This window comes from Macaca fascicularis, chromosome 1 (genome assembly GCF_037993035.2).
Source record: "Macaca fascicularis isolate 582-1 chromosome 1, T2T-MFA8v1.1".
NCBI lineage: Eukaryota > Metazoa > Chordata > Mammalia > Primates > Cercopithecidae > Macaca > Macaca fascicularis.
The window spans coordinates 8,529,462-9,682,894 of record NC_088375.1 but is presented as its reverse complement, the minus strand read 5'-3'; the positions used below and the strand labels follow the sequence as shown (position 1 = coordinate 9,682,894).

The 1,153,433-nt window shown below is 39.6% G+C and overlaps 3 protein-coding genes, 3 long non-coding RNA genes and 4 pseudogenes across 24 annotated transcripts in view; 6 read left to right on the top strand and 4 right to left on the bottom strand.

Annotated features, from left to right (window-relative positions):
• Positions 1 to 426,723, top strand: part of CHRM3 (cholinergic receptor muscarinic 3) — a 516,344-nt gene extending 89,621 nt beyond the window's left edge. The window contains exons 1-7 of one of the 15 annotated variants that reach the window (XM_074025971.1): positions 70,429 to 70,646; positions 71,937 to 72,044; positions 152,824 to 152,886; positions 192,101 to 192,203; positions 343,385 to 343,511; positions 353,731 to 353,936; positions 424,760 to 426,723. In XM_074025971.1, the coding sequence (XP_073882072.1) occupies positions 424,779 to 426,551 (1,773 nt within the window). In that variant the 5' untranslated portion in view covers positions 70,429 to 70,646; positions 71,937 to 72,044; positions 152,824 to 152,886; ... (2 more) ...; positions 353,731 to 353,936; positions 424,760 to 424,778 and the 3' untranslated portion in view covers positions 426,552 to 426,723. Of the gene's footprint in view, positions 1 to 70,428; positions 70,647 to 71,936; positions 72,049 to 93,198; positions 93,323 to 152,823; positions 152,887 to 192,100; positions 192,204 to 343,384; positions 343,512 to 353,730; positions 353,937 to 424,759 lie in introns of those variants that run through there. The other 14 variants (XM_045391291.3, XM_074025980.1, XM_005539690.5 and 11 more) reach the window with 14 other exon arrangements.
• Positions 222,915 to 246,119, bottom strand: LOC107127532 (uncharacterized). The gene is made up of 3 exons (XR_006697680.3): positions 246,054 to 246,119; positions 229,616 to 229,703; positions 222,915 to 223,263 (listed from the first exon to the last, which is right to left on the bottom strand). It is a non-coding gene; the product is annotated as an uncharacterized lncRNA (long non-coding RNA).
• A 48,034-nt stretch (positions 426,724 to 474,757) lies between the features above and the next one.
• On the top strand, positions 474,758 to 494,628 carry LOC102126430 (hydroxymethylglutaryl-CoA synthase, cytoplasmic pseudogene; annotated as a pseudogene).
• A 15,801-nt stretch (positions 494,629 to 510,429) lies between these two features.
• Positions 510,430 to 511,177, bottom strand: LOC135968481 (uncharacterized). Its single transcript, XR_010583337.2, has 2 exons — positions 511,054 to 511,177; positions 510,430 to 510,673 (listed from the first exon to the last, which is right to left on the bottom strand). It is a non-coding gene; the product is annotated as an uncharacterized lncRNA (long non-coding RNA).
• Positions 511,178 to 528,304: 17,127 nt separating this feature from the next.
• On the top strand, positions 528,305 to 532,204 carry LOC102126030 (small ribosomal subunit protein eS7-like; annotated as a pseudogene).
• Positions 532,205 to 616,714: 84,510 nt separating this feature from the next.
• On the top strand, positions 616,715 to 1,015,253 carry FMN2 (formin 2). 3 transcript variants are annotated; one of them, XM_005539682.4, is made up of 18 exons: positions 616,715 to 618,579; positions 649,814 to 649,980; positions 705,030 to 705,177; positions 715,087 to 715,142; positions 734,235 to 736,069; positions 738,049 to 738,193; positions 785,009 to 785,096; positions 823,876 to 823,937; positions 858,387 to 858,478; positions 858,649 to 858,778; positions 859,920 to 860,066; positions 863,362 to 863,421; positions 863,584 to 863,704; positions 894,160 to 894,252; positions 929,977 to 930,028; positions 976,010 to 976,159; positions 1,012,396 to 1,012,477; positions 1,014,181 to 1,015,253. In XM_005539682.4, exons 1-18 carry the CDS (start codon positions 616,947 to 616,949, stop codon positions 1,014,205 to 1,014,207), a joined length of 5,088 nt encoding a protein of 1,695 aa, XP_005539739.3. In that variant the 5' UTR covers positions 616,715 to 616,946; the 3' UTR covers positions 1,014,208 to 1,015,253. The 3 variants fall into 3 exon arrangements, 2 of the variants coding, with proteins under 2 accessions (XP_005539739.3, XP_065398802.1); XM_065542730.2 differs by lacking the exons at positions 976,010 to 976,159; positions 1,012,396 to 1,012,477; positions 1,014,181 to 1,015,253 and adding an exon at positions 937,381 to 943,588; XR_012433817.1 differs by lacking the exons at positions 823,876 to 823,937; positions 858,387 to 858,478; positions 858,649 to 858,778; ... (6 more) ...; positions 1,012,396 to 1,012,477; positions 1,014,181 to 1,015,253 and adding an exon at positions 761,131 to 761,330.
• LOC141410110 (26S proteasome non-ATPase regulatory subunit 2 pseudogene) lies at positions 669,288 to 681,509 on the bottom strand (annotated as a pseudogene).
• LOC135970260 (uncharacterized) lies at positions 681,725 to 685,560 on the top strand. Its single transcript, XR_010585885.1, has 2 exons — positions 681,725 to 683,675; positions 684,764 to 685,560. It is a non-coding gene; the product is annotated as an uncharacterized lncRNA (long non-coding RNA).
• On the top strand, positions 697,078 to 698,525 carry LOC102124484 (alcohol dehydrogenase class-3 pseudogene; annotated as a pseudogene).
• Positions 1,015,254 to 1,029,802: 14,549 nt separating the features above from the next.
• GREM2 (gremlin 2, DAN family BMP antagonist) lies at positions 1,029,803 to 1,152,933 on the bottom strand. 3 transcript variants are annotated; one of them, XM_005539680.4, is made up of 2 exons: positions 1,152,662 to 1,152,933; positions 1,029,803 to 1,032,809 (listed from the first exon to the last, which is right to left on the bottom strand). In XM_005539680.4, exon 2 carries the CDS (start codon positions 1,032,806 to 1,032,808, stop codon positions 1,032,302 to 1,032,304), a length of 507 nt encoding a protein of 168 aa, XP_005539737.1. In that variant the 5' UTR covers position 1,032,809; positions 1,152,662 to 1,152,933; the 3' UTR covers positions 1,029,803 to 1,032,301. The 3 variants fall into 3 exon arrangements, with proteins under 3 accessions (XP_005539737.1, XP_045247167.1, XP_045247161.1); XM_045391232.3 differs by lacking the exon at positions 1,152,662 to 1,152,933 and adding an exon at positions 1,152,516 to 1,152,618; XM_045391226.3 differs by lacking the exon at positions 1,152,662 to 1,152,933 and adding an exon at positions 1,035,302 to 1,035,365.
• Positions 1,152,934 to 1,153,433: the final 500 nt, after the last annotated feature.

The following is a 1,153,433-nucleotide window of genomic DNA, read 5'->3' as shown; positions in this document are numbered from 1 at the left end:
TAGGAATGAAGGCTCTGGGCCTAGGAATGCATCCATGTTGAGAGCACGGCCCTGCAGGGAGGTCTGAGGCCTTGACTGCAGTTCCCATCAGAGACGGTGAGATATGGGCTGTGCACCAAGCCTGTAGCCAGGAGGTAGCTTCCCTGTGAGGCCTGCCCAGCAAAGGCTGTGTAATTGACTGCGGGGAGGCCTCAGAAATCACACACAGGTTATTATCCAGGTGCTGGACTCGCCAATTTTTTGTTGTTGTTGTTATTTTGTTTTGTTGCTTGCCTGTATCAAGGAGACTCCAATACATTGAGAGTAACCAAATATTCAGCAAAAAGCTTCCTGGCATTTCGTGCATTTATTATGTGGTGTCCAGTATTACTTCATAGGCAGATAGGACATAAGTGATTGCAAGCTTATTAGCTCCAAAGACAGGGGAAGATCGCTTATTACATGTCTCTGTTATTCTTCTAATTGCTTCATTTCTGGCCCATCCCATCTCGTAGATAGACCTGATTGTCCCTTTCTTGTCCTCAAATATAGGTACTGAGAAGTTTTCTATCATGTATCTTAATTTAGTTCTATAATGATTTCATTTTTCTTATACATTTGGTGTTTGCAGTGACCTAATATTGTCTATTCTGTGATTCCTCCTTCCTTCCTGTAGCCACACTCTAGGGGAAGCCCTCATTGCTGGAAGCTCCTGAGAATAATTAATAGAGTGATATGCCATGTTCATTGATAGCAAAATGCAATGTCATCAAAAGAGCAATTCTGTTCAGATGTGGCAAACTGAACTACCAAGACTAGGCAACATTTTTTAAAGAGCAGGTAACAACTTGCTTTGACAGATAACAACTTTGCAGGGACATGGATGGAGCTGGAAGCCATTGTCCTCAGCAAACTAATGCAGGAACAGAAAACCAAACACCACATTTTCTCACTTATAAGTGGGAGCTGAACAATGAGAACACATAGACCCAGGGAGGGGGACAACACACATTGGGGCCTGTTGGGGGTGGGATGGAGGAGGGAGAGCATTAAGAAAAATAGCTAATGCATGCTGGACTTAGTACCTAGGGGTACCTAGGGCTGATAGGTTCAGGAAACAACCATGGCACATGTCTACCTTTTTAACAAACCTGCACATCCTGCACATGTACCGCAGAACTTAAAATAAAAATTAAAATTAAAAATAAGAAAACTATAGTAATTAAGGCATGATGGTATTGGTACTGAGTTACATACAGTAAATCAATGAAATAACAAAGATCAAAAATAGTCTCAGATAAAAAAGAAATCTTGATGTGTGACAAATTGGCATTTAAAAAGAACAGTTTTTAAAAATAGTGCTGGAAAAAAACTGGCTATATATAAACACAAAGAATGAAATTAGTCCATTACCTTAAATCAACTTAACCATGAATCCCAATGCTATTAAATACTAACTTTTAAAATATAAAAATAATGTAGGATAAAGTCTTTATGAACTCAGGGAAGGGAAGAATATACCATAAGAAGAAAATACTGATACATTTAACTTAACAAACGTAAGCGTATTTGGAAGAAAAAAAAAAAAAAGGACTTACAAAAGTGAAAAGTCAGTCAGAGACTGGGGAAATTTATCTGTAACACACATAACCAAACTAGACTGGCATTTAGAATAGATTGAAAATTCCCAGAAAAAGACATCCCAATAGAAAATTGGAGAGAAAAGAATAGGCATTTCACATAAGTGATAGTTCATTCAAATGGCTGCAAGAATGTAATGCAGCCAGAGCCCTCAGGAAATGTTGGTAAGTAATTTTGTATAACTAATTTGGAGGGTAATTTAGCAATGTATAGTAAAGCAGTTTTACTCCTTGATATTGATATTTTAGTGGCAACATTGTTTATAATAATGAAAGCCAGAAACAACTCAAATGACACTGGAAAAGAAAACAGATAAATTGCGGTGCCTTAATACTGTGGAATACTGTTCGCTGTGACACCAGCTTGGATAAATGTATCTCCCAAAAGCATTTAGCAAAAATAAGTAAATAAAGAGGAATTTTCAGACACAATACATTATTATACAAGTTCTGTACTGTTAAGCCATATGTAAGTAATGTGTGTTATTTCTGTGTACGCATAGTTGTAGTAAATTTCAAAAAATGCCTGAGAAAGGTAAATATAAAATTCAGGATAGTGTTTATTCTGAGGAGAGCAACAGAGAAAGAAATGGTATTAGAGAAGGCTTCAATGGAAACTGTATGGTTTTATTTGAAAAAAATAACTGAAACAAGAGAAAAATGCTAATATTTGAAGGGCTGAGTGTTGAGCATGGATTTTTAAATATTATATACATAGTATTATATATAATGACATTTCACAGTATAAAAGAAAAAATAAAATTAAAATCATCCATATAAAGGTGTTCAGTCTTATTTAAAAAGATAGTAACTAAAGCACTGAGATGTTACTTTTACTTATAAAATTAGAAAAGCCTTTAAAAAAATAACTAGCAAACTTACATTGAAATATATTTCTCATAAACTTCATTGTAACTGCAAATTGGTAAAAATATTCTGGAAATTAATGTGGTAGTTTTTAGGCCTCATACCTTGTGACTTAGTGTTGTTTTTACTTCCATAACTCTGTTACAAGTAAATTATTAGAAACACACTTTAATAATGTATCAGCATTTACTATACATACTATACAAGTGTATCAGCATTTATTATAACAACACATACATCATGTATATCTATATATATATTTTGATTATTGGTATAGATGTGGGTATGTGTGTGTATATGTATGTGTGTTTGCTAATTTGTTTGTCTCACTATTGTCACCATGCCACCAGCATGTAAAATAGTGATTGATGTGTAGTGCTCAATAAATAATAATTGTAAAATGATGTATTATGGAAATATAATGAGACAAATAATCAAAAAATTAAGACAACTTTGAGAAGTAATGTAGTTATTGACAAAGGAAATAAATAACTTGATGCAAACTAATTTAGTGTAGTGAAATGAAACAATGTCAACTATCAGTTTAGAAGTGGATTTTGTTGCGGAGGGTGGGCTACTGCATACAAAGAACCTAATTCAAACAAACAAACTACCCTTCCAAAAATTATCTAAAATGATTTTTACTGAAGAGTAAATATTCGCTTTTATAAAAATCATGAACATGTTGTTAATAGTAGACTGTGTTTGCATCAAACAAAAATAAACGAGAGAGCTAAATAAGTTTTCAGTCCTTAGTACTATTCTAAATTTTGGCCACAAGCAGAACTAGTTTGATACTGCCTACTCGCAAGAATAAGATTAAACCATGTTTTTATGTCTGCATTTGTTTTGGGGCACCAAAGTACCAGACATATTTATACAATTAAGAGGAGGGTCTGTGAAGAACAAAAAACAATTAAGAAAATGGGATAATTTAATTCCTAACTAAAATTAAGTTGACAAAATTGTGGATGGTCTGGTTAAGGGATAATTAAGAACAAACCATCCATGTTGTATGTGTGAAGGATAGATTCAAGTAAGGATGTGACCTGAAGAAAATAAGAGCTATATTAGTAAAACAATAATGTTCAAAATTAATATTTATATTGACATCAACAGAGTTACATTATGTTCAGAATGTACCCTGATATGGTGTAATGAAGAGGACATTTTTACCTATAGGGTTGTCATCCTCAAAAACCATAACCCCAGTTTAATAATCAGAAAAACTTCAGACAAATTTCAATCATGAGTAGTGAGAGAGGAGTCTTACAAATTACTTGACTAATACTGCTCAAAATTTTGAGGTCATCAAAAATAACCAAGAAGACCTAAGGATACATGACAATTAAATCTAATGTAGTATCCTGGATGGGATCTTAGAATAGAAAAATACATGAATTAAAAACTAAAGAAATCTGAATAAACATTGGGCTTTAGTTAATAACAATGTACCAACATTAACGCATTGATGATAACAAACACTAATGTAACATGCTAATAATAGGGAAAACTGGTAGAGGAATATGGAAACCTGAATTAGCTTCTCAATTTTTTGTAAATCTAAAACTTCTAAAAAATAGTATTAAAAATATGATATTAGTAACAAGTTCTGAGTGTTTGGATTGTCCATATGTTTTTCAACATATAGTGGAAGTTTTTAGCTTCGATATTGAAAATAATGCCATGCAGTGGATGGTGGGATTTGAAACTCTGTGGTTGAGAATTGTGAGAAAATCATCCATTTGGTCTTCCCTAATCATGATTTGTAGTCTTCTTTAAAAATGACCTTTTTAGTATAAGGTATTATACTAAAAGTAAAGAGAGAAAAATGAACATAATTTCTTTGGATTCTTAAAGCACAGTTACTTCTTACTAGTTTTATATGTGTATATATATCCTATTACTATATATATATATCCTCTATATATATATCCTGTTACTAGTTTATATATATATATAATATATATATATATATCTCCTAATAAACAGTGGAAATTATTTGACTCTAATTAATGGTTATACTGCCACATGGGCCTGCATCATGAGTGGACAAAATTGCTGGTCTGGCCGGGCATGGTGGCTCACGCCTGTAATCCCAGCACTTTGGGAGGCCGGGGTGGGTGGATCACCTGAGGTTGGGAGTCCGAAACTAGCCTTGCCAACATGGCGAAACCCCATCTCTACTAAAAATACAAAAATTAGCCAGGCACAGTGGTGGGCACCTGTAATCCTAGCTACTTGGGGGACTGAGGCAGGAGAATTGCTTGAACCAGGAGGTGGAGGTTGCAGTGAGCCAAGATCACACCATTGTACTCCAACCTGGGAGACAGAGCAAGACTCCGTCTCAAAAATAAATAAATAAACAAATAAACAAATGCTGGTCTCTCACATTATAAAACCTTCTTAGTAACAAACTGAATGGCTTGATTATTTTCACATCAGTTGCCACATTGCAGAAATCTATGCAAAAATCCCCCGAGAGAGAGCTCTCCCTTTTGAAATATGTCAGCGATGATTTAGATATAGATGTGGATATAATTGTTAATGAAAATTGCTACATATAGGTTATCTACAATGTTGAGGAAAAGGATGACATATCATTTCACCCCAATTAAAATAGTCTTTACTTAAAAGTTACTTTTCAAAAGCATGTTGATTACATTTTCAAATAATGAGCTCTATGTTTTCTTCAACCTCCACATGTATTTTCCAGAGACGTACCTTTAAACTGAAATAAATTATCCCATTGTTAGGTGACAAAATAATAAAAATATACTTCAGAGTAATCCAAAAGTCAGGAAACACAAGGAAAATAAAATAGTTTTCAAGGGATTGGAGGGCACACAAGGTCACTACAAGGACAGGATGAGTGATTTATGTATTGGAAGTCAAATGGAAGTTAGACCCACAGAATGTCCAGGGAAGGGTATTCTGGGTTTTTGGATCAGCATATGCAAAATTGCTGAGCTAAAGTAGCATAGGGAATTCATGAAAATCTACCAAATTCTGTATTACTTAAAATATGATTAAAACAAACAGAATAATAGTGAATTAAATTAGTGCTCCTTAGGTTAAATATCTGACTCAATCACTTTTTAGCTATATGAATTGTGCAAGATAATCTTTATCTGCCTGAGTTTTCAACTCTAAAATTGAGGCAAGGCTAGCAATAATTCTGTAGCATGGTGAGGACTGGAAAGTTAATATAAAGAGAGCATGTAGAGAAATGCCTGGGGAACTTCCAATTTAGGTTAAGATTTGGAAAATTATAGAAGAAGGTTTTTCTAACAATGAGAAAAGTCTTCTTGGTTTTTAAATCCATTCAAGACCTTGCAAAGCAAAGACACTTACATGAACTGAAATCTAGAAATGTATTAAGAGTCCCTGGGCCATGTTTGATCTCAGAGAAGCGACAAGAGAAAGGAATCTGGCATTGAAGGAGTAAGAAGAAATGAGCCAAATGTTAATCAACTTTAAATATCTACATGACAGCTCAGGTAGAGGCTTAGAATCCTGAAGATCCCCAGCTTCACAATCAGTCTGCATCCACCCATTGACTTTTTCCAGTGGGCCTTCACTGATGGTACAGAACCTTTTCTATACGAGGCTGAGGGCATGGGTGAAAATCTGAGACATATCTGAGAAAGCTGAGCAAAATTCCTTTAGAAAACTTTAGGTCTTCACTGAGTGCAAACTTGAAGAGTCCAAAGGCTGCAGAGGAGCAGAAGAGCTGAGTGCAACCCCTTGGAAGTACTCGGAAGTTATCAAATACAAGTAGTAACTGCTTAAGGTTTTAAAAGGAGCTGAGAGACATTCCCCTGAGGTCTCCTGCACAGCGAGGCTGGTTGAAGCTGGAGTAGTACTGAGAAGGTGCACCTAGGGTGCGATAATCCAGGAGTAGGACCAGAGAGAACTTGAATTCCCCAGTGACTTAAAGAGCTCTCATAGCAAGTTTGTAAAGAAGTTAAAGATCTACCACATGGAACCCAGTTGGGTGGGCTTCAACCAAAAGAAATATCTAGAGTCTTGCTGGCACTAAAGCTCCCAAGTTCTGATGAAAGGAAAGTCCTGATTTTGCCCTCAGTGGTTAACTGAATCAGGGATGTAAAAAGCCCAAATAGAGCTCAACTTTAGGTAAGATGAACTCATCCCCACACTAGCAGCTTGACAAAAGAAGCAGTGTACAATTTCTGGGAGAATATGTTTTTACCTTTACTCCCAACTCTTCTTTGAACACCATGTTCAGCATAAAATAGACACTAACAAAATGTTGAAGCAGCAATGACTTTGATCATCTAAAAAGGAAACAGTCAATAGACACAAACCTAGAAATGGTACAGATGCCAGTACTATTAGATAAAAAAAAATTAAATAACTATAATAAATATTGCAAGAAATGTAGCAGAAAAGGTAGACAATGTGAATCAACACGTAGCATTTCAGCAGAGCAGGAGAAGCTATAAAAAGAATCCAGTGTAAATATTGGACTCAAAAATGTGATGTAAGATATGGAAAATCCAGTCCATAAATTTAATAGGGGAATGGATGGATGAATGCGAAGAATGAATGAATGAATTTTAAGATAGGTGAATGGAAATTACTTAAGCTAAAATGCAAGTAGGAAATAGAGTATAAACATGGAATTGAATGCCTGAGAACCGGGTAACAGGATCAAACAGCCTCAATTAGTGTAATTAGACTTTCCTTAGGACAGACAGAATGAGAGAGAAGAAATATTTGAATAACTAATGGCCTATGGTTTTTCACAAATTAAAAAGAGACAACAGGCCAGGCATGCTGGCTCATGCATGTAATCCCAACACTTTGGGAGGCCAAGGCGGGTAGATCACTTGAGCCTAGGAGTTTGAGTTTAGCCTGGCCAACATGGGGAAACCCCTCTCTATAAAAAAATACAAAAAGTAACCAAGCATGTTGGCAGGCACCTGTTATCTCAGCTACTTGGGAGACTTTTGCAGGAGAATCGCTTGAACCCAGGAGATGGAAGTTGTAGTGAGCCAAGATTGTACCACTGCTTTGCAGCCTGGGTGACAGAGTGAACACCATCTCAATAACAAAACAAAACAAAACAAAACAAACAAACAAACAACAAACTGAGAGAGAGAGGCAGCAATCTACAGATCTAATAACTTCAGGAAACCCTAAGCAGTCTAAATACAGAGAAAAACCACACTACATGCATTATAGTCAAAATGCTGTAACCAAAGATGAGAAGAAAATCTTAAAAGCAGCCAGAAAATGAAAGGCACACATCATCCATAGGCGAAAAAAGATAAGAAGGACGGCTAACTTTACATCAGACCCAATGGAAGCCAAAGACAATGGAACCACATTTTCAAAGTGCTGAGAAATAATACAGGGGATAAGTATTTTTCTCCACAGTGGGGATACATTCTGAGAAATGTGTTCTTAGGCGATATCATTATTAGGTGAACATCACAGAGTGCACTTACACAAGCCAAGATGGTGTAGCCTACTATAAACCTAGGCTATTGTGCCTAGGCCACAAACCTGTGCAGCCTGTTACTGTGCTGAATACTGTAGGCAATTGTAACACAATGGTAAGTATCTGTGTATCTCAACATAGAAATGTCACAATAAAAAAATATAGTAGAAAATATAAAAAATAGTACATTTCTAAAGTACACTAACAGTAAATCGAGCTTGCAGGACTGGAAGTTGCTCTGGGTGAGTCAGTGAGTGGGTGGTGAATGAATGTGAAGGCTTAGGGTATTACTGTACACTACTGTAGACATTCTAAACATTGTATACTTTGGCTACACTAAATTTATTTTAAAAATAAAGTGATTGTGCTATGATGTTACAAAGGTTATGGTGTCACTAGGCAATAAGACCCTTTCAGCTCCATTATAATCTTATGGGACCATCATCATATATGCAATCTGTAGTTGACTGAACCATGATTATGCATTCCAAGACTGTATGTTAACCTAGAATTCTACATCTAGAAAAAAAATGAGTATTAAATAAGACATATTCAGGCAGACAAAAGCTAAAATAATTTGTCAACAGCCGACTTGCACTAAGATGAAATACTGAAGAAAGTGATTTATGCTGAAAGAAAATTATACCAGATGAAAAGCTACTATATAGAGAAAAAAAAATGAAGACCAACAATAAAGGTAATTATGTAGCTAAAAACAAAGGACTCCTTTTTGTGAAATACACATATGTATTTATTTATTTATCTTTTAAGTCCTGTTCAAAGATTGTATATAACGGTGTGCTGTGAGATTCCTAGCACATGAGCAGTATCTTATGTAATATTTAACGAATTCCTAGAAAAATAAGAGAGACCATTTTCGGAGCGCCTCCTGTGTGTCAGGTAATGCGAAATGTAACTTTGTCCATTTTGACTCACGTAATCCTACAATAGCCCACATTTTATAAGAAACCAAGGCTCAGATGAGTGAAGTAACTTGGCAATATTCTACAGCCATTAACTTGCAGAGTGAGGATTTTAGCTCTTGCTCCCTTGTATACTAACATGCAGGAATAAGATTTTAAGGTTATTTACATGAACAGAAGACAGAAAATAACTTGATTTTATATATAGGAAACTTGAACAAATTACAGTGTTTCCATTTAATGGAATTTGGCAGCTGTTAATAGAATGGGGTACATGTAAGTGTGATGACCTGGAACAATATTCATGACATATAATCTTGAATGGAAAAAAAATCAGGTTGAGTATAGTAACCTGTATGCTTCCACATGCATATGTGCATATATGTATGCTTTTATGCACAGACATAAACAGGTATAAACACATAAAGAATATCTCTTAACAATATGTATAGACTGCTAATAGATTTTTGAATTTCGGAAGAAGTATTTTAGAACTTGCAAGTTAGGGATATTTTGCTGCACTTCATGTATTTCTTTTTTTACTTCACCTTCCATTAGCACTGTTTGCACTTTTCCACATACTAGGGCTTTTTTCAGTGTCAAATTATCCTAGTTTTAAAATAAGTAATACCTTTGCTCATTTTACTGCACTAAATTTGAGGATTTACAATATGAGCTTATTGGGATAGAGGTCATATTTTACATTTTTCGTTTCTTTGAACCTGTACAATTCCCTGATAGGTAGGCACTCATATTTGTTAAACTTTCAATTAAAAGGACATTGGTGATGTTGAAGAGCGAAATTTTATTGCAATATTGGTAAAAGAGGCAAACACAGAAATAAGTGGCATGGTTTAGAAAACATGTAATGTGGGAGGTGATATTTGAACAGCTAATTACTGGATGGGTGCTATTCTGGGAGCTGGGATACAAGGTATATCACTATAGGCAGCAGGAATGATACCCACAGAGATGGAGAGGCAGAGAAGTGTAGCTACATGTTGGTGTAATAGAATCTTTTGGGGGAAATAATGAACTGGTAAAGTAAGTGGTGCTGTACTGTGGAGTGGAGGGAAGTGATTGATAAGTTTTGAACAAGGTGAACTTTAAACATAACATAGCTTCATAGCTTTCGGACAATTAATCCAGCAAGAAGTTCTTCTTTTTTATTTTTATTTTTTTGGAAGCATGTTTTGAAGACAATTCTTTTTTCTATTACAAAAACTTTTTTTTTCATTTTCTCTTCTTTTATATTCTCCCAGACACCTCACCTATGTTCTTGCTCAAGTTCTCAGTTTTTTCCTTTCTCTCCTCTCCTGGCACTTCTGACCCTGCCTTGGGTGTGACAGTAACAGCCCAAGGTCACTTCTGACCCTGGGTATGACAGTAACAGCCCAGAGACACCCACATGCTTTTATGGGCCACTCTGCTTACTCATAGAACAAGCATTTTCTCACACTACTGTTGAATATATCGTGTCTCTTTTCTGCATGACTGTGTTTTGAAACTTCTGTCCACATGGACATGCAACTGTGATGGGCAACACAGTGGCTCTTTAGGGGATAAAAGCACCCACAAGACTGGAAGCCAAAAGAGTTTTCAAGCTTCTGCTTTGCAAAGTCACAGGACTGTGTTTGGAAAGCCAAATATTCTGGTTGAGCTACAGTTTCTTTCATCAGCAAAAACAAGATAACCTTAATGCCTAGAATATCTTTCACATCCCTACTCTTCTCCTCACTGTCAGTTCACCTGCCTCACTGTCAGTTCACCTGCCTAACCCCCAGCCACTCTTACTATCTCAGATTATTACTATACCACTTCCTCTGGGGATCCTTCTCTGACTTCCCATACCTAGGTTACTTCTACCTAGCTCTGAACTGTACACTTCTCTTATTACGCTGAATGGCGATGGCTGGTTTGTCTATGTTCCTTCTTAGACTATAAATTTCATATGGTTTTGTATCATATCTTTCATATTTATCCATTATGGCTGGTACCTAGCTCAGCTGGATATTAGTAGACTGTCAGTAAATATTTGTCAAATGATTGAATGAATAATATGATAAGAATTTACAGTATTTCATCTTTGTCTTCATGAAACTAAATTCCTCGGAAATGTTGGTAAGCCTTTAACATTTTACTGTATTCTTATACTTCTAAAGCATTTTGCTCTCCCTCCTCCTGCACTGGAAAGCCACTGTGCTATTCTCTTCTGATCTCACAATTGAGTTTGTAAAAAACACTATTTGAATCAAATGGATCTCTTTAGAGTTGCTTTTTGGTTTGGGTTCATCGCCATCTGAAATAAATATGAAGGAGAAAAGGGATAATTCGAGGACACTAGTTTAAAATAGCCTAATTAACAGACTTGATAAAGTGTTTGAAAAAATTACTTCACATTCTTTCTACATTTTCTACATTCTACTTATTCTAACCTTCATTGTACAGGAAGATATTAGAGATTTACTAAGATGAGGTTCAGAAATGTTGTCCCAGTAGAAGACTGTTAAGAAGCTCTCGCTGTCATAAGCTCTCATTGGAATTCCAAACAGCTCTTCTGTAGCTTATATAAAATTAGCTCATCGCACTGTTCTTGGATTCCCAGTTTGGTTCTCCACTTCCTGTGTACGGTCCTGGAAGAGGCTGTTCACTATTGGACTTCCCTGGAAGATTGAGCTCGAGGAGCCTAAGATGGTTGTCCCTCCAAAGAGCGGGTTTGCAGGAGCAACTAGAAGTAGTTTGCCCTTTTTCTGCAAGGCTTTTTCAACTGTGAAATCATTTTGACAAGATGCTTTGTCATATGCTTGACATCTTTTTTTCTTTTTTAATGAGGAAGTGACTGAGAGATAATTTAATCTGAAATGCTGCCACCTACGTAGCTAGAGATTAATTGGATACTGTCTGAAAAATTATTTGAGCACCTCAGAGATGGAGTCTAAGTAAACAGAAAGTGGTGTTAATAAAGTAGAGACAAATTATCACTCTTCCCCGTCTACTTAACCAGATTGTTGGCAAACCGCTCCTCTTTCTGGGTATCCTTAAATAAGCTGAAATGATAATTTGGTATCGCAGCAAGTGAAGTGTGGATTATACACAACTAGGATATTGTTGTCTCCTTCTAGCACAGTTACGAATTTGGCTACCTTTCCCTTGGGAGTTTATTTTGTACAGGAAGGAAAACAGTAATTTAACCACAATGGACTTTGTTGAAAAACATAATGCTATTAACGAAGTAAGTGTGTAGTCTTTTCAGCTTTGAAATTTTTCCTCAAGATCTCCAAAACATCTTTATTTTAAAATGTTTCTGGATGTATTCATTCTTTCTTGGGTTGCCATAAAGGAATACCCGAGACTCAGTAATTTATAAAGAAACGAGGTTTAATCGTTCACAGTTCTGCAGGCTGTACAAGCATGGCACTACCGTCTGCTCAGCTTCTGGCGAGGGCCTGAGAAAGCTCACAGTCATGGTGGAAGGTGAAGAGGGAGCAGGCACATCACTTGGTGAGAGCAGGAGCAAGAGAGAGAGAGGAGGTGCCATACTCCTTTAAACAACCAGGTATCCCATGAACTAACTGAATGAGAATTCACTCATCACCAAGGAGATGGTGATAAGCCATTCATGAGGGATCTGCCCCCATGTTACAGTACCTCCCACCAGGCCACACCTCCAACATTGGAAATTACATTGGATCATGAGATTTGGAGGGACAAAATACCCAAACCACATCACCAGAATATAACTCCAACAGTGTAGAACACTGTTATTGGAATGGAAGAAAGAGCTAGGTGTGGTAGTGTGGGACTGTTGTCCCAGCTACCCAGGAGGTTAAGCTGGGAGGATCACTTGAGCCCTGGAGTTTGAGGCTGCAGTGAGGTATGTTGGCACCACTGCACTCCAGTCTGGGCAACAGAGCAAATCCTGTCTCTAAAAAATATTTTTGAAAAATAAAGTGAAACATGGGAACAGGACAGCAGTGGACATTGTGTAGGAGCGCTCACATCCCACATTGACATATGTCAGAGCCAGTGGCACAGAGTACACACCATGTGCATCTTCTATCCTTGGGCGGCTGTGCTCTGAGGAAGCAAGGGGAAAGTTGAAAGGGATCTTATAACAAAGGCTTCTATAACATAAAACCTTCTCGTATAACAGGAAATATTATAAGTAAACTCCAGTTCATACATTTTTATAAGCCTATACTTTCACCAGTCTAAATTTGTTGGATGGAGGAAGACAGGACATCCCTATATTTATGGAAATCTTGAAGTTAAGTTGATTTTTGCTGAACATTTCTCTTATTTATTATGACCTTGATGTGGGAATAGAAACTACTTCTCTGCTAAGGAAAAATATAAATTCCAGCTCAATGATAAATTGCAAATGACACTTGGCTTTAGGGTTGCGAAGGCATCAGGGGACGGTGGGGGCTGTGGCACACTGGGAATCCAGCCATCCCAGATGGGAGACCCTAGGTTGTCACCATCACACATGAACAGGGTACAATCTTGGCCCAATCTCCCCATTATTATTATTATGACAGGGTCTTTCTCTGTTGCCCAGGTTGGAGTACAGTGGTGCAATCATGACTCCCTGCAGTCTCAACTTTCTGGGCTCAAGCAATCCTCCCAAGTAGCTGGGGTCACAGGCACATAACACCACACCTGGCTAATTGTTTAAATGTTTGTAGAGATGAGGGTCTCACCATGTTGCCCAGGCTAGTCTTGAACTCTGGGCCTTAAGCGATCCTCCTTGGCCTTTCAAAGTGGTGGGATTATAGGCGTGAGCCACCACACCTGGCTCCCTGTTAGTTTAAGAGAAAGGAGGCAAAAGGTTTTCACTTGAAATCTCCTGATCTTAAAGATTGCCTCCCCAAAACATGTTATGTCACCTGTGAGATTTCCTTCGATTTTTACCTTGAACCCTCTCTAGCTCTGTATTGCCACCGCATGATGTATATTTTCAGTGAGCCATTTTGCTCTCTCCTAGAACTTGACCTCAAAAATGCTAAACTGAGTACCCTGTCAACACTAGAAGACTGTTTTTCCACCTAATGTTTTCTGTCAGTCGGTGATCTACCGTACTCCTTGTAATGTTATTTTCAAATTATTTAGTATTTGTAGGTACAGTCTGTATTGTTTCTTTATAATTGTCTCAAAATTAGTTTTCCCTTTCTGTCTCCACCAAGCGCTTACCTAGGGGTAGTCTCATTAACTTACTCCTGAACTAATGCAATAGCTCCGTTATTTTTATTCATTGCAGGAGAGAAATTTGGTGTGCTCACTGTAGGCTGGTCACCTGACAAAGTGCTTGAGAAACAAAACTGTAAGCCATGTCCTCACACATGGGTTCCCATCCTGCTTTTTCTCTTTCCAAATGCTTGAGCATCAGGTTTGTCATTCTCAGTTTCTATATTGATCATGCCCTCTAGCAATATCTATAAATCTCTCTTGCTGTCAGATGCAACCTAAACTATTGAGTCCAGTGTTCAAGGATTTACTCTGGCTATGGTCTGTCCTTTGCTTCAGTCTTCATTTATCATAGTGCCTTCTGGGGACAAGGGGATCATACTTTCTTAGCTCTCAACTTGCACCGCCACAAACCCCATCCTCTGTCAGTCCCTTTTCCTTTCAGCCGTCATCCCCTGATCCCTGCCCATACACACAAGAACAGTCGAAAATGTTGAGTTTTCTGTCTCTGGGAATTTGATCGTGACATGATTTAGAACCAGATTTGAGAAACTTTATTTGAAGAACCAAATAGTAAATATGTTAGGTTTTGCAGGCCATATGACCTCTGTCGCAACTACTCACCTCTGTGGTTGTAATGTGAGAGTAGGCAAACAAGGTCAGTGAATGAGTGTGATTGTGTTCCAATAAAACTTTACTTACAAAACAGGTGGCTCATAAGCTGTAGTTTACTAGCCTCTGATTTAGAATATCTTCCCCTACCTCTGTGTTTCTGAACTGTCTGCTCTCTGATGCTTCCTCATCACCGTCACTAGAAAATTTGTTTCTGATTACCCATGGCACTGCTGTCTACTGCTGTGGATGGTAATGGAAAGGCTACCCTCTGAAAGGTGACAACTTCCTGGATGATGGGACCAAATGTTACTCATCTTTATATCCCTGTATTCAGTAATATTGACTGAATGAAAATATGAAGAACCATTTGCTCTTTGTCACTGAATTTCCTAGATCTTGACATTTATTGCAATCCCAATTTCTAGATAGAACTTAATTGAGCGAAGCAATAAAAGCTGAAGCAGAACAGAGTAAATTCTTGTTATATTTATGCTATTCTTTCTTCTACTTGCATACGAAAGTTGATCAAAGTATCACCAAAATAGGTAGAATTTTGTGAAGTCAGTAGATTCAAATAGATGGAGGAAAAGTCCCTTGTTTAAGACATTAAAGTAAGACAAGACAACGCTATTTTATGATTTTCGTGCATGCTAGGTACATTGAAACCCCTAATAAAAATATTACTAGTTTTTCAAATTGAGTATAATATTATCATTATTTTCAGATGATAAAATCTTCAGTAAACCTGAAAACCCCTTGAAAATAAATGAAAAGCAGAGTAGAATTTAGTGCATGGTCTACTTAAAAAATTGTTGTTCAGAATTTAGTAGTTTGAAGGTACACAGGAAATCAGCACTTAGATTTTGGAAGAAAAGCCTCCATGTACAATAGCAACAAAAAGTATAGAATATCTAGGAATAAGGTCAGCCAGAAACATGTTAGGGCCAACAACAACAACAAAACACTTCAGACTTCACTATGAGATTAAAAAAATAGTTGAATCTTTGGCAATACAATGGCAAGTTTTTAGACAGGGAGATTTGGTATTGTGAAAATGTCAGTTCTTTCTGACTACATCACATTTTCAATCAAGATAGCACAAAAATTTAGAAGTGCATACAAGGATAATAAGAAAACGAACCCAAGATAGTATCATCTTTTTCAGTCCTATCAAATGTATAAATCTTCATCTATACAGGAAAAATTGTATTGCTTTTTATAAAAGATAGCTGTGCTACTAAAAATAGAAAGTCAAGTGACAAAAATATGCTTGGATAATATTGCAAAAAAAAAAAAAAAAGACAAAAAAAAAAAGGAAAAATATCCTTAAAAGGGAGATAAATACAAACCACCCAATAGAAAATTAGGCAATAAACAGTTCACATTTAAAGGACTAGTAAGTAGTCATGTAAATCTCAACCACATGACTCAGTAAAGACATGAATATTAAAATAAGACACACTGATTGGCAAAGATCAACAAGTTTGTTAATTCCCGATATACTAAGGGTGTTGGTAATTGGGTCCTCTCATAGTCTCTTTGTGAGAGTATTCATGGGTGCACACTCATGGGTAAGCATTTGACTAATTGCCTACCAACAAACTACCATGCAAAATGCCACATATACAATCTACCAACATACATACATACTTAAAAGTATGTATGAAATGTGCATACCCTTTGACTCCTCCTAAAAGTCAAATTCCCCTCCCGGAAAGATTTCCTACTTATGTATTAGCAGAGGTACAGAAGGTACTATTGCAGTGGACACAACCAGAATGTTCATTAATAGTGGACCACTAGAATTACAGTAAATCTCTGTTGTGGAATTAAAGCAATTAAAAAGGAATCAGATGGTTTTGTAGATGTTGATACAGGTATAAGAAAATCTTCACAATGTGGCCGGGCGCGGTGGCTCAAGCCTGTAATCCTAGCACTTTGGGAGGCCGAGACGGGCGGATCACGAGTTCAGGAGATCGAGACCATCCTGGCTAACACGGTGAAACCCCGTCTCTACTAAAATACAAAAAAAATTAGCCGGGCGAGGTGGCGGGCGCCTGTACTCCCAGCTACTCGGGAGGCTGAGGCAGGAGAATGGCGTGAACCCGGGAGGCGGGGCTTGCAGTGAGCTGAGATCCGGCCATTGCACTCCAGCCTGGGCAACACAGCTAGACTCCGTCTCAAAAAAAAAAAAAAAAAAAAAAAAAAAAAAAAAAAAAAAAAAAGAAAAGAAAATCTTCACAATGTAAAGGGAAGAAAGTACAGCATATACTGTACTTAAGTTCTGATTTCCCCTATATAACTTGTTTGGCATTTTATATGCATAAAATTCCGTAAGAATTGGTAAGAAACTAGTGTCAGTAGTTCCTTCTAGAAAATAAGTTAGGAGAACATTTGGGAAGGTTTAAAATTTATACCTGTCTATATGTTTTCAGTTATATTTATATGCTACTTTTGTAATAAAAATCTGGTTACAAATAAGGATTCTCAAACTTCTCCTAGATCTGCAAGTACAAAAAGGCAGGATAAAAACTATGAGTCTTTCTTTTTGAGTAAGAAAAAATTTGGGGGGGCGGGCGCGATGGCTCATGCCTGTAATCCCAGCACTTTGGGAGGCCAAGGCAGGCGGATCATGAGGTCAGGAGTTCGATCAACATGGTGAAACCCCATCTCTACTAAAAATACAAAAATTAGCCGGGCGTGGGGACACACGCCTGTAATCCCAGCTACTCAGGAGGCTGAGGCAGGAGAATTGCTTGAACCTGGGAGGTAGAGGTTGCAGTGAGCTGAGATCATGCCATCGCACTTCAGCCTGGGTGACAGGGCGAGACTCTGTCTCAAAGAAAAAAAAAAGAAAAAGACAAAATTGGGGGTTATTTAGGAACAACTTCATTTCTCGTTCTTGGTATCACTTACATAACTGTGGTGAATGTCATCTAACCCTTTACACATTTTCCACAAGGTTTCAGTACCTATCATGTGGAAGGCATGAGTCAGGTAGGGGAACAGAATAGTTCTTGCCTTCAGTGAGCTGTTCATCTGTTTATATCAGTCATAGATGATTCATTAATGATACTCTATGATTTTTGCTATGTTTTGTGGCTTTAAGTATATCTTGGGGACATATATGGCCATTATTACCCAAAATAACTTGAAATTATTTGGCCATTTACTTTATTATTTAGCTTTCTTAAATTTGAGGAACTAGTGTACCATATATTCATGTTCTGACGCATGTGCCCAGAACTTATGAAAATGTTTTGTTGATAAGTGGTGGTGGATTGTTCTGGCTTTGTTTCTGGATAGGTATATGGACGGTTCTCATGGGAAGAAGGAGGAAAATATAATCTGTTCTGACCTCGTCCTATGCAATAGAGGGTAGTGCTAAAGACAGCAGATGTTAACAATAGACTGGATTCAGGTGCTGGCTCTTCCCGTACTCACTGTGGGAACTTCAGCAAGTTATCTAGCCTCTCTGCAAATATGAAAGTAATTGTATCGTAGGGTAGTTTGGGGGCTTAAGGACATAAACAAATGTTGCATATACTATTTAGTATGAGTACATAGTAAGTGCTCCATAATGTTAGCTAAAAGTGGTATTTCTTTTGCTGCTTCATCAATTCCTGATTGGTTGTGACTTCAAAGTTGGCAGTTCTGGTTTTCATTTGTATGACTTCAGGAGTAAACGAATGTCTTATGTACACGCGGCAGTTGTGTACATGTTAAGCACTGCTGAAGAGTGCTCTTCGGCTGAAAGATCTAGTCGTGTTACAATGTTTCTAAATTTATTTATGAAATAAGTGAAAGGAGCAAACAAAGGTCAAGCCTCAGTGCAAGAGACCTTGGAATCCTCCTCCTCTGTAATGGTCTGTTCACTGGTCTGTCTCCACTAGAAGTAGAGGCTGCTCAGAAATAAGGACTGTTACACTTGCAGTATCAAGCACAAGACCTAATGATTAGTAAATATCTCTTGAATTGAATCCATTCTGTTTCTTTTATTAGTATTAGTATTATTACTACTTATTTTTTGAGGTGGGGTCTTACTCTGCCTTCCAGTCAGTAGCGCAATCATAGCTCATTGCAGTCTGGAACTACTGGCCTCGAGCAATCCTTTTGCTTCAGCCACCTGGGTAGCTGGGACCCCAGGCATGTACCACCAAGCTCAGCTAATTTTGTATTTATTATTTATTTATTTTATGTTTATTTGAGACAGGGTCTCACTCTGTCACCCAGGCTGGAGTGCAGTGGTGCTCTCACAGCTTGCTGCAGCCTCATTCTCCTGGGGCTGACTTCCACTTCAGCCTCCCAAGTAGCTGGGACTACAGATGTGCACCACCATTGTGGGCTAATTGTTGTATTTGTTTGTTGACACGGGGTTTTGACATGTTGCCCAGGCGGGTCTCAAACTCCTGGGCTCAAGTGATTTCTCCCCTTGGCCTCCCAATGTGCTGGGATGTCAGGCGTGAGCTGTGGCGCCTGACCCATTATTATTGTTTTAAATTCACACATCATAATTATACATATTAATGGGATACAGCGTGATATTTCCATGCATTTATACAATGTGTAATGCCCACATCCATCCGTCCATGTTAACATTTCCATCGCATCAGACATTATCATGTCTTTGTGTTGGGAACATTCTAGATCTGCTCTTCTAGCTACTTAAAAATATACAATAAATTGTTTTATTATAGTCACCCTACAGTGCTGTAGAACACTAGAACTTATTCTTCCTACCTAGTTGCACTTTTATAGCTGTTAACCAAGCTCTGGCTATCTTCCCACCTTCTACCCCTCCCAGCCTTCAGTAATCACTGTCCTATTCTGTAGTTCTAGGAGATTAACTTTATTAGCTCCCACATATGAATGAGAGCATGTGGTGTTTATGTCTCTGTGCTTGGCTTATTTTACTTAAAATAATCTTCTCCAGGCTCCATGATGCCATGAATGACAGAATTTTATTCCTTTTCATGGCTAGATAGTATTCCATTGTGTGTGTGTGTGTGTGTATTTGTGTGTGTATATATATTTGTGTGTATATATTTGTGTGTGTATATATATATTTGTGTGTGTGTGTGTGTGTGTGTATATATCACATTTTCTGTAGCCGTTCACACACTGTTAGACAATTATGTTGATTCTGTGTCTTGGCTATTGTGAATAGTGCTGCAATAAACTTACAAGTGCGGATGTCTCTTGGACATACTGACTTCATTTCCTCTGGATATGTAGCCCATAGTGGAATTGCTGGATCACATGGTAGTTCTAGTTTTAGTTTTTTTTGAGAAAACTCCATACTGTTTTTCGCGATGGCTATAATAATTTACATTCCAATCAACAGTGCTGTTTCTATTGCTTTTTAAACTCAATATTACTCTTTGCCTTCTAAACCCTTCTGGGTTGTTCTGAAAGCCACGTGCAGGGGAGCTCAAAGTAGTTATTGTGAAGCAAGTACAACATCACATATTAGTTAACACTCACACACTCCTATGTGCCAGACACTAATCCCAGTGTATGATGTGTATTGATTTATGTAATTCACAAGTTGGCCGTATGAGGTAAAATGTATAATGATCCATTTTGGCCATGGGGAAACTGACTCTCAAAGATATTAAGATGTCAAATAACTTGTGGAAGCACACACACACAGCTAGTAAGTACAGAACAAAAACTTGAGCCCTGGCTATATATATGTTTCTAGCCACCCAGCAATATTGCTTTTTACTTCCAAAAAGTCGGCAGATACCTCCCTCCCTACCTACCCGGAGAGCTCTGTCTTTCCTCATGAACTTCCTGCTCTTCTCCTTCGAAAACTTTCCCCACTTTCTCTGTTATGACCCCTTTCTTCCCATAGTGGGTAGACGTTGTAAGATATTAAACTCAACTTCTGGTCCCTTTAAAGTATCCTTATCATACCTAATGCTTCATTGCTCACAGAGAGCCTTCATGGGAAAGGAAACATTTTAACTTCCATGCAAAAGTGTGCTTTATATAAATAGGATTTACCCACCGATCTAAACACTGGTCCTCCTTCCTCCTAGTGGATATGGCAGGAATCAGAGGAAAATGTTTTCTCCCTATTCCTGATTTCCTGAGAGACATTTTTGCTCAAACACTCCTGGCCTTGCTGTACTCTCTCACTCTTCCCACACGCTCAGCTGAGGACTAACTCAGCTGCTAAGAAATGTGAGCAGAATAACCTTGCATGCTCTGCTTAGGGACCATCTCTTTTCTCTGTCTGCAGAAATAAGGACTTGGCTGCTTTGGGCCAGGTTCTGAACTTAGGTGTAAACCATTGCCCTGGCAGAGGGAACCTGCCCTGTCCATTGCTGCCTGCAACAAAGTAAGTGAAATCGATCTCCATCTACCCATTCTCCAGGCCAGTTTTCATCAGAACTCAGAGTGATCAAGGCTTTCATATGCTGATTCTTTTGTCTTGGTCTTCAATTGTCCAAAATTCATCTGAGAAGACTAAAACTTCAATCTTATACTGTTTAAGAAATAGAATAATCCTGACAGCTTAGCACTGCAAGTTCCTCTGTTTACAGGTGAAGAAACTGAGGTTCAAAAACATCAATAAACTTACACAGCTTAACACTGTAGCTGAACTGAAACTAGGCCACAGATTTAGTATTTTTCCAGTAAGGGAAAGATTTTGCAAGGAAAAGACTAATATTAAAAGCAAAACACTCTTAGGAATTGTTTCTTGTAGTACGATTAAATACTAGAAATATACAACTGGTGAAGTTATTCATTGCTGATATATTACTACCTTTCATGCAGATCCACACAGGTTGACCAATAACTGTTCTCAGGCAGGTCTCCAGGATCCATCTGGAAGATCCTAGGTTCTTATTTGAAGAACTGTGGGTTTGGTTTCTAAACTAGACACAATCAACCAGGCTTCACTTGGCAGCTTGCCACTTTTTATCAGAACCCTATCAGATGAATTTTTCTAAAAAATTATACATCCTTTACTAAAAATATATTTGCTAAATTAATCTGTGGGAAGATGTTCTTATCGCATATTTATAAGATGAACATTTATTTATATCGTTTCTTGAAAACTTTTTAAAAATAATAGTATTAAAACATATTGCATAGACTGCCAAGCACACAATAGGGATCTCAAAAGCAGTAAGGCTGTTAAAAGCAAGAGTTTTGTACTTAATTAATAGGCTCTGACTGAGCAGAAAATTAAAATCCCCTACTTGGAACTACATATAAGGAAGAATGAGAATTCAGACCCTAGGCATTATTGATGCTCAGTTGAAGGCAGCTTGTCAAAGCACTGACTTTTAATAATGACCAATAGTTCTTAAATACAAACTGTATGCAAATGATAAAATCATATTTCTGCCCAGTTGAACCGGATGCAGGAAAGGCAGGTCCCAAAATTGGGGCTTAGACCAGGAGGATTATTGGCTGTACACAGGAAAGAATTCACCGGAAAGAATTCAAGGGTGAGCCAGTAATGTGAGACAGCAATCTTTTATTGAACATTACTACTCCTTGCAGACCAGGGCTAACTCACAGGCAATGTGCCCAGATTTGGTAATGTATGGGCTCTTGGCAACTGTATTTATACTTACTTATATTCACTTTTAATTACGTGTAAATTAGGGGGCAGGTTAATTCCAGTTGAGAGATGCATTATTTAGAACTTTCTAGGAAAGAAGCGGCAACTTCCGGGTCATGGCTGTGGAATGGGGTGATAACTTCCTGGTTGTCGCTATGGCGTTTGTAAACTGCCATGATGCTGGTGGGAATGTCTTACACTAAAGAGCAATGAGAGCGGCTAGGGACGGCTTTCATTGCCATCTGCTGGTTCCTGCCCATTTGATTTCTTCACTTCATTTCCTAGGGACCAAATCCTGTTTTGGTCAGCAGGATTGTGACTGAAAAACAAGTCCTACCGATCTCCTACCTCAAATCCACACTATGTGCCCTTCAGTAGACAACTTAATATTGGATATATGTGTGAAGATACATACATAAAAAACACCTAAACAACTTACCAAAATGTGTATATAGTTCAGACTTTTTTTTTTAAACACATGGCTTGCTTTTATTTTTTATTTATTTTTTATGTTCCAGAATACACGTGCAGGATGTGCAGGTCTATCGCATAGTTGAATGTATGCCCTGGTGGTTTGCTGCACCTATCAACCCATCATCTAGGTATTAAGTCCAGCATGCCTTAGCGCTTTTCCCTAATGCTCTCCCCAACCCAACCTTACCCCGATAGGCCCCAGTGTATGATGTTCCCTTCCCTGTGTCCGTGTGTTCTCATTGTTCAGCTCCCACTTACAACTGAGAACATGCAGTGTTTGGTTTTCTGTTCCTGCATTAGTTTGCTGAGGATGATGGCTTCCAGCTTCATCCATGTCCCTGAAAAGGACATGACCTCATTCCTTTTCATGGCTGTATAGTATTCCATGGTGTATGTACTTCATCTCATTCTCCCTCTAGAGAATCATTCCTTCATAAGAAAAAAAATGATATATTTGTCCTGGTTCCTTTGGGTCTTCCTTTCCAGTCATCCTTGTATTGAAGAATTCTTTAACATTTTTCAGTGCTCCATTATTATACATTTCTGACTGTACTAACACAGTCCCTTCCTCATATCGCAGCTTTTATTCCAATGGAAAATGAAATTCTTGAACTCTATGCTTATAATTTTTCAAAATTCACATATTAGCTACAGGGTTCAAGTGTTTGGTTGCTTCAAATATTGTCATTGTTTCCATCAGTTGTGAAACCCACGAGAAGGAGGGTCACACCAACATCCTTAGAATTGAGGTCACTGAAATCCGTGTGGGTGTGGGGTCTTCCCCACATTAAAGCATCAACTCTTAGGCAAAAGACCAATGCCGGAAGAGCAGGCCAGCCTGTGGACTTCTTGCTTTATCTATCTTCCCTCTAATTAGCTTTCCTTTTAGCCTACAGTCCTTCCCTCCAGTCCTTCAAGTGCAAATTCAGCTACCTCTTCTTTGAGCCACTCTCTCAGTTCAAGCCCTAAAATGTTTCTGTTTCCTTCTCCTGACCTGTACTGCAGTGGGATTTATGCTCTCTGAGGTTACAGTGGAATGGAGATCGGGTGTGGCTTAAGCACAGGTAGTTCACATTTGAGAGACAACCTGCCTCTCTTTGAACAGGGTCCTGCTCCTCACCAGCTGTGAGATCTCACCCTAGTTACTTAAACAGTCAGCTTTGCTTTCCTCTTCTAGAATGGGGATGATAATAACAATTGCTATTGTGAGGAAGAAATAATCAAATCCCTATAAACTTCCCAGCGTTTAGTAAGCACTCAGTAGATGTTAGTTATTATTACTGTTGTTGTTCATTGCTGCATACCCCATCTTGATTTTCTTTCTTCTATTCAAAGACAAGCATACTCTCTTCTAGAATTCATTTCGTATTTCCTTCTCCCTACTTTTAGCAGCCTATAAAGTAACTAGAATTACAAGGGCAAAGGGGCAGAAAGCACACCTACTATCATTGGGAGGCCAGAGGGACCAGGAATTTTGTAGCAATTCCTGTTCCTGGTATCTAAAGCTTAAGTCTGTGCTGTGTTGAAACCTGAGGACAGTCAGTCTCTTTCGTAATACTTTCACCACTCGTTATTAGCTGATGTCTCTCTATTTGTTTCTTTTTTTCTTGGACATATAGATGCAGAAATGATTGAGGGGGCAAACCAGATGAAAATGGTATAATGGTATCATCTGAGTATAGTCTGGCAGGAACTGGCCACTGGATGGATATTATGAACCCCATTTTACATGCAAAAAAATCAAGATTTGGAGAGGCTAAATCAATCACCTCTGTAAAATTCCATTCCTATGCTTGCCAGTTTTATGAGTTTATTTACTCTCTCTAATCCTCTCATCTAAGTTTCCTCATTTGTTAAATGTATATAATACCTATCTTGCAGATTATTTTAAAGACTGAAGAAGATAATTGTACAATAACTGATATAGTAAGATAGCTGTCATCTACCTATTTATACAGTAAATATCTAGTGTATGCCAGTAATTCTACTGTGTGTGTGTATAATCATATGGTTGTATCTCCAATGACAACCTTTGTCTCATTTATCTTCAGATTACACCAGGAACTAATCTTAGGCAATTTCTTGTACTGATACCTTGTACTTCTTCAACATGGATGATACATTTTGAACATAACTTTATACAAGTTTAATGTATATACCATATGTATACAGTCTGAAGGTTCTTAAAAAGAATTTTGTTGTTTTTAACTTTCTGCAGTCAGGGTCCTGTTTGGCTGCATCTATGATGTTCTCTGCTGAGGAGAGCTGCCACCAAATGCATTTCCCTACCTCAACAATTGCCTTTGGAAATCTCACTTTCTCAGCCAGTCCTCTTATGTGTATATGCATACACAGACACTAAACTAGACCTCTTATGCTTATAGTAAGAAGTACTTTAGGTTAGATGTCTGCTAAATTAACTAGATAGACCCAGAAAATACAGTTGCATGGATATTCCCAAGTAGGATCTATTGAAAATAGTAACCAGAACCATGTTTCTGGAGAGTAAATTTAGAGACACGTGTTATTCTAAGGAATGCCAAAGAGGGACAGCATTTTTGGAAGATCGTTGTTGATGATGGTAAGGCTTAGCATGGCCTTTCTTTTTATCATTTGGGTTAGGCACCCCACATCCTGATGTTGCAATTACTCTTCATTTTATTCAGTGCTCTTCAGAGACTGTAAAAAGATTGATTAGTATACATTCAAGCTTAATTGGCTTTGGAAAGAAAAAGTAAATCAATAAGTACATTAGTAAGGAATTTTTCATGAAGAGTAATAATAGCAGAGGGTGACAGGGCAGCACAGCACCAGAGGTTGGGGGTCACTGAACCCCATACCACACTGAGGATGTTGATTTCATGTCTCTCTTTGTGCCTCTTTCATGTTCTCACTCCTTTGCTGGCTCATGAGCAATCTATTTCCCCAGCACATTACTTGGATGAAGTAGAAGCAGATTATACTATCTGTTCCAAGGTCTTCCTTTCCTTATCTGCAAGTTACTCTCTTGAAAGAATAATGAAAAGTTGAGAGATCTATACCCACTTTTTATACTTTCTTTTCTTTCCTGCCTCCTCTCTATTTCACAGAGGTGATAAAAGAGAGGTAAAATGAAGTATAAAGCCCGGGCAGACTAACAGTGGTGAAACCTGGTAAGGAATGCAGCCATTGCCAATACTTTGAGAAGATCAGAAAGAGAAACTGAGTACGGGTGATGTGTAAATTATTTAAAACAATTAAGATAGTACAGACAGCAACAAATCAGAGTGGACATGGCTAGGGAGTTGGAGCAGGGATCTGCCATGTCACTCATTAGATCTCCAAGGGGAAAGTTATACAGTGTTTCAGGATATGAATCAGGGCACCTGGGTGGCAAGAGAGCAATTATGAAACCTGAGCAAATCGTTAGCTATTTACCAACCCATATAAACCCTTAAAATAATAATAACAATAACTTCCTAACAATAATTTACCAGTTGGTATGGCTAGACCCGTGTATGACAGCTCAATATCAGCCCTAGAGCTGCAAATGGAGCCACACTGAGGCTCTAGTAGTGCAACTGATAGTCGAAGACAGATAATGAGCGTTATCAATTTGGGGAATCATATATTTGCTTTATTCAACTTTTTGCTTATCATATGTAAGTACATATCAAGGCATTTTCCTGGTAGAACTAAAACAAAATCTTGCAAATTTTTACTGTGAATAATAATTCAATTTGTAAAGATGTCTATGATTGAGAGGTTTTAAAATACCTACCATATTAAATATGAGTGTTACTCGCATGCATTCTTGGGTTTTAGGATCACTGTATTTATTTTTAAAGTAACCTAGTCATTGCAAAAATAGCTTGCAAAAAAATAGTTTATTTCATTAAAAGTAAATTTGATTTAAATAAAATTAAATTTGTGGATAATGAATCCTACATCTTTTTGTGTGTGTGTGTAATCTAAGTGTTCTAAAGGGTAGTTGAATCTACAGAAGACCACAACTTTGCTTTATTAATAAGCAAAATAGGGAAACATAAACCATAAGTTTAGACTTTCTGAGAGCTTAGCAGAAAACTGTCTCTCTTACTGATTGATAAATTGTTCCTCAAAGCTGTAATGGACATTACCTTAACACCACGAACTGGAATGTAGGTGTCTGGCAAAGCCTGATACACTTTTGCGTGTAAATAAATTTTTAAGACTTTTGTTTAAAATGTATCGTTTCTCTCTTATTCTTTTATGGAACAGAGAGCTAATAAAACTTTAATAAATGAGTACTAGATTCTGGGCATTTGCAAGTTACTATGCAGCTACACATCTGACATCCTTTGTTTGATCTTCACCTCCTTTGTTGTATGCTGTAACTGTTTTATTTAGCATGCTTCTTTATATGTAGGTCCTCCTTTCCTAGTAAATGTAAAGATACTTGCTGTCAGGAACCTTAATTTTTATAATCTTGTTAGTGTTGAGCAATGTGGAAGATGCTTGAGAACTGTTTGAACTGAATTTCATTCAAGGCTGCGATCTTTCAGCTGGGAAAGGCAGAAGTGCATATTGGTAAGTTACTAGAAATAAAGGGTGAGTTTCCTCAGCTTGATATGTTACTTCTCGTGATTCCATGATTTAGAAAGGATTTGGCTCCTGGATTTAGGAGATCATTCAGTTCTATTTCATGCCTTTAAGGAGGTGCAGAAAAGGAGTGTTATTCAGCCTGGGAGAATATTTCTAACAGGAGGGTCGGAACTGGTCTTTCACAGGAGATCGTATTTGAAAGTAGGTTTAAAAAGATATTTCAGGCAGAGAGAGGAGTTCTTTATGACCTAATTAATTCAGTAAGCACATATTGAACACTTACCATATGTTAGCAAAGAAAAGACTGTTGAGATAAGCAAGGATACAAGAAGTAGTTTTAAATGGCTGGGAGGTTGGAGTTAAATTTGGAAAGGTAGACTGGCACTGGGTTGTTCGAGGCTCAGTAAAAGATTGTATTTTCTAAAGAGAGATTCAACAGCGTTTCACATCCCATGTGCTCTTCTTGAACTTGGTGCCACCACCATGACCATCAGGAGGTAGAAAGCCACAAAACAATCTTCACCTAGGCACATTGTCATCAGGTTATTCAAAGCTAAGATGAAGGAAAGAATCTTAAGAGCTCTGAGACAGAAGCACCAGGTAACCTATAAAGGAAAACCTGTCAGATTAACAGTGGATTTCTCAGCAGAAACCCTACAAGCTAGAAGGGATTGGGGTCCTATCTTCATCCTCCTCAAACAAAACAATTATCAGCCAAGAATTTTGAATCCAGCAAAACTAATCATCATATATGAAGGAGAGATACAGTCTTTTTCAGACAAACCAATGCTGAGAGAATTCGCAACTGTCAAGCCACCACTACAAGAACTGCTAAAAGGAGCTCTAAATCTTGAAACAAATCCTGGAAACACATCAAAACAGAACCTCTTTAAAGCATCTATCACACAGGACCTATGAAACAAAAATACATGTTAAAAAAAAAACACACAAACAACAACAACAACAACAAAAAAAAACAAAGTACACAGACAACAAAAAGCATGACGAATGCAACAGTACCTCACATTTCAATACTAACCTTGAATGTAAATGGCCTAAATGCTCCACTTAAAAGATAGAGAAACATAGAATGAACAAGAACTCACCAACCATCTGCTGCCCTTAGGAGAATCACCTAACACATAAGGACTAGCAGAAACTTAAAGAAAAGGGTGGAAAAGGCATTTCATGCAAATGGACACCAAAGCGAGCTGGGGTAGCTATTCTTATTTCAGACAAAACAAATGTGAAATCAACAGCAGTTAAAAGAGACAAAGAGGTTCATTATATAATGGTAAAAGACCTCATGCAAGAGGCAAATGTCACCATCCTAAACATATGTGCACCTAACACTGGAGCTCCCAAATTCATAAAACAATTACTAATAGACCTAAGAAATGAAATACACAGCAACGCAATAATAGTAGGGGACTTTAATACTGCACTGATAGCTCTAGACACGTCATTAAGACAGAAAGTCAACAACAAAAAAAAATGGATTTAAACTATAGCTTGGAACAAATGGACTTAGCAGATATATACAGAACATTTTATCCAACAACTGCAGAATACACGTTCTATTCAACAGCTCATGGAACTTTCCTCAAGATAAACCGTATGCTAGGCCATAAAACTAGCCTCAATAGATCTAAGAAAACTGAAATTATGTCAAGCACTTTCTCAGACCACAGTGGAATAAAACTGGAAATCAACTCCAAAAGGAACTTCCAGAACAATGCAAATTAACCTGCTCCTGAATGAGCATTGAGTCAAAACGAAAATCAAGATGGAAATTTAAAAATTCTTTGAACTGGGCCAGGTGCAGTGGCTCACGCCTGTAATCCCAGCACTTTGGGAGGCCGAGGTGGGCAGAACATGAGGTCAGGCGATCAAGACCATTCTGGCTAACACGGTGAAACCCCGTCTCTACTAAAAAAAAAACAAAAAAAAAATTAGCCGGGCGTGGTGGCGAGTGCCTGTAGTCCCAGCTACTCAGGAGGCTGAGGCGGGAGAAAGGCGTGAACCAAGGAGGTGGAGCTTGCGGTGAGCTGAGATCATGCCACTGCACTCCAACCTGGGCAACAGAGTGAGACTGTGTCTCAAAATAAATAAATAAATAAAATTCTTTGAACTGAATGACAGTAATGACACAACCTGTCAAAACCTCTGGGATACAGCAAAGGTGGTGCCAAGAGGAAAGTTCACAGCCCTAAATACCTACTTCAAAAAGACTGACAGAGCATGAACTGACATTCTAAGGACACACCTCAGGTAACTACAGAAACAAGAACAAACCAAACACAAACCCAGCAGAAGGAAGGAAATAACCAAGATCAGAGCAGAACTAAATGAAATTGAAATAAGCAAACAAGAAAAATACAAAAGATACATGAAACAAAATGCTGATTCTTTGGAAAGGTAAATAAAATTCATAGGCCATTATCAAGATTAACCAAGAAAAGAAGAGAGAAAATCAAAATAACCTCGTTAAGAAATGAAATGGGAAACATTACAACTGACACCACAGAAATACAAAAGATCAATCAAGGCTACTATGAACACCTTTACGCACATAAACTAGAAAACCTAGATGAGATGGATAAATTCCTGGAAAAATACAACCCTCCTAGCTTAAATCAGGAAGAATTAGATATTCTGAACAGATCAATAACAAACAGTGAGATTGAAATGGTAATTTTAAAAATTACCAACAAAAAAAAGTCCAGGACCAGATGGATTCACTGCAGAATTCTACCACACATTCAAAGAAGAATTGGCACCAATCCTTTTGACACTATTCCACAAGACAGAGAAAGAAGGAACCCTCTCTAATTCATTCTATGAAGCCAGTATCACCCTAATACCAAAACCAAGAAAGGACATAACCAAAAAAGAAAACTACAGACTGATACCCTTGATGAATATACATGCTAAAATCCTTAACAAAATACTAGCTAACCAAATCCAATAGCATATCTAAAAGATAATCCACCATAATCAAGTGGGTTTAACATACACAAGTCAATAAATGTGATACACAACATAAACAGAATTAAATACAAAAATCACATGATCATCTCAATAGTTGCAGAAAAAGCATTTGACAAAATCCCTCATCCCTTTATGATTAAGACTCTCAGCAAAATCAACATATAAGGGATATACCTCAATGTAATGAAAGCCATCTGTGACAAACCCACAGCCAACATGATACTGAATGGGGAAAAGTTGAAAGCATTCCCTCTGAGATCTGGAACAAGACAAGGATGCCCACTCTCACCACTCCTCTTCGACATAGTACTGGAAGTCCTAGCCGGAGCAATCAGACAAGAGGAAGAAATAAAGGGTATCCAAAATGGTAAAGAGGAAGTCAAACTGTCACTGTTTGTTGATGATATGATCGTTTACCTCGAAAACCCTAAAGACTCCTCCAGAAAGATCCTAGAACTGATAAAAGAACTTGGCAAAGTTTCCAAATACAGGATTAATGTACACAAATCAGTAGCTCTTCTATACACCAACAGCAACCAAGCAGAGTCAAATCAAGAACTCAACCCGTTTTGCAATAGTTGCAAAAAGATAATATAAAATACTTAGGAATATACCTAACCAAGGAGGTGAAAGACCTCTACAAGGAAAACTACAAAACACTACTGAAAGAAATCATAGATGACACAAATGGAAACACATCCCATGCTCATGGATGGCTGGAATCAATATTTGTGAAAATGACCATACTGCCAAAAGCAGTCTACAAGTTCAAAGCAATCCCCATTGAAATACCACTATCATTCTTCACAGAATTAGAAAAAAAAAATTCTAAAAATAATATGAAACAAAACAAAACAAGAGACCTGCATAGCCAAAGCAATACTAAGCAAAAAGAACAAATCTGGAGACATCACACTACTTGATTTCAAATTATACTATAAAGCCATAGTCACCAAAACAGCATCTTACTGGTATAAAAACAGGCACTTAGACCAGAGGAACAGAAGAGATAACCCAGAAATGAACCCAAATACTTACAGCCAACTGATCTTTGACAAAGCGAACAAAAACATAAATTGGGGAAAGAACACTCTTTTCAACAAATGGTGCTGGAATAATTGGCTAGCCACATGTAGGAGAATGAAACTGGATCCTCATCTCTCACCTTATAAAAAATCAACTCAAAATGGATTAAATACTTAAATCTAATACCTGAAACTATAAAAGTTCTAGAAGATAACACTGGAAAAACCCTTCTAGACATTGGCTTAGGTAAGGATTTTATGACCAAGAACCCAAAAGCAAATACAATAAAAACAAAAAACAGTTGGGACTTAATTAAACTAAAGATCTTTTGTACAGCAAAAGCTTTGTCAGCAGAGTAAACAGACAATCCACAGTGTGGGAGAAAATCTTTGCAATCTATACATCTGACAAAGGACTAATATCCAGAATCTACAACAAACTCAAAGAAATCAGTAAGAAAAAACAAAACAAAACAAACAAACAATCCCATCGAAAAGTGAGCTGAGGTCATGCATAGGCAATTCACAAAACAAGATATACAGATGGCCACAAACGTGAAAAAATACTCAACATCACTAATGATCAGGGGAATGCAAATCAAAACCACAATGTGATACCACCTTACTCCTGCAAGAATGGCCATAATAAAAAAATCAAAACACAGTAGATGTTGGCATGGATGTGGTGAACAGGGAACACTTCTACACTGCTGGTGGGAATGTAAACTAGTACAACCACTACGGAAAATAGTGTGGAGATTCCTTAAAGAGCTAAAAGTAGAACTATCATTTGATCCAGCAATCCCACTAGTGGGTAACTATCCAGAGAAAAAGAAGTCATAATATGAAAGAGATACTTGCACACGCATGTTTATAGTAGCATAATTTGCAACTGCAAAATTGTGGGACCAACCCAAATGCCCATCAGTCAACAAGTGTATAAAGAAACTATGGTGTATTTATATGATGCAATACTACTCAGCCATAAAAAGGAATGAATTAACAGCATTTGCAGCGACCTGGATGAGATTGGAGACTATTATTCTAAGTGAAGTAACTCAGGAATGGAAAACCAAACATCAAATGTTCTCACTCATATGTGGGAGCTAAGCTATGAGGAGGCAAAGGCATAAGAATGATACAATGGACTTTGGGGACTTGGGGGGAAGGGTGGGAAGGCAGCAAGGGATAAAAGACTACAAATATGGTATAGTATGTACTGCTCGGGTGATGGGTGTACCAAAATCTCATAAACCACCACTAAAGAAGTTACTCATGTAACCAAATACCACCTGTACCCCAATAACATGGAAAAAAAATAACAGTTTAATAAGAACTGAAAACCTCACTCTTTATCAGTTATGTATTTTGAGAAAATTACTGATTTGTTTGCCATTGTTTCTTCAGCTTTAAAATTAGGGTTCATATTAGTACTTGCCTCTTAGAGTTGTGAGAACTGAGTGGAATTAAGGTATAGAGGAATGCTTGAGACACATTGTTCAGTAACTGTTTGCTGGGATGATGATGATGATGATGATGATGATGATGATTGATATGGTTTGGCCTTGTCCTCACCCAAATCTCATCTTGAATTCCCACATGTTGTGAGGGGGACCTGGCGGGAGGTCATTGAATCACGGGGCAGGTCTTTCCCATGCTGTTCTTGTGATAGTGAATAAGTCTCATCAGATCTGATGGTTACATAAATACAGAAGTTTCCCTGCACAAGCTCTCTTCTCTTGTCTGCTGCCATGTGAGACATGCCTTTCACCTCTGCCTTGATTGTGATCCCCTCCCCACCAACATGGAACTGTAAGTCCAATAAACCACTTTCTTTTGTAAATGGCCCAGTCTCGGATGTGTCTTTATCAACTGCATGAAACCAGACTAATACAGTAAATTGGTACCAGTAGAGTGGGGCACTGCTATAGATACTCAAAAATATGGAAGTTACTTTGGAACTCGGTAACAGGCAGAAGTTGTAAGAGTTTGGAGGGCTCAGAAGAAGACAGGAAAATGTAGGAAAGTTTGGAACTTCCTAGAGACTTGTTGAATGGCTTTGCCCAAAATGCTGATATCAGTATAGACAATAAGGTCCAGGCTGAGGTGGTCTCAGATGGAGATGAGGAACTTCTTGGGAATTGGAGCAAAGGTGACTCTTGTTAAGTTTTGGCAAAGAGATTGGCAGCATTTTTCCCCATCCTAGAGATCTTTGGAACTTTGAACTTGAGAGGTATGTAAAGTGTCTGGTGGAAGACATTTCTAAGCAGCAAAGAATTCAAGATGTGACTTGGGTGCTGTTAAAGGTATTCAGTTTTATAAAAGAAACAGAACATAAAAGTTTGGAAAGTTTGCAGCCTGACAATGAGATAGAAAAGAAAATCCCATTTTCTGAGGAGAAATTCAAGCCAGCTCCACAAATTAGAATAAGTAATGAAGAGTGGAATGTTAATCCTCAAGACAATGGGGAAAATGTCTCCAGGACATATCAGAGGTCTTCACAGCAGGTCCTCCCATTACAAGCCCAGAGGCCTAGGAGGAAAAGATGGTTTCATGGGCTGGGCCTAGGGCCCCCTGCCCTGTGCAGCCTAGGGACTTAGTAACCTGTGTTCTAGCCACTCCAGCCATGGCTAAAAGAGCCAAGGTACAGCTCAGGCTGTTGTTTTAGAGGGTAGAAGCCCTAAGTCTTGACTGCTTCCACATGGTGTTGAGCCTGTGTGTGCATGGAAGTCAATAATGGAGGTTTGGGAACTTCTGCCTAGGGTTCAGAGAATGTATGGAAATGCCTGGATGCTCAGGCAGAAGTTTACTGCAGGAGTGGTGCCCTCATGGAGAACTTCTGCTAGGGCAGTGCAGAAGGGAAATATGGGGTCAGAGCGCCCACACAGAGTCCCTACTGGGGCACTCCGTAGTGGAGCTATGAGAAGGGGGCCATTGTCCTCCAGAACCCAGAGTGTTAGAACTACAGACAACTTGCCCCAAGCATCTACAAAAGCTGCAGACACTCAATGCCAGCCCATGAAAGCAGTCAGGAGGGGGCTGTACCTTGCAAAGTCACAGGGGCAGAGCTGCCCAAGACCATGGGAACCCACCTCTTGCATCAGCATGACCCGGATGTGAGACATGGAGTCAAAGGAGGTCATTTTGGAGCTTTAAGATTAGACTGCCCTGTTGGATTTTGGACTTTCTTGGGGCCTATACCCCCTTTGTTTTGGCCAATTTCTCCCATTCAGAATGGCTGTATTTACCCAATGCCTGTGTCCCCATTGTATTTAGGAAGTAACTAACTTCCTTTTGATTTTACAGTCTCATAAGCAGAAGGGACTTGCCTTGTCTTTGATGGTACGTTGGACTGTGGACTTTTGAGTTAATAATGAAATGAGTTAAGACTTTGGGGGACTGCTGATGAAGGCATGATTGGTTTTGAAATATGAGGACATAGATTTGTGACGGTCCAGGTGAGGAATGATATGGTTAGGCGATGCCCCTACCCAAATCTCATCTTGAATTCCCACGTGTTGTGGGAGGGAGGGACACAGTGTGAGGTTATTGAATCACTGGGGGCAGGTCTTTTCCATGTTATTCTCGTGATAGTGAATAAGTCTCACGAGATCTAATGGTTATATAAAAACAGGGTTTCCCTGCATAAGCTCTCTTCTCTTGTCTGCCACCATGTGAGATATGCCTCCACCTTCTGCCATGATTGTGAGTCTTCCATCCCCACCCACGTGGAACTGTTAAGTTCAATAACCTCTTTCTTTTGTAAATTGCCTCATCTCAGTTATGTTCTTAGCAGCAGCATGAAAATGGACTAATACAATGATGATGATTATGTTCTTGATAATAACAGTGAAGGTGATGAAAACTAAGGATGTCACCTTTATATGGGTTATATGACTACTGTATTATATTTTTAATGATATGTTTATGGCCCTGTTTATGTGAATATACTAAAACTCATGGAATTTAGGAAACTGGTCTCATTTATTTTTGTGTATCAAGCAGAACTGTGCTCGCTGAACTTTAAAAGAATAAGCTGTTGAGTTAAAAAGTTAAAATATATTTTGGACTTGGGGGACTTAGGATGTAAAAGGGTATCCCCATAATTTATAAAGAAATTTCTGAAAATGTGAGCTTTGTGCTTTTGAGAAAATCAGAGATTTAAATGATAATTGAAGTCACGATTGGAGAAAATCTCTGTGGTATAGGACTGATTAGAATACAAGGCAGAATGCAGTAATTATTTCAAGCACAGAGCTATGGAGCCTGAGGCAGAAAATATTAATTCTGACTGGGAAGACGGAGGAAGAGTTCACAGGGAAGGTGACACCAGACAAGGTTCTCCTTTAAATTTTGGAGTCTTTGGAAATGACTAGTAATTATATTCAAATTAATTTCCCAAAGAAAACAATTAAATTGACTCTCCAAAGTTATTCTTCAGAGAAAAAAGAGGTGAAGCTACGCATTTTCCATTTAAGAATAGTTGCTAGCTGAATATAAGAGGACAATTATGAAGCTAGGTTGTTCTGTACAGTGAAATATGAGACCTCGAGCTCTATATTTCGGTATTTTCCAGAATTTGGGTAAATCATCATGAACGTCAGAAGTTCTCATTAAAATGTAAATAATATGTTTAAGCATCAAATTTGACCATAAAGGAATTCTTTGTGTTTTTCATTGAACTACATCACTAGCTCTATTCTGGTCATGCTTTAATTATTTTTGGTTTTGTTATTTGCAATTTAATACTTGTAACATTCTTTTCTGTGGTTTCAATTAAAAAAGTGACTATATGTCTTTGGTCTTTAATCTCTTCCTCAACTCATGGAGGTCTAGCTTCTACACTTATTATTCTACTTCAAGCATAATCACCAATAAGCTCCTATTTATAATTCCAGTGAGTATGTTCTTACGAAATCAGCCCTAGAGCTTATTAGCAAAGTGCTTTTGACATGGTGGGTGTTCAACATATAATTATTGATTACGTGAGTCATGAATCAAATATCAAATTAGCTCTGTTCTAATCCCAGATCTATCTCTGACTAGTTATGTTGTTAAATGGGATACGTTGCTCAATCTTTCAATTTCAGTTTTTCATCTCTTTATGTATTCTTTAGGCTTATGGTTCAGCTGTGTATTGTGAGATGATAACTTGGAATAAAAAACAACTTTGCGCAGATTGTAAGCAGTAGGGAAGACTAGAAGAAGCAGGAAATTATTTAGAAACAATTGTTCCAAATAAATATATTGGATTCACAGTGAAAAAACTAGGTCTGGGCCTCATACTATGTAAAATGTCTTCATCCTAACAGACATTTGTTGACTATCTTAGCCAGGTATTACAGTGATAAGGAATTTGTCACTTTATCTCCAACCACAAGGTCTTCAGAATCAAGAGCTAGTATTTTACTTTCTTGATTTAGCTAAACTATCTAGTGAAAATGTGCAGGGGAAGAGTGAATGTATTTAGTTAATTTTATTTATTGAGAAGTATTTCTTCTCATTACCCTCCCTTATGGGATATGTTACAGCAATATCAGGGTTGTTGTTTTTTTTTTTTTAACTAATGAGTAATTACTGATCTTCTTATAGTCTTACAATTATTTTAATAAATACTATCAATGAGAATATCCAGTAATATGGTATTTCTGTTTATATAAAGAGGAAATTAACCTAGAATTTCTATCCAACAGCATCCATGCCTGTGACTCCAGGAAAATCTGTATATAAAATACTTGCAAATGTTTCCCTCAAGGTACAGCTGGAGTTGATTTCTGGGTGATAACCCCAGCCAAGAAACTCGCAAACTTCTGGAATCATGTGAAACCGTGTATTAACATAGAAATGTTGTTACTATACCTATGTAGCAGATAGGAACAGCTTTTAAGAAGGCAAGGTCTTCTGAACATTATTTATGCTATTATAATGCCTATAGAATAATATTAAATGTTTTTCAATGTTTGGGATTAAATTCAGGACATAAAATAATAGGTGTCTTTTTAAGCATTAATTTTGCTTAGATATTGTATATTCTGGGTTTTATCTTCTCAGTCAACAATTAACAAGTTTTAAGGACTAGGTGTGGTGGCTTACTGCTGTAATCCCAGCACTTTGGGAGGCCAAAGTGGGCATATCACCTGAGGTCAGGAGTTCAAGACCAGCCTGGCCAACATGGCGAAACCCTGTCTCTACTAAAAACTACAAAAATTAGTCAGGTGTGGTGGCACATGCCTGTAATGCCAGCTACTTGGGAGGCTGAGGCAGGAGAATCGCCTGAACCCAAGGTATGGAGGTTGCAGTGGGCCGAAATCGCGCCACTCTTCTCCAGCCTGGGCGGCGTAAGACTGTGTCTCAAAAAACAAACAACAACAACAAAAAAAACAAAACAAACAAGTTTTGAGAAGTAAAAGCTATTTACCCTACCTTCGTGTAATAATTCCTGAGATATAAAAGACGCTGTAGTTGACATTTAAGATTGATTCTCCGGTACCTATCCTACTTCCAAATTATTAGTTTAAGCCAAACATCATACCTCATTTTCTCTACCAAATGTTGGTTTAGAAAAGAGAATGTGTGGTGGTCCAGTCCTATGAGACATAAGCCGGAATCAACTGGTGACTTCTACAGTGTTTTCTTGTTTAGTAGAAGGAGAACTAGGAAGATGCTATCTCCTCTTTTTCCTCTTGGGGTGGGAACATGAAAATGCTGTATCCGTCTTGTGACCATCACAGAGAAGCTAATGGTACAACTAACAGATGGAGAGAACCTCTATCTTTAGTGGCATTATTGGATTGGAATGTCCCTGGAGCTGATACTAACCCCTCAGATTCTTTTTTTTTTTCCTTTTGTTGAGACAGAGTTTTGATCTTGTTGCCCAAGTTGGAGTGCAATGGTGCCATCTCGGCTCACTGCAACCTCCGCCTCCTGGGTTCAAATGATTCTCCTGCCTCAGCCTGCCGAGTAGCTGGGATTACAGACATGAGCCACCATGCCAAGCTAATTTTGTATTTTTAGTAAGATGGGGATTCCTCATGTTGGTAAGGCCAGTCTTGAACTCCCGACCTCAGCTGATCTGCCCGCCTCAGCCTCCCACAGTGCTGGGATTACAGGCATCAACCACCGCGGTCAGCCCAGATTCTTATAATGCGAAATAATTTCAGCTAGTCTGAATATGGTTTTTTCCTACCTGCAATTGAAAAACCTCCTAATAAATGCAGAATAGATAATGAAACATTAAGAGCAAGATAGAATAGACCAAAAGAACAAAATGAGACTACAGCAACAACAGAAATAGAATATTGAAGAGGGAAACACCTCCATGGGGAAAGTAGAAGGAGCTATCCAAGGGATAAAGAAAAGTACCCCATGCAAAGAATAGAAAAACCTTCACTGCTGAGCAGCCCGATGTGTTATGTGGTTCTGGTTCATGTACATTAAGTCAAGGAACTGGGGAGAAGTATTAATCAAATGGATTGCATGCCATTTTATTAACAACTATGAAGACCAGCTAGAACCATGGAAATTACTTTCTACCACTATCAATAATTTGAAAATTAATTACATATAGAGTAAATAAATCATCTATAGCTATGCAATATTGGTTTCCAGTTTTCTTGCAGTTGTCATCTTGTAGTCCTATTTAAAAGTAAAGCATTATAAAGCTGAGATTTATAATTCATTGTTGTGGCTTTGTTACTATGTGACTGAAAGTAAATGTTCATTTTCCCTCTGGTGAGATTAAGTTTTTAAAGGATTGAAAAACAAAAGTATCAAATGTGATTTCTAGGGTGATTTTTCTCCTTAAAAAGTAATTTTTGAGAAGATTAGATATGTCTCTTCCATTTTTGTCTTTACTTTGTGAAATGATCTCAACTATGAAGATTTTTAAAAATAAATTAGGCTCACTTGTTTGGGAATGGGACGAAATTATATAAATATAAAGGTTTGGGGATGTTTTGCCAGACATATAACGAATTAAACATTTATTTTAATTAAGTTTAATTCTATGCAGTACAGATTAATACTTACTTTCAGATTTACTTCTCGACAGAAATGAGACGTGTTTCATGGGAAATTGAGGGAAGTACAGAAGATAAAATCCTACCATTGTCAAATGAATAGATCTGGAAAGCAAAATAAGTTTTTTGTAAGGTGATAGAAGTTTTAATGAATGAGCACTTTGAATTTTATTCCAAGTACATTTAAAATTCACTTGTTTAAAAAGAGGAATCCTGTAGGAACATTAATTGCTTATGAGTGTGGATTGGAGGGATGACACTGAATGGGGAGGATGAGGGTTCTCGTTCTAGATGAGGGTTTAAGCTGTTGTCATGGCAACCAGATGGAAGGCAACAGCTGACAGGTGAAGGATTGCCTGGGTGGACAGGCACGAGGATGGGTTAAGAGAGAAACACGAATCCAGCAAATAGGTAGTCCAGCAGGGGCATGTTTTTGGTGTAAACCACAGTTCACTCTTGGCTGTAATGTAATGTAAAAATTGGAGTGTCAAGTCCAGGTTTTCAAGCTGCAGGTCGAATTCAGGGCTAGAAGTCAGAGAAGACTGGTCAGAGAGATGGGGGAACCATCTGAGCTCTGAGGATAGCTCAAGCATTTAAATTCAGTTAAACAAATTTTACCCAATGAACGCCTAGTTTATTTAAGGGATCTCCTAGGAAGGTGGCTACAAGTAGAGCCTGTGAAGCAGCCAAGACCTGGGTCTCCAGATTCTTTCTCTGACCCCCATCTCCTTCTCCTTTGATGACTCCACCACTGTTTGCCAAGAACTTCAGAGTGTTGTTAGGAGCACTTGGAACATTTATTCTTGTTGGAAATTTATAGTCAGTTTGCTTTTTCACTTCATTCCTTGCTTCCTTGCACCCATTCTTCTTCCTCCCACCCTTCTTTTTCTTCCTCCTCCCTCTCCTGCTTTCTCTTACTCTTTATTTCATCTATCTTTCTATTCCTTTACTGTGGACATTCTTTTTCCACTGCTTTGTTTTCTTGAAGGTATAACCCTCTAAGAAAACTAGCTTTTTGTAGAGGCTTTAATTCCAAATCCATATTTTGTAGTTTTAAGGGTTACCCTCTTTCTTGGGGGGGGAAATAAAACTATTAGAATCAAGACTGTTGAATGAGCAGAGTGGCCGATGGCCCAGGTTATCTGTGGGTTTTGGGCCTGCTTGGTCATCAGCTCTCCCATCATTCTTGGGTCTGGTGGTTTGTCTCCCTTTGTGCTAAAGCAAGCCAGGCATGCATTTGACAGATGTATGTTCTCATGCGCTATTCCCTGTCTCCTCAGCATTGATCGATGTTTTATGGTAAGAGAGATTTTACATTGTGGATCATATTCTGACAACAAAAATTACAGATTTTCTAAGTCGGTATTGGTATCAGACCAATACCAACATATTTTCGAACAATACATATTTTCGATGTTTTTATGGGTAGTGTGAAACGTAGTAGCAGACAGCAATAAGGGCACACTATTAAACATTTTGTCTTAACCTGATCTTGTTTGGGGGGGCCTTGATTAAATTAGTGTAAATCTGCCTTTGAAAATTTTGTCTTTGTTTTTCAAAATAATGTCTTTTGTCAGTACTTTGAATTTTGGCCATTCTAGTAGGTGTTTATCTCATTGTTGTTTTAATTTGGAATTTCTCGATGACATATGATGTTTATGTTTACAGGCTTACTTGCCATCTGTGTATCTTCTTGGTGAGCAATCAGTCAAGGATTTGGCCCATGTTTTAATTGGGTTATTTATTTTTCTTATAGTTGAATTTTAAGTGTTATTTGTATATTTTGGATGAATATACCTTTATCCGATACATGTTTTGCAAATATTTTCTCTCAGTCTGTGGCTTGTATTCTCTTTCTCTTGACAGTATCTTGAACAAAGCAGGAGCTTTTAATTTTAATGAAGTTCAACTTATCAATTATTTCTTTTATGGATCACATCTTTGATGTTTTATCTAAAAAGTAATTGCCATACCCAAGGTCATCTAGAGTTTCTCCATTGTTATCTTTTAGGAGTTACCTAGTTTTACATTTTATAGTTAGATCTATGATCCATTTTTGATAAAATTTTATAAATGTTTTAAGATCTATGTCTAGATATTTTTTTTTCTTTTTTGCATGTGGATGTCCGGTTGTTCCAGCACGATTTGTTGAAATGATATCTTTGTTCCTGGCATTGCATTTGTTCCTTTGTCAAAGATCAGTGGCTGTACTTATTCAGTGCTTCTTCTTGAGCTCTTTTTTCCTGTTCTTTTGATCAATTTATCTAGTCTTTCACCAATACCGCTCTGTCTTGATTAGAGTAGTTTTACAGTAAGCTTTGAAGTTGGGTAATGCCAGTCCTCCAGGTTTGTTCTTCTTCAACATCCAGTTGGCTATTCTGGGTCTTTTGCCTCTCTGTATAAATTATAGAATCAAATTTGCCAGTATTATAAAATGTCTTGCTGGGATTCTGACTGGCATTGCATTGAATCAATAGACCAAGTTGAGAGGAATTGACATCTCGACAATATTGAGTCTTCCTATCTAGGAGCATGGAATATCTCTCCATTTATAGTTCTTCGATTTCTTTCATTGGCATTTTGAAGTTATCCTTGTGTAGATCTTTTACTTTTTTTTTAAGTTTTATTTCTAAGTCTGTCATTTTGTAGAGTGCTAATATAAATGGTATTGTGTTTTAAATTTCAATTTTTCCCTGTTCATTGCTGGTTTATAGGTAAGCAACTGACTTTTATGTATTATTCTTATATCCTGAAACCTTGCTAAAATTCCGGGAGTTTTGTGTTAATTCTTCTGGATTTTCTACATAGAGATTCATGCCGTCTACACACAAATTAAGTTTTATTTCTCCCTTATCAATCTGTATACCTTTTGTTTTATTTTTTGTCTACCTGCATTAATGAGGGTTTCCAGTACTATGTTGGAAAAGAGTAGCGAGAGGGTAAATCCTTGTCTTGTTTCTGAACTTAGTGGTGAAGAAATTTGTCATCAAGCTTCTTTTTTAAGTTTACTGGGTTTGTGGAGTTTCTAGGTAGAGAATTTAAGTGTGTTTTGCATGCCTCCCTTATCTCAGTCCTCTCGTTCTGACTCCTGGCTGCTGAACTTGATCTAGGAGAAAACTTACAGATGAGAGATACTTTATTTGGAATGATACCATGGCAGAAATAAAATTTTGAAATCTGAAGGACTCTCTCAATCCATCATATAATCTTCTCTGTACCCAAATGTCACTTCCATAAATGAAGATTAAATTAGCCCATTGAATATTTGATAACTCACACATGTTTGTCAGCACATGTCATTTTTTTTGTAGAAATAACAGAAATGTCAGTAGAGTGCTAAATTGCACATCAAAATATTCTGATTTTTTTCCCTCAGTATGTTTTCTCACAGGTCATATTTTTAATATTTAACATGTGGCCTATTTGGTTAGTATATATATTTCTCTAAAAATAAACTGAATATTCAAATCTAAACTTTTAAAAAATGCCTAATAAAATAAAATGTTTGTCTAAAAATGCATGAGGACTGCAGGTGGCTTATGAATGTTGTATTGACTTTATAAAAAAGCATTACATAAGTTTTTCAAAGTATATTAATCAACCAGAAAATATCTCATATCTGTGTAACCTTAATAGGGCATCTAGGGTAATTTGCAATTGTTCATGTGTTTGTTTGTTTGTTTGTTTGTTTTTAATTCTGGGGTAAGGATACTGTTAGGGTAATATATATTATCTTACCTTAAAAAAATTTCACAATATTTATAATTGAAGAAGAGCTACGTCTGTTGCAGTCATTTTTCTACCATAAACAAAGAGGGAATTATTTCTGAGGACTTTAACTTATTTATTTTTCCAAAAGCTTGCCACATGGCTTCAAATGCATTCCACACAAACAATTATTGTGAGAAATGAGAAGTGACAATGCATTTAACCCCTTGCATCCTATTTTTTGACAGGCAGAAATTTGCATCTTAAATGAATAACATGTGATGGAATATGCCAAACTGTCATCATTTGGCCAAAATGATACAAAATGATTGTGATTTATTTACCTCACAATAGATAAAAATAAAGTACTCTTAATAAAAAGTTAGATGCCTAAAATGTACTATATTTTATGTTTATTAAGACAAAAGCTCAGTAAAAAGTCTCTGAACTTCTTTGGAGCATGAGCTATGAAATTGAGACTCTGCTGACTTTTGGCTTGGTAGCTGAATGAGATTGTAGGATATTATAACCCTGGTCATCTACCTTTTACTATCAAGAACTTAGATAACTGATGATTGCTCTCTCTCTCTCTCTCTCTCTCTCTCTCTCTCTTTCTCTCTCTCTCTCTCTCGTCGAGATTGCCAGAAAGTTGAGCTTTTTGTGTGTGCTTACTTGCAGCAATCATTTGCAGGCTAGTCCTGCTAATGTAACTCTTTTTTTCTTCATTAGCTAAGATTTGAAAGAATTTATAGTATGAACAGAGGGGTAACTATTCCCAGGAGGGGAGAACATCGTAAGCAATTATGCAAACACATTAAATAAAGGAAAATAGCTGTATGTTAAGAAATTTGCAAAGAGTTTCCGAAACCTTGAAAATATCATTTTAAACTCTGACCTTCAGCTTATCTGTAAAATGGGCATCGTGATACTCGCAAAAAGCTGCTATGAGAATTAGAGTGGACAGTGCATGCGAAGGTGCTTAGCACATGAGATAGACTTAGTAAATATTAATGACATTTCATCTCCTTTGGGTATTTTTTGAGCTCCTATTCACATATCAAATAGTTTAATACTGTTATATCAAAGAGTATGGTTAAACCCAGATTGTTTCCCACTAGCTGTATGAGATAGCAGGTGTCCACAACCTCATGAAGCTTCAGTTCCTTTACTCTGAAATGGGGAAAAGCGGTGCATGAATCTTGCAGGACTTCTGGGCGGATTAAAGCAGGGCCCCCTAACCCTGGGCCACAGATAGGTACTGGTCTGCTGTGGCCTGTTAGGAACCAGGCTGCACAGCAGGAGGTGAGTGGCGGTCCAGCGAGCGAAACTTCTGTATTTACAGCCACTCCCTGTTGCTCGCTTTACTGCCTGAGCTCTGCCTCCTGTCCGATCAACGGTGGCATTAGATTCTCATAGAAGCACAAACCCTATTGTGAACTGTACATCCAAAGGATCTAGGCTGCACGCGCCTTATGAGAATCTAATGACTGGTGATCTGTCACTGTCTCTCCCATCACACCAAGATGTGACCATCTAGTTGCAGGAAAACACTGTCAGGACTCCCACTGATTCTACATAATGATGAGTTGTATAATTTTTTTTTTCTTGTATGTTACAATGTAATAATACTAGAACTAAAGTACACAATAAATGTAATGTGCTTGAATCATCCTGAAACCACCGTCCTCCTCCCCCTTCCATAGAAAAATTGTCTACCATGAAATCGATCCCTGGTGCCCGAAAGTTTGGAGGCCACTGAATTAAAGGAGACAATGTAAGTAAATCTTGGCTTATAGTAAGTTCTTGGAAAGTGCTAATTGTGTCTTATCACTGATTACAGTATCTCAATAAAACCTTGACACTTGGGTTAGGATTATTTATTTCCCTCAATTTATAAATGTGAAAGCTGAGGTGCAGAGAGGTTAAGTAACTTGCCCAAATTCACACAGCAGATATGTGACTAAACAAGAGTTCAAACTTCCCGACCTCCCAAACCTCACTTTCCTATTTATTTTACATCACTTGCCATTCTTATGTTTTTCATTTAGACCATAAACAAATTAGCAACATGAATTTATCATCAACATAATATGGCTTATACAGTTGATCCAGAATTTAGTGAAGCATATATAATACATGAGGTTTTCAATTACCAGTCATTATTGATGGTAGCCAGGTCAAAAGTATCTTTCAGACATTCTAGAAGAGTCATGGAGTTACAAATTTTTAACATCTGAAATCTGAATCCTTTGCCCACACCCAGGCACTACTTTTATCTTTAGAAATGAACGTTTTTTGAAAGACTCATTTTGGAAAGCAAGGTTTTGATGGTCTTTGTCTTGTATATTCTACTTTAAAATTCAATATGGTGAACCAGGAATAAAGAATCAGTGCACGTGATGAGATAAAGACAGTTTCTTCCCAGCACTTTGAGAGGCTGAGGTGGGCGGATCATGAGGTCAGGAGTTCGAGACCAGTCTGGCAAATATGGTGAAACCCCTTGTCTACTAAAAATACAAAAATTAGCTGGACATGGTGGCACGTGCCTGTAGTCCCAGCTACTCAAGAGGCTGAGGCAGAAGGATCGTTTGAACCTGGGAGGCGGGGGTTGCAGTGAGCCAAGATCATGCCACTTCACTCTAGCCTGGGCAACTCCATCTCAAAAACAACAACAACAAAAAAAAACCATTTCCATGCGTTTTAATTTAATTGCTTTTTAAAGAGCATGAGGAAAGACTAAGTTACTCAAATACATTTTGTTGACTATCTGTAATAAGCAAAAGTAATCAGTTCATTAAATATATGAAGGAAAATAGTAAATATAATGGAAGCCATTCAAATGAATGTGGGTTTGAACTGAAATCCAGCCTTCACTTAACCCTGCTGCCACCTCACCTCAAATCATTCTCAACTTCACTGTTAAACTGTATGCATATTATAAGTGGGAGGCTCATTTATTGGTTGTAGTGTCTCCCAAACTAAGGTCCATCAAGGACATATCCCATGAGATGCTCTTGGTGGAGTATGGAGAAAACAAATATGACCAAAGGTAGACAATTTGTCAACCCGGGTTAAGACCCCTTCGATTTTTCTACAGGCTTGAAAATTTTCAGACCCCGAAGTTTGGGAGAAAAAAGCCAGAGGCTATTGCCAATATCCTGATAGAAATTAACCTATTACTACAGTTAAGAGCATTTCAGGTCACGATAGGAAAATCTGTACATCAGTATTTATTAAGGAAAAGTTTCTGGGCAATAGTTGCAGGTGAAATCTCCTTGTCTGAAAGACAGAGGCATGGTGGCTGGGCTACCAAGGGATCAGCAGTCTGCCCTATCCCATCCCTTCTCCTCCTGAATTTAGCCCAGTCTATATTTGACACAAAGACTTAGTCCACAGACTAGTGAACTAATATATTTGCATTGCACAAATTTACCTTTGAAAAGTTTTATGCATATATTTTTGTGTCAGTTGGCATTTTTATTTAAATTTTGCCAATCATTTGTTGACAGGATCACTTCCTCTTTCACTTCCTCTTTCCAGATACCTATTTACAAAGTAAAAGTCTCTATTTTTTTCATCTTTACCTTTCTGACTTTTTGGATTACTGCTATCTAATAATTTATAGTAAGATTGGTATATTTTTATCCCTCTGTGCTCAGAATTAGCTACTGAAATTGACATCTGTTTACATAAATTTAGTTTAAGGGTATAATTTGGAGATAATTTGAATGTAATTCCTTCAATGTAAATAATATAAAAATGTAGCATGTTATGTACAATTTTCTAGATAAATAAAAATTTATACAGATGCTCCTCTAAGAAACTAAACTAAAATTCTAAATTTAAACTAAAATTCTAAGATTACATATTGTAGTTGAAATCAAGCATCCTTTATGAGATGCACCAAATATAGCCTCTTCTGTATGTTTGAAGACATACCAAGATTAACTTGCAAAATTTGTTGTAATTTCTTATTTGATAATAGAAATCTGGTTTTCTATGATTGACACATCAATTGTTAGTGATTCATAAGTTAATCAGCTCATTAGTTGGGTTAAGGCAAGCATACGTATTCTCTTTTTAATCATCAAAAGAAGATCTACCTTGAAATGAATTGTTAGTAGACATATTTTTAACACAGAGAATATTCAATATTAATCAAATTTATTTTGACTTCTCAAATATTTTATCCATAAGAGAATTATTATCTCTGTTTCCTTGCCATTACAACTTACCTTGCCATTTTCATGTGGTTAAAAACTAGTTTTTACTCTTTCACTTTTCTCTCTCCTAAGGCTCAAAATGTATTGTCTCATATACCAAATACCAAATGTTTAACTCGAAATGTACACAGTTATTGCTGAGGAAAAATTATTTTGTTTAACCCTCATAATATATTAGTATTCTTGTATCCAAGAAATACATACAAACATTTAAGTTGAAATCAGGAATATGTGGGGATGAGAATGGTTGATGTCATAAGTACTCCAGTATTTAACAGTGATATGGTTTGTATGTGTCCTCACCTAAATCTCATGTTGAATTGCAATCCTCAATGTTGGAGGTGGGGCCTGGTGGGAGATGACTGGGTCATGGGGGTGGATTTCTCATGAATTGTTTAGCACCATCCCCTTGGTGCTGTCCTGGTGATAATGAGTTCTCATGAGATCTGGCTGTTGGACAGTGTGGCACCTTGCTTGCTCTCTCTTGCTGCCAATCCCGCCATGTGAGACACCTGCTCTCTCGCTTCACCCTCCACCATGATTGAGTGCTTCCTGAGGCCCCAGACATTTGTGTTATGCTTCTTGTACAGCCTGCAAAACCATAAGCCAATTAAACCTCTTTTCTTTGTAAATTTCCAGTCTCAGGTATTTCTTTATAGCAATGCAGGAACATCCCAATACAAACAGGTATAGCAGGTGTGTCACAATTTAAGTCAGACCAATAACTAAAATAGCATCCTAACCAGATCTTTCCAGCTCTTAGAGCACTAAGCTCCCTTAGGAAGATTTGATATTGACCCTGTTTTAGGGAAGCTTTGATGTATTTGCTGAGGCATTTGTTGATTTTCAAAAGGCAACTTCAACTTAAGGCATTTTGTACCTACATAACATACTGTTAGTACAAACTTATGAAGGGTTTCCAATATATCCTGATAAAAATCCTCTCTCTTTGGAGTTATATAATTACAGAGCACAGAAATAAAATGGAATTTGACCCAATATGAACTTGAAGGAATCAGGATTGGCAGTGAGTGTAAAAATAGACATACAAAGGAAATCTTTTAGAATATAGTTTATTATTCAGGTTTGTATTAAGATGAATTAGATGGTGGTCCTCCCACAATTCTGTGGCAGCATCCAGAATTCTATTATATTTACTTCCAATTACTGCAGCAAACCTAGACTTCAACTATTAGCCAAAGGCTAAAGATACTCCTTTGCTGTTGCCAACATGTAGACCAGTTTCAGGCTTTCCAGTGGTGGACAGATGGTCATTCCCAGGCTAATATTGCCTTATTTCCACTTGCCTTCTTCCATGCAAGAGGAGCTATTTTAGACCTTTAGAGTTACGGCTCCAGTGAAGTCAGAGGCTTTGGGAAGACAGTGAATCTCTGAGGATGTAAGAAAACAGTAGGCCTTCTTCTTCCTCCTGCAAGGCAGCTTCCTTCCAGAATTATTCACTGAAAATCTGTGCTTCACAAAATCCTCTGGAATTCTCAAGTGGTGACATGATAATATTGGTTTTCTATCATTACAATGAATATAAATATGCATTTTTTTATTTTTCACTAAATATTTGAAGTGATTTCTGATGCTGAAATACAATGCCATGTGAATTATGCTAAATTGTCCAACGACTTCTTCATGAACTGGTTTTGTAGACAGGCATGAAATGTTATTGCACAATTGGATGTGGGTTGTGCGCATAGCAGAGGGATGTACAGCCAGCCTTCCACCCCCGCAGATCCAACCAATCTCAGATTTAATACACTAAACAACAACAACAACGAAATAACAGTACAACAATAAAAAATAGCACAAATTCAAAAACCAGTGCAGTCTGACAACTATTTACATGGCCCTTACATTGTACTAGGTATTACAAGTAATCTAGGGATGATTTAAGGTACATGGGAGAATATATGTAGGGTATATGCAAATTCTATGCCATTTCATATGAGACATGAGCATCCAAGGGTGTTGGCATTCAAGGGGCTCCTGGAACCAGTGCCCCAAGGATACCGAGTGATGACTGGATATTTTGTTTTTTGCCATAGTGTTCTTCTTACAGTGTGATGAAGAAACACCCCTATCAAAAGACAGGTGTATGTTCTCACCCATTGAATGTAGGCAGACTGTTGTAACTTCCTCATCCCGTAAACAGTGGTGTGTAATTTCCAAGTCATGTCACAAAAGCCTTTGTGGCATCCTTCTTGCTTTCTTGAATTGCTTGTAAGTAGGGAGTTGTAGGTACCATGTCACAACGATCTTGAAGAAACCCTGGAGAGTGAGAGGGTCACATGGAGACACGCTGAGGCCGTTGGCCACCAGCCAGCACCAACCTGCCAGCCATGTGAGCGAGCCTCCTGGAAGCTGGGGCCAGGGTCCCACCCAATCCCTTAGTAGATCCTCCGGGTCTCGCCAACATGTGACTACAACTGCATGAAAGACCTTAAACAAGACCTACTCAGCCAAACTCTTCCAAAGTCCTGTCCAAACAAAACCAAGAAGGGTAAGAAATGATTATTATTGTTTCAAGCTACCACATTTGGTGTGATTATTGTATGCAATAATAGGTAGCAGACACTGACTTTGGTTGGACATGTATGTTCTCTGCATATTCTGCTTTTATGCATGTGGAGAAATGGGCTTTCTGGGCTGCTGACAATCAGGAGGTAGAGACATTGTTTGGGCTGATGCAGTTAGGCTTCGAGTCTACTTTCTCCTTCCATGTACTATGTGGCCTTACAACTGCTGAGGTTGGTTTGAGAAAACGGAACTCTTAATGGGTGTGAACATTCCTGTACAAGAGTTCATCCATCATGTGTGTCTTTCTAGAAAGGTCATACATAGAAAAGTTAGTGGTGTAGCAAAATTCTGAGCTTTTCAGACCTGGCAAAATGCTTTGTTGAGTGTATAGTGTTACTACTCGTGTCCATTATGAACCATGAGCCCAGGAAGGCTCTGCCGAGACAGGCTGCATTTCCTCCAGCCTCACCCTCCTAAGATCAGGCATCCTTACTAAGGGAAGCATAGAATTTAGCCCGCTGTGTGTGGGGTGGTGTGGATTCTTCCCGCCTGTCTAATCCACCCAAGAAACAGTAGTGAAAAAAAGAAGAAAATGACAAAAATCGAGCTGATTGCATATGTAGATAATATATGCTATATGTACATGTACATAGAATGTATACGTATTATATTTATATATGTATGGTCATTTTTGACCACTCACAGTGTATCAGACATGATAATTTTCGACGTGTCAAGTTAGAAATTACCATTCTACCTCACTAAATTATCTCAAAAATCTTGATACCTACTATTTACATATTTTATAAATTAAGTAACCTAAGTCTAAACAAGACGACTGGTCCACAGACCAGTATCCTACATGCAAGCTACAATAGGAAAATAATTTCTCAGCAGTGATGTTTTGCAAGTGAAAATAACATTTAAAAATTACAGAAAAGCTGATGAATGGAAATAATCAGTGACAGATGTGGTTTAAGATAAAAATAAAATCTGAATCCATTTTCCCCAGTGTGTAAAAATGTTTTATGTTGTTTCTTGAAAATTCTCATTCGATGACCCTCTCTAGTTGTCATATTAATTCTGAAATTCTGATTTTAGTCGATTTTCATTTTCAAAACAGAACCAGGAACAAAAAGCATACCCTAGGGGCATCCAATCAACAATAAGCAACTATTGTATGTTTGTTGGAACATATGTTTCAGGAGGGCTGAAAGCATAGCTGAAGTGATAAGATATACAAACAAAATCAATGGGATAAAACAGTGTGATGGCATCAAGTAAAATGTTTTTGTTTAGATTTTTGTGTAGTATAGAGGTGACAACCAGAAAAGGAGTTGTCAGCTCACAAAATTGAATAAATGAAATAATAAATTAATGAACAGAATATTTCTGATGGGAAATCACACACAGCACTTTATTAGAAAATAGGAGCTACAGGATGAAACTGACCAGCAGGGGATGCTGAATTATGGTCGTCTTGCAAAATTTAATGCCACATTTCTCAACTTTAAAGTATTGAACCCACCAAAAACACTAAACCTGCATCCCACCTTTGTAACACTTTTGAAAACCCCATAACCTCACCTGCTGTTAATTCTAGATCTTTACAGATTCCAAGAATATGTGTGTGTGTGTGTGTGTGTGTGTGTGTATTTGCATACATGTGAGTTTCTCATATTATTTGCCTTTTTAATTTTTTGAGAAATAGGCCTTGTGTGATTTTCCAAATAAGTACAAATTGTACTGACAGCATATATTTTTATCTCCTCAAGAAGACAGTTCCTTGTCATTGTTCTTTCCAGCAACCTGACATTTTATTTAAGTAACCTGTTCTCCACTTTGTAATATGTTAGCTATCATCCCAGCAAAATTGTTCTGCATCTCTACAGAGTGGTAGTTTAGTTTTTTTTTTTTTTTTTTTTTTGTGGAAATACTGACAGAGAATTCCATTATTTGTTGCCAAGACCCCTCTCAGGGTTGGTTAACTACATGTGCAACTAAAATTGGATAAATGTAATGAAGAAAATTGGTATTGTAGAGGTTTCACTGTTACATAGAATAAGTGAATTCTACCAACTGAATTTATAACCTGAGCGTGAAAACCAGATCCTTTTTCATATTTAAATATTAACCAGGGTAAGCCATGTACTACCTTAACAATAAAAATAAATAAAATTAAACAAACACACACAAAAAGTTTGAAGAAAGAGAATGATAAAAGCTCAGTGGATTCTTTGAGCTGCAGCTTTTTTACTGTGTTGCCCAGTAGCCGGGCTTAGGTCAGAAGACTTGGTCAAGAAAGGTTCCTTCCAGCCATGGCTCTTTGAATTTTTCTTAAATCTTTTGTGTTTGAAGATGTCTAATTATTTTCTATTTTAATACTTGGATAAATTAAGAATTGTTAGAAATTCTTAATTTTTGTTAAGTATTAATAAAGTAAAATTTTTTTTGTAAAGTAAAAGAGAATAAATTCAAGCATTCCAATCTGGTAAAATATCCTTTACAATGTACTAACCGGACTATGTTATTGAGTGTTTTGCCTCATTTTTGTTATACAAATTTTCATGTATTAAGATGATCCACAGCAGGGCACAGTGGTTCACACCTGTAATCTCAGCTCTTTGAGAAGCCAAGGAGGGAGGATTGCTTTAGCCCAGGAGTTAGAGACCAGCCTGGGCAACAGAGGGAAACCCTGTCTCTACAAATATTTTTAAAATTTGCTCCCAGATACTCGAAAGGCTGATGTAGGAGAACTGCTAGAGTCTAGGAGACTGAGGCCACAGTGGGCCAGTGATCTCACCACTGCGCTCCAGCCTGGGCAACAGAGCGAGATGCTGTCCCCAAAAAAGAAAAAAAATTCACATGATTTTTACTTCCCTAGCACATGACATCATGTTGCTGTATCCTGATTTGACTATCAGTTACTGTATTTTTAAATATTTTGGTTTTCTTTTTCTTTCTATTTTTTTTAAACTTTATTTTACCTGTAAATCATATATACAGATTATATACAGATTAAGCTATTCACTTAAGATCTGGTCCCAAAGTTCAACAGAAGTTGAACAACACAAATCATAACATTTTCCCAGATTGTTCTTTAGAGAAAATAAATGAATGAACTGACAATATATGCATACATACCACATTACCTTCTCCCACCCACCCACCATTTTATATAACAGCTTAATTTTTTTTTATTTTAATGCCTTAAAATAGATTTAATTTGCAACTCTCCAACTGCTTTCGGAGTGATGCATTTTTCCACAGGACAGTTTTCTTTTTATTGTTGTTTGGAACAAGGGCATGTAGGCAAAAGATGTAAACACTGTCCACAGCCTGTTGCTTCCCCAGTGGTTCTCAACCTCAGCTGCATGTTGCTATCAATTCAAGAACTTTGAGAAACCCCGATGCCCAGGACACCCCAATTCCAGTTAAATCAGAGTCTTGGGAGTGGTACTCAGGCATCAGTACATTTTAAAGCTTCTCAAATGCTTCTATCAGGCATCCAGGTTTGGGAACGACTCATCTCAAATGATCATGGAGTCTCAGCTGGGTGTGATGGGGGACTGGAAGGAAAACAGTAGGCTTAGCTTTATTATATAGGACAATCAGAATTAAACTGTGTTGTCAGCCTTCCTCACATCTAGTGCCCTCAAACAAACCCTTCCCTGACCCTGATTCTTCTCTCTTTGCCTGCGTCCTTGCATGTCACAGTCTTTCTGGATTGAAACAGTCCATGAGAGAGGTCTCCTGATCTAAACTACCCTGTAATTAGCCTGATAAGTACCTCATCTCCTACTTGTATGCTTTTTCTGATCTATTTCCCTGTAGAGTGAAATCTTATTTTCTGAACATCCAAATCTTGATATGGTTGTACTGTCAATGAACAACTGATATTTTTACATGAATTAGGAGACACAACAATTCTACTTCATCCCAGTGTTTTTTACCAGCTACTTGGCACACCTGCCTACTGGATTTGACCTCTGTGAATACCAATGCTGGCCTGGGTGTCAGTATTTGCTGGCACCCCGTGTGTGGGTTTGTCTTCCCTTAGCTTTACCCAGGAAGACATCTGGCTTAGCAAGCACACTACTGCTCTGATTCCTTTGCTTCTATTAAGTGCAAGTGAATGCACTTTATGTTGATGGTGTATTGCATTAGACTAATTTCTGGATCAGCGAAAAAGAGCCCTTTTTCATTTATCAGACATTTTCTTTCTTACATCTTATTTTCCGCCAGCTTCAAACCATGTCTGCCTCACCCATGGTGATAACTATATTAATAATGATGAGAATAATTAACCTGCATTGCAACCTTTTTCCATCCTTATAACATAAGTCATGGCTGGGTGCAGTTGCTCACCCCTGTAATCCCAGCATTTTGGGAGGACTAGGTAGGAGGATCTCTTGAGCCCAGAAGTTTAAGGCCAGCCTGAGCAATACAGGGAGACCCTGTCTCTACCAAAAATATTTAAAAAATTAGCCAGGCATAGTAGTGCATGCCTGTGGTCCCAGCTGTACAAGAGACTGAGGTGGGAAGATTGCTTGAGCCTGCGAGGAGGTCAAAGCTGTAGAGAGCCGTGATCACGCCGCTGGATTCCAGCCTGTGCAACAGCCCTGTCTCCAAAAACAAAACAACAAGCAAAAACAACAAAAACGAAAACAAAAAAGCCGTAAGTCTTTTACAAATGCTGTCTCCTTTAATTTTAAAAACCTACAAAACAGTTACTGTATTTATCCCCATTTTCCAGATGAAGAAACAGTAGATTGAATAATGTTTATTGACCAAGGTTCAAGAAATGACAGAGCTGGAGGATTCAAACCTAACATTGCTGAATTCCCAGAGCCTGAGCTGTTGACCGTGTGTTATGAAAACCGGATTTCTTAAAAAAAAAAAAAAAAAAAAAAAATTGAGGCCCTTAAAAAGTTTAGTCCTGAGCTCCATTTACATCCCCTTTGTTCCCACTCCCTGCCATTGTTACCTACATTTCCTCAAGCACTACTGACCCACTGATTGTTCCTGGATCTGTGACAACTGCACGTCTTGCCATGTGCTGTTTCTCAGGTCTGAGATTTTTGCTCTCTCCTTCAAGGTGAACTCCCACTCGTAATTTTCAACTTAGTTCAAATGTCAAACAGTTCTATGTGAAGCTCTAACTGAGCCCCCACATCAGTCATTTGTGCTTTTCTCTGTTCTTACGGTACTTGGTAAATATCTCGATCACAGTGTTCATCACTTACCAGCTAATAGCTTTCGATGGTTTAACCTCTGTAAGCCTCAGTTTCCTCATCTACAAAAATAAAGACAATCAAATAACTTATCTCAGAGGCTTATAAGAATTAAAGGAGATCATGAATGTAAGATATTTAGCTGTATGTTATATAATAAGCATTTAAAATCTATTAACTGTATTTCATTACCATCCCCTTGTACTACAACTTTCGAAATCTTTCTTTTCACAACTGCTTTCTATGAAAGTGGACGTGATGACATGCATTTTATATTTCCATGTTTTGCAAAGTTCTCAGCACAGAATGGAAATATGTGGGCTTACTTAACTCAATTTCTAAAATGATGACCCTCAAAGGGCTGATAGGAGGATTAAAAGAAAATGTAAAACTGATTAGAATAGAAAGACTTTAGTAAGTGTCAGCAACTATCATTATTTAGTAAGTTTGAATAAATGAATGGATGCATTTAAAGGGAGTAAAACACTTGCATATCACTATTTTCTTATGCAGAGATGATGGCAAGTCACAGTGGTTCATGTCTGCTAGCTCATAGATAGACCTCTTTGTGTGATGAGATGTGACAAGTCTTTAGATTTTTTTCCTATTAGTACCCGGCGGCGCCGATTCCTGCTGTTGTTCAAGGAGTATCTGAAGTGTTGATCAGCGAGAGACTTGGCAAATCTTGCTGACATGTCTCTTCTGACAAGAGGATAAATGCTTTCCACAGATCCTTTCTGTCCTGCACTGGTCTTTTGGCTGACCATCTGTTTGAAAGTGCAGGGCATGATGGTGACCGAAGAAATAAGGTGCCCTTCTGTAAATTTTGGTAATCCAACTACAGTACATTCCAAAGCATGACTGAACAGCGTACCTGGTAATCTTTGTTACAAATATAACCTGCAGATAATGCAGCAGCAGAGGTTAGAGATGGAAATAAAAGGACATTAATTTACTTTGGGCAGGCTGGGCGCAGTGGTTCCTGCCTGTAATCCCAGCACTTTGGGATGCCAAGGCAGATGGATCACCTGAGTTTAGGAGTTCGATACCAGCCCCACCAACATGATGAAACCCCGTCTCTACTAAAAATACACAAATTAGCTGGGCATGGTGACACACGCCTGTAAATCCCAGCTACTTGGGAGGCTGAGGCATGAGAATTGCTTGAACCTGGGAGGCAGAGGTTGCGGTAAGCTGAGATCACGCCACTGTACTCCAGCCTGGGCAACAGAGGGAGAGTTGGTCTAAACACAAGAACAAAAAAAGAATTTGGGATAGAGACAGTCTAAATAAAATATTTTTTTCCAGAATAACCCCCAACAATAATATGAATATTCTTCTTCTCGTTCAGGCTTAAAGGAGCCCTCTATACCTGCTAGATCCTCTGTTTCCTCGCATTTACTTCATAATCCATGATGTTTTTATCTAGTTCTTGATGGAATGGTTCAGAAATGGTTTCCTTTCAAGAAAAAAAATTAGATTTAAAAAATCTTTACCAAAGAAATGCATATGAGTCTTGCTTTGTTTTCGGAGGTGATACATCACACCATAGCACGTCTTAAGTTTATAGAGTACCAGATGCTTTGGAGTGATAATCTGAAAGGGAATATGTGAAGTTCCAATTTCAAATGTCTTTGATTTTGAAAGCTAAATAACTGATATGTTATAAGATGCCTTTTGGGTGTGGTGGCTCATGCCTGTAATCCCAGCCCTTTGGGTGGCCGAGGCAAGGCAGACTACTTGAGGTCAGGAGTTTGAGACCAGCCTGGCCAACATGGTGAATGCCTGTCTCTACCAAAAATACAAAAATTAGCTGGATATGATGGCATGTGCTTGTAATTCCAGCCACTTGGGAGGCTGAGGGAAGAGAATCACTTAAACCCAGGAGGCGGAGGTTGCAGTGAGCCAAGATTGTGCTGCTGGGTGACAGAGTGAGACTCCATCTCAAAAAAAAAAAAAAAAAAAAAAAAGATGCCTTGTTAATTATCTGTTACTATTACTTTACTTGGCTAATTGTATATTTTTCTGTATCTGTCCGTTTGTCATTAATCTTTACATTAACCTAATAGCCATTATGTTCAGATGTTACTCTGTGCAGGTTCCGTGCCTGCTTGAGGTTCTCCTCTCAACCCTTTTCATCTATTAGAAACAAGTTTACTGGACTAACTTTTTCTTTGACGAGACTCTTCAAATTATTTTTTTGTTACGTTTGTTGGTACTCTTCTTCAAATATAGATCAAATTAATTAATTGGACCACTGAGTCAGCTACATATTTCTCAACTCCTCAAATTCAACTTTCTATCCCAACAAACTGAAACTAATATATTTTTAGCTATATTGCTTGATCCATTAAAATTTATGCTGACATTTAAAAGGCAAGCCACTCCAAGCAATGTGTCTGTAAAAATTAAATTAATAATGAAAAATACTAAGAAAATGGAGACTTCCAGAGTGTGACTCACACTAATGAAAAAGAAGCATTCAATAGAAACTCCCAGTGCAGGGTTCCAGGTATTAAACTAGGTATACAAAGTTCAATGGATTTCAGTGGAGCTATAGTAAGTATGGCCTAAGAACTAAAGGATACTATAATTGAAGAATAAAGTGTGTGCTTGATCCTTCACCAAATGGAGAATATCCATAAAGAGGCAGAAATTATGTAAAATAACAAAATGAAAACTTAGAGAGGAGCACAAAAGCAGACTTGAGACGGCAGAAGAAAGACCCAGAGACCTTGAAGATTGATGAATAGCAATTATCCCTGGAAAAAAAAAAAAAAAAGAAAAATGAATAGCCCCTCAGGGACTGTGGTCTATACAACATCAAGCATACCAATGTATGAGAGTTCCGAAAGAAGAAGGCAGAAAAGGCAGAAAACAAATATTTGCAGAAATAGTGGCCAAAGCGTCCCAAGTTTTGTGAAACATATCAATTTACATATTCAAGAAGCTCAATGAACTACAAGTCAGAAAAACATAAAGAGATCTATGTCCAAACACATCATGACCAAACTACTGAAAGATGAAGACAGAGAAAACAAGATAGAAAAACTAAAAACATATTAGACACTGTTATTAGGATTTTTTTTTGCAGAAATTGACAAGCTGATCCAAAACTTAATATGGGAATTCATAGGACCCATGAATTCATAGGACCCATATAATATGAATAATAATAATTCATATAATAATAATAACAGTAATAATAATAAAATTACTGCGCCAGGCCTAGAATGGATTTTTAAGATGGAGTATATTTCTTATATGTAGGAGTTGGCCAGGTGCGGTGGCTGATGCCTGTAATCCCAGCACTTTGGAAGTCCGGGGCAGGTGGATCACAAGGTCAGGAGATTGAGACCATCCTGGCCAACATGGTGAAACACCGTCTCTACTAAAAGTACAAAAATTAGCTGGGCGTGGTGGCACACACCTGTAATCCCAGCTCTTCAGGAGGCTGAGGCAGGGGAATCACTTGAACCTGGCAGGCAGAGGTTGCAGTGAGTCGAGGTCACGCCACTGCACTCCAGCCTGGGCAATGGAGCAAGACTCCATCTCAAAAAAAAAAAAAAAAGGATATGTAGGAGTTCCACTCTACTTGATAAAGTTTAACATTAAGATCCTGAAAACTAGAAAAATGTAATGAAAACTAGAAGATTAAATATGAAAGTAATTAAGAATATTGAAAAAATAGATGATTAAGAAAAAGACCCTCTGGTGAAGTTTAATACAATCTCTTCTATAAATCTATGCATAATCACCTCTAAGGAAATGAGAACACCAAAGATTAAAGCAGATTCAGCTAAAATATTATTTATGTCTTTAAGTGCTTTTCACTAATTCATTAGTTGCAATAAAAAGTTTTTTTGTTTTTTGCAAAATGACCCCATAATGAAAACCTTAAATTAAATAATTTTGAAACATCCTTTAATTCTCTATATTGCTCTTCTGGAAATAATATATTTTGAAGCACTTTCACTTCCCTTTAGATGAGAAAAGGTCAAATAACCTCAAGTTTTCTTCTTTTTTTCAGAACAGAAAAACATTCTGTCCCTTCTTTTCATAAATTTGCGTGTGGATATGATTTTTTAAAAATACAGAACAAGGCCCCCATTACTAAGCTAAACTTTCCATGATTGTAAAACACTATGCCAGCAATGGAGCTAAACTGGCTGCCACCTTGTGTTAGTCCATCCTTACACTGCTATGAAGAAATGCCCGAGACTGGATAATTTATAAAGAAAAGAGGTTTAATTGACTCTCAGTTCCACGTGGCTGGGAAGGCCTCATGGTGGAAGGTGAAGGGGAAGAAAGGCATCTTCTTCACAGGGCGGCAGGAAGGAGAAATGTGGAACAAAGTGGGGAAAGCCCCCTTAGAGACTGGGTGCAGTGGCTAACACCTATTATCCAAGCACTTTGGGAGGCTGAGATGGGTGGATCATCTAAGGTCAGGAGTTCGAGACTAGCGTGGAGATTGAAATCCCATCTCTACTAAAAATACAAAAAAAAAAAAAAAAAAAAATTACCTGGGTGGGGTGGCAGGTGTCTGTAATCCCACCTACTCAGGAGGCTGAAGCAGGAGAATTGCTTGAACCCAGGAGATGGCGGCTTCAGTGACCCGAGATTGCACAACTGCACTCCAGCCTGGGCAACAAGAGTCAAACTCTGTCTCAAAAAAAAAAAAAAAAGAAAAAAAGAAAGCCCCTTAAAAACCATCAGATCTTGTAAGAACTCACTGACTGTCACAAGAATAGCATGAGAGTAACCACCCCCATGATTCATTACCTCCCACTGTGTCCCTCCCATGACACGTGGGGATTATGGGAGCTACAATTCAAGATGAGATTTTGGTGGGTACACAGCCAAACCCTACCACATCTCTCCTATCCCGTTGATTCTGAGGCTGACTTAGCAGCTCTTGCTAGTTATGGGAAGGTCTCTGCTTTTTTTCCTCACCATAAGTGTTGAAATAAAGATGCTCATTTTAGGGCTGGATGTAGTGGCTTATGCCTATAATCCCAGCACTTTGGGAGGCCAAGGCAGGCAGATCGCTTGAGGTCAGGAGTTCGAGACAAGCCTGGCCAACATGTTAAAACACCATCTCTACTAAAAACACAAAAATTAGCCAGGCATGGTGGCAGGTGCCTGTAATCCCAGCTACTTGGGAAACAGGCACAAGAATTGCTTGAACCCGGGAGGCAGAAGTTGCAGTGAGATCGTGCCACTGCACTTCAGCCTGGGTGACAGAGCGAGACTCTGTCTCAAAAAAGAAAATTTTAGAAGAACGTGCATACTGATTTGTACATATACATATTGAATGTTCAAAGCATATTCACAGAATATTACCTTTATTTGCTGAGCTGGTGGTACTAATTCCATCTGATGGACTGGGATATGGATCGCTGGCTAAGTTAATGTCATATAACTATGTACCGATGCCAAAGTTAGCCACATCTTACTTCCAGACATTTACCTTATTTCTGGTTTCAAAAATTATTAAATCTTGGCCGGGCGCGGTGGCTCAAGCCTGTAATCCCAGCACTTTGGGAGGCCGAGACGGGCGGATCACGAGGTCAGGAGATCAAGACCATCCTGGCGAACACGGTGAAACCCCGTCTCTACTAAAAAATACAAAAAAACTAGCCGGACGTGGTGGCGGCGCCTGTAGTCCCAGCTACTCGGGAGGCGGAGGCAGGAGAATGGCGTGAACCCGGGAGGCGGAGCTTGCAGTGAGCTGAGATCCGGCCATTGCACTCCAGCCTGGGCGACAGAGCCAGACTCCATCTCAAAAAAAAAAAAAAAAAAAAAAAAAAATTATTAAATCTGAAAATTACTTCTAGTTTTAAAGGGATTCTCTGAAACGGAAAACAGATAAAGACAAGTTGTTGTATGGTGCAAAGTGACGGAAATTAGGCCAAATCCAACCTAAGTTTGTATCAATTTCCTTATATGTAAAATGAAGCTAGTATACGTTTTTGAGGTTATTATGTAGATTAAATGATAAGGTTTATACATAGAACATTTAGTATTTTACCTAGTTCACATAAGACCATCAAGAAATAGTCATAAATTATAAAAATAATGATTTAACTTTGATTTTCGTAAAGTTATCATTAAATGAAAGGTTCAGTACCACTGCTGGTAGCTGCTAAGCTTCAGTAAAGACTTATTTTGAAGATGCCATATTTTTTATAAGACTGCTAATCCGTTCAAAAATAGTCTACTACATGCCAGGCACGGTGCTAGGTGCTGGACATAGAGTAGTGAGAAAGAGTCCCTGCCCTCAGGCAGCTTACATTTTAGATGGCTCTATTAGTATAGAGCAGCTTATTATATACAGGAGCAGCTTGGGCTGTTCCTACAGCTTTCTTGCACCAAATAAGTGTACTTTGATCAAAACCTCAGAAGTGGAATTAATTCAGCACACAGTGTTTGCTGAAGGAAGGGGGATGCGCAAAGAAGAACTTGGGGATTCACCAGGGTACCAATCAACCAATGCCAGTGTCCCACACTGGCCCAGAATCCACATACTATGAACTTAAACTCACTTGGAGAAGTCCTCTAATAAAAGGATAATATTGGTATTATGTACATCTCATACTTAGAGCAAAAACCTCTCCATGTATGTTGTCTTCTCTCTCCAAAGGGAGAATTCATTATATCCCTGCCATATTGCCAAGTTTAGCTAGAATTTTGAGTGGAGCCCCAATCACCAAGTCTTACTTAAGATGCCTTTAGTTCCTATCTAGTATATTTTCAGTCCTTCCTATTTCCCTTTGTTCCTTTGAGCCCTGTGTTTTTAGCACCCCAGACCCACACTGAGTGTGGGTTCTGTCCTATGAAAATGCTCTTACACTCTTGTTAGTAAATTATTCGGGCTTCTGTGTTGCTCTTGAGTTTTGGTTAGGCCTAAGACATTTATTCCATGGGGAAGATTTTGTTTTTCCCTTATCCCTACATTTATTTCTATTTGGGGATGTCTTTTTGCGCATTTCTGACCTGAAGCTGCTCTTGAAACTTCTGAAACTTGTTTCCTAAGATCAAGGAGACAACATCATGGAGGTCAGTGGCTATTAATGGGCACAGCCACAGGTTAGTCCGGAGCAAAGATAAGGGCTGCTAAAGAGGCCATTGACCTGGGATGTTGGATACAGGGTGTTGCAGTTTGATCCTGCACCATACCTTGAAGGCAGCCTGGCCTGGAATGGCTAATGAGGCTGAGGCAGGTTAGATATCATAAGCGTAATTAGATGAACAATGTGCATGTCTTTTTAACTGCAAGCTAGCTGAGGGTGTGAAAGGGTACTATTTAGACCCCATCATTATATTGCTAGCTCCTAGTCTAGGGAGGTATCTTAAATATGTTGACCCAAATTCCATCTGAATTCAGAGTCAAGGAAGCAGTGACAATGTTGAATTTATGTGGCTTATCTTCACGGTTTCAGGTTTGCTTAGGTTTGATTGATTACCTTCAGTTCTAACCTCAGCTTTGGTTTTTCAGTTCCCCCAAATGGACAGTGTCTTGAGGAGCATGTGACTTGAAGATCTTCCATTCTATAATTTACTTAGAAATCCTAGCTGGAGGACATGGTTACAAGTATTCTTCTGGCTACAGTCATCCTCCTCCTGTTGCAAACAATCTCTATGGAGATGAGAACATAATCGTAGTCATCCTTGATTGCTTACTGCAGTTATCTTTAACTCTGTCTTGACATTAAAGGAAGTGTTATCAATTCCAAAGACTAAGGACAAGTTTTAAAATGTGTAAATATTGTAATTCCAAAACATACCATAGACACAGACACGTGCATATCCAAGATATTAGTAAACCATTATCCACTCAAGGTAATTATGTGAGTTCTGAGTCACAAATCATTTCCCTTTAATACAAAACTAGGAAAATATCCAAAGACTAGTGAAGATAGCCATCTAAGTACCCGGGCTGGTAAACGTAAAACAAGGAAACCCTGGTTGTAATGTTTTTTATGTACTTTTGGCTGCCTGCCTTCTTACTGTATTTCCAGGAAAACCAAGGTCTTTTCAGATTTGAGAATCAGTTATGCACTGGCTTTTTGAGTACTTGAGAGTTATTATGCATCCGAGTGGATGGTTTAGAAGAGGTTGTAAGGGAACCATTTTCATTTCAATCTAAATGCATATTTTGCAACCGTTGATGTATTCTGATAGAAAGCTTCACATCCCAGAATGGATTCTATTAGGTTTTAAAATGATAATTAAATTTCATTTTCTTTTCTTTCTTTGGCTTCAGAGTTGACTGTTAAGTGTCACTTTTTTGGGCTTTATCTTTGGGTCTTCAGCATATTTTACATGCCTGAGGTATTCTTAGACTGATTGCCAACCTCTTTGCAGTTTCTTAAAAAAAAAAATACCCTTTTAACTGCTCCTCCAGTCTAGATGTCTCCTGGACTAGTGTCAATTGTTCTTTCTCTTTTCTCATGTGACTTAAATGGTACATCATCCTGTGTTAGGCTGTTCTTGCATTGCTATAAAGAAATACCCGAGACTGGGTAATTTATTAAGAAAAGAGGTTTAATTGGCTCCCGGTTCTGCAGGCTGTACAGGAAGCATAGCACTGGCATCTGCTTGACTTCTGGGGAAGCCTCAGGGAGATTTTTCTTATGGTAAAAGGCTAAGCAGGAGCAGGACCTTTACAAGGTGGGATCAAAGGGAGGTGCCACATACTTTAAACAGCCAGATTACTATTGGGGACCCCACCAAGCCATGAGGGATCCACCCCCATGACCCAAACCCCTCCTGCCAGGCCCCACCTGCAATGCTGGGGATTACATCTTAACGTGAAATTTGGAGGGGACCTCCAAACTCTATATCAGTCACTAATGAAGACCCCCTTCTACCAGTAAGGTTCAGAATTGAATTCCATTTGTTCCCTAAATACTTACTTGATTGCTTTTATTTTAAAAATGTTTGGTCGAATAGCTCTCCAATACAGAATTTTGCTCATATGGCCACTTAACTCCGTTCCCAAAGTTCGTCCATCCGCATCCTAATTTCTTATGTGCAAAGGGCTTGTGATTACACTGAGTTCTGCAATTTACAGTTTCACTCCTGAAAATCATTCTTTTATTAATTAAAGAATCAGATTAAGATTTGATTTCCATCTTTTCCCACTCACTGGCTAATTTGGCTTTGAAATTCAGTCTATATGAGCCTTAACGTCTATGAAATATGGATATTATTAACAATGATGGAAGAGTGTTAAAAGAAAATATGCATGTAAATCAGTCATAAGTGCTTGACTTGTGGGTAGACACATGAGCAGTGTTAATTATGATATTGCTCCAGCTGAAAAGGTTGAAAGGGCAGAAGAGAAAAAAAGAAGAAGGGAAGAGGGGAAGTAGCAGAAGAAAGGAAAAGAAGAAAGAGAAATGCAAGAGCATGTAATGGCTAAAATAATGAGATGGTAGCTTAGCCTTTTAGGAAGGTTTGCCAAGTATCACTTCCTTTAATTTACATAGTTCTCATCTTCCATGCAATTACAAAGTGTGATGAGAGTCTCTCTGAAATTTATTGTTTTCCTTTCCTTTCTTTTTCCCTCAGGAAGATGCCAATAGAAACTGCTTTTCAGTTTCTCCCTGCTGGCCCTTTGCCCTAACTTTTGACCTCCTCTCTGCATTAGCTAAACTCCACCTCACCCCTCTATCAAACAGCTTGACCACTTCTTCGCTATTGTGACAGCTCTGATTCATGAGAGGACTCTATCCCCTGCCGCCAAAGGGCTGTTTCAACCCGATTAGATAATGTTGGAGCTAGACTTAATTTAAATAGGTTTTGAAGCTGCTGTCTCTATTTTGTAAACTATATATTTTAAAAATCTACTGATTTTTGTCTAGTTAATTCAGCTGTCCTTACATAAACTTCATTTAAAAAGTCGTTGGAACATCAGCATAGCACATGTGGAATAAATATAGGAGTTAATTTTCAGTACAACTGGTCTTTAAAGTTTAATAGTCAATAAATATAAACACGAAATGACAGTTGCCTCATTACAAATGTAAACACATATATAAACCTACCCAGTAGCAATTTGAAACAAGCTTAGGAATCCACCTCCTACTTTTGTTATGCCTGAGCCTTTCTTCATCAAGGCTATCTTTCCCTTTGATTTATTAGTTCCTTCCTTACCACTGTGGCTATCAAATAAGGGCCCTAAAATAGTTATTTCTAATGAAAAATAACTTTAGGATTTTAGCAAAGAGAGAAAAAAGACTCTTCATATAACCCTTTCAATTAAAGAAAACTGAGCTACAATGTGCATTTTTATCCAGAATATCACCATTTGCCCCAGGCCCACCCAACCCTTGGTGTGCTTAAGACATGGCTCTGTCAGATGTAAAACTCTGGACATAACTGCTGTGGGGAAGAAAAGCCACCCACTCATGCCCAAGAAGCTGCTTCAGATTCCCTGATGATCAGGTTCAAGGTCATTTTTCTGTACCTTCTTTGTTAAAAGATGCTTTGATTACACAGAATTCTTTCAATTTTTTTGGCCTTTGTTCTCTTATAATTCAGTGAGAATAAGAGAATGTCAGTTGCTTCAGCAGTTAGTGACACTGGTTAGAACTCCCTTCAGATGAAAGTCTGAGGCCCAGATGAGCTCTGAGCTGGATGTTCCCCAGTGGGGTTAGCCTTCCACAGCTCTCGGAGCACAAAGACGATTTTGAGTCTCAGCTGTCACTCTTATCAAATATTCTTACCCTTTTGCAGCAATTACTTTTGTCACTATTGCTATTACGGTTCTGCTAAAATCTCTCTTTCTCATATTTCTGTAAAGTCATGCACTGCATAATGATGTTTTGGTCAACGATGGACCACTTATACAAGAGTAGTCCTATAAGATTATAATACTGGGTTTTTTTTGTTTTTTTTTTTTAGACAGGGTCTCACTCTGTTGTCCAGGCTGGAGTGCAGGGGCCATCTTGGCTCACTGCAGCCTCAACCTCCCAAGGCTCAGGTGATCCTCTTACCTCAGCCCCTGATTAAGTGGGACCATGCCCGGCTAATTTTGGCATCTTTTTTTAGTGGAGATGGGGTTTTGCTATGTTGCCCAAGCTGGTCTTAAATTCCTGGACTCAAGCAATCCACCTGCCTCAGTCTCCCAAAGTGCTGGGATTACAGTGTGAGCCACCGCACTGGCCTAATACCATATTTTTACTCTACCTTTTCTACGTTTTGATGTTTACATACACAGGTGTTTCCCATTGTATTCAGTACAGTGACATGCTATACAGATAGCCTTAGAAGCAATAGGGAGTATGATAGAGCCTATGTGTGTACAAGGTTATACCATCTTGGATTGTGTGAGTGCACTCTATGATGTTTAGATGACGAAGAAGTCACCTAATGATGCATTTCTCAGAATGTGTCTTCATTGTTAAGTGAGGCATGACTGTATAAGAAATAAATTTATTTTCAGCACGTGTTGACTACTTTATCTTAACAAAATGTTAACATAGTCTAGCCTTTACTACAGAAGTCGGCATCATAATATGTAGATTGCTTATGCTAATGGGGAAACGTTAAGGTAAACTATGTCTATTTTAAGTGAAGTAAGTGGTTTAAATGACTCCATTTCAAAGAAAACTTCACTTCAGTAATTCTTTTAAAAAATCTGCCTCTAAGTGTTTCCATTCCCAATAGTAAAATAAATAGACAAACAAACAGCTCTTACTAAAACAACAGTAATTTGCTATCTTGCACCAGAAGAAATGAGATTTCAAATGTGGAGAAGGTCTGGGATAGTAACACCACTTTTAGAAATTACACATTATGTTTGTTTTAACATAAATTTGAATTCAAGGAAATTTTCGTGCTCTCAAAGAAACTGAGGAACTTCAAATAAGTTACCTACAAACACACAGTCTCATTATTTTCAGCATACTAACTTCTAATTTTTATTAATTTACCATACACAATATTGCCTGTAATTTTAATTAACTAATACATGCCATTTTATATTCTGCATTTTACATACATTTACTTATATCAGTATAAATTCCACATTTCTTATAATAATAAAGTATTATATAAGTTTAGCAGTTTAACATTCCATAATGTTAAACTGTTCCCCTGTTGTTGTGTGATGGTGTTAATAACAGTAGTAACAACAGCTACCATTCATTAACTGTTCACACAATAAATACTATGTTAAAAGCATCGTTTATCAAAGTAACGAAGAATCTTGATTTGTCATGTGGAAAGGCATAGATTTTAGAACTCGGTATATAACAAGTCCTTGAATAACTTTGTTTAATTCAACTTTATTTTCTTATAATTATAATATTGGCGGAAAAAAATGTTAGTTGGGGCCAATGTCTGTGTGGAGTTTGCACAAACTTCCCATGTCTGTGTGGGTTTTCTCCAGGTACTAAGGTGAGCAAGAACCTATCAACAATGTTATGTGAGGACTTACCATACTATTATCTGTGTGACTTTAGTCAAGAAAAAAAATTCCCTATTTTTTTCTTCATCTTCAATATCTTCTTGTGAACACATACAAATAATAGCTGACTTAGAGGTTGTACCTCCCACTGAGCCTCACATGTAGTAGGTGTTCAAGAAATGAGGGAATATTGTTACTGGGAGCTGCCTAAAGTTGACTTACATCCATAAAATGAGATTTATTTCATTTTGTGTGTATTTCCAGATGGATCTCCAGGATAACTAAATTGTCAATGCCACCTTCAATATGCTATGTTCATTTTTTATTTTTATTTTTATTTTTTTTCTAGACAGAGTCTCACTCTGTCACCCAGGCTGGAGTGCAGTGGTGTGATTACCTCTCACGGCAACCTCCACCTCCCAGGCTCAGGTGATCCTTCCATCTCAGCCTCTCAAGTAGCTGGGACTACAGGTGTGCACCACCGTGCCAGGCTAATTTTTGTATCTTTTTGTAGAGATGGGGTTTCACCATGTTGCCCAGGGTGGTCTTGAACTCCTGGACTCAAGCAATCTGCCTGCCTTGGCCTCCTGAAGTGTTGGGATTTTAGGCATGAGCCACCATGCCAAGCCAATTTTTTATATACCAAATCCTCACCAAGGCTGCCTTTCTGTCATTCTTTCTTTACTTGTTCATTCTTCACTTCTTTCTCTCAACAAATATCAGAACGTGTTGCACACCTAGCTGTCTGGAAATCACTGCAATACTCCAGATTGTAACTGCTGTGAAGGAAATTCCTCTATTCAACAGGAATCAGAAGACCCTTGTGCAGTATAGGCAGTAGATAGGCAGAGAGGGCTGGTAGATAGGCAGAAGTATGTATGTGTGAGCATTTTTTAAAAAACTATGTCTGTCTTCCCCCGGAAATTATAATTAATCATCTTGATATTATACTATATCAGACAGAATGACCAAGATTTAACCTCCTGGGAAAGACAGATATACAAACAGATGATAATACAATATAATATTATTATATTATATACATTATGTACAAAATGTTATGGCAGTATATTTGTGCCTGAGGGACTAGGGGTTGGTAAGAATTAGCTTTTGAATTATTATTTTTTGAAATGAGTAGCAGTTTACCAGACAAATAGAAAGGCACCCCAAATAAGAAGATGTTGCCTACTCACAGAAAACAGAAGGAGCAAAGTAAAGTATGGAGCGTAGGAGAGAACTGAGTATCTGGCAGCCACTTCCTATAGCTGTAATAATTTTGGTTGGAGATTAGTATTAGAAGAGGAGGGAGAGAAAGCAAGCTAGGCAGTTAGGAAATCTCACGTACCTCCCATGAGACAGGCAGTATTCTAGACATCTTGTGCATATTTTGTCTTACGACTCTCAGAACAACTGTATTTTAGAGGTGGTGCCAGTGAGACTTCGAATATGAGGCCGGCTGTCCAAGGTCCTGTAGCAAGAATATATCAGAATTGGTGTTTAGAGCCAAGTCTTCCAGCTCAAAACCCACCTTCTCTTCACCTCTAAGATGCAATGGGGAAACCATTTAGGGATCTTCTCATTTATTTGGGCTTAACTAACTTCTCTGCTGGAAGATAAATCTTTGGGATTTTGTTCTCTGTTGTCTCAAAAACAGACATTCTACAAAATGTATTTTACTTTCCTTTGATGTTTTTCAAAAAGAAATGCCACCTCTCCGTGGAAGGATTATGTATGTAGCGGATTCTTCTCTATAACCTTCATGCTTTCTTCATTTTACATTTTTACCATTTATGCATCTTTGCTGTGCTCCACTCTTTGCCCTTACATGGGGGCAAATGGAGGATCTTTTAACTTTTTTAGAGTTCTTCTGTTTGCTGTTATCATGACCTTTCTTAGGCCTTCAGCAAGAAGACTGGTTGTCTCAGTTATCTGTCATTCTGAAGATTGGCACCTTTAGGGAGGGAGTCAGAGCTCTGGAGATTTCCTTGAAGAGAATGCCATTCTGGCACGTTGCAGAATGACACTATCCCGGTGGCCAGCTTTCTCCATCCATCCTCATTGCCCCAGCTTGTGCACCTGACATGAAGTGTGGCTGAGTCTGACCTCATTTCTTGTGCTTCCTACAGGGAAAATCCTGCTGTCCCCAAAGAAATACCCTGCCCTACTCAAGGCGGTTATTTAATTGCCCCTGAGGCTCGTGATCTTCTGTAGGGCCAGGGGTTCGCAGCGTCTGCGTCCAATCTGCCCTAAAGCACCCCTCTTCCTGTCATATAATCTCCTCCAAATCAAGCATGAACAATTCTCTAGACCAGAAATCAGCAACCGATTTTTCTTCTTCTTCTTTTTTTTTTTTTTTTTTTTTTTTTTTTTGAGACAGAGTCTTGCTGGGTCGCCCAGGCTGGAGTGCAGCGGTGCAATCTCGGCTCACTGCAAGCTCCGCCTCCCGGGTTCACACCATTCTCCTGCATCAGCCTTCCGAGTAGCTGGGACTACAGGCGCCCGCCACCACGCCCGGCTAATTTTTTTGTATTTTTGGTAGAGACGGGATTTCACCATGTTAGCCAGGATGGTCTCGATCTCCTGACCTCGTGATCCGCCCGCCTCGGCCTCCCAAAGTGCCGGGATTACAGGCGTGAGCTACCGCGCCCGGCCCAGCAACCGATTTTTATAAGGGGTCAGATAGTACATATTTTAGGCTTTGTGGGTCATACTGTTTCTGTTACAACTACTCAACTCTGCCATGGTAACGTGAAAGCAGCCAGAGACAATATGTAAATGAATGGCTGTGGCTGTGTTCCAATAAAACTTTATTTATAGACTCTGATATTTGAATTTCAAATAATTCGCACAATTCTTTTAGTTTGTTCCAAACATTTAAAAATGTCAAAACCATTCTTAGCTCACAGGCTACACAAAAACTGGCAGCAGGGTTGCAGTTTGCCCACTCTTGCTCTGGGGAGATTGCTGTGGTGCTGCTTTTTCTGCAGAGTAAATTGGGATCTGACCACTAGAGTCTCCAAGCTGGCTGTTTTTCTGTAGCATCTCCAATCCAGAGCAGCTTTTCCTAGCTCCTAGTAATCATGCAGTTTCTGCCTATAGACTTCGACTTCAGTTTTCTCCTATATTCGTGCTGTCCTTCCCTCTGTGATCGAGGAAGGTGCGTAGGTGTAAGTCCTGTTAGGAAGCCGATACCTAATCTACAGGTAAAACATGGATTTTTTTTCTTTCTGGAAAATGTCTTTATTATTTAACCTTTTTCTATTTTTGAGAAATAGAATTCGATCTCTAAATGAATTAAATTAAACTGCTAACTAGTGTGTGATTTTTGGAATGAATATATTTGAACTTCATTCAAATGATATTTCAGATTATTCTTTTTCTTCTTGAGATTGTATTGCAAACAGAAAGATAACTTTGGCAAGTAAATTAAAGGATTGACAAAACAAAAGTGTGAATTAAGGCAAAAAATAGATGCCAATGCCTACTTTTGTTGTTGCTGTTCATTCATTCATTTACTCAGCACATATTTGTATGTGCCAGGCACTATATTTCAAAGTGAGATCTCACTTTATATCTATCTTGACATACAAAGATGAGTAGAATACTATGCTTGCATTTTAGAGAACTACATGAGAGACAGAGAACCAGTGAGATGTATCTTTATATATCAACTCAATAGCTGTTGGTCACATTGTAGGACGCATAGGGCACAACCAATCATTGAAAGAAGGGTTGCTCTGCATGGTCCACGTGATATGGTAAAGCAGCATGTTCTATAGAGGGCAGAGTCCTGGGCCAGTTGCCTTACTCCCCTGAGTCTTTAAATCTGTAAAACGAGACGACTACATTGCAGATTTGTGGTGAAGACTAAATGGAAGTTCATATGCATGCATAGGGTAATGCTCAACACATAGGCCTTAAAAAATTCACATCACGGGATAAGTTTGGTTTTCTTATTGATAAGCATATGGCTTTCTAGAAATGTTACATTGAGTTACTAGTAAATTTACTTCTGAATCAGAGATATTTACTGACTATGTGGTATGTTCGCATGGCTATACTTCACATTGTGTGCAAAACGGAGGTATTACCTGTTCTCACTTATAAGTAGGAGCCAGCCTATGGGTATACAAAGGCATCCGAGTGATAATAACGGACATTAGAGATTCAGAGGGTGGGAGGAGGGTAAGGGATTAAAAACTACCTATTGGGTACAATGTACACTACTTAGGTGATGGATGCACTAAAATCCTAGACTTCACCACTGTGCAATTCACCTGTGTAACCAAAAACCATTTGTATTCTTAAAGCTAATGAAATAAAAACAACAACAACAGAGGTATGTAGGATAAGGTCTTTCTGTTGGGTTGCTTATCAAACATCTTTTTATTTTTATTATTATTATTATACTACAGATTAGAAAGATAATCTTATGCAAACCATATGAGATCATACTTATTGACCGATTTTGTCATCTTTTTGTGTCTGTTTAGATATGAACAGTAATGGCACATATTTTGGTTGTGAGTCACTCAGTGGACTGTGGATTGAATGAACTGTATCCATCCCCATCATGATGTACAACACCAGTCTCTTCACTAGTAGGTATTTTTAAACTAATATCATGTACACAGTTATATGTTGAGATTTTCAACAGAGTACCTATTTTTATAATGAAAAATGTGCAAAACACATGTATTTGTGTTGCTGGTATGAAATATGGCTAGATCTAGTCTATTTCTGTATCAACCAATTGTAAAATGAAGGAGCATGCTGAGCTGTATCTATTAGGTGTAAGTATACAAATATGATAATTATATATACCTGTATAGGCAGAATTTAGAACTGTAGAATCTTCCCTCTTTTTTAATTGAATTAAAAAACATCACTGGACAGTTTCAATATCTTCTGGTTAATATTATATAGATCTGGTGCCAATGTAAGCTTAAACTTTTTACCTAGTTTATACTTTGAAGCAGTTTAATTTTATTATACAGGGTATTTGATGTGCTTCCACTTACCGATGCACCATACTAACAGTTGGTGTATGATATTTATGCTGTTATGGAAAGAAAGTTAAACTCAGTCAGAAGATGTTAATTTTATTTCGTCTCCAGCATTTCTCCTCATACTAGTCCCCTAAACTCTCGGCCTCAGTTTCATTTGAAAAATGATAGGAATCGCTTCTGCTTTACCTACTTCATAAGATTTCCTTTGAAGGTCCAAAGAGGTAACGGATGTGAAATTATTAGCTAACGCTCAAACTCTGTAAAAATAAATGGTGTTATCTGTGGTCAACTAACATCACAAGTAGGAAGCTGGAAAAAATTGTGACCATAATTGTCTCTTCAAATTGATTAACGCAGTCTACTATTTTATATGTTACTTACCTAAGAGATAAATGATAAAATCCGAATTAATTCTAATTTATGACCCAAATTCATTTTGTATATTTGAGAAAATTATGTTTAAATGATATATGAGGAAACATGTTTCTCACACACCCATGCACACAGCAATCCCCACCAACCATAAGGAATTTCTGCTGCTGCTTCCCTCCAGCGTGTTTACTCTTATTCGATTTTATCTATGAGGTCTTTACACATGAAGGAGAAAGATATATTAGATATTTCTTACGTGTACTTTAGTTTCAAGATACTAAGGAAACAATGGAGGAATTTGGTGAGATTGTAAATATTATTTAAATATAATATTTAAAACATTTGTTAACTGAAATCTTTTTAACATCTTCTATGGCCATTCTCTTTAGCTAGGAGAATACAGCTAGCCTGTTTAAAATGAACAACTGAAAATGTAATCTTAACAAATATATTCAGTAATATTGAGAAAGACTTTTCCACTAAATTTAAACAAGTTATATAACCAGGCTTATGCAATGAAACTGGTTTGCAAATTCTAATTCCTGAAATTAGATATGATTTTCACTAGAAGGGCAGTGGTCTGTTACATGAATAAAAGTTTTGCATATAATGAAACAAAAATCTTAACAGGTGACATATTCACTAGCTAATATTGTAGCGTAGTGCTGAAGTATGCAGGATCTATAGTCAGACTGCCTGAGGTTGCAACCCAGTTCCACCATTTTGTAGCTTTGCAAAGTTGGACAAGTCATTTAATTTCTCTGCGCTTTAGTTTGCACATTTATAGAATGAGACTGATAAAAAGAGATCTATCTGATTGCATAGGCTTGTTGTATGGATTACATGAGTTAATATGGGCAAGTGTTTGGGAGCAGTGTGAGACTTACTAAGTTATCAGTCAGTTCCCTGGGGAGTGTGGGATTATCCTGATGAGCACAGATTTTAGAATCAGAAAGCCCTGGGTCAAAAGTCATTTATTAATTGTGAAGTTTTCAAAAGCCTCAATTTCTGAGAAATAAAATGGTAATGATTATGATATACTCCATACTGCCTTTGTTCAGATGGCTTAACACAGTATCCACACAAGGAATGGTAGCTATCACCTTTGTCAGACATTGTAAAGATATCATCACAAATCATTATATAGTATGATTTTAAAATAATGTAAATCAGAGAACTTCTGAATTTGAAAATGTCCTTGCCATGTGTTATATTTAAAGGACTTTTGTAAATGTGCTCAATTATAGGATTTATTTTGTTAGATTCAGAATTTCTAAAAAGATTAACAAATATTTAAATCAAACAACAAAATGCAAACATAGCTTGAATATGGAATACTGAAATGACCAAAAAAAAAAATGGCTTTATTAGGCCGATCAAGGAATATCAAATGAATGTTCAATTTATTTTGAATTTTGGACTGTCACCATGTTTAAAATGACTTTTTTTTTTTGCAGGAGAGAAAGAGGGCAAAAAAGAAAGGAGGTATAAATGTAGAAAATGTTTCACAAAGCAATGGGGAGTAAGGGCTTGAACTTTCACTTTCATAATCATGAGTTCTATATCAGACGTACACTTGTTTTTATTATGAATCAACTTAAGATATTGTCCTTTGAGCTTACATTGGACAAAATTCAGTGGTTTTAGTGGGTGACATTTTCCAAATGAGTCATAGTTTGTTCCCAAGGTGGAAAGTACTGATAACTTGAGGCAGTATTTAGAGTCAAGAGCATGAGCCCATGTTTTGTGTCCATCTCTCTAGTTGAGCCAGTTGCTGGGCTGACGTGTATCACTCAGACCAGAAAGCCAAGTGTTGTTCCCTCGCGTCCTCCTTATAAACCATCTAAAACAATGACAGCGTTTGGTTTGTCCAACTCTGTCCATCTCTGTACCCAGAAAATCTTTCACATGTAAATTTCATCTGACTTACCTGACTTGCTTATAATTCAGATTAAAATGTTATCTGGGATTGCTTTGCACACACCCATTTATTCTTCTTATTTATTTTTGCAGTAACTTCTTCAGCCTTTATAGAGTTTTCCTCTGATGAGGACAGTAGTGGTTTGGAGGAAGCTTTGGGGCATAAAGGCTTTGGGGGTGCATTTCTTGGTAAGAACCTACATACTATGGACATGGGTACAGGCCTGGTTGCTGTGTTGCTGTCCCTCCATGAGGGCCTGGGTGAGAGATGCTCATGGCGCTGATGTGATGCTGGCCTGCTCTCCCAAGGCCTGAAGCATGCCATACTTCTAGCCCTTCAGTGTGGCCAACATGCACATTAAGAAGTCTCATATTAGGATTTAGAATGTAATAAAATGAAAAAAGCAAGGTTATGCAGTTGGAATGCTGGCACTGCTGTATTATTAGTCCATTTTCTGTTAGTCCATTTGCTGCTGATAAAGACATACCTGAGACCGGGCAATTTGCAAAATAAAGAGGTTTAATGAACTTACAGTTCTATGTGGCTGGGGAGGCCTCACAATCATGGTGGAAAGCAAGGAGGAGCAAGTCACATCTTACATGGATGGCAGCAGGCACAGAGAGAGCTTGTGCAGGGGAACTCCCCCTTATAGATCCATTAGATCTCTTGAGACTTATTCACTACCATGAGAACAGCATGGGAAAGACCTGCCCCAACGATTCAGTTACTTCCCAACAGGTCCCTCACACAACATGTGGGAATTCAAGGTGAGATTTGGGTGGGGACACAGTCAAACCATATCACCTACTAAACAGACATATTTTTGTGGATTTCTACTTATCTTTGTGGTTTTATGGTCATTATATATATTTGTGATGTTTACCTTAACATCACAAGTTAAATTATGTATGTCTTTAGAAGTCTTCTTCTGGCTGGGTGCAGTCACCTGTAATCCCAGCACTTTGGGAGGCTGAGATGGGCAGATCGTTTAAAGTCAGAAGTTTGAGACCTGCCTGACCAACATGGTGAAAACCCATCTCTACTAAAAAAAAAAAAAAAAAATTCACCAGGTGTGGTGGCACACACCTGTAATTCCAGCTGCCCAGGAGGCTGAGGCATGAGAATCGCTGGAGCCTAGGGGGTGGAGGTTGCAGCGAGTTGAGATCACACCACTGCGCTCCAGCCTAGGCAACAGAGAGAGACTCCACCTCTAAAAAAAAAAAAAAAAAAAAAAAAAAAAAAAAAAAAAAAAAAAAGAATCCAGTATCTGTCTGATACTACTTAAATGCAGACTATGGAGTAGACATGGGATGTTCAGACCTGAAGTATAATTTGGAGATACGAAATAGATGAAACCTTTACTACAGTGGGATTCTGAGAATAGCCCCTAACTTTACACATGGCATAATCATGGTGAAGGGAAGCGTATAAGCCTAGGAATGGAGGTTTTTCCAGCAGGCTGTATTGTGGGTCAAGCAGAAGGTGAGTCCTTTAAGAAGAGAGCCTGCTCAATGGTGACTGGAAGTGGAATCAATGAGCTGTGAATTTCCCAGAGAGGTTTAGTGACTCTCTCGGATGTGTTGGCTACCAATGTCCTCTCCTTCCTTGCTGACCAAGCCCCACCTAGTAGCACCAAGCCTTACCTGCATGCCATGATCCCATGAGCCTCCTTGTGCTTAGACGTACAGTCCATTAAGCAAACTCATGTTCTTCCTTTCAGACTCAGTTTACAGGCACTGTCATCTGTGAAAACTTCCTTGATCTTCCCCTTAAAATTCACTGTTTCTTTTTCTGCTCTTCTGTACTGTGTGCATGCCTGTGTTATAAATCACGCTCGCTTCTTTTGCAATGATTTGTTGATATAAAAACTATCTCACTATGGTGTTAGCTAGTTGAGGGCAGTTCCTGTCTTGTTCATTCTTGTTTTTCCTGGGTCCAGAACTCAACCAATAGTTACCGATAAAATTAGTGATTCAAATGGTTGATGATACATTTTGTCCTTAGATTGCACAAGAAATAATTGCATTTGGCATGTTACAAAGATTTCCATGAAATGTCTTTCAATATGGATGTTATCTTAAAATGTTATTAATATAAATCTGTAAAAAGTATGACCAGAAAAAAATGAAAAGTGGCAAATTTTATCTTACCATGATGTTTACATCATTGTAAATATTTTTATCAAAAGATATTAGGAATTTTGAAAATGTATATCTGACTCTACTACCTACCTTCTTAATTTATCATTAAGCTTTATTGATTGATTGATTGATTGTGTCCCTGGGTGGGCTGGAAAATTTGATTTTTAGAGCAGCATTTCAACAATGATGAGAAATATTCTGACCTCATGTTAACTGAAGGTGGAGTGACTGCCCTAATATGAGTTAGTGAGAAAAATATTTTTAAAATAGTTAAGGTTTTCTTTTATTATAATAACTGTCATATTTCTTTTGATTGCTTTTGTTCAACACTCCAGGCTTGAATATATCACTGTTTTTAAATTATACATATTAAAGCATATTTACATAAATATAAAGCACAGACATGCTATATAATTTATATATATAATTCATATGTCCAAGGAAGTCCCCGACCATTAATCATTTGGGAAAGGTGGAAAATGTATATGTGTTATCATTCTTTTTTTTTTTTTGAGAGGGAGTTTCAGTTTTGCTCTTGTTGCCCAGGCTGGAGTGCAATGGTGTGATCTTGGCTCACTGCAACTTCCGCTTCCCAGGTTCAAGCGATTCTCCTGCCTCAGCCTCCTGAGTAGCTGGGATTACAGCCATGCACCACCATGCCTGGCTAATTTTGTATTTTTATTAGAGGTAGGGTTTCTCCATGTTGGTCAGGCTAGTCTCGAACTCCCGACCTCGGGTAATCCACCCGCCTCAGCCTCTCAAAGTGCTGGGATTACAGGTGTGAGCCACTGCACCTGACCTGTGTTATTATTCTTGTAGATTTAAGCTATTTGTTTAAAAATAGAGTGAAAAATAACTGAACCAAAAGAAAGTCCTCTGTCAATAAATGAGTAGGTATACATCACTCAGAGAAGGACTTAAAATTGTTTAATTCAACTGTTTCTTCTTGAATTGTACGATTTTAACTGAAATTCTATCATACAATTTTAACGTGAAAGATCATTAAGTCCACTAAAACAGTGTTTTAACACATGACACCCATCTTTGTTGCTTGCTGTAGACCAATCATATACAGTGAAGTCAACATGAGCTAATGAGATAGAGTAGCACAAATTATGTCAAGCCACTCGGATTTCACAGATGGCTGTAGATAGGTAACTGTAAAGTACTGGGCTAATAAAGATAATTTTTAAGAGAAGAAAATAGGTGATAGGTTACTCCAGTTGCCAGCACATAAACTATTGTAGATTAACATGCATCAAGCAAAAAGGGGTAATGTTTGAATGAACCATATATACCATATCAAGAGTATTCATCCAGTTGTGTAACCAGAAATATAATGGAATAATGTAGGTATTATCACATTATTAAAGCTTTGATATGCTCAAGTAACTGGCAATACTGCAATAATAATTACTGTTGAATGAAAATGGTTATTTCTTTCTATGTATGTATTTAATATGTGATATATATTTATTATATTATGATATATATCATCTGTTTCTCCTGTGTGTAGATATGTGTCATATATTATATGTGTAGATTATATGTGTCATATATGTATAGATGATATGTATCATATTTTATATGATATATATTATTTATATATTTTTATATATCATTTGAATATGTCATATATAAAAACATATATAAAAAGATATATAAATTTATATATCTATTTATACATATATATATATAAACGATAGGCTCACTGCAGCCTCAACCTTTTGGGCACAAGTAATCTTTTCACCCCAGTCTCCCAAGTAGCTGGGACTACAGGCTCATGCTCTACACCTGACCAATATTATTATTATTATTATTATTATTATTATTATTATTATTGTAGAGACAGGGTTTCACTTAATTGCCCAGGCTGGTCTCCATCTCTTGGGCTCAAGTGATCCTTCCTTCCTGGCATCCCAAGGTTTTGGGATTGCAGGTGTGAGCCACCACACCCAGCCTGGAAGAAATATTTTTTATTGTTTCAAAAGCTAACACCTGACAAAATACCTGCTTGTTTCCTGATACCTTTATAAGTCTCTATTTTATGCATTTGAGGATGAACATTTCTTACTATTTTCTAACTTTCTTTTTAACGAAAAGACTTACAATTTTATGTTGAAATTGATCATAACAATAATGACTACCATACACTCAGCTGGTAACTTTCAGGGAGTTCCTAGCCACGTTGTCTCTTAATCTTCACAAGTCTTCAAGGACTCCATTATCATCTTCCGCGTACAAATGAGGAGGCATGTACTGTGCTGTGTACGCTACTGATTGGCATATGTATATAACCTAAATTTGTAAGACTGATTTCCAAAGACTTTGTAAGGAAGTCAGCCTCTCCACTATAGGACAGACACGTAAATACGGAGGCATATAATATTTTCATATGGGGAAATAGGGAACTAATTTTATTTTTGAAAATAAAATTAATTTAGAAAATATGCTTCAGGTTAACCCTTGCTAATTTAATATTCTGGAGAGTAAATAGCTTCTAAACTCATAATTAAAGATTTCCCCTACTATGCTTCCATGGGAACCAATGTGCATACAAATGAGAATCTATATCTATTTGGAGACACATTCTCAGTTAGGATACAAGCAGGAGGCTTTCAGGAGAATGCATTACCCATTTTTAAGATTGAAAATTTTATTCATAAAAATCAAATAATATCATTTAACCTGTTTTCTTATGTCTTGTTTCTTTCACTTGAATGATGGATGTAAATACCGTGAAATCAATGGACATGTCCTATAATTGATTGATTTCCTACAGTGGGGACTAGGATTCTTGGTCTCAACAAGTGTCTCTTCTATCCCATCCCACTCCCATCAAAATGCTTTCACATGAACTGTCTCTTTTCAGTTCAATTAGTTGAAAATAATTTTGCTGATTTATCTCATATTTTGCTTCTTTCTATGATAGAGATATAATTACCGGTGTTCCTTTAGATATCCCCTCAGCTGTGTTATTTATCCCAAAAAGGAAAATTTAAATGTAGGAGCAAACAAGCCTAGGAAACAGAACTACTTTTGAAGTAGTGGTTTTAACATCTGTTTTGTGAAGCAGAGTCTCGCTCTGTCACCCAGGCTATAGTGCAGTGGCACGGTCTTGGCTCACTACAACCTCAGCCTTTCAGGTTTGAGTGAACTCTCATTCCTCAGCCCCTTGAAGAGCTGAGATTACAGGCATGTGCCACTACACCTGGCTAATTTTTTTTTTTTCTTTTTTTTTTTTTTTTTTGAGACGGAGTCTCGCTCTGTCGCCCAGGCTGGAGTGCAGTGGCACAATCTCGGCCCACTGCAAGCTCCGCCTCCCGGGTTCACGCCATTCTCCTGCCTCAGCCTCCCGAGTAGCTGGGACTACAGGCGCCGCCACCACGCCCGGCTAATTTTTTCGATTTTTAGTAGAGACGGGGTTTCACAATGGTCTCGATCTCCTGACCTTGTGATCCGCCCGCCTCGGCCTCCCAAAGTGCTGGGATTACAGGCGTGAGCCACTGTGCCCGGCCAAACTATAATTTTTTTATTTGTAGTAGAGACAGATTTTACCATGTTGGCCAGTCTGGTCTCGAACTCCTGGCCTCAAGTGATCCTCCCACCTTTGCCTCCCAAAATACTGGGATAACATCGGTTTTTTTAATAAAGAAGATAATTATGATATTGTGAAGTCATTTGAAATTTGAAGGGATTAAATTATTTGAAAAGAAAGTCATGTTGTAAATGACTTTAAATATTTGAAGCCAGAGAATTCAGGTATTCTATTTATTCATTCAGCAAATATTTAGTGACCTCCTATAGTATAGCATACCCTGGGACTACAAACTATAGACAAAATGCCTGTCCTTACGGAATTTACATTTCTAGGTAGCTGTTAGAGATGGGTAGGGACAGGATGTGTGGAAAGGAACAGAATGTGTGTGTGTGAGTGTGTGTGTGTGAATGTGTGTGTGTGTGGGCGCGCGCACGTGCGCTCAGGCATGAAGAAAAAGTGATCGTTAAATATATGTATACACAAAAAGTAATAAATTTATTTTAAATGAAAGCAACTCCTTTTTATAGCAAAATTGCATTCAACTTTTCTAAAGCATAGTTTGAGTTTACAAAATTTGACGTTTTTACTCACAAAAATGTCATATTTTGATCATTACTAAAAACAAAATTTTTGATAAAATATCTGTTGTGCTTTTAAAATGGTTCATATATTTCTTTCTTTTTCTTTTCTTTTTTTTTTTTTTTTTTTTTTTTTGAGATGGAGTCTCACTCTGTTGCCCAGGCTGGAGTGCAGTGGTGTAATATTGATTTACTGCAACCTCTGCCTCCCAGGTTCAAGCAATTCTCCTGCCTCAGTCTCCCAAGTAGCTGGAATTACAGGTGCACACCACCTCACCCAGCTAATTTTTGTATTTTTATTAGAGACGGGGTTTCACCATATTGGCCAAGCTGGTCTCGAACTCCTGACCTCATGATCCACCCACCGTGGCCTCCCAAAGTGCTGGTATTACAGGCATGAGCCACCGTGCCCAGCCCTGGTTCATGTATTTCTAATCATTTTTTAACTCTTTCTAAAATACTTGTAGATGTGAGTAGAATTTAAAGGAAAATTTCTCAAGACTATTTTCATCAGATTGTACTGAAGAGTGGTTATGAGGGATGATGGGGGGCAGAAAATGTGAGCACTCTGAGACCTAAAGGGGAAAAAATTGTTACCCTTTCACCAAAGGAAGAAAAGCAACTCCCAGTTTTTTGGTTCTTCGATTAAAGTTTATGTCTTCTCTGTGCTGAAACATGGAGTCACTTGGAAGTGTTGAGCTTTTATTATTTAATCGCAAGGAAGTTTGGTTGTGGAACTAGAGTAATTGATTCATAAACATTACTGTATTACAGATAATATGGAATGTGCACTTGAGAGCTTGTGACAAAGTGAGGTGGAAGGTGGGACTCTGCTTCAGAGGCAGGGCTCGGACACCAGAACAATGAGGACTTGCTAAAACAGGAATGGGGCAGAAGCCGCTTTCCATTAAGGCATGCCTACCAGTGTGCTGTGTCAGTTTACTGTTGCCACGGCAACAGTTACCGCCTCTTTCCACGGCAATAGTTACCGCCTCTTTCCACAGCCATGACTGGCAACCCAGAGGTTACTGTCCATTTCCTAGGAATTTGTGCACAAACTGCCCCTTAATCTGCATGCAATTAAAAGTAGGTATAAATATGATTGAAGAACAGACCTGAACTGCTACTCTATGTCTATGGGGTAGTCCTACTCTGCAGTCACAAAGCTGTAATGCTGCCTCGTCAATAAAGCTCTTTTCCTCTACCCTACCACCAGCTTGCCCTTGAATTCTTTCCTGGGTGAAGCCAAAAACCCTCATGTGCTAAGCCCCAATTTGGAACTCACCTGTCCTGCATCAAAAGGAACAATTCAAACATTGGAAAAACTGTCAGTCATGCACTGTGCTGAGACAGTTTTCCAACTAGAAAGTAAATCAATTGTTTTTAGTGATTTTTGGAGGCAATATAGTGATCTCTTCATTAAGCTCAGCCAGTAAATAGGTATCAAATTCTGTTTACTACATTGCAGTGATAGACAAAATAGTCAATTCCTGCTGGAGGAAATGAGAAACATTAACTATGCATGTACCTTTAAAAATATTTCCTTTTCTTTCCATGAAATGCAGATTCATGTTTGAAAACTTTTTACTGTTAGGTTCTCTGAATACATGATTTTGGTGGCTCTCCCAAATCAAGATTATTCAATTTTCATGCCCTTGATGTAAAAATCAATGCTTAATATACATATGAGGCACAAAAGATTTTTTGAGTCATTCCTGACAATTTATTTCTCATTTTAGTTTTTTTTTTAAATATAGATTCCAAAAATAATATAGTCAAATGATAATGTCTCATGGTTTTTTGACAATGGGACAATGCAGTGTTGAGGTAGAGAAACACACATAGTGTCTCAAGGTTAATTTGCCCCTTTTTCCCACTACTTCACATGGAAAGCAAAAATAAAAAGATGTTTGCCAAAGTGAAAATTGTTGACAAGAATTGTTGGGTTTCTACCCTAAGTACTAACAACCTACAAAATGTAGCACACTAAAAATAGAGTAATTAAAGCTCCAGTTCAATTCTGATTCTCCTAATACTAAGCCTGTTGAAATACATTAAACAGATGATTGTAATGACAGGGGCCTCCTCAAGTTAGGAATACATCCACAGCTTCCACATAGAGGAGGCACATAAAATAAGTTGCAAGACAGAAATGGTAAAAATGTATGACAAGAAGAAACCACTATTTATAAAGCGTTCCAATTGTGAGTTCATTTCAGCTTTATTATTATCTCTCCCTAGGAGAATCACACAAAGCAGCATACATAGAAGAAAGCAAATGTATGTTAGTTGAATGGGATAGAATTGAATTGAATGATGCTTCCACGTATTTATTTTGGGGGACATTAGTTACAAGCTTAGAGTAAATAAAAGATTTTTTTATTTTTTATTTTAAGCAGTAACTGGATCTTGGACTTTCATCTCATTCTTCCATTCATGCATGGGGCTAAGAGACCCTCCCGGGCTCTGCTGAGAAGTGTAAAAGCTACTTAAGTAGGCCAGAGAGTTACCTTCTTTGGCTCTGATTCTGTTTGCATGTGAATTTGATCAAGGCAACGCGAATGCATTGCTCCTGACACCTCTACTTCTGTGCTCAGCTGGATGCTGAGTAAAACTAATCTTCACATCTGAGTTCTCTGTCCGTGTTGTTGAAACCTCCTTTAAAATATCTTCTTTGCCTTGCCATGACTACTACGTGGCTCTGAGGTTTTCTACTTCAACTATGGCAATAAATATTTTAATGGTCTCTCTGATCATCGTTACTCCCTTCTGGTAATCATTCCCCTTGACACTGGGGACTACTCGAACACACCTCTGAGTATATTTTATTCTCTGTGTAAATGTCTCTCCCTTTGCCTCAAGATTAAAATACAGACACTTATTTTATTTTATTTATTTTAAAGTTTTAGAGTACATGTGCAGGATGTGCAGGTTTGTGTTACGTAGGTAAATGTGTGCCATGGTGCTTCGCTGCACCTGTCAACCAATCACCTAGGTATTAAGCCTGGCATGCATTAGTACTTTTCTCTATTGTTCTCCCCCACCACTTCACCCTTCCCCAACAGGACCCAATGCCTGGTGTTCCCCTCCCTGTGTCCACATGTTCTCATTGTTCAGCTCCCACTTATAAGTGAGAACACGTAGTGTTGGTTTTCTGCTCCTGAATTAGTTTGCTGAGGATAATGGCTTCCAGCTTCATCATGTCCATGTAAAGGACAGGATTTTGTTCCTTGTTAGGGCTGCATAGTATTCCATGGTGTATATGTACCACATTTTCTTTATCCAGTCTATAATTGATGAGTATTTGGGCTGATTCCATGTCTTTGCTGTTGTGAATAGTGCTGCAAATAACATACATGTGCATGTATCTTTATAATAGAATGATTTATATTCCTTTGGGTTATATACCCAGTAATGGGATTGCTGAATCAAATGGTATTTCCGGTTCTTAATCTTTGAGGAATCACCAGATGTCTTCCACAATGGTTTAACTATTTACATTCCCACCAACAGTGTAAAAGCATTCCTATTTCTCTGCAACCTCACAAGTGTCTCTTGTTTCTTGACTTTTTAATAATTGTCATTCTGACTGGCATAGAATGGTATCTCATTGTGGTTTTGATTTGCATTTCTCTAATGATCAGTGATGTTGAGTTTTTTTCATATGTTTGTTGGCTGCATGTATGTCTTCTTTTGAGAAGTATCTGTTCATGTCCTTTGTCCACTTTTTAATGGGATTGTTTTTTGTAAGTTTGCTTATGTTCCTTGTAGATTCTGGATATTAGACTTTTGTCAGATGGATAGATTGCAAAAAGTCCACACACATTCTGAATGGGAATAAAAAGCCTTACAATGTCTGATTTCAAGAAATTCTCCAAACTCATATCCAGCGACACTCTTGTATGCAGCTAACGTACACCTTGTGTTTAAAATTCTCGCCTTTCAGCTTAACCTTGACCATATAAAACACATTTTCCCTAGTTGCTTCATTTCAGTCAAGAATATTTAATTGAATGCCAACAACTGACAGCTGGAACCTGGGCAGCATCCTCCACAGGCAAACGTTCTAAGCTCTTTTGTGTTACTGGACTGGCCCATGTTCTCTTTTCCTAGAATGCCTTTCCCTCTGTGCCTGGAAACTGTCTACTCATCCTTTAATATACAGGTCAAAAGTTTTTACCTTATGTAAGAATTATGAGTCACCTGAGTCAGCTTCTTGCTTTATTTACTAAATATTCAGCAAATAAAACTGAAATTATTCACTGTATGTTTATTCTCCTGCCCCTAACTGGTCTTCGAGCTCCTCTTGCATATGTATTGCTGATTTTCCTTTGTTACCCTAGAAAGAATCGTTCACAGGGAAGGGCACCTGGAGGATACTCCATAAATATGGACTGAGTGAATTCTTGTGCCCAGAAACATCTAGGGTATCTGCCAATCCTTTTCCACCAATATGCCCTTCCTTAACCACTGACATAAGCTTTTGCTAGACTTGTAATAAGTATAACGCAAATGTTTTGCACAACAGCCATCTCTTATCACTTTCCCTTTCACTTCCTTTCTGCAAGTCTATGAGTCTTACAAACTGTGAAAAGGTCATACTAGCAAAGCAGGCTGTACCTATTATTCACAGTTTATAGGAGCCATTGGTAACCAGTTGATGCTGTGAGCCTGAGTCAGAATCATATTTCTTGGGTTCATCAGTTAATTTGTCTAATCTGAGTATCTTTACAGTGTATTTCCTAAAAGCGTGTTCTGATATGCCCTTGAATACTTACTTAAATCCTTGTGTTTAAAATTGAATCTCGCATTTCAGCTTAACCTTGACCATATAAAACACGTTTTCCGTAATTGCTTCATTTCAGTCAAGAATATTTAATTGAATGCCAACAACTGACAGTTCAACCATCATATCAAACTTAAAACTCAAATTCGGTGGGGCTAATTTTTAAAATATCAAACGTGCCTCCTAAGATTTCAGGGAAAGGTAGGCCAAATTTCGAGAGAGAGCCTGATGATTGCTTTAACCTCAAAACTAAGACATTATTGTTAGTTGCAAGAAGCTGGCCAACATTTCTTGTACCTGAATTGATTAAATTGTTACATTTTATTTGATGATGATGAGAACCTACAACTTGTTAAGGATACATCATGCATTAATTGCATAACTCCACATCTACATAACATTATACCACTGGAGTTATGGAATTAATGCCCTGTCCAGGATCTTACCCTTCTTGTTATTATAAGACCCAATTCTTGCACAATTGATCATTTCCAAGGTGTTATCAAAATTAACCTTTCAGGTGAAACAATACATTATATGGCTATTGTCCATTTATTTTGGGATTGATGGCAGTGGATGTCACATTGCAATTTTTCAAATCAAATTCAGAGTGATAGATGGACTAACTAGATACCACTTATTCATAATAAAATATAAAAATGATGAAGTATGGCATTTTGTGTGCAAAATTCTCTGGGGCAAAAAGTGTATGTGTGTAAAACACAGGAAAAAATATTTAGAAATTTTTGTTTGATAAATATTTTTAAATATCACTATTTAAGCAAATTCATTAGAAAATATATCAATACTTACATATTCTCAGTAACTTTACAATAATGTTAGGACATTAAGTGAAATATTGTTAAAGTATATTTGCTAAATCTTTCTTTAGTGTCTTCAGCTGTTTTATTGTAACTCATAGGCTGATGTTCTTTAATTATATTTGTTTTTATGGTCATTAATTTTTCCATATTTTCTGATCTTGAAAATACAAAAAATGCAAAACCAGTACAAAACACCTATGATCTCACCATTGAAAACTCCAAAGTAATTCTTACAAATATTTGTATACTTTAGATTTTGGTAATTTATATATTTGCACAAATGTGGGATCACATTCCTCGTACCTCTTCATAGTATAACAATACATTCCCATTTATACATTTCTCTAAGTATTATTCAAAAATATACTTCCAAAGATATGTAGCATTGTATTATATGAATGTACCAAGAGTTAGTTTCTTTTTATTCATTCTGTATTGCAACTTTAAATATATATGTGTGTATATATATGTGTGTGTATATATATGTCTGTGTGTGTGTGTGTCTGTGTGTGTGTGTGTGTGTGTGTGTGTGTGTGTGTGTATATCCTTGCTTGTAAATCTTTGACTGTGTCTGGGTCCATTCTCCCCATATGTCAGCTCCATCCTTGACCCCTGAAATTCAGATTCCACACAACAAGGATGACATCTTTACTTGAATGCCTAGCAAGTAGCTCTAAATTAACATGTCGAAAACAGAACTCTAGGTTTTCCCACACCTCCTCCAAACTTGTTTCTCCCCCATCTGTTTCATCTCCCTTTCCCAGGCTTCACTCCTTTCCCAGATCTAGGCAAAAGCATAGGTGTTATTTTCCTCTTTTCTTCATTCCCCACATTCAGTTCCTCAGTCAGTTTTATTGAATCCGTCTCAGAACACATCCCACATCTGCCCCCTTCCTTGTGACTCTCTGGGCACCATCTGGTTCATCTCAACTTGCCTGGACCAGTGTAGGTAGTAACCTTTCACCTGTTTTCTGCAGGACCACTCTTGTGCTGTCCTTAATCGGTTATCTGCAGAGTCATGATGTAAGTGTTCGAGACAAGAAGTCCGGTTAACATAACATGACATTAATGTAACATAACACTCCTTTGCTTAAAATCCTATGGAGCTTTCAAAATACCTTAATAAAATCTATACTCTCATGTGGCTTGCAAGGCCCCGTTTAGCCATTGCCCAGAACTTCCCCTTCATCTCCTCTCACCTTCCTCTTTCACTACATATGTAACCTACCAGACTGGCTTCTCCTGGTCCTCGTGGGCTGAGATGCTATTCTCTCAGATTGTGGCTGCCTCTTGGTTTTTATTCAAGATTCACTGGAAGTTCCATCTCCTCTTAGCAGCTTCCTGCCTATTGAGTGTGAAATGAGCACCCTCATCATTCTTAAACAGAGATTTACACTTTCTTCTCTTCATAATGAATATTATATATTAAGAATAGATAATAGTAATAGTATCTATTAGTAGATACTATAAATATCTATAACAGATAATCAAAAGATTATTAATATTAATACCATCTATTAATAGATCATATTACTGATAATAATTCATATTATCATATATTGCCTCATTACCATGTAAACGCTATGAAAAGTAGAGAAGATGCCTGGACTCTTGTTCAGTTTCTTCTCAGAACCTAGAAATGTCCTTATCATATAGTAGACACTAAATATTTACTAAATGAACCAATATATCCTTGAAGATTTACGAGTGTAAATGGTGTAAACAGAATTTCTTAGTCAAAAAAAAGTTTTAGTTTTTTGTCTTATAATTTACAATCTCCATCCTTCCGAGATACCAATTTTCTTTCCCGTCCTCCGTTGTACGGGAGGGCCAAGGTTGCTGCACCTGCTGCCCAACCTTGCATACATAAATTTTGTTTTGCCGGTTCAGGATACAATGTTTGACCATTGTTTTAATTGTCGTGTTGGCATCTACTAATGAGGCTAAAACATTTTGAAATTTAGGACATCTTTCTCGACGGCAGCCACAGTCATTTCTGATCAGTCCGTGCAGGCCATGTGTACCTGATGACTTCTGAAAGCAAAGGGGAAGGGAAAGGGAGGCATGTGTTAGAGACCATACCCAGTTATCTGTGTTTACACGTAAGTATTTGCACATTTTCAAGTCTTGTGATCCCTCATAACAACTTTACAAAATGGATAAGAGACATTATCCCCATTTTTTCAGACGAAGAGCTGGCTTCTGAAAGGTTATGCATCATGGAGCTAATGTTATAGAACTGAAATCTACACTCATGTCTGGAGGATGCCAAAGCCCAAACTGTTAATACTTCACCATAAAAATAAAGGGATTGTCTCTATCATTTCTATCATTCAAACTTCCTGAGACTTAGTGATAAAGTTTTCATGTATTTGCTGGATAGTGGTGTTCTATTTAGATGACGATGATAATGATGATGATGATGATGATGATGATGATGATGATGATCATTATTTAAAGTGTTAGGCCAGGCGTGGTGGCTCATGCCTGTAATCCCCGCACTTTGGGAGACCGAGGCAGGTGGATCATGAGGTCAGGCGTTTGAGACCAGCCTTGTCAACATAGTAAAACCCTGTCTCTACTAAAAATACAAAAATTAGCTGGGCATACTGGCAGATGCCTATAATCCCAGCTACTTGGGAGGCTGAGGCAGGAAAATCGCCTGAAACTGGAAGGTGGAGGTTGCAGTGAGCCGAGATTGCGCCATTGCACTCCAGCCTGGGGGAAGGAGCGAAACTCTGTCTCAAAAAAAAAAGTGTTATTCATTTTAAAAAGGACTTATGTTTTTACCATGTAAAGAAAAATGTCACAGGTAGTAAAATGGAATAAACTGAAATTCATCACGTATGTAGGCAAAGAAACAGTACACTGCTGTTGGAAGTTTCAACAAACCTTTTATTTATGCCATTAATATAATCATGATTATAATTCACACAGATGGGATTTATATTGTCCTCTAGAAACGTTTACAGCTTCAGAGGTTTCACTGACTTCTCAAGAAGAACAATGTTTTCTTTATTCTGAAGTTGATGTAGGGCAACAAGGAAACAGACCACCAAGAGATACATCCAGGTGTACATTTTTTTTCTCTTAGTTTATATAATGAAAATTTATTTGTTTCTAAGAATAAGGAGATCATCACTGAAATGGTTTACCCCAAGTCAGGAAGACAAGGTCAGCTCAGAGTGGGAATAAAATTGCTTAAAGCATCTCAAGTCTTTGCTATTGTGAATAGTGCTGCAGTAAACATACGTATGCATGTGTCTTTATAGCAGCATAATTTATAATCCTTTGGGTATATACCCAGTAATGGGATGGCTGGGTCATATGGTACATCTAGTTCTAGATCCTTGAGGAATCGCCATACTGTTTTCCATAATGGTTGAACTAGTTTACAATCCCACCAACAGTGTAAAAGTGTTCCTATTTCTCCACATCCTCTCCAGCACCTGTTGTTTCCTGACTTTTTAATGATCGCCATTCTAACTGGTGTGAGATGGTATCTCATTGTGGTTTTGATTTGCATTTCTCTGATGGCCAGTGATGATGAGCATTTTTTCATGTGTCTGTTGGCTGTATGAATGTCTTCTTTTGAGAAATGTCTATCAGTGACAGATTGGATTAAGAAAATGTGGCACATATACACCATGGAATACTATGCAGCCATAAAAAAGGATGAGTTTGTGTCCTTTGTAGGGACATGGATGCAGCTGGAAGCCATCATTCTTAGCAAACTATCACAAGAACAGAAAACCAAACACCGCATGTTCTCACTCATAGGTGGGAACTGAACAATGAGATCACTTGGACTCAGGAAGGGGAACATCACACACCGGGGCCTATCATGGGGAGGGGGGAGGGGGGAGGGATTGCATTGGGAGTTATACCTGATGTAAATGACGAGTTGATGGGTGCAGCACACCAACATGGCACAAGTATACATATGTAACAAACCTGCACGTTATGCACATGTACCCTACAACTTAAAGTATAATAATAATAAATAAATTAAAAAAAAAAAAAGCATCTCAGATAGCTAACTTAATAATGATTTATCAGAATGTCCCTAAAATGACCCATGTTTGGGAACACAAAAAAATGTAAGAATGGCTAAAGCCAAAAAAAAAAAAAAAAAAAAAATGTCGAAGAAGCTTGAGTTACGTTTCTACCAGTTCTCCAAATATATGATATTTTCATTGTTGCTATTTTTAAATCTAAAAGATATTTCAATATTCATGAAGAATTCCAAATGGGTTCACAGAATCTAGATTTTTTCCTTTGTACTGCAGCAGCGATTTGTTTGAAGAGAAGGAGACAAAATTTCAATGGAAAAGTTGTGCTTTGTGAATTTAATTAAAGAGATGTGGGTGTGAGGAACCAAGGGGTCTCTTTATTCATGGTTACTCTGCAGAGGTAAGTACTCATCTGACAGGAGGCTATTTATAGGAAGCTAATTTAGAGTAGAAACAAATCGTTGTGAAAAATGAGGAAATCCTGCTGGGAAAATAAAAGTGTGGCAGGATCACACGAAATAGGAGTTTTGGAGTAATTTACTATTCTAGGAAATCCAGCAGCTGGTTTATCCAAAGAGTTCCTCTTTTTCATGAACACTGGAATAAGGACAGGAAATGGTTCAAAAGCATGCTTACTTTCCTGTAACAGATTTCTGTAAAAATTTAATAACAAAAAATAATTTTTAGAAGCTCAAGTTTTTTGATATTTCTGAGATTCTTTAATGAGACAACGTATATATTTCTAACTTCAATTACTTAAAAGTTTTGGTAGAATGAAGAATTTTGAATAAAGATAAGAGGAAACAAATTTCCATTTATGTCATTTAGAAAACATGTACTGTATTGAATTCAAAACTTAGTTTTACAGAGTAATGAAGATTTTTAGCTAAGCATTGAGAAAATAATAAACCTAATGTAAAGTAGAACATATATTACATTTTGTAAAACTGCATTTAATTTTTCCAAATAAGGAAATAGAAGAACTGATGCAAATAAGAGATAGGATATCCAAAAGATAAGAGAACTGGAATGGAAAAAGTAAGCATACTTAAATCACTCAATTTAAAATTATATCTAGAGGGAGCCTGGAAGAATATTTTAATGGAGCTAATTACCTATGTGAGGATTATCTTTTGTATTTTAATTATCCCAACATATTTAAATGTAATCTGTTTGTTAAGTATCACAAAGAAAAAACATTTATATTTTCCTTAGTGGTACAGAGAAATTAATTATTCCATTCAAAATATTACCTAAGGGTTTAAAACTATTTTCCTGTCTCATGTTTATCTTAACCACTGCAACTAACTATAGTTCTTAGGTAACAAATTGTATTTTTCATTGGAATTTTTGCCTTTCTCTTGCTCCAGAGTCATTAAGGAGACACAGCTAGGAAAAAGTATGTGAAAACACTTTTAAAGGGTATACCACTATTCAAATAAGATTCTCCTTGATCCTAAATTACATTTGAAGTTTGGAGGGAAGAAATAATAAAATGACATGTATTTATTTCCTATTGCTACTGCACAAAAAACCACAAACTTGGTGGCTTAGAATGGCAGAAATTTATTCTAACAGATCTGGAGGGCAGAGGCCAAAATCAAACTTTTAACAGGGCTGTGCTCCCTCGGGGACCCCAGGGGAGAATCCGTTCCTTGCCTCTTCTCGCTTCTGGTGGTTGCGGTGTTCCTTGGCTCCTGACTGTTTCCCTCCAGTCTCTGCCTCCGTATTCGATATTGCCTTCTCCTCTATGGGGCGGGGTCAGATCTCCCTCTTATGAGAATAGATGTGATGACCATCAGGGACCCCTTGGATAATTCGAGATCATCTCCCCACCTCAAGATCCTTAGTTAATTACATCTGCAAAGGCCCTTTTTCCAAATAAGGTTAACACTTATAGATTCTAGGGATTAGGATCCTGGATGGGCCCTCATAATTAGGATGATTATTCATCCTACTACGTGCTGCAACATACAGTGTCTGATTCTCAAGTAGCTTTAAATCTACTGCAGTATGAGGACTATATTGGAATGTAGGTGCTAACTAGAGTTAAATATAATAAAACTTACTGTGACTGTAATAGTGCAGGAAGGAAAGTATTTTGGGTGAAAATAATGGCTTTTTACCCCAGATGTTCATCTGGTCTCAATTATTGAAGTCATACTATGAAACTCTGTTGTTCTCTGCTAATTAAATGTAGGAATTAATTTTTAAATGTTTTGTCAAAAATAGATTTCTTGTATTAGGAATTTGTTTTGTAAGACTTCTTGACACATTTTACTTAAATTGTCCTTGTGATGTATATGGGAAGCAGTTTAGAAGAGTTGCGTTTAGTCTTTCTAAAAGTTTCACAATTAGATGAGTAATTCTCTTTGTTTTGTTTCTGGTTGTAATTTTCTTCACCTTCAGGCAATTTGTTAATGTGGTAAAGTAATTAAGAAAATAAAATAACAGCTCTGATCTGGTCTTGTTTTATATCACTTCCAATAAAGCAAATGATATATGTTAAAACACCACATGAGCAAGACAATTTTCATTCAAAGCATTTTTTTTTTTTTTTTTTTTTTGAGACAGGTCTCCCCCTCAGTTGCCCAATCTGGAGTGCAGTGGTGTGATCATGGCTCACTGCAGCCTTGAGCTCCTGGGCTCCAAGTGATCCTCCTACCTCAGCCTCCAGAGTCGCTGGGACTACTGGTATGTGCCACGATGCCTGGCATTTTTTTTTTTTTTTTAAGCATAGACAGGGCTTGCTATACTGCCCAGGCTGGTCTCGAACTCCCAGGCTTAAGCAATTCTCCCGCCTTGTCTCCTAGCGTGCTGGGATTATAGGCGTGAGCCATCATGCCCAGCCTCCAAGCATCCTTAATTTTGATTCAGCAGCATGTCTGCAAGAGCAGACCAAGCTATAGATATTAATGTGAATCCGGAGATTATGTCATTGTATCTGTTATTATGTTAACCAGCTTAAGTGAATTACCAATGTCCAGCAAGACATTACTCACTTTGGAATGCATTCCACTGGCAATTTATCATGGTAATAGGAGGTAGAAAAGTCATATTAGTTCCTTAAGTGGCAGCAATTGTACCTGCTAATGGAAAGGGAAAATGTTGTTATTAAAACACATTATAGCTTTTGTATCAGAGTTATTCAGCTTTCCTTAGATGTCTAGGTTTAGTTCTTTTTGATTCAAGCTCTTCTGTGTTTGTTTATTTCCTTTCAAGAATCATTGAGACCCAGGTTAATTATTTAGTTTTTATCTTATATTGCTGTCAAATACTTTGGGTCATTAACTCTCTAAGAAATGTGAAGAATTCTATACATATAAGTTTGGAGGGAATTTTGAGGCATATTCTTTGACTCAACTTTCATGGGGAAATGTTTCTAGTTCAGTATTGAGGTTTAGGCCCAGAGCTGATGCTGACCAAGTGTGGCTTTCTCCTGGTTACAAATACAATTCCTCTCACTGATCACAAATACATATTAATATGATGTATCTGGGCGCCAGTGTATTCAAAATGATAAATTCATAAATTCTTTGCAGAAATTTACCAAATTAGTTTAGAGTTAAATTACTTGGATCTGGATCTTTATTTCATAATGACCAGAAGTGCTTATTCTAAGAAAACCATCACTGTGTTTGAAGGATTGAATGGAGCAATCATAGATTTTATAAGTATCTCAAGAACTTAAATTAATACAATTTTATGATTGCTCTTTCCAAACCATAAACAAAATTGCAATTATCCTATGGCAAATGTTTAAGAATTACTGTGATGGGCTGTTTAACCTATCTGTTAACCTATCTAGAACGTCATTAAAACTCGTAAGCCGGTGCAGTGGCATGCACCTGAGGTCCCAGCTATGGAGGCTGAGGCAGGAGGATCACTTGAGCCCAGGGGTTCAAGTCCAGTCTGGGCAACAGAGTAAGACCTCCTCTGAAAAAAAAAAAAAGCACGAATTCAAACACTGGTAAGCTCTCCTTGGGCACCTGATTTCTAACTTCAGAAAACAACTTGATGAAATCCTGTGTGATGCAGTTAAAATTTTCTTTCTCAATATGCTGGATACATTATTTCTCAGAATGATAGATGCATTTTTTTCTCAATACAACAATATGGGAGACATGCAGGTTAAAAAATACATTTATTTTGACTGTAACCTACTGGTTTTAGGTAACAACTTATAGAATTTATCTTGAAGCAATAATTAAAACAGTGCCTCAGGTACTCCTCATTCTCTGGGGAAAGGATTGGTCTGAAACCATCTTCTACCCCCACGGGTCAAAATTATATCTGTGTGTGAAGGTGAGTGTGTGGCTTCCATTGTATCCTGAAGCATGGAGAGCAGATTATTGGGCAAGAGGGCCTTCTGGCTGTTTCCTTTGGGCTCCTGGATGCTGCCTTTCCCCACTTCCCTGCACTTGCCTGGTTTGTGTTTAAGACTGGGAGCTGGCTTTGTGGTAACATAGAGACTGCTCTGTCTGGGCATGGTTGGAGCCTGGCTGGTCACTTTCCCTGGCTGCCTCCACCTCTCTTTGGTTCCTGCTGGTGGATTCTTTCTAGGCCCCAGTGAGGTCTACACTTTGTCCCATTTGGCTCCTACTGGAGTCTTCTCTGAAGGCCTCCTCTGGCTAGTCTCTTGGCAGCCTGTCAGCCACTTCAGAGCCTGTTTCCACCTCACAGCAACTGAGGGAGGCCCAGGAAGTGCCAGCTGCAGAGCGACCCCCACTCAGCCTTCTGGACAGCCAGGTTCAGTTTCATATGGTGGCTGTTCCCCAGGCTGGTTTGGGTAGCCTCTCTCTAGAGTCCTGAGTGGAGAAGGAGGACAAAGGCCCAGTGATATGGTTTGGCTGTGTCTCCATTCAAATCTCATCTTGAATTGTAACTCTTATAATTCCCACTTGTTACAGGAGGTACCTGATGGGAAATAATTGAATCATTGGAGTGGTTTCCCCCATACTATTCTTGTCTTAGTGAATACGTTTCTCAACATCTAATAGCTTTATAAGGGGAAACCCTTTTCGCTTGCCTCTTGTTCTCTCTTGTCTGCCACCATGGAAGACATGCCTTTCACCTTCTACCATGACTGTGAGGCCTCCTCAGCCATGTGGAACTAGGAGCCTATTAAACCTCTTTTTCTCTATAAATAACCCAGTCTCAGGTGTGCCTTTATCAGCAGCGTGAAAACGGACTAATACACCCAGCTTTGCTTTAGTGATATTCCCCCTGCTTCACCCTACCTTCCCATCCCACAGACGATGTGAATAGAAGAAAAAATTAGACATATATCCTCTCACCCTCAGCCTCCTTTTCTCTTTTTCCTCAGCTTCCTCTCTTCTTCTACCATCCATTCTCCAGGACCCACAAAAAGGCAGCTTTTCCTAGATCCTGTGCTGCCTCTGGATGCAAGCCTAATAAATAATCCCCAAGGAAGAACAGGGGCAAGGTCTCTACTCGCTGAGATAACTCTGGGCTGTGACCCACCTGCTTAATTAACTCTTGAAAAAGTAAATGACAACAACTGGAATTCAGCAAGTCCTTTATATATAATGCCTACCTCTCAATATCTCTTTCTAAAGATAATCAAGTTTTTTAGTTTGTTGGGATTTTTTTCCCATTTTCTGCCCCTAGAAGAAAGAGAAAGGCAGTATTGGGGCAGAATTAAAGAAGGCAAAGTGGAATACATTGGTTTAATACTTTTACAATCACACTATCCCAATATTTAAATATTTATGTGATAAGTGTATACATGCACATGTAAATATGATATTCCTGCCCAACGTTAGCTATATGACAATAAGAAAGTTGTTTAATTCTGTTTGCTCTCGCTAAGATATGGATGTAAAAGTACATACCTCAAACGTTGTTTTTTAAAATGGTAAATGGTGTTTAGTATGTTCAATGACAGATAAAGCTCTCAAGATTTCTAAAGATACAGGTCTTCTAATGATCTTTTTTGACATTGATGACTTACTTCACAAATCAGGCCCCATCAACTCATCATATAATGACTCAGATGGCTGCTAAGAAGAACAATCATAAAAGCTTTTATAATTCTTGCAAACTAAGAAAAATTTAAATACTGTGATAATGAAAATTAGTAGGAAATACATTTATGTATTTTCAATAGGTTAGTTGTGTCAGTCAATTTGCAGAATTCCTTGGAAAGTGATCATATCTGTTGGAGTTTAAGATATCTATTCTTCCTTCCACTGTAAGCTCTGAGTGTAATATGAAATAAGAAAAAGTAATTGAAAAATAACAAAGCAAAACATCACCCTTATTATAAATAAAGCTGAAGTAAGAAAATGTTGGTTTATGTCAATAGTGAAGTAAGTTTCCTGATACCGAACCTCTGAATTGTGTGGCAAAGCTGAACTGGGTCAGGTGTCTCCTTCAGTGGGGGAGTCTGGGTTATAAATGTCTGGAATGAAGGTGCACAGAAGGCATACCAGATTTTAGGCACAAAAGATTTGAATTTTAAGATGATGTCTGTAGATATATATGATTTATCCCACTGTGTGGTATTTCACTGGTTTAACTGAATTCTGAAGATGATTCTCAGATTCCCTTCTGAGGAAATCAAAAGGGATATTTATGTTTTTTTAACAACAACAACAACAACAAAAGAAAGTTCAGGGTGATTGATATGGTTTGGCTCTGTGTCCCCACCCAAATCTCATCTCAAATTGTAATGCCCATAATCCCTGTATGTCGAGGGAGGGTCCTGGTAGGAGGTGATTGTATCATGGGGGCAGTCTCCCCCATGCTGTACTTGTGAGAGTGAGTGAATTATCACGAGATCTGATGGTTTTATAAATGGCAGTTTCCCCTGGGCTTTTCTGTCTTTCCTGCCACCTAGTGAAGAAGGACATGTTTGCTTCCCCGTCATCTTCTACTGTGATTGTAAGTTTCCTGAGGCCTCCCTAGCCATATGGAGCTATGAGTCAATTAAAACTCATTCCTTTATAAATTACCCAGTCTCAGGTATTTCTTTATAGCAGCATGATAACCAACTAATACAGTGATGATTCTAAAATGACAAGGTCAGGAACCCTTGCTCTCCCTAGTGGAAGTAGTAGAGCTGTGATAGATATGGAAAATCTCTTTCTGTTATTTTCTCATATTTGTTACTAACATCAACTGCCCTAGTGGTTCATGAATGGCCAGTTTGTTGATGTACTCAAATCTATACTAATGCTTCCAGATTGGTTTTATTTGCTTGCAGCTGAGCATTGATTATGGCCATTGTTTCAAATAATTGACAGCCGAGAGTGCATTACAAATAAAAATGGTGAAATGCTACAGGATGGTCCCTTAAATTATATAGTCTGCTCAAAAATGCAAGGAAGTTTACTGTTAAACTCCCAAAAGAAGTAAGTGACTGAGAGGTCACCCTAGTTCATGGGGCACCTTTATTAGATGATCTGAATGATTAGCTTTGAGATGGAGTGAAAATACTTCCATTCCCCTCCCATCTAGAAAATCACTGGCAAACAAAAAGAGCAAGAAGTAAACTCAAGCTCCATCTTCACTGATACTAGAAGATACCAATAATTCTGGAGAAATGGGAAGGGGAACAGGTGCTGGATTAAACACAGGCTTACATGCAAGTCTGCAGAGTGAACTTTGAGACCCCTATGCCCAGCTTCCTTCCCTGCCCAGCGCCAGATAACAAAAGCTGGCTGCAATAGTGAGACAGGGCGATCTTTATGGGGATAACCCAAATCTACCCAGAGAAATGACATAATAATAATGGAGATTAAGTGGCTGCCAGTAAAAAGGTGACCAGGCCCAAGATCTCCTTGTAGTGCAAAAGTGAACAAGCACTACCTTCTCACTACACCTTCCAATCAGCTTGTTAGGGCCTGGCCTGTAAACAAGAACAACTAAGTTAGTGCAGAGAAAGTTGCAGGGAAATATTTTAGCAAGGAAACAGTGCAAAAAAAAATTTCCCAGAACTAGAAGATAGGAGTTTCCAGATTGAAAAGACATGCTGACTGTCCAGCACTTCAAATGAATTCAAATCCACACTGAGGTGCACAACTGTGAAATTTCAGAGCTCTTTGGAGCCCAGATTGTTTAGTGTAGAGCAGTCTTGGCGATGCATATATCCTCCCTTATACCTCTAGGACCCACTAGGGACACTGACCTGTTTTGAGATGGCTGAATCAGGACAGAGTCACCACCAGCTGTCCTCTTTTCCGGGAGTAACATTTCCTGTGGCCCTTACAGCACTGTGCATTGTCAAACACTGCATTGGTCCATCTTTTATTCTCACAGTGATCTCTGTCCCCTGCATGTCATTACATTCTCTTGCCCTGTCAGCACAGTCCCAGCACATCAGAGAAGTCTCCACTTTGTCCAACTCCAAATGAAAGGGGCCAGAGCTCCATCTTCTTTTCTCTTACAAGTAATTTTTGTGCTAATTCAGAAATGTAAATAGATGTGTGGCCATTTTCTTTTCTTTTTTCCTCCTAGAGTTCAACCTCTTGATACTGGTCAGTGCTTTTGCAGTATGACTGACTTCTTTGACTTCTTTTCCCAAGCCCTGGCTTAGCCAGAATGTCATATCAACTACCATTTAATTATAAAACTACCATATGCCAGACACTATGCTAAATAATTCACAGATAATGTCTAAATAAGCTTTACAAGCATCTTATTGGAAAGTTACGGTACTCCCCATTTTAGCTTGGGTTTAATCTAAAGCTGTATTTTTTAGCCATTTTATCACCAAAAGCTCATGCAAGTTATAATCTAGGACTTGCATATATGCAGGGGAATCCAGATGCAGGCACGAGAAGGAAATATTCCTCTACCCATGATGACACTGAGGCCCAGGACAGCCCCAGTGACTGCTGAAGAAGCCCCGGACTCCATTGATGAAATGGAGACGAGATTCCAATTTAAAAGATTTCACAATTTCAGTCCTCTTCTTCCAGACACTGAAGTGGATAACAGTTATTACTAATTTTCTGTCTGAAACTGAGAAGCTTGAGTCATCATTTGTAGACTGTAAGTTAGTAAATTTTTGTTTGAAATGTGATATTAATGAAGGTCATGTTGAGATTTCCTAGTTCTGTATAAATTTGCATCATGATAATAAACATCTTTTCCAGCTAATGTCCATCACAACTAATAATCATTAGCAATCAGCAAACTCATAAATGCTTGTCATTGCTCTTTGAAACTAGTTCATTTAAATGATGATTTCTTTTTTCATTAGGTATTTGGCATATTGCAACCTTGTTCCCAAGGATAACTGGGTCTTATAGCTATTTGAACATAATAACACTCTTCTAGTCAAAATAGTTAAGTGAATAGTGACACTAAATGTCAGCTCTTAAAAGATGTGATATGGGATGCATATGAAACATATTTCATTTAAAGCGATTACTTTTATTTCAGAGAAAAACACAATCATGTTATTAAGGATTCCACAAAGCACTTCAAAGCAAAGAGAGAACTTTTATACTTTACACGTAGCCTTCCCTTGTCTGTGATTGTTTTTATCCCACTTAGAATTTAGTTTTCACTTCCAATATTCTATTTCTTCTCTAAATGTTCTCACCTCTTCTTCACTTAGTTGAATATCCTTCTATTTATCCCTAAGCTTCCAGGGGTTCTCTGGCATTCTGAGGGTTTGGCCTGACCCTAGTACTTAGGGGTGCATGTAGTACAGACACCTTTCATCCCTCCTCTTCCATGCCACACTCCCTTCCGTCACCACGAGGCTGCCTAGTGTCTGGCATTCTTTTTTTTCCCTACCATTTAGTGCCAACTTTTCTGCAACTTTGGCTGTCACTTTCCCTTTTTCACCTCTAATCCTTGCTTCTACCTTTTCAGTGCTATACCAGTTTGATATCCCGGCAGTTTTACTGAGTTCCTTCTGTGTGAAGAAAATCAAAGAGATGAGGATGCTGAGTAATATCACCTTAAAATGGAGTCAAGAAAAGTCTCTCTGTGGAAAGTTACTTTAATTAGTTTAACATTGATACGTCCCAGGGCCAAAGCCTTGACCCTGGAATGTCATGGGAAATTCTCTTCCCTAAACCATATTCTTTCCAAACCAGTTACTAAAGTCTTTTAATTTTACTACATGAGAGTTATGGGGATAAGAAAAAAGTTTTATTAAGTGTTCATAGCCTATATTAAAACAAATGATCCTTAATATAGGTGGTCTCATAGAACTATGCAATGTATGCAATGTAGATTTCCACAGATCATCCTCTTATCCCTCTAGTTCTGCCTGCTGGTGGGTACTGCAGCCAAGATCTTTAGCTTGTTCCAGGTCCCAGGGCAAATCTCTTCACTGTATGGTTCTCTTTTAAACAATTTCACAAAAAGCAAGCATTTTGTGTGTACATATGGCATAATTATACATATATTAATCATGTTCTTTTAAATTTCACATTCCTGAACCAGTAGTTTTCATATAACTCTTTTTCCTTAGCTCTGTCATCTGGACCTTGTCTTCCACACTAGGTCCCCCATCATACCTTAGAAAGTTATTCCTTGATCTATTTAGTAATTTCTCTATTTAGTTAGTTGTAGTAGTAGAGACTGGACCTGGTCTCTTGTCTCCTGATCCAGTGCTCTTTGCCCTGTACAAGGATGACCCTGAGATCATCTCATCTAAAAGCAACGCTAGCTGACTTACCCTGGCAATTGAGGGTTAGTCTTTTCTTTGTACACAGCTGGTTTTTGGTCAAGGTATTTGTCTATATTTCTTACCCCATTTGAGTTTATTCTCAGGTGAGCTGCCAAAACGATCCTTGTAAAAGCTCAGCCAGAGAGTAATACCCCTATACCCAGATCCCTGCATTGTTCCCCATTTCACTCAGAGAAAAAGCCAGAGTATTTACAGGTTCAGAGGCCCAGCCTGGTTTGGATGTTCATTTCCCAGCCGCCTTCCTCTCCTTCTTTCTGTCTCTCACTTCTCTCCAACTGCACTATTATTCTTGTTGGTCCTGATTCAGGCCACACCAGATTCCACCCTGGGGCCCTTGCTCCAGCTCTGGGCCTGGAGTATGCTTTTCTCAGTTATGCACTGGCCGGCTCCCTCCCTTCCTTCACATCTTCGGTGGGAATCTCACCCCCTTTGCTAGGCCTACCTAGACTACCCTACCTAACAGAGCAACCTGTCCTCCTCCCTCCCTCCCGCATCCAGGAACTCTTATTCTTTTTTGCCTTATCATTTATCACTTTGAGGTATTCTTTATAAGTTACTTTTTATTGGATTTATTTTCTATTATTTTATTCCCTCCACCACATATTATGTTCAATGAGGAAAATAATTTTCTTCTTCTTTCTTTCCCCTTGTGCTCCTCCTCCTCCTCTTTCTCCTTCTTTTTCGTCTTTTTTCTTCCTCTTCTTTGTTCCTCCTCCTCCTCTTGTTTTCTTCTTCTTCTAACCTAGAATACCATGTGGCATATATTAGGCATTCAAAATTATTTGTTGAATGGAGGTAACAATCTTAATCAATGATTTGGCTCTAATGTTATCAACAGAATAGGAGGCACCATTTCAATAATTACTGATGCTGATTTTATAGTGGCAGAACCTATGACCCGATTCTGATGTAAAGATAAATTTGTCAATAGTGAAACTTTAAATCTTGTATGTCCTAAGACAAGGATTAGAGGATTTAAATTAAGTAGACTCAAGTTTTGTTTTGTTTTCTCCAACTGGTATATTATTTTTGTAGATAAGTTTCTCATTTTGTAAAAATGCCATTTAAATAAAAACCTCTATGTATTAGCACCTTCACATTTAAAAAAAAAAAAAGTGAAAATCTCTGAGTAAAATAGTACAGGAAGTGGGAGTGATTCCTCTTTCAATTGGGCTGCCTGAAGGGTTGTTGAGGGTATTTCTTATACTTCTGGCTGACTAAAGCCATTAGCCTGTTGTGAATGAAGAGAGAGAAACTACAAGTCCTAATAAATCCCAGTGACAACCCAAATAATTCATATTATTTTATCATTAATGTCTTACAAGATTTCCAATGCAAGAACCACAGTATTTGGCTTACTATGTCTCTGAATTAATAGGGGTTCATGTTTTCTCCTAGGCTAAGCCAGTCTTTTTGGGTTCTGTGCTAAAGTAAGACTCCATTCTAGAAGCTGGAAAAACTATGGAATATTTGAGCCACAGTAGACCTTGAAAGGCCCAGGAAGGTGTCCAGGCCAGCACAGGCAGCTCTAGTCATTGACGGTCATGGGAAGTAATCAGTCAGGCCTGAACACGGGCTGGAGAACATGTTTGCACTCCCACACGTGTGTGTGTGTGTGTGTGTGCGTACATACAAGTATTATATATAATGGTTAAAAACAAACCCACATAGAACAAAATTTACTATTTTAATCGCTTTTAAGTACACAGCTAGCTTGGTAGTGTTATATACATTTCACATTGCATGCAAACAATATCCAAAGCTTTTCATCTTACAGAAATGAAACTCTGTACCCATTAAACAATAACTCTCCATTTCCCCACCTCCCCGGCCCCTGGCGACTGCCCACTCTTCTACTTGCTGTTTCTATACATTTGACTACTAAGTCATGTATTTGACTACTCCAGGTAATGGAATCCTGTAGTATTTGGCCTTTTGCGGCTTGCTTATTTCACATCGCATAATGTCTTCAAGGTTCATCATGTTGTATCATACGTCAGAATCCTTCTCCTTTTTAAGGTTGAATAATCTCCATTGTATGTGGATACCACATTTTGTTCATTCAGTCATCCTGTGAGGCTAGAACCAATAAAAGCTGTAAGACTTCCCGACCCCTCTACCCACCCCTACCCCCAGGGATCATAAGTTAATGGCACTTACACATGAAATTATAGTGGTTATAGAATGTACTTGAGATTATTCAAAAAGTGACAAGAGAGCATTAGCATGATTCTTATTTAAAATTGGGAATGAGAGTATTAACTATTGAACAGTTTGGCTCATGAATGAATATGAAATTTCAACATTTCTGGCCAGGCACAGTGGCTCATGCCTATAATCTCAGTGTTTTGCGAGGCCAAGGCAGGAGTATTGCTTGAGGCTGGGAGTTCAAGACCCATCAGGGAAACAGCAAAACATCATCTCTACACACACACAAAACAAACAAACAAATCAGCCGGGCATGGTGGCATGTGCCTGTAGTCCTCGCTACTTGGGAAGCTGAGGCAGGAGCATCATTTGAGACCAGGAGTTCGGGGCTGCAGTGAGCTACAATTGTGCCACTGCACTGCAGCCTGAACAACAGAGCAAGACCCTATCTAAAAGAAAAAAAAATCAGCATTTCTGCACAGCTACCGTGGACTATAGGTGTTTCATCAGAGTACAAAAACCAACAGCTCTCTGAAAAGCATTGTGCTACCTGCAAGCACGACCCTTCCCAGTAAAGGTTAAATGCACAGCAATTTCAGCTTTAAAGCTAGCCTACTTACTTCTCCATATAAAAATATTTTCAAAAAGAAAAAATAAATTGTCATAAATATTTCAGAATTTTCTAGACCATTTGAAGTCTTTAGGTTGAAAGTGAAGTATTATAAACTTTATCTGTTTCTGATTGCTTCCCCAGAATTTGTAAAGGACTAGAATCCAGAGGCTTCTAATAGATTTCTGACTAGATTTATTCTCTACTTGTGTTGTCTACTATTTTCTTTCTCTTCCCCATTCTCCCAGCCTCCCACCTTTCTCCTTCCTTATTTCCTTTTTTTCCTTTTTTTTTTGGTGTTTATTCACTGATAAGGATATGCTATGACACATATCCTTTTAATTTTTTAAAATAAAAAGTATTTCTGTAATTGTTCAAATTCACTTTGAAAAACAATAAGGGAAAATAAGATATTCAGAGAAAATACATCATTGAAGTTCTCATATCTGAGACAAGAATGAAGTAAATGTGTAAGGTGTGGTTGGGATTGACACACAGTCTTCTTGTGTGTGGAGGCCAAATAACAAATGCTTCACTACTGTGCACTGTCCCCTCTTCTGCCTCGCAGAAGCAGAATGATTGGTTATATCAATTCTTACCACTGTTAACAGACATTTGGGTTTCAGAATAATGGTGGCTGCAGAGTACAAATTGCTTAATCGTTTTGCATTGGTACCTGTTCCGTTAAAGAATCCTGCATAAAATTAGTCACATTTGAATATAACATCCTAAACATTTTTCCAAATTGTATTTCCTATCAGATTTATGTATTGGTTGCCATTTCAAATATGTTCAGACCATGCATTATCTTGAAGGAGGCAGGTCCTGTTTGTAACATCTTCACTTTCCTTGTCACTGGCATCCCCTAAAGTGCCCATGACAGGCGTGTGGATCCCCCAAGAGAATCATTATACTTCCAGCAAAACCCTATTTATGAAGGAAATGACAGACTCATTAATGTGAAGGCATTAATATTTGAGAAGGCTTATTATGTCATTCTTCCCAAGAATGTGTGCGTTTTTGTAATGGTCAATGCTATAAGCGTCAGGAATGGAAAACTAATGGTCTGATTTTCAATGCCTATAGTGGACCAAGGAAACAGGACTTTAATAAGGTGTAGGTTTATGAGAGCCCCAGAGTCATACCACGCAGACGATTGTCTCCACAGAAGGCCAGTTAGGTCAGTCAGTCAGTTTTGGTAGTTTATAGCTCCATCTGTGTGTGCAGTTATATTAAATATATTCACAAATCTGTGTCTTGTGGCTCTGCTGTTCATCGTTCAAGAAACCTTTGGCGCATTTTTGTCTTTTGTACGTTTCATATTTTTACATTCACCAGCGCTATTTACTGAGTTTTACAGAGATATACTACGTATATTTCAGTGACACTACTTTGTTCAGAAAAAATTGTCTTCTTATTTATCTTAGTTAGCTCTGAATAACTGAACTTTTCCCAAAAATCTACAGGTCAAAATTTACTATTATGGTCAAGATCTGAAAGCTCACCCTGGGGAATCTGAAATAAATTCCCAAAGAGGTACTTTATCATGTTTTGATCAAATGATAGTCTTCGGCATTTTAGTGTATATAACCTCTTATGTGACTATTTTGAAGATGACCTGACTTGCCCAAATGTATAGATCATGATGTGTCTGATTTTAAAAAATTAATCTTCTTATCTCAAAGTATGTCCTCCGTTAGTTATTATCTTTTTCAGCATTTCCCATGCTTGAACGAATATCGAAATCACCTGAAGAGCATTTTACACTAAAAGATCACTAGGACTCCACCCGGTCCCCAACCCAGAATCTCCAGGTTTCCCACTCAGGATGCACACATGTAGTTAGTTTCCTCAAGTGCTTTTTAAGCAGCCAGCTTAGCACCTATTGCTGGACCATTAAGAAGCATTAACCTACATCGTTGCCCAAGTTCAGAAACTTGTAGCAACCCCGGACTTCCTCATTCACTTTCTATTAACTAGATCCTATTAACTTTACAATATAAGCATCTCACTGTTCCATTACTAGAATTAATTATTAGCATGAACATTTCACCACTTATCTCAAATAAAGTAATTAGACTCTATTCTGGCATAGTTTTAAGACTTACTAAATATTCGTTGAGTGAATGATGAAGTGAGTGAATGAAAGATGTCATAATAGACCTTGTTAAATGCCTTATTTGCCCCTGGTTTTTTTATATTCCACATTTCCTTTGGTTACCAATCTACCAGCTCTACCAAAGGAAATAATAAAGTTAGTTTGACACATGCTGATTTCATTAAACACACACTGGTTCTTAGGGATTCCCCAGTCTTTCTTCATGAAGTCCATCACTGTGCTTATCTATTACAGAATAATTTCTGGAATATTAAACATATTAATGTCAACATTTGGAAATGGCATTGCTTTTAGAAAATTGAAACAGCATGTGTCATTTTTCAGAATTATAAAAACTCTTGTATATTTTATTCCGAAGGTCACCAGCCTTAGCTAAGGACTATCACTAGTGGATTCTTTGAGTACCTATAAAGGCAATAGACCTGAGGTCAGGATACTGGAATTCACTTAGAGTAGCCCTTGAATAATCCCTGCATTCACATTTTGAGGGCTTAGGGTTCACCTTAGCCATTTTCACATGTGGGGTTTCTTACTCTTAAAACAAATTTTCTTGCCTTCAATAATTGTTGTGCACTTCAACATATTTTGGACTTTTTAAAATGTTACCAATCCTTAATAACAGTTGACACTTACATAGTATTCACTGTATGGCAGGCATTGCTTTAGGTAATATATACATCCATATTAACTGATTATTCATTAATCTTTACCTACACACTATGAGGCAGGTACTTCGCAAAGACACCATGAGGTAAGTATAATAGTCACCATTTTACAGGGGAAGAAACCGAGGTACAGTAAAGTTAAGCGATTTTCCCAGGGTCCTGCACTTACAGATGTGTGAGTGGAGATACGAACTCAGGTTCCCTGGCTCCAGTGTTCTTAACCACTATGCCAGACTGCCTCTTCTTTAGCTGCCCCCATTTACGTGCTATTTGTCTACAACTTTTGTCCAGATCTTAGAACTCTATGAATTCACTGATGAGTACCTTGTGCATCCATATTAATTCTATTACTTACCTACCCCTTCTATCACTGAGAGAATTTGTGACTACAAATATGACATTCCTTTCCCCCTTGCCCCCATATTTTCCCAAGTCTTTTGTAGCCAGTCTGTACTACGTGGAAAATATACACTATCACACACACATCCACGTCAAAAATTGACCATATTCAACTATTATCGTCCGTTTCCACATTGTCTTCTCTTTTAATCAAATTGTGAGTATGCTATTATCTAACAAAGAAGGAAACTAAAATTCTTCTCTGCTCTTCACACTTTTCAACTATTTATATAATCTTCTATTTTGGCAAAGAGTTTAGCAACTGTTTATGCCTTGCTGGAAAGTCACTGTTATCCTCACTCAACAGAAGAAGGAGCTGTCAAGTGATTGATTTGTGGTCCTCTAGGATTTACCAAAACTAATAGTACAATCTGAGCTCCAGACCTATCGTCAGAATCTCAGAATGTTCACCAGTGCTTGCTCGCATTTGTATGTGATTTTAGATGTGCCATTCAGGCTACTTCGCCCAAGTGTATATATGTATACACACACACACAATTTGTGTGTGTATACATATACACACCCACATACAAATGCATATATATATATAGTGTGTGTGTTTGTGCCTATATATGTGTGTGTGTGTATATATATAATACGTTATATATAGGTTAAGAAATTATGAAGCCTTGTGTAATCTTTACATGCAGAAATTTTCAGCAAAAGTGCTCCTTAGGATTGGTTTTTCACATCCACACATCTCTCCACCTTTGGCAGGGCGTTCTTTACCTCTTATGTATCTGACTACCCAAATGAATGCAGTTTGGGTCCCACTCACAACATTTGGCAGTGACCCAGGGAGACGGCTCTTTACATAAACTTCAGGATACTGCAGAGTTGCATTTTGTCACTTTCGAAAAAAATCCTCTCACCACAGCCCTTGATGTTCATTTTAATTTAGGATTTCTTGGTAGGAAGGGAGAGCATGCAGCATACGGTACCATCGTGGACCCTGTACTGTCATGCACATGGCTTTGTTTCTTGAATAGAAATAGTAATAATACAAAAGAGAAGGAAAAGGCATATGTTGAGGACTTATTATAGAAAAGTTGTTTTCTTTAAACTTTAAAGCATCCCTGTGTTTTAAAGGGAATATATATTGCTCTCCTTTTTCAGATAGGGAAATTAAAACTTAGATCTTGTTTACAGTCTCACAGCTATTAGGTGACAAAGTTAGGATTCAAATATGGGCCTGTTTAACGTCATTGCTTTTTCATTCTCAGATTGCTGCTGAGTTGCGTGTGTGTGTGTGTGTGTGTGTGTGTGTCGGGGGGAGGGGTGTATGTATAAAATGCTTACGAATTTTGCATTGGCAAACATCTATTATGAAGGACCCACAAAGCCTTGTGCTGGTCACCTTTTGGGTACTGACATGATTAAGTCTGGATTATTAATTGAGTATCATTTACCTTGGTTAACTCTGTTTAGAATGGTTTATTGGCAGCTAACACTATGCTAATATCTTAATAACATTTTCTTATTTAATGCTCACAATCATCCTAAAAGTAGGTAGAATCCCTATTTTATAAATGATGAATATGAGTCTTAGAAGATTAAGTTCCAGTGTTACTTAGCAAATAAGTGGAAAACACAAGAGTTGAACCTAACTTGCCTGAGTCTAAAGCCTGTGTGTCTTACCACTTTGCTTTTCTGAATAGAAGTTAAGAGTCTAAAAACTTTACTTTCAACTGTAATATGGAGCCGAGAAAATTTTACCAATTATTTATGATATCATTATTTGTAACTTTTTTCATCTCTGCCATAATGTTGTGACAATAACATAAAATGATACATGTAAATATCCAACATTTGTAGGATTTTTTAACCTAAGTACTCTGCAAGCACATACCACTTAAAATAACTACAACTTTTAATTTCTTGTGAAAGAGCACAATGAAGCTAAATTATCTGCTATGTGAAGCTATGCTTTATGTACTATGAACTTGGGATCCTATTGGGTAATACAAATTATGGCCACCTACTAGGCTTTATGAAGTTTTCACTTGCACTCGTGTTAACACGAGAACTTTAAAGAGAATCTGGACAGCTCTGCAGGCTTAGAAAAGTAGTAGGCTTACTTTGTCTGCTAAAAGTATTTATTTTTAACCTATGTTATCGTCTCATGTAAAAAAGAATCATTTTTTTGTATAAAATCGTATACTTGTGGTACTTTCCTTTTGAGTGTTATTTTATCACCAACTCAATTTTCTTCCTATAGAAAAACTGTTTAGTCAGGGGTTAAACTTCACAAGACCCAATTTCCCTGAGAGGCCATGCACAGCGTGGCTTCAATTGGCAGCCCCTATGCTTATGGGTCTTCCATGATTTCCCTGATTAGCACAGCCCTCCTCTGCTCCATACAGGACATCCAACATCTCATTGCACTTCATCTTTTGTGTGTTGCAGGCATCTCCAACACAACACGTCCCAAACTGAACACGGTGTTTCCTCCCATCCTCTTAAGCTGATCTCTCCAATACCAGCCTCATCCATGACATCATCTTCTCTCTCCTGGGTTACTAAAATAGCATCATAGCTGGCCACTTAACTATGTCATTCCCCTACAGAAGGCATTCTTCACATAGTGACTAGTGTGAAATTTCCAAAATCACATGGGATCGAGCCGTGAGTTTACTCAGAACTCTCCAGTGTCTTTCATTAGGATAAAGTCCACGGGCTTTAATTTGATTTATGAAACACTCTCTGATCTGGTCCTCAGTGAGCTCTCCAGAGTCATAGAAGCTATTCTCCCTCTTCTCTGTTGCTCTCCAGCCAGTCTGTGCTCCTCTCAATTACTTGGATGTGAGTGCTCACTCATATCCATGCCTTCAACGCCAGCCACCATCTTCCTTGTCACCCAATCAGTGGCGCTTTCCTCACCATGGACCATGTGAAGTTCCCTCACCATGCTTTAGAGCAGTTGACAGTTTAGTATCTGTTTTCCTTGAAAGAGTGAAATTCTGTGTGGGCAGGTCACATGTATGAATGAACCATATGGGAAGGCAGTATGTTAATACTATTTGTGTATTTTGTATTAAACATGCATATGTATTTGTAGACAACTTAATTACAAATGATTCATTGAGTATATGAAATGTAGAAATGGTCATATACATAACCAATCTCAAAAATATTTGTTACAAGCTTATTAAATACTAGACACAAGAAATAATGCATTCATTCAAGAAATAGTAAATGTCTCTGCTATGCCTGGCACTGTGCTAGATGTGAGAGCTATAAGGCAAAATTCCTGTCTTCAAAGTTTTAGACAATCTAGTTGGGAAGACAGGACATTGACACAGAGAGCTATGGTCATGTAGGTCAATTTAGTATAGAGATACTTAGTCTAAGAATTTATTCTTGCTGGTTAGTTACTTAGATAAGAACTGCTTTGAATGTAAATGTACTAGTTCTCATTTGCTTTTCTCTCCCTTTTCTCCTTCCCCACACCCACTTTTCTGAACAGCAATATAAGATTTATTTAATTTAGTTCATTTGGCTTCATGACAGCAGAAAGTCATCAGTGTAATTGCCATAAAAGGACTTTGTTTTATTTTTTATCACCCAGCACATTTTTATTGTCAGAATAGTTACTAATCATTCATTTTTATTTACTCTAGCTTGGGAAGTTTTGCAAAACTCTTCTGACTATTTAGAAAAAAAAATTGCATTAAATTATGAGTTTTATCCTACTCTGCTGGCCAGTGAACACACCACAAACTTAAACCTCATGATTCTGTTAGATTAGGCGTTGAGAAATAGAAAAGACCTGCTTGGCCCCTTGTCAACTGGGGGACCCCAGGAGTCCTTCACCTCCTCCCAGACTTTGTTCTGCACCACAGCATCAGAGCATGGTTGTATTTTTCTCGTGTTGGATTCAAATTAATCATTCTTCTCCTTCTTATTCTTCTTTTTTTTTTTTTTTTTTTTCAGGCTGGAGTGCAGTGGTGCAATCTCGGCTCACTGCAACCTCCACCTCCCAGGTTCAAGTGATTGTCCTGCCTCAGCCTCCCGAGTAGCTGGGATTACAGGTGTGCCACCATGCCTGGCTAATTTTTGTAGTTTTGGTAGAGACAGGGTTTCGCCATGTTGGCCAGGCTGGTCCCGAACACCTGACCTCAAGTCATCTACCCGCCTCAGCCTCCCAAAGTGCTGGAATTACAGGCGTGAGCCACTGCCACTACGCCTTGTCTAGAATAATTATTTTGAGCAGCTGAGATGGAAAACAAAGATAGAGCTGATTCGCATCCATAAACTGTTGGGCTCTTTTAAAATAAGGATTATTTTATGGCTTTGTTAAACTAAATTCAAATATTTTAAGTAGTATATTGAAGAACATATGTAAGAAAAGAGGAGAGGTAGGATGAAAATAAACATTAAATAGACTAAAGAATGCTGTGACATAACAGATGAATTCTTTGGGAGCTAATGAAAGTACATAAAATGCTAGGTTGAGGATTCGAGTCTTGGGTGTCTTGGGATTCAAGGGATTTTCAATGGAGTCCAGATTTAGCCCCTACAAAGTGCCAAGAGTGGTGACCATCTTCCCTACTTAACTCAGAATGTGTCTCTTCTAATCTCATTCCAAAGCCAGTTTGAAAAGCGTCTGTTGGTTATATGGACATTGTGTTGGCGAGCACATGTAAACTGTAGTTCTTGCTGCTTACAAAGCTCATTAAGAACTCAAATTCATGTTCACTGAGATATCAGTATCATAATATTAAGGTTTAATTAATTTTGTAGGCTTCTAAACTAGGTTCTGGTTAGAGTGATTCAAATAATTTCATGATTTGCAACTAGAAGAGGCAACCATTCTTCAGGTGAGCAACAATTATACACACACACATATATACACATATGTATACATATACATATATATATGTTTTTAGGCACATATTGACATGCAAATACAGTTGAGGAGCTTTTGATGCTAAAAGGATAATAATCTGGAAATTCCATTAGAATAGTGGGTGGTTGTCCTTCCTTTCTCTTGTGATTATAAGTTTTCTCATGAGTTAGGTGTTCAGTGCCTTTATGAGAGTCACCCAGCTGGTTAGGAGAGAAGTGTGTCCCCTGTAGGTGTGAGTTGAGAGATGTTTAAGCTGAAGTCAGTAGGCAAAGATTTTGAGCAGTTGTATCTAAGATTAAAGGGAATTACTAAGATTACTTAAGGAAGCGAAGATGTGATGCATGAATGGAGCAGAACATTCTGTACCCTTTCATGGATTAGAGATGTGTGGAAGAAACACCTCCCCTTTAATCATGTCATAAAGGGAAATCGTCAGCCTTTCTCTCCATAGCAGTACCTGAGAGTCAATACCCAGCTGAATGGTCCAGTGTAGCTGCACCTAACCATCACAGTTTGAGGTGGGCATAAATGCTTGGCAGATATACTACTACTCTCTTTCTCAGACTGAATATTATAAAAGTCAATGGACATTTGTATTTCAATACATCATGTACTTTAAGCAGAGAGATAAAATATGAGTTTTAAGTATTATAAATCCTGAGCTACACCCAGTTCTAGGATTGATACTAAAAGTTTGGATTGCCAATTTTTTGCCTCTTCTTTCCAGATTCTGTCTGGTAGAGACCAAGAGAAAAAAGGGAAAGTTGAAGCTTTAACTGTATTACTGATGAATATTGGCATCTCCCAAAATACAGGTCCTTTGGATAAAGCTGGATTTCAAAACGTGGCTGGTTGAGAAATCTGGGTTCTTACTAACTCCTCAAGCCTGTACCGTCCCATGCTTGTAGAGAAGCTGGGGCCACGTCCTCTTCCCTGAGCTGGGAAAGAGTTGGCCTCAGCACTACCTTAAATGGCCACAGCAGGGTTAATTTGGCACGTAAAATATAGTCAGCATCTTATATCAAATTTTGCAGAGCATGCAATGAGAAAGAAAAACAAATAGATGAATATGCACTAGTTATTTCTCAAGCATTTTGCTTCAATTAAAAAAGATTCCCCTGCAGTGTCGGTTTTATTATTTATCATTCCCATTTTAGAGATGAGAATACTTCACTCCAGTTGCGTAACATAATTTTGCCTAGGGGAACTCAACTAATAAATCATAATGCAGATCTTGGTTCCAGGTATTGGAAGTCCGTCCACTTTCTACTCTTCCATGCTGTGTCTCTGAAAGAGTAATTTCTGTCCACTCCCTGCTCTCCCTTGGGAGGCAGACAGGCCCAGTAACCTCTGACGTCTGTGAATTAATGTGCTAAAGATGTTTAGATTTTTTTTATAAAACAATATCTGAGGCCAAGCTGAGTCAGAACTGACTGAAAGTTATATAGGTGTTTTTTTGCTGCTGTCTTTTCATGGATTTTAGCTCTGGAATTACACCAAAGCCTATTAATACATAACTGTGGCCTGTGTAAGCTGTAAAGGTCTTTATGTGAAAATTTTGGAGGTGAGCTTGGACTGCAGCCTATTTTTTGCAGCATGGAAGTTTCTCAAAGCAAATGTCAGGGCTTTGAATACTCATGAATCAAAACACAGACAAAAATAAAATTTTAGATAACTCTTGGAACCCAAACTAAAGGCCAGAAAATAATCCCCTTCCCATTCTTCAACATTTCAAGGATTGTATGCTCATATCTACCATTAATTTATTTTTAAAGTATTCAGCTGTTCTTTTAGAAATATTTCAGTTCTTGTAGTTGTATATTTTCGGATATTATAAAGCAGATATGTTGCATGCTTCCTCCTTGTTTCTGTGGGGAAATTATAATTTTGACACTCAGGGAAAAAAAAGTGCTATAAGACTCTAAATTTCTTTCAGTGAGTTATAATTATTTCCTGCACTTTATGTGATGTTTCCTGAGCTACACCCAGTTCTAGGATTGATACTAAAAGTTTGGATTGCCAATTTTTTGCCTCTTCTTTCTAGATTCTGTCTGGTAGAGACCAAGAGAAAAAAAGGGAAAGTTGAAGCTTTAACTGTATTACTGATGAATATTGGCATCTCCCAAAATACAGGTCCGTTGGATAAAGCTGGATTTCAAAACGTGGCTGGTTGAGAAATCTGGGCTCCTACTAACTCCTCAAGCCTGTACCTTCCCATGCTCGTAGAGAAGCTGGGGCCACGTCCTCTTCCCTGAGCTGGGAAAGAGTTGACTTCAGCGCTACCTCACACATTCTCTCACAGGATGATCAGAAATCAGAGTGTAGTGACCCTCCTGGCCACCCTCTGGCAAGCGGGCCCCTGGCCTCACCTCCATGTGCTGTACAGAGCAGTGAGGCAGGTTCTGGTGGCTTCCTGCCGATCCACGTACTTACCACAGAGAGAGAGTGGCATGCGGCTCACTTCCCATTGAAGGGAGCAACTCAGCCCTCCTTCCTGTAATAATAACAAAGCCCCATACAGGCCAGCCTCTTATCAGTCATTTACTGCAACTTCTTTCCTTTTGATGAAAAATATGGTGGCAAGAGAGATGTAAGCTAGATAGAGAGTCCTCCCCTTTCCCTTTGCCTTCCCCTGCCAAACACACCAGAAAGAACTTTTCTTCTCATCAAGAATTGTATGCATTTATAAGCTGAGGCAAGAACATGAGGAAGCAGACGGTTGCCCACGCAGTATGGGGGGATTTTAAGCCGACTGTACAATGAAATATAGCGCAGCTGGGAAAACTGATCACATTACCTGTAGACACTTAATAGTCTTTATTTAATGTTTCCGAGTATCTACCTATCTCTGTCCCATACTTCCTCCTTTCTCAAGTTTTCTTAACTCCTAAGCAACAAAGTCATTTTTTCCAGGGCTGAATTCAGGAATTATAGACACCATTACACAAGTGTAGTCTGGCCAAGAGAAACATTTCCTCAGACTTGAATCTAAAGAAACTTTCTCATTTGCTAAGCAACAAAAGGAGCTTCATATTTACTTAAATTTTACAGATCTTATTTAACCAATCTGGTTTTCTCACACATGCTAATTATACTTTTATTAGACCAGTAAACAAACTTATGCATTCTGATTTTATTTTCTTTTACAGTTATTTAAGTACAGAGCTCTCTAAAATCTGATTTTTAAACATTCGATCAGACCAATAGATGAGTTACACATCGCTCTCCTCTCCTAATTCAAAGCATGTAGCATCTTTTAAATTCCATGCAAATACTGCATGAAAACTTTTGAATACATTATGCCATTTTCTAATTTTAAACAAACTTGATTTAAGCATGTATGCAGATTGTTTCATTTGCTAGCTAGAATCCCAACCCCTGCAACTCCCAGTGAGTAGACGAGTCAGGGACAGTATTTATGAAACTATCGCTTAGAATATTGATCAGCTTCAACATGGTTCTGTTGACTGTGTTCTGTTAGAGATGAGGTAATGTATCTGAAAGTGCCTCTCTGTATGCGGGTATATTTATTTTGTTAACAAAGAATTCACGGAGCCCCAGGACTTAGCACAGTGTATGGCATGCAGGAGGCCCTCAACAAAAAACTATGGACCCGCTGAATGCTCATTAATTCAATGTATGGCCATAATCAAGCTCTTCGTAGAAAAGTTCAGTTCTTTCCATTTTACATTTTCAGATGTTCTATTGCAATTATTCAGTACACAATCATCTTCCTCCTGTGAACAAAAGATGATTTTGAGTGTTAAAAGAAAATGAAAGATCGGTGAGGCACTTAGAAACATATTTTTAACTGTCTTATGCCCCAGTGTCCTGCTGCTCTGTAACAAAAGAACCAAAATGCCACTAGACCAGGTGCACAAGGTCTAGAAAATACTGCTAATAGCAGTTACAGCTTTTGTTTCTGTGGAGCATTACCATCTACAAAAAAACTGCACAGACTTTCAATATGTAGAGCAGTGGAATGAATAGAAATACATGTATATATTTCTCAAATGCCCAGACTACTTTATAGAAAAGAAAATCACTTGTTAAATTTACCTTGGACCTGCAGGTGTTACAAAAAAGCCAAACAGTTCATCTTGGTGAGTTATTGAAGCATTTTTTTTTTTTTTTTTTTTTTTAGACAGAGTCTTGCTCTGTCCCCCAAGCTGGAATGTCATGCCATGGTGCAATCCTGGCTCACTGCAACCTCCGCTTCCCAGGTACAAGTGATTCTCCTGCCTCAGCCTCCCAAGTAGCTGGGATTACAGGCATGTGCCACCATGCCCAGCTAATTTTTGTATTTTTAGTAGAGACAGAGTTTCTCCATGTTGGTCAGGCTGGTCTCCAACTCCTGACCTCAAGTGATCCGCCCTCCTCACAGCCTCCCAAATTGCTGGGATTATAGGCGTGAGCCACCGTGCCCAGCCTGAAGCATCACTTTAAATGAGAACTGGAAAAGTATTAATTCTCATTAATAGTTAATGTACTGATTACAATGAGGAACCAAATTTCATATCTACTAAATCACTCAACTGAGTGAAAATAGCTTCCTACCTGAGTAGACATCTTTCTGCCAAAGATAATTTAAGGTGCTAATTGCAAGCACTGTTCATGAAAAACAATCACATATTAGGGCATGGAAATTACATAAAACTATGTGTATATATAGTTTCATATATATGTATAGTTTTATGTAATTTTCATGCATATATATAAAAAACTATATACATAGTTTTATGTAATTGCCATGCACTAATATGTGAATTTCTTTTTCATGAACAGTGCTTGCAATTAGCACCTTAAATTATCTTTGGCAGAAAGATGTCGACACAGGTAGGAGGCTGTTCATAGTTTTATATATATATAGTTATACATCTAGTTTTATATATATATGTATGTCTGACTATGCATCTGAAGAACTTGTAATTCCCCAATACATGCATGATTTTAGAAACAAGATTATGTGTATTTAAATGCCATAAAATGCCTTAGTGATCAATGTACGTGCTTTTATTTTTTATTTACAAATCCACATTTTTAGCATCATTAATTTTAAAAATCTTCCTTTATTTCTATTTCTCTCTGAAGTGTATTATAATGTTTGAATGTCGATGGTCTTGGACCTAAAATCGTGGATGTGATGGATCCACAAGGCTCAAAGTCACCTTCATAGATCATCTAGTCTGTCTGTCTCCTTCTTTCTCATCTTCCCTCAGGAGGCCAGGATGGTGGATTTGCCCTGGGAATCCCTAGCTACTCCTGGTGTGGAGTCAGTGCTGAATGTTTGTTGATGAAATGATTGAATTTATTTCCCTCATACTTGCCTTTCAATTTATTCAGTGATTTAAAACAACCATTAAAAATATGTTAAATGGCCATTATATCTCTGGGTATATAAAGACCAATAAGATATGATTCTTGTCCTGAAAGACTTCATAGTCTAACAAAAGGAGAGGACAAATACACCAAGGAGGATAATACATCTTACAGGTATAAAACAAGTACATTTGGGAACCAAAGGAAAGAGAGTCAGTTCTCCTGAATGCGGGTATATCCCTAAGAAGATTGTTGTAACCATTTTTGATAAGATGAACTTTTATAATTTTTTAAAAGTCTTTATAATTAAAAAAGTTAGAGATTAAAAATGTCCCCTATCCCTCTTCTAGCTTCTCTTACCCTTTCTTCAGGAAATTCTTTATATTTTATCCCAATTCTTCATGATGCATTTTAAACTTGAAGTTCCTTAGTTTCTCCAGGGAAGATAGAAAACATCTGATTGGTATCCCTTATTTAGCAATCTGAATTTTTGGCAGGCAGAATTGCTGGATCAAAACCAAAAAGATTAAATATAACAGGAATAAACATAAAACCCTATATTTAAATTTAAAATGTTATCATACAGATAAAAGACAAGAGAAGCACTCATTTTCATGGGGTAAAAAAAAAAGAAGAAGAAGGTCTGAGGATTTTAGGTGGCTACAAACTCAAATATAATTCCATTGTAGGATATGGCTGTTAAAAACCTAACACAGTCTCTAGATCTCAGCTGGCATTCATGGAAACAGTCTTCCCATCACAGTAAGTGTTAATGCTGCTTATGCTGGGCGCTGGTGAGAACACATGGGAAACATAATAGGTTCCGTGTGTTACACTGAAAGTTATGGAAAGCTGCTTATGAAGAAGACGTTCAAGTATGTATCTCTAGGCTAGCCCTGGCCTTCTCCTGATCCTCAGTTTTGACCAACGGCTGTGCACCTTTCTCATTGTGGTTGGTGACAACTCTGCCTCTGTAAAATTGCATTGGTCTCCCTTCCTTCCTCGGGGCAAGCTTCTCTCCTGTAACACATGCTTCCATTACTAGTGTTGGTACTCTAGCCTCCGCCCACATGGAAAACTCTAGTTTTCTTTACCTCTCCTGCACCTTTGCCTCTGCTTTTCTGACATTTCCTGGCACAGAGACAGGACGTACATACTTCATTGTCTTGCCTATAGCTGGAATCACCTGCACTTTTGTCTCTCACATTCAGTTCACAGCTAAGGTGACAGAATTTGGTCACACCATCTTAATGTGCTAAAGCAATGACTTCAATTGACTGCTTAGGAAGTGTTATTTCTATTTACTTTAAAATCAAGACTATAGCAAAATTCACCATACATGCAGTCTTTTCTTGGAGATGAAGAAAAAAAAAAAAAAAGAAACAAGATTACTCTGAACTAAGATTCGGAACTGGCATTTTAATAACCTCTGAAGTAAATGGATGGGTTGTCAGCTGAAAGTTCAGAATAACTGAGTCCCAAACAAGCATGTCATTGGGCCTTGCGTCTGAGAATGCAGTACCGTAACACAGTTTTGGAGTTTTATCTAAGTAGCTGAAGCCTGCTACAAATTTTATGTCCTGCAAAGTTATAGCACTGTGTTTATTTTTATAAGGAAGAAGGGTGTCGTTTCTATGTCCTCAAAAGAGAAAGTAGTAAGTGACATGGGAGACATTTGCTTGGCTTAGGCCCAGGAAGTAAAAGTTCAGAGGCCTTGATTGGCAGGGCCTTTTATTGTTGGTCCTTCTTAAGCCCTAGATCCCTGAACTAGAACTCTGAGCTGGCAGAACAAATGGTTCCGTGTTTCCAGAGTTCCAGTCTTTTATTTTCTCTCTGGCGAGGTAGATTGCTTTCTGTGAGAGGAGCTTATTCATTTGAATTAGGCCTTCTCACCATGTCTTCATTAAAAATAGATAGAGAGTCCCTGTTACATGACATCCATCCATAGTCTAGTGTCCTAGGCATTATAATGGCATAACTATATTTAAAATTGAATTTTACTCTCAGAAATCTTCATTGCAGCAAAGAGGTTTTTGCTGTGTCCCTCAAAAATATATCTATTCTGAAAACTTGTGACCTTATAATAATTTTTTCCATTTAAAATATACAATTTAATGGTGTTTAATATAACAAAGTTTTGCAACTGTCAGAATTAATTTTGGTACATCTCCATTACCCTAAAAAAAAAAAAAAAAAAAAAAAACCTCATGTCTATTAATAGCCACATCATTTTCCCCATCTCCCCAGCCTTAAGTCACCACTAGTTTATGTTTTGACTCTACATATATTCCTATTTTTTGAAATGTCATAATAAGTGGAATTACGCTATATTCCAAAAGACCATTTCATTTCATGGCCTTTTGTGAGTGGCTTCTTTCACTTAGTATAATATTTTCAAGGTTCATTTACATTGTAGCATATATTAGTACTTCATTTTTTATAGCACCAAATAATATTCCATTGCATGGATATGCCACATTTCATTTATCCGTTTATCAGTTGGTGGCCATTTAGGTTGTTTCCACTGTGGGACAATTATGAATAACGTCGCTATGAGCATTCAGGTACAAGATTTTGTGTAGGTCCATGTTGTCATTTCTGTTGGATCCACTGCATCGTTTTCTGTCATTGCTCTCTGTGGTTTCATACTTGTTCCTTTTTGTTGGACTCATGATCTCCCACTCCACCCCAGATCTGCTCGTCTTCCGATGCACTGCAGGCTCCATCACCTACCCTGCTGCACAAGCCAGAAACTCAGATATTATCCTTTGCACCTCCCTCCATTCCTCATCCTCCACCCTGCTGCAGCCCATGTCTAACCCAGTTGCAACTCAAATAGAAGTATTCCCCAGAGAAGCTTTGCTGATAAAATCAATTAGGTCATTCATTCTTTATATACTTTACTCCTCTGTTTATGTTTATGGGATTATTTGATTAGTTTCTGTTTGCTCACTATTTGACCTTATACTTTTTTGAGCATGATGTAATATACCATGATTGACCTTAAAACCAAAATTGTATTCTTTACCTAGAGTAGCCCTGCCATATTTTTTCCCCTCATCAGACACTGTCAGCTTTTATGATAGTGTTCCATTTTGTTTTGGTTTTGGTTTTGGTTCTTAATTGATCTTCAGTCTGATGCCTGAGTCCTGATTTCTTCTTTAGTTTCCACGATCGTTTTGAGCATTGGACCAAAGTAATAATTGGATTCACTTGATTTATTTCTTAAGTTAGACCATTCCTTTAAAAAAAAAAACTCAAATATTTTATTTCATTTGGTTGAAATAAATTCTGTGATCTGTTTACTAGGCTGTTGTCATTCAATATTTAGTTCACACCACTAGAGAACCAAAGATGAATTACGACGATGCACATTAGAACTAAGAGTAGTTCAGTATGGTAGCAATTCTCAACTTGAGGATACGGTATTGGGCTCTATGTGAACTACCAGGTTAAACAAAATATCCACTGATAGAGATCTTCATTCTGGCTCAGGGAGAGCAGAAGTCATTAGCGTACCTGACACATTAGCACAGCTGATTACAAGCTTGTTCAAGAGCAATTATTAGCACCTATAACCCTTACTCAAAATCAATTGCCATTACGTTGTGAATAAATCTTTAGAATAGTAATTAAACCCTGACGTTCAAATCCACTGATAAGCAAGTTCATCATTTGCTGTGCTGTATGACCTCTTTAATTGTGCTCTTAGGTACTTCCCATATCATTAACATCTTTTTACTTTCTTTTAAGTTATATTAATAATCATCATTGGACATGTAATACATCCGAAAGTCTTGTAAAAAGTATAAGCAGGTATCCTTTCTTCTCCCTTTTAATGTCTAAATTATTTTGTTAGGTATAAATTATTTCTGTTTCTGTATTATCACACAATTTAATGTTATTAGTTTTAACATTTGGAAATCAAAAGTGAAGTACTTTGTATTGACTTGTTTGATGTACCAGTAAGAGAACAAAGCTGCATTTAAAAGCCAGACAAATTTGGTAAGCACGGTTGTACTACTTGGGAGTTTGTTGACTTTTGTTAGGAAGCTAAAAGTGGCAGCAACAAAGCTTTTCCCCAAATGGGCTGAGTTTTCTATATGTGGTATGTATCATAAGATGCACTGGCCAAGAATACATTTTGCAAGATGTTTGTGTTACAAGAAGCATTGTTTGTATCTATACAACAATATCATTATTGCGAATGTAGCTGTGGTATTGTTGCAATAGTGTATAGGTTCTATTCTAAAACCTGTGAATTTATTGTTACGGAATCAATTTCTCATCGGTGAAAAGGCTCATTTAGTTCAAAGTCTGCTGTAAGACAGTCTTCACCATCTCAAACTTTTGAGGTGTTTTGAGAAGGTACAACTTCACATACATTTGGGGCCACGTCACAGTTTGATCTCCCACTATTTCATTTTTAATCGCTAAAATGCAAGTGGCATGCAGACAACTTCTGGAATATATGGTGAAAAGAAGGTCTTTTAAGAAAGGTAATATAATAGGCCCTTCATACCCCTGGGTTCTGCATTCATGGATGTCAAAAATCTTCGGGAAAAAAATTGTATCTGGCCTAGGCTCAGTGGCTCACGCCTATAATCCCAGCACTTTGGGAGGCTGAGGCAGGAGGATCACCTGAGATCAGGAGTTTGAGACCAGCCTGACCCACATGGAGAAACCTCATCTCTACTAAAAATACAAAATTAGTCGGGCGTGGTGGTGCATGCCTGTAATCCTGATACTCAGGAGGCTGAGGCAGGGGAATCGCTTGAACCCAGGAGGTGGGGGTTATGGTGAGCTGAGATCGTGCCATTGCATTCCAGCCTGGACAACAGGAATGAAACTCTGTCTCACAAAGAAAACAAACAAACAAGCAAACAAACCAAAAAAATGTGTCTGTACTGAACAGTTACGGACTTTTTCTGTCATTATTCCCTAAACATACAGCAAAACAACTATGTAAGTAGCGTTTACACTGCATTAGGTATTGTTGTTAATCTGGAGATTATTTAAAGTAAACAGGAAGATGTGTATAGGTTATATGAAAATATTATACCATTTTATTTCACTGACTTGAGCATCCCCAGGTTTCAGTATCCGCAGGCGGTCCTGGAACCCATCTCCTGCAGATACCAAGGGATGACTGTAGTATTATCTTGTGTAACTGAAAGAAGAGTGTGTCTGCAAAATATTTTCCATGACTTAAGATATTGACATATTCAACTAGATCTCTACTTTTTAAGTTATTTATCTATGCTTTATTTTTATAAAGCACAAAATCCTTGGATTTATTTAAGTATTTGGAAACGATATATTTCCAAGATGTTTGCTTACTTTCTTTGTGTTATAACAGCATTTTCTAACTTCTCTTTCAATTACCCAATTTGCCAAGCCTGTGAGATTTGTAAGTAATCTTGGGACAATATTCAGTATTTATTCATTTGGGTGGAAGAGATTAGAATCTTCTTTAGACAAACAAGTCTGACTTACTTAAACCATTTCACTCTAAAATGGTACATTTGCTCCAGTGTTGTTGAAATTTGGATTGTGTACTGGGGAATATATCCTGATGTAAACATCAATGCCAAAATATAGCTCCATTTTTCTATTTTAGTATTTCTTTCTTTAATTTTACAGATAGTCCCGTAATTCTGAATACTGTTATACCAATCCTTTTTACTATATGCTGTTATTTTTAGAAGATAGAGCCTTGCCTAAAACATATAATGTCTTTAGAGCAAGAAGCAGTGTAATTTCATGCTTCTCATTTTTAATCAAAGCAAAACAAAATCCACTTTTCAGTGTATTTTACCTGTATTTATTAAGAGATGAGGTTTCTCCATGTGGGTCAGGCTGGTCTCGAACTCTTGACCTCAGTGTATTTTACCTCAAAATTTAAACTTTGAGCAATTTTATACCTAATGTTTGTTCTGTATCTCTTTTATTAAAACATTCAAGGTCTCATAGAAATAAACCAATGTTGAGATAACCTCTCTAAGGCTGCCTGCTTTTTCATTCTTTAAAACTAGTAATTTTCCATCTCTGACTCTTTACATGAAAGGCATTTACAGCTCCCGGGACATTTCAGCTGTTGACACTTTAGAAACCTCCAACTCTGTGTAGGTGTTTTGAAGTAAATTTGAAACATGGAGGTGGAAGAAAAGCCATATGTCCCTAAGAGTTTTATTTAATTTTTTTTAAGTGGAAGGAGAGCCGCAAGTACTAAAGGGGAGACCATCAGCAGCTTGTATGAGGAGCAGAGTCCTAAGAGGAGAACAGAAGTGGTGCCTCTGTTATTTAAAAAATCATCAGCAAAAAGAACAAATCATTGTTTTACTATTTGAAGAATAGGATAGGTTTTTAAAATAGCAACAGAACTGTGCCATTTCTTTTCCATGGATCAAAATGTGTTTCAAAGATAAGTGTATACCTGATGAATTTTAACTTTAATTAATAAATTAATTGATTAGTTTTACATCAAAGAATGGACTCTAGTTTCGATCATTATGCTTTGACGAGGATGCTTTCCTGTAGCAATGTGTATTTCAGTGTCTGGAATGTGAAACACATTCTGAAGAAACAGATGTCACCCCTGAGGCCCAGGTGATTTTAAAATAGGTTAGTATTTAATGGCTAAGGGGGCAGCAGATTGGCTTTTTCTTTAAATATCTGCACATATATGCAGCTACTATATAATCTTTTAAATGCTGTACAAGTGACCAAAAATTTTTAGGAAGATTCAGGACACACAAAGCAAAGATGTTGCATTTTTCTGTGTGTGTCTGTGGAAGCAGAAGAGAGGAAAGCAGAAGTCTGAAAATGAGAACCTTTTCACTAAGAAAATCACTCTTTTTGTGATTTTCTAAGTAGCTCTTAGTTTAAGCAGAACAGTCGAAATAAAAACTAAAATAAAATAAACACAATTATGTCAATAAACCAAAAGCCTATATGGGTGAAAACTCTGTTATAATTCAGTTCAACTGAGGTTTTTGGGAATATTCCTTTTTTTATAATATTCTACAAATTTATTATCATCATCAACATTCATTTTTAGACATGTCCTATGAACTGAGCACTGGAGAAAAAGAAGGTATAGGATACATTCTCTTCTCTCTAGGGATTCAAACCTTTTCATTTTTTGTGTTATAAAAAATGCACCTTTATTATTGTTTTCATGGCCCTATACACAGGGAAATTTATTTCTGAAGGCTAAAATGATATACATGACAGCATAACCATCAGTAGTTAACCTGTAGCAGATGCTGAAAGATCTTGTCCAAGTTATTAAGCCATATCACAGTAAAAATTCATTTCTGATCTTGTAGATTTTTTTTATATGTGATGCTTGCAGTTAGCTTTCTCCTCATGAGTTGTTTCTAATTTTATCTTTTTATTTGTTCTTTTATCTCTTCTTAAAATCTGGCCATATCATTACAATACTAACTTGTGTTTACTCTTCCAGCTTTTCCTTTTACCCCACTTTAATTATAAAAATCTAAATACTAAAAGATTTAAAATACAAAAATGCTATAAATATTTAAAATACTAATATGCTTTAGTATTTCTTAACTCTATTTTGTTTTTTAAAAAGTTGTTTTTTTGTTTTTTTTGTCCCCCCCCCGGCCCCCCCCCCCCGCCCCCGCCGCAATCAACAGCATTTCTCATCTTCTGTAAAAGCTTAAATGTGTTGATGAGATTTTGTTACCGGGTATTCCTGAGGTAAAAAAAAAAAAAAAAAAAAAAAAAAAAAAAACCGTCAGAGTTGTTTTCTTTAGGGGAAGTGAGAGTTTTGACAAATCTTTCTTTCTCTCTGAGAACAGGGGTCTCGTGCAGTTCAGTGGCATTGTCTGGGGACAAGACAAGAGTTCAGAGGAAGTTCCAGCGAGACTTAAACATTCAATTCTGCATCATAAAATTAATTCCTGGGCCTTAAACATGGCACATAGAAAACACAGTCCAGAGCCAGGGGCCCCGAAGGCCAGGGGCACATACCAGGATGCACAGTTCACACACGACTACCAGGGCAGGTGAGGCCCTCTTTCCTCCTTTAGTGCTTTGTAAGACCCCAGGATCTTGGAAAGGCCTCAGTTATTATTGAGGTTGTTATTGTTCTTTTATTATTATTATTGTTTAGATGTCCCTGCCAGTCCAGCAGAGGGGCTTAAATCTGGATCTATGTTGATTCAGAGCAAACAAGAAGCGTGTTATTCCTTGGCCCCCTTGCATCTAGAATGTTCCCTGAGATGAAATCGTACTCATTACATTTATAGTCTTATAAAATTGGTATAATGAAAAGGCTGCTGGACTTGGGCTCAGGAGACCTTGATTCTAAGCCTGAGCTTGCAATTTGGTCTTAATATAAATGCCTTTATAATTGTATTTTGATTGAAGTGATGTTAAACTGAACTTGCTTTATCCAAGCCTGAAATTTTAGAGGTTGCTTGATTAAAAGTTCCCAACTAAGAATAAGACACAAATATGGTTTGAAAACGAGTCCCAGTTAGCTCAGAGCAGGGACAGTACCCCCTGACTTGTTTGGAGAAGCAGCAACAAAGGTTTCAGGTTTCTTTAAACTTTCATTTGGCTCTTAAATTTTGAATGTGTCCAAACTGCTCTGAAATACCAAAGTACTCTTGCTCTTTACCCTTTTCTTATTCTTTCTTTTTCAAAATGGAGAATGCTTTTTCCAAATTTGGGGATATGGGCTGTGAGGTCAAAATACGCGAGAGCGTGGACTGTGTTCTCTCCCACCCCCACCCCAAACCCATGCTGCCATCAAACTTGCACAGAGGCCACCATGCATGGACACTTCCCACTCAGCCCCCTAAACATTTATGTACCACTCACTCATGTTTTGGCCCTTCTCTAATCTCTTCCTGGCTGCTCCTTCCTATAATATCTTTCCTGGGATCTTATCTCTCCCCTGCATTAAAGAGATCCCCCCTTAATCCCATCTTCCATTGTAGACACTGCTCCATTCCATTCCTTTCCATCACTAGGAAACATAAGGGGATAAAAGACCTTTGCCTTCTCGACTTCTTTGTCTCCTATTTTCTGCTCTGCCAACTGCAACAGAGATTCTCCCTTTATCACCCAATAACACAATGACTGTTTCATCATGAAATCCACAAGGCACTTCTCCATCCTCTTGTTGAATTGTCTCCCACAGTGACAACCTCTTCCACAGTGACAATGCTCTCCCTCATAGTTTCTATGACTTCTCATTCATTGTCAGTCTTTTTTGCAAGCTCCTGGTGGCTTTTCTTCCATTCTTGGATCCTTAAATATTAATGTTCTGCAGGGTTACTACTAAATCCTCTGTTTACTGCTTTTTCTCTGACAGTGTATTTAAGGGTTTCCCATTTTTCCCTTGGCTTTAACTTCTATCCATTTACTGATTATACCCAAACTTCATCTCCCACCCATGCTTCCCACTGAAGGACTGCAAGACTTGTATTTCATAACTTAGGGTACAGATGCTACCCAGCTTTCCACGGGTTTATGTCCTGAAAAACTCATTGTACATTGAAAATATTGTAAGTCAAAAATGCATTTAATACACCTAGCCTACCAAATATCATAGCTTAGCCTAGCCTACCTTACACATGCTCAGAACACTTACATTAGCCTACAGTTGGGCAAAGTCATCTAACATAAAGGCTATTTTATAATAGTGTTGAATATCTCATGTAATTTATTGAATACCATACTGAAAGTGAAAAACAGAATGGTTGTATGGGTACTCAAAGTATGTTTTCTACTGAATATGTATCACTTTCAAACTATCCTAGTCAAAAAATTGTGTCGGATCATCCTAAGTCAGGGACCGTCTATGTAGATCCACTTGACTGTGCCACCAGCTTTCACACATAAAATGCACATGTAAGAACTGATTCATCCTGAAACCTGCATTTTGCTGCATATTCCTTCTGATTAAAAGCATTGCCACCCATCACCAAAACCAAAAATCTCAGTCAAGTGTGAATGCTCCCATCTTCTTCACATCCAGTTCACATCTGATTTGTGTTTAACTCTCAAAAACTTTCCAGTGTCTGCCCCTTCCCCACCACCACTCCCTTTGTTCAGACCCACATCATCTCTACTGTGACCATGTCATTAGTCATGTTGGTGGTTAGTCTTGGTGGGCCATCCGAATTTATTATCTGCCCTCTTTCATCCTGTCTGGTGCCCTGGGAGGCTGACCCCTATGTGGGCTCTTCTGCTTGAGTGAAACTTGGACCATATTCTGTTTCACCTGCTTGTGCACCTCTCCCATTGCATGTGAATTGATAGGCTTTTTTCCAGATTGTGTCAGCTAGGCTAATATCCTGGAGGAGGAATGGAAACAAGAAAGATGACTTTTGCTCCCAATGAATGACTTTTCTTCTCAGAATATATTAAGTTGAAAATAAGTCATGTTTTAACTTTCAAAAAGAAAAGAAGGGTAAAATGATGGGCTACTTTATTGAAGCATGAGAAATAGGAATTGACTCACATGTGCAACAACCTTTAAATATATCAAAGGAGTATTTCTCTCCCTCTTTCCCTCTCTCCCTTCCTTCCTTTCTTCTCCCTTCCCTTCCCCCTTCCTTCCTCCTGCCCTCCTTCCCTCCTTCTTCCTTCCTCCCTTCCTTCCTTCTCCTTCCTTTTCCTTCCTTCCTTCCTTCTTTTTCTCCTTTTTCGTCCTTCCTTCTTTTTCTTTCCTTCCTTTTCCTTCCGTCTTTCTTTTTCCTTCCTTCCTTCCTTCCCTCCTTCCTTCCTTCTTTTTCCTTCCTTCCTTCCTTCTTTTTCCTTCCTTCCTTCCTTCCTTCCTTTCTTCCTCTTTGCTTTCACATTGTATGCATTCTTTCTTGCATTCATTCCTTATTTTTCTCTATTCACTGTCTGTCATTTAACATCCGTCTCTGAGCATAGCTTAAATGATAATGTGTTTTCTCCATTCTAATGCAACAAAGTCCATTTGAGATTGTTAAACCCATTGATTAAAAGTATGTGAGGCAGGGGGAGTAATTTTAAAGCTTAACGACAGAAGTCAGGAATCATCTCTCTCATTTGAAATATTATTTGTAGGAATCCAATGGAGAGGATTATATAACTTCTTAAGTGGATCTTTATATTTCAAGAAATGTATTAATTATCCTAAGGGAGTAAATCCCTGCTAGAACCTTCATTTTAGCCAGTTCCACTCTCAAATCTTGTGTCTTCTCCAGTTAATTTGCTGAGGTCTGTGCTGTTTGGTGATTGATGGGAGGTTTGAAAGAGGCACAGAATGTGAGTGATGGTGATGTGTGTAATGGCAATGTGGTGTTGTTTCCTGATCCATAAAACAAGGAAATAATTTTTTTTGACCTAACTCATCCCCTGTGATGGAAGTGGTTTTTAAGCTGTATTTTCTTAAAGGAAATGTCAATATGCATGAAAATCTGGCAGAGCCTATTGAGTCATAAAATGGGAAATAAATGGGAATGAGGTTAGAGTCAGATAAAGGAAATGCGTTTTAGAGAAAATGTGGGCCTATTAGAGTTTTATAGTCTTAAGACTCATTAGGAAAAAAAAAAAAAAAGCTCATGGGTACCGACAGTGTAGCAATGAACAAATTAATTAAGCACTCTGAAACTTTAGTCTTCATATTTTTTAAAATGGTAGGAAATACTCTGACAAACTTATTGTGATGATTAAATAAAAGAGATAAATAAAATATCTAATATAATAAGTGCTCAACAAACGGATAAATGGTAGCTCTTGCTCTGCTTCTGTGGCTGCTCTTATAGTTGTTATTTAGATGCTTTTGTCCTTTTCAGTGTTTTCTGTTTCTGTGCTTTATATATATATTTGAACACTATCCCTTTGTTCCTAGTGGTGCAATAACTGTTTCCCACCAAATAGTCTTCAGTTTAAAGCTTCCATACTGCCTCCTTCTTTCATCTCACAAGACCTTGACTTTATAAGTGCCCATAATGTCAATAAATTGATTCTGTGTTTTTAATTGTATCTTTACTAAGAGGAGCCACTTCTGACTTTAAAATTATCTCTCTATACACACACACACACACACACACACACATATACATATATATACACACATACATATATATATATACATATATATATATATAGTTTGTTTGTTTTGAGACGGAGGCTCGCTCTGTCGCCCAGGCTGGAGTGCAGAGGCACAATCTTAGCTCACTGCAAGCTCTTCTTCTTGGGTTCACGCCATTCTTCTGCCTCAGCCTCCCGAGTAATAAAAATTCATTCTAACAAGAAACCCGGACAATTTTAGGTATTGTTATAGATGAAGTATTCATTTAAGATTATGAATTTTGGTAAGAAAAGGAAATAACTGGGAGAGTGAAATGTTGAATTGACATGGGATTTTCATTAACTTCAATGTGCAAGTAATTATTTACGAAGCCTGTTGGAAGTAGTTCCTATGTAGTGCTAGAAACACCTTACTAAGCATCTACGCAAAAGTTCTTTGTGTAGCATTATTTGCAGTAATAGTGTAAGGAATGTTCATCTGGCATGGAATTATCAGAAATGTTGCATATGTATTTATAAACTTTTCTTTTTCAAATTTATATTTATAGTATAGAGAATTCTTTAAAAAATTTTTAATTATGGTAAAAAAAGATAACATTTTCCATCTTAACAGTTTCTAAGTGTACAAGTGTACAGTTCAGTAGTGTTATTAAGTACATTGTTGTTGTGCAGCAGTAATGTTATTAAGTGCACTGTTGTTCAGTAATGTTATAAAGTACACTGTTGTTCAGTAATGTTATTAAGTACACTGTTGTTCAGTAATGTTACTAAGTACACTGTTGTTGTGCAGCCAGTCTCCAGACCTTTTTCATATGGCAAAACTGGCATTCTATACCCATTAAACTCATTTCCCCAATTCCTCCTTCCCCCAGTCTCTGGCAACCACCTTTCCACCTTCTGTTTCTAAGAGTTCAACTGCTCTAGATACCTCATAAAAATGGAATCATACAATATTTGTATTTTAGTGACCAGCTTATTTTCATTTAGCAGATTGTGTAAATCATTTTTCTTTGAATTAAACATCTTATTCTTTGTTGTTCTTTGAGATGCAGATGCTTGATTAAACATACTCAGGCCTGTGTTTTTTCTGTTGCTTAAGTTGAAGGTGGTGATTATTTACACTTTAAGAAGTAACGTTTATTAAGTTGGAAATGTAGTAAAAGTTTAAATGGATTAGAAAATTCTTAGCACATCTGGGAAACTCTGGGTTTCTTTTTTCTGACAGTCTGAAAAAAATAAAATTCTCTAAATACGACTTAAGAGTATTGCCCTAATATTCAATCATTTCATTAATTTTATCTCCCTCACTTAATACTTCCTGGGCTAGATAAATTCTTGAGCACATTCTCACCTCTTTTAGTTTATAACTGAAATTATTGAGAACTGGAAAGATTGTCTATAGTATTCCACTATATGTCGAGCAATATACTTACTTCTCTGAGATTTATGTCCAGAGCCAAGTGAATCTCTGCTGGCTCTCTTTGCCCTGTTTACGCAGTGTGTTGGGTGGCAACTGCCCTCCATAATGAAGGGACAGACCCTGGATCTCCAGAGGCTGGCATCATTTTGTGTGGCTTACAAATAATCCAAGAGAAATAGATCTCAACAAAGATGATATCTGATGCATTCTAACCTGAGAGCTTTTAGATATTTTCATTGTTCCCTTAATCTAGGGATTTGCAGCCATTGCAGATAGTTTTCTTCTGAAGTGGTGCAATGGGGGAAAAAAGCATGCTAACTGATATTTTAGAACTTCTATACTTTTTGAAGATTGTTCACTCTATTTCTTGGTTGTTTAATTTCAGAGTAATTTTTCTCAATTTTACTTTCTTAATCAATGCTTATTGGGGTTCATTTGTCTTATTTTTATTTATTATTATTTTTTGCCATGCAAACCAACAACTTTCATGGGTTAATTTCATTGAAGATCAAACTGCCCCATTTAGTAACTGCAATTTTAATAGAGAAATTTGAATCAATATTATTTGTATGCAGTAAAGATGAATTATATATTTCACGAAGTCATGTAAGGATTGAGTTACACTGACTGTTTGCCAGGAAGAGCCACACGAACTATCCAAGCTTCAGAGAGCTAACATTTTAAATACAGTCATGTGCCACGTACTGATATTTCCATCAGTGACGGACAGTGCATGTAATAGTGGTCCCATAAGGTTATAACATGGTATTTTTACTGTTGTAACACAATAGTAAGTATTAGTGCATCTAAACATATCAAAGATACAGTATAAATACACTAATACTTACTATTGTGTTACAACAGCTTACAGTATTCAGTAGAGTAACATACTGTACAGGTTTGTTACAACCACTTACAGCATTCAATACAGTAACATACTGTACAGGTTGTTGCCCAGGAGCAACAGGCTATACCATATCACCAAGGTGTATAGTAGGCTAAACCATCTAGGTTTGCATAAATATATTCTACAACGTTCCCATAAAGAGGACATCACCTAATAACACAGTTCTTAGATTCTATCCTCATCAATAAGCAAAGCATGACTGTACAGAAATGTTTAAAATAATCCTGATTATAATATAGTGTTTTTGTTTTAAGGAGAATGTGTTTATGTTTGAAAATTACAGATGTAATTTTAAAAGAGTTTTTCCTATTAGAATTACAGTCTGATAATTCCAGTTTACAATGTATAATCATATCATTCATTTAAAGTTGGAATTTTGAGCAAAAATCTGTGTCCTCCATCAAGATATTTAAGATAACTTAAGGTTTATTCCTTTTATAAGGTCAGTTTATTAGCTATATGAGAACTACTTGAGTGGTAATGAAGGTTTTTCATTCAGGCATTTATAACACTTAGAAAGGTATATGCATATTGATGGTAATAAATATCCTTCAAAGTCACTTTAGGTTGAGTTTCCAAGAGAGTTCTCCAGGTCTTTTCAGGGTTTACCATGGTCAGAACTATTTTCATAATACTGCTAAGAGTCAGTTTGCCTTGTTTGCTCTCACTCTCTCAGTGTACAGTGTACTTGACCAGAGGAGTCATTAGGGATAGTATTGTAGTAGACACAGTGCAGAAGCAGAGAAGAGAGTCCAGATGTTTGTTCATTAAGCCAAATACGGAAGAGATTTGCAAAAAATGTAAATCATGTCACTTTTTACTACTTTTTTATCTTTAGAATATGTAGTTATTTTCATAAAAAGATATTTTGTTTAATTATGCTAATTTTAATGGAATTATTATCTAACTTAACTGAATTAAGTACATGTGTTTCATAAATTTCTAGTTTTTTGTGTTTTTTGTGTTTTTTTTTGGGGGGGGGCGGGGATGGGACAAAGTCTTGCTCTATTGCCCAGGCTGGAGTGTGGTGGTGTGATCTCGGCTCACTGCAACCTCCACCTCCTGGGTTGAAGCGATTCTTGTGCCTCAGCCTCCCAAGTAGTTGGGACTTCAGGCACCCACTGCCATGCCCGGCTTATTTTTGTATTTTTAGTAGAGACGAGGTTTCACTCTGTTGGCCAGGCTGGTCTCCTGACCTTGTGATCCACCCGCCTTGGCCTCCCAAAGTGCTGGGATTAGAGGCATGAGCCACCGCGCCTGACCATACATTTCTGGTTTTAATGACTAATATGGTAGGTTTAATTTACATAAAGAACAGCTCTGTGTTGCCTCAATAATTTTTAAGACTGTGAAGACATCGTGAAACCTAAAACCTTGAGTCCTGGTACTCTAAGTTGATTGTCAAAATTACCAGATGTATAACTTGGTGTAGGCTAAATAAAAAGTCTAAGGGAGCTGTGGTTTTGGTTTGTAACTTCAATGAGTGGAAAATTAACTTTAAATTCTAATGTAAACTTCTAAATGGTCTCTTCTGTGCTCCCAAAATTCTCCTAAGGCCATCCAAAAACATTATCACCACAAACCAACCAGGCAGCACCCAAGACTTAAGCCCTGAAAGGGGGCTTAAGTCCCCTTTCTCCTTTAAGGGTGTGTTCTGCCTTCTTATTCTCACTTCTGTGGCCTTCATACCCTCTTACTGCTGAGGTTTTATTTAAGTGAAATTTATTTAAGTGAAAGTCATTTAATTTCATTTAAGTGAAAACGTGTGATTTTCTTGTTTGTTGTTTGTTTTTCTAAAGCAACAAAAAAATTTCCACCTCAAAAGGGAATTTATACAAGTTCATCTGTTGTGTGTATTCCCACAGGCTAACCCTTAATGACTCAGTATCTTATCTCATCTACATAAGGAGAATAGTAGTAGTAGCTGCATAAGATTGTTGTGAGAAATGAGTTAATACATTTAAGGTGCTTAGAATAAAGCCTAGCATATGGTAACTGCACAGAAAAAGTTATTCTTTTTTAATGTTAAAAAAAAAAAAAAAGAGCGCCTGTAGTTCCAGCTACTCGGAAGGCTGAGGCAGGAGAATGGCGTGAACCCAGGAGGTGGAGCTTGCAGTGAGCCGAGATGGCGCCACTGCACTCCAGCCTGGGCGACAGAGTGAGACTCTGTCTCAAAAAAAACCAAAATTTAAAATTAAAAAAAAAAAAAAACAGTTGTCAAATTCTCTTTAACAAATGCATGGGCATCCTGTTGAAACAACTGTTTCTTAGTTTGGAGGTTGCTTGGATTCCTTGTTTTTATGTACCTAGGGAATAAAAACGTGCTTATGAGACTGAAATTAATTACAAGGTCAGTTTCTTAAATAATTTCGAATGTTTACAAATTTAAAAAAATAAACCCTTACTAAGCCTTTTCTTTCTCATGGGAGTTTTTTTTAACATGTTAATTATGTATCTCACAAAAATACTATTAATATGAAAAGTTCAAACTAAAAAAAAAAGGCTTAGTAAAATCAACCATTCTATTTTATGTGTATGTGTGTATATCACACATTAATTTTGGAATTTTTTATTTCACCTGAAAAATATCCCAAACCTAACATGCCTTAGATTTATTTGAAGTTTTTTTTTTAATGCAAGCAGCCTATAATACTTTAAAACTGCAATGCTTGTTTCTTTGCTTCTATTCACTTAATATTGAAAAATGTTTTACATTACATTTTGTGTTCTGCGTTGTTTTATGATTGTGACATAGGCATGCGTTATTTGTTTGCATTTAGAACTAGAGAAAGCTTTCATTGGGCAACTACTCATTGCCTCAGGAGTTTATGTGTTTTAACAGGAAGACGTCTTTTCACTTGAAGCCATGCCCAAGTATTTATTCATAGCGAAGTTGTTTTCGTGCTTCGTGAAGTACTACTTTTATTTTGATAGGCTCCACTGTATATCATAATAAATGTAATAAATTGCACTCATATCCAATGTTAAATATAATTTTTGTTATAGTTACATTTTAAAGTTTATGTCTAATTGTATTTTGAAATCATTTCGGTATAGACAAATCAAATTCCTTTCTCATTGGCTGAGATTTCCAAGCATGCACCATGGTAGGTGTAGGATGTAGCTCACGTATTCTGCCATCTGAATCCTTGTGTGTTTATCACATATGCCTCCCCTGTTGTTCAAAGGTTGCTTTGCTTTTGAGAATGTTCCCCACATACTTATTGTTACTTTTTTTTGTGGGTTTTAATAAATTAGAATTTCTAAAAAGAGCTGTTCTGAGAAAATTCTTGTTTGCAAGGATATTTCCTCCTAGATATTTTCATCTTTTTTTTTTTTTTTTTGTATGTCCTAAAATAAGCAACATGAGTACTTTTACATGCAAGGAAGTGCCATAGCTACAATTGCCAAATCTGCGAAACAATAAGCCTCGATAATTCTGTGTTTTAGAACATTTCGTATCTTTGAGCACCACCTTGCAAGCGCCATAGAACGACAGTGGTGCTGCCGAGCCAGCAGCGCAGGAACGTGAATGAAGGTCAACATTTATGAGTTCCATTACTTAATTCTGGAAAAAAAATGGCAAGTTTCAGCAAGACAACAGTTTTAAATGTAAAACGATTAGACAGAATGTTTGCTCCAGGAAGAACGTTAACTTCACAAATAGATTAAACATGTTATATGTAACAATTCAATCTCAAATCATTTTTGGTACAGATCCCCATATTTTTAAATTTTCTGTTTGCATACATTGCAGGTTTTTGAAAAGTACTATAAATCAAAACACAGAGTTTATTTATGGCTTTTTTTTAAGCTTTACTGAGACGTAATTGATATGCTATACACTGTACATATTAAAGTGTACAATTTGAAGTTTTGACATATGTATACACATGTGAAAATCACCAACAAAAGCAAGATGATGAGCATGTTCCACACTTTGTAATAAATTGTCATGTTTTTGCAATGCTTTGTAATCCCTCCCTTTGACCTCCCACCCTCATTTCCCATCACCAGGCAACCATAGATATGCTTTCCGTCAGTATAGATTAGTTGGCATTTTCAGGAATTTTAAATGAATAGAATGATAAAAACTGTACTCTCTTTTGATCTGGCTTCTTTCAGTCAGCAAAATTATTTTGAGATTTATGTATACTTTTGTTTCTGCCAATAGTTTATTTCTTTTTCTTGCTTAGTACTACTCCATTATGCCTATATGCCACTACTGGTTTATCCAATCACCTCCAGAGACAGTTGGCTTTTTTCCAATGTTGGGTTGTTGAAGTAAATCTGCTGTGAATATCTGCGTCCCTATCTATGTGTGGAAAAATGCTGTCATTTCTTAGGTAAATACCAAGGAGCAGAATGTCTGGTTGTATGGTAGGGGTATGTTTAAATTTTGGGGAAACTGCCAAACTCTTTTTTTCAAAACGATTATAGCATTTTACGTTTTCAGCGGCAGATGACAATTCCAGTTGCCCCCACATCTTTGCTAATACTTGTTGTGGTCAGTATTTTCAGTTGTGGTCATTTTAGTGGATGTCTAGTGGTACTTGTTTTACTTAGCTTTTCCCTAATGACTAATGATCTTGAGCATCTTTTCATATACTTAGTTAGCATATGTATATGTTTTTTATTGAAGTGACTGTTGAAATCTTTTGTCCATATTTCTACTGGGTTGTTTGTCTTGTAGAGTGTAATCATTCTTCATATCTATTTAGGCACAGATCATGTAAATGTATGTTAAAAGTACTATAGGCCAGGCGCTATGGCTCACACCTGTAATCCCAGCACTTTGGGAGGCCGAGACAGGCAGATCATGAGGTCAGGAGATCGAGACCATCTTGGCTAACACGGTGAAACGCCATCTCTACTAAAAATACAAAAAAAAAAAAAAATTAGCCAGGCGTAGTGGTGGATGTCTGTAGTCCCAGCTACTCGGGAGGCTGAAGCATGAGAATGGCATGAACCTGGGAAGTGGAGCTTGCAGTGAGCCAAGATCTCGCCACTGCACTCCAGCCTGAACAACAGAGTGAGACTCCGTCTCAAAAAAAAAAAAAAAAAAAAAAGTCACCTTTTTAATCCCTAAATTCATCCAATTGAACTTCATTATCCTTTTTTTTTTTTTTTTTTTTTTTTGAGACGTAGTCTGGCTCTGTCGTCCAGGCTGGAGTGCAGTGGCCAGATCTCAGCTCACTGCAAGCTCCGCCTCCCAGGTTTACGCCATTCTCCTGCCTCAGCCTCCCGAGTAGCTGGGACTACAGGCGCCCGGCACCTCGCCCGGCTAGTTTTTTGTATTTTTTAGTAGAGACGGGGTTTCACCGTGTTAGCCAGGATGGTCTCGATCTCCTGACCTCGTGATTCGCCCGTCTCGGCCTCCCAAAGTGCTGGGATTACAGGCTTGAGCCACCGCGCCCGGCCGAACTTCATTATCCTTTAAGATTAATCTTAAAAGAATAATCAAAAATATGAACCAGTTCTAGTATTACTATTCAAGAGATTTGATACTAGAATTTATGCATCTTATTTTTAATACCTCTCTCACATATGATTAAAATTTCTTTTTAAACAATGCATTACAGTCCCATTTCTCATGTCATGGTTATTGAGTTCTCTCTAATGCTGCTCCTAATCTGAAATATACATGCAACACGTTGTAGCTTCATGTGGATACAATAATAGCTAAAAGTGAATAGCACTTTTACATTAAACCGTTTGGTCCTCACATCAGCTTGTGTGTATTGTGATCCCTTTTTAAAATGACAAAACTGAGGCACAGCAAGGAAAGACACTTTCCCAAGGTCATGAGTATGTGACAGAGTAGAGTTCACATCAAGTCTGCTTGACTTTAGTTTCCACCCTCTGTGCTTTTATAAAACACTGAAATGTTTTCTTTTAAGAAGTGCCCTAGGCCAGGCGCTGTGGCTCATGCCTGTAAGCCCAGCACTTTGGGAGGCTGAGGCAGGCAGATCACTAAGTCAAGAGATCGAGGCCATCCTGGCCAACATGGTGAAACCCAGCCTCTACTAAAAATACAAAAATTACATGGGCGTGGTGGTGCGCACCTGTCGTCCCAGCTACTCAGGAGACTGAGGCAGGAGAATTGCTTGAACCCGGGAGGCGGAGGTTGCAGTGAGCCGAGATCGCGCCACTGCACTCCAGCTTGGTGACAGAGTGAGACTCAGTCTCAAAAAAAATAAAAAAAAAGAAATGCCTTGAACAGTAATGAATTTTTTAGCAACAAATTATAAATCGTGCCGTAATTTTCCTCCTCCAGTGAACCTTTGTACAAATAAATAAATAAATCTGAGTTGTAACTTTATTTCCCTTTCTGAGCAATAAAATTGCCAAAATGAATATAATGGGATGAAATACAATAAAGTTAATCTTACTGGAAAAGTCTAAAAATTGCAAACTGAGTCCTTCTCAGTTATAGTCATTAAATGTGATATGCTCATTTTTCTAGCTTGACTTTCAAAAGTATAATATTTTGTCAAGAGACAATCCATTAAACACTGACCAAATCCAAGGTTTGCAAGCGACATGTTTTATTGCATCTAATAGAAAATCTAATTTGAGTCATTTTTCTCTGAACAATGGAATCATTGCATGACGATACAAAGTTCTATAACATGACAATTCAGACACCAAAAGCGTATTACCAATGTTACAATTAAGATGTTTCTGATGCTGACAAAAAATGAAGTGAATAAGACAATTTTAACAGATTTTAATAATTCTAACTACAGTATATATGATTCTAATGTATGTAAATGAGTTGATGTACATAGACTCATTCATAAAATAACTGCTGGATCACAGGGCTGGGGAGCCCAGGTTGTTCTGCCTTTAATCTAGCTCTCTGCTTTCTCATCTCCTCATGAACCTGGCAATCTCTTTTCTTCCTCTGCTTAGGGATATTCAGGGATGGAAGCGCCACACCTTTTTTTGTTAGATCTCACCATTTCATCATTTCAAAGGGGCAATCACAATTTCTGTTGCTCCAAGCTTCTTAAAAGGAAGAGTCTTAGATGACATGTGCCATACTTTTAATTTTTACTTTAATTAATATATCACAAGACACAATATCATGTATAATTAACCAGTTATTGCTTAATTTTTCTTAGGTAGTTTTATTAATTGCTATATAGCTGAAATGTACATTTTTGTTTACTGAACTGTCACCTCTTATGGATTTCAGGATATTCTGAGTTTTGCAAAGTGTTCTTTACAATTTAAGCTTTTCCTTAAATCAGAAAATATTTCTCCCTGTTCTGTGAATTGCATGCCCTCCTCTTCAGACAGATAAGAAAAAAAGCAATCAAATCCACAGATAAACAGACACCGGCCTGTTCTCACTGCTTGCCAGCCTCACTTTTCACTAAGCACTGAGAAATGTCAACTTGGACAGGGTAGCATTCCTGCACTCCAAGAAGCAGTGAATTTCTAGTTTTCTTCTCCAGGCTTTCTTTTCCACTCCCTGCAAACATGCACCTAAAAGGATGCTGAGCATCATATCACAGTTCTTACAGGAGCTTCCTCTCAACTCTTGTGTCCTTGTGAAGTGAGGTGCGATGGACTCACCAAACAGCTGTGTAGAACGGTGTATTGATCAGGAGCTCCAGCTCCCTGGTTCACACTTTACCACTGCTGGTTTGCTAATGGGGCCATCTTGAGGAAGCTCCTTAAATTTTTCAGACCTCAATTTCCCCTTCTCAATTACAGGGATGATAAGAATACCCCTCTAACTATGGAGTTATTGTAAGAATTTTATGAAGTAATTATGGAAAACTGCCTGGCATTAAGTAAACCCTGTCTGTGTATGCTATTTTTCTTTGTTGGCCCTAAGATTAGGAGAATGCTGCTGAAAACTGTATGGCAAATGGGGCAGATGTGATTTGGGATGCCCCTCATCGTTTTCCATATGGCTCTCCCAGCACTTTTAGGAGGACCTAAGCAGCTAAGTGAAGAGATGATGTGATGTTTCACAAAGCCCAAGATTTTGCTAAACCATGAACAGATTGCATGTAGGGTGTGCACAAGAAAGGCCAAACATCTGATCATCCTTAAGGCTGTTTCTGCCTTGTTAGAGCTTATCTTCAACAAATGACTAGTGACTTGGAGCAGAACAAGTAACTTCAGAGCAGCAAACTGCAATATGTGATTTTTTTTTTAAAGAAAAGAATCAAGACAATGTTGCATCTATATGTATATTTAAATATAGGGTTTGTAGTTATAGAAAAATGATGCTCACACAACATGTGTCTTGGAAACCCCTCCCAATCTCAAGTACCATGTAATGAAGCAGAATTCAGAGCTGGCATCCCAGACACACAGACAAAAAGCAGAAGCCTCAATGTCAGATGATGAAAGGTCTGCAGGTAGAAGGGGAGTGGCAGCAAAGGCTCCATAGGGTAAGTGCTTTGGGAGAAGAAAAACAAGTATCAGTCATTGTGTATCTGTATGTGTACCTGTCTTTGTCTCTCCCCCGGCAGTCTTTCCCTCTACATGTGTGTGTTTCTTATTCTATTTCTCTGTCTCATTCTGACTCACTCCGTTTCTCTTTCACCTTCTGTCTGTGTCTCTGTCTCCTTCTCTCACACACACTCACCCCACAGTAATGACTCCAGTCATTAATCAGGATGTAAAGTGCTGACAGCAGTGATCAAGAAGGATGGACTGTGCACAGTGGCTTACACTTGTAATCCCAGCACTTTGGGAGGCCAAGGCAGGAGGATTGCTTAAGACCAAGAGTTTGAGACCAGCCTCAACAACGTAGTGAAATACCCCTCTCTACAAAAATAAATAAATAAGCAAATAAAACAATTAGATGAATGTGGTGGTGTGCACCTGTAGTCTCAGCTACTTGGGAGGCTGAGACTGGAGGATCTCTTGAGCATGGGAGTTTGAAGCTACAGTGAGCTATGTTTGCACCCCTGCACTCAAGCCTGGGTGATAGAATGAGACCCTGTCTCCAATAATAATAACAATAACAACAAATTTTAAAAGGATGCAAGATCGCATTTAAGAGAAAAACAAAAGAGCAGGGTAATTCAGATATTCCTGTATCCTGCCTGTGCTTTCCTAGAGACCAAGTTTTGTGAGTTAAAGTGATTAGTTACATTTCTCAAAAATTAATCAGATTCTGACTTCTGAAAAATACAGAAGGTAGAAAAGAGACTGCTTATTTTTAAAATATTTACAATCAAATCAATCCCTTAAAAACTGAACAAATAAAAACATCAGTTACATCATATTACTGAGAGAGCAACCCAAAGATCCAAATGGGCAATGGCACCCATAGTATGGAATTTTAAACTAGAATCCTAGTTTAAGGATTCATTACTAATATGTGTATGATGTGGATAATGGCTGTCAGGTCTTACTTGGAGGACATGGAAATAATGGTAGAATTTTCATGCTTATTTACAAAATAAGTTTATGCTGGGCCCAGGAAAAATGGACTTAAGTTCCTAACTCTATTCTTTCCTTGGAACTCAGATTTCCAATGATGCGTGCTGCTTTTAGCTAATTAAATAAGCTAGCTTTTACCTTATCTGACAAAACACATTTTCTCAGGATAGCTGATATTATATATGGCTTAAGGAAAACAGTGTGCTTTAATTTACACAAACGGTAGGAATGATTTTATGGATTGCAGATATCTATATATCTATATATAGATATATATCTATATATCTATATAGATATATATATCTCTCTCTCTCTATATATATATATATAGAGAGAGAGAGAGAGAGTATTTTTCAATCCCAAGATGAGTGTCTAATTGCCAAAAATTCAGGAAATGTGTTTCAAAGTAATGCTTATTTTATACACAGTAGGATTGTTGGAATTTAAAAAAGGAAAATGGAATACAAAGGTATTATACTCAAATAAAAAGCATATAGCCTTTCAAATAAGCCAGATACGGAGCTTACAGGTGGGGCAGATACCCTGAAGAAAAAGGATGCGGGAGGTCAGGCTTTGAAAAAGCATATTAGTGTTAGCCACCCTTTGGGCACAGTCCCGTTATATAAAAATAGTAGCTTCAGGTTCCTGGACACTTTCTATGTCCCAGACATTTGCTACACTCTATATGCTACTTTATTTCATGCTTTCAAAAACTTATGTAAGGTGAGCATCTCTGTTTTATAGGAAATGTGAGTCGCTTAAATCTAAGATCCAAGAGGGTTTTTCTTAGAGAAGACGCAGGTACCTCCATGTTACCAGCTAAGAATCGGGTGGGAAAAGCTCCTTCCATTGTACAGGCCTGGTGCTCCTACCAAGTGGGAGAAGTGATACTTCCTTTGGTCATCTGGCATGGGGGCTGAAGGATGGTAGGAATCTTCTAGAGTGCTTCTGTTTTAGAAAGACCAGGCAGTAGCCTTGGTTATTAGAATGCATTGATTGGGCAACCATAAACACAAGCAATAAACAACTTATACAACTTTGATAGATATTTGTAGGAAGTTCATCTGTATACTCACAAATTAAATAGAGGGAAAGTATCTTAACTGACAAAGAAAAATGTTACTACATCAATAATCCAATTATCTCCATTATCATAGTGCCTCATCCTGGGTGTAATTGATGTCACCCAAATATTTCCATTACCATAGTGCCTCATCCTGGATGTAATTGATGTCACCCTTCTGTTCCATGACTTGGACCCAAAAGGAGGGCAGTTTTTAACACTGAATGTGACGAGTGTTTCTTCCTAAACCTTGGTTCAGCCAGGACGGTTTCTTACATGCTACTCTTCTAGTGAGATGTTCCACTCTCTATACAACCTTTGAACATGACTTTGAAATCAGAGCTCAGAGCCTTCCTTCTACTTCTTCCTCTCCAATAAGCAACCTAATCTCTCAACATACTTTTGCCTCTATCTTTGTTTAAAAAAAAAAAAATAGTGTTTTCTAAAACCAATGATGGCTAGTTAGGAACACTTTGGAAAATAAAGGAAAGAACCTTAAATAAACAAATAACTATTATTATCAATCCTCAAGTTGTAAGCACTATTAACATTGTGATCTGCAAGTTGAACTATACGAAATTGCTGCTGATAGACTTGTTGTCCTCCTCACTCAGCAAATTCATGTGCTTAAACCTAAATTTAATGTATGTCTTTTTAAGATTATTTTGTGCATAGATTTATATTTATAAAACTGTGGATATGTCCACACAACTTATATCTAGGTTGTTTGTGTTTTGCCGAACATAATATAGAGTACGTTTTACCATGCAACGGTTCTTTGCAAACGTATTTTTAATTGGGAGTTTCACTTAATATACGCCTTCCTTTGTGCCTTTGCTCTGTAGAGCCAGGGTGTCGTTGGCTCCAGGCAGGCATTTATTCAGCAGTAAGTTTTAACTATTTACTAATCAAAGATATTGCTTAAGCCAGCAGAAAAAAGCTGTATTTAGTTAGGACATTTGAGCATTTTCTGGAAGACTTTTTTACAAGAAAAACTTGAGGGAATCCAATTAAATACGTTGTTTGCAGTACCAGCAGTATTATATTTCCTGAGAACAGCTGTACAATAGGAATTGCCAAAATTATAATTCATCACATCAAAACTGACCTTTCCAAATATTTAAGAGGTTGAAATTTTAGCTAAATACAGTTTCAGGAGCTCATTAGATTTTCAAGACTATATCTAAGAATATCATGGCTACATTTCAAAATGTGGTATTTGAAGATACGTGTTTCTAAATGATGTTATCAGATTTTAAAAAATATTCCAAATCCATTAGTCATTGTTGTGCAATGCAGAGTGCAGCATTCCCTTCTTAGAAAGATACATTTACTTTTGTGATATTATAGAGTCTATGAAATCTGGGCAAATACTTATCTAGACTCAAGAGCACATTCAATTTTCGGCTAAGCTAGACTCTAAAGAATAATTTTGTTTCTTTCTGTACTGATGTAGAGAAGAATCCTGAGCTGTCTGTGCAGGGCATCATTTAGCATAGCTCCCCCACATGGTCAAACAAAATTGAGAAAAGCAAGCATCAGAATATAGCTGCCTTTAGAAAAATCACAGCCCACATCTCAGTTTTGACATTTCTGAGTAATCCCATTGTAACAGTAATGGTAACATAGTATTTAACCCAGAATTTTCCAAATTTATTTGAGCACCGTATCTCTTTTTCGAATATGTGGAGCCCTGGGACATCCAGTAGAATCTAGGAAATGTTGTAACCATCTAGGTAGTGTCTTTTGATTACTTGGATTTGCCTACTCTAAACACTATCATCTTAGTCAGTTATCAGTTAGAATCCAGACAGTCCTGGTGACTCTCTACAATACTAGCAAGGGTGAATTTTTGGCCAGGCATTGGAGCTCACACCTACAATCCCAACACTTTGAGAGGCGGAGGCAGGAGAATTGTTCCAGCCCAGGAGTTTGAGACTAGCTTGGGCAAGATGGTGAGACCTCGTCTCTACAAAAAAATTAAAAATGTAAAAAATTAGCCAGATATAGTGCTGCATGCCTGTAGTCCCAGCTACCCAGGAGACTGAGGGAGGAGGATTGCTTCAATCCAGGAGTTCTAGGCTGCAATGAGCCGTGATGGCACCGCTGCACTCCAACCTGGTTGACAGCGAAAGACTATATATATATATGTGTGTATATGTATGTGTGTGTGTGTGTGTGTGTATATATATATAGATATATATAGATATATATAGATATATAGATATATATATAGATATAGATAGATATATAGATATATATGGAGAGAGAGTGAGTGGATTTTGTAAAGATGATAAAACATTGGAAAAAAATTAAACCTACAATATGATATTAAAGTATCTGTAGTTTTTATCATCATACAACACACTGTACGTGGTGTAGAGTTCCAATATTCATTTCTATCGCCTTCTTCACACACACATGCTCACAACAGATGGCAGTCTGTACGTAAGATGACCACTGTAGTGTGCCCCTGGAGGTTCCTTTTGTGCATTAAATAGCATTTGGCAAGGCCTTTTTATTGTTTCATGGCAGTATTCCTAAGTATCCTGCTCATCCTATATCTTAGCAGCATTTATCAATCTTCTCTGCCTGCCATTGTTAAGTTTCCTTTTTTCTTTTTATCAACTGTGTTTCTAAGGAGTTTTGCTTGGCTGCAGAACACCCAGGGAAGGGCATACAGTTAAAAACTCCCCAGGTGTGACTTATTACATATTTCCCCTGGTCTTAATGTGTGTCTGGGCAGTGATGTGGACTTAAGGGCACATTTGGGGCTTGCAGTCTTTACCCACCATCCTGTGAAAGAGATAGACATGTGAATAGAGAGTAGGAGATTTTTGTTTGTTTGTTTGTTTGTTTTTTATGACAAGCAGAATGGTAAGTCACAGAGGAAACTAGAAGCCCAAATGGTAAATGCAAGCTTAGAGGGGCTGATGCAGCTTCAGTCATGGGGACCCCTGTCTAGCCTGGAGAGAAGCTCAGGCCTCATCTGCTAGGAGGTTTGTTTTCAAGTCACCTTTTAATTGGAATGTAGTATATGCCCATTTAAAACAAAAGCAGAACTTGGAAAACAGAAATCTTTGAGGAAAAATGATATACATTCCTATCACTTAAAAGGTAGTCAAGATGACATTTAGATGTCATATTTCCGCTCTCTTTTTTATTATTTATTTATTTATTTATTTTTGAGATGGAATCTCACTCTGTCACCCAGGCTGGAGTGCAATGGCGCAATCTTGGTTCACTGCAACTCTGTCTCCCAGACTCAAGGAATTCTCCTGCCTCAGCCTCCCGAGTAGCTGGGATTACAGGCGCCCACCACCATGCCCAGCTAATTTTTGTGTTTTTAGTAGAGATGGGGTCTTGCCATGTTGGCCACATTAGCTTTGAACTCCTGACCTCAGGTGATCCACCTGCCTCAGCCTCCCAAAGTGCTGGGATTACAGGTGTGAGCCACTGCACCTGACCCCCTTTCTCTTTTTTATAACATATAGTTATTCTATCACTCCTCTAAGGTAAATTACTGGTTTTTAACTTCAGGCTGTGGATGAGAAAAACCAAGGGCCTGAGTCTGGACTGCCTGAAGTCCACACTCGACCGCTGCTGAAGACCCTGGATGGAGACTTCCTGCCATTGCAGTGAAGAGCAAAAATGAAACAGATTCTCCACACAAGCAGGTCCTACATATAGAACAAAATATAGCTACTTTCTAGTATTTAAGAATATATCTGCCTGCAGGCTTTAAAACTGAGCCAATATTGTTACTGATTCTTCATTTTCTAATCAGTTCCAAAGTATAATTGATGAGAATGACGGCCCAACTATGGAGAGATATTGGACTGTAAATTGCACTAGTGGTCCTTTAAGCTGTGTTTCTGGTTCGTGGCGGAAGCATCCAAAAGAGTGTCTTTTATAAGAATCAAAACTATAGGTACACTTTTCCCCTTTAAAGTTGGTTTCTTGAACCCCCGTAAACACTATTATTTAGTCAAACTCTGTAACACTGGTTTGGCCCAAAATAAGAACTACTTATCCCTGGCTTTCACATTCATGTTATGACTTAAGAGAGAGAGTGAAAGAGGGGTGGAAGTCAGGGTGGGGGTGGAGGGAGAGGCTCAGGTTCATAGACTATAATTATAAGTCACCTGAGCTGGGGTTGCTGAAAGGTTACTTGAAGAAAAGGGTGATTAATATTTTCAAGTATCTAAATGGAGCCATCTCTGGCTAAAGAATAGCATTTTAAAGATATAATATTATTTTAAAAATTTTAAGGAGCTTCAAGACTGGACCTTTTCTTTTGTTATAGATTTTTTTTTGGAACTTTAAAAATTATAGGAAACCATTTGGTGAGTTAGACATTTTTAAAATTATAGTTTCATGGGAAAAATAACAGCATTGACTTTTAGATCTGGATGTGTTTTTCTGTGTTAAAGCTACTTACTAAATGGAGCATGTCGTAGTTTTTACTCAACAGGACAGAGTCTTTTAAAATTCTCTTTGTGAATAATTGTTATGTTGTTTTCTCAAAATACATTTTTCAAGGATTATCTCCCTCTTAATGCCACAATATCAGAACCTTGCCTAAAGATTGTTTTCAGTCTGCCTTTGCTGCAAGACTGTGTTTGAGGCCCCAGAGATAATAAATAGATTTATCTGTGAACACTACTTTTCTTGCCAAAAATCAGATACATAGGTAGACGCATATATAGATAGAAATAGAGATAGGTAATTATAGGTAGGTAGGTGGATAAGAGATTGAGAGAGAGAGAAAGAGTGAGAGAGAGAGAGAGAGAAAGAGTGAGAGAGAGAGAGTGAGAGAGAGAGAGAGAGAATATCCAGTTATGGTGAGGAAATGGGAAACAAAATTGCTACAACTGTTTTGATAAGTAATCTAGCAGTATGTACCAAAATTTAAGATGTGAATACTCTACAACATATAAATCATAATTTTAGGAATATAGAACTAAAAAATGAATAATAATCCGTGTGTGTGTGTGTGTGTGTGTGTATAAAATATCTCTTTTTTGGATATTGGCGCATGCCTGTAGTCCCAGCTACCCAGGAGCCTGAGGGAGGAGGATTGCTTCTCCTCAGGAGGATTATATATATGTATATACACACACACACACACACACGGATTATTATTGCTACATTGTTTATAATAAGAAAAAGGATGCAACCATAATTCTGTAAATAGTAAAAGAATAAATTAGGGCACATCCATGCTGAGGTGGATTGACTCTGTCTTGCAAAGCGGGAGTTAGATCAACAGGCATTGATGAGAAATAAAAAGTACTGATTCATGAGAAGGGCATATGCATAGTCGTCTGAGTGGTAGGATAATAGTAAAAGAAGCGGGTGGAGACTTACTTTATTCTATTGTACTTCAGTTCGCTGTGCTTCGCAGATATTGTGATTTTTACAGATCGAATGTTTGTAGCTACCCTGCTTCAGCAAATCCATTGGCACCATTTTTCCAACCCCAAGTGCTCACTTTGTGTCTCTGTCACATTTTGGTAATTTTGTTTTTGTTTTTGTTTTTGTTTTGAGACGGAGTCTCGCGGAGTCTCGCTCTGTCGCCCAGGCTGGAGTGCAGTGGCGCCATCTTGGCTCACTGCAAGCTCCGCCTCCCGGGTTCCCGCCTTTCTCCTGCCTCAGCCTCCAGAGTAGCTGGGACTACAGGCGCCGCTACCACGGCCGGCTAGTTTTTTGTACTTTTAGTAAAGACGGGTTTCACTGTGTTAGCCAGGATGGTCTCGATCTCCTGACCTCGTGATCTGCCCGCCTCGGCCTCCCAAAGTGCTGGGATTACTGGCGTGGGCCACTGCGCCCAGCCTTGGTAATTGGTGTAGTATTTCAAACTTTTAAATTATTATTATATCTGACATGGTGATCTGGGATCAGTGATCTTTGAGGTTATTGTTATAATTGTATTGAGATGCCGTAAACCACTCCCATATAAAATGGCAAGCTTAATTGATAAATGTTATTAATGAATGTGTTCTGACTTCTCCACCAACCACGCATTTCTTTATCTCTTTTCCTCTCCTTGCGCTCCACCCCATTTCCTGAGTCACAACAATATTGAAATCAGGCCAATTAATAACCTTACAGCAGCCTCTAAGTGTTCAAGTGAAAGGAAGAGTTACATGTCTCAATCCAAAACTAGAAATAACCAAGCTGAGTGAGGGTGCCATGTGGAAATCTGAGACAGGCTGAAAGCGGTGCCTCTCACACCAAACAGCCAAGTTGTGAATGCAAAGGAGAAGTTCATGAAGGGAATGAAAAGTGCTCCTCCAGTGAAAACACAAATGATAAGAAGGCAAAACAGCCTTATTGCTGATACAGAGAAAGTTTGAGTGGCCTGGCTGGAAGATCCAGCCAGCCACAAGATTCCCTTAAGCCATAGCCTCATCCAGAGCAAGGCTTTAACTCTTTTCAATTCTGTGAAAGCGGAGAGAGCAAAGGAAGCTGCAGAAGAAAAATGTGAAGCTAGCAGAGGTTGATTCATGAGGTTTAAGGACAAAAGCTGTCTATATAATATAAAATTACAAGGTGAAGTAGCAAGTGCAGATCATTGATGAAGGTAGCAACACTAAACAGCAGATTTTCAGGGTAGACCGAGCAGCCTTCTGTGGGAAGAAGATGCCATCTAGGACTTTCATAGCTATAAAGAAGTCAAGGTCTGGCTTTCAAGCTTCAAAGGACAGGCTGACTTGCTTATTAGGAGCTAATGAAGCTGCTAGTTAAGTTGAAGGTAGTATTCATTTATTATTTCAAAAATCCTAGGACCCTGAAGACTTAATGTTAAGTCTACTTTGCCTGTGCTCTATAAATGGAATAACAAAGCCTGGATGACAATGCATCTGTTTACAGCCTGGTGTACTGAATATGTTAAGCCTACTGTTGAGAACTACTGCTCAGAAAAAGATTCATTTAAAAATATTACTATTCATTGACAATACATCTAGTAATCCAATAGCTCTCATGTAGGCATACAAGGAAGATATTAATGTTGTTTGCACGCCTGTTAATATAACATTCATTCTGCAGCCCATGAATCAAGGAGCAATTTTGGCTTTTAAGTCTTATTATTTTAATAAATACATTTCATAAAGCTATAGCTGCCATAGATTCTTTTGATGGATCTGGGCAATGTCAGTTGAAAACCTTCTAGAAAGGATTCACCATTCTAGATGCTGTTAAATACATTCATGATTCTTGGAAGGAGGTAAAAATATCAACACTAGCAGGAGTTTGAAGAAGTAGATTTCAACCCTCATGGATGATTTTGAGGAGTTCAATACTTCAATGAAGAAAGAATAAATACCATTGTGGCAGAAACAGCAAGAGAACTAGAATTTAAAGTGGAGCCTGAAGATGGGCCTGAATTGCTGCTATCTCGTGATAAAACCTGGAGGAGGAGTTGCTTCTTACGGATTAGCAAAGAAAGTCATTTTCTTGAGATGGAATTAACTCTTGGTGAAGATACTGTGAATATTGTTAAAATGACCACAATGGATTTAGAATATTACAATAACTTAGTTAAAGAAGCTGCAGCAGCCTTTGAGAGGATTGGTTCCAATTTTAAAAGAAGTTCTACTGTGGACAAAATGCTGTCAAACAGTATCACATGCTACTTGAGAATGAGATGTATAGCATCACATGCTACAGAGAAATCTGTTACAAAAGAAAGAGTCAATCACTGCAGCAAACTTCCTTGTTTCTTATTTGAAGAAACTGCCACAGCCTCCCCAGCTTTTGGCAACCACCACCCTAATCAGTCAGCACCCATCAACATTGAGGTAAACCCTCCACCAAAAAAAAAAAAAAATTTATATATATAACTCTATAAAGGCTCAGATGATTGTTAGTATTTTTTAGCAATAAAGTATTTTTAATTAAGGGATGTACATTGCTTTCTTGGACGTAATGTTATTGCACATCTAATTGATGACAATATAGTGTAAACATAACTTTTATATGCACTGGGAAACCAAAAAATGTGTGTGACTTACTTTATTGTGGTGGTATGAAACCAAAACCACAGTATTTCCAAGGCATGCCAGTACTACTTTAAAGAGGTTAGCAAAATATCTTACCTTTTTTATGGACATCATAAATCAGAGTAACTTTTTCTGACCTGTTGAAAGAAGCCTGTCATCTGGCCTTCCATAATTATTCTGTCTCTAGTTTTGTTTTCTTCTTTATTTGGCTAACTATATAATTAGGACAGCATTCTCTGGAATTGCCAATCTTATTTTGATTATGTGACCTTTGAGCCATGTTTACTGGGTTTTGGAGAAGACTGTCATCTGTACTTAGATATTTGAACCTCATCTCTAAATGAATGTTACATGCAATTAATTTTCAATAGAATGAATCTGCAGCTAGGATGAAAGCCAATTCCTTTGCTTGTTTTCAGAATGAATGTCTTTCTGAATCTGATACTAGAGAAATTTAATCAGAGAAACTTCAAGATGTTCAATCTCATTTATTGTCTCCCCATTCTTTTAGTGAACAAGATATTGATACTAGTAGACACTTCAATAATTGAGTTGTGTTTATGTCTGTTTTAACATTAATGGTGCTACTTAATTTTGTATAATATATTTACTTATTTAAAATGATCTGAATTTCAACATGTAGGCCATGTTGGGACTCCTAATTGTAAATTAGTCAAATGTGTTTGTAATAATGGGCATTTATCACTTTTAATGAAAAAATCCCCTGTAAATATTTTCTGAGCACCTACTATGTACAAGACAATGGGTTTCTGTGAGATGACTGATACATGGTTAAATGGAATTAACTGAATACTTGCCCTTTGACTCATTAGATGTTACAGGGATATTAGCAGTGAAAGATGAATTGTATGCTCATCAGCATGCCCTAAATAGTAGAAAATGTCTATTTGTTAGATAGAGATGAGGGAGAGAAATGACTCCATCCTCTCACTGAAGTGTTGTTTGATGACTTACCCTCATTTCCTGTAGTAGGAATGAAAGTGTTGATATGATTGAGTTTACTCTTGAAATTCTGGGTACACAGATATTATTTCCTGAGAATGTGCTGCTATGTAAGAGAGGCAAGGCAGCTAGTGGAAAGAGTCAGGCAGAGCTGATTTCAAGTTGTGACCCATGGTAACTTACCCCCTCGACCTCAGTTTTCCACCCCAGGGTATAAAGTGCATGCATTTCATGGAATGATAGCTCCAGCCCTTCCTTCCATAAGACACACTTCTCAGATAGGGAGGGCCAGGGGAGGGCAGCAGGGAGGAAGGGGATCTTGGGAGAGGAGGAGTCTGAGAGGCCTTGCTTGAGTCAGATGCCCTCCATTGCTGAAAGTGGGAGAGGATCTGGTGATTGACAGTTCCAACATGGCAAGCAATAGCAGAAGGAGAGGGAGGCACTAAAGAGAGGAAGAAGGGATATGAGGGCAGCAGAGGACCAATGCTCGCGAGCATAAATGTGTTTCTCAAACTGATGAAGGAGCAATTACTCTTTTCCCCCAAATCCTTTGCATATTAATACTTTTAGAAACATGTAAAATACAAATCTATTTTTAAATTCTCAATTACATATCCAATTGCTGTAATACTCTCTCGAAGTTTGCTCTCCATCTCTGTGCTGATCTTGTCACAGATGACACTCACAGAGGTTTCACTAGGCTCCTCTCTGACTTGCTGAGAAAATCCCTCCACATGCACCTCTAGGATCCTTTTACTTCTTCCCTCATGGTCTCTTCTCGGTCCTCTTTCCATTTGGTGTCACCGTCACCGTGCTGTGCAAACTTCAAGGTCCTCCTTTAAAAAATTCAACTACACCTTATCAGGGGATCTTATCCTCAAGTTCTTCCATAGCATTTCCCATCCCTTCATGACCCTCTGAATTCAGCCACATCCTTCACAGTGACACAGTTCCCCGGTTCTTCTGCAAAGCCTGGCACTTCTTTTTCTTTCTCTAGGTTAACCTTCTAATGGAGGTGCTTTCCCAAGATTCTGGCCTCGCTATCAGGCTCAGTACACTTAGTGTCTGAAGTGGAGTTGGGAGATTTTCATGAAGGTTGCATTTTCTTCCTGTATGAGATTGAGTTAACTGTAAGATCACTGTATGCATATATTTTGAGTAGTGTCTTGGAGAAGATAGAAACTGGAATACTTGTTGAACACAGACCGTACTAGCCAATTTGCTAAGAGAAGAAGGCAGTCATCACTTACGTGTAAAATGAAGAGATGAGCAACTTCTTTGTTTTTATTCTCACTCTATCTCCCTTCCTTGCAACTGGAGCTTAGGCAGGTAGGACGTGAGGAGCTGTAGAATGAGGAAGTCAATAGATACATTTCTTTTCCAGTGACAGGTACTTTAACTTCTCTGACCCTCTCCATCCTCTTCAGGTACATGAGGTTAGGCACCATGATCCAGGAAGTCACTTCCAACTCAAAAATTCTGTAATTTTTTTTTGATTGCCTCTACTCGTGTTGTGTAACCTATTGATGTTCTCTTTCTCAGGGTCCTGGTTATTTGTTAATACCATCTTTTTTTGCTGTTTTTCTTTTCTAGCACTTGTATTGTGATTAGCGGCCAAAAAAATGACAGTCAGAACTTCAGCTAAGGTACAATAAGGTAAGATCCTTTTTCTAGTTGAGCTATTTCCTTGGAAAGGGGAATTGATGGCCCAATCTGTGAGAACAGATTAATAAGGAATAAGAATTTATAAGTTGGTGTTTTCAACATGATGTACAGTTGTTACCATTAGTCATGCTCAATTTTTTGTGTCTTAATAAAGCTAAGTGTGTTCATTTTCTCATCAGTTTAAAAATGGAAATAAAGGCATGTTGATTGAGATTTGAAATAAGTTAACTTTATTTCAAAAGCACATTTGTGTTTAACTGTAGCAATGTGGAATTTTTTGAAATACTGCAAAATGTTTGAATTATTAGTACATATATAGGATTGTGTAGCTTGTCTAATTCTTAGAAGCTTAAGAAGTATCCTTTGATTTAGATTGCCTTTCTTCAGAATGCTGTACAAATACGATTGTGAACATAAACAGCAACACTGTGGAAAAGCTCAATCTTTCTTAGATGTTATCCTTAATAATGTTTTATCTATCCAGCAAACACTGCTAACATCCTACCTTAAATCCAATCTCCCTATATTAGTCTGTTCTCATACAGCTATAAAGACACTACTTGAAACTGGGTAATTTATAAACAAAAGGGTAATTTATTAATTGTGTTCTACATGGCTGGGGAGGCCTCAGGAAACTTATAATCATGACAGAAGGCTAAGGGGAAGCAAGGCATGTCTTACATAGTGACAGCAGAGAGGGAGAGAGAGTGCAGGGGAAACTGCCACTTTTAAAACCATCGGCTCTCATGAGAACTCCTTTGCTATCATAATAACAGCATGGGGGAAACCGCCCTCATGATCCAGTCACTTCCCACCGGGCCCCTCCCTCAACACGTGGAGATTACAATTCGAGATGAGATTTGGGTGGGGACACAGAGCCAAATCCTATCACTACCCTCTTCCTTCCTAATAAAATCTTGATGTTGTAAGGACAGCAAAGTGCCCAGCTAAAAAATATTCTCATCTTCCCAGATTCTCTTTCTGTGGCCATGTGACTCAGCTCCAGCCAATGAGCTCTCAGTCTTGGTCCCTGGGGAGAGTCTTTCAAGAGGAGATTCCTCTTCAAATGTTTTTTCCTTTGTTCCTATCCCATCGTTCTATCAGGAAATCACGCCCCCACCCCCCACCCCTTCTTGCAATCACAGCAACAAAAGCTGAACTGGAGATACTGGAGTGGGAAGATAAAATGAGCTTGAGCTCTTGCAAGCCCACCATCAGATGTCTTGTTTCATGAGACACATACAGTCCCTAATTTAGACGAGGTTATTAGGTTTGCTGACACTCAGAGCCAAATGGAGCCTTAGCTGATTCAGTAACATTTATATCTGGATATCATGCTAGACACGTTACCCTATCTTACTTAAACACCACAGTAGTACTATTAAGTCGAGTATTTTTATTCCCATTTGATGTACGAGGAAACAGGCTCTCAGATGTGAAGAACTTTGTCCTGTGAAACTTGTCCTATGGTAGTAACTGGCACAGGTGAGATTTGAACTTGGACCTGTCAGAGGCTGATCCCTGTACACAGCTGCCTCAATGCTGGCCCTGATAGCCTGGTTCCAGGAGCTTATTTTGCTGATTACATTTTACAGTTAGGCAGTGGGCATTGTCAGCTCAGTAACTCTTTGACTACAATACTCTTCAATAGCACAGACTTTCTATTATATTTTCCATTTGTAAAACTAAGTGAACTGAGTCTGTTCCTGTATAACAGAAATGAGAGAGAAAGACAGAGAGAGAGAGAGAGAGAGAGAGAGAAAGGAATAAAGATAGAGAGAGAGAGAGACAAAGAAAGAAAGAAAGAGAGAGAGAAAGGAATAAAGATAGAGAGAGAGAGAGAGACAAAGAAAGAAAGAAAGAAAGAAAAAGAAAAGAAAGAAAGAAAGAAAGAAAGAAAGAAAGAAAGAAAGAAAGAAAGAAAGAAAGAAAAAAAAGAGGAAAAAAGAAAATAAAAGGAAAAGAGGAAAACAAGATCTGATTTGGGAGAATCAGTTTATATTGGAATTGCCTATGAAAGTTGGTAAAGGAAATATTAATTCTGAGCATCTTATTTTCTTTTTTTTTTTTTTTTTGAAATAAAAGTCTAGAACTAATGGTCAAAATATGGTCACCAAAACTCAGCTTTTACCCAACAATCATAGAATTAAGTATTCTCTGCCTAACTGTCTTCATTAATTCACTCTTATTGACTTGGTTCAGAAAAAATATACATATATAGCTTAAAAACTAAGTCACATAATGAAATTTCTTTCTGAAGAAAGTTATACAAGGCATTGCATAAGGCACTGAGCTGACTTGGGAGATGGGGGAGCTGGATAATGGAAAAATCTTTTGGCTGGAAAATAAGGGACTGGAAATGCAGGGGACAGCCCAGCAATTTTTGGCATTACAAAAAGCCATTTCACCTCTCTGGACCTTTGCTGCTTATTTGTAAATTGATGGTATAAGGTATTCTGATATGCTGTTAGTACAAAATACTAGCTTACCTTCTTGGTTCTCCATTGCTAATGCAGGGAAATACTCTGGTATCTATTCAAAGCAACAGTTTTTATTTCTGTCCATTGAACCTGAGAGTGACCAGTTATTTTCGTTTTCCTTTTATTTCTTCCAAATACATCCTGAATCCCTTGTCTCTTTTGTTATGACTCTACTCCAAGCCATCATCTTGTCTTGCCTGGACGATGGCATTAGCTTCATGTTAGTCAACATGGTTTTCATTCTTACCACACAAAATTATATTCTGTCACAGCCAGCGTCTGCTTTGGGAAGCCTCTGTCAGATCGTGTTATTCTCCTATTTGAGACCTGCTCAAAATCCTTCAATTCCTTCCCCTACATTTAGAATCAAATCCAAATGCATTAACATGACTTATAAATCTGATATGATCTGGTTTCTACTTGTACTTTTCTCTCTTTCTTCCTATACTCCAAGTCTCCCTGTCTTTATTTATTGAATATTTCTCTTTGTTCTTTGCCCTCGGGGGCCTGGCACTGAGCCCCTGGCTCTTCTTACTACTTGACCCTTCCAGTCAAATCTCAACTGCCAAGACCTCTCCTAACCACTCTCTCTAAATAACCACCATCTTGGACCCCCAGGTTTAATTCCCTTCAGAAACTGGAAGTTTTATTTCTTAAGGCATATGAAAATAACCCCTTATGGACAAAATACTTACATATGTCATTTAAGAGATTTAGGTAAGACGTGATGAATCTGTCGCACCTGTTTATAATTTGTTATTTATCTCCATTGTAATATGATCTAAGCTCCATGAGGGCAGGGCCTTGTCTGTTTTCTTCACTGCCAAAACCACTATACTTATAACGATGCCTGCCCCCTGCAAGAAGCTTAGTAAATGTTTGTTGAGTAAATGAATATAGAGTCAGAAAATACCCTATGTTAAATATCCTAAAAGAAATTAAGCAGTTCTTATAGAGTCCCCAGTGTGTCTTTTGCTTAGATGGGAAGAAAAGAAAAAAAAAAAAAAAAAAAAAGGGCGCGGTGGCTCACGCCTGTAATCCCAGCACTTTGGGAGGCCGAGGCGGGCGGATCACGAGGTCAGGAGATCAAGACCATCCTGGCTAACACAGTGAAACCCTGTCTCTACTAAAAAATACAAAAAATCAGCCAGGCATGGTGGCTGGCGCCTGTAGTCCCAGCTACTTGGGAGGCTGAGGCAGGAGAATGGCGTGAACCCAGGAGGCGAAGCTTGCAGTGAGCCGAGATGGAGCCACTGCACTCCAACCTGGGCGACAGAGCTAGACTCCGTCTCAAAAAAAAAAAAAAAAGAAAAACAGAGAAAGAAAAAGATGAAGAAACAATATAGGAAGAACAGAGGACAGACAGAGATATAAATAGAAAATAGCAGTAAATCCTTGGGTGGGACTGTTTCAGGGATCTTTACTCAGTGACATTTCTGATCTATGATGTTGGGTGACAGGGCTCCATTCTTTGGATCTTACATAGATTTATTGGCTAAACCTGGCACATGCACAATGAGAAATGTTTGTTGAATGAAGGCCCGAAGGAATGAAATAATAAATTATTGAACTGCTAAGAGCAAAATTTTCCCTGTTTTTATGGGCATGACAATATTCCGTTGATGCCAGTGTTTAATCCATGTTAGTAACAAACATTCCAGATAACAATGACTGTGAAAAATACCCTGTGAAACAAAAGTCCGTCCCTATGCCAGGCATTTCCCTTAGCGCATTTCAGAGTTTATTCTGTCTTCAAGGGAATTGTCACAGTGACTATCCAGAATGGCACATGGTGTTAATGTATTAAAAATACTGACAGGAAGAGGAAAACTAGAAAAATGTCTTATCTGTCAGTTAAATGATATCGCCTCGTGGATAGATTACAGCAATTCCGGGGTTTTTTGTTTTCTGCCGATTGAGATTTGACAGCTGTTTGTAAAATATTTACATTCTGATTTCTGTCACATTGACAGCACTTTTGGGTCTTTGGAAGATGATAATCATATGTTAGGAAAATGTTAAAAAAATTGAAGCTGATCTGTTGAGGAGAAAAATCTGTTTTTAAAATTGTGCAAAGGAAGGGCACCCACTTTATTAAAGAATGTGCATCTAATAAAAGTCAGAAGTAGTAGATTCTTGTGATCCAAAAACACACTACATATAAGGTGCAGTATAGTATCCCTCCCAACCCTGCCTGCCTTGCGTACCTCAGCTTTTCTTCATCAGCTGTGTGTGGCTGGCCACATACTTCTTACCCTTTTCCACTTTATTCTGTACATAAAATGGTAATATTTGGATGGCACATTACATAGGATTTTGGAGTATCTGTATGAAATTTTGTGAAAGAAATTTAGTTTATATCCTTGGTATTAAAAGAAGAGAAAATAAAAAGCATTGGGAGGAATACAAAGTATTGAATTTATATAGAACTTCCAAATAAAATCTTTTCAAAGATTGTAATGAGAAGCAGAAATTTGTATAAATTTATATTATCAGGTATATAGAAATGATGACCTGTAATTCTTGATCAATGGTCTTATCAAAGTCTTTTATTTGGTTTTGTAAATTTATTTTCTGCTCTAACATTTTGCTACATCACTAAACATTCTTTTTAAATACCATTATATTTATATTCACAGAAAATATGCATAATATTCTATAACATACATAAATATTCCTGATCATTTCCAGTATTCCGTGTTAAAAATTAATATTGATGAAAATCATTGTTAATAACTTTCTACACATATCCCTGAATATCTTCCTTAGAATATAGTCCCAGAAATGAAATTCCTTGATCAAATGGTACACACATTTTTAAGGCTTTTGATATTTACTATATGGTTTTCCTTTCATCAAAGTCTTGATAGTCACTGTCTGTGTGATGCTTTGTAAGAACAAGTAGATGACAGAAAATGTAAAAACCTATTTTATAGCCATTCAGAAGTTTCCTGTAATTGAAATTATGTTTAAAGATTCTAACAGCTATTACTTTCTTTCATTGACAAGTGTAATGTTGAAACCTCTTGGGATAAGGCAAATGATTTTGAAACCCATCCTAACCTTTTAGTATCAAGTATTTGAAAAATTCTTAGAAGGCATAAATGTTTTTATAGCCCTCACCCTGTACATAGCTTGAAATCACTAAAAGAACATATCAGCTGCAAATGGACAGAAGCGGACTCAATCCTTGATGCTTTGTAAGAACAAGTAGATAATAGACTAAGTGACTAGGAACAAAAGTGCAATTGAAGGTCCTAGGTCTACACCCAATTCCCACCCACCCCTCTTCCCATCCCTGGCTCAGTCCTGTTCCCCCAGGGTCCTCAGCCTCAGAGCCTGCATGTGGACTCTCAGCCTGAAAGCCCAAACAGCTTCTCGCCATGTCCTCATGCCTCTCCCTTGATCACAAATGTATTTGGGTTCCAGGTTCACAATGGGAATGCATCAGTGAAAGATTATTCTATGCCTTAAATGGGGATGGACTGTGAGCTTTAGGGCAAAGAATTTGAAGGACCTGGTTGTGTGAAACTTGGTCTAGAAGGAACCAAAATTCTCATCGGCCTGTCCCTTGGAGAGGGTTGTGATGAGAGAGATGAGAAGAAGGCCAGAGTAGACCCTTTGACACGGTGCTTTTCAAACACTCATGTGCATACAGTCACCATTAAAATACAGATTCTGATTCAGAAGGGCTGATGAGCCTTTGTATTTCTGACAAGCTTTCAGATGAAGCTGATGCCCTTTAATGAAGCTGACTGCACTGTGAGTAACCAAACTGTGATACACAGGGCCAAGGCACGGTCCCATGGCCTGGGAACTGGACCCAAGTATTGGCTTGATGTGAAGACAGAGAGGTCGTCCCTGCTTGGGACAGCTGTCTTCAGCAGGAATTCCCAGCCTGGCCTTCCCACCCCTCCTCTTCTCCGTTGAACACCATGCTCCCTGGTGTTCAACCTGTACCGCTACCTCCTCCATCAGCTCATGGCTCCTTGTCTGTGATAGGCACTGACCTTGATATCTGAATGGCAGAACCCCCTCAGCTGTGCTCAGAGTATCACGGAAGAGCAGCAGGAGCCAAGTGTCTCCACTGTATTTGCAGCTGGACTAGACCTTAAGCACAGCACCAGATGCACTCAACTATGCCTTCCTCTGAGGACTAGGGCCCCTGCCCAAGTCCTGCCAGCCGCTGGAGTCTGAGGGTACTGGCTTCTCTCTTGAACACCAGGATACTGTGGGACAACATGTGGGAAGCCTTATAGTTAGATTCAAAATGGCACATTCAGTGGAGATAGTAAACACAGTAGTCCTCCAGTGATATTGTAGTACATTATATGATGACAGATTAAAAACCAAAATTCAGCTTTTCAGATGGCCCCGATGAAAACAATGCATTTTAAAGAAGCAATCCTTAAATTGCCAAAGGAACATGTGAACCGAAAGGAAAAGAAAATCCAAACCAGGAACAAAAAAATAAAACAAAATAATAGATGGTACGTTTAAATTAAAGAAACTTTTGGGAAACAAATACCTATGTGATGTCATACACCAAACAAACACAATGCAGAAAAGCTAGGAAAGGTTAAGGTATCAAAATGTATTATAGAATAGTGTTTATGTCAAAAACAAAATAGTATCAAAATATGGACATCAAAAATAAAGTAACTATAATGGAATGGCTACAAAAAAATGTAACTAAAGAACAGCCATAGAGAACCGGCAGTAGTCACGTGAAATAATAGAGGTGGTTACTTTCATAAAAATACAGCTTCAAAGTTTGTGGGTGGTACTTTTTAACTAAAAGAGAGTTTTTAACATAGTTCCGTAACATGGAGAAATTAAGTTACATTCCAAGAGAAATGAGAGAGTTCTTGGGCTTACAGTGAAAAAGTTTTGGAAACGGACTTGAAAATTAAAGCATAACATTTGTACTAAACAACATGCACAATCCATGCAAATGTAAGGAGAAATAAGTTCAAAGCACATAGAAGAATGCTTTGAAAAAAAAGAACTTATAATTTGACCAAAGGAAAAGGCAATGCATGTGCAATATTCACAATCTAGAGTATCACAGAAAAAAAATAAAATTCAATTTACACAATTTCTTAGTATTCTGAGACTGCAAACCCTATCCAATTTTGACATGTCCTTTCAGCAGAATACTTATTCAATTCCTGTTATATGTTCTCCAAATGGACCATGTAGCTGATCTGTTCTAACGCTTTAATACACAGCCTATGTGTATGAAAGAAGAGCTTGCAGTCCAGTATTAATGACAAGCTATATACATATTTTTAAAAAATGCTATGGCTGTTAAGTATGATGCTGGATAGAAGTCACGTGACCAAGTTGTCATGGTCTATATCATTAGCACGTTTGGATGTTTTTCACAGTGATAGGCACATATAAGCACTGTTGGAAAATGTTCATGGAAATGACATGTTAATTGACATGCTAAGGTAGAATAAAAAGTAATATGTGCCTTCAGGGACATAGAGATAGCCGTCTATAAGAAGGTAATATAATATGAGACTTGAGAAAGGGCAGGATTTATATAGGCACAAAGAGGGTACTGCAAGGGATCATGGGTAGGAATTTGAATGCAAGTGATAGCTTCAGAGTTGTGATGTGTGTGGATGTGGGTGTGTGAGTTATAAGGATGAGGAAAGGCAGGCAAGGCCAGAGTGAGAATGACTTTGTGTATCTTAAGGAACTTGGATTTTACACTAAAAGTAACAGAATAACACTGAAAGAGCTTGAGTAGAGGAATAACATTAAGGAAAATTAACTGGGCAACAATATGTGGAAACTGACTGAGAGTGGGGAAATGCATAGATATGTCACTCTTCTGTGGTAAGAAGAGATGAAGGACTCAACAAGGAAAACTAGCACGGGAGTGAGGAAAGGATAGACTCAGAAGACACCACGAAGAAATCTGGATCTTATCCCTTTGTACATCAGTTTTATATTTGCCCTCTCCTGTGTCTTCACACTTTTTAATTCTTTTGATTATTTGTCTTTCATATTTAAATGTTTGATTTATAAAGAAAACACAAACACCTCCTTTTAGGCTCTCCATTGATTTCAGTCTCACCTGCCTTCTCTTCCTGTCACCATCCATGACCCCACTTATCCAATTCAATTTCATCATCTTCCCTTCACCTCCTCCACCCACTGCAGTTTCACCACATCGCTCCAACTGTGGTTGCCAGAATGAGTAAAGACCTTCTCGTTGATAAACCCTCAAGAATCTTTGGTCCTTAACTTTCTTGACTCCTCTGTAAATTTTGTTACTATTGACTTTTTTGAAATTCTCTCTTTTCTTGGATTCGAAGGAACCTCTCTCTTCTTGAATCTCCTCTTTCATCTCATCAGCCTCTTTCTCTTTTATTTTCCTCTCCTTCTTTTCTTCTTTCTCTTTTTTTCCCTTTTCTTCTTTTATCTATTGCTAAACTGATGATTTCCTTCCCTTCCCACACCCCAAAATTTGGTTCAGATTTTTTCCTTTTTACTTTACTTAACTCGCCCATCAGTCCAGTGACACAAAGCTGTGCCTCAGCTTAGACATTTTCCCCTAGTCCACATCTGTATCTCCGGCTGGACAACTCCACATGGCTTTTCACCCTATACTCCCAAAACCAGAATAGCAAAACTGAGGTCTTCTGCTTCTCCCTACTTCTCCATATCTCTACCCTAGGTACAATTCAAAAATGAGAAACATCCCTTTATCATTCTGAAATGAAAATGTAATCGGCTGGGCACAGTGGCTCACGCCTGTAATCCCAGCACTTTGGGAGGCCGAGGCGGGCAGATCACAAGGTCAGGAGATCGATACCATCCCGGCTAACACAGTGAAACCCATCTCTACTAAAAATACAAAAAAATTAGCCAGGCGTGGTGGCGGGTGCCTGTAGTCCCAGCTACTCAGGAGGCTGAGGCAGGAGAATGGCATGAACCCAGGAGGTGGAGCTTGCAGTGAGCCGAGATGGTGCCACTGCACTCCAGCCTGGGTGACAGCGAGATTCTTTCTCCAAAAAAAAAAAAAGTAATCATAATTCAAATTAAGCCACTTCCTAGCTGGCTCAAAATTGCTTAGCTTCTATGTCTCTCAGTTTTCTTATCTACAAAATGGAAAAAAAATTGCACCTACCTCACAGGAGTATTGTGGAAATAGTAACAGGCACAATATAAGCCCACCGTAAATATTAACTATTTCACAGTTTGAAATAATCAGAGTCCCCACTGACTTAAAAAGAAAAAACGAAACTAGTTTCCTCAGCATGTTATTTAATTTTTGCTTAATTCTCAAGTTGCGTTTCTCATCATTTCCTAACTTCTACTCTACCCTCTACCCTGAAAGAAAGATTCTCTAGGAGGCTGCTCTGCCCTATCCACCCCCAAGCTCATGAGTGTCTCTTCCTGTTATTAATCATGACTTATCTTTAATAGTTTTCACCGATGCTTCAAAGTATATGTGGGATGTCTCTTCTTGCTCCCTTTTCCCCAAGTCTGAGTTTGTTTTTCTCTCTTTGCTCCTGGAGAGCCACTGACTTAGAGGTTTTTCACCCTTCATTGCCATTGTGCGCACATCTTTATCTGACTCTCAGATAAAGGCAGCTCCTTCGTGGTAGAGAATGCACTGCTGATATGTAAGTGGTTTTGAGAGGAAGTATAACAGGAGAGTGTGGACAACACAAGAGAATAAGCAGTTGGATGCACGAATAGTTCATCTAGAAATAGCCGACAGTGGAGGTGAGCCAGCCCCACCCCTCCACGTGGATCTGGGTAGTGGAAGAGGGGGAATTCTGGAGAGGAGAGAGCTAAAGGGAATATGGTGATTTCAAGGATAAGCTAAGTTTTGTCTCAAACAATGATGTGAGGAAGGAATGGAAGTCAATTGATAGATTGTTTACAGTGGATGAGCATGGAAGGAACTGGGGCAGTGGAAGGGACCGGCACAGCGTCACCAGTAAGTCAGAAGAGCTCATGCTGACTTGATGATAAATTTGTATCTGTATAAAATCTTCTGGAAGCAGATTCAAACAGATTGAGATGTTCGGTCTCAAGAATGAAGAATGGACATGACTGATACATGAGTCAGTGATGTGTAGGAATTATAGATAGTAACATTAATAACATTGACATATATCCATAGTCTTATTGAGTCACAGTATTTTTGGGTTATGGTATACATACACACCTATCTATATGTGTGTATATGCAGTGTCATATATGATAGTGTATTATATATACGCATTGTATATATTTTGATTGTAAGAGTAATGCAATGTTTATTATAGAAATGTTTGCAGCCATCAGTGCTATGGTCTGAATGTTTCTGTTCCCCTAAATTCATATGTTAAAATCCTAATCCCCAAGGTGGTAGTATGAGAAAACAGGGCCTTTGGGAGGTTAAAAGGGATTAGTGCCCCCATAAAAGAGGCCCAAGGGGGCTTCTTTGCCCCTTTCATCATGTGAGTACTCAGTGAAAGGCACCGTCTATGAACCAGAAAGCAAGTCCTCACCAGACACCAAATGTGCTTGTGCCTTGATCATGGACTTCCCAGTCACCAGAATTGTAAGTGATACATTTCTGTTGTTTATAAGCTATTTAGTTTGTGGTATTTTAACTGCCCAGGTGGACCTAAGGCAATAGAAGAGATGTAAGTCTGATTTGAAATGAGTTAAAAAGCAAAATTGGAATTTAGGAATTCGAGGCAGTTGATACAAATGACCTCATAAGTAAGCTCAATTTTAAAAGGGAGCAGAAACATTGTATGATAGGGGCTGCAGAATAATGGAAGAGGCAGGACCTGGGACCCTGTGAGGGCTTTTTTAAGCTAGGAGATATTAAAGCCTATTTGTGAAATGGTGGAAGTAACCCAGGAAGGAAGGATAAACTGAGGATGGATGAGAAAGAGGACTATTGCAGGAGTAGAGATCTTGAGTGCGGGAGAAGGACATTGGGTGGGTTTTCCCTGGGTGATGCAGGGACAGAGGCAGAGTTCATGGCACAGATGCTGGTGGGTGAAGAGATAAAGATAATCGGATTATTATTACTTTCCTTTTCCTAACTACAAGGTGCTAGGCAGCAGGGCGCTGTGTTCCATCCAATTAAAATAAGGTAAATATTTAAAGCCATCCTTTGGATTTAGAAGGATGGTTCTGAAGAAAGAAGCCATGTGCACAGTTACTGAGCTCAGGGTCTTTGATCTCAGACAGCCCTCGGTGTCCTGACCCTGCTACCTTCTGTCCAGCTGTGGGACTCTCATCAGGTAGACGGGGAGGTGTCCTGTGCAACAGCCCAGGCTCTGGACTTGGCTCTCAGCTCTGTCAGTAACTGATGTGTAAGTTTGGGTTAAGCACTAAGCCCTTCCTCCTCCACATTTCTTCTGTAACATGGAGACAATTAAATGATTCTTCTTATAGGCAGGGTGAGCAATGGATGATGATACGGTAAATTTCGTAGTGTAATGCCTGCTACATATATGTCATGGCCTGCCCATGTTAGCAGTTAGTATTTCACTGCTCTAAGCCTTAGTTTCTATCTGCAGAATGGAGACAATGATGCACTTTGTCAGACATGATTATTGTGAGAATAAAAATAAATCGCATGTCAAGCTCCTAGCACACAGTAAACAGAGTAAAAGGGAAAAAAGAAGTGTGAGTGAGCATGAGGAATGGCTTCACTCTGCCGCCACAGAAATTGGTAACTTTCTAAGGAAGATTTGGAGAGAGAAAGTGATTTGTGATTTGGAGGCAGAGTTTTAAACTTAATTTGTAAGACGAAGAAGCCAGTTAAAGCCTGACAATGTGGCCCGGGACAAGCATTTCATTTGAAATGATAAATTTAATAAAAATGGATTCATTTTCACTTCACCGAAAGTGAGAGGAGATTCTGTGTGTGCATGGAAACATACAAGAGCAAATGTCTGCAGAGGCTAACTAAATGTAATGAGATTTTATACTGAGAAGCAACATTAATTACCAGAGTATAACACAGCATCTGAATCAGTGCACAAAAGTTAAAACTAAGTAAATTTATTCAATTACATAAAATTCTGTGTTTTGTAGTATCACACATTAATATATGTAAATATGTGTAAATACATATGCATAAAATATGTGTGCGTTAATATATGTAAATATGTAAGTGTACATATATGCATAACATCATGTGTTTTGATTTCTAAATGGAATCATAAGGCTCATGACAGCAAACCTAGCTCAGTGCCTGGCACATAGCAGATGTTGAAAAATAATGGATGAATAAATGAATTAATCAAACCCATATTTGCAGCTTGTGTAACTTATGTTGGAGATCCCCATCTTAGAAAAAAGTAGTTAACATATTCTATTTGTTTCTTTATAAACAAATTTAATACAAATTGATGCTTAATGATGGAAAGCTAGATACAATTAAAGAATATCTTATATGAGCTGATGTGTCAAATGAAAGAACTAAGGAAAGGCATTGTGAAAGGCAAGTAATGTAGGTGGAGATAGGATTGTGTCTTAGACAGAAGAAAGGAGGGTGCGGTACAAAAGACGTCATGAAGTATTACCCAAAACAATGTTGTTTCTGCTTCAAAATGTTTGCGCTTCTTATTCAAGAACAAGGAAGGCATGACTTAAAGCTGGAGGCAATAAAGCCTTGCACAGAGAATGGTGTTGGGGTGTTCAGAAAAGATGGAATACTAGACTTGGCTAAGACAGCTTGTGGGTTCCTCTCTCCTCACTTCTCCCCTTCCCCAGGCCAGCCCCTAGAGTTGAACTCCAGTGAGTTGCCTGACTGACTCCACACTTTCTGAGGGGAGTGTAGAGAAGTTGGTACTAAAGTGTGGTCTAAGGATCAGCAGCAGCAGCATCACCTAGAAGCTTGTTGGAAATGCAGAGTCTGAGACCCTACCCTTGTAGTAAGGGTTAAAAAGAAAAAGAGACAAATTTTCCTCTGCACAGCAGCTCACTTCAAGGACTGTTATAAGATAATGCTGTCCGAAAAGCCAAGGCCAAAGGAATGAGCTCCAGACAGCACCCCCCACCTCACCCCTCCAGAGCAAGGTTGAGAGGGAAAAAAAGAGAGAAAGACAAATTCCTTTACTGTTACTACTTTCCCTGGCCTCTGAAGCATGACTGTTTTACAAATGTCTGTGTTTAGCCAGTTCTTGTTTTTCTTTCGCTGCAGCTACAAGGCCACCAGCTATGCAAGGCCCCAAGTTATGCACTGTATGATTAACGGCCTTTGTTTTGCTTTTATAAGCCTGCTTATAAAAAGCCCCACTCCGTCTTCGTTCGAGGCTCAGCTTTTTGGATGTGAATCCACTGAGCCAGTGCATACCTCAAAATAAATATCCTCCTGTATTCACCCGTAGTACTGGTCTCTCTCGTCCTCTGCGTCCTGCAACCCCCTAGCCCTACTGAGTCCGAATTGGCAACTAATAAGTTCTTTGGGTGACTCGTGGGCACATGAAAATTTGAGAAGCACTGGCAATGAAGTTAGAAATGTGGGCCTTAAAGCACATAGATCTTGGTTCAAATCCCCATTCCACCTTGAGCAAGCTAATTTTCTAATCTTGTTTCCTCACCTGTGTGGTATAATAATAGGCACCTCATGAATACTACTATGAGGGATAAATAAGGTAGTTACATATAAAGTGTTTATGTAGTGCCTACCTCTTAGTAACTGTTCAATAATGTTACCATTTTTTACTATTTTTTTCTCTGCTGAACAACAGCAAAAGAAAGTAGTGAGGAAGAAGCATTCTCCATGTGATCTTCTTTTTTTTTTTATTTTCTCAACTATATGCTCACTATGACAAGAAAAAAAAAAAAAGATTTACCTCCAGGCATAGACTTGCAAATAGGTCTAATAATCTTTCTCAGTTTCCTTCACTGCTAAATGTTACTTCTACTTATATTACTATGGATCAGTCCCTTAACCTCTTTGAGCCTTCTTTTCATCCTTCATGGTATGGGCTTTTAACATCAGCCTATCTCATAAAGTTGTGAAAACCAAACAAAGTGGTCCATAAGACAGTATTATATTCATTGTTAAGAGCTATTTTGTGGAAGTTAAGATGGCAGATCTCACAAGTAGAATCATCTCAATATAAGAGACTGATAATATGAAGTGTTGATATATATCATTTATAATATATGGTGTGAATGACTGATAGGGCCATCCCCCCTGCCCTTGGACAGTGTTAATGAAAAACCAGAGCCAGACCGTAGTTAATGTGGAAAAATCAGGTTTGATTGAGGAACTATTACAATAGGGGAAAGAGACCTCAGCATAGAACTGGGATCACTTGCGAACACAACATGGACAAGTGGGGGTGTGTAGCCAAGGAGCCGCCTGGAGTCAGCGGATGGAAAATTCCTGAGAGGAAGCCTCGCGAGTAAGGGGGATTCCTAGGAAACAGACCTTTGGGGACTCTAGCTGCAGACAGTGCGGAGTGAGCAGATGCCATCTGGGGGATGATGAGGAGTGAGGAGTTTGATCAGACACAGAACGGGATCAGATATTGAGGGTGGGGAATTCTGGATAAACCGACTTAGCAGGAATCTTGCTACAACTGAGTGATGCCGAGACAGAAACAGAAGTGCCAAGGTAGGGGCCTGCTTGGGAAGGAGCTTCAGAAGGGCCTGACTGAAGTTTGGTCAAGGACGGAGTCTTTGTCGAAGAGCCAAGCTGGTTGCAGATGGGAAGGAGGGGAAGGTGGCTGCCTCTTCAGATACAGAGGCCTCTGCATATAGATACCAGAAAGTCTGTTTTTCAAAAATGGTCTGAACTTACAAGGGCTCTTTTAGCATTCTGCCCTTTCCCTTAGCCAGTAGCGGAAAATAAGGCACATCCACTTAAAGAGCAAGATAAAATCAAACAAGTAGGCATAGAGGAGAGTTCTATGGAGGATCAGAGGAAGGAGTGATTGCCTCTGGTCGTGTGTCTGCAGGGCTTCAGAGTCAAGACTGTTCTGGTTGACCTGGGGGATAAACAGAATCTTGAGAGAGAATTGCAATCTTTTTGGAGGAAATAGCAAGAGAGGAGAAAAACAAAGCAAACAAACAAACAAAAAAACAGAGGCAGCAAAGCTTGAAGCACACGAAGAAAGGGTAAAGAAGCTTCTTTTTAATTTTTTTTTAATTTTTGTGATACAGGGTCTTGCTCTGTTGCCTAGGCTGGAGTGTGGTGGCACCATCATAGCTCTCTGCAGCCTCAACTTCCCAGCCTCGGACAGTCCTCCCATGTCAGCCTCTTGAGCAGCTGCGACCACAGATGTGAGCCACCATGCCTGGCTAATTTTTGAAAAAATACTTTTTGGAGAGATAGGGGTCTCACTATGTTATTCAGGCTGGTCTCAAACTCCTGGGCTTAAGCAATCCTCCTGCCTAGGCCTCCTAAATCCTGGGATTACAGGTGTAAGCCACTGTACCCAGCCAAGAAACTTCTTTGGAAACTCAATCACACAGGATTGGAGAGAAGAATAGGTTATAAAACTAAGGAGGGATTCGATTTTGAGGAACCTTGAGTGTTCAATTCCTACTTTTCCTATGATGAATAGTCACATACTGTTTTGTTTTGTTTTTGAGACGGAGTCTCACTGTGTCACCCAGGTTAGAGTGCAGTGGTGCGATCTCGGCTCACTGCAAACTTCGCCTCCTGGGTTCAAGTGATTCTTCTGCCTCAGCCTCCCAAGTAGCCAGGACTACAGGCACACACCACCTCTCCTGGCTAATTTTTGTAATTTTAGTGGAGACGGGGTTTCACCATGTTGGCCCGGAAGGTCTCGAACTCCTGACTTCAGGTAATCCGCCCTCCTTGACCTCCCAAAGTGCTGGGATTACAGGCGTGAGCCACCACATTCAGCCTACATACTGTTTCTGAACTGGGAATGAACATAATCAGGGCTGTGATATTGGAACATTCATCTGGCATCCATGAATGAGTTGGAGCAAAGCGAGAATAAGTGGAGAGACTAAATCAGAGGAGATATTTCAGTGGCCTAGGAAAAATAATAAGGCCCCGAGCTGGATTTGCAATACTGGAAATGTAAGGAAAGGACAACAATTGGGACACATCCCTTTCTCATAGGTTCACATTTACTTTTTCATGTCAACAATAAGCCACAATATTATAAGAAAATAGAAATAATTAATCTGCTACTGGACGTTGTTCTTACTGAGTTCCATCTTTAGATATGTTTTTTATTAAAGTTGTGAGAAGTACAAATATACTAGTTACTTGTTCTATTTTTATGTTCTTGTGCAGGGAAAGAGGAAAAGGAAGAGTTCTATTCATGTGTCATACTCTGAGACTTGTGGTAGTTTGCTAATTATAAGTTCTATTGTCTGGGTCTCAAAAGGAATTCAAATTCTGAACCAAGTATAGTAAGGTCTCCCAGACCCCAGTGATTACACAGCTGCAAAATTTGTAGCCGAAATGTCATCCTGTCTTAGTATTTTTGCAGGCCAAAAGGCCAAGCAAAGTCAAGTCAAACTGTTTCTCATTTCTTACAGAAATGTACAAGACCTAACAATAGAGCTCAAGGCTTCATCAAAAACTTTAGTCTCTTCTTTGACCTCCTGGACTGTTGGCTGAGTCAGATTTTTTGTGTCTGTTGAATGGGAGATAATCTTACTTTTCATCTATCCCTGCCTTTCTAACACAATCTATTTGAGGTCCCTAGTTTCAAGATATTTTCATAGAGCCCCAGATTAAATGTATTTTGGATAACCTTATGCACATGGCTCTGGGCCAGCTCTTTCTCTTAGTATAATTTTTTAAGCAAAGGATTGGGTGCTTTCATCTCACTTTCTCTAAGACCTTACTGTCCATCTGGCTTTTCATCTCTAAAGTTAGTTCATTGTCCTGGACAATCAGTATAATATCAGTGTAATTTTGAAACACGTCCCCTGTATGGACAATCTTTCTAAAGGCTTCCAAAGTAATGTAAAATAAGCAATTGATTTCACATGAATTGTCCTTTTTGTAAAAATAAATATTAAAAAAATACAAAGAAAAAGAAGAGACATGAAAATGTTGGTCTTGGCAATAGCAAAGATGTGGAACTAATCCAGGTTTCCATCAATGATTGATTAGATAAAGAAAACATGATAATTGTGTAGACTGTGGAATACTATGCAGCCACAAAAAAGAACAAAATCATGTCCTTTGTGGCAATGTAGATGTTGCAATTATCCTAAGTGAATTAATGCAGGAATAGATACCCAATTACTGTATGTTCTCACTTATAGGTGGGAGGTAACACTGGGTACAAACGGGCACAAAGAAGGAAAGGATAAATCCCAGAGATCCCCAAATGGGAGAGGTAGGGAAGAGGGGAAAAGAGTTTAAAAATTACTTCTGGGTTACTATGTTCATTATTTGGTAGATGGGATCATTAGACGCCTAAACCTCAGCATCACGGAAGATACTTGTGTCACAAACTTGTACAGGTACTCCCCACCGAATCTAAAATTTTTCAATAAAATATTAAAAAAAACAAACAAAAAAAAGGCTAGGTGTGGTAGGTCATGCTTGCAATCCCATCACTTTGGGAGGCAGAAGCAGAAAATCACTTGAGCTCAGGAGTTCGAGACCAGTCTGGGCAACATGGAAAGATCTCATCTCTGCTAAAAAATACAAAACAAAACAAATTGGCTGGTGTGGTGATATGCACGTATAATCCTAGCTACTTGGAAGGCTGAGGTGGGAGGATCACATGAGCCCAGAAAGTTGACACTGCAGTAAGTCATGATCACACTACAGCACTCCAACCTGGGCACCAGGGCGAGACCCTATCTTAAAAAATAAATAAAATAAAATAAAATAAAAAATTTTAGTGTTGAGGTTATAGGTGATTTAAATTATTTTTTAATTTTTTTTAACATTTTTGGTAATTAAAATATTACACATATGAGTTAACAAATATATTATTATAAAACATGTTTTTCCAACCAGCACAATCATACTTTATTTTTATAATTTATTTGTTTTATTTCCAAAAGATACATTCCTTGAAATATGTTGGTGATTGTGCATATAAAAGAGTTCTTTACTTCTATACCAACGGTTCTCAAAAATTTGGACTTCAAAATAGTTTAGAAAACTGACATAGAAGTATGAACCTTTGGCTTTGAAAATAAGGGTCATAAAAAAAGCAACTAATCTTTGCTGTCAACATTTTTAAGAAAAATAAAGGATGTTAGGATGCCATACTGGTACAAAAGACCTAGTCTTAGAATTTAAATAGGGTCCTTCACAAGAAAAGCCGACAGGTACATTTACACACACATGGATGTTTGTATATGTGCATACCATTTCAAATCCAGTAAAACTGGATATACTAACATTACATTGTACAAGTTATTTTGGAGTCTCCCAGTTTGCAGTGGAATGTGAAGAGGAGCTGAAATACCCGAAATGTCCTAATGCTCTCTCTACATTACTGCCCTTGTAAAATTGTCCAGTTTTACATAAGCATGTTGAGGAAAATGAAAACAATAGTCTTAATACTATTTCACTCAGTTTGGAATGTTCCAGGTAATTTACCTGAAAGTGAGAGAGACCAAAGAACAACTAAGTACTCTGCCAAAATTTTCCCCCTGCAGAGCCTGGCGTTATGAAGTTGAGCTAACAAAGAAGGCTCAGCAGTTAGGGCTTTGATGAGTCAACACAGAAAAGTCAGCAACAACTAATATGAACTCTTCCACAAGGCTGCTACAAGAACAGGCATTTGCAAAGCTTTCTTAATTGCCTTTTTATATTCTGACATTTTTCCCTCCATCAGAAATACCTTAGACATTAAATCTCCATGACAAAACCACTTGAATACCCATTTTGATCCTGTGATTTGAAGTATGGAGAGGAAAATCGTTGAACCTGAGAAAAATGTTCACATTTATAGGTGCCCTTTAAAATTTAGCAGAATTACATTAATAACATCATCTGTTTCCAGTGCCCTCACTTACTTTGTGGGCTTCATTTATCTCTTATATAATTAGTACAACTACATCATTCTTCACAATTGTTTGGAGAGACATTGCAATTGGAGGTTTTAATCTTTTTTACTCTGACAGCTACATTGTTGTAGGATTTCTGGAAAAAAAAAAAGTGAGAACAATGGAATGCACTTTTTGGGGACTATTTTTAAGTGGTCCAGTCTGTGCCTTTCTTGTTAATTTTGATTTGAAATTTCATAATTTGCTCTTTTGATAGTTCTGTCTCTCAAAGAAAGAAAAGTTCCTGAGACTGAGAGTTAGGTATCTAATAAATATGAAACTAGCTATTGAGATCTTGTCTTTTAATCTGAGTGATGGATTGACTCTTTGGGCCTCAAACAATAAAGCGAGTTTACTATCATAAAATAAATCTGTTAGCTTTAAAATGGGCTTCCTCTGTTTGACTGACAATACAATTCTGATGTTGTACCAAATTTAAAAATAGTTTGTATTTCTCATAATAACTAGTAGGTTGAATAGTGGGTGTTGTGATGGAAAATACCCTGAGGCTTCTTTGGACTCAACTAGAAGGAATGTCAAGATTGATTTGTGATACCTGCAAGAGCAGAAGAGCCAAGAGTTGCAACATGAGGCCAGGGAGTTGCCATGACTAATGCGGGATCTCATGGTGCTTTCTGGAAGTGCCGACTTTACATCTTGAATATATGGTTGCCCAAAACATCTGGTATATTGGGACCTAATAAATAATAACTTACTGATTGATTAAGGACTATGCACATTATCAAAGATTTTTAGCAACTAAAAGCTGAAGAGTCATGAAAAGCAACTGTATACCTTCAAGAACATCATCTCATAGTTTCTTCAAGATAATTTTATTGATTTGATGATTTTTTTTTTTTTTGAGACAAAGTCTTGCTTTGTTAACCAAGCTAGAGTGCAGTGGTGCGATCTTGGCCCACTGCAACCTCCACCTCCTGGGTTCAAGCGATTCTCCCACCTCAGCCTCCTGAGTAGCTGGAACTACAGGTGTGTGCCACCACACCTGGCTGTTTTTGTATTTTTAGTAGAGACAGGGGTCACCATGTTAGCCAGGCTGGTCTCAAACTCTTGACTTCAAGTGATCCACCCACCTTGGCCTCCCAAAGTGCTGGGATTACAGGTGTGAGCCACCTATGCCTGGCCCTGGTTTGATTTTTAATAAATCCATTCCATATTCACATTGTGAAAACACTTTACCTTCTTTATTCTCAGTGGTTGTTTTTCCTTTTGCTCAAGGTTAACAGGTATGAGTTCTAACATCTTCTGCTTTATATTCTCTTTCTGTACATGTTCTCTGCTCCCTGTGTCTCTGGGGAGAAAGAAATTTTTTCTCTTCATCTCTAAGTTAGCCACTTCTCTGCTGTTATCTTCTTTTGGTTGGGATCTTGCCGTCTGAGTTGTTCCCAAGATTTCCAATAACGGTAATGTCTCCCTCTTGTGTGGAGGAAGGACTGGCAGATCCCTATGGATTTATATGGGCAAATTCCACTTTCCTTCACTCTGTGTCTCTCCTCCAGCCACTGTCCCATTCCTCCCCTTCACGGGTGCATCTCTAATCTCTGGGCCCCCTTCTCAAGGGAACTTTCCATGATGAAGGAAATATTCTCTCTGTACTATCCAGTGCAGTAGCCACCAAGCACTTGTGGTTATTGAGTACTTGAAATGCAACTAGTGGCACTTGAAGAAGGGAAATTTTAATTCTTTTTTTAAAATTTCAATTGGAAATGTCACACTTGGCAAGTGTCTACCATAATGGACAATAGATAAACATCTGCTTCAGATTTCTTCAACTGAACCACAGAAAATTATTTAAGTGTATCTCCCCAACTCTCCAAAGGATAGTGCATAACTAGTACCATTCCAACATGTATAGAGGAGAAGTTAGCTCATTACCTACAGTGGATACCTGAGGACATTAGGACTTTGTTCTCTTTATTTCAGTAACTGAGGTTGTCCTCTCATACTCATTGAAAGAGGAAGTTCAAATGTCTGTCATTTGCAAAGACCATCAGTGATCTTTGTAAGTTTCTCATTCTTAATTTCTAACTGTCTTGTTTTTCTTTACTTATTAGAGACCGGGTGTCACTCTGTTGCCCAGGCTGGCGTGCAGTGGTTTCATTATAGCTCACTGCAGCGTCCAACTCTTGGGCTCAGATGATCCTCCTGCATCAGCCTCCCAGGTAGCTGGTGCTACAGGCGCATGGCGTCATGCTCACCCTCGCAAGTGGTTTTTGTTTTGTTTTGTGTTGTTTTTTGTAGAGATGGGGTTCTGACTGATTTGATCAGTCTGGTCTCAAACTCCTGGCCTCAAGTGATCCAGCCTCCCAAGTACTGGGATTACAGGCATTAGCCATTACACCTGGTCCTAACTCTCCTCTTTCATCAAATTGATTACTGTCCTCCAAATGTTACTTTTACTTTTCTACTTTTCAGCCTCGTATTATACTATCTCTTCAGCATCTTACAACCTTCTCCTTTCCTACACTTACCAAATCACATACATTTCTTCAAGGCTCATAGTCTAGCTCTTCTGACAAGCTTCCACAGAGCAATAAGCCTAAGATAAGTGTAGTCCTTAGTCTAGATATATTTAAAAAACTTGTTGAACTCTTACTATATTCCAGACAAGTATGCAAGATGGATAGAGTGGTTAGTAATGATAATAATAAATTAATATGGCTGGGCACAGTGGCTCATGCGTGTAATCCCTGTACTTTGGGAGGCTGAGACAGGGGGATCACTTAAGGTCAGGAGTTAGAGACCAGCCTGGCCAGTATGGCAAAACCCAGGCTCTACTAAAAATACAAAACAATTAGCCCAGTATGATGGTGCATGCTTGTAATTCCAGCTACTATGGAGGCTGGGGTGCAATTGCTTGAATCTGGGAGGTAGAGGTTGCAATGAGTCAAGATCGTGCCATTGCACTCTAGCCTGTCTCAAAAATAATAATAACGATAGTAATAGATTAGTATTTGTTGAAGACTTCTTACATGTCACATACTCTTCCAAGCTCTATGTGTGCCTGATTTCATTTACTTCTTATGATTACCCAGTGAGATAGATATTACTATTATATCACTTTCACAAATGAGGAAATGGAGGCAAATGGAAATAATAACATGCCCAGGTCTCCCGATCAGTAAGTGACAGAAAGGTCCTGCTTGTACAGTTAAATCCCAGCACCTGCCAATTCTTCTTAATGCTCAACAGAACATAAGAACTCCTATTCTTAAATGTCTTCTACTTTCATTTTGATGTTAACATTTGTATTGTGATTACGCTTTTGTTACTAAATGTTACATACATAGGCTGCTCCTCTCAATAACATTATAAACTTCTAAGGTAGAGACCAAAGTGTCTGCTCCTTTGCAGTCTTAGCAAGCACTTAACAACATATTTTAGGCAGTATGTTTCAAATTATGGATATGGCTGATTAATGAGTTTTAGGTTCTAAACTCAGTTTACTGTGTTCACATCCAATTTTTTAATGAAATAGAATGAAATCATAAACAGTGGAACACCTATGCAATGGAATATTTAGCAATAAAAAGAATGAGCTGTCATGTCGTGTAAAGACATGGAGGACCCCTAAATGGATTTTGCTAAGTAAAAGCAGCCAGGCTTCAAAGGTTATATACTGGATGATTCTGACAATATGATATTCTGGAAAAGGCAAAACTGTGGAGACAGTAAAATGATGACTGGTTAAGAGTTAGCGTAGAGGGAGGGATGGATAGGTTGGAGCATGGGGTATTTTTAAGGCAGTGAAACTATTTTGTATAATACTGTAATGGTGGATACATCATTATAGATTTGTCAAAATCCATAGAATGTACAACACAGAGAGTGAACCCTAATTTAAACTATAGACTTTAGCTGATAGTAATATATCAATATTGGTTCATTTGTTGTAACAAATATGCTACATTAATGCGAAGCATTAATAACAAAGGAAACTGTGTGAGAAGGGAGAAAAGAGAGATAGTATATAGGAACTCTCTGTAGTTTCTGTTCTACTTTTCTGCAAACCTAAAACTACCATAAATAATAAATAAATAATAAAGCCTATTAATAAAAAAAGCAGAATAGAATAGAATGTACCTAAGCATATCATGCATTGTGAGGATAAAAACTGTTTAAGGAAATACCTGTTTCAGTTTTAGATGTGTGTGTGTGTGTGTGTGTGTGTGTGTGTATCTTAACTGTGGATAAGAGGTTAAAAAAGTTTGAAAGCCGTCATTTGAGAGATTATTGCAAACACGCTTCTTATTTGTCAGCCGACTGAAACACTGCGCAGAGTTCTAGTAATGACTGTAAACCTGCCTCCCAGAAGCAGGAAGAGTCCTAGTACATATGAAGTGTGATGGACGTGTCTGTTTTTTGAAATGACAGTACATGATTGTTGTAGGAGACTTTATGAAAACCTTTAACCTTGGGAAATAAAATTAACCCAAATGATGTGGATGGCAGCATGTATTTTGTCAAAGCATTCATTTATCAGTATTTCTGAATTGGTATGGTAACACCCTAGTCCATTTTTGATAAAATATTGGGAGTAACTTAATTTTTCTTTTGAGTACAGCACAATTGAATTATAGCCTCAAAACAATAGCAAGCGTAATATGTATGAAATTCTTAAAATAACCTGCTCCACCATTGTCCCCTAGCCTTACTCAGGACAGGTATCCAGAAAGTACAATTTTCTAGTAACTTGACAGACTCAAGTTAATAGTTTTCTGCAATGGATATTAATGAATGTAGGAGTGTTTATTTGGTGATGTTGTTTTTGTTTGTTTTTCCCTCCTCCTCCTCCTCCTCCTCTCCTTCTCCTTCTTCTTCTTCCTTCTTCTCCTTTCTCCTCTTCCTTCTCCTTTCTTCCTTCCTCCTCCTCCTTTTTTCTCTTCCTCTTCTTTTCTTCTTCTTCTTCTTCTGTTTTTTAAATCTCTCACGTATTTGGGAAGCAGAAGGTCTCAGTCAGTCGGGGCTGTCCCGGTGCCGGGCAGCCCTGACGTTAGGGCTAAGGAGGTGCCTCTGTTCTGCCCCTTCTGCTGCCTGCTGCCCTTCACTCTCACCTGCTTTGCGTGTCTCTGCCTGCCCCCCACCCTTTTCTAGCAGATCACTAGCAGAGCTTTGGCTTTTACCTGAGCTAACTTTAGAGCTTTTGTCTTCTCAGGTAACTCAAAATAATTTGCACCCTGGATTTTGTGAACAGTTTGCTGAACTCCCAAGTTTCTACAATCCCCATTAAACACATCCGTATGTCTTTTTCTTGTGGCACATCCCCTGGAGAGGGAAAGCTGAATGTTCCCTGTGACAACCGACTGAAGGAGATCTTGTCTCATGCGGGTGCCGTCAGAGTCGATGGAATAGATTCCTAAGAGAAAGGAAGAATACACACTAGTAAATTAATTTGTAGTGTACTGCCCCCTTATTTTTAGACCTGTTTGTATTTTTAAGGCAGAATAACTAAAACTGAAGCTGCATTTATTAGGTTTCCAAATGAAACCAGTTAGGCTTAAATCTGAGACTGGAGTTGAACAGTGCCAATGTACTCGTAAATTTTGTACAACGCAAATCTAAATACATACATTTTGCACTTTGCTAATTGTAGGATGCACTTACCACTTTCACTATTCCTTTAGACACTTAAAAAATACATATTCCTGGGCCTTACCTCAGGCCTCCTGAATTAGAATCACTGCAGTGGTACCCAGAAAGCTGTCCCTTTAAAGAAATCTCAGGAAATGTCTGATGATTTCACATGGCTAGGGAAACAGTAGGATGAAATGTTGGTTGGTAAGTGATCCATTTAAATATCAAAACAATTTTCTGAAATATGTGTAACACTTAAAGAAAAAAATTAACATTTTTTTTTCTTCATCAGGAAACCAAATTTCCCAAATGGGATACTCAAATTTATCCCCTGGGTCTTCCTTCTGGTTTCCATGAAGAATTAAAAGCTACCAAAATTCCGTTTTAGTCTTCGCTTTAAAAATATTTTTAAGACATCAGAAAGCAGTAGATGACTATTCATTCATCCAAGAACCCTCTTTGCCTACAAATATTTACATAGTCCTTCTGAGCATAAAGCATTACCTTCGTGTAAGTCATCCTGTTAAATCCAGCTCTATGAGTGCATGTGCATAGCTTGGGAAGGAAAAGGCTTTCACTCCATTTTTGATTTATCACTGATTCAATGATCCAACAGTGTCAAAGGCATTGTTAAAAGTCCTGCTTTTGTGTGGCATGGTTCTTTGTGCTCTTGAATGAAAGTGACAGGCACCAGTGTCTTGCTTCCTTAGCACTAACGGGGCTTCCTACATACCTCTAAAATACTTTCCAAAACTTTTCTTTTTGTTTTCATTCTGCAAGATGGAGAAAACAGTTGCCATTGCACTTTTGGAAAATGACCTGTATAGTTTGGAAAGTTTATTGTTTTTTCTCTTACCCCTGATCTTGAGAATCTCTCCTGGTGAGCTCTAGGCCCTTTTCTTTCCTCTTAGTCTCATAAGAAGATGGTGAGTCCCCTGTGGCCACACCTGGGAGTTGTCCAATCTCCCTCCCTGGGTAGCACCCTCTCTGGGACTCTAACCCCTGTCACTCCTGTCCTCCCCTGTGATCTCCTGTTACCCTCTTTGAAGCCCTTCTCTTCTCATGTTTCAGTGTTGCACATCTGTAGTAGAGAAATCCAATGCCTTGTAGACAAGGCCCATTCTCAGTGTGGGTCTTCCTGGCTTCTCAGCGTACTCCTTGTCTACCTTTCACCACAGTTAGGTCTACTCTTGATAGCAGCTTTGCTAAAAGTTCCTTCTCCCTTCCTGTCCCTTCAAACCAATGTTCTCCTAGAGAACCCATCACCTGCTGTTCAGCGGAACCTAGAATCCACGTATCTGCAGCCCAGACCCCTGCAGCAGATCTGTGTGCTCATTCTCCCATCAAGCCGCTGGTCTCTGGAAAAGAATGGTCCCTGCCATGACTGTGTTCACTTTTCCCCATCCTCTCTCTCTTGTCCTTTTAGCCTGATTTCTTACGCTGGCATTTCCAACATGAAAAGTTAATTTTTTTCTGAAAAAAAAAAAAGACTTTTTCTAGACCTTACCTCCCTGTCTTCTTCAACTCATTCAAAAAGACGTTGAGTGCCTACTGTATGCCCAGTGCTCTCTCCTGTAATCAGTGGCCATTTTTCTGCTTTCCCTGAGCTGCTAGGCTTCTCAGCATTGTCTGTCCTTCTGCCTTGGTCCCTCTCATCTTGAATTTATTGCCACTTTTTACGTACCCTTTAATTACCTTGAACCATTCGCCTTAAAGGTTATCAGTGAACCCTTCTCCTTTTTAATAGAAGCTATTTTTTCCTGGTTTTTCTGCCTGAAAACATAGAATTTGAGGCAATTGTTACTTTTCAGTTTTTTTTTTATTATTATATTTTAAGTTCTGGGATTCATGTGCAGAACATGCAGGTTTGTTACATAGGTATACACGTGCCATGGTGGTTTGCTGCACCCATCAACCTGTCATCTACATTAGATATTTCTCCTAATGCTATCTCTCCCCTAGCCCCTAGCCCTTCGCCCCCAACAGGCCCCCATGTGTGATGTTCCCCTCCTTGTGTCCACGTGTTCTCATTGTTGAACTCCTAATTGTGAGTGAGAACTTGCAGTGTTTGGTTTTCTGTTCCTGTGTTAGTTTGCTGAGAATGATGGTTTCCAGCTTCATCCATGTCCCTGCAAAGGACATGAACTCATCCTTTTTTATGGCTGCATAGTATTCATGGTATATATGTGCCACATTTTCTTTATTGAATCTATCATTGATGGGCATTTGGGTTGGTTCCAAGTCTTTGCTATTGTGAATAGTGCTGCAATAAACATACGTGTGCATATGTCCTTATAGTAGAATGATTTATAATCTCTTGGGTATATACCCAGTAGTGGGATTGCTGGGTCAAATGGTATGTCTGGTTCTAGATCCTTGAGGAATCACCACACTGTCTTCCATAATGGTTGAACTAATTTACACTCCCACCAAGAGTGTAAAAGTCTTCCTATTTCTCCACGTCCTCCCCAGCATCTGTGGTTTCCAGATTTTTTTTTTTGTGGGGGGAGTGGGATATGGAGTCTCACTGTCACCCAGGCTGGAGTGCAGTGGCTTGATCTTGGCTCACTGCAACCTCCACCTCCCTGGTTCAAGCAATTCTCCTGACTCAGCCTCCTGAGTAGCTGGGACTACAGGTACCTGCCACCATACCCCCATACCCAGCTAATTTTTTTTTTTTTTTTTTTTTTTTTTTGTATTTTCAGTAGAGCTGGGGTTTCACCATGTTGGCTAGGCTGGTCTCGAACTTCTGACGTCAGGTGATCCGCCCACCTCGACCTCCCAAAGTGCTGGGATTACAGGCGTGAGTCACCGAGCCCAGGCTGTTGTTATTTCTTGACAATGCCACCAATAATATCTCACAATTATGTGTTCTTCCACTTTCTCCTGTTATTTCCTGGTTTTGTGGCTGGATTTTTCTTTTCCACCACCTGCCTCCTGAAGTAGTTAACGTTTCCTGAGACTGAGCTCTCTGCCCCTCCCATTAGACAGTCTCATTCTCTTTCACAATATCAGCTTTTGTTTTAGTCCAGGGTGTACATGTGAGGTTTGTTACCTGGTTATTCTGCGAGATGCTGAGGTTGGGGGTATGACGGATCCCATTACCCAGGAAGTGAGCATAGTGTCCAACAACTCGTTTCTCAACATTTCGCCCTCTCCTCCCCGCTCTGGTAGGCCCAGTGTTTACTGTTGTCATCTTTATGTCCATGAGTACACAATGTTTAGCTCCCACTTACAGGGAGAACATGCAGTATTTGGGTTTCTGTTCTTGTGTTAATTCACTTAGGATAATGGCCTCCAGCTGCATCCATGTTGCGGCGAACTACACGATTTGTTCTTTTTTATGGTTGCGTGACACTCTTTTCTTCTTAATCTGCATCGCCTCTCAAATCAGTCTGTTAACTGTTGTGCAGGTAGGTCATCTTTGTATTTCCATTTTTTAATGATTTCTCCATGGCTTAATTTCTTTGTGTCACGAATTGCTTATATTGCCAGCTGAGCAAGGCACCTTCACAGCTTATAGAGCATCTCTACAACACAGATTTATTTACCACCGTCTCCTAAAGTCCATATGCACATACACCCAGCACAGGTACATTCCTTTTTCTTTTAATCTCCAAAGCATTACCGTTCCCCTGATTATAAAAATAGGTGGAGGATCTCCTCTTCTCTGTCCAGTCAGGTGAGACGTCTGGTCCAATGTCCCTCATATCCCACACAGACCTCAGCATCCAAGTCCACTGCCATGTGCGGAGACTTGTGCAGACGTCTCATATGCATTATTACAAGGCCTTTTCTCTCCTGCATCCTATCAGGACGGTTTTTCCTGATCACCCGGCCTCAACACTCTCAGCTATGGACTGATGTTGCTCCACTTTTGGACAGCTCTTCACTGTGAGTCCAGATAGGAAAGTTTAGACTCCACAAAGAAACTGAAGCTCCAGGGGGAGAATTAAGCTCTCAAAGAAGCACCTCCTCACCCTTTCCCTTTCACGTGCTGCCTCCTGTAAGTGCACATGCGCTGGTCGAGCTGTCTAAATATGCTCTGTGCTGCAGGCCTCCGGATGTTTTTCTGTATGCATGAATCCCCTTATCTTGAAAGTCTGCCTGTCAAAACTCTACCCAGCTCTTCAGAATCCAACACAAATCACCTTTCTCCGTCATGTCCTTTATTGTCTTCCCATGCCTGATAGGAACGGAATCATCCATGTGCGCTCTTGTACCTTTGTAACTCTATTACGTTTTTCTCCTACGACCTAAAAGCAATATGCAATAAGTGTTTTGTTTTACATTGCTTTTTGGAAATTGGTGCAGACTCCATGCAACCTAATTTTATTAAGAATTAAGTACTGCTTAGAAGTGTCCTCTTTTTTTTATCACTTAAGGTCAAATACACTTTTTTTTTTTTTTTTTTTTTTTTTGAGACAGAGTCTTGCTCTGTTGCCCAGGCTGGAGTGCAGTGGCATGATCTTGGCTGACTGCAACCTCTGCCCCCCAGGCCCAAGCAATTCTCATGCCTCAGCCTCCTGAGTAGCTGGGATTACAGGCTTGAACTACCGCCTGTAGTATTTTTAGTAGAGATGGGGCTTTGCCATGTTAGCCAGCCTGGTCTCGAACTCCTGAAGTGATCTGCCCACCTCAGCCTCCCAAAGTTCTGGGATTACAGGTGTGAGCCACCGTGTCTGGCCCAAATACACTGTTAAAATTTGATGTGTCCCCCACTTCTTGAACCCCTTTTCCTATAATGTTTAGTCTGAGCATTGCTTCCAGACACCTTTTACATAAAGACCATCTCTATCACTTCAGTCTTCCACTCAAAGCATTTTAATAACTCTGCATTGCTCTTCGGATAAAGTACAAGAAGATACAGTTAAAATGTAAAGGAACTGTGTCTAAAGGAAAATTAGAATTCTACAGTAATAGAATTGTGTATTGCCTCTGTACAGCTTGGGCTCAAACATTCTGATGCTTTGCCGTTCTAGGTTAACATTAAAAAGAACTCTCAACTCATCTATAGTGTGTTGACTTCTGGAGAGCAGAATTCTAATTTGTCACATCACAGTGTGATTGCAGAAGCTTATGTTCTTTGTTGGTGATTAGGATGTGTTTTCTTGTCCAGTCTTGCTCGTTAGAGAGAAAGTTAGGGGTCTTATTCAGAGAACGAACCCGTAGTTCTAGAGATAATAGGATTGGGAGAAATGCCATATTCCACTTTACACCACACTAAGAAGCTGAAAGGGACATTAAGTTCTTTAAAGGGCATCCCTGCCTACATAGTTGAACACTATCTTCCTTCTACATCCTTAATCAATGTCTTTTCTGAGTGACTTCATCCGGAGCTTCCATCTCACCGAAAATTCCCTGAGGCGCTGTCAGCATGGAGCCTGTTGATCCTTGGTGCCTGAACTGGACTAGGCTGCACACTCCTGGACACAAACCCTACTCATATGACTCTTAGCTTGGAGCCAGCGCTCCCCGAAGTTAGGCAAGAGTTTTAATGCCTTAAAAGGGAAAGATAGGGTGAAAATAATTAAGTCCAATATTCTTTCCCTTTTAAACTTTTTATACACTCCTTTCTTTGTCTTTGTTATGTGAATTTGACTTCTTTGTTCTGTTTCAGACAACTTGTAAGGACAAATGGTTATTCATCCAGTTAACAAAGTGGCATTTCTCCACACGTTGTTGTTTCATTTTTTCCTTTAAAAAGACTTATTTCTGCAGGCCTGGCATTACTATTTTGTTTTCTTAATACTTTGCTGGATGAAATAGTTAAGAGCACTAAGCATCATTACTATTTAATATAAAGAACCAGACTCAGGTTTAACTAATTTTCCTCAAATGTTTCAGGTCTTCACCTACATATGTCACCCAAGTTGATTTTAATATGAAAGGGACCGTTGACTAAAAGATAAAAGGGGAAAAAAATTCTAGAATGACATAGAAAAGTTAGAAAGACCCAGAAAGACTTTGTACATGACCAGGGGATAACAAGGTGGAAGGGGTTACATTAGACACCTCATTCTAATATACTAATTATAATATTGTCATTTAAAATGCAATCCACTATATTAAAAAAAATTTTTGAATAGAAAGTTACAAGCATATTCAAAAGTAGAGAGAATACTATCATCAACCCACTATACCCATCTTGCAGCTTCAATAATTAGCAATATATGGCCATGGCCAACTTGTTTCTTTTACACGGCACTCCTTTCCCACAAACATTGGATTATTTTTAAAACAAACACAAGACAAAAATATCTCTGCATGTACTAAATTAATATTCAATATTAAAGATGACTCTTGAAATATGAGATTTTAGGAGATCAGTCTGATATTATAAAAGAATAAGAAGCCAGTTAAGGTTTTGTTTTAATCAACTATATTAAGGCATAATACATGTGCAATAACAAGCGTTCATCTTAAGTGTATATTTGGATGAGATTAGAGAAATTTATCTACTATGTTACTACCACTAAATCAAGCGCTAACATATTTCCACCATCACGCCAAGTTCTCTTATACCTCTTCCTAGTTGCTGTAAACACATACCACCCCCAACCCAAGCCCAGAAAAAATGTTTTTCTGCTTTCTGGCCCATAGGTTCTATTTCTTTTTTCTGGAGCTTTATAAAAATAAAATCCTATGTGAAGTGTTTTTGGGTCTGACTTCTTTTGCACAGTATATTTTTGAAATTTACATATATTGTGAACATCGGTAGTTCATCACTTTGTATTGCATCTTTAAAAATCCGTTGCATGACTGTATCACATTTTGCTTCTCCAGCCCATCTGATGGATAATTACTTTTTGTTTTTATGGAGGTAGAGTCTCACTCTGTCACCCAAGCTGGAGTACAGTGGCATAATCTCGGCTCACTGCAGCCTCTGCCTCCCAGATTCAAGAGCCTCCCAGATTCAAGAAATTCTCATGCCTCAGCATCCCAAGTACCTGGGATTACAGGCGTGCTCCACAACACCCAGCCAATTTTTGTATTTTCAGTAGAGATGGGGTTTCACCATGTTGACCAGGCTGGTCTTGAACTCCCAACCACAGGTGATTTACCCCCCAACCTCAGCATCCCAAAGTTTTTAATTGAGTTTTTTCTCTCCCAGTTTGGGGTGACTGTGGATAGTTTCTGTGAACATTCATATGCAAGTTTGTAAGTAGACTTGTATTTTTCACTTCTCTTTGATGAATAAGTAGGAGTATAATTGCTCAGCAGTATACATAAAGTATGTCTTTAGCTATATAATAAACTTTCCATTGTGTGTTTTCTAAAGTGGTTGTACCACATTACATTCCCATCAGCAGTGTATGAGAGTTATAGTTGCTTCCCATCTCTGCCAACATAGATATACTATGTTGGTCTAATTTAGCCATTCTTGCAGTATGGGATCTTATTGTGGTTTTCATTTGCGTTTTCCTAATCACTAATTTTGTTTAGCATCTTTTTCATAGGATTACCAGATGCCTCAAATTCTAATCACCATTTCTCCAACTCAGTGAGGCAACCAAACTCACTGTGGATTATCTTGTCTCTACCCATTTTTGAGAAATTTCTCCAAAATAAAAAGCCCAGGCTGGGTGCAGTGGCTCACCCTGTAATCCCAACACCTTGGGAGACCATAGAAGGAGGATTACTTGAGCCCAAGGGTTTGAGACCAGCCTGGTCAATAGAGGAAGACCCTATCTCTACATTTTCTTTTGAATTATATGGATATGGTGATGCACTCTATAGTCCCAGCTACTTGGGAGGCTAAGGTTGGAGGACCCCTTCAGCCTAGGAGGTGAAGCCTGCAGCGAGCCAGGATCACTCCAGTGCACTCCAGCCTGGGTGACAGAGCGAGATCCTGTCAAAAAGAAAAAATAAAGGCCCAGATGCAGCTTTTCCTTCTCACATTTATCACAGTTATGCACTGCCTGCTGTCCCATTATTGAAAACAGTTATTTTATTTTACTTTTTTTTTGAGGAGGTGAAGTGGGGATGTAGGTTACACTTCATCCTGTTACTCTGCCTCGGATATAATTGGAAATCCAGATTAGTTTTGGAGAAATAATTTCTAAATTTTTTTTTTTAGTTTATCAAGGGCCAAGCCTGGAAAACTCAAGTCAGATTGTATGGAAGAGAATTCTTCAACTGATTACATCTAGCCTCAGTCTCTGATGTTGGGAGAATATGTCACCAAGAAAGGAAAGGAAAATCATGCTTCCTTGCTGAATTTGGTGAATTCTGCAAAATAAGAATGACAGTGAAAGGGAAGAGACAAAGCAGTCTGAATCATGCCTCCCAGCTTTTCCACCTGGAATTTTATCCCAGAGAATGAAAGGCATGTTGGTAAAGATGAGTTAGCACAAGACAGGGATCCATTTCATATGTAGCCCTCTACCGATATTTTAGTGAAGTTGGAAGCTCAGCCTGTCAGTCAGAGGAAAGCCTTACAACTTACTTTCCAGTGTGGCGTAGATGGGACCCCAAGATAGCTAGAGGACTTGGCAATGAGGATGGCATGCCATCATACGGATGAAGGCAACTCTCCTGGGGGCTGCAGCACTCTAGGGTTCTGTGGGCATCACAGTCAGACCTCAGAAAAGGCCTCCTTGTCAGCAGGAGAGAAGATGAGACCAAGAACAGAGATGTCTACCCAAGCTTACTAGGTCAAGAAAATGCAAATGGCATGCATGCAAGTGAAAAACCTCACTGTCAATGTCAGCAGGGCTAGGAGCACCCAGATGGGTAAGGAACCCCATGCCGTAGATCAGAGAAGACAATCAAATTCTGGAGACACAGACTCTTTCTTCTATTCCTGAGTTCATTTAAACCATGCCTCTTTCTTCCCACTACACACACACACACACACACACACACACACACTCACACTCACACACACAGAGAGAGAGAGAGAGAGAGAGAGAGAGAAAGGGGTGGGGGAGAAAGAATGAGAAAGGAAGGTTAAGAGGCTAACTTATCCAAAGGAGATCAAATGGTGCCTGAATTACACTTAACTTTGTGTTTCTTTTTTATACACGCAAGTATAAGCATAATACAGGGGGAGGGGCAAGGGTTTGTGAATTTCAAACTATTTGTAAGATTTATAAACTTAGGGAGCTCCTTTGTTTTCTAAGAACTATTAACCCAGGAGGTGGATAGTGCAGGTTCCTCACCTTCCTATCATGTCTAAAAGACAGGAGTTTTTTTGAAGCACCAGATGTTAGAAGATACTGCCTGAAACTATCAAAGAGACCAAGACTAGAGAGATGTGAGTAGGGCACCATGTGAGACACATGATGAACATCTTCTGGTTTACTATTCTTCCTACATGAGACAGAAGCAGCACCCCCAAATTAGCTTCAGTTTCTTCAAATGCACTTTCTTCCTGCCCAGCAGAAGACAGAATGGCTTCCCCGAGCTGGAGAACATGCTTGGGCCGTGGCCTGATGCCTTCAAGCAGAGAATGAAGGAGTGGGAGAATTCTGTAGCTCAGCTCTTTTCTTTAGCTCCTTCCTTGTCCAGAGAATGGGGTAGGAATGGGATGGAGGGAAGGTGAGAAGGTGAAATTCACAGTGCAGAGTGGAAGATTGTGATCATGCATTTAAAGTCATATGCAATAGCAGTTCTGTCAACAAATCTTCCTATTACTGTAATCTTATTTCCCACTAACTCTTGTTATTATAAGAAATTAATTTTCATCATACTCTCTAAGTGTATCTCCTTCACCCCTCCTCTAATATCAAATAGTTAATAATGTAACATAATAATATCGTATGTGCTTCAAACTATTTAACCATGCAAACACATATCCCACATATATCAGCTATGTTTTCTTTTTATTTCTGTGTTTATATTTTCACTCAATGTATATTTTAATGGGTATAATATAATAGTATGTTGTAAGAATGAGATTATGATTTTAATATATTTATAATTACTCTGCTCTAGCACAACCAATTTCTTTTTTTCTGAGCATCCTTTTAGTTTTTATTAACATATATAAAGTATCTATTTATCATCAGAGCATATAATTTTATATTCTGCTTTCGTTATCATTTTTCTTATTGCTACCTATTTATCACTTATGGCTACTTAATGCACCATGCAATTTCTATACCCACATTTTCTTAAATGCTTTCCTGTTGGATATACAAATAGTTTCTATTATTCACTATTATAAATACAGATCAAGCAGCCCGAATCGGAAATCTAAAATGCTCCCAAATCCAAACCTTTTTGAGCACCCACATGGCACTCAAAGGAAATGCTCCCTGGAGCATTTCGCATTTTTGGGTTTTTGGGTTAGGAATGCCCAACAAGTGCAAATATTCCAAAATCTGAAAAAATCAGAAACCTGAAACCCTTCCGATGCCAAGCATTTCAGATGAAGAATACTCAGTCTGTAATGTTACGGTGATCAGTTTCCTAGGAATGCCGTTTTTCTGACTTTAAATTATTTCCATGGACTAATTGGTGAGTGGGATTACTAGGTCCATAGATAGGAATATATTTAAGGACTCTTACTATAGATACGGGTCAGATTGGTTATTTGATGGGCTGTGCATATTTATAGGACCAGTAGAAAATATAAATTTATTAGTTCTTTTTGCAAGTCTCATCTTCACTTTTTGTTCATTATAATTGCAGTGAATGTACATTGTACTTACTATTTGAGAATTAGTGTGGCTTCATTAGAAAAATCACTTACATATCAGACAAGCAGATTCAAATCCCAACTCAGGCCACTTCCTGTTGTATGTTAAGTGGACGAGCCTCTCACAAAAATAGTTTCTTTCAATGGCAAATTGGTAACAATGGTGTCTCCCTTACAAGATTGTTGAAACGATTTGGTGAATTAATCAATGTCTGGTGTGTTCATGGCCATACAGAAAATTATTACTCCTCCTCGCTATCTCTGCTTCTCTAATTTTATCTACCTCCCCTTCCACTCCTGACTTCTTCTTGCATCGATTATCCATTCGAGTTCTTTCGATACAAAGTTTTCTAGACTCCACTTTCTCATGCCAGAATTTATGTTAATAGGGGTCAATTATCAGTGTTCTCTAGAAACCTGATCTCTCGATAGCAAGTGCTGAATTAGGTTGCAAATCACTGAGGTCACTTCTGTTCACCCCGTGACTTTTCTTGTGTTCACCCAACCAAATGGGAAATACATTCAGAATTAATACATTTTCGTAAATTGCTCATTTTTGAATGGTTTGTATAGTCCAATTTCTCATTTAAACATCTTATCCAAGTTTCTGCCCATTAGGTTTCTCAGAGACTTTTTGACTTGTGTTTCTGCTTCTTTGTCTTGGTTTCAGATAATACTTCAGTTTAATCTTCTATTTGTTGCATCCTACCCAAGGACAACGAGCTTAATTCTTGTGATAGCAAATGTAGTTTGTCAAGAAGTGCAAGCCAAGATCATTGTCAGAAGTTACATCTCAGAATGGTACTGCCGTTTGGATCTTGTCTGTCTCATACCCAGTGTCTGTTTTCTAGGCATTATTACTCATTGTTGTCTGGAAATTGGTTTTTATCTTGAGGGAATTTGTAGTAGAAACTGCCTTTTAAAGCAATCACTCTTCTTTAAAGTCAAAAGTAATTTCTAATACGTTATAAGGTGTCAGAAAGACTGTACCAAGCATACAGTTTTTCAATTGGAAATGCATTAAAAATATCAAATTCTGTCCTCTTTCATGAGGGTGAGGCAATTTGGGGACTGCCAAAAGATTTTCTAGTCTCTTACCTTCATGATAAGATATTGAGCTGTGTAGGAAATATTCTAAGCAGTTCCACTTTAGGAGTTTAAAAGAAAAAATGGGAGGGAGGGAAGAGGAAGGGGAAAAATTCCTCTGCAATCTTCCCAGCTTCAGCAACTGTATTTGACAGCTCTGGAGAATCCCAGAGGCTCCTTTAGATATTATTTCATATGAGCCTTCTCTCATTAAGTGTCATAGAGAAGATTTCTTCATTTTTGCATTATTAAGCCTGCTTTCCCCTCATATCGATGCCCACTATCCCTGTTTTCGCCTATTACAAATGAGTGCTAGCCTCTTTTTCTACCTAAATAAACAAGGCAGCTCTAACTTCTCATTGGCATCAAAGACCCTTGCCCCAGAAGCTACACCAGCAAAGTTACTAAAGTACGAAGGATCTCAGAGGCGGAAATCACAAGGTTTGAGAGAAGCTCATATATAACAAGTATGCAGTGGAAATTTGAGGATCATACCCAGCTGGATTCAGACAGAATGACCAGGTTTTCTGTAGTTACTGGACAGTACAAAGTAGCCTGACATGTCTGCCATGTGTATTACAGAGAAGTCTATTATTGAAACTCACAAGGTGAAAAATGTGGACCTGATCACAGTTGAGTGTGTCTGCCCCATGCTTGCATTTATGGCATTGGAAACAGGAAGGGTGAGATTGGAAACAGTCCAGTTCTGCCCAGAGCCCACTCTGCAGCATGTAACAGCAAAGCACTCACTGTCAAGAAATCGTGTCTATCGTGGTCATACCACATTCATCATTGTGCCACACTTAACTTCTTCAAGAACGCTGGCATCATAGCTCTCCTTGTGTTGTAAGGGGGACTGGCCCCCAGTTTTAGCCTCTACTCCAAGTCTGCACAAATCACCCTGTGGTATTGGGCAAGCTCCTTAACCTCAGTTTCCCCTAGCACATGGTAGAGGCGAACTTACATTGCCCAACCTGCAGAGAGATTGTGAAACCAGAATGAGATAATGTGTGCAAAGGATTTTGGAATGAGTTTCAAATTCTGAAACTTCTTGGGGTGTATGCTTTCATTTGTGCTGTTAGTCTGATTTGCAATCATTTCCATCTATAAAAGGATGTTCTGCCACAACATGAGTGTAAGTTTGATTTTCCTCATCTCGTTATGAGCCCCCATTGGGGCAGCTTTCAGAACATGCCATTCCCCCTCACAGCCTCCTGCAGGGGAGCATGACAGCTAGATCTGTTTCTCCTCCCTCCCCATCCCATTTCCCTTTGTCTGTCCATCACTCTCCTACAGTGCATGTAAGACTCAGGTTAAAGACCCTCTGCTCTGTGACATCGCCTTCTTATCTCTCTGCACCTTGGACTGGCAGTGATTTAGCTTTCCACATCCTAGATGGGAGTGATCTACATCTAACTTGGCCTCTTTCCCTCATTAGACTTGGCTTTTCGAGAAGAAGACCAAGCCTCTACTTAGTATTTTAACCCAATACCTGCTTTATATTACTTGCTTTGTAAATATTGATCAAAATGATGAGTGAATGTCAAATACTTGTTGCTATGAAATAAGTTGAATCGGTAAAGTGAGTGATTCTTAAATTACTTGCTATAAAACATTAGGGGGAACTCATACTATTTGTGTCTCTTTTTGTGCTGCTCTAACAAAATACCACAGACTGGGTAATTCACAATCAACAGACATGTATTGCCTTGTAATTCTGGGGGCTGAGAGGTCTAAGATCAAGGCACCCGTATCTGGCCTTCTTGCTGAGTCACCACAAAGCAGAAAAATGCGTGTCTTCACATGGCAGAAGGCAGAAAAGCAAAAGAGGAAAAGAGGGAGAAGGGAGATACTCAATGTTTTGTAACAGCATTCTCCCACCCATGAGGTCACAGCCCTCATAGCTTAATCACCGCTTAACGGTCCCACCTCTTACTACTGTGACACTGGCAATTACATTTCAGTATGAGTTTTGAAAAGGACAGTCGTTCTATACAAAACCATAGCAGCTTTGTATGAACCTAATAATATAAATGTATGTATGTTATGTGTACATATTTGTGGGGGAAGCTTATAAAATACTGCCAATTATTGGAAGTTTCATACTGAGGGCAGGTGACCATATGGCAGAAACCATAAGCTGAGGCATCTGTGTTGAAAAGGAGGTTACAGTGTCTCATTGCCTCCCCAGTAACTGCTGTGGATCACTCCCTCAGTGGGACACCAACAGGTGTCATAGAATAAAAGAATTCCTTGATGAAGTATATTAGGAAATGCTGGGATAAATCTCCATTTTTGAAATCCATCATGTAATTAATATTCCATCTCACAATTCAGTGATCTGAGTGTACTACTTGTTCTTTTATCTTATTTTAAACTTATCCCTTCCCTGTTTCATTTTTAGCTTTTGCTGTGGCGTGGCACCTGGTCTCTTTCTAGAAGGAAAGTTCAACAAACAGCACAGTTCTGGACACATTGTATTGGTTTGATGATCCTACCTGGAACAGGTATGTAAAACCTCCAATACATGGTTACTGACACTTTTGAATCATAACTACGGATGTATATTCATTCCAGTGGATTACTGAGAATGGAATATGGTCTGAACAATTAAATTCGTGTGTCAGAGATGACTTTTGTCTTTTCTACTTAGAAGCATATGTTTATATTTTGGCATCTACAACTCCTGAAGACTACTTCATTTTCTTGGTTATATGATATGGTTATATGATAAGTTCAAATTAAGATTATAGTCATTCAAAGAGAGAGGGGAAAGTCTACAGTTATATGGTTCTGAAAATAAGATTTATCTAAAAATCTATGGAAATCAAATGAATGAAATATGACTGGTACTCTGGTATAAGTCTAGTATTTGTAGTCCAAAGTTATTACAGAAAAATATCAACTTCTTTCCCTTCCCCAAATTAGTCCAGGCTTAGAGAGAATTGTGTAATAACTCACAGGATAAAAATGACTACATATGTGGATTAATTAACAGAATTAAATCAATTAATTGACTGCTCGAACACTAAGATTTTGTGACAGTTACTCCCTTGGTGTATGCCAACATAAATATTACATAAAAACAAAACAGTATGGTGTTTGATAATATTAATGTTTAATGAATTCTCTTGAAGGGGATATTCTGAAAGTAGATTCTCACTATATATAAATATGTCAGCCTGTAGCTTCTGTCTAATTCAGACTTACTTGGATGAGCACTGTTTGTGAGTATGTAACGTAGATAGGTAGATGGATAGATAGATGAATAGAGACATAGGTACCTCACGACACCTATTACATAATATATGTATGTGTGTGTGTTTGTATATATAGTATGCAATGACTCAGGGATACTTTATTACAAGATTGAGTCATTGAAACATTAAATTGCTTGCTTGTATGCAACTTTTAAAAATACTATTAGAAATATAGCAGGCTTGTTGAAATACTTGTACATATTTGGAAAAGTTTCCCATAAGTTATATTTTCAACAGGAAAACTATATAACAACTCACCTGCCTCTGCCTCCTCCCTCACCTCCATAAAAAGCATGTTGAAAATGAAGTTTGGGAAATTGGGAAGTAGCACAGAGGAGAATTAATCGGGTGTGAGCTCAAGACCTAGCTCTACTGCTTAACCATGGCCTTGGGAAGGTTTCTGTACTTCCTTGGGAAGCCTGTTGTTATTTAAATCTGAACAGGAGGGAGGGAGAGTGAGAGAGAGTAGAAAAATTCACCTCAAATTGCAATGTCCCAAATGTACCAGGTCACGTTTATTCTTAGAGATGTATGAAGTAATTAACGGATGTGTTTCTAAGGTTTTCCAAAAAGGTTTACTTTTACATCTGTGAGAGTCTGAAATCCGTGAGTAGAGATCAATGGCCCTGATTTTAAGGCAGAAATTGCAACTGGTCATCTACTTGTCAGATCCACCTTAGTTCATTTATTTTATTATTTGTTTTGGGCCTACACAAATTTGTATGCATGATAACTAAGAAATTGCCAAACCAAAAAATCAGGACAGTTCACATAAAAATCTGGATTCCCAGTCTTCTCTTTCTCTGTAAATGATCAGAAATTCTTCATTTTAATTTCTACGTCTAACCCATCCAGTCCTTCGCAGTTCACTCTGAGCCCGTAGGTCTCAACCCTCACTGTGAAGAGATACTGGTGCTCAGGCTTCACTGCAGAAAATTAAATCAACGCCTTTCAGGGTGGACCGCGGGCTTCAGAATTTTTAAAAGTTCCTCAAATTATTCCATGGTGCAGCCACTGCCCTAATACCTTCCCTTGTCTTCGTGTAAAAATATCCCCCAAGTCCAAGTCACATTCCTCACTTCCTCATCTCACCACTCTTCTCTGATAGTCCATGAATTATCTTATTTCTGTTCTTGTCCTATTCAATCCATGCTTCATCCAATAGCCAGAGTAATTGTCTTTATAGAAAATACCTGGTTGACTGCTGCTTCACCATCTTCAATAATAATAATAATAATTTAGGGTGATCATTTATACTTAGGTTGAATGAAGAATCTGACTTCAGTCTTTGTTGAAGGATTGAGTCATTGAAACATTAAATTTTGGAAGCAGATGGAAGAAGACTACAAAAGCTGTAGCAGTACCTTCTGCTTGGTCTTCTCCTCCCAGAAGTGACCCATAGTGATCCTTAGGCCAAAAGTCATTCACAAGTATAGAAATGGCATACATTGCTTACCTGTCCCAGATTGCCAACCAATCAGGGTCCTGATTGCACCTTACAGAGGATCAAAGGGATGTTGTAATTTGGTAGTGACACTACGATAAGATTAACTTGATGTCACAGCTACCAAAGTGTATTAAATGTCTCTCCTTCCTAAGTTGCATGATTCACCCAACAAAATTTGATATGGGTGAATTTTTAGGCAGAATAACAGAATTTGTTGTGCGTGTGTGTGGTTGGAGTGCTTATAGCTGAGGTCTTTTCTCCTGCTGCTCAGACATGTAGATGACCTTCTTTCCCACTAATAAATAACATTTTATTTGAACTGTGGAGAAGACCTTTTTTTTCTCCTAAGTGACCTTATAAACCATTTGTATTTGTTTGTTTTCATGCTGCTGATTAAGACATACCCAAGAGTGGGAAGAAAAAGGGGTTTAATTGGACTTACAGTTCCACATGGCTGGGGAGGCCTCAAATCATGGCGGGAGGTGAAAGGCACTTCTTACATGGCAGCAGCCAGAGAAAAATGAGGAAGAAGCAATAGCAGAAACGCTTGATAAACACATCAGATCTTCTGAGACTTATTCACTGTCACAAGAATAGCACGGGAATGACCGGCCCCCATGATTCCATTCCCTCCCCCTGGGTCCCTCCCACAACACGTGGAAATTCTGGGAGATATGATTCAAATTGAGATTTGAGTGGGGACACAGCCAAACCACATCACTATTGTTTTAGCCACTGAAATCTTTCCTGTAGACCCTTATGCGCGTGGTTACATTTCCCATCGGAAGGGAAGAAGATGGGGTGTCATAAGAAAGTTTTCTTCAGAAAAGATACCTTTGGAGGTATTTTAATTGGGATTTATAAAGAAATTGATAAATTCAAACCACATTGAAGCTAAGTGGAAATTTGGTTCTGTGCCAACATTCCTGGTGCATGGCCCAATCAATTACTATTTTATCCTGGTGACAACTTTTGTCTTTAATATGAAACCATCAGTGTTTCACGATTTACACTATAAAAAAGATCAAGCCCCTGTGTTTAAAAATGTAACTAAAAACATGTATATGACATTCAAATAACTGAGACCAATAAAGATGTTATAAATTAGGCTGGGTGCAGTGCTCATGCCTGTAATCCCAGCACTTTGGGAGGCCACGGTGAAAGATTCAGTTGAGATCAGAAATCAAAACCAGCCTGAGCTGAACATAGTGACATCCTGTGTCTACACAAAAGAAATTTAAAAATTGGCCTGGTGTGGTGGCGCACACCTGTAGTGCTAAATACTTGGGAGGCTTAGGTGGGAGGATGGCTGGAGCCCAGGAGTTTAAGATTACAGTGAGCTATGATCATGCCACTGCACTCCAGCCTGTGAGCAAGAACTGGTCTCAAACAAACAAACAAAAAAAGATGTTATAAGGTGTTGAATCAACATGTGAGGCATGGTTACCTTCTTTATTTAAATTATTTTCATCAGCAAAGCTAAAGTGTGTTTGCGGATCTAATTTACTCAAACGATATGCCTGTGCAGAGCTATTCTGTGATCAAAAAAACAGTCGATCTTTTAAGCTTCCATATTTATTTTGGGATAAAAATGGGGACCAAAATACAGAGACACACAAACACATACACACTGAGCATCTTTAGAGGCACATTACGGAACAGTGCTTATTAACGAGATGTCTTTGTGTGTCCTTCTGGGATCAAGATGGACTGGCCTTGTGTACAATTCTTCTCCTTCGTGAATAGAGCTGTAATGAGGTCACAGATTCCTTTCATGTCATTTTAGGAATTTCTTTGAAAGGATTCAGCAGCAATGTCCCTTATATGTTAGAGTTGTACATTAGTACAGGCAAAGCTTTTCAACTAATGTAAAGCACCATTTTTTTCTTCTAAATTCCTTCTATTCTCAAATGTCTGGGTTCAGAATAAAGGAAAATTAAAATCTCTGAAAAAGCCATCATTTTGCCACTACATGGAAGAGTTATTGGGAGATAAATTAATAGTATCTGAAATTAACCTTGGATTAAGCTTACTTCCTCTTGAATGCTCTACTGCTTGTTTTATTTGCTATTAACTCCCTTTAATCAGAGAGTTTCTCTAAAACTGACATGCTATTGGTTAGGAATCATTAAAAAAACTAATGTAAAATATAAATATGCCCTCTGTTTATTATATGGCAGATACAACATGGACACTTGGTAATTTTGAGTTGATTAAGATTTGTATTATTTTATGTTAATACAACAAATGCTTCAAAAAATATGTTTGTTAATGTCTACTTACTGTTACAGCAAAATTTTTTTAATCTGTTATTTCTCTGGCACCTTTTATTGACTTTTTGATTTTCATTGACACATAATAATTGCACATATTGATGTTTGGATACATGTGTACATTGTACAAAAATGTAATTAGGCTAGTTAACATATCGCGTCACCTCATTTATTTGTTGTAAGAACATCCAACATCCTGTCTTCTAGCTACTTTGAAATAGACAATACAGTATTGTTAACCACAGTCACCCTACTGCATTATAGAACATCAAGACTTATTCCCCCTTTTTAAGTGTTACTTTGTACCCATTGACCAATGTATTGACTTTTGGGTGTGATTATTTTGGAACAAAAGATGTATTCTCCCAACATCCTCAATGCTTAAGCCATATTAGACTTTAGTAAATATTTGTGGAATGAGTAAATGAATAATTCACATCCAATGCATTTTTATTTTAAACACAAGCAGATGAAATTATACCAAAGCTAGGAAGTGACTTAACCAATGAACTAGATGTATGAAGTAATGAGCAATAGAAATGGCAATTCATCAGATCAGAAGACTCTCTCTGGTGCGCTCTGCTGAAGCAGAGAGAGACATAGCTTATAAAGGATTTGGACAAAGTCAAAGGGCCAAAAAAGCTAATAGTTTTATTAGCAGCTCATCTAGATTTTATTTGGGCATAGCTGCCCACACTTTCTTTTCACCATTATTTTCATCTTTAAAGTCTTTTTTACTTTTTTCTGCCGTATTAAGGAGATGTGCTAGGTCTAAGGATTCCTAGTTGAGGCCTCTTATCTTTAACAACTTTGCTAGAGTCATGTGGACAAACGTTAAGAGATAAAATTTGACAGCATCTCTGCAAACTCTAGTCTGGTATAGAAACAGCTCTACTTGCGAACAACTGAAAAGCTTCTAAGTTATCCAGTCAGGTAATATATTACCTCAGTAAAGTTTCTAAGAAGCATTTGGATCATTCTTTTGCCTCTGTCTATTTTTCTATGAAATTTCTGACTTTCCTTGGCAAAGCTTAAACCCAGTTAAAGATGATATGCTACATATTGCCTCACGTTTGCATTTTAGAAAAAAAAAAAAAAAAGATGGTCCAAAGCAATAGGATGATCTTAGCAAAAATATAAGCTTTTCACATGTCAAATTATTTTTCTCAGCAATTGTGAAATTTCACTTTGATGTTGAATTACATTCTCCATTGTAACAACACACTGTGTCTCAGGGAATAAGTAACTCATGTATTTAGGATTCCTAAACCATATTCCCATATGGGGGAAGGTTTTTTAAACAAACCAATTTTTTTAAACTACTAAAAAATACAAAAAAATTAGCTGGGCATGTTGGCGCTAGAACCTGGGAAGCAGAGGCTGCAGTCAACTGAGATCATGCCACTGCACTACAGCCTGGGCAACAGAGGGATATTCCATCTCAAAAAAAAAAAAAAGAAATGAAGGAAAGCAGGAAGGAAGGAAGGAAGGAAGGAAGGAAGGAAGGAAGGAAGGAAGGAAGGAAGGAAGGAAGGAAGGAAGGGGAGAGAGGAAGGGAGGAAGGAAAGAAGGAAGGAAGGAAGGAAAGAAAGAAAGAAGAAGGGAGGAAGGGAAAAGAAAGAGAACAAGAAAAGAAAGAAAGAAAGGAAGGAAGGAAGGAAGGAAGGAAGGAAGGAAGGAAGGAAGGAAGGAAAAAGAGAGAAAAGAAAGAAAAGAAAGAAAGAAAGAGAGAGGAAGGAAGGAAGGAGGGAAAAAAGAGAGAGAAAGAAAGAAAGAAAAAGGAAGGAAGGAAGGAAGGAAGGAAGGAAGGAAGGAAGGAAGGAAGGAAGGAAGGAAAGGAAGGAAGGAAGGAAGGAAGGAAGGAAGGAAGGAAAGAAAGAAGGAAAGGCATATGGAGACAGGATGATAATTTTTTTCTGGGACAGTGGAGAGATCGAGATTGGAGACCAGAGGGGAAAAGATAAGAAAAGGGGATGTTTGCAGGTGAACCAAAAGGACCTGTGTGAGGACATGTATTGAAAAGTAAACAAAACAGAAACAAAACTAAAATCAGCAGAAAAACCCCTCCCTTACATTTTCTTCTGTATCCTCTCTTGCTCTAGCCCCACTCACCATGTCACTGGAATTCCCTGTTCTTTAACCTCTGCCTACCTTCTCTGATTTCACAGGGCATTTTGGCTCTAATGAATATCACTATTCATGACACATGTAATGGCTTTGTCTTACTCTGCAACCACGTTTCTGTTCTCCCAGCCACAGAACTCCAGCTGGGACCTGGATGGCTCTATAATTTGAGGAAAGGTATTTAAATTCTCTGAGCTTCAGTTTCTTCATCTGTGAAAGTAAAAATAGTCATATTTTCTTCCTGGGAGTTTTGTGAGGAATAAAGGAGTATCTAACAAAAAGCAAGTACTTCTTAAATATCGTATTATCTCCCCAATTCACTATTAGTGGCAATTCATTGGTTTTCTTATAAGAAGGCATTGTAACCCATAGTCCTTTGTATTCTGCCATGCACTTCTCCAAATATTATATTATAGTACAAAAAAAAGCAATAATGAAAAGTTCCTTCTCCTCTCATGCACTGGGTTGTGGTACCTCTCAAAACTGTGTTCTGGACTGGGCTCAGTGGCTCATATCTGTAATCCCAGCAATTTGAGAGGCCGAGGTGAGCAAATCACCTGAGGTCAGGAATTCGAGACCAGCCTGGCCAACATACTGAAACCCTGTCTGTACTAAAAATACAAAATTAGCTGGGCATGGTGATGTGCGCCCATAGTCCCAGCTACATGGGAGGCCGAGGCAGGAGAATTGCTTAAACCCAGGAGGCAGAGGTTGCAGTGAGCTGAGATCGTGCCATTGCACTCCAACCTGGGCAACAGAGCAAGACTCCATCTCAAAACAAACAAACAAACAAAAACCAAAAAACCGTGTCTGTCGTTGACTCCCGTCACTGCCTTCCTGCCACTGTTGCCTTCTCATCTCAACTGAATGACTCTAATATGCTCTTTAAGAGTCTCCTTCATGATCTTTCTACCATCAGTTTTGTCTCACTTGAATTTATCCTCTGTACTGATTCCAAAGTAATCTATAATTTTAAAAACTGGACTTCCTGTTACTCACTTCCTGTTACTCTTGATTCATGGTGCCTATAGGTGCTTTGTTCTATAAACTTATCATAAAACAGCAGAGTTTCTATGGGAGCTCATCTGAAGCTGTTCCCTTCTGTGAATCCTATGTTCCACTGCTCCAGTATTTTATGATTTCCTGGGACTTATCCAAAGAGTATGCTTGCACATGCTGCTCATCCTGCCTGGACTACACGGAACCCTCTTTCCTGGGAAATTGGTGTTCACCTTCAAGGCTCAGATCCAGTGTCACCTGTTCAGTGATGCCTATCCCTCCTCTGCTCACCCTTCCTCGGGCAGAGTTAAAAGTTCTCCATGTTTTTCCCCAGAGCCCTTCCTTCATATTTATGCAGAATTCACTACTTTTATCAATTTCATTTATTTCTACTCCTCGGATTGCGAGTTCCTTGAGGACTGGAATCCCCACTATATTCATCATAGTACTGTGTCCCTAATGACAGTGCAAAGTGGTCACTGAATAAATGCTTTCTTGTCGAATTTTAACTGATCCATGAATTTCTTGATGTATCATCATTTTGCAGCTTGGGAAATTATACAATCAACTAATTTGCTCCACATGCTGGAGCATTCGGAAAGACCTGCAGAGAGTTTCATTCACTTGAACTGCTACTGCCCCATTCACCTGTTAGAAGAAAGTTCAAATAGAGAAAAATGTAATATACCTGCTTCCTAAAATGTTAGTAGCTTTAATAGCAGGGAATGGCATTCAATTTATTTCATATTATTAACACAAGTGCTTAGAAATGTATGATGCTCTCTTAAGAAAAATAGCTACTACTTAATGTCAAATGTTATCCATTCATTCAATATGTACTGATTATCTTAATATATGCAAGATTATCTATTACATTATTATTTTACAGATACTATATTTTAACAATAATAAAATAATATGCTTGGAAAAATAATAAAATGGTAGATATGTCCTTTGATATCCAAGAATAATTAATTGATCCATTTTTACTAAGAATATTTGTACAAATTTTATATTTGATTTATCACTTTAGTTTATTTGTTAATAACTCATTTTAATGGCAGCCCATGCCACTTTTGTAACTCTGGTGCTGGTTCAGAAATTATTCATTAGTATGATTTATAAGTGATGGTATTCCAGGACAATAACATGTAGTATTCCTAATCCATCGTTATTTATCAGAGCATCATGATCTTTCTGAGTAAATTAGATCATGTTGATAGTACTTAGAAATACTAAAATTAATCAATAACTTACTACATAGTTAATTCCGTTCTTTGTAAGTTTCAAGCTCTTTAACATTGAACAAATTTAGCAAATTTGCCATCTGTACATTATGAGATCATAAAAACGTGCCTTTATTAATATAAATGTGACATATTTTAACTAGGGACAGTTAAGAAAATATTCATTAGAGTTTACAAACATAGCCACATGCTGCACAATGATACTTCAGTCAAAGGCAGACCACAGTACAACAGTGCTCCCATAACGTAATCACTCCATATATTTACCCTACTGTTTCTATGTTCAGATATGTTTAGATAGCACAAATACCATTGTGTTACAATTGCCTACAATACTCAGTAGAGTAATATATTGTATAGGTTTGTAGCCTAGGAACGATGGACTATACCATATAACCTAGGTATGTAGTAAACTATGCCACCTAGGTTTGTGTGAGTACCCTCTATGATGTACACACAATAATGAAATACCTAATGACACACTTCTTAGAACATGTTAGTGTCGCTAAGTGATTCATGGATGTATGTTCCTACCACCATCAAATACGACTGCTGTTAATGTGTCATGAATACTGATGTTTCACATTAGTACACAAAACTGCTCTTAAGGTAGTTACCAGGCTGAAAAAAATAGGGAGTTTTGATACTTTCTGTTACTTTTTCTTTTAATATATTGCAAGGTTTTTCATTGATCTATTTGCAGAAGGAAAAAAATACATGTATAAATACACACATATACATACACATGTATTATATATAACATACATGCACATATATATGTATTATATACTCTATTATTATATAATATATTATACATATATACATATATATGTATATGTGGGTATTTTATACATGTGTATGTATAGAAATTTGTGTGTGTTCATGTGTGTGTGTGTGTATATATATTCCCATTAATTTATAAGCATTGTTTTGGGTTCTATGTATATAAATATATAATATGTATATAAATATATTATAGAAATGTATTTATACATCATATTCATAAATATATGATTCAATATAATATAACATATATTATATGTTTAATACAATATATATTTACATATATTTCCATTTATTTATATAATAAATATAATATATAATATGTTACTCAATATAATATATAATTATATATAATACATAATACAATATATAATATAAAATAATATATACTATATAATTATATATAGTATATAATATATAACATATAATTATATATAATACATGATATATAATTATATAATTTATAATATATTATATATTATAATTTATAATATATTATGTATTTTATATTATGTTTTTATATGTATTTCATACATATATAAAATATAATATATTTTATATTATCTATGTATATTATGTATTATATGAATTATATATTATTTAATATTCTATATTACATATCATATATTTATACATAGTATTTATATATTTTATTTTTGTACATTATATATAATATATATTTATGTATATATATATAATATACATTTCTAACTTATTTTAAATCATTTTGTGTTCCTAGGATAGTAAACTTGCCCTGCAATCTTATTTATTTCCTTGCTTTTCATATACAATGAAAGTGTATATGACTTTGGCTGCAGTATTATGATAAATTCACCATTGATTAAGTCATAATTAAAGATTGCTATTCAAAGATTCAAAAATTAAAGATAATAATTAAAATATACTACCTTCTTTCTAATATAATACTACTACTTTATTTTAAAATCCTCTAACCCTTTCTATGGGAGTTTTAAGTAACAGAGTAAAAATGTGATTTGCTTTCATGTTCATAATCACTAATCTTTTTTGTTGAAAAATATAGAATGAGATTTTTCTCAGTTTACTTTTTTTTCACAGAAGGATTCTATATTGAAATGTCAAAAATGTAAGATGCAGGAGGATATGACACCAATTGTTTCCTTAGCTTTGAGTACTCCCCTTGTGCACACAGAAAGACTTACATTCGAATTTAGGCTATCTAAATGTTGGTTGCATAAAGGAATGAAAAAAATGAATAAAAATGTAAATTTCTCTAAAGTATTTTTAAATAAGACTTAAAATGATTACAAAATAACAGGGTTTATGAAATAGTTTTTTTTTTTTTTTTTTTTTTTTTTTTGAGACGGAGTCTGGCTCTGTCACGCCTCCCGGGTTCCCGCCATTCTCCTGCCTCAGCCTCCCGAGTAGCTGGGACTACAGGCGCCCGCCACTTCGCCCGGCTAGTTTTTTGTATTTTTTAGTAGAGACGGGGTTTCACCGTGTTAGCCAGGATGGTCTCGATCTCCTGACCTAGTGATCTGCCCGTCTCGGCCTCCCAAAGTGCTGGGATTACAGGCTTGAGCCACCGCGCCCGGCCATGAAATAGATTTTTAATATTGCTGCACATTAGAAGACATACAGTTATGCCTCAAATGTATTCAACTTATGTTGGAGGAGGGATTTCCTTTACTTCCACAACTTTGCACTATGTCTTCAAAGAGTTTGCTTTCTCTTTCTCAGAGATCCTAACAGTGGGATATCTATTGACTGCATATTCTGTGCCAAACATTCTTTTAGGCATTGAGGCTAACACAGCAAATAAAATGGAAGAGTCCGTGCCTTTGTGGAGGTTATATTCTGGTAGAGGAAGGTGGAAAGTACTAGGATGCACATGTAGATATTCAGTGTCCAGTGTAGGGATTTCGGTCAGGAGCTGTCCAATTAGGGGAGATTCGGGAATAGTCCACATTATTTTAGGCCAATTCAAAGCTTGGGAAGAGCTAAGATTGCCCAGGGAGAGCACATGGAGTGAGGAGGCGAGAAGAGACAAGAGCCCTAGGACTGCCCGTGCTTCCGAGCCCATAGCATCCCAGAACACGCTTAAAGGGTCACTTGACACTAAGAGAGAGAGAGAGAGAGAGAGAGAGGAGAGAGAGAGAGAGAGATGTTGGGTGGAGTTCTCCTTTTCTTCAGAAGTTCTCCTTTTCTTCAAAGGCAATGCATTCACCTCTGCCATACTATCCAGAATTTCACGGATTCACATTTCAATGTATTTCTCCAAAGTGGTATGAGAGCAAGTTTTTGGAGATATAATACTTGAAACTTGAAATTTCTTTTTTTAAGTCTTGCTCTGTTGCCAGGCTGGAGTGCAGCGAGGTGATCTCGGCTCACTGCAACCTCCACCTCCTGGGTTCAAGCAATTCTCCCAACTCAGTCTCCTGAGTAGCTGGGACTACAGGCGTGCACCACCACGCCCAGCTAATTATTTTATTTTATTTTACATTTTATGTTATTTTATTTTATTTTTAGTAGAGACGGAGTTTCACCGTGTTGGCCAGGATGGTCTCTATCTCCCGACCTCGTGACCCGCCCGCCTCAGTCTCCCAAAGTGCTGGGATTACAGGTGTGAGCCATTGCACCCGGCCCTGAAATTTCTAAAATAATCCCAGCTAGGCAAAATAATCACCAAGAAAAGGGGCTGCATTAACATAAATTGAGCATATTTAACCCAAAGTACTTTCTCAACTTAAGAAAAAAAAAAAATACTGGCTGGACGCAGTGGCTCATGCCTGTAATCCCAGCACTTTGGGAGGCCGAGGCGGGCGGATCACGAGGTCAGGAGATCGAGACCATCCTGGCTAACATGGTGAAACCACGTCTCTTCTAAAAATACAGAAAAATTAGTAGGGCGTGGTGGCGGGCGCCTGTAGCCCCAGCTACTCGGGAGGCTGAGGCAGGAGAATGGTGTGAACCCGGGAGGTGGAGCTTGCAGTGAGCCGAGATCGCGCCACTGCACTCCAGCCTGGGTGACAGAGCAAGACTCCATCTCAAAAGAAAAAAAAAAATTACTTAAAAACAGGACTATATTTCTCAGAATTTACCCCTTATATGGAAATTCACAATAAATGATTTTCTTCTCTGCTTGGGAAAAGATCATCATTTAAAAGAGCTGAATATGGTTGTTTTTGTTAGTATTCCAAGAAATTCAGGATGTTTATGTGATATGTAGTGGCTGAAAAATTTTAAATATATATTTATTTCTAATTCATCTGCTTGTAACAAAGTACCTAAATGTATATATAGTGATCTGAGGAGACAGGAATCCAGTGGGTTAATGAGAAATGGCAAAGGATTTGAGGTTGATGATGATGTTTGGACCCTAGCTGAGGGTAGCAGAATAGCAGACAGCTTTGGTTAGCTGTGACCATTAGATACTGGTCTATAGGCTGGACCAAGGGAAGCAAAGACCTTATATCACTCAGGAAATTTTGCTGGGCTCTAATTGGAGGTATCATGAGCTGAGCCCTTCCTGCTGCTGGGGGAATCCAGGAGCAGTCCCATTCAGGTCACCAGACCTCCATGGTCACAGGTCACCAGACCTCCATGATCACAGAGTGACAGCTGGGCAGTGATGGGCTTCAAGGGCAAATTTAAGATTTTCGGGAAGCAGTTGGCTTTTATTTGAAACTTGCAGGATCCCCTCAGACATATAAAAAGAGATATTGGTAAGTGCAATGAAGAACTTGCCATGGTTGGGTTGTGGGAGTAATTTTTAAAAATATTATGGTTCTGCCTTTGTGTTTGCTCAAAGAATTTTACCTCACTCAACATGTTGTTAGAACATTTTCCTGATTCCTACAAAAAAAAAAAAAGAAAGAAAGAAAATATTTTAAAGGTCAGAAGCTACAAGCTTTTCATCATTTAGCCAAGACACATCGATAATATAGTCTATGTATTCAGTTTAAACAAAATGTCAACTTGAGAGAGTAACTATCAAGCTGTTACCTGAAGACAGATTAGAATGATATTAAGCTGTGGCCTTCATGCCTATCTGGAGATCTTAGCATATAGTTATTCATCGACTTTTAAATTTTATATATTGTTCCTACAGAGAAAACAGTCACTCATAATTTTAAATGAACTCTAAGTGTTTTATGTGTTATTAACCTTTTTTTCTCAGTCATGCTAATGTCTCCTAATTTAGATATATACATAAATAGTGAATGAAATGTCTCTCTCCATATTTTGATGTGAAATAGGGTGTCTGCTTTAGACTCAAGGCTTACAAGCCCCAAAGGACACACCATTTGAGAATCCCCCCTAAAGACTAAGTGTCTAGAAAGATCAGTTGTGAAGTCATGAAATCAAAGAGTACTTATTTTAGTGTTTTGACAAGGATCCTGAGGCAAGAGACCTCAGGGGATGCAATGATCTCAAAAAGAATTAGCGATTTTAAATGTCACCAGTGTCTTACATCAATTTCTTGGAGACTCCTTTCCAGAAATCTACTCCGGTTTCCTTCTTCCGTATCTAAGAAGTGGTCTTGCTCTTGAGCAAAACGGTAATATCTTCCAGATAAATAATAAGAGTCGGATAGCAGTCAGTCTGGGAGATACATTTAGGTATGTGTTTTTTGAAGGACCTGGCCTTGTTCATGATTATATACCTCATCTTCCTGTGAACTTTGTATATGGGTGGACCAAGCTTTTCGATGGGGCAGAGTATCTATGAAGTTTACATGAATTAAGGTCCAAGAATCAAGACATTGGCGTTTAAATCTGCTCAGAGAAGATTTCTGTATCAAAAATAATTTAAAATCTGTGGTTAGTTATTTTTTTAAAATGAACTCTCCTTGAGTAAGAAATAGCAGCTGAGGTTAAAGAAGGAACTGTGTGTCTCACTGTTTTGAAATATTGTCAGCTATTTTCAAAAATAACACGAAAGGACCACAAGGTAATCCTGCTGTTATACTCAAACCTGATGAGACTCTAATGAGTAAATTGGTTCCATTACTCGAGAGGAACATGGACAATTTGAAGAGGGTTTGCAGGATAATCACAAAAATTAATAACCTAACAAAAGGCAGGAAAAGTTATGAAAACTGAAGTGCTTGCCAATAGGAAATTCAATGATCTTTGAACTCAGGAAGAGCTACTTGAGAGAAGATGCTAGTTCCATTTGCTCTTCCTGTAAGGAACAAAACAGACAGCAAACACCAATGTAAAGGCTTTACACTGGAGGAAGGAAACAGTTTCTCCATGGTGAAACTTGGGAAATTGCAGGAGTGGGACCTAAAGAAGATCATAGCATTTAATTTTTCAAAGGACCTGGCTACAAAGAGGATAGATTTTTCATCTGTTTGTTTTGGCTTCGGTACATTCTGACCTACATTGATTCTTTAATTTTTCCAACAGTTTCTATGAATTTTGTTCATGCACTTTGTAAATGTACATCTTAAGTGCATTTAGGAGTAAGAAACCGGATCACATGCAGTGTTTGTATCCCTGCTCTGTGTTCATGCACGCCTGTGCTTCCTCCATATTTTCTTCACACCACTTTGAAGGAAAAGTATGGTGATTGTTACCTTTGGCTCTCTACAAAATCATGGCTACACAGTTCAAAGTAGACTCTCTCCATCCCGTTTTTGTTCATGAGGTTCTAGCAATTCTTAGACTCTTCAGAGTATCATGCTCTGAATTTTGAAACTTCCCAAATTTCTATATTAAAGCCCTAACCCCCAATGCCACTGTATTTGGAGATAATGGATTTTAGGAGGTAATAAAGTGTAAATGAGGCCATAAGCGTAGGATCTCTGTTTCTCTTTTCTCATGCAAAGACCTTGTGAGAAGGTGGCATTCTGCAAGCCAAGGAAGAGAGCCCTAACCAGAAACCAAATTGGCTGAAATGTTGGTCTTGACATTCCCAGTCTCTAGAACTCTGAAAAATAAATGTCTGTTGCTTAAGGCATCCAGTGGCATTTTGTTATGGCAGCCTAAGCAGACTAATATATAGAGACAAGTTTGCTTCTTTACTGCCATAATTCTATGATTTTTGAGTTGGTTTAATTAGAAGAAACCTTAGAAACTGGAGATCCTTTCCTTGTAATAGTCTCTATAGAGGTGAGAGGTGGGAAAACTGAAGAAAGTGGGAGCAAGGTGAGGGTGGTAGGAAAGGCTGAGGTCAGCCTATAGTTTGACCATGTCTCGTTAGAGTGAAGGGACACTTGGGGTATGCCATACAAGGGAAATGCAGGAATATCCTTTCATTTGGATTCATTTAATGCTTTGGTGATATTAGATTAGGAGATAAATATCTAGGGTTTCCTTCAATTTCATACCCGATGGGGCTTATTTTTCCAATATGAATAAAAGATGTGTTAGCCTCTGGCTAATATGTGAATGACAGAAAACCATATTTCAGAAAGATGATTTCCAATCCCTTTTCACACAGCAATTAATTCATCTATTAGGTACTGTGTGTTGGGATGCCATGAGCATTATGCTGTTTGTATGATATGCAGGCTTCAGACCTTTAGATATCTGTGGAGCATAAGAGAATTAAAGACAAAAAATAAGCACTCCAAAATGTATAACCTAGTTAAAGGATATTTACATATGTCAAAAATAATTGAGCTCTTCCACCTGTCAAACTTCTTTTATTCATAAAGAATTAGATGATCAATACAAACCTAAAAACTTATGATTGTAATGAAGACAATTTCACAGTATCTTGAGACATGAAGTCAACAATGAGTGCAAGATCCTTCTCTGCCTCATTGTGAAACAAAGCACAAATCATTAGTCACAGGTTCTAGGGAGCTCATCCATTTCAGGCATGTGATTATGCCTCTGCTTCCACACAGTGGCCTTGGGCAAATGAGCCCTCTAAGTTCTGAATCTTTAAAACAAGGCTTGAGGTTCCAAAAAATAAAGAAAGATCTTAGATATTGTTTGGCAGGAAGTGCTTATGAAATGGGAATTCACTCTTGCATCATGGTGAATTAATATTTTTTGGCTGTTTGGTGTTATAACAGTAGAGATGATTTCCCTTCTTCTAATTTAAAAATATTATATTTCATTTTTACCTTAAGGATCAGAGCTTAAAAATCAAAGGGATTAAAATGTTCCATTCTCTTGCCCATTCGTGAACATATGAAAATGGAATTGAATAAAAATTGAGTGATCCTTTGTATTTTAAGATAAACTTAACATCCTAAAATTATCACACTAGTCTTAATCTGCATTTTCAATATAAACAAAAATCAGTATCTTTTATTTTAAAATACCAATAATATGTACAGGTTGTTTTAATACAAACTACACTTTCATTTTTATCAGTCTTTTTTTTTAACCTTTTAGAGTCATATATTTATTTTTCATTGGTGTCTACGCTGCAGACCAAAAACGGAACCATAGAAATGATGCAAGGAAAGATGGAACTGATTATTAAAATGTTTTACTTATTTATTTATTTATTTATTTATTTTGAGATGGAGTCTCGCTCTGTCACCCAGGCTGGAGTGCAGTGGCATGATCTTGGCTCACTGCAAGCTCCGCCTCCCGGGTTCAAGCAATTCTCCTGCCTCAGCCTCCCAAGTACCTGGGACTACAGGTGCGTGCCACCATGCCTGACTAATTTTTTCTATTTTTAGCAGAGATGGGGTTTCACCATATTAGCCAGGATGATGTCTATCTCCTTGACCTCATGATCCACTGCCTCGGCCTCCCAAAGTGCTGGGATTACAGGCGTGACCCACCGTGCCCAGCCATATAATTTTTATACAGAAAATACCATCTTAGTTCTTAACATTTTGTATAGTTTCTTACTATACACAGTACTATACACAGAACAAATTAAAATTGTATTTTGTAGATTGTTATTTAGGAAAATTCAGCTTACTACTTAGACATGTTGGCACATTGATATTACTTGCATATTTATTTTGCTTCACTTTCACAAGAAATCTGGGAGATCTGGAGGGGCCAGTGATTTAAACCATCCTCCTTATTTCTCCGTGTTCAGCTATAGTCATTCCCTGGAAAACAATAAAGGCTCACATCCAGTTTATGAGCTTCAGTGATAAAAATGCAAAGTTATGCTATAAGAATTTTTAAACCTATTATTATATTTATATGAACTGATTTTTCCCTTAGAGCACTCATAATGAGAGGAAAGGAAAAGGAAAGGAAACTCATTTAAACAATTGTTTTCAAGAGCCAGAAAAAAAAAATTTCATTAGTTTTGAAATATTGCCGGTTTGCTATTCTGTAATGAGATTTTGAACCAGACTTACACAGTTATTTAACTTTACTTGTTTGGGGAATACACTTGAAAATGTGCACAATTCATGTGCACTAAGTACTTCAAAAGTATGTATCTTGATTTTTTCCCTTTGTTTTAGTGAATGGATTACCTGTATACACATCGTTATATATAGTAGCATTACCGCTGTGTTAAACATCACCTTTTCTTGTATGTATTAACATATTCTCTCCTATGACTGTTATTTACAATACAGAGAACATGTAAGCCAGGGCTTGAAGTTGTAAGACATGATTTCTAGTCTTAACTTTGTTGTTTGCTAAATGCCTGGCCTTGGGTGGGACATTTAACCCCCCTAAACTCCAGTTTCTGCATCATTAAAATTGAAATAATGATAGCTGTCCTATGGCTTGTCAGGATATCTTATATCAAAAATCTTATACCCGCCCTGTGACTTGCCAAGAAACCTTATATCAAGGTAAAAAGTGCTATCTTTTGTAAACTGTCATGTACTATAAAAAGTGCTGCCTTTCGTAAACTGTAAAGTACTATGAAAATTCACGCTGTCATCTGAGTGACAGTGTAGGTGTCTTGGCTGAAGCGTGGACACTGGTGCATTTCTCCTAGGGTTCAACACTCACCTGTCATTTTTACATGCCTAGTGACTTAGGGTAAGATCCTTAAACTGTGTGAGTTTCAATTTCCTCATCTTCAAAATGAGACTTAGGAAAACACCCACTTCCCAGGGCCAAAGTACACTTTGAACAATAAAATACATGGAAAACACCTACAGATGAGCCGGACAGGTAGCCAGCATTAAATAAATAATTAATATGATCTCCTTTAAAGTACACAGATTCAGTAGCACACTGGCACATTTATGTAGCTGGCATTTGTATAGACTCAGAGTAATATGAATTATGTGTCAAAAATATCTTCTATTTTCATCTTTATGATATTTAGTTTTTCTATTAACCGAATAATACACGTTTGCTATAAAGGATCAGAATACACAGAGAAGCCTCAGGACAAAAACAAAAACCAGCCGTATCTAAATAAAATCCTTGCAATTTCCTCTAATTATGACCACTCTATGGGAAAAAAACAGTTCATTAGTAGTAGTTTAAAATTTTTTTGTAGCCCAAGGTTTTTTTTGTTGTTGTTGTTAATCACCAAAGCTTATAACACAAGCTTGAGCCTTTATGATTTTTCAGGGAATAACTATAGCAAGTACAGGGAACTAAGGATGATGATTTTAGTCACTGGCCCCTCAAAATCTCCCAGATTTCTTGTGAACATGAAGTGAAATAAATATGCAAGTAATATCAATATGGCAATATGTCTGATATGGTTTGACTGTGTCCCCACCCAAATCTCATCTTGAATTCCCACGTTGTGGGAGGGACCTGGTGGGAGGTAATTGAATCATGGGGGCAGGTCTTTCCCATGCTGTTCTCATGATAGTGAATGAGTCTCACGAGATCTGATGGTTTTATTAGGGCGAGTTTCCCTGCACAAGCTCTCTCTTTGCCTGCTGCCATCCATGCCACATAACTGGCTCCTCCTTGCCTTCCGCTGTGATTGTGAGGCTTCCCCAACCACGTGGAAGTCCAATTAAACCTCTTTCTTTTGTAAATTGCCCAGTCATTGACGAATACAATGCAAAGCAGTAAATTACCCAAATAAAAATCACCATTTAGCATCTTTCAGAAGGAAAAGCATTTGAGCAAAAAATGGTATCAGGGAAAATCAAGGTTCATAGGTGACAAGGATAGAAAGGGGATGGGTTTCAGTGCCAAGAAACCAGTCCCTAAGTACAGACACCCAGCAAAGGAAGAAGAATTCAAGACATGTAAGAGAGAGGGAGGCAACAGATGTTTAAAACTACAGTAGTTTTAAAAAGAACTGAGAATTACTGCACTAGTCCAAAGGCTGAAGAGCTAAAACCTGTGGCCTTGCTTAGGGTAGAGTTACAGTGGTTTCCCCATTGCCTCCCATAGTATTTGGCCACTTTGCTGGCAGGATTGTTTCCAAAGTGGTTTGTAGAGAGGTCTAGAGGTACACATAGAAACCACCTTCCAGTTCTTTCTTCAAAAAATAGAAGTAAAATAGGAAAGATAACAATTCCCTGAATCATTTTCTTCATACTTGTGGCATCGAAAACCACTGTCCTGGTAGATGATGAGAGAGAGCTGGCAGCATAGAAAAGTAAGGGAGGAAAGGTGACTACATTTCAGGTATATGGCTTTATGCAGACAGAATGGAGAATTATTCATACACAGAAGCAATTTTTAAAAAGAGATTCTGAGAAAGAACTGACAAGCCAAGTTTGTTAAATTCGTTTTCTAAAAACAGGCATTAAAAGGTAATTATTATTTTGTAAAACTGTGTGCCATGGCAGGTATTATGAATGCTGTGATGTCTATACTTGACATTACTACATAATTAAGACTAGATTATTTCAAATCTTGAGAAATCACTCTCCTATTTCCTTCTCAAAGGTCATTATTTCCAAGTCATTAGTCTAAAAAGAAATATTAGAGTACTTGAATAGCATATAGGAAAGAAGCTTACATGTTTAAAGCAGATTTATTCTTTAGATGCTGCAGGAATTTAATTTACAATTGTGGACCTCTCAAAAGGCAGGAACATGCATATCTGATACCTCGGCATTCTAGAATTCTACTCCAACACTTCATCTACAAAGAGTGAAAGTGAATCAATTACTTTTCTCGTTTTCTGGAAGTAAAATACTTAACACTATAAGACTATTAAATTGATCAGCGGTGCATAGCATTTCAGATATAATAAATGTATTAATAACATGCTTCCAGTCAAGCATATACACTTTTGGCAAAAGTCAATTCTTCCAAATATCAAAGGCTGATTTTCCCATGGTCGCCCATTGTGTACAGCTGCCTGTCTTACTGCAGAAACACTGAGTTTAATAAACGCTTACTGAGGGACAACCATGTGTCTTCTCAGCTCTGACCAAGGTATACAGGTGCCGTCTCTCCACATGAGCAGGATCTGGGTTGTCTGTGTCCTTCTTGCCTCACAGATCCACTTACACTTCAAAAGTAATAAAATAGTCTCTGAGTTCGTTCTTTTTGATGAGTTGACATGCAAGTATGTTCTCACAAACTTACTTCTTTTAGCACAATTCTAAAACTGTATATACATTTTTACTAAAACCTGGAAAGTAAAGAGTTTTAAAAAGAAGAAAAAAATGAGGCCTTCATAGTTTGTCGTACTGAGTCAACCACAGTTAACCTATTGGCATTTTTCTTTGAAGACTTTTTTTTCCTAAGTTTTTCTCTTTTTTTAAATTTTTATTTATTTTTTATTATTATTATACTTTAAGTTCTAGGGTACATGTGCGTAACGTGCAGGTTTGTTACATATGTATACTTGTGCCATGTTGCTGTGCTGCACCCATCAACTCGTCAGCACCCATCAACTCGTCATTTACATCAGGTATAACTCCCAATGCAATCCCTCCCCCCTTCCCCCTCCCCATGATAGGCCCCGGTGTGTGATGTTCCCCTTCCCGAGTCCAAGTGATCTCATTGTTCAGTTCCCACCTATGAGTGAGAACATGCGGTGTTTGGTTTTCTGTTCTTGTGATAGTTTGCTAAGAATGATGGTTTCCAGCTGCATCCATGTCCCTACAAAGGACACAAACTCATCCTTTTTGATGGCTGCATAGTATTCCATGGTGTATATGTGCCACATTTTCTTAATCCAGTCTGTCACTGATGGACATTTGGGTTGATTCCAAGTCTTTGCTATTGTGAATAGTGCCGCAATAAACATATGTGTGCATGTGTCTTTATAGCAGCATGATTTATAATCCCTTGGGTATATACCCAGTAATGGGATGGCTGGGTCACATGGTACATCTAATAATATTGCATGTGTTGTTTCTGTATTCTTATTTCATGTATTAAAAGTATGTTCTGTTTTACTACATAGTTTTGCAAAACTCATTTTTGAGTAGTATTATGGACTGAATTGTATTCCTCCAAAACACATATGTTGAAGCCTAACTCCCAGTGTGACGGTATTTGGGGAGGGGACTTTTGGGAGGTGATTACCCTTAGATGAGGTCCAATAGGATTAGTGCCTTGGTCCAATGCCTTCTTATAAGGGATTAGAGGCCTTATAAAAAGAGATAGCTATCTCTCTTTGTCTTTTCCTTCACACTTGCACAAAGAAGAGGTCATGTGAAAATGTGTTCAGAAGGTGGCTGTATTTGCCAAGTGACAAGAACCTTCACCAGGAATTGAATGGGCTAGCATCTTGATCTTGGACTTCCCAGACTCCAGAGTTATGAGAGATAAATTTCTCTTGCTTGAGTCATCCGATCTATGGTATTTTGTTACAGCAGCTTGAGCAGACTAAGACAAGTGGCTGTATCATGTGTTGTTTAATTATTTCTGATTGTTCATAACAATAAAATTAGGATATATGTCTTCGTGCATAAAGTATTTTTGTGTATTCCACATTACTTCCTTTGTGTAAATTCTCAGAAGTGGAATTATTTGATAAAACCTAGGAATACTGACTAAATGTTTACAGATTAGTTATAACAGATTGCATACCCAAAAGAATAAGGAAAACATATCTCTGAAACCTAACAGCATTGAACCTGAAAATGTGACCAAAACTCTCTAAATTATTAGTTAGAATATCAGAACTATATTTGATAACAGCCTCAGGAAAATAGGGAAGAAAATTAGTTTATTTTCTGTTGTCTTTACTTTTTCTCTAGTCTTAATTTTCATTATATTCAGCAGAATTCATTTTCTTTCACTCTGGAAGGAAAAATAAACCTGAATTTCTATGCCTTCAGATATTTAATTCATTATTTTTTTCTCATGGAAGAAAGGTGATACCTGATAAAGAGATCCTCATAAAAGAAATATTAAATAACAGCTACTGGGCTCTTTGGTCATCAGCTTGTATACCTTTCTATCAAGGTACCAGTGTTCCCTTGTATTCCTTCATTCTTGAGAATTGGCTGTGATATAATGTTAGAATCTTAGCTTTGAAAAGGATCTTGGGGCTATCAACCTCACACCCGTCTAATATATGCCATTCCCTCTGTAACATCTTCAGCAGGTATCCATTTAATGTCAGCACGAGTACATTAAGTGACAAGGAGCTCGCTATTTCGCAAGTCAGTCTAATTTACAGATATTCTTCTTTGACCTTTGGAAAATTGCTCTAAAAAGCAAGTCCCAAACTCTGAAACTTCTATGAGTTAATGCTGGTACTGCTTTCTGACAGAATTACGAAGAACAAATCTAATTCCACTTTCACTTCATAACCCCTCAGAACTTTGGAAAGAGCTATCAAACAAGCCTTTTCCTAGGTAAATGTTATCTGTTCATACCCTGTCCCCTACAGGATATGCCTTTGAGTCCTACTGGCATCTTAATGGGCATATTCCTATTGCAGACAGTCATGTACCTGTAGCCCACAGACTCGTTTTTGGTCCTTGAGTGTTTGGGAGGAAAATTAAGAAAGATGTGTGGGACGTTATTTCTTTAGTTTGGCACACTCCTCCTATTTTCTTACTTAAGAAGTGTTTCCTTATCTAAGTTACCTAGCGGCTTTGGGAAGTTTTTCAGTTTGTAATTTGTGTCTGAAAGGGCAGCTCCTGTCTATCATTCTACCCTGAACATGCCTGATCTCATCTGAAAGGGCAACTCCCTTGACTGAACCCATACTGTAGATATGATGTGAACAGCCTGGAGGAAAAGAGCTCCCGGCTCCCTTATCCTAACTATATTCCACTAATGATTAAAACCCATGTGATGCTTTTATCAGTTGTTTCTACCCTTTACTCTTATTTACCCTTCAGTTGTCTTCTTAATAATAACTAAAGTTCCTAAGATATTTTCTGACTGATTGGCAATCCAGTTGACTAAAGTTCTCCACTCTCTTTTACTTGTGCAGTTAATTTTTTGAACCTAAGCATAGAACTTTGTACATAGTACCACTGCCCATCATCTTCCTAAAGTCAGTTCAGCTAGGCAGAATTTTAAAGACTTTTTGGTCCTCGTTCTACCAGTTCTTCATGGGATTGTGTGGTGTGCAGACAGCCTTCTCTCTCTGGCATGTACTGATCAACTAATGAGCAAGACCAGACAGAGGGGTGCCAGAGGCACGGCACTGAAAACCTTTCTGTTTCCCTCTGGGTCCTCCATGCTTCTTTCTCTTCTTTGAATCTTTCCTCATTCACCAAGACTTGTCACCAAGGTGTGCAAGGTCTGTCCTTAAAATGACTGTCAAGTTCTCCTCTTCGTTCTCATGATTGACAGCTGTTCCTCATCAAATTAGGCCTAGAGTTGTGCCGGTAATCACTTAGCTCAGCTAGCTGGCTCTTACCTCTCACGTTCTCATCCATCCTGCATAACATTGCCTGATCATTTTCCTAAGATGTCACATTCATCACGTCTCTTCTGCTCCTGATCTTTAGACTCCAGTTAGAAATGCAGATCCCTCTGTGTAGAGTGCATTGACTCAGTCATCTCCTTCCTTCCTTCCTAACCCACCCAGTGTTCTAGGCAGCCTGGACGCCGATCGCCATAGGGATGTTTGCTCCTTCTCACCCCATTCCTTGCTCATACTATTCCTTCCATCCGGAATATTCCTGACTCTCCTTATCAGCTATCCAAATCTTATCTACTCTTTAAAGGCCAGATTTAAACCTCTTTTTCTCCATGGAATTTATTTGCTTTTGTTTATGTTAATCACTCTAAGTCAACTCCTAATGTCTAGACAATAATTTTTCTATTAACATTATCACTTTATAGTTCTAGTCATGTCAAGCTTTTTCTGGGCTGCAGGGAAATTTCCTCAAGGAGAAGCAATTTCATTCAATGCTTTGGTAGAAACCATTTTTCCTCAGATAGCATTAAACAGATGGTTGATGCTTGGCAAATGTTGCTGCTCTTTGGTTGACTTATTTACCTTTTAAAGGGAGGTAGTACTTAAATTTGTCACTATTCTTGGAATTTCAACTTGAGGATAACATTTTGGGGCAATTAACCTATGCCCAGCCATTGTAACAGTATTCTGAAGAGCTGCCTACTTGCCCCCAGAACATGGGTGTTTTGGATTCAGTTCTGGCATTTATATCAAGGGAGGGCGCTGCCGTTAGTTCTGGTTTTAAAAATACTGTACACAATTTCTTCCCTTTACTGAACAATCTCTCTCTGGGTGCTACTCTGAGCTAACTTTCACAAATGTTCATTTCACTTATAGATCTAGAAAGGTAATCATTATCATTTTCCCTTCCCAAATAAAAACTTTAGTATCATAATAGCTTGTAGACATTTTCTGTCTGGCATATTAAATTAATGTCTACCATTTACAAAAATAAAATTCACCCTTCACTTTGATTTTTTTTTTCCCCAGACAGAGTCTCACTCTGTTGCCCAGGCTGGAGTGAGTGCAGTGGTGTGATCTCAGCTCACTGCAGCCTCTACCTCTTGGGTTCAAGTGATTCTCATGCCTCAGCATCCTGAGTAGCTAGGATTACAGGCATGTGCCACCATTTAATACCACTTTAAGAAACAAATATAATTCACTTAGTTATATATGTCTGTGCGGACCTGAGTTCCCATTCAAAGAAAGTAGCCTGTTACAGGTAACTTTGTTTGTGTGTCCTGATGTATAGTATATTTATTTTAGCAACATTTATAATCTATAATAGATACTATGTGCAAATTGATAACATTTTTAAGTGCTTCCCAAATCCCACACACTGCTATTCCACTCTCCCTTGTCAAATATTGTTAAAATTAATTCGAAGTTGTATCACCACCCCAGAAATATACTGATTAGGCCCCCAACTATGGGCTTTATGGCAGTGGGCTTGCTATTCTAAAAAGAGAGGAACATTGATAAGCCGTACTTTTATTCTTCTGGGAAATTCTTTTTTGCTTAATTATCTTGTAAGTTCATGTCAGTTTCTTGTTCCTCGGGTAACAGAGGAAGTTCCTAAGTTGTCAGGAGATTGCATGTCCCCACACACTAAAATCCTCTGAGCTGGATGATTCAGCTTTCACTACTGCTGTGTCTGTGGACCAAAAAGCAAAATGTGAGTCAATTCCAGGTTCCGTCACCTTTGGGAGTTGCCATGTAAAGGAAAACATAGAAGATTAATGTTATTATTCTGATTTTATGTTGTTTTTTGTTGTTGTTGTTTTGTTTTTTTGTTTTTTTGGGTTTTTTTTTTTTTTTTTTTTTTTTGAGACGGAGTTTCGCTCTGTCACCCAGGCTGGAGTGCAGTGGTGTGATGTCGGCTCACTGCAAGCTCCGCCTCCCAGGTTCACACCATTCTCCTGCCTCAGCTGCCCGAGTAGCTGGGACTACAGGTGCCCGCCACCACGCCCGGCTAATTTTTTGTATGTTTAGTAGAGACGGGGTTTCACCGTGTTGGCCAGGATGGTCTCCATCTCCTGACCTTGTGATACACCCGCCTTGGCCTCCCAAAGTGCTGGGATTACAGGCGTGGGCCACTGCGCCAGGCTGATTTTATTTTGTTTTGAGGAGAAGCGTGAGAATTGGCTACCATACAAGTCAAGAAATTCATAAAGGCAAACAGTTGATGACTGTCACCTAAGAATCTGTTATTTTCTTTTATCCTTTCCCCAAGACATATGCCCTCTAACATAAGCATTAAAATCAAATTATATAATTCTGAAAAAACCTGGTCTCAAAGCTTTAGGGTAAAAATTGTTTAATCAAATTGTAACACAAATTGAGAAATATCATTAAAGTGATAATGCCATCCTGTAAGAATTGCTAAATCTACTTGAAGTTTGTGTTTGATTCACTCTATTCAGAATTGCTTGCATCTGCAAATTACTGATATCAGTAAAGTTAATTGAACACCCACTCTGTGTCGGGTTTTAGAGACATAAAGGCAAATAGAATGTAGATTCTATTCCTGAGGAGTAAAATATAATGGAGGAAGCAGACATGTAACCAGTAACTTCAACCAAAGAATAATCAGAAAACACTCTGAGTGAAAGGGCAATGGGAAACACAGATTTATTTGTTTATTAATTCATGCAGGAACATCTCATTTTTATGTCAAGTTTGACATTTCAACTGGAAAGAGCTGGAATCACTTTGGAGAAGCAGTTCTTTGGGAAGGTGACACACATTTATCCTGTGGAGTTTTTATGCAGGTCACAAAGAGGCTTTATCCAGCTTGGTGCATTTTAAAGAAATATTGTTTAGGGAAGTTTCTGAAATGCCCCTTTACAGCTCTTTTGGAAATAGTCTACACTGGCTGTGATTTTTGCACAAAGAACATTGAAGATAATTCAGGCAAAAAGAGCAGAAAGAGCTGCACGTAGGAATCAACCACAGGTACAGTAGTGTTAAAGTGGGCCTGCATCACACACGCATTGAGAGGTGTGGAATAAAGCAGTGTTGAAGAGCTGACCTTGGAAATGATACATGTGTGGGGAATTCATTCTTTATTTAACTCATAAATTAGTCAAAGAAGAATTATTGGCAAGACTGTGACTTGAAGTTTTGTATTGATGAAAAAAGAAGGAGGGGAGGAAATCTGGTGAACCAGATCCAGGAAGAAGAGAAGAGAATAAATATATGTATGTTTTAGTTTCTTGTCACAGAAGGAGGAACACGGGTCACAGCAACCTTTTTCACAAGTAGGTAGGTCCCTCTTATGCAATTTAAGTAATGAAACAAATATTAAATTTCTTCTCTGTGCAGGGTGCTGTGGTCAGCATCATGAGTAATACAAGAAGGAGGAAAGGTTAGCCCTTCCTCCAAGGGACGAGGCTTATTTTTTACCAGAAGATAAGATGTGTATGCATGTAACAGCAATGCAGGGAAAGATATATTAATATTTATAATAAAGATGCAAATAGAGCTAGAGAGATCTTAGAGGAATACATTTATTCTAATAAGGGTTATGGCAGAATTTATGTGAAAGTCTTCTTTGGGCTAAGTGATAATCGGAAATTCTATCGGCATGCATGGAAAGGAAAGACACTCCAAATTAAAGAAATATAAAATGTCTGGGTGTGATGGGTTCATGCTCACAGTCCCAGCACTTGGGGAGGCCAAGACAGGAGGATGACTTAAGGCCAGGAGTTTGAGGCCAGCCTGGACAACACAATGAGACCCTGTCTCTACAATAAAATAAAAATAAATAAATAGCCAGGTGTGTTGGCATGCACCTGTAGTCTCAGCTACTTGGGAAGCTGAGGCAGGAGGATCACTTGAGCTCAGAAGGTCGAGGTTACAGTGAGCTATGATCATGACGCTGCACTCCAGCCTGGGCAGCAGAGCAAGACCCTGACTCAAAATAAAAAAGAAAAAGTATGAAAAGAAGAAAGTATGGAACATAGTTGGGGAAAAGCAAATAGCCGTATCTGAGCACAGTAGACTCATGATGCTGTCTTCTACTATAACTGCCTTTACTTTTCTCATAAAAGTTGAAAAATACCATTTTGCCATGTGTGCATTAATTTGCTAGGGTTATTGTAACAAAGTAGCGGAGAATGGAAGGCCTAAACAACAGAAACTTACTGCTTCACAGTTCTGGAGGCAGGATTGGCTCCTCCTCACAGCTGTGAAGGAGAATCTGTTCCATGTCTGCCTCCTGCCTTCTGGGGGCTGCTGGCAATCTTTGTAGTTCCTTGGTTTGTAGATGAATCTCTCTTCTGCCTTCGTCTTCATATGGCGTTCTCTCTATGTTCTCCCTATGTCTCTGTGTCCAAATGTCCCCTTTTTTAATTTTTTTATTTTATCTATTTTATTTTTTAAGATGTAGTCTCACCCTGTCACCCAGGCTAGAGTGTAGTGGTGCGATCTTGGCTCACTGCAAGCTCTGCCTCCCAGGTTCATTCTCCAGCCTCAGCCTCCCAAGTAGCTGGGACTACAGGCACCCACCATCACGCCTGGTTAATTTTTTGTGTTTTTAGTAGAGACGGGGTTTCACCGTGTTAGCCAGGATGGTCTCTATCTCCTGACCTCACCTGCCTCGGCCTCCCAAAGTGCTGGGATTGCAGGTGTGAACCACCGTGCCCGGCCCAAATGTCCCCTTCTTATAAGAACACTAGTGATAATGGATTAAGGCCACTCTAATGGCCTCATTTTAAGGTGATTACCTCTATAAAGACCCTATCTTTATAGGAAAGGGAAAATTAACCCGTATGAGGATATAAAGAAGAGAAAATGACTTTTAGGCTGGCAAATAGATTCACTATATATGTATACACACACACACACACACACACATATATGTGTGTGTGTGTGTGTGTATATATATATTTATATATATTTATATTTATATAAATATATATTTATCATATATATTTAAAATATGTATTTAAAATACATTTATATATATATTTATCAAATAGCCTTGATGTTCAACATAAAGAATAGAGACATTATTCTAGGCAATGGAGCTCCATGGCCAATGTATACAAGATGATAAAATTACCTTGGAATACTAAGTAAGCTTTTATATACAACAGAGATGCAAAGTTGTAAAACAAATGATAAAGGTAGATAAGATTGAAAATAAAAGAGAAGAATTAAATATCATAAGTCTGATGAGGAGCTTGGATGTCAAGGAGAATGGTTATCATTTATTTAGATTATTTTAATTTGTTTTTTAATAAATTACTAAATTATTTTATGTTATATTTATATGTTACATTATATGTGAATTATAAATAATTCATGATATGCAAGTAAATTATAATAAATACAATGATATATATTATATATAGTGAATATACAATAAAATATAATAAACATGCATTATTATAATTTATAATTATGTTATTACATTCTAAATATATTTAGAAAATTATTTGTAAATGATTCATTTATGGGATAGAAGGAAAATTTTGCTGACAGAAAGGATACTTTCCTTTAAAATCCAAGAGATGGAAAGGTTCCTGAACACAGCAGGGTCATCCCATGGCTAGGAGGACAGACCAGTTCCCCAATCCACATCATACGAGGAGCTGAAGCCCTGTTTTCAAACACTGTCTCCTGGGTTGGATTGGCTGTCTCCATTTCACCAACTTCTTGAAACTTAACACCTGGAAAAAAATGTTCCTCCCTCTCAGCACTGCCCCATCTCACTCCCCACACGTGTGTATGTACATACACACACAGACATGCACAGACATGCGCCCCCACACATGTGCGTGAACACACACACACAAAGGCATGCACCGCCACACACGTGTGCATGTACACCCAGAGGCGTGCACGGCATGCACAAATGCACATGCCTTATGCTACATGCATTGAAATGCTAAAGGGCTACATACAAAAAAAACTGGATTTGTCATCATAAATAGTTTCTGGAAAAGTAGGAAAAGCAGAAGGATATTTTTTCAACTTTTATAAGAACAGCAAAGGCAACGTGTGGTAGTAGAAGGAACATAGACTTTGGAGTCTGGCAGTCAGCCTTGTGCTGAGCTCCACAAACAATTTTCTGGGTAACTGTGGACAAATGAACTAACCTTACAAACTTTGGTTAACATTTATGTAAGGTAGGGATAAAAATGTCATATAGCTATTTGGAGGACTAGACGAAATAAGTTATATAAAGAATACAGTAAGTTGCATATGCCTTTCATTATTCTGATTTTTAATTTTAATAACCAGAAGGATTCCAGACATTTCTCCCAGTAGATTTAAACATATGCTTACGCACAGACTGACTTGCTATTTTACTCATGAGTCTAAAAAAAATTAGCTGTATAATAAAAAAATCAGAATATCTGTATGGAAAAACACACAGCTGTTGTGGGCCTGTGATAATTCTCAGCAGAACTGGCAACTATTGTTTGGGTAAAGTTTCCTTCAGTCATTTTGCAAACCTCAGTGTTCCGAATTATGAGCTAACTGTTTTAGAAGTGAATAAAATCTACACTTTCAAGTGAATATACCAGTGTTAGAAGGAAACATAAGGAACAATTCTAAATTCTTACGCAGATGCACGGTAATGGGCCTGCAGAGACATACAATAGCAAGAAAGCAATGGTTTTGAAATAGGATGTAAATAAAACATCCTTCTTTTCTTCATTGCTTTTGTAGTTCTTTTGTACTCCATAATTCCAATAGACATTTTCTGGGCAAGAGAGTTTGTCAGCAATTATTCTGTTGAGGATCTGGAAAAAAAAAAAAAACAATAATTAAATACCTTCACTTATCCTACTTTATCCCTGACTCTGTAGCTAAACTTAAGCATGGATTGAAAATAAACATACCTTGAGATAATTTAATATAGAAGAGTATTGGCCTTGAAACAATCTTTCAGACCACGATTCAGATTAAATTCATTTATGAATACTCTTTTAACTCTTTCTTCAATCTGTCTCTAACTTGGTAAATAACTACTGTGGAATATTTCATGAAGAAAAAAATACCATTGAACTCCTCATAGGCAGGCAATGGCAGTAAGCGAATGTGCTAATTCTGCAACATGGGAGGAGATGTGGCCTGAAGGATAATTGAGGGTGTGTAATAACACTTTAGTTTTTAGACTAAACCATGTATATGTGATCTTCCCCCACCTCTTGCTAAATGATAGCAACAAGCTTGTGGTGGTTCAGGACAAAACCTTGGGGCCATCCTTGAATCTGGCTCTTCTTCCATGCTCCCAGTTGGATTCATTCATCAGCACTCATCAGCTGTATCTAGAATTTCACAAATTCTCACCGTTTATGCTGGCCTGAGCTCGGATTAGCTCTTACTCAGATGATTGCAGGAGACTTCCAGTTGCCCTCCTTGCTTTAGCACTGATCCCTTCAACTTATCTTTTGCACAGTAGCTGGAGTTATATTCTAAAATTCAGTCTCTACTCAACACCCTCCAGTGGCTTCCCAGCCTCTCTTATTGGAGAGGATTTCCTAACTATCCTACATAAAAGAACATCTCAGCACCTCCACCCCTGGGACTCTCTAAACCCCGCACCTCCTTTATTTTTCTCCACAGCACCGTTCACCAGCATTCATCCTATAATTTTGGGTGTTTATTTGTGGGCTTAACCACCTAAAAATATAAGCCTCATCCAGAAAGGGCCAGTTTTTGCCAAGGTTACTGTTCTATTCCTGGCTCTTTGTTTCCTGGTTTAATTTTTTTTTTTTTTTTTTTTTTCGTGTTTGGGGTCTATAGGTTCTGTGATACTATCTGCTGACTCCTTAGTGGGTGAAACAGAAGTTTCACATTTATCTCTTTGTCTTCTCACTCTCTGTCACCATGATTCCAAATAAACTAATTAATTCTCCTTAAGATCCCACTTTATTTTCTAACTCCAATAAATGTAATTATCCACTGCTGAATTGCTTGACACATGTAGAGGGTAAAAGCTTTCATTTTGCTGGCAATATAGTCTTTCACTCCCTCCCCAGTTAGGAAAAATAATAAAAGATATGTTACCCCAAAAGTATACTCCCTAAAACATACTGTTTTCTATCTGTTTCTATCTATTTTTTGCTTATATTTAAACATACAATGCTTTCTCTTGCTTTCTATTTTTCTGCAACTACGTTCAGTATTTAGCGCTCAAAGTTTTCAGACTGAAACCCAGACCAGTCACATCGACGTTTCTTGCAGTTTCTTGAGCACTTGAAGCTTGTTTGCCACCCCAGGTCTTTGTTCTCTGGGTTATTTTGTCTAACACTTTTTCAGACTGCCTCCTGGTGAGCAGGGGCCTTGGTTCTAATGTCTCCACCTTGAGGCAGATTTTACTGACCACCATATCTAAAATAGTCATATTCTTGACAATCACTCATTTTACCCACATAGCCTGCTTTATTTTTTTCTGTAAAGCAGCCAATGTTACCTTATAAATTTAGCTGTCATTTTGTACCCTCCAGTAGAATAAAGTTCCTTTGAATCGGTGACTTTATCTACTCATTTCTCCAGCTAGGACAGAGCTGCCTATGTGGCAGGGGTTCCATATGTGTTGAGAAAAAAAAAAAAAAGTGAATGAATGAATTCCTTTGTATAGACATTAAGCTGCTAAAAGGGGGTTATAAATCCCTTTAACCTCTTGTCACTAGCTGCTTTTGGAAATACCATTGTCAGGGACAGGTTTTTGAGAGTTCTTTAACCTATGAGGCAATTTCTAGACATTTATTTTAAGTTGGGACGTTCTACTTAAGTAGCTAAATTGCGAATTAAAGAGGTTAACCAGTGACAGATCTAAATTCTTCATTATTGACAAACTACTTTGTTTTATCTTTTCTTTAAAGCTCAAGTGTTTTAAAAAATTAATATCAAAATGTAAAACAATATCCGCATTAAGTTAAAATGATATTAATTGCTATTTGACATGAAGCGCCATTGTATCATGAGATATTATGAAAGGTAACTCTGCAGTCCTCCTCCACCTCTGCCAGGTGAGGAAGGACACTGATTGTGATGCTTCTAATGGCAATTTCATGTTGCCAACATAGACCTTGAAAGCTAGTTAATGTTGTTGGACTTGTCATGGAATTCCACAAACAAACCATTGTGAATCAAACAATTAAATAGCCCAATTAAAGACAAATAACAGTCGTTCCATTATCTGCATCTATGTGTTATATGTATAACTATATCCATATTATTGAAATATATATATAGCTATATGCATATAGATACTCTCTATATATGGAACTATACCCATATATATGTGTATGTATGTATATAACTACATCCATATTATGGAAGATCAGTCTTGCAGTTGATCAGGAAATTGCAAAATTCTGTGATCTAAGTTGGGCAAATATTTTGTATAATCTTATTAATTCCATATCTATAGGCAGGCTGATAATGCAAGAACACCCGACAACCTAAATGATGAGAAATAGCATTGTAAATGGTTAAGATTGTTAAAACTATGGAGATAGATATGTTATGGGTTTGGGTATGTGACATATGAGCAGGAGGGTATGAACAGATGAGGAGGGGACTCGTGGTTCACTTTGGATACAAGCTTCAGTTAAGCACTTAAATTAGAATAGTTTACTGAGTATTATTTAGTCATTTAACCAGGTACCAGACAGAGAATTTAGTAACTGTATTGAATGCCAAGCTTAGATAAAGTAAATTAAAATTTTTTTCTTATATCTCAATTCTTGACAAGTTGCTTCTTTCTAAGCATAAAGAAAATAAGTATAGCCTTTAAGGCCTTAATACTTTTGGCTTTGGAGTGAAGGTTGACCACTCCTCAACCATGTACCCTGGTACCTCTCACCACACCCCAAAACACCTGCTGTGTTCCTAACTTCATTCATGCTATACCTCCCACCAAGAAAGCCCATCTCCTTCTTTCCCCTTTGTTTGGCTTCATTTTAGGAAACTGAAATAATACTGTTCTGAGTTTTCAAAACTATTTGACCACTCTCACTCATTCTGCAACACCCAGCAAAAATGCCACCTCCCCACGATACCACCCTGCGTTTCCAGGTAGCATAAGTGAGACCTCCTTCTGGGCCCTTGACATTGTACAGATGCAGCTGCAGTGGCACAGATGAGATTCCTTCATTTTCTCATTCCTTCTGTTTCTACCACTACACCATAAGGTTTTGAGGTCATGCATGGATCGTGTCTGTAACCCCAATAACAAATTGGAGTTTTCTTCCTCCTCTGAGACTGGGTAAACTTTACTGACTCCCATCCAACTTTGCATCCTTTGAGTCCAGGGTGCTCCCCAAAAGTCTTGAACATTACTCAAGAGTTTACTCCTATTCAGTCCCCAGTGTCTGCACTCCTCTTTCCATATGGTTCAATAAAGCTTGGCCACCCAGACCCCCCATTCCATCCATCAGCCCAAAGATTTAATAAATCATTAATTATTAATAATACATGATATTAATATTAAATAGTAAGAAATAATAAATTATTATTATTGATAAATATTAATAAATTCATCAAGTTCCAGAGGGCTTGAGGGGTTCTGAGGAGAGGATCACAAAACAATAGATCTCCTTCCACCAACTCTTTAGTCCACTGCCACACTCCCTCTGTCTCTATCTTCTCATCTCCATTTCCCTCTCTCTCTCTCTCTCTCTTTTTTTCTAGTGACAGGGTCTCACTCTGTTGCCCAGACTAAAGAACAAGGGTGTGATCATAGCTTACTGCAGCCTCAAACTCCTGGGCTCAAGGGATCCTCCTGCTTCAGCCTCCTGAGTAGCTAGGACTACAGGCAATGCACCACCGTATTGTAGAGATGAAGTCTCACTCTATTGCCCAAGCTGGTCTCAAGCTCCACATCCCGCCCCATTCCCCTCTAGCTATAGCTAGATCCTCACCAGGGATCCCCAGAGCAGATCCCCCCAGACTTAGATGCCTTTTGATCTCAGCCTTTGCCTCCAGTAAGCCCATTCAGAAATATTCCCAACAAAGAAAACTCTCCCTTTAAGATAAACTCGCAGACCACTCAAAAAGAGAAGTTTTTTTTTTATCTCAGTTATACATTATATCCATCTTTGTCATGAGCATAGGATCAATAATTTTGTAGATGTTTAAAAAATAATTTTATTCACTGTAATTGTTCCAGTTATCTTGGTCCCTGATCAATTTCAGGTAACTTTAGAAGCCTTCTATTTTAGTTATCCTTGGTTGTGATTTGAATGACTTAGTTGGTTTGTGAGCTATTTTAATTTTGCTTTTGTCCTTTACAGAATTCTCTTCAGGTCAGAAGAAGAAAAAAGATTATTTGAAAGTAATCTCTTACTTAGGAAATATTTCTTGAAAATAAGTGAAATTTTTTTTGAAAGCTGAAAATGACAAAATTCACCTTTCAGTTTTATTGTCAGGATCTTATACTAACAGAACTATGTAGTTGGAATGAATGAAAAAACAGAACTCTCTGTAAGCTGGGGTATTTCTGACTACTGAAAATACTTTACATTTTAACAAGTGTCTGTGGATAGCATTTAAAAGAATATAAGCATAATGCCATGTTTCCTCGAATACTTGCATTGCAATCTCAAAAGCTATTTCCCTTAGAAATCTGAGAACAGTGATACATCTATTTGGTAAAGACTGTATTTTGTAAACCCCAAAGCACTAATAAATGAGTGTTTCTCTTTAATGAGAAGGTCCAGTGTTTCATCATGGACAAATACCCACATTTTATTGAGTAGAGATGGCCTGTTATCCCCAGGGTTATCCCCTGACCATCTCTGGACTATTTCATTACTCCTCTGCAGTGGAATTTGATCATAAAGTAAAAAGACATATTTTTGGCCTTTTAATTTACCCAGGATTTAAACATAGGTATGATACAGCGACAAGTTAATCAGAGATGTGTTTGGCCATTTAAATCCCCTTCAAATCCTTGACACAGGGCCAGAAGCCAGTGCCTAAAAAGGAAGTCCACACAGGCAGCACCAACGCTGCCTGCTGAGCCCGGCACAATCTGCTTCTGCAAAGACTGTGTAAACGTACTTCATGGGCCTTTCTGTGCAGTAGAAGACAAGAGCATAAAGTACATTAAGTGTGTTCACTCCATGTCTGGGAGGCAGCTGAGCCAAATAAAGTGAATTCCAAATTGGAAGTCAGAGACCTGAATTATAGTTCCAGTTATACTGTTTATTATCTGCATATCCTTAACCAAATCATTTCTGAGTTCTGGGTGTCCATTTCTTCATCTATAATTATGGATGATACTATTTGCCCTGTAATTAAACTGTTGATTCTCTAGGGATGGTTGATATCTTGTTCTTCCTTTCCATCACAATTGTCCCTGGCCCATTGCTCAACAAAGGCTTTTTGAGGAATTAAAATAGGTATGTTGTGGGGCATAAAATAAAATAATAAACAGAACAACCTCCAAATAAAATGTAGAATGATTAATGCAACTATAATTTTATTTTGTATACTGCGTTATTGAAGATGCATTGCTTATTCCACAATTCGCGCCAACACCAACATCACATTGATGAGAAGCCTCCCTGTATGTTGGGCTTAGTTATTCTATACCTCCCATCACAGATCTCCATGGACAGAGAATTTTGCATGTACCTATTTCATTCTGTTATGTCAGCCACAGCTGGGGTGACCACTTGTCCCAGTTTGCTGGAGACCTCTGCAATTTACCTCTGTTGCCGTGACACAGTTATGATTACTCTCTTTCACTAACGAACATGCCTTAGTCTGGATGATAAATTGTGTGATCACCTTATTTAAGTATTAAAAAATGATGTTCCATTAAATTGTTTTATGGAGGAGGGACAAAACATAAACCCAGAGAAATGTATGTAGCTCTTTAAGGTTTTAAGCCCTGTTCTTTAAACCAGACATGATGTTAATATGGCAGATTTCTTTCATATCATTTGGGTAACTCGTCTGTGTATGCCTAACCAGCAATGCTTACAAAATTAGGAGATGTCTCTCAAGGCCTTAGTTCACTGACTTAAAACTGCTTTTTGCTTGCCTGCGGGAAACCCAGCCTTCTATTAGTTTTTGCATCTGAAGAACTTCTGGAAATTTCCAGGATCTTCATTCATTAATTTAATAAATACTCACAGCACTAACACAGACAGCATGCCGTGAGCTCCTGGGTGTGCAGTGGTGAACAAGAACAGACAGCCTTGGCCCTCATGGAGCTCGTCATCTAAAGAGAGAAACAGGTGTTAGTAATTTTACAAACAAAAAGCTGCTCTTCTGATGCTGCACCTAGCCCATAATGCTTCAAAGGAAAGGTGGCAGCGTAGGGTGCTCTGAGAGCCCCTGATAGTGGGATTTGAGCTTGTCAAGAATGCTCAGGGAAAGTTTTTTGTGGAAGCTCTCATTAAGCTGAGACCTGAAAGAGAAATCAAAGTTACTTGGGTGAGGCAGGATGAGCAGAGACAGAAGACAGATTGTGCCAAGGCCCTGCAGTAGAAGGGCGCACAGGCACAGGACGGGGAGGAGATAGAAAGGACAGAAATTGCACAAACACATAACACAGCAAGAAGAGAAAGCCTCGTGGAAAATGAGGCTGCAGAGGTAGCTCAAGAGGTAGGGAAGAAATTCAAGTGTTTTAATCCAGTGTTGATACAGTCAGAATTGTGCCTAGAAAATATTAGCTCAACTCAGTTGTGAAGAACACACTGAGGGGCAGGAGAACCAGAGTAGGTGAGGTGACAAGGAAGGAGGCAAAATTTGGTGAGTTTGAGGTTTGAGATGCCTGATCTCTTGAACAACCTAGGTGGGTAGTTGTACAGTGATAACTACAGCATGTGAAAGAGATGTGAGAGAGACATGGCATTGCATGGAATGAAGATTTTGCCAATAGTTTAAGCTGAGAAAGAGTACTGTGGAAGAACTTGTTAAAAGGTGGACAAATGAAAAGAACCCTGAAAAGAAGAGGTAAGGGGGAATTTAGGGAATGATGATGTCCTGAAGCCAGGGAAAGAGTGAATTATAAGATGGGAGTGGCTAACAGTATCAAATACCACAGATTAAGTGAGTAAAAACTGAAAAGTACCCATTAAGTTTATCAACTATGAGGTTACTGATTACCTTGGAAATATCAGCTTCAGTGAAGAACTGTTAAGAATTAAAGGCATATTTAGATTGGTTAAGAGCAAATGACTGGGTACACACTACATATTTTAAGTAGTTAGACCATAAAAGGACAGAGGGCACTATAACTAGAGGAGGAAATAGGCTATGTACAAGAATTTTTGTCAATGATTTGGTTTGGTTTGTTTTGAGAAGGCTTGTATGCAGTGGTGTTCTGATAAACCAGGCCTCCAGAGGAGAAATAAAAGCTCTAATTTGTAGCTACTACAGATGACCATGGCGTAAACACCCTCACCATGGCTGGGGTAAAACTATCAAGGCAGAATGCAGATTTGAGAAGATACCCAGAATTAGCTATCAGCTTCAGTGCACCACCGCATAGAAACCAATGGGATGGGAGAGGTTGATGGTTTGTGTGAGAAGTGGGATTGCTAATAAAACAGATAAAGAGGGAAGAAGGTAGGATCCAGAGTAAAGGTGGGAAGATTAGTTTTGGATAAGAGAAAAGATATCTTTTCTAATGAGTTGGGTGGCAAAGAGTTACAATGGAATCAGCTCACCGGGAGGAAAGGAAATTGAATGAATTCTCACTTCATGGGCTATTTTACCTGTAAATTAGGACAGGAGGGCTTTGCTGAGAGTGAGGAAGTGGCAGTTGGTACATAATGTTGGATTGGAAGAAACAGTTAAAGCTTGAAAGAAAAAGAGATGTGGAAGGAAATGTGGACAGTGTTGAAGTCCTAGTGATGTTGAAGACCAGGGCTTTGTACCCGTACCATTCTGCAGAGTCACATGAAATTATCTGGAATGTAGCAACCTGGGTATATGAAAACAGACGTAAAATAATTGCATTGATCTTGGGTTGAAATTTTGGAGGAAAATGTGGAGGGATGACAAGAATTCAAGCGAGAAGTGGGTACTGACAGGAGGATGTTTGAAATGATAGGCTATGATGTCTAGGTAAATGAGAGAAGAAAGAGAGCCAAGGGGAGCTTTTAGAAGTAAAGAAAGTGATACTTTTAAGAGATTTGAGATCTGAATGAGGCTGTGGAACAGATGGAGTGGAAATACGAAGTCAGTAGAGTTGAAAAGTTGGATGGTGCCGTTTAGAGAATAACTTCAGAGAAAGAACAAGTATAGAGGTGGCCAAGTTTGGGGTGGCCATGATTGTGACTGGCTGAAGCAGAGTGGAGGCTCAAAAGACTATCATAGTGAATAATAGGGAACTGTAAAGCTGGTGCTGGATGATAACTGAAAAGGGCATTGACGTCATCCAGGATCTTGGGTTGGATATTAAGACTTTAAGCCGTGTACCAAAGCCTTTGTTAAATGTAGAAGGCTTCACTGGGACCCCAGCCATTCACAGGGAGAAATGATGTTTACGGCTAAACAGTGTGACTCTCAAAAGAGTCATTTTTTTTTTTTTTGCAAGAGAGTGAATAAATAATATTTTTAATTTGGTAATAAAGAAAGCCAACCAGTGGGTCCTAAAATAGTGAGGATTAAAAAAAAGAAGAGGAAGAGGGGAAGGGAGAAGAAGGGAAAGGAAAGAAGAACCTAAACTTTAAAAAACGTTGCTAGATGAAGGGAGGAGCCCAAACATAGCTCAAGTGGAGCAGGGATGTAGCTCTCTGAAAAAATGAGAATGTACAGGAGGATTCATTTGGTTTATTTGTATGTGTATTTGGTTGTTTGGCTTGGTTTAGATTTGTTATTAATAGTCTGTTTTGATTTTAACCATCCATATGGCATATTTGAAGAATACTTGTTCCAGAAGATAGTTATGAGATGACATATTAAGAGACGATAATTGAAATGTCCTCAATGCCAGTAAAACGAATGTTCTCAATCACTTCCAGTTTGTTTTTTGTTTTTTTTTTTGCATGAACAAAATTACCATGAGTACATTTTCCAAAAAAGAAAAAGTTCAAATGTAAGATCTGAATTGAATTGTGAGCTTCTCAAACAGTCTTGTTGGATTCATGTCTCAACTGCAAAAGATTGAGATCCCGAATAAGGCTTATGGGTGTATTAAAACTGTACACTTGCAGAGGAAGTAGCCTTGAATAGCTATTGGCCTTGAAAGCAACCAGTTTTGTGGACTTAATTATGCTGGTACCAGGAAAGCATAGAATAGATCCTCTTGATAACAAGAGCCATGCTGGACATTAACAGTATCACAGAGAGGAGTGGGGACCATTTCTTTGGAATAAAGTTGAAATATGTTTCTTAATAGACAACTCTCTCAGCATTATAAAATCCTGATATAGAGCTCAAGAAAAGACACACACACACACAAGATTTTTATCGTTGTTACGTTACTAAATAACAACTAATGTGGTTATTGGTTGTTATCAGTTGGTTAGGGATTGGAGTTAATGTTTCTTCAGATCTGAGCAATAACCTATGTGGTAAAGTCTTAGTGTGGCAAAAATTTGGAATCCGAGGGGTGTGCTTACGTAATTTGCTTTCTTAAGGTATGGTTTACTCTTTTATGCTACCTGTCATTTCTGCTTTAAACAATGTCCAGGAAATTCAGCCATACACAACAAAGAACCAGATCCCTCATTTCAGTTCTATCCTTCCTCCTCTAGAATTGACATTCGTTGAGGCCATGTCCTCAAAGTGACGTGTCCTGCTCTAGCTAAATGGCAGTAATCTGTGTTTTATTCCAGCAGTTTATCAAGCTATGTCATTTTATGCCATGTCAGTTTATAGAGAGTGGCACAAGATACAACAGGATAGGGAAGTTGAGTTTTCTATTTGTCTACTTCATTGAAAACACGATTTTGTTTACTGACAAGTAAATGGTATAGGTATAAGCAAAGAGTAGCAATTACCATATTATTTTGCCAGAATCCTCATGTTACCGTTTCAAAAAATGCCAAGAAAGATGACAGTGCATGTTATAACGTCCCTTACAAATAATAGCTAAGCTTTAATCAACTGATGTACAGACACACTCAGGATTGAAATGCAACCTACTAGGGTGAAACATGACAAGCAGTTCATTGAACACTGCGCAGAAGGTAAATGAAGTGTATATTTTCCAATCACAACTGGAATTTTAAGTGAGTGAAATGGAATAAACTCAGTTTGGAATTTGAAATAAATTCACCGTGGAATGTGTCTTAGAGACCAAGGTTTACACTAGTGCTATACAAACCCCTCAGCATGAAACATGACACAAGATGAAATTTTCCTGGCATCTTAGAGTCAGATACAGACTTCTGAAGGACCAGGGCACAGACATTTCATCAAGAGCTGTTTGTTTCTAATTGCGGAAGAAAATACAGATGTTTATATAATACTCTGGGTCAGGAGTAATATTCCACCTGGTACATGGAGTTGTGTACACTTTCTCGAGGTGGTATTTCTATCTGAGTGTTACCAATAAAACATTTTCATCAAATGTCCATTCTTCTTTTTCTTGAAGTCTGCTTGCATAGTTCTAAGGAGTGTCATAGATCACACATAGTGACACTGATGAGTAGAAATGAGAAGTGGTTGGAGAAAACACAAGGAAAGAATCAACTTGAAGTCATTCAGAAGTAACCACTAGTAGCAATTTAACTACCCGGTTGCCAAAGCTTTTTGCTTAAATTACAGATTCTCATGAGCTAGTAACTTTGCAGGGGAGTCAGAAAGAGGAACAGGTATTATACGCAAGGCCGAAGAAGCAGTTGGTAACTACCAATACATCTTTTTCTAAGGTAAGTTTAAGGTCACAAAAAGACTTACTGTACAGAGTTGAAAAACTTACATATTTCTTAGAAGCTTAGAAGTTATGAGTTTAGTTGGGGCTCCAGGAAGATGCAAGATGCTAGACTCCAAAAAATAAGAGAGAGGTCCTGTGTAGAATAACACCCTACAGATTAAAGGAGGACTCAAGACTAGAGGAAAAATTTAACAAAATACAGGGCTATGAGTTAGGCGTTCCTAGTTAGAGTCTGAGTGTCTGGAAATGATGAAATGGGTGAGCTCCAGGAATGCAGGATGTGTGAAACTGGTAATCAGATCTACTGGTTTGCTTGTTCTGAGTGTATCATTAGGGTTTTTGGAGACTGGTGTTAGTGGTGTCGGCAGAATTAGTCCCCTGCACTTGTGTTATACTTTTCCACTTTAAACAGTAGCTTGTAGTTATTTAGCCCTCATTTGCATTCAGGTAAAACCAAGATAGCACCCTATAATCCAGCAAATATTTGTTTTCCTGGCAGTCTTACAGTTTCAGGGGGCAGTTCTACAGTGTTTACAGCTTCCACTGCTTGGAGCTTTCTGTATGTTTATCCTTGGATTAGACTCAAAGTAAGCTGATTTTATCAAGCCACCGGGTAATTCTGTCCATTTCATCTGGCGATTTTAGTACAGTATTGTTGCAACTGACCTGTATACGTAAGGAATTACTGGGTCATCAGCTCAGGGGAACGTCTTTTGATTATGAACACACTTTCAGCATGTGTCCACTGAAGGTAAGGGGCAAAGAAGAATTGCATGATCTACTTGAATGCCTGTTTTAAATAGATAAAAGTGGGATTTTGGGCACGGCCTGGTTATATCTTCTTAAACATAAGTAGTAGAGCCGCGACTCAGCGTAGCAACAAGAGATCTTTTGAACAACTGAACATTCAGATGGAGCCACTGTGTCCTTCAAACCACATCCTTCCTGCTGCCTGTGGGAAAGGGGTGATATTTGTGTTGAGCTCTGAGCACATGCAGAACAGATCTGTGTGTATTTCCACAAATAAAAGGACATTGTGTGTGTGTTTGGCACCTGGGATGGCAAAAGCAGTTAATTGCTTCCGAAAGCTTTGTTCCAACCCAGGGATCGGCAGGATTTTTAAGCACTGAACTAGGAACTGGGCACTAAAAATACCCATGCAGAAGACCTATGATAGCAGTGAGTTTGCAGAGCAGAGCTAAGACTTGCAAACTGTGTCATATCTGTGTCTTTACTTACTATGGTTGAGAGGAAAGGATTTAACATGCCGCGTTTCCAGCCTGCAAACTAATGAGCCGTGTTGTAGTAACGTTTTGAGATATTGTATGTTGTGTTGTTTCTATGAGGATAATTCAGAATATATAGAATATGAGCATATGTTTTTCTAAAGCAAAAAACTTTGCCCTAGTTTCTTTGCTTATATTGTTCACATCATGTTCATATAGTCACTGACAGTTAATGATTTTTGTCATTTAGTCAGAAATAAAGTAGTTCTCTGCCTCTGAACCCCCCCAGAAAAACCTAAATTAAAATAAAAGATATATTAAAATTAAACTTGGATTATGAAAATGAAACAGTAATGCTCTCATGCCATTCAACGCCAGACTTTTCATATTACAGATAGTTAGCAAGTGAACAGAAAGCTAAGCATGAACATATTTTAAATGCTCCTGATATTTTCAAATGCTTAATCCTAAGCCTTAAAGGGTTTTATCTATAGAGATTTGGGGAATTTCAGTGTTTCTTTCTCTTATTTTAGATTTTCTGTTAAGTTATTCTCCAGAGTTTTTATATAAAATGCATGAATAAGCATGATTTAACGAGAAGACAAAGTCTTAAGTACTGTAATTCATGTTGGAAATCATGAGTATTGTTAAGTCTTCGTACTTATAATCAAAGTGGTCATCTCCTGAATATAATGAAAATAAGAGCAAGTGATAGCCCCTTATCTTTATTTCAATATGCTTTTTCTGCATGAGTTTGAACAACTCAGACAAGGAAATATCTTGTTGAAGGGTGAGATGCATTTTTAAATTTATTTTTGCTTAATTTGCACTCAACTGAAATTGATTTGAGAACATATATTTAAGCAAAGATCTTCATAAATTATTATAGTATGAGAATTGTATATTGTGACATGTTTAATAATCATGATTTTGTTCCAGTGATCCAATAAAAGGGAGTGCTCAATCGAAGGATCAGAAATGTATCAAAAAGCCCAAACTCTGCACAGTACAATGATTCCTAATTCTCAAAAAATCCAATGGGTTTTAGTTTCTAAAAGTGATACAACACAAGAGTACAGAGTCTCGTTCTAATTCTGTGAGTGAAATTCTCTTTAGAGGGAATGCTGAATAAAAAAGATGAGATCAGGGAAAGAGGTGAAAGAAATGTTCTTCTCCAGTTCACCTTACATTAGGAGTCAACTTTTACCCCAGCTCAGGCAAAGGTACTTATGTGAGAATCCCGGTACTTCAGGATCAAGAGAACAAAAAACAAGTAAATGATAGGCATGGTATTAAACCTTAGCTATGGCATTTCTATTGAGCAACCGTTAATGTTTTGGAAGGTTCTAAATCATAACAAAGAGTGTGTATCTCATGCAAGATATAAATGCATTTCATTAACAGGGAGAACAAAGTTTAGAGTTGAAAGTAAATCAAAGTAGGAGTTTGTATTTTAATGAAGTACAGAAAAGCTGCCCTCCTAAAAAAACTGAAAAGGACTGAAAAATGTCCTTTACATATGTCAGTAGAAATGAAGAACATGTATTGAATTAATTCCTGTGCTGAAAATTCATCATGCAATAGCCAATAGGTATTATCTTTCTACAGTACGAGAAGTACAAAAGAAGTCTTTACTATATAATCTGGTTCAGATTATATGCACTCAAGTGTATCATAGGCACTCGTGAAACAATTGGAGGAAAATACAAACAAAACAAAACAACGTAATAGTGTGGCATGAAAAAATAAATTTTGCAGCAGGTGAGAGAGGGAAATCAGAACTGATGGGAGATTTGCAGGACAGTGAAGTATTTTTTAAGATGCACCTTAAAAAGGGGTGAAATGTCTCCCTTCAACAAAAGGCTTTCCAGACCATGAAATCCTAGAAGAAAATGAAAAATCATTAATTTGCCAATTCACATTCAGCTTTTGGTTCATGGGACAAGCATTTAGATACAACGCAACCTATTTGATCTTCTCCTGCATAAATCATTCAGTTCCTTTAATGTTCCAGCCAAAGCCTGTGAAGCAATGTAACTGCTTGATTTTGTCAGGCGATTTATAAAAATGTAGTCACCTGGAAAATGCTAAAAGGATTGACTGAAACCAATTTTCACTCTTGTGAAATGTGTCTTTGTTTCAGTCAGGTTGACTCAATAGCTAACAAAACAGAGAGAACCTGACAGACATGTTTCCCAGTGCCCGTTGGCCTTATGTGCCTACCCACTCACATAGACCTAGTTAGTTACATGAACAGATATTATTGCTGTCTCCTCCCCACAAATATTATTTTTGCTACCTCAAAGAGACTTTCCTCTTGCAATTTAACAGTAAAAGGACACAAATAACAAAATCTTAAGACTTAAGTTCTAGTCTGAATGTCATTGCCTATAGGATTTGTGACTGGTTTTTATTTGACATCTCTTAGTCTTGGTTTTTCTTCGTTGCATTATTACTCATTCAGCACTCTGAGCAATACAAATGCATTTTCTGCAGTGCAAATGTATTGGAATTAAACATCTTCATTATGTTAAATATTAAGTAGAACTTTGTACAAATAATGCATTTCATTTAGAACTGAGTTAACATATTCAAGAGTGGCATTGAATTCAGAAACTGAATTCTTTCTGGCCTGGACAAGCTATGCATTTATTGTTAAGAACATTCATAAACGTGATTGTACCTTATTGAATCTCCTATTTCTTTTAACTTATTTTTTTCATTGTTAGCACATTCCAGGGTAGATATGAACATGTATCAACTATGGAATATAAAAAATTAAAAGGGAAATAAAGATCAAGCTAGAATTGGTTGATTATGTCATCACTGTACTAATTCATTTTCCTCAAAGTACAAAAATTCCATGTTGATGTATATATTGTACCCAGATTAGCACTTGGAGTCAATAGAGATTTTTGAATTTTCTCAGTATCCTCTGCTTTCTATCTCTCATTTCACTTCTGTAAGGTGAGAAATACTGTTGAGTTGGAATGTCCATAATATCTAAACTGGCTTTCATGAAGAAGAGGTAACTATGTCCATTTATTTAGCTATACACCAGGCACTAGCACTCAATTAATTACTTGCCAGAAATGCTAAATACATGAAACAATTCTGTTCAATAAGGATAAAACGGTGCTATAGATATTCTAAGGATAAAATAAGGAAAAAAATAAATGCATTCTAAACTGTAATTAATTATAGCTTTAATTTTTAAATGCTAATGTTTTGTCAATATTTTTCTTTGAAAGGTCAACAATGTATATTATCTTAATAGAGATCATATGAACTGCATTACATTTTGCCTCATTTTGGACTGATGTTTCCACTTTGTCTTTCAAAATAAATAATGGGTCAATAAGCATTGCCAAATTCAATACATAGACAAATGTTTATTAAGCTCCCATATGGCTATTACTAAAATATACTACTACAAATATCTGTAATAATTGCTGCCATATATGGAACAATTCCTGTATACCAGATGCTGCTTAGTACTTCATATGTTCCATCTCACCACACTGATCATTTGGAGGATGTATGGTGATTAAATATAATCCCCATCATCTGGGGCAAAGTGTATGAGGTATGCGTAGAATTAGAGTAGGAGTTGCTGTGGGTCAACATGACTGGCCCAGAGCTAATACGTTTTAAGGCCCTCCTCTTCTCACCATTTAGCCTCGTGGGATTCTAGAACTTAAAGATGAGGCCTCAGAGTATAGACCAGTAGAAGTTTGCATCCTGGCTGCAGCAGTTCAGCTGAGTGCCAGGTTGAGTAGCCTGCCAAAACTCCAGGGGCTTTCACCACAAAACTAGGGAAACAAACTCCATTTTATGAATGGGTGTATTTTGGCCCTGAGCTGATATTCACTGAAGCCAAGCTGTACGGCCTCTGGTACTCCCAAATATGCTTTAAAACACACAAACCTGCCTTTTTTTTTCCCCATCCAAGTCAATGTTGGCCCAAAGTCAGAAGCCTTGCCGTTTTTGGTCATGTTGTAGATGCTGGACCAACGTCGACTTGGTAAGAATGTTGACTTAGGAGGGTGTGAACACATCCTGGCCCTGATAAACTTCCCAAATGTACAGAAGTGCCTCTTGAGCTCTTAATGAAATGAAGTAAGTCTAATTCTCTGCATTAGGTCATTCGTTGAGTAGTCTCGTGTCAAAGTCCAAAACAGTACACCTGTGGGGCTGACATTGGCAAAGCGATAATATCTTTGTAGTATTCTTCAGAGTAAGCTGTTTTCTTTTTCTTTTTATCACCATATACGATAGTGGCTGAGTCCGTTTTAGAATTATGAGTTAATAAATCTAGGCTTTGCCATTTAATTGTTTGTGTGTTGGAAGTTTACTTAACCTCACTCTATTTCCCTTAGGTGTAAAATGCATATATCAGTAGGGCTGTTGGGAGGATTCAGTGGGATTTTATAGGTGAAGTGCTTAGCACAGTGTCTGATACATGCAGTACACTCAATAAATGCTAATGTGAGAATAAGATGATGTTTAGGGTAAGGATTCTTTAGTTGGACATTTACTTTCACATAGATATTCCAAATACACCTGAAAGAGAGCTCCTTCATCTTCCCCCCTCTGATGCATTGATGCCTCTGGGTGTCACATTCCAATGTTTTACCAAATGATTGAAGCTAGAAATTCTCATTGCTAGCTCTTCATTCCCTGGCTCCCACATCTAATCACGTATCAAGGCCTGATGATTTTACCGTCTAAATATGGTCTTGAACTTCTCAGTTCAAGCGGTCCTCCTGCCTCAGCCTCACAAGGTGCTGAGATTACAGTCCTGACCCACCCCACCATGCTCAGCCAAGTGACTTATTCTTATGTTTAATCTTGTTAATATTCCCCGCTGCTATCCCTATCTGCACTGTCAACCATGTTGCTCTTCCTATTACTTAGCAATACGAACTAAGCACTTTAGGATGGTGTCATCTATGATCTAGTTGCTGCTTCCTTCTCCAACAACCTATTTTAGACTTAGAAAAGTATTTAGTAAGCTTTATTATTGTCTGGAGGATAATGGCAGTGCATTTCTTTTTGTTTTGGTAGCAGAATGCTAGCATACTTTATGAAATGATTATGTCATTTTTCTACCATTAGAAGGGTTAAATTGAAGCTTGGGGAACATAAATAACTGTAACTGGTGAATTATTGACCATTTTTGTCCCCAAAATACTATATTATCAGTGAGTAAAGAGATCAGGTAAACAGCCCACATATACAAACTAAAATTGAATTTATTTCTACTGAAAATGGATGAAAAGATATTTTTATCTACTAGAGTAATTCCACCCTATGTCACATGATATATTTTTTTGTTTCTGGTTACTGGACATGCCTGATGTTTCTATGCCAAAATGTCTCACTGAATAAATAAAGATAACATTATGGCCTCATTTATTAGATTTTAAACTGCTTGACAGGAGGGAGACTGTCTGACAAACGTGCTTAGAACAGGGCAAAATACTTTGTCATCAATCTGTAAATGCTTGTTGATTGATTGGTGGTCAGGTCATGGATTTTGGATTGTTGAACCAACAGTAATGAAAACTTTACTATCTGGCTAAATACTTTACAAAGACTCTTTGCCCTGACGTCTGGTCTGGAATTTGCAAACTATTTCAAAAAGGTAAAGCTACCTTCTTGGGTAGCTTTGGGTAAAAATAATTTAGACTGGGTAAAAATAATGACCAATGGCTTGAATTCAAGTGAGCAAATGTATAACTTGATTATGCAGATGTACAGACTTTTCTTAAAATTTATTAAACAATATTATAAAATATTACTAAAAACACCAGTGTAAATGTCTTTAAACTGCCCCATACTTGTATATTATAGCACAGAGATCAGAAAATCACAACCCTCGGGGTAAAATCTGGCCCACTCCCTGTTTCCATAAGAGAATTTGTATTGGAACACAGCCATGCACATTCATTTACATGTTGTCTATGACTGCTTGTGCACTACAATAGCAGAGTTGAGTAGTTCCAACAACGCCTTTAGAACCGCTAAGGCCCTTCTCTGAAAAGTGTATTGACCCCTGTTCTAGCATGTTCTAGATCATGTGCTATTCTAATTCTTTTGTGTCTAGATGCTGTTATATTAACATATAATTTTGGTGCATTATGAGTCAGTATAGGTTTTATGTATGCATTAAAATAATATTCTTATGTGTACCAAACTTTTGAATAAAATAGTAGTAGATGAATAATATTTTATGAAGTTAACGTGCCATGTATTACAAAACTAGATTCCATTTATTGATCATTTAGGGTTTTTTCCCCCTATATTTTCTTGCATTGTGACTAATCCTGATTTACCTTTGAAAAAATCTGATCTGATTTTCCTTTGCCTTGTGGCTGTGTTGAAGCATAACGTATTAAAGTAGATCCTATAGCTAAAGAGGTTATCAGGTGGTTGTATCAGGTTTTGTGGGGCTCAGAACTGACTTTAATGGCGTCAGCAATTACTTGTCTGATTCTCTATAAGATGCATGGTGATATCTAGCGTACAGAACACTTGACTGAAATCAGTGAGTAATAATTCTGTTTTCTGCTGAATGTAAAATCCTTAACCCCTGGCTTAGCTTTTCTTCTGTGAAATTAGACATGACAATAAATGTCTTATTGAACCAGCTCCAAGAAATGGGGTGTTGATGAGACTGTGTTTTTGAATAAATAAGAACAATTTCATTATTACAATCCCAGCATCTAGCAGTACCTGATAGCAGTGCTTATTGAATACTCTTTGTCTAAATTAATAATTATACAATTGAAAAATCATAGATGTTCTGGAAAGCTACCATTAACAATAGAACTAGCTTCTAGATTTAGTAACTTTTAGTTTGGTTACTGGGTCTACCACTCACTGTCTCCAAAACTTATTTAAGCTCTAAGCCACAATTTTCTCATGTGTATGATAGTGATAATAATAGTATCTATCCCACAGAGTTATTGTGAGGATCAAATTTAAAAAATCGAAATAAGGCACTAACAATGTACTTGACACATAGTCCGTACCCAGGAAATGTAAGTTACTATCATGTTTCAATGCAGTTCTTAAATGGACAGATACAGCCTGCTTTGAAGGTAATTCTTCCTGGAAGGTTTTCATTTTCTATTTGGACAGAATTGTTATTCTGAGTAGCCTGCACCTGACCCCAAAAGAATGAATATTAAAATGTATTATTATTTTAAAATGTCAGTTTCATAATTTCTTGGCCAATTGAACCTTCCACAGTGAGGCACTCTCTCTGACCTTTTTTGGTAGCACCAATTGTTTAAAAGTCTCTCTGTAATTTTAAAAAGCTTTTGTGCTACTTTTCCTTGATGCTTATTATGAATTTGAAATCGTTTGCTATAAAAAGTATTTGGCTGTATGTGCTTTTATAATGAAAGTAATTTAATTGGGCATTCTGCCTCCACAGATCAGCAAGGGTCAAAATGACTTTTTTAAAGAGAACATGAGGCCGGGCGCGGTGGCTCAAGCCTGTAATCCCAGCACTTTGGGAGGCCGAGACGGGTGGATCACGAGGTCAGGAGATCGAGACCATCCTGGCTAACACGGTGAAACCCCGTCTCCACTAAAAAATACAAAAAAACTAGCCGGGCGAGGTGGCGGGCGCCTGTAGTCCCAGCTACTCGGGAGGCTGAGGCGGGAGAATGGCGTGAACCTGGGAGGCGGAGCTTGCAGTGAGCCGAGATCCGGCCACCGCACTCCAGCCTGGGCGACAGAGCGAGACTCCGTCTCAAAAAAAAAAAAAAAAAAAAAAAGAGAACATGAGAGAAGCATCACAGAAGGCAGAGAGGGAAAAAAAGACCTCACCATTTGCTTTCAGCACTGAATGGTCCATGCTTCATTAAGGCCAGTGGCGAGTCTCACGTGTCATGTATTTGCAAACCTGCTCCACTGATGGATACCTTCCCACACGTGTTCCCTGGAGTGGATGGTTAATCACCCCACATCTGTTTAGCTTGTACCTGCACAATTTGACAGTCCTGGGACAAGGACACCTTGAGCACAAGACACCAACTATCCTTACTCACTATTTTTTTTTTTTCTGAAATTCTTGCTGCCCTTAAAGTTTCCTTGTTGAGCTTTTCCAAGATTACACTTGTCGTGCTGTAAGACTACTAGAAAATAAATACTTTTCTTAAAGATGGGACACCCCAATCAAGGTAATTTACATAATCTACTCCTTTTCACACAATATTGCTAGGATTGTAGGGTTAACTACCTTTTTGCCCATTGTTGTTAAGAGTTTTCTGGAAGTGGAGCAAATACGCTTCGCTCTTAACAAACACATACTTCACAACAACCCCACTGACAGAAGCTGAATTTAACATCAGTTTTCAGGGTTATATCCCATTTGAATGAGATTGGGATATAACAGAATGAGACCTTAAGAGTTCTGGCAAAAATACCTGCTCTGTATAAGATGAAAACATGCCTATTCTGTAACCAACTCTCTGATAAAGGAAGTAATGTAGGTATGGTGATTAGGAGAGGAATCGTCTAGAAGACACCATGTCCATCCATCAATATTCTTGCTTAGTTTGGTCAAGTGAGTCTTTCAAATATTTGAATCTTTGTTTGCCCTATATTTTGTAAGTTCACAATGGTAGTTCAGTTAAGTATTATATGAATAAATTGCTCTTCAAAATATTCACAATGACATTAACTGACAAGTCTCTATAAAATCAGCAAAAACATTATCATCTTCTCATGTAGCTGAAGGTGGTGGAGTTAACGGAATAACATTAATATATTCTTAAACCAGAATGGAATTTTTATCACGAGGTCTCTGTTTTTCATTCTAACTTTGACTCAAGGATCTACTAAACCTTTTTGTCAGTCTCCATTGTGCACACACACACACACTCACATGTACGCCCTTTGAATCATCACAAGCACTTTTATTATTACTACAGATGAAACCAATGTGGATTCATTCATTCAATGCTTCATTCAAAATGTCTTGAGTGCCCATTGTGTTTTAGTCATTGCCTTGATCAGCAGGCCTCTAAGTGTAGTGTGTTGCCAAGCTGTGTGTTTTCCAGACCCTTTCAGGGAGTGCATGAGATGAGAACACTGAGAATGACATGAACTTTATTATAACACTAATACTCATAAGAACTCACTGTGTTGACATTTGCATTGCTGGTGTAAAAGCAATTGTAAGTAAAACTGCTGGTCCCTAAGTACAAACCAAGGCAAGGGCACAAAACTGTATTAGCCATTATATTATTTACTATCCCTTGCTCACACAGGTTTTACTTTAAAATGTTGGGATGAAGCAGTAAAAATAATAATAATAATTTTGTTAAATCTTCATCCCTGAGTGAACATCTTTTTAATATTCTGTGTGCACAGTGTGAAGTACACATAAACGTCTGTTTCATACTGAAGCATAATGGTTGTTATGAAGGAAAAAAATCACAGTGGCCTTGTTTCAGATGCAAGCTGAACTACATACTTCTTCAGGAAGCATCGTTTGTACTTGAAAGGACTAACAGATGAACTCTGGTTATTCAGACTTGGATATTTTGCAGACGTTTTCTCAAAAATGAATCAAGTGAGCCGTCACTACAAGGAAAACAGTTGACATTACTTGTTGTCAATGATAAAATTTTGAGCTTTCAAGCAAAATTTGAATTTTGGAAAAACTGTGTCCACCACAATGAGCTGGGCAACTTCATAATAGTTACAGAGTTTTCTGGTGAGATTGATGGTGAGATTAATTAATGTGGGTTTTTTGTATTAGATATAATGAAAGCGACCAAATTTGGATGATCTGTATAACTTAGTGAACAAATGCCTTAAAAGTGCATAATGTTACGAATCATGCATAGTAAAAGATTCATTCAAAATATAACAGGCTTTAATATACTTAGTGTGAAAACTTTACAGAAATGGTTTCAGGTTCCACTTTGCGTCACATATTTAAGAAACTACTACTTTTGAGTTTGGGTGTATTTTCAAAGTAAAATATCCACAATTATCTGAAAAGACTACTGAAATACTACTCTCTTGCTAACTATATATCTGTATGAAGCTGGATTTTCTTCCTTTGTATCAAAAGAACAACATATCTTTGAACTTGGACAAAGACACAAGAATCTAGCCATCTTTGATTAAGCCAGACATTAATGTGATTTACAAAGTTGTAAGGCAATACCACTCCTATCAATAAATGTTTGAGTTAGAAAATATAGCCAGTTTTCAACAAAAATACGTAAATTTTAAAACTTTGTAGTTGGTTTTTTATTTTAAAATTGTTTATTATTCTCAATTTTAAATTTTAATATGGTATAGCTATATGTCCCCATAAACAAAAGTCCTTTGTTATACTTAATAATTTTAACAGAGTAAGGAGAACTTGAGAGCAAAAATTTTGAGAACTAGTGTTTTAGATATGGGGAATGCAGTATCAAAGACACAGACTTCACCCCCCACAGTTTAATAGGGGAGGTAGAACAAGCAATGCAGTTCCTACCTTTCATGTGATGTCGTAGAGGTCTGTAAGCAGGCTATGGGAATACAGAGGCAGGGTTTCTAACTCATAGAAGTGGGAGAAGGAAGGCTTCTTAAGGGAAATATTATTTTATCAGAGCCTCAAAGTTTATCTGAATCTCTAAGTTCAAGTACATGTTAGGCTGATAAGGAGAGAGTGGGCATTCTTGTAGAGGGAACAGTCTGTTCAGAGAAACTGATGATAAGAGAACAAGCCATGTTCTAGGAGCTGCAAGTTTAGGTTGCATGAGTGAACCATGGACGCTGAGTCTGGAGTGGAGACGAAGAGCAGTACAATTTTCACAGGGCCCTGACAGTGGGGGCGCAACGGAAAGATTTGTATTTTATAAATTTTGAAAGGTAACTATTTTAGAAAGATAACTCTAGCAGAAGCAGAGAGGTTCATGGGGGCATTGAGAAAAAAGGCAGAGAGAGACAGAGATAATTTAGGACTCTGTTGCAATGATCTGAGAGAGCACTGATGAACGCTGTACTAAAGCAGTAACATAATGGAGGAAACTGAAGAAATAGATTCCAGCAGTGTTAAGGAGGTTGAATTTATAAGACTTGGTAGCCAACTGAATGCAAAGGATGAAGGAGAATAAGAAAAAAAATACAACTTTAAGTTTTTTACTCAGGTGGTTGGAAGATAGTGGTGCCATTCTTTGAATGAGAGAATTTAAAAAGAAAACAATTGGGGAAGGATGGTGTTGATAAATTTACTATAACATTTTGGAGCTTTAAAGGCTGTGGATCATCACATGAAGATAGCCAGTAGACAGTTGAATGTGCACTTCTGTTAGGTAAGAAAAATGCAGAGGCTAAAATGAGATTCAGGAGTCATCACTATATGGATGTCAGTGGAATCCATGAGTCTGACTGAGAGCACTCAGACAGTTGGTATGGGATGAAAACATAGCTGGCCTGAGGATATCTACATCAAACAGATGAAGAGAGGAAGAGGAATTATATTGCAAGTGATATTGGCTGTTCTAATATACGCTGTCTTATTTAAGGTGGAGATTAAGGAAGATTCCAGTTGATGATCTGTTCATAACCGAAGAATTCAGTGATCAGTTCTGTCACTATTCTTATATGCCATTAGTGTTGTGATAATCTGTATGCATTTCTTTCATGTGAGCAAGAACAAGAGAAAGGAAGAGGGAGAGCGCAAGGGGAGAGAGAACAGTAGAGGAGGGAGGGTAGAGTGGAGCGAGCGTGAATGTGTATGGAAACTGTGAACACTTTCTAGTACAAATCTTCCCCGTTTGAATATCTGGCAGCAGTTAGATAATTTAAAACATTTTAATTTTGGTTTAGATTCAAATGCATCTTTTGCCAACCATTTATGATCTATATATAGCCATTAAGATTGTTTCCTCAAAAACAGAAAAATCTTTACCATTGCCTCCATGGTTTGGCAGAGAAATGTTAGTCCAAAGCTAAAAAATTAACCAGTAATTAGCCATATGTGCTTGCATTTTACATTTTAAAATACATATTAAGCTACGCTATGGGGATTCTGGTTCCAAATTACAGACAATAAATGTAAACAATTGGATCCAAACACAATTATTTAGCAACCTTTCCATTTTAGTTCTAACTCAAAAAAATCTCTGAGTCTACAGATGCCCAGCCACACACCTATGGAGCACAGCCTGAGGGATTTACTCCACAGATTCGCACTTGGTCTGCCTCCTAGCCATGTGCTGATGAAGTTCAATGATTCAAATGAAGTCTTTAAAATACATAACATTTAGCTAAGTATACCTAATATCTCATTTTGTTTGTTTAATTGGATTAACTTTATCCAAAACTGGATCAAATATTTTAACATTGCTTACATTCTTAGAAGTGTTGTTTTCCCTCCAGATGTCTCCATTGCCTAAATGCCATTTTATTCAGTAAAGATGTTACAACACATTATCCTTTTGTCTTCTATTTCTTGGTCATTTAATCAGGTTGACTAAATGTTCCCTGAGCTCTCCACCTGTTGGAGTTATTAACCTCTGTATGCCCTCTAATCCCAAATGGATCCACCAACTACCTCAACCAGCCATGAGTCAAAGTGGAGACTGGGTGTGGCTCCAGCATCTGGACAGCTCCCCCAAATTATGCATAGTTGGAAGAGGCTCCAAAGGATGCAGAGAAAATTCAAAATGAAGATACCAGAGATTTCCCCCACTGTCTCAAAGACTTATGAACAAGAGATAATTGAGCAAAAAGTTCCATTAATAGTGGGCAAGTGGCTATCTGTAGATATATACCTGACATCTGGTAAGCATCTGAGAAATATTTCATTACTATACTTATTTAGTTATTATCAAGTTAGGTAGTCATAAACTAGAGGCTATTAATAAGTGTTTATTTTGCTATCAGGCTCTGGAGATGCATATAGAGGTATTTTAGTTTCATTACAAAGCATCTTCTGTAAGAATGTTTATATTCATTTGAGAGAAAAAATATTTTGAGATAAAATTAAAAGATGAAGATGAAATAGGGAATTTAGTTTTGAATTAAAGTAAGCTCAACTATTGGTTTATGTATGGCTTCACTACATTTTTCTTAGGTGGGGAAAAGAAAAAGAAAAGGAAGTAACCACCTATTAAGCATCTGTTCTCAATCAGACATTGCTTGAATCTTTTATATACCTTATTTAATTTAATATAAAATATATCATCTCTTATGCTTCTTAATGTAACATATTAAATTTGATTCTAGATGTTGCGAATCCAAATTTTATTTTTACTTAAGAATTTTTTCAAAGGACAGTAATGATTGTACCCTGAAGCCTTTCCACACTTTTACTCAATGTGGAGGGCGCTATCAATGGTCAGTTATTTTTGTCCATGATGTGACTATTACCTCCATCCCTAGCTACAGAAAGCAAAACTTTCATGCATAACAGGCAACCCACCTAATAGCAATGAGCACTTACTTCAGGCATTCGCATGTAGCTTTTTAACAGTAATTTACCACTTAAGGGAAATAGTTCTTCTTGGAGAGATGCCAGACTCCAGGTCTGGGGCAGGAAATGTTCAGGATGAGTGTAGAGTATCTTGTTGCACCAGACACCTAAGAAGCCAGAGACTGCTGAGGTCACGCCAACTTGAAAGGACTTTCGCTAGTGACCAGTGGCACATTTTGAAAATCAGAAACAACATTCACAGTTAATTGGAATGCATTAAGTGTGTTAAAATTTCATGGATTTATAATAATACTACAAGGAAATTGGTAACTTTTAGAGAATTCTAGGGGCAGAGCACAACTCAACATTCCGAAAACTTAAATAAAAGAATCACGCTTTTTTTTTCTGCTTTTCCTTTGCAAGTTGTACCTCAGGCTGTACCAAGAAATCGAAGAAGGAAATGTTATCCGTTTTGAAGAATTCCAGTGAATAACTGATTATAACATTTATTATATAATCAGATACATGTTATAAGTGTGCATTGAGAATTTCTCTTATTTTTTTTTAAGTTGGGATACTGGTGTAGTGATTATACATTCTTTTAAGTGTCTTTTAGCAACATATACTGATGAGTATGCGGACAAAATGATGAGATATCTGGGATTTACTTCAAAACAACCCAAGATGGAGAAAAGTAGGTGGGAACTTAGATGAAATAAGATTGCCATATGTTGACGATTATTGAAACTGGGTGATGGAATTCGTTATGTCTCTACATTTGTGGATGTTGGAAATTTTCCATGATTTAAATTTTTCAAAAGTCTTCCTATTCCATAGCATGTATTCATTTGAAATATAGGGCATTTGCATTTGCTCCAAAAAGGTGGTTATGTTAGAACAGGAAAAGAGTTATCATACTTTTGATTTACCAATTTTGTGGGGAGAAAATAGACTGAATATCCTGCTCAGAGTCAGAAAGAGAAAACTTTATTGTAAAATCAATGTAACCTGAGGTTAACATCTCTAATGCCAGCCTCGTGGAGATCAGTGTGACTGAAGTATTACCCCAGTAGTCCTGCATGTGTCTTCTTTCAAAGCAAATGTCAAATCATTTCTATCCCCACATTATAGATGATGCTGATTTGCTTGATGCATAAATAGGGTACTCGGAGCACATTGCCTGTGTCCATTTCCTGTGCTGCCAAATAATCGTGTTCAGCACTTGCCTCTGCTACTGTCCATCTGCTGCAACTGCAGATGTTTCATGTAGCCGATAAGTTTTAAATGAGAGGCAGTTTTTTTTCCTGCTTTTATTATTTATTCTTTTAAAATGATAAGCCAAATTTGAAATCCTGAAATCGTTTTGAATGTTTTTCTCAAAACAGGCCACTGTCAAGCTTTTCTTTCCCCAATATGGATTCATTAATTTTGAATCAAATAAAAGTGATGAATAAAAACAACAAACAATAAATGAAGCAGTATTTTTGGCTAGAGGTATAAGTTGCTGCCCCATTTCTTTTGCTGACCATCTGCAGTATGTTATTTGATCACTGCCTCTTGAGGGTTGATTTTGGTTCAATTCGTTCTTTTCTTCTTTTGTCCTTGACAATGTGCCACCTGGAGAAAAATCTTCCTCGCTCCGAAAGATGCTGATAAATTTACATTATTATACAATTTACAATAACACAAACACATCAGAAAAGCAGCTACGCTAAAGTAATTTAGCAGCTGAAACCACAAGGAGGGTTTCCTTGGGGATACATGGACGTGCATGATGTTTTCTGACCACTCCCTTCATCAATCAGGAATCCTTCTGCAGACACTGTGGAAAATAAATTAATGACAACTCGATCCCCAACTTCACTGCCTGTAAGATTCAAGTCTGAAGGGCAAGGAGAAGTAAACCCACGCTCATGTTATTATATTGCCCTCTGAATAACAGCAGTTAGTATCGACTACTCCACTTTCCCTATGTGCACATGTAACTAAAGTGCTTCATAAATATTAACACCTTTAATCTTCACCAAAGTCCCATGAGGGAGATATTATTCATTATTGCAGGCAGATATGTCATTTAAGGATCCGGCAGTATAGAAAGGAAAGAAGCTGCCCCAAAGCCTATAAGCTAGACCAGTAGAACCAGGATTTGAATCCTCCCTGCCATCCCTTACTTAAAGCAGCCTCTTTGAGGACAAATAGTTGATTATTATTAGCTAAAAAACAAGGTGTAGTTAAAGCCACAACCAATAACCAAATAATAATAATATAATAACAACGTAATTTAAAACTTGATACATCATTTACCTTCACCTCTACTTTAATACTTCCTTAAAATAAATGATCACCTTCTTCACATGCATTATACATGGGGACACTGGTGTGGGAATGAAGGGTTTATTTCAGGATGTATTATCAGATGTTAAACCTAATGACTCTCAGATGAATATACAGTGCTACAGATTTTGCTTTATAGCCTGGGTTTGAAACTCCATCTCAGGTTTTTGCTTCTGAAATTCTTCCAAGATAAATCGCTGACCTTGCTAATGTGAGTTCCATAACCACCGATGCCAGTACAATGTACCTTTCTGGCATTGCACTGGCAGCATTGTGTTGGTAATGTTTTGTTTTCTTATATATAATAAAGTATAATTAAGTAACTTGTAAAGAATTTGCCTATAAAAATGGCTGCAACTTGAAATCCACTTAAAATATTCCATTGGGTAATCATAGAAATCGATTCTCTACTCTTAATTTAGTTTTGCATGAAAGTTCAGTCTTGCTGAAAATGTAAGAATATACTTACATAACACATTTATATTTGTATAGAATTACTGCTACTGCAGAAGTATTTTAAAACAGTTTATTGTTATTGGTTCATTTAAGGGACTTTTTTATCCCCCAAACGAACTCTGGCTAAGTAAGTGTACATGTGACTTAATATCGATATTGTCTTCATGCATATTATTTCACTAATATATTACACTAAAGTATAAATAATTACAATGATGTGCCTAAATATACTTAAAACCAGTAGTCATTAGGGCGTATTTATTAGAAGAATTTTCATCCCACATTGTAGTAAAATGATCAAATAACTTTTACAATGCAATTATTGCCCTTTATCACCATGAGTAGTGAGGAAAGCCACTTTGCAATGATCTGTTTTGACAAAATAAATTTTCCAGAGAAAATCTGAGCTAATAATGGAACTTAAAACGCACCACTAAATCCATCCTCAGTCATAGAAAGTGTGATAATGTTGGGATGGTTGCCACCAATCATTTAAATTCAGAAAAAAACGAAAAACAAAAACACACAACTAACCCCATTTAGGGGTGTTCAGATGTTTCAAATGCCATTCAGCAAAGTCCTAAGCACATAGTTCAAAACTAAAGCCCTGACTCTTAGCTTTGACCTCGCTTGTTTTTGCAACATCCTCTGCTCCTCAACCTCAAATTATAACCACTTTCTTCTTGCACGTTTGCATCACTGGTTCTTGGCTGCTTAGACAGGGCACTGTGGGTTGACCTAGGGTACAGCAGTGTTTTCCAGAGTTGGGATGGCATTATTTGTCATGTTACGCTGCTCTCCGTGTTGTTTTTATTTGTTTGAAGGAATAGATTACCCAGAAAACTCTTCGTAAGACATCCTGCCTAGGAGACAATACTTATGAATTACAAAGTTATCTGTTAAGATGTCTGATTAGATCTCAGAGAGTCAACAACTGAAGTAAGCTGATCTTTCAGAACACATATGGGCAATTAAAAAATAAAAACCACCCAGAAACCATTGGCAAAAAATATGATTGACTACTTTTGTTCTTCCTTATAGTAACAACCTGGGAATGAGAATGACAAAAATAACAACAACACAACAGAAACAGAAATAATTACCTATGAATGAAGCTTTTTTAATTTGTCTATTTGTTTTATTAGCAGCAAGAATTAAGAGAACAACTTTAAAAACGAATATGGGGTTTGAGTTCACAATTCCTCCACTATGGCAGGTTTTCAGTGAAACATCAACGTGACTGAATTTTTTCTAATGGTACCTTGGATCTGCATTTTGGTAATAAGCTTTTGGTTCCTTCTCTCACCTGGTCCTCATTCCTGATAACCCCATGCCCTTCATTTCTTGCTCTGAAGACATGTGTAACTGTAGGATGCAACTCTGTAGGGGATTTGAGAGAAGGTACATTGCTCAGCACTTGGGCACCAATGCCCTGCCGGGAGAGCCCTAGCTTGCAGTCAGTAGTGGAGTTTAACGGCAGGGTTAGCAGATGGTCCCAGTCAACCAAATGGGGATTATTATCCCAGAGCCAGGCTCAGGGAGGGTTTGGGAGTCCAGGAAACATGTACAAATGGGGGAATGGAGTGCATTAATTTCAGGGCAGTCAGAAAACAGTCCCTCCCTAGGAAAGTGTGACTGTTCTGAGTAGATGGATGTGGTCAGTTTGGTATTAGAAACATGTCAAATAGATGATTGAACATGAGGAATGAAATGAGAGAGGGACAAAAGCCCAGTCTATACAGACCCATGACTTTCTTTCCGCAGATCTTGTGCATTGGGAGCAGAAACTTAAAATTAATGATTTGAGCACTTTTTCTGCTCTCTCAAGAGAGCTTGTAGAGTGTACTCTGTTCACTTAGAAAAATACTGTGTAAATAGCAGATATGTTTCAGAGAGTCCTGTATCTATTCCCATCTATGCATGGTCCTAGAAAAGACAACTTTCACTTAAGGTTTGTTTTTGAGGTAGAAGCCTTGGTCACCGCTAAAGCATAGTGCATGCAATATCTCTTCTGAGGTTGCTCCTGGAAGATTTTTGCACCTGCCTCCCCTTACATCGTCCCTACCTGTTTCCATAGATTCCAATCGTTTTGTTAATGCTCACTACAGGAAGCACCTAAGAATAGACTTGCTGTTCTGAGCAGATTCTATCTTGGGACATGATGGGTGGAGAACAGCCAAGAACATTGTAGCAAATAGGTGCCCAGTTGGGCTTTTCAATATTATGTAGTTGACAGGCCACAGCAGCACCAGCATGCATTGGCATTGGAAAAATGCATTGCCCAGTTCTGTTTGAAAGCTCCTGTCATTTCAGAAGCACTTGAAAACGGGCATGCACTGGGTTTTGCTGCTGCGCTTGCCGGGGCTATTAATAGGAGCTCAGGACTTACACTTGTATCGCCCTTTTTATAAAAGAAAAAAAATCCAAAAGTATTTCTTTTCCAAAACAGTACCAATCAAAGCCAACTGCAGCAATCTTTCACCGTAACAATGCATAGCTGTTGAAACTTTAGTCAGGTGAGCTAAATCACATTCATTTTCAGGTAAGAAACTCCCATTGTACACAGAATATTTTCGAGCCCACACTGAATGAAGATGGTGAATACTGAGGTTTCCCACCCACTCTTGGAACTGGCTAACTCAGCTATAATGCTAATAAGGCTGGGACATTATATTATTCTGAAGAGCTCAGCATTGTATTATATGCTCAGATAGCCTCAGTCACATGCTGGAGGATTTTTTTTTTTTTAATGTTTTGCTAGTTTTAAAAACGAAGCTAGAAAAATGGGGCATGTCCCAGTCATCTCAGGGAAAATAATGAAAATGATATCAAAAGACTTAGTGTCTATTTTCTTTAGCAATCTATGTTTTCTAAAGATATTGATACATTTGGATTGTTCTTGCACTCTGCTGGCTGGTGGGCCTTTCACATCTGGAGGCCAGTTGACTTTGTTCTTGGTCCTAGTGCTTAAGACATGAACATGAGATGCTTTGCACAGGAGAGGTGGCCAGGGAGATATGTGTTTGTATGGGGCCTCATCTCTCTCTGGGCATTAATGGAATACATGTGCTAGCTTTGGAGTCAGAAGAGCGATAGAGAAGGAATATATTCCAAAAGGGTGGAGCATGATGGAATAGTGTAGTAGAGAAGAGTTAGCCTGCTGTGAGATATTTGGGTGTCTCTTGCGAGGTCACTTCCTGTCATACAACCTTCCACTTCCTGTTGAGGCAGAAATAATACAACGGAATAGGATATACTCTAGTCCAAGAATTTTACAGTTAAAAACTGAAGTTGAGAAAACTATTGTCTTTTAATACAACAACTGGAAATTGCTTCAAAATAATACCATGAAGTTCTTTGCCTAAAATTTGGAAGAAAAATTGTTTATTTTTCCTCTGAAAAATTGTTTCTTTATTTTTCCTTTGAAAATTGTTTACTGATTTTCAAAGCTGGAAATCTGAAATTTTGACAACATGTTCTAGATTGCTCTGAGTACCACTGACTACCAAGGAAATTGACATTGAGGATTTTTTTTTTTTTTCAAGTTCTGGGATACATGTGCAGAACGTGCAGGTTTGTTACATAGGTATACATGTGCCATGGTGGTTTGCTGTACCTATCAACCCATCATCTGGGTCTTAAGCCCTGCATGCATTGGATATTTGTCCTAATGCTCTCCTCCCCTTGCCCCTCACCCTCTGATAGGCCTGAGTGTGTGATGTTCCGCTCCCTGTGTCCATGTGTTCAAAAGAAGACATTTATGTGGCCAACAAACATATGAAAAAAAGCTCATCATCACTGGTCATTAGTGAAATGCAAATCAAAACCATAATGAGACACTGTCTCATGCCAGTTAAAAGGGTGATTATTAAAAAGTCAGGAAACAATAAATGCTGGTGAGGCTGTGGAGAAATTGGAATGCTTTCACACTGTTGGAGGGTGTTTTTATAAACATGCACTGAGGTGAGGGTGAAGGTTAAATTTAGCTATTAAATACATGTATCAATGGTACTTTTTGAATGATTCTCTTAGCTTAATCTCATCATCCCCTGGTATTTTTTCCTGATGTATTCATATACTAGTCTTCCTAACTCTTTGTCTGTGTTCTCTAAGTCTCAGAGGGGAAAGAACTATCTTTCCCATTGTTAGGTTCATGGCTAAGGTTCCCATAACAAAAATTAACAGGAGAAAAGCATGCACATTTACTTTGTATAAATTTTATATGACATGGGAACCTTCAGAAGGGGAGATTCAAAGAAGCAGGTAAACCCAGGTATTTTTATGTTTAGATCTGATGAAGATACACATGGAGAAGTATGGTTAGAGGACAAAAAAAAAAGCATACTCTAATAGTAATAAACTTGGGAGAACTTAGCAAGGCCTGTTTGTTCAGATTCTTCTCTGTGTCCCTGTGTCTTCAAAGATAGGGATATTCCCGGTATTCCTAGATACTGCAAGGTATAGGGTGGACATTTCTCATGTGAGGGTCTTATGACCATCTTCAAGGAAGGTTAGGATGTCTTTTGTAGGTTTTATAGCCTGCTTCAGGGGAAGAGGGCAGGAGAAGTCTGAGAGTGTCTTCCTGCTTCTGCTATTTTCTCAGATGCCAAGATGCCGTATGTTAGGGTAGACTGTCCTAAGCCCCATCAACCCTCATATACTTTTCATAAGGCGTTTGACTTTGAACAAATAAATGAAAGGATTTCACCACTGAAGTCAGTCAAATATTGGTTGAATTCAATCAGCTAAAGTCTTTTTTTTTTAATAACATGCCCCCACACTACATACATATGTACTGTGCACTTAAACACACAAAAAGTCCACATCTTACATTTATGTATAAACATAGAAGCTATATTTGGCTTCACAAGGACAGAGATTATGAGAGCTGAGAGCTGCGGTGGATTAGAAGAAAGTAAGACATTCTTTTAAAAAACGAATCTGATTTTAAAATTGTCCGTCAACCTCATTTCTACCTATCCATCAAACACTGTCTGCAGGAGGTGAAGTCAGCCCCATGCATCACATAGTTCTAGCTTCTACTCATCTGTTGATTCTCTTCCCCCCTTTACTGTCCCCTCAGCCCCCTTTGTGGTGACCAGAGCCTTCTCACACTGCAGGAAAAACAGCGTTCCAATTCTTGCCTTATCTCTGCAGCGTGTATATGTTTTTTTGCTCCTTCTCTGTTCATATAACTTTGGACAAACTTGATACAAAGTCAATTTTATAATAAAAGGACATATTTACATTTATATATATAATATTTATATATTATATTTAGTGGGGCATTTATTTTCACATAGATACTCCAAATATACCTGAAAGACAGCTGCATCATCTTCCTCCGTCTGATCCACTGATGCCTCTGCGTGTCATATTCCAATGTTTTACCAAGTTATTGAAGCTAGAAATTCTACTTGCTAGCTCTTCATTCCCTGGCCCCTATATCTAATCAAGTACCAAGGCTCTTATTATCTATTGCTATAAAACAAACCACACCAAAATGTAGTGACTTAAAGCAGTAGCCATTTGCTCACATTTCTTCAGTTTGGGGTAGTCTCAGCTAAGTAGTCTTCTGCTGGTCGGGCCTGGGGTCACTCCTGTGACCACAGTTACCTGGAGGTTCAACCAGAGCCAGATGGCCCAAGATGATTTCATTCACAACTAGGGTGGCTAGCAGGACTCTCTGAGGGTGTTTACATTCTCCTCTACATGGCCAATCCAGCAAAACAGTTGGGTTTCTTATGACAGTCTTGCCAGTCCAAGATGGGGAGAGCAGAGGCAGCAGGCCTCTGAAGTCACAAATATCATGCTCTTCCCATCCTGCTGTAGGTCAAGGCAAGTCACACCGCCAGCCCCATTCAAGGGGTGAGGAAACAGGCTTGCATAACAGGAAGAGCAGCAAACAAGTTGGGAACATGTTTAATTTATCACAACCATCCTAAGTTCTGTGGAATTCATTTAAGTAGTAGTAAATATGCAAATAAGAGAAATAACAATTTCATGTTGCAAGTCTCAAAATTGGGAAAACAAGAGCCTGATGTCATTTAAAAACCTCTAACAAGATTCACTCAGAAACCATGACCCCGTGATAGTTGAAATGAAACCACAAAAATATTTCTGTTTTCCATTTTACTTATACTTACTGACATCTGTCTCCATCTAAGCTTCATCTACTGAAGACAGGTCTTTTTGGACAGCTACCAGGTTTATAATTTATTGTAAGGGGAATCATGTCAGGATATGTTCAATGGCTCATAATGTTTAATGAAGCAGTGACTTGGAGCCCAAAGTAAAACTACTCAGGGGAAAAAAAAAAATGTCTTCTATTTAAATAGAAACTCTGACAATTGTTTAGGTAATGAGGATACCTTTATTTTACTACTCATTTTATTTATAACTTAAACCCAAAATTGAAATGAGTTTTCAAAGGAAGCAGATTATTTTTGACGTTAGTAACAAGGGGCCAGTGAATGCCATTCATCATTGCTTTTTATTGTATTTTAAATATTTTCAGTTCATCACTTTACTTGTTGGTCTTCTCCATTGTCTAATGTCTACTCTCTGAGACAAGGGACATGTCTTATTTGAATGTTAATTCCCAGTGTCTAACACAGTGCTCAATTCATGGTCCTTAATAGTAGAACAATAGATATAGGTGGGGCAATGTTAATGGAGGTGGTCTGAGCATGAGAGTCCTGGGAGCTATTTCTAATAATAGTAGCAGCTGACATGGATTGAACACTTAACATGTGCCAGGGCTCTTGTGGGTACTTTACACATACATGCCACCCAACCTTCCAGATAAGTATTTCATTTCTCCCACTTCACATACAAGCAAACCAAGGGAGAAGAACTTGCCATATGTCTGGGGTCACAGATCCAGTATATGTGAATTACAGCCCAGATCCAAACCAAACCATTAACCAGCAGCTTTCACTCCTTTTTCAAGCTGGTCAAAACTAATAACTCAGTTTCTCCTTGCCTCAGTGATCTTTTTTTTCTTTTTCTTTTCTTTCTTTCTTTCTTTTTTTTTTTTTTTTTTTTTTTTTTTTGGCAGGGTCTCGTTCTGTCACCCAGACTGGAGTGCAGTGGTGCGATCATAGGTCACTACAGCCTCGAACTCCTGCTCAACTGATCCTCCCACCTCAGTCTTCCAAAGAGCTAGGATGGACTACGGGTGCACACCACCATGCCCAGCTACTTTTTTTAAAGTTTTTTTGGTAGGGACAGGGTCTTGCTATGTTGCTCAGACTGGTCTCAAACTCTTGGCCTCAAGAAATCCTTCCACCTAGGCCTCCCAAAGCATTGGGATTATAGGTATGATCCACTGTGTCCAGCCAGTGACTTCCGTTTTCATGGCAAAATTAATACCTACTTCATTCAACATATATTTATTGAACCACCTGTGTCTTGGGAACTATTAATATTTTAGTTTCTTAGGCCCTTAGGTTTCAGAGACGAACAAAAGTGACCTAGTTCCTGACATTATTCAGTTCACATTCTAGTCAGGGGAATGGATACAGAAAGGATGTAAAAATATACAGTGTATAAGTGGGTGATAAATATTCTAGGGGAAAAATGCGAAAAGGGAAAGTGTGTGGAATGGGGTGGTGATGGGGGAACTGCAGATTGCCATTTTAGGTCGGAATTTCAGAGAAGGCCTCACTGAGAGGTGATGGTTCAGCAACAAACTGGAGAAGTTGAGGGAGCGGCCTGTGGCTGTGGAGGAGGGACTTTTCAGGTGAGGAGGTGAGGGGCCAGCAGGTGCACATGCCCTGAGACCGGCGTGTGAACAGCTTGTTCCCAAAAAGCACTCAGGTCAGCCAGGCAGGGCAGCAAGCCAGGGGATGTTTACTGAGACTGGGAAGACGAGAGGACAGGTTGGGAGGGAAGGGTATATTTTAGAAATTGTAATTTGAAGTGCCTATTGAATATCCAAGGGGAGATGTTGAGGAGGTTCGCAGGTAGATAGAAGAGTCAGGAAAGATGCCCGGAAGACATCTAGGCTGGTGAATACCCACGGAAGTCATCAGTCTCTACTGAGTGTTTAAAGCTGCAGCAGCTCAGAGAGGGAAGAGAAAAACAGACTTCTGGGGAGTTGTCCATGAAGAGATGATCCATTGAGGTGGGATCCTGAGCCTTGCATGAGAAGGTGAAGAAGCAGAAATTGAGGAGGAACACAGTGCAGGCAAAGGGACTGGCTTAGTGCAAGAACATGGAGCAAGCGGTGGTTTGGAATGACAAGGGGGCAGGCAGGAGTCAGATGTGGCATTTCAGGACATGAATGGAGAGGCAAGAAAGGGGGTGGGAGGAAGTGGTGATGAGGTCAGAGAAACAGACTGGAGAGCCAGGTTGCCAATGTCTTTCTATGACATGCTAAGGAATTTAGTATCTGTTCTGCAACCACATGGGAGATATTGAAGGTTTTTAAGAAGGAAAGTGACGTGATCAGATGCATCATTTAGAAAACTAAAAGGCAGCATCGTGAAGGTAAATTGGAGAAGAGAAAAACTTAAGTCATATACGTAACAACTTTCAGCAAAGTTGAAAGTGATAGCCACAAGGTATGAAAGCCAAGAGCTATGGAAAGGCTGTATGTACCTTTCCTTGTCAAAAAATAATTTCCAAAGGGACCAATAGTGGCCTTTGTTTACTGTTACTTTTTCTTTTTTTATTATTATGCTTTAAGTTCTGGGGTACATGTGCAGAGCATACAGGTTTGTTACATAGGTATACACATGCCATGGTTGCTTGCTGCACCCATCAACCTGACATCTACATTAGGTATTTCTCCTAATGCTGTCCCTCCCCTACCCCCCCAACCACCCTTTAGAAGTAGATTATAATTTTAGAAGGAAAGTTGTAAAGATAAGAAAGTCCTTCAAGGCAAAACTGTTAGCCATATCATATTATGCTCTATCAAAAATTATGAGTAAAAGTAACATTAGACACTTCTCAAAAGAAGACATTTATGCAGCTAATGTTACTTTTTCTTATAATTTTTAATAGAACATAATATGATATGGCTAACAGCTTTGTCTTGAAGGAGTTTCTTATCTTGACAACTTTCCTTCTAAAATTATAATCTACTTCTAAAGGTGACTGCAATGTAAATATTCATATATTTTACACAGGGCTGGACCCTCAGGTGTCACTGTAATTAATCATTTCATTTAACTTGTAAAGGAACTAGATTAAATCCCATTTTGATTTAACATATGAAAAAGAAAGATAGTGTCAATTCAGAAATGCCCTTGAGTTTTCTATCCCGCAATGACATTACCCACATAATGCTGATCAAATGTTAGCATTTCATTGTGGAAAACCAATGGAGCATTCTGTCCAAATACAAGCCATAGGTGCCAGGCATCTGTATACCTTAAGGTTTGTGAAGGTAACTCTTCGTGATTAAAACATGAGCTTTTTCTTGGTGTTAATAGAGACTGAGTGTAAAGCCATATTTCTTGCACATTTGTTCTGTGCCAGGCACTCTCACATGAGTTTTCAATTTTTAAAACGCTGTGATACAGGTATAATGTGACAAGTGAAAAAACTGAAGCTCAGAGAGTAAATAATGTGACTAAGAACAAGCAAATCTTCTCCGAATTGATTGTTATTTCCATTTTACCTCTGCTTAACTTATGAGAAGACATACTTGATGTGTGTGTAAAGCAAAATATACATAGACAGGTTGAAGGGTTATATGAATATTATATCTCATAGGAAGCTTAAAATACTATTATGAAGATTTATTTATCTCATTAACAAATATCAACTCTCATTCTGTCTCATCCCTGGTCAGGATATAGGTATAAGTCTGAAGGATCAAAAAAATATATTTAAATAAGGGGATTTCTTTTGTCTGTTTGCCTTCTCAGACTTAAAAGCCTTACCAGATATTTGCCTTTATTACTCTATTTCTTTTTTTTATTTTTATTTATTTTTATTTTTATTTTTTGAGACAGAGTCTCACTCTGTTACCAGGCTGGAGTGCAGTGGCATGATCTTGGCTCACTGCAACCTCTGCCCCCTGGGTTCAAGTGATTCTCTTGCCTCAGTCTCCCGAGTAGCTGGGACTACAGGTGCTTGCCACCAAGCCCAGCTAATTTTTGCATTTTTAGTAGAGACTGGGTTTCACCATATTGGCCAGGATGGTCTTGATCTCTTGACCTCGTGATCCTCCCACCTCAGCCTCCCAGAGTGAGGGGATTACAGGCATGAGCCACCACACCCAGCCTGTTGCTCTATTTCAATCCATTAACAAGATATTTGTCTAAGTTTGACAAATAATTAAAGAAATTACAAGAAAAATCAAAATTAGCACTTTTATCATGCAAAAATATAAATTATTTTATTTTTCCCACATATAAGTAAACTGATTTCTAGTATTATTTTCTTATCAAGGAACTCAATAAATATGATTCATTACATAAATATTTATTGCGCACCCACTATCTGTCAGACATTGATCTGAGAGCTGATTAGGGAATGGTAAACAAAATAAACAAAAATTCCTGACTTTGGATCATGAATTCAGCTCAAGTTTGTAGTAAGTCCAACTAAAGATGTCCATCAGAATTACTCAAGGAGCAGTTTAAAGATGCAGAGAACTTCCATTCAGGATCCTAGGAGGTTTACATCTTTTAAAAGCTTTGCTGGGGGTTGTGATTAGGAACCTGGGGATGAGAGATTTTACTAATGTAGCAGCTGCTCACATTATTTCCCCATTAAACCTGTTCTTGCTCCTCTTTCCCTATCAAATTCCTACCCTTTGGTCAAGCATGGAAAGCATGGAAAGCAATTTGAGAAAAAAAGAGCACAGAATTCTTGCTTTGAGAATGTGTGGCTTGCTCTGCATTTCAAAAGTATTAGTAACATGTTTTCAAATCATTTTATAAGTAAAATAATGCTTATAATCTATTAGAAACATAGACACTTAGACCGGGTGCGGCGGCTCACACCTGCATTACCAGCACTTTGGGAGACCAAGGTGGATTGATCACTTGAGGCCAAGAGTTGAAAACAAGCCTGGCCAACATGGTGAAACCCCATATCTACTAAAACTACAGAAAAAAAATTAGCTGGGCATGGTGTCACATGCCTGTAATCCCAGCTACTTGGGAGGCCAAGGCACGAGAATTGCTTGAACCCCAAGAGGCAGAGGTTGCAGTGAGCTGAAATCGTGCCACGACTCCAGCCTGAGCTACAGGTGAGACTCTGCCTCAAAAAAATAAACACTGATATTTAAAGGAACACTGTGAAAATAGGAGTAAGGAAAAGCACTTACAATTTGAATAGACACCCTATAGATTTCACTGTCTTCCAAAATTGTACTGGATTACCAACTTTTGTGTTATTTTAAACCACCACTTAAGAAGAAAGTGTATACACATCCGTTATCTGCACTAATTGAAGGTGTATTGTATATTATTAAATAACTGCTTTTTATCATTAATTCTCATTACAGGATTCACATTCCTCATTTTTGTTTCATTTTGGTTTTCCAAACATCACTTCTCTCTCATGATGAAGTCAGAATCATTGACATTTCTTTTTTAACTCTCAGACTGATCAGTTTCCAGTTACTGCCACTCCATGGTGGACATTTCCTGAGCCATTATTCTGGAAAAGGATAAATCCTAATACCCATGTGTCCTTGACTGTCTCATTCCATAGAATTTTTAAATATACAGTGTGTTTTAGCTAATGAAATATCTGCACAGCTGAGTCGTAAATTCTGTGCAGAAGCTGATTTCTAGGTCAGAAAAATTTAAACTATGAAGTTATTAACCAGAATCAATTTGCCTATATCTTGCTTTCTTGTTACCTCAGTGTTAGGAAGGAAGGAAAGAATGGCCAGGGAATATGTGGTTAGTCCAAACTGGATGGATTTAATTCACTTGATAAATATAATTAGCCCTTAAACACCAACTTCATTTAACAAGGAATAATTTATAGAACACAAAGGAGTTTTATGCAAATTCTGGTGTGCCTTGTATTTTATGTTAGCCCTTGTCTAGGTTTATGCAGAGCAAGATAACTTGACCTTCATATTAAGTGGCTAGCTTTACTGAAGGAAAATGATTTCTGGGGCACACCAGCCCTGTACTGGCGGCTCTTTGCAAATGGGTGCTGCATGAGTATCAGTACTGAAATGCTCAGGAAAGACGGCTTCTCATTACAGCGCAGGTAGGGAAAACCTGGGGTCTGAACCATACGGTCACCAGGACCACCGACTGTGTTTCTCACTAGTTCAGAAGGCCAGATACCTATTTATTTTTCTCCTCTCATTTTTGCCTTCTCTTTTAGTAAAATTTAGGTTAGACAATGTTCGTTAAAGAAAGACAAATCATTTTAAGTGGTCAAACTTTACCTTTTAACCCTTGACAAATTTGAAGTAGTGATTGTAAATGACATCTTTTGTTTTCTTTTTCTTTGGGGAGACTGACTTTGTTCAGGCCACTGTGCTTGGGTGTAATATTTCAGATGAGCCCTAAGGTGGGAGAGCAAAAGTGCTGTCCTTACCACTTAAACTCTGAAGTGCTCCTGCAAGAAGCTTGGAGGGTAGGCTGGGCACAAGTGGCTCATGCCTGTAATCCCAGCACTTTGCGAGGCCAAGGTGGGTGGATCACCTGAGGTCAGGAGTTCAAGACCAGCCTGGCCAACATGGTGAAACCCCATCTCTGCTAAAAATACAAAAATTAGCTAGGTGTGGTGGCATGCGCCTGTAATCCCAGCTACACAGGAGGCTGAAGCAGGAGAATCACTTGAACCCCAGAGACGGAGGTTGTAGTGCGCAGAGATCATGCCACTTCACTCCATCCTGGGTGACAGAGCAAGACTCCATCTCAAAGAAAATGAAGTGTGGAGGGTAGCTTTGTGTATTTTCTGAGCATTTGAGATTCAGGGTGCTGGAAGTGAGTTTGTACAAGGGCAGTTTAATCACTAACCAGAATTTTCATATGTGTTAAATAAGAGTTTCTGCTGTAAAAGGCATTAAAATTTACGTAGGGTATTCTGACCTCAAAATACTTCACTTAAGATATTGAAGAAGTTGCCTGGCCAAATGGTGAGAAAACACTTGAGTTATAAGAAGTCGTGTGAATGTTACAGAGTAATAATACCATGGCTTTGAATCTCAGTTAAAAGTTTAAAAAGCCCCATGGCTGCTGTTTAAGAAATAATTATTCAAAGATTGAATGTTCATTAATTGGTAACATACTTGTGCTATTACATTGTTATATTGTAAGAATCACCCATTCTTCCACACCTTTTATTACCACTCTCTTCTGAACACCCCCTCTCATGCTACTTCGTTCTGTACATACTTTCGTCATTGCACTTGTAACTCAGCAGTAGAGTTTTCCAGGTACATGATGGGCTGGCTGGCAGATGATTTAATAAATGTGTGCAGGGCCGGGCACGGTGGCTCACACCTGTAATCCTAGCACTTTGGGAGGCCGAGGCAGGCGGATCACGAGGTCAGGAGATCGAGACCATCCTGGCTAACACGGTGAAACCCCATCTCCACTAAAAATACAAAAAATTAGCCGGGCGTGGTGGTGGGCGCCTGTAGTCCCAGCTACTCGGGAGGCTGAGGCAGGAGAATGGCGTGAACCCGGGAGGCAGAGCTTGCAGTGAGCTGAGATCGCAAATCTGCACTCCAGCCTGGGCGACAGAGCCAGACTCCATCTCAAAAATAAATAAATAAACAAATAAATAAATGTGTGCAGAAGGCAAAAATGGAAAAATGACAAATGAAGAGATGTGAAAGCACTTGGAAGAAAGTGCATGAAAGGCTACAATAATAAAATGGAGAAAAACATTGAAGACCTACGGTGAATGAATGCTCTAGGCTATCTCCAGTGATACATATTATTGTAATCAAATGTATTTTTGCTATTTATTTAGAAATCTCTTTGATGGCTTGCGTTGCTTCCATCATTCAAGCAACTCTCCAATACTATTTTCATCTGAGGACTTGTTCTTCTGACCAATGTTAAATTAAATTTAGCCTAAAGCTGCCTCCTCATGTATTTTAAGCTTGGCCTACAGGTTTCTCCACTTAGGTTATAGTGAACTGTAACCTAACAGGATGTGTAAACATATTGTAACCTAGTCTTGCTTTAATCACAGAGTTTTAGCCAGTCAAAGGCGGCCAACTGTTCAGTCTTGTTCAAATAAAGCAGACACCGAACTGTAACCAGTCCAGCTTTTTCTGAACCTCACTTCCATTTTCTGTGCCTCACTTTCCTTTTTCTGTACATAAATTCTATCTTACAATGTGGTACCTTAGTCTCTACATTTTCTGGTTGGTAGGACTGCTCAATTTGCAAATCATTTTTTGCTCAAACTCTGTTAAATTTAATTTGTCTAAAGTTTTTCTTTTAACACCAGTTATCTCCTGATGTATCCTTTCATTGTATCCTTAAGAAAGGAGAAAAGGAGGCCGGGCATGGTGGCTCATGCCTGTAATCCCAGAACTTTGGGAGGCCAAGGAGGGTGGATCCCCTGAGCTCCAGAGTTCGAGACTCCTGGCCAACATGGTGAAACTCCGTCTCCACTAAAAATAAAAAATAAAAAACAAATTAGCCAGGCATGGTGGCAAGTGCCTGTAATTCTAGCTACTCAGGAGGCTGAGGCAGGAGAATCGCTTGAACCCAGAAGGCGGAGGTTGCAGTGAGCCGAGATTACACCATTGCACTCCAGCCTGGACGACAAGAGTGAAACCTCATCTCAAACAAAAAAAAAAAAAGAAAAAAAAAGGAGAAAAGGACTTCTTTGGGATTTCTGCTAATATGAAGATGTATGAAATAACTTGATTACCCCTTCAAGGATGATATTCATTGAAGTGTTATTCATTGTCAATTTCGATATGCATCCTTTTTGTTATTCTAGGGAAAAATAAGAGCAAAGTTTCTAGGATAGGTGCCAACCACCCAGTACATTTCTATAATTTAGTTTTTGCAAAGTAAATCTATAATTTACATCAGTCATCTCCAACTGATTTATACTGCTAAGAACAAATGGCCATTGGGCACCTAAATAAAATTCATATTATTGGGATTCTTTTTATTAAGATGCTTTTACTTATAATTTTTTAGATACTGGACCTCTAGGCTAAGTGCTAATTTATGTAAGTAGCTAGTGAAACTCCAGAGAAACAAAAAATGATCCGTTTGGAACAAAGAGCACAGGCACTCAGTCAGACCGATGAGGATTCTCATCTCAGATCCACCGAGTTATTCAAGGAACCTCAATTTTCTCATCTACAAAATAAGAACAGCAATAGGATGTACCTGATAAGATTTGTGGTGAATAAATGATTCAGGTAAAGTGCATAAGATTGGGTGTAACACAAACTAAGCATTTAAAAAATAGAAACTATAATAATATTAACATTATTTTAAAGGCATGTGAGAAGACACAAAATGGAATAAGATTGTTGAAGAGCTCATCAGGACTACATATGGGATAGGAAATGTGAAGCTGTGAAGTTGCCCTAACAAAAGCTCCTTTGTAGTTCAGTGGCTCAAGGAATGCATAAGTTTACGTATTGTTCACTTATTGCTCTTCAACAAGTGTTCCAGGACAGTGAGTTCATCTTCTTGGGGTCATTTTCAAGGTCACTCTAATTACTATCATTGCAACATATGCAAAAGGCAAAAGAATATGGAAGAGCAAATGTGGGAGATTTGTGGTCAGACATGGACGCAGCACCCGTCAGGTCCACTCCTGACCTGATTGTACTGGGGAAAAAATCATCAGCGAGCTATTCATAATTGCAAGGGATGCTGGGAAAAAGACTGTAGTTAGGCAGCCATATGTCCAGCCCTTGTTCTATGTCTGTCGGAGAAGAAGAGAGGATTTTTTTCTTGAGCTGTTAGTCCTCTAAGAGAGATTGCCAGAGCACATACAGGTTGTAAAGAAATTGCCTGCTTTTTGAGTATATGAGCCAGCTATGGTTTCTAGTTTTGTGGGGGTTTTTTTCTCTTATTAAATTAGTGAGTGGAAATAAATAGCTTGCAATGTGGTTTCCAGTTCTCATTGTTATAGAATTAGGTAATATTAACTTGTTAGCAAAATACCACCTTGAATAAATATCTTTCCCAACTGAAAAAATTATAGGATACAAAAATAGAGGGTAAGTACCACGTGGATTTACTTTTTGTTTTTCATTTTCAAATGCGAATAATGTTTTCAGGTTGTGACAAACGACTGTCATATTTATTCATTCAAACATTTAAAAAACAGATAGAATAGTTTAATAAAGCTAATTTTTCTAATATGGAAAATTCTGAAACTACTCTGAAATGTGACAATAATTTTATTTTTAGTCTTTTTTTCACTAGGCTTAAGCTATAATAGGATTCAAACATCAGAAGCCAAACAGAAAAGAAGAATTAGGGTCAGGGTTAAAAGGGTTAACCTTTCATATATTGGTAAAGAAAATGTGGAGTTTCAAGATATATATCATTTTTATTGATATTTACATAGAAGGAGATAGGCAATGTTTTTTTTATTTCTCTCTGGGGAAGCATAGTATTTGTTTGAAAGAACTATATTGGCAATCTGCCTCAGGTAGAGGGCAAGACTGCAAAGACATAAACTACTATGCATAAGATTAAAATAATTTATATGCTTTCTGAAATCTATTATAGTGAGTATACAAATCCCTATCAAAGAGATTAGCTCTTAGAATGACTTCAAGTCAAAAGTATAGATATGTCATTATAACTTTCTGAAGGCAAGAATTGTGTCTGTGTTGTTCAGAAGAGTACAACCCCATGATCTAGAGGGATACCTAGTATTAATAGTGTATTAGTCCATTCTCACACTGCTGTGAAGAACTACCCAAGACTTGGTAATTTATGAAGAAAAGAGGCTTAATTGACTCACAGTTCTGCAGGCTCTATAGGAAGCATGGCTGAAAGACCTCAGGAAACTTACAATCACGGCAGAAGGTGAGGGGGAAGTAGGTATATCTTCACATGGTCGGTAGGAGAGAGAGAGTGATAAGGAGGAAGTGCCACACATTTTATGAGCATCAGATCTCATGAGAACTTACTCACTATTACGAGAACAGCAAGGGAAAAATCCCCTCCCTCCCCCGATTCAATCACCTCCCACCAGGTCCCTTCCCCAACATTGGGAATTACAATTCAACATGAGATTTGGGTGGAGACACAGAGCCAAACCATATCAGATAGTAATTTATATTTTGTTGACTGAATGAATGCAGAAGTATTAGCATGAGAGTGGCCTTGCCTGAATCCTGGGTTATATCAGCAAGCAGTATATTGGGAAGCTGTCATTTAGCAGATGACCATGGTTGCTACAAAGACAACAGTGGATATTGCCTAAGAGAATGTTTTAAAGATATTTTTCTACAGAGTAAGAAAAGTAATTCAATACAAGTAAACAGTATATTCTGTTGACTCTTCCAGCATCATCACTCATGTGTGGCAGAGCTCATTTCTGTTTGATTGTAGAAGTCTCGGATGGTAGGCTAGAGGCTTTGCTATATTCATTCATTTACTTGTTTTTTAATATTTACTTATGCCAAACATTGTGCTTAGCATTGTGATTATAGTTATAAGCAAGAGGGACAAGAATCCTGCCCTAAGGGAGCTTATAGTTTAAGGCAAATACAATCACTGGCTTTTAAGTATGTGATTACTTAAAAGACTATTTAACAGAGACTACAAGCAAACATTTTTCAATTGCAGTGTCTGGGTCAGGGGAAATGTATCTTAGGACCACAATTATAAAGTATAAATATTTGTGTTCCACATGAACAAATAATCTGGAACCTAAAACATCTTTTGCATATTGACCCACCAATTATTTAATGAGATTTGTTATCAGTGCTAGCTTTATTTTAACCTGTATGTTTTTGTTGGGTTGTGGTGGTGTTTGTTTCCATAGACATTTCAGCAGATCTTCTAAAATGATACTTCACTGAAGGCAGTACCATTCTTCCAGGAGGCATTTGCAAAGTTATCAAAATATTTTTGGTTCTCCCAAGGACTGGGGACACTGGGCAGAGGCCAAGATTCCTAGATATTCTACAGTAAACAAGACAGCTCAGTCATGCAGAGAATTGTTCTGTGCAGAATGTCTTCAGTTCCACATTGGGAAGGTCTGGGAGATATCAAGTCATTTTACTCCCTATCAGTGTTCTGAAGGTTCTGCTTTAGATGGCATATGAAAAGGCAGTCCACTCACACTCTGGGGCTCAGGACCCAAAGAACCCTACCAGAATCTGTGGGGACTAGTGCTGTGTTCATAGTGGAGCTGTGACCCTTGGGTTACCCCTACCTAACCAACAGCAAGGAAGAAAAAATTTCAAAGTCATGAGTCTAGTCCTCTAGAGGTTAAAGGAGGAACAGGGTAGGATGGAAGATTTTCTTCCATAATTTGTCTTATTGTGGAAAAAACATGCAATCTAATTCTCATGTTAAGATCATTAATTAATTTCTAAAATACAGACCCAAGGCTATCCTATCTTGTCTTAAAAGAATCAGGCATTGGATTAAGGTACTTTTCTGTTTCATCAAAGCTTACAAGAGCTTTCCTATTTTACTGAGGTAGAATTCTTTTTAATTCTAATGAGATTTATCCTTTCTTTGTTCTCTTAAAATTGAATCCAAACCACACCCTTATCAATGCTTCTATTGCCCAGGTTAAAGATCCCAGAGGACTCCACCCTCCTGTTTTTTCAAAGGAATCTGTCCGAAACCATCAGGGATGTTGTGATCAACATCCTGAAAGGTTTTATTTACCTTAAGTATGTCAGGCAGCCCCCAACTGAGTTTTGTAAACCATTGTGTTTCATTTAAATAACACAATAAAACCTCACTTATCAGGAAGTGAGTTAACTGTAAACCTCAAATATCTAGGGCATAGTACGCCCAAGCAACAAGGTTCCTGATTTTTATGCCGATAATGGAAAACCTTCAGACTATCCTCAAAGTCCATTTATTCGAAATTGACATACAATTCTAGGAAGCTTGGTTATCTGGATTTCTAGCTCACAACAGAAAGTGAACAGCCAGAGATTTATTTAGTTCAGACTGACCACAAAAGGAGACTGCCTATAACCTAGCAAGGAAAAGGTATGGAAAAAAATATATGAAACATTAATTTAAAAATAATTAAGAAGCTTCCAAGCCAGGAGGGTTGGAGACCAGGTGGTTGTGTCCAGAGAAGCCAGCACACTGGGTAGTTTCTGAAGCACTGTTGGTTCTCGGCTCTTGCTGGGATCCTGTCATTGGTGATCACCATAACCATACTGGAGCAAGCCAGAGTGGTTTGTAGCACATTTTACAAGGTTCCCCTCAAACTTGGGAGTGTTTGAAAGCAGTGTTAATTATAAGACAAAGCTATAGTTGTCTTAGAAGATATATTTTGTTCATCTTCATATTTCCCACAGCATCTCGCTACAGGGAATACAAAGAAATAAAAAATCACTTTTTTTAAGGATATCTTGTTCCCTAATAAAACCATATAGATGAGGCAATTGTATGTAGAATTCATTCCAGAAATCCACCTTTGAAAGTGAGAACTGTTCAAAGCAGGAAACAACAAATTCTCTAGTTTCCTAAGCTTCCCCAGCAAATGATAGATGTCATTCTGACCTACAGATTTCTTGGTACTGTATGTATTATGGCAAAGCCCACAGTTACATTTGCACCGATCTAATAATTCACTTGATTTTCTCATATGCATTTGGATCTATGATGACTCAGTCTCACTATAACATACAGAGTCAGGCTCGTTCATTAACTTCTCAACACTCACTACAGTGATGAAGGGCGCTTCTCCTAGTCAGTCTGTACTGTGATGAATAAAGAGGACTTAAGAATTCGACTGAAACTCAATGCTACCAAAATGAAACATATCTGTTCCATAATAATTAAAGCTTGTAAAACAGATCTTTATCTCTTTATTAATAACTCTTAGGTTAATATAATTGCATTCGTATTCGTGGAGTAGAATTCTACCTACCAATTTATTTCAGGGAGATGTTAATAGACGTTGATAACATAGCATGCATAGCCCTAAAATGTTTGTATGTACTGGACCACTATTATTCTAATACCCAATGTCTAATAAGGAAGAAAAATATAGTCATTGCTGAAATAATGATAAACAATGAAGGTTCTCTGAAAGAATGAAGCAGGTGCTATAAGTGCAAAAAGTGGTGGAGAGTAATGGCTGACCTGTTTTCTATGTGAAGTTTTGAGTTATAGAACCATCGAGTTCTATAACTAAATTTTGATGCCCAGAGGTGACAGCATAAGTAAGCAGTTTGCTTTCCTCAATGCTACTTCTTCTCATGTTATTCATATCTGAGATTTTTAATGTAATATTTTCACATAATTTTACATAATGCTTTGCATAATAATTTTGCACAGAGGTATATTTTAGGCTATTTGTATTTAGTTTATAAGGGAATTCTGAGATGTATGCAGTTGTTTGAGTTTTTAAGCATTAGACAAGCGGCTTGTGATCACTGAAGAGTTTTATCCATACTCTATTTAATGGAATTTAAAATAGACCACATATCTTGCTGTAGCCTCAAATTTTTCACTTGACAATAAAATTACCATTTTTTCTGTCACATGACATTGTGAATATGATTTGTAAAGGACTTTGAGAATTTCAAGACAAATGTATGAAAGGTTTTTAGTGTTGTTACAATTTGTATCCTTCATCCGTGAAATAGTTTCAAATTAATATTTCTTCCAAACTTCATTTAGTTGTTAATTCAAGGCGTGAAATACTGAAAGATCAACTGTTGACATTTCTTATCCTGGTTTACTAATGAATGTGTATTACATCTCCATTCAGTATATACAACCTATTTTAAAGGAACTGTAGAAAAGACAGCCTCATTAAGAATGTCTGAATCGTATATTTTTTATGTACTTGCCAGTGGCTATGTGAAGTAGAAGTTCAATAAAAGCCATCCATTTTAATCCTGTGCCTTCCTCACTTTAATGCTCAGTAAACATTTGGTAAATGAATGTTGAATGTTAATGCATTCTGTTTGCCCATCTCCTGAAAGAGACAAAAGAAAGTAGGTACCTTAATAAAGCAGCAGTGGCTTAAGCACTTAATCCTGGTGGTATGAAGATGTTTAAAGACGAGCCAGTCTTCCGGAGTCACTCTAGGTTCGGCACAGTCAGTCCATTGCAAACACCTTATGTGTGGTTATTTCATATAATTAAGTAATTCCCAGCACTGCCAAAGAAAATAATGCTAGATCTTGGTGTTTGCTGTATAAATAACAACACTGAATATCTTATACAACCCTCCTGCACTCAGCATGGATACCTAAAACTGTCCGTTGAGGCTTAGGCTAGGGAAAAGCTTGTCTTGACGTAATAAAATACTTTCAAAGAATTATACCTCCTGAAACTTTAAATAAATGTCTCAACATGTTAATTAGGATAGAGCCTTTTATATCTAGTATTTTAAATACCTGTGTACTAAGTGGTGGGCGGAAGATATATTTTTGTTCATCTTCGTATTTCCCACAGCATCTTGCTTGGTGCTTGCACGTAGCAGGTCTTCATTAGTGCAAGTTGAATGAGTCAGTGAATGGTAGGCTACGTGTACCCCTTCCCCACCCCAACAAACAAGGTGCTGTGTAATCATTGTAATGATATTGCACAAGAAGCAGCACATTTACATGAAAATGGTTGGCAATTGCTTATTGGAATACGAAGATATTAATAGCATAGATGTAAATGATTCCAGATTTATCCAACATTTTGGAAGTTTTCTTCATGCTTTATAATTTTTGAGTTAACTGAAATTATTAAATGCTTGAACGCTCACAGTTTTAAAAATTATTAAATTATTAAATGCTTGAACGCTCACAGTTTTAAAAAATTGGCTTGTTTATTAAAAGCAGTTCTGCTTCAAATTGCCTTGGCTATTAAAAGCAATTTTTCAAAGGAAAGGTTATTTTTTATTTTATAGTTCTGGGATATTTTTTCCCCTTAGAAAAACTCTTTGTTGACAGAGTCTACTATGTTTTTTGGTAAATTATTGCAGCTATTGATGAATTTCAGAAGCGCGCAAGTTGGTTTCATAGATATTCATGTAGTAGAGCTTGGACTATCACAGAAATGTGAGACAGTGGTGTGATTCCTAGTTCTCATGCATCTGGTTGTCTGAGGGCTCCTGCCAGGAAATGTGAAGCCTAAGGCTTCTTTTGTAAGAAGTAAGAGAATCAGCAGTACAGATTGTCTTATAATCAGGTACTTGATGCTTAAATTTGTAGATATTTCCACAGTGTTGGAAGTCAAGCATTCAGGTTTATTAAATGGCTCCATACCTCAATCAAAAAAGCAGGGGTGAAAACCAATCAGAGCTTGAGCATTTTCCCCCCTGGGCTTTATGGCTTCCCCCCGCCCCTTTTTGAGAGGCTTATCTTGAATGTCTGCATGCTTTAGCAGAGATGAAACTCACATTTGAATATGTATGCATATACACCTTTGGCTGAATTTTACCTCAATAGAAAACATGTTATTTTGAAAAAACAAAACAAAAAAACCCTAGTATATTATCCGTTACATTTTACCTAGGATGTTATTTTATATTAATTTATCAAAATGGAAGTGGGGATGAATATGAGTACCCTAAACTTTTTTAAAAGGAGCTGCAGCAAAGGAAATCACAGCCTTTTTAGACAAACGAATCTTAGCCATAAAACCACAAAACAAAAGAGGCTGGAGAATTAAACTGCAGTATTATCCAGCCTTATCACTCCAACGAAACAGCACTATGTCTTTTTAGATATCCAAATTTGTTCTTAAGTCTGTGTATAAAAATAGCAAATATAGTCAGTGGCTTTTAAAAATGTGTTTTGAAATAAACTGTAAAATTAAGACATTTTGAAATTAAAAAACAGATGTGGTCATGCCAAGCTTTACACATTTTTACACAGCCAGAAAGGGACCGAGCAAACAAGTTCTGGCCCCTGCTCTCTCTACTGGAAGAAAATTTTGAGTGCTTACTTAAGGAGTAAGGTCATTATTTTTTACAGCACGTGGAGAAGCTTCATTGAATCATCTGGAATCCACTTCCAAGATGTATCCTTTCATGTCTTTTGATATATCAAATACTTTTGTTTAAAATAATTTTATAATTATTTTTCCCTCCAGAATTTGTCTCCACAGTGGGTTCTCCATTCTTGATTTAGAACGAGATTTCTAAAATACTGTGCATCATATCATCCCATGTTAAAAATCATCACTGAAATCCTCACTTTGCCTGAAAAATATATATATATGTATAGTTTATTGTAGCACGACAGTCAAGAGCCTCTTTGATTAGCCACTAACCTGTCTTTTCACCTCATGACCAGCCTTGCCTCTTTGTCTACCTTTTTGTGTGGTCTTCTTGTCTATTGCTGAACACACTGAGCCTTTTGCCCACCTACACACCTTTCCTTACACTAGTCCCTCTCCCTTCACGAGCTCCTCTTCTCTTTTTTTACTTTCATATGTGCAAGGTATTTTCTCTGACTCCGAGCTCCAGGTCGATTTGCTTTTTCCTTCCTTTGAGTTCTTTAAAGGGGCCGCTCGGCTCATGTGTGGTTTGTATTGTCTCTGACCAGAACTCGGCTGTTATTCTTATCTTGACGCCTCTGTTCATAATTTGCATTTTTTCTCTGACCGCTTTGAAGATTTTATTTTTATCACTGGTTTTAAGCAGTTTCATGATGATGGTCCTTGGTGTTGTTTTCCTCATATTTCTTGTGCTTGGCATTTGCCAAACTTCTTGAATCTATGCACTTATAGTTTCCATCAGATTTGGAAATTTTTCAGATGTTCGTTTGTCTTCAAATATTTTATCCGTTTTCCTTTCCCCTCGCCCAAACCACTAATACTTCTGAGATTCCAATTATCTTTTCATTTAGCCATCTGAAATTGTCCCACTGCTCACTTTTTTAAATGCTTTTTCATTTTTTTTCCGGTCTTTTTTCTCCCTGGTTTCTTTCCGATGGTTAATATCTCTATATATCTCACTAATCTTTTCTTCAGCAGGTTCAAAATATGCTATTAATCCAAGATAGTGTATGTTTTATATCAGATATTGCATATTTTATCTCTCGACATTTGATTTGGTTCTTTTTATGCCTTGTATGATTCCTCCTTATCATGTTTGTGCTTTACTTTCTTCAACATAGAGAGAGATCGTGTGTGTATAAGCTCTTTTTTTTTTTTTTTTTTTTTTTTTTTTGGAAACGGAGTCTCGCTCTGTCACGGGTTCATGCCATTCTCCTGCCTCAGGCTCCTGACTAGCTTGGACTACAGGCACCCGCCACCATGCGTGGCTAATTTTTTGTACTTTTAGTAGCGACAGGGTTTCACCATGTTAGCCAGGATGGTCTCGATCTCCTGACCTCATGATCCACCCGCCTCCGCCTCTCAAAGTGCTGGAATTACAGGCGTGAGCCACTGCGCCTGGCCATGTAAGATCTTTTAATGTCCTCATCTACGAATGGTATCATCTATGTCATGTCTGGGTCCATTTATACTGATTGATTCTTTTTCTCTTTATGTGTTGTATGTTTCTGCTTTGTTTACATGTCTAAGGATTCTTTTATTTGATACCAGATATTTTGAGTTGCTGGGGACATCACTGGGTCCTAGAGTTTCTGTATTCCTCTAAAATGTTTTATTGTTGTTTGGGGATGCATTCAAATTGGAAACAGTTCAGTCTTTTCTAGGCTTGCTTTTTAACTATGTTAGCAGGAACCAACGAGTGCCTACTCTGGCGCTACCACTGAGGCAATATGCTTCAGAGTGCTCAGCCAAATGCCTCATGGGTTGGGGGGCCTTTTCACTCTGGCTGGTGGAAATACAAACTGCATCTGGCCTGGGTGCTCTGCAGATTGCCCCTGCAGCTTCTTCCCAGTGGTCCTGTTCCTGGACACAGGGGGATTTCTCCCACACTTGCATTGATCAGTTACACCGGACAGATGTCTGGAGTTTTCTCGCTTTGCCATTTTCTTCTCTTTGGTAGTCTGCCCTGCTGACTCTAGCCCCCTTAGCCTCCCAGAATTCCCAATTCAGTCTCTCCAATTCAGCAAGAACCTGAGCTCTGTTTGAATGTCCCTGCCCTGCACTGCAGCCTGGAAGCTCTCTCCCGGGAGTAGACTGGAATGATCCTCGGGTTCACTTCGCTTCGTTCCCTTTTCTTGGAGATCACTGTCATGCATTGCCTGTTGCCCAGCGTCTGAAAACGATTGCTTCATCTGTTTTATCCAGCTTTGTAGTTGAGGCAGGAGGGTAAATCCAGTTCTTTAACTCTCTCATGACCAGAGCAGAAATTTAGCTTACCCTTTTCAGCTCCTTTAATACTAGTTCAACAATCACATCCCTAACCAAAGTTTGGGAATCCCTCTTCTTGCCGGGAGAATTGACTGTGACTTCATCTGCAGTTTTGCAGTTTTTCACTTTCTCTAGCATCATTATATAACATCTGTGTTCTATGCTGAGAGGTTTACAAGTTCCTTCTCAATAAATCATGAACTTCTTGAGAGCAGATTTTATGACACACCATTTTTGAAATCCCCAGTTGCATAGAACAAAGTGTGTGGTACATAAATGGTCCTTAATAAAGGTCAGTGGAATGAATAGATTGAGTGTCTCCAAGGGTATTTATAACATGTTCACGTTTATTAATATGTGATCATTGGGCCTGTGTTTAACATTGCAGATAAATACGTCTGCCTATATTTGCTTTCACTCTGCTTTCTCTGCTGTAGTTTTCTGTATAATTTTACCAGTGGCAAGAATGAGGAAATAATGAGAATGTTCATTAAATTTGTAGATGATTCCAAAATCCAAAAGGAATCATAATCTCAAAATATAAGATTAGAGCTAATTATGTCCTTGACAAGTAGGATGATCACAAAGAAAGCAAGTAAAATTAAATGAAACTACAAGGTATTTAATTTTAAAAGGAAACAAAGCCACATGTCATGATAAAAAAGGCTGGATTCAAATAAGATTGTAGGAGCCATAGTGAATCACAAGTTAAAAATGAGTCGAAAATGAAATTTCCTGTTGTTATAAGATGCTGGGTAAGAATGGCAGAGTATAATTGTGTCTATTGTCCTTTTATAGTCATAATTGTAAAACTATTATAAAATTCTGTGGCATTTTTGAGGTCCATTTTTATTTTAAGAGCACCAGAAAATATAGGGTTTTAAGAAGATCGCTGTTAAAATGGTGCCAATGGAACCCGTGAGGAAATCTTATTCCCTTTTTCCCTTTTGCTTTTTTTGTTTTTCTGGAAGAACAAAGTGCATACACAGAAAACGATCATGTTTTAACAAAGAAAATATTCAAACCAGAAAGAACAACCACTGCCTTAAATTGAAACAAAAGCCTTGGTATTGGGAGTTCATAAATGAAAAACATGACAAATGGTTATTAACATTCACTAGATTTTCAATGGGTGCTGTACTAACTGCTTTTAAGGCATGCAAAGAACACCTAGCATGCAAATAGCTCCTTTGACTTTTCAATGTCTCATGAATATATAATATCATTTAAACCTCATCACTATTCTGTGAAATACTATTTGCATTGCACAGATGATAAAATTGAGTAGTCCCAGAGAAAGGAACTTTCTTTCAAGTCAAGTAGCTAATTAATGACATCGCCCAAACATAGAGCTCTCTACAATACTATGTAGAACAAATAGTAATCCAAATGCACGAATATAGGCCAAAGTGCTTTGAAAGCACCAAAGTGCTATGAAGTGGGAGGCAGTAAATATTATTGTCTGTAATCTGGAGATCTGGCCCCACCCCCGAAAAAGTGCTGCCATGAACTCCCATGAATCATTTCAATATTCAAGAAAAAAGGACTCATTAATTATCTTTCACATTCGGGCACTGGGAATATAGAAGACAAACAATTTAAGACCTTTTCTCTTGGTGGAGCTTTTATCTCATTAAGTCCTTGGGGGCTGGCTGGACGTGGTGATTCATCCCTGTAATCCCAGAACTTTGGGAGGCCTAAGAAGGAGGATCACTTGAGGCCAGGAGTTTGAGATAAGCCTGGGCAACATAGCAAGACTCCTATCTCTAAAAAAAAAAAAAGAAAAAAAAAAAACTAAAAAAAAGAAATTGGTCAGGCATGGTGAGCACATGCCTGTAGTCCCAGCTACTCAGGGGCTGAGGTGGGAGGATGGCTGGAGCCCAGGAGTCTGAGGTTGCAGTGAGCTGTGATTGCACCACTGCACGCCAGCCTGGGTGACAGAGTGAGATCCTGTCTCAAAAAACAAAACCAAAAAAATCCTGAGGGGCTAAAGTGGACATTAGCATGATAAGCTGATGACACTTCCAACGACTTCCTCATTCTGCCAGAGTTACTAATTTGTCCTACTGTTCCACCTTCATTAATGTGCTTATCTTACGTTGATTTGTATATCTCTTTAAGAATTCAAAGTTGACAGGGTCCTTGGAAGTGGATGTTGAAAATTTGGCCAAAAGGGGGAATATTGACGCTAGTTGGAAGAATTATCCTTGGCATGAGGAAGGGTCTTATCTTCCATTAGAACAGAAGGAAAAGAGAAAAGAATTAGCATAGAAGGTGCTAGTGAGTGCGTATTGAGCAAGTTCCCATCCGAATTGTTCTGTGTCTCAGTGAATTCTATGGCGCACATCAGCTGCCCTGACTGTGTGTATTGGGCATGAGACTTGGGTATGGGCAAGGAGGTGAAGTGGAATAGGGGTTTGAGGAAACCCAAAGAGGTTTTAAATAGCTGCTGTACAAAATCTCACTTCTCTGAATCACTTTATCTCCTTTCTCAGTGTGCATACAGATGCCTGCTGCAGTTGTCCATAACAGAAAACAATTATGTTTACAGGCAAATCTCCAACTATGGGAAAATGAGTTGATAAATTCAGCTACATTAACTCAATAAATCATTTTGGCAAGAAGAGGCTATTCTCTAGCCACGTCTCATGAGATTTATCTCTGGGCTTGACAAATTCTGAACAGGTGAAGTCATCTTCCACATAGTTACTATTCAAGAGAGTACGGTTCAGTGAGCCAGAAATTGCCTTTTGTTGGTGAACAAGTGTGATCCTGTGAAGGAATTTAGTCATGCAGTTGACTGGCCTCCACTGAGGGGAAATACTATGATTCTAAAAAGGCTTTGCCTTTTTCCGTCATCTACATGTCAGAATATTCCAGAAAAGAAAATTCCTTGGGCATCTAAAATCCCAGACTTACAACAGTGTGAAAATGAAAGAAGCCTCAGGGATTCTTAGTAATTCCTCATTTTAGAGATGAGGTGATGGGACCAGTCGCAGGGTGCCTTGACCAGGTTGTTCGAGATGGCACTAGGGGTGCCACAGTTGGGCCACCCAGTCTTTTTGCAGTAAAGGTTGATCTTGCATAACAGAAGCAGCAAAATACTTTGCAGATCTCTTCGTTCAAGCAGCCTAGGGATCTATGTCTGTCCTCCCTGATGCTCCGTTGTCTAATAGCAAACGCTGGGGTCCTTGGCCATGGGTCCTGGTGCCTTGCCTGCTACTTACGCACTCACCACTAGGGAAGTAAGTCCTGTTCAGGGTCAGGCCCGGTTAATGCTTTATTATTTTCTAGTTATGACATTTGTGATGCTAATTGTTTATAGCAACAGACAAGAAACCTATGCAGACTTTAGTTTGACAGTCTGTGACATTTGACAGTAATCAACTGAACACATATTTTTAGGACAAAAAACCAAGTGGTTGAACTTCTTGATGTTGCTGGTGTCAGATTAGTATTAAAAACCGAAACCTACTTCTTTCCTTACACACAAAAAATGACTTTGTAGGGAGAGAGCCCAACTTATTTCTTTTAACTGCTGTATTTGATGTAAGAGTGTTTGGATATGTTAAAAAGGGCCTCAAGCGGTTAGTATATTCAACATGCATTCATATGTTCAAACTGGGGGAAAAAATCAAATTGGCAATGAACTAAGTTTAATAAAATGAATGTGTATTTTCTTTTTTATGGTTTTTTTTTTTTTTTTTTTTTTTTTGAGATGGAGTTTCACTCTCGTCGCCCAGGCTGGAGTACAATGGCGCAATCTTGGCTAACTGCAACCTCCGCCTTCCGGGCGCAAGCAATTCTCCTGTCTCAGTCTCCCAAGTAGCTGGGATTACAGGCACCCATCACCACACCCGGCTAATTTTTGTATTTTTTAGTAGAGACAGGCTTTCACCATGTTGGCCAGGCTGGTCCTGAACCCCTGACCTCAGGTGATCCACCCACCTTGACCTCTCAAAGTGTTGGGATTACAGGTGTGAGACACGGCGTCCAGCCATGCATGAGTATTTTCTTAACAAAAATAAATGCCAGATCTGAGAGAGATAAGAAAGAAGAAATGGCATGTCTAAATAACTGAAGCCCTGAGGGGTTATCATCAAATGTAGGATTACCATATATGGATATGATGCCACATGGGGAGAATAAAATGGAGAGAAAGCAAGAAGAAAAGCAGTCCATGCATCGCAGTGCTTTGTCACCAACACTTGTTGGAATCTAAGGTGGATAACTAGAGTCTCTTAAGCTGAATAAATATATTTATAGTAAATAAATACAGGGAGAGGATCAAGAAAAACAACTAATAGGTATTAGGCTTAATACCTGCATGATGAAATAATTTATACAACAAAGCCCAATGACACAAGTTAACCTATGTACCAAACCTGCACTTGTATCTTTGAACTTAAAAGGCCCCAAAAAAGGAATAAATTAAATGTGCTCTGGCCATTCAAAGCATTTGTGGATGTAAAATACAAATGAAGTTCACAAGATATCTATCTATAGATAGATATAAATATAGAGAGATATAGATGATAGATATAGATGTGGACATGTATATAGATACGGACATACAGATAGATAGATATAGATATAATTTTTTTGAGACAGGGCCTTGTTCTGTCACCTGGGCTGGAGTGCAGTGGTGCGATCTGGGCTCACTGCAACCTCCGTCTCCCGAGTTCTAGTGATTCTCCTGTCTCAGTCTCCTGAATAGCTGGGATTACAGGCACATGCCATCATGCCTGGCTAATTTTTGTATTTTGAGTAGAGACAGGGTTTCGCCATTTTGGCCAGGCTGGTCTCAAATTCCTGACCTCAGTCGATCCACCCGCCTCAGCCTCCCAAAGTGCTGGGATTACAGGCATGAACCACCGCGCTCAGTCTCACAGGATATATATTAAATAATAGAGCAAAAATAGAAAATATAGGCAGAAAGGATATTTGCTTGCTAATTATATTTTTTCTCAATTAGTTTCACCTCTTCCCCAATTGACTTTTGTATTTTTTTTTCTGATAAAAGTTCAGAAAATCTTTGTCACATGGAACATGAAAACCAGGCTGGCGTGATTTTTTTAAGTAAATGGATATTGTTTATACATACCTAAGATAAATTAAATTGCTAATTAAATGTTAGGGTATTAATGACGTAAAATGTGTGGTCCTTAGGAATCTAAACTTTCAGGCATGAGAATTTCCAACTCTGAATCCTCCAATTTTTTGCTCCAGAGGAAAGGAGGGGATGCAATTCAAAGACAAACATCTTGGACTTTCATAAAACATCTTCCTATTCCTCTGTACGTATAGATTTCCTATAATAAAAACAGCTTCTTTAAAGAGGAAGCAAAAGGGGATTTTGGGGATTATTATATTCTCCTTTGATTGTAGCACACATTAATTATACTAACTTTCTAGAATCAATGTGGTTAACAAATCAATTTGGTTGGTCAATTAAAATCAATGACTATAATTATGTAATAAGTGAAGTATATGTACAGCATGAATAATGGTCCTAATAGAAATTGCTGTAGTTTACTTAGTATTCATTATGTGCCAGGTGATTTAGGTATATTATTTTATTTAATCTTCACAATGATCATGCAATATACAGATTTTCTTGCAGAAGATCACATAGTTTGTAACTGATGGAATCAGATGGATCTTCCTGGTTTTCCAAGCTAAATCCTTTTCCATTACACCTGAGTTTCCTCAGGTGTTTTCTGCAGTGATGTGCGTGTCAATCACCTGGGTATCTTGTTTAAGAGCAGGCCCTGGTTCATGTGGGCTGGAGTGAGACGTGAGAGCCTGCATTTATAACAAGCCCCGGGTAATTTCAATGCTACTGGTCCATAGGCCACAGTTTGAATAGCAACATTCTAAAGAACAATAATTCCAGAGTACGTCAATAGACAGGATTAAAACAACAACAACAGCACAATGCCCCTATTCAACGTAATAGGAAAGACTGAGCAAAACAGGTTTGAACTGATCCCTTCATTGCAAGTCATCTCAGAGGTTTTAATTTGCTAATATGCATTGTGATTTTCCAAAAAGAGAATAGAGTATGCCCAATTTTTCAGATCTATTTGCTAATGTAAATTATTTCTCCTAAAGCATATCTCAGGATTAACATTCACTTCAGAAGCATTGAACTCCATCAAGCTATTTAAAGATCAGATTTTTGGAGGGAAAACACTGAAATGAAGGCAGTAGTCAGGATAGGGTAAAATTACATAGCTGTTGATGTACCTAATATGTGCCAGGTTGATACTGGAGTTGGGAAGGGATGGATGAATATGTGATACAAAAATGAATAACGCAGCACTTGTGCCTTCCAGAAAGCTCAACCTGGTGAAAATAAACACGTAAAAATTAATTGCAGGGCAAAATTAAATAAATGCTAAATGCAGGTTGAAATAAACATGCTGTAAAGAATAAAGGAATTGTGAATTCTAAACATTTGGTAGTGATTTGCGATTCTCCTTTTTTCCTTCATCTGAGACTTCCTTTATTACAATCCTTAGACACTGGTGATTGCTCACGGAGAGATGTAGAGGGCTGAGAATGTTTTCCAGATGTAACCTTTTCCCATATCAGAAGTCCAGAAGTCTCTTCTTCGCCTTACTTCTCCCTAAGGGCCAGAGTAAAATGACAACAGCTTTTTTTTTTTTTTTTTCAGATGGAGTCTCTGTTACCCAGGCTGGAGTGCAGTGGCATGATCTCAGCTCACTGCAACCTCCACCTCCTGGGTTCCGCAGTTCTCCTGCCCAGCCTCTTGAGTAGCTGGGATGACAGGCACGCGCCACCATGCCCAGCTAATTTTTGTATTTTTAGTAAAGACAGATTTTCACCACGTTGCCCAGGCTGGTCTCCAACACCTGACCTCAAGCGATCCACCAATCTTGGCCTCCCCAATTGCTGGGTTTATAGGCGTGAGCCACCGCACCTGACCTAAGCGACTTTTTTTTTTCTTCTGAATATGTTCTTCATGATTTTGCACATCTATGCTAGGAATTTCTTCTTTCATTCAGTTGTTCTATAGGGAAAGTGGCAGGGATGTTGACACTTGCCTTTCCCTCCCAGGACGGGGAGAACAGGTAGGCAATGGATAAGTAGGGAAGGACTGCTGTGCCTGCCACCGGCCTGGTGAGGCTTTGATCTGTCCTACTCTGCATTTCCCTGGATCTGATCTCAAAGGTCTCTGGCAAAGGCATTGATGTTATTGTTATGTCAACTCTGTAAGACTTGGCCTCAGAGCTGTCTAAGAACTTTAGTATCAAAGTGGCAGGATTTCATAGACAGAGAGCCCCAAGATGTTCTTTCCTTTAAAATGTGAATTTTGGTAATGAGATGACTGACCTATTCAGCATGTAGAACAGTTGTATAAGCACTGTGTTCCGAAAGGAGTCGTGACATTTTGCCATCGACTTTGTTACTGTAGCTCTTCTCCTTCCAGATCACTCAGTAAATGCATCCATTTTTTTCCTGTAGGTTTAGAATTATTTGTGTGGTGCCTGTAATCCCAGCACTTTGGGAGATCAAGGCGGGTAGATCACCTGAGGTCAGGAGTTCAGGACCAGCCTGACCAACATAGCGAAACCCTGTCTCTACTGAAAATACAAAAATTAGCCGGGCGTAGTGGCAGGTGCCTGCAGTCCCAGCTATTTGGGAGGCTGAGGCATGAGAATTGCTTGAGCCCAGGAGGCGGAGGTTGCAGTGGGCAGAGATCACGCCACTGCACTCCAGCCTGGGAAACAGAGTGAGACTCAGTCTCAAAAAAAAAAAAAAAAGTTATTTGTGTGGGGCTCACCTATTTCTTTTAGGGCCATCCATCACCTTCTTTTTAGCTAAACTCTGTTGCCGGGGCACCTCACACTTAAAAATCACAAAAACTAACCAAAAAAGCCAACGTAATGATCTTATCTCATTTTCAAGTACTTCTAGATTCTGGAGCATTCTGGTTTCATACTCACAAAAGCTCTATATCAAAATATGTTGAACACTGTCTATGGAAAATTCCACAGTGCTTGGAGAGTACAGCCGACCTATGGTATTTTCAGATTTATTAGCTTTCATTTCAACCATGTGTTGTTGCTCCTAAAATTCACGGGACGTAGGTTTGTGGAGGCCTAGATCTGAATGGGCTCCAAGATCAGTGGGTGGGCCTAGACAGTGTATGTGTTTGCAGATTCATTTGGCTTTGTGGCCCTTTCCTCATCTCAGTTTAGTCAGTAATGCCTGTAGTATGATAAATTTATTTTTTTTGCAACAACAACAACAAAAAATGGTCAAGTGAAAGACATAATCTTAGTGAAATGTGAAAATTGGTTTAACTTGTGATTTGAGGATATAGACAGGAAATCTGTACCATCCTGTGAAGATGTGCTTCAGAAGAAGGCTAAGAGCCTGGATAAAAATTTCAATAATCACGATGTTGAGGATCCAAGGATCTTTGCCTTAGGCACGTAGTCTGCTGTTATGGGGAATGAAGGAAAGGACCTCATGGAAGAGGACTGCTTGAATGACCAGGAAAGGTTCACCGTGCCCAGGAAAGTGGAGGGACCAGAGTGATGACAGCTACAGAGGGAACTATTAGACTTAAAATAATGATCATTGGTGATACAAGGAACCACAAGCCTTTGTTCATAATCATGCTTCTTATCTCAAAATGAAAGTACCCAAGTGAGTTTTACATCAATTTGTCTTAAGATTTTTTAAAGTGGCATTCAGGCCAGGCACAGGGACTCACACCTGTAATCCCAGCACTTTGGGAGGCTGAAATGGGCAGATCACTTGAGGTCAGGAGTTTGAGACCAGCCTGGCCAAAATGGTGAAACCCTGTCCTTACTAAAAATACAAAAATTAGCCAGGCCTGGTGATGGGTGCCTGTAATCCCAGCTACTATGGAGGCTGAGGCGGGGGAATTGCTTTAACCTGGGAGGCAGAGGTTGCAGTGAGCCAGGATCACCCTACTGCACCCCAGCCTGGGCAACAGAGCCAGACTCCTTCTAAAAAGAAAAAAAAAAAATGACATTCAAAGAAAACATCCTTTCTTAGTTTCACATTTCAGAGGATGCTAATCTTTTTATTTTCAGTGAGTAAGTTATTCAAACTTTTAATCTCAGAAGCATTTTAGCCACCATCTCCCTCCTTCATTTCATCCAACATGTCGTTCTCAATATTTCCTCCCAAATATCTCCTCAGTTCTAGCCTCTTTCCATTTGCGCCTTTGGGCTTGCCTCCTCTCTACCCTGGATTATTGGAATAGCCTCCTAATTGATCTCGTTCCCTGAGACTCCTAGCTCCAAACTCCTCTCCACACTGCCGCCAGGATTCCCGTCAAAAAAAGAGAAAAGAATGGAAACGTGTTCATACAGCACCTCCACTTCCAGCACACTCTCCTACAGAAACACTCGCTTCTGAGCACAAAGATATGTCAGGTTGTTCATTGCAGCCTTATTTGTGACAAAACAACTGTGTGACCTAAGTGGACATCAACGCAGAAATGATGAAATTCATTCTAGTGTGTACATAATGTAGACCGAGAGTCGTCAAACATTTCCTGTATGGGGCAGATAGTATTATAATATATCAAGCTTTGCGGGCCATACGGTCTCTATCATAATTACTCAACTTTGCTCCTGTATCAAGAAAGCAGCCATAGATAATACATACGTAAACGGCTGTGGCTGTCTTCCACACAGCATGCCCCATTTGGCGTACACGCCCATAGGTTTCAAAGCCCTGTTTTAGATTAACATGCAGATATGAAAAGCAGTGTGGTCGATCTGTATGTGTGGACAGGAAAGGATATCCACAGTAATTCTCAGGTCAAAAAGTAAACTGCAAAAATATCCTATATTTCTTTGTGGTTCTATCTTTGTTAAAAAGATAGATACAGAGACAGACAGGAGATAGAGACATACAAACAGAAACAAAAGAAAGATAAAATAGGTGATATAGTATGCATAAAAATGAAAAGTCCAGAGAAATACACAACAATTGTTATTAGCAGCTTCCCCTGAGAGAGGGTGGGTGTGAAGGCAAAGAAACAAACTTTCCATTTCTATGTATATACTTTTTTATTTTATTTTTTGAGATGGAGTTTCACTTGAGAGAGAGTTTCCCTCTGTCACCCAGGCTGGAGTGCAATGGTTATAATGAGTGATCTCAGCTCATTGTAACCTCCGCCTCCCGGGTTCAAGCGATTCTCTTGCCTCAGCCTCCCGAGTAGCTAGGATCGCAGGCGTGCACCACCACAACTGGCTAATTTTTTGTATTTTCATAGAGATAAGGTTTCACCGTGTTGCCCAGGCTGGTCTAGAACTCCTGATCTCAGGTGATCGGGCCACCTCAGCTTTCCAAAGTGCTGGGATTACAGGCATGAGCCACCACACCCAGCCTATACTTCCTTGTTATTTAAATTTTTATACGTGATTGTGTATTATTGTGTCTTACAGAAAAATGTTGAAGTAATGAATAATCTCCCCAGATCTGACCCTATTCTCTACTGTTTAAAAGGCTTCTATTGTTCTGCGTTGTCTGCAGGCTAAACTCTAAGCAGTTTGTCCGAGCATTTAAGGCAGTTTACAGTCTGCTCTGGTCTCATTTCCTATCTTCCAGTTCTTTTTTGCAAATTCTCCCACCCCCACTGTACACGATGCCTTTCTGTGACTCTCTCTCTATACAATTACCCCTTGTTTCTCTGAATAGCTTTTGCCCTGCTTTTCCTCCTAACAAGCTCTTACCCATACCTCACTGCCTCAGTCAGATATCCCTCCTCTCTCATGTCGTTCCTGTCTCCTAAAGGCAGAAGTGGCTTCCAACATTTTATTTTAATGCATACGTGTTTCTATTTTTCATCTCCACTATTAGACTAAGTGTCTTCAAACAAGGATGTTGTCTTGTCATTTCTGAACCCCCACACTCAGCACAGAGCTTAGCACCTGGTAAACACTCATTAAATCTATGCAGAGGAAGACTTTTTTGAGATGTTTGGAGATTCTCAGTGATATGATAGGAAAATTTTGACACTGAAATTTAAAATGTTCGGGAAAGTCTACAATATACACTGTATGTCAACAATTTTTAAACATCCTGATCTAGGAAAGGGTTACTCACTAATGATCTGTAAGAGGAGAGTGTGTATTTGGGTCTGCTTTACCACCAAAACGTTGCAGGCATTCTCAGCATCATCTAAGTAACCAACACAAACCAAAGCTTTTTACATTGTTCATCAAATAGCACATTCTAGTCTAAGTTGACTTTATAGCTATATTTATCATGAACGTACTCAGCTGCAAATAATAAAATACCCTATTATTAATGATTTAAGTAACTGTTTACTTATCTCAAATATGAAGAGGTCTGGAAGAAGGCAGTTGCTGGTATTGAATTAACTGCTTAACTCTGACGTTAGGAGCACAGGCTCTTTCCATCTTTATTTTTGCTATTTCTTACTATGTTGGCTTTCATTCCCATTCCTGTTGCTTTGTATAACAGTTGCAAGGTGTCTACTGCACTACCAGAAATCACAGCCACATTCCAGGCAGGAATGAAAGTAAAGGAGCAAAAGACTTTCTTTTCTTTGCCTTTTAATTCTGAAAAGGAAGTCCTCACTAGCAGTCCTACCTTCCACTGGCCCCTCACACTTGGCCCTTCAGCTATCAATCACTAGTCAAGGGAAATAAGATGAAGATGGCTAGTTGTAATCAATCATGCTTCAATCCCTAGACTTGGGAGAACGAGAATAACTCCTGTAATTAAAGGAATCTGCATGTTACCTCAATGCATAGGGGTTTCGTTAGAATGGAAGAAGGAAGGAAAATGAGTCTTTGGTGAAGAAAGACTACCTGCTCCAATATTCCTTAGCCATTATCAGACTGGTAGGTAATTAAATCTAGAATTAAATAGGAGTTCCTGTGTTTGCTTAGTCATGAAAGCCAATTAGTCTTTCAATGTGGGGAAAAGAAAGATTTTTATAATCAGGATGTAGAAAAAGAAAATTCAATTTAAATCAGTGCAGAATGAAATTTCTTTGGAGGCTGAAGTCTTTGGATGGCATAGTTTTCATCAAATAAAATTTTTTGCTCATCAACAATGACACATATTTCATAAATAAAATAATGAGTCTGAGAGATTGCATCACGTTTCAGAATAATGTTAGCCATCCTTTCCTTCTGGCAGCTTTCTCCAAAACCTAGGGTTGCACTGGTTCACAGAAGGATCTGGGGGAAGTCCCTCCATTTAGAAATGGTAATTAAATAATTATCTGATCCCTGCCTTGTCAGATATTTCTACTAATAAAAAGACCAGGAAGTGTTTCCCTTCACAGAGGAAAGGACATTGTTTGTTACCATCAGATGTTTTCTGACAGCTACTCTGGAATATAGAGAAGGAAAAATTTGAGAGAAGGGGAAAAATGTGAGGGAAGCTTATTTAAACCTTAGTGCGCAATAGTTTTGGAAATCTCCTTGTCATAGGAGAGTGAATCTAACTCTATAGAGAAAAAGGATGTGAAAAAAAGAAAAAGAACTACCATATAGTCTTTATACGAATTCAGTCTTTCTAGAGACTATACTGAATTAAAACTTTGCACTAAGTGCTATTTGATATTCTTCCATGATCTGATAGTCTGTCTTACCTAACTTGGGATCATGGCTAAAAAAAAAAAAAAGTTAGTTTTACCTCTTTGGGTAAGTTTATTTAAAAAATTCAGATTAATTTTAAGAATTACTGAAAAATCAAGCAATCATTTTATCTTTGACATTCATGTTAATAACCAGTTATACTTACTGTTGACTCTGAAAAGTATTTGGGAAACCCAAAGTTCTCTTTTTATATTTAATACATTTAGTTTTTTTAAGAGGTACAAGATTGTCTGTGAAAAATGTTCAAGATTCTACCCAGATGGGAGGAATTTTTCAGTTTTCAAAGCCTTATCTAAAACAATTCTGCTGTGAAAAAAGGTTTAAAACACGTATTTTCTTTTGTTATATGAATAGAGACATAGTCCTAGGGTCTCCTTAAACAGAAAGTACAATTCAGCTTTCATCTGTACTCTAAGAACTTCCAAAATCTCAGTGCCAAGGAGCAGCTGCTGTTTTCCCTGGTGAGCGTATAAGTGTGGCAATGCCCGTAGGGAGTTTGCTCAAGATTCCATTTTAGGCGGCCTGGTGGAAGAAAGCACAAGGTATTTTGTAAAAGAGGAAATCGTAGAATAGCATCATGTTATGAGACACACTAGAATGTGGCATATTGCACCAGTCATCAGATGATCAGGGAGAAATGGAGAGGAGAAACAGACTGTCATAGGGCAGGATTTGAAGAGAAGGAGCCGAAGGCTTAGAACTGCTGCTAGTGGTGACAGAAAGAACGTAAAAGAAAGTTTCCTTACAGGTTCTCACCTGTGCTGAAGGAAATTCAGCTGTAAGGAGAATTTCCAGGAAAGAATGATTTGATTATAGTGTAGTATTGTGGCATCTTGAAAGGGGATTTTAACCCTTATCGATATTTCTAGACCTGAAGTCTTACATATTTTAGAAAAAAAGAAAGTTGATGGCTTTCGTACATCTCAGCTTTTGTTTGTTCTTTTTTATTTATCTCTTTGCTTTCTTTGTATTGTCTTCTCTGTTCAAAGGGACATCAAATAATGATTTGGTCTCTGTGAACATTTCTCCTATTACTCTCATAGATGCACAATACAGTGGCTAAAAAAGCACAGACTCTGGAGCCAGACTCCTTGGATTTGAATACAGCCTCATGTTACCAGCTTTGTACCTCAGTTTTCTCATCTTTAAATGGAGATAATAATATAATAAGTGCCTTATAAGGTTGTCATAAGGATTACATGAGTTAATGATTGCAAAATCCTTAAGACAATGTGTAACACATGTAAGCATTAATTATGTAAGTGTATCTTAAAAGTTTTAAAATGGTCCCAGTGATTACATAGAATAATAATATGAAGTACTATTCAGTATATTCTCATCTTTCTCAGTGTGGCTGCTCAGAACTAGATGCCACTCCCCATATTTTCCTTATCCCCTGGCAGATAGTGAACCCTTCAAAAAATTGATGTAAGGAAGGGAAGACAAACAAAGAGTGGAAAAGAAAAGAAAGATTCTGTCCCTGGGAAAAAATTCACTAAATGAGGGCCATGCCAAGGTACTCACCATATAGTGGAATATAATATTCTTGTATTAGTCCGTTCTCATGCTGCTAATAAAGACGTACCGGAGACTTGGTAATTTATAAAGGAAAAGGGTTTAATTGACTCAGAGTTCCACAGGGCTGGGGAGGCCTCAGGAACTGACAGTCATTGTGGAAGGGGAAGCAAACATGTTCTTCTTCACATGGCAGCAGCAAGGAGAAGTGCGGAGCAAAGTGGGGGAAAAGCCCCTCATAAAACCATCAGGTCTTGTAAGAACTCACTCGCTATCATGAGAACAGCATGAAGGTAACCATCCCCGTGATTCAATTACCTCCTACCCGGTCCCTTCCATGACACATGAGGATTATGGGAACTGCAGTTCAAGATGAGATTTGAGTGGGGACATAGCCAAACCGTATCAATAGTATATCCTTTATCCATGAGCTAACACAATAATCCTTTCAACCAAAGATTTTAACTGTCTGCTCTATGTAACACTCTGTGCTATTCTAGAAAAGGTTGTATTCTGGGAAAGGTTATTAAACAGATGGTTGTAAGCCATAAGAAAGTGGAAGACATCTCTAGGAATAAACAAGAATCCACTAAAAGAAAATCAAGCCAAATCGACATCATCATCTACGATAGAAGAGACTAGTCAGGCAAAACACTGCTGTAGGTTAGTTCATCTTGATTTCAGAACGGCGTTTGAGGAAGGCTCTCAAGGAACTGTGATTGAAACATAGAATGCTTAATAATTTAATGAGGTGATGTTTAATGAGCTTAATAATTATAAAAATGAAAACTAACATTATTCTATAAAAATTTATTCCGGAAGCTGTGCTGTTTGGGGTGGTACTAATTGACTGAATTACAATGAAAACTTCAGGAAAATAAAATGTTAAATCTATCACATTTAGGTAAATAAACATTAAGTCTCAAATTTGAGCCAGGCACAGTTTTTGTTTAAGGAATTTGAGGTAGGGATACAGATAATGCACAAAGGTAAAAAAAGCACAGCTTTCTTCTGTTCTTTGAGCATATTCTTTGTCAGCCTATAAGGCTGACCAGCGATTTATGATATTCAGATGCAAACTAAGTGCAGAAAAAAACAAAGAAATGAGCATTCACAGAGAGCTGTGTAAAGGCTTTAAACCTATTCTAGGTTCTGCTTAGGATATCAGCCAAAAATGTGAATCCTTCAAATAGTTACAGGGTTGTATTTCCTGAGACCTAGATAAAATGCCTTTGGCCAATTTTTTTTCTTCAGGGGAATATAAGAAACACAGCCCTGGATAAGAGTGATATAATGGACTGTGGGGACTCGGGGGTTGGCAGAAACGTTGGGAGGGAAGGAGGGATAAAAGACCACATACTGGGTCCAGTATATACTGCTTGGGTGATGGGTGCACTCACATCTCAGAAATCACTGCTAAAGAACTTATCCATGTAACCAAAAACCACCTGTATCCCCAGAACTATTGAAATTTTTTAAAAAAGAAAAGCAACAGTGCTGGGTTGACCTTTGACCATCTGCCCCAGTATTAAGCTTGACAGCGGCACATCGAGCAATACCACATCCCTAAACTCAAAAGAATATAGTCTCAAAACATAAAAACTGAATGATTCAACTTGAAATTATGCAAACTATCTTTCGGAGTTCTTTCTATTTTCAACCATTTCCAATTCTTGAGGTAATGAGTGACCAATGTTTACTCTAGATTGGATTAAATATTACTGTTATACGTCTTAAATTTAACTTCTGAAATCTCCAAGTCATCACATCTACCACCCTCTCTCCATATCCTGGTTTTAACAGCATCTGGCTAGAAATTCCGTGTTTATCCTATCTGTGCCCTTTTGATGTTATAGACTTCCACCAGCCACCTCCCCAACATTTATCTTGGCAGACAAGAATTTATACAAATTTAGCAGTCCCTCCTGACCTGGATCATTCTCATTGCCTTTCTATGGCCCTTCTCCAGCAACATTATAGGATTCTCATAGGGCAGACATAAAGAGTGCATATCCTTTGCTGTGAGGTAGATGATTGTGAATCTGTTGGTTCGCATAGTGTTTTCTCGATAGCAGCTAAGGGATTTGGATTTGATTCAGAAATGACTTGGACATTACCCACACACAATCCTGTAATTCCTCTCTTTGGAGCCACGATTACAGGGGATGCCAGGTCCTATTCATTTTGGCCTTTTTTGTCCAACTTTTCCTTCTCCTATTGTGAACATTTGCAATGACCATATAAAGTCCTATCCTTAAAAGAGACACACTTATAGTTTCAAGAAGGTGTGATGTGATTATTTCCATTTCCTTTATTCTTCCTTCAAGAAAGATGGTTTAACAATATTTTACTGCCACTTGTCAGAAGGATAAGTGGACAGTTTTCCCATCTTAATGTTTGCTTCATGTTTCCATCTTAATATTTATAATATTTTATATTCCCTTACTGATGAAACTTGACTTGTGGGGGTTTGGTGTTTTTTATTTATTTGTTTGTTTGTTCATTTGTTTTTTTCATAGATTTCATGTTTTAGAGAAGTCTTAAGTTCATAGCAAAATGGAGAGGAAAGCATACAGAATTCCCATACACCCCCTGCCCCAACACATGCACAGCCTCCCCTGTTCTCAGCATTCCCCACCAGGGTGTGTAATTGTGATAAGTGATGCATCAACTTTGACACATCATCACCAAAGACCCTGGTTTACCTGAGGTTTCACTCTTGGTGGTGTATATTCTATGGGCTCAGACAAGTGTATTCACAATTACAGAATCATGTATCCACCATCATAGTATCATACAGAATAGTTTCACCTAGGCCAAGTGTGGTGGCTCATGCCTTTAATCCCAACACTCCGGGAGGCCGAGGCAGGTGGATCACTTGAGACCAGCCTGGCCAATGTGGCAAAACCCCATCTCTACTAAAAATACAAAAAAATTAGCCAGGCATGGTGACACAGGCCTGTAATCCCAGCTACTTGGGAGGCTGAGCCACAAGAATTGCTTGAACCCGGGAGGTGGAGGTTGCAGTAAGCTGAGATTGTGTCACTGTACTCCAGACTTGGCAACAGAACAAGACACTGTCTCAAGAAAACAAGAAGAGTGTCACCTAAAAATCCTCTGTGTTCTACCTATTCATTCCTCCCTGCACCCTAAGCCCTGGCAGCCACTAATCTTTTTACTGTCTCCATATATTTGCCTTTTCCAAAATGTCATATACTTGGAATCATGCAGTATGTAGCCTTTTCACATTGCTTTTTTTTCCCTTAGTAACATGCATTTAAAGTTCCTTCATGTCAGTTCATGTCTTGATAGTGTCTGTCTTTGTAGCTTTGAATAATATTCCATTGTACTGCAGTTTATTTATTCATTCACCTACTGAAGGACATCTTGGTTGCTTTCAAGTTTTGGCAATTATGAATAAAGTTGCTATAAATATTCATGTGTAGGCTTTTGTGTGGACATAAGTTTTCAGCTCCTTTGAATAAATACCAAGTAATGCGATTGCCAGATTGTATAGTTAGAATATGTTTAGTTTCGTAAGAAACTGCTAAACAGTATTCCAAAGCATCAGTACCATTTTGCATTCCCGTCAGCAATAAATTAAAGTTCCTATTGCTCCATATCCTTACCAGCATTTGGTGTTCTCAGTGTTCTGGATTTTTGCTATTCTAATAGATATGTAGTGGTATGCTGTTGTTTTAATTTGCATTTCTCTAAGAAAATATGTTGAGCATGTTTTCCTATGTTTATTTGCCAACTATATATCCTCTTTGGTGAAGAGTCTGTTCAGGCTTTGACCATTTTTTAATCAGGTGGTTGGTTTTCTTAATGTTGAGTTGTAAGCATTCTTTGTATATTTTGGATAACAGTTCTTTATGTGTTTTGCAAATATTTTCTTCCAATCTGTGACTTTTCTTACTCCCGTGACAGTGTCTCTCACAGAGAAGACATTTTAATGAAGTCCAGCTTATCAATTATTTCTCTCATGAATGGTTACTTTGGTGTTGTATCAAAAAAGTCATCACCAAACGCAAGGTTATCTAGATTTGCTCCTTTGTTATGTTCTGGCAGTTTTATAATTTTATGTTTTACATTTAGATCTGTGATTCATTTTGAGTTAATGTTTTGTGAAGGGTGTAAGGTCTGTGTCTGCATTTATTTGTGTGTGTGTGTGTGTGTGTGTGTGTGTGTGTGTGTGTAGATGCCGAGTTGTTCCAGTTGTGGAAAAACTATCTTTAGTCTATTGTATTGCCTTTGCACCATTGTGAAAGATCGATTCACTGTATTCATGTGGACCTATTTCTGGGCTCTCAATTATGTTTTATTGGTCTATCTGTCCTTTCACCAATAGAACACTGTCTTGATTATCTTTTTAACAGGTCTTGACATAAGATGGTATCAGTCCTCTGACTTGGTTCTCCTTTAATATTGTATTGGTTATTCTGGATCTTTTCCCTCTCCATGTAAACTTTAAAATCATTTTGCCCATATATACAAAATAACTTTCTGGGATTTTGATCGGGATTGTCTCGAATCTAGAAATCAAATGAGGAATAACTGACGTCTGGACAATATGGAGTCTTCCTATCCATGAGCATGAAATATCTCTCCATTTATTTAGTTCTTCTTTAATAGCTTTTATAGTTTCAGAGTTTTATGTTTTCCTCATGTCAATCTTATACCTATTGTGATAGATTTATACCTATTTGGGGGGAAATTAACATTAATATGTGTTTTTAATTTCAAATTCCTCCTGTTCATTGCTGGTACAGGAAAGCAATGGATTGTTGTCAACTGCACTCTGCAGCATGGATACAATTCCTTATTAGTTTTAGCAGCTTGGGCAAGAGGGTTTGTTCTTTTGTTTTTGTTTTGTGGATTTTTTATGGGTTCTTCTGGATTTTCTACATAGATGATCATGTCAATACAATTTTATTCCTTCCTTCCAAATCTAAATTCCTAACATTCCCTTTTCTTGTGTTATTGCATTAACTGGAACTTCCAGTGTCATGTTGAAAATCAGTGGTGAATGGAGACATCCTTGCCTTGTACATACTTAGTGGGAAAGCTACTAGTTTCTCATTATTAAGTATGATATTAGTTGTGAAATTTTTGTGGATATTCCTTAAAAATTAAGGATATTTCCCTCTCTTTCGTTTACTGGGAATTTATCATGAATAAGTATTGGGCTTTGTCAAATCCTATTTCTGCATTTATTGATATAATCAAGTTGTTTTTCATCTTACCATATTGATATTATGGATTACATTAATAATTTTTCAAATGTTGAACCAGTCTTGCATATTTGGGATAAATTTCACCTGGTCGTATTGTATATTCTTTTTATGTACTGTTGGATTTGGTTTGCTAATATTTTGTGGAGGACTTTTGCATCTATGTTCTTAAGCAATACTGATCTATAGTTTTCTTTCCCTGTAATGTATTTGTCTAGTTTTGATATTAGGATAATGTTAGTCTCATAAAGTGTATTAGTGTTTTCTCTGCTTCTATCTGCTGAAAGTGATCATAGAGAATTGGTGTAATTTTTATTTAAATATTTGGTAGAATTTACCAGTGAACCCATCTGGGACTAGTGCTTTCTGTTTTGGAAAGTGATTAATTATCGATTTAATCTCTCTAATGGATATAGGCCTATTTCAATCAACTATTGCTTCTTGTGTAAGTTTTTGGCAGCTTGTAGCTTTCAAGAAATTAATTCCTCCCATCTAGATTATCAACGTTGTGGGAAAAATGTGTTCATAATGTTCCTTTATCATCCTTGTAAAGTCCATGTTATCTCCAGTGATATCTCCTCTCTCAATTATGATTTAGTAATATGAATCCTTACTTTTTTTCTTAGTTGGCCTGACTAGAGACTTATTGGTTTTATTGATCTTTTCAAATAACTAGTTTTCAGTTTTGTTGATGTTCTCTACTGATTTTCTCTTTGTAGAAATCAGTTTCATTGATTTCTGCTCCATTTATTAGTATGTTTTTTTTTTTTTTTTTTTTTTTTTTTTTGAGACGGAGTCTCACTCTATCGCCCAGGCTGGAGTGCAGTGGCGCGATCTCCGCCCACTGCAAGCTCCGCCGCCTCCTGGGTTCACACCATTCTCCTGCCTCAGCCTTCCGAGAAGCAGGGACTACAGGCGCCCACCACCACGCCCGGCTAATTTTTTTTGTATTCTTAGTAGAGACATTCTTATATATTTTTTATCTGCTTACTTTGAAATTAATTTGCTCCTTTTCTACTTTTCTAAGGTGGAAACTTAGATTATGGATTTTAAGATCTTTCTTTCCTAATATATATATTCAATGCTATAAATTTCCCTTTATCACTAGTTTTGCTGCACCACACAAATTTTGATAAAATTGTGTACCATTTGCATTTAGTTTGAAATATTCCAAATTTCTTTCACGATTTCTTCTTTGACCCATGTATTATTTAGAAGGCAGTTGTTTACTGTCTCTGTTGGGGACTTTTAAGCTATATTTATTGTTTTTTAACTTAGTTTCAGTGTAGTCTGAAAGCAGGCATTGTTTGATTTATATATTTTTTAATTTGTTAAAGTGTGTTTTATGGCCCAGAATGTGGTCTATTTTGGTGAATGCTTCATATAAACTTGAGAAGAATGTATACTCTAATGCTTTTGACTGAATAGTCTACAGATGTTCATTATACCTATGGTATTTTTGAGTTCGGCTATGTCCTTTCTGATTTTCTGTCTAATGGATCTATTTCTCATAAGTAGATGTCAAAGTCTCCAACTATAATATTGGATTCACCTGTTTCTTTTTTAATGGAGGATCAAAATATAATTTAATATAATAATTATAGTTTTGCTTACAGAGATAAGAAACAATATTTTGGAAAATTTACAAGTTTTAAAAACGTATTCAGTAGCCTTAATATATGTGAAAATACATATTACTATGTATGTGTTTCTATGTTGAAAATTGAATGGACACAGCTGAAGATAGTAAGCTATTAATAGAAGACTAAGAAAGATAAATTTCACTGAAATAAATGAATAAGAGTATATGCAGGATTTATATAAAACATGCAAGATAATAATAGCCATCTTGCAGGGATTCCAGGTTACTCCCAAAAAAAGCAGAGAGAAGTGAGTAAATAGTCAAGCAATCAAATACATGAATCTAAAGTCTGAAATGAATAGCTGAGAACTGAACAAAATGAATAAAAACAGACTCAAATTTAGATACATGCTAATGACATTTAAGAATTGCAAGACAAGATAGATTTGTTAATTTTTTTTCAACTTTTATTTTAGGTTCAGGGGGTATATGTGCAGGTTTGTCACATGGATAAGTTGTTTGATGCTGAGGTTTGGGATACAAATAATCCTGTCAGCACAGTGTGTACACGGTACTTGATAGGTAGTTTTTCAACCCTTTTCCCACTTCCACTCTCCCCACTGTGGTAGTCCCCACTGTCGACTATTGTTACCTTCTTTGTGTCCAGATGTAGTCAATGTTTAGTTCCCACTTACAAGTAAGAACATGCAGTATTTGGTATTCTGTCCCTGCGTTAATTCACCTGGGATAGTGGTGTCCTGCTGCATCCATGTTGCTGCAAAGGACATGATTTGATTATTTTTGATATCTGCCTGGTATTCCAAGATTTGTCAGTTCTATAAGTTTTTGCTTCGCTTACTTAGATGCTTTCTCATAAACTTTCATCATTAGGCCTTCTTGGGAATTGACCCCTTTTTATCACTGTGCAATGCTGCTCTTTATCTCTGATAACTTTTCTTGCTCTGAGGTCTACTCTGTCTGAAACTAGTATGACTGCACCTGCTTTCTTTTGATTAGCATTAGCTGTTGTTTTCTATGTGTTGCCCAAGTTCATTGTTCTTATTTTTACTTTTTCCTCTTTTTCTACTTTCAGTGGTTTTAATTGAACATTAATTTAATTGCTTCTGCTACGGTCTCATTGACTTCTCTGCTCTCGTCACTCTTCCTCTCCATGTTTTCACCTCTTATCTTTCTTATTTCAGTGCAGAATTTCTTTCTTTCTTTTAATGTCTATCTTGTTTTTTATTATTTCTATCAGTGCTTTATAGATTTCTCAGCTTAGTTTTGTCTTGGACAACTTCTTCTATATTCACAGGTATCAACTGGGATTGACAAGGGTTAGTTTCTTCATGGAAAAAAATGGGAGCTAAACTAACTGATGGAAGCAGCTGCCACTAATAGGCTTTGGTTTTTGTTTTCATTTTCTCTCTTAGTATATCAGTTTTACTCCTTTTTTATTTTTATTTTTTAGTGGTTGCCTTAAAGTGTGCAATACATTTACAACTAACTCAGGTCAATGTTCAATTAACACTGTACCACTTTGTGGGTGATATGAGTACCTTATAATAGCAAAGTACTCCAAATTCCTCCCTCCTGTCCCCTATATCATTGCTGTCATTTATTTGACTTGTACCTTAGCTGTAATTATTAATATGTTGTTACAATTAACGTTTTGAACAAAATGTTATCCGTTAGATTACTTAAAAATACAAAAATAGAAGTTTTGATTTTACCTTTATTCTTTTTCTAATGCTTTTCCTTTTTATTCCTAATGGTTTTTTGTTTGTTTGTGTTTCTTTATATTTTTAGTGACTGAATTAACTTACTAGCAACAAGGCTAATGGAAATCTTTTGAGCCTCTCTAAGTCTTTCTCCTCCCTTGACACATTTGGAGGAGTGAGGGAACTAAGTGATTTCTAATGTCCTTCCAGCTCTATTTTTCAGTGATTTTAGTTTAGCCTCTTTAGTTCTTTTCTTTCTTACAAGATTTGCATACCAAATTGTTAATTAAAAACAATCCACATTGTATCCTATAGTTGTCTAGAATTTTCATTGTCTTCTCGGTTCCCTTGCTTTTTTTCCAATTTGCCATCTGCCAGTTTGCTGACTTGGCAATATTTCCACTATCCATGTGCCAGCTTTGCAACCTCTCAGCAAGGCTCGCAGCTCCTTCTGCACGATTTGAGGGTCTTGGCATAAACAGAAGCAGGAAGGCAGAGGGAAGCCTTCCAACCACTGCAGTGCAATTGCTCCCCTATAAAGCCAAGCAGTTCAGGTCCAGCATCCTCGGGGCCATGATTGTAGATGAACACTCTGTGACTTAATTGAGGAATATTTATATAGATCAGCTGAAATTAATGGAGATGGAAAACATTATAAACCTAGTTATGTGACTTCTTAAAGTTACATTGTGAGTTCTGAAGGCTGCATGATTTTAAATGGGTTTTGGAATGTAGTTGTGATGAACATTTGAGGATTTAGAAATAGAAAAGTAAATTGTGTAACCCCCTCGCTTTCTGTCTGCATGCGTGAAGACCCCGTAGACAGCTTGTTTGCTTCTGCTACGGTCTTATTGACTTCTCTGCTCTCGTCACTCTTCCTCTCCATGTTTTCACCTCTTATCTTTCTTATTTCAGTGCAGAATTTCTTTCTTTCTTTTAATGTCTATCTTGTTTTTTATTATTTCTATCGGTGCTTTATAGATTTCTCAGCTTAGTTTTATCTTGGACCACTTCTTCTATATTCACAGGTATCAACTGGGATTGACGATGGTTAGTTTCTTCATGGAAAAAAATGGGAGCTAAACTACTTGATGGAAGCAGCTGCCACTAATAGGCTTTGGTTTTTATTTTCATCTTCATGGAAGGGTTTAGTTTGCAAGTTCTTCCTGCTTGGAGATTTAGGAGCCTTTCCTAAGGAAGGGACCAGAATTATTTTCTTTATGTAATATTTTGTGTGTGTTTAAAATCCTGTCCTCTGTATGTGTGTATATGTGTAGTACATATGGGCATAACTGCCCTTGTCCTCTGTGTGTGTGTATATGTGTAGTACATATGGGCATAACTGCCCTTGTCCTCTGTGTGTGTGTATATGTGTAGTACATATGGGCATAACTGCCCTTAGGAAACAGGCTGAAATGTTTACACGATATTGATCAGTCTAATATCTTAAACGTATTATCTCAAGTTATTTGTTTGAGGATAGTATACGTTGAGGGGTTCATCAGCTTCACTTTTAACCTATTTTTTTTTTCTATTTCCTCTTTAATAGCATTATCCTATAGTTCTCCTGATACCCATTTAATTTCAGAAGGACTGGATATTACTTTAGTCAGGATGCAGTCTGATTTAATTTTATTTTTAAAACAAACAGCACTCCCCCCTCAGCCTTGTATAATTCATTTTATTAATATTTTGTACAGTAATACAAAATAGTAATCGTGCTAGATTACTGTGAGGCAAAAGCAAATAATAATGACCTATACTTACAAGGTGCTGTGTGCCAGGCACCATTCTAAACATTTCATGTATATTTCCCCATTTAACCCTCACAACATTACTATGAGATAGATATTGTTACGATTCCCGTCTTATTGATAAGGAAGCTGAGACGTAGAGAGGATAAGTAATTTGCCCAGGGGCCACACGGCTAATGAGCAATAGGAGAGGAATCTGGTGGTACAGCTCGTAAATCTGTCTAGCTTCTAAACGGCTTCTGTACTAGTCTGAGATGAGCCTTAGCTAAGCAGCTCAAGCAGGGACGGTGCCTTATGATCATTGTTATAACAGAGATGTGCTCAGAGGTCACTGGGCTCAGAGGAATGCTGCATCTCACCCTGCAGGGTGCCGAGGGCAGGCGGACCTTCCACAGTGGGGAATGCTGCTGCAGAGTGTCACATGCACAGCAAATGAGACAATGCCGTAGTGTCACCCGGCCTTGGGGAATCATGTGCATAGTGGAAGGCAGGGTAAGGACCAAGTGAACAGAATGCAGGAGAGAAGTTTGATGAGAAATACCAGGTCATGGAAAATCTTGTAGCAAAACCAAAGTTTGAGTCACAGGGAGCCACCGAAGGACACTGTGCAAGCAAATTCAATGACAAATTTATATTTTAGAAAGACCACTCTCGCTTCCACCTAGAAACATTTGTCAGAGGGGCCAGACAGGAGTCAGGAAGACTAAGCAGTGGGTGATTACAATAAACCAGGTGATGCATGAGAAAAAAAATTCAAATGTAGGGTCTTGCCCATAAGTTTGGCTTTCATAAATAGGTGAATGATACCAACTCAGACTGGATGCAGGAAGGCCAAGTTGGAAAGGAAAGATGGTGAGTTTGATTTTAGATTTCTGAAGTCTGCAATGCCAGAGTCATCTCTTCATGGTATCCACCTGATGGCTGAAGAGCCATGTCTGGAACTCGGATGATGTCTGATGTGAAAGAAACAGTTTCTCCGTGAGGTTAGCTGTGGATTCAGGCAGTTTAGTTAAAGCCACCTGCATGTGGACTAAGGAGCCCCCAGGGCAGAGGATGAAGCCTTGGCAGTAAGGATGAAGCAGAAGCCGTGTAGAAGCTTGAAAGAAGCCAGCCTGGAGGGAAGAAGCCAAGAGACGTCACGTCTTAGAAGCCAAAACAGGAGCTCCCAGTGGCAGGAGAGATCAATAACCTGGATTCTTGAGAGAGGTAAAATGAGGATAGAAAAAGTATCATGAGACTCAGCAATTCAAAGGTCCTTGCAACGTTGGGATAGTTCAGTAAAGTGAAACAGACAGACCCAGATTGCAGTGTGATCGTGCTGGTCCATGCTGAGAGGAAGTAGGAACAACTATCTCAGACTCCTCTGTTAATGAGAATGAGCCTGAGAATCACCACAACTAAGTTTAAATTACAGCCCTGTCATTTACAAGTTGTCCGATCTTAGGCAAGTGTCTTAACATAGCTTGCCTGCAATTTTCTAACATGTTATTAATTCTATTTATCTCAATTCGTATTTGGGAATTAAATGTAAAAAGATTGTATGTATATATACGTATATATTTAAAGTACACTGTATATGGCGATTCCTCAAGGATCTAGAACTAGATGTACCATATGACCCAGCCATCCCATTACTGGGTATATACCCAAAGGATTATAAATCATGCTGCTATAAAGACACATGCACACGTATGTTTATTGCGGCACTATTCACAATAGCAAAGACTTGGAATCAACCCAAATGTCCATCAGTGACAGACTGGATTAAGAAAATGTGGCACATATACACCATGGAATACTTTGCAGCCATAAAAAAGGATGAGTTTGTGTCCTTTGTAGGGACATGGATGCAGCTGGAAACCATCATTCTTAGCAAACTATCACAAGAACAGAAAACCAAACACCGCATGTTCTCACTCATAGGTGGGAACTGAACAATGAGATCACTTGGACTCGGGAGGGGGAACATCACACACCGGGGCCTATCATGGGGAGGGGGGAGGGGGGAGGGATTGCATTGGGAGTTATACCTGATGTAAATGACGAGTTGATGGGTGCTGACGAGTTGATGGGTGCAGCACAGCAACATGGCACAGGTATACATATGTAACAAACCTGCACGTTACGCACATGTACCCTAGAACTTGAAGTATAATAATAAAAAATAATTTAAAAAAAAGAAAAAAAAAGTACACTGTAATTCTTACAGCTGTTATTTCACTGTAATTGTTATTTCACTGTAATTGTTATTTCACTGTAATTCTAAGATTAAATGGTTAAGTGGGCCAAGTGCAGTGGCTCACACCTGTAGTCCCAGCAGTGTGGGAGGTCAAGGCAGGAGGATTGTTTGAGGCCAGGAGAAGACTAGCCTGGGCAACATAAAGAGATTCCTCTCTACAACAATTTTTTAAAAAAATTATTTGGGCATGGTGGTATGCATCTGTAGTACTAGCTACTTGGGAGTCCGAAGCGGGAGGATCACTTGAGCCCAGGAGTTCGAGGCTGCAGTAAGTCATGATCACACTACTGCATGCCAGCCTGTCTGTCAGAGTAAGACTCTCAACTCAAAATAATACAACAAGACAAAACAAAACAAAAAGTTGTGTTTTTCTTCCCCTGAATCTCATGTAGAACAAATATTTTAATATTGAGAAATCAGACAACCACTCAGCTTCGGCAATTAGACTTTTCTTTACTTGTTGTATTTAGATTCTCGTACCATTTCATATGATAACCAGGTTTCCTTCCAGTGTCCTCTAAGGCCTATGTTAACAGTCCTTTAAAGTCAATTCATGTTTCAAATGATAACCCTGAGGCCAGGCACAGTGGCTCACACTTGTAATCCCAGCACTTTGAGAGGCTAAGGTGGGTGGATTGCTTGAGGTCACGAGTTACAGACCAGACTGACCAACATGATGAAACCCCATCTCTACTAAAAATATAAAAATTAGCCAGGAGTGATGGTGGACACCTGTAATCCCAGCTACTTGGGAGGCTGAGGCAGGAGAATTGCTTGAACCCAGGAGGTGAAGGTTGCAGTAGGCTGAGATGGCACCACTGCACTCCAGCCTGGGTGATAGAGTGAGAGTCTGTCCCAAAAACAAAAATAAACAAAACAAACAAGTGATAACCCTGAGTGAAAGACTGTAATATATGTTAAATCTACAGAAAATGAAATTTTCATTCAATTGTAAAGTATATTTTATGCCGTTTTAATTCTCTGAAAGGATATTGAATGTGTATTAGTTATAGTAATTCTAACTATTATAACTTACAAACTCCAAAAACCCAATGGATTAAAACAGCATTATCTTATATTTCTCTTGTGTAAGAATCCACTTGGGGTCTTCCTGGTCAGGCGTCTTTTCTCTGAGTGATTTGAGGATCGTTCCATCCTTTGGCTTTACCATGTTCAAATATGGTTTCCAAGGTCACACTAAGGGTGTCTTGGCTGCAGCCATTCGGAAGAGAAAGACAGCATGTGAGATGTGGTCATTGGAGGGTACTAGACCAGGTTTGAAGTGGTGCATATTACATCTGTCATGTGTCACTGGTCAGTGCTCAAATTATGCCTAATTACAAAGGAGACTGGAAAATGTCATCTAGTTGTATGCTCTGGACGAAGAAAAATTAATTTGGTGAAGATTAAGCAGTCTCTGAACAATAAATAAGCAATATGAAATAGGCATATACTTTTACCATCATTAAGCAGAACACCACTGTCTTAGTGCATTTTGCATTGCTGTAAAGGCATACCTGAGACTGGGTAATGTAGAAGAAGAAGAAAGGTATATTTGGCTCACAGTTCTGCAGGCTATACAAGAAGTGTGGCACCAACATCTGCTTCTGATGAGGACCTCAGGCTGCTTCCACTCATGGAGGAAAGTAAAGGGGAGCTGGCATGTGCAGAGATCATATGGAAAGAGAGAAAGCAAGAGAGAGAGTGGGGAGGAGACAGACTCCTGTTAGCAACCAGCTCCCTCAGAAACTAAGAGCAAACTTACTCACCATCCCCAACTTCAGGTAGGGCAATAATGTATTCATGAGGGATCTGCCCCTATGACCCAACCACCTCCCGTTGGGCCCCACCTCCAACATTGGGGATCAAATTTCAACATGAGGGTTGGAAAGACAAACATCCAAACTATAGCAACCACTTTCCCAGCCACATTGGACACGTGTGGAGTTAGCTCAGTTTTGCAGATTCCTCATTAGTCTTTGGAAGAATAGTTAAGATCAGTGACCTGGATGTGAGACACGGAGTTCAAGGAAATCATTTTGGAGCTTTAAGATTTGACTACCCCACTGGATTTCAGACTTGCATGGGGCCTGTAGCCCCCGTTTGGTAAATTTTTACGGTTTGTAACTGGTGTATTTGCTCAATGCCTGTACCCTAGGTGTATTTACTCAATGCCTGTACCCATTGTATCTAGAAAGTAACTAACTTGCTTTTGATTTTATGGGCTCATAGGCAGAAGGAACTTGTCTTGTCTCACATGAGACTTTGGATTGTGGACTTTTGGGTTAATGCTGAAAAGAGCTAAGATTTGGGGGCACTGTTGGGAAGGCACGCTTGGTTTTAAAATGTGAGGATGTGAGATTTGGGAGGGGCCAGGGGCAGAATGATAAGAGTTTGGCTATGTCCCTACCAAATTCTCACCTTGAATTGTAATAATACCTACATGTCAAGAGTGGGACCAGGTGGAGATAACTGAATCATGGGGGAAGTTTCCCCCATACTGTTTTCACGGTAGTGAATAAGTATCATGAGATTCGATGGTTTTATAAAGGGGAGTTCCCCTGCACAAGCTCTCTTGCCTGCCACCATGTAAGACGTGACTTTGCTCCTCAATTGTCTTCTGCCATGATTGTGAGGCCTCCCCAGCCATGTGGAGCTGTGAGTCAATTAAACCTCTTTTCTTTATAAATTACCCAGTTTTGGGTCTGTCTTTATTAGCAGCATAAGAACAGACTACTACAATCAGTATCCTCTCTCTAGCCTGGCAATTATGGAAACCTGGGCAGAGAATCACAAATCTGTTAGCAGATCTAAAATTCAAAGAGAAGCTCCCTGACCTCTTTTACAGAATATTAGTTCCTAAACCTCATTAAATTCTTGGAGCACAAATATGATAGAGCAAGGCCTGTGCTTGGGTCTCAAAATACAGCTTTGTGGACATCAGAGTCAATGGCAGGGCAAAGTCTCATCTACTCCGTAATGTATAAAATGTATACGTTTGTGAAAAGTACTGTGAAAAGGAAAATGCACAATAAAACTTATTCACAGAAAAACAATAGATATTTTATTTTGTATTTTTTTTTCCTGGTGAAATATCACCAAAAACTAGGAAAACATCTGTAGGAGACTCTCCTAGAGAAAAAAACAAAACAAAACACAAAACTAGCATGTCCCACAGCTTTTCTTTATTTTTGTTTATTCATTTATTTTTGAGACAGGGTCTCACTCTGTTGCCCACGCTGGAGTGGTGCAGTCTCAGCTCACTGCAACCTCTGCCTCCCAGGTTCAAGCAATTCTCCTGCCTCAGCCACCTGAGTAGCTGGGATTACAGGCATGCACCACCATGCCCAGCTGATTTTTGTGTTTTTAGTAGAGACAGGGTTTCACCATGTTGGCCAGGCTGGTCTCAAACTCCTGGCTTCAAGCAATCAATCCACCCTCCTCAGCCTCCCAAAGTGCTGGGACTACAGGTGTGAACCACCATACCCAGCCAGTAGCAATTCCTTTAAAATGGGCATGTTGAGCAATTTCAGTAATACCATGAAAGGATCTGCTAAGCAGGGAGACCCGTGAAGAGTGAGTTGGTTGGAGTGTGGCTACGTCTTTAGTGGCTGTAGAAATGCTACTACAGGCATTTCTGTTTTTCTAATCAGTTTTATTTTCTGATGTGTGAGACGAGGATACATTTTCCCTGCCATCCTAAGACTGGCTTTGCCCTGGAGATCACAAACCAATCAGAGGGCTCAGTATAATCTCTGCCAGCTTGGAAAGCTTGAGGAAAAAAAAAGAAAGTAAAAACAAGGGTTGGGGATATTTCATTAGGCACGTAGGCATAGACACTGAGATGGGTAAGAAAGGAAGAAGCAGGTCCTCAACGAGTTGTATAAAGAGATGGTCTTGAAAGTCTATGGACTCAGCTGCGAACATGAGACAGCAACAGGGATATGTGGCTACCAGAAACTTAGTGGGTAGATTGGCAGGTACAAGATCTACAATAGTGGGTGTATGTGTCTGTAAATATACATATTCAGTCTTATCAATCCTGCTTCAAATACTGGTTTAGAGAATAATAAGACCGAGAAGAGTTAATTGAGAAGGAGAAGCATTTGGACAGATCAAGCTGTGGAATCGGTTTCCTCATCACCCCGCAGTATGTCTCACTGCGGCTGTGGTTCAAGTGTCTTCTAGGTTCTCTCTGAGCACCTTGGCCACCGGGGCGTCAAGGCTAGTTCTCTTCCTTTCTTTGCCCTTTCTTCCTTTCTGACTTTCACTGCCAAGATCATGGAGGAAGAGGAACTCTGCTTTTTGGTGATGGTTGTTGAGTACTTATTACAAGCCTGTCATTGCACCAAACACCAGGGAATGGTGATGGACAAGACAAGAAGATCTCACAGATCTCTGAAATCTCTGCGATCTCTCAGACTGACAGCTTGCAGTCTGCTCATCAAAAGCATCTAAGGTGCAGAATTAGTGTTCATCCCTTAGTCAAAGAAAGCTGGTCTGCCAGGCTCTGGGTGAGGTCTTGGGGTTGACAGAGAAAAAGAGTCACTTGCTCTCACATAGATCCAAGTCAAAACAAACCCTGAGAAACTTTCAATATGAACATGAATTTTAATGTAGGCAAATACATGAAATCATTTTAAGAGTTCTTTCTCATCTTCAAAAACCTATACAGAGGATGACTTCCAAATCCTTTGTTCTTCTCATTTATAGAAGTTTATTAAAACTAAAATGTGTTCAAATAAAGTTCTAGGACCTCAGGACTTGAATGAATTTTTTAAATGGTAAAGTTCAAAGTAACTGGCTCTTGCCAAGATCATTGAAATAATGGACCACAGAATCAAGCTTAAAATTTAAGCCCTAGACCCCAGGCTTGAGGTTCGTTCGTCAAATTATGATGTCTTCAATAAATTACGACATGCCTGAGTGACACATGTATGACTTGCATTTTATGGCAAGACCTTCGCCTTTGTGGCCTAGTTACAGATGCTGTGAAATGGAAAATGATCATCTTTTATAACACAAGTATCAATGGGAAGCCAAATCCTAAACTTCCTGGCAGTCCTTTGATGCTCGATGGAGAGTTTGACTTTGCCCCACAGTTATTTTTCCAGCGACACTACAGTGTACTTGAAGCATTTCTCAGGATTTGCCACACACTTGGACTTTTCCCAATGTTAGAAAGATATGAATTATTGAACCTCAGTGAATCACTGCTGTCTTTTGGTCTGGTCTTTTAAAATGAGTAGCCATTCTAAAAGGTACTGTATTGTAACACCGATATCTTCATTTTCCAGGGATTACTTCAAGATTGTTCATTTAATGTAGTTTTACCTTTTCTTCCAAGAGTGACAATTTAGTGTGCTGCTGGGAGCACGATGAAATAAAATCACAATAACCATGTTGTCGTTCCTGGGTTAAAGTTGCCAGGGAGGGTCTCAGGAAGACCAGTGGGCCTACCTTTGAGGGGATCCATGCTTTGATTCTTTATCCAGTTATCATAATTCCAGAAAGGAGTGAGGGGGAGCCTGTGAGCATTAGGGACTTTTTAAAAACTGATGATAAATAACAAGACCACAAATTTGAGAAAAGTGATTTCTAGTAACGTTCTAATTTAATTTTTTTTCTAACTGCTCAGGCAGAGAATTAAATGTATCAGATGAGGAGTCATAGACTGGAATTGCTATAGATGCTCTTTTCTTCTTTTCCTTTTCAGCTTTTAAGCATGAAAACATTTCACCTGCTAGGATTAAGCAGAACCGTGTGAATGGTGGGATATTGTCAATTTTTCTCAGTTTTCTGAGGCGTTTGGGAAATTCTGACTTTATCACAACCTATTCTGTCAGAAATAAGCAAATATGAACTTGTCAGAAATGAAATGTGTACTTTTTTTTTTTTTTTTTTTTTTTTTTGAGATAAGGTCTCACTCTGTCACCCAGGCTGGAGGGTAGTGGTGCGATCTTGGCTCACTGCAACCTCAACCTCCTCAGCTCAAATTTTCCTCCCACCTCTGCCTCCTGAGTAGCTGGGACTAACAGGTTCACTCCACCACACCCAGCTAGTCTGTGTATGTTTTGTAGAGATGGGGTTTTGCCCTGTTGTCCAGGCTGGTCTCTTACTCAAGCAATAGCCTGCCTTCACCTCCCAAAGTGTTGGGATTACGGGTATAAGCCATGGTGCCCAGCCTAAATTACTTGCTTTAAATAGTTTAGATCAGAGAATTTTTATTTTCTTCACAGAAAATAATTTTGAATAGAGAGCACAGAGATTAAATAAATGATATATCACCTACTAGCTCTAACATGTCTGACTAGAGACAGTACAGAGATCACAGTGAAATAAATGAGATGTGTTTTTTTCTGATGATGACATGCACGTGGTTAGAGAAAAAAAAACCCTCGCAAGTTTAACAAACACCTTTGTTAGAGCTACCTTTGGCTTTGCCTCTCCCACTTATTAATTAGTTTGTTCCTTTTTTTTTTTTTTTTTTTTTTTTTTTGTCTTTTTTCCCTGGGGTGACCTATTATTTGGGTTAGATTTACTGTATATCATTGTATAATTCAAATGGATGATTCAATAACATTCAAGATTTCAGCCATTAGAGCAAGATGAGTGCTAACCAGGAAACCGTTATATGCATTCTGCATTTTGTTTTAATTAGTGTCGGTTGGGTACTTTCTACATAATCTCTCTGTGTTTTTATTTTCTCACCAGTAAAATGTGGGAATTGAGCTACACAAATTCGGTAGCTTATTTCAGGTCTAACTCCGTGCTTTTAATTACCATCTTCTTAACACGCAGTAGTGTTTCTGTTTACTAATTTACAAGTTTTATAACACATTAAACCACTTCAGATATTAAGTAATTTATTTTACATTGATGTATCTCCATCCCATCGTTTCTCTGTTCCGTTACTTATTTTTAAGATGTTTCCGATCCTATCAGTAAATTTAGTACGTCTTTTAAAAAGCAGAGTAGCCATTATGTTGGTCAGCTAACATTATTTAATTGGTATCATATCTCTGTAAATATCTGATATTGGTTAATTTCCAAAAATACTTACACCATGATCCGTACATGAGAATACATCATTAATCCGTTAATTAACTCACACTGGTGAACTAACCAATCTTTACAATAGTGTAGTATTGGTTATTCTAAAGAAGCCAGAATTATCTTTAATAAATATTTTACTTTTTATGTGAAAAACAATGTATTTTCTGCAGCAACCACTTTTTTTTTAACTGAAAGAAAATAGCTTCTCTGGTGTTAACTTACCTAAAATCCTTTGAATGATTTGCTGAGTGACATTTTGAAAATGAACTGACATAAAAAGTAGGTGAGGGATGATGCATATTTTATTGAAGAGATCTAAAAGTAATTTTACTTAACCAAGGTGGATTTAAAGGATATTTTAATTGACGATCCTTAAAGGTTGGTTTTCTCAAGCTCTTCCAAAAAAATGTAAGCCTCTGACTAACGTAACTCACCAATTGCTTTGAGAGTGACTTGGACAATTAGTTATTCATTTCAACCCCTTATGCCAGGGGTTAGCACCTCAGTGTCTCTGAGGAAGTTTTCTGATTATCTTTGGTGAAGCAGATTTCCTCCATTGTGTGGAAGTTGGCTCTCTTTCAGTCCTTGTAAACTGTCCAAATACATAACCAAAGACAGACAAGAACAACTCTCCATTTCAGAATAAAGATGAAACCTTTTCTCCATTTCTATATTTGTTTCCATCTTCCTATAAAGAACTTTATTGATCTATGATAATGTAATTCTTAATGGATGTATTGTCACCTCAAAATTAGGAAAACATTGAAAAGATTCATAATTTTTATTAGAAGTTGATCATCCTTGGGTTCACATGAATAGTGGATTGTTTTTTCCAGATTTGGAGAGATCGGGTTTTGAAATAATTGAAATTTTGTTCATTTTGCCTAGCTGGCAGCACACCGGACCTGACCAATTCATCTTAGTCTGAGCTGAGTATAAATAAACTATCGTTTCCACAGGGATACGGGTGTAAGGGGACTTTATGCTCATATTTTTACATTGACTGTGTTCAGTGACATTTACATTCTGGCTTGGGGAACACTTTTCTTGGAGTCTTTTGGCTGAGCATTTTTTTTAAGTTCATCAAAGAAATGCAAAATGCTGAAATTCCTGTTGCTATTATAGTTTATTCTACGACATTACTGTGACTTCTGTGAGCAAATATATATTAAATACATACCTAGATGGGGGCTTGTCTTCCTAGAAGAGCATCCAAGGTTACACTCCTGTGTGGGTGCTGGAGTTTTTCTATTTTCCTTCTGGCTTGGTACTCCCATCTTTTCCGTTAGAGCTCAAGAAAGAAAACAGAATAATGATGAAGTGGAACGGAGGGCAGTCACAGAGAAAAAAAAAAGTGGAAAACAGAGGCTTTTATCTGTATATCAGAGGGGACAGAAAGAAATCACAGCGTATTTTAAGAAATAGAAATCACACAAGAGGAACGTACACCACCAAAGGTCTTATCATAGTTATATGCCAAGTATCATTGGCGTCGTTCCAGTGTAACTTATCACTTGTCTCATAAATAATGAATGGGAACTGAAAATCAGTTGTGTAGGCTTCGTGGACATTTTGGTGCAATTAATTATATGCTTAGGCTCTCGTGGGTGTGTGCTTAATGCACACGGCCATGGTCAGAGCATTTGGCTGATCCTCATCTCGGAGGGATTCTCTCTGTTGTAGGAAAGGCCAGTTCCCAGTACTCCTTCTTGGCATCCACCAAGTCACACTGCAAGACCTTTTTTTAAAAAAAATAGATTTGGGGGTACAAGTGCATTTTTGTTACATGGATATATTGCATAGTGGTGAAGTCTGGGCTTTTAGTGTGTCCCTCACCCAAATAGTGTGCATTGTACCCAATGGGTAGCATTTCATTCCTCACCCCCCTCCTACCCTCCCACCCTCTGGAGTCTCCAGTGTCTACTATTCCACTTACTACAGGACACTTTATCCACTATTGTTTGTAAACAAAATAAAGTGAATTCATCAACTCTATGACTACTGCCTTTCACCTTACTTTCACTTACACTTTCACTGATATGTTTTGTATCAAGAGTAGGACGATACACAGTAATTAAAAAAAAGAATGAAATCGTGTCCTTTGCAGCAATATGGATGCAGCTGGAGGCCATTATCCTAAGTGAATTAATGCAGAAACACAAAATCCAATACCACATGTTCTCACTTATAAGTGGGAGCTAAACATTGTGTACTCATGGACATAAAGATGAGAACAATAGACACTGAGGACTCCAAAAATGTGGAGGAAAGGAGGGGGCAAGGGCTAAAACACTACCTACTGGGTATATGTTCACTGTTTGGGCAATGAGTTCCATAGAAGCCCAAAACTCAGCATCATCCAACATATCCATGTAACAAACCTGCATGTGTACCCCCCGACTCTAAAATAAAATGAAAATCTCTACAAAACTTTAAAACTAAAATAAAAGGGATACTCATCCTCAAAAAAAAAAAAAAAAAAAAAAGGAGTAAGACAAAAGGTCTCAAATGCTCCAAAGTGTTGGTTTAAAAGTATGAAAATGGCTAGGCCCACTTGAAGGAATAATTTGATTACATAATAGCAATGACTTTGTATGTTTGATGACAGTTTCTCAGTGTGTAGCGTACAAAAGAGCAGCAGTAGTTTGTGTGATCTGCCTCATTCATTCCCCATCAGGTCTATTTCCTGTTGTTCCAAAGCATTTTAAAAGCTGTGTTTTCAGTGCAGTGGTCATCTAAGAGTGAGGTAACCAGGGCATATTTAACAAATTGCTTCCTTGATTCTTCACCTGGATGTCTAATATTGTACTCACCTCAAACTTAAAAAGTCCAAGCCATGCGTGGTGACTTGCACCTGGGGTCCCAGCTACTGAGGAGGTTGAGGCAGGAGGATTACCTGAGCCCAGGAGTTAGAGATCAGCTTGGCCAACATAGTGAGGCCCTGTCTCTACAAAAAAAAAAAAAAAAAAAAAAAAAAATGAACAAATTAGCCAGGCCTAGTGGCTTGTGCCTGTAGTCGCAGCTATTCAGAAGACTGAAGTGGGATGATCACCTGAGCCCAGGAGTTCAAGACTGCAGTGAGCTGTGATTGTACTACTGAACTCCAGCGTTTGCTACAGAGCAAGACCCTATCTCTACCAAAAAAAAAAAAAAAATCAAAAACCAAAGTCCACATTCTCACAGTCCAAACCTTCCATCTTTGACACCTCCTTTTTCCCAGTTGCTCAGGCTTAAAACTTGAGAGTCATCCTTGTTTCTTCCTTTCCCTCCTGCTGTATTCTTTATTGTAAGAATACAATATATAACATATATAAAATATGCAAAATCTCTGTTGATCAGCTGTTTGTTATCAGTATGACTTCCAGTGTACAGTAGGCTATTCATAGTTACATTTTGGGGAAGTCAAAAGTTATATGTGGGTTTTCGATTGATGGAAGGGGCAGGTTTGGCATCCCTAATCCCCGCATTGTTCAAGGTTCAATTGTATATGCCAGGTCTTCCTCCCATTCCAGAATATAAGCTTCTCGATGGCAAACCCTTTTTTGTTGATCCCTCTATTTCTAGCACATAGAACAGCCCCATGCACACAGCAGACACTCAATAAATATGTGCTAAATGACCACACAGTAGACACTCAACAAATACGTGCTAAATGACCTTGCAGATATGCGAGGTGGAAATAATGCAAGGTAGAAAAGTCACTCTGCACACCATCAAACTTCTCAACACTGCACTGTCTTGCGGGGGGTGGGAAATGACTGTGAAATACCAAAGATCAAGGATTACTTTGTGACTCTCCGCTGACACAGGGAGAAAGAAAGTTCCTCTAGGCTTAGAAGCCATCGAAGACTTCCTGATGTTGATAAGACTGGCACTCAGCTTGGGAGATGGCTAATCTTAAAATTAGGTGCTGATAAGTAGAAATACTGTCAGTCATATGCAAAGACCGGTCAAGCTGTGGGACATGTATTGTTTGATCCGAGGGGAAAACTGAGATTTTTCATAAGTGTATTTTGGAGGCCTTTGCAGCGAAGTGTTGTTTGAAGCTGTTGGAGTGGATGAGTGTCTAAAGATGAAAGTGTAGCTAGCAGGAGGCAGGAACTGGACCTCGGGAAATAGCTGTGTTTCACTGACAGGGTGAAGGGTCAATCCATTAAAGGAAACAGAGAAGAGAAGACCAGATATGCTGAAAACCAGCAAAATAACGAGGTACCCATGGAAGAGAGAATGTTAAAAGAGAAAATTGTTTCAAATATTGGAGTAAAGTCTTCCCAGAAGACCTTCCGGAAGGCCATTGGACCGGGAACTTAAGAGGTCATGGATAGACTTAGAGAGAGCAACTTATGTGACGAGGAGTGGAGTACACTGGATTGAATGAGCTTGAGACAGAGTCTGTGGGAAAGACGGGTGACTGGTGTGGAAAATGTTCATGATGACGGGCAGGAAAAGGACTAACGCATCATAAATGACTTCAAGGAGCATTACCAGAATTGAGAGTCTTCACTTCTCAGGGGCAGGATCGAACATGCTGTTTTCCCTCCAGGCACTGAGATTCAGAGGAACCAGGAAGCCTGCTCAAAGAATCCCTCAGCCCACCCTCCCAGGGAACCTACTGGTTGTAGCCTCATCTTCCTCTCCATCAATGTACCGATGTCCACAGGTCATACTTTGCCACTATTGTCACTTTCAGTGACACAGCTCTACTGTAGACAACAGGAGAAACAGGCATATGAGGCTGCCACTGACTTTATTGCTTTTTCTGCCATGACAATTTTTCATAACAGTGCAGATCGCGTTGTCTTTAGGCAAAAAATGTCACTCTGCACAACATCAAACTGTAACTGCTTCACACAGCCCTGTCTCAGGGGGAGAAAAGGAGGGCTCTATAAAACACTGAAAAGCATTTATTCCCTTGCAACCCTCAATGAACCCATGAATTATGAGTAACAGAGTCAAATGAGAGCACGTTGGAAGCTTAGACTGTAAACAGGTATCTGCAATCCACAGACTTAACTCATTATGCACCCTAAGGGTTGCCTTAGGGAAACTGCTTGTTATTATTCTATTAAAATGCATTATTTCTTCTTCATATCAGGTCAGTTTGTTTGTTTTCCATTTCTGCTTTTCCATACACTAATGATAGAGTGTGAATGTAAAGATGATAGATGAGAACAGTGAAGAATTTGTTAATAGGTCTGAAAACAGGTAGGGGTGTGGGGAAGGGGATATAAGAAAGGAGAATTATCTTCACTGTTTTAAGCTCCCCAGGTTGAGATCATCAGTCTGCTTTGTGTTCTATTCTCCTTAAGGATGGCAATCCTAGTAAGAATAGCTCAGCAAAGTTCCAGTGGGGTCAATGACTGGTTCTGGTTCCATGGAGCCAGGTCACTTCTGGCTCCTTGTTCCCAGCTAGAAAACGCCCAAGAGTAGTTAAGATATCTTCATCATCTCTCTGTTCCTCACATTAAACAGCACAGTGCCGGGCTCCCATTAGATGCTCAGTGAGTGAGTGCTGATTTCCTCACTTTATTTAATCAAAGCAGGTTAGCACCAGAAGTTTGTTGGAAATCATCTAGTTCAACGATTGTCAACTTTAACATGCACTTGAACCTCCTGGGTGATTCAATCACCCCAGAACAGTTCTGAACCTGTTGATCAGAGTGAAGTCTGAGATTCTGCAATTCTTACAAAGCCCAAGTCCAAGGAGATGCCAGCATGCTGGCCCTCAGACCACACTTGGAGTAACAGGGATCTGGTGGAGTGCATCTCCTACAAGGTCTGCCTATCACTGTGGGTGGGCTGGGGTACCAGAGTTACGAGATGATCATAATACATTTTCCTACAGCATCAAATATGGTGGAAGATCATTTAAGCTATATTTTTTAAAATATTTAAACAAAGATTTATTATGAGGCAGAATACATTTGATTAAGAAATGTAAGAATGGCTGGGTGTGGTGGCTCATGCCTCTAATCCCAGCACTTTGGGAGGCCGAGGCAGGTGGATCACGAGGTCAGGAGATCGAGACCATCGTGGCTAACATGGTGAAACCCCGTCTCTACTAAAAATACAAAAAAATTGCCAGGTGTGGTGGCGGGTGCCTGTAGTCCCAGCTACTCAGGAGGCTGAAGCAGGAGAATGGTGTGAACCCGGGAGGCGGAGCTTGCAATGAGCTGAGATGGCACCACTGCACTCCAGCGTGGGCGACAAAAAAAAAAAAAAAGAAAAAAGAAATATAAGAAAAATATAAACTGTAAAAAAATTTAAGAAAGGTAAGAAAAATGTAATGGATTTTTTTTCCCCCATTGAAGTTTCCCCTTTCAAGTTACACTTCCAGTTGGCCTCCAGAGGATGCATTTCTTATTTTCTCTTAGGGATAATTTAGAGGAAAAGTTTCAAAAGCACTAATCTAGTCCTAATGAGGAAATGGGGTGCCAGGGAGGCTTAATTAGTTAGTTAGCCTGATTCTAATACCGATGACAACCACTAACATTTATTGGACTCTTACTATAAGTCAGACAATGGTGCAAAATGCATACACTATTCCACTGACTATTCATGGAAGTTTTCTGGAGTTCATATTATTGTTGTTCCAATTTTGGATCTGAGGAAATTGATGCTTAGAGCAGTGGCGTAGTTTACCCCCAAACACACACCTATCTGACAGTGAAGTCCCTGCCATCAACTACAGTGATTTAGGGCTTCCTGAAGTAGATGCAGCCAGTGCTAGGACCACTCTCTCTCTCCTGTCCAGGACTTGGTTTATAAGATGGAACTGTTTTCCATAAAGTAGCTGAGATAAAGCAGGTTGATGCAATTTGGCAGCCCCTGGTGTTTCCAAAGAGTGTCTTTAAAAATTACAGAAGTGTGCCTCATAGGAATCTGGACATTGATTCCTTTATTGTTTCTTTCATGATAACAATAAGCAGGTTAAGTGTGTTTTCTGTTTAGTAACTAAGCCATGGTTCTAGGCTCATAGAAAATCAATACTTTCTCACTAATATATACTTTTCCTGCCAAGCAGCCATCATAATTAAAGGAAAATGGTATCTATAATCAGCAGTTATAAATTGCATTACTAGGTGAATAGGTAATGTGTTTCATTCCTTACATAAATAGAATTTTAAAAGGGTAGCATCAGGAGAGTTATAAAGAATGAATTATCTACTCCTGTGCATTTTGATTCAACTTTCTAGAAGCTTTCCAGAAGCTTCTAGGCCAATTTCTCTTATGCATTATGGCCCTCTGTTCTACAAAAATAAACTTAGTTCTCTTCTATTCATTATAATGAATCCCTGACATTTCCAAAAATGAGAAATTCTGGATTGTTTCTACTAAGTGAAGCTTTGTACAAGTTCAAGTTTGGATGAAGCCAAGCGGCTTTGAAATGATGTAAGCTGACATGGCTGATGCCATTGGTAGATCCCAGGGTATGCAAAAACCCTGAAGTTTTCTCTCTCTCTCCTTCAAGCTAATAACCATTAAGCATATGCCATAGAAGAAAATATTATCTGAACCACACAGGATTATCACTTTGTATGTTATTTCACATCAATGGTTGAGAATATGCTAAAATTTAACATAGTTCATTAACCAAGAAATACAGCAGGAGCTGAAAACACCAGAGTAAGGCTGTTCAGAACACCACTACCGCTGTGAGTGCTTTGCTAATGACCTCATCAAAAGGCTTTTCAGTGCCCTCTGTTGTCCAACAGCAGCAGTAAAACAGTACATCACATTTGGGAGGAAAAGAAGTGGGGGTTCATAGGACCCACTTTACATGTGAATGGCAGGAGTAGTTATTTAGTTTTGTTTTTGTTTTCGAGACAGGGTCTTACTTACTCTGTTGCCCAGGTTGGAATGCAGTAGCATGATCAAGGCTCAACACAGCCTCAACCTCCCTGGGCTCAGGTGATCCTCCCACCTCAGCCTCCCGTGTAGCTGGGACTACAGGTGTGCACCACCACGCCCAGCTAATTTTTGTGTTTTTTGTAGCGATGGGATTTCACCATGTTGCCCAGGCTGGTCTCAAACTCCTGGGCTCAAGTGATCTGCCTGCTTCAGCCTCCCAGAATGCTGGGATTACAGGCATGAGCCACCTCTCCTAACCAGGTGTAGTTATTTCTAAATCTGAATCTGAGATTTGATTTTGAGGTGCAAGGCAGCCGCCTCACAGAAAAATCTCTCTTCTAGTAAAGCCTAAAATCCATTATTATGCAATCTGTGGTCCACGCCAAACTTTGCCGTATTCTTCCACTGTTTTAAAATACAAATATCCCTGTAATGGGTAACACAGTGCATTCCTTACATCACAGTATAAAATACTCTCAAACCCTTTTTGGGGGGTAACAGGGTGAAGGCTCTATTTTCTTCATGAACAAGGAGATTAGGAAATATTCGCGTGTCTTATCTTCTTTCTGGTTTGGAGTAGGGCAAGGCTCCATTGTGCCAGGCTATTTTGATAGTCTGTTACTACAACACAAAAGCCTAACTCCAGGCAATACATTCAGAGGCCACTTTCCTTAGGGCACATTCTACAGGTAACTTTAAGTACGTGTCTTCATAGCATTTACTTCCTTGGCTATTGTGGGGAAAATGAAAAGAATAATTACTTTAAAAATGCAGGGCAAGCAGCTCCACTATCATACTCCCTTCAAAACCATGAATTGGCTTACAAAAATTGTTTTTTAAATACGTATATTTCCCAGGAAAGTATATTATATTAATATGTTAGGCAAGAGTCCTAGGGAATATTTTCCATTTTATGAGACAGAGCTGATACATGGAGCCTTGAATTTCATGATGTGCCTTCACCCATCCTCACTGATGGTCAAATATCTGATCATGTCAAGTTTAGTCATAGATTACATTCTTAAAGATCACCTTTTTTCCCTTCATGTGAATTTTAGAGTGAGCTACTAAAATCAAGTGTGGAAGGCGGAGAGTAGGTGATCAGGGTGATCAAGTCAAATGATGCAGCAAACTAAGAGTATATACCACATTGCCAAGCACAGCGGGTTTCCACCAAGTGAAGCAGGATAGTGGGTCACCCACCCACCCTCTCAGAACCACCTATCGGAGATCCCGGTAACTGCGATAAGTCGTGATAGCACGTTTGTCTGAATTTAACTCTGCGGAGGTAGCCCTGGGTATGACAGCAGACAGACTGTTTCCTGCCTTTCTAAGACTTGCAAGAATTGCCAAACAAATCAATTTACCACTTAAACTCTGACTCTTGGAGGATTTATAGCCTCCAGCAGCAGAAGGCATTGTGGCAACAGGAGAGAGGCAGCATCCCCCTTCTCAGGGAGCTTTTATCTCTCCTTAGTGATGACAGGTTTATGATTTTACTGTGAAAATCCAGGGAAGGTGGCTTTACAAAATCGCCAGTCTTTTCAGGTATTTCCAAGAGCAAAAGCACAGGAAGGTGGGAGCGTATTATGAAGTAGAAGATGAATAAAACGCAGGAGTGAACAATGAGATATCATGATCATGAGGAGAAATTGACTTCTTTCCTTCAGTTCATCCCATTGTATCCTCAAAGGTCATTCACTGTGTTCTTTTTTGTATTCGTAGTGGACCACAATGTGGAAGTTGCCCTTTCTGTGGTAGGAACTATGGGTTTTGTTTGACATTCTCTCCTGGGAAATTTTTTAAGTGAGGGCATTAGAGCTACACTGTTTCCGCTCTGTGTAGGCGGAGGTCCTGCCTGCCACTTATTACTGTTGCCAGTCACATCTTCACTTGGATCAGAACTGCCATTTGTTTTTAAGAGAGTTTGTTTTTGCAGTTGCGTTTCAAAAGGAAAGGAGCTTGACGACTTTGAACTCCACAGAATCTTTCCCGTGCAGTCACATCCTTCCATGGGGCATGTGTAGGTTCATCCCCAAATCCTGCAGCTCGGTTTGAGCTAAATGCAGCCCCTACTTCCTAATCGATGCCGAGGAGGCGGCAGAAGATAGAGTTATGATTCTTCAAAATCTTCCCTTGCCTCTCACATTGACTGTTTTCTGTGTCATTTTACACCCATATATTTTCCTCTTAATCTGTCTCTGTCTGGCGGTGACTTGTGCCAACTCTTTTCTTCCCTATAAAATGTTCTCTTCTATCATTTCCTGGTATTACTATTTCTACTGTTTAGTCTCTGCTAATTCTTCTCAAAGGTCATTAACTCATTTCCATCTCCTGTTCTTTCACATTCTGAAACTATTCTTTGCCCGTTTCCTTAACTCTTCCGTAATTTCCCTTCTGGACCTAAAGCGAGTATAATGACAAGAGTCATAGTTACCCTGTGTTGAAGATTACTATGTTTCATGACACACTGGGCTACGTATTTCACACTTGGCATCTCATTTAATCCCTGCAAATGGGAGGACGGTGTCATGCCCTTTTCATGGATGAAACTCAATGAGGTTCATTCAGGCCGTGAATCACGGGCAGACCTGCTAGTCCAGCGCAGACGACATGACCTCTGGTGTGCCAAAGCGGGATATGTTTGGCTTAATCATGAACTATAACTCATAGGCCTGGAGCTAAGTTCGCCATTTCACTCAGGACCGTTCACTTACCCATATCCACTGAACGGATAAATGCCTTGCTGCAGGTCTATCAGCAAGTATCTATTGAGAATTTATCTGAAGAAGCTTATAACTTAGGTGTTATACATAGACAAGTGGAGGATTAAGAGAGGAGGGGAAGAGGGGACAATAGAAGTAGCTAAGAGAGAAAACAAAGTGAGAAGAACTGCCTTCTCCATGCTTTTAAAGCCTCTGCCCCAGCTGACCTTTCTAGAAGTCTAGGGCCTTGATAGGAGGGAGATGGGGTGAGTGTGGGTTTGTGGATGGATGGATGAATGGATGGATGGATGGATAGACAGATAGATAGATAGATAGATAGATAGATAGATAGATAGATAGATTCCCCTTAGTTGTATTTTTTGAGTAATAAAAATATATTGCCATATATATCAGATTATGATTGTAAGAGCCAAATGAACCAGTGTACTTTAAAATGCTTTACGAAGTATAAAACGCTTTCCAAAGATTATTATTGGCCTCATTATTTCTATTATTATTAACTGTACTCACATAAAAGCACTTGATTTCCCTTCTTGGTTAGTTCAGAAGAGGTTTGCTTTCACGGTTTCTTGCTGGCATCTTGATAGTTGCTATTTCATTACCACGTTAAAAACAAAACAGAACAAAACAGGAATCAGTCTTGGAGCTCGAGTCCGCATTTTGAAAGCTTTGGATTCGCTAGTCTGTGGGGGAACCCAGCCTGCTCAGACACCTTTGGCATAGGTCCACTTCAAACCCTGACTCCACTCTTGTCTGAAAATCCCTCAGAGAAGTTCTGAGATGTTGTAATTAGCCCTCAGCTGCCAGCCTCTAATTCAGTGGCAGCTTTTTCCCAGCTTTGAACAACAGCTGAAAAACCTCAGAGTGTCTGATCTTCCAGTCTCCCGACTGTCTGCTTCAAATTGCTTTGGCCTCATTCGCTTGTGAAGCCACTTTTGCTTCCAGGTGTTAAGCAGACCTGCAGTATCCAATGGGATGGAGTTACACAGCACACACACACACACGTACACACACACACACCTGTGGACATCCAGGATGGAGTTACACACACACACCCCTGTGGACATCCAGGATGGACTTACACACACACACACCTGTGGACATCCAGAGATTGTAATTGTTGAATCTATTGGGAGCGGATGGGTGTGCTTAGGAAAAGAATAGGATTGACTGCCGGAATTAAATGGAGATCTGTAAGTGAATTAGAAGGCCAGATGTGTTAGGCCTGCATAGTGGCAAGTCACGTGGCTGGGAGTGTGGGGATGAGCCATACAGGCAGGGCTCCCTCTTGGAGATGGAAGTTAGCGTGTTCACTCTGAGAAATGCACATATTGTAGACATTGTAGAAAACATACACATAGCTGCATGCTATCTCGACTTTTAAAAAAAGAGGTACATTTTAATGTTTTAATTTATTTTAGTTGTTCAGAATAGGCAATGCTGGCCAATAAGGAGAAATGCCGGAAGAAGAGATAGAATTAGAGTATCTGGCAATACTAGGTGTACTTCCATTATCTTTCAAGACATAAAATTAATAAACTGTTCACAGAAGAAGCCCACAGAGGCATACATTCTGTTTTGAGAGTAGTACATGCCGTCATTCCATAGCTGCTCCCAAGCCAGAGAATATTTCACATGGTCCTGGCTCCACATGAGTTTTGATGGTGATAATATTGAAAATTTCCATTAATATAATTTCTTTATTTAAACCGGTGTTAGATGATTGCATCCAAAAGCAAAATGTGATGATTTGACAAATATTCTCTTCTGCAGGTTTTGATTGTGAACACAATGATAACATAAAAGAAATAAAAGTCCTATTTAGGTAGAAGATTATGTGACTTTTTCAACTTTAAAAATGCAGTTTCTTTCTACTTCTTTAGAGAAAGAAAAGTAGCTCCAACTCCTTAATACATCATTGTAAATAATTCTTCTTCTGGCCTTTTTGTTAGTGGATTTTCATTTATACTACTGTGGCAAGAATAATGTTTATAGATTGGCACAACCTGAAAAAGACACCTTGTTTAAAATTGACCTACCATTTAAATATCATCATTTTGGCAATAAGCACCTTCTAAACTTATCCTTCTCAATTGTGGGCATTAAGCCCATAAATAGGAATGCTACGGGGGGAATGAAAGGGGGGTTCCTTCCACCAGAAGAGAAGCCTTGGAGAAGTGAATGGAAAATGTTACCTCTGTTTAGCATGAATGAGCCTGGGATTTAAATAACATTCTCAGGCCAGATAAATAGTTTTTCTCTGGCTTAGTAACCATGCATTGCATTCAGATATTTAAGTGAAATGTTTCTGGCTTTCCTCACTTCATCTTTGATCTTTACATGCTCTGTTATATTTTAGCTCATCGACTTAATCACATTAAAAATCTAATTTATACCTTTTAGTATATATGAGAGAAGCAAATTTGCTATAGAAACAGAGTTCATGTAATTGAGTGTTTTTGCTTTGCGTGCACGCGCGCGCGTGCACACACACACACACACACACACACACACACATATCCCAAAATGCTGGGATATTCCAGAGTGATAAAAGAATTTGCTGCTTGGTGGCTGCATCATGAGTCATTATGATTATCTCATTATTCTTTTCTTCCCTCTGTTTTCAAGCTGTTCTGCAATGAATATTCATTACTTATATAAAAAATGAAGTTTTTTTAAGAAACATATTCCAAAATTCCTTGGAATTCTTTATCGGTAATCATCTGCCTTTTTATTTTTTGAAAAACTGGTTGTTTCAACCCCGTATCTAACTAGTCCCAAAGTCCCAGTGTTTTCATGGGAGTTCAAATTCCATGGGAGTTCGAGGAAGACAGCCCTAAAGAAAGCTCTCCAGCTGCCTGTGACAAGTAGTAGCTGAAGTCAGATGTGCAGAAAGGAATCGCAATGCTCTTTTTTGTTTATCCTCGTGTGTGACCTTCAGGCAGAGTAAATCAGGACAGCTCTGATACCACTCAATAAAATACTAGATTATTTTATGGACAGGATTAATCTGCAACAGAGAAGGTGGAGATTCATGTCGGACATATGAACAAAGGGAGACAGACTTTGCCCTCGAATCACACGTGGGTAAGGGGACAGCTTCATCCTGCCTTAACTACCTGCTGTGTGAGCTGTTTTCCTTCCCGTGCAAGTGATCTTTTCCAGCTGTAGTACTAGATCACATCTAACGGATAAAGATGAGAGTCTCTTATTCGCCACCTAAAATGCCTAGGGATAGTTTTTGCCATATCGATTGGACCAATTATTTGCGATAAGCCCTACTGCTTCCTGTAACTAGAAGTGGATCATGAAGGAAATGCCAGGGTGAACCACTGATTTTCTTCATAACCTCAGACTTTTCCTGTACTTTCTATGATAGCCCTCCAAAGAATTGCCCCAGTATTTGCATTTCCTAGAAATACACTGTTTGTAAGAATTAAATCAGCATTCTCTTAGAAAACCCATCAGAAACGACAGCTTGTATTGGTGCAGTGGACAAGCAGTTATTGAAAAGTCTTATTTAGAATACTGCTTTTTCCTATTTGTAAAATCTTGTCAAGTTCCCACTTAAGCATTGCATGTTACTTTTTACAAAAGGAGGAAATAAAGAAGTTGGTGAGTTGATATTTCCCTCACCCTGTCAAGGTCTGTGCTAGGAGTCTTTGACTCTGAAGTCCATTTTTAATCCAAAGGCCTTAGAAGGTCAACTTCCGAACCCATAAGATTCCAGCACTGAACCCAATGTCTGTTCCCCCACTTCCTCATTTTTTCTTTCCATCTTCCCTCACTATGTCCCTTCCTAGGAATGATAGGAATGAGTCCGAGGTCCACTTACTGTTTTTTGTTGTTTTTTGTTTGTTTGTTTTCTTGAGATGGGGTCTTGCTCTGTGGCCCAGGCTGGAGTGCAGTCACATGATCACAGCTCACTGCAGCCTCAACTTCCCAGGCTCAAGCGATCCTCCCACCACAGCCACCCAAGTAACTGGGAATATAGGTGCACGTCACACCACCTGGCTAATTTTTAATTTTTTTGTACAGACAGGGTCTCCCTGTGTTGCCCAGGCTGGTCTTGAACCCATGGACTCAAGCTATCCTCTCTCCTCGGCCTCCCAAAGTGCCAGGATTACAGGCGTGAGCCACCATGCCTGGCCTACTATAGTTGTTTTCCAATTTGTTTCACCAAAGGCTCCTTTTGCACTTTCCACTGAGTTGATGGGTCTTACAAGAAGATAAGGAAGCCACGCTTTTCTGCACCTGGGCTGGCAGAGGGGTTCAGTAAAGGTGAAGGAAGCACATAGTATCTGCTCGACTAAAGAGGAGGTGTTATAGCTATTGCAGATATTTATCTCGAGACGGGTAAGATTCTGCATCTGCCTTGAGATTCATTGCGCTCAAAGGAGGCCGCATGTGGAATGCAGCCACCGTTATTGTAGTGCTGATCCATGTGTGCCAAGCCACAAGCTTGGGGGACAGAAGCTGATCTGTGTGTTGCAGCTGCCAGCATATAATGACTCTTCTTCCATGCATCCTTTTGCATTCCCTAGGGCCGTGATGAAATGCCAGCTGTGAGGTAATCCTCACCAAAAAGGGATCCTTGCTGCTTCAGATTCCCCAGGCGATTCAAGGAATGCCGGGGGACTTGAGGGCGTGCTTTGTCTTCCCACTGTAGCTGCGTTGCAGAAACAGCCACAGACATAAGGGGGCTGAAGTCACAGCCTGTAGTTTCCCCAGGGCCAAGGGGACCACACTGTTTGTCTTCTCAGGGATAAGGATAGCCAGGCCAGCAAGGGAATTATTACTTCCTGCTGTGAGATAAAAGAAAATGCTTCTCCAGGGTCACTCATCTCAAGATCTTTGAGGGGAACAAGGCTGGAGGACTGGGAAGGGGGAGGATTTCCGAATCATATGCTTAGGACTCTAGAATGTCAACCCGTGCCACTTATCCCAAATGTTATTTCCCTGAGATTTACTGGAAGTTGCATTTTCCAGTAGCCACCACTGAGGGCCAAGTGACAAATATTAAATTCAGAGTAATTATAATTATCAGTGTGTCCTTGGCCAAGGCCAAAGGCACCTTGATCACTTGTTAGTGAGAGCTAACCAATGAGGCTGAACTACTTGGTTGTGATCAAACAAACACTGCCACCTGTTTATCAACCCTTTGAGGCCAAGAGAAGTAGTTGTCCTCATCTGACCATTCACACCCTGTGTTGTGCCCTGATAACCTTTCTGAAAATGGCCATCCATAAAAGTAAAGTTCATTGCCAAGTACCCGTCCCTGTGTGTACAGGTTCTAACTGAGCTACGGCTTCCAAAGAAATCCTTGGAATCGCCATAAGTTTTGTCGCTAAAAGCACAGAACCGCCTTCATATCTTGCCTATTCATAGTCACATTAAACATGTATGTGTGAATTAAGTCTCCTTCCTTTTAAAGTGTTTATGAATTCAAACAGTTTATGAATTTGAACTGTTTTGTTTTATTGATAGAAGCCGTCCTGACTCAAAATCCCAATAGCATTTCAAGGTATCCCAGAGAACGCGCTGTGACCAGAGAGCAGACCCACACAATGAGGTCCATGCCTTTTGTGTTTCCTAGGTAGTCCGCCATTAGATTTATTTTAGCTCTTATGATGTGGCAGCACAATTGGCGCCAGAAAGCGTGCTGACATGCTAACCGCAAGACCATTGTCTCCCATGCAGGCCATCCAAGACCGCTGTGAAAATTAGCTTCCTTGCCAGCCACTTTGATCTTGTCACTCCTGCACCGAAGGCTCCTCGCTGTGCCCTAAAGCCCTTCACATCAGCCTCAGCTGTTGCAGCCCAGCCCTTCCCTCACCACAGATTCTCCCCCGATCTGCTGTCAACCTCCTCTGCTCCAGCCTAGCAAAGCTATTCACAGACTCCTTTGACAGCATCTGACACGTTTGATACTTTGCTTTTTCTAGTACAATTTACCAGAATAGAATGAGGTAAAAGTATTCTTATAAAGCAAAGTCTCTCTCTTGCATGTGCTAGTTTCATTGGCTGCCTAACCTTTAGAACTTAGAAAAAGACACACCGGAATGGGACCTGCATATTGACTCATGCTTTGCATATTTTATGTGGCTATCAGGCCATCTAATGTTAAAAGTTTCTCCAGGGGAAGTTTCTAGGAGGAGAAGGAGCTGTTCCAATATTCCAATATTACTTTAAGCAGCACAGTTGCGGGTTGTTTTAAAGCCATTTTAAAACAACAACAACACAACAAAATAGACAATTTATAGCAGCAGAAGGTACCTGATTATGAGGAGATAACAAAACTAATGGATAGATTTTGCAAGTAAGCAACATGGGAAAAGGTAGAAGGCATAAGTAAGTTTTTAATTCATATCTATTTATGTACTTATTCATCTGTTTAATAAAAAAGTCTATCAAGAGGCTGATATGTGCTAGGTTTTTTGTTTTTTGAGACAGGATCTCCCTTTGTCACCCAGGCTGGAATACAGCTGTGCCATCTCAGCTCATTACACCCTCCTCCTCCTGGGCTCAAGCGATTCTCCCACCTCAGTCTCCTGAGTAGCTGGGACCACAGGTATGTGCCACCATGCCCAGCTAATTTTTGTATTTTTTGTAGAGATGGGGTTTTGCCACGTTGCCCAGGCTTGTCTCATACTCTCAGGCTCAAGCAATCCTCTGGCCCCAGCCTCCCAAAGTAATAGGATTACAGGCATGAATCACTGTGGCTGGCCAATTTAATCATTTTTACATAGGATTTACTGTGTGCTGAGTAAGGCACCTAACATAATTTGAGCAATGGTGACATTAGGTAAATGCCTTTAGGTAAGAAAGAGAACCCTATCTACTGAGTAGAACAACTCAAGGTGTTATGTAAAATGAGAGATAAACAAAGGAGATTAGAGGGGTTTTGCATAATTAAATACAAAGTTGGATGGTTTAATTTTCAAAGATTTTATTTAAGGTGATTTTGTATAAAGGTCTGTGTAAGGCTGACTTAGCTAGCAACTAATTGTGGTTTTCTACAGTGGCAAAACAAAAAATCTACTTTCAAACATATGCTTTTTTTTTTTTTTTTTTCTGAGATGGAGTGTCACTCTGTCACCCAGGCTGGAGTGCAGTGGCACCATCTCAGCTTACTGCAAGCTCCACCTCCTGGGTTCACGCCATTCTCCTGCCTCAGCCTCCCGAGTAGCTCGGACTACAGGCACCCGCCACCACACCCAGCTAATTTTTTGTATTTTTAGTAGAGACGGGGTTTCACCGTGTTAGCCATTCTCCTGACCTCGTGATTCGCCCGTCTCGGCCTCCCAAAGTGCTGGGATGACATGCATGAGCCACCACGCCCGGCTATTTTCAAACGGATGCTTTGAATGAGCAAACCATCTATTTATCATGCAAAATGAAACACCATGGGTTGGATGTCTACCTGTGGCAACATTGTGCCAAGCACATTACTCAATTTCCAATCCAACAACCTGAAAGTACAAAGTGTTTTAATCTAGAGATGATGCACAAGGCTCAGAGGGGTTAATTGTCCAAGGTCACATAGGTGGGAAACAGCAAAGTCAAAGTCTGCTCTCCAGCACCTCTCCCTGCAAAATGTGCACCCTTTTCATTACCGCACCATTTCCTGAAGGGTCTCTTGCAGAAAGCTAGTTCCATGAAACTTCCTTTAAAAATTACATTTAGTGGCTGAGTGCAGTGGCTCATGCCTGTAATCCAAGCACTTTGGGAGGCCAAGGCGGGCGGATCACAAGATCAGGAGTTTCAGAGCAGCCTGGCCAATATGGTGAAACCTCATCTCTACTAAAAATACAAAAACTAGCCGGACATGGTGGCGGGTGCCTATACCCAGCTAATTGGAAGGCTGAGGCAGGAGAATTGCTTGAACCCGGGAGGCGGAAGTTGCAGTGAGCCGAGATCGTACCACTGCACTCCAGCCTGGGCAAACAGAGTGAGACTCTGTCTCAAAAAATAAATAAATAAATTTAGTAAAAGGTACTTACTGTGTTCTCTCTTCAGAGATTCATAGATACAAGTCAGTATATTAATGGTTCTAAGAAATAAAACTTAAAGAGAGAAAAAAATAATTTGGACTAACTGGCTAAGTCCGTAAGTCGTTAGACTAATGGCTAAGTGGCATTTCTAACGCTTCTTTGACCAAAATCACTTCTTTCTTTATACTATTAAGTTTTGCAAACATTCATCTTTCTCAGCTGCCTCAGCAAATATATATCTTCTGTTCCCCTAGTCTTGTCCAAAATAGAGAGGAAGACTTCAGGAAGTCCCAAGAAAGTGAAGTCACAGCCACCATGAAACTCACAGTTGTAGACTGCCTTCCTGTGGATGAAGCCCTTTCCTTTTATTTGTACCCAGATGTCACAATAATCCTGTGAAAGTCACTACTCGCTTTAAGGAAAAAAATAATAATAATAACTAATGCAGAAACAATCTCAGAAGGCCAATTTAGGAATTTTTGGCTATTTAAGCCTAAATTTAAATGAGGGATTATAATCATTTTAGGTGTCCCTGGACGAGAAGTCAAATTGTTCATTTTAAAGTGAGAAGTTTCGTGTGGGTTCTCTGTCTCTTTGTTTCTCTCTCTCAATATTTTAAATTCATGTGCATTACCTGGGTCTTGCTGGTGGGAGATGTTTGATTTTTAAGAAGGGCACCGTAGAGTGTGTTCGGTGCATTTCTCAGCAAATCCAGCCTCCTCTCCTTACAGTGTTGGCTGCTTTTACTCTTAGTCACACATAAGAGAAATGGTCATGTGTCACATCAAAGCTGCCTGGGGCTGGAGATGAATGTGATATGCAGTTCAGAGACGTCCAGAGCTCCCTGTGCCTCCCAGCCCTCACCACGGGAGGAAATGCACCTATTTTCTTTCTTCTGCGGAAACAGCCATGCGTACCTGCCTGCACCTTTATCATTCTAGATGCCAATGAGGTTGCCTTTAATGCTGATTAAGTCTTCCCTGAGTTGAGACAGTGATTAGCGACTATGCACTAGTGAGAAAGAGGGTCCACACACAGAATCCTATAAATGATATCTTGTGTTTCAGCCCAGCAAGTGGTTGCTGAGCGTGACTCACGGTCAGGTCAGTGATTTTTCCTGTTACTCTGCCGTTTGCTTTTCTTTTCTATTTCTTTATTTATTTATTTTCTTTTTTGAGACAGAGTCTCGCTCTGTCGCCCAGGCTAGAGGGCAGTGATGCAATCTCGGCTCGCTGCAACCTCTTGCCTCCCTTCAAGTGATTCTCCTGCCTCAGCCACGTAGCTGAGATTACAGGCACGCGCCACCACACCTGGCTAATTTTTATATTTTTAGTAGAGACGGGGTTTCATCATGTTGGCCAGGCTGGTTTGGAACTCCTGACTGCAAGTGATTCACCTGCCTCGGCCTCCCAAAGTGCGAGTATTACAGGTGGGAGCCACCATGCCCGGCCCGCTGTTTGCTTTTCTCTTTCTTTTCTCTGGCAAAGTACCCATTGATCTTTTTTGATGCAGTTTAGCACTGTGTCATGTTATTGGATGGCAGAGACGAAGTAAATTTTAAGACTGAAGCCGGTTGAGAGGGATTCATCAATAAAATTGAAAGTAGCTGTGCTGATTTTTCTACGCTTTCCTCTGTACTGTCAGGACACATGAGAACGTACCCATTCTCATGACTCACCCACTAGAGGAAATGTGTGACTTTAATCTGGGCATTTAAACTCTCATCCCTTTGTCTTGCGGAGTTTTTCTCTTGCATTTTTAATCAAGTTTTGCTATTTGTAAAATTAAAAGGCTTGTCTAAAACTTTTAAAGGCCCCTCCTGCCTTTTTCTCTGATTTCATAAGCAATGTGTAAACCCCTATTTTCGTCTGAATGATGTGATGCTTGTTTTGGGAGTCATAGTAATTTAAACAAAGCATAGAGTACAGTGGTTCTGAAAGCTTATATCTTGCAAAAACGTAATTTGAAAATTTGAAAACAATAAGCTTATAGACGAAAGCATGAAGAAAATGCCAGCACATTTACCACAGGGTAGGTCGAATTCAGCCTACAGGTAACCAAGTCAAATGCAGAAAATGATACCTGAACATTGAGCAGAGGTAAATTGACTTTGGGAGGAGGACGAAGGTGTTCTCGTCTTGGGACCTGTATTTGATCTTGGAGCACAAGGTGCCTGGGTCTGAGGCTACATCTTAGGTCCAGGTTTTATGCATCTTTAAATTGCACTCTTAATTAACTCTTCTCCAGGTGAATGATGTGCCGTGACAGCACTTCAGCAAAATCGATGTGGTGCTTTTATCTCAATGACAAATCAGATAGTATTTCTGGGTCAGTGTAGTTCATCATATATCAATACATTTCAGTCTGGTTTCTCCTTTTTTTTTTTTTCTTTTGCTAAAACTTTCTCATTCTGCGGTGGGGGGGGCGAAAAAAGAACAGACTTCCATGCCAGCTTATTGCTCTCACACCCTCCTCTCGATTGTCACATATCCAGAGGATTCACCCACCCACCAGTTTGCTGCCATCTAGGTGGCCTAATAGCTGGCAGAGCTTCTGAGCTGCAGAGAAGCGTCCAGAATGCAGAGAAGGCGGTGCTTCGTGATTGATGGCTGCTGCTGCCCTTCCCATGAGGCTGATTCAAGCCAAGGGAATGTGTTTGCCTTGCTTCAAAGACATGGTCTTTCCTAATACAGTCTTGCTTTACTACACCACGGGTGTTGCTTCTTTTTTTGTTTCTTTTTTTAAATCTACGTAATCCTGTTTTGCTGAGGAGCTTTATTAATAACTTCTGAGCATTCCCTGAGTAATCCTCACAGAGCATCTATATGCAAGATCTATATCACATGACACAGTTTAAAGCTAGGCAAACTGAGGCACAGGCAGAAGCGGGAATCAATCCCAGACCTCCAGGTAACAAGCTCAGAATGTTGCTCCCCAGGCCTGCTTGCCCTTCTCCTGGTCCGGGAAATACTAAGCAAGGTGGATTTCCTCAGGAAGCCGCTAGGCAGCATACTCTAGTAGACTGCCTAGGCTCAAAGCCTGCCTAAGTCCTATTCTGCCTGTGTGACTGTAGAAATAATATCCAGCCTCTCTGTGCCTCAGTCTTTTCTTTTTTTTCTTTTTGAGAGGAAGTGTCGCTCTGTCGCCAGGCTGGAGTTCAGTGGCGCGATCTCGGCTCACTGCAACCTCTGCCTCCTGGGTTCAAGCGATTCTCCTGCCTCAGCCTCCTGAGTAACTGGGATTACACATGCCCACCATTACGCCCAGCTAATTTTTTATATTTTTAGTAGAGATGGAGTTTCACCATGTTGACCCGGCTGGTCTCCAACTCCTGACCTCGCCCACCTTGGCCTCCCAAAGTGCTGGGATTTCAGGTGTGAACCACCACACCAGCCGCCTCAGTCTTTATCAATAAACTAGGGATGATATTAGCACATGTGAGGCGCTATGAGCAAACGTATGCCAAAAGCTTTGCACAATATTTGGACACAGACAGCGCCTCCTAAGGGTTTACTATGCCTGTCTTTTCTCCACGGAGACAGGAATATCCACCTCTTATACCATAGCCCTGTGGGGAAAGCAAGACCAGGCCCTGAAGGCTCTGAGGCTGTCCTGGAGCTCTGGAGACGAAGAGAGTCATTTTGAAGCTCCCTGTGAAACCACGAAGATCTGTTTAAATCCAGCCTAGCTCTTCCTTCCATCTACGTAACCTTGAGTCATTTGCAAAACTATCTTTCTCTTCTTACTTTTCCTTTCTCAACTGGTATTTCATGGTCATTTTGATGTGAGTCATATTCCCTAATTGCGTCACCCCCAGAACTGCCCAAATCTTTAAGACAGAACCCAGTACCACTGAGATGACCATGGGCCAGAGCTTCCCTGAATCTCTGGGACCTTCTGCAATATCTCAAAGGCATGAGGAAGCTTCCCACAGGCTACTGGAGGCACTGTCTGTCTTTGGCTTCCTCTGCCTCTAGCCTCCACCCCCACCCACCTGTTCTCACCTAGTTTGTCCACCCAAAATGCACAAGGACACACGTGCAAGACTCCCATCTCCTCCCTCGAAAACTCACAGTGCACCCTCTACACACACACACACACACACTTGCACAGATCTCTAAGCTCAGACTTTCTGTGATTCAGTTCCATTAAGGAGCTACAATGTTACTGTCCACCCCCTTCTCATCCTCTCAGCCCATCTCCTGTTCAAATGTCAAGAGCCACTTACTGTCCACACAACTTTAGAGAAATGTCTTTCTTTCCTTTCCTGAGCCTGTTTCTACATCTATGAAATGGCGATAGTAAAGCCTGGTATTTGGCACATTTTGAGAATTAGATGAGCTAATAGTATGCCTGGTATTTGGCACATTTTCTTGATCTGTTTGGGCTGTCACAACAAAATACTACATCCTGGGTGGCTTAAACAACGGACATTTCTATCTCACAGCTCTGGAAGCTGGAAATCCAACATCGAGGTGCAGGCAGAGTTGATTTTGGTGAGGGCGCTCTTCCTGGATTGTAGACGGCCGCCTTATCACTGGGTCTTCATATGAGTTTTCCTCTCTGTACCCACAAAAAGAGAACTCTGATTTACCTTCCTTCTTTTACAAAAACACCCATCCTACTGGGTTAGGACCCCAACGTTGGGATTTCATTTAACCTTAATTATCTCCCTAAAGGCCCTGTCTCCAAATCTGGTCACATGGGGGATTATGTCTTCAAACTATGAATTTTAAAAAACACAATTCGGTCCATAATATACATCATAGGGGCGCAGTGACATTTGCCCTTACCCTTTCTGAGCTTCTCCCACTCCCTGGAAGCTCCTTGGCGTCCAGTCTTTAAAGCACGTGTGTGCGTCTGCCTCATCTTGGAGTCCTTCTCTCAGTGCGGCCCATGGGCTAAGAGCACTGTAGCCCTGCTTCTCACACAGGGCCAGCCTCTCAGGACTGGAGTTCTTTGTGCTCTAGAGAGCATGGCCTGTGCTATTGATGCCTGCTTCCCTGTGTCCAGAGACAAAATTATGACGAGTTTAATTTCAAGGCCTAACTGGCTTTTATTTGCAATTCTAGAATTAGGCAACACCTCATGCTATGAAATAGAATGGATGCTCTGCTGAGCTGAGCAGAGGGAGCTGGCTTTGTGGGCAGGAAAGGGCTGAAAAAGGCAGAAACAGGGAACACAAAGCAGATTGGTCATTTCAGAATTACTCTCCTCACAGGGTTAAAGCTAAATGGACTTCCTTAGGATGCACACTCGGGTAAACTGGGCTCCTTCTGACTGGTTGCTCTGAAGCTCCTGTTGTGTGGAAGACTGACCCATTTCCAAGTTCACTTTGATTATGTAATACTAAGCATAAGTGGCTCCACTCTGGTTTGGCCTGGTCTGCTGGGGCCTAGTGCAGGAGCTCAGTCTAAAACAATGGCTTCCCATAAACTTTGTTTAACATGAGCCAGTCATCCTCTCAACTTCCTGCCACTCAGCCAGTGACTACCTGACTGGGGTCCCTGGCCAAGCAGATAGATGTGTGCTCCTTCTAAGCTCTACCTTGTTGCACCCCTAACCTGCTCTCCTTCCAGTCGATGTCACCCCAAATAAACGAGGCTAGTAGGCACAGACCCCACAGTCACAGATGGGTCCCTTAGGTCCCCCTGCAGGAGATCTCTGGTCAGGCAGGCAGAAATTCATTCATGCACATGAAGGGCTTGGATCAACACTTTACACATTCCGAAGTTTCCACTATTTCTTCTGATCAGGTGTTATTTTGGGTCCTGTTGCTCCTTCAGAAGAATAAAAGTATGAGTCCATGGTCACTTCTAGCTCAGCCTGTATCTGACCTCAGTCTTCTATTACTGCCTGTCTATGTTGAGCAAAATAGTTCATTGAGATACATACATATTTAAGCAATCAGGGAAATTTGATCCAAAAGTTCAATAAATATATAAAAGCCTGTAGGAAAGATTAATGGAAAGATCAGGTAATAACATGAGACGGCTATGAGAAGTATTTTCTGTGTTGAAATGTTCATTGAAGAAGCTCGTATGGTAAAAATATCAGTAAGGCTCAATCACCATGAGATGAGCTTAGACATATGCAGACCCGCTAAATCAAAATGAGATCTTTTTGTGAATGTGTTATTTGTAGTGAGGCTTGAGGCACAGAGCAGATGAGAGGTGTCTAGGAGCTTTTCTTCCTGCCAGTCATCTTCTGGTTTTCATGGAAGAAGAGGCGATGTGATTGCTATGGAATTCCGTACTTCCCTCCCCACAGCATTGCCCCACTCATGGCTTTATTCACTGACCATGATTTCTAGACACAGCCTGTCCAACCGGATGCCTGGAGACTACTGGCCGAACCTGTGCTCACTGGGCAGTGAGAAGGTGGGTGAGGTCACACTCTGTGTTTACCATGTCGGTGAGAGCTCCAGGGTAATTCACACTACCCATTTCTGAACCCTCAAGCCCAAAACAACTGTAGACCACTTCTCCTTTACCCTCAAAAGATTTGCTGAAATATCAGCTCACAATAAGGCACATTAATGGGAGAAAAGTCTTTATACATTTATTACTACTGTGCACACAGGGAGAATCACAGAACAATTACCAGTATCCCAGTGGGGCACATATGCTTATATATGCTACTTCTTAGGGAAAGGGAGGTAGGAAGTGTGGGTGATTCTAGGTGGATAGTAAATGATTTTTAGGGGAATTTAATGGACTTGAGGAACATACAGTGGTCTGGGGCAAAGTCTGTTGGGGCCACAGAGAAGATGACGGTTTGCGACAAAAAGTCTATCCAGATATGTTAGTCTTCCCTCCTGTGAGATGTGTTCAGTTGATGAAAACTTGGAAAAAGGACCAGAGGTTATTGTTTTCTTCTATGGTAGGTCCAGATTTTAGGCAAATAAGGGAATTTCAGAGAACAATCTCATCCTATGCTTTGGGAGAGATGTTGATGGGGGGAGAAAGGTGATTAGAGAGACTTTGAGATGTTTTTTTTTTCAGTACAGTGTATACAAAGTGCCATATTTTGGGGTATTGGTTTGTGAGTCCCTGCAACAGGAAGATGCCAAGTTGGTCTTCAAGACAACAAAACAAGCAAGCAAAAGTTGTGCCCTTGCTGTTCTACATTCCAGAAAAAACTATGCATTTCTTGAAATAATTTTATTAGTACTATCCAGAGAATAACCATCATATGAATATATCAGATTATGTATGCCCCAAATTGCACATTATGTATCAATAAAAAATAAATTTTAAAAAATGTTAGTATTTAAATTTATATATTGTTCACTAGGGGCTTGCACAATATGGGCATTGAGTGAGATTTCTTTTTTTTCTCTCCTTGCTTATCTTTCTCTTACACTGACAAACAGAGCGCAAACTAGGAAAGGTATAATCTTGCATGATGTATGTGGGTTTATTATCCTCTTGTGATGTGCCACCCGCAGCAAAAAGAACTACATGTTCTGACTTCATGGGTTCAGTGGCCATCCCAAAGCTAGAAGAAAGTATTTGTGGTACGGTTGTTTTTGAAAATGCAAAAGGCCTGTTAACTCTATGGTGTTTCCAACATCCAGGATAAAGCTGACCAACACTTTCAATGAAGCTGTTGAGTCTCTAATGAGCCATATACACATTGATCTCTGTTTTATCTGACATAAAAATGGCATTTGTAATTTGTGCCTCAGTTAACGTACTTCAGCATAAGGGGAAGATGTGAGCTGTGTCCTAGAAGGCAGGGCAAAACCACCTTGCTTTCTTTACTTTGACATCATTGCTGGTCTTTAAGTGACTCTCTAGTCACACATCCATTATCAGGATATTCCCAGAAATTCTCTGATGCACATTCTGATTGCCCCCACTTTCCAGCGGGACATATACCACTCAGCGCAGGCTGGGAAATAGGAACCAAGTGGCAGGGACCCCAGGGGCACCAGTCTCCCCGGCACTAGGATGAGAAACGAACCTTCACCATGCACATCAACACATAATTCCTTTTGGGATACAAAGTGGTCACATTGGAAACTACTTTATTGAAGCTTAAATTTAGCTGGAACAGAATTTCTAAATTCCACAATCAGAATACAGTTTTCTAAAACTGTACTTGGAACACTTGGAAACTGATATGGTTCGACTGTGTCCCCACCCAGATTTCATCTTGAACTGTAATCCCCATAATCCCCACATGTCAAGGGCAGGACCAGGTGGAGGTAATCAGATCATGGGGTCAATTTCTCCCATGCCATCCTCGTGATAGTGAGTGAGTCTCACAAGATCTGATGGTTTAATAACTGTCTGGCATTTCCCCTGCCTGCACTCACTCCGTCCTGCCACCCCGTGAGGAAAGTGCCTGCTTCTCCTTTGCCTTCCACCGCGATTGTAAGTTTCCTGAGGCCTCCCCAGCAATGCGGAACTGTAAGTCAATTAAACCTCTTTCCTTTATAAATTACCCAGTCTCGAGGATTTCTTTATAGCAGTGTGAGAACAGACTAATACAGAAGCTAATAGATGAGCATTAACAGAAATATTTCTGGATAGAAATCTAATCCACTAAATGATAATATCTTTCTAAAAGTATGGCCCCACAACCAACACAATTAAATAGTAATTAGCAACACTTGCCCTTTTGTAACCAACAAATGGTACCCATAACTTGGTGTGATGCTGAGATCCCTGGAGTGTCTTATAACTTGGGTTGTGTTTCTAAAACAAGGATGGAGAAATAACTTAAAGATAGCTAAATCGAGTACTCCAAATTGCAAGAGAGCTTTTCTACTTTCTAGGGATTGTGTTACTTGTTTAACCAGAACATCCAAAGGTGGATGTGCAGTGATTATGATGATTTATCTAGCATGAAATGTGAGCATATTGAAGAATCCTTATTCTACATAAACCAAATCAATACTACTTCAAATAACGTCTACAACTTGAAAAATTACAGACACCGAGTTAAAAACTTAGACTGAGACCCAGATCTCAATCCTGGAAGGTAAGTTTCTGCTTATATTTAAATAAATTATCATAACCCCAGTAAGCACAGAGGTTCCTTTTATTTAACCCCATGTTGACCCTAACATGCAAGGCAAAGAATATAGTTAATAAAAGTTAAGTTTGTGTTATGGACACTAACATCATTGCTGAATAATGAGACATGGAAAAGGGTTTTTTATTAAATTGTGCCTTTGTGGAGCTTAGGCAATTTGCAACATTTGCATCATTACCCAAGTAATATAGGTACTTAGAGTAACAATGTTACAGAAGGAAACAGAAAAGATACGTGTGGAGACCCAAATCCAGCAGTTGTAATTTCCCCACAGTCACAAAGTGGCAAAGAAATAGACTAAAACCCTGGTCTTCAAAGAAAGGCAGAAAGATGTTAATATCAGAAATAATTGTTCTCCAGGTACTCAAGAGTTCCAGGCTGAAATTTTACAAACCGATGGTAGACAGTTTATCACAGATGTATGCCGAAGTGAGTGATTTATCCTTGCACATAACCTAATAAGCTCTACCATTTGTGCAGCATTTTATAAACTTTAAATTACTATTTCCTACACCGTCTTAGCTGGTCATCAAGAAAGCTCAATGAGAGAGGCAGATAAGGTAATATCCCTTGGGAAACTAAGCTCAGAGTCAATGACGTAATCATATTCAACTAGGAATATAGAAGACAATAGCCTGATAGAATCATAGAGAAGAGACCTCCAGGTACCATCTAGTCAAGCCTGGTGTCTTGAGCAGGATGGTATCTAATATGCCCAAGACAGTTGACAAGACAATTATGATCGATTCCCCCAGCCTTGGTCCAGGGAGGCCACCTGTGAGATACCTGGGACCCAGCCAGGCTTCTGCTGGTTTCCTGTGCATTTTGTTCATTCGGGATTGGGACCATAACACCTTCATCCCTGATCCCCGCCCTCTCAGCCACAACTCACTATCGAGAGAAGGATATATTATCATCGATTCTCCAAAATATGTTTGATTTAATCACTTATTAATGCACTGAAGTCATCTTTCAGAAGTAATTATAAACATAGGCGAAGGATTAAATCAATGCTTTTTCTCATCAGGAAGTGGTTTATGTGAGATTTTTCCAATAGGAAAGGCCAAAAAAGCGAACAACTCAATAGCACAGAAGACCCTTTTGTGGTGTCTTTTTTAAGTAAAATGACAAACTTGGGGAAAAAATAGTTTTCCAAAAGGAATTAACAAGAAAACTGGCAAGCAGATAGAATGTCAGATGATGCTAAAACAGTGACAAATGCAGTCAAGGAAACTATAACTGTGTAACTGTGGGCGGAATTAGATCAGACGCTGACCTTTCCCAAACACCTAAAGAAAACAGCTCTCGAATAATTACTGTTGAAAGGAGCCTGCAAGGTTCCCCGTGTGCCTGTGGCTGGGACTCGGGAGCATGTGCGTGACCATCTGCTACCGGGCACAGAATGCCAGGCTGCCGGCGGTGCCCTCTGTCTCGTTGGCGAGGCCGCATTTCACTCCAGCTCCTCATGCCATCGTATCACACATCTTTGTTCTCTCCTCTAAAATATAACCACTTGTTTTATATCTTGAATGTAGCATAGAGAAGCTTTGCAATTCTATCACCAAAGATGCCATGGTGTGAGCCACGGCAAAGAACAACAGTCAGCAAATACATGGATCCTCTTCCATTTAGGACCAAAGATTACAGAAGGTGGACTCAGTGCCTTCAATCGAGGTGTTTCAACATGCAAATGTAGACTTTTTCCCTTGCTTGCTGTATAAGACAATCCAGCCCCCAACTTCCATACTTGTACAATGCCAATAGAATTTCATTTATTGCTGGCATATAATCACAAAGTTAGGTGAAAATGATAAAAACCTCTTATCTACAGATAAGCAAAAGGTAATTAATGAATATATTGATTCTTTTTCCCTGTAAGGGGGAAAAGCAGTCAAAAACAATTTGTATATCTATAAATTAGAATCATCTTTGTGTTCCCTATATCCTTAGAATTATGATTATCTTAACAAGAAAATACCAACCAAAAGTGAGCCTTGTAAAACAGAATTAGCTATTAAGAGCACATCTAGGGTAGAGAGGAAAACAATTAACATCTATTAAAATACTCACCAGTTATAAAAATTTATAGTAACATAGGACAAACTAACACAGGTATTGACGATAGTTATAAGCAAAATCCTAACCAAGGAGATCTAGTGGCTTTGCCTGAAAGATTCTTCCTCCTTAAAGTATTTCAGATCCCATACCTTTGTTATTTCTTTCAGCTATTCCAATGAGACCTGATTCCTTCAAATAAAACCTGCAACTTCAGCCTTCTCAACTTTAGCCCATCTTCATCAGTGGCAATCATCCTTGGCAGTTCATGCATTCATTCATGTATTTAACATACATTTATTGAGCACCTGCCAGTGCACACGCTGTGATCGGCACTGGGTTACAGGGGTGGGCAAAGCAAATTGCTTCAGGCCTGCCCTTACGGGACCTACAGTCCAGTGGATGCCTTTTTAATTCTGAGAAATTCACAATTGCTTCATTGTAGCGATTGCTCTGTGAAAACTTTAAAATCATAGTCATTAATATTTTATATCAATTCACTAGCATTCTTCTCATCTATTCAGGCCAGCACTATCTATTCTAGCCTAAAGAACATCCCATCCCTGCTCCGCCCTCTATATCATTTATTTCTCAACTTTTATGATTATTATATGCACAATACAAATATGCCAAGCGCCCTCCCTCTCTGTTTGCCTTCAAATCTTATCTCTTGGTACCTTGAAAGTGCTGCTCAATAATTCCATCTTCTATAAAGTTCTCACTTGATTTCAGTGATTCCCACAGTACACTCGGCACTTACATACGGCTGTAAGTTCTCGTGTATGTATGTTATTGTCGTTCTGTGACTTTGAGTTTTAGAATTACTGACGATGTGGGCCGGGCGCGGTGACTCATGCCTGTATGGGAGGCCGAGGCGGGTGGATCACAAGGTCAGGAGGTCAAGACCGTCCTGGCCAACGTAGTGAAACCCCGTCTCTACTAAAGATACAAAAAATTAGCCGGGCGTGGTGGTGGGTGCCTGTAGTCCCAGCTACTGGGGAGGCTGAGGCAGGAGAATGGCATGAACCTGGGAGGCAGAGCTTGCGGTGAGCTGGGATTGTGCCACTGCACTCCAGCCTGGGTGACAGAGCAAGACGCTTTCTCAAAAAACAAAAGAATTACTCATGATGTAACAGATACCCACGTTCATAGCAGCATTATTCACAATAGCCAAAAGACGGAAACAACCTAAGTGTCCATTGATGGATGAATAGATAAATAAAATGTAATGTGTACATACAACAGAATATCATTCAGTCCTAAAAAGGAAGGAAATTCTTTTTTTTTTTTTTTTTTTTTAATTTAGAGACAGTGTCTTGCTCTTTTTCCCAGGGTGAAGTGCAGTGGTGCGATCATAGCTCACTGCAGCCTTGAACTAACTCCTGGGCTCAAGTGATCCTCTTGCTTCAGCCTCCCAAAGTGCTGGGATTACAGGTGTGAAACACTGCGCCTGTCCAGGAAGGAAATTCTAATACATTCAACAACATAGATGAACCTTGAGGACGTTATGCCAAGTGAAATAAGCCAGTCACAAAATGACAAATACTATACGATACCATTTACATGAGGAACATAGAGTAGTGGAATTTGTGGACTCCAAAAATAGAATGCTGGTTGCTGAGAACTGGGAAGAGGGAAAATGCAGAGGTATTGTTTAATGGGTAAAGAATTTCAGTTTTATAAGATGAAAAATATTCAAGGGAAGGATATATATCATTGCGAATATTCTTAATGCCACTGAATTTTACACCTAATGGTTAACATGGTAAATTTTATGTTACATGTATTTTACTACAATTTTTAAAAAATCTTTTTTAAAATCACATATGCTCATCCCCACCACCCTCGCTCCCCATTTGGTTGTAAGGAATTTAAGAGATGCTGCATTTTGCTATCTTATAGTCCCTGTTGCCATTTGTTCTGTAAACACGGGAAACATTAGATGAGTAAATATGCTCGATGGGCATACTTGAATATGACTGCAAAGTGACTACCTAAGAGAAAGAGAGAGAGAAGCAAGAAAGTTCTTCAGCATCAGTGCATCTCTGGTTTCAGTATTATGTGGCAGCCATGTTCTGGAGGAAACCAAGGTCAATGTAGCCTAGATTTCAAGGAGAGGACTGTGGCAAAGAACCAAATATGCAAAAAAATTACCTTAATCTACAGGAAAGGAAAAATGAAAAGTATCGGGAAACGTAATCACTGGAAGAGCTACAGGGTTAATATGGGAGGAGGGTACTTTGTTAAAGAGATTTTTGATAAAGGGTAGAAGCAAACACGATCCTGAATGAGAAAAACCTGTGAGCAATGTACAAAATACGGATCAAATAAGATGGAAGAAAATGCCTCAATCTGTTGAGGGAAAATGCAGGAAAAGATCATTTCTACAATAGAGGAAAAGACATGAACCAATGAAAATAATAATATTTCTTTCCAGGCCAACACTAAACATAAGTTGCAGAGCTGGCCTGTGGTGGAACTCACAAGTCTTATTGGCAATATATGTGAGGAGACAAAAAGCAACATATGGAGAAATACAAAAATATACTCCCTAGAGATACTGCCTCTTCAGATGTCAAGAAAAACCTGGATGAAATGAAGCAAGAGTGGCACGCTGCAAAGTTACAAATTCAAGGCCACCCACAGAACCAAACATTAACACTTAGGTAACTTGGTACTGAAATAGTCCCTTTCTTTTATGACTTCAGTTGAAGACTCTAGGGAGGGAAAACAGAGACGTTGGATCATTCTATGATGCTTAATGACTCCACCATTAAAAACAGGAATCCAAAGTGGGAGAAGGAACTGACTCCTTGCCTGATTTCTGTCTCCCCAGGTGGAGCTGGTCTCTTGGGCAGCCTGACATCTGGTCCACTCCTCTGTCCTATGCCGGGATCATCATGACCGTAGAGATTACGTCACTGTTTTGCATCCTTGTTACATAACTCAGTTCCTGGTAGATTGTAAGTACACAGAGGTGGTTTTTTTTAATTAAAAAATGGATGACTGAATAGAAGAATGGACAAATTGCCTTTTTGTATTCTGGCCACTGTTGATTAGTTGTGTGACCTCAATTAGGATATTTTAACTCTCTGTGTCTTCGCTTCCTCATTTATATGTTGAAGGTAATGACAGTTCCTACCTACCACACAGGCTTCTTGAAGATTAAATGGCATAGGGTGGGTAAAAGGTTTAGATTAGTGCCTAGAAATAGCACATTTCACTGAAAATTACCTATTACTCATATTATTTTTGCTAAGAGATTGTATAAACCTAATAAGCATCATATAGTTTACTATGCACAGATAATTTTTAAATCTTATAAATACAAATTTAACCCGCAAAAAAAAAAAAAATTCAACATAGTTACCACCTAACAGTAAAACGTTACCTGTTCATGAATTCATTCGAGGCAGTAAATCACATTGAACTGCAAATATTTTTACAGTATCTAAGTATGAAATACTAGAACACCTTTAATGTATTTTAAATTAAAAAATCATTATAAAGTGCAGCATGTAATTCTTTACATTCTTTTTTCTAACACATGGGAGACAATTTAACTTTGTGTTTCAGATTTCTGTTCTTATCATAAATTATTTATTCCTCATTCAACACATATTTATTAAACACCTACTACATTCTAGACACAAGGGAGGCAATGGTGAAGTAAACACAGCTACTGCTGCCTTTGAGATTACGTTTCTGTTAGGAAAAACAAATACACATACACAAATAGACACACAAATACACACGTCAACACAGAGAGATACACATATGTACACACACGGATATTCACACACAGACACATATATACATACGTAGACACACACAGTTACATACACATAGATATGCATACACGTAGATACACACATTCACAAATACACACAGACACATGCACATAAATATACACGTATATATACATACATATAGATATATACACACATAGATATATATACACCTATATAGGTACACACACATAGATACACACACAGGTGTATATATACATACACACATATACACACACAATGTTGTGGGACCATAACTGGCATGAAGAAAACTGATTACAAAGGGTAGAGCATGAATAAGATGGCTTATATAGTGTACTCAGGGAAGGACAGTCTAATAAGATAACATTTAAGCAAAGAACTGATTGAAGTGAGGGTGCTCTCTGGGAAGGGACCACGTCAACGAAGACAAATGAGGAGGTGTAAAAGCCTGAGGTGGGAGCATGTTTGGAGCAGTCCAGGAACAGCATCGATGCAGTACGGACAGAGAACAGTGGGCAAAGGGAGAGGGATGTGAGATAAGATTGGGAAGGCAGCTGGGAGCAAGAATATCAATGCAGATTTTGCTCTAAGAAAATGGAAGATATCAGAGGGATCCTGTGCTAAGGAATGATGTGATCTGGGTTATGTTTTGGAAGTGTCACTCTGCCTGCTGTGCAGACAGCGGATGGAAGGAGATCTAAGATGAACAAAGGAGACCACTTAAGAGACTTTCAGGAGGTGGTCATGGCTTGGACTAAGATTTGGGGCAAATTTAAAATAGAGCCAAAGGGACCTGCTGATGGATGGGATGCATTACGAGGGCTAGATCTGTGACTTTATGTGACCCGCTGCAGCAGGTGTGCAGACACTTGCTTTCTTGAAATGTCCTTGATGTTGCTTTTGTTGTTGTTGTTATTGTTTTTGCTTTGTTTTAATTTCTTTCCATCTCTGTGATTAAAGCAGGCTGAAGTTAATGAATCTCTGCGCTGAAGTGGATTGTTTAACTGTAGATATGAGTAGAACTGACAGTTCTAAGTCTAATTCCAACAATGGGAATTTTGGCCTTTCTGAGCTTCAGTTTCCTCAATTATAAAGTAAGAAAACCCGCTAGCTTTGCAAGTCTGGGCCTCTCCTACCAAAAGCTATGGTATTGGTGTCAGTTTGGTCAAAGGCTTTCCCAGTTGGTACAGCCCCCTGGGACAGGGAAGGAATTAGTTCAGTTGACTGCAAGAAGTGAATTTTTTTTTTTTTTTTTTTGAAAAAGGAAGGAAATTTTAAATTTTTTATGTTGATTGGCTTGGTTTCCATTGAGATCAAGGATTATTCCAGCAAGTTGAGAGTTATAAAACACGAGCTATCTGTTACCGTATTTTATTTTCCACACTAAAAAAGCGTGTGTTTTCAGATAAATTTCAATTTATCAATCTTTTGTGTTTCATCTTATAACCATTTTACTAAAAATTGTTTGACTCACGTGGTCTTCAGGTTGGGGAAGGCTAGGACAGACGGCACCGCAGAGTGCTTAAAGCAGGGTCTCAGAGGCAGACTGCCTCGATGTGAAACCCAGCTTTGCCACTTACTGTGTGATCTTGGGAAAATTACTGGCCCTCTCTGTGCTCGATTTCCCTGTCTCTAAAATGAGAATAACAGTAGTACTTCCCTCAGAGCCTCAGAATTGCTGGGATAATCAAATGAGTTAATGTCCAATGAGCACTTAGAACGTTGCCTGACACATAGAAACCCCAACTAAGAGCCCCTTATAATTATTATTTTTATCTCTACTCAAATACTGTACCTACCTCTATTTTTAAAGAATTTGAAAAATACTTGGTATTTGAAATCTCTGCGATTATTTCAAGGAATTTAATAGCAAAATGATACCTGGGCCTTGGAACTGTCATTTAGGATGGACCACTTGGGAAATGTGCCTTTTTAAAACATCGTGGATTTTCAAATCTGAAAGAACTCAGTTCATCCTGCTCTGCTCATTTAGTGCTCCTAAGTATTTGTGGAAATTCTTTCTGAGCTTACATTCATACATCTGTCAAATAAAGATTAACTTCTTGAGGTTGCTGTTAGGACTAAAAGAGATAATACATGCAAAGTGCTAGAAAATATATTAATATTACATTCTTTACCTCTCCACCCTCAGTCAAAATTTGTGTGACTTAAGCGGTGTATGTGAAATTTAACATGATGCCTTCAGGATTCAGAAAAGAAATAAGGATTCAGAAATGAAATGTCTGTGGAATACACGTGGATAAGAGTTGCTTATGGCCGGGCATGGTGGCTCACGCCTGTAATCCCAGCACTTTGGGAGGCTGAGGCGGGTGCATCACGAGGTCAGGAGTTTGAGACCAGCCTGGCCAATATGGTGAAACCCCGTCTCTACTATAAACACAAAAACACTAGCCAGGCGTGGTGGTGCGCGCCTGTAGTCCCAGCTACTCAGGAGGCTGAGGCAGGAGAATCACTTGAACCGAGTAGGCAGAGGTTGCAGTGAGTGGAGATTGCACCACTGCACTCCAGCCTGGGCAATAGAGGGAGACTCCATCTCAAAAAAAAAAAAGAGTTACTTACAAGAAAACAAGGCCATTCATGGTGACATTGTCCCTGTGAGCAAAGAGGACCAATGATGTCCCTGAGCTGTGGACACCACTAGCCTCCTATACCCAGCCTTTGCAGGACCACCCTACAGCCTCTCACCCCAGCCCCGGAACAACCACATTTTTGACTGGTGGTTCCTCAGTCTCCTAATTGCAGAACATTTCGTACCAATGGGCTTGAGGAGGTGGAAAGTTCCCCTATTCATTCCATGAGATTTTCAAAATTGGCTTGCTTTGTGTATGGGATTTTTATTTTTTTAATATGGACTTTGTATTTTAAAAGTACATTTGAGAAAGGGCAGTGCCATATAACATTTCGTTATTATTGACTACTTTGTCACATGTCACCGAGAGGTAAAAGCAGCATTGCTTAGAAGAAAGAGCACAGCCCAGCGAGTCAGGACAACAGGGCCAACCCAAGTGCACCCTCACCAGTCAGGAGACGCTGACTCGGTCATTTCCCCTCTCCGTTTTCTTAACTCTAAATGGAAGATATTGAACGAGATGGTTTCTAAGGCCTTAATTCCATCTATAATCCTTTGATGTATGAACACCAGAGGAAGCTCCTGGTGGTCTCTCCCCTCGGGACTGGACAGAACAGGAGAATGGCCGACTGCTGGGCCTTCCTCAGAGCCCTCTCTGCCAAGTGCCTTACCAATGCCCTCTTGATCAATTAAGGGAACACAGCGTCAGAATACTGGAAGGAACCATTTTTCTTTGACTTGTTTAATACATTTCTGTTTCAGACCCTATCATGGTAAGTGTTCTGGCCATTTTAACAGACATAAACAGAAAAAATGAGAACTCATCCTCTAATTTTGTCTGTGGTTATAGAAAGAATATCAAACAGACTGATGGAACTGTTGGGAGTCTTAAGAAAAGAGATAGTTTGTCGTTTCAAGCATAGCCTGGCAAATATCTGTCCTCTGCAAATTAAGTCAGAAGTTCAATTGCACATGTGAGGCCTGGGGCTGCCTGAGCCGGACATGTAAGTGCCATGTGGGAGGGGAGGATCCTTGGCCAACAGCATTCTGGAATACCACTGGCTAAGTGTCCTGGCCATGAAATCAGGTGTTATATAGATTAAAGCCAGTATTTGTGTGTTTTATGAGGAATTAGGCAGTAACGCTTTTAAGCAGTTAGAAACTATTATTTTCCTCCTAGAAGCATCCTTTCCAAAAGGCAAACAGCCGCTAGCACGCTTTATGGGATGTGCTTTCTCTGTGTATTTACCGAAAGACCATCACACTTTTGCCTCAGTTGTCATGCTCATTTTTGGTTTCTGACCTTTATGGAAATGAAGAAAATAATTAACTCTGCCTGCTTGTGGTCTAGGACAGAAGCTGTCACTGCATGTTTTATGGTAAAATCGCTTGAGAGGAAGCAGCTGCATGCGAGCCTGATGGTCCCGCCATTGTACGGCCGGCCCCCTGATTTCTGGAGGAGGTCATGCTTTTTCACGGGTTCATGGCCAGCCAGTTACCTTTTGTCACATTTTTGTTCTTCCTTTATAATTTTGTCAAACTGAGGGGGAAAAGAAAAAAAAAACAAAAAGCTGCCACAGTTGCAGAAAGCAAACTGGAATCTGGTGCTGCCATTAAGCACATCTGTATTTCCATGGCAAAGTGTACAAGTTTGAATGACTTTTTCTTAACAAAATCCCTAGTGTTTGTCTTCGTTCTTAGAAAGGGAAGCAGCCTCCGCTGTAGTCATTCCTTACTTGAACATGCTAAGAAACCCTCCCAGCCTTCCTTAGCAATAGAGAAACTCTTACCGGGAAGGGGTCCTGATCCAGACTTTAAGAGAGGGTTCTTGGATCTCACCCGAGGAAGAATTCAGGGCAAGTCTGCAGTGCAAAAAAGTAAATTTATGAAGAAAGTAAAACAGTGAAACAACAGCTGCTCCATAGACAGAGTAACGCATTCCCAAGAGTAAGAGGAAGAACACGTTCATCCTAGATGCAATACGTGTTTATATACAGAATCAAAAAAAAGATCATGGGGACATGCTGCTCTGCTACATGGGTTTGTGACAAAGGATTAATTTTCTTAATTACTATATTTTGCACGTATCGATATTATTATCTTTAGAGCAAAATTAGGAATGCTTCTGTTCTCAAGATATTGGGATATCAGGACACTCCTGAGTCTGGCCTGTTTAGTAAACGTCATCAGTCTGTTCCCTTTACCATAAACATCCAGAGGCTAGGAATGCCTAACTTTCTGGGAACACAACCCAGCAGGTCCCAGCCTCATTTTTCCCAGCCCTCACTCAAGATGGAGTCGCTCTGGCTCAAATGCCCAAACCATCATTCTGAGTAAACTATCGCAAGGACAGAAAACCGAACACTGCACGTTCTCACTCATAGGTGGGAACTGAACAATGAGAACACCTGGACACAGGGTGGGGAACATCACCCACTGGGGCCTGTCATGGGGTGAGGGGAGTGGGGAGGGATGGCATTAGGAGATATACCTAATGTAAATGACGAGTTAACGGGTGCAGCACACCAACGTGGCACATGTGTACATATGTAACAAACCTGCATGTTGTGCACATGTACCCTAGAACTTAAAGTATAATAATAAAATTTTTTAAAAAATTAAAAAAAACAAACCATCTCTGGAACCATTGTGCAGATTTCATAAGCTACAAAGCCTTGTATCTCAGTCCCCACAGATATTTTAATGAAGCTGTTCTTCAGTACTGACTTGAATTTGGGGTCCACCTCCCTTGTTGTAGGTATGGGCCAGCCTGGACCAGAGGTTAAGCTGACTTGGTCACTCCCTCTAGAAGTAAAGCTTTTTCCTTGCGTCAGGTCTATATACGTCAGTTCTTTCTCCGCTTGGGATAGGATCTTTCCAAGCAAGCTCCTTGACTGCTCCTGCAAAGAAACCCTGGCTTTGTCCTATGACTAGGATGAATATAGTCTAGACTCAGGCTTGATGTCCATGGAAACCAAGAGAAGAACCAGGTGAAAGGAAGAGTCTCTCCAACTCCTCCAGGTGGTGACTTTCAGAGGAGCATCTTCCTGGGTCACCTCTTATCCTTTGGCCCTCACACTACATCCCAGTGGAGGTCAAAACCAGGACTCAACAAAAGAGGCTAATACTCTCAGACCCAGCGGTATTCGTGGGATTTTGGCCTTTCCCCAAAACCTCACTGTTACCAAGCAGAGGAATTCCTGCACGCTGGCTGAGGAGAACTAACTTTTTTATTGATACATTCCCGAGGAGGGGACAACCTTCCGTGCATGCTGTTGATAACTGAGTGTAACAGATTCCCTGGTGGACTCTGAAGGCTCTGGCTTGGGATTACTTTAGCCATAAAACTGCCTCATTACCAAGTCCTTCTAGTGCTTCTGGAGCTCAGCTCCCTTGGAAAGTGTCCAAATCAAAGCTACCTTTATACCATACTCCTTTGTGTCCTGATGTCCTGAATAGTGAGATTATCGGCTACACCCACCTGCTCCTGCATTTCCTTCCTGCTCAATTTAAATAAACAATGAGCTGTTTTTCTTCTTGACTAACAGCCAGTCTATACAACAGCAGCAGGAAGATTACTTTCTATCTGTATGCAAATAGATACATAGCTGAGTTCTCTCCAGTCCCCGGGAAAAGACCCTTCTAACTAAATGACTTATGCTTCTGTTTCTTCATGTATAAAATTAGTGGCTTGGTGCTAAATAACCTCAATCCCCTTCTGGCTGTATACTTCCACGTCACACACACACACACACACACACACACACACACACACACACACAAACTGGGGAGGATAAAATTTGCACACACTCAACAATTAGAGAAAAAGCAAAGTAGTACATGTTTAAACGTTCAATAAATACTCAACTCCCTACTATGATACCCACGTTTCTTCTCAACTTAATGTATTTTTTTTGAAACAGAGTCTCACCCTGTCCCCCAGGCTGGAGTGCGATGGCACGATCTTGGCTCACTGCAGCCTCTGCCTCCCAGGTTCAAACGATTCTCCTGCCTCAGCTTCCCGAACTTGGTGAGGGGCTTATTCTCTCTCCCTGCACCGTAGACCTTTAGGCAATAGAAATACCCACCCACTAAGCAATCCCCAAAGCATTCTACACTTACCTGCTCCTGACAGCCAAGTTCATACACTCCCCACTGATCCAAATGCTCTTTATCCTTCGACTTTAGGTGATTCCCACCCAGTCTTCAAAGATCTGCTCAATCATCACTCCCCCTGAAGGCAGAAAGTCTGGCTATCTTTCTGAGTATTCATGGCCCCTTGCTCAGACCTATAGCACAACACTTGAAGTACAGTAGCATGGCTTACTGTGTATGCAGCTGCCTCCACCAACTAGACTGAGAACTGTTCAGATTTCACTTTTTTCTACCCTACGAACTAGTACCACACTAATTGTAACAAAGTTCTCAATGATATTCACTGGGTATACCTTGAATATATTTTCTTAGGGAAATTTTTTTTACATAAACATGTTGAGGCTTACGTTTAACACATACACTCAGTTGTATGTCTAAAGTCAGTGGTACAGGATAAGCAAATGGAAATATGGGTGAGCTTTGGTTCTAGGCGAATTAGGTCATTTTCATTACTTGGAGATTCTAGAGGATCAGTTTACTGAAGATTCAGGTAATGGGGCTAGATGTCAAGGGACAAGTCATATTCTACCTTAAATTGCCATTGTGATTTAAACATGTTTCCCCCTTTAGCAGTGTTTTGTCTAGCAATGATTAAATTATAAACCACATGGATATCTCGCTGGCCAACAGGAAACTGGGCAGATCTTCAGTCTTTCCGGATCCTCCGTGCCAGCATCATTTTACGTCTTTTGTTTGAAGATGAACAGAGCTGGCTCTGCCTTTCTTCCTTTCTTTCCCCTTTTCTTATTCCTTCCTTCAATGAAGACACTAAGTCAATGAAGACACTAAGCATGAATCTTTTAAAGGTTTCTGTAGTCCTTCCGTAAGCAACTGATGAATGCCCACTATGTTCGCTGCACAACTGCAACACAAATAGGGAAGGAAAAAGATTGTTTGGGCAATGCTGTCGAAGAGATTCTTTTTTCACTTGGAAAATGATTATTTATTTAACAACATTTCTTGGCTTTCTTCTATGTGCAAAGGCACTCTAGGAGACGGAGACTGATAAGGCTTGGTTTTCGACCATCAAAGCCTTTCGAGGTTTAAACAATGGTTTTCAAATTTCAAGTCATGAAATCAACTTAGCGCATTAGGAAGAACGTTTGTATTTATTTTGAATGGCATAGAATAGAAGACGTCCAAGTACCTCCCACAGAGTGAGGTATTATCACATGAAAATTATTTCTCCGTGTATGTGTGTGCACTGGGTCACAAAGAAAACTGTGTTTATTTCCATAGGACACAGTTAAAAATTTAGAAGCCTGCTGATTCAGAAGAATGAACGAACATGGACCTGAATTACCACATTTTAGGTTTTAACAAATTGAATGGAAGTAGGCATGGGGGACTCAATGTCAAGTTAATAAAGCATCAAAGATCCAAATTGCCAACATTGCATCATGTCCTTGCCGCTTCTTTTGAGTTGATGGAGATACAGTTGTAGAGAAGAAAAAGATCCATGCTATGTGTGTGCCGGCACGGATGGTATTTTATGGGGATGCAGCTGGCTGCAGATTCCAGCCAATGACCTGGTGTGACCTCTTGTTTCAACTGAGGGGCATACTGGCTTCATACTGACAAAGCTTAGTGACCAGTTCCCCAGCCAGCAGTCCACCAGTGAAAAATAGGAACATTTCAGAGAACAGCAGGAAATGCTAGTTGTTTTAGTCCTGTCTCCCACAGCTATTTCAAAAACAAAGTCTTATCCTGGGATTGAGAAAGGGTGTAGCTTTAGAGGAGGTGTGTTTTTCTCCATTCTGTTATGTAATCAAGCATCCAAGCTGGCACCATGTTTGCTGAATGGAGACATATCAAATCATTTTCTGCTTTTTTTAACAGGCAGAATATGCATGTATTTCAATTGATAAAAATCCCCATGATTATGTTATTTCTATTCCAGTATTTTTCTTGGTTGTGGAACTACAGTAGGAGCCCTCCTGTCCTTTAATAACACTATGCTCTGCTAGAAGTGGGGAAGCCAAGTTCATTCTGCCATCCCTTTTCACCTCAAACCTCCTTTTCACCTGAGAGCAGACCCTCGTAGGATTCCTAGACCACTGTCTATGTGTGCAGGAATGAGTAACAAAAGGAAGGTTTCTTCACTTATAAGATGGGTGGAGGTGGCTGGGCGCAGTGGCTTATGCCTGTAATCCTGGCACTTTGGGAGGCCAAGGCAGGTAGATCACAAAGTCAAGAGATCGAGACCATCCTGGCCAACATGGTGAAACCCCGTCTCCACTAAAAATACAAAAATTAACTGGGCTTGGCGGCACGTGCCTGTAATCCCAGCTACTTGGGAGGCTGAGGCAGGAGGATCGCTTGAACCCAGGAGGTGGAAGTTGCAGTGAGCTGAGATAGCACCACTGCACTCCAGCCTGGTGACAGAGCAAGACTCCATCTCAAAAAAAAAAAAAAAAAAAGGTGACTGGAGGGGAGAGGCAATTATGAGGACTCTTTGGACCACACAATGTCAGTATCCTTTCCTACTGTCAGTAATGCATGATAAACAGGGTTGTAAGCAGAAAAAAATGCAACATTTTGGTTTCGTGCTCCAGGGATCAGTCACAGGCTAGCTAGACCATGATGGGAATCTGTTGTTTCTCATGATGTACGAGGCAGGGAGAGCGCGTCTTACTTTTCTTTCATTTCCACGCTTGCCCTTTGAAGACTCTGTTTGGAGCCAACAAAGCGATACATTTGACACATCCATAATGACAGATCAAGAGTGCCAGAGAAATCTCCAAGCACCTAGAACTGCAAAATGAGAATGAAGCTGTAGAAATCATCAAATCCAACTTCTTGTCTCCAGATCTTTTTGTTCCTGACATTACCGATTACCTGTGAGCTGGGAAGGACTCTGAAGCCGGGATCAGGTACAAGTCCTCACCTCTTCTCTCTCTCAACCCTGCTATCCTTTGTAAGCTGCAAACCCTGACAGACATTTTGCAACCCATCAATTCCAGAAACGTAATGATTACAATATGTTCTATAAGCTTTAAGTTAGACTCTACGGAACTTAAGGTGAAGCACAGCAGTAACCACAGCATAGTAGTAGTGAACTTGAATTCCAACAAAATATCTGTGTGCTTAAGTACTTAACTACATAATTATATAATCATTACGAGACATTTCTCCTTCAGAATTTTATATATGGCTGACTTTACCTGTTTATCTCCAATCACCAGTCTCCTGAAGAGAGTTAGAGTTTGATATTCTCCTATCTTAACCACTGAGCATAGTTTCTCTCATCCATTCATTCCTTACCCATTCATTAAGTTTTTATTTGGTGCAGCATAGGAGACCAAGTTGTACCTGCTATGAAGCTGAAACAGCTAGAGTTCTACCCTCAAAAGTTTACATTGTAGTTGGGAAGATAAATCATGTGCATAGATAACAATACTAAAAGGCAAAAATCGTAAAATAAAAATGCTTTATGGCATTTTAACGAAGAGAGAGAGTACTTCAAAATATAAGGCTCAGAGAAAGATCATGAGGGCAATTGTATATGAATTGAATCTTAAAGGCCAGGACGTGTAAAAATGAGAGATAACATTCTAGGTAGTGGATAAACAGTGCCAGAAGAAATTCCAGGGACTATTTGGTTAGTGGGAAGCAGTTTATATGGACTGAAGAATGGGGTCTAACAGTGAAAGTATGCGATATCGGTTGGAATAGCAGCTTTGAATCATCCAATACCAGGCAACAGAGCTCCAACTGAATTCTAGATGATGGGAATCTGTGGAAGGTGTTTGGGTAGAAAGGAGTGATTTGATCAGAGACAAATGTTTGTGGTTAAAGATTCCATTCTACACCACAAACACCATCTGTTTCATGCAGTTTTGGACAACTCTACAATATATAGGTATCTTGGTGGCTGTAATTGTCAAACAACACATGGCAAACACATTCCTTCTCTCATTCCTCCTGTTAGCATTGTTAAACGCATTAAAATGGCCATGCCATATTTTGTATGCAAATGATCTCATGTTCCTTACCACAAGCCTACAAAGTGTATCCTATTGTATAGGCAATGCGACCCATGCTCAAGAAGGTTGGGTGATTTGTGATCTGGTCACAAAACTGGTTAGTGATAAAGTAGACTTGGCATCTGCTCCCTTCAAACCTGGAGAATTTCCCATGATATGACAGGGTTCCCCGCACATATTCTCATTGTACTACTAACCACAAGTCCTGTAAAATATTATGGACCTTTTGATGTGTAAAACATTAGAATAGGTAAAGAAGAGAAAGCTCTTACTGCAGAAATTTAAAGTGTTTCCCTGGGAAACTGATACTTCTGAAAAATGCAGGTATATATGCTTTTATATACTCAGGGAAGACCATTTGATTGGCCCTTCAGGGCATTTTCAAAATACTTTTTCCTCCAAATGACTCCGTAAGATAGACAAGGTAGATATTATTTTCCCTGTGGCAAATAAGAATATCAGGGCTAATGAATTTGCCCCAAATCATGCTGGGACTGAAACTTGGGTAGGTCTTGTAGCTTGTAATTCAAAGCTACTTTCACTGCCTCTAGATCTGTATCACCATTGAAGATGATTGAGATGATTCAATAGTGTGTTGTTATAGAGTGCATGCAATTAGGACATATAATTCACTCAGTGGTTCTGCATACTGATCAACCACATCTTTTAAGTTTTCCTGGGACAGATCTCTGTTGGGCTTTTGGAATGCACTATGGGGTCTATGAATGAAAGTATGGGATATAGGTTGGAATAGTAACTTCGAGTCATACAGTACCAGGCAAGAGAGCTTCAACTTAATTCTAGATTATGGGAATCCATGGAAGGTGTTTGGGCAGAAAAGAGTGATTGGGTCAAAGACAAACGTTTGTGGTTAAAGATTCCATGTCAGAATATGATGCTTAGGAGCAACAGTACCATTTATCCTCCTCGTGGCTTAAATGTTTTAAAATATTCAAGATCAAGAGTCCACTTATTCATATTCCCCCTTTATACAGAAAGAGGAAAGGGAAGAGTGGCATACAAAGAGACCAACCAGTACCATGAATGCTTTGGGACGTTTGCTATTACATTCAGTGGTGGGGGGAAAAGAAGTGCTTTTGCATAAAGCACTCAGCTGGAGTAGAAGTGAAGGAAAGAAAGGAAGGTAGACATAGGCTGGGCTCTTCTCCCAGCAGGTAAAGAAAGAACGTCATTCCCTGGTGCAGCCTGCATCCAGCCAAGGCCTCGGTTTTTGAGTTGTTAACACAATTTTTATTAATTAATTTATATTTCATTTAAATGATAATGCATGCATACACTTTTACTCTAAAAACTGTAAATAACAATGATGGAGCTGACACCTCTGTTGATCAGCACTCAACCTCAGTCTTCCCCAGAGCTAACCTCATTTATCAGTTTCAGATATATCCATCCAGGAAGTTGTCTATAAATTTACCTGTACATTACGTGTGCATTTAGAAATATGCAAGTTTACTTTGATGGTGGACTTTTTTTTACATCTCATTAAATATATTAAGAAGTCAGTTACCTTAGAATACTGTGTAAATTAGAGCGTTAACCCCATTAACCTGATTTCTATGCCCCATAGCTCATTTAAAAGCCAATCAGTGGCCTGCAGCACTCAAATACTTCACACGGCATTGATTTTGTATTCTTAATAATGCCCAAAGAAGCAATCTTGTTCTGCAATTCCAGTTTAACTCCTAATAAACTGATATTTGGAAGGAAGTGACAGATAATACACAAAAAAAATTCAATTCTGTGAGCAAGAAAACGACCATTAGTGTCAAAATGCTGTCTGCTGCCCTGGAGGAAAAAGCATAGGCAGCTGTAGCACACACCATTGATGGATGGCAGGATGATCGATTTAGAACTGTTACTGAACAAAACTGGTCCTTATTCTGAGATAAAGAGAAAATGTTTCAAAGATCTCATTTAAAAGCCAAATCAAATGAAATCTTTAGGACAACAGATATCTCATTTTTGCATTTATATATTCTTTCAATAACGTAAATATTGTCAGTTAACATAAGAAAAAGGGTTACCATGGTGTTTTCTCTCCAGAATTCCTAGGATGGCTTCAGTTTGTAGTATGGTATTAGGAAAATTGAGCACCATCACTGTTTGTTCCATTTCTTCGTGATTAATATTCATTGCCAACACCCTGGCATGTGAAGTGATTGTTCCTTGATTCATGGTGCACGTGTGGGCAGCAGCAAACACTGAGGAAGCGCCATAATTTTAGGCCGTTTACAAAGAGCCAGCTACCAGAGCAGATTGCTCAGAGGCCATCCACCCACATTGTGCTCCATGACACCCTGACTCTCTGCTGCTGTAACATTGACCCGAGGTGTCTACTTTAGTAATGAGCAAAGATTAAGGGAGAACATGTTGTGTGGCTTTTCACTAGTCCCTACGAGTTGAGGATGACTTCAAATTTGATAGAGGCTTTGCACACTTAACTTGGATTTTTCTTTTGATATCAGCCTCTCCTTGAATAGTAGCAATATGGTATGTGTTAGAGGAGGTGACAATTTGACAGAAGATTCAGAAGGCACTGTGAGCTATTATGCTCTGGAGATGAATTTAAAAGGGATGTGGGATTTGGTAGGGCATGTTGAATTTTGGTAAAACAATTACATTGGTTACCAATGATCGAGTGGGATTGACTGTAGAGTTTCATTGTGTGCAGATACTCAACTTTCAGCTATCTCTAAGGAGGAAAAAGAGAGAGTAAAACTCTATTACCTGTTGACTTGCTGTTTTTCATTAGGCCCACAGACCCCAAATAGTTTTTCTGCCACGAAAAGAAGTCCCGTACAGTTACAAAACTATATATCTATGTATAGAGACACATACATACACATATGCATACACACATTACATATAGTTTGTTTTGTCTGGAAATATGTATACATTGTGAAATGGCTAAATCAAGCTAATTAGCATATGCATTACCTCACTTATTATTATTTTTTTATTTATTTTTTATTATTATACTTTAAGTTCTAGGGTACATGTGCATAACGTGCAGGTTTGTTACATATGTATACATGTTGCTGTGCTGCACCCATCAACTCGTCAGCACCCATCAACTCATCATTTACATCAGGTATAACTCCCAATGCAATCCCTCCCCCCTCCCCTCTCCCCATGACAGGCCCCAGTATGTAATGTTCCCGTTCCCGAGTCCAAGTGATCTCATTGTTCAGTTCCCACCTATCAGTGAGAACATGCAGTGTTTGGTTTTCTGTTCTTGTGATAGTTTGCTAAGAATGATGGTTTCCAGCTGCATCCATGTCCCTACAAAGGACACAAACTCATCCTTTTTTATGGCTGCATAGTATTCCATGGTGTATATGTGCCACATTTTCTTAATCCAGTCTGTCACTGATGGACATTTGGGTTGATTCCAAGTCTTTGCTATTGTGAATAGTGCCGCAATAAACATACGTGTGCATGTGTCTTTATAGCAGCATGATTTATAATCCTTTGGGTATATACCCAGTAATGGGATGGCTGGGTCATATGGTACATCTAGTTCTAGATCCTTGAGGAATCGCCGTACTGTTTTCCATAATGGTTGAACTAGTTTACAATCCCACCAGCAGTGTAAAAGTGTTCCTATTTCTCCACATCCTCTCCAGCACCTGTTGTTTCCTGACTTTTTAATGATCGCCATTCTAACTGGTGTGAGATGGTATCTCATTGTGGTTTTGATTTGCATTTCTCTGATGGTCAGTGATGATGAGCATTTTTTCATGTGTCTGTTGGCTGTATGAATGTCTTCTTTTGAGAAATGTCTGTTCATATCCTTTGCCCACTTTTTGATGGGGTTGCTCGAACTGGGTGGAGCTCACAGCAGCTCACTTATTATTTCTTTGTGATAAGAACACTTAAAATTTTCTCTCTTAGCAATTTTCAAGTATACAATAAATTGTTATTCAGCATAGTCACCATGCTTCCTATAGTTCTCTTGAATGTATTCCTCCTGTCTAACAGAAATTTTGTATCCTTTGATCAACATCTCCCCAAACTCACCCCACCACCCACCATATATGTCTGTTTAGACTGAGACTTGGGAGGTATAAATGGGAGGTTCTATACGTGAATATAGAAAAATCAAGGTTTAGGGATTTGATATTTTTGGTGAACTCAATATGAGTCATTAATACAATGCACTTATTTGTTACAGCAGATGTGATTCCAAACTACAAGAAAAGAAATACAATATCTAGAATAAAGGAGGTGATAGCACACCCTATCTCCACATGGATCAAACTATACCTGTTCACTCAGAGGCTACATTTAAGAATAAATTTGGTGGATTAGGCCCTAAGAAGTAGCACTGGGACCAGTGGATGACATTTTAACTCAAATTCAAGAAGAATTTCCTGAGCGTTAGAGCTATATACTGGCAAAATGGGTGGCCCTTGCTAATCTTTACCTAGTGTTTATGATAGAACAAACTATGATTTGTTGTTATTCTATTTAATAAACATTTCTTCCAATAAGTAGACTCTATTATTATCAAGCCCACTTTATGGATAGGGATACTGAGATGCAGAAAGACTAAGTATCTTACCCTGAATTATTGGCGAGTAAGTGGCATAGCAGGTAGTCACCCCTTATGAACCTGATTTTAAAGCCCAGGCTCCTAACCCAAACACTGATACTCATTTTGATAACTGTGGACAGAAGAAGTAGAGGGGTGGAGAAGATGGCCAGAACTTTGTAGATGGAATGCAATGTGAACTAAGGAAAGAAGGCTTATTAAAAGATACCTTAATTTTTTTTCCAACCGCCAGATGCAAGCAGGATTTCATCTGCCTTGAAAGGACTGGTCCATGTTCAAGATGGCAGAGGTCACAGATGGGCTGAATGGCATATTTGCAGATAAGAGATTGTAATCAATTCACAGTAAATTTTCCATTACACTCTATTTAGTAACAGTGTAAAGAAGTTACACAATGCATATGAAAGAGCCAGTTAACAAGGAGAAACTAGAAAACTGTAGGAAATGCTTCCTTTCTCAGGTGTTCAGTGAGTAAATAGAACTTTATATAAAACAAGAGGTAGCAAACCAGCAGCTTATGAGCCAAATTAGGATTTCAACTCACTGACATTGTTTTGTTTTCATTTGATTTTTACCCGGCTAGGTTTTTATTTTTGTTTTGTTTTGGTTTTGGTTTTGTTTTGTTTTTAATAATTACTTGTCAATATTTTTAAATGAAGATATTTACAAGTTTTTCTTGAAAAGTCCAACCTGGTCCTGCTGGGCCTGAATCCACAGGTTGAAAGTCTTGTGTCTCCAGGAGGCTCCACCATGCCCAGTTCTCTTTGTTTTTTTGTTTTTTGGAGAGACCGAGTCTCGCTCTGTCGCCCAGGTTGGAGTGCAGTGGTGCGATCTCGGCTCACTGCACGCTCTGCCTCCCGGGTTCACACCTTTCTCCTGCCTCATCCTCCCAAGTAGCTGGGACTACAGGTGCCCACTACTACGCCCAGCTAATTTCTTGTATTTTTAGTAGAGACGGGGTTTCACCATGTTAGCCAGGATGGTCTCGATCTCCTGACCTCGTGATCCGCCCACGTCGGCCTCCCAAAGTGCTGGGATTACAGGTGTGAGCCACCGCGCCCAGCAGCCCAGTTCTCTTGTGTGTTGCTTATACAAGTCAGCATTGCTGCGGTGCATCACCACCCCCCCCCCCACCAGCTCTCATGTAGTTACTTGAGCTTGGATCCACCATTTGTGCCAGCTTTAAGAATATTTGTTTGTGCTTACTTGAGTTCCTGAAATGAACACGTCATAATTTTATTTCTGAAAACATTTCTTAAAGAGACGTTGTAAACAACTTAGTAAATCTAAAGAAGAACAAAACAGCTAACAGCTTAGGTCTTGCATACCGAATTATAGCCTCTGGCCTGTTTTCATGGCTTCACCATTAATGTTTGTGTATCATGGCCATTCAGTTTCAGATGGGTTCTTGCTTACTCTTTTTAACTACATATTATTTTTGTTTTTCCAAAGTATCATTCTTAAGCATTGCCTTTATAGAAGTAGATCTTAAGTTAGTATTGATTCTACAAAATAAAAGTCTGGTATAGAGTAGTTTGTCAATGGAAGGATAGATGGGAAGATTTGTTAAATGCATACTAACAAAGCTTCAACTGTTGAAGAAGACAATGTATCTCCATAGGCTTATCTCAGGTCGATGATTTTAAAGTGAAACGTACAACTTTTTTTTTCTAAAAAGCTATGATTTAATAGACATTTTCTGGGCCAGGGCTTTTGTGGATACCATAAATTTGTGATTTGTTTCCTTGTGAATTTTCTTTCCCACATAGATGGTAGCATCAATGTCATTTTTAAAGTAACTTCCAGAAAATGCTTTCTCTTGAAAGGACTATAACAAAAATTATATTCTTGGGACTACTATAGTTACTGGCTGTTTGAGACTTGAACATTTATCTAGTCATAAAGGGAAAATTATTACTCCTAGTAGGCATCTACTAATTTGTTGTTACAAGTTTGAAAAAATCCAACAGACTTTATCGAAATTCAATCAAACTGATTGCCTCAGTATCACAGAAAGGATTCTTAGTCTAATGCACCAATGGATAAGCCAATAAAAAATACAATAGTACTGCCACCTTTGCCAAATTACGAGAAAAAACTGAGACAGGTTTCCCCAACAGCAAATGAGCAAATGGCAGAGTGATATGGACAATTCATGGTAAGTGCTAATTCAGAGGAACAGCAAATATAAATCAGCATTTCCCGAAGTGAATTGTGAGGAAGGAATACCCAAGGATATTAAGAAATGTTATACCCACAATTATTTTTAAACCTATGATCATATAAGTTTGGGAAACAGTGACTTAATGAAGCCAAACATTTTCCTTTGCTACAGTATTTCTCTGAGTTTTTATTATGTTACTATGTGACTATAAATGGTGAATTCCCAGGAAAGGTAAGTGGCATAGACTAATGCTTACAAGAAGTCCAGTTTTGATAGAACATCTTGTAAGATGAGTGCTCTATATAAACGATCTTATTTATTGATTAGGATTAAGTTCAGCTGCAGGAGACAGAATGCTAAGCTTCAGTAATAGTGATTTTTCTCTCTCTTACACGTAAAAAGGTTTAGAAGCAGGCTAAGATGATATGCCATCTCCATGTAAGGACCCAAAGCTCCTTCTGGTGTTCTACTCTGTCCATCATAGAATTTGATCCGCATTGTTATTGTCTAATATGGCTGCTGGAGCTCCACCCATCACATCTGTATTTCAAAAATAAGATGAAAGTGAGGGTGTTGTGTCACTTTTCTTTTAAAGGAGACTTTCCAGAAGTAGATTCAACACTTCCTTTTATTTCTCATTCCTGACTGCTAGAAAGATAGGAAATGCTGTCTTTCCACTAGATGGTTGCATGCACAGCTGAAAATAGAGGATTTCTTTATTTCAGAGAGAAAGGGAGAATGGATATTTTGTAGGCCATAAGAATCTATGCCATGTCTCAGAAATCACTAAAATAGATCTTCAAAATAATACATAAACATTTATATTTGATGTCGATACATTTAATTATTATTTACAATGGCCTTAGTTTGTTGTTTTACTGGCATTAATTTCTTAAAGTCATAACAAAAAAAAAGTGGAAGGGATAGGATGTAAGGTTGAACCACGTGGGAAAAATAAGTCAAGGAAAAATAACCACCAGGTGCAGAGGTTCACATCTGTACTCCCAGCACTTTGGGAGGCCGAGGTGGGTGGGAGCATCACTTGAGCCCATGAATTCTAGGCCAGCCTGGGCAACATAGTGAGACCTCATCCCTACACACACACAAACATACACACACACAGACACACATACAGAAACATACACAAAACTAGCCAGGTGTTGGTGGTGCACGCCTGTAGTCCCAGCTACTCTAGAGGCTGAGGTGAGAGGATTGCTTGAGCTTGGGATATTGAGGCTGCAGTGAGCTGTGATTGCACCACTGCACTCCAGCCTTGGCAATAGAGCAAGCACCAGTCTCAAAAAGAGAAGAGAAAGAGGAAAGAGGAGAGAAGAGGAGAGGAGAGGAGAGGAGAGGAGAAGAGAGGAGAGGAGAGGAGAGGAGAGGAGAGGAGCAACGTCAATTCATGGTAGCAAGAAGCTGATCCATTGAAAATATATAAGACAAAACCACCATTTAACACAGTCTTCGTCTCCATATTAAAAATACCCATTTAAGACTTTCTTGCATACATTTGCCTAATTATAATAGATATATCCACTCATCCATGGCTAAGGAGACATTGTCCAAATTCAGAGGATTTTCATACCATTCAATAATAAAATTAGCTCTGACTCAGCTAAGGAGAAAATCACTACCCAAATGCTTTACAAAACGAGAGGGAGGAGTTGTGAGAAAATTTTTATACCATTCAAAATTATTCTGGAAATTCGTTGACCTCAAAATTGTCTCCTACTTGGCCTAGTCTTTTGTTCTGATAGGTTCTAACCCACAACAAATTACATATACTTTATTTATTGATACTTTCCAAACATCCAGTTAGGAAAACTGCAGTTGATTTTATATGATTTTAATGATCCAAAAAAATTTTTAGAAAACTGTTACAATTCATGGACCGCTTAGTATTGTGAAGTGATCTACATATGTTATATCACTTTATCCTCATATTTTATCCCCATTTTTCAAATGGAAATTGAGGCACAGACAGATTAAATAACTTGCTTAATGTTCACATTTAGGATGCAGCAGGTGCATGTTTTTCTTAGTTTCTGAATCCCTATGGTGTATTTCTCTAACATGGAAAGAGACTGTTCATTTATTCAGAAGTCTTTATAACTATTTGAACACATTTTTGCAAGAGACTTTCAACATTCTCTGTTCGTGTATGATAAAACACAGGATGTCATATTTATTATCAAGAATAGATAAAATGTAACTTGACTCATTAAACTCACTATGGTATAAATATGTCATGGTGTTTCCACAGCACATACAGGAATACAGTTTTGACATTCTTGGTCCTTTAGGATTAAAAATAATTTTATCATCTATAAATAATTCCACCAAACTATATTTACAAACTATAGCTACAGTATAGAGTTTTAAGAGATATTACTCGATTTCACCTTACAATCTTTGAGTGTTAGTCCTTATGGATTTTTAACAATTTATGGAACTTTCAACAATTTTAAGACAAGAGATTGAATGCTAGTTTCAGCTGATTATATAAAAAAAGTGATGATGGATAAATGGTCTTTTAAAAATCAACATCTGTTCCCTATGTATCCTCTAGTTATATTTGCTTAGTTTACAATTCAGGCAAAATCTGGGCTGTTTTTAGCAAAGCCAACACATCAATGGAGGAAAACACTGAATACCATTCTGATTTTGCATATTTACTTCACTGTCCCAATAGTCTCTATTACTGGTGATGACTCAAGTATCATTGTAGCCCTGAGATAAGACCAGCAGCCACATTCTTTCATCTACAGACATTTCCTATTATAGGTGCAGCACACGCCTGGGCTTGAGTCCTAAAACAAACTTCAAATATGTCTGCATATAAAGGTTGTTGACTTCGTCTCTTTGAATACTAGAAACATCGTCAGGAGACACAAAACAATAAAATTCAGATGATACATAAAATATAATAAAAATATAGACATTTGTATCAATCTGTATTGTGCTGCAAAAGACAAAAAGAACCTATCAAATATTTTGACACTTTTCTCATAGTCTAAGCAAGTAGTTAAAATACAAGTTTCTGAAGCAGTTTGATCTTGATTTGACCATAATGCCTCCTTTACTAGCTGTGTGACTTTATGCAAACTGCTTAACCTCTTATTCCCTCAGTTTCCTGGCCTTTAAAATGAGATAATAATGGTATCTGCCTCATACATTATTTGCAAAACTTAAGACAGAATGCTGTTAGCAAGTGTCTAATAAATGTTAGCTATTTAACTAGTTAACTGTAAATGTGAAGTTCTTGTTACTATTAGTTCTTGTTACTATTAGTAATAGATTAACTATTCTTGTTACTATTAGTAGTAGATGAAACTGGTATCCTCACTTGGCAAACCCTGGTTTTCTTATTGAAAGGTATCTGCTCCCTTTGTTATACATGGAACATCCATTTAATATAAATATGTTGAAATTCCTGGGAAAATAAATATACAGCTGACCCTTGAGCAACATAAGGATTAGGGGCACTGATCCTCTGCACAGTCAAAAATCTGCATATAACTTTTGACTCCCCCAAAACATAACTGCCAATAGTTTACTGTGGACTGGAAGCCTACGAGTAACATAAACAGTGGATAAATGCATATTTTGTTATATTAACACATATTTTGTTATATGTATTACATACTGTATTCTTACAACAAAGTAAGCTAGAGAAAAGAAAATGTTATTAAGAAAACCATTAGGAAGAGAAAATATGTTTATTATTTATTAAGTGGAAGTGAATTATCATAAAGATCTTCATCCTCATTGTCTTCACACTGAGTGGCTGAAGAGGAGAAGAGAGAGAGGTTGGGTTGATCTTGCTGTCTCAGGGATAACAGAGGTGTCTGTGGAAGAGGTGGAAGTGGAGGCAGGAGAGGCAGGCACACTCGGTGTAATTTTCATTGAAAGAAATCTACATATAAATAGACCCAGGCAGTCAAACCCGTGTCATTCAAAAGTCAACTGCATGCTCTTTTCAAAAATGTCATCTCATTTGTTGAGAAATCTGTTATCACCAGTCATCTATGAAGAGTAGTGATATAATCTGGCTCTGTCTTCCCACCCAGATCTCATCTTGAATTGTAATCCCCATGTGTTTAGGGAGGGATCTCCTGGGAGGTAGTTAGATCATGGCAGTGTGTCCCCTCATGCTGTTCTCATGACCATGAGTGAGTTCTCATGTGATCTGATGGTTTTATAAAGGGATCTTCCGCTTTTTGCTTGGCACTTCTCCTTGCTGCTGCCATGTGAAGAAGGACGTGTTTTCTTCTTCCACTGCGCTTTTAAGTTTCCTGAGGCCTTCCCCGCCATATGGAACTATGAGTCAATTAAACCTCTTTCCTTTATAAGTTACCCAGTCTTGGGTATGTCTTTATTCACAGCATGAGGAAACGTAACACAAGTAGGTTTCCAATTATGGGATATCAGACATCCCTGACACAGGTACCATTTTTATATCTGTTGTGAACCCTAAGATTCAGGCCCAAAGGACAGCGAAGCTACAGAAAAAAAAAAATGAGAAAATCAGAGCTGATCTAGCTTAGGAAAAATAATATTGATGAGGAAAACTCACTTTGACTACTTTCCAGTAAGGTAGAGAAAATGAGTGGCATGAATGAAAAATGATGCTTCATTTTGAAGTCATGGGAATGTAGCAGATTTCATTATTAATCTCAGAAATTAAATTAAAGAAAATCTGAAGAAAGCAATCTGGTGCTTTTTAAATTCTTCATTAAAAAACAATTCGTTGTTTGAACTAGAATTTCCATCACTGAAAGATCCTAAAAGTTCTAAGAAAAGATAATTTCTTTTATTCAGGGAGAACCATGTATCTTTGCTAAGTTATTGCAAATATAAGTAAAGCATTTTATTTTATCTTACAATATTATTTGGCAGGAGCAGGCAAAACCCTAGAAAGAGGGACTTCAGCCCAGTGTTTATCACCCTTGCTTTGAGAAGAAGCTGTTCCATATAATACGACTGTCTGACAAATGAAATTGAGGTCTTTAAGGATCCAAATTTGACTACATTTGATTAAAAATCTTCCTGAAATGTATTAAACACCCACAGCCCTTTTCAAATGGGAAATAAATAGCAACATCTGACACCTTCTTGGGGACCCAGAATCATTGTAATATACTTATAGAAGCAGCATGTGCTGTTCTCAGCAGTGGCCTAGAACTTAATTTATAGAAAGTGTTGCAGCCATCTGCTTGCCTATTTGACTATTTGCTTCTTTTCCATAAAGCTAGCATTAAAAAGGCATAGTTTTCTTACCTTTAAGGGTGACACTTTATAAAAAATAGTTTCTAAATGAAAGGCTTTCCTATCATCTAGTAGACCTGGGCTTCTCAAAGCTGCCAGCATCATCGCCCAGGAGCTTGTTAGAGGTGAAGATTCTCAAGTCCCACCCTGGCCCACTGAATCAGTCTGTGTTTTAACAAAATTCCTGGGTGATTTGTGGGCATCGTGATGTTTGAGAAGTGCTGATCATCTTCTTCACTATCATCCTTACTGTCCTTTAACTTATCAGCAGAAACATGAGACATCAGGTCCAATTCAACTCCAATAAACTCTCTTCTATTTGTATTTACACTAAATTTGTTGAAGGGGTGTAAAGGAAATGTTTTCCTGGTCAATTCAAGAAATTACAGAAAATATTTTCAGAAAGGATTTAAAAGAAAATGAAAAATCTATGTTTGTTTCATAAGGTAGAGGAAAAAGAGACAGTCTGACGAATTTGAAAAAGCAGTGTATTAAGCACTGCCCTTAACTACAATGTGAGCTTGGTCTAGTCATTGTCACTTTAAGCTGTGTGCCCCTCTGGAAACCTCTAAAGCTCCTTCCAATATAATGGTCATGATGACGATGACATGCTTGTGCATGTGTAATAATCAGGCATTTTATCCAAGTCCTCGTTTATATTCTTTGAACCAAATTTCAGATACAAGCAATACGATGCCCTCCCAGAGAGGGGGATTTTCATTTGTAGCAAAGACTATAAAGTCATAGTAGCCAAGACTAGAATTCGGGGCTCTTGACTCAATGCTCAGACCCATACTGCTAATACATTCTTCAGGAAATAGTGTGTGAGTGAAAAATGTGCTGATACGGTCTTGAATTATGAACAGATAACCTAAATCTTTCCAGTTGCCCATATTTTAGCAATAGTCTTCAGATACCCCAGAATTATTCAGCACATAGTGCTGACATAGTCCATGACACATAGTTCATGACAGTGGCACATAGGTCATGACGAAATACTTTCATGAGATTAATTTTAAATGGAAAAGTTTACACTTAATAGTAGTATTATGGAAAATTCATCTGTCATTGTGAACATTCTAATTTATGTATTGACAGGTGTTATATGGTAACTTTTGCTTATGTCTTTGTTTTCTCTAAATCTCTCTTATAAGAAGTTAATATATTTTGTGGTGAAGGTTTGGACTATTATACTTGGCTTTTGTTTTGTTTTTCTGTGTTCAAATTAATTTATTTTACCTTTATGGTTTTTTTTCTTTCTATTCCTTAAGGTTTTCATCATTGTTCTTTTTTCAGCTTTTTTAAGTCAATGATGTTTATTTTCTTTGTTTCTCTTAATAGAGGGAAACTATCACTAAAAATTAACCTATCAATAAAGCTTTCGTCTTATCCTATGAGATTGTATTTATAAATATATATTTTATTTCAGTATTCTCTCCATGACCAAATGAATATTTGGAGAATTAGTTTTTAAATATGTAAAGAGTTAGAATTTCTAGTTTTATTAGAGTAAACTTAATGTCAAATTCTGCTGTAAATGTATTTTTAAAAATCTGAACTCTCCCCAGTTTTGTAAAGTAAATCCAACATGTTGAAATAGTCTTGTTTTTTTCTTTTCTTTTTTTTTCTTTCTTTCAATGCCAACAGTTGTCAGTGAATTGAAAAATGCAATTTCAAGCCAAGCATAGTACCAGTTTTTTTATTGTTAAATGAAAATATTATTTTTTCTTATAAATTTAATAAAACTCTCTAAGTTCCAATATTATAAGACATTGCCTTTTTAAGTAGAATTTAACTGTTTTTGAATTTAAAAGGACAAAACGAATACTCTTTTACCTCTTCTGTTTATTTGTACAAAAAAATTAGTCAATTAGTGTATTCTGTTGTATAGATTACAAACTCTATCTTCAGGAAGCATGCCTGATTCACCTGTATGTACCTCTTCCTCTCCTCTATGCAAAAATTCAGTACAAAATCAATATTTCTCAAATTAGATTAAGTTAAAAGGATAAGGGATAATGGAAGAAATTCCATCTTGCCTCTAAGCCATAAAAATTAATTTTTGAACCAATCTTATTTACCTTTGTTTCTATCCTTTTCATAGCATAAAAGACTAGAACTGAATCTCAAAAGAAAGATTTGAAAAAAAAAAAAAAAAGAAGGAAGAAGATGCTATGTAATTTACTTAAAGCTTGGATGTTGGCCCACATTGGTGGAGAAGTTAGGAATTGCTCTGTGTTTTCATTTTAAAGATTTTACCTACATCATCGCTTTTATGGAAGATGCATGTGATATTCTATTTAAGATATGAGTCACAATATAAAATCTTAAAAAAATACCTGATTCCAGTAAATTCATTATTCTTTAGAATTTTGAAACTTAGAATAAAATGTAGGCTGCCGTAGGCCATATAAATGAAGAGACCATCAAGGTTTATATCAGAAACAATGACCGTGCTTGGAATATGATTTTATTCTTTAGGCCCTTGGAAAATGGATACTTCCATATTTACTTGTAATATGCATTTATCCATTTAGTCATTGATTCATGAAATACCTATTGAGCTCCTATGTTCCAGAGACTGTTCTGCCCACTGGTGATGTACAGTGAACAACAACAACAACAACAAAATACAATCCTTCTGAGTCTTATTCATGGTCTTCTAGTCAAAGAAATGACTAGGAGCAAGAAAACACAGCATCCTAAGTGTTTTCCTCCTAAAACTACAAGTGAGAAAAGAGTATATAAAAGGAAGAAGAAATACTAATCACTAGCATTGGTATGATAAACAAATAAAAAATGTTACCCAGAAAACAGCCTGTGAAGAGGATAAGAAGTTCTAAATGTCTTGTCTCTCATGCCTACAAAATCATATCCAGCATGAAACATGGGCTCTCTGCCACTATTACTTCCAGAGAAGAAATACGCTTCCAAAAGTTTTACCAATCTGTTCATTCTAAATTGCTATGGCTATTAGGAATTTCAGAAATATCTTCCTATGTGAAAATATGGAAAATGTACTTTCAGAGCTAGCATGTTTCCATCATTCTTTTAAAGCTTAATACTGAATGAATTCAAAAGAATTCAGATAAGTGGAAGGCATTTTAAAGTTAATTGCTTCATTGTAAAAATTGCATTGCTCAGACTCAAGAGTAAAAGCCATTTCCTAGTTTTTGTCATGTATTTCTTTCACTGTGTATCAGATGTCACTTCATTCATAAAGTCTGCAGTGATTTAACAGCCTTATTATGCAGTTGTTTCTAGTAATGCCCTTCACTCTTGACTTTGCAAATTGAAATAGGTTTTATTGATCTACATGCATTAAGTGTTTCCGACGCTCTTTGCCATATTCCACCTTGCTAGCAGTTACTTAATAATGCTGACTTCAACAGAAATGATGAGGCCTGTAATAAATCACGGCCTTCCAATAATGGCTTTGTAATGGTCAGGATAATCACGAAGTCATCATGCATTCCCAAAAGCATTTCTTAGCTTTTGAACAAAAAATTATAGAGAGGTTTTCAGGTTTCTAGTTGACTCTTTTTGAGAAATGGCTTCATTGTGAAATCCATTCATAATTTACCTAACTCAGTGTTACACATATTTTCATTTAAACTTTAGATGAATTGCAATTTCCAAATCCACTTTCTCTCAATTAGGCGAGAATTTCCTTTACTATGTATAGACAAGACAAACTACAACTGAGATGAATACATTTTAATCTGATACATAAATATGTCCTTTGAACCTAGTCAGCATTAGGGGATTTTACTAACAGACTGTTTCTCACACACACACACACACATACACACACACACCCCTGGAATTTATTGACAGGTCAGAGTCTGCTTATAGATTGACCAGTGGGTAAGATAAGGAAACATCATTTTAATTGCCCTTTTTACATTATGACTAGCATTTTTCCTCAACATTGATTATAAGCATTTTCAAGCATAATGAAAAGTTGGAAGAATGTTACAATCAACGTCTATAAACCCACGTTTTTTAGTCAATAATTTACATTGTGATAATCTTATAATACCACATGTCCGTCCCTTTGTCCATCTAACAATCTGTCATATTTTTTGATGCATTTCAAACTTAGTTGTAGACATCTATATGTTTTCCCCTAAATGCTTTAGCAGGCATATCAATGTAACCAATTTTTATGTTTTTGTGTTTTTTAGCAGTTTCTCAGGAGGGATCATTCCAGGTGATCTTAAAGTTTGTAAGCTATTTAAAATTCTAGTCTAGTTGTACTTGCCTCTGCAAAAATCTAATATTCTCCATTTCCTATTTGGCTTCATCCACTGCTTCTTTGAGCCTGGTGCTAACTGTCCTGTCTCTATGTTCACATCTCTATCCCTTTTCCCTCCACCACACTGACTTATTTGTACAACCATGAATCAGTAAGAGTTCTTGAACCTAACTTGCTTATAGCTGTGTAGTATAGAAGGTGATACGGTTTGGCTCTGTGTCCCTACCCAAATCTCATGTTGAATTGTGATCCTGAGTGTTGGAGTGGGGCCTAGTGGGAGGTGATTGGATCATGGAGGTGGTTTCTAATGGTTTAGCACCACCCCCCTAGTGCTGTCTCATGAGTGAGTGCTCACAAAATCTGGTTGTTTAAAAGTGGGTAGCACTTCCCCTTTTGTGCTCTCTCTCTCTCTCTCCTGCTGGTCATGTGAAGATGCGTTTGCTTCCCTTTCATCTTCGTCCATGATTTTAAGTTTCTTGAGGCCTTTCCAACCATGCTTCCCATGCAGCCTCCAGAATTATGAGCCAATTAAACCTCTTTTCTTTATAAATTACCCAGTCTTGGGCAGTTCTTTATAGCAATGTGAGAATGGATTAATACAGATGGTATGAGATCACTACCAGGAAGACAATTAAAAGCCATGGAAGATTACAGATGATGAAAGGGAAGGCGAGTTGAGAAAGTGCCCAGCATAATGTCTGACACATAAATGATTCTTGATAAACATTTATGGCATGAAGGAGGTAAACAGAGAGAAGAGGAAGGAGGAAATGGAAAGGAGTTAGAGAGGGACAGCACTAGCTAGGATAGTGCATGAAGGCTTCTTAGAAGAGCTAACATTTACTTGAGTGGGATTTTGCAGAGAATGTAGGTAAAACTCATCTGAACAGAAAATTTTAAGCAAGCCTTCAAATGAACAATATTCTCTGTAGCACATTAATAGTACTGAATCACTTGCTAAATTAAAGGGACAGATGGCCAGTGAATACTTGTATTCTTTGAGCAGAAACTCGACAGGAGAAAGCTTCCTGAAAACAAGCAGCATTCAGGAGTCTCTTTAAAACTTGAAAGATTGCTTAGGAGGCTGTTTGATGGCCTTGAAATTGAGATAGAAACCAGGAGGGTAGAAATGAGTGAGTGGCAACTTTTAGGTATACAGAAAGTTGCTAAAGCAAAAAACATAGACTCATAAATTTCACCCACCAATCTCAATATTTATAAGGAAAATGATAATGTCTCAACACATGCCCCATAGGGAAAGAGCCAGAATAGAAATATTTTTTGACACTTCCATTTGGAACCAGAATCTTCTCATATTTACTATCTAAAACTAAGGAGCCTTTCCCAAGTTGGTTTATTATGATACTACCATGAATAAGTTAAATATTAATCTGTTCCCTAAGATAAGTTTTATTGCTTTAAAGGATGAAAACAATATAAAATAATCACTGTGTGTGTGTGTGTCTGTGTTTGTGTGTGTGTAAAGTAAAAATCAAGTTAAGAATAAAACATCTTTTTAAAGTTTATCGTATAATTCCAAAAGAATCCCTGGAAACTGAATTACTATGCACTATTTGTTTTTGTTGAAATGGTTGTTAAATTATTCTGATTATTTAGTGATGCCAGAGGCTCTCTTAGAGTAATTCGATGTATCACTCAGTGTCTTTGTTTCACCTCAGCTAGGTCCAGAAAAAGACCTGGAAGGGAGGTGGATAATCATAATAAATGAAAGCCAGACTTTCTAGTTTAGTCATACACAAAGGTGAAAATAATTTGTTAGCCAACAAAGTGTTTGTTCAATTACCCATAGGTCTTTAATCATGTTTTGCCACTATGGCCACCTGTCTGAAATCTTAGACATCTTATGTTCTGTTATAACATTATTTGAAGTTGCCTTGAACATTATCTAGTGTGATCCCTCAGAAAACAAGGAAATTAATTGACATATATTATTGATATATACTATTAATTAAAATAGATCATACTTTAATAACATGGCTGTAAATGTGTATGTGGTTCATACTGTGTCTCATCATAATTCTTATTGGTTGCCAAAGAGCAAGATGACTTCACTTAATTCACTTAATGATGCACTAATTAGAAAGCAAGAACACTTCAACAATTAAATCCACTGACCAGTTTTCAATAGCTCTCCCACGCTGGCATCCTTGCTGCGATTTCACAATACTGCAGAAGGAAGTGACATTGTTCTTTAATCATACACATGAATGCATTCACTCTAAGTATATGTTGAGTCATCCCTTTCCTTCTCTACCCTTCCCCGTTTAGAGCTGGGTTTTAGCTTTTATTGTCACTGAAATCAAAGAATAGCAGAAAAGAATAACATGAGGAATGTAAGTATAGTAGTTGGAGTCTGACGACCTGAAATCAGACTACCTAGATTCCTGTTTTGGTTTTTCCTCTAACTACCTGTGAAACCTGAAGCAAGGATCTTAACCTTTATGTGCCGTAGTATTTTCATTTGAAAAAAACAGAGAATAATTGTACTTGCCTCTTACAGTTAGGGTTTTTTGTGTTTGTTTGGTTTTATAAGGTAGGATTTATATAACATAAAAATTAGTCACAAATCATTTTAAAGTGTACACAATTCTGTGGCATTTAATTCATTCAGTGTTGGTACCTGTCATCTCATTCTAGTTTCCCGACATTCTCATCACCCTAGAGGAAACCCTGTATCCATTAAACGGTGACTCTCCATTTGTTCCCAGAGCCTCTCCCCCGGCAGCTACCAGTCTGCTTTCTGTGTCTATGGATTTGCATATACTGGATATTTTATATAAATAGAATTGTATAGTATGTGACCATTGGTGTTTAGCTTCTTTCGCTTAGCAGAACGTTTTTGAGATCCACCCACCTTGTACCATGTGTTCCATTTTATGGCTGCCTAATCATCCATTGAATGCAAATACCACATTTTTATCCGTTCATCAGTTGATGGAAATTTGAGTTGCTTCTACCTTTTGGCCATTATAAATAAGGCTGCTATGAACATTTATGTACAAGTTCCAGGTAGACATATGTTTTCATTTCTTTTGGGCATATACCTAGGAATGGAATTGTTGGGTCATATGGTAATTCTATGTTTAACCATTAAAATAATTTGTGGACTGTTTTCCAAAGTGGCTGTAACGTTTTACATTCTCCCAGCGTTGTATGAGAGTTTGTTTTTTCACATCCTCACTAATACTTGTTGTTCTTTTTTGTTTATTTCTACTTTATTTTTAATTTTGGCCAACCTGGTGGCCATAAAGTGGTATCTCAATGTGGTTTTGACTTCCATTTTCCTAATAACAAGTGAGGTTGAGCATCTTTTTATGGATTTGTTGGCCTGTTTTTGTTTGTTTGTTGGTTGGTTTTTTGTTTTTTGCTTTTTTTGAGGTGGAGTCTCACTCTGTTGCCCAGGCTGGAGTGCGGTGGCAGGATCTCTGCCCACTGCAACCTCCGCCTCCCAGTTCAAGCAATTCTTCTGCCTCAGCCTCCCAAGTAGCTGGGATTATAGGCACGCACCACCATGCTCAGCTAATTTTTTGTATTTTTAGTAGAGACGAGGTTTCACCATATTGGTCAAGCTGGTTTCAAACTCCTGACCTCAAGTGATCCGCCTGCCTCGGCCTCCCAAAGTGCTAGGATTACAGGCATGAGCCACCGTCCTTGGCCATACTGTTTTTTAAATAAAGATTTATTGAAAAATAAGTTGTATTTATGTAATTCATGCCATATATCAAGCATTGTTCTAAATTATATATAAGTTCTAAGTGTTATATATACATAACCATTTAATGTCAAAATAAGTATAATATTATTATTATATGTAAAATATGCAGACCAGTACTTTGCAAATAGTAAACCAAAGAAAAAGCATGTCCCCAGGTGAACTCTAAAAGACCTTCAGGAATACTCTGAAACCCAGCCTCCATCAATGCAGACTGCAATGTGTAGCCCAGAGAACCCGACAGTCGGCTGGTTGAAAGGAAGCACCCATTCTCTAAATTGTATGCAGCCACACAGAAAAGGAAGCAGCCTAAAAAATTGGCAGATGATTAGAATTTCTCAGGGAGTTGGAGCTGAACACTAAACTCAAATCAGAGCATCTCTATTCCAATGTCAGCTCTTCATTTACTAGGTCTGTGACCTTAGGCAATTCACTTAATCACATAAACGAGTCTGATATTGCATTTATAAAATGAGAACATAATAATCTTTGTGAAAATTCACTGTAAGCTATAAAAGTACTATACAAAAACATTATTACTAAATGTATGAATACCCACATTTCTGCATTTAACAGCAAACATGGTATAAAGTATGCATGCATTTTAAAATTAAAATTATTATAGGTATACTTGTCTATTAATTATTTCTAAATATACATATACAGGTTGAGTATCTTTTCCCCGAAATGCTTGGGACCAGAAGAGTTTCAGATATCAGACTTTTTAGGATTTTGAAACATTTGCACATACAGAATGAGATATCTTAGGGATGCAACCCATGTGTAAACATGAAATTTATGTTGCAGACACACCTTATACACATAGCCTGCATGTAATTTTATGCAGTGTTTTAAATAATTTTGTGCATGAAGCAGAGTTTGTGTTAAGTACTTATGTGTGGAATTTTCCCCTTGTGGTGTTGTGTCAGCACTCCAAAAATGTCAGATTTTGGAGCATTTTAGATTAGGGATGCTCAACCTGTAGCAACTGATAGGGTAGAATTGATCAATCAGCCTGTGTAGCTGAAATTCTTAGTGCCAACTATACCAGTAGTTTAGTTCATCAAAAAATCTGAAGCATTTTAAATATCCTTTAAGTTAATGCCTATCAGTTGTAGTCATTATATCTACTATTTTTTTCTTACAATAACCTTTGAGGACGATTCATATTATTTATATTTAGAGGGTAAAAAATTAAAGACCAAAGAAATGTGATCTCCAATACCTTACAAGTCACTTAGTGGGGGGGAACTAGGACTCAAAATTAGAGAGTTACTTTTCTTTCTATCAGTAACATCTATTATTAACATTCAATTATATTCCATTGAGTGTATTCTGTGAGCCAGGCATCCTGTTAGACCCTAGGGATTTGATGTTGTGCAAAAACAAGCGATGAAGCTTATAAAGGAAAAGAGAACTATTAGTCTAATCACCACATAAATAAACACAAAAATCACAATTTGAAAAAACTTCTTTGAAGGCAAGTGTTTTGGTAATATGACCGCTTATAATGGGACATTGACCCAGATGGGGGATCAGGAAAGGTTTTTCCAAGAAGTGATGATGGAGTTAAGATATGAAGGATAATTGCGTAGTAACTAGCAAAAATGGACAAAAAGAACATTCCAGGGAGAGGAAATAGTATAAGCAGACGATATGATAAAAAAGAAACATGACCAGCATTAGGGACTGAAAGATGACTGAGGCATTAGAATGCAAGGATGGTGCAGACAAAGGTCCCAGAGGAGACTGGAGAGGTAGCAAGGGTCCACTCATGCAGGGTCACACAGAGCCATGTAATTGTCCATGGGACGAAGTTCAAGGCTGGGGCAGGAGAAGTGGTGTGATGTGTTTAAGATCACACAGACTCATTAGTTCTTTTTTCACAGAGTACTTCACTGAGTTTCCAAGAGGTGAAAGGCTATTTCTCAGGCCTTTGGAAATTTCCCTGAGAAATTGAGATCAATATCTTCTAATTCAGCATTCCATTTTGTTTTAGTTCTAGGCTTTCTTAGTTCAAGTAATTTTAGTAATTGATTAAGCTTATCAAATAATAAGAAAATTGACTAAACACCATTTAATAGAAAGAAAACAATGGTTTTTGAAGAGATAAACAACTTTGCAGATGAAAAATGAAATTTTCCCAAAGCGACCTGTCTTCTGAGGCTGTCTGTGCAGTTCATACTAGAGCCACCAAAAAACACAAAAGAACAGCTTCTTCCTCTGGTTTCCAAAAATTGGGGGAATGACATGATATGCTCCAGACTACACCCTCTCAATATAAAAGGGTTTGCTTGTTTTAACTAAGGCTGCAAAATTAGGGAAGAGGTTGCAAAACCTTCTGAAATCCATGTAATTCCCTCAAGGTTTTCGTTTTGTAAACACAATAGGAAGTTTGCTACGTTTCTCAATAATTACACAGACTTGTAGAAAATACTACTATTAAACTAGTCTATTTCCCTGTTAGAAGGAAGTCTAGTTTATTGGAAAGGAAGCTATGTCAGAAAACTGAAGCATCCCTGCAGCTTAACTTCTTAAACAATCATCGTCCTTTGACTTCATTTACAGATTAAAACAAAGAAAAACACTCCTAAGTACAGGTTTATGTTCAAAGTAATCAGTACAGTCATAACTATGCCTTAGAAGTCATTACATGACAATTCCAATGACATTATGTTATTTTAAAAGTTTTCTTTGCCAAGTCACAAAGGGCAGTAGAACATGAAAAAAAAAAGATTGAAATTAAAAATAGCACTTAGAGGTCAAGATTTTCAAGTAGAGTGTGTTTGAACATGTAAGCAAATAATTAAATGTATTTGATAGTTATTGATTTGATTTCTTTAAGTGGCTTATTTTTAGTAACATGTTTGAAAATAAATATGACTAAGACTCCCAGTCTGCTTCATAAAGCAGAAAGCAAAATAAGGAGATCATAGGCTCTGAATCACCTAAAATACAGCCTATATTTGCAGAAACTCCTTTCCATTTGGTCTGTACATCTCCATTTCATCTATACTGGTCAAAGCTTGTATTTCAGTGAAATAAAAGAACACTTTAGAGAAACAATTACAGTAGTTTTCTAATTTATTTTTGGCCTTGTCATTCTAAAAGGAAAGCTTGAGATGAAAGATATACAGATAATTTTCTCTAACCTTTGTATCATTAACATGGATGTCTGATTACAGAATGTGTTTCCTTTAATAAATGTGTTTTGAGCCTGAGGATATCAGGAGAAGTTTTTGCCCATAGGAAGTTTCCAGTCCAGTTGTGAGCAGCAGGAGGCTGAAAAAGGACAGAGCCAGAACTCAAACCCAGGCCTGTTCAGCTCCAAACTCTTTATTCCTAATGGGTAACTTGTATTGCCTCTTATTATTTAGGTTCTTAAATTACAAGAAAGAGACACCCTGAATATAAGCTTAGGCCTTGCTACCATGAAGGTAGCAACCCCCCTCAAAGAATGGGACAATGGTTTGTTTTTATTCTGGTAATGGCGGCAGTTCCAGAGTTTCTAAGGACTCTGTACCAACAGCGACCCAGCCATCACCTTAGGGTGTGCCAAATAGCCAGGGCCACTTTCTCCCTGCTCCATCGGTGAGGGCAGCTCAGACTCAGAATGCCCAAGAGAGCGCATAAGGTTCTGTGTCACTTTGCCATATGAGCTGCCTTACTGGCCAGAACCTTACTCCAAATCACCTTAGTCCAGCCCCTCGATGGTCATCCCATGGAATGAATCCTATCTCATCAGTAGATGCCAGGGTAACAGATAGAAGGACCATCAGGGCTGGTTCCTCAGGGTCAGGTCATGAGAGGCACCAGATTTAGAAGATTCCCAAGAGGAATTCTACCAAATCTTTTCTGAATGGATAATCCCAGTGCTGTTAAATTTGCACCAGGTGCAGAAAAAGAAAGAAAGTGGGAGGAAGAGAAAGAAGAAGAAACGGAAGGAGAGTAGATTAGACAGTGTCCTAATTCTTTAACAAAGCATGCATACAATGTTATAAAACTTACCTAAGAAAGAAAACTACCAAACTCTTTGATTTTTTTAAAAGGAATTGACCAACCCTAAGTATAACAGGAACAAACACAATGCAGCAGCACATTAGAAGGAAACACACCACGACCAAGTAGAGGTTATTCCAGGAATGTAAGGATGGTTTGCCAATGTGAAACTTATTAATAAAATAAAATGTACTGAAAGATCTTAGAAGAAAAATAATATGATCTTCTCCATAGATGCTGAAAAGTATTTAAAATTCAGTCCATTCTTGATTTAAGGAAAAAAAAAAACACTCAGGTGACATGGCACATGCCTGTCATCCCAGCTACTTAGGAGGCCGAGGAAAGAGGCTAGTCCCAGAGACAACATAGTGAGACCCTGCCCCCCACAAAAGAAACTCTTCAAAATATATGTATAGGCAGGGCACAGTGGCTCATGCCTGTAATCCCAGCACTTTGGGAGGCCAAGGTGGGCGGATCACCTGAGGTCAGGAGTTCAAGACCAGCCTGACCAACATGGAGAAACTCCATCTCTACTAAAAATACAAAATTAGCCAGGCATGGTGGCACATGCCTGTAATCCCAGCTACTAGGGAGGCTGAGGCAGGAGAATCACTTGAACCTGGCAGGCGGATGTTGTGGTGAGCCGGGATTGCGCCATTGCATTCCAGACTGGGCAACAAGAGTGAAACTCCGTCTCAAATATATATATATTTTATATATATAATATATATATTATATATTTAATATTTAATATATATTTAATATTATATTATATATTATATTATATATAGAATTGTGCATAAATTAAACTATTTTGAGATATCACTTTTTACCTATTGAGTTAGGAGAAGACTAACAGGCATGGTGACACATTAATGTTGTAAAGACAGAAGAACCTGATGCTGTCATATGAGGTCGCTGGGAGTGAAAATTAATACATCTTCTAGGGTGGAGAAGGTGACAACATCTAACACACTTATAAATGCACACACCCTCCCTCCATCGAATTATGCACGTTACATGTGTACAGAATGAAGGCTGTACCTCGCATCATTGTGTGTAATAGTAGAAACATGGAACCCACTTAAATAACTGCCCATTGACTAAATTATAGTCCATTCATACCATGACATGTAATGTGGTCACAAAGAGAAGGAGGAATCTCCTTGTAAAGGAACATGGAATCTCCTCTGTGATATACTGTTATGGAAGAAAGGCAAGATGGAGAACTACATATATAGGATACTCCTGTTTGTGTACAGCACACTCCCATCTGTGTTTAAAGACGACCATGGGATACATGAACATGCATATGCATAAAAGGAATCATAAGACATTGGTTGTCTGGAGAGCATCCGGGGTATAAAGATGTCAGATAGACATTTTTATGTGTAAGTTTTGAATTTTGAACCATAAGAATGTGTTACATTTTCAATAAATCTATAAATAAGCTGTAAATTCAGGAAAGGAGGAGGAAACAAAGGAGTACAGGGAATTTGGCAGGAATTTGAAAGTCAGTGGCTGATCCAGTCCAGTTAGCTAGAAGCAGAGGGACAATGGCACTATTCCAAGAAGTGGGAACATGAGAACACATGGCAGAGCTGGAAAAGTGGAGGAGGGGATGTTCAGGGGTCAACAGGAACTCAAGTCTGATCAGAAAGAGAGCAGACCAAGAATCAAGGATAGCAATATCGGGACAGCATTTCACAGGACATTTGGACCAGGCTTGAGAGAGCTGCGTTTTAAGAAGTGACATGATCAAAACTGCTCTACTCAGAGCCTCACCTGTTACTTATGGGAAGAATAAATTTAAAGCAAAAGGTACCACATGTTAGCTCCTTGAGTACAGAGAGTGGGTCTGGTTGTCCTTGCAGCTTCTGTGCTCAGAGAAGTGCCCAGGACGGAGTAGGGAGGGGTGCAGGTGCAGGCAGGGAAAGCACTTGCCTCCCGCCAGGGTCTATTTTCAGGGTTTTCTATGGAAGACCTGATTTAATCCTGGCAACAGCTATATGATGGGGGCTTCCACTATTGTCTCTATTTTATGGATGGGAAAACGTGAGGTTTGGAGTATTAAAAAGCTTGCCCAAAACTACAGCCAGTAAGAGGTGGATCCTGGATTTACCAGACACACAGCTGTAGAGCCCGTGCTCTTCAAGAACATTCAGCTCTGTTTTAAAAACCTTTGTAAACTAGGATTGTGGCCATGGAAATCAACAGGAGATCAAGGATTCAGAAGAAAGAAATACGACAGTGCATGAAGGCAGGCAATATTAGGGTCACTTCTTTATATTGGTTGTTATGTTAGGTAATGAATATGAAAGTGCTTTAAGGAGAAAGAAATATTTTCATGTATTCCTTTATTCATTCAGCCAATGGTATGAATCACTGTGTGCAAGGAAATTCACTGGACTGGGCATAGGAGGAATAAAATACTAGCTCTTCTTTTTAAAACTGCCTATCAAAATTAGTAAATACCATTTATTATGCACCTGGGATTAATAAATTCTGACTTGGGATGTTGCATACTCATGCCATTAGATTCCAACAACCATCTGATAAAATAGATACCACGATGAACAATTCACATGGGAAAATGGATATTTATCCATGAAAACCACTTTTTCAAAGGTCTTACAGGTAGGCTAGTGCGTGGTAGAACCACACTCCCACCTGCACCTGTCTGACTCTTCAGGGGCAGTGGGTTGCCACCTGCACTTCAGAGCCAAGCTCGGGATAGGAATGTTTGCCCAGAGAGCCATCTTCTTTAGGCCAGAGCTCAAACCCTAAAGCCTCAATCGGACATCCATAATCTGGACAGACATTGCTCAAGACTAAATAGAATTATAAAATAATTAAATAGAATACAAATTATTTTCCCTTACAGTGAGTGTTGATTTTAAATGAAGATTGTGCTGAGATGGCGAAGCTTGTACATACAAAACCAATGTTCTGTGGGTATATGATATTGTTCTGCTTATTTGAAAACTGAATCAGACTGTAAGATATAGGAGTATGTCCACTAGGAATAGGACATTTTCTAAGTGTCATCAAAAGTCACGTATGGGCTGGGCCCGGTGGCTCACGCCTGTAATCCCAGCACTTTGGGAGGCCGAGGCGAGCAGATCACTTGAGGTCTGGAGTTCCAGACCAGCCTGACCAACATGGTGAAACCCTGTCTACTAAAAATACAAAACTTAGCCAGGCGTGGTGGCGCACACCTGTAATCCCAGCTACTTGGGAGGCTGAGGCAGGAGAATTGCTTGAACCCAGGAAGCGGAGGTTGCAGTGAGCTGAGATCACACCACTACATTCCAGCCTGGGTGACAGAGTAAGACTCTGTCTCAAAAAAAAAAAAAAAAAAAAGTCATGTCCAGGTATATGATGAGATGGCAGAACCTAACATCATACTAGAAAAGTACAAGGTATTCTTATAGCTCTGGCTATAGCCATTTCTGTTGGGGCCCAGAGACAGCACAGTGCCTCCTAATTTATCTTCCATCTCCCTCCAAAGGCAGCCTTAGAGTGAGTATGTAACTCAACGACCCCAGTCCCCGAAGTGCAGGACACGGGATTTCTCCTGGTGATCAGTGTTGTGTCACATACGCTTCAGAGGAGCCTGCCCTCATCTGTCCCGTGTTTAGCCAGTCACAGGCAAGCCAAGGAGGAGCATAAAACGGGAACCAAAGCCCACTGCTAGTGTACGCATGGCGCACAGCACCAAACACTCAATTATCTCTCCCTCCTTGAATTGCACACACTGTAAAGAAAGAGAGGCAAAACTCTGAAGTCACTCATACTATTGTGTGGGTGAGAAATTAATGCTCAGCAACAGCCTTGGGTGCTTTCAGAGAACAGAAGGGAACTCCTGCAGCGTGATGCCGTGAGTGGCCTCTCATGACCTTCGGTGGCAACGCTGCATCAGGGTACTGTAGTACAAATCTCCACTGGGCATGTTGATTTCACAGCTGTCCCTACATAATAGCACGTTTACTTGTTCACACGGTGTAGCTGGACTGCCACCCGGGGACCACACAGAGGTCCTTTTCCCTCGGTTCTCGTTCCTTCTTTCTCCCTCTCTTTTTTAACTTCTCGCAGTCTCTAAGTGGCTGTCCTGACTTTGATGATGACTGGGACATATACGGATATCTCAAAATAAATAGCCCCAAGCAAAGACCACTACTATGAACTTTAAGCTGTTTCTGTCACCCAGAGCTTCAAGCCCATCCACCAGCCCAGGCTAGGGAGTTCTCAAATCTGTTCGCAAGCACTGCTAGGTACTCACATCCCCCTTCAGCTCCCGTCCTGCCCTGCTAATAAAGAAGACACAGTGCTTCTCTCCCACTACATTCAGCCATAAATCAGCGAAAGGACCCTGATCCTGCAGTCCAATCTCAAACCTGCCAGAGGAGCACATGAATTAATGAAACGATGATGGATGCTGAGAACAACAACAGAACCTTGGCTTGTAGTAGGCACTGCTTTCATTAACTGACCATGTGACTTTCGTGTCTTTGAGCCCCAGTTTCAAGACTGATAAACTATGGATAATAGTCTGCTTCATATGAAATAAATACACCTGTGAAATTACTTTTTAAGCCCCAAGGTCAAGGTCTCTACAAGCAGAGCCTGGGGAGGAGATTCCTGTACCAGTGAGTACTGGGAATGTACTCCCGGGAGCTGAGCAAGATGGAGGTTGACTGCAGCCTAGCTTTCTGCCTGACGCCCAGAAACCCTGCACCCCAAACTGCATGCCAGAGGTCGTCCCACGCTGACACAGGGACCTAGGGGAGCAGCTGTGAGTTGCCAGTCCCAAAACAGCAGGTGAGGGTGGGGAGAGCACCTGGGCTGGACACACAGCAGCGTGCACTAAAAGGAACCATATGGTACAAACTGAAGGCATCACAAGTTCTTGGAGGAAGACAGAGTCAAGAATTAGGATCCATTTGAGCCCTAAAACGATGATGGAAGGCAAGCCAAAACCCTGAGAACAATCCAAGAATTGTTTCCCACTTCCAGCCTCAACCTCTCATCTGAAAAGAACACATAGTCAAAGAACAGCCTTGTAAGCTTGGAACATAGTAATCAGGCAATTAGGTGGGATGTTGAATTCATTCACCCTGTGGCCTACAGCTTCTCTGGGGGAGGTAAGCCTTAAAGTGGTCTCTGCCTGGGCTACAGAATCAGCCACAGGAGTCAAAGTCCCCTGTGGCCTGGCGCAGCCTGGAGTCACAGATCACACCCTCCGGAATGAGCACATCCCCAGCCCTCAGCCATTGATCCCCAATACTTCCTTTCTTCCTCTGACCCCAGAGCTTATAATGTGTACCTGTTACTGTAGTAATTGCCCCTTATTAAGTATTATGTTTTTATGTGCATATGTCTCTATTTGCCCAAAATGTGAACTCCTGTAGGGAGAAGCTGTGTCTGAATTTCTTTTTATGCCAGGTCCTTCGTGGGTATTTGGTAAATACTTATCGATGGGGTATTCATTTGATTGATAGAGTGGCAGGGGTTTCCCGCATTGAGGAAAGAAGAACCTGCAAAGTGAGTGAGCATTTGGAGTTACTTTCAACTCATTGATATGTGGTTTGGGGCACACTGTCTTCTCTCCCAAACAGGTCATTTTGTGTTTGTTGTTTCTGCTGTATTATGTCCTTCATGTTTGGGGACCGTTCTGCAATTATTGTGAGTCATTCATGGGTCCTTGAAGCTAAATAAGGTTAAGGCACATTCTATGAGGTGTCCCTGGGAAGTTTCCTAATGTGTAAATGGCACAGTCTCTGCATACAAGGAGTCTGTTATCTAGAGAGGGAAAGAATGGGCATTTTATGCAGTGCTGACAAGGAAACAGACCAAGTCACATCTCTATAGGGTGACATGTGTATACATAGGGAAGTTAAGAGAGGCCAAAGCCAGGCACTGAGCCGGCCCGTCCGTCTCCCAGGTGGGTAACAGTTGTCCAGATAAGTAGAAATACCCCTTCCAGACAGTGAGGACATGTGAAACCTTGTCTATTAGTTTCCTGTGCAGGCCTTCAATAAAGTCATATGATAAGGATTAATATTGTTTGTTGAGTGTTAGCGACGTGCCAGACATTCAACGCCACCCCTTCCCGGGAGCGCTAGACAGGCCAGCAATCCAGACATAAAATGGATCTGCTGACGAGGTGGCTCAGTCTCACAGGTGAGCAGTTCAGAGCTTTGTGGGCTGGTTTTATTGTTCGTTCCTTTGTTCTTTGGGTATTTTCCCCCAAAACTTCGCCTGGTGTTCTGTGAAGGAAACAAAAGTACCTCCTCTATGTTCCATGCTGGGCATTCACTCTGTGGTTATGCTTGTATTCATGGAATAGCTGAGGCTCTCATTAGCCACCTTCCTTCGTATTAAAATCTGTCAAACGCAGAAGTGCTCTAAGGAGATCATGCTTTTCAAACATTCTCACTGGTGCATTAAATAAGTGAGTGATCACAGGTGCTGGGTGTGTTTATCCTCTTTTTGACTCAAATGACATTCATTAGTTTTCGCCTAAGGCATACCTGAAAGCCAGATTCACTTCAAACTAGCAAGGATTTTAAAAAGGATAAACCACAGAGGCGATTTTGTGCTTTACTTCTCCTGGCATCACCCAGACTGGCGGGACGTGCTGCTCTTCCTGACCCATCCCAGCAGTGTCCTCGCTTTGAGACGTGTTCCCTGCGGGCCCTGTAAGTTAGGATTGTGAAATCACTCCAAACTAGTGACAGAAGACGTTCAAGAAAAGTAGACAGTTGGCCTCATAAGAGAATGTATTTAAAGATATAATGTTATTTAGAAAGAGGATTTCTTAGGTTGCAAAATGGCAGGATGCACTACAGACTAGTATATAGAGTTGGGTTGCCATATTATTTTCTTTTTTCTTTTTCTTTTTTTGAGACGGAGTCTTGCTCTGTTGCAAGGCTTGAATACAATGGCGCAATCTCGGCTTCCTGCAACCTCCACTTCCCGGGTTCAAGTGATTCTCCTGTCTCAGCCTCCCGAGTAGCGGGGACTACAGGCACGCACCAGCAAGCCCAGCTAATTTTTGTATTTTTAGTAGAGACAGGTTTCACTATGTTGGCCAGGATGGTCTCAATCTCTTGACCTCGTGGTCCGCCCGCCTCGGGCTCCCAAAGTGCTGGGATTACAGGCGTGAGCCACCGCCCATGGCTGCCATATTATTTTCTATGTCTTACATACAGTTTCAATGGAAATAAGTACTACAGTAAACGTCAATCATAACACATGATGAGTGGCCTGTTCCTTCTTCCCTCTGTTTGTTAGTTCATTTGCAAGATGTCTCTGTCATCGTATTTTGTACAGGTACATGCAGTATATATGATGTGGTTCCCTGAGGTACATGCAGTATATATGATGTGGTTCCCTGAGGTACATGCAGTATATATGATGTGGTTCCCTGAGGTACATGCAGTATATATGATATGGTTCCCTGAGGTACATGCAGTATATATGATATGGTTCCCTGAGGTACATGCAGTATATATGATATGGTTCCCTGAGGTACATGCAGTATATATGATGTGGTTCCCTGAGGTACATGCAGTATATATGATGTGGTTCCCTGAGGTACATGCAGTATATAGGATATGGTTCCCTGAGGTACATGCAGTATATATGACGTGGTTCCCTGAGGTACATGCAGTATATATGACGTGGTTCCCTGAGGTACATGCAGTATATATGATGTGGTTCCCTGAGGTACATGCAGTATATAGGATATGGTTCCCTGAGGTACATGCAGTATATAGGATGTGGTTCCCTGAGGTACATGCAGTATATATGACGTGGTTCCCTGAGGTACATGCAGTATATATGATGTGGTTCCCTGAGGTACATGCAGTATATATGACGTGGTTCCCTGAGGTACATGCAGTATATATGACGTGGTTCCCTGAGGTACATGCAGTATATATGATGTGGTTCCCTGAGGTACATGCAGTACATATGATGTGGTTCCCTGAGGTACATGCAGTACATATGATGTGGTTCCCTGAGGTACATGCAGTACATATGATGTGGTTCCCTGAGGTACATGCAGTACATATGATGTGGTTCCCTGAGGTACATGCAGTACATATGATGTGGTTCCCTGAGGTACATGCAGTACATATGATGTGGTTCCCTGAGGTACATGCAGTACATATGATGTGGTTCCCTGAGGTACATGCAGTACATATGATGTGGTTCCCTGAGGTACATGCAGTACATATGATGTGGTTCCCTGAGGTACATGCAGTACATATGATGTGGTTCCCTGAGGTACATGCAGTACATATGATGTGGTTCCCTGAGGTACATGCAGTACATATGATGTGGTTCCCTGAGGTACATGCAGTACATATGATGTGGTTCCCTGAGGTACATGCAGTACATATGATGTGGTTCCCTGAGGTACATGCAGTACATATGATGTGGTTCCCTGAGGTACATGCAGTACATATGATGTGGTTCCCTGAGGTACATGCAGTATATATGATGTGGTTCCCTGAGGTACATGCAGTATATATGATGTGGTTCCCTGAGGTACATGCAGTACATATGATGTGGTTCCCTGAGGTACATGCAGTACATATGATGTGGTTCCCTGAGGTACATGCAGTATATATGATGTGGTTCCCTGAGGTACATGCAGTATATATGATGTGGTCCCTGAGGTACATGCAGTACATATGATGTGGTTCCCTGAGGTACATGCAGTACATATGATGTGGTTCCCTGAGGTACATGCAGTACATATGATGTGGTTCCCTGAGGTACATGCAGTACATATGATGTGGTTCCCTGAGGTACATGCAGTACATATGATGTGGTTCCCTGAGGTACATGCAGTACATATGATGTGGTTCCCTGAGGTACATGCAGTACATATGATGTGGTTCCCTGAGGTACATGCAGTACATATGATGTGGTTCCCTGAGGTACATGCAGTACATATGATGTGGTTCCCTGAGGTACATGCAGTACATATGATGTGGTTCCCTGAGGTACATGCAGTACATATGATGTGGTTCCCTGAGGTACATGCAGTACATATGATGTGGTTCCCTGAGGTACATGCAGTACATATGATGTGGTTCCCTGAGGTACATGCAGTACATATGATGTGGTTCCCTGAGGTACATGCAGTACATATGATGTGGTTCCCTGAGGTACATGCAGTACATATGATGTGGTTCCCTGAGGTACATGCAGTACATATGATGTGGTTCCCTGAGGTACATGCAGTACATATGATGTGGTTCCCTGAGGTACATGCAGTACATATGATGTGGTTCCCTGAGGTACATGCAGTACATATGATGTGGTTCCCTGAGGTACATGCAGTACATATGATGTGGTTCCCTGAGGTACATGCAGTACATATGATGTGGTTCCCTGAGGTACATGCAGTACATATGATGTGGTTCCCTGAGGTACATGCAGTACATATGATGTGGTTCCCTGAGGTACATGCAGTACATATGATGTGGTTCCCTGAGGTACATGCAGTACATATGATGTGGTTCCCTGAGGTACATGCAGTACATATGATGTGGTTCCCTGAGGTACATGCAGTACATATGATGTGGTTCCCTGAGGTACATGCAGTACATATGATGTGGTTCCCTGAGGTACATGCAGTACATATGATGTGGTTCCCTGAGGTACATGCAGTACATATGATGTGGTTCCCTGAGGTACATGCAGTATATATGATGTGGTTCCCTGAGGTACATGCAGTATATATGATGTGGTTCCCTGAGGTACATGCAGTATATATGATGTGGTTCCCTGAGGTACATGCAGTACATATGATGTGGTTCCCTGAGGTACATGCAGTACATATGATGTGGTTCCCTGAGGTACATGCAGTATATATGATGTGGTTCCCTGAGCTGCCCAACCCCCCAAGGATTTTGGAGTGCTAATGATTACTGCCTTAGACCCGATCAAAATCTCTTCACCTAGGATAGTTTCTCCTTTTCTCGTAAGGAAAAGCTGACATTCCCAAAGAGTAGCCAAATACAAGAGGCACACTGCAATTTTTAGCTGGGTTCAAGAATGAAAAAAATTCTTCGACCACAAACACGCCCATATTTACACACAGCCTCTCTACATCTCGGTAATTTAGACAGTTGTGTTGATTGAATTCTGAAAATAGAAATGAAAAATAATTGGCCCATCATTGTTCGAATCAACTTTGTAAGAAAGCTAACACACCTCACCCCACGCTAGCCACTGGTCTCTCTGGGATCTGCTGGTGAAAGGTAGGTGAGGCCTGTGTCATCAGCCCTCTCTGACTTGGAGCTGTTTGTTAAATACTAGGCCAAGGCAAGACTTGTGTGTTTAGAAATATGGTAGTGTGGTGTGAGCAACATATAAATTCTCTGCAAGTCAGAAGATCTCACCTTGGTCACATTGCTACTTTTTAGTTTTAGACTGAAACCCTAAAGTCCTTAGTTTTCATCTCTATAAAATGAGGTGATGAACTTTAATGTGCCAGAGCTACCTTTCAGCTCAGACCTTCCGTGACCAGTCATAGCACCAATTATACCCAACAGACCTGTGGACCTGGTCTAGACCGGAAAGAGGAGTAGCTATCCTGAAAAGAAGGACTCCTTCCAAAGAGAACACCCACCTTGTGTGGGACAGCCCCAACCCGAAATCAGCTCCACAGAAGAGCAACTGAGGCAGAATTATCTATCCAGAACAACTGAGAAATGGCAGGATACAACACAAATCCTTTCCTGAGCCTTCCTTAAGCCTTATTCATCTGCAATCTACTTTTATAAGGAAAAACAAAATAAGGGTAAACATTCTACTTGTGAAAATGTCCAAATATCAGCAGGAAGTAGAAAAATCTGAATGTAACATTCTGACAGCCTGCAGTCAAGCTAGACTGCGGAGTATTTTTAGCATCATAGATATGTTTTTTCAAGTAATATACATGCTGTGATAGATGTCATGAACAGATCTCAAAAATCAGCAGGCTCTGAATCCCTCAGAGCATAAAGCCACCTGCACAAAAAACGGTGTCTTAGTCTGAGTTTCTCTTGTTCAGCTGAAAAGTTTGGCAGAACAACCCTCCAGTGTGTTTGTTTGTTTGTTTCCTTCCTAAATTGCATGCAGAATCCAGGACCAGAAGTTGTTGTCTCTTGAGTGTACTTTTGAAATGACCCCAATACAGAAATTGCTAGGGACGCACAGCTATTCGTGGGATCCCCAAGTCATTTTGCAAATCGTGACTGTGCCAGTGTGTACAATGGGGATGTAGTGTGTCTATCTGAACACACCCAGGGCATTTATTGTGTATTGTGTCTATCTGAACACACCCAGGGCATTTATTGTGTATTGTGTCTATCTGAACACAACCAGGGTATTCAAACAGACTGAGTTCATAACCATTCCATATGAGTGCAGGTACCTTTGACAGGTCACTTGTCCTCCTGAGCCTCAGTGTCCTCAGCTACACAGTGGGGATAAATGCTACCATTTTGGCTTCCTAAATGCCCACACAGGTAACATGATAATGCAAAGGGAAACTTTCTCTTCTTTTAATTTTTATTGTACTTTAAGTTCTGGGGTACATGTGCAGAGCGTGCAGGTTTGTTACATAGGTATACACGTGCCATGGTGCTTTGCTGCACCCATCAACCCGGCATCTACATTAGGTATTTCTCCTAATGCTATCCCTGCCCCTGGCCCCTCTGACAGGCCCCGGTGTGTGATGTTCCCCTGCCTGTGTCCATGTGTTCTCATTGTTTAACTCCCACTTACGAGTGAGAACCTGTGGTGTTTGGTTTTCTGTTTCTACATGCTATTTTGCACCTATCACTGCCTGTTGAAAAATCTTTAGCAGATCTCTTGTGATTTTCAGGTGACAGTCAAAACTCTGGAACCAGGCACTGCCTGGTTTGCTGTTTCTCTGCATCTCTGGTCCTTCTCACGGTTCCCCCTGCATGAGTCCTCCCTGCTGCCATACTTGCCTCGTTTTCCTCCGCATGTGTTGAGCACCTCCCGATATTTGTTTTTGCTTTGGGATCCAAGAACTGGTTCTTTCCAGCCCAGCTGAAGTCCCCCATCTCCTCCCAACTCTGCCTACCTGCTTCTCTCATTGGGCTTTCTCTCCACAGCATCCACTGAACTCTTCACTCATGAGGACTGTCATGTATTTCATGGATTTCGTGTGCTTAGCCTTGGACTAGAAATTTCACATACATCATCCTTTTTTATCCTTATAGGAACCCGAAGAGTAGGATTTATCCCCACTTTGTAGCTGAGTAAACTGAGGCTCAGGAGGACAAGTGACCTGCCAAAGGTACCAGCACTCACGTGGAATGGTTTTGAACTCGGTCCATTTGAACTCAGTTTGAACTTTACTATGTATGGGCTTCCTTTGTATAACTTCCTTGCAGCTTTAGTTTAGTTTTAGAATATATATATCTATAGATAGATAGATAGATAGATAGATAGATAGATAGATAGATAGATAGATCTCACTATATATATCTCTATATATTATATCTCTATATATATCTCACTCTATATATAGATATATAGAGAGAGATCTCAAGATATATATCTATATACACAGTTGACCCTTGAACAACACAGGTTTGAACTGTGCAAGTCCACTTAATATGCAGATTTTTTTCAGCCAAACGCAAATGGAAAATCCAGTATTTGAGGGATGTGAAACCTGTGTAAACGAAGGACCAACTTTTCATAATCACAGGTTCCACGGGGCCAGCTGTGGGACTTGGGTGAGGATTTGAGGATTTTGTTATCTGCAGGGGTTGTGGAACCCATCCCTGATGACAGTGAAGGAAAGCCGTATATACATGTATCCATTTAGAGCACACACACACACACATTCGATGGTCTTAGTTCAATTTAAACCTAAGGGCAGGGTCAGTCTCTTACCAGGTTGGTGCAAAAGTAATTGGAGTTTTTGGCATTACTTTTTTTTTTTTTTTTTTTTTGAGACGGAGATTTGCTCTTGTTGCCCAGGCTGGAGTGCAATGGTGCGATCTCAGCTCACCACAACCTCCACCTCCCAGGTTCAAGAGATTCTCCTGCCTCAGCCTCCTGAGTGGCTGGGATCACAGGCATGCACCACCACGCTGGGCTAATTTTGTATTTTTTAGTAGACACAGGGTTTCTCCAGGCTGTTCTCGAACTCTCGACCTCAGGTGATCTGCCCACCTCGGCCTCCCAAAGTGCTGGGATTACAGGCATGAGCCACCGCACCTAGCCACCATTACTTTAAAAAAAAAAAATGGCAAAAACCGCAATTACTTTTGCACCGACCCAATATATCTTTGTATCTGTGTGACTAGCAAAATGCCCAAAAGATAGTTGTTGATGATTCAGTCATTTGACAAATCTTTATTAAGGCCAGCTTTATTTAAAGCTTTGTGTTTCATGTTACAGAAACAGCACTAATACAATAGACATGAATTCTGTCCTTCAGGACCCATGAGGCTTGAGAGCAGTTGGGTGTTACACAGAGAGCTAAGATTCTACGGCAGAGGGGTGGCAACTGTTTTCTGTTAAGGACCTGAGAGCAAGTATTTTAGGCTTTGCCATCGCAAGGTCTCTGTTGCAACTATTCAACTCTGTTGTAGTACAAAGACAACCACAGACAACACATAAACAAAGGGGTGTTGCCGTGTCCCAGTAAACTTTATGTGTATAGATACGGAAATTTGAATTTTATATGCTTAACGTGTGTCACAAAATGTTATTCTTCTGGTTTTGTTCTCCGTTGTCTTTATATTTCTACACAAAAACCATTCTTAGCTCACAGGCTGCACAAAATAAGGCACAAGCCAGATTCGGTCCAAGGCCAACCCTGCTCCATGGAATCATGTCACAATGGAGACCTAACTGAATTGGGTCTTGTATTGACAACGATCTATGTATCTTAAGACAGTATCATGTAGCCATGATCGCTTTGCATTCATTTTGCCCCAAATTGTTGGTCTTCAATACTGGTGTTCGATTTAGCATGTTGGGGTAATGAGTAGCAACTGGTCAAAATTAAGTGAGAGTTACTGTTTTTCTGTGTAATGTTTCCTATGGTCTCTCCTATCATTTCTTCCAAGGCAATATCAAATGAATTAAAAGGTAGCAATTTACATTGAATTGTTCCCCCATTCCCAGATCAGAGCACTTGTTGCCACTCCAGCTTCCCCTCTTAAAGGTAGTTTTATAAAATGTTGTAGGAGAAGGAAATAGCATCCCTTATACTAGACTACACCTCAATCCTTGAATCGTGGAGGTGAGAGCATCAAAAAAGCTGATTGCCATACCTTTCCCACTGATGACATGCTAAAAAACTCACTTTTGTTTCTGATTGAAAACCCAAAAGTGGCCAATTTTTTCAGCTCATTAGTCCAGTTCAATCTCTTGTTCAGATCTTAGTAGTATTAGCCCATTCTATAGGAATAATTTGAATAGCCAGCTTCATTTTAAGACATCTTCTTATATAACTCAACAATTAATTATACACAGACATAGCCCATTCCCTTCATACTGATTTTGTTTCTCAATGTTAAATTATTGGTATGCATTTATTGTTAACACAACATTACTACGGTTCACGTGGATATCAGTTTCAGAAACCAGCTGAAAGTAGCCTAAGCAAAAGGACAGATTGGTGACATGATAGCGAGGTATCTCAGGCAATCCGAGGGCCAGAACAAAACCAGGCTTATGGAGGGCCCTAACTGGAATGTGGAAAGCCATTAGGATCCTAGCAGATCTGTGTCTTCAGCTGTGCCTCAGTTTCTTCTGCAAACCAACTCTCTCTGTGCCTCTATATAAATGGCGAATGGAGGATAACGTTCATAGGTATACATCTCCACTGTGCATGAGACCAGCCTCCACCATGGGACGTGCTGACTGCTGTTCAGTCCCACATATGCATTCCTGGGAGAGAGGATGCCATCTGTCCTGCTGTGGTCAATCACATGCCTCAGAAGGGCAGGCATAAACAGCAGAAAGTAGGAAGCCAAAGGGATTTTTATTGAGGCTGCTCTGCATTTGGAGTATGCTATATATATCTTTGGGTTACGCCGACAATCAGTTCGCTAGTGTTTACTCAGCACTCACTTCATGAGCCTTACTCTTATTTGCTTAGCTTGGGGGTTCATCAAAGCAGGCGCATTTGCAAGAAGTCATCTACTTATTGAACAACTCTCGGGAAAAGGCATAAATGTCATTTTGTTTTCACCTTCTGTGACTCATAGTTGGTATCTTCAACAGAGAGAGCAAGTGCAAAATGTCTGGAAAAATCTCTGCGTTAGAAAGGACTTACAGAAAATAAGCAAATGTAGGTTAAAATTGCCCCATCTCTCTTTCTCTGAAACCCAGACATACACACGCAGAGTCATCCTGTTTGCTTGCAATTTTAATCTATAAAAGGTACTCACAGGTAATTTAAATTCTAGTGAATCATCCCTTTGGAACCTAATTGAAAGGTTTTTTATTTTGAAATATCAAGGCATTTTTCTTTAAAATTCTATAGGAAGTTAGGGGCTTCAGGGGAGCCAGTTTCATTTTTTAAAAGGATAAATTGGCAGTGGCACATACCTATAGTCCCAGCTAACAGGAAGGCTGAGGCAGGTGGATCACTTGAGGCCAGAAGTTCAAGGCCTGCCTGGTCAACATAGCAAGACCCTGTTTCTATCAAAAAAGAAAAAAAAAGAAAGAAAGAAAGACAAGAGAGAATAAAATAAATGGCTTTCAACTATGTGGTGAGTAAACCCTAACTGGTGAAGAATAATGTAGTTTCCTTTTAGTGAACACCTGTTACATACCAGATACTGTAGACATTATTTATAACTTTCAAAACTGCTGCAAAAAGTAATACCTCCATTTTGTGGATGCAGAGACTGAGGCTAAGAGAGGTGAATTGAATTTCGTAAGGCCGTACAGCTCTGTGAGAGAATTCAAACCCAGGTGTCCATGGGCTGCTTCATGCTTCTTCTCATGAGGGGAAATATTCAGATTTTTTTGTCTTTCTACAGATAATGCCACATCCAGCCGTCCCCTTTTGGCACCAGGGACCAGTTTTGTGGAAAACAATTTTTCCACAGCTGGGAGGAGAGGAGGGGGTGGTTTCTGGACGCTTCAAGTGCATTACGTTTATTCTGCACTTTATTTTGATTATTATTACATTAAAATATATAATGAAATAATTCTACAACTCACCATAATGTAGAAGCAGTGGGAGCCCTGGGCTTATTTTCCTGCCACTAGATGGTCCCATCTGGGGGTGATGAAAGACAGTGACAGATCATTAGGCATTAGATTCTTATAAGGGGCATGCAACCTAGATCCTTCGCATGTGCGGTTCACAATAGGGTTTGTGCTCCTGTGAAAATCTAATGCCGCTGCTGATCTGACAGGAGGCGGAGCTCAGGCAGTAATGAGAGCAATGGGAAGTGGCTATAAACACAGATGAGGCTTCGCTCACTTGCCCATACTCATCTCGTAGTGTGTGGCCCAGTTCCTAAGAGACCACAGACTGGTACAGGTCTGTGGCCGGCAGCTTGGAGATCCCTGCTGTTTACAGTAATGACCATCTTCTCAGTATTTTCAATTTTATTTTATTATTTTTTTAATGAAATCTCTCTTCTTTCTCCCTCACATGCCATATATACCCATGCATTGACTCTGGGCCAGGTAGCTTGTTGGACATGAGGGCAAAGGGGATGATTAAGACCAGGCTTCTGCCCTCAGATGATTATAGGTGTTAAGGGAGGTGAGAATCAGACAGTTACAATACAGGTCAGTTTGCCACATGAGGGTACGTGCTGGTCACTCTGTAACTGCCTAGATGGGACACCCCTAATTCAACCTGACAAGGAAGGGCTCCAGCAGCATCTCGCTGGGGTTGACCAGGTGGCTGTGGAGGGTAAGACAGCACTTTACAGGTCTACAGTGGCAAGTGCAGAGGTACAATAGAGAGAATGAATCCAAACTCCTTTACACCGGGGGTTTTCAAATTTAAGTTTGCCTCAGGATTGCCTGGAGAACTGGTCCAAGCATTGATTGCTGGGTATCACCCCCAGAATTTCCAAGTCAGCAGGTCTAGGGTGGGGCCCAAGAATGTGCATTTCCATTTTTTCTTAAGACAGGGTCTCACTATGTTGCCCAGGCTGGATTGCAATGGCCCGATCATTTATCACTGCAGCCTCAAACTCCTGGGCTCAAACAGTGCTCTCACTCCAGTTTCCCAAAGTGCTGGGATTACAGGTGTGAGCCAACGCACCCAGCGTGCGCATTTCTGTGAGGCTCCCAGGAGATTCTGCTGCTGCTGCTGGCCCACGGTGCGAAGCACCACCTGAAACAGCACAGGCAGATCAGCCTCTGCAGGCCATTAGACATGGCCTGTGCTTTCCAGGTTTTATCAATCTGGTATTTATATCCATGTGTTAGCTCAAAAGCCAGCTTTGCCTTGCCTGTGTTTATTAAAACATCCATAAATCTGTCAGATGTCTTTCTTTCAATCTGAAAATTCCCCAGGCAAGGAAGCCATGAATCATCAAATTGAAAAGCAGGCTCCTGGGTGAACTGGCTGGACCAGGCACAGGGCACTGCTGTCCCCGCAGGCGTGAGTAGCCACAGCCCAGCAGTGCCCAGTGTGCAGAAGCCGGGAGCCATGAAAGCAAGAGAGGAGAGAGAAATGCCCTGTTCCTTCTTGTCTCTCCAGTCCCCTTAGAGAAGCACTTGCCGATCCGGAACAAAGCCAGTCAACCACGTGTCCCTCCGCGGTCACACACAGCTGGTTGCTCTGCCGCAGTGAAAGTCTCTCCCTCCCCCCAGCTATAACGACACTGGACATAGTTAAGGTTAAATCTCTTTCTGAGGGCCATGAAAATATAATGATAATTTCAAACAGCTGTTTGTTGCTATTAATTTGTATGACATTCCAGTGAGTTTGTCACCCAGACAGGCTTGTTCTGCCTGTCACACAGTACGCCAATCACCGTGATGAGTTTTGCAGCAAAGAAAGGGTTTATTCACGAAGCAGCAGAGCAAGGAGACAGGAGAAGAGATCCCAAACCCAACTTGCCAAAGACAATGTCCCTTGCTTAGGGACATTTATAGGATAAAGGAACAAGGCAATCTGAAGCATGAGGAAGGGAAATTGGGGGTCAGCAAAGGGTGGTAATTGGTGATCTAAGCAAGTGTAGTCAAGCCCTGTGGCTCCTCATGGAACTTGTGTTTACCAAATGGAATTATTAGCATGATCTGAGGGTGGGGTTTTGGCCTGTGATATCCAGAGGTCACCCATCGAGCACTCACACAGTCCCAGTTAGAGGGCCGCTAGTCTCAGCTGGCTTGAACTGGACAAGAGCTGACCCCAAGTTCCTGAAAAAACAATGTAAGCAGCCATTACCATGATAACCTATAGTGAGAGATACTATCTCTATGGAAGCCTGTGAAGTTTAGTTACATGGTATTTGGCTATGCAACTTTAGCTATGTGGGGGTTTGTTGGAGTTTGTTTGGTTTTGTTTTAGAGACAGGGTCTCACTGTGTTGCCCAGGCTGGGTGTAGTGGCATGCTCATAATTCACTGTGGCCTCTAATTCCTGGGCTGAAGCTATCCTCCTCAGCCTCCTGAGTAGCTGGGACTATAGGTGCATGCTACCATGCCCAGCTAATTATTTTTTATTTATTTATTTATTTTTTAGTAGAGACAAGAGTCTTGCTTTGTTGCTCAGGCTGGTCTCAAACTCCTGTCCTACAAGTGATCCTCCCACCTCAGCCTCTCAAAGTGCTGTGATTATGGCTGTGAGCCGCCATGCCCGGCCAGCCATGTAGGTTTTAAAATCAACTAGAAGCAAGCAACTAAAAGCAAGCAAGGTCATTTACATTTGGCAGGCCTAATCAGGTTAGCCTTCGGTTTCAAGTTCAGAAGAAGAAACAGCAGCAATCTTAGTTCTCAGCTGAGGAGGCTGGGGGCAAGACACTTAGTAATAAAGACAGCAGGCAAGTGCTAAGTAGAAGAATACAACCCCTGAACCAGAAAGGAGTTGGTGCCTGTTGCGAGAGCTGCCACCAGCTGGTCTCACAAGAGAAAGTGGGTAAAGGGAAAAGAAAGGGAAAGGAAAAAAATGAAATAAATGAGGAACGAAGAAAACAAAATGGCAAATCGACTGGGGCTCCATCCACAAATGTACCTGGGTTATCATTCAGGTAATCATTGATTACCTCACCCTTTCTCTCAATCAGGTTTTCATCAAAGCTGCCTATGTCCTCAATCAATCGGAAAAAAAATCCAAATCTCCAGATTTTACCTGAATTGTACCAGGGTTCTTTCCCAAGCCAGTGACTTGGAACCCACACTCAGCCATCTGCTTCCTATGCCCTTTCAATAACTATTTAAAGTAAGTTCTTCGAGCTTGAGCTTCACCAGTGGAAGGAAACCTTGTCAGCAAAGCCCCCAACCCCTTTAATTTCAACACTTTTTTGGTTCTTTCCTGGCAAAGCATGACAAACAGGACCATTTGACAAGTCCCAGATCAACATAAGCACTGAGGTATTTGCATACATTGAGTTCTACAAATTTACAACTGGAAAACAACTCATTACCTCAATTTTTTTTTTTTTTTTTTTTTTTTTTTTTTGAGATGGAGTCTTTCTCTTGTCACCAAGGCTGGAGTGCAGTGGTGCGATCTCAGCTCACTGCAACCTCTGCCTCCCGGGTTCAAGCGATTCTCCTGCCTCAGCCTCCTGAGTAGCTGGAATTACAGGCATCCGCCACCATGCCTGGCTAATTTTTGTATTTTCTTAGTAGAGATGGGGTTTTGCCATGTTGGCCAGGCTGGTCTCGAACTCCTGACCTCAGGTGATCCGCCCACCTTGGCCTCCCAAACTGCTGGGATTACACGCATGAGCCACTGCCCCAGCCCAATGTCCTCATTTTATTTTAACCATGAGAAAAACTGAGACCTAAAGAGAACAACCACTTGCCCCAAATCATATGCCAATTAGTAGCGGTGCCGCTCTGGCATGCAGATGATTGTTAGTTCTATTTGCTTTTATTTTGTTTTGACTTAAGAGGCTTGCTAGTGATACTAGTAATAATAACAATATTCTTTTAACTCACATTGGGTGCTTACCATGTACTAGACGCTGTTCAAAATACATGTATTTTAAAGTATTCTGAATACTTCTAATGTCTTTTAATCCCAGCACAATCCTATGAGATAAGTGCTATTATCAACTTCTGTTTTACCACTTAGGTACAGAGAGAGAACACAGAGATGCAGGAAGTTGCCTAAGGTTTTTGACATCACTCTTCATGGAGATTTAGGAAAAGATGTGAATGGCATGATTGCTAACTGGCATGAATGCAATAAGAAGAGAAATTCGAAGGAAAATCTAATCTGTACTAAATTACTATAACCTACAATTAACGTATCTTTAGAATATCATGCGTGTCTGCTACTACAAGGTCATGTGACCTAGTGTTTTGTCAGAGGCCCTGAGCTGCTGGAAAGCAGGGTCTCTGCATCCCCTAAGGCAGGGCACACTGGCTGCCCAGCACGCAGTAGGTGTTCAATAAACCCATGAAGAAGTGAAATTGACATTGAGGGTGATTTATACTCCTGGAGACTCATCAGCCCGGGGCAGCTATTTGCAGAGAAAGGCATCCCTTCAAGATGATTTGGGGATCCTCTTGCTCCAGTAGGTTCAGAAATACGTATCTAAGTGTTTTCCTCTGCATGGGATATTTCTTTATAGTTCAGGAGAATTTCCTGCCTATTTCCACCCCGTCTAGTGTAGATTCTATTGAAACACACAACATTTAATCACGCACTCAATGGGATAAATGACCCTGATCCTTGACTCATCATCGTAAACTGTAAAACAAACTGATTTATCAAGAAACAACATCTCTCAGCCTTGATGTTCCTCCATCACTTATTTATTTTTCAGTGTTCAGGTTAAATGCCACCTCATTAGAGGCATCTCCTCCCCACATTATCTAAGATAGAGTCTCCCAGTTACACACCCTTCAACGCCAACTATGTCCCTCATTTATTTCATTTGCAGCATTTCAGTTAGGTCCATTCATGTTTTTTGGAGTTTTTTTCTAGTGTAAGGCACCTTCCATTTCTTTTGTTCATCCTAAAAGCTAGCACAGAGGCTGGCATGTTTACATTACTTATTCAGCAAACACTACTTGCTTTGTATGTGCTGAGCATTCTAACTGCTTTCTAAATTTATTTGATCCTCCCTACAACCCCACACTTAGGTACTCTTATTACTCTGCGTTTTATAGATGAGGAAACTGAGGCAGAGAAATTGAGCCTCGGCTTGAGCCGTGGGACACAAAAGTAGTATGTGTTTTTGAACCCACTAAGTCTAGTTCTTGGTTTGTGTTCAACCATTACTTTGAACAAATACACACAGTTCGGTTCGTATCAGTCAGTTCGTATCTGTTGAACAGTCAGTTCGTATCTGTTGAACATCTAAATAAATAAATGAAGTATAAACGTAAGTAAAGAAACTAAGACCAAATTGTCTCCTGTCTACTGCAGCACTTCTTACATCTATGTCTATATTTATCCCCACCTCTAATCTCTTGATCTTCTTTTGAAGTATTTTTGAAAGAGCATCTCTCCTCTTAAAATTTTTCTAATGCAAATAAAAAAGCACACTGACCTAGAGTTCCAAAGGGAATATATGTATCCTATGAAAAAAGAACCCCAACAAACACCCACACACATCAGATGTAGTTTGATGATAACAGTTCTGATCTCAAGAGAATAGCCAAGCTTGCATGTTTTATGTTATGCTGACTATCGTGGGTTGAACGACGGTCGCCCAAAAAGATATGACCACATCCTAATCTCGGAACCTGTGAATGTTACCTTATTTGGAAAAAGAGTCTTTGCAGACATAATTAAGTTAAGGAGCTTGAGATGAAGAGATCATCCTGGATTATTCATGTGGGCCCGAAATCCAATAACAAGTGTCCTCATACAAGAGATACAGAGAAGAGAGAAGACAAGTAGGCAGTGTAACCTTAGAGGCAGAGATTGAATTGATATGGTTATAAGTCAAGAAATGCCCAGAGCCACTAGAAACTGGAAGGGACAAGAAATGGATTCTGTCCTAGAGCCTCTGGAGGGAGTGTGGCCCTGGAAACACCTTGATTTTGGACTTCTGGCCAGGAGAACTGGAAGAGAATCCATTTCTATTGTTTTAAACCACTCAGATTGTGGTTATTCATTATGGCAAATACAGGAAATGAATACACTGATGCTTGAAGATTGCACTAACTGCTTCTTAAAAGTCTCCTTAACAAAGCTTTCTTGAGACTGATTTGGTTCACCTCTCCTGTATAAACATGGATGGGAAAGGGTAGGAAAAATGGCTCACCACAGACATCTTGAAATTTCTTTTTATCTCTTAGTTACTCTCACTGAACTGTGCACGCTTATACAGGCAGGTAAACTCAGCAGTTGTATGGTGCTTACTAGTAGATGTTAAATATTACTCTCCATTTTAAAAAGTCGTCAAGTTTTTAAAATATCCCTCAAAACCTTAGGAGACTAAATTCATAAGAAAGATGAACAGTGAATTCTTGTTAAGTGGCTGGTAAAAAACAAGCATAATATCGTTCACTCCCACCAATGGATGCCTTACAGATGGACAACATGAGTCATGCCGCTGGCCTTGACTCCCTTCTCACCAGTAAAGACCTTACAATCTGACTGCCTATTTAGAATCTGGGACTGATAAGAATTGGAGTTGGGGAGGTCGCCAGGAGGAATACTTGGAAAGACTTTCTAGAGCTCATTGGAGAAATTTTAACAAGCAGGTGCCTTAAAAGAAATAAAAAATAATTTACATCCTTGACCTGAACTACCTCCAAACTATCCAGTCTATCTCTTGATTGTGCAAGCAGGTGATATGGAAAACATGTGATAGTCATCTAGGACTGTCATTCTCAAACTTTAGCATGCATCCGAATCACCTGGAAGGAAGGCCTGTTAAAACATGGATTTCTGAGCCTCACACTCTGAATTTTAGTGACAGGAGGTCCAGAGTAGGGTCCAAAAATGGGCATGTCTAACGAGTAACTGGGCATGTCTAACGAGTAACCGGTTGATGATGCTGGGGTTCCAGGGACCACACTTGGATGACAACTGGTCTGGAAAATTGATGAGTCAAGTATATAGTGATCTAATGAAGATAGTTGGCTTATTGACAGATATTTGGGCTCCTTCTTGTACCGAGAGCAATTATCAGTATATTTTTTGTCTTCAGGTAAGTTTGTTGGATGACAACTTCGGTGCCAAACAATGACTTTCTGCAATATGTACTTCGGCGACGCATTCATTGTGTTTTGATCACGGGCACACCTGTTCAGTGCTTCCCATATACAGCAACCAAGCCATTAATCCTCCCTAAATTCCACACCTGCAATAACCTTCCCCTTAAATGTCCCATCCTTAAAGGAATCTTTAAGTCTCTACTAGGTCATTCTAATAAGTGGAAGGTGACACTAAACTAAATAGGTAATGATCCCAGGGCACTGGGTGCAAATATTTTTCCTAGGTCATTCTCCTTGTCTGATGTGTCACGTGGGAATCCACCTTTCTCTGATGCCTCACTGGCTTGTTGAGGGCGAGGGTAATGAAAATGCGCCGGGAGTTATTTCTAAGTGTTAGTGTAGCTACGTCTTTAGTCTAAATGATCAACCACATTCTGTTAAAATATTTAATGCCACATAAGCTGCTCCCCTAATTTCTTATAAATGTGCTTCTAACTTCAAGCCAATGAAAGGCACATGGTGGTGATATTTTTGAGAAAGCAGAGAAGAAAAGAATGAATCCTGGTGGTTGTTGAGACAGAATCTGAGCCTCGAACTTCATTTTTTCTCGTACCCAAACCTTGGTGAAACAACAGAGAAAAGTATTGGGCTGCAATTGTAGGCAGCACAAAAGCAAACCTTGAGTCATGGATGACCAACCAAGGAGGAGTCCCCTTGGGAGGAGGAGGTGCCAAAGACCAGTGATATGGCCGTGGGTTATGTGCACTGAAGGTTTCCAACCCTGATGGATATGGATTCTAATTTAAAATATCACAGGGAAGAAAAAAATAGACGTTCCCATGGCAACATTTTCTCAGGGCCAGCTCTTCTGTCTTATTATCATATCTTATTTAAATATTTCCTGGAATCAGTTTAAACTTAATCCCTCTGTGTGTCTTCTATTTTCAGTGGCCATGGAGAGCGTAACATCTGGTCAGAGGTTTTCCTTAAATAAATTGTATAATTGTAGGCAAGTCCATCGATTTCCATATGTTTGCTTGTGCTTACAATAGCTGCAAATCTAATATCATGTAAAAATTTCATTAACATTCGTTTCCAGATCTCTAATTAAGAATTTTAAGTTAGCTAAATCTAACATTCCTTCAGGAACTGCGGTAGACACCTGCCTGCAGCTGGATAGGGTACCATTTGTCACAACGTATGCTGTGTTCCAGCCCGGTTCCAAAGAGCATTACTGGGTTTCTCTGTGAACCACATTGTGCCAGATACTTGGAGAACAACCCTCCATAAATGTTCCTTTGACATGTGATTTTTCTCAAAGCGACCTCTTCTTTGTTATTCTTTATCATTCTCACAGAAATTAACGTTTCTCTCCTCCACCACCCTCCCATGATGTTTATTTGTCCTGATTTGTCTCTTTGTCTTCCTTAAACAACTGCTTTCGTGACTCAGAATTCATTAATGTTCCTCGTGTTTCCAGCTGGGGTCCTTTACGTTGTAGGCTGTGCACTGATATCAGCTTGCCAGCAGAGAGAATCCACTTTCTTTTTTCTTATTTTTCCCTTTTTTGAATGTGATAATTTGGTGGCATGTCACGGGAACTCACGAGTGCTCAAAAAACGTTTTTGAGACGGAGGCTTGCTCTGTCACCGAGGCTGGAGTGCAGTGGGGCGATCTCGGCTCACTGCAACCTCCACCTCCTGGGTTCAAGCTATTCTCCTGCCTCAGCCTCCTGAGTAGCTGGGATTATATGCGCCCACCACCATGCATGGATCATTTTTGTATTTCTAGTAGAGACGGGGTTTCACCATGTTGGCCAGGCTGGTTTTGAACTCCTAACCTCAAGTGATTTCCTCCAGCCTGCCCTTGCCACCCCGACCTCAGTCTCCCAAAGTGCTGGGATTACAGGTGTGAGCCATGGTGCCAGGTCTTCAGACAACTTTAAAAGCTAGTTAAACCTTCAGAAGCGATTTGTTGGAATAAGTTACACCTGGGCAAGTTGAATTTCCTTTTTCATCAGAGCTAACAGCATTTTTTTTGCATCTGTTGAGATGTTTTTGAAGAGCATATCATTACTTCTAAGTACATGAATACGCCTATCTTTAGTTATTCAATATACAAAATTTTTAAAAGTGTCGGTTGCTCAACTATAACCAGATCATCTAGATTTTTATTGAAATCCAAAGATTTACTCTGAAGCTAATAAAGCTAAAGCTTCAAGGGACCCCTGAGGGATAGAGGAGCAATGGTATTTTATATTCATAATTTTGTATTTATTTTATTAAAGGAAAGGCAGCAAAATGTATAAGCTTCAGTTTCCACAAAGCTTGCATCTGTCCCTGATTTGTAATATATTGAGATACAAATCTTATAAAAGGCCTTTTCTCTCATAGCCTGGTTTTATAGTTGAGTTACTTGTTTAAGTGGTGGTCTTGATGGTTATTGTGGTATTTATCTCTGGAGAGAAATGCATTCTGACACCAACACTCATATATCAATAAGAATGGCAATGAATTTGGGAGGCCAAGGCAGGACGATTACTTAGTCCAGGAGTTCAAGACCACCCTGAGCAACATGGCAAAACCCCATCTCTACAAAAAATGCAAAAAGGTAGCCAGGCATGTTGGTGCACACCTGTAGATCCAGCTACCCCGGAGACTGAGGTAGGAGAGTCACCTGATCCTGAGGAGGTTGAGGTTGCAGTGAGCCGTGATTGCACCACTGCATTCCACACTCCAGCCTGAGTGACAGAGAGCCTGTCTCAAAAAAAAAAGGAAAAAAGAAGAAGGACAACATAGCAAGACCCTGTCACTGCAAAAAAACATTTCTATGGTTAGCCAGGCATGGTGGTACACACCTGTAGTCCTAGCTACCCAGGAGGCTGAGGCAGGAGGATTGCTTGAGCTCAGTCCAGGAGGTTGAGGCTGCAGTGAGCCATGATCGCACTACTGCACTCCAACCTGGGCCACAGAGTGAGACCCTGTCTCAAAAAAAAAAAGTGGCAATGAAAAATAGACTGAATTAGGTGGGATCACATAGCATTGCATCAATTCTGATGCAATTGCCCGATGCCTTCATGGGGAGAAACCAAGTAATATGTTAATCAACCTCCCTGAACAATTAAGTTTCATCAGTAGTGTCCCAAACCCAGGTTTGCTAATTGCTTAGTGTTAAGGGAAGGAATGTGGGGATCTTACTGCTGCTGCTTCTATCATGTAAAACCCACTCAAAGAATTCAGTCCACCTCTGTTGTTGGCTCTTATCCATGGTTTATGCAGACTGGTTAATCAAGCTAAGCCAGCAACGGAGGGCAACCAAGTACACTGTCATCTCCATAGTTGGCTGGTAATGATACTCCAGTCCATTTGAAGCAGCCTCATTGTCTGGGGTGATACCCAAGGTTCATTGTCTCATGGCCAGGGAAGTCAAGGATGCAGACACACACAGAGTGAAGTGAAGAGGAAGTTTAACAGATGTAAGAAAGAGAACAGCTCTCTGCTGGAAAGAGGGGTCCTGGAGGAATGGATCCCTGGATCCACAGTGAAATGCAGGGGGGTTTATAGATGCCTGGTGAGGAGGTGGTGTCGGATTTACACAGGGCACGGAAGATTGGTTGGGCCAGTTGTGCCATTTGCTTAGGGCACGAAAAACTGGCTAGGACTAGGTGCCCTATTTGCATAGGGGTCCATTTCTGGTAGCCCCCACCTTAATCTTTTGTTTTGCAGGTAGGTTTTCTGCCTGACCTGTGCCATGTTGTCCCTCCCTTTACTGTACACGTGGTAACACAAACAGGGAAGATGGAGCCTCCATGTTGGACTTGCCTGGCCCCCAGGTAGCCCTTTTCTATTGGCACAGCTGCCAGCATTCCCCTGTACAAGCTTCCAGCTTTCTTATCTATGTTTGCAGCTCCATTTTTCAGGCTGCTTTTTATTAGAAAAAAAAAATGATTTCTTGGGCTGCTTTTTGTTGAAAGGGAAGCTCTGCCAAGGACTCTTTCACACTATCTGACTAAATAATTTCTTTCTACCTCCTGTATCACATTCACTTTATCAGCGGTTCAGGAGAGATGGTGTTTCAGCCAGTCAGTCCCGGGCTACCACCCCTGGGCTGGGATGGGCTGAGGCTGTGCTTATGACCTCTGTCGGAAATTTAACCAATTCTAAATGACAGTCTTGCAGAGAGCATCAGGCATAATGATGGTGAGGGAGAAAGATAATGCTTGCCTCAAGGAGTATAGTGTACATTTCAAAGGGCCTCTGGTCTTGGCGGTTTCTGGTATACATCTGTCACAGAGTACAGAGGAATCAAATCTGTGTTGAATGTAGAACTGGAAATGTATGAACATAACAATAATCACATGGTTAATGCCAGTCACAAGAGGACCCCACAGTAGTGTAAGTTAAACAAATGGAGAGCCAGGCATGGTGGCTCACGCATGTAATCCCAGCACTTTGGGAGGCCAAGGCGGGTGGATCACCTGAGGTCAGGAGTTTGAGACCAGCCTGACCAACATCTCTACTAAAAATACAAAATTAGCCAGGCCTGGTGGGGCATGCCTGTAATTTCAGCTACTCGGGAGGCTGAGGCAGGAGAATCACTTGAACCTGCGAGGCCGACATTGAGGTGAGGCTGCAGGAGGTGAGGTTGCAGAGAGGAGGCAGAAGTTGTGGTGAGCTGAGATCATGCCTTTGCACTCCAGCCTGGGCAACAAGAGTGAGACTCCATCTCCATCTCAAAAAAAAAAAAAAGGAGAGAGAGAGTGTGTGTTTTAGTTTTAGAGTTTGGCATACACAGTCCATTTCCTAGTACTGCTAGTTAACTAGTCAAATGCTCCTCGGGCAAGTTTCCTCTTAACCCCTCTGAGCATCAGTGTCCTCATGCATACTATCAAGAATAATGTCTGAATTACTGAATTATTATAAGGATTTAACCTAATGAATATATATGTCATATATTGCAGGACGCACAGCAGGCACTCAAAATATGGTGGGCAGTACCAACTATTATAGGGTTGCTTATACTTTGGGTCATATTGTACATCCTGAAATATCACTGTTCAGCAACGTTCATAGCACTGTACATGGTGCAGTGCAACTTCAAATATTAACACAATAAGACATGTTGAATCTTCCACTCGCATCATAAAGATTATTAAATCATTTGAATCTGGGAGTTGGCAATTGCAAAAAAGAATTCCTTTGGAGAAGCTTGTCCACTCCTTTGCAGCATATTAATTCTGTAAAGTGTCTGATGCACGTTGTCGTCGGTAAGATCCAATTGATAATGTTTGCCACACATAAGGACTTCATCACATCTCAGCCACTGAATTATGCGCCCTTCATATAAGATCCCAGGAAAGGGAAAGACAAGCTTTACAGGATGAAATCATCTGCACTGGTAGCCTAGGTGTACGCAGACAGTTTGCAATCAGGCGTATATGGTTCTAAATTGTCTACTTACTGCCTGTATATCCATATGTGCCCCTTTCTTGTCCTCAGGGAGCCTAGAGGTGGGTGGGGAAAGATGACACATCTGAACTTATCAGGGCAAGGGACTTTCTATGCTGAGATCCTCATGCACACCCCAGGCAGCCAGAGTTCTATCGCCCAGAGGTGGTGCAATGTAGGGGTTTTCTAAAAATAGTTCCAGGCACCTAACCTCAGCATTCAACCTGCACTTAATTTTTGTTTTTATTCATAAATTTCAGTATAATTTCTTTTTTTCCCTCTGAATAAATCTTTCCATTTGTATTGCTTCCACATGCTAACTGAAAAATGACTAGGTTCAAGAGTTTGCAAAAGAGAGCTTTAGTTCCCATAAAGAGTTGCACCTTGAGGGTGGCCGTTCTGACAGGCTAAGAAGCATAACTTCCTGTCAGAAGCAAAACACACAAAGGGAACAGGAATTTCGCTGAGTAGGGTGGCCTAATATACATATTTAATAAGCTATAGTAAGTGTCATGAATATTTATGAAGGGAGAAATGTACACGCATGCACAATTGAGCTTCATGCCCCTTCGTGGGTCCTATATACAAAAAATGGCAGCATTAGCATGACCTGAAGGTGGAGTTTCCAGCCCTCTGACGTCAAAAGGTGAAGCAGGGGACACGAAAACCCTCACGCACATTCTCCATAGACTGGCCAGAGCCACTCCATGGTAGATGGTCCTTTATCAGGCAAAGAAGGAGGGGTAGCATCGGGGGTTGGTGGATATCAGAGTGGAGTTTGAAAGGGATGGTTTCTGTTCAGCCTTAAGGGAAGAAATCTTCATCCTAGTTATTGAGGGCAGGGGTATAGCAAGGTGTGTCTCATCTATCCCATCACAGCCGAGAACTCAGTGTTCAAGGTCACCCTAGGGTCCCTTTGGCCAAGACATGGTCTGTTCAGTCAAGTAAGAGGCTTAGAATTTTATTAGCTTACAGACACTTTTGGTGTTTAGTTTTTTCAATCATAGTCCTCTCATGTTTTAGAATAAGGATTCGCACTGTTTTGTTTGACTGGCTCAACTTTATTCCTTTGGCCCTTTGTTTTTAATCCCAGAGAGCCAGAACTAATAGTGATATGAGCTTTAGTTTCCATTTGGTTTCAGGAAATTCAAAACAAGAGATCATTGTTTTCTAATATTTAAGTATATAGGCTGTGCCAAAGTAAACATTTTATTATTATTTTATTTTGATTCTTGCAGTTTCTGTACTTATTGTTTCATTTTCACAGATAGGTGGTACTTTCATTAAAATAATCTTTTATTCTTGTGTATCAAATTTTAAAAATTTAATTTATATTTTATGATTTAATCAAAATCTGCAAATGACCTTGGAGTTTATTGTTTTAATAAAAATGTTCCTTGAGCTCCTGATCCATCTTAAACTTCATTGCAATCCTTGCATATTTATTAATTATTTGATTTTATACAGTTTTATGATGTGGGACAGATGGTTGATGACTAGCTCCTTTGACACTGATAAAATGAGACATGCAGCTTTCACTTTTTACTAAAATTATAATAGATCTAGTGGGGGAAAATGAATCTAGAAACTAGCTATTTTTTTTTCAAAGTATCTTAGATTTGTATTGGCCTCACTGATGCTGAGCTCTGCAACTTTCACTTAAAAGAGTCTTCAGCAAACACACTGTCTCATGCACCTTCCTGTCCTGGAAATCCTATTTTAGCCAAGGACATAATGTGCCCACATCTGAACCCTGGACAGTGTCTCTTTATGTTTTGGGGTTATTTTTAAAGTGTGTGTGACATATAGATGTATTTGCACTGAATAGGAAAGATGTCCACAATATATTGTTTAATGAAAATAAAAAGCAAGCTAGAGAACATAATACATATTGGAGGCTTGGGAATAAAATCTTGGATCAGATGGCTTTGGTTTCAGTCTTAACCCTGGCTTCCTAGGAGCTGTGTGACACTGGCCCCATCTCAGAACCTCTCTGTGTCTTCATTTTCTCATCTAGTGACTAAAAAATAGACTCAACTCACAGGATCCCAGTGAGGATGAAATGAATTAATATGTGTACACACAGCGAACAGTGCCTGGCACACACTGCGTGTTTAAAAATATGCGTTTGTCATTTTGCAAAAGAACACATTTTGGAAGAATATGTCCATTCATCTAACAAATATTTACTTAGTAAACTGCTACCAGGGATTACCTCTAGGGCATGGGAATGAGAAAGGCAACGGCAAGAGGACTGAGTTTCTGCTTCATAAGCTTAGCTATTGTTTTACAATTTTGCTTGTTCATGGAAGATCTGCTTACGAGGACAGAGATGAGGAAACAGACCTGAGAGCCAGCCTGTGTGTGTGGCATCCTGCATCTGCATTTACAGTCAGCCGTGTGACTTGGGACAAGTCTTCAACTCCTTGGCGCATCCATTTCTTCACACTTAAAGTGGAAATCATAACAGTCCCCACCTCGTATGGCTATTGTGTGGATGAAATGAGTCAGTACATGCGTTTCACTTAGAAAAGCATTCTGTTCCTGGAAGGACAGAAGTGATTGGCAGCTGTAGCAGTAGCAGAGGAAAGGGTAGGGTCAAAATCTGCAATGCCCTGAGGTTTTCATGATGTTTGTCTTTGAAATCATAAAAAAAAAAAAAAGAATTTAGAAAACATGTCCCTGAAAAAAACAATAGGAATCCAAATGAAATTGTGGGCTTTTTTCTCATTTCCATAATTTCCTAATTTTCCCACTATAGTTTTTAATCCCTTAGCCATGTATAAAGTCCTTTGCTGAGTATCTTACCCAGTTTTTCCTGTTGGTGAGGTTTTTCCACTTTGTATCTTATCTCTTTCTTCACCTCCTCCACTTTGCCTTCTTCTTCTTCAGTAGAATTCGCTTTGATCTTAAGGGTCTTTTGCTCTCATCTTGTTGGGAGGAATCACAATGACTGTCTTTTCCTGGCCAGATTTGCTTTTCTGAGAAACACTGATGACTAATAAAGTCATAGGCATCAAATATAGATCCACTAAACATTTTATCTACTAAGGAACCACTTTATTTTCATCACAGTTGGAGATTCTAAGACAGATTTGGAAACTCAGTAAACGAAGGAAAAGGAAAAAGTCTTTTGATACTGTCTTCAAGGGATTAACAACCTAATAGTAAAATAAAAACGTATGTACTTAACAAGGGATATTTCAAATATTCAAGCAGGGATGGGCAGAGGCGCAAATGGATGCCTTGTGGTGGCCGCCTTGCCGGCATGCCCCAGGGACCTCAGCTATGAGTGTGTGCAGGAAGCGGGAGAGAAGATTCCCATTTTATTTATTTGTTTATTTTTATTTTTTTAGATGGAGTCTCATGCTGTCATTCAGGCTGGAGTGCAGTAGCACAATCTCAGCTCACTGCAACCTCCGCCTCCCGGGTTCAAGCGATTCTCATGCCTCAGCCTCCCAAGTAGCTGGGATTACAGGCGTGTGCCACCACACCCAGCTAATTTTTTGTATTTTTAGTAGAGACGGGGTTTCACCATGTTGTCCAGGCTGGTCTCGAACTCATGCCCTCAAGTGATCAGCCCGCCCTGGCCTCCCAAAGTGCTGGAATTACAGGCATGAGTCACTGCACCCAGCCGAGAAGCCTTCCATTTATAAAGCTTAACACACCCATGTGTCAGAGGCTTCACCTACTGTTTCACTGAATCACTTAACAACCATACAGTGTTACTAGTCTTAATTTTCTAGTGTTGCACAGAGGATCCCAGAGCTTTAATCACTAACCTGCAGTCTCACGGCTCATAAGTGAGGAGCCAGGACACAAATTCGGGCTGTCTAGCACCTTGCAGGACCCCCTGGTGCCTTCAGTATATGGCAAACATTCACTGCCCTGGAAGATAAGTTCAAGGGCAGCAAGAAACAATTACAGAACAATTTCTGTATTATGTGATGCCAGATTGTGTCCATGAGCGGACGGACGTTTGAAGGGAGGATGTGTTTGTGGAGAGCTCACTGCTTTTTCTGTGCAGCAGCAGAGGTTGAAGCAGTTCCACGACAACCGCCCGGGTATAGAGCGATGCCCTTCTCTCCCGGCCGTACCTCCTACCTGTCCTGAAAGATGCATTCCACTGAATTCTTTCATTTCTTGAGTGCAGCCCTCCCGAATGTCACTGAGAGAGTTTGTGAGAAAGCCCAAATTTGTTTCTCAGTCTTCCTTTCAGCTGCCTCTGGAGCCCCCAGTCCTCTGCTCTCCATCCTTCCAAGTTACTGCTCATCAGACACAACCTCCATTCCTGCTCTCTTACCTTTTCTCAAAGTTTGCTTTCTTGAGCCCTTCTGTTACTGGTTCTCCCATCCAAAGTGTAACTATTACAAATTGTTCTACTCTATGGACACATACATGCATACATTTATTACAGCACTGTTCACGATAGCAAAGACATGGAGTCAACCTAAATGCCCATCATCAATAGACTGGATTTTTTAAAAATGTAGAACACATACACTGTGGAATACTATGCAGCCATGAAAAATGAGATCATGTCCTTTGCAGCAACATGGATAAAGCTGGAAGCCATTATCCTAAGCAAAGTAACACAAGAACAGAAAACCAAACACTGCATGTTCTCATTTATAAGTGGGAGCTGAACATTGAGTACACATAGACACAAAGAAGGGAACAACGTATACCAGGGCCATACATGAGTGTGGAGGGTGGGAGGAGGGAGAGGATTGAAAATCTCCTATTGGGTACTATGCTTATTACATAAGTGTAAAAATAATCTGTACACCAAACCCCCCACAACACACAATTTACCTATATAACAAACCTGCCCATGTACCCCTGAACCTCCAAGTTAAGAAACAACAACAACAAAATGTAACTACTCATCTCAATTAAAACAGAGTAGAGGCAATCATTCTAGGTCTGCTCTGGGAACGACATTATGCTATTCTCAAGGCACAACCTTGAGTAGGTGAAGATGCAAGTGTCCCTCCAGGGGTCTGTGCTGTCCCAGAGACACAGTGAAGTGCTCTGTGAGGTAACAGGAATATGTACAGAGTGCATCGGGGACACTGGGAGTTAGCTTCACATGAATTCTTCCGTCTGTTTGGAATGCTGTGCCCGCTCTTGACTGCATGGCAGCTTGGAGTCTTTTTTTTTTTTTTTTTTTTTTTGAGACAGAGTCTCGCTCTGTCGCCCAGGCTGGAGAGCAGTGGCCGGATCTTGGCTCACTGCAAGCTCCGCCTCCCGGGTTCACGCCATTCTCCTGCCTCAGCCTCCCGAGTAGCTGGGACTACAGGCGCCCGCCACCTCACCCGGCTAGTTTTTTGTATTTTTTAGTAGAGACAGGGTTTCACCATGTTAGCCAGGATGGTCTCGATCTCCTGACCTCGTGATCCGCCCGTCTCGGCCTCCCAAAGTGCTGGGATTACAGGCTTGAGCCACCGCGCCCGGCCCAGCTTGGAGTCTTATTCCTCAAGACTCACAAAATGTCCTTATCTTTGTTACTGCCACATCAACTCAAGCAAAGCTAATCATCTATACTGCTCCTTCCACTGCAATTATTTTGTTTAGTTGGTGGCATGGCCAACAAGTGGTTTTCCAGAACCAGAACCACACCCCCAGTCTAAGTCTTGCAGGAAGTACTCAAACACATTTACTGTGTGAAATAACGACTGAAGGGTTGAACACATGAATATAAGATTCCTTTTGTGCTGGGTGAGTGAAGAATGTGATTTCCAGAGAAGTGGGACCTGATTCTCGAAGAGATTTAGAGTTTGCCTCATTAATAAGTATCAGGACATTTTCCAGGTTTTCCTGAAAAACACAAAGCTACATTTTTCTGGGTCTGTAAGATCTCTCTTTATAGCAGGGTTTCTCAGCCTCCACACTATCAACATCTTAGCAGCCTTAATTCTTTGTCGGGAGATGTCCTGTGCGTTGTGGGATGTTTATCAGCGTTGATAGTGTCTACCCACTAGATGTCAGTAGCACATTCTCCCCAGGTTGTGACAAGAAAAGTGGCTCCAGACATTGCCAGAAATCCCCTAGGGCAGAGTCACCCTGGGTTGAAAACCACTGCTTTATACTCAACAAATGTTAGCTCTTGTTAGGCATGAAAAAGACCTTGCTATAAAGTCAACCAGCCAGAGAAAATTATTGAATTGATTTTACCATTTTTGAGAATCGGCTGTGGGCCAGTCAGGCTATACTGGGTGCTTTATACAGATTCTATTTAATCCTCAAGTATTATAATCCTCATTTTGCAGATGAGGATGTAGGATCAGAGTGCCTAGGAATGTGCCCACATGGCAGAATGGGGTGTATTTCTTGGCCCTAACATGCTATGGCAGGTCTTAGCTGTTTAATGCATGTCTCCCACATTGCTTCTACTCTCTTTGCAAATACACAGTTCTATCTACATGTATGAGTTGGGACGTGCAAATAGGCTGAAGTTCGAAGGGAAATCAGATGTGTGGAACGTGTCCAGATATAAAATTAAATACTCTGATAAATACGGACCTTGAATTAAAAAGTGATCATGAGTCTAACTTAATCATGAAAGCATAAATATTAAGCCAAAGGAATTTTCTTCACCAGGTGTCCTTTCAGTACATAAACTGACGTATTAGAAATAGTTAGTCCAAATGACTGTTTTCACTAGATTTTTCATCGGAATGACTTCCACAGTCACATTAGACTGGCTGGTATTTTAAAAGCATTGTTTATCCTGTACTATAAAAGCACAGTATTAAAAACATATAATAATAAGTACATCGCTACAATGTTGAAGAATCATCAGTAAATCTGTTTGTGGTGGAACAGAATCCAGCTGCACTCTTTCGCTGTTTCTCTCAGAAAAGAAAACTTCAGCAACAAGGAGTCTGCCCTTTCCAGGTGAAGGGGTCATACTAATATTTAACAAGAACCACTCACGTGTGCTTTTCACTTCATGCCATTTCTCTAGATATTCTAATGACAAAAGGTTGTAGACTTGAGAGTACTAATGCAAGTAAACATCAGTCCAATCTAGGTTTTTGGTTTTGAGGAAAAACTGTGTTATTTCAACAGCTACTGCTACACAAAAGAGTTCCTGATGCAAATCCTTTTCCAAGCATCCTGCGTTTTTGTTGTCAAGGTCCATATTTATCAAATCAGGTAAAAATCCAGGAAAGGTGGCAACCAAGGGAGGAGGCAGCATGATACATCAACTTTCTTAGGAAAAAAAAAAAATCTCCTTTCTAAATAGAATTTTGTTCCGGTTTTGGCGTTCAGAGATGTTTTGTTCACAATAAGAGCCATTGCTCCATATTAGGTAACATCTTTCCCCCTTGCAGCTTGAAATGAATATCAAGAGCCAGGTTCACAAGTTGGATTCCCTTTAAAGACACGTTTGATTGCAAAGCTTTGTTGACAGTGTTTGATATCCTCCCCGAGCTGCATGACTGAGCTAAGCTGAAGTTCCCGGTCACCAGCGTGGGGAATGGGCAGCTGCTTCAGTGCCTGCTGGCAGAGGCTGTTCTCCGAGTCTGTTTTGCCACCTAGTGGCTTGATGTGGTATTTCCATTCACCGGATAGTTTTAAAAGTCATTTTAGCCGTTGAACGCTATAGTGAATTACGGCGGAAAACAGAGACACTCTAAGCAAAGAAGGCAGTCAAAGAGAGACGCAAAACAAGCCCTGAAAAATGAAGCAGACTGGATTATAAATAGGGAAGAAGCACTAAATAGCTGGTCTGAGAAAAAACTGCTCGGCTGTATGTTGCAAAGATATTTTGGGTTTTTCCCGTATCATTAGTTAAAAATAATAAAAACAATTATACAGGTAGAATTAATCTAGACATCTAGAAAATTTACACGTTTTTAATCAGTTCAGTAGGTTTAAAAATCGAGAGCCCTCAAACATTTTTCCCAAATAGGTACTGCCTGGTTGGCTCAGAGGACATGAAATGAGTTTGTCTCCTTGGAATTCATTATAACCAGATGCCTCACACGTATGTTGGCCTTGTCAGTTTCTGTAAGCAATTTCGCATGTATTTTCACACTGGATATTTACACGTTTTTACATTTTCTAAAGTTACCTATAGATTTTACAGACTTGTAACCCCAGAAAAGTTATTTTTTGCCATAACTAGGGGGAAGAAGGCAAATTTCCTAGAACTAACCTTCAATTTCTCCTAAGCTCTGTACTGTCAATTTTTTTTGGTTTTTTTCACATTTTTTGTTTTACCCTCTTCTTTTAAATATTAATAAAAGATGTCGAAATATCCACTGCAGTGGCTTTCCAACATTATTCAACACAAAATACATTGTATGTACCTCACCACTATAGACATAATTTTATATGTGTGTGTATGTAGAGCAAAAATTTAATGATGTGTGATTGTCATTATGTGGTATGTATTCTGATATATCCTATTCAATTTGCTGTATGTTTTTTTCTTTTTTAATTCTCATATTGACCCACTAATTGGCTCTTGCACTTTGAACTCAGTGTGTGTGTGTATATATATATACACACATATATATCTGTTGAATTTAATGTGTGTATATATACATATATACGTATATATACATACATATATACACATATACTTATATATACACACATATATACATATGTGTATGTATATACATACATATATATGTATACACACACACATATATATACACACACACCAAGTTCAAAATGCAACAGCCGATTAGTGGACCAATTAGTGTGTGTGTGTGTAATGTGTGTATGTATATATATAGTGTATATACATAGTAAGTTCAACATGCAATGTATATATACACCAAGTATATAGGTATAGTAAGTACATAGTATATATACACTATATAAGTATACTAAGTATGTGGTATATATACACTAAGTATATATACATACACATAGATGTAACTACCCCACAAAGGCACTCATGGTACCCACGGGCAGGATCTTGCTCAGTTTTCCACTTCTTACCTGAGCTCTGGTGCCTGGAACGGTTCAGTAACCATTCCCTGAATGTTCCACCCACAATCTGGCAGGGAGGGAGCCTGCTCTGACCCCAGAGAGGAGCCAGGCACCTGCCCCTGCTCTGCACCTACCTGACCATGCCCTGAGCCCTCATGCAGGCTGCATTCCTAGAAATCCTGCCTGGGATTACTTATAAAATGCGAAGATCACTGGGCTGACAAGAATCTCTGTTCCCACCACCTGTTTCTTCCTGAGCATTAAAAGGAAAGGCTTCCCATAGGTCTCCTCACCAGTATCATTCAATTCAATGAGTGTAGACTATGAACTCCCTTGACTCAAAATATCCTAACACTATGGAATATAGGCTGTTGAGTCAGGATGAGGAAGGAATATTAAACATAGAAATGATACCTTCTACTCAGAAAATCACCATCAACTGAGGGCTCTTAGCCCAGGATTATCATTGCTTCATTTGGGTCTGACCTGCAGACCTGATTCTCAGGAAGTTACATATTATCTGTGAAATAATAGATATACCTGAAGTAAAACATTTGACAACTCTTGTTTCTAATAAGTATTTTTAGATATTCTTTTTTTTTTTTTTGGAAGTCCTTATGACCTGCTGATCAGTTTCTCCTCACGTCATCCTGTGTACCGACAGGACCTCCATTGCTGAGCCTCCAGAGAACAGTCCCTTTAATGAGGCTGTGGCCCCAAGGCCTGGGAGAAGGTCGTAGAAAATGTTCGAAGGAAGATGGGGGTAGGTGGGAGAAATCTTGTTTCCTGGCCCTATAAGGACACTGTCTTCCTTGATAAAGCTGGGTACAGTCTTGATAGGAATAGATTGGGGAGCACTAGGAATGTACCTCACCTGGGCTGTGGAGAAAAGACAGTGGACTCAGAAGAGGCATGGCAGGTGCTGAATGTCCCTTGGAGGAACAAAGGCAAGAAAGGCCCCCTACAGCAATGAGGGGAGAAAATCCACAACCCAGAGAACTAGGATTTCTTGTGTGTGAGATAATACGTTGCTAATTTACATATAAAGTGTGTATAATATTTTTACTCCATCTTATTCAGGCGAGCAAGACCAGTAGTTTCATTTTTGTGTAATTTGCCTCGAAGCTGCCTGTTGAGGCCCCATTCTGCATAGCAAATCACCACAAACTTAGCAGCTTACAATCAGATTTCCTGTCCAGAGTCTCAGCACCGAAATCAAGGTGTTTGCCCTGCTGAGTTTATGTCTCAGGCAAGACTAAGGAAGAATTCATTACAACAGGCATTCAGGTCGTCGATGCTTCTGCCACAGTGACCCACTGACCTCTGAGCAGCTGCCATCTCTGGGCACCAGGCAGGAGGGCATGAGGCACGCGTCGTCTTTGAGTCTGATCAATATTATCAGATGCGACCTTTTTCTTCTCCAACCTTCTCCGCATTTAAAAGCAACAGCAGGGTGGAGGGCAAGATCCCCAGCCCTCCTTGGTGACCATCACCAATATCTTCCCCCTTTCAAGTCTCTTCTTCACTTCCTTCTGGCTTTGGAAACTTTGGGAATTTTTTTTCTCATTTGGGACATTACAGATGAAGTCTTCTTTGTCCATCACCCTCAATCCTATTTATCTTCCTCCTCCAAAATACCACTGCTAATAGATGATTTACATGTAGATGTTTCTATCCTTTTATGACAATTTTAATTACATTAATATACTAAAGGTGGTATATGTCTATATGTCTATATACAACCTTTAGTATATAGGCATGCACAATCTTTAGTGTACTATTGCTGTGTTTCATTGTAAACTGAATTTTATCATGTTGTATTTATCCTCCCACAACTTGCCTTTCTTACTTCACAAGTATTTTTAGACGGTTATAAGTTAATATATATCGAGTTGATTGCCTTTTTCTGCTGCATAGTATTCCCTTTTATGAATGACCTCATTTTTTAATTCATTTCAAAACAAATGAATGGTCTTATAGATTTTCCTCATTTTTGTCATAAAAATAAATGCTTCAGTTAATAGCCTTGTGCATGTCTCCTTGTATACATACGAACGCAATAATTTCTAAAGGGTAGATACCTAGCAGTTGGATTGCTAGGTCATTTTACATACCTTTTCAGTTTTAGTTAATACCTCCAAATCACCTTTTGTAGTACTTATATCAATTTATTCACTCTGGATGTGGCAAGGGAAATTTTTTCTTATTTTCCTAGTGTGTAGGTCAGTATACCACGCATTGATGCTCAGAAGACCAAATGTTTGCAGTTTAAAAGCCCTTATCTTTAAATCCCTTCTCTCTACCAGAGTATTTAAAGTCTATTTTAAAAAGCAAAATATTAGGAAATGCTGATTTCTTTCTCCCTGTGTTTCTACAGTAACAACACAACCCTGAGAACACGAAAAGTTAGCATTGGGAGAAGGGAGGCAAGATCCCCGTTAATACTTCAGAGTATTAGCCTACAACACCACAATGCTTCTTATCTTCTCCATAATCCACAGATCAGGTGACAGTATTCTAGTTTTATAGATGAAGAAAGGTTGTCTCAAAGTAGTCAAGTAATCTGGTAAGTTTATACATCTCCTAGGCCAACCCAGAACTCAGACCCAAATCAGCAAAACTCCAAAGACCACAGCTTTTCAACTCTGCTCTGCTGCTTTCTAATAAAAAAAAAATTAATGATGATGAGAACATCGTATTTATTAATAGAGTGGTATTAATGTATCTCATCACATCAGAACCCCAAATGAGTACCCATGACTTCCTAAACATTTCTCTCTTTGTAGCTACAAGTCACAATGGGTTTTAGTAGTGTGCTTTGCTCATAATTTCTGCTTCCCATTCAAAAGGCTTTATTTTCCTCAAAGTTATGTTCATATACCACATTCCCTTCTTTCTCGTTACTTGAATATCTGAGGTCCTTAGAAGGAAACCCAAGGGTAGCATTAGGACTGCCATGGTTATTGACTAGTAACTCGTTAACTTATTAACTCTTGTCCTTTGGATGTTGTATCACATGGGTAAGCAAATGCCTACAAGTCATTTCCCTCTAATGGTTCTTGTCTACCTTTAAAATTTTTGCTCATCTCATACTGTACATCTATTGCATGACAGAAAGGGACTAAAACATTTTTAAATAAGGAAAAGCACATCTCTGAGAACTTCAGAAAGGTATTAGATATTGCATGAATGTCAAAGTGTAAGAAGAATGATGGCCAATGGTAGATATGCCAAAGAATACAGGTCAAAGATAAACCGGTATTTAATTAACCCAATACCGACAACTAAACTCACCGATAGCTGTCTTTCCTCAATTCTGGCTTCTTTCATTTTCTGTAGTCAAACAAAGCATAATTAGACTACAATACTATTCATTTTGGGGAGCTCTTCAGAGTCACAGGATGAAATAGACTGAAAGAAAACAATTGACCTTAGGCCAATTTCAAAAATTCTTCAATATATTCTTCAATAATATAGGTCAACAGAGCAAATTAAATTGTTGTTTAATGTATACAAACATCATGTGATTATCCACCGAGAGTGATTTGATATTGCCTAAATAACTTGTGCTTTTAAAAATATTTTATTAGTATTCCATCTCTTACCTAGGGGTGAGTCTATGAAATGCAGAGGCTGTGGACTCCCTGAATTCCACAGCACCAATCACCATAATCTAACACTAGCAGTGGTTAAATGAGCATGCACTGATATTGACAATGACGGAACACCTTCCAGTTGCAGGTGACAGAAAGTGTCTCTGGTAGCCCTGGCAACAAAGGAAAGGCGAGGTCAAGGAGGTGGTGTTGACCTCAGGAGTGGCTAAATTCAGGTTTCAAAGAACATCATCATCATGCTATCTCTGTTTGCCACACTCCCTCCTGTCTCTCTCCTTCCTCCATGCCTTTCCTCTATGTTTGCTTGCTCTTGGTTTCCCATGTGGTGGCAAATACGGTGATCGGCACCTAGTAATTCCAAATGAAAGAGAGTAACTATCTCATTCCAACATCCACATCAAATCCACACATCAGCCCTCCTGCCTGGGTCTTCTTCATGTTCATTGTTGTGGTAGAGGAGCCAGGACCATCTGATTGATGCTTGTCCCAAACTACATACTATGGGTGACAGGCTATTTCCAAAAAGACAGTCCAAAGAAAGACAAATAACAGATACTCACGGCATGGCTTTAACCAACAAAGATGAAAGAAGTATCATCAGCGCAAATATGAATAAAGCATCAGGATGATTGGGCATTACATTTATTTATAATAAAACCAGCATGGCTAAAGACCTGAAATTGGGGCTACAGGACATGATTGCCTCCCATGGGACATGAAAGCAGAGACCTAGATAGTAGAAACGAGGAAATGTAACTGCTATGTTCAGGAATCTCAGGGGTGAAGGAGAGTTTGGAAAGAGAAAGGCTCTTCAGAGCACATGAGAAATAAACACAGGTCCCGTGCTGGAAAACAAACAAACAAAAATGGATGAATAAAGATGATAATCTAAAGAGGACCAAATGCCACTTATCAGCATATGGGGCCGAGAGCATTTAAGAGGCACCCCAGACTCCCCAGTAGACCAATAGTAATAGTAGTTATTAACCTCAGAGACAGGGTGTTGACCTGATTAAAGACACATCTATCCTTGTGAATATACACAGTCACAGTGGAGTGGAATATACACAGTCACAGTGGAGTGGGATATACACAGTCACAGTGGAGTGGGATATACACAGTCGCAGTGGAGTGGGATATACACAGTCGCAGTGGAGTGGGATATACACAGTCGCAGTGGAGTGGGATATACACAGTCGCAGTGGAGTGGGATATACACAGTCGCAGTGGAGTGGGATATACACAGTCGCAGTGGAGTGGGATATACACAGTCGCAGTGGAGTGGGATATACACAGTCGCAGTGGAGTGGGATATACACAGTCGCAGTGGAGTGGGATATACACAGTCGCAGTGGAGTGGGATATACACAGTCGCAGTGGAGTGGGATATACACAGTCAGCAATGGAGAGAGAACAAGGCAAACACCTTTAGAACTGCTGTAAACTGGGATCTGGATGGAGGGAGAACCACAGACAGATCTTCCATACATGCATCTTGGAAGAAACCCTGAATGCAATTGCGTGCTACAAACAGCATGTAACACTTTCCAAACCCAGACATCACTCAGTGAGAGAGAATGAGAGTTAAGTGTAAGTTGACACCTAATAAAACTCAAATATTTAAAAAAAAAAAGTAAAAGAATAGTCTCATCAATTTTCTAAAATTGAAAATTAGTACAATGTCAGATATTTTAGCTATGGGAAAATAATGTTAGATTATACAGAATATTTTGTATTATTCCTCTCTGTAATTGAGTATTATATTAGAATATTTAGACTATTTCAAATTTTTTTATTATTTCAAAGAGCACTAAAGTGAACATGTGTATGTGTATTTATATGTGCGTATGTGAGTGTATTTATGTCTAACATCATAGGTATTATGTGTATACATAGAGTCAGGCAGCTCCTGAGATCATGGATTTTGGCATTCTTTACCAACTGCAAAATCGCCTTTCAAATGACCAGTGTATACTGCAACCCCAAGACCATGAAAATTGATTGTTTGCCATATTACTGTGAATGCTGAATGTATCGAATCATCTGTATCTTTGCCATTGTTTTAGGTGATAAGGAGTATCTCATTAATTTTTAAATGTACATCAATTCCACCTTAAGGAGGCGTATGATGATTTTTAACCAGCTAGGAGGGGCTAGTTGTATAGGACACCTGGAAGGAGCTGGTAGAGAGGCAGCATAGCCTCACAGTTACACATGGAGGCTGTGGGTTCAGATTGTCTGGATGGAACTCTTTAGGTCCCCCCACACGTCCCCTTGTTAGGTCAATTCCTTGCACAAATTATTTAAATGTGTCTTCCTTTCCTGTAAAATGAGGTTATTTAAGGATTAAATGAGATAATACACTGGGCACGGCAGCTCACGCCTATAATCCCAGCACTTTGGGAGGCCAAGATGGGCAGATAACTTGAGGCCAGGGGTTTGAGACTAGCCTGGTCAACATGGTGAAACCCCATCTCTACTAAAAACACAAAAATTAGCCAGGTAAGGTGACACATGCCTGTAATCACAGCTACTCAGGAGGCTGAAGCATGAGAATCACTTGAACCTGGGAGGCAGAGGCTGCAGTAAGCCAAGATCACACCACTGCTCTCCAGTCTGGGCGAGACTCTGTCTCAAAAAATATAATAAATAAATAAGATAATGCATACGATGCATTTGCACAACATGTACCACATAGTAAATGTCCAATAAATAATTTCTACTAACATTTATTATTGCACTAAATTTAGCTCTGAGCATCCTGGCAGTCAAAGCAAAGAGAGTTCATTGTTCAATAAAAAGAATAAGATAATAATCACAGATACTCATATAGCATTTACTGTATCAGCTCCTGTTCTAAGTACTTTATATATGTTAAAACATTTTAATGAGAAATGAAGCTTCTTTGGTCACTTATTATTGAATTCTGAAAAGAATTTATCAACAATTGATTCTATTATACAGAAAATTATCATTCCCATTTCTCAATGAGAAAACTTAGACTCAAAGAAGTTAAATAGCTAAGATCGCACCTCCAGTAAGTGGTCAAACAGATTTGAACTACTCCTTTTGACCCCATAGTCTTCCTGCTATACCAGAAATCCTTTCCAGAAGGTTCTGTGTGAATCTGACTACTGCTTTGAGAGACACTCTGAGAAAAAGCTGACATTCAATACCTTAAGACTTGATTTAGGACTCTTGCACTGCACTTGCACATATATGTTTATCTGTAAGAGTTTATTGTTGAAGATTTTTTTTTAACCAAGAGCATAAATGCAGTAGCAGGGTGCACAATAGATTTTTGCTAGGATGATCAAACTTTGAACTCACAAATGACACTAATTGAGGAATGATTTGCTTATCTAGTGTACAGTGGCTGGTGGTGTGTGAATTCCTGAGCCAGTGGTGTCCCGGAAGTACAGCCCTGGAGGCTCTGAGAGAATGGTGCAGGTCACAACCAAGGCCAGCAGCGACACCACGGGGGTCTTACTGGTGGCACCTTATTTGTAATGGTTCTTAGTTGTTCATATACTCTAGCAACAAGCATTTGAAAGCACTAGTTGCAGTTTTGCAACTTTTATATGCAAATGCGTGTGGGCATGTCCATTTGTTCATGTATGTGTGACATGCTAAAATACGTTTTCATGCTTGGATCTAAAAGATCTAAATACTAGAAATATTTAAAACTGGCTTGATCCATTCAAAACATTCTGCTAAAAGTTCATCTGCATGTCATCAAGTAGAAGATAGCTTCCCGGGAGACAGTCGTGTTACCAGTCCTTACAAGGAACTGATATCTTACTTTTTCAATTCTGTCTCAAAGAGATAATATAATATGAATTGATTTACATTGGTTTTATGCCTTCTCCAGGTTGGCACTGCTCCTTTTAGTGAGGCTTAAATGGCTGGTATCACCTTAAATTTGTGTATTTCTCAAGCCTCAGATGGGTAAATGCCCAGATAGATAAAATGCAAATCAAGTCAAGTTATCAATTTAGCATGACGATAAAACTGTTTGGATAATTGTAATAGAAATGTCTGATATTTTTTGCCTTTACAAAATAAGAGAAGGGCGAGTTTGTTTAGTAACAGAATTACATGGAATATATTTAGAAATGAGAAAAATGTGGGAAAAAAGCACAATGTTCAGTGCATGCCACCAATTATACAATACTATCTCAAACAAATCCATGTCTGTCTGCCCTAGACTCCACTCATTTAAAATAAGAGAATGAACTTGCTAATGTTTGGCTTCATAGAGATTCAGCATCCTGTCATAGGCCTTCCATGTCTTTTAACGTATGCAATGCAAAGAACAAGCAAATAAAGGCAGAAGTTTTTCTAACTCCGTCTTTTCTCTCTCTTCTTCCCCTAGACTATGTCAGAGAGTCACAATGACCTTGCACAATAACAGTACAACCTCGCCTTTGTTTCCAAACATCAGCTCCTCCTGGATACACAGCCCCTCCGATGCAGGGCTGCCCCCAGGAACCGTCACTCATTTGGGCAGCTACAATGCTTCTCAAGCAGCCGGGAATTTCTCCTCTCTAAACGGTACCACCGATGACCCTCTGGGAGGTCATACCGTCTGGCAGGTGGTCTTCATCGCTTTCTTAACGGGCATCCTGGCCTTGGTGACCATCATCGGCAACATCCTGGTAATTGTGTCATTTAAGGTCAACAAGCAGCTGAAGACAGTCAACAACTACTTCCTCTTAAGCCTGGCGTGTGCCGATCTGATAATTGGGGTCATTTCAATGAATCTGTTTACGACCTACATCATCATGAATCGATGGGCCTTAGGGAACTTGGCCTGTGACCTCTGGCTTGCCATTGACTACGTAGCCAGCAATGCCTCTGTTATGAATCTTCTGGTCATCAGCTTTGACAGATACTTTTCCATCACGAGGCCGCTCACGTACCGAGCCAAACGAACAACAAAGAGAGCTGGTGTGATGATCGGTCTGGCTTGGGTCATCTCCTTTGTCCTTTGGGCTCCTGCCATCTTGTTCTGGCAATACTTTGTTGGAAAGAGAACTGTGCCTCCAGGAGAGTGCTTCATTCAGTTCCTCAGTGAGCCCACCATTACTTTTGGCACAGCCATCGCTGCTTTTTATATGCCTGTCACCATTATGACTATTTTATACTGGAGGATCTATAAGGAAACTGAAAAGCGTACCAAAGAGCTTGCTGGGCTGCAAGCCTCTGGGACAGAGGCAGAGACAGAAAACTTTGTCCACCCCACGGGCAGTTCTCGAAGCTGCAGCAGTTATGAACTTCAACAGCAAAGCATGAAACGCTCCAACAGGAGGAAGTACAGCCGCTGCCACTTCTGGTTCACAACCAAGAGCTGGAAACCCAGCTCCGAGCAGATGGACCAAGACCACAGCAGCAGTGACAGTTGGAACAACAATGATGCTGCTGCCTCCCTGGAGAACTCCGCCTCCTCCGATGAGGAGGACATTGGCTCCGAGACGAGAGCCATCTACTCCATCGTGCTCAAGCTTCCAGGTCACAGCACCATCCTCAACTCCACCAAGTTACCCTCGTCCGACAACCTGCAGGTGCCTGAGGAGGAGCTGGGGATGGTGGACTTGGAGAGGAAAACTAACAAGCTGCAGGCCCAGAAGAGCGTGGACGATGGAGGCAGTTTTCCAAAAAGCTTCTCCAAGCTTCCCATCCAGCTAGAGTCAGCCGTGGACACAGCCAAGACTTCTGACGTCGACTCCTCAGTGGGTAAGACCACGGCCACTCTACCTCTGTCCTTCAAGGAAGCCACTCTGGCCAAGAGGTTTGCTCTGAAGACCAGAAGTCAGATCACTAAGCGGAAAAGGATGTCCCTCGTCAAGGAGAAGAAAGCAGCCCAGACCCTCAGTGCGATCTTGCTTGCCTTCATCATCACTTGGACCCCATACAATATCATGGTTCTGGTGAACACCTTTTGTGACAGCTGCATACCCAAAACCTTTTGGAATCTGGGCTACTGGCTGTGCTACATCAACAGCACCGTGAACCCCGTGTGCTATGCCCTGTGCAACAAAACATTCAGAACCACTTTCAAGATGCTGCTGCTGTGCCAGTGTGACAAAAAAAAGAGGCGCAAGCAGCAGTACCAGCAGAGACAGTCGGTCATTTTTCACAAGCGCGCACCTGAGCAGGCCTTGTAGAATGAGGTTTTATCAATAGCAGTGACGAAACGCACACATCAACCCACAGACCTTAGGAGGAGGAAGCTGAGGGTGGGGTGATTTCTGGTGATGATAAAAATGGTTTTATCACCCAGATGTGAAAGAAGCTGCCTGTTTACTGATCCATTGAATAAACCCATTTTAACAGAAAGTCAATACCAATTTAGCAAAAAAAAAAAAAACAAAAAACATACTACTGAATATATAGAAATTTATTCTGAAATAGACTTTACATGTTTTTTTCTTAAAGAGGAGAAAAATAATTGCTTCACAGCAATTATATACCCAAATTGATTTGCCTGGGTCTTTAATTCCCATTAGCTTTGGAATCTCACATGAGCATAGCTGACCCAGTTCCCACATTCTTCCCAAGGATCCCAAAAGTGGGAATCCAGACCCCACGAGGAACACTGCAGGCTAACGAATCTGTGGTTCCAAAATTATTTCACACGTTGCAAAGCTGAATCTTCTTGTCCCAATAGAGCTTCCTGTCTTTTCTTTGGTGTGTTGTTAAACTCTATTTGTGGACTTGATTCTTGATTCTTGCAAAGTACTGTTTTGTGCAGTTCAAGTTTCGTACAAATAAAAATACTTAAGCATATATATATATGTGTGAGTTCTGCACGCACACACATAGTGTATATAATATCATGGGAAACACTGAACTGGCAAATTATTCCTGCAATATACGCTTTCAGTACTTTGGTGACTGAAGTTCTCTAGGATCCTAATGCAACATAAACGTGAAATAAGCCCAGTTTAATGTTTTTGAAACCAGGGCTGTTTTCCACAGAGAGCAGCCAGGCCTTCCCAGCAGGCCTGTGCAGAGCGGACAGGCTCGTGAGTCAGTTGAGCACCGTGGCTTCACCAGACTTGGTGTTAAGCAATCTCCTTTGTTGATGTCTCAACAGAGCCACATCGGGGCCCCTCTGAGCTCAAAGAATGAACCACATCCACACGTTTGAATTTAATCATCTAAACCTGAATGTTTCTAAACAAAATTTCTGCTATCTAAACTGCTTGAAACTCAGTAATAGTGTCACGTTTGAATGTCATACACAGCAATATATATATATGTATATGTATATATATATATATGGCAAAGCAAAAAAAAAAAAAACATGGTGAGAGAGAATGAAGGAGAACATTGTGTTTGATTCTTGCTGAATGGCACCTTCTAAAAGAAAATAGGGCTTGCACCTTTGTTACTCAGCTTTCTGGCCAGTGCTTTCTGGTGTTCATTGAGTAACCTTCACCCAGGAATAGGTGAGGTTTAGGAAGTTCCATGTCCTCTGAAGAAAGAATTACACTCTGAAAAGTAATGCTTCAAATTGATTTCCTTACCTTTTGGGGGGAAAAAAAAATTGTTTTTGCATTCTCCCTTGAATTGACCAAAATGTTAACTGTTTTATTTGGGGAGGGGCTGGGGTGCTGCCGTCATTGTCGTTGTTGTTGCTGCTGTAGTTGTTGGGGTTTCTTTTCCTGTTTCCGGGGCTGTTTGGGGAGAGGGAGGGGAGGGAGGTGGGAGGGCTGCGGAGATATCTTCCCTTTGTACGGGGCATTCGTGTTGTGAACCCAGAGCTGGGTAGAAGCTGCTTTTGTATTCAGTGTGAGGTGGTGTTTACAGACGACTTTGACAACAGTGGACGTGTACTCAGTGGTGTCTGTGTATCTGAACTATTTAATTTCATGTTATGTTTATATGCAGAAATATTTATGGATACTACACCAAGTGTTTATTTAATGTTGATAAATATTACTCTTGAGTCGTCAGCCATGGTGTCCTTTGAAAGTGATTCTTTAAAGTCCACTTGAGCAACGAATAGAGTCTATTGAGCTTTCCTGTGGCTAAGAAGAAGAAACATGTCATCCTGCTGGCATCAGCAAGCACCTAACTCTTTCTAGGTAACAAAAAGTCAACCGTCACTTCAACATAAATGTTTAAAACCACTCTTTAGTTAAATCTGATAGGAAATGAACAAAGCAGCCCTCCACCATTGTGTCTGAAATCATGTTACATGGGGAAAAAAAAAACGATCAGTGTAATTGTAAGTGATTTTTTTGGGCCCACATTCAACCAAAGAACAAGAAAAAACAGACGATTTTCTCATATGTACAGCAAACTACAGAATGTCATAGTATCCACCTGTGAAATGTCTAGTAAGCAACTGCATCTATATTTTCTTTCTCCAGTTGGCCTGGCACTAATAAATATGTGAAAGCTTATTCAAGTGTCCCAGTACTTCAGCACTTCCCATCCTTTTGCAAACTCCTATCTTGCCTCCCTCCCAAAAGGGCTGTTTCTTTTATTTAAAAAATAATAATAATAGAATTAAATTTGAGAAAAGGAGAAACCCTGAAATTTAGCAGAACTTTGAGAGTCACTTACAATCTCCTTAAATATGATTATCTCCTTATCCTTGTCCTTTTGTGATGCTAATAATGGCAGAGAAGGAACAAATCCAAGACTCTAGGTCTCCTGTTTTTGGTTTTACTGGTTTTATTATAGAATTGTTTTTAAGCCTCTTATGGATGAAAGCTGCATTTAAATACTATCTACTGACTTTATAGAAAGGTGTGTCCATTTCTTGGGTCTTTTTCAGAGAAAGAAAACAAGCAAAATAGATTCTTTTGAATATGAAGAATTTAAAAGTATAATTGAAGATATAGTGAGTGTTTATAACTGGACCTTAGTTACATGTGCATTTCTCAAAGGGCTTGTCATTACGGGAGATATTCAGCATTTACATAAGATCAAAATGTCTTCATCCCAAACTGGGAATCAAATTATTTCATGCCATATGCATGAGGCTTGCAGACATTTCAAGATTAGCCACTTTGATTGAAAGAAGAAAATGATCAAACTACACTTGGAGAATCTCTCTCTCTCCCTCTCCTTCCTTCTCTCTCTCTCACAAGCACACACACAACACACATTCTCCATTCTCCAGGCATTGCCAGATGGTCAGGAGAAGTGAGCTCTCTCTGGCCCCCTAGTTCCCTCGGCTCTGCTCTCCTTTGCCCATCAGCTCCCTGTGGCCTCGATGCTAGTCCTCCCTATTCTAATCACCCTTTGCCTCTTAAGCCCAGCCTTGACTCTCTACATATTTTTCATTTCTCTTTACCCTTTAGTGTACAACAGTTGTAGACTCTGACGGAATGAAAACAAACAAGAAGCCTAAGCATTAGACCCTGCTGTGGCTGAAGATCTAGAAGGCACATCGACTTTCTCTGTCAGGCTTCCCGCGTTGCCCGTGGGCAGGACTCATTGCTCTGCAGAGCGCTGGGAGCCCGTCTGTGTGTCAGGAGAGAAGCTGGAGCACAGAGCTCTGCTGCAAAGTTGGCTGTTTCAGCTCTGACTCAGGCAGGAAAGAAGGATGCCAAGGCTCTGTCACAGCGGGGAAACCTAATACTAGAGTGACACGGAGAAGGATTCCAGGGATCAGCCAGGGTGTCCTGTACTTATCTGAGTAGAGATGATTCAAAGATGGGGACATATTCCAGGAAATTGCACAATCTTCCCCTGGCAGCTTCCGAGGACCTGTGAAGGTAGTGCAGTGTAGTCAAGGAAGCAATGAATTCAGGATGAGGAACCCTAAGTTCCTGTGCCAGTTTGGTCACTGCTTAGTTACATGTCCTTAGGCATGCTTGTCCCTTAACCTAAACTTTCTGGGTTTTCTCCTCATTGCTCAAACTAAGCAACAACACTGAAGCTTCTCCAATTTGTCTTCTGATGGCACATGGGTCAAAACTGAAGTCAGTAAATACCATGATGAAAGTAAAATGGTATATTGAGTGAATGCTTGAAATTTTCAGATTTTATACTCTGTAAAATTATTTACTTACTATATTTCAACACCACAAAATCTTGAAATTTGGAAGGTAACCAGGGAAGCTTGGAAATTTGTTGGTAAACCCAGAGTAGTATGGTTTCAAATACCACTCCAACCCAGCACTGAGGTCTGGCAACCACACAAAACAGAGTTTCTGGGTAGCAGGTGTTTGCTTTGGTTTTACAATAGCATTTCTCACAGTAGGACTGAAACTATATAGAATATAACACTCCAACGTTACTTTTTTAACCTAAACAACCCTACTTTTAGCACCTCCTCTGAAAGAATATTTTGCTCTAATGCTACGTGCAACAAACTTATTTAAACAGGATCAACTCCAGCCCTTAATAGGTTCAAGGACAATTTTACTACTTCCTTTCTATACGCTTAAGTTATACTCTCTTCTTCTGTTTCGATGACTCTAAATATTCAGCCTCTCCCAGCATTAATGTTGTGTGAGTCAACACTGCAGACCTAAGAGAAAGGTTTCTAGAATGGTAACCCAGTGCTCTTTAGAACTGGAGAATTCCATTTTCTTGTTCTGGCTTTAGTTTTAATGTCTGGGAAAGTAGGCTTATGATAAGATAATATAAATGAGTAAAGAAGATCTAGTTCATAACATGACTATACTCCATGTAAGTTTGTAACTGCACAGTGTTATGTTGTACGGCTCAGAAATGAGCAAGTGTTGGTATTATTAGGCATGCCTCACGTTGACAGCTTCATGCAGAGACGAATAGTACATTTGGATATATGGAAGTCATCCAAATGCATTGCTAGAACATTAGGCCTATGTTTATTCTGGTAGAACCACAGAGGCTCACACAAAGTTCTGACCCTACTACTCTGGTCTGGGCTTGAGACCACCCCAAAAAAATCATCTAGAGAACCAAAGAGGCTCACGTCTCAGTTGCATTCTACGTAAAAGATAAAGGAGCCGTACTCTCCACTGCAAAGAAATATTACTAAAACTTCGTGCACCCAAATTATAATCTGGCAATCCTACCTTAAACTAAAAAGATTATCCCCAGAATATTAAAGCTTACTATTGTTCTTTCTTGGAGTCCAAAATGCTTAGCAGTTCTGCAGTTCAAATACAAAACTCAAAACTATTTTTATCCTGTATTCTGTGAGTTCCTTGATGATAGTAATTGGGTCTTATTCATCACTCTGAATCCTGTGGCTCACACAGAATCTGGTAAATTGCATATATTCAATAAATGTTGAATATCTAATAATCTCTTTATTAATATAACAAATATTGTCAAAATTCTGTGCACATCAATGTCCCATGCTGCTACTGTAGTCAGGAGTTGTTTGGCTGGGAAATGGAGAATGTTCACAAATATGATGGTTATCTAATAAAATATCACTGAGCAATAAGGAGAAATATTTTAAATAGATTTGAAGTTATGAACAAATAATTTAGAGTCCAAAAAGGAAAAAGAAAATTAACTCTCTCTTTTATCCCTAGAACTCAGAAACTTTACTGGATTGGTCAACAAAGAGAAACTTTTCATTGTAGAAAAGAGTAGAATTCATTGAAGGGATAATTCTTTTGCAACAGGCTTCTTGGTTGCTTGCCTTAGTAAGAGAAGTATCTGGAGGGCCGGGAGAGTTCATAAACACAGTTTTCTGTACAAGTGAAGATCTGTAGTTTGGCTTAAAAATCCTTGCATGTAGTTTTGCTTGGTGTGGAAAGTTATTAAGAGAGAATCCTTCATCCTGTTCTGCAGGCAATCGAACACATGCTCTCCCTTCTATCCATTCCTCATCCAGCACATGGGCATTCCCAGCCTCCTACATGTAACACTTCACACTTCCTTTGGGCGTCCACTTAGAGCTATGTGACGGCCACATTTGGGGCAAAGCCCTTCTTTCTTTTAAATATAAGAACCGTTTCCAAGTTTGGTGCAGGCTTGAGGAATAATTACATTAAAAAGGGCTTCCAAGATGGTGAATCAGCATGCTGATTTCTCTTGGCAGGAAGCTCTCAGGGAAATGTCTGTGAATCATGTAAAGATGCTCTCTGGTGGATAGAGAAACCGCAGTCCAAAAACAGATGGGTGTATATTTGCTTTGTAAGCAAAGGGCATGTATCATACTCGCATCTAAAACAGTGTCCACATCTTTGCCAAAGGCACTGAATTTTACCTTTTTTTTATTACCTCGTGGCCAGCACTTCCTCAGTAGGCATTTCAGGTGTGTCACAAACCATGTTCATTTTTAATCTTGAAAAAGTCAATCGTCTGTAGTCTGTACTATAAAATGATGCCTGCAACTTTGTGGTGAATATTATCCCCAAGTTAACAGTGAAATAATAAATAAAACTATTATTGAACAAAGAATGTGGTTTGCTTTTATTTAATCCAGGGCCTATAATACAGCCACAGCTTTTTATTGTATAAAAGGGCAGAATTCATTGAAAGGATAATTCTGAACAGACTGCTATTTGCCTTGACTTCTCTTTCTTTTTCACATGCAAAAGAACTTTCTTTAACAACTATCATCATACCATCATAAACCAAATACCTCCTGGCCATGTGTTTAGAGGAGTATAAGCATGTGGAAACTATAGCTACACGTACAGTCCTTACTCCAAAAGTGCATGTGAAGAAAAATATTTGTCTGTAGATACATATAGGGAAGGGGAATTTTCTTTTTTTTAAGGCATGCTTATCTTTTTTTTTTTTTTTTTCTTTTCAGGTGTATTTTTATTTCTTTTAGACCCCACAGAAAATATTTTCCCACTGGAGAAAAAAAAAAAAAACAAGCTTCATATTTTATTACACTGACTTTAAAACTGCTAGAAGTGAAGATACAAACTGAAGTTACTCTGGGCAAGAAATGACATTTTTTTGAATGGCATGCCTGATCACTTCATGATTGTTGTACTGTTTCACAACCTGTCCCATAGAAACCAACCATTGCTCCTTAGTCTTTAGGGCAAGAAAAAACAGGAAGGAGTACGAGAGAGAAAGTGAAAGAGAGAGAGAGAGAGAGGTATATATATAGCTATATATGGAAATATATATATACACACACATACATATATATGTATATATTATTTCTCTCTCACAGCTTTTTCTGCCAGTCATTACATCTTCATATCTTCATCCTCAGTTTACAGTTTGAACCTGTGCTCACTGAAACGTTGGGCATCCCCTCCCCGTTTCTGTTTTGCTATTTCATGCTATTACAATTACCATTTAGATCAAGGTAGGTGGCCAGAAAAGCAACTGCTTTTCTCACTACTCCATAATAGTAGACATTTTTACATAAAACTCATATGAGATTTAAGAAGAAAAGTTTTCTATTGTGTGAAAGTCTTCCTTATATTGCTGCACACATTTATGCAATATGAAATCTTGACTATGGAAAGAAACATTGGCTAAAAGTATGGAAGATTAATAAACCATAAGAATATGTCAATGTTGGAAATACCCATTAAGTATGAGTTGATTTTTAACTGAAGAGTACTTTGTTGGGAGTTAATAAATAACTTTTGGGGAAGCTTAGATTCCCTTAGATAAGGGAAGCTTCCTTATCCAAATGGCTACAGGGAGCAGAAATTTTACAAAATATGACCAATCAATTGATTTAAATATTTTCCACAATTATTATTTTATTTGACTGAACTGAGATATTTCACCCTTGAAATAAATGTTTCTATCACAGGAGTCATATATATATATATTTTTTTTTTAACTATCCAGCATATTTTTAAAAGCATTAAAAATTAACACAACTTAAGCAATAAGCATGAATGATCTTTCATTGAAATTGAATCTCACCTACAAAGGCTTGGAAGAGTCTAGAGAGAGAGAACTTTTTGAAAAGATGTCCTGTAGTCCAGAGAATTTACAGAGTTAAGAAGAGGATGCAGCCAGCTACGGCTTGGAAGTGGAAGTCCTTTGGTCTAATTATGGTCATTCTTGGCCTTTTTTGCCTACCACCCCTTCACTTCAGTTCTTGCTTTTGTTTCTTGGAGATGCCATGTGCATATTTCAGTGGCACTTGTCATTCTCCATGAGAATTAAACAACAGCAGAGAGGTTGTAAAAAGGCAGAAGGATCCTTCATAGTAACAGTCTGTAAAAGATTGGTTTTTATTTCAGTTATATGGAGGATAATGATGAGAATCATGTTGGAATGAAAGTCTCAAATTATGGAGATGCTCGCTCTCATTAGCACTGTGTTTCTTAAGACACTATTTTAGCCGTGGTTTATAAGAGTAGAATTATTAACTCAATCTTACAGCAAAAGGGAAAGAGAGTTGTCGAAGGCAATGTAGTCAGTGAAGGATGTTCCTGACATTTCAACTCACATCTCCAACCCCCAAGCTTTTATTATGCCTATTTTGACACCAGTCATTTGCCAATTTGCTATTGGGAAATATCTGAGAAATCAGAAATCTCTGCAGGAGGAAAAAACTGTCTTCAGACCCCAGAAAAAAAATAATCCAGGTGCTTTCATAGGGTTAGATATTTTTATTAGGACCCAGAGGGTGTCTTGTGATTCCCATATGCTGAGCATGCAAACCACAGTAGACCAAAGATGAATAGGATGCACCCGAAGACCACAAGTGAGCTCTGAACCCCTGGTAACACCCAAAACATGATGGGCTCATCAACATGTAAGCAGAGATTGACCCCCAAAAATGATGCTTGCATCAATTTTTAAAATCTTTTGGTCACTACCTTAGTGTTCCTTTGTAATTCTTTTTTTAAAAAATGATTGCATCATGCTTCTCTTCATAGAGTTTCTCTTCATTCTAGACCGTGCAGTGGGCTAGGATATTTACATGAAAATCCACTATCGAAGCTCTGGATTCACTGAGTGACATGTCTGTCATCATAATATCCTGTCTATAACGCATGTATCTGTCAGACTTCTTCCCTGACTGATATTACCAATTGTTCTTTTCCATTAAAAACTGGGATTTTGATTTTCAAAAGTCTTTTATTTGTTTTATTTAGGGGAAACTATTTTTAATATCCATGTAGGCTGCGTATGTATTTGGCTTAATCTCAGCCAATGTTTCTGTCATGACACTTACTAAACTCTCCTTACCTTTACTAATTTACCTTTCTGAATCAAACCATTCTCCTTCAAGCAATTAATTCATAGAGATGACAAATTTGTGATTTGTCTTCTGATACAAACAGCCACTTAGAAGCTATAAATCAGGTAGAAAGTGGAGTGTGGTATAGTCATATCAGAGGGATGATTCTTTGACATTTAGTTTGATAGGGCCAACGGAATTTTGATAATATTCTAGCTTTTTTTTTTTTTTTTTTTTTTTGAGACGGAGTCTCGCTGTGTCTCCCAGGCTGGAGTGCAGTGGCGTGATCTCGGCTCGCTGCAAGCTCCGCCTCCCGGGTTCACGCCATTCTCCCGCCTCAGCCTCCCAAGTAGCTGAGACTACAGGCGCCCGCCACCACGCCCGGCTAGTTTTTTGTATTTTTAGTAGAGACGGGGTTTCACCATGTTAGCCAGGATAGTCTCGATCTCCTGACCTCGTGATCCACCCGCCTCGGCCTCCCAAAGTGCTGGGATTACAGGCTTGAGCCACCGCGCCCGGCCAATATTCTAGCTTTTTAAATCTTGACCCACTGATGCAAACAGATCTCTAGGTGTGACAACTTCCCTATTCTGGCTTCCACAAAACAAAGTGCCTTTAAAACCTGACTGCTGTAACCAGTTCCACCTGCAGGAAAGATACCGTTAGAAGTTATTGACTATGTTATTGTGCTGCGTGGGTTAGCTTGAAATGCAAACAATCTATAGCGGTTCAGACCAAAATATAGAAGAACAAAACTAACAAAGACAACAAATGGAAACCAGTACTACCCACCGTCTGCAGTGAGTTCCTTCAGCTGTGACTTTTCAGGGAAGAACCTCCTCTGAAGTTAACTTCAGAACAATATAAAAAGGCCAATCCTTTGCCAGTGGGCCAGAAGTAAATATTTTCCCAGACACTATTGTGTAAAATCATTCCCACCCTTGCGGTGGACACCAGTGCCATTATCTTTAGGTGCTGGAAGTAGTAGAGGAAGTCCTTGTGGGTCCTCAGGAAATGATACGATAAAAGATGGCTCCCTTCACACCGCCCTCTTTACTCCACCAATCCACACCCCTACCAGCTTCCATTTCAGACCTGCTACGGCAGAACTATTACAGAAACCCAGATAGAAAACTTGCCAGAATTCTACTCCCGTTTTGATTGTAAGAGAAACAAAGAGTACATCTAATACAAACTTTTCCTTGCCAAGATGGGAAAACTGAGTTAATAGGCCAGCCTTTCTCTCTGCTCTTTTCAACCTGTGCACAGTACCCCAACTCCCTAACATGTCCCTTAACCCAGAATTAAGTGTCACCTTCATATGTACTTTTTTTTCTTTTGGTTTTTGTTTTGTTTTTTGTTTGTTTGTTTTTTGAGACAGAGTCTCACTCTGCTGCCCAGGCTGGAGTGCAGTGCCATGGCCTCTGTTCACTGCAACCTATGCTTCCTGGGTTCAAGTGATTCTCCTGCCTCAGCCACCAGAGTAGCTGGATTACACGCACCTGCCACCATGCCTGGCTAATTTTTGTATTTTTAGTAGAGATGGGGTCTCACCATGTTGGCCAGGCTGGTCTCTAACTCCTAACTTCAAGTGATCCACCCACCTCGGCCTCCCAAAGTGCTGGGATTACAGCCGTGAACCACTGCACCCAGCCCGTATGTACTTTCTAATACACTTTAAGACTTTCACGCTTCTGAAGTAAAAAACCAAAATCAATTTGTATACTATTAAGCAGATTACATCTCCTGTTAGCTAAGTGGCAGCAAACAAAAAAAAAGTGGCTTCAGAAGATGGAACCAATGTGTAAAAACAGAGAGATAAAGACCATTAAAGAGAAAATGTTTCTTAAGAGATAATGAGGTCCTTTTATACTTTCAGGATTCTAAATAATATTAAGATCCACTCAATGCACATCATAGATTGAGCCACCCTTTCTAGAATATCATAGATTTTCGAGTTGGAAGGGAACTTTTAAATATTCTCCAGTCAAATTTATATTCAATGCAAGGGGCCCTCCTACAGCATCCTTGACAACTGGCCACCAGGATTCTGTGTAAGTAACTTCAATGATAAAAAAAAACTACATATTAAATTAAGCAGGCCATTTTGTGTTTAGATAGCTTCATTTTATCCACCAATTCTCATCTTCTCTTCTAAGGCACTGCTTTTCAAGCTGGGGTGGTGAGAAATACATGAGGAGTTTCCAGGAAGTACTAGAATATTGTCCATTTAAGAGTCACTTTCAAGATCCTCAGCCACCATAGGTACTCAGTCTCAGGTTGACCTGCTTAAAAAGATCATCTTCTTTACACCTGCCTTTCCATTTTCCACCATATGTCTCTCAGCCAGCCTGAATCTTATTCCTACATGCAAAAAAATCTGGACATCAAACAGTTTCAAATCTGGACAGTTTCAAAATGCATGGTTCCTAAGAGAATGTCCTGTGACAGAAGAGCAAATAGAGAGTCCTTAAGAAATATTGAAGAGGGCAGTGCCTTATTTCATCTAGAGAACCAACATATGCTAAGCTTCCATCCATCTATCTATCATCCATCCATCTACCCATCCATCCATGCACCCATCCATCAATCCATCCACCCATCCATCATCCAGTCATCCATCCATCTATCCATCCATTCATCCATTTTCCATTCATTCATCTATTTATCTATCTCAATCATCTATTCATTCATCCATCCATTCATTTATCCATTCGTCCATCTATCAGTCCATTTATGAATTAGAATTCAAAGGTGAAGTGGCCATGATAAAAACGCATATCTTTGAATTGGAAAATTAGTTCAGACATTTTTTCAACATAAAGCAAATGTAATTTAGCTGATCAGTTTGACAATGAGGACTAGCTTTGCCAATTGGATTATATGGCTTACATTTTCCATAAGGTGAATGATAAAATCTATACTATAAGGTTGTGATAAAAAATATTAATAAACAGAAAATCTGGCATAAGTAGGAAATTACATCATTTGAACTACTAAATTTATGAGAAAATTGTTTAGAGGACAAACTACAAATATGCAAGGGGTATATAGCTTTTGAAGATTCTTTTGAGTGTACATGAGCCAAAAAATGAGAGAACTTGTGTAGAATGCAGAATAATAAACTCCATCAGCCATATGACAGATCTCTGAATATATGATAACTGTCATTTCTCCTTTATGTCACTTATTTTCCACTTTAATCCTTCCTGATGACCTCCACAATTCCTCAAAATGCATGTCTAGAGCATCACTAAGGCAGGAAGGAATTAGTGACCCCAAAAAGGCTCTCCCTGTCTTTCTGGAGTTCCAGCTCACACCTCAACCTGGTCCTAATGGTATGTTCCATAAACCTCACTGCCTGCACTGTAAGTCACCAGCAAAAGACAATAGTAACATCCAGTTCATCTTCTAATAAGCCAACAAGTGGCTTGAACACAATTTCTTACTCAGCCTCGGGCTAATCTCACATGTTAGGAGGTGCTGTGGCTGCCTCAAAGCACAATCAACCTAAAAGTAGAAGACGGTCAAAAAGTAGGAGCACGTGAAGAAAAAGAGGTTGAGAGAAAATAAGTGTGTGTCCAGCTATGCTGAAGATGAGAGTGCACGGAAATAAACAAGACCACTGATGACATCATTAGAGTCAACAGTATTTTAAATAGACAGTGGCATCACACTCATGTCAGAGGCTAAGTTTTTGAGAGGGTAAGAGGTGGCTATGTTCCTTGTGTCTTTCAATCCATTGCTTTCTCTATCACCATTACCATTCCTCCCCAGTCCTGACCAAACCCTGTCCATAAAACTGTAGGTTGCTACAAATACTGCTCTGATGGTTAATACTGAGAGTCAACTTGATTGGACTGAAGGATGCAAAGGTTCCTGGGTGTGTCTGTGAGGGTGTTGCCAAAGGAGATTAGCATTTGAGTCAGTGGACTGGGGAAGGCAAATTCACCCTTTTCACGCAGAGAGATAGATATAGATATAGATATATACACATATATATACATATATACACTCACATATATACATACATATAGATAGACAGATAGACAGATAGACAGACAGACAGATTAGTTCTGTCCCTCTAGAGAACCCTGACTAATACAACTGCCTTCAAGGAAAGGGTTGATCCAAAGAGAATAAAGAGTCCAAAATCTTAACTTCAGATCTTCTAGGCAGATTTGTAACAAATCAGTATTAGTAAAAGAAGTCTCTTCCAAAGTAACAACCAGGCACCTGAAAGAGAAAAATGGTTTTTGGAAATTCTAAAACCTCCCTTAGGCTTCTATCAAAGGATGTCTGCCTCTGCACCCCCAGAAATATTGCTCTACTCAAATATCCTCGCCAGGCCACCATTGTCTGGCTCTAGCCCTCACCTGGGCATGGTCCTTGAATAACCTCGTTTAACGTTGTTTCGTTATAGCGTTGATGAGGAAAAGAAAGGACTCCTGGGGACCACTGTGTGGAGTGTGTGTGTTCTCCCCATGTTTATGTGAGTTTTCTCCACGTCTTCTGGTTTCCTCTCACATCCAAACGCTGTGCTCATACCTAAGCTTCATAATTCACCTGCAATCGGTGTATCTACGTGGTCTCAGTGTACCCTAGGCAGCCAGGACAGGCTCCACCCACCCGCCATCAGGAACTGGAATACACAAGTAAGTAATTATCTTGTTTTTATTAATCTTTCTTAAATGTATGTATAGCCCACATTTATGTCAATGCTCAACAGTAAAAGTGGTTTCGTTTTTATTTATAAGCATGGTGATGGTTTTGTGACCAGAAAAATGCCACAGGAACCTAACTCTTGTTTATATCAGTTAGCCTATGGTAAAACTGGTTTTGTTAGTCATTATTTCACTTAAAGTTGCAGTTTCCAAGAACCTATTGACCACATTGAGTGAAGACTTACTGTATTATTGTTATAGGATCAACAGGTACGTCTGCTGTGTAGTAATAGGCCAATTATGCAGACAGCAGTGGTGTAGCAGAGAAAGTTTAAGTACTGCAGAGCAATGGGCAAGGAGATGGGGGCAGAGTTTCAGATCCAGTTTTTCAAGGAGATTTAGGCTGGAGTTTTTAAGGGGATTGTGGAAGGTGAGGGGCTGGAGAATTGGGGTCGTTGATGGGTGGGAGTAAGACAGATGAAATTGTCAGCACGTGGAAACCACATTCTTTGGTGATTCAGCTTCTTGTGGGGGTTTTTGGACCAGGTGAAGTCAGTAGGGGGTTGAGATCAGCTGGTGTCAGCGGGATTTTTCAGATCAGCTGAGTCAGTAGTTTTATTAGTATGCAGGACTTCAAGGATAACCTCAAAGGGAAAATTTAATGTTTTATAATGGTTAAGTTGTGGGGAATTATAATCTTGTAACAGGGTCTACATGATTTTGAGGCAATAGGCATTAAATAATTATGACAAAGCCAGTCATAGAACAAACTGACTTAATGATTGATGTTGAATGTGCTGATTAATTCGTCAAGTATATAGGAGTAGTTTTAGCCCTGCCTGGGCTTAATCAAACCCCAGCCCCGAGGTGAGAGCTAATACAGTGTGAATTGGGTGAAGACCACTCTAGCTTTTTACTGCCAGTGAGGGGCACAGTGGGGGTAAGAGTCAGGATTTGAGGAATAAAACTGCCTGGCACTAATCTGCAAGCACGTATGGCTGCCCAGTTGGAAATTTCAGGGGTGCAGCATGAACACATTAGAGCTCCTGCACGCTGTCTTAGCATGGCGTGTATTTAATTATATACTGGACCATAAGATCATTATAAGCCCTATTGTCAGAATTATGAGCCCACATTTTTAAAGTCCTTGTAAAATAGATTGAAAGCTCTGGGGGTACTCGTGAGATTTTATTGTCACAGAGTCTGTTCTGTCTTGTGGTTTCTATTTTAATAGTAATGCTGCTGAGTTGTGTCTAGACTCAAAAAGGAAGGGTGTATTGTGAGCCATGTCTGACCTCCCATCTCTTCATGGCCAGGAACTAAGTTTTAAGGTCTTTCTGGGGTCCTCTTGGCCACAAGTGAGTCTGTTCAGTCAGTACAGGGGGCTTAGGATTTTACATTTCCCCTTTTTGGTTAAGATAGGCCAGACGTGGCATTGATGGCCAAACTTTTATTTTTCCCATATTGTTGCCAGGGTGGTGTGGCTACCTGCCCTGTGTCCATCTTGTTTCTCAGTGGGACTCCTACGACCAAAGGACTTAGAGCCAAACGACTTATTGCCAATTAAATGTCAGAGGCCAGATGGCAATGGAGGTGGGCAGACACTCAATAACCCTTAAAAACCTTTTGAGCAGCGTAACAGCTGAGAGCCAAAAGTCAAAGAAAAGCTTACAGAATTGAATCCTGGTCTTAGATACTGAGATAGCAATTATTTATACAAGGCATAAGCATTTTGTTAAACCCATTTGAGCTAAGGAGTTTAGAGAGGCAGTTTCTCAACTTGTCACCTATTTAGCCATCCATGTGCCCATCCTGGATCTGGAGGATCTAAACTAATTTTATCCCTCAAAAGTGGTCCTTGGAATTTTATGTGCTCACCTCTTTCCTGATAGTCCCTGAGCCTAGAGAAGTCTAGTAGCTTTAAATTCGGCCTCATGTCTCATGAAAGCAGTTCATTTTGACTAGAACCTTTTTCTGGGTCTGAAGATGAGGCTTTGGTTAACTTGAGTTTGATGTCACACACAGGTATCAACGTTTAAGATTTAGCAAGAGTTGACGCCTTTTTTAGATGAGATATGCGTATCCAGGAGTCAAAGACCTGCCACTTAACAAGGCGCTATAATCAAGGATTAGTTAATAGCACCTGAAATAAAGAACGCTTTCAAAGGGGCTGGAGTGAGTCCATTAACTGATTTTTCTTTTAGTATATGTAATTGTCAGGCTAGAAGTGACGATACTGCAGTTCATGGTCTGACTGGAAGCTGTAAAAAGATTTTACAACTTTGCAGTGATTAATTTTTATAGCTTTGATAAGCCCCAGCAATAAGTCAGAGACTTAATTTAGTATTTGATTTGGAAGATGTTTATCAACGATGTTAAAAGGCTCAAAACAGAATCAGAGGTCACTGTAAAGTTATAGTTATTTATTTAAGATTGAGAATTAAAAGACCTTAAAGAAAATACCGAAAGTTATATGTATATAAAAAATTTAATCCTTTTAAATCTTAGTGTTTCTAAGTAATGAAAATCCTAACAACAATGACACAGAAATTATCTTGACAAAATGTAAAAATCTCTGTTTCTTAGGCCAGTTATTAAAAAGGCAAAGAGAAACTTCCTGCTGTGTGATTACTTTTCCTTATGGGAAGCCCGTTTAGATAACCTGAAATTCAAACCTGATAGAAAAGGTTCTTGAATTAATCAGATACAGGAAGCACGTGTCCAGGATTATGAACATAAATTATATTATAAAGGACACGAGAAACTAGAAACTATTTAGACATGACTCTTAGTAACACCATGGAAAGTCTTCCTGTTACACGGAACAATTTAGACATATCAAGAAAAGCCAAGAGTATACAGTCAGGATGCACTGGAAGAAAACATTGCTTTTTCAGACCTTTAAGATAAACATTACAGTGTCAGGCTGTCACAGTAAGGTTAGAAATGGAGGCAAAAGTTATAGGTGCTGACAAAAAAAGTTGAAAGAGAGAGTTCTTATCTCAGGCCTTCTCAAAGGGTGAAAAAACTGATAGCACCAAGACACAGCAGAAGTGGAACTTCTGAGATATAAATTTGAGGGACTTTTTTAAAAAAACAGATTACAAAATTAAAAATGAGAACATCTTATAATTTAGTTATGAGCAAATTAATATCTTAAGAAAATCTTATTTTAATATAGGGAGCTAAATTTTAGAAAAATTATTATAAATTATTTTATAAAATTGTAACTAAGACAGGGTCTGACTTTGTTACCCAGGATGGAATGCAGTGGCGTTAACAAGGCTCATCGCAGCCTTGACCTCCCAGGCTCAAGTGACCTTCCCACCTCAGCTTCCTGAATAGCTGGGACTATAGGCACGTGCACCAGCAAAACTGACTCATTTTTATATTTTTTGTAGAGGTGAGTTTTTGCCATGTTGCCCAGGCTGGTCTGGAACTCCTGAGCTCAAGCCATCCACCTGCCTTGGCCTCCCAAAGCGCTGGGATTGCAGGCATGAGCCACTCTACCCAGGCATAAACTTTTTTCTAATACATTGTCTTTTATGAACCTTATTATGACTTTTGTAGGCCATCAATGACATTCTTAAATTTTTGCTTTGTCCTAAACATTTTCTTTTTTTAAATAACTGATTATTTTAGGACAAAAATTTACCATGCAAAATTTTTTCATATATTAAAACTATTTTTATAGTCATAACTTTTTAAATATTTCTCTCTCCTACTTCCTGGGTTTTCTTTAACCTTGTTTTGTGAATAACTTCCAAGTCTATAAATTTAAATCAACCTTTAGATAATTTCTGAATTAGACACAATTATTCTTTTTTTAATAAGAACATATTTTGGCACATTTTATATACAGAATTACATATTAACTAGAATCCTTATTTTAAGTAACCTTAAATTTTAGTGAAAACCAAGGAAGCAAGAAATTTTGAACTGTCTGCCAGACATTCATGCTTTATGGATGAGAACCACTCCACAATTTTTAGAAACATGCTTTTTTAAATATCATAACCCTTTCTTAGTTGGAAATGACCCACACATCTAATGGGTATTTAAATAATTTTAATTTTAAGATTTAAATTATACAAAAGTTTCCACTAGGCCTTTGTCTCATTTATACTAATTTATTTTTAACAGTTTAACCAGATTGCTTATGAAAACTGAGATATTAGACAAAGATAGTCATCATTTAAAATCATTTCCCTGTTAACCATTTTTATAGCCTCTGAATATCAGGTGTTTACCTAAGTAAGAAACTTAAACATATGGATACTTTTGCCAATAACTCAGAAGGTTTAGCTGTTTTCATTAAACCAATAACATCAAATTGGCCCTATTTATCAAAAATATATACAAATAAAGATTATTTTGTTTTTGATTGGGTTTATAGCTTTATATCCTTCATGCCAAACTCTGACACCATAATAGATTTAGTGAAAACAAATATAAAACCATTTAGTCAATAAACCCAGACAAAAATGTATGCTGGCAATTTTGAAGACATTTTAATTTTAATTTTATTAATAATTTTAAAGCCAGTTTTTAAATTAAAGATTTAAATCACATTAATTTGAAAGATATTTGGAGTTATTTACTTAATTTATGAGTGCTTTGTTATTTATAAGCCAAGTCGGTATCATGTAGACTTAATATGTAACACAATATATGTTTATATAGGTAAATTTATCTAAACATACACACATATAAACAAGGATTTTACAGCTTTTACTTCGGAATTCTAGCCATAAGATGGTAACACAAACTCACCAGTTTATAAAAGTTGGCTGAATCTGAATTATTTTGGATAAAATTGGGAGCCTGTTCACATGGCTAAACTTTGTGTGCCTTGATAGGTAATCCATTGAAGGCTGTGGACCAAAGAAGTTTTTATGGGGGGAAAAAAAAAACATTTTTATCCTTTCTCCTCCACTCCGAGTTTTAAATGAGTTTTAATGTTTACATTTCAGCTAGTACTGGCAGAACTGTATAAGAAAAATCTCCAAGTAACTTTGAATTAGTAGTACCACAAACAGTGAGTTTTATCTCAACACCAGTAGCTTAATAATAGCAGATTCGAAGTAGGCAGAAAAGAAAATAAAGAGATAGACACACAGAGAGATTTTAATCCTATAGCTGCAAATGGACCTTTTGAGTTCTGAATTTTCCTCACTGTCATTTGCCCATCAGTTTAAAATGTGCACAAGAACAGACCATATATGTAACCAGCTGGCGTCCTAGAAAACATGGCATGCCTTTAACTTTCCCAGAGTTTTTGCAGTTTTTTCTGCCCTTAATGGATGTTGCCCATTGTACCGATCTGAAGAAGACACCTCTTGTTTTCCCAGTTTACAAGATGCAGCCTAATGGGGCTGCCTGGAGGAACCAAACCAACATTTCCCATTCCGGCTGAGAGGGCGCGCACGACCAACACACAGACACTAGTCACTCTGCTCAGTGCCCAGATTTGACCTGGAAAGATTCAACCTTGCCTCTGCGGGCCCCGGCACCTTTGATCCAGGGATCAAAGTGGAGAGGAATGACCTGTGCCCAGGAGTTCTGCAGGTGGTCTCTGGGCAAGGTGGAGGGTGGATGGCCACCCTACATGAGGCCTGCTGAGCTTTCGCTAGCAATTCCTTTAGGGATATTTTTCACAAATATAAACACACATAACGAGACAAAGACAAATAAAAGGCCTTCCTAAAGTTTTAAATTTTAAAAATTAACATTATTTCTCCCAGGCAGTACCCTTTATTTTTTTTTTTCTAATATTGGAGGAATCCTTTTAAACAAGACCCTTCCTATTATTAGGGACGGTCAACAAGACCTCCAAAGACGCTGCAAGACTCCCAAAGAAGCCGCAAACCCCCAAAGAGACCACAAGACCTGTGAAGAGGCCAAAAAATCAGGAGAAAGGAAAGAGGGTGCCAGCTGCATAGAGAAAACTTACCAAAGATGTCTTCAAAACGACAAATTGTTACTTTGCTGCAGGCAATTTATGCACCAGATCCACACTGCTTCGTCAACAGACAAGGCACAGGAGAGAGCCCCTCGTTCACCAAAACCGAGCAGCCACGTGGACTTGTCTCCAGGTCTGTCCCAATGGCTTAACTTGTTATAGGACCAACAGGTTTGTACGTCTGCTGTGTAGTAATATACTAGTTACACAGGCAGCAGGAATGTCGCAGAGAATGAGTGTAATTATCACAGCGCGCTGAGCGAGGAGATGGGAGGAGTCTCGCAAGTACGTATCTCTGAGGAGTTTGAGGCTGGGCTTTTTTTTTTTTTTTTTTTTTTTTTTGAGACAGAGTCTCACGCCATCACCCAGTCTGGAGTGCAGTGGCACAATCTCAGCTCACTACAAACTCTGCCTCCCAGGTTCAAGCGATTCTCCTGCCTCAGCCTCCCGAGTGTCTGGGACTACAGGCGCCCGCCACCATGCCTGGCTAATTTTTGTATTTTAGCAGAGATGGGGTTTCACCATATTGGCCAGACTGGTCTCCAACCCCTGACCCTGTGATCCGCCTGCCTCGGCCTCCCAAAGTCCTGGGATTACAGGTGTGAACCACCGCACCCGGCCAGGATTGTGACTTTTAAGGGGATTACGAAGGATGAAGGGCTAGAGAATTGGGGTCATTAATTGTTTGGGATAAGGCGCATGAGACCTTCACGATGTGGAAAGTGCATTCTTTGGTGAGTCAGCTTGTTGTGGGATCCTTTAGACCAGCTGATGTCAGTAGAGTTTTTTAGATCAGCTGGCATTAGTAGAGTCTTTCAGACCAGGTGAGTCAGTAATTTTATTAGAATGCAGGACTTGAATATCTCAAAGGGAAAACTTGACATTTTATAATGGTTAAGTTGTTATCTATAGAAAGTTAAGGGGAATTATAATCTTGTAATGGGGCCTACATTATTTTGAGGCTATAGACATTACATACTTATCAGAAAGCTGGTCAGAGAACAAGCTGACTTAATGATTAATGTTGAATGTGTTGCAAGCTTTTTTTTGTTTGTTTTTAAATTTTCTCCCTCCATGTTTTTCTGATTAATGTTATAAAGTTTACAGGAGCAGTTCTCCCATGGTGAAGACTTCACCGCAGGACACGAGAACCACGTTGTCCTGACATCTGTCCCCAGTCCCATTTTTTCCAACTTGTAGCCAAATATTTTTGTTGTTGTTGTGTTGTTTGCTATTTCCTGATTTAAAACTCCAGCTTTTTTTCAGCTCAACAGCTGAAGTTGCTGTTTCCTGCCTGATAGAGACTTTTGGCTACTTTACAGAGTAAAGGTAACCACAGAGAGGGAAACCCCCTTCCCCCACAAGAAATAGTCACCTCTTCTAGCTCAGATGCCCTCGGCTCCAGGTGCATGTCCAGGTTCACACTGAGGGCTGAGTGTTCGAGTATTCCTCTGGGAGGCGCAGCACTTTCTGAAAGCTCTCTAGTTATATTCTTAGGCTATCGATGATTTTAAATGGTGAAACAACATATAGAATTAAGTCCACTCAGAATAAAGGGAAGGTCTCCAGAATTCTTACTACCCCAAATGCCCCAAACACTTCTCGTCATAGTTGAGGCAATACTTCAGAGGTTGGTTATATATCCCTGTCTTCTTCTTATTCAAGAGAGGGTTTAAAGGATAGAAAGCACAGTGGAAAGGTTCTTGAGTCTAGAGTTTCATGCCAAGCAACGAGAGAAAGGGGGAATAGACTTAGGATGAGTTTCTGGGTGACTCTGTCACCCAGAATTCTCTAGTGGCCACCAATGGGAGAGGAAGAGCTTAGAGGCATTACCTGAGGTACAAGTGAAGCTGGCTATAGCCGCATGCCTTAGGCTTACTGGATTTCCATCTAGAACATGCCTCTCCCAACAATTCACACGGCTGTTCTATGTCATGTGTCATTTATGCTCTGCTCACATGTAAACTACTCAAAGCAGCCTTCTCTGGTCCTCCTATCCAAAATACCACATTCCTATTTTGTTCTCAATCTAGGCACCCTGCTTTATTTTTCTTCACAGCACGTATTAATTCTTTATATGTTTTCAAATATGTTTATGGCCTATCTCCCCTCTCTAGAAGGTAAACTCCATGGCAACAGTGTTTGTGTCTTTTTTCTGTCCCTCTCCACCCCAGTGTACATATAGAGCCTAGAAAAACACTTTGACACTTGGTAGGTACTTATATTTGTTAAACATTTAAAAATGCAAGAGCCTATCTTCATACTTCCACATTTTAATTGATTTGAATTATTCTTTCAATATATGTAGCCTCCTATCTACTGTATAATCAATAATTCTTCAAGCAGAAATTTAATACAGACTCCAGACCCTCATACTAGCCAGCAAAATGAATAATTCTCTCCGTTCTCCAAATCAAAGCCTCTCTTTGCAGAACATGTAATGACTTCTAATATTTTGTGCTATTTCTAGAGCTCTAGAAATAATTAAAAGCTCATTTCAATGAAAGCCAAAAGGATATTTAATATCACATATTCATTAATGATGTGAATTTTTGAATGAACTACATACATGTTCAGGTCTTTAGTATATGTTTATTTTAAGATTTTACTTTGGAATGTATTTGCATTTAGAAATGTCTCTCTCTGAAATGTTCTTAATGCAAATTACTGTCATATATTAATGCCTGTTCATATATGTATGTATGTATGTATGTATAAATATTTATTGTTTCTCTGTCAGCTGGAGAAACATGACTTTTTTCACTATGTTCTTTTTAGCTACAATTTTTAAGCTTCTCAATTTTGATGTGATTGTCTTTTTCCTTTCATCCTTCGAACTTGAAACTGTCCAATCAGCTTCTAAACAGTTGTTTTTTTCTCCTACCAAAGAGTGATTCTAGGTGAAAGCTACTTCAACACCAAAACCAAGAATGATCTCTGTACATGTTTCGTGGTCCATATGCTTCATGGACCACATTTTCTTTTTATGGGGCGTAAATGGTCACTCCAAAAACAACCCCCTCCCTTCTACTAGCAGTCCTAAAACCTCAGGCAGCAGAATCCAGAAATGTGTCCTGATTAAACTTCCTGGGACTTGCTCATGTGGGTTATCAAACACATTCCCCACTCTGACTGAGACTTTTTCTTGAAAGTATTTCATGGTCATTGTATTACCATTCCCAGACTTCCATGTAATGCAAAAGAATATGTGTGAATCACATATTCTTCTCTGTTTTCCAAAAAAACAGATAAATAAATCCAGTCATTTGGAATGTATTCTGTCATTACAAAAGACAGATAATTCTTTGGAGACCTTGAAAATGACAATGGGGCCAGGTGCAGTGGCTCACATTTGTAATCCCAGCACTTTGGGAGATGGAGACAGGCGGATCACTTGAGGCCAAGAGTTCGAGACTAGCCTGACCAACATGGTGGAACCCTGTCTTTACTAAAAATGCAAAAATTAGCCGAGTGTAGTGTTGCGTGCCTGTAATCCCAGCTACTCGAGAGGCTGAGGCAGGGGAATCACTTGAACACAGGAGGTGGAGGCTGCAGTGAGCTGAGACTGTGCACTATAGCCTGGACGACAGAGCAAGACTCTGTCTCAGAAAAAAAAAAAAAGAAAGAAAGAAAATAAAGAAAAAGAAATAAAAGAAAAGAAAAAAGAAAAGGACAATGGAATGAAAAAGGTACATATACCAAGATGAATTCATTCAAATGAGGCTCAGCACTGACCCCGCTCAGTCTAAGGAAAGAGGCTGCTCCCGTCCTATTGGAAATGAGCTTCTGTTTTTGTTGTTGGTGTTGCTTTGTTTTCAGGCTGACTGTGGTTTCTTTTGTTTCATTTAATCTGGTAGTTATGTGCGGTCCTTTCTAGGCAAGGAAAGAATGCGAAATAAGTGGAGTTCCCTTTTTTGGCATGGGGTTCTTTTTCCCCAGAGTCCTTCTTGTTCCAGGTAGGTACTGCCCTGGAACAAAGTATCTACTAAATTAATTTACAGTAAGACACAAGTGGTGTATTAATTATTATTGCTGTTGTACCATATTCCCACCAATTTAGTGGCTGACACAACATAAATGTATTCACTTACAATTCTGAAGGTCACATTGGGGTCGCAGTTCTGAAGGACCCCATTTTGGGTCTTACAATTCTGAAGGACCCAATATGGGACTCACTGGGCTCAAATCAAGCTGTCGTCAGGACCATGTTCCTTCTAACAGCACTAGGAGGGCATTATTCTGCCTTCCAAAAGTGGTAATGCGTCATTTACTCTCCTGGGCTCCCCAGAAGGGATAGGTATTTGTACTTCAAAGGATAAGCCTATGAAACTGATTTCTAAAAAACTTGCAGAAGGAATATAAACTGAGAAGAAAATCCCAGCAACTAGAGCAGGGTATGCTTTTTTTTCAATTTTTTTTTTTTTTTTTAATTTTTTTTTGAGACGGAGTGTTGCTCTGTCATGCAGGCTGGAGTGCGGTAGTGCAATCTTGGCTCATTGCAAGCTCCGCCTCCCGGGTTCACGCCATTCTCCTGCCTCAGCCTCCCAAGTAGCTGGACTACAGGCACCCACCACCACGTCCAGCTATTTTTTTGTATTTTTAGTAGAGATGGGGTTTCACCGTGTTATCCAGGATGGTCTTGATCTCCTGACCTCAGGGCTTTTAAGAGCTGATGCATCACCAAGGTTCTCCATAACACAGGGCACAGAGGAAACTAAAGACTGGATGTTAGTAATTATGAAAAGATGAACATCGAATACCAAAACAATTTGAAAATGCCTTCAAATTTTTATTTTGTTTATATTTTCTCTTTTCTATATACATAAGAGAGATACATATTTTAAAATCCATGTCTAAAACCTCCAAGAGCTCTGTCACTAAATGCACAATAATGATTTTAGTGATTGAAAAGCATTGAGTTCTGTAACCTAAAATGGTTGTGAAACAAAGTTTCTTTTTTTAAAAAAAAAAAGAAGTATTGGGTAATAGTAGAATTGAAAAAGTGCTTCCTTCTTAATGGCACATAAAATAATGTTCTTACAATTGATGATGACTGAGATTCGATGAAATAGGGTATTTCATGCTCAATTTTGAGTTATTTTGCTACTAAAATTAATAAACAATAAGTTTCTCAAACAAGAGATAGTAATTTTTAAAGTTTTATTTTAGGTTAATGTTTTCAATGAAACAAAAACTCCTGACTGCTTGCCTACTTTTGCACCAAATGTAAAACCAAACTTTTTTTTTTTTTCCCTCAGACTGAGTCTCGCTCTGCCACCCAGACTGTAGTGCAGTGGCGTGATCTCAGCTCACTGCAACCTCCGCCTCCCAGGATCAAGCGATTCTCCTACCTCAGCCTTCTGAGTAGCTGGGATTACAGGCCCGCACCACCATGCCCAGCTAATTTTTGTGTTTTTAGTAGAGACAGGGTTTCACCATGTTGCCTGGGCCTATCTCGAACTCCTGGGCTCCAGCAACCCTACCATCTCAGCCTCTCAAAGTGTGAAGATTTCAGGCCAAACTATCTTAATAAAAGAAAAGCTACCTGAAGTTAATAAACTATGCTGCAATGAGCACACTTTTGTGTTTGATGTATGTCCACACTATGAAATCACATCACGTATTTATGTTTAACATATCTGATGTTACCCTGGGTTTAGTTTTGAGAATTTGCCTGGATTACTGAAAGGAAATGTATCTTACTATGATTCAATTGCCTTTCAATGTCATTCAGGTGTAAAGGAAGGTAATCTTTGATAATCACCAATTTTCTCAATATAAAATGTGTTCTTCACAGATTTAAATGTATGATGTTATTTATGTGATCATTTAGTATAAATATACTCATTTCCATCAGGATAGGATTGATTTGCAATTTATAGTGGCTTCTAATTAGGTAATATTGATGTAATTCTGCATCAAAATCAAAGAGAATATAGTGTGACTTGTGCGATCATACAAAAAGAGGGAAATCTGCATGTCTGAAGTTGTCCTCGACTATCTGTTTTGCAGTGTCACCAGAATATCTGGTTTGTTGCTGTGTGTTTCACTATTACTCAACATGTGGCTTGGGTGACTGCTGGCTGCCCTGCTCATCAGGGATGCTTGCTTTTCAAATAGCCTTTGGGAAACTGACAAGTGATAACATATGCTTATATTTATCTTTAGGTCAGTTAATTTAATGATTTTTATTTGTAAAATCCTCTTTTCATGTTCATTCATTCAGTGAATATTTATTGAGTATTCACAGTAAGCCATGCACAGTTATGTTAAGATACCCAACAAAGGCAGCTAAATAAATCCATATTAGGGTTAAAGTTCTCAAATCTTAAAGAAAAATGCTAATTTAGTTATGAAGACATGCTGTGGCCAATATATTTAACATACGAATAAAATTTAGGTAAATAAAATAAAATTCTCATCTAATTCAAAATATCTATCCAATAGTTTCCTAGATTGTCTAAAATGTTCATCTTAGTCTCATTCTTTGTTTCTTAGGCGAGGTTTTCTAACCAGTAGATCATGAAACATTATTGCCTACAAATCCTGGAGAATTCTTCACTAGGTCTGCACTACAAGAAATACTAAGCAGAATATTTCAGACTGATGAAAATTCTAGTTGAAAGCACGAGCTGCAGGGAGAAATAAAGATAGAAAAAAATAAATAAGTAAACAGATATATACACTATGATTTAACATTGATGTTTTAAAAATAACAATTACAATAATATCTAATGGGGTTGACAATATAGTAAAATTTTTACTATGTGACAATAATAGTAAAAAAGAGAGATGGGTGAAATCTGGATTTAATGAGTCTTAAGATTTTTGGTTGTTTAGAAGTGGTACAAGGACTAAGTTAAGCTACACTATTATAGGTCAAGGGTAAATATTGAATCTCTATAGTAACAACTAAAATAAAATACCTTCTATTTTATTTTAATGTAAATTGTTAAAGCATATTATAAATATACTTTGTTCTTTCACTATACAAGAAAGCTGTGTAGTTATGTTACTATAAGACAAAGTAGATTTCAAGTGAAGAATTGTTACTAGACATAAAGAGGAACATTTTATAATTAAAAGGGTCAGTTCAACAATAATACAGAAATCCCAAATTTGTATGCACGTAATAACATAGCTTCGAAGTAAAGGAAGATAAAAACAAATTCACAAGCACGTATACATATATATATTTATGCATCTATGTACATATTTATGGGAATAACTATAACTATATTGATGTGCTAAAAAGCTAATAGAGGGGAGTAGTAGAATCATAAAAAAAAAATCATCCAAAAGAAAATAAGAAAGGAGCCAAATCTCAAGGGTACACCAAACAAATGACAATTGGTATTATTAATGAGAGATACAGATATAATTCAAAAGCTAATTGAATAAAAAATGAAATAAGATAATCCAAAAGAAAAGAAGAATGGGAGAAAGAGGAACAGAGAGCAGAATGGCGAAATAAAATAAAATAGCAAGTGGCCATAAATACAACTATTAAACATTTCATTTAATGTAAACAGACTAATCAAAAGCAAATTAAAAGTAAAAATTGTCAGACTGAAATGAAAGACAAAGCTCAGCTGTATGTTGTTTATAAGTAGCACGTACAGATGGACAAAGAAAGTTTGAAAATAAATGAATAGAAAAACAAGTACCTTGCAAACACAAACCAAAAGAAAGCTATATGAGTAATTGAGGAGTAGGCTAGGACTTTGCAGAGCTGTGTTTGATTAAGTCAAACAAGTGCAGCTATGTTACATAAGACAAAGTAGATTTCAAATGAAGAATTATTACTAGCCATAAGGAAGAACATTTTATAATTAAAAGGATCAGTTCAACAATAATATAGAAATTCTAAATGTATATGCACATAATACCATAGCTTCTAAGTAAAGGAAGATAAAAACAAATTCACAAACATAGTTGGAGATTTTAACACATGTCTATAAGTCACTCCCAGAAAAAGTAGGCAAAACCAGTAAGGATATGAAAGACTAGAACATGATTAACCAAGTTGGCCTAATATAGGAAACACTATACCTGATTGGAGAGTAGATATTCCTTTCCATTGCAAATCTGTAATAGCGTTTACCAAAATAGGCCATCTTCTGGATGATAAAGCAAGTCATAACAAATTTCAAAAGACTTAAATTGAATCGGCCAGGTGTGATGGCTGACGCCTGTAATCCCAGCACTTTGGGAGGCCGACGTGGGTGGATCACAAGGTCAGGAGTTTGAGACCAGCCTGACCAACATGGTGAAACCCCATCTCTACTAAAAATAAAAAAATAAAAAAATTAGCCAGGCGTGGTGGTGCATGCCTGTCATCCCAGCTACTCAGAAGGCTGAGGCAGGAAAATTGCTTGAACCCGGGAGGCAGAGGTTGCAGTGAGCCAAGATTGCACCACTGCACTCCAGCCCAGGTGACAGAGCAAGACTCCATCTCAAAAAAAAAAAAAGGACTTAAATCAAATTGACTGAGTTCTCTGACCACAGTCTTGGTTAAACTGGGAATCAATAACACAAAGAAAAATATTTCTATTTTTGAATTATATTCAAAATATATTCCTAATGTTTGAAAATGAAGCAACATACTTCTCCATGACCCATGGGTCAAAGACAAGATCATAGTAAAATTTTTAAAATATTTTGAACTGAACGGTAATAACAATAAAATATACCAATACTTGTGGAATGTAGCTTAGATGAAAAGTTACAGCTTCCAATGCCTATATTAGAAAAGAAGAAACATTGAAAATCACTTAACTATGCTTTTATCACAAGAAGCTAGAAAAAGAATAGCAAATTAAACAAAAGAAAGTAGAAGCAACTGGATAATAAAGAAAAGACATCAATTAAAAGAGAATGCAAATGTACTATATGAAAATCAACAGCTAAAAGTTGGTACTTTGAAAAACAAATAAGATTATAAAAAAAAAAACTGGCACATAAAAAAAGATTAAGCATGGGAAGGGTTGATAATAGAGATCAGAGAAGACCGAAACATGAAACTGCCCAGAGAGTCGGCATAAATAGACAACAGCACGTGGTTAAGCAGCTCAACAGTGACTTGTCCTGCGTTTTATGATTCTCTTGGCCTTTCCCTCATGCAAATGATGGCTGCCACATCTCCAGATTTTACTTCTACTGACACTATTCACGGTTCCACTCCTGTGTCAGCAACTTGTTCCTGCCACCCTGGATGCTTCCAAAAGCCAGACACCTGTGCATCAGCTTTTGGCAGCAAAATGCAGAGCCTCCTTGCTTAAGTAGCTTGCTTCTGATTTGAAATCCTCTGAACATGGATCTGATTGGTGGAACTTACACTCCAGCTTCAATTCCTGTATTCTTGAGTTCTCTCTCACTTAAGTTACTCTGTTAGCAACTAATCGCCTCTTGTCAATTAATAACTCCTCATATTAAATTATCCCTATTCCCAAATTACTGGTGGTTTTCTGATTCCTGGCTAAATCCTAACTGATACACTTTCTTATCAGGATTAGCAGATGTCTGATTTTGAACTGGACAGTCTGGGATGTGACATTTCTGTCGGATCTAAATGAGACAGAACTATAAATGCTGTTTTATAAATTTACATAAATTTTTAATTAAAATAGTCGCATGGATAGAAGTTATGCAACTGAATGTAAAATATGTCATACATTTTGCAAGCCATAATTTTTATAGTTTGGGCTACACATTTTTATCAAATGTATTACACATGTTTTGAACTCATCTTGTAATCCTGTTTCTTACCTATGCCTTCCAAAACACTCTTTCTCCTTTATTGCACTCTTTCTCCTGATAAGCAGCATAGCACATTGGTTTAAACTGCAGGATTTCAAATCACATTGCCTCAAATAAATCTTTTCTCTGTAGCAGTTTGAACTTTTCAAATATAGCATTTACCAGGACAAACCAGCCAAAAAGAAAATACATACAATTGTGGTATATGTGTATAATAGACAACTACCCAGCAATGAAAGGATAGGCCATATATCCTGTCCCAATAAATACAACAAAATTGATGAATATGAAAACCATCATGTTAGACCTTTCACAAAGGAAAATATACAAAGGCTCAGTAACAGGGACGCAGTGCTCAACATGATTAGTCTTTTAGGGAAACTGTGGAGGCTAAAGCAAGTCCATCTTGGATGCTAATCTGCCATGTTGGCTTCCAATGAACCCCTGTTCCAGGAAGGCCTCTGAGATTTCTAGTTTATCTATTGCTCCTTGTGTAAGTGCACATACTTATCTGTACTTAGTATAAATCCTACCCTTATGTCAAAACAACCTTGATATTATCATACTTCAGTTGTCCTACACATCACTTCTGAATCACATATACTCTTTTCCTATGGTATACAAGCCCTGGGTCTTGGGTGTTGATATGGATTGACTGTGTCCCCATCCAAATCTCGTCTTGAATTTTAGCTCTCATAATTCCCATATGTCATGGGAGGGACCCAGTGGGAGGTAACTGAATCATGGAGACAGGTTTTTCCCATCCTGTTCTTGTGATAATGAATAAGTCTCATGAGATCTGATAGTTTTATAACAGGCAGTTCCCCTGCACATGTTCTCTTGCCTGCCACCATGTAAGATGTGACTTTATTCCTCCTTTGCCTTCCGCCATGGTTGTGAGACCTCCCCAGCCATGTGGAACTGTGAGCCCATTAAACCTCTTTCCTTTGTAAATTACTCAGTCTAGGGTGTGTCCTTACAGCAGCAGGAGAATGGAATAATACAGGGGAAATGGCACAGGCATTCGCCATCTTGTCTCACCATAACCTGAGACACAGACATGGCTTCTATTCATAAGTGCCTATTAAATGTTTCTTTCTGAGAACTGGATTTGTCAGCTTCTTTCTTCAGCCTGTCAACTTCCTCAAACTGGGGGTAGATTTGCATAGATCTGCCCACCATGGAACAGAAACAAAAAAATCATAATAAGTGATCAATAAACAAATTAGAATGGCTGTAAATTAAAGACTAACTACACCAATATCAGTGAGCTTCAATATCAGTAAGAAGAAATCTCATATATTGCTTGTGAAAGGATAAAATGATTCCATCGCTTTGGCAGTTTCCTATAAAAGTAAACATATACTTACCCTGTAATCCAACAATTCCAGCTCCCAGTATTTACCTGAGAGAAATAAAACACATATTTACAAAGAGAGTTTTGTACCAGAATATTCATTACTGACTTATTCATAACAGCTCCCAATAGGAAACAGTTCAAACATACATCAAGAGGAGAACAGCCAATCGTATAAATGTGGGACATTTGTACTAAAATAGCACACTCCTCAGCAATTGAGGACAAATACTGATAAATGCAATAAAATCAACAAATCTGAAAAGCGCCAGGTTATACAGAAAAGGACACAAAAGAGCACATGAATTACAATTCTCCTCTCACCATTGAATTGCCTTCATGTCTTTGTCAAGAAATAGTTGGTGTACAAGTAGATCTATTTCTGGACTCTGTTCTGTTACTTTGATCTACATGTCTATTTTTATGTCAATACCACACTGTCTTGATTGCTACAGTTTTCTTGTAAGTCTTAATTAATAGAAAATAAGTAATGGCAACCTTTCAACCATGTTCTTTAAGAACATTTTGGCTATTCTATGTTTTTCAGCAATGCATTTTTAGTACTCTAAGCTTTGGTCACCTTTTACTTATATTCAAAATGATAATTACTATTATGTTTTGTTTAAGAGATGGGGTCTCACTCCGTCACCCAGGCTGGAGTGCAGTGGTGCAATCACAGCTCCCTGCAGCCTTGACCTTCTGGGCTCAAGCAGTCCTCCTGCCTTAGCCTCCTGAGTAGCTAGGAAGATAGGCTGTGCCACCATGCCAGGTTAAGTTGGGGTTTTTTAGAGAGAGTCTTACTATGTTGCCCAGGCTGGTCTTGAACTCCTGGACTCAAGCAGCCCTCCCACCTTGGCCTCCCAAAGTGCTGGGATTACAGGCATGAGCCATAGCACCTGACCCAGGCTAAGCTTTTATTTTCTATTTTTTTGTAGAGACAAAGTCTTGCCATCTTACTCAGGCTGGTTTAGAAGTACGGGCCTCAAGCAATCGCTCCTCAGCCTCATGGTTAGCTGGAATTACAGGCATGAGCCCTATAACCATGTCCAGCTTATAACTTACTGTTTTATAATAAATAAATAAATAAATAAAGCATTGACTTTTAAATTACCTCATTAAGATAAATGTTGATTCCCATCCCTCTTTCTTCTCCTCTTTCCTTTCCATATTAGTCTGTTCTCATGCTGCTAATAAAAACATACCCAAGACTGGGAAATTTATAAAGGAAAGAGGTTTAATTAACTCACACTTCAGCATGCCTGGGGAGACCTCACAAAACTTACAACCATGGTGGAAGGGGAAGCAAATACATCCTTCTTTACATGGCAGCAGGAAGGAGACATGCTGAGCAAAAGGGAGAAAGGCCCTTTATAAAACCATCAGATCTCATGAGAACTCACTCACTGTCATAAGGTCAGCAACATGGGGGTAACCACCCCCATGATTCAATTACCTCCCACCAGGTCATTCCCACAACAGGTGGGGATTATGGGAACTACAATTCAAAATGAGATTTGAGTGGGGACACAGTCAAACTATATCATTCTGCCCCTGACCTCTCCCAAATCTCATGTCCCCACATTTCAAAACACAATCATGCCCTTCTAACAGTCCCCCAAAGTCTTAACTCATTCCAGCATTAACTCAAAAGTCCAAGTACAAAGTCTTATCTGAGAAAAGGCAAGTCCCTTCCTTGGAGCCTGTAAAATCAAAAGCAATCTACTTGAATCTACTTCCTAGATACAATGTGGGTACAGGCATGGGGTAAATACCCCCTTTCCAAGTGGGAGAAATTGGGCAAAATGAGGGGGCTACAGGCCCCATGCCAGTCCAAAATCCAATAGGGCCTATAAAATCAAAAGCAATCTACTTGAATCTACTTCCTAGATACAATGGGGGTACGGTTATGGGGTAAATACACCCATTCCAAGTGGGAGAAATTGGCCAAAATGAGGGAGCTACAGACCTCATGCCAGTCCAAAAGCCAATAGGGCAATCACTAAACCTGAAAGTTCCAAAATTGTCTCTTTCGACTCCATGTCTCACATCCAGGTCATGCTGATGCAAGAGGTGGATTTCCATGGTCTTGGGCCACTCCACCCCTGTGGCTTTGCAGAGCAGAGCCCTGCTCCTGGCTGCTTTCATGAGTTGATATTCCGTCTGCAGTTTTTCCATCTACCATTCTGGAGTCTGGAGGATGGTGACCCTCTTCTCACAGCTCCACGAGGCAGTGCCTCAGTGGGGACTCTGTGGGGGCTCCCACTGCACATTTCCCTTCTGCACTGCTGTAGCTTATAATTTACTGTTATCCATGAGGACTCCACCCCTGACACACACCTCTGCCTGGACATCCAGGCATTTATATACATCCTCTGAAATCTAGGCAACAATTCCCAAACCTCAATTCTTGACTTCTGCGTACCCAAAGGCCCAACAACATGTGTAAGTCACCAAGGCTTGGGGCTTGCACCTTCTGAAGGAATGACCTGAGCTGTAAATTGGCTCCCCTGTAGCCATAGCTGGGACACAGGGCATCAAGTCCCTAGACTGCACAAAGCAGCAAGGCCCTGGAACCAGACCTCAAAACCATTTTTTTCCTCGTAGGTCTCTGGGCCTGTGATGGGAGGGGCTGCCATGAAGACCTCTGACATGGCCTGAAGACATTTTTCCCATTGTCTTGGGGAATAACATTCACATCCTTGTTACTTATGCAAATTTCTACAGCTGGCTTGAATGTCATTTCAGAAAATGGGGTTTTCTTTATTATCACATTGTCAGGCTGCAAATTTTCCAAACTTTTATGCTTTGCTTTCCTTTTAAACATAAGTTCCAATTCCAAACCATATATTGCTGAATGAATAAAACAATATTTTTAGGAGCACCCAAGACACTTCTTGAATGCTTTGCTGCTTAGAAATTTCTTCTGCCAGATACCCTAATTCATCTTTCTCAAGTTCAAAGTTCCACAAATCTCTAGGGCCTGGACAAAATGCCACCAGTCTCTTTGCAAAAGCATAGCAAAAGTCAACTTTACTCCAGTTTCTGATAAGTTCCTCATCTCCATCTGAGACCACCTCAGCCTGGACTTCATTGTTGATATCACTATCAGCATTTTGGCCAAAACCATTTAACAAGTCTCTAGGAAATTCCAGACTTTCCTACATTCTCCTGTCTTCTTCTGAGCCCTACAAACTGTTTCAACTTCTGCCTGTTAACCAGTTCCAAAGTCACTTCCACATTTTCAGGTATCTTAATAGCTATACACCACTCTACTGGTGCCAATTTACTTCCCTTTCTGAAAAACTAAGACTTAGCAAAAGACAAAATAGCCTTTCTTTGTGTGGATTTCACTGAGTTCTATTTACATCCTAGAGAAGAAAGAAAAAGAAGTAAAATATACAGTAGAGAGAATTTCACTATAAATTTTCACTGTTTTCCCACTAGTCATTTAAAAAACTTTATGACTACAGGATTCCACAATTGAGATCAAGAATTTCTTATCTGGCCAACTTTGTAACCAGATTTACAACAGGTTCTCACACCCCTTTGCCTTCTCAAACATGCTAGCTAACTCCAAATGCCATGAGGAAATTAGGGTCCCAGAGCTGGCTGAGCACCAAGCTCACCTAGAGATTGCTTCACACATCTGTCTGGGTTTACTTCAGACCTCTATATCAGTATTTTTAAGCACCTTGAAAAATCCCTGTGGAGCTACAGTTTGAGGAACCAGAGCCCAGAATTGCCTGGCCTTAAACACTCAGCTCATGGGAGATTGAGGAGAAGCTGGCAGTGCCCAGCAGAGCCGACCAACAAGTCCCATAAAGGAAAGAAAGACTTTGAAGATCCTTACTCCTAAATGGTGTCCCACTCATCCTTAAGTCAGCTTTGAAAATATGGATGCAATATGCCGAATCGATCTCACCCGAGAGTGACTATCTGAAGCTGGCATAAGTATCAGACAGACAAAGGGCTGCTTTCCTGCCCTGCCACTGTCCCCTGGCTCCCCAAGAGCTCCTCAGTCACTCTTTCCATCTGCAGAGGCCCCAGGAGGCAATCAGCACAACAGCCTTGCCCCATCCTTCAATCCTCCTTGGATTTGCTCCTGTTATTCCTTCTCCCTGAAATCCGTACCTCCCCACTCCATCACCACCTGTCAGATTATTTCCATGAATACCTGATTTAAATGGCATTTCCTCCCTAAGCCATTGTGACCGTCTAGGTCTGGATTTTCCAGTCGTGTTCGGACTCCATGCATTTGGTTCCACTGTCATGCTTTGAGGAAAGCTCATGTGTGCTGAAGTTTTGGTTTTCACTCTGTTTGCTGCTCTCAGCATCTTCACTTGGAGTTCATAGTTCCCTCCTCCATGCCCTCTGGCACTTTGGCTATGTCTCCGTGTTGAAGATAATTCCTGGCCTCTGTTCCAGCATCTGGGATGGCCCTCCGGCTCTGAAGCTCTCTTGAGGACAGGTATTGATTTTTATTCCCTGCACGTTCTCTTGGCATTCACCCCAGAGAGGAGTGTGATATTATTCCACAAATAACTTCAACCTCCAAAACTGCTAATGCCCTCACTGTTTCACTTTACATTTAGCCATGTGGAGAAATCTAAGTAGGAATTGTTTTTATAGCGGTACGCTCTAATGTTAGTACTGGCTGTGGGTTGAATTGCATCCCCACCATTCATTTGTTGAAGTCCTAAGCCCCAGTCCTTCAGAATGTGACCTTATTTGCAAATAGGGTTGATGCAGATGCAGATTAAAGATTAGGTTAGGATGCGATCATATTGGGGTAGAGAGAGTAGGGTGGGCTCTTAATCCAATATAAGTTGTGTCTTTATAGAAGGGAAATTTGGACACAGAGACACAAAATGGGACAACTCCATGTGGACAGGAAGGCAGAGATTCAGGTGATGCAGCTACAAGTCCAGGAACACCAGAGATTGCCAGGAAACCCCCGGATGCTGGGAAAGAGGCATGGAGCAGCATCTCCCTCACAGCCCCCAGAAGGAACCAACGGTGCAGACAGCTTGATTTTACCCTTCTGTCCTCCAGACTGGGTAACAATAAATCTCTGGCTTTCAAGCCATCCAGTTTGTGGTACTTTCTTCTGGAAGCCTCAGCAAATTAACATGGGACTTATTCAGTGAAGACTCTTGCACCTTCACATCTACAGCTATACACCTTTAGTAGTATAGGTCTTAAATCTCTAAGAATGATTCTCTTGTTCCTTAGGCTGCACTTTTTAGGAGATGACTTTTTCTTTTTTTTTAGCAAATAGACTTGTGCAAATATAGTGTCTTCTTATGCTGTCCTTTCAAAATGTTTGAGCCTGGTACACGTTTACTTATCCCTTAATACTACATATTTGATTTAAAATTGAGAGTGACTACACACAACGCAGAGCCCAAAATAAGAGTGATTTACAATTAAATCACTCTTTATTTCTCCCTCATGTGTAAGTCTCAACATAGGTCATCCATGAAATCACTGTTGCCTGGGTTCCTTCTACCCCACCACTCCATCCTCCTTAGGGGCACTCATCCTCATGATTAAGAATAGCAGCCAGTCTTCCAGCCATCACATCTGCATTCCAGAGAGTGGACTGGATAAAAGAACTGAAATGAAAAGGGCACGTTGTAGAAAGCATCTATCTTTTAAGGAAAGATTTTGTTATCTACCACATGACACTTCTGATTATATCTTCTGATTATATAATGACTAGAATTTCCACTTGGTCATAATTTAGTCACATGGCCATACCCATGACACACAATGGAGGTCACTTGTCAACTTTATTCTCAGCCGTGTTCCCACATAAAATCAGACATTTTATTAGCATGGAAGAGGACAGTGGAGAGTGACTAAACACTAGTAGTCTTAGGTGCTTGGCACACATATGGAGCTCAAAAGGTTTATCCAGCAAAATCGTTTATTTTATATCAGTCATTGATATTAATGATATTCTATATGACCCACCCAGACATTTTTATTAATTACATTAATGCTAACCACAAAAGCAATATTTCAGTGTCATAATACAGTAGGACAGTGAGCAATAATAAGTTTATTACTCATTCACATAACAGCCCAAGCAGATTTTTCTGGTTGACAGGCAGTTTTTCTCTACATGTGATTCAGGGACAGACTTCTTAAATTATATCAGATTTCAACCAGCAGATTAAGGAAGAAGAGGGCAAAAGCAGGCATGACCGCATCTCAAAATCACAACCCAAGCTCAACACATCATTCCTACTCATCTCCCATTGACTAGAACGCAGTCAACTGGCCACATTCAATGCAAGGTATTTAGGAAGAAGAAAAAATTAATTCTTCTGAACAATGAGCTATATCTGCCACAATATCTGCCTCTCTTGGAGGAAACATTAGCACAGATGACACATCAGCTCACATAGCAATCTCACTTAAGCCTCGACTCAAAAAGCAGCATCTTCACCTCTCTATAAAAACTGTAAATAAAGGAGAGTAGGAGGTACATCCATAAAAAAAGAATGAGATCATGTCCTTTGTAGGGACATGGATGGAGCTGGAGGCCATTATCGTTAGCAAAGTAACACAAGAACAGAAAACCAAATACTACACATTCTCCCTTACACGGGGCAACTAAATGATTAGAACATATGGACACATAGAGGGGAGTAACACAAACTGAGGCCTATGGGAGGGTGGCAGGTGGGAGAAGGTAGACGGTCAGGAAAAATAACTAATGGGTACCAGGCTTAATACCTGAGTGATGAAATAATCTGTCCAACAAACCCCCATGACACAAATTTATCTGTGTAACAAACCGGCACATGTGCCCCTGAATTTAAATAAAAGTAAAAAAAAACAAAAACAAAAACAAAAAAAACAAAAAACAAGAAGAAGAAGAAATCATAAAACTTGAGGCTTGGGATTTGTTTTTTATTTATTCATTTTGAGATGGAGTGTCACCCACTCTGTCGCCCAGGCTGGATGCAGTGGTGCAATCTTGGCTCACTGAAACCTCTGCCTCTCGGGTTCAAGCGATTCTCCTGCCTCAGCCTCTGGAGTAGCTGGGATTACAGGCATCCGCCACCACGCCTGGCTAATTTTTTGTATTTTTAGTAGAGACAGGGTTTTACCACATTGGTCAGGCTGGTCTCAAACTCCTGACCTCAGGTGATCCACCAAGCCTCAGCCTCCCAAAGTGCTGGGATTACAGGTGTGAGCCACCGCGCCTGGCCCCAAAACTTGAGGTTTCAAATATCCTAATTACCCTGATTTGATTATTGCACATTGTATGCATGTATCAAAATATAGCATTCCCCATAAATATGTATAATTATCATGTGTCAATTAAAAAAATTAAAGGAAAAAAATGATTGTAGTGGGATATTAGGGGTCCTGAAGGATATTGTTAAGGTTACTCTAAAAATGAGCCACTTGCACTTAAAAAAAAATACAATAAATTATCTTGCTAAGAGGAGAGAAGGAGAAAAGGTTGAACTTCTTGGAGGTCAATTCTATCAGTATATACATATTTAAAAAAAACACTAGCCATTGATGTAGTGTAGTCTTTTTTTTTCCTTTAAAGGAATTTGTCCTTTAAACAGGCAGGGGATCTCATGCCATTCTCGGGTCCCTCCCCCAACAGCAGCCTGCCAGGCCTGCTCCTCTGCGAGACACCATAACTGAAGTATTGCTTCTGTCGAGATATCCTACAAACAGTCACAGCTCCCACTCCCGTCTCCATCTGATTACATTTGTGGAAATTCACTGTCCATCTCCATGACCCATTTGGCTTTTTTTTTTTTTTTTTTTTCCCAAGATGAAGTCTTTCTTTGTCACCCAGGCTGGAATGCAGTGGCATGACCTCGGCTCACTGCAACCTCCGCCTCCCAGGTTCAAGCGATTCTCTTGCCTCAGCTTCCCAAGTAGCTGGGATTACAGGTGCCTCCCAATACACCCGGCTAATTTTTGTATTTTTAGTAGAGACAGGGTTTCACCATTTTGGCCAGAGAGGTCTCAAACTCCTGACCTCGTGATCCACCTTTCAAAATGTTTGAGCCTGGTACACGTTTACTTATCCCTTAATACTACATATTTGATTTAAAATTGAGAGTGACTTTACATAACGCAGAGCCCAAAATAAGAGTGATTTACAATTAAATCACTCTTTATTTCTCCCTCATGTGTAAGTCTCAACATAGGTCATCCATGAAATCACTGTTGCCTGGGTTCCTTCCACCCCACCACTCCATCCTCCTTAGGGGCACTCATCCTCATGATTAAGGATAGCAGCCTCAGCCTCCCAAAGTGCTGGGATTACAGGCGTGAGCCACCACGCCCAGCCCCCACTTGGCTTTTACAGTAACCAAAGAGGCAAGGAAAATGAGCAACGTGGGAATTGCCCGCCTGCATTTCTCAAGGGGTTGATGACACTGCCCACCCCTCAGTCTCCTCCATGGATGACGTGTTGCCTTCAGTTTACTTTCAGGAAGGAGTAGTTCTAGGAACCTCTACTTGGGCCTTCCCTTCCTAATAACCAAAATTCTTGGGTTCAGAAAACCAATGTGGGGATTCTACCAGTTGCTAAATCTACCTATTCCCATTATCCCTTCTGGAACTGGGGAGCAACCACAGGAGGAGGTCACGGTCCCACGGAACAAACTTAACCTGGGGCCAAGGCAGCTCCTCCTCCGACACCTCCAAAGCCCCTGCTTCAACTGATGGGCCACACAGCGTTTCTGATGTTGGGGACTCAAAATCCGCTCCGAACATGTAGACAAAATTCTCCAGAAAACGCGTGTAGATATCTCCCTTCTTCCAGCGTGTGGTCACAGCAGCAATTGCCTTTGACTTTGGAGCCATTTGGGGAAGCTGAGGGAAAAGATACACGGCACATATCTGAGACTCTATTGCAGGGTCATTCCTTGAAGTGCTGCAATCTCTCCCTCAGCATAGGAGCTCAGAGTCAGGCCATTGCTGGCTTATATTTCATAACTAGTTTAGAGACAGTGAATCCTCACTATAGCAACAATCGTATCTAGGATTGTTTTCTTGGTAGGCTGCCCATCAATTTCATTTGTAAGGACACCTGATCAATTATTCCTCACCACGTATCCCTGTGGTCACATTCTCTATTTCCCATCCTGCCCCCATGGCGCACTGTGTGACTGCATGCACCTTGTCTCTGACGCCCGAGCCACCTGATGGTGCTGATCTTCACTGTCCCCTACTATCATTGGCAGCAATAAAGGACAGCCATGCACAGGGCTCTTCTAAGATGCCGGCGCCTCCCTTGCCGATGCCGTGATGAAGAGTGTGAACTCTGCTTTCTCCCAGCAGGCAAGATTAGGGATGTTTGAGCAGACTGCACATCATAGCTCCATCCCACCATGCCTGTCCTTATGCATTCTGACTCTTTCCTCACTCCCTCGGCAGTATGACAAGGACATTCAAGCATTCTGACCTCATTATCTGGAGGCCATTTATAAGGCCAGAATATCAACACCACTAGCAAGTGGTCAACCCAACACTTTGAACCCAAATCCATAGTGGGCTCTCTCATGTCAATGAATTCAGTCCAATCAAGACCTTCATTTTGCTCCTTGGTCCACACCTTGTACCCACTCCTGCTCCTGCTGCCCAGGCTTTTGCCAGCATGGAACTGCAAAGTCCCATAAGCTTTCAGCATATAGTCATCTCCTCCAGGGCAGTTCTGGCAATGCTCTATCTTGGCTATTTTAACATCTATCTTCAGATCTGTCTTTTATTACGGGTTCCTAATTGTACAGTGAAACAAGATCAAGCAGTTCCTTCATTGCACAGACGACCTCCACCCTAAGTGAAGAGTGAATCTGAGGGGACAAATGGAATTTATCTGTACATCAAGCTAATAATGGATTTTTAAACAGAAATCAGAACAGTCTTTTAGAGGTAATGGATACAGGTACACTACTTTAATTGCAGTGATGGTTTTGTGGATATATGTTTCAAGACTCATGGAATTGTACATTTTAAATTGATTGGTTCTTTGTGAAATTGACTATACTTAAAAAACCTGTAAAGAAATTAAATACTAACACACCTGGGAATTTGAGCACTATATACTGATCAACATAAAATACTAAATAAACCATTCATATTGCAAAACGTATTACAAAGTCATAATGAGGAATTCCGGAAGGCTAGAATAATTATATGTAACAGTGTACTATGATTCATACACTTTATGTGTATGAATACGTGCCACGTACAATTATATGTAAGTGTATTACGAAGCTAGAGTTGAATTTCTTGAAGCTATTTCTACTTTTATTTTTATTTCTAAAGAAATATAAAACACTTTTAAACTCCGAATTTAATATGTTAACTAAGTGAAACAAAGAAGTGCAAAAATGAAAGGCTGAAGGAAGGTCTTTGGAAGTAAATGATAACACATGATAAATGAAAGGCCACCAGAGGGCAGTGCAGGACTGCTTAGAACAACGAGTGTCCCACCTCAATACTCCTACAAGCTAGCATTCAAAACACGTTTTATCATTTTACAGAATGTCTAAATAAATATTTATTTGCTATTATTCTTTAATATAATTTGAAAAATAATGAAAATTTTCCTACAAGAAACAAATCAAGGTTATCCACTAACTGGAAGATGTATCTTTTCACACATGCACATATGTAAAATTATGCAATGAGTCAAGTTGGATTTTAATACATCAAGATGTAAAAATTTAACTGCAAACAAATGAAACAACTAAATTAATAAGTAAAACTAGAAATCTTAGAAGAAAATATAGGAGCAAATCTTTAAGACCTTGAATTTGGCAAGAGTTTCTTTCTTTCTTTCTTTCTTTTTTGAGATGGAGTCTCCCTCTGTCACCCAGGCTGTAGTGCAATGGCCCGATCTCAGCTCACTGCAACCTCCACCTCCCGGGTTCAAGTGATTCTCCTGCCTCAGCCTCCTGAGTAGCTGGGATTACAGGCTCACACCACCACACCCGGTTAATTTTTGTATTTTTAGTAGAGACAGGGTTTCACCATATTGGCCAGGCAGGTCTCGAACTCCAGACCTTGAGATCTGCCCACCTTGGCCTCCCAAAATGCTGGGATTACAGGCGTGAGCCACTGCACCTGGCCAAGAGTTTCTTAAACATGTCACTGAAAACACTAGCAGTAAAAGAAAAAAAGAAAAACAGATGCATTGTATATCAACAAAATTAAAAACTTTTGAGCATCAAAACACACTCTTAAGGAAGTATAAAGACAACTCAAGACTTCAGGAAATATTACTAAGTGATAAGTCTAATAACAATTTTGTACCCAGAAAATATAATGAACTTTTACAGTTCAAGGACAGAAACACAACCAATCCAACTACTAATGGGCAAAGGACTTGCATAGACATTTCTTCAGAGAAAATGTACAATCGGTGAACAAGCACATGAAAGATGATGAGCAACGTTAGATATCAGGGAAACTAACATCAAACCAGCAATGAGATACCACTCCACGCTCACTAGGATGGCTATTACGAAACAGCAACAGGTTCTGTTATCTCAAGACCTGGAGCTGGAGCTGGAGCTGGAGCTGGAGCTGACTTGGGCTTTGGAGCTGGAGCTGGGGCCAGAGGCTGCAGTGGCTGCATGGCTGGGTCTGGTGCCGTTGCTGGGACTGCCTTAGCCCTGCAGCTGGAGCTGGTGATGGAGCTTGCAAAGGAGCTTAGGAGCTGGTGCTACGGTTGTTGCTGCTCTTGCTTTCAGCTCTGCAGATTTCCCTAGAGCAGCTGGTTAAGCCTGGAGCTGGAGCTGGTGGTGGACCTAGCCCTCACACACACTCTGGAGATGGCTTTTGAGTTTGGACTGGAGCTGCCAGAGGAAGAAAGATCAACAACATAACTGACTTTCCATGTGCCTTCCACTGACAAAAATCTTCCCTCTGCTTTTCTGAGAAGCTCAGAGAAACTCTGCACCCAGGAAGTCTTCCAGACTGCAGTCGGCCACATGATTGGGCTGAGTTTCTCATTGCTGCATCCCCTCCCCAGCTTCTGGCAGCCCTGCTCTGTGCGGTCCAGCCCTGTCCCCTTCCCACAGGCTCATGTGAACCCACCCCCAGGCCTCCTCACACTCGGGCTCTGGTTCAGTGGGCTCTGGAGGCTCCAGCTGAGCCAGGAGAAGGTGGATATGTTGCTGCAGGTCCGGGCCAGGCGTGTTGAGCTGCAGATAGGCCCCAGCACCTTGAGGGGGCAACTGTGGGGGCTGATAGAAATCACTGGAGCAAGGATCCATCCAGGTGCCCAGCACGGAGGAGACAATTCTGAGAGGGTTGGCAGGAAAGAGTAGAAGAGTCAAAGCCCTGGCCTGTCCTCTTCACTGGCCTCCCAGGGCTCCCCTGCAGGGGCTGGGCTCCTAGGCCTTTGGCCCCTTCCTGTCCAGAGGCCAGCCCCATCCGTGACCACCCTGAAGCTGGCAGTACTGGCAAAGAGGCCTAATCATCAAGGATAAATGTCACCTCCATGAGGCCTTTTCCCACCCCCTAGCCACAAAGTGGCCTTCATCTCACATTTACACACTCTGCTTTATTTCAACATTATGCTCACTCTTTTCTTCTGATCACATTTGTTTTCATGGTTTTGTCCTCTCGTTGTCCAGACCATGAGCTCTTAGAGGGCAAGGACCATGTCATTCATTCATAGAGGCTGAAGAAAGTGAGTGCTCAGGGCCTAGTTACTGAATGAATGAGTGAATGAATGAATGAGAGGATCTCGAGCCCTTCGTCCCAACGTTCCTCCCTTAGCAGCACAGGCTGTGAAGGTGGATGCTCCTAATAGGAGGTGGCAAGGGAATGACCAGAGTGACCCCTGGGTGGCTCCTCCCTGGCTCCAGTTGCTCCAGCAGAGCACGGTGGGCCCAGCCTCCCTGGTGGCTGATGCTAGCACTGCACCCAAGGGAGAAAAACCACCAACCAAAACACCTTTGTTTGAGTGACTTCAAGGGATCAGCTCTCCCTGGTTTCAAGGAACAAAGGAGCAGGAACTGCAGGATCCAGGGCATTGAGAGGGACCCCGGAAACTTTCCTTGTCCCCCTATTGCCAGCACTAGCTCTGCGGTCCATTTCACTCATCAGGCCACTTCACCACAGCCAGGGCAGTGACTATGGGCTCATCTCCAGTGAGGACTCGAGGCTGTAACAGACTGTCTTTGCCTTATTCGAGATGAGTAGTTCAGTGTTCTGCCATGTTCTTCCTTATCCCACATCTCAGTCCTCCAGTCCCCCAAGACTCTCTGTGCTGCAAAAGACTCCGAGGAAATAGAAAGCATTTTCCAAGGACCATGGAGTTCAGTAAGTCATCTACAGGGAACCTGGAGCCATACACTTTCTAAACCTGTGGGAACCTTGGGGTGACCAACTTGTAGCATCACAATATGTAAAGAGGGAAACTGAGGCCCTCTTGCCTGTAGCCCTCCTCACCCTACGGGGTCTTGTCTCAGTTGAAAGTGCCCAGAATGGTGAACATGGAACCCCAGGTACCATCGTCTTCTGACTGCAGTGAGATGGTCCCAGACCAGGCAGACCCCTGGGTACCTTTCAATGCCCCCAGCCCAGCATCCTGGCATCTCTGTCCTTCCAAGGCTATGGCCCTGGTTATGGTGCTAGGAGAGTGGGTGCTCCTGCCCCATTGCAGAGCTACCTCCAGCCTCTTTCTTATTTTTCTCTTGTCACCCTCCCCTCCGACCCATCCAGGGTCCACTTTTCCTCTTACTTCAGCCCTATGATCATCATGCATGTGGGTGCACACCCATGGGCTTGTTAAGAGGTGCAGGGCCCACATGGGAAGGCTAGGCAGGACTCCCCAGTCTTTTAGGGAACCCCACGTGAGATGGTCGAGCCCTGGCCTAGGAGGTGGGAATCCACTCTTTTCTGGACATGCCCATGCCCTATACCCTCAGCAGTCTCTGCTTCTCTATGGGACTCAGGTTCCCCAATGTCTAATGGTGGGTGTACTGGAACTATGCAGGTAGGAGCTTAGCATGGACAGTGTTACTCCCTTCACCCTGACAGGGTGAGGCAGACAGGGACTCCAGGGCCCACACAGACTCTCTTCCTGGGAAGGGCACAAGTGGACCAAGCACAGGGCCACTGGGCCTCACGTTCATGGTGGGCACGCCCACTGGGCCAGGGTGGGCTGCAGATAGTGCATCCATGAAGCCCCTCTGCACGGTGCATGGAAAAGACACCAGTGGTTCCTCCAATATCTAATCCCACATAGACTCTGCCTCCTGTAGCCAGGAAGTGTGTCAGCCTCACTTAAGTACATGGGCTTGAGCCGGGGGATAGTTCCCCTAAGAGAAACTGAGGCATGGGGACAATTAGAAGTAGACATGGACATGGGCCAACTGAAAGCCCCAGATCTTTAGAATCGTACAGAGCATCCACCCTTTCCCTCTCATGCAGACAGGACTGTGTTCCAGAGAAAGGAAGCAACCCCGAATGTGCTGTTATTTGCCAATTAATTGAAGGCAGGAAGTCCACTCTGCTTCTCAGCCCACGCACCAGCAGACTGCAGAGGGCCTTCGTCCATCGCCAGTTGGGCTGAACCGTGATGGTATCTGAGCTTCAATTTTCCTTTTGGTCAGTTACACCTACAAATCTGATAGACCTTCGTGCCATGGCCTCTTCACAGAAACCTCTCCGTCAGAAAAAGCTCTCTTTTTAACACCTGAGCAGGACGAATGCAGCAGCTCTCTAAATGAGAACTCTCTAAGGACCTGCTTCGACATAGGCCGGGGTCCTGCAGGGGCCAGGAATGCTAACTGCGCATGCGCTAGCCGGAAAGCTGCCGCGAGCCCCCAGTCCTTGTGCCAGGTGTCTGGCCCCAGGGACTCAGCAGTGTGGGCTTTAGAGCGGTTCTCAGGACTTCCCGGAAAGGCTGGGGACGTATACATTTACGCCAGCCAAAAAGAACCCCTTCTCCTCTGTTCTCTGAAGTTCAGAAGGGTGGAGAGTGGATAGGACTTGAATGGGGGACCCCCTGATACAGCAAGGTCCCTCTGGCTTTTACCTTTTAACCCATTGCCATCCACCCGGGCACAAGGCAGGTTGTGGCCCTTGGCTGTCAGATATGTAGCATGGCACAGATGGGCAGCAGAATTCCCGGCCCCCATTCTTATCCCAGAATGGCTGGAGCAGCAGGACCCTGACACTTCACACGCGAACCTGGATAAAAGGCTCCCATGGGCTCTCTCTCTAGCCAACCCCCTGGGTGCAATATTCAGAAGTGCTCCCTGAGGTTCCAACCCCCGCTGTGCCCCACCCGTGGCAGAGTAAACCTACTTCCTCCAGACTCACTTGACAGGGACAGACCAAGAAGGAAAGCGGCCCTTACTCCAGGACTCCGTGGTGATATCTGCATCAGCACACCAGCCGGGGGCCTGCACTCAGCGGGGTCTCAGGCCATCCCGCAGCTCATCAGCAGTGCTCAAAGGAATCGTGGGTGTCAACCACCAGTCCAGGGAGCCTCATGCAGAAAGAGGGACACAAACACTACCTGTGCATATATGCACATATATAGTGTATAGAGTTATATTTATATATGTATATACGTATACACACACATATATAAACATGTTATGAATGTGAAGAAGCACGCTGATCATCTGCATGGAGGATCTCATTAAAAAAATAAATAACATACCATATAAACATGCATGCACACATTTATGTAAATGAATGTGAATGTGAGACAGTGACAGAGACTGGCAGAGAAAGAGAAAATGAGAGAGACAGGGGCTGAGAGATCTGGCCAAACCATTTAACATGGTCAGATTTGGTGGTAGGACATTGAAAATATTTTATTTTCTCCTCTAAGTGATACTGAAATATTTTTTAATGTTCGTATTATTTTTATAATTATGAACAGATAAACATCATATATGTACATATACAGTAAACAAAACTCCACAGAAAAACACCCATTCACACACAGAGACATTCTGCCAAGGGCCCAATCTGCCCTCTCTGCATGAGCCGGCAGCAAGGGAATAAGGAAATGCCACAGGATCACATCATTGCCTCTTCCAGGAGCCCCTCAGCTGACAGCCAGCCCCCTGCCCTGTCCTTGTTTCTAGGCACTGCTCAAATGCCATCCCCCTGGAGTGGAGGAGCTGATCTCTTCACCTGAACACATTATTGAGCTGTCACTTGTCCCCATCAGACTGGCAGGTTTGCATGTCAGGTGACGACCAGCACTGGTGAGAATGTGGGAAGCAGAGGCCTCAGGAGATGCCCTGGGAGAGTTGTTTAGGGATACGCCTCTCTTGAGCTGGCAGCGTCTATCAAAGCTCTAAACCGCTGCCTCTGTAGCCAGCAGTGATAACCCTGGGACTTCATCCCGTAGACATTGGTGCACCTTGTTTCAAGATTTATTGTTAAGACTCTTCATCACATCACAGGTTGAAATAACAAGGAATTGGAAACATCATTAACATTCACATAGAGAGGATGGGTGAAGAAAATTGCGTCCGTGTAACCAGGGAATGCCAAGCAGCTGCTGAGGTGGGCATGGTGGGTCTCTGTGCCCACATGGGAAAGACTGCAAGGAAATTGATGTGAAAAAGTGCAGCATTGAGGATCTTATTTTTTTTAAAAATAAAATATACCGTGTAAACATACAGGCACACATATATGTAAATGAATGTGCATATGAGGCAGTGAGACAGACTGACGGGGAAGGAGAGAGACAGTGAGAGACAGAGCCTGAGAGAGGTGGCCAAACCATTTACTGATGATCAGATTTGGTGGTGGGACATTGAAAATATTTTATTTTCTCCTTTAAGTAAAACTTAAATATTTTAGAATGTTCGTCTTATCTTTATAATTATGAAAAGTTCACATCATATTAAATACTATCCATTTAACATTCACTACTAAATAATTCACTATTAAATAAATAAATATTAAATTCACTATTAAATAATTGATGTGTATCACCTAGTTTTAATTTTTATAGACATTTTATTACAAAGCCAAAAATATGTAATATATTAATAGTAAAAGAAGGAATTCAACATTAATGAAAAATAAAATAAAAGATCTAGTCCCTCCACCCAGACACAGTGCCCTCCCCACGAGATGCTCCTCCTCCTGTCCTGGCCCTCCTTGTGTAGCCCATGCGCCTCTGTGATCTCCTGTCCCCACAGGTGGACACTGCCCAGACATTCTCTAGCCCTTGTGCATTTTCAGTGGCCCTGTGTCACATCTTACTCAGCACCTTCTGCTGTTGGACGTTGGGCCATTTTTCCTTTTTCACTCTCATTGAAGGGAACACCTGCATCCATAAGTCTCCATCTTTTCAAAGATGATACTCTAGAAGTGAAAATTCTGGATCACAAATAGAAATGTAGACACATTTTCAAGGCGTTGGCTGCAGTTTCCAAGATGTGAGTCTCTCTATCAGGGTGGAGGCTTGCTGAGGAAAGCAAGGGCTGCAGAGATCCTGGGGCTGAGACCTGAGGGAACAAAGGGAGGTAGACAAGCCAGCAGTGGAGTCCACCAGGGTGCCTGAAATGAACCAGGGAGCCCAGAAAGCCCTGCTGAGCCCCTTCTGCTCCATAACTCAGCTTCTGAGCAAAGCAGTCCGGCACTGCCATCCAGGAGAGAAGAAGGGGCAGGTCTGGCCACCCTGCCTATTTGGTCTCCCTCCAAGCCCAGTGCTCCTTTCTCTCACTCAGGAAAGCACTTGTAAGGGGAGGTCAGTGAATTATAGACACCACGGTGAATGTGTAGGAGGCAGATGACATTCTCATCTGTAATAGCAGCACCACTCTAGCTTGTGTGAACAGGAGAGAACTTTTCAAAGCTCACAAGGTGCTTGTGCAAGCTTCAGAATGGTCCGAGTATCCGGTCAGCAGATTTGGAGCTGGACACAGCTGAAAACACCAACCCACACAGGATCCTCCAGCAATGACCGACATCTCTACCCCTGCACCAGCCACCAGCCCTGGTATCCTTCATATTCAGCTTCAGTGGGGAAGGGGGCTCTGCCTCTCACCAAAGACCCAACATGCTGTCTGCGTACCTGGAGCTCCTGTATACTGTGGAAGACAGACACAAAAGGGGTGGTTAGCATGGATAATGGGAACCAGGAGGCTGCTACTTTATTAATTAGAAGTCAGTTCTTCAAAGAAGTTATGGAGAAAAAAAGCATGCTTGGCAACTCATTTTGAAAATAAATAAAATTATGAAATATAAATGAATCTTATATTTAACAAAGTATGATTATAATAGTAACTATGCACTGTCTCCCAGAACCAACAAAGAACCAATCCAGTGTTGATTGGGTATTTGTGCCACAAATTTTCTAACCAAATTATAGCATTTTGGCCAAAATCTTCTGAAGCCTTGGTAATTTTTCTAAAGGTCTCTTTAATCCTGGGATACTTAAATGGTGCTCATGGAAACCTCTTCGCAGTTTCCATGAATTTCCTTAGTGACTGTCTCTTCTTTAACTGTTACCTGATCTAACCCATCTTACTTACCCAAAATCTTACTTGTTAGTTTTAATAGAGATCAGTTGTCATTCTTGTCTTTATTTCTTTGTGAAAATCTTTTATCTGGTTGGTTTTCAGATTTTCTTCTATCACCAGTTTTCAGAAATGTAATTGGTGTGCTTTGGTGTCGTTTCCTGAAGCTTGTTGTGCTTGCAGTTTCTTGTGCATTGAGTTTTCCTGTTTTGTAATTTTTGACATGTAGAAAATTTTGAGGTTGGGTGTAGTGTCTCACTCACATAATCCCAGCCTTTGGGAGGCCGAGGTGGGCAGATTGCTTGAGCCCAGGAATTTGAGACCTTCCTGCGGAGTAGGCAAGATCTCGTCTCTACAAAAAATACAAATATTAGCTGGGCGTGGTGGTGTGCCCCTGTGATCCCAGCTACTTGGGAGGCTGAGGTGGGAAAATTGCCTGAGCCTGGGAGGTTGAGGATGTGGTGAGCCATGATTGTGTCACTGCACTCCAGCCCGAGTAACAAACGGAGACCTTGTCGAAAGAAGGAAGGAAGGAAGGAAGGAAGGAAGAGAAAGAAAGAAAGAAAGAAAGAAAGAAAGAAAGAAAGAAAGAAAGAAAGAAAGAAAGAAAGAAAGAAAGAAAGAAAGAAAGAAAGAGAGAGAGAGAGAAGGAAGGAAGGAAGGAAGGAAGGAAGGAAGGAAGGAAGGAAGGAAGGAAGGAGGGAGGGAGGGAGGGAGGGAGGGAAGGAGGGAGGGAAGGAAGAGATAGAGAAGGAAAGAAAGAAAGAAAGAAAGAAAGAAAGAAAGAAAGAAAGAAAGAAAGAAAGAAAGAAAGAAAGAAAAAGAAAGAAAGAGAAAGAAAAAAATGTGGCCCTCAAATTGTAAATTTTTTTAACTCTATCTTTACCATCTCCTTCAGGGACTCTAATTGCAACTACAAAAGACCCTTGAAGTTGTCCCGAGGCTCACTGATGCTCTTTTTGTTTAATAAAACTCTTTTTCCATGTTTTCTATCCACGTTGGATTATTTCTATTGCCCTGTCTTAAAATTTACGAGTATTTTCTTTTGCAGTATAAAATCTGCATTCATCTCATCCAGTGTGTTTTTCATTTCACACCTTGTATTTTTTCTCTCTAGAAGTTTAATTTCTCTCTTTCTTATGTCCTCTATATCTGACTTGGTCAGTGTTTTCACTAGTATATTTCCTCTAGTATAGTGAGCAGAATGAATTGAGATATAATTCTGTTTTAAGTTACTTGTTCGCTAATCTTACCATCTTTGTTAATTATGGGTCAATTTCCATTCAGGGATTTTTTTCTTTAATATGAGTTGTATCTTCTTTCCTTCCTGTCTACCCCCCTTCCTTCATTTTTTCCTTCCTTCATCCTTCCCTCCTCTCCCTTTTTCCTCCTGTCCCTCTCTCTCTCTCTCTCTTCCTTCCTTCCTTCCTTCTTTCCTTCCCTTCCTTCCTTCCTAGTAAGTTTTTATTGGAAGAAAATAACGGATTTTTATCTTCTTGTGTGCTGGATATTTTTGCATTGCTAGAAATGTTCTTCAGTTTTGCTCTGGGATGTAATTAATTTCAGTTTGATCCTTTTGGATCTTGCTTTTTATTGCATTTGGTGGGATCAAAAGTTTTTCAATCTAGAGTTGTTAATGTTTCCCACCCTGGAGACATCATCCTTCTCAGTCCTTTAGCAGATGCTCTACGAATTATAATGTTTTTCACTTTTACCTTTGGGAACAGGCACTATTTCCAGCCCTGTATGAGCTCCAAGGATAATTCCCTTTAATTCTTTTTGGTGATTATTTCTCCACACTTGAGTAGTTTCATCACATGCAGAACTGATCTGAACATGCTAGGGGATTCTCTGCAGATATCTGGGCTCTCTCTCTGTCAATCTTCTCCTCTCTGGCACAGCTCTGTCCTGGAAAATATAACTGCCTTGTCCGCTGCGGGTTCCCAGATTCATCTCCACAACTCTGCAAGATTCTGGGCACTGCCCACGTTCCCCTTTCTGCACCACAGTCTGTAAACTTTCCCTAGTAGTAAATCGGGGCAAACATCTGGCTTTTCAGTTTATTTCTCGTCTTTGAAGGATCACTGTCCCTTGTTGCTTAATGTTCATTGTCTAGCAAACAGCTGCTTCATATATTTTGTATGTTTTATACATTTTGTTTTTTAGTTATTTTAGGCAGGAAAGTAAATTGAATCCATTTTATTCCATCTTAGTTGTATATTGAAGTGTATCCTGACATACTCTTATGAAAAAATATGAGAATATGAAGTTTTAAAAATCTCCATTGAGATCATCTGAATTTTATCCATACTCCTCCTATACCCATTATGTAGTTTTTCTGTTTTCCCTTGTGGTTAGTATTAACCACTTCAAGTAGCACCACAACGATTCAGCTGTTTCCCTGTAATGAATACCATGAAATGATTAGGAGGCAGATTCAACTTCCAATGCAAGAGAATTACTTTTGCATATGGTTTTAAGGATTCCTTTATTTGTATCTAAAACACTACTACAAGCAAAGCTCAGAGTTACAGGAAGGAGAAGTAAAATTCTTAAATATTATATTATTATATGTGAGTGTGAGAGGTATCTTTTGGTTTTTAGACCCTTGTCTTCTGACCAAGAGGTACCTCTTTGTCTTAGACCTATGTGTAGTAATGCCACATAGCATCACGTATCTAAGAGATATGCAGCACTATGCAGGACAAATCCCAACCATACAAGATGTTGTTTGACTTTTTCCTGAGTCTTCAAATAACCTCCCCACATTTTCATAAAGGGGAAGAAATTGAGGGGATGTCTCAGCATGTACTAGACCTTTGGATTCCCAGAAACGTTCCTGAAGTGTCTGTGTGAGATTAGCTGATACAAGTCTCACTGTTCATTGGCCAGGACAGAGACTTTTGTTGAGTCTGCTGGGGATCCAATGTATTGAATCACTCAAGGTTAATGGCCCTTTAACAACTTTAGCTGGTTAGAACCACTGTACTTGAACACAGTATTCAGTTTTGTACCTCCTTGGCAGGTGCTGCTGTAAGTGGAAAATTTTCCCTACTAGCAGGCTAATTCATAAAAGGGAAATTATCTCCTAGCTGCTAATTCTTGGGTTATTTTCCTCTCCGCTTTGGAAGTTTAGATGTTAATAGCTGGGGTATTAGAGATTGTGAAGTCAAAGGGGTTAGTCTACCAGATAAATCAGTTTTAGGTCAATTTTGCCTGTCTCTCTCCTAATCTTTCTTTGTCCCAAACAATTGCATACACGTGGGAGATTATGTTGTTATAGAAAATGTTTGTTGAAACATATTCATTGTAAATACACCTACACAACAGTGGTATTTCATGTAACAAGAAAATAACAGGATAACAAAAAAACTGTTTTTATAATGAAATTTATTGAATTACAGTTGATATTCCAAATGAAACTTTCTCCAAAAGAATACAATATATTCAAAGTGAAATCCTAGACAAGTATAATATTTAGGAAGTATGTATTCTGCCAAAGTGTTTAGATTTATTATATTGTCATTAATTATTTTCTTTTAGTTTCTTGCCTTTCCTAAATAAAATCCCAATGAACTGGTCATTTTAAAATTGAAGCAATATTTCAGCTGCTAAAACTGATATATTGAGTTTTCTTTAATAAATCCATCTTATTATATAAATCTCTGCCCAGTTTCATTATATTAGGTAAACCCATTTGCTTTTCTTGTAAATAACAAAGGAGATATAAAACATCTTTAGAGATTAAAGTTATCTCCGTTTGCTTTAATGTTTAATGTGAAATGTAAATGTACCATGGCCTAGGCATAGAGTTAGAAAACATTATATGCTTATCATTCTTATTATATACATTCTACTACTCATATCTAACTACAGTTTGGTATACTATATACTGTTTTCCAGATGTGAAAGACAATATTTTCCTTGATTTTTTATTATTGTGAATGCTAAAAAAATCAAGGAATTTTCAGATTATTGGTGTGATTATAAAAAATTTTAAAGAATTTTCATCCTACATTGGCCTAGGCCCTTGTTGTAATTGAAGTTCTATAACTGAAGTTCTAATGATTGATATTTAAGATTGTCACTGTTGTATTAATTTAAGACTAAATTTTGAACATAGGACTGTCAAATACAGGTGGGAATGAACAGTTTATGACCAATTAAGGCTTTTGTTTTACACAGAACTCAACTTCCTAGCCCATTTACCTTTTTGATCACCTTGTATAATGTCCACTCCTTAACACTTAAATATGAAACAGTGTCTAGCTAGATTCAATACTATTCACTAATTTAATTTTATAATCACTTATTAAATAGCATTAATGTATCCATGAGTCTATCAAGGGCTATGGAAGGCACAACACAAATCCTGCTTCCATGTTGCCTTCATATGCATTGGCAAAGCATGATACATACCTGCTGCACAGGCAGAGAAAATAATGCAAAACTAAACAAGTACTATAGAAAACCAGAGTTTAAAAGTTGGTCACCTGGAATGATATTCATGATATATTCTAAAGCCAAACATTAGATTATAAAACATTTATAGTATAATTCCATTTGATTCTAGGTATAACACTATGTATTTACTACATATAGTATTATACATACTACTATATATATATACACACTAGATATATATATATATAGTAGAGAGCAAGATGATATATGTATATATGATATGCAAATATATATAATATGTTTGAAATTTAACTGAGGAATGGTGTCTTTTAAGTCCAGACAGTGAATAGCACAAATACAAGGATAATATCTTTATCCTTACTTATCTTACATATCTTTATAATTATTTTTTCCTTGCTGATCTCACTTTTGTGTGGAATCCAAAAGAGTTGAACTCATAGAAAGAGAGAGTAGAAGGGTTGTTACCAGGGTAGAGAGGTGGGGAAATGGGGATATGTTGGTCACAGGGTATAAACATTTGGTTATAAGATTAATGAGTTCTGGAGCCCTATATAGAATGGTGACTATAGTTAATAATACAGTTGACACTTGAGCAACCTGTGTAGGTTCCTTTATATACAGACTTTCCTCTGCCTCTGCTACCCCAGAGATAGCAAGACCAACCCCTCCTCTTACTCCTTCTCCTCAGCCTACTCAATGTCAACACGACAAGGATGAAGACCTTTATAATGACCATTTCCACGTAATCAATGGTTAATATATTTTCTCTTCCTGATGATTTTCTTAGTAACATTTCCTTTTCTCTAGCTTACTTCATTGAAAGAATACAGTACATAATACATATAACTTACAAAATATGTGTTAATCAAACTTTTATGTTATCAGCAAGGCTGATACCTCAATAGTAGGCTATTAGGAGTTAAGTTCTGAGGGAATCAGAAGTTAATATGTAAATTTTGGACTGAACAGTGAGTCAGTGCCCCTTGCCTTTGTGTTGTTCAAGAGTCAAGTATAATGTATTGTACGCTTGAAATTTGCTGAGAATAGATCTTAAGTATCCTCACCACAAACCAAAAAAAAAAAGGTAACCATGTGAGCCAATGGATATATTAGTTAGCTTCACTGTGGTAATCATTTCACTGTGTTTATGTATCTCACAATATCACATTGTACACCTGGAATATGTACAATTTTTATTGTCAATTATACCTCAGCAAAACTGAAAAAAGAGTAAACAACATGTCCAAGCCTTTTTTTCTTTGCCAATCTTTGATAGTTTCAGAAATTGATACTGGTATAGCTAAGAAAAATGAATTAATCAGCAGCTGCATGGTGAAGTGTGTGTGCTAATATGTAGGATTCACATCCAAAATTTCCACTGCACAGTGCAGAAGCTGGTAGTAGTACCCTTCAGAATATTCTTATTACTGGACACCAAAAGTGGATGCAAGAGGACAGTACAGAATTATGGGGGTACTTACCCAATTTTTTTTTTGTTTACTTTTATCTGAGGTTTGGGTATCCATGTGCAAGTTTGTTATATAGGTAAACCTGTCTCCTGGGGATTTGTTGCATCAGATTATTTCATCACCAGGTATGAAGCCTAATGCCCAATAGTTGTTATTTCTGCTCCTCTCCCTTCTCTCAACCTCCTCCCTCAAGTAGACCTTAGTGTCTGTTGTTGCCTTGTTTGTATTGATGAGTTCTCAACATTTAGCTCCCACTTACAAGTGAGAACATGCGGTATTTGGTTTTCTGTTCCTGAGTTAGTTTGCTAAGGATAATGGCCTTCATTTATATCCACGTTCCTGCAAAAGCAGTGGTCTCATTCTTTTTATGGCTACATAGTATTGAATGGTTTATGTTTACCGCATTTGCTTTATCTAATCTGTCACTGATGGGCATCTTGGTTGATTCCATGTCTTTGTTGTTGTGAATAATGCTGCAATGAACATTGCATGCATGGGTCTTCACGGTAGAATAATTCATATCCCTCTGGGTATATACCCAGACCCAGCGATCCCATTACTGGGTATATTTATCCAATTTTCAATGTGTAGCTGAAAAGGGGCCTGGAAGAATCTAAAAGAGTGGAATATATAGAATTTACTGTAATGAGTTTACATATTATACTGTCACAGAATGATTAGCAGTTTTATTGTATTACAGATTTCCTGCTGAGATATTTGGTTTTTTCAAAAACTCAACCTCAATTAGTGGAATTCACAGTAGTAGGGTGATACCTGTTGCAGACCAGACATAAGAGGGGCTTGGCTCTTTTTCTGTGGAGTCCCTTAGAGACCACCTACAGACATTCCACAAAAAGCAATTCTTCAGGCAAAAGTTGAAAGAACTACAAATGAAATAGTAAGTCTTCTAGAAAAATATAAAAATGACTGGTCATATTTTCCCCAGGCATCAAAGTTTATGATAGGATGTAGCATGTACATTGAAGGATTAGTACATAATTTACATTTTGAGTCAGACACACACATCTGACCATCAAGACTGGCCTTGCTAACCTTTCCTTTTTCCACAGCTCCACTGACAACTCATTTCCTATGTTTACATTGGAGCTGTGAGAGGAGAATTATATTTTGAAATATAAATTTGCGTCTGCATTGGAATACACACACAAACACATGCACACAGACAGAAACACATGCACACAGAAACACATACATACGTGCATACAGAGAGACACACACACATATGCATGAGTGTGAGAGGGTTAAGAAGAGAGAAAGAGAGAGACAAAGGATGAAGATATGGTAAAGGTATGGGCATATTTTTGGATTACCAGAATCTTTTTGGATTCCAGAGCAAAAATATTCTTGGATTCCAGAATCTTTCTGCCAGGCTTTTACTCTGATTATACCTGGATGTTAGGACAATGCATTATTTCTAGTAATTTGTTTCCTCTTCCTTCATTTTATTTTTAAATAGTTCTACTACAAATATATATTGCTTGTATAGAAATTTCTTCACACTTGAAAGCAGAACTTTGAAAATAAATGTCTCCATAGCATAAAGCTTTTCGAGTCTTGTGCCACTTAGAAAATCAAAGGAATAACTGTTCAAATATTCATTATTTGATATTCAAAATTCATTATTTTGACTTTAAATATATTCTTAAAAGCACCCAACTATATATTTTTCCAAAAGATTTTAGAAAGTCATACACAGCACTGTCTCATTCTATTAACTGTAAGAATTTAAATTTTCACAGTAACAATACAACTAAAATTTATCAGTATCAGATATTCTATTATGTCATGGTATTAAAAGTTTAGATATACAAAGGCCAATAATCAGATTGTGAATTTTGGCTCACCATCATTCATTCATTTAATAAAAAATTATTGAGTACCTACCATGACAATGCAATCAGCAGAGTGGACACTAGAAATACAAGAGTGAACCAGATAAATCTCTGGCCCCATGGAGCTTACAGTCAGGAGCAGAGCTGGTCAGTGACAGAGCAGTTGTCATGCTGGGACCTTACTGCTGTGCTAGGGAAGGTTCCCGGTGCTCTAGGATGAGGTAGGGATAGAAGGTCAGAGAAGACCTAGACATCAACTAACTGTATTACATTATTTCCTTTAAGTGTTCAAGACTTCAGCAATTCACAGGTTCAAATTCAATCATGGATCAGGAGTTGTAATAAAGATTTCTCAAGTCATTCTGGCACCTGGGAACTCATTGTTTATTCAATGAGAGATTATCAGAATAAAATCAAGATTGTGTCATTAAACAAAGGAGTGAACTAAATAGTAAGTTTGTGATATTAATTTACTAATTTGTTTTACAGATTGTAAGTTTACTAATAATGCAACGATTTGTTAGGTGCTTATAGCAACATTACTTAGAAAATCACAATGGCTAAAAACTCCCTGGGAATCTGAGCTGTACTTCTGTAATCGACAGATATATATTGGTTGCTTACTAAGAGCCAGGCAGTGTACAAAGCTTGGGAACACAGAAAACAACATCTCTAGAGTTCTCCACGTTCTGGCTACCAGAGCTCACTCTCTAACCCCTGTCAGCCCACATTAAGTAGGAGGCATTTAATGATGGTGAATAGACGTGGATCTCAGATAGATGAGATCTGTTACATTAACCGTGCATTTTTAAAACTTCTTATCCAGCTAATTTCGTGGGCTCCTATTTTTTCTGGGTTTGGAAATAGGTCTTCTAATGATCACATGCTTCCCAGCTTGAATTCGCAGCCATACTAGTCAGGGACCATATTCAGCATATCCCCTGAGCAGCTGGACACAGGCCTCAACTTGCTGGGCACGGGCACTGACTGATCAGTCCTGGGCACTGATCCATCAGAATGGCCCAGCTGGATGGCAGCCAGGCCACCCTCAGTCCTCTAAGGGTGGGATTCATCACCACCAGGTCTCCGGCTTCCAGTCCGGTCTGTTAATTCCATCCACTGATCGATGCAGATATCAGATGCCTGGTACCTCCTTGGGTCTTTGCTTCCTGCTTGACTGTCCTGACATTGCTGAGCCCAGAACCCTTCCTCCAGCTCTGTCTGCTTGGGCTCATGTTACTTCATTCTTTCCACAGCCTGCTCTGGTAGCCTTGGATTCCAGACTCTTTCCCCCAGGGTTTTACTCTAGAATGTGATTTTTCCATCATTAGTCCTTGTTAACCCAAAAACCATCTGTAACAAATCCTTCAGGTTGACCTGGAATCAGAGAAAATTAAGTCAATTCAGCAAGGTAACAAAACAAAAGGTGAAATGAAGAAACCCCAACTCTAGTGCAGGTGAGAGTGAACCCAATGCTGTTGCTTTAAAGAATGGGGTGCATGGCTTTTCCATGTCCCAGGCAGCTGTCTCTGCCACTGTCCACCTGCCCTGCCTTCCACTGACATGCGCTTCCTCATTGTTCTAACACACATTAGTTTGTCCCAGTCCAAGCCAGAGGTAGACAGTAACAACATACAACTGCTTAATCTGGGGAGTTATCTTTCTACAACACTCAGATACACTTGCTTCTAATTCTAGCTCAGCTACTCACTCACTAGCTTTAGAGTTCTTGTGAACTTTTACTCTCTGAGTCTCAGTGTTCTCATCTGTCAAATAGAGATATAATATCCATGTATTCAAAAAACATGCCTGACATATTGTAAGTGTGCAAAGAATAGGGGCTATTTTTATTAAATAATTCAAAAGCAGTTTTTTAAAGAAAGCCTCTTGGAGACATGACGCCTTAACAGAAAAAAATGAATGTAGGGTGGGGAGGAGGCATGGCGTGTTTGAACAACATTTCACTCTAACCACAAAGCCGCTCTGCCTTTATGCTGTTACCTTGTCATTCTAAACTCTGTGCACACACAAACATATGCCATTAGTTAACAGAGTAAATATAAAAACAAACGAAATTTTAAAACACACAAAAAGCAACTCAAAATTCCTGAACAGATCTGCTAATCATTGTGGATATTTTCTGCGCTCTGTTGAGTAACCGGCTCTAATTAGTTGGCCCTGTGCAGAGTTAGGCAGGCCTCAGTCACTTGCCAAGAAACAAACAGTGATGCCCCAAGATCCACAGGTGCAAAGCCACTACAAGTGTCCTGCCTACCACATTCGGGTGTAAAATATCTGAAAAATTGAGTCACTGGGAGAGTGAGAAGTAACGTAGAGACCTGTAGATGCTGAGGCTTCTTTTGGCCTCTGCCTGCTACACCCCTGCCCCACACCCCTGCCCCACTGCAGGCTTGGTCCTGTCCAGTCCCTGAGCTGGTGAGAATGAAGCCTCGTGTCCACTAGGCCCTTAGCTCTGAGAGAGGGTGTCTGGTTTGGGTTCGATGCTGAAGGCTGCTGTCCGTTGCCCAGGGAGCTGCAGGCCCCTCTGTAAACCTGTTATCTGTGTCCAGAGCACCTGAGCCCAGCCCAGGGCTGCTGTTACTGCTTCCTGTCTTCTCCTCTGCACACAGTCACTCCTAAGAAGTGTCACCGTGGTTTTGGAAAGTTGGGGATCGAGATGGTGTTAGGATATATCTCTCAGGAATTCCGAGATGGAGTTTTGTACATCACACATGTTGGATAAAAGTTTTATAAAATGAACTCATGCTTCCTTCCTTCCTTCTCTCCTCCCTTCCTTCCTTCTCTCCTTCCTTCCTTCCTTCCTTCTCTCCTTCTCTCCTCCCTTCCTTCCTTCTCTCCTTCCTTCTCTCCTTCCATCCTTCCTTCCTTTCTTCTTTCCTTCCTTTCTTCTCTCCTTCTTTCTTTCCTTTTTTCCTTCCTTCCTTTTTTCCTTCCTTCCTTCCTTCCTTCCTTCCTTCCTTCCTTCCTTCCTTCCTTCCTTCTTTTAGTTTCAATTGAAAGTTTGCAACTGCAACCAAATTGCTGACTGGAGGAATCTAACTTGCTTCATGCCGAGAGTCACTCGTCACAGAGCAGGGGAAAGCCTTCTTTTGATTGAGATTGGCCATCAGACATAAAAAAAAGGGTATCAGAGAGGATTTTTAAAACGTGTCTCATGTGAAACCATCACGTACATCCTACACTGAGGCTTACCAAGCTTCTTCAGGAGACAAAACAGCATCTCCCCGGAGGAAAGAAAATCTTCATTTTGTTTTTGTTTTTCTCACGTGAGCACAAGTTGGTTTTTACGGCAAAATATCCTTGGTCTTTGACTTCTGTGGCATTCCATGAGCATCAGAACATAAACTACCCAACACACACAAAAATTGCATGCTCTATTCAGATCAATAGAACAAGACGGAAAATTAACTAAATGCAGAGCTTTCTAGGGCTGGGTGTGGTGGCTCACGCCTATAATCCCAGCACTTTAGGAGGCTGGGGCAGGCAGATCACCTGAGATCAGGAGTTCAAGACCAGCCTGGCCAACATGGTGAAACCCTGTTTCTACTAAAAATACAAAAAGTATCCGTGCATGGTGGTGGGCACCTATAATCACAGCTACTCGGGAGGCTGAGGTGGGAGAATCACTTGAATCTGGGAGACAGAGGTTGCAGTGAGTCGAGATCACACCACTGCACTCCAGCCTGGGTGACAGAGCAAGACTCCGTCTTAATTTAAAAATACTAACAGTAATAATTCACCATAATATGCAGAGTTAAACAAGAGGCAAACCTGAATAAACAGTTTCTATGTACACCCAGGTCATAGGATAGAATTCATGTTGAATATTCCAGCATTTCTTAACAGACAGGAATTTGTTCTCACTGTTTTACTGTGCTGTCTGTGGGCATATTGTCTATATGATTAGCATGTGAAAAACCAAAAAGCAGCAAGTCCTACTCGTCTTTTCATTGTTTTACTTAGAAAATTGGTTATATTAGGGAGTAAATAATATCTCCAGGATTCCATTTGTAGCCAATTCTAGTCTCTTTTATCAGTAATTCACTTTGCCTTTCAGTCAGTTGTTCATGGAGAAAATATATAAATTACTTATTCTACAAGTAAACATCAACACATACAATGGGATACCACTCATCCTTTAAAAGAAATGAGATCTACTACATGGATGAACTTTAACAACATTATGCTAAATGTAATAAGCCAGGCAGAAATGTACAAATATTGTGTGATTCCATATGTATGAGGAACTTAGAATAGGCAAAGTCAGAAACAGAAAGTTAGTTAGATTCCTATGGGATGAGTGTTAGGGGGATTGCAGAGTTATTGTTTAATGGACAACAAGTTTTGGTTTGGTACGATAACAAATTTCTGGAAATGAATAATGTGAATAGATCTACTATCACTGAGTCGTATACTTCAAGTCGTTAGTATGGTAAATTTAGTGTTATTATCTTTTATCACAATTTTTAAATGGCCCAAATAAGTACAAATCAACATAACATTATTTATTTGCTTACTAGCTGGGAAACCATACATTAAATTTCTTTATAAAAAAGCTCAAATGTGAAATGTTTTTGTCCAAAACAAATGTATATCCAAAAAATAGATCAAAGTAACTCTGGAAACCCTTCAGACATTAGGAATAAGATAGCTGGGAAAGAAAGAGTGAAGGCCAGCTCTGATCGCCAGACAGAACTGTGGGCCCTGAGCAGACTATCACTGACACGTCCTCAATAATTCCACCACAGGATAGATATTCAGCAACCACTTGGCTTTGCTTTCAATTAAAAGATTACCTTTTCATTTAATTTAAAAAGTTGAAATTCCAGGGGATCACTTGCTGATTGCTATGATTTAAAAAATAGATATATTTGAGTTTTAACTTGGCTTGTAATTTTATAGGAAGAGTGTGAAAGTGTAAAGGACGAGAGAAAGTGTCACCTTTTCTTTTCGCAAGAGAAAGCGTGACTTCAAGATTGGCAAAGACATAAAATATGGAAACCTTATGAGATGCATCTGGGTGGGCTGGTGCTGGCAACGCTATCCCTAGAAATACCCAAGAGAAAGAAAAGCTAATGTATATGTCAAAACCATTTACATAGATGTTCAAAGAGGTATTATTCATGATAGCCAAAAAAACCCCAGAACCAATCCAAACATCTACCTACTGATGAACAAATAAACGAAGGTAGCATATCTGTACAATGAAATATTCTTCAGCATTTAAAAAGTAATGAGGTACTGACACATGCTATACCATTGATGACATATATACATAATGTGATTCAGAAGAAGGAAATCCAGCTATTTGTGGCAGCATGGATGAACATAAAGGACATTTTGCTAAATTAAATAAGACCAGAGAGACAAATACTGCATATTCTCACTGACACAGGGAATCTAAAGACGTCTAACTCAAAGAAACAGAGAGTAGAAGGGAGGTTGCGAGGGGCTGAGGAATGGGAAATTGGGGGATATAGCCGAAGGGCACAAACTTTCCAGTGTAAGACAAATAAGTTTTGGAGATCAAATACACAGTACAGTAACTATACTTAACAATAATACTAACACTGTATAGTTATGGTAACTATACAGTTATACTCAAAATTTGCTGAGAGAGTAGATCTTAAATGTTCTCAACACACACACACACACCCCCCAAGTAACTATATAAGGCGATGGATATGTTAATTAGCTTAATTATGATCATCATTTCATTATATATATATCAAAGCATCAGATTGTACATATTAAATATATACAATTTTTATTTGTCAAAAAATTGTGAAAGATCAATATTAATGCCATGATTTTTTCAGTTACTGCAGCAAAAGTGGAGAAGAGCAGTTTTAGAATTCTGCAATTCTGCATTTCATGTTGTACTCACGTAATTTATTTATGTTCCTTTTCCAGAAGATCAGTTCTTTCTGTGCTTCATAAATCACTAGGCATGCTCATTTCTCTGAAAAGCTTATATTTTAGGCAATCTTATAGTTAAATAAATTGTTTAATGAATAAAACACCACTGATGTACAGCCATACCAAGCTTTACGCATTCACATAGTTATTGTTTTATAAGTAAAATCCTGTTGTTAAACTTTAGTTCCACAAAATCTAATATTCTGAAAGACCTACCTTCTAACAGCAACATGAACCTCTCCAACATGTATAAATCTCATACTTGGAGCTGACCAAGAGGAAAGACAGCCTCAGAGACCGTCTGGGTTCAGCCATTCCCGCAGTGGATGAAGGTCTTCTGAAGTCTCTGCTGGTGTGTGTGGAGCAGCAGAACTGGCTTCCTGCCTCCAATTAACTGGTAAATAATATTACAATCTGGGCTGCTCTGAGCCCAAATCAGATGATTTTAGAGTGCTGCTTCTCACAGAGAATACAGAAAGCTAATCAGAATGGTCAGCATAATTCTTCCCTGCTCAGTGTCAGAAAAGGAGACATCTATTTCAAGTTACTCTGCTCAAGAAATTTTAACATGATTTACCAGAAACAAAGGTGAACCTACAACCAGTAGTAAGAAAATCTCAAGACATTATCACATTGCTCAGTATAGTTCAGTTCTGTTTAGATTTATTGAGCTCTTACTATTTAAAAAACATGGACATGGAATCTGGAGATACTAAGTGGAATAAGACCCTGTGTACTCTCTCAAGGCCAGGGCAAGGATTGGTGACATTGGGTGAGACACAACATTTCCCTGGGTTCTGGCTGCCTCATTTATGAAAAGCAACAATTTGAGTAGTTGAGTTCTAAAGTTCCATTTGTGTTAAAAGGAATTTTTACAAACAAGCAAAAAACTTTCTTTTTCTAGAAATCCTTAGATAGCAGAGTAGGTTTTATCTTAAGATCCATGTTTTTAAATGACAGCGTCATGAACATAAAAGAAGGGAATATATCTGGCCGCAGTATTTAAATTACTCTTTGTTATTGGTATCAGAATATTGCAGTTTCTATTTTATGTCATCAAGTTTTCTTATTCCAAGAAGCAAGGCAAATAAACCCACAATTTTCTACTAATTTTTCAGAAGTTGGGAATTATTTTCTAGTAAGAGAGCATGAAACCACTTTTCTTACTTACACATCTGTAGACATCTGAACTCCCATGCCAAGAGGGGATGCCAGAAGAGGTGAGGTGAGGGGGTAACTTTGGTTAGTGAGGGCTCCCAGGGTCAGCATGCTGGGGGGTCTTCTAACTGGAGTTGGGATAATGCTACAATCCAAGTCAAGTGCAGAACCAGAAACAACATGACAGCAGGTGAGCCAGAGAAGGGAGATCCAATGGGTTCCCAGAGAAGGGAGATCCAGAGAAGGGAGATCCAAGGGAGATCAGAGGTGACCCCCAAGACCTAGAGTGAAGTAATACAGAGTAGGCCAATGAAGGAAACCAACATAAACAGAGAAGGCAAAGCAAGAGCGTGATTCTAGGAAATACCTGGGACCAGGTAGGTCCAGGCTGGGGGTTGCAGTGGGATTAAAGGACCTGGTAGGTTATCAAGGCACATATTTATGATAACCTCATATCTGGGCTGTTCTAGGAAAGTCCCAATTTCCAACATCGTAGTATTCTTGTCATATCCTGCAACCCAAGTGCCTTCATTCAGCTGTACTTGGCACCTCTGCTTGGCCAGGTGCTGGGCTAAGAATCTGCGATGTAGTCGGAACCAAGGCGTAGACTCTGCTTTCAGGTTGCCCAGTGTCCTGTGCAGGGGACTAAGGATTATAGCAAGTATGGTAGCAAGCACAACTACTGGGTTATTGTAATAAAACCTAATCTCTCCCTCAAAATTATTATAATCGCTTATCATTACTCTGATCTGATCTTCTTTTAAGAAATAAAGGATTTTGGGGGAGGCCGAGGTGGGTGGATCACCTGAGGTTAGGAGTTCATGACCAGCCTGGCCAACATGGTAAAACCCCGTGTCTACTAAAAATACAAAAATTAGCCTGGCATGGTGGCACATGCTTGTAATCCAAGCTACTCAAGAGGCTGAGGCAGGAGAATCACTTGAACCCAGGAGGCAGAGGTTGCAGTGAGCTAGGATGGTGCCACTGCACTCTAGCCTGGGCAACAGAGTAAGATTCTGTCAAGAAAGAAAGGAAAGAAAGAGAGAAAGAGAGAGAGAGAAAGAAAAAAGAAGAAAGAAAGAAAGAAAGAAAGAAAGAAAGAAAGAAAGAAAGAAAGAAAGAAAGAAAGAAAGAAAGAAAGAGAAAGAAAGAAAGAAAGAAAGAAAAGAAAGAAAGAAAGAAAGAAAGAAAGAAAGAAAGAAAGAAAGAGAGAAAAGGAAGAAAGGAAGGAAGGAAGGAAGGAAGAAAGAAAGAAAGAAAGAAAGAAAGAAAGAAAGAAAGAAAGAAAGAAAGAAAGAAAGAGAAAGAAAGGAAGGAAGGAAGGAAAAAGAAAGAAGGAAGGAAGGAAGAAAGGAAGGAAGGAAGGAAAGAAAGAAAGAAAGAAAGAAAGAAAGAAAGAAAGAAAGAAAGAAAGAAAGAAAAAGAAAGAAAGAAAGAAAGAGAGAGAGAAAGAAAGAAGAGGAGGAGGAGGAGGAAGGGAGGGAGGGAGGCAGGATTTTTGCAAAGTTCGCACACAGACACTGAGTTCTTTGGGGATAGCAGACAATGTATACTAGACCTTGCCTATGCTAACCATGAGATGTCCACTTTGACACACTTGTGGCTGAGACCTCCTGCCGATCACCTGCCGATCAATGTCTATCACATTATAGACAGATGCACTGTCTATAATAGAGGAGGGAGAGATGAATCTGGACGCAAATCCTGAGGTTGGACAGATAATTTTACGAGTTTGCACTCATCACAAGGTGTATCTCCCAGTTACTGGATTGTCTTATATTTGTTTCTTGTGTGGAATTTTCACTGGCTTCCCATTTAAATTGAAAAATAAAAGCAAATAAATATTTCTTTACTAATTCTCTAGAATTAGGCCCATGGCCTGGGCTTGCAGGGTGTGCAGCTGAGCAGTGCTGGGAGGGCAGCAGAGGGGGCAACAGCACCGCCAGATCCAGGTCCGGGCACCAAACTGAGCACGACGCCAGGAAGTCCAGGACAAGCCTGGATTGGACACAGTGAATGGATATCAAACCTGGGGCATGCCAAGGAAATATTTTCAAAGTTGGAAAAGTATGTTGATATAGATGCTGGAAAGTATACCATTGGCTTGGGCCAGGCCAAGATGGGCTTCTGCACACATAGAGAAGAGATCAACTCTCTTTGCATGCCTGTGGTTCAGAATCTTGTGGAGAGAAATGACCTTTCCTATGATTGCATTGGGCAAATGGAAGGTGGAAGAGAGACAATCATCGACAAATCAGTCAGTGAAGTCTAATTTGATGTAGCTGTTTGAGGATCCTGGGGATATAGATGTAGAGGGAACCGACACAACTCATGCATTCTATGGAGTCCCAGCTGCTGTCTTCAGTGTTGCTAACTGGATTGAGTCCAGCTCCTGGGATGGACAGTTTGCCCTGGAGGTTGGAGGAGATATTGCTGTATATCCCACAGGAAATGTTAGACTGACAGGTGGAGTTGGAGCGGTAGCTCTGCTAATTAGGTCAAATGCAACTTTAATTTTTGAACGAGGGCTTCGTGGGACACATATGCAATGTGCCTATGACTTTTATGAGCCTGATATGCTCTCTGAATGTCCTATAGTAGATGGAAAACCCTCCATACTGTGCTGCTTCAGTGTGTTAGACCACTGCTATTCTGTCGACTGCAAAAAGACCCATGCCTAGTTGCAGAAAGGAGGAAATGATCAAGATTTTACCTTGAATAATTTTGGCATCTTGATCCTTCACTCACCATATTGTAAACTGGTCTCGGACGTTGCGGAATGACTTCCTTAATGATCAGAACAGAGATAAAAACAGTGTTTAGAATGGCCTGGAAGCCTGTGGGAATGTTAAATTAGAAGACATCTATTTTGATACAAACGTGGAGTTGGCATTTACGAAGGATAGTTCTGAACTCTTCCATCAGAAAGCAAAGGCATCTTTGCTATATCCAATGAAACAGAAACACGTACACATCGTCAGTATATGGTTCCTCACAACTGTCCCAGCGCAGTACTCACCTCAGCAACGATCAGGGAAGAGACTGGAGTGTTCTTGTGTGGTTCTGGTTCAGCCGCCACCCTGTACTCTCTTAAAGTTACACAAGATGCCTCACCAGGGTCTGCTATTGATAAAATAACAGCAAGCTTATGGGATCTTAAATCAAGGTGTAGCTCAAGAACTTGTGTGGTACCAGATGTCTTTGTTGAAAACGTGAAACTCAAAGAGGACACCCATCATTTGGTCAACTCTGTTCCCCGGGGCCCAAGAGATTCACTCTTTGAAGAAACATGGTACTTAGCTAGGGTAGGTGAAAAGCACAGAAGAACTTACGCTCCGTGTCCTTCTCCAAGTGATGACACTTGGGATGAAGGAGTCAGACTTGTGCATTCAAACACAGTAACTGATCATATTCCAAGACCTGCTAAGACAGTGCCAAGACTCCCTGCCACGGCAGCAGAAATGGGAGGAGCTCTCATTAGTAACGGGGAACATCAAGATATTCTGTGAGGTGCAAGGCTTCGGTGTGAGGGTGGGGATGGGATTACATGTTGCTCAAATTTTTATGTGACTGACATGGAGCCTGGATGACCATCGTGTACTTGGGAAAGTCTCTTTTACTCAGTTTGCTGGGATGTTTCCCATTGTGGTCTGGCCAATGCCAAGTGCACTTGAGTGATGTTAAGGGCTTTGTAAAACTGCAGACCTCTCTGGCCATTCGTATACATGAAGTTTAGTTTTCACCCATGGTATAATGAACCCTGTACTTCTGTCAGAAAGTAGAGGTACTAACCTTCAATTAAATTTTTTTAAAACGGGTAAGAATTTTGTAGTTTGAACAACTAGCTTACTGAAAGTACCTGTGGTTCTTGAAAAACATTTATAGCTTGGGAAATGTGGTCTTAAAACGTGATATTCACAGATTCTTTGACAATGGCAAGACAAGGCCAGCCGTGACAAAAGTTGTTGTAATGACCTCTGAACAGAGAGACACTGACATTGACCAGGCTTCTGGTAAAGGAAACATGGTACATTCCAAAGCCGTGAATAAAGCTCTAGGTGGCTCCTGAATCAGTTCATGGCAGGTTATGGTGAGCAACATTGAGATGTTAACGGAGGTGTGGATGAGGACATTCACTGTCGCCATCCTTCTTTGCAACTTATTTTGAACAATGAACGAAACATATTTTTGGTTGTCTTTTTAAAAATTATCAATGGAAAGGAAGGATGGAGCAGGACATTATTCGGTTACTTCTCATGCTTCAGTGTTATAAATTCAACATATCCACTGAAAGCCTAAATTCATGGTGTAAAACGGTTCTTTTCATTTTTTCTCTTTCTCCTTTTTTTTTTTCCTTTTGGTATCTTCTGAGTGAAAATGACAAGGTACAACCCAAGTTTTTACATAGTCTAACTAGAAGTATTCCACTTCAAGGTCTGAGAGTTGGATTTATGAAGCATTTTCTTAGACTTTTACCTCTAAAAGAGAACAAAGAAAACCTATCACCCAGGATAGATAAGAAGATTGGTTAGACAGCTTTGTGGTGCTGACAATGAGCCTTATAGACTGTAAAATACGGATAGTTTGAACTAAGGTACAGAACTAAATCTTCTAAACTTTATTTGCTGTAAAATAAATAATTTCTTATCTTAAAGGAAAAAACAAATTCCTAAGTTTTTATAAAATTTTCTCAAGAAGGCTCACTTGCAAACATTTTGAAGTAAACAATGTCAGAGCAGTCATGCACTGCCCTCTGGTGGTCACATGAGAGCATGACACACAAATGCTGCAGGGCTCTGCATTTGGCGTCAGCAAAAGAAGCCAACATTCAAATTTAGATATCGCTATGGGCTTGCAGTTAGATCATATCCAAATTTCGTAAGAATCAATGTTTGGAAGATAACTTCGAGAGGAAGTCATTGTTTCTTCATTTCACATTGTAAAAAGGAGATCTCCTTCCAAGTGTGGTATTTCAGGGAGTATTTATTGAGCACATAGATTCCAGCGCAGAAAATAGAGACCAGGTCACTGTCTCATAGCAGGGTAGGGGGTCGGGGAAAAGGGGCAGCAGTGCTGGGAAATGTTGAGAATGACTGGCCAACATCACAACTATGTATATCTGGCTTAGAGAAAATAGTATATCAAACCAAAGCCCATTGATGGAATCCTTCTGATTACTTAAACAGTGCATTTTATAAAATTTGAGAGCTATTACCCAACATATTTGTATGCTTTCATCTAAACTTAGACACGGAGTTTTTCCAAACACAGCATCAACTTACATTCCCAGTTACTTTTCTCACTTAATATGAGCCCTAATCCATGCTATTCAATTGTTTTTGAAAATCTGATTTTCATTGCTGCACAGAACCTTAATATATCTGGTACATAAATTACATGCTTCCATAGCTTCTGCTGCTGTCTCCCTCCACCAAACAAATCTGGTTTATTTCTAAAAGTGGAGCTCAATCACTATCTTCTGCAGGCAGTTTCCCATTCTAGAATAATTCATGGGACTTCTAAGACTTTCACTTTATCCTTCTGTCTCTTAGGATAGCAGGCACTCCATACCATGTCTTATCTCCCTCTAAATACTGAGAGCTTCTCCAAGGTCAAGATGCTGCTGAATTAGCTCTCTGTCCAGCTCTTAGCACAGTGCTCAGAATACAGCAGACACTCAATAAAAATTGGAGAAACACAATAAATCCAAACAAGTTATTTACTGTTGCAGAGAACTCTAGTCGTCTGTCAAAGTCCATTCTCCCCTTCTCTACACACACAGTTGGACTACATTTCCCAGGCTCCCTTGTATTATGCGTGGTCACATGACCAGTTCTTGCCGAAGGAAGAGGCGTGGGATTAATGTGAGCCACTGCCAGTACAGGCCCGTAAAATCCTGCTGCGGACATTTCTTCGTGCTCTTTCTTCTTCTGTGGATGGATGCAAGTAGGGAGGAAGCCCCAGATATCAAAGTCAAAATAAAATATGTTGGTGAATCTGTAAATTTAAATGTTTTATTTGGGAAAGCACAAATTGCAGTTCAGGGAATACACATAGTCCAAGTGGTCTTCAGAATGTCCAAGAACAAAGAGAAGATTGGAGGTTTTATAAAAAGAGCTATGTTATGTTTCGTTTTGAAAATAAGGTCATCAGCATGAATAAAATTTTAGAGAATTGGCATCCTCTAATTGGTGAGTGGTGGTGGTGGGTAAAACTAGCCTTAGCTTCCTGGCAGGTCATCGTAGAAACTAATAGAAAACTGGTTTCAGGTTACAGCAGGCAGTTTCAGCTGCTGGGCTTGCAGAGAATTACATTCTCAGAACAATGTTATATTCCCTGAGTGCTTTTTCCCTCTGGTCTCTGGACTCTTGTTTTAGCTGAGTCTGACAAGAATGACCCAATTTACATGATCACCATTCACAGGAATGGTGAATGCACAAGAAGGAAACACCCTGGGTTCCTGGATGACCACAGGGAGGAAAGTTGCCTCTCCAACCTGGGCACCCATCTAGCAATGCCGGGGGTGGGTGCAACATACAGTGTTATGCCACTGAAATTGTTTATTCAATGTAACCTCATTAATACAGCTGCTTACAAATTCGATCACAGGATAACTTACATAATCATCTCTGTGTCACATTTAAAATGACAGAAGTCCATCAGGCCTTGCCAATGCTGCTCTTCCATTGACCCTGCTGTTCTGACCCAGCCACTTTACCTCAGAGAACTTCCATCCCTCATAATGTTTTAAATCTCTGCTCAATAAACACTGACATCAGAATTATACTAATATTTTAAAAGTTTTGTTGAGAAGCAACTTTAAGAGTAAACTTCAACAGTAAATTTTAATTATTTAATACTTTTTAAATATAGCACATGATATGGTTTGCCTGTGTCCCCACCAAAATCTCATCTTAAATTCCCATGTGTTATGGGAGGGACCTGGTAGGAGGTAATTGGATCATGGGGGGCAGGTCTTTCCTGTGCTGTTCTTGTGATAGTGAATAAGTCTCATGAGATCTGATGGTATTATAAGGGGGAGTTTCCTTGCACAAGCTCTCTCTTTGCCTGCCACCATCCACGTAAGATGTGACTTGCTCTTCCTTGCCTTCCACCATGACTGTGAGGCCTCCCCAGCCATGTGGAACTGTAAGTCCATTAAACCTTTCTTTTATAAATTGCCCATTCTCATGTGTGCCTTTACCAGCAGTGTGAAAACAGACTAATACCGTAATCAGTATCAGTAGAGTATCAGTAGAGTGACGCACTGCTGAAAAGATACCCAAAAATGTGGAAGTGACTTTGGAACTGGGTAACAGACAGGGGTTGGAACAGTTTGGAGGGCTCAAAAGAAGGCAGGAAAATGTGGGAAAGTTTGGAACTCCCTAGAGACTTGTTGAATGGCTTTGCCCAAAATGCTGATAATGATATGGACAATGAAATCTAGGCTGAGGTGGTCTCAGATGGAGATGAGGAACTTGTTGGGACCTGGAGCAAAGGTTACTCTTGTTATGTTTTAGCAAAGAGACTGGCAGTATTTTTCCCTGGCCCTAGAGATTTGTGGAACTTTGAACTTGAGAGAGATGATTTAGGGTATCTGGCAGAAGAAATTTCTAAGCAGCAAAGCATTCAAGAGGTGACTTGGGTGCTGTTTAAGGCATTCAGCTTTAAAAAGAAAATAGAGCATAAAAATTTTGGAAAATTTGCAGCCTCGCAATGTGATAGAAAACAAAAGCTCATTTTCTGAGGAGAAAATCAAGTAGGCTGCAGGAATTTGCATAAGCAATGAGGAGTTGAAGGTGAACCACCAAGACAATGGGGAAAACATCTCCAGGGTATGTCACAGACCTTTGCAGCAGCCTCTTCCATCACAGGCCCAGAGGCTTGGGATGATAAAATGGTTTTGTAGGCAGGCCCCAGGATCCCCCTGTAGTGTGCAGCCTAGGGACTTGGTGCCCTGCATACAGCTGCTCTAGCCATAGCTAAAAGGGGCCAAGGTATAATTCGGGCTGTGGCTTTAGGAGGTGCAAGTGCCAAGTCTTGGCAGCTTCCATGTGATGTTGAGCCTTCCAGTGCACAGAAGGAAGAATTGACATTTGGGAACCTCTGCCTAGATTTCAGAGGATATATGGAAATGCCTGGATCTCTAGGAAGAAGTTTGCCACAGGGACAGGCTCCTCATGGAGAACCTCTGCTAGGGCAGTACAGAAGGGAAATATGGGGGTCAGATCTCCCACACAGAGTCCCTATTGGGGCACTGCCTAGTGGAGCTGTGAGAAGAAGGCCACTGTCCTCCATACCCCAGAATGGTAGATCCACTGATATCTTGCACCATACACCTGGAAAAGCCATAGACACTCAATGCCAGCCCATGAAAGCATCTGGGAGGAAGGCTGTACCCTGCAAAGCCATAGGGGCAGAGCTGCCCAAGACCATGGGAACCACCTCTTGCATCAGTGTAACCTGGATGTGAGACATGGAGTCAAAGATCATTTTTTTGGAGCTTTAAGATTTGACTGCCCACTGGATTTTGGACTTGCAGGCAGCCTGTAGCCCCTTTGTTTTGGCCAACTTCTCCCATTTGGAATGGTTGTATTTACCCAATACCTATAACCCCATCATATCTAGGAAGTAACTAACTTGCTTTTGATTTTACAGATTAGGCAGAAAGGACTTGCCTTGTCTCAAATGAGACTTTGGACTGTGGACTTTTGAATTAATGCTGAAATGAGTTAAAACTCTGGGGACTGTTGGGAAGTCATGATTGGTTTTGAAATGTGAGGACGTGAGATTTGGGAGGGGCCAGGGCTGGAATGATATGGTTTGGCTGTGTCCCCACCAAAATCTCATCTTGAATTCCCACGTGTTATGGGAGGAACCTGGTGGGAGGTAATTGAATCATGGGGGCAGGTCTTTCTCATGCTGTTTTTGTGATAGTGAATGAGTCTCACAAGACCTGATGGTTTCATAAAAAGAAGTTTTATTGCACAAGCTCTCTCTTTGCCTGCCTCCATCCACATAAGATGTAACTTGCTCTTCCTTGCCTTCCACCATGATTGTGAGGCCTCCCCAGCCATGTGCAACTGTAAGTCCATTAAACCTCTTTCTTTTGTAAATTGCCCAGGCTTGTGTATGTCTTTATCAGCAGTGTGAAAATTGACTAATACAGCACAGTAAACCAGTTATAATTTATTCATTACAATTTATTGATTCAGTTTATTTGGAATTTACTGAAAATGTCTGTCTGAAGATCAATTATGTTTTATATAAATAACTTGACTTCTCTTACACATCGTGATTTGCTGACTATAGATTCTGCCTTTTAAGTTGTCCCAAGGAATTATTATTTCTATCTTTTTAAGCACTTTAGGTCAAATAATGTATATCAAATATTTTTAAAAGTATTTATCTCCCACCAATTTTTTGTCAACAGTGATTTTTACCATGGGCAACTTTCACCACTACCAGTTTTATTTTGACCTCCAGTAATATTCACTACGGAGGTCAAAGCATCCCTGGGAACAACACAGTGAGGTAAAAGCATTCTACTTCTTTCATTTACAGAGGTTCAATTCTGTCCCAGTTTAGGAACATACCATTTGCTCAAAAGTCTCCACAATCCTCCACCTCTGCCCACCCACTTAGGCTATAAAAGAGGATTTTCTAAGAGCTCCTCTGGCCACTTGCCAGGAGGTCAAAGGTAGCCCAGGGTGGCCCAAAGCAGGCCAGTCCAATCCAGGCCATGCCTGTGAGCCCATCTGGGCAGCCCCACACCCTCCACCTGAGTGTGGGGGACAGGAAACCTGAGGGGAGGGCCCATCCTGGCAAGAGCATGTTGGTGGTGATTGTAACTCCGGTGGTTCTTGTCATGTTCTTCCCCATATCAGGATGGCAGAGAGTGCTGGGGAGGCTCCTATCTGCCCCCATGTCAATCCTGGGCCCTCAGACTCCCATCTCCTCTCCTTCCAAGGTGGATGTCTGTGACACAAGGATATGTGTGCAGTCAGGGAGCAGAACCGGTCCAACAATGGCCAGGCAAAGCTCTAGTGCTTTCTACTGGCTACTAGGCAAGCACTGCCTTTATTGAACTCGAGGCAGGAGATCTACATGGAGCTGGTCAACAGGCCCTCTACTCCATCTCATTCCATGAGGGGCAGCAGCCTCATGCTACCAACAGGGGCAGGCACTGGCTCAGGTGGGAGTGGACACAGAGAAGACTCCACACTAGGGGCCTGAAACAGCCAAAGAGGGCCCTGAAGATTATGATCAATGAGAAGATGCAACAACAACAACAACAAAAGAAAGCGATAATGTTTGGTTACTTAAGGAAAGACCTGTTAGCACTGTTTGCAGAGAAAGCGATCAAGCAACACACAGTAAGTCATGAGCAGGTGGAGAATTAGAAGACAAGCAAGTAAACCAAGAAGTAAAGCAAGAACCCGAGAGTAGTTCATTGCTTATCTTTAGGCGGGTGATCTCTTAAACACCAATGTGAAGTCGGACCAGCTTTATTGGTCCATTTGGAGGAGTCAGTATCTGGTTTGTACTGCCTACTGCCAACTGATGTTTGGATGATCTTGGCTATGGTGTTCTACCATGTGGTTTCCATTCCTGGAGGTGTTTCTGCATACAAGGTGCTGTGAATCCAAAGACTGTACTAGGACCAGCATAACTTGGGTATGATGGATTCACAGCTTGACTCCTTTCAATTTGACTGAAGAACAGGTCACCATTAGCACCTCATAAGGCCTGATCCAACAAGGACAAAGCTGATCTTCCAGATGCTCATTCTTCTAGGACTTTAATAAAACCCAGTCTCCAGGACAGAGGTGGTGCAGAGGAACATCTGCGGGCAATATTAACCTGCTAGAAGTGAACTCATGTATAGCAGTGAGAGAGACTTCCAGTGATGGAACACACCTGACAGCATCTAATTCTTTAGTTCAGCTTCCCTCCAGGTCCCCCAGTCTATCCTTTGAGCATAGGAAGTGTCTCCTATGTAACAGTTAAGAGGGGCTCAATTAGAGTTTGCTTCAAGGGGCCACTCTCATCTGAAGCAGAGCGATGGGTAAGACCTCATCCCTGAGGTAAATTAGTCTCCTGACAAATTTTAGCTACAGTCTTTTTAAGAGCATGATTCATCTTTTCTGTCTTGCCAGTAGATTGTGGTTGCCAAGAAGCGTTTAATTTCCAATGAATGTCTATGCACCAGAGACTTCTTGAGTTATTTTTGTTATAAAGGCTCTTCTACTGTCTCTTTGAATAGATATGGGTAGCCCAAATTGGGGAACTATTTCTTTTAATAGAGCAGTTACAATCTCAGAAGCCTTTTCCAACTGATGGGGAAATACTTCCATCCATCCAAGTGAAAGCATCCATAAATACCAACAAAATCCCTGAAATTCTGGGTGGCTCTCAACAAAGTACATTCAATTTATCTGTCTTTTCTGAGTCCAGAGCCTCTGGGTTGTACCCCTTTTATCATTAGTGCAGGTCCTGATTGGGTGTCTAATATGGCTTGGTCCTTGCCTAACCTTCCAAAAGTAAGTCAATATCCTCCTTTTGGTTCTGATAGAGGAAGTACACAGTGGGGAGTGTATACAGCAGTGGGCTGATCCAAGATGACCTTTTCTGCTTCTTGTAGTAAATCACAGGTGGCTGCTACCACCCTCAGGCATATGGGCCATCCCTCAGCCCTTACGTCCAGCTGCTTTGACAAACAGGCATTGGATCTTCTCACATTACCTAGATTTGGGGTTAATGTCTCAAAGTTAATCCCCTGCCTTTAATGGACAAACAGGTCAAAAGGCATTCTAATGCTTGGAAGACCTAGAGCAGGAACAATGAATGAGTCTGTCATTTTTATTTAATAACTTGGAAGGGCTTATGGTGTTCATGAGTCCAATTGAGAGGCTCATTGTCTCTTCCTTTAAAAGCTTTCTGAAGGGGCCTAGCTATCAGTTCAAAATTGGGCATGCAGATATGAAAAACCCTGTCATACCTAGGAATCCATGCAATCGTTTCCTGGTAGTAGGTACTGCTACCTTCACCAGTGCCTCTTTTGGATCAAGGTATAAACTCCTCTACATTTGTGACAATTCAAATTTTAAGTATTTAACAGAAGTCTGGGGAAATCTGGGCCTTTTTCTTGCAGACTTTAGTAGCCCTATTCAGCTAGAAAATTTAAGTTCCAAATTGTGTTCTGGCCTGAGGCTTCTTCATCCTTGCTGGCAACTAGGATGTGACCCTTCTTTTAATTAGATATCCTTATATCTCTGGTTAAGATTTCATCAGAAGTGGTGGGAGAATTCTTAAAACTTTGAGAGAGAACAGTCCAACAATGTTGTTTGATCCTAGTCTCAGGAACTTCCCATGTAAAAGCAAAATGTCCTGAGAGTTGGAGCTTAGAGATGTGCAAAAAATAAAAATAAAAAATGCATCCTTAAGGTCCACAAGAGTAAACCAGCTTAAGTCTCTAGACAGAATAGTAACTAAAGCATAAGGGTTAGGCTCCAGTAGGTGGATATCTTCTACAATCTAATTAATGGCTGTTAAGTCCTGTGTTAAGGCACACAATAGTCTTGTGTGCCTGCTTTTGTACTAACAAAATTAGGGTGTGATATGGGAACCAGCATGGGCAGATGAGGTCCCATTCAAGAAAGGCAGTTAAGAAAGGAGAGGCTTGGTGGGGTGGCTCACACTTATAATTTTAGCACTTTAGGAGGCTGAGGCAGGAGGATCACTTGAGGCCAGGAGTTGCAGACCAGTCACTGTGTTTCTTCAATGGCTGAGGAAACATAGTGAGACCCCATATTGAAAGAAAAGAAAGATAAAGAAAGAAAGAGAGAGAGAGAAAGAAAAAGAAAGAAAGAAAGAAAGAAAGAAAGAAAGAAAGAAAGAAAGAAAGAAAGAAGGAAAAAAGAAAGAAAGAAAGAAAGAAAGAAAGAAAGAAAGAAAGAAAGAAAGAAAGAAAGAAAGAAAGAAAGGAAGAAAGGGAGAGAAAGAGAGAGAGAAAGAAAGAAAGAGAGAAAGAGAAAGAGAGAGAGAAAGAGAAGAAGAGAGGAAGAGAGAAAGAGAGGAAGGGAGGAAGAGAGAGAGAAAGAGAGGAAGGAAGGGAGGAAGGAAGGAAGGAACGAAGGAAGGAAGGAAGGAAGGAAGGAAGGAAGGAAGGAAGGAAGGAAGGAAGGAAAAGTGGAATATCTAACTTATAAGTGGAATAATAACTTTCCTTCAGTGGATACCGTCTCAAGTTTGTAACTCTCAATGCAGGAAGAACTTTAACATGCATAGGTGTTGTTCTCTTTGCCCATCACACCCTCCAATCCACCTGCATATCCAGTCTTACAAGATGTCTTCAGGGACCTCCACTGGGGATTCCTTGACTTGCAGCAGCACCACCTGGAGGCTGATGCTTGTTCTGGTGGCACTTTAATGTACCTCCCTCTGGGTGCAAAAGATACTAGCATTCAGCTTGGTTAGTAGGTCTCATCCTAGCAGTGAGACAGGGCACTCAAGCATATATTTAAAAACCATGTTTTAGGTGTGATTTGCCCACTTGGTGATCTAAAGATTAGAGAAATGACTTTTTCAAGGTTTCTCCAGGGATTCTAGCTATTAGCATTGTTTTCAGATAACTTGTAAAGTCTAATACTATGAACCGAATAGGTAGCCCCAGTATCAATCAGAAAATCCAGAAGATGATTTCCTATCATCATGGTCACTCAGGGTTGCATGTGGAAAATCTTAATGGGATCAGTAGAGTCAGAAGTAGTGCCCAGGTTTCATCATTCCTCATCACTACTGGTGATCTCAGGCATTTGGTGCATTGACTGATGTCTATCTTCTTCAAGAGTCTTATTTTGGTTGGGGCATTCTGTCTTCCAATGGCCCTCTTGTTTACAGTAGGCATATTGGTGGGGTCCCATTATGAGGTGTCTTATGTGGTTTGGATTCTGGGATGGGGGGCCACCTATGTTTAATTGCAGTCTTCCGACTTGTGGACCGTGGGTCATTTCCTTGGTCAGTGCCACTGCCAGCAAGGCAGCTTACTGTTTCACTTTCTGGACTTGATTCTGCTACTGAAAATCTTTAAAACAATGTCAACCATTTGAGACATCAACATCCCCAGGGTCTCCTCTGTTTTCTGTAGTTTCTTCTGAATATCCAGAGCTCTTTGGCTAATATAGTTTATATTTACCATTTTTAAGTTCTCAGGGGCCTCTGAATCTATATCAGTGTATTGCCTGCACATTTTAAAAAGCCCTACCAGAAATTCTGAAGGGTCTTCTTTAGGTTTTGGTTGTATCTCCTGCATTTTATTTAGACTCCTTTGTTTCGGAACTCCCTTATGAAGCACTGCTAAAAAGCAATTTGGGGAGCATTCAAGTCTAGCTCTGTCTCCTGCATTTATATTTCAATGAGGGTCAGGTGTGCGGATGGCCACAGATATCAACAGTTGCTATTTTATGTTTTGTTCTTACTGTTTAATTATAGTCATCCTAGTGGGTGTGAAGTGGTATCTCATTGTTGGTTTCCTTTTCATCTCCCTAACATCTAATGTTGATCACCTTTTATGCACTTGCTTACCATTCGTATATCTTCTTTGGAGAAATGTCTGTTCAAGTCTATTGCCCATTTTTGGTTCAATTGTTTGGGTTTCTGTACTTGAGCTGGAAGACTTCTTTATATTTTCTGGGTACAAGGTTCTTGTCAAATTTATCACTTGCCAATATTTCCTGCCATTCTGTGAGTGGTCTCTTCACTCTCTTGACAGTGTGCTTTGATGTACAAACGTTTTTAATTTTGATGCTGTCCTATTTATCTGTTTTTTTCTTTTACTGCTAGTGCTTTGTGGGACACATTAAGAAACTAATGCAAAATCCAAGGTCATAAATATTTACCCCTATATTTTTTTCTAAGACTTTTAGTTTTATCTCTTACATTTAGTTGTTTCATCATTTGGGGTTTTTATAGCTTGTTTGGTTAAAATCCAACTTCACTCATTCATTCATTCATTTATTAATAATCGTATACATTTGCATGCATAAGGAGATACATCTTCCAATTAGGGGATAATTATATTTGTTTCTTATAGGGAATTTACATTATTTTCCAAATTTTACCAAATAATAACAGCAAGTAAATATTTCTTTTAAAATTCTCTAAAATAATAAAACTTGTTCTGAATGCTAGCTTATAGAAGTATTGAAATGATGCAATGAGAGAACTAAGGAGTTAAAATTATTAGTGTTATATTTGCAATGAGTTCATTATTTTCTGTTTTTTTTTAAGAATAGTGTCACAATTAATTCGTATACTAATAGAATATAAAGTGGGTTTCTGGGTGTTTGCCTAAATATGTAGCAGATGGTATTTTAATTACAATTTGAGTTGCTAATTGTTGTCAAATAAAATTTTAATTAAAAAATTGTGGGGGAGAGCAATGTCATTGTCCTAAGCAGTCCTGCATTGCCCTCTGGTGGTCTTTCACTTACTAGGTCTTCTCATTGTTGATTTCAAGGACCTTCTGCCTTTCTTGATATTTTTACGTTTCACTTTAATTTTTTTCACTCTGATAGTATTTTAAATTTGGAGTTTAAGAATGTCAATAAAAAATTAAATTATCCTTTCTGTATTTCAAGAATCTTAATATACTTTTATATATAATTATTTTAGCCTACCAGAATTCCTCATTATGACTTTGTAACATTTTATGAAATATAAATTGTTTGTTTAATATTTCATATTGATAAGGACACTGTGCTCAGTTTCCTAGGTATGTTAGTCTGTAAATTTCCTTACAGTTTTTTGAAGTATAATTGATATTACAATGAACATCATCCAATTAAAGATTACAATTTCACAAGTCTGGGCACATGTATATATCCATAAAATCATCACTGCCATTAAGGTAATATACATGTATCCATTGCCCTGAAAAGATTTTTCTCATTTATTTGTAAAAATACATTGTTAGTCTGATGTACAAATAACTTCTGTTTGGTCCTTCACATTCACCTTTTGCTTGGGGAGGAGGTGGTCTGTACAGTGAAGAAATTGCTTGACCTTGCTTCGCTGTACAGTTAGGAACCCATAATAAAAGGCAGATCTAAAGATAGGTCATTAGCCAGGAGAGAGCATTGCCAGGACTGCCTTGGAGGAGATGACTATATGCTGAAAGCTTATGGGACTTTGCAGTTCCATGCTGGCAAAAGCCTGGGCAGCAGGAGCGGGAGTGGGTCCAAGGTGGTGGACCAAGGAGCAAAATAAAGGTCTTGATTGGACTGAATTCATTGACATGAGAGAGCCCACTATGGATTTGGGTTTAAAGTATTGGACAGACCACCTGCTAATGGTGTTGGTACTCTGGGCCCTATGAGGACTTCCAGATAATGAGGTCAGAATCCTCGGATGTCCTTGCCATACTGCTGAGGGAGGGAGGAAGGAATCAGAATGGATAAAGACAGGCACGGTGGGATGGAACTATGATGTTCAGTCTGCTCAGCCATCCCTAATCTTGCCTGCTGGGAGAAAGCAGAGCTCACTCACTTCATCAAAGTATTTAAAAAGTGCATTGGCAAAGGAGGCACCAGCATCCTCGAAGAGCTCTGTGCTTGGCCATCCTCTATTGCTGCCAATGATGGTAGGGGACAGTGAAGAGTGGCTGGGTCAGGTGGCTCGGGCATCAGAGACAAGGTGCATGCAGTCACATAGTATGCCATGCAGGCAGGATGGGAATTAGAGAATGACCCACAGGGATATGTGGTGAGGGGTAATTGATCGAGGGGTCCTGAGAAATGAAATTGATGGGCAGCCTACCAAGAAAAAAGAAATCTAGATATGATTGTTGCTACAGTGAGGACCCATTGTCTCTAATGTAGTTATGAGACATAAGCCAGTAATGACTCTGAGCTCCTAGACTGAAGGAGAGATTGGAGCCCTTCAAGGCTGCAATGTAGTCTCTGGTATGTATCATATATCTTTTCCCTCAGCTTCCCCAAATGTCCCCAAAGTCAAAGGTAATTACTGCTGTGACCACACTCTGGAAGAAGGAAAATATCTACATGAGGTTTCTAGAGAATTTTGTCTACATGTTCAGAGTAGATTTTGAGTCCCCAACATCAGAAATGCTGTGTGGCCCATCAGTTGAAGCAGGGGCTTTGGAGTTCTGGGGAGAGAAGCTGCCTTGGCCCAAGGTTAAGATTGTTCAGTGAGACCATGGCGTCCTCCTGTGGTTACTCCCCATTCCAGAACGGATGTATTTATCAACTAGTGGGATAGGAATTTTTTAGCCACTGGCGGAATCCCCACACTGGTTTCCTGAACCCAGGAATTTTCGTTACTAGGGAAGAAAGGCCCAAGTAGAGTTTCCTGGAATTACCCTGTCCTTGAGAGTAAACCAAAGGCAACACGTCATCCATGGAGGAGATAGGAGAGGTGAGCAGTGTCATCAAACCCTCAAGACAGGCAGGTTAGGAATTCCCACTGTTGCTCATTTTCCTTGCTTCTTTGGCTACATTAGAAGCCAGATGAGTCATGGAGATGAACAGTAGATTTCCACAAATGTAATCAGATGGAGAAGACAACGGGAGTGTGACTGTTTGTAGGAGATCTCAACACAAATAATCCATCAGTTACACAGCTGCTGCGGGAGGGCCCTGAGCATGGCACAAGACCCCTTCCATGATGCCAGCTGCTAAGCATGAAGAATTGACACAGGAAAACCTGCCAGCACCACAGGCTCCACGCTAAGCAGGAGGTCACAGTAAATAGCCCGCCCTGGAGGAATTTGAATCCAGCCCAACTACTGACTAGATGGTCTCAATTCCCTACACTACTGGCCTGGCAGAAGGTGTGCACCCGCTTCTGAACATAAATCCTAGTTACCCCAGTCTCTACTGCTCTTCTATATAATTTTATGTCAATAAATGTTGACGTTTAAATAAAATGGACAAATCCCTTAAAAGGAAAAAATAAAAACAACTCATTATATCAATGACTAGCGAATTTTTCATACTCAAAGAAAGCATCAAAGAATGTCAATATTCTCTCCCTCTCCCATCTTAGCAGTATAATTTATTTTTATGATTGCAAGTGGTTCATTTTTAGATAAATTTTAACATTTTTCTTCAAGCATCCAATTTCCCACTACTATCTTTGATTTCAGCATACTTCCAGTTCTCATAGAGAGGTGAAGGTGCTGCTTTCTGGGTTAAGGCCCAAGCAACATTGCTATTTGAGCAGGTGACCCATATATGCTACCATTTCCTCCAAGAGAGATAAATATTGTGTCAGGCTTAGCTCCTTGTTTAGATAAATTATTTTCCTCTTCTTCCTGGACGTCTTGCATTGGCTGTGGCCAGATGACTGAGTTCTAGCCAATGAGATGTGAGTGGAAGTGATATGTTCGCTTCCAGGTTGTGACTTTGAAATGTGGCCTGTTCATGCCCTCTTCCCCTGCCTGTTGGCCGAAATGGAAGAAACTTTTGTCTCTGAATTGCATTGAGGAAGAAAGCTGCCTGTCAACAAGAAATCTATACTTGGATTATCATGTGAATCAACAGTAAATATGTATTACATTAGGACACTGAAATTTGTGGACCTCCTGGTTTTAGTAACTAGCATTCAAGTAACTAATACAGATGTTGGGCTGGGTAATATAGAATATCACTAATATCAATAATTTATAAAATAAATTATTTCCCAAGAGTAAATCTTAACTAGATGTGGCTGAGATAAGTTGTTTTCTCTCACTCACCACTGTCTTCTTCCACAGTAATAAAATGTTTTATTTTATCTGGGAGGATAATGGCTCAGAACAAACACGGCATGACCTTTCCCAGCCTTCATTGTGTGTCACGCGTATGATCGTGTGATAAAATTCTAGCTAAGTGGCTAATTCTAGGATATGAGCAGAAGCATCATGTGGTAGCTACTGGGATTCTTCCTTAAAAGATAGATGGTTCAGTTGGGTGCCATGGCTCATGCCTGTAATCCCAGCACTTTGGGAGCTGAGATGGGCAGATCACGAGGTCAAGAGATGGAGACCATCCTGGCTAATGTGGTGAAATCCTGTGTCTACTAAGAATACAAAAAAATTACTTGGCACATGCCTGTAGTCCCAGCTACTCGGGAGGCTGTGGCAAGAGAATCGCTTGAACCTGGGAGGCGGAGGTTGCAGTGAGCCGAGATCACGCCACTGCACTCCAGCCTGGGCAAGAGAGGGAGACTCCGTCTCAAAAAAAAAAAAAAAGAAAAAGAAAAAAAAAGATAGATGCTTCATATAATGTGCTCTTTTCTTCTTGGTTATTTTCTACATTATGCTCTTTGAAATGCAGATGTGATGCCTGGAGCACTGGTTGCCACACTGAATCATGAGAATGAGTGTCCTAGTGATGATAGACCGGTAGGGTAGAAAGAACGTGGGTTACAAGGATTTCATGGATTACTTACATTGAGACTTACATATGAGAGAGAAACAAACTCTTCTGTGTGTAAATAATTCTTATTTTAAAGCCTCTGATATGTGTAGCCACACTGAATTTTATTTCAAATACTTGGTCTTGAAGGATAAGTAAATGTTTATCAGGCACAAAAACTTTGATAAGACATAAAAGAAGAACAATCTATAGTTGATTAACCATATTGGTTAAAAAAAAATCAAAGAAAGAAAAAAAAAGAAAGAACTAAGTTGTGAATTTGCTTATCTCCCTAAGAAGGACAAGCTAAAGAACACACAAATTATTCTTAGAGATTCCAGATTATAACACTAAAGGTCTACAGCTATAGATAGGGAAGGTGCAAAGGTGTCCATTGGTCAAGTCCATTGTTAGTTTGTTGGGGCTTCCAGAACAAAATACCACAAACTGGATGGCTTGAAAACCAGAAATTTATTGTCTCCCAGTCTGGAGGACAGAAGGCTGAGATCAAGCTGTCTGCAGTGTTGGTTCCTTCTGGGGGCTGTGAGGGAGACACCGCTCCATGCCTCTTTCCCAGCATCTGGGGGTTTCCTGGGAATCTCTGGCATTCCATGGCTTGTAGCTGCATCATTTGAATCTCTGCCTTCCCGTCCACATGGAGTTCTCCCTTTTTGTGTCTCAGTGTCCAAATTTCTCCTTTTGTAAAGACACAAGTTACATTAGATTAAGAGCCCACCCTGCTCTTTCTATCCCATTAGGATCACGTCCTAACCTAACTCATTACATCTGCATCTGCATCAACCCTGTCTCCAAATAAGGTCACATTCTGAAGTACTGGGGGTTAGGACTTCAACATATGAATGGTGGGGATGCAATTCAACCCACAGCCAGTACTAACATTAGAGCGTACCGCTATAAAAACAATTCCTACTTAGATTTCTCCACATGGCTAAATGTAAAGTGAAACAGTGAGGGCATTAGTAGTTTTGGAGGTTGAAGTTATTTGTGGAATAATATCACACTCCTCTTCTCTGGGGTGAATGCCAGGAGAACGTACAGGGAATAAAAATCAATACCTGTCCTCAAGACAGCTTCAGAGCCGGAGGGCCATCCCAGATGCTTCTTAAAGAGAAGAGGCCAGGAATTATCATCAACACAGAGACATAGCCAAAGTGCCAGAGGGCATGGAGGAGGGAACTATGAACTCCAAGTGAAGACGCTGAGAGCAGCAAACAGAGTGAAAACCAAAACTTCAGCACACATGAGCTTTCCTCAAAGCATGACAGTGGAACCGAATGCACGGAGTCCGAACATGACTGGAAAATCCAGACCTAGACGGTCACAATGGCTTAGGGAGGAAATGCCATTTAAATCAGGTATTCATGGAAATAATCTGACAGGCGGTGATGGAGTGGGGAGGTAGAGATTTCAGGGAGAAGGAATAACAGGAGCAAATCCAAGGAGGATTGAAGGACGGGGCAAGGCTGTTGTGCTGATTGCCTCCTGGGGCCTCTGCAGATGGAAAGAGTGACTGAGGAGCTCTCGGGGAGCCAGGGGACAGTGGCAGGGCAGGAAAGCAGCCCTTTGTCTGATACTTATGCCAGCTTCAGAAAGCCGCTCTCGAGTAAGGTTGATTCGGCATATTGCATCCCTAGTTTCAAAGCTGACTTAAGGATGGGTGGGACACCATTCAGGAGTAAGGATCTTCAAAGTCTTTCTTTCCTTTATGGGACTTGTTGGTCGGCTCTGCTGGGCACTGCCAGCTTCTCCTCAATGTCCCATGAGCTGAGTCTTTAAGGCCAGGCAATTCCAGGCTCTGGTTCCTCAAAGTCTGAATGTACCTGGATTACTAAGGTCCTTAAAAAATAGAGATATAGGGCCGGGCATGGTGGCTCATGCCTGTAATCCCAGAACTTTGGGAGGCCGAGGCGGGCAGATCACCTGAGGTCAGGAGTTTGAGACCAACCTGCCCAATATGGCAAAACCCCGTCTCTACTAAAATACAAAAAATTAGCCAGGGGGGGTGGCGGTGCCTGTAATCCCAGCTACTCGGGAGGCTGAGGCAGAAGAATCGCTTGAATCCGGGAGGCGGAGGTTGCAGTGAGCCAAGATCGTGCCACTGCACTCCAGCCTGGGCTACAAGAGCAAAACTCTGTTTCCAAAAAAAAAAAAAAAAACAGATACAGAGGATACAGAGGTCCGAAGTGAAGCCTGACAGATGGTAAAACAATCTCCAGGTGGCCTGGGTGCTCAGCCAGGTCTAGGACTTTAATTCCCCATGGCATTTGGAGTTAGCTAGCTTGTTTGAGAAGGCAAAGGTACGTGAACACCTGTTGAAAATTTGGTTACAAAGTTGGCCAAATAAGAAATTGTTGATATGAATTATGGAATCCTATAGTCATAAAGATTTTTAAAATGACTACTGGGAAACTTAACATTTATAGTGAAATTCTCTCTACTGCTCATTTTAGTTCCCTTCTTTTCTCGAAGTTAAATTATAACTCAATGTAACCCACAAAAGGAAAGGCTGTTTTTTTCCTATGCAAGTCTAAGATTTTGTGGAAGGGCAGAGTAGAAAAAAAAGATATGGAAATCAACATTTAATTTATGCCTACTACCATGCTAGAAACTAAAGGTATATAAGTTATTTATTAAAAATATGAATTACAACTTCAGCGACTAAGTTTAGAATCTAAGTAAAACGTGACAACACTTAGAGTAATTAAAAATGTATCACTGAAAGAAACAGAACCGTCAAAATAACCTTTAGATGAACATGGTTAGAGGATCACATTACTTTCAAGACTTACTAGAAAACTACAGAATCAAGACAGCGTGGTACTGACATAAGAACAGACACAGAGATCAAAGCAACAGAACAGAATCCTGCAGTAGATCCACACTTATCCATGAACCATTTCCTGACAAAGACAAAGACAATCCAATGGTGGGAGGGGAAATCACACTTCAGCTTTAGTGTCTGACTTCTTCTGCAGAACAAGATATTTTTCAGATTCATCAATTCTGTTGCTTTCTCCATGGTTTGTCTTTCATTGCTGAGGAGTATTCTATTGGACAAATATACTGCATGTTCGTGTTGATGGATGTGTGTGCTGTTACCAGTTTGGAGCCGCTGTGAATAAAATGGTGATGAACATTCCGGTAAAGGTCTCTTTGCAGACATGTGTTTTATTTCTCCTGGGTAAATACTGAGAGCTGGAATTGCTGAACTATAGGTCAGGAACGTGTTTACTTTTATAAGAAACTGCCAAAGTGATTATACCATTTTATCCTCTCACTAGCAACATGAGCGGTCTTGCTTTGCATCCCCACTGACACTTGGTAGTGTTCGTATTTTTAATTTTAGCCCTGTTCAGTATTGCGTGTTGGCACTTTGTTGTGGTTTCCATTTGTTTCCCTCGTGATTAATTATGTTGAGTACTGTGTCCCTGTGGAATGGCCACCTGTATACTTCCCTTTGTGGAAGGTCTATTTGAATCATGTGTCCAGTTTTCTTTATTGTAAACAAAGATATTCTCCAAATTCTCCTCCTCAAAACTTTATAATGTAACTTTCATATTTGGGCCTATGGTTCATATCAAATTAATTTTTGAGTATGATTAGTGGTAGGGAGGTTTTTTGTTCTAATACAGATGATGAAACTAAATCCTGAAATTGTTTTATAACCGTTCCTTTTTTTTTGAGGTAGGGTCTTGCTCTGTTGTCCCAGCTGGATTGCGGTGGTGCAATCATGGTTCACGGTTCATTGCAGCCTCAAACTACTGGGCTCAAATGATCACCCCACCTCCCAAGTAGGAGGGTCTACAGGTGCCTGCCGCCATGCCTGGCTAATTTTTGTATTTTTTGTAGAACAGAGTTTCACCATGTTACCTAGGCTGGTCTCCAATTAATGGGCTCAAGCGATCCTCCTGCCTTGGCGTCTTAAAGTGCCGGGATTACGGGTATGAGCCTGTAACAGCACCCAGCCTGTTCTATAATCTTTGTAGCCACTTCTGGAAGAAATTATAGAACCCTTCTGTCACTCAAGAAATTTCCCTTGGGCCTCTTCACTTCCTCACCTGTATCAGTCAAGCTCCTCTTGGGACACAGAACTAGCAACATACATATACAGCAAGGAGTTGTGAGGGTTCCTGGGCAAGTCTGAAATCCACAGGGCAGGCGTCAGGAGGTCAGGCTGGAACTCTGGGGTAGGAGCTGACAATCCAGAGATGAGATTTCTTCTTCCTCAGGGAAACTTCAATTCTTTTTAAAGCCTTTCAACTGATTGGAATGGCCCAACCAGATTATAGAGGATAATCTTATTTATTTCAAGTTAACTGTAGATGTCAATCACATCTACAGAATACCTTCATAGCAACACAGCGTTTGAATGATCAGCTGAGACTACAGCCTAATGAAGTTGACATAAAAACCATCACTCTCTTAATCCCCAGAACATCTAATGACTTTTGCCTGTTATTGGACTTCAAATAAATAGAATCATAGAATGTGTTTTCTTTTGTGTCTGGTTTTGTTCTGGAAAGTGCTATTACTTGACAAATTTCAAACGGCTGCAGAGGAAGGATTTACTTGAGGCGATATGACTTGAAATCTTGAAGCTTAAACCAATACTCTAATGCTCTTGACCGGAAAAAGAGATTAGAGCTCAATAAAAGAGAAAATGTGCCCATTTGTAAGATTTGGAAACGTAGGTAGAAATAGGATTACAGAATGAGTTCAAAATATAAATAATACATTTGATAAAAATGTGTAGCCAAAATTATAAAAATTATGATATATAAATATATGACACATTTTACATTCAGTTGCATAACTTCTGAGCATATGACTCACTATTTTAATAAAAATTTTACATAAATTAAAAATAGCATCTATAGTCCTGCCTAGCTTAGGTAATTATCAGTTAGAGAATACTACAAGAAAATGTGGGGGAAGAATGGCATAATGTCTTGGTTTTGCTTTAAAATATTCTGGGAAAAATAAAACAAACAATACATTTGAGGAGAGAGATGAAACAAGATTGGTAAAATGTTGTTGATGCCTGAAGGAAAATGGTGGGTTCATCAGGTTCATTTCATTATATTACTCTCCCTACCTTAAACATAATTTAAAAATTTATTAATTTTTATATAAACATAGTAAAGGTTAAAAAGTTGCACTTGCCTTTCTTGAATAAGAAAATACAACCCAGGCAATTCCACGCGCCCCGTCGGGGGACCGGATGGGGACGGGAGAAGGAAAAGGGCGCTTGGCTCCGGACCAGGGGTCCGGAGGGTGCCGGGCTGGGAAGGGAACAGGGAACCGGCTGGGGGCGGCCCGGCGCGGGACAGACGGACCCACACACCGCCCCCTGGCGGCCCTGCGACTCGCCCACCTGCGGGACCTCGTCGCCGTCCTCACAGCCCTGCGGCCACCGCCGACCCGGGCCGGTCCCCGGGACGTCGCGGGTGTTAAAGGGTGAGTCCACGCAGATGTCACCGTCGCCGCGGGCAAGGACCGCCAGGCTGCGGCCCTGCTCCGAATCCGGGCTGCGCTGGACACGCTCCTCCACCGCGGGGCGGCCGCTCCGCCACCCGCACGGCGCCCGGCAGCTGCTCCGGCCGGGGATTCGCGGGGGCGCAGCCGCCTGGGCCGCGGGAGGCTGATGTCAGCGCTCCGCTGTGACCGCGCCTGTTTTCGAGATAAGTTTAAATTACAGTCCATTTTCTCCTCTGTTACCCTTTTCAATACGTCAAATCTCTCTAATAATCATATAATTATTGTTTGGTAATGACAGGACACTTGAGATTTGCTTCCTCTCTTTTGGTTTTTGTTTTGTTTTGTTTTTTTAGAATTCCACTTTTCACCCTTTTAGTTATGTGTATGAATAAACATTTATTCATTTATTTTCATAATGTGTACATAAATATACATAATTATTTTAATTTGATTGGTGGTTGCCCTACAGATTCAGCGTTTATCTTTGACTTAATACTGTCGCTTAAACAAAAGACCCACTTATAGTGTAGCTTGGAGAAGCGATCCGGAATCTTCACTCATTGAATCCGTTTATCATACTACTGCCCTTTTCACAATTATTTCCATGTTTTACTTCTACACGTTTTCACTTGACTAGCTATTATTATAATTGTTATTTTTTAAAAGTAGATGTTAATTCAGAGTGTATATGTATAGGTAGTATATATAAAATTTTGTGCTCCTCTTCATTCCTTCCTACATTTCTGCACCCTCAACTATTAATTTTTTAAAAATCTTCCACTTTGAAAAATTCCCTTTAATATTTCTCATATTGCAGATCTAGTGATGAATTCTCTAGGATTGTGGAACATAGATTTCCATAAACTGCTGGTTAAAAAACCTTGCCAAAAATTACCAAAAACTAAAAATAAAATAAGACTAAAGGGGAACATTTTAAGCAACCTAGGAAACTACTGGATAAGAATTTTGATAATGGGAATTTGACCACTTATCACATCACCCTTGTGCGAGCAATAATATTTTATCTGTATGTATAGATGTCAAACATATTGGTCACAGCTTCTCTTATGATAACTAAATTAGCTTTTTCTAAGGCTTGATACCTTTAATTCTAACATAAATATTGATTTAGTTAGCTATGTTGTTTGTAAGGTAATTGTAACGTACTGCATGACTTGCAGTGAATACACAATAAATATTTGCTGAATAGATGACCATGAAAAGGGGTTTTTACAAATAACAATCACTAAATTGTGGATCTAAAGATAAATATAAGCATATGTCATCACTTGTCAGTTTTCCAAAGGCTATTTGAAAAGCAAGCCTCCCTAATGAGCAGAGCAGCCAGCAGTCACCCACACGCTGAGTAATGGTGAAATACACAGCAGCAAACCAGATCCTCTGATGCACTTCAGACATGCAGCTTTTTACCATTTTACATTATCACAAAAGTCACACTCTTCCGATCTTGATGAAAAATTATATTAATATTATGAATGTAGATGCCATTATAAATTGCAGATCACGCCTATGCAGACGAACAGGAATACCCTCATCTTAGCAAAGTCATATCTATGGAGAACACATTTTATATTTAGAAAACTGGAATTATCAAAGTTCCTCTTCATTTACATCCCAAGTATGCTAAAAGGCAAGTGAATCATGTCAAAATACCTTTTATCTCACTAAACTAGGTAAATTTTCAAAATTCAGCCTAAGGACACATGTGATCTTCTGCCTTCTTCTTTGTTTTTTTTTTTTTCTTTTGAGATGGAGTTTTGCTCTTGTTGCCCAGGTTGGAGTGCAATGGCGGGATCCTGGCTCACCGCAACCTCCGCCGCCCAGGTTCAAACGATTCTCCTGCCTCAGCCTCCTGAGTAGCTGGGACTACAGGCATGCACCGCCATGCCCAGCTAATTTTCATATTTTTAATAGAGACGGGGTTTCACCATGCTTGTCAGGCAGGCCTTGAACTCCCAACCTCAGGTGATCCACCCATGTCGGTCTCCCAAAGTGCTGGGATTATGGGTGTGAGCCACCGTGCCTGGCCGAGATCTACCTTCTTTACGGTAAACAAATATGCAATGTGACTTCTGAGTATGGAAAGTCATTAACACAGACACATACTCACTTATTATTGGGTCACAGAACAGTTTATAACCTCGTAGTTTTACTTTTATTATGACTTTTTTCATTTGGTGCAAAAATAAGTAAGGAGTCAGATTTTTTTTCCCTAAAATCATTAATATAAAGTTAAACTTTAAAAGTTGTTATCAGGCCGGGTGTGGTAACTCACACCTGTAATCCCAGCACTTTGGGAGGCCGAGGCAGGTGGATCACCTGAGGTCAGCAGTTTGAGATCAGCCTGGCCAACATGCTGAAACTCTGTCTCTACTAAAAATGCAAAAATTAGCCGGGCGTGGTGGTGCACACTTGCAGTCTCAGCTACTCAGGAGACTGAGGCAGGAGAATCACTTGAACCCAGGAGGCGGAGGTTGCAGTGAGCTGAGATCCTCCCACTGCATTCCAGCCTGGTCGACAGAGTGAGATTCCGTCAAAAAAAAAAAAAAAATTTGCTGTCACTTGTTTGGGGAACTTACTGTCTATTAATTATAGTAGCAAAATGACTCAGAGTCAAGCATGAAATACCCATATTTCATTGCATCTGAGTCATCCTCAACTGTAAAAACATTACTTTATGTACTACTAAAAAAGAAACATTTATTCAATTGTACTATTACCCAATGCTTCTTTAAAAAAAAAAAAAAAACTATATTATAACAGTTTTAGGTTTACAAAACCTAATGTTTTTTAGTCATCAAAATCATTACACATTTAGTGTATACACAGAGCTTATGGATTCTTTACACATGGATTTTAAAATATATGTTCCTTTTATGCATGTGTAAAAGAGAAAATATAAGCGAAATAAAATGCTTAGGTATTTTCAAATCTTTTTGGTATTCAGTGTCCATCTTTTCACAGTCAGTGGTGTTCATTTGGGTTTTCTAAATACTGGATGCTCTGCAGAACCTTGGGGATGCAGCAGCTCTTAAAACCATGCCACAGTTTAGTTGCTGGAATTTTCTTCTTGAATTATACTAAGTCTGCAAGTTTTACTGCTGGGCCTGTCTTGATTTTATCAGGTGTCAAAGATGCTTTCAGACAACCAGAACGTTGACTTCTTTAATTGTGTCCATACTTTGTTGACTCAGACATCAAGTGGTTGCCATAATCCAGGCAGGTGTCCAGTAATAACAACCAAAGTCACATATCCACAGGCAATGGTAACTGCACCACAAGTCCATGGAGACACCAGTGTTTTTCAGACATTGTCAATTCCAGACGTGTAAAACTGTGAAAAACACAAGTCACAGAATTAATTCAATAGCGTTATTATTTTCTCATCACAAATAGCTCTTCCCCATCCCTTACCCAAATGGGCTGAGAAGATACGTAAATAAAACAAAGCCATATATATCACACACACACACATAACAAAGCTACATATATATAGCTTTGATCTCAGGGAGAGAAGTAGTTTAAATCAAAGTTTTTTATACATTTAGAAATCATAGAATTTTTATACACTAAAGGAAAATGCGTTGTTCCGAACTCTACCCTATACCACTCCTCCTGTTTAATATCTAGTTAGGGTCAAAGCCAGCACCAGGCACTCAGGGGCAGACAGGACAGGGAAGGCAAGACCTCCAAGTTAAGTTATAATCCAATTAATTTGATTTACTGGATGCCTACTATTTAAAGGCACTGGCCTAGAATCTGGAGATGCTAGGTGTAATAAGATCCTGTTTATTTTCTCCAGGTAGGTGAAGGGATTGGTGACCATGAGCATTGGGGAAGACACACCCTTTCTGGGCCTTAGCTGCCTCACCTGCAAAATGCAAGGACGTGACCCATCGAATTCTACGGCTCCTACTGAACTAAAAAGTATTTGTAAAAGCAAACAAACAAGTAACAGAACGTTGCCGTTCTAGCCATCCCTAGAAAGCAGATATAGCTTTACTTTAAGTTCCATTTTTTAATAACATTATAAACAAAATAAGGAAAAGAAATATTCACATTGTTAAGATATTCTTTGTTATTTGTATTAGGACATTGAAAATATATTTGTTTATGCCAAGTTCTCTTATTCCGTGGAGGACAACAAATAAATCACACAATTGTGTAGCAACTTATCTGAAACAGGGAATCATTTTCCAGGCAAGATGGCGTGAGGTCCCTTTTCTTCCCAACATATCTGTAGACATTTGAATCTCCAATCCCTAATGGGGATGTTGGAAGAGATGGGGTTGGGGGTTACTTTGGTTAGTGTGGGCTCCCGGGCTCAGCATGCTGGGATTGTCTTCTAACTGGAGTGTGGATGATACAGCAATCAAAGTCGAGTGTAGAACCAGCGGCAGGTGATGGCAGGTCGGCCAGAAAAGCGAGATTCATTAGGCTACCCAAGGGTGTCAGAGGTGTCCTCAGAGACATAGAGTGAAGAACCACCCACCAGACACAAGGGAGGCCACAGTGAGCAAGAGAAGTCAAAGCAGGGGGTGATTCTGGGAAATACCTGGGGCCAGGTAGGTCCAAGCTGGGGGCTGCTGTGGAAGGACGATCAGGTTTAAAGAGCTTGTCAGGTTATCAAGTAGCTTGTTTACGGTGACCTCATATCCGAGCTCTTCTAGACGAGTCCCAGTGTCAAATGCACTTCTCCAACCTGTCAGATCTTGTGTCTCAAGTTCATTCCCTGGGTATTCTAAGGCACCTCTGCTTGGCCAGGTACTGGGCTAAGAACCTCCAGTACGGTTGGAACCAAGATGTAGAATCACTCCTCTCAAATTACTATCTTGAGAGGCTGACCAATGATTATGATAGAATACTGAGGGATGAACTGTCGAAGCTGGAGCATCTGGTGATTAAAATAGTAACTTTAACTCTTTCTTAAAATTATTATAACTACTTTAGTTATAAATCGATGTTTGTAGAATATAAAGGATTTTAGCAAACTCTTAGAGGGAAAATGGAAACTCACTGTGTTGGAAGTATAATGGATTTTTGCTATGCTAACATGAGATTTCCCCTCTGGACAGACTTCCACTGAGACCTCCTGCCAATTTCCTTTATTTGGTCTTCATTTATTTCATATTCTACTCCCTTATGAGGAAGACCCCTTGTTACCAAAAGATTCATATCACAAAGAAGGGGGTGCTGTGATTGGAAAGCATCTCTAGTACATTACATCCAATTGTCAAAATATATTTTGTAGAGACAGAGGTTTTTAGAATGGATGGATGGAGAAGGGAGCGGCAGATCTGGACTCAGATCCTGGGGTTAGACACAATTGTCCCTGGCTGCCTGTGTTTCAAGATACATTTCCAGTCAGAGGATTATCTTATATTTGTTCCTTATGGGGAATTTTCAGTAGCTTCCAAATGATAATAGAGATATAAAAAAATAAATGTTTATTGAAGACATTCTCAGATGCAGTGGCTCACACCTGTATGTGATCCTAGTGCTTTGGGAGGCTAAGGCTGGAGAATCACTTGAGGCCAGGAGTTCAAGACCAGCCTGAGCAACATAGCAAGACTCTGTCTCTCCAAAAAACTTTAAAAGCTAGCTAGAGGCCGGGCACGGTGGCTCACGCCTGTAATCCCAGCACTTTGGGAGGCCGAGGCAGGTGGATCGTCTGAGGTCGGGAGTTCAAGACCAGTCTGACCAACATGGAGAAACCCCGTCTCTACTAAAAATACAAAATTAGCCAGGCATGGTGGCGCATGCCTGTAATCCCAGCTACTCGGAAGGCTGAGGCAGGATAATCTCTTGAACCCAGGAGGCAGATGTTGCGTTGAGCCGAGATCGCGCCATTGCACTCCAGCCTGGGCAAAAAGAGCGAAACTCTGTCTCAAAAAAAAAAAAAAAAAAAAAAAAAAAAAAAAAAAAAAAAAGCTAGCTAGGTGTAGTGGTGCGCACCTGCAGTCCTAGTTACTAGGGAGGCAAAGGGCCGTGCGGGGGTGGGGATTGCTCAAGGCCAGGAGTTTGAGGTTACAGTAGGCTACGATCATGCCATACACTCCAGCCTGAGTGACAGAGCGAGACCCTGTGTCAAAAAACAAAAAAGAAAAAGAAATTCCCTAAGGTCATGAACACATTCTGAAGAAGGCCGGCTAGAACAACTACTGAAACAGGCAGTATCCTCGTCAAAAGCAGTCACACACTGCCCTCTGGTGGCCATATGAGAAAATGGCATGAGTGCTGCAGGGCTCCGTAACTTTGTCTCCAAAAGATCACATTAAAAGTGAGGTGTCGTCTAAGAATTCTGATTAGATCCAAAACAAATTGTGTAAGAGTCAATGCTTTGGGGGTGCCTCCTAGTGGAAGTCTTTGTTTTGTCATTGCGCGTTATGAAAAAATAGGTCTCTCCCCAGTACACCATTTCAGGGAGTATTTTTATTGAGCAGCTGAATGAGGCTTTGGATTCTAGAGCAGAAAATGGAGACAAGTTTGCAGTCTCACCACCTTAGCAGGATGAGGGGTGGGGCAGTGTTGAGAGTAACTGGTTTACATCACAGCTATGTATGTCTGCTTTAAAGATAATAGAAAACTAAATCAAAGTATATTGATGGAATCCTTCTGATTTATTTTATTATTTATTTATTTATTTATTTATTTATTTATTTATTTATTTATTTTGAGACGAAGCCTCACTCTGCTGCCCAGGCTAGAGTGCAGCGGCACGATCTCGGCTCACTGTAACTTCTGCCGCCTGGGTTCAAGCTATTCTCCTGCTTCAGCCTCCCGAGTAGCCAGGATTATAGGCGTGAGCCACCGTGCCAGGCTGATATTATAAAAATAAAACATCTCAGAGAAATGAAAACTATCACTCAAAACAGTTGTATATTTTCATCTAATTTAGATACAGAGATTTTTTTCATAAACAGTGGGAGATCCTGTATTCACAGTTACTTTTTCACTTAATATGAACACTTATTCGTGCCATTTAATGTTTTTGAAAATCTGATTTTAATTGCTGTCTAGCGTACCTTACTATAACTTGTACATAAATTGCATGCTTCTGGGCCAGGCACGGTGGCTCACGCCTGTAATCCCAGCACTTTGGGAGGCCAAGGCGGACGGATCACCTGAGGTAGGGAGTTCGAGACCAGCCTGAGCAACATGAAGAAACCCTGTCTCTACTAAAAATGCAAAATTAGCTGGGCGTGGTGGCACATGCCTGTAATCCCAGCTACTCGGGAGGCTGAGGCAGAAGAATCACTTGAACCCGGGAGGTGGAGGTTGCAGTGAGCCGAGATCGCGCCATTGCACTCCAGCCTGGGCAACAAGAGCAAAACTCCGTCTCAAAAAAGAAAAAAAAAAAAAAAATTTCATGCTTCTGTAGCTCCCCGTGCTGTCTCCCTCTACCAGCCAAATCTGATTTCTCTGCAAAAGTGGAGCTCAGTTGCTGTCATCTTCAGGCAGTTTCCTATGCTGGAATAATTCACCAGCCTTCTAGCACTTTCACTTTATCCTTCTTAGGATAGCAGGCACTTCATACCATGTCCGATCTCCTTCTGTAGACTGGGAGCTTCTCTCAGGCTATGGTGCAGCCCTCTGTTCAGCTCCTAGCTCAGGACCTAGCATACAGTAGACACTCAACAAAGATTTGAGAATCACAGTTGGTCAGGCGTGGGGGCTCATGTTTGTAATCCCAGAACTCTGGGAGGTCAGATTGGCGGAAGGATTGCTTGAGCCCAGGAGCTGGGGCCCAGCCTGGGCAACACGGTGAAATCCTATCTCTACAAAAAGTTAAGAAAGTATCTGGGTGTGGTGGCACATGCCTGTGGTCCCAGCTACTCAGGAGGCTAAGGTGGGAAGATAACTTAATCCCGGGAAGTCCAAGCTGCAGTTAGCCATGATTACATCTCTACACTTCAGCCTGGTTAATAGAGCAAGACCTTGTCTTAAAACAAAATAAAACAAGAAACACAATTAATCTAAATGAGTTACTCACTGTTGCAGAGAACTCTAGTTGTCCAGCAAAATCCATTCTCCCCTCCTCTGCACAAACAGCTGTACCACATTTCCCAGACTCCCTTGTGTTGTGTAGTCATGTGACCACTTCTTGTCAATGGAAGGGGAGTGGGACTCATGGGAGCCACTGCCGGTCTAGGCCCATAAAATCCCCCCAAGGGTATTTCTTCATGCTGCTTCTTTTTCTATGGGGTTGAAGTCCCAGGGATGGTGAAGGCACTAGGTGAAAGAATTCAGGGTTCCTGAGTGACCACAGGGAGAACTGCCTCCCCAAACTGAGTGCACAACCAATATAGCCAGGGGGCAGTGAAATACAGTGTTACACCCTCGGAATATGAAGGGTTATTTGGCTATTACCATAATCTCACTGATAAAGCTGCTTAAAAATTTCATTGTGGGATTAACTTACATAGTTATTATATCTGTGTCACATTTAAAATGACAAAAATCCATTTGGCCTTGCAAGAGCTGCCTTCCATTTGACCCTGCTGTTCTGACCCCGCCACTTTACCTCAGAGAACTTCGATCTCTCAAAATATTTTTATTCTGTGCTCAATAACCTTTGAAATCAGAATTATTATCAACACAGGCCGGGTGTGTGGCTCATGCCTGTAATCCCAGCACTTGGGGAGGCTGAGGTGGGCGGATCACCTGAGGCCATGAGTTCAAGACCAGCCTGACCAACATGGTGAAACCCTGTCTCTGCTAAAAATACAAAATTAGCCTGGCCTAGTGGCACATGCCTGTAATCCCAGCTACTCGGGAGGCTGGGGCAGGAGAATCGCTTGAATCCGGGAGGTGGAGGTTTCAGTGAGCCAAGATCGTGCCATTGCACTCTAGCCTGAGCAACAAGAGCGAAACTCCATCTCAAAAAAAAAAAAAAAAAAAAAAAATTATTATCAACAATTTAAAATTTTGTTGAGAGCAAACTTTGGTAAGATATTTTAACTCAGTGATTTTTTAACCTATAGAAAGTAAACCAATGTCGTTTATTCACTTTTATTTTTAATTTACTAAAATTTGATTTTTTATAGTTTAGGAAACTGAAATTGTTATCAGGATCAATTAAGTTTTATGTAAGCGATTTGCCCACATAATTTACTGACTATATATTCTCTCTTTTTAAGTTTTTTAAGGAATCATTCGTTCTACTTTTTCATGTGCCCGGGGTCAAATAATACATGTCAAAATGCTTTTTAATTTATAAAACTTGTACCTAATATATATAGGTACAATATATAATATTGTACAATATTTTTTTCTCATCAGTTCTTTGTCAGTGATACATTTTACCATGTGAAGTTTTCACCACCATTATTAGTTTTGTTTTGGGTGGACTATTTTTGCCGTAACACTCACAATAGAGGTCAAGGTGTCCCGGGGGCCAACACGGTGAGGTCAAAGCATTCCACTTCGTTCACTTACAGAGATTCAATCGTGACCCGGTTTAGGAACGTGCTACTTGCCCAAAAGTCTCCACAATCCTCCCCCTCTGCCCACCCATTTAGGATATAAAAGAGGATTTTCTCAGACCTTCTTCCAATGCGCAGACAGATGAAAGATGACACAGAGGTTCTTATCATTCTGCTGAGGAATTGAAAGCAGGTTTCCCATTCCAATGTCCCCGTTTGGAACCCCGGCTTTTGGCCGCTCTCTGAGAATGAACAATCACCAAGAAAAGAGAGGCTGCGGTAGGTGAAGGGATGCCCAGTGCACCCAAGGAGAAGTCCGTCCCTCCTGCCTCCTTCAGCTTGGAGTTTAGGGTAGGGAGAGGGCCCTGTTCGTTACATGCGGTTTTCATTCCTGTCTTTTTCTTCAAAACAGAGACTCAGTTTTATTAGGAAAACAATTTGCCAGACAAACTAGACATCTATTATTCCTAACTTCTCCTGCAGCTAAGAGGGACCGGACAAAGTTCAAGCTGATTAGCTGTGAGCGGAAGGACTGAGAGGGTCTTTGGGGAGGGTGCTTAGGTGGAACTGACACAGCTGTGCGGCCCCTTTGTCCTTCTTTCCTCCTCCTTTTCCTCTGAAAAGCAGTCTCCGTGGACCCTGAGACAGGCTTCAGGATGGAAACCAGCTACGAAGATGGTGGGGGAGAAAGATGTCATGCTGGCTGAGTGCCTTGGGGGGCCACCCAGGGGCAGCACGGAGACCACCTCCAGAGCTCCTTCATGGGAGAAAGGAAAAGCTCTTTCCCTCTCTTCTCTGTGGCGCTGTTATTCTGGGTTTTCTGCTATGTGTAGGCAAAACTAATCCTAACCAAGACACCAGCTTTTCGTTGAATCAGTGTGTGAACTTGAACCAGACAATTTTTTCCCTGGGACTTATTCGTTCTACACAAGAGGCAGGGGTGCGGTGCTCTGCATAATTCTGAAGATCCAGAGTTTTTTCCTGGCCCACGTCCATGTTCACTTCTAATTGTTACAGTGCCTACATTACCATTTAGGGTACTATCCACTCCCTGCAATTCCATATGGTTAAGTGAGGCTGACACCACTTTCTGGCTGCAGGGGACAGGACAGGTGGGAACAGATATTGGAGGAACCACCGGTGTCTTGAGCGTGTGCTGTGCAGGGGGTCTCCTCTGCACTGTCTGCACCCCACGTGGGCCCCATGTGTGAGCATTGACATAGGCTCAGCTGCTCGGGAAAGGGTCCACCTGTGTCTTCCCCAGGAAGACAGTCCCGACCTTGAATCACCATCTTGCCTGACCATCCCCGTGGCAAACTCTTACTTCTCAGCATCCACACACACACACGCGTGCACACGCACGCACACACACACGCACGCACACGCATGCACACACACGTGCACGCACACACATGTGCACACGCACGCTCACACACGCGCACATACACACGCACACGCTCACACACGCACGCACGCACACACACACGCACGCACGCACATACACACACACGCACATATACACACACGCACGTGCACACACACACACACGCATGCACACACACCCTGACATCACAGATAGAGACCATGGGGGTGGGGTAAGAGAAGTGTCCGTGGGAAGAGGAGATCTATAGGCTACACAGAGGAATTTAGGCTTGAGCTAAGTTTGAGGTTTTCCCAGGGGCATCCCTTGGGGGACAGGGTGGAAGGAGAGACTGGGCCTCTACGTGTTCTGCTCACCTGCCTCCCCCTGCACCATCTCCTCCATGCTGGGTACCTGGATGGATCATTACTCCAGTGATTTCTATCAGACACCACAGTTGCCCCCTCTCAAGGTGCTGGGGCCTATCTGCAGCTCAACATGCTTGGCCGGGGCCTGCAGCACTGTGTCCACCTACTCCTGGCCCAGCTGTAGCATCCAGAGCCCACTGAGGCAGAGTCTGAGGGTGAGGAGGCCTGGAGGTGAGTGCAGGTGAGCATGTAGGGAAGGGATAGGGCTGGACCACACAGAGCAGAGCTGCCAGAAACTGGAGAGGGGACACAGCAGTGATAAACTCAGCCCAATTATGTGGTAGACTGCAGTCTAGGAAGACGTCCTGGGAGTAGGACATTGACTGGGCTTCTCTGATAGGCAGGGGGAAGGTTTTGTCATTGGAAGGCACGTGGAATGTCAGTCATGTTGATGTTTACTCTGAAGTGGGGAGGGGAGCAGCCTGACCCCTGAGACCTGGCTGGACATCACTGTTGAGGTTCCAGCCAGATTTCTCAGCAGGGTGCTGTCCACACCTTCTGTACATCCTGGGGTTCCCTTACCTGAGTCTCCTCCCTGATTAGAAGACTGCAAATGACCCTGTGGACTACTGTCTACACACCCCCTACCCCATGACCCTCCATAGATGTACAGAATTTCACCAACCCTGCCTCCCTACAGCCCCTGTGGAAGGCCTGGGTGCAGCCAGGGTCCCACCTTGGAATAGACAGATGTAGGTTCAGACCCAGCTCCTCCTCCTTACCACTTATGTGACTCTGGGCAAAGCCACTGTGCCTCTCAATGTCTCCCCAAGCCTCCTCTCCTGCACAATGGAGATCATCCTGGCATCAACTCCCTAGGGATGTCATCAGGCATGTGTGAGATAACACTTAAGAAACCTGTGGGCTGGTATCGCATGTAGGTAATGGACAAATTAGACATGAAATGCATGAAGGGATGGTAGGAATTATCCTGGAATACAACTAAAAAGAGGCCTGGGTTCCTGCCATGTGATCTTTGAAATGTCCCATTCCTCCTGGCCTCATTTTCCTGTGTGTACTATTAGAGGGCTGAAATTTAATAAATTCTGATATTGTCATCCTCATAAAAGCTTGCAATGGTTAAATGTGTGTTTAGATTCAGACCCAAGGGCCACATCTCAGCCTATGTGATAGGAGCCACCTCAATGGCTCCAAAAGGTTCCCCCACTTCCTGGTGGACACATCCTTGTGTCATGTCCTCCCCTGGAGTGTGGACTGACTTAGTGACTCACTTCTAACCAATAGAGTATGGCAGAAGGGATGAGATGTCACTTCCAAGATTCAGTTATAAAACGACTGTGACTAGTATCTTGCTGTTTCCCTTCTCTGTTCTCCTTTCCTTTCTCTGTGTTGTCCTCTCTCTGTCTCTCCCCCTCTCAGATCCCTGACTCTGGAGAATCAGCTGCTGTGTTATGAGCTGCCCTATGGAGAGGTTCATGTGTCCTAGGATATAGAGAGGGCAACAGACAGAGGGGAGCTCAGGCCATCAGTCCTAACTGAATCCTTCCAGTAACTATATGAGTGAGCTTAGCATTGGATCCAGCCCCACTTGAGCCTCAGCTGAGACCACAGCCCCAGCCTCCTGAGAGATATCATGGCAGAAGCACCCAGAGAAGTCCTGCTGGATTCCCAGGCCCTGAAAAAGGAAGATCTACATGTTCATTGTAAGCCTCTAAGATTGGGGTAATGCTTTCATACAGCTGTAGATCACTAACACAGGGACATCCAGCATCCACCCCTGCCTTTACCCTCCCTCCCCTCCTCTACTCACAAGCCCTCTCCAGCCACACTGGCCTTCTTTCTGCCTCCTCTCTGGCCAAACTCACTTTTTTCTGGACTTTTTGGCTATTGATTCTTCCCATGGCATACTGGTCTCAGTCTTTTTCAGGGGTGGTCCCAATTATCCTTCTCAGCATAAATGTCACCTCAGTGAGGTCTTTTCAGACCCATCTCCCACCCTTGAAGTGATCTTCATCTCCCCTTCATAGCACTGTGCTTTATTTCAATTTTATGCTCGCACTTTTCTTCTGTTTTAATGGTCTGTCCCTCCTCCTCCCCTCCAGATTGTGAGCTCCTGGAGGACAAGGGTCATGTCATTCATTCACTCAGAGACCCTGACCATACTTAGCCCTGGAACAAGATAAGTGCTTGGGACCTAGTTACTGAATGAGTAAATGAGAGGATCTCAAGGCCCTCGTCCCAACTTTCCTCCATCTGACCAGCTCACACTGTGGAGATGAAAGCTCACAACAGGAAGTGAGGTCTGGTTGGTGGCAAGAAAATGGCCAGAATGACCCATGGGTGGCTCCTCCCTGGCTCCAGTTGCTCCAGCAGAGTACTGTGGGCACTGCCTCCCTGGAGGCCAGTGCTAGCCCTGCACCCAAGGGAGGACAACCATGAGCAAAACACCTCTGTTGAATGACTTCAAGGCATCAGCTCTCTCAGGTCCTAGCAGGGCAAAGGAGCAACACCCATGAGATCCAGAGTCATTGATGGGAGCCTTAGAACATTTTCTTGTCCCTTTACTGCCAGCACTGGTACTGGGGTCCAGTTCACTCATGAGGCCACATCACTACAGTCAGGTCAATGACTCTGCCTCAGCTTCCAAATGAAGCTCCCGAGGCTCGAACAGGTGGTCTTCGTCTTTGTTCAAGGATGACACATACAGTGCTCTGCCACATCCTTCTGTACCCCAAGTCTCAGTCCTCCAAGCTCCCACACCTGTCTCTCCTGCCAGCCCTTTAGACCTGTTATCTGCCCACAGCATCTCCCAGCCTGGACCTACCACTGCACTCCAGCCTGGGCGACCAGGTATTTTCCAGAATCAGCCTCCTGCTTTGCCTTCTGTTTTCTTAGTCTCCATGATTGTCGTAATGTGTGTTACTTTAAGTCTCAGGGAACACCTCTGATACTGCTTTTTTTTTTTTTTTTTTTGAGATGGAGTCTTGCTCTGTTGCCCAGGCTGGAGTGCAGTGGCGTGATCTTGGCTCACTGCAACCTCTCCCTCCCGGGTTCCAGTAACTCTCCTGCCTCAGCCTCCCGAGTAGCTGGGATTACAGGCATGTGCCACCACATCCGGCTAGTTTTTGTATTATTTGTAGAAACAGGGTTTCACCATATCGGCCAGGCTGGTCTTGAACTACTGACCTCAGGTGATCCACTGCCTTGGCCTCCCAAAATGCTGGGATTACAGGTGTGAGCCACCACACCCGGCCTGATAATGCTTTTGGTAGCCCATTGGCTCTCCCTTTTCTGGCCAATCTGCCGTCATCTGCTCTTGGTTCTGTGCACAGCCTTGACTGCGGTCACCTGCAACTCTGGGTAAGAAACCTTCCCAGCATGCTAACTCTGCCACACTAACCAAGGTAGCCCCTGTACACTCCATCATCCCCACATGGGATAGGGTTTTAGATGTCTACAAATGTGTAGGGAAGAAAAGGGGTCTCATCCTATCTTAGCTAGAAAATGATTATGAATTCCTGACAAATTGGTTTTAAAATGTGGTTTTACTCTTCCTAAGGTGGCACTCGGCAAGGAGAAGGCCATGTTCAGTCAAATGCCAGGATCACGAAGCCCAAGAGCAAGAAGCCAGACAAGTTCAAAGTCCGGTATCTCCCAGGCTCTTCTGGAGCTGGAGATTAACTTGGACCTCAAGGCTCAGTTCAGGGAGCTGAATATTACAGCAGCCAAGGAAACTGAAGATGATGGTGGTGGGAAAGCTATCATAATCTTTGTTTCCATTGCTCACCTGAAATCTTTCCAGAAAATCCAAGTCTGGCTAGTATGTGAATTAGAGAAAAAGTTTAGGGGGAAGCATGTTGTCTTTATTGCTCAGAGGAGAATTCTGCCTAAGCCAACCTGAAAAGCCACACAAAAAAATAAGCAAAAGCATCCCAGGTGCCGTACCCTGAAAGTCATGCATGACTCAATCCCCGAACACTTGGTCTTCCCAAGTGAAATTGTGGACAAGAGAATCCACGTGAAACTGGATGGCAGCATCTCATGAAGGCTCATTTGGACAAAGCACAGCAAACAATGTGGAACACAACGTTAAAACTTTTTCTGGTGTCTATATGAAGCTCACAGGCAAGGATATAAATTTTGAATTCCCAGTTTCAACTATAAACAAAAATGACTAAATAAAGTATATTAACAGAAAAAAAAAAGTGGCTTATCCTGCTTGGTGGAGTGAGAAAAGTTGACAGCAAAAAATAGAATCTGCAAAATTCTGATAGAAACGACAAAGAATCATTTCAACAATATGACCAGTAGACGCTTGTCTTTTATGTATATGACTATCATTTAAAATATGGAATTTAAGGTAAAGCTAACTCTGTTTTCTAGGGATGGCTGGAATAAGGACATTCTGTTATTTATTTACTTTTTTTTTTTTTTTTTGAGATGGAATCTTGTTCTTGTTGCCCAGGCTGGGGTACAGTGGCACAACCTCAGCTCCCTGCACCCTCTGCCTGCTAAGTTCACGTGATTCTCCTGCCTCAGGCTCTGGCATAGCTGGAATTACAGGCATGCACCACCACATCCAGCTAATTTTTGTATTTTTAGGAGAGATGGGGTTTCACCATGTTGACCAGGCTGACCTCGAACTCCTGACCTCAGGTGATCCGCCTGCCTCAGCCTCCCAAAGTGCTGGGTTTATAAGCGTGAGCCACAGCGCCTAGCCTTGTTTGCTTTTTAAAATGCTTTCTAACCCGAAAAGAACCTTAGAAAGCAAATGGTCAAATCCTCACCTTTCGCAGGTGAGGCAGCTAAGGCCCAAAGGAAGGTTGTGTCTTACCTAATGGCACCAATCCCTTCACCTGTCTTACAAAATGGACATTGTCTTATTCCTCTTGCTGTCTTCAGATTCCAAGCTGGTGCTTTTCATATGCAGTAGTAGGTACTCAATTAGTCTAATTCAGAAGAACTGAACTTTATTTAACACGGTTAACAACGTCTTGAGATTTTCTTACTACTCGTTGTGGGTTCACCTTTGTTTCTGGTGAACCATGGCAAAAAATTTCTTGAGCACAGCAATTTGAAATAAACAAGGCTCCTTTCCAGACGCTGAGCAGAGAGGAATTACACTGACAATTCTGATTAGCTTTCTGTATCCTCTCTGAGAAACAGCACTCTAAAACCATCTTAGCTGGGCTCAGAACAGCCCAGACTGTAATATTATTTACCAGTTAATTGGAGGCAGGAAGCCAGCTCTGCTGCCCAACACACACAGCAGCAGAGACTTGAGAAGACCTTTATCCATCGCCAGAATGGCTGAACCCAGGCGCTCTCCACGGCTCTCTTTCCTCTTGGTCAGCTCCAAGCATGAGATTTATGAACGTTGAAGAGGTTCCTAGTGCTGTTAAAAGGTAGGTGTTTCAGAATATTAGTTTCTATGGAACTAAAGCTTAATGACAGGACTTTTACAAAACAATTTACAAAACAATAATTATATGGACAAAAAAACCCACACTGATATGACTGTATCTTAATGGTGGTGTTTTTGTTAAACATTTAATTTTAAAGTAAGATGGCCTCAAACAAATATGTTTTTCTGAAAAATGAGCATGCTGGTGAATTTTACCTTTTCTCTGATGATGCTCTAAAGATCTGGTCTTCCGGAAGAACAGAAATAAAAGATATCGACAAATCACCAAAAGGATTGTATGAGAATTGTGAAAATTGCTATTATCCAGTTTTGCTAGAGTCTCTTAAAAAATGGAGTTAATTGTGGACTTTCACAGTTTCTAATTCTTAGGTCTAAAACTGAGAAGATTGTGTTCTTTTTCAGCTGTGTGCCTTGTGAAAGTACTGTTTATTGCGTGACATATGAAAAAAACAGCTGTATTTGGAAAATTAGGATCATATCTCAAAAGGCAAAGAAATGAGTATCTTTCTTAACCAAAGTTATTTGCATCACCAAATGCGGAAAATAATTCGAGTCTTGGCTCTCCGTAAAATGGTAGAAAACGAGAACCATTCTAGACCATAGATGCCTTCAACCATTAGGGCTTAAGTCTATCCTCAGCCCCAGGTTGGGCTGATAGAAGTTTTTTTGTTTTCTTTTTGTTTTTGTTTTTGTTTTTTCTTTTGTCTTATAAAGTTAAGAATAAAATTGGCTTGCAATTTACAATTAAACTTTTATGATTATATTTCGTGGGTGAGGGGCACATCTGTGAGTTTTCTTGGTAGCAATTTTAGGATTTTTCTCTAAGGGGCACGTGTTATACAAGAGCTTGTGGTGGGCAGCTCATGCTGCCTTCAGATTGCCATTGTGTCTTGTCAAGCCTTGCAGTCACTAATTCATCTAACACTAAGTTTCTATTCCTCAATCAAAAATATAAGCATCAGGTCAGACATAATGGCTCATGCCTGAAATCCCAGCACTACGGGAGGCTGAGTGCTTGAGTCCAGGAGTTCAAGATCAGCCTGCGCAACACAGCAAGACCCCCTTCTCTTATTATACTATAAATATAAAAATATTTTTTAAATAACTCTAACTCCTGAAGCAATTCAATGGATTTAATTTTACAGAAGGTAAATTTTTAACTTCTTTATTCTAATAAAAGACGAAAAAAACATTTGGAGGCTTAATGCAAATTAATTTTTTGCTACTAATGCGAAAGCAAACCTAGTACATCTAGGTGTATAATTTCACCAACTTACAACCAAATATTATCTCCAAAATAGATATTTTTTTAAAAAATCAGAATACTAGAGCCCCCATTTTAACAACTTTATTGAAATATAATTTACATTCTATGTAATTCCCAATTTAAATTGTAGTATTCATTGGCTTTAGTGCATTCACAGTTATGCAACCAACACCACAATTTTGGAACATTTTTATCAACTCCAAAAGAGTCCTCATACCTATTATCAGTTACTTCCCAACCTCTTACTCCTGGCCCTAGGCAAACACTAATTTATTTTCTGGCTGTCTAGATTTACCTTTGCTGGAGATATTCCATAATGGAATTATACAGTGTATAGTCTTTGTGATTGACTTATTTCGCTTGGCATAATGTTTTCAAGGTTTGTCAATGTTATAACATGGATCAGCACTTCCTTTTTGTTTCTGAGTAGTATTCCATTGTATGAATATTGGTACATTCCATTTATTCACACATCTGTTGATGGACATTTCCATTATTTTCACTTTTTGGCTATTATGAATAATGCTACTTTGAACATTTACGTCTAAGTTTTGATATGAACATCTGTTTTTATTTCTCTTGGGTATGTCTAAGGGTGGAATTGCTTTTAGATATAGGGCAATTAACAATTAACACCCTTGTGTTACAATTGCCCTATATTCAGGACAGTTAAATTGTCCTATATCCCAGGGCAATTAAATTCTATATACCTAGAAGTACTAGGTGTGATTTTGCATTAGTACCATAAAACTTTGCATTAAGCCTCCAAATGTTATTTTTCTTTCATTGGAATAAATTTTTCAATTTGATTGCCCTTAGATGTAGGGCAATTATAATACAGAGGTGTTACATGGTAATACCATGCTTAACATTTTAAAGAATGGTCAAATTGCGTTCCAGAACAGTGGAGCCCTATCAATGTAGAAGTTGAATTGTCAACAAGAGAGTTCCTTTGTGACAGAGCTCCCAGGAGAGCCATTCCACACGTACTTTAGCCCGTGCAGATACACCTCATAAGGATTCAAAATTTTGCATCATTACATTTCTGAAATTACATTCTTATGCAAAAAAGATGACACTTCCTCTCTTCTCTCGGGTACTTATAAATTCATCATATAAAATTAAATGCAAAGTTAAAACTTCAATATGTTTACTTTTAAATCATGACAGTTAAAAAGTAATTCCTTGTGATTTCAACTTTCTAAATTAAGTCAGAAGGTCAACCATTGGTGTGCATTTTTTTTTTTTAATTTTATGGTCTTTTTTTAATTTCTTGTGTCTTTAGTGTCATACTTAAGAAATCACTGCCAAATCCAATGTTCTGAATCATTTGCTTGTGTTTTTGTTTAAGAGTTTTATAGTTTTATGTCTTACGTTTAGGTCTTTGATACATTTTAAGGTAATTTTTGAATATGGTGTTAGGTAAGGGTTCAGCTTCATTCTTTTGCATATGGATGTATAATTTTCCCACCACCATTCGTTGAAAAGACTGTCCTTTCTCCATTGAATGGTCTTGGCACCCTTGTCATAAATGATTTTACCATGTATGTGAGGAATTATTTCTGAGCCCTCCAGTTTATTCTATTGGTCTATTTGTCTGTCTTTAAGACAGTACAACACTGTTTTGATTACTGTTGCTATGCAGTAAGTTTTGGAATAAGAAAGTGTGAGTCCTCCAGTTTTGTTATTTTTCAAGATTGTTTTTGCTATTCCACGTCCCTTGAGATTGCATGTAAATTTTAAAGTGAGGGTTTTTTTTATTTCTGCAGTGTCGTTGGGATGTTTATAGGGAATACATTGATCTATGGATCACCTTGTGTAGTATTAACATGTTAACAATATTAAGTCCTCCAATCTGTGAACATGGGATGTGGTTCCATTTATTTATGTCTTCATTAATTTCTTTCAGCAGTAGTTTGTAGTTTTCATTATACTAATCTGTCATCTTCTTGGTTAAATTAATTCCTAAGTATTTTATTATGTTTGATGCTATTATAAGTGGAACTGTTTTCATAATTTCCTTTTTAATTGTTCATTATTAGTATATAAAATGCAGCTGATTTTTTTATTTGTCACTTTGTATCCTATTTGCTGAATTCATTTGTTAGTTCTAACAACTCTGTGTGAAATCTTTAGGAATGTAATATCTGGTCATCTGCAGAGATAATTTTACTTCTTCCTTTCTTACTTGAATGCCCTTTCTTTTTTCTTGCCTAGGTTCTCTGAATAGATCTTCTAGTACTATGTTGATTAGAATTGGTGAAAGTGGACATCCTTGTCTTGTTCCCAATCCTAGAGAAAAACTTTTAGTCTTTCACCATTGAATATGTTTGCTGGGGGTTTTTTCATATGTGGCTTTTGTTATTTTGAGGTAATTTCCTTCTATTCCTAGTTTGCTAAGTGTTATTACCATGAATGAGTTTTGAATTTTGTTAAATGCCTTTTCTGCATACATTGAGATGATTATATGTTTTTTCCTTCATTCTGTAAATGTAATGTATTACATTGATTGATATTCATATGTTGAGCCATCCTTGCTTTCCAAGAATTCATTCCACTTGGTCATAGTGTATAATCTTTTTAGTATGCTGCTGAATTTGGTTGTTTTTTTTTTTTTTTTAGTATTTTTGCATCAATATACATGAGGGCTACTGGTCTGTAGTTTCGTTTTCTGATAGTGTCTTTGTCTGGTTTTGGTATAGGACTCTGAGGAGTTAGGAGGTGTTCCCTTCTCTTCAAGTTTTTAGAAAAGTTCAGTAAAAATTGATGATAGTTCTTTAAATATTTGATAGAATTTACCAGTGAAACTATCAGGTCCATGGCTTTTCTCAATTGGAAAATTTTTGATTATCAATTTACTCTGCTTACAAGTTACAGGTATATTCAGATTTTCTCTTCTTTCATGATTTAGTCTTTAAAATGAAGGAAATTCTGATATATGCTACAACATGGATGAACCTTGAGGACTTTATAAATGAAATAAGCCAGTCACAAAAGACAAATACTATATGATTACACTAATACGATGTACTCAGCATAGTCAAAATCATAGAGGCAGAAAGTAGAATGGTGGTTGCCAGGTGCCAAGGTTAAGGGAGTAATAGGAAGTTATTATTTAGTGAGTGTAGGATTTCAGTTTTACAAGATAAAAAGGGTTCATTCGGGAGATGGATGGTGGTGATAGTGACACATCATGAATGTATTTAATACCACTGAACTGTACACTTGAAAATGATTAAGATGGTAAAGTTTACATTATATGTGTTTTACCATAATTTTTTAAATTGGAAAATAAATTAAAAGGACATTTTAATTCTCAGACAAATCCAAAATGCTGCTAACTCTCTATCCTGTCAATATTTTTGAGGGCACTTTGAAGTCATTGGTCTCCTCACACTGTCCAAAGCTGTATGGTTAACAGAGCTGGTGTTCACCATTTTTTTCTCTGCCTTCTTACTCTTAATTTCTTAAATATTTCCAGAGCTACTTTGATTCTCTCAACATATATATGAGGTTAAGATTTAGAATTTGAACTTCTTATAAAGAATTCTAACAAAATTATTTGTTACTTAGGAATTAAGTATGTAAAATGTATGTTCATGTGTACTTTATTTGGCAATTTTAAAATATTGTGGTGGACTAGATAAAGAAAATGTGGTATGTATACACTATGGAATATTATACAGTCATAAAAAGGAACAAAATTATATCCCTTGCAGCAACACAGATGGAGCTAGGGGCCTTTATTCTAAGTGAATTAACGCAGGAACAGGAAGCCAGATACTGCATGTTCTCATTTATAAGTGGGAGCTAAATATTAAGTACATATGGACACAAAAAAGGGAACAATAGACCCAAGGCCTACCTTGAGGGTGGAGGGAAAATGAGGGTTGAAAAACTACCTATCGGGTACTATGGCCACTACCTGGGTGACAAAATAATCTGTATACCAAATCCCCACGACACACAGTTTACCCACGTAACAAATCTGCACATACACACCCTGAATGTAAAATAAAAGTTGGAAAAAAAATACGAATGTAATGTAAAATTTACCATTTCAACCATTTTTAAGTGTATGAGTCAGTGACATTAAGTGCAGTCACACTGTTATGCAAATAGCACCACAATCTTTTTCAGAACTTTTTATCATTCCAAAGTGAAATTCTGTGCCCACCAACAATTAACTCCCCATTCCCCACTATATCCAGCTCTTGGTAAACTCTAGGCCACATTCTATCTATGAAGTTTCTTATTCTAGGAACTTCATATAAGTGGAATCATGCAATAGTTGCACTTTTGTATCTGACTTATTTCATTTAGCATGATGTTTCCAAGGTTATCCATGTGGTAGCATGCACCAGAGCCTCCTTCTTGTTTAATGATTAATAATATCCCATTACATATGTTGATGTGTACTTCCACAATGAGTAATTTAGTCATTTTTCTCTATGAACACTTAACTGAAAGGCAAGGCAAGTTACTCATAAAAGAGACTAGAAATAACAACATGAAATTCTCCCTAATTTAACCAACCTTCTAAGTAAAACACAACAAAAGGTGAAGAGGAATGGAATCAGCACTTATTTGCTTCTCAAATATCAATCATATGGCAAATATTCCACCAGGTGGTGCAATAAAAATATTGGAAAGAAATTCCTCAACTATCTGTTGGGAAACGACGGAATGATCAACATGACTTCTATCTTATATTTATATATATTTATATTCCTGGGTATAAATGAAAACTTTATTTACTCAGATTTGCCTCTTTTATTTAACTCTGCTTATTTTGATCAACTATTTAATGGTAATAAAAAGCTCTGCATTTAGCTTATTTTCCATTTTGTTTCCTTGAACTGAATAGAGTATGTAGTTTTCTTTTAGTGTTAAGTGTTTTATGCTCTTCAGTATGTAGCTCACTACATAAGTCAAAGACTAAGAACATTTTGATTTGAAAAGAAACATCTGCTCACCTTAGTTTTAAAAAGATAGAAAGGAGATTAACTTCACTTGAGGCAGACGGAGTGCTGTCTCCTGAGGAAGCTTGACAGCCTCAGTGCAGAATGTGGGTGATGATTTCACCTGAGACGCATAAGTAAACTCTCCGCCAAGACCCTTTTTCATTTGTAATAGTTTCTTTCAATGAAAGGAAGGCTTTCTCCTGCTCTGTAATGAGTGACTCTTGGCATGAAGCATGTGAGATTTCTCCATTCATTCATTTGGTTTTCAATCTCAGATTTTCAACTGAAAAAATATATATACATAAAAAGAAAATGACCCAGCTGGGCATGCTGGCTCATGGCTGTAATTCCAGCACTTTTAGGAGGTCAAGAAGGGTGGATCACTAGAGGCCAGGAGTTTGAGACCAGCCTGGCCAACATGGTGAAACCCCATCTCTACTAAAAATACAAAAATTAGCCAGGTCTGGTGGTGCATGCTTGTAATCCCAGCCACTCGGGAGGCTGAGGCCAGAGAATTGCTTGAACCTGGGAGGCAGAAGTTGTAGTGAGCCAGGACTGACCACTGCACTCCAACCTGGATGACAGAGTGAGACTCAGTCTCAAAAACAATGCAGTCTCAAAAAAAAAAAAAAAAAGAAAAAGAAAAAGAAAAGAAAGAAAAGAAAAAAGAAGAAAAAAAATTGCCCTTCACTGTCTGAACCCAGGGTTTTATACAGCTCTTCAGATGGTCAGTCTCAGTGTCCCACAGCCTGATTTCCTTACCTGTAGTGCATCCATAGAAATTTTGTTCCCTGAAGCACTTCTCAGTTCTGAAATGCAAAACGCTGGGAAGGAGAAATGAATTGAAAGTCCTGCTGTGGAGGACAAGGTCTGCTTTAAGGTGAGGAATCAAGCTTATCCGGCGCTGCCCCAGAGAATGAGTCATCATAGATCTCCACTTCAAATACTGCCCTCCTCCCTGCCCACATTATCCCGATTATTACTCACTAATCCATGAGAATGTCTGGGCAACTTAGGGAGTACCTCCACTACCGACCTTCATATACCTGATTTTGTTTATTCTTTAGCTAATAAGAAAACGGAAGGGAGGAATCATATCTTCTTCTTCACCCAGCAGCATTGTAGTTAGACTGCATCTGGATAGAAATTCTGCTTTCACCACTTACTGTGCAATTTCATGTATGCTACATACCTCTCTTGTCTCAGGTTCCATGTAAAACAGAAACAATAATGGCTTTGCAAAAGCGATTGCAACAAAAGCAAAAATTGATTAATGGGATCTAATTAAACTAAAGAGTTTCTGCATAGCAAAAGAAACTATCAAAAGAGTGAACATACAGCCTACAGAATGGGAGAAAATTTTTTCAATCTACCCATCCGACAAAGGTCTAATATCCAGCATCTATAAAGAACTTAAACAAATTTACAAGAAAAAATAACCCCATTAAAAAGTGAGCAAAGGGCATAAACAGACGTTTCTCAAGAAGACATGCACGTGGCCAACAGTCATATGAAAAAAATTCAACATCAATGATCATTAGAGAGATATAAATCTAAACCACAATGAGATACCATCTGACACTGGTCAGAATGACTATTATTAAAAAGCCAGAAAATAATAGTTCCTGACTAGCTTGTAGAGAAAATGACATGCTTATACACTGCTGGAGTGTAAATTAGTTCAACCATTGTGGAAGACAGTGTAGCAGTTTCTCAGGCCTAGAGACAGACATACCATCAGACCCAGCAATTCCATTCCTGGGTATATACCCAAAGGAATATAAATCATTCTATTATAAAGACATATGGACATGTAGGTTTATGATTTGCTATTTATTCACAATAACAAAGATGGAATCAACCTAAATGCCTATCGATGATAAACTAGATAAAGAAAATATGGTGTATATATATGTGGAATACTATACAGCCATTAAAAAGAATGGGATCATGTCATTTGTAGGGACACAAATGGAGCTGGAGGCCGTTATCCTTAGCAAACTAACACAGGAACAGAAAACCAAATACAGCCAGTTCTCACTTATAAGTGGGAGCTAAATGATGAGAACATATGCACACATTGAGGGGAACAACAGACACGGGGGCCTATCAGAGAGTGGAGGGTGGGAGGAGGGAGAGGATCAGGAAGAATAACTAATGGACATTAGGCTTAATACCTGGGTGATGAAATAACCTGCATAACAAACCCCCATGACATACATTTACTTATGTTACAAAGCTGCACATCCTGCACATGTACCCCGAACTTAAAAGTTACAAAAATTTAAAAAAATAGATAATAATGGCTTTGAAGATTAAATAATAATCCATGTAAAGCAGTAATCACCATGAATATATATAGTAAATAGTAACTTGGGGTTCTCTGAATCCACTGATTACAAGTTCTAGGAAGCAGGCATTCCTCATGATAAATTCACTAGGGTAGGCCACTGTCTAGCAGCTAGCAGGGTGCCTGGTACATGGTAGAGGATCAATAGCAGTGCTGAGTGAGTCCATGAATAAATGCTTAAAGTTTTATCCTAAGTCACTTGGATAATACTATACGTAAAGTAGGAACATAAATGTATTAAATTCAGGCTTGCTTCCCTCCCTCCCTCCCTCCCTCCCTCTCTCTCTCTTTCTTTCTTTCCTTCTTTCCTTCTTTTCCTTCTTTCTTTCTCTTTCTTTCTTTCTTCCTTTCTTTCTCCTTCCTCCCTCCCTCCCTCCCTCCCTCCTTTCTTTCTTTCTTTCTTTCTTTCTTTCTTTCTTTCTTTCTTTCTTTCTTTCTTTCTTTCTTTCTTTCTTTCTTTCTTTCTTTCTTTCTTTCTTTCTTTCTTTCTTTCATCTTCCTATGTCTCTAACCAAAGTTACTAGTGTTGTATTCAGATTTGGAAAAATATCAAACGAGGTAATATTTACTTAGAAACTTTTAAGTGACTTTATCTACCAGATGTCACAAAGGCTTAGAAGTCCAAAATATCTAGACTTATACCTATATTAAGAGAAGTATTGAAACATTCTTTATGAAACCAGATTTTAAAAAAGTAGTTGTTCCTAACATAGAAACTTCTATAGAGTAGAAAGATGACAAAACCTAATATTTTAAATGTAATTCAGGAAGTCATTTACAAATTGATAATAACATAGCCTCCATGCTTAAATTAAAAGTAAAATGGAAACTCAAGAAAAGAAAAATAAACAAAAAGCATTTGTATGATAAGTTCCTCAAAACCTCTAAAATTAAGAATGAGAAGAATGGCTGATGTCAGTGCTGTTGGTTCTCCCAGAACCCTCCTCTGTCAGCTTAATGACCTGCCTCTACAGCATCAAATGTAGTTCACTTTGGTTCTTTAATGATAACTTCATATGTACAAAATGTAAATTATTAACCATGGCCAATAGGAAGGCTCAGTTTTGCTTTGGGGAAGCTCGGGCCAGAACTGAACACAAAGGCAGCATATCTCAGCTTCTGCACATTGTATTCATTGGGTTCCAGTCATGGCAAATGAATCACTTGTGAAAATGAACTCAATTTTCCCATGCTGGATATGACACGGAAGCCAATGAGAAACACACAAACAGGGAAACACTGATTTGCGGGTTTGCGACTGCCGGAAAGGATTTGGAGAATCATACTGCAGGGCTTACGTGCAGTTTTGAAATCTGAAGACTCTCAAGTTGGTGTGCAGGATTTCCTTAGCCAGCTGAGAAACTGACCCACATGCCCAGTGCACTGTGTCCGCACTCAACCTAGTGTTGCTATTGCTGTTTCCTGTTTTCTCTTGTATGCATAATCACTGCTATGAAGTACCAGAGTGGCTTTGAAAGTTGGGCATAGGCCGGGCGCAGTGGCTCACGCCTGTAATCCCAGCACTTTGGGAGGCCGAGGCAGGCGACTTACCTGAGGTCAGGAGGTTGAGACCAACCTGCCCAACATGGTGAAACCCCGTCTCTACTAAAAATATAGAAAATTAGCCAGGCCTGGTGGCGGGCGCCTGTAGTCCCAGCTACTCAGGAGCTGACGCAAGAGACTGGTGTGAACTCGGGAGGCGGAGGTTGCAGTGAGCCGAGATCGTGCCACTGCACTCCAGCCTGAGTGACGAGCAAAACTCCGTCTCAAAAAACAAAAAAAAAGGCCGGGCGCGGTGGCCCACGCCTGTAATCCCAACACTTTGGGAGGCCAGGATGGGTGGATCACCAGGTCAGTAGATCGAGACCATCCTGGCTATCACGGTGAAACCCCCTCTCTACTAAAAATACAAAAAAAAAAAAAAAAATTAGCCAGGTGTGGTGGCGGGCACCTGTAGTACCAGCTACTTGGGAGGCTGAGGCAGGACAATGATGTTAACTCGGGAGTCGGAGCTTGCAGTGAGCCGAGATCGTGCCACTGCACTCCAGCCTGGGTAACAAAGCGAGACTCTGTCCAAAAAATAAAAAAAGGGAGGGAGGGAGAAAGAGAGAAAGAGAGAAAGAAAGAAAGAAAGAAAGGTGGCATCAGGTGGCCTCAGGATAAATCCCTCATGATGGAACTTTATATATTATGCACATTGGACAGTTGGGCATCAGGTGGCCTCAGGATAAATGCTTCATGATGGAACTTTATACATTATGCACATTGGACAAAATTAAAAGATGGAGCCATGGGAATAAATAAGTGGAAAGAAAGGAAAGAAAGAAAGTTGGGCATCAGGTGGCCTCAGGATAAATGCCTCATGATGGAACTTTATACATTATGCACATTGGACAAAATTAAAGATGGAGCCATGGGAATAAATAAGTGAATGGAGAGCAAATAACTCTGGTTCCTAAGAAGATGGGAGTTCAAGGGCAAGTCCGTAGGCACCGGCTATGTGGGGAAACTGGGGTACGCCTCTAATAGACAAAGTTGCAAAGGAGTAAACCAACCTGATGGTAGGCCTGCCCCAGGTAAGGAGCAGTCATCCTAATGCCAAATCCCTGGGGGATGTGACACCCACGGCAAGACAGCGATGACATCGGTTTCCAAAGGTCTTGAAACTTTAAGTATTGAGGGCACAGTCTCTGACACTGACCATATATGATGGATTGGTTCCTTTCGGTTTCAGGAAAGTTCATTTTGCAGGAGGCAGAGACCAGAGAGAGAGGGCAGGGTCCAGCTCACTGGAGAAGAGCAACAGGAGCCAGGCTTGGTGTTTAAACCCCTGCCAAATCAGCGGAGAGCAAGGAAATCTTCTAGGATTAGACAAGATTCAGACATAAATCAGGAACCAGGCAAGAAAATCAACCCCATGGACACAGATTACAGGTTTATAGAGAGGCCTGCAGCTCCCTGGGCAATGGATAACAGTGTAAGGCATCGAACCCCAAACCAGACACCCGCTTTTAGAGCTAAGGGCCTAGTGGACACCAGGCTTCATTCTCACCAGCTCAGGGACTGGGCAGGACCAAGCCTGCAGCGGGGCAGTCATGGGGCAGGCAGAGGTTGAAGGAAGCCTTAGGATCTATGTTATTTCTCTATCAATGACTCAAAAAGAGCCCCTCCATTTTTCACAGATATTTTAAATCCTAAAATGGCAGGAAGGGGACCTTGCAGTGATTTTTACTCCTGTGGATCTTGGAGCATCATTCTTTGTTTCTTGGCAAGTGATGGAGCCCCATTTAGCTGTGTTCCGAGACAACTAATTAGTGTTAGGTATTCAGCAAAGCATAGAAACTATCCACAATGGTCAACAAATCTACCCAGAAATCTTGAGTTGACTTTTCCGTTTTTTTTTTAATTTTGTTTTTATATTTATTCTGTTCATTAGTGTGCAGATTTTTGTTCGTACATAGGGTTTTAAGTAGTGGGATGACCAGGTCAAGGCAGAGCGGCTTTGTGGTTAGAATTAAATGTAGTTTGCACCACCCCACAGGTGCTCCCTTGTCAGAAATTCTTTTTTTTTTTTTTTTCTGTAATGCATTGTGTCTCCAAGAGGCCGAGTTTAAATAACAATACTTCTGAATAACTTAATAAAGTAGCCCCTCTTCTTTGAGTACCTACTATGCTATCAGGCGTTTTGTTTAGTACATAGATATCATCTCTATTTTACAGACGAGAACACTGAGACTCAGAGGGCAAGGAAGTTTACATGGATCATAAAGCTAGTGAGTAGTTGAGTTAGAATGAGGAGCAGGTGTTTTTGGGTCTTCTGGAAAAGTAACCTTCCAGATTAAGCAATTGTCAGCCATGTTAATCTACCTCTGGTTTGAACTGGGACAAGCTGATGTACTTTAGGACAATGAGTAAGTGCGTGTCAGTGGGAGGCAGGGCAGATGGACAGAGGTGGCTGAGACCGTCTTTCCCGGCGTGGAAGGACCGTACATCTCAGTCTTTAAAGGCAGCGGCGCTGGGTTCACGCTCACCTGCCTTAGAGTTGGGATTCCACCGTTTTGTGTTTTGTGACCTTGCCAAAGTCATTTATTTTTCTCCTATTCTACATCAACCAGAAGGATTTGTTACAGATGGTTTTTGGGTTAACAAGGGCTAACGATGGAAAAATCAGATTCTAGAGTAAAACCCTGGGGGAAAGAGTCTGGAATCCAAGGCTACCAGAGCAGGCTGTGGAAAGAATGAAGTAACATGAGCCCAAGCTGACAGAGCTGGAGGAAGGGTTCTGGGCTCAGCAATGTCAGGACAGCCAAGCAGGAAGCAAAGGCCCAAGGAGGTACCAGGGATCTGACATCTGCATCGATCAGTGGATGGAATTAACAGACTAGAGTGAAAGCCGGAGACCTAGTGGTGATGAATCCCACCCTTAGAGGACTGAGGGTGGCCTGGCTGCCGTCCAGCTGGGCCATTCTGATGGATCAGTGCTCAGGACTGATCAGTCAGTGCCCGTGCCCAGCAAGTTGAGGCCTGCATCCAGCTGCTCAGGGGATATGCTGAATATGGTCCCTGACTAGTATGGCTGCAAATTCAAGCTGGGAAGCATGTGATCATTAGAAGATCTCATTCCAGGGCTGAGTGCAGTGGCTCACGCCTGTAATCCCAGGCATGGGAGGCTGAGGCGGGCGGATCACCGGAGGCTGGGAGTTCGAGACCAGCCTGACCAACATGGGGAAACCCCATCTCTACTAAAAATACAAAATTAGCTGGGCGTGGTGGCACATGCCTGTAATCCCAGCTACTCGGGAGGCTGAGGCAGGAGAATCACTTGATCCTGGGAGGCAAAGGATGCGGTGAGCCGAGATTGCACCATTGCACTCCAGCCTGGGCAATAAGAGTGAAACTCCATCTCAGAAGAAAAAAAAAGGAAGACCTATTTTCAAACCCAGAAAAAATCAGAGCCCAGGAAATCAGCAAGGATAAGAAGTTGTAAAAGGGGAGAAAGGTTTTAAAATGCATGGTTCATGTAACAGATCTTGCCTATCTGAGACCCGAGTCCATTCACCATCATTAAATGCCTCCTACTTAACATGGGCTGACAGGGGTTAGAGTGAGCTCTGGTAGCCAGAAAGTGGAGAACTCTAGAGATGTTGTTTTCTGTGTTCCCAAGCCTTGTACACTGCCTGGCTCTTAGTAAGCACCCATATATATTTGGCGACTGCAAAAATACAGCTTTTACTGTCAGAGAGTTTTGAATTGTGGTTTTCGAAGTAATGTTGCCATATGAACCTTACAAACACTGCACTATTCATAAAATTATACTCTATAAAGTTAGTAAATGATCATCGTAAGCTTATTCTTTAAATTATCCTTCTCTTGTAATGAAACAATCTTGACTATCTTGATAATGTTTTGTTGAATATAAATAAGTGGCCAGATGCTGAAATGACATGAGAAATCTTTGTTAGCCATCTTGACCCATAATCCAATTGAACCAATGAAAGCTGAAGTCTTAAAAACTTAGAGGCTATAATTCAACCTAGTTGTGTGATGTCTAGGTCTTCTCTGATCTTCTATCCCTACCTCAGCCTAGAGCACCAAGAACCTTCCCTAGTACAGCACTAAGGACACAACCTGACAACTGTTCCTGTCATTGATCAGCTCCCCTCCTAACTGTAAGCTCCATGACTCCAGGGACCTGTCTGGTTCACCTTCGTATTTCTAGTGTCATTGTCATGGTGGGTACTCAATATGTTTTATTAAATGAATGAATGATGTTTAGCCAAAATTCACGATCTGATTATTAACCTTTACCTGTGTAACCCTTTAATACCATGACATAATAGATTATCTGTTACCGATTAAATTTTAGTATACATTGTTACTATGAGAAATGAAACTCTTACAGTCAATGGAATGAGGCACTACTGTGTATAATTTTCTAAAATCTTTTGGAAAAATAATAAAATTGGATGCCTTTAAGTATACATTTAAATTTAAAAATAATGTATGCCAGGAATATTTGAAGAATTAGTGATTTCTTTTCTACCTGGAGCAAGACTTTAAAAGCTTTATGTTATGTGGACATTGATTTTCAAAGCTCTGCCTTCCAGTTAGAAAACAATCCCCACACAAGTAGTATATTTTCACTGTAGAATTTTTAAAATAAAATGAAGCAAGAAGAATTAAAGTAGCAGAAATAATCTGTAATTCTAATACTAAGAGATAATTATATAAACATTTTTGTCTATATAGATTCCCACCTTTCATATCTATAATTCTGTCTGCTTGTCTATCTACCTACCTACCTACCTACCTACCATCTACTTATCCTTTCAATCATATATGTGTGTCTGTGTGTATATTTCAATGTGGATGCAAATTTCTGTTGCAAAATGTAATTCTCCCCTCCACAGCTTCCCTCTAGACATAAAAAATGAAGTGAATAAAGGAAATATTAGGTGGGTCCACTCTTATGGTCAGATGTGTGTGTCTGACTCAAAATATAAATTAGGCATTAATCTTCTAATGTGTATGCTGTATACTATCAAAGAGTGATCTCTGGGGAAAATATGATTATTCATTTTTTATTTCTCTAGAATATTTACTATTTCATTTGAAATTCTTTCAACTTTTGCTTGAAAAATTCCTTTCTATAGAACGTTTGATGCCGAGTCTCTGAGGGACTCTAACTGAAAAAGAGCCACGCCACTTCACATTTCTGGTCTGTAGGTGGCAGTGGTCACCATCCTACAGCCGTGAAATCGCTGAGGTCAGGTTTTTAAAAAAAAAAAAAAAAACGAAGATGACAGCAAGAAACCTCTAAAACAATAAAACTCTGCTCGTCATTTTGCAACAGTATAACTTACGAACTCATTACAGTAAATTCTATATATCCCACTCTTTTAGACTATTCCATGTTCCTTTCCAGCTAAACGTTGAAAATGGTGTAAATAGTACCATAATTCTGTACTGCCCTCTTGCATCTTTCTCCCATTTGCAGTAGCAAGAGCATTCTGAAGGGCATTTCTACCAATTTCTGCAATGTGCAGCATGAATGTTGGATGCTAACACCAAATATTGGAGCACATACTTCACTACACAGCTGGTGATTAATTTATTTTTCCTAGATACACGAGTTTCAATACCCAAAACTGTTAGACATTGGCAAAACAAGCTTCAGCTTGTAATTCTTATAACTTGAGGAAAAGGTGCTAATCACTGGCTAACCTCCAAAGATACTGTACTTCAGTGAATATTCCATGTATATCACATATTTGCATGTCCTCTATATGTGTCCTTTCTCTGTAAACACATATAGTCCTATCTGTAATAAATAATATATACAGAATAGAAATGGAATTCTACTATAAATGTGTTTTTTGCTTAATAGTATGTCATGAATATTGACCCCATTGATCAAAGTTTAAATTTTGAATAGTTATAACACCTATTTAGATTTGAATTATATTCGCACTCTCTACCACAGATATGTCATGCTTTGCCAATTGACATGAAGAGTGGCTTCGAAGCAGGACTTGTATTATGCCTTCCATAGCCTAATAGATTGATAGGTGCATTTATTAGTAATGCCTGAATTAAATTAGTGATTAATTCCATTTCTAGTTTACTTCTATTCATACTTGTGTTAAGTGTTAGATATTTTTTAAAGGAATCAAGAAGGTATACAAGTTAGGGAGATGAATTCTACATAAAACAAAAATCCTAAAAGGTTATAAACTCTATTTCCATTTTCACTCAACATTTTACACGCAACAGTTAGTTCTAGAACACAACAGGAATCTTATCATGCTTCTGGATGGGAAGATGCTGAACTGTAATCTGTCCTTGAATTTAACAATAAAATTTAAAGTAAACCTAAAAGAAGTTAGCTCTGATAAATACAACGTATGCTATCTTTCATATCAATGGGAATATCAATTAGAGAACATTGATTACACCGTAGGTCCAGCCTGATGTAATTTTCAAACTCTGAAAATTCCTTGATACAGTATTTAGGATTCACAATAAACAACAATTAGTCTCACAATATTATCCTTCATATTTTAAAAGCATGTGGTTAATATCAATTAGTAATTAATATATAAGTAATAGACTGTAAATATTAAAAATTATAAAGGTATTGCATTTTCTAACTCTACCCTTTGGTCGTGGGAATTAAATACATCTAAATTCCGTATTTAAACATTGAAGAAAGTTCAGATAACTTGAATCTCTAGGTTTTACAAATCTTTTATAATTTTTAAGAAAACCAGAGTTTTACCTAAACCAGGCAGAGATTTCCACAAGCATATTAATTTATTCAATCAAAAAAAAAAAATCAGTGTACTGGCCCTTACAGGTGAAAACCCCACTTCTGTCTAAAAATGACCAGTCATTGGAATTCTCTCGGAGAATGGCAAGAAACTGAAGCAAAATAAACAATAAAAGCAACAAAAATTCAAGCACTGTAGCAAAATAGATAATTCACAAATATTTTACCCTTCTAGAGTTCTGTTTTGAATTTCATATAAAGTATTCCTTTTGAAGAAATTATATTTGGAATATCAATTCTATTCCAACAATTTTCATTGCAAAAATAATTTTTGTATAATGCAGTTATATTTCTATTCTATCAAATGGTCCAAAATACCACCACAATGTTTATGTATTTACAATGAATATTTTTTAACATGCTATTTTCTACAACAAATGATTCTCCCACTCTTAAACTTATTGTTTGACATGGAACAAGATGAGCAGAGAGACAAGGGGAGCCAACCAGAAACTGGGCTATTCCACAGACTTGCTCCTTTGAGTCTTAATATCCCAAATACAACACCAGTAACATCTAAACTTCTAAAACAGAAAATAACCCAAGAGTTAGCAAACGCAGGGAATTTCCCTTTTGTGATTTAGCCTTTATTAAGTAAGGAAAATTTTCCACTTATATTAGCACCTGCCTGAGTTACAATAATAAATACTGCACTTTCGTTCAATGGTTCTAATCAGCAAAAGCTGTTCAAGAACCATGAATTTTATGTTTTTTTGTTTTGTTTTGTTTTTTGAGACAGAGTCTCACTCTGCTTGCCAGGCTGGAGTGCAGTGGCATGATCACAGCTCACTGCAGCCTCGCTCTCCTGAGGCCTGGGTGATCTCCTACCTCAGCCTTTCAAGTAGCTGGGACTACAAGCATGCACCACCACGCCCAGCTAATTTTTTGTATTTTTTGTAGAGGTGGGGTTTGGCCATGTTGTCCAGGCTGGTTTTGAACTCCTGGGCTCAAGCAATCCACCCACCTTGGCCTCCCAAAGTATGGCGATTACAGGGGTGAGTCACCGCGCCTGGCTAAGAGTCATGAACTTTGACTCACTCTGGTTCCCCAGATCCTCAGAGGACTTATCAAAGTCTGTTTCCTGATCAATGAACTGTGGGATTTGTTTCAGCCAATTTTTAATAAACCTGGGAGTACCCCTGTCTCTCAAAACTAATTGAAGGTTTTCAAACTTCAATTAGTATAACCACAATGGAGACCCTTTCTTGCCAGACACAGGTTGAACATCCCTAACACAACAAGCCAAAATCCAAAATGCTCCAAAATCCAAAACTTTTTGAACACTGCCATGAGGTCACAAGTGGAAAATTCCACATCTGACATCACGTGACAGGTGGCAGTCAAAATGCAGGTGCACACAACACAGTTTCTTCAGCATCCCCAGGGAAACAAAGACCCTTCCAGCCCCCTTCAGCTGCAAAATATCTTTTCTAGACATGCCTAGACTCCCCCATGTAAGCACACCAGATGGCACCAGTGGCAGGTCCCCTGTACTGCCCTACGTGGGGCCAAGGCCTATGAGCTTTACTCGCTGTGGTTTTTTGCTGATTTCTTCTCTGTGGTGTAAAGATAGTGTTGAAAAAGTCCAAAAAGGCCTGCAGATATGGGTATGGGTGTCAGTGATAAGAAGAGGAAGTATTTAGGTTTATCTACAGTACAGAAGACCAAGTTGTTGGAGAAACTGGACGATGGTATAAGTGTGAAGCACCTTACAAAAGATTATGGTGTTGGAATGAACACCACATATGACCTGAGGGAACAGAAGGATAAACTGTTGAACTTCTATAATGAAAGTGATGAATAAAAGTTTTTTAAAAATGGAAAATCAGGCTGGGCGCTGTGGCTCTTGCCTGTTAATCCCAGCACTTTGGGGGGCCGAGGCAGGTGGATCACCTGAGGTCGGGAGTTCAAGACCAGCCTGACCAACATGGAGAAACCCTGTCTCTACTAAAATACAAAATTAGCCAGGCGTGGTGGTGCATGCCTGTAATCCCAGCTATTCAGGAGGCTGGGGCAGGAGAATCGCTTGAACCCAGAAGGTGGACATTGCGGTGAGCCGAGATCGTGCCATTGCACTCCAGCCTGGGCAACAAGAGCAAAACTCCGTCTCAAAAAAAAAAAAAAAAACATGGAAAATTGCTCTTTCATGAGAGTCATCAAGAGTCCTGATGTTTGTTCACACTATGGGAATCAAAAAGTGAGGCCACTTTATTTCGTTCAGCCTGTACGTGGCCACTATCTGAAGCCCCTGTTGGAAACTTTTAATCTTAAAACCTACAAAGACAAACCTATTGTTAGATTAGATTTCTGGTGGCTGAGTCCACAGATGGTCACAATGTGTGGCTATGGCTATGGGTTATAGCATAGAAGGAATAGCCAGATGATTCTAATGCCTAAAGCTTCCTTTTTTGCTTGCCCCTTTTATAAAGCTTGGTTCTTCAACCTCACTGTCAATTTTGTAAGCTAAGGGTAACTTTCCAACAAGTTTATTTACATGTAAGTTATTTAAAGTCATTTTTTGTTGCTTGCAGTTGAGGAGTTCAAGTCATACAGAAAGTGTGAATAAGGCCTGGACTGTTGGCAACAGCATCTCAGGAGAATGTGGGGATTCTGGGACTTATTATCCAAGTAGCTGGAGGTTGAAGGCAGTAAAAACCAGGCATGAGACCCTGCTGGTTTACAGCACACAAGGTGGCAAAATAGCAAATCGAATTAGAGATTTTTTGGTCACTTAAAATAGTGTGCTCTCTAAAGGCAATGTTTTAGAGTGCCATGGTGAATTTTCCAAAGAACAGCAGGAAGGATAAAAAGTCAAGGCCTAGAGTTTGTCTAAATAAGTGTAAGCAAAGGGAACAGCAATCTCAAATCCTTAAATTCTCTCTTGAGACAGACAAAAATTTAGCACTTTTCTATGGTTTTCCTAACAGTATCTCCTGTATTCCAGGGTAATTAAAAATTGAATTCAAATTTAGATCCAGGTGGTCCCTAATTATGTCAATTGAATTTATAGGTCCTTCTGGTAACTTAGGTTAAACATATGATCTGGATTTAAAAAAAAAAAAAAAAAAAGGAAAATAATTCTAAGAATGTGAACTTACTGGAATATGCAAAGGACTCCAAGAACCTCAGCATTTCAAACACCCTCTAAACTTCTCTCTCTATTCAAAACAGGCTCCCACACATACCACACGTATCTGATGAAATTATTTATCTTTTCACTGAAGCTACAATTCCTTCCTTACATGAGTGAGCCAACTTTCAAACAAGAACCATATTAGCATTCCTACTTCATTGCCGGTAATATATAAACAGGACTCGAAAAGCAAGAAGAAACTACTTTAAATATCACTGAAATATAATCCCAGTACTTTGGGAGTTCAAGGCGGACCGAGCACTTGAGGCCAGGAGATGGAAACTAGTCTGGTCAACATGGCGAAACCCCGTCTCTACAGAAAATACAAAAATCGCCGGGCGCGGTGGCTCAAGCCTGTAATCCCAGCACTTTGGGAGGCCGAGACGGGCGGATCACGAGGTCAGGAGATCGAGACCATCCTGGCTAACACGGTGAAACCCCATCTCTACTAAAAAATACAAAAAACTAGCCGGGCGAGGTGGCGGGCGCCTGTAGTCCCAGCTACTCGGGAGGCTGAGGCAGGAGAATGGCGGGAACCCGGGAGGCGGAGCTTGCAGTGAGCTGAGATCCGGCCACTGCACTCCAGCCTGGGCGACAGAGCCAGACTCCGTCTCAAAAAAAAAAAAAAAAAAAAAAAAAAAAAAAAAGAAAATACAAAAATCAGCCGGGTGTGGTGGTACATGTCTGTAGTCCCAGGTATGAGGGAGGCTGAGGCACGAGAATCCATTGAGCCCAAGGGGCGGGGCGGAGGTTGCAGTGAGCAGAGATCACTCTACTGCACTCCAGCCTAAGCAATACAGGGAGACTCTGTCTCAAAAAAAAAAAAAAAAAAAATCATGTATGCCAGAGGAAGATAAATACCATGAAAATACAGGGAACAATATTTCAGAGAAATTTCAGGGAGTCCAGTGGTCTGGCACCTGCTGGGATATCCTTCCATTTCTTCCCCTACTCCTAACAGCAAGTTCTGACACCAAGTGAGTCTTCTGTTTTTGGAGGCAGCGTTTGCTACATTTGAGTACGTGCCATGAATCATTTACCCATGTCTCCCAGAGGCTTCTAGCTTTAAGCACAACCCTGGGCAAAAGAATCGTATCCAGATGAGTCAGGAAATAGTATTGGTCATTTTGCTTCCTGACCTTTAAGAGCTAGCAGATCCAATGATGCTCAAAGAATCTGTGATGGATCAGAAGACTCAATGGAATCCATGGCATTGCTGGATAAATAATAATAATAATAATAATAATAATAAATTCACAGTGAAGGCATAATAATTGAAAGCAAAAGTATGCCTTTTTCTGCTATTATCCTTTTACTAAGTGGCTCTTAGCTTCCTACTACGCCTTGGTGAATAATAATCAACTAACTGTAAAACCATAATTAAGCATACAACTTAAAGAGCACATTATAAACTAGTGCTGTTACCACACAGCTTTGAAATTTGGAATACTCCTTGGTAATCCATCACCAGGTCAAAGTGTTATATGTCAAACCAGGCATTTGATAATTCTCATGTCCTAAATAAGTTCTTTGAACAAGTGACTCATAATCCCTTATGCCTATTCCTGATACTCTCTCACTACTCTCTCAGACTACCTATGCCCTCCTCACTGCTCCCTACTAAAAAATACTAAAGAGAAAATAATTCAGTAAGATCATACAAAATATACATGCACCAGCCTGAAGTTCCATGCATAGAGTGGGAACTCAGTAAAGATTAATTGACTTGAATTGAATAAAACTGTTTGCAATAACATTATAACTCCATAAGCTCCATTTTCTCTGATAGAGCATTATCTTAGTTTGTTTTGTGCTGTTATAATAGAATACCTGAAACTGGGTAATTTATAAAGGACAAAAATTTATTCCCTCACAGTTCTGGAGTCTGGGATGTCCACAATCAAGATGCCAGTAGGTTAGGTCTCTAGTTCCAAGATTGTGCTCCCTTGCTACTCTAGAGTGGAGGAATATTGTGTCTTCACATTGTAGAAGAACAGAAGACAGGGAAGCCACTCCTGTAACTTTTTTCTATAGCTGCATTAATTCATTCATTAAAATGGAGTCCTCATGATCTAAACACCTCCCATTAAGTCCCACCTCCCAATACTGTTGCACTGAGGATTAAGTTTCAATGTGAGTTTTGGAGGTTGAAAAAACATTCAAACCACCACAAACATAGAAGAAAAATTCTTTCAGAGGGCAGAGTTTTGAAAATACTCGTCATCCAAATAGCCTCAGAGATGAGTCTGAATAGATTTATGGAGATTGATTCATGGTTTGGCTGGAAAGAAAAAAAATGGAGGTTGGTGATGAAAAGTTTTGGAGAAAAAATATTTGAAACGACTCTCAGAATGAGAACAGATATCAGCATATCAGCTACCTGGTAGGAGGCTTATTATATTGAATTCCACTCATAATGAAAGAAGAGCAATTTGTTCTTGCTTAATATTCTTAATCTGGGATTGATTATCTTTATTTGTCTGTCTCGCCATGTTATCATTCATACATTTACTAATATCACAGGTCATCTATGTTTTCCAGAAACACTGATTGCTATTGAGAAAAATCGGGTAATAGATGGGCTCCCCCAGGGATTCGCTAGAGCTATCACATACCATATCATCATCCTGAACAGAAACCCTTATGAAAAGTTGGAGAAGTTCTTTGAGGACTCAGTTAAAGATCAATTAACAACACCTTGCAAAGTTGCGATGTCCTGTATAATGCTGCATATATCTTAAATAAATGACCAGTATATGATATTCCTCCAAATGGGTCTAAAATTAAGTGGTACTTCTTGGTCAGAATACGTGGATCTATAAAACCAATCGCAATAAGTTTTTAGGGGAAATTGAGTTATACAAAGTATGTTTTCCTACCAAAAGGGAATTAAGTTAGTAATAAATAACACAAAGATATCTGGGGGAAAAAAGGCAAATATCTGGAGAATAAATAATACACTGCTAAATAACCCAGAGGTCAAAGATGGAATCCAAAGGGAAATGAAGAAATTTTGAACTGAAAGAGAAGGAAAACACAGCTCGTCAAAATGCATGGGATGCAGCTAAAATAACACTCATTGGATAATTTATGTCATGCAGTACAGCACTTCCTAAGCAGCCCTGCAATGCCAACTACAAATTGGTTTGCAACACTTCCATAGATTCAGCAAGTTAAGAGACAACAAGCCCAAATGGACTTATACAGTTTATTACCTCAGCAATAATAACATCTTGGCACTAGTTTCCGAAGTCCTAGTTCCCACAGTGTGACACGATGTGGCCCTATGCTGCTTACACACACAGTGGGAGCAAGTTACAGGAGGAAGCTTGAGATTAGGAGACATTGATCATATATAGGTGGAGTTTGTAAAATCTGCCCCTCCTCCTCTCAGAAAGAGACATTATCTTTATTACCCTAGAATGTAAGCAAATCTTTTTATGTTTCTCAATTTTTTCTCTTCAGGAAGGTAAATCAATTTGTTCAGCAGGAAGTCACCGCGTTCATCTTTCCAAGGCTGCCAGCTTATACAAACGTGCCTGATAGACCTGGTGGTTAATGCCTGGATATGTAGAAACATGAGAGATCCATAGAGAATTGTCTCTCAAGAGTTTATAGCACTAAAGACCCGTATTTGAAAAAAAAAGAAAAGTCACAAATCAGTGACCTCAGTTTCTACCTTAAGAAATAGAAAAAAAAAAGGGCAAATTAAATGTAAAGTAAGAAGGAAACAATTTTTTTTTAAAGATGCTCCTCAGTTGGGTTCAGTGGCACATACCTAATCCCAGCATTCTGGGAGGCTGAAGCAGAAGGATCACTTGAGTCCAGGAGTTTGAGACCATCCTGGGCAACATAGTGAAACCTCATCCCCACAGAAATACAAAAATAAGCTGGATGTGGTGGCACGTGCTTCTAGTCTCAGCTACTCGGGAGGCTGAGGTGGGAAAATCACTTGAGTCCAGGTCCAGGATGTTATGCCACTGCACTCTAACCTGGGCAACAGAGAAAGATCCTGTCTCAAAAAAAAAAAAAAAAAAGAGATTCTTCTCAACTTAGTTACAACGGGGCTATGTCCTGATAAACCCATCATAAGTTGAAAATATCAGAAGGTGAAAGTGCATTTAATATGCCTAACCTATGAAACATCATAGCTTAGCCTAGCCTATCTTAAACATGCCCAGAACACTTACATTAAACTAAAGTTGGGCAAAATCATCTGGTAACACAGTACACTGTAGAATATTGGTTGTTAGCCCACATGATCATGTGGCTGACTGGGAGTTGCCACTGCTACTACCCTGCACCACAGAAGAATATTGTACTGCTTTCTACTGAATGTGTATAGCACTCAAACTGTTGTAATGTCAAATGATTGTCTGTAGTAAATATCAGAGTAGAAATCAGTGAATTCAAATATAGGAAAACAACGGGGAAAAAAGTTAATGAAACCAAAGTCTGGGTTTTTTGAGATCAAACTTCAGCCGGAATGATGAGCAAAGGAAAGAGAAGCCACAAATTTCCACTCTCAAGCATGAGAAAGGTGACATCACTACAGATTCTGCAAATATTAAAAGTATATGTTAGAGTAGAATATGGTAACAATTTTGTGCCAATAAATTATACAATTTAGAGGAAATGGATAAATTGCTTGAAAGATACTGTTACAAAGAAACTTAGGCACATTAAAATTTTGAAGAGTTTATTTGAGCAGATAGTGATTCATTAATTGGGCAGCACCAAACCACTTTGGGTTCTAATGAGGGGGCACAAGGGGAAACCTTTTTTTTTTTTTTTTTTTTGAGATGGAGTCTAGCTCTTTGGCCAGCCTGGAGTGCAGTGGTGCAATCTCAGCTCACTGCAACCTCTGCATCCCAGGTTCACATGATTCTCCTGCCTCAGTCTCCTGAGTAGCTGGGATTCCAGGCGCCTGCCACCACACCCCGCTAATTTTTGTATTTTTAGTAGAGACGGGGTTTCACCAGGTTGGTCAGGCTGGTCTCGAACTCCTGACCTTGTGATCCGCCCATCTTGGCCTCCCAAAGTGCTGGTATTATAGGCATGAGCCACTGAGCCCAGCCAGGGGAAAACTTTTATACAGTGTTTTTGGAAGCAACATAAAGAAAATATTTGATTGGTTAAAGAGGAAAGTCTCTAGTTAGAAGTGAGTTGCTGGCTTCTGATTAATTGGCTTACATAAGAACCCAAGGCACTAGAGCTGTCTTGGCCCAGTGGCCTCCTAATTAATATTTTTAACAGTACAAACTACTAAAGCACATTCCAGAAGAAAGCGATAACATGAATAGCCATAAATATAACTAAAGAAATTGGATTTGTAATTCAAAGCCTTTCCACCAAGAAAACTTCATATCCAGGTGGTTTCACTGCAGAATTCTACTAAATATTTAGAAGGAATAAGACCTATTCTATATGAAATCTTCCAGAAAATTGAATAAGAAGGAATACATCCCAACATATTCTATGAGGCCAGCGGTACATTGATATTATGAGCAAAGATGCAAAATTTCATAACAATTTTGTAACTAATAAAATTCAACAATATATTAAAAAGATAATACGGCCGGGCGCAGTGGCTCAAGCCTGTAATCCCAGCACTTTGGGAGGCCGAGGCGGGCGGATCACGAGGTCAGGAGATCGAGGCCATCCTGGCTAACACGGTGAAACCCCGTCTCTACTAAAAAATACAAAAAACTAGCCGGGCGAGGTGGCGGCGCCCGGGAGGCTGAGGCAGGAGAATGGCGTAAACCCGGGAGGCGGAGCTTGCAGTGAGCTGAGATCCGGCCACCGCACTCCAGCCTGGGCGACAGAGCCAGACTCTGTCTCCAAAAAAAAAAAAAAAAAAAAAAAAAAAAAAAAAAGATAATACATGTTGACCAATGGTAGATGTATCCCAGGAATTCAAGATTGATTTAACATTCAAAAGTCAAAACCCACCAGTAAGCAAGCCTGCCCTCTGCCCTAGAGAAGGATATTGCCTCATGCCTAAATGTTGTTTACTGCCAACACAAGTCTGAGCGATGGCCCAGGTAGAGAATGGCCGGGGTCTTGTGTTCTTGGAATACCCAGCAAGATGTGTAGAAGTGTGAGAAGTTCACACTGGAGTATCACCCTACAGCTTCCTCCCCTGCCTCTTTGTTTCTAAGAGAAACTGTCCTTTTTCTTTTTAAATAATAGAGCCAGATGATGAATTATGTTTAAAAGTAAACTTCCATTTTCAGTAGCCCTTAGCAAGGAGGTATCAAAACTTACTATGGTGCTTTATCCTGGTGGATTCAGACCAGCTGAAGCTACAAAAAGACCCACTCTTTTCTGACCAGTGAACAATAGAACTTGTTTTAACCAAATGTGAGCCTACTCATGGACTCATTACCACTTATCCAGAGTGCTGGTTTTCAATGCTTAATTAGCATAAGCACCAATTCCCCTTTTCTTTTACTTAAAAAGTCCTGACTTCTTTCAATGAGTGAATTTCTTTACTGGCAATATATTACTTTGCCTTGCAAGTTAACCAAATCAGCTCTGTTTTGTTTGTTTGGTTGGTTGATTGGTTGTTTTGTTTGATCTCTACTGATATTGGTTTAAATCTTCGACAATCATGATTTGTCAAGATAACCATGGCAATCCCTTTCCTGTCTTGTCAGATACTTTTTCAGCCTCTTGTAGTTTTAGCCAACAAAAAACAACAAGCAAATAATGGGGAACTCAGTTGGGAAATTTGTGTTTATTTTTTTTTTGACTCCTGATAAAAGAAAAGCTGTTTTTCCCACACTCATCTTCTAATTGTAAGGCAATGTCATGAGGGCAAAAAGCCAATAAACTAAGGAAGAGGGAGTGTGGAAGGACAGAGGAAACCTGGATCTTTGATGTCATTTTCAAAATTCCAAGTTACCCAGGAGGCAAAGCTAAAGAACAGCTTAATAAAAACTTGGACCTTGGTATTGAGGTGTTATTGGTGACAGTCCCTAAAATAAAGAATGAATGAGTGAAGGAGGTATATCAGGACAGTGAGAACTCAAACATTCCAGGCTCAGAATATTGGCAAATGTTCCTTAATCCTGTGTCTTTCAGTGAAGTCCTGCAAGAGAGGTTGAAAGTTCAAATGGAGGTGCCTGGCCTGAAAGAAACTGTAGCTTTGCTAAAAGAGATATTCATTGTAATCTGTAGCATGAATTTGACTGAGTGTCCCATCATTGTAATCTTGTTGGGTTGAAACAGCCGACTTCTACACTCAACAACTAAACAAGCACCAGCACAGACGTTATGGGTTTAATAGCAAAAATTTTTGACAAGTTTGAGACTCCAGCCCTTTTTAAAAATGTTTTCATTAAATGTACTTGGAAAGACAAAAAGAGTATGCACGCCAGAAAAATGCAGTTCAGCTTAGCATCTCCTAAGTAGAGGATATTATTTCAAATTGCTGCAGTGCAGAGACCATTTAAGTCTAGAGGAATGAGTAGCCTCAAGACCAGTGCTTAGGAAACTCATTGGACTTAAAAACTGTGAGTAGACAAAATCTTTGATTATGATTATTAGGACATGAAATTGATTAGAAACAAATAGGAAAACATTAAATTTTTGAGAGAACTGTATTGTGACAAAAACATGAGGCCTGGCTGCAGTTAGTTTGTGACTATTCAACTTTTTAGTCTCAGCACTTAAACCAAGTAGAACTGGATAGTAAATGCATTGCATCCACCATGAATTACCTCCTACCAATACAGGTCTGTCTCTGAATGGCCATGGAAAATAATAGGAAAGAATTTTCCTAAAGAGCCGAAACCAACATTGGACAAATGAGACTGGCCTATTGGGGAAGCTATTACATTGCAAAGGGTATTTAACATAGGCAGGACTGGGGCTAAGGTGAGGTGGATGAGGCACTCATCTGGGGCAAAAATTTCAAGCAGGTGCTAAAACACTTGGTAATTAAGATAAGTAATATTTTAATGCAATATTTAGAAAATCTAAGTGACTGCAAAAAATCCATGATGAACAGAATATCAAAATTTTAAATACACATTGTATTACTGATTTGTTTTGTTTTATTTTTATTTTTATTTTATTTTATTTTATTTTATTTTATTTTATTTTACTGAGACGGAGTCTAGCTCTATCGCCCAGGCTGGAGTGCAATGGCATGATCTCAGCTCACTGCAACCTCTGCCTCCCGGGTTCAAGCATTTCCCCTGCTTCAGCCTAGCTGGGATTACAGGCACCCACCACCATGCCCGGCTAATTTTTGTGTTTTTAGTAGAGACAGAGTTTCACCATATTGGCCAGGCTGGCCTTGAACTCCTGATCTCAAGTGATCTGCCCACCTCCGCCTCCCACAGTGCTGGGATTACAGGGGTGAGCCACTGCACCCAGCCCGTATTACTGATTTTTATTTCCCCCTTTGGCCTTAGGTTCCAATATGGCTTAGCAGGCACTGCTATGGTTGTTTTCTACTTTCCGGTTTCCCCAAAACTTCACTGTGGATTTCTAATTTTCTCCCTCACTGTACTTTAAGCGTGTTTGCAGCGTTGGGAAGAAGGATACATTCTTATTTACTCCCTTAGTATCTTCAACTGGGTCTAAGAATTAAATTACCCTAAGACAGGTGAACAGGAGAAATGCATACGAGTGTTATTAATCTTTACATGTACAGGGAGCCTTACACAAAACAGTGACGATCCTAAGAAATGGCCAGAGTAGAAAGCTTTTTTCTCTTTTATTTTTAGTAGAAATAATAAATTTGTGAAATGGTGACAAAGAAGTTTGGGCTAGGGGTAGCAAATTGTGGGGAAGTCAAGGGAAAGGAGGGTGTAAAGCTAGTGGAAGATAAGGGTGATTTTAGTAAGTTTATTTGTACAGATGTATTGCAGATCAGTTCCCAGTCTCTAGTGATAAGGGTTATTTTCTCATCCTGGCACAGGAAAGGCATCTTTCTCACAACAGTTTTTATGGCTTACAACAGGCAAGAAGGGGCAGGTCTGATAGCCTTTCCTGCAAGTGTTTTTTCTGCAGTATTTTCAGCTCAAAATAAGGAGTGAGCCAAACCTGCAATTTTGGGGTGGCAAGTCCTTAACTCTTTCCATGGCAGACAAGTTGGTCTTTTAGTTACAGGCCACCACATATAAGAAGCCAAATCCAGACTTGCTTATTGCTGGCAATATAGGGCTTCAAGCTGAATGTAGAAACTGGATGAGATTTGGGGGTTTATTCTCTAGGGCCAAGGGTAAATGCATACTTATTTTGGAGGATTGAGTGGCAATGTGGTATATGGGGGAAAAAAAGTGTATGCAAATGATGCATAGTGAAAGAGGAAGACACCAGTGGTTGCTTACTCAAGTAGCAGCTTCTTAAGCCCATTTCTCCCTATTAGGACACATTTTTGCTACCTATATAATCTTTTCTTCTCTGCCTCTCTTATGGGTAGATGCAGTCATGTGACCCAATCCTAACATGAAAAATTCAGGCAGTCTGAAGGGTGGATGAAAAGGAGGCTTCTGAAAGTTGTTTTTCTTCTCAGTAAAAGGAAAGCTAGTTTCTTCCCATCTTCTAATCTTGCCTTTGGGGAAAATTAATGTCTGGAGCTGCAGCAGATACCCTGGATTCATGAAGAAACAAGCATGAAGATGAAATTCAAAACGCCAGTGATGGTGAAGTAGAAGGATAGAAAAAGCTTGGATCCTTCCTGACATCTGTAGCAGATGCTGCGGACTCCATTTATCCAGCCAGTGAATCCATCCTCCAGTGAAAGTGTCAACCAAGGGTGAGAGGAATGCAGACCAGGTGGAAGGGAGAGAAAATGATGAGGGTCAGTTACAGTATTGGGACCCGCTTCCCTCCTCTTGTAAGATTCCCAGAAATTGTCATCAACCAGAATCCTGGAAAATCTATGCCTGAAATGGAGTGAAGTGAATATGAGAAGGGAGTCGATGGGACTGGTCCAAAGGACAGAACAATATTAGACACTGTTGGTACCAGCGGAGGCCCGCCTTATCAGACCAAGGGATTGTGAGTGCTAGCTGCTATAACTCACAACAGCATCCTTCTCCTGAAAAATCCTATGGGCTCACCTCGAAATGGCTGGAAGGTTACAGCCCATAGCCAACGGCTGACGGATAGAAGGCAGGAGCCTGGCCTCTTGCCCAAGAAAGAAAAACTTCATGACACCATCCACACTCCAGAGCTCTCCATGGAGATCAGCCTGAAGTTCCTGAACCCACTTTATCACCTATTGCTTTCCTTGCCCTGTTCTGCTTTCCTCATCCCCTTACCTTTCACCTGAGAGCTCACTCTGAATAATTACACAATCTTTGTTTCTAAGAAGCCCAACCCGTGACCACATTAGCATCCCATTTAACATTAGGTTCCTCTTCTGCGGGACTTCTCGTTAAGTGAACAATAGAAGACATCACCTTTAACACACTCTTTGGTTTTTCCTAACTAATATAGCAGTGGGTAAGAAATTATACTTAATACCATTTAGAGCCATCTAATCATTTCAGAAATGAGGACTATAGATTTTACCTATGTTAGTTCGTTCTGTGTTGCTATAAAGGAATATCCCAAGCTGGGTAAATTTATAAAGAAAAGAGATTCATTTTTGGCTCATGGTTCTGCAGACTGTACAAAAGGCATACTGCCAGCATCTCCTTTTGGTGAAGACCTCAGGAAGCTTCCAATCACAGAGGAAGGTGAAAGGGGAACAGGCGTGTCACATGGTGAGAGAGGAAGCAAGAGATACGCTTGCTTTTTTTTAACAACTAGCTCTCGCATGCACTACTCATGACTGCAGGGAGGGCACCAAGACATTCATGAGGGATCCACCCTCATGACCCAAACACCTCCCACAAGGCTCCACTTCCAACATTCGGGTTCACATATCAACATGAGATTTACAGAGAACAAACATTCAAGCTATATCACTACCCATGGTTCCTTCTTCATTAGCTTATGCAAATAAGCAGTAAAATTAATTTTACTTTGTATACTCTTTCCAAAACTATTACACATAGTGATGGTTAGTGATGCTTAAATTTGATATTATTCCATAAATGTAAAAGAAAAACAGGAAAACAATCATTTTCTGTCTTTTGGTAGCAGCACCCCAATTTTCCTATTGGGAATCACTCCTCTACATTCAGTGCCTGTGAACAGGTGTCCTGTTCTTGCCCTCAACTCACGCCAAGCTTGTGAGCCAGGCTCCACTCCCCTCTCCGGCCACAATAATCATATCAGAAATGGGAATGAAATGCAAGTTGCAACCATTGAGAATCAGGCTTAAAGGTTTTGCTGACACAATTGAAAAGGAGGCCCTATTCTCCCTCTGGCCTTGGAGACAGCCTTGGAGAAGGCCCCGATGTGCTACAGAGCACCATACAGAAGGAGTAGGATGGGAATGGAACAGAAAAGAACATCTCTCCAAGATGAAAAGGGAAAGAGCAAACGCAAATCTGGACATCCTTGGAATCCCTAGTTTCATCTCTGCCCAAAGCCAAATTTGTGCCCTGACTATTCATTTGCATGAAATAATCTATTTTGATTAAACCCCTTTGATTTGGGTTTGGAGTTACTTGAAATCTGAGTCCTGACTGGAGAGGAAATGCAGCATCCACATATTCCACATGAATAGACAGAGGCACACCACTCATGAGTGGCTGCTACCATCATCCCAATAGAAGAATGGGCCCTAATGTATTGAAATAAGCCACAATTATTGGATGTTCATGTTATTTCCTACTTATTTATATCTGAGCAACCTTTTTTTGTTTTTATTTTTATTTATTTATTTATTTTTTAGACGAGTCTCACTCTGTCGCCCAGGCTGCAATCTCGGCTCCCTGCAACCTCCACCTCCCCACCTCCACCTCCCCACCTCCTGGGTTCAAGTGATTCTCCTGCTTCAGTCTCCCGAGTAGCTGGGACTACAGACACCACCACCACACCCAGCTAATTTTTGTATTTTTAGTAGAGACAGAGTTTCACCATGTTGGCCAGACTGGTCTCAAACTCCTGACCTCAGGTGATCTGCCCACCTCAGCCTCCCAAAGTGCTGGGATTACAGGCGTGAGCCATCGCATGAACAATTTTTGATGGCTATCACCTCTCACACGTTTTTGAACAATTCCCTAATTTCCTGGGATGAATTGCTAGAAATTAATTTTGGAAATAAATGATGGGCATACTTCTTAGAATTTTGATACATGCTGCTTTGTTTTCTTCAAGGTGACTAAAATGGAAGTACTAAAATCTTCCATTCCAAATTCTAAAATTATTAACAGCCTAATTTGAAAAAGTGCACAAAATCTGTTCTGCTAGCTGATGTATATGTTTAAAAAGCTTTTGGACTCAAATTGAAGAAGGTAAAAATGGTGAACAATCTCAGGGCTCTGCCTGATGCAGGGCATTGAGAAAAGCTTCTTTCTTCTTCTCCAAATAAAATTCTGATGAATCATTTTCTTCTAAAATTCCATACTCTATCCCACTGGCCACTTTGAAATTCCTCAAAAACTAGAACATGGGTTTTCACACCCTGTTTTTTGTTTTGTTTTGTTTTTGTTTTTTGCTCAAAAGAAGGGGGCGGGTAGCAGGGTTCTTGCTTGGCTTGGCATTTGCACGTTCTCACAAAGTCATAAAAGAGTAAAACATGTGACAGACTTTCCAAGACTGGGTGGGAAGTTGGGCAGTTATGAAACTTCTGGTCAAATGTGACTGCCAGAAAGAAGGCTGGTCTCTGAAATATGATGAGTCTTTTCATGGATAACATGGAAAGTTTTGTGGGGAAGTTCAAAACTCAGCCCAGGTCCAAGTAAGCAAATAAAACAGGCTTGTCCAAAGCTAAAATAACACTATTTCTAGAAAAGAACTTTGCATATGGTTATGGTCCTATAGAAATGTTTGGAAGCAGCAAGGTAGAACACTATTAAGATATTTTTTAAAAGAAAAAGAAAACAAAGGAAAAAATATTTTAAAGTAGATTTTTATTAAAATTAGTATATATATACAAAAATGCACAAATGATCATTGTAAGCTTGTTGAAGTTTAACAAAGTTAAAATTCCTGTATAACCAGCACCCAGAGGAAGAAAAGGAACATTTCCCTGGATCACAGATTTCCCCGGATCACAGATTTCCCCATGCCCACGTTTATACATATGAAATAAATAAACATAAAAACCCAAAACACTTCAGCCCAGAATTTCTTTCTAGTTCTTCTAAACCACTAGTCAGCAAGCTATATGACCTTCAAGGTGGCTGCCCATTTTTATAAGGAAAGTGATAGTGACACACAGTCATGCCGTTCATTTACATATTGTCTATGGCTGCTTTCGCACTACAATAGCAGGGCTGAGCAGCTTAGACAGAGACCAGATGGCCACAAAGCCTAATTTGCTATCTGGCCCTTTACAGAAAGACTCGACTGACCCCTGATCCAAACAGCAGAGAAAAGTATGGGAAAAAGGAGAGAGAGCCATTCTATGGTTCAAATGTGGAAGTTCCAAAGTTCTAGAACTTTCACAGTGGCTCTATAGCCTAGAGTAGCTATAATATTAGGACACGGGTCCACTCAGAATTGTATCATTGAGTGCAGGAGCGATAGACCTTTAGCTATTAAAATAATGGTCTGCTACTCCAAAGTCTGTTTACAGAATGTTATCAATGACTTCCCAAGCTTTAGACATCGCATGTTCATTCAAGGCCCACTTCACCTAAACTTGCTAGAGGTACAATACCCTTTACTCAAGATGTCTACCTCCATCCTTTCACGTAATTACTCTCACAACTCTAGTTCACTAAAGGAGGTTTGAAAGTTCTCCTGATTTTCCCCTAACACAAATACCCTCCAAGTAGCCCCTGAAGGGGGGATGAAGAGCTGATTATTTTTAAATTAAGGAAAAGTCTTTTCCTTTTCTTACCTCAGCAGAGCTCTTCATATTTTATTTTATTTTATTTTATTTTATTTTATTTCATTTTATTTATCATTATTATTTTTTGAGAGGGAGTTTTACTCTTGTTGCCCAGACTGTAGTACAATGGTGCAATCTCGGCTCACTGCAACCTGTGCCTCCCGGGTTCAAGCAATTCTCCTGCCTCAGCCTCCAGAGTAGCTGGGATTACAGGTGCCCATGTTTTAAAATTACCTCCTTAATTTAAAAACATGGCAAGCTCTGCTGAGATGATCTGAGTAACTCTCCCCACCATACATCAGGCTTTCATAATCTGGAAACCCAGGGGAAATAAATAACGTCAGTATCTGCTAGGGTCTGAATATTTGTGTTTCCCGAAATTCATATGAGGACGCCTAATCCCCAGTGTGATGGTATTTGGAAGTAGGGCCTTTGGGATGTGATTAGATCATGAAGGTAGAGTCCTCACAAATGACATTAATACCCTTATGGTAGAGGAGACCTCAGAGGGCTTCTTCACCCATTACACCATGTGAAGACACAGTGAGAAGATGGTTGTCTACGAACCAGGAAGTGGACCCTCACTAGACACTGAATCTGCTGAGACTTTGATTTTGGACTTCCCAGCCTCCAGAACTATGAGAAATACATTTCTGTTTTTTGAGCCACACAGTCTGTGGTATCCTGTTTTAGCCTCTTAAACTAAGACAATATGGCAGGTATTAACACAATTATTAGAAGATGACAGCCTTCTAAAATGTGATCTTGCTGTCAAAATTTGTCTATTATGTGAAATACACAATACTTTGAAATGAAAAAAATCTCTTACCACAGAACAGCATTTCATTTACCAGTGATAATTCCAATGGATGATAACTTTGCATATAATTCACTAACTTTCTTCATAGAAAATATATTTTAAGTCAAAGTTTTTGGGAGAGTCTCAGGGTAAGCCTAAAGTCCACACAGAATGTATTTAAAATATCACATGAGATATTTTCAGGAAGGAAAGGAATCACCTTTCAAAACAATAAAAATAAATTAAACATGGAATGTTCAACAAATATAGTAAACCATATCTGAATTTCTTGCTCAATTCTAATTGAACTAACCATAATCTTACTCCTTTCCCTGCTTTTCTCCAGGTAGAATACTGTGTACATGGCAAAAAGCAAAATGCTAATTTAGGCATTTCCCCAGGTTTCCTACCTCATCACCTCTCATTACCCTTCAATGCCCCTCATGTAGATGTTTCTCCCTCACTGCTTCCCTCGTTTGCTAAGCACATATGATATTGTGACAGTGGAAAAGATATAGCCCCTCTCAAGAAGTCCACAATGATAGAGGAAGATATAAACAAGTAATTGAAGTACAATGAAATAAGTACTTTGGTACAGATTTGAACAAAGTGCCATGGAATCATTAGAGAAACACTAACTTCTCCTGGAAGGGTCTTGGAAGATGTCGCCCAGGAAGTGACATTAGGAGAGTCCTGGAAGGTAAGTAGGATAAGGAGAAATTCAGCAAGCACAGGGAGGGTACCAGAGTTAGGGTAGGGGTAAGATCATGTAGGAAAAGGACTTAGGTATGTGGTAAAGACACAAAGAAATAAAGGGTGACGTATTTAGGGAATGCTAACAATTTGGTTTGCAGGCATAACTCATTTTATCATGCTTCACTTTACTGCGCTTTGCAGATATTGTGGGTTTTTACAAATTGAAGGTTTGTGGCAACCCTGATTCGAGCATCTATCAGTGAGATTTTTCCCACAGCATTTGTGCTCACTTCGTGTCTCTGTGTCAGCATTTGTGACTCTTTATTGTGATATTCACTTTACCTAAATATTTGCTTTTTTGTGGTGGTCTGGAACATGGAACTGAACTCTCAATGTCTCTAAGGTATGCTGTACTTCCTAGAAGAATAAATTTTTGCATTGTGCTTTAAAATTGGTCTATTAGAACTACTTGCTTATTATGCCCGAAAAAAAAATTCTGCAAAGAGAAAAAGGATAGAAAATGAAGACTCCAAAAAATCACATTACTTTTATTGCAATTGATTTTATTTTAACAAGACCAAGGAAGTCATGGTATAGTTAACTATAACAAGATTGGTGGGCACTTCCTCTTTCTATAAAAAATATTTTTTAGAACCAGAAGTAATCAAACACAGTTCTCCAACGCAAATATTCTAAATGTAAATTACTATAACAAACCTTTATAATCTCAACATTATAAATCAGTAGTCCTTGGAATAATTAGATTAAATATCGGAATATTCTAGAAAAGTACCAGCAGTCCATAATTCAAATTTATGATGGTAAGATCTAGAATGATTACAAATTTAAATGAAAATGTGATGTATAGGCTGGGCACAGTGGCTTACTCCTGTAATCCCAGCACTTTGGGATGCCAAGGTGGGTGGATCGCTTGAGCTCAGGAATTTGAGATCAGCCCAGGGAATTTAGCCAAAGCTTGTCTCTATTAAAAACAAAAAACAGCCGGGCATAGTGGTGTGTACCTGTAGTCCCAGCTACTCAGGGGGCTGAGATGGGAGAATCAGTTGAGCCCAGGAGGATGAGGCTGCACTGAGCCATGATTGTGCCACTACATTCCAGCCTGGGTGACAGCAATGCCCTGCCTCTATTTTTTAAAAATGAGGTATGCAAATATTCTCATACACCAAGCCCCCATTTGTCTTTGAGGCTAAGAAGTGAAGCCTATTGCCTGATTATCAGGAAAAAGATAGTGCAGTGGTTCAGTCTAAGCTCTGGAGTCAGATTGCCCAGGCCCAACACCTGCTAATCATGCGATCCTGGCGATTTTACTTACTCTTGCTAAACCCAGTTTCACTCTATATAAGATACATAACAGTACAATATCTGCCTAACAAGCCTGGCAATTAAATGATATAGGCTCATGAAACTCAACAATGTTCTCCAAAAATGTGAATTGTGATTAATATTGTTATTACCACTGCTAGGTGACATGGTGAATGTACAGAAGCCCAGCTTTCCTCAATAGAGAGTGTATAGAATCAGAAGCTATGGATGAAATGACATATAACAGCAATATTTAAAATGAAGTGGGCTGGGCATGGTGGCTCACACCTGTAATCCCAGCACTTTGGGAGGCCAAGGCAGGAGGATTGCTTAAAGCCAGGAATTGGTGACCAGCAAAATAGAGAGATCCCATCTCTGCAAAAAATTTTAAATTCAGTAACTGTAGTGCCACCTACTTGGGAGGCTGAGGTGGGAGGATAGCTTGAGCCTAGGAGTTTGAGGCTGCAGTAAGCCATGATTGCAGCACTGCTGTTCACCCTTGGCAATAAAGCAAGATACTGTCTTGGAAAAAAAAAAAAAAAACTTAAGCAAATAAGAGTTAACAAGGGGAACTGAGTTAAATAAGGCAGAAGGAAAACCAGGAGGCAAAACAGAAAACCCGAGAAGGCAAAGAAAAAAAGAATGGGGCCAATGCACAGAATAAATAAATAATATGAAATTCTTATAATTTAATGTGGAGAATATAAAAAATTAAAGAAGCTACTCTATGCAGTGAAAAATTAGCACTTTTCCATCGTATTGCACAAAGGGCTAAAACTATTAGAACAATTTAATCTGCAAAACTCAAAGGTGGAAATGTGGATATCCAAGGGCACTTACCTCGCGTAATTGTTGAGAAGACTCTGAGAAGCTGCTGGGAACTGAAATATCCCTAGAAATAAGACATTCCTTTTATATGTTGAAGATAGTATTATCTGTTAGAAAAAAAGGATAGAAACTTTTCCCTGAAGTCTGGTTACCATGATGTTCACATACAAAAACTAGACTGAAACGTTCCTTTGCACTCAAGGAAAAATGTTTCACAGACATTGATTGAAGTGATATTTTTCCTGATCCAGTGTACCGAGATTGTTAATATGATGTAAATTAAGCACTTAATGGATTATATTTCAGTGATAATGATGTAAAACCATTGATTTAGTCCAGAAATTGAGGGATAATTTGAAGAATTATGTTTCATTCCGGCAATCACATCAATAACGACCAAAGTCTGGGGGACAGTGGCATGTGCATTTCTGTTACAGACAGTGTCTAGGCAAGGCGCAGTGACTCATGCCTATAATCCCAGCATTTTGGGAGGCTGAGGCGGGAGGATCACCTAAGGTCAGGAGTTAGAGACCAGCCTGGCCAACATGATGAAACCCCATTTCTACCAATAAAACAAAAAGCTTAGCCAGGCATGGTGGTGTGCGCCTGTAATCCCAGCTCCTCAGGAGGCTGAGGCACAAGAATCACTTGAACCCGGGTGGCAGAGGTTGCAGTGAGCTGAGATGGCACCATTGCACTCCAGCCGGGGCGACAGAGCAAGACTTGGTCTCAATTTGAAAAAAAAAAAAAAAAAAAAAGACAACCTCTAACTGAAGAACATTATGTCCTCTGCTTTTCCTACTCATCCAATGGATTCACAGTTCTTGAACACTGAAGAACAGAAATCCTTCTATAGCACCAGAGTATTGGCAAATCCTCATCTTTTCTTTAGTCATGTGGCAAGCATTTGCAAGCCAGTGAAGTGGGTTATGAGACTGCAATCACACCACTGGAATCTAATGAATAACTTTTTAAAAAATCTTACCTAAGCTCTTTTTTTAAAAAAAAGTTTGGCCGGGCGTGGTGGCTCAAGCCTGTAATCCCAGCACCTTGGGAGGCCGAGACGGGCGGATCATGAGGTCAGGAGATCGAGACCATCCTGGCTAACACGGTGAAACCCCGTCTCTATTAAAAATACAAAAAAACTAGCCAGGCGAGGTGGCGGCGCCTGTAGTCCCAGCTACTCGGGAGGCTGAGGCAGGAGAATGGCGGGAACCCGGGAGGCGGAGCTTGCAGTGAGCTGAGATCCGGCCACTGCACTCCAGCCTGGGCGACAGAGCGAGACTCCGTCTCAAAAAAAAAAAAAAAAAAAAAAAAAGGTTTAGTGAGATATAATTTATATACTATATAATTCACCCATTTAAAGTGTGCAATTCGATGGCTTTTATTATATTCATAAAGTTGTGCAACCACCACCACAATCAATTTTACAACTTTTTTTTTTTGAAGCAGAATTTCGTCTTGTTGCCCAGGTTGGAATGAAATGGCACAATCTCGGCTCACTGCAACCTCTGCCTCCCAGGTTCAAGCAATTCTCCTGCCTCAGCCTCCCAAGTAGCTGGGATTACAGGTGTATGTCACCATGCTCAGCTGATTTTTTGTATTCAGTAGAGATGGGGTTTCACCATGTTGATCTCAAACTCCTGACCTCAGGCGATCCACCCACCTCAGCCTCCCAAAGTGCTGGGATTACAGGTGTGAGTCACCGCATCCGGCCAATTTCAGAACATTTCTATCAACCCAAAATAAACTTGTAGGCATTAGCAGTCACTCCCCATTTTCCCCCAGCCTCTCCCAGCCCCTGGCAACCACCCATCTACTTTCTGCTGTGTGGATTCTCCTATTCTGTATGTTTTATAGAAATGGAGTCACAGAACATGTGGGACCTTCTTGGTTTTTTGTTTTTTTGTTGTTATTGTTGTTCGTTTTTTGTTTGTTTGTTTGTTTGTTTGTTTGAGATGGATTCTCACTCTGTCTCCCAGGCTGGAGTGCAGTGGTGCGATCTCAGCTAACTGCAACCTTCGCCTTCCGGGTTCAAGCAATTCTCCTTCCTGAGTAGCTGACTACAGGTGCGTGCCACCACTCCTGGCTAATTCTTGTATTTTTTGTAGAGATAAGTTTCACTATGTTGGCCAGGCTGGTCTCAAACTCCTGATTTGAGGTGATCCAACCCGCCTCAGCCTCCCAAAGTGTTGGGATTACAGGCGTGAGCCACGGCGCCCGGCCAGGACCTTCTTGTTTTAAGGGTAGAGGTAGGGAAGCAACTGTCTACTTTTCTATTATTATAAGTTTCTTATCTGATAATGTTTAGATTCCTTTTGTCCCTAAATAGTATCTTCTTAATTCTGATCACAGGTGGAAACAGAAAAGAGGATGGTCCCAGGTTTTTTTTCCATCTGGTGTCTTGGTACAAATGCTCTATGCTGGCGCTGGTGGGGATGGGAGAGCATGTGAAATCCATCTGCTCTTGTCAGGCAGCCAACGCTACCTGTCGGGTCCCAGCAACCTAAGTCACCCATCGAAGTCATCTGGAGTACGGAAGTCAGAAATCTCAGGCTAAACTGAAAGTCTGTGAGAAAGAGTTGAGAATAAAACATTTGAGTAATTAGTTCAAACATCAAATAGAAGTAGACACGAGCAAGATCGAAGTCAAGGTTTGGTGTCTAGTGTTTAAAGTTAGATAGAAATCAGATCAGAATATAAGTAGGTAAGAAACAAGCATTTAATATACATGACGTTAGTGAAAGGCCTTTAATATTAGAAACATCGAGCTGGACGTGGTGTCTCACGCTTGTAATCGAGACAGAGATGGAGGCGGGCGGATCACTTGAGGTCAGAAGTTTGAGACCAGCCTGGCCAACATGGTGAAACCCCATCTCTACTAAAAATACATACCACAAAAAAATTAGTCAGGCATGGTGGCATGTACCTGCAGTCCCAGCTACTCAGGGCGGGGGAGGCTGAGGCAGGAGAATCACTTGAACCCAGGAGGCGGAGGTTGCAGTGAGCCCAGATTAAGCCACTGCCCTCCAGCCTGGGCGACAGAGCAAGACTCCATCCCCCCGACAAAAAAAAAAAAAAAGAAAGAAAAAGAAAAAATTCAGAACATAGGTAGTCCCTTGAAAGACACTGAATGACCAATTATTCTTTGCTGCTGATTCTTTGCATTCTTGGAGGATGGGTAGACATTGTTGATTGCCTTCAAAATAGCCATCTCCTCCTTTCCCTGCATCACACCGACATCTCCTCCTCCATTCTGGCTAACTATAGGACTGAAAATGCCATGGATTCTATTTCCATTCCTTCTTCCAGTTTGTGCTAAGAATGAGATCTAACTGTGGCCAATGTGACCTGGTGGGACACGGCTGGGACACTTATTAGAATGGGTTTTCTCCCTAATTTAAAAAAAAAAAATCATATATAATTAACCTTTGTTTTGCAAGACATTGTCTTCACTTGATTCCTGGAAGTGTAACAACTGGCTTGAAACCAGGAAGGGACAAGTCAAATGACAGCAATATTAGAATATGGAATACACCCAAGTCCCTGATACCAATATTGCACTTCTGATTTAACCAACCATAGAATGCCTTACTTTGACTTTTAAAAATGTGAGTTTTAACTACTTTCAATAACGTACTCTGATACTTTTTTTTTTTTTTTGAGACTAAGTTTTGCTCTTGTTGCCCAGGCTGGGGTGCAATGGCACGATCTCGGCTCACTGCAACCTCTGCCTCCTAGACTCAAGTGATTCTCCTGCCTCAGCCTCCTGAGTAGCTGGGATTACACTCAGATACTTTTTATAGGAAGCATCCTAAAATTATATTCTGAAACTAAAATACTACTTTCAGAAGATCGTTAGTTAGGAATCTTAATTACAATTAATACTTTTAGTGTGATAGTACTTCCTTGGATTTCTGATCTGGAACATCCTTCTAATGAATGCTGTATTTGGCCAGTATCCCAAGAGCTAAAGATGGTATTGTGTAGTAAGAGATCTTAAGAGCTGAGGGCAGCACTTGCAGTGTACTTGGCAGTGAATGCTTCCTCAGAAACAGTGAAATCATGGAAACGTCAGGGGCGTTTGAACTAGAGTGACTCCATCTTGAATAGGGGCTGGGGAAAATAAGGCTAAGGCCTCCTGCACTGCATTCCCAGTAGGTCAGGCATTCTTAGTCACAGGATGAGATAGGTCAGCACAAGATACAGGTCACAAAGGCCTTGCTGATAAAACAAGACACGGTAAAGAAGCCAGCCAAAACCCACCAAAGGCAAGATGGCAATAAAAGTGACCTCTGGTCATCCTCATTGCTCATTACACGCTAATTATAATTCATCAGCATGCTAAAAGACACTCCCACCAGTGCCATGGCTATTTACAAATGTCATGGCAACGTCCAGAAGTTACCCTATATGGTCTACAACGGGGAGGAACCCTCAGTTCCGGGAATTGCCCACCCCTTTCCCAGAAAACTCATGAATAATGCAACCCTTGTTTAGCATAAGCATATAATCAATAAATAACTATAAGCATATTCAGTCGAGCCATCCACGCCACTGCTCTGCCTGTGGAGAAGCCATTCTTTATTCTTTTACTTTCCTTGTAAACTTGCTTTCACTTTGCTCTGTGGACTTGCCCAGAATTCTTTCTTGCGTGAGGTTCAAAGACCATCTCTTGGGGTCTGGATCGGAACCCCTTTCGGATAACAGAAACACCAAGGCACAGTGCCCTAAATGGGCAGTATATGAAGGACCATATAAGTTCCTCAAAGGAGGTTGATTTTCTTTGCGATATGGGTTATACACCTGGCCTCCATCTGCAGTGCTTTGGGTTGATTGATAGCTGGGCTCATTGACCAGGACCTTGTCTATATGACATCTCAATTTCCCTTAATCTATTTCAGTAAAGATTCAAAGGCAAGCCTTGGCTGGAAACCAAAACACATCATTTTGATGAGGGTTTTGGGTTCAGCAAAGGCTACCAGCAGGGCCTGTAACTCCTTATGATCAAGACATTGTGATATTGCCCAGAAGCAGTTTTGATGGCTCTTGAACCAGAACTCTGCTTTCCTTTTTAAATTAAAATGATATGGATGATACAGTTGTGCTGCCTGGTGGTCCTGCCCCTTTTGGAGCGTGATCAGGTCTTACACGGAGCAGCTCTACTATACTCCTGTCTTCATCCTCTATCCCCACGTTAAGGAAGATCAAGAATCAGAAAAGGTGTATACATTCCCTTCAAGCAATTACCTCTATCTTCAAGCAAGAGTCTGCTCTGCAAAACCCTCTTTGGACCACCCCAGCTAAATGCAGGGTACCTCTGCCTAAGCCCAGAACGAACTACTGAACTGTCAATGGTCCTGGCCACAACTTTGCTCCTGTAGGAAAGTGAGAAAATGGAAAGTCAGATCCTGAGGTCAGAGCTGCAAATAACACAGTGTGGGATGGATAAGTAGGCAAATTACCATAAGGCAAGTTGCTAAGTGCTGTGATAGATGATCAAAGAGAAGAGAGTGAGGAACTCCAGAGAGGATGGAGATGGGGGATAATTTTCAAGTCCGCATTTAGGAAGGAATATTAGAGCTGAGTAAATTCCACAGGAAGTCGCCCTGGGGTGTAGGGATAGGGAAGGCTCTTTAAGCAAGGGAAGCCAGGAGTACACATAAAATCATGAATACCAGCATGTACGCCTTGTACTTACGACACAGTGAGTACCTTAGATAAAGACAGTATACTTTATACTCTAGTGTACTTTTATATTCAGGAACGGAAACAGAAAGATGGTGGTGGGGAACGCAGACAGGTAAGATAGAAAGATAAATCGAAGATCTATTATAAAGGCTTTGACTGGAAAATGGCCTGGAAACTATTGAACGTTTCTAATCTGGTCAAATAATTAGGTCCCTCCCAGCTCACATGGCTGCAGAGGCTGGGCACTAAATGTAAATTATGAAGAGGCCCCAAGCGGAGATGGTGATGAATTAGGCCCATTTAAAAGGGTCTGTGCTACCCAGCTGCAGGGGATTTTTACCCTTTGAAAAGACAAATCAAGGTCACCAGATCTTTAAGTTGTTAAAAAGAAGTCAGGAAGCCAACTACACAAAATTCCCAATTTCCAAATGTTGACAGCTAATTTAAAACCAACGTGAGTACACATTCTGTTGGCCAAACAACCCATTTCTATAAGCTGGATTTGTCTGGATCTAAAAGCTTCTAGATTTTCACTCAACCCTAAACAATGCTGCGAAGTAGATAAGTTGTGTGTGTGTGTGTATGAGAGAGAGAGAGGGAGGGAGAGAGACAGAGAGAGAGAAAGAGAGAGGGAGATGGAGGGCCGGAGAGAGAGAGAGAGAGAGTCCATTTTTATGGTTTCATCACGTTGAATTTTTAAATGAGATTTGAAAACCCAAAGTATTTAAAGGGTCAATTAATGGCAACACAGCTCAGGAGACAGGCTGTGCATAATGGCTCTGTGGTTAGAAGTCTAGCCCTAGGACTGAAACCGATTTATTCAGTGACCTTGAATAAAGTCATCAACCATGAGTTGGCTTCAGCATCTGTGTCTCTAACACATCCAAGGTAGCCACTGCCATGCTGCTAGGAGAAGAGCTCACTGAAGGGATTTAAACACTTAGCTCTCTCCCAAAGAAGTGTTTTCAAGAATTCACAATCATCTCTGTCGTCATGTTAAAGTTTGTTTCATTTAAACAGTTCTCATGAATTTTGCCGAGATTATCAGCACACTACAAAAACGTCTGAAAACGACTTACTAACACTATCATCTGAATGTAAGCTTTCACAGCATTGTAAAACAAACAAACAAAAAACCCAGTACTTGTTTTGTAAATTACGACTACATTTTCCAGGAAAAAATATCTCTATTTGTTGCCAGTCAATATATTTTTTTCAACTCCTTAGGCTCTTAAACTAACTTCCTTTTAAAAGCACAGTAGAAAAATAAAAATGTATTCAATATTTTCAGCCTTGTTCTTCATAAGCAAATAAATTTAGAGAAGAAGCTAATATTTACTTCTTATCCACTCAGGTGGCTGCATTTGAGATTTTGAATATGAATTATCTATATATATCCCATCCTGCAGTCAAGGCTATGAAGAATGCTCATTTGCATTATAATTTTTAGCAGGACATATTCAGTTAACTATAATGGACTTCTTCGTATTTTGATGCCAAAGCATATTTAATATTCCCATGTTGTATTTGTCAAACCTAAATGTGTGCTGCACAGATATGCAAAATAATTATAATTTTAACCGTTTCAGTTCAACTAATATATTTTATATATTCCAAAATTACTACATAGCATATGCTACCATATTTCCTTGATTCATTTGTATACAATTCTTCTTCTCTCTTTATATGGTTTTTCAGTCTTTAGTAACTCCTTCAATCTCGTCCAACTTATTAATGGCATTAAAAAATAATCCTTGTGTTTCTCATTTGCAAACTTTGTGATATTTCTTCAGCATTATAAATTAATTGACTGCTCTTCTTAAACACCTTCAGCATTGGCAAGATGCAGTAGCTCATGCCTGTAGTGACAGCGCTTTGGGAGGTCAAAACCAGGCTATCACTTGACGCTAGGAGTTCAAGACCAGCCTGGGCAATAAGCAAGACCTCTGTTTTTACAAAAAATCACATCATTAGCCAGGTGTGGTAGCATGTGCCTATAGTCCTACCCATTCAGAAAGCTGAGGCAGGAAGATTGCTTGAACCCAAGAGTTCAAGGCTGCAGTGAGCTGTGACGTTGTACTCTAGCCTCGGTGACAGTGTCTCTTAGAAGAAAGAATACACAGCCTCAATCTTACAAAATCAATGTACACATTTCATTTTTGTGCATTGTAAGTATGGTGACATATTCCCCACTTCATTCCCACTGCTCCTCCCTACCCCTTCCTCTTTAGCGAGAGACCACCTGCTCCAACAATTTCGCCCATGTTTTGCTACATTCTTATTTGCATTCTTTTCTTGGCATCTCCTGCGTCATATAGAGCTGATCCTATTGGCATCTGAGTACATTTCTCACCCTCCACCCTCCTACACGCAGCTCGCCAGCTACTCTGTCCAAGCCCATCTTCTGACTGTGCTCTTTGTCTTCCTCACCCACTCCCAAACTCCATCCCTTGTTTTTTATTGACCTTTATGCTCGGAGCTGCGTCCCACGAACATTCATAAACCTCCTTACTGCACTCCCTCAAATCATTTCCCCAGAAGGGCTTTCTAGTCTTGTAAGTGCTCCTATTTGTGTCGGCAGGCTACACTCTTAGCTGTTTCTGCTCATGTACAGCAGTTCGCTTTTCTTCCCTGAAAGATTTCATTCGGAACCTTATTATTTTCTGGATACTTTTTTGAACGGAATAGTCAGGGAATTCACAGCCATATAGGTTAAATAAACACGCCTAACATTTACTTTTAAGTAAATAGGGCCAACATGAGCAGGAGTGAGACTCTTGCCTGATGGTCAAAGGGAACAGTGATAGCAGAACCAAAATTGTTCCTCGCGTATGGGAAACTTACATCTTTGTGATGGTATTTTAATAAGCAGTATTTGCCAGGTGCAGTGGCTCACGCCAGTAATTCCAGCACTTTGCGAGGCCGAGGCAGGAGGATTACTTGAGCCCAGGAGTTTAAGATCAGCCTGGGCAACATAGTGAGACCCATTCTCCACACATACACACACACACACACACACACACACACACACACACACACACACAAATTAAAAATTAGCTGGGCATGGTGGCACATGCCTGTGGTCCTAGCTACTCGAGAGGCCAAGGTGGGATGATTGCTGATCACTCCACTGAACTTCAGCCTGAGCCAGACTTTGTCTTAAAAATAAATAAATAAATAGTAATAGTAGGCGCTACTATCAAGAAATTTGAACTTTTTTATAAAAGTGCCAGGTCAACATTCTGAAAGGATTTTTAAAACTCTGTTTAAACATAAGGCTTCCTGATTCCTTAGAATCTTTGAGTTGTTTCACTTTGTATAGTATCTAAGACTTGAGGGCTCTGGCACGGTGACTTACGCCTGTCCCAGCACTTTGGGAGGCCAAGGCGGGTGGATCGCCTGAGGTCAGGAGTTTGAGACCAGCCTGGCCAATGTGGTAAAGCCCCGTCTCTACTAAAAATACAAAAATTAGCTGGGCATGGTGGCCTGTGCCTGTAGTCCCAGCTACTCAGGAGGCTGAGGCAGGAGAATCCCTTGAACCTGAGAGGCGGAGGTTGCAGTGAACCGAGATCGTGCCACTGCACTCCAGCCTGGGTAACAGAGCAAGATTCTGTCTCCAAAGAAAATAAAAAAGACTTGAAAGAAATTGTATGCCTTTAAATCTTTTTGAAAGCAGACACTATTATATATTTTTCAACTAGAGCAACTAGCAAGCTAGCTTTTGGAGGACCTCTCTGTCATTCACTTGTTGCAGGCTTCTATACAGTTTCCAAAACCTGAAATTCTGTGTCTGTCTTTGTTCATGGTGATCAGATATAAACTAAATGCAAAAATAATAGTAATCAGTAGTAATTATAAGCTTTGGACTCCTTGTAAGTGAAGGTCAGAGGACAGGCTGCCGAACTCCTCTTGGGAATGATGGCTCCCAGTTTGGGAAAAGACCAACACTAAATAAATTGTTCCCTGCCTTGCCCAAGGACCCAAAAAACACCCTTTGTCCTGAACTGTAAAAGTGGTGAAGAGAAAATGTGAGGTTTAAGCTCCTCATTTAGTCTCCTCCAACCATTCCATCAAGCGGGATATCCTCTCTCTCTCTAAACTTCTATTGCACTTAGATTTTGGGCCACTGAACTTTCTCACGGTCAACCATATCGTCTTTTCTTTCTCTGTGTATACGTTTTCCTGCTACTTTCTTATGTAAAATTGCTACAGGTAAGGGCCATAAGAATATATTAGCTTTTCTTGTCAGTTCCCCATTAGTACAATGCAAATGGGAGATACATCAATTCATTTAAGGCATACTCACTATGCACCAGGCACTGTATGGGGTCCTAGAGATATAATAGTAAATAAGACACTGCCCTATCCTCAGAGGTATGAAGTCTAGAGGAAAGAGACAGGCAAGCAAATAGGCAAATACTATGAAATATGTGTAGGGACCACCATAATACTTCCTTTTTGCCCTCTGAAGGTTCACTGAAAATCAACTGACAAAAGGCAAATTAATATGAGAGGCCAGACGTGGTGACTCAATGCCTGTAATACCAGCACTTTGGGAGGCCGAGGTAGGCGGATTGCTTGAGCTCAGGAGTTTAAGACCAGCCTGGACAACATGGCAAGACCCCGTCTCTGCAAAAAAATTACAAAATATAGCTGGACAGGCCGGGTGCGGTGGCTCACGCCTGTAATCTCAGCACTTTCGGAGGCCGAGGCAGGTGGATCACGAAGTCAGGAGTTCCAGACCAGCCTGACAAATATGGCGAAACCCCGTCTCTACTAAAAATACAAAAAGTAGCCAGCGTGGCACGTGCCCATAATCCCAGCTACTCAGGAGGCTGAGGCAGGAGAATCGCTTGAACCTGGGAGGCAGAGGTTGCAGTGAGCTGAGATCGTGCCACTGCACTCTTGTCTGGGTGGCAGAGTGAGACTCAGTCTCAAAAAAAAAAAAAAAAAAAACTTAGCTGGACATGGTGGTGCACGCCTGTGGTCCCAGCCACTCAAGTGGCTGAGGTGGGAAGATAACCCAAGCCCCGGAGATCAAGGCTGTAGTGAGCCGTGATTGTGCCATTGCACTCCAGCCTGGGCAATAGAGTGAGACCCTGTCTCAAAAAGAAAAAAAAAGAGAGAGAAATGGTATACAAATTTATTAACATGCCACAAGAGGGAAATCCCCATTATGCAATGGAGATAGATGCTTACATACCCTTCTTCTTAGGTAAAAGGGAGATGGGGAAGTATGGATGAATTTAATGGGGTAGTAAATTATTTTTTCGGAGACTTTAATGAGCTTGAATCACATACAATGGTCTGGAACATCGTCTGTGGGGTCGGCAGAGCAGACAATGGTTCGTGACAAAAATATGTCCAGGTGTGTTGACAGACTTCGGTCATTCTTCCAGTAATGAGTTCAGTGACGAAAACTCAGGGAAGGGACGAAAGGTCCATGCTTTAGGTGGATAAGGGACTGTGGAGAACAACCTCATCCTTTGGGAGAGACAGAGAACTGAGAGACAGACCTGGGGCCAGAGGGGAACACGGATCACAGAGACCTTGAGGCTTCTTCTTCAGGTCAGCATGTCAAAGTGCCGTATTTTGGGGTATTGGTCAGGTATTGGTTTCTGAGCCACAACCTGTGATAAATGTGATCACTGAGTCCAAGATTAGGGGCTCTGAGAGCACATTCGAGAAATTTAAAGGGTCCAGGGAGAGCTCTTGGATGAAGAGCTGCAATCTGAAGTTGGGTAGAACTTAGCACGGAATGCAAGGGTGTGGAGGGGAGCAGAAAAGTTCTCCAGACAGCTTTAATGGCAACCCCAGAGTTGAGAAGTAGAGATCACATTTAAAAAAAACAGTAAATAATAAATCCATCAGTATATTTGGAATTTCTAATGGTGGTGTGGATTGGAGGTGGGGGAAAGAGGAGCTGTGCTATGCTAAAATGAACATCTAAAGGTGAGCAGAGCCTTAGAGACAAAATTTTTCAGGAGAGACAGAATAAGCAAACAGACAATGGCCAGACCCTGTATGACAATTGACCCACAGCCTCCGAAGCAACAAGTCCAAATGTCAACCAAACTGCAACTTCTGCAGCATTGACTCAGAATATTCAGGGCTGTTGAATGGTCAATGACTGCCAGCTTCCCTCCCTATTCCCTCTCTCCCTGACCCCTTTCAACTCAGGACCAACCAGAGAAAGCTAAACACAAGAGGACATCAAAAAGTTCATGGAAAATTGAAATAAAGATAAAAAATATATATAAATTGTATTTCTCAATGTATGTTTCATCAAGTTTAAGACACTTTTGTAAGCAATGATACTAACCATTTAGTCCATCCCTAAAGAACTAAGGGTCCTAGAAATTTAGCCATATCAATGCAATATTTGTTACATTATTAACTGAAGAAGAATGGATGCCCTTTAAATGTGTTTTTAAAATTAGCAAACATAAAGAAGTCAGAGGGAGCCAAATCAGGACTGGAAGGTGGATGTCTAAAGATTTTCCACTGAAACTCTGGCAAAATTGCCCTTGTTTGATGGGAAGAAGTGAGCATTGGCATTGTCATAGTGGAGAAGGACTCTCTGGTGAAGCTTTCTTGGGAATTTTTCTGCTAAAGCTTTGGCTAACTTCCTCAAAACATGCTTATAATAAGCAGATGTTATCATTCTTTGTACCTCCATAAAGTCAATAAGCAAAATGCCTCGAGCATCCCAAAAAACTGTTGCCATGATCTTTGTGCTTGACTGGTTTTGCTTTTTTTGCTTTTTTTATTTTTTAAGAAATAATATAACAGAGACAGGGTCTCACTACCTTGCCCAGGCTGGTCTTTAGCTCCTGGGCTCAAGCAATCTTCCCACCTTGGCCTCCCGAGTAGCTGGGACTATAGGTGTGAGCCACCACACCTGGCCCCTGCTTTTGCTTTGACTGGGCCACTTCCACTGCTGGATATACGTTGCTTTGACGGCGCCTTGCCTTCAGGATCATATTGGTAAAGCCATGTTTCATCTCCTGTTACAATTCTTTGTGGAGCTGCTTTAGGATCTTGATTTCACTTGTTTAAAGTTTCAGTTGAAAGCTCTGTTCTTGTCTGCAGCTGATCTGGGCACAAAGGTTTCGGCGATATTGAGTGAGAAGTTTGCTCAAATTTAATTTTTCAGTCAGAATTGTGAAGCTGAACCTATTGAGAAGTCCATGGCTGTTTTTTCTGATGTCAACCATCAGGGCATGAACAAGACAAATTCTTTCCTCACTAACTGATGTGGATGGTCTGCCGCTGTGGCCTTCAGCTCTGATGTCTCCTTGCCTCTTCTTCTTTTTTTTTTTTTTTTTTTTTTGAGATGGAGTCTCGCTCTGTCGCCAGGCTGGAGCGCAATGGCACGATCTCAGCTCACTGCAACCTCCACCTCCAGGGTTCAAGCGATTCTCCTGCCTCAGCCTCCTAAGTAGGTGGGACTACAGGCGTATGTCACCACACACAGCTAGTTTTTGTATTTTTAGTAGAATCGGGGTTTCGCCATGTTGGCCAGGCTGATCTTGATCTCTTGACCCCGTGATCCATCCACCTCAGCCTCCCAAAGTGCTGGGATTACAGGCATAAGCCACTGCGCCAGGCCATCTCCTTGCTTCTTAAAATGAGGTATCCATTTGTAAACTGCTGACTTCTTTGTTGCATTATCCCCATAAACTTATCATAAAGCATCAGTTATTTCACCCTTTTCCCACTCAACATTGAATGTTTGCTCTTGCTTCAATTTTAGCAGAATTCATGTTGCTCTGATAGACGCTCTTTTCAAACTGATGCCTCATCCTTCTCAGTGTGTCCAACGAGCCCCTGTTCAGACATGTTATAAAAAGTTACTATGAGTTTATTTTGGTGCAAGCCATTTTTGAAATCCATAGTTTTTTCATAATGCACATTTTCCATGAACTCTGAAGGCCCCCGTATGCTCCTGAAACCAGGCGCATAAGATGCCGCACGCCATCAGCCTCCCCAATCAGAGCACTCAGAAGCCTTTTTTTTCTTTTTCTTTTTTCCAGTATAAAGCTTTCCCACTCTTCTGCTTACCTTTGAGCCTCTGCCAGAGGGAAGTGATGGTGACTGATTCCCTTGTCAGAGCAGCCTCTGAATCAATCTTCTGTTCGTTCTTATTTGGGTATTCTTTGTTTATTTCCACCTTCACTTTCCAACACTACCACCAATATCTATAATTGTATCTTATTTGGCACGCCAGAGGCTTTATATCCTGAAGGCAAAGCAACATATTACGATTTAGGTTGGGTGAGAATGATGCTTCCTTTCCTCAAGAAACAAAAGGGCAATTATGAAAGGGGGGTGGGTAGGAAAGAAAAGGAGAATATTTTGACCTCGAAGCATACTCTTAGATTAATTTTAGAAAATAATAACAGTGGAAGTTTAGAGTCAGGAAAATGATTCCTGATGAACCTGCCCAGGAATGCTTTTTTTGTTTTCATTGCTTTTTTTTTTTTTTTTTTTTTTTTTTTTTTGGTTATTTTTTTGAGACAGGGTCTTGCTCTGTTACCTAGGTGCAGTACAGTGACACAAATACGACTCCTTGCAGCTTTGACCCCCTGGGCTCAAGTGATCCTCCCGCCTCAGCCTCCCATGTGGTTGGAACCACAAATGCATGCCACCATGACCAGATAATTTTTTTTTTTTTTTAATTATAAATTTTGGTCTTGAACTCCTGGGCTCGTCAAATTCCTAGGCCCAAGCGATCCTCCTGCCTTGGCCTCCCAAAGTGCTAGGATTACAGATGTGAGCCACCATGGCTGGCCCACACTGTCTTTATAGCTACCTAGTGCATTATTACATATTCTCAGCATGGTATTTTTCACTGTCTGATAGTTCCCCTTCTTATCTCCCTGCTTCTCTTCTTATTTCTCTTTTGACCTCTTCTCAAGTAGAATGTCAACTCCATGAGACCTATGAACCATTTTGTCTGAAAACCTAGGACAGCGCTCAGTCCATAGTTTGACACTGAATATATATTTTCTGAGTAAATAAATGAGAATAGAGAGAATGTGAAGAAGTTGAAGACATTCTTGTCTGATGGTTTGTAATTGTTCTGTGAAGTAGGAGGCCAAGTAGGAGACAAAAAGTAGAAATGGTGGAGTGGGCAAGTTGAAGAGAGTGGAATTTGGGGCGTTAGGAATGGAAGAAAGTGATGACAAAGAGAACATAGATTAATTATTGGACAGCATTTAGGCCCTGCCACTCTAAAAATACAAATGACTGAATGAAAGAGTGAATGAATAAGGGCCTGTCATTCTGTGCTGCTGTTCTGAAGGGGCTTCTGAGAAACTGAGCTAAGCTTAATCACATGGAATGTGTGGTAGACAGAATAATGACCTTCAAAGATATCCATATCCTAATCCCTAGAATCTGTGAACCTGTTGCCTCACATGACAAAAAGAGACTTTTACAGAAATGATTAAAGTTTAAGGATTTTGAGGTGGGAAGTTTATTTTGGAAGGTCCAAGTAGACTCGATGTAATCAGAAGGGTCTTTATTAGAGAACAATGGAAAGAAGACTCAGAGTTAGAGGAGATCTGAAGATGGAAGCAGTGGGCAGAGTGAAGGAAGAAAGGGGATACAAGCAAGGCATGCAGGTGACCTTTAGAATACACAAATGATAAGGAAATCAGTTCTTCCCTAGAGCCCCAAGAAAGAACACAGCCTTGTTGACCCCTTGATTTTAGGACTTCTGACCTCCAGAAGTCTGGAGATAATACAATTGTAAGATAATACAACTGTAAGATAATACAATTATGTGTGGTGACTTACAGCAGCAATACAAAATTAATATGGCTTCAGTTCTAGGCAGAACGTGCTTCTCAAACCATAATCTGAGACCTTGTTAAAATGTAGCCGCTGGTTCAGTAGGTTTGGGGTGGTTAGACCTGAGATTCTGCATGTTTAACAAGCTCCCAGGTGAGGCCAGCCCTTTTGGACTATGGACACTTGAAGTAGAATAAATCTAGAAGGCACCATCATGACAAATGAGAGAAATAGTTGTCATGGCCATACAGCATGTCTTTCATTTGTCTAGTTTTTCCAAGTTCATAAATTAATATTGCATTTTATAAACACAGAAATACTGTAAGGTAGATACTAATATCATTTCCTGTCACTGCCAAGAGAAAGGATATTCAGAAAGGGGAAGCCACTGGCCTGGGCTGCATAGATGTTGCAGTCTATTTGGCTTATGACAGAATCAGGGTTTTTTTCGTTTTGTTTTTTTTTAATGGAGTTTCACTCTTGTTGCCCAGGCTGGAGTGCAATGGGTGGGTCTCGGCTCACTACAACCTCCGCCCCTTGGGGTCAAGCAATTCTCCTGCCTCAGCCTCCCAAGTAGCAGGGATGTGCCACCACCCCCAACTAATTTTGTATTTTTAGTAGAGATGGGGTTTCACCATGTTGGTCAGGCTGGTCTCAAACTCCTGACCTCAGGTGATCCACCCGCCTTGGCCTCCCAAAGTGCTGGAATTACAGGTGTTAGCCACTGTGCCCAGGGAGAATCAGACTTTGAGCTTGTTTTTTGTTTCCAAGTTCTTTTCACTAGGACAGTTAATGTGTGCAATAAAGAACTAGAAACAACCAAGTGTCAACAAACCCAGAAGCATCAGCACTATGCAGGATGGGACATAAAGGACCAACAGCAACTACTGCAGAATTGAACTGACACAAGAACAGATGGGAAATAGAGATGAACCCTTATAGGATTTTTCCATTTTGAAATTTGACTGAAATGGTAATCCTGTTTCAGATAATCTTGAAGATGCCTGTAGAGGGAGGCAATTTGCTTTGATCCAGCTATCTTTACAGTGAGTAAGTGTAAATTTGAAGCATTTTGTCACACTCTGCTACCTCACTTTTACCTGAAACTTTGTATTGTGTTTAGTCAGAATTTATTGAGCACCTACTTTGTGCCAAAGCACCATTCCAGACACTACAAAATCAAATATAGATAAGATGCTGTCCCTGAACTCTTGGTTTTTACTGTATGGCAAAAAAGAAATAAATGTCCCCCCAAAACCCCAAACCATATATTGATGTATGCAATTCTAGAAGAAATTTGAAAGATTAAATGTATGGTTGATTAACTCTAGAAAAAGAGGACATAAAATATAAGGGTTTTGTTTTATTTTGCCTCAGAGGCAATTTTATATATACCAAAAGTCTATTGAGATTTTAAAAAATTACTATTCAATCTACTAAAGTTACAAATTCAAAATCCTAGTTCTTCCCAAAGTTTTTAAGTGCATAATATAATATAGTATTCTTATTTTATTGTTATTGTTCAATGTTACTTCCACGGAGCTTATTGTTAAGTCTTGGCCTCATTTACAAATTTTATTTCTTTAAACCTTAAGCTGCATTTACAAATGTAGTATATTCCATTTCCTTCAAAAATATTTTGACCTAATAAACAAAACCTCTCCGAGTGCTAGATAATTCTTATAAATATAATCCTTTGAACTAATAATTACAGTTCAAACATGAATAAGTTCATATCCATGTTCCAACTCAGGAAGATTTAACTTAAAATCACAAGTCTAAATCAATTAATCCACCTCTTATTTTAGATTTATAGAAGATCTAGTGGGACATCTTATGTTACACATTAGAATAAATAAGAAAGGAATTCATGCATATTCCTTAACAATTCCTTAACGCAGATATATTTATACGATGGCTTTGATTCTCCTACACATTTAGACTTGTCCTAAAACTGAAAAGATGCCTCAAGACAGTTCGACATGTCAAGGCAGGTTCATTGATTTACCAGTGTGGCACAGGATGTTGATAGCAAAGGAGGTTGGGGGACCAGGGATTATATTGGGAACTCTGTGTATTTTGTGTTCAGTATTGCTGTTAACCTAAAATGGCTTCAAAAAATTATCTATTAAATTAAAAGAAAGAGAGTGATTGTGAGCCCGAAAGAGTTGCGAGGGCCCAAGAAAGCAAGAAAAAAGTTACTGTCTCTGTTCATGGGCGAGTTGGTTGGGCTGCTACATTATCATCCATAACCCTCAACCTCATTTATGGTTGCATGTCAATGACTCCACAGCTTCAAGAGGTAGGCCATGTCCCTGATTTCAGTTATACTTATCACCTAACTCTGGAGTCTCTTAGAGATCTCTATAGTCTATCAAATTGGTCCTTTGATTACATTTTGCAAGACTGGCTCTTAAGATAAATTAATGTGTTTACCTTTTAAATGTAAACACCTCTGAACCTTACTAAAACTCTTCGGTATTTTATATATTTGATAGACCCACACAAATCGATACTGAAAGTGTGTTTCTTTGAATCTTGTGTGTTTGGCAAGGTTTTCTCTGACTGGTAATTGTACTTTACAAGATAATTTTAGTAATGGTGGTCCTCCAACTCTAAAAGCATACAGAAGAGAGGTAATATATTATATTATAAGGTGAACTATTCAATTATAGAAGATACTCACATAAGAAATTCCAATAGGGAATGAAGTGTCCAAAGAACGTAGAAGAGTTTGGCATAGAATAGTGCCTAACGTGTTGTAGAGTACTCAGTAATCATTTATTGAGTGAATGAATGGATACATGAATAGTGAATAAAGTGCTCATAGAAGAACATTAGCTTGTTAGTACTAGAATGTAAAGTAACAAGGTAAGGTTATAGATTTTGACTCACAGTAAAATAAAACACATTCCACTTCTCCTAAAAATCCCCTGTGCTCCATTTGTTTATCTGCCCCACCCCCCGACTCCCGGAACCCCTGGCAAATACTGATCATTTTACTGTCTCTATAATTTTGCAGAATTGTATGTGAATATATGTTTTCAAATCAATTGGATAAATAAGATTCCTTGGATCATACGGTGAGACTACACTTAGCTTTGTAAGAGACTGCCAAACTGGCTTCCAAAACGGCTGTGCCACATTTGAATTCCCACCCACAGTGGATGACAGTTCCTGTTGCTTTGCATGCTTGTCAGGATTTGGAGTTGTCAGTGTTTGCAATCTTAGCCATTCTCATAGGTATGTAATGGTATCTCCTTGTTATTTTAATTTGCAATTTCCTGAAAACAAATGATGGTAAGCATCTTTTTCATATGCTTATTTGCCATCCATGTATCCTCTTTGGTGAGGTATCTAGATTTTTTAGCCCATTTTTAAATTGGGCTATTTTCTTATTGTTGCATTTTAAGAGTCCTTTGTATTTTTTGGATACAAGTCCTTTATCCGATATGAGTTTGGTCAATATTTTCTGGCTGTCTGCCAGTTGTCTTTAGATTTTCCTAACAGTGCTTTTTACAGAGAAGTTTTTAATTTTAATAAAGTGTAATACCAACTTTTTTCTTTCATGGAATGTAATTTTGCAGTTATACCTAAAAACTCATAAATTTAGTCATACATTTTTGTGACCAAACCCGAGGTCATATAAGTTTTCTCCTATGTCTTCTATCTTTTTTTAAAAAAAAATTATTTTAAAAATAGTGGTAAGGTCTTGTGATAACTGTTAGATAGGGTGGGCTTGAACTCCTGGTCTCAAAGCAGTCCTCCTGCCTTAGCTGGGATGAGAAGCATGTGCCACTGCGCCTGGCATATGTGTATATATATATATTTTTTCTTTTTTTGGACAGAGTTTTCTCTCTTGTTGCCCAGGTTGGAGTGCAATGGCGCAATCTCGGCTCACTGCAAACTCTGCCTCCTGGGTTCAAGCTGTTCTCTGGCCTCAGCCTCCCGAGTAGCTGGGATTACAAGTGTGTGCCACCACTCCCGGCTAATTTTTATATTTTCAGTGGAGATGGGGTTTCGCCACGTTGGCCAGGCTGGTCTCAAACTCCTGACCTAGTGATCCGCCCACCTCGGCCTCCCAACGTGCTGGGATTACAGGCGTGAGCCACCGCACCCAGACTATGTTTTCTTATAGAAGTTTTATGGTATTGTGTTTAACACATGTCTATAATCCATTTTTAGTTCATTTTTGTGAATTTGTAGACATCATGTCTAGCTTATTTAATTTATTTTTTTGCATATGGAAGTCCAGTTGCTTCAGCACAATTTGTTGAAAAGACTGTCCCCTCTCCATTGAATTGTATTTGCTTCTTCATCAAAGATCACCTGCCTATATTTATATGGTTTTATTTCTGGGCTTTCTTTTCTGTTCCACGATGTGTATGTCTATTCTTTTACCAGTCCTTCACTGTCTTGCTACTGTAGCTTTGTAATAAATCCTGCAATCTAGTAGTGTCAATTCCCTAATTTCATTTTTCTTCAGTATTACGTTTACTATTCTGGATCTTTTGCCTTTTCATATAAACTTTAGAATTAGTTTGTCAATAGCTATAAAATAGCTTGCAGGAACGTTTGAGATTGTGTTGAATCTATAGACCACATTAGAAGTAACTGATATCTTAACAATATTGAGCTTTCCAATCTACGTAAACATGGAGCAACACAAAGTATCTACCCGTTTATGTAAATTCCAATTCAAACATGTCAAATAATGAATTAATTTACTCACATAATTGAAAATGTTCAAGGTAACACTCACATATTTGAAAATGTTCGGCCGGGCGCGGTGGCTCACGCCGGTAATTCCAGCACTTTGGGAGGCTGAGGTAGGTGAATCACGAGGTCAGGAATTCGAGGGCAGCCTGGCCAACATGGTGAAACCCCATCTCTACTAAAAATACAAAAAAATGAGCCAGGCGTGGTGACAGGCATGGTGACAGGCGCCTGTAATCCTAGCTACTCCGGAGGCTGAGGCAGGAGAATCTCTTGAACGTGGAAGGCAGAGGTTGCAGTGAACTGAGATCAGGTCACCGCACTCCAGCCTGGGCAACAGTGTGAGACTCAGTCTCAAAAAAAAAAGAAAACAAAATGTTCAAGGTAACAGCCTTCAGGCATAAGGTCATATAAAGGTTCATAATTTTTAAATTATGGATACAGAATAGTTATACATATTTATGGGGTACATGTGATATAACACAAGTTAGTTATTTGTATGTCTATTTTTTATATTTTTACATTTTGTGGATACATAATAGTTGTACGTATTTATAGGGTACATGTAATACAACACAGTATTTTAAAATGTATGTGTTTATTCATTTATTTTTAGAGATGGGGTCTCGCTATGTTGCCCAAACTGGAGTGTGGCGACTATTCACAAGAGAGTTAATAGTGCACCACATTCTCACCATCCTAGGCTCAAGTGGTCTTCCCCAGTAGATAGGACTATAGGCACGTGCCCCTGCGCTAGAGACGGGATACAGCCAAGGGTCCCCGGGGAAACCCTGCCTCCAAGCCTAAAACAGCCTGAAAGCTGAGGCTCCTGGTCCCAGATGAAACTCGCCCTTTCCCAGCTAATTCTCTCTAGATAATGCCCATCTGCACACTGGAAAAAATGAAGTGGAGCCTTGGGAAATTTGTGCCCTTTGCAGGGAGGAGGAACCTGGCTGCTTCAGTTCCTGGTGGTGGCTGGGGATTCAATCTGTGAGCGGGGAGACCTGCTAGCAAGACTCTCTCTCTCTTTGCCAAGAGTTCCTCTTTGCTCTTCACCCAGTAAGCCCTGCCCTACTCACCCTACAATGCCTCAGCATGCCTAAACTTTCCTGGTCCTATATCAAGAACCTGTTTATTTCTGACAACAACTGTGGCCAGCTATTTATTTATTTATGAGAGGGAGCCCGGCTCTGTCGCCAGGCTGGAGTGCAGTGGTGTGATCCTGGCTCACTGCAACCTCCGCCTCCTGGGTTCAAGTGATTCTCCCGCCTCAGCCTCCAGAGTAGCTGGGACTACGGGCACACGCCACCACACCCAGCTAACTTTTTGTATTTTTAGTGGAGATAGAGTTTCACTGTGTTAGTGTGTCCAGAATTGGTTCCTTCTGGTGGGTTCTTGGTCTCACTGACTTCGAGAATGAAGCTGCAATGAAGCTGCGGATCCTCGTGGTATTACAGTTCTTAAAGATCGTGTGTCCAGAGTTTGGTCCTTCTGGTGGGTTCGTGGTCTCCCTGGCTTCAGGAGTGAAGCCGCAGACCTTTGCCGTGAGTGTTACAGCTCTTAAAGGTGGCAGGTACGGAGTTGTTCATTCCTCCCAGTGGATTCCTGGTCTCGCTGGCTTCAGGAGTGAAGCCACAGACCTTCGTCGTGAGTGTTACAGCTCTTAAAGGGGGCGCATCCAGAGTTCGTTCCTTCCGGTGGGTTTGTGGTCTCGCTGGCTTCAGGAGTGAAGCTGTGTACCTTCACTATGAGTGTTACAGCTAATAAGGGTAGTGCGGACCCAAAGAGTGAGCAGCAGCAAGATTTATTGTGAAGAACAAAAGAATAAAGCTTCCACAGCATGGAAGGGGACCCCAGCGGGTTGCCACTGCTGGCTTGGGTGGCCAGGTTTGATTCCCTTTTTTGGCCCCACCCACATCCTGCTGATTGGTCCATTTTACAGAGTGCTGATTGGTTCATTTACAATCCTTTAGCTGGACACAGAGCACTGATTGGTGCATTTACAATCCTTTAGCTAGACACAAAAGTTCTCCAAGTCTGCACCCCACCCAAAAGCCCAGCCAACTTCACCTCTCATTAGCCAGGATGGTCTCGAACTCCTGACCTCGTGATCCACCGCCTCAGCCTCCCAAAGTGTTGGGATTACAAGCATGTGCCCCGCACCCGGCCATTTATTTTGTTTTTAAAGAGGTTCATGATTTTATGGTAGGGAACAAGTTTGCCCCACAGAGGCAACATTTGCCCTTGGCAGGCCTGTCTCCTGGAAGGAGAATCACGGTCTGGAAGTCCAGGCCTCTTGTCCATTTACTACACCATCCAGAATCTTTATGTAAGCATTTCCAGCAATTGTTCTGTCCATTCTGATTTGATCAGCAAAGGTCACATGTCCATTCTTAAAATAGTATTTTTGTGCTAAGTCATATATTCCACTCCAGATACTGGGCGGGGGTGGAGGCAGCTTCCCCAGAGGCACATGGATTTCCAAATGGAAATTGGGCGCTGTTCTAAAATGCTGGGAAAGCAGTCACATATGTGCAATGCCAGCATGAAACCAAAGGGTTAGGAGTTAGATCATTAAAGGTTTTATGTCTAAACAGGTGATAGAGTGTATTAGTCCATTCTCTCTTTACTATGAAGAAATACCTGAGACTGGGTAATTTATGAAGAAAAGAGGTTTAATTGGCTCAGGGTTCCATGAGCTGAACAGGAAGGACAATGCTGGCATTTTCTCAGCTTCTGGGGAGGCCTCAGGAAATTTACAGTCACGGCAGAAGACAAAGTAGGGGTGGGCCATTCACATGGCTGGAGCAGGAGGAAGAGAGAGGGAGTGGGAGGTGCCAGATCTGGTCATTTAAAATGATCTGGTCAAGAGAACAAACTCACTATTGTGAGGATAGTACCAAGGGGATGGGGCTAAACCATTCTTAATAAACCACCCCCACGATCCAATCATCTCCCACCAGGCCCCACCTCCAACACTGGGGATTACAATTCGACATGAGATTCGGCGGGGACACAGATCCAAACCATATCAGAAAGTAATGGAGACATCTTACAGAGGAGTAGTAAGGTGTTAGATCTGCATGTTAGAATTTTATTTTCTTAGTCTGGAAGAGATACAAGCTGTGCATGCCTTGAGGTAGATTAATGAGAGAGCTCTAGCAGTGGTCCTGGAGAGACAAGCTGAGGGCTTTGAGCTCAACTATAACTGTGACAGTGGCAGGGAGAATGGGAAGGAGAGAGCAAATTCAAGACATGTTTAGGAATTAAAACAATGACAAAAAAGCTTTTCGAGCTGGGTATGGTGGTGCTTGCCTGTAGTCCCAGCTACCTGGAAGGCCGCAGTGGAAGGATCGCTAGAGCCCAGGAGTCTGAGTCTAGCCTGGGCAACATAAGGAGACTTTGTCTCTAAAAAAATTGTTTTAAAATAAAAAGCATTTTGAATGATTTTCTTGTTTCTCTAATTGATAATCCCACAAATTGGGGAATAAAGGATATTAGAACAAATTGGGAGGTAGGATGGCCACAGTTGACAGATTATCTTGAACATGTTGGATTTAATATGTCTTTAAGTCAACCTATAGGAAATGTCAAGTAGGCAAGTGGATTTGGGGATGTATTACAGTTAGACTGAGAGCAGAGATAGGTGATAATCACCTATGAAAACCAAAAACAGAATTTGAGTAGACTAAACCTCTTAATAAAGGATTGGGCACTAATGGAACCACCCAGTGAGTTCTTCTTGCCTGCTGCCCAGATATAGCTGATTTATGAAGATAGAGGAATTACAATAGAGAAAGAATCTTACACACAAGATGGCTCAAGAGAGACTGGAATTTTATTATTATGCAGATCAGCCTCCCTCAAAATTCAGAGGCTAGGGCCTCTGAATTATCAAGGATAATTCAACAGGCAAGGGAATGGGTGTTACTCATTGGTTGGGGATGCAATCACAGAGGTGCAAAAATGGTCCTCATTTTTGCTTCTAGGTGGGTACACAGGACTGGCTGGTGGTATGGGTGGGGTCACTGGTCATCAAAAATGCAAAAACCTGAAGATATCTCAAAAGGCCAACCTTAGGTTCTACAATAGTGATGGTATCCGCAGGAGTAATTGGGATAGTTATAAATCTTGTGACCTCCAGAATAATGGCTAGTAATCATTTATATCTACACTTTAGCAGAATTCAGGTTCCTCTCATCTTCCTAATCCAGTGGTCTTTCATTAGCTCTACAAAGGTAGTTTAGTTTTGGAGAAGGGCTATTACCATTTAAACTATAAACTAAATTTCCCAAAAGTTAGCATGGACCAAGCCTGGGAATAATTAAGGGCAGCTTGGAGATTAAAGGCGAGATGGGGATTAGTCAGATCTCTTTCATTGTCATAATTTTCTCACTGTTATAATTTTTGCAAAGGTGGTTTCAATCACTTTAACAAAGCCTACCTATTATTTATTCTCTAAAAGTTAATTGTTAAGTAAATAGTTGAGATTCTGATTCCTGGGGTTCTGATTCCTTAGTGTTCTGATTCCTCAGTCTCAATCCAATCCTTGTCGTCGTTTGAATGTCTCAAATTGACAAACCACTGTGTGTATGATTTTATATAGATGTCTGATTAGCTGTTCTGCAAATTCCCAATCGCAGTCAGGATTCTCTCGTCCAGCACAAGAAAACAAGACAAGCAGCACCTTTTCCCAGTATTCTCTCAGTAAGACTTCTTCCTGTATTTACAGATGCAAAATTTGCTAATGAGCAAGGCCTGAGGGTTAAAATTGAAGTTGTTCTGAAGATAACCTATTCAGTGGATTAGAAATATATATATTCATGGCTGGGTGTGTCTGTAATCCCAGCACTTAGGGAGGCCAGGGCAGGTGGATCACCTGAGGTCAGGAGTGAGAGGTCAGCCTGGGCAACATGGTGAAACCCTGTCTCTACTAAAAATTGAAAAATTTGCCAGGTGTGTTGGTACACACCTGTAATCCCAGCTACTCGGGAGGCTGAGACAGGAGAATGGCTTGAACCCAGGAGGTGGAGGTTGCAGTGAGCCAAGCTTGAATCCCGGAGGTGGAGGTTGCAGTGAGCCAAGATCAAGCCACTGCGCTCCAGCCTGGGCAACAGAGTGAGACTCTGTCTCAAATAAATAAATAAATAAGTAAATACTCATTTTAGAATAGAATATTCATTTTTTAAAACACCACATTCATGTTCTGATGATGCTGTAACAAATTACCACATACTTAGTGGTTTCAAACAGCACAATTGCATTATCATACAGATCTGGCGGTCAGAAGTCTTAAAATCCAAATGTCAGCAGGGCTGTGCTCCTTCTGGAGGCTCTTAGGGAAAATCTGTTTCCCTGACTTTGCCAGCCTCCAGGGGCTTTATGCATTCCTTGGCTCACAGCTCTTTCCTCATGTCACTCTGACCTCTGCTTTTGTCTCCCCATTTTTCTTATTCCAACTCTCCTTCCTCCCTCTTTCACGTTCAAAGGACTTTTGTGATTCCACCAGGCCTACCTGGATAATCCAGGATCTCTTCCCATCTCAAGATCAGCTAATTAGGAACCTTAATTTCATCTGCAACCTTCATTCCCCACTGCCAAGTAACGTGTTTATTTACAGGTTCTGGGGATTCGGACATGGACATCTTTGGGGGCCATCATTCTACCTACAATTGTGGGCCGATGTCTCCCTTCTCTCCTGACCTCAGCTGGTTGGATCTGGGTGGACACTTGAAATGGGTGGAACAGCCCATACTTGGGATGAGTCAAACATGACTGAGAACTTGACTATGAAGTCATGTAGAACTCAGCCTTGCTCATCTATTGCAGGCCATGTACATGCTGGTTAGCGAACAGAGGGAAACAGGAGGTTGCAGGCACAGAGAGAGAAGTAGCAGCAAGAGACAGACCAGAGATAAAGTAGTTCTGACGATTTTCTTTTTTTGAGACAGAGTCTCTGTCATGCAGACTGGAGTGTGGTGGCGCGATCTCATCTCACTGCAACCTCCACCTCCTGGGTTCAAGGAATTCTTGTGCCTCAGCCTCCCAAGTAGCTGGGATTACAGGTGCATATTATCACACCTGGCTAATTTTTGTATTTTCAGTAGAGATGGGATTTCACCATGTTGTCCAAGCTGGTCTCAAACACCTGACCTCAAGTAATCTATCTGCCTCGGCCTCCCAAAGTGCTGGGATTACAGGTGTTAATCTCAGCACTTTGAATTAGAAAACTGATTTTCTAAACTGAATTAGAAAACAGTTAAAACTGGGTTAGAATTTAGTTTCCCACTCCACTATTTTCTTTCCAGTATATATTTCAGACCAATAAAGAAGAGAGGTAAATAACCAATTAAGAAAAGTTTCCTTGTTGGATACTGAGATGTTTGATGGTTCCTGTCACTCCAACTGGCACTTAATACATTTTTGGTCTATTTTACAGCTTAGCAATTTTGAAAAACATTTTTATTCTCTTTAGCTCATCTCTTCTTAAAAATAAATATTAAGGTTTTGGGGTGCTGAGGATATGAAACTCATAATGTATACAACAGCTGACCAGTTCCTGTCAATAAAATGACGATTAAATTCAGAGGAGAAACCCTTTCCTTGCTTATCTTGTTTAGTGAGACAAGCTCATTCCTAAGTAGTCCTGGCCAACATGACTTTGAAATATTCATCCCTGGAATCCATTTCGGGTTTCTTTTTGGACCCAAGAGCTGACTGAATTTGGACACCAGGCCAAGGCTGAACAGCAACAGCATTTAGGCCATTTCTCATTAGGAAATTACTGCCCCTACACCGAGGCCCAAAGTGAGCACTATTGATTTTTTAAAATACTTTTTTAATTAACAGTTTTGGGGAGGTATAATTCACGTATCATAACTTCACCTGTTCTAATTCAGTTGTTACTGAAAAGGGGTCTTGGAACTCATGCAAGAAATAATTTGGGGCGAGTCCACAGAGTAAACTGAAAGCAAATTTATTGAGAAAGTAAAGGAATAAAAGAATGACTACTCCATAGGCAGAGAAGCCTCAAGGACTGCTGGTTATCTATTTTTGTGATTATCTCTCGATCATATGCTAAACAAGTGGCAGATATTCATGAGTTGTCTGAGAAAGGGGATTTCCCAGAACTGAGGGTTCCTCTTCCTTTTAGACCACATAGGGTAACTTCCAGACATTGCTGTGGCATTTGTAAATTGCCATGGTACTGGCGGGAGTGTCTCTTAGCATGCTAATGCATTATAATTAGTGTATAATGAGCAATGAGAATGACCAGAGACCACTGTTTTTTGGCATCTTGGTTTTGGTAGATTTGGACTGGCTTCTTTATTGCATCCTATTTTATCAGCGGGGGCTTTGTGACCCGTATCTTATGCTAAATTTCTATCTAATCCTGTGACCAAGAATGCCTTATCTCCTGTGAACACAGCCCAGCAGGTCTCAGCCTCATTTTACCCAGCCCCTGTCAAAGATGGAGTCAGTCCGGTTCTAACACCTCTGACATAACCATCACCAGAATCCCATTTTAGAATATTTCCATTCCCCACAAATGAAAGTCATCCCATTATAGTCACTGTCCCATGCCTGCACTGAGCCCTAGGCAACCATGAGTCTACTTTCTGTCTCTACAGATTTGCCTTTCCTGGTCATTTAATATAAATGAAATCATCTAAGATATGGTATTTTTTTCCTAGTTTTTTTCACTTACCATGTCTTTGAAGTTTATTCATGTTGCAGCATGTATCAGTACTTTTTTTTAATCAGTAAAGAATATTCTGTTGTGTGGCTATTCCACATTTTGCTTATCCATTCACTAAAACTATTGATTTTTTACCACTAGATCATGGTCAGAAAATGTAGTCTGAGGAACCTGCCAGATGTAGTCAGATCAGGGGTATGTGGTGTCTTAATCTGTTTTGTGTTGCTATAAAGGAACACCTGAGGCTCAGTAATGTATTTATTTTATTTTAATTAATTAATTTTGAGATGGAGTTTTGCTCTTGTTGCCCAGGCTGGAGTGCAATGGCCCAATCTCGGCTAACTGCCATCTCTGCCCCCCAGGTACAAGCAATTCTCCTGCCTCAACCTTCCAAGTAGCTGAGATTATAGGCATGCACCACCACACCTGGCTAATTTTTTTTGTATTTAGTAGAGACAGGATTTCACCACGTTAGTCAGGCTGGTCGAGAATTCCTGACCTCAGGTGATCCACCGGCCTTGGCCTCCCAAAGTGCTGGGATTACAGGTGTGCACTGGCCAAGGCTTGGTAATTTATAAAGAGAAGAGGTTTATTTGGATCACTGTTCTGTAGGCTATACAAAAAGCATGCCGCTAGCATCTGCTTCTGGTGAGGGCTACAGACCTCTTCCATTCATGGTTAGAAGTCCCGGGAACACTGGCTTGGAGCTCAACGTTTCCTAGCCCACATCTTGAAAGCTGTGGTGGATGAAATCAGCATTTAGAGGCAGGAAAACTCCAGATCAATCAGAAAAACACTTACTCCTTGGCACTCATAAAAGAATGGCATAAGCAGAGGGTCTTGATAGACAAGATGACAGTTCAGTACACTTAGCAACAAAGCTTGAGAGTGTCTAGCTTCTCACGCCTGGCAAGCTTCCTCGGTCTTGATGAATTAACGATTCTGCCTTTCTGCCTTTCTGGGGTGCTTTGGCTATAGAGGCCTTGAGATACTTCGGTTACATAACTGGCAAATAACTTATTTCCATTGTTTAACATTTATTGAGCATTTAATATGTGTGAGGTCATTTGCATACATTCTCTAATTAAATCCTTGCAATGATCTTATAAGTAGCTGCCTGATATGGTTTGGCTGTGTCGCCACTCAAATATCATCTTAAATTCCCACATGTTGTGGAGGGGAACCCAGTGGGAGGAGGTAATTTAATCATGGAGGCATATTTTTCCCATGCTGTTCTTGTGATAGTGAAAAAGTCTCACAGGATCTGAGGGTTTCAGAAGGGGAGTTTCCCTGCACAACTTCTCTTCTCTTGTCTGACGCCATGTGAGATGTGCCTTTCACCTTCCACCACGATTGTGAGGCCTCCCCAGCCATGTGGAATGCAAGTCCATTAAACTTCTTTCTTTTGTAAATTGCCCAGTCTCAGGTATGCCTTTATCAGCAGCGTGAAAACGGATTAATACAGTAAATTGGTACCAGTAGAGTGGGGCACTGCTGAAAAGATACCCGAAAATGTGGAATCGACTTTGGAACTGGGTGACAGGCAGAGTTTAAAGCAGTTTGGAGGCCAGGCATGGTGGCTCATGCCTGTAATCCCAGCACTTTGGGAGGCTGAGGCAGGCAGATCACCTGAGATTGGGAGTTCGAGACCAGCCTGACCAACATGGAGAAACCCTGTCTCTACTAAAAACATAAAAATTGGCCGGGCGTGGTGGTGCATGGCTGTAATCCCAGCTACTCAGGAGGCTGCGACAGAAGAATTGCTTGAAGCTGGAAGGCAGCGGTTGTGGTGAGCCAAGATCGCACCATCTCACTCCAGCCTGGGCAACAAGAGTGAAACTCTGTCTCAGAAAGAAAAGAATAAAAACAGTTTGGTGGGCTCAGAAGAAGACAGCAAAATGTGGGAAAGTTTGGAACTCCCTAGAAACTTGTTGAATGGCTTCGCTTAAAACGCTGATAATGGTATGGACAATGAAATCGAGGCTGAGATGGTCTCAGGTGGAGATGAGGAACTTGGCAGGAACCATAAGGTGACTCTTACTATGTTTTAGCAAAAAGACTGGTGGCATTTTGCCCCTGCTCTAGGGATTTGTGGAATTTTGAACTTGAGAGAGATGATTTAGGGTATCTGGCAGAAGAAATCTCTAAGCAGCAAAGCATTCAAGAGATGACTTGGGTGCTGTTAAAGGCATTCACTTTTAAAAGGAAAACAGAGCATAAAAGTTCAGAAAATTTACAGCCTGACAATGAGATAGAAAAGAAAATCCCATTGTCTGAGGAGAAATTCAAGCAGGCTGCAGAAATTTGCATAAGTAACAAGAAGTCAAATGTTATCCCCAAGACAATGGTGAAAATGTTTCCAGGGTGGGTCAGAGGTCTTCATAGCAGCCCCTCCCATCACAGGCCTGGAGGCCTGGGAGGGAAAAATGGTTTCATGGGTCAGGCCCCAGGTCCCTGTGCTGTGTGCAGCCTAGGGATTTGGTACCCTGCTTCAGCCATGGCTGAAGGGGGCCAATACAGACCTTAGGCCATGGTTTCAGAGGGTGCAAGCCCCAAGCCTTGGCAGCTTCCATGTGGTGTTGAGCCTGCGAGTGCACAGAAGTCAAGAATTGGGGTTTGAGAACCTCTGCCTAGATTTCAGAGGATGTATGGAAATGCCTGGATGACCAGGCAGAAGTTTGCTGCAGGGGCAAGGCCCTCATGGAGAACCTCTGCTAGGGTAGTGTGGAAGGGAAATGTGGGGTCAGAGCCCCAACACAGAGTCCCTACTGGGGCACCACCTAGTGGAGCTGTGAGAAGAGAGCCACTGTCCTCCAGACCCCAGAGTGGTAGATCCACTGACAGCTTGCACCATGTGCCTGGAACAGTCACAGACACTCAAAGCCAGCCCATGAAAGCAGCCAGGAGGGAGGCTGTACCCTGCAAATGAGATTTGCCCACAAGGGCAGAGCTGCCCAAGACCATGGTGACCCACCTGTTGCATCAGCATGACCTGGATGTGAGACATGGAGTCAAAGGAGATCATTTTGGAGCTTTAAGATTTGACTGCCCTGGCTGGGTGCAGTGGCTCAAGCCTGTAATCCCAGCACTTTGGGAGACCGAGACGGGCGGATCACGAGATCAGGAGATCAAGACCATCCTGGCTAACACGGTGAAACCCCGTCTCTACTGAAAAAAATACAAAAAACTAGCTGGGCATGGTGGCTGGCGCCTGTAGTCCCAGCTACTTGGGAGGCTGAGGCAGGAGAATGGCATAAACCCGGGAGGCGGAGCTTGCAGTGAGCTGAGATCCGGCCACTGCACCCCAGCCTGGATGACAGAGCGAGACTCCGTCTCAAAAAAAAAAAAAAAAAAAAGATTTGACTGCCCTGCTGGATTTTGGACTTACATGGGGCTTGTAACCCCTTTGTTTTGGTCAATTTCTCCCATTTGGAATGGCTGTATTTACCCAATGCCTGTACCCCCACTGTATCTAGGAAGTAACTAACTTGCTTTTGATTTTATAAACTCACAGGCAGAAGGGACTTGCCTTGTCTCAGATGAGACTTTGGACTATGCACTTGTGAGTTAATGCTGAAATGAGTTAAGACCCTGGGGGACTATTGGGAGGGCATGATTGGTTTTGATATATGAGGATATGAGATTTGGTTGGGGCAAAGGGTGACATTATATGGTTTGGCTGTGTTCCCCACCCAAATCTCATCTTAAATTCCCACATGTTGTGGGAGGGACCCAGTGGGAGGTAATTGAATCATGGGGTCAGATTTTTCCCGTGCTGTTCTCGTAATAGTGAATAAGTCTCATGCAATCTGATGTTTTTAAAAGGAGAGTTTCCCTGCACAAGTTATCTTCTCTTATCTGCCGCCATGTGAGATGTGCCTTTCACCTTCCACCATGATTGTGAGGCCTCCCCAGCCACATAGAACTTTAATTTAAGACGTAAGTCCTTTAAATTTCTTTCTTTTGTAAATTGCTCAGTCTTGGGTATGTCTTTATCAGCAGCATGAAAATGGACTAATACATTGCCATTATACTTCTTTCACAGATGAGGAAATTGAACCTCATAGAGATTAAATGGTTTGTTCAAAATCACTCAGGCAATAAATGGTAAAGTCAAGATTTGAACTCACTTTCTCTAAGGCCAATTCTCCCTACACTCTTCCAACCTACTTTTAAAAAGTATCCTTACAAAAGGCAGATGGGAGCACTGGCTTATGCTGCACTTTGCAAGGCTGAGGCAAGAGGATTGCTTGAGGCCATGAGTTCAAGACCAGCCTGGCCAACATATTGAGATACTCATCTCTACAAAAAGCAAAAAAATTAGCCAGGCATGGTGGCCTTCACCTGTAGTCCTAGCTACTAAGTAGGCTGAGGTGAGAGAGTCACTTGAGCCCAGGAGGTGGAAGCTGCAGTCAGCTGTGATCATGCCACTGCATTCCAGTATGGGTGACACAGTGAGACCCTGTCTCAAAAAAAAGGTACGTTGGGGGGATTTAATGTATTATGGTAGAATGATGAGAGAAGAAGTAGCAAATGGTTTAAACAGACATTTTTATCGTGATTTTGGGGGACAGAAAAAGAACGGAAGCTGGATACCTATCAGAAACATGGTGGCAGGGGAAGGGTTAAGAGAACAAGAGTCCCACCTGTTCAGTGTGAAGATGCTCCCAAGGTGATCCATTAACTGTGTTCCCGCATTCCATACCATTGCTTGGCTCACACCCTAGCTACATAAATAATTGCAAGAATCAAATAGTTCTTAAAAGATATTAATAATGCTCTATTCTGTTATATTGAAAACTGGTTATAAATGGAAGTATAAAAATATTAACAGACTTCCCAGGATTGTAGATGGTGTGAAAGTAGAATGATAGATTCTAAGGCATAGAACTATGTTACCATTTGCTCTTATCAATAAACTACATGGGTTCCTATTTTTTTGTTTGTTTGGTGTTTTGCTTTGTTGCTGTTGTTTTTGAGACAGGATTTCACCCTGTTGCCTAGGCTGGAGTGCAGTGGCATGATCCCAACTTACTACAATCTTGACCTCCCAGGCTCAAGTGATCCTCCCACCTCAGCCTCCTGAGTAGCTTGGACCACAGGCATTTGCCACCCGTTCCCCAACCCCCTCCCCCCACCTTCCCCCACATCCACCCCCAGTAGAGACTCGGTCTCACCATGTTATCCAGGTTGGTCTCAACTCCTGGGCTCAAGCCGTCCTCTCGCTTACAGTTGTGACTGTATGTTACTATACCCTCAGGATCTCTTAAGTGAGTTGTGAAAAATATTCAGGATTACCTATAGAAGTCCACTAAAATTGACTCAACCCATAATAACCTTTTCCAGTGTCAAAAAGTTGCAAAAGGCATTCTAAAGACAAAATCAATAAGAAATTAAGGTTGAGGAAGGCAATCCTTGGCCTTAGAGTAGTGCTCTGCAACAGAAATGTTGTATAATGTGAACCTCATGCATAATTCAAAATTTTCTAGTAGCCACATTTAAAAAGGGAAAAATAAACAAATATAATTATTTTTAATTCTATAGTTTAACCCAAAATATGCAAAATATTTTTATTTGAAAAATCAATAAAAATTATTGAGATACATTACATGCTTTTGTCCTACTAAGTGTTTGAGATTGGTGTATATTTTACACTAACAGCAACATTTCCATTCAGATTGGCCCCCTCTTTTTTTTTTTTTGAGGGAAGTCTCACTCTTATCCCCCAGGTTTGAGTGCAGTGACTCGATCTTGACTCACTGCAACCTCCGCCTTCCACGTTCAAACGATTCTCCTGCCTCTGCCTCCCAAGTAGCGGGGATTGAGTTGCCTGCCAACACGCCCGGCTAATTTTTGTATATTTTAGTAGATTCGGGGTTTCACCACGTTGGCCAGGCTGGTCTCAAACTCCTGACCTCAGGTGATCTACCTGCCTTGGCCTCCCAAAGTGCTGGGATTATAGGCGTGAGCCACTGAGCCTGGCCAGATTGGCCCTATTTCTTTAGTGCTTTAGTGCTCATCTAAAGCTCATCTATTGCTTGATGGCCACGTATGGCTAATGACTACTGCTTTGGACCCTGCAACCCTAGCCTTAGATTTTTCAAAGCTTCTTGAGCAACACTTAGAACCTGCAATGGCTGATCCAAAACTATGTTATTGAGTTTTAAAACAGTATTATGTGTTTTGATGGACTTAAAATGAAAGTTATATGTAAATATATACAAGAGCACCATAGGTTTTCACATGCAGGCACAAAATTTCTTATTTAACAATACACTGTGGAAAAAAATTTACAAAACTCTTTTTAGTCATTCAGTTTAATAGAGATTTAGCAGAACTAAATCTTTGCTCTTGACAGAGCTTGCCACCACTAAAAGAATTTTCGGAACAGGGCAGGGCATGGTGGCTCACACCTATAATCCCTGCACTTTGGGAGGCTGAGGCGGGCAGATCGCTTGAGCTCAGGAGTTTGAGGTCAGCCTGGGCAACATAATAAAACACTGTCTGTACCAAAAACACAAAAAATTAGTCAGGCGTAGTGGTGCCTAACTGTGGTCCCAGCTATTCAAAGGCGGAGGGTGCAGCAAAAGCTGAGATTGCACCACTGCACTCCAGCCTGGGTAACAGAGTTAGACTCCCACCTCAAAAAAATAAAATAAATAAAAGAAAGAAGAAAAAGAAAAAATTTACAAAACAGAAAGGACCGTGGGAAGGGAAGGAGAAAAGCTGATTGTTGTATTGTTACCGAAAAGGGATCCTGATCTAGCCCCAAAAAGTGGGTTCTTGCGCAAGAAAGAATTTGGTGCTAGTCCATGGAGTAAAGTGAAAGCAAGTTTGTAAAGAAAGTAAAGGAATAAAGAAAGACTACCCCATAAAAGCACTATGGAGGGCTGCAGGTTGAACATTTTTATGGTTATTTCCTTATTATATGCTAAACAAGAGGGAGAATTATTCATGTCTTCCTTTTTAGACCATATAGGGCAACTTCCTGACGTTGCCAGGGCGTGGTGGGAGTGTAGCAGTGAGGATGCCCAGAGGTCACTCTCGTTGGCATCTTGGGTTTGGTGGGATTTGGCCGGCTTCTTTACTGCAACTTGTTTTAGCAGTAAGGTCATTATAACCGGTATCTTGTGCCAGCCTATCTCATCCTGTGACTTAGAATGCCTAACTGGCTGGGAATGCAGCGCGGTAGGTCTCAGTCTTATTTTACCCAGCCCCTACTCAAGATGGAGTTGCTGTGGTTCAAATGCCTCTGACAGTATAAATATGGAGAGAAGAGAGGAAAGTATATTCTGCTGAGCATTCTGGGCTTAGTAATCTTTTTTTCTGTCTTAACTAGTAAGTTAGCAAAAAGTTGAGCAAATACATGGATTTTTCAGTAAGCTAAGAATAACACCAATAACAGCTGGCCTACACATTTTTCCTAATAGACATTAGTTTGTCCATGCATATTTTAATGCATGATGAAGACGCTCTTAATATTGATTTAAATCACATTGCTCCCTAAAATCTTCTGGTTTTTGGAGACGGAGTTTTACTCTTTCACCCAGGCTGGAGTGAAGTGGCATGATCTCGGCTCACTGCAACCTCAGAGAGAGAGAGAAAAAGTATATATATATGTATATATGTATGTGTATATATATTTATATATGTATGTATGTGTGTATATATATACACACATACACTTTGAATTATAAGCATCAGCACTTTCTCTTAGAATGTAAGAGCCAATGTATGGAAAAAGGCCAGAAAAAGGTGAAGTAGAAAATATAAATGTTTCAGTGAGGGGCAATGGCTTGCTTGCTCACTTTAAAACAAATGCCTTCACCCTTTGCACTTCTGCACAGGAATTAGGGGGAACTTGTTCTGATCAGAAACGGAGTTTTAAACTCACATATCTCACTGCAGATCTTTCCAGGGAACTGCCCTCAGGTAATGTAGACGTCACTAGGAAATTGCTGGTGGTTGGGTTTTTGTGCAACGCTAAGCAGTACCTTCAAAGAGGAGCTTTGCATCAGCTTCATCTTCCTCAGAAGAGCAGGAAAAGGGTAGGGGAAATTTGATTTCACACACCTTTATTGGAGCTTCAGTTGTATAAAGGTGATCACTAGGGAAGGGAACAATTTTTTTTTTGAGACAGAGTCTCGTTCTGTTGTCCAGGCTGGAGTGCAATGGCACGATCTTGGCTCACTGCAACCTCCACCTCCTGGGTTCAAGCAATTCTCCTGCCTCAGCCTCCCAAGTAGCTGAGACTACAGGCCCCCACCACCACGCCTAGCTAATTTTTGTGCTTTTAGTAGAGACAGTGTTTTGCCATGGCTGGTCTCGAACTCCTGACCTCAAGTGATCCAACTGCCTCAGCCTCCCAAACTGTTGGGATTACAGGTGTGAGCCACCATGCCTGGCGAGACAATTTTACCATCCATAACATGGCTAGTATTTCTCGTAGTAGTACAGAAACATCTGTCTGCCGTGCTGGGTGGCTCACACCTGCAATCCCAGCACTTTGGGAGGCCATGGCGGGCGGATGTCAAGAGTTTGAGACCAGCCTGGCCAACGTGGCAAAACCCGGTCTCTACTAAAAATAGAAAAATTAGCTGGGTGTGGAGGTGCGCGCCTGTAATCCCAGCTACTCGTGAGGCTGAGGCAGGAGAATCGCTTAAACCCGGGAGGCAGAGGTTGCAGTGAGCCAATATTGTGCCACTGCACTCCTCAAAAAAAAAAAAAAAAAAAAAAAAATCTGTCACTGGAGTCTAAGGGAAAGGTGATTGTATTACTCTCTTACTGGGATTAATTTATCAGTACCTATGACAACACTTTAAATCTTTTGCTTGGAGATTAGGAGGGGAGGATAAGAAAACGAATTTGGAAGTCTGCCTCTCCTTGCTCAGACAACACATGAAAGGTTGCTGCAGTTCTTTAGTGCTTTAGTGCTTTAGTGCTCATCCGGTCTTTTAGACACTTCCTAGCCAAGGAAACATCTTCTAGCCATTTCTTCCTCTGCTCCACTAAAGCTCCTGGGACTTCACTTACGGCAGATAAGAAAAATCTTAAATATAAGATTTTTAAATGACAATAAAAATAAAAAGAGCAATTCAGCAATTGGGTTGTCTTTTTTACAATTTAAAATTTCCTTTCTTTGGACATCCTATTGTTGTTGATTCCGGGATTCCTTGGGAGAAAGGCTCAGGGACTGCTAACTTGCCTTCATCAAGGAGGCAATAGTTTTATGGGCCTCGGGCAACGATGGCTTAGCCAGCGTTCAACTAATCAATCTCACCTGTAGGGATGGAAGTGGATGGGTGGGTACAGCTCAAGCCGTTGGTACACAACAGCCTGTTAGTCTCTAAGATATGTTATCTTAACTCCCACAAAGTGCCAACTCCCTTCAATATTTAAAGAGCCTGAGGCCAAGCGCAGTGGCTCACACCTGTTATCTTAGCACTTTAGGAGGCCCAGGCGGGTGGATCGCCTGAGGTCAGGAGTTCGAGACCTGCCTGGCCAACATGAGAAAACTCCATCTCTACTGAAAAAATACAAATTTTTGTTTTTAGCTTGATAAATTAAATATTTGTATTTTTTAAAAATTTATTTATTATTATTATACTTTAAGTTTTAGGGTACATGTGCATAACGTGCAGGTTTGTTACATATGTATACTTGTGCCATGTTGGCGTGCTGCACCCATCAACTCGTCATTTACATCAGGTATAACTCCCAATGCAATCCCTCCCCCCTCCCCCCTCCCCCTCCCCCCTCCCCATGATAGGCCCCGGTGTGTGATGTTCCCCTTCCTGAGTCCAAGTGATCTCATTGTTCAGTTCCCACCTATGAGTGAGAACATGTGGTGTTTGGTTTTCTGTTCTTGTGATAGTTTGCTAAGAATGATGGTTTCCAGCTGCATCCATGTCCCTACAAAGGACACAAACTCATCCTTTTTTATGGCTGCATAGTATTCCATGGTGTATATGTGCCACATTTTCTTAATCCAATCTGTCACTGATGGACATTTGGGTTGATTGCAAGTCTTTGCTATTGTGAATAGTGCTGCAATAAACATATGTGTGCATGTGTCTTTATAGCAGCATGATTTATAATCCTTTGGGTATATACCCAGTAATGGGATGGCTGGGTCATATGGTACATCTAGTTCTAGATCCTTGAGGAATCGCCATACTGTTTTCCATAATGGTTGAACTAGTTTACAATCCCACCAACAGTGTAAAAGTGTTCCTATTTCTCCACATCCTCTCCAGCACCTGTTGTTTCCTGACTTTTTAATGATCACCATTCTAACTGGTGTGAGATGGTATCTCATTGTGGTTTTGATTTGCATTTCTCTGATGACCAGTGATGATGAGCATTTTTTCATGTGTCTGTTGGCTGTATGAATGTCTTCTTTTGAGAAATGTCTGTTCATATCCTTTGCCCACTTTTTGATGGGGTTGTTTGTTTTTTTCTTGTAAATTTGTTTGAGTTCTTTGTAGGTTCTGGATATTAGCCCTTTGTCAGATGAGTAGATTGCAAACATTTTCTCCCATTCTGTAGGTTGCCTGTTCACTCTGATGGTAGTTTCTTTTGCTGTGCAGAAGCTCTTTAGTTTAATGAGATCCCATTTGTCAATTTTGGCTTTTGCTGCCATTGCTTTTGGTGTTTTAGACATGAAGTCTTTGCCCATGCCTATGTCCTGAATGGTACTACCTAGGTTTTCCTCTAGGATTTTTATGGTATTAGGTCTAACATTTAAGTCTCTAATCCATCTTGAATTAATTTTCGTATAAGGAGTAAGGAAAGGATCCAGTTTCAGCTTTCTACTTATGGCTAGCCAATTTTCCCAGCACCATTTATTAAATAGGGAATCCTTTCCCCATTTCTTGTTTCTCTCAGGTTTGTCAAAGATCAGATGGCTGTAGATGTGTGGTATTATTTCTGAGGACTCTGTTCTGTTCCATTGGTCTATATCTCTGTTTTGGTACCAGTACCATGCTGTTTTGGTTACTGTAGCCTTGTAGTATAGTTTGAAGTCAGGTAGCGTGATGCCTCCAGCTTTGTTCTTTTGACTTAGGATTGTCTTGGAGATGCGGGCTCTTTTTTGGTTCCATATGAACTTTAAAGCAGTTTTTTCCAATTCTGTGAAGAAACTCATTGGTAGCTTGATGGGGATGGCATTGAATCTATAAATTACCTTGGGCAGTATGGCCATTTTCACAATATTGATTCTTCCTATCCATGAGCATGGTATGTTCTTCCATTTGTTTGTGTCCTCTTTTATTTCACTGAGCAGTGGTTTGTAGTTCTCCTTGAAGAGGTCCTTTACATCCCTTGTAAGTTGGATTCCTAGGTATTTGATTCTCTTTGAAGCAATTGTGAATGGAAGTTCATTCCTGATTTGGCTCTCTGTTTGTCTGTTACTGGTGTATAAGAATGCTTGTGATTTTTGCACATTAATTTTGTATCCTGAGACTTTGCTGAAGTTGCTTATCAGCTTAAGGAGATTTTGGGCTGAGACAATGGGGTTTTCTAAATATACAATCATGTCATCTGCAAACAGGGACAATTTGACTTCTTCTTTTCCTAACTGAATACCCTTGATTTCTTTCTCTTGCCTAATTGCCCTAGCCAGAACTTCCAACACTATGTTGAATAGGAGTGGTGAGAGAGGGCATCCCTGTCTTGTGCCAGTTTTCAAAGGGAATTTTTCCAGTTTTTGCCCATTCAGTATGATATTGGCTGTGGGTTTGTCATAAATAGCTGTTATGATTTTGAGGTACGTTCCATCAATACCGAATTTATTGAGCGTTTTTAGCATGAAGGGCTGTTGAATTTTGTCAAAAGCCTTTTCTGCATCTATTGAGATAATCATGTGGTTCTTGTCTTTGGTTCTGTTTATATGCTGGATTATGTTTATTGATTTGCGAATGTTGAACCAGCCTTGCATCCCAGGGATGAAGCCCACTTGATCATGGTGGATAAGCTTTTTGATGTGTTGCTGAATCCGGTTTGCCAGTATTTTATTGAGGATTTTTGCATCGATGTTCATCAGGGATATTGGTCTAAAATTCTCTTTTTTTGTTGTGTCTCTGCCAGGCTTTGGTATCAGGATGATGTTGGCCTCATAAAATGAGTTAGGGAGGATTCCCTCTCTTTCTATTGATTGGAATAGTTTCAGAAGGAATGGTACCAACTCCTCCTTGTACCTCTGGTAGAATTCAGCTGTGAATCCATCTGGTCCTGGACTTTTTTTGGTTGGTAGGCTATTAATTATTGCCTCAATTTCAGAGCCTGCTATTGGTCTATTCAGGGATTCAACTTCTTCCTGGTTTAGTCTTGGAAGAGTGTAAGTGTCCAGGAAATTATCCATTTCTTCTAGATTTTCCAGTTTATTTGCGTAGAGGTGTTTATAGTATTCTCTGATGGTAGTTTGTATTTCTGTGGGGTCGGTGGTGATATCCCCTTTATCATTTTTAATTGCGTCGATTTGATTCCTCTCTCTTTTCTTCTTTATTAGTCTTGCTAGTGGTCTGTCAATTTTGTTGATCTTTTCAAAAAACCAACTCCTGGATTCATTGATTTTTTGGAGAGTTTTTTGTGTCTCTATCTCCTTCAGTTCTGCTCTGATCTTAGTTATTTCTTGCCTTCTGCTAGCTTTTGAATGTGTTTGCTCTTGCTTCTCTAGTTCTTTTAATTGCGATGTTAGAGTGTCAATTTTAGATCTTTCCTGCTTTCTCTTGTGGGCATTTAGTGCTATAAATTTCCCTCTACACACTGCTTTAAATGTGTCCCAGAGATTCTGGTATGTTGTATCTTTGTTCTCATTGGTTTCAAAGAACATCTTTATTTCTGCCTTCATTTCGTTATGTACCCAGTAGTCATTCAGGAGCAGGTTGTTCAGTTTCCATGTAGTTGAGCGGTTTTGATTGAGTTTCTTAGTCCTGAGTTCTAGTTTGATTGCACTGTGGTCTGAGAGACACAGACCGGGCGTGATGGGGGTACACCTATAATCCCAGTTACTCAGAAGGCTGAGGCAGGAGAATCACCTGAACCTGGGGGGCGGAGCTTGCACTGAGCCGAGATCGTGCTACTTCGCTCCAGCCTGGGTGACAGAGTGAAACTCCGTCTCCAAAACAAAACAACTTGAAAAGGGGCTTAGAAAGCTTTGCTTGAAGCCTGACCTATTTGTTTTACTCCTTATTTTGTTTACGATTCATTGAGAATATATGAGTACTAAGCACTATGCCAGCAGGTGACAGTGATAATAAAACACACTTGCTTCCTGCCCTCAGGGAATTTGCATTGTAATGGGTAAGAGTCAAGACAGTCAACGAACAAGTCAGTAATCAAACATATAATTACAAATTGTGACCAAGAATTTGAAAGTTAAGACGGATGCTCCAAGACAGGGAAATCACCTACTTTAAAGGAGGCCTCTTGGAGAACCTGATATTCATGATAAAAATGGAGGTGGGAGGCTGGGCGTGGTGGCTCACGCCTGTAATCCCAGCACTTTGGGAGGCCGAGTGGGCTGATCACAACGTCAGGAATTCAAGACCAGCCTGACCAATATGGTGGAACGCTGTCTCTACTAAAACTACAAAAATTAGCCGGGTGTGGTGGCATGTGCTTGTAATCCCAGCTACTTGGGAGGCTGGGGCAGGAGAATCACTTGAATCCAGGAGGTGGAGGTTGCAGTGAGCCGAGATCACGCCACTGCACTCCAGCCTGGGTGACAGGGCAAGACTCCGTCTCAAAAACAAAACAAAACAACAACAACAACAACAACAAATTGGAGGTGAGAAGGATTAAGGCAAGCAAAATATATAAGAAAAATATTTGGGCACAGAAAAAAGTATGAATCAAAGCCGGGCGCAGTGGCAGAAAAAGTACGTCTTCACTTAGAAAGGCTATATATGTCTAGAAATTCAATACCAGAATTCTTTAGCTTCATAGGAATTTCTCTGTGACATAAAACTAAAATAAACATTTTTATGTCTTCTTTTATTTCTCGGTTGCCAATAATCAAAAGGCTAAAACGTGTTAAATGCCAAAGCATGCCTATATAATGAAGAGAAAATTATTCAGAGGAAGCTAATGAGTTTTCTAGAGGTTAGGAGACAATGGCTTTTATGTTTCATTTGCAGCAGGGAGGAACTTAAGTGACCTAGAATTTTTTACCTTTAAATTTTTTCCAGTATAGAAACAAACTTGTAGTACATTCTGTATTGTTTGGGGAGAGGAATATTTCACTTTTTCTCTGTTTTATAAACACTTTAAGTTCTGCATTGGTGATAAAATGAATAATGGTGGTAAAAATGAAAGCTATATAACTAATTGTTTGTGATACACATAATGAGCAAAATGAGCTCTGGGAATTCCATTCTGGTTACCAGGAAATCTCTGGTATGAGCAAGGACTTTTTATAATGTTATCAAGTATGTTGGGAGTTGAAATATTTATATAGGTTGTATAGTTTTTAGAACTTAGAATGCCTTAGAGAAGAGTGAATTCTCTCTCTAAGATATTTGGTACTGTAGATAGACTATTGAAAATCTGATTTGTTCTGTTAGGTTCTCCCTTTAAGTTCCTGATTTAATTCAGTTAACCGAGAAATGTAATTTTTATTTCTTCTTTATTTCACTCCTTCAGTAACCATTTATTGACTGTCAGCTGTGAGAGTCTTCAGGCTAAAGCAAGTGTCTTTGTAGCAGGATGAGCCACAGACAAAACTCCTCAGACACTGAGTTAAAGAAGGACGGGGTTTATTCGGCCGGGGGCATTGGCAAGACTTCTGTCTCAAGAGCCGAGCTCCCCGAGTGAGCAATTCCTGTCCCTTTTAAGGGCTCACAACTCTAAGGGGGTGCACGTGAGAGGGTCGTGATTGATTGAGCAAGCAGCGGGTACGTGACTGGGGGCTGCATGCACCGGTAATTAGATCGCAACAAAACAAGATAGGATTTTCACAGTGCTTTTCTATACCATGTCTGTAATCTATAGACAACAGAACCGATTAGGTCAGGGGTCGATCTTTAACTACCAGGCCCAGGGTGTGGCGCCGGGCTGTCTGCCTGTGGATTTCATTTCTGCCTTTTAGTTTTTACTTCTGCTGTCTTTGGAGGCAGAAATTGGGCATAAGGCGATATGAGGGGTGGTCTCCTCCCTTATCTTCACCCCTGGATTACTGATATTTTGGGCTAAATCATTCTTGTTTATGGGGCGGGGTGGTCGGGGGAGACTGTTTGTGCATTATGTTTAGCAGCATCCTTGATGCCAGTAACATTACCCCACTACCCCACTGTGACAACCGAAAATGTCTCCAGACAGTGTCATGTGTTCCCTGGGGAGCAAATTCATCACCCCAGTCCAGAAGCATTGGTGATAATGGGAAGGAGCAGATGGGAGTTGGAGGTGGGGGTGGGAAGGAGGCAAGAGAAGTGGCACTTGGGGTGGGAGACATGACTGTATTTGAGAGACATTACGAAAAAAGAATAGAGAAGTCTTAGTGACTGGTAAATTATAGGGACTGGGGATGAGGGAGGAGTAAGCAACAACACTGGTTTGGGAAACTGGAGGGACTGTGGTGCTCTTACTCAAAAACAAAGGAGGAACAGATATGAAAGAGAAGATGAGTTCAGTTATAGAGACATTGGATTTGACTGGGGGCATGGTGTTCTCTAGGATGTAGGTTCAGGAGCCGAGTGTGTAGGAGTGAAGTCAGGACTGAGAGGTGGATCTTGGAAGGCAAAAGATTAGTAATTGACACTAGGGCAGAAAAGCGTCATTCACCTGCTAGAGAAAAGAATGAGTTGGGTAATTAAGATGCAAACTAATTATTCTATTAGAGATTCTAAAGCATTCCACCAAGGTTAAGCAGAAATAAAAACTAACAAAACAAAGCAAAACACCAAGTATCAAAAACATTTCAGTATATCTTTCAGTCAATTAAGAGGGTGAGGGAGGAGGAAGAGAGCTGAAAGAAGAGAGAAAAGGAAATGAAATGGAATTCTGACAGACAGGTAACTGTGAAGGAGAGGAAGATTCATTTAGTATTTATTAATTGCCATCAACCATTACATAATTTAATTTTTAAAAATCTGGGAAATGCATGTATTATTGTAACCCACTTTCTTTTCCAACATTTGAACATGAAAAGTTTCAAACAGGACAGGTGTAGTGGCTCATGCCTATAATCCTAGCACTTTGGGAGGCCAAGGCAGGAGGATCTCCTGAGCCCAGGAGTTTGAGCTCAGCCTGGGCAACAAAGGGAGACCTCATCTCCACAAAAAAAAAAAAAAAAAAAAAAAAATTGAAAAATTAGCTGGGTATGGTGGTGAATGCGTGTAGTCCTGGCTATTCAGGAGGCTGAGGTGGGAGGATCACTTGAGCCCAGGAGTTCCAGGCTGCAGTGAGCTATGATCATATTACAGCAGTCTGTGACAGAATGAGAGCATCTCAAAAAAAGAGAGAGAAGTTTCAAACATACAGTAAAGTTGAAGGAAGTTCCCAGTGAACACCCATATATCTACCACGTAAATTTTGTAATTAACATTTTATTATATTTGTTTTATCACATATCTGTCCATGCATCCATTCAAGTGTCTTATTTTTTGATGCATTTTAGAGTAAGTTGCCAAAATCAGTACACTTAAGCCAACTACATCAGCATACGTATTCTCAGCTAGAGTTCAATATTTGTTTAGAGTTTTCTAACCTACTGTTACTAATTTAATTTTTAAAGCCCATATCCAATTTCCTTTGTGGGAAAATGAGTAGTACTTTATTTTATTTTATAAAAATAGTTTTTGTGACCATTTTGGAATGCTAACACTGAAGACTTTTATTGACAATTACACTAGAATTACTCTAGATACATGAATATATAGGCTGGTCACACTTGCTGTTTCTCGTCTGTATCCTGCTACCAGGATGTGGCCAGGCATGAGGTAAAATCTCTAATTATCTGTTAAATCTAGTTTTGCAACCACAGATATGATATTCTTACCTGATCAAATGGAATTAAGGTTAGGCCATGTTTCAGGCATCTTTAGGAATACTAAATAGCTATTAAATAACAAGAACCCTTTGGCAAAGCTTTGTAGTTTGCCTTTATGATTTCCTTACCAGTCCCCCAAGAGTAAACTATGCAGCGTTGTTTGTTATAAAAAAAAAATTGTGGTCTAAATTTGCAGGTTCCAGCATTGTTTCTGCTGCTATGTGACCTTGGACAAATCTCTTAGCCTCTCTGAGCCTGAGCTCATGCTTTAATTATCCTTGGGTTAAGAGCACCTATGTGTATTTGATAATCACACTTGTGAGTTTCAAATGAGCCTTTGAATGCAATAGAGATTTGGCAGCTGTGGCCTGCTGCACAACTGTCACTGTGAAAAAAAATAATCAATTCTTTCCCTCCCTCCTTCTTTCCCTTCTTTTGTCTTCTGAACTTCTGGAATATAGCACAGAAGAAAATAATAAGGAAATCAATAGTTCAGAATCCAAGACGTTCTGCTAAAGAAAGAGCAAAAATCAAGATTCAAAGTACCTCAGCACTCAAAGAAGCAGAAAATTCTAATAGCTGCAGGCAAATTGTGCCCTCAGAGGAGCCTAGATTCTAGAAGAAAGGAGAGAGCAGTCTTGTGAAAGAGGTGAAACAAAGGCTTTTCATGTACTCCGGAATTGCTTGGAGACTGGGATATAACCCTGGCAAAGTTATTAAAGTTGATTTCTCTAAAGCATTTACTTGAAAGGGCCACCTAAGGATAACTGGCTAACTGCCCTTAAATTACATTTATTTTAAAAAACATAGTTTGAAAAAGGATAGTAATCAAAGACTGACAAGACCAACCTTTTTTAAAAAAAAAAATTTAAAAGCCTCATTCATAATATGCAAAGGAAGGCTACACATTTGCTTGTTACATTTAAGTTGGACAATATAATATATAGCCTTTCTCCCTCCTCTGGGTTACTTTGAAAATATTAATAAGTTGGATATCTATTCCATATTTTCCAAGTGGTTATCAATGAACTTTTGCTTAAATACTTGTAAAACTTACTAATGCCACTTTAATCTCAGTTTACTGCTTAAAGCTTCTTTAGATATCCATATTTTTTAAATAAAACAATTCTTACAAAATAGGTAATAAATAATGCAAATAATGACGAAATGTTCAATGAGGAAAAATGTTTATCCCAATATTGTGGACAGAATGTTAAGAAACTTTTACAGGATGAAGTCTGCCTGGAAGGGTTTGCTTGGGAAAGTGGTAGTTTATAGCATAACATCTGATTTTGTGTGTTTGTGCCAAGGGTGTTTCCCTTCTGTCTTTTTCCTTTTTATAGGCAGCTACAATAGTGACATGTTTAATATTGATGAGTTTGACCTCCTGGGAGTTATCGTATATGTACCCTTTTTGAATACAAATGCTGTTTAATTTATATGGTAAACACATAGAATTTGGAGATTAGCATTTTAATCAACTCTAATCTCAGTATTTTCTACTTCTCCTACCTCTTTCTTCTGTCAAAAAAAAAAAAAAAAAAATTATAACCCAACTTTAGAAATGACAGCTAATGTCCTCTCCTGGAGAAGCAGGGTCTGTGTGTGAAACATAAAAGCAGTACCATGCGCAGTAACCTTTCTTGAACATATGCTCACGCGCATCAACAGTGTTCAACGAGATGATCAATTATTCAAGAAACAGAACAATCCATTCATTCAACAAATATTTATTGAACAGCCATGCAGAGGCAGACAGGGGGTTGTGTATGTGGCCGTGACCCGATGGCACCTCTAAACTGGAATTGGGCTTCAGTTTTTCCCCATGTAAAAATTTCTTCTTTTTTGTTTAACTTTTCTCGTGGCAGGTCCAGTAGCTCTGAAGATCAGAGTGCATCTTCCAGCTGACGATCTCTTCGGTCGGGGACAATGCATGCGATTCGCACGGTGGAGATTAAAGTCCCCGAGATAGAGGAAACGTTTTTCGCGCCCAGGTTCAGCGAGGAGGCGCGCGGGGGCCGAGGGGGCGGTGGCGGCGGGCGAGGAGCCAGGCCTGAGCTGCGTTCTGCGCAGCCATTGGCGGGCGCCGCGCTCTGCACTGAGCATGTTCGCGCCCCGCCGGCCCCGAGCCGCAGCCGCAGCCGCAGCGACGGCAGCCACGGGAGCCGCCGCGCATTATGCAAAGCGGCCGCAGATGCGAGCGGGGCCAGCCGGGCGCGCGTCGGCCTCTCCTCCCAGCGGCTCGCCCAGCCGCCGCCTGACTCTCCCGGGAGACTCCCTCGGCCCGGGCCCGGGGCCGAGGAGGGCCGGGATGGCCTGAGTGCACGCGTCGCGGCGGCGCAGCAGCGGGATTGCACCATGGGGAACCAGGATGGGAAGCTGAAGAGGAGCGCAGGTGATGCCTTGCACGAAGGCGGCGGCGGCGGCGGCGCCGAGGATGCGCTGGGGCCCAGGGATGTGGAAACCACAAAGAAGGGGAGCGGGGGTAAGAAGGCGCTGGGCAAGCACAGCAAGGGGGGAGGGGGCGGCGGCGGGGAGTCGGGCAAGAAGAAGAGCAAGTCGGACTCCAGAGCCTCGGTGTTTTCCAACCTGCGGATCAGGAAGAATCTGTCCAAGGGGAAAGGCGCCGGCGGCTCCCGCGAAGATGTGCTGGATTCCCAGGCCCTGCAGACGGGGGAGCTGGACAGCGCTCACTCCCTGCTCACCAAGACTCCGGACCTCAGCCTCTCGGCGGACGAGACCGGCCTATCGGATACCGAGTGTGCGGACCCTTTTGAGGTGACCCGTCCAGGGGGTCCTGGGCCTGCCGAGGCTAGGGTCAGGGGCCGGCCGGTCGCCGAGGATGTGGAAACTGCAGCAGGGGCGCAAGATGGACAGAGGACCAGCTCGGGCTCGGACACGGACATCTATAGCTTCCACTCGGCTACGGAGCAAGAGGATTTGCTTTCAGACATCCAGCAGGCGATCCGCCTGCAGCAGCAGCAGCAGCAGCAGCAGCAGCAGCTCCAGCTCCAGCTCCAGCAACAGCAACAGCAGCAGCAGCAGCAGCAGCTCCAGGGCGCCGAGGAGCCTGCAGCGCCCCCCACCGCCGTCTCCCCTCAGCCCGGGGCCTTCCTGGGCCTGGACCGGTTCCTGCTGGGGCCGAGCGGCGGGGCTGGGGAGGCCCCGGGCAGTCCGGACACTGAGCAGGCGCTGTCCGCGCTCTCCGACCTGCCCGAGAGCCTGGCCGCCGAGCCCCGGGAGCCCCAGCAACCGCCGTCCCCCGGCGGCCTCCCAGCCTCCGAGGCGCCCAGCCTCCCGGCGGCCCAACCCGCGGTCGCAGACTCGCCGTCCTCCACGGCTTTCCCGTTTCCCGAGACCGGGCCGGGGGAGGAAGCGGCCGGAGCCCCCGTGCGAGGGGCTGGGGACACGGATGAGGAGGGCGAGGAGGATGCTTTTGAGGATGCGCCCCGGGGCTCTCCGGGGGAGGAGTGGGCCCCGGAGGTGGGAGAGGACGCCCCGCAGAGGCTGGAGGAAGAGCCGGAGGAGGAAGCGCAAGGACCTGACTCCCCCGCGGCCGCTTCCCTGCCCGGCAGCCCTGCGCCCAGCCAGCGCTGTTTCAAGCCCTACCCGCTCATCACCCCCTGCTACATCAAGACCACCACCCGGCAGCTCAGCTCGCCCAATCACTCCCCGTCTCAGTCCCCTAATCAGAGCCCCAGGATCAAGAGGCGGCCGGAGCCCTCCTTGAGCCGAGGGTCCAGAACTGCCCTGGCCTCCGTAGCCGCCCCGGCCAAGAAGCACCGGGCCGACGGCGGCCTTGCGGGCGGCCTGAGCCGCTCGGCGGACTGGACGGAGGAGCTGGGCGCCCGCACGCCCCGGGCGGGAGGCTCCGCGCACCTGCTGGAGCGCGGGGTGGCCGCTGACAGCGGCGGTGGAGTGTCCCCGGCACTGGCCGCCAAGGCGTCTGGGGCGCCAGCGGCTGCGGATGGCTTCCAGAACGTGTTCACAGGTGAGCGCGCCCTGCTGCTGGCCTCCGGGTCGCAAGTCGCCTGCCAATCAGGGCCTTCCCCTGCCACCCGCCCTCCCTGGACTCTGGAAGGCGGTGACCTGATAGTGGCGTGTCTCTTCTCCGTAGGGAATCCTTTTCGGCCCACCGAGCTCGCCCCCCTCGGTGAAATGCCTCGGACATACTTGTTGGTTTTCTGTGTTCTTACAAGATCTTAAAGGGAACAACTTAGTTGTGTCTGTTCTAAGTCATCTCAAAAAAGGTTGCTCTGCCCATTTCACCAAAATATCTGCTCTTCACAATGTGTAGGGTCACGCCAGGGAGATAAACTCCTTTTTCATCTTGTTAGCTAAACCATCATTCTTCTCTTTCATTTCTCATCACCACAGCATTACAAAGAAAAAAATTGTTCATGGTTCTTTCGCAACAGTCGGTTTTGGAGGCACAAATCATTTATTCAAGTACGATCCAAATGCAATCTCTGACCGCTCTAGTATCTGTGTGTATTTGTACACGTTTGGTATGTATGTAATATGTAGTTTCTATCTTGCAGCAATCTGGGTTCCGCTACTTAGTGAAGTTAAGCGGTCACTCACTCCTGTTTGCTGCTGCAAGAAAATCCGATACATGCTATTAGAAAATTAATAAATAGAATAGTAGGGATCATTTTCATTTAGTTTCATGGTCCAACCCAGAACAGCCTGTAGTTTGGAGATAGTGAAGGTGAGAAGGTCAAAAGCACATCTAGTTCAACTGGTACCTCCCTTCCCTAGCATATGTTATAGACTCACACCCAGGGTGACATAAAGCATAGCCAGAGTTTGTTTGCTGTGGTCAATGTCAAGCAGTCTAATGAGTTTATCCTAGCTTACAGGCTTACAGGACCCAAGGCCTTACCTTAAGAGCCCGACGTGTTTACCTAACCTCTATTCTTGATTATTAAATGAAATAGAGTGTTAGAATTTAATGAATGGAAAAATATGAAAAGTCACATGACTACTGATAGGTTTATGATAAATATCTGAAGGATTAAACATTTCAAATGCAATCTGAAAATTTTAAAATCTTATGTTCTGTTATTTTAAACATTATGTATAAAACATCGCTTAGATGAAATTTCTCAGCACAGACAGCGACTTCTTGGCTGACTAAATGCTGGTAATGTTGGGGTAGCTACTTATTGACCACATTTTAATTTACATCTGTGGGCTACCTTTTATTTTGCCTTTATAGGGTCTTACCCTTAAAAGTAGCTTCTTCTATTCATTTCACATACTCTTATTTTTCTTCTTTTCCACCTTCTCTTTATTGTGTAGATTGTTAAAAAGAATGTTTGTAGTTTTATACCCACTAGATAAATTGTAAAAAAAAAAACCCAACAAATTGAAAAAAGATCACTTTTGATAAAATAAAATTGGAAAGTTTTTGCATTAATTTTCATGAATTTAATGTTGGTGAGGCATCACATATTTTCTCTTTAAGTGACATTCACGTATATATATCGTTTTCGAAAAGTGAAAATAATTCACCATAATGATTATCAATCATTAATATTAATGATAGTTATTCCTAGTAGCATAAGACTTTGGAAATTTATTTATTTCATTCATTTAGAAAATATATATATATATATATGTATATACATTTGTGTGCATATATGTGCATACACACACATACGCACACACACCCATTGAGCAGCCGCATTGTGCTATGCAGTATTCTAAATGGTAGCACACTGTGCTAGGCAGTATTCTAGATGTAGGTGATACATAGGCCATTAAATCATGATTTTGCCCTTCTAAGCCTCACTGACTAGTGAGGAGGAGACATGAAATAAGTGCAGTGCACAGAAATATCTGTATAGGTAGAGACATGCAAATCACTGCTGGGACATCACGGATGCAGTGGCTTACCTGCTTGGTGGCAAGGGGTGAGGGAAGAGGACTTGAGAGAGGAGGATTGAACAGAGTCCTGGAAGATCACAAGACCCTAAATAGGTTGAATGTTTCTTTTCCTTTTTTAAAAAAGTGTCTTCTTGGAACTCGCATTTTATTTTAATTTGCTAAGTATTCCCAAATTTGAAATCTGGGACTCTTAAAAGAGTCCTGTATAGGAACCACCTGGGTTTTGTTGACCTCTCCAGGCGATTTGTTTTTTAAATTGTGCAGAGTAGAAGTGCAGAGCTAGTCATTTTTATAAGGACATCACCTATTTTGTATTTGATGGTTGGATACAGCTGGTTGGTAATCAGCAAATATCTTTTTGTGTAGCAGCTTCCATATATTTATCTCATTCACTCAGCATTGTTCAGGAAAAGAGGATCAGTAGGCTTTACCCAACTTCGTAACTGGTGGGGAAATGGAGATAGAGAAAGAGGTGAAATAACTTTCTCAAGGTCACACTGTGATTCATTCAGAGGCAGATCCAGAAATAGAAAGTGAGTCGATGATTCAAGTCTAATGTACTTATTATTTCTGTTTGGATGTTCAATGTTTTAAGGCCCTATAGAGAGTAAAAACTGTTTATAAAATATATGATCAGATTTAGGGCCTTTCTTTAGTTAGATTTTCCAGTTCCTGTTTTTAATAAGGTGTACTCCTTTAATGCTTGAACATCTGGCCTTCCTTGAGCTGGATGAAGGGTGATTGTTGGCCAGAGTGAACCAGATTTTCTCTAAGCAGCTCTCATGGAAACTGTTCTTATGGTGGTAGAATGAATCCAGATTGACACAGGCCCTTGTTTCTCAGCTGTCAACTCTTCATGTCATCTGGCACTACGTTTGCCGCTTTACTCTCCTCCACTATTTTTTTATGGGTGTCTTGGAAATTACCGGCATGGGGAACACTAGCATTGTCCTTAGGGAAATTTCTTCTTGGCCTTAATTTTACATGTATTTGGATCAATTAATTGCCAGCTGCCTTTGAAGCAGGTGAGCATTGTATCTATAAGCTTCCATAAGCATGTTTTATTTTTAAACCCTAGAATGAGGATTGTCAGCGCTACAGGAAGGAACAGATGTTTTTCGCTTTTTACTGCCTTCCAAATGTAGGGAGAAAATACACGTGAAAAGGGATTTCTGTGGCACATGTTTGTGTCTCTTTGGTAGATCTAAGAACATTTAGCAATGAGGGAGACCAAACTTTATCTTGTTTTAGCTATTAAGAAACTGATGATGCCTTAGGCCATTGCATTTAAGTATTTCATAATAAATTTGTTTGAAATACATCTTTTTCAGTGTTTAGTAGAAAAAATGGCGTCTGAAATTCGGGAGGTTCCCTTACATATGAAGTATAACAGAAGCTTGGTACTAGAGTTTTGCGGTTAATTAAACTTTAGATATCTAACGTGTTAAATTTGTGATGCTAAATCACTTTTGATAGGAATCTTTCCCAAGTCAATTATGTGCTTATCTTTTTTTAAACACATGGAATAAAAGTTTAATCTGTCTTAAAGGGCTTAATATCATCTTCAGGCACATCATTGTTACATCTTATAAAAACATTAGTGATGTCCTCAACAGCTATCAAAGTGTGTGGGCTGTTGGCCTCAGTCTGTAGTTTCTGAGGTTTTTTTTGTCTGTGTAGTTTCTTGGTTGTTTTCTTGCTGCCAGATATTTATTGTTTTAGCTGCCTTTAGTCGCTTTGCTCCGTCTCTCAATTTTTTTGTAATTGGACTTTTCTGATCAATTTGTAATTGGCTTACAATTCCTGTAATTATGATATTGGCTATACTTATTGTACTTCTAAGTGCCAGACTAAGTGCCAGACTCTGTTGGTGCATTACATAACTATCTCTAATCCTTACAACAGTCTTGAAGTATAGCTGTTTATCCTCATTTTTCCAATGAAAAAACCCAGGCTCAGACAGTAAAGTAACTTCTTGCCTAAGGGCATTAAGCTAGTAAGTGGCCCATCCAGGATATGTCCTTAGAAAACCAAATCTGTTGTTAATATGCATAAGATGAAACCAAGTAGATCAGTGAGCTTTTGGAGGACTAGCTAATTAATAAAGTGCATAGACTCTAGAACTTGGATTGTACAACTCTGATTTTGGCCTTTCTGAAGGTTATGTTGTTTTTTTGTTTGTTTGTTGTTTTTTTTTTTTTTTTGCAAAACAGAGTTTCACTCTTGTCACTGAGGCTGGAGTGAAGTGGCGCGATCTTGGCTCACTGCAACCTCCGCCCACTGGGTTCAAGCGATTCTCCTGCCTTAGCTTCCCAAGTAGCTGGGATTATAGGCTCCCATGACCATACCCAGCTAATTTTTGTATTTTTTTGTAGAGACAGGGTTTCACCATGTTGGCCAGGCTGGTCTTGAACTCCTGACCTCAGGTGAGCCACCTGCCTTGGCCTCCCCAAGTGCTAGGATTACAGGTGTGAAACACTGTGCCCGGCCTATCTCGATTTTTATATCAATAGAGGGAAGGACCCACTCTAGGAGTATGCCTTTTCTCATATGGCTTGGGAAATTGTTACACTGGATTGTTTTAAGGCCAGGAGTAGTTTGATTTCCAGCAAGAGCCCCTGACAGAGTATAGATGTCCAGTTAATGTCTGACGAATGAATGAAGGTCAGAATCTCCCTGATACGTATAAAATGGCTTATTATAAAAGGAAAGGGATTTGTATGAATGCTATGCTTTCACCTAAATACTGCCTTACTGGGTTCCATATATCAGAGAAGAATTTGGCAACGTAAGCCGGGACCGGAACACTGATCTTAAATCATTTTAGATTGGTCTGAAACATCCTTTCTCATCGTTTCTTTGGGCCTGTGGTTTGGATTGAAGTCAAGTGCACCAGTAGCTTCAGTGATGGGTTTTAATGACTGCTTTATGAGTTGAGGACTGGCCTAGTTTTAAGTGCATTTAGGCATTTGTATCTAAGCCATGTGTATTTGAAATGGAACAGGTGCTTTGAGTGCTTTTCCTTCTGATTCTTGTGAAAAGATACAGAAAATATACAGTTGGATGAAGGTAGCAGTAGTTATTCTGACTACTTTCATTCTAGGTATATTTGCAATCCTAGTTTTGCTGTATAGCTAAGTGACTCTCCAGTAATTTCTCCTCGTATCTATGAAGGTAGAAGAATAATTTCAAATTAATACTATTAAGATTAAATGAAATAGCATACGTAAAGCCCCTACAATTCTGCCTGGTACCTGAGAGGCAGTCATCTGGGCTATCTGTGCTCCTGACTGGATGTCTTATCTTAAAAAAAGTCATTCGTCCCAGATACTAGTTGAGCCCCAGTTTTCTTTTTTTTCTTTTCTTTTTTTTTTTTCGAATTGTTTATTTTATGTATTTGTTTTTCTTTTTTTTTCCTGGAATTGTAAGCATTTTTGTCACTTATCAGATATTTTGTTTTGTTGTCGGGGTTGGATAAGGAAAGCATATGATGGGGTGTGACTATGAGATTCGGGGGAGGGTGCTGCTTTCCAAAGAAGGGGTGAGAAGAGGAGGCGGCAGCTGACACCCTCACTCAGTGTTTCTGCTCTGCACAGCATCTGGCTGCAATCCCCTGACTTTGCAGCTTTACCTTCCCACGATCTCCTTCATAAATGCTCTACTTTACACAAACTAATCTGCTTACTGTTTTATGAACACTCATTTCATTTTCCCGACTTTGTGCCTTTGTCTTGCAGCTTTACCCTCTTGGAATACATGATTTGTCTCTTTGGCTTTAGCATTTGAAAAGTGCTGATTGAATTCCATTTCCTCTTTGTATCTTTTCCAGCCAGGCCTTACTGGCTGTCATCTCACTTTTTCTGTACTTTACTGTCTAGATCATATTATATATGCTTCTTGGATTTAGGGATTCTTTTGGTCTTCTTTCTGGCCACCCTCTGCCTTTCTTTCCTCCTTGCCTGTTCACCTGATTCCATCCGTCCATCATCTCCTCTCCTACTAATCTGTCCACAGGTATCTCTTCCGTGCCTTGCTGCGTGCCTGTCAGTATGGGAAAGGCACTGACTATACTGAGGTCTTGATGAATACTTGCTCATTCACCATTTTTGGTGGTAATATAGACAAGTTGAGTATCCAGGCTTCCTACTGGCAATTAAAACCAGTTGAATTGAAGCTGGAAAATTACTAACCTTGCTGGGCAGTCAAAATTAATTATTTTCAATGAGGTGTGATTGAATCAATGATACTTTATAGAACTTATGTTGATAGAAGAATAGCTATTCTTGTTTCTGCAGGCTAATGTTAAAATAGTAATGACATTACAGTAACTGAGCTTCCAAATATAAACGTTATTGTAATGAAAGAAGAGGTAAAGGGAATAGAGAAAATTGTATTCCTCTGTTCATCCCTGTTTTTATATTCTAAGTACTAACCTGATGCTAATAAAAGTTAGCATTAAGGGACTGTTAGAAAGAAACAAAAAAGTACTGCCTGTGACCTGCTAGTTATTAGATATAATTTTAGTGACTGTAGAAACTTTCTAAGGCTTTTTTATATTAAAATATAAATATATGGAAAAAAATGACTTCTAATCAGTTCAGAATGGTAGTAAAGCAAGGTCGTTATAACATCAAAATTCTAGGAGTAAGGAACAGTTATTTCTGGATGCTATAATAAGGTGCTAACCACACTAGAGATTTATTATCCTTTTGATACCTGATGCTCTACTATGGATGAGAGGGAGGGAAGAATTTATGTCTTACTCCTTTGTAAAGATGTACTTGGAAGTGTTGATTGGATGGGAAAATTACTGCCACTCTTCTGTGATCCCGTCAGGCTCCAACCTACCAGGAACCCACTGGAAGCTTTATTGTCTGTTATCCTAGAGCTGCAATGGACTGAATATGGTCCTATTATTTTCAGGAGGAATGGAATACTTTCTTGAGAAAATCAAGCCTATAATGCGTTTCAAAATTATGCTTAAAAAGGCTTAGGCACTACTCAGTTGAGTCTCTTTTTGTACTTCACGCAGAAGGGTCCTTTGTTGTAGTACCTGGTGATACAGTGGACACATATGGGAAGAAATTCTGTGTCATTTAAATGGTTGTTTTAGGTGCGCAGGAGGGGAAAGAATGTGTATCAATAAGCTAGTGTCAGCGCTATGGGAAGAGTGCAGGCTGAGAACAATCTATTTCCCTTTCCATTTTACCACCAGTTTCCTATTAGGGCACAAGGCAATCATTTCTTGCCTCTTGTTAATACCCTGGCTTCCCAGGATGGAAGAGTGAATGCAATCCTGCTGGGAAGCGTCTTCCTTCAAGTCAATTTCAACACTGTGGTGATTCCAGCAGGTACCTTTTCTGCCTAATAGGGATGCTGTGTGTATTTAGAGCTTTCCTTTATTGGTATAGCTGAAGAAAATTCCTATACTGGAAGACCCATTTATGCCATGGAGTAATTGATGGTGAGAGTGGTGATGTTTTGACTTTGATAGCTTTGATCAATTTTTGGTTCGTACTGAAGGAGATTTGGATTGGTTAGACTGTCATTATCTGACAATAGGACTGTGTGTGTGTGTGTGTGTGTGTGTGTGTGTGTCTGCGTTGTGTGTGTGTGTGTTTGAGACAGGGTCGTGCTCTGCCACCCAAGCGGGAGCGCAGTGGTGTGCTCATGGCTCACTGCAGCCTCAAACTCCTGGTCCCAAGCAGTCCTCCCACCTCAGCACCTCAGCCTCCTGAATAGCTGGGACCACAGGCATGAGCCACTATGCCTGGATAATTTTTTTTTTTTTTGGAGAGACAGGGTTTCTTTATGTTACCCAGGCGGGTCTCGATAGGACCTTGTGTTTTTGAACACTGATACAGTGATTGTGTATGATGGTTAATCCTGTGTTATGAAAATATATGAAATGGAAAGCTATATTATATAATGTATGGCTCAAAGAGTTAGAGTATATGAAGGCTTTCTAATATTGGCACAAAATATACTGAGTAATTACTTTTAGGTTCATTATCTGCAACTTAAGTCATATCTTGTTCTTGGATGGATTGTAGGCTTTGCATTTTTCCTTACAGTTTAAATTGCTCAATAAAAGCAGTACTATTAATTCTCTTACTTCAATATACTTTAATATATTGGTTTTTGTTATGTTTTCAATTTTTCTTACTATTGAATATGCTTACTGAAATACTTTTTATGAGAGTGGTATCCCATTTAGAAGTGTGCATTGATAATAAAAATTTCTTAGAAACTAGAAGGGTAAAAGGTGTTGAGAGTTCCTACGTTTTTTACTTTATTTTATTTGTTTGTTTGTTTGTTTGTTTATTTATTTATTTATTTATTTTTTGAGATGGAGTCTCGCTCTGTCGCCCAGGCTGGAGTGCAGTGGCGCGATCTCAGCTCACTACAAGTTCCACCTCCCGGGTTCATGCCATTCTCCTGCCTCAGCCTCCTGAGTAGCTGGGCCTACAGGTGCCCACCACCACGCCTGGCTAATTTTTGTGTTTTTAGTAGAGACGGGGTTTCACCATGTCAGCCAGGATGGTCTTGATCTCCTGAACTTGTGATCCACCCGCCTCGACCTCCCAAAATGCTGGTATTACAGGCGTGAGCCACCGTGCCCTGCTGGGTTTTTTACTTTAAAAAGAAAAAAGTTCCATTGGCCTTAAACAAGTACAGCTTGTTTGAGCCCATTAAGAAGCAAATGGACTAGAATAGAACCATTTCAGGATCCCAAATAAATGCATTTGAATACTCTGTGGAGAGTTTTGTAAGGAGTCTCTTCATTATTGAGATACAAGCTTTATCTTTTAAAAGTATAATAAAAGAGGTAACAATAGAGATAATCTTTTGCAACTCATTTTTTAACCTATATACTTGAAGATAATTGGCTTCTTTTTCTTATAGACCAATACTTGCCTGTTTGGAGAGGGTAAGTTATTTGAGCACTCTGTGGGAAGTGTTACATTTTGCAGCTAACCAAAATGTTCTTCTATAAGCCAGTTATATCTTCTGTCCTTTTGGTGCTATTTTGGTTAAATGGCTTTTGGGATATAAAATGTGTGGACGATATCCTTGCAGTTTCTTTCAGGATATAGGGTTTGATCTGTCTCTGTTCAATTTTTAGAAAAATCAAGAAGTATGTTGACTCTGTTGGATTCAATATTTTGGAGATAGGCAGAGAAGGTTGTATAAGAACTGCAGTGATTTAAGTGGAGAGACATTTGACTGGGCTGACAACATGATATCAGTAAAAAGGTGATTCTTTAATTTTTTTTTTTTTTTTTTTTTTGAGACAGGGTCTTACTCTGTCACCCAGGCTGGAATACAGTGGCGCCATCTCGGCTTACTGCAACCTCTGCCTCCCAGGTTCAAGAGATTCTCTCACCTCAGCCTCCTGGGTAGCTGGGACTATAGGCACATGCCACCACACCCGGCCAATTTTCGCATTTTTTTTGTAGAGACGGGATTTCACCATGTTGGCCAGGCTTATCTCAAACTCCTAACCTCAGGTGATCCATCTGCCTTGGCCTCCCAAAGTGCTGGGATTTCAGGCATGAGCCGCTGCTCCCAGCCGATGCCTTTAACTTGGATTATTTCTCTGAGGAGCCTCATTTGACTCTAAATTCACAAATCATTTTCATATCATCTACTTTTGGATAGTAAAAGCTAGGCATGTGGCTTTAGCTTTAGCTGGGGGCTCAGCCCCTAAGGTTGAGCCTCCACTTTCCTTTTGTATGTGTCCTCTTGGCTTTGTTAATTACTGATAGACTGCTAGAGTTGTGTCCACAGTTTCTGTGTTTCTCTGGACATCAGACATATCTCACTTAGACATCACAGGCTGAGGATATTCACCGTGTCTAAAACTATACTTACTATTTTACCCACCCTCTTAAACCCCCTCTTCTGGGTTTCCCAATCAAAGCGTTGCTGTCTAGCTTTGCCATGTTCTTTGATTCCTCCATCCTTCTGATACTTCACACCCAATTCATCTTTTTCATTTTCTCTGTTCTTTTCCTAAATATCTCTTTCATATGTCTTCTAATTTCTGTTTCCATTATCTCTACCCTTCCTAGTTTAAATCCCTATCAACAGCCTCCTCAGCATTTCTCGTCCACAACCTGCCTTTTCTCCACTCCATTCTGCATGAAGCAAGAGAGTAAATGACTTAAAATACAAACTTGAACTGGTTCCAGTATAGAAACATGTCATTGGTCCCCTATCACCCTGAGGCTGCAGTTAAATTCTTTACTATGTACATATTAAATATATTAATATACATATTATGTTACCTAGCATATATAAGATATATGTTATATATAATAGACATTATATATATTTTAATATGTATTAATATTTAATGCTCTGTAGTTTTGTCACCTCATTGTTCAGGATCTACTATTCCTCACCTCGTCCTAAGTGTCTCTGTTATTTTTCAGATAGCTCATGTTCTGTCTGTAGCTTTAGGTATTCTTAACACTTTTTCTTTCTGGTCCTCAGAGAAAAAAAGAATCCATGTAGTTGTATTCATGAGAATCCATTCAGTCTGTGACACACTTGCATCATCAGTCCAGACAGAACTCATTGTGTCCTCATTATACTCCCTGCATTTTCACTTCCCATTCCGAAGCCGCTAGTAGACACACAGAACCGCTTTTATGTATTGCCCTCTTTGAATTAGTATGCATTTTTTGTAAAGTACATAGTATTTCTGTGTATGTTTAGTTTACACAAATACTCTGAGTTGCAGACCTCATTCTGTTTCTTAAAAAGAACACAACAAAACTCAACCGCCTTTGGAAAAAAATCTACAAACTTTTCTGGGTGAATTGCCACCTTGTTTTTGCTTCCCACTGTTATGTAGTATTCCTAAGAATGAAAGTCCTGCTGGGTTGTTTAGTACCAGGGTTACCATTCACCTTTTATTGTGTGTGAGTAATGTTCCCCTAGAGCTGTGCAATGTGGTGGCTCTGGATATATTCCCTAGATTTTATTTAAACATGAGCATGATGATGAACATCTAGATTCTTGTACTTCTCAGCCACCACAGAAAACACTCTGGTGAATATTTCCATATGGGGAGCTATGTGAGAACTTCTCTGAGATATACATTTGGAAGTAGAATTGTCAGGTCATGAAATAAAAGGTTTAATTTGTGTAGGTACTGTCAGATTAGTTTCCTGAATGCCTTCCTAGTTTATGCTTCTTTAGCATGGCAAATTGGCATTATCCAATTCCTACTAATCCAATGAGGGGACGTGGTATCTCATTGTTTTACTTTGTATTTATCTGCTGACTAATGCTTTTGAGGAAAACCATTGTATATTTTTAGCCATTTAGGTTTAGCCTTCTGCAAATTGCCTGTTCATATGCTTTTACATTTTTCTGTCGAGTTTCCCGATTCTCCTTGTTTATTCACAGGGCTTCCTGTATATTCTAGCTATTATTCTATTTATTACCAATGTTAGAGATACGATGGATTGTCACTAAGCCTCTTTCTGGCTTTTTCTTAGCTTAGAGACCAGAAATCTAAAAATGACATTTTTCAGACTCCCTTGCAGGTGACGTTTCAGATGTGATTTAGGTTTGATGGATTTGTGCCAGGTTTAGAAGGCCTTAGTAAGTCCTAAGATTGACTTCTGTTGTTTCTACGTGCAAGCACAGCTGAAAACTCTAATTCTTCCAGGGCAATGTTAGCAGGGGTCTAGTGTTCAGGTGCCAGCCTTACCGTAACCCAAAAGGGGGCTTGGTTCGCCCATGCGGCTGGTGTGGCTAGAAGTAGGCACAACAGTTGTGGTGCTGGCAGCAGAGGGAGCATCCGGTGATGAGGAGTCCTGCTTCTAGCAGTGGAAGTGTGCTTCTGCAGCCAACAACTTTAGATCAGAGGTGAGGCAGTCACTTCTTTGGTGGCCTGGTTCTGTATAGTGGCTCTGTGAGTGGTTTCTAAAAAGATGCTAGAACCTTTTTATTTAGGCCCTCCATGAATCTGTAAACCAAGTAGTACTCTATAGTAAGTCTCTTCCTATTTAAATGATTTGGAGTGGATTCAGTTCTGTGTAATCATGGGATCTTGACATATAGAGTCAGTTTTAGATATAACAGATCTTCCCCTAATATTTATCCTTCTTTTAAATTTGTAGTGTCCTTGGTTGAACAGAAATACTTAATTTTGATATAGTCAATTTTTTTTTTTTTTTGAGACAGTCTCATTCTGTCGCCCAGGCTGGAGTACAGTGGCATGATCATAGCTCACTGCAGCCTTGACTTCCCAGGCTGAGGTGACCCTCCCAACTCAGCCTCCCAAGTAGCTGGGACCACAGACATGCGCCACCAAGCTCGGCTAATTTTCTGTATTTTAAGTAAAGATGGGGTTTCGCCACGTTGCCCAGGTTGGTCTGGAACTCATGTGCTGCCTTCGTTTGCCTCCCAAAGTGCTGGGATTACGGATGTGAGCCACCATGCCTGTGCAAATCTATTTTTAACCTACAGTTTGTGTTATTTTTGTCTCATTTAAGAAATTCTCTTACTCCTAGGTTACAAAAATTCTGCCCTCTGTAGTATTCTATTAACTTTTCTGCCCTCTATAGTATTCTATTAACTTTATCATCTTACCCTTTACATTTAAGTCTTTGATGTAGAGTCCTCTTGGGTGTATGGTGTAATATAGAGCTCAAGTTTTATTTTTCTCCATATGACAAGCCAGTTTTCCCAGCACCATCTACTAATTAGTCTTTTACTCATTGATTTTTGATGCTGCCTTTAGATCATTCCCATATATAGATAAGTCTGTTATGAGGTTTATATTCATTCCTTTTATGTGTATTTTTTTATCTTCAGCAAGTACCATATGGTTCTCATAAATGTGACTTTGCAAAATGTCTGATATCTCCAAAAGAAGTACCTCCTTTTTCAAAGTTGACTTAGTTCGTCAATATGGACCCTAGAGTTTTCATATAAATTTATTTTTATTTATTTATTTATTTATTTTTGAGACGGAGTCTCGGTCTGTCACCCAGGCTGGAGTGCAGTGATGTGATCTCGGCTCGCTGCGGCCTCCACCTCCTGGGTTCAAGTGATCCTCCCAGTTCAGCCTCCCGAGTAGCTGGGATTACAGGCGCCCACCACCATGCCTGGCTAATTTTTGTATCTTTAGTAGAGATGAGGTTTCACCATGTTGGCCAGGCTGGTCTTGAACTCCTGGCCTCAAGTGATCCACTCACCTTGGCCTCCTAGAGTGCTGGAGTTACAGGTGTGAACCACCGCACCCGGCCTCCATATAAATTTAGAATAGGTTGTTGAGTTTCTTAAAACATCCTGAAGGTGTTTGATTGAGATTTTAGTCAATTTGTAGATTAAATTGAGGACTGTTTCCACTTTTATACTATTGTTTTATCTGAGAGTGTGAAAGATCTCTTCATTTATTCAGATTATCTTTTATTCATTTTAATAGAGTTTCGACTTTTCTCCATTAAGAGTTTGTGTTTCCTTTGCTGAACTATTTCCTGATGCGTCATATATTTTATTACTAATGGGAATGGAATCTTACTTTAGTTTTATTTCTAGTTGATTATTGTTAGGGTAAAGAAATTGTTTTCGGTATCTATCGAATATCGAATATAAATATTGCATGATTTCCTTTATGAATGTTATTTAAATGTAAAGTTTACTTAGTAAAATCTATAGTTTAGAGTTATATGAGATTTTAAATGTAGTGCTTTTTTTTTTACAGCAAATAATTGAAATATAATCATAGAACAGTGTACATTGTGTAGATTCTTTTGAAATTATTGTGGCTTTCTTTTTAGCATTAAATATGGTAAGTTTTTGTGGATTTCCATATTCTTCTTGGGGAGCCATAATCCTAAAACCCAGAAACATTATTAATGTTTTAATTTAGTATGTTGTGTTTTCAACATTAATACAAATTTCACTAATTATTTAAAATGCATCAAAAGCATAATTTAAACAACTATATAATATTTTATCTAATCAGAAAACCATTCATCCCCGGGTATCCATTGCATGCTTTTTCTTAGATTACCTTCTGCCTTTTGGGATGCCTTTTAGACACCTTCATATGATCTTCTTCTTCCACCTAACTCTCCTAATTAAATGATGCTTTCTCCCCAGGCTTCATATGTAGTCTATGTTAACATCCACCCTGAGGGATCCTTTCCCTGCATGTTGACAAATCAAATTTCTAGCTCAGATCTCTCTTGTGAATTTCAGGTGCCAATTTCATATTGTCTTTTGAACATCTTTATAAAGATATGGGAATAGTTTCAAGCTGAACTCATCTTTTCTCCAAACCCAACCTGCTCCCTTATGTAATGTTGGATTCCTGGTGGATAATACCTTCTAGCACAGCCCTTTGCCCCGTTTCTTAAGTGAGAAATCTGGAAGTTGTGCAAGTTAGCCAAGCTACCCCGCTCTTCCGCCTCCTTATATTTAGTTAGTCTCTACATCCTGTTAAAATATACCTCCAAAAATATGTTTTTAAATACTCATCCCCTCCTTTCCAGGAGGCTATTTGCTTATTTATTTATTTTTGACAGAGTTTTTGCTCTTGTTGCCCAGGCTGGAGTGCAATGGCGTGATCTTGGCTCATTGCAACCTCCACCTCCTGGATTCAAGCAATTCTCCTGCCTCCGCCTCCCCAGTAGCTGGGATTACTGGTACCCACCACCACGCCCAGCTAATTTTTATATTTTTAGTAGAGACGGGGTTTCACCATGTTGGCCAGGCTGGTTTCAAACTCTTGACCTTGTGATCTGCCCGCCTCGGCCTCCCAAAGTGCTGGGATTACAGGCATGAGCCACTGTGCCTGGCCTTTCCCAGGAGGATTTTTAATGCCACTCTCCAAGTTTTCCAGTAGCTTTCCATTGACTGTAGGAACACAATTGAAACCTGAGATTTATATTCAAGCTGAAGACTGAATGTGTTCAGGATGAAGGAGTTAGATTTGCTAGCTGTTTGTATGATTCAACTCAGCACAAGGGAGGCCATACCTTGTAGAAGGTCCAGTGTTGGAATGCGTGGTCTTGCGACGATCAATGTCATCATCACTGGAGATGTTAAAATAGAGACTGAGAAGATCAAAGGGGCTGGTCATAGCCCTGGAGAGGCTGAACTTGACCACTGATATTCTTTCCAACTAGGAGAGTCAATGATATGCGACTTGAAAAGTCAGAGCAGCAGCTATGGTCTGTGTGACTCATTCTTTTATTTGAGAGTGCTTTAAATATTTATGTAAAACTCTTCAACCAAGTGATTTTAGAAGTTGCCATTTATTAGATTCACTTTTATGGATTTAACTTAATAGATAGGAAAATTAAATTAAAAATCATTTTTCTTCTGACTTTCTATAGTTTTTCCCTTTTAATCTTGATTTATTACATGACCTTTTAAAAAAATACCAGGAAATTCATAACCTGTCATAGGTCCTGACATCGTTGGTAGTTATCATCATATGTGTTCTATGATATTCTTTTTTCAACTTCGTTAGATTTATTAGATTAAATTTCTCTATTTATTTTTGTCATTTTCAGCGTTTGGTAAATTGAAGTTGGATAGTTTCTTTTTCTCTCTTCCCCAGGGAAAAAAATCCCTTGATGCTAGTCAAATTGAACTTTATATCAATTTTAATAGACCATGTAGTACCAAGAACTCTCTATAACAAAGTCATTTTTTTGAATACTCTGTCTCAGTATGATGTATTTGCTATAATTGATGTAGAACACATCTTTGAATACCTTTCTCAATATCCCTAGTGTCAAGTAACATAAATGCATCAAACGTGTACCTCAGTTCACCACAGAGAACAGTCAACTTCTTCAAAACAATCATGAAGACACATTGCAGGCCCTTTTTCTTGAAGACTGAGAGGATCTTCCTGTAAAGTGTCTAAATCAAAGGTGTACCTGGGTTCGGTGAGTTTTGATTCCTCCAGGGATAGTAGAGTTTCACTCTGCTTTATGTTGGTGCAGATCCCTTTATGAGCCATGGTCATCTTCATTGCAGATTAGGGCAGGGAGTTCCTCATCCCTGTGTGTTTTGTGACTTGTTTCCTTAATGATTTGTGTAGCTATTGGATTTCATATTTGTTTTCTTTCTTTGAGACAACCCTAGATATTTATCCTTGTGGCAGTCTTCTTTGTACTGTAAAACCTGCAGCATTTTGGACCTAAAACTAGACATGGTAATTTCTATTTGATCATAAATGGCCCTCCTTATTTTTTTTTCTTATTTAGCCAGTATAGGCTGTTAGTATGTGAGATACAGAATATGTGATATCTCTGTATTCAGTGATATCATAAACTTAAGCAATTATCATTAATGTCTTATAATAGATTTGTTTGTCAACAGCCTTATTTCTTCCTAATATTTCAATTTATAGATAATATGGGATATCAGGGAAGTTTATTAGATAGTTATGTCTGAGCTATAAGGTCAGAGAAAAATTTAATGTGACAAGATATCTGTTTTAATTCTCATTTTGCATAAGATATAGTGACCTGGAAGAAACAGAAACCTATGTTGACACCTTTTAAAATACAGCAACTATCTTGTTCATCCTTCAACCGTTAAAAAATACACAGAAGGGGCCTGGTGCAGTGGCTCACACCTGTAATCCCAGCACTTTGGGAGGCCAAGGCGGATGGATCACCTGAGGTCAGGAGTTCAAGACCAGCCTGGCCAACGTGAAACCCTGTCTCTACTAAAAATACAAAAATTAGCCTGGCGTGGTGGCGAGAGCCTGTAATCTCAGCTACTCAGGAGGCTGAGGCAGGAGAATCACTTGAACCCAGGGGGCGGAGTTGCAATGAGCTGAGATGCTGCCATTGCACTCCAGCCTGGGCAACAGAGTGAGACTCCCCCCCTCAAAAAAAAAAAAACAAAACCACACACACACGCACACACACACACACACACACACACACACGGAAAAAATATCAATGACGTATTTGTAGGCTATTAAAATATAAGTTTCAAACAGATGATTAAAATTGAATGCTATTATAGGACATAAAACGCAGTACAAAACTTGCATTTAGCCCTCCCGTGTATATAACCTTAGACATATTACTCAAATATTTGGGCCTTGATTTCTTTTTTTTTTTTTTTTTTTTTTTTTTGAGACGGAGTCTCACTCTGTCCCCCTTGCTGGAGTGCAGTGGCCGGATCTCAGCTCACTGCAAGCTCCGCCTCCCGGGTTCAGGCCATTCTCCTGCCTCAGCCTCCCGAGTAGCTGGGACTACAGGCGCCCACCACCTCGCCCGGCTAGTTTTTTTGTATTTTTTAGTAGAGACGGGGTTTCACTGTGTTAGCCAGGATGGTCTCGATCTCCTGACCTCGTGATCCACCCGTCTCGGCCTCCCAAAGTGCTGGGATTACAGGCTTGAGCCACCGCGCCCGGCCAGGCCTTGATTTCTTTACAACGGAATTAGTGGTTTGAACTAAATGATCTCTAAGATTTCTTCTGGCTCCAACATACTGAAGATTAACAGTAGTGGATTGTCACTGAGTCATTTGGTCCTCCTCATGACAATCATTAGTCTTTGGGATGAGTAAAACCAGAAAGGTTACATGTACCATCAAGGGTAGTGGGAGAAAAGCATCTCCTACTGTCTGTCCTCAAAGCTTCTATTCCTGTTTGGACAGTTTCTTGTCTCAGTAAAATGGGAGACTCTCCCTGCTCTATGTTGAAGTCACTGAACCTATGTACACCTTTCATTTAGACACTCTTAGAGGAAGATCCTCTCAGTCTTCCAGAAAAAGTGCCTACAATGCGTCTTCTATATTGTTTTGAAGAAGTTGGCTGTTCTCTGTGGTAAACTGAGACCACATTTGATGCATTCATATTACTTGACACTAGAAATATTGAGAAGGGTATTAAAGATGTGTTCCACGTCAATTATAGCAAATACATATACTGAGACACAGACTCTCCCTGCTCTGTGTTGTCAGCAGTTAGGAGCCAGCCCGTACTCTGCATCACTTCTACAAGAGTATGCCAGCTACATTGCCTTATGGTATTATTGTTATTATTATTATTATTATTATTATTATTATTATTATTCTTAGTTAAGGGCAGGGAGCATGTTTTCTTCAGATTGTCTTCCTCTAGTAGGCCTAGGACATTCTTTGGGATATGACAGACTCCTAAGTGCTTGGTTATATCTTATGTTTGCTCCTCCCCAACCTCCCAGTTCCACTAAGGATGTTTAATGAAGGCAGTGTGTTCTAAACAGACTGCTTTTAAAATCTTCTCTCTTGGATTTGGTTGTTGTAAGTAGGTTGTTAGCCCCTGCAGGGCACCGATCGCTGGTCTGTTTCTTTTATATCCTAATGCAGAAAGTTGGTCAGAAGCTTTTCCCAGAGTTGCTGGCTGAGTCAGAAGTAGAAGATCCCTGGAATAAAAATGAGGAAAGCAGAGTGTGTGTCCAGTTTTGGCACTGCCACTTTCCAATCTTATGACTTGGGGCAGACTCTAGAACCTTTTCATTCCTCAGTTAGTTTCTTTGAAGTTGTGATGATAAATCCTGTTCTGCCTACTTCACAGAGCTGACAGTAGATGCAGAAATGCCTTTTACGTTGTATAGCCCTGTTAAAATAAAGTATTTTTTACTTTTTGTAGTGTCGATAGTCAGAGGCCCAATAAAACCCCAGTGCAAGGATAGTTGATTTTACTTCTTCATTGTGCAAGAGGATTGCAACATTTGTTGTGATGGTGAATGAAAACTTCCCACCCACTGCAGTGTCCATACTTGTCTAGGCTTGTGATTTTTGCTTCCCAAGGTAAGAGGAGTATTTACAGCTAGTGTATGACTGCAAAGCTGATTCTACAAGCTTCACTTTTGATTAGCTACAGTGTGGAAGAATATGTGGGAAGAGTGTGAGGGGATTAGTATAGCGATAATTGGAGAACATTAATGATTAGTAAGTCCCCAACTCATTTAATGAATGTTATTTTTGATGTGAATTTAATAAATATAGTAAAACAAATAATACAAGCCCTTTTTTAAAAAAAAAAAAAAAATCGAGGTTAGGAATTGTAGCAAGCAGTGTCTTAAATATTACCTTGTTGTTAAAATCTGCTAAATTTAAGAAAAAACCCCCAAAACTTGGTGTATGAAGATATTTGAATCTGTGGTTACCTTGCCTATTACCATACTATTTCAAATGCTTTTAGATCCAACTTATGATTTCCTTCTTTTAAGTTGAACCAAAATTTTTAATCACACTTACAAGTAGAGAGTATTTGAAGTACATCTTGATCATAATAATAACAGGTAACATTTATTGGGTACTGTGTTAAACCTGTTACAAAAATTGTTTCGTTTAATTTTCACATTAAACCTTGGAGGTAATGAGGATGATTATTTCCAATTTCTAGATGAGGAAACAGGATTCCCAGGGGTTATGTAACCTGTCTAAGGCCATACCTAGCATAATGGAAGCATCGATGTTACCGGAAAGGGATCCCAATCCAGACCTTAAGAGAGGGTTCTTGCATCTCGTACAAGAAAGAATTCAGGGCAGTCCTTAGAGTAAAGTGAAAGCAAGTTTATTAAGAAAGTAAAGGAATAAAAGAATGGCTACTCCATAGACAGAGCAGCCCCAAGTGGTTGCCCATTTTTATGGTTATTTCTTGATGGTATGCTAAACAAGGAGTGAATTATTCATGCCTCCCCTTTTTTGACCATATAGGGTAACTCCCTGATGTTGCCATGGCATTTGTAAACTGTCATGGCGCTGGTGGGAGTGTAACAGTGAGGATGATCAGAGGTCACTCTGGTCACCATCTTGGTTTTAGTGGGTTTTAGCGGGCTTCTTTACTGCAATCTGTCTTATCAGTGTCTTATCAGCCTTATCAGCAAGGTCTTTATGACCTGTATCTTGTGCTGACCTCCTACTCATCCTATGACTAAGAATTTCTTAACATCCTGGGATTGCATCCCAGTAGGTCTCAGTCTTATTTTACCTAGCCCCTATTCAAGATGGAGTCGCTCTGGTTCAAACATCTCTGACATCAGGATTGGGATCCAGGAAGTAGCTTCTGTTGTTTAAGCTGTGGCTGCAATCCCATGCCTCCCCACATGGGTGTACTTCATGAAGTCAAGGTACAGAGTCCATGTGTTTTCAGTGGAAAGGAATGGGCAGAAAATAAGGAACACTTTCCATCCTATAAAAGAATGAGAGAATTGTTTATGGTTATACTATTCTAGATTTCTTCATTTCTGTATAATTAGGTATATAATATGTAATATGTGTGATCAGTGACATGGGCCTTTCCTAGATAAAGATAGCATGACCTTTGACAAGACACCTAACATCCTTAGGCCTGCATTTTCTTTCTTTTTTATTTTTTTTTTTAAGACGGAGTCTCACTCTGTCACCAGGCTAGAGTGCAGTGGTGTGATCTCAGCTCACTGTAATCTCCGCCTCCTGGGTTCAAGGGATTCTCCTGCCTCAGCCTCCCGAGTAGCTGGGACTACAGGCACACACCACCACGCCAGGCTAATTTTTGTATTTTTAGTAGAGACGGGGTTTCACCCTGTTGACCAGGTTGGTCTCTGTCTCTTGACCTCATGATCTGCCAGCCTCAGCCTCCCAAAGTGCTGGGATTACAGGCGTGAGTCACCGTGCCTGGACAGGCCTGCATTTTCTAGTTAAGAAAATGACAATAGAGGCTGGGTTTGAAGGACAGAAAGATGGCTCCTCTTGGCTCAAGCCTGTAATCCCAGCACTCTGGGAGGCCAAGACGGGCGGATCACGAGGTCAAGAGATCGAGACCATCCTGGCTAACACAGTGAAACCCCGTCTCTACTAAAAATACAAAAACTTAGCCGGGCGAGGTGGCAGGCACCTGTAGTCCCAGCTACTCGGGAGGCTGAGGCAGGAGAATGGCGTGAACCCGGGAGGCGGAGCTTGCAGTGAGCTGAGATCCGGCCACTGCACTCCAGCCTGGGTGACAGAGCGAGACTCCGTCTCAAAAAAAAAAAAAAAAAAAAAAAAAAAAAAAAAAAAAGATGGCCCCTCCCATTGGGTCTTGTATTTGGGTGGAGGGAGGAAAGGGAGCAGAAAGAGCCCAAGAAACTTTGTCCCTCTCCTGCCTTCATCTTTATAGAGTTATAAATTCCTCAGAAATTAGCATTTAGATACTTATAAAGTTTATAACAATCTGTGCTGTAGAGATGATTTTTATCAGCTTTCGAGAATTTTCTCTAGTTGCAGTGTTGCTACAGCTGCTGGGGGTGTGTTCCCTCGGCAGTGGTAGAGCCTAACTCTTCCTTTATGGTGATTCCATTCGAATTTTCCTGATAAGTGACCCTGGGACAATGTGTGCTTCTGAAGGCCCCCCTAGCTGACCCTGTGGTCCGGGCCCTAGGGACTGACCTTCTAGCTGGCACCAGCCCCTGCTGTGAAATGGCTGCTGCCCACAGGCAGTGTTTTGTGAGCTGTTCATTCAGCAGATAGATTTTTGGCAAATTGACTTAGTGCTGTTTTGCAAAGAGTAAGAGCTCAGGAAATATGGTTGAATAAATAAATGTATGCAAATATGAAGTGAAATGCAGGTTTGACAACTGGACACTTGAAAAAGTTAAAATTATTCTAGGGCCAATGATTTTCATTTATTGGTGTGGTTGACATGTCTGTCTAGGAACAGTGATTTGACCGAGGAGTAGAGTGAGGCGACGGGGGATACCTTGACTGGGGGGGGATATTGTAGTCACGGGGTGTGAAAGCGAGTGCCAGAGGGAAGCTGGAAGCCTGTGGTTTGCACAGTTAAGAAGTAAGGTTGTGGCCAGGCACCGGGGCTCACGCCTGTGATCCCAGCACTTTGGGAGGCTGAAGTGGGCGGATTGCCTGAGGTCAAGAGTTTGAGACCAGCCTGGCTAACATGATGAAACCCTGTCTCTACTAAAAATACAAAATTGGCCGGGCGTGGTGGCACACGCCTGTGGTCCCAGCTTTTCGGGAGGCAGGAGAGTCGCTTGAACCCTGGAGGTGGAGGTTGTGGTGAGCCGAGATCGTGACACTGCACTCCAGCCTGGGGGACGGAGCAAGACTCCGTCTCAAAAAAAAAAAAAAAAAAAAAAGTAAAGTTGTGTTTGGAAGGCCTCAGGGCAGCCCATTCTCCCTAGTTTAGATTCAAGGCGTCCTATTTAGTAGGTGAGTGTCTCCCGATTAAATCCTCAATTATCAAATGCAGGAAGAGAAATAAAAGTTGATGTCTCCATCCACTCCCGGTGACCCGGTCAAATTACATTCCTTGAATAGAAAAGGAGTTCAGTATATAGTCTAGCTGGAGTGTGTCTCCTGGAAATAACAAAAACTGTTCACCTTCCCGCCACAGTGATTTTGACTCTTTAATAAACTGGGTTCATATCTCTTGCTTTTACGAAATCAGGAACATGCTTTGTTTAGCTTTGTGTCTTGAACTTTCACATGATTTTTGTGTCACATATTTCTATGCAATTAAATCTTTTTAATAGTGTGATTGAAGATATTTTGTTGTGAAAGTTGAATATACACATTTAGAGAATTAAATGAATTCCCATGAATCCATCACTCAGCTTCAGTAAGCATCAATATTTTCAATGCCATAATAGTTTTATCAACCCCCTTTTTCCCCTTCTACCCCATGCCACCTACTTTTTTGTGAAATAATTTAAAACAAGCTCCAGACATCATGTTATTTTAGTAGCAAATATGTGTCTCAAAAATGGACTTTAAAAATATGCTACAATGCCATTCTTTATATTGAAAGCAAATAGATTGAGTTGTTCAATATTACCCTAGTCCATCCTCAGAACTCTCTGATACTCTAGAATGGATGCTAGGTGCAATCTGACAGTTGATTTGGTTCATGCTCAGTTCTCCCTTCTTTTGTTCCACAGGCTGGGGGACAGCGGGAGAGCTTGATGGGGGGTGCTGTGTACTTTATGATCACCCCCAGCAGGGGCCCACCAAGTCTGGCTTTCTCAATTGTCCTGAAGCTGTGAATGATCCCTGGGTTTGAGGCTGACAGCTTGATCCTTTCTTTGCAAGCATTTCAATTGACATTTTCTCTAATGGATTTTCCATCCACTTGCTGTTCATTAAGTGAGCCCATTATTTCATTAGGAATTGCAAAATGGTGATTTTCTAATTCTATCATTTCTTTTGCACATTTTGGCCGGAATTTTTCTGTATTGAAGACTTTTCTTTATTCACGAGGTATGGTTGTTACCCTGAAATACAGATCTTTCTAGAAAGGCAGCATCAATGCTTCATTATTTCCTATTCTGTTAGCAGTGCCCTAGCATTCTCCAGTGATAGCTGATGTTTTATTTTTCTGGTTTCTTTATATATATTCAATATGTTTAAATCAATTAAGTTATTATTCTTTCTGTAATAGCATGGCTTTTAATGGCTCTATAGTTAACAGTCATGTGTATAAAGCTATCATTTCCTTTTTTATTTATGTCTTTATTGTTGGACATTTTAGTTCCTTTTAATTTTGGTACTATTAATAATCTATTTGTTATAGTACCAGGAACTGTGATAAATACTCGACATGCATTATCTCATTTAATCGTCATAATACTCCTATGATGCATCACTCTGAGGATACCTCTGAATATTTACCTAGAATAGCTTTTATAAAGTTGAATTTCTGGGTCAAAGGGGTGAATTTTTAAAGATCACTGACACACATGGCCAAATTGCCCCTTGAAGCTTTCCTTGTCGGTGCTGATGCTCACTTCTGGGTTTTGGGGTACCTTGAGTTCAGCTTGAGGGACACTGGAGGAGCAAAATTGGTAAACCTGCTGGTTTGGTGGTTCTTTGAATTCTCATCTTTTTCCCCAGTCCTCCTGCTTTTACAATACAGTCTTGTCACAGAGCCAACCCCAAAACTGGGGTTCTGCCCGGGCGACCACATGGGTTCTTGGCTTCCCTTAGGAAGGAATTCAAGAGGGAACCACAGAGTAAAGGGAAAGCAAGTTTATTAAGAAAGTAAAAGAATAAAAGGGTGGCTACCCCATAGGCAGAGCAGCCCCGCGGGCTTCTGGCTGGCTATTTTTATGGCTATTTCTTGATCATATGCTAAACAAGGGGTGGATTATTCATGAGTTTTTTGGAAAATGACAGGAAATTCCCAGAATTGAGGGCTTCTCCCCTTTAAAGACCATACAGGGCAACTTCCTGACTAGTCAGTGCATTCACAAAGGTCTGCCCAGTTTCAAAGAATGGGGTATTTAGAGACTGGGTGAGATTATGGAGAGAATATGGAAAGAGTTGAGAGAATAAGCCATGGGGTGAGCCTGAAAGCACTCCTACATTGCCATGTTGGGGAGAGAAGCCATTAAAAGGGACTTGGGAGAAAATGTCTAGCGAGTTAGAGAAAACAGGGGAGGGGAATATCATGAGATGAGAATAAAATGCTTTAAGGAGTAGGAGTAAATCAGCAGTGAAATTTTTCTGAAAGATAAACTAAGTAGGATGAAGACAGAAATGTTGGCTGGGTGTGGCAGCTCACCCATGTGGTCCCAGCACTTTGGGAGGTTGAAGCAGGAGGATTGCTCGAGCCCAGAAGTTTGAGGCTGCAGTGAGCTATGGTAGGACCATTGCGTTCTGACCTGGGTGACAGAGGGAGACCTTATCTTTTTTTTAAAAAACATGGAAAAAAAAAAGTTACTGATACCATGCTGGCCAGCAATTTCTGGCACATCATGGGGATGGAAAACAAATTAGAGCAGACTGAGCAAGGAGGGAGAGGTAGCAAACGTCGTTAATTCCAGTTAGTGTTTTGATGTGAAGGGAAGCCAAGCAGTGGAATAGTAGGTGGGAGCCGAGAGTGATTTGGCTCAAGGGAGGATTTGTTCTTTCGGATTTTTTTTTTTTTTTTAAGCATGTTTGTGTGATACTGGGAATGTCCAGCAAAGAGGGAGGTGTTTGTATTTCAGGAGAGAAGGGATAGCCAAAGAAGTGATATCTTGGCAAGCAATAAGGAATTCAGCTCACAACACAAGGGAAAGAACTGGCTGTTGTTTGTAACAGGGCCTCTTTCCATTGTGAGGAAGACAAGTGTGAGCATTTTTGCATATTTGGAATTTGTCTCAGTAAATCATTTGACAATATCATCTCATCATTGGAAAGAATGGGTCAGGTGGGGAGAAGCTTATTGAAGCATTGTATTGGAGTGGAAGCTTACATGAGAACACACAGCAGTGCTGACCTCATTGAGGTATATAGCTGTGCACTGCAAGTGAAGACAGACAACACCTGCATGGCTTTCTTTTTTTTCTTTTTTTTTTTTTTTTTTGAGATGGAGTCTTGCTCTGTTGCCCAGACTGGAGTGCAGCGCGATCTCGGCTCACTGCAACCTCCACCTCCCAGGTTCAAGCAATTCTCCTGCCTCAGCCTCCTGAGTAGCTGGGACTACAGGCGCGTGCCACCACACCCGGCTAATTTTTTTGTATTTTCAGTACAGATAGGGTTTCACCGTGTTAGCCAGTGTAGTCTTGATCTCCTGACCTCATGATCCACCTGCCTTGGCCTCCCAAAGTGCTGGGATTACAGGCATGAGCCACCGCGCCCAGGCTACCCATGTGACTTTCTTTTACAATGTTCAGTTGTTCAGGTGCAGGCAAAGAGAAAGTGGATGGCTGCGCCGAAACAGGTTGTGGTTTCACCTGACAAGCGTGGTGGAGGGAAAGAGGGATAAGAGAGCTGAAGTGTTTGAAGTATTTAATTATAGTGATAGAACATAGAATTTAAGCCGCTGAGGAAGGAAGTGACACAGCACGGGTGACAGATTGTGCAACAGTAGTAGGGATAACTGGTATTCAAGGTCAGCATGGTGGATGGAGCTTTAGAAGGGGTTCTAGAGTAAGAGTCTAAAGGTAGAAGGTAGTTCTCAGGAGTTAGATGTTCCTTTCAGGCATTTGTACATAGATTCATTGATGATCAAAAAATTAATTGATTATCCCCTCTTTGCCAGCCACTCCTTGAGGTCCTGAGTAAAAGGTGGTAAACACACAGCAGGGATTGCCGAAATGGAGTTTACACTCCAGGAGTAGGAGACAGATCACAGACTTACATAAATTCAAGGACTAAGCTCTCTGAAGAATCAAGTGGATAATGGGAACAAGAGTAATGGGGCGTGCTCCTTCAGAAAGGGTTTTAGGAAGTTCTCTTGGTGAAAGTGACCACTGACCGGAGACCTGAATGAGATGAAGGAGTGAGGGAGTCATTGATGTATCTGGGGGAAGAGTGTTCTGGTGCAAAAGGCTTCATGGTGAGAGTGAGCTCAGTGTGTTCCAGGAGGAGAAGGCCGGTAGGCAAGAGTGGTGAGAGGTGGGAGGTAGGGAGGTGGCTCTTGCATCTGGTGAGTGTTGCGGGGTTGTGACTGACTGGGTTATAAAATAATTTACTGCAACAGTAGTGAGGTGAAGAATGCAAGTTTATTAGAGAGTAAGTACGTTGCAAAGGAGCAACGGGTAGCACAGCAGAGAAGGGGCTGTCTGCCAAGGGGCAGGGGCTGGGGTAAAGTTTGATAGGGTCCTGCTTGTGGGGCTACGTGCAAATAAAGTGATGCTGCTGGGGCTGCATGCAGAGTGAGGTATTTGGGAACAGGATAGTGTGCAAGTGGGTTGTTTGTGGTTAACCATCTCTTGGAACAATGGTTCTCCCCCACCTGGGACCCCCCTTCCTCGTTGTTGCTAACTTACCTATCAGGACTCCACAGTGACGGATTTGATTTTACTCTGAGGGTGATGGGAGGCCACTGGAGAGTTTGGAGTAAACTTTGGAATTGATCTTCTGGAGGTGGTACAGTTCCTGATAGTGAACGCTTTGAGGCTGTGAGATGGGAATGGGTGGCTATTTTGTGGTGGAGAAAATGTTAGCTGGAGGCAAGGGGCTCAAGGTCTTAGGCGAGGTATCCTCCTGAGCACAGGTTTGCTCTCCATGTGGATGTCCAAATCACTAAGAATGATAGGAGTAGAGGTGGAACGGGGGCAAGGAGGTGAGTTATTTAGTGAATGACCAGGGGAGGGAATAACTAGAGGTTAGTGGATGGCAGAAAGGAGGAGGGATAGTAGAGTCTAGCCAGTGGCAGGAATTTTCAAAAAAGCTCATGGTTTTGGAGGAGAATAAATCATCTGGAAGTGTTCATGGGGAACAAGGAGGTTTCCCACATTTTGTCCCTCAAATGTGAGGGATTTGACTTAAAATGCCTCCACCTGGCCAGGCATGGTGGCTCACACCTATAGTCCCAGCACTTTGGGAGGCTGAGGTGGGTGGATCACGAGGTCAGGAGTTTGAGACCAGCCTGGCCAACATGGTGAAACCTCGTCTCTACGAAAGATACAAAAAATTAGCCAGGTGTGGTGGCACGTGCCTGTAATTTCAGCTACTCAGGAGGCTGAGGCAGGAGAATCGCTTGAACCCAGGAGACGGAGGTTGCAGTGAGCTGAGATCTCTCCATTGTACTCCAGCCTGGGCGACAGGGCGAGACTCCATCTCAAACAAACAAACAAACAAACAAACAAACAAAAAAGCCTCCACCTGAGACGATTGCAAGGCGAGGAGATCCTCAAGCAGAAGCCAAGTTATCACTAAGGAAGGAGGTGAAGTTTCTTTAGAGAGAGGTTAGGCGTGGGGTTCTCAGCCTGGGGTTATTTTTGCGCCTGCCCCAGGAGACATTTGGCAATGTCTGGAGACATTTTTGGCTGTTACCACTGGGGGCAAGTGGCTGTGCTACTGCCATCCAGTAGTAATGGCCAGGGATGCTGCTAAAAGCACGGGATAATTTTCCCCACTACCCCTAAACACGGAAATACCAGGCCCAGGATTTCAACAGGGTTGTGGTAGAGAAACCCTTCATTAAGGATTTCGGGATATATGCTTTCTTGGAAGTGGAGTTCCAACAGGTCATCATTCTCTCTCTTCCACACTGTTCTGGACTCTTTTGATAATTTTTGGCTTGATATACACATACACATTTACTCTCAGTCACACACATGCAAGATCCTGATGCCCTTATTTTTTGTCATATACATTATCTGAGTGGTAGGAAAGAATTAGTTTTAGGGCTATTTCCAGTAATTCAGTAAGATGAATACAACAATATACTGTTCTAATAATTAATCACCTGAGAATTGAGGGATGCTCTTTCCTAGATATTTAGTTCTACTTAGATGCAGGCAAACTGAAGTTCTGTAGGGGAAAACTTTTTTATTTCCCCTCAAAAAAATCCTGGGAGACCAAAGAATGTTCTCTAATGACCGGAAGAAATGGAGAAAATAGAGAGACCTCTTGTGTCCTGCTTTGTCACTCGAAATATCAAAGGCAGCTTTTGAGATTTGTTTTATAGACAGAAATAAGAAGAGGCATAACAATTGCATGACTAGTATCCTGATAGAATTGAACATTTATGCATTTGAAATGTAGTTATTGTAACTGAAGTATAGACTTGGCCTGGTTTTGCAAAGCCCGGAGCTAAGAATGGTTTTTACACGTTCAAAGTTGCTCAAAACAAAATTAAACCAGTGAAAAATATGCGACAGAGACCTTACGTGGCTCATAAAGACTAAAATACTTACTATGTGGCCCTTTATGTAAAAAGTTTGATGGTATAGACTGATAAATCATTTCCAATTCTGGCTATATGAATGAATCTGTCATAGCATTGTGTTTATTCAGAAATCCTGAAAATATTTATTGATGCTTTTTATGTGCAAGTGGCCAAGTTTGCAAGACAGATGCTGGTCATCAGCAAGTTTGCATTTCAGTGAGGAAGGTCAGCTTTAAGCAAATGATTGCATAACCAATTAGATAAAATAATTAATTCCACAAAGAAATTATGAAGGGTTCCAAAAGAGCATGGAAGGGGATTACTGAAGACTTTTCTGGATAACAGTTGATCTAAATTTGAAGAAAGAATCTGCTGATTAGAAGGAGGAGCAATTGTGACCCCAGAAAGGACCCTAGAGATTTTCCATTTCCTCTGATGAAAGTTTATGAACGCAAAACAAGCTACAGAAATGTTTGAAATTAAAGAGCTAGGCCAGGCACGGTATTTCACGCCTGTAATCCCAGCAATTTGGGAGGTGAGGTAGGTGGATCATTTGAGGTCAGGAGTTCAAGACCAGTCTGACCAACATGGTGAAACCTCATCTCTACTAAAAATACAAAAAAATTAGATGGGCGTAGTGGTGCATGCCTGTAGTCCCAGCTACTTGGGAGGCTGAGGCAGGAGAATCGCTTGAACCGGGGAGGCGGAGGTTGCAGTGAGCCAGACCACATCACTGCACGAGTGACAGAGCGAGAGTCTATCTAAAAAAAAAGTGTCAGAAATAAAATAAGGCCTATAGCTATGACTCTGCACTCTCGCTAACATTAGAACCAACTGACGACCTGTAGAAAACTGATGCCTGAGCCCTGCTTCCAGCAATTCTGTTCTCCCAGGTGATCCTCAGTTTTAGCCAAGATTGAGAACCTGTGGCGTAAGTGGACCCGGGCCCTCTAGGATCCTCAGCCAGTGTCTTATTTATTTATTTATTTTTGAGACAGAGTCTCGCTCTGTCAGCAGGTTGGAGCGCAGTGGCACGATCTCGGCTCACTGCAAGCTCCGCCTCCCGGGTTCAAGTGATTCTCTTGCCTCAGCCTCCCGAGTAGCTGGGACTACAGGCGCCAGCCACCACGCCCGGCTAATTTTTTTTTTTTTTTTTTTTTTTTGATTTTTAGTAGAGACGGGGTTTCACCATGTTAGCCAGGATGGTCTCGATCTCCTGACCTCGTGATCTGCCTGCCTCGGCCTCCCAAAGTGCTGGGATTACAGGTGTGAGCCACTGCACCCGGCCCAGTGTCTTCTTATTATGCCTCTCTTGCCTTTTTTTTAGGGAAATAGTAAAAAAAAACAAAAAACAAAAAACAAAAAAAAAAAACGTCCTTAAGTTCAGACCTATGCTAGAGTTATATTTCTGAGGAGCATCTGAGAGAAATGTGAATTTTTATCCCTTTTCTGGGTGACTTATTTTTATTTTGTTGGCCAGCTCTCTTCACTTCTTGTGGGTTGGTGCCTTTGCCTCCTGCCTCTTTGTCTCTTCATTCTCTGTCCCCGTCATGATGGACACTGTGAATGTCAGTCACTGATATTTCTGAGTCTAAATGGCGGCATGTTGGGTTACGAACTGCTTCCTTTGAGAGCCATCTGCAATTAAATTCAAGGGGTTTAGCCTTTATATCCAATATTTATTTATTTATTTATTTATTTATTTATTTATTTATTAATTAGTTTTTGAGACACAGGTTCACTCTTGTTGCCCAGGCTGGAGTGCAATGGCATGATCTTGGCTCACTGCAATCTCTACCTCCTGGTTTCAAGCGATTCTCCTGTCTCAGCTTCCTGAGTAGCTGGGATTATAGACACCCGCCACCATGCCTGGTTATTTATTTATTTATGTATTTGAGATGGAGTTTCGCTCTTGTTTCCCAGGCTAGAGTGCAATAGTGCGATCTCAGCTCACTGCAACCTCCGCCACCCAGGTTCAAGCGATTCTCCTGCCTCAGCCTCCCGAGTAGCTGGGATTACAGGCGCCTGCCACCACGCCTGGCTATTTTTTGGTGTTTTTAGTAGAGATGGGGTTTTGCCATGTTGGCCAGGCTGGTCTTGAACTCCCAACCTCAGATGATCCACCCGCCTTGGCCTCCCTAAGTGCTGGGATTACAGGTGTGAGCCACTGTGTCTGGCCTTGGATCCAAATTTAAATCCAAAATTGGATTTACCAATTAAATCCAAAAGGGAGCTGAGTGAGGTGGTGTGTGCCAGTAGCTCTAGCTACTTGGGAGGCTGAGGCAGGAGGATGGCTTGAGCCCAGGAGTTTGAGGTAAGCTTCGGCAACATAGTGAGACCTCATCTCTATTAAAGAAAAAACCCAGCTGGTTGTGGTGGCTCACACCTATAAATCTAGCCACTCAGGAGGCTTAGGTGGGAGAATTGCTTGAGCCCAAGAGTTCAAGGCCAGCCCGGGCAACATAGCAAGACCCTGTCTGAATTAAGAATCTTAGATGGAAGCTGTGTAGCCCATAACTTGGCCTGTTCTCTTTTGAGGCAGGAGGTATTTAGGGGGATGAGAGAGCAAACCAGTTCTGTAGTTTTTTATGTGGCAACTGTGGCCTCAGACTACAGAGCTTTCTCCTAGCCTGAGAGGCTCCTTTCTATCAGTAGCCTTGGAAACGGTGCTGCTCCCTGGCAGTGTTTACCCAGCCGCTGTCCCCTGGTGAGTTCAGAGCCAGGTGATCGGCAGTGCTCCCTCTTAATGACTGTGTTTCATCTGCAGGGCGAACACTGTTGGAGAAGCTGTTCAGCCAGCAGGAGAACGGGCCTCCAGAAGAAGCAGAGAAGTTTTGCTCACGGATCATTGCCATGGGTCTTCTCCTTCCTTTTAGTGATTGCTTCAGGGAACCGTGTAATCAGAATGCCCAGACCAATGCAGCTTCGTTTGATGTAAGTAGGAGAAATCACTTCTGTCTGTGAGGCAGATTTGCTGTTGAAATAGCAACTACGATGTGTGTCTGCCCAGTCACCCTATAATTTAAAAACAACATGTGATGCAAGCATTTTTTTTTCCTTAGCTGCTCAACAGCTCAGTATGTCTGTTTGTACACTAAAAAAAAAAAAACTAGAGTATTAAGTACATTTGCCAAACCTCCTTTTCTTAACAGATGGTCACTCAGGAGTTCTCTAGCCTGCTTTAATCAGCGATGATTTTAAAAAGTGATTTCTGAATTATTTTTAATTGCGGTAAAATACAGATAACGTAAAATTTACCATTGTAACCATTTTTAAATGTACCGTTTAGCGGCATCAAATACATGGATGTGGTTGTGCATCTACCACCACCATCCATCTTTAGAACTCTTTTTTATCATCCAAAATAAACCCTGTACCCATTAAACAATAACTCCCCATTCTCCTCTGTCCCCAAGCCCCTAGCGACCACCATTCTCCTTCTGTCTCTGAATCTGACTACGCTAGGTAGCTCATATAAGTGGAATCATGCAGTATTTGTCCTTTTTGTGGCTGGCTTATTTCACTTAGCCTAATGTCTTTGAGATTCATCCGTGTTGGAGCATGTGTCAGAATTCCCTTCCTTTTTAAGGCTGAATAATATTCCATTGTAGGTATATGTCACATTTTGTTTATCCATTCATCTGTCAATGGACACTTGGCTTGTTTCCACCTTTTGCTATAATGCTGCTATGAATATGGGCTCATAATGAGTGAATAATGCCGCTGTGAACATGAGGTACAAAAACGCTTCAAGACTCTGGAATCAGCGATGATTCTAAAGTGGCTGTAAGTCAGTATTTATGACTTTGCTGGTCGTAGGCATTCCTTCAGAAGCAGCTCCACCGGGCACAGTTATTCCTCCCAGCGGGCTGGAGGTTTCCATGGGCCCTACAATGCTATTTTGGTGCGTTCCTAACTCATGTATGTGTGAAGTCCGGACATGAAGCAGCATCGTCTGCTTCATCCCCAGCTCCCATTCACCGAGAGAGTTAATACTGTAGAACAGTAATTCACCAGGCATATTCACAGTTCATAACGAATATGAGCACAGCTGGATTCTCATTGTCGAGACAGAGTATTGCCAGTCATTCTCAGGTATGTGGTATATGTGTGGCATTGGTTGGGATGAGTACCTCTAAAACCCAGATGTGGAAGAATTCTCATGTGTGAAATTCTCATAACTAAATTAAAGATTGGTCCACTTGTGCAGAGCCCAGGATTTTTATTTGAGGATAATGGTTTTTCTTTTTCTTTTACTCTTTTTTTTTTTTTTTTTTTTTGAGATGGAGTCTCACTTTGTTGCCCAAGCTGGAATGCAGCGGCGCTATCTTGGCTCACTGCAACCTCTGCCTCCCAAGTTCAAGCAATTCTCCTGCCTTAGCCTCCCAAGTAGCTGGGATTACAGATGCGCACCACCATGCCCGGCTAATTTTTGTATTTTTAGTAGAGATGGGGTTTCACTATGTTGGTCAGGCTGTTCTCGAACTCCTGACCTCGTGATCCACCCTCCTCAGCCTCCCAAACTGCTGGGATTACAGGCATGAGCCACTGCGCCCGGCTGTGGTTTTTCATCATATGGGTTATTTACTTTGTTTTATTACTGCCAACTGTGCTCTCTTAGCCTTCTTCAATATATAGGAATGAAATAATGATGAGTTTTAAAGACAATGAAAATGAGCCCTGGCTAAGGTCAAGATACGATAATAAATAATGAAGTGTCTGTATCTGTTCACTTTGCTTCCTCTTCTTTACCCATTACAGCCTGCAGTCTTCCTCAATCTTCCTTTAGCATTAGGGAAATAAATCACACAAAATATTTAGAGATCTTCTTGATTCTTCATGCTTCCCATTTGAAAGAAAATTCCCCATGTTGTGCTGTGTGTGACTTGGCAAGTTTCCTTCCTGAGATTTGTTTACATTTTTCCTGCTGCAATTTTTTAAAATGACATTGCAGCTAATCACTACTAGGTAGATCTTTTTCTCTTATGGGGAAAATTTGTGTAATTTAAATGTTTTCCTCCCTTCTCTTCTATGAGAGGTCTGTGTTATTGTAGAGGCAGAATGCTAGAATGATGGTGTGTTAAATATTATCGAACTCAGTTCTAGAAGATATATTGATTTGGCAAGTTGGAACTATAATTAGTATAGTGCAGGCAAAGGCAAACACTAGCCATGTCTAGCACTTGCTTTTTGATTCAAACTGTTCCCAAGTTAACGACATTTTCCTCCCTTAAATCCCAGAAGTGAACAGTCTTGCCAGTCAATGAATGTAGAATTGGATAAACAGAAAAGAAAGGGTAATCCTGTTTCTTTCTCTCTCTCTTTATTTTTTTTTAATCGACTAACCTGGTTGTTTCTTATACTCACCTCACTCTATCCTTGTGTTAGAGACTAGTAACTCTTCCCCGTCATCTTATTTTGGAGGGCAGCTGGGTGTGGCATCGAGTGTGGAAAACAAACAACAAAGGAATACAGTGCCTTGATGTTGTGTGAAGGCTTTCCTCAGAATCGGGAATTTCTTTCCTTCAACTTGATGGGATTGCATTTTGTCTTCCTTTATTCACTGGCTCTGTACGACCTCTCTACTCCCCCTTCAAAATGAACACAAAACAAAGAAAAAAACTGAAGATACTCTTGTATGAAATGTTATGCCCTATACTTAAATAGCAGCTCAGCAACAGAACTATGCGTTTATTGGATGTGTAGTCAAGGAGTTTCTTGAAAACCCGGAGAGGGTGACGATATAATGATACAGGGGGTTCTGAGGACTGGGGTGTCAATGAGGGATGGGGAAAAATGTGCTTATCTATGGGGAGAGAAATTTCCGATAATTAGTCTCTCTGCTGATTTCCAGAAAATAGCTGTTGGGAACATTTCTAACTAACAATCCTCTTGAGATCAGTTGCCCTTCGAGACAGAACATGCTGTGGGAATAAGGTCATAACTGGCACCCTTCCTACCTCCCCACCCCCCCAACTTTGTTCCCTTCCCTAATGGGATCCTGTCTCCCACCTCCCACTCCTCTCCCTTCTCATCTCTGCACTTACCTCTGCAATTACAGCAATAAATATCTTCAGTTTGAGGCTCTTCACTGATGCAGTTTATGTATTAGCCTACTTGACTCAACCCTTCTGATTTTGTTTTATGTTATTTTATACAGTTTTAGGGCCTAACATTTTGCTTTATCGAGTGCTGTAGAAAGTATGAAAAACAATTGCACATTTTGTCTTACCTTTTAACATGACTAAGATGTCAAGAACTTTAAAAGACAAAGATGGCTTTGAGTGATCCTGTTAATTCATTCACAGATTTTTACCAAATATATTCGTTCTAGAAGCCGGGTAGTGTTGTAGTCTCTGGGGATGTGTTAGTGAGCAGGAGAATGTGTTCTGTTGAAATGTGTGACCTAGTCAAAAGGGAGGGAGACAGATTTTGTAAAAATGCACAGGCTAATGAATTGCTCTTAGATTCTAATAAGTGATATGAAGGAAAACAGGACTAACAGGATGGAGTGAAAGGCATGGGGTAGGATGAGTGCAGAGGGGAGCCCTGTGAGATGAGGTCTGTGGGAAGGCCATTCCAGGCAGCTCCCAGGGCAAGTCCAAAGGGCATCATTGGAAGAGCACAAGCATGACTCAGAGAAAGCTGGAGCTTCAAGAGATGAGGATAGCAAGGGCTCAGGCCATAGCATAGGTAGGGTCTGAAAAGCCATGGAAGGAATGTGGCTTTTTTTTTTTTGAGACGGAGTCTTGCTGTATTGCCCATGCACGATCAGAGGCATGACCTTGGCTCACTGCATCCTCTGCCTCCTGGGTTCAAGCAATTTCTGGCTAATTTTAGTATTTTTAGTAGAGACAGGGTTTCGCCATGTTGGCCAGGCTGGTTTTGAACTCCTGACCTCAAGTGATCTGCCACCTCGGCCTCCCAAAGTGCTAGAATTACAGGCGCGAGCCACCACACTTGGCCTTTTTTTTTTTTTTTAATGGGAGGTTTTGGGAGGCTTTATGCAGGGGAAGAACATATTTGTCTTATAATATTCTTTTGTGGATCACCTGGGCTGGTCTTGGTTTGTTTGTTGTGGTGGTGGTTGTTTTTGAGACAGGGTCTCACTCTGTTGCCCAGGTTGGAGAGCAGTAGTGCAATCACAGCTCACTGCAGTCTTGACCTCCTGGGCTCAAGCGATCCTTCCACCTCACCCTTCCGAGTAGCTGGGACTACAGGCATGAGCCACTGTGCCCAGCTAATTTTTTAAGTTGTTGTTATAGACAGGGTCTCACTGTGTTGTCCCAAGTTGGTCTTGAACTCCTGGGGTCAAGCAGTCCTCCTGCCTCGGCCTCCCAAAGTGCTAGGATTATAGGCGTGAGCCACCATGCCCGCCCCCAAGCCTGCTCTTTGAATGTTTGAGTGTAGGCAGGCGCAGAAGTAGAAGCAGGAAGGCAGGTGGGATATCGCAGTAGTTTAGTTCTAGATGGTGGCAGTAGCTTGGGGCAGGATGGTGACAGGGGAGATGAAGACCAGTTAGTAGGTTGGTGTGGATTCTGAAGGTATGGCTGATGGGACTTTTGGTGGGGTAGACATGGCAGCAAGAGAACACAAGGAAATCAAGGATGACTTCTTGGTTTGAAGTAGCTGGGTGGATGGTTATGCAATTCATGAGGTAGAGAAGACAGCTCCATTTTGGGAGGAGGACGTAAGGATAGAACTGCTAGCAAGAGAAAACAGGGCTAATACTAATGCTTGCTACTTGGCAGATTGTATTGTTGACTTATAGATCATGGTATATTTCAGTGGTCTGAGGCTAGGCTTCTTTGTTTATTTGGAACCTATTTTAGTCATCTCTCTCATGCCTTTTTCAAAATGGCATCCCTTTTTCTGGGTCATATGCGTATTTTCCAGCCAACCACACTTATCTTACATAATTGTTGATTATTCATTAACAAGCTCTTCTAGGATTTCTTTAATCCTAACTGTGGCAGATATTATATGATCCGCTTACATCACCAAGAGTTAAGCAAGTTTACTTGACCCAAGCATTTTTGCAGGTGTAGGTGGTTCTAAATCTACTTAATCCTTCATGAGCTTATGTGTAAACGTCTGCCTAGCAGGATATTTCTGGATGCATGTTTTTGGTTGCTGGACTTGTTTGGGGTTGGCAGATCTGCTGATTTTGCCAAACATGTGGTGATCCCATGCTCACCAGATGGGCAAGAGCTCTTTGATATGTATGTAAATGGACATCGGTTTGGATGAATGTGTGAGCGAAGCTAAAATTAAAGACAAGGAAGACATAAAAATTCGGGTTACAAAGAAACCCAAGAAACAAGATTTTTGAACCTGTTGAAAGATGAAGTAATTAATCAAAACCAACAGCAACGAGTCCTAGAAAACTAATGAAATACATTCTACTCGTTGTCACCATAGTCAAAAAGAAGACTTAAGTGGACAAACAAATTATTATTTGCATTTGAAATCATTATTATTTTTTTCTTTCTTGAGATAGGGTCTCACCCTGCTGCCCAGACTGGAGTATAGTGGCACGATCTTGGCTTACTGCAACCTCCGCCTCTTGGCTTCAAGGGATTCTCCTACCTCAGCCTCCTGAGTAGCTGGGATTATAGGCATGCGCCACCACACCCAGCTAATTTTTGTATTTTTAGTAGAGACAGGGTTTCACCATGTTGGCCAGGCTGGTCTTGAACTCCTGACCTCAGGTGATCCACCTATCTTGGCCTTCCAAAGTGCGGAGATTATAGGTGTAAGCCACCTAGCCTGGCCTTGAATTCATTTTTTTTTTTTCTAGAGCAGGAAAAACATTTTGATGCTATTTAGCCAAGCCCACACAGATCTTTTCCTGAGAAGCAACAAAAGCCTTGCCACGTCTTTCAGCTCTAAGAGAATGTACACACATATATATTTTTTGCTGTATATTTATTTTTGAAACATTGTATACTGTATCAACTCTCAAAGTTGTTTGTATTTTAAAGGTGGTATTAAAATGATACTTAATTTTTTCAGACCAACTTTAACAATTATTTTACCTGATGATTTTGTTTACCAAAATTTACATAAGCTGTGTGGACTTGCTGTATGTTAATGCCTGCTGATGCCTTTTTTTTGTTTTGTTTTTGAGATGGAGTCTCTCACCCAGGCTGGAGTACAGGGGCATGATCTCGGCTCACTGCAACCTCTGCCTCCCAGGTTCATGCGATTCTCCTGCCTCAGCCTCCTGAGTGGCTGGGACTACAGGCACATGGCACCATGGCCAGCTAATTTTTGTATTTTTAGTAGGGATCGGGTTTGGCCACATTGCCCAAGGTGGTCTTGAACTCCTGGCCTCAAGTGATCCACCCACCTTAGCCTCCCAAAGTGCTGGGATTATAGATGTGGGACAACATGCCCTAGCCACCGTTATTGACATTGCTCTTGCCTTCTGGCGGTCACCAGTGAGAATGTAGCTGCTTGTCTCTCCCTCTTCCTTCTAATATAATTAATATTGCTATTTCAAGTTTCTCTTTCATAACACTTCTTTGAATTTTAAATAATACGCTTATGATTTTTGCCATTGTTTCATCAAATTCAGATCGTATCTCTTGCCACCCCACCCACCATGTAATAGTCACACTATTCGTGTCTCCACTTTCGCCTTCATTTAGTCTGAGCCCTGTCTACCTCCCAGCTTCTACCAGATACACTTTTATGTTTAGGGTATACTTTTAAGCTTAATAGTTTATCTATAAGTTGGAAGACATATGGATGCTATGTAACTGTTGCACTGCAGAGGCAGATAGCATATTCTGATTTTGTTTCCTTTTCAGTATTCCAATATCACACCCCCCAGACCATTTGAACAAGGATTTCCCTGGGTCCAGTTCAAAAGATTGTTGTGTTTATTTATTTATTTATTTATTTTTGAGACAGAGTCTCACTCACTCACCCAGGCTGCAGTGCAATTGCGCCATCTCGGCTCCCTGAAACCTTCGCCTCCTGGGTTCAAGCAATTCTCCTGCCTCACCCTACTGAGTAGCTGGGATTACAGGCGGATACTACCACGCCCGGCTAATTTTTTGTATTTTTAGTAGAAACAGGGTTTCACCATGTTGGCCAGGCTGGTCTCTTACTCGTGACCCCAAGAGATCCACCTGCCTTGGCCTTCCAAAATGCTGGGATTACAGGCATGAGCCACCGCACCTGGCTGAAGTCTATGTTTTTAGTAAACAATCACTTGCTCAAAAGTATCCCATATTTAGTTTAGTTTACATTTGGTTTATCCTTTTCTTATACAGGGAACTCCCATCCAGCACGATGAAGTTTTTGACTGCCTCTTATTTTCTTTTTTGGGTGAAGAAACATAACTTTTCCCCCTGTATTCTCAGTACTTTTTATTTTTCAGCTCATTCTTGCCATTTCATGGAATTCTTAATTTCTTTGTCTTCTAATTTAGATTGGGTTCTTCATATTTAATAATGATTTCCACTTGTTTTTCTCAGCTCCTCCTTTCCCTTCTGACACCTACACCCCAACCCCCTGCCCTGTTTCTGGGAACACAAAGATGAAAAGAAAGCTTCTATCCTGAACTGGCTTACGGTCCACTTTAAATAAATAAACACATGGAAATGAATTATTGGAGCTTATTGGATGAAGTGGGCTCCATAGTCAAAGTGTCTGGGATTTCTCAACTATGGTGCAAACTTAGGTAAATGCCTGGATTTCTCAAAGTTTGCTTCTTCTTGGGTAAAATGAGGAATAAATATAGTAGTTGCTGAGTGAGAGGAAAGTATGAATATGAATAAAGCATTTTGCACACTACAGGCACATAGTAAGTGTTCAACGCCCTTTGGCTGTCACCACAGGTCATAATCATGTTTAGGCTCTAGGTGGAGATATTTATAGTACAGGGACCAAAGGGGAAGGTTTGTAACTGGGTCTCCTTGGTAACTCAGGAGATAATAGCTGGGGCAAGACTTGAGGAATGAGTAGGAGTTAGCTGCAGGGAGCAGCCATGAAAGAAGTCCGTAGGCCGGGTGCGGTGGCTCACGCCTGTATTCCCAGCACTTTGGGAGGCCGAGGCGGGTGGATCACCTGAGGTCAGGAGTTTGAGACCAGCCTGACCAACATGGTGAAACCCTGCCTCTTCTAAACATACAAAATTAGCTGGTGTCTTGGCACATGCCTGTAATCCCAGCTACTCAGGAGGCTGAGGCAGGAGAATCGCTTGAACCCAGGAAGCGGAGGTTGCAGTGAGCCAAGATCACACCATTGCACCCCAGCCTGGGCAACAGAGCGAGACTCTGTCTCAAAAAAAAAAAATAAGTCTGTATACTGGGCAGTACTTAGAAAGGCATGGGGGTACATGTGAGCACAGTTCCTAAGTGTTTCTGGAGTGTAAATTGGGAGAATGATGAATAGAAAGGAGACCAGGAATGTAAACAAAGACAACCTGGGCGTGCTTTTGAATAATTTTGAGTAGTTAAGCCATAAACAGATTGGCATTTATAAAATATCACTCTGGTGGCAGGATGGAGAATGGATTGAAGAAAACTAAAATTAGCATCTGGGTGATCAGAAGAGTGTCTAAACTGAAACAGAGGCTGTGGGGTTGGAAAGAGCCAGATACAGGGAATCTTTAGGATTTAGAATTGACAGGACTTGCCATTTGATTGGATGTGAGGCAGTGGAGTAGATGATTTCTTTGAGTTTCTGGTTCATATTTCTGGGATACTCTACTAAAGAGTTAGCATACTAAAGAGGAAACAGGTTTCAGAGAGAATAATCATTCTCTTTTGACATCTAGAATTTGCGACTATTTGGGACTTTACAGCGGCTATTCCTTGAGGGCAAGGGAACTGATATTGCTGGCATAGACCATAGGTTATATGGTAAAATCATGAGCAAATAAATCTCACAAATTAAGAGAAGAGAATGTTGACCAATCAAAAGATTAAAGTTCTTAAGGACAGTGGAGAATAATTAGATGTAGTGAGAATATAGAGAGAATGAATTCGTTGGTGGTTGTGGCCAGAGGGAAGGATATTGGTGTTTAAGACTTAAGAGGTGGAGGTGATCTTCGCATTTCAAAGACCAGTCCATGGTGGAGAGGTAGGCCCGTTGTGATTAGAATTGAGAAGTTCAGGGTGTTGTTTGGGACTTAATGTCCCATAGAATGTGGAAGAGTCAGCCTTGAGAAGCAGAGAGAGGACCACGTGGTAAAGTCCTTGACATGTGAAGGCTATACCAAGGAGGTTTGTCAGGGTCTGTGATGAAGAGGGGTAGATGAGATGATACGGGCTTCAGAAGTGGAGTGGGTTATGCTCAGAATGGACATGGAATCCTCTCTAGCTGATTATGGAGGGCTAGATGAGAAGGTCGCGGTATGAGGGAGGATTGGGAAATCACCTTTCAGGTTCCGTCATCACTTGGCTTCAGTGATCACATTGGCCTTTTCATGAGCTTCTTGGGTTTGCCTGTTACTGGTTTCCAGTCCAGTCTCCTCAGTCTTGTCTAGTGGTTCTCAATCCAGGGTTATTTTGCCCTATAGAGGACGTTTGACAATGTCCAAAGACATTTGGGGTTGTCACAGTGGGGAGAGGGGTGCAACTGGCTTCTAGCGGGTAGAGACTGGGGCACTGCCAAGCATTCCAAATGCACAAGACATCTCCCCCTTTCCCCCAACAAAGAATTACCCAGTGCAAAATGTCAGTAGTGCCAAGGGTGAGAAATCTAGTGATATATGTCTGATCATGTTGTTTTACTTTATTTTTTGAGACAGGCCGGAGTGCAGTTGGGTGATCACAGCTCACTGCCTGCCTTAACCTCCTGGGCTCAAGCGTTCCTCCCACCTCAGCCTCCCAAATAGCTGGGATTACAGGCACATGCCACCATGACCAGCTAGTTTTTAATTTTTTTTTTTTTTTTTTTTTTTAATAGAGACGGGGTCTCCTTAGGTGGCCAAGGCTGGTCTTGATCTCCTGGGCTCAAGTGAGCCTACTGCCTTGGCCTCCCAAAGGGATGGGATTACAGGCACAAGACACCACACCTGGCCATGTCATTTTAATTGTTTCTCTGTCAGAATAAACTCCAGCTTCTTTGGATCTCCGTGGTCTTCCTTCTGCCTTTCAAAACTTTCCCACTTCTACCACTCCTGACCCACTTTCCTTTCCAAACTCTTTCGCCACACTGAAGTGTTGTTGATTTTACTAATTGTCCATGTTTTCTGTCACTTCTGGGGCTCTGTGGACACCACTACTTCTGCTCTTCACTATTATTTCCCAGTTAGGCTCCACTCTTTCTCATAGGATGCTATTCAGAGTTAGATGCCATTCCCTCCCAGACATCTTCTTTAGCCATCTCAGTCTGCATTTTCTCTCTGAAAGGATATGTTGCACATATTATAATTGGCTATTTACCCTGTAATGCCTGAATGCAAATTAAATATTGTGTGAAGGTTTCTTGAACAATGTAATGCTGTGTCCTTGTGTTTACCTGACAGATCTCCCCAGAGTAGTTAGGAGTGGACTCTAGTCCTGGACTCGATTCTTATCCCATCTCCTCCACCTACTTAAGAGGTGAAAACATTTACCCAAGGTCTCATTAAAATTTTTCATGTCTAATAATCCCTGGAGTTGTTTTGAAGATTAAATGAGATTAATTTATAAGGCATTTAGCACAATGTCTAGCACATCACAAATGCTAGGTAATTATTAGTGGTTGGTATTTAATATTATTGCCCTTCAAGTTCTTGTTACAGAATCAGGCATAACTGTTTAATAAATATGCCTTGATTTTGTAAAGAAGAGAGCCGTACGAAAGCTATGATGACTGCAGTGAGGAGGAACTGGAGAATCTATTCAGTGAATTGTCTTGAATGATCAAAGGTTGCCTATATTTGATAATCTTGAAAACACTTGGGCTGGGTGCGGTGACTCACACCTGTAATCCCAGCACTTTGGGAGGCTGAGGCAGGAGGATCGCTTGAGCATAGGAGTATGAGACCAGCCTGGGCCACATAGAGAGATTCTGTCTTTACAAAAAATTAAAAAACTTAGCCAGGTGTGGTGGTGCACACCTGTAGTCCCAGCTGTTGGAGAGGCTGAGGTGGGAGGATCGCTTGAGCCTGGGAGGTTGAGGCTGCAATGAACTGTGATTGCACTACTGCACTTCAGCCTGGGCAATAGAGTGAGAGCCTGTCTCACCAAGAAACAAAAAACAGTAACAATAGCAACAAAACAAAACAAAAAAGAAAAAAAAGAGAGAGAGAGAAAAGAAAACACTTGGAGAGGGAGAAGATGGGAGAAGGGATGGGATATGGGTCTGTTCTGGAATTAGTCTGGGAGTTGACTCTGTATTGGATCTCTGCTTCTGGGCTTATTGCCATCCTCCTTTCTTAATTCATTTTACTTAATTTTACTGCTGTAGTTACCACATTCCTTCACCAACCCTCATGCCCCCATATCTTTCTGGATGAGTGAAAGGGAAATGGAAAGAGTAGGGAAAGCTATGGGGAGGTAACTGCAAATTGTGAAGGGAAATCTGTCGTGCCCACTTGGTGTTCTGTTCATGACCATTCCGTAGTGACTCCGTGCTTTCCCTAGGTCAGTCTGTAGAAGTATTACACTCAAATATTGACATATGAGGTACTTATTTAGCTCTCTGTGTGTATGTGTGCAAGTGTCTGGCATACTTGACAGACAATGTGGCATGAAAGAACGAAGCGTTTTGCTTTCCCTAGCACCTCACCAAAGAGTAGGAACCTCCATTTCATCTAGAATTCCTAAGACAGGGAGGAACCAGAGAGGGCTGGAGATTGTTTTGCTACATAACATTGCTCTTCTCTTTCAAAGAGTTCGTTTTATTTTCTTGATTGGATAATTTCTTGTGGGATAAAATCATTGATGGGACCAGTCAATACATATAAACAGGAAGAAATCTGCTTACTAAGTTTTCTCTAAGGGAGACTTTCCAATCCAATATTACTTTTTAGTTACAAAGTTGATTTATTTCATAAAGAATATAGTAAGTGGATATGTATCAAGAAGTTCCTACTTGATTTCTTTCTTTGCAGGCTATGCACTTGATATATGGTTTGAAAAAAATTGCCTTGGATGGGTAACTTTTCTTTACCACAATATTGATTGTATAGTGGGTCAAATTGTGTCCCCTCAAATTATGTCCCCTGTGTTTGTAGTCAGATAGTTCAGTGTAAAGTAGAAGGCTTTTAACATATATTTTAAAAATTGTTAATTATCTGGACTCTATCATTTTAGAAAGAACTTTGTCATGCTTCTTTTCTTTTCTTTTCTTCTTCTTTTTTTTTTTTTTTTTTTTTTGAGATGGAGTCTCACCCTGTCACCCAGTTGGAGTGCAGTGGTGCGATCTCGGCTCACTGCAGCCTCCGCCTCCTGGGTTCAAGCGATTCTCATGCCTCAGCCTTCCGAGTAGCTGGGACTACAGGTGCATGCCACCATGCACAGCTAATTTTTGTATTTTTGGTAGAGACGGGGTTTTACCATGTTGGCCAGAGGGCCTTGAACTCCTGACCTCAGGTGATCTGCCCACCCTGGCCTCCCAAAGTGCTTGGTTTACAGGTGTGAGCTATTGTGCCTGGCCATGTTTCTTTTCCTTTTTTTTTTTTTAAATCAATTTATGGTAATTTGTCCCCAGTTACTACTCAGTGAATGTTTGTATGACTGGATCCTGTAGTAATCAGTATCCAAGTTTTTATACATATGCGTTTAAGCATATGTATTTTTAGGTGTGGTTGGAGATTATTATGTTTAAGCCTATTTTGAGATTATTTTATTTTTCTGATCCGATACATAATTTAATAAATTGCTAATATGTGTTGCCATTTATGTATCTTATTTCAGAGGGCAAAACGGGTGATGTTTTTTCCCTGTAATGCTCAATTCAAGCACATTGTTGCAAAAGTAGTAATGATAATTATTGTTATTCTCCCCACCTTGAAGTTTTCTGAGCTCAGAGGAAATGCTGCCAGTCAGTAGTTTCCTGGATTTTAGCATGCCTCCCAACAGTAAAGGTAGTTGAAACTTAGAAAAATAGATTTTTAGAAAACACACGCATGGCAATCACGCTTTTTAAGACAATGACATACTTTCTTCATGAGTGGTTTTTCCTCCTTTAAGAGGATTATGCTGTTTTACATATCCATTTTGACTTTCACAACTGGTCCTTTTTTTTTTTTTTTTTTTAATCACCAGTTTGGCAAACAGTGTTGGGTGACTCAGAATTCATTTTGAATTTGTATGATGGACTTTTATTAAAAAGGGTGACTCAGCTCAACTTTTCTGTCATGATTTTCTTGTCTTATCCTTCTCCTGTAGATGCACTGAATATTAATTAGTTCTATTGATGTGACTTGTATTTCTTCTGACCTCCTTTTCCTTTTCTCAAGAGCCAGAAGGAATATAAAATTGGGAATCCGGCCCCGTGCGGTGGCTCACGCCTGTAATCCCAGCACTTTGGGAGGCCGAGGCAGATGGAGCTTGAGGTTAGGAGTTTGAGATCAGCCTGACCAACATGGTGAAACCCTGTCTCTACTAAAAATATAAACATTAGCTGGGCATGGTGTGGGCGCCTCTAATCCTAGCTACTAGGGAGGCTGAGGTAGGAGAATCGCTTGAATCCAAGAGGTGGACACTGTAGAGCGAGACTCTATCTCAAAAAAAAAAAAAAAAAAAAAAAAAATGGGACTCTATGGCAAAGTGAAGGGATCCTGTACTGAGAAAACATCACTTAATTCAGGAGCTTAAGGAGTTTTTTTTGTTTTGTTTTGTGTTTTGTTTTATTTTAGATCCTCTCAATTTGTACTGGACTTTGGAAATCTGAAAGATTTATTCTCCTGTTATTACCTTTATTGTCTAGATCGGGGTTGGCAAGTTTTTCTGTAAAGGGCCAGATAGAAAATATTTTAGGCTTTAGTAAATATTTTACAGTACCTGACACAACTACTCAACTGCACTGTTGTGGTATAAAAGCAGCCACGGACAATATGCCACGAATAAGCAAGGCTGTGTTTCCTAATACAACTTTGTATTACAAAATGGAGCAGCTGGCCACGTTTGGCTGGCAGACTGAGGTTGGCTAGCCCCTGCTGTATACTCATGTAATATATAGATAGTGAATTTATTCTGTGAGCTTTTCTTTCTGTCTCTAACCATGTGTGGTCACCAGCCAGTCACACAATATTTATGGAATTTTTCTATGAAAAATATAGAGCCTTTTCTTGTTCTTGTGTAGCTGACTATGGAAAGGGGCTACTGGGTGAACAGACACAGCAAGCGGTACAGTAGTTGATAAAGGGTGATAGAGGAGTTTTGAGGTGTTGAGTGGTCAAGTATGTCCAGAACCTGGGGGCCCAGTGTAGAGGAGGAGGGCCAGAAGAAGCGTCTTAACAAAGGGTGCTGTGGCCAGGGGCGGTAGCTCACACCTGTAATCCCAACACTTCGGGAGGCCAAGGGGCGGATCACTTGAGGTCAGGAGTTTGAGACAAGCCTGGCCAACATGGTGAAACCTTGTCTCTACTAAAAATACAAACATTAGCTGGGTGCAGTTGTGTGCACTGAGGCAGAATAGCTTGAATCCGGGAGGCAGAGGTTGCAGTGAGCTGAGATTGTACCAGTGCACTCCAGCCTGGGCGACAGAGCAAGACTCCATCTCAAAATAAATAAATAAATAAATAAATAAATAAATAAATAAATAAATAAGTAAATAAATAAATAAATAACGAAAGGGAAGAAAAAAGAAAAGAGAAATGCTGCCTGGGACCCAGAGGCATTTGTGAAGACTTCTGGAAGAAGCGTTTAAGAAGTGAACCCTATCTCGGGGAGCCGCTGGAGGGCGTTCGGTGGAGGAGTGTAATGTGGTCAGTTGCATGTTTTAGAGGGAGCATTCTGGGTGTTAGAGGAGTGTGGACGGAGAGGTGTGCTGTGTTTGCGGTTGGGATGCTGGAAGACTCTGAGGAAACCGTTGCAGCAATCCAGGAGAGACAGAATGCCTTCAAGAAGCTATGAAGGAGTTAGGTAGTAGAAAGTCCTTTTATTTTTAAAAAGTATTACGTGTGGGCGGGGCACGGTGGCTCATGGCTGTAATCCCAGCACTTTGGGAGGCTGAGGCAGGCAGATCACTTGAGGTCAGCAGTTTAAGACCAGTCTGGCCCAACTGGTGAAACACCATCTCTACTAAAAAAAAAAAAAAAAATACAAAAATTAGTCAGGCATGGTGACGCATGCCTGTAGTCCCAGCTACTTGGGAGGCTGAGGCCAGAGAATCGCTTGAACCCGGGAGCTGGCGGTTGCAGTGAGCCAAGATTGTGTCACTGCACTTCAGCCTGGGCAAGAGAGCGAGACTCTGTCTCAAAACAAACAAACAAACGAAAAATCACATACGGTCACACAATTTTTTCCCCCTTTTAAAAGACTTCCAAGTATCCAGGGAGTTGTGCTAGTGCAAGAATCAGAGCTTTTCCTTTAACAAATCATACATCTTAATTTTCTTTTCATAATACCATAATAGTTAATTAATAAAATCATCTTATTTATATTTGGGAAAGAAATTTGGGACTAAAAAAAGGCAGATTCTAATTATACTTGGATTAATATTGTTACTTCTACTAATCTCAAACTCTAAGAGTCAGACGGGCTTGTTAAACACAATTTGCTGGCCCCACCCCCGAGTGTCTGACTCAGCTGGTCTGAGTTAGGATCAGAGCATTTGCATTTCTAACAACTTCCCAGGTGATGCCCATGATGCCGGCTGCAGTTCTAACAACTTCCCAGGTGATGCCCATGATGCCGGTCTGGTCCGGGGACCACACTTTAAGAAGCACTGCCTCAGAGGGTAGACGTGAGAAGCCTTGGGGATTTGGTGGCTCGTATAAAGGTAAGGGAGCGGGCAGAGACAAGGAGGATGTCCAGGTTTCTGGTCTGAGCACTAGGGTACAGGGTGATGCAATTCGCTCTGTGTGTAAAATTCACAATGAGGAGCAGGTTGCGGGGATGATTCATTCAGTTAAAATCCTACTGAATTTGAGGGTACCTCTTTAAATGTATACAAAAAGGCAATTAGTTATTTGTATCTGAGGTCAGGAGAGAGAGCCTAGGAGGAGAGAGATTGATGATTCTTCAGTGTGCAGATGATGCTTGAAGCCGTTATGCTCTGGAAAGTGCCTGTGGAGTGGGAAGCAAGAAGAGACTGACATGTAGATAAATACTTACCCAATTAGGGGGAAAAAGATACAAGGAGAATGATAAAGAGAAAAACACAAGATAGTTTTTAAAAAGGAAGAAGGAGTGTTAAGTGATATTCAGTGTTGCCAAGAGATCAAGATTAAGACTGAAAGCTATTGATAATGCCCTTGTAGAGAGGAATTTGGAGCGCTGAGAGCACTGCCCAGATTTCAGCAGGTTGAGGTTTGGAGACAGGGGTGTAGGGTGTGGTGGGAAGATGGGAGGTGAAGTCAGTCCACGTGTGTGATTAGCTCAAGAGCTTCTGTGCCAGCTCACTTGGGCTTTTTGCCCAGGTAGATGCATCGGAAGGTTAGTGAGGGTGGGAATTGAAGATACCAGCCTAAAGCGGTGGTTTAAAGAGTAGGCTACAAAGTCAGAAGACCAGAGGGGGTGAATGGCAGAAAGGAGGGCAGCCAAGATTCTCAAGGTCTGCAGGCTAAGGGGGTTCAGATAGGATGCCTACAGGTATTATTGGGTAGGTAACTTGGTTTTAGTTGGTAAACTGCTAGAGGGTGTGGCCTGGTGAGTGGTCTGCTGGCTAAGATTGTGTGAAGGTGAGTGCTTGCATTGGTGTACTCTCACTTTCTTTCTTCCTCTGGATGTGAATGGTTTGCTAATCGTGATTCCCATTCCAGTATGTAACCTGTTTTCAGGTCATTGTCCGTTTTTTTGTATTGGTGCTTAAAAAACAAAACAAAACTGTTTTTAGTATTTAAAAACACATTAAGCTTTCTATGTACCAGGCTCTGTTTTAAGCACTTTACAATTATTAACTGTATTAATCTTCATTACAAGCCTGGTGAGATAGTTTTTATTTTCCTTTTGCAGAATGCACTGAAGCACAAGAAAATTATGTTCATTTTCTTCCTTGCTTTGAAGTTCCATTATCAGCACAAAACCGTCGACTGCATTTTTGCATTTCTGGCTATCTCTGGCCCTAACTTGCCACAACACAGACCCATGCAGGTTGAAACACAAAGCTGTTTTCTCCTTTGGGTATATAGTGTGTAAAATGACTGCTGGGGCCTGCTGTTTTCCTGGGAGTGACTTCTCTTTCTGTGCTTTGTGTTTTTAATTCATGCTATTTACAGGCTTTTATATGTAGAGCAGCTGATGTCCAGGTTAAATGCTGTGGATGGGGGGGAGTCGCTTCCATTTAGCAGGAGTTTTCGATTTATGGTATTCCCTGATTCCCGCTATCAAACACAGCCTATCCCAGGATATGGGAAGAATTTTCCTGTTTTAATTATTTCAAGCCATGTGTCTGCACAGTGTACATATTTGACTAATTTGCTGTTTTATGAGGGAATAATAAAAATATCAAAACTGAAGAAGACCTTAGCAAGTATTTAATATAGTCCAGTTCTCTTAAATTGGCAAGCGAGGACATTGGAGCTCAAAAGGTGAAGCGACTTTTCTGTCCAAAATAGATTTGACAGAGCCAGGATCTTAGTCTCCTGCTGTTCAGGGCAATTTGCTTTTTCCCACGCCACACTGCCTTATATTAGAAAAGGAAATTGTTTTTCATTTAAAACAGAGTCTAACTTTCCTCATATTCTTGGTAGCTAAGGCCCTGTGCATTCGTTAAATGTAGTTGGGTAACAAATATTTCTTTAATAAACTAATTACCTCACTTCTGGGTCAGGTCAATGTGTTATGAAGGTGTTATGTGTTATGAAGAATCCTGGACATTTTTAGAATTTACTTTTAAGAAAATACTAGGCATTCAAAGGGATGCTTTTAAGAAAATACTAGGGATTCAAAGATGGAAGACAGCCTAAGACAAGAGTGGAGCTTAGCATGATAATCTGCATGAGAAATCTGCATGAAAAATAACAGACGATGGTATTTTATTTATTTGTTTGTTTGTTTATTTATTTATTTTTGAGATGGAGTCTCTCTCTGTCATCCAGGCTGGAGTGCAAAGGCACGATCTCAGCTCGCTGCAAACTCCTCCCCCTGCAAACTCCACCCCAGGGTTCTAGCGATTCTCCTACCTCAGCCTCCTGAGTAGCTGGGATTACAGGTGCCCGCCACCACACGCAGCTACCTTTTTTGTATTTTTAGTAGAGACGAGGTTTCACCAGGTTGGCCAGGATAGTCTTGAACTCCTGACCTCAGAAAATCCACCCGCCGTGGCCTCCTGAAGTGCTGGGATTACACACGTGAGCCATGACGCCCAGCCCTGTACTTTAAATACCATGGTGAAATGAGAACTTTGAAGAGTTTTAAGTGTCTCCTATGTTTGCATTTTGTGCAGTGAAATGAAGGGGAGAGGATAGTTGCTGAGACTGGATTTCACTGTCTCCTCTTAGGACAGGAGAGAATGTGTCTATGTGGCACGTTGGGCAGGGCTCACATGGGGCTTCTGAGGGAAGTCCTCGGAAGTTGGGTGGTTGAGTTGGGACATTTGGCCTGGGGGAACCAGATGCTCAAAGCCACAATTTCTAAGGCAATTTAGACTTAGTTCCCATGATGCTTTGTGTGGAAAAACTTGGCAACACTGATTCATTTGGAAGTAGCTACATGAGACGAGGACAGTTTTGATCAGACTGATGGGATGTGCTTTGGGTGCAGATCATAAATCTATCAGAGTCTCCCTGTAGCTTTGAAGTTGCAAGAGGGCTGTGTTTAAGCCTGTAGGTAGGAGTACGGTGGCTTCATTGTCATCACTGTTTTCTGATATTGAGCTGCTCATGGTCCTAGTTAGGCTGTACTGAGGCTCCTTCGGACCCAGTCAGGAGCATGAAAAGAGGGTGTCTGAAAAAAACAAAGCTGCTAGTGCAAAGCCAAAATATAGCTGAGATTAAAGACCAGAACGAACTGAGCTATTTTGAATCTGAAAGTTACCTCATGTTTTGGTAAATATTAATTGTATTTTGATTATATTTACTGAAGACGGTTGGACAAGAGGACTTCTGAGCCATGGTCCCAGGGTCACAGGACAAGTGGAGAAAACCTTTTCTTATTTATTTATTTATTTATATATTTTTTGGGGGGCGGGATAAAGGTCTTTATTGAACAACCTTATCTGACTCAGTAACAAAAGAGCAGGAGGCAACAATTCCCCCAGAAGTCTGCAGCCGTGTCCACCCTTGGCGGCAGGAGGCATGGCCCACTGATACATCAGCTGCAGTTCAGAGCCCCTGGTGGTCACTTAAAGATCATAACTGGGGTTCTTCCGAAGGATAACAAAACCTTCCAGAACAGGGGTAACAGGAAGAAATTCCTCAGTGGCCAATTCTGCCCGTTCCCCGTGGGCCAACAACACTGGGGTTGTATGTGTCTGGATCCCTGTGATGGTCTTGGGCTTGCCAGCCTGGCCCACCACGTCCACTGCCTGGTCCACACAGACAGACACTGGCAACGGCCACAGGTCCTCATCAAACGTAACCAGCGTTCGGGGCTGCATGGCAGCCACCAGCCCACACAATACATAGTGTGATTTGCCCAGAATAATGTTTCAAACATCCAGGAAAGAGACAAGCACAGTGAACAGCCCAGCCATGGCCACTGGACTCATAAGCTGCCAGTCACTGTGGTAGGGGCAGAGGGTAAGTGTACCCTTCCCTAAATGTGTCAGGCCTTGTGCCAAGTGCATCATGAAGAGGTGGTTGGGGTCCTTGGCATGATATTGAGCTAACTGGTGCAACATTACAACCAGACGGGCATTATTGGTACCACTGCCCACCATGCCCATGGCAAAAATGGAGTTAAAGGAAACTTCTGGATCAGCATCATGAGAGAATTTGCTTAGGGTATCCAGAATGTTGAGTCGTGGATTTGAAACAGAGATGAGGGCCAGTGCTCAAGGTACAGCCCTCCGGAGTGTAGGTTCCCCATATCTCAGCAAGTGGCCGGAGGTTCGTAGTGCCATCTCTGCACCAGTCTCCCCCATAGCAATAAGGGCCATCCCCAGAACAGCCACTCCCTGATGCGCTCCCATGTTTCTTTCCCAGAAAGAAAGCAGGAGTTTCCTTTTTGTCCTTGTCCTTCTTTTCCTTCTTGTCTTTGTCTTCCTCCTCCTCTTTGGAGTCAACGTGTTCACTACAAATGTGGAGCAGCTGCTGCACCTTCAGCGCATTCCCAGAGCCTGCATATGCACACACATCCGCCAGTGTGTCGGCAAAACTGTGGAATGGCTCTGACGCGACCTCCAGTGCAGCCAGGATTGCCTCGATGGCCTCACCCTTCCCCAGGTGATTGAGACCCAGTCCAAGAGAAAGCCAACGAGTGTAAGTGTCCTTGAGTTCAGCCTCTGACTTCTCCATGATGGTCTGAAGGATAGTGGAAGTTACATCTCGATTGCAGGACCCCACTGCCATCATTCCAGAGACTAGAGCTGTCCCACCTGCCACCTCCATGCTGGACTTTGAATCTCCCATCACAGGCAGCAGCAGTGTTAGGACATCTTCACGATTTGAGCCAGCGTAGGCCAAGCCTAGCCCAAAGATGGAACTACGTTTCATGGTGTTGCTTTGTGGAGGACATAATCTAAGAGCAGTCCCAGAGCAGGGTCACACTCATTCCGGATCCCAGAGTTCACTTTGCCTGTGAGCTCCTGACTTAATGTAGTCCTCACAGGAGTACAGGTACTTGTCAGTCTGGGTGAAGCCACTATCCACATCCCACAGCAGAATCATCCCCAGAGATGCAGCCGCACTCGACGTTCCGTGGTCCTTGTTCTTGTAAGGCCATTTGTTGCCATCATCTGTTAGCAGCTTGTCTTGGCCAAAAGCTGCATTCACAAAGCCATTCACAAAAGAGGAGGCCAGGTTCATGCGGGCAGAGTCCACCTGAGAGCCACTACCCCCAAACCTGGTGTTCTCTAGGTGGGTTTTGCAGATGTCCTCAGGCACCTGGGGCTCCATGATGTCCGGCTCCTGAGCTACGGCCAAGAAGTTGCTGTTGAGCGGTACACTGGACACGATCTCTGCCAGGTGCTCATACTCCGCGACATCTTCCCTCAGCTCCAGGAACACCCCGTGCCGGCCTAGCATGAATGCCATCTGTTTCCGCACGACCGCATCCCTGCAGGATGTGAAGATGTCTTCTACCATCTCCGTGGCATTGAGCATCGAGGCCAATCTCAGGACTTCAGGGAAGCAGCTAAACTTTCAGAACACACCCAGGGCACAACGCAGTAGGGCTGAGTTCTCAGACTCAGGCACGTCATTCGCATAACTGGTGAGATAAAGGCAGACCTTTGTGTGTGTGCATTCTCATCGATGTCCTTCTCCAGCATGTCTACCTGCTCAATTTCCATAAGCAGGTTGCAGGCCTCATGCTCTGCATTGTGGGCCATGTTGTAGGGGATGATTTCCTTCACCAGAGTGAGCAGTGGCTCCTGCTGGACCTTCTCTGCGTCATCCAGCTCCTGCCACTCCTTAGCCACTTCTCCTGCCAGCTGCCTGACATACTCATGACCCCATGACGCCAACTCCTTTTGGGAGCCTACTGGCTGATACCTGAGGCACTCACGCTCCCCACTCACGGCCGTGGCCAAAACAGAGATGATAGCAGCAGCAAAATGCTTATTCTCCGCAGGGCCCATGTTCTCAAAGATTTCCTTCAGTTTGCCGTAGTGTGGATGCAGAAATTGAGAGGCTTGGGCACTGAAGTCATAGAAGTTGTAGAAGAACGAATCTGCCTTCACAATTCCTCCAGCACTGGTCAACACAGGGATGTGTCCTTCTCCCCGAGTCATTCCACGAGCATCTCCAGTTCATCTCGAAGCTGTTTCTCCTCCTCAGACAGCTCCTGTTTTTTGTCCTTGTCCCCGGCATCCTGCCACTCCTTGCCACTTGACTTCTTGTCGGCGCTGCTGGGGAGCCGCCGCTGGGGGCTGCACTGGCGTCTTGTCCCGGCCTCCCTCCTCCACCTCTGCTGCTACTGCCCTTTATGTTTTAATTTTCATGGGTACATCATAGTGTGTGTGTGTGTGTGTGTGTGTGTGTGTGTGTATATGTGTGCGTATATATATGTATGTGTGTATCTGTGTGTGTGTGTGTGTGTATATGGGAAAAACTTTTTCTTTAGTATTGTATTTGAAATGCACCTAATGTTTTTACTACAATGAGGCAATTTTTCTTTTTCTTTTTTTTTTTTTTTCTGAGACAGGGTCTGGCTCTGTGACTCAGACTGGAGTGTAGTGGTACAATTATATGACACTGCAGCTTCAGACTGTTGAGTAGCGAGCACCACAGGCATGTACCACCACACTCTGCTCATTTTTATATATTTTGTAGAGACAGGCTCTGGCTGTGTTGTGCAGGCTGGTCTTGAACTCCTGGCCTCAAGTGATCCTCCTGCCCCAGCCTCCCAAAGTGCTGGAATCACAGGTGTGAGTGAGGGCGCTGGGACAATGAGGCAATTTTCATATTCAAAATAGATGGCAGCCGAAGCCAGGCCACGGGTCGAGGCAGAAACCTTGCGTTATGAGCCTTAGAAAGCTACAACATTTGACACAATCCCCTGCAGACAGGGGCGCTCAGGAGACAGGTTTTGAGCTTCATGCATCAATTAGCTGGTCTTTGAGGGTGACATCTGTTGGTACATATAATCACTCTTCTTCCCGGGTGTCAATTGTGTAACTGAAAGATGGGGTCTACATATGCCACGTTCAAAATGATTTAAAAAAAAAATAGTATGGCCTGGTGCAGTGGCTCGCACCTGTAATCCCTGCACTTTGGGAGGCCAAGGCGGGCAGATCACAAAGTCAGGAGATCGAGACCATCCTGGCTAACATGGTGAAACCCCGTGTCTACTAGTAAAATAATACAAAAAATCAGCCGAGCTTGGTGGTATGTGCCTGTAGTCCCAGCCACTTGGGAGGCTGAGGCAGGAGAATTGCTTGAACCCAGGAGGCGGAGGTTGCAGTGAGCTGAGATCACGCCACTGCACTCCAGCCTGGGCGACAGAGCGAGACTCTGTCTCAAAAAAAAAAAAAAAAAAAAAAAAGTATGGCCAGACACAGTGACTCACACTGTAATCCCAGCACTTTGGGAGGCCACGGTGGGCAGATCACTTGAGGTCAGGAGCTCAAGACCAGGCTAGCCAACATGGTGAAACCCCATCTCCATTAAAAATACAAAAAATTAGCCAGGCGTGGTGGCATGCAACTCTAGTCCCAGCTACTCGAGAGGCTGAGATGGGAGAATCGCTTGAACCCAGGAGGCGGATGTTGCAGTAAGCTGAGACTTTGTCTCAAAAAATAAAAATAAAAATAAATAGTATATAGTGAAGAGTAAGTGCTTAATTTACTATGTAGTAAGAAAACATTCACTTTCCTTATAGGCTGTTTTGAGTTTATTTAGGAACTTGCCCCCAAATAAGTGAACACCAATCTAGTATCGTTATTGTACCATTTCACTTGACAGTTGTTATAGGGTCTGTTCTTTAAAATGGAATCTTGATAGAATGGGAATTTCAGACTCATTTTGGAGATAAGCTGTAAAGAACTAATGGAGGATGATGTTCTCCTCAGGGTAAGATGGAAGACGGGGCAATGAGACCCCATGGTGAATGCAGATTAGTGAATCTAAGTGGGTCTGTTTGGTTTTTTCCAGTTTAGTTGGCCGGAGTGGAGGAACGAGTCATAGAAAATTGAGGCTTTTAATTTCTTGTTTCTTCATGCCATGACATTCAGTACTGACTGAGGGTCAAGCCCTGTGCTAAGTATTTAACATGATCACTTCAATTAATTGGTCTTAACTTAAATAACTCAGTTAATCTGACTTCCATTTTCTGATGTGAAAACTGAGACTTAGGGTAACTTGCCCAGAGTCGATCGTTTTGTAAGCAGCAGAAGATGGAATTCCAACCCACAAAGGCTGACTCTACTTCTTGTGCCCTTTTTCCACCCTCCATAGCCAATCTGTTGACCTTTTGTCTCTTTCTGTTGCCATCACTCTGGTCCAAGTCACCTTAGTGTTGAGCTTGGTCTCAAGCGGTAGTCCCCTAATTAGTCTCCATGGGTCCACTCTGCTCCCTTTGGTTCCTTCTCCACAAAAGAGTGATTTTTTTTTTTTTTTCTTTTTAAAAGAGGATTTCTCTCTGTCACCCAGGCTGGAGTGCAATGGAGCAATCATAGCTCACTGCAGCCTCAAACTCCCGGACTCAAGTAATCCTCCCACCTGGGCCCCCCAACGTGCTAGGAATACAGGTGTGAGCCATTGCACCTGGCCCTGATTTTTAAAAACCAAGTCCAATCTTGTTACACTTGGAGATGCTTTACCCTAGGGTGCTACTGTAGCTCTTATTTGTGATCTACAGGGACCTCCCTTAGCTACCTCCTGGCTAGGTCGGCAGCTTCATCTTATGCTATTCCGTGTTACTGTGCTACCTGGCAATATTTATAAAATGCAAATTCTTGGGCTCTGCTTCTGGAAAGTCTGATTGACTAGATCTGAGACTGGGCTCTGGGAATATGAATTTTTGATAAGCCAGATTTGGGAAAGTCTTGCTCTAGAAAGTGTGTTCTGTGAATGTTAGTTGCTACTTCGCCATGGAAGCTGCTCTTGTCTTTTATTTCACTCACCTTTGAATTCTCAAGAGTTACAATACAGCTCTGCTCATGAGAAGTGCTGTGCCAGAGCTAAGCCTTAATAACAAAACAGTTTCCCTGGATTGATCATTATTATGACTTTGGTTAACTTCCTGTGTGTAACTGAGAAACTGCTCAGCCAAGAGAGACGGAGAGACACATGGAGAGACACACGGAGAGACACAGAGACAGAGAGAGAGAGAGAGAAAGAGGAAGAAAGAGAGAGAAAGAGAAAGAGAGAGAGAGAAGGAGAGAGAGAGAGACTGAGACTGAGTTTGTCTCCAGTTGGGGTTAACAGAATTTTCGGTGGAATTAACACCACTTTTTATTTCTTACAAGAACTTTCTCTATTTAACCTTTTCTCTATTTGAAAAAACTTGAGATGTAAAATGCAGATGTTCATGCCCAGATATGTTGCTGAATAAAATCTCTGTATATTGGCCGGGCACAGTGGCTCACACCTGTAATCCTCAGCACTTTGGGAGGCGGAGGCGGGTGAATCACAAGGTCAGGAGATCGAGACCATCCCGGCTAACACGGCGAAACCCCTAAAAATACAAAAACTTAGCCGGGCGAGGTGGCAGGCGCCTGTAGTCCCAGCTACTCGGGAGACTGAGGCAGGAGAATGGCGTGAACCCGGGAGGCGGAGCTTGCAGTGAGCCGAGATCATGCCCCTGCACTCCAGCCTGGGCGATAGAGCGAGACTCCATCTCGAAGAAACAAAAAACAAAAAAAATCTCTGTATATTAAATGTAATCTTATTCAATATATACTATACCCATAAGCCTAAACCCCAGGGTTTTTCTTCCTTTTGCTTCTTCCTTTATATATTAACACGTTTTTCGAAATGTGCTTTTGAAATATAAGGGGTTGTAAAACATTGAACTTACAGAATGTGGAGAATAAAATAACCATTTTTGTACTTATCAAAGTTTCAAACAACCCTACAAAAATTTGGAAAACTTTTGCAAGAAACTTGTCTGTAAGGTTTATATTCTAGATTAAGAAGTTATTATGTAATGCACATACAGATACAGATAAAATTACTTTTCACAGATTAATTTTTACAGATATTTTTGTCTACCTTTATCACCAAGTATTTGATTTGTAAGTTATTTAGTTGCACCTCATATGTGTGCATAAAATGAGCAAGCTACTATTTATGTCACATTATTTCAGTTCTTTGTTTTTGGTTAATTCTAGCATTTGTACTGCATTAAATTATTTTATTGCACTGTTGATTTTTATTTTCCCCATTTGTACTGAAGAGAATGTTAGGTTGACATTTCTTCTTGGCATGTCTCTAAGCTCAGCAAATATAGCAACCGAGGTGCTAAATTTCAGTCAAAAATAGAACTCCTCAGCCTCATTTTGGAAATTTCTTCTCATTCATGCACAGGGATTCTAGTGTCAAATTTTTAGCTCTGCCCTCTGCTGGTCATTTCAAATTATGCAGAAGAATTCTCAGAATAGTGTTCATTTCCAAATAGAAGGAGTTTCAGGAAGGCGTCTTAAAATTTCACCCCTGCAAAATATATTCCAGGAAAATTAATTGTAATAGCTTTACATTTTAAAATTAAAAATTCTTTGAGGTAAATTTTTGAAATTAGAGAGGAGTGAAATCTTTATAGATTTTTCAAGAAAAAAAGCATTTGTGTTTTTTTTTCCCCCAAGTACAGGTGGAAACAAATACGGTTACAGTAAAGGTAACAATAACATTAGAGAAAACAATCTGATATGTATAAATGCTAATGTTGATTAAGTATTTTTTGTCCTCTTCTGATATAGCACTTACTCCATTAAAATCTCTTGATAGGTTAAAATAACACAACTTCCTTTTCAGATAAAATGGATTTTTAATTAAGTTGTATTTGCTAAAGGGTTATATGCTCCTTTAGCTAAATGATTAACCATTATTGAAATATGTTTTCACTTTTAAGGATGTGAACAAAAATTTTGTACAGAAGCTTATATCAAGGTACAAAGATCATGGTTGCTTATAGATACGGCAATCCTTCTTCCAGCCATCAAGCAATCCTTCAGCCAGCCATCAGACATAGTCAACAAATAACTTGGGTGGAAACTGGGTAGTGTCTTCTGTGTACAGAAGGAAAATGGTTATGGATGAAACAAGACATCAGTCCATCCCATACGCTCATTAATTATGAACAAGAAGCAATGCCTGTAAGCATGAGGAAAGTTTTTACAACGTGAGACCAAGAAAAACAGGGAAGGCATATCTTGCTTACAACCTTGTTGGATCAAAGCTTTAATTAAGGTCAAACTGACATTTAATAATAATTTGAGACTAAAATCCAGCTAAAGAGTACTGAGCTAGGTGATGAAAATTGGTTTCGTTTCTCAACTCTTACCAATGGTGTGGCCTCACCAGTAACAGTCAAACTAAACCCTCTAATGACCTGTTTAATGCTAATAGTCACCATTTTCTGAGTTCTTACTTTGCTGGGGGTTTTACACATATCATTTGATCTTTAACACCCCTTGGACGTTTTGTCAGGTGTGTTTTTTATAAAGAGACTGGTCATAATAATTAGCAGAGAAGCTATTCAGATCTAGGTATGTTAAACTCTGAAATGCCTGCTCCTAACTGCTGTGCCTATTATGCAGAAGTCCCTAAATCTATTTTGGAATAATCATTACAGGCTATGCATCCACATGTATTAGCATTTCACAAGTATGTTCAAAGGCAAAGAGATTATGGGTTCTCACAGGAACTTTCCCTTTATCCATAGCTTCAGAAGATAAAAAATATGTAGTAGAACCTAAACCATCCTTCTATGGGACTATACATGGATATTATGCATAAATATCCTGGCTTCTAAGTCCCAATTGTTGTGTTGATTTAAGGACATGGTCTTTAGAAATGACTTGTTCAAATTCTCTACTTTATTCTCTTGAATTATATTTGGGATGAAGCACTGCACGTGAAGGCCGACCTTGTTTTTAAATGATGATAATGAGTGTAGCCATAATGGCTATATGGTCTACTAACGGGTGAGTCAATTCCCATTCTAAGCACCAACAAGGCACCCTAGTCTATAAGTAGCAGAGCATGTCACAGATCTTAATCTCAGTTCCAGCTTGCTTCCTGTGCTATACGTGGTTGGTGACAGATCTTAAGGCTGAGCCCTTATTTTAGCTTTGCTTTCTGTGAAAAGAGACCCAACAGGCAGCTTTAATATATGTGCTACTTCTGCTTGGTATGTGTTTTCCCGGAGCACATTGTTCAAACCTCACCTTCAGCTAACACCTTTGAGAAAATGTAAGCTCCGGTGTGGGCAAAGTCTGGATTCTGAGAGACAGGAGTCTTAGAAAATTGTGAATGCAGTTTCGTACAGTGTTTCTTTTTGCTTAAGAAAATCTTTATGATAGGCATTTAGACGTTGCCCCGCTCAGCTTGAGACTTGCTATCTAATTTTAAGACTGAATCACTGAAAAGTGAAAGTCTGCCTCTGAAGGAGCAGAACTGTCTGTGTAGCAAAGCAGAGGAACCAATGGACTTTTTCTTTATTTTTTTTGAGATAGGGTCTTGCTCTGTTGTCCAGACTAGAGTGCAGTGGTGCTATCATAGCTCACTGCAGCCACAAACTCCCAGGTTCAAGCAATCCTCCCACCTTAACCTCCCTAGTAGCTGGGACTACAGATGTGTACCACCTAGCCCATCTAATTTTTTTTGTTTTTTTAATAGAGATGGGTTTTTGCCATGTTGCCCAGGCTGGTCTCGAACTCCTGGGCTCAAGCAATCCTTCTGCTTCGGCCTCCCAAAGTGCTGGGAATACAGGCATAAACCACCATGCCTGGCCTCCAATGGACTTTTTAATGCATGTCACTGTTCTGAATTAATCCCTGCTTTCAGCACTTTTCATCTTCTCTTTTCTTATTCCTTCTGGAGGGTAGGTACCACCATGGGCTCTGACATTTACAGAATACACATAAGTCTCCCCTCTGTCTAATCCTGTCCCGATCCTGTCTCGTCTAGGCCCAGTCTAAATCTTCCATGCTCTTCACTGGACCCTTTTGATACTCTGAGCTCATTTAAAAGAAAAAGAAAAAAGAAAAAAAAAAAAGCCTTACATTCCTTTCATTCCTTCCTTTAACTCAAAATTGGTTTCCTTTTATAAGGCTATAGTTTTTGAAATTCACCCCACTCTAATTCCTTCCTTTGCATCTTCTACTGTCATAGAGCCAGGAGGAGGATGTGTGTGTGTGGGGGTGGGTTCCATATGCGTGACCTTTTGTTTCCGTTTCCAAATTTGTCCTAGCAATAGCATCATGCGGTAGACTCATACATACCAAGCTCTCTTCTTCTTACGCTTGTTCCCAGCATGGTGGCCCTGTTGCCTGTGCCTACTTCTGGGATGAGCTAGGATTAAGTAGAGACAACATCCCAAGAAGCTCATGTCATGCTAGAATACCAATCTAGGAGATTCTGTTTCTGGAACCCTTGCTGCTCTACTAAGCAGATCCATGCAGAGAGAAGCCTGCCACTGGCTTGGCATTTCTCAGCCTTTCAACCCTGCGGAGTGTCTACTTTGCAACTCACCACCTCCTTCTCCCTTACTCAGAGCCATCAGTGATTATTGGAGACAGCCACAAAACACTGGCAATAAAATCCACTAAACTTTCCAGAGGCGCAGTCTGAGTTGTTCGCTCCGTAGCCCTGTGATTTTGGGCGAGTTACTTCTTTGAGACTTAGTGTTTTCATCTGTGAGGTGAGGAAAATCGAAGAGTTTTGGTGAGGATGAGATAAAATATCAGGCACCTATGTAAGAGAACATTATAGAGTATGTGTGGTAGAATCCCCAGCTGGGTATGAGTCTTGGCTTTGCTGGGTGATTGCTATGTGGCACTGACTGGCTCACTTGTCCTCTGTGGGCTTGGTTCCTAGTTGTTAAGATGGAGGGTTAATGATATTTACAACGTGGGTTGTAAAGGGGCTAGGGCAATGCCCAGCATGGAATGGGGACTGAGTGGATGCTAGAGCCATTTTATCATCATTTTTGCTGTTATATTCATGGCAGGACTTTTTCAGGCAAAATTCATGTATCATCTCATTTAATCTCGGTTCTCAAAAAGTACCCCTTGAGCTGGTTGTATTTACGGTTTTTTTTTTTTCTTCTTTTGAGACAGTTTCACTTTGTCATTCAGGCAGGCGTGCAGTGGTGCAATCATAGCTCACGGCAACCTTAGCCTCCTGGGCTGAAGTGATCTCGCACCTGAGCCTCTCTAGTAGCTGCTACCACAGGTGCGTGCCACCGTGCTCGGCTAATTTATTTATCTATTTATTTTTTGTAGAGATGAGGTCTCACTATGTTGTCCAGGCTGGCCTTAAACTCCAGGGCTCAAGTGATCCTGTCACCTCGACTTCCCAAAATCTTAGGATTACAAGTGTTAGCCACTACTCTCAGCCTGTGTGATACTGTTTTATAGGCCAGGGACCAAATGTTCTCACAGTGAAATTTCTAGAAAAAGATGGAGTTATGATTTAAGCCCAGAGGTTGCCTCATTTAAATTCTATGAACTTTTGTTAGATTATGATAAAGCTAACATGTAGTAAGGGATTCAAGAAGTGTTAATACCAGCCGGGCGCGGTGGCTCACACCTGTAATCCTAGCATTTGGGAGGCCGAGACAGGCAGATCGCCTGAGGTCAGGGGTTCGAGACCAGCCTGGCCAACATGGCAAAACCCCATCTCTACAGAAAATAGATATATCAGCCAGGTATGGTGGCGCATGCCTGTAATCCCAGCTACTCGGGAGGCAGGAGAATCTCTTGAACCCAGGAGGCAGAGGTTGCAGTGAGCCAAGATCGCTACACTGCACTCCAGTCTGGGTGACAGAGTGAGACTCCATTAAAAAAAAAAAAAAAAAAAAGAAGGGTTAATACTCACAAGGCCTACCCAGTTAAGAAGAATACATGTCCATGTCTTAGGAGAACTTACGTTCTCGTTGGAGATAGGGAGCAGACAGACAATGCATCAAAGAGAATTCTCAGTTCAAACACAGTGAATGCTGGCACAGATGGTACAAAGTGCTCTGGGAACACAGATGAAGCAATAAACTCCACCTGCACAAGTGGAAGAAGGCCCCGTTCTAGAAAGATGGCATTTGAAGCAGCACGTGAAGGTTAAGTAGGAGTTTTCCAGGTGGAAAAGGCAGGTCGTTCTTGGCAGAAAACCTGATTTCTGCCTCAGAGATATGGTTGGCTGTGAAAGATCCTGACACATTCAAGAAATGGTGAGCAATTCCAGTGGCAGAAACCAAGGTGGGCTGTGAAGGATGGGTGGGGACAGGGACGGGAGATACCTGTTGCTAAGGGCATCTTCACAGGCACATCAGCAATCTCAATTCTATCTCAGAATCATTCGAGGTCTCAAATATTTGTATTTACTTATTTTTAAAAGTTACTCAAGTGTAGTAGAGAGAAGAAGGAAAGAGTAAAACAAGGAATTTGGTCTGTAACTGACTGTGAACAATCAATTGAAATCAATTGAAATAACTCACTACCCTTGGACCAACCAGAGATCTCAGATTTGTAGTAGCAAGAAAGAAATACGCTAATCTTTTCCTTCCTTCCTTCCTTCCTTCCTTCCTTCCTTCCTTCCTTCCTTCCTTCCTTCCTTCCTTCCTTCCTTCCTTCCTCCCTCCCTCCCTCCCTCCCTCCCTTCCTCCCTCCCTTTGTCTCTTCCTCCCTTCCTTTCCCCTCCCCTCCCCTCCCCTCCCCTCCCTTCCTCTCCCCTCCCCTCCCTTCCTCTCCCCTTCCCTCCCCTCCCTTCCTCTCCCCTCCCTTCCCTTCTTATTCATCTCAATCACTTTGGGCTCTCAAATCTAGTTTAAAAAGATTTTGATGGGCCAGGCACAGTGGCTCATGTAATCCCAGCACTTTGGGAGGCCAAGTCAGGAGGATCACTTGAGGCCAGGAGTTCCCCTTCCCCTTCCCCTTCCCTTCCCTTTTCCACAGGGCCTTGTGCTGTCATCCAGGCTGGAATGCAGTGTTGTGATCATAGCTCACTGCAGCCTCAACCTTTCAGACTTAAGCAATCCCCCCACCTTGGCCTCCTGAGTAGCTAGGACTAGAGTTTCACACCACCACACCCTGCTAGTTTTGTATTTTTTTGTAAAGACAGGGTTTTGTCATGTTGCCCAGGCTAGTCTCGAACTCCTGAGCTCAAGCAATCCACCCACTTTGGCTGCCCAAAATGCTGGGGTTACAGGTGTGAGCAACCTCACCTGGCCACTAATCTTTGCTTTTGATGAAGACGATTTTCTGCTTAGTGGAGAGCTAGCTACAGGGATGTGGTAATCATGTAAGAGACTATACATGTTGTTTTAATTTTTATTTTTTTAACTACTCTCATTCCATTGCCCAGGCTGGAGTGCAGTGGTGCGATCACAGCTCACTGTAGCTTCTAACTCCTGGCCTCAAATGATTTTCCCACCTCCACCCCCATCTCTGGAGTAGCTGGGATTAGACATGCACTTTCATGCCTAGCTATTTTTAAATATTTTGTAGAGACAGGGTCTAGCTATGTTGCCAGGTTGGTCTCAAATTCCTGGCCCCAGGTGATCCTCCTGCCTTGGCCTCCCAAAGTGCTGGGATTACATGAGCCACTGTGCCTGGCCTATCAAAATATTTTTAAACTACATTTGAGAACCCAAAGTGATTGAGATGAATAAGAAGCACATTCTACAGACACATCTGAGATGGAAATAATTGATTTTGGCGACTTACTAGATTTTGAAGGGGTAAGCTTGTCTAGTTTTGGAGATTAGATGGGCAATGCTTTATTGAGTAATGTTTTTTGATAATTCATACTCTCAATTTTTGATGAGCAATCCACAATTTGTTAGTATATAAAAGGACTTTTTAGCTATATCATAAAAAAAATCTGACCATCTGTCCTGGGACTTCAAAATTAAATACTTTTTTTTTTTTTAAATAATGACTAAAACTCAGAATTTTTATAAATATATATCATTGAAAAGGGCCAGACGTGGTGGCTCACTCCTGTAATCCTAGCACTTTAGGAGCCTGAGGCAGGAGAATCACTTGAGCCTAGGAGTTTGAAACCAGCTGAGGCAACATAGACTCTGTCTCTACTGGAAAAAAAAAAAGAAGTCAGCCAGGCACAGTGGTGCACACCTATAGTCCCAGCTACTTGGAAGGCTGAGGCAGGAGGATCACTTGAGCCAGGAGTAGGAGGCCAAAGGGGTCTATGATTGCACCAGTGCACTCTAGCCTGAGCAACAGAGTAAGACCCTGTCACAACAACAACAACAACAACAAGAAGTATGTCATTGAAAAGAGCCTCCTGCAGAGGGAAATGTTCAGCTGGGTTTGAGGCAGATAAAAAAGAATCCATTTGTTTAAACTCCAAACCATTCACTACTTCCGAAAATTTATTTCAGGATACTTAAAATTTATTGATTGCCTTCTCTTAAGATGTCTCGGCAGAGGCATTTCCTTTTAATTCATCCATGTTGCTCTTGTTACATTTCCAAAGGAAGTGCTAGAGAGGTAATGCAGAGTCAGGAAACTGGTTCCAGTAACACTGTGGGAGGTAGTGAGGGCAAGGTTTAGTCTCCGAAATAGAGACACCATGAACTTGTTTCACAGGGGGAATTTTTTCTCTCCAACAGCTGAGTTAGAGCAGGCTAAGGTGGCGGGCTGAGATCCTGGTTGGCCCTGGGATGGTAAGAGAAAGCATCCACTCTTGTGATGGGACGGCCTTATGCAAAGTAGAAAAGGTTTGTCAGGACCTGTCTCCAGAAAGGATCAAGCAGAATGCATTGACCAAGAAGATGGAATTTGAACATCTACAGGTTAGTAGGAATCACTGAGAAAGTGGGATATGTTAGATCAATAGATGCAATTCGTTAATTGCCTGAATTATAATATACAGGAAAGACAAGAAGAAAGAAAAATAAGATCTAGAAACAAACGTGATTTACTTTGCTAATTGAGCAAGCTTTTGAAAGCTTTAGAAAGAGTGGGCAGAATAATAGAAGTATTCAATTTTAAATGGATTTACTCTTAATTGTACTTGCTGATATCTAGAAAATGAAAGTTAGGAAAAAAACTTTATTTCTTAGCAAGAAAAGGCATTTAACTATTGACTTTAAAAAGTCTACCTCACAGCTTACGTTATTTAATATGACAAACTATTGTTTCCTCTACAGTGCTGTGTTAATAGCTAATACTTTATATAGCCACCTTCTGAAGCTGTGGAGAGGCTTATAACTTTAACATTTCACGTTGGCATTTAGTTGAACCTAGTTTATCTGGCATAAAGTAGTTGCTCACAATTAATTACTCAAGAACTCAGCTTTGTATATGTCTGTGGTAGTCAGAAATCTGTGGGAGTATGTGACTTCATTAAAACCGTGCTTTCCTAGTCATTGCTATTAGTTTAATGCTTTCCTTGAAACACCAGTCACTGAGAGAAATAATAGCTTCTGTTATGGCTATGCACAGCAGTACTGAAAGATTTTGTTTTCACTTTTCAGAAGTATTAGAAAAATTGCCTCCATGTCTGGGTTATCTGAAGGTGAAACTAGTGAATGATTATAATAACTTTTTTTTAAAATTTAGAAGGGAAATGAAGGAAGGAAGGGGAAAAAAGGAAGGAACGAAGGAGGAAAAAGGAAGGAATGAAGGAAGGAAAGAAGCACTATTAACTATAATAACTGCAGTTGGTACTATTTGTGGAACACTTACTAGATATTTCAGGCTTTAGGATTTGCAAAAATTATCTCATAATATCCCCATTTCATAGAGGGAAAACTGAGGTTCAGGGAGTTTAACTATTCAAGATTAAGAGTAGGAACCAGGATTTAAAATTAATTTTTTAAATTCTAAGAGCATCCCCTAATCACCACAAGATCCTACCTCTCTCATTTTTTTCTTGCAGCTGGATAATGGTAGAAGATGTGTCAAATATTTAATCCAGCCAGAGTGCCAAGTTACATTCAGCTTGGATTTGAAAAACAAAACAAAACAAACAAAAACAAAAACCCATTGTTTTTCAAGGCCTCAGAGCATAAGCTCTGTGTATTACAGGAAAGCTTCTATGCTTAGCTGGAGGTAGGAGAACCTTGCTGTCTTTTTCTGAATTTGCTATGACCTTGGGTAAGTCAACTGACCTCCCTGGGTGGTGTTCAGAGCATTATTGATGTTATATAATTTATTTTTATCAATGCCACAAGGTTGGCTACATATATTTCCTCTCTAGTGTATGATTAGGAAAGAGTCATTTAGATTTCAGTAGTTTTATTTCCTTCAAGGTCAACCAATAATTCAGACATCAAGTTGAATGGAAATGAACTTCTAAATATAGGTCAAATACTTTTATAAGAAGCACATAACTGCATCTCCCTCCCCCATGCCTGAGTTTGATCCACCTACCAATAAGTTCTCCCAAGCTACTACTCAGTCTCTATTGTTAGTGTGTTATTGACCACGTGTACCAGTCCTGCATTTTGTGTCGAACTGATTAATAATTTTCTTCTGAACCCCTAGTGCATCCCCTATTTTGTCCACATTCTCATAAAGACTCTAGGTGATAAAAATGACAGGACTGGGCCGGCTGAGCGTGGTGGCTCACGCCTGTCAGCACTTTGGGAGGCCGAGGTGGGCGGATCATGAGGTCAGGAGATCAAGACCATTTGGCTAACACGGTGAAACCCCATCTCTACTAAAAATACAAAACATTAGCCGGGCGTGGTGGCGGGCGCCTGTAGTCCCAGCTGATCGGGAGGCTGAGGCAGGAGAATGGCGTGAACCCGGGAGGCGGAGCTTGCAGTGAGCCAAGATGGCACCACTGCACTCCAGCCTGGAAGGCAGAGGGAGACTCTGACTCAAAAAAAAAAAAAAAAAAAAAAAAAAAAAAAGACAGGCTGAATATTGCTAATGTAATATTTCAATTCAGATGTAACATCTCTTAAAGATTGAATTAATATGATTTTATGTTTCATATTGTATTTGTTATTCTTTGGTAGTTTAATGATTACTCTTCTACGTAATGTTTATATATAGTCTTTTATCTGGAACCAATGAGATTTGAGAAACATTATAAAACTGCTATAAATTTCATAAAAACTGTTTCCCCTCCAACCTGACTGCTTTGTTTTGTTTCCCTTAATTCTGGGATTTTCCATCATTTGCATTATCTAGTTGATGATAGAATAGTCTCATGACACCATAAAGAGACTAACAAGAAATTTTAATTGGCTTGCTTGTCCAACTACTACAAAATTATAAAGATTGCCTTTTTATGTGTGTGTGTTTTTTTAATCCACCATATAAAACTTATCTTTATGTCTGTCTTCTCTCTGATACGCTGGGGTTTAAAGTGAGCGGCTTTAGCCTCATTAGAAATAAAAGGCGTCGTGTTAATGTCTTCCAGATGACCTTTAGTAATTTGAGAGAGATTCTCCATTTTTCTAGGCTTGACACTCTATTTTTTTCCCTCCTCTTCTAACTTCTATGGCTTCTGTATTTGACAGTAATAGCCCCACTCCCAACAAACCTGAGCTGTCACATCTCTCTCTTTTGGTTATGGAGTTCAAAATGGGGTTCCTCACCCTTCTAAGAGTCAGCATTACTTTGTTCTGACTTTGTGAGAAGTGGAAGGCTAGTGAAATGAACTAATAGATCTTCAAAGTGAATTACAAGCTCAGAACAGAGTGTGGGGAGAACCTATTCTATTTAACCTAACCTATTTGTGGGAAGACAGCCATGACTGCCATTTATTACTTTTAATTCTAATTACAAATAATGCATGCTCACTGAGAGGGTTTGAAAATTTATTTTAAAAAGCCCAAGTCATGGTGGTATGAATGTTTTTGCTCTCTGTTGAGTGCTTAGATTTTCAAGCCCGCTTGGAGCATAGGAATTATTTGCATACATGGATATATATATATATGTGTATATATGCACACACATACACCCCTATATAATATGTGTGTGTATCTATCTATCTATCAATACACACACACACATATTCTTTTGGTCTTAACTTCAGTTTGTTCCTTACCTTAGAATTTTTTTTGTTATTAATAAAATAAGATTGTTAACAAAACCTCTGGGCTTAGGTAGTTTCATTGGTGAATTCTACCAAACATTTAAAGAAGAAATAAAACCAGTCTTAGACAGTATAAACTCTTTCAGAAAACAGAGCAGGAGTGAACATTGCCCAACTTATTTTATGAGGCCAAAATTTCCCTGATATTAGAACCAGATACAATCATTAGAAAACTGTAGCTACTATCCCTGATAAATATAAATATTTCTTAATGAAACATCTGCACATTTAGTTCAGCAATGTATATAAAGGAATGCAAGGCTGGTTTAACATTTGAAAACAAATGATGTATCAAAACCAGGTTAGGTTGATTCCAGGAAAGTAAGGTCAGCTTAACGTTTAAAAGCCATATAATTTTCGTTATATACATTGTATGTATATATGTATATAATAGATATTATATATAATGTATACAACATGTATATATACACATTATATAATGTGTGCAATATGTATATAATATGTATATGTACATCATGTAATGTATATAATGTATGTATATAATGTGTGTATATATAATGATCCTCACTAGAGATTATCAGAAAAGCATTTGGTAAACTGTATCACCATTCATGACATAAACTCTTAGGAAACTTAGAAAACTTGCTTACTCTGATAAATGACGATTATAAGAAACCTACCACAAATATCTTTAGATGGTAAAATATTGAAGGTTTGTTCTTTTAAGTTTGGGAATGAGAAAACAATGCCACTATTACCACTCTGTCTTCTATTGAACAATTATTCCTATATGGTCTAGAAGATAAATAAGAAATTGGAGAAGAAATAAAACTGCCATTATTTATGATGATGTGATCGTATATGTAAAAATTTCAAATACATTAATTAGAAATATAATTTACATAATTACTGAACACAAAATCAATGTGTAAAACCAATGCCATTTCTCTATCAGCAAACAAAAATGTTAAAGATACTTAAAAAATACTATGTTTAAGACAGTATTAAAAACATTAAATAATCTAAGAAGACACTGAACAGAAATGTGCATGGCCTGTATGCAGAAGCCTATTAAACTTCAGTGAGAGAAATCAGAAATGACAAATATATGAACAGATTTATCATGTTTATCGTTTTGAAGTCTGTTATTTCACTTCTCTCCAAACTAATAGATTAGATGCAATTCTAATCAATATCTTAAGGGTGTGGGTGAATGTGTGCGTGTGTGCTTTAGTGGGATGTGACAAACTGCCTCTAAACTTTATGTTGGAAGGGCCTAGAGATGATCTTAAAAAAAATCAAAGTGGAAAGAGTTACTATTCCAGGTATCACGACTTATTATAATGCAAGAGTAATGAAGCATTCTAGTATTTGTGCAAGGACACACACACACACAGTGGAGTAGAGAACCACCTACCAGACTCTCATGTGTATAGACAGTTAATGAATGACAAAAGTGGCACTGAAAAGCAGCTTAATACAGCCTTTTAAATAAATGGGATGGGGTCAACTGGGTAATCATATGAAAAAGATGATGAAACTTGATATCCATCTCACAAACACAAAACTCCTCCTAGGATGATTATAAATGTTAATGTGAAAGATAAAATAACAAAGCTTCTGGAAGATAATATAGGAGGAATCTTGTTGCTTGTGGAGTAGGCAAAAACTTCTGAAATAGGACAATATCTTGGCTATAGAGGAAAAGACTGATAATTTGGAACATACTGAAAGTAAATGGGCTGGGTGTGGTGGCTCACGCATGTAATCCCAGCGCTTTGGGGTGCTGAGGTGGGAGTATCTCCTGAGCTCAGAAGGTTGAGGCTGCAGTGAGCTGTGATCATACCACAGCACTCAAGACTGGGCGACAGAGCAAGACCTTGTTTCAAAAAAAAGAAAAAAAAAAAAAAATCATCAAAAGAAATTATGAAGAAAGAAAAAGCGACTGGGCGCGGTGGCTCATGCCTGTAATCCCAGCACTTTGGGAGGCAGAGGCGGGTGGATCACAAGGTCAGGAGTTTGAGACCAGCCTGACCAATATGGTGAAACCCTGTGTCTACTAAAAATACGAAAATTAGCCAGGCGCGGTGGCAGGTGCCTGTAATCCCAGCTACTCAGGAGGCTGAGGCAGGAGAATCGCTTGAACCTGCCTGGGAGGCGGAGCTTGCAGTGAGCCGAGATCCTGCCACTGCACTCCAGCCTGGGTGACAGAGCAAGACTCCATCTCAAAAAAAGAAAGCAAAAGCTAGTTATGGAACGAATCACATTTTCTGTTTTATATGTTGATTTTGGTAAATTGCATTTTTTTCTTAAAAATTATGTTTTATCTAATATTTTAAAATTTTAGTGTAAAGTTATTCTAGTATCTTTACCACTTTAAAGCCTGTAGGATCAATATTATGTTCCTTTTTCATTTCTGACATTAGTTATTTGTATCTCTACTTGATTATACTTGCCAAAGTTTTAAATTTTATTAGCTTTTTCAGAAGGCTTCTTTGGAGGCTATTTATTAACACTTAAATCTGTTTCCTTCTTTCTCCCTTCTTTGGACTAAATTGCTGCATCTTTTTCTCTCCTAAATTCTTTAGATGGATATTTAACATACTGATTTTTGTAGCCTTTTATCTTTTTAATATGTGCATTTAAACCTAAAGATTTCTCTCTAAACATGATTAACTGTATATCTAAAGTTAAGGCAAATATTTATATATCCTTCATTTAAAAAATATTTAAAAGTTTTGACTATGTTGCCTTTTTTGAATAATGTGTGATTTAGAATTTTATTGCTTGATGTCCAAACACGGAGACTTTGTTTTATCTTCTTTTATTATTTCTAATTTAATTGCATTATATTAAGAAAACATACTCTTCATTTCAGTATGTTGCTATTTATTGAGATTTACCATAGCCCAAGATGTGATCAGCTTTCATCAGTGTGCTGTGTATGCTTGAAAAGAATGTCTTAGGTTAAATGTTCTGCTTAAGTCCATTAGGCAAATTGCTGATTATGTTTTTCAGATCTTCCATATCCTTACTTTTTTCTTTTCATTATAGCAGCTATTGAGAAAGTTATTGCTACTATGTTTGTGGACATGTTTTTTTTCTCCTTATAGCTCTGCCAATTTTTGCTATATATGCTTTGAAGCCATGTTATTTGAAGCACACATATTTAGAATTATTTATTTTCCTTATGAATTACATTTTTATCAATAGAATACTTCCACTTTGTTTCTTATGATGCTTTTTGCTGTGAAATATTATCTGTTATTAATATAGCTATACTTGCCTTCTTTAGTTTAAAATTTACATGTTATATCTTTTTACTTTCTAGTAATCTTAATCACTTTTATACCTTTTTATTTGTATCTTCAATAAAGAGCATAGGTTTGGAACTCATTTTTTATCTTGTCTGACAGTCTTTTTTTTTACTGAAGTATAACTAAGTCCATTTACGTTTAATACAATTGTTTAAATGCTTGGATTTAAAGTACTATTTTATTGTACATTTTCTATTTGTCTTATCTGTTCTATAGTCCTTTTCCTTTTGTGTCTTTTGGATTTATCAGTTATGCTTTACTATTTAATTGTTCTCTCTGGTAGTTTGAAAACTGTAATTTTACCAACTATCTTTTTTTATTATTATTATTTTATTATTGATGCAAGTTCTCACTCTGTCACCCGTGGTGGAGTGCGGTGGCATAATCATAGCTCTCTGCAGCCTTGAACTTCTGGGCTCAAGCCATCTTCCCACCTCAGCCTCCTAAGTAGCTAGGACTACACTACAGGGGTGCGTCACCACGCCAAGATAATTTTTATGTTTATTTTTAAATTTCTAAATTTTTTTGTAAAGGTGAGATTTTACTATCTTGCCCACCACGCAAGATAATTTTTATGTTTATTTTTAAATTTCTAAATTTTTTTGTAAAGGTGAGATTTTACTGTCTTGCCCAGGCTGGTCTTGAACTCCTGGGCTCAAGCAGTCCCTTTGGCCTTGGCCTGCCAAAGTGCTGAGATTATAGGCCTGAGCCACTACACCTAGGCTTATCTTTTAAAATCGCATACATTTTTGCCTTTTTTGGTTTTTTTTTTTGGTACCTTCACCTATTTCCTGACAAATTAAGCAACCTTAAGACCTGTTTCCAGACAAATTAAGCAACCTTGAGATTCCCTAACTTAATAAATTTTGCTTCCAAGTTACACGTTGTTATTTTATTTTAATTATCTTTCTATATTATCTCCACAAGGCATTAATACTGTTTCTGTTTGGTATTTATTCAATCTTTTCTCTTTGCTCTTTCTTTCTGCATCTTCAGGAATCTGTTTGGGATTATTTTCTTTCAGCCCAAAGAGCATCTTTTTGTATTTCCTTTAGTGCAAGCCTGCTAGGTGACAAATTCTTTAGTGTTTTTTGTCTTAAAATAGATTTCTTTCATTTTCTTCTTGAAAAATATTTTTACAAGGTGTAGAATTCTAGTAGGCAGTTTAAAAAAGATCATTCCACTATCTTCTAGCTTTCAATGATGCTAGCTTCTTAACAAAAATTATCTATCTATTGATTCTTTGAAGGTAATCTATTTGTGGCTGCTTTTAAGATGTTATTTTTAGCTCTTTTATAGCAGTTTTACTGTATTCACCCATTTATAGGATTTATAGGGCTTTGAAATCAGTAGTAGTTTGATACTTTCTTTCATTTTACATTTTCAGGAATGATCTCTCTATAGATAATGCTTCTATGTTATTCTCTTTATGATTTTTTTTTTTTGGGACTCCAATTATACATAGGTTAGAGTTCTTCACTGTATCTTTTATCCTCTTATTTTCTCTGCAATATTTCCCATCCTTTTGACTCTGTTTCTTCATTCGGAATTGTTTCTTTTTATCCCTCTTTGAATGCACTAATCTTTTATTCAGCTGCTTCTAATCTACCATTAAGTAGATCTGTTGAGGTTTTAATTTTGGCTATTTATCAGTTCTAGAATTGCTCAGTTTTTAAAATTATTTCTAGTTATCTGTTGGCATTCTTTCTTTTTTAAAATTTAAATCAGAGTCTCATTTTGTTTCCCAGTCTGCAGTGCAGTAGTGCGATCACAGCTCACTGCAGCCTCAACCTCCTGGGCTCAAGTGATCCTCTAGACTCAGCCTCCCAAGTAGCTGGGACTACAGGTGTGGACCACCACACCTGGCTAGTTTTTAAATTTTTTGTAGAGATGGGGTCTCTCTATGTTATCTAGCCTGGTCTCAAACTGCTGGACTCAAGCAATCCTCCCAACTCGACCTCCCAAAAGTGCTGGCATGACTAAATTTTTGTTTTTTGTACTTTCACCTATTTCCTGAGAAATTAAGCAACCTTAAGACCTGTTTACAGACAAATTAAGCAACCTTGAGATTCCCTAACTTAATAAATTTCACGTGGTGGCATGGCATGGTGACGCACCCCTGTAGTGTAGTCCTAACTATTTAGGAGGCTGAGGTGGGAGGATGGCTTGAGCCCAGGAGTTCAAGGCTGGCATGACTGGCATGAGCCACCACTCCTTACTGAAGTTCTCTATTTTGTCTTTTATCTTCTTGGAGAGATTTAACATAGCTATTTTAAAATGTGTGTCTGATAATAATCTAGGATCTTTGTGTGTCTTTTTCTGTTTCTATTGATTTTTGTTTATTTTTTATTTATGTCTCCATTTTCGATTTTTTTTTTTAAATTTTATACTGTGCAGATGCTTAGTTTGATCTCATCTCTTCCCAGATAGGATTTATGTTTGCTTTTGCCAGGGACCTGGGGCACTAACATTCCAAGATCACCTTGAGGTATGTTCAAAGATTTAGATGCTTTAAAGTTGAATTTTAGCCCTGAAAATGTTCAACCCGCCTACTTCTAGTTTACCTTTGTTTTAGATCCTAACCCCAAGTAGAGGTGTTAGTAGGGCCAGTCTCCCTTACAGATCAGGATCCTCCAGTCCCTTTCCCCTGAAAATGCGCCCACAAACTCTCACAGGAATCCTGTGAAGTGTTGAGGGGTGGGGGCAAAAGGACCCCCCATGAGCCAACCTCCACTCCCTAGGTCTGTGTTCTCCCCTGAATCCTGGCTTGCTGATTTTTTCTTGATTTAATATTCCCTTTCCTCTTCCCTCTTCCCTTTAAGATATAAGATATATATAAACTCACATTTATGTGTTCCTATATATATATACACACACACACACACACATTACCTCATTATATAATTATACATTATGTGGCCATTAGCGCATGTATTATTATTATTAATTTTTTTTTTTTTGAGACAGAGTTTCACTCTTGTTGCCCAGGCTGGAGTGCAATGGCAAGATCTTGGCTCACTGCAAACCCCGCTTCCCAGGTTCAAACGATTCTCCTGCTTGAACCTCCTGAGTAAGTGAGATTACAGGCGCCAGCCCCCACACCCAGCTAATTTTTGTATTTAGAGTAGAGATGGGGCTTCACCATGTTGGCCAGGCTGGTCTTCAACTTCTGACCTCAGGTGATCCACCTGCCTCAGCCTCCCAAAGTGGTGGGATTACAGGTGTGAGCCACTGCCCCCGGCCTCATGTATTATTTTTACAATATACAATTTACAGCCAAATACTTACACTTGACAACATACCATACACATATTTTACATGGCATTCAATGAGGTGTGATTTTAATGGCTCTTGATTGTCCCACTATAGGTACACAATAAAAATGTTTTTCTTACTGCTATTTTTGGAAATTCTACTTTTTTTTCTTTTTAAAGAATGCAGTAACGTTGGAATAAATATATTCTAGTACATAAATATTTGTGCATGTCACTGATACATTTTCACCATAGAGAAGATTTCCATGAGTGGAATTGGTGGTTCGAAATGGATGGGGTGACTGGGCTCAGTGGTTCACACCTGTAATCCCAACACTTTGGGAGGCCGAGGCAGGTGGATCACCTGAGGTCAGGAGTTCAAGACCAGCCTGGCCAACATGATGAAACCCCGTCTCTACCAAAAATACAAAAATTAGCTGGGTATGGTGGTGCATGCCTATAATCCCAGCTACTTGGGAGGCTGAGGCAGGAGAATCAATCCAACTTGGGAGGCAGAGTTTGCAGTGAGCCGAGATTATGCCACTCTACTTGAGCCTGGGTGGCAGAGCAGGACTCCATCTCAAAAAAAAAAAAAAAGGTTTTTAAATTATTTTGATATTAAATTTCTCTGTAGAAAGTTTGTGCCAATTTGTATTTCGCTGGTAGTAATGTTAGTGCTTCTTTCAAACACAGCTAAGAAAACACTCCGTTGTCATTTGTATTTTATTTTGGGGTGGGGGTGGACAGAATTTTGCTCTGACACCCAGGCTGAAGTACAGTGGTGTGATCACAGCTCACTGCAGCCTCAAACTCCTGGGCTCAAGTAAATTCCCCACTTTGTCCTCCCAAAGTGCTTGGATTACAGGTGGGAACCACAGTGCCTGGCCTATTTGTGAACATTTCAGAGATCTCAGTCCATCCTGGGGTTTAATCTTTTGATGTTATCTTATTATTCTTTTACATTTGACATTTTTATATACATTTTCTTTTTTAAAAAATAAACGCTTTTTTAAAGCCAACCATAGATGCTTTGGGCAGTCACATTTATGGGTTCCATGCAGAGCTGTTTTAATGGTTATGTTATAGTGTTGTGCGAAGATTGTGGCAGAAATAGAAATTACAAGTGTGAAGATGATGCAATTATTTTAAAAGTCTGTATTATTTATAAAAGCACGTGCACTATGATTACATCTACATAAAACATTCAAAGAAAATTTAGAAATAGGCTGAGCGCGGTGCCTCACACCTGTCATCCCAGCACTTTGGGAGGCCGAGGCGAGTGGATTGCTTGAGGTCAGGAGTTTGAGACCAGCCTGGAGAACATGGTGAAACCTCATCTCTACTATAAATAAAAAAGTTAGCTGGGCCTGGTGGCACACTCCTGTAATCCCAGCTACTCAGGAAGCTGAGGCAGAAGAATCCCTTGAATGAGCCAAGATCACACCACTGCACTCCAGCCTGGGTGACAGACTGAGACTCTATCTCAAAAGAAAAGAAAATTTAGAAAATATACACAGTGGATGCTGTTATATTATGGTACTGATTAGTTATTGTTTTTCTTATCTCCCTACCTCATAACAATTCTATAGGGTTGTGCTATTATTTTTTAATAATTAAATGATTAACACAAACCCAGATATTGAGAGTACAATTCAGACTACTGTCAGTAGATCTACTTTTTATCCAGCCAGTCATTTATCTTATAAATGGTTCAAATGAGTTAAAATAGATAAATAAATGGACATCTTAATTGGGCACAGTGGCTCACACCTGGAATACCAACACTTTGGGAGGCTGAGGTGGGAGGATCACTTGAGCTCAAGAGTTTGAGACCAGCCTGGGCAACATAGCAAGACTCCATCTCTACAAAAAAATTAGCCAGACATGATGGCACTCAGCTGTAGTCCCAGCTACTTGGGAGGCTGAGGTGGTAGGAGTGCTTGAACTAAGGAATTGAAGTGTGCAATGACCTGTGATCACACCACTGCGCTTCAGCCTAGGCCACAGAATGAAATCCCATCTCTTTAGGTAATTAAATAAATAAGGCCCTTTCATTATTTCCCTAATAGTAATAATGTGTTTATTGTTACCTAGTCCAAAAAGTATTTACAATGATTAGGAAGAAAAGATATAATAAGAAAATAAAAATGTGCTATTTCAGTGAAAAGATTAAAGAAAAAAAGACAAGACTGAAGTGGAACCAGGAATGAGACTAATCAAAAACATATATTCCAGAGTCTCCAAACATGTGGCAGGTGGGCCATGTATGAATTTCACTGTGTTTTTTTAATAGCCAAAACGAAAAGCACATCTGATCGACACAATATATATTGTCCCTGAGATTAAAAAAAATAAAACACAAATGGCCAGACGCAGTGGCTCACGCCTGTAATCCCAACGCTTTGAGAGGCCGAGGCAGGTGGATCATGAGGTCAAGAGATCGAGATCTTCCTAGCCAACGTGGTGAAACCCCGTCTTTACTAAAAATACAAAACCTAGCTGGGCGTGGTGGCACGTGCCTGTAGTCCCAGCTAATCTGGAGGCTGAGGCAGGAGAATCGCTTGAACCCAGGACCCAGAGACTCCATCTCCATCTCAAACAAACAAAAAAAAACACAAACTCAAATTACCATCCAACTATTTAGTTCTTTAGACAGAGCTGTGAAATTCTAAGACCAGGAATAAGTGTGTCTTCAGAGCCCTCCTACGCAAAATATTGTGTAATGGCATGGGCATTTTCAGCCGTCTTCTGTAGACTTGGGAGTCTTGTCTCCGAGATCACATCCAAGCATAGTTCAGTTGAGGCAATTCTTTTTGAGGTCAGTAGGACAAGGTGTAGAGCCCTCTGCTGGCCTGAGATGGATTTATCTATATAATCTAGGGATAGATTTGATTTGATTTGATTTTGTTTTGTTTTGTTTTGTTTTTGAGACAGGGTTTCACTGTGTTGCCCAGGCTGGGGTACACTGGTGCGGTCACAGCCCACTGCAGCCTCGACCTCCCAGGCTCATGCAGTCCTTCCGCCTCAGCCTCGAGTAGCTGGGACCACAGGAGTGTGCCACCACACTTGGCTAATTTTTCATCTAAAAATTTGTTTTCTGTAGAGATAGGGTCTTGCTATCTTGTCTTGGCTGGTCTCCAACTCCTGGGCTCAAGTAATCCTCCTGCCTCGGCCTTCCAAAGTGCTGGAGTTACAAGCGTGAGCGACCACACCTGACCAGGATAGATTTTAGAGTGGTTATAAAGAAATCAGTGAGCTGCATACTTCGAGGCAATTTTAATTTTTAATATTTTTTTCTCCTTCATGCAAACTGTGATATCAGATGGGAGATTGTACTTTATGGAATATCTGGGATATAGTTACCCTATTTTGTTACTTAAATATGGGTCTGCTGGCCTTGATAGACAGTTGAGTTGGGGCAGTGCTGATCGTTTCTCATTAAGAGAGGAACCTGAACTCAGATTAATTCTCACACAGATGGACGTCCTATCTCTACTCACAGAGAAGCCAACCATGGAATGAGAATAGCAGCAATTCCTCTCAGAGAGTAATAATCTAGGTTCTGCATTAACATACAGTCCACCCTCCGTGCTGACGAGAACCCGCGGACATGGCGAACTAGATTATCAAGTGCAAGGCTGCAGTTGCCTGGGAGGCTGGAAAGCCTCTCTCCATAGAGGAGATAGAGGTGGCACCCCCAAAGGCTCATGAAGTTCGAATCAAGATCTTTGCCTCTGCAGTTTGCCACACCGACACCTATACCCTGAGCGGAGCTGAGCCTGAGGGTTGTTTTCCAGTGATCTTGGGACACGAAGGTGCTGGAATTGTGGAAAAGTGTTGATGAGGGAGTTACTAAGCTGAAGGCGTGTGATAACTGTCATCCCACTTTACATCCCACAGTGTGGAGAATGCAAATTTTGTCTAAATCCTAAAACTAACCTTTGCCAGAAGATAAGAGTCACTCAAGGGAAAGGATTAATGCCAGATGGTACCAGCAGATTTGCTTGCAAAGGAGAGACGATTTTACATTGCATGCGAACCAGCACATTTTCTGAATGCACAGTTGTGGCTGATATCTCTGTTGCTAAAATAGATTCTTTAGCACCTTTGGATAAAGTCTGCCTTCTAGGTTGTGGCATTTCAACTGGTTATGCTGCTGCTGTGAACACAGCCAAGTTGGAGCCTGGCTCTGTTTGTGCCATCTTTGGCCTGGGAGGAGTTGGATTGGCAGTTATGGGTGGTAAAGTGGCTGGTGCATCTGGAATCATTGGTGTGGACATCAATCAAGATAAATTTCCAAGGGCCAATGAGTTTGGAGCCACTGAATGTATTAACCCTCAGGATTATAGTAAACCCATCCAAGAAGTACTCACTGAGATGACTGATGTAGGAGTGGACTATTCCTTTGAATGTATTAGAAATACATTAGAGCAGCACTTGAGGCATGTCACAAGGGCTGGGACATCAGTGTAGTGGTTGGAGTCACTGCTTCAGGTGAAGAAATTGCCACTCATCCATTCCAGCTGGTAACAGGTCGCACATGGAAAGGCACTGCCTTTGGAGGATGAAAGACTGTAGAAAGTGTCCCAAAGTTGGTGTCTGAATATATGTCCCAAAAAGATAAAAGTTGATGAATTTGTGACTCACAATCTGTCTTTTGATGAAATTAACGAAGCCTTTGAACTGATGCATTCTGGAAAGAGCATTCGAACTGTTGTCAAGATTTAATTCAAAAGAGAAAAACAACATCCATCCTGTCGTAATGCGACGGGAGCAGCCTAACAGGCAGGGAGAAGCGCCTCCTAGACCTTCAGCAGTTACTCCAGAGAACGGTGTGATGTGTGTCATTCATGAATCTCTGTAATCAAGGACAAGGATAATTCAGTCATGGACCTGTTTTCTGGACTGTCCTCCACATGAATAATTGCCAGCTCATTAAGGAATATTTTAACATAATAAAATTAATTTCTACAAAAAATATTACAGACCATTGGACAATGAAATTTTCTTGCATATGGAAGAACCAGAAAAAATATTGATCTGAAATATTTTAAGGTGGGAACCAAACCCTCAACTTACCTGTGAAAATCTCAATGAAGCACTCTTAGAATGCCTACCTTTGAGCATTGTTATTTATTTTCTAGTGGACACACTATGATAAATTATTTGTGGATTATAGCTCTGAGTTATTTTAGGTGTTGTTATATTTATAACCTAGTGAAAAGATGGGGAAATAGCTGCTAAAAGTAACTTTTCTTTTTCTTAAGCTAGCAGGCCTGTAGCCTACTTACACCACTTTTAGGTTGTGATTTTAAAGTTTCTCATATGCCTATGGTAGAAAGCTTGTATTTGTTTTCTTTACTAGGAAGACATAATGTCATTCAGCAAAAGCCAAAACAGACCTTAAGAATTTAAGGATGTGGAATGGAGCCACGAAAATGCATCCCTGCCTTAACTCAAAAATAAAACCTTGATTTGCTCTGTTAAACAATTCTTATCCATCCTGACCTTGTCCTTAATACTCACAGTATGTTGATTATTTATACTTGACATTCCTGAGAGAACCGGGGAATATAGGATATGGTAACTGGTAGCTAGAAACTCATATACCCTATTTGGGAAAATAACAAATACATTCGTGAAATGTTACACACACACACACACACACACACACACACACACACACACACACACACACACAGAGAGAGAAAAAGACATTTATGGATGGTTGAGGAAATACCACAGGGCAATTGTTAATTGAATGCAAAACCTGTTGCCAGACAGCACAAATGCCAAGAAAACTCAGTTTGCTCAACTACTTATAGTCATACAAAGAACACAGAAAGATTTAGTGCTGGTTATGTAGAGATGATGTGTACATGAGATAATGATTTTCAATTCCTCTGAAAAGGATTTTTTTAAACAAAAAAGTATGACCATTGTAATCAAACACAGATTTTTCAAAGTCAAAACAAATACTATTCATGGCATATGACATTTGAATATCACCATGTAATTTTTGTAGTTCTTTTCACATGTCATTTACTCTTGCCTCATAAAGCTCCCCCAAAAAGACAAGGGATGCATTTTTCCTGATTTACTGATGAGAATATTGAGGCTCCACAAAGTGATGAGATTTGCTTAGGGGGAGCGATGAATATATCCTAGGAATTTTACCTACTCCATGTTTTTTCTTTAAATAGTTAATTATCAATAGGTTTAGACATAACAGATAACCTGATACCTTCATTTTCTATATGGTACCCATAAAGTTTCCTTTTGGTACTTTGCTAAACAAATGAAGGAAATGAGATTAGCAGCTGCAGCCTCTGCCTGTATTGACCAGCCATCTCTTTTATTTATTTTTGATAAATGTGATAACTCAGTAGGCATCAAGTGGCTTTTTTTTTTGAGATGACGTCTCGCTCTGTCACTCAGGCTAGAGCACAGTAGCCTGATCTTGGCTCACTGCAAACTCTGCCTGCCAGGTTCAAAGGATTCTCCCACCTCAGCTTCCCGAGTAGCTGGGATTACAGGCGTGCGCCACCATGCCCAGCTAATTTTTGTATTTTTAGTAGAGATGGGGTTTCACCATGTTGGCCAGGCTGGTCTCGAACTCCCTATCTCAGGTGATCTGCCTGCCTTGGCCTCCCAAAGTGTTGGGATTACAGGCATGAGCTACCACGCCCAGCCTCAGGTGGCTTTTCTGTAGTCATCATAGCACTGTCCAGAGCTAGGGGACATTTACAAGACCCATGTACACCCTTCTCATCCTGAAGGAGTTTGCAGTCAATTCGAGGAAACGTGATATACACTCAGGACTAGGTGGCAAGCCACCGTTTTGGATGGTACACATCAAGTGTTGAAATGTGGGGTGGCAGGTGTGCTGAGTTAGCTGTCTGATTCAGGAGTGGCCTTTCAGCAGACCCTTTCAGGGTCTGATTCAGGTGAAATGGGACTTCAACTAGATTTTTAAATGATTGATTAGACTCCTTGAGTGGTAGAGCATTCTAGTGGCGTGAAGCTTGGTTTAGGAAATGAGAAATGAATTTGGGAAGGAAGATAGTAGGGATATAGGAATGATGAAATGATATTTAAGTTGAAGAGTTGGGATTTGATTCTGCAGACGTGGAGGACCCATGAAAGAAGTCTGTTTTGCTTATTTTCTGCTAGTGGAGCTATGTGATGAATGAGAGGCTTTGAGATTACCGTTACAACCCAGTAATATATCACAGTTCTGAGGCGTGGTTCAGAGACTGGGGGACTGACCAGATACTTTTGTTTGTTTCTATGAGGTTTTCTAGAGTGCTTTTAGCATGCTTTGTATTTTGGTGAATGATGAAACTCAGTGAGATAGTTTATCCCCTTGGTTGTTGGTGGTCCCTCTTTTATACGGAACAAACTATGTCTGAGGCTGTTAGTAGGATGATGGCTCTCTAGAAAAAAAGCCTTTTTGTGGTTGACCATGATGCCAGGTCTGGAGTCTCTCAGTCACTCCAGCCCTGCTTCTCTCCATCAACTCCCAGGGGAGCTGGTAGGCCAAGCATTTTTCTAAGCATGCTACATATATCATATTTTATGCACGAGGAACCGAAGCTCAGGCTTAGAAGCGTGCTGTTGTGGCCAATTTGGTTCTGCTATTCTGGAAAATATTAGGAGGGCATTGGCTGCAAAGATTTAAAATAGGTTATTTTCTGGGGCCGTGTAGAGTAACTGTAGCTAAAGTAGGTATCATCACCACTAACTGGAGGGTGGCGAAGAGTAGAGTGGAGAGGGCGTTACGTTTCAGAAAATTTTCTTTCTTTTTTTTTTGAGACAGGGTCTCACTCTGTTGTCCAGGCTAGAGCACAGAGGCACAGTCATCGCTCACTGCAGCCTCGACCTCCCAGGCTCAAGTGATCCTTTCACTTCAGCCTCCTGAGTAGCTAGGAATAAAAGTGTGTGCACCATCCCTGGCTATTTTTTTTTTTTTAAATATTCTGTAAAGGTGGGGTCTCATTGTGCTGCCCTGGCTGGTCTTGAGCTCCTGGGCTCAAGCAATTTACCTGACTCAGCCTCCCAAAGTGCTGGTGTTATAGGTGTGAGCCACATGCCTGGCTACAGTTCAGTTGTTTTCTTAAGCCATCACAGTATCCATATTACCTCTTAAGAACTGACCTGTCAATTTAATCATGTACTGCTCTTGAATAAGTGAGTCTTAGCTATTCCCAACAGCCTTGCAATTCACTGTTTTTAAAAAAATTATTTAAAAAATGTTAACTGTGGCAAAATACACAGGACATTAATTTCCCACCTTAACCATTTTAAGTGTCCAATTTGGTATTGTTAAGTGTATTCACATTGTTGTACAATCAACCTCCAGAATTTTTTCTTCTTGCAAAACTGAAATTCTGTACCCATTACTTTGCAACAACTTCCCATCCCCCATCTCCCCAACCCCTGGCAACCACCATTTGACTTTCTGACAATATGAATTTGACAATACTACGTACCTCATATGGGTTGAATCATAAAGTATTTGTCTGTTTGTATCAGGTTTATTTCATTTAGCCAGATGTCCTCCAGGTTCGTCCATGCGGTAGCATATATCAGAGTTTCCTTCTATTTAAAGGCTAAATAATTTCCCAGTTTATATATATATCTATCACATTTTGTTTATCTGTTCATTCATGGATGGACACTTGGGTTGCTTTTCTCTTTTGGCTGTTGTGAACAATGCTGTTATGAACATAGGTATACAGATATTTCTTTGATTCCTTTTTTTTTTTTTTTTTTTTTGAGATGGAGTCTCACTCTGTCGCCCAGCCTGGAGTGCAGTGACACAATCTTGGCTCACTGCAAGCTCCGCCTCCCGGGTTCCCGCCATTCTCCTGCCTCAGCCTCCCGAGTAGTTGGGACTACAGGCACCCGCCACCACACCCAGCTAATTTTTTTGTATTTTTAGTAGAGACAGGGTTTCACTGTGTTAGCCAGGATGGTCTTGATCTCCTGACCTCGTGATCCACCCACCTCGGCCTCCCAAAGTGCTGGGATTACAGGCATGAGCCACCGTGCCCAGCCTTAAGATCCTATTTTTAATTCTGTTGCGTACATATCCAGAAGTGTAATTGCTGGATCATATGGTAATTCTATTTTTAATTTTTTGAGGAACTGCCATATGTTTTCCATTGCAACAGTATCATTTTACCATATCACTAATAGTACACAATGCTTTCAATTTCTCCACATCCTCGCCAGCACTTATGTTCTATCTTGTCTTCGTTTTGGATAGGGCCTTGCTCTTTTGCTGGGCTGCAGTGTAGTGGCGTGATCATGGCTCACTGTAGCCTTGACTTCTGGGGCTCAAGTGATCTTTCCATGTTAGCCTCCCAAGTAGCTAGGACTACAGGCGTGTGCCACTATACCTGGCTAACTTTTATATTTTTGTAGAGATGAGGTTTTGCCATGTTGCCCAGGCTGATGCTTTATTTTATTTTTGTTGTTGTTGTTGTTTGTTTTTTAAATAATAGCCATCCTGGTGGGTGTGAGGCGATCTCATTGTAGTTTTGATTTGCATTTCCATAATGATTAGTGATATTGAGCATCTTTTCATGTGCTTGTTCACTATTTTGTGTATCTCCTTTGAAACAATGTCTATTCAAGCCCTTTGCCCATTTTAAAATCAGGTTATTTGTTTTTTGGTGTTGACTTGTGGGAGTTCTTTCTATATTCAGGATATTAAAGCCTTATCAGAGTTGATTTGCAAATACTTCCTCCCATTCTGTAGGTTGCCTTTTCACTCTGATTGTGTCCTTTGATGCACAGGAGTTTTAAATTATGATATAGTTCACTTCATTGATTTTTTAAAAAAAATTTTGTTGCGTGTGCTTTTGTTGTCATATTCAAGAACTCATTGCCAAAACAATGTTATGAAGTTTTTCCTGTATGTTTTTGTCTAAGAGTTTTGTAGTTGTAGGTCGTATGTTTTGGTCTTTGTTCCATTTTGAATTTTTGTATATGGGGCAAGGATTTACTGGGTTTTAATGAAAGCAAATCTCAAATGAAGTTTTGCCCAACATATAAACATTTATTAAACATACAACATTAGTTTGCACAAGAGCCTATACAACCTGACTCGAGAGTCAGAGCATGGCCAGCTTGCCACGCTGGTAGGTGCTTGACCTCACCTTGTGTGAAAGGTCCATGTGATACAAACACCAAGGAATAGGACCTTGTGCCCGACTGCTGGCAACAGGCAAAGAGATGTCCTCCTAAACTAGAGGGGGAGGCAGCACTCTCAGGCTGTCACACCTTGACATCACCCCTTGCCTGAGTTTTATCCTTTTTAATTGTGGGCATGTTCTCTGATGTCGTACTCAATCTACTTACATTGAATTCCTTCAGGTTCTCCAATGACAGCTCATACCTAATATTTATTATGTTAATTAAAGCCACTAATTTCAGCAATAAAAAAAACTATAAAAATGCTGGCTGACCCCAGGAATCTGAATTCTCAGTTAGGGCTAATGACTGTCCCTAAATGTAAAGCTTAAACTAACTGGTCTCTACATTGTATCTCTAGCATGCTGGAGATTATTTTATGAATTTCTTAATTTGTTAAATACAGAAATAGCAACATCCATCAGATTACTCATTTACTTTGTAGTCTCGACCCAGGGATTACAGTGGTTTTTTGTTTTTCACTTCTACCATACTGTTCTTCTCTTTGCTTTACTTGACGTGGATCAAAGGTATTAGGGAAATACACTCAGAAAAATGTCACAAATAGAGGGCATGCATATATTAAGCATATGCATCCTAAAATGGCTGGACACACTGTTATTCTGAAATCCTAATGAGCAGTTTTCCCACGTGTTTATAGGCCGTGGAGCAGGCTTCCTTGTGAGATTTGTAGTTTGTCTCCTGGCCCTAGGTATAGTACTAGCTGCTTTCTCATTCTGTCCAGATTCTGTGGGTCTGTAGCTGGCGAGGTCTTTCTTGGCCAGAAGATCCCTATTCAATTCTTTTTTTTTTTTTCTTGGCAGGTTCATTCACTTTTTCATGGTTTCTCTCCCAAACAGTTTCCAACCTGGACCCCAGATAAGTCGGTTTCCTGGGCCTTTTGTGGTTGAAGGCACGGGAGCTATTATTGTCCTGTGGTGCCCAAGTACAGCCTGTCCTTTAACATTCCCACAAGTATATAAACAATTTTAAAAGGGATATCGTATTCAGATGAATTAAAGATGCTAGTTCAGGGAGTTCTCTGATTGAGTGTCTGAACTGTCTGATTTTATAATTCCCTGCGGGGCTATATAGCCTCTCTCCCTCCAAAGAAAGAGGCGAAGGTTTTACTATAGAAATGAAGTTGAGGCAAATGTGGTTATAAAGATAAAATGACTGCGTGAAAAAAAATGTGTATCTTAGGAATCTACACTGAATAGTATAAAATGCTGTTTTAATGTTTAATATATATATGCATATATAAGTAATATACATAGAAATGATTTTGCAATATATTAGTCATGGCTTATTTTTTTGTAACCAAATTAACAGCATTTCAACATTTTTTATTTTTAAATATAGCAAGATCAGCTTTATACCTGGGCTGCAGTTAGTCAACCCACACACTCGTTGGACTATTCAGAAGGGCAGTTTCCTAGGCGAGTCCCATCCATGGGGCCACCATCCAAACCTCCTGATGAAGAACACAGGCTCGGGGATGCTGAAACAGGTAAGTGTTTCCTTTGTCTTCAGAGATAACTGGAAGAGGCAAGATAGAGAGATATACGTTTTATTAAATCTTAATTTTAAGTAATCTTTAATCTTTAATTGCGTGGCATTCAGATATAATCTTTAAGAAATTTTTATTTTGGGGTCTTTTCTCTCTTTGTTCCTTTTGTTGTCTTAAAGTATTTTGTGTTATTGGCTGGGAAGATAGCGTGAGATTAGCCTCAGGTTCATTTGGAGGAGTTCAGCAGGATGATGACCCCCTAGGTTGATTTTCAGAAAACACTTTATATTTGTCATACAGAATTGAGAACCATATTTGTGGAACAATGCTTTATGGAATATGGTTGTTTTCTCCCTTTTCTTCTTCTTCTTTTTTTTTTTTTTTTTTTTTTTTTGACAAGGTCTTGCTCTGTCACCTAGGCTAGAGTGCAGTGGAGCAATGGGTTACTGCAGTCTCGACTTCCCTGGCTCAAGCAATTCTCCCAACTCAGCCTCCCAAGTAGCTGGGACCACAGCCGTGCGCTACCATGTCCGGCTAAATTTTTTGTAGAGCCAGAGTCTCACTCTGTTGCCTAGGCTGATCCAGACTCCTGGGCTAAAGCGATTCTCCATTCTCCTAAAGTACTGGAATTACAGGCATGAGCCACTGCACCTGGACTTTTCTTCATTTTGTTGTAATAAATTCCCAACTTCTTCCTGGTGGACTGACCAGGCATAAATATTGATTTCTGAAGCATGAGTGAGGAGTAAATAGAAGAGCATCATTGCTATTCATAGATTTCTCCACTAGATTTTCCTAAATGGTAACATAGATATTAGAGTTAAGAATTTTGATTTTTTTTTTCTGATTGACTCATAGAGAGGAAGATAGTCATTAGAAACTTATTTTGGATGCATAGTAGAAGAACATAACTTAAAAGCATGAAGCTTGGGCTCTGCCAACTTACTAGCTTTGTAATCTCAGGCAAATTTCCTAACAACTGTATTCAGTTTTCTCATCTGTAAAATGGTGATGAGCATAGCATGTACTGTGTAGGGCTGTTTTGAGAATTACAGGTATTTGTATGAAGCATTAGAATGCAGAATGCAGTGCCTAGCTCAGTGTATTTAATATTATTTATTATAATTATCACTGTTTCATGTCATTGCCTTATTCATGAGGTCCCTTTCAACCAACAATGACCAACAATGTAAAAGGTTTTATTCCAGTCCCCCACCCAAAGTTCTGCAAAGGGAACCTTGCCTCCCATTTTTATCCCCGTCTCTGGAGGGATGTATTTGTGCCTTTTTTTTTTTTCCACCAATGCACTGAAATGGGGGCCCACACTTGACCTTGAATCTCCCTTTTTAAGTGTCCAGTGCTTTTGAAACACTGCGTGGTATTCACTGGGTGGGCTGTACTCCCTGAAACGAACAAGTGAGAGAGAAGGTGTAGGAAATGCTGTTCCAGGAAGGACGCTGAGTTTATCATAACACTTACAGACAGCAGTTTCTCAAAGGCCAAGGCAGACTTCCTTTAAGCAAAGATCTTCAGAGATGAGAGACCTCTACCATGATAGCGCCTGAAAATCAAGGAAGTAAAGAGACTTTTAGTTTGAAAGGAAAACACACAATTAAAAGTATTGATCCCATTTTCTACACTACTCTATTTATGATCACATTTAGTGATACAAAATACTTAGGGGTAGATATAGTTGAATTAATCAATTGCGTGGAGAGTCCTGTTAACAGTTGTTTATATCCCATGTTTTGCATCATTGATTGGGTGATATTTTCCTGTTTTCTGTTCCCTACTGTATCATTCTCAACTTGTTTCACTGAAACATTTATATGATATTCTTCAATTTTAGGGCACTTTATAAAACATTATAAAACATTTTATGTTGCTGGCATATATACTGGTGGAACACTTGACTCAAAGTTAATTGAGTGTGATCATCTGAATTTTACTTTGGTAAAAGATGAAGTTGGAATTGATACCAGGAAGTTTGTCACCTGGTTTGTGCTTCATGATTTATTGTAGCTTGCAAAATGCCAGAGCAAGTGATTTTTAATGAAATAACTTGTCTCCTTTTTAAAAATGCATTCTTGAAGAGGATGATGGAGGTAAGAAGTAATTTAACTTAGTGACTTATTTTTCTCTAGTTGATCTATTGTAGCATTTTTTCATCAGAGTGATCTAATGGGTCTTTCTAAACTTTTTCTGTTGTGACTCCCTGATGTTCATTTGGAAAGACACTTCCATGAGACAGCCTCATTCCCAGAACCACACCACACTCTCTTCTAATCAGTCAGTTGTAAGAGTGGGAATGTCAATATCATAGGTAAACTTTGCCTACAGTCTCATGTTTTACATCAATCACAAAGTTTGATAATATAATTATTAATAGTAATGATCTATTTGTAGTTAACTGATAGGTGCATATTCTTATGTGGTGACATCATGGTTAAATTCACTGTATATAACACATGACCTCCCCTTTTTTAAAAAATTTATTTGTGGGTTCTTACTCTGTCACCCAGGCTGGAGTGCAATGGCACAATCTCAGCCCACTGCAACCACCACCTCCTGAGTTCAAGTGATTCTCTTGCCTTGGCCTCCCAAGTAGCTGGGATTACATACGCCTACCACCAGGCCAGGCTAATTTTTGTATTTTTAGTAGAGACGGGGTTTCACCATGTTAGCTAAGCTGGTCTCGAATTCCTGACCTCAAGTGATCCACCCGCCTCTGCCTCCCAAAGTGCTGGGATTACAGGCATGAGCCACTGTGCCTGGCTGACCCCTTTCTATTTTAATTCAAAGTAAAAGAGTTCAATGACATTTTTTGAAGAAGAAGAAGAAAGACTTGCAGGTCTAGCTTAGAAAATGGAGGACTTTTTTTTTTTTTTTTTTTTGCTTGCCTCGTTTGTTGTTTTTTGCAGCTCATTTTGTTGTTGTTGTTGTTTGTTTTTGGAGTGTCACTCTGTCGTCCAGGCTGGAATGCAGTGGCATGATCTCAGCTCACTGCTACCACTGTCTCCCGAGTTCAAGACCTTCTCCCGCATCAGCCTCCCGAGTGGCTGGGATTACAGGCGCCCACCATCATGCCCGGCTAATTTTTGTATTTTTGTAGAGACGGGGTTTCACCATGTTCGCCCAGCTGGTCTTGAACTCCTGACCTCAGGTGATTCACCCCCCATCGGCCTCCCAAAGTGCTGGGATTACAGGCATGAACCACTGCGCTCGACCTTTTTTCCAGCTCTTAAAATAGGTCACCTAATTCACATGTCCAGCTAATTCAGATTTGTGGTACTCTCTCTTCTGCCTTTTTCGTGTATCTCACTTTAACTGCATAGGGAGCATCTCACTTTAACTTTTTCATGATCTCTTCTGTGAAAGATGGTTTTTTTCTTCCTTTATGGGTTGGTGAAGGAACTGCCCCTTCTTTGTATGAATTGGAAGGGCTGAGGCTATGGTGAGGTCTCGGTGCCTCTTCTCACCAGTGAGTTGCAGATTCCTGGCAGTCCTTTGCTCTCATCCTAGCTCCCTCTGCAGTTGGCATTGCCTCCACAGATGGGCCTAAGGTGTTAGCATTGACCTTTTGAAGTCTGCAGAACACCCCTGAAGGATAAGACTGGCTGGGAAAAAAGGAAGTCATATGCTTCCCATGTTGGTGGCATTAAACAAATAAAAAACCAAAACCAGTTGGTGACAAAAACATTGATAGAAAGAAACCCTTTCAATTTATCATTTTCACTTTATCTTCTCCCTCTGTTTCCCTTGCCTATACACAGCACGCACCCACCCATCCATGGCTGTTTTCCACTCGCGGGCTCTTTTCTGGAGTCCCATGACATCCTATTCCTGTCTGTCATCTGAATGCTTTATGTATTGAATTTTTCTGTTTTTATATATACATGTCTTCCCCATCAGCTTTCAGAATTTCAAGACTTTCCGGTACATAGTATATACTTAAATATTTGAGTGAATGATGAAAATCTTTTGCTGGAAAAGATCTAAGTAAACATTTACTTAGCACATTAATGCAAGATTTGAGGGAGAGTTTTGTATGGGCTAAAACAGTTCATGGACCAATTTCGGGGCTCAATACCAAGTTTCAAAGGTCATTCAATAGATTTGAACAACATCAAATAATGAACTTGAGTTTTCAAATTCATGGAGAACCCTGGAGCAGGAGCAGGTGTGTAGATGTGTATAGGGGCTTTTGATCATTGTCGTTTCGTCTTTGGAAAATCAAATCCCTCACCTTTCTTTGAAAATGTGAATGGCTGAGAGGAGACAGAGAACTGACTTTTTAGAAAGAGAATCAAGGCACAGAAAATCCTAGAAGAAAATATATGGAAGAGGATCTGGTAGAAACATGGTAGATGACTTCCTGCTGCAAGGACTAAAAGAAAAGAAAGAAACAAAGAACCATGGCAGGATATTTTCAGGTGAAAATCCTTTGAAATGCAGTTATGCACTGGCTGAGTACATTGTAATTCACCTTTATTGCAAAAAAAGATTTGAGCAGCTTATAAATATGTAAAATGTACAAAAGGATCATAAAGGAATAAGGAATATAGATCAAACTAAAAGGAATTTAGGATGGAACGATAAAATGAAGCTGAGCTAAGACAGCCCCGTGAAATGTATCTCATAAGGATCTGCCATTTTTCAAGGTAATTGTAAAGCAGAAAGGGGAATGTGAATGTCTTCCTCAGTGTCCATGAGATTGAAAACACAGTCACTCAGAGAAGCACAATTCATATCCCAAAGAAGTGTCTCTAATGGTTCTTAACAGAAAAGATTCTGTGCCATGCAAGGTCAATACAGTATCAACTCATTTCTTTTCTTTTTGAGACAGGGTTTAAGTTTGTCGCCCAGGCTGGTGTGTAGTGGCATGACCTTGGCTCGCTGTAGCTTTCACCACCTGAGCTCAAGTGATCATTCTACTTAGCCTCCCGAAGTGCTGGGATTAAAGGTGTGAGCCACTATGCCCAGCTAATTTTTAAAAATTTTTTGTAGATATGAGGTGTTGTCATGTGGCTCAGGCTGGTGTTGAACTCCTGGGCTTAAGTGATCCTCCCACCTTGGCCTCCCAAAGTGCTGTGATTACAGGCATGAGCCATCATGCCCGGTCCATTTCTGTGTTTTGTTCAAATGTTTTCACATAAGTTTGGTTGAGATAATGCAGAAATTCTGTAAGGGACCAGGGGAGACTTGGTAGTATTCTACCTTTCTGAGCCTCTCACTTAATCAAGGAGTAAAATGTACTGGAGTAGATTGACTGTATCTCCCAAAGATAATTCTCCATTTTCAACATGTAACTACATTATATATAGATAAAATATATTATCTTAGATAATATATATTATATGATTGGCTTATGATTATATATTATATATTAATTATATAATATGTTGAATTGAATATATATTATATAGTGTATGTATGCATGTATATATACATATATGTATATATACGTGTGTGTATATATATACACGCATACATTTAGTTTCTATAAAATTGGCCTTCCTTTTCTCCTGAGCTAACTATAGCCTAGGTGTGGCTATATTTTGTTGACAATGAGAGGCAGAGCCTCAATACTATTAAATAATCAAATAAGCGGATCATGGAATTGGCCTCATTTAGGAAAATTCAAGTATTTAACCTCATCTTCATTTTTGGAAAGACATGGTATATCAGAATTAAAAGCATCTTGCATTTATTAGGCAGCCAATCATAAGTCATGCTATTTCAATGAAATTTAATGAATTACGTTTCAGTTAAATTGATGGATTTGAATCAAATGGTATATACCATTAAAGAAGCTATCATATAATAATTTTATGTAGCTGCATTTAAACTTAAAATGCCAAACTATTTAGAGACTACTTCATTCATTTTTAGAAGGCATATTTTGTATATATATTTTAAAAGGCTGGTTTATTTTCCCTTTTTAGCAGAGACGCATATCCCGCTCATTGCCTTGTCTTCTCTCTATAAATACACAGCTCATCCAAGTATGTTTTGTTTCATGAGTGAACGGCTTATTTTGTGATGAAAAAGAGGTCACTCCTGAAACATATTTGGTACCATAGGGAGTCCAGAATTTTAGATTACGCTCAGAATTTTATGAGGTAACTTTTTCAAATGGAATATTTAACTTTTTTTTTTTAAGGAATGTTCTTTCTCCCTCTCTGTTTCTGCTTCATAATTTTTTTTTTTGTTTTTTTTTTTTGAGACTGAGTCTCGCTCTGTCACCAGGCCGGAGTGCAGTGTCACAATCTCGGCTCACTGCAACCTCTGCCTCCCGGGTTCAAGTGATTCTCCTGCGTCAGCCTCCTGAGTAGCTGGGACTACAGGTGCCCACCACCAGGCCCGGCTAATTTTTGTATTTTTAGTAGAGACGGGATTTCACCATATTGGCCTGACCTTGTGATCCACCCGCCTAGGCCTCCCAAAGTGCTGGGATTACAGACATGAGCCGCTGTGTCCGGCCGGTTTTTTTTTTTTTTTAAAGAACATTCTGATGTCTTAATTTTAAGGATGGGTGAAGGAGGTGGCAGTTTTAAATGTACCCTTGAGAGCTCTCTTACCGGGTTACTCTTTGAAAATAATAACCATTCTAGTGATGAATATTTGATGGAGATGGTCAGTCTCTCCTAGAGCTAGGTTTAAGGCAATTCCTGAAAGTGCCCTGGATCCCAAGAGGAGGAGAGTGTTGGGTACGAGGGCGCCGGGAATTCTGGGAGTGATCATTTTCATTTAGGGAGCGCTATGAAAGTTGGAACTAAGCTGATAACTCAGATACACCTATCTAGTGACTCCTCTCTTCAGCCATTACTGGTACATCAATTTCTCTCTGCTCCCTAAAGGACACTTTTGCCATTTTTCATGCTTCCCTTTACTTTCTCCCTCCTATATCTTTTTCCTTCTATTTCTCTTTCTTTCATTCTGTATTGTTTTCTTTTTCCTTATCGTGTATTTTTCTCTCCTCTCTCAGTGGTTCTCATTGATTTTCCCTTTATTTTTCAGTAGAGTTATTCTGTACGTCTCATTCCTCTTAAAATCGTGACCCTCTAGAACTCCTATTTTCCAGCTTATGATTTTGAAGACAGTATTTCAACCTACAAATTTCTCTTTGATGTTTTAACACACAGATTCACACAAATAAAAACTACAGTGAAATGGTTAGGGATGGGAGAATGAATTCAGTTCAGTAGCTATCGAATTAGACAGAGAGAGGCTGAAAGTTTGGGTGTAGGTGTGCAGAATATTTTGCTGATGTATCTTTCTAATAAATGTGGTTTTCTAAGTATGTTTTTCTGATAAACTGCACTTGTTCTTTACCATCAGAGCCCAGAAGTTTACTTGCTGGGTTTGGTTACCGGGTCAAGGACTATAGAAAAAAGCTGGAAAGCATTTAACTCTTTGTGTACCACCAGGAGAGCCTTTAGCCTCTTATTGCATGATCTAAATAGAAGAGGAAGAGAGACTTTTCCCCACTGGTACAAAGCCAAGACTTGTCTTGAGTCTATTGTGTTTGGGAGGGTTTGGAAGTGATGAAAAACAATAGAAAATAAGAGCATTCTGGAGTTTGGATTTGCTTTAATATTAACTGTTAACTAGCTTTGCTCTTAAATATCTTTATTAAAATTTGGCTAACTGCGGTATTAAGTTCAGAGTAGAGATTTGTCAATATAAGAGAGAAGAATCTCTTTTTGATTAGCTCAATGATATACTATATTTATCTGGGGAAATGGTTGTATTTTAAGGCCAATTGTTTATTGCCACTGTGACACTTATTGGTAAGTGACTGCATCATGCTATTCTCAATGATTTTTGTTTTAAAATATATGCTCTTAGCTGAGATTCAGAAAATAGCGAAAGGCAAGGCAATATCTATATCGTCTCATGTAAAATCCTTACTGTCTCTTTCTCTGCCCAGGATACCCAGCTTTTCATGGTGGAACCCACTTTCGTGGTCTCATCATTGCTTTGATCTTTCGTGTTTCTTTCATTCACTCCTACAATTACTCAACAAATATTTTAAGCACCTACTAAGTGCCAGGCACTATTTGGATGTGGGGGACACAACAAGGGGAAAAACTGACAACAATTCTTGCTTTCACAGAGTTTATGTTCTAGTGGAATAACAGGTATAAATAAGTAGGCAACCAAATGCATTATGGAGTATATATGGTGTGATGATCCAGGTTACGAAGAAAGTAAGGGTGAGTGTGTGGTGGGTGCTAAGGAGTGGGTGGGGTTGCTGCTTTAGCAAAGCCCCGAAGGAAGCAGCCACAGAGTGGGGCTTGCAGATATTGGGAAGAAGAGTGAGTGCAGTGCTCTGGGCAGAGACAGTAGCCACTGTGGCTTTGGCAGCCCTATGGAAGAAGCATGACTGGTGTGTTACAAGACAAGCAAGCTGGCCAGGGTGGCTGGCCTGGTGAGCAAGTTGGTACAGATGTAGGTGGGTAGAGAGGCTAGTGAGTAACACTAGTTGAAACCAGGCCTTGTGGGCCCCTGTGGAGACAGATTCTCATCTGAGTGAAATGAAAACTTTCAATGTAGCTTTCAATGTAACTTTCAATGTAGCTTAACAGTATGTTATGCTGTTTGAATACTAAATGCCTTTTATTTTTCTGTAGCATTGTCACTTATATCAGCTACCATGCTGCTAAATTGGAAATGTCAAAATGACCATAAAGAGTGACTGCTGGCTGGGTGGGGTGGCTCATGCCTGTAATCCCAGCACTTTGGGAGGCCAAGGTGGACGGATCACGAGGTCAGGAGTTCGAGACTAGCCTGGCCAACATGGTGAAACCTCATCTCTACTAAAAAAATACAAAAATTGGCTGGGCGTGGTGGTGGGTGCTTGTAATCCCAGCTATTCTGGAGGCTGAGACAGGAGAATCCCTTGAATCCGGGAGGCAGAGGTTGCAGTGAGCCAAGATTGCGCCACTGCACTCCAGCCTGGGCAAGAGAGTGAAACTCCATCTCGGGGGAAAAAAAAAAAAAGAAAAAAAAAAACCAGTGACTGCTGTGCCTTGTGTCCAGGGTCTGGTCTGCATGCCAGTCAGGGGAGCAATGTGACAGTCAGGAGATATAAACTCTCGTCTTCACCATGCCAACAACCGCTTGCGTTATAGGCGTTGAATTTCTCCTCTGAAAGGTGTGGAGGATGGATGAGATTAGTGGTTTTTCAGGCTCTGATTCATGGAGCGTGAGGGATCCCTTGAAGGCCCTTTCATTTTTATTTTTATCGTAAAGGCCCTTTTACTTTTAAATTTGCATGCAAGCTTCACTTAGAAGAAAGTGCCCTCTAGCTTAAGAAAAATAAATCCGTGACTTGGTTATGCCTTAGGTTTTTTTAGCATGATGAATTTGCAGTCTCGTAGAATCTCAGATGACATGAGGACTAAAAGAGAAAAACCGCTTCAGAAACCCTCCTCACTCAGTGTCTCTTGGTAACAGTGTTCATTATCTCTCATTGAAATCAAGGGGCAATTTGACAACAGTTAGACAAGGCTTTTGAGATCCCATCCTTCAACCTTGGTGCGGTAGCTTCTACCGTGACACAGACTTCAGCTAAGTGAATAAGATACTCTGTGAAAGTCTTAGAAGGACTTTCTGGCACAATTTAGAAACTAGCAATTGAGACAAATAAGGATAGTTGATATATAGAGAAGGGCTTAGGAATATCCCAATTTTAAAAAATGACATGGGCACTCTCATTATATGTATTATATATACTGAGAAGTAGTCATATCCTAATAACCCAGTTATATAATTGGGAGAGAGACTGGATAGTTTTGGTACTTATGGTTAATGATATATTTTACTGAAAGTTTTATTTTCTGATTGAAGAAATAGGAAAATTATCCTTTAAGATACTGACTCTCTGCTTCCTTTCCAAACTAGAATCTCAATCTGCTGTTTCGGAAACTCCCAAAAAACGCTTGGATGCTGTCCAGAAGGTAAGACAATCTTATTAGGATGTCAGATTCCCATCTGTCTTATTTGTCTTAAGATTGTGACAGACTCTGCGATTTATCTTTCCATCTGCCCGGCTGGCTAGGATGCCCCCGTTTTCCCTAAGCCTGCAGCGGAATCCAGTCAGGCAGAAGGGGATGTTTTCTTCCATTTATTTTTTTGCGTAGAAAATCAGCCTTGAAGTGGAACTGAGTACAAGCTTTTCAGAAGCTGTTTTATTCTATATCCAGCCAAAGAGTTGGGCCCAATGACAGCTGGCTCCAGCAGGAAACGGTGGCCACTCCAGGGAGAAGTCTGCCGAGATGCGCCTGCTCAAATAGTCCCATGGCTATGATCTTTAAAAAAAAAAATCTGTCAGAGCTTTGCTAAAGTCAAATAAGATTCTTATTACTTTGGTGGATGAAACATTAATTAGTATCTGTTTAATTTCCACAGAAACTTTTTTTTCCTGTTACTGTATTAGTCTGTTTTCACACTGCTGATAAAGGCATACCCAAGACTGGGCAATTTGCAAAAGAAAGAGGCTTGTTGGACTTATAGTTCCACATGGCTGGGGAGGCCTCACAAGTTCGTGGCGGAAGGCAAGGAGAAGCAAATCACATCTTACATGGATGGCAGCAGGCAAAAAAGAGCTTGTGCAGAGAAAGTCCCATTTTTAAAACCATTAGATCTCATGAGACCTGTTCACTATCATGAGAAGAGCATGGGAAAGACCAGCCCCCATGATTCAGTCATCTCCCACCAGGGCCCTTCCCAACATGTGGGAATTATGGGAGCTACAAGATGAGATTTGGGTGGGGACACAGAGCCAAACCATATCAGTTACCAAAAAAGCCAAATTTTGTGTTTTTTTTTTCTTATGCTAAAATGGATTTCTTATTTAAAAAAAAAAAAAAAAAGGCTGCAAGAAAGGAAACATTTGTATGGAATAGTAATTGTGAATAGCAATTGCTTTTTTGGATATAAAACCATTTGCTTAATTTACATTTTCACCCAGCTATGCTTTTGACAGTAACTTAGTTTTAGAAATGAATAGTAAAAAGATGTGTTCTGTTCTGTTGGTGGTCTAAGAGAAAATGAGGAGACACATACCTGGGTTTTACACCCGGATCTGTTTCTGATTAGTGTGATGACAACATGTTTAGATTACCTGGGACATAGGGTTCTTCTCTGTAAAATTAAATTATTGCTGATCTCTGAGAAGCCATCAAAGAATAAAGTAACTTCCCTTCAGAAAAGAATCCCTGTTATACATGAAAGTTGTGCTCCCCCTGGAGGAGAAATTGGGGTATAACATTGGTTGAAAACAGCACCTGGGTAATTTTCAAAAATGCAGTGAGATTAGCTATCCTTAAGGACAGTTCATTAAAAAAGCAAGCTTTTGCAGCTTATTGTTATGGGAGCAGAGGCCTACATCAACTTGGTGGCACTTGGAGAGGCATGGTAGGCTCAACTGATGGTCCCTTAATTATCTGCAATGATTAGCCCACAGCAAAAAAGATTAAGAAAGATAAAAAGGGAAAAAGAAATAGTAAGGTCAGCAATTATTAAGAAAAATAGTACCCTCAAATCTCCCCTCACTTTTTAAGCCTTTCTTTTGTGGAAAGCATGGCTAAATTGTGATTTAAAGGAATATATTAAGTTTTTCTAAATTCTTATGTCCAGGACGTGTATGAATCAATTGTTATATATGATAATGTCAAAGAGAACCTGAACAGGAAGTATTTGATAATATCAACAATGATAAAACGTGTACAACATTGCTTTCTATATTATGCTATTTCAAGATATATATTCATGTGTGTAACATTATAGAGTGTTTTTCCTGAGTGATGGACCATAGTAAAATATATTACAACGGGGCTGGGTGTAGTGGCTCACACCTGTAATCCCAGTACATTGGGAGGCCAAGGCGGGCAGATCACAAGGCCAGGAGATCTATACCATCCTGACTAACACAGTGAAACCCTGTCTCTACTAAAAATACAAAAAATTAGCTGGGTGTGGTGGCGGGCGCCTGTAGTCCCAGCTACTCAGGAGGCTAAGGCAGGAGAATGGCATGAACCCAGGAGGCAGAGCTTGCAGTGAGCCAAGATGGCGCCACTGCACCCCAGCCTGGGCGACAGAGCAAGACTCCGTCTCAAAAAAAAAAAAAAAAAAATTATATATATATATAATATATGTATAGCAATAAGCAGAAACCTAATGGAGTAGGTTATTTTAAAACACTTGATTTTACAACTTGAAGACTCAAGGGTGAAATAGATTGAACAAATGTTACATCTTATCCTTGTTGACAGTGAAGTGTCTAGAAGTCAGGAAAATTAATTGAGAGATAACAATATTTGAAAGCAATCGAGATTAAGCACCCAACAATGACATCACTTACTTTTGCAATCATTAACTCTTTGTCATACATTTATTTTATGGGCTGATTCTTTTCTTAGATGATATGGGTATGTTTCGTGACAGCCTAAAGTAACTGTCCATAAAGGAGGATACAGAAAACTCAAATTAATTGTCAACCTACTGTATACCTCTTCTTTTACTCTATTACCTTAAGAAATCCTTACAATAATCCTTTAAAGCAACTCTTATAATGCACATTTAACTGCTAAAGAAAATGATTATACGAGGTAAAAGTAACTTGCATAAGATCACAGGCTTGATAAAGCGTAGACCCACTGTTTGAGTATAGATCTGTTTGATTTTATACTTATACAATGATAAAAATTATCCTTTTACATGGATAATCACCGTATGCCAAAATCATCAGATGAATGAGATGAGAAGTTTATTCTGAATTTATTTTATTATATTTAAACGATACCATGTATGAGTCAGATGCCAAGATACATTATAGAGGCAAATAGGTATATTAGTTCACTTATATGTTTTGAAGTTTTACTAGAACTTTGATATGCTGAGTTGTGTGAATTTTACTAACTTTTGTGCTTTGTTATGTAAAAAAAAATTATTTTTCATGGAAAGTCCTTGCTTTTTCCTTCTTAGTCACTAGATGGCAGTTCTGTATCTCTAAATCACCACTGCAGATGGAAATGAGAGGTTTGAAGGCAGTTTTCTCAGTATGAGTGATGAACCTAAGAGATTTTTCTGGTCCGTCCAGTGTTGCCTGCGTTCTTCTGTGGTCGTAATGCGAGATCCCCAGGACTGCTTAGTGAGAGGCTTGCAGCCGAGTTGGAAAGCATCCTCTCTAAGTTATTCTTCAGATGTGCGTTCAGGCACCTGTTCTCTCAATCTGAGCACACTGGAATTTATTGAATGAGTTTTGACTTTTACTCTTTCTGTAGTTAATAATTCTGAGAGTTCAATATCCCTAGAAAAAACACATGACTCATAAAGCCTTTCCTCAACTCATAGGCATCAGAGGCTGTGGTGTTGCCAGAGGGTCTGATGCTTAAAGCAAATACAGCTGGCACTCGAGTGAAAAGAACGGACTATAGCTACTCCTTGAGTGCTTTTATTGATGACCCTGTGGAATTAGGTTTTCAAATAAAATTACATTCTTTAGACCTCACTTACTGATTATTTTAATTTCAAGTAATATGCCCTGAAAATCTGCTATATCTGAAGAATTATGTCATAAAACTGAAATGCGACTGTCTTTTGATTCTGTTTATTTAAATCCTTTGACATTTGAAATATTTAAACTGTAAAGCCTTTTACACTCTATAGTCTATAATAGCTTAGTGTCAATTATTTTATCTAAGAACATTTGCTTCTAAGTTAACGATTGGTGTATGGTAACATGCTTCACCTGGTAGCTACCTGGTTTCTAACTTTTTGCTTTTGAAATTATATATAAAATTTTTGTTTCAAAGCATGTTTCTAAAACTCTTGATATCTTTCTAATGTAAATGGACTAGTTGGAAAGGAAATAAAATAACATTTTGATTTTTAAAAACTCTATCTTTGGGTAAGAATTGAAAATAACAGGCAATCGAAAGTGAGGTCTTTGCACATTATAATATTATTTATCAGTAGTCACATCTATTACAAAGTGCTTGACAAGAAAAAGGAATTATACAATATTAGCACTGTCTTCCCCCGTATATTGTATGGTCTATATGCAAATACATTCTCAAGTGTCAGAAAAACTCTTTGCTCTGATCAGCCCTGCTGAGTCTCCTCATTGTTCAATCTAACTGCAAATGTATTTGAAGAAGTAAATTTTTTTTAATTGGATCTCCTTAAAGTATCTGTTATAGTACTCTTTATGCAATGGCCACTCAGTTCCATTAGTTTCAGAAATAATTTAGGAACAAGTCAAGGAAACAGATGGAGTAATATGTAGTAGCCTCGTCGATGGGATGGTCTTGATTACTCAGAAGCAAAGTTTGAAGAGCAAAAGCAGCACTGGTCAGATCCAAAGAAAGGGGGGGGTGGTAAAAGTAATTTTGAAGAAATAATGCTGGAGACTTAATAAAACAAGCCATTTGAATTAGGGTAGAATGTCTTAGACATATAGAAGGGTTCTAAAGAAACGTTGTTGAATGTGAGGTCTTTCTCAACTCCAAGGCAAAAGGTAGTATGAATTTGCAAGGTAATTGGAAACCAACAAAACAACAACCCACAAGACAAGTAAATAACTAAAATAAGGCAGAGTAGGAAACACAAGGAGAGAGAGAGAGAGAGATGCTTGGGTCTGAAACCATGAGTTAGTTATCCTTGAAGTCTTCCTCAGTGTCTCATCATTCTTAGGTCCTCAATAAATAGTTTAACCAGTAAATACTCTGACCAAATGAGTCTGGGAAGGGGCAAGCGAGAGATGGTTAGGAAGGGAAGAGAAGACAGGATACCCGTGGGGCGGTGCTGACATTGAAGTTAGGTAGCATTTTGAAAGGTATTTACCATACTGTGTTAACAGAAAGAAAGTATTTTTTTTTTTTTTGGTGGGGAAAGAATTTTTCTTCTGTAGAAATTCGAAGGAGCTCAGAGAAAAATATAGATGTTTTAGCTTAGAAATAATCATAAAAGAAACTCTTCTATGAGTTTTAAGAATGAAAACCAGCTAACATCTGGAAAGTAGTTAGAACTTGAGATGAGAATGTGAAGAAATAATTGGATGTCACAGATTGTTTTTGTTTTTCCTTGGGGTGGTCAGGCTTGGAGGTGAAATGAAGTAACATCTTTGCTCTATTGAGTTTTGGATGGTGTAAAACTAGTTTGCACTATGCAACATTATTAATGGCCTGTGGAGAAAGGCAAACAGTCCAAGCAGCTAATCCAGTGGGGGTAGTAGAGCTGATAAAAGTTCTCTGCTTATAAAGCGGGCTTGTCCTTTATTGACCATCTGCTGGCCTACTGTGTGCAAGGTATTTGTGGTAGATATTGAAGGAAATACGAAGAATTATAAGACAAAGTCTTGGGTATTAAGAAGCAGACAGAAGAGCATACCTCTTTCATGCACATGGAATGATTTGCAAGATGCAGTGTAATTCTGCCAAGATAAACTTAACAAAAAGGGGGAAGGTTGTTGAGAGACTACAATTAAGGGCAATTTCTTAGGAAGGGTGAAATTTAGATCAAATGGTTATTTTTGGACAGGTGGAGGGAAGAAGAGTGAGTATTTCATTCAGATCAGACAAGAGAGTAAAGGTAGAAAATTGGAAGTGAACATGGCATTGGATGTGTGGCCAGGGTGAAGCACAATAGTCCAGGTGACCTGAGGTGCGCTCAGCTGACAGCTGCCCTGGAGACCCAGTTTTGCTTTCCTCTTCCCGGGCCTCCTTGGCCTGCAGTCTGACAGCACCTAACCCAGAGCCCAGTCTTATCTGGATTACTGCAGTATTCTCCCAATGGGTCTCTCTAATGCCTCCAGAGTTATCTTTCTAAAATCCAAATTTGCTAATGTCTGATATCTGCTTAGACTCATCCAGTGACTGCTCATAGCATTTGAGAAAATGTTCAGACTCCTGAGTTTGACACACGGAGTTTTCCCTTGCCATCCTCAATCTTCAGCGTTACCACTATTTCCTGTATGATTGGCTTGTTCCAGCCTTAAAAAATACCCTAGTTTTTTTTTTTTTTTTTAAATCTTTAGGATCCTTCATATCTGTCTTATACATATGTTTCTTCTGCACTCCTACTCCCTTTTAAAAAATCTTCTATTTTTTAATCTAAATTTGTCTAAACTTGACTTTGTTCTAGACACTGGACTTGGGAAGACTCAGTCTAGGGTGCATTTCGGGAGTGGTAGAACATTTGCTTATACTCATACCATAGTGGTTGAGGATCTGGGCTTTGGACCAGTTTTCCTGGGCACAAATCCCAGTTATTCCACTTTTAACTGGGGAACTGTCAAAGATAAACAAAGTCAGACATTAGTTAAAATGGTAAGGACAGATTTTATATCAGTGGCAACTATTGCGCTAGGGAAGAGTCCAGCGTGAACTGAACTCAACTTTGATTCGTACATAGGTGACCAAGCATTTTAAAGGGAGAATAAAGGAATAGGGAGAACGGTGAGAGGAGGCTCAGGAGACTCAGAAGTGAAAAACTGCAAAGGGTTCATTAGTGTAAATGAGATTAGGCCAGCTGTGTCTGCTAACTGGCAGTTATAAGAAGTTAGGAGTCTGTCCTCCGCCAGAGACTAGGAAAGATGCGCTATCCTCAGGTGAAGGCTGAAACAATCAGTAAGTTGTTTTGGCAGCCTTGAGTTTTCTTAGGCAGTAATTTAAAGAGGGGTAGGGTGATCTTTGGGATGCAGCCTTTAGCTGTTAGAAAATGATGTTAATGTTTGCTCAAGCCTTTACAGGCCAAGGTTAAGGCCTAGTTGAGAAGAGGGCTCGGAGGAGCCTGGCTAGAGCTTGGTCAAGGAGAGGATCTTTGTCAGAATTTGGGTATAGCATTTTACTCTGTGTGCCTTAGTTTTCTCATCTATAAAATGGGCATAATAAGAATTCCTATCTCTACATTTTTTTTGTGGGTTTTAAATGCATTTATGTAAAATGCTTTGGAGGAGCTCCTGGCACTCAAAATGTTAGTTTATCATTATTATTGTTATGTATCATTATTTATCATTATTGTAGTTTATCATATTTATCATTATTGTTGTTATGTTTGGGCAGTGCTCTGGTTTTGAAAGTTGCTTTCATCGCATAGGTGGTCCTCATTATTCTTGGATTTGCATGTATTTGCGAACTCACCTACTTGCTAAAATTTATATGGAGCCCCCAAATCATATTCATATGGTGCTTTCATGGCCAGTTGCAAACATGCTCCAAGTGGCGAGAAATTTGAGTTGCTTGACGCGCTGTTTCCCAGCTCATGTTGAATGAGATGAAGCTCTGCTTTCTGCTTTCAGCTCTCATTCTGTAAATAAGAGTATTTTTGCGACTGTGTTTTCATGTTTTTGTGCTTTTCCTTGTTGGTTTTACTGTTTGAAATTGCCTCCAAGCATAGAGCTGCCGTGTTGTCTAATATTCCTATGTGCAAGAAGGCTGTGATGTGCCTTGTGGCGAAAACACATGTCAGATAAGCTTTGTTCAGGCTTGAGTGACGCTGCTGTTGGCCATAGTAAATCAGCAATATACATTAAATAAGGTGTCTTTCAGCAGGAACACACGTTTTAAAAAGGTAATACATTGGTTGGTTGACAAAAACGTGACGAAGGGCTTGCAGGAATCTAAACCTGTATTTTTTTCTAGAAGCAATATTTCAGTATTCACTAATTTGATGTTCACAAAAACTTTATAGAACAAAACTACTGCAAATAGCAAGAATTTACTGTATCTTTTAAAATTCTTACAATAAGGCTGGGTGTGGGGACTCATGCCTGTAATTCTAACACTTTGGGAGGCTGAGGTGGGAGGATCACTTGAGCCCAGGAGTTTGAGATCAGCATTGGCAACATAGGGAGACCCTGTCTCTACCAGTAATAATAAAAAAAACTGGGCATGGTGGCATGAGCTACTTGGGAGGCTGAGACAAGAGGATCCCCTGAGCCCAGGAAGTCAAGGCTGCAGTGAGCTACAATTGTGCCACTGCAATCCAGCTGGTACAACAGAATGAGACCCTGTCTTGAAGAAAACAAAACAACAACAACAAAAAAACAAAAAAACATTCTCACAATACCCCTTTGCAGTAGGCAGAGTGAGTAATGGGGTCGCCACATTTTATGGGCTATTCAAGGTCTTATGAGCCTAATAGAGGATTTAAAACATTTTATGCTCAGTAATCGGGAGCCATGAGTTTTTGAGGAAGGAAGTACCAATGAGCAAGGAAGTTTAAGGAACAATTACCTGGCAAGGGAATGTAGAATTGATAGTAAGAGGGAGAGTAGAGCCAGGTAGGACCAGCTGTTAAACTCTCAAAGTAATTCCATTACTTTTCAACTAAGGTGCTGATATGATACAGGAAAAGTAGCAACCAAGAATTGGAATGATGGGTTTGGTAACCATGTCTAGGGTGTAAATTAGGCTGTGTGGTTCGTAGACCATCAGCATCAACTAGGAACTGGTTAGATATGTAGATTCTCAGGCCCTACCCAGACCTCCTGAACTGGAAACTGTGGAGGTGGGACGCAGCAATCTGTGTGTGTTTTTTGGTTGGTTGGTTTTTGTTCTGATGCAGAGTTTTGCTCTTGTTGCCCAGGCTGGAGTGCAATGGTGCGATCTTGGCTCACTGCAACCTCCACCTCCCAGGTTCAAGGGATTCTCCTTCCTCAGCCTCCCTAGTAGCAGGGATTACAGGCGCCCGCCACCATGCCGAGCTAATTTTTTTTGTATTTTTAGTAGAGACGATATTTCACTATGTCGGCCAGGCTGGTCTCAAACTCCTGACCTCAGGCAATCCACCCTCCTCGACCTCCCAAATCATCTGTGTTTTAGCAAGCCCTCTAGGCAATTCTGGTGCACACTGAGTTTAAGAGACAATGAATTAGAGAAATGATCAAAAGATGTTCCCAAGCCTAGGTAAACTGCAGAACAGGCAAAGGAATATTTTGTTGGAGGATAAGATGCTTGATATTGCGAAATATACATTTGGTCTTAATTGTCATCTCCTGGCATACAACTCCTAAAATCCTTGGAATCTTCAAAGTGGTAAGTGTCTTTTTGTAGGCTACTGTTGTCCAGTAACTTCAGGATAGGGCTGGTCCACAGAAAGACGACGGCATATAAGAGGGTTGGGACTTTCTGCCCCACGCCCCAGCCTCGGGAACTGGGAGGGGCTGAAGGTTAAGTTGGTCACCAGTGCCCAGTAATTTAATCAATCGCACCTACATCATGAAACCTCCATTAAAACCCCCAAAACGGATGGGGTTTGGAGAGCTTCCAGAGAGCTGATGAACACATGATTTTCCTGGAACATGGTGCACCCCTTTTCCCAAGCCCCTCCCCATCCATCTTGTCATCTGCATCCTTTGTAACATCCCTTCTAGTAAGTCAGCAAAAGTATGTGTTTCCCTGAGTTCTGTGAGCTGCTCTAACACATTGAACCTGAGGAGGGGTGGCGGGTGGGGGGATCTGGTTTTATAGGCAGTCGGTCAGAAGTTCCAGAGGCCTGGACCTGTGACTTGCATATGAAGTGGGGGCAGTTTTGAGGACTGAGCCCTCAACCTGTGTGACCTGATGCTACCTCCAGGTAGATAGTGTTAGAATTGATTTGAATTAGAGGACACCCATCTGGTATCTATAATAGAATTGATTGGCTGCTGGAGGGATGAAATCTTTACACATTTCGATGATACAGGTCACAGAAGTCCTCTGTTTTCCCTGTTGAGTGAGAGAATAGGGAAAGCATTATGGTTAGGTTTTTTCCTATACCCTCAGATGCACTTTAAGGAACAGGGTAGCGTAATCAAATAGCAGTATTAGCTAAGCAGTCCCAATATGGAAGTGAAGTATTGATGAGAGAGAAACACTTGCGATAATAACTATCAAGATGAGAGATTGAAGATGTAAAAATTGACGAACTCTCCCAGTATATATAGAGGGGATCGTAGGCTAAGTACAAAGTCTCTACTCCACCCCCCAAAAAATCCCAAGGAGGAAACAGAGAAAGAAATGAGGAGGAGCAGCGTAAAATTATAGAAACCAGAAGAAAAGAGTTCTAAGGGGGAAGGAATGATTACTAGTATCGGATTCTTTGTAAAGGACAGGGTTAAATATATAGTATTTGGCAATAAGGAAACCATGAGAGTGCCGAGACTAATTCCATTAGAGTGGCAGGGCCACCACTCCAGGTAATAGTCCAAATCCACTCCGTTTGATTTTCTCCGGGCTTTATTCTTTAGGAAGATTTATCTTTTTCTTTCTTTTTTTTTCTTTTTTCTGTTTTGGAGACAGAGTCTCACTCTGTTGCCCAGGCTGGAGTGCAGTGGCATGATCTCGGCTCAGTGCAACCTCTACCTCCCGGGTTCAAGCAATCCTGCCTCAGCCTCCAGAGTAGCTGGGATTACAGGCGTGCACCACCACGCCTGGCTAGTTTTTGTATTTTTAGTAGAGACAGGGTTTCACCATGTTGGCCAGGCTGGTCTCAAATTCCTGACCTCAGGTGCTCCGCCCACCTCTGCCTTCCAAAGTGCTGGGATTACATGCATGAGCCACCATGCTTGGCCAGGAGGATTTTTCTTTAAAAACAAAAACAAAAACAAAACCAATTTGAGAATAGTTGGGTGTTAATGCAAGGGAGGTGATTAGGAGGTGAAAAACTGAGCTGCACTTTCCATCCATAGATCATTCAAGGAAAGCGAAGCTGTGATAAAATAGTGCTTTTCTTCCTTGCACTACTTGAGACAATTAAGGAACAGATTGTTTTAACGTATGGCCCAGCACCTCCTGCAACTCTAGCTCAAATAAGTAGAAAGAAAATTCTCAATATGTGAGCAGGAACAAAAAAGACTTGTTCTTTTTGCTGTTTATCTCCCATTTTTCCTGGCTTGCTTCCCTCAATATTTATTGCTTCCGCTGTGTTTGTTCACCAAAGATCATGACTTTAACCTTCCCATGATATTAGCTACTATGCTAAAGAGATGTTAAAAGTAATACAGCCAATTATGATTTCTAACGTATGCCTCTCCCTTCCGTATCACATTTCTCATTCATCAGTGAAGGAATGGAAAGAGATTTGCCATGTCCATTCCAGTTCAGAAATACTACAATTTCCATAATTCATCATGTAGTTTATAATAAGGATTTTAGAGATGCCATCCCAGCTCCCTGTGTGAGGCTCACTCCCATAAAATGTTCTTTTTTAAGAAGCCCTAGGCAAGTTATTTACTGTTTACCATCTGCTCTAATATTCTTTCTTGAAGTTTCCCTTTCAAACTTAAAACTGCTTGTATTTCAGTTTTCTGCAAAATCGTATCTACATAACACCTTGATTTCTTTCCCTATGGGATCATGTGTAGCAGATGTTAACATATTATAAACTGGAATGCCATTGGTTTGTTCCAAAACTAGGATGTTTCTGAATTTAGAACATGACAGCCAGGCATGGTGGCTCATGCCTGTAATCCCAGCACTTTGGGAGGCCGAGGTGGGCGTATCACGAGGTCAGAAGTTTGAGACCAGCCTGGCCAACATAGTGAAATCCCGTCTCTACTAAAAATACAAAAATTAGCCAGGCATGGTGGCTCGTGCCCATAGTCCCAGCTACTCGGGAGGCTGATGAGGGAGAATCGCTTGAACCCAGGAGGCAGAGGTTGCAATGAGCCGAGACCGCACCATTGGACTCCAGCCTGGGTGACAGAGTGAGACTCTGTCTCAAAAAACAAACAAACAAAAAAGAACATGACAAATAGAGAATTTATATGCTTCTGTGAAGAATAGAATTCCTATTTTACAGATGTCTAGAGGTATCCTAACTTGCCAGTAATGTTGCTTTAGAATTTAGCAGAATTTGAAAAATCTAACTGTGGTTGAAAATTAATTATATATCTCATGTTAAAATTTATAAAATAAATTATTGCAGTGTTAACTTACCAATACGCAGCTTTTAAATTCTAGGCTTTAAAAGTATCCTGCTTACATAATAAACATAATAAAGTTTCAAAGATGAGCAAATTAACTTTTCAGCACAAGCTTTACTTGAGTGTATCTTGGCTTCTTTTTTGACAGTTGTAACGTTAATGTTACAGTAATGTTTTCTTTTTCTGGGAATCAGATAATCTTCTGTTTGGAAAAATATTTTTGGTGAGCATTTTATTTTTTAATGGAAACTTGTATTTTGTGATATGCAAGTGTTCAAACAATTTATAAGAGCTAACCATCACCACCCACATATAAGATTATACAGGAATGGAGGAATTTTGGCTGACTTACTGCATGTAATTATTGAGCCAACGTAGATGGCAGACTCTACCACTTATGATTTAGGGTTTTGAAACAGTATTTTAAAGTACAAATAATCTCAAAATTGGTAATCTATAAAGCCTATTACTTATTGTATTGCCTGAAAATAGATTTAACCTTCCTCCATTTCTAAGGATGCACCCATTAGATAGGTTCTGTACAAAATTGCCACGGTTACTTTTTTCTTTTTCTTTTTTACAACATTTAGTTACATTTTTTGATAGAAAAAGCCATTAGCCTTCGGTAAAGTGTTGCACAATCACTGGAATTGCTGAGTGAGAGTCTTTCTGAAAACTGGAGAAGGCTAAAGATAATGAAAAGTGCATCTTTTCATTGTCAAGTCCTTTGAGAATCTGATAGGCTCTATCTAGCTGCACCTCGAAGAGACAAGATTAAGTTCCAGGCCCTGGACACAGAGGAACAGGCTCCTAACTTGAGGGCTTTCCACGGACCACAGAGCGCCTGGCAGTCTCTTCGAGATTAAATCTAGGCTGTGTGGGAGGGGGGGCCCTGCGGAACTTCATTCCACTTTGTGTGGGTCCTGAGAACAGGGTTTTTGCTTAAATGGCAAGAAAATGTATGGCCTTTTCTTCCCGATAATTACTAATATCTGCCATGTAAATCTCTTTATAAATCCCTGAAAGAAAATAACCTATATTAGAAATCAGCTCTTACTTCTGACAAGCAATGCAGCTTTCTCTAGAGCGCTCTACAGGAAATATCTGAGCTGACTTTCTGAATTGGTACTCTCTGAGAGCCAGCCAGCCCTTGACTGATAGCCCTGGATAAGGAAGGCCAGATAAGATTCTTTGAAGACTCTTAGCTACAGAGCCAAAAATCCTACATACATTTGCCTACTCTGTAGTAGTGGATGGCCGGCCTTGTTTTACAGGCTAGTCAGTTAAGGTTTGAGATGCACTTAGTTGCTCTGCTTGTGTGGATTAGAAAAGGGGGATTGTAACATTAATACAGGGCTGGCCGGGATTTTAGGGTGCAGGTAAGGATAAGTCATTGGGAGAATGAAGATTCTAGCAAGTTGGTTTTTTGTTCTCCCTACAGTGGGAATAATGTAAGAAGCAGATAGTTTGTTGCCCCCCAACTCTTTGTCCATGTTCTCTTCTTTAAAAATGATTTGTACAAAAAAGTTCTGTTTATAAAAATTTTAGTCCCTCATCTTTGCAGTCTGTTGATCACCATCTTTATGAATTTTTTGACTCTTCCACTTTCCTGGCATCACAAGGCTAGCATTGCTGTATTTATTAAAGATTCAGATTTGGAATTTTGTCCTCTTATCACTACTTCCTCTGTCATTTGTTAGCTCTGGTTCTTATTGTATCTTACATTTGAAAACCTTTGAAGCTTATGGGGTATATCAATTCTTTATTTTCTCAACTTTTTATTATCTAAGTACCCTCAATTATCACTTTGTTTAAAAAAATAAATAAAATACATAACAGAACAATACACGCTAATAAATCGATCATTTATAAAATTAGATCCAACCCCAAATCCCTCTTCTTTTGACACAGACCATCTGGTATTATCCACCATGCTTTAGTTTGGCAGGATCAGTTTATCAATGATTTTTGGGTGTTTTAAACCATATGATACAAATACAGCATAAAGTGAACTTGTTAATGCAGAAGGTGGAGGGTTTCTTGAAATCAGAGACGGTGATGGTGGAAAACTTGAATCACATGAACTGTAATTGATTAGAAGCACCTCGTAGAGTTAGTTAATACAGTAAGAATGATGATGTGATAGATGTGTTTAAAAAATGAATTTGCATATTAGGATTGTCAGAGGCTTTTGGGGAAATTAATGAGGTTCTCAAATACTATAAAAAAGGACCATCTTTTCATAAAAGGTGATACGATGTCATTTATCATGACACCATATATTTTTGTTAAAAAATTAGCACTGAAAATAGTTTTAATTTTAAGAATTTGTGTATTTTTCCATTATGATAAAAATTGTTTTGAATTAAAATGACACCCTTGCTTAATTTTTAATTTTGTTTTTAAGGAAAAAAAGTGAATTTTTTTCATAATTTATTCTGAAGTATTGGAACCTGGGTATGTCAGTCAGACCTTTTGCAGGAACCGGAAACTATGCTAGGTGCATGAAACAGAGTGTTTACTGTAAAATCAGGTGTTTTATGGGAAGTTTCGAAGGTCTGAAGCATCTATGTCTAAGGTGACACTTTTCAAAGAAATCAAATACAACTGGATTATCAGGGGAGTTAAAACTTTTGAGGCCACCATTGCAATTTGTAGAGTGGACATTTGAACATTGTCGGAGAGAAGCTTTGTTTTCAGACCTTAACTGCTAACAGAGCAGACCAGACACAGGAATATGATGCTTACCTCATTTGACTTTCTAAATCTTTGTGTGGCTGCTTCTAATTGGATGAATCTAGCTGCAAGGGAGTCTGTAAATGTAGTTTTCCTTCCTATTTCTGTAAACGGGAAGGGGAGGATGGAGATTGGGAGGGCCAATCCAAAGTAACCAAAAGAAAACTTAAGTGGATTCTCCTTAAGAGATCTTTTTCTGGTACTGGGTATCATGTGTAATCATGCAGTTACATTTTTGACTGGCTATGTAAATTAGAAAGGTTAAAAAAAAATCCCAGGAATCTTCACAGTCACTAGTATTATGACCTCTGCTACCACTAACTTGGGTGCCATGTGGAACTAGCTGGCCTGTGATGTGGGGCAGAAATCCATGTAGAAAGAGGTGTGATAATTGTTACTGTGCTATGCCATTATTAGGATCATTTTCTTTTTATTACTATTGTTATTTTTTATATTTTTAGAGGCAGAGTCTCACTCTGTCTCCCAGCTGGACTCCTGGGCTCAAGTGCTCCTCCAGCCTCAGCCTCCCAAGTAGCTAGGACTACAGGCACATACCAACACACCTGGCTATTTTTTTTTTTTTTTCATTTTGTAGAGATGAAGTTGTGTTATGTTGCCCAGGCTGCTCTTGAACTCCTGGCTTCAAGTGATCCTCCCACTTCAGCCTCGGAAAGTGCTAGGATTACAGGCATGACCACTGTGCCTGATCAGAATCACTTTTTCCTCTGTGTGTGTGTGTGTTTATATAATAATATCCTTTAATTTTATGCTATTTTCATTATATTCAAATTTATGATGAAAAGAGCTGACCTAGGCAATAACATTTACAAACCGAGTTTTGGAAAACTCTTCCAGAATCTACTTCTTACATGCTATTTATCAGCTAACTTTTTATATAATCATCATTCATGGGAAAAAGAAAACCATAGTTATGTACCAGCATAACTCAAGAAATACTTTTCAATGATTAAAGGTCACCTTTAAGAGTATGCTGGAAAAACGAAAATGATCTGTGCATTTTACTAATCCAGTCAGAAATACTGACTAATTGTACTCCTGGTTAAGATAAATTTGGGTGCTGGTTTTTTGGCTTCTGGTTTCTTCTTGTACTTACTAGCATCATACAATTGGAGAGTGGAATTAAGTATAGTGGCCATACAGGATGTTAACAATGGTTATGTTCTATTGTGGAAGACAGTGTGGTGATTCCTAGATCTAGAACCAGAAATAGCATTTGACCCAGCAACCCCATTACTGGATATATACCCAAAGGGATATACATCATTCTATTATAAAGATACATTCACACATGTGTTCATTGCAGCACTAGTCATAATAGCAAAGACATGGAGTCAACCCAATTGCCCATCAGTGATAGACTGGATAAGGAAAAATGTGGTACGTATACACCAGGGAATACTATGCAGACACAAAAAGGAATGAGATCATGTCCTTTGCAGTGACATGAATGGAGCTGGAAGCCGTTATCCTCAGCAAACTAACACACGAATAGAAAATCAAACACTGCATGTTTTCACTTAAAAGTGGGAGCTGAATAGTGAGAACCCATAGACACAGGTGGGGAACAAGGCACAGAGGGGCCTATTAGGAGGAGTAAGGGGAGGGAGAGCATCAGGATAAGTAGCTAATGCATGCTGGGAATAATACATAGGTGATAGGTTGATGGGTACAGCAAACCACCATGGCCGATGTTTACCTATGGAACAAACATGCATGTCCTGCACATGTATCCTGGGACTTAAGATAAGAATTAAATAATAAAAAAAGGTTATTTTTTTTTTCACTATGGGCTACTTAAAAACTACACAGCAATATAGTTTTTCCCAAACTATGCATTACAAATACCTTAGTCTTTTGTGTAGACATTGGTGAAAAATAATGAGCTTTTAAGGGGTGTGCATGTGCAGGTATATATGCCTGAATAGCATATAAATTCTCAAAAATCTTGCCTATTTGAAGTGTGTTACATTCCTTTATTAGTTGAAAAGTCAGTGTTTTTCAGTTTCCTTTCATAGTAAGGGCTACTTCTTTTTTTTATCAATAGAAAATTAAGGAAATCAACCCCTCGTAGGTGTTGTGTCTCTAAATTACTGGTTGTCTTCAGCTGTCAGCAAACATCACGATTGACCTTCAGCAAGTTCAATGTTGTAGCAAAAGATATAGTTTCCAAGGAAGAAGTAACAGAGGTTAGGATTAAGACTGCTAAATTTAGGAGGGTGCAGTGGTGTGTGCCTGTAGTCCTAGCTACTTGGGTTGCTGAGCTGGGAGGGTCGCTTAAACCCAGGAATTTGAGGCCAGCCTGGGCAATGTAGCAAGACTCCATTGTGGAAAAAAGGAAGGACTATTAAGTTTATATTTCCAGGCCATGTGCGGTGGCTCACGCCCGTAATCCCAGCACTTTGGGAGGCCGAGGTGGGTGGATCACCTGAGGTCAGGAGTTTGAGACCAGCCTGGCCAACATGGTGAAACCCTGTCTCTACTGAAAATACAAAAATTAGCCGGCCGTGGTGGCACATGCCTGTAGTCCCAGCTACTCAGGAGGCTGAGGCAGGAGAATTGCATGAATCTGCGAGGCAGAGGTTGCAGTGAGCTGAGATCGCTCTATTGCACTCCAGCCTGGCGAAAAGAGCGAAACTCCGTTGCAAAAAAAAAAAAGAAAAAAGTTTACGTTTCCTTCATGGAGATGGGGGGAGAAAAGTTGCTCTAAAGATTTTTATCACATCTATCATAGCACCCACAAATGCCTCATTTGTAGTAAATACCCTTTTCTGTCTTGTCCATCTGCATTTTTTCCACTGCAAATGGGTTGGATGTCTGTTTAGATTTAATAAAGATGTTTGCTTTTCACTTTGTGGAGGTATTTCTTGGATCCAGAGTTTAACCTTAGCAAGTAAGGTAAGAGTTTAGTTTTATACTTAATATTATCTTTATATTACCTGTTAATTATTCTTCCACAATATGTAAAAATCAAGTCTTAGAGCGTAAGTGTCAGCCTCCCAGGTGGGTAAGAAGCATTTGCATGTGGACCTATGGCTCTTTACCATGCCCTATGGGGATCATCTGGAACACTCTGGAACACTCTGGAGTGTTGCAGGAAACCCTGGAACACTCTGAAGAAATAGTTCTCAACACAAGAAGTCTCTCATCCTCTCTTTCCCTTTCATTCCAGCCTTGAGTGAGCCAATCCACATCTGTATGAGCAGTTGTCTGACACTGCAGTTTCCACAAGGCTGGGGCTTGTCTTCCTATTTTTGTTTGTGTTCCTTTCTCTTTATCAATTCCTTCTTCCTCTCTTTTCATCTGTTATTCATTTAAATTTACCCTTAAGAAGGCAATGCCCTTCTTTCTACTCAAAATATATATTTTTTTTTCTTGAAGGGTTCCTGGTTGATTGTAAGTTTTAGGAAAGGAAGACACCACTTAGATGTCAGAGTGCCCCATATGTTGGCCAGTTGAGATCAGCCACTTTTTTTTTTTTTTTTTTTTTGAGACAGGGTCTCACTGTTTCCCAGGCGGGAGTGCAGTGTAGTGGCGTGTGATCATAGATTGCTGCAACCTTGAACTCCAGGGCTCAAGCTGTCCTTCCGTCTCAGCCTCCCAAGTAACTGTGACTACAGACATGTGACACTGTGCTCAGCTACTTTTTTTTTTTTTTTTTTTTTTAAATTTTTAGTAGATATGCAGTCTTGCTATGTTGCTCAGGCTGGTCTTGAACTCCTGATCTCAAGTGATCCTCCCACCTCAGCCTCATGAAGTGCTGGAATTACAGGCGTGAGCCACCATGTCTGGCCATCAGCTATCTTTATAAATTGTGGAGAACTGTCAGTTATCACTTCCTGAAATACCCTAGGTAAAATATTAAAGTCCTAGTAAACGTGATATAAATGGTATGGCACATGCTTGTAAGGCATTTACCTTGCCCATATGGATATCAAAAATATTTTATATATTCGTATTGAATACTCATTCAGTGATCACTTTTAAAAAGCAGTGGCTGCCTTTAAATTTCAGGATTACCTTTAAAATGTTTTTAGGAGACAGCCTAGAAACAAATGTTCCTAGGCTGGAAAGAAGGCTGTCTTAGAAATAAACTGGTTTATCACTCAGAACTTTCTTCCCTATTCTCAGTGGTCTATTTGTCCTCAGTGACATCATTTGAAAATGAGACAGATACGGACTTAGGATTCTGTGGTAAGTCACGTGTGTTAACCACTTTGAAATCTCAGGGTGCAAGCCAGGGGACACAGAAATATTAATACCATCTTTCTGTCACGGGGTCTTTCTGGAAGTATGACAACAAACAGATATAATTTTGCTTAATTTTTTGATATTTAAATTTTTCCTTATTTCATACTTAACTATGTCTGTCCTTGTTGCCCTTCAGGAAGTTGTTGACATGAAGTCTGAGGGACAGGCCAATGTAATTCAGCAGCTGGAACAGACTATTGAGGATCTGAGAACCAAAATAGCTGAACTAGAGAGGCAGTCTCCTGCCCTGGACACAGAGGTGGCCAGTGGTCGTCAAGGGCTTGGGAATGGAGTGACAGCCTCAGGCGATGTCTGTCTCGAAGCTCTCAGGTTAGAAGAAAAGGAAGGACGGCATCAAAGGATTTTAGAGGCGAAATCCATACAGACTTCCCCGACAGAAGAGGGCGGGGTACTGACACTGCCTCCTGTGGGTGCGCTGTGGCATCCTCCATGCCCGCCTGGGGCTGAAAGTGGACCTCAGACAAAGTTCTGTTCAGAGATTTCTTTGATTGTGTCTCCAAGGCGAATATCAGTCCAGCTCGACAGCCATCAGCCCACACAGAGCATCTCACAGCCTCCACCACCTCCATCCCTTCTGTGGTCTGCTGGTCAAGGACAGCCTGGGTCACAGCCGCCCCATTCTTCTCTTTCTACCGAGTTTGAAACCAGCCATGAACACTCTGTTTCCTCCGCCTTTAAAAACAGCTGTAACATCCCATCTCCACCACCTCTGCCTTGCACAGAGTCCTCCAGCTCCATGCCTGGCCTGGGCATGGTGCCTCCCCCACCTCCCCCTCTCCCTGGCATGACAGTGCCTACTCTGCCCAGTACAGCCATTCCCCCACCTCCTCCTCTGCCGGGTACAGAAATGCTGCCACCGCCTCCCCCTCCTCTTCCTGGAGTGGGCATACCTCCTCCGCCCCCTCTACCCGGAGCAGGCATACCCCCTCCGCCCCCTCTACCCGGAGCAGGCATACCCCCTCCGCCCCCTCTACCCGGAGCGGGCATACCCCCTCCGCCCCCTCTACCCGGAGCGGGCATACCCCCTCCGCCCCCTCTACCCGGAGCGGGCATACCCCCTCCGCCCCCTCTACCCGGAGCAGTCATACCCCCTCCGCCCCCTCTACCCGGAGCGGGCATACCTCCTCCGCCCCCTCTACCCGGAGCGGGCATACCCCCTCCGCCCCCTCTACCCGGAGCGGGCATACCTCCTCCGCCCCCTCTACCCGGAGCGGGCATACCGCCTCCGCCCCCTCTACCCGGAGCGGGCATACCGCCTCCGCCCCCTCTACCCGGAGCGGGCATACCCCCTCCGCCCCCTCTACCCGGAGCGGGCATACCTCCTCCGCCCCCTCTACCCGGAGCGGGCATACCGCCTCCGCCCCCTCTACCCGGAGCGGGCATACCTCCTCCGCCCCCTCTACCCGGAGCGGGCATACCTCCTCCGCCCCCTCTACCCGGAGCGGGCATACCGCCTCCGCCCCCTCTACCCGGAGCGGGCATACCCCCTCCGCCCCCTCTACCCGGAATGGGGATACCCCCTCCGCCCCCTCTACCCGGAATGGGGATACCCCCTCCGCCCCCTCTACCCGGAATGGGGATACCCCCTCCGCCCCCTCTACCCGGAATGGGAATACCTCCTCCGCCCCCACTACCTGGTGCTGGGATTCCCCCACCTCCTCCCTTGCCAGGTATGGGGATTCCACCTGCTCCAGCTCCCCCACCCCCTCCGCCGGGGACAGGAATCCCACCGCCCCCTGTGCTTCCTGCATCAGGCCCGCCACTCCTCCCACAAGTTGGGAGTAGCACTTTACCAACCCCACAGGTGTGTGGATTTCTTCCTCCTCCATTGCCGAGTGGCTTGTTTGGATTAGGGATGAATCAGGACAAAGGGAGTAGGAAGCAGCCCATAGAGCCTTGTCGACCAATGAAGCCTCTTTACTGGACCAGGATTCAACTACATAGTAAAAGGTAACATGAAAGTGAGCTCATCTTTGCATAGTGTGTGTCAGTATTAGGGAAGTGTTATTGTCAAACTCGGGAAAATTACCGTTGAATGTATTTTTAAGCACAGCTCTAAAATTTGTCTAGATTTTTACATCAGTATATAGTGCAGCAGCTTGCTATTTAAAGCTTTAGGCTTTTCTCCAGAAGTACCAAAGGTGTAAAACAAATATATATATTTATCAATGTATGAGATGTAGGTATATCCATCTATATAGTTATTGATATATCTCTTAAAGATTGAGGGATATATTTTTCTTAGCATACATGCTCTGTTATCTAATTGTAAGACTGCGACTCATGCCTGAATTCCAGTGGAACTATGCTTTTATGCCCTCTGGAAAATGAATGAGGGCAGGTAAGCAGAAAAATCTGTAGCCAAATTATTTTCCATGTAAGAATCTACTCCTTGCTTTCACTACTTCAAGTTTCCATTTCTGACACACAGCTTAAAAATGTAAATCAAATTATTAAGTAAACTGACTCTAGAGCATGGTTTAGTACACACTTTATAATGTACAGCCCCGGGGCAGGGCGCGGTGGCTCACGCCTGTAATCCCCGCACTTTGGGAGGAGCGGATCACGAGGTTAGGAGATCAAAACCATCCTGGCTAACACGGTGAAACCCCGTCTCTACTAAAAATACAAAAAAATTAGCTGTGTGTGGTGGCGGGCGCCTGTAGTCCCAGCTACTCGGGAGGCTGAGGCAGGAGAATGGCGGGAACCCGGGAGGCGGAGCTTGCAGTGAGCTGAGATCCCGCCACTGCACTCCAGCCTGGGCGACAGAGTGAGACTCCATCTCAAAAAAAAAAAAAAAAAGCACAGCCCTGCTTTACAATCCCATCTTGTAGGCTTTCTTCAGAAACATGCTACACAAAAATACACATATCCACACCCCAAGTGTGAAATAATTTAGTTTTGAAAATTTCATGACACTTCTGTCAATCATTGGCAACACAGCACAAAGTCATACAATCATAGCTGGGAATAATCATCATAAAAGAATACTTTCCACCAGGTATTCTGGTGGCATTTTATACATTCATGCATCATCTATAAACCGTGTTCCCTAGACATTGAGACAATGCTGTGATACTTGGCTGTGGAATGTGTAGGTGGCAGGGGAAAACGTACACTTTAAACCTCACTGGCCTGCCTTGTTCTAATGTTTCATGATTCCTTGAATTTCCTTTGTGTGTGTGGCATGCATTTAGAAACGGTATTTGCCAGGTTCGTTTTCATTTCTTATATGAATTTTTCTACTCTCTAAACCATATCGGGGGCAAGAAACTGTATATTGTGATGACTTCTAATTTTTCAGTTCGTCTTCTGTGTTGTTACCACTCCACTTATGTATGTGGGTGATTCATTTTAAACTGTGCCCCAAAGTCATTTCTCCAGATATGACATGGGAAGTTCTCGTGTTTTGTTATTGCTTTGCTTTTTTAAAAATATGTTTACCCTTTTTAGGTGGTATTACATGAATCTGCGGTCACTGAGAAGACAAATAACAATGGGGTGATGGGAGGCAGTAGGAGGGAGAGGATGCCATCTTGTAAATGTGTGTTTTTTAACCCATGAATAATCTGCAGAGGTGATAAGTCAAGTTGGGATTTTGAGATATCAAACATTTCTTGCCTCCCTAGCCCATACTGAGATAGGTTTTCTTTCTGCGTTTTTATACGGTGACCTGATAACTGAGGGTTTCTGGAAATTATTTCTGGGGTAAGATTTCATTCATGGATGGTATTTTAACTTTCCCAATAAGTGGATCAAACAAAGTGGTGGTCTTAAAGAAAAAGAATATTCTTTCCTTCTTATCTCTCGTCTTTTTCCCTCCCTCCTTCCTGCTGGCCTTCCTCCCTCCCTTTCTTCCTTTCTGTTTATGCTTACTGTGATGTAGTTCAGTTTGATGGCTGTTTTATTGTTCTTTTGCTTAATTTTAGAGACTCCAGTACTTCACTTATTTGGGAAAAAATTGAGGAGCCATCCATAGATTGTCATGAATTTGAGGAATTATTTTCTAAAACTGCTGTAAAGGAGAGAAAGAAACCTATCTCTGATACCATCTCAAAGACAAAGGCTAAACAAGTGAGTATTTTTTGTGCCTTATGAAATTGGACAGTGTTTCTGGCATAAGTGGGAACTGTCATTAGAGAAAACTTTGAAATAGTTTTTGGGCTGTGTAAACCTCCATGGATCTTAGGCAGATAGCAAGGGTTAGGACTTTAGAACATGTGGTTAAGTAAGACTAGCACAAATAGAACAACACATAATTATCTCCATCCAGTGATAATGTCCCGACTTTTATTCGTAACATCATAACACATATTTCCAAAGTCTCAGCCACTGTTTCTTTCCAGAATTAGTTGCCTAGAAATAAATTTTCACTTGATTTATATCCATCTGAGTGCTCCTATGGATGGAAAGAAAGGAAAAAGTGGGCAAAGGAAAACAAGCAAGAAATCCAATCCTTAGAAACTGATAATGTGTTTGGTATTTTGTTGCATTATATCTGAAGTGGATGCCATTAGAATCCAGTTAAACAGTTACACTGTACTTGAAATGTGGAAGAGAAATCTTATATCCATTTCTAACCTCTCTATTTTATGTTAGATCCTTTGATCTAACCTGTGACATTTTTGAGTCATAAAAAGAAAGATTGCTGCATTTCAAGAAAAACATTTCCAAGCAAAATTTTTCAACTGATATATCCATTGGGCTTGTCATAAAGGGATATTGTTATAAATTTCTCAGGGGTGTCATTTGGAAAGTAGAGTAAAACCTCATCATAATGAACTCCAGATAGAATTGCTAATGGTGCCCGTCTTTACCCTGAAATGGAGAGTGGCTACATTTCTTAACTTTTGCAGGGTGGCAGGAAAGAGGTCTTGGAAGCAAAGGAATGGCAAGCAGCTCAGTCTTGGGAAGCAAAGAGGGAAAAATGAGATTGATATCTCCAGTGTTCTCCTTGCCCAGTAGCGCCATAAGAGTTCCAGCTCATGGGCTGATTCCTCGAATTTTTGCCTCTGACCTGGAAGTAGTAGCTAGGCACATGACCTGGAGTTGTTTCCATTGATACTTATTTCAGAGCAGACAATGTTCACCAGACAGACATCGCCATATCCAGCCAGGAGAAGATGAATTTCAATGGGACAGCTAGACCCTTGTAACCCATAGTTAGCTGGGTGAGCAGGCTCACCCCAGGCATTTTATTAATCTCAGAATGATTTAAACCCAAACATTATGCAGTTGAATTCTTTTAGAAATGCTTTTGTTGTATTATTGCTGGTTGCTGGTGACCTCAGGTCAGTAACATAGTGAACGAAATGGCACCTGGAACATCACAGGCACTCAGTAAATATTTATTAAATTAATCAGCTGACTAAGGGATGAAGACTTTATAAATATCAGTGGCTATGTCCAGCAGTGATTAAAAACCAGAAAGTTACCCATTTCATAATAAGCAGTAAGTCCAGGGTGACAATGTTAAGAGGAATAATGGAAAATCATATTTTCTCTGGCAGAGATAAATATTTTAAAAATCCTTTCCACGGTATATTTGCATATAGTACACCGAGGCTGAGTCATCGTGTCTCTTCTTTTGCGTTGTGTCAGAGATGTAAAATCTGTCTGAGTGGGGAATATGGGTGGGGCTTACATTGAGGAGAGTCGGGTAGCCAGAACTGTCACTTGACTAATGTGTAGATGTGGCATGGAGCGTCTCTTGTCCAGGGACCAAATACTCAGAAAACTGAGCCATGCTCTCCCTACTCCCAGCACCGCTTTTTTTTTTTTTTTGGCTAAGGGAATACAGATAAGGAAGAAGTCTCCCAGGATGACCAAGACTGTAGGATTTCATGCTCTGTTTGACTTAGTATTAAGTTTTAGCTTACTGAACTATGATTTACATCTAAATCATCAAACTTCAAATTAAACTAGTTGGCATGAAGGAATCTCTCTGCATATAAACAGTGCATCTGTGTTGAGCATCATCATCTTAAGATAATCTCCTCATTCTGTCATTAAGACATTTCATAAATTGTCGGTAAGAGACTTTGCCAATGTCCTCATTTGTGTTTATTGATAGTGACGCTACTGTTGACCTTCAGCTTCAAACAGGGTTTATGGGACAGTCTCCATCATGACTCCAGATAAACCTATTCAGCAACTCCTTGGCCTGGGGCTTGGTGCAGAGCTCTGCATTTCAGATCTGTTTTTGGAGGGATAAAAGATTTTTTTAAATGTATGTTAGAAAAAAATCACTACAAAGTGATGGATTGCTGAAGAAACATAGTTTTATTTAACTTCATTGTATTTGGAAGAAAAATCTGTCCACTCCATTTACCTGAGACATTTAAAATTTTGTTTAAGGAAAGTGTATTTTCAGGATGCATGCAAATTGTTCCCCTTTTTATGGGAAATGTGCACTGATTGTATGTGCAGACATTTTGGTACCTTATGATTCATTTCCAGTAAAATTAATAGCCTTTAATGCCATGGCATATGTTTATGGAGGTATTTCAAGCAATTCTTCTTATATACAATGGAAGCTGGAAGTTCTGTTTTTATTTAAATATTTAAAAATAGCCAAATAATTTTTCTGTGATCTGTCTTCTCCTTGAAAGTAAGACTGTGGTTGAATGCATTGGTGTTTAACGAGGTGCCTGTGCTGTTTTTACTGTCGTGGCGGAGACGTTTTCAGTGTGATAATAGAAGATTCTTCAGCTGGGCACATTGCCGTTTGGCATAAGGAGAAAGAGGGTTATTTTCTCTGGATGCTCAGACTGATAGAAATGAAGAATATCTTATATTTCCAACTCCTTTTCTCTCCAAAGAACTTAAGACAAAGCATTTTATACTTTTCTTATGGAGCATGGATTTAAGTTTGTTCTATAATGACTTCATTTATCCTTCTTCACTTTGAAGTAACACACAAAAGATTAGCTGAGAAGGTACATAAAAGTTTGTCAGACTATAGTCTGACACAGTTTTTCAAACCCAAATGAGTGTGACACTTTGACATTAGAACTGTCTGATGTAGAGCCCCATGTCTTAAGGAATAAAGAGGAAAATAGAAAAAGTGATCTCATATGATGTTCGTGCTTAAGCATTCACACACATTCACACTTGCCCATTTTTAAGGAAGGCTCTAGAGCCAATAATATTTAGTCCAATTTCCTCCCTATTTGCAGGGTAGTTCAGTGATTATTAATGTTTATAATGACCCTAAGTCACCTCAGGATCTTTGGTGATCAAATAAGGATTAAACAGTTTAACCTGCTGGGCGTGGTGGCTCACACTTGTAATCCTAGCACTTTGGGAGGCCAAGGCAGGTGGACTGCTTGAGCCCAGGAGTTTGAGACCAGCCTGGGGAACATGGTGAAATTCTGGATCTATAAAAAATGTAAAAATTATCTGGCTGCAGTGGTGCATGCCTGTCATCCCAGGTACTTGGAAAGCTGAGATGGGAAGATCATCTGAGCCCAGGGAGGTTGAGTCTGCAGTGAGTTGTGATAGTACCACTGCACTCCAGCCAGGGTGACAGATTAAGACCCTGTCTCAGGAAAAAAAAAAAAAAAAAAATTTTAATCTGAGCTCATTAGCAGGAAAGTGAGAGAATTTACTTTGGAGTGATTTTAATAATAAGGGTTGCATAGTTTTTGGTTAATCTTCTATGAAATAAATGTCATAAGGAAATATATTTTGGTAAACACGGTAGTAGTAGTAGTAGTAATAGTAGTAATTATTACAACAATAATAACCATGGAAACCATGTCGTGTCCATTATTTACCATGTACCAGTTACTGTTCTTAGCACTGTACTTATATCAACTGATATAATGCTCCTACTCGTATGAGACAGGCACCATTAGTCTCAGTTCATAGTATGGTTCATAGTACAGAAACCTCAGGTACAGAGATGTAGAGGAATTCAGTAATGTTTCCAAGCTGGTAAGGGGCTGAGCTCAGGTTCAAACTCCAGCCATCTGGCTGCAGAGCCTCTGCTCTTCCTAATTAAGTGATAATTATGGATGTGGAATATTTTATATGAGTGTAAGTGCAGTATTTTATATGGAGACGAGAATATATACTTTAAAAAATGAATTAAATACTTTAAAAAAAGAATTTGAATGTGTATTGGTTTTTCATATATGTTCTGTATTTAAATGACTGTGGTTATAAATAAAATTGTATGTGAGACACTTTTAAAACCTTTACCATGTTTTAGCAGATTTTTTTCTTTTTTTTTTAAATGGAGTCTCACTCTGTTGCACAGGCTGGAGTGCAGTGGCGTGATCTTGGCTCACTGCAACCTTCCCCTTCCAGGTTCAAGTGATTCTTCTGCCTCAGCCTCCCAAGTAGCTGGGATTACAGGTGCAGGCCCCTGTGACTGGCTAATTTTTGTATTTTTAGTAGAGACGGGATTTTGCCATGTTGGTCAGGCTGGTCTCATAGAGACGGGGTTTCGCCATGTTGGTCAGGCTGGTCTCAAACTCCTGACCTCAGGTGATCCACCCACCTTGGACTCCCAAAGTGCTGGGATTACAGGCATGAGTTACCATGCCTGGCCAATATTTTAGCAGATTTTGACAAGCATATAAACTGTGATTTCACCAACATGACATTTGCCCAGTTAAATAAAAGTTTGAATGGTATGAGATTTAAATACGTAAGTTTCTGTAAGCAGTAAAAATAAGAGTCACTTGCTTGCGTGGCATATAAATAGTGGTTACAGGCAGACACCCACTGTGGTTAAACCTTGCCAAATGTGAAATGATGCTACCTTTCATTTATCCCATGGTACCAAAAGAATCATCTTTGTAAAATATGCCATAGGTAAATAATGTCTAATCATGTTTAAAGGATCTGTAAAGGAACATGATACCCAGAATGTAAATTTGCACATAGAAGTCAGCAAGAGTGAAAAAGAAGAATCTGTTATTTTTTAAAAAGTACGTAACTGACATTTGTCTAACCATTTAATGCAACACAATGAATCTCTGTGGGTTTCTTCTATTTAATCTATCAGATTAAAATTCTTTGCCCAGAGAATGGGAGAAAAAGTATGACAGTTAAATATTTGTTGGACTTTAGCCTCTGGAAATCTGATCAGAAAAAATACATTGTTAAATCTGCTACTTATTATAAGGGCAGGTGGTGAAAGGATTTGTTAGAATTCACATTTATTACAGATACTAACTTTAAGGAATTCGATATTTGGTATCATGTTCAGTCTTTCCATTGTGCTTGATGACCTAACCCCTAAGAAAGATTTGTTTTTTCTTTTTTTTTTTTTTGTGAGACGGAGTCTTGCTCTCACCCAGGTTGGAGTGCTGTGGCGCGATCTCCGCTCACTGCAAGCTCCGCCTCCCGAGTTCACGCCATTCTCCCGTCTCAGCCTCCTGAGTAGCTTAAAAATGTTCAAGGTCAGGAGTTTGAGACCAGCCTGACCAACATGGTGAAACCCCGTCTCTACTAAAAATACAAAAAATTAGCCAGGAGTCGTGGTGGGTGTCTGTAATCCCAGCTACTCAGGAGGCTGAGGCAGGAGAATTGCTTGAACCCAGGAGGCGGAGCTTGCAGTGAGCCCAGATCGCACCACTACACTCCAGCCTGGGCAACAAAGCGAGACGCAGTCTCAAAAGAAAAAAAAACAAAGTTATAAAAATGTGTAATAGCGATGGGAAAAGAAGTATTCCTCATTCAGCTGCTCTTTTATGGGCGTGTATAACATAATACCTGTAAGTGTTCTTACGGGAAGCAGTAATTGCCAATAAAAGCTTCTTCTTACTGTGTTGAGGAATTTGGGAGAACAGGTGTGGCACACTTCACATATTGCCTGCCACTGTATTATTGGCTGCTATGAAAAGGAAAAATAGATTACATATTTTATCTGTGATCTTTGCTGCAATTTTATTTATTGCAGACATTCATTTTTAGATTGAAAACTATGTTTTCTTGTAATTAGTAGATATTTCAGTGCTACAGAGTGCCAGACTGAATGAAGATCTGTGTTATAGAAGCCTAGTGTTTTGTATTGGTGTTAATTGTTCCAGTTGTAGCTGGCAAGGGTGTGTTTTGGTTGATTTGAACAGTTATATTTGTCTTTTGACCAAAGACATAAAATCATGTCTGAAACACTAAATATCTTATAATAAGACAATTTAGATTTGTTTTGAGGATACACAATAAACATTTGGTACTTTGTAACTTTTAACATCTGCTTTTAATAGAATACATTCCTATTGCAAGCCTTAAAAATGTATTTACATAGAAAACCACATCAAAATACAAAACTATAATTAGAGGAACATAGGTTTTGTGGAATCTGGATTTGTTTAAGATGTTGAAAGATTTATTATTTTTTTTTGAAGATGCTATTCCTATATTTGTAGAGTATACCCAATCAGTTCAAGGAATGCAATAATATTAACCTCTGTTTTTAAATTTTCTTTTTTTTTTTTTTTTGAGACGGAGTCTCACTTAGTCGCCCAGGCTGGAGTGCAGTGGCACAATCTCGGCTCACTGCAAGCTCTGCCTCCCAGGTTCATGCCATTCTCCCGCCTCAGCCTCTTAAATTTTCTTTTGGCCAATAAAATTATTTTTATACTTCTAAGTAAAAGGCTAAAAATAAAAAATAACACAAATACACCAGCATAATATAAAGGAAATGTAACTAAGCTAATTATCTTTCACCTTGATATATATTAGGGAAATTATATTTGGGTAACCGTGCGTTAGAATTGCATACAATTTAGTCATAGTGTAGACTGTTAATTCTTTTGGATTTTATATTTATATACCATGATATTAAGATTCTGGGCCGGGTGCAGTGGCTCATGCCTATAATCCCAGCACTTTGGGAGGCTGAGGTGGGCAGATCACGAGGTCAAGAGATCGAGACCATCCTGGCCAACATGGTGAAACCCCATCTCTACTAAAAGTACAAAAATTAGCTGGGCGTGGTGGCGTGCGCCTATAGTCCCAGCTACTCAGGAGGCGGATGCAGGAGAATTGATTGAACCCGGGAGGTGGAGGTTGCAGTGAGCTGAGATCACGCCACTGCACTACAGCCTGGCGACAGAGTGAGACTCTGTTTAAAAAAAAAAAAAAAAAAAAAAAAAAAAAAAAAAGATTCTGTTGGACTAAATGTACAAGGAAAGTGGTATGAATTTTTAATGGCTATAATGTTCTGTTTATCATTCATAGGAATTGAAGAACGAGTATAGAATAGAGTACAGATGCTGTTTGGAATGCCAGATGCAGTGGCGTGCACCTGTAGAGCCGCCTACAAGGTGGGCTGTTGTGTGCTATGATTGTGCCTGTGATAGCCACTGCCCTCCAGCCTTGGCAACATAGTGAGACCCCATCTCATGTCTAAGAAAAAATTTTTAAATGAATTCTATCTGGAGCAGATGATGGGAGAGTATTTTCTCAGCAGAGCCGGTTTAGACTGGAGCCACTATTGCAGACAGCCCTCTTTAGTTTCACTGGAAAAACCAAACAGTGAGCGCTTTCACTGTTGCACCCTTTTTTGATCTGATGGCAGCACAGTTGATCCATTTCAGCAGGGACTACAGCAGAGGAAATGAGCTAAGATACCAGAATGGGCACAGAGGTTCTCTGGAGGGCTAATTTATTGTGGAACAACCCAAGAGAGACAGCTTTGAGTATTCAAGTGACTATACTTGAATTGTCCTTCAGGTTCCATGCTATATACTAAAGATAGTGCAAACTGTGGGTGGTCAGAAGTTCAACAGAGTATATAGGCTGGACTTGGGATAAAGGCTGTGTGGGGGAGATGTGACTTGAAATGGGCCTTGAAGAATTTATTTGGTTTAGATATGTAGAGAGGATTAAGGGGTGATTTTTGAGAATAGCACCATGAGCAAAGGTTTCCTTGCAGCTTAATTAAAGTGAGAATAAATCAGTCATCACGGTAGCAGGCCTCCCCTGTGTGCTCCCCTGTCTGGGAGTTTTAGGAATGTGAATTTAGATCATTTATATTCACTGAATGTGTTTCCTTCTCATCCTCCTACCCAGCCTCAAGTTTGTCATACTAGAAATAAGTGTGAGGACTGAATTTAGATTAATTGGACCTGAAGCTTATTTTGGTGTCAAGGTATGAAATAGCAGGATGTACGCTTCTTTACCATGGATGGCAACAGGATTTGGGATAATCTCAGGGCAAAGGAGGAGTTTATTCCTCATTTGACCTACATAGTCACAATTATGATAGGCCCTACCTTTTGTCTACCAGAAGGGATGCCGGTGACGACACTAGTCAGATTATTCACAACCAAACTTAGTGTGACCTAAACTGAAAAAGAGTTCCTGTTATTTGAGGGCATATGTTTAAGACTTAGAAAAAAAATATAAAGTTCTTATTTGTGTCTTTAGTTTATTTAATTTAAAACTTTTTGTAAATGGAAAATAAACTTTTTTTAAAAAGCCATAACCATTTTCAAAATGAAGGTTTATTTATTTATTTATTTTATTTATTTATTTTTTTGAGATGGGGTCTCACTCTGCCTCCCAGGCTGGAGTACTGTGGTATGATCATGGCTCACTGCAGCCTCGACTTCCCTGGCTTGAGCTATCCTCTCACCTCAGCCTCCCAAGCAGCTGTGACTCTAGGTGTGGGCCACTGAGCCTGGCTAACTTTTTAATTTTTATTTTGCAGGAATGGGGATTCGCCATGTTGCCCAGGCTGGACTTGTACTCCTGGGCTCAGGCAATCCTCCTGCCTCAGCTTCCCAAAGTGCTGGGATTAGAAGTGTGAGCCACCATGCCCAGACAACTAAATGGAAGATATCTAATATTTCACCTTTATTTTCTGTTAATTGTTAATTCATGAATCTTTAAAATTAATTTGGGACTTGAAACTATCTGAAGTGTTACTTTAGCAAGTTGTCTGGAGGAGAGTCTTCTCAAGATAGTGAGGAACGTGGTGGATCCTCTCCCCAGTAAAACAACGTAACTGGTGAAAATTATAACAAAAAATTATTTATTTGAAGTCTCTGAAAATTGTCCTAAGGGCGCACAGGAAATGGAGAAACAGTCATTCAAGAAAATCTGCTAAAACTCAGAACAGCAAGAGTACTCTGACAGTTAGCCACAGCCTACTCCGTTACCAGCCACCCCCAACTCTGCTCTACTCTGGACATATGTGGCCAAGAGGACCGTAGTTCTCTCTCTTTCTCTGTAAGTCCTGTATGGCTATGATTTTGGTCTAGTAGAGGCAGGATGCTGGCATTTCTAATTTCTTCAGTCTCCTGTTGGAGAAGCTTTTTGACAGGCAAGCATGGAGAACCACAGGAGACCTTTGAGAAGGTCCCTTTAAGGATCACCATCATCTGTGGAGGTAGGGAGGGTGAATACACACCTGCCAGGCTGCACCCAGCCAAGAGCAATCAGAGCAAGATGTGGTGCCCCCAGGAAAGCCTTGGCTAACCTCATACAGACCCATCAAAACCAAGCGGAAGCTTCACTGGCATGAGTGTGTGTGTGTGTGTGTGTGTGTGTGTGTGTTATTAATCCCATTTTATTTGTTTATTTTCTTTTATTATACTTTAAGTTCCGGGATACATGTGCAGAACATGTAGGTTTGTTACATAGGTATACACGTGCCGTGGTGGTTTGCTGCACCCATTAACCCATCATCTATATTAAGTATTTCTTCTAATGCTATCCGTTCCCCAGTCCCCCACCCCCTGACAGGCCCCAGTGTGTGATGTTCCACTCCCTGTGTCCGTGTGTTCTCATTGTTCAACTCCTTTTTATGAGTGAGAACATGCAGTATTTGGTTTTCTGTTTTTGTGGTTGTTTGCTGAGAATGATGGTTTCCAGCTTCATCCATGTCTCTGCAAAGGACACGAACTCATCCTTTTTTATGGCTGCATAGTATTCCATGGTATATATGTGCCACATTTTCTGTATCCAGTCTATCATTGATGGGCATTTGGGTTGGTTCCAAGTCTTTGCTGTTGTGAACAGTGCTGCAATAAACATATGTGTGCATGTGTCTTTATAGTAGAATGATTTATAATCCTTTGGGTATATCCCCAGTAATGGGATTGCTGGGTCAAATGGTATTTCTAGTTTTAGATCCTTGAAGAATCACCACACTGTCTTCCACAATGGTTGAACTAATTTACACTCCCACCAACAGTGCAAAAGCGTTCCTGTTTCTCCACATCCTCTCCAGCATCTGTTATTTCCTGATTGTTTAATGATTGCCACTCTAACTGGCATGAGATGGTATCTCATTGTGTTTTTGATTTGCATTTCTCTAATGACCAGTGATGATGAGCTTTTCTTCATATGTTTATTGGCTACATAAATGTCTTCTTTTGAGGAGTGTCTGTTCATATCCTTTGCCCACTTTTTGATGGGATTGTTATTTTTTCTTGTAAATTTGTTTAAGTTCTTTGTAGATTCTGGTGGATTCTGGATATTAGTCCTTTTGTCAGATGGATAGATTGCAAAAATTTTCTCCTATTCTGTAGGTTCCTGTTCATTCTGATGATAGTTTCTTTTGCTGTGAAGACGCTCTTTACTTTAATCAGATCCCGTTTGCCAATTTTGGCTTTTGTTGCCATTGCTTTTGGTGTTTTAATCATGAAGTCTTTGCTCATGCCTGTGTCCTGAATGGTATTGCCTAGGTTTTCTTGCAGGGTTTTTGGTTTTTTTTATTTTTTTTTTCGAGATGAAGTCTTGCTCTGTCACCCAGGTTGGAGTGCAGTGGCACAATCTCAGCTCACTGCAACCTCTGCCTCCCAGGTTCAAGCAATTCTCCTGCCTCAACCTCCCAAGTAGCTGGGCTTACAGGCGTCCACCAATACACCCAGCTAATTTTATTTTATTTTTTGTATTTTTAATAGAGATGGGGTTTCACCATGATGGCCAGGCTGGTCTCAAACTCCTCACCTCAAGTGATCTGCCCACCTCAGCAGAGTTTAGGTCTCATGTTTAAGTCTTTAATCTATCTTGAGTTAATTTTCATATAAGGTGTAAGGAGGGGATTCAGTTTCAGTTTTCTGCATATGGCTGCCAATTTTCCCAACACCATTTATTAAATAGGGAATCCTTTCCCCATTGCTTGTTTTTGTCAGGTTTGTCAAAGATCAGATGGTTGTAGATGTGTAGTGTTATTTCTGAGGCCTCTGCTCTATTCCATTGGTCTATATATCTGTTTTGGTACCATTACCAAAACTGTTTTGGTTACTGTAGCCTTGTAGTATAGTTTGAAGTCAGGTAGCGTGATACTTCCAGCTTTGTTTTTTGCTTAGGATTGACTTGGCTATATGGGCTCTTTTTTTGGTTCCATATGAAATTTAAAGTAGTTTTTTCTAATTCTGTGAAGAAAGTCAATGATAGCTTGATGGGAACATCATTGAATCTATAAATTACTTTGGGCAGTATGGCCGTTTTCAAAATATTGATTCTTCCTATCCATGAGCTTGGAATGTTTTTCCATTTGTTTGTGTCCTCTCTTGTTTCCTTAGGCAGTGGTTTGTAGTTCTCCTTGAAGAGGTCCTTCACATCTCTTGTAAGTTGTATTCCTAGGTATTTTATTCTCTTTGTAGCAATTTTGAATGGAAGTTCACTCATGATTTGGCTCTCTGTTTGTCTGTTATTGGTGTATAGGAATGCTTGTGATTTTTACACACGGATTTTGTATCCTGAGACTTTGCTGAAGTTGCTTATCAGCTTAAGGAGTTATGCGGCTGAGATGATGGGGTTTTCTGAATATACAATCATGTCATCTGCAAACAGGGACAATTTGACTTCCTCTCTTCCTATTTGAATACGCTTTATTTCTTTCTTTTGCCTGATTGCCCTGGCCAGCACTTCTAATACTGCGTTGAATAGGAGTGGTGAGAGAGGGCATCCTTGTCTTGTGCCAGTTTTCAAAGGAAATGCTTCCATCTTTTGCCCATTCAGTATGATATTGGCTGTGGGTTTGTCATAAATAGCTTTTATTATTTTGAGATACATTCCATCAATACCTAGTTTATTGAGAATTTTTAGCATGAAGCGGTGTTGAGTTTTATTGAAGGCCTTTTCTGCATCTATTGAGATAATCATCTGGTTTTTTGCACTGGTTCTGTTTATGTGATGGGTTACGTCTTTGATTTATGTATGTTGAACCAGCCTTGCATCCCAGGGATGAAGCCAACTTGATCGTGGTGGATAAGCTTTTTGATGTGCTGCTGGATTCAGTTTGCCAGTATTTTATTGAGGATTTTCTCATCGATGTTCATCAGGGATATTGGCCTGAAATTTTCTTTTTCTGTTTTGTCTCTGCCAGGTTTTGGTATCAGGATGATGCTGGTCTCACAACATGAGTTAGGGCAGAGTCCCTCTTTTTCTACTGTTTGGAACAGTTTCAGAAGGAATGGTACCAGCTGCTCTTTGTGCCTCTGGTAAAATTCAGCTGTGAATCTGTCTGGTCCTGGGCTTTTTTTTTGGTTGGTAGGCTATTAATTACTGCCTCGTTTTCAGAACTTGTTATTGGTTTATTCAGGGATTCAACTTCTTCCTTGTTTAGACTTGAGAGGGTGTATGTGTCCAGCAATTTATCTATTTCTTCTAGATTTTCTAGTTTATTTGGGTAGAGGTGTTTATAGTATTCTCTGATGGTAGTTTGTATTTCTGTGGGATCAGTGGTGATATCCCCTTTATCATTTCTTATTTTGTCTATTTGATTCTTATCTCTTTTCTTCTTTGTTAGTCTGGCTAGTGGTCTATTTTATTGATCGTTTAAAAAAACCAGCTCCTGGATTTGTTGATTTTTTTGAAGAGTTTTCCCATCTCTGTCTCCTTCAGTTCTGCTCTGATCTTAGTTATTTCTTATCTTGTGCTAGCTTTTCAATTTGTTGGCTCTTGCTTCTCTAGTTCTTTTAATTTCGATGTTAGGGTGTCGATTTTAGATCTTTCCTGCTTTCTCCTGTAGGCATTTAGTGCTATAAATTTCCCTCTTAATACTGCTTTAGCTGTGTCCCAGAGATTCTGGTACATTGTGTCTTTGTTCTCATTGGTTTCAAAGAACTTATTTATTTCTGCCTTAATTTCGTTATTTGCCCAGTGGTCATTAAGGAGCAGGTTGTTCAGTTTCTATATAGTTGTGTAGCTTTGAGTGAGTTTCTTAATCCTGAGTTCTAGTTTGATTGTACTGTGGTCTGAGAGACTGTTTATGATTTCTGTTCTTTTGCATTTGCTGAGGGGTGTTTTACTTCCAGTTATGTGTTCAATTTTAGAATAAGTGAGATGTGGTGCTGAGAAGAATGTATATTCTGTTGATTTGGGGTGGAGAGTTCTGTAGATGTCTAATAGAGCTGATTTCAAGTCCTGAATATCCTTGTTAATTTTCTGTCTCGTTGATCTGTCAAATGTTGACAGTGGGGTGTTAAAGTCTCCCAATATTATTGTGTGGGAGTCTAAGTGTTGGCATGAGTCTTAAACATGCTGTTATTGAAACACCAGGGGTTCAGTCTAGTTGGTGCTGCTCACCGCACAGAAAGCCAATGACTGAGACGACATGTATTGCCAAGGAGGAAGGCTTTAATCGGTTGCTGCAGCCAAGGAGATGGGAGCTCAGTCTCAAATCCATCTCCCTGGCTGACTAAAATTAGGGGTTTATATAGTGGGGGAGAAATGTAGCAATGTGTAAGAAAAGAAGAACTAGCAAGCAGCAAGGAAGCAATCATGGTGAATGAGGGGTCTGGTGTGGTGAGTTGGTGAGTTTTGGTTCTGGTGTGGTGAGCTGATGAGTTTTAGTTCTTTGATACTTTTTTAGAGGCCTGAAGGTGCTTTTTGGGTGAAGGAACTCAGATAAAACAAATGTAAGTTTCAAGCATTAAGATCAGTTTCTACGTTCATCCAAAAGATCTGTCTGTGGGACTATTGGGTCAATTTCAATACCTCTCTTAAAACACTGAGCAAACAATAAGCTGTTCTGACACAGGGGCAATTCCTAAGAAACCAGGCTTAAAAATAATATTGCAGTCATCTGTGGCAGTATGAAAGCTGTGTACATACCCAAGGCTGTACCCTCAGAGGAGCAATTGGAGAGGGAAAAGCAGTGACTAGTTTCTGGATGAACATGGTGGAAAAAAATTGGTAAATTCCCTGAACTGTGATAGCACACTTCAAGGCACCCCTCAGCCCCAGTGGTTAAGGGTAAAACCCTAAGGGCCCAGGGGCCTTAAGAATAATCTTTCACTGATTCAGGGGTGATCCATAGGTAGCCAGGCTGAAAGATTAAAAACTTAAAGGGAAAATGTGTGCAGGAATGTCAGGCTGCGCACTGAGCCAGAAATAGACTTCACTGAATGAGCCTAGTGAAGTAACCAAGCAAATAAATAGGTAAACCAGAAACACAAGAAGCTCTAGGGCAGAGAAGGGAAAATCAATATCTAGAGTTGATCAAATATAAAACCTGAAATGTCTAGTTTTCAACAACAACAAATTCAAGTCATACAAAGAACAGGAAAGAGTGGTCTGTACACAGGAAAACAAACAGGCAACAGAAACATTATTCAAAAGGGCCCAGATGTTAGACTTAACAAAGAACTCAAAGCACCCATTTAAAATATCGTCAAAGAACTCCAGGCAACTATTTCTAAGAAATCAAAGAAGGTTTGGGGACACTGTTTCATCAAGTACGGAATATCAATAAACAGATAGACATTATAACATAATTCTAGAGTTAAAAGTACAATAACCAAAATGGGGAAAAAATTACTAGATGATTTAACAATTGATTTGTAGTGACAGAAGGAAATAATCAGCAGACTTGAACATAGATCAATAGAGATTACACAATCTGAAAAACATACACAGAAAAGAATGAAAAAAACTCACATAGCCTCAGAAAAATGGGGGGACACCACTAAGGGACCAATGTATGTGAACTATATCCAAAGGAGAGGAGAGAGATAAGGGACAGAAAAATACTTGAATGTATATGGCTGAAAACATCTGAACTTTATGAAAAACATTAATACACACATCCAAGAAATACAATGAATTCCTTGTAGATAAACATAAAGAGATCCACACCCCCTATATCATAGTCAAATTGTTGAAAGCTAACGATTAAAAAGTATGAATGTAGTGAAAGAAAAACAACACATCTCATACAAGGGAACCCCAATAATACTAACAAAAGACTTATCAGAATTAGTGAAGACCAGAAGGCAGTGGGATGACATTCCAAGTGCTGAAAGCGAAATGTTCAACCAGTCCTCTTACATCCAGTGAGAGTTTTTCTAAAATGAAGACAAAAGACAGACATTTCCAGATAAACAAAAACTGAGAGAATCTGTTGCTAAAAGACTTGGTTTTCAAGAAATAGTAAAGAAAGTTCAAGTTGAGCGTAAATGATGTGGTAATTTGAGATCACATATACAAAAACAAAGAGGACTGGTAAACATATTTTATCTGCACAAAGCATAGTATAATTACATAGTTCTCTTAAGTGGTAGTTTGTGGCTGCAGTGAGCTATGATTGTGCCACTGTACTGCCTGGATGGTAGAATGAGACCTTGTCTCTACAAAAGAAAAAAGACAAAAGTCGATGAACATCTCAATAGCTGCAGAATCCGCAGTTGCTAAATCCTATACCCTTTAGTGATACACACACACACACACACACAGACACACACACACACACACACTCACACACACAAACAAACAAAAAACGGGACTAGAAGGGAACTTCCTCAGTCTGATAGAGAGCATCTATGAAAAACCCAAGGCTCACATTGAAGACTGGATGTTTTTCAGGAAGAAGACAAGGACATTCATTATTGTCACTTCTGTTTAACAGTGTTCTGGAAGTTCTGGTCAAGGCAATTAGTCAAGGGAAAGAAATAAATGGTATCCTGATTGGAATGGAAGCAACAAAACATTTTGCAGATGAAACACGATCTTGTATGTAAGAAATCCTAAGGAATTCACTAGAAGAAACTGTTAGATGTAACAAGGAATCTAATTGTATTTCTAGACATTAGTAATTATTGTTGTGAAAATGCATTTAGGAAAACAACTCCCTTTGCAATATTATTAAAAAGAAGAAGATACTGAAGTATGGATTTAAAAAAAGAAGTACAGGATTTTTACACTGAATCTAGAAACCATTGTTGAAACAAGTTAAGGAGGATCTAAGTAAATGGAATGTGCCATAGTTATGAATGGGAAGACTTGATATTGTTAAGATGACAATACTTGCCAAGTTGTCCTACAGATTCAACACAGTGTCTAGCAACATCCCAACCATTCCCCCAACCTCATTTTTTTTAGCAAAATAGACAAGCTAAGTTAAAAATTCATGTGAAAAATCAAGAATCTCAGAATAGCCTAAACAATCTAGCAAAAGAACAAAGTTGGAACCTCCTGATTTCAAAAGTTATTACAAAACTGTAGTAAAGAAGACAGTGTAGTACTGGCATACAAATATACATATTGGTCAATGGAATATATTTGAGAATCCAGAAATCAATTCTTACACTTGTGGTCTATTGATTTTTGACAATGGTACTAAGACATTTCAAGGGTGAAAGAATAGTCTTTTCAACAAATAGTGCTGGGACAACTGTATATCCACATGCAAAAGAATGAGATTAGGCAATGGTTTCTTAGATCTGTGACTCTAAAAGCACCTATGACAAAAGAAAAAATAGATTGGACTACATCAAAGTTAACAATTTTGAATCTACAAACAATACCATCAAAAAACTTAAAAAGACAGCCAACCCACAAAATGGGAGACAATGTTTGCAAGTCACAAATCTGATAAGTGGTAAACATCCTGAATATCTAAGTAACTCCTACAACTCAATAACAACAATCATTTTTTAAAAATCTAATTTAGAAATGGGCAAGGCCAAGTGCAATGGCTCACGCCTGTAATCCCAGCACTTTGGGAGGCCAAGGGGGGGCAGATAACCTGAGGTTGCGAGTTCGGGACCAGCCTGACCAACATGGAGAAATCCTGTCTCTACTAAAAATACAAAATTATCTAGGTGTGGTGGCGCATGCCTGTAATCCCAGCTACTCAGGAGGCTGAAGCAGGAGAATCGCTTGAACCCAGGAAGCAGAGGTGGTGGTGAGCCGAGACTGCACCATCGCACTCCAGCCTGGGCAACAAGAGTGAAACTCTGTCTCAAAAAAAAAAAAAAAAAAAAAAAAAAGGGCAAAAGGTTTGAGTAGGGATTTCTCCAAAAAAAAAAGGATACTGCTTTCAAATAAGCACATAAAAGGATACTACTCAACACTATTAGCATTAAAGAATTGAAAATCAAAACCACAATGCGACACCACTTCCCAAGTGCAAGGATGGCTATAATCAAAGAGAAAGGCTAGCATGATGAGGATGTGGAGAAACTGGAATCCTCATACACTGCTAGTGGGAATGAAAAAAGGTGCAGCCATTTGAATTTCAGTAAGAATTTCAAGTCTTAGCCTATTTATGCATGTATTTGCTAGTAAATATTTTTTATGAAAAGGTAAATAATTTTTCTGGTAGCACTTATTACCCATAGAATGATCATGATATCAGACTATAATTTTCTGGATAAATAATACATTTTTCAAGCTCAAAAAACCTTCAGATAAACTTTTTTTCCCCAAAAATAAATGGTCAAAAATTAAAGCTGTTTTTAACTTAAAGCACAATATAGTTTTATAGGCAAGAGTTCATTAATCTCAGAAGGAGAAATTTATAACTTTTTTCTTTGCTTTTGATGAAGAGACTAAAGATATATGGACTGTGATTTTTCTCTTGAGTCTGGGCTCTGGGAATATAATTAAAACCCCTTTGGAAAATCCTTTCTGGCCTTCCAGTGACTACTCTTGGACATAGTCACCAGAATCCCCCAGAGACAGATTTGTGGTGTTTATGAAGATTACCTCCACTGTTATTTTAACATTTGACAGTAAACTGGTTTTATTGCCTATTTTGATGAAAGTTTTGAAGACTCTTTCTTCCATCAAGTCTTCATGGAGGAAGGAGGATTGAAAGCAAAATCTAAAGACCTCTGTGTTTTTAACTTACACATTGAACAGACCTATGTGGTAATGGAGATTTGCATTATTGAACCTAAATTTGAATGCACAAATTAAAATTAGCCCATACCCTCTCAACTCCCACCGTTCTTCCCCCTCTTCCTCACCTTATCTGTCTCCCTCCCTCTCTCTTTCTTTCATGTGCTGTGATGTTTGATCCTCTCTTGGTAATCAACATACCTTGCCCTTTACGCTCATATATGGAGTGAAGATCAAAAGGTATTGATTTCTTGGTGACAGTTAACGATGCCCTCCCTAGAAGAGTCAGGACTTAATATGCTGCTAATGATAGTACCAATGTACTGTTTATAAAAAATGACTATGGTGGTTCTGTGGAATTGTTTCATGTGATGGTACACCAGGTTTAAAAGTGAATGGAATATCTGTGCTATCCTTCCATAGCTGACTTTTCTTTAAGAAAAGTATCTTTTTTTCTTTTTTATTGTTTGAGAGACAGAGTCTCAGGCTGGAGTGCCAGTGGCACGATCTCGGCTCACTGTAGCCTCTGCCTCCCTGGTTCCAGCGATTCACCTGCCTCAGCCTCCTGGGTAGCTGGGATTACAGGCACACACCACCATGCCCGGCTAATTTTTCTATTTTTAGTAGAGACAGGATTTCACCATGTTGGCCAGGCTGGTCTCGAACTCCTGACCTCAGGTAATCCACCCACCTCAGCCTCCCAAAGTACTAGGATTACAGGTATGAGCCACCCACCATGCCGGGCAGAAAAGTATCTTTAAAATATCAAGTTTTAGTAAACACATTTTAAGAAACTGTAGTATAAACCTTGCTAACCAAAAGTTTATAGAAGAGAGGCTGGCGCAGTGGTTCATGCCTATAATCCCAGCCTTTTGGGAGGCTGAGCTGGCAGGATCACTTGAACCCAGAAGTTTGAGACCAGCCTGAGAAACATAGTGAGACCACGTCTCTACAAAAACTACAAAAATTAGTTGGGCATGGTGGCATGTGCCTGTAGCCCCACCTACTCCCAGCTACTTGAGAGGCTGAGGCGGGAGGATTGCTTAAGCCCAGGAGGTCAAGGCTGCAGTGAGCCGAGATAAAGCCACTGCACTCTAGCCTGGGCAACAGAGTCAGACCCTGTCTCAAAAAAAAAAAAAAAAAAAAAAAAAGCCTCAATTGCTTATAGAAAAGAAAGAGAATAGTGTAAATGAAGTTAAAATGAGAGCAGGAAGAGCTGACGTCCCCTAAAGCTTTGACGCCGCCTAAAGTGTTTCTATTTTTTCTTATTTTTTCTCAGACAGCCATAAAAATAATTTTGTTTTGAGGTGTGTATTAGTAGGAATGTAGGCAAGGCTTTTCTTTAATTGATCTATGTGATAATCTTTATGTATAGTTCTGTATATTTTTCTACATGGATTGTAATGTTGCCATTAAAACTTTTTACAAAATCTATGTCGGTCACTCTTTAAACTTCCTTAACCGTCAATATAGTACAGAATGACTCCTTCTCTCTTTTAATACTCTCCTGTATAATGTTGTTGGTGTTTTTACTTGCGATCCCTTTACTAACATCTTGTATACTTAATTACCCTTGTTAAGTAAAGCTTTTCATAATTAGGATGGAATTTTGCCTGCTTTTTTCTAGTGCCAGCAAAACAAACTAGCATGTTCTTCAAATGCCACTAGAAGCTAGAATCTGAGTTGAAATCCACTTGCTGCTGAGTGCTTTTTAAATGATCAGTTTTTCTTCAATGGCCTAGATTGGCCCAAGGCTCCGTAGAAATTGGCTTTGAGCTGGTCTCCATCCTTCGAACTTACAAGGAAAGACAGTGACTTGTTTTGTTTTGAAAGCTAGGTTGCAGTGTTCCCCCAGTGATGCCAGACTGACTTGGCTGTTGTTTTGTAAGTAAAAACTTTCCTATTCCAGTAATGCCAGCCTTCTTCTCAATACTGCCACACACGAAGCAGGTAGACAGAGCTCTTCCAAAAACAAGAAAACAAAACGAAAAACTCTCTTTAAGTTGACCATCTCTTTGCATTCCACATTAAGCCTTCCAAAAAATAAAACAATACAAACTTGCCAAATGTAAGACCAAACAAAGCTTTTTCCTTTTAAAATGATTGAAAATGTGTTTCCCTATGTTTCTACCAATATGATCAAAGCTTGACTGTATTAAAAAATCTGATCATTATAAGATGCAGATGAAGAAGATCAAATGGCAAGGTGGTTTCAGTTTATTCTGAATATTTTGGTGACAGAAAGTTGAACAGGAAGGAAACAGGTGTTAGTATAAAATACACAGTTCAAAAGCAAATTATACCATTAGTTACATTAGACTCATATATTTAGGAGGAAAAGCACAGCTTCTGAATAGTGATTTGAAGGCATAGAAATTTGAGGGCCTGAGGTGTTTAATCTGGTGTGATTTAGGAGGGGCTTGTAGTAGGTACAGTGGTGACCTGAAATAATAATTAGGTTTGAACTGATTCAGTAGTTTGCATTTTCAAACTTGGATTTAGTTTGAGAGATTTTTTCCACCCAAACAGCATGAAGAGCTTATGTAAGGCAAGCTTCTTTGGGTTTATGCTATTCAACAAATGTCTTCAGTCACTAGAAATAGTGATTTTGAAGAAGTCCTCTTGTCACATTTATCTGGTCTTATCATCCTCTGAGTTTATCCCTTTTAAAAATCCCTCTGTTCTCCAAAGCGTTTGTAGGCACTTCCTGAATTCATTTACCCCCATTGATTGGTTTCCTTCCTGGTAACATCTTCCATATGTTTTCTTCACTTTTTCAGATAAGAGCATTACTAATATTCTCTACCATGAGTATCTTAACATTTATGTTGCTGAATCTCTTCCATTTGCTCATTCTTTTTCTTTTCTTTCTTTCTTTCTTTTTTTTTTTTTTTTTTTTTTTTTTTTTTGAGATGGACTGTTGCTCTGTTGCCAGGCTGGAGTGCAATGACGCAGTCTCGGCTCACTGCAACCGCCGCCTCCTGGGTTCAAGGGGTTCTCCTGCCTCAGCCTCCCAAGTAGCTGGGATTACAGGCACACACAAACCACCATGCCCAGCTAATTTTTTTGTTGTTGTTTTGTTTTGTTTTTTTTTTTAGTAGACACAGGGTTTCACCATGTTGGCCAGGATGGTCTCGATCTCCTGACCTCATGATCCGCCCACATTGGCTTCCCAAAGTGCTGGGATTACAGGCATGAGCAACCACGCTCAGCCTCTTTTTCTTAATTTGAAATTATGCAACACTATGGAGTTGAAAACCTACTTAAAAATATTTTTTTCATATACTTATATACTTTTACAAATCCAGGCCATGTCAGCCTCTAATGTTTCTAAGAGGAAAGAATACATCCCTCTTAACTACACTTAAAATTTTAGATTGTTCAAGAATCTCTATTCTTTTCTGTATTCATCTTGAGATTAACAATTAGCATCTCATGTATGGCAATGAGGATTGCATGCAAAATTCTAGAAAGAATCTATAACATATGATTCATACCAAACAGTAATTTGTTTGTTTTCAATTTGCCCTCTTTTTTTCTTAATCCAACTTAATAAGTCATGTTTGCCATTCTTGAGGTTACTAATATGGTTTCACAGATTTCAGTACCCTGTTTTAATAACCATGGCATTCTTTCCTTATAATAGTCTACTATACATTTTTTTCCCCACTAGGCCACCCAGGACTTTGTTGAATCTGTCACGTCCTCACTGTTTTTCTTACTCATCTTACTGTGGCCTTGCTGTTTTGCTCAGATATTTATTTTATCTTTTCTCTGTGTTTACTCACATCAACATCGTAGTTTTAAAATGTAAGCTGTTATAAATTTCTAGTGATTTATTGTTGTCCACGCTTTTAAAAAATTCATTCATTCACTGTAACAGCCACTTAATACATTCAGATTATTGGAACTACTTAGTATGGTGGCTGGGCACGGTGGCTCACTCCTGTAATCCCAGTAGTTTGGGGGGCCAAGGCAGGTGGATCACCTGAGGTCAGGAGTTCAATACCAGCCTGACATCTCTACTACAAAGACAAAAATTATCCGGGCATGGTGGCGGGCACCTGTAATCCCAGCTACTCAGGAGGCTGAGGCAAGAGAATTGCTTGAACCCTGGAGGTGGACAGAAGTTGCAGTGAGCCAAGATCGCACCACTGCACTCCAGCCTGGGTGACAGAGTGAGACTTTGTCTTAAATAAATAAATAGATAAATAAACTGTGTATGGGTCTATCTTCCTTTGAAATTTCTTTCTCAAAGCATGTGAAACCATCTCTCTTGCTAAGACTATTTTACTGATTTTTAAATTTAATTCCATGGAAGTCATCTAGAGGAGGTGACATACGGTTGTGCTGAAGACTCATGCTGAGTTTCAGAGAAAAATTCACATTGAAAGATGTTGCTTATTCTGAAAAACTCAATACATAACTCTTAAAAAGAATAGGACCACCTCATTAATTAATTGGGGATAAAACCAGCCTATGATATTCCTGCTCTTTCTGTGTGTGCAGAAAAATAACTAGAAACAAGAGGCAGGCGGACTCGAACGTTGCACATTGGCCCCCTCCCTCCTTAACAAGCAAAATAGTCCATTTTAGTGATCCGGAAACTCCGGAAATGGATTCTTTACAACTATTGGCGATACTCACTGGCAATGATGGTCTATATTTCATAGTTACTTTAAAGTCCCAGGCAGATGTGATTCAGCCTTTCAGATGGATGAAAGGGATATTGGTAGGGTTAGAATTTTTGCAGGGCATGAGTTCATTACTTCTTGGATATTTTAAACTGATAATGTATTTTAAACTCATAGACAGCCCGTGAGTTTAAATTCATTCCTTTCCACCTATTCCAGTCAGACTTCTCTTGAGCTCATAGTGCCAGCTGGTTTTTCAAGGGGGACAAAGCAGAAAAAAAAGAGGCAGAAAAAATTCGAACAAATTATTGAATTTTTTTGCATTAACAACCTCCTCAGGTGACACTCATCCCCCCTACCCTCGCCATGATTCTTACCTTCTTCCCGATGACCCCTGAAAAGAGGAGAAAAAGGTGAGAAGGGCCAAAGAAATTTTACACAATGGGCAGAACTTCTGTCGGAGAAGATACCAAGGGTGTAGAGATCTTCCAGAAAAGGGAAAACCCATTGTAGAAGAAAGGGAAACAGGCCTTGGAAGGGTGAGTGCACCTGAGCATTGTTTGTGAAGATGCTGGTTTGTCTCTTTAGCCCGAATCCAGTCTGAGTTTGCATGTCTGTTTCTCTTCCACCACAAAGAGACATATATCATGCTTGCCATAATTGTGATGTTGGACAATAACCACATGATTTCTGCTTTAGGAGATGTGCAAAAAACTTTCTGTCATCACTACCACTCCCCCTACCCACTAAAAATGTGTGTATCAACCTCCCCACAGATTAGCTGTAATTAGGAAACCATGTTGAATCACGTTGAGTCAGATGAGGATAACTTCCTGTGTTCCCTGTGTCCCTGAGGAAACTAAGGGTTATTCTCTTCATGATCAGCTAGCTTTCTTACTTTATTTCTCCAGTTACATTTTAGCAAACCAATTATGCAAAAATATTTTTTCATATACTTACAAACTTTTAAAAATCCGGGCCGTGTCAGCTTCTAATGTTTCTAAGAGGAATGAGTACATCCCTCTTAACTACACTTATAATTTTAGATTGTTCAAGGATCTGTATTCCTTTTTGTATTCCATGTCGAGCTACAATTAGCATCTCGTGTATGGCAACCAGTATTGCATGCAAAATTCTTGAAAGATTCTATAACACATGACTCATCCCAAAGAGTAATTTGGTATTTATACAAACTAAAATTATTCTCTTTCCTGCCTCTACTTTAGTTTTTTGGCTTCCAATTCAAAAATGAGAAAGGGGGAAAAGATGAAGCCTGATATATTGCAATAAATCAAGAGTGACTTCTTTCTGTCCAGGGTATCCTCATATACAAGTTGAGAAACAATGCACGGACGTCATCTTTGCATGATTAAATAGAAAGACTTCTAGGCCAAGATATCAGTCTGTGGTGAAGTTAATATTGCTATGATATTCATTTGCTTTTCATTTTAAACAATCGTTTTATTTGGATCAGATTTTGATTTTAAAATAATTTGATTTTTTTTTTTTTTTTCAGAGACGAAGGTCTCTCTCTGTTTTCCAGGCTGGAGTTCAGTGGTGTGATCATTGCTCACTACAGCTTCAAACTCCCGGGCTTAGGTGATTCTTCTGCCTCAACCTCCCAAATATCTGGGATTATAGGTGCATGACACCATGCCTGGCTAATTTTTTTTTTTTTTTTTAAGAAATGGGTTCTCACTGTGTTGCCCAGGCTGGTTTCAAAATCCTGGGCTCAAGTGAGCCACCCACATCGGCCTCCCAAGTTGTTGGCATTACAGGCATGAGCCACTGTGTCCAGACCCAGATTAGTTAGTTGTGTAATCTTGCATCAGTGAAGGGCATAAACCTCAAGCTTTTCCTGTCTTCTGGTGAAGTCAACCAGTTCCTTTGAGAATAAGGAGCCATCACCCCTTTCCTTCCTCTCCCCCAATATCAAAGTTGGCCTGGCAGAAAAGAATCCCACCCAGAAAGTCTGGTAATATATTCATTAGTCACTCCCCATCATTCAGATGTTTCTTTTTTAAGTTTCTAGTTTTTTAATATCTTAGGTTATTCATGTCTATTGTGTCATGTGTGAGGGTTTCTTCTTCCCCAGGAGACCGTTTTTGGTGTGGAATTACCTTGTACCTGTATTGGAGATAGACATAAAGGAGGCGGGTGTGTGATTCATGCTTGAGCAAATTTAATCCATGCATGATCTGCAGTGAAAGCTGAAGCATAGGATTCTGCTGATCGTTATAGCTTTTTTTGCATGACTTTAGCTTTTTGCACTCATTCAGTTCTATTGGTAGAAAGGTGATTTCCTTTCAGGTGGTTACCTGAAAATGGAATTTTTTCTTGTCTCCCAGCACCACCTATACTGTTTAGAATGGAAGCTTTTCGCTTTAGTGACTCTCGCCATGCCTTTAACTACATACTTCAGGCCCCTAATACAGTGGGACACCCCATGGTATTGCCTCATCGCCAGCATTAAAGATTATATGTTCCTGACTCATTCGACTTTTTAAAAAGACCCTAGTGTTAGTTTTGCCCTGTTATAAAGGAATACCTGAGACTGGGTATTTTACAAAGAAAGTAGGTTGATTTGGCTCATGGTTCTGCAGGCCATACAAGCAAGGCACCCACATCTGCTCAGCTTCTGAGGAAGCCTCATCACCTTCTGCCATGAAGGTTTTCCTCAGGGCAGAAGGTGAAGAGGGGAGCAGGGATGTCACGTGGTGAGAGAGGAAGCAAGAGAAAGAAGAGGAAGTGCCAGCCTCTTTTTAACAATCACATCTTGTAGGAACTAATAGAGTGAGAACTGACTCATTCCCAGGAGGAGGGCACAAAGCCATTCCTGAGCGATCCTCCCCCATGACGTGGTCACCTCTCACTAGGACCCACCTTCAACAGTGGAGAATCACATTTCAGTATGAGATTTGGAGGGGACAGACATCCAAACTCTATCAGCCGTATAAAAATGAAACTCTTCGAGGGATTTCTTTCAAGGATTTTGTCTTCCTTTTTGCTACTTTGGGTTTAATTTTTCATGGAAGTGCCTTTACAAAGTTAAGTGACGTGTTCGTTATGTCTTCAGCAAAGTCAATATTGCTTCCACTAATGGTAGCTGAGGACAGGAAGGATGTGAGGTTTTGTTATTGTTTTTCACATACCTGGGAATAGTCATGGAATAGGCTAGGATTTGGATCTGAGTTTCTTAAGCTGTATTTCTACCTCTTATCTCATGAAACAAAACAATGATTTAAAGACTGGGCTAACAGTTCTTTCTAAGAGTTTGTTTGATTGCTGACTGTCCCTGTTGACGGTTCTTGTGCAGATAATTAACAGGTATACTCAGATAAGTTGCCACCAACTTAGAAAACAGGGATCTTTTTTAAGAGCTACTTACAGTTGTTCAAGTCAGCCTTGACTCAGCTGTGCATACCAGCTGCTGGTGACCCCAGCTTGCCCCTTTGCACAGACCATGTGATTTTAAGTGTCAAGGTCTTGTCCGTTATCTGTTTCCTACTCTGTGGAATTGCTGTGATGCATTTTGTTTAGTGATCTGCATTTTCAGTATCTTTCCCTTCTCTGGATTTTTAGAAATAGACTAATTAAATACCCCAGCTGGTCTTTTTATCTTGGGATGGAATCACTTACAGAATGGGACACATGTCTTCCTCTCAGATTGAGTCATGGTGTGGTGACATAAGGGAATTTCATTGGAGCGTTAAGAGAACCAGAGACTCCATGTGGCATTAATTCACTCCATTACTGTTTATTGAAGAGTAACTGTGTGCCAAGCACTGGGCTTAGTACTTTATCTTGGGAGGGGTAGGCGGGGTAGGGGACTAATTGCAGAATAAGACTGGGCTTTGAGAGAGATTGGAGTTGAGTTATGCATGTAGAATTCTAGAGGATACTTGAGTTTCTTTGCCTACTTGCTGCCTTAAATTTAAGAGAATGACACTAGGCTTGGGAAAACAAACTTTCATAATCCCAAATAGCGTCTGATTCTAAAATTGCTTTTATTTGACTTCTGAATGAGTCTTTTAAAAGACGATTTGCTTCCTTAGGATTTTCATCTGGCTGTGTTTGTTTCTATGAACGCATTGCCTACAGCTTCTAGGCATTAAGCAGAATGATCTAGCTGGAAAAATCCAACCCAGAAATAAACATTCGCCTGTAGTCATTTCCAGCAAATGCTTGTATACTTATTGAAAATTCAAATGTACTTTTAACTAAATACCTTTATGCAGCTGACTGTAGTGCTTTGGGGAAGATAATGGTGTTCAAATTAAGGTAATGATGATTGAGAAGAAAGGACTGATTTGAGGAACATTTAGGAGTTAGAATGACATGATTTAACTATCTATTAGATAATCATTCAATAGTGATATATATATGAAAACTTGAAATATGTTTAACCCTGTGTATCCTCATAACCACTGCTTCTCAATGTTCAGCCAGTGATCCTGGGTAGACATTAAAACTTATTTGGTGAATACCTAACAGTATATGTCTTCATCATGTGTATATATCTGTAGATGTGGTGTTAGAAACCACTGACACATATAATGACTTTTCAAGATATTTAACTAGTTTATAGGCTCCTGCGTGACTTATTTAATCTCGTGATTTTGTTCTGAAGCAGCTAATACTTTTGTCATAACAATGTAAATTTTTAAGACAATTATTGAAAAGCATGAAATTTTTATTTGTTCATTTCATTTGTTGCTCTGCTAAAGTTACAAACAAGTACAATTAATTTGGAAATCTACTTCATAGTAAATACTCAGGTCCAAACACATTTACCCTAGCACCCAGTAGTCGTAGGAGTAGCATTACTTGTAAAAATCCTAAACTGCAAACCTTCTAAATATCTATCAATATTAGATACACAGTGGAATGGTAACAATGAAAAATAGCAATCTGTTATACTCAACAACAATATGGATTTTATAGGCAAAAGCCATTATAAACAGAGTGTTTCCATTTATGATGTTCAAGAACAGGCAGACGTTATCTGTGACGATAGAAGTTAGAATGAGACTTTTGTGTGGGGGAGTATTGAAAGGAAGGAGGTATAAATGGAGCCTTCAGGAGTGCTGATAATGTCCTATACAATGATCTGAATGATATTTACAATGATGCGTTTGTAAGCAATAATTAAATGAACTCTGTACTTGGGTTTTGTTCACTTGACTATAGAATAGCAATATTTTAAAAACTAAAATTTCTCAATAGTGGCCACTTTAGAAAAACTTTTTGTTGAACAGCAAAACACTAATTTGAGACTCTGGGACAACAGAATTGAAGATGACTTCAGGGATAGGAATAATGAATTATTTGGCTATTGTTGGACAAGGATGTGATAGAATTGTTTGACACAATATGATAAATTTATTCAAGTGCATTTGTTGAAGGAAGGAAAAATGCTAAATATATGATCCTTGAAAATGGTGCCATCAGAAAGAAGACTACTTGGTCTGTAACACCTTTAAATCACATGTTGAAATTTTTATTCTCCAAAAATGAGCATCATAAATGAACTCACTGACATGCCACTGTTTATCTCTCTTTAACTTCCAAACTCTAGGAAAGTCTTTGGAGAATCAGCCACTTGCTTATTCAGTATGTTGTTTCCAGAAATAAAGATTGTAGACCTGCAAGGAAGCTGGACATGTCTTCCTCCATAGGATAGGGTCAAATCCAGTTTTCATCTTTCTGTCTTCACAGTGCTGAAAGTACCAGCATACTCTATGGATGGAGCAAGAAATCAAATCTTGTCCCTATAAAAGGGTCAGAATGAAACATCAGGCCATTGGCCAGAGAGCAGGAAGTAAAGCAAAATGCCTGAATACCGAATGACCATTTACTAAATCGTTAAAAGTTTATTATGTGATTCTAGTCAACAAACATATGCTAAGTGATTCGTTTTCTAAATATTTAATTTCTTCTCTATCAAACTTTTCATCTAAATTTATCACAGGCATTTTGTTGTTGTGATAACTACAAAGGAAGGGAACTAGTTTGGTTGTTATTTGTTTGTTTTTCATAATTTCCCTGAAATTGAGCAGTACATAAGACAGAATATTCAGATGGACCTTACCGTCTAAGGTTTGCTTTTTGGCTAACAATTTGAAAACTAATTTATTCTCTTTACGTTCTGTCTGTCCATATTAATTGTATTTGATAACACAGGGCACTAAGGAAATAGTGGGGAAAATGAGACGCCGTGTGTCTCATTCCTTGGCAGGAGTGTGCTCTCCATACGGCTGAGAGGTAGTGTGGAATAGTGGTCAAGGGGGTGGACACTGGAGCCAGACTGCCTGGTTCATATCCTGGCTCTGCCACTTTATGGATATGTGACCTCGAACAGCCACTTCTGTGGACTGTAGTGGTACCTGTCTTGTTGGATTTTGGCAGTGATTACAAGGAAGAATAAAATAAAGCCCTTTATTTATTATGCACCAAGTAATGTTCTCTCAATACGTACTTGCTATAACATAATAATAATAAATATGCACATGGTCTCAATAAGAGTCTTTTATTCCTTTGTGGTTGTCATTAACCTTATTATCTTATCTGCATCGTGTCTTTTATTTGTGATGATTAATATCTCTCGTTGAGATAACGAAGTACAAAGTGAGCTGCTGATGCCTATATTTTGTAGACACATATGTGATGTCCAAATATTTTTGGCAATATCATGAAACATTTAGATATGGTACTCACAATGTATTGGTTTTCTTAATTTTAATTTTTATTGTAAACTTTGATACTTCTAACTGAATTCTAAGTGCTAAAAACATAATATGAAAATTATAGATAGGATACATATCTAAAGCCAGATTTGTAGAGGGAATTCTGAAGGGAAAAATACAGCTCAGCAGACTTGTATGCAACCAGATAGGTGAAACATTGTTTGCTCATTTCTAAGATATTTGAAATAGTGAAGGTCCAAATCATAGCTTGCAAATATTTTTCATGCCAAAATTGGCTAGACTGGCAAAAAGATATGTTCAAAGAAGAAAAGATTATAATGTTATTTTAATTTCAAGGAGTTTAAACATCTCTGCATATTTTTTTGCTTTAAAAAGTGGAGGAAGCTGGAGACTTAGGATAGTTGGTTTAAATTAGAAAGGCATTTTGTTTTAAGAGCCTGGTGATACTTAAACATTTTAGTGCATGTTACTGTGATATTTTTAAACAAAACATGAAATTTAGAAATGCAGTCTGCTGGTCGGGCGCGGTGGCTCAAACCTGTAATCCCAGCACTTTGGGAGGCCGAGGCGGGTGGATCATGAGGTCAGGAGATCGAGACCATCCTGGCAAACACGGTGAAACCCCGTCCCTACTAAAAATACAAAAAAAAAAAAAAACTAGCCGGGCCTGGTGGCGGGCGCCTGTAGTCCCAGCTACTCGGGAGGCCGAGGCAGGAGAATGGTGTGGACCCAGGAGGCGGAGCTTGCAGTGAGCTGATATGCGGCCACTGCACTCCAGCCTGGGCGACAGAGCGAGACTCCATCTCAAAAAAAAAAAAAAAAAAAAAAAAAAAGTAATGCAGTCTGCTAGAATAAAAACTTTAATAAAATGTATACCTAATGCCATTTTGTTTGTTTGGAATCACTTAGGTATATTTTCAACTCTTGATTTTTTTTTTTTTTTTTTGGTCAAGGTCATCCTAAATGTTTCACCTTTTTTCTAAGAAAGGAAAAGTTGATCTAAATAAGAAATTGAGTTTCTAATTCTTTTAAACTTATCCCTTTAAAGAAAAATATCAAAAAGCCTAAGAAGTTCCCTTGGTTTTTTGTTAGCACATTCCTGTGCTGTATTTAGTGTTGTGTTATGGCAGAGGTGTGTGTGCACATGGCTCACAGGGCCTACACCAGAGGACGAGTGAGCTTTGGAGTCAGACTTAGCTGACAGGAAATCCCAGCCTGCCTCTCTGGCTTGGGTCTTTCAGCAATTTTTCATACTGAACATCCCTCATTTCTGTGACTCAATAGATAATAGTTGTTATTATTTTGACAGATGTGATTTATGTGTGTCATGCTGTTGGAACATTTAATTACTCCATTCAACTTGACTGTATTTAGAAAAGGCTATGGCTCTGCTTCTCTCCTTTAACAGCTTGTATTCTAAGAGAAGAATCCAACCATTGATTGGGTTGGATCATAAGTGTGGCCGATCTTGTAGGCTAGGTAGGTATCACTCTCTTTATTTTAGTGTGCCTTTCTTAAAATCAACTGGAACATGTATGTCTTGGAGTTTACCAAATCGCTTTTATATAACATGCATTTGCTTCTGTTAAAAACGACACATCTTCCATGTCTGACTTCATTTCTGGTTTAACAGTGATTTATAGTAGTATATTGAATGGCAAAAGATAGTCGAGGGAGATATTGTTATCAAGAAACAATGGAGAAGTCAGATGGACACAGTTTTTACTTGGTGAGAAGATGTCCTGCAGACTTACTTGCACATATTTGAAATTCTTGCTTCTAGTTTGTTAGAACAACCTGAGGGATGGGACCAGGAGACCGGTATCAGGATCACAGACTAAATAAGAATGAAAGCAGGAACCAAGAAGATGGCGTCAGGAGAGATTGAAACAACCTACTCAGTTGATGAACAACATCCAGATGATGTTATAACCAAGAGGCACAGCTCTCCAAACTTAAGTCTAAAATATATATCAAGACAACCAAACGAGAGAGACAGGCTGGGAGAGCACAAGAGGCTCTTCTTGGTAACCTTACCAAATTCCACAGCTGTCAGTCTCCTTCCAAGGCTGACTCAGACCCAAAGGCAGGACAAGCAAAGCAAGACGCTTTCACCCATGCCATAGCTTGATCCTCTGCCAAGAGACACATCTGGGACCAAGTTCAGAAGCAGGCACATCGTGCCTAAATAGACCTTGATGTGTGATCGAAGTCGGCTTCTAGACTCTTAATCAGGGAGAGGTGTCAAATATCACCTCACCAATTAGCAAACTGTACCTCTGTTTTGTTTCTGAGATTAAATCTAGGCTGCCCAAGCAAAGAGGATTGTCTGGTGCCAACCAGATAGTCTTGAGATACCACTTGTGGGCATGGTCAGTGTCAATGCCTTCTGTGGTCTGCAGTGCCTTGGAATGCTGCTGGATGCCTTTGAGGTCAGTCACCCTTCCCTGAGGCTTACCATTAATCTGAGTAGGAGAATACAGTAGTGTAAATAAGACTGCAGTCTTCCTTGGTTGTGGGAGTAGACAGGAAAAAAAAAAAAAAAACCAAAAAAAAAAAAAAAACCCTGATAACCTCTTGCTCTGCAAAATCCCATGCCAGCATTCTTCACTTTTGAGTGTAGACTAGTTAAGATTTAAAATGACTGCTGTTTTCATGAAATAGTATCAGACGGTTCAGAAAAGGCTCATGGTTCCTGATTCTCATTGGGTCAAAAATCTCGAGATGAATTTATCTTTCCAAAGAAAGAAAATTGAATCCAAATCAAAGTTATGAGATAGCCAACAACAGTATGTCTAAAGAGTTCTTGGAGAAATCACACTTTGTAAATTCCCAAGGGGGTAGGAGTTAGCCAATGTATGGATTGTTCTCCTTCTTAATTTTAGATGTTTATTTCTTATCACCTTCTATTATCTTTGCTGTTCCTCTTGTTGGAATAAACTCAAGTGATTTTACAACATCATAAATATAACTGCCAGTTATTGGATTACAAAATAAAACACCAGCACCTGGCATTTGCAAGACGTTTTATGCTTTGAAAATATTTTATACTTTGCCAAATTTGTTTATCTCAAATTATGGGAATATTGCATATGGATTATTAACTGTATTCTACAGGTATGAAAATTTAGATCTTGAGGCCAAGGAACTTGTCCAAAGTTACATGGCTGCTAATTTAGGCAAAGACATATCCTGAAATACTGATCTCCTACTCTGATATAGATCAAATCATTGGAAATCTTGAGTCTGGGAATAGTTCTTTCTTTGCCTTTCCTTCTATTCTTACGTCTCCTGTTCACTTTGGTTTTACTATTTCATATTTGCTTATATTCTCCTGGTCATTAGGGTATTCTTGGGTGCATTTGATAGCTCGTATTCCTTGAGTACATTGCATACCTCTTGATATACCACCTTGTGCTCTAACGTCTGTTTGAGAAACAACAGTTTTTACATTCTGAGGTTCTGCTTTGAAATTTACCTTAATTAATCTCTATAATTGAGCAATCTTATCTTTTTCTATTCAGAGAAGGATTTGCCGTATTGGATCTGGCCATTTGTCCCTTTAATTAATGTCCACTTTTCAGCAAGGCCATTTCAGAAGAAAGCAATCTGCTCTCTTAACTAGGAATCAGGAAACTAAAACTTTTGTTGTGACTCTACATTTAGACTGTGTACAAATTATTTACTAGCTTGTAAGAAATTGTGAGATTTTACTAGCTTGTAAGAAATTGCAAGAAACTTCAAATTATCTCTATTGGATATTTAATGTGAAGCCCTTTGATGTCATCTTAATTAGCTAGTATTCCATGTGACACATATAAAATGCGTACTACATTTAAACTTCTGAATTAGCAACAAACACCATGTTGTCTGATCAAATAATTATTTAAATGTGGTTTTGGCTACTTGTGTAATAAATATAGTTCACATGAGCTTTCTACTATGTTCAGCCATTATTCAATCCCAGTTCAACCATTATTCAAATACTTCCTTTTCAAAGGAAGTATTCAGTGGTTCCTAAGTCTGCATCAGCATCAGCTGTGTATTTTTAAAAACATATGTATTCCAAGGCCCTACTCTAGAGAAAATTGACTTTTCAGAAAGGAGAGCAAGACCCTTTGTTTAAGAAGATACCTAAGTGATTCTGATGTCTAGCCAGGGTTGGTTGTCTAACCATTTTTCTAGGTTTATTGTGGGACATCTAAGCTGGGCATAGCAGTTTTAACAAGGTTTACTTATTCAGTAGATATTTTTGGATGCTTACAATATATCAGTCATTATGCGGAGTACTACAGTAAGCAGTATGATACAGAGTGTGTCTAGAGGTGATTATGCTTTAGTGAAAATTGCCCCCAAATCACTTTATCATGTATATATTGTAATAGGAGTATATGTAGTCTCAGAAGAGTAAAGAAGTGCTCCTAAGCCAGCTCCTGTAAGAGTTCTGTGGGAGGTAGAGGGATGTTCAGGAAAAGCATCACAGTGGAATGAGACTTGAACATTCCTGTCCAGTGAGTAGTCAGAGTTTGTCATTTTGGCAATAGAAAATAGAAGAGAAATACATTATCAGGGGCCCCTAAATATCTGTTTAAAGGGGAGTGACAGGATGAAGACAGTACAGAATGCTGGGCTGAGAGCAGGACTGAGATCCTAGAGGCAGAATCCCATTCTGCCTGTACTCTCTGGGAGGAAGTGATGAGAACTTGCAGCGGGGTGGTGGTCGTGAAAGAGAAGAAGGAAAGGCAAGGAAACATCAGTGGAACTTGATGTGTGGCTGGATACCAGAAATCCAGAGGAAGTTAGTCAGAGGTTCCATCATGATGACTGGAGATCACGTTGTCACTGACTGAGCTCTAGGGGTTGTGAAATAGAGCTGATTAGGCAGAGGATGATAAGGGTCTGGTTTTTTTGTTTTTTTGTTTTTTTGTTTTTTTTTTTGGTCTTCTGTGCATTTACCCCACCGTCTAGCACAATGCCTGATGTGTAGTAGGGGTATTAGTTAAATATTGGTTTGGCTGTCTCTGTTGTGACTTGTAAAAGATGAAAAGTTCATTTTATCTGTCTCATGGGGAAATCTAGGCAGGTAAGTGCCCAGGGAGGTGCAGTGCCTGTGTTCCATCAGGCTGTCCAGAGATTCATTCCCCAGGCCTTCTGTTGCTTCACCCTCAGGGCGTAGTATAACTGATAATGGCTCACTTCCATAATTCTGCCTCAGCCTGAGAGGAAAAGGATAGAGAAAGTAGAGGGCCGGCCAGGCGCAGTGGCTCACGCCTGTAATCCCAGCACTTGGGGAGGCCGAGGCCAGTGGATCATGAAGTCAGGAGATTGAGGCTACCCTGACTAACATGGTGAAACCCCGTCTCTACTAAAAATACAAAAAAATTAGCCAGGCATGGTGGCACGTGCCTGTAATCCCAGCTACTCGGGAGGCTGAGGCAGGAGAATCGCGTGAACCCAGGAGGCAGAGGTTGCAGTGAGCTAAGATCAAGCCATTGTACTCCAGCCTGGGTGACAGAGCAAGACTCCCTCTCTCTCTCAAAAAAAAAAAAAAAAAAAAAAAAAAGAAAGAACGAAAGTAGAGGGCCAGCCAGCCTTTTGAAGGCTGTGCTTTTATTGCTGCCTGCATTCTGTTATCCATAACTTAGTCATATGGCTATCCCTGGATAAAAGTAGGAATAAAAGTAGGTGTTGTGGAACATGGCTGTAATCCCAGCCACTTAGGAGGCTGAGGTGGGAGGGATCACTTGAGCTTGGGAGTTAGAGACTACAATCAGCTATAACCATGCCACTAAGAGTACTTCACTGAATGTCCACTACAGTCTTTGGAAGTTGATACTGTTTTAATCATTTTTCTAGGGGAGGTAACTGAGGCTTTAGGATGTTGGAGTAGCTTTTCTCAAATACGTTAGAAAGCATTTTTAGAGAGGGTACTTGGATATCAGTTTGGAGAATGAACAGGAAGGGATGAGATGCAATGGGTGGCTTTAGAATTACTTGAAAGGCTTTTAAAATTCAGAGTGATGGTTCCTACTCTCATGTTCTGATTAGTAGGTTTGTGATAGGGCCTGAGAACTTGCATTTTTAATGTTTATTATTGATACATCATATTTATACATATTTATGATACATCACATTTATACATATTTATGATGTTACATGAATAGAATGTGTGGTGATGAAGCAGGAGAACCTCCACAATCTGTGCACCAGAAGAAATGGCATCACCTGAAAGCTTGTTAGAAACAAAGAACCTCAGTCCCACCCAGACTTAGGGATCAGAATCTTCATTTTAGAGGATCCCAGATGATTCAAGCACACGTTAAGTTTGAGAAATAGTGCTTTGTTTTAGAGAGACCATGTTCATAATCTCTACATAGTCCTGCCTTCTAGGGAAGCCTAAGATGTTAACTTTATTAAGAGAATTATGAAGAGATATGACGTTAAAGCAGATTCAAGATAGTTCTTTTTTCTGATTGTAAGTTCTAATTTTATAGATTTCAAATGTGTTCATTCTGCATTTTCTGCTTTTTGCCTAAGTTCTGAGATCATCTTAGAAGAGACTACTCTCCTCTTCATTGCATTGTGGTCACTGAATTCTAAGAATGTTCTAACCCTAGGTTCTTCTTTTCCAAGGTGTTGGAAAAAAAGGCCAGATCATAGCAGTGGTTCATAATACAAAGGTTGGGTTACTTAAAGACACTGTGGAATCCATGCTTTTAGACATCTATCCTCTTCTGAATGTCTGCCTTCTGGAAGGTGGTAGATGATTATTGTTCCTATGTAACATCTCAGGCATTTAAATGTAAAATCCAGTTGTAATCAAGTGCGTTTGAATTATAATAGAAAAAGCAGGCCGGGAGTGGTGGCTGAAGCCTGTAATCCCAGCAGTTTGGGAGGCCAAGGCAGGTGGATCACCTGAGGTTGGGAGTTTGAGACTAGCCTGACCAACATGGAGAAACCCCATCTCTGCTATAAATACAAAATTGGCCGGGCATGGGCCCGCATGCCTGTAACCTCAGCTACTCGGGAGGCTGAGGCAGGAGAATCACTTGAACGTGGGAGGTGGAGATTGCAGTGAGCTGAGATTGTGCCATTGCACTCCAGCCTGGGCAACAAGAGCAAAACTCCATCTCAGAAAAAAAAAAAAAAAAAAAAAAAGGCAAATTCCAGGTATGATATGTGAAAGATTCTGTAAGACTTTTTAAAGGACTAACCCTTAAACATGAGCCAATTGTGTTTAAAACCTATGATTAAAAAGCAACATGCAGATATCAGCATTTTTAGAGAGGGTACTTGGATATCAATTTGGAGAATGGACAGGAAGGGATGAAATGCAATGGGTGGCTTTAGAATTACTTGGCAGGCTTTTAAAATTCAGAGTGATGGTTCCTACTCTCATGTTCTGATTAGTAGGTTTGTGATAGGGCCTGAGCACTTGCATTTTTAATGTTTATTATTGATACATCATATTTATACATATTTACGATACATCATTATTTATACATATTTATGACGTTACATGCGTAGAATGTGTGGTGATGAAGTCTGGATATTTAGTATCCATCACTTTGAGCATATATCATTCCTGTGAGTGAAGAACATTTCAAGTCCTTTCTTCTAGCTATTTTGTAATATATAATACATTGTTGTTAACTATGCTCACCCTCCTCTATCTGACATCAGACCGTATTTCTTCTATCTAATGCTTGTACCCATTAATCAATCTGTCCTCATCACCTCCCCCTCCACCACACACCCTACCCAGCCTCTGGCATCTTTTGTTCTACTTTCTACCTCCATGAGATTAACATTTTTAACTCCCACATATGAGTGAGAGTATGCGATATTTGTCTTTCTTTACCTGGCTTATCTCACTTAAGGTAGTGACCTCCTGTTCTGTCCATGTTGCTGCAAATGACATGATTTTATTCTTTTTTTATGCCTGGATAATATTCTGTTGTGTATGTATGGATATGTTTTATATATTATATGTATATATTAAAACATGTTATATATATTTAACAATACTTTCTTTATTTGTCCATTGATGGACACTTAGGTTGATTTCATATCTTTGCTATTGTGAACAGTACTGCAGTAAATGTAGGGTGAAGATATCCTTTTAATATTTATTTTCCTTTGGATACATACCCAGGAGTGGGATTGCTGGATCATATGGTAGTTCTATTTTTAGTTTTTTGAAATATTTCCATATTGTTTTCCATAGTGACTGTACTAATTGAAATCCCCTTTTATTCACATCCTTGCCAGAATCAATTTTTTTTTTTTAATAATAGTCATTCCAACTGGGTAAGATATTATCTCATTGTGGTTTTGATTTGCATTATCCTGATGATTAGTGACGTTGAGCAGTTTTTTTTCATATACCTGTTGGCCATTCGTATGTTGTCTTTTGAGAAATGTCTATTCATGTCCTCATTAAAAAGTGGGCAAAGGACATGAATTATTTATTTATTTATTTATTCATTTATTTATGTACTGTTGAGTTGTTTGAGTTCCTTGTACATGGATATTAGTCCCATGTTGAAGGAATAGTTTGCAAATATTTTCTCCCATTAAACAGGCTATGTCTTTACTATGTTGATTGGTTTTTTTTGCTGTCCAGAAGCTTTTTAGCTCAAAATAGTCCCATTTGTCTATTTTTGTTTTAGTTGTCTGTGCTTTTGAGGTCTTAGCCATAAAATCTTTGTCTAGACCAATTTCCTGAAGTTATTTTCCCCCTGTTTACTTCTAGTAGATTTATAGTTTCGAGTCTCGCCTTTAACTTATTAATCCATCTTGCACTGATTTTGTGTATGGTGAGACATAAGGGTCAAGTTTCATTGTTCTGCATATAGGTATCCAATTTTTCTAGCACCATTTATTGAAAAGGTGTCTTTTCCCTCTTGTATGTTCTTGGTGTCTTTGTTGAAAATCAGTTGCCTGTAAATATGTGGATTTATGTCTGGGTTCTCTATGATTTTCCATTGGTCTATGTGTCTGTTTTTATACCAATACCATGCAGTTTTGATGACTGTAACCTTGTAATATATTTTGAGGTCAGGTAGTGTGATTCCTCCAGCTTTGTTTGTTGATTCATTTTGCTCAGGATTGCTTTGTCTATTCAGGCTTGTTTTTGGCTCCATAAGAATTTTAGGGTTGCTTTTGTATTTCTATGAAAAAATGTCATTGTTTTGATAAGGATTGCATTGGATCTGGAGATTGTTTTGGGGAGTAGGGTCATTTCAACAATATTCTTCCTGTCCATGAGCATTGGATGTCTATTCATTTGTTTCTATCCTCTTCAATTTCTTTCATCAGTGTGTTGTAGTTTTTCTTACAGAGGTCTTCTACATTCTTGGTTAAATTTATTCATAAGTTATTTATTTTTTGTAGCTATTTGAGATTGGATTGCCTTCGTTTCTTTCTCAGCTAGTTCATTATTGTTCTGTAGAAACACTAGTGATTTTTGTATGTTGATTTTGTATACTGCAACTTTACTGAGTTTCATCAGAACTAATGGGTTTTTTGTGGCATCTTATATTTTCTAGATATAAGCTTATGTCATTTGTAAAGAGAAACAGTTTGACTTCCTGTCTTTCAATTTGGAATCCTTTTATTTCTTTCTCTTGCCTGATTTCACTGGCTAGGAATTCTAGCACTATGTTAACTAGGAGCGGTGAAAGTGAGCATCCTTGTCTTGTTCCAATTATTAGAGGAAAGGCTTTCAGCATTTCCCCATTCAGTATGATGTTAGCTGTGGGTTTGTCATATATGCCTCTATTAAGTTGACATATGTTCCTACTATACCTAGATTATTGAGAATTTTTATCATGAAGGAATGTTGAATTTTATCAACTGCTTTTTCTGTGTCCATTGAGATGATCATATGGCTTTTGTTTTTCACTCTCTTGATTTGATAAATCACATTTATTGATTTGCATATGTACAACCATTTTTGCATCCCTGGGATGATAAATCTCACTGATTATGGTATTTTTTTTTTTTTTTTTTGATGTGCTGTTGAACTTAACTTGTTAGTATTTTGTTAAGGATTTTTGCATCACTGTTCATCAGGATATTGTACTGTAGTTTTCTTTTTTTGTTGTATTCTTATCTGGTTTTGGTATCAGGGTAATGCTGACCTTGTGGAATAAATTAGGGAGCATTCCCTTCTCTTCTGTTGTTTTCTTGCGGGGCGGAAGAGTTTGAGGAAAATTAGTGTTCTTGGTACATTTGGTAGAATTTGGCAGTGACACCATCTATTCCTGTTGGGAGACTTTTTATTACTGATTCAATCTCACAACTCATTGTTAGTCTGTTCTGGTTTTCCATTTCTTCTTGATTCAATCTCAGTAGATTGTATGTGTCCAGGAATTTATTCATTTCCTCTAGATTTTCCAGTATATTATTGTATAGTTGTTCATAATAGTCTCTGATGATCTTTTGTATTTCTGTGGTATCAGTTGTAATGTCTCATTTTTAATTTCTGATTTTGTTTATTTGGGTCTTCTCTCTCTTTTTCTTGGTTAGTCTAGCTAGCAGTTCATCAATTTTGTTTATCTTTTCATAAAACTAACTTTTTATTTTGTTGATTCTTTGTGGGTTTTTTTTAAGTCTTTATTTTGTTTAGTTCTGTTCTAATCTTCATTACTTATTTCTTCCTACTGATTTTGTTCTTGCTTTTCTAGTTGCTTGATATACATTGTTAGATTGTTTATTTGAGATCTTTCTACTTTTTTTGATGTAGGCATTTATTTTTTTAAGCTTCCCTCTTAGTACTACTTTTGTTGTATCTCTTAGGTTTTGGTGTTTTGTATTTCCAATTTCATTTGTTTCTAGGAACTTTTTTTATTTCTTCCTTAATTTCTTCCTTGACTCAGTAGTCATTGAGGAGCGTGTTGTTTAATTTCCATGTATTTGTGCTGTTTCTAAAGTTCCTCTTATTGCTGATTTCTACTTTTACTTCATTAAGATCTGAGAAGATACTTGATATGATTTTGATATTTAAAATTTGTTGATATTTTTGTGTCCTAACACATTATCTATTCTGGAGAATGTTCCATGTGATGATGAGAAGAATGTGTATTCTATAGCTGTTGAATGCAGTGTTCTGTAAATGTCTGTTAGGTCCATTTGGTCTAAAGTACAGTTTATATCCTAGGTTTCTTTGTTAATTTTCTGTCTAGATGATCCTACTATTGCTGAGAGTGTAATGTTGATGTCTCCTACTATTGTATTTGAGTCTGTCTCTCCCTTTAGATCTAATAATATGTTTTATATATCTGTGTACTCTGTTGTTGGGTACATACATCCTCTTGCTGAACTGAAACTTTTATCATGTTATCATCTTCTTTATAAGTGGAAAATTTAATCTGTTTACATTCAAGATTATTATTGATATGTAAGGGCAAATTCAGGTCATTTCCTTAATTGATTTATTTTTTTATTTTTTTATTTCATTTATATATATATATATATATATATATATATATATATATATATATATATATATTTATTTATTTATTTATTTATTGAGATGGAGTTTTACTCTGTTGCCCAGGCTGGAGTGCAGTGACACTGTCTCAACTCAGTGCAATCTCCACCTTCGGGGTTCAAGCAATGCCTCAGCCTTCCAAGTAGCTGGGATTACAGGTGCCTGCCATCTTACCTGGCTAATTTTTGTATTTTTAGTAGAGATGGGATTTCACCATGTCGGCCAGGTTAGTCTCAAACTCCTGACCTCAGGTGATCCACCTGCCTCACCCTCCCAAAGTACCAGGATTACAGGTGTGAGCCACTGCTTCCGGCCTCCTTAACTGATTTCTGATTGCTTTGTATATCCTTTGCTCCTTTCTTTTTCTCTTATTGTTCATCATTGTGATTTTGTGGTTTTCTATATTGGCAACATTTGGATCCTTCCTCTTCCTTATTTGTGCGTTTGCTCTACCAGTGGATTTTATACTTTTGCATGCTTTCATGATGGTAGATAGCATTTTTTTGCTTGCAGGTATAGGACTCCCATAAGCTTTTATTGTAGGCCCAGTCTTTTGGTGATTAGTACCTTCAACTTTTGCTTGTCTAGGAAAGACTGTATTTCTCCATCATGAAGGGTAACTTTGCTGGGAAGAGTATCCTTGGCTGGCAGGTTTTTTTTTTTTTCCAGCTCTTTGAATATATCATTTAATTCTCTCCTGGCAAGTAAGGTTTTTGCTGAGAAATCAGCTGTTATTCTTACGGGGGGTTCTATTATAAGTGACTAGATGCTTATCTCTTGCTGTTTTTAGAATTTGTTCTTTGCCTGTGACTTTTGACAGTTTGACTCTAATGTGCCACAGAGAAGATTTTTTTGAACTGTATCTATTTGGGGATTTCTGACCTTCCTGTATCTGTATGTCTAAATCTCTTACTAGACTTGGGAATTTTTTTAGCTCTTATTTCATTAAGTGGGTTTTTGATCCCTTTCATTTATTCTTCATCTTCTGGGACACTGAAAATTGAAATATTTGTTTGCTTTATGGCGTCCCATGTGTGATGTAGTCTTTGTTCGCTCTCTATTTTTTTTTTTATTTTTATTTTTTTGAGACAGAGTCTCACTGTATTTCCAGGCTGGAGTTCAGTGATGCAATCTTGCCTCATTGCAATTTCTGACTCCCTGGTACAAGCGATTCTCCTGCCTCAGCCTCCCCAATAGCTGGGATTACAGGCACGCACCACCAGGCCCAGCTAATTTTTGTATTTTTTTTTTTTTTTAAGTAGAGATGGGGTTTCACCATGTTGTCCAGGATGATCTCAATCTCCTGACCTTGTTATCTGCTTGCTTCAGCCTCCCAAAGTGCTGGGATTACAGACGAGAGCCACCACGCCTGGCCTGTTCATTCTTTTTTATTCTTTATTCTTTATTTTTGTCTGACTAGGTTATTTCAAAAGACCTGTCTTCAGGTTATAAAATTCTTTCTTCTGCTTAATCTAGTTTAATGTGTTTTGTATTTTATTCAATGAATTCTTCCATCCCAGAATTTTCTGTTTGGTTCTTTTTTATGAGATCTACCTTTTTGATAAATTTGTCATTCATATCCTGAATTGGTTTTCTAATTTCTTTGTATTGTTTATATGAGTTGTCTTGTACATCACTAAGATTCTTTAATATCATTATTTTGAATTCTTTTTCTGGAACTTCATGAATATCTTTTTCATTAGAATTCATTGCTGGAGAATTATTATGTTCCTTTGGAGGTGTAATATCTCTTTGTTCTATTATGTTTATTGTTTATTTACATTGATATCTGTGCATCTGGTATAACAGTCACTTATTCCAACTTTTTTGAATTTACTTTTATAGGGGAGGACTTTTTCCTGAAGATGTATCTGTGGTGTTGATTTGATGTAGCGTTTTGCCTTTCATTCTGGGTGAATACAGCAGTGTAGTCTCTGTATGATTTTTTCTTCCGTAAGTATCAGTAGTGCTTGTAATTTCCTCAGTGGCTTAGGGTGTGGTTGTTAGTGGAGGTTGTGGTAAGTTTTGCTGGGGATGAGGATGCTAGGTGGGCCAGTCCTCAATCATTGGCAGGTGCTTGAGGTGGCAGTGGCAGGCTGGGCACGCCTGTGCTTTGGTCCTAGGGTCGTGTATGCTGGCCCTGATATTAGCAGGTTCAGTCAGGCCAATTGGACCTCCAGCTGGCTTGCTTGGGTGCCAGCAGTGGAAGAAGTGGGCTGGGTGGCTGGGAGGGTCCTTGGGCTCCTAGGCAGTGGGCATGGTGCTGGGGACAGCAGGAGCAGTGATGAGACAACGCTTAGGCTCCCAAGTGGTTTGCACTGCTATTGGCAGTGGCTGTGACAGGCCACGCGGGGCAGTCTCAAGGCTTGCAGGTGGCATGGGTGAGTGGATGGTGTGGGTGGGTGAGTGCTAGTTGTGGTGTTTGCAGTAGGATGGGCGGGTTTGTCCTCAGGCCCCCAGAAGGAGTGCTCAGGTGCCAGTGGGGGTGAATGGAGCAGGGCCATTCCCAAGCCTCTGGATGGTGTGCTTGGGCACTGGGGGAGTGGGTGGGTTTTAACTGTTTTAACTTGTTTAAGTGGCCCTGTTCTCTGGCGCCTAGGTGGTACATGTGGGTGCTGGCTGTGGTAAGCAGGATAGAGATGGACCCCAGGTCCCCCACACCCCACCCTGGCAGAATGGCTGGGTGAGGGTGGCAGCAACTGCGTGGTGGCCCTGAGGCCCTGCTGGGGAGGGTGGAGTTACCGTGGCCACAGTTGTAAACAGCTGACTGGGGGAGCATGTGCTGTGGCTCTATATGGCAGCCGCAAGTGGGGTACCCCATCCTCACGGTGCTCTTAAATGCACAAAGGCCTTTATACTAGGGGTAGCAGGGTCATTGGCAAAGGCTTGTGCTTTGGCCCTGGCTGCAGTTGAGGATATCAGGGGAGCCTCAGGGATGTAGCGATGCAGGGGCTATTGGGCCCCAGGGCAGGATGCAGTCTGGTGGGGCTGGCATTTCAAAATAGTGCCTTCCTGTAACTGCTTATGACACAGCAGGTGAGTGGAACTCAGTGCGCTGCCTCTCTGGAGGTGTGCTGCTTCCTGGTCTCTGGGTGGCTCCCTGTGTTAGCCTCAGGGCCTGTGCGGATCGTGGGGTTCTCCCGTGGCTACGATTGCAGGAGTCTGTGGAGGACATGTGGGCTGCTGGGGTCACTGAATACTACGTGAGGGAGCCTGGAGAACCTTTATTGCATTCGAGAGCCTGTCTAGGCTCCCAGCTGGTCCTGGCTGAGCAGACTGCCCCAATTCCCTCTTCTTCTTCGCCTCCCATGTTTCCTGTCACTTAGTTTTTGAATTCCAGTGTTCTCTCTAATGTGATCTGTTTGACCTGTGATTACCTACTCACTATTTCAGTTCTTGTTTGTGGAGGAGGTGGGTACCAGGTGCCTCCAGTCAGCCGTCTTGAAACTCCCCTCTAACTTTTTCTTGGATTTTTGATAACTTCCCAGGTGATGGTGGTTCTCATTTGTCCAAGGAACACACTTTGAGAACCACTGGGCTAGAGTTTGGCAGACCCATCAGAAATGTTTGCATGTATCTGTGTAAGATAAAGTACAGAACTAAATGCTGAAAATGGAGTTAAGGAGGAGGGTGGTTTCCACAGCTACAGAGGAGCTGTAATTGGCAGGACTCGATCCCAGACCAGAGTGTGCAGGTGAAGGGGAGGCAGGAGTCTTGACTGGTTTCTAGATTCCTAACGTTGCTAGGCGGATGGAGAACAGTGGTGCCTTTATCTCAATATGTAGCATAAAGGAGAAGAAGCTGGCTGCTAGTGTTGGGGCGGAACTGATCCATGTGTGTCATTTTAGACATGTCAAATGGAGATTATGTGGACAATTTAAATGGAGATTTTTTTTGGAAAGTAGGAGACTGCCAAGTTGAAGATGCAGACGTGTATGTTTCTACAGGAGAAATTATAGGTTATAATGTGAAGAGAATAAGATACAGAGAACAGAACTGTAGGTTATGCACATATTTAAGGTGAAATCAGAATAATTCATCTTCAAAAGAACTGAGAAGAAATGTTAGGAGCCCTGGAAAAGAAGTTACCGTAAGGGTGTGATCAACATGTCAATACTCTAGGGAGGTCAAATGATACATGGTTTGAAACGTGCCTATTGCATTGAGAAACCAGAAAATGATAGAAAACCTTAATAAAAGCATTTTCATCAAGCAGCACGACTGGGCCCGGATTGCACTGACTTGTGGTTAGAAACTGGTTTTCAGGACAGAGTATACACCTTCTGCTTCTCTGATACTAAATTCCTATTTTTTAAGCTCTCAAGAGGACAATGCTATGGATAGAAATACTTCACTGTACTAATAGGTTCATATTCTAGTTATAACCTCATTTTTCTAGGTGGGATTTAGAGAAATGTTTAAAGAGTAAATTTAGAATCAAGATGTATATGTTGTTTTTTCTTTTGCAAAAGCAGCGCCTTTCGGGAGATACTGTGCCTTACCCAGAGGCTTTCAGAAATGATTAGGGCAGGACCGGGCAGCGGTGGTTTATGCCTGTTATTTCAACAGGCCGAGGTGGGTAGATCACCTGAGGTCAGGAGTTCGAGAACTGTCTGGCCAACATGGTGAAACCCGGTTCCTACTAAAAATACAAAAAAAAAAAAAAAAAAAAAAAAAAAAGGCCAGGCTTGGTGGCATGCGCCTGTAGTCCCAGCTGCTTGGGAGGCTGAGGATGAGACTCACTTGAACGTGGGAGGTGGAGGCTGCAGTGAGCCGAGATCGCGCCACTGCACTCCATCCTGGGTGACAGAGTGAGACTCCATCTCAAAACAAACAAACAACAACAAAAAAGGTCAGGGTGGTTTTTGTGGTTAGTCCTTCTGAAAGTGTTATGTTTTATTCCCCACCCCATCCATGCTGGGGCACCCAGAGTGCTATTATTGCTGTTAAGAATATTGTTTTACTCTGTGACTTTGTGTAACAGTTGGGTATGATTATTTTATTACTATTCTGATTGACCCAGCTTAAACCATAAGGGAAGACAGGGTCCACAGATGCAATAGCTGTTAGGGCAGCTGTCACTTCTGGTAATTTGACTATAACCACTTTCTTTCCTTTTCCTCCAGTGTTTTAAGCAGATTTAAAACAAAACATTGGGAGTAAATAGAAAATGCTGCCCTTCACACGATCAGGACCTGGGTCAGTTTCATAAGCAGGATTTCCTGGTGATGCTATTGTCTGGAAAACATGGTCAAAAAAATATCTGTCTGTTCTGTAACAGCCTGCCCACCTCTGTTTTAGGAAACCTTCCCATGGGATCGTGTGCCCTGATTCTTCAAGACTTGCTGGAAATCCAGACTTGAGATTGTGCTGGTGCAGCAATTTTAATATGATACTTGTATCCCTCTGTTAATTAGTAGGAAAGTTCTCCCCAAAATGTGGGTCAAATGCAGAATGAGAGGAACTTCCAGTAAAATAGTGAGCTTTCTATGTGACCCAAGTGAAAGCACTTTTTTAAAAAAAAATTTTCGTGATACAACCAAACTAATCTAGCAGATTCTCTATGTTTGTAATTTTTTTTTTTTTTTTTGCCCTTCAATTGTTGACATGTTTCAAGCTTCAGTGTTTCAAGACTCACATTAAAAAAAAGAACACTTCAAATCTCAGGCTGCAAATGATCATATGTGTAATTGTGATTTTACAGAGATCAGACTAATTTCCTAGACCATTAGAAATTTTACTTGTTGACAGATCAGGCTCTCAAAAGACTGGTTAAAAACATGTCTTTGAGGCTGATGGTGAATAATGGGGGAAAATGATGGATTTTGAAGATTTATGATATAAAAACCAAAAACTCTTCAAACATTAAAAAAACCAACTGTTTTGAATACTTTAGGTAATGATGTGAGGTATTTTCTCTTAATTTGTTCTTCATTTAGGATTTTTTAAAATGCTAGTAAGCATATTGGAGTTCAAATTAACGTTTTCCCCTTTTACTTTCTTTCTCGAGCAGGTTGTCAAGTTATTAAGCAACAAAAGATCACAAGCAGTTGGAATACTAATGTCTAGTCTTCATTTAGATATGAAAGACATACAACATGGTAAGTGTCAGAATAAAAATTTAGCTTTTGAATATTAAAATTTGGGCTGAAGGATATGATGTTTGGTGGTAAAGTTATTTCAAACTTAGGGTTTCTGTGTAGACTGAGGTTAGTATATTTCCCATAAGTGTGATCAAGCTATCTCCCATGATTGTTTCTGGAAGGATTACTATTAATTTGCCTGAGGTGTTATTTGTATACCTTACTAACAGTCTCATTCTCATGTGACATTATTATCTTAGTCCAGGCTACAATAACCAAGTACCCCAGACTGGTGGGTGATAAATAAGAGAAGTTTATTTCTCACAGTTCTAGGAGGCTGGAAGTTCGAGATCAGGGTGCCAGCATATTCCATTCTGGGGAGGGCCGTCTTCCAGGTCGCAGACTGCCATCTTCTCCGTGTATCCTCAACTGGCAGAAAGAAGGAAAGAGAGTTCTCTTGGTCTGTTTTATAAAGGGACTGATCCCATGCATGAGAATTCTACCCTTGTGACCTAATGACCACCCCGTAGGATCCTGTCTCCTAGTACCTTCACGTGGGAGTGAGGTTTGCAACATATGAACAGAAATATTTTCTGTTTGGAATTAGGGTGGTTCTTAATATTTTATAAATAGCTTTAGCGTCAATATTTTAATACTTGAATTCTACTGTACAATTGATGACCATTCTTATGCTGTATCCTCTTATGACATTTTTGCTGAGAGATACTGCCCAAAGGTGTATAGAGGAATTAAGTGTAAATTCAGAGCCTCCCTTAAGCTGACTAGAACCTAAGAATAGATTTAAAGCAGATTGAATTATCCAGTGGAATGCCAGTTTACCTATTAAAGAAATATGGTTTCAAGAATAACACAGACCTTATAATCACGAAAGCATTTAACTGGCTTTCTAGCTTACCCCTTTACGAATGTGGATTCTATTTGTTGGACTGAAAATCTTGTGTGGGATAATTCATAAATAGCACAAGCTTGGTATGCCTGTCAATTGATGAGTAACTCTTAATCACAATTTCAGTTTTTATTACATTGTTTTGATGGGGAGGAGACTTCCTCAAGCTGAAACATTTGGGGTACTAGTCATCGAAGAGAAGGCCAAGGCTGGCGCCAGGCAGTACTTGGTGTTTCTAAAGCTGGCAGATGTAGCCCAGTTAAGTCATAGGATGAAATCTGAAAATAATGATATGGTTCTTTCCTTCAGTCAAGTATTCAACTCGGGTTGAGTTGATAATGAGAACCTTATGAACAAAAGAGTCCGCCTGACATCTGTGTCTGTGGTAAAGCCAGTGAGAGTTCACTGAAAATTTGCTTGCTTTAACATGCAACGCTAGCAATAACATGGCATGAAAGGCGGTAGTTGAAGGGTCATACAGAATCATGCATAGACTTTATCCCATTAAGATGTTAAGTGATTCCTTTAGTCCCTTTGAAACCCTGTACACTTTTTTTTTTTTTTTTTAAATATGGCGGCTTTCCAATTCTAAAGCAGTAAGAGGTTGTGCCCTCCTGCAGGCAAAGTCCTGTTCTGGCTTGGTGTATTGTCTGCAAACAGGAGTTAGATGTGTGAATCGCTTGTGTCCTCTAGAGTAAACTTGACTTCTTTCAGGATATGCCTCCACTGAGAAATCCACAGAAGCATAAACATCATTGATTTTGGATATAGAAGTGGCCACAGAATTTATCTAGACCTCTAGTGTCATTTTTAAAAAATATTTTTTATTTCTATAGGTTTTTGGAGAACAGGTGGTATTTGGTTACATGAGTAAGTTCTTTAGTGATGATTTATGAGGTTTTGGTGCACCCATCACCCGAGCAGTATACACTGAACCTGAGTTGTAGTCTTTTATTCCTTACCCCCTCCCACCGTTCCCCCAAGTCCCCAAAGTCCATTGTATCACTTTTGATGCCTTTGCATCCTCACAGCTTAGCTCTCACTTATGAATGTTAGAACATACAATGTTTGGTTTTACATTCCTGAGTTCACTTAGAAAAATAGTCTCCAGCTCCATCCAGGTTGCTGCGAATGCCATTAATTCGTTCCTTTTTATAGCTGAGTAGTATTTCATCATATGGAATATGCCACAATTCTTTATCTACTCATTGATTGATGGGCATTTAGGCTGGTTCCATATTTTTGCAATTGCGAGTTGTGCTGCTATAAACATGCATGTACAAAAGTATCTTTTTCATATAATGGCTTCTTTTCCTCTGAGTAGACCAGTAATAGGACTGCTGGATCAAATGGTAGTTCTACTTTTAGTTCTTTAAGGAATCTGCACACTGTTTTCCATAGCGGTTGTACTGGGTTACATTCCCTCCAGCAGTGTAGAAATGTTCCCTTTTCACTGCACCCATGCCAACATCTATTATTTTTTTAATTTTTAAAAATATGGCCATTCTTGCAGGGATAAGGTGGTATCCCATTGTGGTTTTGATTTGCATTTCCCTGATCATTGGTGATGCTGAGCATTTTTTCATGTTTGTTGGCCATTTGCATATCTTCTTTTGAGAATTGTCTATTTGTGTCCTTAGCCCATTTTTTGATGGAATTGTTTGTTTTCTTCTTGCTAACTTGTTTGTATTCCTTGTAGATTCTGGATATTGGTCCTCTGTCAGATGTATAGATTGTGAACACTTTCTCCCACTCTGTGGGTTGTCTGTTTACTCTGCTGACTATTCCTTTTGCCATGCAGAAGCTCATTAGTTTAGTTAAGTCCCACCTATTTATCTTTGTTTTCATTGCATTTGCTTTGGGTTCTTGGTCATGAAGTCTTTGCTTAAGCCAATGTCTAGAAGGGTTTTCCCAGTGTTATCTTCTAGAATTTTTATAGTTTCAGGTCTTAGGTTTAAGTCCTGGACCCATCTTGAGTGGGTTTTTGTATAATGTGAGAGATGAGGATCCAGTTTCATTCTCCTACAGTGTCTTGCCAATTATCCCAGCACCATTTGTTGAATAGAGTGTCCTTTCCTCACTTTATGTTTTTGTTTGCTTTGTCAAAGATCAGTTGGCTGTAAGTATTTCACTTTGTTTCATTGGTCTATGTGTCTGTTTTTATACCAGTACCATACTGTTTTGCTGACTATGGCCTTATTGTATAGTTTGAAGTCAGGTAATATGATGCTTCCAGATCTGTTCTTTGTATTTAGTCTTGCTTTGGCTATGCGGCATTTTTATTGACAGGCAAAAGAAGACCTGTGAGTGTTCCGGTTTCCCTCTCAGTATCACACAGCTCATTAGTGGAACAGGTTGAACTTGCACTTGGGCCCCTTCATTAACCAGTATTTTTTTTTTTTCATTCAGACACACTGCTTCTCCAAGATTGTGCTTTTCTTATCACCAGCACTGGTTTCTCTAAAACAAAGTTTATGTAATATTGTAATAAACAGCAAGAATCATTTTCTCTCCTCTTCTTTGCTGTCAGTACTCTAGGGTTGCATTTACTTTGTAACATTTATATTTCAAAGTGCTCCGTTAGAGTAATTCGTGTGTAAGGCTTGGATTCTAGGTATCAAAGTTCTAATCCTGGTCCTGCTACCACATCTACTGAGCACCACTTGCTCAGTCTGTTATTTGAATACAGGTTATTTCCCACGATAACAGATGTGGAGCATTCTCGGCAACACATACATTCAAAAGGCAGAGAGGAGAAGAGGTCAGATTCTTTTTTTTTTTTTTTTTTTGAGACGGAGTCTCGCTCTGTCGCCCAGGCTGGAGTGCAGTGGCGCGATCTGGGCTCACTGCAAGCTCCGCCTCCCGGGTTCACGCCATTCTCCTGCCTCAGCCTCCCGAGTAGCTGGGACTACAGGCGCCCGCCACCTCGCCTGGCTAGTTTTTTGTATTTTTTTTTTAGTAGAGACGGGGTTTCACCGTGTTAGCCAGGATGGTCTTGATCTCCTGACCTCGTGATCTGCCCGTCTCGGCCTCCCAAAGTGCTGGGATTACAGGCTTGAGCCACCGCGCCTGGCCGACGTCAGGTTCTTGACTCAGTTTATTAATGCGGCAAATATAAGGAGGCATTCCAAAATAATTACCTGTGTATGTTTAGTATATAAAAGTTATAGTGAAGGCCTGAGCTGCTGGCTCTTTGGTAATGTTCAAACTGTCCTACAGTTATAATAGCTCTGAAAAAGTCTCACTCTGTGGTTTACACTAATTTGAAGTCTGAGAGGAAAGTGCCTTCCAGAGAAGATTTACCATTTGTGTGTGTGTGTGTGCTAGGGTCTGGGGGCACTGTGGGTTTAGGATCACCTTGAATCAAGCTTTGGGGGGTGTGGGGGGGTCCCTTCAGCCAGTGCTAACTGTATGTCCACGGAATGGGTTGGTTCCCCTCAGTATAGCCCTTTGAGTCCCATTTCATTGTGGGGTATGTCTAGAATCTCTATGATGAGTGGGTTCTGGGCTTTGATATTTGGCCCCTGCCACTGTGAAACTGTCGCAAGAAAGTTGACATTTGTTAGGACAGGCAGATACACTCAGGGCAAAAGCAGTTCGCGAGCTGTGTCACTTCTCTGAGTTCTCTCTTCATTTTGTTTAGCACGGTAATTCTTTATTATTTTGTCAGCTCTTTGATGTCTTTGTGATATTTTACAAACACGTTTCACTCAGCATTTTTAGCTGGTGTTAGTGAGGGACTGATTTCAAATGATTTTGGCCTGTTATTCCCATAAATTGATATTATAAGAGTATCCTACAGCTTCACAGTGGTAGTTTAGTTTTGTGAAAATTGATTAAATTTTTTTTACAACATTTGGTCCATATTTCAGGGGTCAGTGTGCTCTTCACACATCTTAGGTCCATTTTCATAGGTAACGGTAGTTGCAAAAGAATTTGCAATTCCATAAGGTTCAGCTTTATCCCCCGACAATGTCACGGTTAGATAGAAATACCATATAATTTATCATCCTAACTGGGATACTTTAAGACTGGAAGGGGATGTCATTGATAATGTTGCCTGGATAACAAATGTGAAGTGAAAACTTTTCCTTTTTTTTTTTTTTTTTTTTTTTTTGAGACAGAGTCTTGCTCTGTCATCTAGGCATAGTGCAGTAACGCAATCTCAGCTCACTACAACCTCTACCTCCCAGGTTCAAGCGATTCTCATGCCTCAGCCTCCTGAGTATCTAGGATTATAGCCACCTGCCACCACACCCAGCTAACTTGTGTTTTTAGTAGAGATAGGGTTTCACCATGTTGGCCAGGCTAGTCTCAAACTCCTGACCTCAAGTGATCTACCCGCCTCGGCCTCCCAAAGTGCTGGGATTACAGGTGTGAGCCACCTTACCTGGCCCCAAAAACTTTTCAAATACGCTAGTAGTAGTGTCACCCTACTACCAGATCGAACTGAAGCAAGTTTCAGACTGAACCCTCCCCACACACAGATCTTTATTACACTGGTATTTCTTGGCCATCTCAAGCAAAATAGTTTGAAAACCCTGCTTCATAAACTTGAGGTTGTCTAGCTCTCTCTTTATAGGGGCTCTCACCGTGATCTTATCTGAAAGGTTTGCTTCAGACATATACAAGCTTTGCACGGAGGTAGGAATCTGCTACCCTCATAGTCTGCACCAGACATCTAGAAACTCAACTCAGCCAGTGGCTGCACCCAGTACTGTTTAGGTCCTAGGCCTCAGGCAGCTTCCTTAAAGAACAAAGCTATTGGCCTCCAGTAGACTCTTATTCTAGCTATGGAAGAGGTAGTAGTGGAGCATCTCTAAGAGATTTCAGCTAATCCACACGTCCAGAATGACTTTAATTTCACCATTGAAAGCCCATTTCAGACATTAGTGTGCGTATTAAAGCCTCGATTGTTGATTTAGATAGAGATAGCTGAGCAGCTTGCATTAACTGCCTCTGGAGAATGGCCTTTCTTGCACAGTGCTGGTCAGCCATCCCTGAGGTGTGGTCTCTTAGACACTCCCTCTGCAAAAATATTTGAAAATAGATTACAGATCTCATCACAAGGAATACCTAATATCTGTTTAGCAGTCTTACACATTAAACTTATGGAAACACGTTTCGATATACTGCAGGGATACCAACCCCAGGGTCTGAATGGCTCTGGTTCCTTCCTGGCTTTTATATCTGTCCTGTCTAAAGCTAACTGGAATTATGGGCCCTTGGGCAGTGAATGCTATGTGACCTCCTTGCTGAAAGTTCTATCCTGTTTAAACATGATTTATGAAAATCATGTCTTAAAATTAAATGAGATAGTAATGTAAACTACCTAATATTCCATCAGAAATATAGTTGATACTGTCAATACAATTGTAGTTATTTTTATTATTTAATCTCTGAGCCTAATGATTGCTTTCCCAAACAGTTTATTTAAAATTATATAGTTAAGGGTAACTTGCAAAGACAAGACACAGGCTTTTAGATTTCAATCAGAAATGCCAGTGAGATCTCAGTGTTAATTATGACTTCTCATTGGAATCGTGTCATGTTGCTGCTGTTTTGATCTGTCATTTCCCTCCCTCAAAAGGATTCAAAGCTGAGAAGCCTTATTCTGATAATTGTCTAGGAAGAAATCGTCCTAATGTAGCAGGTACCAAAAAGAGAACTGCTGTTGGCATACAGGATACATATTCTTTTTAAAATTTGTTTATTTATTTTTGTTTTTTATTATACTTTAAGTTCTGGGGTACATGTGCAGAATGTGCAGGTTTGTTACATAGGTATACATGTACCTGGGTGGTTTGCTGCACCCATTAATCCGTCATCTGCATTAGGTATTTCTCCTAATACTATCCCTCCCTTTGTCCCCTACCCCCTGACAGGTCTTGGTGTGTGATGTTCCCCTCCCTATATCCATATGTTCTCATTGTTCAGCTCCCACTTAGGAGTGAGAACATGTGGTGTTTGGTTTTCTGTTCCTGTGTTAGTTTGCTGAGAATGATGGTTTCCAGTTTCACCTATGTCCCTGCAAAGGACATGATCGCATTCTTTTTTACAGCTGCATAGTATTCCATGGTGTATGTGTGCCACATTTTCTTTAACAGGATACATATTCTAAAATCTTTTATAATCATATCTTTTTATTAGTATTTGAAGAGATGGAATTAGCTGTTGGTTTGAACTTTGCTTCTTCTGCCTCCTTCCCTCTAATATTCTTGGTGATAGTTGTGTAAAATTGTCCAGAAGAGGGTAGTTAATTCCCACTTTATAGTGGAGGCAGTTGAGGTTTATAGATCAAGTCTGCCTAGTTCTTTACCTCCACAGGGCCAGAATGGACATCCAATTTTTTTGACTCCTAGTTCAGGGCTGTCTGCTCTGGGCAGTGTATTAGCTTGTTACTGAATGAGGCATGTATTACCTAATAAAATTAGAACATGCAACATATGCAGAAACAAAACTGGCAAACAGGCATAATACTTTTGGCTACCAGTTGTTTTATTTTTAGAGTTGAAAATAAATTTATCAGACTTTATTATGTTGTGTCATATTATACAAATTTTGCAGTTTGCATATTGACTATGAAATTTTTTCACATCTGTGAATTAAATGAGGATAAAGTTCTTTGAAGAAAATTATTAATGGAGTTCCTTGCTCTTGATTGAACCAAGCGAAGATGAATGAGATACAGTCATATGCCACGTAACAACATTTTGGTCAACAACAGACCATGTATGTGATGGTAGTCCCATAACATTATAATGGGGTTGAAAAATTCCTGTCACCTAGCTAGGTTGTAGTGTATCACGTTACTTTTTCTAGGTTTAGATGTGTTTAGATACACAAATGCTTATTATTGTAAGAGAATTATCACCAGTGACTGAGTCAGCTGACACCTTGATCTTAGACTTCCCAGCTTTCAGAATTATGAGAAAATGTATTTCTGTTTAAGCACCCCAGTTTGTAGTGTTTTGTTATGGCAGCCCAAGCTGTCCAACACAGATTTGAATCTCAGCTCTGCCACTGACTGACTGAATAAACCTGGGCAAATTACTTTATATCTCTAGTCCTCAGTTTTCTCATGAGTTCAAAAGGCCGTTAAGTGAGTTCTTCTTGTACACACACCCGCACCCATATTAAGCTCTCAATCAATGTTAGTTTCCTTCGTGTATTTCTTAGGAAATGACCTATGTCTGCAGGCTTTGGAGGTGTTTGAAACTTAGGGCAACCAGTGAGAGAGATAACTTAAAGGTTTTTTTTTTTTTTTCCTTTTTTCATTGCCCTGAACAGACTCTGTGATAAGCCTTTGCCCATGGGACAAAAGGAGGGAGTAGAATCCAGAATCCATTACTTCCTTTTTTTTTAAAAAATCAACTGTTGGTTTTGATTCAGGGGTACATTTGTAGGTTTGTTATCTGGGTATATTGCATGATGCTAAGGTTTTGGGTTTGATTGATCCTGTCGCCCAGGTACTGAGAAGAATACTCAATAGTTAGTTTTTCAATCTTTGTCCCTCTTTCTCCCCCATCTAGGAGTCCCCAGTGTCTATTGTTGCCATCTTCGTGTCCATGTGCACCCGGTGTTTAGCTCCCAGTTATAAGTTAGAGCATGTGGTATTTGCTTTTCTGTTCCTGCCGTAATTCGCTTAAATAGCCTCCAGCTCATCCATGTTACTGCAAAGGACATGATTCTGTTGTTTTTTTGGCTGTGTAGTGGTCCATGGTGTGTGTATACCACATTTTCCTTGTCCAGTCCACCGTTGGCACACACCTAGGTTGATTCTAAGTCTTTGCTGTTGTGTATAGTGCTGTGATGAACATATGAGTGCATGTGTCTTTTTGGTAGAACAATTTATTGTTACAGAGACCAAAACAGCATGGTACTAGTACAAAAAGACACATCGACCTATGGAAAAGAATAGAGAATCCAAAAATAAAGCCACACGTCTACAGTCATCCAATCTTTAATAAAATCAATAAAAATAAGCAATGGGGAAAGAATTCCCTATTTAATAAATGGTGCTAGATGGCTAGCCATTTGCAGAAGAATTAAACTGGACCCCCCCCCAAAAAAAAAAACCTTCGGCACATATAAAAATTAACTCAATGTGGATTAAAGATTTAAATGTAAGACCTCAAACTATAAGAGTCACAGAAGAAAAACTAGGAAATACCGTTCTGGATATTGGCTGTGGCAAATAATTTCTGACTAAGTCCTCAAAAGTAATTGCAGCAGGAACAAAAATAGACAAGTGGAACCTAATTAAACCAAAGAGCTTCTGCACAGCGCAAGAAACTCTCCGCAGAGTAAACGGACAACCTACAGGGTGGGAGAAAATATTTGCAAACTATACATTCCATAAAGGTCCTTTATCCAGCACCTATTAATATAAGGAACTTAACCAATTCAACAAGCAAAAAATAGCCTCATGAAAAAAAATGGTCAAAAGATGAAGCCATAAAAAAAAAAAAAAAAAGAGAGATCTGTCCTTTGCAGGGACATGAATGGAGCTGGAGGCCATTATCCTTAGCAAACTAACGCAGGAACAAAAAACCAAATACCTCATGTTCTCACTTATAAGTGGGAGCTTAATGACAAGAACACGTGGACATGTAGAGTAGAACAACACACACTGGATCTTTCAGAGAGTGGAAGGTGGGAGGAGGGAGAGGATCAGGAAAAATAACTAATGGATATTAGGTTTAATGCCTGGGTGATGAAATAATCTGCACAACAAACATTCATGACACAAGTTTACCTATGTAGCAAACCTGCACTTGTACTCCTGAACTTAAAAAAAAAAAAGAGAGAACTGCAACTTTAATTACAACAACATATAACAAAATGAATTTTGCTATAAGCCAATTGATATAAACAAGAGTTAAGTTCATATGGCATATTTCTGGTCACTTTTAAATAGACCCAGAACACTTCTAATATTAAACATTAAAGTACATGTAAGCTATACATACATTTAATAAAGACTAATTTTTAAAGATGGGCAAAAGGCATGAACAGACACTTCTCAAAGAAGATATACAAGTGGCCAACAAACATATGAAAAAATCTTCCACATCACTAATCATCAGAGAAATGCAAATCCAAATCATTATGAGATAGCATTTTACACCGGTCAGAGCAACAGGTACTAGTGAGGCTGTGAGAAGAGGGAACAGTTATATACTGTTGGTAGGAGTATAAATTAGTTCAGCCACTGTGGAGAACAGTGTGGGGATTTCTGAAAAAAAAAAAAAAAAAAAAAAAAACATAAAACAGAACTATCATTAGATCCAGTGATCTCATTACTGAGTATATATCCAAAAGGAGCTGTTACTTCTGATTGAGGTGAGAGTGAGATAAGAGGGAAGACATGGAAGTTAAGTTCAGGGGGATCATGTCTGAGGCAGATTTGATTGTTTCAGAGTTTGGCTTTTATTTTTCAGTCAGTTTTCAGTTACACTAGCTGAAATGCTTTTTAATACTGGGCTGCACCCATTTCTGATTTTTGAATACAGATAAATGTGAGACTTATCTAACAACTCTTAGAAGTTGAGCATGGCTACATGTTTGGACTATGTTTTATCTGCAATGAGGACAACTTGTTTTGGAAACTTGAAAGGCTAAAGTCTCCCTTAACTGTGTGATTTCTTAAACATTGTGTCTGTGCTGTGAGAGTCAGCCAGAATTCATTACTGTTGGCTCTGTAAAGCATGTGAAGGTAGTGGGGGAAGAAGTTTAGCTTTGTTGGGGAAATGAATATTGGTGTAGGCCATGAGTAGAATCTAAGTAGAGATATAGACAGATGCTTTTATTTCTTGCTTTGACATTTTATTTTTCCTGATAAACTAGTTTCCAGCTAGAACACTTTCATCTTTTTTTGCTGATAGCCATTCTAACAGATGTGAGATAATATCTCATTGTGGTTTTAATTTACATTTCTCTGATTAGTGATGTTGAGCATTTTTTCATTTATCTGTTTGCCATTTGTATGTCTTCTTTTGAGAAATGTCTGTTCAGATCCTTTGCCCAATTTCAATAGGGTTATTTGCCTTTCAGTTATTGAGTAGTTTGTTATAATTTTAGACATATATATGTATATATTATAATATTCAAATATATAATATGTATTATACTATATTATATATAATATGTAATATATTATATATCATATATGATTATATTATGATATATAATATATACAATAAATATAATATAATATATTATATTATAATATATTATAACATATAAATATATAATATATTAATATATCATATAATATGTAATATATTATAATATGTATTATATATTATATATAATATGTTATATACATAATACATATTATATAATATGTATGTATAATATAACATTATATAATATGTATATTACCTAATATATTATGTAATATGTATATCACATAATATATAATATGTATATTACATAATATATTATATATAATATATAATATACATAATATATAATATGTATTATATATTCAAATATCATAACATATAATATGTATTATAATATGCATTTGAATGTATATATTATATATTATATATATTATATAATATATAATATATATAATATATTTAATATATATTAATATATATTTAATATATATATTATATATTATATATATTATATAATATATACATTCAAATGCATATTATAATACATATTATATATTAAAATATATATTTTTATATATAAAATATATAATACTATACATATTATATATAATATTATATATTATACATATTATATATATAAAAATATATATGTATTATATATATTCGATATTAGCCCCTATTCAGTGCATAATTTGCAAATGTTTTCTCTCAATTTGTGGTTGTCTCTTTACTCCTCTTTACTACTCTTTACTCTTTACTCCATTAATTGTTTCCTTTGTGTGCAGAAGCATTTTGATTTGATGCCATCCCATTTGTCTATTTTCTACTTTCATTGCTTGTGCTTTTGGGTCATATCCAAGAAATAATTGCCCAGATCAATGTCATGGAAACTTTCATAAACCTTATGTTTTCTTCGTGTGTTTTATAGTTTTAGGTTTAAGTCTTTAATTCCTTTTGAGTTTATTCTTTTATAAAGGATGAAGTAAGGATCTATTTTCATTTTTGTGTATGTATGGATATACAGTTTTAATAACACCACTTATTAAATAGGCTATCCTTTCCCCATTCTGTATTCTTGCCACCTTTGTTGCAAATCAATTGACCATAGGTATTTGGGTTTATTTCTGGACACTCCATTCTGTTCCACTGGACAGTGTGTCTATTTTTATGCCAGCATCATGCTGTTTTGAATCCTATAGCTTTGTAATATATTTTGAAATCTGGTCATGTGATTTTTGTAGTTTTGTCCTTTTTGATCAAGATTACTTTGGCTATTTGGGTTTTTTTGTGGTTTCAAATAAATTTTAGGATTGTTTTTTCTATTTCTGTGAAGAATGACATTGGAATTTTGATTGGGATTACATTGAATCTGTAGATTGCTTTAAGTAACATGGCCGTTTTAACAATATTGATTCTTCCAATCCATGAACACAGCGTGATCTTTCCTTTATTCATGTCATCTTCAATTTTTTTATCAATGTTTTATCATTTTCAGTATACAGATTTTTCATTTCCTTGGTTAAATTTTCTCCTAAGTATTTTTTGATGCTATTATAAATGGGACTGTTTTCTTTTTTCTTTTTCAGACTGTTGTTAGTGTATAAAAATGCTCCTGATTTTTATAGGTTGATTTTTGTATCCTGCAGCTTAATTAAATGTATCGGTTCTAACTGTTTTTTGATAGAGTCTGTAGGATTTTCTATATATAAGATTATGTCATCAGCAAGCAGGGGCAATTTGACTTCATCCTTTTCTATCTGGATGCCTTTTATTTATTTCTCTTGCCTAATTGCTCTGCCTAGGATGTTCAGTACTATGTTGAACAGATGTGGTGAGAGTAGGCGTTGTTGTCTTGTTCCTGATTTTAGAAGAAAAGCTTTCAGCTTTTCACCGTTGAGTATCTTGTTAGCTCTTGGCTTGTCATATATGGCCTTTATCATGTTAAGAAACATTCTGTCTATACCTCATTTGTTGAGAGTTTTTATCATGAAAGGAGTTTGCCAAGGATGTGGAGAAAAGAGAACTCTTACACACTGTTGGTGGAATGTAAGTTAATATAGCCATTGTGGAAAACAGTGTGAAGATTTCTCAAAAAATAACAATAGAATTTCCGTATCATCTAGCAATTTCACTACTGGGTATATACCGAAAGGAAATGACTTCAGTATGTCAAAGAGATGTCCATACTTTTATGTTCATTGCAGCATTATTACCAATAATCACACCTCGGATAAACCTCATTGTCTTCAGTACTGCAACGGCACCTCATTGGCTTTGATACTGCCACAGCGCAAAGCTAATTGTATTGTTATTCAAAAGAACCAGGAAATGGAAACAACCTAAGTGCCCATCAACAGATGATTGCATTAAAATATATAACATATATACACAATGAAATACAGTTAAAAAGCTAGATAATTCTGTCGTTTGTAACAACATGGACAAACCTAGAAGACATTATGTTAAGTGAAATAAGCCAGGCACAGAGAGACAAATACTCTACGATCACATTTATATGTGGAATTTTAGAAAGTCAAAGTAATAGAGGTAGAAAGTAGAGTGGTGGTTACTAGAGGCTTGGGGGACAGGATGGTTGGGGAAAGGGGAGACTTGGTCAATGGGTACAAAGTCTCATTTAGATAGGAGGAATAAGCTCTGCTGGTCTATTGCATAGTATGGTGACTATGGTTAATAATTATTACATGTTTCAAAATAGCTAAACAAGAAGGTTTAAAATATTTAAGATGACGGATATGTTAAATAAATAATTAAATCACAAGGACACGTCTTTAAAAATCTGGAAATAACCTTTTGACCCCTAGGAACTTTGCAGGATATATAGATATATATTTTGTGTGTGTGTGTGTGTGTGACTCTGTTTGCATGCATTTGGATAGCCTACACATCTAGCACTTCTTTCACCCTGCTGGGGTTGCCACTGAATCATGGTTTTCTGATGCAATTTTGTACAGAACAAGTTGTATGTTACAAACTCCAGGTCCTTTTCATAGAGTCTGGCTTCATTCTTGGAGACACAGGCTTTTTCACTTGCCTATTAATTACCATAAGAAAGTTCATTCATCATGGTTTGTTTATTTTTGTCATATTCTCAAAAATTCGCCTCAGTGTGAGCCCTGTTGTTTTTCCCCACTAGACTTTTCAGTGTCTGATTTTTTTTTTTTTTTTAACGAAACTCAAGTTTATAAGGGTTGCTTAGAAATTGCTTCATGCCCCTGTTTTTTAAACCTTTTTATTAAAGTGTTTTCCTCACATGGGATGTAGAATTTTAAGACCTGTTTATTATATTTATTGAGACATTAAAAATGTACTAGATGCTGTTGGGAGGTTTAGTGAATGGTTTTCATTGAAATGTAAAGTCACTTAGAATTAGAAATTTGAGAAGAAAGTAGGCTCCAGTGAGCCTGTGTAACCTTTTCATCAAGTGTAGCCTTGTAGTGGAGAAAAGTGCACGTGAGATACTATGCTTTCACAAAAACCTACTCTCAGAAATTTAATATGAGAATTTCTTTTATTTTAAAATATGAGTTCATTACCTAGAGTTTTTTATAAAAAGAAATACCTCATATGTCTTTTGAAGTCACACATAGATTATTAGATCAAGGTCAAATGAATTATAATGTCTTTTATTACAAGTTCAGCAAAAAACTTGGGTTGAGCTTAGCTTATATTTTTAATGACATTGTTCCATAGTTGGACTTTTTGATTATACTTTTATGGGAAGAAAGAACACAGTACTTGGGGTTGTACCAAAGCCATGAGCTTTGCATATGGTTATTCTTTTCCCTCATTGTACTTACTGTCTGAATTGAGAATCATGTATTTGTTTGTTTTGGCCAACCTCTTGACCCTCACTAGAAGGGTGACTCTGTGAGCCTGAAGACAGCCCACTGCAGCTCAAGGCCTTCCTCCCTGTAATGTTGCATCTGTTCTTTAAGATCACTGGGTGATTGCAGATGGAATTGTCCAGGACCACATGGCGCATGCATGGAGATAGAGCCCAAGTTTGACCACAGAGCACTTAGTGCTTTAATCACATCAACTTTGACCCTTGAACTACTTTGCGTAAAAGGTGTGGTTTTTGCAAAAGGATTCCTTTGGCATAATCCCTGAGAGGGGTCGGATTGGCACTGTTGTTTTGGGGCAAGGGGAAGCCCCTTTGATAAGTAGAGTTCTGTTTGTATTTCAGAATTGGGTGATTGAAAGTTCTTTGTGTTTTGACAAGCACTTCTCCAGCATCCCGAAGTGGATCCTCTCAGGATACTCCCTGGCCACCTTTATCCAGTTGGATGAAGTCAGGATTCTGAGAGTTCTGGAGAAGATGCAATATTTGACACTTTTCACCTTTCCGTTATGGAGCCGCATGTGTTCTATTCCTGTGAGGTATATTCTACAAATACAATCATACTCCTTCCTCTCAGCTCAGTGTGCCGAGACGTCAGCTAAGACATCAAAGTCATGTAATGACATGTTATCTTTTGGCATGGCTGAAGCAATGGTATTTCATGCTGTTGACTATCTTCCATCTTCTTTCATGGTCAAACATGAATACAGCAAGATCTTTATTTTCTCAACCAAATACCTCTGAATACATTTTTACATGAAACAATTTCAGTCAAATAATTATATGCACGTGATTAAGAAAATAAGTTGTACAGAAAGGCCTATAATGGAAAAAGCACAATTTCCAAGTCTCTAAGAACTTTGTCATTTCTCTGACAGATTGTAAAGGAGAGAATTTTTCTCTTGCTTTAGCCACTACAGAATAATAGCAGGCTCATTTGAATGAATGGTGGAACTTAAGAGGAGGATTCTCTATCATTGTCAAAAACAGCATGAAATTCTTACAAATTAAGTTGTGAAGAGAATTTCTGAATTGAGGAAGACATTAAAATAGATTATCTGCAAGATTCCAATTAATGCTATTTTTATGATTCCAAATTTAAGATAGACAATTGCCGATCATAATAGGGAAGACTTACAGACATTACTATGCATAGGCTCACAACAACTGTATGAGGCAGGTGTTTTTATCTCCATCTTCAGGATGAAAGAACTGAGGCACAGAGTAGCAAAAGAAACTGAATCAGCAGGTGGTGGGGCTATGATCTAAACACAGGCATTCTGGGTCCAGGTCCATGTTCTGAACCTCTGCTGTACTTCCTGAGAACTCTCAATGTTATTTGTTCTATCAGTGGCTTAAGCTGGAAAAACAGTGCAGATTTTTTTTTTCCCCTGTGTGGTTCTTAGCTATAGAGCTAGTCTACTGGTTAGAGGCTATGGTTGCTGCGTGCAGTGCTTTAGTGTGGTACCATCTAGCTGGAGTACACATTCATCCTGTGTGTATGGGATTGGCCTGAGGGGGAAGGCAGAGGGGGCAGACACACACACACACACACACACACACACACACACGGAGAAGACTGCTGTCAGGTGACAAAGAGGTCATGTGATGGATAGCTTGAGAATTTGCTTTATTCCTTCTATTATTACCACTTGCTGCATCTTCTCTCTGAGTTCTGTGATTCACGTAACACTCAGGTGTTGGGGGATCTCTCTCTATGCCAACTTCTGTGCCAAGTAGAGAGATAAAGAAAATGCATGGAAAGTACTAGTGAAGTACTTTCATACGAATGTTAGGGTGTATAAGGGTGACTGATTTTATTGTTGTACTTACTAGTCCCTGTTGTTCCCACAAAGACAGATGCCAGCATTGACATTAACATCAGGGAGGCCGTCATTCATTCACTCCTACTGCCTTCTTTCCTTCCTTGATTTCTTCCAATGCTTCAGCATTCACTCAACATTAACTGTTTGCCTGCTTTGTGCCAATCTCCACTCCTGGCAGTGGGATACAGAAATAAAGACACAGAGACAAAAATCCGTGTCTGTGTTCCAGTAGAAGAAAAACAATTTTAATAGGTACCATGGGGGAAACAAACAAAAAAAAGGGAATGGAAATAAGGAGCACATCATGAGAGGTGAGGGAGGAGTCAGAGAAAGCTCAGTCGGAAGGTGACAGCTGAAGGCTATGACAGAAGGAACCCTATAAATATCTGAAGAAAGAGCATGCGAGGGAAAAGAACAGGCAACTGCAAGGATCCTGGGGTGACTGAAGGAGCAGCACGCTGCTGAGAGTGCCTGGAGAGAGCACTCATGGGGGAGAGAAGTGGAGACGTAATTTGGATAAATAATGGGGTCTGGGGGGAGGGAGGTCATGTAGCATCTTGCAGACTTTTTAAGAACTTTGGCTTTTACTCTAAGAAAGAGGAAATACTATTAGCGGGTTTAGGTAGAGGAACGATTGGTCTGATTTGCTTTCCAAGGGATGCTCTGCGGTGTGCAGAAAATCGAGAACGAGGGAGGTAGGCAAGAAGAGCGGTGAGGAGACTATCACAGCAACAGATGTGAGATGCTGGCGACCAGGACCAGAGTGGGAGCAGTGGAGGTGTGTGAGATATCAGATTCCTAATATGTTTCGAGGGTGGAGGCAACAGGTTTTGGTGATGTAGATTGTGAGAAAAAGATAGGACTGCAGGATTATTGGCCTGAGTTAATGAAAGATTGTCATTGCATTTACTGAGATAAGGAAAACTGCAGAAAGCAGGTTTGGGAGGGAAGATCAGCAACTCCAGGTCAGATCTTGTTTGCTTGAGAGAGAATGGAAAGACAGTGATTTGGAGACTACGGGTATAGACTTTTTGCTGAGATGAAATGCGTGAACCTGGTGGCATAGCTATAGCTGGTAGGGGAAATTGGGGTCAAGAAAGGGCGTTCTTTTTTTTAAGTTTATTTTTTTTCCTTTCTTATACTTTAAGTTCTGGGATTCATGTGCAGAACATGCAGGTTTGTTACATAGGTATACACGTGCCATGGTGCTTTGCTGCACCCATCAACCCGGCATCTACATTAGGTATTTCTCCTAATGCTATCCCTGCCCTAGCCCCCACCCCTCAACAGGCCCCAGTGTGTGATGTTTCCCTGTGTCCATGTGTTCTCATTGTTCAATTCCCACTGAGGAATGAGAACATGCAGTGTTTGTTTTTCTGTTCCTGTGTTAGTTTGCTGAGAATGATGGTTTCCAGCTTCATCCATGCCCCTGCAAAGGACATGAACTCATCCTTTTTTATGGCTGCGTAGTATTCCATGGTGTATATGTGCCACTTTTTTTTTTATCCAGTCTATCATTGATGGGCATTTGGGTTGGTTCTAAGTCTTTGCTATTGTGAACAGTGCTGCAATAAACATATTTGTGCATGTGTCTTTATAGTAGAATGGTTTATAATCCTTTGGATATATACCCAGTAATGGGATTGCTGGGTCAAACAGTATTTCTGGTTCTGGGTCCTTGAGAAATTGCCACACTATCTTCCACAATGGTTGAACTAATGTACACTCTCACCAACAGTTTAAAAGCGTTCCTGTTTCTCCACATCCTCCCCAGCATCTGTTGTTTCCTGACTCTTCAATGCTCACCATTCTAACTGGTGTGAGATAGTGTCACCCTGTGGTTTTTGATTTGCATTTCTCTAATGATCAGTGATGATGAGCTTCTTTTCCTACGTCTGTTGGCTGTATAAATGTCTTCTTTTGAGAAGTGTCTGTTCGTATCCTTCGCCCACTTTTTGATGGGAAAGGGCATTCTTAAGTAGAAAGTGTAGCCTGTTTGTTATCCATGCAAATGACCTCTGAGGAATGGAAGAATCCAGCGTATAAGAGGGATCAAGCCAAACATGGTGGCTCACACCTGTAATCTCGGCACTTAGGCAGGCTAAGGCCAGAGGATTGCTTGAGGGGTTTGAGACCAGCCTGGGCAATCCCTATCATTTCTGCTAGGGAAGTACAGTATGATTGCTGGGCAGCAGTGAAGAGACCACCTGAGGTTAGTGGCCATGATTTTAAGGCTGGTTTGAATTTTCTCTGCGATGTTTAGCTGTGCAGGACACAGGCATTAGAATAGGTGAAGAGGTTGTTTTAACAAGGGTTGAGGTCTTGTCATTTGCGTATGATATTTTATTATAGAGGAACTAAAGGGTATATATGACCTGGGAAGGCATGAATAATGGTGCGTGGTTAAGAATTTGTGTTAGGATGTAAGAGAAGAGTGTGAGGGACAATATAATTTGGGGAGAAGCTTCATGTGTCCTGGTGAAATTGATTAGAACACTTTGACCCTACCTTGCAGGTTAAGTAGAGGATAACAATGCACTTGAGATGAGTCAATCATCTGAAATAATCATGTGAACCCTTAGTTGCACCAAAGCAAAAGGAAAATGTACAATTGTTAGCGGAAGATGCAGTTATTTATTGGGGTGTGTGTCAATGTTTCCTTCCTTTTCCAAATGAGACCCCATTTGCCACCAAGATCGTCATGGCACAGACTACACAGGCTGCTCAATTATCCACAATCACGTACGTTTGTAAAATATCCTCAAGATTATATCCTGCTTGAATCTACTATGTTGCATGTAGAGTATTTCTAGATGGATAAGAATTAGATCAAGTGGAAAGTCGAGGACAAAGAGAAATGTATTCTATATTGAGCATATTTTATATTGTTAATGACTCTGTCTGGAAAGGGGGCAGAATGCTCAATATTGCCTCATTTTCTCATCAAACTTGACACTAGTTCACCTGGGAAATTGCATTTCCAAGTTGTTTTAAATTAGGAAGTTGTTTTAAAATCAGGCTGTGTGTTTGTGTTTGCATTGTTTCCACTTAATCATTGATCCTGTTAAATGTTTCTTCCATACAGAGGAACATAAACAATAGTGGCTTTCTTGATTTCCTAACATTCATGTAAAGATAAGTTGGAAATATTATATTTAATATATGTAAAATACTGTAATTAAATGTAAACAGAAAATTCAATTACCATTTTGGTGGATTGTTGGATAATAACATTGAGTATTTGTCACAGTAGCCATTTGGAAGAGAATACAGATTGAGTTATTGATGGGATCCAAGTTGACACTAATTACTTCATTAGAAAACAAATATATTTCTTTTAATTCTTAGAATTTTTTGTTTTAAAATCTGGTATGATCAATCTGTTTTAGACCAACAGGTGTAAACTCTCCCAGACTCTAGGACTGCCATGTTTGAATACAGTTACATTGAACCTTTCTGCCTTTTTTTTTTTTTTAATAAATAGAGGGAGAAGGATGTGTTTTATCAAGATTATGCCTTACCCAACTTTAAGTACCTGCATCTTCTTTCTTTCTTTCTGTTTTTTTTTTTTTTTTTTTTTTTGAGACAGAGTTTCACTGTGTCACCCAGGCTGGAGTACAGTGGCATAACCTTGGCTTGCTGCAACCTCCGCCTCCCAGATTCAAGTGATTCTCTTGCCTCAGCCTCCCAAGTAACTGGGATTACAGGCACCCACCACCATGCCTGGCTAATTTTTTTGTGTTTTTAGTAGAAACGAAGTTTCACCATGTTAGCCAGCCTGGTTTTGAACTCTCGACCTCAAGTGATCTGCCCGCCTTGGACTCCCAAAGTGCTAGGATTACAGGTGTGAGCCACCGCACCTGGCCCGTACCTGCATCTTCTAACATTACCTTATTTACCAGAGTCAAGGCTTTTGAAATATTTAGATGTCTGGTAAATAATAAACTTAAAAATATTGAGTTCATTAAAAATGGAACTCAAATATTTACTTAAATTCTAATAGGCTTTACTGTTTTGTGAAATATTTGAAATGTTTAGAATAGTTACCAAAATGCACATTTTGCACTTTTGAGATGAATTATTTCTAATTCAAATGTACTTATCAGTGGTCCAATGAACCCTAATTCCTATTACACTGTGCATATATTAAGGCTTCTTGCTAAGTGCCCACTTTTAAAAGTTTATTTCATAACTCTATAAACAAGCATTTGGGGCTCCTGGCCTCACTGCAGCAGTGTGGCTTGAATGAGCATTTGTGGGGTCAGTTGTCATTATCTTGGCCACAATCTTTGGAGTGCTGTATTCCCATCATCGGCTGCACGTAGCACAAGGTCTGGGTGTCACAAAGACATGATGTCACTCTTCTAGCATCTGTGATACTCTTGAGTAGTAATTTCAGAATACTTAGTGAAAGGCTTAAAGTGTCGAAATACGATGAAGTCTGGGGAGTTAACTTTTAGCCTCAACTTGAACTCATTTATTCTGTGCCAAAGAGGAATTTGGGGGAGAGGTTGAATTTTCCTTTGTGGTAGCCTGGCAGATGAGGACAAATCCACTTACTCTCTTCTTTCCTCAGCTAGAAGAGACGAGGAATGGAAGGAGATTTGGTATTCCTTAGGAATTTTATTAATAGGAAATTGCTGCTTCTTTAACAATGAGGATCATAATTTCAGCTAAGATTAAATTTTAAGTGCTTTATTAAACTGTTTTAGCCACTAGCAACCGTTTTCCCTACACAGATACATTTAGATTGACTTTGCACATCTTGAAAATAAGAAACAAATGAAAATACAAAAGTATCTTTATATGTATACATTGTGAAATTTGAAGTCTGCATTGCTTTTTATTGGTTCAGTTTTCATGGGATTATTTATGTAGAGGAGCAGACAAGTAAAAGACCACAGCAGATTTCTGTAATGACGGAATGAGATTCCTGGCCTGTCAAGCCAGTAGGTGTGGGACTATGGAGAAAGTTCCTAAATTTTTGTCCAGTTATTTGAATGGAATCTTAAAGAGACATTTACTATTCATAGAGCAACCTGAGCTTGAACTGTAATTTTGTTCTAGTTGGACAGTGGGGGAAGAGAAGAGACTTGGAACTAGTGTTATATGAGGGACATGTCTGTGCTGAAAATTCATGGTGCTTGAGGTAGGTTAAACCTTCCTCCAACCAATGGTTTCCACCTAAGCTTTTTAACACAGTGATGCCCGTCCTGTATTTTTACTATTTGCACATATTGCGAGCAATTGAAGGATGTTAGGAAGCTCTGACAATAAAAATGGTTTTCTTTAATGAAAAAAAAATTCTAATGCCAAGAGGACAGATACATCTTGCTCAATTAAATCAAAATGTGTGGGACACCTCATTTCTGCAGTTGCAGAAATGCTGAAAGTCACTGGATATTTAAAGCAATGAAGGAGGAAGGGGTTGGGGTTGGGAAAAGCAAAATTGATACTCTTCTTTGTCAAGGCATCTCTGTTAAGAAGCAGGTGGTACTTACTGAACTCTGGAGAGAATGGGAAGTGTGAGGACAGCACAGTAAATAGAAGGAAAATTCCCTTAGCGGTTCACTTTCCATGCACGAGTCACCTCTGGAACTTTAATTAGAACTCAAAAATGTGAGTGGAGGAATTAGAATGAGGCCTTTCTATCTTATATTTGAAAAGTATTTATTTTACTTAGAAGCAACTTTTCATTCATTAAAAGCACATCAGATAAATCCTAATCTTTGAAACTCCTCCCCATATTTAACTCATTCCTCATTCCTCTAGACAAGGAAACATTAATTCTTACACATCAACATACACCTCAGAAGAAAAAAAAGAAACCTTCATTAACTGAACAAATATCAAAATGTGACTCAACATACACAAAAACCAGTGTATCGTAGTTTTGCATATATTAACTACATGTTGATGTAAATAAGAACAAAATTATTCCAAAGGGAGGGTGATAAATATGTGGGTGTTAGATTTTTCATGGTTTTAAACATATTGGAAATGTAATGAAACACAAGTTGATTAAGGTGATCTCTATAGTACAATGAAAGACATTACCTAGCATGACTAATTTTGGTATGTAAGCTCTGATCTTCTCAGTCATATGTTACAAATTCACAACTGAGTTTTCTTTTTTTTATGAATTTTTAATTTTTAGTGACCAAACCTCTTAGTTCTTCCGCCTACCTCAACACGTCTGCCAATATATAAATGTTCACATATACTAAAGAAGTTGAATATTTAAATGAAGTTTTAGGTGAACTATTTTAAAAAGGAGAAATGTTTCCCTTAAAACTGTGATTATAATCATTGTGTTTATAAATTCAAGCTTTTCTGTTTTAGGTTTCTTTCAGTGAGACATGTTTGTGTAGAATTACACTGAAAAAAGTATGATTCTTATGGGTATGAAAGTTATTTTGGCATAAGACATTTTAGATTTCTGATAGATTCTGGACTTATGGAGCAATATATATGCTTACATTCAAAATAAAGTTTATCCCTGTTCCCCTTTTAGAGCGTGTGTTAGAAAACAGTGGCAAAATGTGATCCGAGAGTTAGGGTTCTATTTCCAGGGGAACTCACTAAGCCCTCTTTTACAAGAGCGTAAATGTTTACCTAAGCAAGAAGGTGAAGTCTGTTATGCCCAATAAAGGACATTTTGCAGTGCTGGTTTACGGAAAACATTCAACAGACAGTGGGTGTTTTACATAAAGTACAGTGCGTTGTTTGAAACTCTTTGCTCATCTATACACTATGCTTAAAATAAACACTATCTGGGAATATACCAGTCTTTTTTTCTACCTCCCTTATTCCACACCCTAGATTTTGTCACCTGCCAAAGTCAAATAAACCTTATCTAAACAGTTGAGATAAGCGCCGAGTCATACCCAGTATGGTCAAATCAACAAACCTCTCCAAAAACAGAAATGAAATACAATATCGCTAGATTAAACAGTCTACAATGGTAATCATGTTTGCATTTAAAGATTTTATTCCAAAAGGATCACAGTCTTGGTATCCATTTTTTTTCCTCCCGCCTAGACAAGACGGCGACATACTGACTCAAACAAAATGCATTTGTTCTCTAACAATTTAACTTGTACAGCTCTTATAAACAAGGCCCATAGGTGTATGAAGCCTACCGACTTAATCAGTAACTTATGTCGTTAACCTTGTATAAGCAAGTATGCTTGAGATGTACCAGTGTTGGATTGTGTATTGGATTTAGTTTTTTCTTGCAGGAAAGCCTTTCTTTATGTAGCCTAAGCTCAAAGTCTATGGCATTCTGGGATTTTATTCTCTGTACCTTACAGTAAAGCTCCACCATGCTAAACTGTTCAAAAAGAGCAGCTAGTAAAAATTCAGGTGATTTCTAAATTACAAGATATTATAAAAAATGCAGTTTTCTTCCTTTTTAGGACATACGGTATTTTCACTGTTTGATAACAAGGCGTAAACTCTACTAGGGCAGGAACTATGTCTGTCTGGTTTATGCTGTATCCTCAGGGTGCACAAGAGTACCTAGCTTAGAGTTAGAATTCTGAATATTTGTTCAATGAATGGTGTTTCCCAGAAGATATTCTGTCTTCTTTGTGGCTGAATAAAAATATTTTGTAATTATTACATTAATTTCTGACATTTAAACGCATGTCTCTCAAGAGAGTACATTTTTGTCTTACAATTATTAATAAATGGTCCCCTTTCAATATCATACCATTTAATTAGCAAACTTTAAAATATGCAATAAAGGAAGGACAAATGTCACAATATCACTGTCATTTTTTGGTAATATCTCTAAGGTATTGTCATTTGTGCATTTCTTACTGTAGAGCAATTTATACACTGACTGCTGGTTTGAAAATAACCCATTTTTCCACTATTCTTTAAGCAGATCTTCATTTAGTTTGGTTCATGAAATTGGGAATTAGCCCAGTTGTATATAGATGCATGATTTGAATATACTGTCCTTTTATTTTTAAGGTCCAAACAATAATACGAAAATTATACTCTTATTTTCCAATTTATATTTTGCTTTATGACAGCAAATACATCTAGAAAGGTATATGTGCTATTTAGACATTGACCAAAAACTAAAGAACCTTTCAGTTTTGAGTGCCTGCTGTAACAAGGACTGTTTTCCACACGATAGAGGAATTACCTCTAATCTTTATAATATCCATTTAAGGGGATAATAACATTACCACTAATATGTCTATTTCCCATGTGAATAAACCAAAGCTCCGAGAGCTTACCAAGTCTCTCCAAGAGACACACAGCTGGTTAGTCACAGACCCATGTTTTTAGTTCAGGTCTATCTAAATCCAAAACACGAGGTCTAAGTCTCATGTAGTTCTGGAGAAAACCACAACTTTTGAGTTATTATATTGGTGAGTTAAGACTTCTCAGTAAACATGATACTGTGTAAACTAGGGCTTTGAATCAGAAGAGCAGTAATAAAATTTAGAAGTCTTTAAAAACAAGGAGTAGAATGCCATTATTTTAATTTGAGATCAACAGAAGAATGCTGTTGGTATATTTGCCATTTCACTGACCTTTATCGTGGTCTTTAGATAATCCAGAATTACTTGGAATAATACTCACGAGCGTGTGCAGGGTTTCAGGTGTAGGTTAAGAATGCCTGGCAGCACGTCTTCTGGCAAGATGCCCACGTTTGTGTGCGTACTCAGAGGCCCCAGGTTTCCAGGTGCCCAAGCATCTCAGTGGCGAGATGTAGAAAGAATGCAAATAGTATTTCCTTTCATCTTATTATCAAGTGTAAAATGTTCCGATGAATATGGTAGCAAGTGTCTTCCTTCCTGTGAAATGTTAGTTTTCATCAGCTGTTGGATATGTTCACGTAACTAATCCAAGCAAAATCAAACACAAATTTAAAAGTTGCTTGGCTACATCTTTAGAAAATTTTTGTCATGTAATATACATTTTGGAAGTTTTTAATGTAACTGCCCAGGTGTGCAGATTTTCAGTTGGGGATTCATGCATCGGCATTATATTCCTTCGAAAGGAATGCTGGGTATGACTCTTGACTCCATTGGCATCCAGTCGCACAGTGACATGCACCTCCTGAAGGTTTCTATGCTTTACTGAGTTTCAAATAAAGATTGGGGATGATCGTTCTAGGCATTTCTGCCAAACTATGTTTTTTTTCCTTCTTCCTTCTTACATCTTCCCAGCAGATTAAAACAGTAATAGAACCAAATAAAAATTAAGGCAGTCCTGAAAATAAAAATGGGCCCTTTGTATCCACCACAGATTGTAGATGTGGAGGAGGAAAAGGCTCCTTCCCTTCGTAATGTCTGTCCGTTGCTCTTTTCTTTGCAGTTCCTCTCCTCACTATTATTTAGAGGCTTGTGCTTGTAGTACCATTTGCAGCAGGTACTTTTGCTTATGCCAGTGTTTATTTGGCTTTCGCTTTCTCAGGCATTTCTGCCTTTGTGGATTTCTGGAGCCAATAAAGCAAATGTGTGAGTGATAGCTCCTTTCTTAAGGTTATCTATTATGACTTTTCTCTGGAGGTTCAGCAATGACTTTTGTTTTTCTACATCACACACTTCTTCAGTTGTCTGCTATATGCAGGACACTCTGGCATGATACAGTAATGTCTAAGACAAGATCTCTGCTATTAGGCTCTTCAGAATCTTCCTGGAGGAACCGAACACATACTTTCATACAATAGAAGGAATAGCTGGAGTGTATCAGATGACTTTTATTAATGTTAAAGGGTGGAATCCAGAGGTAGGGAAAGTCATGAGCGTTGGTACCTATGAAGTGTTTTAGAGATTACTTAGACTGGAGCTTGAAATTGCTATTTTGTTAGAAACAGCAGTTTGTCCACATTTAGAGCTACACTTTCCAGTTTCCCTCTCGTTCCGGGTGACCATAGGAAACTGATCCGGTCAGTGAGACGTAAGTAGAACTCTCCTAAAAATTTACGATTCATTGGCATTGCGCATTTCTTCTTGTTGCTTTCCTTTTTCCTCCTTTGTTTTGCCTGGAATGTGAGAGTGATGGCTGGTACAGTAGGAGCAATTGTTCCATGTGAGGAAAAGGAAAAGGCATATGAAGACCACTTAAAAATTTTGGGCCCTAACTTCTTTCAGCCCATGAATCAATGTCGACCTACCTTAGCTTTGTTCAAGTCCTATCTACTCAGATATTCTTTTACTTACTGCTGAAAACAATTTTTTAACTGATTCAAATGTGTTTAACACTTTGGCCATATTGTCATGTGGGTAATTGTCAGGATCTCATTCGTATTTCAAATAATCTTCATCACTATATTCTAACTAGATGCCCACATCACTCTCTAATGTGAGCCAATCTTTTAAGCTGGGGAGAGGATTGAGTTAGAAATCAGGAATGAATGACATTTCCCCCCCCCATCTAGACCTGTGTTTTTCATTTTGCTTCCTAATAAGCTTATAGATATTGGAATTCCGTTTTTATTTCTCTTTAATTCCACTAGAATACACATGATAGCCTCTATAAAAGCACTTTCCCTTCCCCAGCTGTCCAATCTTGGAATTCTTCGTCCATCTACACAACTTTTCCTCAACTTTATATTGTTTTGTCTTTTAACACCTAAAGACAGACACAAACTTAGCTGGGTAGGAAGAGGGAAATATTTCTATTATTAGATGAGGGGTTATAAAAGAAAGGCAGAAAAAGTTTCTAAGTTGTAATCTATCTTCTAGCTTCAGAGTCCCTGAAATTTTTAAGGACCTTTTCTGAGTCCTTAGAAATGTAAAAACTAATTGACAATGTAATGAGGGAGTTCTGTGAACATAAGGATCACCAGTGATACAGCTTCTGGCCGGGTTACAGTATGAACCAAGTGCTTTATATCTGGCAGGCATATGGTCAGAGGAAGTACGTGATTCTATGGTTTTTGTTAATCTTAACTCACTGGGATGTACTCTCAGGAACTGGTCAACCTTTTCTTTCCTGTTATTTGGATGTCGGCCTTCCTGAATTTGTCTAAATTTCTTGGCTTTTTCTCTTCTTTCCCTTTTTGATCTACTTTTGGGAAATTCTCACATTTATTTCCCAAATCTTCTATTGGGTTTTTCTGTTACCCTGTTTTTTGTTTGAAGAAACATTTTGTCCAATTAGGAGGGTGTTGCAAGAATTGCAGGCAATAGTCGGGAATGTCTGAGAATGGGGTGGTAGGGGTGGAGGTGGTGAGGTGAAGTCATATTCTGGATGTGTTTGGAATGTGAAGCCTGCACGATTCATGATATGTTGGATGTGGAAGGTGAGGGGAAGAGAGGAATTACTTACAGTTCCTCTGAACACCAAGCAGATGGAGGCTCCGTCATGTAAGACAGAAGAATACGTGTAGTGTGCTGCCTGTTAGACACCCAAGTGGTGATGCTGAGAAGGCTGTTGGTTCTGTAAGTGAGGAATTCAGGAAGGAGGTCGGAAGCTGGAGATGAAAGTGCCGGAGTATTTCAAGGCCAACATGAGAGTGGGTGAGACCACCAAGGCGGTGAGTATAGATAGAAAGGGTGGCGGTAGTCAGCCCTAGGACATTCCAAAAATGAGAGGTTAGGGAGAGAAAGAGCCAGCAGGGGAGACTGAGGAATGGGGAACCTAACAAGAAGGAGGAAGGGGAAGAGAGCGTTGTATCCTGGAAGCTAGGATAAACGTTTAGCACGTGTATCAGAAGGAAGGAATTTATAACTGTCACATGCTGCCAAGGGTTGAGAAATGTGCGTTTGGATTTCACAAGATCTAAAACACTGATGACTCAGTAATCAGAGCAAAGACTTGATGAGTGGGATTAGGAAGTGATGGGCAGAGAAGAATGTGGGGACAACAAGTATTGATGACACTTTGTAGGAGTTGGAGGAGTTTTACTGCTTTATTTTTTTTCCAGTTTTTTTGTTTTGTTTTGTTTTTCCCCCTCTGGTTTCTAACATCCCTTGTAGAGGCTTCCCATAGATGATTTGATCCTTGGCTGTCCTTGCTTAAGTTTATAAGGTGATGAGAAGTGCTGAGTCCTCATGTTGGGCTCTTGGACTTTGAGTTCAGTGTAGCATTTTCGATGTATGTTTTTTGTCAGGCATTCACCAACGTCTTTATCTTTTGGTCTTTTTTCCTGGGATGGAGAGATTTCCTGGAGACTTCCCATTTCTGGCTTGGGGAGTAAAGGCCTGTCTGGAAGTGTTGTGGACCCTAAGTTGGGGGAAGAGGGCTGAATGGAGGTATGGAGACTTTTGTATTCAACATGCAGGACTCCACATGGTCCCTGTGTATTCAGCAAAGCAACCTATCCTACAGTTGTGCTTGCTGTATCTTTGTCCAGAGATTTAGATTTAATTTCTCAAGAAAATCAACCTGGTGAAGTTGGGAAGGACTTTTTCAGAATAAGCATGTAACTGACTGGCAGCATTCACCCAGTGCTCCTTGTTTCTGGTATTCTTCACTTTACCCTCAGTTGGACAAGTACCCACTGCCAGTTCCTTCGCCTTCAGGGTTGGTGCTCACTTTCCTCAATGAAAGTTATGGCTTTATCATTTTAAGGTCTATGAAACAAGTACAGCTGGCTTCCACATTTCATTGCTGTCATCTCCTCTCCTTTCTTCCAGTCCTTATGGGTTTACTTTTTAAAATATGTTTTTACTATAGCTTTAGTGAAACTTCAGGAGAGGACAAAATCAAATGCATGTACTTACTGTGCCATCTTAATCAGAGATGCTTCCCAGCAATATGTACTAATACATATCACAGTGCAAATCGAATGAAGCAATCTGAATGTTAGGTGATGCTTTTAAGATTTAGACCATCTATTTCGTAGTCATTCACTTTCAAACTCTGTCACTTTGAGGATCTTTTACATCTGACAAGGCCGTTCTTTCTCTCGTTTGCACAAACTCTACCTTGTGCTTTTATTGTGGTGTAATTGTTGTGTAGTTATTTGTCAATGCGTCTTTCTACTTCATTATACTGTGAGCTCTTCTAGATGGGGGAGTGTGTATAACTCCAGATTCCCAAAATGTTTTGTAGGACATTTACCAAAGCGAAAACAAATATTGTCAGATACGTTTCAATTACTTACCCCCAAAATGTAAAAGTTTCTATTTCACTGAAATGTACAGTGAGACAAAAATTAACTGCTTATATGTCCTCTTCGTCCTGATTTTAAAGTCTAAATGACATGCTCCCTGCAGTTCCTAAGAGAGATCTCTTACAAAATGTGGTTTCCTGGTAGCTAGAGTAAGATGACAAACCTGACTCTTTTAAATGAGAGGATGCTTCTGATCTCTGCTACGTAAGATGGGTGTCTGCTCAAACAAAGATCTTTGCTTCTCAGCAGCTTGCAAAGCTAACTTCATCAAAGCTTTTCCTGTGGCTTCTGCATTTTAAATAGGGTAAAGATGCTTTCTTCAAGCCCTTATACTCTTTCTTCCTCTGCCAGTGAAAAGAGGGCATGAACCGTAAATGTGGGCTGATTTGTACTCATTTTGTGTTTAAGCTTCTGCTGACTCTACTTCTCTTTCCATATACTTTAACCCAAATGAGTGTTAATGGCTTCCCTCTGGTTAGTTGTTTAGTCTCCTCTGTTACTATCAGTAAAACTGAAACTGTCATTTTTCTTTTTGCTGAGAATGTTTTCAACCTGGTTCATCTGAAACCTCTCAATCTAAGATACTAATTTGGAGAGATATTTAAAAAAAGTTTCCATTATAGGATTGTGATATGGGTCATAATAATAACTACAACTGACATTTTCTGAGTGTTTGCTTTGTGCATGGCACTGCATTTTACTTTTATTATTTAATCTCCTGCAAGAACCTTGTAGGGAAGGTGCTCTTCTTATTAGGTCCATTTTGCAGATGAAGAGCCCAAGATGCTCCGGGTTATACAGATAAACAGTTGTATGGTCACCGTGCCCCACTGCCTTCCAGTGCCATCAGATGGCAATGTGACATGACATATTATTATCTTTGTGTTCTGTATTTTTGAATTATGATGTCAGCTAGAGTGAAGTTAGTTATTTATGAAAGGATAATCAGAGTGATCTCAAAGAATGATCAGTTTGTCCAGTAAAATTAAAGGCAGAGTTGATTTTCAGGAATTGCTAACCTCAGCCTGTTTTCGCCTTTCAACATTCACAGAATATGTTTTCCCAAGTCTTTTGTGTACTGGGTTCTTCTAGATATAGAAAGGATACAACAGTGAATGAAGCGTGACCATGTAATGGTGGAGGGAAGGGTCTGTCCATATTGTCTCAGACATCTCTGTATATCTGCAGATCATATCTCATATGATCTCTATTTATAGAAATGATGAGGTTTAGCTGATTTGATAGGTTATGCCGAAACCAGAAGCCAGCCTTCCTGACGAGTGCACTTTTTCTTTCCACTGAATCATGCTGCTTCTCCATGTCTTTTGTCAACCTAGAGCCTCATAAGAGAATAAAAACATTCGCATTAATAAAATTAACACAAGGTAGAGACCCATAGAGCAGCACAAGTTGGAACTTGAAGTCCAAGGAACAGAGAGCCATGGGTTAGCAATGTGTTGTGATGGGCAGCCCCTCAGATGGTCCCTGGAGATTCCCCACCTTCTGAGACTCGTGGTCCTGTGATATTCCCTACCCCTTCTATGTGGGCTAGACTCATGACTCACACTGAATAGAACAGAACAGAACAGGGGTGATGGGATGTCACTTCCAAAATAAGGCTATGAAGAGAAGGAGGCTCTGTCGTGCATGCCCTTTCTGTCTCACTCTAAGGGAAGCCAGCTACCGTGACAGTTGCCCTATGGAGAAGTCCATCTGGCAAGAAACTGAGTCAGACTTCCAGCCAACCAGTAGTGAGATGCCGAGGCCCTCAGCCTGAGGAACTGAATCCTGCCAACAGCCTGTGAGTAAGGCTGGAAACAGATCTTCCTGCAGAGCCTTCAGATGAGACCGTAGCCCCTGCCAACACCATGATTGCAGTCTTATGGGAGACCTTGAGGCAAAGTCCCCTAGCTGAGCTGCACCTGGATTTGTGACCCACAGAAAGTATGAGATAATCCATGTGTGCTCTTTAAGCCCCTAAGCTTTGGTGTAACTTGCCATGCAGAAATGAGTAACACACTTGGTAATAAACACTGTGAGATTTTCTAGTTTGAGGCATCTTTACCACCAGTTTAGCAGATCACACAGGAAAGATTGAAGTAGGTGACTGCAGTGGCTGGGATAAGTATTCATGGCTGATGGAAGGAAGGGGCCGTCATGCGCAGCCCTGAGAGACTGCTCCGGTCCTGTCTCATCCAACAGATCCCTGCTTTTAAAAAATATCAGTGTAAGGCAGGTACTAACACTGTTCCATAGCTAAAGTGTTGCATTCAACAAGAGTAATCCTATCATATTGAATTATACAAATAGGTTGGGCACCGTGGCTCATGCCTGTAATCTCAGCACTTTGGAAGCCTGAGGTGCGAGGATCACTTGAGGCCAGGACTTCAAGACCAGCCTGGGCAACACAGCAAGACCTTTGTCTCTACAAAAAAATTAAAACATAGAAATATTATCTGGGCGTGGTAGCATGTGCCTGTTGTCCCAACCACATGGAGAAGCTGAGGTGAGAAGATTGCTTGAACCCAGGAGTCTGAGACTGCAGCGAGCTATGATCATACCACTGCACCCTAGCCTGAGTGACAGAGTGAGAGCCTGTCACTCTGTCTCTCTCTAAAAAAAAAAAAGGGATTACACAAATAAAGAGAACTACTTAATCTGGCTACTCAAAATATGTGAAAGATCAACAAATTTGTCTAATAATGTTTCGTTGAAGTGCTTTGTTTTAAATGAGTTCCTTTTAAGGCACGCTCTTAAAATATGTCCTTTCCCTTCTGTGCAGTTCTTTGAAAGTGTAGAGACAGGATTCGTTTTATCATGTAAACATTCATACAGATAGATTACTTTGCTCTCTAGCCTGTGGGTAATTCAACATTTGTAGTAAGTTAGAATAAGAAGCATGTACCACATTTCTGGCGCTGACAGAGGCAGCCACGGAGGAGAACACGTTAATAGCAAAGACCAAGTGTCCAGCGATAGACACCTGCCTGCGCACGGCCAAGAGTGGGACTGTTTCTTAGGTTGCGTCTATAATGCTTGGTTGTTTTGAATTGCTTTTTCTTTTATTTTTTTAATGTAATGCAGTCATCAATCAAAACCTTAAACTCGAAAGAAAACAGATTTCTTTTTCTGTTTGGACATTTTGAGACATTTTAAATATCTTAGGTTAAATTGACTATTTGACTTCCAAATTGGCCATTTCATTTTTCATTTTTTAACAGCATGGTTTAACAACAATGACATTGGATCTTAGCGAGTTCATACGGGTGGAGTTCATGACTAGAAGAGCTATTGTGATCTTAACTTTTAACTATTGAATGCAAATGTTTAGTCCGGAACCTAGTTTTAATCTAGCACCTAGTTTTAATCTAATTTCTGAACCAGCGTGCTTACAGGTAATATACACCTTAAAATTAATCACACCTATTAATCCAAGGCTTTCTGAATTATCTTTCTACCATATAATCACGTATTTTCTCCACATGATAAGCATATGCTATAAACAAAAGTTATCCCACTTGATAAAGTCTCAGAGAAGTTTAGTGTCTTGATCAAAGACACACAGCTAATTGATATGAAAGCCTGAAAGATTACTATGTTCTTCTACTCTTTATCTAGACATTGGCATTTGATAAAATTGTAGACAAGAATTGCTATCTATTTTGGCCTGGAGTGATGTCTGTTTGTTTGTTTGTTTGTTGAGACAGAGTCTGGCTCTGTCACCCAGGCTGGAGTACAGAGGCACTATCTTGGCTCACTGCAACCCTCCACCTCCCATGTTCAAGTGATTATCCTGCCTTAGCCTCCCAAGTAGCTGGGACTACAGGCACGCACCACCATGCCTGGCTAATTTTTGTATTGTTAGTAGAGACAGGGTTTCACCATGTTGGCCAGGCTGGTCTTTCCTGACCTCAGGTGATCCGCCTGCCTTGGCCTTCCAGAGTGATGGGATTACGTACAGGCGTGAGCCACTACGTCCAGCTGGAGTGATTAGTAACACGTGGTGGTTTGTAGGTTGTTTAAAGGAAGTGGTAAATATCTCCATTGTTGTAATCCTGGAAAGTTAGCATATTTGACAAGTAAGTGAATAATCTTTTAATGTGCAAAAAGGGTCAGTGGTTCCTCTTAACACCTTTCTCCTTGAATCCACTCACCTACAAACAGAACAGATGCTTCCTGGTTAAATGTATTTATATTATTTATATATATATATTTTTTATTATTATACTTTATGTTCTAGGGTACATGTGCACAGTGGGCAGGTTTGTTACATATGTATCATATGTATACATGTGCCATGTTGGTGTGCTGCACCCATTAACTCATCATTTACATTAGGTATATCTTCCAGTGCTATCCCTCCCCCGTCCCCCCACCCCACAACAGGCCCCGGTGTGTGATGTCCCCATTCCTGTGTTCAAGTGTTCTCATTGTTCAATTCCTACCTATGAGTGAGAACATAAGGTGTTTGGTTTTCTGTTCTTGCGATAGTTTGCTGAGAATGATGGTTTCCAGCTTCTTCCATGTCCCTGCAAAGGGCATGAACTCATCCTTTTTTATGGCTGCATAATATTCCCTGGTGTATATATGCCACATTTTCTTAATCCAGTCTGTCATTGATGGACATTTGGGTTGGTTCCAAGTCTTTGCTATTGTGAATAGTGCTGCAATAAACATACGTGTCCATGTGTCTTTATAGTAGCAAGATTTATAATCCTTTGGGTATATACCCAGTAGTGGGATGGCTGGGTCAAATGGTATTTCTAGTTCTAGATCCTTGAGGAATCACCACACTGTCTTCCACAATGGTTGAACTAGTTTACAGTCCCACCAACAGTATAAAACTTCCTATTTCTCCACAGCCTCCCCAGCATCTGTTGTTTCCTGACTTTGTAATGATCGCCATTCTAACTGGTGTGAGATGGTATCTCATTGAGGTTTTGATTTGCATTTCTCTGATAGTTAGTGATGATGAGCATTTTTTCAAGTGTCTGTTGGCTGCAGTATTTATATATATTTTTAAGAAAGTGATTAAAACTGCATTGTAGACCTGCAGGGGTTGGGTGGGTGTGGGGATTGTAATGAGTCCCAGACAAGGATAGGTGTTACTCTTAAAGCAGCAAGGAGGAAATGAGTGTGAGATATCTGACCTCTAATCTGAAGTATAATCACATTAACACCTTGCTGAGTATTAGAGGATAAAGTAATCTGAACTCAACATTTATCACTGAATATTCTTTTAAATTTTGGATTTATCTGAAATCTAGTCTTCTGCTTAATCATTTAAATGCTAATAAATAAGACAGAGTATAATGAACAAGCCCTGGTAGTTCTATACCAGGCTCTCTTGTTTCATTCCAATGGTTTATCATTCAGATAAAGGTTCCATCCCTCAGTAGATACAGTTGGAATGGTTTTTTTGTTTGTTTTTTTTGTTTGTTTTTTGTTTGTTTGTTTGTTTTTGGATACACGAGGAAGCTAAAACACAAATAGAAAAAAGTCAACACAAGCACATGTATGTTTATTGCGGCACTATTCACAATAGCGAAGACTTAGAACCAACCCAAATGTCCATCAGTGACAGACTGGATTAAGAAAATGTGGCACATATACACCAGGGAATACTATGCAGCCATAAAAAAGGATGAGTTCGTGTCCTTTGCAGGGACATGGAAGAAGCTGGAAACCATTATTCTCAGCAAGATTTTCTTGGGCTTGATAACAAGGCTTACTTGAGTAGGAAAGATGTTCTAATAGTTGAATTTATGTGAAAAGTTGACATGCGGAAGTAACATGAAGCAACTACATGTCAGACCCTTTTACTTCTTATTGCCTCTGAGCCCCACGAAAACCCCAAACCAAAACTTGGCTAATATTTTCCATTATTTCCTTGCCCCTGCCCCATAAAGGAACTAAAACTTTAAAAAGTAACTTACTTGAAGTAATGCAGCAGCAAATAAAAGTTTAAATTTCAACTTAGTTTAGTTTGATTCCATGTTCTATGTTTGTTCCACATCAGGAAACTGTATCTTGTGAAAATAATATTCCCTAGCCGGGCATGGTGGTGGTCGCCTGTAGTCCCAGCTACTCGGGAGGCTGAGGCAGGAGAATGGCGGGAACCCGGGAGGTGGAGCTTGTAGTGAGCCGGGATCGCGCCACTGCACTCCAGCCTGGGTGAGAGAGCCAAACTCCATCTTAAAAAAAAAAAAAAAAATGATGATGATGATGATGATAATAATAATAATAATAATAATATTCCCTTTGGAGGAACAATCACCTTGATATAATTTCAATACCCAGGTTCTTTCCTCCCAAACAAGCCTGAAATTTTGGACTTGGAACCAAGAAATTTCTGAGAAGTTTTTTCTTTGAATCTTGTTGCCACCTAAATAAATAAATACATAAATAAGTAAATAGGTAAGTACATAAGTAAATAAGCAAAAAAATAAAAATAAAAAATACATCCAGTCATTCTTAGCATGATCTAGAACTCTGATCATGGCATTCTCTGTGCATTACCAGTTGTCTGCAGACTTTCAAGGCTGGGCTATTCAGCACATTCCCACCCAAATAGCTCCAACTTCAAACCATTATTACTCAAGTAACTGTTAACCCTTCTAGTAAACTAGTGTAATCCCTGATGTATAGGAAACACCTTACATTTGTTGAATACATTTGGGAATGCTTATCTTATTTCCTTGATTTTAGAATTTCATCCATTGAAAATGTACCATTGACCAAATCACAGATTTTAAGGAAGGGAGCATTGGAAGGCACTACTAAACATCTACTAACATAGACATTTTGATCTAAGTCCTGATTTCTGAAATGTTAGCATGTGCTTTTTAAATTGAGGAGGAAGTATGGCACTTCGATAATTTTAATCTTTCCCAAATTACTTCTTTTACCTTTATTTCCTATCTAGAATTTTGATCACTGCCTCCATTCATCTGTCAGTATGTAATGTTTCTTTCTTTTTGGCTACAGAAGCATGATTAGATTTTGCCCTGAAAAATGCTCATTCCCATTTGAATTGTGTTAACTTCTCTCATGCCAACTAGGGGGAAATTATGTGGCGAAACAGTAACAGTGTTGCTTTCCAGTGAGATTTTCTGTGGATGAGATTTCATGAGTTAGGACCCTTTGAGAACTTGTTTAGGAGCACATAACATGTATTAAGATATTCATTATTAAGAATGTTCTTTTGATTTCATGTATATGACATTGCATGAGATACCTTTCTTAATATTCTTTCAATCTCATGTATATGACATTGCATGAGATAGAAAGATGAGAAACCTCATGATATTCACAAGTAAAGTTTTATGTGGGGAAAACTTGTGGGAATAATAGTATGGTTTAAAATGATGGATAAAGTCAAAGGACAATTGTGTAGTTTATGAGCTTTGAATTGATCATGAACAATTTTATTGTGTTTCTTTGCCTTGTTCTGGGGATGAAATCTGACACCAAGTTGACCCCTCGCATTTCCTTTATAGTTTTCTTATCATGTAGAGAATTACTGGATTATTAACTAGCTAATGAATTCCAAAATCAGAAACCTTTGGATTCACTGCAAGATTTTCTTGAAGAGCTAGACTCTGCACAAATCGGAAGAAGATAATTCCATACATAAATTTACTGTTTTTACTCGGGTTTTATGCATTTCGTTACATATTATCACAGCAAAATTATTAGATAATCCCTTTTAATTAATTTTTGAAATATGGTCAAAGGTAGTTGGACTTTGCCTTTACTACTTTGAAACATTAAAGTTCATGATGTGTTTGCCTTATATGGTCTAAAGAATAAGATCTGTCAGAGACTCTTAGATATGTATTTCAGATCTGATTTTTTTTTTTGGAAATTGAGATAGTGGATTATTATTAGGATAGAAGTATCATATTCTACTTGGTACAATATTTTTTTGGTGAATCTGGGCTCTGTTCCCAGCTCCAAATCCAAATGCTAAATTACCTAGTTTAGTTTTCTCATCCATCCTATACTTCCATTTCCCACTTGTCTTTTTAAATTCTTTCTTGGGGTTTTGCCAGAGTCAACTAGAAAATGTCTCATGTGAAACTTTGAGAGAAGAGACATTGTAAAATGCCTCTGTTATCGAAATAAATATATCCAGTTTGTGATTATTCACTTGGTGATTTTTGTCCCGGAAATTTTTAACTCCCCAAGAGCTTCACTGGCTACTTGGCACAAATTCTATCAAGGCAAATTCACCTTGTTTCTACCAAATATCCATGTAGAAAATGCAGAATGATTTGTATTAACCTATGCCTAAACCAAATAATAATGCATACCTACTCCAAAATACAGTACAAATTTCCCCAGGCAACAAATGCATAAAGAAAATACTACTGTTTTGTCTATGATCTATCCTGCTTCTTCCTTGTATAACCATGGGTAGTATATATTTTAAGGATGGATTTTTAAGGTACGATCTGTGCTAATATCACTACCAGTATAAAAGAGTCATCCTTTGATTATAATATTTTGAGGAATTCTAACAGGAAATGCACCCATCATTTTTACACTAAGTCCATCCGTTTAATGATTAGATTTCACCTTTGTCAAATGTTCTAGATAAGCTGGCAAATTTAAACGTATATTGGTATAAAACTGGGATGTAGCACTCACCAGAGTGATTTGCTTACTTTGCTGGTATGAAGCAGATTTTTCAAATTCATTCAGTTGGGCTCGAAAAACAGACCTCACAGTTTCTCTCTGACCTTTGCCTGGGCCATTTTCATGGGATTTAGTATTTGTGGAGCAAGTGAAAGCTTTAACACTTGACACCTGGCCCAGTGAAATTCCTGCTGCAGGCTTTGCAGTGGGGGCAAGGGGAAACATTGAAGTTAAAGCCCCTACTTCCTCTGGCTGCTGGCCCATGAGCCTGCTGCCTGAGATGGTCAAACATCTTTGCACAGGTGGCTTATGGCAATTTATATTCTTCTTTTTTTTTTTCCACAGCTGTTGTGAACTTGGATAATTCTGTGGTTGACCTGGAGACCCTTCAAGCTCTCTATGAGAATGTGAGTAATAGAAGGAATTTTATGTGTGAGTATATAATATGTACACAGTACACATCTATGTGCACCTATAGGCTCTTTGCTTTAAGGTCCTCTAAAGACATTTGATCTGAGTGTAGTGAATTTGCCTAAGTAGGCGTTTGTTGCAATACTTTCTAGGAACATATCAAACAAATGTGTGGTTTGAAAAATTGTGAATAAAATCATGTTGCCTATAAGGTAATTCATGATTTTTTAAATTTAAATAATAATCAGTACTAATGTGGGGCCTAATTTGAGCCAAGCATTGTTCTGTGCACTACACACACACACGCACGCACACAGACACACACTCTCACTCACACACACTTAAAATTTTAAAATATTTAATTGAAAAAGATTGAATACATTCCAGGTGTATGTGTTGAATATATTCTTGCTGATTTGATATACACATTGATTACCACAATCAGATTAACACATCCATCACCACCCATGCTTATATATAAGATCTCTACAAGTTACTCATAACTGAAAGTTTGTACCTTTTGACCAATATCTCCCTATTTTCCCTACCTCCCACCCCTGGGCAACCACCATTATGCTCTCTGTTTCTATGAGTTCAAGTTTTTTAGATTCCTTATTTGTCTTTCTGTGTCTAGCTTATTTCACTTAGCATAATGCCCTCCAGGTTCATCCATGATGTTGCAAATGGCAGGATTGCTTTCTTTTTTATGGCTGAATAATATTCTACTGTGTACATGTACCACATTTTCTTTATCCATTCATCTGTTGATGGACGCTTCGATTGGTTTCATATCTTGTCTCTTATGAGTAGTGCTGCAGTGAACATGAAAGTACAGATATCTCTTCAACATGCTTTTCATTTCCTTTGGATGGATGCCCAGAAGTAGAATTGCTGGATCATATGGTAGTTCTGTCTTTAATATTTTCAGCAACACCTACACTGCTTTCTCTAATGGCTGTACCAATTTACATTCCTACCAACAGTGTTCCAGGGCTCCTTTTTCTCCACATCTTCACCAACACCTGCTATCTCTCTGCTAGTAGCCATGCCAACAGATGTGAAGTCATAGCTCACTGTGGTTTTGGTTTGCATTTCTCTGATGAATGGTGATCAGATGCTGTTATTATCACCCCTGTTTTACATGAGGAAAGTTGGAGTGGTTAGATGACTTACTTAGGGTCACATAGCTAGTGATGTAGTATAGCTGGGATTTAGTTCATTCTGCCTCTGTTTCTCTATACTGCTACGGTTTATTTCACTAAGTGGCAGGACATTTAGCTTTTCTTTTATGTAGTACTTTTTGTTTTTTACAAAGGTGGTAGCAAAAGGGAGTAAGGTATTGGAGGAGAATAACCATAGCACGATACATTTAGTGCCATTGGGAAGTGCGATATGAGATGTCTTTAGCTAGAACATGATATTAAATAATATTGATTCAAGTCGTAATAAAGCAGGTTGTTTTCAGTGCTTTTGATTATATGTAGGATAAAGTCTCAGTATGGTCCCATTTTGGGTCTAATATCTTTGAGTGCTTTTTTTTTTTAACTTTATTTCTATTTTTGCCTTTGATCTGCCTGGTATTTAAACCTCTGCTCTTTGGGGCATGGCCTTAGTTGGTCCTTGACTTTTCTGTCTCAAGTCAAATAATTCGTGGCTCTGGGGAGACCCATGTGGTAGGCAGAATGCAGACTCTGTTCCTAGATTACTCCCTTGAGGACTGTGTGTTCAACCTGCTCATCCACTCTTGAGTTTGGTTCTTTTTAAACATATGTTATATGGTGGTCTCACCTGTGAGATTGAGACCGATGTAAGACAAAACATTTCTCATGGTGCATTGTACAGAATCTGTGGGCTGAGTGTAGAATTGGTACCGATTAAGCATGGTGAACATAAGCATTCTGTGAAACTGAGTCATAAACAAAGATTGAGAGGGAAGGTTTGAGTGATTTATTATATAGTTGTCATTATGCAAAGGGAAAACTGGAAAAAGTAAATCATATATTTAGTGTATTTATGTTCCAGTGAAATTGGTATTTAAAATATAACCATTGGGAGGTACAGAGAGTTTTCATTTCTCTTGAGCCTTTCATACTAACCCTCTTCCAACCAGGAGGGCCATATGGAAGAAATGAGGAAATACTAGAGGAAAGTAATTTCTTCCGCAGGTCATAATGATTTAAGATGTTGGTGTGTGTGTATCTATCTTGCACATATATATTACATATATACATTTGGTGTATTCATGGTATGTGTGTGTATCTATATGTATGTATGTGCATCTAGGAATGAATGTCTTAAACTTGATGTATTCATGTGTAGAAATGTATCCAGAAAATTGAAGACAACTATATGAGGGATGTTTATTTTATGCTGATTTGTAATATTTTATTTGGGCTGGGTGCGGTGGCTCATACCTGTAATCCCAGCACTTTGGGAGGCCAAGGCAGGCGGATCACGAGGTCAGGAGTTCGAGACCAGCCTGGCCAACATGGTGACACCCCATCTCTACTAAAAATACAAGCACAAGCTAGATGTGGTGGCCTGGGCGCCTGTAATCCCAGCTACTCGGGAGGCTAAGGCAGGAGAATTGCTTGAATCTGGGAGGCAGAGGTTGCTGTGAGCCGAGATTGCATCACTGCACTCTAGCCTGGTGACAGGGTGAGACTCCATCTCAAAAAAAAAAAAAAAAAAAAAAGAATATTTAGTATGGGAGTATTTAGCCTTTCAAAGTAAAGTAATTTCACAAGATATAAATTTATGACTCAGGAGAAACTACATAGCTACCCAGAATCTTACCTTACTTCATGAAAGTAGAGCAAGTACTGTGTCTTTGTCTGTTTGGGCTGCCATCATGGAATACCATAGCCTAAGTGGCTTATGAAATTTATTTCTCGCAGTTTTGGAGACTGAGAATTCCAACACTGGCAGATTTGGGATCCGGTGAGGGCCCTCTTCCAGGTTCACAGACTGTGACGTTCTTGCTGTAACCTCATGGTAGAAGGGACAAGGGAGCTGCTTGAGGTCTCTTTTACAAGGGCACTAATCTCATTCACGAGGGCTCTGCTTTCATGACCTAATTGCTTCCAAAAGGCCCTACCTTAATACCATCATCCTGGGCGTAAGGTTTCAACCTGTGGAACTGGGGGTGGGGCGTAAACAGTCAGTGTATAGTATACCAGCTGGCTCTGGTTAAACTTGTGGTTTTTTAAAATTTTTGTTGCTGCTGTTCTTAAACTTTAATGTCATCGTGTCAAGAGAATAATTATTTTGTGAGAGGGTGATTCACAATTATTAGTTTAGGTAGTACCAGGCTAGCCCTCTGCAGTACAGGAACTTGAAGAATCCGTTACGAACAATAACAGGTCATTGTACATACTTTGTATGCCAATAATACATATATGCAAATTCCTGATTAATATCTATTTAAAAATGAGTCCTGGGAAGGCAAAAATAGTTGTTTTATCCACAGCAGTATCTCCAGAACCTAGAATTAAGTAGTATTTGGCACAGTTCTTCCCTAAATGTCCTGTATATCAGGGGTCCCCAACCCCTAGGCCAAGGATCAGTACCGTCCTGTGGCCTGCTAGGAACTGGGCCACACAGCAGAAGGTGAGCCACTGGTGAGCAAGGGTTACTGACTGAGCTCCACCTCCTGTTGGATCTGTGGTGGCATTCGCTTATCATAGGAGCTAGGAGTGCAAATCCTGCTGTGAACTGCACATGCACGGGATCTAGGTTGCATGCTCTTTATGAGAATCTAATGCCTGATGATCTGAGGTGGAACAATTTCATCACCAAACCATCCCCCCAACCCCAGGTCTGTGGAAAAGTTGTTGTCCAGAAAACTGGTCCCTGGTGCCAAAAAGGTTAGGGACCGCTGCGGTCTATGTAAGACATTGTTGAAATCTTATAGTGCTCCTTTCTTCCTTTCCTGGGAACTTCCCACTTTTTGCTTTATATTATCTTTATGTATGCATATGTCTTATCTTCTCACTTAATTACAAATTCCTTATTAGTTGAATTTTTTTTTCTTTTTTTTTTGAGACAGAGTCTCACTCTGTCACCCAAGTTGGAGTGCAGTGACACGATCTTGGCTCACTGCAACCTCTGCCGCCCAGGTTCAAGTTCTCCTACCCCAGCTTCCAGAGTAGCTGGGATTACAGGCGCCCACCACCACACCTGGCTAATTTTTGTATTTTTAAGAGAGACTGGGTTTCGCCATGTTGGCTCGGCTGGTCTCGAACTCCTGACCTCAGGTGATCCAGCCGCCGCGACCTTACTGAGTGCTGAGATGACAGGGGTGAGCCACCGCACATGACCTGAATTTTTATATTCCATATTGAACATAATGGTTTGTATAAAATATTCATAATAATTACTACTTAATTAAACAATGACCTGAGAATAGCGATGTTTTCCTCTTGGTATTATTTTATAATTGAAAGAAATGAAAATGTTTAATGTTATTATTTACAGTTCAAATGCTCTGCTTTTTTAAAACATCAGTATAAAAGGAAACCTGGCTTTCTTAAAAATAAGGTAGTTTCAGAAATATTTCTGCAGAGACTCAGAAGTGATACGTTTACCATGGATAGAGCTAACCATTGCTATCCCAGCAAGAATCTGATCAGGTTATGTGTAATTTTTCCAACAATGGTTTAAATTCAAACAGTGACATTCTATTTTAGGGCAAACTGAGTAGATTTGTTTCCTTCTTGTTGATGTAATTTCAGACATGATTGCCCCAGGAGCCCCTTGAATTGCTAAGGAAGCTCTTTCCATTTCCCATATTACTTTGAATCTTTTGAGTGTCCGCTGGACTGAAAAGAAACTTGAGCTTCCTTTTCTCAGTTTATGCTACATAATGCATACCGTGATGAACCCAAGATGGACCTAAGATTACAGAACTAGTTGTAGTTTATTTTTTGGTGCACAAAGCAGAACAAGTTTTTCCATGTTTTCAGTTGCTAACAGACTGCATGTTTATGCATGACTAATGGGAATAAGGCAGCGTGCTGTATGAGGGCACATCTGTGGCGTACCTTGGCTGGAGGCCTGCCTACTTCCTGTAGACTCTCCCCATACTTTATAGCGATGTAATAGCTCAATTAAAACAGGCCACGATTTCATTTCCACATGACGTGAGTATGTGTTTACATGTTCTGTCCCTCCTCTATCACCCCAAATCACACAAGGGTATACCAGAAGTTGTAGTTTCAACTGCATGAAACCAATATGGTTGCTATTACTAAGGGGACGGGGATTCAGACTACCTCTTTTCATTCATACTGTATCAGGTAAGGGAAGTCTAGGAACCAAGTGTAACTATAATAGAAGTTTTATATGCTTTCTGTGCTATTTCATCCCATTCAATGACTGTTGAATGAATGAGCCGTTTGAAATGGGAGCTCAGGACGGTAGAATGCGTTCTCCTGGATTCCCAACTCACAAATATAGGAACATTAAGCCATCTGATTTGTGTTTACCATTGTTTCCTCATTTGTCACTACCATTTTCTCTTTATCTAAAAAATTCTGTGACAATCTCTGTACCCTCCTCTGATGTTCCAGTCAAAGAGCTCTTCTCACTTTGTACTAGTTTCTTTCTCCCATCCCTCCTTTCTTATAGCATGCTCAGATGCCCATCAAACTGAAATGAAAACAAAAGAAAGAGACATATATAACTTACCTCCTTTTACTCATTATTTCTTTCATTGAAAAATATTTCCAGAAAGCTAACTCTCATGCAGTTTGCTAAGATCAGTGCTAGGTAGTATATTAGGCACATGCATATTTGGAATTTTTTTTCTCTTGGATGTTGCTTTTTATCAGTATGAATTATTCTTCTTCACTTTGGTAATACTCTTTGTCTTGAAGTTTGTTTTAACTGATATTTAAATAGCTATTCTATTCTTTTGATACTTACTGTTTGCATGTTTTTTTTTTTCTAGTTCTATCTGTGTGCTTTCAACTTTCCTGTGTCTTTGTGTTTGAATTGCATCTCTCATAGACAGCATGCTTTTGGGTCTGTGTTTTTTATTCATTGTAATAATCTTTACTTTCTTGGAGCATTTAGATTGTCAACATTTATTGTAATTATTGTTATAGTTGGATTTAGGTCTGTCATTTTTTGTCCCTCTAATTCTTCTTTTCTACCTTATTATTTACATGGGATTTTTTGCTTTGTTTTTAATTTTATTTCTATTGCTTTTTTTTTAGCTGCATCTCTTTGTGTTATGTATTTTCAGTTGTTCTAAGAATCACAATGTATATTCCTAACCTTTTATACTCTACTTAGATGGAATTTTCATGTAAAATATAGAAACCTTCACTCCATATATGGCTTTTTGCTGCCTCTCCTGCTCCATTTAATGATTTTGTTGTGATGTGAGTAGCATCTGTATGTGATTATATTTTAAATAATTAAACATTTAAATATAGATTTTTTTTTACATTTAGCTACATTTCCCCCATTTCTGAGGCTCTTCCTTTGTTAAGACCAAGTTTCCCTCCAGTATCATTTTATATCCTTTTTCTTCAGCCTAAGGAAGTATCTGTAATATATTTTGAAAACACATCTTTTCAGTGATGAATTTTCTTAATTTTCTTTCATCTTAGAATTTTTTTATCTCACCTTCATTTTTTTGAAGAACATTTTAAAATTGGATATAGAAGTCTGAATTGACAGTTTTTTTCTTTCAGCATAATAAAGATATCCCAATTACCTCTGATCTACCTTGTCTCTGATAATAGGTCTGCCATCATTGTTACTTTGTATTAATATATAAATTGTCATTTTTCCCCCTCTACTGCCTTTAGGGTTTTCTTTCTATTGGGTTTTAATCAGTTTTATTATAATATAAGTAGGCATGGCTTTCTTGTATTCTGATTGAGTTTGATGGACTCACTGATTATAATTATGATTTTTCACCACATTTGAGAGTTTTTCCATCTTTCGTCCTTCAACCTGAAAATATTCTTTTGTACTCTATTCTTCCGGTTTCTCTCCTCTCTGGTTTACTAATGACATACATGTTACATCTTGAGTACTTTTTCTCAAGTCCCTGAGATTTTGTTCAATAGATTTTCCATCATTTTTTTCTTTCTGTTTGTCATATTGTGTACTTTCACTGATTCTTTCTTTTGCCATCTTTATTCTTTTATTCAGCCTCTCAAATGAAAACATTTTATTTCTAATGTCATAATTTTCACTTCTAGAATTTTCATTAATAGTTCTTTTTTGAGATTCTTTATCTTTGTTAACACTGATAATTTTTATTACAAATTGAATAATTATGTTCAGTTTTTTAAAAAGGCACCTACACACATTTAAAAGATAAACCAGAAGCTAGAAAAAGAAAGTTCCAATACCTGGGCCCTCAGAAAAACAGGACCCAGACTATGGAAAAATTCTTACACTTATCAAGAGACAAGTCCAAAGAAAAATGAACAAAAGATATAACAAGGCAACTCAAAAAAAGTAAACTTGTATGCCCAATAAATACAAGAAAAAGTGTGTATTCTCAATAGTAAGCAAGAAAATGGAAATAAGACATCGGTAAGACACTTTTTCATCTCTAATGAAAAAGTTTGACAGCATCAAATGTTGATAAGCATTTGAAAAAATAGTAACTATTATATACTATATTAATACAATTTGGTATAATCTCAATGGAAAGCAATTTGCAATGTCTAATATAATTAGTCCAGAAATTCCACCCTTAGTCATACATTCTAGGGAAACTCTTTCAAAACCAGTTTTCCAACCATCAGACACATTAATGGGTCCAACACGTGGGTCTAGTCAGATTTGCCTGATATCTAAGTGTAACTATTAGACAAATCAACCTAGGCCAAAAGAATTATGAATATTAGTAATTAGAGTTTCAAGCTACTAAAGTTTAATTTGTTTCACATAAAAATGTTAGCTGACACTTTTCCCATACATTTTTATGGTCTATATGGATATAAATATAATGAGAATTAAAATAGGGTTATATTACCATTATACAACAATGATATAGAAAGACAGTTTCTATATAGAGCAAGATATTTGTTTTTGTTATTCTCTCTATGGCTAAAAAAAAAAAATCAGAAAATTAAGTAAAAAGAAGCATACTTCCCTTCCCATTCCCAGAAAGTAACTGAGCTTTTTGTACCCTGAGGCTGCGCTTTCCTGCCTCAGATGATCTTTGGGGACCTTGGTTTTTCTTGATCACAAAGAGAATTTGCTTTGTCTTCGTCAAGTGAGAGAGGCTGATTCTAAGAGTTAAAGTGGCTGATGTGCTCAGGTCTTTATTTCTTCATACAACTTTGAGTTATGGTCTAATGTCCTATCATTTCATCCTGCAGGACTCTCTTGAGCATTTCTTGCTGTGCAGATCTAGTGATAATAAATTTTTCCAGCTTTACTATATCTGGAGTGTTATAATTTTTCCCTCATAGTCAAAGGATAGTTTTACTGAATATAGAATTATTGATTGGCATTTTATTTTGTTTCAGCACTTTGAATATATCAGACCACTGCTTTCTGGCCTCCCAAATTTGTGACAAGAAATCTGCAGAGATTCTTATTGAGCATTTCTTGTGTGTGACCAGTTGCTTCTTTCTTGCTGATGTCAGTATTCTCTCTTTGACTTTGTCTTTCAAAAGTTTGATTGTAATGTGTCTTGATGTAGGTCTCTTTGGATTAACATCATTTTGAGTTCATTAAGCTTCTTGGATGTTAACGTTCACATCTTTCATCAAATTGGACAAGCTTTCAGCCATTATTTTTTAAAAATATCCTCTCTGTTCCTTTCTCTCTTTTTCTTCTTGGACTTCCATAATGCATATTTGGTCTGCTTGATGGTGTTTCACGGCTTCCTGAGGCTCTCTTCACTTTTCTTCCATTTTTCTTTTTCTGTTCTCTAGACTTGATACTTTCTGATCCATCTTCAAGTTCATGGATTCATTCTTTTGCCTCCTTACATCTGTCTTTAAATTATTTTAGTGCATTTTTTAATGTTATTGTATTTTTCAGTTCTTTTCAGTTATTGTATTTTTCAGCTTCTTTTTGATTTCTTTTCAGGTTTTCTATCTCTTTATTAATATTGCCATTTTGTCTGTACATTGTTTTCTTGGCTTTCTTTCTTTAGTTCTTTGAGCATATTTAAAACAAAATTTACAAATCCTTCGTCTTGACTCTGCCATCAGGTCTTTTTCAGGGATAATTTGTATTGATTTATCTTTATCCTTTGAATGGTGCAAACTTTTGTTTCTTTGTACGTCTTGTGATTTTCTTTCTTTTTTATTTTGAAAAGTGGACATTTGAATTTAACAATGTAATTCCGGAAATCACATTCTCTCTCTTCTCAAGGGTTTGCTGAGGTTTTTTTTTTATTGTTTTTATTTATTGTTTTTTGATTTTTGTAGTTTTATCTTTGTGCCAAGGATAAGCCTGAAGTGTAAACTTAAGGTTTTCTCAGGGCATTTTTCAGCCTGCACCTTTCCCTGGGCGCACGTGGTCACTTTCTAATTTTCCCGATCTATGCAGTTGCTTTTAAATGTCCTCATCTTTAATGTCTGGCTCCCAAAAGGTGGGAAAGATTAAAAGGAATCATGGAAAAAAGAGGGCTCTGGCCGTTTAATCCCCCAGCTCTCACTTCAACCAGATAAGGAGGGGCAACTACAGTGCGGGGACAGAGGCTCAACAATGGCCTCCTGCTTCTTTGTTTGCACCTGTGTGATCAGAAGCAGTAATCAGGGATCAGAGCACAGATCCTTTATATTTGGAAGGTGAGGGGATTGGGAGGTTGGCTCACTTTGGCTCCTGCAGGCTGCGTGCAGGTTGCTCCAGAAGCACACGCACAGCTGCCTGCCACAGGGCTGGGAGTGGGGTATAGGTAGCTGCTAATCTGCTAAGAGCTGACATTGACCAAAATTAACTGTAATGTAAGCTCCATGCCTTTCTTTGGAAGTTGTAAGCCCAACAGTAGACCCCAAAGTTTCCAACAGATTCTGCTAGTACAATTGTCTAGATGGGGAAATAGATCCCTGATACTTTCTACTCTGCTATCTTCCCAGAATCCTTTCTGGGATTTCTGATTTTTCCTTCATTCTTAATGTATTTTTGTTCATATCATGGAGCATAGTTATAATAGCAGCTTTTCTAAAGACATTGTCTGACAATATGAACACGTGGGTCATCTTGAGGTTGGCCTCTGTTGATTGTATTTTCCTTTGAGATTTAGTCAGATTTTCCTCATTTTGGCACATTGGATAATTTTGTATCTTTGGCAACATAGTCTGTGTAACTGTATTTAATCATTTCTTTTCATTTAACATTTAAATGAGCTTATTTCTCTCTCTAATACAAGATACACAATCTAGGTTTTGTTGAGAAAGAAACTCATTCATTTTTGAAAGCATGCATTTCCCAGTATTGTGTTTTTCAAACTGGGTTCAGTGAAACACTATTGTTTTTGTAGTCTATTGTAAAAAACATGTTGCATAATCAAACAGGTGAAAAATAAGTTAATCAAATAAGTTAAAGTTAAAAATAAAACGGCAGAGCCATAGTGTATGTCTAATAAAGTGGTAGTTTCCAAGTGGAGGACATTTTAAACTATATTCAATTAAATTAGTAATCTAGTGAAAACAATAGTATTACATGGTTTGGAAAATGCTACTACAGTGCAGTCAAAATAAATCCAGACTTGCAGAAACTTAGCTATTGTATAATGCCAAGGAATGTGTCTATTGTATATTTTTAATTTAACATAGTTACTGTTTTACTTATTACCAAATAATTGCATGCATATCCCTTTTATGTATTTCTTCCACTTATACTTCTTCGTATAAGAATTATTACATGAAAAGGTCATCTTAATAGTGTAGCATAATTATTGTAATAGGATAGAAACCATTATAAGGTCAGCATAATTGTTTTAAAGTCATTAGTTATACAATTAGTTATACAGTTTTCTAGAATAGATAGGCTTATAAGGTTTTTTGTTTTTTGTTTTTTTTGTTTTTCGTTTTTTTGTTTTGTTTTTTGAGATGAAATCTCGCTCTGTAACCCAGGCTGGAGTGCAGTGACACAGTCTCGGCTCACTGCAACCTCCACCTCTTGGGTTCAAGTGATTCTCCTGACTCAACCTCCTGAGTAGCTGGGATTACAGGCACGTACCACCATGCCCAGCTAATTTTTGTATTTTTAGTAGAGATGGTGTTTCACTATGTTGGCCAGGCTGGTCTCGGACTCCTGACCTCATGATCCACCCTCATCAGCTTCCCAAAGTGCTGGAATTACAGGCGTGAGCCACCGCACGTGACTGCTTATAGTTTTTTTTCTTTTTTCTTTTTAAATCCATTTTAATTTTAGATTCAAGGGATACATGACAGGTTTGTTACAAGGGCATATTGAGTGGGGCTGAGGTTTGGGCTTCTGTTAATCCCGTAACCCAGAAGCTGAACATAGTATCCAACAGGAAGTTTTTCAGCCCTTGTTCCTCTCCTTCCCTCCTTTTGGAGTCCCCAGTTTCTACCCATCTTTATGTGAACCCAAGATTTAGCTCCTACTTGTAAGTGAGAACAGGTGATATTAGATTTTCTGTTTCTGCATATGGAATAACACTCTCTAGCTGCATCCATGTTTCTGCAAAGGACATGACTTCATTCTTTTTATGGTGTTGTGGCATTCCATGGGGTATTTGTACCACATTTTCTTTATCCAGTCCACTGTTGATGGACATCTAGGTTTATTCCATGTCTTTGCTATTGCAAATAGTGCTGTGATGAACATATGAGTGCCTGTGTCTTTTTGGTAGAATGATTTCTTTTCCTTTGAATATATACCCACTAATGGCATTGCTGGATTGAATGGCATTTCTATTTTTAGTTCATTGGGAAATCTCCAAACTGCTCTCCACAGTGGCTGGACTAGTTTGCATTGCCACCAACAGTGTATAAGCATTTCCTTGTCTTCACAACCTCTGTGACACCTGTTATTTTTTGACATTTTAGTAATAGCCATTCTCACTGGTAGGAGATGGCATCTCACTGTGGTTTTGATTTGTATCTCTCTGTTGTTTAGTCATGCTGAGCACTTTTTCTTATGTTTGTTTGCTGCTTGTTATCTTTTGAGAAATGTCTATTCTTGTCCTTTGCCACTTTTTAATGAGGTTGTTTCCTTTTTTTCTTGTTGATTCATTTAAATCCCTTATGGATTCTGGATATTAGTCCTTTGTCAGATGCATAGTTTGCAGATATTTTCTCCCATTCTGTAGGTTATCTGTTTATTCTTGTTGAGAGTTTCTTCTGTTGTGCAGAAGCTCCTTGGTTTAATTGTCTCATTTCTCTATTTTTGGTTTTGTTGCATTTGTTTTTAGGGTTTCATCATAAATTGTTTGCCTAGACCCATGTCTAAAAGAGTATTTCCTAGCTTTTCTTCCAGAGTTTTTATAGTTTCAGGTCTTACTTTTAAGTTTTTAATCCAACTTGAGTTAATTTTTATATATGGTGAGAGTTAGTGGTCCAGTTTCATTCTTCTGCATATGGTTAGCCAGTTTTCACAACACCATTGATTGAATAGGGAGTCCTTTCTCCATTGTTTATTTCTGCTGACTTTGTCAAAGATGAGTTGGTTGTAGGTGTGCAGCTTTATTTCAAGGGTCTCTATTCTGATCCATTTGTCTGCGTGTCTATTTTTGTACCATGCTGTTTTGGTAACTGTAGCCTTCTAGTATAGTTAGAAGCCCAGTAATATGATGCCTCTGGCTTTGTTCTTTTTACTTAGGATTGTCTTGGCTATTTGGGCTTTTTTTTTTGTTTCATGTGAATTTTAGCAATTTTTACTAATTCTGTGAAAAATTATGTTGGTAATTTGGTAGGAATACCATTGAATCAGTAGATTGCTTTGGGCATTATGGACATTTTAATGATATTCTTCCAACCCATGAGCATGCAATGCTTTTCAATTTGTGTCATCTATGATTTCTTTCAGCAGTGTTTTGTAGTTCTCCTCATAGAGATCTTTCACCTTCTTGGTATTCCTAGGTATTTTATTTATTTGTTTATTTATTTATTGTGGCTATTAGGTACATGTTTAGTTTTTTAAATATTCTGTGTTAAAGGGAAAAAAATCAATGTGAGGGAAAGGATGTTGCCCAGGATGGTGGGCACAATTTTAAATATGGTTGTTATTTGAAAGATGACATTTGAACTAGGAATTGCGGGATATGAGGAAGAGAAGCCATGTGTAAATCTAAGAGACCATGTCATGCCTGAAGTGTGAGCAAGAAAATCTAAGAGACCATATCATGCCTGAAGTGTGAGTAAGTCTGATATATTCAGGGAACAGCTGGAAGCCCACACAGCTGAAATGGTGCAAGGGAGGGGAACATTGTAGAAGTTACTTAGAGATAAATTGGTGGGGACTACCCCCTCTAGGGACTTGTAGAACTTTGTAAGACTTTAACTTTTTCTCTGAGTAAAATGGGAAGTTAGCACAGAGTTTTGGCTAGAGGATTCATGTTTTAAAGCTTGTCCAACTCGCCTTATTTTGTTGTTGTCGTTCTGTTTTGTTTGTTTGTTTGTTTCAGGCTGAAACCATGGTTTTTAGTTTCGTGTGTAGGGATAAGTAGAAAAGAGGGATGAGGAAGGGGCTTTACTGGACCAACCAGAAACAGAAACTAAGAACCCATGACTGTATTCTCTCCCTTGGACACCCCTGTAAGAAGCTCTGACAACTAGGAATAGACTATGAGAAGCAAGGTGGAGTGTCAGAGACCTTTCAGAGTTAAGAGATGATAGTGGCTTGGACCTCAGTGTACACAGTGTAGCTGCTGAGAAGTGGTCAGACTCTGGAACTATTTTGAAGAATATGCCAGTAGAATTTGCCAGTGGGCTGGGTATGGACTGTGAGAGAAAACAAGAAATTGAGAGTGGTCCCATAATTTTTGGCCTGAACAATAGGAAGGGATTGCCATTAGCTGATAAGTGGATGCGGCTTGGTAGAAGATGGGGAAATGAGAATTCTGTGGTTATGTTAGGTTTGAGTGGTCTGCTCCTTCATAATGGATATGCAGACACAGGAGTCTAGCAGTCTCAAGGCAGAAAGTGGAGAGTACGGCTGTGAGTGTTAGAAAGTCTAACAGTGTGGGTTCAATTGGTACATAAACCACAGACTAATAGACTAATATAAGCAGAAGCGTTTAATATAATGAATGATTAACCTATGATGGAGGAGTACAGGAATGTAGTGATAGCTTTAACAGCGCCCTAGGGATGAGTAAGCATACCCAAGTTCGGATAAGCTTGGAAGGGGGTCCCCTTTCTAAGGCTGGGATGCAGATCTCATTGGAGGAGGTGTGGTCACAGCCCACTGGTTTGCCTGGGCCATAGCTGGTCACGTCTCTGGGCAAGCAGGAAACACCCTTCTGGGGGCAGGTGAGCTCCAGCTAGTGGGCAGACATGCAGGAGTTAGGATGCTACAGTGAACGTGAAGCCCAGAGTGTACGGTATCCATGTAGGGAGGGCCCTGGAGACAAACCTCAGGGCACAAGCGAGCCTTGGCTGGTGCAGGTGCACAGTGCATGGTGTCTGCGTTGGGGGCAAACTGGTCACTGAATCTCGGTCAGGACTGCAAGGTTGCCAAAGCGTGCTGCACTCTGGGTGTGCTGCTGGGGTGTGGCAGAGCACCCCCACATGTCATTATACACCCACCCAATCATGCTGCAGAAAAGGCAAACTGCATACCAGAGACAGGAAGAGGAACCCGCTTCCTCCAGCAGTGCCCCTCCATCGCCTCCTACTGGCAAAGCATAACATCGTATTCGCTATTAACAGGGAGCTGCTGAGCCCAGTCCGTTATCTCGGATTCAGTTCTAGAAGGTAAACTGAGGGATGAGAGGCAGTAACTGGCACAGATGGTAGGGAGGGTTGAGGTTTTAGGAGGTATTGTCTCTTCTGGCATGACAGTCACATGTGTTGGTGACTTCATATGGTAGGTGTCATGCTCATATGAAAGTGTCTCTAGAAACAAAAAGTGATATGCACGTGCTTAGACTTGGCTTGAGTCCTCTTTGGAAATCTTTCCAACTTTATCATGTTGGTATAAGGGTAATTATTAATTTCAGGTCTGACACAGTGTTTGAAAGATAGCTGAATAGTCTTAATTTTGCCTTAATAGTTTAATAATAACATTTGCGGCTACATGTGAATTTTATCTAGAAAAAATAAACATATTTAAACTCAATTTTTAAATTAAATATATGAGTAATAATCTTATTTGGCATTCCATTTCTTATCCTTGAAGAAAAAAATATTGCTAACCTAAATCCTTTCCCATAAATACAACACACTTTCTTTTTGCCAGATGCTTAAATGTCATTGGTCTGTTTTAAAGTAGTTCTATTTGATCTCTGTGAAACAGATGGAAGTATTTGTTATACAAACCTTATTTAGAATGTAATCTTTTTTTCTCTCCTGATTGCATATGTTTGGCAGTGAGCTTTCTCTTCTAGATGTGAATGAATCTTGGGCAGCCTCCAAATCTAAACACACCCTAATTTCAAAAACCACAATCCTGAGGACTCAATTCCTGTTTACTGAGGAATTAAAACCTAGTGAAACCACATAGTTACTAAATGCAGTACAACCTAGTGAGTTTTTAAAAACAAAAGTCATTATAGTTTATTTAGGGTTATTGACTATCATTAAGTTCAGAGAGTAACTGTCTTTTCCTAAGCAGTATATAATATTTACAGTTGGTTAAATATATCTATTGCTTCTGAATCTTGAAATATACTCCTTATATGGCAAAGTGAGCTTGTGAGGTGGATGGGAAGCAGTAGACTGCGCTGTGGGGAATGCGGGAGCAGAAGAGGAAAATTACTCATTTTTTTAAGTGTGTTAAATGACTAACTTCAATTCAAAAATGTGTCTGTTAAAATATTCATATATAACTATCAGTTGAATTGTGTTTTTCTGAAAATCAATTTTTTTCTTTCTTTTATATTTAAGAAACAAATAAAAAGTCTTAAGTATTAAAACCAAACCAAACCCTGGACATGAATACTATTAGAAGTTCAACTGAAGAAAAAAAATGAAAAAAAAGATAGGAAGGGAAAAATTTCAACGCCCCTTTGGAATGAAACAGTTCTAATCCAATTAGAAGGAAGAAAAAAAAAAAAGCAGGTAAAGTAGAAAGAATTAGAGATCTACATTTACACTTCTCAGCATTGGATTTCACAGGCATACTTTATAGTTTTAGCAATCTTTGCTTAAAGATTACTAGGGTAGTAGTTGATATACCATAAACTTTAATCTGGAAGAAGGGTATCATGCATGCCACATGATACAGCATCCTCAAAAGTGTATACCGTATTACATTAGTGAAAATGAATTGGATTAACTATTCTGTGTTCCCATAACTTCCTAGAGGAATTTAATTGATTCATGTTTTAGGCAACATTTAATCATCAGTTTCTTCAAACGAACATGAGAGGAGTATTGACTTTCCCCACATAGCCATTTTAAAACCATACTCTCATATTTCATTGTTTTATTGAGTTGGTTCATGCAATCCCTGCAAGTATGCTCATTTTCAGACATAAACGTGCTTAAGGTGGATTTCAGAATTAAAAAAAAAAGAAAAGCTTTGGTTCTTGAATCACTTACAGATTGACTCTATAAACTTAATAAAAGCCAGAAATTCTGTTTCTTTCTTGTTAATCTAAGGTGTGACACTGCCTGTCAAAACATAAAATTATTGACTGATTTTTTGATAGTTATGCTTCTTTTGGATAAACCAACTATATTGCATAAATTCCTGGAAAATGAAAATTAAAAGATTAACACAATAGCGTTGGAAATATGTGGAAATAAATGACCGGGGATTGTTCTTATATGTTGTTCTTGTTCTTTTATTTTATTTTATTTTATTAAGAGACAGGGTCTCACTCTTTTGGCCAGGCTGGAGTGCAATGGTATGATCACAGCTCACTACAGCCTTGAACTCCTGAACTCAAGTGATCCTCTTGCCTTACCCTCTCGAATAGCTGAAACTACAGGCATGCACCACCATGCTGGCTTTCTCTTATTTTAATATGATATTTTTATTAGTTGACATCCAAAAAACTGACACTGGAGAGCAGAGAGCAGTTTCACGTTCACATTGTGGAATTTATGGCCATTTTCTTTTTGTAGGCAGGTAGGTTCTCTGAGCACTTCTCCTTCACATTTGTTTTTCATTTTGCATGGTCTGTCCACTTTGCCATCTTGTAGCCCTCTGCTCTCCAGCCACCTACCCTCTCTTAGTTTCTAAAAACCATGCAGATCCTACTACTAGAACAGCAGTGACAAAAGGTGTTCATTCAGGCAGGCGATTCCCACTTGCCATCTCCTTCTAGTAAAAGTCTCCTGAATCTTCAGTTCTCATTCTTTTCTTCCTTAGAAATTCTTTGTATCAAATCCTTCCATTTCAGACTCATACAGCAACATGCACCTTATCTTTAGAATACTTGTAAACCTAGACAATATACACATATTCACTTTTCTTTACTCCCATTCTCTCCAATCTGATGAAAGTTCTATTATTTTTCCTTGGTATTGTATCTCCTTGGCACATAGTAAGCACTACAAAAAACAGTTACCAGATGAATGCACATAATTGTTTATGGCAGTTAGAACACTACCCTTGACAAGTTCTCTTAAATAGAATTTCTTTTAAAAAGCCAGGGCTTTGATCATGATTTTAATGATGACATTGTTTCTTGGAAGAAAGAGTAATTCTGTGATCAGATGTTCCACAAAGTAAATTTGATTATCAGTGTTTACTTTTACATTTGAAATAAAGACTATTGCCTCCTTGGTCATTGTAACAGAAAGCAGAGTAACAATGTATTATAGAATCGGTTATCCCAAGTAAAATGCACTTGTTGAACTGATCAGATTGATGCCCTACACGCTTGACCTCCACACTTATCAATTGGCACATCAAGATTAGTGTCTTCCTTATATGTCAATGCAAAAGACTTAAGAGATTATTTTTAGAACTCCCCAGCACTTCTTCCTGTTCCTGACCTTTTCCTTCTCCTCACCCACCCGTGCATCTTGTTCGGAAGTACAAGACTCAATACAGAAATTAATCCCTTGGAATTTGCTATGTCACTTCCTATTGCAACATGTGCTTTGTAGGTGACCAGTTACCACTTACCCTTTCTTTTGGGTGGTCTTTACAAGGTGAGCTGTCTACAAAAAGATGAGTCATCTTTTTGGATGGGTGTAGTTAGAGCAGGCCATTAGTTCTCCATTCCACCCATCTGATGTCTCCTTTTTCTCCCATCCAAGTGGGAGCACTGATGCTTCCTTTTCCTAACAAATATGCATAACGCCTTTTTCACTATTCTGAAAAGAAATGGATGGATAATAAATCTATATACATAACTTAAGTCATCTAATGTCTGACCATATAAAGTGGTGCAGTCATGTATAATATTATATGATGTGTTTAATTATGTAAATGCTTATGTATGATTGAACCAGAAGATATAAGAAAGTAGATATCTGTTCGGGTATTTATAATCATCTTGAATACAATATCTAGCAATGGTTTTATCACCGCTAATAAGATTTTCCAAAATAGTTAACAGTTAGTAAATTTGAAGTATAGTATTTCTTAGGTACTGCAGCATGGCTTTATTCCTGGACAGCTCTGTGTACCTTAAAATATGAAATAAGATATTTAATTAATACTAAAATAATGTATATAAAATAGTATACATTGCCCAGGCACGGTGGCTCACACCTGTAATCCCAGCACTTTGGGAGGCCGAGGCGGGCGGATCACTTGAGGTCAGGAGTTTGAGACCAGCCTGGCCAACATGGTGAAACCCTATCTCTACTAAAAATACAAATACAAAAATTAGCTGGGCATGGCGATGTGTGCCTGTAGTCCCAGCTACTCAGAAGACTGAGGTGGGAGAATTGATTGAACCCAGGAGGCGGAGGTTGCAGTGAGTCGAGATTGAGCCACTGCCCACTTCAGCCTGGGTAACAGAGCAAGACTCCATCTCAAAAAAAAACAAAAAACAAACAAAAAAAAATAGTGTGTATTAACATCCTGAAAAAATTTAATGTGTACTTTTTTGGTCAAATTATGCTTTTGTACATAAAAAGCTACTAAGGAAGACGCTGGGTATCTATTACTCTCCTCTGCAAGGAGAAAGTAATTTTGTTGGGCAGCTACGATATGCATACAATTTTAATTATCATATAAGAATTCCACTGCTAGCATTCTATGAATAGTAGTTTAACAGAAAACACATCACAAGGCATTTTAATTACCAACCTTAAAAAAGGGGGAGTAGATCATAAAGACTGTGGTGTTTTGGGAGGGGAAATATGGCGTCCATCTGTAGTGAGCAGTGCAAATATTGCTTGAATGGAAAGGAGAGAAAGGGAGGGTTGCTGTATTATATCTGTGCCAGATTCACATTTCCCTCCAAAATGCTAGGTTCAACTACTGACCTATTTTAAATCACAGGCCTGTCTTCAATATGTACTGACCTGAAATGAAAAAAATAGTCCAGGTTTCTACTTTTTAAAAAGAGAGAGGGAAGAGGAAAAGCTAAAGGATCACTGTTATTGTTGTCCTCAAATTCTTTATAAAAATAGCTGGAGAATAAATCCTCAATAAATATAAAAATTTTGGAATACTTTCATGTTCGTTTCATCCTAGCTTTGATCCTTGCTGCTATTTTTCCTCATGTTTTCAGTTCTAAATGTCACCCTGTTTGATAATGGAAACACGCTTCTCCTTTTATTGCGACCTTTTTTGGTTTCTCAGGAGGTCTTTGCTCAGGAGAACACGAATTGCACATCCTTGTGTGTGGTGTTGAATTGTTTGTAAGTTCCCAGTCTGCCTCTACCAGCCATTGTTTTTACATAAATTCTATTCTTCTGTGATCTGCCTCATTTGTCTCTTTGAGAACATTAACAAACCTTTTAGCTTAGTGGAATACAAAAGTGTTTCCTGCGCATTCACTCTTTAATAACTATTCAGCTCTTCTGGGAGGACAGTTTCTTCTGACACACACAGAGTAAACATTTTCCAGTAATTTTCCTTGATGGCAGGCAAGCATTAGGGAAATGGTGCAGTTGGCTAGCAACCCCAGTAAATTTTGCCAACCTGATGCCATAAATGTTCAGTAGGCTGTCTTCAGATTCCTTTATTCTGCTGATGTTACAGAAATGGACTTAAGACTAAGCATATTGTAGTTTATGTACAGGACTTTCAGGTTTGGCCTGTGTGGACATATAAGGTAGAGGTTTTTGAATGGTAGCAAATATAATTGTTCTCATGCCTGCTAACAACCTTGGTTATGACTAAAGCTGGGTCCTAACTTAAAATTATGCGTGAACGGTAAAAACATTTGATGGTTTTGATGTATTATGCTTGATAGGGTCATCACCCTTCCCTTCTTACTTCCCATGATTGCAACAACTGCAATTTAACTGGGTAATAAATTTATTAAGGGAATAAATAGTCAACTCTCTTAATAAGGACGTAGAACTCCTATCATGTTTTTTTTCACTGAACTTATTTAGGAACTTGAGTGATTCCAGATGGTATTACATGAGCATTTGGCTCTGAATTTCTTGTTTTCTCACGTTTGCCAACATACAAGTGTTCAAGACTTTCAGGTCCCCGAGGAGCTGTTCAGCCATTGGATATACAACTTTAGGTTGCTATGGTATATTTGATTATTCTTTTGAAAGTTCTCCTCAGCCCTTGGTATTTGAAAATATTAAAATTATTTAACGTAACCTGGAGAAGAAAGATCTGTGGAACTGTAGTGCGTGAGTCGGTGGACCATAAAAAGTACATCTCTCGAAAAGTTAGTTTTTGAGATGAGACGAGATCAATGAGTAGTATATAGACCACCCATAAACTCTTGAACATGGACTGTGTAAAAATGTATTTAAGTGGCCCTTTAATAACGCAAAAGTATTTTCCCTTAAATGTGCTGGGAAGCCCCTAGTCCAACACACAAAAGGCCATTTCATGCATAACATATATGTAGATTTTTTACATACTCAAATAAAATGGGAGAACCTAACCATCGGATCTTTTTTCCCCTCCAATAAATATTTAGAGTCACCCTTCTGTGTGCCAGGCACAGTTCTAGGTGTTGGTATTATACAAATGAATATTATATTCACCTCTTTGAAGAGCTTTGGCTGTAATGTGGGTGACAAACATGAAACCAAATAATTAAAGCCTAATGTTCTTAAGTGCTAGAGAGAGTTTTTTGGGAAGAGTGGGACAGTTGCTGAAAAGGCAACAAGGACTTGATCTTGGGGGAGGTAGAAGGATGTTCATAAAGAGGCAGTATCTGGGATTGTTCTTAAGTGTTGGTCAATAATATGCTACAGAGAAGAGATAAAGTCCCAGCAGATGGAGCAGTATGATCCAAGGTATGTATGTAAAAATCTATACTGTGTTTTAGGTGAGGAATTTTGTGTTGCTGAAAAGTAGTGCATAGGGATTTGGGAGTTGGAGGAGGAGGGGCAGGGATTGAGACTGGCAGGGTTGGATGTGGACAGATTGCTCTGGGATAGCAATAACAGTGCGAGGGAGAAGTCTGTTTCTAAGATGTTTTTCAGGGGAAGACTCAACAGGAAATGTTGCTAATGGGATGTGGGAGAGAGGAGACCATACACAGGCTTGTATGGGTGTTTGGATCACCATAGCTGGGATTGGATGTTGAAAATGATGAACAGATTTGGGGACAAAACGGAACGGATGATCAATGGGTCATTTTGGTTTTTTTTTTCTTTCAAGTTTTTATTTTAGACTTATTATAGATTCGGAGGACTTTGTAAAAATAGTATACTGTGTCCCATGTACCCAGTTTGCCCCAGTGATAGCATCTAATAAAACTATAGTATGACATCAAAACCTGGAAATTTACATTGGTATGATCTGTGGACCTTTTTTAGATTTCACCAATTTTGCATGCACTCCTAGTGGATATGGGCATGCATGTGCACATGTATGTGTGTATAGTTCTATGCACTTGTGTCACATGTTGATTCATATAACTATCAGCACAATCAAGATGTAGAACAGGATGAGCGGGTGGCTCATGCCTGTAATCCCAGTACTTTGGGAGGCTGAGGCGGGCAGATCACAAGGTCAAGAGATTGAGACTATCCTGGCCAACATGGTGAAACCCCGTTTCTACTAAAAATGTAAAAATTAGCTGGGTGTGGTGGTGCACACCTGTAGTCCTAGCTGCTCAGGAGGCTGAAGCAGGAGAATTTCTTGAACCCAGGAGGTGGAGGTCGTGGTGAGCCGATATCATGCCACTGCACTCCAGCCTGGTGACAGAGACAGACTCCATCTAAAAAAAAAAAAAGAAAAAAAAAGAAAAAGAAAAGAAAGATGTAGAATGATTCCACCACCCAAAACCACCACCCAAAGAATCCCTTGTGCTACCCCCTTATAATTACACTATCCCTTTCTCCATGCCTAGCCCCTGGCAGTTAATAATCTCTTTCCATCCCTATAATTTTGTCATTTTGAGAATGTGATATAAATGGAATCATATGGTATATAACCTTTTAAGATTAGCTTTTTTCCACTCAGCATAATTTCCATGAGATCCACTCAAGTGTTGAGTGCATCCATAGTTCATTTCATTTTCTTGTTGAGTAGTATTTCATGGTATGAACATACTGTTGTTTAATCTTTCACCTACTGAAAGGTATTTGGAGTGTTTGAGTTTTGGGGTATTACACACAAAACTGTTATGAACATGTATGTACATAATTTTTTGCATGTCGACTTAAGTTTTCTTTTTTTTGTGATAAATGCCCAGGACTGCAATTGTTGTGTTACAAGTTGTGTATATTTAATGCTTTAAGAAACTGACAAACTGTTTTCCAGAATGGCAGTACCATTTTCCATTCTCAGCAGCAATATATGAGAGATCCAATTTTGCTGCATCCTTGGTATGGTTACTAATTTTTATTCTAGCTGTTACAATAGATTTGTAGTGATAGTCCATCATGATTTTAATTTGCATTTCCCTAATGGTGAATGACGTTGAACATCATTTCATGTGCTAACTTGTCATCCATGTATTCTCTTTGGCGATATGTCTGTTTATGTCTTTTTCCCATTTTCTAGTTAGATTGAGTTGCTCATTTGTGCCACCTCAGATCACCTCTTTCTGCCTTGCTGCTGCTGGGTGGAGGTGGAAGTTTGGCTACCCACTGGGCCCCCAGATGCCAGGTTGATGGGAAGTTGGAGCAGGCATTGTGTTAAGTAGCACTGTGTCATACCCACTTGCTCCACCTCCTAGCTGCTGGAGTGACAGTTCAGCTCTTCACTTCACACCTCAATGGGAGAGTTTTTCATCTGGTGTTTGGCGTAGGGCAGGTATTAAGAGAAAGGTTTTTTGCTCTGCCAGACCACCTTTTTCCTAGTCCTTTGTCTGGAGGAAGGAAGCTGGCTTTTCTTTTTCTTTTTCTTTCCCTGTATCTGCTGGTGGTTCCAGGTTCTAAGCTTCTCTAGCACCCACTCTGGGATAAATGAGAAGAAAATAGAAAACTCAGGAAGTTCATCACCATGCTGTTAACCATATTGTGAGGTTGTTGTCCAGTCTGCCTTTTTTTCCACCCTTCGTGGCTTCCCTGTGTTTGTTCGTACCATGATGTTCAGGTATTCTAAAAATAATGGTTAATCATTAAAAAGTTTTGAATAGGATATACATGCTCTCATTTGCACCTTTTAAAAACAATCACATTAAGTGCTTCACAGAACATGTATTAGAGAGAGTCAGGAATGATTTAGGGGAGACCAATCAGGATATTAGAATAGTTGAGTGGAGAGATGGCAGTTTGGACGAGGATGGTGACAGTGGAGGTGGATCTGAGACTCAGTGATCCATTGGATGTGGAAGTGAAATGTGGGTAGATGTTTAGGATAACCCCCAGCTTTCTGGGTGGGTGACTAGTTTTCCAATTTACCGGAATGAGGATCACTGAAGATTTAGAGGAAGAAAACCCGAGTTGATTTTTAAATATGTTTTATCTAAGATGCTTCTGAAGTATCCAGGTGAAAACGTTGAGAAAGTAATTGTCTGTCTGGACACGGAATGAAAATACAGGCTTCGAAGGGAAACCGGAGCTAAATGTATTTATTATATAGTGTGGTGAGGTTTAGTGGATGAAGACCTGGCAGTGGGGACGGAGTGGGTTCAGCAAAGGGAGGGAGGAGAGTCACAAGAAGAAGATGTGATGTAATCAAAGGGAGCAATATTAGGATGCAAGGTTGCCTAGTAAACATAAAAGTGTCAGGGGTTGTGGTGTTTGTGGAGAGAGGCAAAGGCTTAGCATGTAGCTACATTGTGAAATTGGAGAGAAAATGAATAAAGGAACTCATAAAAGTTTGGCCAGCCCAGCATTTCTACATTCTATCCGTTAGAACACTGGTTCCTTGGGGGTCTCTTTCTGTCTCTCTGTCTTAGACACACACACGTTTTGTGAGAAATTAAGTATAAGGAATGCTGTTAAACAAAACTAGTCTTTCCAACAGCGTAATTTCTAAGAGTGTTTAGCGTCGTGAGCCTTCACAGCAGATGTGGCATACAACAATTCCTAAGACATCTCAGGGATTTAAGTTAGTGTTCTCTGGGAGTTAGTTCTTGTAGACTGAAACGATGTTGTCTAGGAAGGGACTTTCCCTATTGGAAGTGAAAAAGACTGGGAGAGGGAAGGTTTGTTAGTTGAATGTTCAGAACCTGGAAATTCTTTGATATGATTAATTAATGTGTAAGCGTGGAGCTACTTTGTTCATGTATTTGGCCATAAGGAAGAATGAGCCTATTTCAACATTCGAGAAAGAGTTGCTTCGCACCATTCATAAACTTAGCAGAAATGGGTATCAATTCAATATCACATCTGCCTGTTTCCCCTCCCCTGCAAATGAAACATCTTCCTGCCTTTAGAGTTAATGATTTTTTTCCCCAGGAGTTGAAATAGTACAATTCGGTTGCAGAAGGTATATGGGTCCGGGGTGTTGGAGGTTAAAGTATTTGGTGAAATCTGCAATGACATCTAGGAATCTGAATCTGCACTGGCTGGTGGTGACTGGTGAAAGCATCCAGGTTAGCAGCAACTGGGGTCTGTTTCATTTATAGGCAAACACAGTAAATCTTGAGAAAGGAACATTCTGCTACAAAGCTGCAAATGATCTGCAAATGATCAGGGTGAGAGTGGGAAGGGGCGAAAGGAAGGAGCAAAAAGATAGTTCTTGTAGACTGAAACGATGTCATCTTGGAAGGGACTTTCCCTGATGGAAGTGAAAAAGACTGGGAGAGGGAAGGTTTGTTAGTTGAAAGTTTGGAACCTGCAAATTCTTGTATGTGATTAATTAATGTGTGAGTGTGTAGCCACTTTGCTCATGTATTTGGCCATAAGGAAGAATGAGCCTATTTCAACAATGGCTCATAGTTGTGCCATGTAAATTGTAAAGAACCAGGTACTTAGCACAGAAGACAAAAGAGGACAATTGTAGCTTCCTCACGTATCTGAAAGAGATTTTGAAATGACCCTAAAGAGTGGACCTAGGACCGATAGCTAAAAGTAGAGGAAATGTTTTGTTTAGTATAAAGAAGCCCATATTTTTGGTGTGTTTCTGAACACTGTTCTTTAAAGATGTGATGACCAATTTAGGAAGACAGTGAATTTTGTCACTTAAAGTGCTTAAGTGTGGGGGTTTGTGGTTGAGAATTTAATGATCAGCTAGATAGGAAGGTTTTATCAAATATTAGTTCTCAGTGTCTGCTCCGTGGATGCCCAGGGATTCTTGCCATGCTTTCTGAGGGGATCTGCAAGGTCAAAACTGTTTTCCTGATCCCACTAAGATGGTATTTGGTTTTAATATTCCGTGTGATGAGGTGGGAAGTAAACATAAAGTCTACTGCCTAGCAAAGTATATAGTTATTTTGATGAAAAAGACTTGTGTGATAATTTAAATTGTGAATTGAACTTTTTTTTTTTTTTTTTCATTGAACACCATTTCTACTTGAAAACCAGACTGCAAACCATGGTTATTCATAGCTTGATATTTGCTGGACATTTTCTTGAACAAAGTAAGCTAGTTACTTCAAGGAAAACCACTCAGAGTATTTGCTGCCAATGATAAAATCTAAGCTCTAAAGCAAAAGTTAGCATTTTGGATGTCTTTTATCTGCCAGCATGAGCTTGAAAGTTTCACCTGTACTTAAATACTTTTTCTGATGGGATTGCAGATGATATTTTTAAAGAGTTGACTTTATTTTTAGTACTCTAAAATGACAATCCCAGAATTTGGAAGCTCTGTGTAAATCAGTGAATCAATAATTTTTAGATGACCATTCTCATTGCAAGATAGAACAGTACATTTTTATGTAACATAGTACAAAAAGTAAATTGATATGGTTTTCACTTAGTGTAGTACTAAAGATTATCTACACTTATCTGAAAAAGCTATTAAAATATTCCTCACTTTCCCAACTACCTATCTATATGAAGCTAGATTATTTTCCTATACTTCATCCAAAGCAGCAAATCACATTCGATTGAATGCAAAAGCAGATACAGATTCCAGCTATAAGCTGGACAATAAACAGAACTTTCAAAAATGTTAAACATTGTGACTCCTCTAACTTAAAAGAAAAAAAATCCAATTATTTTTACATTAATGGATTTTTATGATTTTGATGGAAGGAATACATATCTGAAGCACTTCCTGGTTTAATATCTAATATGGTAAATATCAATAGCTATACAGATGCTCCTCAACTTATGATGGGGCTATGTCCCAGCAAACCCATTATAAGTTGAAAATATCTTTAATAAACAGTACTTCTAATATACCTAGCTTATCTACCAAATATCGGAGCTTACCCTAGCCAGCCTTAAACTTGCTCAGATCACTTACATAGCCTACAGTTGGGCAAAATCATGTAACAAAAAGCCAATTTTATATCAAGTTAATATAAAAATTTTGAGTCAAAATTCAAAATACAGTTTCTACTGAAAGTCTATTGCTTTTCCCACCCCAACTTACTATGATTTTAAAAAAATCATAAACCGTAGTAAGTTGGGGACCCTCTGTAATCCTCAAAAAGTAAAGCTCTAGCATCTTGTATAATTTTTAGGAAAGAAAAGAATCTTGGGTCTAAAATGCTTGAGAATTGCTGTAGTTGATGGCCTGTGCTTCTTTCCATCCCTGAGATTTTTATGATTCTATGATATTATACTAATTCAGTGCTTGCTGAAAGTGTCCAAGCAAAGGAATTTCTCTGTTCCTTGCCAGGAGTGCCAACACTCAGGCTTTGCTATGACAGAGAGAGGATTTAGCGATGAGAAACCGACGATATTGTCCCTGTCCTCACAGAACTTCCAGTCTCTGTGTGGAAGATATAAACCCAAAATTCACAAAAGTAAATAAAATTACAGTGGCAATATGCTAGAGAGGAAAAGTAGTTGAAAGAGGTTCTTTCATCAGGAAACAGTTTCCCCATGAAGTGATTGAGCATGTAATATATAAGAGCCTTTCAGACCGAGGAATCCACACATGAAGGGCACTGTGGGGGATGGAAAGAGCTATTGTTTCATCATGTCACCATGAGAGAGGGCTTGCGGCTGGCACACACGGACCTGGAAAAGAGTGAAGCTGAACCGTGGGCCCCTTGATGTTCCATGGCAAGCATGTTGGCATTTATCCTTTGCAAGGTATTTAGGAGGTTAATTTTTTTGTGTGTCATAACTTCTCTAAACCTGTTCTTTATCTTCATTGTTCCTCAAGTTAATTTCATAATAACTTGATTTCCCTGCCTGATCTTCCGTCATCCCCAAGAACCCCCCTCCTCTTTATTTTCCTTGTCTGGTTCATCACTGTTGAATTTTAGTTCCTTTTCTTCTCTCCCTTTGTTTGCATTCCTCGCACATTGACTCTTCAGACTTTTTCTTTTCTTTTTTCTTTTCCTTTCCTTTCCTTTCTCTCTCTCTCTTTCTCTTTCTTTTCTTTTCCCTCCCTCCCTCCGTCCCTCCCTCCCTCCCTCCCTCCCTCCCTCCCTCCCTTCCTTCCTTCCTTCCTTCCTTCCTTCCTTCCTTCCTTCCTTCCTTCCTTCCTTCCTTCCTTCCTTTCTCTCTCTCTCTCTCTCTCTGTCTCTCTCTCTCTCTCTCTCTCTCTCTCTCTCTGTCTCTCTCTCTCTCTCTCTCTCTCTCTCTCACCCAGGCTGGAGTGCAGTGGCCCAATCTCAGCTCACTGCAACCTCCACCTCCCAGGTTCAAGTGTTTCTTGTGCCTCAGACTCCCGAGTAGCTGGGATTACAGGCATCTGCTATCACACCTGGCTAATTTTTTGTATTTTTAGTAGACACAGAGTTTCGCCATGTTGGCCAGACTGGTATCGAACTCTGTAACACAGGCAGTCCACCCGCCTTGGGCTCCCAAAGTGCTGAGATTACAGGTGTGAGCCATGTGCCTGTCCCAGACCTTTGACCTTTTTCACTCTGTGTCATCCTCTTCAACCTGACCATCCTCATTTATGAGCAGTAATCTCACTTCCAAATTTAGTCACAAAGTTGAGATTATCCACGTGGAAGATCTTTCTAATATTCTTTTCTGTATCAAAATCCTCTGTGTCCTTGTTCTTCCCTTCCATTGTTGTTCCCATTTGTGAGGATAAAAGTGTCTCCTTTCCTACATTTTCTATGTCTGACCTCGTCTCTCACATCTCTGCTAGCTTCTCCTCATCCTCCTGCCTGTTATTCCTCCTCCTGCCTGTTTCTTGATATGTGAGCATCCCCCAGGATCTGTCCTTGGCTGACTTCTGTCTTTCCTCTGAAGCTTCCTCCCCAGGGTTCTCTTTATGTCTGACTTAAGGATAGCTGATTCCCAATGGTATCTTTTGCCCTCACAGCTCTCCAAATGTTCCCAGTTCTCTCAAGCCTCACTGTCATACTACCATTACTTAGTACCACTAAAGGAGCACCTGTCACACTGTTTCATGGCAGTTTATTCTTTTGTCTACCTCCTGTTTGGACTGCCTGAAGGCAAGAGTTGGGATTTGCTAGCCCTTGTTTTTCCCCTTACCATACCAGTGAGTTGTGGTCCGTGAGTGATACTCATTTGATGAATCGAACGCACCAATTCCAAGCCTGCTTTACATTCCTGCCACTTTAGAGATCTCCCCACCTGGACATTCCAACTGGGTAATTTTTCATTTGCTATTGATTTATATACTATTCTGGTGAAGTTACCTTTTCCAGAGTACTGTTGAATAGGAGAGGGCATTATTTAAAAATTGGCACTTGACAAATCTGATTTTTTAAAAAATACAAACAAACTTTGCTACAAGAAGTGGTTTAAAGCCAGGCACAGTGGCTCATGCCTGTAATCCCAGCACTTTGGGAGCTCAAGGAAGGCAGATCTCTTGAGGTCACTCAGGAGTTCGAGACCAGCCTGGCCAACATGGCAAAACCCCGTCTCTACTAAAACTACAAAAATTACCTGGGCATGCATGGTGACTGGCACACACCTGTAATCCCAGTTACCTAAGTGGCTGAGGCATGAGAATTGCTTAAATCTGAAAGGCAGAGGTTGTAGTGAGCTGAGATCATACCACTGCACTATACCCTGGGCAACAGAGTGAGACCCTGTCTCAAGAAAAAAGAAAAGAAGAAGAAGGAAGAAGAAGGAAGAGGAAGAAGAAGGAAGAAGGAGGAGGAGGAGGAAGGAGGAGGAGGAGGAGGATGAAGGAAGAAGGAAGCAGAAGAAGAAGAAGACAAAGAAGGAGAAAAGAAGAAGAGGAGGAGGAGGAAGAAGGAGAAGAGAAGAAGAAGGAGGAGGAGGAGGAAGAAGGAAGAAGAAGAAGGAAGAAGGAAGCAGAAGAAGAAGGAGAAGACGAAGACGAAGAAGAAGAAGAAAGAGGAAAGAAGAAAGAAGAAGAAAAGAGAAAAGAAAAAAGAAAAGAAAAAAGATTTAGCTGTTGGACTAGTCCACAAATGACTATTTTAAATCTTGCATCGAAAAAAAACATTGTAAAGAAAACCATAGCTGTACTATGTTATAGTTATGGGGGTATTTACTTAAATAATGAATATTCACTGCATGTCTGTAATTTGTTGGAGGTATTTACAGACTATGAGGGGAATTCTAAGATGCGTCAAAAGCTTTAGGGATTGGCTTGTGTGTTTCTTTAAGATGATTAACATTTCAAAATGTGTGGATTCAGGCGTACCACTACCATCTTTTTGCATGTCAATCATTGCTGTGGTTGTAGAATGAAAAGAGATATGTTTTTGAAGTAATTGGTTGAAGGGGGAAAATGAAGGGGATTCAGACTGTATATATAGGCTGAGGCAGGCAAACAGCTTGAGCCCAGGAGTTTGAGACCAGCCTGGGCAACATGGAAAAACCCCATCTCTACCAAAAAAAAAAAAAAAACTTAGCTGGAGGGTAGTCCCAACTACTTGGGAGGCTAAGGTGGGAGGACCTATTGAGCCCAAGAGGTCAAGGCTGCAGTAAGCTGAGATCACACCGCTGCACTTCAGCCTGGGTGACACGGTGAGACCCTGTCTCAAAAAAAAGAATAATAATAAGGAAGCCTTCATTTGGCCATATTCCTCCAAAATAGGTTTAAAAAAAGAGTGTATACTTGGCCGGGCGCGGTGGCTCATGCCTGTACTCCCAGCACTTTGGGAGGCCGAGGCAGGCGGATCACGAAGTCAGGAGATCGAGACCATCCTGGCTAACACGGTGAAACCCCATCTCTACTAAAAATGCAACAACAACAACAACAAAAAAATTAGCCAGGCATGGTGGCGGGCGCCTGTAGTCCCAGCTGCTTGGGAGGCTGAGGCAGGAGAATGGTGTGAACCCAGGAGGCAGAACTTGCCGTGAGCCGAGATTGCGCCACTGCACTCCAGCTTGAGCGACTGAGCGAGACTCCGTCTCAAAAAAAAAAAAAGAGTGTATACTTGTAATGACTCTCTCATATAAATGCACATATGTATATACACATACAAGCACACACATACAGATTTGATCTTCATAATTTGCAGATTCTATATTTGCTAACTTGCCTAGTCACTAAAATATATTTTTAACTCCAAAACTGACAGGCATGGGGCTTTTGTAGTTATTTGCAGACATGTATTGAGTGGTAAAAATGAGTCTCCCAATATACATGTTCTTAACTGAAATCAAACAAGGCAGCATTCTGCCTTTTTGTTTCAGCTCTTGTGCAGTAAGGCATCGTTTTTGCAGTACTTAGTACCATGTTTTTTGCACTGTTGTGCTTTTGTTAGTGATTTTGTAGTCTAAGAGGGCCACAAGCACAGTGTTGAAGTGCTGGCTAGTGCTTCTGAGCACAAGATGGCTGTGATGTCCCTGATGGGGAAAAATCTGTGTTGTGGACAAGCTTTGTTGAGGCATGAGCCATGGTGCTGCTGGCGTTGAGTATTAATGAATCAACAGACTATATTAAACGTCTTTAAACATCAAACAATGTTATGTATTGATCAGTCAATGAAAATGTTGTGACCCCAGAGGCTCACAGGAGCCCTATATTTTTTCTAGCAGTAATAGTTCAGTATATGCTGATTCCGTGCCCAGTCCGTAAATAGCAAGAATCGACCGTGTGTGTGTGTACACATAAGTATGTATATATGTGTGCATGTGTGTATATGAGAGTGAGAGGGCCAAAGATTACCTGAGGTGGAGTTAACTAAGCCCCAGAGAGAAAAAGGGAACAGAAGAGATCATATCATGTACACATAGTTGTAGAGAACAAGAAAGGGGCATAGATAAAGTGACAGTTCCCTCGACTCGCCATGAAGTTTACTGTCAGCCCAGGGCAGCTTTATTTCTTTCTGAAGTGAGCAGAAATGGTCTAATAGAGTACAGGGTATAAAGGACTGTGCAATTAGTACTTCATGTGTGCTGAATAGTTTGGGGAGTGCCTCTAGAGTACTAATAGAAAGTCACTTTGTTCTGAAGACATTGATGAATTTCATCCTTCTCTTGTATCTTTAATTATTACTCTGGTTTACCTTAGCCATCTTTTTGCTCTTACAGCTGCCTTTTGATTTGTTTTTGTGTTGTTTAAGACCCAGGGAAATTTACTGTGTCCATGGAGTAGGATTCTAGTCATTCAACCCCACGTTGAGTCTATTCAACAGCTAGATTGAGTCTATATTAAGGTGTCTAAACAAAATCAAACTAAGAAACCTAATTATGTCACCAAACTGTAGCAAACAAGCAAACTGTAGCTTGTATCCAAGCTGGATTTTTTTTATGAGGTTTTGGATGTAGAAAGGGGTTGGGCTTGGAGGTAGGTGACTAACCAACTCTCTGGTAGAAACTCTTTCCTTTAAAAGAATAAAGAGATTATAGGGATTGGAGACCTTTATGTGTTATACTTTGGTGGGGACTTGTGTGTCTTAAAACAACCCTTGCCTTTTCTGTATTCTTAGCTGTAATGTTCTTTTAGAATATTACCCAAGTCTCTCATTTGCCAGAAAGATCGGTATTAGTCTGTCCTGTAATATGGCTTTACATGGTCTTATGATATTATTTGTGAGGCTGACTCTCATAGGTAACTGACAAATGAATGAAGTAGTATTTGCTCAAGTAGTAAAATTCTTGAGCAAAGCCACAAATAACTGGGGAGAAAAGTAAGATTACTGTGCAATTGAAATTCTAGAAGAGTTTTAATTTTTGGAGTAGCTTAGAATATTTACAGTAAAATGTACCTCCTTTACTTCTTTGTATTCTTTTGATGCGTCACATTCCAAATGCAAAATTTATGAAACTGTCAGAGGATCAACTTCTCTGGCAGATCTCTCATCAGTTCTTCCCTCGTTAAAAGAAGCTTCTTCTTTTGAGACAAGTCTTTGTTAGTTAATCCTATCAACTGAAAACCTGCATTTCAAAACAATCAGTAAATACAAAGCAGAACCTCGCTTTGTTTAGGTGGTATCTATCAATTCTCTTGAAATCTATCAGGCTCTAGCTTCTGTAGCAGTTCTTGGCTGAGCTGCTTGTCTATTTAAACGGAAATAATATTGAAAGAATATTAACTTCTGAAGACTGGACTCAGAAATCATAATATGGTGGTCTATTCTTAATGCATGTAGAAAATGTGATATTTTGGCTCTTTTAATACACCTTTGTGAGTTGTAAAATAAAGACAGGACTACAAATAAAAATAATCCAAATACTCTATAAAATACAGATTTGTGCTTCCTGAAGTCTATAAAATCTCCTACCCTCTATTAATATTAAAAATGTACAGGATCTTCTCTCATAAGGAAACACAGTTAGAATGACAAATTTTTAGTTTGAGATTATAAAGGGTGACAGAAGACACTTAAGAAGAAAATAAGCATGGAGTCATTTTTGTATCAAAAAGAAAATCCAGGCCAGGTGCAGTGACTCATGCCTGTAATCCCAGCAGTTTGGGAGGCCGAGATGGGTGGATCACCTGAGGTCAGGAGTTCAAGACTAGCCTGGCCAACATGGTGAAACCTCGTCTCTACTAAAAATACAAAAAATGAGCTGGATGTAGTGGCAGGTGCCTGTAATCCCAGCTACTTAGGAGGCTGAGGCAGGAGAATCACTTGAACCCGGGAGGCGCAGGTTGCAGTGAGCAGATGTCATGCCATTGTACTCCCACCTGGGCGACTACTTTATAAAATGAAATGCTTGTGTTCTAGAAAGTATTATAAACAGCCAAAATAACAAAGGAAAACTATTGTTTTAAAGCATGCTTGAATGAATAAACATTTCTCAGATCACTAATAGTTAATAACATTATTTGGAAGATTTGGGGATAATCTGGCTCACATTAAACATATTTACACTTTATTTTATTTTATTTTACTTTACTTTGTTTTATTTTATTTATTTATTTATTTATTTATTTATTTATTTGAGATGGAGTCTCACTCTGTCACCCAGGCTGGAGTTCAGTGGTACAATCTCAGCTCACTGCAACCTCCTCCTCCCAGGTTCAGGCGATTCTCCTGCCTCAGCCTCTCAAGTAGCTGGGATTACAGGCACCCGCCACCACGCCCCACTAATTTTTGTATTTTTAGTAGAGATGGGGTTTCACCATATTGGCCAGGCCAGTCCTCAAACACCTGACCTCAGGTGATCCGCCCCCCTTGGCCTCCCAAAGTGCTGGGATTACAGGCATGAGCCACTGCACCCGGCCATATTTAGACTTTCAAATGCCTCATGAATTAAGTCAAGCTTTACTACATACAGATGCTAAGAAACATGAAAACAGATAGAGTTTTGCTGTATTCAGATCAGTACATTTATCAAGATAATTAGATTATTTAAGGGATTCAGTTGGCCAGACTTTGAAAAACTGTTTGGTTTTTGTTTTTCTAGAGAGCACAGTCAGACGAACTGGAAAAAATAGAAAAGCATGGCCGGTCTTCCAAAGACAAGGAAAATGCCAAGTCTCTGGACAAACCTGAGCAGTAAGCATGCCTTATAGCCGTGCAGAGGGCGTCCAGGCCATGGGTGGGCCCGTTTTGTTTGGAAAATGCAATGCAGTGTCTTCAGTGCATACTTGTTATGAATGAGATGAGAATAAACATCTGTGGATGTGAATTATATTTTTCTTCTTAACTTGGCTTTATTTCCTTAGGTTCCTTTATGAACTGTCACTAATCCCCAACTTTTCAGAGCGAGTCTTTTGCATCCTGTTCCAGTCCACGTTTTCAGAAAGCATTTGCTCAATTCATCGCAAACTGGAATTACTACAGAAATTGTGTGAGGTAAGTTCTGGTCCAAAGAGAGCTGAACTTGAATCTCATTTAATTGTGCTCAGCCATGTTCATATTTCAGAAAAGCGTTCTTTTATTTACTCGAAGTACTCACCAAATTTGACGGATCACAGTCCCACAGAAGGGAACATTTTATGATTGACCTTCAAGATCAAAGCAAATGTTCCGAGGGGTGCCCAGGGCTGCAAGACCACATTGCTAGAATGTGGCCAGTACATGTTGGCCTCCAGAGACTTCTGTGTCCTCTCCTTTTGCCAAAACAAAATCTTCAGTTTTCACGGGCCTCTCAGACATCAGACTTCCAAAGGAATGTGATTTGAAGGCATTTTTCTTTACTTTCTTTCGTTGTCTGGAAGGACTCCTCCACAAATTGTTAATAATTATTCCAGCCAAATAATTTAGGAACAGCCATATGACTCAACAGAAGACAGATATTCTTCTGAAAACAAAAAATAAATGCTTGGCAGAAACAACCAATGTTAACATTTAAAACAATTTGTCAAATATCAGTAGTACCATTTGTTCTAGTTGCGGTAAATCATTTTGAAAAGTGAAAAGATGTTCTTAAAGGCTCACATTTTCAGAAGAAGTGACATGCAAATTTAAGTTAAACACAGTGTTTTGAAAGAAATGAGTGTGAGCTCTTTGGGGGTAAACCTAAATTTAGAAATTAATCTCTGCGTCTGCTTTTTGGTTTCCTCTGCTGAGGCCAAAAAATTTGTTTTGTTCCAGACATAGGCACAATTAAGACAATGGCAGATATATTAGTGATGTTATTTTGTAATGGTTCTCCTTTGGCCTTATTTAATAGTTCTCATATATCCTTATTCTCATATAGCCTTAGTTCCCATATAGCCTTAATAGTTCTCACACAACCTTGTTTTCCTTGCGGTTACATCATAGACATGGCCTAACATAGCATCCCCCAGCTTACAGAGGCATACCTGAATGTTTGTGGGTGGTGCAGCTTTTACTAACTTTCAAGATACTGCTCTTAACATATACCTAATAATTAGGAATGATAAAGTTTGGTTGTGACCCAAAACTACTAATATAAATAGCTGGCATTGACTTGATGATTCAAACAAAACCTGGTATAGAAGTTGTTTTTTGTTGTTGTTCTGTTTCACAGACGTTAAAAAATGGCCCAGGGGTTATGCAGGTTCTAGGTTTGGTTCTTGCCTTTGGCAACTACATGAATGGAGGAAATAAGACTCGAGGACAGGCAGATGGCTTTGGATTAGACATTCTTCCAAAACTGAAAGATGTCAAAAGCAGTGTAAGTATTTTGCATGAGTGGACATAGGCAAATTGAGAATTCAATGTTTTGTTTAGTAATAAGTCTGAATGTAAAGCAGTTGTAATAAATATTTCTTTTATGTTCCTAGGCCAAATGTTTCTTTATGTTCTGAGCTAGAAAAAAGTAATGTCCATCAGATATTTGTGATTAATAATGTTTCCTAAAGTGAATAATTTTTATTCTTATGTCTAATTAATAATTACAACTTTTTAATATAAAAACAATATAAAATAACTTTTTATATTGTTTTAATATAAAAACAATAATTTCTTTTACTGTATCTTTCCCATGTCTGCTAATATTTATCCTTTTGGAATCTGAAGGCTAATTATTTTCTATGAGTTAGACAGTGTATCTCTTGTTTTTTTCTTTGTCATGTCAAGCAATGGAGGCCAATAGGTCCATATTTTGAAAATAACACAAAGATGAATAAAATGGCTTGTAAATAAAATATAAAAGATGATTCTACTCTGCTGCATATGATTTTCTCCTTGATACTGGTGCGTCGGGGGATGTCTAAGCCCTCTTGCAGACCTAATTATTTTTGGTACTACTTCTGCAGTTGTGTTTGTTTGAAATTAATATCTAAGCAATTGTGAGAGTGCCAGGAGAAATATGAGGTTAGGAATGATGGTTAGAGTCACAGAATGAAGTCTGAGATGATAAACTTAAAAAATAAAAGAGTTACATTTCTCTAATAAAAGAATCATCACACAAAAAAGTAAGATAAAGGAAATTCTGGACATGTTTTTGAAATACTAAGTTTAATAATTGGCTTGTAGAAATAAAAATATGTAGGATTGTCCTTCCTAGATAATGAAATAATTTCCTTCATGGGAGAGAGAGAGACTTTTAGACTGAGGCAGGACAATGGCATGAACACGGGAGGCAGAGCTTGCAGTGAGCCGAGATTGCACCACTGCACTCCAGCCTGGGCGACAGAACGAGACTCCATCTCAAAAAAAAAAAAAATATTTTCTGCCAGCCAACAATTTGTTTATTATTTTATATACAAATGATTCTCAATGTAAAATGGAGTTATGGCCTGATAAACCCATCCTAAGTTGAAAATACCATAAGTGAAAAGGCATTCAATACATCTAACCTAGTAAGCATCAAAGCTTAGCCTAGCCTGCTTCAAACATGCTCAGAACACTTACCTCAGCCTACAGTTGGGCAAATCATCTAACACAAAGCCTATTTTATAATAAAGTGCTGAATATCACATGTAATTTATTGAATACTGTGCTGCAAGTGACAAACAGAATGGTTGTATGGGTACCCAAAGTATAGTTTCTACTGAATGTGTATCACTTTTGTACCATTGTGAAGTCAAAAAATTGTAAGATGACCCATTGTAAGTCAGCGTCTGTGTGTGTGTGTGTGTGTGTGTGTGTGTGTGTGTGTGTGTGTGGTCAAATTAATACAGATATTCATTCAACATTCTTTCATTGAGCATCTATGGAACATGGACACTGCTTTTCCAACACTGAATAATTCGTAGTTCTTCCCTGGTACACCCACACATATGATGTTTTTATTTTTATAATTGTTTGTTCAAATGCTCATGTGTATGATACACATTTTCATAGAAGTCTTACTATAGAGAGCTGATAAATTACATTTGTTTAAAAAAAATGCTTAAGCCAAGTGCAATAGCATGAGCCCATAATCCCAGCTACTTGGGAGGACTTTTCGAGGCCAACCTGGGTTATACAGTGAGACCCCTTCTCAAAAAAAAAAAAAAAAAAAAAAAAAAGAAAGAAAAGAAGTCCTTTTCTTAACCTATGGTGATTCTTGAATACTCAGCAACTGCTTGTTGGAGTGAAACAACTTTTGCAAATAATATTGAAATACATAGCATCAATATCATGTTTAAATTATAGAAATGAACTGGAAATAGATTCTAGTGATCATATACAAATAAGAGATTATTTGTGGGACTTTTTTGGTATCAGTTTATATATTGTATTCAATCCTCTATTAGATTAAATGTCATTAATTTAGATAATCAAGGGGTAATCTAAAATAAAAATTTTAATATGTAATCAAGAAATAAGTTTTTAAAATAGTTTCACTTGTACTCAGAAGAGCTATGAAAGTCTTCCTGAATTGGTTCTTTCTCTGTAAAACAAATGTAACTATACTTATTCCTTAGTACTGTTTATAGACCTCCATGGACAGAGCTGTTACTTTGATCACTTAGAATTTTCTCTTAGCACACCAAGTTTTGTTAATTGATTCAGGTGCTGCCAGGCGTTTCACTGAATTACAAGTTGGGAGAAAGAAAGGAACTCAAGTTGCTTAAATCATGTTACAAGCAAATCCTGTCTAATGAGGGGTGTCTTTAATAGCTATATTACTGACTCATGTCAAACTTGATTATAAAGAGGTTTTGCTCTTTTTACAAATATAGAAAAAATCGTGGTTATATTAAACATTCCAGAGAATGTAGTTTGTATCATAGGGTTTGTTTTTAAAGTAAAATATATACCTGAGCTCTCCAATTCAGATTATCTACTACTACTTTGGAAGAATACACAAAAAAAGCTAAATAAAAATTAATGCCCCTAAATAAACCAGAAAGGAGGTGAAAAGGTATTTTTGAAATGTGTTAGATATGAAACAATTTTACCTTTTTTTAAATAGAACTACCCACATTGTCTTATTTATAAACACATGAGTATTAATTTGTCAAATCCCAATTGCTGACATAACAAATTATAATATTGGTATTGTTAAAAGCTCCCCTTTACTTAATATTGGAATTGTTAAAAGCTCCCCTTTACTTAAAATGATACTTAGCTTTTTTATTTCCCTAATCTATATGCTAATGAGCCTCAATCAAAGTTACTGTTGGAGTGGTACCTATTTGCTCAGCTATATATCAATGCTAGCAATGTTTAATTATTTCCTTTAAGATAGTAGTTTTAAAACAAAAAATTATCAAACAAAACAATAAAAACACAAAATAATAAAATATACAAGACATGAGCTAAATTTCTAATTGAGGGGGGTAACAATTGGAAAGTATTTACAGTTTAGACTTTGCCCCTAAATAGCTGTGCTAAGATTGGAACACTGGGGAGAAAAATCTTTTAAGCCATCAAACTCCTTAGACACAATGGCCAAGACAATTCAAAATGTAAAATTTCACATTACATTCCAAATGTTCTCATGTATATATGTGAATTTACTAGAATCTTTTTTGGTAACACTTTATATTTAATTAGTTAAAAAATACGTTGTCACTGACTTTGGTCTTTCTGCCTAGGACAATAGCAGAAGCCTTTTGTCATATATTGTTTCGTATTATCTCCGAAATTTTGATGAGGTAAGACAATTTTTACATCTCGTCACATTCCATTATTCTTTATTTGTTGGATGATTTGGCAGTACTTTTTGTTGTTGTTTTTGGTTTGGAGATACCTGCCATTATTCTTTTTTATGTTGATAACCAATTTCTTTGACTATAATGGGGTTTTTTGTTCATTAGGATGCTGGAAAAGAACAGTGCCTCTTTCCACTGCCAGAACCCCAGGACCTTTTCCAGGCCTCACAGATGAAGTTTGAAGATTTTCAAAAAGATCTCAGAAAATTGAAGAAAGACTTGAAAGGTAACTTAAAATCCTGAACTCATGTTTTCTGTTTATGCTTTTTTAATGAGAGAAGGCAGACTTTTCAATGTTTTTAGAGAAAAGTAATCTTTCTTATCTTTATAGAACTAAATTTGTGTGTGTGTGGCAAAAGAACAATTTTGCCTATATTCTTTGGTTGTTTAAAACGTTATGTGTGTCAAAAATTTGGTTATTAAGTAATACCTTGGTTATTTCAGTTAATCTGTTTTGTCAGGAATAAGTTTACATTTTGTTTTCATTTTCATTTTATAACCAAGAACATTTGGGTATTGGTCGTGTCATGGTTGGATACAAATTATGTCATTGTTATAATGGAAGATAAATAGTCCCTCCCCATTTTCCCTTGGTGTACTTGCCCAAGATTTTCTGGCTTATGAACTTTCCTGGGAACAAAATATCTTCTTCTACTTAAAAACCACATGCAAGTATATTGTTTTATTACCAATCAAGCTTTATATAAAATTATTTTGAAGAATAATAGGCTGAAATTTTTCAAATCTCTAAATTAAAAGTAGCATTTACAAAAAAGCAAATAGTTTGCAGATTTTTTTATTTTGTAAGTAAAATTCCTGCTACCCCCTTTTCTTGATATTCTTATTGAGTTGTGAACACCTCAGCTATCTATTTCAGCTTCTTTCTTGCTGTATTACATAGAGATAAGGAGTAAATACATTTACCTGAGCTTTTCATTTGATATTGTGTTACTATACGAGAAGAAAAGGCCTGGTTACCCCTGTCCAGAAACCAAAAAACATAGAACTTTTTAAGAGACTCCCAATTTTGAGATATGTTTATCCAAAGATACTGATCTGTAATCAAATTCATCGAGTTGTTATATTCTAGTCACAGATATTTTAAAATGGATTTCAGTGAGCATAGGGACATTATGTAGTATGCTTACAGTTCTTATATATTCAACAACATTTATTATGGACCTGGCTCCTATCAGACATTTGCTAGGTGCTGTGGATCCACAAAGGTTACAGTCATCGCTGTTGAAGAGGGCTGAAATTCTGTCACCTAGACGTACCCTGTTGGAGCCTTACAAGTTGGTGCTCATTGGCTGAGGCCAAGAAAGACTGCCTTGACTTGCTCTGTTTTTCATACAATAATAATAAATAAAACTATATTACATTTGTATAATCTTATGGTACTGTGCATTTTAAGCTAAGAATGAATTCTTAAAGCAACAGAAAGAAAACACTCATGCTATAGTATTACACTTCAACCCGAAGACAGGCATCTTGGTTTGCTTATGAAATTTACACACACTATGAGGTGGTGCTAGAGGCATTTCTGGGGCATCTGGAAAATACTTCCCACTTCAATCAATAGTTCAGTCTCGTAAAGTGGGATTTCATAGTTTACAGGTGATCTGATAAAGGAGCGGAATGGGTGACCCTATTATCGGGATATCAGGATTTATGTTTGCTTTCTGGAGTTGCATCACTTTGGAATGTTATCCCACTTCCTTAAGATAAATCCACAACTTCTTACTATAGGCATTAAATATACATGTAACTATGAAAATGGCAAGTTCTCGCAAGACTTGGAGCTAAAAAGAAATACTTACCTAACACCACATAGTGGGCTTGAAAAGACAAGCAGCCAGTCGGGCACAGTGGCTCACACTTGTAATCCCAGCACTTTGGGAGGCCGAGGCGGGCGGATCACCTGAGGTTGGCAGTTCTTGACCAGCCTGACCAATATGAAGAAACCCCGTCTCTACTAAAAATACAAAGTAGCCGGGCGTGGTGGCACATGCCTGTAATCCCAGTTACTTGGGAGGCTGAGGCAGGAGAATCGCTTGAACCCAGGAGGTGGGGGTTGCAGTGAGCTGAGATTACACCATTATACTTCAGACTGGGCAACAAGAGGGAAACTCCATCTCAAAAAAAAAAAAAAAAAGAAAGAAAGAAAGAAAGAGAGAGAGAGAGAGAAAGAGACAGACAAAGAAAGGAAGGAAGGAAGGAAGGAAGGGAGGGAGGGAGGGCGGGAGGGAGGGAGGAAGGAAGGAAGGAAGGAAGGAAGGAAGGAAGGAAGGAAAAAGACAAGCAGCCAGCGCCTCAGAATACTATTTTGACATCTGCATTTGCCAGCTCCTAGTGCTAGGTGCCCACATTTGGTGGCACAGAAGATGAGATATTGAAGGAGCCTCTTAGCAATTTTTGAGTACCTCAGAGTTTAAAGAGAGGATTTTAACCCTGAAGGTTTACACTTTATATCAGGGAAAGATGAACTTATCTTTCAGATATCATCAGACCTGTGCCCTTGGTCAACAACGATCACATTTGCCTGGCACAGCATTTTCCTCAGTCTGAACACAGCTTGTTACAATTTGATAGAATTTGTTGAAATGGGGAGTCTCATGACCAAATGAATGTAGCAACTGCTAAGTTAAAGTTAAAAGGACTTCATGGTATCCTCCAAAAAAAAAAAAAAAACAAAATATAGGGGGGTTTGCAATTGTCCCATTCATTACAGAGCACTTTTTTCACAGAATCTCTGGTGTGTTCTGTAGTCACTGAAACGTATTTTGAGAAATGCAAGGCTGGGGTACTGTGTTAGTAACAGAAGAATGGCATTTACCTTTGAGGAGCTTACAGGGAAGGTTGGAGAAATGATACTATAGTTGATGAAATAATGTAATTATATATTACTCTTCTTAAAAAATGGAATCAGCTCAAAGAGCTATTTACAAAGCTGTCCAACTCTGAGGATTAAAAACTGACAAATCATAATTTACCTCATTTTTTTTTTTTTTTGCTTTTCTAAAATGTGGGGTTTTCCATGAAAAACAACATGTTTTATGATACGAGGAAGGAAATCTTATGGACTGAAATATAAATTCAGTTACTGGGAAATGAAGATATATCCAAATGTAGAATTTCATATCAACAATGCATGAAATCTGCCTCATGTCCTTTTTAGGAATGAGAGGGATATAAATAGATATGTATGTCCATCTGACTAAATGGTAGTCAAATGGAAAATTATTGGATTATGTTATTTTAGGAACAATTACTTTGAAATAATGTCTACTTTGATCAAAGTAGCCTATTAAAAATGATTCTTTTTCTTTTTCTTTTTTCTTTCTTTCTTTCTTTCTTTCTTTTTTTTTTTTTTTTTTTACAGTCTTGCTCTGTTGCCCAGGCTGGAGTGCAGTGGCACAATCTCGGCTCACTGCAACCTCCGCCTCCCCACCTCCTGGGTTCAAGCAATTCTTTTGCCTCAGCCTCGCGAGTAGCTGGGATTACAGGCACATGCCACCACTTCCAGCTAATTTTTTGTATTTCTAGTAGAGACAGGGTTTTGCCTTGTTGGCCAGGCTGGTCTCGAACTCCTGACAAAAATGATTCCTTCTACATGATCAAGTGAGGGCCTTCATTTAAGAGGATTCATACAGCCACATTTTGTTCCCCAAAGGCAAGTTGTTATAAAAGGTTTAGAAAATAAGATAATATATATAAAGCATTTCTCTCAATACCTTTCATACAATAAATATCCAATAAATCTTGGCCATTCATAATAAGGTAAACATAGAATAAGCAGTGTGATTAGTTTGATAAAGACAGATAAGCAATAATCATAGTAGCTCATCTACTGGCTCTAGCACTTCTGTTTCTGCTTAGAGACTTGGTTTTTATTTCTAAGGAAAGGCTGAAAAATAATGTGTTATGGCTCAGACATTTTAATGAGACAACTGAATCTCATTTTAGCATTTTATAATAACATCCACTGTGTTTAGTTTCTCTGCTCACTCCCAAGATTTCCATATTTCCTCAGGGTGCTTCCCTGGCTTTCTTAGCTCAGTGACTTGTAGTTCGTTAAGCAACCTGATCTGCTTTTGATCTCTTCTGGCTGTCAGCAGCTTTCCTTGATGTAGTCATGCCAAATGATGACTCTGTTCCAGTGCATTTCTTGAATAGGAATTGTAGCATTTGCCACATGACTTAAATCAACTCAACATGCACAGAGCATTGAGTAATTAAGTTACCGGAACTGGAGGAGAATGTTCTCATGCAAGTTCTTCTCTGTGTCCTCTTTCTTTCTGTTCTTCCTCCCTGCAGTCACACACTCTCTCTCTCTCTTTTCAGTATCTGAGTTGAAAACACGTTTAAAATTCATTAACTATACCTTCAAGTGGAAGCAATGTCCATGTCCAGAGATTTATAGGAAAAACCAGTTCTCAATTTTGTCTATATTTTATCTTTGGCTTACAGCTACTACTTTGTAACTATTACATGTAAATTGTTCATTTCTGATATTTCCATTTTTCCCCTTACGTTTGAGGAGAGGAAACAAATAAGCTTTTTTAAAACTAACATTTTACAGTAGTCCTCCCTGCCCATCCAATTCTTTACTTTCCTTGGTTTCAGTTACCCATAGTCAACCTTGATCCAAAAATATTGGGGAAAATTTCAGAAATAAACAATTCATATGTTTTGCATTGGGCACCGTTCTGAGTGGTATGATGAACTCTCCCGCCCTCTGCCTTCATCCCTTCTGGCACGTGGATCCTCGCTTAGTTCAGCGTATTCCTGCTGTATATACTACCCACCTGTTCGTCACTTACGAACCCAAGCTTTTTGGCAATAGGGACCAGTTTCGTGGAAGACAGTTTTTCCATGGACAAGCCAGGGAGATGATTTCAGGATGATTCAAGCGCATTGCATTTATTGTGCACTTTACATCTATTATAATTACATTGTAATATATAATGAAGTAATTATACAACTCACCATAATGTAGAATCAGTGGAAGCCCTCAACTTCTTTTTCTGCAGCTAGATGGTCCCATCTGGGGGTGATGGGCGGCAGTCACAGATCATCAGACATTAGATTCTCCTAAGGAGCATACAACCTAGATCCCGCACATGCGCAGTTCACAGTAGGGTTCTGGCTCCTATGAGAGTCTAACGCTGCCGCTGATCTGACAGGAGGCAGAGCTCAGGCGGTAATGCTTGTGATGAGGAGCGGCTGTAAATAGAGATGAAGCTTTGCTTGCTCGCTGGCCACTCACCTCCTGCTGGGTCGCCTGGCTCCTAACAGGCCACAGACCAGTACCCGTCTGTGGCCTAGGGGCTGAGGACCCCTGACTTAGGAGCCATCTTGGTTATCAGACCAACAGATCACAAAAAGGGTGAGTATAGTATGATAAAATGTTTTGAGACAGAGAGACCACATGCATGGAACTTTTAGAGTATATTGTTATAATTGTTCTATTATTATTATTTTTAATCTCTTACTGTGCCTAGTTTATAAATTAAGCTATAGCATAGGTATGTATGTATAGGAAAAAGTATAGTATATATAGGTTTCAGTACCATCTGCTGCTCCAAGCATCCACTGGGGATCTTGGAAGGTATTCTCCATGGATAAGGCAACACTACTGTTTTATGATTTTTTTAATTAAAAAAATTTTATTGAAGTAAAATATAAAATTTACCATCTTTACCATTTTTAAGTTATATTTTAATATTAATATCTATTTAGCATAGGAGCTTTAGACACCTCAAAAAATGTAGAGAAGAAAACATTTGTATTTCTATAGTTCAATGATAAATAATTCTTATATTTTGTTCTGTTTATATCTGGTAGGTGAGTGTTTATCGCATGTGCATACATATATGAATTATTCTATTGGGATCATGATGCACATAATTATTGCAATTTTTGTTCACTCATTTTCTGGTTTATAATAGGATAATTTAATTTTATTTATTTACATATATTCTATTAATATTTTCTTTCTGATTGTCTATTTGATAAATTTTTAAATAGTCTCTTCCTAACACCTCCAATAACATTTAAGAAAATGTACACAGTATTCCTGTTAATTTACTTGGTAATCCTAAATGTTAACATATTTTGTAAACTATACAATTTTATAACTTGCTATAAATTTATGTAGTGTATTCTTATAAATAAGATGAATGTTTTAGAACATTCTAACTAGCAATTGAACTCCTTCTACTTTCTTTTCAATTTTTTTCCAGACTTTGGGTACTGTCATTTTTCTTAAAAACATTACTGCTGTTTAATAATTATTATGTAATAACATTTATGAATATAGTTAAATAATTACTGTGCTACCATTGTTGCATCTCATACTCCCCCCACCCCACCGGCCCGCCCCGAGCTTCACATTTGGTGTTCTTTCAGTGTGAGTGGGTGGGTGTTAAACTTAGTCCAGGCCAGGCGCGGTGACTCACGCCAGTAATCCCAACACTTTGGGAGGCCAAGGCGGGTGGATTGCTTGAGGTCAGGCGTTCAAGACCAGCCTGACCAACATGGTGAAACCATGTCTCTACTAAAAATACAAAAATGAGCCGGATATGGTGGTGGGCGCCTGTAATGCCAGCTACTCGGGAGGCTGAGGCAGGAGAATTGCTTGAACCTGGAAGGCAGAGGTTACAGTGAGTGGAGATCGCACCACTGCACTTCAGCCTGGGAGACAGAGCAAGACTCCATCTCAAACTGAAAAAAATTGTTCCCCCTTGTTTTGGAATGATAGTTTCACCAGAAATAGAGTTCTAGACTGACTGACTTTTCATCAGTATTTTGAAGATATTTTTGTTTTCTTCTGGCACCTCTTATTACTGATAGATGTGTTGTCAGTAATTTTCATTTTTTTGTACATAAGCTGTCTTCTCTCTGATGACTTATATAATCTTCTTATTGTCCTTATTCATTTTGGCTTTCCTTGGATATGTATGGTATGAATATATTCTTTTAAAATATTTTGTATTGCTCTGTATTTAGAGCTTCCTGTTAAAATACTGATGGCTTCCTTAATGTGTAGACAAATTTCTCAGCCCAATTATTATGTCTGCCCAAGTATTACTTCACTTTTCTCTTTTTTCCTGAAACTCCTTTTTAGATGTACATTGGTCTAATCCCTTTTAGCCCCTTGATCTAATCCCCATGTCTCCTAACATCTCGTTCATATGTTTAAAATCACCTTCCACCTTTTGCTATTATCTTCATGCATTCCTCATCATTATCTTCTAGTTCATTCATTCTCTCTTAACTCCGTTAATTCTAATGTTTATGTTATCAATGCAGTTACTTTAAATCATAATGATTCTTGTTTCCAAGATTCCTAATACGTTTTTATCATATTCATTTTGCCTCTAATTTCTTATTCTTGTTTTGGATATTTATCTTCCTTTTATCTCATTGATATTTGTAAAAATATATTAAAGTCCTTTTCAGCTTTAGTTTCATCTGAAATGAATTCATCTTCCACTTAGTGATTTTTGTAAGTTGTCCTTCAGAATCACTAGTTTCCTATGTGGTGTTAGAATGATGATTTTTATAAAGGTGTCAAGTTCACAATTGCAGATTGAACTGTTCATTCTATTCTTTACCCCCTTCTCACTACTGCACTTGACTAGTCTTTTTTTTAAAAAAAAAAAAAAAGTCAGGAAATTATGGCCTATGGGCTACACCTGTCCTCTTTTGTAAATAAAATTCAGTTGGAACACAGCCACGGCCAATCATATACATATTAGCTATGACTGTGTTTGTGTTACAACTGCAGAGTTGAAGAATTGTGATAGAGACCTATCAGGGAATGTGTCCCTCCCTGAGTCCCTTCTCCTGACCCCCAAAATCGTTCACTGTCTTTTGATGTTTTTTTCAATTGCTTTAACTTGGCCTGCCTTTGGTACCCAAGTCACAACCAAAGCTTCTAGCAGCAGCGTGGAGCTCCTGCCCTGTGGACATATTAGGTTTATTGTAGATCCAGTCTCCACACTAGTGAATGACCTGATTGGGGTCTGGTCTGGGAAGCTCTGGCTACTTACTCTTGCTGCCCCAGGCATAGAGTTGCATGTGGGCTACAGCCCTAGGAAGCCGTGAATTGTGGATGTTTTCATCCTCCTTGCATGAGTTTGGGAGACCACTTACCACTCTGGGTTTCCAGTACAGAGACTGGTTCCTTTCCCTCCTATCTATTCTCTCCCATCCCCAGTCCCCACATAAGCCAAGATACTTATTCCTCCACAATCACAGTTCGGTGACTTCTACTTATGCCCTGTTTATTAACTTGGGCTCCTCTACTATTTCTGGTCCAAGGAGATATTTACATTTTTTAAAAGCATACTATGTCTGCTTAGTTTCCTCTTTATATGTTACCATTCACTGCTCTGTGTTTTCAACAGAGGAAAAGCTCAGGCTATAAATTCGTTGTTAGTTCTGTTTGACTGGACTTCTGTATTCACCTTTATATCTTACATTTTTCCTCACTGAAAATTATAGCAGAAACATTTTTCCATAGTATTTAATATACTTCAAAAACTGCTTAGGATGGTTTCATAATTCGTCTCATGAAGTGCTGTAATTTAGTGAGTAATTTGATTCTTGTAGGAAATTAGACTCCTCCCAGTTTTCACTACTCTTAAGTATATAATGTTGGACATTCTTATTCATAGCCCTTTTAAAAGTTGTATCTCTGGTTGTTTCTTTAATGTAGATTCAGATTTATAATTACTGGATCAAAGGCAATGAACATTTTTTCAAGTTCTCAATATTACCAAATGTTATAAAAATGCTTTCTAGAAGGAAAACTGATTAATTTTAATGGGTGAGTTGTTTCTTAAAGTAAAACAGAATAATAAAATGTATGAAATTTAGATTAGTATAGAATCTTAGAGACATTATGATCTCATACCTTAATCATGTAACAAATGTTTATTAAATTAACAGAAAATAAAAAGTAGATTCTTTCCTCATAGCTCATAGACTAAAAAGAGGACCGTTGATGATATGAATAACCACTATGCAGTATACAATTTTTTTCATTATATAGAAACACAGAAGTAGTAGTTGTTAGGTATACTTGGAAAATTATATTTAAATTGGACTTAGGAAGATCTGTCAAATTCTCCCAAGAGGAAAAAAAAAATAGAATTTCAAGAATGGGAAAGAACATGAGCAAAGTCACCCATCCTGTAACCATTTGGACTTTGATTATTTACTGGTTCCTGATCCCAGAAGTCTCTCAATTTATATCAGGTATACATCTAACAGATATAAAATATTCATACCTGAGATGGGACTCATTGCAGCAGAATTCACAACCAGGGTGAAGATTGTGCACATATGTGGTTTGAAAAAGCCTCCCAGCTGGTAATTCTGATATGTCTTTCAAAGTAACTTGCTATGACTACTCTGTATCACTATTTTACATGTATTAGCTCATCTAATCCCTATGCCATAGAGAGGATCATTAATCCTCTCTTTAGTGATTGGGTAACTGCAAGTTAGAGATAGTAAATACCCTACAAAAGGTCACATAGTGCAAGCTGAGGCTGGATCTGGGCCTGAGGAAGCTGATCCAGAGCTCACCCTTTTAGCTCAACACAAACACCGCTTCCTTTTGGGGTTCACTGCACAGAACCCTTCAGGGAAGGTTGAGAAGACAAACATACAAATATAATTGCACTGAAGTACAGTAACAACCATGAGAAAGTAGGAGCAGGGGGCAGAGTGGAGAGTGAGCCTAATTCTATCTAATTGGTTAGAACAGGCTTGAGTTAGGTAGTACCATGAGAATTGAGTCATGAAGTATAAATACTTTACCAGATGAAAAAATTTATAGGAGAAAATTTGAATAGATGGGCCACCAAGTTCAATGAGATGAAATTAATGTATCTTCGAATTTTGAGCAATCTGACATGATTCAAATACTGGCTGAGTAAAGAGAAGTGGAAAGCAGTAAAGACATAGACGTAGGTAGTGGGCAGATCAATCCCACATAGACAGGCAGGAAGATTCTGAGTGAACAAGGGGTGTGTGTTTGATGGAGTGGGGTGGTGTTGGAAAGGAAATGAAGGAGGAGGCAGACAGGCATTTCAGGCAGAGGAAATGTCCCAGGGCCCCAGCATTCTTAGAACACAGTGACCATTAGATGATAGAAAATGTTTTCTGATTATAGAAGCTCTACAAATGTGTATACTTTATAAGGAATTTTCATTTTACTCTAAATGCAAGTATCCAGCCATTGAAAGATTCTATTGGGGGAAATGGAGTTGATATGATTTATGTCTTGAAAGTACTGCTCTGGCAAGAGGAGAATTTGTGAGACCAGTTTGGAAGCAATTGTGATTTTGACAAAGGAGGGAGACAGAGGAGCTGGGAAGAGCTAAACAAATCTTTTTATTTTTAGGGACAATCAGTGTTCTAGATAGTAACTGTTTAGAATTTTCTGTAATCTATGTAACATATAAATGCTTCTTAATAAAATTGTGTCATTCCATGATTTCCTTCAAGTCAGTGGTATGTAGGTTACTGTGATGTTTTACTGTTTGAGATATTTGCATTTCTTTCCAGAAGATTTGAAAGAAACATTTTCATGTGTGATTTTTTTTCCAGTTGACAAGCCTCAAGTATTTATCTTTCTCCTCAATCCTTTCTCCACACAACATGCATGTGTACTCAACCTAAATCAACATTTTTCAGTATTCTTTGACTTTTTTAAACTATTAATCTCAAAATATGTATTACTTTTGTGTCCGGAATTGGTTCCTTCCGGTGGGTTCTTGGTCTTGCTGACTTCAAGAACGAAGCCACGGACCCTCGTGGTGAGTGTTACAGTTCTTAAAGATGGTGTGTCCCGAGTTTGTTCCTTCAAATGTTTAAATGTGTCCAGAGCTTCTTCCTTCTGGTGGGTTCATAGTCTCGCTGACTTCAGGAGTGAAGCCACAGACCTTTGCAGTGATGTTACAGCTCATAAAGGTAGTGCAAACCCAAAGAGTGAGCAGCAGCAGCAAGATTTATCGTGAAGATTGAAAGAACAAAGCTTCCACAGCGTGGAAGGGGACCCAAGTGGGTTGCTGTTGCTGGCTTGGGTGGCCAGCTTTTATTCCCTTGTTTGGCTCCACCCATGTCCTGCTGATTGGTCCATTTTACAACGTGCTGATTGGTCCATTTTACAGAGTGCTGATTGGTGCGTTTACAATCCTTTAGCTAGACACAGAGCGCTGATTGGTGCATTTTTATAGAGTGCTGATTGGCACGTTTACAATCCTTTAGCTAAACACAGAGTGCTGATTGGTAGAATAAGGATAGATTTTGTTATTTCTTGCAAACCGTCTCAGAAGTCCTTTGAGAGTGTGTGGTAGTAGGATAATACATGTTACACTATTAACTTTTAGCAAACTTTACTTTTGTTGAAAACCTTGTAAGTCTGGGATTTCAATTATTCTTTGCTATTAATAAGACCTCATTCAGCCCATGTTAACTTAAAATTGGTATATTTGGCTCCTTCCTAATACTGTAAGTACTTTAAGGCTTGGCTGAGTGCAAACAACTCACAGGTTTGAGCAGACCAATTATTAGGCAATTTTCCTAACTCTGCTTCTATAAGAGTTTCCTTATCACTTACTGAATAACCATTGTGTCTTTTTCCCTTAATCGCCCAAGAGGAACCATTTATTGTCCTGTCCTGAAGGGAGTTCCTCCTAGATCTGGTCGAACCTTTGTATGGTCATCAATTAAGATTTAGATCCCCTGATAGGAAACCTCCTGGGCTAAGGATTTTTGATAGGAAGGCTAGGGTTGTCAGTGGCCTCAGTGCTTTCGGGCTATGCCCTTGTTTACACTGACAACAAGGTGGTATTGGAGTGTTAAAGGGTCATGGAGAAGACCTTCAATTATCAATTATAGGTTTTTAATTTACCCTGGCTTTTAAAGGAATAGGGTACACTGTTTTTTCTTTACTACTTCCATCTCTCTTTCTTTCTCTTTGACTTCTTCTTTGTGTCTCTCTTTCTGACTCCCTCTTTGTCTCTATCTCTTCCTCTCTTTCTCTCTCTCTCTCTCTCTGACTTTCTGTCTCTTTCTCTCTTTCCTTTCTGCTGGTCTTTCCCTGCCTCTGCTAGCGACTTATGCTGCTGTTCTCCCCTCTCCTTTCCCTTTTTGATGGCTTCAGCAGTGTAAGACTGCCACCTCCTTAGGTTTTTGCACGGCATGCAATAACTCCATGATTTCCTTGTGGTATTTAATGGGGGTTCCCCCAGAGGTTAGGAACTCCCTTTCTTTCCATATTGCAGCATGGGCATGTAGGATTAGATAAGCATACTTACTATCTGTAGCAAAGTCTCCCAATTACAACTGAGGAGGTCTTGCTGATTTCAGGAATGAAGCCACGGACCCTCATGGTGAGTGTTACAGGCTGTCCCAGGATTCCTCGGATGGTAACAGATCATGAGAACAGTCGTCCAGGACAGGAGATTAACACTGAGAAAGCTGCGCCAGTGTCCAGGAGGAAGTCAGTTTCCTGGCCCTAATGGTTAAACATACCTGGAGCTCAGTGAGGGTGATGACATGAACTGGCACTTGCCCTAGGCACCTTCAGTCCTGTTGTTGGATCATCTGGTTGGGGGCTTCTGACCCAGAGAACCTTTGTCCTCTGGGGCAGTGCACCTTCCAGTGATTGCCTCTGCATAGTGGACATGGGCAAGGGGGTAGTTTGCTTCTTGTTGGACAATCTTTTTTAAGGTGTCCTTGTAAACCACACTGGTAACAAACCCTACCAGGTGATTGGCCTGCTCCATTTTCTGTCCTCTCTGAACCACCAAAGTTTGTTTGTCTGAGGGCCATGACTAAGGCTGTGGCCTTTCTCTGATCTTGCTTTTCCTTTTCACCTGTTCCTCTTGGTACCTATTATAGAACACAAAGGTTGCCAGGTTTAATAATGCCTCCAGATTTTTTTCAGGGTCCAGGGCTCACTTTTGGAGCTTTCTCCTGATATCTGTGGCTGACTGGGAAATAAACTTATCTTTTAGGATCAATTGACCCTCAAGTGATTCAGATGACAGGGGAGTATATTTTCTTAAGGCCTCCCTTAGCTGCTTGAGGAAGGCAGAAGGATTTTCTTTCTTTCCCTGAGTTATGGTAGACATCATTGAATAATTCATGGGCTTTTTCCTAATTCTCCTTAGTCCTTATAGAACACAGGTCAACAGATGTTTGCAACTCCAGTCCCTATGATCTGAGTCAAGGTCCCTTTGGGGATCCATACTGGGGATGGCTTGCTGACCGGTAGGGAATTTGTCCCTTTCTTGCTGTCGTTCTATCATTTACATGAGTAAGACACCAGGTATCTCCAAACTCTCTGGCTGCAACTAAAGCCACATTTTTTTCATTAAAGGCCAGGGTTTGATCTAACAATAGCATGACATCTCTCCAAGTGAGATCGAAGGTTTGCTCTAGACCCTGTAGGACATCTGTGTACCTATCAGGATAATCTGAAAACTTCCCCACATCTGCCTTGATCTGCTTTAAATCAGAGAGGGAGAAGGGGACATGTACCCAGTTTGGGCCAAATTCCCCTCCCACTACAGCTTGAAGGGTACATAACTGATAGCCCGGGGCTTCTGTGGTCCCTTGGAGATTTCTTTCCTTGTTTCCTTCTGGGTAGGGGAGATTAGAGGAGGCTTATCATTAATAGGAAGGGGAGCTATAGGGAGGCTAGGATATTGGGGGTAAGCTGAGAGGTCCTTCTGTGGGATGTAAATTACAAACTTTGCATAGTTGTGGATTCTCTTTCAGTGAAAAGAAAGCTTGGACATAAGGTATTTCACTCCATTTGCCTTCCCTCTTACAGAAAAGGTCAAGCTGCAGGATAGTGTTGTAATTTATACTTCCCTCAAGTGGTCATTTTTCCCCATCAGAGAGAGTATTGGGGCCAAGCCGTAGTGCAGAAAAAAATGAATCACCTCTTTTTCAGGGTTTGCTGGTCAAATTGGTCCCAATGGCTTAGGATGCATTTCAAGGGTGAGCCTGTTGATACCTGTGTTTCCCATCTGAAAGACAAAATCGCCCACAGTTTTGGTTTATTTGTTTCTCCCCCTGCCCAAGAATCTGCAATGGTCCCTGGACCCTGCTGATCGGAATAGTTGCACTCACCAACGCAGCAGCAGAAACACCTCTTGCCCAAGAACCTGCAACGGTCCCTGGACCCTGCTGATCGGAATAGTTGTGCTCACTGACCCAGCAGCAGAAACACTCGTTTTCCTCCTAGACCACAGGGAGGAATGAAGAAGGTCGGATTTAGTGGTCCTTACCGACTCGTTCTCGAAAACCTGCACCCTTGCCTGTACTCCCAGACCACAAAGAGAACCAAGAAAAATTGGATTTAGTGGCCCTTACCGATGCATTCTTGAAAATGTGTTAGAGTCCTAAGCATTCTCCTGATAGTATTGGGACTTTGCCCCTGTCCTAAAAGATGTTATGCCCCAAAAATGAAGTGGAGGGCCATACCCTGAGGGAGGGAAGGGATCTCCAGGGTTGGAAGAGTGACGCCTTTTGTCCTCACTGGAATAGAAAGGATATCATTTCTGAGGCTCCCCATATCCTAGCATGAGGATTAGCTTTTGTCAGGCCTGCTAGTCTGAGGAGGGATCCTAAAATTCCAGATAGTGACCCCCGCCCCCATGATGGGGCTTTGGGCAAAAATTATGTCTTTCTGATTGGTGAGCCTGGGAGCCTAAAGAAGGTAACAGAGTCCTGAAGTTCATACTAGAAATCATTCTTATAGGAGAAACTAGAAAAGCACCAGAGACAGGGAGTGGTTTTTAGAAGCAGGACTAGCCTCGGAGAAGAAAGGCAAGAGGAAGTTTGTCTGACAGGTATTAGGACCCAGGAGACAAAGGTCAGGATAGATAGGCTATATGGGCGAGTTTCACTTGGGCGACGTAACTTTGAGAGTTCCACTTATGGCCGCGGGGTCAACCAACTTGTTGTCGAGATCCCAGAGCTAAATGGCTCTCCTCCCTGTCAACCTTGGCTCAGCCCAGAAGTACAGGAAAAGCGGAAGCTGGTTCCAGGCAAACCAACACTAGAGAGCCTTTTCCCAGAAAGCCTGACACCTGTGTCTGTAGTCCAGTGGCCACGCTAGTTGCTTTTAACTGGCCGACAGGTGCCCAGTATTTAGCCCCCGAATTCTAAGGAAAAATAGGACAGAATAGCAAGTGAAAGGGGTCCGATGGTACTCACTGCTTGGCAATAGTCGATAGTCCCTTTGTGGTTGCCAAAATGTGTCTGGAATTGGTTCCTTCCAGTGGGTTCTTGGTCTCGCTGACTTCAAGAATGAAGCCGCAGACCCTCGTGGTGAGCATTACAGTTCTTAAAGATGGTGTGTCCAGAGTTTGTTCCTTCAGATGTTCAGATGTGTCTGGAGCTTCTTCCTTCCAGTGGGTTCATGGTCTCGCTGACTTCAGGAGTGAAGCCACAGACCTTTGCAATGAGTGTTACAGCTCTTAAAGGTGGCGCATCCAGAGTTGTTTGTTCCTCCTGGTGGGATGGTGGTCTCGCTAACTTCAGGAGTAAAGCCGCAGACCTTCGCAGTGAATGTGACAGCTCATAAAGGTAGTGCGAACCCAAAGAGTGAGCAGCAACAAGATTTATCATGAAGAGTGAAAGAACAAATCTTCCACAGCATGGAAGGGGACCCGAGCAGGTTGCCGCTGCTGGCTCGGGTGGCCAGCTTTTATTCCCTTATTTGGCCCCACCCACGTCCTGCTGATTGGTCCATTTTACATAGTGCCGATTGGTCCGTTTTACAGAATGTTGATTGGTCCATTTTACAGAGTGCTGATTGGTGCATTTACAATCCATTATGTAGACACAGAGCACTGATTGGTGCATTTTAACAGAGTGCTGATTGGTGCATTTCCAATCCTTTAGCTAGACACAGAATGTTGATTGGTACATTTACAATCCTCTAACTAGACAGAAAAGTTCTCCAAGTCCCCACTCAACCCAGGAAATCCAGCTGGCTTCACCTCTCACTTTCGGTGGTGACTTTGCCATCAGAAAGGAGAATTAATGAGGAAAATTAATAATTTAAGAAAATTTTTCAAGTCATTTAAGTCATTAGTCATTGAATTCTAAGATTTGATGCCATTTATATATATTAAGAAAAACATAACAAAACTGTATTTTCTCCTTTTTACTGATTGCCTGCTGTTCTGACCCAGCTGCCTGGTGAAAACCACAGCTAATTACAGATGATTACGTCCCTGTCATTTTGAGTTAAGGTACATTTTATTTTACAAATTATCTGTGATTGTGTTACAGTGTGTACTTTGCAAAAATGTTTGCTTTTAGAGCAATAGCCAACTTAGTTTAATGCAAAGCCATACGATTCTGTTTCTTTCAGGGACCTGGTATAAACAAATACCACATGAAAGCATGGTCTACACATATGTGGTACAAGTTTACTGTGAGATTATAGTCATTTACAACAGTTCATGAGAATGTTTCATTCTCCATAACCGAGTCATTTCTTTTTCCATTTTTAATTGGCAAACTTCTACTCATTCTTCTAAATGATTCAGCTAAAATGAATATACTTAGCTAAAATAATTCCTCTTCAGCAAAGCTGTCTGATGAACTTGCCCTACAGGAGAACCTTAACAAAGATTCACTGATAGCCACATAAACAGTGATTTGCAGAAGTGCCTGACAACATGTTAAATATGAGAGTGTAAATGTCAATAACTTTTCAAATCATACTGAGAATTTCATCTTGGTCGGTATCACTGGTGATTGTTATTCTTTTCAAAAATGTTAAAAGTCAGAGAATGTGAAATATTGGCAAAGATGTAGATTAGTGAGAACGCTTTTACACTGGTGATGGAAATGAAAATTGATTCGATCCCATGAGAAACCATCTGGCAGTATCTTTTTGTTTGTTGTTTTGTTTTTGAGACAGAGTCTTGCTCTGTCACTCAGGCTGGAGTGCAGTGGCCCGATCTCAGCTCCCTGCAACCTCTGCCTCCTGGGTTGAAGTGATTCTCTTGTCTCAGCCTCCCAAGTAGCTGGGATTACAGGTGTGCACCACCATGACTGGCTAATTTTTGTATTTTTAGTAGAGACAGGGTTTCGCTATGTTGGCCAGGCTGTACTCGAACTCCTGGCCTCAAGTGATCCACCCACCTCGGCCTCCCGAAGTGCTGGGATTACAGGCGTGAACCGCCACACCTGGCCATGGCAATATCTTATTAAGTCAAAGATGTCTATACTCTGACCCAGCACTTGGCCCCTAGATATATACTACAGTGCACAGGTGACCAGGTGAAATACATAATGGCATTCATATTGATAGCAGCAGCACCAAAACCCTCAGATATTTTTCAACAAAATAATAGCTGAGTGAATTATGGTATCTTCTTTCAAAGGACATCTGTTGAACTGTGAAACTGATTGAACTGTATTTGCCTGCATTAAAAATGGATAAATCTTATTAACACAAGCTTGAGAAAGAGCAAGTTGTGGGAAAAATATGAACAGTGTGATTTCCGTTTTTAAAGTTCAAATATATAGACAAGTACAGTAGTCTCCCCTTATCTGTGGGGAATAAGACCCCCAGTGAATGGCTCAAGCCACGGATAGTATCAAACTCTATATGTACTATGTTTTTCTTATACGTACATACCTAATTATACTTAATAATTAGGCCAGGATAAAACTTAATTTATAAATTAGGTTCAGTAAGAGATTGATAACAATTACTAATAATAAAAATAATTATAACAATATACTGTAATAAAAGTTATACAAATGTTGTATACAAATGTTATTTGCATACAAAAGTTATATAAATGTGGTGTCTCTCTCTCTCCCTCTTAAAATGCTGTAATATTTCAGATTGTGCTTAACCACTGGTAACTGAAACCACAGGAAGCAAACCCATGGATAAGGGAGGGCAACTTCACTCGTTTAGGGATAGCAGGGGGATGAGAAACACAAAGTTAAAGGTTGTAGTTACTTCTGGGCCTGAGACAGGGACAGAGAGGAACACACTGAATTTTTCCAAAGCATTGGCTATGTTCTGCTTCTTAAACTGGAAATGTAGTAGGTGAATGTTCATTTAGTCTTTACATGTTACACACATGTTATGTATGCTCCACAGTACATCTTTAATAATTGTATTTAAGAGGAAAGAAAAATAGGCAACCACCCAGGAATATGTTTGAATTTGAGTTGAAATTCAGTCATCTGGGCCCCATGAATGTGAAATATGTGATTGTTCAGCCTTTCCTATACTTTATGAAGAAATTGTATAATAGCATATTCAAAAATAAGTGTCATTAAAGAACATAAGAAATTTAATTAAAGAACAAACTATGTTTAAGACTTTATATATTTGCACATGGCGGTGCTAATAATATGAAACTTATTTGGGAAAAACAATCTGAGAAACTGGCATATTTTATGGTCAACAATTCAAGTAGACATTATTTATAAGCAATTAATACATTAGAAATAACTTCCAGTGTCAGAAAGCTGTTCAGTACTTAGAGAAATATAATCCATTAATTTTGGTTACCCCTTCTACTAGTTCTGTGTGAAGCTGGGGAAACAAAAACCACATTTACTATTTTAATAGAAGTAATTTAACATAGAGAATGAAGTTAAACGCATGTTGAAGGATGTTAAATGCAGAAAGAGGATGCTGAGGAAAATGTGGAAAGTGGCTGCCATCTGTAGGGCCAGGAGAATACAGTGAAGAGGTTGGGGTTAGCAAAGAATCTAGAACTTTGTATAGAGAGCTCTCTGGGGCTTGGGCCTGGACCTCTAAGGAGAGTTACTACTGCTGCAAATGGGGCCTGAGTGGCGTGGAGGGGTACCCTGAAGAGTTGGGATTGAGGAGGTCAAAGATGGGAGCCTCCACAGCTGGGACTGGAGTGCTTGGAGAAGGGGTTCTTCCTGGCTGCGCTGGTACTTTTGAGGGGTGCAGTGATACTGGATTTGAGATTGTGGAAACAAGCCAGGAACTAGAAACACCTGTGGATTTGTGGCGGTGAGAAGTGTTTGGAGGCAACGCTCATGAGATGAACAAATCTCTTCAACCATCTTCCTCCTCTTCCTCCCACCTCCAGCCTCTTTCTTCTCCCTTCATTGATGAAACGTGTTGGGAAGCCAGAGGGCAAAGGAGAGAGGTAGTTTGCTGAGCTGCCAGCACCAGTGTCCCAAGCCCTAGTACAAAAAAGTAGTTTTGGAGCTAAGAGACAATATCTTAATAACTGAAATGCTGTTTATTTATTTTATTCTTTAGTATTATATTATTTATATTATTCTAAGGTGGTCCCATCCATCTCTCTTACAGCTCTTCAAGTTAAGAATACATGGAAGAGATTTATAACTCTTAAGATATTTAAACCATACTGTACTCTTCTCTCAATGAGCGTTTCTTAATATTGTCTTCTCACTTTAGTTCTTTTATGGTTGCATTCTAGATAACCTCAAAGATGATTGTGTCCATTTCCAAAATTTGAGTAGAAAAAGTAAGAACAGACGTAATACGGAAGATTCTGACCAATGTCCAGTATAATAGAAAGATGTTTTGCTTACTTGAGTCACGCATTTCAGTTAATAAGTCTGTGTCGTACCAGAGGATAAGAAAAAGGTCAGTACGTGGAGCGATAGGTGGGCAAAATTCATTTCTACATGAAGATCCGTCTAAAGATGGGAGCTGAAACAATAGAAGAGCTAACCTTAAAAGTCGTAAGCCCCTGGTAACTAGAAATGTTTGTATACAGGCCAGAAGACTAAGGACTCATTAAATAACTCATTAATAACTCATTAAATAACTGTGTGTTCTTTAATTCTCATGACTTCATCTCTTACACCTGATATGAAACTTTGGTGTCAGTCAATATGTTCAAGGTCAAGAGAAATGAATCAACACTAGTGACCCCTCCTAAAGCTAGCAGAGTACAAACTTGTGGAACTTTATGCTCTATCAAATGATGCTATTTGTATAGATATCACAATTAAATAATGGAGAATTCATTTCATTTCATTTTGGACTATCCCTTACTAATACAGTACACTCATTTAAATTATCTAAATGACCACTGTGGCCTTGTTTATAATGATGGATACGTGTTAACCTTTTCTGTCTCCCAAGGCCAAATGTGTGAAGGAAGTTCATTGTCAACAGCGTACTTTCACCATTTGTCACATCTTTATTCCTTGACCCATGAGTAACTAGCTTGGAGAACTTGCTCATATCAGACCAAGACTTAGACCCTAACTGATGATGAAGGATGACTTCCTCCTCTTTGTGAACACGTAGATAAATTGAAGAGCACAACAAGCAGTGTCAGTAGGACCCGGAGGGATCATCTAGTCCAGCCAGTGTCATCCGAAGTATCAACATATGGTGTGTCATCATGAATTATGAGGTGTGTCTTAAGTCTAAAATAGGTCATAAGTAATTCATTACCACCGATAAAGAATGTGTTTGAAAAAACCTGTGACACATTCTGTGTTGTTCTTATACAAACGCCATTCCCACTCCCAACCTGAAGCATCGCCTTCAGTGCTTCTCGAGATGCCGAGATAAGTGCTCAGTTTCCTGTTTGGTAGCAATGGTAACCGTGATGGTATATGATGCTGTTAGTGTAGTAGCAGCAATTGCCGCAAACACTTCTATTCCTCTTACTGCATGTGAAGCACTGTTCGGTGTCCTTATGTATTTACCTATATAAAATCAATTATCTTCACAATTCTGTTAATTAGACACTATGATTATCCCCATGTTACAGATGAAGAAACTGAGACACAGAGAGGCTACATATTTGGCCAAAGTGCAAAACGAGTAAAGGGAAGAGCCAGGATGCAGACCCAGCCTCCAGGGCCTGTGTTCTTGGTTCTAGGGTATATTGCCTTTCTGTGTGCTTTTGCTGCTAGCAGTAACAGTGGTAACAATGATAATAATGGTCAAAACTTCCATAGCCCTTTCTCACCTCCAGGCACCATTCTAGGTGTTTTACCTATATTCACTTATTTATCCCTCATGGCAACTTGAGGAAGCAACTTCTATTGTTATTTACGTGTTACAGCACAGCCAGTGTGTTTTGTCTGTCTTTAACCCATACAGTGGACCTGTCCATGGATGTGCATCATGTTTGAAAACATAACCAGTTGTGTATGGAGGGTGACATGTTGAGAATTATCTTGTAGGAATGATTACGTAAGCAGCAAAACTCTAAAATTTATGAATATATCCTTTTATTCATTTCCATTTAAAACAGTGTTCACCTTGAAAATCTCTTCTGTTGAAGATTACTCCTGCGAAACACCTGTTGAAGAGTATACTTATAAAACCATTCGGTTCTTGCTAGCTTTCAGTATAAACTAGTGTGCCCAGAACAAATAGAATTTATGACAGTGGTAAGGTATTGTGGGATTTGTATGTGTGTTATCTCTGTCCTCTTTCATACATTTATGTGATAAGGAGATCAATCTACATATATTTAATTGTTAGTGATCAGATTCTTCTGAAATCCATCTTTTGGAGGAAATAGTCCATTTAAATAACATGTTTTTTGTAGTATGCTGTTGGATCTAATGATCCACCACTGGTAAGACTAAAACATTTTGAGAATTTTCCAGAAGCTGTGGAAGATTCCTCTTCATTTATTCATCATTTTTCCCATGGCCTCCTTTACTGGCAGCTGCTCTGGGATCCTGGTGCTAAGCAGTTCAGATGGTTAACAGATCTCTGGTCAACTTCTGAGTTCATTGATTTATTATTTCCCATTCCTTCCTCACTTTATGACAGTTAGTCTTTTGTGCCTAGCATTACTAAAACTGTTAGCATTATTTGCCAAATTGAATAGATGTTTTGTTTCAGCCCCTATCTTGTTTGATGTTGTTGCATTTGACTAACTTCTCATAGCTCACTATCCTGTTAGCTTCCTTAGCCCCACTCACTCCTGATAACCTCACAATTCCTTCTGAATCTTCTTTTTTCATGACCTTCGCTTTCTCTGCTGCTTCATGAAAGTTGGTATTCTTCAGCTGTTCAACTTTGGCCTACTCGTCTTCTCACTGTGTACATGCATTCCTCAAGTGGTTTTATCGAAATTCAGAGTTTCTGTTATCTGAGCTGCAAATTCATACATGCAACTACCTGAAAACTATAGCTGGATGTTCCACTGACATCTGAAACCTAGTGAGTTCAAAACCAAATGCATTTTCTTTCCTCTGAAAGCTACTCTTCTTCCTCCTCCTCCATCTCAAAGCCACCCAGAGTATACATCCATTTGGAATCCTCTGTTCTCCTCCCTACAGCACTCATCAATGCACATTAGAATCTCCATGTGGCCTTTTTATGAGCCTTATCATGGAGATTACTTTTCTTTTTTTACTTTATATTTTGGGGTTTTCTTCAACTTTTTTTTAGAATCAGGGGGTACATGTGCTGTTTTGTTACAAAGATATATTGTATGATGCTAAGGTTTAGGGTTATGAATGATCCCCTCAGTCAGGTAGCGAGCATAGTACCCAATAGGTAGTTTTTCAACTCTTTTCCCCCTCTGTCTCTCCCCACTCTAATAGACCCCAGCATTGATTATTCTCATCTTTATGTCCGTGTATACTCAATGTTTAGCTCCCACTTTTGAGTGAGAACATGTGATATTTGGTTTTCTGTTTCTGCATTATTTCACTTAGGATAATGGCCTCTAGCTGCATCCATGTGGTTGCAAAGAACGTGATTTGGTTCTGTTTCATGGCTGCATACTACTCCATGGTGTATATGTACCATATTTTCTTTATTCATTCCACTATTGATGGGCAGACACCCTGGTTGCTTCCATGTTTTTGCTATTGTGAATAGCACAGCAATGAACATACAAATGCATGTGTTCTTTTTGGTAGAACAATTTATTTTCCTTTGGGCATATATACTCAGTAATTGGTTTGCTGGGTCGAATGCTAGTTCAACTCTTAATTGTTTAAGAAATCTTCAAGCTACTTTCCACAGTGGCTGGACTAATTTACATCCTCATCAACAATGGATAAGCATTCCATTTCCTCTACAGCCTTGCCAGTATATGCTGGTTTTTGTCGTTTTTTGTTTTTTACCTTTTTTTTTTTGGAGATAGAGTCTCACTCTGTCGCCCAGGCTAGAGTGTAATGGTGCGATCTCGGCTCACTGCAACCTCTGCCTCCTGGGTTCAAGTGATTCTTGTGACTCAGCCTCGCAAGTAGCTGGGATTACAGGCGCCCGCCACCGTGCCCATCTAATTTTTTGTATTTTTAGTAGATACAGCATTTCGCCATGTTGGCCAGGCTGGTCTCGAACTCCTGACCTAAGGTGATCCACCCACCTTGGCCTCCCAAAGTGCTGGGAATTACAGATGTAAGCCACTGCACCCAGCCTTTTTTTTTTTTTTTTTTTTTTTTGACTTTTTAAGAAAAGCCATTCTGACTGGTATGAGATGAAAAGAGATTACTTTTCAAAATGACTTAGGTTGGAGCCCTGTCAGGTACATTCTGAAGACTCCCCAGTTGATTCTGAAGTTTACATCTTCATGAAGGAGCAGTAACCTTCCATTCAATTACCAAGCTCTGCAAATTTTACCCCCTAAATATTTATTGTGTCTGTATCTTCCCTTCTGTCTGAATTTGGCTCTTGCTTTTGTCAATACATATGCAGTATTTGCAAAAGGCAGTGAGGCCAGACATCAATGTTTTTACTATTTCTGTGTTTTTTGTTTCGCTTTGCTTGTTGGTTTGCTTCACTCTGTGGAGAGACTGGGTGTTCTCAAATTATTCTCCCAGTGCCCAGTCACTACTCTGTGAATATTGAGAGGCAGAGGTGGGGCACAGGGCAATGATTGATTTGATGGTGCAGACTTAACAAGTAAGGTTTGAGTCTAAAACCAAAAGTCGAGCCTGTGGTACCTACCACACAGCATAGGTCCTGACTGTGGCATATATAGCATGCTCCTGGTGGGCTGATTTTATAGTTTTTGGAGACCAAGTGTAGAACCCAATCTCTCTGCACTTACACCTACTTTGCAAGCATCTTGCTGCCTACATTGATCTGCTTTAAGTGACTACAATGGTGTCTGTTTCCTAAAACTGCACCCAGAATAATGTACAAACCAGGCTTACATGGAAAACAGTTGGATTTTAGAGGAGGCTTTCTGATCTGATTACAGTTATTTCTTTTCCTTTGTATCTGTTACGTGACTTCCTTCCTACTTGCTGAGGCAGGTTTGTAGATGCCGATGACACTTTTTGGAAGCTCACAGCAAAGCAGCAACTCTAAGCTGTGATTAACATTGATTGAACTTGGAGACTTGTATGAATTATTCCAATTCCCTACTCAAAAAAAAAAAAAAAAAGCCAGACTCTTCATGATCATGGTTCATTCCAGGGAGTGGCATGTCATGTTCTTGCTTTAATCTGACAGTGATAAACTGGTGTTTGCCCCACAACATGCCACTCTGTGGATGGCATGGATGTATTGGAGTGCATTGGCCAGTGGGAATGTCTGACATTTTTCTTTCTGTCCTCTGGCTGGGTTATTCTTTGTATTTGGAAACCTAATGCATGCCTTCTGATACTAGCCCTTCAACATAATATAAAATCTTTTTGGCTCAGAGAGGTCTTTAAATTAAACAAAAGTTGAGATGATTGGAATTACTCAGTCATGCCAACAGTCTCCTAACAAATGTTTTTTAATATTTGGATTTGACCGTAATGCAAGTTTTCCAGGAACTCTATCTTTGTTCTGTTTTTAATAATGTTTCTAAATGACCCTTCAAGTTTGTGAGATTGTAGTGTTTGGTATTTTTTTTTTTATTTACATAGTCACATACCAATTTTGAAGATGATAAGTAATAGCCAAGATGATATGTTGTGCAACTCGATGTGCTACAGTTAAGAGAAGAATGGTGTCCAATCTTCTAAATATATTCCTTATATATTATTACATTGAGCATATTTATATATAGCATTGTGTATGTACAAAATATATTAGAGTTATGAATATAGAAACTCTAGAATATGACATTCTACTTTTACATTTATCCAACAGGCTCTTCCTTCTTAATATAGTGAATAAGTAACGCAACATTACCAACAAATAACTGTACAGGTTTTATATCACACTGAGCTTTGGAAATTTGGATGTGAGTTTTGGTGGTTTACATCACACTGAAGACTTAATATCCTTTTTAAGGAAAGCCTTGGCCTTAATTAGGGCATCGTCGAAAGCACTTTCTTTCATACAGGGTCTTAGTACTTCCTCTGCATTTCAGACACTTGACACACAGAGGTGAATAGGATAGCCCTTGGCTTCAAGGAATGCAAATTATAATCAGAAACAAAGATGCACAAACAAACACATTCAATGAGATAACTAACAGCTTTTTTATTTTTAAAAGAGTTTTCTGATAGCTAGCTTAGCACTTTAAGTTCAACTCCTAGTTGAGGCTGAGGTGATTTAAGTAGCTAGCCCAAGATTATAGAGCTAATACAAGAACTAGACTTGGATCCAGATCTGTTTAACCAGTGCTTTGATTCTATCCTGTATCATTCGTACATGTTCTGTAGAAAAGGGAGATGCGAAGTTGAGGGGAGATTGACCCTCTTATCTTGAGGTAACAGTTGAACCAGACTCTGGGAAAGGATAAGTAGAAGTTCAAAACTGGTCATTAAGTGGTGAGAGTATGTTTGGTGGGTGAAGAGCATGGGGAAGGGTTGGAGAAATGTGAATAAGCGAGACATTTTGCAGATAAACAAGAAGCTCACTATGACAGGAAGATACAATGAATTTATGTATTCATTCCACAAAGAATTGTTGAATGCATATTGCCTGTGGGAGATTATTCCAAGTACTGGTAATACAGCAAAGTGAGTAAATGGAGACTGACTCGTAGGAGATGAGAGTAGAGAAGAAATCTGTCCTCAAAACAAGCAGACTTGTTCTGTGACTCATTAAAGACCCGAACTACCAATGCTGGACTTTTAAAAACATCTTTTTACTTTGTAATGGCACAAGTATTGGTGTGACTATATCCAGAATATTTTAAAGCAACCTCCAGACATATCATTCCACAGGGGGTACGCTGTAGAGAGAGATTTACTCAGTATACAGTTGGGAATTCTAATAATTTGAGCTGCTTAGTAAGGAAAAAGCTGCCTGGAAGCAATAAGAATGCACATCACTGAAAACACCCAGACATTGGACAGGTATGTTTCATGACCTTCTAGAAGGAGGACTGTAGATGAGATGAGGCTGCCAGCAAATGACTTTACAGTTTTTCTAGAGCTGAAATTCTACATGTTTCACACTGTGCACAGGAAATTCTATAAGTTAGGGGGAAAGATAGAAAAAATAGAAAAAATAGTTTTTGCATGCATTGATGTACAAATACAGTTCATATGAATGGGCCAAGGACATCGATAAAATTAAGTGAAAATTAATTTAAAATGAGAAGGAAAATTATGATAGCATGCATTTTCTTATCTGTTGACTATTCTATTGTTTCAATATTAGAGTAAAAATGAAGGCCCAGAGGATGGTTGTCACCATGTAGAAGACTTTGTCACAGGCAGTCTGTGATCTTTCTCTACTTCCCCAGCTAATGAAGTCCTTCTTTAGGTCACCAGACCCGGTAGATGATTCTGCAGGTTTCTAGTGGTAGCATGCCCATACAGGATCCTAGACCCCAAGATACTGTATGAAGTCATGGATGGTATGAGGTCATGGGTGTGTATGAGGTCATGGGTGTGTATGAGGTCCTGGACGTATATGATGTCATGAAGAAAAGGACAGTTATTACTTCTACTTTTTAACTTAAAAATGGAAAATGAAATAATTGTGACCAGTAATGAAAACATTAGCCTTCCTTGCCTCTGGTTTTTAGGTTTTGCAAATCAGTCAAGGTGAGAGATTAGATTTTTTTTTTTCTATGCTAGTGTATGTTATTAAACATGAGGCTAATAGGATTTTACTTTCTTCATTGGGATTGAAAAGTTATTATTTACTTTCCTCGTTGGGATTGAAAAGTCATTATTTGAAGACTATAATGTAGTAGAAGACAAGCTCCCTGAGGACAGGGGTTTTGTCAGTTCTGTTTGTGGCAGTAATCAGTGCCTAGAGCAGTCCCTTGAATCAGTAGATAGTTGATCGATGTCTGTGTCATGTATACATTAAAAACTGCTCAGAGGCCAGTTGTAATCTCAGCACTTTGGGAGGCCAAAGCAGGTGGATCACCTGAGGTCAGGAGTTCAACAACAGCCTGGCCAACATGATAAACCCCTGTCTCTACTAAAAATACAAAAATTAACAGGGCGTGGTGGTAGGCGCCTGTAATCCCAGCTACTTGGGAGGCCGAGGCACAAGAACCGCTTGAGATGGAGGTTGCAGTATGCTGAGATCGCGCCACTGCACTCCAGCCTGGGCAACAGAGCAAGACTTTGTCTCAAAAAAAATAAAAATTTTAAAATAAAACTGCTCATAGACTTTTGGGAACACTGTGTCACCTGACGTTGCTAGAAATAATTCACTGAAATGATAAGGGCTGTTAAATCTCGGCCTTATTTCCTTTAAGTGATATAACTTGTCTTCCATATATTCAGAATCCTTACACAGTTTTAGGAAACTCTCAAATTTATGACATGATTTAAATATATCCTTAATATGCATCTAGAAACATTGTTAAAGAGCAGAATTTCCAGCTACATGAGGCTGTCGTAAGTGATACAGCCCACAGGAAGTTGACTACAGATGTCTTGTCATCTGACCCATCCCTTTCTACATTTCTGACAAGCAGTCAGCTACTTTCTGAATAATCCCAGTGACAAAGTGCTCACCGCCTCAGAAGGCAGGTTACATCACTGTAGGAGTTCCGTAAACACTAGCCATCCCTGTTACATAGAACTACATCTCTAACTTCTGCTCATTCAACTTCCTCCTTCCTTGAGATCAACAGAGAGAATGTCAACACCCAGTCATCCATGAGACCACACTTCAGCTCTTTGAAAACAGCTCCTGTATTTGATCTTACACTTCCTTAGGCTGAACTCCACTTGGTCCTTAGAAAAACAATAGCAGCAATAGCTCCTGTTTTTTGTGCATGTACTTAGCTAGCACAAAGTCAGTTTCAGACATTTTACACCCGTTGTGGCTAATCATCACACTAATGTTAGAGATTTTATTAAACTCACGACCATATAATGCAACTAAGATCTAAAAAGGTTAGGTAATTAGCCCCAAATCATAAGGCACATTCAGTGGATGGGTGACCTGGAATTTTAAACCCTGTCTGCTAGATTTCAACATCTAGAATGTTATTTCCACTTAAGTAACTATTTATACAGCAACCAACCCATCCAACAGCAATTTATTGCCTAAGTCAGGCACAAATGGAAATAAGATGGATTTCCTTTCAAGTAGCTCAGTCTAGTGGGGCAGAAGACACACAGTTACAAATAACTTTAATATAGTGTGGTAGTTGATATTGAATCCCACCTCCTCAGCTTGCGAACTATAGAAATGTGGGCAATCTCTTTGTAGTTCATTTTTCTCTGATGTAAAGTAAGCATGTTAATCATCTACTTCAAAGGGTTTTATGAGGATTGAATGGAACAGTACGGGTAACATGCTTAATACTATCCCTGGCATGTAAAAAGTACTCAGTAAATGACAGCCTTAACTCTGTATGTACAAGATGCCCCGGAATCACCAAAGAGGGACACTTCATCCTGCTTGGAGACAAGTGGCAGGGAATGGAGAAAAGCAGGCCCCGTGGGGAGGTCAGGGAATGCTTTTCAGGGGCAGTTACGCCTGGAGATTAACATTTGCGTTGAGTCTGCGGAAGGTACCAGGACTAGAGGGAGATGGATGGTTTGAAAGATGGTTGGAAAGTTGACATTGTAATGATGCTACAAGTCATGGTGTAGGCTTTGCAATTCTTCCTGTATTCAGAGTGTAGCTGAGAGGGCGGAGGTCACTGAACAGTTTTAGATTGGGTCTCTTCTGGATGGCTTTTAAGGCTATGAGGAGGAGCATGGATCTGTGGAAGACTGGAGATGGGAAGCCAAGGGTAAGAGGTTTTCATAGTAGCCTCAGTAGGAACAATGAGGGCATTTGTACCAGAATAGAACAGGAATGGAAAGGATGGGGTCAGCTGAAGAATGGAGGTAAAAACAACAAGATGTTGGAATAAAGAGAGGGAGTTGAGAATGAGTCTCCTGTTTTGGCTTAAGTTACTTAGGTCAGCTGGTGGCGCTACCAGTGAAGGGAGAATAAGGGAGGTGGCAGGTTTAGAGAAGTCCATGAGGAATTCTGTTCCGGTGAAAGTTTCATGTGTTGAGTCTGGAGCTATGAAATACATGGGCTATGGATATGGGTTAGAAATTCTCCAGCATCCAACCTGCAAGAGGTTACCTGGGCACAGGTGAGGGATAAGAAGCAGACAGGCAGGGAGAACCCTGGATCTGCCTACACTGGTCTTAGATTTTACTAAGCCCAAAGTCATCCACATTTGCTGGGAAGAATGTGCACTAATAATACAGCCTTCCTAGATTCCCATGCTTAAACTAATGACATGGAGGGAAAAAAGAGAAAACTTCAGCTTTATAAAAGAAAGAAAATATATTAGAAATGCAGACAGAGTCTCCTGGGAGAAACGGCAACCTTACCTTAAGAACTGTAGTGAGAGGTTTTGCATTTGTTTGTGTTTTTTTTTCCATCAGATGTGTTCTATCCAAAGTTTTGTGTTTAAATATGTACTTTTCATTGTTGAATTACTTCCTAACTGGCTCTGGTTTCTTGCTATCACCATAATGGCAGACATTTCTTCAGCAATCTTCTTAGAGGTACTTCTTGATATTAATCTAAGTGGAATCTGTAGGCTACCTAAGGCATTCATGATTCCACAGGCATGAAAAGAGGATAAACTTTGGTGTTAGATCAGGCTTTCAGTTATGAATGTGCTGCTTATTACCTGTGGACCCTTGAGCAAATTAGCGCCTTATTTGCGCCTTAACTTTCTCAGTTGTAAAAGGAAGTAATAATGTCTGCTTTATGGGCTTAATTCTAAGGATTATGTTAAATAATGGATAAAATGCATCTGACATGTAATAGATGCTGTACTAACATTACCACCCATGTTATTATTTTTTATTTTTCAGAAATTTGGTCTTTAGGAATAAACTTGTATTTTCAGTCAGTTGATAATGATGATGATGATGATAGAAAATAGTTACATGTTGCTTTACTCTGTGCCAGGCATTATTCTAACACTTTACATCTCTTAACAGATATGATCCTTATAACTGCACTGTGAGGCAGGCTCTGCTATCATGCCCATTTTACAGATGAAGAGACTGAGATTTAAAGGTTATATAACATGCCCAACTGATTGGTTTGGGAATAATCAAACTGAGATGATAAATTCTGCGCAATTTCTTTTTACAGCCCTCTAAAAGGAAGCCTTGATCATCGGCTTCTCATGTCCGTATTTGGATGTTTCCAAAATGTGTGCAGAACATATGCTGATTAGGGGAGTTAACAGAATTTTCTAACATTAGCTAAGATGTTTTCAAAATTGCCTTAATGCTCCACTAACAGTGTGACACTCTAAATAATGTTCTGTCTAATTTCAGCCTGTGAAGTTGAAGCGGGGAAAGTATACCAGGTCTCCTCAAAAGAGCACATGCAGCCTTTTAAAGAGAACATGGAACAATTTATTATTCAAGGTAAATTCCAAAGAGATGTGTTATGTTTTTCTCCCCTTTCAGCGAAAAAAAAAAAAAGGTAAAAGGCATTGTTTGAAAAATACATATTGCTTTAAAGGGCTTATTTTGACATTACAGAAAAACAGATTAAGTTGAATTATGAGTCACAGAGTTGTAAGAGGCTAGCAATTTGATAAACATACTATTTTGTGGATAATGTTCATTATTAATGTTTGCTTGCATGACAGTAAATACACTAGATATTAGTTAAAATAACTCATCTTTGTAAGACATTAACAATTCTATGCTTTTTGTGATAGAAAATTAGATGGTATTATTTTACATTTTAATTGTGCTGATGACCTCATTTCAACCTGGTATTTATTTGACTTGTCAAAACATTGTATCCAGAGAACAGACTATATTGATGTTGTTCAGATCTTCAGAGCATTATTTGCAGTTTTTTAATGGGATACACCAATACCTCTGGATATTCAACACCTTTCTTCCAGGGAGCTTAAAAACGTTATAAGTATTATCTCATGGACTCTTCCTGCATTTCTAGGAGATAGGCAGGGATGGAAAATTTTAGAAGACAATAAAGAAACAAAAAAAATTTAAGAGGAAAACATCTATTAAACGTCTTGATGTTTGAAATCACTGAAACTTATAATTATATCAAAGCATTTACTACTCAAAATATTTCAACTTTGGAATGTTCCATCTCCTCTGAAGATCAGATTTGTATCATGCCACGCTCTGGGAAAGTTCTTTCTGTTTCAGGAATTCTCCTAGAGGCTCACATGGCTTGAGACTGAGGCCAAGAAAACTCTGAAGATTGGCTCCATACTTTATTTTGTTATAGGTTGTTCAGATGTCATTAATGATGACTTACAATGAATTAGTCATACTACAATTTGATTAAATGTTAGGCACAGCTTTTTTTAAGACGGGAAAATACTATTTAATCATTTAAGATAATTGTGAAGATTGAAACACAACTCTGGTGAAACTCATAAATCAAGGTGAATGTCATTTTCCAATTCCGTGGTCTTCATAACTTAGAGTGGAAAATCTATTCATTGATTCTTAAAGGATCCTTTGACTGAAATCGTTAGTCCTGTAGTAAATATTAGGGAACATTTTGTAAACTCATTCCACTCTTAGTAGTGAATAAAAGTGAATCGTGCTTTTTCCATCTAGTGGGTTTGTGGAGTCAAGAGTATGTAGCACATTTTTTAAAAATGTAACAGGAAATAATATGGGTAAAAGCATAGAATATTCATTTTTGTCGTATAAGAAGAAAGGAATCCTTAATCCTAGGATTTATTCAAAAAAACAATCAATCTATTCACTGGATTTCACATCCAAAATGTAAACAAGTGTCACTCATATTCTTGGCCACATTATATGTGATTTATTATATAATCTTTCGAATCCACAATTTATAGACCAGGCATTGAGACTGGTGTTTTCCATACCGAATAGTGAAATTATATTTTGCAACACATGTGCTTTCAAAATACAGACTGTCAGCCAAATATCATATCTCTGGTAGTCATTTATAATGATTTGAAAGGCAGTTAGAGGTGTTTAGGATTTGTCTAGTGGTTCCCTGGTAGGAAAGATGGGATTGCCCAGTCATACTAAATGTGTAAGTAAGTATCTCTTTGGATTTTAACAACCTTTCATTTTTTTTTTTTTTTCTGAGACGGAGTCTTGTACTGTCACTGGACTGGTATGTAGTGGTGCAATCTCAGCTCACTGCAACCTCCACCTCCCAGGTTCAAGTGATTCTCCTGCCTCAGCCTCCCAAGTAGCTGCAATTACAGGCACCTGCCACCATGCTCGGCTAGTTTTTGTATTTTTAGGATTTCACTATGTTGGCCAGGCTGTTCTTGAACTCCTGACCTTGTGATCCACCCACCTTGGCCTCCCAGAGTGCTAGGATTACAGGCATGGGCCACCGTGCCCAGCCAGGAAGATCTTTTAACCTCCTTATTACAAAACTCAGATATTAACTCTTTTTTATACTTCTCCATGTTAAATGAAAACAATGTTGTAAGGATACTAACCTATATACTGTATTCTTAGAAGCAGGAAATGCTTCACCTTTTTGCTGTTAAGTTAAACAAGATGAGTCTTCATGGCACCCCTTCCACCACTTTCAGTTGCCTTTTTGTTTCTTCTCTGCATCTGCTCTTCTGTGTTCATTTAAAAATTATTTTAATGCTTTCAATATGCCCAGCTATTCTGTTGGGTATGATTTACAGCAGTGAATGAGAAAATGTATGTGTCTTAATGGACCTTACATTCTGCATTACCTGGAAGACAGGTGATAACAACAACATAAACAACAACAGAAAATTTTTTGAAAAAAAACCTGTGTACATCAAATGTGTGTAGATAAGTGTGTTAATAATATGAAAGAATAAAAGTCTCACTTTAAGCATAGTCACTCTCAAAGCTGTTTTCAATAACATGTAGGGAAACAATGGAGTTCCAAATATGTTTCCTGTTCTAGTCCATTTTCATACTGCTATAGAGAACTGCCCGAGACTGGGTAATTTATAAAGAAAAGATGTTTAATTGACTCACGGTTCAGCAAGTCTGGGGAGGCCTCAGGAAACTTACAATCATGGCAGAAGACAAAGGGGAAGCAAGGCATCTTCTTTACAAGGCGGCAGGCAGGAGAAGTGCTGAGCGAAGAGGGAAGAGCCCCTTATGAAAAAACCATTAGATCTCGTGAGAACTCGCTCCGTATCATAAGAACGGCATGGGGAAACTGCCCCCATGATTCAATTACCTCCACCTCATCTCTCCCATGACATGTGGATTATAGGTATTACAGTTCAAGATGAGATTTGAGTGGGGACACAAAGCCTAACCGTATTATTTCCCTTCAAATAAATTTTTAAGGCCAGGCCCAGTGACTCACTCCCATAATCCCAGCACGTTGGGAGGCTGAGGTGCACGGATCACACGAGGCCAGGAGTTTGAGACCAGCCTGAAACCCCATCTCTACTAAAAATACAAAAGTTAGCTGGGTATGGTGGTGCACACCTGTATTCCCAGCTACTCAGGAGGCGAAGGCATGAGAATCACTTGAACCTGGGAGGCAGAGATTGCAGTGAGCTGAGATTATGCCACTGCACTCCAACCTGGGAGACAGAGCAAGACTCTGTCTCAAAAATTTAAAATAAAGGTAAATTTTTAAGGATGTAGCCAATTCCTTTGCCCTCATGTTTCTTCTAGTTTAAGGGGTCAGGACATGATTCTAAAATTAAAATTATAAGCTAAAGAAAATACCATCTTAGCACAAACAAATGCCAAATCTTTGCTTATAACTAGGCTTCCATCAATAATAGTATTCTTACATCAGCCTCTGTGCTTAGATTCATTTATATGGGTATGATTATATTTTTGTATATACAAGCAAAGTGTTTTTTAATGTGCCTCATCCTCAAAATCTAAAATCTCTTGAGCAATTCAAGAAACTATGCCCGATACTGCCCAAGTGTCTGTATTGCATTAGCTGCCTCTGTATAACAGAAACATCTCTTATCCCTGTAATTCAGCTATTGTGTGGTCGGTGATCCCACACTCTAAGAGTCTTACGAAATTCATCTAGCCCTGCAACCCATTCAATTTTCCCTCTCTATCTTCCTAGTTCTACTGAAGCCAAGATTTCATGGTCTATGTTTAAACACCTCCTCACTGGGAACATCTCTCACCTCTGCCCTAAAAGAGGTAGATTTAGAGAATGTAGCCCTACTGTTGTAAGGCATTCATTGTTTGTAAAGGTGCTAGATTTGTACTCTCCTTAGGAGAATTGAGAATATACTCACTCAAAAATTGTTCTGACCACCACCCAGCTTTATGTTCTTCATAACACTTATCACTGTCTGCAACTGCATCATTTGGTTGTCCCTCGATAGTATAAGCTTCATTAAGAAGGCAATTTTGCTTTGCTTCTTGCTGTAACCCCATACCCAGAACAATGCGCAGTACAGTGTACGCTGTCTTGCTCACGGGCATAGGTCCAGCAACCCTCATTAAGCTCATCTCTTTGCCTTCTCCATATTTGCACCACAGTATTGAGCAGCTGATCATTTTTGTTTGTAGGAAGGTCCTTACAAGGACACTGACTAGTTGTCACTTTAAATTCATGAACCCACTGACAGAACTCATATTTTTCTCGACAGTGTTACTAGATTTCCCTTGCAAATTGAGCTTTCTCTATTTCTGAGATTCGTTTATATCATCCCTTCCCAAATCTTCACAATCTTCCTATTCCATTTACCTATGTCTCTAATGATAACCTCACCTTAAACCTCAATGAGAAACAGTTACGTGATTATACAGAAGCTCCCACACCTACCCACCATCACATTCTGCAAACCAACAGCATCTGAATCTGTACTTTCTGTGCATCTTTCACTACAAGAGAAGGAAAGTCCTGCTCTCATTAAAGGTAGATCCTTACCCACATGCTCTGGACCTGATACTCCTATTTTTATCCAGGAATCCACTCCTAGAGTTACCTCCCCTTTCTCTCTCAACTGCAGTTGTATGTTTTCCTTCTGGGCTTGATTCCTTCAACAGCACTCAGATGTACTCCATCTTACAGAGCGTGAAACTATAAGAGGGGTGCTAAATATACACCTGTGGAGAGGACAAGTCTTTTTAGTGACTGTAATACTTGATTATTAGAGGAATGATTGGAGGGTGAGAGAGTGTAAACTACAGAAGGAAAAAAATACAACACAAAGAAATGGACACAAGCAAGTTGGTAGTTGCGTTGTGGGAGGGAGTAGAGTGTGATGAGGCTGAACATATATTCCTGGCTGAGGGACTTAGGCTTCATCCAGAAGTCTTGGGGAGCAGACGTTGCTCTTGGGGAGCAACAGTTTCCCATTGATCAAGGGATCAGTGGGGGCAGATCAGACTTGGAAGCAGGAGACCACTTTTAAGATCGTTATGGTACGCTGGTAAAGCAATGAGAAGGCCTTGGACTAAGGAAGTGGTGATGGTGCTGAAGAGAGAAGAGCAGTGATGGTGCTGAAGACAGAATAGCTGTGAGGGATAATAAAAAGATAGAACCAAACGGACAAGGAGATGATGGGTAGGTGTCTAGATTTTAGGTTTGAGTATCTGGGTGAGTGGGGGTACTAATCACTGAGATAGAGAACACGCATGGAAGGAAAGATTTGAATGGTTGGCATGGTTACCCATATGTAAACATGCAAGTGGGCATCCCCAGTGGACAGTTGCGTATATGAGCTAGACTTGGCATAGAGATCTGAGATTGAGGACTGGGCATCTTAAGCAAGGTTATTCTTGCATGGATGTGGTCACCTAGGAGGATAAGAAAAAATAGATCCAGGGATAGTGTGCTGGAGGAGAATAACATTTTTAGGATGGACAGAGGAAAACCAGGTTAGTAGTGAGGTAATAGGAAGAAAATTGACAGATTCTTTTGTTACGGAAGTCAGAATCGGGAAGAGTTTCAGAAAAGAGCAAATGCAAATATTCATAGTAGCACATGTTCAAATGCACTGAGTAAATGAGGACTGAACAACATCTAGGCTTGTGGATATGAAGGTGGAGGTCAGTGGACGGAACATGTTTCTTGGATTGGCATGAGCAGACACTGATTTTCTGAGCTTTTAACATAGAAGCAAAGAACTGGAGTGCACAGATCTTACTGCGGGACAACTATAACTGATGCATACGTGTTGGACCGAACTCTTTAATCAGAGTTACTGTAACTTAGCTTATCTCTATTTTCTGTCACATATGTGACAAGAAACCATATGTGACATAGGATTTTTCTGTCACAAAACCAACATATGTGATGGTTTTGTTTTTGTGCATGTGAGATGAAGACAACTAATTCTTAATCTCCAGATGGTCATTCAGCATTTATTTGCAGTTTGGTGTTAAAATTTTCTTTTTTTTTTTAATAGCAGAAAATGTGGGATACAGAAAGATGAAATAAATGTGATCACTGGGGACTCATGTTTCGTAATATATCTCTCAGAACTCAGCACACTCCTTCCTTTTTTCTCTCTCTTTATTTTTGAATCTAATTTGTATTTTCGACAAAGTATACACACAAAAACCATGTTATCGCTGAACTATAAAGAACCTTAGATGGAATGGATGACCTTTATGTATGGATCTGCTCATGCTGAAATCTCTGGGAGAGAAATACAAGCCTGGGTCTCCTTTGTTGGCCTTCAGTGCCTTTTTAATCATATGGTACATTTTGATAAGTGTATATCTTAAAACTTAAGCTCAACTGTTTTTTGGACAAATGGCAATTTTTTTTTAAAAGGAGTCGGGGGTTCTCTCCATGCTATTACATAAAGTCCCTACCGTGGTTTTATAAATCAAAAATAGCTAATAGGATTTTTCACTGACCTTGCTCTTCATACTTCTACCCCTGCCTTTTCCCAAACATTTCTTCTTTAAACTAAGCATGGTAAATTGTGGCTGAACTAGGGGAACAGAACCACAATGAAAATGCATAAATCTGTAATCACATGCTTATAATTAAAAGAATGTTGAAACCCCAGCTCTTAAATATACAGTCTCTAGTATTGGTAATGCTATACTTGAGAACAGAGAGATGGTGAAAGCAGTGGCTGTTAACTGTGCCAAAGACTGAAAAGCCTAGCAGAAGTGAGGATCTTTCTCAGAAAGGAATATGGAGCAGTACTCTCTACGCAGGGGGAGCACGTTTCATGTTGTACTTCTGTCTTTTTCTGAAAATATGATAAAGACACTTTTTCCAGTAATGAAAACAGGTATGTTTGATTTTTTGGTATAATCTTCCTTCATTGACCATTTAATGTTGAAAAAGAAGCATGATTGTCTTTTAAGCAAACCACTTTTACCATTATGAATTTGGTGTGATTTGTTGTAGATATTTAAATTTTGGTGTGATTTTCTGTAGATTTTTAAATTTCCCTTTTGGAGAAAAACCAAAACACTTGCCCTGCTGGTAAATGGCAGGACTTGGGTCTGAGCCCTTGCTTAGCCCCTCCCAGTTTTAAGCTTGAATGAGGGCAGGTCTCTGGCTCCTGCCCCTTTCAGCAGGAACTTCTTGTCTCGTGTGCACGCCTGTGCAGTGTTCCCTGAGACCCAGGACAGAGGCTGCATCCTAAGGGCTGGTTTTACCCTCTTTTCATTCTGTGTACACTCCCCCACCTGCCTGTGAAGCTCTCGGGGTCCTGCCCGCTCTACACATCCCCCACTCTTTTTCTCCTTTCCCTTTATACTGGGGGTTCAGAACTTCCAGCCAGAGGCTCTGCCCTTGTACTACCTTGTCCCCCACCCCTGTGTCCCCTGTGCCCCCCAGCCCGCCTCCTGCCTCATGGCTCAGGTGTCCCCATGCTGGTCATGCTGGCCCAGGCTGCAAGAGCAAGCCTGGGAGAGTCCCCTGCCTCTGCCACTTTGGGTGGGTAATTGTGCTTTAAGGGAAAGTGGGGGATTCAGTAAGTTTCTGGTGTGCGGGTGGGGAGAAAAAAAAGGTCGTAGGATAACAATTATTAAGCCTTAATACTATTTCTGCTGTGCTGAAGAATGAAGCAAAGCCATTTATACTCCATGCAATTTTAGTTTCATGACTCTTTAGGTCAGTCCGAGCAGCCATTATTATCCTCATTTTATGACGAAGAAACAAATTCTCAGAAGGCTCATTACTTGACTGAAATACAATAGATGGCAAAGTCATGCTGGAATCAAGATCTTTTAAAGGAGGCTGGAGCAGTATTTTAATTTAAAAATCATTGTAATATAGTAAGAGACCCAGATAGGGCAGTTTTGTGGTGTCAGGTGTTAGAAACCATAAATACAGATGAAATCCCATGTAAGATAATCAATTAAACTCAAAAGTCACTAATAACTGGACTGCCAAATGAATACACTTTTGTATTAGTGAAACATTCGTGCAGACACCATGAACCAGACGGACAAAGCTCTTTCCCCTGTTGTGGTGACAAATGATGATTCCATTTTAAAGGTACCTTTCCTGCCACTCTTAACATTTGAGAAGCATGAATTTGAAGTGATTCTTCTAGAAAGAAAAATTGTTTATATCACCAGTTCTTTCTGAGGGTTAGATTTCCAGCAGCCACAATCATTCATTATACAACCGTAGATGAGACTTGATCAAAGAGCCTCTAAGGAGTGATGGGGAATCGATTCCATGTGGGAGTCCCTAACCACCACCTCCTGCATATTTCCACTCGGATGCTCCCACCGGCACCTCACACTACATATCTCCACAATGTGTTCCATGCTGTGTCTTCCGCACCTAGTACGTCACAGACTCCCAAGATTTACTTCACCGATGAATGAATGAAGGAATGACTGTCCATTCAACACAAGCGTCTCAGTTCTTCTGCCCCGCTTGTGTTCTCTAACATTGGAAATAGTGCTACCACCCATGTGATTGTCTAAGACAGAAAGCTGGGCCTCATTCTTCATTTCTCTATGAATGAGTGATGGGAATATTTAAATAGTGCATGTATCTGTTATAAAATACAGGACCATAATGGAATGTAAGTCTTCTCACTATTACTATCCTCTATTTTAACCAATGTTGTATTTCATTTCTAGCCTTCCAGAGATAATTTGCATGGATAAGCATGTGTGTGCATATATATATACATACACACACACACGTGTGTGTGTATATATACCACTATAAGTATATATATATATATGCACATACATACATACACACACACGTATATATCTACACACACATACATATGTATGTGTATATATACTCATAGTGGTATATATACACATACATATGTATGTGTGTGTAGATATATATGTGGCATGAGTAGCAGTGTTGCTGTATATGTATATATGTGTATATATGTATATATGTGTATATATGTATATATGTGTGTATATATGTGTATATATGTATATATGTGCGTATATACCTATGTGTATATATACACACACACATACATACATATATACACACACACATTTGTATTTATTTAGTTTTTACTAGTGGTTACATGCTCTATATGTCTTTCTGCCTTTTGTCTTTCCATTTCCATTATGAAATATTTTATATTTCTTTGTTTTATATTTTCTATAATATAGAGATAACATATATGCATGTGTATATATTTTAGATGCACCCATACTTATAACATAAAATCTTGTACTATATTCATTTTATGTTGAACACAAAAATATAACATTTTGTTATTCTTACACTATTTTTATGAGACAGCCAATTCTCTTCATTTTCTGTAGTCAGGTTTTATAGAGTCACTCTGAACACTGATTTAGTGAATACGGAACCATTGCTCCTATAGGGAAACACAAGGTTAGGTGCCTTCAAGCCTATGGTCATATTCTTGCCAACTGATTCACTCATAACTTTGTCTTATGTGTGTTTATGTTTAATGACAGCTTATCTAATATATATTGTTCATTCATTAATGTTGAACTCTTGGCTAGAAACACTGTTACTCGTGCCTTAATGAACTTTACTTAACACATGTATTTCTCCATAAGGTACATCACAGCCATCTTGCACATAGGAACGCTAGATAGCAATTGAGCACTCTGCTTGGGGGCCATTTAGAATAGTGAAATTACCAAAAATCCCACAAAGATGTGGAAAATGTGGCACAAAATAAATGGTGACAAGGACACTTTTCACAGTGTAAGAGCTGAAACAAGAAGGCGGAGTGTTACCTTGTAAAACCTCAGCTGCAAACATGCTAATTTATATAACAAAAACAAGCTTGTATTATAGATGTGTATGTATATCTTATAACCTAAATGAGATATAAAGATTTATCCCAATAGCCATATACACCCAGCGCACAGAATAGAATATGATCCATATCTGTCAGTCAGCTCTTCCGTTTATCTTTCCCCAGTCTTATACCTGTGTCCCCTTCAGAGATGACCACTATCCTGAATTTTCTATTTATCATTCCAGTGTTTATTCTTTATAGTTCTGCCAAAAATGTAAATCATAACCAATGTATTGTTTATAATTTTAGGAACTTTGTGTGACTGGAAATATAAGCGTAATCTGCTGCAACTTAGTTTTTTCTCCACTGAGCATGGTTTTTGAAATTCTTTCATGTTTTTGCATGTGGTTCTATCTCATTAATTTTAACTCTATTTTAGGACTATAATAGCACAGATCATCTATCCTATTCTATCCCTTTTTTTTTCCTTTGAGACGGAATTTTGCTCTTGTTGCCCAGGCTAGAGTACAATGGCGCGATCTCGGCTCACCGCAACCTCTGCCTCCCTGTTTAAAGCGATTCTCCCACCTCGGCTTCCCAAGTAGCTGGGATTACAGGCATGCGCCACCACATCTGGCTAATTTTGTGTTTTTAGTAGAGAGGGGGTTTCTCCATGTTGGTCAGGCTGGTCTCGAACTCCCCACCTCAGGTGATCTGCCCGCCTCGACCTGCCAGAGTGCTGGGATTACAGGCGTGAGCCACCAAGACTGGCCCTCTATCTCTTTTTTATTGATTATGGAAACTACTTATATGAACATTTGTGTTCACAATTCCTGATCCACATCCATACTCCCTTTTTGTGTTGCAAACCTAGGAGGTCTGCTGAGGCAGGGGACATGTGAGTCTTCAGCCTCGGAGGTAAACCAAAGTGTTTTAAAAATGATGAGTTCTCATCTGCACTTCTATCAGCAGAGTTCCAATTGTGTTCAATCTTTACCAGCACTGAGTTCTTTGATTTTATGTTTTTTAGTTGTTTTTGACCCAATTGACTCCTTAAAATGGTACTTCATGGAGGTTTTCATCTGCATTTTCTTGATGATTTTTGAGAAATCGTTTGTTTTCACACATTTATAGTTGTTTCCGTTTCTCTGTAATGCCTTTGTGAGTCTTTTGGCTGTTTTTTAATAACTTGTCTTTTACTTATTAAGTTATGAGGACATCTTTATATATTTAGGACATTAAAATGTGGTCAGATAAATTTTCCCAAGTCCCCCTCCCACTTTGGAGCTTGTCTTTTCATTTTTCTTTTACTGACTATTGATTTTAAAAAGTTCTTTTTTTCTATGTAGTGATATCTAGCAACGTTTTTCTTGATGGTGCATAATTTTTGCCTTATTTAAGAAATCTGGTCGGGTGTGGTGGTTCACGCCTGTAATCCCAGCACTTTGGGAAGCTGAGGTGGGTGAATCACGAGGTCAGGAGATCGAGACCATCCTGGCTGACACGGTGAAACCCCCGTCTCTACTAAAAATACAAAAAATAAGCTGGGCATGGTGGCGGGCACCTGTATTCCCGGCTACTTGGGAGGCTGAGGCAGGAGAATGGCGTGAACCCAGGAGGCAGAGTTTGCAGTGAGCGGAGGTCATGCCACTGCACTCTAGCCTGGGCAACAGAGCGAGACTCCATCTCCAAAAAAAAAAAAAAAAATGGAAATCCTTTCCTTCTATAAGTTTGTAAAGATAATGTTCTTTATTTTCCCAAGAAATTTTTATAGTTTTGCTTTCACATTTAATCCTTCTGTCTATTTGAAATTCATTTTTATCTATGGTCTGCAATAGGAATCACATTTAATTTTATGTCATATGGATATTGCTGTTTTAGTTGTTTAGTGCCGTGTAAGGAATAAGCCATTTTCTCTGTAATATACTGTACCATTTCTATCATGTAGGAACTTTCCATATATGTATGAGGCTTTCTTGGGTTTTCCCTATACTATTGCATTAGCCTATTTCCATTATTTATCCTTATATCAAAACCTGTTACTATCCTATTTACTGTAAACTTCTAATAAGTCTTGAACTGTGAAAAGGCTAGATTCCCACCTTCTTTAGATTTATGCTTCTCTTGGTAATTTATTCTGCTATATAATTTAATAATTAAGTTGTTAAGTTCCACCAAAAAAATCTATTAGGATTCTGACACAGTTACATAGGCTATAGATCAGACTGAGTAGAACTGATCTATACACACACAGAGTAAAATGATTCGTCAAGCAAATTAACATATTTTATCATTTCACATAGGTACCGTGTGTGCACACGTGCACACCCTGCGTACTGCTGAATAGATCTCTGGACATATTTACACTACATAGCTGCGATTTTATAACCTTTCACCTCCATCTCCCCACTTCCCTCAACCTCCTGCCATTTGTACTTTTTGTTTCTAGGTATGCAAGTTTTGGGTTTTGTTTTTAGTTGAGATTTCACATATAAGTGAGAACAAGCAATATTTTTCTGTTAACACAATTATTTAACAAAGTCTAAAGTTGATGTTTTTACTTCCCTCTAAACAAATTCTTAGCATGTTTTAATGCTAATCTTACCACTTAAATGCCATTCCTTTCCATTGTTTTAGTTTCATTTTATATTGTCTGTTACCCCTAAAATATAGAATTATTATTTTATATATTCATTTTTGGTTTAAATGTAACCAATACCATTGTCTTTGCTCATGATTCCTTCATATTATACCGCCTTCTAAGATTATTTTTCTTCTTTCTCAAGTACACCCTTGAAAAGTTGCTTGGGTGTGAACTCCGGATTGTAAATTCTGATTTTGTCTGTGTGAACATATCTTTATATCAAGCCTGTTTTTTAGTGACAGATTTGCTAATTATAAAATTCTGGGTTCAAAGTAAATTCCTTTCACCGCCTGGAGGCCTCTGATTTCTCTATTCCCTTGTTGCATTGACAACGCTACTTGGGTCCAATTTTTGTTGCTTTGTTTCTAATCTAAATTTTCCCTCAGGATCTTTTATGTTTTTCTGTTTCTCCATATGTTTGTTTTGGCTAATCATCAGCAGGCACTACCAACCAAAACCATTTTAAAATAAATCCTTGCCTTGCATGTTAGGATCACACATTGGGCGTTTGGGGCCTAATGCAGTGTGGTTGCACATGACGGGTAAGGCATTCTTATGTGACAGGGTTTCCCCTTCCCCCAGAGCCACTGGTGAGGTGGATGCATTTCCTTAATGCCTAATTTAGTGGGGTGATTCTTTTCAATTTCTTGTTTTAAGATGCCTGTGTGGTTATGTAGGACGATTCGAGGCCTGTTCAGAATTTTCCCATATGGCCCTTAAAACTAAAGTTCTAGGTTGCCGGGTTTAGTGATGCCCCGAGGAAGTGCTGGCTTACACCTCTTTGGAATCCTGCTCCTGTTTGTTTTTATGGCCTCAGAGAATTTTCCTTATTTTCTATCCAACTCAGCCATGCATTCAATATTACTTTACCCCAGCTTTTTTGTGTTCTTTGTTCTGAAGCTTTTTGATACCTATAGTATTGTTGAAATTAGAAGTCTATCTTGTTTTTTTCAATTAAAATATATTTAAAATAATTGTACATTAGTAAAATGACTTCATAGTATTTCACTATAAAAATGCACCCAAACGTATTTGCTCATTTCTCTACTTACCAATCTTCTTTCTAAAACATTGCTTTCAAAAGCAAAAGATTATAGTAAAAACATGTGTGTAGGTTTCACAGTTAACATTTGGTACTGTACTGTCCGAAACGTTGAGCTGCTGGGTCGAAAGCAGTATTAGCCTTTTTCTTGATGCCTCCTTTTCTCCTATGCCTTTGCTGTCCTTGCTTTCCTTACCTCATCGTTGTTAAGTCCTACGGCTTTACTCACATGTGTCCACTCCACTCTAATCCCATTGCATCAACCTATCTCAGCCCCAAATCATCACTGTTTTTCCTTAGGCTGACCGTTTCCTAACAGGTCTCACTTTTCCTCATCACTGCCATTCTGTTACCGTATAATCACCAACAACCTGATAGTAACCTTCAGTCTTCTGGAAAAGATTGAATCACGTTAGTATAATAAATTGTTAAAGTGTGTGACTACTCATTACAGTTTATGTTTGTTTAAAATATAGAGCTAATATATTTTAAACTGCATAAAAGATCTAAAATGTATATTTATTTATTTATTTATTTATTTATTTATTTATTTATTTATTTATTTTTGGGAGAAGGAGTCTTGCTCTACTGCCCAGGCTGGAATACAGCGGCGGGATCTCGACTCACTGCAACCTCCACCTCCTGGGTTCAAGCGATTCTCCTGCCTCAGCTTCCTGAGTAGCTGGGATTACAGGCACATGCCACCATGCCCAGCTAATTTTTTTTTTTTTTTTTTTTTTTTGGCGGAGACGAGGTTTCACCATGTTGGCCAAACTGTTCTTGAACTTCTGACCTCAAGTGATACTCCCGCCTTGGCCTTCCAAAGTGTTGAGATTACAGTCGTGAGCCACTGCCCCTGACCTAAAGTGTATTTTTTAAATATACCTTATTTGCCCTTCATGTTAGATAATACAAAATTAATTGCATATATTTTCATGGTGAAGTCTAAGCTCTCGAAACTTCCTTAGGTTCTGGGTACTTGGATAGGTTCTGCCATGATGAAAAATCCTGACCAAATGCTTATGTTCTTGTAGCTGAACCTCAATTACATTCTTTAGTGACTGACGTGAATCTTCCAGTTTTTTTGAAGAAAAGTCAGCCGAGTTCAAGACTAGCACTTTAAAAATTTTAAATTTTGTTAAAGCAGTTCTGTTATAATAAAACCCAAGGGTCCATTTGTATGGTTACCTAAGAAATACCAATGTGTTGATTCAGAAGTAAATAGTCAGAAGATATTAAATTGCACCATTTAAAATTATGATGTTTTCTGGTTAATGTCTAAAATCTGTCAGTTTATTAATTTTCTGCTTGACGCATGTTCTGACTACATGTTACTTGGGCATTTGGATCATTAGGGAAATAAGAGTTGAGTGTGTTTGTTGTAGGTTGTCTATGGCCCTGAGTCTACTCTGAAGATAAGCAACACTTGTGAGGCAGAGATGTGTCACACAGTGGAGGGCGTTGGCGTAATTACCCCTCTCTGCTGTGCATGAATAAAATCTAAGTGAAACATTGCTAAACCACGTTAACTTATGAGAAAGGTCAGCCGGGCGTGGTGGCTCACACCTGTAATCCCAGCATTCTGGGAAGCCGAGGTGGGTGAATCACCTGAGGTCAGGAGTTTGAGACCAGCCTGGCCAACATGGTAAAACCCCATCTGTAATAAAAATACAAAAATTAGCTGGGCATGGTGGTGGGCACCTGTAATCCCAGCTACTTGGGAGGCTGAGGTAGGAGAACTGCTTGAACCTGGGAGGCAGAGGTTGCAGTGAGCCGAGATCGTGCCATGTCACTCTAGCCTGGGTGGCAGAGAGAGACTCCATCTCAAAAAACAAATAAACAAAAACTTATGAGAAAAGTCATCTAACTCATATAGCAAATAGTCTCATTTCATGTGCCAAATCTGACAGATTGATACTGGCTTAATGGAGCTGTGTTTTGAGGATAAATCTTAGATCTTACCTGAATTCTTGGGCTTGAAAGAGTAGCATGAGTAATTAGTGATTTCTGAAATATGATAGGGAAGAAATGAGTAGTAGCAAGTATTTTTCCTCCAATGATTCCTTATTTTTTTCTTTATAAAGTTTCTGCTTATATTTTTACAGGTGGAATACATTATATATTTTGTATACATTTATTAGATATACTTTGTTTATATATAAGAAATAGGTATAAAATCTATAGAGATGTATTGTATATTAAAGGAAAACCAAACCTAAATCACTTTTGGAGGAAGAATTTCTATTTTTTTAAGGAGGTTTTGAAAGCTAGTAGACAGACATTCCCTTGGAGATATTTCAGTTTTGGTTCCAGACCACCACAGTAAAGCAATAAAGCAAGTCACATGCATTTCGGGGTTTCCCAGTGCATATAACAGTTACATTTATGCTATACTGTACTCTATTAAGTATGCAGTAGCATTATATATTTAAAAATGATGTACATACCTTAATTTAAAAATATTTTTTAAAATGCTAACAATCAGCCAGGCACTGTGACTCATGCCTGTAATCCCAGCACTCTGGGAGGCCGAGGTGGATGAATCACAAGGTCAGGAATACGAGAGCAGCCTGACCAACATGGTGAAACCTCGCCTCTACTAAAAAAACAAAAATTAGCCCAGCGTGGTGGTGCACACCTGTAATCCCAGCTACTCAGGAGGCTGAAGCAGGAGAATCGCTTGAACCCAGGAGGCGCGGAGGGTGCAGTGAGCCAAGATCTCGCCACTGCACTCCAGCCTGGGTGACAGTGAGACTCTAGCTCAAAATAAATAAATTAATAATAATAATAAAATGCTAACAATCGTCTTAGCCTTCAGCAAGTTGGGATCTTTTTGCTGGTGGAGGGTCTTGCTTCCACGTCGACAGCTGCTTGCTGACAGGGCAGAGTGGTGTTTGCTGAATCTTGGGGTAGCTGTGGCAGTTTCTGAAAATGAGGCAAAAATGAAGTTTGCTGAGTCAATTGATTCTTCTTTCACTAAATATTTCTATGTAGCGTGAAATGCCATTTGATAGCATTTTACCCACAGTAGAACTTCTTTCAAAATTTGAATCAATCCTCCCAAACCCCACTGCTGCTTTATCAACTAAATTTAATGTTCTAAATCTTTTCTTGTCATTTCAACAATGTTCACAGCATCTTTAACACGAGTAGATTCCATCTCAAGAAATGACTTCCTTTGGTCATTCAGAAGAAGCAACTAACTCCTCATCTGTTCAAATTTTATCATGAGCAATTTTATCATGAGTAATTTTATCATGAGCAATTTTATCATGAGTAATTTTATCATGAGTAATTTGCCACACATTGGTCACATCCACAGGCTCCACTTCTAATTCTCATTTTCTTGCTGTTTCCACCATTTCTGTAGTTCTTTCCTCTGCTGAAGACTTGAGCCCCTGCAAGTCATCTGTGAGGTTGGGAATCCACTTCTTCCAGACTTCTGTTAATGTTGTTATTTTGAACTTTTCTCATAAGTCAAGAATGTTCTTAATGGCATCTAGAATGATGAATCCTTTTAGATGGTTTTCAACTGATTTTGCTTGGATCCACCAGAGGAATCAATCACTACCTGCGACAGCTATAGCCTTATCAAATATATTTCTTAAATAGTAAGACTTCAAAGTTAGAATCACCCCTTGATCTAAATAGAAGTTGCATTAGCAGGCATGAAAACAAAATGAATCTTCTTGTATTAAAAACATCTCCATCAGAGCTTTTGGGTGCCCAGGTTCATGGTCAATGAGCTGTCATATTTTGAAAAGAATCTTTTTTCTGATTAGTAGGTCTCAGCAGTGGGCCTAAAACACTCAATAAACCATGCTGTAAACAGCTGTGCTGTCATCCAGGCTTTGTTCTTCCATTTATAGAGCACAGGCAGAGTAGATTTAGCGTAATTCCTATAGGCTCCAGGATTTTTGAAATGATCAATCAGCACTCACTTCTACTGAAAGTCACTAGCTGCATTAGCCCCTACGAAGAAATTCAGCCTGTCCTTTGAAGTTTTGAAGCAGGCATTGACTTCTCTCTAGCTATGAAGCTCCTGGATGGCATCTGCTTCTTGTTTTACCTGCACTGAAAGTCTGTTATAGTGTAGCCACCTTCTTCAATTATCTTACCTAGATCTTCTGGATAACTTGCCGCAGCTTCTCCCTCAGCACTTGGTACTTCACCTTGCACTTTTATGTGATGGAGACAGCTTCTTTCTTTAAACTTCATGAACTGACCTCTATTGGCTTCAAGCTTTTCTTCTATAGCTTCCTCGCCTCTCTTAGTCTTCATACAATTGAAGAGAACTAGGGCCTTGCTCTGGACAAGGCACTGGCTTAAGAGAATATTGTGACTGGTATAATCTAATCGGACCACTAAAAATGTTTCCCTCAGCAGTAATGTTGTTTTTGCTTTCTTGTCATTCATTTCTTTACTGAAGTAGCACTTTAAACTTCCCTCAATAGCTTTTCCTTTGTATTAACAACTTGTCGGTCTCAAGCAAGAGAACTAGTTTTCATTCTCTCTCCACTTTGGACATGCCTAACTCACTAAGCTTAATTATTTCTGACTTTTGATTTAAAGTGAGACATATATAACTCTTTTTTTTTTCACCTGAACACTTAGAGGCCTGTAGGGTTATTAATTGTAGGGTTATTAATTATTACATGGTTATTAATTGGCCTAATTTCAATATTGTAGGGTTATTAATTGGCCTAATTTCAACACTGTTGTATCTCAGGGAGTACGGAGGCTGAGAAGAGGAAAAGAGATGATAAACAGCCTTTTGTTGAAGAAGTAAGAATACATACAATATTTATTGATTGTTTGCCATCTTATGTGGGCATAGTTGGTGGTGCCCCAAAACAATTTTAATAAATACATCAAAGATCACTGATCACAGATCGCCATAACAGACAAAATAATAATGGGAAAGTTTGAAATACGGTGAGAATTACCAAAGTGATATGACACAAAGTAAGCACATTATGTTGTAAAAATGGTGCCAATAGCCATTCGACCACAGTTGCCACAGATCTTCAGTTTGTAAAAAAACAAACAAAAATAAAACAAAAATTATCTACAAAACACAGTAAAGCAAAGCAAAATAAAAGCAGGCATACCTGCAATGAGATGTTACAGCTGCAACACAGAAGATGGTTAGAAGGCATACTTGATGGATCTCATAAAATTCATGGAAGTGTTTTTATCAATAAAGCAATGCATTTAGGAATATTTGTTGCTGTAATCATCAAACGAAATATTTACCTTTTTGAACTTTCCTATTCCCATCCATTTCCCAGCATGAAACTTCAGAGGCATTCTTTTTTTTTTTTTTTTTTTTTTTGAGACGGAGTCTTGCTCTGTCGCCCAGGCTGGGGTGCAGTGGCGCGATCTCGGCTCACTGCAAGCTCCGCCTCCCGGGTTCACACCATTCTCCTGCCTCAGCCTCCTGAGTAGCTGGTACTACAGGCGCCAGCCACCACGCCCGGCTAGTTTTTTGTCTTTTTAGTAGAGACGGGGTTTCACCGTGTAGGCCAGGATGGTCTCGATCTCCTGACCTCGTGATCCGCCCGCCTCGGCCTCCCAAAGTGCTGGGATTACAGGTGTGAGCCACTGCACCCGGCTGAAACTTCAGAGGCATTCTTAACTCTAGATTATATCTCACATGTCCTTCTACTTGCTATCCACATTATCATAACAGTTTCTCAATTGATATGTCTGTCTCAAGCCTCCATTCCCTCCAGTTCATTCCCCACCTGCAAGGGTGACCTGTCAGGTTTTCAGGGTTTTGTATAAATGTCCCTATTGCTTTGATAGTGTTGTTTAATATGTCTTTACTGATTTTCTTTCTAATTTATTTATCAGTTAGTAAGAAGGCTGTAATCTCGAGTTACAACTTTTGATTGTCTATTTTTTCTTTCTGTTTTGTCAGTTGGGAATTTTGTCTTTCTTTCATTTTATTTTTGTTAGTTTTTGCATTATGTATTTTGAAGTTCTGTTTTTGGATGCAAACATAGTTAGAATTGTTATATCTTCTTTTTGAATTGATCCCTTTATCATTATGTATTGTTTCTCCTTTTTTCCTGATAACATATCTTGTTCTGAGGTCTAATTTGTCTATTTTTAATACAGCTACTTCAGCTTTATTATGGCTAGTGTTTATGTAATATAGCATTTTATCCTTTTACTTTTAACCTAATTGTGCATTTATATTTTAAGTGAATTTCTTTTTCTAGAGAGCATAAAGTTGAGTCTTATTTTTCAGATCCAGCCAAACAATCTCTGGCTTTTAATTGGGGGCATTTAGAACAATTACATTTAATATAGTAATGATAGGGTTGAGTTTAACTTTTGATCTTTATATTTGTCTACTATTTGTTTCATCTATTGTTTTCCTTCTTTTTTTTCTTTCCCCTTTTTCTTATTGATTAGTATTTTTTAATATAATGAGCCCTTCATATCTGTGGGTTCTGCATCTGTGGATTCGGTCAACTGCAGATCAAAAAACTTCAACAAAAAAAAGGATCTTTGTACCTGTAGAATGTGTATAGACTTATTTTCTTGTCATTCTTCTCCAAACAATACAGCATAACAACTGTTTACATATTATTTATATTACATGACATTTACGTTATTACAGAGATAATTTAAAGTATATGTGAGGATGTGTGTAGGTTATATGCAAATACTACATCATTTTATGTAAGGGACTTTAGCATCCATGGATTTTGGTATCTGTGGGATACCATAGATGAACTAGTCTTCCAGGGATATTGAAGGTCAACTATATCTCATCTTATTTCCACCACTGGCTTATATGCTGTACATCTTTGTTTAATATTTTCAGTGGTCACTCTAGTGTTGTGCCCCTTTAATTTATCACAGTCTATCTTCAAATAGTGTTATACAGCCTCACAGGTGATGTAAGAACTCTCCAACAGTATACTTTCATTCTCCCTTCTGTTATTTGTGCTGTTATTGTCATATATTTTACGTCTACATATGATATAACCAAAACAATATATTGCTCCTACTTGCATTTAAGTCATCATCTTAAAACATTTTTTAAATGACAAAATTATATTTTATATTCATCCTCATGATTAGCATTTCCAGTTTATTTCACTCATTTGCATAGATCTAGCTTTTCATTAGGTATCATTTTTATTCTGCCTGAATAACTTCCTTCACATTTCTCATTACATAGATTTGCAGGTGGAAAATTTTATTTAGCCATTGCTTTCTTGAAATCGTTTATTTCCCATTTTTGAGAGAGATTCTTACTGAATGTAGCATTCTCAGTTAACAGGATTTTTTTATTTTCTGCAGTTAAGATATTGTTCTTTTGTCTTGTGTTTGAATAGTTTCTGACAAGGAATCTATATTAGTTTTCCATTAGTGCTGTAACAAATTACCACAAACTTCATAGCTTAAAACAATACAAATTTATTATCTTGTAATTCTTCAAGTCAGAAACTCAAAATGGACAAAAATTATATTAGCAGTGCTGTGTTCCTTTTGGAGTATCTAGGGCATACATTTCTTTGCCTTTTTTTAGATTCTAGAAGCTGCCCACATTCCTTGGTTTATGGCTTCCAGCTGTCTTCCAAGCTAGCCATAGCTGGTTGAGGTTTCCTTGTTTCCTTGTGATGTATCGCTCTGATGCTAATGCTCCTACCTTTCTCTTTGACTTGCAAGGACCCAGTGATTGCATTGGGCCAACGAGGTATAATACAAGATGAGCTTCTCATTTTAAGGTCAGCTGATTAGCAACCTTAATTCCATATGCAATTTTAATTCCCCCTTAATTTATTATATTATATTCCCATGTCATATAATATGTTTGCAGCTGAGATTAATAAATTAATTCCCCCTAAATTTATTATATTATATTCCCATGTAATATAACATATTCACAACTGGGGATTGGGACATGGACATTTTTAGAGGGCCATTATTCTGCCTACCACAAAGTCCTTGGTAATTTATATTTTTGTTGCTTGTTATAAAATGTGTCTCCCCACTCTCCTAAACTCTGGTTTTTAAATTTTACCTCTGTTGCTGTTTTATAGGATTTTATAGGATTTTTATTATGATATGCATTGGTATATGTGTTTTTCTCTCTTTTTTCTTTTCTTTTCTTTTTTTTTTTAGACAGGATTTCATCTTTGTTGCCAGGCTGGAGTGCAATGGCATGATCTTGGCTCACTGCAACCTCTGCCTCCCAAGTACAAGTGATTCTCCTGCCTCAGCCTCCCAAGTAACTGGGATTACAAGTGCCCACCACCACACCCAGCTATTTTTTGTATTTTTAGTAGAGACAGGGCTTCACCATGTTGGCCAGGCTGGTCTTGAACTCCTGACCTCAGGTGATCCACCCACCTCGACCTTCCAAAGTGCTGGAATTACAGGCATGAGCCACCACACCTGCCTGTGTTTTTCTCTCTCTTGAGGTTAACTGAGCTCTTGGTTGTAGGAGTTTATGGTGTGTATCAAATTGGGAAAACTTTTGACCCTTATTCCTTCAGTGATTTTTCTGTCTCCATCTCTCGTTTTATTCTGGGACTACAATGACACATAACGCTAGAATGTTTACTACTGTCACAAGGTCATCAAGATTCTGCTGTCCTTTCAGTCTTTTATGTGCTTCAGTTGAAATAGATCCAAATTTTACATCTTCAAGTTTATTGTTATTTTCTTCTACAGTGTCTAATCCTATGTGATTTCCATTCAGTGGATGTTTTATTTCAGATACTACATTTTTCACTTTACAAGTTCCACTGAGTTCTTTTTTTTATATCTTCCATTTTCTTCTCATTATGTTCATGTTTTTCTTTAATATTTGAGGGTGGTTACAAAAAACTCCATTAGTATTAATATCCTTATTTGCCGGTTCATCTTCTGTCATTCCTGGGTCTCTGTCTATTGACTTAAAGAATGTGATTGCACTTTCCTGATACTTGGTTGGTCTAGTAATTTTTTTATTAAGTGCTAGACACTTGGTTGGTCTAGTAATTTTTTTATCAAGTGCTAGACACTATGCACATTATGTTGTTGGGTGTCTAGGTTTTGTGCATTTATTTAGAGTATTTGGCTTTGTTTAGGCAGATAATTTAAGCAACATGTGACTCAGTTGATCCCTTTAAGGCTTGTTTTTAAGCTTTGCTCAGGCTAGTCTGGGACATCCTTCATGCCAGTGATAATTCAGTCTTACTAATAATTTATCTCCCCCACTGAGTTCTCCAAGACCATCCTGTCTCATGTGATCAATGACAGCTCTCCACTCTGGCTCTTTAGACATTGAACATCTTTTGGCCCTGTAAAAGCTTTGGGAATTGTTCAACTTATATTTTCTTGGTGGTTCTTTGCTTGTACTTGTATAATTTTACTGTACAAATGTGCCATTTAATACCCAGCTAAAATTTAGAAAGCTTAATGCAGATTTTTGGCCCTTCTTTTCTGAAAAGTATTTCTTCTCTGGAACTCTGTTCCTCATCTTTTAGTCATGTCAGCCTACCTAGACTTCTATCTGTATTTCCTCAACTCAGCAAAACTGATTGGCTTATTTGGGTTCTCCTTTCTAGCATCTATGATTTAAAAATTGCCTTCAGACAGAAATCTACAAAGAATGAAGGGCACCATGGAGATCAGATTCCTATGCTGCTTATTTTTCAGTGTATGAAAACAGTTTCATATATTATATCCATTTTTCTAGTTAATTACAGCAGGAGTGTAAGTTTGGTTCGTTTCAGTTAAGTCCAGAAGTGGAACTTAATTGAAGTTCCACTTCAACTAAGTTGATAAAGGATCAACAAAACAAAAAGTTGGTTCTTTGAACTGATAAACAAAATAGATAGACCACTAGCTAGATTAACCAAGGAAAAAAAGTGGAAATATTTTTCCACTAGTTTAAATTTAACACAATTCATCAGTTCAACAGGATTTCATTATCCAAAATATATATGCACCCAGTAGCAGAGCACCCAGATTCATTTAAAAAAACATACTACTAGACCTAAGACAAGAGATAGACAGCAATAGAGTGATTCAGGGACACTTCAGTACCCCATCGGCAACATTAGTCAGATTATAAAGGCAGAAAATCAACAAAGGAACTTTGGGCTTAAACTGGACTCTAGACCAAATGGAAAGACATTTATTTATAGAATATTCTACTTCATATCAACAGAACATATATTTTTTATCATCTGTACATGAAACATTCTCCAAAATTGACCATGTGCTTAGCCATAAAGCAAGTTTTAATGATTTTTTTAATGAAATAATATCAAGTATCTTCTCAGAAAAAAATAAAATAAAATTGAAAATCAATACCAGGAGGAACTCTCAAAACTACACAAGTATGTGGAAAGTAAACAACTTGCTCCTACAAAACCTTTGGGTAAACAACAAAATTAAGGTAGAAATCAAAAGGTTTTTTGAAATGAATGAAACTAGATACAACTGCTACTGGGTGCATATATATTTTGGATAATTAAATCATGTTGAACTGATGAATTGTGTTAAATTTAAACTAGTGGAAAAATATTTGCACTTTTTTTCCTTGGTCAATACCAAAACCTCTGGGATGCAGCAAAACAGTGCTAAGAGGAACATTTATAGCATTAAATGCCTACATAAAAAAAGACAGAATGATCTCAAGTTAACAATGTAACATTGCACCTCAAGGAGCTAGAAAAGCAAGAACAAACCAAATTCAAAGCTAGTTAAAAAAAAAAAAAGGAAGAAAGAAAAAACGAAATGTCTACAATCAGAGCAAAACTAAATGAGATTGAGACCAAAAAAAAATGATGAAGGATCAACAAAACAAAAAGTTAGTTCTTTGAAATGACAAACAAAATAGATAGACCACTAGCTAGATTAACCAAGGAAAAAAGATTAAAATAAGCACAATCAGAAATGATAAAGTTGACAACACAAACTGATACCAAAGGAATACAAAAGTCATCAGAGGCTATTATGAGCATCTCTATGCTCCCAAACTAGAAAACTTAGAGGAAATGGATGAACTCCTGGAAGCATACAACCTCCCAAGATTGAACCATGAAGAAGTAGAAAATCCAAAACAGACCAATAACAAGTAATGAAATTGAGTCAGTAATTTAAAAAACAAAAATCTCTAAACAAAAATAAGCCCAGAACCAGACAGATTAACAGCCAGATTTTACCAGACATACAAAGAGCTGGGACCAAGCATACTGAAACTATTCAAAAAAATGAAGGAGGAGGTATTCCTTTGTAACTCATTCATGAAAACAGTATGACCCTGATACCAGAATCAGGCAAGAACACAACAACAACAACAGAAAACACACACACATACACACACACACACACACGCGCGCACAGAGGAATATCTCTGATGTACATAGATGCAGAAATTCTCAAGAAAATACTAGCAAACCAAATCCAACAGCACATCAAAAAGATAATATTATACATCACCATCAAGTGGGTTCTATTTTAGGAATGCAAGGATGGTTTAACATATGTGTTTCAATAAATAATTTACCACACAGAGAGATTTTAAAAACCATATGATCATCTTTTTTCTTTTTCTTTTTTTGACATGTCTCACTCTGTTGCCCAGGCTGGAGTGCAGTGGTTAGGTCTCAGCTCACTGCAGCCTCCACCTCACAGGTTCAAGAGATTCTCCTGCCTCAGCCTTCTGAGTAGCTGGGATTACAGGAACGTGCCACCATGCCCAGCTAATTTTTGTATTTTTAGTAGATACGGGATTTCTCCATGTTTTCCAGGCTGGTCTCGAACACCTGACCTCAGGTGATCTGCCTACCTGGGTCTCCCAAAGTGTTGGGATTACAGGCATGAGCCGCTGCACCTGGCCAATCATCTTAATAGATGCAGAAAAGGCATTCAGTAAAATCCAACATTGCTTCATGATAAAAACCCTCAACAAAGTAGACATTGAAGGAACATATCTCAAAATAGGAGCCATATATAACAGACTCCCAGCCAACGTTATACAGAATGGGGAAAAGATAAAAGCATTTTCCCTGAGAACTGGGGCAAGACAAGGATGCCTACTCTCACCACTCCTAATCAACACAGTGCTGGAAGTCATAGCCAAAGCAGTCAAGCAAGAAAAAGAAATGAAAGGCATTCAAATTGGAAAAGAAGAAGTCAAATTATCTCTGCTCACTGATGACATGATCTTATAAACCTAGAAAACCCTAAAGATCCCTCCAAAAGATACCTAGACCTAATAAATGACTTCAGCAAAATTTCATGATACAAAATAAATGTATAAAAATGAGTATCATTTCTGTACACCACTAACATTCAAACTAAGACCAAATCAATAACTTAGCCCCACTTACAATGGCCATACACAAAAGTAAAATACCTAGGAATATTTAAATCAGGAAGTGAAAGATTTCTGCAAGGAGAACTATAAAACACGGATGAAAGAAATTGTGTAGATGGCACAAATAAATGAAAAAACATTCTGAGCTCATGGATCAGAAGAATCAACATCATTAAAATACTGTCCGGGCTTGTAATCCCAGCACTTTGGGAGGCTGAGGTGGGCAGATCACCTGAGGTCAGGAGTTTGAGACCAGCCTGACCAACCTGGTGAAACCCCATCTCTACTAAAAATACGAAAATTAACCAGGTGTGGTGGCAGCTGCCTGTAATCTTAGCAACTCGGGAGCCTGAGGCAGGAGAATTGCCTGAACCCACGAGGCGGAAGTTGCAGTGAATCAAGATCGTGCCACTGCACTCCAGCCTGGGTGACACAGTGAGACTCCATCTCAAAAAAAAAAAAAAAAAAAAAAAAAACCATACTGTTCAAAGCAATCTTCAAAATTGCGGAAGTGCAATTCCTATCAAATTACCAACATAATTTTTCACAGAATTAGAAAAAACAATCCTAAAATTCATATGGAACCAAAACTGAGCCTGAATAACCAAAGTAATCTTAAATAAAAAGACAAAAAAAAAGCAGGCATCACATTTTGTGGCTTCAAATTGTACTATAAGACTATAGTAACCCAAACTGCATGGTACTGGTACAAAATTAGACACAATAGATCAATAGAACAGAAGAGAGCACCAAGAAGTAAAGCCACATGTGTAAAGCAACCAATCTTAAAGCTGACAGAAATAAACAATGGGTAAAGGACACACTGTATGCAATAAATGGTACTAGGACAATTGGATAATCATATGTAAAACAATGAAACTGGACCCCAATCTCTCACCGTATAAAAAAATTTACTCAAGATTGACTAAAGACTTAAATGTAAGACCTGAAACTGTAAAAATGCTCGAAGAAAACCTGGGAACAATTCTTCTGGACATTGGCCTAGGCAAAGAATTTATGACAAAGACCTCAAAAGCAAATTGAACAGAATGAAAAATAGATAAATGGGACTTAATTAAATGAAAACACTTCTGCACAGCAGAAGAGATAATCGACAGAGTAAACAGACAACCTACAGAGTGGGAGAAAATACTTGCAAATTATGCTCCTGAAAAAGAATTAGTGTCAAGAATCCACAAGGAACTCAAACAACTCAACAAGAAGAAGCTAATCCCATTAAAAAGTTGGCAAAGGATATAAACAGACATTTCTCAAAGAAGACATATAAGTGGTCAACAAATACATGAAAAACTGCTGAACATTATTAGTCATCAGTGAAATGCAAATTAAAATCTCAGTGGAATACCATCTTTCAACAGTTAGAACGGCAGCTATTAGCAAGCCAACAGCAGCAGAGGTAGTCATGGATGTGTGGAAAAGGGAATAGTTATATACTGTTGATACGTAAATTAGTACAACCTCTACAAAAAAGCAGTATGGGGATTCCTCAAATAACTGAAAGGAGAACTACCTTTTGACCCAGAAATCAACCCCATTACTTGGTGTCTACCCAAAAGAGAAGAAATCACTGTGTAGAAAAGACACCTGCATTCATATGTTTGACAGCACTATTCTCAGTGACAAAGTCATGGAGTCAACCTGTGTCCATCAACAGCATCACAACAGATGACAGAAATACATATTTTTTCTTTATATATGGAATACTACTATATTATATATACTACCATATATATATATGGAATACTACTCAGTCATAAAAAAGAATAAAATTGTGTCCTTTACAGCAACATGGATGCAGCTGAAGGCTATTATCCTCAGTGTATTAACATGGAAACTAAAAATTAAATGCTACAAATTCTCACTTTTAAGTGGGAGCTAAATCATGGGTGCACATGGACATAAAGATGGAAACAATATACCTGGAATCTCCAAAGGCGGGAAGAGGAAGAGGAGGGAAGGGTCAAAAAACTACCTATTGAATACTATGTTTATTATTTGGGTGATGGATTCAGTAGAAGCCCAAACCTCAGCATTATGTGATATATCCATGTAACAAACCTGCATATATATATACCCCCCCGAATCTAAAATAATAATTTTTAAAAGAAAGAAATATATTCTAGGCAAAAATAAAATCAAATACAATGAACACAATTCAATCTCCTTTGCTTTGCCTGTTGTATGATCACACCATGAGAGGCTGGATCTGCCTCTGCATGGCATTTTTGCCAGCTCTTTTCCTTTGTATTTCCAGTTTTGTCTCCTTTGTCTTTCTTCTTGACGTCTCGAACTATGGTGCAACTTTGCTTCTGTGTCTTTTTTCCCACTGTTCATTGTTTACCCTCTCTGGTCTCTGATCCCTTTTCTACTTGACTAACTTGTTAATCATTTTAGTCCCAACTCACATGCATTGCCTTTGTCTTTTCCTTATTGACTTCTCTCTCGATAGGCAAATGGATGTTTCACTTAACTGTACTCATAACTAATTTGCCAGTGTTAAGACTTTGGAGTCAGACTCCATGAGTTTGAATCCTGTCTCCTTTTTTTAATGTTTCTGGAATCTTAATCAAGTTTTTTAATCACTAATTTCCTGATTTTAAGTGGGAGTAATTATAAACCCTTTCTTATAGGGTTTATTATCTTGGGTTATTATATGTAAAGTATTAGAATAGTAATATCAACATCATTCCATATTAACATTCCCATTTAAACATCTCTATAACATCTACATGTATGATTATTTGTCCCTCTCTCTCGATCTACCATTTTCTTAAAGGAAAAAACTATGTAATATTACCTGCATATGAGTCCCTAACAAAGCTAGACATTCAAATGTTGGCCGAAATATTGTAATGTTAAATTATGTGGCTTTTGTCTCTAGGATTGGAATGCCCTAGGCTTTAAGCATTGTTTTGGCAAGTAAGATCAGGAAGAAAAGAAACACACCAGAAGTTTTTTTGGCTTTCTGATTTTTATTTCCAGCAGTTTTGTGTTTTGATAGTTTGAATCCCTAAATTGGAATTAATTGATATTGCTTTCAATATGGAAAGCTCAGCCCTAATGCGTGTATTTGCATATTTTTAGTTAAAGGCTTAATGAGGTTTTCATTTTATCTGAAGGATTTTTATTTAAGTTCAGCCTGGTATTAGTAAGTGTGTGCTTCATTTATATTCTTCAATAGGGTAGTTGTCTCTTAGCAAAGAAAAAGGAAAGGAATTGGCCCAAGGCATGTCTTTATTTCTATGCTACATTAGTGAAAGTCTAGAAGAGATTTCCTTATCCTGTAGGTAGAGTAATATATAGATTTGGGTATGATTTGATATAAAAATTTAGTTCAAGTCAGCAATTTTCTAGTAGGAAAATTGTTCCAGCTCCTTTAGACTATACTGTCTACTGTACTGTCTAGCTCATGGATGCATATTAGGTTTTCCCATGTCTTTTCTACTTTGGCTTTAAAACGAAGATTTGGAGAGAAATTTCACTGAGGACCACTTCAATACGTACATCAGGCTGGGTGATAATAGCACACTGCTTTCCTATATTTTAGGTTTAGCCAGAAGCCACATATATAAAATGTTTAAAGTATGTGTCATTTTCTATTACGTATATGTCCTTGAGTTTTTAATAACTAGCCCCCATATGTTTATATACACCTGTATTTCTAGAGGCACGATGATATATATTTTATGTACAAAGTTGAAATAACCCTCAGTATTAAATAAAAGGTAGCTGTGAATTATTGCAAAGGTCAAGTTGTCGTTTTATGCCTCAGATGCTCTCTTTCTTCCTCCTAGGAGTGTTCCACAGCGTTGTTTTATTGTCCTAGGAACATGCGCAGCATAGAGGAGGAAGATGCATTGGGACTTAGCTATTTCTCTTGCTGTCTAAGGGAAGATATTCTGAAAGTCATACACTGTGACATGTATGAACTACTTAAATTTACCTTTTAGTTCATCGTCAAAAGGAAAAGTGTGTCAAAAATCTCAAAACTAAAGCAATGTATCTTCAGTTAAATGACAACTTTAAATGACTCAGAGGAAAGGCACTGCATGTGTCTAAAAAATATCCCATACTGGCTGCACTTAAAAGCAACTGGAACGCACATTCATAGCTAATTATAAACAAAAACTAGTTAACACTTTAAATAAAAAGGAAAAATAGCAAAAAGATTTAGAGCCTAGACAAGCACATGAAAGGGTTCTGAGTTGCCTTCCATCTGATATTACTCAAATGCAACTCTGTCTCCAATTACCTGGGAATATGTGGTATTCCCTCATGAAAGCTCAAGATCAGAAAGGGCGTCCATTTCGTGTCTTTGCTTACTCATAGCCATTTGGAACAAGTTCAGCAGAAATATTTCACATTGCAAAAGAGTCTGGAGCCAGACAGCAACTACAGACACTAATCACTGGGTCAAAATAGTAACTTAGTAGGACAGCAACCACCAGAAAGCATTTGTGGAGGTAGAGATTTGGAGTCAGATACATTAGTGCCGTTGGAGAAGACATCACCAAATAAAAAAGTTCTGTAACAGAACCATTAAATCACTATTTTTAATCAGTTGCATGTTCAGTGGCACAGGACTGTCTAAGCCAATGGTCTCTTTGGTAGGATCAGATCTAAAAGGTAATCTTATGCCCTTAACTCTAAAATAAATAGATGGAAAGAAAAGTAACCAAATAAATAAAGGCTGCCTCCTAAAACATTTGGTGTTTCTTTTGTTGTATGGTTCCAACTACAGGCTTTCTCTGCCTCAAATTGCAGATCTCTATCATTTGAGATTTGGGGGGTGGGCAAAAGGGAAAACATCATCACTAAAATAATAGGTGCAGCAAGTGATCAACTTCCCTAAGGAGCTGCAATTTTAGGTCTATTCAAATAAGAGTTACTGGTGTTCTCTGAATATTGTCATTATAAACCACTTTTCATTGTTGCCTTTTTTCTTAAACTACATCATCCTGTTCCTTTCCTCCAGTGTCAGTGGAGGATTGATTGCTTTATTTTACTATCACTCTACTCCACTATTAATTCTGTTTTCAGTATACTCTATCTCAGAACATTTTTCTTGGCAGTGAATCTCAAACATCAAGCTATGAATAATTACGCATAGTATGTTTGGAATAAAGAGGTGAGCTTCAGAAGAGGATTAAATTTTTTAAAAAAATCATTCTATCTTTTAGATTTCATCAGGTTCTCACTAAATTCACCTAAAGTATTATCTTATCCCTTGTAGCAATTTTATTTACTGCTATGTCTTTAAAAAGTAGGGAGGGGAGTAAGGAGCTATTAATCTCTGTGCTTCTACTGTAGGCATTGGACTTCTCCATTCTATGCCAATTAAAACAACTTCACACACAAATTAAGTAGAAGTAAAATCTATTAAATATATTTTAAAGCAATCCCATGGTTTTATAAAGGTCTTGGCCATAATTTCTCTGTTGCTGTAAAGAGGCAACCTTATTTTAGCAAAGTATATTTTTAATTCAACATCTGGATTCTGTATAGAAAAATTAACAAGGAAATATGTGAGATTCCTACAATGGAAGACTTTTCACATATTGCAAGCAACGCATCTCCATCCTACTTTATAGTAATACTGATGTGGGCATAAAGGAAAGACAGGAAGAGGATGACTAGATACCGGGTGATTTATACATTATCTTATTAAATCATGAAACAACTCAATGAAAAAGAAATTATTACCCTGCTTTAATGATGAATAAAAGTTATTACATCAAAGAAGCGATTATTCAAATTTATTAAAATCTACTGCAATTCAATGGCTGCATTACAATTCAAACCCAGGTTTATCTGACTAAAGCTCATGTTCTAGCTCCCAACACTGGACCTTGTGGGATCTGAAGATGAGAGGCAGAGTGGGAGAAAGACCTTGCAAAGTCTAAGCATTTACAAAAAAGTGTAGCTTTTATGGTACAAGGTAGAGGAGAGGTGATTGCTCTCAGAGATCTGGGATGCCCTTGGGTAATGATGTCTATTAGGCCATAAAAACGCTTCTGTCAAAAGTGGTCTTTGGGAGGCTGAGGTGGGCGGATCACCTGAGGTCAGGAGTTTGAGACCAGCCTGACCAATGTGATGAAACCCCGTCTCTACTAAAACTAGAAAAATTAGCCTGGTGTGGTGGCATGTGCCTGTAATCCCACATACTTGTGAGGCTGAGACAGGAGAATCGCTTGAAATGGGGAGGTGGTGGTTGCAGTGAGCCAAGATCGCGCCATTGCACTCCATCCCAGGCAACAAGAACAAAACTCTGTGTCAAAAAAAAAAAAAAAAAAAAAAAAAAAGGTGGTGAGGCATTGCTGGGCGAGAGTAGCACAGAAACCCAGTGATGTGATGACAATATGAAGATCACCAACGAAGCCTTGTGCCTATTTGTCTATTTTGAATGCTGCTTTAGCTACCCTGTAATTATCTTGATGATGAATGACCAGAAATTTGCCATCCTGATGATTTGAATCGTGTCAAAAAGAAATGAAGTGTCTACTCTAAAGAGTTAGGAAATTAATCTTGTAGTAGAAAATTGAAATCTTTTTTATCTCTTTTATGCAATTCACTTGGCATACTTTATTTGAATGAAGTTTATTAATAGTTGATTATCAGTACATAAGAAACTGCTGCTAAAAGTTACGCTGGCTTTCAAAACTCTGCAAAACCATTTATGCCATTAGAAGGTACCTGAAAACAATTTTTGTACTTTTAGAAAACAATACACTAGGAAATCAAATAACAATAAGTTGTTGCAAATAGAAAATCACCTCATTTTCTGTGTTACCTTCAGCAAAGTCATGTTTGAAAGTCTGTGCATGTAACAGTGGTGGTACACAGCCTATCAGAGTTGTTTCTCAGACTGAAAAGCACAGCTGGTCTGATGGGGGTCACTGCATGTAATTAGCTTGCTTGCTTCATGAATGAATGGCAGATTTATTTTATTCTAAATGATATTTTAATTTTCACTGATTAAATTACATTTTATTTTGGTTTGGAAGGTTCGCCCTCACCATGTAAAGCAACCATGTCCTGCAGTTGTCACTAAGTTAACACCATAAGTATGTTTAAAAGAATTGTTGGCTAAGCATGGTGGCTCATGCCTGTAATCTCAACACTTTGAGAGGCCAAGACGGAAGGATTGCTTGAGCCTCGGAGTTTGAGACCACCCTGGGCAACATAGCAAGACCTCTATCTCTACAAAAAATAGATTGAAAAATTTAGCCAGGCGTGTTGGCACACACTGTAATCCCAGCTACTTGGAAGGCTGAAGCAGGAGGATTACAGGAGGAATTGCAGCTTGCAGTGAGCCACGGTTGTGCCACTGCACTCCAGCCTGGGTGACAAAGTGTGACCCTGTCTCAAAAATATATATATATATAGTGACAATAAAATATTGATGATGCATATATGCAAGCAGCATGTTGGAAAAACGGTATCTCTGTTTTTCCATAAAATGGAATTGCACCCCAAATTTTCAGAAAGTTTTTCCTAAGATTGGTACACAAAGGAAATCTGTTCAGTTCCTTGAATTACTGACTCTACATCAGGAATTGAAATGTGTACTCTAATGTTCTTGCTCTGATCTCTCATTTGACTGTTTATCGAAGCTGATTACAGTTTGAATACACAAATCCCTTTAGCTTCAAAAGTATGTAAAAGAATGGATAATAGAGCATTTGAAGAGATTGTTTCTTATTGCAATTTGTCTTTCTGATTGTGATGCGGCTATTAGGTTTGATAAGAAAATCTGGCTTTATGTTTTGTTTCCTCAATAAGAATAGTCTTCTGTCAAATTGGATTAAAGTTTTTGTTTCAGCCCAACTTGCTCACGCAACTAAGCAAGAGCTGTTTTGGTGAACATCAAGAGAGGTTATTATGAACAAATGAAACTTACTTTATTCCACTAAACACAATTTAGAAGCTTATGCTTTTTGAAAAGCTGTATGTGTTTTCTTTATTGAATATAACATTGGAATATAATAAATTATTAGTCGACTGACTCAGTTAAACATTATATATTGTATCACTTTAAGAATGTTGAGATCTTCAGGTCCAGAATTTTCAAAGGTTATTTATCTATTAAGTTTCTACTGATTATTGGAGGCACCATGCTAAGTATTTTGTACGTGTTAACAGATGCATCTGCCTAAAGTCACAGAGATAATTTAAATGGCAAAATCAGGAATCGAATACAGATCTCTGGCATCTTGTTCTACTGCAGTGTGTTTTTAAGTGTCATAAATCATTTACTTTAATCTTCTAAAATAGTCTAGAAATTCCTTCTTCTAGTCTGCCTTAATCTCTGTACTTTGCAAGGAAAAAGCAAGGATATGTGAGGGCAATTGGAAAAATACCCTTCCTGAAAATAGTATGCATTGTAGTGCTTTTGTTATTTCGCCTAAACAAACTTTATGTATTCCTAGAATTGTTTCTGGAAGCAAATCGTCTTTTATGCAGGGCATCTCAGAGCACATTTTTATAAAACATTATGTTCACGCTGGAGCCTTTTCAAAGTAAAATCATAGAATATTCGTTCTGTTTTTTAATATAGTTATCAATTGACCCATAAGTTTATACAAACAATCTGGTGTACAAAAAGGGAAAGGAAAGAAGAAAAAAAAATCTGCTGCCACCTGAAATGATCCCTGTTAAATCCTGAAAATCCTGGGAAAGAGTGGCAACATGACACTGGGTTATGACTTTGCAGATACCATGCAAACCTTTGAAAGAACACTGTCTTGAGGTTGTAAAACATAAACTAGCCTAAGCTGTTCTATTGTGTTGTAAGTAGTGATAGAGATACTAACAGTTTCCAAGTGACCATGGGTTTTATTTCATGCACAGTTCCCGTTTTTTATAATCAATTTGCCCTGCTCCACTATGTCTCCTAAGTTCTCCAAATGGCCCCACATGTGACCCAAAGAGGAATGATAATAAAAAGACAACTTCTTCTTTCACTAGTCCCAGGGTTTATTTTTTACATTTTAATTTTTTTTTTTTTGTCCTGTTGCTCAGTGATTTTCAAACTGTGGGTCACAAACCATTAGTGAGTCATGAAATCAATTTAGCAGGTCCCAACAAATGGTTTAAAATCTAATAGATAGACTAAAAATATCAAAGAGCAATGCATGAAATAAGAGTATCTTCAAAACTTTCATGTCAAACATATATTAATATGTATGGAGGTGTGGGGAAATGGGTGGAGGTAAAGTAATACATAATTCCTAGAATGCTTACTTATCCAAAAAAGAAAAAAAATGAAGTCACGGCCATACTTTCAGTGATGGAGTTCCTACGTTATTTTAAGCAATTTGAAATACTGATTTAATCTCCTCAAATTTGACCTTTGAGTTTGCAGCAGATCACAATTCTTTATTTTTAAATAAAAATTATAGCAAGCAAATGGGTATATTATTACATTCCCCCTTTTCAGAACAGACCATGATCTATTCACCTGTGGTCTAGTATGAACTATTGAAATGAGTTCAAAATTCTTAACGTAACTGAGGAATGTCACATACCATTTCTGTTTAGGGCTTTTTTCTTTTCTTTTTTTTTTTTTTTGACGTAGTGTTTACGCCTTTGCTTGAGGGAATTATTTTCAACTAATTGTTGGCATTTAAACACTGACACATCTAATGTAAATATGAAGCTAGTGTTTTCTTTTCTCAGGTTAATGTGACTGCATTAAAGAAAGTTTTTCAGAATCCAAAATTTTTGATTAGATAATATGTCTTGCCTGTGCCAATATAATAAGATCCACTTAATTAAAATTAAGTAGAATCATTTAAATCATGTATCTATGACATCCATAGATTTGAGATAAGCTTCTGGTTGTAGTACAATAGAATTAATAATGAAAATAAGTTATGTTATTTAGGGCAGATGTTGCTTGAAATAGTGTAACAGCTTATCACTTATCTCATATACTTTTATTTTCTTGCACTTTCAGCCAAAATTGACCAAGAGGCAGAGGAAAATTCACTGACAGAGACTCATAAATGGTGAGAAATTACTTTATTTCCTCCCAGAATAGGCTTATAACATGCTAAGTGTATTTCATCTTAAGGAACCAATCATTAGTTACATTTTAATTTTCAAGCATAAAATAAAAAGACATCTAATAAAACAGTGTACTCTAAATCCACAGTGAATTTCTGAATTTTTGTTACTCTGGGTAACATATAGTTCTGTTAAATACCAAATTATTGTGACTAGCTTAGCACCTTCTCTTTTACATGGGATTTAGAACTATGGAAATACACAAAAGAATGAAGATAGCAAGAACCTGTTTCAGAGTTCAGATAATTTTTAAAAACTATGTAATTTCTGTATTCAAAAGTGAAGTCTAAGTAGGGAGCAATGAGCTTTCCTTGGATGCACCTTCATTTCCAGAATGGAGACTTGCAATTATGGGTAAACATAGAAAAGTATCTCAGAAATCTCCCTGCTTCTCTGCCTCCATTTTCTCTTCTCCTCCCATCTCTCTATATCCGCCAGGGTTCTCTAGAAAAAAAGGACAAACTGGCGATACAGATATAAACACACACACACACACACACACACACACACACACACACACACACACAGGCTACCTCATTTTATTGCACTTCTCTTTGTTGTGCTTTGCAGATAATTGTATTTTTTTTTCCCCACAAATTGAAGGTTTGTGGCAACTCTGCTTCTAGCGAGCCTATCGGTGCCATGTTTCCAACAGCATGTGCACACTTCATGTCTCTGTGTTACATTTTGGTAATTCTTGTAATATTTCAAACTTTTTATTTTTATTATCTGTTACCATAGGTGATCTGTGATCAGTGATCTTTTATGTTACTATCGTAATTGTTCTGGGACACCACGACCTGACCCATATAAGATGGCAAATGTAATAGAAAGATATTGTATGTTCTAACTGTTCCACCAGCTGCTCCCTTGCCTCTCCCCTCTCCTCAGGCCTCCGTATTCCCTGAGACACAACAATATTGAAATTAGGTCAATTAATTACCCAACAGTGGCCTCTACATATTCAAGTGAAAGAGTCACACATCTCTCACTTTAAAACAAAATCTAGAAATGGTTAACTTAATGAGGAGGATATATCCAAAACCAAGATATGCTCAAAGCTAGATCTCTAGTGCCAAACTGTTAGCCAAGTTATGAATGCAAAGAAAAAGCTCTTGAAGGAAATTAAAAGTGTATTTCAATGAACACATGGATGATAAGAAAGCAAAACAGAATTCTTGCGCTATGGGGAAAGTTTTAGTGGTCTAAATAGAAGATCAAACCAGCCACAATAGTCTGTTACCAAAATGCCAGGGGTTTGGTTTAGCACAGCTACTTGCCACACAGAAAGCCAGTCACTGAGATGAGTATTGCCAGGGAAGAAGGCTTTAATCGGGTGCTGTAGCCAAGGGCGATGGGAGCTCAGTCTCAAATCCATCTCCCTGACTGACTAAAAGTAGGGATTTATATAGCAGGGAAGAAATGTAACCATGTATGGGAGAGTAGGAATTAGGGAGGGGTAAGGAAGAGGAGGTAGTCAGCAACAAGCAGCTGGTGGGTTAGGCAATCACAGTGGGTGAAGGGTCTGGCATCTCATTGTCCAGATGGAGTGATCTGGTGAGTTTCAGTTCCTTGACGCTATATTGGAAGCCTGATGGTTGGTTTCCTGAGAAAGGAACTCAAAAAAGACAAATGTAACTTTCTCAAGTTTCAAGACTGGGAGGGTCAATTTCTATGTTTATTCAAATTAAGTCATAAACATCAGTTCTGTGGGACCATTGAACCTGTTTCAATTCCCTTAAACCAAACCCTAATCCAGAGCAAGGCCCTAACGCTCTTCAATTCTATGAAGGGTGAAATAGGTGAGGAAACTGGAGAGGAAAAGTTTGAGGCCAGTAGAAGTGGGGTCATGAAGTTTAAGGAAAGAAGCCTTCTCCGTAACAAAAAAGTGCAAGGTGAAGCAAGAAGTGCTGATAGAGAAGCTGCAAGTTCTCCAGAAGATCTAAGGTAATTCATGAAAGTAGCTAAACAACATATTTCCAATGTAGATGAAACATCTTCTGTTGGAAGAAGATGCCATGTAGGACTTTCGTAGCTAGACAGAAATCAATGCCTGACTTTAAAGCTTCAGAGAACAGGGCCGGGCATGGTGACTCACGCCTGTAATCCTAGCACTTTGGGAGCCCAAGGTGGGTGGATCACCTGAGGTCAGGAGCTCGAGCCCAGCCTGGCCAACATGGTAAAATCCCTTCTCTGCTAAAAATACAAAAATTAGCCCGGCATGGTGGTGCATGCCTGTAATCCCAGCTGCTCAGAAGGCTGAAGCAGGAGAATTGCTTTAACCCAGGAGGCAGAGGTTGCAGTGAGCTGAGATCACGCCAGTGCACTCCAGCCTGGGTGACAGAGTGAGACTTGGTCTCAACAATAAATAAGTAAATAAATTTTTTTAAAAGTGAAACTTCAAAAAACAGGATGAATGTCTTGTTAGGGCATAATGCAACTGGTAACTCTTAGCTGAAGCCAGTGCGCACTCCCCATTCTGAAAATGCTAGGGCCCATAGGCATTATGTCAAATTTCCTCTGCCCGTGCTGTATAAATGGAACAATAAAGCCTGCACATCTGTTGATAGCATAGCTTACTGAATATTTTAAACCCACTGCTGAGACCCATTGCTCAGAAAATAGAAAAGATTCCCTTCAAAATATCACATCTCATGGACCATGCACTTGGTCACCCAAGAGCTCTGCTGGAGATGTACAAAGAGAATCATGTTTCAATGCCTGCTAAAACAACATTCATTTTGTAGCTCATGGAGCAAGGAGTACTTTCGACTTTCAAGTCTTATTATTTAAGAAATACATTTGGTAAGGCTATAGCTGCCATAGGTAGTGATTCCTTTAAGAGATCTGGGTAAAGTAAATTGAAACCTTCTGGAAAGGATTCACCATTCTAGATGCCATCAATAACATACATAATTCATGGAAGCAGGTCAAAATATCAACGTTAACAGGAGTTTGGAAGAAGTTAATTGTAACCCTCACAGATGGTTTTGAGGATTCCAGGACATCAGTGGAGAAAGTAACCGCAAATGTGGTAGAAACAGAGAATTAGAGGTAGAGTCTGAAGATGTGACTGAGTTGCAGCAATCTCATAATAAAACTTGAACAGATGAGGAGTTGCTTCTTATGAATGAGCAAAGAAAGTAGTTTCTTGAGATGGAATCTACTCCTGGTTAAGAGCTATGAACGTTGTTGAAATCACAACAAAGAATTTAGAATATCACATAAACTTAGTTGACAAAGCAGGAGCAGGGTTTGAGAGGATTGACTCCAGTTTTGAAAGAAGCTCTTCTGTGAGTAAAGTGCTATCAAATGGCATCATATACTAAGAGAAATCTCTTGCGAAAGAGCGAATTGATGTGGCAGATTTCATTGTTGTCTTATTTTAAGAAATTGTCACAGCCACCCCAGCCTTCAGCAACCACCATTCCAATCAGTCAGTAGTCATCAACATCAAAAAGATACTGCGGTCACTGAAGACTCAGATAATCGTTAACATTCTTTCAGTAACAAAGTATCTGCTAATAAAGTATATATTTTTTCAGACATAATTCTGTTGCATACTTAATAGACTGTAGTATAATGTAAACATAACTTTTATATGCACTAGGAAACCAAAAAATTCATGTAACTCTATTACAATATTCATTCCCTTTATTGCATTGGTCTGGAACCAAAGCCACAATATCTCTGAGGTTTTCGTGTGTGTGTATATGTGTGTGTGTGTATGTGTAAAGAAAGATAGAGAAACTTATTTTAAGGAATTGATTCATGCGATTGTAAAAGTTGGCAAGTCTAAAATTAGCAGGGCAAGGTGACAATTCCGGTAGGAGTTGATGTTGCAATCTTTTTTTCTTCTCTTTATAAATTTTAACTTTTATTTTAGATGAAGGGGTACACGTGCAGGTTTGTTACATGGGTATATTGCATGACACTGAGGTTTGGAATCTAAATGATCCCATCACCCAGGTATTGAGCGTAGTACCCAATAGGTGGTTTTTGAGCCCGTGATCCCCCTGCGTTGTTCAGTAGCCCCAGTGTCTGTTGTTCCCATCCTTATGTCTATGTGTGATCGGTGTTTAGCTCCCACTTACAAGTGAGAATAGGCAGTATTTGGTTTTCTGTTCTTGCATTAGTTCTCTTAGGATGATGGTCTCCAGCTCCATCTGCATTCCTACAAAGGACACGATTTCACTCATTTTATAGTTGCATAGTATTCCATGATGTATGTGTACCACATTTTCTTTATCCAGTTTACTGTTGATGGGCAACTGGATTGATTCCATGTCTCCACTATTGTGAATAGTGCTGCGATGAACATACGACTGTGTGTGTTTTTGATAGAATGCATTATTTTCCTTTGGGTATATACCCAGTAGTGGGATTGCTGAGTCGAATGGTATTATAGTTCTGTTTTCAGTTCTTTGAGAAATCTTCAAACTGCTTTCCACAGTGGCTGAACAACTTTGCATTCCCACCAACAGTGTACAAACATTCCCTTTTCTGCACAGCCTTGCCAACATCTGTTACGTTTTGACTTTAATAATTGCCATCCTGACTGGTGTGAGATAGTATCCAATGGTGATTTTGATTTGTATTTTTCTGATGATTAGCGATGTTGAGCATTTTTCCATGTTTTTTGGCCACTTGTATGTCTTCTTTTGAGAAGTGTCTATTTATGTCCTTTGCCTATTGTTTTAATTGGATTGTTTTTGCTTGTTGATTTGATTAAGTTCCTTGGAATATTGCAATCTTGAGTCTGAAGCAGTCTAGAGACAGAATTCTTTCATATTCAGGAACCTGAGTCTTAAGGTCTTCAACTGATTGGAGGAGACCCAGCATGTTTTAAAGGGAAATCTACTTTTTTCAGTGCCTAGTAATTTAAGTGTTAACCACACCTAGGCCAGGCACAGTGGCTCATGCCTGTAATCCCAGCACTTTGGGAGGCCGAGACAGGCAGATCGCCTGAGCTCAGGAGTTTGAGACCAGCCTGGTCAACCAGCCAGGCCAACATGGCAAAACCCCATTTCTACTAAAAATACAAAAAATTAGCCAGGCATGGTGATAGGGGGCCTATAATCCCAGCTATTCAGGAGGCTGAGGCATAAGAATTGCTTGAACCTGGGAGGCAGAGGTTGCAGTGAGCCGAGATCACGCTACTGCACTCTAGCCTGGGCAACAGAGACTCCTCAAAAAAAAAAAAAAAAAAAGCCACACCTAAAAACTGCTTTCACAATAACATCTAGACTGGTGTTTGACCCGAAAATGGGCACTATGACCTGGCCAAGTTGATACATAAAATTAACTGTTACAATTTCTAAAGAGAAACCTTATTAGTCTTGAGGAAAAAATTTATTGAAGAAGTTCTCTGCCATTAATTCAGTAGGCAAGATCTTTTTTTTTTTTTTTTTTTTTTTTTGAGACATAGTCTTGCTCTGACAACCAGACTGGAGGACAGTGGCACCATCTCAGCTCACTGCAACCTCCACCTGCCAGGTTCAGGTAATTCTCATTCCTCAGCCTCCCCAGTAGCTAGAATTACAAGCATGCGCTGCCACACTCAGCTAATTTTTTTTTTTTTTTTTTTTTGGCTAGGCTGGTCTCAAACTTTTGACCTCAAGTGACCCGCCCACCTCGGCCTCCCAAAGGGCTGGGATTACAGGCATGGGCCACCGTGCCTGGCTGGCAACATCTTTTATATTCACTGAACAGATATTACATATTTAGTAGTTCTTGGCTTGATAACAAATATTGTCGTAGCAAACTAGTAAACAGAATTCGCCAGTTTCTATGAAAAGCAAAAGCTGAGGTCAAAGGCGTGAAATTATAAAATCAGAAATTTCAGTGAGTTGCATGAAAAAATTACTGGCAAATGACAAAATCATTACCATCTTTTATAATTAAACAATGAACCCCGAAATTCAAAAGTAAAACTAAGAATAATGAATCGTATGGAACATTTGAGGTTACTCCAAAGAAATAATCTCTGTGCCATTTTTCTCAGCGGTCCTATGTAACCGGGGCAACAGTCAGTAGGAATTGTACGCAGGAAAGCAGTGTAACTCTGATCCTCTGGCCTTTTGAGTCTGGATCCTGCCTCTTACACGTGATAGCTCTATGACCTTAGACCAATCCCATCACCCCAGGAAAAGAGTGTCTACTTGGTAGGTGAGAATTAAATGAAATAATCTCTGGCAGATGCTTAGTCCCAAGTGATCAACAGGTGTTAATCGCTATGTTATTTTCACATTATTTTTATAATCAGAAATTATAAAAAGTTTAGTGGTAGAATTAGAAACCAGAGTCAGATTTCAGACTTGGGCAATGTATTTGTTTGTTGTCATGTTTCTCACCGTCTTCGTGGATTGCAGCCCTGGGTGGCCTCGGATGGTTATGGAGCATAGATTTTGGAATCAGGTCTATGTTTCGGTACCTGCACCAAACTGCTGGCACCGTGGCTCCAAGGATTTATTGCAACTTTTGAATCCATGTCCTCATCTGTGAGAAAAAGAAAAACAATGTCCACATGATAAATGTGGTGATCAGTTCATTACTTAACTCATTAAGTAGGTTAAATGAGTAAAATATATATGTAGAGTATCAACTTCATAAGAGCTTTTCAAAGTTTCCTTTTCTTCCATTTACCAAAATCCCTGAGCTTGGGAGACTGATTTTTAGCATGAACTATCTTCACAACAACCATTAAACTGGAGAAAACAATATAAAACAGTTATTTAACATGTCTAGAAATTGTTCTAAGGACATGCAGCAAATGGGGAATCGTTTGTCCAAGAAAATCTAAATCATGGTAAGAACAGCGAGAGCCTAAGGCATTGGAATCACTGCCTATTGTGTCCTACTACGTCTTATGGGAGCCGCTGCCCCAGCTCTAATCCAGACACTTACAGTCATGAAAATAGGGGCTTCCACTCTCCCAAGCTCGTATGCTGAAGCTATGGCGTCTTACTGGGTCAGCGGGCTGCCAGAATTACTCATCCCACCACCTCCAGCTCCTTGCAGTTCTGTTCCAGACTAACAGTGCAGGTAAGAAATGGCTCCCTTTCTCAACACTTCATTACTTAAAGGGCAGATGCTCCAGCTCAGGTGTTGCAGACCAAGAATGCTGGGCCCCAGTGCTTCCACTCTAGCTGACTTTTAGGGCGGAGATTCTACACCAGGAGGGAGAATACATGAAGACTAGGGGTCCCCCACCTTAGCTCCTTCTTACACAGTAGGAGTGTTGCTTTGGAAGAAGCAGACCACTCTCCTAATCCTAGCTTTAATCGTTGTGCAGGTGCACAGAAGTCCTGCCCAGAGCTCTACAGATGTGCTTGAGAAGGCGGATTTTGTTTGGAATAGAACATGAAGAACTTCATACCTAAGAGTTTTGTCTGAAACAATAGAGGTCTAGATGGAGAGCAGTTGAGAGGGTGTTCGTAGCTCCATGATACAGCAGCAACAAGCACAATGGCTGAGCAATCAGAAGTTTAACAGAGAGATCAAGGGAAGAAGATAGCCAAGAAGGATCCTTTTGGAATCATAGTCAATCCTAGAGGTTGGAAGGCTGTGCATAAGCTTACTAGGCTGCACCCACTAATGAGCATCAGATCAGGAGGGCAGGCTGACTTGGAAACAATCCCCAAGCTGTGTAGGAATCCATGAACATATGCTATAAGCCTCACTGGCACTAGGGAACTCAGCACCACCGCTGACCACCACTGGCAGAACAATAAGATATGTAACCCAGGAGTAACTCATAGGAAGCCAGGGTAAAAAATAAAATCACCTATATGGCTTCCTATAGTCTGTCTAATAGCCACAAAACAAGCATACCAGCATCAGCCGAGTTAACTGCTTCTAGGACCTCGTATGTAAGCGGAGAGAAACATTTCTGCCTGATGTACTGTGGGCGTCCACCTGCCAGGCTGGCTGGCAGGCTGCCTCCTCCCAGACCATTGAGGGAATGGTGGACTTTGACCCAGATTCTGGAGTCCCAGGTCTCCTTCCCAGCTTGGAGGCCTTGAATATTTCATCTGCCACCCCAGTCTCAACAGTGGCTCGCCAGATGTACTTTCTTCCTATGTAAATGTCTTTAGGACCCAAAGCCTCAGTTTTTTATGGAGCTCTTCTTTTGCTTGACTTGGCCAAGACTTTCTTTATTCCCCTCCACCACCACACACACACACACAAAATGAAACAAAATACATACACAGGCCGGGGGCGGTGGCTCACACCTTTAATCCCAGCACTATTGGAGGCCAAGACAGATCACCTGAGGTCAGGAGTTCAAGAACACAGCCTGGCCAACATGGTGAAACCCCGTCTCTACTAAAAATATAAAAATTAGCCGGGTATGGTGGCAGGCACCTGTAATCCCAGCTACTCCGGAGGCTGAGGCAGAAAAATCGCTTGAACCCAGAGGGCAGAGTGTTCAATGAGCCGAGATGGAGCCACTGCACTCCAGCATGGGTGACAGAGTGAGACCCCATCTCAAAAAAAAAAAAGATACACATGCACATACACATATACAGATCCTCACTGTGTTTTATCTCCAAATATTTCGGTTGTCTTGGCAAGGCCTAGAGGGAGAGGATATCCAGGAGTACGAATTTAGGCATACATTTTTCCTGTCTTCCATTTCTCCTTTTATTTTTATTATAGATTATTCTTATCATGTTCTGCATATCATATTATCAGAAACCAGATGAAATTAATTTTGGAGGCAAGACTTGGAGGTACTAAAAAAGTTGTTCTTCATTTTCCAGCCCTCCATTTAGCCCTTTGACATTGAGACAGAAAATACACGGAGAAGTTTCATTTTATAACTGTATCAAAAGGTTCCTAATCCAAAGCATTGGCTGGTGAGATTCTGTTTTTGTCTCAGTGATGCTGTAACAGCCAGAGTCAACTTAGTTTTACTTTACACCCTGTGGCAGGAGATACTGACAAACTGGTGACAAATTTTTGTGCTTTGATTTTTAAAAATGGCTTATAATCCCAGCACTTTGGGAGGCCAAGGCGGGTGGATCACAAGGTCAGGAGATCGAGACCATCCTGGCTACACAGGTGAAACCCCGTCTCTACTAAAAATATAAAAAATTAGCCGGATGTAGTGGCAGGTGCCTATAGTCCCAGCTACTCGGGAGGCTGAGGCAGGAGAATGGCCTGAACCCAGGAGGCGGAGCTTGCAGTGAGCCCAGACTGCACCACTGCACTCCAGCTTAGGTGACAGAGCAAGACTCCGTCTCAAGAAAAAAAAAAAAAATGGCTGAGAGTTATTTACAGATAATTGTGATAGCTGAGTTGGGCTATCAGGTGCCTTAAGGACCAAATAAGGATCATATAATAACCGAACAGCCTTTTCCGTACCAAAAGAGAAGTTTCCCGGAGCTTTTGAGGTGATCCAGCATTCCGTATGCTCACCAAGGTTATCATGAGAGAAGGCAGGGCTGCGTGGTGGACAGGACGCTGACATTTCCTCTCAGCCTAGCTCTGCCACTCCAGAATTACAAGTGGATAAACCACAGAAAGTTCCCCAAGTTCCCGGGCCTCCACTTCGTCATATGTAAAAAGGAATATAACTCACCCTTTCTTTCATCCTCCAGGGCTGTAGGAATATGGAATAGCTTGTTCTTTGCAAAGCTTCTTCAAGTGGGGGTCCTAAGAGGCCTTTCTTGAAGGCTTATTCATGTGAAAATATTTTGTAATCCTCACACACACATTATCAGCTTGCTTTGAATGGAATTATCCTCATTTGTCTTTACATTCTAGTACATTTTTTTAAACATCTTGACTCTTAGCCCATTTAAAATGGGTAAGCTGAACTTTTATCAAGAAAATAATTACAATTGTCTTCTATAAATAGTATTAAAAACAAACAATGGTTAGTATATTTTTTAAATCAAGCCAGATCATTTTTCATATTCCATTTGTTAGCATAATAGTTTTTAATGTGCTAATTCTGTTTATTCATGCATTTTTGCTATTAATCTAGGAAGTGGAACTTTGAGCTCCTTTTTTTCATGAGCAAAACTGTATAGCTTTCGAATAAATAGTTTAACTGATCTCTTCAGTTCTCCTGGAAAGTCAGGCGGCTGGGCAGATGAGTCTTGAACCATACCCAAATCCCAAATGCAAAGCAGATGAATATATTCTCATCTTCAGATGATTTCATTGGGGAAGCCAAGCCATCATATTGTATTACAAGATGGATTTCGGCAGAATGTTGTTAAGGTTGGCTTCATCCCCATTGTGTGTGTTTATGTCAGCTTCTGCTTCTATTTTATTTTTAATTAGCATACACGGCTTTCTTCAATTATGGAAAAGTATCACCAGACCAAATATGATTGTTTTCATTTCCTACAGAGTCACTTAATGTCTATGTCAGCTCATAGGCAGAGAATGTAGAAATTTTGAATTTGTCTAATAAATGTCCATTCCTTTATATTCAAATTTAAAAAATAATGAGACTGGGACTTATAAAATCTGCTTTATTTCTTAATAAACTAAGGCTAACTTGAAACTTTTCTTCAGATTTTTTTCTTCTATTTATTTAAATTCTATGGGTAAAAACTATATTTTCAGGTGAAATTGACTTCGATGTAGAAAAAGAAAAGGTTTTAGAAACACGGTTTGTTCCAGCTATCAGTTGCGTTGATTTCACTAAATTTAATTCTGGCATCAATAAAGCTAATATAAATGACTGAATGTAAAATCTGAATTATATTGCAACTATTCAGTTAAATCGCTTACCCTTGTTAGTCAGTGAAGGTGACATTCTGGGCAAAGGAAATCAGGGAGAGAAATGTGTGCGCCGTCTGTGAGTAATGGCAAACCAAGTAATGTGTATGAACTACTCCTATCATGGTAAAGCCACTTTTTTCTAGGAAGTTTGTGACGTTTCCTACAGATTAAAACATTTATTTTAAGATATTTGTATTTTTCTATAAGACATACATGCTATTGACATTTTTATACAAAACTTTAAAAACAGCCAGGTGCAGTGGCTTACACCTGTAATCCTAGCACTTTGGGAAGCCGAGGCAGGCAGTTCAACTGAGGTCAGGAGTTCGAGACCAGCCTGAACAATATGGTGAAACCCCATCTCTACTAAAAATACAAAAATTAGCCTGGTGCAGTGGCAGGTGCCTGTAATCCCAGCTACTCGAGAGGTTGAGGCAAGAGAATTGCTTGAACCCAGGGAGCAGAGGTTACAGTGAGCTGAGATCATGCCACATGTCTCAAAATAGAAGTCTTTTTTTTTTTCCTCCAGGAGCTAAAGACATCTAGAAATATTAGATATAACTGATCTTGTGATGAGACCATAGGATGATAGTGAATTTGTTTAATAAGGAAGCAAATAGCACAATTAAACTTACAGAATTAATAAGTAATGTGATTTATTTGGACATTATTATGTGATAAAGATTTGACTGTATAGTTTTAAAATGTACTCAATGTATCTCATATCATCTTTTTAAAAATATTCTTAAAGAGAATACAATAGATTCTCTCTCCTATTTAAATAATAACAAGGCAATTGGAAACAACCAGTAATAAAAGACAAGAAATTGTAATGGAAGAATGCACATTTGTAGAAGAACTTTAAATCACACATTTTAAAAAATAAATACTATTTCTGCATGTAATATTGCTTAAATGGTATTTTAGCAAAGCCAAGATTGCATAACAAATGAGTTGAAATGGAAAATTAATCTTTCATTCAAAATAAAGACAAAAAACGGGGAAAGAAAGAAAACAGAATGTTGGTTCCACTGGTTTCATACAGTATGTAACTATTCATTTGTCACGGGAGAGAAAATATTTAATCATTTCTGAACTGATGCACACATACTTTATCATGTTTAGTGACTTTTAGAGTGTCAGTTTGTAAAATGTTTATCCAAGGAATGGACTTCTGGCACATGGATAAAATGAAAAGTGAAATGTTTAGTTCATAATAGGCATATTTTCCAGAATCTTTCTGAGTAACTATCCGGAGATGAATAGAAAGACTACAGGTCTGTGTTTATCTGGCTTAGGCTGGCCGACCAAGCAGGCTCCAGCCTGGTATTAAAACTGAAGTGACATGGAATGTCTTTGCAAAAGCCCCAAACAATGACATCATTCCCTTAATAATATTGATAATGTAGAACAAAGTTAGAGTTTGTTATTTCCCAATTTGGATTTCTTAGTTAACTACTTCTAATCCTGGCAGAAGATTTACTGTCTGGAGGCCCAGCAGAGCAAGGCTTCCCAGGTAGAAAGCTGTTATTTCATGCCTTTTACTTTTGGGCCATGTGGTAAGTTTTAGATACAGCACTTTTCTTTGTACAAATGGGTTTTCTTCTGTCGCTACGTTATCCAACTTTTTATAAAATCCATTTACTTTGAACAGTAGGGTAACCCATGACACCCTTTGCAGATTTTCTGGCCTTGGCAAGTTATAAAAAATCTGAGGTGGAGATCGCTCCTGAAGTTTGTTTGTTAACGTTAGTGCTTTTCAAATAGAAGGATTTCAGGATTTTCTGATTATGAGAATTTTAATGTTTTTTTTCCAGTCTTGGTTGATAATTATGAAAGAAACATCAAAGAATTTCTGCCCTTTGGAAAAGTTTTGTTGTAAAAATGGAAGCTTTCCTGTTGTATAAACTTGAGATCTTTCCCACCCCAATATTTAAAAATATTTGTTGGCCTAGAACAGACTAAACTGTCTCCAGAAGCTATGTTCTCCAAGTTAATAGAGGTTAGAACTCTTAAATTAACTTTTGTGCCCTAAAACCTAAAAGAAGAGTAATGAAATCACTGTGTTTGCTGGGGATTCTAATCACTGTGCTCTTGAACTGCAAGTAGCACAAGGGGTGGAGAGGGTGAAGATAATACAAGAAAGGAAGGATATACTATTTTGTCTCCTGTTTTGTGTTTTTAAAAAATAGAAAGTAGAAAGAATAAGGGCTAACAAATGAGGTTATGAAGTGTCTTTAGTACCAGCGCGGTGGCTCACACCTGTAATCCCAGCATTTTGGGAGGCCGAGGCAGGTGGATCACCTGAGGTCAGGAGTTTGAGACCAGCCTGACCAACATGGAGAAACCCCGTCTCTACTAAAAATACAAAATTAGCAGGGCATGGTGGTGCATGCCTGTAATCCCAGCTACTCAGGAGGCTGAGGCAGGAGAATGGCTTGAACCCGGAACCCGGGAGGCGGGTGTTATGGGTGAGCTGAGGTTGCGACACTGCACTCCAGCCTAGGCGACAAAAGCAAAACTCTGTCTCCAAAAAAAAAAAAAAAAAAAGTATTTAACTGTAGTATCATGCTCCAAATCCATTAGGATTGTCCATCTTGAGAAAATATGCTTCAAGCACCGCAGAGATTCCAGAAGAACTCAATGGTTAAATAAATGAGTCTACAATCATTGTTCAGAGGAAGAAAAAAAAATTTTTTCTAAGGAGAATGAAAACGAGTTATTGATTTATATCTACGTTTTATGAAGCAAATTGGAAATCGGCTTTAGAAGATTATCATTAGAAGGGCTCATTTGCCTACAAATTACAAAGGAACAATTAAACTACATTACACGCCCAAAGGCATTTCTCAGAGGCCTCCAGAATCCCACAGAAAGGGAAGCAGCCTTCAGCGGGGAAGAGAAGGGAAGCAGCTTCAGGAGCAGGAAGCGAAGGGAAGCAGCCTCAGGAAGCGGGGAAGCGAAGGGAAGCCGCCTCAGGAGTGGGGGAAGCGAGGGGAAGCAGCCTCAGGAAGCGGGGAAGTGAAGGGAAGCAGCCTCAGGAGCGGGGGAAGCGAGGGGAAACAGCCTCAGGAGTGGGGGAAGCGAAGAGAAGCAGCCTCAGGAGCGGGGGAAGCGAGGGGAAACAGCCTCAGGAGCGGGGGAAGCGAAGGGAAGCAGCCTCAGGAGCGGGGGAAGCGAGGGGAAGCAGCCTCAGGAGTGGGGGAAGCGAAGGGAAGCCGCCTCAGGAGTGGGGGAATGGGTCAGATGCAAGCACCGTATCTCCCCCATGGCGGCGTCTAGTGCCTCGGTTAAGATCCTGCTCTGAGAAACAATGCTGGCATTCAAATCCTGTTATAGCCCCTTTTATTTTCTTTTTCAGTTTTCTGACTTTGAGGAAGTTACTGAAACTTCTGTATCTCCATTTTCTTGTTTCTAAAATGAGGGCAACAGAACAGTGCCTGGCTCAGAGTTAGCACATAATTACTTGGTATCATTCTTACTTGATGTTTGTTGTAGTGACCTGCCACTCATGACTAGTTTGAATTTTCTCCATGGATATTAATGCAAATTCTCAAAAGGATGAATCTGGTTAGTTCCTAGATAGGTAATATAAGCTCATAAAGGATACCAGCTCCCCTAGCCTGGTCTATAGTTGAGACAAGTTTTCTAAAATCAATGGAAGGAAGAAAAATGGAACATTAACTTTTTGGGGAGATGGGAAGGACTAGTGGAACAATCAGGCTTACAGATATAACCATCTGAAAAGAGATAATTTGGAGTATATTGAGTGAACTTTTTTAAGTTGAAGTTTTTTCATTGTGAGAGCGTTACATCAAAAACCGTTCATCATCTGATTTTTTGTTGCCTACTCCGGCTTGCATCAGAAGTGGGTAAACCTTAAAAGTAGCATGAAGAAATTTTTTTTGGCTAATTTCCCTACCATTTGTCTTGAAAGACGATGTAGGTATAGGGTTGGTTGGAATTGCAGAAATTACAGCTACACTTTTTTTTTTTTTTTTTTTTTTTTTTTTTTTTGAGATGGAGTCACTCTGTCGCCCAGGCTGGAGTGCAGTAGCACGATCTCGGCTTACTGCAACCTCCGCCTCCCGGGTTCAAGCGATTCTCCTGCCTCATCCTCCAGAGTAGCTGGGTTTTCAGGCTCGCGCCACTGCACCTGGGTAATTTTTTGTGTTTTTAGTAGAGACAGGGTTTCACCATTTTGGCCAGGCTGTTCTCGAACTCCCAACGTGCTATGATTACAGGCGTGAGCCACCATGCCCGGCCACAGCTATACTTTTCTTGCAAAGTTGTAATCAGGATTGGAGAAGGGAAATAACTGATTCTAGCACCATCAAAGTCCTACATCTGCAGAGAGTGTCAAGGAGGGAGATAGCAAGATCTATAGGAGACTAATTAATTCTTTCCTCATTTGTTGTGAGAATTCGATGTGATCACGTGATATTTTACTTAATACCATAACTAACCATGCAGTAAGCATATAATAAATGCAGATTTGTTCCCCTAAGGAGTATACATTCTTCTACTTTTCAAACAGCAATTTATTTCAAAGGTCCGAGGTTTTCCACAGCTCCTCTCCTGCCTGCTCCTTCTCCAAACGTTAGCCCATCTGGGTGAGACCAAGGTCACACTCACTCCTGGTCACAGAGTCTCTTAAGGAGAAATATTAGCATATTGCAATGAAAATATGTTTTAATCCCTCTGGTAATACTGTGGCATGGAAATTTGCATCTATACTGATTTTTGACAGAGAAAGGTTATTACTGGCACATGAAACCCTAGATTAGCAGGAATAAATGTAGATTTTGTATGCTACTTCCAGAAAATCGCCAAACTCTATGGTATATTATTTAACCCACTAAACAGCTCCCAAAGGATGACTAGAGGTTATTTTTAAATGTTATGAAAGTATATTCTTACAAAATAATTTGCAAAACCTTTTTTGTTGTTTTTGTTTGTAGTCTTGACATTGTTAGCAATGAATCATGAGTTTTTCTGGGAAAAAATCATGAATTGATCAAAATTTCTGATTTGAGGATATTGCACATAAGTTAAAGAGAATAGGGATATTTGACATAGTTTTCAAAATTGGTCTAAGAAATATTTGAGAAACTAGGCCAAACATTCTTGATTTACTCTAAGTCTTAAGTAGATTCTTAAGTCTAAGACTCTACCAGAAAGAAAACGTAGAATGAAAAAGGGAATAAGAGCAACAGAGATTAGAAAATAATTTCAATAAATGGGAAAAAAGGGGGAAATTAGAAAGAGGACATAATAAAGACATTACAATAGCTACTTGTTCCCCTTGTTTTATTCTAGGGTTTTGTAACTGAATATTCAAAGTATCATATCCCATGTTTTTTTTTTATGAACTGAAAGTTAGACTTTACTATTTTAAAACTGATTTTTATTTCAAGCATTCAATGACGGTTGAAAGTATGGTTTAATATTTGCAATATAGGTACTTTGTAGTCATTTATTTAGAGAAATTAAAATATAGATGCATTAAAATAAGAACCATAAAATTATTTTTGATATTCAAACTGTGAATCAAGGTGCTAATTGATTCATATTTTATGAATCAATAAACTATGATTAGTTTAAAGGAAAAAAACTTAGATTCGTTAGTTTCTCCTGAAGCCTCTCAGATTGTCCAGTGATGTCTTAGGCAAAAACAAAAACAAAACAAAAAAAACAGTTCCTTATAGGTTGACAAGCATATTTTTAAACTCTATATTCAGTGCTTTCTAATTTCTGTTCTTATGAGTGTAGACTCATTGTTTTCAAAACTTATGCAACTTAGCCTTCCTTTTCCCCTTTAGTCACATCCCATATGCTCCTGGTTAGATAAACATAAATTAAGATAACATCCCAAATCTCTCAACTTTATTTGAAATATGTGTTTTATCACGTGTCCTATTTAAGTGGCTAAGCCATGTTCTCAGATATGAGATTGTAGAGTTTCAACTTCATTTTCTCTTATTTTTTTACTTTTTATGTTTTTGAGACGCGGTATCACTCTGTTGCCCAGGCTGGAGTGTGGTGGCAGGATTTCAGCTCACTGCAACCCTCGCCTCCTGAGTTCAAGCAATTCTCCTGCCTCAGCCCCGGAGTAACTGGGACTACAGGCATACACCACCATGCCCAGTTAATTTTTTTGTATTTTTAGTAGAGATGGGGTTTCACCATGTTGGCCAAGCTGGTCTCAAACTCCTGACCTCAAATGATCTTCCCACCTCAGCCTCCCAAAGTGCTGGGATTACAGGTGTGAGCCACTGCGCCTGGTCTCAACTTCATTTTAAAAGCTACCTCTGGCTGGGCGCAGTGGCTCACATCTGTAATCCCAGCACTTTGGGAGGCCGAGGCGGGTGGATCATGAGGTCAGGAGATCGAGACCATGCTGGCTAACACAGTGAAACCCCGTCTCTACTAAAAATACCAAAAAAAAATTAGCTGGGCATGGTGGTGGGCGTCTGTAGTCCCAGCTACCCGGGAGGCTGAGGCGGGAGAATGGCGTGAACCCAAGAGGTGGAGCTTGCAGTGAGCCGAGATTGCACCACTGCACTCCAGCCTGGGCGACAGAGCGAGACTCCGTCTCAAAAAAAAAAAAAAAAAAAAGCCACCTCTATACTTAGGGTGTACATTTGCATAAGACATTTTGCATTTTTGTATTGTTAAAAGTGCTATTCGTAAATAACACGGTAGAAATGTGAAATTTTTTTTAATAGATTACAAGGTATGAATTCCCAGTGTAAGTACTTGAAGTGGGGTCAAATGTCTATTCTGTCCTTTCCAGTAACACATACGTGCACAGTTATTCGCATCGTAATATTTGTGTAAACTCCATAAATTATCCTGTATTGCAGTATTTTAATAGACTAAATAATGCCTAAATAATAAGGAAAATAGCAAGATGTTAAATAATGATAAATCTTTATTGTCTTTATTGGTTTACTAAATCTGTAGTCAGCAAATATTATACTGAATCAGACAATGGCATTTTTAAAATAACCTGTTAAGTATTTCAGGGTCAAAATGTACTAGCAGTGTGAGGACATGTATATCTAAGTAATTCTTATATTAAAATGCTTTAAAAATCAGTAGCCATAAATAACTACCCACTTTAGTACTATTTTGACCAAAAAAGCTAGTTTTTAAAGAAACTGTCAAAATTCAACACTTGGTAGCTTACTTAAGGTATAATAAGCTGAACATTTGATGCAAAATAAATTCAGTGAAGTTAATTAAATGATTTACAGCAAAATTAGTAAAAGATGAAATATACTATCTCCCAGATAATAGTACATAAATCAGAAAAACAAATAGAAGGTTTATATAGCTAGTGGATATTTTAAAAACACCTTAGATGTAGAAAAGTACAAGCATTTCTTCTTTTGTAGTTTCTTAATTCCATCCAAAAATACATATTCAAGTCCCAGATCAGAAGCAAACACTATTGGTAAGCTTTTCTGTTTGAAATTCCTCTCTGAGTGAACCTAACGATCTGAAAAACTGAAAATCAAGGACAGCTGCAAAATTGAGACAATTTGCAATAATTGAAGCAAACTTTTAAAATCCGTAGGGGCAAACTCAACCTTAGGATTGTAAGGTTCTGCTAGAAGTGAAATCTGGATTTCTGGATTTCTAGAATCTAGACGATTCTAGATTTTTCCCCCAGATCATCAACCAAATAAATTCCAAAAGGATTAAGGAAGTAAATGTTAAAATTTCAACTTTAACTAGAAGAAAATATTGAGAAATTTTTTGGGATTTAGAATTGGAATTTTTGTCTGCATCATAGCCACAGAATATTAACATTTGTTTCTATTTCTGCTACTTATTTCTAAGTGATAAATTGTCTGCTTTTCTGAGCTTATTGTTATCATCGTGTTTTTACACATGTGTATTGCCTCTCCAGTTCATTTCACTTTTTATTCATTTTTATTTCTCTCAAAGTTATAAGTGTAGACATAGTTGCAAAAGTCAATTAGTACCACGAGGCTGATAACAAAAAGCAGCAGCCTCCTGCCCCACCCAACCCTACCCTCTCTTACATTTTTCTCAGCTGTTTTCTCTGATATTTTCGACCACGGTTCTCAGTAACATACTTGTACTGATGTATCATTATTTATCAGTTAAAGCATTTTCTGTTAATTTATGATAATGGTTGATGTAATTTTTATCTCACTATTTCTTAGTCTCCATCCTACTTCCTCGTCTTGTATTGTAATTTTTAGTTAGGAAGGTTGTCTAGGAGACATATAATATAAATTTTCAGACATGCAAGTTCTCAAAACACTTCCCTCACACGTATTTGATAGTTTGTCTAGACATAGAATCCTACTTGAACATTATTTTCCTTTAAATAATTGAAGGCCTTACTTCATTGTCTTTTAGTCTTCAGGGTTGCTTTTAAGAAGTCTAACTACATTCGGCTGGGCGCGGTGGCTCACGCCCGTAATCCCAGCACTTTGGGAGGCCGAGATGGGTGGATCACGAGGTCAGGAGTTCAAGACCTGCCTGACCAACAGGGTGAAACCCCGTCTCTACTAAAAATACAAAAATTAGGCGTGATGGCACATGCCTGTAATCTCAGCTACTGAGGAGGCTGAGGCAGGAGAATCGCTTGAACCCAGGAGGTGGAGGTTGTAGTGAGCAGAGATGGTGCCATTTTACTCCAGCCTGGGCGACAGAGTGAATCTCCATCTCAAAAAAAAAAAAAAAAAAGTCTAACTACATTCTTATTGACATTTCCTTGTGTTTGACCCGTTGGTTTTTTGTTGTTTTTTTTTTCTCTGAGAAGCACTCAGTATTCTCTCTGTTGGTGTGAAAACACAGAACTTAGGGGTTGGTTGGTGTGTGCCTTTTTGTTTATTCTGCTGAAAAGTTTTTTCTGTTTGGAGTTCTGTGTCCTTCTGTTCTGGGGTTGGTTTCAAATGATCCTTAGGTTTCTGATGCGGATGATTGACATAGCATTTCTAAAAATTGAAAGGATGATAAAATGAGAAGTTTGAGATGCGTAATAAACCAGCCGCGTAGAAACGCTGAGTATTTGGTTCAGTGTTCAAGTCTGAAGCTCAGGAGTGACGTGGCAGGCGGTTGAACTTTGCACGTCCTCAATATAAACAGGTAGGGGTAGAAAGAGAGAGTCCACGTGATCCCGTTAGGAGATGGTGTCCACAGATGATCAGCGGCCTAAGACCGAAGCCATGAGAAACACCATATTTGAGTTACTGCTAGTGGAAAAGGATCACGTAATTGAAGAGGGACGCCAGTTGAAAGTGAAAAGAGGGGAAATAGGAGAGTGCTATATTAAAGAGGTCTAGGTAAACAAGGGTAGAAAAAAGCTCAAGAATAATTACAATGTATGCCTAAAGACAAAATATTAATTTGTGATATTAATGGGAGATCATATGCACCCTTATCAAAAATTGTTTTATTTGAATGTTGACACACTTTGAGTAATTGGGTCAGATGCTGTACTTCAATGAACTAAAGAAAATAAGGAAGTGGAAATTCTGAGGATAAGCTACTTTTATTAGATATTTGGAGAGGGAAGGAAGAAGAGAGATTGGATGGAACATAGAGGGAGACGGGTGGTCCATTTTTAAAAACCACTTTTGGTTGCTACACATGAAGATCCAGATATATTGAAGTCCATAACTGGAGAGAAAATCTGCCTTGTAGGGTAGACAATTATTGTAGTCACAAAATGCAGGAAAATGATGATGTAGCTAACTAGCAGCAGTGAGGCAGTTAGAATCATGGAAGCAGTTGAGTAAGTGAAAGTGATGCCAGAAACTTAAACAACAAAAAAATAGTGTGACAGAATTATGGGAATACAGTGGTCAGGAACAGCACTGGAAGACCAGAAAATAGGGAGGCTCCCTTTCTTGATCACTGAATTTGGGAGGGTAGGAGATGGGAAATGCAGTGCTTCCAGAGAAGACCATTATGGATGACATGAGTGTGTCTGGTGAAAGCCATGCTTTGATTAAGAAACAGTAGGCTGGGCGCAGTGGCTCACACCTGTAAATCCCAGCACTTTGGGAGGCCGAGGCGGGTGGATCACGAGGTCAGGAGATTGAGCCCATGCTGGCTAACATGGTGAAATCCCGTCTCTACTAAAAAATAGAAAAAAATTAGCCAGGTGTGGTGGTGGGCGCCTGTAGTCCCAGCTACTCGGGAGGCTGAGGCAGGAGAATGGCATGAACCCAGGAGGCGGAGCTTGCAGTGAGCTGAGATCGCACCACTGCACTCCAGCCTGGGTGACACACCGAGACTCCATCTCAAAAAAAAAAAAAGAAAGAAACAGTAGCAAATAAACATAATAGAGAAGGAAAGTATGGGTATAAATATCCCCCACCCCAACGAAATAATCAGGAATCCAGAAGGCTTCAGAATGAAGTTGGTAGAGCCAGTCAGTGGGCGGTTTTTATGGAACCCCAATACATGGGGGTGTCGTTGCAAGGAAAAGAAGGGGAGTTGGGCTTGGGAAGGAGTTATATACTTGTCAGTGAGGAAGGGTGGGTTAAAGGCTCATAGGAGTGATATAAGAACTGAGGAGCACCCTGGGCAGAATTATTTTAGTGGCTAGTGCCAGTAGGTTGACCAACTCATCATGAAATGTTGTAGTTCAGCTTCTTCATCTTGGCCTCTGGGATATGTTGGCCTTAACTGGCTTAGGAAAGGCTAATAGAGATCCTGACTTACATTTATACTGAGAGAAGGGCTTGTTTCCTTTGGGTGAGAAAGAATATGAGTACACATAATTAAAGAAATAGAGGGGCATCTTCAAGCTGGACCAGAGAACATAGAAACTGACTCAAAGTGGCCCAGTGGCTTACAATGGTGTCTCCTCAGTGACATTGTCTTTCCATGTTTGAACATCATAGGAGATGGGCCCTGTAGATTTGGACTAGAAGCCGAAGAATTTTTCTCTATGTTATAAACTGCATTTGTGTCTTCAAAAATGTTAGGATGCCAAAGAATCTAATTAGCTTGCAAATACTTCTATGGTAGTGCTTGTTCTCTACCTTAACAACTACCATGAGGCTCCTTGCTCACGCTTATTAAAAAGGTATTCCACTCAGTATGGCAATGCTATGCAGTTTTCAACATGCCAGGAATATCTTACAAATATTGTTGGGCTAGTGAAACGGAGATTTATCCAAGCACCGAAGGAACATTTTAAAAATGCCAGATAGTATGTGATTATTATTATTTTCTTTTTTTAGCTTCACAATCTTTGAATGTAGCCCAGGGTGAAATTTAGGTTTGTGTGGACTTGGTTATGGTGAGTGCCTACTACGTGTGAAAGGGAGCTCTATCGCAGTTCTGATTGTTAATGTCACAGAAGCTAAGACTGGCTATGCCTTTTGTATCGATATCTAAGATGAGGAGGGGCTGCAGGGTTTTAGAGACCTTAGCCAGCTGGTTCTCCCCATGTTCTGATGATGAATGGGTAGGGTCATTCTTAGTACCCATTTTACAGGTGAGGAAATGAAGAGAGAGAACTTCACATCTGTTAAATTACTTCACCAGTATTAAGGAGTGCGGTAGCACAGAGCCGACAGTGGAATTCAGGCCTTCGTGAAAGCTGAATGCTTTGTGAGTAATAGTCTGCTGCTCTGCAATCCCGGAATTCAATTACGAAATTTTAAAGTCAAAATAATTAATAAAATATTGGTGTTTGTAGGGATGTTTTGCTGCTATTCAGTTCTGCCAAATAATAATTTGTCCCTTTTTTCTTATCATGTTTCTGCCCTTCCTACCATCTAATAACTTTCTAAGGATAAAACTAGCAACAGATGTGAAAATACTTTGTAAATTGTATGTAAATATGAGATATTCACACTGTTATTATTTACAAGTATATGTGTTTTGTTGCCTTTAATTATGTCAATGAAAATGTAGACACATGAAAGCAACACAAGTGGTACTTGTAAGCTTATTAAAATCTACTATTTTGACCCTGTGGTGGGAGAGTTTTATATCTAGAAGTGGAACCCAACTGTAATAGTAAAGTTTTTCTTTTTTAAGGCAAGTGGGAAATCTGTCATATATCAGAACTTGGTTATCTAGTATAGATGTGTACATCTTTCTGAAAATTGCATTTGAAAATAAATGTCTGGCATTAGAAATGCCATCATCTCCCTAAGAAACAACCTTAGCATTGATGCAGCTTAGCAAAACTTACATAGCATTGACCGCAAAGCACCCTATTCTGGGAAAAAAAAAAAAAAAAGAGCTAGAAAACTTTTTAAAAAAAAATCTTGAATAGCAAAAACTTGGAATCAATCCAAATGCCCATCAATGATAGATTGGATAAAGAAAATGTGGCACATATACACCATGGAATACTACGCAGCCATAAAAAAGGATGAGTTCATGTCCTTTGCAGGGACATGGATGAAGCTGGAAACCATCATTCTCAGCAAACTAACACAAGAACAGAAAACCAAACACCACATGTCCTCACTCGTAAGTGGGAGTTGAACAATGAGAACACATGGACACAGGGAGGGGAACATCACACACCAGGACCTGTCAGAGGGTAGGGGCCTGGGGGAGGGATAGCATTAGGAGAAATACCTAATGTAGATGATGGCTTGATGGGTGCAGCAAACCACCATGGCACATGTATACCTATGTAACCTGCACATTCTGCAAACGTACCCCAGAACTTAAAGTATAATAAAAAAATAAAATGACAAATATTGAAGCCTCCACCTGATATTGGTAATCTATCATATGTGTATAATGATTCTTGTAAGATCTAGACTATGCAGCACCTGCACTCTATGTGTAAAATCAATACTGTGAGCATCTTAGCTACTCAGCTTCTGAGGAAATCATTAGTCATAATACACCTAGAAGGTAGTAATGATAAGCATTTAATTAGAAGCAGGCCTGAAGTTTTCAGTGCAATGCAGTAAGTATTGACTGAGTGATTAATATGAGTAAGGATGTGATAGTTGCTATAAGAGCTGCAAAGTTTGTTAAGATACATCCCTGTCCTGGAAACACTGCCAGCTTCAATGAGAATACAACAACGTCAGATATATTCCTTTTGGAAGATACCTTTCCCCCAGATATTTTTCGTTTCACAGCTTCTCCAGCCTCCTTCAGCTTCTGTTCTCCCTCTTTACTTTTCTGTCTCAATTTTCCTGCCCAGCCCTTAATTCACAGAGTAAATCCACCAGACCAGAGCCTCTTGCTCTTTCTATGTGTGAAACTACTCTTGCACACATCAATCTCCTTTTCTACCACCAGTCCGGGGGAAGTAACTTCTCCCATCAATATCTCATCTGGATCCTTTTCTCCTCTGATTTCAACTTCTCCCTTGTAACCGTTAATACATTCACTTTGTTATTATCATAAAATAACTACTTAACACAGAAAAAAAAGCAGTTCCTTGCCTGTCCCTCTCCACTCTTTTTTTTTTTTTCCTGTTGAGACGGAGTCTTTCTCTGTCACCCAGGCTGGAGTGCAGTGGCACAATCTTAGCTCTCTGCAACCTCCATCTCCCGGGTTCAAGCAATTCTCGTGCCTCAGCCTCCCAAGTAACTGGGACTACAGACGTGCCACCACCAAAAATTAGACACTGGCTAATTTTTGTATTTTTAGTAGAGACGGGGTTTCGCCATGTTGGCCTGGCTAGTCTTGAACTCCTGGCTTCAAGTGATCCTCCTGCCTCAGCCTCCCAAAGTGCTGGGATTACAGGCGTGAGCCACCGTGTGCCCAGCCTCCCTTTCTGTTCTTTGTAGCCAATCTTCTCCTCTTCATTCCATCTGTACTTATGTCCCTTGTTGATATTTATGTTATTTAATCTTGCTTCCTTTTATGATTTCGTAGCCAGTCTTTTAGGATGTTTCTCTATTTTATTGGTCTTTGAAAGAACCAGAAATTTTGGTTTGTTGATTCTCTCTCCTTTTTTTTTTTTTAAAGTTTTTTTTATTGGCTTTCTATTTCACAAATTTCTGCTCTTTAATATTCTCTTATTTCTGCATCCTATCTATCTACTCTTCTTCTGACTTTGTCAGTTGTATGAATAGTTCATTTATTTTTAATTTTTCTTTTTTTAAAATCATATACTCAGAGCTGTAGCTTTGCCGTTAAGTTCTGCTTTAATGATATCCCGCTAGTTTTTAAATGTAGAATAGATTTTATTATTGTTCAGTTATAACTTTGTTATTTTCTCTTTTGCTGATGAGTCACTTAGGTGTGTATTCATTGTGTCTATTTCAAATGCATGGGTTTTGTGTGTTTGCTTTGCTGGTAATTATTTTCCTATTGATTTACAGTAAATTGTATTACACTTAGTTCCGGATCTAGTGTGGAACCTGTGTTAGTAAATATTTGTATGTCCTTGAGAAGAATCAGTTTGCCGTGTGTGTGATTCTGTGATATATATTCTCAACTGCATATTTTCTTACCCTTAGCATCTCTGAGACTGGGGTTCGTCTTACAGTGGATGGCATCTTCTAATTGATATGGCCCAATTTAAAGTCAGCTGCTTCCAGGGAGGATTTGGATTTGTGTGTGCCATTCAACTGAGGACACTATCAGTCTGAAACCACTTTAATTAAATTCCCTGCTTCAGCTTGAGAGGGTTTGGTTTTGTTTTGTTTTTATAGAGCCTGGTACTGTGAATTCAGATGGAAAACCTGCAGATCTCTGTCTGGCTTATGAGTCATATTTGCAAGGGAACTTTTTTTGGTGTCATCTGTTTACCTAGTGCCAGAGTTGGAACAAGCTTCCTTACTGTCCGTTTCAGCATGGGAAGTTCTGTCTCATTTTCTTTTACGTGAGTCCTTTGGTATCTCCGTTTATGGTTTGCATATGGGAACAACTCCTCTATTAAGACTCTTCATATTGGACTATTTATCTTTCTTAGTGGTACATAAAATATTATTTTTAAAATCCATGACTTGCTAAATAAGTGGAATACAGCATATTTTAAAATAGAATTTATTTATCATAAATTTCAAATCTACATCATTACTAATTTGTAGAATCTTCTACTATAATTGTGAATGTTTGTTTTGTCTTTCAATTCCATGACGTTTTCAAACAATATACTTTAAAACTATATGGTTCTTACCATCCTGATGGAATGTTCTTTTTTAATCATTATACAATGTCCCGCTTTATTGTCATTAATACCCTTCACCTTACAGTCCTCTATTGATTAATACTTCATCACGCTTTCTTTTCACGTTTTCCTGGCATATATTGTCCATCTACTTATTTTTACTTTTCTGGGCTTTGGTGGTTAAGACACGTCATTTGCGGCCGGGCGCGGTGGCTCAAGCCTGTAATCCCAGCACTTTGGGAGGCCGAGACGGGCGGATCACAAGGTCAGGAGATCGAGAGACCATCCCGGCTAACACGGTGAAACCCCGTCTCTACTAAAAAATACAAAAAAACTAGCCGGGCGAGGTGGCGGGCGCCTGTAGTCCCAGCTACTCGGGAGGCTGAGGCAGGAGAATGGCGTAAACCCGGGAGGCGGAGCTTGCAGTGAGCTGAGATTCGGCCACTGCACTCCAGCCTGGGTGACAGAGCAAGACTCCGTCTCAAAAAAAAAAAAAAAAAGACACGTCATTTGTAAGCAGTATTTATTTTATGTGAATTTTTATTTTGATATTCAATCTGATAGACTTTAATAGTTGTTTTAAATTCTTTTATGTTTATTATGATTGTTTTTTTTGTTTGTTTTTTTTTTTTGAGATGGAGTCACTCTGTCGCCCAGGCTGGAGTGCAATGGCATGATCTCGGCTCACTGCAACCTCTACCTCCCGGGTTCAAGCGATTCTTCTGCCTCAGCTTCCCGAGTAGCTTGGACTACAGGTGCCCACCACCAGGCCCAGCTAATTTTTGTATTTTTAGTAGAGACGGGATTTCACCATATTGGCCAGGGTGGTCTCGAACTCCTGACCTCATGATTCCCTCACCTCGGCCTCCCAAAGTGCAGGGATTACAGGCGTGAGCTACCGCGCCCGGCCTATTGTTGATGTATTTTTATTTGTTGCTGTTAACTTAGTAGTGTGTTTTTAAGTTTCCAGACTTAAGAGATTTTCAAAGTTCCCTTTCTTTCTTAATTACATAAAGGTTACATAAAAGAAGACTATCTGCATAAGAATAATTCTTTGCATTTTTTGAGACTTGCTTTATGGTCCAAAAGATGGCCAACATGTATTAGTATACACCGTGTTCCAGTGTTAGATGTAGTGTTCTATTTTGTTTATTATTTTAAACTGATTCATTAAATATTCAGTATCTTTCCTGATTTTGTCTGGTTCTCTCTGTCAGTTATCAAGAGTGTATAGTAAAGACTTATAGCCATGCGCCGTGGCTCACACCGGTAATTCCAACACTTTGGGAGGCCAAGGCAGGTGGATCACCTGAGGTCAGGAGTTCGAGACCAGCCTGGCCAACATGATGAAACCCCGTCTCTACTAAAAATACAAAAAATTAGCCGGACATAGTGGTGATGCCTGTAATCCCATCTACTTAGGAGGCTGAGGCAGGAGAACTCCTTGATCCTGGAAGGCAGAGGTTGCAGTGAGCCGAGATCGTGCCACTACACTCCAGCCTGAGCAACAAGAGTGAAACTCCGTCTCAAAAAAATAAACAAATAAAAATGAAAATAAAAAGACTTATAAGCAGATATGTCAATTTCTCCTTACATTTCTGACATTTTTACTCTGTGTATTTTCAAATGCTTGTGTTTTATATATACAAACATAGAGTTTTTCATCTTCCTGGTTAAACTAAATCTTGTTTTCAGTGCTATCTCTTTCCTGGTAATGTTTTTGCTTAAATTTGTACTTTGCCTTATGTTAATATTAGTACATATCAGCTCTTTTTGGTTTGCATTTGTCATAGCACTTCCACAATTTTACTGTCAACCTTTCTATGTCCTTATGAGCAAAAAAAAAGTTTGAGGGTTATCCCTCAAATACCTGAGTACATCAATCCCAGTTGTGTACCCAGAGTGGGTGATTGCCCCCTACAAGCTGTACTTTTGCCAGGATTCCATTACTTCTGACCATGTAAGCTCCCATAGTAATGGAAGTGGTTATGCGAAAGCTGTGGGTCTCTGGAAATCAGTGTCTCCTCAGACCCTGTGCCCCATGGCCCTTGAAACATCTTAGTATTTCCCTTTTGCACTGTACAGCCCACTGAGTAATGGATGCAGGTTTCTTTGTAGAAGGACTCGGGGAAACATTACAGTGTATTCTTGCTACCGTGTTTCAGGGTCCTTCCTCACAGGGATGCACTTCCTTTGGTCAGGGGGTCCTGGATCCGAAATTGGCTCAGTTCTGGGAACTGAACAAGGAATCATTTTCTATAGAGCAGCCACTCGTAGCCTCCTGTTTTCCCTACTCTTGCCCTTTTCTGTGGTCATAGAGGTTGAGTAGCACACTCGTCACTTGCCCCTAAGGATGCCATCTCCACAATTTGCTGAGAGTGAGGCCCCTTTGGCTGCCCCTTGGCTTGTGGTTATTATGGTAATTGTGGTACCTGGGCTTCTGGTCATTGAGCCTCACCACTTGGACCCCATTATTTAGGATCCTATCATCCCAGTGGATTTTAATGAGCCCAGCTCTGCGACCTCTTCCTACAGAGAAGAGCTCTAACTGCACCGTTCAGTGATGCTGGTACCCCTCTTCCTGATGCACTCTTTATAGCCTCTGAGTGGGGCCTCTGGGAACTTCCATGTATAATCCTTTGCTCAATTTTTCTGGACTCACACAATGCATGCTGGTGTGCCTACTTCTCTCAGCCTCCATATTCCTTCCTCTTCCAACCCCAGCACATCTACTCCTCTTGAAATTGACTATCACTCAGAAGAGACCTACAAGAAAAGAGCCTCTTCCTGAATCGCTCCACTACATGATAGCTAATTCTTGCATCACCTTGCCTATCTAATCCCTTTTCCCCCTTTTCAGGCCTAGCACTTCCCTAGCTGGGTCTTCCAGGGATGTCTCCTTAATTGTTGTCCTCTTGTCCTGGGAGCCAAGAGAAGAGGTGAGGTGGCTTCTGAGGGGCCATTTGTTGCAAGGTGTGATGGTGTTCACACTAGGACATTTTTACTAAAGAGATCACCAGAGCTAACCTGATAAAATGTCCTGGTCTGGACGCCATCACAGCTGGTGTGGACACCAGGATATTTTACCAGATTAGCTCTAGTGATGTCTTCAGCAATCACATAGCCACCGTGTGCCGGAGATTGCCAATGCCCCACATTCCCACACAGGACAGGGGGCCGGTGAGAGAACCTGTCCCAGAACTCCATCTCAGTCCTGTTCTTGCAGACTACTTGTGTTCCTGCTGTTAGTTCAGGTTCTACAAAAAGCAAGTGCCAAGATTGGATTTATTTGGAAAAACAGGAAGGGAGCCAGAGGAAGCTGGGACAGCCGTTAGACCTGATGCAGGTCCAACCTCCATGGAGGAGAGGGAAGGAAGGCAGGCTGGGTGAGAAAAGCTTTGGACTGCAGTGCAATTATAAGAAAGTTTTGTTGAAGCCAATGGGAAGTCCTTGAGCCAAAGTCCCCTTTAGAGGAGTCTTGTGTCTCGTAGGATTGCACTTTTATCAGTATTCTTGCAGCTCACCACTCACTACCCTGAAACAAACCTAGACCTCTGTGCAAATGAAGTGATTGGTTTCAGAGCATGGCAGCCAAGGCCCTTGGCCAACTTTTTTTTTCCTGCAGTTGAAAATGTGGAAGATCTGAAAGGTGTGTACCTTTCAGATGGTACACATCTGATGCCATAGAAATGATACATTCTATTTCGTTTAATGCCTACCTTTAAATTAGCAATATTTATTTAGCATCTTTGTCCCTTTTCCAGATAATATAACACTTTCAAATTACCTAATTTTTATTGCCACCATTCTACAAATTGTTGACCAATAATTTAGGTCTATCTGTTTTATTTTTGTGAAGATGGGAGATCTGATGTCTATGTTTATGTTCATTTTTTTTTTAGGATGAACATCAAATTTTCCCACACCATTTGTTGAAAAAACTATTCTTTCTCCATTGAGTTGCCTTTGTTCCTTTGTCAAAAAATAGTTGACAATATTTATTTTGTGGGGTGTGGGGGTTTGGCCTGGCAACAAATATTTTGGTTTTTCTTGTTTCATTTTCTATTGTGACCAATAATTTTCAAGTTTATTTCCTTGTTTGTTTGTTTAAATACAAATCTAAACCACAAGCAGGTACAACCAAGACATTTTATCTCAGGTTTACACTCCTGTCAGATCCTCTTCCAGTCTGATGACCACTGACCAGTTAGCGGGGAGTGGGAGAACATTTTCTTAGGTAGCAGCATTGTGAGGCCTATGGTGGGGATGGGGGGAAATCAAGGACAAGGACAGGCTCTCATACCTGTCTCCACATTTACCTGGGACCAGGATAGGCAGGAGACACCAGGTCATGGCTCCTGAGCACCAACTTCATGGTTTGAAGAGACAGAGAATGAGAATTGGTCCTGCATGGGGAGAGAGGAGACAGCCACCTACTCCTCCTGCAGTTAGCTATGTTTGTATGAGTCTACTGGGCACTCTGTTCTATTTCATTGATCTGTGTGTCTGTTCTTTTGCCAGTACTATGCTGTCTTGATTACTATAGCTTTATAATAACTCTTGAAGTGAGACAGTATCAGTCCTCCAACATCATTTTTCAGTATGGTGTTGGCTATTCCAGATCTTTTGCTTTTCCATATAAATTTTAGAATCAATTGTTGATATCTGCAAAATAACTCATTAGGAAAGTGACTGGGATTGCAATGAGTCAATAGATCAAGTTGGGAAGAACTGATATCTTGACAATATTAGGTCTTCCTATCCATGAACATGGAGTATCTCTTTATTTAGTTCTTCTTTGATTTCTTTCGTCTGAGTTTTGTGGTTTTTCTCATATAGATCTTGTACACATTTTGTTAGGTTTTTACTTTAGTGTTTTATTTTTTGGTGCTACTGTAAGTTATATAATTTTTATTTCAAGTTTTAATTATTCAGTGCTGGGATATGGGAAGGCACTTGAGTTTTGTATATTGACTTGTATCCTGCAACCTTGCTATATTTGTTTATTAGCTCCAGGGGTTATTTTGTAGATTCCTTGGCATTTTCTACATAGACATATTAATCTTCAAATAGGGACAGTTGTATTTCTTTCTTTCCAATGTATATATCTTTTATTTCCTTTTTTGTCTTATTGCAATAACTGTAAGACAATATATGCTGACCGTAATTGTCTGATTCCTAATTTTAGGAACTTTTGTTAGTTGCTTGATCTTTGGGATCAGCATGGTTCTCAGCTTACATTGTCCCTCAGGGCCAATCAGTACCTGAAAATGTGTCACTTGGATTTTCAAACTTCTGTTCTGCCTTTTGTATGAGCTGATGCTTGTTCTTGGGTTGAATTACCTTTTTTTCCAAGAGCAATTGGCTGCTCTGAGGTCACAATTACCCTGAAGGTGTAAGTACCACAGTTCTTCATTTCAAGATAAAAGAAATGTCAGTTTATCCTCTTACTATTCTGAATTCCTCTGATTTTTCCATTGCCTGCAACAAAGTGTTGGCAGAAAACTATTCCTTGTGCTTTTTAGAAGACATGGAAGATCCCTCAAAGGCTTTTTAATAATAAGTGAAAGGGGATTTATTCTTCCTTATTGGAGTAATAAAATTTGTTACACTTTGTGTAAGTTCCTATGGAGGGTGGAGGAAGGAGGTGGAAATGAAGATGATGATTTAGGATTCCAAAAATTGCAGTTACTTGTGGACGGCTTTAACTGAAAATAGATCTTCCTCTTGAGATTTTAGTTTGTTCTGAAGAATAATATTACAAAATCCAACATTGCACAATAAAAAAAGCAAAAGCAATGGAAGATTTATGATGATGATCCTTTGCAGTTCGTTTAAACTGGTACTCTCTGTTGGCCTCGTCTGTCATACTGAGATGCTTTATGATCTTGGTTCCGCCTATATGGATTAAATTAAGTTATACATATGCAATTCTCATTCTGCCTATGAAGTCTCATTTAGTACTCAGCCTTTTTTGCTGTACTCCCAAAGGACAATGATACTGGGAGAAGAAAGTAAGAGGAAAACGTCACAGAAGAACCAGAGAGGAAGGTAGAGACCCCCAGGGTGTATTTAGATTGAGCCAGAACTGAATTGCTGACTCACCAAAAGGCCAGTCCAGTCACAGATGTGTGCATAAGAAAAGACCTCACCAGACCCTTCATGTCTACCCTCCAACATAAACATCACAGTGTCTCAAAATAGCCAGAACTGCCGCGTTGACAGTTGAGATGGGGAGGGAGGACATCGGTCCCAAGGCTTGTTGGCATTCACAATAGAGGGAGAGGAAATTAATAAATGATCTGTTCCTGTCTACACAAAGCTTGGAGACCCAACAGAACATAAGAACCACTCAGATCTGAATTGCGATATTAGTTTTACTGACAACTACAGGTATATTTGTGGTGGGAGGAAAGGGAGGTTGAATTAAACGAATTTATTTCTTTCAGCATGTCTCTTTGCTTAACTGTTGACTCTGATATGTCTGTTAACCAGGTGGCAGGAAGCTCTCTGTGTGTGTGTACATACATAGATGTACATGAACAACGTGCCATGAAATATGAAATAGAGTCATATGAAAGAGTCAAAACTAAAGGATATAATTTCTGATTGTCCATCTTTTATGTGATTCCAGGGAAAAATATTATATTTTTATTTCCATATAAATAAAATGAGAAACTGTCTTGGCAGTAGCTACTGCAAACTTTCTTCTGGGCCAAGTGAGATAGACTCTATAGATAAGTAGGGAGAAATGGGTAAGGGTGATCAAGCCACTCTGGCACTGGCTTGCTGTCCTCTGGGAGACCAGACGTATTGACATCAGTTTTAATTTATATAAATGCCATGAGTTGTCTCATAATTATGTGGGGATATGGGAATGAGGGAAAGGAATTGCTTTCCTTAATTTCTCCGTATGGAGAATAGGTTCCTTGTCTTATCACACTCCGAATATACCAGGATGGCTAAAGAAGACTCTTTTATGCTGGCTGCCACACTGATAACAGAACCTTCACTCGTAGACCTTACTGTGGGCCTGGCATCCCCATAAGGACCCTCACAGGTGTCTCATTCGGTAGGAAGTACTGTCATTCTCCTTTTATAAATAAGAGAACAAAGCTCAAAAAAGTTACGTCGACAGAGCTCCACCACTCTGGGTTAGGGACAGAACTAAGTCTTAGTTATCCATATTCAAAGTCCACAGAAGACATGGCTTGAGGTTAACAGACTGCTTCCACTACACAGTCAAAAAAATTGCCTCCAGAAATGTCTATGCACCTTGTTCAGCAGACAATCATTCTTTAAGTAAACATTTATCAAACAACTCCCGTGTGCCGAGCATCGTTCAGGTGCCTGAGAGTAAAAAGCCATGAGCATAAATGCTAAACATTCCTTCAAGAGGTTAAATCCTAGTGGAGGGAGAGCCATAGTTAGCACACATAGAAAATATTTTGTGTTTCTGATGGCAGTCAGTGCTGTAGAGAAAAGGGAGGAATATTCAGGGGTGGCTGTTGTGGGAGGTTGGGCCAAGTGTTCAACTTTTACTTTGGCTTCTCACAAGGATCTCAAGAAGCAAGGATTTGAATGAGGTGAGAGAGAGAGAGAGCCATGAGACACTTGGGTGAAGAGCATTCCAGGCAGATGAAAAACAAGTATGGCATCCAAACGTCATGCTCTGTGAGGCCAGAATGACAGAAGCAAAAACCCAGTAGGTAAAGATGGGATGTTACTGCTCTAGTTGGAATGGGAAGCCTCTCTGGCATCAGCTAGCAAAAAGTAAAGTAAAAACACTTATGATTCAGAAGGTCAGCTCATCTTTAGGTTACTCCCGCCGCCCCAGTTGCTTTTGTGGACCCATTCTTTTTTTCTATACTCAGAATCATTTCCGGAGCTCCCTGCCACATATTAAAAGGTGCTCTCTTAGGTTGTTTAGAAATACTTCTGGTTGTTGTAGAATAAATATGAGACAGTGCTTATCATTTTCTGAACGGGATCATGAAAGAGTTTACCCTTTCATGATGTATGTATTTGGTAAGTATTCAAGCATGTATTTGGTAAGCAGAGAAACTGTTGAGAAGGAGATCCAAGATTGAGAGCATATGGTAATGTCTGCCAGCGAGTGAACCTGAGGGAGAACATGGTGAATGGCTTTGTTCTCTACCTGGACTCTTTGATTTGTTGACCCATTAGAAATGTTTTTCAAGAAAGTCATCAACCAGAGCTTACACTTTTCTTTGTATCCACTCTGCCATGAATAGTGCCCGGCATATAGTTACTACCTGCTCCCTGATGAATTAGGGCAAAGCTGTAGTGCCCTCTTCTAAGACTACAATGGAGTAAACACTGCTAAAATTACTGGGCTTTAATTCAAGATTTTAAATAATACTTGAACAGGAGTAAATCCTGCTCATAGATGGGAAATAACTATTAGTAATAACACAATATGCTATTTAAATAGTATTTCATTTGCAGAGAACATGCTTCTCCAAAGAGATCATAACTTGTGGCAAGAAAATGCTATTTTAGGATAATTACTAGCACCTCTTTTGGTTGTAATAAAAACCAAATTTTGAGTCATTCTCTATGTGTACAATTCCCAGACAGAGAATTGCCTTAAAAACAGATGAGAAGTTTAAAAGAATATAAAATAGTTCTCGGTTTGTGGTATGGCCTCTTTTCAAGTAAAAAAATCAAAGCTGTCTATTTTTATTATCTGTGGAACATAAGTCATAGTCAAAAACAATATCCAGTAGAAGTCTTTAAAGCAATATTCTACCCTCTTAAAAATATTTCTAGAATGCCATTTTAAAAGATGTGTATAGCTATTACTTTGTGGTACCAACGCTGTGTATGTATGCACTTGTGATTTTTAAAAATATTGCTCTATTATGGAAAAGTTAAAATATGTGCAAAGATGAACAGAATGGTACAATGATCCTCCATTTTATCCATCACTCAACTTCAACAACTATCGATTTGTAGTCAGTTTGGTTTCCTCTATAACCCTACCCACTTGCCTCCTCCCATATTATTTTTGAAGGAAATCCCCAACAGATATAATTTCATCCATATATATTTCAGCATGTTTCCCTAAAAGGTACCCTTTTTATTTTATTTATTTATTTATTTTTAAGATGCAGTCTTGCTCTGTCACCCAGGATGGAGCACAATGGCGTAATCTTGGCTCACCGCAACCTCCGCCTCCTGGGTTCAAGCAATTCTCCTTCCTCAGCCTCCCAAGTTTCAGGGATTACAGGTGCGCACCACCATGCTCAGCTAATTTTTATATTTTTAGTAGAGATGGGGGTTTCACCATGTTGGCCAGGCTGGTCTTGAACTCCTGACCTTGTGATCCACCTGCCTTGGCCTCCCAAAGTGCTGGGATCACAAGCGTGAGCCACCGTGCCAGGCCCAAGATACCCTTTTTAAAAGAAAGCATATTCACCACCAGTTTCACTCCTAAAAAATAATTAGGCTTTAATATCACCAAATACCAACTCACTGTTCAAAAGTTCAATTAGTTCATGTATATTACAACTTATTTTATTTTGATTACAGTTTGTTTTGAGCAGGATATAGAGAAATGCCAACCATTATAAGTGGATGATATCTCTTACATTTTTATAATAGGTGCCCCTACAACACTTTTTTTCTGCTTAAAAACGAGTTGTTGAAGAAATTAAATCATTTGTTTTGTAGAGTTTCTCTACAGTATGAATTTTCCTGATTCTGTCTCAGTGGTGTAGTTTCACACAATCCTCTGTCCTGTATTTCTTTTAGATAGGTAGTTAGCTCTAGATACTTGATCAGCTTCGGGTTTGAATATTTTGGCAAAATTACTTTATAGGTGGTATGGTGTGTTCTACCAAGAGGAAGCCTGACGTATTTAGTTATCCATTTTTGTGATGTTACCAGCCTTTGGGAATCAGTGTCTATGTGTCTTAATTCATTATAATTAGTAAAATGGTGATTTTTTTATTTTGTTGTCAGTTATTCAGTGAAATACTTTTTCTTTAAAGAAAAACTTTTCTCCATTTGGCATAGAGTTATTCAATGGTGTGTTTCCTATACAAGAAATGCAGGTTTCTTTCCTTTACCAATTTTCCAAATAATGAGCAGTATCACTAGCACCTTCCAACAAAAATGAAGAAATCTTTTTTATTTCTTAAGCATTGTAATGAACTCATAGAATTAAACATATTTGATGTGTTTTACTCTTTTGCAATTATTATTGTTACTGATGTCCAAAACATTTTATCTTTTTTTTTTTTTTTTAATACAGTTTCACTCTGTTGCCCAGGCTAGAGTACAATGCTAAGATCATTGCTTGCTGCAACCTTAACCCCCTGGGCTCAAGCAATCCTCCCACCCCACCGTCCCAAGTAACTGGGACTACAGGTGCACACCACCACACCTGGCTAATTTTGTATTTTGTGTAGAGAGGAGGTCTTGCTATGTTGCTTAGGCTGATCTGAAACTCATGGCTTCCAGTGATCCTCTGGCCCTGGCCTCCCAAGGTGTTGCAATTGCAGACATGAGCCACTGCACCTGGCTAAAATGTTCCATCTTTGCATTCACTTTGAGTCCTTTTGACATGACCTTCTCTGCTATCTTCTTGGATATGACACTCCAGGTTCATTTTGAACAATTTTTTTCCTGGAGACCTGGATTGAGCCGTTTCTCCAGGCAGCTCTGGATCATTATGGAATGGCTAAATTGAGCTAGTTAACATATGCATTACCTCACATACTTACCAATTTTTGTAATGAGAACACTTAAAATCTACTCGATTAATTTACAAGAATACAATATATTGTTATTAACTATTACTACTGTGTTGTATAATAGATCTCTTGAACTTATCTTTCTTATCAAACTAACATTTTGAATCAGTTTTGTTGTTATGTTTCTGTTCCATTGCCGTGATTGTTTTCGGTACAAGAGGTTTTTATAATATACATATAGGAATTTCTTGTCTTCCATACTTACAACTTTCTCTTAAATCTTTTTTTTTAAATTTCTCTTTGATTTAAAAACTTTTCCTCATTTTATTTCTGTTTTCATTAAGGCATTAGCTGTTGTGCTTATTACTCTTGTGTTACTTTTTTTTTTTTTTTTTTTTTTTTTTTGAGATAGTGTCTTGCTCTGTCACCCAGGCTGGAGTGCAGTAGCGTGATCTCGGCTCTCTGCAATATCAGCCTCCCAGGTTCACGCCATTCTCCTGCCTCAGCCTCCCGAGTAGCTGGGACTACAGGTGCCCGCCACCATGCCCAGCTAATTTTTTTATATTTTTAGTAGAGACGGGGTTTCACCGGGTTAGCCAGGATGGTCTCGATCTCCTGACCTCGTGATCCACCCACCTCGGCCTCCCAAAGTGCTGGGATTCCAGGTGTGAGCCACCGCGCCCGGCCGTGTTACTTCCAACTCAGTTTTCATGTGTGAAATGATCATTTTAAATTTCAAATTCTTTACTAAGTTCTTGTACCTTATGTCTGAGTTTTTGAAATTTTGATTTTTTTTTCATAGCCTTTATCATTTTACTAATATCTTTTAGCATGTTTTAAAACATTAGGCAACAGTTCTTATCTGTTCAGTAGACATGTCTTCCTGGCAAGTTGGTCTGATAGACATGTCTTTCTCTCATTGGTCTGCAGAGCCAGTATTTTGCTCCTGTTTTCTTTTAATAAGTTTGTTTAGGAACCATTTGCAATCTCCTGTATTCCATCTTTTCATCTCCTTGTTGTTCCTTCTTTCCCACTTCTCTCTCTCTTTGTTTTTCTTCCTCCCTTCTTGGTTAGTTGAGGCATAATTTGTAAACATTAAAAATGCACAAACCTTAAGTGTTCCTTTCAGTGGTTCCTTTTAAACCAAAACATTAAAACAGTTGTGTTTCCCAATATATTTACTTCACACTTCTCTGAGGAGGTGATCATTGCTCTGATTTGTCAACATAGATTAATTTTGTGTATGCTTGTACTTTTATAAATGGAATCATATGGCATGTATAATTTTGGCTCTGCTTTTTTCACTTTTTTTTAGAGTAACTTCATATTGATATAGCAGCAACTTCTTCCTTTTTATTGTTAAGTAGCATTTCATCATAGTTATAGATCACAGTGTATCCATTCCCCTATTCATGGACATTTGGGTTTCCAATTTGGGGTTATTATTAGCAGGGCTGCTGTGAACATTCTTCTGTGGGTCTTTTTGTATTCATGTTTCATTTCCCTTGGAATGAATAGGTGAGGGTAGGTTTTCTGAGTGATGTTATACATACATAAATTTATACATATATGTATAAATGTATAAGTAATTGTCAAACACTTCTCCAAAGTGGTTTGCCATTTTACACTCTCAAAAGCACTGTGTGAAAATTTCAGTTGTTCTACATGCTCCCCAACATGTGAGACTTTGTCAGTCTTTTTGATTTAAGTCAACTCGTATAAGTATGAAATGGCATAATGAAAAGAATTTTTACTTTGCTAAAGTCTGATTTATCAACTTTTTTTCTCTTATGGTTAGTCCTTTTTGTGTCTTATCTAAGAAATTTTGTTTGACCCAAGGATGTAAAGACTTTTTTAATGTTTTCTTTTAGAAGCCTTATGTTTCTGTCTTCTACATTGAAATACTTATTTTTCTTATTGGAGTAAGGATTTTTTTTTTTCCAAACAGATATCCCGTTGTTCTCGCACCATCTGATTAAAAAATAAATAAATAAAATAAAACTTTCCTACCCCATTGAATTGGCTCGCCACCTTTTGTAAAAAATCAGATGACCTTGTACGTGCAAATCTCCTTCCAGGTCCTTATACCAATACCATACTCTATTAATGTAACTTTATAATAACTCTTGAATTCAGATAATGTAAGTCTTTCACCTTTGTTCTTTTTTTAAAAATGTGTTTTTTTGCTATTTCAGATGCTTTATATTTTTACATAAATTTTAGAATCAGCATATCAGTCCCTTTATTAAAAAACAAAACAAAATGAAACAAAAACTCTTGATTGGGATTGTCTTGAATCCATAGAACAATTTGGGGCAAATGGATCTTAACAATACTGAATCTTTCTACCCAAAAATATATTATACCTTTATACTTATTTCAGCTTTCTTTAAATTCTCCCAGCAGTGTTTGTAGTTTTCTTACTTTTATTTGATTTATTGTTAGATAGTTGATGTTTTATAATAGCAATACAAATTATATTGTTTTAAAACACGACTTTCCCCAGTGGTCTTTTCCAGGATGTGTAAAAATACAATTGATTTTTAAATATCTACCTTGTATCTTATGGGATCAATATTAAGTTCACTTATTTAGTTCTGAGTAAATTCACTTATTGGTTCTAACAGGTTTTGTTATGTTTATAAATTCCATAGTGTTTTCTAGGTATACAACCATGTTTTTTATATATATACACATATATATGTTTTATTTCTTCCTTTCCAATTTTTTTTCTTTATTAACTGGCTAGGGATTTCAGTACAATGAATTAGGATGAGCAGACATCCTTGTTTTATTTCTGAACTAAAAAGAACATATCAAATACCATTGAGTATGTTAACTGTAGGTTTTTCATAGATAGTATTTATGTAATTGTGTAAGTTTACTTCTAGGCTTAACCTGCAGAGAGTTATTTCCTGTTTTTAATGATAAACTGGTGTTGATTTTTTTTTTCCATGTTTTTTACACTTACTAAAATTATCATATTTGTTTTTCTTCTTTATTCTATAAATGTGGCAAATTACACTGATTGCTTTTCAAATGTTAACACCAATTTGTATTATTGGGGTAAACCCCAATTTGTTATGATGTATTATCCACTGTAGAAATTGCTGCATTTTATTTGATGATGTTTTATTAAGGATTTTTTTTTTTTTTTTTTTGCTTATGCTCATGAGGTATATTTGTCTATAAATTTGTTTTTTCCTTTCATAATATCTTCTTTAGTTTTCCGTATCAACATCAGGGTAAAGCTGGCTTCATAAAATGAGTTGGGAAGTATACCCTCTTCTATTTTCTGGATGAGTTAGTGTAAGATTGGCTTTACTTCTTCCTCAAATGTTTGTTAATTCACTTGTGAAACAAATTGGGTCAGAATTATTTGGAGTGTGGAGATAAATTTGATTACAAATTTATAAAATATAATTTTCTATTTATGGACAATAATTGAATTGTCTTAGATTTAGGGGTACTTATATTTTCTGTTTCTTTTGTCAGTTTTAGAAAGTTTTGTTGTTTAAGTAATTTGCTTAATTTTCACTTAAGGTGTGAAATCTACAGGCGTAAAATTGTTTACAACATCATCACATGATCATTTTAAGCCAGTATGATTTGTGAAGATGACTGCTTTCATCCCTAGTATTGACACTTTGCGTTTTCTTTCTTTTTTTTCTTAATCAGTCTGGGTAGGGGTTTATCAATTTCATTAAGCTTTTCAATAAACCAACTTCTGACTGAGGTGATTTTCTGTAAGATTTAGTTTCTATTTCTTTGTTTCATGTTCATTTTTATTATTTCTATTCTTCTACTAAGCTGGGTTTAATTTGCTCCTTTATATTTTCTTGAGTTGGTTGTCTAAATAATTGATTTTACAGATTTCTTTTTAATATATTCATTTCTAAGTTCAATTTCTCTCTAAGTACTTGTTTTATCTGTATCCCATATATTTTGATTTTTTTGTTTTTATTTTTATTTAGTTTAGAATGGTTTTTTCATTTCTGTTAGGATTTCTTTTTGATCCGTGAGTTATTTATCACAGGTTTGCTTAATTACCAAATTGTATATTACCTAGATATTATTTTTGTTCTTTCATAATTTAATACCCCTGTGCTCAGGGAACTTACTCTGTATAATTTCAGTTTGAAATTTACTGAGACTTGTTTTATGACTCAGCATTTGGTCTATGTTGATAAATATTTCACGTGCTCTTGTATATTCTACCATTGATCATAATGGTAGAATATTGATTGGTAGAATATTGATACAAATGCCAACTAGGTCAGTTTTTGATAATAATGTTCAACTATTCTGTGTCATTAGTGATATTTTAATCTAGTTCTCTTGACTCCTGAGAAAGAGGTGTTAAGATATCCAATTTGATTGTGATTTTGTCTCTTTTTCCTTTTAGTCCTGCAATTTTTGCTTCATGAATTTTGAAACTGTTTCATTAGATGCATATCTTTAGGATTGTTATGTCTTCTTGATAATGTGGATGCTTTTATAATTATGAAATAACACCCTGGTTATGTTCTTTGTCTTGGAAGTCTACTTGGATAATAAAACCAGGCCAACTTTGCTATGGTTAGTGTGTTTACGTAGCTTTTTCCACTGCAGTATTTTCATCTTGCTCATTTTTATTTGAAATTAATTTTACTGAAGTGTTAGGAGGAATAGATGCGCGAGGAAAACATTTCTAACTTTCGTGCTCTAGAGTTTCCTCTTTTGTTGCTTTTGCACATTAAAAAGTGCATTTTACCTGCATTTTCTATTTTCTTTGTTCTTGAGTTTTTTCTGCACAATTTGAATTCCACTCTCAGCATTTTCTCTCAACGCAGAGCTTAGCCCTAAAAGAGAGTTTCTCTTGGGTCAATACTAAGAGTTCATACAGCCCAGACTGCTTCCAGTCCTTTCAGAAGTTACTATACATCCTGTCTTTTGTTCCATGCACTCAATTGTGTAAAACTTATTCCTGTTTCAGCACAGTTCTCAAGTTAGCCCTGACTCTTTTCAGGTTACCTTTTTTGTAATTTGAGGGTTCTTCCTGCTTTTAGGAGAGATTTCCTGTTGCTTCTCTCTGCTTCCTCCTCTACAGATGTTGTTACTATGTGGGTGTTATGTCGTGAGTAGTTTGTCCTTAGCTGTAATTTTGTTTTTGTTTTTATTTATTTATTTTTTTTTTTGAGACAGAGTCTTGCTCTGTCGCCCAGGCTGGAGTGCAGTGGCGCGATCTCGGCTCACTGCAAGCTCCGCCTCCCGGGTTCACACCATTCTCCTGCCTCAGCCTCCCGAGTAGCTGGGACTACAGGCGCCCGCCACCTCGCCTGGCTAGTTTTTTGTATTTTTTAGTAGAGACGGGGTTTCACCGGGTTAGCCAGGATGGTCTCGATCTCCTGACCTCGTGATCCGCCCGTCTCGGCCTCCCAAAGTGCTGGGATTACAGGCTTGAGCCACCGCGCCTGGCCAATTTTGAGTTTTGTTGGGGACATTAGATACCTAGGTCTTTGTAGATATCTTCCTGTTAGCTCTGATTTTTAATATTAGTTGCTCTTTCCATTTTTGTGTGGGATTCAGAGAAATTCCAACATGATTCTGTTTCTGTAGCTGTCATTTTAGAGCTCTGCAGGTACCTTGATTCCATTGCCAAGAAGTATATTTGTACTGTCTGATGTTTGTAGCAAAAGACGTGTGGTGTTGATCTTTTCGAAGAAGAACCATTTGAGAGTCCAGAACAGAGGGATGTTGATTTTTCAGTGACATCCGGAGTTATCTGTTATTATAATCACTGCATGTTTTTTAAATAACTGCACATCTTTTAACTACTAACCTCTTCATGTGCCAGGGTCATTTTGAGGGAGTCTCACAGAAAAGCCTGTGCTAAGGAAGGTCCTAGGTAAGGTGTCTGTCTTTTTGTAGTGAATCCGGTGTTGCTGTATGGTGGCTGGGATCCTCCTGGTTTCAGATTTAAAAGAAGGAAACAATTCAGAAAAGATGGAGTTTACCCTTCCCACACACCACCCAAATGGGTCCCTTTCGTGTTATGCAAGTTTGAATTTGCTGAGGGCTACCTAATGCTGGACAGGATTATATAACCAAAAATGCCTCTGGCATAAAAGATACCTTGATAATCTGTAGAAATTATTGTCCTCTTATTTGCTTATTTGTTTGTTTGTTTGTTTGTTTTTTCTGTTTTTTTTTTTTTTTTTGAAATGGAATCTCACTCTGTCACCCAGGCTGGAGTGCAGTGGCGCCATCTCGACTCACTGCAAGCACCACCTCCCGGGTTCACGCCATTCTCCTGCCTCAGCCTCCCGAGTAGCTGGGACTACAGGTGCCTGCCACCAAGCCCGGCTAATTTTTTTTTTTTTTTTTTAGTAGAGACGGGGTTTCACAGTGTTAGCCAGGATGGTCTCGATCTCCTGACCTCGTGATCCACTCGCCTCAGCCTCCCAAAGTGCTGGGATTACAGGCTGCTTGTTTTTTTTTTTTTTTTTAAGTATTTACACTTTATTTCAGGGAGTAGGGTGGCAGTGTACAGTTGAGACAGCACTCGTGATCCTCAGATAATTCTTCTAGACACTCTACGTCACATACTCAGGTACACTTATTCTTTCACCACGGCCACATCCGAAGAAATAGCTACCGACAAAAGTTTCTTTTTATTGTGACTCATGCCAGTAATCAGGTTCACATTTGACTTTAAATCAATTGTTGGATACTCATTTGGCTAACATGTTCTTAAAGTTTTACACAAAGAACAATTTTTTTATTGAAAAATTTTTGCCTCTTCTAAGGTGAATACATATATTACTACTTCAGTTTATAACTTGCAAGGTACTTTTACTTAATCTTCATGACAACCTTGAAAAGCAGGCATTTTTTTCTACTTACAGATGAAAAAAAACTGAAGCTCAGAAATTAAATTACCTGCCTAAATCTATGTGCTTTGTATAACAGAGCCAAGAAGAAATTATTGAATAATTAGAATGATTATCACTAGTATCGGAAGCTTTCGTGCCTGCTGGTAACTAAAAAAAAAAATTCTTCAGAGAACATGATCACCTGAGAATCTGTTCATAAATCAGCCCCAGTTGAGTTAGTTATAATTTAGAGAATATTTTTAGGAAATATATATTTATATTTATTTAATAGGCAATATAAAATATATAGCATATGTAATATAACATATGTAATATAAAATACATTTGTTTTGTGTTGACACATTCAACAAATACTTTGGCAATTCATTTTTACCCATTGGACTTCAAAACAACTGTTTATGATAATCTCTGTTTTACAGTGGAAAAACTGAGGCACAATGATGTTAAACGGTTTGCTCATATAGCTGGTCATAGAGGTAGGATTCAATATTCCTTGTCATCTCATTCTAAATCTTACATTCTTTGCTTTTGATACCATGCGACCTAGTGATAAAACTTTCAAAATGCTGCAAGATAGCTGACTGGATGAACTAGCTATTGCAACTTACATATGGCTACCCAAACAGATGGACTTGCTCTGTAATAAGTTTTATGAAGTTCAAAGACCAGAGCAATGAGGAGAATGAATAAACGGATAGAAAAGACTTGAGAACTAACTTCAGCCTAACAGGTCGTACATTCTTTTTAGGTATATAAGGAAAATGACCAGTTTTCCCAGAAGGCATGTATGTGTTTCTGTTATCAGTTGTAATAAAATATGACCCAGATATGTCTTATTGTGTTCTCTGCCATCTACTCTCCGGGCAGTTCTGATGCCGTCAGCACATTCCGCTAGATGCATTCTAATGTCACTACCATAGCTCGTGGCAGCCAGATTCTCACGTTGCATATCCACTTCACAGCCTGACTCTTTCTCAGGTTTAATTGACCATACTGTGTCATTTTTCTAGTAGGCTAACTAAGGAGAAAAATATAATACCTGAGATCCACACATTTGATCAAATCAGTCTTGTCATCTCTGCCTAGAACTTCAAAAGCTGATATCCTGGGAATCTTGCTGCTCGGAGACAGCCATAGGCAAGCTTAAAAACAGCAGATTAGCCATAGCTGTGAATGTTTGTTTTTACGTGTGATGCTCTAACTCTTTTACCTTCTGAGCAAACTCAACTTAAAGATCTCAGTATTTTAAAAAATTAGCCAGGCGTGGTGGTGGGCACCTATAATCCCAGCTACTCGGGAGGCTGAGGTAGGAGAATCGCTTGAACTCGGGAGGTGGAGGTTGCAGTGAGCCGAGACTGCACCATTGCACTCTAGCCTGGGTGACAGTGTAAGACTCTGTCTCAAAAAAAGAAAAAAAAAAACACTCAGTATTTTAATGCTCATACTGTTTTTCATAATAGACATTTGAAATCAGCTATGGCAAGCTGAATACACACAGAGATATGTGTAAGTGTATATGTTAGGGTATGTATGTATATATATGTATACATACATACTTTTTGTCACTGAGCAAAATCAAGTTGCCTTTGATATTTCTACTTCAGAGTAGATCAAACTTGAGTTTTGGTAGAGCAGAAATAGTGCTGGCCCCAGGCCAAAGAAAGAAAAAGTAAAGACAAGCTTCTTTGCGTGCCACCCCTTTGCAGCATCTCTGACTTTTCTCTAACCAGTCCTCTTGCCTCAGCGTTATTGACTGTATTGGTCAGGATTCTTCTCAGGGCATCACTCATGGCACTAGAAGACTTTTGTTAAGTCAGAAACCTACCATTTACTAGTGGTATGTTCTTTGTCAAATAACCACTTTGAAACTCTCTGAGCTCCATATAGCTGTAATATTAAGCAGCCTCTGAGTGTCACCTTCTGAAAACTGGCCCTGAGCAATCTACTGTCACGGTGCTGGCTGCCATATTGGTCTCTACTCAATAATAGCACTGTGGTCTCTGACGGGAGACTTTGTCAGCATCTCCTGGGACTCTTGCTTTTATTCCCTCTAACAATGTAGGAAGGCAATTAGTGTATAAGCAATATAATATAAATATGGACTACATATTAGTTTGGGGACACTTGGTTGATATTTCATTTGTTTAGAGTTTAGAAAGGAAGTATAGGCCCACAACTTTCAATATGTCTCATCTTGATGACAAGTTCATTTCTGGAGTGTGTCCAACACAGAGTGATTAATTTTGAAATAGAATTGGTCAAGGGGTAGTTATTAGTACCTGGAGGATTCTTGTCAACTGCTACTATCTGTATCCAAAACTCTTAACATTAAACCATAAGAGAGCCAATGTTGGTGCTTGAAGAGTTTGAGTCCTCTTGGTAATAATAATTGTGCATGAATAAAATCAGCATTTGGATAGAGAAAGGCTATCCCATATTGGAAAGTAATCATGGTTTTTATGCTCTTGCGTGTGTATGCTTTGACAGCTTTTTGGAGACTACGGCGTATTTCTTCATGAAACCAAAACTTGGAGAGAAGGAGGTGTCCCCAAATGCTTTCTTCAGTATCTGGCATGAATTCAGCTCTGACTTTAAAGACTTCTGGAAGAAAGAGAACAAACTTCTTCTACAAGAGAGGTAGGTATTTTCATTTGCACGATGGCATTTTAAAACTGGTGTTTTATTAGGTGTGGCACCACGGGGGTTGCCAATTTTCATAGCCTGAATAAAAAATTAGATGGCCCTCAACCTGGGGTAGCAAGTTGAGGAGGATGCTGACATTTGGCAAAATGTGGAGTTTTAATAAGAAGAGTCAGCACAGAAGCTGGGACGCTACAGAGAGAAGCTGGGGTGCTGGTTTGCCAGGACCACTGTCAGGTGACACAACTTCTGTCAGGAGGAAATCATGTCAAAGTGACCACGTAAGAAGGCTTGAACAACCCTGCTGCAATGGCAGACGCACTCACTTCAAAGAACAGATAGCAAAGGCTGTAAGGGTAAAAGGAATAGTTTGCTCAGTTCGTGGGCTATTGTCATTTTACCACTCATATCAAAATTTCATCCAGATATCACCAAGAAACACAGATGTCAATATTTTTTAAAAGACCTTTCAAGATTCTTGTAGAATTGTGTGATACTTTCTAAAATAAATCTTTTCAGGAAGGGGACTGTCCCCTCTTCAGTATATGGAATAAAGTCTCCATGATTATGAAATTCCATAGAGGCATATTACATATTAAGTCATGAAGAATGCTAGCCCTGTCAGGGTGGCATCCCCAAATAGCTGCGTCTAGTGGGAAAATAAAGGGAAACAGAAGCTATACTATAAAGCAAGCCATAATGCCAAACCAATTCGTATGCTTCCTAACATCACTAACAGTAACTTTACTTTAGATCTTTAGAAAACTTACATCCTGTGGGCCGGGAGCGGTGGCTCATGCCTGTAATCCCAACACTTTGAGAGGCCAAGGCAGGCAGATCACTTGAGGTCAGGAGTTCGATACCAGCCTGGCAAACTTGGCGAAGGCACCCTGTCTCTACTAAAAGTACAAAAATTAGCTGGGCGTTTTGACGGGCACCTGTAGTCCCAGCTACTCAGGAGGCTGAGGCAGGAGAATCGCTTGAACCCAGGAGGCGGAGATTGCAGTGAGCTGAGATTGTGCCACTGCACTCCAGCCTGGGTGACGGAGCAAGACTCTGTCAGAAGAGGAGAGGGGAGAGGGGAGAAGAAGAGGAGAGGAGAGGAGGAGAGAGGAGAGGAGAGAAGAGGAGGCAAGGGGAGGGGAGGGGAGACTTACATCCTGAGCAAGACTTTGTCAGAAAAGAAAAGAGAAGAGAAAAGAAAAGACAAGAGAAAAAAAAAGAAAACTTACATCCTGAGAAATTTTGTTCACAAAATTCTGCTGTTTTCTGCTTATTGTCTTCACTTTGGTCTGCTTATACACGATATCATGGTTGTTCACCTTGCTTTCAGTTGTAATTCGATTTTGATACCTCCTTAAATTAGATGAATTAATTGATAACATTTATTGAGCCTGTAAACTATGCCAGACTTGCACTTACTCCTATAATTAATTATTTAGATCCATAGGTGTGTCACAGAAGAAACTATCCTCAGTGAATAGTAGGTGGAAAAAGAAAATGGCTTGAACAGAAGGAAAACACTTTAAACTTGCACTTTAAAGATAATGAGCTTATTCTACTTCCAAATGCATCAGTAGGTGTTAACATAAAAGATGAGAGCTTTTAGTGAAATTTCTATGCAGGTGGGGTAGAAGAGATAATTGCTTAAAAGTAAGTGTATTTGAATCACTCTTCTTTTCCTTCAGACTAAGTCATATATTAAGTGATATTTACCAAAAAAGGCTTGCACAGTTCAGAAAATTGTAAAGTGGAAGGTTTTTCTTAAACCTTAGCACATCACACAGAACTTCCCTTCCTGCCCTTCCCTAAGTCCCGACCTTCCTCCTTTTACCTCTAATCTAAACCTGGTCCCCTAGAAAAGGGTTTGAAACTTATTTACACTAAGGTTCAAAATGAAAAGAGTCGTGTTTCCCCTTGCACGATGATTTTCATCATATCTAAGATGAGAGTCCTCGCCGGGCGCGGTGGCTCAAGCCTGTAATCTCAGCACTTTGGGAGGCCGAGACGGGCGGATCACGAGGTCAGGAGATCGAGACCATCCTGGCTAACACAATGAAACCCCGTCTCCACTAAAAATACAAAAAAATTAGCCGGGCGTGGTGGCGGCGCCTGTAGTCCCAGCTACTCGGGAGGCTGAGGCAGGAGAATGGCGGGAACCCGGGAGGCGGAGCTTGCAGTGAGCCGAGATCGCGCCACTGCTCTCCAGCCTGGGCGACAGAGCGAGACTCCGCCTCAAAAAAAAAAAAAAAAAAGATGAGAGTCCTCAATGGGAGTGTAGACAGTGTGATTTTAGACATCAACAAGACAGGACTGATGACGTTGTCGCTTTGGAGTAGCTGGTCCAATGCACATCACGTAAGCAAGTGCATCGCAGTCGGAGAATGGCTTGATCCTGTCGTGGAGGTCCTAGGCCAAGGATGCTGGACACCCTCCTTCTCGCTTTCTTCTGCTGGCATAGACCAGAATATAAGCTGGTGAGATGCTTACTTAGAGAAAATGTTGAGATGGACTCATTCAGCTGCTTTGCTCCCTAAGCATCCTCACAACCCTGTCTAATACATGCCCCACGACAGCATTCTCAGAGTCCCATCTAACACACGCTCCATGAGATAGAACTGTTTCTAGATGACATTTTCAACAACAACCCACTGTTTGGTGGCATTGTGTGCAGCTGACATGCCCAGAATGAGCTTTGCTTCACTCTCTAAGTATCTCATAAAATCAGCCAGATCCGTTTTTAAAATTCTTTATCCTGTGCTTGTCATATCCTAAAACTATGTGATGGGCTTTGGGTTCACACTTGGTGACCTGACATTCATGTGAGCAGTGTTGTGAATTGGCAGTTTACAAGTGCTCTTGACTGCAGACTTAGTTTTCTAAATCATTTGCTTTTAATAAAAGGCTAAGGAAGAACACGTGGCAGGTGAGAGCGCTGCTTTGCCTTTTGACTTCCAAAATCTATTACCCTCTTGGGAAATGGTAACCAGATTGCTTGAAAAGGAAAACCATTGGTTGGAGTTGTTTGCACAACAGTCCTGTTCCTTTCCTTAGTGAGGGACCAGCTATGTAATTTTTAGGAAACAGTGAAAAATGAAAATGCAGAATTTCTTGTATAAAAATTAATAATTTCAAGACAGCAAAGCCTTAAAGCAAGCACAGAGCCCTTGGCGCCCTATCTGACTGCCCAAATGCACACCTGTGCCCTACTTTGGTGTAAACTTTTTTTTTTTGAGATGGAGTCTTGCTCTGTCACCACACTGGAGTGCAGTGGCGCGATCTCGGCTCACCACACCCTCTGCCTCCCAGGTTCAAGCGATTCTCCTGCCTCAGCCTCCTGAGTAGCTGAGACTATAGGCATGCGCCACCACGCCCAACTAATTTTTGTATTTTTAGTAGAGACGGGGTTTCACCATGTTGGCCAGGATGGTCTCCATCTCTTGACCTTGTGATCTGCCCACCTCGGCCTCCCAAAGTGCTGGGATTACAGGCGTGAGCCACCACACCTGGCCTGGTGTAAACTTTATATTATATTTTCTATAGTTAAATGGAAAACTATTTCAGAAATGTTTTGAATGCCCCAGGACATGGATAGGAAATACTAGTGGGGTCATTTAAGAGTGTGAAACTTCTTGTACAGTTACTGTCAGTGCGAGTAGGACCGCAAGCGGAATTACAAATACTTAAAATGGAATGCTGTTCTCCAACCTATTTCTCACCTCTGTACTCCTATACTATTTACTATCAGCCTGTTTTCTTCAATGGCTAATCTTATACTGCCTAACAATATGTCGATTTTATACCATTAATTTTAGATATTTGCATGCTGGTCTTTTTTATTTTTAATTAAGAACCACTCAGTGTGGGTCTTTCTCAGTGGGATGAGTGTCCTCATATCTGGTACAGCCCTCACTTGTCACGGGCCACACCGCCTTTCCCCTCTTTGTGTCTCCATAAGTATTTGCTGACTTGACTTGTTGCATCATTACCATTGCGCAGACATGGAAATAAGAACTTAGCCTAGTAAAGTAATGAAACATGTTTTCTTGCATAACTTGAGTTGATCATTGTAGATAATAAAATCCCTGTTCTGAACACCTCAAAGCAAAAGGAGAGAGGGACAGAGACAGAGAGAGAGATTTTATTTGTTTAGACAGTCAAACCTCAGAAGGGCGAGAGTGGAACTTGCCTGTGGGAGGCCTGAATGCAGAATTCTGCCTGCTGTGAGTGGGGTCAGTCAGCCGCGTGTGTCTGTACCTGTCTCTTCCGTGATCCTTGTGTCTTTTTAAACGTCCTGTCTCTATTCTTTCTCCTTCTTTTTCCTCTTCTTTCTCTCACCCTTTCTTCCCAACCTACCACTCCTCTGGAGCTTAGCTTTAACTTGCAACCTAGGCTGTTCGTTAGCTGTCAGCCACTGCCATGGCTTATATTCTCATAACCCAGGAGAAGAGAGCAGTTTCCATATCCATCTGCAAAAGTGCCAGGGAGGAACGCCGAATGAATTGTGTCCATCTCTGAATCAGCCCTGGTGGTACTGTGGTTAGCTTAGCAGTTCACAAACCTGATCCTGAAGTGAGAGCAGAGCGTTACCAGGATTGACAGTTCCCTTCAGAGCAGTGCTTTTGAAGGAAGAACAGTTTCCCCAAAAAAAGTAAACGATAATCTGGCCTAATTTATTAAGCCTTTAAAAGTAACTCATGTAATTAGCAAAATGTCTTAGCATGGTAGAAATAACCTGAAAGATGGTGTTAATGGTGTCCTTGAAATTTTTCTGATAGAATTTTCCTTGGACTAGTTTGATATGTATAGATTGAAAAATATCATGAAGGTTTTAAATCCTGTCTAAATTTTTCTTATGCCCACTATTTCTAATTTGTGTCTGATTACAGAGTGATAATAATAACTCTATTTTCTTACTTGGTCCTGATGACTCATATGATTTGGTTGATATATTTCTCGAAATAGTGAATTTCTACACATCTGTGTCGGATAGGGCTGCTGTCTTTCTAGCCAATGTGTTTGGATTTCCAAGTTAGCTCTGCCACTTACTGGCTCCAGAATCATAGAAAGTCAATTGTTTCTCGAGAGTCAGTTTCCTAATCTGTAAAATGGAAATGATAATACGATCTTGCAGTGTTATGTGGACTAAATGACATAATGTATTTGAAGTATGTAGCACAGTATCTACCTTCTGAATGCCTATACTGTTTTTCCATCACTTAATTAAAGATAGTATCCCGGTCATGGCTCCCTACAAGGTGATATGACATTGCTAAGGCATGTTAAGCATCTTAAGAACATAGTCTGTAAAAACAAAGTATTACTGTGACTCAGTTACATTCTTGGTTAGGCAAAATATCTTGGTTGTGAGTCCAAGGATGAACTTTAGTTTGAAAATGTTCATGTAACCTATCCCTCCATGTCTACACTATGTGATACAATGGACACAAATCATGTGACCCACTGGTTTTGTCACAAGTCAGAAAAATTATTTTTTCATCTACTTGGAACTAGACATGTACAGTTGTTAGTAAGAAATCCTCCTTTTTTGAAAAAATAATCTAAACTTGTCATCACTGAGCAACACAAAACATGTGCAAGTATGTATTTTTTTAAATTTCAATTTGTCAGGCGGGCACAGTGGCTCATGCCTGTAATCCCAGCACTTTGGGAGGCCGAGGTGGGTGGATTATGAGGTCAGGAATTCAAGACCAGCCTGGCCAACATGGTAAAACCCCGTGTCTACTAAAAATACAAAAATTAGCTAGGCATGGTGGTGCATACCTGTAATCCCAGCTACTTTGGAGGCTGACGCAGGAGAATTGCTTGAACCTGGGAGGTGGGGGGTGCAGTGAGGCGAGATCGCACCACTGCACTCCAGCCTGGGTGACCGAGTGAGACTCCAGCTCAAAAAAAAGAAAAAATTCAATGTGTCTGTATTCACCAGAAGATGGGAAGGGAGACTGACATGTATTCTTCTAAGCATTTCCCGAAGGTCTCACAGAGCGTAGTTGTAGTAGGTAAGGAAATAGGCAGTCTTCGTCTCTTATTTTCAGGAAGGCGTTAGCATGACTGTCACCTAGCCACTAATGAGGCCCTGTGGAGCTAGGATAACAAGAGCTGTATTAATTAAAAGAAAGAGGTACAGATTGATTAAGAATGTGTGTCTTTTTTTACCCTGATTGAGAGGCTATGGTCCAGGTCCTGGGAAAGGAGGGTTAGGCTTCCAGAACAACATCACCTCTTTCTTTGCTCTAGTGAAAGTTGCGCTCAGTTTTCAGGATGAGTGTTCAGCTGTATAACCATGTGAAGCTGCCTGTGATTATTCACTGATTCCATATGGAGTCGTACTGGACAGTGAGACGTTCAAGTACATTAAATGTAAGTCTCGTCTTCTTCGAGCTAGTAGTATAGCACTGGTTGGTGTATCATGCAGTGGGAGGAACCAGGAGCGAGGATTAAGGAATTCTGCCCAGAGGACTTTTGACATGGAACGTGGAGCAAGTGTAGGATTTTCACAGACAGTCCAGAGAGCTAAGGGCTTTTAGGCAAGAAGAAGATCTGGCTCTGGCCACTGGGTCCCAAACCTCATAGTGTGTATTGTGGCCTATCATTATTTCATTTTTAGTTGGCCTGAGATATTTTAATTTAATAAATCATGACATTAGTAAGAGTTATGTTTAAAGTATTGTCTAACTTAATTTACTAGTTTATTTTACTTCAAGACAGGTAGTCTTTGATGATCCAAGAGAAAGGATAGCTACTTCTCTAATTGCACAAGCATGTGGCAGTCAAGTCTTGTTTCAGCCCAGCTGAAACCTGTAATTAGAGGAAAATAATTGGAATGTTTATCCTTAGAAGGTTATGTGTTCCATTGGCGAGCCCCTCATGCCTTGTTAACATTTCTGTTTCCATAATTGATTTGTATTCAAGTGAGCTGTATGTTCAGATTTATGTATGATATTATCGGAGTAAGTTTAAGAAGGAAGAGACCATTTTCAAAGAAATTGAAAATGCAGCTGAAGAATGGAGATAAGGAAAGTTTATTCTTATGCAATAACGTACTTGCTGGATACCTAAATGAACCTGCCTCTTGGGCTGCAATGTAGCATTCTTGCATTGCTTGATAAATGAATTTGGCCAACCATTCACCCTTTTCATTCAGGCATCAATTTTTAGAAAAATGACCCATAAAGAAATCCTCTTCTCAGTGCCAACTTTCTGTAACCAAAGGTTTGGCAGGAGAGTCAATGAACAGGACAGTCAAAATAGTGGCCAGTGGAGGCTGAGGGTGTGTGGAGATTTATCTGTATTCATGTATTGGAATAACGAATACACATTAAAACAGTAAGTAATGCATTCAACAATTATTTATGATATGTATGCCCTACTATGTGATAGGCAACATTCCTGGCCATGTGGATCTTTTCTCTTCTCATGAGAGAAGCAGACAACAAAAAGTAAGCATGTATTTAAGTTACAAGCTGAAATCAGTGCTATGAGGAAAACAAACAGGGAGTCATCTTGCAGAATCCAAAGGGAGGAAGGTCATTTAGAGAGGCTGGTCAGAGGAGGCCTTTCTGAAGAGGCAGCATTGCTGTGGACACCTGAAGAATCAAGGGAGCAGCCCTGTGAAGGGGCACAGTGGGGAGGGGGTAATGTAGTATGTGAGCATTCCAGACAGACGGTAGGGATGTTCACGGTAATGTGGCAGGAAAGATTGAGCACTTCCCAAGAAAGATGGGGGCCATGCAATGAATTTGATAAAGCAAGCTGGGGCCTGAGCACTCAGGCCCTGGTAGGTCGTGGTAAACATTGACTTTTATTGTGCATTCAATAGGAAGCCATCAAAGGGTTTTGTATTTTTTTCCCAGAGAGAAAATAACCTTATATGATGTATGTAATGAGAAGATTATTGGCCGCCAAATGGGTAGTAAATTGGAGAGTGTAAAAGCAAGTTAGGAAGTTATTTTAGTGACCTAATTGAGAGCTAGGACTGTGCAGACTGGGGTGAAGGCAGTAAAGATTGTAGAAAATAGGTGGATTTGAGATATATTTTGGAGGAAAATCTACATAGATTTGCTGTTCACAGGTTCCTGGATGAACCAGTTTTGGGAATCAGAAAATGGTAAATGTAAGCTCAGATACTGAAAAGCTAATATTCACTAGGATGCTAGAGATCAAGCAAGCAGGGTTTTCCTTTCTTCTAAAATGCTGTAGAAAAAAAGCTGAGGTTAAGAAAAGATATGAAACCCTGAATATTAGGATATTTACTTTGTAAAATGCAGTTCTTTTCAAAAAATGGAAGGGCCTAAGGTGAAGATTAGCTGGGAAAGGGCTTTGCGTTTGCTTCTTTATCTTGCCGTGTTCCAAGAGATGTTTTTAAAACTTTGGGAGATCTTCAAAATCCTCAATTCAAAAACTGAAGAAACTCTCAGTACGTAGTTCTAGAGAATCCGGACCAAGAGCTAAGAACGTGGCTTGTCCAAAGATGTTTTTAGTTTGGTAAGGATTTGAACATTGTAGCATCTTTTAATGAGTTTGTAGACACTTGTAAGGTATCTGAGAAATTTTTATTCCCCTTCAGCATTTGCTAAAAGGGTTTTTTGATGTCTTAGCAAAGTTTGCAGTAGAACTCTCCTGGATCAAAATATACTTCCTGGAGTGAAGATATTTAAAGTTACTCCTTTAAAAAATAACATCATGTGGCTTATGTGGGCCGAAAACAAGATCCTATTCAAGCTAGATGATTCAGGGGCAATTTTTAATTTCTTTAGGATACTTTCAAATGATGTAGTGGTTATAATCTGCTAGAGGAAGTACAGACCTGTTGAATTTGAATAATATCAAATTAACAAATTGTTAGGTTTGTGTGGTCTTCTGCTAGAGCCTGGATTTTTAAGATAATCAAAAATGTAAGGAGCCAAAGGCTTCCCCATGGTTCATTCCCAGCATGACATGCTCCGTGCTAACTCTGACACCTTTGGGCAAAGGAATTCCACATTCACACACTCCTCCTGTTCGACTTAAGGATTTCAGCTTCACACACTACCCCTGTTCCCATTAGGGGGAGTGAAGCTTTAGAAAAATGGAAAGCGTTTCTTCTGCACTTAAACATTAGTAGCCTTAGGGCAAATGGATCATCAAAGCAGCTGTAATAAGGCATTAAGCTCAGTTTTAAAAGCAATTATTTGTGAAAGCATGTGTTGGGTGTGTATGTGTTGGGGGATGTTAGGAGGTTGGATACCAAGAATGAACATCGGTATTGAGGTACTTTGAGAATATATGTTTCAATATAGGACCTACAAAAAATTAGATAATATTCAGGTGTCTTGGACAGAGAATGAAAAGAAAATGATCCTAAAAATGTAAGTAGAATGGCCAGTAAACACATGAAAAGATACTCCACATTGTTAGTCCTCAGGGAAATGCAAATCAAACCAAAGTGAGATATGCTTCATACTCACTAGGAAGGCTGTGATCAAAAAGACAGACAGTAACAAGTGTTGCAGATGATGAGAATGTGTGGAACTCTCATACATTGCTGGTGGAAATACAAAACGGTTTTTGCCATTACTTTTATGGCAAAAGCCACGATTACTTTTGCACCAACCTAATACGTGGGGCCTGAACGTAGATTAGTCCTTGTAAGGAGCTGGAGTCTCTGGGTACAAAGGGAGAAAAATGGAGAGTGACTGCAAATTAAGTTTCTTTTGGGGGGTACAAAATGTCCTAAACTTAGATGGTTTTAGAGGGGTGCACAAACCTATGCATCTACTAAAAAAAAAATTGACATTCACGTCCAGTGGGTGAATTGTATGCTATGTGAATGATAGCTCAATAAGGCTGTTTTGGTAGAAAGAAGAATTAAGTAGAATTCACACATTAGTATTACATTAGAGTTCTAAGCAGAAAAGTGGACTACAATTGAACATACTGATGACCTCCGGTTATCTCTATTCAGAGTGTTCACAGTGTTGAAAAATCTGACATTGGTTCCTCTTCTTCCTGCCTGGCTCAATTCCTACTATTTCCCCTGTACCCGAGTAATTTTGTATGTACCCAAGGAAAGCAAATCTTGTAACTACAAACATGACTATTAGCTAAACAGAATTTCGGAGATAAATCTGCTGGAAAAAGCTTTTTAAAAAATTGCACAGCTCATTCCAGAATCAAAAGGATCATCATCAATTTCGATAATTAGTAATTTGCAGTAGTTCGACTCTGTAGTGATGAAATAGGCTGGTGCTTTCCCGGTGTAAACCCATGTCAGGAAATCTAAGTCATGTTTTAAAAATATACACACATGCAAAAAATACTATATGTATGCATATATATGTGTGTGTGTGTGTGTGTGTTTTGAACAATTATTCATCTATTGTGAATAAACTTTTTCAAATCTAATCTCCATGGGAGGAGTCCTATTATTCAAGTTTCTATAATACATAGGACCTTTATTGCTAATGGAAAGAGATAAATACTGAGAAAAAAATAATTTGGTCAGGTGCTGTGGCACACACCTGTAACCCCAGTACTTTCGGAGGCTGAGGCAGGATGATTGCTTGAGCCCAGGAGTTCAAGACCAGCCTGGGAAACATAGGGAAACCATGTATCTACAAAAACAAACCAAAATTAGCTCGGCACGGTGGCGCACACCTGTGGTCCCAGCTACCTGGGAGGCTGAGGCAGGAGAATCACTTGAGCATGGGAAGTTGAAGCAGTAGTGAGCCGTGATTGCGCCACTGCACTCCTGCATAGGCAACGGAGCAAGACCCTGTCTCAAAAAAATAGTAATTCAATATGATAAAAAGTGGTTAACTGGCAGGGTAGGGTGGCTCACGCCTGTAATCCCAGTACTTTGGGAGGCCAAGGTGGGCGGATGGCTGTAGTGTAGGAGTTGAGACCATCCTGGGCAACATAGCAAAACCCCATCTCTACAAAATATACAAAATTTAGTTGGGCATGGTGGCGTCTTCCTGTAGTCCCAGCTACTTGGGGACCTGAGGTGGGAGGATCACTTGAGTCCGGGCTGTTGAGGCTGCAGTGAACTGAGATAGTACCACTGCACTCTAGCCTAGGTGATGGAAGTGAGACCCTGTCTCAAAAAAAAAAAAAAAAAAAAAAAAAAAAAGTGGTTAAAGTACGTAAAAGGAAAATGAATGAGTCTGTCTTTGCTATGGGTGAAGATTTTCATCTTTCATTTCTGTTTAGTGAACACTTTACATTCTCTCCAGAATCCCTATCCCCCCTGGTACCCACTTCCCCTGCCTTTCCTGTGACTTTCTGCTCACTGACAATGGGCCCCACTCCACGGCCTTCTGACCGAGTTACTGCTCAGGCTTTTTGCTTGCCATACAAGGTTGGCCTTAGAAACTTGAACCATGGGCAGCTACTAGGTCATGGGAAGAATTTTAAGCCCATGGAAAGGAAACTTTTGTTTAAGGCAGACAATACTAAAGACAGACCTTTGATATGGTGCCTACTCGCGAGGAGATACCCAGTGAAGATTACCCATGCTGATGCTGAAGAACTGGCTGTAGAATTACAGTGCGGTCTTGAATGTTGACATTTCTAGTTCATTCAAGTTTCCATCGATTGAACCACAATCATCGTGGCAAATTAGGATCATGTAGCTTGGAGTTCTTTGGTTTATGTGAAAAGCTATTGTACACAATTTGTTCCTCCTTAAAGGGATATGTCAATTGTCATCATCATTATTTAAATTATTATGTATATATGCTATTTCTTCTCCCAGATTTACTGAGGCATAATTGACAAATAAATATATTATGTATAAGGTTATACAATGTGATGTCTTGATATACATTGTGAAGTGCTTATCACAATTAAGCATTAATGTATCCATCAACTTTTTGCGGTGAGAATACTTAAGATCTATTCTCTTAGCAGGTTTTAAGTGTACAATACATATTATTAATAATAGGTACTGTGCTGTACATTAGGTCTTTACACTTGCTCATTTTAGGGCTCAAAGTTAGAAGTATTCTTTGACCACTATCTCCCCATTTCTTATATACTTATTATAATATCACATCAAAATTCAATTCTAAAATTCTTGGTGTTTTAAGACCTATGATTTTGCAATTTTTGTAAGAGTAGTAATTCTGCAGAGCCAAATAAATGAAAACAGCATTACACCTAATATAATTCCTAAAATGATGTAAAACATTTTTGTTTTACAATTTAGGCTTTCTAATTACAGCTATAATTTATTACTTATATTATCTATCTGCACAATCCCTGTGAATATTGTCTTACATGAAGCCTATGAGCATCTTCACTTCATTTCATTCTGTTTTGATTTACTTTGCTTTTGTTTCCTAAGATTTGTAATAAAACACCAAGGATCCCAGATACCTTGAATGTCTTTCTAAGTCTGAAAACTTTATGTAATCAACCTCGTCTGTCATTTCATCTTGTTGGTAATACCAAACATTCCCTAACTAATCTTTTAGCATTGTCTCCATCCTCTCCCACCTGGGCCGGCCACGTTCCACCTCTGATTGATTACAGAGGTCGCTCCCTTCCTTTAGGGCCAGCGGTGAGGCTGGCACCCGAGCATCATGCTCGGTATCCAGATGAAAGAACGTGCTCCTGGCCAGTGTGGCTCCACGGCTCATTGATCTCTCTCTGGAGAAAGGCTGGCATGTCTCCTTGCACATTTCTTTTTTGAATGATTTAAAACTTGATGCTGAGCTATATAAAGTTCTGTCTGGATAGCTGTGCCTTATAGACGGAGGGTCATCCTGAAAGATGCCGCTTCTGCCTTTTCAAAAAGGGCACGCAGACCGTTCCTAGAGCAAGCCACCTCCACCGTGGCATTGTGTGGAATTAGCTAATGGTTATACCTGGCAAAGAGAAAATCAAGGTTAATTCTTGTAAATTTGTTTGAGTTCTTTGTAGGTTCTGGATATTAGCCCTTTGTCAGATGAGTAGATTGCAAAAATTTTCTCCCATTCTGTAGGTTGCCTGTTCACTCTGATGGTAGTTTCTTTTGCTGTGCAGAAGCTCTTTAGTTTAATGAGATCCCATTTGTCAATTTTGGCTTTTGCTGCCGTTGCTTTTGGTGTTTTAGACATGAAGTCTTTGCCCATGCCTATGTCCTGAATGGTACTACCTAGGTTTTCCTCTAGGATTTTTATGGTATTAGGTCTAACATTTAAGTCTCTAATCCATCTTGAATTAATTTTCGTATAAGGAGTAAGGAAAGGATCCAGTTTCAGCTTTCTACTTATGGCTAGCCAATTTTCCCAGCACCATTTATTAAATAGGGAATCCTTTCCCTGTTTCTTGTTTCTCTCAGGTTTGTCAAAGATCAGATGGCTGTAGATGTGTGGTATTATTTCTGAGGACTCTGTTCTGTTCCATTGGTCTATATCTCTGTTTTGGTACCAGTACCATGCTGTTTTGGTTACTGTAGCCTTGTAGTATAGTTTGAAGTCAGGTAGCGTGATGCCTCCAGCTTTCCATCAAAAAGTGGGCAAAGGATATCAACAGACATTTCTCAAAAGAAGACATTCATACAGCCAACAGACACATGAAAAAATGCTCATCATCACTGGCCATCAGAGAAATGCAAATCAAAACCACAATGAGATACCATCTCACACCAGTTAGAATGGCGATCATTAAAAAGTCAGGAAACAACAGGTGCTGGAGAGGATGTGGAGAAATAGGAACACTTTTACACTGTTGGTGGGATTGTAAACTAGTTCAACCATTATGGAAAACAGTATGGCGATTCCTCAAAGATCTAGAACTAGATGTACCATATGACCCAGCCATCCCATTACTGGGTATATACCCAAAGGATTATAAATTATGCTGCTATAAAGACACATGCACACGTATGTTTATTGCAGCACTATTCACAATAGCAAAGACTTGGAATCAACCCAAATGTCCATCAGTGACAGATTGGATTAAGAAAATGTGGCACATATACACCATGGAATACTATGCAGCCATCAAAAAGGATGAGTTTGTGTCCTTTGTAGGGACATGGATGCAGCTGGAAACCATCATTCTTAGCAAACTATCACAAGAACAGAAAACCAAACACCGCATGTTCTCACTCATAGGTGGGAACTGAACAATGAGATCACTTGGACTCAGGAAGGGGAACATCACACACCGGGGCCTATCATGAGGCGGGGGGAGAGGGGAGAGATTGCATTGGGAGTTATACCTGATGTAAATGACGAGTTGATGGGTGCAGCACACCAACATGGCACAAGTATACATATGTAACAAACCTGCACGTTATGCACATGTACCCTACAACTTAAAGTATAATAATAATAAATAAATTAAAAAAAAAAAGAAAATCAAGGTTAAGAGGACAACAAAGGTATCCTTGTGCTACTGTACAGTCAGAAGGGAATTCAGCCCTATCCCTTGGAGGCAGATGCAGATTCAAGTTGTCTGGTTTTTTGTAAGGAAATGTTAATTTTTAAAAGTATTTGTCTTGGCCGGGTGCAGTGGCTCACGCCTGTGATCCCAGCACTTTGGGAGGCTGAGGCGGGTGGATCACGAGGTCAAGAGTTTGAGACCAGCCTGGACAAGATGGTGAAACCCCGTCTCTACTAAAAATACAAAAATTAGCCGAGCGCAGTGGCGGGTGCCTGTATTCCCAGCCACTCGTGAGGCTGAGGCAGGGGAATCACTTGAACCTGGGAGGCGGAGGGTGCAGTGAGCCGAGATCACGCCACTGCACTCTAGACTGGGCGACAGAGCAAGACTCCGTCTCAAAAAAAAAAAAAAGTATTTGTCTTGAGGAGGACAGAATTACAGGTGTGTTGGCTAAGTCTGTAGCTGTTTTGCTGTGAGCAGAATAGAACCAGCATCATTAGGTCAGTACCAACTCTTTTTGGGCTTTACAATATTCTGCCCCGCAGTGGTTCTGGGGATGAGCTGGGAGATGAGATGATCAGAGTGTTCCCAGGAGGAAATGCCAGCAAGCCGTGTTAGAGAGGCTCACCTGCCTGCTCCCCGAGAGGGGCCTCATCCCCTGACTTTCATTCACCTAACGATGACCTCTGTCTCCACTAAATTAGGAGTCACCGGGAGTAGAACTAGTAGAGCAATAGAAGAAAGTGTGCTTATAAGCCTGATATAGTAAAATAGTGGGTAGCAGCACCCAGCAATGAGACATGAAGGAAGTGTAGTGTTGGGTTTAGTTTTAAATAAACAGATAATATCTGTCATTATAGTAATGATTTAGTATTTTGCTTTGTATATTTTACCACTATTAATATTTTTCTTATTTTATAACATGGGCATCTAAAGTGGGCTGCATTTACCATCACTCTGAAAAATAAAAAAACTTAAAATTCAGTTATATATTGGGAGGCCAAGGTGGGCAGATCACAAGGTCAGGAGATCGAGACCATCCTGGCTAACACAGTGAAACCCCGACTCTACTCAAAATACAAAAAATTAGCCGGGTGTGGTGGCACTCGCCTGTAGTCCCAGCTACTCAGGAGGCTGAGGCGGGAGAATCACTTGAAGTCAGGAGGCGGAAGTTGCAGTGAGCCGAAATCACACCACTGCACTCCAGCCTGGGCAACAGAGCAAGACTCTGTCTCAAAAAAAAAAAAAAAAAAAAAAAAAAATTAGTTATATAGCCATTCACTCTTTTACAAAAGAATATATTGGAACATTCATGACTTAGGCATTCATTTAGAATTTCAAATACCCAGAAGTGAATGACAGGCAAAAATCCCCATTCCTTTAATTAGTCAGGAAAAAATCGTTCAGAGAGATGAGCCTCTAAATTTATTGAACAAGGAAAAAGGACAGAGGTAAAACTCTTTAATCTTTAAAATATTCTAATGATCATTATATTTAGATAATATATATTTTTACAAAAATTATATCAGAAATAAAAGTGTATTCATAGATCTTAACTTTACGAGATGGGATTATTTTTAAAAATTAACCTCTAGGGTTCAAATTCCTATGACTTAAGGTTGAACATTTTTGGAAGGTTTGATAAAATTCCATTTGGCCACGTCAAATTTTTCCAGGTGTTTGGGGGAAGTGTATAAAATGAGGCATAAAAAGGAAGAAGTATGAAACAAGTAGAAAAAGTAGTAGAAAAAAGTATGTCATCAGTTAAGAGATTTCATCAGTTAAGAGAATCTCAGGTGCCCACAGATAACTCAGTAGCTTTCATTTTAAAAATCTGACTAGCTGTAGATATTAATACATTCTTAAATTCATGTGCTGTTTTTATGACAGAAGCACTCATAATTCTATACTGAGTATGTACACAAGTTTATTTCCTACAACCTCTGATTCGTTTTCTTAATGTTTTCGTTTTTCAAAGGCCGAATAAGGTACATAGTAAGAGCACGTGCTTATAGGTTAAAAAGACCTGGATTTGATATATATCTCTGACAGCACCCGTGTAACCCTTGACAACTTAATGTACTCTCTGAACCTGTTTCCCCATTTGTAAAATGAAGGTACTAGAGGCACCGAATTCCTGGAGTAAATTAAAGGAGACACAGAGTATAAAACATTTAGCACACGCTTTCACGTATAGAAACTTCTCAGTTAATGTCAGTTGCTGCCATGATCATTAATATATTAACGTTGTTTGAAAAGCAATAAACTTAGCATGAGAAAGATTTAGCACTAAATAAATTCATAGAAGCCAAACCCCACATAATTCTATTCTACCAACCACCCTTCCTTAGGTTTGTATTCCCAAACATGATTCAAAGCACTACCAATGATAAGCCCTTTGACGTTGGGCAGTTATTTAATCTTAGTCAACTTCAGTTTTCTAATTTAAACCATTGAGATATCAATCACTAAAGTACATGGTATTGAGGCTGTTAATTATATTAAGTATAGTAGTCCCAACACAGTGAATAGTTCCTCACAGATGCTGACTATGAAAATTAGCACCAAAGGTGTTTTAGAAATTACTACTATTATTACAAATGAGCCCAGTGTTTTTCTCACCATGAGTAAAACAGTGAGGAAGAACTGGACAGAACGAGGAAGAGCTTGGAAAAGGAGGAGAATGAGAGTGGGTATATTAATGAAGCATAGAGATGAGGAAGAACAATGGTGCTTAAAAATGGAAGGCATGGAACACATAGAAGGTAAAAGTCACCGGAAATAACTTCTCTATGAGGGAGTTTATATCTTTTTGTATTAGCAGCATGATCCGCCACTTAGTATCTTAAGATATCATTACCATGGAACCCTGTGCTTTCTTCATTGTAGATCCACAGCAATCACGGCATTTTCTCTTTTTTTTTTTTTTTTTTTTGGTCTCCACCAAATCAACTTACTCTTGCTGAGCATCATTCTTCATTAAGATATGGCTTTGGGGCCAGGAATGGTGGCTCATGCCTGTAATCCCAGCACTTAGGGAGGTGGCGGCAGGTGGATCACTTGAGATCAGGAGTTCAAGACCAGCCTGGCCAACATGGCAAAACCTTGTATCTACTAAAAATACAAAAATTAGCTGGACATGATGGTACCCACCTGTAATCCCAGCTACTCAGGAGGCTGAGGCATGAGGCTCACTTGAACCCAGGAGGCAGAGGTTGCAATGAGCTGAGATCACACCACTGCACTCCTACCTCGGTGATGAAGTGAGACTCTCACTCTAAAGAAAAAAATAAATATATATGGCTTCCAATCCTTTAGATTATAGATCTCCTATTTACAGTAGTGTTGTGTTGAGGTCTTTTAAAGGACGAGGATCGTGCCTCTTTTGCCCTCTTTACACATCTTGTTCTTGTTAGTTAAGCGTTAAGCAAAGTTGTCAACATAGCATAGAAACACAGAGGTTGGAGTTAGGAATAGAGAAGGAGCTGGGAGCATTTAAAATAGAAAGCCAGACCCAAGTAGCAGCACTAGAGCACAGGGTATGGGGCCTGAACTTGAGACTACATAATATTTATGGCAAATTCGAGATAAAGGTGGGAAAGCTATTGTTTTTTAATGTCATGGGCCAACAAATGAATGGACAGATAGTTAGATGAGGAGTTACTGGAAATGACACAACCATTCGGGAAAGAATACAAACCCAAGTTAGCAAAGTGATGTTATTAAGAGGAAAGCTTGGCTCCTGTGTTTAAAAGCTCTCTACTTTATTTATTATTAGTTAAAAAAAAAAGTCAAATCACTCCCGACACACTTTACCACTGATTACAATCCACTCGTGTGTCCTAGGCCTTCAAATGAGAACCAAGGACTCTGCACAATCTCTTAGCTTAAGAGAGGCGAGAACATGACCACTGGAAAGCTTGTGAATGACAGTAAAGAGGAAATGTGTTGATTTCCATATAAGATGTACTTTACTGTTCATTAATAATTATTAAAAGCAAGTTTCAGCCAGGTGTGGTGGCTCACCGGGGCAGGAGGGTTACTTCAGGCCAGAAGTTCTAGACCAGCTGGACAACATCACAAGATCCCCATCTCTACAAAAAATAAAAAGTTAGCTGGGTGTGGTGGCATATGCCTGTAGTGTGCCACCAGGAGGCACACTACAATTGAGATAACAATTGCTGAAGATGGTATTGAGGCTGCTAATGATATTAAGTGCAAAAGTCCCAACACAGTGAATAGCTTATCAAAGGTGCTATTAAAATTAGTACCATTGGTGCTTTAGAAATTACTGCTATTACGACCAGCTACTCAGGAGGCTGAGGTGGGAGGATCACTTGAGCCTAGGAGTTTGAGGTTATAGTGAGCTATGATCATGCTACTGTACTCCAGCCTAGGCAACAGAGCAAGACTCTGTCTCTAAAAATATATATAATAATAGGCTGAACATGGTGGCTCGTGCCTGTAATCCCAGCACTTTGGGAGGCTGAGGAGGGTGGAGCACCTGAGGTCAGGAATTCGAGACCAGCCTGACCAATAAAATGAAACCCCATCTCTATAAAAATACAAAAATCAGCCGGGCGTGCTGACAGCCACCTGTAGTCCCACCTACTCAGGAGGCTGAGACAGGAGAATTGCTTGAACCCGGGAGGCGGAGGCTGCAGTGAGCCAAGATCACGCCACTGCACTCCAGCCTGGGTGACAGAGCAAGACTCTGTCTCAAAAATAATAATAAGTTGCATAATGATCTCAGAAAAGCTAAGAGTGACATGCTCATATCCAAATTCTTAATCACTAGTAACCATTTGTCATTTTCTCCCTGATTGTGACCTCTCTAACAGGAATAATGGAGTCTACAAACTTTGGGGATAATTATTATAATAGATACAGTTTCAATCCTAATTTTATAGTCCAGACCCATAATCTCTTATCTACAATTTTGAGACCCAAAAACCTCAGAAACCAAAAGCTTATTCATATTTTTGTGGCAAATTTATCTGTCAGCGAAACTCAACTTTCATGGGGCTATGTATAGTCTTTACTCATTCTATAGTGTGAATGTTCATATACTTACAGAAATGTCAATGTGTTTGATTTTTCCATGCTATGTCAGACTCTTTTGATAGTGTTATGCTCCATATTCCTGTCTGATATTGGAAACGTTCTGAATTCTTTTTTTTTTTTTTTTTTTTTTAATTTGAGACGGAATTTCACTCTTGTTGCCCAAGCTGGAGCGCAATGGCACAACCTTGGCTCACCACAACCTCTGCCTCCCGGGTTCAAGCGATTCTCCTGCCTCAGCATCCTCAGTAGCTGGGATTACAGGCATGCGCCACCACGCCCGGCTAATTTTGTATTTTTAGTAGAGACGGGGTTTCTCCATGTTGGGTCAGACTGGTCACGAACTCCCGACCTCAGGTGACTCGCCCGCCTCAGCCTCCCAAAGTGCTGGAATCACAGGCGTGAGCCACCTGCCCGGCGGAAGAATTCTGAATGCCAGAATCCATCTAAGCCCTAAGAATTCGGGGTAAAGGATGATAGAATGAATGGCTGGCCGACTGAACCATTTATTCACTAGCCCTCATTCTGCTCTGTCTAGAACCACACAGATAAATCCAATCGTTTGTTCATGTAATAAATCTGATATTTAAGGTTAACTAGGAAGATTCTACCAGGTTTTCTGTTGCCCTGACATAAATCCTTAGTCCTGTTCATTGTTTTGCAGTCTCTTGGACTTTTCTGATTCATTTAGCTTCCCGCTCACCCTGGGCTTCATCATCTGATAGTTCAGCTGTACCAGCACTGGTACTATGATTTATGCAACAGATTCCACCTCTCACTTCTCACCACTTCCCAGGGTCGTCAGGCCAGACTCTTCACACCTCCTGCTCTGGGAAAAGTTCTCGAAGCTGGACTACTTCAAAATCAATGTTCCCCAACCTCAGGTAGATTCTCTAAGGAATGGATATCCTGAGACAAATCTAGGAAGCATTAGGGGAATGGGAAATCAAAAGCATTTTCATTCCAATTTCCGTTTTCCTCTCTAATCGTTCCCCATACTGCCACCTTCCGCATTCTTCAAACTGTAAGCACCACTTCCGCGTGCTTCACTACGAATGTATGACTTGTCCGCATACTTCCCTGGGGTCCTTCAGTATGTACTTAACTAAGTGTCTGTTCTATACCAGACAGTGGAGCTGTGAATACAACCAAATTCCTGCCCTGGTGGAGCTTACGTTATAGAAGGGAGGTCCAGACCATCGATAAGTATAGAGTGAAGCTCCAAGGAAAAACAGAGAAGGGCAAAGAGAAGACAGCTAGGGGAGGTGGTTTATTGTATTTCAGTTACCCAGACAGTGCCTCTGAGTTGATGTCTAAGCAGAGACTCGGAGGTGAGGGAATAAGCTAGTGGATATCTGAAGAAAGAACCTTCCAGACAGATCGAGCATCGCATGCAAAGCTCAAGGAAGGAGCATGTTTAGTAAAGTGTCCAAAGTGACTGGAACAGGAGTGAGAGTTGAGAGGTAAGAGAAGAATTCCGAGAGGGAGCACTGGGGCCAGACTATGTAGCCTAGTGGGCCAAGTGAGGTCAGGCCTTTAATAAGGAGGGCATCGAGGAAGAACCGTGCACACTACTGCTAGTGCTAGAGTAAGAGAGATGAGGACTGAGAACTGACCTCTGGATTCGGGATCGTGGGTGAATGAGTGATATCCACAAGAGCAGTCTCTGTTGAGTGGTTAGGGACAGATTTCTGATTAACTGGGAGCCCAGGAAGCTGGCGCAGTGACTCTAGGTAGCGCTCTTGAGGCGTTTGTATATGTAAAGGGTCACGATGGAAAGGAAGGCTGGCAGGAGGGCAAAGGGATTAGGGTTTTGTTTTTGTGTTTATTTTTGGTGGTGGGATAAACAGCATATCTGTCACTGGATAGAAATGATCCAGTAAAGGAAAAATTGTGACCTTTGTTCTCTCTTAATATGTGTGTTTCCTTGATTCATTCCTGACTTGTATCTCCCCACGTCTTATTCCTTAATTAAGCCATTCTTCCTCTTGCATAATACCAAATTATTATGATACAAATAGCTTTGTTGTACTCTTTTATGAGTTTTACAGGGAGGAAATTGCATAAACTCTCTATAAACTAATTTCTATGTTTAATAGCCCTTAAGTTCTCTCACCCCATAGCCTGACCAAAAAAGTCTTACTAAAAAAAAATAGGATACAAATGATCCATATACATCATCCTGGCTAGAGAAGTGTCATAAACTCCGGTGTTGTTAGAACCAATAGAGCTTAACTTTATATCTCACTGGCTTTAATACAAAACTTTTCTGAGCTATTTGAAAAAAGAAATCACTAAGATTAAGAAAATATCTTAACACAGGTGGAAATAGTAAAAGGATGTTTGCATGAAAAATGTCAAATGTAATAAACAGCACTATTCTCCAATAATAAAAGATGAATTTGGCTGTCAGATACAATTTTATAATAGCTTTGACCATCATGTACGGCAGGAGTATTTTTTTTAAATTTACTATCATTAGATTTGCGAAACCAGTGATTTTTGTTTTACTATTTTGTTAAGGAAACCTAAAACATCCTCAGAATATACAGAAAGAATATGCATTCTTATAGGACTGAAGGGCATATCAAGTGAGCTGCTTTGGTAAATACCATGAAAATCCAAGTCTGACATGGAATTATAATCATCTCTACTATAAGATGCAGAAGAAAACCAAACACTTTTTTTTCTAAATCAGATATTTAAAAATATTAATGATGACCAATATGATTAGAAGCTTTAAAATCCTAACATGTATATGAACAAAAATATTCCTATTTTCAGAGACTTAAACATATCATCTGAGCATTGAAAAAAGCTCTTAATAGTACCTTTCAGATTTCTCATCTGTTTTCAAATCCTGTATTACATTCCTTGAGAAAGATACTCTAAATTTTACAGAATAGAATTCAGGCTCTTTATTTACAAAATGGAGTGTGAACCTTGCTGGTTACTCATCTATCCTCCTCAAGCAATTGTATTTTCCTTCCTTATCAACACAGACTATCACAGTTCTAGGATTTGTCTGAGATGCTAGCCACCTCTGACTGCTTGCTATTCACTGGAGACTCCTGTGATTGTGATTTAAGATTGTAGGCCAGGCGCGGTGGCTCACACCTGTAATCCCAACACTTTGGGAGGCTGAGGTGGGCGGATCATGAGGTCAGGAGTTCGAGACCAGCCTGGCCGATATGACGAAACCCGTCTCTACTAAAAATACAAATATTAGCTGGGTGTGGTGGCACGTGCCTGTAGTTCCAGCTACTCAGGAGGCTGAGGCAGAAGAATCTCTTGAACCCAGGAGACGGAAGTTGCAGTAAGCTGGTATCATGCCACTGCACTCCAGCCTGGGTGACAGAGTGAGACTCCATCTCCAAAAAAAAAAAAAAGATTGTAAAGGAAGTATGCTAACTGTCCTTTCTTCTAGATTTTTCATTTTTAGCCTCGTATGAGATTAGATCACCAAAAAACTACATTGGCATACTTGAAGTGTTTGCAAGCATTACTCTCCTCAGAAATGCTTTCACCAAGTTAAAATTTCGTCTCAGTTTTTATTGAGGATTTGTGTAGGGGGAAAGAATTGGCTATTGAAAAATGTCTGTGTCTTCTACATTTCAGATTTGTACTGACTACAATTCACATCCTTTATTTAGACAATCGTGTCAAAAATTCCTCCTAGAAATTAGAATCAGGAGAATGTGGTGGTTTTTTTGTCTTCTCCAGATGAATCTTACATGCTTTTCTTTTTCAAAGATGAACGCTATAGCCCACTGTGTTTCCATGACTACTTTTGCTTGAAAAGAGTTCAAAATTTGTCCAACTATTCAATAGAACTTCTCCTCCATATTTGCTAAAAGGCATGCATCCACTTTTCTAGTTTCTCTTTTAAAGTAATATCTTCAGTGTTGTAAAAGATTCAGTCTTTCAGAATCAAATGATTGTAGGCCCAGCATGGTGGCTCACGCCTGTGATACCAGCACTTTGAGAGGCCAAGGCGGGCATATCACCTGAGGTCAGGAGTTGGAGACCAGCCTGGGAAACATGGTGAAACGGCATCTCTACTGAAAATACAAAACTTAGCCGGGCGTGGTGGCAGGTGCCTGTAATCCCAGCTCCTTGGGAGGCTAAGGTACAAGAATGCCTTAAACCCCAGTGAGCCAAGATCATGCCACTGCACTCCTGCCTGGGTGACAGAGCAAAATTCTTCTCAAAAAAAAAAAAGAAAAGAATCAAATGAGTGTAAGTAAATAGAAACATAAATAAATAAAATACATGTAAGTGAATATAATTAACATAAATATATAATGTATATAATATGTATTAAATATAAATGCATATATTGATATAAGCAAGAAAGTAAATAAAATACTTAAAAGATACTGATGATTACATATTTATTAAACAATATAAATACGGTTTTTGTTTGCTTAATTTTCCCAAACTTTTTGCTATGTTATGCTGCCTCCAAACAGAGGTTCTCAAAATGTTCTCCTGGGCAAGCATTGTCACCATCACCTGGGGACTTGTTAGAACTATACATTCTTGAACTCCCACTCTGGGCCTATCGATTATGGGTGTAGAAACCAGCAATCTGTGTTGTTTTGTTTTTTTTTTTTTTTTTTTTTGAGACAGTCTCGCTCTTTCACCCAGGCTGGAGTGCAGTGGCCCCATCTCGGCTCACTGCAAGCTCCGCCTCCCAGGTTCAGGCCATTCTCCTGCCTCAGCCTCCCAAGTAGCTGGGACTACAGGTGCCCGCCACCACGCCTGGCTAATGTTTTGTATTTTTAGTAGAGATGGGGTTTCACCATGTTAGCCAGAATGGTCTCAATCTCCTGACCTCGTGATCCACCCGCCTCAGCCTCCCAAAGTGCTGGGATTACAGGTGTGAGCCATCGCGCCCGGCCGCAGTCTGTGTTTTAACAAGTCTTTCAGGTGATTCCTACACACAGTGAAGTTTTAGAGCCACTGTTCTGGGTCTCAGGTAATAAAAAGGTGCATACAGTTCAAACCGCAAGCTCTCCACTTACCGGCATTCCTGCCTTGCTGTTTGCCTGCCTTCCTTCTTGCATCCTGTATTCCCGCTTTTTAACCTTCCTATGTATGTGCGTTGTGAGAGAAAATAGTGCAATGATGAAAGCGAAAGCTCTGGAAGTACATGACGTCTGTCTGGACTTGAACTACTATAAGTCGGCCACAAATTAGTATGTGATCCTGAACAGGTAATTTGACCATTTTAAGTGTCAGTTGCATCATCTGTAAAAGTTGGATAACAACAATATCTACCTTAGGGGATTATTGCAAAATTAAAGGAGATAGTATCTGTAAGCTCTCTTGGTTCCGCATTTGACCCATTATAAGGTCTTAGTGTTAGCTGCTAATGTGATGAGCCAGCTGCTGTGCTGGGCGTGGAATGGAGGGAGAAAGGGCACTCTTTGCCTTAAGGATGCTTACATTACAGTGTCTTTTAAGATGCTTATTCTGTGGGTGTTCTCTAAAGGGAAATGGATATTGAATTTGGGAAATAAATTGCAAGTCATCTATTCAAATCTACTTTCCACTGTAGGAATATCATTTTCATAGTAATAATGGCTAGACATGTAAGCCCATGATTTTGTCCCCTTTTTAGTCCTAGTGTGATGTGGAGAGTGCAGACTCTGGAGTTAACCACATCTGGATTCTCTTTTTCATTCTTCTATTGAGTGACCTCAAGAGCCTCTCCGCGCCCCAGGCTGCTCATCTCTAAAACAGGATGGTGGCATCACTCATGTTTGGTCACAAGGTGGTCAAATGAGATGGTGCGCATGATGTGCCCGCTGTCTCTGGCACACTACCGCCCCACTGTAAATAGTCACTGTCTTCAAATAAAAAAGCAACCCAGGCCTTTTTCTGGGTATCTATGAATGCTAGGACAGCTTTCCCTGTTCTCAGATGAAAACAATATCTATATAAATGTTACCAGTTGATTATGCTTCAACCCTCCTCAATGAGACGCTCTTTAAAAAAAGGAACATAACTGTATATAAAGTCAATCTGTTATCTTCTTTGAGCATGTTTGTTCATTGTAGACTCATCTAAGTACCCTCTCGTGTAGCCATCATTTCTCTATCTGGTCCACAGACATCCCGTGAGAGATTCTTTAAATGATTTTTTGGAATAAAAATATATTACATGTATGTCTCCTAACCTAGGAGTTAGTGAGGCTAGGTTGACATGATTTCTTGTTGAATCCTTACAGTCTCCTAATGGTCATATATTGAAGACATTAGTTCTTCTGTAAGATGGAAGAAAACATAATGCCCTAAATATTTTGTAACTTTAAATTTTATGTACATTCATTCAAACTAAATTGTTATGTATAGATGAAATTATAGCAGCAAATCAGTAAACTCAAAGGTCAAGTCCAATAAAATCCTTAGTAGTTTACTCAAAATGTGAATTGGGCATGCAGACACATCACTGAAGAGTTCACCAGAAGAAGGAGGCAAAAAACAAGAGATTTCCATCTAAGCCTAGCTGTTTACCAGAATTTATCTCTGTGATTTTTTACTGTGCATCATCATCCATTCATTTAGTCAGCTATTTTTTAAACATCTAGTGAATACTTGCCTGTGTGAGCTTTAATGTAATGCCCTGGAAATATAAAGATGACTATACGTGACTCCTGAACTCAAGGATCTTACTATTTAGCACAGCAAAGAGACAGATAAATAGTCAGAAGTCATCTTGAAATTGAAAATCTGGGGGGGAAAAAGTATGTGAGAGCTTAGAGGATTACGTAAATAAGCTTGCCTGGAGGGTCAGATATGTTTCCTATAGGAAGCTAATTTTGAGCTTAACCCGAAAGGCCTCATGGGAGAGCACAGGAAAAGGAAAAATGAACAGGCAGTCCCAGGGGAACAGATTAGCAAAGATGTCCCTTAGGAGTTGGGGGTGCTTCTGTATTGCTGGAGCCCAGGGAACATTGCAGAGAATAAGGGGAGATTAGGTGAGTTGGAGCCAGACTGCAAATGGCCTCGCAGACCTCACTAAGGAACTTAAACAATTTTTGCTTGGCAAATGAATAAGTGGCTCAGATGATTCCCGTGTTTGTAAAGGATGGATTAGATTTCAGAGTTGGAGGCCAGTCTGCAGGCACTGGTTCAGGGGACATGAGAAGCTAGAAAAACAGGGACAGTGGAATTAGAAAGGTTGAGACAGATTTTAATGTCATTACTGAAAAATAATTAACAGAACTTGTTAACTATTTGCATATGCATAGAAGGGGTGGGGAAGAGGGAGAGAAAAGATTCAGAGGTTTATCAAGGAACTGGATGGATGGCTTTGACTGGTTATGCTCTTAACCAAGGCCCAGGCATGTGAGAGGGAGGAGAATGTCCTCTAGAACCTGGAGCTCAGGAGAAAGGTCAAGGCTAGAGGATTGGAGCTCAAAGTCTTCACCGCAGAAGTGGTAGTTAGAATTACAAAGTGGAAAATTCCTGCAGATACTATGGAGTCCAGATTAGAGTCCTGGAGGGAAAGGATAATATTTGAAAGGAAGCTTAATAAATGAGCAACAGAAGCAATTAAGGAAACATGTCCAGAAAGATCGCTGGAAAACTCCGAAGTTCTCTGAAAACTGAAGGATAAGCGAGTTGTCAAGAATTGGGGACCAGTGGCCAGGCCTAGTGGCTCATGCCTATAATCCCAGGATTTTGGGAGGCTGAGGTGGGCGGCTCACCTGAGGCCAGGAGTTTGAGACCAGCCTGACGAACATGGTGAAACCCCGTCTCTACTTAAAACACAAAAATTAACTGGGCATGGTGGGGTGCACCTGTAATCCCAGCTACTTAGGAGGCTGAGGCACGAGAATCACTTGAAACCCGGGAGGCAGAGGTTGTAGTAAGCTGAGATCATGCCACTGTACTCCAGCCCGGGTGACAGAGGGATACTCCATTGAAAAATAAAAATTAAAAATTAGGGATTAGGGACTAGTAAACCATTTCAGAGTCATGAGCATGGTGGAGAGTAAAGACTAGAAAGCAACAAATAGATTTGCCACTTAAAGGAGGACTGGTGGCTTTTTGTGACTAGACATAGAAAGAGGCAGATGTGTGTGATGATTTGTATGTGTGTACAATTTATTTGTTTTGTTGGTTTTAAAATGAGTGCACAGCAGCGTTCATCCACACCCATCATTACTAATCTATAGCCGTTCTAAAATTATGGGGGAAGGTTCTTCCTTTCTGAGGGAGCTCACCCACGTGTCACAATGTTCTGCATCTTATAGAATCTTAGACAGTCATCAAAGAGATTCAGCCCACAGGGAATTAATGTGATTGGTCGAATGTGTTTTCTTATGAGTAAATGATCCTATCAGCTCTTTTCACCCACATATACCCCACAAAAAAAAATGGTTTCGGGAAATACAGATACACAGAATATCTGTGCATTAATTTTATGTTCATGGGAGGAATACATCTGTGGTTTTTGGAACATAAGTATAGATACTTATCTAGCTGTCAAGGAGTCCTAGATTTTGGACTATGAATATTCTGTAAAATTCAGCTCCTATTGTTGACAAAAGTGGCAGGCTTGCTGCATGTGTTACTGTGAAGGGAGGGGAGTACGATGTCTGCAAGGCATCCATGCTGGCCCCGGACCCCCAGGGAGCTGGGGCAGACCCCTCTGGACCCCACAGCACGATGTCTTACTTCTGCACTCTCCATTACTGAGCCACTTAGTCCCTCCAGGGCTGACACTTGCATGAAGCAGCTCAAAGATGGTTTTTTGTTTTGTTTTTTTTGTTTTTTGTTTTTTTTTTTGAGACAGAGTCTCGCTCTGTCACTCAGGGTGGAGTACAGTGGCATGATCTTGGCTCACTGCAGACTCCGCCTCCCAGGTTCAAGCGATTCTCCTGCCTCAGCCTCCAGAGTAGCTGGGATTACAGGCGCCCACCACTGCGCCGACATTTCTCTCCTAATAAAGATGTATTTTTCTCTGCACTCTCCCTACCTAACCCCAGACCCATTTACAAAAAATTAGCCAGGCACGGTGGCGGGCACCTGTAGTCCCAGCTACTCGGGAGGCTGAGGCAGGAGAATGGCATGAACCCCGGCTAATTCTTTGTATTTTTAGTAGAGATGGGGTTTCACCGTGTTTGCCAGGATGGTCTCGAACTCCTGACCTCATGATCCACCTGCCTCGGCCACCCAAAGTGCTGGGATTACAGGCGTGAGCCACCGTGCCCAGCCCAAAGATGTTTTTAAAGCTTGATTTGCTTTGTGTTAGGAACTACTTTATGCTCATTTGAGTTGTGATTCCTAATCATTTGGGGTGCAAACGCAGTGTTTTCCCTGAGAAAGTCAGAGATTCTCAGTGATGAAATTTATAAATAGGTGCCTGAGGAAGCCTTGTAAGTTTTTTTTCTTTGAGATAATAAGTGACTTGGGGTTGATTTTGTTTCCAGTATATCTCAGGGGTTTTGTAGTTCTGTACGAGGGTATTTTAAGTCATGAGATTATAAAAGAGAGAGCAGAGAGCTAGGAATAAACTTCCCCAAATCACCTTTAATTACAAAAGACATCAAATAAACTTCCCCAGATCACCTTAATTCCACAAGACATCTAAGAGTTTTGTCTTTACCTGGAGAGAAAGACCCACAGCTCCTAAGTGGACTCTTCTAACCAGCTTTTGTCTGGAATCTTCACCACCTCTGTCTCTCCTCCCCACACACTCCCCACCTTATGCCCCCCGCCGTGTGTGTGTGTGTGTGTGTGTGTGTGTGTGTATGTGTGTGTCTTTCTCTTTTTTCTCTCCTTCTACTTTTGGGTAAAAAAGCTTTAAATTTGTTAGCAGACCCGATGGTGTTGTTTTAGTAAAGAACATTGTGAACTGGTAGTAATGATCATTATATCTGCTTTTAGTGTACTGTTAGCAGATCCGTCTCTGCTCTATCAGGCCCTCAGACCTGTGACATCCCAGCTCCACGTTGCACTTAACCTCTCCTAGGCTGGGAGATTCCGTTGGCAAACAGGGCTACTTCCAGCAAGCCGAACTGCAGCCAGCAGGAAATGAAACCGTCTGCCACAGATACTTATTTAGACCAAGTGATTAACGTTCAGTGGCAGAAAAGTGGCTTCCTTTCTCATTCGATTGAATGATGAAAGCATGTCTGTTTCCTTGATAAGGCTGTGGCCAGTTTGGCGTTCGGTCTGAAAGGTGGATGAAGATATTCTGCCTGCAGAGCGGGCTGCGGGGATGTCGGCTTTCTTTTCTCTGTATCTGTGCCAGAGTGTATCTCCCTTCTTCATCTCACAAACTGTTTTTAAACTTAATCACACTGAACTTTTTGTATATGTTTGCCTGACAATAAATGGGCCTGGGGTTAGGTAGGGAGAGTGTAGAGAAAAACACATCTTTATTAGGAGAGAAATGAGAAGCCACTGTCGTTTAAAATAACCCTTAGTGTAAATGAGCCCAGTTATAGTGAGGCCAAAATGGGAGAAACTTTTCATTGGTTTTGAAAAATACCACAATAAAAATAATAGGAATTTAAAACGAGTTTTAACAAATTCTGTGATAAAAAGTATTTTTTATTCTCTCACATATTCCCCTCTGATTTTATAAACTTTAAAAATATTCTAATTTTCCTAGACTCAAGTTTTTCTTTGCTTAAGAACTTACTTTTATGCTTAATGCCCTAACCAAGTGAACCTGTTACCACTTAGAATGTTTACTTGTAAGGAATAAAAATTCGTATAGATGTTTCGAAATTTATTTAGCTTCTCTTTCAGTTACATTTACAACTTTATTTTTGGAAAATAAATTTAGTGTAAAGATGTTTTTAAAGGTAAATCTGAGCTTAAGTTTTACTCATTAAAGATGTTTTATTTTCATATGGTCCTTTTTGCCCAAGACCTAGAAAACAGTTTCAACTGAGAAATAACCTTATAGTCATATTCCTCACCAAATGCTTCACACCTCCCAGAGGTAGTTCTCTGTAGCATCACAAACTCTGTCATTACCAATTAACAATATCACACTTTTTTACCTTGATAAGCTTGAATTTCAGGTTTTATATTCATTCCAGCATTACTCTATCTTTATGGGAACCTGCTGAATAAGCTGATTGGATGATACAATATCTTAGAATCATATATTCTTTGAAATATGGAGCCGTGATTCGCTGCCTGTCTATAAGTCAGACTTTGGGGCTTCCCTAACCTTCTAGACGCTACTGCGAACAATGAAGTATGTGGGAGCTGGGGGCTGGGGAGAAGCCTGCGACCACTAAAATTACTGCCTGCAAGTCCAGGAACTCCATTCGTTTTGTTAGAAACAAACTGGGAGTCTTACTGCTCTAATTTGAGGCGCCATTTAACTTAGTTATCTGGCTTTCTCTAGAGAAGACAGAGATTGTGAAAAGGAGATAGAGTTTCTGCTTAAGGTAGGCATGCTGGCTCTATCAAGAAGTGATCACAGCCTATCATCTTAAGAAGAAACAGAAGACATAAAAAGTACAAACAAAGCCAGCAAAGTACAGTGTTGGATTAGGGCCTGGGCAGGCTGCCTTATATATCTCAGGAGGTCTTAGTCCTTAGCAGGGTGGCCCTGTATTACAGCACATTACAACAGTGGCGTGTCCAATGATGAACATGGGCCCTCAACTAAAAGTTAAATCGTTCCATTTCTTTGTTTGTTTGTTTGTTTTTGTTTTTGAGACAGAGTCTCATTCTGTTGCCCAGGCTGGAGTGTAGTGGTGCGATCTGGGCTCACTGCAAGCTCTGCCTCCCGAATTCAAGCAATTCTCCTGCCTCAGCCTCCCGAGTAGCTGGGATTACAGGCACCCACCACCACGCCCAGCTAATTTTTGTATTTTTGGTAGAGACAGGGTTTCACCATGTTGGCCAGGCTGGTCTCAAACTCCTGACCTCATGATCCACCCTCCTTGGACTCCCAAAGTGCTGGGATTACAGGCATGAGCCACCACACCAGGCCTTCCATTTCTTTAAGAGAGAGAAAAGTTGAATTTGTTTCAAGAAAGAGTATTCAAAGTTGGTTCTACAAAGATAGGTACGTAAAGGGGCAAGTTTCCATTATTTGGGAATTACACATTCATTGAATAATCTCACTGTTTCTGAGCATTGCTACAAGGAAAGTTTGCTTCGAGATGAAATTTACTTTACTCATGTTGGTCACCTACTCTGTTTGCCAAACCTGATTCCCTCTGCTCTTTGGTTATTTCCCATAATTAAATTCTCCCTTAAAAGATACAGAATGCCTCATATTATTTCATGACTCTTGGTCCTCCATGTAAGGGATGAGGACTGGCCTTTGAAATTTATTCCGCATGGTTTTGTTTCTGAAGTTTCATAGACAATAAAAGATATAGTAAAATATTAAAATAAACATCAAGTTTTATAGACATTATCTACCATTTAGTATCCATCGCTTCCATCTAAAAGATAATGCTACATTTCCTGTTTTCTAGTCTCTGCTTTCTGTGTTGTTGTTTGATTTTTTTCCCAAAGTCACTAAAAATGATGAATGAGGTTTCTTTTCATTATCATTTTGCTCATGTTTTCCTTCTGTTATCTGGGTTGCTAATTAGAAGTTGCAACTGTTCAAACGAGCCTATCACAGATGTCATCTTAAAATTTTTACTTCCCTTTTTAGTTCTCTTATAGGGTGAAATCTTAATTCGCAAATGCTCTGTCAGTCCCCCTTTGTGTGAATGCATCGACTAAAATATATATATACACACACACGTATATACACACACACACACACACACATATATATACACCTTCATGAATCATGCACAGGAGCTGTGTCTCTGGACAGCATCCATAGACCCCCACCAGGATTAGAAGTTAAACTCAAGTGCGGACACAGTTTGGAAGCCTTTTGACCATCTTCTTCAGCCCTGCTCTTGTTTCCTCTCTCAGTATACACTTCCCTCTTCAAGGTGATTGCTTTCTCATTCTACAAATGAGGTATTGTCCCTCTTTTTACTTTCTCCTCCTTCCCACACAGGACATATTGGTCATTTTAAGTTATTGTTTGAAATGTTATCTCCACCATGCCTTTTCACTTAAAGCCTTTCAGGTCTAGTTGTGACACAAACATCTTTTTTCTAGTTAGTTTAGGAAATGTTGGGCATCACTGAATGAGGAGTGAAGCAGGAGAGAAAGAGGAGGGACCACGTACAAACAGTTACTCAACAGACTCAGAATGGCAGCTGATGAAATCTGCCGCCGTAAACCAAATGGAGAGCCCAAGTAGGAAGATGCGAATGTTGGCAGCTGGCTCAGGCTGTCTTTGACTTCTCCCTCATTATTTTTCTTACTTCTGCCAACTCTGGCAACACATTCGACCTCGAGGGATGCATTCTTTTTTCCTGCCGAAAGTGTGGAGAAATGTCTTGTTGTCAGAGCTTTGTTGAAATAAAATTGGCTTTTGAAAGCAGCAGCATTTGCTAGGAAGCTTAGGAGGAGTGAGACTTGGGAGCAAGTTGATGTGGTTTGGGTTTGCGATCCGGTACAACAGCGGGGACTGAGGAGGTGTCGTTGTTCTGGGGGTCTGTCTGGCAGCACCGCTGGGGCTTCAGGGAGTGTGAATGCCTCAGTTCCAGGGCACCGTTTCTCAGGGTGGTCCTTACAGGCCAGCTACACCGGGTTCTGCTGGGTGCCACTTCTGAAAGCATCCCAGAGTGACTAAATCAGAATAGCTAAGAATTGGCCTAGAGAGCTGCATTTTAACAAATTCTCCATGCATCTCCTGCTCCGAAATTAGAAGAGGAACTATATTCAAGGTTCTGGGACTCAGTTTTCCAGCTGCCCAGGTCATTTATGTGTGCATAGCCAGAGAGGCGCTTAGGGTGAGGTGACTGACTCATCCTAATCACACACATGAGAAACCGAGGCATATACCTGAAAACCAATCGGAACTTTTGCCTGCATACAGGAATCCTATGGCAGCAGAAGGGAGAACTGTTCGTAGTTCTTGAAGCTCAGTTTCGTGTTTCTTGACTCTTACTCAACCTTTATATGTTATTCTTTCGTGTTCAATCCATTTTCCTTTTCCAAGAGAAGTATAAACGATTAAGATGTGTCTGTTAAACAAGGCTCGGCAGTCAGCTTGCTCCAGAAAGATCTCTGTAACCCCTGCCTACCCACCCAGGATCCTCCTCCAGGACACAGTTGTACCTTATAGGAACCTAGGTGGTTGCTCTTAATCAACATTGCCATTTACTTGCTCATGAGTGTCTTCCTCCTAGTAGACATTGATATAGTAGACATCTCCTACTAGATCATTGTGCCTGTTATATTGAGCCGTGCCTAGTGCTGGACCTGGAGTTAATGCTTCAGAAATGACTGAGAAATGAATGGATGAGCTGAAAGATCTCGTGAGGCCTCTGATGTACATTCTCCTCAATTTTTGTGGTCTCTGCCATAAGGAATGACGGAATGTTTTTGTGTAAAATTAAAAATGTTTGTATTAGGCTCAGCTTCTTGTGATCCTTACAAAAATGTGTTTTGAGAACAAAATAAACAGGATTGGGAGAAAATTAAGATGCTTTGAGGATCTAAATACTTGTAAAGTACATTTTATTTGAAAGCCACGAAATGCTTTAAAAAGCTCCAAGTAAATGTAAGAGGAGATCCACTGGATTTTGGCTAAGTACTGAAAAAAAAAAAAAAACAACAGTTTCCTTAATTCTCTATCCAAATACTTCAACTTAAATTTACTGGTAGCTGTTTCAGAGGAAGATGAGGACACTGCAGTCCTTAGTTTGTTATAAAGAAAATGTTTTTATCTTCAAATGTTTAGAGGAAGGATTAAAGACAATTTATGACTTGGGTGAAAAGTAATAAAAGTAGTGACCATGAAGTATCTTCTAAGTTGTCATCGTTTTCTGGAATTACTAACAATATCAACCAGGCAGGCATTTCATATCTGAAAGGAATTACTTTCATTTGTCATGCTTTAATATAAACTATAGCATCAATCTTATAGCTGCAATACTGAGTTGTTTGTTTCATTCTATTGTTTAAAAAGAGGAATTGATTTAGTTGTAAAGGAGATGAATTCTGTCATTAGATCTTTTGCCACAGGGATCAAGAAATATATTTATAATTCACTTCTTTCAGGAAATGAGGCTGTAATGTCTATATGAAATGCATTTTATTAAGATCAAGGCATAGCCTTTTTGGTTTCTCCAGAAATAATTCATTTTTAATTCCCAAGGAAAAATCACAGTAATAAAAAATAAGTTTTACCTGATAGATTATCTTCCTTGTCATAGCTCTCCTTTTTATTAAAAAAAAAACCCAGTTTATAGATTTCTTACTATTTGATTAATTAAAACAATAATAAATTGTATAGCCTTTTACAGTGCATAGAGAACTTTTTAAATAAAACTTTACTCAGTCCTTGCAACTCTGTGCAGTGATAATGAAGATAATATATAATGAAGCCTTTTCACTCTTTGAGGGAATGGTGAGGTTCAGGGGTATAAGAACACTACCAGTGTCAAAGAGCAGAGCCAGAAATTCACACAGGACTTTGCTCCAAATAGCATCTTCTTTTAACTGTACCTCTGGTGAGTTCAGTGTTGTTTTCCTTGTCATATATGCTTAAGGAGAAATATTATTAACATTAAAATGTTATTACTGCTCACTCTCTGGTCATCCATTAAATGATTGGTTCCCATGCTAGGTGACGCTCAGTTTTTAGAGACGGCTCAAGTATTTATTGCAAGGGATTTTTATGCTTGAGTGTGTGTGGTATAGGAAGTTAATCTGAGAAAATTTTAAGTAAGCATGGCATGTACTTTTTTTTTTTTGAGACGGAGTCTCGCTCTGTGGCCCAGGCTGGAGTGCAGTGGCCGGATCTCAGCTCACTGCAAGCTCCGCCTCCCGGGTTCCCGCCATTCTCCTGCCTCAGCCTCCCGAGTAGCTGGGACGACAGGCGCCCGCCACCATGCCCAGCTAATTTTTTTGTATTTTTTTTTAGTAGAGACGGGGTTTCACCCTGTTAGCCAGGATGGTCTTGATCTCCTGACCTCGTGATCCGCCCTCCTCAGCCTCCCAAAGTGCTGGGATTACAGGCGTGAGCCACTGTGCCCGGCCGTCATGTAAATTTTTATGTGACACTATTTTTTTTGGTGGGGGGAGGCAGGGGAGAGAGTCTCACTGTTGCCCAGGCTAGAGTGCAGAGGCGCTGATCACAGCTCACTGCAGGGCATGCCCGGCTAAGTTTTTATATTTTTGGTGGAGTCAGGGACTCACTCTGTTGCCCATGCTGGTCTCGAACTCCTGGGCTCAAGCAATTCACCCGCCTTGGCATCCCAAAGTGCTGGGATTACAGGCATGAGCCACTGCGCCCTGGCTGTGATACTCTTTAATTATTCTAATGCTTCTAACTTATATCATGGTGCCAATCCTATTTATGTAACAGAATCAATCTCGTACTCTCAGCTGACAATGAGGGGTATTTCATTATTTACTTGTGTATAAGATTCCTTTTATATAGGATGAAATGCATACACACTCTGCATAGAAATTCTGATGTGTTTGTGTATTACTCCATTCAATTATACTATGATTCCAAGTTAAGAACTCCTAGATAAATGAGCCTCTGTAGTTGTAACAGTTTAGGCTTTCAATTCAAATGTCAGATAACATTCTTCTGTGTATTATATTATTTTCTGCAATAATTCAAATCTTTATTGAGTTGAGGTTTGCTCGCTTACTATAAGGTAGAATGAGGTTATCTAAGTAGGTTTTGCTTAAATACATGTGTCTTCTTCCCATCAGAGTAAAAGAAGCCGAGGAGGTGTGTAGACAGAAGAAGGGAAAATCACTTTATAAAATAAAACCAAGACATGATTCTGGAATTGTAAGTATTTCACTTTACTGATTTTTAACTTGTTATTTTCTTTGGCTTTTAAATCCTATTTTCGTAATATATACAAACTCATAATATTTTAATTATTTTTCTACTAAGTGTGCATAAATAAGGAGCTTCTGACTTCAAGAATCTCCTTTTTCTTATGCCTTTAATCAGGCCCAGAAGGCTAGGAGTCTTGATATTCATTATTCAAAACTTAAGAATTAGGCTGCGGGTTGTGGCTCATGCCTGTAATTCCAGCACTTTGGGAGGCCGAGGTGGGCGGGTCATGAGGTCAGGAGATCAAGGCCATCCTGCCCAACATGATGAAACCCTGTCTCTACTAAAATACAAAAAAATAGCCGGGCATGGTGGTGTGTGCCTGTAGTCCCAGCTACTCGGGAAACTGAGGCAGAGGAATCGCTTGAACCTGGGAGGTAGAGGTTGCAGTGAGCTGAGATTGTGTCACTGCACTCCAGCCTGGCGACAGAGTGAGACTTTGTCTCAAAAAAAAAAAAAAAAAAAAAAAGTTAAGATAAATCTACTGAATCTACTGAGGGTGTGCATTTATGTGGATATGTGCATGTTGGCAGGGGCAGGGTGGGGAGACCATCTTTCACTTTCTTTATTACACACAGATCACGGCACAGGCTGTATTTGAGCCATGAGTGATCATTATAGTTGGATTAGCTCCACTGGGATCTGAAACTTGCTGGGAAGTGCCAAGAGCAGTGTGACGCTTTGCACAGGGTGCCCAGGGTGCCCAGACCCCGTTTATATCCACAGATGGCTCGGCAGGGTTGGCTGCCGGACAGTGGTCAGTCCAGAGACGGAGTTTAACAAGCTCATTTAAGTTTCATGCTGGCCCATTCCCCGCTTTAAAACAAAATGCCAGCTTGTCCACCCTGGGAGGGAAGGGCTTGGGTGAAATGACAAGGCTTTTCCGTGTGATACTGAGGATGTTTTGTTGACTGCTTTGAGGGATTATCACTTGGTACCACAGTGTAGGTAAATGATGCTGTTTTAAATGAAAAGTTGAGTTAGGCCTTAAGGTAGGACCATTCTACATTGAATTAGTCTAATGTAGTCTAAAGGGAAAAGACATTAAAATCATATCCCAAGTTGGGATATGATTAAATAGCCCTATTTTTTTAAGTTAGGAATTGTATCTTCATTTAGAAGCAATGATCCCTTCAGTTTCTCTGTATCAAAATGATCTTATCTAATGTTAACTACTGCATGGTAGCTCAGCTTCTTTTCTGCCCCTGTCTGATGCCTCAGTCTTGTAATTGCATTGAATGAGGAGGAATGGTTACTTATTAGTTCACCTCAGTCCTGCTATTGTAAGTACAGAAGATGATTAGAGTACGTTTACCATGAAGTGAAGCAGCTACTTCAGTTTTCACATTTATGTATTTGCATGTAGGACTGAGGACGAGAATGGTGAGTTTGACACTCTTTCGTATTGGTTAGAAGTTAAATTTTTAAAACTTTTCTTTTCTCAAAAGTATTTGGCGATTTGTCTTGAAAAAAGTGGTCAAAGATAACACAGAACCCACTTACATTTTTTTCCTTTATGGATTGGTAGACCTTTAACCTTGTCCCACAGAATTTGATCCAAATAAAAAGGTCCTTTTTAGGCTACTCTAAACTTCTCCCATTTTTAAAAGTTCTTTCTAACTATAACTTTTATCTGGTGTATTTGTTTTCAGAAAGCAAAGATAAGCATGAAAACTTGAACAATGAAAAGCAGAATGAAAATGAGTCATTGCAACGACTTTCACAAAATTCAGCTGACCTGAGGGTGGGAAGGAAACTACCGTCATTCTGCTCATGTTTCTTCTTGACCTCTTGCATAATCTTTTTGTTTTCTAGACAGTTCACTAATTGTTGAATTTTACTGTATATTCATATAAAAATACAAAAGTACTAGACCAGTGGAGAATTTGACGCCTTTTCTTTTTGTAAAAGTTTATGGTATTATACCGATAGACCAAAACAGCATGTATAAGAGGCAGTATCTGCACTAATTCTGAACATGCTAAACATTAACTAAAATTCCCTGTTGTGAGAATATTCCTCATCACAGCAAAAACACTTTCCTTTCTACTGACAACCAGTCCACGTCACAGCATTTAGACATATGGGTAAAATCTTATTTCTAGTGAATTGTTTGTATCAGTTTCATGTCTACGTGTAAATTTTCTATTTTAAAATTTGAGTACCATTTATAATCAGTGCTTTCCAAACTCTTGGGTTGCTCTCCATAGCTATATATTTGTGAAAGAAGATGGTCATTTTTTTACTGAAGTCATACAATGACTTGAGTCAGCTCATAATGCAAAACGTGATGGTTTTGTATGAGCTGGGTTTTTGGGTTTTTTTTTTTTTTTTTCATTACTTTTAGTGATCTTCGTTGCAAGTTATAGTTGTGGATAAAGGGGAAAATTTATTGCTCTTGCAAATCAATTATGGAAAGCAACTTAAGAAAAACAATGTTCTAAATCATAATTGTTTGTATTTATGTAAAGTATGGTCTCTTACTTTTTAGTTTGTAGTTTAAGTGCAAAGGAACAGTAGTGGTTATTTTCCTGTTGTTTTGTAGTCTTCCTGTCCCCTTCGGTCCCTCCAGCGTGTATATTACCGTTCTCCAATGAAATAATAGGGCATTTAACAAAGATCGCTATGTGCAATACTGTATTTAGTGTTTCTATTTCAATTTTTCTAGGATGTTAATTTATATGAAAATAAAATGAATAATAAAAGAATAAAGATACTTGCAAAATACAGCTGTCATATTTAACATGGGGCGGGGAATAAGAGAAGGAGGGAAAGTAAGTTAGGCATGCTGCATATTCACCTGCACAAAAAGAAAAAACAAATGTGCCTACAGTTTCAGGGACTTAAGAACTTAAAGCCCATCAATGACACCTAAGTAAGAAATTCTGATAAAATATTTATTCCTTTGTGGCTTGAACTAGGATCTCTTCCCTGATCTCCCAAAGACCTTCTGGTCATTTTCAATCGGATGCCTCACCATGCCTTAAAATTCATCATGTGTGAATTGAAACTCAGCTTGTCATCTTCTCCCTCCATACCTGCTCGTTCTTGTGTATTATCTCTCTCAGTGAACAAAGCCACCGCTATTCATTCAGAAACCCAAGTTCATCTTTTGACATGTTACTTATCACAAATGCATACATTTGTCTCTGTCTTTTCTATTAAAGTCCTAGTTCAGAACCCTCATTAATTCATTGCTCTCATCTTCCAAGATTTGCCCTGCAACATATTTTTAAAATTTGAATCTACCTTTTTCTAAAATACAAATCTGCTCATCTGAATTTCCTACTTGAAGCATTTTGTGGCCACATACACTAAGACATGTGGCCTCAAAATATTATCTAAGTCTTTAATGTGGCTGACGGAGTCCTAAGCGGTGCCTACTTACCTTTTGAGTTTAGTGTCTTGACTTAAGCTATCTTGAATTCCAGCCTCCAGCCAAACTAAAATACCTCTAGACTAATTTCCTTTCCGCATGTTTTCCCTCAGCTTGAAACATTCTCAACATCTCATGGGTTCACTAATGATTGTATCTGAGTTTAGAAAGCGTTTGTTCCAGGACATCTCTTAACACTGGTCTCCCTGTCTCCTAGTGTGTGACAGACTCACTACATATTTACTCATGAAGGCACAATAGCAGTGTTAACTATGCCAGATGCTTCAGGGTACAAGCAGGTTGAAAATGGAATGAAGTCCCTTGTTTGCTGAAAAAGGGTAGTGGTAAACACTAAGGGTAGTGTTAAGGAAGTAGAAAAGGGAGGTTCAGTGCAGATTAATTATAATGAAGACATTTCAGTAGCTCCACGCTCGGAAGACTTTTCTGTCGTTCAAGAAACACTGTGCTGTGAGTTAAGAGTTTGGATTTTTCCTGTTTCCAAGTAGAAAAATAAGATGAAATATATTTTCAAAAGTATAGATGGAGGGTCGGAGGTGGGGGTTGCAAGAGAGTGCATGAACAAGAGGAATCTCTACGGAGTAAAGACAAGTGATCATGCCCCGTTTGTAGAGGGAAACCAAGCCAGCATCACTACCAGAGATGTGGGGCTTACCTACCAGTGAGAATCCACTGAAAACAGCTGCAGAGGAGGCCACAGGATATGGCAAACACTAGCCAGCCAGACACATTGTAGCAGGAGAAAGCAGACTGCACTGGGCCAGCTAACTTCTGAGTCATGTCTGTACCTGCAGTGTCTCTAATGTCACTGACACACAGCTCAGTGCCACCAAGAAAGCCAGGTTCTGGACTAGGAATGGGTGGATGCAATGGAAGATGACCAGACATAGAGAGAGAGAAGAGGAAAAAGAATGGGAGCACTCTCTCAAGACGCCTCTGCAAAACACACATCCAAAGCACAAGAGGAAAATTCTCAAGGAGAAAGAATAAAACAACTCAATAAAGAGCAAAATGAATTCACCTTTAAAATGCAAACAACAGGGCAAAACTTAAATAATAATTATATTTGGAATCTGTAGGCCAGGCGCGGTGGCTCACGCCTATAATCCCAGCACTTTGGGAAGGTAAGGCAGGTGGATTATGAGGTCACGAGTTCAAGACCAGCCCAGCCAAGATGGTGAAACCCCATCTCTACTAAACAAAAATACAAAAATTAGCCAGGCCTGGTGGCAGGCACCTGTAATCCCAGCTACTCGGGAGGCTGAGGCAGGAGAATTGCTTGAACCCAGGAGGCGGAGCTTGCAGTGAGCCGAGATCGCGCCACTGCACTCCAGCCTGGGAGACAGAGCGAGACTCTTGTCTCAAAAAAATAATAATAAAATAAAAAGAAGTAACGTCTTTAAATTGTGGAAGGAAAGCAGTGAATTGAGACCATTAGGACCATTAGACCCACCTGAAACATCATTCACATGAAAGGGGAGAGAGAGATTTTCAGACATAGGAAAGGTACAGGAGGTAACTACGCCCAAAGCCTCACTGAAGCGTCTGCTGCGGGGCACATTTCAGCAAGGAAAAAGATGCAAACAAAGTGAGGGCCTGGGATTTAGGAAATCACAGAAACTATAGAAACTGGTGAAATAAAATCAACCCTAGAATGTGAACAGTAACAATTACAACTAATTTTTCATGTTTACGAAGGGCACTAAAATTTTAGATAGTAACAACTTGGGTGGGAGAAATTCAGGGAATAATTCAAACATGCGAAGGGGCATGCACTACTCTCTTCATTGATTCAGTTCAGCAAATGTTTATAGAGTGGTTAATGTGTGCCAGAAACTGGTGTAGGCTTTGGGAGTTGTGGACAAACAAAAAAATGTCCTATCCTCGTGGAACTTACGTTCTAATGAGGGAGACAAGCGATGTAAAATAATGTCAGGCAATATAATATTTAAGTAGGATGGCAAATAACATTCTCAAACCAGAATACCATTGAGAGTAAAAGTGAGGCTGTCACACCTGGAAAATCTCCATAAATTGATACCACACCCAGACAAACTCTGGTCACCCTATATATAAGCACTATGTGAGCTTTAAGTGTTATGAAAAGACATAGAAAGACCGTATCTCTTTCAAAAAAAAAAAAAAAAGTGGCCAAGTGTGGTGTCTCACATCTGTAATCCCAGCACTTTGGCAGGCCAAGGCCTTGAACCCAGGAGACAAGCCTGGACAGCTTAGGGAAACCTCATCTCTAAAACGAAAAAAAAATTTCAATAGCCAGGTGCAGTAGCACTTGCCTGTGGTCCTAGCTACTCCGGAGGCTGAGGTGGGAGGATGACTTGGGCCCAGGAAGTGGAGGTTGCAGTGAGTTGTGATCACACCACTGTACTCCAGCCTGGGTGAGAGGGTGATACCTTGTCCAAAAACAAAACAGGGAGAAGATGGTAATAATGAATATGTTTGGACTTTGTTACAAAAATATGAAAGTAAATATAAATTAAAAAGTTAGCACTATTCATTAAAAGAACAAAAAGAATTAAAGAAGGAATAAGGAAAAAAACCATATCAACTGAAGGTCAATCCAATCCAACTAAAAGCCAGAAAGGTAAGAAAAAACAAAGCCAAAAAAAAAGTACAGTAAAAACAGAAGTGACTGTGGATAGTAGGTGGGAGAACTCGAGGGTAGGTGGATGGGAAAAAATTGTTAGAAGCTCTGAAAATCCTGTGCCATCATTCCTTGAACTACACCAGCCGTCATTAGCATTTCCACTTCCCAGCTAATCAGTGAACTCAGACTTTTGGAGGTTGTATTTGTTTCCTGTAAAACACAGTTAAGTAATCAAAAGCAATAGGAAGAGGTTTAATGTTTCAAAGTGGTGTGACAAAGGGGACATTCACCCCCTTCTCTCAAAAATCATTCCAAGGCAACAAGGAACAAATATGCATCATCTTTGATTTATCTTCAGTTAAAATTAGAGGTATCGAAAACTCAAACCACAAAATATACAGAAGATCTGCCAAATGGATGTGTATGGAAAAAGGCAGAGAAGATGCTCATGAAGACACATCTCAGAAAAAGCAAACAAAGTCTCGTTCTCCAAGGTGAAACCACACCCTTGGGAAGTGTTATCTCAAACTGTTTGCAGTAATGGCCCTTGGTACACCAACTGGTATTAGACACTCTCCTGAATATAGCTGACTATTTTTTTTACATCAGGAAGGATGCCTACATGAGAAATCAGGCTGACAAATCATATTTGCAGGAAGATGTCTATCAATAAGACAAAGGTGGAGGAAGAGACCGCGAATTAGCGTAGTAAATACTAGAACAAGACATGCTCTCCATCCTACTTCATAAATGAAATATTGTCTAGCTTGAAACACAACCCTACTCTCTCCCCAACACAAACTATTCAATATTTGCAAATAGCTGGCAAATAACATTAACACTGCTACCAAACCAACAAAGATTATTTAAGTGAGAATACGATAGGCCAACTTATTGAGGAATAGCAGTGAAAAAAATACTAAACACAGTTAGCAAACATCAGAAGGGCCATGGAGAAGTGGCGGTAATTCCTGGAAGGCTAGGATGATCATATGTATATTGCCTTGCATATTTTAATATATGTGTATTTAAAAATCATATGCATGTGTGGAGAAAAAAAAACACAATTTCCTCAAAATGCTAACAAATTATTTAAGTAATTTTTGAAGAAAAAACTCTGAATAACATAAATATGTCCTTGAAGAATCAAATACCTCAAGGTAAAGTCAGCCTGGGGCATCAAGGGGAAGCTTTAGAACTATTTCTGGCCGGACACGGTGGCTCATGCTTGTAATGCCAGCACTTTGGGAGGCCAAGCTGGGCGGATCACGAGACCAAGAGATCGAGACCAGCCTGTCCAACCTGTTGAAACCCCATCTCTACTAAAAATACAAAAATTAGCTGGGCATGGTGGCTTGCGCCTGTAATCTCAGCTACTCGAGAGGCTGAGGCAGGAGGATCACTGGAACCCAGGAAGCAGAGGTTACAGTGGGCCGAGATTATGCCACTGCACACCAGCCTGGGTGACAAGAGCAAGACTCCTCCTCAAAAAATAAAATAAAATAAAAAATTTTTAAAAAGAACTATTTCCATTAAAAATCAGGGACAAGAGCAGGCTGTCTACTTTCACCTGCTATTTATCACTGTTCTGGCAATGAACAAAAAAAGGTACACGATGGAAAAGGAAGAGGTAAAGTTAATTTTTATTTGCTGTTTATTAGATTATATGCTCAAAAAACAGACAATAATCAAGCAACTATTAAAGATAATAATAGAATGACATAAATAGACTAGGTCAAAAATTAATATACAGAAATCAAGAACTTTCGTGTAAACAAACAATACCCAGTCAGAAGAAAATTGGGAAATATCCCCACTTAAAATAGCAAACAAAAAATCCAAATAATATGGAATAACTGTAATAAGAAATGTGTAAGGTCTATATGAAAATAGTCGAGAGACGCACAAAAATGGAAGGGCATTGACAATGCCAGTACTCCCTAAACAAATTATAAATTTAATATAAATTTAGTGCATGCCAGTACTTTTAATGTGATCCAAATAAAAACACCTGCAGAATGTTTTGTCAGGGGAAGATGGAGGGTGAGAACTAAAGAAGTTGACTTCAAAGTTTGAACATAAAAATAAGCAAGAACAGTCAAGGTTTTGGGGAGAAACAACTAGTGGAAAGAGAAACTGGCCCAATTACATTTTACACATGTTAGAAAGTGACAATAAGTGTTTGTAATAGCAAAACATTGGAAATGTCTAAATAATGAAGTAATGTTTAGGCTTTAAAAGAGAAAAAACAGCCAGGTGCAGTGGCTCACACCTGCAATCCCAGCACTTTGGGAGACCGAGGTGGGTGGATCACCTGAGGTCAGGAGTTCGAGACTAGACTTAGTAAAAATACAAAAATTAGCCAGGCGTAGTGGCGGGTGCCTGTAACCCCATCTACTCGGGAGGCTGAGGCAGGAGAATCACTTGAACCTGGGAGGCGGAGGTTACAATGAGCCGAGATTGTGCCATTGCACTCCAGCCTGGACAACAGACCAAGACTCCATCTCCCCCGCAACAAAAAAAAAGAGAGAAAAAACAGACCCTTTATGTACTGATGTAGATGTTCAACGTTTTGTTAAGGGGAAAAAAAAATCCATAAAAAGTTTCTATCTTTGTCATTGGGAGGAAAAATCAGGAAGAAAAACAATGTTTATAGTACATTCTCATTTATCAAAAAATGATGGCAGCATGATTACTGAATTTCTAGAAATTAACATACATAGAATATCTCTGGAGTCATTGACAAGAAACTGATTATTAGTTACTTCTGGAGAAGAAAAATAGGTAGAATTTGGGATAGAGGAGAGAGAATTTTAATTGTTATTTCCTTTGATTCTTTTGGATTTTGTATGAGATGAAAACAATATAGAAATATTTTATAATTAATTTCGTGGAACTTATCTCATTTCAAATATCAAATGACACCCAGCTGGTCAATTCTGTTAAATCAAGGAGACAATACAGGTTGGGTGGTTTACGTGTTTCCACATCATAATATCAACTCTATCAGATATCCTCTCCAAGTACAATCAGGACAATTCTCGCTCTAGACCACTACAGAGAGCTATCTGTAAGGGTAGCAAGCCAATCTTGTTTCCCTGTTGCCAGAATGAAAAAAAAGTCGGGGTCATCTGTAGGCCACTGGGCATATTTTCTCCTATGGTGGTCTGATTGTGACAGTAACATTGGGCTTTTTGTTTCACAATAGGCCCATTTTGGTTCTACTTGTGCAAAACTCCCTTTCACCTCAATTTTGGAGTTGCTTCATGCTGCCCTCCTGGACTATGTAAATGTTCCTAATTTACAGCTCCACTCCTATCATACGCTCTAAAGTTTTCCAGAGGTTAACATCACTTTCTAATCCAGGCAATGGATCATAGGAGCAATTTACACTTTACATGTTAGTCAACAATGAGAATTATCTGTTGGTTTCAGGCTTTTTGGAGTCAGAAACTGGCAATATACTTAAACATGTCCCAACAAGCCCTATGATAATGAAGTTTAATTAATCTAAATTAGGCCCTGCAATACTTGTTGTTTCCTATCCATGTATTTTACCTTATAAATGCTGTCTGTAATTTGTCAGCATACCCTTAAATTAGGGAGTTCATATTTTTCAAGCAAAGAGTGAGAATAAAAAAAAATGAGTATTTAGCTTACAGAATTTCAGGATAGATCTAGAAATAGACCCCATCCACAGAGTTCCTTCCAGCACAAGGAAAACCAGACGTGTGGTGCCGATGGTAACACAAATTGTATATTCTTTGGCTCCTCAAATAAAACAAAAATTAAAATATATATATACCATGGTGAAAACAAAAACAGAAAGCAAGAAACTCCAGATGTAAATATTTGGATAACTCTCAAACCTTTTTGTTAGAGTTTCAAACATCAAATTTAAAATCTCCAGCCTTGATTAGACACCCAATTCATAATTTGGTATCCAATATCCCCTTCCCACAAATTAGCCATTGCATCATGTTAAGTAACTGTGGTCTTGCTAGATAAAGAATGTCCTGGCAGCAGAATATGACAGATAAAGGTGGTGGTTTGGAAGACTTCATGTGTGCCTAGTTTATTGAACACACTCTCCTTGCCTTCAGGAATGTGAGTTGGGAGTGGGGCTCAGGCCATCAGTGCGTCATCAGGAAGATGTGGCAAAGCTCAAAGAACAGAGCAAGGAGGGTTGCCACCAGGAAGGTGAAGAGGAGCTGGAATTGTCCATGGCAACAGATACGCATGGGAGGAGGGAGGTTTAGAAGCCTGTGTACAGCGAGAGGAAGGCAGTGAAATGAAGGATCCAAAGGTCCCACTTTTACATCAGGCAACGGGCAGACATTGCCTGAGAAATGTTACTCATTTTCTCTGATGTTTCTTCATCTCTGTACTCTTACAAATTTTTTTTTTTTTTTCTGAGACAGAGTTTCACTCTTGTTGCCCAGGCTGGAACGCAATGGCGCGATCTCAGCTCACCGTAACCTCCGCTTCCAGGATTCAAGCGATTCTCCTGCCTCAGCCTCCTGAGTAGCTGGGGTTACAGGCATGTCCCACCACGCCTGGCTAATTTTGTATTTTTAGTAGACGGGGTTTCTCCATGTTGGTCAGGCTTGTCTCAAACTCCCGACCTCAGGTAATCCGCCCGCCTCGGCCTCCCAAAGTGCTGGGATTACAGGCGTGAGCCATTGTGCCTGGCCAAAGCAATTTTGTAATTGACAAATAATAATTGTACATATGTATGGGGCACATAGTGATGTAACATATATAATGTATAGTGATCAGATCAGGGTACTTGGCGTATCTATCATCTCAGATTTTTATTATTTCTTTGTGTTGGGATATTTCAATACCCTCCTTTTAGCTATTTAAAATGATATAACATATTATTGTTAACTTCCTATTTTTCTAAAGAAGCATTTTCTAAGGTTACTTGGCCCCGTGTTCCTCCACTGCCCCTATTAGAAGTCTCATATATGGGCTGGGTGTGGTGGTTCAAGCCTGTAGTCCCAGCATTTTGGGATGCTGAGGTGGGTGAATTGCTTGAGCCCAGGAGTTGAAGGACCAGCCTGGGCAACATAGCAAAACCCCAACTCTACAAAAAAAAGAAAAATTAGCCAGGCATGGTGGCATGCACCTGTAGTCCCACCTACTCAGGAGGCTAAGGTGGGAGAATCTCTTGAGCCCGGGAGGTTGAGGCTGCAGTGAGCCAAAATTGCGCCACTGCAGAGGACAGAGCAAGACTCCGTGTCAAAAAAAAAAAAAAGGAGAAAGAGAGAGAGTTGGAGGAGACTTGACTGATTGAGACCAGGGCCATGATCCCACCACTGCACTCCAGCCTGGGTGACAGAGTGAAACCCTGTCTCACAAACAAAACAAATTTTAAAAAGTCTCATGTATGTTCATGAGTTTAGTTACGATCTTTTTGCTCCAAAATCAGTTTCTCCAGATCCCGCTGCTCACATAAATTTGTCGTATTTCTTTGGACAGGGAAAAAGTTTCATTTACATAAATGTTTCACTGTCACCACAGACTCAGCATCTATGAAAACCTGCCCCAGTATTTTCTATGACCGGATCCTCATTTACACTGGGCTCCCCATCTGCTGCGCTAACATCCCTCTTTCATCACCGCATTCTGTGACTACTTCACACATTTGTCTCTTCTTTCAGACCCAATTCTATGACCTGGTCTGGCCCTAACCTTCAGTTTATGTTGTCGCAAGAGCCCCTGAGCTGGCCTATCTGGACTCAGATTCTGTTCCCCCCAGTCACCTGGCATGTCATGACTGGAATAAACCTTGATTCAATCTATCAGCGATTTTCTATTTCCTACGATGTCAGGTGGAACTTGCTCTGCCTCTTTTTCAAGGCCCTCCATATTCTTTCTTCTCTGTCTCCTCCTTCCCCCCATGCTGCAGCCCCCACGCCTACCCCTAACACACGGGGAAAGGAGATTATTATGGTGCTCCCTGCAGATACCCTCTTCAGGGCTGATGCACCCATCCCATCTCACCGTCTCACCTGGCTGCTGACCCTCGCTGAAACTAACAGTGGGATCCTCACTGAGATTTGCCCTTAGAGGCAACACATGCCCCATCCTAGGGATGGCTTGTGCGCAGTGACTGAGGGATGTGGGCTACAAAAACCTGTCTCTCTTTCTTCAATTTGGCACCACTCTAAAATGCGCCCCCCAGCTCCAGAGCTCCCCATAGGATCAGACAAGTCCTCAGTTGTGACCTGATGGCTTTTCCCACCGCACAGTCCTCATGTGCTTAGAGGCGTCTGTTCTGCAGGTGTTCCCCAATAAACCTTCTGCTCACAACTCTGGCTCAGAGTTTGGAAAACCAATCTAAGATAGACAATTCCAGTTCCCAGAGAAGGAAACTCGAACCCAGGTTTTGGAGAAAGCTCAGTCGCTGGGTAGCTGCTGAGTATGGGTCCTGGCGTGCTGTGGCCGTGCATTGTTAAAACTCTTCCCAGAGGTAAGTCAGGATGGGATGCTGGTTGGGGAACTCGCGGCTGGTGCAGTATTGACACAGGCAGAGGTAAATCAGGATGGGATGCTGGTTGGGGAACTCGTGGCTGGTGCAGTATTGACATAGGCAGAGGTAAATCAGGATGGGATGCTGGTTGGGGAACTCACGGACTGGTGCAGTATTGACACCAGAACTCAAATGAAATTATTTAGACAGATAATGAGGGTAAGAGAGTCCTCAATAAAGTTTCCCTTTTCATAAAAAGCAGCCCCAAAATCTTTTTTTTTTTTTAATAACAAAGAGCAGCCTGAAATATCAAGCTGCAGATATAGAAAAGCAGCCAGAAGCTTGCACAGGAGAATGCCGGCAGCTGTGCCGATAGGAAAAGGCACCTGGGGACCAAGCATGTTCTACAGGGAGGCTCGATCTTCGACAGGGAGGCTCGATCTTCCCTTTCCTTTGTCACTTGTGTGCAATCAGGGAACAGGCAGGGAGATAACTCATCTGCATAATAAAAGATGAGGGTGGGGCGGCCAGCTTCACTATGTAAATGACACACCTAATCCAACCAATCCGTTGCACCCTATGTAAATCAGACACTGCCTCCTCAAACTCATCTATAAAACCAACTGCATCTCCCCACGAATGGGGACATCCACTTGGAACCCTCTTCCTCTGCACGAGGGAGCTTTTCTCTTTTGCCTATTAAACTGCCGCTCTTAAACTCACTCTGTGTGTCTACATCCTTGATTTCTTTGGCATGAGTCAATGAACCTCAGGTGTGACCCAGAGGAATGATGCTGCTTCGATATATTTGGTGCTTAAAAGTTGTGAGGGGCAGAGTGATGATAAGGGCTTTGGGATTGGGTACCTGCTTACAAGTGGCATGGACTTGTTGAAGAGATAATAAAAGACTCAAAGTGATTAATCACCAATTCAGACAGAATGTAAAAGCCCTAGATAGGGTCTTCTAGCTAGCATTCAGTTAAGCCCCAGTCTCCTGCAGTCAGAAGAAGACTCAGTTGTAAAAAGGAGCTCTGTTTCAGAGAATTGTGTATTCTCAGCTTCAGCAAGTCTCTTGTCCCAAGATTAGAACCCTAATAGGGAAGTAGAACCCCTAAAATTGGGAGAGGAGTACTTGGGTAGATGCAGTTGGAACTCTCAAAGTCCTCTGAGCCTGCTAGGTCTGTTGTTAGCCTCTTATCTCTGCTGGGGATCTGCTGCATTGGCCAAGGGAGGAAACAGAGTATATGGTGAAATCGCAGCAGGAGCTGGGAGAAGGATGGGAATGTGTCCCAAGGCTGCTGTATCAAGGAAGAAGAGCAGGACATTACACTGGATAATGCTTATCATCATGGGAGCAGTCTCCTTGATTCAGGATTTGAACCTGTGGAAAAATCCCCCAGGAATGGTGATAATAAGCTACTAGGATGATTCTTGGAGTGTCTCAAACGCTTTGATTCACACTCCATGAAATAGAAATGTAAGAACTTCCATGGTGCGTGATGGATAAAACCACCCTAAGGCTCAGAGAAGTGGGCGTGCTAAAGTGGGTTTGTTCTGTAAAGCTATGAAAACTAAACCACTCACCAACTGTGTTCCCAGGAAGGTCTCTAGTTACCAAAGCTATGATGCTTGTGTTCATGAGAGGGGTAGCAGCTCTAGTGCTCAGCAGTGCCATCATCTGTAGGCCAGGGATAACTGTAGGAAGAGATGCTGCTATAAAACTAGGTTCCCTGAGGGACGCGAGAATACCAAGATCTCAACATAAAATGAGCCAGGTTGTAATGTTTACCTTTCAGAAATGGGCACAGTCATTGCAAAGAGGGGTAGGACTGTAGTGGCACCCGTGGACTCCCAATTTGAAAATGGTTACTAGAACATGATGCTTCTGAAGGCAAGATGGATAGGGGGTTGTAGGGGGAGGGAAACAAGAAGTATTGCTTAATTTACACAGTCAAAATAAATCAGTAAAGGAAAATCAGAGGCAGAGGGCAGAATCTCAATGAAAATCGCAATCCCTTGTTCGGTTTCCAGATCAGACCTGAAACCCATTGGCTGAAGAAGTGGCTGATTCCTTATGACCCGGCAATACCAGGGCAAATCTATTCATTTGTTATTTCCCTACTTCTTAACCAGGGAGCTCTCAGGATGACTTTATTCAGGTAAATGTGGTTTGGGAGAGAAGAACGCTCAGCGCTTTTGAGAATTATTGAATACTGCGTCTGAACTGACGCCAATACCTGGAGGCCCAGTGAACCACCATGGCTCCCTACTAATGTAGAGTCATGTAGGGTCTACTAGAGTCCTCCAAGCTCTGGCTCTCAGTGGGCCCACGGGTCCACAGACTAACCTAGTGATCCTTTCCCTCATTTCCAAATATGTAATTAGAAAGGGCACTCTTGGTAGTTTGAAGAACCCTCACATTGATTCTTGAGTTCTTAGGTAAGAGCTATTGCAGTGGAGAAAGACTAATGGAAGACTCTGAAGCTGCTCCCCAGCCTAGAAAAAAAGAGTAAATAAAACATGATGCTAATTCCAGAAGGAATCAGGGAAATTATGAACCCGTCAAAGACTTTAGTACTGTAGTAGCCCTGGCTATATTTCCATTTACTTCACCATGCTGGCTCCTACGAAAATCAAATGGAACATGGCAGGATGTCCCAGCAGTAGCCCCAGTTACTCCTGCTGCACTCAGTGTGATCTCTTTGCTAAAGCAGATTAAAACAACCTCCAGAACTTTACCTGGCAAGCGTGTTTTCTGTCATCCCAATAGGTGGGAGGACCAGAGGTAGTCTGCGTTCCAATGGGATGAACAGTTTATGTTTATGACTTTGTCCCCGGACTATGTAAGTTATTACGCTCTTGGTCAAAATGTAAACTGAAGGGACATTCTGTAAATCACTACACAGATCCATCATGTGATTGGCATCATGTAATAGGACCAGATGAGAAGTATGGGGCAAGTTATGCTGGAGGACTTGGTAAGCGCACACTCCATACACCTTAGAAAGTGGGCAATAAACCTTATCAAAATCCAGGAAACTTCTGATTCTGGGTAAGATCCATTAGACATATTTTTTTCCTATTCCCTCCACTAAAATCTGCAGATGTTATGTGTGTGTGTAAGTGTATACACTATATACACTATACCCTTTATAGACACCATTCTCTACTTTTTCTCACACAATATATACACTATACACTATATATATATAGTGTATATACACATGCACACACACATATAACAAACATATGAGGCTGTAGAAGGTGGAGAAAAGAAGGCAGACAAGGTAGAAAACTCAGGATTCAAGGAGTGGTATGGCAGTGATTTCCCTGGTTTTGTTTGTTTTGCCTTCTATTCTAGACTAAATACTAACGAAGTCAGTAACATCAATGGATACAAAAAACAACAACAAAAATAAGCACGGTTTGCCATATTTTGTTTTTGATAAGTTGAATGGGCATCTGCTCTGTGTGGGAAGCAGGGTGAAGGGGTGACAAGGTTGGGGATTGAGGAGAATTCAGAAGATAACATGATGGATAAGACATTTTAGGCTGCTCTGCCTATGCAGTAGGAATTCTTTATTCCTTTACTTTCTTAATAAACTTACTTTCACTTAAAAAGTTTTCATTGCATTATTTATGACTTGGTCTTATTGCTATCACTCATGCAGACATTAATAATCAGTGGTGACAGGTCATTCATTAAATAAGCTTTCTGGGAATATATACATTCTAAGTTGTTCACACAATAGCAAAAGTCATTTTCATTGACTTTGTAACTTAAAAATCAGTTGACCAACTTCAAAAACAAGTGAGTTGAAATATGTTAGCACACAGTGAAATATTCTGTCCCATTTAATAAACGAAGATGAACTATTTACTAGGAAGTTGAGTTTAATTCCTTTGAAGTCTACACAGTGGATCAACCATGTGCAATTTGATTCTGAATTTTATTTTATTTTATTTTATTTATTTATTTATTCATTCATTCATTTTTTTTTTGAGACAGAGTCTCACTCTGTTGCCCAGGCTGGAGTGTAGTGGTGCGATCTTGGCTCACTGCAAGCTCCGCCTCCTGGGTTCAGGCCATTCTCCTGCCTCAGTCTCCCCAGTAGCTGGGACTACAGGCACCCCTCACCATGCCCGGCTAATTGTTTTTTGTATTTTTAGTAGACACGGGGTTTCACCGTGTTAGCCAGGATGGTCTCCATCTCCTGACCTCGTGATCCGCCTGCCTGCCTCAGCCTCCCAAAGTGAGCCACCACGCCTGGCCTGGATTTTATTTTTTATTGATAGTTGAGTTTTCTTGAATGGCAGATTAAGTCAATTCATAGAAAAATGCAGGCGCTGTAAACTAAGAAATATTTATATGAAGAAATGGTGGAACTCATGAGAAGTAAATGTGAAAATGAACAAAACTCAGGACAAGTGTGTCCCTGGTGCTAACGGGGAGACTAATGGTGGGCTTCCATTTGCTGCAGTTTCTCAAGGCTTCCTTGTTTAGTGTTTCTCATTCAGCCAGCACGTGAGAATACTCTGTCTTCAGCTGGTGGGGGATCTGGAAGAGGCTTGGAAGCTCCCAAAGACCAGGATTGAGGGCCACCTCCATCACTTCTGCTCCTTGGATGCCTGATTCTAATTATCTTAGAAGATTCCAGACTCCAAAGGAGATCATGTGACATAAGCCAGAGGTTGAACTCACTGCGGTTGAACAAAAACACTCTGAATCCACAGTGCTGTTTCACGGCTCACTGCAACAAGTTAAAAATTCCACTTTTATGGCACATCACACCAGGATCACATATAATCCTAGATTATCTTTATTTGTTCTATAATTTAATAGTATACCTATAAAATAATTACATTATACTTATAGCTTTTCTTCATTTATAAACAAAACAAAAAAATTAAATACAATTTGAGCCATTATAAGGTAAACTTTGTACATACGATAACCCCCAGAAGGAGCTTCACACTGCAGCATATCATATTGCTTTCATTGCTACACCCACAACTGGGTTCGAAGAGAGTGTGCTCGTGTTTGCATTCTGTAAGTTCTTACCTTAATCCTTCCCCTATCTGTGTGGGTTCCGTGTTAATCAAATGATAGGGGTTGGCTCTGCAGCTGGTCAGAGACTCTCCTCCACTCACCTCCCACTCCACCCCTAGCCTCCATTACAATCACGTAAATTTCCTTCCTTCACAGCTTTTCTGCTGCGTGTTCTGCCACCGAGTCAGACTTGAGGTTTTCCGCTAAATGCAAAAATCAATCCTGACCTTGAACACCCTTCTCTCCATTTTCTCTCTATCCTCAGGTTCCAGCCCTCAAGGATTTCTTTTGATTTCTGCCTCCTGAGTTCAGGCTGTATACACCCATTTATGAAACCAAGAGGCCCTCTGCAACAGTACATTCTTGCTCAGGTCTCATGGTGTTGCAGAAGTGACAGAAATGGACCTTGCAGTGCAGTGGCCTGAGATAGATTCACTAACCCACCCCACCCCAATCCTTGCTCTTCAAGTGAATGTCTCTAGATCCACCATCACTACCTAGTATCAGGAAGCCAAGTCCCCACAGCAGCTTGCAGAGGGTCCCTCTCACATACTAGGGAACTGGCCCCTCACAGGAGCACTTGCTGGGGAATCATCAGTGAAAGGTTTGCAAAGTTTACTGATTCCCACCAATGGCAGCCTCATTCACATTTGTCAGATTCCATAAGCATTACTCACAGAGAAGCCTTCCTGGGGCAACTGAGCAAAGGGATCTAGAGGAAGTACAATTTTGCTGGAAAATAAGTTATGTCTACTTCCTTATATCAAGAGACCACGACATGGAAACTTCAATAATTCATTATAAAAACAAAAGGTGACCTGATGTTTGTTCGTCTCTTTTGAAGTCTATTCTTTGAAAAGGAAGCAAGTTTTGTGCAGAACAGTTCAACTAGATTACTATTCCATATATTTTATTCCTTATTCCCTTCTATACCACAAAGCGACTCAACTCCTTATATGTTTAAATATCCCTTTCTTTTTCTCTTTCTTTTAACAGGAAATAGTTTTTGCTTAGTGTCACGGCAGTGAAAATAGTATACCGCTTCACTCCACATATGCATATTCCACATTACAGGGGCTTTCGAGTTTCCGGTCATCAATTTCCCCACGAATGCCCCTCCCTATACCTATCCATCCCAAGCCAGTTTCTACATTGTGCTGCAATGTTTTAGTAACTTCAGTGAAATAATATTCAAAGTAAAAATCACGACTCCTCCCATCTCCCTGCCCAATCTAAAATAGGTGCATGACAGTGAATTGCTGACCAGGCATTTTTTTTTTCTGAGTAAAACACCTTCTGGGCAGATCATCGCCTGCTCTCATCCTTACTCAGAATGGTGCTGCAAGCCAGAGTCAAAACATGTGAAATAATACATGAATAGGTCTATAATACTTTTTAACAGCTCTTTACAATATACGGTCACTTATAAAACCAGCGTTAATATAGAGACCTTTGTGTGTGATAATATTCTAATTGCAGCAATAATAGCATGCACACCAGAGTTCATCTTTAGTCCACAAATAGGGGGTGGGGACAGTGAGGAAGAAGAGGCGGTGGTGACTGAGGGTGGGGGATTGTGCAGCCTGCTGTGCTCAAGGTTTCCCGGGAAGCCCACTTCGGGATCCAAGTGGCTCAAGTCGTCTTCTTGGTATCAGGTTTATTAGGAGACGCCCCTGTGCACCGACATATTTATGGAGGTTGTACATATCCCCATCACAGCAGCAGCCGAGGGCAGCCTGCCAGTCACAAGAATGAGCGCTTCCAGCCAGAGGTCCAGGGACCAGCAGGAGAGGTCTAAGGGGCAGCTCAGAAAAGTGACGCATCCTTCACTTCGCGCGGGAAGGGGGCGAGCTGGAGTGCAGGGGGCGGGGGCGGGGCAGAGAAATCCTTGCTTTTCCACATGGTGGAAACATCAATGTCGGATTTACAGTGCATCACCTTGAAAGGTCCTCTCTGACTGCTGGGTGGCGGGTGGTGGTTTTCCAGCATTTTCCTTCGGGCCTGATCCACCACCTGGTTTCGGGGGGCACAGGTGGGGCCCGGGGTCGGTCAGGAACACATCAGCAAAAGCTCCACTTGCGATCCACCTTTGTGACAAGGACACCGTCAGCCCTAAGAGACGTGCTTGCTGCTGAGGGGGGACACCAGGCAGCGTGAGAGTGGGCTCGGAGGGCAGGGACAGAGGTGGCGGCGGCGCCACCCAGCGGCCGGGCGCGCGCGGGGCTGAGCTGCGTCCGGCCCGGCGCTCACTGCTTGTCCGAGTCGCTCAGGTTCACGGACATGCAGCGGCACTGCTTCACCTTCTGGATTTTCTTGAGTCGGAAGGGTGGGTCCAGGCCGGGGCACTCGAGCTCCACGAGGACGGAGGTGACGCGCTGAGGCTTGCAGAAGGCGCAGGACTGGAAAGACTCCTCCTCCTTCTTCACGTGCCGCGGGATGTAGAAGGAGTTGCACTGGCCGTAGCAGAAGCGGTTGAGGATGGTGCGGCTCCGGCAGCCCTCCTCGCTCACCGTCTGCCGCAGCGGCTGCGTCTTGCACCAGTCACTCTTGAGGTACTTGCGCTCGGTGACCACCAGGGCCTCCTGGCTGGAGGCCAGCACCTCCTTGATCTGGTGCTGCCATCTCTCCGAGTTGTTGCTGCTGCCGTCCTTGTAAGGCGAGGGGATGGCGCCCGCCGGCCGGTTCTTCCGGGCTTCCGCCACCTTCACCAGCACGGCCACCAGGAACAAGGACAGGGAAAGCTTCCAGAACATCCTGCAACGAGAAAAGAGAGGGGCTGGCTGTGAAGGTCGTAGAGTAGGGGCTCGATCTTTTTTTTTTTTTTTTTTTTAAATTTTAGACATGGTCTGGCTCTGTTGCCCAGGCTGGAGTGCAGGGGCACGTAGCTTGCTGCAGCCTCAAACTCTGGGATCCTCCTGCCTCAGCCTCCTGTGTGGCTAGAACTACAGGCTTGCACCACCACGCCCATCTAATTTCTTTTTATTTCTTTTGTAGAGATGGGATCTCACCATGTTGCTCAGGCTGGTCTGGAACTCCTGACCTCAAGTGCTCCTCTGCCTCGTTCTCCCAAAGCCCAGGGATTGTAGACCTGAGCCACGAAGTCTTTTTAATGCTGTACGGTTTTACTAGCAGTGTCAGTCAGGTGGGGCGTGGCTGACTGATGGCTGCCCAGGGGCTGCCGGAGGTGAAAAGGGATTCAATGGTACAAGTGTAGACAGTTAGGACTCCGCCCCAAATAATGCCTGGAAGGCAAGGAGGCAAACAAAATGGCCAGTAACTTGTGCAGTAAATGCAGTTGGGAGACATACACATGCTGAACAGTTACAGAATTACAAAGCAAATGCTGGGAAGAGAGAACTCAAGCCAGTTTGCAGAAGTACCAATGATAGTTAATACTCAACATTTACTGTGTTTCACCATGCGCCTAGTGCTGGCCTAAGTGTACATCTCATTTACATGTATCTCTCATTCATCTTAAAAATAGCCTTCAGTTGGAAGTGGTGTTATGACCCCTACTTTACAGTGAAGGAAACTGAGGCTGGGGCCTGCAGAAGTTGAGTCATTTACCTGAGGTCACACAACCACTCAACAATGCCCAGGATTTGAAGCCAGCCAGGCATCTACCTCCAGAGCCATCAGAGTTAACCAGCAGACATGGATATGATTACAAAAATCAGTAAGTACAAAACAGAGAGAAGATGGGTGTCATTCACAAGTTTCTTTAAAAATGAATATTAAAGATAGAACTGGACAAAGGCTAGGAAAATTACTAGTTGCATCTGTATTATTACATATGAATAATAACATTAGCATTTAAGATCTGCACACAGATATTCAAATCATTCAAATGAGTCATAAATTAGAGTCTCCTAGTAGAAACCAATTCCCAGGTGTGAATTAAGAAATTTCCCTAGTTGTATTAAAACTGTCTGGTGACAATGCGAAGTTTATATTAGGAGACTATGACACAAATTCAATAGGAATGGGAATCGGAGAGAAATTATTCTTACGCTATCTAAAACGTGGCTTGCAGGGGGTAAGCCAAAGTCTGACTAAAGTGAAAGACGGACTTCAAAGTGTAATTCACGTTTTAAATTTTTGTATTTTTATTAGTAGCCCCAAGGAACACTAATACCCAGCAATATAGAGGACTCCGATCTCTTTTTACAGCTGTAGCCACCAATGTAGCTGTTACCAACATCATCATCCTCTTTACGTTTACTCATTTCCTCTGTTTTACCATCTCTAGGACTCCATGAATTCCCATTCTTTTAACATGCATACCCTAAAATGGACATGTAACAATTATATATATATATCATATGTATCATACAGTAATGTATATTCAGTTATAATGTTATTTTTATCAATCATGAGTATATAGAAATGACTAAAATCGGATATTAAGTATGTTAAATGTTTGAATATTTTACGTCTTACATATATCCATGCTAATGGTAATAGCGAATATTTATTGGTTCTCAAAGCACATCAAACACAGTTTCCTTTGATGTATAAACGTATTTAATGATCAGAGTTCTATGAAGTAGGTACTATCATTTTCTGCATTTTATGGATGAGGACACTAAGGCATTGACAGGCTGCCAAGATTCTACAACCAGTATGTGAAATGTTTGAATCCAGGCATCCTGGCTCCAGAATCTGAGCTCTGGGTGAGTGTAGCTGCCTCTTTGTTAAAAATATTCACGTTAAAATATCTATGCTAAAATTATTTCTCTGAGTCTTAGTCTGTCTAAACCACAAGACGCCTTTGCATGCTACCTCGGAGATGATTCCTTTATTCATCAAGTATTCATGGAGCATTTATTCTGGAGTAAGCACTGTGATAGGCTCACTGCAACCTCTGCCTCCCGAGTTCAAGCAATTCTCCTGCCTCAGCCTCCCAAGTAGTTGGGATTACAGGTGCGTGCCACCAGACCTGGCTAATTTTTGTATTTTTAGTAGAGACAGGGTTTCGCTATGTTGGCCAGGCTGGTCTCGAACTCCTGACCTCAAGTGATCCGCCCGCCTCGGCCTCCCAAAGTGCTGGGATTACAGGCCACTGCGCCAGGCTAGGGCAAAGTTCTCACAGGGTCGGACGAGCCTTTACAAGATCTCCCCTTTCCCCCGCATCTCACCAGCCTCCTCCATCCTCTCTCCCACTTGCTCACTCTGCTCCAGCCATACTGGAAACAGCCTATCTGTTTCTAGAATGAGCTTGGCATTCTTCTGCTCTAGCGCCTTACCTTGTCTTTCTCCCGAATGTCTACTTGGCCTTCTTCCTCACAGTCTTCAACTCTTTGCTCAGTTACCACCTGTGTAGCAAAGGCTTAGTGTTACCTTCACCACCATCCTGGACTTCACCATCTCCTCCTTCCCTGCTTTATCTTCCTCCAGGGAACTTATCATCTAATGAGATAGTATTTCATAATCTCACTTGTTTTTATTGTCTGACTTTTCTCCTGGGAATGTAAGGTCCAAGAGAGAAGTTCTGCCTGTTTTGTTCATTGCCATGTCTCCTGCTCTCAAAACAGTGCCTGGTGTACACTAGGCACTCAATAAATGTGTTAAGGCCAGGCGCGGTGGCTCATGCCTGTAATTCCAGCACTTTGGGAGGCCAAGGTGGGTGGATCCAGTGAAGTCAGGATTTGAGACCAGCCTGGCCAAAATAGTGAAACCTCATCTCTACTAAAAATACAAAAAATTAGCTGGGCGTGGTGGCACACACCTGTAGTCCCAGCTACTCAGGAGGCTGAGGCAGGAGAATTGCTAGAACCCAGGAGGCAGAGGTTGCGGTGAGCCGAGATTGTGCCATTGCACTCCAGCCTGAGCAACAAGAGTGAAACTCCGTCTCAAAAAAAAAAAAAAAAAAAAGTGTTGAATGAAATATGGATACTATATGGGTCATTGCCTTCAACAAGCCTGTAATTAAGAAGCTAGAGAAAGGCGTACAAATGACTGTGTGACGAAGGTGTATCGGAACAATGGCCTGGGTCCTCGTGGTAGTGATCCTGTGACCAATGACATCTGAATCACCTTACTTTACGGTGCACGTTCCTGGGCTCAAGAAGCATTATTTTTTTTTAAAAAAAGTTTTAATTAAATTTGTTTTAGTTTTTAATTTGTGTGGGTACACAGTAGGTGTATATATTTATGGAGTACATGAGATCTTTTGGTACAGGCCCCAAAGCATTCTGAGTCAGTCGTGTTGGGGTGGGTTTCAGATCTGTGTTTCTAAAAATTGCCTCACATAATTCTGATGGGATCCAATGGCCACAAAAGATAGTGAAGGCAAAAGGAAAAAGCATTGGTTCTACCTGGAGAAAGAGCAGGAGGAGCCTAGGAAGTCACAACTAAGTAGGTCCCCTAAAATCTGAATAGGATTCTCAGGGCGATGATATGGGCAAAAGCAAAGGGGTTTGGTACTGTCGATGACACTGGGCAAAGGGAGTAAAATTAAAAAATTAAAAGCAGAAAGGAGAAAAAAAGGAAGTTTTTTTTTTTTGCGAAAACATTTTGTCCAGCACAATTATTAAAATTTTAGTGCCTCATTTTTAAAGGGTTTTTCTCATGCCTCCTTAGTTCCACACATGAAATGTCATATGAAAGCGGCCACGCTTCCAGCTGGCTCAGGCCAAGTGTCGAGTGTTGGACTTGCTCAGCTTACATAGCTTATTATATTTGTGGAATGATTTGTGATCTCAATAGCCTCTTAAAAAGAAAGTATTTTGGTTCCATTTTAATAATTTCCGAAATTATTAACATTCTGAGTAAACATAACCAAGAATTTGCAAGTCCCAGCCAGGAAAGAGTGACAGAGTCAGTCTGGTCCTCAATTCCTAGTTCCAGTAACAGCTTCACATGTATGGTTGATAGGCTCAAAAATGCACGCTTTCCTTCAACAGATCCTAGATCTTATCAGAGAGAACAGAGCTAAGACAGAGCTAACCGAGCTAAATCAGATCAATTTGAGGCAAAAACGGTTAGAGCCAATAGTATTAGATGTGGTGATGGGCATTCTTTGAACTCATTAACATGTTTTCAAAACATCTGGCCATCATCCTTGGAAGTTGTGTCTCATGGGAAGCTAAGCAAAAATGCAAACCTTCGATTTTCAGGAAGGGGGAAAAGAGGTTGAGGAAATCTCGATGACTGGGCCAAGTCAGTCTCTTCTCTCTTTCCTGTCCTATATCTCGTTTCTTTTCTCCTTCACACATAGCAATGGTAAGATGGCCAAGGATCTGGCATCTCACTGTCAGACAGGTGAGTAGGCTAGAGGTGTTTGGCCATGGTGACCCAGAGCGATTGTGAGGCTGTATCCTCCTACTTCAGAGCATTAAGGCAGTTGAGCCAGCAACTGCTAACAGCACCTACACTGCTGGCCCTTGGCTGTGCAGGGTTCACCAGGGGAGAGAACGTGCTCGCCTCTGTCAGTTCGCTAACCATCCCTGTGCAAGCATGTCAGTGGCCTCGCCAGGACCTGAATTTAGCACTTTATAGAAAGTCCTGCTCTGTCCTGAACCACTTTGCTACTCAAAAAAATGGTTGGCACACAATTAACCTCTCAGGAATGCTGCCACCCTTGCCAGTAACGACAGCACGAGGATACTTCATTTTATTCTCACATCTTGTATTTGGCTTGTATCAGAAGAAACTCATAAATAAATCCTGTTGGTTTTATTAACCATCTTTCTGGCCTGATGATGTTCTCAATTTGCTAGGGGTGCCAGGACTATAAATGCTGATGGTCTAAGCAGACTGGGTTGGCCAAAGTTGGTTGTGCAAAGAGAGGTAGTGGAAGTGCTTTCCTCTTAAGTGAACGCCCTCGGGCCTGGCCTCTGTAGATACCAGAATAAGGACTGCACAGGCCAAAGCAAGCTAGTATTTAGGCAGCTAAAGAATCAATCACAGGCCCCTTCTATCAGCCATTCCTAAAAGTGGCAAGACCTGAAGAGGGGTTCTACAATAGGAGCTTGACCAATAAAGCTTCCTGATTTCTAGGAAAGAATACAGTAGTGCTGAGTCATCCTTCCTGACAGGCAAATGCAAGTGACCAATGGCTAAGGGTACAGCGAAGCTGATGGACTCACTCCCAGAGTGGCCTTCTTGAGTTTTAGAAGTCAAATCAAGGTAGCCCTGGGCTGTGCAGGAATGGTGAATGGGGTGGGGCTGAAACTTTTTCTGCAACCTGAGAATTTTATGGCATTCTTGGAAAGTTGAAGGGAAGTCCCCAGGACTAAAGAGCTGAATACTGATAGACACATCTGGGATAAACTTGTTTCCATGAGCCAAGTGAAAACCATCGCAGAACCTAACAAAAATCTCCCTAACAAAACTCCCAACAAGATTACACTTCAGACGTCATTTTTATGAGGCTAAGTACTGCCAAAGCCTCAACTACTAAAGGCACTTCATCGATAACTTGAATTCTTAGGCTGGGAGGGTGGTGGTCTGGCTCTTCAATTTTAAACCTTTAGAGACAGAGGTCGATGTTTCTTGGCCCCAGGATCATCCCCGCAGCCAAAGATTGCTTGCTTGCTGTAACCACTTACCTCCAGCTTCTATAAACTAAGGCAAACTATGGCCCACAGGCCAAACCTAACCTGAGATCTGTTTTGTAAATAAAGTTGTATTGGAACACAGCCACAGCCACTCGTTTAGTCTATGGCTGCTTTGGTGCTATAAGGGCAGAGTGAGTGGTGGAGACATGATAATATAATGCCCATAGTGTAAAATATTTACTTTCTGGCCTTTTACAGAAATACTTTGCTAAGTCCTGGTCCAAACATTTTCTGTCCAATTCAATCTTTGCTTTCCCTTTAGCGTTGAACTCTTTTGCCAAAAAGGTAGCTTTCAATTTTAAAATGTCTAACTATGAAACACTTCAAACAGAGAGCAAAACAGAAAATATAAGTACTCACCAGAAAGATGAAAACAATACTGACATTTCCCATTTTTATTTTGCAATCTCTCTTTCAGTTTTGAAAACGTAATATAAGTAAAGCTAAAATGCTCTATCTCCTCTCATCCCTCACGGAGATGACCAGCATCCTGAAGTTGGTATTCATCATTCCTGTTGATGCTTTTGCTGCTTATGTTCTGTGTATCAGAGTATGTTTGTGTGTGTGGACAATCTTTTTATTTATTTATTTTTTTGAGTCGCAGTTTTGCTCTTGTTGCCTAAGCTGGAGTGCAATGGCGTAATCTCAGCTCACTGCAACTTCTGCCTCTTGGGTTCAAGTGATTCTCCTGCCTCAGCCTCCCGAGTAACTGGGATTATAGGCCCCCGCCACCATGACTGGCTAATTTTTTTGTATTTGCAGTAGAGACAAGGTTTTACCATGTTGTCCAGGCTGGTCTCGAAGTCCTGGCCTCAAGTGATCCGTTTGCCTTGGCCTCCCAAGGTGCTGGGATTACAAGCGTGAGCTACAGTGCCTGGCCAATAATCTTTACATAAATTATATCACACTCTTCTATTGCAACTTTTTCCCCAAAAAATATGTGTTTGGGATTTTATGCACATGGATATTTGTAGAAGGAGCCTGTTTATCCCCACCACTGAATATTAAAGCACAGTTTATTCATTCAGCTTATGGAGGAAGTGTTATTTTCCTTCTAGTTTTTCACTATTGCCAATAGTGCTGCACTGAACATTTTTGCATGTGTTTATTTATGCCCATCTGTTAGAGTTTTTCTAGAGGAGACACCGGGCAGTGGAAATGCTGGGTCATAGGATATGTACAACTTGAGCTTGACTAAGTTGTGCCAAGTTGCTTTCCAAGTGCTGGTACCAGCATCCTTTTCCCTGGGTAATGTGTGAGTCCCTGCTGGTGCACGTACTTGCTAATTCTTGATGTTACCAGATTCATCACCTTTTGCCTATCTGAAACATTTGAGATGGTGTCTTATGATGATTTTAATTGGCATCTCTCTGATTGTACATCAAGCTTAAATGCCGTGGCTGTGTAACTGAAAATAAATGATTACAAGTTACCAAGTGAGAGAAATTAAAATATGAGGAAAGGAAAACTAAGAAGTTCTAACTATAAATCTTCTGAACTGTCATGGAAATAATAGGAAGTGACTTGAGACTTCAAAGCAGAAAGATCAGGGCATCCCACATGACTCAGAAGTTTGAAACCCAAATGGATTCATTTACTTTTCCAAGTGACATTGCCTGAGTGGAACATTGACTATCATTTTGTTCCAGGAGAAGTTTAATTTCATCTGGAAAAATTATATTATGTTTTCTTAAAAAGGTTTTCAACAGAGAAGAAATGATACTATCATTACTTACTTTGACTTCTGGACAGCAAATGCATCATTAGGGAATTTGTAATCAACGTTCTAAATCTTTGAAGAAATTGTTGGGATAAATTCAGGTTAGGAAATGGAATGCTAAAGCAAGATGGCAGCAAAGCATTAAATGAAACAAGGAGATGAATGAGGAAGCTCTTGGAAAGCTGTGTGTTTCTACACACGTGGGCTGCTTCTCTCTAGGTCACATCCACGTGGGGATGGGTGGGAGAACGTGGTTTCTGGGCCCTGAGCTGCCCGTGTTGTGACCCTATGTGACTCAATCCCAGGCTTCTCCGGGTTCTCCCCTGTAAAATGGTGTTAATGGCACTTGCCACCCTCTGGACCCTGTTGCTGTCAGGAGGAACGTGGCACTGAAATCACATCAAAACCCAAGAACGCTCTGAGCAAAAAGGACCATGAGTTTTATTTGAAAGGAGGGAAGAAATCAGAAGCCATCCATTAGAATTTTACAGCCAGTGACATTGTGCTCTGCAGCCATTAGGCAGTACCTAAATATATCTATTTTTTTCAGATAAAGATTTTAGGCTGCTGCCTGAAACACCAATCATGCTATCGTGATTCCACACCCCAAAGACCCCTTCTTCGACCTTCCTCGGACAGCATTCTGTGTCCAGTGAGAGCTAAAATAGAGATGTCCACTGTCCTGGGAGCAGAGTATAGATTTTCTGTCTCTATATACATAAAAATTCGAGAGGCCTGTCTAAAATGCTTTGAACAAAATCAAAAACATCCTGTCCAGGCCGGGCGCAGTGGCTTACGGTAATCCCAGCACTTTGGGAGGCCGAGGCTGGCGGATCACGAGGTCAGGGGATCCAGATGATCCTGGCTAACATGGTGAAACCCTGTCCCTACTAAAAGTACAGAAAATTAGCCGGGCGTGGTGGCAGATGCCTGTAGTCCCACCTATTTGGGAGGCTGAGACAGGAGAATCGCTTGAACCCCGGAGGAGGAGCTTGAAGGAGGAGCTTGCAGTAGGAGCTTGCAGTGAGCCGAGATCGCGCCACTGCACTCCAGCCTGGGCAAAAGTGCGAAACTCTGTCTCAAAAAAAAAAAAAAAAAAAAAAAAAATTCCTGTCCATGCAACCCACCAATTCTTCCTGTTCACTCTTACTTCAAGCTACTTCATTATACTTGCTATATGATAGTTTGGAGGAATGGTGACAGAGCACATAGCAAAGCCTGACGAAACTATCACTGTAACCCCTTTTTCCTCTGGAACTCTTGAGAAAATATTTTTAATTATTTTGCTTTACTCTTCCAATATCTTTTCGTGATTTTTCTTTCTGTGCTCTCCTCTTACAAGCTGGTATTCCCCAAGAATTTTTCCATAACGCTGTCTTCTCATTCCTCACACTTCCACTAAGAATTTCATTCATGCCTACGACTTCAACTAGCTCTCTGCTCATGACTCATAGACCCTCTACTCAGCTGCCTATCAAACATTCCCCAAATGTCCTGTAGGCACCTCAAATTCCATATGTTCCAAATCTCATCATATCTTCCCACTTATCTGCTCCTTCTCTGATAGATGCTATCCCAATGAACAGAACAGCACTGATTCTTTCACCTCAACCAGAAAGTTGAATTTGAACAGATTCTGTTCACTTACTTCCTGAGAGTCGAGATCTCCATTCTTCCTTACTAACAGAACCACAATTTGTTCAGGTATAGGATTTGGAGTTCTTCATAGACCTTTCTATGCACCATGGAGTTGAAAGTTGGTTGGTCCAAGCCAACTGGTTATTCCACTCTCCTTGCAAGCGACTGATTTAGGCATGGACAAAAAGGTAACTGTGAGGCAGGGTGCAGCCTCCTTGGAAAGATTTTTTTTCCCTAATAAAAAGAGACATGCCAGGAGAAACTACTGTTCAGGTCTTTATTGTGGTTAGGCAAGGATGTGATGACTGAGGCTATAGCAGCTTCCATGAGGGAGCAAGCATGGGACGCAAGTCACATCTTTGCAGTATAGAGCACAAAATGGAAAGCAACTGGATTCTTGATTATGTTATTAAGCCACTGTACTCAGCAGCCCTGGAACTGCTTACCTCTGGACTTCGTGTTCTTGAGTTAAAGTCTTTAGTATTTAAATCACTTTTGTATAGCTACTGGAGAGTATCCCAGTTTATCTTCCCATATATTAAATCCATCAACAAGACCTCATTTTCTTTCATGCCTCACTTCTTAATCCCACTGTTACCACTTTGGTTTAGATCCTCATCATCTGAACATGGTGATAGTCTCTTCACTGGCCTGCCTTCTCTCTTCTGACTCTCACTCTCAGATCCATCTTCTCAACTCCTATCGGAGTGGACATTTTAAAATGCAAATCTGTCTGTGTTATTCCTTCATATTAAACCCTTTAAAGATTTCCCATCACTTACAAACAAGTTCAAAATCTTTGGCACAATGCATAGGACTTCTGCAATCTTTGTCTTCTTCCTGTCTCATCAGATAGTATCCCTTTACCTTACACCTTATGCTTGAAACGCACAAAACTATGTGTTCTATCTACCACATGCAAGGCTGCTTTCCACTCCCAAATAGCTATTGCTTTAGCCTGAAATATTGTTTCTCTGGCCACTGTTAGTCGCTTAGGTTTCATTAAAATACTATGTGCTTTGTGAAACCATGCATGTTTCCTGTGCTCTGTATTTTTGCCATTGTCATGACAGACTGCCTTAATATAGCCAGTAGACAGGGTGTAGCTACTGTCTGCACGTTTTCTCCCCCACTGGAGTCTAAGTAATTGGAAGAGAGGGGTATTTAATTGTTGTTTCCACAGTCACTCACCATGGGTCTAGAGCATAGTTTTAAATGTTCATTAATTTATGAATGAATGAAGGACTGGATGATTGGGTAAGTTTTACCTACACTAGTAAAGATGTGATGTTTTTACTATTTTTCAAAACTATAAAGAAGAGCTTGAAACGGGCTTAATTCTCAACAGGAGTGATACTTTCTACATAAGCATTTAATCACAATAATTTAATGCATATCTAGGTATCAAAATCAGAAGTGAACATAATTATTACAAATGGAATATTTGAAAAAAATGGGAAAAAAAACTGTTTAGTACTATTAATTTTTGCAGGTCCTTATCTTCCTTTTATTTCAAAGTGTTTTCCACTCCTCTTTGCTCCTTCAATCACTGATCTAATATTCTTTATTATTTCTCATCTTAACTACTACAACAATTCTGGGTAATTGGTCTTCAAATCAGCATATGTCTAATCCTCAGGGGCTACACGTAGGCTTTCCAAGAAGTATGTGTACAAGGGTAGTTTTAGGGGAATCACTATACAAATCCTCAACTTCCATTTGTTTCTTTTCTTCCATGAGATCTGCTTGAGGAAGTGCTTACAATGGAATGGACAGATTATCATTTCCTGCCTTGCTTCTTGCACTTGACAAAAGAAAGTGATAGCTCCCATCCAACCCACTCTTATTGTGGTGTATCACCTAACATACAACAAAGGCTCTAGGGCACCAAGCAAAGGGAGAATTCTAAATATTGTTACCCTCACTAAAAAGTAAATGACTAATCAATTCCTTTTGCAAGTCAGGCTGTTTCCCATAATTTTCTTTAAACTAAAATTAAAGGAGAATCTAATTACATTAACAGCTAATATATCACCAAAAATAATTTTTTGATAATGATTGCTGTTAGATTTTTTTCACATCTAAGTTTGAAGGATTTTAAGAAATCAAGACATTGCTATTAAGAAAATGCATTGTATTATATTCTATTTATGTGAACACATTTTCTTAGTATATATTATATGTATAACAGATGATATAGTTTGGATCTATGCCCCCGCCCCAATCTTATGTCAAATTATAATCCCCAGTGGTGGAGGTGAGGCCTGGTGGGAGGTGATTGGATCATGGGGGCAGTTTCTCATGGTTTAGTACCATTCCCCTAGTGCTGTGCTCATGATAGAGATGTCACGAGATCTAGCTGTTTAAAAGTGTGTGGCACCTCCCCTATCTCTCTCTTCCTCCTTTATAGCCGACTAATACAGCATATATTGCATATATGATTATACTATATAATCATATATGTCTACATACACACATAAAGTAGGGAATTTCTGCTGAGCCCTGTCTCCTTTCTAGGAAAAAGTAGTATTCATATATGAACACAAAAACAACAATTAAAAAACTCCATTCATGGGGCATCTATTTAAGAGACGAAAATCATTGAAATTTACCTTTTTGTATTTAATAATTATTTACTAAATTTATAAAATATTTATGCCATTTTGTCTTCTTTTTTTCAGCATTGCTGGGTGTATTTATGCCTTTTTTATCAAATACTGCTCTTCACTCTAATGTGTAATCAATCCAAAGAGCCAAAATTAAACCCCAAATTAAATCCCCAAATTAAAAAAATTAATCCCCCAAATTTAAATACTTACATCTGACCATAGAATTAAAATCAAAATCTACATGCATTCCTTTTATCACAGAAAAGAATGATAGGAAAAAAAGAAAAGAATGATATGGTGAAAAGCCTTTTAGATATAAAACCTGTTATGAAATAGTTCTATGGGTAGAACTACAATAAAATATGAATTAAGGAGAAAAATGTAAAATTTCCTTTAAAGGAGTATTTCTACGTGTATTTTTCTTAAAAAAATGTATAATCATGGGTATAAAATAGCAATGGTATTTATATTCCTCTGGAGACATTTTAAAACGTGGTTTAACCATTTTATTTTAAAAGATTCAGTTTGCAATACTCTTTAATATCCACCGCAAATTTTAGATGTCTACTAAAAAGTGTGTGAGAGGTCATAGATTTAGAACTAAAAATGTTTGGAGAACAGTACACTGAAGTATATTAAAGTATATTATTATATTATTATTATTTGCAAGCATGAGAATTGCATTAATGATTCTGGGCAAGAAGAATAAGTCATTCTTGAACTCTTTGATACATAAAAATTTTATGTCCACATGAAAATGTTTTTATAAAGAAAGACCTCAGGCTTCATTCCTCTCCTAGTCACTCACTCACGTCTCTTGAATTCTGCAGCCTCTCTTTCCTGACAGTTTTTCAAAACAGTCTATTAGCTAATGGGTCCATAGAGGACTGGAAAGTCCCATATTAAGTAATTTAATTGAAACAAGAAGTCTGGTTTGGTCGGTGTTAAGTCTTACGCACCCTGCCTTTTTCAAGTTAGCTTTATTGACAACTGATGCTGAATTCAGACAAATTAGAGTGCAAATTCAAGGCTCTCGACCAAGGAAAACAAACATAATCAGAGACAACCAGGAGACTTAAAACATGCCAGTGGATATGGAGTTACGGAAAAAGTGAAGAAAAAAAAAGTGTTGAAAACGTATTAAAAATGAATACCAATTCCAAAATCATTCTCCATGTAGGAGCCTATGCTAGGCAGCACTTTTGTTAAAGTTGTACACATTAATTTATTCATTCATTCATTTTACACGTTCCATGCGCCTTCGTAAGGTCTGAGATACAAAGAGGAATAAGACATTGACTTCATCCCCGGAATGAGACAAAGAAACCAAAAGGGACAATAAACCTGATATTGGAGGCCAGGGAATTGGCGGTTTGAGTAAGCCATGAAAGACAACGTGAGCCTGAGCTAAGTGGTGATGGGGTGAGGGGTGAAGGAAACATTTTAGATGTTTGGGCTTTAGTGTGTTGAAGGGATTGAGTGGACGCAACAATGAAGAAGGGGGATATCTAGGTAGCTGCTTCAGGCAACTGGATGATGGGGCTGGAGCGGGGGCTGGTATTCACCATGATAGAGAATATCAGAGGAAGAGCTGGTTTGGGGCGGGATAGGGAGTTTCTATGGCACAAGGAATGAAAGATGTCTGGTAGAACATGGGCCTCAGAAAATTGCTCTGCAGCAATGCCCAGCTCCGTGTGGGTAATAAGATTACTGAGTGGTAGAGTAAGAAGAAAAGTGGGCTGAGCATGAAACTCAGGGGAACACCAGCTTGCCTGCCTGCCTGCCTTCCCTTCCTTCCTTCCTTCCTTCCTTCCTTCCTTCCTCCCTCCCTCCCTCCCTCCCTCCCTCCCTCCCTTCCTTCCTTCCTCCCTCCCTCCCTCCCTCCTTCCCTCCCTCCCTCCTTCCCTCCCTCCCTCCTTTCTCTCTTTCTCTCTTTCTCTCGCTCTGTCATCCAGGCTGGAGTGCAGTGGCACGATCTCGGCTCACTGCAACCTCTGCCTCCTGGGTTCAAGCGATTCTCCTGCCTCAGCCTCCCAAGTAGCTGGGATTACAGGCGTGTGCCACCATACCCGGCTAATTTTTGTATTTTTAATAGAGACGGGGTTTCACCATGTTGGCCAAGCTGGTCTCAAATTCCTGACCTCAAGTGATACACCCGCCTCGGCCTCCCAAAATGCTGAGATTATAGGCATGAGTCACCGTGCCTGGCCGGAATACCAGTTTTTCAAGGAAGTAAAGAAATCTACAAAAGAAGACAAGGAAAAGCAGGAATAGCAAAGGCTATAAGAAGGCAGATGAGAGAAAGGCTGAAAAGTCTTCACTGGATGGAGAGAGGTCACCTTGGTGGAAGAATTTCAGAGAAGGAGGGTGGGGGTGGGAGGGAAACAAGATTGCAGTGAGGAAGAATTGAAGACAATGTGTACAGAATCCTACTGACTATGCTTTAAAATATTGCTGATAAACCATAATTCATCTGCCCTTCCAAATATTTAAGGATCTGCTCTAAGTGAAGTAAATGAAATAACTAGAGAGGATGGAAAGTATTTTCTGACCCACAGCATTGGAAACCCAAGATGCATCCTCCTGAAAAGCTAAACAATGAGGTATGTGCCGAGTTGGTGCCTGGGCTTGAAGTTCCCTCTACTTTTTCTGAAATTTCGCTTGTTTCTCAAATAATTAACCTTCTCCTCCAAATACCTAACTTACTAGCTCTCTACAACGGAAAACTTCATCAGGGTAGAGACTAAGTCTGTTTTGGTCACCACTGTATCCCTGGATTTTAGCACAGGTCCTAGACACATAGTAGATGACCAATACATATTTATTGAGTGGAAGAACACACATCTAATGTTTCAGAGAAACTGTAGATGTTGTATTTGCTCATATTCAAACAGCCAGAATATAACTGATATTTGAGAAGGGGAAAGTCTGGGAGGTTAGGAGAATCATTCCTTGGCCTTTTTATTTTGGAAATAAAGCAAATGTAAGTGTACCATTCATGCAGCAAATATTTACGGAGTGCACATGTGCTCATGATATTTCGTGTCCATTCTGCCTTTTACAACTCTGTTTAGATCTTTCCTAGGATCGGCCTAATTATAAATAATGTAAATAAAAAAGACTTCTACTGAACTTTTGAAGTATTTGTAGAGAATGTTTCTCGTTAACATCAAACAGAACCAGTTATACCTTAAGCCAAGCTTATCAAGTATTTTTAATACATTGTTTCCAAACACAAGTATTGGCACATTTTTCCATAGAGCAAGTTCTATTAACAATCTATTACTTGTATGCAACACAAATTCAATAAAGGACTCTCTTTCAAATTCAAATTCAAAAAAAGGACTCTTTTTCTTTTATAAGTGGATCTCAAACTTCATTATGAACACAACACACCTGGGAATGCAGACTCCAGGTCCACGTACTTCCGGAATTCCCTGACTCAAGATCTGTGCTGGAATCTGAGAATTGATATTTTTAATAAGCACCCCATACTCTGAAAAACAAAGCCCAAATTATTTGTCTGAAATGTAATTATTTGTGCTCTGGTCCATTGCCTGGGGCAAACTTCATTAATTACATCCTCATTAATAAGGACCAGAGACTCATGCAGTGATACATAGCAATCAGTGTTAGAGTTAATTGAAATTTAGATCTAACATCTCTTCTTTCTTTGAGCAATTTCCCCATGTTTAGAGTAGAGGACTTCTTTAATGATTTGTGACAGGAAGATGTGAGGGAGATGATTTGAAAGTAATTGTGACATGTGTTTCCAATTAGGATGCGTTTCTTCTCGAGCCTGTGTGCTGTGCCTCTGCAGCTCTATGGAGGCTCATGTTGAGAGAGGCCCCTGCACCAGGCCCAGTGGATGGGGTATGAACCAGGGACCTGGCTCACTCCCGCTCATGTGTAGTGAAGGTCAGCATGCATGCTCACGCAGAGGTCTGCCCAGGAGCCAGCTCATTTGATTCTTTTTTTTTTTTTGGAGACGGAGTTTCACTCTTGTTGCCCAGGCTGTAGTGCAATGGCACAATCTCAGCTCACCGCAACCTCTGCCTCCTGGGTTCAAGCGATTCTTCTGCCTCAGCCTCTCGAGTAGCTGGGATTACAGGCATGCGCCACCAAGCCCTGCTAATTTTGTACTTTTAGTAGAGACAGGGTTTCTCCATGTTGGTCAGGCTGGTCTCAAACTCCCAACCTCAGGTGATCTGCCCGCCTCAGCCTCCCAATGTGCTGGGATTACAAGCATGAGCCACCTCGTCCAGCGCTCATTTGACTCTTAATGACCTCCCTGCCCCTTTCTCTCCCCACTTTCCCATGAAATTCGAATCTCTTTCAGGCAACATACATTGAGTGGGAACTTAAGAAACAGAAGAGAATCCGTAGGCAGGCGTCTGTTATGGTGGAAGGGGTCATAGAAGGAATTCTACATATTCAGTATGAAGAATATCGTATGTATTTGGTGGAAGTAAGTACTGGAGAGGGTAGTGATGGGGTGTCAAGAAATCGTGATCCCTGAGAGCTGCTGTGAAATATTTGGAGTGCTGTCCTGTGGAAGCTATAGTTAAGCCTTCCTGGGCTACTCCAGAGCAAAGCTAAGACCAATGAGCAGAGAGACAGGGAGAAGTATTCTTACTCAATACATCCATTTTTAAAAATAATTGTAGTTCTTTAAAAAGCAAATGGTAGGCGGGGTGCGGTGGCTCACGCCTGTAATCCCAGCACTTTGGGAGGCCAAGGCAGGTGGATCACGAGGTCAGGAGATCGAGACCATCCTAGCTAACATGGTGCAACCCCCGTCTCCACTAAAAATACAAAAAAAATTAGCCGGACGTGGTGGCAGGTACCTGTAGTCCCAGCTACCCGGGAGGTTGAGGCAGGGGAATGGAGTGAACCCGGGAGGTGGAGCTTGCAGTGAGCCGAGATCACACCACTGCACTCCAGCCTGGGCGACAGAGTGAGACTCCGTCTCAAAAGAAAAAAAAAAAAAAAAAAAAAAAAGCAAATGGTATCCGGAATATGTAAATCCATAGGGACAGTTTGCAGATTGGTGGTTGCCAGGGAATAGGGGTGGAGGGAGAAAGGGAGAACAGCTCTTTAATGAGTACAGGGTTTCTCTTGGGGCCAATAAAAATGTCTTGGAACTAGATAGAGCTGGTGGTTGCAAAACTCTGCAATACTTTTCAGTACTAAAGGCTACCGAATTGTACCCTTAAGATGGTTAATGTTATGTCACGTGAATTTCACCTCAATTAAAAGAAATGAATTAGCAGAGACATTAATTAAAATGGAGATTTAAAAGTTCCACTTGTTTTAAAACTATTCGATGAACAAATTCAGTTTGTGCTTAACATTTAAATTAATAAAAAATCAAATATTGTTCTCTTTTTCTCTGAGAAAATACGTAAATGAAGGTTTTGTGATTATCTTCTAGGAGACCAAAAACAGACATCTGCATTAAGTAGAAAGTGGCAATAGGTATGAACCAAGTTAACCAGCTTTTCTTTTTAAAAAACTTAATCCTTTTGTCTTTAAATTAATTTTAGTTTGGTTACAAAAATTATTTGCTATTTGTAGAAATTTGCTATTTGTAGAATTTCGAATTATTTGCTATTTGTAGGATTTAGAATTATTTGCTATTTTGTAGAATTTAGAAAACATTAATGACAACTACAAGTAACTTTCAATAACTATATAATCTAACACATATGTGTGTTCAAAGTAGTAAATTATTCTTCTATTTAGGTTGTTTCCAGTTTTCAGTTTTACAAGTAACACTGTTTTGAACACTAGTATATATATTAATTTTGAATTATTATAATAAGTTAGGTATCTAAAAGTAGCATTAGTTTCTCACTAAGAGACTTTGAACTCTAACATTTGATAAGTTTGAGTATAGTCAGCCCTCCATATCCACAGGTTCCACATCTGCCTATCAAAAATATTCAGGAAAAAACCCAAACAATGAAAAATAACACAACAATAAAAAATAATACAAATAAAAATACAGTATAACAACTATTTACATAGCATTTATGTTGAATTAGGTATTATAAGTAATCTAGAGATGATTTAGAGTATATGAGAGAATATCCATAGGCTATGTTTACGCCTTTTATAAAAGGGACTTGAGGCCAGGCCTGGTGGCTCACGCCTGTAATCCCAGCACTTTGGGAGGCTGAGGCGGGTGGATCACCTGAGGTCAGGAGTTGGAGACCAGCCTGGCCAACATGGTGAAACCCCCTCACTACTAAAAGTACAAAGAAATTAGCTGGGTGTGGTGGTGGGCGCCTATAATCCCAGCTACTCGGGAGGCTGAGGCAGGAGAATCGCTTGAACCTGGGAGATGGAGGTTGCAGTGAGCCGAGATCATGCCACTGCACTCCAGCCTGCAACCTGGGCTACAAGAGTGAGACTCCATCTCAAAGAAGAAAGGGACTTGAGCGTGCATGGATTTCGGTATACTTGGGGGATCCTGGAACCAATCCCTTTTAGATACCTAAGAATGACTGTATCTATCTGTTTAGGAAATCAGGTGTCTGTGGTCCAGGGAGAGATGAATGAGATAGCTGCTGTACCCCCTCATACCCCAAAAAGAATAAGTGTGGAAACTGACACTTCAAAACTCCAGACCAGGCCAAGGAGCTAGCAGACCAGACAGAAGTTAAGCAGAAGAAGGGAAAAGAACATGTACTTTCCATCTTCTCTGTACACTTGTCACACCATTTTAATTGTAATTTTTGTTTGCTTGGGCAAATGGTTTTTAAGCATAATAGATTTATGTTGAAGATCCAGTTACCATTTCAAGGCAAGGGAATAATGAAGGACAAAGGAAAATTATTTGAGGGAGATTTTCTCTCAAGAAAAATACAAAAGAAGAATTTACTGGCGAAGAATAAAGAATATATGTGACTACAGCATCAGTATGAAAACTTCTAATAGTGTGTTAAATAAATACCTATTAATAAGAGAAAAGTCTCAGCATCAAATGGGACAATATCCTTCAATATTAATAGAAAATCTAAAATTTAAAAATAAAAAGCGACTTGTCTGGATAACTCAGCACCGGGCTAGTAGAATGATTCCGGAAGTGATAGCTAAAATTCCATCCATTTTCCTACTACTAAGCCTCTTTCCTTCTTTTCACAATGGATAACTTATTCATCTTGATCAGTTTCTTAAAGTGAGGTTCCCTGACCATAGTATAAACATCATCCGAGAACTTGTTAGAAACGCACGTTTTGTGCCGCCGCCCGCAGACCTACTGAATTAGAAACTCTGTGAAAGAGATGAGGTGCTTTGGAGCCCTGTTTAACAAGCCCTCCAGATAATTCTGGTTTTTCACACTTGAGCTTTCTGTCACAGAACTTATAAGCAGAGGACTTTAATGAAAAGAATTGGAACCACTGAATGCAGTTTGGTCTGCTTTTTGCTAGTTGTAATACATTCTTACTTCCGTGACACATTGATTTAAAGGAAAACAACGATAAAAGCAATATGACATTTGAGATCTTACTTGTTTGAAATGCTGTATATAAAAAAGTTTCCAGAATCATTCCATATAAGTTGTCGTGTAAAATACATTCATATTTCAGTTTGTTGACAGAATTTGTTATACATTTCTTTTAAGTTTTTATTTTTAAAGTTATGGCCCTGATATTAGTAGAAATTTCATATCCTCTAGAATCCCAATTCCTGTTCCTGAACTCTCCATTAGAGTACACCACTTTAGCACTTTCAAGGAGATGTAAATTAATTCTTTCTCAACACGTACTTTTTGTGAGCCTACTATGTGCCAGGTGCAGTGGTAGGTACTAGGAATACAGGAGATATGCTCTTGTCCTTCCTAGAATTTACATTCTAGAAAGGATACACAGATAATAAACTAGTAAATGATATAAAATATTTTCAGATAGCAGGAAGTTCTACGAAGGGCATAATAAAGAGACAATGGTAGAGAGAATGGTGTGGGGTAGGACATAATTAGATTGAATGGTTAGGGGACTTCCCTATGGCGTGCAATGTGAGACCTGAATAACAGGCAGGGATGATACCCAGATGTGTGAGAAGAGAGAACAGCTAGCATGAGAATGAACTGGGATGAGGGCAAACTCTTCATGTTCTTAGACGAGAAAGGCGGCTGGGCGCGGTGGCTCACGCCTGTAATCCCAGCACTTTGGGAAGCCAAGGCAGGTGGATCACGAGGTCAAGAGATCAAGATCATCCTGGCCAAAATGGTGAAACCCCATCTCTACTAAAAATACAAAAATTAGCCAGGTGTGGTGGCACGCGCCTGTAGCTACTTGGGAGGCTGAGGCAGGAGAATCATTTGAACCCAGGAGGCAGAGGTTGCAGTGAGCCGAGAACACGCCATTGCATTCCAGCCTGGCGACAGAGCTAGATTCCGTCTCAAAACAAAAACAAAAAAATGAAAAAAAAAAAAAAAACAAGAGGCCAGAATGGGTGAAACTTACTGTGTGAGGGGGGCAGTATCCAGAGGTGGCGATGAGGCAGATGGCGACCAGATCACGCATGGTCTTATGGACTATGATAAATGTTTGGATTCTATTGTATGTTTGGTGAAAAGCCAAAACAGGGTTTAGAGTAGCAAAGTGACATCATCTAATTTTATGTCTTGGAAACTTAACTCTTACTGCTTTATAGAGAAAGGAAGGTATATTGGTGAGAATGGAAGTGAAAGACAATTTAGGAATTACTGGAATAATCTACAAATGAAAAATAATGATGGTCTGCACTAGGGTGGTAGTGGTGGAGAAAAAGAAACAGAAATGGCTTTAAGAGTGTTCCAGAAATAGTCTGGGCATGGTGGCTCACGCCTACAATTCCAGCACTTTGGGAGGTTGAGGCAGGTGGATCACCTGAGATCAGGACTTCAAGACCAGCCTGGCCAACATGATGAAACCCTGTCTCTATGAAAAATATAAAAATTAGCCAGGCATGGTGGCACACACCTGTAATCCCAGTTACTCAGGAGGCTGAGGCAGGGGAATCGCTTGAACCCAGGAGGTGGAGGTTTCAGTGAGCTGAGATCACATCATTGTACTCTAGTCTGGGCAACAATAGCGAGAGTCCATCTCAAAAAAAAAAAAAAAAAAGTGTTTCAGAAATAAAAACAACCTGTCATAACTTCCACTAGAGGTGAGAGTAGAGCAAAATTTTTGAAGTAAGCAAGACTAGAGGAAGAAGAGGTTTGGGCCAGAACTCAAGGGTTCAATTTTGGCCATGTTAAGTTTGAGATGTCTATTAGTTTTACATTTGAAAAACTCAGGTTTTCTAAAGTTTACGTGAAAGGTGAGAGTGAAATGTACACACTGGAGTAAGAACAATGCTTAAAGTTAGGGATATGGATGAACATATTTAGACAGAAACTAGAGAAGAACAAGAGGTAGAAGAAACAGCTCTGTGGTCCTCCAGCCTTCTAAAGAGAACTGTCAACTTTAACAAGAAGGCCATGAGCAGTAGCTCACACCTGTAATCCCAGCACTTCAAGACGGCAAGGCGGGAGGATTGCATGAGGCCAGGAACCCAAGACCAGCTTGGGCAACATGGTGAAACCCCATCTCTACAAAAAATTTTAAAATTAGCTGGGCCTGTATTCCCAGATACTCAGGAGGCCAAGGCATAAGGATGGTTTGAACCCAAGAAATCAAGGCTGCAATGAGCTCGATCTCCTCTGCACTCCAGCCTCTGTGCCTCTGCACTCCAGCCTGGGCTACAGAGCAAGCCTCTATCTCAAACAACAAACAAACAAACCAACAAAAACTGAACAAAACAAAACATATTTTAACAAGAACACTTTCAGTGGAAGCGTTTTGAAAATAAAGCCACATTAAATAGGAAAGAGGTGAGGATGTAGAAACCATACCTATAAGCAAGACTTTTTGGAGGTTTTACAAACACATAGGACAGAAATAGCAGCTGGAATGGGGAGGGGGACCGACAAGGTTAAGGAAGGGTTGTGGGTGATTTCAGTCCAAGTGATGTGTAATTGTGCCATTAAGCTTGCTCTTCAATAAAACAACTACAAATGATTCCAACAAATCCTGTAAATCCTCAATACATACACTTTTACAAGTCTAATTAATTGGGTACTAATTTCCTCCATTCATAGTTTTGATTATTTACTAAATGATCTTTATTAAATGGACCTACTAGTCCAACTTCTTTTTGCCTCGCTTTCACTCTCCATAGTTAAAATACTCCGTTACTTTCTCCCCCTTTAATGAGATCAAAGTACTTCAGAATTAGATAATATCTCAGAAGTGCTTTAAGCCTCTTGGAGGTATTCTATATCAGGGAGACTTTTATTATTTTTCCTCATTTACTCATTTCCTTTCTCTCTCTGGGAGGGCACTTTTGAGATTACATGAGGTTGGAATTTATGAGTAAAACAACACAAATACTTAACCCAAGTACTAGCACTTAAAGAAAAAGGGATAGGGGTCATTGCAAAATATTGTAAATTTGAGGACTAACAATTTGGTTTTGTGGGTTTTCTTCCTGAGGCTGTGTTCCAGAGAGGGCAATAAAGGGTAAAATTCATTAGTGCATCATTATCTTTTGTCTGAGGAAAACAATGTGTGGTTTCTGGGCAGCCCACTTGGTGTTTGCATTGGTCCTGGAAGTATTTCAAACCAACTATATTGTTTGAACAATTCCCCCTCTTGAACATAAAAAGGACCACCACTAAACCACAGAGTTGATGCTAAATTACTAGGTGATGATTCCTCTGGCTCCTAAAGGTTTCTAGATCTCAGTCATTGAAATCATGGATCTTTCTTCTAATGAGAAAGAGCTAAGCCTCTATGGTAGACCTCCCATGCAGTCCCCCGCCCCATGCCCCAAGTATACTCCATGGACTTCTGAGAAGTTTCGTTTGGAATCAAGGTCATTGAGTTCTCTCCAGTCCTGAATTTTTTTTTTTTTTTTTTTTAAGAGATGGGGTCTTGTTATGTTGCCCAGGCTGACCTTGAACTCCTGGGCTCAAGCAATTATCCCACCTCAGTATCCCCAGTAGGTAAGTCTAGAGGCATGCACCACAGCACCAAGTTCAACCCTGACTCTTAGTAGTTAATTCTTTAGGAAGTGCAAAATGATCTTAGGCCAGATCTGCACATTCACAATTATGAGCAACTGTATAATAGATTAATAGATTTAATTGAGCAACTGATTAATAGATTTGATGTTGAAAATCCAGTCTGTTTTTTCTTTATCGAAATGAGGCATTCAATGGATACTGATGATTTTATTCGTATTCTGTTGTTCCCTAAACTTACTTATCTGCTTGGGGATTTCATAAGACTTTTCATTTTGAATGATATTATTAGAAGAGCATTTATGAGGAAACCTTAAAAACATATTTGGGGGCATCTGGGAAGAAAACTCCTTCCATAGGGACTTTCAGTAAAGCATAACAGCATAGACTGTGTCTCTCCAAAAGAGTGTTGTTTGATTTGCTTTTCTCAGGTTGTAATCTCTTGTCTAGATTTAAACAACAACAACAAAAATCACCTACCTCCTCATTTATATTATTTCCCAATTATGAGAAAGTTTCAGGGCTTTAGAGACCAAGACAACTGTAAGTGCCAGCACGTGAGCCTTAATTCTGAGCCAGAATTGTGGGTTTTAATTTTTGTTATTACTGTTATCAAGTGCTCAGTATGATCCAATGATGTAACGTGTATTGGAAGATGGGGATCAGCCAGGCTGACTTCAGTCTGGGCCCTGGAGCTACACCGTCTAGGCTCCAGCTCCATCTCCAGTACTTATCACTAGTGAACACTTGGTGAACACTTTAGGAAGTCTTAGAATCGCTTTGTGCCAGAGTTTCCTCATCTATAAACTGGGGAAAATAATACAACCTGCTCATAATATTATGGTGAGGATTAAATAAGGTAATACACATAAGGTTCTCACAATAAATATTTGTCCAAAAAAAAAAAAAAAAAAACCGTGAAGTCCCATTTTCCACATGAGAAAACTGAGCTTCCACCATTTTTAAGAACCAGAATTCAAACTTATGATTTTAAAAGTTCCTGGCTTTTCCCAAATATATCACAACCACCTCCCTTTACCTATTTATAGTTTAACACTGTTCCTTTCCAATTGTATCCTTTTAAGTATTTAAGGAAAACCACAAAATTACATTTAACAATTGTAACAACCCTTTGTTGGATCATCTTGAAATTCTTAGTAAATTTTGTACAAGGAGTCTCATGTTTTTGTTGTTCACTGGATCTTACATATTATGGAGCTGATCCTTTATGTAGTACTATTTATTTGGAAATATAAATACAAGGAGAACTGGACACAAATACAAGGAGAACAAATACAAGGAGAACTGGACTTCTCAGGCCTCTGAATGGAAATTATAGTTGTGATGCTACGATAAACCATAGTATGAATTCTTACTCCTTACTGGACTAAGAGCTTCATAGCATAATGTTTTAAGAAAACGAACAGTCAAATTATCTTAAATCCATTAATGAAGTCAAACTTACTTTAGAGTTCACTATGTTTCAAAGCTATGGTTCACAATGTTTTTGTGTGCCATGGCATGCATGTGCAAGCACACAGATACAAACACACACATTAAGTAGCTCCTGGGGATAAATATGTAAGTCTGATTACACGTAGAGGGTTGGCTATTCCAGAACTCTCGTGGTTATCCTGAATTTCTGAGATTATTTCAAACCAACTATATTGTTTGCCAACTATATTATCAGGAACTTTATCATCTACTCAAGAGAAATTCCTTGCTTTTTTATAATAATGAATTTTGTTAAAAATGATACAGATTTCAAAACATGGCATTATAGCTAGGAACACACATAATGCTAGTAGAAAATAAGAGTCCTCCTACATAGACTCACTGCCTAATCCCCCAGCTTCCAAAAGCCCAAATCCTGCATAGCATCAATCAAAGGCATTTCAGAGATGCTGAGATAGTGAAGGCAATATCCTATGAAGCAGCAGATTTTGTCATCAATGTTACTTTTATTCATTTCCACAGTAAGAGCAAAATTTCATAATTCCTGCCAATCATGTCTGCTAAACTCCTTTTACGTCAGCCAAAAAGTTGTTTTTCACATTCCTAAAAGACGCCAATTTCTCCCAATTAATTTAGGCTGTACTTGGCCCATTTATGCTCTGTGAAAGGCTATATATTCTTGGAATAGAGAGATGCTTGGCAGAAGCAAAAATTGCCATTTTGAAATATTATCGTCTATCAAACTCTATCATCAGTTGGAGAGATAGGCCTAATTAAGTCATTCATTTGTAAAAGGCAAAATCAACAACTTTTCTTGACAAATGTACTTGCTTTGCTTTAAAGGATGGACACAAATTTTAAACAGAAAATACACCCTTAGTTTTTTTTGTGTGTTTTTTAAACATTTTATCTACTAATTCTTCTCGTGTCTGAAGGTCAAGAGTTAACAACTGACATCTAAGAGTTTCTGGATTTGTTGTCTCGATCAATTAATAAGAACAGATAATTCTATTTGAAAATCATGTTCTGATCAAAGAATTATATCTCATTCAAAAACATCCACCTCACTAAAATAAACACCCTTTTTCCTGGCAACAAATTTCACTCTGCTCCTATTTCAAAAGTTATGCCCTTGGTCAAAAGAGGCTTTAGATGAAAATTTGCACGCATGGCTTGGTGCTACTAAACATCACTAATTGGAAAACAAAGGCTCTCAAAGTACTATTGTCTTTACAAGTGACAGCATGTTTACGTTTCTTGATGAATTTATTTCTTGACAGACTTCAGTTATTTCTAAAGACTAGTGTTCTTGTGGGTTTTCAGGGTGTAATAAATAAAGAGACAATAATCTTAGTGGAAACCAGATTTCAGGAACTGATTCATTACACACACACACACACACACACACACACACACACAAATATATATATATATATATATATGGTTAAAAGTTTATAACTATGTGAAAGAATTTTATAATAGATTCTTTCAAAAAGCAAATATTTTTGGAAGGTGAAGAAACACTCCTCAAGTTTTCTAAGTGTTCAATTCACATATTAGCCTAAGGAAAAAACAAAGGGCAGTGATATGTATGGGACCATGTGTCCACACAATAAATACTCTTAGACTGGATATAAAATTATAATTGGAAGTTTTGTCTCACCCTCCCTATGACGATACAGGTAACTCCTTGCTAATGTCATTGTTTGAATTGATTCTACTGTCACAACTTTCTTTTAACTTCTCTAGTTTTTTTCTTCCTTTCTTTTTGCCACCTTTAGTTTTTCATGCTTCATCTCTATCCTGGTAACAGGACTTAGCCTTTATAACCACCGTTTTCCAAAAATAAAATTGTCATATTCCCACTGATAAACCAGCCAGTAAGACGAAGTTTCAAAGATTCTTTTTGGACTCTTGGTCAAGTTAGATATCAACATATATGGTATTCACTTAACATTTTTTAAAATCTGAAAGCATATTTGTTTTGATAGAGATGAAATATTCTTTCTTCCTCCATCCTTTTATTTCTCAAGTTTTCTGAAACTAATCCTTATCGTTTGTCTACTCTGTACTAGGAATAAAAAGATAGATTTTTTTTTCTTGAGGGCATCATCAACTTATTTCTATCTTCCACAAAAGATATATAAAGCAAAATTAAAAAGACTTAGCAATGGTGTATGAGAAGGTCATCAAGGCCAGGCGCGGTGGCTCATGCCTACAATCCTAGCACTTTGGGAGGCCGAGGTGGATGGAACGCCTGAGGTCAGGAGTTCGAGACCAGCCTGACCAACATGGAGGAACCCCCGTCTCAACTAAAAATACAAAATTAGCTGGGCATGGTGGCGCATGTCTGTAATCCCAGCTACTCAGGAGGCTGAGGCCTGAGAACCACTTGAACCCGAGAGACGGAGGTTGTGGTGAGCCGAGATTGTGCTCTTACACTCCAGCCTGGGCAACAAGAGTGAAACTCCATACCAAAAAATAAAATAAAATAAAATAAAATAAAATAAAATAAAATAAAACATCCTCAAAACTATAATCAGGAATTGCTCTCCCACTTATAAAAGCCAGTTCAAACTTACTTCTTCAGTACACATTTTTTGTGTGTATGAGTATGCCAAGCACGTGGTCAATTACCCTAATTTGCTCTTAAAGCCTTTGAGGGTAGGAGTCACATGTTAGAGCCGGGATGAGCCCTGGTGGTCAACTAGTCCATTCTCTTTCAGACACAGGACTCCAAGCAGCAGAATGCAGGGGAACAAATAACCACCTCAACCTTTACTGTCTCTTTTCACAAAATGGTCATGGCTGAAAGAGGCTTTGGGATAGTGTGAGTGGACTCTGCTCATAGATAAGTTGCTTTGAGGAACAGGACTAAAATAGATGTTTCATGAGAGTGTCTTTTTTTTTCCCCTTCATTCAGATTATAAATTCATTGAATGCAGAAACTTTTTCTTTTTTTTTGAGACAGAGTCTTACTTATTACCCAGGCTAGAGTACAGTAGTGTGATCTCGGCTCACTACAACCTCCACCTCCTGGGTTCAAGCAATTCTCCTGCCTCACCCTCCCAAGTAGCTGGGACTACAGGCATGTGCCATCATGCCCAGCTAATTTTTGTATTTTTAGTAGAGATGGGGTTTCACCATGTTGCCCAGGCTTGTCTCGAACTCCAGACCTCAAGCGATCCTCTTGCCTCGGCTTCCCAAAGTGCTGGGATTACAGATGGGAGCCACTGCGCCGGTCCAGGAATTAATGTTTTTACATATGTTTATCTTTTCAAGGTTTTTTGGTATGATATTTTGTCTTCGTGAGCAAAAAAAAAGCATTTTAGTTTTTGTTTGTTTTTGCTAAATTTATCTTAGAACCAACAATCTGGTTCAGTATCCCATCCTTTGATTATTTTTTGCAAAAGCAGAAGGATAAAATAAAGTATCAAAATACGCTCTTCGTATAACTGTGGTTTAGGTGAAATCTGAGTTTGATGCCATTAAATTCCATCTGGGAGTCCCTTGCTCTGTTCCATTCCCTCTGCTGTCAGTTATGAAGGCTTTGTATTTTCGTGGTTCTGTCTTGTGAGTGATGGAAGCAGCTTATAGATGTCCACACACAAAAACATTGGTATGTTCTCTCTTTCCCCTGCTTTCTCACTGTTCTATATTTTACAAAATGAAAAGGAGGGCTGGGCACGGTGGCTCAAGCGGGTAATCCCAGCACTTTGGCAGACCGAGGTGGGCGGATCACGAGGGCAGGAGATCGAGACCATCCTGGCTAACACGGTGAAACCCCGTCTCTACTAAAAACACAAAAAACAATTAGCCGGGCGTGGTGAGGGGAGCATGTAGTCCCAGCTACTCGGGAGGCTGAGGCAGGAGAATGGCACGAACCTGGGAGGTGGAGCCGAGATCGCCCCACTGCACTCCAGTCTGGGAGACAGTGCGAGATTCTGTCTCAAAAAACAAAAAAAAAGAAAAGAGAAAAGAAAAGAAAAGGAATAGGGAAAGGCAGTTAGTATCCCAAAGGAAGCGCAAATGGGGAAATGGCAGGCGAAAATGACGTGTTAGAATATTTTCTAGTCACAGTAGAGAGCTTCCCTGGGGTCGCCCATATTGTGCTTAAAATGGCCAACTCTTTCTACCTGTAAGGCCACCAACATTTCATACACATTGGTGGTCACATATGTAATGTACATTTTTTTCTGTGTTTTTAAAATATAATTTTAAATGTAGGCCAGGGACGGTGGCTCATGCCCATCATCCCAGCACTTTGGAAGGCCAACGCGGGCAGATCACTTGAGCCCTGGATTTTGAGACCAGCCTGAACAACATAGTGAATCCTCATGTCTACAAAAAAAGTTATTTTTTTAATTAGCTCGGCATGGTGGCACACACCTGTAGTCCCAGCTACTCGGGAGGCTGATGTGGGAGGATTGCTTGAACCCAGGAGTTTGAGGTTTCAGTGAGCCATGATCGCACCACCGCACCCCAGCCTGGGTGACAGAGCAAGACCCTGTCTCCAAAAAAAAAGAAAAAAGAAAAAAGAAAAAACTAAGACAATAATTGAAATTTCAAAGAAAATCCTGAAACAAAAAGAAAGAGATGAAAAAAGAGATTATACTGAAATGAAAGAGCAAACACAGAGCACAGACTTTTGAAATGTGATTGCCAGGGAAAGCCGTGAATAATACTCTGGGCAAAGTCCTACCCTGACCACAATGTATTTGGCTTCTGGCACATTCAAGGCCCCACTGAATGCTTTACCTTGGCAAAGCAATTTTGGAACAGTGGTAATAAGACAGAGAGAAGAGATGTAATGGTAAATACAATTTTACCACCAACATCTAGTGGTAAAATGGAGCTGGAGCCATTAGTAACGAAAATTTACAGCAGATTTATAAAATGACTCCAGAGAAATCTTTAAAGGTCCTCAGAGAACGTCACTGTTGTCAGGAGTAAAAGGCACCTCCATGCTATCAGTTCCTTTTATAGGAATGTTTGCCCTTGTCCCTGAGAAAACATTGACTCACATATTTGTAACTTTTAGTAATTTAGGTGACAATTTTCTCTGGTGTTTGCTAAGACCAAAGCCTGTTGGTGAGATACAATACGTTGCAACTTCGTGCTCCTGTGTCACTGTTGTTTGGAGTTCCTTTCCAGGAAAGAGCACTTCATCTATCTTGAAACAACCAACGTAGATGTCCTTGAGCTTTCTTTACTTACAAAAGAACAAGGGGCCACGAAGGAAGAAAAACCACAGGTAAATCACAAGCAAAATCAAAGAGTTTTCTTCCCATCTCCATGAAAGACCTTTTTAAAAAAAAGATTCAACAATGACTTTAACCACGAAAAAAGAAGACAGTGCTATTTATATATTTTTGAATGGATAACATGTGTGCATACAGGTACATAATTCAACAACTACAAAATGGAAGGCAGCGAACACTTTCTACCCATCCCCGAATCTTAGCTCAATGGAATATAGGTATGGAATATAATCAGTTTCTTTTTCTTTTATTTTTGAGACAGAGCTTTCGCTCTTGCCCAGGCTAGAGTGCAGGGGCACGATCTTGGCTCACTGCAACCACTGCCTCCCGTATTCTAGCGATTCTCCTGCCTCAGCCTCCCGAGTAGCTGGGATTACAGGCATGCACCACCAGGACCGACTAGTAATAAAATCAGTTTCTGATCATCAGTCTAGAGCAGGGTTTCTCAACTTCAGCACAACTGATATTTTGGGCAGGATCATCCTGTGCTGAAGAGGCTGTCAAGTATATTGTTGAATGTTTCGTAGCATTCCTGGCTTCCACCCATTAGACACCAGTAGCAGTTTCTCCCTCCCTCTCCAGATGTGACACCAAAAATGTTCCCCAGACACTCCCAAATGTCCTTTGGAGAGACATTTAACAATATAAAAAAAACTCCCTAACAATACACAAGGAGTGTTCTTACTGTTTTTTGGGGAGCTGCATAGTCATTCATTAAATGTATTGTAAGAATTTATTTAACCAGTAACTTATTGATGATCCTTTAGGGTTTTTTTTGTTTGTTTTGTTTTGTGTGTGTGTGTGTGTGTGTGTGTGTGTGTTATTTGCCACTACGTACAGGATTGCAATGAAAAATCTTATACATGGGTTACTTAAACATATGAAATTTACCTTTAATATAAACTCCTAGAAGAAAAGTGGCTACGTCAAAGGCTACGTGTATTTGTAATTTTGATAGGTATTTCCAAACAGTCTTCCTTAGAGGCCATGGCAGTTTATATGCTCAGCAACCACATATTTTTGCCAATGTTGTATGTTACTAACATTTGGATTTTGCCAGTCTCATATGTGAAAAATGGGATCTCAGTGTCGGTTTAGTTTTCATTTCCACATTAAAAGATTAAGTAACTTTGGATTTATTTAGGATCTATTTATATATTGTCTGTTTAAATCCTTTACTCCTCTTTTAATCATTTTGATTGATTATTTTTTTTTAAGAGATACAGTCTTGCTCTGTCATCCAGGCTGGAGTGCTGTGATGTAATCATAGCTCACTGCAACTTCAAACTTGTGAGCTCAAGCAATCCTTCCGTCTCAGCCTCCCAGGTAGTTAAAGCTATGGGCACATGCCACCGTGCCCAGCTAATTTTTTATTTTTTGTAAAGACGAATCTTGCTAAGTTGCCAGGTTGGTATGAACTCCTTGCCTCAAGCGATCCTCCCATCTCAGCCTTCCAAAGTGTTGGAATTAGAGGCATGGGCCACCACACCCGGCTCAATGGATTTTTTAGACGTTATTTACATATTATACTCATCTAGTTCATTGTATTTTGATTTGCCTATGAGATAGAATAGGGAGTTCAGAAAAAAAAAAAAAAAACCTAGATACATATGGGAATTTAAGAAGTGATACATGGTGGCATTTTTAATAAGTGTGGAATTATAGATTATACAATAAATGGTGTTGGGACAACTGACAAATAATCTGTATAATACAAGGTTGGGCTAATGGCTCACAGTGCACCAGTACAAATTCCCCAGGGACCTAAGATATAACTGAAACAGAAAAGCATTAGAAGAAGCCATAGAAGAATTATTTTTTAAGATCATCTCGTTGTGGTGAAGGCCTTCCCAAGTGTGACATAAAACAAAGAAAGCCATACTAGATTGAAATGTGTTTATTTTTTGATGATCTTTCTTTTGCACGCTTTTTTCCTACTATGGTTTTCTGAACTACTTCCAAGACAAAAATAGTCATATCAGCAGGGCCTCAGCCCCTTTAGCACGAGCCCAAAGTGGCCTCATGATAATGATGTTGAAGCAATGGGATTTAACAGCTAGGCCAGTCGTGGAAAGCCCAGGGGCTTTGGGGTCAGGCAGGCCTAGTTCTCACCTCCTGTCCCAGCTACTGAGACACCATGACCTTGGGCAGTTCACACATTCACTCTGAGCCTTAGTTTTCTCTACTTCCTCAGGAACCTCAGCTACATTCGATGTGAATGTAAAGCACCTAGTGGGCGCAGGCCCTAAATGACTGGTACTCACTTCCTTTCTCTCCCTTCTCCCTTTAACACTGATTCTGTGCAAGCTTCTGACCATTTCCCGATGACACACTTACTGGGCAGGATATGTCCTAATTTCTTTCTTAAGATTTCTGAGCTGTGCCCAGTGCCGTGTCTCCATGTAGGGATTGTGCTGCAGGTAAGTCTACTGCTCCTTGCTTATCTTCTCTCTGGAGAGACAGGCAGCAAACCCTAAGGATGGATCTTAAGGCTCTCCTGGCTCTCAACCTGGAACCATAAGGGGCTTTTCTGGAATGAAGGGAAATGACGAGGGCTCTGCCTCTGCAACCTGTAATCCTCCTGGATTTGTTTTCTGTGCAGCCGTAGCAAAGGGCCACAAATTCAGTGGCTTAAAACTCCACAAAGGTAATTTCCTTTTTTTTTCCTAAACAGAGTGCTGGAGTACAGTGGCAACCAATCTTGTCTCACTGCAACCTCCACCTCCTGGGTTCAAGCGACTTTGGTGCCTCAGCCTCCTGAGCAGGTGGGATTACAGGTATGCACCACCATACCTGGCTAATTTTTGTATTTTCAGTAGAGATGGGGTTTCACCATGTTGGCCAGGTTCATCTTGAACTCGTGACTTCAAGTGATCCACCCCCCCTCGGCCTCCCAAAGTGCTGGGATTACAGGCGTGAGCCACCGCACCCCGCTCCAATCTTACTATCTTATAGTTCTGTCGGTTAGATATCTGATACAGGTCTCACTGGGCTGGAATCAAGATGTCAACAGGGATGTGTTTCTTTCTGGAAGTTCCAGGAGAGAATCATTTCCTTGCCTTTTCCTGCTTCTAGGGGTTGTATACATTGATTGGCTCCCGGTATTATTTCTCTATCTTCAAAGCCAACAACATTGCATCTCTCTGGCCATTCTTTGCAGCCACATCTCCTTCTGACCACAACCGAGAAAGGTACTCCTGCTTTAAGGAATCAAGTGTTTATATGGAGCCCGCCTGGATTACCGAGGATAATCTCTCCATTTTGAGGTCCTTATCACAACTACAAAGTCCCTTTGGCCAGGTTAGGTGACATATTCCCGGGTTCCAGGGATTAGGACGTGGGCATCTTTGGAGGGGAGCATTATTTTGTCTGCCACGCCTCTCTAACGTGATTCAGGGACCCAGGTGGTGGGCAATTCATCCTGAGACATTAGGAGTCTACTTCATAGTCGTATCATGACAGTAATTACGATGGATGGGTAGTTTGGGGGTGATTATTTTGTCAAAATTAAGGCGTTTCTTACAAACAGCACATAAGCTTAACATGCTGGTGTCTGCAGAAATCAAAGCAGCTCAATCTTCACTGTGCCTTCAGCACTAATCCAGCGAGCATTTGAAGCTGTGTTCTCCCTGGCTTGCTCGGCCATCAAGGAGAGCCGTGGTGCAGCTGCTAGCCTCGGTGCCATGGCCGAGATCAGGTTACTCCTGCCTTCTTCTCTAACTTGGCTCTCTCCCAAGAAGTACTTTGATTTAAATATTCTATTACTGATCTCCCAGGCACTCTCTGACCCCCATCTGTCTTTGAGGCAATTCCAAATCTCCGTGCTTACGTGGACCTGCCTTCAAGAGCATCTAATAGACAGATGCACATTGTTCTTTTGCTGTTCCAAATTACAATGTTCCAAATTATGAAAAAAAAAATCTGTGCTTCAGTGAAAGTCCTTCAATATTTACACTCAGCAAAAAATGGAATTTGGATGTTGCCAGGTTAAAACTTGCATTTCTAAATGACTTTTCTGAGCATATGAAGAGATGGCTTAAGGGCACTGGCTGGAGAGAAACTTGAACCTCTAGGATGGGGTCACTTATCTTGTTACCTTTTAACCCTATTAGCTGATGTTCTACCAGCTAAGCAATACTTACTAACAGCAATCTTCAAAGCCCAGACTAGGGAGATGGCTGAGAAGTAAAAGAAGAGAAACAGAAAGAGCTAATGAGCAGGAAAGAAGAATTAAGTCCACTTCGAGCAGAGGGTACATCTTCAATGTCAGCAATCTGTCTCCTTGACATGTTGATTAATCCTGTTCTAAATCTGGCAGTATGTTTTCTACTTATCTCAGCAGCCCAGATATAAAATGTCATTAATTTTTATTAAAGACAGAGAAATTTAAGATAGATTTTACAAGATGTACAGTTTATCATCATGTGTCACTCTGTATTAACTTGAAACCATTTATAGGACTCATTGGGAGTCTTTAAAATAATACTGCATAAAGATAATTAGGGCAATTTTATATCATTAAAGTAGATTAGTATTAATTTTAGTGTCTTAGCTTTTGAACCAACTTCTTAGTGTAAATACTCAGATTTTACAAAAATACCTTGTTTAAGGACAATCAAAGAGGACAGGGAGAAAATAAAAATATTTTATAATTCTGCTTCTCTGCTGACAGGAGAAAACATTTTGAATGTATGTGTTAGTGTGTTTATAAGAGGTCTGAGGATGGAGAGGGACAAGGGAGGTAGGTAGGTGTGACAGAAAAGGAAGAGGGAAGAAGGAATTTAGCTGAAACAAATTCTCATTTATTCAATGTGTATTACACAGCTAGACTATAATGTTCATGATCTCTAATCTCTACCACAGTACACAAATGCGGTACTGTTATCCCTACTTCGTATATAAGCACACAAAGTCTTTAATTACTTGTCTAAGGTCACACAGCCATGGTGATGTGAATACAAAACTCAAATCCAAGTGTCGTATTTCTATCTTTGTTTATTCCACCACACAGTATGTAAAATTACAAAACAAACAAACAAAAAATGTTATGGCCTCATGGTTGCGTTCTGGTTTTTTTAGCACCAGAGGAATATGAAATTATAGAAAGAAAACAAAAAAGGATTAAGTAGAAAATCCAGATAATAATTTTCAGAGATACAGAAAAGTTGGGTTAAAAAAAAACAATACTTATAATAGATAATCCTCAAAGCTAAGCTATGTGCCGGGCACTGTGCTAACATCTTGACACACATTATCTCATTTAACTGTCACAATAAAGTATGGTAAACTTCTTATTCCTTTGTTATATTTGAAAAGACAGAGGGTCACAGAAGTTTGAGATCCATTTAAATATCTATCTGAGTATCAAATTTTACTCAGAGGGATATAGTTACCTTTTAAATAATGAAATTTCCTATGGGACTTTGACTTTGCTTTTTTACTGTGCCTCAGAGACAAGTTCAAGGGACTTTGACATTTCTGGGGTTGGATTTTACTATGTGAATTTCATGAAGCAGATGCTCAATAATGTTTATTACATTAGTCCATTTGAAACCCCAAATGGCCATGATTCTCACCAGCCAGTCATTCATTATTCACCTGTCTCCAATCTCTAATATTTTAGAAACATTATTGGCCACAAGGAGAAAGTTGTATCTGGGTTGAAAAAAATGTATAGGTATTTTAGGAATGGTAGGTACTGTTTTCTGTGGATAAACCCATAAGCCACAAATCAACTGCACTGAATTATTTAATTACCTAAGTAATTAGTACCATGCCCATTCTCGCTGTGCTTGGTGAGTGGCTGAGACGAATCTGCACTTGAAAATGCTTCTCACTGGCCCCTCCAGTGCAGGTCCAAGCACTCTGGCTTCTCAGTTGCAGCCGTACCAAGGCCTTGCCAGGGAAATGATGAACAGCCTGCCTGCTGGGGTTTTATGAGTTTTCTAGCCTTAGAACAGTCCTTTATATCCGAGTAGAGCTTTGGTTTTAGCATCCAGCTTTGCTAGAGCCACATCAAGGATAATCGCTTCACCTGAGTGGTTTTCCATCTCTCTCTCCTACATCCCCGAGAAAGGGCTCTCAGGGCTTTCTTGAAAGGAGGACTTCATGAGTCCCTGTATTCAGCAGTCAGAGTTGCCCTAAGGTGAAATACGATGGAAACTGTTTGGATTGTATTTGCTTGACTATCTGACCATTTCTGACGCTCACACGAAACTTCTAGACTTCATTCAGTAGGTCTATAAAGGCCTTGGCTAGGAATTTTTCTGCAGGATTTCCTGGTGAGGCTGGGAAGACACATGGATGAGCTCTTAGGAAGTTTGGACCCAATGATGTCATCAAAATCCATCTCGTACCTTCTTGTTGACTCATTTGAACCAGTGAATAGGATTTTTTTTTTAAACTGCCTGTGATTATGTTTTTTTTTTTTCCTTATAAAGTTTGTTCAACTGGTGATTGCACATTTGCATCAAATAATTTAGGAAATGACAACACGGAATGGAAAGTTGGAACCATTTGAATGAACATAGATGATAACAGCTCATTTAACAAAATCTCGGTCTTCCCACGTTGTCATTCTCATGACCCCAGCTAAAGAACCATCTCACTGTGAAATGACTTCGTGGAAGAATAACTTATGTGGGTACCTACCCTCCAGCAAGCTAATATACATACATACCTGATATATCTGTTATACAATATGGCAAGTAAAGAGATATGTCAGATGAATAAAAAAACAAAAACAGAAACAACTTAAGTTTGCTCAAAAGCCTCTTAATGAAATTCCAAGATTATCAGAAAGTCCTATAAATACATTTTTAATGATTTTTAAAAATGGTAATGGGGTGAGCATATTAGTGCTGTAAATTGCCCTAAATTTTCTGAGAGTAGATGCTTTGCTATTATACTCCCAAGCAATGTCAGGGTATCCTTAATCCCTTCAGATTCCCAGGTTTATTTCATATAGTCTAGGACACTGACATTATCACTGCAGCTTGAATAAGAATGACTTATTTAATAAGCAAACACAGAGGCAGCCCTTACTTTCACCACTTGAGGACTTTGAAAAGGTATTCTTAGGACACCGGTTGTCCTGAAATTCTGGTTCACATTTCAGCTTTATGTATGAAATATTGGACTTGAAGTCAGAAGACTAGGGTTCTAGTCTTACATACTCATTGACCATTTGACAACCTCATTGGGCACCAGTTTTTCAACAAAAGGGAGTAGCTCAACATTCCCTAAAACATCAATCTCTAAATGCTAGTTTCGTGGAACAATAAGGAGTTCTATAACCGTACAAATTAAGTCAACCAGGGTTAAAAAGAGCTACAGAAGCCCGTTTTCTGGAAGACTTAGATGTGACTAATGTGGTATGAATCTCTAAAACAGTTATAATGCACAGATTTCCTGAATTCTCAGACAATGGAAACTGTGGAGAAGTATCTCACTGGACTAGCATTACAAGCAAGGGACATATTTTGGAACCTGCCAGACAAGATGATTTCTAAAAGCCTTTACTGCTTTGAATTCTCTCACCATTTTTGGTTCACACACACAAAAACCAAGTTATTCTCCAGATACTTTCTACACGCCTAGCTCTCAACATTTGTCTCTAAAATATACGACTCTGTTTACTAGTGTAAGGATCAAAAGAATCACATGTGGCTTCCATGAAAAGAAAGATATCTTAAATTTGTAGTGCATAAAACATACAATTCAAAGGAAGCATTACATAGAGTTATAAATAATAATTATCATCACTAACCACTCTAAAATAGGACTATCGCAAATGAAACCATTATTTTAGAAACTAAAAAGATGAGTGATCCATCAGGTAATGCAATGATAAACCACCAAAAAGTCCTGAGATTCTTTCTACACTAGCCGCGTATGAAGAACTCCAAGCCAAAGGCTATTCCTTCGGTTGTATTTTTCCTTGAATCTAAAGGACAAAGGGCCTCACAGTTTGAGAGAATCATTCACTTTGTCTAGCAATCAAATGTTTGTGAAAGATAGTAAAAAGTGAAGGAAATGAATGGAAAATCACAATGCTTTCTTGAGCTAACTTTTGCAGTTTTAGAGCAGAAGTAAACCGTCCTATGAACTTTCAAATGATAGACATTGAGAAGCCTGTGTTATTAAAGATTTTCTTCTGTTAAGTCTTCAATCAGATTTGGTGACAAATAATTGGGATAACTGAACTTATTGCCAAAATACTCATGGAATTAGAAAACTCCCTTAACCAAAGAAGACTCAGCCATTTGGATTCTCATAAGAGGAAGAAATATTCTCAGCCATATAGCTTTTTGCCCCCTTTCTGGCACAACTGATATTTTTATTTCATGCTCTCTCCACTGTGTTCATCTCTATTTATATGAATTTTCTTTCTAACCCACTGGAGAAACAAATTGGTGACATAATTACAATTTTACATTTTTCTGGAAGATCAGTTAATAGGGGAAAAGCAGCACAGTCAAAGCTAGACAGAAATGTTGAAATTAAACATGATCAGAGCTGCATGTCAGCCTGGGAAATGTGTCCGTCTCAAGTTAAGGTTTACAGTTGCTGCAATTTTAATCAGATTTGTATGTAATAGTATTCAGAATTTTCCATTGAGTGCTTCTTCTTTTCATTGGAAAAGAAAAGCTTCCCAAACAAAGGGAATTAAGAAACAGAATAGTGGAGTTGGTGTGTGGTTATGTGGCAAGAGCACTGCTCTGCCCATTACCTGTAAGGCATCTGCCTGCTCCCTGACGTGGACTCAGCTCTGAGTGCCCTCATTTTCCTTTTCTTTTCTTTTTCTTTTTACTTTTTTTTTTTTTTTTTTTTTTTTTTGAGACAGAGTTTTGCTCTTGTTGCCCAGGCTGGAGCGCAATGGTGTGATCTCGGCTCACTGCAACCTCCACCTCCCGGGTTCAAGCGATTCTCCTGCCTCAGCCTCCCAAGTAGCTGGTATTACAGGTGCACACCACCAGGCCCAGCTAGCTCTCATTTTTCTTAAAATATAATTGTCATGTGAGTTTCTTCAATCCAAACAACTGGAAACGATGGCCATTGGTAGACACTTGGTTTCCTGTCCAAGACAAGAAACAATTAGCCTTTAACAAGCTCTTTGACCTAGAACTTGATTTCCCTATATAAAAAGTGAGGATTTTGAACTAATTTTTTTTTTTTTTAAAGACAGAGTCTCGCTCTTGTCTCCCAGGCTACAGGCTAGAGTGCAGTGGCACGACCTCATCTCACTGCAACTTCCACCTCTCAGGTTCAAGTGATTCTCCTGCCTCAGTCTCCCGAGTAGCTGGGATTACAGGTGCACGTCACCATGCCCAGCTAACTTTTGTATTTTTAGTGGAGACGGGGTTTCACCATGTTGGTCAGGCTAGTCTTGAACTCCTGATATCAGGCAATCCACCTGCCTCGGTCTCCCAAAGTGCTGGGATTACAGGCGTGAGCCAGAGCGCCTGACCTTGAACTAAATTATCTTAATTGTCCCTTCCATCTCTATAAATCTATGAGTCTCTAACTTAGTAACAATTTCCCAAAGTTAACCAAAGTTATGCAATTGGGTTTCATTCTTGCAATCATTTCTAACTAAAAGACTAATGAATATAAAAAGTGCAATTTAAAGCAATCTGCCAGATTTAAGGAAGAAGTAGAAGTGACATTCACTGAGAGCCAATCTTATGTCAAGTACTGGAATAACCACTTTATATAAGTTATATATATATAAGTGGCAAGAACCACCTCAGTTAAACATCATCATTGTCATCATCATCACCATTTTATAGAGAAGAAATACTTAGAGAAGTGAAGTCTCTATCTAAATATAGTTAATTAGTAAATAGCCGAGATAGGAGTCAAACCCAGTTTCTTTGTTTCCCAAAGTCACGCACAGAAGCTGTGCACTTTACTGGCTATAGCATTCTGCTTTAATGTGTACACTGTTTCGCTTCATACTCTTCATACTCTTCAAGTCATTTAAGTTTTCTGAGCTTTATTTACATTCGTTTATTCATTCAACCTGTAACAAGCAAGTCCTCATGTACAGCAGGCACTATGATTGATACTGCGATACAGAGGGGACTATGATCCAGAACCTACTCACAAAGAACTCAGCATTTTGTTGAGGAGTTGGACAGGAAAAGGAACACTTACAATACAATGTAGTCAGCATTATGAGATGTATGAGACAGGTATGCCTGAGGTATGAAGAAGGGGGATCTGAGAGTAGAGATTGGGAAAATGAAAATCAGTTCCTATGAGAATAATAAAAAGTGGAGGAATATCTGAATTGGCCCGTAAAGAACTAATAGAAATGAGCTAGCTGTGAAAAGGTTGGGAAAAGGAAAGTCATTCTAGGCAAAGAGAACAGATGAGTTTAGCGGTTTGTGAGGGCATTGCATGTTCTGAGAATTGAAAGTAGGTCTCTATAGCTAAAGAACACAAGGCATGATCAATACTTGGAGCTGAATCTGGAAAACTCTACAATTGAGAAGCCCTTGGTATCTCATGCTAACGTTATAGAACTCTATCCTGAAGAAACGAGGGAGTCCTTTGAGAATTTCAAGCATAATATATTTATGTAATAAGGAAGTCCCATCGGAAGCAGTGAGGAGGCACAAGTGGGGTAAGGGGAGTAGGTGGCTCTGCATAGTAGGACAAAGTGATTGGCATCTAGCAGTACACACAGCCCCCCACAAAGTCCAAGAAAGAATCAACAGTTGGGATATAGAGGAGCAGTTGGATCTGAGAGACATTTGGAGGGTGGGTGGGCAAGATAGAAAGGATTTTGGTGGTTGAACAGATATTGAGATACCATTGGCTGTGCCTCCAGGGTTTCCAGTGTGGCTGATAGAATGGATGGTGACTGCTTCCATTATTGGGAAACTAGTCTACAGAGAGAGGGGACAATTGTGATGAGAGGCTCAATTCCATCAGGAGCATGTCATTTTTGAGTTGCCTGTGAAGTTTAGTTCACATGGAAAAATGTTACTACTATTAAATATGTAAAGTAAGACCTGGTGCTACTTTTGGATGACATGTATTTGTTGGAAAGGCAGAGTTGCAAACAGATAAATTGAATCAAATGTGGAAAATGCACCAAAATAGTTATGAATGGGCTAGTCCTGAAATTGAAATCAGTTTAACTTTATGGTGTTGAATAAGGAAGCCTACAGTTAGTTGTGGAGGGAGATGAGTTTTAAGGAGCAAGGAATTCCTGCCTGGTAGCCTCTCTGTTCTCTGAAGGTGTCTACCCAGAGAACACAGAGATGGACACTTAAAAAGTGTAGTAGATGCAAAAAACAGCACTGATAAAAAAAAGAGGGGGAAAGGAGTTAATGCCTAAAGAAACAACAAAAGGAGTTCAGGCCAGGCGCGGTGGCTCATGCCTGTAATCCCAGCACTTTGGGAGGCTGAGGTGGGCGGATCACGAGGTCAAGAGATCGAGACCATCCTGGCCAACATGGTGAAACCGCATGCCTACTAAAAATACAAAAATTAGCTGGGTGTGGTGGTGTGTGCCTGTAGTCCCAGCTACTTGGGAGGCTGAGGCAGGAGAATCACTTGAACCGGGAGGCGGAGGTTGCACTTCAGCCTGGCAACAGGGTAAGACTCTGTCTTCCAAAAAAAAAAAAAAAAAAAAAGCTCAGCAAGCCCTGCAAAAAGTGAGGGTACATGACTCTGTTCTATAAATAGAAAATATTAATCATATAAGTCATGCAAAATATCCATTATTTAAACAATAACTTTCATAATCTCCTGGAGAACCTTGCTTCAGATGTTGAACCCTGAAAGTGATTGGCAGAATGCCATGCCCGTTTAAAAAACCTGAGGTTGGCTTTATTAAAACTAAAGAAACACTGAAGCTCATTACATTTCATATGTTTGAAACAACAGAATTCAAAGTAATGACAGTCAATAAACAGAGGAACAAGTCAAAGTAGGATTGTCTAGAAAGCAAAATTTCTTGACTACTCTGATCTTAAATTTAGTCACCCTTATTATCTATAAGCTAACCTAAAACGTTCAGGAGTTCAGGTTAGATGCACCCCTCAAATGCAATGATGGGTGGCTTTGTCTTGACTTGCACTTTTTATCCTCTTTAAACTTCCTTCTTAGCTCCTTCGTGATTGATTACTTATCTAACAAAACCAACTCTTTCAGTAACCTGGGAAAAGGTTTAAAACAGCATGGAATCATCCAGTGATTTCACCTGCCTGCATTTGTATTAAAGACATGCAGAGACTTTTTAGAGGTCAGGTGCGATGGCTCACGCCTGTAATCCCAGCACTTTGGTAAGCGGAGGTGGGTGAATTACTTGAGCTCAGGAGTTCGAGACCAGCCTGGGCAACATAGTGAGACCCCTGTCTCTCCAAAATAATGATAATAGTAATAATAATAATAATACAAACATTAACCAGGCATGGTGGTGTGTACCTATAGTCCCAGCAACTTGCGAGGCTGAGGTGGGAGGATCCCTTGAGTCCAGGAGGCGGAAGTTGCAATGAGCCAAGATTGTGCCACTCACTGCCCTCCAGACTGGGCAACATAGCCAAATACTCTCAAAAAAAAAAAAAGTAAACCAAAACAACAACAACAAAAAACTTTTTAGAACCATGTTTGGTAAACTGTATGTACTCGACTAATACTAGTCATTTACAAAACACTGAATTGAGTGAAATACTATGTGTGGGTGTCTCTCCCAAAATGAATCAGAAACTTGGCACATTGGCTACAAATGCTTTGAAATGTCTCTCAAATGAACAATTTCTAGATATTGCATTTTAGAAATGAAATAACAGCATCAGATAATTGGCAGCCAAGTCATTTTCCCAAGTACTGATGCCAAGTACATGGCAGACATCCACCATGGGTTGATGTAGATCAAAAGGGGCTGAGACACCATCTCATGCTTATAGAATTTCAGAATTAGAGACATCAGGAAGGGGAAAGTCAGCATCATTTGCCATGTTAAAGCCAAGCCTTGTCCACTGAGCAACTTTTCCTCACTAACCAGGCCCCCGTCATCCCATTCTTATTTGCCATCCCTTATGGATTTCTTATAGTAGCCCTACGCATGCCAAATTGGTCAAAACCAAGTGCCTCACTGCAGTTACAATGGCTGGCTTGGGGTCTTCCTGGTGGTGACAAGTCTCTTTGCTATGATGTGCCTAACCAGCCAGGATTTTGTCCCCTACTCAGGATCCACTCCCTGAGCTTGCATGAGTGACCCATCTATAAAATTAAACAAAAGAGAAAAATATGTACCTACTACTTTGAGATGAGAGGGGAGCCACACATCTCTTTCCCTTCCTGGACATCCCCTTCCCAAAGCCCTAATTTTTCTTCTGTTACTAGATTTTACTATACCCTCTGATCAGTCAGAACACCGAGCTTCTTAACAAAAGAAATTTCTGAGTTGAAATACAGTTTTTTAAATGCATGAGCATTTCTAGGACTTTGAAAGGCTCGAAATAACGTATCCAGGCTCTCTGGAACACATAATCCATATACCCATGAAGAAATGACTTGGAGCTAATGGTAGGTAGAAGGAGGAAAAGGGCAATTGACTCCTCATGTTCAACTCTGGGTAACACGGATGGAGCGGAGATTTTAAACTGCAATGTTATTGTAAATTTTCCAGTAATCTACATCTCTGAATTGCAAATACTGGAAACCAATTCTGCCTTCCTGCTTCACACTGACAGCAACACTTTGCTTGCCCACATCTGAGACCTTGTGGCTTTTGATTCATTCTGTTGTTGATGCCTCCTCTTTTGTTTTCTCAAAATGTAAATATTTGTTCTGTCTGCATTCTAATTGCTGGTCTTGGTGTCTTATTGAGTATGAGGGCTGCGGTAACTCAGACGCCTCAGGATCCCTTGCTATGTGCTGAGATTTTCTGTCTTATGACATTAGCTTGGCATAGCTGACAGCCCCTCTGTTCCTATGCTCCTGACTAAATTGCAGTTATGTCTTTAATTGAAACCCAGTATTATTTTATTCCTCTCTGCAGAGAGGAAACCCAGAACTATCATTCTGTACACACACCAAACCACAGGAGCCTGAGTGAGGGTCCGTAATGACAGAGCCTCCTACACAGCACATTTGCTAGCTTTCTACTAATTGCCCTAATTTTCTTTGTCTAGACTAACTTATTGCATTGAAGAGCTCCTTCTCCAAAAGCGGGGGATAAAGGAGCATCGTGAGTCCTTCAATTGCTGCCAAGTGAAGAGGGGAGAAAAACGTGGCTAGGACCAAGAAAACAAACAAAACAGGATCAGGGGATTTGTCCTTGACGGGCTGTTTCCTAGAGCACATATTGGTTTAAAACTGAACTGAGAGATTGTGTTCTAGTAAGACTAGAATCACTACCATTAACAGCAAGGAACACAAACAGCACATAAGCCAAAAGAAGAATGGCACTTTTTTTTTTTTTTTTTTTGAGATGGAGTCTCACTCTGTCGCCACTTTGGAGTGCTGTGGCGCGATCTTGGCTCACTGCAACCTCTGCCTCCCGGGTTCAAGCAATTCTCCTGCCTCAACGTCCCGAGTAGCTGGGACTACAGGCATGCGCCACCAAGCCCGGCTAATTTTTGTATTTTTAGTAGAGACAGGGTTTCACCATGTCGGCCAGGGTGGTCTTGATCTCCTGACCTCATGATCTGCCAGCCTCGGCCTCCCAAAGTGCTAGGAATACAGGCGTGAGCCACCACGCCCGCTGGATAGTACTTCTTAAAAGAAGATAGTTACTAAGGAGAGAGATGGCACTCATTAATCAGTTTGTCACCTTCCAGCATTCTGGACCTTACCCAACAAGGACGAGAACTCTCCTGTTTGTTCTGCTTTTGTGGCATCTTCCTAGTTCGGCTTTCCAGATTGAAAGAATCTGGAATACCCTGGGAATACCCTGCCTTCTCTTTGGCTCACACCAGTGGTGAATACTAAGAGAAATGTAGTATCTTGGCCATAAACCCTTTTGCAACTTCCCTGGGATAAAAGGGTGGGATCAGCTTGAATAATAGCAGATTGCCTTTTCGCCGTTCTTAAAAGTCTGAGTTGAAATGAACGTTGATTCGTCCAGATCGCATGGCCTCCGAACTAAGGAGAGGAGCCCCACAGGGTCCATGGATTGACCCAGTGGATTGAAAGAACACAGGGCAAGGCTGGAGCTGCCCTTCAGTTCAACATGCCAAAGCCTTGGGAACAATGGGATTGGCCAGGGGCCTTAGAAAAAGGGCCAAGAGTCCTTTGCTTGTGGGACATTCTCTTTAGCCAAATTTTCCAGTGCCTTCTGGCTAACTCACTTCCCACTTCTCTTCTGTTCATTACCTTACATTTTCTCCTGTACTTGCCACGTTCAAAGACTGATTGGTTTCCTAGAATATGATGACGGGTTTCATTTTACTGCTGTCTTTTGCGTCAATCATGTTTCCCTTGATGGATCTACTTTTCCATTTGGTTGCACTAACTCTCAGTGGGCCAAAAATTTCAAGGGTCTTTTTTCCCTGGATTTTTTTTTTTCATGTTTACACGTTGAACATGGTAAGAATTTTTTTTTCTTTTTGGAGTAAGTATACTGATGAATTCTCAAACTGGGCATAAATTGAAGAACTGATGCAATGTATTCTTTCCAGCAAGACAAGGAAGTGGCTTGGATTTCTCTTTCTAAATCTGAGGGAACCACTCATGCAAAAGTCATAAAGGGCCAGTTTGTGTCACTGGTCCTAGGTTGGGTGCAGAGAATCCAGAATGGCAGTACACAGTTGGCTGTGAGCAATGCCATCACTGTCTTTGTCACTCATATCTCCATGTCTCTACTCTGGACTCCATTTCTGGGAGAGGAAATGATATATTGATGACATTAATGGTTTTTAACTGGTTGTGATTTTGCCCCTCAGGGGACATTTGTCAATGCTGGAAGGCATTTTTGGCCATCTGGCCAATATGAGGGCTGCTACTGAAACCTAGAAGGTTGAGGCCAGGGAGGATGCTGAACATCCTGCAATGCACAAGACAGTCCTCCACAACAAAACACCATCCTGTCCCTTGTCAATAACATCAAAATTGAGAAAACATAGATAAGATGTGCTACCTGATCACATCTCTCCAGACCTGTGGAATTCAGAGATATCTCTAACAAATCCACAGTAATTGATTCATCATTTTAATATCTAAGGAGCTGATATATTTTTCTCGGAAGGCTTGGTCACGCTTTGGATTTTTTTTTCACTCGGTTTTGACAGAATTTGAATTATCTGATGGTTTGGCATAAGAAGATTATGAATCAAGCTAATCTGCCGTGAAACTTTGCTATGCTTCTGATTTGAGACAAAGATACTGTAATATTTTGTGCTTATCAGGTTTTTATCTTGCAAGGTATATTAAAGCCTCCTCGTACATTGAAGGTTCTTGCAAAATTATTTGATCCTCTCTGAGAAAGAAAGCACTCTCTCCACTCTTAGAAGTTCTGTAAGAGCCCACCAAAAAATATCACCTTCTTTCTGAAGCCTCTTGTTTTCCTTCCTATCCATTGTCAAGATCCCACTAAAATATCAATTCCTCTGGGAAGCCTCCCAAAATGTCCTAGGCTGCTCTCCTTCTGAGGTTTCAAAAGCATTTCCTAGATCACTCTGTCATGATTATTTGACTATTATGTTTTATCCCCCATCAGATTGTGAATCACCTAAGGCTAGGGCCAGGCTTGCTTCACTTTGAGACTGCTCTACAGCCGAGGACAGTAATCAGAGAAAATGCACTGTAAAATGTGTTAGGTAATCTATTAGTCTGTCCTCATGCTGCTAATACAAAGACATACCTGAAACTGTGTAATTTATAAAGGAAGGAGGTTTAATTGATCACAGTTCCACATGGCTGGGGAGGCCTCACAATCAAGGCAGAAGACAAATGAGGAGCAAAGTCACCTCTTACATGGTGGGAAGCAGGAGAATTTGTTCCAGGGAACTTCCATATATAAAACCATCAGATCTGGTGAGACTTATTCACTACCATGATAACACTAGGGGGGAACCGCCCTTATGATTCAATTATCTCTACCTGCCCTTGCCCTTGAAACATGGGGATTATTACAATTCAAGGTGAGATTTGGGAGGGTCACAGCCAAACCATACCAGGTAAGGAGTCTAACAATTCCCACAAAATATTCTATTTAGTTTTAGGAACAAGGCATACCTTCTAAAAAATTGATGTAAACACAAAATATACCATCAAGGGCAGCTTACTATATTAAACCTACCTTGACATAGATCTTTTATAGAAATTACTAAGTAATTATATTTCAAAAGGGATTGATATATAGGTCTAACGCTTTTTTTGACACTTGATATCTTAAGAGAAATGCCCTATATAATATGAGACTATTATAATTTTAAAAGTACACTATTTGTTTTTCAATGGAACAAGCACAGAACTAAAGGGTGACCCTCCATATCTACGGGTTCTGCATTCATGGGTTCAACCAACCTCAGATCAAAAATATTCAGGAAAATTCCACAGTTATAAAAAGCAAAACTTGAGTTTGCTGTGCATCAAGTACTACCTTGAATCCATGCAAATGAAGGGATGTATAGACACTGTGTTAGATATTATAAGTAATCTAGAGGTGATTTAAAGTAGAAGAAAGACTGTGCATAGCTTATATGCAAATACTAGGCCATTTTATATGAAGGACTTGATAATTCACTGATTTTGGTATCACTGAGAGATGAAGTCCTAGAACCAACCCCGATGGCTACAAAGGAACAAGTGTATTCAAAATACTCCAACTGTGTCTTGAAAAACTCTTTATATCAATCAAGGCTATGTGATTTCTATTTATAAGAAAAATTATTTCATTCCTCTGTTTTTAACCATTTTCCAAGCCATCCACACCTCTTCACACATCTCTTTCACTTCATTTCTTTTGTGATCTTTGGAGTTTCAAAATATGTGATTTTAGTATCTTGACTGCTACTACCCTGTTCCCTTTCTCTATCTACAAAGCCAATGTTGTTCTATGTATAATTTACATATATGTTACAAAGAACTCAACTATCAGGCCTCTCTGGATCTTCTCATTCTTTCAGTCTGTGAAAATTCTCAATTTTCAAAGTTCAAAACTCAAGTTACTCACACCAATTCATTTCATAAAGAGAAAAAATAAGATCAAATGTTATTGTGATATTATGAAATACATATTTGCTCTTCCTCCTAGTTTCCTGATGCACAGCTCCTAAAATCCTCGGGCTCTCCAAAATGATAAGGATCTTTCTGTCTGCTGATGTTGTCTGATGGGTGGAGGATCCTGGATAGCTTCGGGATGGTGGCTGGTCAATGGAAAGACCACAGCAGGATTAGACGGTTGGGACTTTCAGCCCCATCCTCCAACCACTGGGAAGGGGAGAGAGGCTGAAGGTTAAGTTCATCAGCGATGACCAGTGACTTGATCAATCATGCGTATGTAATTAAGCCTCCACAAAATCCCCCAAAAGGGGTTCTTAGGGCTTCTGGATAGTTGGACATGTGGAGTTTCCTAGAGAGTGGTGCCCAGAGAGGGCATGGAAGCTCCACGCCTCTTCCTGCATGCCTTGTCCTAGATGTCTCTTCATCTACATCCTTTCAAATAAGCCAGTAAATGTAAATAAGGTGTTTCCCTGAGTTCTGTGTGCTGCTCTAGCAAAATTAGTTGACCCCCAATTTATAAATGATGGGTCAGGAGCACAGGTAAGACAACATAGGACTTAATGCTTGGCATCAGAAAGCGGGTATCGTCTTGTGGGACTGAGCCCTCACCCTGTGGGATCTGATGCGATCTCCAGGTAGAGAGTGTCAGAATTGAATTGAGTTAGAGGGCACCCAGTTAGTGCTCACTGCAGAACTGATTGCTTGCTTGGTCTGTGTGGAAAAGCCCCACACGTCTGGCGTCAGAGTGCAACATTGAGCAACTGAGTGAGAGTAGAACAGGAAGAGCGTATTTCAGTTGATTTTTTCCCATATCCTCAGAATTATATATCCCTTTGGTGCATCCAGAGCACCGCTGCTTTGCATAAAATGAAACAAAAAATTCTAAGTTGTTTAATTAACCAAGTAATGCAGATTAGTTATTATTTTAAGGATGAATAAATAATGTTTAATACAGAATGGATTAACAACTGTTAATTTTCTTGCTAATTTCTCCACAAACTCTTCCAATTTCTCTAAGCAGAATTTATTGCTGGCCCGGCATGGTGGCTCATGCCTGTAATCCCAGCACTTTGGGAAGCTGAGGCAGGCGGATCACTTGAGCTTAGAAGTTCAAGACCAGCCTGGTCAACATGGTGAAACCCTATCTCTACTAAAAAATACAACAAAAATTAGCCAGGCGTGGTGGCACACACCTATAATCCCAGCTACTTGAAAGGCTGAGGCAGGAGAATCTCTTAAACCTGGGAGGCAGAGGTTGCAGTGAGCCAAGATCACGCCACTGCACCCCAGCCTGGTTGACAGAGTAAGTGAGGCTCCGTTTAAAAAAAAAGAAAGAAAGAAAGAAAATTTTGTTGCTTAATCATTTGCATTAACCACTTTGTGTATGTCTCACAACTCCACTCACACCCAGCGCTACACTCACATCCAGCACTAGAGGATGGGAACATGCGCATGTCACTACAAGGTCAAAACTCCTCAAGGGCAAGATTTCATCATATTATCTCTGCCTCCGCCATGTTCCTACCTAAAGTTTTGCACATAACAAGTAATCTACACGTAGTTGTTAGATTGAACTAAATTCTGTAGAGGTATGGACTACAGAGAAGCTTGCAAATGATACTAATTGTATCTGTATTTGAAAGATATACATTAGTTTCAGAGTTTTTAAAATGTACTGCAGCCGGGCGCGGTGACTCAAGACTTTAATCCTAGCACTTTGGGAGGCCGAGACGAGCGGATCACGAGGTCAGGAGATCGAGACCATCCTGGCTAACCCGGTGAAACCCCGTCTCTACTAAAAAATACAAAAAACTGGTCGGGCGTGGCGGCGGGCGCCTGTCGTCCCAGCTACTCGGGAGGCTGAGTCAGGAGAATGGCGGGAATCCGGGAGGCGGAGCTTGCAGTGAGCTGAGATCCGGCCACTGCACTCCAGCCTGGGCTACAGAGCGAGACTCCGTGGTAAAATGTACTGCAATGTGTTGACACTGTTCATAGTATCTTTTGGGAATGAGAGAGAAAATGAAATTTTTATCTGATTGAAAGAGTTGTCAACACAGGCAAGTGTATTAAACTTCACTAAATGTTAGCATCTCACATGTCAGTAACACGAAGAGGTAACTTGTTCTTCAAGGACTTATCATTTAGTTAAAAAAAAATGAGAATGTTTGCTTACATGTGTAAAAATACATAGCAACATTGGATATCACATGGAAATTGCTAATGGAAGAGAATAGACAATTAGTGCTGCAGGAATTCAGACAAGAGAGAAGACACTAAAGACTGAGAACATTGTAGGTGGCCTAATGAGGGATGTGGTGCCCAGCTTGGCCTTAACAGGAAGGAAGGGATTTACAGTAAAGGCTATGCTAGATGAAGAAGGGTATTCTTGGCAAGAAGGGTGAAGGAATGCTTTGGAAGTTTGAATGCACATAGCACAGTTACAAAAGAAGGAGTAGATAGGAGAAGAGTCTTTTGATGTAAAAATATGAATGGAGGCTGGGCACAGTGGTTCATGCCTGTAATCCCAGCGCTTTGGGAGGCTGAGGTGGGTGGATAACGAGGTCAGGAGATTGAGACCATTCTGGCTAACACCGTGAAACCCCATCTCTACTAAAAATACAAAAAATTAGCTGGGAATGGTGGCATTTGCCTGTAGTCCCAGCTACTCAAGAGGCTGAGGCAGGAGAATCGCTTGAACCCAGGAGGTAGAGGTCGCAATGAGCTGAGATCATGCCACTGCACTCCAGCCCAGGTGACAGAGCAAGAATCCATCTCAAAAAAAAAAAAAGAATAGAAGTTATAAAGATGGATGTGAAGAGGGAATAGAGGTGGAGAAGAGGGGATTCAAACTTTTAAGAATCTCCAATGCCAGACAAAGAAACTTGGATTTCATCTTGATAAATGAAAAGCTTTTTAGCGCAGCTTTGATGTGCATGAAGAGATGACTTAAGAACATTAATATGGTAGTTTAGGGGGAAATCTGGGAACAGAAAGATCCTTGGGAGAAAACTAAATCTCTCCACTTATTATATGTGTTAAAAACCACCCAGAAGAAGTCAGGCACAAGCAGAGAAAATGCTGACTCACCAGCTATTGAAAAAGTAAGTAAATGCATGAGAGAATACTAAATATGTTATTTGATGAGAGAAGAAAGATAAAGGAAGGTAGCAGTGATAAATCAGTGTAGACAAAGACTCGGCTGGGCATGGTGGTTCACACCTATAATCCCAACACTGGGAGGCCGAAGTGGGTGGATCATCTGAACTCAGGAGTTTGAGACCAACCTGGTCAACATGTTGAAACCCCATCTCAACTAAAAATAAAAAAGAAAGAAAGAAAGAAAAAAAAATTAGCCAGGTGTGGTGGTATGCACCTGTAAGCCTAGCTACTCAGGAGGCTGAGGCAGGAGAATCGCTTGAACCCAGGAAGCAGAGATTGCAGTGAGCCAAGATTGCGCCACTGCACTCCAGCATGGGCTGTAGAGTAAGACTCTGTCTCAGAAAAATAATAATAATAAATTAATTAATAAATAAATTGCATAGAAATAGGATCTTGGCTGCTCAATCTTTTTTTTTTTTTTTTTTTTTTTTTTGAGACGGAGTCTTGCTCTGTAGCCCGGGCTGGAGTGCAGTGGCCAGATCTCAGCTCACTGCAAGCTCCGCCTCCCGGGTTTACGCCATTCTCCCGCCTCAGCCTCTGGAGTAGCTGGGACTACAGGTGCTCGCCACCTCGCCCGGCTAGTATTTTTTTTTGTATTTTTAGTAGAGACGGGGTTTCACCGGGTTAGCCAGGATGGTCTCGATCTCCTGACCTCGTGATCCGCCCGTCTCGGCCTCCCAAAGTGCTGGGATTACAGGCTTGAGCCACCGCGCCCGGCTGCTCAATCTTAAAAGACTCAAAATTTTCTTCTTAAACAACTCCCCATATCTTTTCCAATGCTTCAGATTTAACTTCTTAGTCAACCATATTTCTTAGAACTTTTGCACATAGTCCTCTTATCATACTTAAGTATATAATGTATTATTTTTGTGCAGAAAGACTTTGTTCAAAATATTTAGGTTTGGGTTGATGGAACAATGATGTTTTCAGTTATATCTAAAAATTATAACCTGGTTTTGGCTAAAAATATGAGTCCAGTTTAAGATGCTAACAGTCTGAAGTAATCACAGGACTTTAGTAAGAGGTATCTAATTGCAGATAAAGATAAAGAGTGAGTTCAAGACTGAAGATTTGGGAAAGGTGTTCTTTTGAGCCATGAAAAGAGATGAAATGCCTGAGGGAGAAAAAAAAGGGAGGTGGGGGAGGCTGTGAATAATGAACGCTCAGGTTGAAGGAAAGAATGAGGGAGAAAAAAAGGAAAATGAACAACCTTGGTTAGAAAGAAAAGTTCAAGGTAAAAAGAGAACTAGATCCATGTAGAATCCTAGAAACTTAATAAAGAAAAGGATTTTAGGAGAAGCTACTGAGTAATCCAGAAGAATAATGACTAAACAAAAAAAGATCTCTGGGTTTGGCATTTAAGAGGACATTGGTAACCACTGAAAACAGATCCAGTCAAGGAAGCACCCAAATTCAGATCAGACTGTTAAGAAGTATAGCAAAGCCGGGCTCAGTGGCTCACGCCTGTAATCCTAGCACTTTGGGAGGCCAAGACAGGCGGATCACCTGAGGTCGGGAGTTCGAGACCAGCCCGGCTAACATGGAGAAATTCCATCTCTACTAAAAATACAAAAATTAGCCAGGTGTGGTGGCACATGCATCTAATTCCAGCTACTCGAGAGGCTGATGCGGGAGAATTGCCTGAACCTGGGAGGCAGAGGTTGTGGTGAGCTGAGCTTGCACCATTACACTCTAGCCTGGGCAACAAGAGCGAAACTCCATCTCAAAAAAAAAAAAAGAAAAAAAGAAAAAAAGAAAAGAAAGAAAGAAAGAAAGCAAAAAGTGATAGAGAACAGGAGTAGGGTGAAGACAATACATTAATTGGTTAAACTAAAAAGAGATAAATCCCAGCAGAGTCAAGGAAAGGGACTTTTTGTTTTTAGATAGAAGGTTTGAGCAGATTCACAAGGTAAAACCCAATACAGAATCAAAGGTTGAAGACACACACAAAAAACAGGTGCATCAGAAAGTGTAGAATTCAAAAGAAGGTGGGGGTTCCATGGAACTGAGACATCTGGAAAGGCCTTGGTCTTGGAGAAGAGGTGCTACAGCTTCTTCTCTGAGATAACACTGAAGAATGAGAGATCCCTGAAGCTATGGTGATGTGCTTGGAGACAGTGACAAAGATGTGGCTCTGAATCACACAGAGTTGGCAAGGCAGAAAGGGGAAGGTCCGGATCTCCATGTATGAAAAGCAGTGTGGCCATCAGGAGTGGATCACCTAGAACAGACTCTGTAGGCAACATAAGGAATGATTAAGGGATAAATTAGAATCACAAGCCAGGGCATAGACTGTTAGCCAGTTCCGGCACCTGCTTCTACCATGGATGAGGCAAGTAGGAGTAGAAAGGATGAAGGAAGAATTCAAAAGTTTCTATTGTTTATTCGAGGGAATGTCATGTCAGGGGAACCGATTGTTTTTTGTTTTTTGTTTTTTTTGAGACGGAATTTTGCTCTTGTTGCCCAGGCTGGAGTGCAATGGCGCAATCTTGGCTCGGCGTGATCTCGGCTCATCGCAATCTCCCACCTCCTGGGTTCAAGTGATTCTCCTGCCTCAGCCTCCCTAGTAGCTGGGATTACAAGCATGGGCCACCATGCCCAGACAATTTTGTATTTTAAGTAGAGATGGAGTTTCTCCATATTGGTCAGGCTGGTCTCAAACTCTCGACCTCAGGTGATCCACCCACCTCGGCCTCCTAAAGTGCTGGGATTACAGGTGTGAGCCACCACACCCAGCCAGGGGCACTGATTATTAGGGGAACTAGTCATTTGCCAAAACCCCCAATTAACTTAGGCGGATTTACAGATTAATGATTTGTTAAAACAAACTAACTAACTAACTAACTAACTAACTCCTGGCACAATGTCCTGCTCTTCTCCAACAATGCTCAGAAGACTAAGTGAATGTGAGTGTGATCCGGGATGGAGGATAGCATAACAAAAGGTAAAATGATCAGATTCTGTGCAGTGGTACTTGGGGAGTAGTGGGGAAGTTAAATAGGACACAATGTAGCATCAATTGTTTTGCATTAAAAATGGCAGGTGGAAATAGAACTCTATTGAGTATCTTCAGTAGTCAATTTATACTCTGGTTTTCTTGCTTTATAATGACATTTCCTTTTCTATATTCGCATTGGCTACTGATCTGTTGGGACAGTCTGAAAAGATTTAAATAATGTTTTTGTTACAAGTTGACTAATTCAAAATGTCTTTCATTGAATATTGCTATTATGAATGATCAAAAGCAGATATTGTGCTGACATATGCAATAAATGGACATTTTCAAACATCCCCAGCCTACATTCTTTAAAATACATCCTTCATTATTTGGACAGATTGCAATTACTATAGCAAAATCATGAAGACCAATTAGGATGGAAACTTGGAATTAAAAGGAATAATTTTGGAAAAAGAACCTTTTATGGCCAGAAAGAACCCATTTAAAGTTTTCTGTCCTGGGCTAAGTATCTCTGGATGTTCTTAAATTTGATTTATACTGTTGCATTCTGAAATTGAGCTGGTTTCTCGTCTTCCCCATGCTTTCTGTGGAGCTGATCCAAGCACAGAGTCTACTTTAGCACTGAAATAGACTCTGCATTTGGATCTTCTCCATGAGGGTTCAAAGTAAGATGAAACACTGGTTCTTGGGAATGGAATGACTGTGGATCTCAAACCCCTGATATCTGAAAATGAAAATTGATTTGCATGGAAACTGAGTTCAGTGAAAACTACGCATTTTCAGAATTGAGGTCTAATTGCCATTAGGTTTACCTATCAAATAGGTTTACCTTGTTTGTTTGTTTGTTTTTTTTTTTTTGAGATAGAGTCTTGCTCTGTCGCCCAGACTGGTGTGCAATGGTGCAATCTTGGCCCACTGCAACCTGCGCCTCCTGGGTTCAAGCAGTTCTCCTGCCTCAGCCTCCCCAGTAGCTGGGACTACAGGCACATGCCACCACACTGGGCTAATTTTTGTATTTGTAGTAGAGACGGGGTTTCACATGTTGGCCAGGCTGGCCTCAAACTCCTGACCTTGGCCTCCCAAAGTGCTCAGACTTCAGGCATGAGCCACCATGCCCGGTCTAGTTTACTTTTTTTTTTTTTTTTTTTAGTTTACCTATTTTTTAAATGAACTATTGAATGAGGCACACTTAACATGTAAGCACAAATAAGAATGAAAAAACCCACAGAAATAAGATCTTCTGTTTCTTTTCTTTCTTTTTGCCTTCCTAAATGCTGAGTCCGGCTTTTGGTGAGGATATTGAAGACAAAAATGTGTTAAATTAATGGAGAAGGGAGGAGGAACCTCAGAAAGTCATAGTTTCTTAGAGAAAGAAGGGATCTTAGAGATTATGCCAACCTTCCTTACAAATTTTATAGAAAGGGAAAGTGTAACTTCTGCAAATAAGAGGGTGTGTCTAAGATTATACCTAATTTTAGTGAATAACCGAGGACTATGAAGCCAACACTCTCCACTGAACCACAGTGTCTGTCATAAATTTCTCTTACTCTACATACTTCATATACTGGATGACCTTCCATAGAGAACACAGATTTTTCTTGTAGCAGTAATATTATGATCCTTGGGTATAAGTGATGGTGAGATGATACCTAATTCAGTCCTCTGCCTTCAGCAATCAACTAAATCAAAGACACTCAACTAAAGGAATTTCTTATTGTTATCTTTGAAAGTCATATCCAATTTTTAGGGAGCTTTCATTTTCTAAAAAACACATTTCCCTATATACAAAGACAGTTTCAGCTGGGCACAGAAACTTGTGCCTGTAATCCCAGTGCTTTGGGAGGCTGAGGTGGGTGGGTCGCTTAAGGGCAGGAGTTTGAGACCAGCTGGGCAACATAGTGTGATGGTCTCTACAAAAAATAAAAAAGTAAACAAGTAAAAATTAGCCAGCCATGGTGGTATACGCTTACAGTCCTAGCTACTTGGGAAGCTGAGATGGGAGGACCGCTTGAGCCCAAGAGTTTGAGATTACAGTGAGCTGTGATCGGGCCACTGCACTCCAGCAGAGCAAGACCCTATCTTTAAAAATGTTTTAAATTGAAAGGCAGTTTTTGCTGGAGCATGAAAAGCTTTAGGGCAGGTGTCAGGAGATCTGGTCTTGTAGACCTGCTGTCTAGATACTCATGCAAGACTCAGCTTTTCTGAACCTCAGATTCATGAGGTATAAATGCAGAATGATAACGTCCTTCTAACCGATTTTGGTGCGGGGATGCATCTTAGAAGATGCTATAGTTGAAAGTTCTTGAAACATGCATATGTAAGGTGATATAACATTAAAACATTCTTTTTTTTTTTTTTTTCTTTTTTTGAGACAGAGTCTTGCTCTATCGCCCAGACTGGAATGCAGTGTCATGATCTTGGTTCACTGCAAACTCCGCCTCCCAGGTTCACGCCATTGTCCTGCCTCAGCCTCCTGAGTAGCTGAGACTACAGGTGCCCGCCACCACGCCTGGCTAATCTGTTGTATTTTTAGTAGAGATGGGGTTTCACTGTGTTAGCCAGGATGGTCTCGATCTCCTGACCTCGTGATCCGTCCGCATCGGCCTCCCAAAGTGCTTGAATTACAGGGGTGAGCCACCGTGCCCAGCCTAATTATTAAGCTCTTCTTCTCTTGTGTAGTGTTCTATAAATATTAAGAGTAGTTGATCACATTGTAAATATCTGAAGGCTCTTAATCTCATTTTAAGTCTTTCATCCCTTTCTTTCACATTACTTGCCTTAAGTACCAGGAAAGTATCTTTTAAGAAAGGAATTCAGTGGTATTTCTGGCAGAAACTCTGTACTGGAAATTGTATATGGCAACCTGATCTCAGCATGCTTTGATCGGGGCATCAGAAGTCTATCAGAAATCACAAAGACTTTGAAAGTAAACCCAGAATTAAAAGTGAGACAGCTGGTCTTTTCAGACATTGGGTGAAGCTACGCAAAGTCAATGGGTTTTATCGAGAGTGTTAGTATAAGCAGAAGAAAGGTATTTCCAGCCTCACCATTCTATTGCTTACAAGGGGAAGCTAGTCTGACTATGGGAAGCTAAGTTATTCTCTGAATCTCTTGCATTTGAGCTGTGTGCAGTTTTCAAGATCACAGGGCAAATAATACATGCAATTTTTATTGCCATTTCCTCACTTCCTAGGAGTCAAGTTATACGAATTTCTTTTGATATCCTCACTCATGGTCCCTACATACTCATCAACTTGTCAGATGCATAAAAATATCAACTCAGCATGAAATGTGGATGTTGACACAGCTTGACAGGTCTCCACATTTAATTAGGCACAAGATCCCAATTAACAATCATAGAGAAGCTCACACACTTTAAACGGTTAACACTTCATGTTTAATGCAGTGTGAGGTCTCCAGCTCGCCATGGCTCATTTATATAACGAATACTTCTGAGACCAATTGAGATGAAACATACGTGGAGAAATATAATGAAACCCTGTGCATGCGTGTATAAATAATCCAAAGCAGAATTCATATTCCTCAATGGATAACAGCTGAACTCTTATCTTTACAGAGTTTGGTTATCTTAATTCTCCTCAGAAAGTTCCATGGAAAATACTCCACAGGTTCATGGAGAATGAGAATCTGATCTACAATACACAGACCAAGGAAACAAGAGTGAAAGTGAAAAGTAAATCCTAGGTATGTATGAAGGAAATCTCTACTCAAGAGTGAGCAATCAGCTGTGAGTGGCTGAGGGGCTTGTTGGCATTCTGCAACCTCAGCAAGGCCTCCAGCTTCTGGGGTTGCTTGGATCATCAACTCCTGACTTGGTTGCTGCTTGCATTAGGGTATTGCCTTCCACTCTGCATCATCCGGTTTTCCTCTTTTATTATTTATTTATTAGTAAAGATGAGGTCTCTAGGCCAGGTGCAGTGGCTCACACCTGTAATCTCAGCACTTTGGGAGGCTGAGGTGGGCGGATCACCTGAGCTCAGGAGTTCAAGACCAGCCTGGCCAACATGGTGAAGCCCTGTCTCTACTAAAAATACAAAAATTAGCCAGGTGGTGGCAGGAGACTGTAAGCCCAGTTACTCGGGAGGCTGAGGCACGAGAATCGCTTGAACCTGGGAGGTGGAGGTTGCAGAGAGCTTAGACCCTGCCACTGCACTCCAGCCTGGGTGACAAGAACAAAATTCCATCTCAAAAAAAAAAAAAGGCCGGGCGCAGTGGCTCAAGCCTGTAATCCCAGCACTTTGGGAGGCCGAGGCGGGTGGATCACGAGGTCAGGAGATCGAGACCATCCTGGCTAACATGGTGAAACCCCGTCTCTACTAAAAATACAAAAAACTAGCCGGGCGTGGTGGCGGGCGCCTGTAGTCCCAGCTACTAGGAGGCTGAGGCAGGAGAATGGCGTGAACCTGGGAGGCGGAGCTTGCAGTGAGCCGAGATCGCGCCACTGCACTCCAGCCTGGGTGACACAGCACGAGACTCCGTCTCAAAAAAAAAAAAAAAAAAGACAAGGTCTCACTATGTTGCCCAAATATTCATAGAAATAATATGTATATAGGTATTTTTTGGTGGAGTCTGCATTATTTGGTTGTAATAATTGTAGCTTCCAAACCCAGTGAATTTATCCAAGTAAGCAACGATTTTTCATAAGTAGGCGTTGACATGAACAAACACATTTTCACAAGCAGAGTACCAGCAATTATTAAATCGTTATTTTAAAATTGTGATTTTTACATTGTCACAAAATAAACAGAACTGGGATTTAAATTTCACAATTTGCACAATGGTTTTCACATATTGTTAACAGTTTTTATTCATTCCAATAATTACAGCATGTCTTCCTTCTTCGAGAATTTCAGCTGGCATATCTTGTGCCTTTTCCTCTACTTCTCCCCATTAATTATGCTAATGTTAAGATTCTATTGTAATTTAAGAATTGTGGATGGGCGCGGTGGCTCACACCTGTAATTCCAGCACTTTGGGAGACTGAGGCAGGCGGATCACCTGAGGTTAGGAGTTTGAAACCAGCCCGGCCAACATGGTGAAACCCCATCTCTACTAAAAATACCAAAAATTGGCCGGGCATAGTGGCGGGTGCCTGTAATCTCAGCTACTCAGGAGGCTGAGACAGGAGAATCGCTTGAACCCGGGAGGCACAGGTTGCAGTGAGCCGAGATCGTACCATTGGACTCCAGCCTAGGCAACAAAAGAGAAACTCTATCTCAAGAAAAAAAAGAAAAGAAAAAGAAAGGAAGGAAAGGAAGGAAGGAAGGAGGGAAGGAAGGAAGGAAGGAAGGAAGGAAGGAAGGAAGGAAGGAAGGAAGGAAGGAAGGAAGGAAGGAAGGAAGGGAAAGAAAGAAAGAAAGAAAGAAAGAAAGAAAGAAAGAAAGAAAGAAAGAAAGAAAGAAAGAAAGAAAGAAAGAAAGAAAGAAAGAAAGAAAGAAAGAAAGAGAGAGAAAGAAAGAGAGAGAGAGAGAGAGAGAAAGAAAGAAAGAGAAAGAAAGAAAGAAAGAAAGGAAGGAAGGAAGGAAAGAAAGAGAAAGAAAGAAAGAGAAAGAAAGGAAAGAAAGAGAGAGAAAGAAAGAGAGAAAAAAAGAAAGAAAGAGAGAAAGAAAGAAAGAAAAAAAGAAAGGAAAGAAGGAAGGAAGGAAGGAAAAGAAAAGAATTGTGACCGTATTCTGGGAGGCCTTATTTTGTAATATTGAAGGATGAAGGATTTGGGGACAGTTTAAGTCCTGCTTTTATTACTGACTAACTAAATGACCTTGAGGAAGTTATTCTGCCTCCTTGGCCTTAGTTTTCACATCTGTAATATTGGATTGCTGTAAGGGTTGAATATAGTTAATATACATAAAACACTTAGCACAGGACCTGGTGCAAAGTATAAGGCCAAAAAGCATTAGCTATGATTATTGGCAATGTGGAAATGGATGAGTAGATTTGGTTTCTAAAATTGGTGTAAATAATTCAAATATTGGTAAAAAACAAAAAAATATTTAGGACAAAGAGCCGAATCAGATAAAATGAAAGTATAGCAGTGTTCAGTGTGCCCTCTGATCTGAGGATCAAAATGAAAATTGTGCATTAACTAGTATTGAGTGTTCACGCTGGGAATGTTGGTATCGTGCATATTTTGGATGTAGATGATATAGTTAAGAGAAATTTATCAGGAGATCAAGAGTGATAAGTGAAAAATGGACCTTCAATAATTTGAGAGTTTAAAAAATTTGTACTGGAAAGATATGTAAAGTATGTTATCCATTAGCCACTCACCCCAGCTATCCTTGGAGAATAGCTTGATTGGAAACAGATGCAAAAACTGTAGTCAATTCATAATTCCCACAGAGTAGGCAGATTTTAATTGCCAGGATATTTTAGTCACCTTTGATTTAATAGCCTTTGGCTCTTATTTTCCCTTTTGAATTTATTTTTCTAAGATATGACAAAAATTAGCTTTCTAACATCTCTTTACAGTTTTTAAGAGTTTCTAATAGAGCATATCCTAATAATGTGTACTCAGTAAATACTGAAAATAACGAGAGATTGATGTTAGCCATCATTTATTATCAAACTCCATTTCTTTCTATTACTAGATTCCAATACCCTCAAGTAGCTTTATAAAGAAAATTCACTTAGGCCGGGCACAGAGGAACATAGGACACCAGTTAAAAGTGAGGCCATGTGCTAAGGTAATGGAGCAAATGTTTGAATAGTGAAATCCCCAGACTTCCTCCCCAACTCAGCCCCCAGAACTCTGCAGCTAGGCAGAGGATGAGCCTTCCTTGGGAAATCTATTAGCACCATGAGGGGATAAAAAGGCCTAATGACACTGGCTTTGGAGCCTTCCCAAATAAAGAGCCAAATTAGATCACTCTGCAGTACGTTCCACAACCAGGAAGTCTACTTATTAGTCTTGCCCTTCAAGTAAGTTTTTCAGTGCTCTAATTTTGAATACAACCCACAAACTACCAGGCATCAATCAGCAAACATCTGAGGAAATCCTCTAAGATTAGAGACAAAGCTCCGAGCAAGCTAACCAAAAGGCAAAAAACTCAAAGAAAAGAGAAATACTGAGGCAGAAAAATACTTCAAAATCTCATAAGAGATAAGAGAAGCATTATTCCTATGAGAAAAAAAGAAGACGATACTAAGAAAGCATTATTCAGAGAATAAGAGTTCTTTGAAATGAAAAAATAAAACAGCAAGGAATAAAAAATAACAAAAATTGGAAGATAAACTTGAAGAAATCTCCACAAACTAAAAACAAAATGACAAAAATGCAAAATAGGAGAAAAATGCTTTTTTAAAAAGTAAGGGACCACTGCAAAAGGTCCAATATCTGATTAGAAGAATCATGGGATGGCTGGGCGCGGTGGCTCAGGCCTGTAATACTAGCACGTTGGGAGGCCAAGGTGGGTGGATTGCCTGAGCTCAGGAATTCAAGACCAGCCTGGGTAACATGGTGAAACCCCGTCTCTACCAAAATACAAAAAATTAGCCAGGCATGGTGACGTGCCCCTGTAGTCCCAGCTACTTGGAAGGCTGAGGTAGGAGAATTGCTTGAACCCAGGAGGCAGAAGTTGCAGTGAGCCAGGATCACACCACTGCACTTCAGCCTGTGTGACAGTAAGACTCTGTCTCCATAAAAAAATAAAATAAAATAAAAATAAAAAATAAGATAAAATAAAATAAGTAAAAGGAATCATGGGAAGAGAGACCTGAGAAACTAGCAGGGAAGAAATCATCAGACAAAATAATTAAAGAAAATGTTTAGGTGCTGAAGAATTCACCAATATCCAGACAGTAAACTGAAATACATTCCCAAAGCACACTAATTTTTAGTAGTGGGGTCAAGGAGAAGATCTCAAAATTTTCCTGAAAAATAAAACAACCACCAAAACAGTTTTTGTACAAAGAACCAAGAATGAAAACAGCTTTGGTCCTCTCAACAGCCGTCCTGAAAGCAGAAGACAACAGAGCAAGGACTTTAAATTTCTGAAGTAAAACGATTTTCAAATGGAAATTCTCTTCCAAATTATGAAATCTATTTTTTTTGGTTTATTCATTTACAACGTATTAATCCATGTATTTTTAGGCATATACATCTGGGGAAGTTTAATCTTCCATGTACCCTTTTTGGGGAAGCTACTAGAGTGTGACTCACCAAACTAAGGCAAAAAACAAAAAAGAGAAGGACAAGGGGTCAGCACCAGAGGGTGAGTCCTGGTGAAGAGATCCAAGATGGCCACCACGGAGGTGCCTGGAGAGCAACCACCCAAACAGGGTGACTACCTCAGCAAGATGAAAACAAGAGAACAGCTAATGTGATTACAATATCACCAGCAGATTATGCAAGTAAAGAAAAGTTTGAGGCTGAAAAAAAGTAAGCAGAAAGAAAATGAAAATTATTGATCTAGAGAAAACAAAAAAATTAAGAAAAACTGATGACTATGCAACATGGTTTTATTGTGAATCATGCATGCATAGTTGTCTAATAATGTATGCAGTTAAATTCTATCTAACTGAAATATTGGTTCGGGGAGAATCAGGACATGAGGAGTGTTTGGAAAAGGAGAGGGCTGGTTTAGGGACCAGAAGGTGAAAGGAGCTCAATTCTCATCTTCCACTTGGGGAGTGAGTAGATAGCACGCTGACAATTGCAAAATTAAGGCTTCATAGCATAGGTGTGTTATGGAAAGAGATAGAAGAAAATACCTGAAGAATCAGCTGGAAACTTTGACAGTAATTGCCTTTGGGGCTGAAAATTTGAGGGTGGGTTGGCAGCTGAGAGAGATCCAATTTCTCTGTCAAATTTTGTAGAAAATTTGCCTCAAAACTACGCAAAAACAATTTTGATGAATTTTTCAAAAAATATTGAAAAGAAAAAAGCCTGCAAAGCATATATGACATTGAAATTAAATAAATAGAATGGAAAGGGAAATATATGACATAAAAATGGCAGAAGGAGGAAGCTTAGCAAATTCTGAGGAATAGCTGCACCCTGATAATTAGTGAGCTTCACTGATTTCTATTAATCAGAGGGTAAAGGAGTACCTGAAACATGGGAAAAGCCTTCCCTGGATGCCCTATGATTGGTTAGACCAGCAGTTCTCAAACTTGTTCGTGTCAGAATCCATTTTGCCCTTAAAACATTAATAAGGACCTCAAAGAACTTTAGTTTATGTTGGTTATATCTATCATATTAGGAATAAAAACTGAAAAATTTTTAAATATTTATTTATTTTAAAATAATGATAATAAACTCATTACATGTCTTATGAAAATAAACTATATTTCCCAAAACACCAAAAATATAAGTGAGAAGACTAGTTTTTTTTTTTTTTTTTTTTTTTTTTACCTTTTGGCAAATCTCTTACATCTGGATTCCCCTAGCTGTCTCTGCATTTAAACTGTTGTATTGTTATTTTGGTTGAAGTATACAAAGAAAATGTGGCCTCCCACATACAGATTATGATCGTCCCTTTCTATGTAATTATTGTGGGTATTCTTTGTTAGTACACCAAAATTTGACATAAAAAAGTTTTTTAAGGGTTGGTTAAAATGTGACCTTTAAAACTACATTAATGAATTTCTTGAACTTTGTTACATTGAAATTCACTGGTCTACAGTGCACTTGAAATGGGTCTTTTACTTAAGCATGATTTTATAACCTCATACATTGGCTTAATGAACGTGCAAATCTACAGAATGTTGACACATCTATTGTACAATACATACTTTTTAAAATTAGTCATTAGTATCACTGCCGATCTGATCAAAAAGTCTTTTTTTTTTTTTTTTTTGAGACAGAGTCTTGCTGTGTCGCCCAGTCTGGAGGGCAATGGAGCAATCTCGGCTCACTGCATCCTTTGCCTCATGAGTTCAAGAAATTCTCCTGTCTCAGCCTCCCAAGTAGCTGGGATTACAAGCACCCGCCATCAGGCCCGGCTAATTTTTGTATTTTTAGTAGAGATGGGATTTCGCCATGTTGACCCAGCTGGTCTTGAACTCCTGACCTTACATGATCCACCCGTCTCGGCCTCCCAAAGTCCTGGGATTACAGGCATGAGCCATTGAGCCTGGCCAAAAAGTCTTTAAGTATTTACAAGCTGAGAAGTTACTGGTGGCAAATAAATATTTCCAAAATTCTAATGTTTTCCTAAAAAGTTAAATTTTTTTAATTTGCAAATACTGTCAGTTGCGTTTCTCAAAGTGATAGCTTCATTTTGTTAAATTTTGAGAACATTTCTCCCAGACGCTCATATTGGACTAACTGTAGTTTGGCATTTTAATTAAAATGTTCCCGGAAACATGCTGTTCAATGGTGCCCCAATATGTTCAACTCAAACAATGGCACAGGCGCCTTTAGCTTGAAACAGTCATCATGTTTCAGTGTGCGGCAGAAGTGCTTTATGCAGTGAGTCACAGGAAATATCAAAAAGACATCTGAGTCCCTGGAGCACGCCTGTTGTCCCAGCTACTTAAGAGGCTGAGGAGGTGGGAGGATCCCTTGAGTCCAAGAGTTCAAGACCAGCCTAGGCAACATAGTGAGACTTCACCTCATTTATTATTATTATTATTATTAAAAAGAGACATCTACTCAACTGTTAAAATTTAGTATGGTTAAGAATTTTTACCGTTGTATGGAGAACGTTCTTAAGTGAAATTGGCAATTTTTGTTTCTGCCATTGCCTGACAAAAGAATATGACAACCAGTACAGTTGGGTGACACTGCCGCCATGGGTGCTCAGGTGCCAGCAGTTGCACCCACCCCTGCTTCTGTGCTATCAGGGTTTATGGCAAAATGGCAAGTAACATACTATCATGACCTTATGGACACCCAGAAAATGTCTCAGAACTTCCGTGCTACACTGTAAGCTCCTTGAGAGGGCAGATTGATTCTCACTTTGTTTCTTTAGGACTGTGTTTAGCACATGATAGGTGGTCAAAAAGTGTATGAATTGAACCAAACGAAGAGGACAGTTAAGTGAAACGCTTATTTGAGTGGGGAAGACAGTGGGTAAATTAATGGAAAAACAAGGCAAGAGGTGAACCCTCGAAAAACAAGTTAAAATTTCTATATTGAATATTATCTTATTGTGTTTACTACTTTCTTCTAAACCTCTTCCTTCCAATCCTCTTTCTGCTAACTGGCACCATAATGGCTTACAGAATGAAACAGCATAAAGCCCAGCCTCGTATTCAAGCCTTTCTCATCTAGCTAAAGGCAATGTCTCTAGCCACACCTTCTCCTCCCTGATCCCAAATTAATCATCCGGCCCCTTATAAATATCTGGTGACCAGACTGCCCACAAGTCACATACTTTCACTATTTCACAGTCACTCTTTTTTTCTCCTTGTCTTTAACATCCACCTAAAATGCAAACATTTCCATGATGTAACTCTTGGTGACCCCACCCCTAGTGATATATCCCATTTCTGGCCAACTGTTTAAGAAAGTTTAGGTCACACGACTTAATAAATAGATAAGCATCAATTGCTTGCTAATTGATTAAAGTGAGATAATCTTATTTCTCTAGATTTCAAGTTCCTAGAGTGTGGAAATTTTCTTTTTCAAGGTGAGACTAAGAAGTAAGGGGACATGTTCTACTTGTGGTTTGTGAACCACTAAGTACGATATAATCTGTCATCATTTACTTTTCTTGCATACCCCACAGTGTTTAATATGGCACAGTCTCAGTGGAAGTCTTTAATAAATACTTGTGGATTAATTGAATGCAGAAAGCTAGGGTTGTTATCTGGGAGAAAGATCACCAACAAGGGAGTTAAAAGACATGAAGGATTTTATGTGGTAAGTTTGAACAGAGCAAAGCCAAATAAAATTTGCCAAATTCCAATTTTTCCATTATTTTCCACTACATTTTATTTGCCCAACCTAACAGGCCCAAGCCAAATGTGGAAAACTAATAGAGAATTCAGTTAAAAAGAAGACCTTTTGATTCCATAAATAAGCTACTTCATATTACAGAGTTCTTTTAAGAATAATAAAATTAAATTTTCCCAGAATCAATCATTTTAATGCCTTGATAAGAGGCTTTCATGGAAAGAATTATTTGAGACCTTTGCTGAAAACTTAGGAAATTTTGTCATAAGTCACACAAAATAATCCTGCACACACACACACACACACAAAACTGCCATAGGAACTGTGAAATGGAAATATCTATTGTCTACTTATTATTTGCCAGATATATGGATAATAGTTATTGAATCCTCCCAACAAATCTCCAACAGAGATATTATTATTTCCATTTAGAGAAAAAGTAACTGATAGTTAGAAAGAATAAGAAGCTTTTACAAAATTACAGAACCTTCAAATTGAGCGGTCAGCATTGGGAACTATTGTCATCTGAATCTGAAAGCCATACTCTTCCCTTTTCACCTTATAATGCCGCTTCTTGTTTCAACAAGATGTCAAGTAGGCCGATGAAGAATTGACCAATTAAATGCATTCCAAGCTACTATGTGAATATTAAATAAAATACCATGCTGCTTCTGGTTACTTCAGAGATTCTTTACACAAAGGGGAAAAAAATGAAACATTTTTGGGATGAAGTGTGTATTTGGGGTGACGTGGTTATTTGGAGGGCAGATGATGCAATTGCCTGCTTGTTGCTGACTCAGAAATGTAGAGAAAGGTCAATATAAACAGATGGCCCCAGGGCTCCATTCCTTTTGTGAATGATATGACCTGATTCAACAAATCTACAGTCGTGGCACTGGATGCCCTTTTACTAAAGTCCTTTTACCTTGTCAGCCTAGCAAAATGACTGAAATTAAAAACTGACAGGGTCACTTGTGAACTTTACTAGCAGTCCTGCCTCTGAGCCATTTTGTGCCCTCAGCGGTTACGATTCTTACACTAACAGGTGGTGTCAGAAATCAAAACCTAATCCTCCAGGGACTGCCTTGGTGTCAGTTTCACCTTCCACCGAAGGCGTAATCCACGACATTAGTTTCATATTTCTCTGTGGGAAAGACACCAAGACACACAATCTTGGAGAATGTCCTGGGAGTTCCAATATCTCCAGAGGAAATTATTTATATTTGACATAGGTTTTTCTCTTTAGCATTTACTATATAGAAATTTGGGGCACTACAGGATTGCCGTGTGTGTGTGTGTGTATGTGAGTGTGTACGTATGTGTGTGTGTATATGTGTGAGTGTGTGTGTGTATGCGTGTGAGTATGTGTGTGTATGAGTGTATGTGTGTGTGTATATGTGTGTGTGTATGTGTGTGAGTATGTGTGTGTGTATATGAGTGTATGTGTGTGTGTATATGTGTGAGTGTGTGTGTGTATGCGTGTATGTGTGTGTATATGAGTGTATGTGTGTGTATATGTGTGAGTGTGTGTGTGTATGCGTGTGAGTATGTGTGTGTGTATATGAGTGTATGTGTGTGTGTATATGTGTGAGTGTGTGTGTGTATGCGTGTATGTGTGTGTGTGTATGAGTGTATGTGTGTGTGTATATGTGTGAGTGTGTGTGTATGCGTGTATGTGTGTGTGTATATGAGTGTGTGTGTGTATGCGTGTGAGTATGTGTGTGTGTATATGAGTGTATGTGTGTGTATATGTGTGAGTGTGTGTGTGTATGCGTGTGAGTGTGTGTGTGTATGCGTGTGAGTATGTGCGTGTGTGTATGAGTTTATGTGTGTGTGTATATGTGTGAGTGTGTGTGTATGCGTGTGAGTATGTGTGTGTGTATATGAGTGTGTGTGTATATGTGTGAGTGTGTGTATGTGAGTGTGTACGTGTGTGTGTATATGAGTGTGTGTGTGTATGCGTGTGAGTATGTGTGTGTGTATATGAGTGTATGTGTGTGTGTATATGAGTGTATGTGTGTGTGTATATGAGTGTGTGTGTGTGTGTATATGAGTGTGTGTGTGTGTGTATATGTGTGAGTGTGTGTGTATGAGTGTGAGTATGTGTGTGTGTGTATGAGTGTATGTGTGTGTGTGAGTGTGCGTGTGTATGTGTGTGACAGTGAGTGTGTGTTTGAGTGGGTGTGTGTATGCACAGGAACATATTTGTTTTTAATTTAGTGTCTCTTTGGAAACCCGCTGCAGTGTTCTAAAAAAATATGAAGACTTGTGACTAAAGAATGCAATGCTCCTCAGGCTAAGTTCATGGTGGACGGACTTCTCTCTGTTACTGCACATGAAAGGGCAAGAAGTAAGCAAAAATTGCTGTATGAATACATTCTGTAACATAATGGCATAACAAATTGATTTAGACAAGAACAGAATAGCTGAGGATGGAAAAAATGTTCCGTGCCCAGCTATTAATCCAAGCATGGGATAGGGTTGCTACCTTGTGTCTGAGTTTCCCAGGATGTTTAGTCAACGGCACCCATCCATGGTAACCTTAGGCGGTCTCCATAGCAACTGCTTAGGTGGTCAATGACTGAGTCAGTGGATGGAGCTAAGAGGGCCAGGTAGACCTGGGATCCTGGGGCATATTGTAAATCTCTATGCTAGCAGGACCACATATCTAGATGACATTTCTAGTCCATCTCCCCATTTCTCACCCACTTGTTTCCTTTAACCTTCCTTTTTATGTTCCTGGTTAAATAAAACCTATAGGTAGACATGTACCCAATGGCCTTCGAACTTTCTGTGTTTAGGGATGTATTAAAGGCAAGATCCCCATGAGTGCCCAATGTTGAGGTTTTTAAAAGTTACTTGTTTAGACCTGGCCTGGGGGCTCACACCTGTGATCCCAGCACTTTGGGAGACGAAAGTGGAAGGATCACTTGAGCCCAGGAATTCAAGGCCAGCCTGGGCAATATAGTGAGACCCTGTCTCTCCAAAAAAATTAAAAATTGGCTGGTCATGGTGGTGCACACCTGTAGTAACAGCTACTCGGGAGGCTGAGGCAGGAGGATCGCTTGACCCAGAATGTGAAGGCTGCAATGTGCTGTGACCATGCCACTGCACTCCAGCCTGGGGGACATAGTGAAACCCTGTTTCAAAAATAAATAAATAGGGCTGGGTGTGGTGGCTCACGCCTGTAATCCCAGCATTTTGGGAGGCTGAGGCAGGTAGATCACTTGAGGTCAGGAGTTTGAGACTAGCCTGGGCAACATGGTTGAAACCCCATCTCTACCAAAGAATATAAAAACTAGCCAGGTGCAGTCACATGTGCCTGTAGTCCCAGCTACTCAGGAGGCTGAGGCAGGAGGATCACTTGAGCCTGGGAGATGGAGGCTGCAAAGAGCCAAGATTGTGCCACTGCACTCCAGCCTGAGTGACAGAGCAAGATCCTGTCTCAAAAAAAAAAATAATAATAAATAAAATTAATAAATAAATAATGAAGTTACTTGTTTGAAGAGAGATGATTTTAAGTTGTGTCAGTCTGTACTTCCATGAAGTGCCCTCCCTTCTTTTTCTCATAGGTGGGGTTAGGAGAAAGCTAATGAAGCATTACCTCAGGGACCCCAGGACCTAACACAATATGTGGTCGTATGGTTCCGTAACACCGGCAAAGGTAAGGTATATTAACTGCAATGGATTGATAGTGAATGTCTTTCCGTTCCCATTTGCCTTCCTGCACAGTTTTCCTTGTGTCAGGTGACACTGGTGTGGCCATGGACATATTTTGTACTTTTCATCTCGGGGAGACTTGAGTTTGAGCTACGTTTTGTTTGGGTTGGGTATGAGGTATTGATGTGGTTTATAGTTGCTCTTGAGGGTAGATCAGCCTTCCAGGACTGGAATACCTTTCAGGAATACTGTGTTGACTTTCTTTTTGTCAGAGTTACATATTTGAAATTTGGGATTGTGTTCCTTAGGGAAAACCTTCAAATTGTATATGTTTTAGGTTCCAGCAAATCTGGATCTACCCTTGAATTTGTTTTGTGTCTTGAGGTAACGTATTTACCTATGTTAATATTTTATTTTACATGGATAGGGGATGCCCCTTATTGTTGAATGTGTGATTGTGGGGTTTGGAGATTAGCTTTATGGCACTTTCTGTCATTATTACACCTTTTCTTTTAGATCAGGACCAAGTTCTATTCAAGAGTTATGCATGGTTGTATACTATAATGTCATATCTTCACTTATGAAATGGTAACATCAAATTAGCAATATGAATCATTAAAATTGAGAGCACTCTCAATTTTCCAAACTTTGACTGTAATATTTTTTCAATGTACTTCATAAATTAATGCGAGTAAGGCTTCAGATAATAATATTTTACAAAATGGTTTTGTAGGCTATGTTTTTATCAACTCCGATAAGTATCATCAATTAAAGCAATGTTTTAGGGAATTCATACATTTACTTTGATCTGTTGGGTACCATCATTCCAAATAAGTATTTAAGAAGTTATTCCTGACCAGCCCAGTAGCTCATGCATGTAATACTTGCACTTTAGGAGGCCGAGGTGGGCAGATTGCCTGAGCTCAGGATTTTGAGACCAGCCTGGGCAACATGATGAAACCCATCTCTACCAAAAAATACAAAAAATTAGCTGAGTGTGGTGGTGGGTGCCTGTGGTCCCGGCTACTCTGGAGGCTGAAGCAGGAGAATTGCTTGAACCTGGGAGGCGGAGGTTGGAGTGAGCCAAGATCGCGCCACTGCACTCCAACCTGGGTGACGAAGTGAGACTCCATCTCAAAAAAAAAAAAAAAAGTTATTCCTATTTATTGTGTTTTCCATAAACTCAATTATTTTACAGTTTAGGGTACAGTCATCCTTACCTAAGAGAAGAGACCCCTGCATGGTCATATAAAATTTTTTTTGCAGTGGTTTGCATTAGGGTCACAGACAGACAATAAATCATTTAACCTCTTAGCTTTTGCGTATTTCTTTGAAACCAGAGGTCTTTATTTCCCCCATGTGATATTTGTACCATTAAGCTTTAAATTACTGTTTAAAATGCTGAGACATATAAGTATATAAAATCTTTCAAAAGAAAATGTAGACTAGTTTTAAAATAGGTTACAAATTAAATTGAGGACTTCTGTTTCTGGCCAAAGTGGAGTAAAGGGACTTAATTTATGCTCTTGACTGAAACAGCTAAAACCAATGCCGAAACCCAGACTAAACCAGAACAAACCACACAAAATATTTGAAACCATGGCTTTCAAGACACCAAACACCAGGAAAGAACAATGATCTTTGGAGGATGGAAAATAAAGTGAACCTTGTAATTTGCCCCCATCTTACTGCTTTGAGAGAGTTTCTAGGTTGCATTGCAGGGAGGGGAAACTCAGGTGGAGCCTGACAAACTTCTGAGTTGAGGAGATGAAACCAACTCTGGGGAGATCAAGTCCCAGCTGCTCAGGAGGCTGAGGCAGTTCTCAGGACGGAATTTGTGAGATGAGAGAGAGCTGCGGCGATCTTCAGAAAGCCTTCCTCTGGTATTCAGCTGAATCTGATCAAAGAATGCATGTGAGGAAACTATTCAGGGCCAGGGAAATAATTAATCCAATGGATAAGATACCTCGAAAGATCAAAATATTTTCATGTAATGTCACTGCTCCCCAGAACAAAACTCAAGAATATTTACAGGATTAAGGCCTGGTGCGGTGGCTCACGCCTGTAATACCAGCACTTTGGGAGGCCGAGGCGGGCAGATCACAAGGTCAGGAGATTGAGACCATCCTGGCTAACACGGTGAAACCCCATCTCTACTAAAAATACAAAAAAATTAGCCGGGCACGGTGGCGGGTGCCTGTAGTCCCACCTGCTCAGGAGGCTGAGGCAGGAGAATGGTGTGACCCCGGGAGGCAGAGATTGCAGTGAGCCGAGATTGCGCCACTGCACTCCAGCCTGGGCGACAGAGTAAGACTCCGTCTCAAAAAAAAACAAAAGAATATTTACAGGATTACAAAAATATCCAGTACCCAACGACAGGGTAAAATTCACAATATCTGGCATTCAATCACAGATTACCAGGCATGCAAAACAAAACAAAACAAAAACCCAGGAAAGTATGAACCATAGTGAAGAGACAGAACAATCAACTGAAATGAAATAAGAACTGACACAAATGATAAAATTAGCAGAGTACTACATTGAAAAGTTATTATAATGACATTCCATATATTCAGAAAGTTGAGACATGGAAAATATAAAAAGTCTCAAACTTCTAAAGATGAAAACTACAATAGCTGCGATTAAAAATACACTGGATGCTGGCCGGGCGCGGTGGCTCAAGCCTGTAATCCCAGCACTTTGGGAGGCCGAGACGGGCAGATCACGAGGTCAGGAGATCGAGACCATCCTGGCTAACACAGTGAAACCCCGTCTCTACTAAAAAATACAAAAAACTAGCCGGGCGAGGTGGCGGGCGCCTGTAGTCCCAGCTACTCGGGAGGCTGAGGCAGGAGAATGGCGGGAACCCGGGAGGCGGAGCTTGCAGTGAGCCGAGATCTGGCCACTGCACTCCAGCCTGGGCGACAGAGCGAGACTCCGCCTCAAAAAAAAAAAAAAAAAAAAAAAAAAATACACTGGATGGATGAATAAGATTATGTATTGCAAAAGAAAAGTTTAATAAACTTGAAGACATAGCAACAGAAAATAAAAAGAAACACAGAGAAAAAGAATTAAAAAAAAATACAAAGATCATCAGTGAGATGTGGGATAACTTCATTTGATCTAATATATGTATAACTGAAATCCCCAAAGATATAGGAGAAGAAAAATAATTGAAAAACTAATAGCCTACTATTTCCAAATTTGGTAAAAATTATAAACCAAGAGATCCAAGAATTTCAATGAACCTCAAACACAAGAAAACTGAAACAAATCACATCAAAGAACACCATAATTGAATTACTCAAAATCAGCAACAAAAAATAAATCATGAAAGTAGCAAGATAAAAAAACACATTATATACAGAGAAACAAAGAAAAAAGTGCATTCTTCTTTGGAAAAAATTACAATGGAATAATGTCTTAAAAGTTTTGAAAGAAAAAACCCTATAAACCTAGAATTCAATACTCAACGAAATGATTTTTCTAGAAATAAAGCTCTCTATATATATCTTTTCAGATATACAAAATCTGAAAGAATTCATTAATAGTAGACTTACATAATAAGAAATGTTAAAGGAAATCCTTAAAGTGTAAGGGAAATGATATTAGGTAAAAATGTGCACTTGTACAGAGGAATGTAGAGCAACAGAAATGGTAACAAGTGAGTAAATATAGAAGACTTTTTTCTTATCATTTGAATCACTTTAAAAGATAACTGACCATTTAAATAAAAATAAAAACAGGCCAAGTGCGTCGGCTCAAGCCTGTAATCCTAGCACTTTGAGAGGTCCAGGCAGGCAGATCACTTGAGGCCAGGAGTTTGAGACCAGCCTGGCCAACAAGGTAAAACTCTGTTTCTACTAAAACTACAAAAATTAGCCAGATATGGTGGAGTGTGCCTATAATCCCAGCTACTTGGGAGGCTGAGGCATGAGAACCACTTGAACTTGGGAAGTGGAGGTTGCAGTGAGCTGTGATCACACCACTGCACTCCAGCCTGGGTGACAGAGGGAGACCCTGTCTCTAAAGAATAAATAAAAATAATGTATTGTAGCATTTATAACATATATATAAATACAATATATGACAATAATCACACAAAGGCCAGAAGGGATGAAATGAAAGTATACTTTTTTAGGGCTCTTATCTCATACACAGAGTTGTATACTATTGCTTGAAGATAGACTGTAATAAGTTTAAAATATGCAGTATAAATTCTAAAGCAAATGCTAAAGCAATAACAAAGACTTATAGCAATATGCCAACAAAGGAGATAAATTGTATGCATAAAAAAATTCTCAATCCAAAGAAGACAGAAAATGAAGTATAGTGGAACAAAGGAGAGATGGGAAAAATACGAAGTAAATTGTAGGATAATAGACTTATACCTAACTATATCAATAATCACATTAAATGTAAATGTCCTAAACAGCTCATTAAAAGAAAGATATTTCTTGACTGGATTAAAAAAAAAGCATATGCCATCTATATTCAGAGTAAACTCTGAATATAAAAACTAAAATAGGTTAAAAATAAACATACGAAAAACAGTATACAATGCTAACACTAATCAAAAGAAAGCTAGAGAGGCACCTAGCCTTTCTTTCTTGATTGAAAGAAAGCTAGATGAAGAATTAACACGTTGTTTATATTCTCAAACGAATGACATAATTGTCTATGCAGAAAATCTAATGGAATTTATAAAAAGATACTAGAAGTAACATATAAATTTAGCAAGGTTGCAGGATAAAAGGTCAATATGTAAACATAATTCTACTTTCATGTACTAGGAAGAAACATTTGGAAATAAAAATTTAAAAAGCAGCCAGGCACAGTAGCTCGCGCCTGTAATCCCAGCTACTTGGGAGGCTGAGGCAGGAGGATTGCTTGAGCCCAAAAGTTTGAGGCTGCAGTGAACTAGGATTGTGCCTCTTCTGCGCTCCAGTCTGGGTGATGGAGTGAAACCTCTTGAATTAAAAAAAAAAAAAGCAATATCACTTAACAATTACAACAGAAATATGAAACACTTTGGAAGAAAACTAGAAAACTGACGAACAATGTACAAATATGTACACTAAAAACTACAGAATATTGCTGAGAGAAATTAAAGAAGACTTAAATCAATGGAAAGAGACATCTTGTTCATGAGCTGAAACACTCAGGATTGTTAAGATTACCAATTCTCTCCAGATCGATCTACTGATTTGATTCAATTTCAATAAAAATTCCAGCAGTTTTTGGTAGACATTTACAAGATGATTCTAAAATTCGTGTGAAAAAAATGTAGAATAGCCAAAAACTGTTTTGAAAAAGAATAACAAAGTTGAAAGACTAACACTGCCTGATTTCAAAACTTCTTATAAGGCTACTATAATCAACAAAGTGTTTAATTAGTGTCAAGATATATAAATTCATCAAAGAAAAAGAATAGTTTGCCCAGAAGTAGAACTACACATACCTAGACAACTAATTTTTGACAAAGATGTAAAGTCAATTTGTTAGAGAAAGGATATATAGCCAACAAATAGTATTGGAACAACTGGCTATCCATGCATGGGGAAAAAAATATGAACTCTGATCCATACCTCACACCACATACAAAAATTTACTCATGATGGGTAAGAGATATAAGCGTAAAACTTAAAAATATAAAACTCACATAAGAAAAATAAAGGAAAGGTTTGTGACCCTGTGTTAGGAGATTTCTTATATATGATACCCAAAGCACAAACTATGAAAGAAAAAATTGATAAATTTGACATCATCAAAATTTACAGCAAAGTGAAAATGGACTAATACACATAGTTTATTGTATGTCAATTATACTTCACTAAAATTTTTTAAATTGCAGTAGAAACTTGTGTTGATTCTGTATCGGGCTGTTATTTGCCTCCCGCTGGATTTTTGGTAGTTACATTGATGTCTGATCTCCTATGTTTTTACAGTTCAGTTGAAAATATCTTCTATTCCGTGGATGCTTTAAGTGGTTAATACATAAACAAAGACACTTATTTGATTTTCATAGGCATTGAAATGTTTTTATTGGAAAGCTAGGTTGTTGGGTCCATGCTATTGTCTTTTTAAAACTAAATTAACAGCCGGGCACAGTGGCTCATGCCTGTAATCCTAGCACTTTGGGAGGCTGAGGCGGGCGATCACGAGGTCAAGAGACCAAGACCATCCTGGCCAACATGGTGAAAACCCCGTCTCTACTAAAAACACAAAAATTATCTGGGCATGGCGCGCCTGTACTCCCAGCTACTCAGGAGGCTGAGGCAAGAGAATTGCTTGAACCCAGGAGGTAGAGGTTGCAGTGAGCCAAGATCACACCACTGCACTCCGGCCTGGTGACAGAGCAAGACTCCGTCTCAAAAAAGGAAAACAAACAAACAACAACAACAACAACAAAAATTAAATTAACTAGAATATGGAAGGTTTGTGAACAAGTTTCAGAAAGCTGAAGAAACTAGCAAAAAACCAATATGCCCCCTTTTAATAAAAGGACTGAAACACTTATTGTCCACATATGACAATATGACAATATTCCTATGTAGACAATAAGAGAACCAATCAAATTGTGTTTTACACAAGGAGGGCTTTAAAGTGAGAAGAGAACTCACTTGGTATGGACAGTCCTGTTTTACAGTTTCACTACTTTGTTCATTACCCCCAATAAAGTCATTCCAGCAAAGACGGTATCAGGCAAACAAGATCCAAGTAATCAGGTATGTGTAGGCTGTCATGAATACTTTCACCATCACATACAATATTCAAGTCCTTTCTCTCTTTTTACATTAATCATCCCCGCACTGAGCTTAGTGCTGCTTACCTTGTGGACTGGAATGGACAGAGACTGACTCTGTGACTTAGGCAGGAAACAGTGCATACAGGAGAGAACTGGCATATCCAGGTTAAATACCTACATATTGAAATCACATATTTCGGCCGGGCGCGGTGGCTCAAGCCTGTAATCCCAGCACTTTGGGAGGCCGAGACGGGCGGATCACGAGGTCAGGAGATCGAGACCATCCTGGCTAACACCGTGAAACCCCGTCTCTACTAAAAAATACAAAAAACTAGCCGGGCGAGGTGGCGGGCGCCTGTAGTCCCAGCTACTCCGGAGGCTGAGGCAGGAGAATGGCGTAAACCCGGGAGGCGGAGCTTGCAGTGAGCCGAGATCCGGCCACTGCACTCCAGCCCGGGCTACAGAGCAAGACTCCATCTCAAAAAAAAAAAAAAAAAAAGAAATCACATATTTCAACATTTGGAACACTTTAAAATTATCTTTGATAGGAATTATTTTGAAATTGAACTAGTATGTCTATAACATAAACAACCCCAGGTACATTTTTCATCTCAAATTTTTCTACTTTGTGTAAAAAAATCTTCCAATTTTATTCCATAATATTCTAACTATATTCAACTTAACAAAGAACACTCCCTACAACAGGCAGAATCAAGTGGTAGAAATAACATCAGTCATTAATAGGAAGTCTATAAATCTAGGTTTATTCTAAAAGATTGGATGACCTCGAACAAGTTTCATTATCTGTAAAACAAGAAGGGTTTGAATTGGCCAATTTCTAAGATTCCTCTAAAATAATTCTTTTTCTATAGAATATTTCTGCTTGGAACTACTCTATAGAAAAAGAGGCCGGACGTGGTGGCTCATGCCTGTAATCCCAGCATTTTGGGAGGCCGAGGTGGGTGGATCACCTCAGGTCAGGAGTTCGAGACCAACCTGGCCAACATGGTGAAACCCCATCTCTGTCACAGAAAAAAAAAAAAGAAAAGATTTGGGTCAATTTCTTATCTGGCATGTATGGTAATTCCTGCCTTATGATAAACATTTCAGGGGTGCTCAGTGAACCTTCAAATGCCATTACCAGTCACTTCCCAGCATTCAGATTGAGGAATTTGAAACTGCTGATTTTGTTTGAGCACCAAGGAAATAAAGAAGCCAAACGCCAGAGCTGGGCTGTCCATCAATTCTCCCATTTCGGAGACATTCTGACTGCCAGGACCAGCCACCTACGTCAGCATGACCACTTGGAATTGGCCAAGTCCAGCAGGGAGTTTGATTACACCCACAGGGCCTCGTGAGGATTTTGGCACCTTTTGATCCAAGATGTAATTGACACTGAACGAATGATAAATAAGCATCTTTTTCCCTGTCTCTTGTTGTCTTCTCCAGCTTTAATTACAACTGGAATATTTCAACAGATTTATTAGGTCAAAGGAAGCCCAGCATTTTTTTTTTTTTTTGTATTAAAAAGATGTGTTCATGTCTGAATATTCAGACAAATCCTTTACATTGCCCATGGTTTAGAAGGATAGAGTGATAGCTAATCATGGAATCAAATTTAATCCACTGGTGTGTTCCCTTCATTTTAATCACCTCTGAAGTGATACTGTAAGCCTGTATTCCTGGAACAATAATGAAAGTAGTTGTCATTACTTGACAGATAAGACATAGAACGACTTTTCTAAGCCTTACTTGTTTGCATTCTATGAAATTAGACAAACCACTGGTAACTCAAATTACTTTAGAGAGTACAAAGTCTTCCCCAGCTGCTGACAAATTATGTCCCTATGTCAACAGAGGGGAAACACTCCCTGTAACTAGTCCGTTTTGTCCCCTGCTGGACTTGAAGCTAATGACTATAGGGAGTTAAAACCAAACTGTTTTCTTTCAGTTGTGAGATACACATCTCCCACAATTCTTGTTCCTTATAGATAATGTTCTAGTTTTCTTAGTGGATTTGTTGTTTGGGAAACCACCAGTTGAAAAATTTTGATGGAATCGCCTAAATATTTCAGGCAAGCAGTTGACTGAAGTGGCTAGTGGTTGAATAGTCATTGGATTAAGCACTTGTTTTAACTACTTGTCAGTAAGGAATATGCAGAGAGAGAGGGATGCTGAAAAGGGATGATCGTTGTGATAATGCAGCCAAAACTAACTCTCAACTGGCTTTATAGGTAAAACAAAATGTTTTCCTTACCTGAATAATAAACTCTTTACTCTTATAGTAGAATTATTTATTGGCCTGTGGAATTAAAACTATCAAAATAATGCTAAATAGAGCTCAGACTGGAATGATGCAAAGTGAGGCAGTTGGCTTCAATTCAAATTTTAAGTGAGAGCAAAAAGTACTCAGTAATTAAGATAAATAACACTAATAAAATATTTTTAAAAGAAATGGCAAATCAATTTGGAAAAACAAAAATCACAGTGAATAAAACATCAAAATTGGGCCAGGTGCAGTAGCTCATGGCTGTAATCTCAGCACTTTGGGAGGCCAAAGAGGGAGGATCACTTGAGCTCAGGAGTTAAGACCAGCCTGGGTAACAAAGGAGACCTCATCGCTATTTTTTTTTTCAACTATTAAAAACATAAAATAAAAGACATCACAATTGTAAATCAGGACAGGACCAGTATTACTGATTTTTTTTCTTTGGCTCAGGCTTCATATACAGAAATCTACACGGCATTATTGCTGCCACTGTCTTTATTTAAATTTTTGATATTTTGTTCACCATGGATTTTGTTGGCATTAATTTTGATTTTTTAAACCGTTGCATTTAGATTTTATTTATCTTCACGACTTAGGTTCTGACACCCTCTTAAGTCTTATGCCAAAGACGCTCTGGTCTTGCCCTGGCGTCCTACAATCTTGATGCCTAATTTGAGGTATAAAATTCCAGCCTAATTTGAGGTAGAAAATTCCAAAGTCACACAACCAATAAGTGGTGAAGTCTGGATTCAACACCAGTCCTCAGGAGGCCTTCCTTTGATGACTGTGCTATTAATGCTTTCCAAGTGGCTGTGGAATCTAACAGTTCTGAAAGAAGTTGCTTTATTCCTTTCCAGCCTGGGACCTTCCTTAGCCTGAATTGCGGGTAGAGAATGGTAAACTCTGAGCTAGGGGTCTCAGAGCTGGGACTGGGATCCAGGAATGAGTTAAGGGTTTCAAATAAGATAATAGAGGTAGGTTTGTTTTGTTTTGTTTTGACAAGCTCTCACACTCTCGCCCGGGCTGGAGTGCAGTGACTTGATCTTGGCTCACGGCAACCTCCGCCTCCCAGGTTCAAGCAATTCTCCTTGCCTCACCCTCCCAAGTAGCTGGGATTACAGGCACCCACCACCACGCCTGGCTAATTTTTTTGTATTTTTAGTAGAGACAGGATTTCACCATGCTGGCCAGGCTGGTCTCGAATTCCTGACCTTGTGATCTACCCACTTCGGCCTCCCAGGTGATGGGATTACAGGAGTGAGCCACCGCACCCAGTCTGAGATAGGTTTAAAATTTATTTTCTGTTGTATAGAATTCAGTATTAAAATGACCTCCCCACTCCTCAGAAAAGAAAGAAAAAAATCAGTAATTCAAAAAGGTATCATCTAAGAACTAAGTTCTTAGAAAAGAACCTACTAGTAATATAAAAATAACTTCTCTTACGTGGCACGTGTGCTTTTCTTACATAACCTCACCTATTTATTTATCTGATGCAATGGAGTTCTGCGACACAGATGTAGATCTTAGAAGAGGAAGGGTTGCTTTTCCTCTAAGAAGGGACAGAAGGAGGAGGCCCTTGATAAAAGTAAGGAGAAATGTTTGTTTGCAGAAAAGAAGAGGAATATCAGGCATTTGCAGATGGGTCAAGTAAACTTAAAGGAGCTCTTGGTAATTAGCCTAGAACTCAGCAAAGTAGGACCCTGGAATTACTGGTGGGGACGTGGGGGTGTCGAGGGTGTGGAAGAAGAGGGCAAAAATGAGTGGGTGATTTTGGAACAGTCTTGGTGATCAGTATGGCCTGTAGTCAACAAGATACGGACACACACAGGAGGTTCTCTAAAATGCAACAAGATATATTGACAGACAAGTCCAAAATTAAAATAATATTTTGATCCTGGGCCAGGAGCGGTGTCTCACGCCTGTAATCCCAGCACTTTGGGAGGCCGAGGTGGGCGGATCACAAGATCAAGAGAGCTAGACCATCCTACCCAACATAATGAAACCCCATCTCTACTAAAAATACAGAAATTAGCTGGGCGTGATGGCATGTGCCTGTAGTCCCAGGTACTCGGGAGGCTGAGGCAGGAGAATGGGTTGAACCTGGGAGGCGGAGGCTGCAGTGAGCCAAGATCACGCCACTGCATTCCAGCTTGGCGACAAGAGTGAGACTCCATCTCGGGGGAAAAAAAAAAAAGAATTGATCCTTACGCTGCTACCCAGCTCCACAATGTGTTCCTTGATGTGCCTTGTTTTTCTGTTTTATTTAACTGTGATAGTATTCAACCCTCAGCCTTAGCTAGTAGTCGTCTCGGGGTAAATGTTGGTTCTGCCTCCTCTTTTATCTTTCACAGCTAAAAGCACCAAGTCTTGTCCCTTTTATTTCTAGAATGAGAATTGCAAAGCCAAATAGTTCTCAAGAATCAGGCAAGTAAAGCAGGTTAGGCTATGGCAGTGGGGGTTTCACTGTGTAAGGGTGACTCTCCTCTTATATTTAATGTGTTGCTGCATTTATATGATTAATATGTTGTTCATTCCAAATACCACTGTAGCAAGATCCACTTTTTAATTTTAATTTTTTTTTTTTTTGAGATTGAGTCTCACTCTTGCTCAGGCTGGAGTGCGGTGGCACGATCTCGGCTCACTGCAACCTCTGCCTCCCAGGTTCAAGCGATTCTCCTGACTCAGTCTCCTGAGTAGCTGAGATTACAGGTGCGCACCACCAGCCTGACTAATTTTTGTATTTGTAGTAGAGACAGGGTTTCACTATGTTGGCCAGGCTGGTCTCGAACTCTTGACCTCAAGTGATCTGCCCACCTCAGCCTCCCAAAGTGCTGGGATTACAGGCGTGAGCCAACACGCCCAGCACAAGATTCACTTTTTAACAAAGCTTACATAGAAGGAGAATCAAGAACAACATCAGAGCTTGGGTGTTGTGTGCTCTGCTGGGGAAAAAAAAAAAAAAAAGGTGGGGCGAGGGAAGAACAAAATCTTACCTGTTAAATTACAGAATGCTATCAATGGTAAAAACCCAAGAAAGAAAAGAGACGTGCCCGAAATAAGAAGAAAGATTAATTAAATTGCTATGCATCTTGTGAAAGTAACTTTAAAAATATTTTTTCCAACTTTCTCCTATGGCAAACAACCACATACCTTGTAGAAGATGAATTCTCTGGAGGATACGGGCAATAAAGGAAACCTGTGAGCTCAGTGATGTACACCAGCTGATTCATGGAGATAGCATACAAGCTTCGTTAGGAATTTAAATTCATAGATAATTCACTTTCATGAGCTAGGGCCAGCAATAGAATTGTCTATGTTTTCTTTGCAACTTGATTTGCTGCTCCACCTCCTTCCTCTCAAATGTAGCCTCTTACTAATCTTGTAAGGAGACCTTCCTTTCCTCTCTTGACGAAGCTTCCTGGTTTTGCTTAGGGTGTGAGGAAGTTTTTGTGACAGCTGCTCACGTTACTAGCATCACCAGTCCATATTTCCTGTTCAGATTTCAATCAAGCCACAAACCCTTGGGAATCATCGCTTTGGTTTGGTTTGGTTACAAAACTTTTTTTTAAGAAACCATAAAACCACACAAGGAGTCCATAATCCCAAAGGCTGTCAAACAACCCTGGTTGACCTAGTTAGTACTGTAGTGGGAAGTGGGGGAGGGGCAGTCAGATGACATTATTCTAATTAAAATATTCAGAAGACTCAAACTTTTTAAACTTAACTCTTTGTTTGGAGTAAAAACAACCAAATATTGAGGCCTGACAGACACTATATCAAAAATTAAAACAATTTTTTCTTTAAATTTCAGATACTCCAACTAGAATGAAATTAAACTCAATGAGTTTAAACTCTGAGTCGAGGTTTATTAAGCTCTGCCAGTTCCTTTTGCATTAGTTTACAGTATTTTATTTTTAAAACAACCACATAATTAATACTGCAGAAAGCAGTATATGATAAGAACTTACTTGGTAAGTTTTTAAATTTTGTTTCCGACGTGTATTTCTCAGTAAAGTGCTACATGGTGTGTCTTACAATTACTTATTTGAAAAGCAGATCAATGAGATTCATACTTGTAACATTTACACAAATTTTCCAAATTATTATTTGTCTCTGCTTACAGTGGGTGCCAAAATAAATCTTGGATCTTTATATTTTCCCTTACCAAGTCATGCAAAGCAAAGATCTCTTCTTTAACTGAGCTTTAAAACCATTGCTGGCAGTGTCAAGATCAAAATAAATAGAAGTTCCATTCCTGAAAACTGACATGGAATTGAGTCGACCATAAAAGTGATGTTGTCGCAACTTATTTCAACAAAGAAAAAGTCCTAAAATTAAAAACATGTTTCTTCTGTCATGTGTCATATAAGGAAAAAAAATGGAAAAAAAAAGGAAATCTTAGTGTGTTCCTAATTTAGATTCTTCTTCTTTACTATAAACATAACTTTCTCCAACAATGACACACACAAATATGTTGTGTGTATCTTGAAAATTGAGGGCATTTCTTTGTTCAGTTTGGGTTCTCACCATTTGGACATAAAAAGAATGGAAGTTATATATGCATGTAAGAGTGATTGATGACGGGAGGTGGGCCTACAATTTATGTGCATGTTTTCTGAACACAGTTCTGTTCTTAACTTAAAAACCTCAACTTGCGAAGTATCATGAAATGTATTTCTTTGGGAATTACGGTTTGGGATGTCAGTCTTAGTGTCAAGTTGAAGATGTTTTGGTTAATTCACAAATGAGTAAATTGCCTAGTTCACAGTATTAGCGATTTTTAAATCATAACTTATGGTTACTTGTATGTCTCTTCTGAATAAAATATTTTATAAGTTTAGCCAGTAGGTTTATGGAAATTCACAATGAAAATAAATCAGGCTCAGACACATCTACGTGAGCAAATCTGTATTTCTAGATAATTGAACTACATAAATCACTCATTAAAGACAAAATATCCAAGAGTTCAAAGTTACCCTTTCGTGAGAGCGGTTCATTAATCCTTGTAGCTATGTGGCAATAAACCCAAAAGTCAAGAAGCTGAAGGTGGGTCACAGGGCTGTTAGGTGTGGAGGCAATAGAATTACTGTTTTGTTGTTGTTGTTGTTGTTGTTGCTGTTTTCCAGACTGAGTCTCACTCTGTTGCCCAGGCTGGAGTACAGTGGTGCGATCTCAGCTCCCTGCAACCTCTGCCTCCTGGGTTCAAGCTATTCTCCTGCCTCAGCCTCCCGAGTAGCTGGGACTACATTACAGGCACTCGCCACCTTGCCTGGCTACTTTTTGTATTTTTAGTAGAGATGGGGTTTCACCGTGTTGGCCAGGCTGGTCTTGAACTCCTGACCTCAAGTGATCTGCCCACCGTGGCCTCCCAAAATGCTGGGATTACAGGTGTGAGCCACCACACCCAGCCACAGCTTACTCTTTTTTACAGCTTCTTAACCACACGACCTTTGACAAGGCAATTCTCTTTTAGTTTGCTCATCTAAAAAATGGGTATAAGCTGGGCACGGTGGCTCAAGTCTATAATCCCAGCACTTTGTGAGTCTGAGGCAGGTGGATCACTTGAGGTCAGGAGTTCAAGATCAGCCTGGCCAACATGGTGAAACCCCATCTCTACTAAAAATACAAAACCTAGCCAGGTGTGTTGGCGGGTGCCTGTAATCCCTCTACTCGGGAGGCTGAGGCAAGAAAATCACTTGAACCCGCGAGGTGGAAGCTGCAGTGAGCCAAGATCACGCCACTGTACTCCAGCCTGGGTAACAAAGCAACACTCTGTCTCAAAAATAAAATAAAAATAGAAAAAAAAAAAAAGCAAATTCCAAGACTCTCCAGTAGACCCTAATGAATGAGAAGCCCTAGGGCCAAGATTGGGAATCTGCATTTTGGAACAGCTGCAGGCTCAGTGAATCTGATACTCTGCCTTATTAGAAAGATTGGGATTAAAAGGAAGACCCCTTCTCATTCAGGTGGGGGTTCCTCTGCGATTTGGCACTTTCTAGGTCAGAAGATTCTTTCTCTTTTCCCTTCAGACACTCATTGTCAGGTCATCCTCCTTAAACCTTTAGGGGATGGGAGATGAGTCCCCCAGGCCACATCTGTCTGATTCTACATGGCAGTTACATTCCACACCCATTCCCCCTGTCACCCCCGTCTGTGGGGAAGCTTGCAGATTTGTGGAGAAGTCTAGAAGGTTGTGGAGAAGCCATGGAAGGTTGTAACATCAACTTTGCAGTAGAATCCTTGATCCTCCCCAGAATTGATTAATTCGTCTTTTAAATATGTCATTTCATTTAACAAATATGTGAAGGCAGATATGTACTAGAAGGAGCACAGATCTGGGGTCAGGAGACCCACAGTGGCATTACACAAAATGCCTCCTCAATCTTACTCTCTGATTCTTCATCTGTAACAATGAGATAATAATCATTCTTGCTTCACAGGGTAGAGGTGAGGATAGAGTGAGAGTTTTAGTGAAGGCACTTTGTAAACCGTAACAACAGAGCAAGCTTTCTTATTTTCATGTGCAACACGCTGTGATAGGAGCTATGGGAGCACAAAGGTGTTTCGTTCACTTCTCTCATGAATTTGCAGACTCATAAGGGTGTGAACATCTATCTACATGAGTAACTACAATATGAACGTTGTGGGATTGGACAAAACGCTCAGGGAGTGCCCATGGATTCTGTCTGGGGTCATCAGGTAAAGGTTCATCAGAGCTTGAAGGCTTAGCATTTGGGCTTTGCGGTGTGATGGATTTCAATTGGTAAAGCTGAAACAACAGGGCATTTCTGGGGGAGAGAAGGACATGAGGAGTGGCATTAAGCATAAAAGATAGAAGATGTTCCTGGCAAAAGAGACCTAAGTAACTTTGCTCATGATTCTGTCTCTACCTTGGGCATCCCCTTGCATGGGGCAGTGTGAGGGAGCAGATATTAAAGTGGAGGGGCTGGTGCCAGACATATGTATGTGTTTGTCCTCTGTGATATGCACATAAATCCAAAACCAGAACACCTGTAGAAATGTAGAATTCTCTTCTGGATGCTAAAATTGGAGCAACTTAAAACATGATAAAAAGTGCATGTCTGGCTGGGTGTGGTGGCTCATGTCTGTAAGCCCAGCACTTTGGGAGGTCAAGACAGGCAGATCACTTGAGCCCAGGAGTTCGAGACCAGCCTGGGTCACATAGGAAGACGTCGTTTCTTTTTAAATAAAAAATTGAAATCCAAATTTTTAAAAGTGCATGTTAATCCTGCACAGTAGTATGCACACAAAATGAAACATGAATAACTATTAGGCTTTTGTTAAATGTCTATTCTTAACCAGTTTACAATAAAAATGGTTTGAAATTTCCTAAGCTTTTCTCTTCATACCAATAATCAACTAATATTTTCATTTGCTGGCATGCCTAATCAAGATACAAGTTATTGTTTAAATAATTGATGACTTGCTTTAACAAAAAGTTTATGGAGACACTTGACTAAACTTGTTAATTACTGCTGGTAGACATTACCTTCTGTGCAACATTTAGCTGAAATATATCCAATATATCCTTCCTTCCTTCCTGACGGGGTCTCACTCTGTCACCCAGGTTGAACTGCAGTGGCACGATCATAGCTCACTGTAACCTCAAATTCCTGGGCTCAAACAATCCTCCTGCCTCGGCCTCTCGAGTAGCTGAGACTACAGACAGGCCACCACGCCCAGTTACATTTAAATTTTTTGAAGAGATGGTGTCTCACTATTTTGCCCAGGCTGATCTTAAACTCCTCACCTCAAGCAGCCCTCCTGCCTTGGACTCCCCAGGTGCTGGGATTACAGGCATGCACCACCATGCCCAGCCTAGATATGCAATATATTGCCTATTTAATATGAACATTTGTGTTTAAGAAATTGTAATAATGGAGGGTGTAGCTTGTTAGTTAAGAGCACAAACTCAGCCCAGCATGGTGGCTCACGCCCGTAATCCCAGCACTTTGGGAGGCTGAGGCAGGTAGATCACTTGAGGTCAGAAGTTCGACACCAGCTTGGACAACACAGTGAAACACTGTCTCTACTAAAAATACAAAAATTAGCTGGGCATAGTGGCGCATGCCTGTAGTCCCAGCTACTCGGGAGGCTGAGGCAAGAGAATTGTTCAAATGGGGGAAGCGGAGGTTGCAGAGAGCCAAGAATGCGCCACTGCACTCCAGCCTGGGTGACAACAGTGAAACTCCATCTCAAAAAAAAAAAAAGAGCATAAACTCAAGAAACAGCCTAAGTTTGTCACCCAGCTCTGCCATTCAAGTAGCTGTGCAATCTTGAGTCATTACTTAACCTCTCTGTCTCAGTTACCATCTGCAAAAATCAACTACTAGTACTCATCTTACATGGTTGTTATGAAGGCTAGCAGGGCCTGATATGTGGTAAAGTCTCATAGATGGTAGCTATTATTAAGTTCGAACATTTGAAGTTAAAATAACACCTATCTAAATATTTTTATAACTTTATAACAAAGTCATTAAAATCAAAATGAGTAACTTTTAGTTAATTTATACAAATCAATACATAATTTCTATCAAAAGTAATTATTTTTCTGAATTGTATTGCTTTAGAATTCAGTAAAAAAATATTTTAGTATGAAATATTTTATCTAAGAATTGAGCTTTCTGTTCACTTGGAATTAAGCTTTTCTGTGCCTATTTATATATTTAAACAGCTGTTTTCTGAATATGGGTTCTAAAGTAAAATTTTTCATACAGATATTTCTGCCTTTTAAACTTAAAGAAATGTTGATTACATAATACATTATAGGTACACAGAATTTGATTTAGGTGGTTCTCCAAAATAAAGTAATATAAGTAACAGTTTAGTAAACTCTTCTTTGGTTTCTACTTAGAGGCAATTCTGTAATACAGTGGTTCTCAAACTTTAGGATCTCCTGAAGCCTTATTAATGCACAATTGCTGGGCCCCACCTTCAGAGTGTCTGATTCAGAAAGTCTGGGGTGGCAACTGAAAGGTGCCTTTCCAACAAGTGTTCAGGTGATGCTGGTGATGCCAGTCAGGGAACCACACTTTGAGAACTACTGCTATAATTCATTATAAGAGTTTAAGATGGCCGGGCTCGATGGCTAATGCCTGTAATCCCAGCACTTTGGGAGGCCAAGGCGTGTGGATCACAAGGTCAAGATATCAAGATGATCCTGGTCAACATGGCGAAACCCTGACTCTACTAAAAATATAAAAATTAGCCGAGCGTGGTGACACATCACTGTAATCCCAACTATTCAGGAGGCTGAGGCAGGAGAATCATTTGAACCCGGGAGGCGGAGGTTGCAGTGAGCTGAGATGGTGCCGTTGCACTCCAGCCTGGGCAACAAGAGCGAAACTCCATCACAGAAAAAAAAAAAGAGTTTAAGATATTAAATTCTTATTTTCTGACTTGAATAAAATTTTATTAAGAAATTTGTTGCCCTGGCTTGGTGGCTCATACCTGTAACCCAGCACTTTGGGAGGCCGAGGCAGGTGAATCACCCGAGGTCAGGAATTCAAGACCAGCCTGTCCAACATGGTGAAACCCCATCTCTACTAAAAATACCAAAAATTAGCTGGGTGTGGTGACGTGCACCTGTAATCTCAGCTACTTGGGAGGCTGAGGTGGGAAAATCTCTTCAACCCAGGAGGTGGAGGTTGCAGTAAGCCAAGATCATGCCATTGCACTCCAGCCTGGGCAAGAAAAGTCAAACTCTGTCTCAAAAAAAAAAAAAAAGAGAAATTTGTTATATATTTTTCTCCTCTTTGATCCAAGGAACAAAAATTTTTTCAAGTACATAGCTATTAGATTCCAAAAGACAAATAAAGTATAGGAAAATTTACTTCTCAGAAAACTATTTCTGGATTCCATGGCTGATTTAACTTTTTTCATGTTAGATTTGCTTGACTAAAACCTTTTGTATTTTCTTTCTCCTTTTTACCACACCTTCTTATTTTGATAGTGATGACGATCTTCTTTTGCGGGATTTTAGGATTCTGTTTTGCCTGGGTGAGTCCTAAAAAAATCATTTCCTGTATCTGTCTGTACAGTGCCTTGTAATCTGTAACTATATCGAATCATCATTTGAAAGTACAGTTTCTGAAATGTGACACTTTGGAAATAATCCTTAATTACAGAAAATGTTGCTTATGTGGCATATATACATTAATCTCATGGAGGAAAAAAGGGGGCGGAAAAATGCTCAGCCCAAGGAGACATCTAAATTATCCAACCACATAAACATGCAGACATGCAGACGTTATTTAGGAAAAATACAAAGATGTGACAAATAGCTAATGACAAATGGCCAATTTACTTATATAATTAAACTTTGCTACTAGAAACTTTCCATTCATGGAATAGCACCAAATGTACACGATGTCAGTACCTTTTTTCAAGGCAGGGCTGCATTCAGCCAGCTGGACTTGTCTTCTGTAATTTGCTCTGATGACCAAATATGCTCTATATAAATTCTAGTTTTCTAAATCACCTTCTTCTCTTCCCTTTCTCCCACTTTCTCCCTTCATCTTACTCATCTCTATCTTTTTTTTTTTTTTTTAGACGAAATCTCACTCTGTCGCCAGGCTGGAGTGCAGTGGCACTATCTCGGCTCACTGCAAGCTCCACCTCCCAGGTTCAAGTGATTCTCCTGCCTCAGCCTCCCGACTAGCTGGGACTACAGACATGCACTACCATGCCCAGCTAATTTTTTTGTAATTTTAGTAGAGATGGGGTTTCACCTTGTTGGCCAGGATGGTCTTAATCTCTTGACCTTGTGATCTTCCCACCTCGGCCTCCCAAAGTGCTGGGATTATGGGCGTGAGCCACCACACCCGGCCTTCATCTCTGTTTTATTCTGTGTTTTATCTATTTCTGAAATTAGCCTCTGCTAGTTGAATCCTTTAGAGAAGTTGCTGTCCCCTTCCCCAGGCAGGGCTGGAAGAAGAATAAGTGATAAGAACTGTAGGGTTTGTCTTTACAGTTGAGCCTCTGTATCCTAATTTCTGCATCAATGGATTCAACCAAACTCCAATCAAAAATATTTGGAGAAAAAACAAAAAGAAAGCAATGAATACAACAACAAAAATAATACAAATGAAAACAACGAGCCTGGGCAACACAGTAAGACCCCATCTCTACAAAAAAATTTTTTAAATGGCCAAACTCAGTGACTCATGCCTACAATCTCAGTACTTTGCGAGGTCGAGGCGGGTGGATCATCTGCGGTCAGGAGTTTGAGACCAGCCTTGACCAACATGATAAAACTCTGTCTCCCCCAAAAACACAAAAATTAGCCAGGCGTGGTGTGAGTGCCTGTAACCCCAGTTACTGGGGAGGCTGAGGCAGGAGAATCACTTGAACCCAGGATGCAGAGGTTGCAGTGAGCTGAGATCGAGCCACTGGATTCAGCCTGGGTGACAAAGCAAGACTCCATCTCAAAAAAAAAAAAAAAACAAAAAGTAGAATAATAAAAATTAAAATTAAAAAATAAAAAAAATTAGCTGGGCATAGTGGCGTGCACCTGTGGTACTAGCCCTAGCTACTTGGGAGGCTGGAGAAGGAGGATTGCTTGAGCCCAGGAGGACAAGGCTGCAGTGAGCCACGATTTCACCACTGCCCTCTAGCTTGGGTGACAGAGTGATACCCTGTCTCAAAATAAAGAAATAAAAAGCAATGCAGTATAACAACTATTTACATAGCATTTATATTGTATTAGTATTATAAGTATCCTAGAGATTATTTAAAATATACGGGAGGAAGCTCGTAGGTTATATGAAAATACAACACCATTTTCTATCAGAGATGTGAGCATCCTCTGATTTTGGTATCCACAGAGGACCTGGAAACAATCCCTGACAGAAGCTGAGGGATGACCGTGCTGCCATCCTTTCTCTCCATCCCTTGCCATTTTTGTGGGTTCCCTTCCATTTGAGGGAGGAAAAAAAGAGCATAGTTTACTAGAGAGAAGGTGGCATTAAAATGAAGCTCTTGGTCCCAGTCCTGTTCCAAGACCATTACCTTGAAAATTCAGGCTCCTTATCAACTGGTGGGGAGGGATCCTTGTATTCACTTGATTTCCTCAGTTTGTAGTGAGAATCAGTTTAGGCAATGTAAGTAAAAGTACTTTGTGACCATAAGCACATGTCAGGGCCAAGACTAGTGTGAAAGAAGGTCCTGAGGGTGCGGCTTTGAAGGAGGCAGCCCCTCTCAGGACCTTGCCACCGCAGGGCACTGTGAGGACTACCACCTGTGACTGTTATGGTCGTCTGCAACTCAGCTGTGAACAAGGGTTAAAATCTGGCATTAAATAAATTAAATACCCTTATTTCTCTGATGGGAGATATACTCAACACAGACTGCAGTCTTGGGATTAAAGAAATAAAGTTCCGACTGGGCACGGTGGCTCACACCTGTAATCTTAGCGCTTTGGGAGGCCAAGGTGGGAGGATCACTTGAGGCCTGGAGTTCGAGACCAGCCTGGCCAACATGGTGAAACCCTGTCTCTACTATACACACAATAATTAGCTGGGCGTGGTGGCGAGCGCCTGTAATCCCAGCTACTAAGGAGGCTGAGGCGGGAGAATCACTCGAACCTGGGAGGCAGTGGTTGCAGTGAGCCAAGATCATGCCACTGCATTCCAACCTGGGTGACAGAATGAGACTCCATCTCAAAAAAAAAAAAAAAAGGAAAGAAAGAAAGTTCCAACCTGGTGGAGGGCCCCTCAGAAGTTCACAGTGGAGACATGGTAACCTACTCGACCTAGGAAGGCCAACCCTTGGTTTAAAGAACACTGAGTTAAGAGTATGAAGGGGAAGGAAGCTTGTGCATTTAAAAAGAACTTGCATCTGATGAGCTCTTTTTCAGAACAATTTTCCCACTTGGGCCCTCAAAATAAAGATTATTAAAAGAATCTTACTATATTTAATTCAGAACCCACAACAGGGAAAAAAAAAAAAAAAAGACAAAACTCACACACACAGCAGAAAAGTCCTTTCTGTGACTTCCTCTAGAAACTATTATGCTTCACAAGCAAATTTAAGAAAAATTTTTCTCTGCCTCAACATAAGATTAAGACAAAGGTTACTACATAGTGACAAAGCTAAGTCATCTCCGGAGGATAGAGTTACTTGCTCACTAATGACTATCATCTGCCAAGAACTAGTATGCTATTAATACTTGTAAAGCTCCCTGGACTAGAAATTCATTACTAGCAAAAGTACAAGTCCATTTTTATTCCAGGTAATTAATCTAATTTGACTTTCTCCTGATCACTGCTTACCAGAAATGGATGCTGACTCCTTTCTCTGTGAAGAACAAATAGATCTTTAGAGAGACTTCTCACTGAGTGACCTTAAAGAAATAGTTCTCCCTCTTGTTCCTGCTGCTTCTGTTTAGTGAATACTCCTTGTCCAGGACTAAGCTTATTAGCAGAGAAGAGACCCAGTTCCTGATGCTGGTGTGTAAGGAAGGAAGTGGACCCTGGGAGAAGAGCCGAGGAGAGACGCATGAAGCAGGCTCCCAACCCCAACAGAAAATAACCAAACTGCATGTGCCCATGATGTTTGGACACAGAGAATACAGAATAGTGGTCAATCAGGTGTCACCCTGGTACCTCGGTTACTTCCTCCAAAGAGAGTTGAAAAAGGGTTTGTCTTGAAGAATGAAGTTCAAAAGTGTCGATTTCAGTTTTTTACCCAACCTCCACTTAAGGTGCCTTTGGCAAAGAAACTCCATGTTTAAAAATGCCTATCAGGGGTTCTAGTCAGTTCTACTTTTCTACCGAAAGTGAATTACACTGGAAAAGCGAGAGACTGCAGCAGAGAGAGGAGAGAACTTAATATACATGTCACCAAAGCAATCAGGAGAGAATTCTTGGAAATATATATAACACACATTGTAGACATTTCTGGATCAAATTGACTTGACCCTCTCAAAGGCTTTATTTGACTGATCCTACTCCTGGGTCTGATTATTTTTTCCCATTCTGAAGTTAAGTCTTTGTAAATCATACGGATCAATTAGAGAAAAATGAGAAACTATAGATCAGCAGAAAATTAAAATCACTAAGAAGCCTACCAGTCAAAGACAGCCCTGTTAAAATACACACCATCTACATACATATGTACGCCCAGATTTTTAGGCATATTTATATAGACATGCTTTTAAAAAAAATGTAACTGGTATTTTCACTTTCTTTTTCTGTTTCTTTTTCTTTCTTTCTTTCTTTTTTTTTTTTTGAGACAGATTCTTTCTTTGTTGCCCAGGCTGGAGGACAATGGTGTGATCTTGGCACACTGCAACCTCAACCTCCCAGGTTCAAGTGGTTCTCATGCCTCAGCCTCCCAAGTAGCTGAGACTACAAGCATAAACCACCATGACTGGCTAATGTTTGTATTTTTAGTAGAGACAGAGTTTTGCCATGTTGCCCAGGCTGGTCTTGAACTCCTGGGCTCAAGTGATTCACCTGCTTCAGCCTCCCAAAGTGCTAGGATTATAGGCGTGAGCTACTGTGCCAGCCATTTTCACTTTCATGAGCATTTTTTCATGTAAATAGTTTTAATATATTATTCTTATTAGCTGCATTATGTTACATTGTGTAGATACAGTTTATGCATTGATTAGGTTGAAATATACTATAATGAATGGCACTCTTAGCCATGCGGATGGACTACACAATGCTTAATTCTGTGTTTTCATTGTGAAAGAACACCCTACATGCTAGATTTTGATCCCACTGAGGTAGTATTATTCTCTTCGGCCTGATTTGTAGGCCTGTTGGGGCAGATGTTTTCAGAACTCTGCCCTATTCCCTCCAGTCCCTTACCATTTCTGTGCCCTCCAGCCTGGCTGGCAAGGGCCAGCTCATTGCTCTTTGATGGAAAACAGCTGTGAAAAGGCACCTGGAACCCACAGTGCCTGCAGGCACAGGGAGCTGGAAGTGCCTGGGAGTTCACGTCCTCACAGGGGTGCTCCTTAACCAATGACTGGCAGACGTGGAGTATAAATATCTTTGTTTTGTGACGTCCCAGCAGGGACAATTCTGAGATGTGTGTTTTGTACTGTTTTTCAGTGCTTTCCCATTGCACTAACAGTCATTTCCATTGAGATGACTGGCTTAGAATGCACCTTTTATTGACTATCTTCGCTTCCCTGGTGATTTCTTCCATCACCTACCCTTGTTCCTTGCACTTCTCACTACACCGCTTGTACTGGAATCCTTGACTCAGCGTTTGCTTCTGGGAATACCCAAATTCAGACACCTGTTAGTTATGGTCAATTCAACAGCAGTTTCGGAGGTTGTGGCCTGTCTATTGCTGCAGAGGTATTGGGGACTTGATCCAGTCCTCATATGGTGGTAACTCTTCTTACTCCTTATCACCGTAACATTGTAGACATTCACAGGAAAGCAGGCCAGCTAAGGTCATCTTTATTTTTCACATGGAAAAACTGTAGAGCCTTTTAGTCTCTAAGAGCTTTTTCGTGCAAGGTCATGCAACTAATTAGAAGTAAAGCCTGAACTGGAACGTATGTTTGCTGACCAGACAATTGTACCTCTACAAAATGACACTAATATGTCAAAAGTGAAGTTGAGTTGGGATGAATATGCTGCTCGAATTAAGTTTAGGAAGCCTAAACCTTAAAATGTAGTCTTTGAAGCATTTTCGAAACATAGTTATTTGTTTAGTAAGTTTGTTTCTGGCTGGGCTTGACGGCTCAAACCTACAACTCCAGAACTTTGGGTGGCTGAGGCAGGAGGATCCCCTGAGACCAAGAGTTCAAGACCAGCCTAGGCAACATAATGAGACCCACATCCCTATAAAAATTAAAAGTAAAATTAAAAATCAGCTAGGTTGTGTGACATGCACCTGTGGTTCCAGCTACTCGAGAGGCTGAGGTGAGAGGATTGCTTGCACCCTAGAAGTCAAGGCCATAGTGAACCGTGACCACACCACTGCACACCAGCCTGGGCGACAGAGCAAGACCCTATCTCTTTAATTTAATTTTAAAATGAAATTAAATTAGGCCGAGTGCAGTGGCTCATGCCTGTAATCCCAGCACTTTGGGAGACCAAGGTGGGCAGATCACCTGAGGTCGAGAGTTCAAGACCAGCCTGACCAACATGGAGAAACCCCGTCTCTACTAAAAATACAAAATTAGCCGGGCATGGCGGCTCATGCTTGTAATCCCAGCTACTCGGGAGTCTGAGGCAGGAGAATCGCTTGAACCCGGGAGGCAGAAGTTGTGCTGAGCCGAGATCATGCCATTGCACTCCAGCCTGCCAACAAGAGCAAAACTCCGTCTCAATAAATAAATAAATAAATAAATAAATAAACAAATAAGAAATTAAATTAAATTTTTAAAATGTTCTTTCCTCATCCTACTCTTCACCTTTCATTGCCTTATGTTCCTTTCCCAGTATCTCTTCTACTTTCTTTGGTACCTAAGGGTGCCTTGTTCCTACGAGAACAAGGGGATCTCCTATGAGGAGGATCAATCCCATAGGAACAATGATCCTATGGGATCATAAACTGATCATTGCCACCTAGCTGAACTTGAGCGGGTTGTACTCAGGAGGGAAGGTAATGTGCGTAATAGGTATAGTTCAAGGCAGAGTATGGTAAGCACTCTAAGAGAAGTGCAAAGTCCTTTGGGAGGACAGAGGAAGGAAAGAAAAATTCTGGCAGAGACAGAAAGGCAAGGCTTGCTGGAACAGGTGGCCTTTAAGCCGGGTCTGGACGGATGGGTAGAATTTCAACAGGCGGATGTTGGAGTGGGGAAGGAGGAGAAAGGACCAGCATGAGCCTAGAAAAATGCAGTACGTGTTCAAGTGGAGGGTTGGTTGGCTCCCAGGACACATGGTGGGTGGTGGAAGAGATGTGTGTACAGTGAGATGAAGAAAGACCCTTTCCTCAGTGCCTGGGAGTTTCCATTTTCTTTGAACGGTGATGTGTGAGCAGGAAAATGTTATAACTACATCTGTATTTTAAGAACGTTTATCTGAAGATGCACTTATTTTATTATTAGATGCTATTCATTGTGTTGTGTTCAGCCATTCTTTTAATGTAGAATAACATTCACATAGACTAACATCAGAGCTCTTTACCTTGGCTGTGGCCCTAAAGTATCTTGATAGCTTGCCAGTTTTTGCACCTCAAATTGTTTCACTGTCATTTGCATACTAAGTTCTGAGCACAAGTGTCTTCTAGAAGTTCCTAGAAAACACCTGGTCCTGCTCTTTACGGGTTTGAGGATATTTTTTCTTTTTTTGGGGGGTGGGGTGGGACAGAGTTTCATTCTTGTGGTCTAGGCTGGAGTGTAATGGTGTGATCTTGGCTCACTGCAACCTCTGCCTCCTGGGTTCAAGCAATTCTCCTGCCTCAGTTTCCTGGGTAGCTGGGATTACAGGCGTGCGCCACCACACCCAGCTAATTTTGTATTTTTAGTAGAGACAAAGTTTCACCATGTTGGTCAGACTGGTCTCTAACTCCTGACCTCAGGTGATCTATGCGCCTCAGCCTCCCAAAGTGCTGGGATTACAGCTGTGAGCCACCCCACCTGGCCTTGTTTGAGAATTTTGTGCTTGTTCTTCCCCAAGTCTCATAATTGACTTTTTTTTTTTTTTTTTTTTTTTTTTTTTTGAGACAGAGTGTGTCGCCCAGGCTGGAGTGCAGTGGGGTGATCTCGGCTGACTGAAACCTCTGCCTCCCGGGCTCAAGCGATTCTCCTGCCTCAACCTCCTGAGTGGGATTACAGGCATGTGCCACCACACTCGGCTAATTTTTGTATTTTTAGTAGAGAAGGAGTTTCACCAGGTTGGCCAGGCTGGTCTCAAATGCCTGACCTTGTGATCTGCCCTCCTTGGCCTCCCAAAGTGCTGGGATTACAGGCGTGAGCCACCATGCCCAGCCAGAAATGACTTCTTAACTGCCTTCTCCTTAACCGACATTGATTTCCTCAAAGGAAATTTCCCTGTCCACCCAATCAAAAGAAACACTCACGCTGTTTTCTGTATAGCAACTAACACAATTATTTATTATTTCCTTGTTTACTTGTCACTCTCTACCACTGTCATTGGCTCCATGAAGGCATGAATCATACAGTTATGATCCTCCAGGGTAGTCCCAGAGCTTGACAGTGACTAATACGTACAAGGGACTCAATAAACGCTTGTTGAAGGAACATATTGAATGAAGTGGAATTAATGTTGTTAGAAAACTGAGAAGAGATTATGTAGCTTAGCGATATACCTAAGTAAATTATTCAGTATTTGATGAAGGGGGCTGGTGTTGGGGAGGCCCATGTGTACAGAAAAACTTAGGTCTTTGGTATTCCTTCCTCCCTCATGTTAGTCGATGTTCATGTTTTGGTGGAATTTCCTCTTGGTACATTTATTCCTTCTTGCCCACATCTCCCACCTTCAACTTTTCTGGCCTTTATTTCAACCAAGTGCTAGGCTTGGTAATTTTCCTAATGATCTGGAAATGGATTGCTCTTTCACAGATGGCCACGGATTGGGTTGCCCAAGACCTGGTCATAAGTCACGACTTGCTGAAAAGTGAGGGAGTTTTTTGAAGTGAAAGGGGCCTTTGGAGGTCATCCAGCAGCTTTTGAAACAGCTCCAGCAGCCGAGCTAGTAGGCCCAGTACCTTCCCTGGCAATCTGGTTTCCTGATTTACTACAAGGTATGGAGCTGTTTATGATGCTTTTGATAGAAAATAAATGGCTCTTAATTCTACTGTAGGATGAAGTTTGTATTTGAAAGGTTTGAATAGGTTTTTCAGACCACGGTTCTACAATTGACTATAAAAGTTTACAGTCTTGTTCCAAGGAAATAAAAGTGTGTGACGGAGCCTCTACTCCAGGCTACAAGTAGAAGAATTCTAAAGGCTGTGGCTATAGCTGAGAGACACTCCATCTTGGCACTGGAACCAAAAATACATTTTACTAAAGAGTCAATGTAGACAGGTAGGCAAATTTGCTTTGAGACTACTTCTAAAATTTAATTTCACCTGGAAGGTGAATGAAATATTACTAATTATCACATCTCATGATTTTTAGAGTGAAATGCAATCAGACCTGTAATGCACAACTCATTTGAAAGGTAAGTTTACACGTGAAGAGACTGACTTATAACTTTTTATCATGCCAGTGGACGCGACGAGATCCCATCATAACAGCGGCCTTTTGGGTAATTTGGGGAAATAAATAATAGTTTTTGAAAATATTTGCACCAAAAAAAATTTAAATGTTAAAAAAGCCATTAAAATGGTCCTTTTTAGTTGTCCTCAGAATTCACCTAGGTGGAACTCCAACATTTGATATCCTCTGACAAATACGGTTTGCTGAAGTCTTTCTTGACAGATTCCTTGACTGGATGTTTAACACAGACAGTCTACAATCCTGACATGTGCTAGAAACCACCTCCTAGGGACCATACAACTCTGCACGTGATTATGTATTTATGTGCCTCAAAAATCTTGTCAAGTTGGGGCCCTTTCCTGCTCGCCATTGCAGAGATAGTCAGCCTTCAATATACAGGTCCATCACTGACCCTGACGCATTGGTGTTACAGAGGAGAAAATTGCTCCCCTGCCCCGTGTACTGGCCTGTGAGGCTTGGACTTGCCCTGGAATGTCTCCACTGCCTCTCTGCTCCCTGATGAAAGTCTAGGTAATCTTGGCCGGGCACGGTGGCTCAAGCTCGTAATCCCAGCATTTTGGGAGGCCAAGGCAGGCGGATCACCTGAGGACAGAAGCTCGAGACCAGCCTGGTCAACATAGTGAAACCCTGTCTCTACTAAAACTACAAAAAAAATATTAGCCGGGCATAGTAGTGGATGCCTGTAATCCTAGCTACTTGGGAGGCTGAGGCAGGACAGTCACTCAAACCCAGGAGGCAGAGGTTGCAGTGAGCCAAGATCATGCCATTGCAATCCAGCCTGGGCAACAAGAGCAAAACTCCATCACAAGAAAAAAAAAAAGAAAAGAAAGTCTAGGTAATCTTTAAGGCCCATCTCAAATGTCATCTCCTTTGTAAAACTTTCCCTTCTCTTATGTTCCCCATGCATGACAGGAATGGGGAAGAGGCTGCTTTGCAGTCCACTATCACTTGGCTCCTATCTCTTCCATGACATTTATCTCAGTGTCCTGTGCAGGGAAGCAGCAAAGCACGGAGCTATGAGCTCAGGCCTTCAGATTCCACACACTGAGTCCTGAATCCTGTTTCCACCAGTTGTAAGTTGGGAGACCAGTGGAAGACCAACATACAACTTGCCTCTCCAAGTCTCAGTATCCAGATTTAAAAACCCAGCACAATGAGTCTACCTAGTTTGTAAGATTAGGTGAGGATTAAATGAGATCATGAACAAAAGGCAATCAGCAACGTATGTGTCATGTGGAAAGTTCTCAATAAAAGTTGGTCAGTATCATTACTGTTGCTCTTGTAAGTCACCTTTGTGTCTTGCAGTAGACTCTGAGCTTCATGGAGGAATCCTTCACAGGGCCTAGCCTAGGCCTGGCGCGTAGTAGTTTCCTAGTGTTTGTAAACGAATAGGCGCGATTGTTCTCAGTGTCTATTAAATGACATATGTGATTTGCAAGGACTATGTTACCTACAAGGGCTGACACGACCTTAGTGGCCAGACTTCACTCTTTCTCCTTGCTCTTTCTTTGCCCTGCAATGGCCTACCTTCTGCTTGCTATCCCGGTGTTCACAGCACCCTCTTTCAATGTGAAAAGCAGTCCGGTTTGGGTGATTTATTTTATGGTCATCTTAGTTCATTGGTTGGTTTGTTTTGAGACAGGGTCTCACTCTGTTTCCCAGGCTAGAGTGCAATGGCATGATCACAGTTCACTGCAGCCTTGAACTCCTGCGTTCAAGTAAATCCTCCTGCTGCAGCCTTTCAAGTAGCTGGGACTACAGGCACACAACACTACATCCTGCTAATTTTTTGATTTTTTGTAGAGATTGGGTCTTGCCAAGTTGCCCAGGCTGGTCTTGAACTCCTGGGCTCCAGTCATCCTCCTGCCTTGGCCTCCCAGAGTGTTGGGATGACAGGCGTGGTATGAGTCGCCGCTCCCGGCCTCGTCCTGGTTTTGAGACTTTTCATCAGCTTGATTCCCATAAATTCAGTTCCTCGCTACGCAATATTCAGACCACATTTGGCAGGCACTGTGGGGAGCATTCAGTCACTGCATGGAATTGATAAAACAGTAAAAGGAGAAAAATGGATTCATTCTTTATTTGCTCTTTTCCCAGCAATAAACCAGGAAAGAATATTCGGTTGAACCTATGAAGATGGGAAAACTGGACTAAGAAACTCAACCATTTGGAGTAATGGGATAACCTTATATGGGTAGAACATTTGAGAATTTAGTAATAAATCCAAAAGAAGATACAAGAGAAAGAACCAAGAAAAACCAAATTGAGTTTATATATGTTCTTTGGCATAGATCTTATAAATAGTATCTTCAGGGAAATTCAAAGTGAAAATCAAAGCAAAACTACGTTGAGTAAAAAGTATATATTTTTATATATTAATATTTATATATATGTGTTATATATATGCAGTCGTGTCAATGACAGGGGACACATTCTAAAAATGTATTTTTAGGGATTTCATCCTTGTGCGAGCATCACAGAGCATACTTACGCAAGACACCTTGCCTATATGGTATAGCCTACTGCTCAGAGGTTACAAACCTGTTCAGAACGTTGCTGTACTGAATAGTATAAGGAAATCAACACAGTGGTAAATATTTGTGTGGTAAGAATTTTTCAGCTCCATTATAATCGTATGGGACTATGTCATATATGCAGTTTGTGTTAACCAAAATGACATTATGTGGCACAGGATTGTATAATATATATAAACAAGGCAATTTAATACCCACTCTGTTAGCCCATATAAAAAAAGTAAAGTATGGCTGGGCACGGTGGCTCATGCCTGTAATCCCAGCACTTTGGGAGGCCGAGGCGAGTGGATCACCTGAGGTTGAGTGTTTGAGACCAGCCTGACCAACATGGAGATACTCTGTCTCTACTAAAAAATACACAATTAACCAGGCGTGGTGGCGCATACCTGTAATCCCAGCTATTTGGGAGGCTGAGGCAGGAGAATTGCTTGAACCTGGGAGGCGGAGGTTGTGTTGAGCAGAGATCGCGCCACTGCACTCCAGCCTGGGCAACAAGAGTGAAACTCTGTCTCAAAAAGAAAAAAAAAAAAAAAGGCCGGGCCAGTGGCTCACGCCTGTAATCCCAGCACTTTGGGAGGCCAAGGCAGGTGGATCACGATGTCAAGAGATTGATCCCATCCTGGCCAACACGGTGAAACCCTGTCTCTACTAAAAATACAGAGATTAGCCAGGCGTGGTGGCAGACACCTGTAGTCCCAACTACTCGGGAGGCTGAGGCAGGAGAATCACTTGAACCCCGGAGGTGGAGGTTGCAGTGAGCTGAGATTATGCCACTGCACTCCAGCCTGGTGACAGAGCAAGACTTGGCCTTAAAAAAAAAAGTGAAGTATGTGCTTTCTTAATTACCTCCCAAGGCTTCTTTTCTTAAGTTCTTTTGCTCTCTTGGAGGCATAATTCACCCCCGCCTCCTGGGCAGCCCTTGGCAACCCAGAGTTCTTTGGGTCAATCTTCAAATACCCCAGCATGATTTTGCTTTTCCAGTTATATTCCAAATTATGGAATGGAAGGTGTTATTCCCTAATAAGGGAATTTCAGGGGGATGAAAAGTCACTGGGAAGGCAATTCGGAATGAGGATAATGGCCTGGAAGCCATCTGGAGGCGGCATATTGAGTGGACAGAAAGCCTGGGCTTTGGAGTCAGGCCGAGTTGGGTCTGAATTCTGGCTCCTTGCTTTTGGCACTGCAGCTCTGGACTTTCATTTGTATGAAAAAGGACAATAATAATACCAGGCTTGTCTTGAGAATTAAATGAGACTGTGTTTACGAAACACCTAATAATGTGCCCAGGTCTTAGTCTAGCATGAAGGTTAAGAAGAAGTGTTTTGGAGGCAGACAGGAAAAGGGCCTACCTTTTCCTCAAGAGGAAGTGACCTGATGATCTGGTTTCTGGAGAATGGGGATAACAATGCTCTTGTTACAGGACTGTCGTTAAGGCTTAAATGCTCTAGAGGATTTACCTGAGTCCTTGGCATATAACAATTCCTAAATAAGTTGTGATGAATATAGTATCAGTTATTATAGTAGAATACTCCAAATAAGTGTTCTGCTATTGTGTAGGCTGAATGATCGGTAGACATTATTTTTGTTGTCATTATTATTATTGCATCATGAACATTCTTGAATTCATTTGGGAGATGAAGATCCTACTTGTTTAAATATAACTTAGAATCCTAAGTCTAACCAATCATCATATATAAGAAGTGTTATGTAGGTCTTAGTCAGTGTTTAAGAGATCCATTAGGATCTCTTAAAGTTAAGGAAAAGCAACTAGAGAGGAATGACTCAACTTTTCTGTCCTAATGACCATGGACCAAAGGTCAATGGTGTATGCAACCACCCTATGAAACAAGGTGGCTTGCCGGGCACGGTGGCTCACGCCTGTAATCCCAGCACTTTGGGAGGCCAAAGCAGATGGATCATCTGAGATAAGGAGTTTGAGACCAGCCTAACCAACATGGTGAAACCCCATCTCTACTGAAAATACAAAAATTTGCCTGGCATAGTGGTGCGCAACTGTAATTCCAGCTACTCGGGAGGCTGAGGCAGGAAAACTGGTTGAACCTGGAGGCAGAGGTTGCAGTGAGCTGAGATTGTGCCATTGCATTCCAGCCTGGGCAACAAGAAAAAAACTCTGTCAAAAACAAAAAAAACGAGGTGACTCAGTCTATTTTTAATGCCATCTCAGGCTGTTGAGAGCAGTTTAGAGCATTCCAGGTAAGCCTATGACATAGGATTTCAATTCAGTTGCTTTTAGTCACGTAGATGTACCCAAACGTATGCTCTGATAGAAAAACAAACATTTGGTTATCTCCTTGTGCATACTTAGGGGAGAGAAAAAAAAAAGGATCTGACCTTTTGATAGTCACTTTCTCCATCCTGCATTCTGGCCAGTGCACAAGTAAATAAAAGCTGGAAGCTACTGGCCTGCTCTGTCCTTCTTTCTCATGAACTGAAATTCAGCCAATGCCAGATATGAAACCAGAAACAGAGTATTACTACTCTACTATGGCGCATTCCCTTCCTAGGATCATATTTTTCCAAAGAACTACACGTGAATGTGCCTTGCTTGGATTCCAAGAATCCATTTTAATGACCCTGGTTATGATACTTTAGAAGAAAGCCAGGAATGAGACCACTGTCTCTGGTGTGCAACAAAGCCCAGGAGCCAGGGCTCTCAGGGCACAGATTGCCAAAGGGCACTCCTGAGCTACAAGCAACAAATCAGCGGCGTGTTTAGATGCCACGAACTGTAGACCTGTCCTTGGAGTTCCAGGAGCTAGGAAAAAACTTCCCAGCAGAACTGCTATGCCGTCACGACAACAAAACTAAACTGCTAAGAAGGTGATGTGAGAGCTGGGAACTGCTGAAAATAACAAGCACACCATCTCTTCTAGTACGATATGTGCTCCACAGTCCCTGCTGAGCAAAACCAGTGTTTCAAATGTCCCTTTCCGCCTTGCTCCGGCCTCATTTTGCTCAGAGGTCACCCTTAATATTGAATGTGGCTGTTTGTTTACATGTTTGTTTCTCCTAGTGACCTGGGAACTGCTGGGAGGCAGATCTTATTCTTTTTTATATTCCCAATGCCCGGCACGTTGTAGAAACTCAATAAATGTTTGTCGAATATACACAAATCAGAACTGACGAAATAGGACTAAAGTTCTAAGCAGATGGCTGATTTGTTGGTATTATCTGTGTCTTTGTTAGATTTTTTAAATTAACAGATCCTTACTTTCAAATCTCCATGCTGAAGTTACTCTTTTTTTCATACACCCCCAAAACATTTTCTAAGCAACTACCCTCTGCCAGCTACTGAGGGGGTTACACAGATGGAAAATATATTTTCCCTTCCTTCAGTGAGATTACTGAGTGTGTCATAAACTACCCTCTATATATTCAGAAGCCACCCTGATAAATATTTTTGGATTTATTTGATAGTTTTGGCTGTCATTTGAAACAGAAAATCAGTTCAACACCACTGCAGTTAATATCGACTAAACAGCTCCAAACCTCAACTGGCCAATGTTTTAATCATATGGAGACAATTTGAATTTTACTGCCATCAAGAAATAACAGGAATATTTAATGCAAGAATTAGGAATGCATATTGGTTTTCACAGTGCAGCTTGGTAATTATGAAAGCACACTTTCTTCTTGTCATTAAAGGGACTTTTGGTAGCCAAACTATTGTTCTGGTGTGTGGTGAGTCGAAAGACCCCAATGGCCTCTGCCTTTGATCTTTTAAATGTCTGAAGCTGTGGGATTTTGCATGCTACACTGATAATCTGGGAAAATGTACAATCACTATAAAAGGAAATTTTTCTATTAGTCCAAGAGTAATCATTTATAGCAAAACCACCTGACAGAAGCATGTGGGTACATATCACCCTTATGAAGACCGAAGATATTTTTACAACTGAGGATTATTTTCTTCCCTTTTTACAAATCCATATGGTGCCTATTCAGACATCAGTCATCAGCAATCCTGTCTCATTCAACCCCAAGAATAGAGCTCATGAGTTTTGCTCCAAATTTGGATAAAAAGAACTTGGTATTAGGAGTTAGTTTTTTTATCTTCCCTGGCCTAATTACTCAAAGTCAGTGGCATGTGAACTGAACTGGAGTAGGATGGCAAGCATAAGTGAGTAGCCATGGAATATGGCTTTTCTGCCTTGGGCATACTCTGCTTGATCTATGCCCTGCACTGTGCTGCTTTCTCTTCTGGAGTCAAATGTCTGCTTGTCTCTCCAAAGGATAATACTTGCCCCATAGTGAATAGTCCATCTGGCTACTGACTTTCATAGTGCTCTCAAAGTACCACAGAAAAGAGTGACTGCATTTTATCCATTCACTTATCCACCCATCCATCCATCCACTGATTCATTCAATAAAGAGTTAAGTGGTCAGGTGTGGTGGCTCATGCCTGTAATCTCAGCATTTTGGGAGACCAAGGCAGGCGGATGACTTGAGGTCAGGAGTTTGAGGCCAGCCTGGTTAACATGGTGAAACCCCATATCTACTAATAACACAAAATTAGCTGGGTGTGGTGGTGCACGCCTGTAGTCCCAGCTACTTGGGAGGCTGAGGCAGGAGAATTGCTTGAATCCAAGAGGTGGAGGTTTCAGTAAGCCAAGATCATGCCACTCCACTTCAACCTGGGCGACAGAGTAAGACTCTGACTCCAAAAACAAACAAACCAACAAAAAAAAAACCAACAACAACAGTAAGTGAGGGCTGTGTCTATTATTTATTGGGAAGTTTCTCATCCCAGGTTGCTGCCTGGTTCTGTGCACGTATGGCTCCAGATATAAAAAAGGGATGGGGTGAGCAGAGGAAGCATTGTGCCAACATGATCTGGCTAGAGAAGAACAGGATGTTTTCCTCCAGGGAGTGACCTTCCTCTGACAAACAGAAGGGAAAAAGCTCTGGATGGACACACTCATTTCTGTCCCTGAATCCAGTCCAGAAGCTGCCTTTGTTAGTTGAAAGTCTAAGCATGACCAAATAAACCAGTCCAAATGGCGCATTTGGACTAAAAGAAACACTAGTTTGGGGAAGGGGAAAAACCTGAGCATATATATCACAGAGAAGACCAATCTTTTGGTCCAGACAGAAGAGAAGAAGAGTCATAGCTATTACTTGGATAAGTCAAAATGTACCACAACACTTGAAAACCTGGGAAGGGTAGTCAGTGGCCAGAGCTGCTACTTTATCCATCACACCAGCTGAAGGCACCACTGGGCTTCTAGAAATGATAAGGACTGTTTCAGTGGACCTTAGCCTTGGAGTATCGAAGCTCCGGGATAATTTAGTGCCGCAGTGAGCACTAGGAAAAATGATCCAAATGAAACAACAACAACAAACTTTGTTGCATGTATATGAAATCCTTCTATTGCCCCCAAAGCAAAATGATTTCTCCCCCAATCTGGCACATATCCTGCAGCTGTACCTTGGACCTTTGTGTAATCTATCTTGCAACACTTCGTGTACTGTTGGTTTAGGCTCAGCCAAATGGTGGACGCTCAAAAGGGAGCATGGTGTAGTAGAAAGAAGGGTAGACTGGGAATGAGGAAACCTGGATTCAAGTGCTAATTTGACAACAAGCTAGTTTGCAGTCTTAAAACACACAACTTTTTGGGCTATCACTTCCTTGTGTGTAAAACAAAGAGATTACATGTTTTCCTTTTATCTTGAGTTGGAAGGCATGAAACATCCAACATGTATCATGGAGTGGAGAAAGCAGAAAAAAATCGTGAAACGTGGCACAGTGTAATTTTCCCAGACCTTTACAGGAGCACTCAGACCATTTTCCTTTGAAATAACAGTTCACTAATCCAACACTCAGGGTACCTTATATGTCCATGTCTTTACCAGTTCTACCCAGTTTTTACCTTGTGTTTTTATTGTTTTCTTTTCTTTTTTTTGAGACGGAGTTTTGCTCTTTTCACCCAGGCTGGAGTGCAATGGCATGATCTCCTCTCACTACAACCTCCACCGCCCGGGTTCCAGCAATTCTCCTACCTCAGCTTCCTGAATAGCTGGGATTACAGGCGCCCACCACCACACATGGCTAAGATTTGTATTTTTAGTAGAGACGGGGCTTCACCATGTTGGCCAGGTTGGTCTCGAACTCCTGACCTCAGGTGATCCACCTGCCTTGGCCTCCCAAAATGCTGGGATTACAGGCTTGAGTCACCATGCCTGGCCGTGTTTTAATTGTTGACATGCATGTCTTGCCTTCCCCGTGAACTATTAGCTCCTTGAAAACGTGGTCCCATCTTTTGATCTCCTGCTATTTCTAGCTCTGGTTCCATAAATAATTGTTGAATGAATCAGTGGTTTTGTTTAGAGTGCTTGATTAGCTCTTCCTCCAAATAATTATTATTACCATTTCAAAGATAAAATTCAGGCCCAAATACTTTGTTTATCTCAGTTCACAAAATTAGATTTGAAGCCTCAATTCCAAAGTAGTAATAATAATAAACCGTTCTTCCAGCAACCTTCACAGATAACATTCTGAAGACCTTTGCTTCTCAGCCCCAATTCACTAATATCAAAAGCCTGCAAAGTAATGATAGTAACAATAATAATAAAATTGAGTTTTTATGCCTGTGCGAAAAGCATTATCTCACATAATTCTTAAGACAGCACTGTACAACTTCAGATAAGGATTACCGATACAAAGTGATAGTTCCACACATATAGGAACAAAGCCAGGTTTATTTGACTTCAAAATTCATGCTCCAAACCAATGGTACACATCCCTCCGTTTGACTACCCACTCAACACAGCCTACATGGAGTCTTATGCCTGTGTCTCCAGTTTGAAGCCTAATATGATGTGAGGAGCTAGAACCAAAGTTATTAAGGGAAAAGGCTTCTGAAGCCCTCAGTCTGAATGCTTATTTAGCCTCTATAAAGAGGCTGTGTGAAGTTAGGAAATTTACTGGACCTCAGTGAGCTTCAGTTCTTTGTTGGTAAAGTGTGGACAACAGCATTTACCTCAAAAAGATGTTACAAAAGCTTATTAAGACACTGTGTGTTAGGCCGGGCACAGTGGCTCACACCTGTAATCTCAGCACTTTGGAAGGCCGAGGCGGGCAATCACCTGAGGTCAGGAGTTCGAGACCAGTCTGGCCAACATGGCGAAACCCCGTCTCTACTAAAAATACAAAAATTAGCTGGGCGTGATGATGGGCGCCTGTAATCCCAGCTACTCTGGAGGCTGAGGCAGGAGAATCGCTTGAACCCGGGAGGCAGAGGTTGCAGCGAGCCGAGGCCGAGATTGCACCCTTGCACTCCAGCCTGGGCAACAGAGCAAGAATCCATCTCAAAAAATAAAAAATAAAAAAGATATTGTGTGTTAAAATACCTGGAACATATAGTAAGTGCTCAATAAATCCTCCCTTGCCCCCCTCCCTACTCTTCCTTTCAGCAAAAGCAATACCTTCCAAAACTATTTCCATAACCTTATGGATATGAAGGATACACTTATAGGACTATCTTGGCATCCTTTAATACAGAGAAGTTCTCAGCTTAGGTACCAAATAAAACACTTTGTTTACCTCCCTAGAAATTTTCAGAGCTTGCCTAGGCCCCAGCAATCCTAAAAGCTATTTTCTGTCAACACGTCCATTAAGTTGAACAGGGAGAGAGGTTGCTTGCCTTACCATTAACAGAATTATTTTCTGAGGTTTTTATTTGGGTACTTAGTGGGTCAGAATTTAACATTATGACCCCATCCCATGATACTTATGATGAGTAAAGTCAGAAGTATTCTTTCTTATATGTTTTTTCCTTAATTTATGTATTTTTTTTAATGGAGCCATTGGTTCTGTAACAATAGTGACCTCTACAGGGACATTTATTCATTTATTCACCAAACACTAAGCATTGTGATTCCCTGTAACATACAAGATAAAAATAATTATGACTCCTTAAAGAGCTCACATCACAGCAGAACAGAAAAGAGCATGAAAAGAGAATTCCAGCCTGTAATCCCAGCACTTTGGGAGGCCGAGGCAGGAGGATCACAAGGTCAAGAGATCAAGACCATCCTGGCCAACATGGTGAAAACCCGTCTCTAATAAAAATAAAAAATTAGCCAGGTGTGGTGGCAGGAGCCTGTAATCCCAGGTACTTGAGAGGCTTAGGCAGGAGAATTGCTTGAACCCAGGAGGCGGAGGCTGCAGTGAGCTGAGATCCCGCCATTGAACTACAGCCTGGTCACAGAGCGAGACTGATCTCAAAAAAAAAAAAAAAAAAAAAGGCAACAAAAAAAAGAGGAAGGGTGCGGTGGCTCATCGCCTGTAATCCCAGCACTTTGGGAGGCTGAGGCGGGTGGATCACGAGGTCAGGAGATCGAGACCATCCTGGCTAACACCGTGAAGCCCCGTCTCTACTAAATATACAAAAAATTAGCCGGGCGTGGTGGAGGCGCCTGTAGTCCCAGCTACTCGGGAGGCTGAGGCAGGAGAATGGCGGGAACCCGGGAGGCGGAGCTTGCAGTGAGCGGAGATCGCGCCACCGCGTTCCAGCCTGGGCGACAGAGCGAGACTCCGTCTCAAAAAAAGAAAAGAGAGAGAGAAAATTCCAATGGGGTGGGGAGCTATCAATGGGAACTCAGGCAGATAGGCTGTGGCTCCAGGGCACCAGCCACACCTGATCATCAACTGTGGCCTTGAGCCATTCAATTCACTCATCCAACAAGTAGTTAGGGGTGCTTGAAACCATCCAGTTTCAAATCCAGTTTCAAATACAAAGAGAAGTGGCATAAGGTATGCCCTCAAGGACTCTTCCCTCCTTATAGAAGCCATTTGGCTCAAACTAGAGCAAATTCAAGTAGAGGAAAGAGATACACATCTCCTCTTCTCTTTCTCTTGAGCCTAAAGAGCCTCAGTGTTGGGTTTTACCATCAAGGCCCAACTCTATATCTGATGCATGACTCCTCTCACATCCATGTTCCCATTCATCACCAATCCATCTCTCCCTCCAGCACAAACTTCATTGGCTCACCTGGCGACCCATCCCATTTAAGACAGCTGAAGGTGTTAGAAGTTAGAAAGGTTGACTTCAAATTTACTGCCCTACTGCATGGGATTTTTTACCTGTTCTTCCCCATGGACTGCCTTAAAGTCTGATGAACCTTAATGACTCCTTCTCAGAATAATGGTTTTAAATTCAAAAAGTATATAACATTACAAGGGAAACTATATATACACATATTTACATATACACACATACATATGTTATTGTGTTATATATGTATTATATATATGCTATTGTGTTATATATATATTTTATATATATGCTATTGTGTTAGTCCATTTGCACTGCTCTCAAGGAATGCCTGAGGAGGCTGGGTAATTTATAAGAAAAAGAGGTTTATTGGACTCACAGCTCTGCAAGTGTGCAAGAAACATGGTGCTGGCATCTTCTGCTCCGCTTCTAATGAGGGCCTTAGGAGGCATCCACTCATGGCGAGAGGTTAAGGGGAGGCAGGGGTGTCACACGGTAAGAGAGGAAGCAGGAGAGAGAGAAGGGAGGTGCCAGGCGCTTTTTAAAGAACGAGCTTTCAAGTGAATGAATTGAGGGAGAACCCAGTCATTACTGTGGGGAGGGCACCAAGCCATTCATGAGGGATCCACCTCCAGGATCAAAACACCTCCCACCAGTCCCCACCTCCAGTATCAGGGGTCACATTTCAACATGCGACGTAGAGGGGGCAAATATCCCAACCATAGCAGCTTTGTATAACTACACATGTATGTGTGTGTGTGTGTGTGTGTGTGTGTATATATATAAAATGTATGATATACAATTGTCTGGTCTTCTTTATAGGGCCCTAAATAATGAGATCTAAAAGCACGTATGATAACTTCCATAATTTTCAAGTAGTTTTAAGTACTAGGTAAGTGCAAGTGATATTTTGAGACATTGGTATCAACTGTAACATGATATGAAAGCAATTCTAATTTCTATTGGTGCCAAAGCCATGATTCTATTAATATTACTGTGGTTTGTTACATTCATAACTAAAGAGAATGTGATATTTCAGTTACAAGTAAGTGGAAATCAGAAGCAATTTTTTCCCATCAAATTTCCCAGATTCCCCTCAATTCTTATAGAACACCAAAGTAGGCTGCGCATGGTGGCTCCCGCCTATAATCCCAGCACTCTGTGAGGCCAAGGCAGGAGGCTCGTTTGAGCCCACGAGTTCGGGACCAGCTTGGCAAACATGGTGAGACCCATCTCTACGTAAAAAGTGAAAATAGAGGTTCCTTTTCAAAGACTTTCCTCACCATCTAATTAGGAATAAATAGTAACTTCTCTTAGAAGCAAAATTTATTCAAAGACCTGTGCTCCTAAAACTTTGCCCTGGCATGCTTATACTGGTCCAAGCAAGCATTAGGTCATAGCCTGTTCCTATTCCTTATTTAAAAGTGTTTTTACCTTTCTCAGCATTCCACAAGTTACTTCCTCCTTCCTTTGTTCCCCTTTACCTTTGCCTCTTTTAAAAAGTTCTAAGTTGCTAGCCAAACGGGACAAATACAGAATGTGAGGTCCCTTTACAGCCAATGGAAACCGGACACAGCAGTAGGGGGGACACGTCAGGTTATAAATGACCTTGTCTCCTTTGTTCAGTGTACTCTTGTGGCAACACTGCTGGCGAGTGTCCCCTTTCTGCAGGAAGTAAAAATGGTCTTACTAAATAAATTACATTTATGTTCAAGTGCTATTTCTTTATGGCACCAAGGAACAAGCATTTCAAACATCTACAAAAAATTGAAAAATTAGCCAGGCATGGTGACACATGCCTCTAGTCTCAGCTACTGGGAGGTTGAGGACAGGGGATCACTTGAGCGTGGGAGGTTGAGGCTGCAGTGAGTCGAGATCATGCCACTGCACCACTGCACTCCAGCCTGGGCAACAGGGTGAGACCTTGTCTCAAAAAACAAACAAACAAAAAAGTCACCAAGATAAAGTATCCTTACAGAGATTTTTTAAAAAATCTAACCTTTGAAAACCACATAGAACAAATTAGTCCTCTTAAAAACTCTCCTGCATCTCCTAAATTAAGTCTCCTAATCCAAAAATGACAGTGTTTCCAGAATTTTTAGTAATCTTATCATTTTCTTCTGCTTGAGCAAGAATTTGTTAATTTCCAAATGGAAGCAATAAGCCCAGAAGGTTAGCATGCATTCCAGGTTGCTATGACCAGCCCATCCCAGGGGAATGACAGATAAATTTACAGGACCACCTCGGCATTCTCTAATAATAAATAAATAAATTTTCTTTCACTTGGAAAAACAAAACCTGTCAAAATGGTTCATTTAGTATTTTAGTGTCTAAGTAGTAAATTTAAAAAACGTAATTGATTTTTCTTGACATTTTTATTTTCTCACTGCAGTGATCATTTTAAACAGTTAGGAGTCTGTAACATAAGGGATAAACAACACAAGACAAAATGAAAAAAAAACCAAAAAGTTCCCAGGACAAAAGACTGAGTCTGTCATTTGTCTAGCCTGTGATAGATGTGTGTTTAGAATGTTTTGAAGACTGTGCCTTTCAGCAGATAAGCAGCAGTCTCTGATCCTAACTCTAAATTAGCTGCAGCTGGATCTCAATAGAGTCAGATCAGAAATAGTTCCTTAAGCATCGATTTTGTGCTGAGAAATAAAAAGAGGAACAAGAAATAGCCTCTGCCCTCAGGGGAGCTTGAAAGTGAGTGAAAGATGTAAACATGTTACAAAAATAATTATACAAGGAAGATTAAAACCATATTAAACTCCAGTGGAAAAAATATCTGAAATGATGTAAAGAAAAAATTTGAGCTATTACAATGAAAAGACTTATATTGTCAAATGGCTTTGTCAGTAAGGCTGAAACAATGCCATAGATTTTCGGAGGATCCTGGTTATAATACCCAATAAACACCATTGTAATGATTAGGTTATTCTTGGTCTTTCGTACTAGTATTGAGCTCGTTAAGGTACCTTAACTGTCTTCTTCACTATTATACCCTATAATCTTGCACAGTGCTTTGCACATAGTATCTTCTCAGTACTTATAAGTGAATGAAGGCACAACATACTATAGGAAGTGTGGAAGAGATAGGATTGAAACAGTTCTTTTTTTTTTTTTTTTTGAGATGGAGTTTCGCTCTTGTTGCCCAGGCTGGAGTGCAATGGTGCGATCTCGGCTCACTGCAACCTCCACCTCCCAGGTTCAAGCAATTCTCCTGCCACAGGCGCCCAAGTAGCTGGGATTACAGGCATATGCCACCATGCCTAGCTAATTTTGTATTTTTAGTAGAGACAGGATTTCACCATGTTGACCAGGCTGGTCTTAAACTCCTGACTTCAAGTGATCCACCCAACTCAGCCTCCCAAAGCGCTGGGATTACAGGCGTGAGCCACTGCGCCCGGCCAGATTGAAACGGTTCTACAGCATGCTTGACTGTGTCACTTTTTGAAAGCTCTAAGTCTTAGTAATGTCATCTGTAAATGAGGATGATAACACTATTAACTAAGATTTTTGTAAAGATTAGATGATACCTATAAAATGCTTAGCAAATAGTCATTCTTTAACTAACAACTGTCAGCCATTTCTCAGAGGGAAGCATGTAGAATTGACGTTTACAGCTGGAAGGAAGCCCGAAGAGCCACTTCCGCCTTCTCAATGTAAAGAGTGAACTCAAGAGGCAGTGTAGACTTTCCCCAAGGATGTGAAAAATGGAAACAGGTGCAAACCCAGGTCTCCTGAGTTTCTTAGGTTAATATTTTTTTTCAAAGTACCAGATAACTCTCTTCTAGGTGAAAAAAAGTCTTAGTACTATTTGACCCTCTAAAACAAAGTGATGCTTTTTGCCTGTTTGTTTCAAAGTTTACATTCTCTGAGTTCATAGAAACGGCATCGTAAGTGTATTTTCCATACCATTAGTCAAGCTGAAGTCTTAAATACATATGTTTGAAGATATATATTTCTGTATTGCTCCAAGTTTTCATAAGGAACAAGGAAAGGTGGTCTCTGCAGCCAGGGGATGCTGCCCCAGACACCGAGCACACTCTTAGCAGAGAAGTTAAAGTTTACACAGATCTATTTTGCTCTCAAGTAGTGGGTCTGAGGGTGAATATTTTCCATCTGTTTATCATCTATTAGATGGACGATAAACATCTGATCAAATCCACTCCTGTGGATCTGAAACTAAATCAATCAATATTCCATCATGAATGAAATCATATATGTAAATTCGATCATTTAGTGACGGGCTAGTGCTATAGAAGATGTTTGCTGTTATTGTTTTTGCATATGTGAATGACTGGCAGGAATTAAATGCAAGAATGTGTGAAATAAACACAAGAATGTATGTGAAATACATGAATTAAACGCAAGAATGTTTGTGAAAATATAATGTAAAGGACTATACTAGTAAAAGCAACTATACAATTGATGATTAATTGTTATTCTCTTCTAATTATACAAAGGGACTCAATAGATATCTGTTGAATGCACCAATAGATATCTGTTGAATGCGTGCCTGTAGGATTGACTAACTGAAGGGATATGTTCTCAGCTATCAGATGTTATGGTTATGAGAAATTCTCTTAATCGGTAAAACTTGCAGAAGATAAACTCCTGAGACTGTGGTGAAGACTGAATTAAATAATCTGTGGGATGTGTCTACTTTAATCTGGCACATGATATGCATTCAACAAATGTTAGAACAATCTCAATTTTTAAAAATTATTGATAAGGAAAAATTAAAGATTGTTTGAAATGCTGATGAGATTTAGATTCCCAGTAAAGGCAGGAAAATCTCATGACAGAGCTGCTGGATTTTTATTAACTCTATGTACAATGTCACACATCTATCAACTTTCCCAAAACACAGCTACTATAATTAGAAAATATAATGCATTATCCAGGGTTCATGTTATAATTGCATGAAAGCAGAGAGAGGTGGTTAGTTTTCCACAGATGATAAGATTAGCTTCCTCTCAGCCTTTAGAGTCACAGCTGTAGAGCCAGGTTGAATAATATTTTTAATGCAGACAGTGTTTGTACTAGACAAAGTCAACTTAGCATTTCATAGGAGCTGGTCAAGTGTTCCCCTGCTCAGCGTTCTCTTTTTTCCCCCTCTCTCATTGTTTACATAAATTATAGGACAGAAGAATTTTAGCTTGGAATGGCTCCTCATCCATAACATGAAAGTGGCGTTTGGGAATATTTGTGTTCTTGGCCTCCTGTCCTTCAAAAAGTGTCCTTTAAGAGGACTTTTCTACAAGCCATGTATTTCTTTTGTTTCCAAATCTCTTGCCTTCACAATGCAGACACGGTTTCTTAGTGAAACGTACCCTTCTAGTATGCCTTTTAATGAGGGTTGTGGTATCTGCTGGAGTCTCACTCATTCTATTATATCTCTCAATCAGGTAAGCACCTTCAAAGAGATTTCTCCTTCAGTTATTAGATTTTTTTTTTCAATTGGAAAGTAATCTGCAAAAGAGAGATGGAGCTTGGGGTTTTTCTGACTAAAAATAATCGGGATGTGCTACATTAAAATCTGCAAAATAGCAGCAGAAACTTGGTCTTAGACTTTGGGTGATAAATTTTACAATTCCTCCCCACCCTGGCCTCTATGGCTTATTTTTCCCCCTCATTTGTTAATACCTTACTATTATGGCATTGTGTTTGATTCCATGGAGACCCTGGGTGAACCTCTCACACTCACCCATGCTTTCCTTGCATCAGAGCACGACGTACTTCTAGGCAGCACATGGAAGTGCAGCAGAGGCTAATCTGGCTGAAAACGGAGGAGACAAACAGTGACCTCCCTGCTCCTCCCAGATGCCAAGAATCTTGCCTTTGTCCTTGAAAAAACCTTTGCTTTGATTCAAGGCCACCACACCTCCCAGCAGAGTATGGTGGCACGGGAAAGAAGTGGAGAGCTGAGCTTTCAAGTCCTCATACATGCACATGAGCTGCTGAGCCCTCGATGGGCACAGCCTCTTGAGCCTCCTGGAATCCTCCGCACCCAAGCAGCAGAATCACTCTTTCCCCACACAGATGTCTTTACATCCTTGCCCCAATGCGTCCATCCCCAGCCCAACATCTCTCTTGCCTTCCGCTCTCTCAGGAGTAGCCACAGCGTTTTCCTCCAGAATGCTTTTACTCTGGCCCTCTCAGATGTTTAAAAAGCCCCTCTCTGAGCTTCCTCCTAGGTCCCTCATATGTAGTAGTGAGTTGTGCAGCAGCTGAACCAACGACAGTAAAGAGACAAGGTTGCTCCTGAAACTAACATCTCCGGCCTAGCGAAATTGTGATGAACCATTTGGAAGTCATCACTGCCAGTCACAGGACACCCACTTTAAGAGTGACTATTTCTCTCTTCTATGTGCAATTATAGTTTGTCCCTAGAAGATGACTCATCTCTGATGGTAGCAACTGCACAAGGATACAACCGATTAGCCACGAGCTTTCAAAAGTTTTAACTTGCTGGGCATGGTGGCTCACACCTGCAATAATCCTAGCACTTTGGGAGGCCAAGGCAGGTAGATTTGAGACCAAGAGTTTGAGACCAGCCTGGGCAATGTGGTGAAACCCTGTCTCTACAAAAAATACAAACATTAGCCAGGCATGGTGGCATGAGCATGTGGTCACAGCTACTGGAGAAGTTGAGGTGGGAGGATCCCTTGATCCCAGGAGGTCAAGACTGCAACGAGCTGAGATAGTGCCACTGCACTCCAGCCTGGAGGACAAAGTGAGACCCTGTCTCCAAAAAAAAAAAGTTAGGCTAGGTTTATGATTGACTAGTTTTAATCGTTTTTGAACCTCTAAGAGGTGGATACATAATTCTTATTTTTTAGCCTATGTCTTTTATTTATTTTATTTTAATTTTAATTTTTTTATTTTTTGAGATGGAGTCTTGCTCTGTCGCCCAGGCTGGAGTGCAATGGCACGATCTTGGCTCACTGCAACCTCCGCCTCTTGGGTTCAAGCGATTCTCCTGCCTCAGCCTCCTCAGTAGCTGGGATTATAGGCACCTGCCCTCATGCCCGGCTAATTTTTGTAGTTTTGTAGCGATGGCATTTCACCATGTCGGCCAGGCTGGTCTTGAACTCCTGACCTCAGGTGATCTGCCCACCTTGGCCTCCCAAAGTGCTGGGATTAGAGGCGTGAGCCACCGCGCCCAGTCAGCATATGTCTTTTAGATTCTGGGTACAACCAAGAGAAGCTATTCCAGTTCTTTTGTTTTGAAACCAAATTTGCTAGGATTCTGATTGTCAGTGGACAAAATGGATCCTTGTGGCTCTGAACTTGTATTTGAGATATGCTTAAAACAAAGGCTGGGTCTACTGAGAAAGCAGCTCATAAACATTTCCCCTGGAGAACCAACTTGAGAAACCCCATTCTTTCTTGTCCTCTTTTCCCTGCATTCTCTTTCCCTTTCTCTCACCCAACTCCTAACAGATTCAAGATCAAGACTGCTTGAATAGGATCAAAGGGTAAAGCTAACTAAAAGAAAGGGAAATTGAGCTCACTGTGAAATACGCTGCTACTTTTCTGATTTTGCCAGGTAGCACCAATTTTGGAGGCCAAAATAGAAACGAACCTTTCTGGATGGTGTGCCTTTACTAAGATTCTAGAGTTGGTACTCCAAAGGGAAGAGGGTACTTCAAGTTGGAGAGACATTTTTTAGCCATTTGGAGACTGGAGTCTTCCTCATGGTCAAGAGGAGGTAGCAAATCACTTTTTCAGAGTTTGCATGCTGCCCTCTCCTGGCCTGTATGGACAGGAGTGTTACAGTACATCAAATGCATTTATTTTAATCCCACACCTGTGTGGGATATACCTAAGAACACAAGAGAGTTTATTTAAAATATTCAGGATGTCTCATCAAAAATGTATACTTGAAGCTAATCAAAAATGTATATCCGAAGCTAATTAGAGGAAATACATTCATTTTCATTTTCCTTTGGCTCCGGGATTTATACTGAAGCATGTCAATCTTTATGTTATCTCACTTTATACCCTTGTGGCTTCCACCCGCTCACTTTCCAACCTCTTAACACCCATGTGGCTCTGGGACTCCGTTCTGCAAATCAGTGCCCCAACACTGTCTGCGTCCCGTCAATGCGCTGACCACTTAAAGACATATTTCCAAGTAGAAGTGGTGGTGATAGGAAATCTGCTGAAGTCATTGGTCAGTGTTGAGTCTGAGGACCACATTTTAGCCTGACATGTGATCAAAATTAATTCCAGACATGATTAGATCTATTATACCGAATATTATTAGAAACAAAAGAACTCTCAAGAAGCAGCTAATCCAAGAAGTGGATGGCACCATAGCTCTAATTTTTCACTGAACACCTTGTCCTTCAAAACAATGTCTTTCTTGTGGGTGCTTTATGTGACCCATTTAAGCCCAATGCTGGGCATGTTTTCCCTGGTTGAAATAATTCTTTTTTTTTTCCCTAGATAGTTGAAGGGCCCTGATACTGAGAACACGCCTGCAACCTGGCACATCGCACAGGAGCAATTTGCTGTAGGAACACTGAAGTACAGCAGTGACTGAACTAATCTGTCATATGCCTGCGCCTCTGCAGTCTCTCAGTGTCTGCCCTTGACCCAGACAGGCCAGTCCTCTCCATATCAATAAGAACTGAGAGTCTAATACCATTCCTTTGCATTAGAAAAAGGGGTGTTTACTTTAAAGAGATTTAAAGACATGTACCTTGTTTAAACTTTACCAAACTTATAACTCGAGGGTATGTAAAGCTCTGGCTGGCTCTAGTAAGATTCATGAACTGTTGATTACCTCTCTCAATGAAGAATGATAGCACAAAACAATGAATAATCACAGCATTGTTTATATTTATCTTTGAAAAGCCTTCAGTGTCTCCTAGTCTATACAAAGTGAATATAATCAGTCTCACACTCATAAAGTTGCTACCAACACGCCCAACATTGCTTTAGAGTTAGAAAGGTAAGAGGGAAATAGATCCCAACCTATTGCATCTATTCTATTTATAAAAGATTGACAAATACTCACAATCATACAAAACAACCCTTTACTGATAGAATGTAGTTGGGTCGATTAACTTATATTTATTTGAACAGCTAAATTATTTACAGTTTCTTTCTGACGTAAAAGGAAAAAAGTATTCATCTATAAAATCAAATGCCTTCTCCTAAACATAGGATTCACTTGCCATGTCTATACTTTGACAGGATTTCAAAAAACACTCTATAAAATCATTCAGATCAGTCAATGGGCAAAAACTATAAGTTTTCCTGACTCCATGGGAGAGCTAAGCATGCATTTCCTTTAATGACAGAAAGAACATGTTCATCTGATAAGAAATAAAAAACAAACAAACAAAAAAGGTCGACATAAATTCTCCACTGTGATATACAACACAAATACCTTTCTTATAACTTCCTTATCTTCCTTGGCCGGGCACATGTCTTGGGACAAGGGCTACCTTGAAAACTAAGCACTGCTGAATGGTGAGTCGATTGCAAATTATCAGTGAATGGTTTGGATGTGATCGACTAAGACTCCACCGGGAAGAGTGTTACTTAGACAGAAGGTAAGGTATTTGATTGCCCCTGCACCGGCTGCAGAGCCATTCTCTGGCTGTACTGGAGTTCCAACCTGTTCCACTGCAGAAAAAGCGCTCTTCATAGGGATTCAAAGCCACATGAATACCAGCCAGCCCTTGAAGACTGCAAAGCAAGACCGATTTTTTAACTGAGACTTCATGCGGTCCCCTCTGGCTTTTCCCAGGAAAAACTGAACTCATTAAGCAATGCTAATTTAATCACAAGTAATCAACGGGGCGGGGGAGGGGGGAGTTATATAACCATCTTTAAAATTTCAAACCAAACGTGATAAAATCTTAGGAAATAGATTTTTTTTAAACAAAACCCACACCTCAAAATTAAAAAAAAAAAAAAAGAAAAAGAAATAGAAGTCTATGAGTTTTAGGATCAAATAAAATAAAATCAAACATCAATATTTTCTTACAACTATCACATCTACTAGATAGTTCCAATTCATGACTTTTTAATGTAGTAATACATGAGATCCTGGAACTGATCCTTCCTGGCGTGCAGAATACAAATGCATTTTTCAACTCGTAAGACAATGTAGAAATAAGTCAGGTACACAGGATCACTGACAATCACATTAAAAAATATCTACCTCCCTTCTCTCTTCTTCAACCACAGGATAGTGATAGTAGTGATATTTCACTCATGAGGCGAGTGCACCTTGGCCATATGTTTTTAAAAAATCAGAACTCTGCCGAAGTCCGCTGTGGTTCTTATTCCTGTAGGGTGGATATTAACCTGATAGGTAGGTGGGAGAGGTTCACAGCCCGCTTTCTAACAATCGGGTGGTGTTTGCCTCGCTATAGGCATAGTTAGAATGGCAGTCACCAAGAGGTATCTATTGGCGGTATGACAACATATTGGTATGGATGTTATTTAAAAGAGAAAGAAAGAGCGATCACGGTCAAGTTTGAAGGTCCTTATTTTACACCCCCGCATCATTCAATAGGTGAATAAACCTTGTGGCCCCAAAACACACGCCAACAGCTTGAATTACCCGGGGTGAAACCGGCGAGACCTTCACTCGGGGCTTTCCGTCCTGACCGGCCACGGAACAAACCACGTCAATTCATTCCAAGTGCCTAGTGAAGGTAGAAATCAGAAACCTTGTCTGTGTCACGTTAGTCGTGACAAGCTGCGTACCTGCAATGACGTGACGGAAGCCTCCTCCTCGGGTCCCTTCTCTCTCTCTCTCTCCCTCTCCCTCTGCCTTCTCTGAGTTCTCTAGCGCTCAGCGGGGTCTAAGTTTGGTCTCCCGCCGCCGCCTTCAGTTCCACCGCAGCCCGCCTGCAGCAGACGCCCATAAGAGAAGCGCGCCGGCCGAGGGTGCAGGAGAGGCGAGAGCGCGCCCCGCGCCGCGCGGTCCCAGGCTGGCTGCTCCTGCAGATGTGAAAGGAGCCCGGAGACTTAGCTCTGAATCCTCTCGGCGCTGCATGGGGATATTATCACAGTCTGGGATTTCTATTGGCTCTGAACACCAAACAAATCACACCAGCCACCCCCCTTCTCTGTTTCACTCAGCGCTTGTTTCTCATCTAACCCACAAACATTGCAGCCACACCACACACTTCAGTCGCTTGCAATGTTTCTCTTTTCCTCCTTCCAGTCAGTGGATTTACAACCCTGTGGTCAGCTCTAACATTTTTTTTAGCAGACTTCCAATTCTAACCTTCTTGTTTATGTGGAGAAATTCTCCCTCCATCCCCTAAACCAGAAAAAAAAAGCAAAAACAAAAATACTCATTCCCTTCAGATCTTCCTTTTGTTGATGGATTTGCAATGTGAAGAATGTAGAAAGCCTGTGTGTGATATGTCTGACATTGTCACACACACACATACACGTGCGCTTACACACACACACACACACACACACACACACACACACACACACACACACACCAGGCTCCTTTTGTTTG

Excerpts from the sequence above, each read along its gene's own strand:
- GREM2 (XM_005539680.4), bottom strand. The coding sequence starts at position 1,032,808 with ATGTTCTGGAAGCTTTCCCTGTCCTTGTTCCTGGTGGCCGTGCTGGTG.
- FMN2 (XM_005539682.4), top strand. The coding sequence starts at position 616,947 with ATGGGGAACCAGGATGGGAAGCTGAAGAGGAGCGCAGGTGATGCCTTG. Across the intron at positions 715,143-734,234 it reads GCTTGGATGCTGTCCAGAAG|GAAGTTGTTGACATGAAGTC; the intron begins GTAAGACAATCT and ends GTTGCCCTTCAG. Across the intron at positions 858,779-859,919 it reads TACTACAGAAATTGTGTGAG|ACGTTAAAAAATGGCCCAGG; the intron begins GTAAGTTCTGGT and ends TCTGTTTCACAG.